Source organism: Gorilla gorilla, chromosome 5 (assembly GCF_029281585.2).
Source record: "Gorilla gorilla gorilla isolate KB3781 chromosome 5, NHGRI_mGorGor1-v2.1_pri, whole genome shotgun sequence".
Taxonomy (NCBI): domain Eukaryota; kingdom Metazoa; phylum Chordata; class Mammalia; order Primates; family Hominidae; genus Gorilla; species Gorilla gorilla.
The window spans coordinates 152,783,319-153,763,856 of NC_073229.2; the positions used below are offsets into that span (position 1 = coordinate 152,783,319).

Sequence of the window (980,538 nt, forward strand, 5' to 3'; positions counted from 1 at the left end):
ATAGAAAGACAAACATCACGTTTTCACTAATTTGTGGGATATAAAATCAAAACAACTGAACTTATTAACATAGAGAGTAGAAGAATGGTTACCAGAGGCTGGGATGAGTGGTGCGAGTCTGGGAAGGGAGGTGGGGATGAATAATGGGTATAAAAATTGTAGTTAGAATGAATAAGACCTGCTATTTGATAGCACAACAGGGTGACTATAGTCAGTACTAACTTAATTGTGCATTTTAAAATAAAAACAGTGTAATTGGATCATTTGTAACTCAAAGGATAAATGCTTCAGAGGATGGATAACCTATTCTCCATGATGTGCTAATTTCACATTTCATGCCTGTATCAAAACATCTTATGTACTCCATAAATATGTACACCTACTATGTACCCACAACTTTTTTAAAAAATTAAAATATATATGTGTATGTACTAATAACAGAGCCTCAAATTCAATGAAAAAAAAAACACAAAATTTGACAGAACCAAAAAAAGAAATAGGCAATTCCAATAATTATATCACTTTTCTCTCATTAATGTAGAACAACTAGGCAAAGGAATCAGTAACTGTATGGAATATCAGAACAAAAATATCAGATACTTTCAGCTAACTAACATCAACAGAATACATCCAATAACTGCAGAATATACATTCTTTTTAAGTGAATATAGAACATTCACCAATGTAGCTGATGTGGTAAACACGTCTAAATAAATTTTAAAACCTTGCAGTATTGCTGACTATAATCTCTAGCCACAATGGATGTAAATTAGAAAAAAATACGATGTCTAGGAAAGTCTGGAATATTTGAAAATTAAATAACCAACTCTAAATAATATTAATATATGGGCCAAAGGTGAAATCACAAGAAATATTAAACAACATTTTGAAGTGAATGATAATGAAAGTACAACATATAAGAATTTGAGAAATGGGATGGCAAATTCATTTGCTTTCATGAGGTGGTAACTAATATAGAATTGCCCCCTTTCTGTAAATAATTAGAAAACTGGACCAAATATGTAAAACAATTATTTTTAAAGATTGGCCTATAGATAACAAAGGACTATTATTTTCTTAACAAATGAGTTAAGCCCTACCAGCTAGAGGAAAAACAGGTATGTAAGGATGATCACAGATTTCTCTTCATAGTTCAACACTAACTATGTGTTGTCTGCATGAGACACATTTTTAATGTAATGACCCAGAAATACTCAAAAATAAAAGAATGGGAATATATGTACCATGCATTTAAAAACTATTATGATATACCAAGGAGGCTGCAGCACCACTTCTGTGGTATTCCTGCCAAAAGTATGTATCTTGAATCTAATCATGGGGAAACATCAGACAACCCAAGGTGAGGGAAACCCCACAAAATGACTGACCTGTCCTCTGCAATAGTGTCAAGGTTATAAAAGTCAAGGAAAAACCGAAGAGTTGTTCCAGATGAAGAAAACTAAAAAGACCTTCAAGAGGTGATTCTGAACTGGAGCTTTTAAATATAAGTCTTGTTGGAACAATGGGTCAAACTTGAATAGGATTCAAAAAGGTGGCCTAAAGAGTTAAAAGACTTAAGTGATAGTATTGCATCAGTGTTAATCTTCTGATTTTGATAGCTGCATTTCATTATCGTGAAAGAATGTTAAATGTCTTTGTTCATAGGAAATACACACTAAAGTAGTCAGGGTGTTGAGGCTTTAGGTTGATAATTTATTCTCAGATAGTTCAGGAAAAAATTCTTTCTGCTGTTTGTGCAACTTTTGTGTACGTTGGAAAATTTTTATACAAAAATCAACTTCAAAATCGACCATATAAATGAATACCATTGAAATATCATTTAAATTATCAGTAGTAACATTAGATGCTAGAGATAGTGGAGTAATGCCTTCAAAATTCTCGGGGCAACTGCTGTTCATCACTGAATCATACGCAGATCACCTTTCAATCAAGTGTGAGGGTAAAACAGCAACATTTTCAGATATATGAGAACTCAGAGTCCCCATTCCCTCTATCAAAAACTGGAGAATCAACCTTATGCAAATGAGGCAATAAAAAATGCACACAGTGGTGGAGAGAAACAATAAAATGACAGCGTTCTGTTGGCCTAAGAAGTTAAAAAGAGGGGCCAAAAAGTAGCAGAATGGGAGAGTGTGCAGAGATATGTCTGGAAATTAGTATTTTCCTATGTAGATATTTTAAAATAGGTGCATGCATTTCTTTACTGATGATTTAAAAATTATATTTAATATGAATTTAAAGAAGTGAGTGGGGAAATGAAGACGGCAAGTAAAGCCTATTTTTTTTAACAGCAAATAAAGGAGAAAGCAGAGAAGGTAGTTAAAAAGGAATGTATGTTTGAGAGACTGTTTTTTCTGCTAAATTAAGAGAAATAAGCATGGTACTGTGATCTGAAGGAAAGCCAGAAACTGGGTGACCAAATAAAATGCACTAGAAAGAGTGCTTTTTTACTAAGGTTGGTAGAAAGGAGGTGATGTACCATGTAGATAGAAATAATTTGTAGTCTAGTGTGCTGCAGAGAGCCTCACTTTTCTTTATACAAAGGCATATTCTAAGAAAAAAAAATAGGGCATAGATGGATAAAGAGGATTGCAAAGCTTTGCAAAAAGTTGAAATAACATCCGTGCCTCATAGTTGAGGGAGCTAAAAGAGGAACACACAGACGAATTGCCCAGCAGCATGGATGGTCCTGCTGAGGAGGTGAACATGAATTTTTAACAGCATTAACCACACATTTGTATAGTGCTTTTTAAAGCTTTTATTCTAATGTTTTTGGCAGCCTGGGTGTAGCTACTAAATTTAGATTTGGGATTTGCCCAGTCTTGCAAACAAGTAATAACCCAGGGTATGGCGTAAGCTAAAAAGAAAAAGAAGAGAAACTATGCAAGTATGTCAGGCAGAATTCAACTGGAGGTCAAAATTTGCTGAAATAGCAGGTAGAGTGGGATTAAAGGAGCAAAAAGTGGGGATTCTGTGAAGTTGTGGTCCATGAAAGACTGAGAGGAGGAGGGGAAGAAATTCAGAATTGAAATTGACTACTCAAAAGACTTGCAGGTGAAAAAAACTGCCAATAAAAAATCAAGCATCCTTGTGTACAAAGAAGAAAATCAAAGAGAGATGCCTAGGGACCTTCAGTTGTTTTTAGGAAGTTAAGCTGGCCTAGAGCTTCTTGCTGAGTATCCTTGCATTCGTGGGGATGACATTTCTGGGACAAAGCAAACTTCCACCACATCAAACTACCTGTGGATGATAAACCAACTATGATGAAGTTGGCCTTTTCCAGGTTTCTACCTTGGCACCAATTTAACACTTGCATCCTTTCTAGCAAGGTTGTTTTTTATTTATGTTTTTTATTTCCTCTGCATCTCAGTGATAGTCATCTTGGCACACAGTCCCAGCTGCAGACAGCTTTTATTTTTAGGTTTCCCCATTCAGAAAGAGTAGTCCCTGTTTAGGGATTTCACTGTCATTCTAAGCTTTCCACTGAGCTACAACCCTGCAGCTTTCTTCAAATTCAAGTCACTGGGGAGGGCTTTTGAAATGCTCAAAGAATGAGACAACATTTTGTACAAAGGGGAAAAAGCAACCATAAAGATATTCCAAAACCAAGTAGATACCACGAAAACGAATGGAAAAGAGAAGACAGTGACAGGAACCAAAAGGACAAAAGACAGTATGTTGAATCTGTAGTAAGCCAGCCAGAAGCCCCAGGGACAATGGTAGGAACCTGCAGATAGAGGTTTGCACATAGGGAAATAAATTCTTACTTCGTGATTCCCAAAAGCACCACCCAAGTTACTAGAGGTGATAAAAATACTTCCTCTTATTAAAATAAGGAAGTTATTTCGGGACCACATTATTAGTGAACTAGTTAGTTTTAGAGAGCTCTTGTAGAAACTCATTGAGGTATAGATTTTCAAAGTAGTTAAGTACATTATTTGAGTAAAATAACATTATGTTCAACCTAACTTACAAAAGGAATAATATAATTAAACAGACTTGTGCCTGGAACTGAAAATATACTCAGTTAAGCATTGCCATATTTTATAAAGGATGTTAGAATCCCTTTACCCTGTATTTAGTAATCCTAGCTGTGATGCAAGATAGATTAATACATAAGCCACAAAGTAATTGTAATCAAACATAAAGGTACAATTTAGGAAATGGGTAATGTACCTATAGATGCCTAATCCAATATATACTTCATATGATGCCCAAACATGCCACATTTTTGGTCTGTTAGAGGAGCATGAAACTAGTGATGGTCAGGAAATGATTCAGAAAGCAAGTCCTAAGGCAGTTGCAAAGCTGTAGAAGGAAAGTCCTAGAAAGCTTTACTGTTTTGGACTTGCAAATGGGTCTCTTTGTCCTCAAATGTTTTAAGAATAATTTTTCAGTCATCATTTTGTAAAAACCAATGGCATTTTCGTTGAAAATATCTTGGCCTCTTGAGGTGGACTTGCAGAAAATACTGCAACAGCACTTTTGTACCCCCACTAACCATTTCGATGAACTCAGCTGTATCATCTCCTGCCCTCACCCACTGTTTCACTCCTGGTTACTGCCCTCTGTTCTTAGCATATATGGTACCCTGCCATGGCTCATTCATTCTCAGCAAGGGGACAAGGAACTCAAGAACTAGCAGCACGAGAGCAAGTTGCCTCAGGCCAGGGGTCAGACCCGGCTATAGGTCTTGCCTTGTCTCCTCTCCACTTTCTCTATTTCTTTGGCTCTCCTGACAGTTTCTCATAGCTTCCCTGTTTGAGCACACATTTTGCTTTTCCCCTTGCATTTCTATTGATCATCCAGAAGCTGTTTGCTGGGGCCTCTGCAACTCCCAGCTTGCAATATTTATGTCCATTCTCTTAATACCTATGTGTATCCATTTCCCTGACATTTTAAAATGTGTTTCTCCTCAGTTTTAGCTCTTCTCCTGACTACTACTTTGCCCTGTCCCTAGATATACTGCCATAATTAATGATGAATGAAAGAATCTAATCAACCAAGACTGGAAATTCATACAGACTTTGAAATGGGGACAAAATCTTACATTGTTTCTAGTGTGTCCCCATAGATTTGACTATCACACTTTGGAGCATCAGTGGCATTAAGTGACAAATTACTTCTGGGAGTTGTAGGATGATTCTATGTCAAGCTCTCCACTCAGATCCAATGAGTCACTAGTTCCTACTTATGAACAGGTATTAACTTGCTTCATTTGCAAACCCCAGCAAGAATTTTGGTCACAAGCCACAGTTACCATAAGAACTGGCTTTGGAATAAGTTAGGCTTTGGTTTCTATGCCAGCTCTCCCACGTCATAACTTTGATCAGGATAGCAATAATAATAATATTTTTTCTCCCAAGACTTACCATAGAGTTTGGTACATAGAAAGTACTTAACTACTATGATGAGGCATAAAAATGTTTAATTAATCACTGAGATTTAAACTGACTTTTAGAGGAACTTTCTTAGCAGGTACCCGGTTCCCCAAAGTTTCTCATGTCCATGACACTCACTATAACCTTAGCAAAGGTTATCAGTATCTTCTGTTGACTGTGCTGTTCTTTCTGTACTTTTGGCTTCTTGGAAACACTGTCCCTCCCAACAGTCCATGCTGAGAGTTTCCAGCTGTTGTGATCACATCTGTCTAGTCAGATGCTAACTTTCTGCTCCCCAGATGTATGTCCCTCAAAGTTCATACCTGAGGAATCATTTGGAAAGATTCCTTCCTTCAATATCTCTGGCTGAGTCATGCATACTTCCTCATCAAAGACAAATAGAAAACAAGGTCAATAGGAAAGCGGTGCTCGCCTGTCTTACTGTCTGTACCTTTTCCTATTATGACTAGCCTCATAATCTTTAGGTTAGAATGACTTGCACTAACCTGTTCCTAGAGTCCCTTCCTTGTCCCTTGTGGCACTTGCCACTTGTGATTGCAACTGGTGGTTTTAAGCATGTCTCCACTTCAAAACTCCAAGCTTTATGAAAACCAAGAAGATGTATGTACCATTTGGCTATTTTTATATCTCCCATTTCTAGCCCAGGGGTTGGCATTATCACATAGCAGTTAAGAGCTTGTGATCTGGAGCCAGCCTGCTTGGTTCAGCTTAAAACTCGACTCCATATTATTTATGTGAATTTAGGCAAGTCACTGAAATTACTCCTACTTCAGTTTACTTTCCTAAAAAACAGGTATTTTCATAATAGTGTTTACCTCTTAGGAGAGATTAAATAAGTTAATATGTATAAGCACTTAGGACAATGCTTGGCACAGAGCAAGTAACTATTAAAATAGGTACTCAGTAAATATTTGCTGGATTAACAGATGCCACAATAGGTCCAGTCATCAGCATTTTGCAGACATCATTTAATCAACCCGAATAGTACAGTGGCTCTAGAGTCTCTTAATTTCTTTTTTCATGATTTTTTTTCATTTACTGCCTCTCAGGCTTTATTGCATTTGTGTCAAATCCACTTGTCTAAACATTTAAAAAAGCAAAACAGTGTTACATAGTTTTAAAAACCATTATAATTTGACTCTATGAGTTTCTAAAACTTCATATACAAGTGCTTAATTGTCTCATTCGAGGTTTTACATTGCTGATGAAATCCACTCATTTAAGAGGTAGGTAGTAATGCAGTGTGTGTGGTGTAAAGTAAAATGCTAGGGGTGTGTGTGTGTAGGTATGTTTGTTTATATGTGTGCCTGTGTATATTTTTATGTGTGTGTGTTAGGGGTAGCTGGCTGTGCCAAAGGTGCATAAGATGAAGTTCCTGCTGTATAGAATCTTGAAATTTAATAAAAGAGATAACCATGCAAACAACTAACTAAATCACAAGGCACAATCCTCTGTGAGCCTGTGAGTATCTGCATCCTGCTCTGGGAAAGTGTAATAATCTCTTTTTGTGTCTACGATTGTACCCAGGCTGGCATCTGAGTTAGATCATAGGCTCCTAACATTTCACTTTATCAGTTCGTATAATGCCCCACATCTCTGTGAGCTAAAAAAACATGTTGCTATCAGCACAATGTGAGAAGAATGGTTTTTTTTCCCCGAAGGGACAAAAGTAGTGCCATAAAGCTATAGAATAGGCAAGTCTCTCAGTAAAATGAGTTTCCCTAAAAGGATTTCCTAACGAACATCTTAAGGTATTTAAATAAACAAACAAATAAGACAACTGAGTAGAGTTTAAGTCTGTGCCTTTTCCTTATTCTCTAGTCCTGGTTCTTTTGACATAAAGCGAAACATTTTTGGGGTTATTTATTTCCACCCCCACTCTGTCGTAATATAAAGAGAATTCTCAGAGGGGAGACTATAGAAGTCTGTCAGCAGCTGACTCTATTCTGGCAGGAAGACTATTTTATAAAAAAAAGAAGAAATGGATTTCCTCTCCTTGTAGTTCAATATTTTCTTCCTCTACACATTGGTTAAATTCCTCCATCCTATTTCCTTGAAAATGTCAGGGTTGGGCTGCCCCAATCTCAGACAGCTCTCTTCATTATGATTATCAGTGTTAATGCCATGTCATTAATCCTCACGAGTATATGGAGGCCTCACACTGAATGAATGGGGAAGGTCACCATGGAAACATCTGTCTCCATAGATGACTCACGGCAACCCCCATAACTGCTGAACCACATCCTGTCTCCCAAATGCACTGGATGAAGCCACAAATTTGGCATTTCCTACAGGACCATATTCTTTTTAAAAGCTATTAAAAATCTATGCCAGGAAAGCATTTTTCAGACTCATGGTAATAATACTCTTTGCAATGTGTTTAAGTGGGTGATGCTATGCAATTAGTTGTTAACACCTTTTAATAAATGCACACAGTAAACATTACCTGTGTTTTTTCAGCGCCCGGTTTCTTTGCAGTGCTGTCATCTCTGGAGACAGGCGCTGGCAGAGAGAAAAGTGCCCATGTAGAAAATAAGCAAAACTCCTGCATTCTCACATTTCAGAAATGATCCTCCTTAGGGGTTAGTGTGGTCTATCAACCTGCATCACAGTGAAGTGGAGGGGAATAAAATGGTCTTTGCTGGATTTATTTTTTTGGCTGCCTCAATGAAAAAAGCAAGCAAGATAACTCATGTAGAAAAATTACATTTGAGGACTGCAGACTTCTCACTTAGCCTCATCATGGAACGGCAGGATATCAACATTTCCTAGATGGAAAATTAGGTCTATGTTGGGAGATATCAGGCTTAAGTAAAATCACATGAGAACTACTGTGTATATCCCAGTCACCTCGGCACAGCTACGCTGAGCAGTCTTTCTAGGGTTGCTATGTTCAGAGTTGGCCGTAACTATACACACCGTAAGCCCAGTTGGAAAAGCAAACAAGGGAGTGAAAAAGGGAACAGACTATTTCCCAGGCTGTACACATTTGCTGAATCTTCACAAAGGCAGGCTGTCATTTCTTGTTTATTTCTTGAATCCTAGATGGAAACCTTGAACTTGAGTGATAATAATAGTAGACCTTTGCTAACTATACATATATTAGCTCATTTGTTTCTGTAAATGATCATATAATGTGGGTAGTATTCTTTACTTCATTTGACAGATTAAGAGACTGAGGCATGGAAAAATTAAGTGATGTTACCATGGTCACGAAGCTCTTAAGTAGCTGAGGCGGGACATGAACCCAGGCATCTGGCATCCAGAGTTTATTTCCTTTAACTTTAAGCCACATATTTACCTCTTGTAGAGTCATATGTATTCGTTTTCTCTCCTCTTGTTCCCTCTCCTCTTTCTCTCCCTCTCTCTTCCTTACCATTTTTCTACTACTCTTTCACACCTGCCCCCAATCTTTCCCCTCAAGCCCACACCCACTTCCCACTTCTCTCCTCTCCTCTCTCTCTCCCTCTCTATTGCTGGAAGTGATGAGCCCCATCTGGGTCCACCAGCTGGCCCCAGACAGGGGATTTTTGGCCTCTCCCAAACTAAATCATACTTGTAAAGCAGGAAAAGCTACTCCCTGCTTCCAGATCTCCCTCCCTTGTCCCTCTGTCGCCTTCCTCCTTTTGCATAGGCTTCCAGTTCTCTTGCACTCTTCTCCCACAGTTTTCTCAGGAAAGAATGGGTTGTCTTAAAGTCATCTGATATGGTTTGGCTCTGTGTCCCCACCCAGATCTCATCTTCAATTGTAATCCCCAGGTGTTGAGGGAGAGGGTTGATTGGATCATGGGAGTGGTTTCCCCCATGCTCTTCTTGTGATAGTAAGTGAGTTCTCACGAGATCTGGTGGTTTTATAAGACAGTTTCCCTACCCTTGCTTGCTTCTCTCTCCTGCCACCGTGTGAAGAAGGTTCTTGCTTCCCCTTGTCTTCTGCCATGATTGTAAGTTTCCTGAGGCCTCCCGAGCCATGTGGAACTGTGAGTCAATTAAACCTCTTTTGTTTATAAATTATCAGTCTTAGGTAGTAGCTTTATAGTAGTGTGAGAATGGACTAATGCATTACCATATAGTAAATTCAGTCTCTTCATTTACATTAAAGTTCCCACTTTATGAACATTTGCTTTTTAAAAAAACTTTGTTATTGAAGTACAGTTTACCATATAAATGGTGTCGTGGACTGAACTCTGTCCCAAAATTCATATGTTGATGCCTTAACTCACTATGTGACTATATTTGGAGATAGGGCCTTTAAAAAGGTAATTAAAGTTAATTAAGGCCTATAGGGTGGGACCTTAATCGAAGATGACTGGTACCCTTATAAGAAAAGGAAGTGACACAGGGACATGTATAAATAAAGAAAAGGCCATGTGAGGACACAGTAAGAAGGTAGTCAGAGACCTCAGGACAAACCAAACCTGTTGACATGTTGATCTTGGAATTCCAGCTTCCAGAATTGTAAGAAAATTAATTTGTTGTTGAAGCCACCTAGTCTATGACATTTTGTTATTCCAACACTAGCAGGTTAATACATATGGGGAAATAAACAAAAATACTCAAATCTTAAGTATTCAGCTTGATGGATTTCTATATATTTATAAACCCATGAAATCACTGCAGATCAAGAAATAGAACATTTCCAGTACCCCAGAAACCTCCCTCCTGCCCCTTCCCACTCACTTTAGCAGTCTGTGCCCGATTTTCAGATCTGCTTCCCTGCAGAGAGGGTTCACTTAGGCCCTTCTCTCTCATGTGGAAGAGCTCTACTTCTGCAAGTGCCCCTGTGCCTGGGTCTGGATATGAGAGTCAATTTTGGGAGTCAGGGTTGGCAGGGCCACTTGGCCAAAGAGCTAAGGCAACATTTTCCAAGCTGTTTTCACAAGTGATAAAGATGACACTATAATCTTCATCTGATTTCTGCATCTATTTCTCAATTGTTTCTGAACTAGGGAGGCGAAAAGGGTATCATTATCTCCTTGATACCTAACATTTTGGTGGTTGGCTGTGTTCAAGTTTGGAATTTTTAAAAACAACCTATTTTTATTATAAAACTTTTCAAACATTCAAAACATTTCAAACATTCAAAAATGTATATACTAATGTAATGAACTACCACCTGATTTCAATAAATAAAGACGATTTATTATATTTGCCTTTGAAAAACATTTTAAACTACTTCAGTAAATAAGAGTTTCTTCTATTCTTGAAACCTAAAGGCTCTGGGTCTTTTGAACAAATAATGCCTCTAATAATCAAATAAAAATCACAACATGACACAAAGCTCTCACAATTAATTCTACTTTTTATCTAATGCACTTTCCATCATGTTGCATACCATCTGTTAACTAATGAAATGCCCTAAGGCTCAAATGGATAAATATAAAAATCTCCCTTTCTTTGATATGTGATTGAGGATTCCACGCTGATTTGGATTAGATCTTTGATGAAGTAGTAGAGGCAACTGAAAGTTTAAGCAAATTTGGGGTTGTCCTACATCACTAACATCATCCTCTGGGCAGGAATGGGTCTTGGGATCCATTTACTTTCCCTTCTCTCCAACCACATATATAGGAAGAGCACCTGGTGGATCACACCTTGATGATCAGGCAGCTACACCAAATGGTTACAGAAAATATGAATAGGTTTGAGAGGGGAAGAGCGTCATACATTCTTCAAAGAATTGCTATATGGGTTTAGAGGTGACAAAGCTATTACTGGTGAAGAGTCATCATGGAAAGTCCTGAGTCCTGAATGCAAATGCTCAAAAAATGAGAAAACTGGGACTTCAAAGATAGGCATAAACAAATGGAAGCATATTACAAGTGAACCAGGCAGAACATCAAATTCAGGCCAGGGTTAGTTATTGTTTTGGAGGAATTATCTAATCTAGGGCAGTGAATGTGAACAGCTATGAATGATTTTGAACATAAGGAACTCATTGACTTCATGTGCTCACTCCAGAGATCTAAATAGCATGTTTGAAAAACAAATGGCCAAGTCGGGAGAGCGGGAGAGCGGGAGAGCGGGAGAGCGGGAGAGCGGGAACTGAAAGTGGTGAGAGCCCTACATTAGGTTGAGAAGAAACAAGACATATTAAGAAACAAGTTAAACTGTTAATGGGAACATGTCTTGATTTTCTTGTGTGATTCCTTCAATTCTTTAGAATTATCAATATGAATGATAAACCACATGCATCCAGTAATAAAAAATCCCAGTCTACAGCTGCTGAGGAAATTCAAAACCCATTTTGGTGTTTGAGTGAGATACTTCTGCCAGCATTCAGCAGTAGCTTTGCAAGGACTTACATTGGGGTCACATCCTTAGTCTCAATCCAGCCCTCATATCCACCTACTCTTAGGAGAAGGAGGAACTTACCTGATTGGTGGGTTTAGGATTAGTTAGATATAATCAATGCAGCCCATTCCTCTCTCTTTTTCTTGAGTCTGTGTGCTGGGAGAAGGGATGTATTGTGTGCTCTTTACCATTTGATACGACCCTGCTACAGTGTGGTAGGTCTGCCGCTTTCTGGCTGTACTTATGGACAGAAGGGAAGGGGTAAATTTGTTCATTTCAGAGGTGAAGTCTTAGCAAGTTCACACTGCCAGTGTGTAAGCCATAGTCTCCAATCACTTTTGTTAGTAATAAAAGTGTATTTTGTTAGTAATATACCTTTTGTCACTTTTGTTAGTAATAAAGGTATATTTTGATGTTATCCCAAAGTTGAACATGGAGGAAAGATATGTTTTTCAACAATACTTTCAGCAGTATTCTGCTCTATTTCCTAAATGACTGGATAGAATTAAAATAAATTTGCAATGATGTATTAATATAAATAAATGAAGTATCAGTGATGAATGTACGAATGAAGTCAGAGCATGTAGCCTTGAACAAGCTGGGGAACAGAATATAAGGTCTTACATAATCATACTAATGGCTAATATTTACTAAGTGTTTATTCTGTCCAATTAATTTTGGTAATATTGTGAGCCCCATTTTTTGTGAGTCCCCATATTGTGAGATGACAGCCAAAAAGACGTAGAGACTGGATTCATAATCAAGGGCTTGATCTCAGAGTGGGTTCTTTTAGAATATACTGGAAATTTATTAAGACAAATTTGTCTCTGAACTTCCTTGAAAACAGAAATTTTGTTATCAGTGTTAATACTTCTTTCCTTTTTCCTTTTTATATTGAGATATATTACCAGGAGAAAAATAAATTATCTGTTAAGACATCCTGCAAAAGTATACTCCAAAAAGTTTCCCCCAATTTATCCTGCCAGTAAGGGGATATAAGTGTGCACATTTTAATCCACCTTGGATTAAAATTTATTTAAATTAAAATGTATTTTAAAATAGGCTATTGTCACTTTTTATGTTTAATTTCAGTCAGGAGAGTCTGTGGTCATCCACAGTATCAAGCAGCCTCAGAACTTTATTGACTTAAGACAACTTAGATGTATATTTTGCTCAAACTACATAATTTTTTACAGGCTAGGTGGGTGCTCTGTCCTCTATCCTTTCTCTAGAATCCCACGCAGAAGAGCTGTATAGGGTTTTGCATGTGCTATTCAATGTTCTTTTCCAGAAGTAAAAAATATCACTTAGTTCACAATCCATTAGTCATAACAAGTCATCTGGCTTCACCCACTTACAAGTTGCCTAGAAGTGCAAATCTACCATGTACCAAAAAGGAAGAAAGCTAGACAACACTTTGTGATCAGCACTAGGATTGCTACATGTTTTTACAAGTTTTGTAGCTGAAAAATGGCAACTAGCCTTATTTGGCATTTACATTACAAGAGAGGTTATGCAATTATTTTCTCTTTTGTGAATTGTTTGTGCATGCCCTTTTTTTGTCTGACATTTTAAAATGGGTATGTTGGCAGAGTCCGTAGAAAAGTTGGTGGAGGAATTTAAGTTGTTCTCAAGTAATCAACAAGGATTATCCATTTCTACTCCCTGCCCCTTACCCGCTGCTGTCTCCCTTATCCCTTGGAACTAAGAAGTTCTATATAGGAAAATATTCTGGAGGGTGGTGGTTACCTCATCATAACACACTATAAGCAACATGTCTTAGAATGGTTTCCATGGGGGCATTGATCATTTACTGTTTCCTAACCTGTGATTGATTCATAAATATATCAATATCACATGTCAGGCTACTTCAGGTACTCTGTAAAAGATACCTATTTTTCCAAGGTGTATTTCTTAGGCCTCTCTCAATTTGAAGTGAAATAATTCCAATCTGAACCAGTTAAAAAAAACAAAACAGTGTGTCCTCAAGTAAAAGTTATAGGGGTTTCCTAGGTTTAGGCATGGCTGGATATGTGAAGTCAAATAATAACATCAGAACTTACTCATTTACCGCTAAGACCAAACTGGGAAGTTAAATTTGAGTCTTCACTTCCTCATCTATATATCGGGGATATTTATTATTTTTCTCCTGTACTTGTTGTGAGGATTCTTTCATTAATTCATGCACAACTTTATTTTTGAGTTGGAGTTTCACTCTTGTTGCCCAGGCTGGAGTGCAATGGTGCAATCTCGGCTCACTGCAACCTCGGCTCACTGCAACCTCTGCCTCCTGGGTTCAAGCGATTCTCCTGCTTCATGCTCCCAAGTAGCTGGGATTACAGACGTATGCCACCATGCCCGGCTAATGTTTTGTATTTAGTAGAGACGGGGTTTCACCATGTTGGTTAGGATAGTCAGAACTCCTGACCTCAGGTGATCCACCTGCCTCAGCCTCCCAAAATGCAGGGATTACAGGTGTGAGCTACTGCACCCAGCACATGCAAAACTTTTAATACAATGCCTTACATAGTAATAGAAATAGAAGATAACTGCCTACTATTGTTCTTACTACATCTACTATTACTGTTTATTCTTATGTATAGATTGTTCAATACACTGAAATGACCTAATTGCATCTGTCATTCTGAGATTTGAATTTAGCTTAACTATTATCTTTAGACTTTATTATTGACATATAGATGAAGGTGATGGGTATGAAAGATTTGAAATATGTTTTTCAAATATATCCTAAACCAGATTTCAGGAAGAGACTAGAAACTGGACTTGCCAGATTCCACATATCTCAACGCTGTGTGGAATTTTTTTTTAATTTTTTTTATAATTTGAGACGGAGTCTCGCTCTGTCATCAGGCTGGAGTGCAATGGTGTGATCTTGGCTCACTGCAACCTCTGCCTCCCCGGTTCAAGCGATTCTCCTGCCTCAGCCTCCTGAGTAGCTGGGACTACAGGTGCATGCCACCACACCTGGCTAATTTTTGTATTTTTAGTAGAGATGGGTTTCACCATGTTGGCCAGGATAGTCTAAATCTCCTGACCTCGTGATCCGCGTGCCTCCGCCTCCCAAAGTGCTGGGATTACAGGCGTGAGCCACCGCTCCTGGTCTGAGTGTGTGGAATTTGACGCACCTATGTGGTAACAAAATGGATATATCCAGTTTATAGCTGGAACTCTGATTCTGTACAGAGGTCAGGATAATAAACATTAATTGAAGAGTCATTTGTTTGTGTCAGAGATTTGTTATGTGGTATTAAATATATCCATAATGTTATGCAAAAATGGATTGTGTGTTTTTTTCCTCCTAAATAGATCTTAATAAATGGGCTACTTTAAATATTACATAAAAAGAAATTGAGTTTTAAAGAATAAATTTGCTTGACATGACAAATATCAAAGGGAACTGAGGAGCAGCTACTTCTTTGGCCATGATTCCAATTCTTCATTCAGTATGTATGCACACCTATTCCTCATTTGTTTGGGTCACTTGCTTCCCCTCTGGAGGAATTTGAGCACTGAGTCTGATCAAGGGTAATAGAGTCCTTGACAAAGTTCATGGCTAAGGCCAGAGACCTAAGTGAGGTTGCCATTTGGAAACAGAAGAAAAGGGGGCCAATTATGGAAGTGGGGAGAATAGCCATCCAAAGAAACTGAGAAGAATCAGTAAGAACAGCAGGAGAGAGCAGTTTCACCCAAGTCGAAGTAGGAGATAGTGCTATCTTTTTAATTACATTATTATTATTTTTTAATTTTAGAGATGAAATTTTGTCCTGTTGACCAGCTGGAGTGCAGTGGTGCGATCATAGCTCACTGCAGCTGCAATCTCCTGGGCTCAAGCAATACTCCTGCTTCAGTGTCGCTAGCAGCTGGGAATATAGGCCCTCACCACTGTGCCTGGTTAGTTTTTTAAGTCTCTTTATAGAAAAGAATGATCAGTGCCATGTTCCCAGATAAATCTAATAGACTTAGTGAAAATAATCTATGAATTTCATCAATTAGAAGATAATGACATACAATGAAAGCAGTTTCACTCTTGTGATAGGGCAGAAATGTACAATACTTTCTGTCTCTATGATTTTGCCTATTCTAAGTAGCTCATGTAAGTGGAATCATGGTATATGTATTATTGTGACTGGTTTACTTCATTTAGCATAACACCTTCAAGGTTCATCCATGTTGTAGCATATATCAATATTTCTTTTTTAATTTTTTTAAATGTTTTTAGAGATGGGGTCTCACTATGTTGCCTAGGGTGACCTTGAATTTCTGGGCTCAAGCAGTCTTCCCACCTCAGCCTCCCTAGGAGTTGGGACTACAGGCGTGTACCACATTTTGCTTTTCCGTTCATCCCACTGGTGAACACTTGAGTTACTTCTATGTTTTAGCTATTGTGAATAATGTTGTTGTAACATGGGTATATAAATATCTCTTCAAGATTCTGTTTTCAATTCTTTGGGGTGTATACCAAGAATTGGAACTTCTGGATCATATGATAATTGTATTTTTAATTTTTGAGGACTTGCCATACTGTTTTCCACAGTGGCTATAACATTTTGCATTCCAGCAACAGTGCAGAAGAGTTTCTATGTCTCCACATCCTTGTCAACATATTATTTTCTATGTTTTTAAAAAAGTTTTCCTGTAATCCCAGCACTTTGAGAGGCCAAGATGGGTGGATCACGAGGTCAGGCATTCAAGACCAGCCTGGCCAACACAGTGAAACCCCGTCTCTACTAAAAATAAAAATAAAAAAAAAAGACTGGGCATGGTGGTGGGGCCTGTAATCCTAGCTACTTGGGAGTCTTAGGCAGGAGAATCGCTTGAACCTGGGAGGCAGAAGTTGCAGTGAGCCCAGATCATGCCACTGCACTGCAGCCCAGGTAACAGTGCGAGACTCCATCTGGAAAAAAAAAAAATTTTTTTATAGTATCCTTAACAGGTGTGGGGTGTTATCTCATTGTAAGTTTTGGTTTGCATTTCCCTAATGATTAGTGATGCTGAGCACCTTTCATGCGCTTATTGGCCATTTATATATCTTCTTTAGAGAAGTGTCTACTTATGTCTTTTGCCCACTTTTAAATCAAATTGTTCCTTTTTCATTGTTGAGTTTTAGGAGCTCTCTTTATATTAATATCTTATCAGATATATGATTTGCAAATATTTTCTTTTATTCTGTAGGTTGCCTTTTTACTCTGTTGATATTGTCTTTAAAAATGTATATTAAAAATTCTAACCAGCTTAATATATTATTGACAAATAAAAGTTATATATATTTGTGGTATGCAACATGATATTTTGATGTATGCATACAGTATGAAATGATTAAATCATGTTAATTGACGTATCCATTGCCTCACATGATTATTCACAAATTTTTTTCCTTTCCATAAAGTTCAATTTGTCTGTTTTTTTCTTTTGTAGACTGTGCCCTTAGAATCATATCCAAGAAATAATTGCCAAATCCAATGTCATAAAGCTTTTGCTGTATGTTTTTTCTTAAGAGTTTTATAGTTTCTTAAGGTTTTAAATGTAGATCTTTGATCCATTTAAATAAATTTTTGTATATGGTGTTAGGCAAGGGTCCAACTTCATTATTTTGCATGTGGATATCCAGTTTTCCCAGTACCAGTTGTTGCAAAGACTCTTTTCCATATTGAATGGTCTTAGCTCTCGTGAAAATCATTTACCATATATATGAGGGTTTATTTCTGAATTATCTATTCTATTCCATTGGTCTATGTCTTCCATTGGTGTATATCTATGTTGTGACTGTACTACACTGTTTTGATTACTGTAGCTTTGTGGTAAGTTTTAAACTCAGGAACTGTGACTCTTCCAGATTTGTTCCTTTTTCAAGATTGTTCTGGCTATTCAGGGAACTTTGATATTCCATATGAATTTTAGGATGAATTTTTCTATAAAGAGTATCATTAGGATTTTGATAGGATTGTATTGAATCTGTAGATCACTTTGGGTAGTATTGCTATCCTAAAAATGTTGTCTTCTACTCCATAAACATAGGATGAGTTTCTATTTTTTTATGCCTTTAATTTCTTCCAGCAATATTTTGTAGTTTTTCTTGTACATGTCTTTCATCTCCTTGGTTAATTCCTATGTATTTTATTTTTATTTGGAAATATTTATTAGGTGCCCACTTTGTTCCCCATATTATCCCAGGGAGTTATTACAAAATGATGAGCAAGACAGACATGGGCTCATGGGGCTTCCTCATGCATATCTTTTGGTATCACCAATTTATCTCCTGTGGCCTGTGGCAAATGTATCGTGTAATTCTAGTCCATGAGCTTAGTATACTTATTTTCAGGTACTCACTCAGCTGTACTTGTTTAAAAAAATGCCTGAAACTTGAGTTGCTTGTGTGGATATTAAGAGTAAATCAACTATTCCATACATGTAAAGTATATTTTATTCTCCCTGTAAAACTCTCAATGTTTTTCTTCAAAATATACTTTATGATATATATATTAACTATTATTTTAAGATAGTTGGGAAAATGAAAGGACCATAATTTGAAAGAGATGGGATATTTGATACATTATGTGGCTGCCTGTTTTTATTCTTGTCACCTAGTCTCAGTTTTTCAGGTTTTTAAAAATATTATAAATGCACACATGTACACACACTTAATTTCTTCTTAATCTGTGATCTTTCAGGTTTCTATTACATAGATTAATTCATGTAAATTTTCCTAGTCTTTTTAAATTAAAGAAAGTCAATGACAAAAGGACCATCACATGGACAACCAGTGGGAATGTTTCATTCACTCTTGTAAGTTACTTGTTCCCAGTGCAAAAGTTTAAAAGAAAGTCTTTTTATTTATTCAAAAGTTGAAGGTTTTTTGTTTTTTTTTCTCTTCAGCACTGGAAACTGTCAGGAAAAGCAGTATATACCCCTAAGGACTAGTTCAGAAATAAATGTATCATTGTTTTTAATAATTTGATACAGTATATAAATGTTGTTTTGTAAAGTTTAAATTCTATTATTAACTGAACAAAATATAAACCAGGAAATTAACATCAAAGAAATAACCACATTCACCTGTTCCTCTCGTCTCTAACATCCTGCTCTTCCTTTGCTCCGCAGGGTAACCATGGTGAGAAAGATGTTGATGGCTTGGATGGAGAACAGGTACAAAAACTTCTCATTCTATGTTCCGCCTCTACTAGTTTGGCATTTACACATGTCATGATTAATCTAGAAATGTAAACACGCATATTTAATGTTTAAAGTTTATCTATGTTTGTTCTTATCCCAAATATACAAGAACCCTAGAAATCTAACTCGAATCAACCTCTCCCATATTACATTTCTTTCCATCTTATTTTTGTTAAATCTATCACTTAGACATTGTTATTGTTTTACATAGTCAATGCTTATTTAGCTCTACCATCATATTTCTCCAATTTTCTGGAAGAGTTAGAGAAGGATTAGTATTCATTCTTTAAATGTTTGGTAGAATTCACTGAGGAAGCCATCAGGTCCATGGTTTTCTTCAAGAGATTTTTTGATTATTGATTCAATCTTCTTGCCATTGATTCAATCTTCTTACCAGTTGTAAGTCTATTCATATTTTCTATTTCTTCAGGATTTAGTTTTGCAGGTTTTGTGTTTCTGGAAATTTTTCCATTTTATAAAGACTACCTAGTTGTTGGCATACACTTGTTCTTAGTGCTATCTTAGAATGTTTCATTTTTTTATTTTTTTGAGACGGAGTCTTGCTCTGTTGCCCAGGCTGGAGGGCAGTGGTGTGATCTTGGCTCACTGCAATTTCTGCCTCCTGGGTTCAAGCGATTATTCTGTCTCAGCCTCCTGAATAGCTGGGATTGCAGGCGTAGGCTACCATGCCCACCTAATTTTTGTATTTTTAGTAGAGACAGGGTTTTACCATTTTTGCCAGGTTGGTCTCAAACTCTTGACCTCAAGTGACCTGCCTGCCTTGGCCTCCCCAAAGTGCTGGGATTACAGGCATGAGCCACCTCACCCAGCCTATTATAATTCTTTTTATTTATGTGGAATCATTATTTCCACTTTCATTTTTGATTTTATTAATTTAAATTTTTCTCTTTTTTTTTAGTTCATCTGGCTAAAATTTCATCACTTTTGCTAATCTTGAGGAATCAATTTTTGGTTTTATTGATTTTCTCTATATCTCTATTCTCTATTTTATCTTTTCTCTAATCTTTCCTTCTTTTTGCAAGTTTTGAGTTTAGTTCTTCTTTTTCTAGTTTCTTAAGGTATAAAGTGAAGTTGTTGATTTGAGACCTTTTTTGTTTTTTAACATTAAGTGTTTACAGCTATAGTTTTTTCCTTTAGCACCACTTTCGCTGTGTACCATAAGTTTTGGTGTGATGTAGTTTCATTTTTCATTTGTCTCTAATTATATTCTAATTTCTTTTGTGATTTCTTTGATCCATTGGTTGTTGAAGACTGTGCTGTATGATCCTTTTGTAGTTCACAAGCCTGATGATTGGGTTTTCATTCACGTGGATGAGATGCACCTCCCTCAAACCTGGTTGTTATAGCATAGGCACATTACTTGTCCAACACGAAAAAAAGGAAGGAGTGTGCTGTGCAATTTCCACAAATTTCTGAAGTTTCCAATTTTACTTGTGTTACTGAGTTCTAATTTCATCCTGTTGTGATCAGAGAAGACAATTTGCATAATATTTATCTTTTATAATCCATCGAGAATTGGTGACTTAATGTATTGTGTCTGGAGTTGGTTCCTCCTGGTGGGTTTGTGGTCTCCCTGACTTCAAGAATGGAGCTGCGGACCTTTGCAGTGAGTGTTACAACTCTTAAAGATGGCACGGACCCAAAGAGTGAGCAGCAGTAATATGTATTGTGAAGAGCAAAATAACAAACATTCCCTAGCATGGAAGGGGACCTGAGCGGGTTGCCGCTGCTGGCTGGGGTGCCCAGCTTTTATTCCCTTATTTGTCCCCACCCATATCCTGCTGATTGGTCCATTTTACAGAGTGCTGATTGGTTCACTTTACAGAGCACTGATTGGTCCATTTTACAGTGTGCTGATTGGTTTTACAAAACTCTAGCTACAGAGCGCTGATTGGTGTGTTTTTACAGAGCATTGATAGGTGCATTTTACAAACCTCTAGCTAGCTACAGAGTGCTGATTGGTACATTTTTACAGAGCACTGATTGGTGCATTTTACAAACCCCTTGTAAGACAGAAAAGTCCTCCAAGTCCCCATTCGACCCAGGAAGTCCAGCTGGCTTCACCTCTCAATATGATATATCTTGATAAATATTCCATGTGTACTTGAGAAGAATGTGTATGCTGTTGATGTTGAGTAATGCTCTGTATGTGTCTGTTAGATCTAATTGGTTTGTGTTGTCTTCTATTTCCTTTCTTATCATCTGTCTGATTGGTGTCTTCATTATTGAGAGGGGAGAACTGAAATCTTTAACTATTGTTGTAGAACTATATTTCTCCCTTCATTTCTGTCAGCTTTTGCCTCATATATTTTGATGGTCAGTTATTAGATGCATGAATGTTTATAGTTTTTATATCTTCTTTCTGTATTGAACATTTTAATTTATAATGTCCTTCTTTATGTCTTTTTCACTTTTCGGATTTAAAGTATATTTTGCCTGATATTGGTGTAGCCACTGCTGTTCTCTTTTGGTTACTATTTGCATGGAATAGCTTATTTCTTTTTTTCTTTTCTTTTTTTTTTTTTAAATAAACGCACTTTTTTTTTTTTTTTTTTGAGAGACAGTCTCCCTCTTTTGTCCAGTCTGGAATGCTGTGGTGCAATCTCAGCTCACCACAACCTCTGCCTCCTGGGTTCAAGCAATTCTCATGCCTCAGTCTCCAGAGAAGCTGGGACTACAAGTGCACACCACCACCCCCGGCTAATGTTTTGTATTTTAGTAGAGACAGGGTTTTATCATGTTGCCCAGGCTGATCTTGAACTCCTGACCTCAGGCAATCTGCCCACCTTGGCCTCCCAAAGTGCTGGGATTATAGGTGTGAGCCACTGCACCCAGCCAGAATAGCTTTTTCTATCATTCCATCTTTTTTTTTTTTTTTTTTTGAGATGGAGTTTTGCTCTTGTTGCCCAGGCTGCAGTGCAATGGCACAATCTTGGCTCACTCCAACCTCCGCCTCCCAGGTTCAAGTGATTCTCCCACCTCAGCCTCCCGAGTAGCTGGGATTACAGGCGTGCGCCACCACCTCAGCTAATTTTTTGTATTTTTAGTAGAGACAGGGTTTCACCATGTTGGCCAGGCTGGTCTCAAACTCCTGACCTCAGGTGATCCACCTGCCTCAGCCTCCCAAAGTGCTGGGATTACAAGCATAAGCCACCATGCCTGGCCTATCATTCCATCTTTTCACTTTCTATCTGTTTGTATTTCTAAATCTAAAATGAGTCTCTTGTAGAGAGCATTTAGTTGGATCATGTATTTTTAAATCTATTCTGCCAGTATGTATCTTTCGATTGGAGAGTTTACTCCACATTTATTTCAAGTAATTACTGATAAGGAGGTCTTACTTCTGCCAGTTTGCTATCTGTTTTCTATATGCCTTATACTTTATTATCCCTCAGTTCCTGCATTATTGTCATCTTTTGTGTTTAGTTGATTTTTTGTAGGGAAGTGTTTAAATTTATTTCTCATTTCCTTGTATATATTCTGTAGTTATTTTCTTTATGGTTGTCATGAGGATTACATTTAACATCTTAAAGTAATAACACTGTAATTTAAATTTAAACCAGCTTAACTTTAATACTATACAAAAAGTTTACTCTGTTATAGCTTCATCCCCACTTATTTCAGTGGCTGATGTCATAAAATTACAGCTTTATATATTATGCACCCCAAAACATAAACTAATAATTCTTTTAAATCCATTAGCCTTTTAAATTATATAGAAAATGAAATGTGAAGTTACCAACCAAAGTTACAATATTAGGTTTTTGAGTAATAATTATTTAAATGTATTTTTCTCTTAAATCATGTAGAAAATAAAAAGTGGAGTTATAAACCATTATTACAATAATACTTGATTTTATGATTGCACATGTATTTACCTTTGCTGAGATAGTTATTTTTTCATATGTCTTTGAATTACTGTCCAGTGTCTTTTCATTTCATGCTACAGGCTTCCCTTGAGCATTTCTTTCAGGGCAGCTCTAGTGGTAATGAACTCCCTCAGTTTTTTTATTTGGGAATATCTCTTTTTTTTTTTTGACAAGATCTTGGTCTGTCACTCAGGCTGGAGTGCAGTGGCACAACTGTAACTTACTGCAGCCTCAAACTCCTGGGCTTAAGTGATCCTCCCACTTCAGCCTCCCAAGTAGCCAGGACTACAGGCATGCACCACCATGCCCAGCTAATCTTTTTTAATTATTATTTTTTGTAAGGATGAGATCTCACTGTGATTCCCATGTTGGTTTTGAACGCTTGGCCTAAGCAATCCTCCTACTTCAGGCTCCCAAAGTGCCAGGATTACAGGTGTGAATCACTACGCCCAGCCATCTGGGAATACATCTTAATTTCTCATTTTAGAAGGACAGTTTGGCCAGAGATAGAATTTTTGGTTAATAGATTTTTTTCTTTTTTTTTTTTTTTGCACTTGGAATATATTGACCCAATGCCTTTTGGCCTCCAAAGTTTCGAATGAGAAATCTGCTTATGATCTTATTGAAAATCTCTTGTATGTGGTAAGTCTGTCTTTGTTCAATCAAAGGTTCGATTATAATGTATCTCAGTGTGGGTCTCCTTGAGTTCATCATATTTGGATTTTCTTGAATTTCTTGGATGTTTATATTCATGTCTTTCATCCAGTGTCAGAAGTTTTTCAGCCATTATTTCTCCAAATATTCACTCTACCCCTTTCTCTCTTCTCCTTCTAAAACTTCTGCAATGTGTATGTTGGTCTGCTCGATGATGTGCTACAGGTCCCTTAGGCTCTGTTCACTTTTCTTCAACATTTTTTTCTTTCTGTTCCTTAGACTCAATAATTTCCATTGTCTTATCTTCAAGTGTCACTGATTCTTTTGCCTCTTAAAACCTGCCTTTGAATCTCCCTAGGGAATTTTTTGTTTCAGTTATCATACTTATCATTTCCAGAATTTATTTTTGGTTTCTTTTTAGGTTTTGGTATCTTTATATTTCTGTTTTGTTCATTTATCATTTTCTTGATTTTTTTTTTAACATCTTCCTTTAGTTTTTAAAATCTATTTAAGGCAGTTGTTTTAAAGACTTTGTCTAGTGGATCTTCCATCTGTGTTACTCAGGGACAGTTTTGGTTGATTTATTTTTGTTTCCTTTGAGTGAGCCATAGTTTACATTTCTCTGAATGCCCTGTGATTTTTTTTTTGAAAACTGCATATTTGAACCTAATAAAGTGGTAACTCTAGAAGCCAGATTCTCCTCCCTTTCTCTGTGTTTGCTGTTTTTTGGTTACAATTTATTGTTTATTGATTTTTTTTTAATTTGAGTGTTTTAAGCTATCTCTGTGTCAAGGATCAGAATGAAGTATATACTTAAGGTCTTCTCAGGTATTTTCTGAGTCAGTGCTTTCCCATGGGCTTGTGTGGTGATAAAAGAAAAACTTCAGCTGAATTAAATTTGAAGGAGTTTAATTGAGCAATGAGTATTTTGTAAGTTGGGCAGCCCCCAGAAGCACAGCTGATTCACAGAGACTCCAGCACAGCTATGTAGTGGAAGAAGATTTATAGACAAAAAAGGGGAAATGACCTACAGAAATTGGTGGTGAGGTACAGAAACAGCTGGATTGGTTACAGGTTGGTGTTTGCCTTATTGGAACACAGTTTGAACACTTAGCAGTCTATGAGTGCTTGGAGTATGGCCGCTGGGATTGCCCAAGACAGTTATTGTTACAGGTGCATACTGTTAAATTAGGTTTTTAATCTTGTGTGACTATTAAGCTAGGTTACAGTTCATCCACAAGGACTCAAATATAGAAGTATGGAGTCCTTCTCACGCCATATTTAGTTTTCTTTAACAGTGGTCACTTTCTAATTTTCCTCACACATACTGCTGCTTTTGAATGTCCCAGCCTTTAATGTCTGGCTCCCAAAAAGGCAAAAAGAAAAAAATAAAGGGGAGAGGGAGGAGGCAGTGGCCCTTAAAATCCCCTGGAAGTCAATTCATTTGGGGGTAGGAGGGAGTAGCAGCAATTTGAGAAGATACAAAACAATAGCTGCCTGCTTCTTTGCACCTCCGAGATCAAAAACAACAATCAGTAATCAAAGCTCAGATCTTGATTTGCAGGACAGAGTTCTTTTTGTCACACTGATTTCCACGAGCTGCATTCAAGCTGCTCCAGGAACATGTGCATTGCTACCTGACAAGGAACTGTGTGTAGGGTATGGGTAGCTCCTGTGCAAACCAAAGTTGGCAAAAGTAATAGCAATACACTAAACAAGCCTTCCTTTGGAAGGTGCAAGCTTTCAATAGGATCCGCAGTTCCAAAATAGTTACATCAGATAAATTCTGTCAGTACAATTGTAGTAGGGAGATAGATTTTATGTAGGCAGATAGATTTTAGGTAGGGAGATAGATTTCTGGTTCTTCCTATTCTGCCATCCCATCTTCTAAAACTACACCTCATGTTATTATCATTATTACTATTATTATTTATTTTTGAGACAAAGTCTCGCTCTATTGCCGAGGCTGGAGTGCAGTGATGCAATCTTGGATCATTACAGCCTTGACCTCCTTGGTTCAGGTGATTCTCCCACCTCAGCCTCCCAAGTAGCAGGGACCACAGGCATGCACCACTATGCCTGGCTAATTTTTACGTTTTTGTAGAGACGGGGTTTCACCATGTTGCCCAGGCTGGTCTCAAACTCCTGGGCTCAACAGATCTGCCTGACTTGGCCTCCCAAATTGCTGGGATTACAGACATGAGCCACTGTGGCCAGCCCTGAATTTATTTTTTAAATAGAAGATTCATAAAAAAAATTGACCTCACGATTATAGGTAACTAGATTTTTTGCAAATGAAATTATCTTATTAGAAAGTATATTAGATATAAGCAGTTATATTTTTACCCAGAACCACAGGCAGTTCTTTCTATTCAGAGTAAAGAGCGATATTGGGTATATTTCCAAATTCAAATGTCATTCTAAAATATATTTGTATTTTTATCAGTGCCAAGTGCAATGGTAGTTTGTGCAAATTAGTGCTCGTAGTAGGAGTGTTTTAGTACTATTGAATAATAACAGTGTAATTTGAAAGGTAATTTCATTATGGCAGGCTTCCTGGGAAAAGCAAGTGGCCTGCCTTATAAATTTGGACTCATTGTTAGAAATTACAAGTTCATTGAATAATAAATACAGTAGTCACTGGGCCTTTAGAAGTGAAGTTTTAAGTTGGTGATAAAAAGAGGTAGCTTCATAGAATTCCTTTTGTACTTGTTTTTTTTTTTTTTTTTTTTTTTTTGTCAAATTATCAAACCTTGCTTTGGATGTAAGAATGAGTTGCGAGGGGAGCAAAAGGGCAACTGTTCTTCATGCCAAAAGTAATCACTCATTTAGTTTTTTCTAAACATTTTCTTTGTTCCAGGGTAAATAAGATTTTCAAGCCACTTTAATTATAATGAATGATTGTTAAAATCATACTGAACAAAAAATGTTATTGTTATTCAGGATTATTCTATTGAGTAAGACACTCAAAAACCTCATCAGTTAAATATTAATACAAGATAAGAGCCTAATAAAAACAGTAGAACAGTTTTATACGTGTTAAATAGTTAAAAAATACATCAATGGTTATAATACATTTGACAATTTACCTTGAAATAGTCTACAGTTTGCTTGTGAAAATGAGAGTTGGAAGAATTGCAGCTTGTGAGTTACTACGTAGTAGTGAAATGAGGGTTATCAAAATTTGCAGTCTTTTTGCAGCCTTAAAAACTGGGACATGTTTGTTTTCCCTTTGAGATGCAGCTCCTTGGAAGCATATGTTTACAATAGATACCTATGTCAGAAATATTTAAAATTTGATCCAATGCATAGCCTTCTCCTTCAATTAACTTCAGTATCCCTGCTGGAAATCTGTGCCTTTTTCATCTACACTCATAGCTTTACTGATATGAAGGCTTTACGAATTGCAGTGGTGTTTGAAACCACCAAAACACCCTCTAGTAGCACTGAAAGGAGCAAATTATGCAGGATTTGGTGATAACGGTCTTTGTATAGAGATACTGCTTTCTCTTTGATTATGTTTTCTCTTTGACTGTGAGAAAGGTTGTTTTTGATCATTGCACTATTTGGTCTTCATATGCTGAACAATATTCCAATTTCTTGTATTTCTTTCTGCCTTGTTCTTATTGACTTCATAGGACTTGAAGTCATTTAAGATATAGCCATGTATTTTTGCAGAGTTGTCTCTGATGGTCCACCATGTGGATTCCTTCATGCCTGTTGCTCTGGAGATGTCACATATTCCCTCCTTTCTTTCAAAACACTTTAGTTCAAGATGATCTTCAATATCATCAATACTTAAAGATTTTCTTTTACATGCACGGCTTGCTGGTTTTGAACACAGATGCTTAGATATGTTTGAAAGATTAATTAAAAGAGTGCTTTTTTTTGTATTGAAAAGTTCATGAGTTCAAAAGAATGGAAAAACAGAACAATGTAGGCTAACACATGCTGCGGACTGAGGTAACTGGTAGATGGCTCAGGTCTGAGTGTGTATGTGTTTTGCATACTAATTCCCACATGGCTCCATCTAACCATGCAGTTTTCTGCCTTTATCTAGTGTTTCTTAACACTAGTAGAGATTTAGCAGAGATACAAAATTTGTTTTATGCTGAAAACATTCCCTCGTATGTCAATCATGTTGGAACAAATTCATGTTTTAAAACAAGTGCTATAGCAGAAATGACTGTGATAAAAAAGTTTAAAAAGGAATAAAAACTTATGTCTGTCATTATAGTAAGTGTTAACTGACTGAAATCTCACTTTACAAGACCATCAGGTTGAAGTAAAAAAGCACAACTATGTACTGCCTTTACAGGAAATGCATAATAACAAGAGATGAGCAGAGATATATGCCAAATGGAAACAAAATAAAGCAAGTGTGGTATTGTAAATATCAGAGAGGCTGAAATTTAATGATAATAGCAATAATCAGGATAAAGGAAGACATTATACAATAAAATTACTATTAATGAAGGAGATACACTGTTATAAACTTTTATGCACCAAATATAGCAACTATGCATATAAACTAAAATCTATTAGAAATTAAAATCTATTTGAATTTAATATAATGAAACTTTAGAATACCACTTTAAATTTCAAATATGTCCAGTAGAAAAAAATTTTAAGAGATGCTTTTAATAAAACAATATTAGACAAACACATATACAACACACATACATACATGAATATGAACATAAATATAACATTTTACAGCCCTTAAGAGAAAATATAGCTTAGTCTTAGATTTTAACATATAGGTAAAAAATAAATATTAGAAAAGAATCTTAGAGTTTATCAAACAATTGATATACTATGATAAAGGTTTTATTTTAGAAATGAATGGTGGTTCCTTATCAGGAAGTTTGTCACCAGAATTTTTTTTCATCAACTTTTAAGTTCTGGGGTACATATGTAGGATGTACAGGTTTGTTACATAGGTAAATGCTTGCCATGGTGGTTTGCTGCACCTATTAACCAATCACCTAGGTATTAACCCCAGCATCCATTAGCTTCCGGATGCTCTCCCTGTCCCTACTCCCCCCACAGGCCTCAGTGTGTGTTGTTCCCCCACCATGTGTCCATGTGTTCTCATCATTCAGCTCCCACTGATAAGTGAGAACATGCAATGTGATCTTCAACAAATCTGACAAAAACAAGCAATGGGGAACAGATTCCCTATTTAACAAATGGTGCTGGGAGAACTGGCTAGCCATATGCAAAAAAATTGAAACTAGACACCTTTCTTACACCTTATACAAAAACTAACTCAAGGTGGAATGAAGACTTAAATGTAACACCCAAAACTATAAAAACCCCAGAAGAAAATCTAGTCACGAGAATTTAATACAAAATTTAATGTTAAACTTAAAGAGAATAAGCATGTGGTCATAATAGCAGATGATGAAAGTGACATTTTAAAAATTTATCAGGAATTTCTAATAAAACTTGAATTACAAAAAACAAAAAGACCATTTACCAAAAACACAGCTGAAGTTTTTTTTTCTTTCGTAAGTGATGAAATACTGAAAATACTTAAAATTCATTGAGGGTATAGTTTCCAAATGAAAAAATGGACAAAGGACATGAATGGGCAATTCACAGGACAGCAAATCCAAAAGGGCAACAAATACATAAATTGATGTGCAAATAGGCCTGATGCAGGGCTTATGCCTGTAATCCCAGCATTTTGGGAGGCTGAGGTGGGCGGATCACTTGAGGTCAAGAGTTTGAGACCAGCCTGGCCAACATGGCAAAACCCCATCTCTAATAAAAATCCAACAGTTAGCTAGACGTGGTAGTGCGTGCCTGTAATCCCAGCTACGTGGGAGGCTGAAGCAGGAGAATCGCTTGAGCCCAGGAGGCAGAGGTTTCAGTGAGCCGAGATCGCACCACTGCACTCCAGCCTGGGTGACAGAGTGAGACTCTGCCTCTAAATAAATAAATAAATAAATAAATAGATGTGCAAACTCATTATTTATAAATAAATAAATAGATGAGTCAGGGAAGAGTGAACCCGGGAGGCAGAAGTTGCAGTGAGCTGAGATCATACCACTGCATGCCAGTCTGGGTGACAGAATGAAACTCCATCTCTAAATAAACAAACGATTAATTAAATGATACACAAACTCACTGGGAGTCAGGGAAATGTGAATTAAATTGAAAATGACATATTATACACCTAATTAGATTGGCCAAAATAATAAAATACCCATATCTCCCTACTATTTGTGGTAGTGTAGAGAAAAGTATTTCCAAATATTGCTAGTGGATATATGAGTTACTATATTTTTTGGACAGAACATTTAGCAATAAATATTAAAATAAAAAATTTTAAAAACCCTCATATACCCTTTGATTCAGAAATCCCAAACCAGGTATTTAGGCTATAGAATTAAAGCACCAGTATGTGAGCATAAGTATATAAGGATGTTTAATAACTTAATAATTATTGTTCATACTAGCAAAAAATGGAGGAAAATGAATATCCATTGTAATAGTTAACTTATGGTACCTGCATATAATGAATTATTTTGCAGCTATTAAAACTCATCACTGTTTGCTGATGATATGATTGTATACCTAGAAAACCCTGAAGACTCATCCAAAAAGCTCCTAGATCTGATAAATAAATTCAGTAATGTTTCAGGATACAAAATCAACGTACACAAATCAGTAGCACTGCTATACACCAACAAATGACCAAGCTGAGAATCAAATCAAGAACTCAATCCCCTTTACAACAGCTGCAAAAAAAAAAGAAAATAAAATATTTAGGAATATACTTAACCAAGCAGGTGAAAGATCTCCACAAGGAAAACTACAAAACACTGCTGAAAAAAATCACACATGACACAAATAAATGGAAACACATCCCATGCTCATGGATGGGTAGAATCAATATTGTGAAAATGACCATACTGCCAAAAGCAATCTACAGATTTAATGTAATTCCATCAAAATACCATCATTCTTCACATAAGTAGAAAAAACAATTCTAAAATTCTTATGGAGCCAAAAAAGAGCCTTCATAACCAAAGCAATACTAAGCAAAAAGAACAAATCTGGAGGCATCATATTACCCAACTTCAAACTATACTACAAGGCTACAGTTACCAAAACAGCATGGTATTGGTATAATAGGCACATAGATCAATGGAACAGAATAGAGAACCCAGAAATAAAGCCAAATAGTGAGAACCAACTGATCTTCGAAAACGCATACAAAAACCTAAAATGAGGAAAGGACACCCTATTCAATAAATGGTGCTAGGTTAACTGGCAAGTCACATGTAGGAGAATGAAACTGGATCCTCATCTCTCACCTTATACAAAAAGTCAACTCAAGATGGATCAAAGGCTTAAATCTAAGACCTGAAACCATAAAAATTTTAGAAGATAACATCAGAAAAACTCTTCTAGACATTGGCTTAAGAAAATAATTCATGACTAAAAACCCAAAAGCAAATGGCAACAAAACCAAAAATAAGCAGGACCTAATTAAAGTCAAAAGCTTCTACACGGCAAAAGAAATAATCAGCAGAATAAATAGACAACCCACAGAGTGGGAGAAAATATTCACAAACTATGCATCTAACAAAAGACTGATAAGCAAAAAAGTGTATATAAGATTTTATTTTTATGTTGCAAATAATTGTAAAAGTATATATTTTTGCATGTATATGCCGAAAATATGGTGGAATAGTTACTACATTTTAAAATGTTGGAACATATTAAATATGGGGAGGAAAAATCGAATAAATGTTATAAAGTGGGGAGGGGGGAAGTGGAATCAAGAATGGAGAAAAACAAGCAAGTGATAACAGACTGCAAAAGAAAAAACAAAATGTTTGGGAGGCCTAGGCAGGCACATCACTTGAGCCAGGAGTTTGAGACCAGCCTGGGCAAGATGGCAAAGCCCCATCTTTACAAAAAATACAAAAATTGGCAGGGCATGGTGGTATGAACCTGTAGAACCCAGCTACTTGGGAGGCTGAAGTAGGAGTAATGCTTCTTGAACCCAGGAAGTGGAGGTTGCAGTGAGCTGAGATCATGCCATCGCACTCCAGCCTAGGCAACAGAGTGAGACAGTGTCTTGAAACAAAAAACAAAATGTCTAATATATGGTGGTCTCATTTATGCATTTATGTAAATTAGTATTCTGCTAGTCTTGTGCTTTTTAGAAGAGAAAAATTGATATTTAACAATTAATAGGCTTATTATAAATGCATTAAAAGCCCTAATAATGAACAACCTTAATCTACCAGAATGAATTCCAAAAATGGACAATTATATGGAAAATTTGGGTTTTAAAATGGTGTATTTTGTTGAGGCTACTCTTGTATCCTGCAGACCAGAGAGGGCATAGGCAAGATGCTGACCTTGCCTTGTCTAGGAAATACTAGTGATGGCTGGAGGGTTGCCGATTTCAAAAGGAAGCAGCAGGATTATATTTAAATGAGGGGTCTCAAATGGGTACTCATGCCTGTAATCCCAGCACTTTGGGAGGCTGACACAGGTGGATCACCTGAGGTCAGGAGTTCTAGACTAGTCAGGCCAACACGGTGAAACTCTACTAAAAATATAAAAATTAGCCAGGCATGGTGGTATGCACCTGTAATCCCAGCAACTCATGAGGCTGAGGCAGGAGAATGGCTTGAACCTGGGAGGCGGAGGTTGCAGTGAGCTTAGATTGTGCCACTGCAATCCAGCCTGGGCGACAGAGTAAGACTCTGTTTCCAAAAAAAAAAAAAAAAAATTAAATGGGGGGGGACTTATTACTCTGCTTTGCCTTCTCCATTGACCACTGGAACCAATTGCTTTGAAGGTTATGGCAGGTAGCCACCTCTGTATAGGAATATGAACAATTCCTACCTAATTGAAGGTATCAATTTCTAAGTTTACCAAAAAATTCTGATGCCCAGGTTTTCATTCCAGAGATTCTGATTGAATTGGTATAAGAGGTGTGGCTGGTTTTCTGAAGCCCAGAGAGAGAGAGAGAGAGAGAAATTTACCCTCTCAGGTTTGTTCAGCTAGAATTACAATTCATTTCAAATCTATCTAAAATGTTTGTCATTACAAATGATTCCACATTGTGCTTAGTGACCAGATGAAACAAGAGCCAACAAGGGCTGCATTATTTAATTCTCATCTATTAGTAAACTAGGACAAAATAGAGTAATGAAATAATTATTATATCAGAGGCACTGAAAGTAGGGATAAAAGGGAATGTCATCAAGTGAATATACATGAGGTGAGACACACAGACTAGTATAGAAAAAATGAACCGCCCTTGACAGTGCATTGGAATCACCTGGGGAACTTTAAAAAATACTGATCCCCACCCCCACCCACCACTCAAATTCTGATGCAAGTTGTCCTGGGCATAGTGATTTTAAAAGTTACCCATGAGATTCTGTTAGGTAGTCAGAGTTGAAAACCAATAACCTAAAAGGAAATAGGATGAAAAAAAGTGATTCATGTAGAGGTTCAAAGACCCTTTAAGATGGGTGTCATTCATTCATTTATTTATTCAGTTCAGGTATTCAGTTTAGTCATTCTTTTCATTGCATTCAATTAATTCAATATTTATGAAGTACCCACTTTGTATTTGTCCCTGAATTAGAGTCCCCAACATCACCACTTGATGGATAAAATGCAAATTTGTTTTGACTAATTTCTTTGTGCCTGGAAGGCATCTCTTATTCTGAGTCTGGCTCTATTAGAAAGAGAGGCAAATTTTCTCCTCTTTTGTCTTCTCTCTTTTCTTTTTCTTTCTTTCTTTCCTTTTCTTGTTTAGTTTCAGTAAAGTGGGAAGATTAGGGGATTGAGAAAGAAAGAGCCTAGGAAACTTTCATTTGGTTTCTACTGTGTTAGCTACGGATTCACATTTCACAGGCAGAATCTCACAAATCTGTGACAGAGGCATTCACTCCAGTTTACAAATGAGGATTCTGAGACTAAAAATGATTAAGGAACTTGTAATAAGTAAAGCCACTTATTGCAAAACTAGGATGTAAACTGCAAAGTTACTTCCCCCAACATTTTTTCTTCCAGTTTCTCTAAAGTCAAAAAGAGTATAGCCACGTCCCCTTGCAAATCATATGTGTATGCACGTATTTCAGGAAGTTGTTCTGGCAATGTTGTTTCTTTGAAATTTCTTCTTGTATGTTTAAAACTCACTTGAATTTTTATTTCACCCCCATATGATGATTAAAATGCAAAAATTGGGCTTAATTTGCCATTAGGAAAAAATAATCTGTTTCTGCCTTAAGGGATGCAACTGCATTGAGTTTATCAATTTCAGAAAATTGTGTTGACTAAAGAGAACTGACTCAACATATAAGGCTTAGCATCTAGGAAATTACTCTGCTCTGGATTGCAATCACTGAATTTCATAGATCTGGGGATACAAGTGGTAACAGCTCTTTTTCTCCGTGCTTCTTCTTTTTTTTTTTTTTTAATCCTTGAGACGGAGTCTTGCTCTGTCGCCCAGGCTGGAGTGCAGTGCCACGATCTCGGCTCACTGCAAGCTCTGCCTCCCAGATTCACGCCATTCTCCTGCCTCAGCCTCCTGAGTAGCTGGGACTACAGGCGCCCGCCACCACACCTGGCTAATTTTTTGTATTTTTAGTACAGACGGGGTTTCACCATGTTAGCCAGGATGGTCTCAATCTCCTGACCTCGTGATCTGCTCGCCTCGGCCTCCCAAAGTTCTCCATGCTTCTTAAACCCTCAAATGCTGCCTGAATTGAAAAGGCCTCTGCATCCACTGACCAGTCTCACTTAACTCACTGATGCTGATCTTCCCCCCACCCCCAAATGGTATAATGCTTATCTCATGAATCAAGAATCTCGAGGACAAGGCAGGTGGATCACTTGAAAACAGGAGTTCAAGACCAGTCTGGCCAACATGGTGAAACCCCATCTCTACTAAAAATACAAAAATTAGCAGAGCGTGATGGCGCATGCCTGTAAACCCAGCTACTGGGGAGGCTGAGGCAGGAGAATCACTTGAATACAGGAGGCAGAGATTGCAGTGAGCTGAGATCGCACCACTGCACTCCGGCTGAGGAAATAGAGTGAGACTCTATCTCAAAATAATAATAATAATAATAATAATAACAATAGTAATCTCAAGTGACTCATAGTCCCTATTAGTAACTCTCTTCATCCAGTGAAATTTTATTTTTTTGGTAGTGATTCTGTGTCTATTTCAAACACTCATTTGGCAGCACTTTTTATTCTTGGCAATTATTTATTCAACTCTTTTAAGTATCTGTTTACTTTGCATATTTTCTGCTGGTATAAGCTCTAGGAAGGTAGAAACTTAGTCTGTGTTTCTAACTAATATATCCTCCACACCTAGCATTTTGCCTGGTAGTATATATATTGGGCATTTAGTATTTGTTGAATGATCGCAGCATAGGACTTTCACAGATAATTTACTCCTAAAATATGCTTTTGACATGTCAAGCTTCACTGACCTTGAAGAAAGCCTGAAGTAATTTTTAGTTTAATTGATTTTGCCTTTTTATTGTATTGTTCTATTCATGATTTCATTTCAGTTGCAAAACATTCTGAAAACGTTTTGAGAGATTTGTTTGAAATATAGCTATAAGAATGGTTGTCCAGGGATTTTTTTTCTTTCCTTTTTTTTTTTTTTTTTTTTTTTTGATATAGAGTCTCACTCTGTTGCCCAGGCTGGAGTGCAGTGGTGCAATCTCGGCTCACTGCAACCTCCACCTCCTGGGTTCAAACAGTTCTCCTGCCTAAGCCTCCCGAGTAGCTGGGACTACCGGCATGCGCCACTACGCCCATCTAATTTTTGTGTTTTTTAGTAGAGATATGAGGTTTCACCATACTGACCAGGCTGGTCTCGAACTCCTGACCTCGTGATCCACAGGCCTTAGCCTCCCAAAGTGCTGGGATTACAGGTGTGAGCCACTGCACTAGGCCTAGGGATTTTTAAAAAACAAAATCTCACTCAATATTCAGGATTATTTATATTTTTACAATAATAAAATTTAAAATATAAATAAGCATCAAAACTCACCAACATATTTAGTATCGATAGTTTCTGTGTTACCACCAATTCACAAGTTTAGGTTAAGAAAATATCCTTTGGTTGTTTCTTCTGTCAAGATCATTTTAGGGACATCTGAAGGGTAACTGACTCCATAATATTAGATTTCTATGCATTTCCATTGTCTTGTGTGTTGTTACTGGTTTCAAGTCTATTTTCAAATTACTGGTTTTTAAATCACACTCAATATTGCCAGTTGAACATGTAATTTAAAACTTATTTCCCCTCTTAAGGTATATCAAAGATAACAAATTTGCTTACCTATCTACTGTTATTAGAATTTTCAGCCAAGCGCGGTGGCTCACGCCTGTAATTCCAGCACTTTGGGAGGCCGAGGCAGGTGGATCACGAGGTCAGGAGATCAAGACCATCTTGGCTAACACAGTGAAACCCCGTCTATACTAAAAACACAAAAAAATTAGCCGGGTGTGGTGGCGGGCTCCTGTGGTCCCAGCTACTCGGGACGCTGAGGCAAGAGAATGGCGTGAACTCGGGAGGCGGAGCTTGCAGTGGGCCAAGATCGCGCCACTGCACTCCAGCCTGGGGGACAAAGTGAGACTCCGTCTCAAAAAATAAAAATAAAAAGAAAAAAAAACTCATGTAATTGGGGAGCTCGTGATATTGGGAATTAGATTAGTCTCAAACTTGCCCTGCGCATATCGAGTATTGAAATATATGCAACTACTATATTTCATTCATGGTATTATTGTATGTATATTCCTTATCAATCACCTGTCAAATTAGGTAATTTTATTACACACACAGGTATTTATATAATTTTTAGTGACACAGGACAATTATATATTATTTCATACTATCCTCACACTGACAGAGAAGATATTTGTTGTTCCTTAAAAAATCAAACAAACAATAGAAAGCAGCTGAGAATATTGAGATTCAGTCTTGCCCAAGGTCACGTATGCTCACACAGAGCTAGAACCAGTCACAGATCTGCTCTTCGTCTGGTGCTGTCTACTCTGATTTTCAAAATAGTGGCTCCTGTTCACTCTCCCCTATTTTAATTTCAGAGTTCTGGCAGAATGGGAAGAATGTAAAGAAAATGGTTCACTGCTACCTCTGGTATGCACTTTATCTTGTAAGAATTTATGGTAGATGGTGTTGGGGAACAGTGCCTGCATGGCAATTCTTGCAGCATCTCTGCTGCTGTATATCATCCCATTTTCTTATTTGCCATATTGTAAATCAGCTTTGCAAATAGCCACTCATACAGGGAAGTAACACTTTAGGCTGGATAGTACAGTACTTTCCAATTTTGTAGATGTTTTAGGAAGCTATGTCTGCTGAATATGCCACATTTCTTATCACTGTCATCTCAAAACCATAATTAATATTAACCGAGAAATGATGATCAAGGTAATAGTCTCAAAACTCTTTGGCAAATAAACAATGCTATTGCAGCACAACTTTGTTAGGCAGGATGTATATAGGTAATTAATACTTTTAGGATATCTAAATAGCTATTCTGTGGCGCTGAGGAAGAAAACCTTCATCAGGAGAGTGGCAATAAAAAAATGATGCAGTACAGCAAGATGACGCTGAAAAATAATCTCTGCAGAAAGCAGAACAGGCACAAAGTACATATTTGGAGCTCCTTTCAAGAAAGGTTTTAAGCTGATCCAACTGAGTATAAAGTGGAGTTGCATGCTCAGGGTAAGGCTCTGCAGAAAGCATTGACCAGGTGTGTGTTTATGGTTTTCAAAGCTAGAACTAGCTACTGTGCCGGTGGCTTTTACAGCATCTGGTGGGTAGGAACCAGCATGAGTCATCCGGGGAGCATTGGACTAGCCGGGGCACCCCAGTACCCGCTAAAGAGCTGACCTAGCCTCTTGCCTGGGGCTGAGAAGCTGCATTCGGTCTAGATCAAGGTCCTAGGGAGGAACTAAGCAGGTGGTTTGATCTGAAATACTTGAACTGGCACAACGTCAAGTAGGCCAGACAGGTAGGGCAGAGGCAGGCATAGCAAGAGCACCATGAACTGGTGACTTAGTAGATGCCTGGCCTCAGTTCTTTTTGGCTAAGGGCTGCTCTGTTGTTCTTTGCCTTTTCTGCTTCCCTGTGGGATAGAATTTGCAGATCTAAGAGGTTTAAAAAGTTGAGAAAAGCCCTGTTACCTGGAAAAAATATCATATTCTTAGTTCCCTAGGAAAAGTCTTCTGATTCTGAATTAGAACTTGTTATTGACCTTTGTCCTCACTGATAAAATCGTTCCCTGGTGTTAGAAAAAGTGAAATTTGTGCTAGGAAAAGAGGAGAATCTTAAAGCCAAGGATGCATCTGTCCTTAAGCAGTAAAATCCTAACCCAAGAGAATCCATGAAATCTGCAGCTCTCCTTACTTTGCCCTTGACTCTGTCAGCTCGTTTACTTAAAAAGGCAATGTGGGGCAGACTGATAAGATGGGTTCCCCAGAGTATATCCACCGCCTCTTCAACCTGGCTGCGGGTTGACGGTTTATATAACACTAACTCTGAATATGTGGAACTGACAGTTGTCAAATTAGTATTTATACAGAATTTGCTCCATATGTGAAACCAGTCAGGCTCAAGTTTTAAACAATGGACATTGGTTTTATACTTTCTGAATGCTTTAAATGCCATCCTAGTATAACTGAACCTTACCTTGGCATAGAATTGTGGTAGGATAAGCACCGGGCAACTTTTAGTGCACAGTCATTAAGTACCTCTCACGAGATAACTTTATTATTATCCCTCAAGGGAACTGTGGGTAAAACTATTCTTCCTTTTCTCTCCTGTCGAGTTCCAGTCACAAATTTTCACAGAGAAGAGGCTTAACTAAAATTTCATTTTCCCTGTAAGTTTTGTACAACTCTGTTAGAGCTTCAGCATTTGGAATAGGCCCGGAAACCCCCTTTAATCCATTCACTGACCAAAAGTTTCTCTTCTCTGCATTTACAAAATGAACAATAAGCTAATGTTATCATTTCTGCCAGAAACTGCACAAGCTGAAAATATACATGTTTAAAAAAACATTTTAGATACATCTGAGCAATATTGTCACCATTTGTAAACATCATGGAAGACAATTATTCTCATAGTAGGTCTCAATGACAGTGAAATGGTCAGAGCCAGTATACCTGAAAGTTATGAAGATGTTTGAGAAATAAGGCTTTAGTCAATAGCACCTACTGAAAGATTTCTGAGCGTGGAAGTATATACAACTAAGAGGAATTAAGAAAGATAATGTAATAAAATGAGGAAGAAAATCCTTTATCACTTCCCCACCAGACATTTTTATCATTTTATATGTTTTTCCCTTATGTAGCACTTGGTAAATTTAGAATTATATATATGTAAGTGAGTCTTTGAAGAATGCCTTATTTCCGCAAATAAAGTAGGAGATCCACAAGGGCAAGAACATTGCCCATTTTCCTCATCTTGAATCCCCCATATACTGTGTATGATGCAAGGAGCCTGCACAAGATGAGTGTTCAATTTATTTTTATGAAAGAATAAATGAATTAGTGAAAGAATGAATGAGTCTAGTAGATAATTAGAGGCTTAGACAGTCAAGGAAGTAAGTCCAAGGATGCCACAGAGAGTCAAAAGAGTTGACAGTGAATAATATGACTGAAGAGTTTATGCTCTGTGCCCTGATTTATAGCCTGTTGAGTACCAATGGCCCTGAGTGCCCAGGTATTGACCATGACCAGCAAGCATTGTGAGACCTGAAGGTGACTCTTTTCTCTGATTGTGTTGGTAGCAGCAAGCTGTTATCTTACTCTGGATTCTGATTACATACTATGTATACAGTAATTGTGTAACAGGCCAGGTGAGCATTAAACAAAGGCTGTTTTCATTTCTTAAACTTCTTGTGCAATTCTTTAGCATAAGAGATGACAAACAATTTGGCCGAAAGTCAAATGCTTTAAAAATATTTTCGGGGTGGTCATTAAGATATCATTGTTGTAATTCCTTAAAGTTTATGGTAACTTTTAATTGTATGTTCAATAGGAACAAATCCAAGCTGACCTATTGAACTGGTTGGTTGTGTAATTAATATACATAATAAAGACATTAAAGGACCATCTTAGCTAATAATAGCAAGCTTATCTTCCTTAAGTGGGCTATTTTTTTCCAAAACAATTTGCAACATAATTTATTTAGGCTAGTTTATGTTCACCAAATTTCTTTACGTACTGTCTACTAGAAGCAATTTGTCTTTTCTTCATAGGCTTATAAATTTGAGTTTTAAAGCCAATTAAAGAAAAAAATCAAATGAACTCAGCCTAATTTATTGAACTAAGAGCTTTTACAGAATAAAAAATATATGGAATTTTATGTCTTACTTTGTCTTTAATGACTTTCCTTTTAGTACCTTAGACTTCAATGCCCCATTATATAATTTTAGAATTGAGTTAATAATTTAACTAATACATCTATATTTATCTTCTGTATATAATAGATGTGTTATAAGCTATAAGCTCCTCTAAACAATATCAAATATGAAATGTTCAACACAAACCTGTATTAAAGAATTTATTTTTACCTCTTGTTTGGTAAAGCATTAAAAAAAAGTCTCAATAGTTTTAGAAAACATTTATTCAAATACCAGGCTAGATGTTAAGGATATAGTGTTGAAAATGTAATCTTAAGTTCACTGTGTATTGGGAATACAGATAAAGAAGCCAAGGATTTCATTACAGTGTGATAAGTAATATAACAGAGGAATTCACACAATATTTAAAGATGAGAGCAGAGAATAGAGGCATATTTTTTAACCTAAAAATTGACTTTGTTGTCAAAGAAGATTTTCTGTAGGCAACTAAACTTAATGCATTTCTTGAAGGAAAAGAAGATATCAGCCAGGAGGAAACTCGTGTGTGTGTGTGTGTGTGTGTGTGTATGTGTGTGTGTGTGCACGAGAGAGAGAGAGGTAGTACCTTGGGTATTTCGAGTATGTGCAAAGCATATGCAAAGATATTCTGGCATCAAATAGCAATGTCTCACTTTTAATTCTGTGTGGTATTTAGGTTTAGTAACCATTGATGAAAAGTTGGGGGAGATAAACAGGAGACAGATCATGAAGAAACCTTTAAAACATGCTAAACAAATGGCTCTTTATTTTAAGAATAATGTGGATCCACTAACAAATTTTACACAGAATAGTCCTTTTTTCTTTTAGGCTACATACTGTCCTTCAATATATATATATAAAAATAATACGGCCTCCTTTAAAAAATGTTGAAGTGCAAAATAATCATTTTTTCTAAGGCTAAAGCAATTGTAATCTCTGATAAGATTTTCTGAATTAATCTATCATATGATTTGTTTAATTAAATAAGTCTTCTTTCTTTCACCCACCCCTTCCCCAACCCTTAGATGGGATTATTATATTATTTCCTTGCAGTCACTCAGTTGAGAATAACAGATTTAGGATCAGTGTGGAATGTGGATAAAAAAATCTCAGAATGAACTGGGGAGATCTGTTAGCAGGCTCTTGGGTATTGCAGGTAAGAGTGATGTGTGCCTGTGCTGACATAGCAGTGGTAGGAACTGAGAGAATGGGATTGGTATAAGAGATACTATGGAGGTTGCCTCAGTGAGACTTGGTGGTAGATTGAATGGGGGATGGAAAGACAGAATGGTTGATGTTGACTGCCCAGTTTCTTGCTCAGCCTATTGGGTAGATGGTGACACATATCACAGTATTTTGAAGGGGTATGGAAAAGAGGTAGAAAAGATGGTGAGTTCAGTTGGGTATCTATTGACTTAGAGATAAATAATGTGTAATAGGTATATGGAGATATGGGATGGAGCTCAGAAGAGATATCTGCTAAGCAATTATGAATCTGAAACTCATTGCTGAACAGATAGTTGAAGTTACAGGTTTGGCCATGGTGTTCCAGGACAGAGTTGACTAGAATCAGAAGAGTATAAATCAAGAAACTCTGGGGAAAATTCCCATATTTATAAGGAGATAGAGGAAGATAAAACCTGAAAAAAACTGAGAAAGAGCAACCATAGATATAGGATTCAAATCAAGACAGCAAAATCTTGGAAGATGCTACAAGAAGTAATCATAGTGTCAAAAGTGACTGAGAGGTCAAGTAAGATGAGGACCTACAAATGTCCATTCAATTTGGAGTTAAAAAGTCCTCGGCAGACAGATTGCCTCATTTGTAAAAATTCAGGTGACATTTTAATAATTTTATTAAGCAAAATAATTTATCTTGAAGAGATAAAACCAAGCCAAACCAAAAAACACTCTGATAGCATAAAAGCATTTCCTTTACATATTTTTCTAAATGTTACAAGACACTTTGGTCTTTTGGTTGAAGAGAAAGGAGAGGGAGAGGGAAGATTATATTTATGGCATTAACATCCTTATTATTTAAGTCAATTATAGATTTTAGTAAATCCATATATTCAACATGACAAAATGTGCCCCTCCAATCTATTTCTTTCTTTTTCATGGCAGTACTTGTATTTCTTTTTATAAATTTAAATAATAATTCTGAGTGTCATTTTCTAGAATAGCATTAGCGATTCTAGGTTCATAATATAGAGACTATAATGTGAAATCTAACACCAAATTAATGCTTTCGGAAGAAGGTAAGAGATAATATAACTTAAAAAATAAACAATTATAGCATCCCTTATGCAGAGGGGCTATAGGTTTCTTCAAGGTAATTAGTAAATTTAAAAGCATCAAGGAAGATTTATTCCCAGAGCAAGGTTTTTCTCTCTGATGCAGGTTTTCCAGTTTGATCCTTAAACATGGGAAGAAACATACATGAAGTTTGAATCTGGTGACAAGACAGGAAACAGAAGGGACATACAGAGACTTACCAGTGTTATTTAACAGTATTGTGAACAACAGGCCAACTTCTATTTCAAAGTAGAGCGATCACAAAAGCTCAAAATAGCCTTGGGCAGTACAGGAGAGCAGATGAAGCACTGAACTGGATGCCAAGATGAAATCAATGAGAGAGAACAGGTGAAAAATTGTCAGCAAGAGTTACATTTTGGGCCTAGGAAAGAATGTGATGGTTCCAAAGGGCTACCCACTCTCTGAAACAGGATTGTATGAATTATATTTCCTAGATATATAGCACCTGCAGTGTGGATGGCTAGGAATTTTGGAGAAGTTAAATTGATTGCTTATTTCATTGTACGTCAAGGCAAACATTTTTCAACGAATAGACCATATCTACAATTAACAAAAGAAAGTTCTAGAAAATGTAGCACTCCCTAAGTCAGAGTCTTCTTGGTGAATAAGTAGATGTGTTCTTATATCCTTGATCAGCAACACCCAAGGGACAGAGACAGGACCGATGAAGATTTCTATTCTCTCAATAAGTTTAGCAGAGCTGATTGGAGTCGTCTGCCGTAGAACATCCATAGAGCAACGATGTCTATATATCTCAGTATATCTCAGATGTCCTCTAATTCAGATTGTGAGGGATGGAAGAGCTTTTGTTTCTTTAGAGTCAGAGGGCACGCTAGACAGTTACGTGCATAAAAACATTCCAGAAATCCCCCATGGCGCCGTGTCTGGAAATAGTAATTTCTTTGCTTATTGATTTAAAAATGTCTCAATCTGGAAACCAATTAGAATTTTTACCTAAATATTTCAATAATCTAGCATTGTGCGTCTGATTCAAGACACCTTTGAAAATCACTGCAAGGCTGGGTGAGATGGCTTACACCTGGAATCCCAGCACTTTGGGAGGCTGAGGCAGGCGGATCACTTGAGCCCAGGAGTTCCAGACCAGCCTGGGCAACATGGTGAGACCCCATTTCTACAAAAAATACAAAAATTAGCTGGGTATGGTGGAAGGGGCCTCTGGTCCCACCTTCTCAGGAGGCTGAGACACTCAGGCATCTCCCAGGATCACTTGAACCTGGGATGTTGAGGCTGCAGTGAGCTGTGATTGCGCCCCTGCACCCCAGCCTAGGTGACAGAGCGAGACACTGTGTTTAAAAAAAAAAAAAAAAAGCAAATGGACATGGACACATACAAGATTTGGAAATTTGATTGTGGACATGACTCAGGGAAATATGAGATTAAACTCTGCTGTGGAAAATGTTCGAGTCCTGATATTTATGTCTATACCATAATTTCCATCTTGCTAAACATGAGAATTTTTTAAAGAACTATATAAAAGTTGCTTGGAAAAGCAGCATACTTTTCTAGAAAGATGATTAACCAAATGCTAACCAAACGTTATCAATGAGGAATAAGTGTTCACATTTCTGTGATCCTTTGAAACATGATAGGAATATTTAACTACTGCATAAAATTTGTTTCCCATTTTATATATGTGAGGGTTGCTGGAAACAAATGAAACACCGTTAGAAAGTATCAAATTCTCTCCTTGGAATGAATCGATTTTCCACCAGAGCCATTGAGGCAATTCCTTAGCTCCTGGTTGTCAAAACCTGGCTTCAGAGAGTGACATCTTTCAGAAGTCCAACTCCTACCCCTCTTGTTAAAAAATATTCACTGACTGCATATTAGTTAGTAAATAACCCTCCCTCCATCTCTCACTGACAAAAAATCGGACTCGTTTTCAGATTCTTTCCGAAATGTCATCTCCTTCCTGAAGTCTTTTCTGAATCTTTTCAACCAAATATACTCTCTCCTTCCTCTGACCTCACAAACTATCTCACTCTTAACTTTGTGACATTTATTTGTTTAATTTGTTCATTTGCCACACTATTTTGTAACTTGCTTGAAGGCAGAGTTTCTTCTTCGGGTTTGTATTATCTATCTCATTAGATCAGTATTAGATTGATAGATTGATTGATAGATTGATACAGAGCTAGAGAGACAGAGAGATAAACAGGTAGATAACTCATGTTCGAATATCTTGTTTTTAGTGGAATTAAATTATAGAGAAGAAAAGCAGGCAAACATAAAAGGATTTTGAAAGATAGAAGATACTTTGGCCAAAAACATATTTATCAGCAGCATACTAATGTGCTTACACATGGAGGCATTATGGCAACCCAAATACAAACTAGTTCTTTTTTTGTCAACACATTTTTCACTATTGTCACAGTAGCTTGTTTACCATATTTTTCTCTTGACTCACACAGCCTCCTATTATTGGGTCCTGGAATGATCATGTTCCTGCTGGATAGAGCAAGACATGTTTAGAAGTTTTGCTTATGGAAATCAAAGTTGTTACAATTTCAAGGTCATCTTATCTTTGCACTTTAAATCCACTATTTAGTTCGTCTTAATCTTTAGCTTTTGTCTACTTCCAACCTCTGAAAGTAATTTTGCCTTTCATTTTGAACTCCATCCCTGTGTAGAGTTTCAGATGGCTCTTGGCTCTCCCAGTCCTCCCTCTCAACGACTCACAACCCTGGCATGATCTTTAGTAAGATTCTTCTTAGGTTTTTTTTTTTTTTCAATTAAAGGGCAAGGTGGGTAGGGGAATGGCATAGAAGAACACATTTGGTTGTTTTTCAGGGTACCTAAGTTTATGTGATTATCATCAGGTAGCTCTTGCTCTTTACATGATTTGATGGTCGTTTCTCTGCCAAGTGGTCTTGAAGTCTTGTCAGGGACACTTCTGCTTCAGCAATGATTTCTATGGGAAAGTGAAGCCCATAACATTCAAACTTGGGTTTTTTATCTTCTTGATTACCAATTAGCTCTAACTTCCAATATCCACAAATAAAACTTCAGAGTCAAGTTAAAAGTCTTTAATTGATTACTTTAAATTTGAAGGGTATGCATACTTATTTCCATGGAATTGCAAGATCAAAGGGGATGAAATTCCTGAAAGCAGTACTGTGGCCCTCAAATCCTCTGATGTTAACTGCTCTTAAGGATATGGGGAAATGGGCTAGTTTGGGATGGTCTGTATCATAGCTCTTAGGAAATAAAAAATAAGAATGGAATAGAAGCTTCAAAATACATCAGGATGAAGGTAAATTACACATTTAAAAACTTAGATATGTGTGAAAATGATGTTTTAACAAATTTTAAAATTTGAATAAGTAAAATAAATTTAATTTTGAAATAGTTCTACATTTTTTTGTAAATTATTTCTTCCATGATGATTTAGAGGGACTATCAACAAACCATTACAAATATTTCATAAATAATATCTGCCTGTTTTCTAACCAATTGAGTAATTTGTTGCACAATAAGCCACTTCACATCTTTCTGCAAGTAAAACATTAGCTGTGAATAGTAAAGACATTACACAATGAATTAGGGCACAATTAAAATTTGATTTAAATATTTCTTTAGGAGAGGGAACACCACACTTCCACTTAATGAAAAGAAACATTTTTACAGTCCAGAGGTCTTTTGCTTCTTTTACACCTATTATGCCCTGACTGCGTAGGGGACAGGTTCCAGCAGCTCAGGCTTTGGTTCTCACAAAGTATGTTTCCCTGGGTGGAGCAGGCTGGTGCTTCAGTTGAACCCAGGAACCTTTCTCTTTGGCTTCTTTCTCTGACCATTTTCCTTTATGTGTTTTAGGAAGCTGTCTCGGCACTTAGAGTGCTTAATATGCTCAATATGCACATGAATTCCCTTGGCAAGAATCTTGTCCTTAACTTGTTTACAACAAGGCCAACAGCATGCTGGGTGACACTGTAGATTCTTCCAATTTTGCCATGGTAATACTTGTGAGGCATTCTTTTTTGAACAGGACTCATTCTCTTGATGTCTACAGTATCACCTTTCTTGTAAGTTTGCATGTACATGGCCAAATGAACAACTCCCTGTTTTCCAAATAGACTGGAGAACATGTATCAGTGCCTATCCTCTTTCCCTGTGTGTTCATCATTTTGATGAATTACTGAAAGATGGTGGTTCTGGCTGAAAGGCTAATTTTTTAATTTAAAAATTTCTAATGATTCTACTTTTAATAATTTCTAATTAATTTCTAAAAATCAATTGTATAGTATTAAGTAAATTTCACTTTTCAGAAATGATCTAAATTTGTTTTTGTCTAAACATACCAATATCATAATTTCAGATTCAGATTGATTCTGTTTAGCAAGCCATTTAAAATTTGCTTGTAGTTCCCGGTAATAGTATGAGAAGGCAACTTCTTATTTGTTTATTTATCCAAATTTGCAGTACTATTCAATTCATACAGTATTTACTCATATCCCATTTTAGTTTTGGTTAATTTCTCTTTGGAGAAATATGGGAGACAATGAAATCTCACTTTGGAAAAGAAAAAGAGAAACTAATTCTTATTCAGTACCTATTACATACCAACCACTGTGTCGGATACTTTAATCTCACAACTATTCTTTGAGGTTGCAAAATTTTTGTGCATTTTTATACGGTTTAAGAAATAAAGTATCAAGAAGTTAAGTAACTAAGTTGCAAATAACCTAAATGACTCAAAGCTAATGGATTGAGTAAACTGTAGTACTTTCATGTGTTACAATGCAAAAAAGCAATGAAAGATTAGTAAGTATGTTATTATTTGATATCATAAAATGCCTAATAGATATTGCCAAATTTAAAAAATAGTACACACAACCATTTATATGTATGTACATGGGTGTGTATACACACACATCTGTTTTTTAAAAAATAAAGACCTACATACAACACAAGACTCACAGAATCACATAAAATAAAAAAAACACATTAAAACAGAGAAAACTGGTAAAAGTTGCTTTAGCACTTATATCAGGGTAGTGAGTTACACATGATTTTCATTCTTTTGTTTATTCACTCTAAATTTCTGACAATGAGTATATCTCAGCTTTATATTTTAAAAAAGCAATGTATCATTTAAAAAATACATATTCCAATGTTACACAATTGTAACCATTAGAGCTCAGCTTTGAAATATAAGGTTGTATTCTTTCCTCTATGATCAAAGATAGACTACTCAGGCCTAAAGAAAAACACTCAGATACTCCCGTGTGGGGGCTGGTGGACAGGGAGAGAAAGAGAGAGAGGGAAGAAAGAGTCAAAGACACACACTCATACACACACACACACACACACACACACACACACACACACACGGGGTGGGGGCGGGGTGGACATAGAGAAAAGAGCTTGCATTTGGCTGTTCTTGACGTTAGACCACCTTCACTCTAATTACTGACTGTACAGTTGTAAAAGCCCTTCCCAATTACATATAAGGATATTTTTGAGTCCTACTGGTTGCTATTGCAAAGCTATAAAGATCTTCATAATTACCTTCAGGCAGTTAAAAATTTAGAGATCCAGAGGGGTCTAGGTATAGATTCTTTTGGAATAGCGGGCCAGTGAAATTGTTAGGAGGTTATTATTCAGTACAAGGGAATTTGGCTCTTCCTGTTTAAATGGCAAATTTAACCAATGCACAGGTTAGAAGACTCCAAACCAAATCAATTGTATATAGAGAAGAACCTAGAAAAAAGAAAGGAATCCATTTAAACAGCAGAGTAGGTATAGTAATTGGGCCTATAGATCACAGGCCCAACTAGTAAGATTGTATTACTAAGCCAAAATCATCAATAAAAGAAAATAAAGCCAGGTGACTAAGTTAAGGTCTGGTATGACAATGGTCATGAATCAACACAAATAATCTTGGCACAAAAGTTTCAGGACAGGCGGCTGTCCAAAAGCAGCTGAGTGGAAGATCCAAGTAAGGTTTTATGTGTGGTATGTTACTCTGATCTTCCTCCCTCGCTTACTTCCTTGCTTTCTCTTTCCCTCCTTCTTCCTATTCCTCCCTCCTTCCCTTCCTTCCCTTCCTTAACTTCCTTCTCTCATTTTCCTTCTTTTACAAAAATAATCTCTACTGCATACATTGTTTGAAGCACTTATAATGATGAATAAGATGTGTCTCCCACCTAAAAAGAGTTTACAGAATGTGTGTGTTGAGGTGATAGGTTAATATTTGTGTTTACTTATTATATCTTGAGTACTCATTTGCAGTGTTTTAGTTGTTCACAATCTAACATATGGATTTAATGCTGAACATGTGGCTCCTGCTGTAGAAAGTTATGGGCCTTTGGGCAGAAACCCTACTCCTGACCTTCAAACTGAAATGGATGTCCTAAATGATGTAATGTGTATAGCTAATGATGTTATACAGTAGAACTCATTTGTAATAGTGGTATTGAGAAACTTGCCTAATGGCCACATGTAGACTTAGTAATATAATGAGAGAAATTCATGATGAAACTTTAAGTAAGAGGACATGATTTTTCTTCCAGTATAACTGAATCTTTTCTATTATAAGAAATATTAGGGTGAAATTTAATAGAATTACACAAAACATATTGAACTACTGTTGGAATACTATGGAATGTGATATCAAAATCATGCTTCAATAGAATATAAGTTTAGGCTTGAAATATATTATATTTCAAGTTGAACTTCATGACAGCTGAATAAGGGATATGATATTGCCTTTTAATGAGCTAATCTCTTCCCAATTTTAAAAGTGACCAAAGGTCAGCCCTTTTGGATTGCACAGCACACACTTGTAAGAAACCCTTATAAATCATCCTTATGTTCAAGTACAAGGCAACTATAACACAAGCCCATGTATTAAATCAAAAGTGCCTTTCAGAATATGAGAGAGAGACGCAAATGTTCACAGGAACAGTATGCTAAGGGCTTTATGAAATAGAAAAATTAACCTTGGAAGTTTCTCAGTGGACAAGGCTTAGATAAAATGAAAAAGTTATTCCTTTGGTATGCTTAGAGGATACCAAATCATGTAGAACAATTTGCATTTTAATGTGGAAGTTGTGCCTTCTTGTTTATTTCTGAGTGTCAGTCCTTCTGCCTTATCCCCATTATTTTCAAAACTGTAAACTACATACAGCATGGCTGTAATGAATCAGATTGACAGGGATTGCTAATGCATTGGAACATTTCTGAATGTTCACTCCAGAGAAATTTGAATTTAGCAAGTGCCATATCTGAAACCAGTACAGAACCTGGGGGTGGATAGTTGGTATTGGTGGGTGGTCAGAATTTGACACCCATCCCCAAACTTCAAAAGGGATTTAGAGAAGTATTTCTAATAAGACTGAAGTTAAAAGGATATGACAATGGGAATACCAATTGGTTTAATCCTTTTGAATGGCAAATTATTATTAAGAATTAGCTAGCATTAATTTAGTACTTTCTATATGCCAGGAACTATATTAATTTATTTATATATAATTTAGTAACTGAATTACTTACTATGTGTAAGGATTCTTAAAAGTATTAATGGAGCCAGGCACGGTGGCTCACGCCTGTAATCCCAGCACTTTGGGAGGCTGAGACGGGTGGATCACAAGGTCAGGGGATCGAGACCATCCTGGCTAACACAGTGAAACCCTGTCTCTACTAAAAATACAAAAAATTAGCTGGGCGAGGTGGCGGGCGCCTGTAGTCCCAGCTACTCGGGAGGCTGAGGCAGGAGATGGCATGAACCTGGGAGTTGGAGCTTGCAGTGAGCCGAGATCATGCCACTGCACTCCAGCCTGGGTGACAGAGTGAGATTCCGTCTCAAAAAAAAAAAAAAAAAAGTATTAATGGTCTTGACCTAGTATTTCTATATCTAGGAACTTATAGTAATAATTAATGACCCATATAAAGAATTATGCACTAAAATGTTTGCTTCAGCATTATTTACATAGCATAAAGTCTGAAACAAATGTCCAACACTGAAGAATGCTTAGGAAAAGTTACATAAAGGATATTATACAGTCATTGAAATCATGTTTGCAGTGAATACTTAATGGGAAAATGATCTCCATGCAATGTTAAGAGAAAAACAAAGTAGCACGCGAAATAGTATATATAAAATACTTCAAAATATAATAAACAATAACATATACACCATGGAATACTATGCAGCCATAAAAAATGATGAGTTCATGTCCTTTGTAGGGACATGGATGAAATTGGAAATCATCATTCTCAGTAAACTATCGCAAGAACAAAAAACCAAACACCACATATTCTCACTCATAGGTGGGAATTGAACAATGAGATCACATGGACACAGGAAGGGGAATATCACACTCTGGGGACTGTTGTGGGGTGGGAGTAGGGGGGAGGGATAGCATTGGGAGATATACCTAACGCTAGATGACGAGTTAGTGGGTGCAGCGCACCAGCATGGCACATGTATACATATGTAACTAACCTGCACAATGTGCACATGTACCCTAAAACTTAAAGTATAATTAAAAAAAAAAAAAGAAAAAAAAAACAAAAAACTTTGGAACTTTTATAAAAAGACTTAGAGGAGATACAGCAAAATATCAATTGTGGTTATATCTGGGTAATAAGAATTATGAATAATTTTAGTTTTTAAAATTTATTTCTGTATTTTCCAAGTTTTTTACAAAAAGTTTATATCAAGTATATAATTTGAAAAATAAGCTTAAACATTTGCTGGGTGAAAAGAATTCCTGGCTTCTCTACAGGCAGATTCCCTTCACACATCTTCCTGCCCAACTACTGTGTCAGTGGGACCCCTGCTCATGTGAATATTTCTTTGTGCTAGTTTTTGGATCTCCAGGCTAGAGCAATTTTCTTCTGGGCTTTGGAGCATTTTGTTTCCTACCTCTTAGTAATCCATCCCCAACAGTTGACTCCTGGTTTTGGCATCCACCCTTTCATGAAGCCATCCTCAGGTTGAGGTGGTTAAACCATTCCATTCCACCATTAGTTGCTCACTGCCACACTGGCTGGCTTCATGCTTTAGTGAAGCTAGTAAAACCTCAAGGGATGTATCAAGTATCCCAAAAGCTACTTAAAAAAATTTGGGATGACCAGGGGGGATATCTAGCCATCTTTAGCTCTCAGAATTTCGGCTACACCTCTCTACCAATAAGCCTGTTTATACTGAGGACTTTACTGATAAGATGGGTTACAAGAATGTTTTCATGCAAGTCCCTAGGACTCCTCGGTAAATTAAGGGTATGGGACTTTGGGATTAAAAGTCAGTTGCTCTCAGAGACGTTGGAGCATTACAGATACTCAAGAAGTATTTGATGAAGGAAAGAATACTAGGGGTGATAAAGGTAGTCTTTAATGTAATATTTTTACTAATCAAAAGAATAAGTATTATTTTTCAGAAAATAGGAGGTGGGAAAGACATATGGAGGAAGCAGGGAAATCATTCAGAGGCAGGGAAAATTGATGGAACAAGTGCCCCATTTTGGGACAGATATTCAGGGTTAATAAGGATAATTAAGAGAATAGTGTGATGTGATATCAATGGACATGTAGATAACTGATATCAGTCCTTTAACAAAGGAAACTGCAAATTGTTTTTTCAAGAGTTTCAAAGAGGTACAATTTTTATGGCCTAGACCTTCTGTGGCTGACTGTCATAGGTGAATAATGGCTGCCCCAAAATATCAAGTCCAAATCGTTGGAATTTGTAAACGTTATCTTCTTTGAAAAAAAGGTCTTTGCAGATATTACAAAGTTAAGGATTTTGAAATGAATAGATTCTACCTTGGATGACCCAGATGAGCCTTAAATACCATCAAAAGTGTCTTCATAAAATAGAGGCCGAGGGAGATTCCACACCGACACACAGAGGAGACAAACAGAAGAGGAGGGTGCAATGTGACCATGGAGACAAAAATTGGGGTGGCATGGCCACAAAACAAGAAACAGTCGGAGTTGCCCAAAGATGGAAGAGGCAAGAGCAGATACTTCCCTGGATCCTTTGGAGAGACTGTAGTCCTGCTGATGCCTTAATTTCAGACTTCGGTCCTTCAGAGCAGTGAGGGAACACATTCCTGTTGTTTTCGGCTAGCAAATCTGTGGTAATTTGTTATGGCAGCCCTAGAAAACACACACAGTGAATAAAATAACTCTTGCGTGGGAAAACAGCCTCATTCTGATTGGTTGGGGAGGAAAGTCATTGCCAATAGTGTACCTGTAAGATGGTAGAAGGTGAAATCAGCTGTAAAGCGTAGGAAGGCAGTGGTGGTAGGTGTCTAGGAGTACGGTGGCCACAATAGCATCTGCTATTGTAAGAGCACTGGGGAGTGAAGGGGGGAGAATAAGAGTGGAAGGGTCACTTTCCTGAGTGCCCTAATCCCTCTTTTAGTTGACACATCAGACCTAGCCATCCAGATGAGATGACATTGTTCTATTTAAAAGACTGGGTGTGAACTGGAGCCAGGATACTCTGTGGGGTTATTTATCCAAATCCGGGGTTATTATTCAAAAGTGCATGGCTGGGCAAATAGGTTTATGCCATAGTTTATCAGAACGGAAACCAAAAGAAAGAAAGTTGCCAAATTAATTTTGGGGGGCTTGAAGAACTGTTGTTTGTAAAGAAATGGTTTAAATTACAGATTAAAAAAAAACACACACACACAAAAATCCGTGCTGCTTCAAAACTCAAACTAGACCACCTCCACAAGCATTCTTTCCTCAAAGCCACCTTGTAGACACCAGACCTAGTAAATTTACATTTGACAGACAAATAGGAAACTTTTTCATGTTACACAAAGGCAACATTATAATCTAGCTGTCAGGCCTTAGCTCCATTGATGCACTGAGATGTGGGCCAGATGAAGATAATTCAGGGAATCTAGCTCCAGCGAGAGTTTCAGGGAGCCCTCCCTCAGTTAGTTGATATCCCAAACGCTTATCACAAAAGCAAGGGAAACTTGATAACGACCTGGCAGTGGTGACCAGACTTATTCTTCCTAGAACAAGAAAGTGATATTCAGAGATTGACATACCCTTAAAACGATCAAAAGGGAAAAGCAAGGTTTTCTTTTTAGAGGTTCAAGTCACGCTGAGTTTGGTCAGATAGTGTGAGGGGCCCAGTCGAGTCACTTGTGAGAGTATATAAAATAAAGTTGGGAAACAAAGGAAAAGAGTGAAAAGAATGAGGTATTTATTCACTAAAAGGACCAATGAAACCGATCCCCTCTAAGTGTAAAAGGAGGAGTAGAGATTACTGTGCCTGTTGTTTAAAATGTGTGGACAGAAGATTATTTCTAGAGGACACTTAGTATATATTTACCATGGTATGCATCAAAGGCAACAGAATTTTGTTATGTCGCTTACCATAAAATATTAGAATAAAAAATCAATATTGATGTTTCTGTTTTAAAAAGTAATACATGTTCATTATTTAAAAAATAAACAAGAGCTGTAATGAAAGTATATAGTATGGAGGGCGACATTCTCAGAGATACCCACTTCTTGGTGTCAGCCACAGTTAACTGTTTGGTGTACAAAATCACAGAAATAAGGGCTGACAAATTTGTAGATGCCGTCTAATCCGATTCCCTTATTTCATAGTGGGGGAAGATGAGGCACAAACAGGGCTACAAGGCTATTGAGTTATTGAAGATTGTCCAGTTAGTTAGAGAAAGATGCTGGTTTGCTCTTGTATTACCTACAGATAGATAATTTTATTCACCTGTGTTTTTTTTGTTTTTTTTTGTTGTTGTTGTTGTTTTTTGTTTTTTTTGTTTTCTGTTGAGCTATCAGGGAAACACATCCTAGATATTCAGAACCCCCTACTAGGTTGACTAAAACAAAGCAAGGAAAGAATTTTTTTTTTTTTTTTGAGACGGAGTCTTGCTTTGTCGCCCAGGCTGGAGTGCAGTGGCGCGATCTCGGCTCACTGCAAGCTCCACCTCCCGGGTTCACGCCATTCTCCTGCCTCAGCCTCCCTAGTAGCTGGGACTACAGGCGCCCACTACCACGCCCGGCTAATTTTTTGTATTTTTAGTAGAGACGGGGTTTCACCGTGTTAGCCAGGATGGTCTCGATCTCCTGACCTCGTGATCCGCCCGCCTCGGCCTCCCAAAGTGCTGGGATTACAGGCGTGAGCCACCGCGCCCGGCCGGAAAGAAATTTAAAAAATAGCAGAGGGCCTCTAAAGACAGCTGCTTGAGGTAAGCAAATGAACAGGTGTTTATGATTGAATTATTAGCCTCAATAAATTGAAGAAAACACCATTTTTTTCAAACTTGAGATGAAAACACAATAACAATAGAGAATTTATCACTCTCCAGAACTTTCTGTGTTGAATACAGGAGTATATTTTTAGCTTTTTCTCTAGGAAATCGGCTTCCAGTTTCTGAATCATTTTGGCTAGTTTTTATATGCTTCCAATCTATCCTCTGCAGCACTCCCCCAAGCTGCTTATTTTGTGGCAAATAGTAGCAAACAGCTTTTTATTTTTTTCAGAGATATCCAGAATTTCACCAAATGCTGATGTTTTTTCCTCTAAAAGAGTCCTTGTGAAAATCCATTACTTACTTCTGTCTAATAAATACCATATTCAATATTTACTTTCTCCAGGGACGATTGTTTCAGTACTATGAAAATCTCAGAAGAGCAACTAGAGTCATTTAACCTACTCTTAATCTGTCCTAATGCCATTTCTCTCTTAAACATGTCTCCATTTTTTTCAGAATTGTATGCCTCTTAGTTTTTCAAAGCAGTGAGTAGGTTGAGCAGAGAAAGGGCCAATACAGCATTTGTTCTCCTCATACTGCTGAGCATAGTCATCAAAATGTCCTAAGATATGTGTATGAATAATCATCTAAGAATATGTGTACATTCTGTATTCATATAGAACACATTTATATATGTACATGTTCTCTGATACATATAGGGTTCTCAATTTTTGAATAGGAAAGGGACTTGGACTTTGAGATCTATAGATTTGGGATCAAATATCAACTTCTACTTCATGGCTATGTGATCTTGGAAAAGTCATTTAGCTTCTGAAATTTAGTTTTGTCACTTACAAAATGAGGATAATAATGACTATCTTAAGGTGATGTTACAAGGATTATATATGGTAATGACATAAAAGGTCTGTTTGATAAATGCTTGATGTATCAGTGTCAACAAATGGCAATTATTATTTTCTCATATAATCACATATATTTTCAAAAAACTAAACAATACTGCCTGAAAATATTCATCATTTGCCCTTTCTGTCATCTAGAAAATGCTACTTCTTTGAGATCATTAGCAAATTGTAGCTTTGTTCAGTCTTTCCCAAACTTACATTTTCTCCCTTGCTCCATATTTGACAGCTATAGCTGCTCTGCTATTATCACTTTCTGGCTCCTCTTGTTCATGCATCATTTCAGATTGGATTGTAATATGCTCTGGAACCACTTCAGGTATTCTGTCCTCTGTGCAATTGCCTTAAAATCAACTTCTCCCACAATTAGTTGTCACTGGTTACATTTTTATCGGTTAACCAAAATGCTTAGTTGAACATAGATTAGGTTGTCATGCCTCTGGAGAGCCTGCTGTTCAGAACTTTTTTACTGGACACTTTCTCTTGTCACTTGATGCTAAGAGGAACATGTCAACAGTGAAACTTATCTGAAAGCTGAATATGAAGTAACTGATAGATTTAGGTGTCACATTATATAGTAGACAGTAGTGTTGCTTGATAGAATATTGTTTGACTCTATGCCAAAAGGCACACTGGGTTCACTATAGCTGTCTAACTTTTCCCATATCAGTATGTCATTTATAAGCTTGCTAAAAATGTAGCAAGAGGCCAGGATTATTTTTAGTTGGAAAAGCTTCATTTACTTCTTACAAGGTAAATAGATCTTTAATAACTTCTTTAATTTAGTCTTGTTTTTAACACATGAAATGGGAATAAATATTCAGTGATTTGAATGATGGATTCTCTATAACAATGAAATATTTAAATACTCTTACTAGGAGCAGTAATCGACCATAACGTTTCTTTTTGACACTCACAAGTATTTTCTGTTAAGTGGGAGTAATGTTTTTAAAACTAAACATAAAATCACAAACATAGAGCATTTTCAATTTGAACTTTTAATACTTAGAAGTGAGCCTTTATTCAGAAGGCTCATAGAAGTATTTTCCTTAATTGTTGCATGCATAAGGATCTTTTCTAAATTAACATTAATTTTATGATTAATTTTGAAACAGAAACCTAATTTTTAGTCACTGGCATGAAATGTTTCTTGGAACAGGAAAGAGAAATTTATTTTTGTTTCTTACTAACTCAGTCATCATTTAATGCCATCTGATATTAAATACCATATTTTCAACAATCTAAAATGATGAATAATTTACAAAATACTTTAATTATATTGTTATGATATTAAATATGGTAGGCTATGTATAGTAACACAAGCTCACCAATAATGAATTTGCTGAGATTAACTGTGAAATCTGGTTGAGAGATATGCCTGTGGAGGATTATCCTCCCATGGTAAGAACTATGAAGGTGGTTCGTTCATTTGACTAAAGCTTTGAGCTCATGCTTATGTGGTAGACCACTTTTCCTCCATCTCTTATCAAAAAAATGTGTAGCCAGAGGAAAACAGTATTTTCAAATATTTCTTATAGTAAATTAAGACAATAGTTGCTGTCATTTGGGTGTTTGTTCTCTGCAAATATCATGTTGAAATTTAATTCCTAGTGTGGCAATGCTGGGAGGTGGGTCCTAGGTCATGGGACACATCGTGCATGAACAAATTAATGTTCTCTCTTGGTGCTGAGTGAGGTTTCACTTTATTATTTCCCATAAGAGCTGGTTGTTAAAAAGAGCTTAGCACCTCCTCCTTCTTTGTCTTGGTTCCTCTCTGTACATCTGATCTCTGCACACTCTGGCTTTCCTTCACCTTCCAACTAGTGGAAGCAGCCTGAGGCCTTCACCAGATGCTCAATCTTGAATGTTCCAGTTCCAGTCAGCAAAACTATGGGCTACATAAATTTCTTTTCTTTATAAATTACCCAGTCTCAGCTATTTCTTTAGAACAACACTAAGCAGACTAAGCCAATAGCTCTCCTATTTCCCGTATGTGTAGTGCTTGAGAATAGATCATTACGTAGCAAAAATTCCTGATCTTTGACTTCACCAGAACTGACGGAGGTGTATTTTGTTGTTGTTGCTGTTATTTTTCTCCCTTTAAATTGTCTAAAGGACTACTTATCAATCAATTTTTGGCCATTTCAAACTTGTGGTATTTTACTGTATGGGTAGGTTTTAGTCAGGAAACCAGAAGCCACTCTGGATGTTCAGATTGGAAGGGTTTCGATACAGTAATTGTAGGTATAATCATTGTTAGGGCTGCAGAGTGAAGGTCAGGAAAGTCTCCCTGTTGAGTAGACCTACAGAGCATTCTCAAAAGTTCATCTGGAAGCTGCTGTGAATCTTAAGAATCAACATTCCTGCTGCCTGAGGTACTCAAAGTGGCTGATTTGAAAGCTGTCATGCACAGAAGCTCATGCCTGCATGTGCATATTCCCTTAATTGTTGATAGAAAAGAATGCTTTTTTCTGTTTTGATACCTTTACTACAAGCTTGCTTGTCATTTGCAGAGTAATCTGTAGCCATCCAGTTAAATGTGTACTGGGAAGGGAGTTTTGGGTTTCTCTTTGTTGAATCAGACAAAATGATAAAACAGGCACAGTAATGATGTCAAGTTGAAGACAAATCTGGCATAGCCATGTTTTGTCAACCTAGCATTCATATATACTCTTCTACCCACATTCTAACTTCAAAAACAACCATCCAACTTCATGCTTCCACATGATATGATGTAACTATGTCTTATCCAGCCATATATACATATACATATACGTATACACTCTCTCCTTACAGGGGTAGACACAAAGTTCTATAAATCACTGTATGCTATTTTGGGGTGATGTTCATTCTTTTTCTAACTCGGTTCCAATTCTCCTTTGGTATCTTTTAACTTATAGACTGAATTATAAGGTAAATCTCTATTAATACACTTCGCATTAGATAAAAGATGAGGGTGGTGGCAAAAATGCTGGTTAATATATGCAACTATGTACATCACAAATCAGAAAAGGAAATAGGCTTAGCTTTCACATGCTTCGTTTCTACAAGTGAATAAGAGGCCATAATTGGTCTTTACGATTTTGCTTTCTCACTATCCATTTGGTTTGTTCTCAGTGGGCGCATTATCTGGTCATGGTTCTTTACTTGATGGGATGATGCAAAACCTCATTTTTGAAGGGCTAGAGCCACTAGTAGCCTTGCTTTTTTGGGTTGCTCTACTCCTTTGCTAATCTTTTACACTAGATATACAAGTACTGAGGGGCAATCCAGAGAATCCTTTGAATCCTCTTTGCCTTTATTATGCAGCAGCAACTCTATTTCTCCTTGACAATCAATATTATTCACTCCGGTTAGTACAGCAAGCCCTTCTTTGACTGTTGCCTTAGTGGCATGAAGAATTCAAAGTGATAGTTTAAATTTCACATTCAGTAGAATCATTGTTAGGTCCACTAGTGTAAGCATTCATTTTTTAGAAATTAAGTCCTCTAAACCTGCAGAGCCAAAAGTGGTAAAGAGAAGTGATATGGTTTGGATATTTATACCCACCCAAATCTCATCTGGAATTGTAATCCCCAGGTGTTGAGGGAGGGACCTGGTGGGAGGTGATTGGATCGTGGGGATGGTTCCCCCATGCTGTTCTTATGAAAGTGAATGAGTTCCCACAAGAGCTGATGGTTATAAAAGTGTTTGGCAGTTCCCCCCACTTTCTCTGTCTCCTGTCACCATGTAAGAGGTGCCTTACTTCCACTTTGCCTTCTGCCATAATTGTAAGTTTCCTGAAGCCTCCCCAACCATGTGGAACTATAAGTCAATTAAACCTCTCTCCTTTGTAAATTACACTGTCTCAAGTTGTATCTTTAGAGCAGTGTGAAAATGGACTAATACAAAAAGCAAAGCTTTTGTGATTGGGTCTTTAAGAATAACAGAGAGAGGAACCACTCCCATTCCCACTTCTTGGCTCCTTTATCCGTGTCTTCTGGCCATGGGAAAAGATAGTGTCATGTTGTCATATTGTTTGCTAGTTCAGAACATATATGAAATCTTTCAGGACAGCACATAGCCAAACAAGGTATTATTACTTAGCCAGCACCCAAAATGAGTTTTTAATAGGGCATTCCACTGTTATGTCAGGCAGGCCAACTTGAGGTGATGTGGTACACGGTAAGACCAATAAATTCTACAGATGTGAACATTTCCCTCATTCTTTGCTGGTCAATGTGTTCTTTGGCCAGAAGCAAAGTTATGTGGGCATCATTAAAGAGAATCAGGCATTCTATTAGCCTGTGGATACTGGTACTTTACAAAGGCAGAGCAGACAGGGATGGCACATTCATATCTACTGTGTTTATTCTGGTAAAACATGCTGTTCTTTCTTCCATGATGGAGGTAGTCAATATGGCTAGCAGATCCCCTCAAGAACAGTGCCACAAAAGGAAATCAGCATCAAACTCAGCTGACAACATACTATGTTTTTAGCAACTGTGATAGCTAGAATAGTCTTATTGAAGAGAAGACCCTGCTTTTGAGCCCATGCATAGTCTCTATCACTGACACTTTGACCATTTTATTTATGAGCCCATTGGTCAAGCTCAAATGGCTGGGAAGAGGGTGGCTAATATTCACAGAAAGCATTATCTCAACTTTATTATTGGAAAAATGCCTTGCAGTTGAAGCCTGTTTGTGAGCAATTACTTGGGGCACAAAAAATTTCAAACTCTTACCATTCCCAGAGGTTTACCACTTCTTACTCAGACCTTTGTGTTATCAATCCCTTATTTTATTTTCTTCAAAATCCAGAGAAATGAGGAAACCACTTTCCATTGTCCAGTGTAGATATGGCATCTCTTTCCAAAAAAGAAAAAAAAAATTAAATGCAGTTCTGCCCACTAGAAAGATTTCCTCTTTCTCCAATCCTTAACGGCCATTACATAGTGGGACTGAAATGCTACATGGTACAAGACTATTGTGTGGACATATCTACAAACCAGGACTGATTTGTTTTACCTCAGTCACTTGATGATGAACTCCCCCTGAGGTCCCAAATGTGGTGTGTGGTATAGTTGTCAATGCAAGCTTTTGATGCCAAAAGTTCAAATTTTGCCATCAGTTCAAATTCTACCCCATATCTCATGTTTCTACTCTGGCTGGTGTGAAGGGGAACTAATGCCAAAGTTACGTGAGCTTGCTGAATTTTTCTCTATAACACAACACACCTGTGCTTTCAGGACTAATTGTGCTCAGCTGCACATATGCCACTTCAGTTTGATAATGGAATGCTGCTATACACTCTTTAAAAAATTAAATCAATTTTATTGAGATTTAATTTACATACCAAAATGCATTCATTTTAAGTGCAGAATTTGGTGAGCTTTGGCAAATGTTCTCCTGTATGACCTTCATGAAACCCAATATATAGAATATTTCCTTCATTCAAAAATTACCCAGTGCCTTTTTGCAGTCAGTACCTGCACTTATTCCTGGCCCCAAACAAACACTGATCTGATTTTTATCACTATAGATTGGTTTTGCCTATTCTGGATTTTTATATAAGTGGAATCATACAGTGTATAGTCTTTTATGCCTGGTTCTATTTCACTATATAAAGATTCTGAGATTCATCCATGCTGTTGCGTATATCAGTAGTTGGTTCTGTTTCACTGCTGAGTAGTATCCCATTGTTTGAATATATCACAATTTGTTTACCCATCACTGTGTTGGATATACTTGTACAAGTTCTTTTTTTTTTAGATATTTTTTTTATTATTTATACTTTAAGTTTTAGGGTACATGTGCACAATGTGCAGGTTAGTTACATATGTATACATGTGCCATGCTGGTGCGCTGCGCCGACTAACTCGTCATCTAGCATTAGGTATATCTCCCAATGCTATCCCTCCCCTCCCCCAACCCCACAACAGTCCCCAGAGTGTGATGTTCCCCTTCCTGTGTCCATGTGTTCTCATTGTTCAATTCCCACCTATGAGTGAGAATATGCTGTGTTTGGTTTTTTGTTCTTGCGATAGTTTACTGAGAATGATGGTTTCCAGCTTCATCCATGTCCCTACAAAGGACATGAACTCTTCATTTTTTATGGCTGCATAGTATTCCATGGTGTATATGTGCCACATTTTCTTCATCCGGTCTATCATTGTTGGACATTTGGGTTGGTTCCCAGTCTTTGCTATTGTGAATAGTACCACAATAAACATACATGTGCATGTGTCTTTATAGCAGCATGATTTATAGTCCTTTGGGTATATACCCAGTAATGGGATGGCTGGGTCAAATGGTATTTCTAGTTCTAGATCCCTGAGGAATCGCCACACTGACTTCCACAATGGTTGAACTAGTTTACAGTCCCACCAACAGTGTAAAAGTGTTCGTATTTCTCCACATCCTCTCCAGCACCTGTTGTTTCCTGACTTTTTAATGATCGCCATTCTAACTGGTGTGAGATGATATCTCATTGTGGTTTTGATTTGCATTTCTCTGATGGCCAGTGATGGTGAGCATTTTTTTCATGTGTTTTTTGGCTGCATAAATGTCTTCTTCTTTCTGTAAACAAGTATTACTAATTTTCTTGGGTAAATAAGAATTAAATGACTGGTTTGAATGTTCTGTTCATGTTTCACTTTACAAGGGACTCACAGAATGTTTTCCAAATGATGGTTGATTATTCCCACCAACATTATAGTAGAGTTCTCATTGCTCCACATTTTTGCCAGTATTTTGTATTGTCAGACTTTTAACTTTAGCAATTTCTAACGGGCATTTGGTGGACTTAATTTTGATTTTTTTGTTGATTAATGATGTTTCATATGCTCATTAGCAATTTATATATCTTTCTATGTGATGCATCAGTTCAACTCTCTGTCCATTTAAAATTTGATTGTTTTTCTTATTATTGAGTTGTAAGAGGTCTTTATATATTCTGGAAACTAATCCTTTGTCAGAAATTTGTACTGTAAATGTTTACTCCCAGACTTTATCTTGCCTTTTTATTTTTGTCAAAGTGTCTTTCAAAGGGCAGTCATTTTTAATCTTGATGGAGTACAAGCATCAGTTTTTCTTTTACGTTCATGCTTTCTACATAGTATGTAAAAATAACACAAAAAACAATATAAACAGTATAGCAAGGTCACAAATATTTTCTACTATATTTTATTCTAGAAGTTTTACAGTTTTAACTTTCACACTTAGGGCTATGATTTAAGTTAATTTTTATGTATGATTTGAATTAAGCGTTAAAGCTTATTTTTACTTTGCTATTTTTATCTCTGGTTTGAGTTAGGTCTTCTTCATATCATCCATGTTTCTATTTAAAATGCTTAATATTTCCTCTAGGTTCTTGAACACCTGGATATAGTTGTAATAACTGTTTTAATGTCTTTGTTTATATGTTCTATCATCGTCATAATTTCTGGGTCAGTTTTGATTTAATTTTTTCTCTTCGTTATGAGTCTTATTTTCCTGCTTTTTTTGTTTGTATGGCAGACTTTGTGAAATTTACCTCATTGAGTGATGGATATTTTTGTATTATTATAAATCTTGTTGAGCTTTGTTCTGGGACATAGTTAAGTTACTTGGAAACAGATGGGTTCTTTCAGGTCTTGAATTTAATCTTTGTTAGGTGGGATTAGAGCAGCTAATTTTGTCATGCTACTGAAGAAAAGCCATTATGCATGTACTACTCAATTCCCCATTTTCCACTCTGACTAGTGGGTAGAGAAACTATTCTTGGCCCTGTGAAAACTCTGTAAATTTTCTCCTCTAATCCTTTTGGGTTGTTCTTTTTCCATCCTCAGAGAGTTTCCTCACAGAAATACCCTGATTAATACTCAGCCAAAGCCTTGAGGGAAGGGGGATCCTGTGAAGATTTCTGAATCTCTGTGTAACTTTCCCCTCTGGTACTCTGACCAGCAAAATGTAGCTTTCTCCAAAGAGACCTGAGCAGTCTGTCAGGGATTAGAGTATACTGGCTCCTGAGTGGTGTTAGCCAGGGAAATGAAATGTTTTGTGGTGATGTCAATCAATTTTAAGGCATCATTTCCTCATTGTCAGACATATCTCTCACATAGGCAAGGAAGTTCACGTCAGCTGACTAGACATCCTCTCTCCAGGACAATGGTGGAGATTCCCTGTGAATCTAGCCCTCTTGGTCTCCGTTTCCTTTTGTTGCATGCCAACATACCCTTGCTTGATAAACCCTCTTTCTTTTGTGGTAAGTTTGTAGCTCTCTCAGTCCCAGTGACATTACGATCTTTGCTAATTAGTCATCTCACTTGGGGTTTCCAAAACTCTTTATTCACAAATACTGATAGTCCTATGAGTCATTCTTATATATGAGTAATTCAGTAATTTTGTGTTGATTTTTACCAGTTTTATCTCAAAGATCAATTTCATTGTAAATATTGTGACTATAATTACTGTGAATTAAGAATTTTTGAACATATTCCTATTTAAAAAAAAATCTTTGCTAGGACCATCTATCTTATTTGTATGAGCTCCTTTATAATCTAGATTTTTGGGTATTATTTATTTGTTAATATCTTCTAGTTTGACCTTGCCCTTATTTTGGTTCTATTTCATTGTCCATAGAATTAAAATAATTTTTTTCGTGGTGGGTTGGTCGGCGAGGGGAGGCAGTGGCAGACAGGGTCTTGCTCTTTTGCCCAGGGTGGAGTGCAGTGGCTCAATCATAGCTTTGTAACATCAAACTCCTGGGACTCTATACGTGCACTATGACTGGCTAATTAAAAAAATTATTTTGTAGCAGTGGAATCTTGCTATGTTGCCCAGGCTGGAACAGAATTAAAATTCTAATATAGTAAAAACTATAAAATCTTTACATTTATTGTTTCTTCTCTTTAATGTATACAAATGATTTAATATTTAATCTAGAGACCTGAAAAGCATTAAATTCTATTTTCTGGTAGATTTTTGAATATATATTTTATTTTTGTAGACATATTAGAGTGTTGTTCCGTCTGTCATATTTTTCTCCTTCCTGACTACTCCCCTCATCACTTGGCTAATCCATAGCAGCATGGGGGTGGGTCCATAATAGCCCTGTTGGCACAATCTGATTCTTCCTCTTTGATGATGGTTTATTTTAATCCAGTGACCATCTGAATCAAGATGGCCTAATTAGCATTATTTTCCTGGGACTTTAAATCTGGGCTGTAAAATTTAAATTGAAAACAAGGAGAGTCACTTGAATGAATAAGATGTAATCTTAGGACACTGTAGAAGAGTTATCTTAGTTACCATATCACTGGGGTGTTCAGAGAAAGAGGTGAATAAATGAACTTAATGCTCAGTAAGAAGCAGAAGTGAGAGGAGGAAGGGAATTTCCTGGGATTTTTATGTCTTCTGCTTCCTAGTTCCAGTGTTTCTCTAAAACCAGCCTGCATTTCTGTTCTTGGTCATTAATAAAATGTACTTATATCTTCATAATAAATTCTCTCTTTCACTTAATTTAGCTAAATTTAGTTTATAGTACTTCTAATTCAGGAGTTTTAACTAATAAAGAATTCAAGTTTTTTCCCTTTTTTGTAATAAGTTTGGTGTAAGCTGTCAGATGGAGTATCCAACATTCACCCTAAGAGTAGGAACTAGATAAATTATATACCATCTTCTGGGCAGCATATGAAGGCAGTTCACAAAAGAAAGAGGCTGAGGTCAAGGCAGAAGCTAGTTTTGTATATTACTACCAGATCTTATAATTTCTAAGACAAAAGAGATTAAGCTTGAGCTAGGTTAGAAACCCGTGGGAGAGACTGGTTAAGTATCAATACCTAGCCTGGAGAAGGGGCAGACACAAAATGGAAGAGTAATAAGAGAAGACTGGAAGTAACACTTAGTAAAACTAGATAATCCATACAGAATCAATCTAGAAAGAGTCTCATGATTAATAAGTTTAGTTAATCCTTTATTTTTTTCATTTAGCAGCTATATAGGCATAGGGTACTGGACAAAACCGGGATATACAGCAGAAACCAAGGCAAACACAGCCCTTCCATTATGGAGCTCACATTCTTGTGGGATGGAGAAGGAAGGTATTAAATAATTAAGTATACATTTATTCATTCATTATTACTGTAATGAGTACTGTTAAGGAGAACCATTAAAGTTTAAGCTGGAGGAACTTGACCAGGTCTGGGTGACAAGGAATGATTCTTTAAGAAAGTGAAATAAAGTATCTTTGCATATATTTTCTAGGCCAGATGTTTAAAGTAGTAGACTTGTTCCAGTGGGCATGTGGATTTTTTTTAAAATCACTTTATAATTACTTGTAACAAAAACTTGTAGAAATGCAAAAGTGTATGGATTTAAATTTCTGTGTTCTTTTTTTTATGCCTTTGACATTAATTTTCTTCTTGAAATAAGTGTTAGTCATGTGACTTAAAATGCAGAAAATGATACACATCGTCTAGCTTTGTCAGAGGGATGCAGTGAATGCAAAGAATTATCTTGCCTAAGAAATCTAACATCCTAAACGGAAAGGCTTCAAATATCAAATAAAGCCCATGCTACTTTATTTGATACCTCCTCACACCATTTCATTTAGGCTTTTCTTTTTTCTGCTTCCTAACTCACAGGCTCAGACTTTTCTCAAAACTTTCAGGCACTGGGAAGGAAAAGAGAACAAGGAAACTAGATTTTAAGCATGAGCTATGCACCAGGTCCAATAGGAGGTGCTTGGCCATTTTGGGCTGCATCTTTAGCATTAGAAATCCATTCTTTTCCTCAATGATCTCTTTATGTAATTCTCCAACAGAACAGAGCTTTCTCACCAAGGCCAGGGACGTTTGGAGTTATTGTGTGGATTTCAGGGGGTCAGTAAAAACTTGGAAAATATATATATTATATATTTCTACATTTCTATAATTTATAATCATATTTAATTGTTCTTATAAACTTTCAATTGTAAAAAATATGTTTAGCTTAATGAACAAGACACATAGAGTTAGTTTATTTTGTTATTACTTGCTATTACTGTACTATTTAGAAAAGGACCTTGTAAATGTCAATTCCTTTTCCTATTATGCATAGTTTTAAAATGTTATGGTTAGTAGAGTAAATAATATTGTTTAACTACTCAGTATGTTGTAGGCAGAATAATGGCTGACAAAGATATCTACCTCCTTATCTCTGAATCTGTGAAGATGTTGTCTTGGCATAACCTCATGGCAAGGGGGTGTGAGGTTGGAGGTGGAATTAAGGTTGCTGATCAATTGACCTCAGAATAAGAATATTTTCCTGTATTATTGAGATGGGTGTAATGTAAACACAAAGGCCCTTAAATATAGAAGAGGAAGGCAGAAGGACTGGAGTCAGAGCTATTCAATGTGAGAAAGACTTGCCAGTCTGTCGCTGGCTTTGAAGATGTTGATGTTAGGAGACCACAAACAGGTGTTCTCTAGCAGCAAACAAAGGCAAGAAAACATTCTCCCCTGAAGCTTTGAGGAAAGTATACAGAAAACACCTTGATTTTAGTCTAGCAGGACCTATTTTGAACTTCTTATCTCTGGAATTATAAGGTAACAGATCTGTTTTGTTTTAAGCCACTGAATTTGAAGTGGCAACAAGAAACTTACTAATACTATCAGGTAGGAACATTAGATTACTTTTATTGTCCACACATTGTGGGCCAAGTAAATAATTAAGTACTTTACACCCATGTATTTTTAGTTCTATCTGACTCCAGAATATACAGTCTTAACCATTGTGCTATACAACCTCTTTTTTAAATTAATAATTCAATGAATGATTGAAATACGGAACATCAAGTCTGTGCTCATTTGGAGCACATACGAAGTACTCAGCAAATGCTTATAAATGCTTATCTGAAGAGTGGCTTTTTGGCCCATAGGAATATTCAGCAAGCCAGAGTTATTCTATGTCCCTGGATAGAGGAGTCATGGCCGGAGCAACTTTGAGCTTAGCACATTCTATCTGAGCTGTTCATTACATTCATCGTTTAAGATATACTCAAGCCTTTGAGAGTTTGTTTCTTACAATTCTGAAAATATGAAGATATAGGAACCTCCTAGTACACCCTGGTGAATCATCTTAATCAGGGTGTTTCCCTCAACGTATTCCAAACAGACATTTTTTATAATATGAGAAAGTGAAAGCATATTGAACCTAAGGCCAAGTTATAGATTCCCTAAAGGTAAGCATCATATAAAACAACCGATCCATTTTTTCTTCAACTTTCCAAACTTGTTTTTATCCATTTGCTTGAAATGTTTTCTCTCTTGGTCTATAAGTATGTTTTGTGTAGTGCCTGATTCTCCCTATGGTATTTGCTTTCCATTAACTTCCTATTGATTTTCAGTTGTGTGTACACAGTACTGCAGGAACATAAACTGCAAACACCAGACTTAAAGAAGTCTGAACTCTAACTGTTTTATCTTGGTGACACAGTACTATAACATGAATATTACCTGTGGCCTCTTTTAAAAAATGTATTTAAAGGCAGTTGTGACAAGTAGGGTCAAGTCTGAGTAATGATGTATATAAATTACAGTGGAAAAATATTTGGCGTCTCAGGATGAAGGATGTTCAAGTTGAAAGGGCAGGTTGGAACAGATAAAGATGAGTTTTTGAAAATATGGCATTACAGAAGGTGAAGCAAAGTATAAGTCACTGTAAAAAGAAAGGTACCAAAAGATGACAAAAGTGAGGAGGAGTGGGAAGGAAGTAACACACAGCAAGTTGATATGACACTCAAAAAGGAATACCGTTTTTGAAACAAGTGAAATTTAAAGTTATCTTAACTTAATCTGATGAATAATTTCTCTAACATTTAAAAGCGTTCACGTTTTTATTGTTTTGCTTTATAGTAAGCTCGTCCAACCGGCAGAGCACAAACCGCATGCAGCCCAGGATGGCTTTGAATGCGGCCCAACACAAATTTTTAAACTTTCTTAAAACATTATGAGTTTTGCCAAAAGCAATTGCAACAAAACACAGAACTGACAAATGGGATCTAATTAAACCAAACAGATACAGCACAGCAAAAGAAACTATCATCAGAGTGTACAGGCAACCTACAGAATGGGAGAAAATTTTTGCAATCTACCATCTGACAAAGGTCTAATACCCAGAATTTACAAGTCAGGAAACAATAGATGCCAGCGAGGCTGTGGAGAAATAGGAATGCTTTTACACTGTTGGTGGGAATGTAAATTAGTTCAACCATTGTGGAAGACAGAATGGAGATTCCTCAAGGATCTAGAACCAGAAATACCATTTGACTCAGCAATCCCATTACTGGGTATATACCCAAAATACCAAAATAGTATTCTACTATAAGGACACATGCATACGTATGTTTATTGCAGCACTATTTACAATAGCAAAGACATGGAACCAACCCAAATGCCCATCAATGATAGACTGGATAAAGAAAATGTGGTACATATGCACCATGGAATACTATGCAGCCATAAAAAGAAATGAGATCATGTCCTTTGCAGGGACATAGATGAAGCTGGAAGCCATCATTTTCAGCAAACTAACACAAGAATGGAAAACCAAACACTGCATGTTCTCACTTGTAAGTGGGAGTTCAACAATGAGAACATAGGGACACAGAGAGGGAACAACACACACCAGGGCCTGTTGGGGGGTGGGGAGGTGAGGGGAGAGAACTTAGAGGATGGGTTAGTAGGTGCAGCCAATCACCAAGGCACATGTATACCTATGTAACAAACCTACATGTTCTGCACATGTACCCCATTTTTTTTTAGAAGAAATAAAAATTGTAATTTTTTTTTTTTTTTAGCTCATCAGCTATCATTAGTGTTAGTGTATTTTATGTGTGGCCCAAGACAGTTCTCCTTCCAATGTGGCCCAGGGAAGGCAAAAGATTGACACCCCTGCTTTATAATCTCAGACACAGTAGCACACTTTGAAGATCAGAGAGAAAACACCTAACTTCATCGGTCTTGGTTATGTCACCTGTAAGACAGAGATAATAAATATTAACTCAGAGAGTTACTGAATGGCTTATGTGTATGTAGAGAAACTAGTAAAGGGCCTGTGTAGCTTACATATATTTTTAGAGGTGATAAAAATAACCAATAACCATATTTATAATATATTGAAGTTAATTGAAATGAAAAACAATAAATTAACAGAAAAGATTAGTCATAAAATGAGTTGAACTAATCAAGCAAAAAACATGTGTTTAATTTCTTTCAATTATTTTATAGATTTTGACTGAAGTCCACAGTGCTGATTAAATTTACATCTCTATTAAGAGGCATTAATAGTACAGAAGAAATAGACAAGCCAAGGAGATTGATGGCAGACATAGGATTACTTTAAGTTGGTGTTCTATGAAAACAATCTTAAATTAAAATATTGAAGTGAGATTCCTTTATATTATAATCTCATGTTTCACAAATTTGTGAGTGTATGATTGTACTGAGCTAAAATTGAAATTGAACATTTTTTCTGTTTTCTATATCAAATCGATAAGCAATTTTCTAGAATTTCAAGATTGTTATTCCTCTTTCATGAGTATTTTTAGAAATGGAACTAAGTTATGAATATAAGAAAATTTTGTCACATTACTGAAAAATGTTTACATAAAAGACCTGAATTTCGTGAAGAACTTTAAACAATGTTCATCTCCATAAACACAATGTCTGCTCTGAAACTTCTTTCTTATTAGAGCCAGGAAATAAAGAAAGGTGTATTTTTGGAGGAAAGATAAATTGCCTGTGATATCTTAGCTTTATGCCTTTTTTCTTATACATCATTTATACTAATGAGAATTTTCTATTTATCTTTTATGAGTTGATTGTTTGAAACACTATTTTGTTATTTTTACCATATTTTGTTTGGGGCATTCAAGACACTTAAGCAAGAAGTTTAGTTACTGAATATTTTATATTGATCTAGTTTCTTTTCTTCCCAACATAAAGTTATTTTTAATTTTTTTATTTTTTTATTATTATTTTTTGAGATGGAGTTTCACTGTTCTTGCCCAGGCTGGAGTGCAATGCCATGATCTCAGCTCACTGCAACCTCCACCTCCTGGGTTCAAATGATTGTCCTGCCTCAGCCTCCCGAGTAGCTGGGATTGCAGGCATGCACCACCATGCCCGACTAATTGTGTATTTTTAGTAGAGACGGGGTTTCTCCGTGTTGGCCAGGCTGGTCTCAAACTCCTGACCTCAGGTGATCCACCTGCTTTGGCCTCCCAAAGTGCTGGGATTACAGGTATGAGCTTCAAGTACAGGAAATAATGCTCAGTTGAGACTGAGTTGGGCTGAGTGGGTTTGTGATTAACTGTGGTCTGCCTGAAACAGAAAAAGTGCTCTCTGTAGCAAATGTATCTTGAAGGACTGACAGCTATACCTCCTGTTGCTCTGTTCCTATTCTTACGGTAGTTTCATAAGTATCTATAAGATAAATAGAAAATTATCATTAGCATAAATGATATATAAGTTCCATTTCTAAGTAAATTATTTTAAAAGAAGAAGTTTTTTTTTATTCATTGAGTGCCTATTTTCCCAGTCTTACCCTCTTCCAGGAATGTACTCCTAGTTGGGAAAAACATTGCCTCTTGATAGGTTACTTGATATTGCTATAGTATTGAGGTCTCCTTCTAGATCATGGTTCAGTATAGCAGGTCATCATTTTTTCTGACTGGTGAAGAGAAAGTCTAGATTTTCAAGTACCTTGGAAGAGAATGGATATGCTACCACCTGTGGTAGTCCTGTTATTTGATCAGGGCTTAGATCTTTTCAAAGGAGCTTTCCTTAAGAATTCTGTCTCTTAATACCACTTCTCTTGATGACTGGTTCACCTTCCATGATACCGTTACATCAGAGGAGAGCCTGGAAGAATTGGGGTGGATTTTGTGTGCATGTGTGTGTATGTGAGCAGTGCATGATTCTTATTGGCTTGTTTCCTCATAATTCAGCTAAAGGAAAGCGTATGGTGGCGTTGATCTAACTAGTGTTTATTATCTACCTTATATTTCCAAGAAATCAGAATATTCTCTTGAGTTCCATTTACCAAAGTAAGTTTTAAATCATCCTAATTTAGAGCCAAAACATAGTTACTTTTCAAAATTGCAATTCCATAAATTTTAGCTTTATTTTCCAAGATGAGAGAAACAATAGAGGAAAATTCTCACTCACAACCTAACTCAGTTATCAACAGAACATTCAAGGCTGGATCTCCTAATCAACATTGAAAAAGTATCCCCTACATTAGGAAAATACTCTGGTCCTGTCTTTACTTCACACTGGGTTATTCACAGATTGGAAAGGTATATAAGTATGGCAATTGAATCTATTCCCTTCCCCACATATCCCTCCCTTTGTAGTGAGGTCAAGCTTGGCTCTTTCACTGTGTTCATGTCAGCATTTTGTGTTAGAAATTTACAATGGGTGTGGGGGCATTACAGTGCATTCAACATTTTTTTCAGTGCCTTCTATCTGGAAATATGGTGACATGTGCAGCCAGCACTGAGTAAAAGTTTTAATGGGAGGGGAAACTAGTATAAGGATAGGAACAGAGCAACAGGAGGTGTAGCCGTCAGTCCTTCAAGACACATTTGCTACAGACAGCACTTTTTCTGTTTCAGGCAGACAACAGTTAATCTTAAGTTAGAAGAAGAAAGAAGCAGAGCTGATGCAAAAAATATATATATATATGGAGAAAGTTAAGTTGAATGTTGTAGAGCTAACACTCAATAAGTATTTGGAATGTTAGCAGTACAACCTTTATCAGCAGCTACAAAAATCAGACTACATAGTTTTTTGATAACAAGATGACCAATTCAAGGTGATACAGAGGCTTGTGCCTGGAGAAGGATGTCTTGTAGACTATTGACCAATAGGGCAGAATTTCCCTTTGTACATTCATCCCTGTTCAGGTCTAACTTGCATCCTTTTAAGCATGGACACCTGACCCATCACACCCACAAAAGTGGATCAGATCAATCTCAAGCAGTGAACTTACACTGACCAAGCACACAGGAAATGCATATAAAAGTAGATTCCTCAAGGCCACATCTGACCAGAGTATTCATTATTTGTTACAGAAGACTCTGGAAAGCATTGAATGGCTATCTTATAATTGTTTTTTCCTCCCCATCTGAAGCTGCACACACCATTTGAAAAGTGGCTACATCCCAGCCTATGATTGTTCTCAGGTGGCATTTTTGTTCTTTTATTTTCTAAATCTTGATGGGTACCTCACTGTTATTCCCACATATCACTCACAATATTTATATTATATACTGGTAATTGAATGTGGGTTCCATATTCTACGTTCATTTGCTAGACAAATAATTGAGATTCTACTGTATGCCAAGCACTGGAGTAATCTGTTAATTGGTTAATTCATTTATTAGTTTCTTTAAGACATACTGTATTTACTATGTATTGGGGACTATGTTAGAAGCTTGAAATATCACAGTGAACAAGTTAGACCATGGCTACTTTCAAAGTGTCTATAGAAGAATTGAGAAATCAAGTGAACAATCACAATACTTCTGATAAGAGATAACACAGAGGAGGTAATAGGGTTTTATTTTTAAAGAACAATATATAAATATAGTGGCTTTGGTCTTGTAAAATTTAGTGGCAATGTAATTGTATAAAACAAGGGAACCCAAGTGGATAAGGTAGGAAATCAAAATATTAGCTAGTAGTAAAATAATTAAATGACATTCTCTGGTCTGGAAATTTTGCCAAGTCTTTTCAAATAAACGAAGAAAACAACAAAAAAAACTTACTTTGGTTTGTTTCCTAACAAGTCAAAAGGAAAACCACAATCCAACAACAATGCAAGCAACAGAAAATCTTTAAATAATGACGCTGAAATTATAACTTTAATAAGTAAAAGTAAAAATATGGAAATAAACAGAAGTTTGGCAGAAAGAACAGATATAAAAATTTCAAAACTCAGGAGAAAAAGTCGAGATCTTCATGAAACAAAGCTTTAAAAGAGAAAAGTTAATGTTAGAAAACCACACAAAAGTCTAAAAGCTTAGAATGTTCAGATCCCTAAAGAAATAAGGAGAGCATCATATAGATTTTATGGGGCATTTTATTTTCACAATAGTTGATACTGAAAGCAATTTTTTTTCCAAAGAGAATGTGCCATATAACAACTAGTAAAATAGCAAAAACAACAGGCAAAATTGGATAAAATACTCCATTTTCTAGCAGTCCAGGAGTTTGCCCTGTAATCTGTCTTCTAGTTTTTAACTTAGCCCATCCCTGACTGTCTCATATAACAATTGGTTTGTAGATGATCCCATCATTGAGTAGTTTAGCTGTCTCTGAATCATAGGCCAGGTACAGCATTCAAACTTACCTAAAAACATCACTCTTTTGGTTCTTAAAAAATATTTTGTGAAGGAGATGCCACAAGCTTTCCCTTAGAAGCCCTGTGGAAATCATCTGACTGGTGGGCTATTATTAGACACATTATCAAAGATTCTGCTTTTTTACAAGTCTCTTCTTAATACAGTACTAGCACATGATGCCAACAGCCCATGTTATTATCATGTCATTCTAGTGCTTTAACTAATAGGTCCCTGGAAGGAGAAGAATTAGTTTATTCCTTTGAGATTATATATAGATTTTCTTTCTTAATTTTATCTACAGTGTAAACTTATACCCAGATCATGTCTTTTATTTCTTTTGTATTTTATGTAGCACTCTCTTTGCCTTTAGAAAAGGTTTAGAAGAGACAGTGAGGAAAGATAGTTTAAGGATAGTAGAAATAAGTTGAATTTGAGATTTGAGATGGATGTGAAAGGGTTTGGAGAGGTAGTTGCTGAGGAAGGGGCAAAGCTGGGACTTTGTCTTTGGAGCAGGCTTCTTGGACATGCAGAACAGTATCTTTGTCAGAGAACATTCTGGACCAGGAAAACTGGGAACATTAATCTAGATTAGTACAGGACTTTGAACATAGCTATGACTACCTGACTTGTAAATTGGCATATCTGTATTTTTCCGCTATCCTGAGTTAGTTAACTTCGTATTTTAAAATACTCATCTGAATATATCTGCTACTTTTGCCCAGCCAGAACCCATTACCTTTTCTTCAGTGCAGCACTGTTCCCTCCCCACCTTCTTTGGAAAACGATGCTGCTCCAACCTTTAGGGCTTTTGTTTTGGAAGGGCAGACCACCAACCTAGATCAAGATGTAGCTGTCGTCCAGGCCTACCCAATGACCTTATTCAATTTCCATACCTACAAAGCATGGTTGAGAAGAGGAAAAAAACCCACACTTTTCAGAGGCAATCCTAGGTTTGAACTTTTGAAAAGGAGGAGCTCTTTCCACTGTGGTCGTTGAAGGTAGAGGGCTCCCTGGAGCTGCCAGTAGCCATCTTGCCACTCTCTGGGATAAGCCTGACTGAATAAAGTCCACACAGAGGAAAGCAGAACTGAGAGAAAGAGAGGGACCAAGTCTCTACTGATCTCATTTGACACACTCGATCTACTGCCTTCTGAACATTTCTTGAGCCTATAGATTACTCTACCTCCCTTATTTCCCATAAGTCACCATGACTTGCATTTTTCTGTTACAACCAAATCAGTCCTAGAAAATAAAATGTTTGTTTTGCTTCCACACCCACAGTGGGGCTTGGGAGCATCTGTATTTCAAAGCTGAGAATTCCCCACAGAATCCAGTTCCCTTCTATCTTGTTTTACCGTCTGAGGAGAGGACCATGAAGGCAGCGTCAGGTACACGACACAAATGGCAGCTGTGTTTCATCTCTTTTGTGCAGATAGCTTAATAATAAATACCTCCTTCCCTTATTAGGGAACAAAATAGTTTCATTTTACATAGAAATTTCTTCTGTAGTGAGTAGCAGTGAAATGCTAATATTTATTAAAGAGAAATTGCCACTGATACCCTTTGGTGTAGCCCAAGAGGATGTAAGAAAAAAAGGAACAAATGGCACCTATACTCTATAAGCTGCCTAAGTGGAATCTTAATGTAGAATTTGTTGCTTTGTAGTCTTCTTTTTTTTTTTTATCTAGCAAGACTAGTGTTACAGAGGATCACGGACATTAGTCACTTGTTCTTGATAACCTCTGAAGAGTTGGATAAAAGAAAGAAACTGCCCCCAGTGAAAAGGGATGATCTGCAATATCTGAAGAAGTATTTCTGTGGAAGACAATGTTATTACAAGACACTGGGATATTATGACTATTTTGGTAGCTTAAAGAAAAATAAATTCATAATACTAGATATGAATTATATTCGATGATATACATAATTTATAATACTAGGATAGAAAAAATCTTTATTAATTTTCAAGTAGTTACATCATTCTCTCCTCACTTCTTAGCATGAAGGCCATTTATGTACTGGCAGGTAAATGTCAGGTTGAGAAGGTTCTAAGTCATTTCACAGTAGGGAAAGTTGGTTTTTCAACTTGGAAGCAAATTTTATTTTATTATTTTTAGAAAATTATATATATATAACTTAAAAATGGAAAATTGCACAAATCATAAGTGGACAGCTCCATACATTCTCACCAAGAGAACATATCAATGTAATGAACACCCAAATTAAGAAACAGTACATGATTAGCTCCCCAATATCCTCCATTCGGCTACTGTCTAGCCAATTCCCTACCAAGGGCAATTGCCACACTGACTTCTAACACTGTAAATTAGTCACTGGCAGAGATTTTGAAAGGCAGTATGTCCTGCTGAAATGTGAGGGAAATTCCATTGATGATTTTAAACCTAAAACTATATGAATATCTTTAGCAACGAAACCTACTTTCCTCCAGACCACATAAGAACCCGCCCATGCCTATGTCATATTTCCTCTGGAGCATTTTTAGGTTAAGTTTTAGATCTTGTAGTCTGGTGATATAGTACACTTTGACATAACATGGAGTAAGGTTGCCATGGGGATGCCCGACTCATGTAGGGGGTGCTTGGCTGGTCTGTGATAGTCACTGGGAGAAAGGTTTAAGGGAAGGGCTGGCATGTCATTTCCTTCTCCCTCTTATCCTGCTCCATAATGATCACCACCGTTTATTCTTTAAATAAGTGAAAAGGGAAAGAAATAAATGTGTCATTTAAAGGGTTCCAATTTAAGTCTCCTGCTTTATTCTTAAGCCCTGCTTAATCTTTCTTGATTCTACCCTAAGGAGTACAAATCTCTTTTGGCTGATCCACTTTCCTTTGAGGAAACAAAAGTGAACACGAGCAAACAGATTAAAAGCCCAAGAGCACTGGTCAACATGTGCCCTGTGTGGTTGGATCAAGTAGAGGGAAACCATGATTTGCTTTAAAAGAATAACGGTCATTGCAATGTCCTGCTTCTGTTCTGGGGTTCAGAATGTGATATTCTGCATCCAGTTAAAGGAATCTCTTGGCCATTTACCACAGCTGATAGTAATTAACAGAACCTACTGAAAATGCAGATGCACCCTCTTCAAACTAGTAAGTGTTACTCATCATACTGGGATATTGAGAGAGATTTGACTTTGAGAAGCATGGAGAAATGATTTGGTTTAAAACTAGAAACTCTGGATTATACAAATACTCATGGCACTAAGCAAATTCAGAATTAAAAGAATGTGCCTTCAGAGAGACAAATGCCACAGGATCTCTCTATATGTGAAATCCAGAAAAGCCAAACTCATAGAAGAAGAGATTAGAATGGTGGTTACCAGAAACTGAGGGTGGTGATGGTGGATGGAGAAAGGGGAGATGTTGGTTAATGGGTACAAAGTTTCAGTTAGGCAGTAGGCATAAGTTCTGGTGATCTCTTCCACAGCACAGTGACTGTAGTTAATAATAATGTATTGTATATTTCAAAATTGCTAAAAGAGAAGATTTTAAATGTTCCTACCACAAAAAATGATAAATATTTGAGGTGATAGATATGCTAATTAGCCTATCAGATCATTCTATGATGTATACATGTATTGAAACAACCTTATACCTCACAAGTAGATGCACTTATTATGTCAGTTAAAAATAAGACTAAAAAAAATTTTTAAAAGAATGTGCCTTAAAAAATATTTTGTTCTTTTCATTAAATAATAATCTTAGTAACACTGACAGTGAGAATCTATAAATTTAGCAATTTCTGAAGCAATCATTTTAATTGGATTTAAAAGGGATATTATAGTGGATAAAACTCTCAGAATATTTTATATAGTAGTGCCATGGTTTATTATACAGAATTCATTTAAAGTACACATGCAACACATCGCGTTAGTTTCTTACAAACCTTGAAATAAGCAATTATTGAGAAGAGTTGAGAGGGTGATTTTCTGAGTTTAACGAAGAAGGCCTTACATCTAGAAGCTTGCAGTCTTCTTGAAGATAGAGATTCTGAGTTGATTTTGGCTCAGTGTCACCCTTGCCTGAAATAGTATGTGGAAAGCCACAATAATGGGAATGAGCATAGTGTATCTGGGGGAGGAGTAGACAGGTCAGTCCAGCTGAATGCCGTGTATGTATGTGTGTGTTTGTGTGTTTATACACCAAGTGTAAAATAAAATAAAGTACAAGTCATAAAATTGGACATGTTATGGGTAGTTTTGTATTGTCATAAACACATTTACACTCAATAAATGTGGAATGAATAAATCAAAGGACAAAAAGCTTTGAATACCTAATGGAACCTGAGGGTGTTCATCTTGAAGGTAAATAGAAGATATAAGTTATTTCTCTCTTTGTGGCCAGAAAGGCTAGAATTCCTTTTATAGACAGAGCAATGTTACAAGTTTTCAGACAGATGGGAATTGAAACAACTTTCATCTTTAAAGACAAAATCCTACCCAACATTGTACATATTTAAATTTATGTGAAGTTGCCCACAGGCAGTGGAATGAGTTAATCAAATGATAAAGAAATGTCAAAACATCTTATACTTGTATATAAACCTGGTAGTTCAGTATCCTATAAAGTACAACCAATCCATCTGTCCGAAAGCCTAATACCACTTTTTCTGGTGACACTAAATGCTTTAAATTTTGTCAGCAAGATTTGAGGCAATGTCAAATGCTAGAGTGATCAATATCAAATGCTAGAGTGATAAAATCCCAATATTATTATATATAATTATATGTATGTATATAAATATATGCCAAAATGCTATACAAATCTATACACACTTTATATAAGTACTATATGCACACATACACACACATAATTATTAACTAAGTTTAAAAAATTCCACGTGATGAGATTTTTTTTAAACTTTAAAAAGTATTAGCTCATTAGACTTCGCTTTTTTTTTTTTTTTTTTGAGACTGGGTCTTGCTGTGTTGCCCAGTCTGGAGTGCAGTGGCGTGATCTCGGCTCACTGTAGTCTCTGCCTCCTAGATTCAAGAAATTCTCCTGCCTCAGCCTCCTGAGTAGTGAGGATTACAGGCTAATTTTTGTATTTTTAGTAGACACAGGGTTTCACCATGTTGGCCAGGCTGGTCTCGAACCCCTGACCTCAAGTGATCCGCTCACTTCGGCCTCCCAAAGTGCTGGGATTACAGGCATGAGTCACTGCATCCGGCTAGCTCATTAGACTTCCTGATAAGATTTCAAATTTTATGTCTTTGTCTGAAGTCAGATCTATAAGTTTAAAAATATAAACTAGTTATTTTACTTTGTTTTCATTTGTTTTTCTTTCTGATTTTTTAAGTAATTAATTCTAACAAAATGGTCTACTTGGCTGTGCTCATGTGTATAGCTGATGTCAGCATATTAATAGCCAGATGTAGATGACATATCTTGATCTCTGGTCTCATCGCTCTACTGTTACCATCAACATTGTTACCAAGCATGAGCTGGGCAATGCAAGGCAATTATTTTCTGACCCTTGCAGTCTGTATAATTTGGTTATCCCCTAGATACAATCTCTATAAATAGTGTTTGTTGGGTTCTGGAAACTAGAGTGGACAGATGGCATGGGGGACATAATCACCAATCTTACCCAAGTATGTAACAGATCTGAGTATATAAAGAAAGCTTGGGTATTTCTTGTAGTCAGCATGATATTTTGCTCATAAATTTCTAACATAATATAAATTTTGAAACAAAAAGGTAAGGAGAATAAAGCTTTAGGACTGTTTTCAGCCTGCTATTTTTGAGGAACAAGTGACAGAGTCTGGTCATCATTCCATTCTGTATCTTTGGATTATTTTAATGGATTATGTCCCAGATGGATATTAGCGTATTGGTAGGGCATGGGCAGCTAAGTGGTCAAAATTTTTAAAAAGCAGCAGCTACTGGATTGGCTTGAACTGTTTCCTTAAAATGGCAGATTAGTTTTACCAGTGGTGTTTTTAATACAGCTTCACATCAAAGCAGATTTGTGTAATTTGGCTACCTGCTATAAACATCAATTTTAATCAATCACATATATCTTTGCCAATATAGTTTATCAGTGGTAAATGTTTAAAGATTTTGAAATAAATTTTATGATAAAATTAAGCAGCCATCTGGAATTGTAATATAGGTTTTTTTTAAATGATTTGCAAGTCATAAATTGTAAACACTATATATAGAGAATACACACAGTAAGTGTACATTCATTTTGTCCCTGTTTACAATATTGTTTTTGAGGACATTTCATTGTGAATAATACAGAAAATTTACCTTCTGAACAGGACCTATCAACAATCTTGGGCAGAAAGACATTTGAGCTCTGCTGGTCTAGACCTGTGTGCTTAGATAATGAGTCCAGCTATTCTTGCCAGAACTGCTTGGTGATTATGATTCAATCTCTGTAGCTTTTCAGTCAGTGTGAAATTATTGTAAAAAACAAAATCTGCTTTCTGATACATTTATTTCAAGTGATATTGCTTTAATAATGTACCCCCAATCCAAGTATAACTTACAAGAAAAATGTATTTAGCCTGCATATACAAGTTAGATATCCTCCCCATTAGAGTAGTAACTTCCCAAACTGTTTAGGAAAGATGCATCCAAAGAATTTGCATAATTATTATATTGCAATCTGGATTTGTGAAATCAAAGGTATTGGATATCTAAATTGGTAGGAATATCTGCACACAACCCCTCAATCCACTTATTTCATTACATGGCTTATTTTAGGTTTTCTTTTCTTAGGCTTATTTTTGAATAATCGATTTATTCATTACCAGTAGTAGGGAATGTGGGGATTGGTTTTTATCTCCTCTATTTTATCCCCCTTTTTATACTTCTTTTATTGCTCATTTTAACATGCCACCTGTGGGGGTTTCTCCTTGACGTAACTAGTATTCTTCTGGCTAAGGCCATATTTTATTAGTTTTATGGCTTGTCTTGCCTTTTATTCAAAATCGCAGGTCTTGAAAAAGACTGGATACGAATGTAAAATGTAAGAAAGAACAAAAATACACTTTAAAAAAGACTTTGGATTGCCAATATAAAGTCCATTATTAGCATTCATAAAATAAACTACTTTAGAACCAATAAGGATGAAATGCTCTACTTTTAATTTCTGTGGCACTATTAAAAATACTGTATATGGGATAGATCCTACTTCATAGGGATTAACTTTCAACATGCAAATAAACAAGAATCGTATGACCAGTCTTATGTATTTAAGATTTAATCTAAAATCAAAATATTTTATATATTTGATGTGTATCCTTAGGTTATCACTTTATGTAGATAGATGTGGAAGTCTTTAATACTTAACAAAACACATATAATAGGCTGGGTACATACCTATATCATCTGATATAAAACTCCTGTGAGGTGACTAGGGCTGACTCTAGATAACAAGCTATCATCAATATACCACAGTACTTCTCACATAAGCTATATTTGTGACACAACTTGATGTATGGTGTAATATTCATAGTTATGAATAACCATATGTTTGGATAATACAGGAGGATACAACTCACTCTTCCTTGAATAGTAACGATTTCACAGAGAAACTAATATTTATATTGGGACATGAGGAATGCATTGGAATTTATCCAGTCCAATTTAATTCTTGTACAACGAAAGTTGAAAAGAGAAAACGCCATTGACTTTGGAAAGTAGGAACTCTTGCTATGAAAGTTGGAGGTGAAGAGTATTCCAACAAAAAGAGTAGTATGAAATAATATAGTCAGTTAAGGGAAAGCCAAGAAATTGAAGTTCATAAGATTGGGAAAGTAAACAAAATGGTGGAGAAGTAGAGTAAGGGGCTTCGAACTCATCTAAGGTCAGGTTATCAAGGGCATTATTGCCAAGATAAGGAATAATTCTGCAGGCATAGAGAGCTAGCCAGTATTTTAAAGCAATAAGACTGACATCAGTTTATGACTTTTATAAAGAGATTATCAAGTTATATTGTGGAGATTGTACCAAACAGGAACAGATTGATAGCAGTGCCAATTATACAAAAATGATACTGATCTATTATTTTTTTTTAGCAGAAAAGGAAGCCATGGGTTTTTCTAGGAAGAGCTCTCTTATATGTTACTAATTAGCATTGGTTTTACTGCTAGATTACAATAAAATATATAAAGATTAGAGAATATTGTTCATACTTAATTTTTTTCATTTTTTATTTTCAACAAGACAGTTTATCAAGATAGTTTATATAATGATTTGAATACATCTTCATTTTTTTCATACTTTTTAAAATAATTTTTTTCACATGTTCAAGTTACTGTTCATCCATGTGGTTGACAGAGGCCCATGAGGTTGATAAATGAACTCCACTGTAACCAAAACAACTGTTTTTAAAAATAAATACATCTCCTTTACCAAGATTTTGAAGACATCTAAAAGCAAAAGCAATTGATCTGTTTTACCTTCCTTACCTGACACTTCCTGCAAAGCAAACACAATGTAAATTGTTAGAAAAAGATTCAAAAGGCAGCTGACTGAAAAGAAAAGGTGAAGAAAGTACATAAACGAGAAACACACCAAATGACAATTTAATTCTTGTACAATGAAAGTTGAAAAGACAAAATGTCATTGACTTTGGAAGTAGGAACTCTTGCTATGAAGAGTATTATTACTCTTATATATAATGCCTTTATTATTTATTCTGTCTTATTTATACTGTTCAAAATCTCTACTGTGATAGATTATGAAACAGAGAATATTCTTGTGCCTGGAATTGTTTGTCCATGTCAAATATTGTTTGATGGTTTTGACTTGATTTGACAAGTCAGGTTAATCAAAACAATCAAGGCTCTATACCGTATCTAGTCTCATTATACTGTCAAAATTTAGATGTTTTGTAATAGTAAAGCATATTAATTGTTTGCTGCAAGAAGTTCAGGGTCCTTAGCTGTCCTTCTAGCATGGAAAATTTTGTTCATTTTAGTGAATATGTAAGGGAATAGTTGGGTTAACTTTTGAGCAAAGCAATTTATTTTCTTACTTAATGCAAGACTAGTACTAATGATTCTTGTAACAATTGTCATAAAGATGATTCATATTTTTCTATGTGGCTTTATAAATGCACCATCTAGCATAAGATAGAAGATTCTAGTTTAATTGCTAACATTTATCTTTTTGGGTCTCATTTTCCCTCTGGAGTAACATTTCTAGAAATGATAAAAAAAATCATTACTTAAAAGATTGGGCTTTAAAATTGGAATTCAAGGTTATTAGATACAAATTTCTGTGGGGGAGGAAAGCACATGTATTATCCTAAGTTATATATTATTTTGTCTGTTAAGCCATTGATATAATTAAGGGGTTAATTGTTACAATTGTCTTTGCAGATCAAAGTTTAGATTGAATGAGCAATTGAAACTTGCTATGTTTTAAATGTAAGAAAAGTAGGAATTTGCTTTACAGTTATCCTTTTAAATAAGACCTTACAGGAGAGTTCTTTTCTGTCATTCTCCCTCTCTTGCCCTCTGCCTTCTCCAATCTCCATTACTTCCCTTTTGCCTCTTTTCCCTCCACAAATATTTATTGAGAGATTACTGAATGAGTACAAAATGTATTAATGTAGTGACAAATACATTGCTGTACAAACAAATGCAAAACTTTCTTAGACTAAAATACTGTTAAGGTTAGTTTTGAGCAATATTTGAAGAAGGAAAGGGCTGCAGTGTTGGAGGGAAGATATCAAGAGTGGACAGTAACTACATCAGGATAAAACTGACCATTTAGGAGCAAGTCCAAAAGCCCAATTAGGTAGAAGGAGTCTTAGAGGCATGGTAGCACTGGCAGGCAAGAAGCTAGCAGAGGGGGAAGTTCTATTAGATGATGACTCAAGTAAGGAAATAATAAACAAACTACAGTTCTAGCAGGGCTTCATGAGGGAAAATTGCATGGTACAGAAAGGGGCATTGGCAATGAGAAGGGAGGCACAAGCAGTGTTGGGCTATCAAAGAGGATAGATTCATTTTAAGAGAAACCAGGTCACTTTGGCTTCAACAGTAAACATTGGTTGGTCCGTAGAGTGGATAAACAAACAGAGTGAACCTTTGTCAAAAATATTAATTTAAATTGTTTGGTTAGCTGCTACTGTTGTTGTTTTGAGGGGAGATTATGGCTATACTGCAATCAAAATAGTACCTAAGGGGGACAATTTCAGAGAGCATAGTGATTAAGAGCATGTACTTTGGAGTCGGACTGCCTGAATTCAAATCCTAGTTTCACTATTTACAAACTTTGTGACTTTGGGCAAATTATTTAACCTCTTTGTACCTCAGTGTTCTTATATTTAAAATGGGGAGAATAGTAGCACATACCTCAAAAGATTGCCATAAACATTAATTGAAATATTTGTAAAGTGCTTAGAATAATACCTGACCAATAGTAAATGGTTGTTAAGTGTATATGTATATAAGTGTGTGTATATATATATATGTGTGTGTGTGTGTGTGTGTTTGTGTAATAAAGGCTGTATGCTTGAGTAGCTCATGACAGAAATGGTAAACACTACCATTTTAGGGAACAAAAGACAAATGTATGGTAATGTTTCAACTTGAAGTAAAGCTTGCAGTATGTAAAGGATGGAGTGGATCTAGAGTTTATTTCTTCTGGTTTTACCAGGCCAATCAAGCATGTTCTTGCCCAAACATGCTAAATTAGCCTAGATGTATTGTTAGTTCAGCCAGGTAAGTATTAAAAGGATCTAAAGTTTCAAATTCCTGCTTTAGAGAACAAGGACTATTGAGATTCCAAACCACTCTAGAGTTAGCAAAATTGGACCAAGCTTCTCTTTCTAGGAGTCTTGAGAATATTCAGGGCTAGAAACCTTGGTACTTCTGAGAACACCGTACCACATAGTCTAAATAAATCCAGACTCCAAACAAACATGTCAAACACAAGACCGGAAAGGATTTTAGAGCTGGTTCAGAGGCTGTTACCTGTATTTTGCTCATTCATGAATTGCTGGCCCTTGTGGTTTTTTGTGGGTGGCACCTGGGACTTTTTGACATTTGAAAGTCTCATTCAATATTTGAGTCTATGATGCATCCATTTGGAGAGTCCTAAAAATATGAAGATATTTTGTAGAAATTTTAGGATGATGCAGATTAAGAAATGGTTAATTTATGGAACCAAAAAAGAGCCCACATTGCCAAGTCAATCCTAAGCCAAAAGAACAAAACTGGAGGCATCATGCTACCTGACTTCAAACTATAATACAAGGCTACAGTAACCAAAACAGCATGGTACTGGTACCAAAACAGAGATATAGACCAATGGAACAGAACAAAGCCCTCAGAAATAATGCCGCATATCTACAACTATCTAATCTTTGGCAAACCTGACAAAACCAAGAAACGGAGAAAGGATTCCCTATTTAACAAATGGTGCTGGGAAAACTGGCTAGCCATATGTAGAAAGCGGAAACTGCATCCCTTCCTTACACCTTATACAAAAATTAATTCGAGATGGATTAAAGACTTAAATGTTAGACCTAAAACCATAAAAACCCTAGAAGAAAACCTAGACAATACCATTCAGGACATAGGCATGGGCAAGGACTTCATGTCTAAAACACCAAAAACAATGGCAACAAGAGCCAAAATTGACCAATGGGATCTAATTAAACTAAAGAGCTTCTGCACAGCAGAAGAAACTACCATCAGAGTGAACAGGCAACATACAGAATGGGAGAAAATTTTTGCAATCTACTCATCTGACAAAGGGCTAATATCCAGAATCTACAATGAATTCAAACAAATTTACAAGAAAAAAACAACCCCATCAACAAGTGGGCGAAAGATATGAACAGATACTTCTCCAAAGAAGACATTTATGCAGCCAACAGACACATGAAAAATTGCTCATCATCACTGGCCATCAGAGAAATGCAAATCAAAACCACAATGAGATACCATCTCACATCATTTAGAATGGCGATCATTAAAAAGTCAGGAAACAACAGGTGCTGGAGAGGATGTGGAGAAATAGGAACACTTTTACACTGTTGGTGGGACTGTAAACTAGTTCAATCATTGTGGAAGTCAGTGTGGCAATTCCTCAGGGATCTAGAAGTAGAAATACCATTTGACCCAGCCATCCCATTACTGGGTATATACCCAAAGGATTATGAAACATGCTGCTATAAAGACACATGCGCACGTATGTTTATTGTGGCACTATTCACAATTGCAAAGACTTGGAACCAACCCAAATGTCCAACAATGATAGACCGGATTAAGAAAATGTGGCACATATACACCATAGAATACTATGCAGCCATAAAAAAGGATGAGTTCATGTCCTTTGTAGGGACATGGATGAAGCTGGAAACCATCATTCTCAGCAAACTATCGCAAGGACAAAAAACCAAACACCGCATGTTCTCACTCATAGGTGGGAACTGAACAATGAGAACACATGGACACAGGAAGGGGAACATCACACACCGGGGACTGTTGTGGGATGGGGAGGTGGGGAGGGAGAGCATTAGGAGATATACCTAATGCTAAATGATGAGTTAATGGGTGCAACACACCAACGTGGCACATGTATACATATGTAACAAACCTGCACATTGTGCACATGTACCCTAAAACTTAAAGTATAAAAAAAAAAAAGTAGGAATCAGGCAAAAAAAAAAATGGTTAATTGTCCTGTTGAGAGGTTGATTCAGATTTTCTGTTATTCTAGGGGGAGAGTTCTATTGATGACAAAAATGTAAATTTCTTTCTATGTCATTTTATTCAGTCTGGGGAGTAGCAAAGGTTTATTCTTTACAGTATGTTTTCTAATGATTTGTCCAAACTGATTTTGTATTCCAGAATCACATACTGCTCTTGGGTTTTTCTCCCCACATTTCCCTTCAGTGGATTATTTATACTTTTAACAAAATGATGAATGGGTCGTTGTATATTCAAAATATGTTCACTTCCCCTGGAGAATCTGAGTGAAACAAGTACATTCTTGCAGAAGAATCCTAATATGGTTACCTATTCCTTTGAAATTGGTTTTATCTTTGATTCTGAGAATTCTCTACAAATTCAATGCTGTATATTAAAAAGCTACAATATTTCATATTTTTAATAGCAGAGATAAAATTGTAGAAACAAGTTATAATAGAGAAAGGATTTTAGTTTCTTCTGGAGAGCAGTATTTCATAACATAAAATAAATCCACTTAGGGATTTATAGAATATTTTCTCTACATATTACTATGAAAGTTTTAAGACATAATTTTTTTTCTCTTTCCTGGAAATCCTTTCTCTCTCTTTCTCTCTGTTGCCCTTATCTATCCCCCACCCCATTATTGTACTTTAGCACTTAAGCATTTAACTACAGTTTTGACCAACAGATGTATCTGTTTGTTTCCATATAGTAATATGTGTTTATTTTAAAGAAAAAATAAGACAAAGTAAAAATATACAGCAACTGAGGCACAAAATTCTGCAGTGACTTGCTTCATTTTTCCCTCCCTATTTAATCAAAGTACTATCAAAAGTTCTATTTAAATTTCTCAAATTAGAATATAGGAAATATCATTCAGATATTTTTAAAAATGTAATTATATACATAAGCATAAGTAATAGTACAGAATGTTGCATGAGATGAAAATGTATATAAGCTTAGCTGTCATTGATCATACTGAAAATTATTTCTAAGATGGACTTTAATAGGCTACAGATTTTTAAGATTTTTAAAATTGTAAGCTCTGATCAAGGCACTGTGTTACTTACAGGGGGATGTATGCATGTGCATGACTTGGTCCATACTTTCCAGAAATTTATAATTTAGTTGAAGAGAAAAGAAGTAGACACCGTGATGATACAATCTAGTTTGTGAGTGGCACAGATTTTGCTGTAGGTCAGAAGAATAAAGGCATTTTTTAATTTCAATAGTTTTTGGGGAACAAGTGGTGCTTTATCACATAGATAAGTTCTTTAGTGGTGATTTCTGAGATTTTGGTGCACCCATCACCTGAGCAGTGTACACTGTACCCAATGTATAATCTTTTCTCCCTCACCCCCCTGCCACTCTTCCCCCTGAGTCCTCAAAGTCCATGGTGGTATTCTTGTGATGCCTAGCTCCCACTTATAAGTGAGAACATAAGATGTTTGGTTTTCCATTCCTGAGTTACTTCACTTAGAATAATGGTCTCCAACTCCATCCAGGCTGCTGCAAATGCCATTATTTTGTTCCTTTTTATGGCCGAGTAGTATTCCATGATACACAAACACACACACACACATACCACACACACACACACACACCACATTTCCTTTATCCACTTGTTGATTGATGGGCATTTGGGCTGGTTCCATATTTTTGGAATTACAAATTGTGCTGCTCTAAACATGCATGTGCAAGTATCTTTTTCATATAATGGTTTCTTTTCCTCTTGGGATTGCTGGATCAAATGGTAGACTTACTTTTAGTTCCTTAAGGAATCTTCATACTGTTTTCCATAGTGGCTGTACTAGTTTACATTTGACCAGCAGTGTAAAAGTGGTCCCTTTTCACCACATCCAAGCCAACATCTATTTTTTTTAATTTTTTTAAATTATGGCCAATTTTTGCATGAGTAAGTTGGTATCTCATTGTGGTTTGAATTTGCATTTCCCTGATCATTAGTGATGTTGACCATGACCTATTTTGGGTTCAAGTTTGGCTTTGGGAAGTGCTTTGGAGCTTCTTCTGAGTCCAACCACTGAGCTGGTCATCAACAGTTGTATAAAATCCACTTTTCATTGCGTGTCACAATTCGATCTAGAAATGGTTTGTCGTTTTTGTGTTGAATAAGAGAATATGACACTTCCAAATGACATTTTTTAAAATTTTCAGTCAGCTCATGAGGCACTCACTTATTGAGCTTTTACACCTTTCCAATTTGCTTCAAATGCCAAATGACCATAGAATGGTCAATGTTGAGTTCTTCTGCAACTTCTTGTGTAGTTGTAGGAGGATTAGCTTCAATGATGCCTCTCAATTAGTCATTGTCAACTTCTGATGGCTGGCCACTATGCTTCACATCTTCAACACTCTCACCTCCTTTGCAAAACTTCTTGAACCGCCGCTGTACTGGATGTTCATTAGCAGTTCCTGGGTCAAATGCATTGTTGATGTTGTGAGTTATCTCTGCTGCTTTATGACCCATTTTGAACTCAAATAAGAAAATCACCCGAATTTGTGTTTTGTCTAACATCATTTCCATAGTCTAAGATAAATCTAAAATAAACAGCAAGTAAGTCATTAGCAAAACAACATAAAGCAAGAAATGCACATTAAAATGATGTATAACATAACAACACTTATTTAAGAATGTATTTCAATATCAAACAGCAAATTTCAACAATGCAAAAACCACAATTATGTTTGCACCAACCTAATAACTGTGAAATATACTTTGCTTTAGGCTGTTTCTGTCAATGAAGCTGACTAGTTACAATCTTACTAGGCACTGAGAATTGAAAGGAAGGTGCTACAGTTGACACAGATCACCAGTCCTACACTATTCAAAATTTTAAATTAAAAAATATTTATTGAGTAGTTTTTATGTTCAAGGGACTGTAAAAGACAATGGAAATAATTTTCTAGAAGAGTAAAAAACAGTTTTGTCTCCAAAAATTTCACCATCCACATACGGAAACAATCAAGCTAAAAAGTCAAACCAAACAAATCAAGCTTTAATGAAACATGGTGGGAGGAACTCAGAAAAAAGGGTGTCTAATTCTGTTTTGGGGTATCTGGTAAGCTATGACCAGAGGAGTAAATCTCAGGATAAGTCCCAAAGATAGACCAGGTAGGAAAGGGCATTTCAGGCAGAGGAAACTTTATAGGCAGATACATTGAAGTGACGTAGAGAATCCTAAGGAAATTGCAGACTAAATAGTAGAGTGCTGATGGAGTTGTCAAAGCCATGACCCCGGAGTGTGGCAAAGGGCAGCTCATGAAACGTCTTGCACTTTAGCCCGAAGTAAAGTGTTTTGAAGTGCAGTCCTTCGAGTCCTGTAATGTTAGAAGAAATAATGCTGTCATAATCCCTAAACATATTATGACAAGACATAACACAAATCTATGAAGTGTTGTGAAACAGGATGGTGCAGTCTAATGTGAAACAAGTGGTCATTTTTCAGGATGAATCTAGATTCCCTGGGGTGAAGGAGAGTCAGAGCGTAAATAGATACAGAAAATTTAATGAGCTTTGAAAGGCAATCTTTATCGAGTCAGAATGTAAAAGAGTCACAAAATGAATAACACAAATGTATTAATTTATCTAATAAATATTTATTAACTGCCTTTAATGTATCCCTGTGGGAGATGAGAGTCTTGTTCTTGAGAATTTCATAACATACCACAAACATCAAGATCTTTGAGTCTGAAGAACCAAAGTAATAGAATTGGCTGGACAATGTTGTGGCTACTTCTGGCCCCCCAGGTGTCTTGAGTTAATATTGCTGATCTGGAAATAGTAGGAAGGTTAATGAACAATTGCATTTCTTAATGTTCTTATACGTGTTTCTTTTGTGAACTGAATGTTAGCCTATTTATAAGACATGCCACAAAGTGTTCTAGTAGGAACTTTTTAAGCTCATGCTACAAACTTGGCATTGTGAAAAATAAAGCAAATAACTTGGTATTTTTAGTATGTAATGAAAAGAGGAAAGTTGTGGATGAGTAGAACAAAGAGATAGGTTTAACAATCATAACACACAAAGTCATTTGGTGGCCTATATCCAAACTTTCATTGATTTTGTTCATGTTTTGTCCTAGAACCTTGAGAATCAGGAGAATCTAGTCTCTTCCCCAACCTCAGGGGTGAAGCTTGATTAGTCCAGGCCAGTTATGGTAATTCCATACCATTGTCAAGTGACTCATTCTGTTATAGACACAGGAAGATAGAATTTTGGCAAATAAGATATGAGGGAAAATCAGTTGGGTAGCTTCTGAGACTGTTTTAGTCATTCTTATTTAGGATAGAAAGATGAGAAAATGCCCTTTTCTGGCTTTTCAGTAGTACTGCGTTTGAGGATGTAATATTTGAAGCTGTTGCAGCCATCTTGCTATCATGAAGGGCCAGAGGATATAGTTCTACTTTCTGATGATGGCAGTATGGAAGGGATAGAAAGAACAGGAGTTATTTTTTTTATAATGGACTGAGGAATTAACCAGCTAACCATTCTTGCCCTGCCATAGCTCTAAACTCTTACATAACATAGAAAATGTATTTACAAAATCCAATCTTGTTTTAATTGTTTTTCTTTTCCTTGCAGCTGAAAGCATTCTTGGGGAGGAACACATTTCTTCTATCCTCTTATTTTCAGTTTCTGGAAGCCTGCAAATTAAACAAACCACAAAAAAAGGCAGATCTATAGGAGGAAGGGCATGTATTTCTTTTCTTCTTAAAATTCTATTGAAGTATGATTGACAAAATATCTGTACATATTTAAGGTACACAACTTTATGATTTCGAAGACAAGTATACATCCATGAAGCCAGCACCACAGTCTATGCCATAAACCTATTCATTACCTACAAGAGTTTACTCCTGACTTCTTATCTATTATTCTTATTTCATATGATACAAAAAAGAGAAAATAATTTAAAAATATTGCCACACAAAGAAGCATCAAAACACATAGACAGACAACATGAGATGGAGAGAGGAACACAATAACTGCAAAACATTCAGAAAAACAGTTAACAAAATGGCAATAGTAAGTCCTTGCCTATCAATAATTACTTTAAATGCAAGTGGATTAAACTCACCAATAAAAAGACACAGAGTGGCAGAATGGGTTAAAAAATAAAACCAGAATGCAACTATATGCAGTCTCCTTTCTCTTTTCTGTATCTGCTGCAAGTTTTTTCTTTGTGGTTACAATGAGACTTGCATAACTCTTTATTACTGTAACAGTCCATTTTGACTAATGACAACTTCAATTGCATGCAAAAACTATACTTGCACTCCCCTGCCCCACTTTATTAATGTCAGAATTAACTTATTTTTGTACTATGTATTCATTATCCAACTTTCTGTAGTTATAGTTTCTTTCAATGTTTTGCCTTTTAAGCTCTATGCTAGAGTTAAGAGTGATTTACGCACCCTCATTACTATTTTACATTATTATGTATTTGTGTATATATTTACCTTTACCATTGAGAGTTATGCTTTCATATATTTTCATATTACTGTTTAGTGTTCTTTAATTTCAATTTGAAGAACTCCTTTTAGCACTTCTTGCATGGCAGTTCTAACGGTAATAAACTTCTTAGTTTTGGTTTCTCTGGGAAAGCCTTTGTATCTTCTTCATTATTAGAGGAAAGATTTTCTGGGTATATTATTATTGGTTAGCAGTTTCTTTCTTTCAGCACTTTGAATATATTATCCTATTCTCTCCTAGCCTGGAAAGTTTCTGCTGAAAAATTCATTAATAGTTTCATAGGGATCCTTCCTATGTGATGAGTCACATTTTTCTTACAGCTTTTAAAATTCTCTCTTTGACTTTTAGCAATTTGGTGATAATGTGTCTTAGTGTAGACCTCTAGTCTTTAAGTTCCACCTGGGGTTTTGGGGGCTTCATAAATCTGGATGTTCATTTTCCTTTTCAGATTTGGGAAATTTTTACCCATTATTTCTTTAAGTAAGGATTTTGCCCCTTTCTCTTTTATTTTTTTTCCTGAGGTACCCATAAGGTAAATATTGATTTGCAGGATGTTGTTCTGTAAGTCCTGTAGGCTTTCTTCACTCTTTTTCATTTTTTATCTTTTCATTCCTCTGAAGAGATAATTTTAAATGACCTGTATTTGAGCTAATAAATTCATTTTTCTTCATGATATTCTGCTGTTGAAACTCTCTATAGAAATTTTGAATTCAGTTATTTTCTTTGGCGGTAGAATTTCTGTTTGGTTCTCTTTTATGATTTCTATCTCTTTGAGGAACTTCTTGTTTTTCTCCTGTATCATTTTCCTGATTTATTTATTTGTCTATCTGTGTTCGCTTGTAACTTATTGAGTTTAAGATGATTATTTTGAATTCTTATCAGGCAGTTCATAGATCTCCATTTCTTCACGGCTGGTTACTGCCATTTTATTTTGTTCCTTTGGTGGTGTCATGTTTCCCTGATTCTTTGTGAATTTTAGGCCTTGTATTTATGTCCATGCATTTGAAGACATCATTTTTTCCAGTCTTTACAGACTAATCAGTCCAGTCAGAGATTCTGGGTGAGCTGGTTGGTCCGCTGGGGGCAGGACTGCTGTTGATGTCTTTGGGAAGGTAGCCTGTAACCTGGGTTTCTGGGAGCAGGCCTGGTTCTGGTTTCCACTGTGGTAGGTCTGGTTTTGGGGTCATGATAAAGTCTAATATACACTTTTCTCTCCCTTTCTTCCACAGGTGAACTCCTGGGCCAATAAGATCTCTTTGGGCACTTCATTAAGTGGGCTAGGGAAATACTAATGTGGAAGTGAAACCATCCTTTCTACTCTGCATATTGTGCCTTTTCTAATTTATGTGCTCTATTTATGTGCTGCAGTCTTTCACCTGGATTCCAGAGTTCTTATCAAGATGTTTTGTCCATGGATGTTTGTTAAATTCATTTCTGTGGGATGACAAGGGCTGGAACCATCTATTCCACCATATTGCTGATGTCATTTCCCCATATGTTGCTTTATTTATATTAATATTTTATATGCTTGATGTATCAGAAAAAGAAGTGGAAACCCCAAAAGGCAGTTAGACCCAGAGGCATATATACCAATTTAATGAAGGGCAATAAATTGCAGAGAAGAAATCAGCAAAAAAAAAAGGGATTTGGGCTCCTAGGGGCAGTAAATTGTGAAAATGTGACTAGTGTTGTACATAAAGGCTGTTTAGTATGGTTTGTCATACAGATAAGAGTTGTTTACCTCTTCCAGGTACAGGAGAGGAGAACACCTTTAAAAATGGAGACCTATGTCACTTTTACAAAGGAAAATTTATGCTGTGATTTTAGGCAGAAAGTTGACACCAGGGAATTCTTCCTGCTGCTTCTCAATTTCCTTCAGCTCAAAAATGATCCTTATGCCAATATGGAATATTTTTGGGGTGGCATATTCTGCTCCTCTTCAGCATCCTTCCTGGTATGTGAATTACCCAACTCTTGTGTTCTCAGAAGTTGGGCTTGAGCCTTTTGTTCAGGCTTATGGGTACATTTTGTACTCTCTAGGAGCTAAAGCAGATGGGAAGGTAGTTTTTAGCTAAGATATTTTTACAAATCATAATTTTTATGTCTATAGTAAAATCAAATGTTAAGCATCATTACAGCAAATCTGAAGTGGATAAATGAATTGATAAATTTTTTAAAAAATTAAGATAGTATTAAGAAATTGACATGTAGATTCTAAACTAAGATTTAATAGCTAACAATTAAGACATCTTCCTTATTTTTATGATTGCTGAGAGCAAAAACACAAAGACCTAAAGCAAGTAATTGAAATAAAAAATGATGGATTGGGCTGGCAGCTATTCTTTAGATATAAAACTAAATGCAGTCTGTCTGGAATTTAAAGGGAGTGGGTGATCCTTAGCCCTTCCTTCAGATAGACATGCAAGAAATACAAAGTTTAACCCTTAATAAATAAAGCCTGGGAGTAAGGAAATTCAGAAATTTGAATCATATGACCAATAAAATATCTCTTTTTGTATCACTATTGATATCATTTGTGTAAGGGTTTGAATGGCATTTAAGAACCTCTTGGTTATATGAAATTGAATTTCAGTGAAACTAGGCTGTTATTTTGTGAAGTATCTGACTTAGCATTTTTTAAGGAAGATATCATTTTAATTAGTGTATTTGAAGGTCGAGTGGATACTTTTACTCTTTTTAAGTAGTGGTTTTCTTCACAAACTTCAGTTCTGTGTCATATATTACTGATCTTTACAATGTCTCTGAGTTACTGCTGTTTTCCATTCTTAAACTGGGAGAACTTTATTCCTGATTGAGAAGCAAAAACTGAAAATGTCACTTTTCCCTTTGAGGTGTGGAGGAAATCTTTTGGAAATGTTCAGTCTCTAGTTTCGTAGTGTGTAACTTATACTTGTATAGAACGTTAGGTCAAAATTTTTTTACCAGTGGCATTTCTCACATTCAGGTGTAAGGGCTTGATGCTTGTGTAGATACAGGAAATCAAACTCACAAAAAGTCTCCACTTGTTTTAGGGAATTCAGTACCCAGCTGAGAGCAATTACAGACAATATTAATATGTTGGCAAGAAATGTCAGAGTTCAAATGGCCAGTCTGGGTGTTCACTTTTTCCTTTATTTGCTCTGTGATCATGGCTTTAGAAGGTTTTCTTGTTAAGAAAAGTTGTGACCTCACCTGAATTGAAAGGTGGAAGTAAGGTTTCTTATCATGTATGGCATGGCCTCTGGTCAAGTGAAAAACTTGGAAAATGTCTTTGGTACAGGAAATGATATCCTGAAATTCATTAAGGGTTTACCATTGGGTTCGATTCTCTATATGAAGTGATCACAGAACTTCAAGCATCATTCTATTAATAACAGCTTCCTAGGGTGCATGGAGAAAAACTTCATTTTCTCAAATATTTATTGGGTACCAACACAAGAGATGGGTCTGTACTAGGTTATTGATGTCTATAGATAGTTGAGAAGTTTCCTTAACTATCTATAGTTTCCTTAACTGTACCTCAACTATATCACCTGCAGCTCATTATGTGTAGGTATCTCTGCATGTATGATCTATTTCCTTCTACTACTACAGACTAGTAGATATCACAGTTGGCAATTCTACCAAAAGAACCTATAGTCCCAGCTACTCAGGAGGCTGAGGCAGGAGAATCACTTGAACCCGGGGCGCAGATGTTGCAGTGAGCCAAGATCGCACTACTGCACTCCAGCTTGGCAACAGAGCAAGACTCAGTCTCAAAAAAGAGAGAGAAAAAAAAATGCTCCTTTTGGTTTCCGATCTGTTTCCTTAGGGAGAAATTGTTCCCCTCAAGCTCTCTTTCTAAGAGAGTGGACAGAAATGTCTTATCTCTCCAGTCGGTAATTATGACTTCTCTGTAAGTCTACTGCTACAGACTAGTAGAAGGAAATAGACCATACATGCAGAGATACCTACACGTAATAAGCTGCAGGTGATATAGTTGAGGTACAATTAGATGCAGATAATACAGTTGAGGTAGTTATAGCTGAGGTGCAAGGGACAAAAATTAGACACTATGTGATTAAAAGAAAATCATCCATCATCTGAGCAACAACTATTCATTGAACGTCTCTAATGTGCCAGGGATCACGCTTTGTACAAGAGTTATGAAGGTGAACAAAATAGACTTTCGGAGTTTATTCTTGAATGGTAATGTATTAATTAAAAGGGCTCATTAATGTTTAATTACAAACTAGATAAGTATTGTGGTTCAAGTGGACAGCTGGGTCAGAGGTGGAGTATATCTAGGATAGAGAATTTCAGTTCTATATTTTACTAATTAACTGGTAACCAGGAGGTATGTTCTATACTTAGATTTAGCTGTGTGGCCTGTTGTGCTTCAATTTCGTCATCTTCAAAACCAGGAAGAGCTATATTCATCTTATCTCACAAAGCAGATTAACATAAATGAAGGAGCCTTGGAAAATGGAAAGCATTATACAAATGTAAGTTGTATAGAGTTTCACGGTAATTGCTAAAAATACTGAGGCAAAGATAATCCTTTGTAGACAGTGGTTTTGGTTAACTTATGAGAATAGAGTTAGTAGAATGCTAGACATAGAAAACAGATTTCAGTGATTTCAGGAGAAAATCAGAGGGAAGGAAGAAACATGAGGTGGGTCCAGAAGTGGAAGTCTTCAATTTCTTTAGAAAAGGCACATGTAGCTGGAAGCAGTGGCTCACGCCTGTAATCCCAGCACTTTGGGAGGCCGAGGCGGGTGGATCACAAAGTCAAGAGATCGAGATCATCCTGGCCAACATGGTGAAACCCTGTCTCTACTAAAAATACAAGAATTAGCCAGGCGTAGTGGTGGGTGCCTGTAGTCCCAGCTACTCGGGAGGCTGAGGCAGGAGAATCACTTGAACCCAGGAGGTGGATGTTGCAGTGAGCCGAGTTTGCACTACTGCACTCCAGCCTGTCAACAGAGCAAGACTCCGTCTCAAAGAAAAAAAAAAAACAGTCCCTAGTGTGAACATGGCACATGTATACATATGTAACAAGCCTGCACATTGTGCACATGTACCCTAAAACTTAAAGTATAATAATAATAAATTAAGAAAAAGAAAAAAAGAAAAAAAAAAGCTCCTTTTGGGTTCCGATCTGTTTCCTCAGGGAGAAATTATTCCCCTCAACCTCTCTTTCTAAGAGAGTGGACAGAAATGTCTTATCTCTCCAGTGGGTAATTATGACATCTCTGTAAGCTATAAATAGGCAAAAAAATTCCCTAAGGATGTATGCCTGGGGTGTTGTAGGTTTTAGTCATACCTGAAAGGGTTGCTCCTTCTTCCTTTTTCAGAGTACTCTGTATTGTTATCTATTCCTTTCATTTTTTTTCTGAATATTTTCCTAATTTATTTTGTCCACATGTTCTACAGGTAAACCTTAAAGATTAAATTCTGTTGACCTTGTGCTTTCTTCAGTCTAACTCCTTGGCACACTGAAACCACATTTGATATTGAATATTTTAACATAATCTATTTCAGGAAGTAAAAAAAATCCTAGAGCTCCCTCTTATTTTTCCTTTATGTTAAATAATCACCCTCTCTGACATTGTAGCTTTTTAAGGAACACATCATGTAGAATTGATAGGTTCTTTTGGTAGAATTCCCAACTGTGATATTTATTTCATGCCTACACATCATTCTCAGCAGGTCAAAAATCATTGTATTATGAACATCTAAATTGGTTCTTTAATATATTTTTGTTAGCAGCAGCACATCTCCTGAAAAGCAACACTGAAGTCGATTCTGCGGACATAAGGATGATTTGGCATTGACATCTGTCAGCCTGTTAATTACTAAGGAAGATTTGGCTGAATTAATTTGTTTCCTGGTTAGCTCCTTTTCTCTGCTCCATTATGTCCTTTACTATGTTGCAAACTTGAACAAATTAAAGATACATTCCAAGATATGAGAAGAATTTTCATCAAATGTATGAAAATCAAGTACATGAGAAATTCAGTTTCCAAAATATAGGACATCATTGTGCAGATGAACAGCTTTTTGAAACTTTCTGTTGAGGAACACTTCCAGTTCTATAACATTTATTCAGACATTTAATGACAGTTTCCTCTGTGCCAGGCACTCTCTGTAAGGTGAAAGCTCAGGCTGGGAAGAGGGGTGGGAGTAGGGTGAATGGGAAAGGGGTGGGGACAAGGAAATAAACATAAGTGGACATGCACAACAAAAAGGCCCTTTCGGGCATTAATTTTGTATCACCTGCCTGTATTTCTATTCAAACATGAAAAATTTTTGAAACAAATTTGAAGGGGGAGTGGTCCTTCACCAATAAGGCACCAATAAGGCAGGTTATTTTCTCCTTTGTACTGGCAACCATCTTTTCTGTAGTTTATGCTCTGCTCACACCCTATGTGCTTGTTTCCCATCTGAGATAACCCTGCCCCTTTTCTGTTTTCATGACCATTATTCAATGGAAAATTGGAATAAAGTAAAACAGGACAAGCCTGAATTACTTTGGGCTCTTTGTTATATCTCATCATTTTTTTTGGTCTCTTTTCTCCACTACATTTAAAACAAAAAATAACCTTTGCCCATGCTTTTCCCTCACTTCTAAATATGTTTTTTTAACCTTTTCTTTCTTCTCTTTTGTGCTTGCTTTCTTAGTTAACATTACAAATTTTCTGTTTTTTCTAAAGCTAATTTTAAAAGGAGGCCTTTAATATTTGTGTAAAGTTTTTCATTCCTCCAGTCATCCCGTTTTCTATATGACTTTAATGTGTTATCTGCCAGAACAACTAGAATAGATATCTCCATTATTTCTGCACAGATGACAGAGTGAACAAGACTTTGTCCTTATAATTTCCATCAACAAACCAAACCAAACCACTTACTGTATATGTATTGCCATTCATGTTTAAGTGCTGAAAATGGACTTGGAGACTTATCTCAGCACTATCACTTATGTACTCTAACTCTTCTTTATTTGAGTAGGGAATCCTTCTTGTGACTTCCTTCAGGGTGTGGACACATTGAAAGATTAATTATTCACATATCAGCTGGAAAAAAGTGAGGTGACAAGTGTTGACATTTGCGTTTCTGAAAGAGGCACATTGTTACATCAAAAAAAGGATAATGCCAATTAGGATTTCATATGTGTTGTTTTATTTTCACAATTACAATGTTAGAGGAAAGCTCAAAAGTAAAGGCTTTTGTGAAAATGATCAGATGATAAATCTTGATACCTGTGTAAGAAGTGAAAGCACCAGAGTTTTTTTAGAAGATGAAAAATGAAAAAAGAAAAAAGAAAAAGAAACTTAATTTGGCATTGTTAGAAATTCTATATTGGGAGTGGAAAAACATGAAATAAAGGGAAAATAGCTTTAATCAACTCCAAATTCCTTCTTTGGAAGTGCTGTGTGTAATCTCCAATAATGCTGGTGTACATTTCCCCCAGCTCTATTAAAACCATCATTATCATTGTCATCTTCATCAACATGGTCATCATCATTGAACACACACTCCATACAAAGTAAGATGTTATGTGTTTGTATTATAAGCAGAGATTAGACAATAACTCTAATCACAAGGATGCTGTAACTAGTAGTGTAGATGGTAGATGTGCACAACAATGAAGGGATGTTTGATGGTATCTAAGTTGTGTAATCATTAGGCTTACTTGAAGAGTTTCCCCTAATTTTTCTATTTTTCTTTTTCCTTTTTTTTTTTTTTTTTTTTTTTTGAAACAGGGTCTTAGTCTGTACCCAAGCTGGAGTGCAGCGGCACAATCCTTATGGCTCACTGGAGCTGCCTCAGCCTCCTGGGCTCAAGCAATCCCCCAACCTCAGCCTCCCTAGTAGCTAGGGCTATAGGCATGCACCACACCAGCTCATTTTTTATTTGTTTAATTTTTTGCAGAAACATAGTCTCACTCTTTTGCCCAGGCTGGTCTCAAACTCCAGGGCTCAAGCAGTCCTCTGTCCTCAACCTCCCAAAGTGCTGGGACTACAGGTATGAGCCACTGTGCCTGACCAGAATTTTTCTTGAATGTGATATTCTCCTTCATTCTATTACACATAATTTCTCTAATCTTCATAATTTAATTATCATTGAATTTCAGTCTATCTGATTCATGTAAAGAAAACCTGTCATTCCAAACATGATTTGTCCTCTTTACAAAACTAATCTGATAGGAACTGTATTTGATTCACTAGAGAACAGAATATAGTGATGCCTCAAGTTATTGATACCTGCATTGATCAGGGTAACTAAGGCTTACTACTGGAACAAGCAGTGCTGTAAATCTCATGGGCTTAACATAAAGTCTGATATAGGTTTGGGTGGGGGCTTTCCTAGGGGGCTCATCTCTAAGCAATGACAAAAGTATGTAGGCTTTATTCAATTGTGTGGCTCTGCCATCTTTTTTTTTAAGTCCATCTCTTGCTGCCTCAGCTACAGAAGAGAGAAAGAACGAACTACCAAATGAGACTTTTTAGGACTATATCACATGTGGCTTCAACTTAAGAGCAACGGTAGCTGGGAAATATCATATTCCTGTGTACCTCCCAAAAAATAAAATGAGTTTGTGAATACATAGCATTTTCTTTATTACACTATAGAATATCCAAATAGAGATTGGATATTTTATAGTGTAATAAAGAAATTGGGAAATTAGGAGTTAGGGCTGAATGATAAATATAGCCTTTGAAGACAGTGACAATGATATACAGTTGATTAGTTGGATATTGGATAATAAAACCCATCACCTAAAGAAAGAGCATAGCAAATGATTAAAAACAGGATTTAAAGAATGGTTTTTACAATGAGGGACAATGATAGAAGCTTATTGTGGTGTGGACTTGTAATTACCTCTTAATTTCCATTTTTTTCTTCCTTTGTAACAAAACTCTAGTTTTTTGCCTAACTAAAAGACTGTTGTGTACCCTTCTTTATAGTAGGGTATAACCACATGACTAATTTCACATATAAAAATGGAGAACGGGTGCACATTAAAGAGTAGGTAAGTGGTCAATATACTTTTTCTCTCTCAATCCTCCCAATCTGCCCTCTTTCCCTTTATCTCTCCAAAATAACATGTTTGTTGTTTAATAGAGATGACATCGTCCTAATCTAAGGCTTAAGATTCCTGTAACTCTTAAGTCACACTTTGCCAAATTTTTATTCAATCACTGAAGGCTCACGTTGCCTCTGAAAGAAAAAAGAAAGAGCAAGTGAAATATTTCTGACTGTGAGTGTTCTTATATTGGCATCTTAGTGTGAACTTAGGGGATATGTTAGCATTGACTGTTGTCTGTATCACCTCAGGTGTATTTTGTCTTTCCCCTCTTGACTTCACTTACCCACTCACTCTGACTAATGTCCTAGCAGTGGCAAGCATGTAGATGTCTAAAAATGTAGAAATTGTAAGAAAGAGGCTGTTTCAGGGCAGCATTTGGAAGTGGCTATTGCGTAGGGCTAACCATATCTCTCTCCTGCCAGAGGTCATGACCTTGTTGATGGTCTCTAGTCAAGAGCAATCCCATTAGTGAAAAAAAAAAAAAAAAAAAAAAAAACCAGCACTGAGAGTGACTGCTTCCAAATATTCTCCTGTCTGCTACTATAGAATTTCCTAGTGTTTCCCACCTTGTCAATTCCTTTCCCTCACCTTTTTTACACTGAGTGAACAACTTTTATTTGAAGTGTTAGGTACTAACCCAGTTCTCTCACCCTTTACTCTGCTTCCTTCCTTTCTTAAATGCTTCCTGCTTTGTAACCCTCTGCAGCTAGTGATACATTAGTTTATGTTTGTGTTTTCTCAAGAAGTGAAACTGTTGTAGGTTGACCTATTATATAGAAGTACATACTCCTCAGTAGAAGGGAACTTATGATTGTAGAAACTGGGTGTTTCGTGAGAAGTTGCTACTTAACTGACCAATTAGGAAAAGGGGCACAGAAATGATTGATACCTCCAAGGAGATACAGATTCATTTAAGTTGAGTGTACTGCTGCAGACATCATTTTGAATATCTGTATTACGAGTAAATGGTGGAAATTCAAAGACAAGTCCATGCTTTATGAAAGTAAGAGAACAAGAAATTTGTTTCCCTAAATCTGTGAGCATACCCTATAATTCATCAGAAACAGCAAATTCACAAACACAAAATTGACAGAAATATGTAAAACTTTTCCAGCAGTTTACTTCTGAATACATTAGAAAATGTGACAGAACATAGTAAATTTCTTGTCATTTTACTTCCCAAGGGAAGTGCTAGGTTTGTAAATCCTAGAATATCATCAAATTATGTTTTGAACTTTATTTCTTTTTGAGCTAGAATTTTAAAAGATTACATGTTTTTTCACAGAATACGTTCATCCAGTTACTAATAATGATGCTGAAGGAATGGAAATGTAATTTCTAGAAATCATCACTTTTCAAAGTTTTATAGTTTGTGAACTGGAATACTGAAGATTGAAGTATGATTTAATATTTGGTAGAAACAGGAGAGTTTATTATTTGTAGCTCTGATATTAGAAATTACTTGAGGTTTCTGTTACCAAACTTCACAAAATATATTTCATAAAAAGCATTCTTAACTCAGGTTATACATTTTTTAAAAATTATTCTGAAAGGAATTAGATATTTAACATTGTAGCTGACCTAAATAAATTGGAGAAAGTTCTTAAACAATTATCTTTCATTTTCCCATCAATAAATGGAGCAATAATAATACCTAATTAATTATTGCACAGGAGTCTTGCAATAATTAATTAAAGCTTTAAAGTACTTTGAAGATGAAAACAATTTTATAGGCCTCATTATTAAAGGTAATTTTTTGTGGTAAATATTAACCAGTCAAAGTCATTCATTTGGTCTTTTAAACTTGTTTTTAAATGCTCTATTCGGATCCAGGAGTTAATTTAAAAATTTAAAAACAACTCTTAGGAAACATATGAAATTCTGCTTTCTATCTTGATGCTTAACTTGTGAAATCATAGGTAAGTTTTTTTTCTGAATTTTGTTTTTTTCATGTTTATACGCCTCTCTCAAATCCCATTGAGTGAGCAAGTATTGCTCCCAGCTCATTATTACAAAAAGAGGTTTGCCATGTTAAAGCCACTAAGATTTTTCTTTTTCTGAAGCTCTTTACTTAATGCAAAGACAAAGTGTCATCTATGATAACAATTCTGCATATGGAAAACACAAGGTTATTCATCCATTTAAACATTTATTGAGCAAATGCTGTAGCTTAAAAAAGATATGCCACTCGGTAAATTGGAAAATATAGTAATATGTCACTTGCATGAAATTTTTATCCAGTGAAATAATCAAGTAATTAAATTCAAGGTGGAAAGTGATTGATGTAATATAGGTTAAAAGCCAGTATGGCAAAGGCTGAAACATTACAAAGAGAGGCATCAAATGTGGTTTTGGGAAGCACTCAATTTTTGTGTAGATAATATCCTAGATGTACCTGTATTTAATAGGAAAGAAGGCAGTAGTGGTATTCTAGAACAGTGGTTCTCAACAAGGGCAATAGTCCCCTGTCCTCCATTCCTGGGACATTTATCAATTTCTGGAAATATTTTTGGTTGTCACAACTAGGGAAGTGCTACTTGCATCTAGTGGGAAGCTACTAAACATCCTACAAAACACAGGACAGCCCACCACAACAGAGAATTATCCAGCCCTAAATATCAACAAAACTGAGCTTGAGGAAGTCTGCTCTTGTTGGAAAACACAGAACTATCAAGGCACCAGATGGAGAAAGTATAAGATGTATATCAGGAATAGCTTGGCAGGAGTAGACATTGAAGGTAACATTGAAAATGCTTTAGGATAGCCTTGATTATTAGATTAGACTACAAAGCTGACTCATTGAATCACTCACGCACTGTAAGTCATTCAATAAACATTTATATCTCAGGCAATACGGACAGAGAGATAGAAGATATAGATGCTGCTGTAAAGTTTACAATTTAGTTGGAGACAGTCAGATAAACCACCCACTGTGTGAACAAAGTGATATCTGTCAAACACCAATTCTACTGTGTCTTTAAAAAAAAGTTCAATTAAAATTAAATTTTGGAAAGAGTATGCACTACATACTTCTCCACACCTTGGGACTATATACAATCTTGTTTTGTGTATCAGTTTGCCTTTATTTCAGCCAGCATTTCTTTTGGCAGTGTACTTTTAATTCCCTTTTATATAGCAACTATTAGCAACCCATGACGTATTGGATAACTTCCCTTCCAGACTCACTCTGGACCCTTCTCTGTGCTATTCCAGGCTCAGGATACTGATCTTCGGGAACTTCATGCTGAGTGTCCCTGTGTTCGGTTCTTGATTGTGTTTGGCCCAAGAGGGACATTTATAGGAGATGAGAGAGTGAGAGGAGACAGGGGTTGGGGCATTTGGTCCCTCAACTCCCTCCTCCAAATAGCCAGGTCACCACAGACTTGCTGCAGCCCTCCACCGAAGGCCACACTCCTTTCAGATGCCCTTTCTTATAGAGCTACCCTGTCTGGGTCCTTATAACTGTTTCCTCTCCTTATCACTTCTATCTAAAGCTGGCAATATTCCTCATCTGTTGTGAGCTGTATGCTGCTTCACTATCCCTCTTTAGGAAACTGCCTACACATTTGTAAAAATCCTTTATTAAGCACTCCTCAAAGTGCCAGTCTAGGATTCTCATTGTTATGTATGGGGAACATGACTTGGGAACTGCTTGTATGGTAGTTGCTTTTAAAAAGAGTTCTGCATAGGAAGGAGTCCGAAAAGTTTAAATTTCATATTATGACTTATGCACATCTATTGAAGAATGTATCTGTTATCTTATTTATTCCTGCATGTATGTATGTATCTGTATGTATGTATTTATCTATTTTGAGATGGAGTCTAGCTGTCGCCCAGGCTGGAGTGCAGTGGTGTGATCTCAGCTGAGTGCAACCTCCACCTCCCGGCTTCAAGCAATTCTCCTGCCTCAGCCTCCCTAGTAGCTGGGATTATAGGAACCTGCCACCACACCCAGCTAATTTGTGTGTGGTGTGTGTATTTAGTAGAGACAGGGTTTCGCCATGTTATCCAGGCTGGTCTCGAACTCCTGACTTCAAGAGATTCACCTGCCTCGGCCTCCCAAAGTGCTGGGATTACAGGAGTGAGCCACCATGCTCAGCCTCTTTTATTTATTTTTAAATGTGGTTTAGCTGTTCCGCAGGACCATTCTGATGATGTTCTCTATGTAATTCCATTTTTGCTATATTTGGTTACAGTGAAAATTTAAGGTTTTGAAAAAGTGAAGTGGCTCAAAAGAGTCATGCTTTATTCTGGTAGATGGATTTCAAAGACGGGAAGAAGGCATGAGGCAAGGAGACAAACCCAGATGTACACTTAATAATGAGTAATTAATACTTTATTGATTATGTTTTCCTTTATTTTATAATTCTAATGAACTGACGCCAATACTTTTAAAAAGCAAGATAATGATTTGAAGAGAGTTAGCCATGGCAGGGAAAGCATGAATGGAAAAGGGATTGTGCTGTTATAGTGACAGTGCCTGGAAACTCATTGAATCTGACAGTGTAGAAAGATGATGTGAGATAGGCAGGGAAAGACAGTAGTAAAAATCCAAAATTTAACGTACGGAAACAACCATGTCTGTGGCCATTCCACTCTGAACACGCCGATAGTGTCTGATTTCAGAGGCTAAGCACCGTCCAGCTTGGTTAGTATTTGGATGGGAAGAAACATCTTCTTCCCCAATTCCTTTTTAGTTACCAATTATATCTATTACTTTTATGAATGTTAAGAGTCTACATTGAGATTAGATTAGCATGCAGGGGTATGACAATTTTTAATGGAGGAGGTAACTTCTGGTATCTATAAACTGGAGAAAAAGTGATTCTTCTTACAAGAGATAAACTTCAGATGCAGGCACTAATAGACTGAAGCAATAACTCTATTTCCCTCTTTTGATCTTTGAAGTATCTATATCAAAAAAATCTTCTTGGTGGTGGGGATATACTACATGGAGATGGGCCAAAGACTACAAAGAGAGACTTAGGTAAAATCTTGTATTTGTATGAGGATTCTACTTGAATTCAATAGGCCTGTGTCCCTAAAGAAAAAAAAAATGTATTTATTGCAAACCGATTTAGCTTAAGTAAAGGTACACATTTTGGGGTTTTATTGGTTGTGGTTGTTCAGTTAAATTATACTTACTGGACACCATATATGCCAATCACTGTTATCAATTCTAGGAATGCACAAATGAATAAAATATGGTTCCTGTCTTTTATATTTTCTGTGAACTTTCTACTTACGTCACAATGGTGCAATGGGAAAAGAAGAAATGGATCATTTATTCAACCCTTGATAAAAGAAAGAGCCCTCCTAGTTAGCATGGTGGTAGCAGGGATAATCTGTAAGGAAACCTAAATCCAATGTGAACCTCTGAAGAAAGTGAGGATGGTTAGAGTAATCTAGTCTTGCCTCCACATCAGGACATACTTGCCATGACCAGCCTGGGAGTGTCTATTTTTTTCCCCCATTAAAGAGGGTAGCATTTCCTTTTAGTTAATACTGAGATTCCCCCCAAGAAAGGTTGTAATAATTGTAATGTAACAAAGTTAGCATCAGGTTAATATCCACTTTAATGGGAGAATTTCCAAAACTAATATTTTCAGTTTTAATGATACCTTTTTGATTAATGAAATGTCTGTTATTCACATAGTTTTTGTTAGCAATCAAAACCAACAAAAATATTTGATGAACCCAGATAAATATTTGAGAAACTTGTATGCTATAACACTTCATTTTAAAAGATATGTATTTTGTCATCTCCAAGTTTTCTTTTTAAAATTGTTATTCCAACCCTTCCTCCCCTCAATTTACCAGCATCACTAAATGCCCACCTTATTTCCTAGTAGTTTATGTATTCTCTCATATTTTAAAAAGGTTTCTTGAGGTATAATTTACATATTATAAAATTATTATTTATTTAATTCATTTTTAGATGTGGTTTAGCTGTTCCGCAGGACCATTCTGATGTTCTCTATGTAATTCCATTTTTGCTATATTTGGTTTCAGTGAAAATTTAAGGTTTTGAAAAAGTGAAGTGGCTCATAAAGAGTCATGCTTTATTCTGGTAGTGTATTCAGGTGTACACCCATTTTAAGTGTACAGTTCAATGAAATTTAGTAAATTTTTATAATTGTGCAACCATCACCACAATCCAGTTATATAACATTTCAGTTACCAAGAAGTTTCCCTCATGCCCCTTTGCAGTTAATTCTTGCTCCCACTGCAGCCCTAACAACAGCCACTAATTTTTCTGTCTCTATAATTTTGCCTTTTCTAGAAATTTTGTATAAAAGGAACCATACAATATGTAGTCTTTTGTGTCTAATTATATTTGTATGTTTTTGAACTATTAACTTGCCGCATGTATTAGTACTTTGTTCCTTTTATTGATGAGTAGCATTCCATATTTGGATATATTTTGTTTATTCAGTCATCAGTTGATAGATGTTTGGATTGTTTCTAGCATTTGCCTATTATGAATTGTTCTGAACAAGCGATTATGAATAATGATTTCTCACACACAAGTGTTATGTAAACATATGTTTTTATTTCTCTTGGGTAGATACCTAGGACTAAAATTTCTGGGTTATATGATAAGTATATTCTCAACTTTTAAAGAAACTACCAAGCTACCACTTTTCCAATGTGTACGTATCATTGTGCATTGCCACCAGCAATGTAAAATGGTTTTTCTACACTCTTACCAACACTTGATATTGTTAGTTGTTTTGATTATAATCACTCTAGTTGGTGTGTTGTGGTATCACCTTGTTCAGTATCCATTTTCCCAATGGTTACTTACGTTGAACATATTTTTATACACTTTTGCATATCTTTTTCAATGAAATATCCACATCTTTTGCTCATTTTTATATTGGGTTATTGTCCTCTTGGATTGTAAAAGTTCTTTTTTTATTCCAAATACAAGCCCTTTCCTAGATATGATTGGCATATATTTTGTCCCAGCCTGAGGCTTGTCTTTTCTTTATCTTAATGGTGTCCTTAAAAGCCATGCTTGTGTAAACATATGTATCCACAAACATAAACACTGTAGGAGTTTTATTTTGTCTTTTTTATCTTATTAAAATGGCACTGACTCTATATACTTTTCAGCATCTTGATTTTCTCATTCAACATTACCTCATAGAAATTCACCCATTAGTTTCAATGTATTATTTTTAATGACTGCATACTATTTCATGGTATGCATTCCCCCACTGATGAGCATTCAATTTGTTTCTAGGTTTATTCCATACCCCCAACAGCCAGTAAAACAATAACCACATTTGTACCCATTTATAGATCCTTAAGTACGGGTGCTTTTTATTTCTATAGTTTCAAGTCCAGGAGTAAAATTTTTGGCTCAAAGGCTTATATGGTTTTATTTTGATTTATGTTGCCAGATGGCTTTCTGAAACGTATGTGATAATTCACTTTTCTCCCAAATGTGTGGGCATCCTTTCTCCCATATCCACTTAAGTCAGGGAGCTGTCCATTTTCAAAGGTTGTTCAGTTAAATTGTTCAGTTAAATGTGACTGGGCATTTGCATTCCTATCATGACTAGCAAATTTGGGCATTTTCACGTGTTTGCTAGTTGACCGAATTTGCTCAATTGTTAACTTCAGTTTAACCCTTTATAAATTTTTCCTTTGGGTGTTTTGTCTTTTTTTTTTAGAATATAAATATATTTGGAATTGTAGATATTGGGTTTTGTCATTTGAATCGCAAATATTTCTTCCAGTTGTATTGTTTGACTATTGGTTTTGCTTTTGATCTCCCTTGCTACAAGAATTTTTAAATTTTATTATTCCTAGTCTTGAAATATTTGTAATATCATTACTATATATTTTCTAATTCTTTAAGGTGGGTACTAGATTCATTTATTTTTGTCTTTCTCCTTTAATAAAGGAGTAGTGTCCTGGAAGTGATAACATCCCAGTATCAAACACCTAGAGTCCAGATCTTGGTTTCTGAAGGTCATTTACTTCTAAAAAGAACCAAGAGTGCTTGGAGAAATGGCTGATTACAGGTTGTGGCCAAGAAAAAACAATCGAATCTGAATTATTTTGTGGCGTTAGAAACAAGGAAGTACTCAGAGACTAATGGAGGGAGTCATGTTAAAAGGACTCAGAAATCACATTGAAGGAGCCACTGCTGGTCTAATCTGGAAAAAATTTGAATATCAAAAATAGAGAATAAATAACGGTGATGGTAAAGGATCACAAAACATTTAAATAAACAAAAAAAAATCTTGAGTCAACAGAGATATTCCAAAAAAATGAGAGACTAATAAATGTAGGGAAAACATGTATATTTAAGAATCACTATTGCAGCTCCAGTATAACATTTGATTAGGCAAGAACATGGACAGAGGCTAAAATTTTGGCCATTAGATTGTTGGGGAACACGGTAGTCTCACAAGGATACAATGTTTGATAAAGTTTGGCTGTGTGCCCACCCAAATCTCATCTTGAATTGTAATTCCAAATGTTGTGGGAGGGACTGGATGGGGGTAATTGAATCATGGGGGCGGTTTCTCCTATGCTGTTCTTGTGATAGTGAGTGAGTTCTTATGAGATCTGACGGTTTTATAAATATCTTGCATTTCTCCTGCTATCATTTATTCTCTCTCCTGCTGCCCTGTGAAGAGGTGCCTTCCACCATGACTGTAAGTTTCCTGAGGCCTCTGCAGCCATGTGGAACTGTGAGTCAATTAAACCTCTATTATTGATAAATCATCCAGTCTCAGGTATTTCATCATAGCAGCATGAGAACAGACTAATGCAGTAAATTGGCACCACAGAGAGTGATGTGCTGCTATAAGGGTACTCGAAAATGTGGAAGTGGCTTTGGAACTGAGTAGCAGGCAGAGGTTGAAACAGTTGGGAGGACTCAGAAAAAGAAAGGAAAATATGGGAAAGTTTGGAACTTCCTGGAGACTTGGAGGGCTCAGAAGACAGGAATATGTGGGAAAATTTGGAACTTCCTAGAGACTTGTTGAATGGCTTTGACCAAAATGCTGATAGTGATATGGACAATGAAGACCAGGCTGAGGTGGTCTCAGATGGAGATGAGGAACTTATTGGGAATTGGAGTAAAGGTCACTCTTGCTATGCTTTAGCAAAGAGGCTGGCGACATTTTGCCCTAGAAATCTGTGGAACATTGAACTTCAGAGAGATGGTTTAGGGTATCTGACGGAAGGAATTTCTAAGCAGCAAACCATTCAAGAAGAAGCAGAGCTTAAATGTTTGGAAAATTTGCAGACTTATGATGCAATAGAAAAGAAAAACCCATTTTCTGGGAATTCAAGCCTGCTGCAGAAATTTTCATAAATAACAAGGAGCCAAATGTTAATCACCAAGACAATGAGGAAAATGTCAGAGACCTTCACAGCAGCCCCTCGCTTCACAGACCCAGAGGCCTAGGAGAGAAAAAGTGTTTTGTGGGCCAGGCCCAAGCGCCCCCCAGCCCCGCCCCCCGGCAGCCTTGGGACATGGTGCCCAGTATCCCAGCTGTGTCAGCTCCAGCCTTGGTTAAAAGGAGCCAAGGTACAGCTTGGGCCATTTCTTCAGGGGTACTAGCCCCGTGACTTGGCAGCTTACATGTGGTGTTGGGCCTACGGGTGCACAGAAGTCAAGAATTGAGGTTTGGGAACCTCCACCTAGATTTCAGAGGATGTACAGAAACCCCTGGATGTGCAGGCAGAAGTGTGCTGCAGGGGTAGAGCCCTCATGGAGAACCTCTGTTGGACAATACGAAAGGGAAATGTGGGGTTGGAGCCTCCACACAGAGTCCCCAGTGGGGCACTGCCTAGTGGAGCTATGAGAATTGGGACACCATTCTCCAGACCCTAGAATGGTAGATCTACTGGCAGCTTGCACCACGTGCCTGGAAAAGTCACAGACACTAAATGCCAGCCTGTGAAAGCAGCCAGGAGGGGGCGGTACCCTGCAAAGCCACAGGGGCAGAGCTGCCTAAGGCTGTGGGAACTCATCTCTTGCATCAGCGTGACCTGGATATGAGACATGGAGTCAAAGGAAATCATTTTGGAACTTTAAGGTTTAATGACTGTCCTATTGGATTTGACTTGCATGGGGCCTCTAGCCCTTTGGCTTTGGCCAATTTCTCTCATTTGGAATGGATGTATTTACCCAATGGCTCTACCCCATTGCATCTAGGAAGTAACTAACTTTCTTTTTATTTTACAGGCTCATAGGTGGAAGGGATTCGCCTTGTCTCAGATGAGACTTTGAACTCGGACTTTTGGGTTAATGCTAGAATGAGTTAAAACTTTGGGGAACCTTTGGGAAGGCATGGTTGTGTTTTAAAACATGAGGACATGTGATTTGGGAGGGGCCAGAGGTGGAATGATATGGTTTGGGTGTGTCCTCACCCAAATCTAATCTTGAATTGTAATCCCACGTGTCATGGGAGGGACCCAGTGGGAGGTAATTGAATCATGGGGGTGGTTTCCTCCATGCTGTTCTTGTAAGAGTGAGTTCTCATGAGATCTAATGGTTTTTAAGAGTCTGGCATTTCCCTTGCTGGCATTCTCTCTCTCCTGCCACCCTGTGAAGAGGTGCCTTCCTCCATGATTGTAAGTTTCCTGAGGCCTCTCCAGCCATACAGAAGTATGAGTCAATTAAACCATTTTTCTTTATAAATTACCCAGTTTCAGGTATTTCTTCATAGCAGTGCGAGAACAGACTAATACAGTGTTACTTCATAAATTGCTTACTAATCGAAAAGGGGAAAATGTATTAATACCTTTAAGATAGAAAGATCTGACAAGTAGACAAACTTAACGTTGCAAGTAATAGAACATAATATTTTGTTTCTCCTCTGCTATGCAGTATAAAGTACCTAAATCATTACCAACAAACTATGCTTACCAAAAATGTTTATTCTAAATAAAGCATCTACTGTGGTTCTCATTTATATAGTAAGTATAGGAATTAGAGAAACAAATGAAGTAGCACCATTATGCATCAATCAGACAAATCCATGATTTGGGACATTCTCTAAGTCAACTAATTTGGCTCTTTTAGAAAGTAAAAGTCAAGAGAAAATAAAAATGTAGGAGGCATGGCATGGTGGCTCACACCTGTAATCCCAACACTTAAGGAGGCAGAGGTGGGTGGATCACTTAAGGCCGGGAGTTTCAGATCAACCTGGGCAACATAGTGAGAACTCGTTCTCTTAAACAACAACAGCGACAACAACAACAAACTCTTGCCAGCAGAGGTGTGCTATTAAAAAAAAAAAAAGTAAGAGAACTATCTAGATTAAAAATTATTTCAGAGAAATAATCTTTATTGCAATCTGAGAATTTTTCTTTGAATACTGAAGTTGTTTTTAAAGATATAAAATTTATTTTGATGAAAATTGAGGAAACTTTAATATGGACTGAATCAGATGACATGAAATTATTATTAATTTTTAACAATTGTGATAATGGTATTGTACTTATGTAGAAGCATGCCCTTATTAGGATATGTGTGCTGAATGTAGGCTTTAATTGCTGCAAAAGTCTTCCTCATGTAAAGTCAAAATTTTTTAGGTACTAACTATTGGTCTTCATTCTGCCAACTGGAGTTAAAAGCATCAGTTGATACAGTCACAAGAAAATTATCTTCTTTGTATTAGTAAAATAATTAAAATTAAAATGTATATATACAAGGCAGAGAATTACAAAATTTGGGTATCAATACTACTATATTAATTTTATGCTACTATAGTATATGCCCTTTTAGATGTTTAATACCTGCTAAGAGATATGTTTAGGTAGAAATGATGTATATCAGCTATTTCTCACCATTTAGATGCCATGAAGTTGCTGTGAATTAAATAAACATTTGTCTGGTAAACTGCAGTAACCTATTTTAAAGTGTTCTTTAAAAGGTATGTATAGGCCAGGCGCGATGGCTCACACCTATAATCCCAGCACTTTGGGAGGCTGAGGTGGGCAGATCACGAGGTCAGGAGATTGAGACCATCCTGGCTAACACAGTGAAACTGCGTCTCTATTAAAAATACAAAAAATTAGCTGGGCGTGGTGGTGGGTGCCTGTAGTCCTAGCTACTCGGGAGGCTGAGGCAGGAGAATGGTGTGAACCCGGGAGGCAGAGCTTGCAGTGAGCTGAGACCGCACCACTGCCCTCCAGCCTGGGCGACAGAACAAGACTCCATCTAAAAAAAAAGGTATGTATATATACATACATGCACAGACACATATATATTTGTGTATCTTTTTTAAGGTTATATCTATTGTATATGATGATTATATATTATGTGATATATTATTATACAATAATATATTCTATAAAACTATTTTTTCTTCAATTTATTAAAATATTATTTTCATGTAATCCTGGCACTTTGGGAAGCTGAGGTGGAAGGATTGCTTCAGCTCAGGAGTTTGAGACCAGCCTAGGAAACATAAAACCCAACTCATAAAAATTAAAAATATGTATACTTTTCGGTTTTATACTTGACAGGCTTTACAAGAATTTCAAGGAGATATAAAAATAATGCAAATTGTCTGGAAGAACTCGCCTCTCCTCTCCTTACTCCACCCTGCTATTGGGAAAAAGATTAACTGATGGTGAGTGGTGAGTCTATAATACCATCACTCCACGTTCCTGGATGTTAAAAGTCACTCACACATGTGACTTCTATCTTTACAACACATGAAGTAGGTAAGGCCAGAATTCTGCTCCCAGCTAACTGGGAGAGGTAGTCTGTTCCCAAAGACTTAAAATATCCTCAGGTCAGGAGTTTCAAAGTCTACACTTAGAGGGAAGAACCAGGAAGTCCATAAAGTCATAGGTTTCAACCGCATCCTTCAATTTAGTATTTCTAACAACAATGCTGGTATTTTGATATCCATCTCTTTAATACCTGCTTCTATTTCCAACTTGTTTAGAACTTGAAGAGGGAGATAAGGTTTAATTTTGTGCCTTCCCCAAGTGCAGCATTTAGGGATGCAGAGATATTATGTATTTTAAGCATGTGCTGTAGTAGCCAATGGGAATCCAGAATGTTGTTGTTTATTTGCATTTTAATTTACTACAGAATTGTTTATTTTAGGCCCTTTGATCCAATGCTAATTTAAATCATTTTCAATAGAACATTGTTTATTTCCCTTCATGCTTTATAACTCTAAATAATAAAAAATACCATCATTCACTTTAAAGTCCATATTCTCCAGGCATTATTTTTGAGCTTCACATAGGCTTAGAGGAAAAACTGATGAATAGTAGTGATGTGGTGGTTGTGGAAGCAGTTGCATAGCTTAGATAGCTCAGGTTTTAAATCTCACCTTTGCCTTATATTAACTGCGTGAACAGGTTAAAATTACTTTGATCTCTCTACACCTGTTTCCTTGTATGTAAAATGAGAGTAACGAAAGAGTAGCTGGGAAGATTAGTGAGCTAAGATATGCACAGTGATTACCGTGTCTCCTGCCATATACGCCTCAAAAATTTAGCTCTTATTATACTTGTTTGGTTCATAGTAGGTGAAGTGTTAGGTAGAAAAATTGGGAATTCATTCCTTTCTTGATTAGAGTGAATGACAATCCATTTGCAGAAAGCTGCAGAAAGACCACTCCAGAAATAGAATGAGGCAACCGCTCTGGAGAATTGAGAACTAATGGGAGCTACGCTCCACAAAAGATAAGGAAATCAAAATGCCAAGAACAATATTCTGAGAAGAAGGGAAAACAAAAGAACAGAAAAATTATCAGTTATATAGCGGGGAAAAATCTGAAAGGAAAAAATCTCAAAAGAAGGGGACTATAGAAGTATAAAGCTGATTATTCTATATTGATCGATCCATCAATGTGCTAATCAAGCAGTAAGCAGAAAGTTGCAGGATGGAAGTATGGATTCTTCCTGACCATTCGTTACACAATAGATGCTTTCTCTACTTAATGACAACAGCAATAGGCAACTGGAAAATGTCACTTAGCCAGCATGTCCAAATCCATCTTCCTTGACTTTCCTGGTGAAACCACATATTTTATTCTAGATATCAGGTTGACCATAGAGGTAAGACATGCAGTGCTTTGGAGTTTGTATTTTCTTTTTTTTTCCTTTCTTATTTTTTTATTTTTTTATTTTTTGAGACGGAGTCTTGCTCTGTCGCCCAGGCTGGAGGGCAGTGGCACGATCTCGGCTCACTGCAAGCTCCGCCTCCTGGGTTCATGCCATTCTCCCGCCTCAGCCTTCCGGGTAGCTGGGAATACAGGCGCCCGCCACCATGCCCGGCTAATTTTTTGTATATTTAGTAGAGACGGGGTTTCACCGTTTTAGCCAGGATGGTCTTGATCTCCTGACCTCGTGATCCGCCCACCTTGGTTTCCCAAAGTGCTGGGATTACAGGCGTGAGCCACCGCGCCCAGCCTGGAGTTTGTATTTTCTTAATTCTTTTGGCTGGTACTTTGCAGATTTGGGGAGCAACAATTGGTGAGAAAAACAATAGTATTAACATATGTGAAAATTCAGCTGCTACCTTTTTTATGTAAAAATAATTCAGCTTTTCAATTATATGCTTTCAGGTATAATCTGTTGTTTCTATAGCATCATTAGTGGCAGTATTTAAAAGTCTCTAAGCCTGACAGTTTACTTCGACAGATGCAAAGAACAATGAGCACTGATTTTCAATAAGCTAATAAGAAGTAGTTTAAGAAATAAATTGGCTTAATTTGAGTTTACAATAATCTAAAATTTTGCAAAGATTTATTTATTTATATATCACAGTGTGCTTTTGAATTAGATGTTTCTTAGACTAATATGCTTATTTTCAGAGGATTACAAGGATGCAATAGACAACATTCCATTTGATGTACATAGCTGCGAATACATTTAACATTGAAAGTTTCAAGCACTTTCTTTTAGAATTTGGATTTTTCATTTCACTCTTTCTAGCAAGATAACTTAGAGATATGTATGAGAAATATAAAGTAAATGACAAAATAGAATGCTATATGGAGGAAAATTTGATGAAAAGATAATTGATTCAGAGATTTTTGTTGAACAAATGAAACCAACGATTTTTTTCCCCATCAGAAACTAATTGCATTTCTTTCTTATTTCCTTGGAGACACATGTGGAATAAAATGTAATAAATACTGTACTTGTGTGTTTACTTACCAGAATGTTCTCTTCAGAAAAAGTAATGATACCCTTTCATTGACATCATCCAAGTGATAATATACTTTTGTTTCTGTCATTGGAGTAATAATAACCTTTCAACCACATCACTGCACAGTGCTTCTTTCTTTTATTGTACATAATGCATAAAAATAAAGAGGGTATATTATTTCTTAAGGAAATAGGTTGTTATTTAAATAAATTCCAAGCATCAGAAAACCACAGTTCTTGCTGATGTGTACTAAAATTTCTATAGATACTTATAACTTTGTATAGAAATTTAATTTTAATATTCTTTCAATTGTCACATCATACTTAAGTACGGATCTCCACTATTTCACATCTCAAAAATATGACTTAAAACCAGTTATAGTTGTTTATACCCCGATGATAAGGGATTAGAATTTTTTTTTGCCAAATACTCCTTAGGCTAAGTTTCAAAGTCTGGTTTGTATAAAATATTACTAGCAGATAAATAGTTTGTTAATAAAACATCCAAGCTTGTGCTGATGGGTGAATTTACTATAATGTAATAAAGGCTGACACTACTCATAGTGAGAATTTAACCTTTTCCTCAGAATACCTTATTCATTTAAATGAACTCACAGGTTTAACGTAAAATATTTCATATATATTTGATACGATCCTGTACAAATTGTTTCCTAGCATAATAAATTGAATACAGTGTGAAATTGTGACTTTGTTTTTTTTACTTAGTATCTCAAGTTTGAAGAATATAAGTTCTTTATGTTTTTGCTTAAGTTTGATTTACTTTATCATTAATCATAATAATAGGATTTGTGCTGGATGATGGAAATCCAAACGGTGTTACTCAGTATAATAAGAAAAGTGAACTACATATGGAAAGTTTAAAATAAAGAACTAATCTTAAACCAATCAGATTGTTTCATGATGCAGACAGGAATCTCAGGAAATAGGCTTAGTGGAATTTTCTGGCAATTAAGTATAAAATTTTACATGTTTTAAGTAAATATTTCTTAAACAAGTGTCTATTTCTGGTCTCATTCCATGCTCCAAAGAGTTTCATCTGAGCTTAATAATGTTGGTTTGAAGGCATACTTGCAAATAGAGGGCAGAAATGTTAACTCTATTTCCAGATTTCTACTATTGCAAACAGTCTCTAAGTTAAAGCCAAAGTTGTTTTCTATTTTATTGGAGCAAGGGAAGCCTGATTAAAGCTTTTTTTAGAATACATATTCACTCAGCAGAGCAAGAAAACAACCTCAAGACTGACATAGCTGTTCTAAAAGTCATCTTTTGGTTTTATTGTTGGAAAGAGGGATTGCTCATCAAATCACTGATAATAAGAGTGCTTAGATGACACTGTTATGTAGTTGATGTTACTTAGCATGCCAAGTCTCTTTCTGTACATATTAAAAGTGATACGTTGTTCTCAGCCAAGACTGTCTAATAAATTTTTTTCTGGTAACAGCTTTATTGAGATATAATTCACAAACCATACAATTCACCCACTGAAATTGTACAGTTCCATGGTTTTTACTATATTCACAGTTAACGCAACCATCACTGCAATCAATTTTAGGACATTTTCGTCACTCCAAAAAGAAATCTCGCATCTATTAGCAATCGCTCCTTATTTCCTCCTAACCACCCCTCACCCAACCTCTCAGCTCTAGGCAACCACTAATTTACTTTCTGTCTGTATATATTTGCTATTGTAGACATTTAATATAATTGAAATTATATAGTATGTGGTCTTCCGTGACTAGCTTCTTTCACTTGTCACAGTGTTTTCAAAGCTCATCCATGTTGCAGTATATATCAGTAGTATATCAATGTGTTTTATTGACAGGTGATATTCCATCATGTGTATATACCACATTTTATTTAGCTCTTCATCAGTTAAAGGACATTTGGGTTGTTTCCACCCTTTGGCTATTATGAATAATGTCGCTATGAACATTTGTGTACACATTTTTGAGTGGACATATGTTTTCACTTCTCTTTGGTATATGCCAAGGGGTGGAATTGCTGGATTATATAGTAACTCTATGATTACCCCTTTGAGGAACTGCTGGACAGTTTTGCAAAGAGGTTGTGCCATTTTTCATTCCCATGAGTGTTATATGGGGATTCCATTTTCTACATGTCATCACCAACACTTGATATTATCTGTCTTTTTTTTTATTATGGCCATACTGATGGGGGTGAAGTAGTATTTCATTGTGGTTTTGCCTTACGTTTCCTTAATGATGTTGACATTCATCTTTTAGTGCTTTATTGGCTATTTGAATATCTTCTAAGATAAATGTCTATTCAGATCCTTTGCCTATCTAAAAAATTGTGTTGTCTTTTTATTGTTATAATAAGAGATCTTTATATATTCTTTTATCAATTTTGCTTTGTGTGGCTTACTAAGTCAAAAACCTTGGGTGTGCAATTAATAAATTTAATTGCTAGCAAAATTATTAAAACAATAACTTATAATTTTTGGTCCACCTGAAATAGGGAAACTAATTTGACTCAACTTTTCTTTCAATTGTTGTGGAGTCTGGTTGACTGCCAAATTTTGTAAATTTTAATATTTTACCCAGTAAAAAGCTTATTAAATAATAGGATATACTGATTAGAGGTTACTTTCAAGAAATTAAATATTTTTGTGTCTTCAGAAAGAGTTCTCCTTTTGGAAAGATACTATATGAATAAAGAAGTAAATTTTAAGTACATATTTTTTTAAAGTGCATCAGTTATTTTTTGAAGGAACATTTAAATTTTAGCATTTGAGCAGCTATCTTTCCTCCTTTAAAGTTTTCTCATTATCCTTTCCTTATACGTATTATTATTTATAGGCTGCAAATGAAACCCAAAAGAACATAAATGGTTTTCTATTTCAACAAAAGCAATCACCTCCACGTCTCACTTTCTTATCTTTAATTAAATAAGTAAGATAAAAAGTAAAAATCATGGTTGCCCCTTTGGTTTTGCTGGTTTGACCCATTATCCCAGCACATTGTGGTAGAGATATAATAAGCCTGCTTTGCATAGAAGATCACTTAGGAACAACCAAGGCTTGGGGAAGAAATCAGTTGCCACTAAAATGTCAAAGTATCAAGTATTTCTGCATGTGTAACTAGAGGAAAAGGAGAAGACAGCAGTGCTTCGTGCTTCTGATGAGGCCCAAGATCTCTGGCATTTGAAAGAAAGGTGAAAGCTGTTGATGGTCACTTTCTTTGGGTCTCTTTCCTTGGATCAGGATTGTACATGAAAGTCGCTTTAGATACATTGGCCAGAAAGAATGTGTGTAGCCTAACACAAACGTGACCTACTTTTTACGAAAGGAAGAAATTCTTGGGAGGTATAACTGAAAATTATTGTCCCAATTTGCAAACTCACCGGACAGTATGAATTTCTCTTAGGGCTCCTAATCTATTTCAGTCAGACAGTAAGTCTTCGCCATGAAAACAAAACGAAATGGACTATAAAACTGAACAGGCTGGGCTTAGTTATAGATCTGATTGTTTGGCTATGTGCAGGGAACCAGCATTTAAAATATAATTCCAGCTTTAATCTGAAATAAAGCAAAGTCTGAATGTATGGCATAGCTTAGTGATAAAATAAGCTCATAAATGTCTATAAATGCATTTATAAATATATTAAAAATTTTTTAAAGCAGATGCAATTCTTTGTCACAAATACGGATGTGATTCTAAATATCAGCAAGTTTCTGCTAACAAAAAGATGCAAATGAAAGTCATGATCCAAAACCTGGGCATAGTAATAATTCTGGTATCTGGTTTGAGTTTTAGCTCCTTTCTTAGCTGTCAGCAAAATCATCCTCTGAACTTCTCACTCTTATGCCTGCCCGTCTTTATTTTAACTCATAGACAAGCAGTTGGAATTTTGCCATTTAACAGCCAAGCCCTGTGGCAGGATAATAAGTAACAGTCCACTAACATGAATGCAGAGAAAAGCATATGTTAGGCCAGGAGGGATGAAAATTGTCCACATAGAAGAAAAAATAGAAAAAGCAAGTAAGACAGAAAGAAAAAGATAAATAAAACCTTAAGGGCAAGAATTTTCTGTTTACAAATATGCTCTCCTTTAGCCTAGCTTTTACAAGTGGGTGACTGCATTTTGCAGTCTTAGTAAATCATGACTGCTTAACCATGCATTTGAAGCTATTAAGTTACCAACAGCCAATCCCCCAAAACTTATATGCATGAAAAGACATAAAAATAAAATAAAACAGTAAAGAAAATTTCTTATTTAAAATTTAATGTTGATATGATTAAAAACATATATCAACAGCTTAAAAGCAATCAGACTTCATAATCAAGGAGTAGGCGTGTTATAATAAAAACAAGCTCTAGTTTCATTTCTGGTGCAGGTTTAATTTATTATTATTTTTTTAAAAGCTGAAAATGGTAGGAGGTGATTCATTTCTTTGGTTTGAGGACTACATCTGGTTCAGAGTTAATAGTCATCTAAAAGTAAAGTATCATTTGAGAAGGCTTAGGGGTATGCCTGAAGTTTTAACTTTTACATCATTTGCTAATGTGCTAGTTATCTGGAAGCTATTAAATTAGAATATCTGATTTTGCTGAGATTAAAAAGAAATATTAGACTCTTAGTTAATTTTTTGTGCAGAACGCTTCCATTATATTCTGCAGAGTTTTAAACATCCAATGTAACAGCCTGTTTTTGTTTTTTTTGCTTTAGGAAATGTTCTTCAATTTGCCATATAGGAAATTAAAAAGTATAACATTTGAAGTAGGATAATGTTCTGAGCTTATGTTTTACAAAGCTTTGAACATTAAAACTGTTCATGGTTTAAATAATTTCATGGTTAATATTTGTGCTGTATAAATTCACTGGTTTCCTCTACTACGGCATGTTAAATTCCAGGTAACCTATATCTGAAGAAGAATTAGTTGTAACAAAGGTTTTTTTTTTAACCTTTCTCTAATGGGAAGATCCATATACTATAGGAAATTGTGAGAATACTAATGAATTACTCAGAAATAAACTAAAATTGTGAAAAAAGTAAAGAAGTTAGAGATGAGAGAATGTCATGACCAACGATGGATTTAGACTTAATTGCGTATTTGGCACATTGAAGTCTAAGTCCATTGTTGGTCATTTATAAATTTTTAGACTGCAATTTTTAATATTTGGTTTTCTCTTCATTTTCCTTTCCTAAAATTATTTCCTCTTCTTCCTTTTCATCTCTTCTTTTATTCCTTGTTTCCCAGTGAAATTATTTTCTAGCACAGCAAGACATGGTTCCACTCTGAGGCAAATTTTAAGATGCCGATGTTATTCTATTTAGTTTTGCAAGCTCAGGGCACACATGTACGAGTGTGTGGAGTGTGTGTATGTATCAAAGAAGTTTTTATTCTAAGAAAATTATGAATATAAGTTTGAATTTATTACCTTTCTCTTTTGCCTAGTATGTTATACAAATTCTACATAGTTTTAGAGCCAAATTACAGCAATCAGTTCACAATCCCTGTGATATTATTTTCTTAAAATTTCTTGTTTATTTGAAATGACTATATTGACTTATTTTAACTGAAATATAGTCACAAACAGATCTTCTTGTAATACTTTTCTCAAGATTCCAGCTGAGAAACTGCAAATATGAAAATACCCCAACTGATTTCTTCAACTACTTATTAAATATCATCTTAAGTTACAGTTCAAGATCAACTTCTTTGGGACAAGCAACTATTTACTTATGTATGAGATTTTTAAAAATATCGTTTATGATTGTTTTGGTGTATGAAGGATCCTGTCACCCAGGTAGTAAGCATAGTATCCAACCAAAGCTCAGCAACATGCAATTTACCCATGTAACAAACCTGCACATGTACCCCCTGAACCCCAAAGTCGAAAAATAAAATTAAGTCTTCCAATAACTTGTTCTTTAAAAAAAAAGATTGTTTTTAAATTTTGCAAATAATTTTCTATTGCAACAGTATTAAAAGAATGGGACTTGGTCCAAGAATAACTCCCAAACTGGTTGTTTATCTCATAATAAAGCTGAATTGTGGAAATCTAGAACCTAACTTCAATACATTGTTTTCCGAGGAAAAAAATGGAACACTCTTAATTTATTAATTTTCTGATTTATCAGAATTTTGCTCTCCATGTGCAATCCAATTCTTACCTCTGGATGCATGACTTCACAGGGGAAAAAAATTGTTCATTTCTGGCTCGCCATAATTTCATGCTCATTTTAACTGAGCCCTTACCAGTGCCCTTCTATTCTAATTTATCTGTTGTTGGTTCTCTAACAAAATATCCAAAGGAGTAGCTGCCATGAATATTTTATCTTTCCAATTCCATATTCCCTTCCTTCTCAACTTCCATTTGTATTCCTCATCAAATGATTATTCTCCCTGTTGATGTGAAAAGATTTAGGACACTTTCCCTCCTCCTCAGCTTGTCAACTTGTGATTTCCTTTGATTTCAGAGAAAGAGATGATTCTTCTGTAAAACCAACCTATCTCTCTGTCCTTGACCCAGCTTCTCCTGTTTCATAAGAGATATTACTCTTATAGATCTTCTTTTCTAGTCTTTACATACACATTTGTTCCCTCATCCCCCTCTGGCTACTGTCCTCTTTCCTCTTTCCTCTTTTCCTTTAGTGAAAAATGTCTTCCATGTCCCTTGCATCTGTATCACCCTGGATGTAAGTTCATTTAATTGTTTTCTCTTTTTCCCTTTCTATGGAGATTGCCTTCTCAAGATCAACTTCGTGTCAGCTCTAGCAGTCACATATTCACTCTCAGTCTGGTTAATTCTTTAGTGCATTTCACAACTTAAAACTGTTTTTTTCTTGACTTCTGGGAAAGCACATTATATTGCCCCACAATACTCAGATTCTTCTCTTACTACCACCTAAATGCTCAGTCTTTTTCATATATTCCTTTTCACTCCTCTGTGTGTTATCTCTACTAAATATGAAATCTCAGCGATCTCATCTACCCCATTACTGCAACTCTCCCTTCTATGTGAAAAAGCACAAAATAATAATCATTTCCCATTTTCAAATAGCTTTTCCTTGGATACTTATATTTAATCTTTAATAAGAATTTATGAGGTAGAAACATTCATTACACAGACTACCAAATTCACATTTTCAGTTTCCTACTATTTGGTCATTCTCCATAAGTCAACTAGTTATTTACTGCACTTAGGCATTCACTGTGGTGTAGTAATATATCAAAAATTAAGTCTATTGTCTTTTTATGTCCCATCCAGTGTCCCTTCTCAACCTTCCTATTGGTATTAAATTGGCCAGGCTACTGGCCAAGTCTGTTAGTTCAAAGTCTTAAGAGTAAGCTTCATTTCAAACAGTAGAGGCTTCCGATGGGATGAACTTGGATTATTATCTATTGGTGACCCTCCCCACTGTCAACTCATCCTTTAGAAGCCCACTCAAATGCCAGCTCCTTCAAGAGTCATCACCTTATCCCAATGTTCCTAGGAACATTTTCACAACTCTGTTCCTGTGGCACTTTTTGTCCCCATCCTGATATTGCTAAATAGTGTGGCTCTCAGAGCTCCGGGTCTTGGGTCAGACAGGCTCGTGCTCCAGTTTTTGTGCTGCCACTTACAAGGTGGATGACTTGTTGCAAGTCACCTTTTTAAAGCTTCGTTTTTCCATATTGGTACACAGTGTTCATGATCATAATGCCTAGTTTGTGGGATGTTTAAAAAGATTACATCAGATAATCATACGCAGAACTGGAACATACTAAATGCTGAAAAAATTGTTAGCTAACTCACTTTCTAAAACGTAATATTCTGAACACATGCAGAACCTGACTTTTAAGATCCAGTTCCTAGTTTTGTGCCTGAGGCTTTACAATGCTGTGATGCTGTGATCTGGTCATGACTTAGAATACTTTGATTATCTCTGCTATACAATGGAATGAATTATAATTTAAATAAGTATTTGTGGGGCTGGACGCTGTGGCTCATGCCTGTAATCCCAGCATTTTGGGAGGCTGAGGCGGATGGATCACTTGAGATCAGGAATTCAAGACCAGCCTGGCCAACATGGCGAAACCCTGTCTCTACTAAAAATACAAAATTAAGCTGGGTGTTGTTGCGTGTGCCTGTAATCCCAGCTACTCAGGAGGGTGAGGCAGGAGAATCACTTGAACCCAGGAGGCAGAGGTTGCAGTAACCCAAGATCGCACCATTGCATTCTAGCCTGGGTAACAGAAAGGGACTCCATCCTAAAAAAAAAAAAAAAAAAAAAAAGTATTTGTGGGATAGATGGAAAAATTTCTATAAAGATGTTCATAAACTATTCTTGCTAAATTGTAAACAATGATTAAAATCAAGCATCTGAACAGCAGAATCTGGTTTTGTACATCTTTGCATTTTGTGTATTACATGAGCAAAACCAGGGTGGATTATATTTAAAAATTTTTGTTATTTGTTGATTGAATTTACTTTGATGTCAATCCTCCATTTCTTATATATATGCACTTTCCAAATCCTATTGATCAAAAAAAAAAGAAAAATCTCATCTTCATTACTTTACCCCGTAACCCAAAGCCACTCCTCTAATCAGACCCCAACTCCCTTTAAGAATAACCATAAGTGTCTCCTACTTGGCCCTCATACCTCCAGCTTTTAACTCTATTAATCCATTTATTACAATGATATACAATAGATAATCTTCTGTAAACACTCATTTGACCATGCCCTTCCCTTGTTTAAGAACTTGCAATGACTTGCTTTTTCCTAGCACAGCAAAGCTAAATTTCTCCCTTGAATTTTAAAATCCTCCATCTGTTTCTACTCTTCCTATGCAATATTATTTTCCATTATTCCTTAACAAGCTTCCACCATCCTACTGAGACAGGTATATTTTTTGTCTCTAGTAAACTAGGCCCTGAAGATAAAAATTTGCATAAAATATTCAGTAGCATGTTCCTTATTTTGCTCTCACCTTCTATGCTTTTACACATGCTATTTAAGTCTCCTGGAATGCCTTCTCCTTTCCCATCATCTGACATACAGTTACCTAAACTCCATGACCCAATACACATTTTTTCTCCCCTGTCAACTATTTCTTCATGAATTTCCCCCTACTCTTAATGTTGTTACATAGTCTCTAAAAATAATCAAAAATAGATGATTTAGTCATGTGGAATAAGATTCAGAAGGTATCCCAGGCCATGTAGTTAAAGTCTCTTAACCTCAGCAACACGCCTCCCAGATTCCCTCCTTCTCTGAGAGATGTTCTCTATATAAACAAATATTATATATATTCTTCCCTTATCCCTCTTTCGCCCCTCTTTTTAATACAATTGATGGAGGGAGTATGGAAGCTGTCCCTAAAGAGGTCACAATTAAGCAGAAACCTGAAAGAAATGATTGAGCATATCAGGTAAGGATCTGGGGAAAGAAGATTCCAGGCAAAGTAAATAGTAATTGCCAAGTCCTTCAGACGGTAGCAAGCTTGTACTTCAGGGAGAATAAGCTGGACTGTGTTGTCTGAATGGAGGGTAAAGAGGAGATTGCGGCAGAGCAGGATGGGAAGGTAGGAGGGAACAAACCAAGGAGAGTAATCTAACCCATGGGAAGTTTGGAATTTATTCTAAAGTTGATGCAAATCTATTATAGAGTTTTGTGGAGAGCATGCTATGAAATATTCATATTCTAAAATGACTGTGTGGATGCTCTGTTGGGATTTTTCAATAGGCAAGTATAAATAAGCAGGGAAGATATTTAGGGATCTTGGAAAAAGATGAAAAATCTCCATAAGAAAGCTGTAAAAACTATTTCCTAAACTGCCAGTGACATTGCAAATCAATTGAAATTACAGATTACTTAGAAATTAATGACATTAACGTTACTATATATTAAAACCTATAGAATATAAGCATAGTGATACTTGGTGGGGGGACATTCATAACAGGAGGTGTATTTTTTTTTCAATGTTGAAGGTAAGTAACTAAAAAGAAACCAAACAAAAGTATAAGGATTAACAAAGTAAGGTTAAATAATTTGGTAGAAAGGATGAAACAAACTATAAACAGGAATTAAATATAAATACAATTAAAATTGGCAAATTTGAAGAAGAAAAAGAGAAGATGCATGAATACCTGTTGTAGGTAACTCTTGTGAGGGTGGTTCAGCTCAAAATTCCACCTTTTCTGGGACTGCTTTCTATTGTATAGCAACTGATGCTTGGTAACCCCGTGTATGATATGTAGTCCTATCCAAGTAACTGTGATTCATAGAGGAAGGATTAGTAAACTCACCTCAAACTGGTGGTCCAGTTTGGGTGAGTTTTTCCTGGAAATTTGACATTTAAAATTGTTAAGAAAAAGAGAGTGGTTAAAGCAAAGAGCAGTGGTCATCTGGGGATGTAACTCCAAATGTTACTTGCATTCATAGATATTTTAGCAAGCTTGTCCAACCTGCAGCCCATGGGCCATCTGCAGCCCTGGATGGCTTTGAATGTGGTCCAACACAAATTTGTAAACTTTCTTAAAACATTATGAGATGATTTTGTGATTTTTTTTTTAAAGCTCATCAGCTATCATTAGTGTATTTTTTGTGTGGCCCAAGACGATTCTTCCAATTTGGCCCAGGGAAGCCAAAAGATTGGACACCTCTGCCAGGGAGTTTCTATATTCACATTATTCATACGTTCTTTAGCCTAAAATCCATCTGTTTGAAAGGAGCTCAGTTTTTAAAAAATATACTTTTCTCACTTTCATTTTCATAGTAACCTTTTTCTTCTTTACAAGAGAGAGGCATATGCCTCCATCAATATTCTTGAGTATTACAATGGTGCATTGTATTAGTGTGTAAAACTTAACCAGAATGCCAAACAATGGACAAATAGAAATATCGATGTCGGTGCTGAGAAAGTGAATGTCTAACGATTGGGTAACAAATCCTCTTGCAAATCGGGATTTCTTTTTCACCGAATTAAATAAAATTTAAAGAGAACCTAATAGAATTTCTATTGATTAATCTTTAAAAATAATTTTTGAAGAAATATCGCTAAGTAATTTTTGTCATATACCCAATAATGAATTCAAAGAACTGAATACGATTGCTATATCAAAACTCCCTCTAGGACCTATCGTTACTTTATGTGAACAAGCTTTCTCAGCACTTGCATCTATGACAATGAAAATAGGGATTATATGGATGCTGAACTATATTTCAATTGACAATAATAACATTCATTGATGAATATGTGAATTAATAGAAAAAATAAGAGAAATCAGTAAAGCTTCAGTTCCATCTATTTCATTAAGAAAAACATTTTCAAGTAAAGTTTACATTTTCATGATTGAAAATCAACATTTGCAAATTTGTTGTTTAAGTCACCTGCATACGACTAATAATTATAGAAATAATTTAGTCCAGAAAAAAGTAATTCAATACTTAGAAACTTATAGTCAAAGGAAATTAAACTTTAAGTTTGTATTGTTTTCTTATAAAAATATGTTAAAAGATAATAGAAGATGCCCAAACATAAAAATATGTATTAGCTTAGTATAAAGTTTTATGGGGCAAGTGAAAGATAAATAAAAAGAAAAGAATGGTGTAAAATTTTTACTTGGAAAGAAGAGGCTTTTTAAAAATGGATTGTAGTGGGTGTCAAATTATTATGGTATTTAGATTCCCACTACATACAATTTAAAGTGACATGACAGTTTTATTTTTAACGTTACATATTTACAATAAGAAAAAAGGTTTCTTTTGTAACTTCCTATATTTATAATGAAAATTTTGGTTCTCAACCTAAAAATTCTTATGTAGATATATAAGAAAATGTCTGGGGACTTGTTCTAGAGAGAATACCTATCCCTGAAACTTGTGCTGCAGAGGTCTTACAAAAGAACTTCTTCCTTTCACAAAGTAAAAGAGTTAGATTTGCAATTGAAAGAACCTAAAGAATTGCCAGCTTTTTGTTGGTATGAGTTAAGAGCACAGGCTTTGAGTTTGAACTCTTGTTAGGCCACTTGTTCTCTGTCTGATATCGGACAAGTAACATAATGATTTACCACTCAATTTCCTCATCTGAAAAATGGGAAGAAAATGTGGTACCTATCTCAAAAGGATATTATGAGAGTTAAATTAATACAGTGCCTGACATAGAGATCCGAAATAGAAGTATTGTTATTATGATAAAGAAATGGACTCTAAAAATATGAACAGCAGAGAAAACATTAGAATATTTTAAACAAGTGTTTGACAAAACTGAAAAACTGGATTGTTGAATTTGCCTTTTAGAAAATACATATACTGATTTTGACTCATCTAAAGAAGAAAACCTGAACAGAGTAACAATTACAGAAGAAACCAGCATCTAAGCAAGTTACCAGGATTATGTGATTTTATGACCAGGCTCTTCTGAACCTTTAGGCAAGGGAAAATTCTTAAGTTTTTAATAACTGCTTCTGAAAACAGGATAAGATGGAAATCTTACTGCTATGTTGACACTAGCAAAACACTGATAAGCTAAACCTGACCCAGAAAGGAATCATTCATATATACACACACACTCATGACAAATCTTACTTATAAGATATGATTTCAAAATCAAAGTTTTCTTCAAGAATACAGCCATGCTTATGTATTAGAGAAACTATTGTGATAGTGGGATAGAAAAATGGAAACCACAACAAAACACCACATCACATACTTATATGTCTCTGAGAAATAGAGACATATAGGATGTTCTAGATGGGGAAACTCAGTATTTATAGCTAGTAATTGTCTTAAATTAATCTATATATTGAATGTGATTCAAATAAAATTTTCAATAGAATCTTGAGTCTCGATTTTATCTGGATTAATCAATGTTTGCAAAGACATGGGCACTCTCAGCCATGCTTGATGGGAGTGGAATTTCCTGCACGGGTGGCGGGGGGCTAGTATGGCATTATACATGTAGCTGCCTAATGTACATATTCTTTGATTCAGCAGTGAGACAGATGTTTATTGATTAATTGGTGAGTATTAGTAACGGAAGAAAGCAAGTTGAAAAACTGTTTAATTTTATTTTGCTAAAAATCCTTATACATATATTTAGGCATATTTACATATATGGAGAAAAGTGTCTCAAAAGATGCGCATCTAAATGTTAACTGATGAAGCGTTAAAAACTCTTTACTACTTCGTACAGTGCTGTAATGTTAGTTTTTTTAAAAAAAGAACACAAAATTTTCATAATTAAAAAGTCAAGTCTTGGGAGGGATCATAAGGTTGGCAGTGGCTACTGGAAAAACCACGTCACTTAGCTTGGAATTGCAGTCAAAGTGACATAGACTGATGGAGAGATGTCAGGCTCAGAAAAAGCATTTCCTTATAGCCTCTTTATTTGGTAATTAGTGGCAGATCTGCTTTAGAAACCAGATTCACTCTAATTTCAGCTAAACGACACTATCCCTTTTGCAGTTGAATGTTTAGACTTAAGCATAAGACCTCACATTCATCTCATTTAATATTGTCTTTAAATTACCCTGTTCTCTTAAGCTAATCCAGATGGTTTGGGGATTTTGGTTAAACAAAACAACGTAGTCTCTTCATAGTTTTAGGTCACATTACAGATTTATCTAAGTTACCGCTTCAATGTTTTCATTGTATAGAACAAACGATAGGATGTCAGTCTGAGTTTTTGTATCGAAAGTCTCCTTGTTTTAAGGATATGGATGTTAAAAGAAAGGTAGACTTTCACAAAACTGTGCTGTCAGCCACCTGTCCTTGGGATGTTCCCATGTTCCTATCTTTCCTATTGTTGCTTTGCCTTCCGGTTGTGTCTTCCACTCTGAACCCACCCAGAAGCATTAGACTCGCATTCTTCCCCAGCTTTTCCCCATGTGGCTGAACCTGCTTTCCCTATACAGCCTTTAAATATGGTCCTCATCCTCGTCAAAGTGCTTGCTCTCACTCAGTCTCTTTCTCGTATCTATCTATCCATCCATCCATCCATCCATCCATCCATCTACCTACCCACCTACCAATCATCCACCTATCTATCATCTATCATCTCTCTCTCTCCCCCTCTCTCTCTGTCTCTTTTGTCTACCCATTTATTCTGTATAGGCAGCTGTTCTTGATTTTCACATGGATATGATGAATATGCTTACACTTTTATTTAAACAGCTTTATATGTTACCTCTTCCAGGAGAGTCTAAATTTGAAAGGAAAATTTGACCTTGAACTTTTCCATAGATTTATTCCAAATAGAAGAATAAGTCTCTTTGAACCCAAAGGACTTGGGAAAATAGCTTAAAGCACTCCAGCAAATACTAAATGTCTCTATTTAGTATACACACTAAATACTAAATATCTTTGGATCCCTATGTTTTGTCTGTATAATTCAAGCATTGCTGAATTATACTTCATAATATGTTTATTTTAATATAAAATTGTGGTTTCAACTATGAAATAAAATGAATCATTATTTCAACAAATCTTTAATACGATGTATTGCCCAACAAGGTGTCTTCTGTTATACCATCACTCCTCATGCTTTCTTGCATATCACGCCCCCAAAGCACAGTATTTACTACTTAACTTTTGTATGCATTTGCATTTGAAGAGTGTGTGTTTGAGTAGGGTATTGTCTTGCAGTATCATTTGGTAAAGAGAGGTTGCCTTCCCAACATTTCTCAGGGACCTGCTATGCTTACTTATAGGAGTAACATGTAAAGAAAACCACAATGTGTACATAAGTTCCTTCCTGAGATTTCCATGAACTTTGAAAGCTGAATTTCTAAGAGACCATTTCAGTGTCTTAGTCGCTGAATGAATTAAATTAGTCACTGGAAGGGATTGATGCAGCTTTTAAAAGAAACAGTAGTTCCCAGAGAGTGCTAATGCTCTGCTAGAATGAGCATCAGTAGGCAGGTAAATCAGTCATACAAAATGAAATTATGTATGCACCTATTAAAGATTACCTTCTTGCTAAATAAATGAAAAATTTTATGATAGACATATTGCTTGTAATTGAAAGTCCTTGATTGCAGTGGTGCAATGACAACAGGAACTCAAGGGAACCCGCTTGAATGAATTCTTTTTATAAAAAATATTGAAAATGCACATTAAAAAGAGGTATTTTACTTTCTTTCAAATGTTTAAATCAGAAACACAACAGAGTAAAATAAATCTATTAGTGCTAAATAATCTTAGAGAGTAAAATCTTGTTTTTTGTTAATACAAATAACATTCTTTCAGAGCATTATTTTAAATAATTTAGCAAGTGTGATCTAAATAGTTTACAGTTACAAGGTACATAACAGATATTTACGAGGAACCATTCATATGAAATAAAAAAGGGATGCCTTTGCTGATAAAGGTGAGGGGGCCACTACAGGATAAAGTCAGAGGATATAGGAGAAAAATAAATGGAAAAATCTACTTGCAAACAAATTCAGGGACTTTGGAGGGTTTAAATGACTAACACAAAATGTTTGCTGGTAAAACTGGCACTTAGAAAGCATAAGATACCAACCATAAAGATCTCACCAAACAAAAGGCTCTCTTTTCGTGGAAGCAGTAGAACAGTGAGAAAATAAATTCAAATCCTAAGAACTAACCGTGTTGTATGGATGATGGATGATGTGTCTTCAGTTATTGTTAATATAAAATTTCTATTATCCTTTTAAATTCCACCTACCATATTAAATTGGCAATTTCATCGCCATATTCCAATTCCTTCTCATCCTTAATTCCCTCATCATTCTGTACTGTTTCTTCTCATGTCCGTACAAGCACAAGGAAGTGGCAGAGCTGTCCTCAGCACAAACTTTGCCTAAGCGTCTCTTATGCCACTTTGGCACCTGAGACTCAAAAGGGGAGCATGAAACGTCTAATTTTTGCTTAGCTCTGTGCTGGTGCCAAGCCAGCTCCAGTCAAGAGATTTAGTAAATAATGGCAATAAAACTTATTAGGAAAGAATGTCAGGGCTTTCCTACATGCTATATTTTTTTTTCTCCAGGAAGAATTTCCCTTCAAATGTAAGATTTCCCTGTCCTAGCATGGAAATTTTGCCTAGATTTTGCCAAAATCTCCTCTTGTTGAGTGACAATGAGTTCAAATGATGCAGTAAGTCACTTTTGACCTCTCATTTCATTTCATTTTGTCACAAGTGACAGGTGTTTAAGCTGAACTATTTTCCTGCTTCTGCAGGACTAATGACCTTGAGCTTGTGAAGGTAAATTTTTTGAGGCAAAAACTAGTAAGGAAGTGAATGATTCTCTGAAGATTTCCTTACTAAATACTTCACAGAAGTCTAATGCTGCGGCTTAAGTATGAATTGTCATCTTCAGTACAATGTGGAGTTAATGTTTAGCCTTTATTTCTTTTCCTTGACTAGTTTTCTCTTTGCTCACTCAAGCAAATCTTGTGCCTTTTCCTTTTATGTTATTCATTTTTGATTTGTACACTTTTCATGAGTGAAGGGGAGTTTATGTGGGAGGAATTGTTGTCATTTGAAAGATTCTCTTAAAGCATTTGAATGATATCTTAAATAATAGCGATTTATGTGTCTAAAGGCAATTAAGGTAAATAAATTCAGTATTTTGACTTTTTAAAATAATGCATGTTATTGAATTCTTCCCCACATTGTTGAAACTTTGCATGAATTTGGTTTCTAAAGGCCAACGCTAGGGGTCACCCTTCCTTATTTTAAAGTTTTAGTCATTGTCCAGAACCCACTGACAGCCCATTAATCTCCAAAGAAAGTAAGGAATTTTGTAAAGAAAAGCAAAAGACTTTGGCTCTAAGAGTGCTAGTAATGTTGCTTTTTGTCCTTGCCCTGTCCTGAAGCCCAAATTTGTAACAAAATTTTATGAATGAGGAAATGATGTTGAGCTTTTGGGGGGCAAAAATATTCTGAGAATAAAAATTTATTCAGCTTGAGGTAGGACTAAAAAAAAATAAGCATTTAGAAACCATATTTGAAACCATTAAATTTAAAAATGCATTTTTAATTTAATAACCTATATTATAGATATGATACTGAGTTTGCTTAAGAAAATAGTACAAATGTCTTCATAAAATGAAATGGGAGGATTTAATGATTATGCATATCAGACTGGGCTTATAAAAGTTAGCTGAGAATGAAATTTTAGATAAAAAGTGTATGCTGAAATATATAATGTTTGTTCATGCTTTTTTGTTTGGCGTGTGTGTGAGTGTCTGGTTGAAAGAATATTTCCATGTATAATGACGCAAAGAATTTGCATAGTAGAAATCACTAGTTCATAGATTTGCTCTGCAGTTGTTTTGAAGGTAAGTTTAATAATTTTTCAGGAAGCTGGTGTCTCACTCTGTCCCTATTTCTTCTTAGCTGGATTATTTCACACATAATGTGGCTCTAAAAGAGATCACAATTCTCTCCAACAGTCTTGAACTGTTTTTGCTTTCATTTAAAAACTGTTACCTCTGCCCTTGTACTTTTTCCTTGTTTTGAAAGTGTTCCCATTGATCTTTTATTTCATTCATCCAGATTATAAAGATAATAATCTCAGTTATGAAATGTTTATTTGCTAAGCACAGAGGCTTCGCATCTTCATTTTCGAGGTGAAGAAACTGAGGCACAGTAGTGTAAATGGAACGCCAGAAGCAGGATCTGAACTGAGGCTGCCAGACACCAGAATATATGAATACATTCCTAAACTTTAGGTTGTGCCGAATTGGCTACCCAACCACAAAACTGCATATCAGTTACACAGCACACATGCATAAGTGCCCCCAAAGCACCTAAACATGAGGTGGGAAATGCACAATTACCAGGAATTTTCTGAAGATACTGATGTAATTTCAAATGAATGATTCTAACAGTGGCATTTTGGACACAGTAGTGGGATCAGTAGAGTGCCTATCTGAAAAAAGTGGGGATCACACAACACCCTCAATTTTCCCACAAAGGAAGCACATCAACTAGCAGAGCCAGCAGCCTTTGTAGCAACAACTGGGTAACTCACTCCTTGGGGACAGTGATGTTTGAGTGTGTTGGGAAGACAGGGAATGGTTAAACAGGATATAATGACATTTAATTGGTTCTTTAGGCAGGATCCCCCCCATCTATAGGTTTCCCCAAATTCAGAGGAACAACAAATTTCTCCTTCCTATGTGCGCCTTGGCAATTTGTATATATGTTATTACTGTAATTTTCTCATTACCTCATAATTATGTCTTTGGTTTCCTGCACCTAATCTATACGCTCATAGAAGTTGAGACTGTCTTGTTCCTTGTGGCATCACCAACATATATCACAGTGTCAAACATATGAGAAACTGAAAACAGTTGTGAAGAAACGAATTCCTAATTTTAAGAGACTCTTTGCCATATTTTTCAATATGAGATTAAAATGTTGCATAACAGCATTAAGGTGAGGATTGGGGCTGGGTGTGCAGGGATGCTGTGCTAGACAGATGCAGCAAGTTACAAGTGATTCAGAGAGAGAAAAAGGGAAGGGAAGGGAGGGAAGGGAAAGGTAGGGGAGGGAGAGGAGGGGAAGTGGAGGAAAAAGGAAAGGAAAATGATGAGGCTCACCTCATACCTGGACCAAGGTCGCTTTTCTGTGCCGGTTTCCAGGTGGCAGTCTATATATTGCACTGGAAAGGTTAAAATAATCCTTTGCCAAACTGAGTTTGGTATAGGCAATTAAATCTCTGCTTCATTGTCAGCATTGACAGAAACTATTTGGGGGCTGAGGAAACATCCTCTTGTCATCTAGATGCCTGATGAGACATCTGTCACTCGGCATCCCTACCTGCTGCTCCTGTTTACACCTCATCAGTCTAGTTACAAGATCTGCCAATTTCCCATGTTTGCCCACAACATTTTTACTCACACTTGATTTTTCTGGAGTTGAGAAACCCTCTTTGAGATTTAAGAAGTCATGGAGAAGACTTAAATCATGGAAATTTAAGAAGTCACATGCCCACTTCTATATTGGCTTTGTTCTGTGCACTTAACTCATTCCATCTCTCTCCTCTTTTCTCTGAGCAAATCCTTCTCCTGGCCTCAGGCAGCCTTGGTACTAGCAAGTGGAGGGAAGGGAAGAAATTAGCAAGAAAGTTTTTACTTGACTGATGCATTCAAGAGCTGGCGTTGAGCTCTCTGTGTCTTGATCTTGTTTTGAGCTACCTTTTTCCTCTTAAAGCACTTTTGGGGTTCCTTACAGACTCTCCCACTTCCACCTCATGTTGTAGATGACCTCACACCTGTAGTTCTCTTGAGAGGGAAAGTTTCTTCTCCACCTTTAAATTTAGACATACATTACTCTCTAAATGGTTTCTTCAAAGACCTCTGCTTGGTTTTGAGATCAAGAAAAAAGAACTCCTAATTCTATTTCCCTTGCAGAGGAGAAGCACAGCACACAAACTTGCCAAAAATTATCTACTAAATTCCTCCAAGACTTTTATACACTCAGTAGGTGAGGTACTAAAGACTCCCCCAAAGCCAGATCATATCATCATTTTCTGCAAATTTCACTGGTAGGGTTGTACTTGATTTTAATATGTAATCTTGAGGCTTTGGCTGAAAATTGAGATGAAAATAATGATCTCTTAACGTTCTGTTAATCAAGTTATAACTTGGGCCAATATACTGAAAAAGAACACAAACTCCTTGTAGTTAGAAAATTTGCCTCATGTCACAGAGCCGGTCAATGGCAGATCTACCTTTTAAAAAAAAAAAAAATTGTGGTTAAAATTTGCATAGCATAAAATTTACCATTTTAGCCAACTTTAGGTGTATAAATCAGCGGCATAAAGTACTTTCACATTTTTGTGCATTGAATCGACTTTAAACCGAAGTCTTTCTTCTTCTAGGCTATGAGCACATTGTGTGACACCAGTGATTTTTATTCTGTGCTTTGGGGCACTCTGGGCTTCATGAGAGGTGACCACCAGGCTCTTCATACTCTGTTATTTCTCCAATCCTTCTCTTCAACCCGAGCGTCTTCTCTATGATTAATTAGGTTTCTTACATAAATGTTTACTTTTAAGCTGGGCACAGTGGCACGTGCTTGTAGTCCCAGCTACGAGGGAGGCTGAGGCAGCAGAATTGCTTGAGTCCAGGGGTTCGAGACCAACGTGGGCAACATTTATTGAGACTCTGTCTCAATAAAATGAACAAATAAATAAACAATTTAAAAACACTCTCTACTTTTTTCTCCAGTCCCTCTTTTAAACCCAAGCATCTCCTCTATGATTAATGGGGTTTCTTACATAAATATTTCACTTTTACGTTCTACTCAAAATAAATGTTTAAAAAATCTGCACTATATCTGTCCTCAAGGACCAATTGCTCTATTCCACTAGTCTTTGCTCATTTCTATTAGAATTTTCCTCATGTTTCTTTCGACTCTTGAGATAATAAAAACAAAAAACAAACAAACAAAAACCCCAAAACAAAACAAAACAAAAAATCCTCTGAGCTATTTGTAAGAATAAACCTAAGTAATATCAATTTACAAAGTCCAATCCCTAAACCTCACCCCTCCTGAAAGTTTAGCCATGTCTTCGTCTCATAATTAAACAATCCAGGTACTGAGTCTATGTTTCCTGCTCTGGCCTGGAGCATCACTTATTAATTTGTATGATATTTGTAAATACATAAGGAATTAACCATAAAAGAAAAATAGATGCATTTACCATACAAATGAGAAATGTTATTTCAAAAAACAATGTAAACCCATGTGAAATCCAAGTGACAAACTCAAAACGTGTTTTCACATCTATGTCAGAGCTGGTGAATTCTTATTTTTCACACTTGACGCTTTTGCTCGCCCACTAATATTTCTCCGATTTGAGCTAGCTTCCCGGGACTTCTCATCCTCAGAAGAGTTGCTCCTTGCCCACTTTGTCAGTGTGATTGTCTCAGTGCTTTCAGTCTCTGTGAGTAAAATAATCAAAATGAAAATATAAAAATACGTATTTTTTCTCATCTTTGAGCAGCAAAGATCTTTCTTACCATGAAACATTCATAGGAGCCATAAGGAAAGAGTCAGATTTGTCCGCGTAGACATTTAAACAAAATTCGTAATAGACAATGAGATGAGACAAATATTTGTAGTATTTACTGACATAATACAAATATTTTTGAAAAATTGGAATAATTCAATAAAAATGAGAAAAAGACAGTATATAAACAATGGTTAGGATATACTAATGGTAGAAAATATACAAAAGCTAAACTTCACAATAAGTAGATGCTAAGAAAAATGAGATACCCTCTTCTTTACTCTTTAGACTAGTGACGATCAGCAGATGTGATAACCACCAGTATGACAAGTTTGAAATGAACCAGTACTTTTTAATACACTGTTGATAGGAGGCTAAATTGGTGCAAAATTTCTGGAGGATTAGGCAATATAGTTTCATTCATTCATTCACTCAAAAGTATTCTGTGTCTGCAATGTGCCAAGTATTATACTATTCTAGGCACTGGAGTTAAAACACGGAACATGATTGACAGAAGTCTCTGGCCTCATGGGATTTCATTGTATTAAAACTTAGTGTGCAAACCCTTTGACCCAATAATAGCACTTCCAGAAATTTATCTTACAGAAAGCTTGCAAAAGTGCACGGAGGTTTAGGTAAAATGATATTCATTGTAGCACTGTTAATCGTGAAAAATTAGGAACAAGCTAAAGTTCATCAATACAGGACTAACTGAATAAATTATGGTACTCATTGTGTAAAAAAGTTTCTGCAGCTATTAAAAATAGCTTAGGTAGATTTAGGTATATGGGTTTAGGCATAAAAATATTTACCTCTATAGACATACTGCACTGAAGAAAATCTGGCAAAATTCTGACCACAAATGGTTTCCTCTGGAGGTAAAATTATGGCAGACTTTCATTTCTTTGTGCATTTTAGAGTGGTATAATCCTGTTTTCCAAAGGCCTTGTGTTGTTTGTACAATTAAAATTTTAAAAATTACAATCTTATTTCTATTAATAAAAAAATGCGAATTAAAACAACATAAGATATCATTGTTGTCTCTCAAATTGGTTTAAAAAAGAAGAAAAAAAATAACAGTGTTGGCAAAGATGTAGAGAAATAGACATCAATATATGGATGTTCTATTGACACCAGTTTTCTAGAGGACAGTAATTTAGCAGGGGCTAGCTCATGGCATTAGGCAATACTGCTCCCTAGAGGTCACTATCATTCTCTGGTCACACAAACTTTCAGACATCCCAGGGACTTAAAAATAGATGCCCAGCTAGGATTCTAGGCTTAAAGGTCCATGTATGGGGATGTTGCTTGACCATCCAGTAAACCAGCAAGCGCTTCATCTTCAATCCTGCCTTTGTCAACTGAGAAAGAGGTCAGTGAAATGAAAGGAGAGATGTGTGTCATCAGAGACCCAATGCTTGTGAAAGAGCAAGGTCTTGGAAAAGGAAGAGGTTTCTTAATGGCTAACAGATGAAAGAAAGCACCAGTATTCAGAGTTCCAGAAGAAGGCAGGGCCTGGTTCTGTGGGAAAGAGCAGGAAGACTGCAAGATCAGGGGATAATTCAGCAGGGGGACTACAGAACTGTTCATATCTCCCCGTACTCCTCTAGCCCAGTACTTACATGAGAAACAGTTAGGAGAGTAACACTAGAAAACAGCAAACTCCTACATTTGTATTATCACACTGCAGTACACTCATTTGGATTTACCAGCAGGGAGGCCAGTGATAAAGATACACATACCAAGGCCAAAAAGCATATCTGTCCACCTAACAATTTCACTGCTAGGAATTTGTCCTAAGGAAAAATACTTGGCATGACCACAGGTTTATGCACAAGAATGGTTATTGCAAATAGCAGAAATAATCTAAAGTCCTATCATAAGGGATTACTGAAATATATTTATACCATTATCATGTGATTGCATGCAAGGGAGCCTTAAAAATAATCTTGAACAATACTTATTGTCAAGGGAAAATGTTACAACATTTTAAGTAAAAAAAAGAGACTGCAAAGCATGTATCTCTAATGTTGTAAGAATCTAAAATAGAGGAATATATTCATATGATTAAGAGTATATGTACCAGAATGTTAACAGTGGTTATTCTGGATGGATGGGATTTATTTTTATGAGTGATATTTTCTTCTTTATTCTGTTGTTCACTTCTAAAAAAAAAATTATTTTTGAGAAGACTTGCTCCGTCACCCAGGATGGAGTGCAGTGGCAGGATCTCAGGTCACTACAACCTCTGCCTCCTCAGTTTAAGCGATTCTCCTGACTCAGGCTCCTGAGTAGCTGGGATTACTGGCACCCACCACCACACAGGCTAATTTTTGTATTTTTAGTAGAGACAGGATTTCACCATGTTGGCCAGGCTTGTCTCGAACTTCTGACCTCAGGTGATCCACCCACCTCAGCCTCCCAAAGTGCTGGGATTACAGACGTGAGCCACTGCGCCCGGCCCACTACTAAAAATTTTTAATAAACATATATTCCTTTTATAGTTAGAAAATATTTAATCCAGAGAAGTATCCCTGCTTGAATTTTAGGTATAATTCAGATTCTTCCTCTTATGTAATTGTTCTCAGAATAGTTATTTACTGGCTTAATTTTAGAGTCAGTGATTTTAGGTAGCCTAATATGTGTCTTTAAGATTGTCCCCGTATTATTTAATCACAGAGAATATAATAATATATATCATATGGCTTAAAAAACTTTTTTTTTTTTAACTAAGAATGTTATATATGAGTTGGAGACATAACTTCCTCTACAAAGTAGAGCTAATATCACTATCTATTCCATAGGGTCTATTTGAGAAATAAATGAAATTAATTCATGCAAAAAGCCTCATGAAGTGTCACCCTCATAGTAGTCTTTATTTATTACCTATTAGCAGTGCAGCATGTCTATTATGTTACTGTTTCTTCCTTTGCTTTCACCCATCATGCCTGCTTTGCAGAGATTCGTATATATTCAATGTACTTCTGGTTGGTTGGATAGATACTGGTGAGCAACATGTTCACCATTCTGCAATTTTTTTTTTTTTTTTGAAACAGTCTTACTCTGATGCCCAGGCTGGAGTGCAGTGGCACGATCTCAGCTCACTGAAACCTCCACCTCCAGGTTCAAGCGATTCTCATGCCTCAGCCTCCCAAGGAGTTGGGATTACAGGCGCGTGCCACCAACCCCAGCTAATTTTTGTATTTTTAGTGGAGACGGGCTTTCATCATGTTGATCAGGCAGGTCTCAAACGCCTGACCTCAGGTGATCCACCTGCCTCAGCGTCCCAAAGTGTTGGGATTACAGGCGTGAGCCACTGCACCCAGCCCCAACAATTTTTATTCCCCACCTTGCTGAGAAAAACCCTTAAATCTTCAATGATGAGATATATGAAATCTGTTACCAAAGTTCGTGTGGCTACCACACTATTAAATGCTGTTTGGCTCGCATTTGTCCTCATTTTCATCAGTAGTTGAAGGAAAGTGCCATCTTCTTGGCAAAATATTATAAGATCTGTTGATTTTTTTTCATGTATAAGCTTGTTTCTTGACATAATCAAATTTTGCTCAAATGTATCAACTAATTAGAAAGCAATTTTTAATGGCTCTTCATTATACTCACAAGTATACTGTGGATAACACTGGAAAACGGATCAACTAAGGAAAAGATGAGCAAATACAACAGGCACAAATGATGGCTTTATATTTATAGTAAAAGTTTCTCACACCCATACCTATACCCAGGAAATTCAGAGGAAGGCTGGGCTTTAACTGTGAAGCATTTCATTTAACATTTCAGTATTGCAATATTTCTAAATAAATATCATGTAAGATTCCTATCAATTGCTCTGTGACATCTTACTACCCAGAACTGAGTTGAAAATAAAAAGGATCTCTGAAATCACTTGAGATATACAATCTGAGTTTGAAAAATGATTTTTCCACTGATTTTTGCAGTTTTTCTACATCAAAGAAAACTATTGATTTAAGCAAACCACACTTATTACAATAGCACAAATGTGCAACATTAAATAGATGTATTAAAATGCAAAACACATACCCTGATGTAATTATATAATTACTAGCCTATTAAACCATAGGTAAGAAACACATAATTTCAATGGAATAATACTAACAGAAAACTTTGTCATGGGAATTAGAATGATCAACTTTTCGGAGTCTGAATTATTTATTAACAAAGAATAATTATTAAATGGCTCTTTGCTGTTCTCATGTTTATAGGGCCATGATGTAAAAAAGAAGCAATATTTAAAGTGTCAAAAGAAGTAGCAAGCTCATCTATACCAAGAATTCAGGATTTTTAACTCTCATAATTTATGATCTAGTAAATTTAAAAATCAAAGAGGACAGGAAGATGTACTCCTGGCTTGTGAACATCAAGTTATTAAACTATCCACGTAGTGTTAGTCTCTCTTCAGAGGCAATACATTAAACTTGCTTACTGATTTGTTATGCACATTAATGCTGCTAACTGGAACTAGTATAGTTATCTCTGGAAATTTCACTTAAAGTTTTTACTGGAAATTCTGAGAAATATAATAGTAACTAATTGTTCTAAATCATCTTATATAGGTTTGCTACTACTTCCAAAAATAAGGTGGGTAAAATACCTTAAATGACCCTCTCAAATAAAATAATAACACTGTTTTTAAAATATTGAAACATCTTGAAACATATTCCGTAGCTGGCAGAAAGGAACGAAATTTAAAAAGAATAAACACAAAATGAAAATAGAAACCCTAGAGGTAAGAAACAGCCAAAACTTGCTTTCACTCTGAAAGACATGGAGTGCAGGGAATAAGATACAAAGCCTAGAACCTTTGCAGGATCGATAGTCTTACAGCAGACACTTTCACAAAGTTCAGACTCTAGTGTAAAGATTTGAGTGAAGATTAAAGAACCCACAATGCTGAAGGGGACAGCAAGGAAATTTTCCTGTATCAACTTTTGTTCTGGGATGAAGGGAAAAAAGAATATAACAATTTATGTCCATAAACCAAACCTTAAGTAAGTTTGAGGTCCAAATTCCCACTGAGTTGTTCTAAAACACTTAAATGGAGAATTTAGCTTATTCTTGTCCAGGGTTGGTAATGCCTTTGGAAAAAATTTGCAAAAGCAAACTCAATTCTTCTCTGGTGAAATACAACTTTAAATATGCCCTCAACAATTTACGCATATCAGGTTTTCAGCTGTATGAGTACAGGTAAAAAAACAACAACTCTCTCTCTTATACCACACACACACACTCACACACACACACAAATAAATAAGAGACCATATGAGAGAGCCAGATGAAATAGTAGACTTCTCAATGAGATTCAACACTTTAGACCTTGTCGCAAATGCATCTTAAGTTATTGAGGATAACTAAAAATACGCATACTAAGAGAGTACAATTTTCAAACAAGTAGAAGGAAAAATGTGATGAAGAAAACCCAACTCCAATCTCAAAAATACAAGAAATGAGTAAAAGTGAAAAAGAAACAAGAAAACAAAAAACTCAGTTCAATAACAAGTACGTATAAAGTTGGTATAAATAAATCCAAACACAGCAGTAGTCACAATATAATAAATGGGTTAGTCTTTCAAGTGTATCATTTCCAAACTAACAGTAGAATGTAATGAAGAAACAAGACTCTAATCCAAAAGAAGACAAAAATTAGTTAAAGCAAAATGAAACAGAAAATATAAACAGAAAACAATAAAAATACATAAGAAGGTGGTACAAATAAATCCAAATGCAACTGTAATTGCAATAAATATAAACGGTTGAACTAAACTAGTTTCCAGTTAACAAAAATTATCAGATTAGAATAAAAAAACTTGCTTCTTACACAAGATAAACTTCATATTACAAAAACATAAAAGTGAAAGGATGAGAAAAACATAGACTAAAAATATACTAAATCAAAAAAAGTGATGTTATTATGAGACAACATAGACTTTTAAAGCAAAAGGCATTATTAGATATAAAAAACACTAAATTGGCTGCAAAAATGATTGAAATGATAGGGGAACAAATCCACTATTTTAGTAGAAGTTTTAAAAATATAACTCTCCAGGAAATGATAGTTCAGGGAGACAAAATAAAAAGTGAAGATACAAAGCATTGATATGTTTCATCAAATAGACAGAATGATGCTCCAAAGGCATCCTTATGGACCCTGCTTGGACGGACTCAGTATGAGTTCACCACTGATCTGCATTACATGTGTTATATATGTTTTCCATAAGCATGTAGATCTATCTCTAGACTAGTCTCTGTTTACACCTGCATTGAAATAATAGCAATGTAATTGTTAAATTTTTTAAATAAAAACAGTGGTAGGACAGTATTTTCAATAGCCATGAGGCATGACACTTGTAAGTAGAATACAGCTGAATGAATATATAGGCATATATATTTTTTCATTACTTTCTCTATGGATTTGACATGTAAATATTATCTTTTTGTTTATTTCAACATTAGCAAAATTAAGTAATGATAATTTAAAATTCAATTCTATAATTTTTAGTATTTGTTTTGCACCGCAAAATAATAAAAATCTTAGCATGATTTTCCCATATAACAGTCTACAACATGTCCATATCTTGTGATTTTAGTTAAGAATTTTGATTTCCCTACTTTTAAAACACAAAATTAGTATTTATACAGTGTAGTTAATTAAATTTACTAGGTTATTTAATCAAATTTACTGCTCTTTTGTTTTCATTTCTTGTGATAATTTTATGCATCAGCTAGACTGCTTTAAGGGATGCCTATGGCTGGTAAAACATGATTTCTGGATAAGGGTGTTTCCAGAAGAGGTTAGCATTTGAATCACTGGAGTAAATAAGGGAGATCTACCATCAATAAGGTGGGTGGGCATCATCTAATCTGTTAAGGATCCACCTGAATAGAACAAAAAGGTGAAGGCAGTGCAAACTCTGGCTTTCTCCTTCAGCTAGGACATTCCCTTTCCCTTGGACATTGAAGCTTCTGGTTTCCTTGGAACTCTACTGGGACATACAAACCACTTTCCTGTGAACTCCACCATCTTTGGCCTCAAACTAGGAGTTAAACTATCAGCTCCCCTGGTTCTCAGGCCTTTGGACTTGGACTGCATTACACCACCGGCTTTCCTGGTTCTCCAGCTTGCACATAGCACGTAACGGGACATCTTGGTCTCCATAATCATGAGGGTCTATTCCCATAATAAATTTCCTCTTATGTATGTGTGTGTGTGTGTGTATACATACATACATACATATATATATATATATACACACACACATATGTTCTGTTGTATAGCTATATACACACATATATATGTGTCATATATTCATGTATGTGTGTATGTATGTTTATATGTATATATATAAAATATCCTGTTGGTTTTGTTTATCTGATAACCCTGACTAATATTCTGACTTACCTCCTTTTTCACTATTCCTTTGATATAGTTCATGGATAAATTTTCTTTTGGAGAATAACTACTGGGTAAAAGATCTTAGATGTTATATGTCAGAAAACATTTCTATTTTGCCTTCACTCTTGAATAACATTTTAGTTAAGTATAAATTCTATGTTGATAGTTTTCTTTTTCTCCCTTTCATCTTTCCTTGAATATAATTATTCTGTATAATTTTGAAGTACACTGTTGCAGATGAGAAGTCTACCTTCTATCTGACTGTCATTTGTATATAATTTTTTGTTTGGCTCTGGTAGATTTCAGGATTGTCACTTTTTCCTTCATGTTCTTGTAGGGAAAGAAAGGTGCAATACCTTTCCTTGCCCATCAGAAGGATCATAGCCCACACTCCTGTGATAAAAGACAGGTTAACAAGAGAAGAGCATAATGAATTTATTTAATCAATGTTCAACATTGACACGGGAGACTTCAGGAATGCAGAGCTCAAAAGGCCCAGGAAAAACTGTTTTTATGCTTAGGCTTGATGAAGAACAGACAACCCTCTGGAAATGTAACTGGAAAAAAGTTATGATCTAGTGATAGCAGACTGAGGGGAAAAGTCCACCAAGGCCTGTCTGTTCAGGTTCTTCTTGGCCTCTCTGTGTAGCGTTTCTTCCTCCTGGGTATGGTGCAGGACTCTTCTGGAATGAGGGTTTTATGATCTATTATCAGACAAGGTAGGTCAGAGAACATTTTTATGGCCAGCTTCTACAGAAAAAGGTGAGGGAAGGTTATAGTAATGTTTCTAGGTTTTATGGCTTGCTTTGGAGGAGAAGGGTTCTAGTTTCTATGGCTCGCTTTGGAGAAGAGAAACTGGTTTCTCTGATTCGCTTTAGGGGAAAGGGAGGGGCAGGAGACAGGAGTCAGTAGAAAGTCTTGGCTGCTTCTGAGGCCCTCCAGTCTCCTTTAGTTCAAAGTACTTGGCAGGCTAAAGTGCCACACTATGGAGTATTATTTTCTCAGCCCCAATACTATAGTATCAGCACACTGTGTATATGTATGGAGTTTGCCAACAAATCAGAATACAGTAGTCCCCTCTTATCTGCAGGGAATATGTCCCAAGACCCCCCGTGGATGCCTGAATGGCAGAGAGTACTGAAGAACCCTATATATACTATGTTTTTTCCTATAACATATTTCTACAATAAAGTTTAATTCATAAGTTAGGCACAGTAAGAGATCACCAGCAATAATTAATGATGAAATAAAACAATTATAACCATCTTCAGAATGGCATACAATTCTAAAACATAATTTTTTATTTCTGGAGTTTTCCATTTAAAGTTTTTGAACTGCAGTTGACTGGCAGTAATTGAAACCACAGAATGTGAAACCATGGAAAATTCTGGAGCATTCTCAAGCAGTTATCGCTTCAATATTACATCTCTACCAGTCTTTCTCATTAAGGAAGAGTTTTAGCCTTTACATTTCTATATTTATTCCAGCTTCTCTGAACTGTATGCCAGGTGAGTTCCATCCTTATGTCATCTCCCTAGTCATTCTGTGGTTGTTACCATTTTTATATTAATCCTATGTATTGAATTTTATTTTAATGGCATTATTTCTTATTTTCAGGATGTTTAAATTATCTTTTTATATTCTCGATGTATTTCTTAAGAATCTCTATTTTTTTCTTTTCTTTCTTTCTTTCTTTTTTTTTTTTTTTAAGACAGGGTCTCACTCTGTCACCCAGGCTTGAATGCAGTGATGCAATCATGACTCAGTGCAGCCTTGACCTCCTGGCCTCAGGTGACTGTCCTACCTAACCTTCTGAGTAGCTGACACTACAGGTACATGCCACCCACTAGCTAATTTTTTGCATTTTTGGTAGAGACAGGGTTTTGCCATGTTGCCCAGGCTGGTCCTGAACTCCTGGCCTCAAGCCATCTACCCACCTCAGCCTCACAAAGTGCTGGGATTACAGACATGAACCACCATGCCTGGCCTGGGTTCCTAAATTTTATAATTTGTTAAATTTAAAGCAACCTATGCCTCCTTTTTCCCTTGAAAGTCTTCAACATACTTATTTTAAAATTCTTTTCCCAATTTTTTTACAAGTTTAAATTAATTGGAATGAATTTACATTCTAATTGTTGACTTTTTTTAGCTGTGTTTTGATATTAAATTTTTATGTGTTTTATAATTTTTACTGTCTCTCTGTCTTTCTCTCTCTTCCCCTCCCTCCCTTGCTTCCTCCCCCACTTCCTCCCACCCTAACCAGCAGTCTGAATTTGCTTCTGGCTAGCCCTCTGATTCTTCAGTCGAGAACCAGGTCAGATAACCGGATAGTTACTGACTGGTGGTGATATTGGAAATATTAGATAAATTCATAAAGCCAGTGATTGGTATAGTTCAGCTTCTTGTCATACTTCTTGTATATTTTTTGTCTTTTTTTTTTTTTTTTTTTTTTTTTGAGATGGAGTCTCGCTCTGTCGCCCAGGCTGGAGTGCAGTGTCGTGATCTCAGCTCACTGCAAGCTCTGCCTCCGGGGTTCACGCCATTCTCCCGCCTCAGCCTCCGGAGTAGCTGGGACTACAGGTGCACGCCACCATGCCCAGCTAATTTTTTGTATTTTATTTTTAGTAGGGTTGGGGTTTCACCACGTTAGCCAGGATGGTCTTGATCTCCTGACCTTGTGATCCGCCCACCTCAGCCTCTCCTGAAACATCAGTGTCTTACAATGTTTTGCATTTATATCCCATTTCTGGTCAATGGAGATCCTTACTTTGAATTTGAGTTTGGCTGTGCCATTTTGTTTCTCTATATTTTATCTGCTGGTATCATGGAGAAGGGGAGTTTATCAAAGGGTGTATGGATGCTTTGTACTATTTTGACCTGGATATCAATTTATTCATCTTACTATTCGCTTTTTCATCATCCTTTTCTGCCTTGACCCATATTTTGCCTTCTGATATTGTGATAATTTTTGAAAGTTTGCCACAGGTCTTTAAGCTTCTTTTTAATTTGTTTAGTGTCTGGCTATTGAACTGCAAGTCTTTGCCACCCTTCCAGGTGTAGTTCTATTATTCTTGGAACTGCTATTGCACTGTTTCTTGGTCCTCTGCATTTTACTGTGCCATAGTCCATTCTTCTCTTACACTATTCTGTTATGTTCTGCATTTTTTTCTCAAATGCACTGGAGGGGAGAAAAAAATAATGTCTTTTCCTTACCTAGTGGTAGGTTAATGACTGAGGCACCTATAATAAAAGCCAGATTAATGAAAAAAAAATACAAATTTATTTACTGTTTTACATGACACGGGAGCCTTCAGAAAAGACCTGAAGAAACAGGGAAACCTGTGTAATTTTTTACTCAGATTTTTAATGCTCAGGCTTGATGAAGAATGTACAGTTGTAGGGAAGTATGGTTGGACAAAGTGGGTATGATTTAATAATAATAAACTGGGAGGAATTTAGCAAGGCCTGTTTGTTCTGATTCTTCTCTGTGTCCCTGTGTCTTCAGAAGTAAGTATGGAGTCCTAATTAGGGAAAATGAGTCAGACTGGCAAGAGCAGGGAAAAGCAAAAAGAAAAATAAGATCTCTAAGTTGCTTTTCTTCATGGTCCAGAACACACAGCCCTCCTGCACAAATAATTCACAATCTTCCTGCATCCACATATTACCAAACCCTCGGCTGAAAGAAAAATTCAAGTTAGCTCACTGCAACCTTGGTGTTATCAGTATTGCACAAAGCCCTCTTCAGCCCACAGCACAAGCACCATCCTATGAAGTCCTCAGCAAGCCTTTGTTTCCCTGCGATCAGTTCCTATCTTGCTGACTTGCCCATTACACCCTTGCAACATATTTCCATACTTCTAATAAGTCTGCTTTTCTTTACCTACAACTGTTTCAGTAAATTCTTTTACTGCCTGTGTGACACTGGCCCCAGATAGCTGTGACCTGCGACAATAAGGATGTTCTTTTCTTCTGGGTATGAGGAGGGCACCCCAGAATGAGGGTCTATGACCTACTTCAAAGGAAGATCAAGAATTATTTTATGGCCTGCTTCAGAGGAAAATGTTGGGAGAAAATCAGAGAGACCATCTTGCTTCTGCTGTTTTCTTAAATGCCACAGTGCCATATTTTTGGGGTAGTGTGTCCTGAACTCCATTAGTACCATTTTTTTTCTATTGACCACTTAAATGTAGGTATTATTTTTAAAACTCTCAATTCTAGCCATCTGACAAAAAGGTTCTTGAATTTATAGGATGTGCTCTTGCTATGTGTAGCCAGATCTCATCTTGGTTCTTCTAACTTTCATAGACGTCTTTGGTGCCTCATCCATATCCTATTTGCATTCACTCTAAAGGTTTACTTTTTGCAAATACTTGACTCTCCACTTAGGGCACTCTTCCTTTTAGGGAATTTTATGTTTGTAGTAATTTGCTTAGTCCACATACAATACAAATCAGAAGTCCTGGAGGTGTAATACCTCCAAAACAAGTCACCAGAAATTTTGGAGAAGATGTGATGTGTAATTGTGACAGGTTCCTTGCTTCTCATTTGGGATAACTCTGATGCATGTTTTGCACTGTCTCCTGGAGTTCCTTAGTGGTACTTAGTTCCAGTTGCCCACAGTGGTAACTTACTTTTAATGTAGCTTCTATTGATTTTATTTCTTTCCCTTTTTTTCTGTATTCTTTTGTAGACACTTACCTGGATCACTGAAAAAAAAAATTACTTATATTCTAAACTTTTTCACTGAGTTTGCTTCTGGGGAAATTCAAACTCAGATACAAGTCAATCTCATCTGCATACTGTATTTAGCGTTTATCCATTTCTATTTGGTGTCACAACATATTTTGGCTATCTCTTCTGAATGTTTTTATTTGCTCTGTCTATACATATCTCCTTTTTCTATTGCTAAACTATTCATGTACTCTTTAAGAGAAGTCCTCTTATTGATATTGACAGGAGGCAGGGGAATACTGGGTAGAAGAGGGTGGTTCCCTGGCAAAGGCCCCACCCTCAAGCCTGGAAACCCATGGGCCTAAATGGGAATAGGCATTCCTGTTTTGGTGCAGAAATGGTGCCTTTTCCAAGACCACTCTGGCCCACCACACCCCTATCCTGTGTCCATATAAACCCCAAGCTCCACTGGCAGAGCAGCAGAGTTGTGTGGCAGAGAAAGAGAGAAGAGGAGTATCAACGTCAAGAGGAATTTGGCTAGGGACTGTGGGAGAGGAGCTCGGCCACAAGACGGCTGAACTCCAGGGGAAGATCATCTTCCCACTCCATCCCCTTTCTGGCTCCCCATCCATCCTGCTGAGAGCCACCTCTAGCACTCAATAAAATCCCCACATTCACCATCCTTCAAGTCCATGTGACCTGTTTCTTCCTGGATGCCGGACAAGGACCCCGGTACCAAGAGGGCAGGATGTAAAAGGCTGTCACCCTGACTCTCCCCTGAGCTGGTTAACACTGAGCCATCTGTGAATGGTAACTGCTGAAACGGCATTAATTGTAACACTCCTAGATGCTACCGTGGGGCTGGAGCCCAAAAGCGCTTGCCCTGGTGCTTGCACCTGCCCGTCTGCATGCTCCTCCCCCTGTACGGGAGCAAACGAGCCATGCCCCTGTCACAAGTCCCATGAAGGGGTCAAGGAACTCTCCTGTTTCATTATTTTTGCAACAGGTGCTAAGATTCCAGCAGCATCCTTACAAAAATTCTCCTGTATTTACTCCTACGGTCTCTTCCTTTTGGTCTTCCTTGTCTCTCTTTGGAAACATTAAGCTGCTTTAAAAAACTGCTATATTCACAGTATAGTTTTCACACTCAGGCATAGTTTAGAGTAGGCATAGGCAAGACTTTATCATCCACATAGATACTATGAGTTGGTTCATTTTGTAGCAGCAAAGTTGTGATTGCACAGTGCATTCATAGGAAGCTATACCTGTTTGTTGACTTAAGAATTTAAAAGAGGGGACTGGTAGATGGTATGATTTAAAGCTTGGTTTACAGAAATCAGATGTGATGGCATCTTATAGTACTACTTCTTTTCTTTCTACTTTTTTGGTATAAAATAATATTTAATAATACTCTATTTGGATAAAATACTTAATACTTAATATTATATAGTATATACTTAATAATACTTTTATTTGAATAAAATAATTATCTAATGGGTAAAATGGTTAATCTGTGTAGATGTATTCTGGATACATAACTATCTTTTATAATGCTACAACTAGCAAAAGCTTTCTTGCTCCTTATTTGTTTTTCTTCTTTCCATTTTTTCAGCAGGGAAGTCACATTGATTTCTGCAATAGAAAGAAGGCTAAAAACAGCCGCAAACTGCTCTATGGGGCAATTTAGTATCAATAATCAGCTAGCAGAATAGATAACATTCAGAGACAAAACATCACCATGCAAATTCAAGAGCATTTAGACCCAACTTACTTTTAATCTCTCCCCAGTTGACAATAGGCAAATATTGATAGTGGGTACTAAAATCCGTAAAGCAAAAAAGAATGATTTTCATGGCTATTGAAAAAAGCCACTGGAGTCAGTTGTTTCTTTTCATCTGCCAGTTGCTTCTCCTTTTTATCTCTTTGAATTGGCTTATTGTTTCAAGCTTTGTCCCTCACTTAGAGGCAATTTACACAGAAAAGAGGTTTTCATTTGCATATTCTGCTGAGGAATTCAAAGCATGTTTCCTTGGAAACTTTGGTCGTCTGAAACAATTATTTACATAAACAATGTTTTCAATCAAGGCTATTATTTCTAAAGGAAGAAGAGTATTAATAGTTTGCCCCAAATAAAGCATAAATTAAAACTAACATATTTTATCCTGAGATTCATTAGGATTAGCAAAATTTAATTATTTTGTTGTAGGACTCTTTCCTTAGTTCAGCTAAAGACAGGGGTCCTTAACACATGGCCATAAAAAATTAGGCTCACAGAAAAATTTGAAGGGTGAGGAGGGCAAGGTTTATTGGGTGAAAAGGTAAAGAGAGAAGCAGGGACTCTCTGCAAGGCCTGAGTCCCTGCTGGTGTGCTTCTCACCTCGCAGCTGGAATCCCAGGTTCCACCCAGGAAGAGGAGGGGCCAGGCTCCTCCCTGTTGCAAATGGCATGAACTTCTGTGGTTCTACTCTAGTGTGCACTCTTCCCAGTGTACAGGCTTCTTGGAGTTTCTCTGGGGGTCCCTTCCCACCTGGTTGTCTCACGTTCATCAACAACTTGAAATAATCACCAAAAACTTTCATAACATATATTAGGTTACATGTTCTATACATTATACAATAGTATCCCCTCCTACCCAATTTAGGACCAGTTGGTGAAAAGTTAACTGAAACAGTTGTCTAAAGTGTTATATCAGAAAAAAACAAAAAGATAGATACTGTTAAAGAAAAAATATTTATGTCACTTGTTAAAGATGGTAATGCAGTCTTTATTCAAAGAGGGCCCTAGAAATAGGTATAGGAACCCCTGCAATGGGATTCTGCAGCTGGGGAGAGGGAGTAGACTCAACTCCAGCTCCAACTGGGACAATACCATAATTCAAGCCAAATTTTAATTTTAAAATTTATTTTCAAAATAAACACAATAGTGAAGATGTAAAAATATTTGTATATATAAAGACAATATATGTATATGTACATCACACATATATTCTATCTTTTAAAATAGGAATTCCTAAGCGAATAATAACTTTATGCTTTCTCTTACATTAGCAAATTATTTGAAATGGGGAGGCTGACATTCGGAAATGTTATCAGATGTGTCTTATAATTTTCCTCTTTTCTCTAAGTGCCAGTTCTGTTCAGAAGTTGAAAAACAAATCAAGTATCACCCACCTATTTAACATTGTTGTCAAAATCATTCAACCCCATGTGTAGCTGATCCCCAGATCTTTGACTCCCAATTATGACAAGGTATCTAGTGTTTTCTTTTTCAGTTTCTTACCCTAATCTTTATCTCCATTTTTTGTAGCTTATTTTCTTTTCCCAAATTAAAAGTTACGTCATAACTAATTTATTGCCTTTCTACTCACATATAGTTATATTAAAAATTTGGGCATTGTAAGAAATGATGTAATAGTAGAAAAGATAGATTTGGAACTTATTAAACTGAGTACAAGAATAGGGAGTGGATGCACCATTGTCGTAAAATCCAGTTTATCTTCCCAGAAAGAAAACCAAATGTCTCGAATATCTTTTACATCAGTCTGAGTTTGGTAGCATATATATTACTGATAGTTGACAAATATGTATTGAAAGTTTCAAAATTGTAGATGGAAATTGAAAGCTTATTTATTCTGGCAAAACCAACATTCACTTTACTAGAATTTAGGCAGTCATCTCAGCTCTTCATGGACAACATAACCTCAAAATTATGACAGGAATGAAGGAAAAAATCCTCAGTAAATATTCTCAATTCTCAGTTTGGTTCCATGTACTTAGAAGTTCTTCATGTTTTATTTAAATGAATTTTCATTGTCAAATTAAATACCACTCACAAATTTTTCTCTCCAGCCAGATTTTTTCTCGAATATCAGGTTTGTATATCTGTCTGCAGTTAGTGACTTTCATGCGCGTCCGTGTGAAAAGACCACCAAACAGGCTTTGTGTGAGCAACATGGCTGTTTATTTCACCTGGGTGCAGGCGGGCTGAGTCCGAAAAGAGAGTCAGCAAAGGGAGATAAGGGCGGGGCCGTTTTATAGGATTTGGGTAGGTAAAGGAAAATTACAGTCAAAGGGGGTTTGTTCTCTGGCGGGTAGGAGTGGGGGTCGCAAGCTGCTCAGTGGGCAGGAGTGGGGGTCGCAAGGTGCTCAGTGGGGGTGCTTTTTGAGCCAGGATGAGCCAGGAAAAGGACTTTCACAAGGTAATGTCATCGGTTAAGGCAAGGACCGGCCATTTACACTTCTTTTGTGGTGGAATGTCATCAGTTAAGGTGGGGCAGGGCATATTCACTTCTTTTGTGATTCTTCAGTTACTTCAGGCCATCTGGGTGTATACGTGCAAGTCACAGGGGATGCGATGGCTTGGCTTGGGCTCAGAGGCCTGACAGTGACTCCCAAACTCAACTCCCAATCTGTCCCCCCACACCCCCTTGCACTTCCCAAACCCCATAAAAGCCATCTTCATTTCAATCAATAGCACAAATCCTTCCAAGTGCTTTGGCCAAGAACTTGGGTTCATCATTGACGCCTCTTTTTCTCTCTAATCCCATATCTAGTCATCAGGAAATTGTGTTTTCTATAATTTCAAAGTATATATAGCATCTTAACCGCTTCTCTGTCTGAATCACCATCTATAGTCTAGAAGATTGCAGCAGACTTCCGTATGTTCCTCCTAGACTTTTAAATGGTCTTCTTACCACCCATCTTGCTCCTTTACAATTTATTCCCATTAAACCAACCAAGCGAGCTTTTTAAAATGCAATTTTCATGTCATTTCTCTGATAAAATTCTCATTTGGTGCCTCATTTCAATTTAAAAGCTAAAGTTCTCACAGTGGCCTATAAGCCCCATCATGACCTGGCTTCCTGTTACCTGTCTTACACAGGAATAGCGATCAAGATCTACCAGGGGAAGGGGCCTAGTGAGCACAGCTTGGTGTCACGGAAAGCACTGAGGAGATCTTTGACTCCCAAACTAGGAGTTTGTACTCATAGGAATGAGTACTCATAGGAATTGTACTCATGGAAAAGAGTACAAATTAAAGGAGCCTCAACAAAACGGGAATCCAGACTTGACTTTACTCAGTCCCTGATTAGTGGTATGAGGATAGCTATGCCTCTCGATTTTATTTGTCAAGCAGCAATTGGTTGGGAAAACTTATCTGGAAGAATTCAATATTCTTGGAGTCACCACAACTTTTTACACACAATTTGTTATGTTTCATTAAATATCACTGGACATGTTATGAGATAGGATAATATGATCAGAAATACAAAGAAAAATTCCAGACAATATAAGCAAATCCACAGGGTGGTTCTGTTATTAGAGTTAGTGGATAGAAACATTAATATAGCTGTAATTAATGCATTCAAGAATTTAGAAAAATGGGAAAAAGATGAAAAGTTAGAGAATGTTATAGAATTACAAATTGAAAAGCAAATTGATACTTAAGGCTCAAATTAAGCTCTATAGAAATTTGAAAACAGTAGAAGATAGGATTCAATAGAAAATCTGAGGCCTGAGTGCTCAAAAGAGAAAGGACATTAGAGACATATGGAACACATGGATATGATCGGGAGTTCCAGAAAAAGTAAAAAGTGTAGCAGAAGTAATATTTGAATAGATCATAGCTAGGATTTTTTTTAACAACTGATGAAGGACTCAATGGAAAGACTCAGAGAAGGACTGTACTAGAAAATGTCTAGTGTAACAAATACAAATAAATCATATGAAGGCATATAATAGCAAAATTCTGAAAACCAAAGTCAAATAGAAAATCTTAAAAGCAGGAAAAATAAAGAAGACATTTCGCCATCAAAGCCTGACAGCTAAATACTCAGCAGAAATTATGGAAACCATTTATTAAAAAGTCAAAAAATAATAGATGCTAGCAAGGTTGTGTCAAAAAGGGAATGCTTAATGCTTATATGCTACTGGTGGAAATATACATTAGTTCAGCCACTGTGAAAAGCAGTGTGGCAATTCCTCAAGGAACTCAGAACAAAATTATTTGACCCAGCAATCCATCATTGGGTATATACCCAAAGGACTATAAATCGTTTTAACATAAAGACACATCCATGCGTGTATTCATCTCAGCACTATTCACAATAGCGAAGACATTAAATCAAATTAAATGCCCCTCAATGGTAGATGGATAAAAAGAAATATGGTACATATACAATATAGAATACTATGCAGCCATAAAAAGGAACAAGATCATGTCATTTGCAGCAATGTAGATAGAGCTGGAGACCATTATCCTAAGCAAACTAACAGAGGTACAGAAAACCAAATGCCATATGTTCTCGATTATAAGTGAGAGCTAAATACTGAGTACACGTGGACACAAGGGAGCAACAGACACTAGGGCCTGCTTGGGAGTAAAGGGTGGCAATAGGGAGAGGATCAAAAAACCACCTATAGGGTACTATGCTTATTACCTGGCTGACAAAATAATCTGTACACCAAACTCATGTGACACGAAATTTACCTATAACACAAACCGGCACATGTACCCTTGAACCTAAAATGAAAGTTAAAAAATACATACATAGAACAAAATCATTATGGAAGCCAGAAATCAATAGAATGACACCTTAAAAATGCTAGAGAAAAATTGCCTACCTGAATTCTATATCAAGCAAATAACCCTCCAAAAATGTAGACAAAATAATTAATGACATTTTCAGAAAAACAAAGAATGAGAAGTCACCACCAGCAAATCTGAATGAACACAAACACTTAAGAAATTCCTCAGGCAGAAGTAAAATAATTTGAGATAGAAACACGTAAATTCAAGAGGTAAAGATAAATATGTGGATAAATCCAATCACATACTATTCTTAAAACAATAATAGTAATTATTTGTAGTTCTTAAAATATGTGAAAAATTAAAATACACAGCAATACAAAATATCATAGGGGGCTAATAAAAAATTTATACTACTATATCAACATTCTGACTTTTTCTAACCTTTCATCTAGTGCTGCAAGCTGTATGACTTTCAATGTATTGATGTTGACAGTTTTACCCAATCTTTTGCCATTGCCTAATAGAGTCTTTCATATTTTCCATTTCTGTTATCAATTTCTTCATTGTCTACTACCTGATCACTAGGCCAGTGTGACACATGTAAGGCATTTTTCAAAGGATGTATCCCACTTCAAATTACCAATATCTACATTAGTTAAGATAATATCAGAAGCTATAAAATTTAGGCCGGTGTGGTGGCTCACACCTTTAATTCCAGCACTTTGGGAGGCTGAGGTGGGTGGATCACCTGAGGTCAGGAGTTCGAGATCAGCTTGGCCAACATGACAAAACCTTGTCTCTAAGAAAAATACAAAAATTAGCTGAGCATGGTGGCACGCCTCTGTAATCCCAGCTACTTGGGAGGCTGAGACAGGAGAATCGGTTGAACCCAGGAGGTGGAGGTTGCAGCAAGCCAAGATCCCTCCACTGCCCTCCACCCTGGGTGACAGAGTGAGACTCTGCCAAAAAAAAAAAAAAAAAAAAAAAATAGAGAAGCTATAAAATTTAGAAAGAAACAAAGCAAAATATTGTTTCTTTTGGTGAGTTTATGTAAGTAGAGATTTTTTTTCTTTTTTGCTCAAGTAATAGTTTAATATAGGTGTTCTTGGTTGATAAGCAGCCTTGTATCCAGTGATTCAAGACCTTAAGCTCTTTCCATTCTGTATCTTCAATATCCTTTAGAACCTTGAAGTCCTCTGAATTTATCTGGCAGGTCGGAAAAGAGTGAGAATAAACCAGAGCTGTTGTTTCTCAGCCTGAAGTGGCATACATCACTTATTCACAAAGGATTGGAATTGTAGACTTTGCATAGACAGCTGCTTCCCAATAGAAATGCTTACATTCCTGAGAGAAATCATGAATTTTTATTGGCCAGTTAATCAATTCTGTCACTAAAGGTTTTTTGAATGAATAAAATAATCTGATGGTTTTAAAATTTGTAAACAAAGCTTACCTCCTATCATAATAACCTTATAATGCATTGATAATTAAATCAACTTGACAAGATATCTATGGTACGGGGAGGGAAATGTCCTGTATTTTATGCTATTATATAAAATATTTCCGTTAAATTACTCATCTGGGAGTACACACCACTAAAATAAGAAGCATGAGTTGAAAAGTCAATGATACAGCTGCAATTATATATTTTGAAAAAATAGATACATTTTACTTGAGAGAAATAGTTTGTATTTTAATCTGTCTACAATGAATTTAAGTTAGTTAAAGACATTAGAAATTAAGGTATTAGTGAGAGTGTTTTATTTTACTAAGTTTCATAAATGATGATTGTTGTTTATGACAGTTGTTTGAAATGACCTTCCTTAACTGCTGTTTTTTCCCTTTGCATTTAGATATTTGCTCTTTTATATGTGGAACTTAAGTCTATAAGGCACAGGGTTTATTCACTTAAGTTCCTGTTCAAAAGGAACTTTTTGGTATTTTAATTTTGCCTTCAACAGCAATGAGTCCTGAAGTCACACAAACTTTAAAGATTTAGGTTAGTCTTTTGAAACTCACTTCTCTTAAACATGGATGGGGTATGAAGCAAATAAAAATGTTCATATTTAAAGCAATTGTGCGGAACAGCTTAATTTCTCAAAATCACTTATCTCTCTACTTTAACAGTGGGAAAAACAAATGATAATTGTGGTCCTCAAATTTGTGACCTAAACCCATACCTCCAAGGGATAGAGATGGTTATTTTGACAATATAAATTCAAACTCACAGACTCTTGCATACGTTAGAAACACGCTATAGTATCAAGCAATTGATTGGAAAACAAATTTTGTGAAATGTGATAATATAACACATGAAAATATGCCTGTAATAGTAAATCTAAATTAAATATATACCCTTGATTATTCATATTTACCATTTAATATAGATACTACTTTTGTGTTTTAATTTACAAGTAGCAACATTTAAAACAATTACATTCATCTATTTGAAGCTTAGCATCAGATGAGGTGGCCATTTAGAAACTGCTCAATCTGATAGACTAAGCTTATGCCTTTGATAGTTTTCTGAGCCCATTTAGATTTAATGAAAATATCTTACCAATTGTCTAATTTTTGAAATTTTTATTAAATAAGAGCTGAAAAATTGTGCCTATAAAGTGCAGGATTATTCACTCAAGTTGAGTTCCTATTCAAAAGGCACCTTCCAATATGACCCAATAAAAACATCACTAAAACATTTTAAATATCATATTAAATGCTAATTAGATCTAGTCAAATATGTATTATAAATTTTTGTTACAATTCATTTTGTCCTTGGTTATTATTGAATGAAGCAGTTGCATTTTTTAGCTTGGTAGCAAATGAATTATTTCCAACTTTACAATAATCATTAAAACTGCAAATAATCTGTTGATTTTCCTTTTGTTTGATACACGTTTTTTATTTAGATTTAACAATGGAGATTTTCAATAGAGAAAGTAGATGAAGACCTACCTTTGAGATATTTATTTTGCCTTCAGGGCCAACACTAGAAAAATTAACATATACATCTTATTGCCAGAATCAAGTAAACTTTGGTCTTTGCAAAGATTGTAAATTACTTGAGAGCAACAATTATGTGTTAGATAATTTTATAGTCTGCAGCTGTGCCAAAGGAAGTGCGGTGGGAAGCAAGGGACATAGAGGCAGAGGAAGGGCAAGGAGAATCCCATGCCATCAGAACCAGGGAAGTGAATAAGAAATTGCCTTGTGGTAGCCTCTCACAACATCATTCACCTCAGTGAACACAGACTATCTTTCTGTTTGTTAATTCTCAGAAAAATGTAGTAGTTTTCATTGTGTAGGACTGTCATATCTTATCTTGAATTTCTTCTCAAGTATTTTGTGTTTTTCAATGCTAACATAAGTGTTTTTTTAATTGTCTTTTCACAATTGTTTCTTGCTAATATAGAGAAATAGGATATATTTTTTATATTGACTTTGTAGACTGTGACTTTGCTAAATTTATTTATTCATTCTAGTACCTTGTTTTGTAGATTCCAGCAAAATTTTGAGTCGAAGTATTGAGAGTGAGCATCTTTGCTTTGTTTCACAGGTTAGGTGAAAGGCTTTGATATTTTACTTAAGTAACTATAGCTTTATTGCAGATGTCTTTCTCCAGATTGAAGAATTTCTGTTGTATTCCTAGTTGCTGAAAATTAAAAACCTTTTTTTGAGATATTTTAGTTTTGATTTCTAGATTCTCATTTGTTTATATTTCTAAAAGGTATCTATTTTTCTTCCAAAACTCCATTTATCTTCATTCATTATATCCATCTTTTTTGCAAATCCTTTAACATATTTATGATACTTATTTCAATGTAATACTTCCTAATTAAAAAATCTGGATGATCTGTGAGTTTGTCTCTATTGACTTTCATTCTTGAATATTTATCACATTTTCCTGTTTCTTAACATATCTCATAATTTCTATCTAATTCTAAACATAGTGTTTGTATCTCAGAGTGGGTAGGCCTAGTGGCTAGGGTAAGGGGCTCATCATTCAGATTCCACTGGGGTCATATTGAGCTGGTTTGGGCTACAGCTTTTAATAGTTTTGTTTTACCATTGAATTCATTGCCAGCAGGATTCCGGAAGCTTTGCACCCCAAAATGCATAAGACTGAGTAAATTTGATTCCATACCTTTATTTTACTGAGACTTCTCTCCGCAAAGTTCAGGAAGTTGTGGGAGAAATTGTCAGTCACATTGATTAGTTTTTGCATCTAGGACTCTTCCAGATTTCAGTCCTCTTTCCCAGCCAACACAGATTCTAAAAGTTAGGCTGGTTTCTCCTCATTCCTGCAAAGTCTTTCAGTCTATGACAGGTCACTTGCTGCCCACCAATACATAGGCAAGATATGTACCCCGAGGCATGGAAGCTGTCTTGGCTTGCCTCTCCTTCATGTAAGATTCATTTCTTGCTGAGATTTAGCTCCTCAAGGCTTCCAGGCATCCAAACCTGTTGATACTCCATAGAATATCATGTACAGTCATGTACTGCCTAGCCATGTTTTGGTCAACAATGGATAGCATATACAACGGTGGTCCCATAAGATTACAATGGAACTGAAAATTTTCTCCTATTACCTGGTAACATAGTAGCTGTCATAACATCATAGTGCAACACATTGCTTACATGTTTGTGGTGATGTTGGTGTAAACAAACCTATTGTGCTGCTAGTCATATAAAAGTATATTGTGTACAATTATGTATAGTACATAGTACTTGATAAAGATAATAAACAATGATGTTACAGATATATTTTCTATACTATACTTGTTATCATTATTTTTAAAGTGTATTTATTCTACTTGCCAAAAAAAAGTTCACTGTAAAACAGCCTCAGGCAGGTCCTTCAGGAGGTCTTATAGAAGAAGGCTTTGTTATTATAAGAGATGACAGCTCCATGTGTGTTATAGTCCTTGAAAACATTCCTGTGGCCCAAGATGTGGAAGCGGAAGACAGTGATATTGATCCTGACCCTGTGTAGGCCTAGGCTAATGTGTATGTTTGTGTCTTAGTTTTCAACAAAATCTTTAAAAAATACAAATAAAAAAACTTTAAATCGAACAAAGCTTATAGAATAAGGATAGAATAATTTTTATTTATAAAAAGGATAAAAAGGATAGCTGAATTTTTGTACAGCTGTACCATGTGTTTCTGTTTTAAGCTAATTGTTACTTCAAGACAGTCAAAAAGTTTAAAAATTAAAAATTTTATGAAGTAAAAAGTTATTGAATAGAAAATTACTTTTTATAAATTAGTGTAGCCTAAGTGTACAGTGTTTATAAGTCTATAGCAGTAGAGTACAATAATGTCCTAGGCCTTCACATTTACTCATCATTCACTCACTGACTTACCCAGAGCAATTTCCAGTCTTGCAAGCTCCATTTATGGTAATTGCCCTATATAGGTGTACCATTTTTTATCTTTTCTGTTGTATTTTTACTGTACCTTTTCCATGTTTCAGTATGTTTAGATATACAAATACTTTTTGTGTTACAATAGCCTACGGTATTCAGTACAGTAACATGCTGCACAGGTTGTATAGGTTTGTAGTCTAGGAGCAAAAGGCTATACCATATAGTCTATATATGTAGTAGACTATGCCATCTAAGTTTGCACAATAGTAAAATCACCTAACGATGCACTTCTCAGAACATCTCCCTGTTGTTAAGGGACACATGTCTGTGTATGTTTATTATTTATTGTTTTTTGATGGATATATTTTTACATCCTTCTACATCCTACTCAAAAGCAGAAATTGTTTCAACCATCTCATATTGTGCCTTCTGTTTGTGGAGACAGAATTATCTCTATTGTCTGTGTTCACCGACAGACCAATTTCTTTCCTACCACGCTTTTATTAAGGGTACAGCCATCCCTGAGTGTGGCTACGAGTAGGTCCAAGATTTTGTCTCTTAGTTTCTATCTGCACCTTAAAATACAAACCATTTGTATTTTATTGTATTGTATGTATAAAATACAAACAATGAACTAATGTTCATTGAAATCAATAAATAGCTCATGAAGAGTCATGATTAGGTTTTAGTGTATCACACAGGTTATTAGTGCTTTGTTTCTTTTCTCTATTCTCTCACTCACCCTTTTAGCAACTCATGGGGGAGTTCCCCCATCCTCAAAGCACTAAACTATATTTATGAAAGCTTGTTTTCTAGATTTTATTCAGCATTTCTAGGGGCTCTGTGGTTGGACAATATCTGCTGTGCCATATTGGCAAAAAACAGAAGTCCTTTCTTATGCCTTCATGTAACTTTTAACCTTTCCGCTACACAATCTGGAAATACTATCTTTCTTCTGAAACCCTTCAGAACTTCTCAGTTCCCCTTTAATGACACTTATCATGTTTTCTGTTATGTCACTACTAGTGTGCATGCATGTCCTAGATATACTGTAAGAATGTAAGTTTAATAATGAAACAATTTTCTTATATTCTTTATATCTTTTGGGCCAGGTGTAATACATTGCAATATACTATGCACTCGATGGAAGAATTGATGTATGGAGAGTATAATAATGTCAATGAATTTCTCCAGACAAAAAGGAACACATTTCCGTGACCCAGGTAAAATTCTGCAGTTTTTGATCCCTTTAGTTATAGAAACAGACAAGAAAAAACTCAAAAGGCATGATTTATAATCCTTTGGGTATATACCCAGGTGGGAATTGAACAATGAGAACACATGGACACAGGAAGGGGAACATCACACACCGGGGACTGTTGTGGGGTGGCGGGATGGGGGAGGGATAGCATTAGGAGATATACCTAATGCTAAATGACGAGTTAATGGGTGCAGCACACCAACATGGCACATGTATACATATGTAACAAACCTGCACATTGTGCACATGTACCCTAAGACTTAAAGCATAATAATAATAAAACTAAAAAAAAAAAATGAACTCCAAAGGTGAGAAGACAATGGTGCTTTTCTCAAGCCAGTTACAGCAAAGTTATATTGCCTTCATTCTATAGTTGCCAGATTTAGCAAATAATTATAATAACATAAAACTCTCCATTAAATTTGAATTTCAAGTAAACAATGAATGTTTTAAATATATAAGTATGTCTCAAATTGCAATATTTGTTGTTTATCTGGAATTCAAATTTAAATAGATGTCCTGTATTTTATCTGGTAACCCCATTCATATTACAAGTAGGGTGCTCAAAATCTAAACTTTCAGGTTTAGACTCCTTGGACTGTAAATCCTATACCCCAAATATCTCTCCGAATGCCACTTCTCTCATGAGGGTAATTTTCTTAGTATTCTTTTTGTTTTTCAAGAGTATGATTAGCAAATAGACAAAACCAAGCTGTGTTGCATGTGGATAATAGTAGGTATATCCTGGAATCTGCAAGTCTCATGTAACATGTGCCTAAGGTAACAGTGGTCTTTTGGATTCAATAATCCAAATAGATGATTCTGTTAATGGAAATCTCAAACCAGAGACAAAAATATCAACAGAAAGCAAGGAAGAAGCTTGTCTTCCAAACAACTCAATACGGTGACTGCTAGTGACACCCATGTTTGGAGGAGCTTTTCCTGCCTGTTGGAACCCCTACCATATAGATTTTGTGTTATTAGCTATCTTGTGTTAACTATAATTGAAAACATTTTTTTGTTTTTTAAAAAGATATTAAAAGTTTCAAATGATCACTTGTAGTCTTGCATTCTAAAAATTCAGTAAAAATCATATTACAAATACAACCAAAAATAGTCATAAATAGGTCTTTTAGACACAACATTGCACACACCGCCAGGATTTCTCTCCAGATCACATACTACTTACTGCACACCACAACTTCCCCATTATTAAAGTAAGCAGGAAGCCTAGAAATCAAATAGACACATTATTGGAATTATGAACACATAAACTGCTACCTAAAATTGTTATTATTATTATTATTATTATTATCAGAAGAGGGAATAGAATATGGAATTGTTAAATGTTTGAAGTGAAATAAAAAGAAACTTTTGAGTATTTTAAGTACCTGTTTTGTTTTATGAGACAACAGATTTTAAATTACGGCAGAAATAATGGTTACATGGAATATAAGGAAATACTTGTAACTGGAGTATAAACCAGGAAGATAACTGACAACTGTGGACAATTTTCAGAGGAACACTTATGACCATCTTTTTGAGACGGATATCTTCTTAATGATTTTGCACATTCTACAGATTTCTCTGTGGTTTCTGTATACATGATGAGTCAGATTTTAGGATTGGCAAGGACCATTTTCTAGTTGTTCTCAACCATTTTCCCCCTACTCAACACACCTGAGGAAAACAACCAACTCCTAAAGGTAACCACTGGAGTGGTTCCCAAAATGGTGGTAGTTCAGAATTCCAGTGAAGGATTGGGAGGCTACAGAGTGACATAAGTAGTTTGATGAAGTCCTCTAAATCATTCTGGTATCCGGCCGGGTGCAGTGGCTCATGCCTGTAATCCCAGCATTTTGGGAGGCCTAGGCAGGTGGATCACCTGAGGTCAGCAGTTTGAGACCAGCCTGGCCAACGTGGCAAAATCCCATCTCTACTAAAAATACCAAATATTAGCTGAGCGTGGTGGTGTGCGCCTGTAATCTCAGCTACTCAGGAGGCTGAGGCAGGAGAATCGCTTGAACCAGGGAGGTGGAGGTTGCAGTGAGCTGAGATCGCACCACTGCACTCCAGCCTGGACGACAGAGTGAGACTCTGTCTCAAAATTATAATAATAATAATAATAATTCTGGTATCCTTTCTCCTTTCTGAAGGATCATATATCTAATATAAACTTTTTTTTAAAAAATGAGCAATTGAGAGTCAGTTTTGTCCAACATTGCCCAGAAAATCAGGTAAGAAAACAGAACTGGAAACGATGCCTATGTCTCCCATTTTTAAATGCATTGCTCTTTCTAATGCATCATGTTTTACCCTCCTCTTCATACACTTACCTTAGTGACAGTAATGATTTATCACTTCAGTTCACAAATGCATGTGGATTCTTTGAACTTTTTCTTTTAAAAAACAAACTGATTTTCTCTAACTGTTTTAAAACAGTGAGTCTCTGGCAGAGAAATACTCAGACATAAATTGCCTTAGTTATTCCTAGTTTGATGCTTCCTGACAAACTCAAAGGTATCAATATAGTTCTACCAGTCTTTAAGCAGATCTTGTGTTCTTGTATTACATAAGGTTTTGGAACACTTTGTTGGAATGTTTAATCAGGGATGAAAAATGTCAGAGCTCTTGCCCTAATGATTAATTCTGATTAACTCATTTAACCAATCTGGTTTATACTTCCATCCTGTGGTTTCACTAATTTCATAAGTTCAGACAGTCCTATAACAAGGAGGATAATTTTCTGGGACAGTGATGATGCACAGTCCTTTTCTGGTATCAGAGATAAGTGGGTGAAAAGAGGCATTGGCATGCAGCTGAGATCTGTCAGTTCCTGCTCATGGCACCTGGTTCTTGGGTGAGAATCAGAGCCAATTTCATCATATCAAAATTACTAATCCTATTCACTATGTAAATTATTTTACATCCATCAGTCTAATTTCTGAGCTTTGAGAGATACCCTTTTTTTGTTATGTCTTGAACTTTCTTTTTGTCTATTAAATATCTGTGTATATAAACTCATCAGAATTATTTTTTTTAGTATACATTCATTGATTTATGTTAAAAATATATTCATTGAGCTCCTACTATGTGCCAAACATTGTCCTAAGTCATGGGCACAGAACAGTCACTACAACAAAGTCTTTGCTCTCATAAAGTTTATAGCCTGGTTGCAACTTACAATTTTATAGTCTGGCTGGTAAAGATTTTACACACACTGATATGCATGTGTGTGTGTGTGTGTGTATATATATATGTATATATATACACACATGCATATATATATGTCCACATATATATATATGCATACATATATATCCACATATATCCATATATACATGTTTACAGATATATATGTATATGGGTGTGGGTATATGTTTGGTGATAAGGGGTAATAAAATAAAGTGAGTAAGGGGACAGAATTTCCCAGGGGTGTTATTTTAGCTAGACAGCAAATGCCTCCCATATGTAGTAACATTTAAGTAGAGATATAGATTCAGTGAAGGAGTGAGCCAGGGTGAAATCAGAAAAAAGAACATTTCAATTCTTGCTTTGGAAGGAGCATGGTTTGTATGTTTGTAGAACTGCAGAGAGGTGATGTGGTAGGAGCACCATGACAGGAAAGTGAGAGAACCTGGCATCTGACAAGTTGTCAGGAACCAGGTGATGTAGGGTTTGTAGGCCTAGTAAAGACTTTGGACTTTATTCTCTATAAAATGTGCATATACTGAAGGGTTTTGAGTTGATGAAGGACATGATCTGTTTATGTTTTAAAAAATAGTGCAGGAAAACACCAGCAAGATGGGTGATTAGAGATGCCTGGCATTTATCCTCCCAAAAACAAAGGACTAAGGCAACAAATACACAGCTAAGATTTGACTGGAGTGTTGAAAGGAGAGTGCTGGAGTGCAGGGGGTTAGTAGAGAGGTACCTATGGTGATTGGAGATCCAGGAGGAAAGTGTGGAGGTGCCTCACCTCTGCAGCCCCATCTCCCCAAGCCTGGATCAGACCTGACTGGAGTCAGGATGGATTCTTGTTGAGGGGAAAAGGTAGGCAGAAGAATTCCACCAGCCTCCATTGCCATCACAAACACCTATAGTCCTTATAACAGGAGACTCCCACAGTCTCCCAGGTTGGAGAACTTCCAGGTTTTCATGCCACTGCATTGCCCTGGATTGGGAGCACAGGGTGTGTACTCCTTACACCCTACCCACTCCCTGTGAGACAACTTGTTTCAGTATGGTGCCATCTTGAGAACAGAGCCACCTCTGGAGTGTGCCCTCCTCTGGAGGCCAGTGGCCACTGTAATTCCCCAACATTGAGACTCCATTTTTGTTCCTGCAAGCCCATGTCAATGGCTGAACACCACAACCCCAGTAGCATGGAATCTAAGCCCAGAATTGGTTGTGATGTTGGTCCTAGACAGGAGGGAAGCCAACTCCTGTTACCCTAACTTCCAGTCAGAGAAACAGTCTGGCAGTCCCACCAAGAACCTGCCCTTAAGCTGGTCAAATTGCTGTGTACTCTTCCCACCAAGCGGCAGAGGCCTTCAAGCCCCCGAGCAGCTGACCTGCTCCCAGGCCAGTAAAGTGGCTACACACCTGCTTCCAGAACCTAAGTAACAGCCCTGAGGGCTCCATCCCATGGCAGATGAGCCCTTGACCTGCCCAATGGCCCTGCACCTGCAGCCAGAGCCTGAGAAATACCTCCATGGGTTGCCTCTAGCACAAACGCCCCAGGCTGGATGAGCAGCTGTGTGCCCATGCCCCAGGACTGAGAGAGACCTCTGCAGGCTTCCCCTGGTGGGCAGACCCCCAGGTCAGCCAAGCAGCTGTCTGCCCACTGATATGGTTTGGCTGTGTCTCCACCCAAATCTCAACTTGAATTTTATCTCCCAGAATTCCCACATGTTGTGGGAGGGACCCAGGGAGAGGTAATTGAATCATGGGCGCCAGTCCTTTCCTGTGCTATTCTTGTGATAGTGAATAAGTTTCACGAGATCTGATGGGTTTATCAGGGATTTCTGCTTTTGCTTCTTCCTCATTTTTCTCTTGCTGATGCCATGTAAGAAGTACATTTGCCTCCCACCATAATTCTAAGGCCTCCCCAGCCATGTGGAACTGTAAGTCCAATTGAACCTCTTTTTGTTCCCAGTTTCGGGTATGTCTTTATCAGCAGTGTGAAAATGAACGAATACACCCATGCTCCAAGCCCAAAAATGGTCCCATGGGTCACCCCCCACAGACATAACCCCAGGCCAGCCAAGCAGCTTTACACCTATATCCCACTCCTGAGAAACAGCCCTGCAGGCTGCCCCTGGCATACACACCCCTAAGTCAGCCAAGCAGTTTTGCGCCCACATCCCATGCTGGAGAAATAGCCCCACTGGGTCCCTCCCAGCAGACATGCACCTAGGCCAACTGAGAAGCTGTGTGGCCATATACCAGACCTGAGAAACAGCTCTGTCAGCTGCCCCTGTTGGCCAAAACCGCCCATGCCACCAAGTTGGCCAAAACCCACCAAAACCAAGGTGGTGACAAGAAGTGATCTTTGGTCATCCTCACTGCTCGTTATATGCTAATTATAATGCGTAAGAATGCTAAAAGGCACTCCTACAAGCGCCATGACACTTTACAGATGCCATGGCAACATCCAGAGGTTGCTCTATGTGGTCTAAAAAGGGGAGGAACTCTCAACTTTGGGAATTGCCCACCCCTTTCCTGGAAAACTCGTGAATAATCCACCCCTTGTTTAGCATATAATCAAGAAATAACCATAAAATAGCCAACGAGCAGCCCATGCTGCTGCTCTGCTTATGGAGTAGTCATCGTTTATTCCTTTAATGAACTTGCTTTCATGTAAGAAAAAAAAAAGAAAAGAAAGAAACCAGGAATAAAAAGTTAAACACTGCATGTTCTCACTCATAGGCAGACACTAAAAAAAGTTGAAGTTATAAAAGTAAAAAGGAGAACAGAGGATACTAGAGGCCAGGAAAGGTAGAGAGAAATGGGGGATAAGGAGATATTTGTTAAAGAATACAACACTGTAGCTAGATAGGAGGAATAAGTTCTAAGGTTCCATACCACTATAGCATGAGTGTAGTTAATAATATATAATTTTTAATGGCTAGAAGGAAGACATTGAATGTTCCCAGCAAAAAGAAATAATAAATGTTCAAGATAATGAATATGTTAATTACGCCAATCTGATCACTATACATCACGTGTGTTGAACATTACTATGTACCCCATTAATGTGTACAATTATTATTTGTCAATCCAAAAAATAAATATTAGAAAAACCAGAGGCAGTGGAGAAGGAAAAAGAAATCTGTAACTGGTTGTGAGCAATTAATTGTAAACACCACTGCACTTGGACCTACCCTAAAGGCATTTTAAAGGGAATGTTTTCAATATTTTCCAGTAGGATGGGGGCAGTCTGATCTCAGTGCCCCACTGTCTCCTGGCCTTTCCTGGGACCCCAGCCTTGCTATAGCCACTTGCGCACAGCCTTGAATGCCCAACCAGGGAGCTCCTGAGGCCATCATCATAGTTCCTTCACTGGGAGACTGTGCCTGACTATCAGCACCCCCTATCATGCAGACATGCAACTACCCATCTGCAGCCTCTCTCCATTGCCGCCTCCCCCCACCACTTTGCAGATGCACGCTCACCAACGCCTGCCCCATACACTGTTTTGCTGGCACACGCAGGTGGACTTTGCCTCGTCTTCTCCACCAGCATGCATGCACACACTACATTGCTCCACTGCCACTGACACAAATGTGCTTGTATGGATAATTCTGCCAAGCCCCCATGGGCATGCCACCCCACCAATGTGTGGGCACCTTGCTGCACCGCTGTTGCCAGTGTGAGCATGTGCATGGATGCTGGCCTCCCACCCTCACCCATGGCCCACCCCTGCCAGTGCACATGTACCTCACCATGCCATGGCTCCTGCTGGTATGTAGATGCAGGCAAGGATCCCACTTCTATTGCCCCAATGAAGCACTGTGGTAGGCACTCTTCATTGGGTGTTGATGCCAGCAGACCGGGAACTCTTCAGCCCCAAAGTGCAGCAGGTTTCTAACCACAAGGGGTCACAGAACAAAGCAATGGGCCCAGAAACAGCCCTTCAAGGCTACAGCACACAGCCCAGGAGTGATGAGTTGAGCTTTGGTCCCCTGAAATCTCCCAGAAACAAAACCAGTCAAGTGAGCCCACCTTATAAGACAATCAAACCCTCAAGGTATCAAATATTAAAGCAAAAAAACCTCATCCAAAGGACAGCAACTTCAAAGATTAAAGCAATATCAGCTCACACAGATGAGAAAGAACCAGCACAAGAACTCTGACAACTCAAAAACCCAGAGTGCCTTCTTACCTCCAAATGAACACCCAAGTTTCCCAGCAATGGTTGTTAACCAAGCTGAAATGGCTGAAATGACAGACATAGAGTTCAGAATATGGATAGAAATAAAGATCATCAAGATTCAGGAGAAAGTTGAAACCCAATCCAAGGAAACTAAGGAATCCAATAAAACAATAGAAAGAATGAAAGATGAAATAGCCATTTTAAGAAAGAACAAAACTGATTCAAGGAGGCTGAAAAACTCACTACAAGAATTTCATAACACAATTGCAAGTATTAACAGCAGATTGGACCAAAGTGAGGAAAGAATCTCAGAGATCAAAGACTGGTTCTTTGAATCAACACAGTCAAATGAAAATAAGGAAAAATAATGAAAAAGAATGAACAAAACCTCTGGGAAATATGGGATTATATGAGGAAAACAAGTCTATGATTCATTGGTGTCTCTGAAAGGGAAGGAGAGAAAGCAAGCAACTTGGAAAACATTTGAGAATACTGTTCTATGAAAATTTCCCCAACCTCACTAGAGAGGCCAACATTCAAATTCTGAAAATGTGAACAACCCCTGTGAGATACTACAAAAAGATGACCGTCGCCATTACACATAATTAGCAGATTCTCCAAGGTCAACAAGAAAGAAAAGGGGCAGGTTACCCACAAAGGGAACACAATTAAGCAAACAGTGCAAACTTTCAGCAGAAACCCTAAAAGCAAGAAGCAAATGGGGACCTATATTCAGTATTCTTAAGGAAGAGAAATTACAACCAAGAATTTCATATCTAGCCAAACTAAGCTTCATAAGTGATAGAGAAATAAGATCCTTTTCAGACAAGCAAATGCTAAGGAAATGTGTTACCACCAGACCTGCCTTATAAGGTGTCTTTGCCTTATAAGGTATCTTTAAGGGAATGCTAAATATGGAAATGAAAGACTGTTACAGCCACCACCACACACAAAAAAACCACTTAAGGACATAGACCATTGACACTGTGAAGCAACTACACAATCAAGTCTGCATAATAACCAGCTAACAACACACTGATAGGATGTATTAGTCTGTTTTCATGCTGCTGATAAAGACATACCTGAGATTGGGCAATTTACAAAAGAAAGAGGTTTAATTGGACTTAGAATTCCACATGGCTGGAGAGGCCTCACAATCACGGTGGAAGGCAAGAAGGAACAAGTCACATCTTATGTGGATGGCAGCAGGCAAAAAAAAAGAGAGCTTGTGCAGGGGAATTCCCCTTTTTTAAAACCATCAGGTCTTGTGAGACTTATTCACTCTCATGAGAACTGCACAGGAAAGACTTGCCCCCATGATTCAATTACCTCCCACTGCATCCCTCCCACAACATGTGGGAATTCGAGATGAGATTTGGGTGGGAACACAGCCAAACCATATCACAGGATAACATCCACACATATCAATATTAACCTTGAACAACTATGGGCTTAAATGCCCCACTTAAGGGCAGAGAGTGGCAAGTTGGATAAAGAAATAATACCCAGTATGCTGCATTCAAGAGACCCATCTCAAACGCAATGACAACCATAGGCTCAAAGTAAAAGGATGGAAAAAAAAATCTACCAAGCAAATGTAAAATAAACAACAACAAAAAAATCAGGGTTGCTACTCTAATTTCAGACAAAACAGACTCAAAACCAACAACTATCAAAAAAAAGACAAAGAAGGCCATTTCACAGTGGTAAAAAGCTCAATTCAACAAGAAGACCTGACTATCCTAAATATATACGCACCCAACACAGGAACACCCATATTCATAAAACAAGTTCTTAGAGATGCAGGCAGACACTTAGATAACCACACAATAATAGTGGGAGACTTCAATACTCCACCGAGAGTATTAGAGAGATCACTGAGGCAGAAAACTAACAAAGATATTCAGGACCTAAACTCAGCACTGGACCAAATGGACCTCACAGACATCTATAGAACTGTTCACCCAAAACCAACAGGATATACATTCTTCTCATCTGCACATGGCATATACTCTAAAATCAACCACACAATCAGCCATAAAACAATTCTCAGCACTTTCAAAGAAACCAAAACAATACCAGCCACACTCTTGGACCACAGCAAAACAAAAATAGGAATCAATACTAAGAAAATTGCTCAACACCATATAATTACATGAATATTAAACAACCTGCTCATGAATGACTTTCGGATAAACAATGAATTAAGGCAGAAATCAAGAAATTATTTGAAACTAATGAAAATGAAGTTACAACATACCTGAATCTCTGGGACAGAGCTAACACAGTGTTAAAAGGGAAGTTTATAGCGCTAAATGCCCACATCAAAAATTAGATCTCAAATTAACAACCTAAAATCACACCCAAGGAGCTAAAAAAATAGGACCAAACAAACCCAAAACCTAGCAGAAGACAAGAAATAATCCAAATCAAAGCTGAACTGAATGAAACTAAGATGTGAGAAACCATACAAAAGACAAACATAACCAGAAGATAGTTTGTCAAAAGAATAAAAATATTTATAGATTTCTAGCTAGACTAATAAAAAAAAGAGAAGGTCCAAACAAACACAGTCAGAAATTGGACAAAGAGGATATTACCACCAACTCCACAGAAACACATAAAGCACTCAAGAACTATTATGAACACCTCTCTACCCACAAACTAGACACCCTACAAGAAATGGATACATTCCTGGAAACATGCAACCTCCCAAGATTGAACCAGGAAAACACTGAAACCATGAACAGACCAATAACATTCAAAAATTGAATCAGTAATAAAAATCCTAGCAATCAAGAAAGCCCTGGACCAGACTGATTCAGAGCTGCCTTCTACCAGACATGTAAAGAAGTGTTAGTACTATTCCAGGGCCAGGCATAGTGGCACACACCTGTAATCCCAGCACTTTGGAAAGCTGAGGCAGTTGGATCACTTGAGGCCAGGAGTTTGAGACCAGCCTGGCCAACATGGTGAAACCCCATCTCTACTAAAAATGCAAAAATTAGCTGGACATGGTGGCCCATGCCTTAATCCCAGCTACTCAAGAGTCTGAGGCACGAGAATGGCTTGACCCTGGGAGGCAGAGATTGCGGTGAGCTGAGATTGCACCACTGCACTCCAGACTGGAACACGCAGCAAGACTCTGTCTCAAAAGAAAAAAAAAGAAAAGAAAAATAAGTGTTAGTACCATTCCTACTGAAATTATTTTTAAAAATTGAGGATGAACCCTTCACTAACTCATTTTACGAGGGAAGCATCATCTTGATACCAAAACCTGGTAGAGACACAACAAAAATCAGAAAACTTCAGGCCAACATTCTTGATGAACATGGATGCAAAACTTCTCAACAAAATAATGGCAAACTGAACTGAGTACCACATCAAAAAGCTAATTCACCACTATTGAGTAGGCTTTATTCATGGGATGCATGGTTGGTTCAACATACACCAATCACTAAATGTGATTCATCATATGAACAGAACTACAAACCGAAGATCATCTTAATAGATGCAGAAAAGCTTTTAATAAAATTCAGCATTATGTTATGTTAAAAAAAAAAACCCTCAACAAACTAGGCATTGAAGCAGCTTACCTCAAAATAATAACAGCAAGCTATGACAAACTCACAGCCAACATGAAACCAAATGGGCAAAAGCTAGAATCATTCTCTGTGAGAATGGGAATAAGACAATTATGCCCACTCTAACCACTCCTATTCAGAATAGCAATGGAAGTCCTAGACAGAGGAATCAGGCAAGAGAAAAAAAAAAAGGCATCCAGATAGGAAGAGAGGAAGTCAACCTATCTCTGTTTGCAGATTATATGATTCTGTACCTAGAAAATCCCACAGTCTCTGTCCAAAAGCCCCTTGATCTGACAAACAACTTCAGCAAAGTTTCAGTATACAAAATCAATGTACAAAAATTAGTAGCATTTCTATACCTCAACAAAGTACAAGCTGAGAAAGCAATCCCATTCGCAATAGCCACACATGAAAATAAAATACCTAGGAATACAGCCAACCAAGGAGGAGAAAGATCTCCACAAATAGAATTACAAAACACTGCTGAAAGAAATCAGAGATGACACAAACAAATGGAAAAACATTGCACTCTCATGGATAAGAAGAATCAATATTGTTAAAATGGCCATGCTGCCCAAAGCAATTTACAGATTTGATGCTATTCCTATCAAGTTACCAATGACATTTTTTACAGAATGTATTAGTCCATTCTCACACTGCTAATAAAAGCATACCCAAGACTGGGTAATTTATAAAGAAAAGAGGTTTAATTGATTCATAGTTCAGCATAGCTGGGGAGGCCTCAGGAAACTTACAATCATGGTGGAAGGGGAAGCAAACATATCCTTTTTCACAAAGTGACAGCAAGGAGAAGTGCCAAGTGAAGTGAGGGAAAAGCTCCTTATAAAGCCATCAGCTCTCACGGGAACTCACTCACTATGATAAGAACAGCATAGAGATAACTGCCCCCATGAGTCAATGACCTCCTACCAGGTCCCTCCCACAATATGTGGGGATTATGGAAACTATAATTCAAGATGAAATTTGAGTGGAGACACAGCCAAACTCTATCATTCTACCCCTGGCCCCCAAATATTGTGTCCTCACATTTCAAAATACAATCATGCCTTTGTAACAGTCCCTCAAAGTCTTAACTCCTTCCAGCATTAACTCAAAATCCGTGTCTAAAGTCTCATTTGAGAGAAGACAAGTCCCTTCCACCTCTGAGCCTGTAAATTCAAAAGCAAGGTAGTTACTTCCTAGATAAAATGTGGGTACAAGCACTGGATAAATATAGCCATTCCAAATGAGAGAAATTGGCCAAAACAAATGGGTCAGAGGCCCCATGAAAGTCCAAAATCCAACAGGGCAAGTCATTAAACCTTAAAGTTCCAAAATGATCTCCTTTGACTTCATGTCTCATATCCAGGGCATGCTGATGCAAGAGGTGGGCTCCCACAGCCTTGGGCAGCTCCATCCCTGTGGCTTTGCAGAGTATAGCTCCCCTTCTGGCTGGTAGCTGGTGTTTCACAGGCTGGTGTTGAGTGTCTGTGGCTTTTCCAGGTGCATGGTACAAGGTGTCAGTGGATCTACCATTCTGGGGTCTAGAGGATGTTAGCCCTCTTCTCACAGCTCTACTAGGCAGTGTCCCAGTGGGGACTCTGTGTGGGTACTCCAGACCCCACATTTCCCTTCTGCATTCCTGTAGCAGAGGTACTCCATGAGGGCTCTGCCCCTGCAGTGCAACATTCAGGTGTCTCTGTACATCCTCTGTAATCTAGGTGGAGGTTCCCAAACCTTGATTCTCATCTTCTGTGCAACCCCAGGACCAACATCATGTGAAAGCCACCAAGGCTTGTGGCTTGTATCCTCTGAAGCCATAGCCTAAGCTGTACCTTGGCCCCTTTTAGCCACAACTGGAGCAGCTAGGACACAAGGCACCAAGTCTCCAGTTTGTACACAGCACGGGGTCCTGGACCAGGCCCACAAAACCATTTTTTCCTCCTAGACCACTGGGCCTGTGATGGGAGAGGCTGCCATGAAGGTCGCTGACATGTCCTGGAGACATTTTCCCCATTGTCTTGGCGATTAACATTTGGCTCCTCCTTAATTATGCAAATTTCTGTAGCAGGCTTGAATTTATTTTTTGAAAATAGATTGTTTTGTTTTTTTTCTATTGCATTGTCAGGCTGCAAATTTTCTGAACTTTTATGCCCTGCTTCACTTTTAAATATGAGTTCAAATTCCAAACCATATCTTTGTGAATATATAGATCTGAATGCTTTCAACAGCACCCATCACCTCTTGAATGCTTTGCTGCTTAGAAATTTCTTCTGCCAGATATCCTAGATTATCTCTCTCAAGTTCAAAGTTCCATAGATCTCTAGGGCAAGGGGAAAATGCCATGTCTCTTTGCTAAAACATAGCAAAAGTCACCTTTATTCAAGTTTCCAACAAATTCCTCATCTCCATCTGAGACCACCTCAGCCTGGGCTTCATTGTCCATATCACTATCAGCATTTAGTCCAAGCCATTCAATAAGTCTCTAGGGAGTTCCAAACTTTCCCATATCTTCCTGTTCTCTGAGCTTTCCAAGTCTCTAGGAAGTTCCAAACTTTCCTGTATCTTCCTATCTTCTTTTGAGCCTGTTACCCAGTTCCAAAGTCACTTCCACATTTTCAGGTATGCTTATAGCAGTAACCCACTCTACCAGTACCAATTTACCATATTAGTCCATTTTCATACTGCTATGAAGAAATACCCAAGACTAGGTAATTTATAAAGAAAAAGAGGTTTAAGGGACTGACAGTTCCACATGGCTGGGGAGGCCTCAAAATCATGGCAGAATGTGAAGGAGGAGCAGAGGTACATCTTACATGGTGGCAGGCAAGAGAGCATGTGCAGGGGCACTGCCCTTTATAAAACAATCAGATCTCATGAAACTTGTTCACTATCATGAGAACAGCATGGGAAACACCTGCTCCCATGATTCAATTACCTCCTACCAGGTCCCTCCTATGATACATGGGCATTATGGAACTACAATTCAAGATGAGATTCTAGTGGGGACACAGCCAGCCAGACCATATCACAGAATTAGAAAAATCTAGGCCAGGCGCAGTGGCTCACGCATGTAATCCCAGCACTTTGGGAGGCCGAGGGGGGTGGATCATGAGGTCAGGAGATCAAGACCATCCTGGCTAACATGGTGAAACCCCGTCTCTACCTAAAAATACAAAAAATTGGCCAGGTGTGGTGGCAGGCGCCTGTAGTCCCAGCTACTCGGGAGGCTGAGGCAGGAGAATGGTGTGAACCCAGGAGGTGGAGGTTGCAGTGAGCCGAGATCATGCCACTGCACTCCAGCCTGGGTGACAAAGCGAGACTCTGTCTCAAAAAAAAGAGAAAAAATCTATTCTAATATTCATACGGAACCAGAAAAGAGTCCAGGTAGCCAAAGCAATACTAAGTGTATTATGTCATTCTTGCATTGCTATAGATAAGTACCTGAAACTTGGTAATTTATAGGAAAAGAGGTTTAATTGGCTTATGACTCTGCAGGCTGAAAAGGAAGCATGACAGCAGCTGCTTCTGGGGAGGCCTCAGTGAGCTTTTACTGATGGAGGAAGACAAAGTGGGAGCATGTACTTCACATGGCAAAAGCAGGAGCAAGAGAGAAAGGGAGGAAGTGCCATGCACTTTTAAATAACCAGGTCTCATGAGCAGTCACTCACTATCTTAAGGATAGCACCAAGGGGATGGTGCTAAATTATTCATGAAAAATCCTCCCCCATGGTCCAGTTACTTCCCACCAGGCCCCACTTCCAACATTAGGGGTTACATTTTAACATGAGAGTTGGGTAGGGACATATATCCAAACTATATCACTATGCAAAAAGATCAAAGCTGGAGGCATCACATTACCCAATTCCAAACTATATTACAAGGGTACAGTAACCAAAACAGAATGGAACTGGTACAAAAACAGACACTTAGACTAATGGAACAGAGTAGAGAGCTCAGAAAAAAGGCAAGACACCTACAACTTTGACAAAGTCAACAAAAACAAGCAATGTGGAAAGGACTTCCTATTCAATAAAAGGTGTGGGAATAACTGGCTAGCCATGTACAGAAGATTGAAAGTGGACCCTTTCCTTTCACCATATCCAAAAATCAACTCAAGATGGATTAAAGACTTAAATGTAAAACCTAAGACTATAAAAACCCTAGACAAAAACCTAGGAAATATTATTCTGGACACAGGCCCTGGCAAATATTTCGTGACAAAGATGACAAAGGCAATTGCAACAAAAACAAAAACTGACAAATGTGACCTAATTAAAGTAAAGAGCTTCTGCATAGCAAAAGAAACTGTCAACAGAGTAAACAGACAATCTAGAATGGGAGAAAATATTTGTAAACTATGCATCCTACAAAGGTCTAATATTAAGAATATTTAAGGAGCTTAAACAACAAATAAAAATCAAGAAACCCCATTAAAAAGTGGGCAAATGACACAAACAGAAGCTTTTCAAAAGAAGACATACAAGCGGTCATCAAGCATATGAAAAAATGCTCAACATCACTCATTATTAGAGAAATGCAAACCAAAATCACAATGAATATCATCTCACACCAGTCAGAATGGCTATTATTAAAAAGTCAAAAAACAACTGATGCTATTTCAGCCAGTGTGGAAAACAGTTTGGCAATTTTTCAAAGAACTTAAAACGTAGCTACCATTTGACCCAGCAATCCCATTATTGTTTATACACCCAAAGGAATATAAATCATTCTACCATAAAGACACTCTCACATGTATGTTCATTGTGGCATATTCACAATAACAAAGAAATGGAATCAACATAAACTCCCATCAATAGTAGACTGGATAAAGAATATGTGGTACATACACATCATGGAATACTGTGCAGCCATAAAAAGGAAAGTGCAGCAACACTGATGGAGCTGGATGCCATTATCCTAAGTGAACTAGTGCAGGCACAAAAACCCAAATACCACAAGTTCTCACTTATAAGTAGGAGCTAAATAATGAGTACACATGACACAAAGAAGGAAACAATAGATACTGGGGCCTACTTGTGGGTGGAGAGTGGGAGGAGGATGAGGATTAAAAGCTACCTACTGCATACTATGTTTATCACCTGGGTGATGAAATAACCTGTACACCATGTCCCTGTAACACACAATTTACATATATGACAAACCTGCACATGTACCCCTGAACCTAAAAGTCAAAAAATAAAATTCACCATTATTTATGGTGCTATGTCTGTCTGTCTGTCTATATATATTATATCTGATGTAAGTACTTTGAAGATAACACTTTTTCAATAAAGACTTTTTCAGTTCCTCGTTCACTGATAGCTTTTTGTCATAAATAAATGTTTACTGAACATGTTTTCCATATCTATAGGGATAACTATACAATTTGTTTTATTTAATTTGTCAAATGACATAAATTTATTTTCCAAAGGATATTTCCATTCCTGAATAGACCCAGTGAGCTGTGGTATATTTTTATACATATTGTTAGATTAACAAATATTTTACTTTTTATTTTATTAATAAAATATTTTGCTTATATTTTATTAATAAAATATTTTGCTTATATTTTATTAATAAAATATTTTGCTTATATTTTATTAATAAAATATTTTGCTTATATTTTATTAATAAAATATTTTGCTTATATTTTATTAATAAAATATTTTGCTTATATTTTATTAATAAAATATTTTGCTTATATTTTATTAATAAAATATTTTGCTTATATTTTATTAATAAAATATTTTGCTTATATTTTATTAATAAAATATTTTACTTATATTTTATTAATAAAATATTTTACTTATATTTTAATAAAATATTTTACTTATATTTTAATAAAATATTTTACTTATATTTTAATAAAATATTTTACTTATATTTTAATAAAATATTTTACTTATATTTTATTAATAACATATTTACTTATATTTTATTAATAACATATTTTACTTATATTTTATTAATAACATATTTTACTTATATTTTATTAATAACATATTTTACTTATATTTTATTAATAACATATTTTACTTATATTTTATTAATAACATATTTTACTTATATTTTATTAATAACATATTTTACTTATATTTTATTAATAACATATTTTACTTATATTTTATTAATAACATATTTTACTTATATTTTATTAATAACATATTTTACTTATATTTTATTAAGAATGTTTGCATCTCTGTTATAGATAACATCGGACTATAATTTTCCTTTATTTTACTATCTTTGCCTGGGTTTGTTGTTCAGATTATAGATTGAGGAATTTTTCTGATCTTTCTGTTTTTAGGAAGAAATTATGCAAGACTTGAATAATGTATTTCTTTAATATTTTATCAGCCTCAGCTATAAATTAATATGGTTATGTTGTTTTCCTTGCAAAAATATTTTAAACTACTGGTTTAAGTTTAGTAATGATTATAAATGACTATTCAAATTTTCCATTTCTTCTCAATTCAGGTAAGTAGTATTTTCCAAGAATGTATTCATTTCATGTAAGTTGTAAAATGTAGTGGCCTATTTCTGCTCCTAATATCCTCATATTACTTTATTCCCCTCATGGATTTCAAATGCAGAAGATTGAGTTATTCATAATCTTTGGATGATGGCACATTTTCATTATGATTCATGTTAGGCCTCTTTCTCTTTCTTCCTTTTTTCTCTTTATTCTCCATTTCCCAACCCCATAGCCTATGGATTTGTGTCTACCTTTTTCTGTGATATTAAAATAATAACTCCAGCTTCCCTTATGATATGATAATCCTTAAATATTTTGTACATCCTATGACTGAAGTTTTCTGTCTTGTTTAAGATGTATCTTTAGAATGCAAAAAAAAATCTGGATATTGTACTTTTTAACCGCTCCAATAATCTTGTCCTTTATTGATAAGTGTAGTATGTTTACATTTATAATGAGCGCTAACGTATTGCGATTGGCTTGCATCTTCTTACAAGCTTTCTACTTGTGTGGCTTCTTTATCTTACATTATTTTATTTGCTTTCCCCTCTTTTCACTCTCACCTTCTTTAGATCACATTTTTTAAAACTTCCCCCTTTAATTTTTCTCAATTCATTTTTCTCTCCTAACAGCCTGAAACTTTTGTGATCTGCATTTTTTTCGCAAATCACAAAATCTTAAGCAATCTTACGTGACTTGATTGCCAAGTTTTGCCAATAAATTAGGCATTATTGTTGTTGTTGCTATTTTATTTATCACATCAATAATTTATGGATATATCTGCATACATGCAGTATCTTTGCTTGTAACTTTTACTCAATTAAACCTTGTATGTCAGATTGATTTCTATTAATATTTGTCAGAGGTAACTATTTAAAACTTTTTTCAGTAATAAGAACCCTGTGTGATAAAACTCCCTAAAATTTTGTGTGCCTGAAAAGAAATTTATTTTGCTGTGTTCTTAAAAGATAGCTTCACTGGGTATAGAATTCTAAGTTGAAAATTATTTTTCTTAGTACATTAAACATATTCCACTTGTGGTTTCTCTTATCACTGTTAAGAAGCTGTGTCTAAATCTAAATGCTATTTTTTGATTTTCTTTTTTGGTCTTTCTGGTTTCTTTTAAAACCATTCCTTTTTTTTTTTTTTGCCATTTTGCAATACACATTCTATGTCTGAGGATGGATTTTTAAATTTATTTGTCCTGTTTGGGGATCCCTGAATTTCTTAGATCTGATAATTGGAATTTATCAACAATTTTGGAAAAAGTATAATCTCTTTGAAGAGCTGCACTTGCCTGGAACTTAGCCTCAGCCCTGGAGCTAAGGGAAGAATGAGAAATATCTCACGTGGAGTTTCCATCTTGCCACGCTGGTAGATGGGAGAAGAAAAGGAAATTTGGACACAAACATGTAAGAAGAAAGAAGCTGCAAAGGCATAGGAAAAAGATGCCTATCTACAAGCCAAGGAGAGAGGTCTCAGAAGGAACTACTTCTGCTAAAATCTGAACTGCAGACATCTGGTCTTCAGAATTGGTGACTTTGTCATGGAGGTCTAACTTGCTTGAAATTCTTGGTTACCTGAAGTATCTGGCATGTTGGAAGGAATCCTCTGGACTTTAGAATGCAATTACCAGGACTGGATGAATGGCTAATTGGATTAAGCGTTCCTTGGATTTGCTGTTCTAAAGCTGCTAAAGTACCTGCTTTTCTGGACTACCTAATGCCTGACCCCTTCACCCACTCCTGTGTCCCCTGTGTCTAGGGAACATCATATCTTTTTTTAAATTTATTTTTAATTGTACTTTAAGTTTCAGGGCACATGTGCACAACGTGCAGGTTTGTTACATAGGTATACATGTGCCATGTTGGTTTGCTGCACCCATCAACCTGTCATTTACAGTAGGTATTTCTCCTAATACTATCCCTCCTGCAGCCCCCCACTCCCCAACAGGCCCCAGTGAGTGATGTTCCCTGCCCTGTGTCCAAGTGTTTCCATTGTTCAATTCCCACCTATGAGTGAGAACATGTGGTGTTTGGTTTTCTATCCTTGTGATAATTTGCTGAGAATGATGGTTTCCAGCATCATCCATGTCCCTGCAAAGGACATGAACTCATCCTTTCTTATGGCTGCATAGTATTCCATGGGGTATATATGCCACATTTTCTTCATCCAGTCTATCACTGATGGACATTTGGGTTGATTCCAAGTCTTTACTATTGTGAATAGTGCTGCAATAAACATACACGTGCATGTGTCTTTATAGTAGCATGATTTATAATCCCTTGGGTATATACCCAGTAAAGGGATCGCTGGGTCAAATGTTTTTTCTAGTTCTAGATCATTGAGGAATTGCCACACTGTCTTCCACAGTGGTTGAACTAATTTACACTCCCATCAACACTGTAAAAGCATTCCTATTTCTCCACATCCTTTCCAGCATCTGTTGTTTCCTGACTTTTTAATAATCACCATTCTAACTGGTGTGAGATGGTATCTCATTGTGGCTTTGATTTGCATTTCTCTGATAACCAGTGATGATGAGCATTTTTTCATGTGTCTGTTGGCTGCATAAATGTCTTCTTTTGAGAACCGTCTGTTCATATCCTTTGCCCACTTTTTGATGGGGTTGTTTGTTTTTTTCTTGTAAATTTGTTTAAGTTCTTTGTAGACTCTGGATATTAGCCCTTTGTCAGATGGGTAGATTGCAAAAATTTTCTCCCATTCTGTAGGTTGCCTGCTCACTCTGAGGGTAGTTTGTTTTGCCATGCAGAAGCTCTTTAGTTTAATTAGATCCCATTTGTCAATTTTGGCTTCTGTTGTCATTGCTTTTGGTGTTTTAGTCATGAAGTCTTTGCCCATGCCTATGTCCTGAATGGTATCGCCTAGGTTGTCTTTTATGGTTTTTATGGTTTTATGTCTAACATTTAAGTCTTTAATCCATCTTGAATTAAATTTCATATAAGGTGTAAGGAAGGGATCCAGTTTCAGCTTTCTGCATATGGCTAGCCAGTATGGCCATTTCCACGATATTGATTGGAATAGTTTCAGAAGGAATGGTACCAGCTCCTCTTTGTACCTCTGGTAGAATTTGGCAGTGAATTATTATTTATTAAATAGGGAATCCTTTCCTCGTTTCTTGTTTTTGTCCTGTTTGTCAAAGATCAGATGGTTGTAGATATGTGGTGTTATTTCCGAGGCCTCTGTTCTCTTCCATTGGTCTATATATCTGTTTTGGTATCAGTACCATGCTGTTTTGGTTACTGTAGCCTTGTAGTATAGTTTGAAGTCAGATAGCATGACGCCTCCAGCTTTGTTCTTTTGGCTTAGGATTGTCTTGGCTATGCAGGCTCTTTTTTGGTTCCATATGAACTTTAAAGTAGTTTTTTTCCCCCAATTCTGTGAAGAAAGTCATTGGTAGCTTGGCGGGGATGGCCTTGACTCTATAACTTACCTTGGGCAGTATAGCCATTTTCACAATATTGATTCTTCTATCCACAAGCATGGAATGTTCTTCCATTTGTTTGTGTCCTCTTTTATTTCATTGAGCAGTGGTTTGTAGTCCTCCTTGAAGAGGTCCTTCATATCCCTTGTAAGTTGGATTCCTAGGTATTTTATTCTCTTTGAAGCAATTGTGAATGGGAGTTCATTCATGATTTGGCTTTGTTTGTCTGTTATCGATGTATAAGAATGCTTGTGATTTTTGCACATTGATTTTGTATCCTGAGACTTTGCTGAAGTTGCTTATCAACTTAAGGAGATTTTGGGCTGAGATGATGGGGTTTTCTAAATATACAATCATGTCATCTGCAGACAGGGACAATTTGACTTCCTCTTTTCCTAATTGAATACCCTTTATTTCTTTCTCCTGCCTGATTGCCCTGGCCAGAACTTCCAATGGTATGTGGAATAGGAGTGGTGAGAGAGGGTATCCTTGTCATGTGCTGGTTTTCAAAAGGAATGCTTCCAGTTTTTGCCCATTCAGTATGATATTGGCTGTGGGTTTGTCATAAATAGCTTTTATTATTTTGAGATACGTTCCATCAGTACCTAGTTTATTGAGAGTTTTTACCATGAAGGGCTGTCGAATTTTGTCAAAAGCCTTTTCTGCATCTATTGAGATAATCATGTGGTTTTTGTTGTCGGTTCTGTTTATGTGATGGATTATGTTTACTGATTTGTGTATGTTGAACCAGCCTTGCATCCCAGGGATGAAGCTGACTTGATCGTGGTGGATAAGCTTTTTGATATGCTGCTGGATTTGGTTTGCCAGTATTTTATTGAGGATTTTTACATTGATGTTCATCAGGGATATTGGTCTAAAATTCTCTTTTTTGTGTGTATCTCTGCCAGGCTTTGGTATCAGGATGATGATGGCCTCATAAAATGAGTTTGGGAGGATTCTCTCTTTTTCTGTTGATTGGAATGGTTTCAGAAGGAATGGTACCAGTTCCTGCTTGTACCTCTGGTAGAATTCGGCTGTGAATCCATCTGGTCCTGTACTGTTTTTTGTTGGTAGGCTATTAATTATTGCCTCAATTTCAGAGCCTGTTATTGGTCTATTCAGAGATTCAACTTATTCCTGGTTTAGTCTTGGGAGGGTGTATGTGTCCAGGAATTTATCCATTTCTTCTAGATTTTCTAGTTTGTTTACGCAGAGGTGTTTATAGTATTCTCTGATGGTAGTTTGTATTTCTGTGGGATCAAGGTGATATCCCCTTTATCATTTTCTATTGCATCTATTTGATTCCTCTCTCTTTTCTTCCTTATTAGATCGATTTTGTTGATCTTTTCAAAAAACTAGCTCCTGGATTCATTGATTTTTTGAAGGTTTTTTTGTGGCTCTATCTCTTTCAGTTCTGCTCTGATCTTAGTTATTTCTTGCCTTCTGCTAGATTTTGAATTTGTTTGCTTTTGCTTCTCTAGTTCTTTTAACTGTGATGTTAGGGTGTCGATTTCAGATCTTTCCTGCTTTCTCCTGTGGGAATTTAGTGCTGTAAATTTCCCTCTACACATTGCTTTAAATGTATCCCAGAAATTCTGGTATGTTGTGTCTTTGTTCTCATTGGTTTCAAAGAACATCTTTATTTCTGCCTTCATTTCTTTATGTACCCGGTAGTCATTCAGGAGCAGGTTGTTCAGTTTCCATGTAGTTGAGCAGTTTTGAGTGAGTTTCTTAAACCTGAGTTCTAATTTGATTGCACTGTGGTCTGAGAGACAGTTTGTTGTGATTTCTGTTCTTTTACATTTGCTGAGGAGTGCTTTGCTTCCAATTATGTGGTCAATTTTAGAATAAGTGCAATGTGGTGCTGAGAAGAATGTATATTCTGTTGATTTGGGGTGGAGAGTTCTGTAGATGTCTATTAGGTCTGCTTGTTGCAGAGTTGAGTTGAAGTCCTGGATATCCTTGTTAACCTTCTGTCTTGTTGATCTGCCTAATATTGACAGTGGGGTGTTAAAAGTCTCCCATTATTACTGCGTGGGAGTCTAATTCTCTTTGTAGGTCTCTAAGAACTTGCTTTATGAATCTGGGTGCTCCTGTATTGGGTGCATATATATTTAGGATAGTTAGCGCTTCTTGTTGAATTGATCTCTTTATCATTATGTAATGGCCTTCTTTGTCTCTTTTGATCTTTGTTGGTTTAAAGTCTGTTTTATCAGAGACTAGGATTGCAACCCCTGCTTTTTTTTTTCTTTCCATTTGCTTGGTAGATCCTCCTCCATCCCTTTATTCTGAGCCTATGTGTGTCTCTGCATTTGAGATGGGTCGTCTTGACTCCTTATCCAATTTGCCAATCTGTGTCTCTTAATCAGAGCATTTAGCCCATTTACATTTAAGGTTAATATTGTTATTTGTGAATTTGATCCTGTCATTATGATGTTAGCTGGTTATTTTGCCAGTTTATTGCTGCAGTTTCTTCCTAGCATCTATGATCTTTACAATTTGGCATGTTTTTGCAGTGGCTGGTACTGGTTGTTCCTTTCCATGTTTAGTGCTTCCTTCAGGAGCTCTTGTAAGGCCATCCTGGTGGTGACAAAATCTCTCAGCATTTGCTTGTCTGTAAAGGATTTTATTTCTCCTTCACTTATGAAGCCTAGTTTGGCTAGATATGAAATTCTTGGTTGAAAATTCTTTTCTTTAAGAATGTTGAATATTGGCTCCCACTCTCTTCTGGCTGTAGGGTTTCTGCTAATTGATCCACTGTTAGTCTGATGGGCTTCCCTTTGTGGGTAACCCGAGCTTTCTCTCTGGCTGCCCTTAACATTTTTTCCTTCATTTCAATCTTGGTGAATCTGACAGTTATGTGTGTTGGTGTTGCTCTTCTCGGGGAGTATCTTTGTGGTGTTCTCTGTATTTCCTGAATTTGAATGTTGGCCTGCCTTGCTAGGTTGGGGAAGTTCTCCTGGATAAAATCGTGGAGAGTGTTTTCCAATTTGGTTCCCTTCTCCCCATCACTTTCAGGTACACCGGTCAAACATAGATTTGGTCTTTTCACATAGTCCCATATTTCTCGGAGGCTTTGTTCCTTTTTACTCTTTTTTCTCTAATCTTGTCTTCTTATTTTATTTCATTAATTTGATCTTCAATCACTGATATCCTTTCTTCCACTTGATCGAATTGGCTACTGAAGCCTGTGCATGCATCCTGAAGTTCTCGTGCCGTGGTTTTCAGCTCCATCAGGTCATTTAAAGTCTTCTCTACACTGTTTATTCTAGTTAGCCATTCGTCTAACCTTTTTTCAAGGTTTTTCGCTTCCTTGCGATGGGTTAAAACATTCTCCTTTAGCTTGGAGAAGTTCGTTATTACTGACCTTCTGAAGCCTACTTTAGCTTGGAGAAGTTCGTTGTTACTGACCTTCTGAAGCCTACTTCTGACAACTCATCAAAGTCGTTCTCCATCCAGCTTTGTTCCATTGCTGGCGAGGAGCTGCGATCCTTTGGAGGAGAAGAGGCACTCTGGTTTTTAGAATTTTCAGCTTTTCTGCTCTGGTTTCTCCCCATCTTTGTTGTGGTTTTATCTACCTTTGGTCTTTGATGTTGGTGACCTACAGATGGGGTTTTGGTGTGGTTGTCCTTTTTGTTGATGTTGATGCTATTCCTTTCTGTTTGTTAGTTTTCTTTCTAACAGGTCCCTCTGCTGCAGGTCTATTGGAGTTTGCTGGGGGTCCACTCCAGACCCTGTTTGCCTGGGTGTCACCAGCGGAGGCTGCAGAACAGCAAATATTGCAGAACAGCAAATATTGCTGCCTGATCCTTCCTCTAGAAGCTTCGTCCCAGAGGGTCACCTGCCTGTATGAGGTGTCTGTCAGCCCCTACTAGGAGGTGTCTCCCAGTTAGGCTACATGGGGTTCAGGGACCCACTTGAGGAGGCAGTCTGTCTATTCTCAGAGCTCAAATGCCGTGCTGGGAAAACCACTGTTCTCTTCAGAGCTGTCAGACAGGGACGTTTGAGTCTGCAGAAGTTTCTGCTGCCTTTTTTTCAGCTATGCCCTGCCCACAGATGTGGAGTCTACAGAGGCAGTAGGCCTTGCTGAGCTGTGGTTGGCTCCACCCATTTTGAGCTTCCTGGCCACTTTGTTTACCTACTGAAGCCTCAGGAATGACAGATGCCCCTCCCCCCACCAGGCTGCAACCTTGCAGGTCAATCTCAGACTGGTGTGCTAGCAGTGAGCAAGTCTCCATGGGCATGGGACCCACTGCGCGAGTCATGGGAGAGAATCTCTTGGTTTGCCAGTTGCTAAGACCTTGGGAAAAGTGCAGTATTTGGACTAGAGTGTCCTATTTTTCCCAGTACAATCTGTCATGGCTTCCCTTAGCTAGGAAAGGTAAATCCCCCGACCCCTTGCCCACCCTGGGTGAGGTGATGCCCTGCCCTGCTTCAGCTCACCCTCCATGGGCTGCACCCACTGTCCAACCAGTCCCAAAGAGATGAACCAGGTGCTTCAATTGGAAATGCAGAAATCACCAGTCTTCTGCATTGATCACGCTGGGATCTACAGACTGGAGCAGTTCCTGTTCAGCTATCTTGGGATGGACCCCTATTATGGAGGGAACATCATATATTTTAAGGATAAAACTGCCTCTTAGAAGTTGCTATCGCCAAATACTTTCCCATCCTCCTATATAGCCAGGAAGCACAACACTGAGGTTCTGCCAATCACAATTGGAATCAAAAGCCAGTGATAAGAAGAAACAGGTCCCTGGGCTAGAATCTGTTAGGAAGTGGGTTGGAGGCAGTTATATCCAAGCTACAGAGATAAATGAAAATAAGAACACTTTCTGTCAAAACTTATGAGATGTAATTGAAACTACACTTAGGGAAATTTATAAGTGGCAACAAATCTGGTATACAGCCACAGTGATCCTTGAAGTGCTAGCTGTGGTCTCTGTACAGACTCGGTCCTTGTGACAAAGTTTTCTTCACTGGACTAATTCTCAGGTGGGCTTTGAGATAACATTCCCGGCTGTGTAGCCTCTAATTCTGGTTCTCTACCTTTCCTGGAGATCTTTGTGCCTCCTCACATTCTTTATTACATGTTGTTCAAGCGTAGACAATAGTAGAGAGAATTGCATAATGAACACCTTTTACCCATGACCCATATTCAACAATTATCAATGCAGGACCAGTTCATCAATTGAAAAGTATATTTTAAGCAAATTCAAGACTTTATATCATTTCATCATAAGTACGTCAGTTTGTATCTTTAATAGTTTTTTTTTTTTTTTTTTTGAGACGAAGTCTCGCTCTGTGGCCCAGGCGGGAGTGCAGTGGCGCAATCTCGGCTCACTGCAAGCTCCGCCTCCCGGGTTCACGCCATTCTCCTGCCTCAGCCTCCCGAGTAGCTGGGACTACAGGCGCCCGCCATCACGCCCGGCTAATTTTTTTGTATTTTTAGTAGAGACGGGGTTTCACCGTGTTAGCCAGGATGGTCTCGATCTCCTGACCTCGTGATCCGCCCGCCTCGGCCTCCCAAAGTGCTGGGATTACAAGCGTGAGCCACTGCGCCCGGCCAATAGTTTTTTTAAACTGTAATACCATTATAGCCACTAACAAACAAAAAATTCCTGTCTTCCAAAAGTAAAATTAAAAATATAAGACAATATTGTGTGGGCATTGAAAAGAATAGTACATAGTGCCTCAATTTCTTAACCTAAGAAATAACCTAAGAAAATAAGCTAGAACTAATGTTGAAGTGGGCTTGAAACAATGTGGCACCTATAGAAGAATCAGTTTCTCAACATTTCTCAAAGGTAAACCAAGATTTGTTGATGTTTTGGATAGGGAATGTGAGAGGAAGAAAAGCTAAGATGACTTCATGAATTTTGGCTTGACTGGAAAAACATAAGTTGCCATTTTAGTGAGAGGGAGAAATAATATTAGGTAAGTTGTGATTTCCAAAGTCTTTCGTGGTAATATAACAATTCTTGCTGGGTATAAGCAAAAACTCCTCCAAAAGATCAGATTGGTTCAGTACCTCTTTATGTTACTTCTTGAGCATTTTTCACACTTGCTAATCAAACTTAGGTTGGCAGCAGAGATAAAAATGATTGGTGGAGCTATGAGGAAATATTCACAGAGGCTAACAATTATCTTGCTTGACAGGCAGAAACAATGATACTTAAATGCCTTTAGGACTTGAAAGTGGCCTAAAAAAACCCTAGCTTAAAGGAATGCCAGCTTTACCATAGCCACACAGGAACCCTGACTTCACTATCTGTTTACTACTGCAAAAGAAATAACGGAGTTTCTCCCCTCTCTTGGTTGAATTTTAACTCAGTACTAAATGCTGAAAAATTAAATATTTAGATTGGTACAAAAGTAATTGTGGTTTTTGTCATTAGGTTCAATGGCAGAAACCGTAATTATTTTTTGCATCAACCTAATAGATTTAATTTTTCCTTTTTAATTAGAAGAAAAGGACTTGTTTATTTTCTCCCTGGGAGCAGAATGAAGAAATCTAGAATCATTTAGTATTCTGATATGTTTCATATTGGTGGAAAATAATCAGATAAAAACCATAATTAGAAAAAGATATTTAACAGAAATCTTGAAAAATATATAAGAATAAATCTTAAAATTTATATAATGAACTTTTTTCTGGATACACACTTTTTTTTTAATGTGTGGATTTCCTATAATCTAGGATGTTTTGTTACTAGACAAAACTTTTTAAAAAGAACACAAATAGTAATTTTTAAAAAATACAAGAGTATATCAGAATCCAAATATTTTCAGTAATGACACGTTTTGTGTACTATATTAATACCCTACAGGCTAGCTCCTATAGCAATCTTTCTTCCGCCTAATGAACAGTGCTGTGATTGCAGATATTTCAAACCAAATCTATCTCTTAACCTAAGAAAATAAGCTAAAAGAAAATCCAAATTTCCAGGGTCACCAAAGCAGGAATCTTTCCAAAAAGAATTTTATTTTTTTATTCTGAATACATTCCTGAAAGATACAGTTTTCTAACTGAGCATTTCCTTCAATTCTTTGCCTCTCCTGATGACACTGCTAATTTGGTACCACTACATCGTCATTGGTACCAGGACGCCCGTCTTTAGTTTACAAACCACTGCTCCTGTGGCTGTGCCAGATGTAAAATACCTTGCCTTCTTTTGAAACCTTTACTATGACTCCAGGCCACCTTCCTCAGTTCTTTAATGAGCAGGCTTTTCAGTCTTTCCCTCTCATTCACTGAAGGCTTTAATACGCAAGTTACAGCTTTCCACCTCACATCATATTCCTGCCATCATTCTTGGTGACTGCAACAAACATGTGGACGATTTTTGCAACATTCTAATGTCTCAGTTTCTTGCACTCTTATCTCTACCCATCTTCAATCCCTCAGTCACTGTCATATCCTAAAAATTTTATCGCCAAGGACTTACCCACCTCAACCATTTGATTCAAATCTTAATTTCTGCCAACAACCTCTTCTCAGGACAACTTTCTCACTTAGTTTCTCCCAGCTCGTCTTTCCTCTTCCCTCTCTGGAATCTCTGGCATCAGAACCCTCTTTTTTTCCTGCTTTCCCTGCTCCTGCCTTTACATACATTCTTATTCAGTTTAGATGTCCAGGTTTATTACTTCACTCTCCCCAGTATCTTCAATCTCACGTCAAATTCTCTTTTGATCCTATCTGCTGGGAACAACATACCTGTATCCATCAGAAATAGTTGTTGCAAGTGATGGAAACTGCTCTGACTCATTAGAGCAGAAAGGAATGTATTAGAAAGATACTTACTTGGTAGCTTACAAAATAAGTTGGAAGGCAGGAGAATGAAGCTCAGAAAATAGGCTGGCATCAAGGGAGGTTCTGCAAAGAACCTGTGAACAGGGTCAGGCCACAGGGACTCTGAGTAGGGTGCTGATGTTGAAGCAGCCAGCCGCACTGACACGGCCCCTAGGAACAATGCTGCCACAACATACCAATTCAGATACTGATGGATTAGCAAAGCTGTGCTGAGGCCACAAATGACTTCTAAATTCTGTCTGTGCCTTTGTACCATTTTCTCAAGATTCAAAGTCTCAGTTGGGAGTATATGTTAGACTGAACCTGGTTCAAACAATCACATTCTGGTTTTAAGAATGGGAAGTAGAAAGTTCTCTCTCCTTCATCTCATCACATTTATATTTTTTCCATCTTTTGTCTCATTTATTAATCTTCTGTGCTCTAGATCCTTCCTCTTTGCATTTTTTTTTTCAGATTTTTTACTTGGTTGATTCTTCTTCTTCTTATGGTATGTTGGAAAATTTATTATGCATGACCTGCCCTGTGCATTCCCCATCCATTATATATTCCAAGGATGTTTAGAGAATTCTCACTTATGTAAAGCATTGAGCACCAGCCTCCTTGAAAAGTCATGTGGCGACTGTCTTCTTTAGCCCAGTGACCACCGTATGTGGTGCTGCCAGTAAGATAGGTTTCCTAATTTCAATAGGGAAGGGAAGATCCAAGAGCAACAGAAGCTTAGCAGCTGTGATTTAATAGGACAAGGTAGGTACTTTTACCATAATGGAAAGTAGGGTTGAGTTGGTAATCTAAATATTTTAAGCCACAGGAATTTTTAGAGGGGACTATTTATAAAAATGGGTCTATATCAAAGGTGTTTTTAAATCCTTATTGGCAGAGCCACAAGATGATAAAGCTGTTTTTTTTTTTTTAAAAAAAACTATAGGGTAGAAATAATTTATAGACATACAAAGAGAATGCTATATTAAGATTTCTAAATTGTACACAAAAAAAATGTCAGTGCCCTACAGGGCATGCAATGTTTTCTACGTGATAAAAATCCTTTGCATATCTACAGGATGAAATTAATCTGCATTGCTATAGAAACAGAATCATCTGCATAACTATCAGTTTTCTACTCTTCAACACCTATCATTATAGAGTTGTAAAATACTATATTCAAAGGCACATCCCCCTAGGGGTTAGATAATCCTTGTTAGATAAGCCTCTTAGGCAATATTCTAGTATGACATTGAAAGGACAAGCAGTTTTCCATTTGCTTATTTCCAAGCATTGGATTTTTTTTTTTTTGTCTTAACAGTTCCTCCCTTATAAACACAAATTCTCTTTATCCCCAGCTGCAGACAACCACTGATGTTTTATGTCACTATAAATTAGATTTGATCTCTTAGAGATTCTAGAAATGGAATCAGGTATAATGTACTCTTTTGAGTCTGGATATTTTGCTTAGTACAATATCGTTGGGCTAAATATATTTTAGTGTTTACCAGTAGTAAATTTTGTTGTTGTTGAGTTGTGTATGGACATCCCAAGATTTGTTTATCCACTTACTTCCTTTTTCGTGTCTTTTTATCTTTCCAGTTTTTAGCTATTTTGAATGAAGCTAAGGGTCTTCACATATAATAAGTCTTATGTGAATGTTTTCATTTCTACTGGGTAAATAACTCTGAGTGATATTAATGAGTTACCTTTATAAGTATCAATCTAAATAAACAGGGAGAGGGTCTCTAAAAGAAAAGGATATTTATTTGGGAATAGAGCATAGCAATGGTAATACATGTGCCATAGTAAACCATATGCATATTCAAGGAGGTAAAGGAAGACAAAGATTTTTAAAGAAAAAATGAGGATGATTATACAATTGTTTTAAAATAATCCTCAGCTACAAAGATCAATTAAAAGGGTGACACCAGTCTGAGGGTTGACAGCCAGTTGCTGGGCAGATGTCCTTGCAGAAGTATTTTTTTGTATAAGGATGTGATGGTCTTTTTGCAAGATTATGATTTTCACAGATTCTTTTGTGATACTTTTTATTATCAAGCATATGAGCAGGAGAACCCTCTCTTCATGGTGTTCACTGGCTCTATTTGTCAGGGGTTTTTTTTCAACATTAGTGACTCCACGTTGATTCTGACAATTTTCACATGAGAAACTGCCAACAAGTTTTTCAAAGCGGTTATATCATTTTAGAATCCCTTAGTGTATGAAAGTACCAGGGATTCCCCATCATTACCAACAATTGATATTATCAGTTTGCTTTGTTTTAACAATCATAATGAGTATATAGCAATAACTTATTGCAGTTTTAATTTTCATTTTTAAATTAATTTTTAAAATAATACTTTAAGTTCTGGGGTACATGTGCAGAACCTGCAGTTTTGTTACATAAGTATACATGTGCCATGGTGGTTTGCTGCACCCATCAACCTGTCATTTACATTAGGTATTTCTCCTAATGCTAAGCCTCCACTAGCCCTCCACCCTCTGACAGGGCCTGGTGTGTGATGTTCCCCTCTCTCTGTCCATGTGTTCTCACTGTTCAACTCCCACTTATGAGTGAGAACATGTGGTGTCTGGTTTTCTGTTCTTGTGTTAGTTTGCTGAGAATGATGGTTTCCAACCTCATCCATGTCCCTATAAAGGACATGAACTCATCCTTTTTTATGGCTGCATAGTATTCCATGGTGTATATGTGCCACATTTTCTTTATTCAGTCTTTCATTGATGGGTATTTGGTTGGTTCCAAGTCTTTGCCATTGTGAACAGTGCCACAATAAACATACGTGTGCCTGAGTCTTTATAGTATAATGATTTATAATCCTTTGGGTATATACCCAGTAATGGGATTCCTGGGTCAAATGGTATTTCTAGTTCTAGATCCTTGAGGAATCGCCACACTGTCTTCCACAATGGTTGAACTAATTTACACTCCCACCAACAGTGTAAAAGCATTCCTATTTCTCCACATCCTCTCCAGCATCTGCTTTTTCCTGACTTTTTAATGATCGCCATTTTAACAGGCATGAGATGGTATCTCAATGTGGTTTTGATTTGCATTTGTCTAATGACCAGTGATGATGAGCATTTTTTTCATGTGTTTTTTGCCTGCATAAAGTCTTCTTTTGAGAAGTGTCTGTTCATATCCTTCACCCACTTTTTGATGGGGTTGTTCATTTTTTTCTTGTAAAATTGTTTAAGTTCTTTATAGATTCTGGATATTAGCCCTTTTTCAGATGGATAGATTGCAAAAATTTTCTCCCATTCTGTGTAAGTTGCTGTTCACTTTGATGATAACTTATTTTGCTGTGCAGATGCTCTTTAGTTTAATTAGATCCCATTTGTCTATTTTGGCTTTTGTTGCCATTGCTTTTGGCGTTTTAGTCATGAAGTCTTTGCCCATGCCTATGTCCTCAATGGTATTGCCTAGGTTTTCTTCTAGGGTTTTTACGGCTTTAGGTCTTATGTTTAAATCTTTAATCCATCTTGAGCTAATTTTTTATAAGGTGTAAGGAAGGGATCCAGTTTCAGCTTTCTGCATATGGCTAGCCAGTTTTCCCAACACCATTTATTAAATAGGGAATCTTTTCCTCATTGCTCATTTTTGTCAGGTTTGTCAAAGATCAGATGGTTGTAGAGGTGTGGTGTTATTTCTGAGGCTTCTGTTCTCTTCCATTGGTTGATATATCTATTTTGGTATCAGTACCATGCTGTTTTGGTTTCTGTAGCCTTGTAGTATAGTTTGAAGTCAGGTAGCATGATGCCTCCAGCTTTCTTCTTTTTACTTAGGATTGTCTTTGCAATGCAGGCTCTTTTTTGGTTCCATATGAACTTTAAAGTAGTTTTTTTCCAATTCTGTGAAGAAAGTCAATGGTAGCTTGATGGGGATAGCACTGAATCTATAAATTACTTTGGGCAGTATGGCCATTTTCACAATATTGATGATTCCTATTCATGAGCATGGAACGTTTTTCCATTTGTTTGTGTCCTCTCTTATTTCCTTGAGCAGTGGTTTGTAGTTCTCCTTGAAGAGGTCCTTCACATCCCTTGTAAGTTGTATTACTAGGTATTTTATTCTCTTTGTAGCAATTGTGAATGGGAGTTCACTCAATTTGGCTGTCTGTTTGTCTGTTATTGGTGTATAGGAATGCTTATAATTTTTGCCCATTGATGTTGTATCCTGAGACTGCCTCTCTAGACTCCTTCTCTCTGGACAGGGCATCTCTGAAAAATAGGCAGCAGCCCCAGTCAGAGACTTATAGATAAAACTCCTATCTCTATGGGACAGAGCACCTGGGGGAAGAGGTGGCTGTGACACAGCATCAGCAGACTTAAACGTACCTTCCTGACAGCTCTGAAGAGGGCAGTGGTTCTCCAAGCACAGTGTTTGAGCTTTGATAAAGGACAGACTGCCTCCTCAAGTGGGTCCCTGACCCCTGTGTATCCTGACTGGGAGACACCTCCCAGTAGGGGCTGACAGACACCTCATACAGGAGAGTTCTGGCTGGCATTTTGTGGGGGCACCTCTGGGACCAAGCGTCCAGAGGAAGGAATAGGCAGCAATCTTTGCTGCTCTGCAGCCTCCACTGGTGATGCCCAGACAAACAGGGTCTGGAATGGACCTCCAGCCAACTCCAGCAGACCTGCAGCAGTGGGTCTGACTGTTACAAGGAAAACTAACAAACAGAAATGAATAGTATCAGCATCAACAAAAAGGACATCCACTCAGAGACCCCATCCGAAGTCCACCAACATCAAAGACCAAAGGTAGGTAAATCCACAAAGATGGGGAGAAACCAGTGCAAAAAGGCTGAAAATTCCAAAAACCAGAATGCTTCCTCTCTTCCAAAGGATCACAACTCCTCGCCAGCAAGGGAACAAAACTGGGCGGAGAATGAGTTTGATGAATTGACAGAAGTAGGTTTCAGAAGGTGGGTAAAAACAAACTCCTCCCCAATGCAAGGAAGCTAAGAACCTTGAAAAAAAGTTTAGATGAACTGCTAACTAGAAAAACCAGTTTAGAGAAGAACATAAATGACCTGTTGGAGCTGAAAAACACAGCATGAGAACTTCATGAAGCATACACAAGAATCAATAGCCAAATCAATCAAGCAGAAGAAAGGGTATCAGAAATTGAAGATCAACTCAATGAAATAGAGCGAGAAGAGAAGATTGAGAAAAAAGAGTGAAGAAATGAGCAAAGCCTCTAAGAAATATGGGGCTATGTGAAAAGACCAAATCTATGTTTGATTGGTGTACTTGAAAGTGACGGTGAGAATGGAACCAAGTTGGAAAACACTCTTCAGGATACTATCCAGGAGAACTTTCCAAACCTAGCAAGGCAGGCCAACATTCAAATTCAGGAAATACAGAGAACACCACAAAGATACTCCTTGAGAAGAGCAACCCCAAGACACATAATCATCAGATTCACCAAGATTGAAGTGAAGGAAGAAATGTTAAGGGCAGCCAGAGAGAAAGGTTTGGTTACCCACAAAGGGAAGCCCTTCAGACTAACAGTGGACCTCTCGGCAGAAACCCTACATGCCAGAAGAGAGTAGGGGCCAATATTCAACATTCTTAAAGAAAAGAATTTTCAACCCAGAATTTCATATCCAGCCAAACTAAGCTTCATAAGTGAAGGAGAAATAAAATCCTTTAATTTTCTTTTTCTTTTTCTTTTCTTTCTTTCTTTCTTTCTTTTTTTTTTTTTTTTTTTTTTTTGACAGAGTCTCACTCTCTCACCAGGCTGGAGTGGAGTTGCACAATCTCGGCTCACTGCAGCCTTCACCTCCTGAGTTCAAGTGATTCTCCTGTCTCAGCCTTCTAAGTAGCTGGGACCACGGGTGTGCACCACCGTGCCTGGCCAATTTTTGTTTTTTCAGTAAAGATGGGGTTTCACCATGTTGCCCAGACTGGTCTCGAACTCCTGACCTCAAGTGATCTGCCTGTCTTGAACTCCCAAAGTGCTGGGATTACAGGTGTGAGGTAACCGATGAAGTCTTTTGTTTATTTTTGGGGGTGTGTTTTTTTCTACTAAATATTTATTTTTGAATGCACTTTATATAGTCTAAATATAAGTCATTTTCCAAATATGTATACTGAGAATATTTTCTTTCAGTCTGTGCACTGTCTTACCATTTTCTTAACAGTGTAATTTTAAAAGCCTGTTTTGAACTGAACGGGTGCAGGACATGCCACGCCAGAATATGTTACTTTCGTATATTGATTATTTTGAGTTGAAGGCACTTGCAAAGCAGCAAATGCAGGTAGAGGCTTTTCCAAACTCCCCTTATCTATCAAAAGAAAGATGCTCCAAAAGAAATTCAGTTGTCATAAGTCTCTTCCCCAGCAGTTTCATCAGCTGGGGAAGATTGACTCTTATCACAGGAAAGGAAACTAGATTTCAACACTATACCCAAACTTTGTCACAAACAATCATATCTTCCACCTATTATTATTTTTCCTTTCTCTCATTTTTGAGACAGGATCTCACTTTGTCACCCAGGCTGGAGTTCAGTGGCGTGATCTCTGCTCACCGGAGCCTTGACCTCCTAGGCTCAAGCGATCCTCCATCTCAGCCCCTCACGTAGCTGTAAGTACAGGTATGCACCACCACACTGGCTAAGTTTCGTATTTTTTGTAGAGATGGAGTTTCACCATGTTGCCAAGGCTGGTCTTGAACTCTTGGGCTTAAGTGATCTACCCAGCTCAACCGCCCAAAGTGCTGAGATTGCAGGTGTGAGCCACCGCATCCGGCCCCACCTATTATTTTAAGGACCTGTGTTAGTCCGTTTTGCATCGCTATAAAGGAATACCTGAAACTGGGTAATTAAAAAGAAAGGTTTATCTGGTTCACGGCTCTGCAGGCTGTACAAGAAGCATGGTGCCAGCATCTGCTTCTGGTGAGGGCTTCAGAGAGCAACCAATTATGGTGAAAGAGGAAGGGGAGTTGGCATATCACATGGTGAGATAAGGAGCAAGAGAGAGAAGTGGAGGTGCCAGGATTTTTTTAAACAACCAGTTTTTGTGTGTACTAACTGAGCAGGAACTCACTCATTATCATGAGAGGGCACCAGACCATTCATGAGAGATATATCTCCATGACCCAAACACCTTCCACCAGCCACCCCCAACACTGGGGGTCACATTTTCAAATGAGATTTGGAGGGGATAAATATCCAAGCAATATCAGGACCCATTTACTTTCCCTAAAAGTCATTTACTCTCCCCTAAGTGACCTACTTTACCCTCCTCCCATTCTCCTCTTAAGGCTGTATATAAACTTTCAAATTCCACCACTTCTTTTTGGTATTCATTTTTTTCCCCTTGTGATGCTTCATGCATGTAACATTAAAAATTAATAAATTTGTATACCTTTTCTCTTGTTAATCTTCCTGTTGTCGGTTTATTTCATAGACCTAGTTTATTTCAAACTTAGGAATGTGGTGAGAAAATCGTTCCTGCTCTATAGAATTTTAATTAAGTCCAATTTACGTATATATATGTGTATATGAATGATGATTTTTCTGTACTATCTTTGCCTACTTCACTATTATAAAGAGGGTGTCTTATGTTTTCTTCATAGAAATGTTACATTTTTAGGCTTTATGCTTGGATCTATAATACACTTTGAGCTAACTTTTTTTTTTTTTTTGAGATGGAGTCTCTCTCTGTCACCTAGGCTGAAGTTTAGTGGCATGATTTTGGCTCACTGCAACCTCCCCTCCCAGGTTCAAGTGATTCTCCTCCCTCAGCCTCCTAGAGCTAACATTTATACGTAAAAACGTAGTAGTAGCTCTCAGGTAGCAGTAGAGGTTTACATTTTTTTCCATGTAAATATCAAGTTGTTCTAGGACCATTTGATGCAAATATAATTTTCCTATAAAATTATCTCAGCACCTTTGTCAAAATAAATTCCGTGCAAATGTACAGACCTACTCTGTACTCAGTATTTTGTTCCTTTGATCCTTATCTCACTCCTTATATCAATGACAAATTATCTTGATTTCTGTAGTTATATACTAAGGCTTGAAATCAAGTAATGCATGTTCTTCAAATTCGTTCTTCTTTTTAAAAACAATTTTTATTATTCTGGGTTCTTTGCATTTCTATGTAATTTTAGGAACAGCTTAACTTTCACAAAAGCCTCCTTGTGTTTTATTGGGATTGTATTGAAGAGATAGGTCAATTATGGAGAATTGTCTTAGCAACATGAGACCTATGAATTCATGAAGATAGAATTTTCCTCCATTTCTTCAGGTGTTTTAAAATTTTACACAGAAATGTTTTGAAATATTTAAAATGTAAGTTTTCCACATATTTTAAGAATTTATCCTTCAGTATTTCATGTCTTTGCTGCTTTTGTAAATTGTTACAGTTTGAATTTCAATTTCCAATTATTCATTGATAGTAAACAGCAATAAAATTGATTTTTTACATTGATTTTATATCTTGTATGCTTGTTAAATTTTCTTATCATTTCTCAGAATCACTTTGTATATTTCTTACCATATTCCATGTGAATGATCATGTCATCTGGGAACAAAGACAGCTATATTTCCTCCTTATCCATGAGGATGCATTTTATTTATTTTTCTCACCTTATTGCATTGGCTAAAATTTTCATTACAGTTTGAGTAGAAGAGTATATTCCCTCATAGCTCCTGATATTTAGTGAAAACATTCAGTTTTTCCTCATTAAGTATTATGTCACTACAGGTTTTTCATAGATGCCTTATCTGTTTGAGGAAATTTCCCTGAATTTCTAGTTTGCTCAGAATTAAAGCAATAAGAGAATTGTATGTTCTCTTCAATAAATGGTGCTGAGATAACTGGGTAGCCATATGCAGAAGATTTTAAATTAACTCAACTCATACAAACATTAACTCAAAATGGATTAAAGACTTAAATGTAAAATCTAAAACTGGCCAGTACTGTGGCTCACGCCTGTAATCCCAGCACTTTGGGAGGCTGAGATGCGTGGATCACCTGAGGTAAGGAACTTGAGACCAGCCTGGCCAACATGGTGAAACCCTGTCTCTACTAAAAATACAAAAATGAGCAGGGCATGGTGGCACATGCCTGTAATTCCAGCTACCCAGGAGGCTGAGGGAAAAGAATAGCTGGAACCCGGGATGAGCCAGGCATGGTGGCATGTGCCTGTAATCCCAGCTATTCGGGAGGGCTGAGGGAGGAGAATAGCTGGAACCTGGGAGGCAGAGGTTGCAGTTAGCTGAGATGGCACCATTGCACTCCAGCCTGGGCTATAAAACAAGACTCCATCTCAAAGAAAAAAGATTTAAACTATAAAAACCCTAGAAGACAACCTAGGCAATACCATTCAGGACATAGGCATGGGCAAAGATTTCATGACAAAAACACCAAAAGGAATTGCAACAAAAGCAAAAATTGACAAACTAGGATCTAATTCAACTAAAGAGCTTCTGCACAGCAAGATAAACTATCAACAGAATAAATAGACTACCTATGGAAAGAGAGAAAATTTTTGCAAACTATACATCTGACAAAGGTCTAATATCCAGCATCTACAAGGAACTTAAACAAATTTACAATACAAAACCAAACAACCCCATTAAAAAGTGGGCAGAGAACATGAACAGTCACTTTTCAAAAGAAGACATACATGTGGCCAACAATTATATTTTTAAAAAGCTCAACATCACTGATCATTAGAGAAATGCAAATCAAAATCACAATGAGATACCATCTTACAACAGTCACAATGGCTATTACTAAAAAGTCAAAAAAAGAAGAGACAGATGCTGGCAAGGTTATGGAGAAAAAGGGATGCTTATACTGTTGATGGGACTGTAAATTAGTTCAACCATTGTGAAAGACAGCACAGCAATTCCTCGAAAACCTAAGGAAAGAATTACCATTCGACCTAGCAATCTCATTACTGGGTATGTACTCAAAGGAATATAAATCATTGTATTATAAAGACACACACACCCATGTTCATTGCAGCACTATTCATAATAGCAAAGACATGGAATCAACCTAAATGCCCATCAATGATAGACTGGATAAAGAAAATGGCATATAAACACCATGGAATGCAATGCAGCCATAAAAAAGAACGAAATCATGTCCTTTGCAGGGACATGGATAAAGCTGGGGGCCATTATTCTTAGCAAACTAACACAGGAGCAGAAAACCAAATACCGCATGTTCTCACTTCTAAGTGGGAGCTAAATGTTGAGAACACATGAACACACAGAGGGGAACAACACACACTGGGGCCTATGAGAGGGTGGAGGGTGGGAGGAGGGAGGGGATTTGGAAAAATGACTAATGGGTACTAGATTTAATACCTGAGTGATGAAAGAACCTGTACAACAAACCCCTGTGACACACGTTTACCTATGTAACTAATCTGCACATGTACCCATGAATTTAAAAAGTTAAAAAAAATCTTATGTCATTAAAGGGCTTCCCAATTTATGATATTTCTATTGATTGTATGTTTGCTATATTACTGTACAGTTTTACTTTTTAAACGTAATGAAATATTTTAAATTCTCTTATTGCTTTAATCTGACAGAATTATATTATGCCTCTAGTAACAAAATTTTTTTTACTAGCTACAATCTACAGTTGACATTACATTTATAGAAACAAATATAGATTGAAAAGTCATGTAAAAGGAAGAAGCATATGTGAAAGAAAATAAGTTTTTCATTTGACTTAAGGATTTGTTTAACTTTGCTCATTTATTAATTTATTCAATCTACAAACATTGTGCTTAGCACCAGCAATGTAACAGATTACTACATATTGAGGATATAAAGTTATGTAAGACCTCTTTAATGTCAATGAAGTCACATGTTCAAAAAGATAAAAATTAATTTGATAACATGTTAAAAGTGATAATATAGATATATAGCATATATACTCAATGAATAGCTACACAATCAGTACATTTTATAATGTTAATAATAACCATGATAATATTATGATAATGTTAGCCTATATTTCCCAGCTTTAAAAATAGTACTTTATTATATTTGCATATAACCCCAGATTAGTTCTAATACCTGTATTGATCACAGTATATTTTTAGTCTTTTAAACTCCTACAGCTTGGGGCACTGGAGTTTTCATGACGAGAAACGTGAGTCTTTTCCAAAAGGTTCTGCATTCAGGGGTTACAAACTTGTGGGATCCCAGAAAGAAAGTTAAGAAGATTGTGAATGTGGCATGATGACTTCAGCTGACAGACTGGCTTCTAAGCCTAACTGACACATCCTTGAATACTACCAGGAGGGAAAAAAACCCTGGTGCATAAATGGAGGGAAGCTTATTTCCTACTTAGGCATATAAGAGAGAGGTTGGTGGCCCATATTTAAATACATGTCCATTTTTAAAACCACAGACTAGTAAGGTTTGGGAATACTGGATATAACTAAAACAAATTCCTATCAACTGAGATAACATCATCATATCCTAAAATGTTTGTTCCAATCTGAGGAAGCTTAACTAATACAATTATATGAGACACTTTTTTCTATAAGAAATGAGCACAGGCAGCAGTATTGAGAGTTTTTTTCCTACTGAATTAATGTGGGGATAGAAAAGACTAAGAGTTATGTTATTTTTATTTTTTGCTATTTCAAGCCAAAAAGGATTGTGATCAAAGAAGAAAACAACGAACTAAGAATAATGTGTTAGAAATTATCTCATAGAAATAGTTGAATTAATTTGTATAATTTAACAAATTATAATTACTACTACTATTCTTTTTATTCAACTTTTTTTTTTTGAAAAAATCATGGGCTTACTAATAGTTGCAAAAATAATACAGAGAGGGTCTGTATATGCATCATCCAGTTTCTGCCGAGAGTGGCATCTTACACAGTGTTATCTAGGTCAGGATATTTATATTGGCAAATTTCAGTTAAACTAGACCAATTCCTCAAATGCCACAAACTACCTAAACTCACCCAAGATGAAATAGAGAATTTGAATGTTACTGCAACTATTAGAGAAATTGAATTTCTCATATCAAACTTCTGAAAAGTGAATTTCATTGGAGAATTTTACCAAGTACTTACAGAAGAATTAATATCAACTCTATATAATCTCTCTCAGAAAATAGAAGAGGGTACACTTCCTGACATATTTTTTGAGGCCAGCATTATCATGATACAAAAACTAGATGAAGACTGTACCCAAAAATCAAACTACAAATCAGTATTTTGCAAGAACATAGATGCAAAAATCCTCGAGAAAATATTATATTATATTTAGTAATACATAAAAAATTATATATAATGACCAAGTTAATTTTTTTCCACATGTATAAGGCTAGTTTAACACTAAAATAATCTATCAATGTAGCCATCATATTAAGAGACTAGAGAGGAAAAAATCACATGGTTACCTCAATTAATGCAGGGAAAGTATTTGACAGAATGCAAAATTTATTCCTGATAAAAACTTTCAGTTAATTGGGAATAGACGAAAACTTCCTCAACCTGATATAAAACATCTATGGAAAACCTCCATGTAGCATCATCCTAAACACTGAATACACTGGAAACAAGGCAAGAATGTTACCAAGGTTTGAATATTTGTCCCCTCCAAAACTCACGTTGAAATTTAATCTCCAGTGTGGTATCACTGAGAAGTGGGGCCTTTTTAAGAGGTAACTGGGTCACGAGGGCTTTGCTCTCAGGAATGTATTAACCCATTTGTGGATTAATGGATTAACAGGTTATCAAAGCATTTGGGCCGGTAGCTTTACGAGAAAAGGAGGAGAGACCTGAGCTAGCACACTCAGCCCCCTCACCATACGATGCACTGTGCCACTTTGGGACTCTGTAGAGAGTCTCCGCCAGCAAAAATGCCCTCACCAAATCTGGCCCCTTGACCTTGGATTTCTCAGTCTTCATAACTGTCAGAAATAAACTCCTTTTAAAAATAAATTACCCAGTTTTGGGTATTCTGTTGTAAGCAACAGAAACAGACTAAGACAGATGTCCACTCTCACCATTCTTATTTAACAGAGTATTGGAAGACCCTGACAGTTCAAAAGGCAAGAAAATAAAAGTATGTAGATTGGAAAGGAAGAAGTAAAATTGTCTTTACTTTGAGATTACATGATGTTCTATATATAAAACCATAAAAAATCTAAAAAACATTAGAACTACTAAGTAGGCTCAGTAAGGTCAAGGGTACAAGGTCAGCACACAAACTGTATTACTTTATTCTAAAAATAAACTTTTGGAAAACAAAATTTAAAACACAGTACCATTTATAATTAGTCTGAAAACGCATGAACTACTTAGGCATAAATTTAACAAAACATGAACAGAATCTGTATGCTAAAAACTACAAAATCATGATGAAAAAAGGACCTAGATAAATAGAGACAAACCATGTTCCTGGACGGCAAAGCTCAACATAATAAAGAGGTTAATTCTCCTTAAACCAATTTGTGGATTAAACACGTTTCTTGTCAAATTCCCAACAAGATGGAGGAAGGATTGTATGATTGTAGTTTCAAGTGATTTATGCACATTTGAACGTCAGTTGACCAAAAAAAAAAAAAAAAAAAACAAGCTTACGCAAAAACCATTTACAGGAATTTGCTTAAAATTAATCATGTATATAAAACATAAAGCTACAAACATTTAAAGGAGAATATTGGAAAAAATCTTCATGATTTAGCATTAGGCAAAGACTTGCTAGACATAACATCAAAAGAATGATCCATAAGAGAAAAAGTAGATAAACTGAACCTCATAAAAAAATTAAAATATTTGCTCTGTAAAGACTCCGTTAAATGTCTATTAGGTTAAATTAGTTGATAAAATAAAAGCCACTGACTGGGAGAAAATATTTGGAAATCACCTATATGACAAAAACTTGAATCCAGAAAATAAACTTTCAACTCTACAGTCAGAAAAAAAGGAACCCAGTTAGAAAATATTCAAAAATCTTGAGCACTTCACTAAAACAGATATGAAAGATGTTCAATATCGCTAGCCATTAGAGAAATACAAATTAAAAGCTACCATGATATGCCACTACACACCTATTAGAATGGCTAAAATGAAAAAGCAACAAGCAAAAAAACAAAAGTAATAACACCAGTGCTGTACAGAATAGTGGAATCTGCTGGTGTGAATGTAAAGTGATATAGCTACTGTGGAAATCAGTCTAACTTTTTCTTAAAAAGTTAACCATACACTTACCATACAACTCAGCAATTACAACCCTGGTTATCTATCCTAGAAAAATAAAAATTTATGTTACACAAACACCTGAATAGAAATTTTTATAATAGTTTAATTTGTTATAGCTACAAACTTGAAACTACCCAGAAGTCTTTGATACGTATGGGTAAATGAACAGTGGTATATCTATACAATGTAATACTGCTGTGCAATAAAAATCGATGAACTATTGATGCACACAGCAACTTGCATGGATCTCAAGGTCATAATGTTGAAAAAAAAAAAAGCCAGCCTCAAAATGTTATGTGCCATATGACTTCCATGCATTTAAATTCATCGATATTTGTTTATCATCCAGATTATGGTCTATCTTGGTAAATGTTCTGTGTACTTTTGAAAGGAATTTTTATTCTTTTTTGACTAATAATATTCAATATCATTTTAGAGTATTGTGTAAATTTCAATTAGGTGAAGCTGGTTGATAGTGTTACTCAATTCTTCTAAAGTTGAACTGATTTTTTTAATCCATTCAACCTATCAGTTATTGAGAGGGGTATTGAAATCTGCCTGTGTAAATGTGTATATGTCTCTTTCTCTTGCAATTCTATTCTTTTTACTTCATGTATTTTGAAACTCTACTTAGTATTGTGATGTCCTTTTGTTATATTTACTCTTTTATAATTTATGAACTGACTTCCTTTAACCCAAGTCATATTCTTTCCTTTGAAGTCCATTTTACCAAAATTCATACAGCAATTCTACCTTTCTTTTGATTTTTTCTATCCTTTATATTTAATATTTGTGTATTGTGTTTAAAAATGATTTTATTACTTGTTAAAGAAGAGAGTAAACTCATGGTTACCAGGGGCTGGTGGGGTGGGTTGGGGGATTGGGGAGATGTTGGTCAAGGGATACAGTTAGATAAAAATCAGTTCAAGATACAACACGGTGACTATAATTAGTAACAATGTATTCCATGCTTGAAAGTCACTAAAAGAGTAGATTTTGAGTATTCTCAGAATAAAAAAATGATAACCATGTGAGGTAATGCATATGTTAATTAGCTCAATTCAGTCATTCCCCAATGTATACATATTTCAAAACATCATATTGTACACCATAAATAAATGCATTCTTTTTTTGTCAATTAAAAAATAACAAGAAAAATGAATTTCTTATAGGCAGCATATAGTAAAGTCTTGCTTTTTATTCCATCTGATTATCTGTACTTTACTTTTCCATTGTAAAGTCATTTATATTTAATGTAATTATTAATATGGTTAGATTTAAATCTACGAGCTTATTTATAGTTTATTTTTCCCTTCTGATTGCTGTTCCCTTTTTCCTTTTTTCTGCCTTATTTTTGATTCAGTGATTATTTTATGTCATTGCTTTTGTTGACTTATTAACTAGAATGATTTGTTTTATTATTCCAGTGGTTTAATTAGAGTTTAAGTCTGAAGTTAGAATTTTTTTTTTCTGTAAAGGAAGTTATTAAACATCTTAGGCTTTAAAAGTCATATGAAGTCTCTGTGGTATACTCCTCTTTCCCCCCTGCTTCTCTTCTTTCTCTTCCCCCTCCTCTTATTCTTCTGTTTTTTCTTGTTCATCTAATAAACCGTTAAAAATGAAAAACATTATTTTTAGCTCATGAACCACACAAAACAACAACAAAAACCAACAGCAATTAAAAAAATAGACCATAGGCCATAGTTTAATGACCCTCAATTTGGAGTTAAATCTTTAACTTATCACAGTCTATTTTCAAGTGCTATTGTGCCACTTCATATATAGTATGGGAATCTTACTTACATATTGTAATTTTTTCCACTTCAGTCCTTTATGCTATTGTTATGTATTCACCAACACAAAAGAACAAAGAACACTGAAAATCAAAGCTATGTGGATAAGCATTTTTATTTCTACAAATATTATAACCCCCATGCTACATTGTTATTTCTTTGTTTTAACAATACTATTTGGTTAAACAGTAAGAAAAAATATACTTATCCACATAGCTTCGATTTTCAGTGTTCTTTTTTCTTTTGTGTTGATTCAGATATTTATCCAGTGCCACTTTTCTTCTGCTTGAATTTCGTTAGCATTTCTCATAGTGTGAATTCTGGTGATAATTTTTTTTAACTTTTTTATGTCTGGAAAAGTTCGTATTTGTCTTTACTTTTGAAATATATTTTTTCCTTGTGTAAAATTTAAGTTGAGTTTTTTATTTCATTATTTTAAACACATTGCTCTATTATCTTTTGGACTACAGTGTTTTCAATGAGAAATGTGCTGTCTTCCTTATCTTTGTTGCTTTTTATATAACAAAGTTTTTTTCCATGTATACTTTTAAGGTTGTTTCTTTATCACTGGTTTTGAGCAACTAGAATGTGATGTGCATTGGTATAGATTTCCTCATGATTCTCCTACTTTAGATTTTCTTGAGCTTGGTGTACCTTTGAGTTTATAATTTTCATCATATATGTGGAAAAATTGGCCTTTATTTGTTCAGTTAATTTTCTGTCCCATCATAATCTTCTATTTTTTGAGTCCTCCAATTACTCATATGTTAGACCACTTGTAGTTATGTAACAGCTCACAACTCACTAATTCTGTGTTCAGTTTGTTTTAATTCTTTTTATACATCATTTTTTTGTTTCTATTGCTATGTCTTAGAGTTTACTAATATTTTACAATATCTCATCTTCAGTTAATCCTATCCAGTGTATTCTTCATCTCACATATTTTAGTTTTATCTCTAGAAGTTCAGTTCACACACACACATATATATGTATATGTGTGTGCCTATATATGTGTGTATATATATATGGGGGAATATATATAATATAAAACTCATATTTCATATGTAATATGACATATATAATACTGAACTTTATAATAGATATATAGTGTGTAATATATGACTCTATTATATGTCTTATGTATTTTATAGTTTCACATGATATATAAATTCCCCTGTGTGTGTAAATATATGTGTGTGTATATATGTGTGTGTATATATATCTCTCTCTCTATATGTATAACCCCCCATGTCTCCATGTCTTTTTGTCCCATGTACTTAATATGTTCAATCCTTCCTCTAGCTTTTGAACATATAAGGAATAATTATAGTGACTGCTTTCATGTCCTGTCTACTAATTTTAATATCTCTTCCTATTCTGGGTCAGTTACAATTGGTTGATTTTTCTCCAATGATGGGCCAGTCATATTTTCCTGGTTCTTTGGATACTTGGTCTTTTTAATTGAATGACAGCCAATGTGAATTTTGCTTGGTTTGGTACAAGATACTTTTATATTTCTAGAAATGTTCTTTACTTTTAGTCTCAATGCACTTAAGTTACTTGGAAACAGTTTGATCCTTTCTGGTCTTGCTTTAAATTTGTTTGTGAGGACAAAGGCAACATTTAATCTCGGGCTTATTTTATCACATTTCTGAGGCAAGACCTTTCTGAATACTTTACATCATGTGCCTCAAACGTTGAGGTTTTCTAGTCTGGCTGGTGGGAATAGGCACTTTTTATGGCCCTGGGAGAGTACTAGATACTGGCCCCTCTAATTAAAGAGGATTGATTTTTCTTTGCCTTGAGTAGTCTCATTACATTCATACAGCAATGAGTATTCTTTTGTAGACTAGAGACGAATGCTCCACAGTTCTTTGGGGTTTGCACTCTGTGAAGCTTTCTTCTCATTGGTAATCTTTTCTACAACTCTATTCGTTTTGATTGTTATGGATTTTCAGCTGTTTTCTTCACTTACAGAGTCTGCCCGTCTCCTCTGGGTAGCCCCTTCCTGCATAGAAACCCGGAAACTCTTTCAAGACAGGAAGCTCGGGCGGTAGAACTCACCTGCTTTGGCTCCCATCTCTCAGGGATCACTGTCTTTAATCTGATGTACTGAAAACTATTTTTCCGTATATTTTGTCTGCTTTTTTAGTTGTTTCAAGTAGAACAGTTCTTCTAACTCCTTAGCCAGATGTGAAAGTCTCCCACCATTCTATTTTACCTACACATCTAAAATATTTCCTACATTCTCTCCCTCCGTTTTTACTCTCTTCTAGTAAACTTCCTTTGTTGCAATGAGAGTGATTCTTCTAAAATACATAGTTGATCAAGAAAAACTTGGCTTTAAAATGTTAAGGGCTTCTGCTAGCATTTAGCGTGCACGCACACTCTCTCTCACACACACACACACACACACACACACACACACAAAGAAAACTAATAAAAATTTAATATGGTTTAGAAAGAAGCTTTTCGTTCAAATCTGGCCTCAACTTCTCCAGTCCAGTGTCTTTCAAGTCTTCCTCTGTAACCTATATTCTAGCCACACTGAACTTGGAGTTCTTCAAAGGTGCAAGACAGTCTCGCATCTTTTAGATACTGATACATACTTTCCCTTTCTCCTAGTTATTTCCTACTCTTCTTTAATTATCTCCTACTTATCTTTAAGTGGAGGACATTTGAAGTATACTTCCTATAGGTTTAACTCAGTGTCTACCACAGAACAGGCAAATAAGAAATATTTCCTTTTGCATATTGTTATTTGGTGTTGGGGAAGATAGGATGGAGTTAAAAATAGACAAAATCTGAATATTTGTGATATTTTGTTTTTAAAACTAAATGAGTTCTTAAATAAAATTATGTTACTCATGCCTATCTTCTGAAGGTCTTTATTTTTTTTTAACTGAATAGTTAGAAGTATGTTTGTTTTCAACAGCTCAAGTCTGCAGCAGAGTTTATCCACCTGCTTCCTGTTCTCATCTCTCTCCTACTGAGTCATCTGGACTTTCTCCAGGGCTCTCCATTTAGTACCAGATTTCACCCAATTTAAGGCCGGCATAATCGTTCAATTTTATTCCAAGAAAAGTTCTTCTACTCCTTCCCCAGGCCAGCTGGAATCTTCTTAAAACCCTTTCCAATATTCATGGGCTATCTTCTGTTCCAGGTTCCTCTTGACTTGGCTTTTTCTCGTAATACCAGATTCTCTAATGAGGCAAAGGCTATTGGTCTTGACTGGTGGTGGGCAGAATTCCTAGTCCTATTACAAACCACCAAGCAGAAATTATTTAGCTAGTGAGACAAGATGGTATTTAAATTGTTTTTTAAATCAAAGGAAAAAACTAAAGGCAAAATCTTATTTTTACACTTGAGAAGAATGTCTGTAAGATGGTATTCTCACGTAAAACTAAAATGCTTTGTTACTAACATGAAACTCTATTTTGCACAGTTTTAGAGGAATTTCTTTTTTCAGTTAAATGACTTGAAAGTATGTGTATGATAATGCTTCAAAAGAAAAAAATAATTGCTTTGATTTTACTTCTTCAGACTTTTTGAATATAGACTGCACTTAATTATTTGAATCATATATCCGTCTGTCATAAAATATTAAGCACTGATATACGAAAAACACAATGCTTGATTTTGGGAATATATAAGAGTCAACAATGGACATGTAGTATCTGCTTTCATGTACCTGTATGTAAACAGATCACTAAAAGGCAAGTTATTGGCTCAGAGCTGAACTGTAAAAGTTTAGAGCATCTACATTGCCTAACTATATTCCATACCTTTTTTTAATATTCTGCAGAAACTGATATATTAACTAAATTTGTCTTCTTTTTTCCTTATTGCTTCTTCGTATTCCAGGGGCACAGAATCAGATTAATTATTCTGGGGCACAGAATCAGATTAATATTTATCTTTGTTTTATCCCATACTCTCATTAATGGTGCTTGTGTACCGTATTTATTAGTCTGTTTTTGTTTATAAGTAATAATGTAACAAACACCAGTTTCTTACCTGACACCCAGTTTAGAAACTACAACATCTAATGATCTGGTTCTTCTCCTTTGTGTTCTCTATGTACTTTCTCACCAACTTCCAGTCCCTATTTTTCTGAATTATGTTTGGATATTCTCTTGCTTTAAAAAATATGACTTACTCATAGCTATGTATCTATAAAAAGTAAATTGCTGTTTTACGCATATATTATGTAGTATTTTAGCTTTTTGGATTTACTTCCCCCACTTAAGCAGTTTTTATTTATACATGTCATTGTGTGTAGTATTTATTCATTCATTATTTAACATTATTGCATTTTGGGAATATAAACTAATGTATTCATTCATTTGCCTGCCAGTGTGTTTTTGGATTGTTTTCAGATTTTTGCTATTATGAACATTGCCAATATAAACCTGTATGTACTGATATTCTGTACTTATGCACTGGTCTACCTTTGCAAACAATTATCTTTGGTATAAAATTGTCTGAATTAACCACGATTTTCCTAAAAGTTATCAGAACAAAACAGGAGTGTTCTAAACTTTGTTGTTATATGTTCTCATGGATCTCAGATAAATTTTATTTATTGTAATGTACGTGTGTGTAGAAATGTAATTTTAATACTTTTCTAAAAGTTAATTTTTTCTGAAATCTCAAATTTTTTGTTCAAGGATTAAATTCAACCTGCAAACGTTTTTGTTTGCCTCACAGAATGTTTTAAAATATTAGATGCAAACATTTACTTATTGCAATATAAAATCAAGTCTTGTTTTCTATCTCCTCTGAACACTAGAGCAATTTGGCAGCACTGAGTCTTTATTTCATGCAATTAGCAAGAACTGTAGTGACAGACTCCTTGAAACTGGGTATCAGCTCGGAGGCATAAGGCTGTAAGAGAATATTTGACTAAAAGTGAACTAAAGAAAGGTAGTTTAATAATAAATCTCCCTTTACTCCAGAGGTAGATGATTTTAGCAGTTCAGTTTCTCAACGACCCTCTTGGATTTCCCCTCATTGCCACAGGATGACAGCTACATTGCCAAGCATTGTATCTTCAAATGACAGTGTCCAAGGCTGGCAGGAAGAAATTAGCTTTCTCTTCTTTATCAGGAAAGAAAAGTTTTCCAGCTATCTCATCAGGTTCCATTGGTTAGGATTGTGACTGACTGTCTTAGTCTGCTTTGTGCTTACAGAGTACCTGAGACTGGGTAGTTTATCATGAAGAAAAATTTATTGACTCATAGTTCTGGAGGCTGTAAAGGCCGATATGAAGGTGCTAGTATCTTACAAGGGCCTTCTTGCTGCATCATCACATAGCAGGACAAAGAGAGAGCAAAAGGGGACCAAACTTGCCCTTTTATAATGGCACCAATTCCACCCATGAGGGTGGAGCCCTTGTGGTCTAATCACCTCTAAAATGTGATTACTTAATACTGTTGCAACATCAAATTTCAACATCAGTTTTTGAGGAAACAAACATTCAAACTACAGCACTGACAGATGGATGCAATTGTCTAGCTGCGAGGGAGGCTGCATAAGTAAATACCTCAAATTTTTAATCTTTCCATCAGGAGGCAGGTTCTGCCAGAAAGGAATAAGGGACTCAGACAGTTTTCCAATGTTTCTGCCTAGAACACTTCACTAATATACAATTTCTTCATGGCCTATGTAGGCATTTGTGAACTTTGCTCAACATAATTATTTATCAGATAATTTTAAAGGGTTCTCAGGCTTATGCAAACTTGAGCAACATTTTTATTGACCAGAAAATATTACTGTTTCTTATTTCAATTTATATTTTCCTACTAAAAGTGTAAATACATTTTGGCAATATGCAGTGACAATGACTTCTTTAATTCAGATCTCAATAAAAAGCAAAATATAATTAGCAACTAAAATGGAATGGAGTATTTAGAATTTCAGGCTATTTTTTAAGACTTTGGCAAGGGAGTCAGTAATTATTTTCAGATGTAGATTGATCCAATTCTGTTAATAGGATGATTTGCTGCAAATTTTATAGAAATTTACATTTCTATAAAATGCAAATTTTCTAAATATTTATAGAGAAATGTTTATGAAGTGAAATATAATACAAGAAAAAATACTTTCAACTTATGAATTCTTCTTTTTTCATCTTATTTTTAAAGGTGAACAGGTGCTCTTTCACCTAATTAAAAAGAACATGCTAAATACCATGTTGTTTCTCAGTGGGTATATCAGTTAATGTAATTAAAACATCTATTTTTGCACTGGATAACCATTTCTCATGGTTAGCTAAAAAAAAGTAAGCCAAGAGCTGTAAACAGATTTTACAAATTAAGAGGAAATGGAAAATATCGTCTTAATACCATTGTCTCATATGATAGAATGCAGAATTTTTAACAAGTTATTTCGAGTAAAAGAATCCATTGATATGTGTTCAATATGTTTATGCTATTCAACATCACTTTTAATGGTCTCTTACAAACTATTTGATATTTCTTTTTGTACTAAACCCTTTTATTAAAATTATGTATCTTGTATCTCCTTATGCCAAAGCAAAACTTACACTAAACTTTCTTTTCTGTGGCCAGGTAGGATAGTGGTCAGTGCCTCCTGAAGTTACTGAAGGCATGATTCTTACTTGCTTCTCTTAGGTCTCTTAGGTCTGCTTTTGTATTCAGAATTTTTTTCTTAAGGTTGCATTTGTAATTTATTACTTTACCACAAGGGTGCACTAAGAAGCCCGCATAAACACAAGAACCAGCTACTTAATTTGCTGTGACTTATTTAACCAGAGCAATAAAACGTTTTTTCACTTGAAAGTGTTGATACTCAAAGAACTTTCCTACGTTGTTAGAGATACTGTGCATAGGAGCAATACTATATTTCCCTCAAAAATAAAATACAAAAGATAGAGTGTGTTTCTATAAACTAATCATTAAATATTTAAGATATTTCATAGATTGTTTCAGGAATGAAAACAAATTCAGTCAAGGATTTTTTATGTCTTTGGCAATTAAAAAATAGTTTCCTCTTGGAAAAAAAATTTAATTATTTGGGAGTAATTGTGATAGGATTTTAGCATATATTCTAATTGTGAACTGTAAAACTTTATATCTTGTTAGCTTCATGTCAATTTTTCTTCATTACTTGAATTGTTACGTAAAATTATCTATTGGGTTTTTATAAGCCTTACATAAATCAAGAGGCATTTAACATACTGCATATACAATCTGCACTATTGGAGATGAGGCGATTTCTTTTCAAAAATCATTCACACCAACAATAGTGCCCCAAACCTAATTATGTCTCTATATTAGAAACACGTCATGTCTGCCTTCTTATTGACAAGTGGCAATCATTTTTCTTTTAGATAAAGCTTTGCAATTGTTGACATATAGATCTGACACATCCTTTATTCTGCAGTGAACATTATTAACTGCCTATTGTATGTCAGGCACTGTGATAGATTTTACAGAATCAAGAATTAATAACAGCAACAACAAAGACCCCTTTAAAGGCTTTGACGATCTATCAGGATGGTAGTGGAGATGGAGTTACTAGAGAGGAGTGTGAGAGGTCAAAGCTTTCTTCAATATGCATTGGAGAGTCTGCATTAGCAGAGTGAATTTATTTGCAAGGGACATAATGCCATATTATATTTTTATGTTGGGTAGTGGAAGAAGCACTAGGTTGAGAAGCAGAAGTTTTCTGAGTTTTAAACTCAGCTCAATCAATAATACCTTGGAAAATTCAAAATATCTCATTTGTAAAATACAAGATGTAGAGTAAATGACCTTTCTATTTTCTCTGAGCTTTAACATGCTTTCATGTCACTTATGTGACTGCAGAATTAAAAGATTTGCTCCATTACAATGCAAAAGAAACTGGATTGCAAACAATATTTTGTAGTAACAGGACAATACATATATTGTGAGCTTTTAATTTTGAATATAAAGACATTATTCATTTTTACAGTTTAGTTCAGCAGTGGGCATCTTGCCCATATGATAGGCACAAAATGACCCCTTACATAGAAAATAATCCTTTGAATACCACAACATTCCAGTCCACTGCTATTCATTACTGTAAATTTCTTGGTAGGCTAATTGGCTTGATGATGAAAAAAATGTAGAATGTCAGTCCAAGAAGTTATACTTAACATTGAAAATTACATACTGTGGGATTTTTTTTACTCTGTTAACAACTTTTTATTTTTTATCTTTTTATTTTAATTTTTTATTTCAATAGTTTTTGGGAACAGGTGGGTTTTGGTTACATGAATAAGTTCTTCAGTGGTGATTTCTGAGATTTTGGTGCACCCATCACCCGAGCAGTGTACACTGTATCCAAGGTGTAGTCTTTTATCCCTCATCGCATCCCACCCTTCCCCCAGAGTTCTCAAAGTCTATTATATCATTCTTATGCCTTTGAATCCTCATAGCTTAGCTCCCACTTACAAGTGAGAACATGTGATATTTGGTTTTCCATTCCTGACTTACTTCACTTAGAGTAATGGTCTCCAACCCCATCCAAGTTGCTGCAAATGCCATTATTTCATTTTTTTTAATGGCTCAGTAGTATTCTGTGGTGTATATATACCAGATTTTCTTTATTCACTCATTGGCTGATGGGCATTTATGTTGGATCCATATTTTGCAATTCTGAATTGTGCTGCTATAAACGTGTGTACAAGTGTGTTTTTCATATAATGACTTCTGTTCCTTTGCATAGATACCTAGTAGTGGGATTGCTGCATTAAATGATGATAGTTCTACTTTTAGTTCTTTAAGGAATCTCTGTAGTGTTTCCTATAGTGGTTGTGCTAGTTTACATTCCCACCAGCAGTTAGTGTTCCCTTTTCACCACATCCATGCCAACATCTATTATTTTTTGCTTTTTAAATTATGGCCATTTTTGCAAGAGTAAGGTGGTAGCACGTTTTGGTTTTAATTTGCATTTCCCCGAACATTAGTGATGTTGAGCATTTTTTTCATGTCTGTTGGCCATTTGTATATCTTATTTTGAGAACTGTCTATTCATGTCCTTTACCCACTTTTTGATGGGGTTGTTTTTTACTTGCTGATTTGTTTGAGTTCCTTATAGATTCTGGATATTAGTCCTTTGTTGGATGCATAGTTTGCAAATATTTTCTCCCACATTTACTCTGCTGATTATTTCTTTTGCTGTGCAGAAGCTTTTTAGTTTAATTAGGTCCCATTTATTTATTTTTGTTTTTGTTGCATTTTCTTTTGAGTTGTTGGCCAGGAATTCTTTGCCTAAGCCAATATCTAGAAGAGTTTTTCCGATGTTATCTTCTAGAATTTTTAATGGCTTCAGGTCTTAGATTTAGGTCTTTGATCCATCTTGAGCTGATTTTTGTATAAGGTGAGAGATGAGGATCCAGTTTCATTCTTTTACATATGGCTTACCAGTTTTCCCAGCACCATTTGTTGAATAGGGTGATCTTTCCCCACTTTATGTTTTGTTTGCTTTGTCAAAGATCAGTTGGCTGTAAGTATTTGGCCTTAATTCTGGCTTTTCTATTCTGTTCCATTGGTCTTTATACCAGTACCATGCCATTTTGGTAATGATAGCCTTGTAGTATAGCTTGAAGTTGGGTAATGTGATACCTCCAGATTTGTTCTTTTTGCTTAGCATTGCTTTGGCTATCTGGGCTCTTTTTTGGTTTCATGTGAATTTTAGAATTTTTTTTCTAGTTCTGGGAAGAATGATGATGGTAGTTTGATGGGAATTGCATGGAACTGTAGATTACTTTTGGCAGTATGGTCATTTTCACAATATTGATTCTACCCATCCATGAGCATGGGATATGTTTCCATTAGTTTGTGTCACCTATTATTTCTTTCAGCGGTGTGTTGTAGTTTTCCTTGTAGACATCTTTCACCTCCTTGGTTAAGTATATCCCTAAGTATTTTATATATTTTTTGCAGCTGTTGTAAAAGGGTTGAGTTTTTGATTTGATTCTCAGCTTGGTCACTGTTGGTGTATAGCAATGTTGTTGACTTGTGGTACATTGATTTTCTGTCCTGAAACTTTACTGAATTTCTTTATCAGATCTAGGAGCTTTTTGGATGAGTTTTGTTTTTTTAGGTGGAATCTTGCTCTGTTACCCAGGCTGGAATGCAGTGGCATGATATCTGCTCATCGCAATCTTCCTCTGCCTCTTGGGTTCAAGCTATTCTTCTGTTTTAGCCTCCTGAGTAGTAGCTGTGAATGAGTCTTTAGGATTTCCTATGTATACAATCACAGCATTGGCAAACAGTGACATTTTGACTTCCTCTTTTCCAGCTTGGATGTTCTTTATTTCTTTCTCTTGTCTGATTGCTCTGGATAGGACTTCCAGTAATATGTTGAATAGAAATGGTAAAAGTGGGCATCCTTGTCTTGTTCCAGTTCTCAGGGGGAATGCTTTAAACTGTTCCCCATTCAGTATGATGTTGGCTGTGGGTTTTTCATATATGGCTTTTATTACTTTGAGACACGTCTCTTCTAGGCCAATTTTGCTGAGGGTTTTTATCATAAAGGGATGCTGGATTTTGTCAAATGCTTTTTCTGCATCTGTGAGATGATCATATGATCTTTGTCTTTAATTCTGTTTATGTGTTATATTGCTTTTATTGACTGCCAAGATGATACCCACTTGATCGTGATGTATCATCTTTCTGATATAGTGTAGGATTCGGTTAGCTAGTATTTTGTTGAGGATTTTTGCATCTATGTTTGTCAAGGATATTGGTCTCTAGTTTTCTTTCCTTTTTTTTTTTTTTTTTGTTACGGCCTTTCCTGGTTTGGGTATTAGGGTGAAACTGGCTTCATAGAATGATTTAAGAAGGATTTCTTCTTTCTCCATCTTTTGGAATAGTTTCAGTAGGATTGGTACCAATTCTTCTTTGAATGTCTGATGGAATTCAGCTATGAATCCATCTGGTCCTGGACTTTATTTTGTTGACAATTTTTTTATTAGTGTTTCAAACTTGCTACTTGCTATTGGTGTGTTCAGAGTTTCAATATCTTCCTGATTTAATCTAGGAGGGTTGAATATTTCCGGGAATTTATCCATCTCCTCCAGATGTTCTAGTTTGTCCATGTAAAGCTGTTCATAGTAGCCTTAGATGATCTTTTGTATTTCTGTGGTATTGGTTGTAATATCTCTGGCTTCACTTCTTGTTGAGCTTAATTGTATCTTCTCTCTTCCTTTCTTGGTTAGTCTTGCTAATGGTCTATCAATTTTGTTTATCTGTTCAAAGAACTAGCTTTTTGTTTGATTGATCTTTTGTATTTCTTTTCAATTTTATTTAATTCTGTTCTGATCTTTGTTATTTCTTTTCTTTGCTGGTTTGGGGATTGGTTTGTTCTTGTTTCTCTAGTTCCTTGAGGTGCAACTTTAGGTTGTTTATTTGTGTTCTTTCAGACTTTTTTATATATGCATTTAATGCTATGAACTTTCCTCTTAGCACCACTTTTGCTGTATCTCAGAGGTTTTGATAGGTTGTGTCACTATTATCATTCAGTTCAAATAATTTAATTTCATTTTGATTTCATTATTAACCCTAAGATCATTCAAGAGCAGGTTATTTAATTTCCGTGTATTTGTATAGTTCTCAGGGTTCCTTTTGGAGTTAATTTCTAGTTTTATTTTACTATGGTCTGAGATGATACTTGATATAATTTTGATTTTATTAAATTTATTGAGACTTGTTTTGTGGGCTATTGTATGGTCTATCTTGGAGAATGTTCCATGTGCTGATGAAAAGAATGTATTCTGTATTGTTGGGTAGAATGTTCTATAAATATCTGTTAGGTCCATTTGTTCTAGGGTGTAGCTGAAGTCTATTGTTTCTTCATTGAGTTTCTGTCTTGATGACTTGTCTAGTGCTGTCAGTGGAATTTTGAAGTCACTCAATACTGTAGTGTTTTACTGAGAACTTTATTTCCCATCATACCTATCATCACCTTTATTTTAGATTTAATTTTTTAAATTATAGAAAATGTAAAAATGTAATAAATGAGATAGAATGGTATAATACATCCCCTGTATTCCTCACACAGCTTTGCCAATTATCAACCCATGATCAATCTTTATTACCATATGCCATCCACCCCTGATTATCATGTCATCTGAAAATATAATCACAGAGCAATCCAAACCATTTGTAAACCAGGTTCAGGCTTTTTCCTACTCTTCCCTCCTCCCACATGACCACTGGTGTGAGTTAACATGGGTGATAGGGGATTCTGGGATGCCTGATCATGTACCTTTTTCACATACTTTAGCCTTGTTTGGGCTTGATCCTGGATATATTATTTCCATCTTACAGTGTATGGCTGCCAGGTCTGCCTGACTTTATGACTTAGTGGACCCGATAGTCCACAGCCTATGATAGGGTTTTTGAATGGGTTTTCTTCACAATTTTAGAAGCATTTTATATGTTTGTGATATTAACTGTTTTCTGTGACAGAGATTTACTTTTCTCACTTTCTCATTTGATTTCCACTTTGTTCATGACTTTTTTGGTCTCACAGATTTTATGTAATAAAATATATCCATCTTTTTTTCTTATAGTTTTATAATCTGAAATTTAGAAATATATACAATTTTGGTGTAATGGTTATCCTTATGCTAATGCCTTTAAAAAATATTCTTATTCCTTCCCCGCTGCCTTTTTCCCCACTATTGGCCACCGGTGTTCTACTATATTAATGGATTTAGTTATTGTATTTATTTCTTAGGGTTACCATAACAAATTACCGCAAACTCAGTGGCTTAAAACAAAAGAAATTTTATTCTTTCATGGTTCTAGAGGCCAGAAGTACAAATTCCACGTGTCAGTAGGGCCATACTCCTTCCAGAGGGTTTAGGGAGATTTATTCCTTACCTCTTTTGGCTTCTGGTGGCATTTCTGGGCATTCCTTTGCTGAATAACCCCAGTCTTTTCTTTCATGATCACATTGCCTACTGCCCTTCTCTGTTCTCCTCTGTGTGCCTCTTATTCTTCTCATTGGATTTAGGACACACTCAATCCAGGATGATCTCCTCTCAAGGTCCTTACCTTAATTACAGCTGTAAAGACTCTTTTTCCAAATTAATATTTACAGGTCCCAAAATGTGATGTGGGTATCTTTTGGGTGTTGGTTTTTAACTTATCACAGTTAGTATCTGTTCTACTTCCTTCCCATACCCAATATAAAATAATTATAGTGTATGTATGCTTCCACAGAAATACAGCCATTGTGACTGTACTATTTTCTTTATAACTATCATTTAGTTTTAGGTCTATAGGTAAATATATACTTAACACTCATTCCAGAGCTCATGCTGATGGCTCCCAATTTATGTAGGTTATTGAAACTTCTTCTCTAACAGATTTCTCCACAAGTGCTCATAGAAGCAATATTCTCTGTGCTCTTCATGTTTCTAAGAGTTGAATGCCTTTTATGCCTGTATATATTATATGTTTATAGGCATGTATGGCAGTTAGCCTGAATAGAAAATCATTGATTTACATTTTCTTGCATCATGTTTTGAAATGTTTCTTCTTTGTCTTCTGACAGAAAGTGCTAATGTCAAATAGCCTAGTAACGGTCCAATTTCCTTTCTCTTTTAAGTGTCTTGGTATTTTGCCTAGATGCTCAAACTCCCCTACATGCTTTTTTTCTTTTTCCCCAAATATAATAGTTTTCCTAAAACATGTCTGGATTTTTCCTGTTCTGGATCATTTGTCCATGTATACAGTGTGCCTTACAATATGTACTTTCACGTTCTCCTTTTTTCAGGGAATTTTTGAATTGTGTTATTACTATTTCTTATTTCATGACCTTGGTTTTTATATGTTGGATCTTGCCTATCTTCCACCTATGTCTTTCATTTTCTTTTGAATCCCACTTCATCTCTTTCTTCATTTTATGTTGATTTTTAAGCATTGGCTGCTTTCCATCTTCCTTTTCTCTGAAGTCATTATTTGTGTGTGTGTGTGTGTGCGTGTTTCCCTGCTAGTTTAGTTTTTATTTCTGAAATAATTTTCTCCTATTTCTAATTCTTTCTAAGTTTTGACAGCTTTTGTTTCTCTGGTAGTCTCCATTATAGGTATGTATAATTCTATTTAAGCTGTTCATTCATGGCTTCTAACATTTTCTTAATTTCTTTGGATTCATTTTTAAAGATTAGGTAACTGGTTTGTAGGAATGTCTTTCTAGTGGGAGATACTGTTTTCATTGCCTATGGAGACATAAACCTTCTCCTCAATCTCCATTTTATTCCAATAATTTTACATGTGATTTGACTATAATTCTTTTTATTTTTCATGCTTGAGATTCATTTTCTTGTATTCTTAGGAGAAAGGCACGGGTAATATTATATTTCCAAGGTTCATAAGTTTAGATGTCCTTCTTCTGTTAGCTAGGTGAAGTTTGAAAACAAATACATCCTTGTACTCTCTGAGACCTTATGGCTCTTTTCTTCCCCCCTACATCAAGTGATGTTTCTCTTTCTTTGTCCTATTGCTCACCTACTCAGTTTGATTCTACTCCCCAGCAGGTTTTCGAAGGCATATTGCTTGAGCTTTGTTTTTTGTTTTTTGTTTAGTTTTAGTTTTTTAATTTTTTTACTGAGTTCAGAGGGCTCTGACTACTCCAACACCATCTGACCTTACCATGTTTTCTTAGATTGTACCTGCAAATTGAAGCCTGTTAAGTCCTTTTCTAAATCAGTTACTCTTCCAACATTTGCTTTCCACGCTTTCCAAAGCTTGGTGACTTGGGTGTTCTCTAGATCCCGTGGCTCTCAAAAGTCCTTGTGCCTTCCCTCTGCTTCCTCCTGCACAGCCAGCCAGGCTATTTGGGTCTTGTTCTTGAAGTTTATATCTTCACCTGTTAGTATTTTAAGGTTTGTGAGGATAACTTACCACCCAGTATTGATGTAGAGGTTGTCCATGGTTTTTGATGGTCATACTCCAAGTGCTCTGTCTGCTTTTATGGGAACATTAGGGAAGATAAAATGCCATACATATTAGTTTGCTAGGGTGCAAAAGCAAAGTTACCGAGACTGAGTGGCTTAAACTCCCCATTCTGGAGGCTGGAAGTCCAAAATCAAGGTGTCAGCAGGTTAGTTCTTTCTGAGGGCTATGATAAAAGAACCTGTTCTAGCCTCTCTACTTGGCTTGTGGAGAGTCATCTTCTTTCTTGGGGTGGACATAATTCAAACCACAACACTACATAACAACTGCTGACTTTCAATCTTTATTTTCTTATTTAATTTTTTTATTATAAATCAAAAATTAAAGCACTTTACTTAATCCGTCATATGTAGTTATAAAGTCTATAAAAGAAGATTGCTGTCTTTAAGGAGTTTGCAAACAAACGGAGGGATAGTTGTAATACTGAAATGCATGAAAAACTTGAGTGTTGCCCAGGTGCTTTAGGAGTTGAAACAACAGAACTCAATAAAGGTTTTTACAATCAGGAAAGGTTTTCTTTCAACTGAGAGTTGATCCAAGTGTTGAAGAATAATGGGAAGGATCTGCGTAAATGAAAAGAGCATGTTTTCAAAGTGATGAAGTCCTAGATGTGCATGCCTGTACAAATTGTCCAGAGAAGACTTAGAAGTTTATAGTGGGCCTTGGGAAGTAATGGGAAAATGTTGGATAGGAATGATGTAAGCAGCTTTTGGTGACTTTGAAGGTTAGGCAGAGTAGCTAGATTATCTAAGAAAGGAAACTGAAAGCTGATCAGTTTAGAGGCACGTTGTGTGTAAAGCAAATTTCAGGAGAGTGTCCGCAATGTGCCTGATGGAGTCAAATTGAAATTAGTATTTTAATTTATAATATATAAAATAGGTTTACAATTTTTTTTTTGAGACAGTCTCGCTCTGTTGCCCAGACTGAAGTACAGTGGCCTGACCTCAGCTCACTGCAAGCTCCACCTCCTGAGTTCACGCCATTCTCCTGCCTCAGCCTCCTGAGTAGCAGGGACTACAGGCACCCACCACCACACCTGGCTCATTTTTTGTATTTTTAATAGAGATGGGGTTTCACCGTGTTAGCCAGGATGGTCTCGATCTCCTGATTTCGTGATCCACCTGCCTCGGCCTCCCAAAGTGCTGGGATTACAGGCGTGAACCACTGCGCCCAGCCTACATCTTTTTTTTTTAATGCTGGTGGAAGTTAGGAAATAAAAATCAGCCTTGATAATATCCCAGGAGATTTGCACAATTGTTATCTCATTTACTCTTTGCAAAAACACTTTGATGTGTGTGTTAGTGCTTATATATTACAAATAACAAAATTAAGCCCAGAGAGTTGAAGCAACTTCCTCAAACACATATATTTCATACATGCTTAAGTTAAAATTTGAATCCAGGTCCTTCTGGCTTCAAAGTTCATGCTCTTCACTATCTTACACTGCTATATAAGAGGTTACTATGTTTTGGAGGTGTTATAAAATATATATTAGAGATCTGGCAATAAAATCATAGAGGAAGGGATAGGCATTTTAAAGATCTGGCAATAAAACTGTAGATGAAGGGATAGGCATGAGAAATTTGGGGGAAGGAGGATGAGCTAGAGAGTGATCATATATTTTTTGAGCTCATTTATGCATTCCATGAACCCAGCATATTGTGGCAACACATTAGTGTCTTTACAAACTTTTTTTATGAGAATGCAATGGTGAAACTTATTCTCAGTATTATGCAAGTCAGAATAGCATTCTATGATCTTTCCCCGCACCAGAGTAAAAATAATGTGCAGAAAATCAATAATATCTAATTAATCATTCCTGAATATAATTTTCCTATATATTAAAAGAAAATATTTCATCGTCATTTTTGTTAAGTTAGTGGTCAACTGTCTCCTACTTATTGTGGGTATAATGGTTAATTTTAGTGTCAACTTGACTGGGTTAAAGGATATCTAGATAGCTGATAAAATACTATTTGAGGGTATGTGTATTAGTCCATTCTCACACTGCTATTAAGGACTGCCAGAGACGGTATTTTACAAAGGAAAGAGGTTTAATTGACTTACAGTTTCACATGGCTAGGGAGGCCTCAGAAAATTTACAGCCATAGCTGAAGGGGAAGCAAACGTCTCCTTCTTCACATGATGGGAAGAAGGAGAAGAATGAGTACCCAGTGAAGGAGAAAGCCCCTTGTAAAATCATCAGTTCTCATGAGAACTAACTATCACAAGAACGTGATGTGGGAAACGGCTCCCATGAATCAATTGTCTCTACCTGGTCCCTCCCATGACACATGGGGATTATGAGAACTACAATTCAAGATGAGATTTGGGTGGGGACATAGCCATACCATATCAGTATGTCTATGAAAATTTTTCCAGCAGAAATAGGTATTTAAATCAGTGGACTGAGTTAGGAAGATCACCCTCATCTAGTGTGGGCCAGCACTATCAAATTGGTTGAGGGCCCAGATAAAACAAAAAGTCAGAGGAAAGGTAAATTATTCCTGTTTCTCCTGGAACTGAGACACCCTTCTTTTCCTGCCCTTAGACATCACAACTTCAGTTTCTCTGGCCTTTGGACTCTGGAACTTTTACCAGTGGCTTTCCAGTTCTCAGGACTTTGGCTTCATTCTCAGAGTTCATATTTGGTTCTCAGGTGTTTGAATTTGGAATGAGCCAAATGGCTTCTCTGGTTTTCTAGTTTGCAGAGATTATCATGGGACTTTTCAGACTCCATAACCACATGAGCCAATTCTGACATTAAATCATCTCATACATCTTTCTCTATATCCTAAGGGTACTGTTTGTTGAGAGAAATCTTACTGATACAATAGGTCTGAGAGAAGTCTATTTGATAGATGAAAAAGTACATAAAGAAAATTGAGAGGAGGAAAAGAGGAGCAGGAATCACTAGTCAAGTCTTTCTTTTTGTGGGGATAGCATTAACACAATAGCAATTCAATCACGGCATTTCGCCTCCCTCTTCCCTGGGTCTGGTTTCTGGTCTGTTATATTTCTATGTTCAGAATAAATATTGGACCTCCCTTAATTACATCACATTCTAAATAATTTAAGGATGTTAATGTGTTGTCTGCACAAAACAGGGACATGATATAAGGGATACTAATTCCCATGAAACACGGACAGAGTAAGAAGTTTCTTTCATTTAGTATTTTAAATTATGTTTTATATAATGTTAGAGATGAAGGAATTACATTAGTGCATTGTGATAAAATTTATATTATGTTAAATTATTTTCTGTTAAAATTATGAAATTATGTTAAAGATTAAGGAACATATATTTGAGCTTCATTAGTAGTCATTGAATGTTATTTTTAAAAATACTTTTGACATATTATACAATAAAAACTTTATAAAATTAAACTCTAACAATCAGGTGATAAAGTGAATGTATTAAGTTCATTTTTATTATAAAAATAAATTAATATACAGAAATCATGGAGACGTTGCCTTATGAAACTTTTTTTTTTTAAATTGAGACAGAGTCTCACTCAGTAACCCAGGTTGGAGTGCGGTGGTGCTATCTCAGCTCACTGCAACCTCTCCCTCCCAGGTTCAAGCGATTCTCATGCCTCAGCCTCCCGAGTAGCTGGGACTACAGGCACGTGTCACCACGCCAGGCTAATTTTTTGTATTTTTAGTAGAGATGGGGGTTTCACCATGTTGGCCAGGCTGGTCTCGAACTCCTGACCTCAAGTGATCCCCCTGCCTCAGCCTCCCAAAGTGCTGGGATTACAGGCAAGAGCCACAGCGCCTGGCCTGATTTTTTTTTTAACCAAAGAACATTGATTAGAGTTCTGATTCCAGTAACGGTGAGTAACTTTTATCAAACTGACCCTCCTATTGACAACCATTACACCTCTAGTTTTAAAAAACTGTTTGAAGATATTAGAAAACAATGAAAAGCACCAGAAACTTCATGGGATACAATCTTTTAAAGACAAGAAGTGAAGAAGATAATACTTTTATTTAGTTGGTTTTCCCCCAAGGGTACTTCCCAATTTCCTGAGACATGTAGAGAAATAGAGGTCAAATAAAAATTTCCATTCTTACTGAATTGAAAGGACAGAGGTTGAAAAAGACAAGAGCAGATAGAAATTGAGGGGAAAGTCTCGGGAAGGAGAGAGCCACAGAAAAGGGATACCTGCCGCTAAATTCTGGATACCAATTCTTCCCACACTTCTTTTAAGTCCTTCAATAATTCCTAAAATATGCACATGACCAGCAAGATTCCAAAGAATCCAAAGAAAAGCAGAGCTGGGAGGCCAAGAAAATGAGAAGAGACTTCAACACCTGCCCCTTGCTCAGGACAAAGTTTGCCATTTAAATGTTGCTAAGTTAAGTCTCTAGACCTGTGAGAGAATAAGTGTCTCTTGCTGAAGTCACCCAGTTTGTGTACTTTGTTACGGTAATCCTCGTAAACCAATATAATGAGCAAATCACATGCAGCCACATGTAACCAAGATAATAAATCATGACCAAGGGCAGTTTATTCCATAAATGCAAGATCGATTTATTATTTGAAATCAATCAATGTAATTTCACCACATCAAAAAAAAATTAAAGAAAAAGATGATCAGTAGATGCACAAAATTATTTAATAAAATTCAATACTAATTCATAAGAAAAAAATATCCCAGCAAACCAGGAGTACACAGAAACATTCCTAACCTGATTGAGGACACCTGTGAAAAACCTACAATTAACATAATATAACTCTTAGTCGTTCACTAATATATATGTTATTCAAACGAAAAACCAGACACTCATTGCTCTCAGCACTTCTAGTCAATGTTGAAAGTCCTAGGCAGAAAGTTAAACAAAAAGAATAAAAGCAGGCTATTTCAAGAGAATGAGAAGACAAAGCACAGGCTGGGAGAAAAAAATTTCAAAAGATACATCTGATTAAAAAAATTGTTATCCAAACTATACAAAGAGCTCTTAAAACTCAACAACAAGAAAATAAACAATTAGGTTATAAAACAGGCTAAAGACTTTAACAGAAACCTCATCAAAGAAGATATACGGATGGCAAAGAAGCATATGAAAAGATGCTCCACATTACATGTCATCAGGAAATGCAAATTAAAACAACAATGAGCTATATAACTAGACACCTATTAGGATGGCCAAAATCCAGAAGGCTGACAACATCAAATACTGGCAAGGATGTGGAGCAACAAAAACTCTTGTTCATTGTTGGTGGGAAGGATATGGAGCAACAAAAACTCTTGTTCATTGTTGATGGGAATCCCAAATGGCATGACCACTGTGGAAGACAATCTGCCAAGTTTCTTACAACAAAACACACTCTTATCATTTGATCCAACAATTGTGATCCTTGCTATCTACCCAAAGGAGTTGAAAACTATGTTCACACAAAAACTTGCACTCAGATGTTTATAGCAGCTGTATTCATAATTGCCAAAACTTGGAAACAACCAAAATGTCCTTCAGTAGCTAAATAACTGTGGTACATCCAGACAAAGAGATGTTATTAATGTGTAAAAAGAAATGAGCTATCACAACATGAAAAGACATTAAGCAAACTTAAATGTATATTATTAAGTGAAATAAGCCAATCTGAAAAAGCTACCTACTGTGTAAGCCCAACTATATGACATTCTGAAAAAGGCAAAACTAAGGGGACAGAAAAAAAAAAGAAAAAAACAAGGAGTAGGGTGGTGATGGGAGAAGCGATGAAAAGGCAAAACACAGAGAATTTGGAGGGCAGTGGAAATATTCTATATGATACTGCAGTTGTATTTACATATACAACCCTGGTGTAAACAACTAATTTCTGGTGATAATAATGAGTCAGTATAGGTTCATCAACTGTTAACAAATGTACCATTCTAGTGAAGGATGATGATAATGTTGAAATCTCTGTACCTTACTCTCAATTTTGCTGTGCACCTGAAACTGCTCAAAAAATATTAATTTTTTAAAAAAGTTATTTTTTTAAAAAGTAGAAAGATTAGAAAGGAAGAAGTAAAATTTTTTTTGTTGAGGATGACATGACACATTGTATACATAAAAAATTCTAAACATTGTAAAAATAAAGCAAAAACAAAAGCAAAAGCCTGCTAGAACTAATGAGTGGATTTAGTATGGTGACACAAATGCTTCCAGAAAACTGAAGAGGAAGGATTTCTGATCTATTCTTTTGAGGCCAGCATTACTTTGACAAATGTATTACTCTGATAAACCAGACAAATGCATTACAGGGAAAAAATTATAGAACAATATCCCTTGTTAATGTAGATTTTAAAATTAGTAACAGAATTGTAGCAAATCAAATATAATATATACAATTGATAAAGTGATATGAAAAAGTGGTGCTTATGACAGTAATACAAGTTTAGTTTAACATTTGAAAGTAAGAGAATATGACTCATTATATAAACAAACTAAAAAAGAAAAACCACATGCTTATCTCAATACATGCAGAAAAAAACATTTAAGAGAATCCAGCTTCTAGTACTATTAGAAACACTCAGCAGTCCGGGCGCCATGGCTCCAGATGCTTTGGGAGGTGAGGTGGGCAGATTTGTTTGAGCCCAGGAGTTCAAGACAAGCCTAGCCCTGCCCACATGGCAAAACCCTGTCTCTACAAAAATTGCAAAAATTAGCTGGTTGTGATGCTGTGCACCTGCAGTGCCAGCTACTTGGGAAGCTGAGGTGGGAAGATCTCTTGAGCCCAAGAAGCTGAGGTTGTGGTGAACCGAGATTGTACTACCACACTCCAGTCTGGGAGACAGAGCAAGACCCTGTCTCAACAAACAAACAAGCAAAAAAATGAACAAAACCATTCAGCAAATAGGAATGGAAGGCGTATTAGTCAATATTCTCCAGAGAAACAGAACTGATGCAGATGGATAGATAGATGAATAACTGGATGGATGCAGAAAGGCAGGGACTGAGAGACATTCATTTCAAGGAATTAGTTCATTTGATTGTAGTAGTTAGCAAGTCTGAAATTTGGCAGGCTGATAGGCTGGAATTTCTGGCAAGATGTTGTGGTCTTGAGTTTGAAGATAGTCTGGAGGCAGAAATTCTTCTTTTGGAGACCTTAGTCTTTTATCTTAAGGCCTTCAACTGACTGGATGAGGCCCATTTGCATAATGAAGAGCAGCCTACTTTACTCAGAATCTACTGATTTACATGTTAGTCACATCTGAACAACATGTTTACAGGAATATCTAGACTGGTGTTTGATAAAACAACTGGGCACCATAGCCTAGACAAGTTGACACATAAAATTAACTATCACAGAAGGGAATGTCTTCAACTTGATAAAAATCCATCTATGACAAACCTACAGTTAACCCCATATTTAATGGTGAAAGATTAAATGCTATCCTTCAAAGATGAGGAAGAAAGCAGGGATACTCTGTCGCATCATTTCTATTCAACACTGTATTGCAGATTTTAGCCAATACAACATAGCAAGCAAAAGAAATAAAAAGAATCCAGATTGGAAAAGAAGTTGTATTATTTGTAGCTGACATGATGGTAGAATATCCCATGGAACCTATAATAAGGCTACTCTAACTAACGAGGGAGTCTAGAAATGTTGCAGGATATAGGATCAATATGTAAAGTTAATTATGTTTTTACATATTAGTAATAAATAGGAAAATGGCATAAAATAATACTACTTAAAAATACTACATCAAAAATATAAACTAGGGAAGAACCTGACCAAAAAAGGGACAAGACTTGTATCCTGAAAATTATAAAATATTGCTGAGGAAAATGAACAAAAAGCTAAATAAATGGAAAGACATACTGTGTTCATGAGTCAGAAGACTAAATATTGTTAAGATGTCAGTTCTCTAAGAATTGATTTACACATTCAATGAATTACATCCATGTACATGTTGCCCAAAGCTGCTTTAGCACTACAGTAGCCAATTTGAGTAGAAGTTGCCGCAAGGTATGGTATAGTCCATAAAGCCCAAATTATTTACTACCTAGCCTTTTACAGTAAAAGTTTGCTCTATTTCATTTTCCACACTGGTCCTAGATCTTTTTCTGGCTCCTTCCTGTATCACCTCTGACTTATACACCAGCATGCCAAACTTCAAACACATTTTCTAATGTACCATGCTATCTCTCATCTTCTGTTTTCTCTGAAAGATTGTAAGTTTTCTCTGAAATCTTCATGAGGAAGGGATTGTGTCTAATTTGTTTACTGGGGACTGGCATATAATATCTTCTCAGTAAGTAACTATTGAATGAATTAATATACAAATGACAGCTTTGGACAAGATAGTTTTGGACCTAGGAAGAATGGTCAAAAAAAGCTTTTGTGAATATTATAATGTCGCTTACCATTGTTCTTTTCCAAAAGAACTCTACGTCATTTCTCCTGGCCAGACTAGATTCCAATTTGAGATACAGAGTTACAGTTCTTAGAATCTAACATTTTTTTTTAACAAATTGTGGAATCATATCACAAAGAATTCTTATATAAACATTTGTGAAATTAACCTTCCCTCTGATATAGCATTGATAGATTTCTGAATTTTATCTTTCAGAATTGCTTTCTGAACCTTTTTTCAATCCTATTTTAAATGAAAATAAAAATTAGTTTATTGACTGATATGCTAACACAGGAGGTGAATTCCCTGGGCTCCTTTTTCAGACCAACCACTAACTTATTTTGTATAAAAAGTACACATTTTTATTTGCAGCCCAGCTTCTTCCTATTGAAGGTGGTGAGAGAATTAGTTTCCACATAATTCCTTAATATGATTGTCGGGAGAATCAGCATCCCCGTAATATTTTAAAGTACACCATTTGGAAGATGTCTGAGTGCCACTTCAGGGGTTATGGAGGAAGAACAGGTAGGCATCAGCAGCTGAGTAGAGAAGACAACAAAAGTTACACTTTTGTTATGTAAGTAAATACTATCTTGATATTCAAAGTAAATAAATGAAGTGCTTTAAAGTACAAATGAAACTTGAAACTGGGTGATGGGAACAACCATATGATATTAGTAAGTGATGTAGATGTGCCAAAGTTTTACCAGTGAAAGTTACAAATGGAATCTTGAATGAAAATTACTCATTCAAATCACTAGTTACCTAGTTTAACAATTGAAGGATCTTACCTGGGGCAACCACATTTCGATGGAAGGAGAAGGGGCAATACAGCTCTGATACTATGTGTTTGGTAGTTTGGATTAAATGCATTAGGAACAACCTTAGGAAGGTAGAAGGTACAGTGAGACATCTAAACAATGAAGGGATGATATTTAGGAAGGAAAAGCAGGTTCATTATTTAGACATTACAAAGTTAAAAGGATGTTAGACATAGTGCTTTTTTAAGATAAGGATTTATGTCATAACCATGTATTGAATTATAAGGAAATTGGAAAAATAGATTGCAAAATATAGATTTTAAATTGGCTAGAAAGAATACAAACTGACATCAGTCATGTTGCCCCAGAAAAATAATGTCCTAAAATCTCTCTTTGTATTTTTTTGGTGCAGAGCATTTGGCTTCCACCTGTGCAGGAAAAAAGGTGATGAGCAGAAGCTGCTATCATCCCTGCAGAACATTTTTGACTCAGCAGCTGAAAGTGACAGCTTAAGTTACAGAAAATTGGTGGAGATACAATTGGACAAATAAAAGTCATTTTTTTCTTTCAGAAGTTAGAGTGTATAAACTAAGAAACAGAAGTTTGCAAAGCCAAAAAATCCAAACCTTAGAGGAGAAGTAAGCCGAAACTGTTGACTTAGAGTAAAAAAATTAAAAAGATAGACAAAGAATGAACATATAGTAGGATTACTGATGCATTATGTTCTTTTTAGGTCATCTCATTGTTTCCAGAGACAAAGGAAAGATGTGTGAGAAAATAAGCAAAACAACAGCAATAAAAAAAGATACCCAACAACACTGCCAAAAAAAGACACAAAACCCCAAATTTGAATATTTATGAAGAAAAATATTTATGAGGAAGGACAGACTTGAAATCAATCAATAAATCTGAATTAAGTAATAATTTATCAAGTGATGTATGATGTTTCTTGAATTCATAAAGTACCTACCCTCAGAGGGAATGTGTCCTTAGAAGAAAAACAATAAACTCTTTAGAATTGGGTTTAGAGGATGGAAATTTATTCAAATTTGGAAAACAGAAACAGCTGTTTCTGAAGAGGTGCTATTATTAAGATAATAACAAAAAAATGTTAAAAAGCCTTTAGATATAGGAAAAAATCAATGTATTCAACATGGTTCCTTCAACATTGACAGATGACAGCATTGCCCATGGATGTTGGGTAGGGAAGTATGGTCCAGGTACTTTTCTGGACACTGGAGATTCTCAAGGAATTCACAGTGTCAGTTATTAAGTTGCTTACAGTATATTGAGAAGGAGATGTGGAAATAAAAAAATACACTACCATATATTTTTGGAGAGGTATGCATAGAATACACATGAAATATTGATGAAAGAGCTCTTATGTCTCAAATTTTCAGAATGGATTCTCAATTTGCAGGCCAGAGAGAGATCTTACCTGCCTTATTGAGCACTGTATTTCCAGTTCCTAGACTACTGACTGGCACAGAAGAGTACTCAGCATTTTTTAAAAGAATGAACAAAAATTAAATCTGCCTTGGGATGTTAGGCTAAATTTTACTGTGGAGATGATGCATAAACCGATTATTTGGGAAAGACAGGAAAAGAATACATCAAGTTACTCAATGGCACAGAAGGACAAAACAGCTTGATAGTCTGGTCAACAGCCAATAGGTCTGAGTGGCTGCCAGCCTTGTTTGGGAGATGAAGTCTCTAAAGGCTGAAAAGCCTGGAGAGGGGAGCAGGGGTTATCATTTTAGATAGATTAGACATGTGGAGGATATTGAAGGTTTGGTATGGAATTCGCTGAGATAAAGGAAGAAAAGCACTTGCTTGAAATTTCTTCCTGAAAACAATAAGTTTCAATACTGTGTTAAATCTGACTGTGGCAAGGTTTGAATGGGCACCTCAACCACAGCAGAGGAAGTTCTGAGACTTGGAAATGACAGAAGCAGTTCTGGAGGTGGATTTTTGGTATGTATGGATTGCCTCTGGCCATGGGAAGGCAGGCCGGGAGAAATAGTCCCGAGGGTTGGACTAGAGCTACTCCATATTGTAGTATAAGTCATTTACTGTTCAATAATTCTCTTCCATTATCACACAGTGGTGATATCACCTAGTGGGGTTCATGTCTAAAGTTGTAGCCTGGTCTCAGTTGATGGTAGGATATTGAGATAAAACCTCGGGATACCCTCATGGAAATCTGCAATGAAGCCATTGATGTCTTATGTGGCTGCAACTTGAATAAGACACTTTGGCACATTGTTTGGACATAGGAAGCACACATAAATGTTAGTTGCCTTTATCTTTCTTTGTCCTATATCATGAAAGGCAAATACTTATGATTTCCATGATCACAAGCATTTGCCTTTCACTGCTCTTTATCAGTATCTGAATTTAGTGTCTGATCTTTTTTTTTTATGTAGACAACTTTTATTTATCTCCTTCCTCTGCTTAAAATGCTTACCTACTTTCTCTCCAACAAGTCATGTTAATCATGTCGATTAAAACCTGAATATTATCTCTATAAGGATACCTAATATCAACCTAATCTTGTGTATTTATTTCCTGTGCTTGCTATTGGTTTTTTTTTATTCTCACCAGATCTTAACCAACACTTAAGGCCTCTAAGTTCCCATCCAGTGCAAAAAGATACCTTCAGCCCTACTGTGTTTATTTGAATTCAAATTACTATTGCTTTTAGATCAGTACCACTCGTTAGGTTTTAATGATTTTGTGTGTTAGTGATGATGTCACCAATAGGTTGTAAACTCCTGACCATCAGGCCTTCTGTGTATTTGTATCCCTCACAAGGCTAAATCCAAAGCTCAGCGTATACTCATTAAGTGCTTGCTACTTAAAGAGTCCACGTATGGGTGGAAAAATGATTCTGAAGTCTCTGTACAGCCCTAACTCCTGCACCTTTTTGATTAATCAGGGTTGGGAGGTGCCTCTCTCACCACTCTTCTCTTCCAGACATCTTTATGACCTTTCTTTTGACATTCCACTATTTTCTCTCTGCCATCAACGATTTGCTCAGGTCTGCATCAATGAGATCTTTGTGATTATAAAATAACATGAGGTACGCATGGAAAGAATTTGTTGCATATCACTATAAATGAGATGTTGCTCATATGAGGTAATGTGATATGGCAAGCCCCAATCACTGGAATGTTCTTGGTGTATTATTGAACACAACAAAAATGGAACAGTTACACCATGCACATATGACTTTGCAAATTTATTCTCAGAAATGGTGAAGTAGAAACCCTAAATAGCTGCTTATAATTTGCTGTGTTATATATAAATACAACTAAGTGTAGACTTATCTCCAGCATCTGGTTTAGTAAACTGGTTATCAGCTATCTAAGGATCTTTGCTATTATATGAATACAAAATTTGAAAATGCTTGGTTGAACTTTTCTTTCATGCTCCTTAAAGGTAGAAATAGTAAGCAAGAATATTGGAACATTTATGAAGAAAATAAATGTTGCACAAAAAATCTATAGAAAATTGGACTGTTGATATAAAATTGCTATCACTCTGAATATTTTCATATCATTATCTCAGAGTTTTTGAATATATCATTTTCTAAGTTACTCTAAACAGCAAATGGGAATCATGTGCCCAGTTAATTGACAATTTAATTAGCTGAACTATGATAGTATTTTTCTGATGAGTAACTTGGAATATTAGTTAAGGCAAGCTGATGTATTGTCTGCATTTATTCTGCAGGCAGAACTGTGTTTTTACTTCTACTGACAATAAAAATTTTTTTAACCCCTGATTTGTGACAAAGAAGGTAAGACAGTCATTTTTCTCTAACAATATCTGTGGTTGTTATTCCCAAGAGAAATTGCCTAAAGGCCCTCTTCCCCAGTTATAAGCTTTCTCAAAGACAAAAAAATCAGTCCCTCAAAAGCCATGAAGAGCCGTGGGCAAACTAGGCTTTTCCCAGTGGATTTTCCCATAGCATTCCAGGACTACTGCTTTAGCCGTGCCCCTCACTGCTGTTCAACTGGTTCTTATTTAGAAACTGAATAGAGTTATAAATTGTTAGGACAAGAGAGACTATTTGGAAATATTGGTGAGATCAATTTAACAGCGACCAGTATGCAGTCTATGCTCTCTCAATGCTATTTAAAATTAATTAAATGTGCTGGGAGGCAGAACCCTAGAATAAAAGAAAATCAATACAACTAGATATCTTTACTACTGTTTTTGATTGTTTGTTGGTTATTTTATAATGGCAAATGTAATGAAGTGAGGATTATGTGTAGAACTTTTGTGTGTATACTTACATACACTTTGTTACGTTAAGAGAACTATTAGCTTTGGGGCGGTTCCAAGATGGCCAAATAGGAACAGCTCCAGTCTACAGCTCCCAGTGTGAGCAACGCAGAAGACGGGTGATTTCTGCATTTTCAACTGAGGTACCGGGTTCATCTCACTGGGGTGGGTGTCGGACAGTGGGTGGAGGACAGTGGGTGCATCCCACCGAGTGAGAGCTGAAGCAGGGCAAGGCATCGCCTCACCTGGGAAGTGCAAGGGGTCAGGGAATTCCCTTTTCTAGCCAAGGGAAGACATGACAGACAGCACCTGGAAAATCGGGTCATTCCCACCCTAATACTGCGCTCTTCCAAGAGTCTTAGAAAACAGCACACCAGGAGATTATATCCTGCGCATGGCTTGGAGGGTCCCATGCCCACGGAGCCTTGCTCATTCTAGCACAGCAGTCTGAGATCTAACTGCAAGGTGGCAGTGAGGCCGGGGGGACGGGGGCGCCCGCCATTGCTGAGGCTTGAGTAGGTAAACAAAGTGGCTAGGAAGCTCCAGCTGGGTGGAGCCCACTGCAGCTCAAGGAGGCCTGCCTGCTTCTGTAGACTCCACCTCTGGGGGGCAGGGCATAGCCAAACAGAAGGCAGCAGAAACCTCTGCAGATTTAAATGTCTCTGTCTGACAGCTTTGAAGAGAGTAGTGGTTCTCCCAGCATGGAGTTTGAGATCTGAGAACGGACAGACTACCTCCTCAAGTGGGTCCCTGACCCCCGAGTAGCCTAACTGGGAGGCACCCCCCAGTAGGGACAGACTGACACCCAACACGGCCAGGTACCCCTCTGAGACGAAGCTTCCAGAGGAACAATCAGGCAGCAACATTTGCTGTTCAGCAATATTCACTGTTCTGTAGCCTCTGCTGCTGATACCCAGGCAAACAGCGTCTGGAGTGGACCTCCAGCAAACTCCAACAGACCTGCAGCTGAAGGTCCTGACAGTAAGAAGGAAAACTAACAAACAGAAAGGACATCCACACCAAAACCCCATCTGTACATCACCATCATCAAAGACCAAAAGTAGATAAAACCACAAAGATGGGGAAAAAACAGAGCAGAAAACTGAAAATTCTAAAAATCAGAGTGCCTCTCCCCCTCCAAAGGAACGCAGCTCCTTGCCAGCAATGGAACAAAGCTGGATGCAGAATGACTTTGACGAATTGAGAGAAGAAGGCTTCAGACGATCAAACTTCTCCAAGCTAAAGGAAGAAGTTCGAACCCATCGCAAAGAAGCTAAAAACCTTGAAAAAAGATTAGATGAATGGCTAACTAGAATAACCAGTGTAGAGAAGTCCTTAAAGGACCTGATGGAGCGAAAACCATGGCACAAGAACTACGTGATGCATGCACAAGCTTCAGTAACTGATTTGATCAAGTGGAAGAAAGGGTATCAGTGATTGAAGATCAAATGAATGAAATGAAGTGAGAAGAGAAGTTTAGAGAAAAAAGAGTAAAAGGAAACGAACAAAGCCTCCAAGAAATATGGGACTATGTGAAAAGACCAAATCTACGTCTGATTGGTGTACCTGAAAGTGATGGGGAGAATGGAACCAAGTTAGAAAACACTCTGCAGGATATTATCCAGGAGAACTTCCCCAACCTAGCAAGGCAGGCCAACGTTCAAATTCAGGAAATACAGAGAACGCCACAGAGATACTCCTCGAGAAGAGCAACTCCAAGACAGATAATTGTCAGATTCACCAAAGTTTAAATGAAGGAAAAAATGTTAAGGGCAGCCAGAGAGAAAGGTCAGGTTGCCCACAAAAAGAAGCCCATCAGACTAACAGTGGATCGGTCAGCAGAAACTCTACAAGCCAGAAGAGAGTGGGGGCCAATATTCAACATTTATAAAGGAAAGAATTTTCAACCCAGAATTTCATATCCAGCCAAACTAAGCTTCATAAGTGAAGGAGAAATAAAATCCTTTACAGACAAGCAAATGCTGAGAGATTTTGTCACCACCAAGACTGCCTTACAAGAGCTCCTGAAGGAAGCACTAAACATGGAAAGAAACAACCAGTACCAGCCACTGCAAAAACATGCCAAAATGTAAAGACCATCAATGTTGGAAGAAACTGCATCAACTAATGAGCAAAATAACCAGCTAACATCATAATGACAGGATCAAATTCACAAATAACAATATTAACCTTAAATGTAAATGGGCTAAATGCTCCAATTAAAAGACACAGACTGGCAGATTGGATAAAGAGTCAAGATCCATCAGTGTTCTGTATTCAGGAGACCCATCTCGCATGCAGAGACACACATAGGCTCAAAATAAAGGGATGGAGGAAGATCTACCAACGAAATGGAAAACAAAAAAAGGCAGGGGTTGCAATCCTAGTCTCTGATAAAACTGACTTTAAACTAACAAAGATCAAAAAAGACAAAAAAAGCCATTACATAATGGTAAAGGGATCAGTTCAACAAGAAGAGCTAACTGTCCTAAACATATATGCACCCAATACAGGAGCACCCAGATTCATAAAGCAAGTCCTTAGAGACTTACAAAGAGACTCAGACTCCCACACAATAATAATGGGAGATTTTAACACCCCACTGTCAACATTAGACAGATCAACGAGACAGAAAGTTAACAAGCATATCCAGGAATTGAACTCAGCTCTGCACCAAGCGGACCTAATAGACATCTATAGAACTCTCCACCCCATATCAACAAAATATACCTTCTTCTCAGCACCACATCGCACTTATTCCAAAATTGACCACATAGTTGGAAGTAAAGCACTCCTTAGCAAATGTAAAAGAACAGAAATTATAACAAACTGTCTCTCAGACCACAGCACAATCAAGCTAGAACTCAGGATTAAGAAACTCACTCAAAACCGCTCAACTACATGGAAACTGAACAACCTGCTCCTGAATGACTACTGGGTACATAACGAAATGAAGGCAGAAATAAAGATGTTCTTTGAAACCAACGAGAACAAAGACACAACATACCAGAATCTCTGGGACACATTCAAAGCAGTGTGTAGAGGGAAATTTATAGCACTAAATGCCCACAGGAGAAAGCAGGAGACATCTAAAATGGACACTCTAACATCAATTAAAAGATCTAGAGAAGCAAGAGCAAACACATTCAAAATCTAGCAGAAGGCAAGAAATAACTAAGATCAGAGCAGAACTGAAGGAAACAGAGACACAAAAAACCCTTCAAAAAATTAATGAATCCAGGAGCTGGTTTTTTGAAAAGATCAATAAAATTGACAGACCGCTAGCAAGACTAATAAAGAAGAAAAGAGAGAAGAATGAAATAGACGCAAAAAAAATTAAAAAGGGGATATCACCACTGATCCCACAGAAATACAAACTACCATCAGAAAATACTATAAATGCCTCTACACAAATAAACTAGAAAATCTAGAAGAAATGGATAAATTCCTGGACACATACAACCTCCCAAGACTAAACCAGGAAGAAATTTAATCCCTGAATAGACCAATAACAGGATCTGTAATTGAAGCAATCATTAATAGCCTACCAACCAAGAAAAGTCCAGGACCAGATGGATTCACAGCCGAATTCTACCAGAGGTACAAGGAGGAGCTGGTACCATTCCTTCTGAAACTATTCCAATCAATAAAAAAGAGGGAATCTTCCCTAACTCATTTTATGAGGTCAGCATCATCCTAATAACAAAGCCTGGCAGAGACACAACAAAAAAAGAGAATTTTAGACCAATATCCCTGATGAACATTGATGCAAAAATCCTCAATAAAATACTGGCAAACTGAATCCAGCAGCACATCAAAAAGCTTATCCACCATGATCAAGCGGGCTTCATCCCTGAGATGCAAGGCTGGTTCAACATACACAAATCAATAAATGTAATCCAGCATATAAACAGAACCAAAGATGAAAACCACATGATTATCTCAATAGATGCAGAAAAGTCCTTTGACAAAATTCAACAACGCTTCATACTAAAAACTCTCAATACATTTGGCATTGATGGGAGGTATCTCAAAATAATAAGAACTATTTATGACAAATCCACAGCCAATATCATACTGAATGGGCAAAAACTGGAAGAATTCCCTTTGAAAATTGGCACAAGACAGGGATGCCCTCTCTCACCACTCCTATTCAACATAGTGTTGGAAGTTCTGGCCAGGGCAATCAGGCAAGAGAAAGAAATAAAGGGTATTCAATTAGGAAAAGAGGAAGTCAAATTGTCCCTGTTTGCAGATGACATGATTGCATATGGAGAAAACCCCATCATCTCAGCCCAAAATCTTCTTAAGCTGATAAGCAACTTCAGCAAAGTCTCAGGATACAAAATCAATATGCAGAAATCACAAGCATTCTTATACACAAATAACAGACAAACAGAGAGCCAAATCATGAGTGAACTCCCATTCACAATTGCTTCAAAGAGAATAAAATACCTAGGAATCCAACTTACAAGGGATGTGAAGGACCTCTTCAAGGAGAACTACAAACCACTGCTCAATGAAATAAAAGAGGATACAAACAAATGGAAGAACATTCCATGCTCATGGATAGGAAGAATCAATATCATGAAAATGGCCATACTGCCCAAGGTATTTTATAGATTCAATGCCATTCCCATAAAGCTACCAATGACTTCCTTCACAGAACTGGAAAAAACTACTTTAAAGTTCATATGGAACCAAAAAAGAGCCCACATTGCCAAGACAATCCTAAGCCAAAAGAACAAAGCTGGAGGCATCACGCTACCTGACTTCAAACTATACTACAAGGCTACAGTAACCAAAACAACATGGTACTGGTACCAAAACAGAGATATAGACCAGTGGAACAGAACACAGACCTCAGAAATAATACCATGCATCTACAACCATGTGATCTTTGACAAACCTGAGAAAAACAAGCAATGGGGAAAGGATTCCCTATTTAATAAATGGTGCTGGGAAAACTGGCTAGCCATATGTAGAAAGCTGAAACTGGATCCCTTCTGTACACCTTATACAAAAATCAATTCAAGATGGATTAAAGACTTAAATGTTAGACATAAAACCATAAAAACCCTAGAAGAAAACCTAGGCAATCCCATTCAGGACATAGACATGAACAAAGTCTTCATGTCTAAAACACCAAAAGCAATGGCAACAAAAGCCAAAACTGACAAATGGGATCTAATTAAACTAAAGAGCTTCTGCACAGCAAAAGAAACTACCATCAGAGTGAACAGGCAACCTACAGAATGGGAGAAAATTTTTGCAATCTACTCATCTGACAAAGGGCTAAACAACAACTCAAGCAAATTTACTTGAAAGAACTCAAACAAATTTACAAGAAAAAAACAAACAACCTCATCAAAAAGTGGGCAAAGGATATGAACAGACATTTCTCAAAAGAAGACATTGATGCAGCCAACAGACAAATGAAAAAATACTCATCATCACTGGCCATCAGAAAAATGCAAATCAAAACCACAATGAGATACCATCTCACACCATTTAGAATGGCGATCATTAAAAAGTCAGGAAACAACAGGTGCTGGAGAGGATGTGGAGAAATAGGAACACTTTTACACTGTTGGTGGGACTGTAAACTAGTTCAACCATTGTGGAAGACAGTGTGGCGATTCCTCAAGGATCTAGAACTAGAAATACCATTTGACCCAGCCATCCCATTACTGGGTATATACCCAAAGGATTATAAATCATGCTGCTATAAAGACACGTGCACATGTATGTTTATTGCAGCACTATTCACAATAGCAAAGACTTGGAACCAACCCAAATGTCCATCAATGATAGACTGGATTAAGAAAATGTGGCACATATACACCACGGAATACTATGCAGCCGTAAAAAAGGATGAGTTCATGTCCTTTGTAGGGACATGGATGAAGCTGGAAACCATCATTCTCAGCAAACTGTTGCAAGGACAGAAAACCAAACACCGCATGTTCTCACTTACAGGTGGGAATTGAAGCATGAGAATACTTTGACACAGGGTGGGTAACATCACACACCGGGGCCTGTCTTGGGGTGGGGGGAGGGGGGAGGGATAGCATTAGGAGATATACCTAATGTAAATGATGAGTTAATGGGTGCTGCACACCAACATGGCACATGTATACATATGTAACAAAACTGCATGTTGTGCACATGTACCCTAGAACCTAAAGTATAATAATAAAATAAATAAATAAATAAAAAGAGAACCGTTCGCTTCAGTGTAATACAGACTTACCTTTTTTTAAAGAACTACAGTCACATCACCTTGACTGCTGATGTATTTGATGAAGCCAGAAGAAAGCCTTACTAAAATGGGAGCCACAGTCTGTACGAAACATGCTAATGCTGATAATTTATTTCTACTTCCTTTGCTTTTCTTAGTCTTTCCTCAAGACTTGGACCACACTAGCCTTGAACATAAGTTAAGTTTAGAGTAAGAGTTACAGAGACATCAATCCCTCAGCCCCCATCTGGCACTGTCACAGGTGCCCCATGTCATTCTGCTCACTTAAATACTTATGTTTTCATTTACTTGTTCCCTGAAAATCCTTTTTTTTTTTTTTTTTTTTTCTTTAGATGGAGTTTCACTCTTGTTGCCCAGGCTGGAATGCAATGGTGCACTCTTGGCTCACTGCAACCTCTGCCTCCCGGGTTCAAGCGAATTTCCTGCCTCAGGCTCCTGAGTAGCTGGGACTACAGGTGCCCACAACCAAGCCCGGCTAATTTTTTGTATTTTTAGTAGAGAGGAGTTTCACCATGTTGGCCAGGCTGGTCTTGACCTCCTGACTTCAGGTGATCCACCCCCCCTTGGCCTCCCAGAGTGCTGGGATTACAGGCATGAGTCACCATGCCCAGCCTCTTCTGGTAATCTTTTGCTGTGGCAGTTGCTTCCATTATCATTGAGAAGCCCCTAGAGGACTGTGAGGGCCCATCCACCATGTCTATCCTTAGAATATTAATGCAAACTTATTTTTCTCACCAGTACTCACATTTTTTTCTCACCTAAATACTATCACAGAATACTGTAAATTCACAGAATTGGAAGAGATTTTCTTGATTGATTTCAGCATAACTGACCAACAATGTGTCATTGTATTTCTCAATGATTACTGCACTTTATCTTCAGCTTTATAGTCCTTTTCACTGAGGTTACAAAGATGAAGGTAACAAAATATAAGAATTCTCTAAAAAATATTTTCAAAAATGTTCCTTTGGCACTCACGTATATGGGCCTTTTGAATCTCTCTTCAAGAAGAACTTGCTGTTTAACTGTAAGTAGTGCAGTGAGCTGAGAGCCTACAGCTGTGAGCACGTTCAGTATCTTTTGATCCAAGTCCATACTATTCCCAAACAGCCCCTAATCAATGACTGAGCATGGTCTGGGTAGTGGTCCTGGTACATCTGCCCAGAACAGGACTCCACTAAGGGACAATCTTTGCTCCAGAGTTCCCTGTTGAGTTGGTTGAGATTTCATCAGATCTGTATCACTGCTGAGAGATATCCCTGCCCAATCCTTCTTATAGCTCATTTTTTCCTTTTGTAAGTATGAGATTTTCTTTGTGATCACAAGCCTCTCTCTGCCAGATTCTGCTTCTTTCAACTCTTATCTTTTATGTGTATTGCCTCTCAATAAAACTCTTGACTGCCTATATTTGTCTCAGAGTCTACTTCCCAAAGAACATAGTATTTTACCTGATTTGTTTAATGCTTAAAACTTTTGCTGTGATTTATAATCTATTCCCCTTTTAATCTCTTAAGTTCTTCAAGAAGCAAGTTTGAGACCGGGGCTTACATCTGGACAGCTTATTTGCTAAGTTATTCTAAAGAACAGGAGTGGACGCTGAACAGAATGAAACAGATAATCCAAGGGTAGTTAGTCAGATGGTCTCTGTGAGCTACTGGAGCAAAGTACTATTAAGTACCTGTTGAGGAGGTTGGTCAAACCCTTTCAGAACTGTTTGCTGGAAGAATGGAAAAAGGGAGTTGATATGACTTGGATGTCTTTCCTTACCCAAATCTCATGTTAAATTGTAATCCCCAGTGTTGGAGGAAGGACCTGGTGGAAGGTGATTGGATCGTGGGGATGAATTTCCCCCTTGCTGTTCTCATGATAGTGAGTGAGTTCTCACCAGATCAGGTTGTTTAAAAGTATGTAGCACTTCCCACTTCACTTTCTTCTTACTGCTTCTGCCATGCAGGACGTATCTACTTCCCCTTCGCCTTCTACCATGATTGTAAGTTTCCTGAGGCCTCCCCAGCCATGCCTACTGTACAGCCTGCAGAATCGTGAGCCAATCAAACCTCTTGTCTTTATAAATTACCCATTTTCAGGTATTTCTTTCTAGTAGTGCAAGAACAGACTAATACAAGAGTGATTTTCATCACCCCCTGTCCCTCCTTGGTCAAAGGTTGCCCTTAGGGTGTTAACTCATTTGTGCTGCCTGGTTTAACCTGTGTATCCTTATATCCAAATGATTGAATGGATTCCTGCTGGCAGCCCAGGAGTGGGATAGCAGATAATCCTTTGCCAGGAAGTGAGAGAGAGGAGGAACACCTGAAGCAAGATGCTATCATTTATACCTCTGTACAGCTGTTTGCTGCATTAATGGCTAAAATTAAAAGGCAGGTCAAGAGAATATGAGGTGTGCCCCAAGAGGTGCCTAATATACCTTCTTTGGAAGCTTCATTACAAGTTAGGTTCAGTTTCTCTCATCTTAAGGACTTCTGGCAATTTTCCATCTTTAAGCCTCTTTTCACTATATTAAGAAAATTTTGAATAAATAAAATTATAAAAAATGATGTAATAGGACCCTACGTACCCAGCTTTAACAACTGTCAATATTTCGCCACTCTTATTTCATCAATTGCTACCTCACCTTTTTGTCTGGCATATTGTAAAGCAAATCCAATGAGATATATTAATTTTTATCTATAAGAACTTTAGTATATATCTCTGTTAGATAAGAACTTTAAAATCTAATCACAATATCATTGTTACACTTGGCAAAATAAATGTAATCTAATGCCAAGTTCATGTTCATTTTTTCATTTTTCCAAAGTGCTTCTTATACAGTTGCTTTATTTTCATTTCATATATAATATTGTGTGTTGTGTGTGTGTCTGTGTGTGTATACCTAACACCTCATTTATTTGTTGAAGCAACAGCAACTGGATCATGTGTCCTGTGGAATTTCCTATACTGTCTCACTGACTGTTAATGATTCCATGGTGTTTGTATAAGATACTCCTCCCTAACAGGGTTTTAAACCTGGGTATCTCAGATCGATAGAACTCAAGGAGTCTATTACTATGGATTGGACAAAAAGCATCTTTATGTTCCCTGACGACTAACAGAAATTTAGCGTTTCCTTTATATTGAATGTAGGCAACCAATCACAGAAATATTAGCACTGCTATATAGGCTTCTATTTGTCACAAGTAAACAAGTAAATATTTCCATATAATATTACAGTTGTTGCAGATATCTTGAAATGCTATTTTCCTTTATTATTCTTCTATTGATTATTTTACATCAACATTTAACTGTGGATATTAGATACCCTACTAGAATATAAGTAATCAGTCTTCTTGTCCACAATCCTTGTTAGCCAACTAGGAACCAAACCTGAGCCTAATGATTATTTATCGACAACACCGTGCCTTGGTTTGGATAGACTACATGAGAGTACTCAACTCTGTTTGTGTTATTAAAAGGCAGTCTTTTGTTACACAAGCTATGAATGTAGACTATGCAAGTTCAAATATATCTTACAGTTGAGGTAAATACCATGTTTGCTATTTAACGTAACTTTTTATTACTACAATTAGATTGTGTACTTCCAGCTCTAAGCTTTGTGAGTAGCAGAGGCTTTTCTTGTTTATCTTTTTTCTTGGGACTTTTTGAACACTATCTATGTCATGAAACAAAAACTTTCACATACTAAAATATTAGCAGTGAAATTCGATTTCAGGGAGACTCTATATATGTGAGAAAAATCTTGAAAATGTATGTGTTGAAATGGATTCTGATGTATTTCTTTTGACAGGTCTAAATCAACTAAAAATTATTGCACCCAATCTGTGTCACTTGGAGATGAAGAAAATAAAAGGCAGCGAAAAAATATTCTTTGTTAGAAAGAATTCCTTTTTGCCATTTTATTTAAAAATTTATAGAAATTCTTAAGTTGTTGAAAATTATTTATCAAGTTATAGGTGGCAAGAAAACATTGGGGATTCTTATTGTACTTGTCTTTCCTTCCATATAGTTCCTAAGTGAGTAATTTTATTTCTTTAGGAAGAAAAATAAAACATGATAAAATGATGAATTATTTCTACATGATAGTAAGGTGAGTGTATATTTTATCATTTTTTCCCTGTATTTTTTAAATTTTCTCAGTATTAAAAAAAAACTAAAAAACAATGACACCATTGCTACCCTCAAGGAGCAATGCAGTAAAGAAGAAAAGCAAGTAAAACACCAATTTGGAAAATGTGTGACTAATGCTATGTTAGAAGGACAGACTATGTGCTATGAGAGCAGAGAGGTTGGGTGCAGCTTCCCAAACGCATGGCCAGCAATTAAGAGATGAGAAGGAGTCGGTGAACTGGGAACTGCAGGTTGAGTTTCTGGTGAAGGCAGTAAGAAGAGTATTTACAAAGGGAAAACAGCCAGAGAAAACATGATATTTTGGAGGAACTGGAAGGAATTTTTAATGTCTCGGGTTCAAATGGTGTGTGAAGGAGTTGTGAGAGTGGGGGCTGGAAAGGCAGGCAAGGGTGAGATGCTGAAAGGAAGTAGATTCAACTCTCAGGAGTTTCAAGTTTATCCTGGGTGAGGGAACCCACCAGACACTTTTCATTAGGGCATAATATTACCAGGTGTAGATCGTAGAGAGATCATTGCAGGGAGACCAAATAGCTTGATCTTATAATAGGCTATTTGAGAAGTGATTGAACTAGGGAGAGAAGCAGTAGGGCATAGGGGAGGAAATCAGATGTAGGAAGCGGAAACTGTAGGACTAATTACATGTGACTGTGAGGAACAGAAAGAATAAGCAGATGACTAGGTGAGTAATTTTGAATGAACTAGGATTTTTATTATTGTTTGACAAGTGTTACTAAAGGTATGCAGTATAAATGTGACCTATTACTCTGCATATTTTTTGAAAGACTACCTTAAATATTTTAAATGTTAACCAAAACTAGATTTTGAAGGAGTTACAACTTATTAATAATTATCAAGATTTAAGTACTATAATATTAATGAGTTGCTATTTGCTACACTGTAAAATTTAGAATCCAAATGATAATGATAACTTTGCATTTTGACATCAACTGTTATTAAAATAATACCTGAAGGAAATAATTAAATGTATTTATGAGATAAGTAGCTCTTTCTCACCACATACTTTTTCAGTCATTCATTTAATGTTGAAATTCTCAGATTTGTACTGAATCTAAATCAGAGGTTCTCAAACTTTAGCCTGCATCAGGGTCACTTGAAGGCTGTTAAAACTCAGATTGCTGGCCCAGAATTGTTAATCCAATAAATTTGGAGTAGCATTTGGGAATGTGCCTTTCTCAGAAGTTCTTACTTGATGTGGAGGCTGATGGGCTAGGAACCACACTTGGAGAATCACTGTTGTAAAATGTCATGTGAATTTATTTAGTCGTTAATTCAACCATTGTATACAAATTTAGAATGAGTACCTACTATGTATCAAAACCTAGAAATAAAACAGTGGGAAAGCTACATTTTCTTTACTGGAGGTGATTATTCTGAGTGAGTGTGTAAGTTTGGTTTATATCACAAATTAATTCAGTGTTTAGCTACTACTTGCACTTTCATGTTTCTACAGTATTTTTATGTCACTCAATATTTTTCTATATGGAATGAATCAGTATTTTATTTATCAAATCAAGACAATCATACTTAAAATGAAATGTAAAGCTATTTCACGAAATCTGAAAAGTGAGATAGATCTGTAGATCTTATATTTATAAATAGTGATTAAGATACTGTGTTAGCTTACTAGGAATTTTATAACAAAATTCCACAGAGTGGTTTCAACAACAGAGACTTATTTCTCAGAGTTCTGAAGATGGAAAGTCTAAGATCAAGGTGTTGGCAGGACTTACCTTCTTGTAAGGCCTCTCCTCTTGGCTTGCAGATGGCTGTCTTCGTGCTGTGTTGTCACATGGCTTTTTCTCTGTGCCTGTGCCTTCCTGGTGTTTCTTTCTCATCTGATGAGGACGTGAGTCATTTTGGATTAGGGCCCCACCCTACTAGCCTCATTTTAACTTCACCCTGTCTTTGAAGGCCCTATCTCAAGTACAGTCACATGGATGAAGGGCCACGCTTATGACTTCATTTCACCTTAATTACCTCTTCAAAGGCCCTATCTCTATACACACTTACATTCTGAGGTACTGCGGGTTGGGACTTCAACATATGAATTTTGGGTAAATGCAACTCATCCCATAACAGATATTCACAGTTGTTACGAGAAAACATATCCTTGAAGTACAACTTTAAAATTGCCCCCTTTGAATTTGTATCTAAAACATTCTCTTTTCTTTTTCCTATAATCAGTCCTTCTATAGCCATATATTAAGGGCTACTACATTTCCAGGGCTACCATAGGAGCCAAGGGAATAAGCAAAGCTTATTTTGCCTTCATTTTCCAAGGTTATTTCTAAATATTTATTTGTAAATTTGCCTATTAGTGAATTACAATACATAGTCCTATAGAAGGCATATTTTGTTAAAGGGTCAGTTTCTCAGAAGATCTAAAACAGTACATTTAATTTATAATGAGATTGAACTCTCATATAACTCACAATATAAACCAACCTAATCCCAGTTTGGGCTAAGGATAAATTGGATTTTCTTGTTGCAAGTGGTAAAACAATTCACACAAGGTTGCTCAAAGGAAGACTCCTCTGTAAAATAACTATTTAGGGAGATGTGGACAGGGTTGAGAAAACAAATGAAATCCACTGAGGTGCACCAAGCCTAGCCATTACCACTCTTAGATCAGAAGGTTCAAAGGCAGGAAAGTCTGTATTGGAGCCTGCTGAAAACTGGAATCAATCATGGAGGAAGGGACACACGGGGGAGCTGTAGATGGGTGGGTGAGTTAAACTACTCACAGAAATATGGCCCAAGGCAATGGAGTAGTGAAAATATAACACTTAATTTCTCCTTCTTTCTGCCCTCTCTTCCCCTGATGGTGCCTTCTTTTATTCAAATCCCATAAAAAGCCAGGCAACAAAGGAACTTGTGTAATGTAGTCCACTGGGATTGGCAAAGAAAGAAGTAGAATACATGAAGACAGGGGAGGGCCAATGAATAACAGCAAATAACCAGTACAGAAGCTGCAGTGGGGCTGAGATTACAGTCAGCATAGCCTTTAGGATATGTTATTTACAGACAAGAATATGTGTTTGTCAAGTATTGTTGGTATAAAATAAGCTTGTATTCTTCTGCCTCTGAAATTGAATCACGGAGAAGACTAAGAAATATGCACAATAGATTACAAAGCCAAAAAGAGTAAACAATCATGAGCTAAGTCATGTACTGAGAAAAAAAAAAAAGTGGAGGCTCAGTCCAGGAGAGATCACTGGGGGTCACAAATTTATATTTTAACAAAAATCAGTCGACCAATTTATTTAATGATGGCTTAACTGGTCTCCTGAGCTTATTATGCTCAGTGTCATGGTAACTCAATGGTTGATGTAAGATATTTTCCCAATCCTTGTGGAGGATAAGCCCTACTGGAATCTACTTCTTTGAGAACCCTTTGACAGTAAAGTCTTGGCAGTATTCTCAGAGTGACCAAGTCTTTCTGTCTTTGGAAAGAGTTACACAGTTTCAGAAACTGCTAAGGTAGCTGTGTGGTACTTGAGCTCTATAGGTGGATAGTGTAAATTTGTTACTTGACAAGATAAATGAATACCATAGAGTAATAGGAAATCACCAAGTTTTTTTTTTTCTCTGACTTTTAAGTTCAGGGATACATGTGCAGGATGTGCAGGTTTGTTACATAGGTAAATGTGTGCCATGGCCACACAAATCATCTCATCACCTAGGTATTAAGCCCAGCAACCATTAGCTATTCTTCCTGATGCTCTCCCTTCTCCCAATCCCCACCCTCTAACAGGTCCCAGTGTTTGTTATTCTCCTCTGTGTGTCCATGTGTTCTCATCATTCAGCTCTCACTTATAAGTAAGAACATGCAGTATCTGGTTTTCTGTTCCTGCATTAGTTTGCTGAGGATAGTGGCTTCCAGCTCCATCTATGTCCCTGTGAAGGACGTGATCTTGTTCCTTTTTATGGCTACATAGTATTCCATGGCAAATACATTCTACATTTTCTTTATCCATTCTATCATTGATGGACATTTAGGTTGATCCCATGTCTTTGCTATTGTAAATTGTGCTGCAGTGAACATATGCGTGCATGTATGTTTATGATAGAATGATTTGTATTCCTTTGGGTATATACCCAGTAATGGGATTGCTGGATCAAATGGTATTTCTGCCTCTAGGTCTTCAAGGAATTGCCACACTGTCTTCCACAACAGTTGAACTAATATATACTCCCACCAACAGTGTAAAAGCATTCCTTTTTCTCCACAACCTTGCCAGCATCTGTTGTTTTTAGACTTTTTAATAATAGCCATTCTGACCAAGTATTTACGTATATAAAAAAGCAAAAATTAGAAATATCTACATAAAATATTTTTACCTCATTTATCAAAATAGTTGGAGCAATTATAAGTAAGAGAAAATCCACCATCTGATTAATTAACTCTTATCTTTGCACAGTTTCCGGGCTTTCTAAAATACAACATATTATTAACAAAACATTCCATCTTTTAAACAAATTCTACAAGTTTATCTCCTCTGACAAATATTTCTAAGTTCAATCTAACAGAACCATAAGCACTAGAACTCATTATTTCCTTAGTGAATCATTTGGACAAATAATACATCACTGCTGGAAATAATTAGCTAAATTACTACATTTAATTCTATTCATATAATTGTTTGATATCTGTCTCTTCAAACATTTGTAGTAATTATTTTATTTTTATTTTGCTAAATTTTAAATTGGAACCGGACAGATATGTTGGGAAGAATCACACAGTGATTAATCCTGTAGGCTTGCAGTAGAGTCCACAGATTTGAGCTTTGGCTCCCTCCTTGCTAACTGTTTACTTTAATGAAGCTTTTAAACTTCTACAAACTTTAATTTCTTTATCTGTAAAATGAGGAATAATAATACCTCTGCAATAATTATTATGAGGAATGCATGAAAAATACATCTTGGTCAGCAATTTAAGTATTTAAATTATTATTGCTATTGTTATTACATGTAGCTAATATACTCATCTAAAATATCAAAATAATGATAATATTTACTTATTTATTTATAAGTACGCAGTTTTTTGATGTTTATATCACTGGATATTATCACAAACAACACAATATGCAACGTTCTTATACTTTAGATTGACACATTACTTAATTTAGTGTATAATATGCCTATGAATAACAGTAAATTAATATTTTAGACTTAATATTTGTTTTTTGCAATTATTGATCTTTTAGAATAATTTATTATTGGTGAGTTGAGAGATAAGATTTTAATATTAAATAGTCCATCTTATAAAAAACATATAATAGCTTAGTAATTTGGGTGAAATTTTAGAGAAGATAAATTCCTAAATGTTAAGAGCTTCCTGGTTGGGCATGGTGGCTCACACCTGTAATCCCAGTACTTTAGGAGGCTGAGGTGGGAGGATCACTTGAGGCCAGGAGTTTGAGACCAGCCTGGGCAACATAGCATGACCCCATCTTTACAAAAAACAAAATAGAAAAATTATCCAGGCATGGTGGCACATGTAAGCAGTCCTAGCTACTTGGGAGGCTGAGGTGGGAAGATCACTTGAGCCCAGAAGTTTGAGGCTGCAGTATGCTATGATTGCACCATTGCACTCCAGCCTGGGCAACAGAGTTAAGCTCTGTCTCTAGGAAACTTTTTAAAAAAGTTTCCTCTAGTCAAATTCTGAGGCTTTCTAAAAAATCAACATTTCCATCTGTTCTTTCTATCATTAGCAAAGCAGGTGGTGTATGTAATATCCAAGGTGAAGTAAAAATCATTTGGGCTTTCAAAAACTCTAATACAAGTTTATAAGAAATTAGTACTACTCCTGTTTACAGAAATTTTTTAATGGAAGATAAATAATTATAGTCATAGATATTTTATTTTCCCCCCATAAAAATAGTGGAAGACCTTAGGCCATTTGTGCCTAATCTCATGTATTTAAAAAGTAGACCTCCAAGGAAAGATAATTCTAGAGATCAGAAATTCATATCCACAACTAGTATGCCTTGGCTTTTCTACCATACTTGACTGCATTCCTCATGTTGCACGTAACATACAGACACAGACACCCAAGAGAAAGTGGCTTAAACATTAAAGGGGATTTATTAGCTTTCATAAGTATGTAACTCTGGAAGCCCCTTGACTTTCTGAGTTGATTTTGATTCAACAATCTAATGGTATCTTTACAGACCGAGTTTTTTTTTGTTTTTTTTTGTTGTTGTTTTTGGTATTTGTATTCACCCATAGTCAGCTTTATCTTAGAGCTTTCCTCATGATGACAAAATAGCTGCAGCAATTCTAGTGTTTATAACCATACATCATCCTGAAATAAGAGGGTTTCTTTCCCAGCATTCTAAGCAAGAGTCCTAAAATTCACTTGTCAAAGTTCAGCTTCTGATTGGATCAGTTAAGATTACCTCCATACCTTTGAAGTAACCACTATGCAGGGGATTCGAAATGTGCTGATTGATTTAGGTCAATCGGATGCCATGCTCTCAAGTCTAACTTTTCTTATAATATCTGGGCTACATAGTGGAATGGTATACATACAAACTGAAATTCATAATGCTTTTAGGAAGGAGAAAGGAGTCAATAGATGCTGACTAGGTGGCCAATTAATCCACTGCAGGGACATTTTTCAAAGTCAGAAAAAAAATCACAAAATTCAAAGAATCCAATCTCAGAGATTTTGCTAATATAACTCATCTTAAATTACATCTAGAAATAAATAAAAACACATCTAAAGAACATGTTTACTAATATTACAGTAATTATTTAACTTTTTTTTTCTCAAAGCGAGACTGTATTACCGAGGGTTATCTATTTCTTTTTAATGTAGATCTTACTGAAGCATATAAGTCTTGGGATGCAAAAGTCTTAAATGACTGTGGCCAAGTGTATATTGAGCAGTGTGTTACAATGGATTGTACTATTAGTTACATAAATTGAGTACTTAAAAAAAAACTCCTAATAAATAAATAATATAACAGATAAATCTTCTAAAAATATCCACTCCTAATGGCATCTGGGAGACACTTGTCATGTGAATCCATCATGCTCAGTTCAGATACCTTCTCATCTGGAAACATGATAATATTGGATTTCTAGATCTGGTTTAATACTGGATGGTTTAAGAATGCTAAAGTATAACATATATGAAAATTATATATGGTTTTATCTTTTCCATTTCTCTGGTGTCATCAACAACCACACCCCTATTTCAAATAGACCTCCAGGACTGACAACTGTGTATGAAGAGGGAAGGAAGAGTTAACATTCCTCTTCTGTCTTTTTGGTTTTAGCACAACCACTCTGGGTGAGTTGAGGCAAAACTTCAGTTAGAAGAGGCTTGAGAATATTGGGCCAATACACAATACATATTAGTCAAGGTTCTCCAGATAGTCAGAACTAATAGATACTGAATAGAACCTATGAATATTATAAGGAATTGGCTCATGCAATTATGGAGGCTGATGAGTGCCCAGATCTGTAGGTGGCAAGCTGGAGACCCTGGAGAGCTGATGGTTTTGTTCTAGTTGAGTCTGTAGGCCTGAGAACCAGATATAGTTCTAGTATGAAGGCTAGTAGGTTTCAGACCGGGAAGATCCAGTGTTTCAATATGAGTCAGAAGGCAGGAAAAAACCTGTATCCTAACTCAAAGGCAGTCAGGCAAGAACACTTCTCTTACTCAAGAGAGCCTCAGCCTTCTTGGTCTATTCAGGACTTCAACTGATTGGGTGAGTCCACTGGGTGGGGACCCACTCACATTATAGGGAGGACAGTCTGATTTTCTCAGTCTACCTATTCAAATGTTAATCTTATCCAGAAACACCCTCATAGACACAATGATGTTTGACCAAATGTCTGCATATCTCATGAGCAAGTCAAGTTGACACATAAAATTAACCTTCACACAATATAAGCTCAGGATGGTTTATGTGAAAAGTTAACAGATGCTGTGAATTCTTCTTTAGGGACTGAACAATTCTGTTCAATTCAAATGAACAAGATATAAAGCTTTGCTCCAAATTTTTTAAGGCTTTAGAGCCAAAATTCTTCAGTTCTTTATATATTTTTATCCACATGTAATGACCTACACAGAACAAATAAACATGGGTTTGTATATGACTGCATTTGGAGGAAAGAATTAGGAGGATTAGGAGGATTAAGGATATAGAAAACGTTATTTAGCCTAGAAAGGAGTTCCAAAAAGGACACCTTGAGAATGTGCATATCTTCAGGCCAAACTATGCTTAAAACTTTCCAGAAAGTTTATTGGTGCTAATATTTCTTAAAATCCTCCAGAAGAGTAGGCTCAGACAATAATTTGAAAAAGGGAATTGCTGGTAAGTTAGGCCATGCATGAGCTGATTTACATGAAAAAGAAAGGGCTTGGTGGTAGTTTATGCTTGGTTTGATGCTGGAGGTTGGAGAAGTGCAGAGAAAGACCCCCTTGACTGCCTCTCAGCCTATGCACAGACAGGTAGCAGCTAGTAATTGAAAGAGCCCTTTTTATAAAGGATTCCATGAAACAAGGGAGGCTTGAGCATTGTCAGTTCAGGCCTCTGGTCTGAAATGTGACCGAGAGAGAGCGGTATATTCTACTTGTTTATTTTTTTCTAAGCAACACAGCATGACATAGACATAGAGAAGACTGAAGGAAATTCAGTGTCATTTTGTTCCCTAGTGAGTTGGCAGCTTTGTAAGTAATGAGAGAGGTTACCCTTATCTGGAAATAATATTTTCATGAAGGGCACACACAGCAGCAGCAGTGTGAGAGGCCACCCTCAGAGTGCTTTGGTAGAGAGCGAATTCAGGGAGATGCTGGACTAAGACCAGAGAATTGTTTGTAAGCTTATACAAGAAAAAACAACAGGGGGAGAGGACTGGGTGGGGATGCGGGATATTTTTTATAGACAGACGGAGTCGTAATCCAGTGGTATTTGAGTTGTTGCTGTTAATAAGATTACTTCATATTGGCAAGGGATGTATTCAATAGCTCAGTTTTTAGCTTTATGATCGCAAAAACTAAACAAACAAATATAAAAAGAGACAATTAATGAACCTCAAGGCAAAGAATACTTGTACTTATGCTATGTATTTCAAGAGAACTCTGTTTCCTATTACATTACTTCCGCATCAGTGACGTCTAACATCAGTTGTAAAAAGGATTGTGGATTACTTACCTTCAGTTTAGAGGTAGTTTGATTGCCTGAGGCATGGAGAATTAAATGAATAAAGGAAGACCCAGGAGTTCTCTTTTACATTGTGGGAAGCTAGCATTTAATATAGAAACCTTTAAAGAGTAATTCTTCCGATTGGTTAATATCGTTAGAGATGAGAAATAGTTACTTATGAGAAAAACATGGAATGTTTTTGATGGGTTGGCATAAATGACTTCTCTACATGGCCCTAATTCTGATGTTTTTTGATGTTTTAGGTAGAACTTTTTTTTTGGTAAATTGCAATATGTGAGCTATACAATAGTCTTTCAACACATTTCTTGTTCTGCTTATATTAGAACTGCCGGTTTCAGGTATTCAGACAAGAACTGTGTCTGGTAAATGGATCATATTTTCTATGGAGTTACTAAAAGACACATACAGTTTTAACACTTGAGTATAAATAAATAATTGAATTTGATGGTATTTGGTTCAGACTGGTTCTTTAGACTCTGAAAGTTTTCTTTTCTCATGTTCATTGCCTCTTGACTCCATCAACTTTGTTTTAGAACTGGTTTTGACACAAGAGAAGAAAGAGTAAGAACATTTTATTCAGTAGATTGAGGCTCAATATTATCATAATGACCATCAATCTAGCTCTCATCTTCTACTTATTTCTGAAAATTGGAATTCTGGCTTGCTCCTGTTAATAGGATATAGGAATTAATTAAATTAACTCATTTTTCAAGGATGTGAACAAGGTCAAACTCCCTACAACAATAACATCGTGGCGTCCAAGTAAGTAAGTTTGAAACTGTCCTTAACTCTACTTTCTACCTCATACCTTCTATCCCATATTTAGTTGTTTATCAAGTTCTATGTTTTCAATGTTCTTGTGAACATTGGTGGTGTTTTGCCCATATCCCCTTGGGTTTTCCTGTCCTTTCCATGTAAAATGACCTGATTTCCAAAGACCATTTTTGTCTAATAGCAGCCCTTGTGTTGTTGAATCCATTTTGCCCTCCTGCTACTGAATCCACTTCACAAAGTAAGAGTTGGAATGAAGAGATAAAGAATAGAGGTTCCTGGGAATTAGCATCCTTCTGGAAGGAGCCCTTAATTGCTAAGTAGCATATTGGCTCAGGGTCTGCTCTTAAGGGAACTCCAAAGTTATACACTTCTTCTCCTGTTTTTCGATAGCACTTTTCCTCAATGTTTCTTAGATTTCATCATAGAACATCTATTAGATCTTATCTCTTTTGCCTCCTCCTCTCGACTGCTCCAGCAAAGGGACTTATCTCTGCATTTCCACGATCTTGGGCTAAACGTGGCTCATGATGGACCTTTAACAAATGGCTACTGAAACGAACTGGGATTATCCTTTATGTCATCAAAATCCCTCAATCACCCTTTTTAGTCCTCTGATTCCTCTAGAATTGTGGAGTGTTTGACCCTGCGTGGACCATAAGCTTGTCTTTCAGGGAATGGACTCTTGTGCCTGAAATTCCAACTCATGACTTTTGCCTTCTAATTGATGACAAGTTTCATTTTATTTGTTTTTCTGATTTTCGCTTTCCTGGCTAGTCTTTCAAAAAAAAAAAAAAAAAAGAAGAAGAAGAAGAAGAAGAAAACAGAAATGAATTAAGAAGAAAGTGAATGAGAAAAAAAGAAAAGGAGAAAATAAATGAACGAAATGAGAGAGAGATGTTGGTGAGAAGGAGGGAGGAAGTAAAATGACAGGAAAATTAAAATAGAGAAGAACATTGAGAGTTCATGTTAAATGTTCTTCCTCTTTTCAATAAAGTTGGAGAGAAAATCAATTGCCGAGATAAAGAGGTAAGAAGATACAGGTTTGAGTGGAGTGGAAAAGGCTTGAGAAACCTGAAGAGGAAAACAATCAGCAGTGAGGCACAGTATTGGCATTTCTTCAATCAGTAAAGAATTATGGAACACCTATTATGTATCCTGTCCCATACTGAGCATGACTGAGATAAAGAATACACATCCATTTCTTTATATCAGTATTTTCATTCTATTATTTTGGCCAAGTTTATCCCCCAAAGCATCTAAATAATACTATTAGTCAAAAATATGAAAACACTTATTTAAAAAGCAAAACATATATCAAATATTTAAGCCTTGAAACTAAGCATTCCTCCATTACATATAGCTGCTACCAATGTCAGATTCTATTATTTTGCTATTTTGTTGTTCAGTAAAGAGAAAAATACCTCTGGCAATATCACTTTCTTTATTATCTTTGCTGAAGTTATCCAGAAAGCAGGATATTGAGTCATTGTCCCAAAGCAGAAAAAAATACCTGCTGAGGTCTGCTCAGAGGTTTAAAATATATTCTAAAGTAAAGCATAATTTTATAACTAGAGTCTTTTGACTCAATTTCACAATTCTAAGAACTTTTAGGCCTATGGCCAAAATCTTAATCGATTGGTTCAGGTTTTAAATTCAATTGTAATCTTACATTCTTCTTCCATATGACATTTCCTTAGTGCTTTATCAGTTTTCCCCAAGAAAGAAGGCAATATTATATGTCAAAATTACTATGTACACTATTTACACTTTAAACCTTGTGCAAAGTTACTTATGCAATTATAAACAATGTACATAATAAGTAAAAGGGTGGAATTGGCATCTGACACACCTGAAATAAATTTTTTTTCTGTCACTTATTAGCTGTGACCTCAAAGAAGCTATTTAATCTTGTTATATTTTAGATTCTGCTCCAAAAATGGGGTAAATGGAGTAATGTAAGAACCAAATGAATTAATAGATAGAAAACTAATAAAAAAGTGGCTGGTAATAGCACAAAGTTGATAAATGTTAACAACTTATACTGAATATTTGCTTTTCTTTTAGTTTGTTTTAAGCTGTTCATTATGTGGTCTACTTTCCTATATACTGAGAATTTCCAACTTAAAACTCTTGGTGAGGGAGTCTACTTTCTTATATAGAAATGTAAATGGCAAGCATTTATGATGCTTTCTTGTCTTGCCTCTCTCGCAGTTAGGCTTGGAAACCAAGTGCCATGTGGCCTATACTTTGAATTGAGATAATATTGCAAAGAAATATACACGGAAGTGAATCTGTCTTGCAGAAGAAAAAGACAGCCATAGCAGTGACAACCACCTTCCAGGGGCAGCAATAGCAGGAGTCCCAGCAGACATTTAGAATTGTTAGTGGTGCTTCCTGTGGCTTTGAATGTGTTTCAGCAGTGGCAACAGTGGCAAGAAAAGTGGCAAATTCATAGGGTATCATTTTGGCTGCTGGTCTAGCTGTGTGGCTGCTAAGCCTGGTTCTCTAACACCACTGGAACTATTTCAAAACATACTTTTCTCTTGAATCAGCCAGGGTTAGTTTTTGTTGCTCTCAATGAAGAGCCTGGATTCATATAAAATTGGGACCAGAAATAATTGCAAGCAACAAGCCTAAGGGAAAATTAGGGATGGATGTTGGGGGGTTGAGAAGTCTGGGATTTGTTAACTGGCTTGGAGGCAGAAAAAAAATCTAGTACTGAGGGAAGAACTTTGGTAGTCAATGGCATGTGGTACCCAAGCCACTAATTAAATTATCCCCTGTGGTCATCTACTATGAAATAACCATTCAAAGAAAGGCTGTGACAGACCCAGTGGCTATTACAGTATAGTATGAAGGGCAATTCAATTAGTATGGAAGACTTTTTTTCTGGATATATGGACATCCTAAAAAAAGAGAATGGTTTTCTCAAATTCCAAAATTCTTGGCTTAAGGCACGGACTGTCAGGGAATTTCTATGTGCATGCTGATAGAAGAAAAGATATCTATCATCTTTTGCTACACATAGCTAAGACACTGAAAACAAAATGTAAACTTGGGTTTATGTATTGCTGAATTGTGTTGAGTGAATTCATCGTTCATACTTTTATTAGTGCATGCAAAACACTGTCCAGATACAAAGATAAATTAAATAGGTCTTGCTTTTCAGTATAGAGAGGCACAAAGAACTTAATCATAGTTGTTTAATCACCCAGATGAACCCATCTGTTTTTGTTAGGATTATATTTGCCTGCAAGTAACAAAAGTCCAGCTAGTGTGGTTTGTACCTAAACCAAGAAGCCCCGAGGTAAGAAGTGTTCAATGCTTTCAAAAGCTCTGCGGTGTCAGGGCCTATGGCTCTGTGTTTCACTTTGATGTTCCCTCCTGTCAAAGGATGGCCACTGCAATTCTTACCTCTTCATTTATGTTCAAGGTAGGGCCATGTTAAGAAAAAAGGGGCTAAATCTGCTGTGTGTTGCCCCTTTTATCAAGAAAGTAAACATTTTCCAAGAAATACCATCAACCTTATGCACTTCTGCTAAGGTATCATAGTTAGAACTGAGTCATGTGTGTGTGTCCACCCTGACAATAAGAAAGTATAGGAAAAAACAGGGGTTTGTCATGATGCATTCCACTAAGCTACACACATTGCTCTCTGAATCAAAGTGAGAGTGTTAGCAAGAATGAGGTAAAGAAGGAATATTAAGTTGTCAACTAATAAGGTATGCCACATTATCCTGTATTTATTTTGCCAGATTCTGAGTATGTGATTGGAATACATATTTTTAGTAACTTGCAGCACCTCCATTTACTCATCAAAACCAGGGAATAAAGGTCACTATGACAGAAAGGACCAAATGCAATCTATGGTGCTTTTGTTTCCTAGCAAGATAATAATTGAAACCAATACCCTATCCCTGGAGAAAATACCATTATCGAAGTCTTGAAAGAAGCCCAAGATACAATAATTTGCCGTTCTTTGGAAAGGATCTACTGGCATGCCTCAGACCACTGATATGTCCCCCACCTCCACCAAATTTCAGTGATGTGGTAGACCCCCCGATTTTTCATAGAATATATTTTCTCTCTTCTGCAGCTGGTTTTTCTCACCAAGGTTTCCAGCGTGGTTGTCTCTTATTGCTTATCTGGCTTCTTCAGCATAATGTCATTGATGTATAAGTAAACTCAGTTTTGTGCAGTGTCCTGGGGCTTCAGGTCCCCTCAAACTATATTATAAGTGTGGGTGAGAGTTAACAGAGATGAAAGACAAGCATTTAAGTGTATATGTCAGGAGTCACATCAGTGTGCTTGCCTATGCTTTGGGTTTGAGGGCCTGATGAACGAGTCACTTGAGTGCTTGTATGTGTGTGTGTTATTATGGGTGTGTTTGCAAAGACAACTCTAATACAGTTACTGGTTTATTTCTAACCATTCTTTCATAAGTTATTTGGGTTTTGGATTACCATTCCTAAAGGGAACACATATTGTATTTTTAATTAGATTGGTTATTAGGCCAGCCCATACAGGCCAACTTAGTTTTGTTAGACTATGAAGTAGGTATAGTGTGACTGCACTGAGCATTTTAGGTCCTGTGACAAGGAAATCATGAACTGCAGTGGAATAAGAAAAAAGAGGCATCTTTCTGTCTTTAGGACTTTGAAAAAAAAATAAAAGAATCAAAACTGTTTCTATTCTACTTCCTGGTTGATGTGTGGCACTCATCCAACTTTACAGTAAGATATAAAGGTATACACATTCCAAAATTATTGACTTTTAAAAATTAATTTACACTAATATTTATAGGACTGTATTTGCTAGTAAATATGAAGATGCTTTACATTTGTGTTCATAAAGCGCTATTTTGGTAGGCTGGCTCTACCTATAGGTCTACCCCCAAGGTTGGTTCGCCAGACCTCTTCTGCTTTCTGCAGCTTCTTCTTTTCTCCAATTCTAAATACACAGATAATTCTGAAACTTTATCTTCTGGAGATTCCTTTGGTGGCACAGCTTGGCTTCTAAGAATTGGGACAGTGGATAAAGGTAGATGGTTAAAATTTTGGGATTATCTGTATATGGAGTTTTAGTGAAACTGAGGCCTGTTTAAAAAAATTATCTTCATTATTAAGCAGATATTGTCATTAGAAAGTCCTAGTAGTTCTATTCAGAGGCCCCCGACGCCCTAGGAGCTGCAAGAAAGCATATTGCGGACCTCTGCAAGGCAAAGAGGGAAAAGGAGAGAGCTGTTCAGTGGGAAGGGCTCCAGCTGTCTTCTTTGCTTAAAGACTTTTGCGAAGCACTAGACGATATTTAATGCCCATTCCAACTCCAAAATTCAATAGCTTGATACTTACAAACTCACCACTTATAAAATCTTAATTTTTTTGAAATGTGTATATTTTGAGTATTAAAAAATATTTGGTGAATTTGAGAGAATTAAATAAAATGAATTTTAAAGTTTGATTATTTTTATTTATAATTAAAATCAGTAACAGATAAATACATTGAATTTTAGAACAAAATGAGTCTTTTTTTTTCTTCCAAGGCTTGATAGATCAAAGCAGCATTAAATCCCTATTCCACCATTTCCTAGCAATGTGAACTGGAAAACTGTCTTGAACTTTTTATTCTTTAATTTCCTCATCTGTAAAATGAAGATAATAATGGCATCTATCTAGTGGTAGTAAAAAAATTATAAGACATTTAAAAGCCTTAGGAGAGTGACTGAAAGATAGCAAGCACTCGATATAAACTATAATTTTTATTATTGCTTATAGTGAAATTATCAACTCGATATGGCTTGACCACTGAAAATTAGAATGACTAATTTATGCAATTGCAAAAAAAATAGGACATCTAGAATAGTTTGAAGTAGAAACGCAAAAAGGAAAACAGATGGGCAATATCCAGTAAGAAAATTTTGCTCGGTATTGCCCATCTGCTTCTCTCTGCCTGCATGCTTTGCAGTAATATAAATTTTCAAAGAGCCAAGTAATATAATTCTCAATCTAGTTTAATTTGTGTTTGCACTTCATTGGCTACTGGCAAGGGAATGGTTAGATTCAGATTTGATGATAATGCCACATAGTCCTCATGTTTATCCCATGAGAGGCAAAGCTGTACAAAAGATTAAAATTAGTAGGAGGCAATTATTCTCCTTATTAATCAATTCTAGACACATTTGGCAGCTTTTTTCTTGCAACTGAAGTACTATTCAAATAAAGGTGGTAGAGACTCTTTTCAAAAATGTTATTTTAATTGAAAGTGTCAAGCTCTCTTTAGTAGACCATAACTTTCTTTGCCTAAGAATGTGTTAAGATTAGTATTTTTTCATTTGAAAATTACATAGTTTTCTAAAAGCATGATCATTATTCATTTTATTATTACCTTAAAGCATGCTTCTTCACAGTGAAAATAAATAGAAGCTTATTTGATTCAGGAATTACAAAATAATGCACCTTCCGCCTAACAGGAAAAAGTTGGTATTATTTTGATTTCTTTTAGTAAATGGCCATTCATGCAGATCCAGATTAGAAATTGGATGATGGTTTTCCTAAACGCAAGACTGAAATAAAGCTTCTATATTTAGTAAGTGGTTGCCAGTTTTTGCAGAAATAAAGACAGAGATTAAGTCTGTAGATTACTAGGCCACATGATCATTTTTCTGTTTTAAGAAGTCAATTCAAGCAGGCACTTGGGAATGAAAAATAAAAGACAGTAATTTTTGGTTTACTTGTACTCCTGAAGGGGAAAGTGTGCTGAAGGCTTTTCCTCTCCTTTCTCCTGGATAATTCTTAGTAGGGATAGGAATGTAGGGATAGGAAGGTAAGGATAGGAATGCTCTACTGCAATCAAAGACCCCAACTTCTCAAGGTCTAATAACAGCAAATATATAGATCTTATTTACACTACATGTCACTTAAAACGGCATGGGACCCAGGTACTGCCTTCTCCGGACCATTGCTAGTCTCCATGACAGAGTGGGGAAAAGCATGCTGAAGAACGCAGAAGTGACAAATACCACGTTTCTTATTTCACTGGCCAAAACAAGTCACATGGCAAGCCAAGGTTCAAATCAGTGAATTGTAATGTCCCCACTGGTAGGGTCAATGAATTACCCCTTTCAGCCCTCGTCGCAAATACAACTAAAAGAGACCTTGGCGAATCCTCTGCAGACCTGCATCGGAAAAGTAGGAGGAGAGAAAAATTCTAGTTGTGTTGGGTTGGTCATTTTTCTAGTGTGGGAAGAGAGAGAAAAGATCCAATAAGAAGTAAAAAAAACTTAAAATTGACCTTTATCCTCTAAGCCATCCCAAAATTACTCTGGTTAAGAGTGTTTTGAGATTATATGTCCTGAAATGAACAGGGTGCTTCAATTTTTTAAGAGCAATTTACTCACTAACTTAAAATTCAGGGTCTGTCAAATGATTTTCTTTCTCAATACCTCTTTTGATACATGTGTTCTTTCAGTTGAAAATTTTTGTAACACTATGCTAGTTACAATGAATCTATAAGTACTTCATAATTCTTTCTATATTTCTTGTCATAATTTTTCCCTCCATGTAGATAACGGATGTATTTTGATCCTAATTGAATTATAGTATGGTGTAAGGTAAAATAGGTTGGTGGGACATTTGGCTTCTAAAGAATATTATTTGACACTTAAGATATAAATTTCAACCCTATTTTTCTCCTTCAGAGGAGTGCTGATTCAGGGAGCCATTCTACATTCTTGAACCTCTAAGTCAGGGTTAATGATGTATTTGATGTTCCATACAAGGGTTTTATCTACTGCAGAAGTTTTGTAAAACAGTACGAAAGAATAGAATTTCCTATACACTGGTAGAAGCTGTTCTATGGCATGTGTTATCAATTATATTCATAACTAGGAGCTCATTAATTATTTTTTGAAATGTTTTTGCCTCCTCCTAATTAAAAATTAAAATCCTCACTGATTCTTCTGGTACACTTCTGCCTTTCTCAGTTTCCTGACTGTCTTTCCTCCAGGAGAAGAGGAGAAAATTATCTGGTTCATAAACTGAGGAGTAGGAATTGGGCATGTAACGCTGTGGCTTTGCTATTTCTGATATTTGACTGCTTGCTCAGGTCCTCTGCTCCATAAATAAGTTTTCTTTGGGTGGAGCTCTGTGAAGTGGTGAGGGTGATGCTTGTAATTTCCTGGAATTGACTGCTAGTTGGTGGAAGTGCCTCACTCCGGGATTTGGTATTGAAAAGCTCTCCTGGTTACACAACAATACTGTGGTACTTTCCAACAATAGGATGGCATATACTGATTTTTTATTTCTTCTCTGTCTGGCTCCTTTGTCTATCTTTTAACAGATACTGAACTCAGGCAAAGAGAAAATTTTTCAAATCCTAAACATCCATTCCTCCTTTAACCAGCCCCGTCCTAGGTTCACTGCTACAGATTAGTCCATCCAATTTCCCTGCTACTCTTCACTAACTGAACTGAAATTGTTGGAGGTGGGTCTGGAAATATATATTTTCAGAAAACTCCATATATATTTTGATATGCTCACAGGTTAATGAAGATGTTGACATATTGATTATATGTGTTGCATATTTTTTCAAGTTTATGTTTATGTTTTCATATTGTTTATGATTTTTGACATAAAGGTTTGAAATTTACTGATAAGGCTATTCATCTTCATATTTTTCCATTTCTATCTTCCTCTTTTCTGGGAGTTGAATATTTTCCTGTAGATTTTTAGGGTTTGAATTTAAAATAGGTTATTTAAAATCACTACATGAATGCATGCATATTGTTTAAAAAGCCCTAAATTGTATAGAAACATATTTATTAAAACACAAAAATTGCCAATTAATATCACTTCCAGCCTTACAGGCAACCATCAGGAACAATTTGGAATATGCAGATATAGCTTTGTATTTCTAATTTTAATGTTGACATATATATTCCTTAATAACTTTAAAAAGTGTTTTTAATTTTGTCAGTACATAGTGGGTATATATATTTATGAAGTACATGAGGTGTTTTGTTACAGGTATGCAATGAATAATAATCACTTCATGGAAAATTGGGTATCCATTTCCTCAAGCATTTATCCTGTGTGTTACAAACAATTCAATTATACTGTTTTAGTTATTTTTAAACATACAGTTAAATTATTATTGACTATAGTCTAACTATTTTTTTTGTATACATCAACCATCTCCATCTCCCCACCCCCCATCACCCCCTACTACCCTTCCAAGCCTCTGGTAATTATCCTTCTATTTTCTACCTCCATGACTTCAATTGTTTTGATTTTTAGGCCCATAAATAAGTGAGAACATGCAAAGTTTGTCTTTCTATGCCTGGCTTATTTCACTTAACTTAATGACCTCCAGTTCTACTCATATTGTTGCAAATGACAGGATCTCATTATTTTTTATGGATGGATAGTACTCCATTGTGTATCTGTACCACGTTTTCTTTATCCATTCATCTGTCAATGCACACTTCAGTTACTTCTAAATTTTACCTAGTATAAACCATCCTTGCATTCCTAGGATAAATCCCACTTGATCATGATGAATGATTGTTTTAATGTATTGCTGAATTTGGTTTGCTAGTATTTTGTTGAGAATTTTTGCATCAGTATTAATCAGGGTTATTAGCCTGTAGTTTTATTTCTTTGAGGTGTCTTTGTCTGGTTTTGGTATGAGGGTAATACTGCCACGTGAGAATGAGTTTGGAAGTATTACCTCTTCCTCTGTTTTTTGAAACATCTCATACATCAGTATGATTGATATTAGTTCTTCTTTAAGTGTTTGGTAGAAATAGCAGTGAAGCCACATCGGGTCCCAGGCTTTTCTTTTTTGGAGAACTTTTATAATGGCTTTATATTCTTATTACTTGCTATTGGTCTGTTCAGGTTTTGGATTTTGTTATGGTTCAATCTGGATAGGTTGTATGTGTCTAGGAATTTATCCACTTCTATATTTTCCAATTTATTGGCATGTATTTGCTCATAGTAGCCACTACTTATCCTTTAAATTTCTGCAGTATCAGTTGTAATGTCTCCTTTTTCATTTCTGGTTTTCTTTATTTGGGTCTTCTCTCTTTTTTCTTAATCTGGCTAAAGGTTTGTCAATGTTGTTTTCAAAAAACCAAATTTTTGTTCATTGATCTTTTATGTTGTTTTCATTTCAAATTCATTTATTTCTGCTCGAATTTTATTATTTCTTTTCTTCTACTAATTTTGTATTTGGTTTGCTCTTGCTTTTCTAGTTCTTTAAAATTCATCATTAGGTTATTTCTTAGAAGTTTTTCTTTTTTTTTTTTTTTGATGTAGGCACTTACAGATGTAAAGTTTCCTCTTAGTACTGCTTTCACTATATCCCATAGGTTTTGGTATGTTGTGTTTCCATTCAATTTTCTTCTTAATTTCTTCATTGACCCACTGGTCATTCCAGAGCATATTGTTTAATTTCCATGTATTTGTATAGTTTCCAAAATTACTCCTGTTATTTCTTTATAGTTTTACTTCATTTAAGTCAGAGGAGATGCTTGATATTATTTCATGTTTTTGATTCTTTTAAGACTTATTTGTGACCTAATTTATGGTCTATCCTTGAGAATAATTCCTGTGCTGAAGAGAAAAAATGTGTGTTATGCATCCATTGGATAAAATGTTCCATAAATATATATCAGATCAATTGTTCTGTAGTACAGATTAAGTCCAATGTTTCTTTGTTTATTTTCTTTTTTGGAGATCTGTTCAATGCTTAAAGTAGGCTGTTAAAGTCTCCAGCTATTATTGTATTGGGATCTATATTTTCTCTCTTTTGTGCTAATAATGTTTGCTTTATATATCTGATTGCTCCAGAGTTGGGTGCACATATATTTAAAATCGTTATATCCTCTTGCTGAATTGATCCCTTTATAATTATATAATGACCCTTTTTATCTCCTCTTATATAATGACCAGTTTTTATCTTGATATCTATTTTTATCTCATATAAGTATAGCTACTCCTGCTCTTTCTTGGTTTCTATTCGCATGGAATATCTTTTTCCCTCCCTTTATTTTAATTCTATGTGCTTCTTTATAGGTGAAGTGTGTTTCTTGTAGGCAACAGATCATTGGGTCTTTTTTTTTTTTTATCCTTTCAGCATTCTGTCTTTTGGTTGGAGAATATAGTCGATTTACATTTAATATTGTTATTGATAAATAGGGTCTTACACCTGCCATTTTGTTATTTAGTTTCTGTTTGTTTTTCAGCCTTCTCTGCTTTCTTTCTTTCCTTCCTGACTTCCTTTAAGTCATTTTCTCTGGTGATATGCTTTCGTTTCCTTCTTTCATTTTGTGTGTCCTTTGGATGTTTTTCAATTTGAGGTTACCATGAGACTTGCAAATATTATCTTATAACCCATTATTTTAAAGGGATGAAAATTTAACTTTCAATGCCTAAACAAACATGCAAAATTAAAACTAATAAAAACTCTACACTTTAACTTCGTCCCTCCACTTTTTAGCTTTTTGTTGTTTCTCTTCATGTCTTTTTATACTATGTTTTGAAAAGTTGTTGTTGTTATTATTTTTGATTGTTTCATCATTTAGTTTTTCTACTTAAGTCAGGAAAAGTTTACACACCATAATTACAGTGTTATACTATTCTGTGTTTTTACTATTACCAGTGAGTTTTATACCCCCTGATGATTTTTTTCTTGCTTATTAAGATTCTTTTCTTTCAGACTGAAGAATTCCTTTTAACATTTCTTATAGGACAGGTCTGGTGTTGATAAAATCCCTCAGTATTTGTTTTTTTGGGAAGTTCTTTATTTCTCCTTCATATTTAAAGGATATTTTCACTGGATATACTACTCTAGAGTACAAGGTTTTTTCTGTTAGCACTTTAAATATGTCATGCCACTCTCTCCTGGCCTGCAAGGTTTCCACTGAAAAGTCTTCTGCCAGATGTATTGGAGCTCCATTTTATGTTATTTGTTTCTTTTCTCTTGCTGCTTTTAGAAGCCTTTCTTTATTCTTGACGTTTGAGAGTTTGATTATTAAATGCCTTGAGGTAGCCTTTGGGTTAAATCTGCTTGGTGTTCTATAACCTTCTTGTACTTAAATGTCATATTTTTCTCCAGGTTTGGAAAGTTCTCTGATATTATCTCTTGGAATGAACTTCTACCCCTGTCTCTTTCTTTACTTCTTCTTTAAGGCCAATAACTCTTCAATTTGCCATTATGAGGCTATTTTCTAGATCTTATAGACATGCTTCATTGTTTTTTATTCTTTTTTTTTTTTTTGGTACCCTCTGACTGTATTTTCAAATAGCCTCTCTTCAAGCTCACTAACTGATACAGTTTGGATATGTGTTCCTGCCCAAGTCTCATGATGAATTGTAGTCCCCACTATTGGAGGTGGAGCCTGGTGGGAGCTAATTGGATCATGGGGTAGATTTCTCATGAATGGCTTAGTACCACCCACTTGCGGTGTCCTCATGATAGTGAGTTACTTCTCATGAGATCTAGCCATTTAAAACCATGTGGTACTTCACTTTCTCTCTCTTGCTCCTGCTTTCACCAAGTGACATGCCTGCTCCCCTTTCACCTTCTGCCATTCTTCCTGAAGCTTCCCTAGAAGCTGAGAAGAAGTTGGTACCATACTTCCTGTAAAGCCTGTATAATTGTGAGCTAATTAAATCTCTATTTTTTTATAAATTACCAAATATTAGATTTTGTATGGCAATACAAGAATGGCCTAATACACTAATTATTTCTTCTGCTTGATCAATTCTCTTAGTAAGAGACTCTGATGCATTCTTCGGCATGTCAATTCCATTTTTCAACTCCAGAATTTCTGCTTGATTCTTTTTAATTATTTCAGTCTCTTTGTTAAATTTATCTGATAGAATTCTGAATTCCTTCTCTGTATTATCTTGAATTTCTTTGAGTTTCCTCAAAAGAGCTCTTTCAATTCTCTGTGTATATATCTCTCAGGATCAATCCCTGATGTCTTATTTAGTTCATTTGGTGAGGTCTTGTTTCCCTGGCTGATCTTAATGCTTGTAGATGTTCTTCACTGTCTGGGCATTAAAGAGTTAGGTATTGATTGTAGTCTTCACAGTCTGGGCTATTTGTGCTTGCTCTTCTTAGGAAGGCTTTCCAGGGTTTCAAAGGGATTTGGACCCAAAGCCCAATAACACAGTGACTTTTGCAGACTTGTAGAGGCCTTAGGGGTCTTGCATAAGATCTGGAAGAATTATCTGGATTACCAGGCAGAGACTCTTGTTTTTTTTCCCCTACTTTCTCCTAAACATAAGGAATTTTTCTCTCTGTGCTGAGCCACCTAGAACTGGGGGTGTGGTGATACAAGCACCCCTGTGGCCAACAATACTGGGACTGTATAGGTTCTGACCTGAAGCACAACATTGGGCCTTATCCAAGGCCCTTCCCTTCAGGGTGTCCAGTTCCCCCACGTCCCAAGCATGTCTAGAGATGCTGTCAGGGAGCCAGGGATTGGAGTCAAAATCCTTAGCAATTTATCTAATGTTCCATTCTATTGTGGCCAAGCCGGCACTCAAGCCACAATACAAAGTCCTTCCCCCACTCCTCCCTTCCCTTTCCATAGGCAGAGGAGCTTCTTCCTGTGGCCACCATTTGTCCATGGGTTGGGGGGTTTCTGCTAGGCCACCACCAATGTTCACTTAAAGCCCAAAGGCTCTTTTGTCAGCTTCTGGTGAATGATGCCAGGCCTTGGACTCACCCTTTGGGGAGTTGGCTTTTTTTCTGGCCTAGTACAGGTCCAGAAATGCTGTCCAAGAGCCTAGGTGTGGCCTTGGGAACCCCAAGAGCCTGCTTGTTGCTCTACCATACTGTGGCTGAGCTGGTATGTAGGGTATAACACAAAGTCCAGTTTAATTTTCTCTCTGCTTTTCTCAAACAGAAGGAGTCTTACATCATAGCCACCATAGCCGGGAATATGCTGGGTCTCCCCTGCAACCAGGAGTTCTCAGAGTCCATGGCCCATGGCGTTCCCTTCTAGCCCACCAAAGGGAACCCTATTCCTTGAAGGTTGTATCTAGAAATGCAGTCTGGGAGCTAGGGTCAGGACTAGAAGTCTCACAACTCTGCCCAATGCCCTATCATGCTATGGCTGAGCTGATATCTAAGATGCAAGACAAAGTCCTCTTTACTCTTTGATCTCTTCTCCTTAAGTAGAAGGAAGGAATCACTTCTATTGCTGCAAGCTGCACTGTCTGGGATTGGAGGAGGGATGGCACCAGCCCTCCCTTAGCTGTGCCAGGTAGTGTCTTCCTAGGTCGTGTGTCACCCTACTTTGCTGGCTCTAAGCCCAGCCCAGCACTAGGAGTTGCCTAGTTGTCTTTGTGTCCTAGGTTGCCTTTCACGTTTACCTAGAACCACAGAGCACTTTGTCCTGCAGTGGAGAGGTTTGCCAAGGTGTGCCAAGAAACTCAATTTCTGATGGCTGGAATGGACCGTTCCTCTCTGGCTAGTGCTGGTTCAAATGCTCTCTCCATGCACAGGCACTGGCTGAGCCCAGTATGGCTTTATTTTCCACTGTGAAAGGGCAGCACTGAGTTCAATACAAAGTCTCCCAGTTGCTGTGCTCTCTTGCCCCAAAGAACACAGATACTCTCTCTGTGTGCCACTGCCTCTGCAGGGAGAAATGGGGAGGGGTGGTGTGGGTGATTCAAGACTGTCTCTCCCGCCTTCCTCAATCCCTGTTTACATAATGTGAAGTTAAAACCAGGTACTGTGATTGCTCACCTGATTTTTGGTTCTTCTGACAGTGCTTTCCTGTGTTCAGATAGTTGTTAAAATTTGCTGTTCCAGTGGGGGAGACAAACAGTACAGTCTTCTATTCTACCATCTTGCCTTAGTAACTTTTCAAAATTAGTATATCTTGGTGAAATTTCCATGCCTATGGAACTACTTCCTTTTGATAACAGCATAGTATTCTCTAGAAAGGAAAGACCATAATTTTTAAAATTCCCCCACTGACGGACTTGAGGTTTCCAGATATTTACTATTGCAGACACACCTTTTGCAAGTACAAGCTTTTTTCTTTGAGCTCCTAAAAAAAGAGCCTCATGTTCTTCAAATTAGTGCAATTAAGATGACATGGCATAAAATAGGATTGTGGTAGACCACTCAATACTTGTGCGCCATTGAAACTAGAGCACCAACCAAAACAGAATATGGTACTTGGGGAGATAATGTGGACTGCCCAGGCAAAAGAGCTCTTGTGTTTGCAGGCTGTCACAGTGGATATTAAAAATGTACAAAATCACTAAGTGGAAATGCTGAAGAGTAGGTGCTGAGAGAGTGCAGTTGAAGAAGAGCTGTGAGCTGGATGGAGGCCCTTAACATGGGCAATGAAACCTTTGTGAGATGAAGGCTACATGAGGCTGAGGGCAGGTCATCATGGGAAGTTGGCTGCAGGCGCTGCTTCTTAATGGAGTCCTGATACTATTGAATCAGCCCAGCTGTAGGCTTTTTCCTTTTACACTGGAGGTTGTATTTCTATTCATGCTTTCTGTACTTTCTTTGGCTGGAAAAAAACCATGTATTAACCCTACACAGATTCTATGTGATGTTTGCACCCATTATCTTATTTATGAATCAAGTACTCATAATTCACATTAGAGAAACATGGGCTGAGGTAAAACAGGCTGTATTTATGAATCGTATGTTTCTACAAGAGGAATAATTAGGACAAAGGAGATGTATATTTTAAATGTTGTGGATTCTGCCAAAGTGTTCCCCCAAACAATGATAATAATTTACAACAACAGGGTTTGAGAGTATTTTTTCTGTATGTTCATCAGCACTAGGTAGGATTAACTTTTAGATTTTGTTTGATCAATTTATTTCACCCACCAGAGTAAAAATAGATAATTCATGATTAAAAAATATCTTATCTAAGTAGTTGAAAATTTTTTATGTCTTTTTTCCAATTGAATCTTTGTTCTTGTGAATTATTTATTACTATTCTTTGCCTACTTTTACACTGGCTTGCTTGCTTTCTTCTTAGTAGTTCACAGAAACTTAAAAAAAAAGTATATAAACCATGCACCCATTATATGTTGAAAAAAATTCCTCACAGACTTTGGCCTGTAACTTAACATTACATGTGGGTTATTTTCACATGAAAAAAATTTAACATTTTTACGTGAAAAATTATGCTAATTTTTCTCTGGTGGTTTGGAACTTTATGATTTGTTTAGAAAGTACTTTCCTACCCCCATATTATTCACATATTCTTTTATAATTTCCATGTAGACTTTTGAAATGCTATCATATTGTTAAAATTTGAATTTATTTGGTATTTATTTTTCTGTAAGATATGCAATAGTCACCTGTTTCCTTTTTCCCTCAATTGATACATAGTTAATGGTCATAGAGCCAACCTTCCTCCCGTAATTCATAAGGATTTTACCTATAAATCTAAACATACACTATTAAATTGATTTATTTCCAAATTGCTGAAGTGTTAATGTCTTCCCTGGTTGTTCTTCTTTTTTTAATTGAAATTTTGTTTTGGCTATTTGTAACCCATTTCTCCCCTAAAAGAACTTTTTTGAGGTAACTAAGACCCTCTCCTTGAGCAAACTTTAATTAGGTTCTTATGAGCCCTCTTCTGGATAAGGCCTTGACTCTGGACTTCCATGTCTGTTCTTGCAGAGTCCAGGTTTAGCAAGAATCCTGCTAAGTCTGAGTGAATCCCGCACCCTGATATCAGATCACTATGGCAAAACTTTAGCAAGAATCCTGTTAAGTTGGTTTAGCAAGAATCTCCCTGCCCTTGATGTATCGTTTTAGTAAGTTTTCATCCACTGACCCCACAATCTACTCCTTGGCTGTGAATCCCCACTTGTACTTCTTGCATTCAGAATTGAGGCCAATCTCTTTCTCCTATTGCAGCAGCCTTGACACATACAAACAGTCCTCAGTTAAGTGTTCTTATCTTTTTAACAAATGTCAGAATAATTTTTTCTTTAACAAGAATCAACTTGTCAGATTTCATAAATAATTCTAGGGTTTTAATTAGTATTGATCAATTTTGAGAATAATATATGTAATATTTGATTTTTTCTTAAGGGCACATAGTCTGTATCTCAATTTTAGCAGGTCTTGAGCTTCTTTAAAACAAAATCTGTTACATGAGTATAATTCTATTTTTATAGGTCTAGGTATGTGCATACAAATACACGTGTGTAGTTTTAAGCTTTGACAATATCAGAAGTATAGACATAAACTTACAAAACATATTTAAACATTCATTTAATTTTTTTACTTTTTTTATTTTTGGGAATTTGAATAACACATTTTTAATTCTTTTTAGTCAATGTTTGCCATCTTCAATCAGAAAGACTAAAACAAAATTAAAAATTAAAAACTTATGATTCATTAAATTAAATGCATGTATAGGAAATGTAAACAAACTTTCAAATGATTTTGGGGATAGGTTTGTATAATTTATAAAAAGGCACAACATTTCAAAGTAGATAGAGGGGAAAGGCTTTTCTTGGCTTTTTATCCTGAATGTGAGACTAAACATATAAAACAAATATTTATCTTATGAAAATAAAAGATCATTTTAACTGCTCTTATTTGTGGCATACTGAAAGAATGAAATGAGAGTGTTTTGTTGTAAATTTTTCTGGTAATGTTGTGTGAAAACATGATATAAAATTATTTATTTCACATTTGGCATTTGTAACAAGGTCCTTAAACAGGTCAGTTTTACTTAAGTATGCAAGCTTGGTTTGTTAAGCACTTTGATCTTAAAATCATTCTCTTTTAAAGCATTCATCTTGTTACTATCCTTCTTCATTTTCTCTTCTTTAATTGCTAACTGGACTAATTTCAAATGATCTGGTCTGTACCTTATGTAGTTCCCAAGGTCACTTTCAATGACTTCATGCAACATTATAGTTTTTGCATAATTTTCATTTTCATATTGTAATTGGTTTGTATTGTATTTTTACTGTACTATTAGAAATAATTTCTAATAATCAATAAGAGACTGATCAATAATTTAGCGTGACATGCAGGGATATGCTTCACTGAAGTTTGGGAACTAATTTTAAAATTGAGCTATTAAAATAGACTATTTTAATGTTATAATGACCTAATAATGACTTTATTTTTTTCTATCTAATCTCACAACTGTGGAAACTCAGATAACTTTTACCCACACAATCATACCCTTTCATCACGTGAATATTATCCTGTGTTTTTTCAGTCAACTTCCTTTTTTGGGTAACTTTTATATTACATATCTTTCCATGTTAGGGCCTAAAAATATACTTTATTCTTGTATGTGGTATATATACTTCATAGGTTTATCAACTCCCCTGTTGGTAGATATTTAGGAGACTTCTCATTTTTCACTAGTACAAAGAATACTGTGCACAGCTTCTTAAAATTATTATTATTATAATTTTTATTTTGGAGGGAGCACCCAGATCATAGCTTTTTTTAGTTATATGAGAATATTTCCCGATAATAGACATGAAATGAACTTGCTGGGTTGAGATGTTAGGTATTTTACATTTAAGCATATTTTGTCAATCTGTACTCCTCAATGTGTTTGAAAATTTTGCATTTCCATAGACAGTACATGAGCATCCCATATTATGCTTTGTCCAACTCTTGAATATTTCCAACTTGTTTTTTGTTTCCAGCCTGATGGATGATAACTGGCACTTCATTGTTTTAATTTGTGTTTTCTTACTAACTGGCAAGGGTGAGCATCTTTTTCTATGTGTATTACTCTTCCCATTTTCTCTTTTGTGAATATCCTCAACATATATTTTGCTAATTTTTTCTGTTGAATTATTTGCCTTCTCTTGTTCATTTCTAAGAATGTGATATATGTTTGAAGTACTAAGCTTCTATCTCATATACATTACACATACTTTCTACCTGTCTGTTGCTTATCTGTTAATTTTATTTATTGTAATGTTAATATTGTTTATGGCTTTTCAATTTTGAGGTGTTAAGAAGGATTCCCTATCTTCAACTGTATTTTCTTCTAATGTTTTTATAATTTTATATTTAACAGTTTTAACATTACCTTTAAAACTTAGCTTTAAGTTAAGTTTAGGTTCTTACTGTGCTGGAATTTTGATTTTGTGAAAAATGTGAAGCAAGGAAATCCTGTGGGCTCTATCTTTAAAATATGCCTAGTATCCATCTCTTCTCTCCACCTCAGCTACCCCCTGGTTCTAGACACCAACACAGTTATAGATTTCTGCAATAGCCTGCTAAGTGATCATCTTTTGTCTGTACTTGTTGCCTTCAAGCTATTTTAACACAGCAGCCAGAGGTATCTTTTAAAAATGTAAAATACACTTTGGGAGGCTGGGTTGGGCAGATCATGAGATCAAGAGTTTGAGACCAGCCTGACCAACATGGTGAAACCCTGTCTCTACTAAAAATACAAAAATTAGCCAGGCATGGTGGTGCACGCCTGTAATCCCAGCTACTCAGGAGACTGAGGCAGAAGAATCGCTTGAAACCGGGAGGTGAAGGTTGCAGTGAGCCAAGATCACACCACTGCACTCCAGCCTGGGCGACAGAGCGAGACTCTTTCTCAAAAAAAAAAAAAAAAAGTAAAATAGCAATAGCTGCTGTTTCCACTCAGAGTAAAACCAGTGTGTTCATAATGGCTAACATGATCTGGCCCCATTCTTGCTGACCTGTCTCTTATCATTTTGCCCACCCTTTTCTTCATTCCTCAATGTCTTAAAGTCTGCATTGGCTTTAACTTACACACCACATCAGCTCTATGCACATATCCCGCTTTCTACGCAGAGTACTTAAGGACAACCTGCTCTGTTCCCATAGGCCTCAAGCTAGGTTGCTGCTATAACAGCTTCTGCTTTAGACTGATTGGCCTGCTCTTGCTGCTGTTCCTGGTCCCTTTTTAACGTAAGAGCACAACCTTTCTTTTGCTTCTTTTTTAGGGTTCCTGTGTTGCCACTAAGTTTTAATACATGGGCAGCAGCTCTTTGCTCTTCATTTTACTAAGCACCCAAACTTGTGCAACTCAGAAGTGTGGAGGGTAATTCCTAAATGGTGAACTTTGACGAAAGGGTGATGGAGTCAGTGGATAAATTATTTTTCCCTTTTCCTCGTTTTGGAGGCAGAGTAGCTTCATGAAATTTCTGAAAATGTCTTGCATGGCTAAACAATTGGCTTACCATAAATCTGTGTCCAGCTCAATGATATTTTCCTTTATTGTCTTCTATCTAATTCCCTGCTTTACTTCATTTTTCCAGCATTCCTGCTTCTCTGGGATTGTACTTCATAATAAAGTGTTAGCACAAATGTGTTTTCTTCAGGGTCTGTTTTCTACAGCACCATGGCTAAGACACATTTCTCTGCAATGTCATACTTTCACTGAAGCCTATCCCAGCCACCTACTCCAGGCACTGCTCACCCCCACAAATCTCTTTGACTTTTTCATTTATTATTATCTAATGTATAATTTACTTAATTATTATAATTATTATTTGTATCTTCCCTCCTTCCCCATAATAAAAGCTTCAGGTTATAGAGAAACAGATATCTTTGTTTTGTTGATAGCTGTATCCCCAGCACCTAGAACAATGCTGGGCACATAGTAGGCCCTCAGTTAATATCAGTTGAATGAACTGAAATGAGGTCTGGTACTGATACCACTGATGAAGCATCACCACCATTGCCACTATAATAAATTTGAACTTATCTCTGCTTCTTTATACTATCAGATGTAAGTTATGAGGCCTGTTTGGGCAGGAGCTTCTGATTGGCAATGTTTAACACTCTTTCCCTTATCAGCTTCCAAGAAAGTGGTTTGTTTTCTGTATTGGATGACAAGGCTCCTCTTTCTAACAAAAACCAAATAATAGTTGGTTTCCCAAAAGAAGGATGAGCTGAAAAAAAGAAAAAAAATTCCTTAAAGAATTGCATTAGATTTACAAATTAATTTGGAAGGACTCTTTATAACTTTGAATATTCTTATCTAAAAGTATTGAATAACCTTTTATTTATTTAGGTCATCTCTTATGTTACTTGGATGTTTTCAAAATATTGCTTTATATCTTTGCTTTATGCATTTCTTGTTATATTTATTACTAGATAGAATTTTTCAAAACTAATATGAATAGACTCTCATTTTCTAGTTGATTGTGTTTGGTATATACCACAAATGTTTTTTATTTCTATAATAACTGTGTATCTATCTTCCTTGCCATACTCATTATCTATGTTTTAAATAATTTGACATTTCTCACATTTAATTACTCAAGTTATTTGGAATTTTATGTATGGCATTTAGTGAAGATCTAACTCAATTTTATTTTTCCAATTGCTCACCCAATTGTCTAAGCCATTACAGTTGATACTTCTGTTTTCTCCTCATTAATTTATGATGCAAATGAGCATATACTAAATTATTTTGTGTTTAGGCTAGCTATGTTTTTTAATTATGTCCTCCACATTCATTCCTCAACTTCATAGAGAAATCTATTCCCTTGATTGTGTGCTCTGTCCCTGGATGACTATGAAATGCTTGCATAAGAACTAAAAATAACCACCTGGACATCTCCAATGGCAATTACTTCAACATATCTAACTCACACCTGGCAGTCTTTCTCTATGTCCTATCTCAGTTATTAACACTGCCAGAGGGCCAGTTGCTCCAGCCAGAAACTTTAGAATAATCCTTAAATCCCCATATCCGGTTGGTTGGGAAGTCTTTGGAATTCACTGTCCTGAACATCTCCAAAATATTTTCTCTCCTCTCCACTGACACTGCATTCATTGGAGTCCTGTCGGCTGTCAGATCTCAGCTTAAATGTTACCTCCTGGGAGAGGGTTTCCTGCCACCCTGTTAAAGAAGTCTTCATCTTACAGTTACTGTTATATCACCTCGTTTCTTTCCTTTATAAATGTTCTAACAGTTTGTAATGACTCATTTAAAACTTTCTATTTTATTAATTTATTATTTATTTCTCCAACAGAATGTAAGTGCTGTGACAGTGGGCCTCGTCTATTTTGTTTTCTATAGTAACTACAGTGTCTAGTTTTTAGCGTATAGCAGGCACTATGTAATTATGTGAGAATGAATGAATGAAAGAATGAATGACACAATGCCCTTTTTTTAGGTTTATTTGCTTCCACCTGTCTTAGTCATTTTCTTCCAAACAATCTCTGTACTGATAGAACTGGTTACCAAAATAGAGATCTAATCATGATAAATCTCATCTTAAAAACCCATCACTGTCTCCCTAAGTACAAGATAGATACTACCTTCCTTAGCCTATAAAAAATGATAGAACTGCTTTGAATCAACTTTAAATGAAGTTTTCACTAGAATTGAATATATGATATTAGATCAAAATCTTAAAACTCATATTTCTATATTAAATTCTGTATTTAGAAAAACTGAGTAGTTTCAGAGAGAAAAAAACCAACATGAGTTAATCCAGATTATGTGTATCCTTTTGTCAAAGATGTTTCCAACTTATTTTTTCTCACATATTAAATTATTTTATTTCTATTCTCCATAGGGATTTTTTTGTTTCTATTAATTTTTTTCTATATTTTAGAATCTTAACCCTTAAACACTATTTGTTTTTCTAGGTAGAGCTACAGAAATCCTACAGAAAATAATTGTGTTTTGAGATTAGACGGTGAGGTTGATTTCTCTTATGCCATTTTTCCTTCTACGGATAATAAGCCAGCAATGTGTGATAAAACTTTCAGTGACAAGGAAAATGTGCTGTGTTCACAAATACTGTCCACATGTGGCGTTTGAATATCTAAAATGACTAGGTGACTGAAGACTTGAATTATTAGTTTTATTTTATTTTAACTTATTTAAATTTAGCTAATCATGTGTAGCTAGTGGATACTGCATTGGACAGCGCTAAACACTCCAGGAGGAAGGCAAAAATTATCAGCCTGTTTGAAAAAGCAAGACTCAATTATCAGCTGACTATAGGAGACAACTTTTATACATAAAGATGGAGGATGAGAAAAATATGCAAAGCAAAGATTAATTATAAAAAATATAAAGTGGATATATGACTATCATGCAAATGGATTTTAGCAGAAAAAATATTACCAGAGATAAACAGAGATATTTAATAGTGATAAACTATCAGATTTTGAGGAAGATATAACAATAGTAATGTGTAGACACTGATAATAGAGCTTCATCATGAGTAGAAATATTATGATGAAGAACTCTTAATCTTAAAATGAAGAAAAATCTTATAAGACTGTGGTGGTTTTAAAATATATTCACACGTTTTCCGATACTCCTCCCTTGTAAGGTGTAACCTAATTTCCTGTTTCTTGAGTGTGATCTGCACTTATTAATCTACTTAGAATAAGCAGAACTTGATGGAAGAGGTGATGTATGACTTCTGCAACTAAGTCACAAATGGCATTATGGATTTCTCCGTGCCCTCTTTGTCTCTCATATCACTTGCTCTAGGTAAGCCAACTGCCACATGATAAGGACACTCAAGGACCCCTATGGTGAAGCACATGTGGCAAGAAGCTAAAGCCTCCTGCCAGTGACCATCTTAGACGTGGATCCTGTAGCCCCATTCTAGTCTTCAGATGACTGTAACCCTAGCTAACATCTTTATTGCAACCTCATGAGAGACCCCGAGTCAGAACTACCTGAGTAAATTATTTCTGAGTTCTTGATCACCGTAACTCTCAGATAATAAGTGTTCACTTTTTTAAGCTGCTAAACTTGATAGCAATTTTTTATTAAGCAATAGATAACTAATAGAAGACATAAAAGGTAAAATATAAATAGCCACAATTATAGTTGGAGATTTCACTATTTATCTCTTAGTAATCGATAGAACAAATTAACAGCAGATGGTAAGTATAAAGAAAAATGCTATAAACAAACTTGACTTAATTAACCTTTATAGAACACTCCACCTAAGAAAGGCAGAATACTATTGTTTTCAAGTGAATATAGAATATTCACAGGTATAGATATACCATATCCTAGAATAAAAAACAAGTTTCAGTAAGTTAAAAAGTATTGAAATCATGCAGATTATGTTCTCTGACCATAAATAAATTAATGAGAAATTAATAACAATAAGATATTGTTATATCTAGCAAAAAATTTTTGCTGGAAATTTCTAGCAAAAAAATAATAATATTATTATTAACAATAAGATATTGTTATTTCTAGCAAAAGCTCAAAAAATTGAGTATTAACAACATACTTAAAAATAACGTGTAGGTCAAAGAAGAAAACACAAAAGAAATATTTCAAGTTTTTTGTTGAGTAAACAATTTTTAATTTTCAAATTTGTATGATACATCTAAGACTCTACATAGAGGAAAATTTAGTGCTTTAATACTTAGAAAGAAGAACAGTCTACAGTCAATCTAAGCTTCCACCATAAGAAGCTATAATAAAATGATGAGTGAAGTAATCCCAACATAAGTAGAAGGAAGGAAATTTTGAATATAGAAGTAGAAATTGAAGATACAGAAAATTAAAAAACAACAAAATAAAAAGTAGTAAAGCCAAAAGCTGATTCTTTGAAAGAATCAACAAAATTGACAAGCCTCTAGTTTGGCTGATGTTAAAAAAATTGAGGAGACACAAATTACCAATATCAGGAAAAGGGGGTATCATTAAAGATCCTATAGACATTTAAAGGATAATAAAAAACTATTTTGAATAACTTTTTGCCAATAAATTTGACAACCTAAACAAAATAGATACATTCGTTAATAAGTACAAATCACTAAAACTGATATAAGAAGAAATAGAAAATCTGAATAGTAATTCTATATTTACTTAAAATATCATGATATGATTTGGCTCTGTGTTCCCACTCAAATTTCATTTTGGATTGTAGCTCCCATAATTCCCATGTGTTGTGGGAGGGGCCTGGTGTGAGATAATTGAATCATGGGGCGGTTTTGCCCATACTGTTCTTGAGATAGAGAATAAGTCTCATGAGATCTGATGATTTTACAAGGGGGAGTTTCCCTGCACAGGTGCTCTTTGCCTGCTGCCATCCATGTAAGACATGACTTGCTCCTTTTTGCCCCCTGCCATGATTGTGAGGCTTCCCCAGCCATGTGGAATTGTGAATTCATTAAACCTCTATCCTGCATAAATTACCCAGTCTCAGGTATGTCTTTATTAGCAGCATGAAAATGGACTAATACAGTAAACTGGTACCAGTAGAGTGCAGCACTGCTGAAAAGATACCTGAAAATGTGAAAATGACTTTGGAACTGGGTAACAGGCAGAGATTGGAACAGTTTGAAGGGCTCAAAAGAAGGCAGGTAAATGTGGGGAAGTTTGGAACTCCCTAGGGACTTGTTGAATGGCTTTGACCAAAATGCTGATAATGATATGGATGATGAAATCCGGGCTAAGGTGGTGTCAGACGAGGATGAGGAACTGCTTGTGAACTGGAGCAAAGGTGATTCTTGTTATATTTTAGCAAAGAAACTGGTGGCATTTTGCTTCTGCCCTAGAAATTTGTGGAACTTTGAACTTGAGAGAGATGATATAGGGTATCTGGTGGAAGAAATTTCTAGGCAGCAAAGCATTCAAGGGGTGCTGCACTTGGGTGCTGTTAAAAGCATTCAGTTTTAAAAGGGAAGCAGAGCATAAAAGTTTGGAAAATTTGCCACCTGACAATGCAATAGAAAAGAAAATCCCATCTTCTGTGGAGAAATTCAAGCTGGCTGCAGAAATTAGCATAAGTAACAAGGAGTTGAATATTAATCGCCAAGGCTATGGGGAAAATGTCTCCAGGGCATGTCAGAGACATTTGCAGCAGCCAGTCCCATCACAGACTGGAAGGCCTAGGAGAAAAAAAATGGTTTGTGGGCAGGGCCCAGGGTCCCTCTGCTCTGTGAAGTCTAGGAACTTGGTGTCCTGTGTTCTGTCTGCTCCAGCTGTGACTAAAAGAGGCCAAGGTACGGCTCAGGCCATGGCTTTGAGGGTGCAAGCCCCAAGCCTTGGCAGCTTCCATGTGGTGTTGAGCCTGCCAGTGCACAGAAGTCAAGAACTAAGGTTTGGGAACCTCTGCCTAGATTTCAGAGGATGTATGGAAGCACCTGGATGTCCAAGCAAAAGTTTGCTGTAGGGGCAGGGCACTCGTGGAGAACCTCTGCTAGGGCAGTGCAGAAGGGAAATGTGGGGTCAGAGTCCCTACACAGAATCCCTACTGGGGCACTGCCTAGTGGAGAAGTGAGAAGAGGGCTGCTGTTTTCCAGACCCTAGAATGGTAGATCCACTGACAATTTGCACTGTGTGCCTCAAAAAGCCACAGACACCCAACACCAGCCTGTGAAAGCAGCCAGGAGGGAGGCTGTACCCTGCAAAGCCACAGGGGCAGAGCTGCCCAAGATCATGGGGACCCCCATCTTCCATCAGTGTGACTTGGATGTGAGACAATCAAAGGAGTCAAAAGAGATCATTTTGGAGCTTTAATATTTGACTGCTCCCGTGAATTTCTAGCATGGGGCCTGCAGCCCCTTTGTTTTGGCCAATTTCTCCCATTTGGAAAGGCTGTATTTTCCCAAAGCTGTACCCTCATTGTATCTAGGAAGAAACTAACTTGCTTTGGTTTTACAGGCACATAGGTGGAAGGGACTTGCCTTGTCTCAGATAAGACTGTGGACTTTTGAGTTAATGCTGAAATGAGTTAAGAGTTTGGGGGACTGTTGGGAAGGCATGATTGGTTTTGAAAAGTGAGGACATGAGATTTGCTAGGGGCCAGGGGTGGAATGATATGGTTTGGCTCTGTGTCTGCATCCAAATCTCATCTTGAACTGTAGCTCCCATAATTCCCATGTGTTTTGGGAGGGACCTAGTGGGAGATAATTGAATGGTGGGATGGTTTCCCCCACACTGTTCTCAAGGTAGTAAATAAATCTCAGTCAGATCTGATGGTTTTATAAGGGGTTTCTACTTCTGCGTCTCTCTCGTTCTCTCTTGCCACTGCCATGTAAGAAGAGCTTTTCACTTTCTGCCATGATTGTGGAGCCCCACCAGCCATGTGGAACTGTGAGTCCACTAAACCTATTTTTCTTCCCAGTCCTGGGTATGTCTTTATTGGAAGCATGAAAACGGACTAATACATATTATATTTGAAATTTATAATGAAAAACCTTTCAAAAAAGTAAACTATAGCCCAAAATGTTTCACTGGTAAATTCTATCCAACATGATGTAGGGAAGGAATTATAGAAACCCTATATGAACTGTTTCAGGAAGAAGTATGCTCCAACTCATTATGTAAGGTCATCATAACCATGATACCCAAACCAGATAAAGATATTACAAGAAAAATTACGATAGACTGATGTCCCTTATAAATATAGAAACAAACATACTTTTTTAAATAGAAAAAGCTTTATTCAAGTATAATTGATATACAAAACACTGTACATATTTAATGTATACAATCTGATGAGCTTGGACATATACATACACTCGTGAACCAATGCCATAATCAAGGAAATAGACATGTCTATCACCTCTAAAAGTTTCCTCATGTCCCTTTCTTCTGTGTGTGTGGCAAGAACACTTCACACGAGATCTACATTATAAAATGTTAAGTGCACAGGATAGTATTGTTGACTATTACATACAAAAATGCTTAACAAAATATTAATTAATCTACTCAGGTGCACTCAAAATGGGTGCACTAAAATCTTAGATTTCACCACTATACAATTCATTCATGCAATCAAAAGTGACATGTATTCCAAAAGCTTTTTGATATAAAAAAATTATTTATTTAAGAAAAAATAGTAAATCTAAACTGGTGATATATAAAGGGATAATACATCATGACTCACTGGGGTTTATTGCAGGACCGTGAATTTGATTTAGTGATGAAAATCAGTCACTATAATTCACCATATTAACCAAACAAAGAAAACAAATCATGTTTATTTAAACAGATGCTGAAAAAGCATTTACCAAAATTTAATATTATTTTGTCACAGAAACTCTCAACAAAAGAAGAGAATTTCCTCCACTTTGTACCGAGCATCTATTGAAAACCTGGAGCCATCATCATAACGGTGAACGAATGTTTTTTCCCTCTGATAAGAAATTAGGCAAAAATGTCCACTCTCACCATTTCTATTCAACTTTTTAACTGGAAGTCACAGCCAGAACCAAATAGCAAGAAAAAGTGTAAAAAGCATACAGATTGGAAAGATAGACATAAAACTGCCTTTATTTTTAGATAGTATAATTCTATATATAATAATCCTAAAGAATCAACATATAAACTACTTACAAGTGATTTCAACAACTTTTTAGGATCCGATGTATATAACCTATATCACTTATGTTACTATGAAACTAAATTTATGAAAAACTAAATTGAAAAATATTTACAATAGCACTCAAAAACTTGAAACACAAGTTAAATTTTAGAAATTATGTTGACATGTACATGAATGGGAAGCCAAGTTGGGAGGATTGCTTGAGCCCAGGAGTTCAAGACTGGCCTTGGCAACATAGTAAGACCTTGTCTCTCAAAAAAAAAAAAATTAACTAGCTGGGTATGGTGGCATATGCCTATAGTTCCAGATACTCAGAAGGCTGAAGTGGGAGGATTGATTGAACCCAGGAGGTTGACGCTGCAGTGAGCCATAACTGTGCCACTGCACTAGAGTCTGGGTCATACAGCGAGACTCATCTCAAGAAGAAGCGCGGTGGCTCACATCTGTAATCCCAGCACTTTGGGAGACCAAGGTGGGTGGATCACTTGAGGTCAGAAGTTCAAGACCAGCCTGGCCAACATGCTGAAACCCTGTCTCTACTAAAAATACAAAAATTAGGTGGGCCTGGTGGCACACATTTGTAATCCCAGCTACTTGGGAGGCTGAGACAAGAGGATGGCTTGAACCTAGGCCAGAGTGAGACTCTGTCTCAAAAAAAAAAAAAAAAAAAAAAAAGAAACCCAAAAGACATGTACATTCAAAACTATAAGGCACTGCTTGGAATATTAAAGATGTAAATAAATGAAGACGGGCTATATTTGTGAATGGAAGTCTAAATATTGCTAAGATATCAATTATCCCACAATTTATCTGTAGGTCCAACCTCATTACAATCATGTTCCCTACTCTCCTTTTTTGGGTAGAAATTAATAAGCTGATTTTTTAAATTATATGGACTTAAGAAAACTAAACATATTCTTACCATATGATCCAGGCAATTGTGCTTCTGGGTATTTACTCGAAGGAGTTGGAAACTTGTGTCCACACAAAAACCTTCACATGTGAAATATGAGAATAGTTATAATCTATAGTGACAAAATTAGATCAGCAGTTGCCTTTTTCTGGGAATGGAGGTTGGGGGATTTATTGCAAAAGGTCAGATGTTGATAGCAGTTGTATCAATAATTGTCAAAACTTGGAACCAACCAAGGTGTTTTTCATTAGATGAATGGATGAGTAAACTGTGGTACTTCAAGATAATGAAATATTTTTTCAGTGCTAAAAACAAATGAGCTATCAAGCCATGAAAAGAGGAAACTTAAATGCATATTACTAAGTGAAAGAAACTAATCTGAAAGGCTATATAGTGTATGATTCCAAATATATGACCTTTTGGAAAAGGCAAAACTAAGGGGACGGTAAAAAGATCAGTGGTTGCCAGTGTTTGGAGGTGGGGACAGGGAGGAGGCATGAATAGGTGGAGCACAGAGGAATCTCAGGGCAGTAAAATTACTCTATATGATAGTGTAATGTTGGATACATGTCATTATAAATTTAATGTAATTATAAATTACATTAAACCCTAATGTAAACTATGAAATCGGAGTGATAATGATATGTCAATGTAGGTTTTCAGTTGTGACAAATATATCACTCTGATGGGGCATGTTGATAAAGGGGGAGGCTATGAATGTGTTGGGTCAGAGGTATATGGAAAATCTCTGTACCTTCTGCTCAACTTTGTTGTGAATCTAAAACAGCTCTAAACAATAGTCTATTAAAATTAAAAAATAAAATATTCAACTTTACCAATGAAGAGATTTTTACCTAAATATTACATAATATGTGAAGAACCTAAAATAGTAAAGATAATTTTGTTTCGTAAAACAACATTATAGGATTTACCTTACCTAACTTTGAGGCTCACTATAAAGCTACAGTAATAGAGACTGTGATAGTGGAATAAGGATATATATATATATATATATGCCATTTTATATATATATATATATATATATATATGCCATTTTATATATATATATATATATATATATATATATATATATATATATATATGCCAATGAAAAGAGAGTCCAAAAATAGACCCACACATGGTCAATTGACTTTTGAAAAAAGATCCAAGGTAATTAGATGAGGAAATTATATCTTTCTCAACAAATGATGATGAAGTGAATGGATATCTACATGGAAAAAGAAAGCCCTTACCTAAGCCTCTACTTCACAGCAAACACCAAAATTTGCTGGAAATAAATCATAGACCCAACTGTAGAAGCTAAGACTATAAAATCTCTAGAAAAAAAATAAAGAAGATAATGTTCACAACTTTGGTGTAGGCAATGATTTCTGAAAGGGACAAAAAATATTAAGCATAATGAATGATTTAATAAATGGTATTTAATCAGAATTAAACAATTCTGCTCTTTGAAAGCACTCCAAATGGAAAGTCAAGCCACAGATTGAGAACAATACATATTATAGTAAATGTACTTGACAAAGTTCTTTTCTCTAGAATATATATTTAAATCTTATTAATAATCTGGCAAACAAAGCGAAATGAGCAAAGATTTGAAGAAGAATTTCACAAAATAAGATATACAAATGACCATTAAGCACATGAAAATATGTTCAGCATCATCAAAGAAGTGCAAATGACACCACCAATGAGGTATTGCCACACAAGCACTAGAATGGCTAAAATGTAACAATATTAGATGTTAATAAAGCCATAGAGCATCCAGAACTCCTATATATTGCTGTAGGAGGAATGTAAAATGATAAAACAACATTGGAAAAGAGGTTCACAGTTCTGTATAGCGCTAATTACATACCTGATAATATAACTCCTAAGACTTGATAGGAATAGAGAAATATAAACATGTCCATGCAAACACTGTGTTTAAATAATCATAGCAATTTTATTCTTCATAGCCCCAGACTGGAACAACCCAAATGTACTTTAATAGTTGAATGTATTAAAAAATTGTGATATATCCATATGATATAGAATGATAGATACTATTAGAATGATAGAATATTATTCAGCGATGAAAAGGAATGTATTACTGATATAAGCAACATGACTATACCTCCAAAACATGTTGCAAAGTGAAAGAAGCCAGACACAAAAGATCACTATTTTATTATTGTATTTACATGAAATATGAGAATAGTTATAATCTATAGTGACAAAATTAGATCAGCAGTTGCCTTTTTCTGGGAATCGAGGTTGGGGGATTTATTGCAAAAGGTCAGAAAGAAAACTTTTTGAGATTATAGAAATAGACTATGTATTGGGTACTTTGTCAGATGAGTATTTACATCTAAAAAATGTTTCAAATGAGCATATTTATTGTGTGTAAATTATACCTTATTTAGGTTTATTTGGAAAAAATATAGCTCTAAATATACTGGTTCATTTTAATTTGGGTTAAATATTTAAGAATTTTTTCCATGTGCTGAATCAAACAAGTAGAGTTGACAGTGGAGATCATAGTCTTATTCTCAAGGCATTTTCATGTAAAATAGGAACTCAGGTAACTGCAGTAACTGCAGAAAAGCAGGTACAAATATTGATTATAAAATCCTGGGAAAATGTAAAGAGGAAGGGGATAGAGGGAACATGGTATATTTTGATTCCACAATTAGAGTTAGCAGCTGCATCATTCTGATTTTCCTTTTTGTAACTATTTTTTATTATTTATTAGATTAACTAATTTGAGTTGAGGCCACAACATGGTTGAGTAAAAATAATCATTTTCCGTTTTATAAATATTCTATAAAACTTTTCCTTTTTATAAATATTTTTTATTATTTATTAGATTAACTAATTTGAATTGAGGCCACAACGTGGTTGAGTAAAAATAATCATTCTGAGAATAGCAATAGGTTTAGAAGGTTAATTTAGGGTGCCTCTCTGCTATTAGATGTACCTGAAAAACACTTCTAGGCAAAATTAGACCAAATTAAAAACACTGGGGCTTCAATTATAATAAACTCTCAAATATAAGTTTGATTATTGTTTATTATAATAATAAATAATAAATAATAAATAATGTATAAGTGTGCAGACATGGGCAGACTACATTTTGCAGATTTCCACAGTAAGGTAAAAGGATTACAAAGCTTTCTGGTATAATATTAACAGAACTAAAAAACACGAATAATATTAAAGAATGGGCTTTGGCTAGTGATTTTCAATCAATTCTCTTCGAAGCAATACTCTCTTAATTTTACTGAAAGAAAATTCAACTTTAATATAATATTTAGATAAATCAATACAACATCTTAACTATAAAATAAAAAAGAAAACTATCTATATAAGACAATATGTATTTCAATATATAAATGCTTGGGTAAAACTTCCTTAGGAGGCAAAATAAAATAAAAGTTTGCACCTATTCTTAGATGACCCCAGTGTAATCGACGGGATGTTGATATTGTGCTGGTGACTCAAGTGCCATGGGCAAGGTTGTTATCAGTGATGTGCTTCTCTGAAAGCACATCTTTACACCCATTGACAAATGGGTGTAAAATCCAAAAACACAAAGTAAATTATCTTCTCAATGTATATAGTAGATGCATCCTGGAAACAAACAAACAAACAAAAAACACACACAAAAATTGGATGTGGAAACAAACTTAAATTAGGTTTCAAATATAAGGCAAGGTTTTGTTGTTTTGTTTGTTTGTTTACTCACTACATAAATGACCAGTGGCCCATTCAGAAGTCTAAGGACAAAATATGTTGTAGGACTGTCCCGACCACTGAGCGACAGCTCACACCCTGACCCCACAGTACACTAATGCCTGCAGTACCCACCATTCCCGGAGTAAACCAAAAGACATCCTGCGACTCACAAAATCCATTATGGAGTTGTTTTAAACCTTATGAGAACCACTGACCTGGGCCATAAAAAACAAATGAAAAAACAGCAAAAACTAGGAATGGCAGTAGTTCTGTTGAGTTAAAGAGGAGAAAGAGGAGAAACCAGGACTGGAAGAGATGAAACTGTGAGTCTGGAAGGAAACTATTGCAAAGGCCTTTATTACCTTTAAGTAAATGTCTCCTAACTGAACTGAAAGCCTTCATTCTAACCATTGGTTTGGTCAGGAACATTTCAGGGACGCCAGGGGGGCTGTTTTATTTTGCACTTCCTTTACTGACCTCCCAGCAGCCTACCTAGCAGTAAGTTCCCCAGCCTGCAGTGTCCCCAGAGGGCATCTTCCCTCGGCTAGTAACTTCTCAGACACTCTGGCCTTGGGGACGTCTTGGATCTTCTAGGTACACAGTGGCTGCACACAGTTTTGCCAGGCCTTTCTCAAGAGGTAAAAGTTCCTAGCTGTTTGCATTTCCCAGAAATAATGTTTTCCATGTGTAGGGATTTTACAGATTTCAAAGTGCTTTCATGTCAATTACTTTCTTTAATTTAAAAGAAGTTCAGATACCAGGTCAAGCTAGGAATGATCCGGTCTCAGAGGGAAGGAGCGCTCTAGAAAAGGAGGATCCTTTAATAGAGGGCCGTCCTGGGGCCGCGTGCCCATGGAAGGCGAGAGTGGAGGAGTGTCCTCTTTCTCCCCCACCCTCAGGCGGCGGCCCGGCCAAAGCCAGAGGGGGCTGTCTCCTCCTCTTCCCCAGCAGCTGCTGCTCGCTCAGCTCACAAGCCAAGGCCAGGGGACAGGGCGGCAGCGACTCCTCTGGCTCCTGAGAAGTGGATCCGGTCGGGGCCACTACGATGCCGGGAGCCGCCGGGGTCCTCCTCCTTCTGCTGCTCTCCGGAGGCCTCGGGGGCGTACAGGCGCAGCGGCCGCCGCAGCAGCGGCAGTCACAGGCACATCAGCAAAGAGGTACAGTCGAGGCATGGGCTTGGGTTGCATCCTTTGCAGGGACCGAGACTCCTCACTTCTTCCACTCTTCCGAGAGTTGTTGTCTGGGGACTGCCGTCTCGCTTCGCCTTTCAGAGAGTGCGCTTTGGGGCAAGAGGAACTTGAAGCAAGTTCAAGTTCAATGCCATGAGAGCGTAGTGTAGGGGGAATTACCTAAGCCCTGCAAAAGGAACGGGGAGTGCTTTTCATTGTTCATTCGTTTCGAAGAGGTCTTGCTATCACGATACATCCTGTAAATTGATTTCTGAAATCTTTCCAAGAGGAAAACTTTTTCCAATTGGAAAAAAAAGAATTTCTTCAAATCAGAGCCCATCCTGCAGAGAAAGGTTTCCCAAGCTGTGTGGTTCATTCTGGGACTTTATGGAGGGTAGCTGATGCATCAAAAAAAATTATATATATAAAGTTTTACAGAACTTTGTTTTCAACTTTTAAAACAGGATTTCTAAAGAAGTTACGTGGTTTTTTTTCTTTCATGGCAATGGCGCCTCCAGCCTCACCTTTTTCAAACCCACATCTTATCTTCATATCCTATTTTATTGTAGTGAAATCGTGAAATTTTCCTTTTGCTTAAATACAGAGGAGACTTTTATGTCATGTGTACTTTAAGGCCACAGTGACTAGATATACACTTTGGAGGACTTTGGAAGATGGCTGTATTTAGTGTAACTTAAATAACTTATTCTCCTCAGAGCCTCTTAGTGTTTATGTATATATCTCTCTCATTTCTGAAACTTTGGGGAGTCTTTGAAGAGTTATTTTATTATCATGAATTTTACAGGAAGCACACGTGCAGCATTGTAAGACATACTTTGTAACACATTATTTCAGCAAACAATTCTTTAAGTTGGAAAACCTGTATCAAAGTAAAAAAAAAAAGAAATATTTATTGTTCGGTTTTAAATATCAAAATGTTTAACCTAAGAGTACAAAATCTGTAGGTTAGAAGCTTTTAAAAGTTTTAATGAGGCTGAATCTGCTTAAGTTTTGAAGTATACTTATCCTTCTTCCAGTTAACTTCTAGCCAAGTCAATAGTTCTGATATTTGTTCTTATAATCTAGCATTTTTAGCAGTACTATTTTTTAAGGAGTAAAGAGATATCCCAAGCTCTTTCTATAATAATAACTCCCTGATTAAAATTCTTGGAATAAAAATGACCTTGCATTCACTATATAACTTTTTTCCTTCTATTTTTGCTTTTGCTTCTCTGAGAGGTAAAATGGGGCCAATATGACTTAATTAATATAATTTACGAGAGTAATTTTAAGAGTATCTCTGGCCACTTATTTTTAAAAATTCTACTTTTAACTATTAAACTTTGCTCAATTACAAGATGTGTTTAAACAAGACATAATACTTTAATAATGTTAGGCAGCTGGGAGAAATGAGGGGCCAGGGGCACCAATCCTTATGTCCACTTGGAATGGGGCAGAAACTCAAAGCATGCAGAGTAAGGATCAAGCAAATCGTTGCTAAGAATTATCCTGAACACACACAGGATTTCTCTTTTTTCCTCTCCCTTCTTATTTACTCTCTTTTCAAATAAGGTAATATTAACTGTGATTTCTATGACCCAGGCGCAAGATGAAGTGAATTCAGGAGGAAGGGTTTATACTACCATTCTGTCAAGATACCACTTAAATACTACATACAATAAGGAATTTTATTCAAAATAGCTACAACATACAATGTACTATAGGCTGCTATAATCTGCATTCTAGTATATATTATTGTCTTTGTCATAGACCATTTACAATATATCTGGAGGTTGGCTCAATGATAAATGACTTAAACCTGTTAATGTTGAAAGTATGTAAAATTCATGAAACTTTAAAATTGGATAGTGATTTATGATTTAAAAATGCCTTATGTACATGATCTTTATTCGCCTTCAGATATTATTATTCTCAAAGGACAAATTTAGAACTTAGGCTTCCAGTAGTTGTAATTTAAGTTTACATAAGAATAACTTCATTTTCAACAACTAAAACACTTCCGGTATTGTTTGTGCTGAATTCCCTTTTTTATGGTTCCAAGGTTTCTTTCCATTAATTTTTTAGGCCATGTTTTCTTTTCAGTGTTGTTCCATTGAAGCAAGCCCTCTGTGAAAATCACGGGATATGAGTTTGACTGGAGAAGGGTTTTCCTGGCTATGATCAACTTTTCTGTTTTCGATTATACTAGCACTGACCTTTCTAGGCAAGCACTAATTGTGTAGAAGTTCTATTTCCCCTTATAATTCGATGCCAATTTATTAAGAATTTTTGACATGAATCAACCACTTTTAGATGTTGCAGTTGAGTTAGAAACATAACCAGACTTTTTGTTTTTTACTTTTTCTTTGAAATCTTATGTGGTTTCTATAGCATACTCGATTGTAGTATGAATAGCATTGATTCAGCAAGAATGATATTCCAAGGAAATTCTTTAGCTGTATTTAAAATTGACGAAATAGAATGATGTAATCAAAATGATTCTGCATTTCAGCAAGGCAGTGTCTAAAATGTTTTCTGATATTCTTGTGAATAATATGTGGAAACTGAAGCATAATGGTAGGTAAATTGCAACTGATTGAAAAATAGTTCACAAAGAATATTGCATAGTGGATTAAGGTCAATCCGGAAAGAAGTCTCTAGCAGTGCAACAGAGGTTTTCTTATACTCAACTATCTTGGTAATGGCTTGATGGAAAATGTAAAATCCAAGCTTATCAGAACTGCATGTGGTCCAAAATTGATAGAGGTGGCTAAGCTGGTTACTAACAAGTTCAGAAATTTTAAAGGTCTCTATAGCCTTGACCATGAATGGCACCTACATGAAGTTGCTTTTATTATTCATATCCACATGTTAAAAAAAAAGCCCATTTGTGCTCTTCTGGAAATTAGTTACATTGTTTATATGTTTAGGAATGAATATGAAGACAGGAAGAGAAAGGCCACTCTGAATTGCAGCAAGTTCGATATGAACATATAGTGTAATATGGTGACAAAAAAGGTTGGCTCACTTTTACCCAAAACTCACAGAAGCACATAGGTCTGTTGCTTAACACACATTTGGGTATTTCATTGACAAATGGGTGTAGATGCAGAGAAGGGAGAGCAGAATGGTTAAGAGTCTGAGAAGATTTTCAGAAGAGGAATGTCCCAAGTAAAATCTTTCCATCTGAACAAGGAAAGATTTAGGGAAGGCAATCATAAGGAATGTCCTCAAATTTTCAGAAGAGTCATTATGTTAAAGAGGGACTATTCTAAAGGCTGAAGGTGGATCCATAGAAGAACATGACAAACAACCAGGTTTGAATTTTATAATATGGAGAAAATAGCTCCTCTCCTCACTTCCTCCCCATGCCATTTTGAGTTGTTCAGAAATAGCTGAATTGTGTTTGAGCAACTTGCTTCTGGAAATGACCATGCAGTGATCAGATGTACAGTTAGTGAGGGATGCTTTGTGAGGGAATGCCTCTACTGAGAGGAAGTTAAGACTTATCAACTGTCTAGCCATTTGTCAGTTCTAAGATTCTAATATTATAGTCTATTGCTTTTAGAGTGCATACTTGTATTTAAATTTCTGAATTCTTAAAATGTCAAGAAAATGTTAAATATATAAAAATGTGTTTTTAAATCCTTTCTGGGATTTAAAATAAAAACATGTTTGAGACAATCCTCACACATTTTTGGCAAGAATACTTAGATATTTAGCATGGATTTTCCACATCATCGTCAATTGCACAGTTCTAAAACATCTCGTGTTATAACATGCAAGAATACTTTATAAATTACCTGAGAAATTTTCAGGGGATTCATAGTGGCCATAAACCTGGAATTAATTTTTTTAAATATTTTTCTTTGCTGCATATGTAACTTTTTGGCTTGTTTGCCATATACTGACCTAATCATTTAGTAAAAATAATTCATAACAGATAAAATGCATGGCATTTCAACATATTCAAAATATTTATATGAACATATTCAACACTGAATATTATAGATGTGATAGAATTAATAAAATTTATATAAATTTTATATTATGTTATATTTCACATATCAATGTGTACAGATTTCTGGTCTCTCTTAAGATTTTTCTACCCTAGGATTTCATGCAAACTAATGAACTGAATCTATATCAAGGGATGCTGGGGGCTGGGCAAGGTGGCTCACTCCTGTAATCGCAGCACTTTGGGAGGCCTAGGTGGGTGGATCACCTTAGGTCAGGAGTTCAAGACCAGCCTGACCAACATAACGGAAACCGTGTCTCTACTAAAAATACAAAAATTAGCCAGGCGTGGTGGCATGTGCCTGTAATCCCAGCTACTCAGGAGGCTGAGGCAGGAGAATCACTTGAACCCTGGAGGCAGAGGTTGCAGTGAGCCGAGATCGTGTCCTTGCACTCCAGCCTGGGCAACAGAGGGAGACTCTATCTCAAACAAAACAAAACAAAACAAAACAAAAATTTAAAAAGAATTGCAACTTATCATCTATCCAGTTTGCAGCAGGGCCTTATTTAGCATCTAGAAACCATGTGAAAAAGATCAGGAAGAAATTATTGTAAATAATTATTGTAAATGGTTGCACAAGTGGTTTAACTTCTAATCTAGAAGATTCGGGTTTAGGATTTGTTTACAGTTGCAACTTGAACCTCGATAGCTAAACAGGAATTTAGGCAGAAGCTCAGTTTCAGTAAATGAGAAAACAAGACAGAGTTTAGAGAAAGATAAAAGTAGATTTTCCAGGCTTAGTATATACCAAGCAGATAGAAATAAAACTAATTCTAGGCTTTCTCCATTGGTAAGACTGAATTTAGAGGTCAGAAGTTGTGAAGGAAATTGGTGGGGTTGGGCCTATATGCATTGGAATGTGGCAAATGAATGAATGTTTACAGTGAGTAAAGAAGATAAAAAAATTACTGCTCTTGTGGAACTAATATTTAGTTGGGATGGAGATGAGCAGACAGGACTATGATGAATATATGATGAAGCAACATAAGAACACCTATACTGTATAAAATGTAGTTGATGAAAAATGCCCTGGACAAACAAATACAACGGGGTAAGGACAGTCAGGAGTTCTAGGAGTGGAGGGAGGTTGATGGCTATTTTGTTGGTGAAGGTTGGTAAAGGTTGACCTGTTTGAGAGGATCTCACTTTGGCAAACACCTGAAGGTGACGTGGGAGTGATTCGTGCAGTTATCAGGGGGAAGAGTACTCTCTGTATAGGGAGCAGGCCTGTGAGGATCTAAGCTTGGAGCATGGTGAGCAGACTCAGAGGAGAAATGGGAAACTGGAATACATAGCATTGTTGACCTTAATTGTAAAGATTTTGCCTTTTTGTCTGAGTGAGATGAGGAGGCATCGGTGAGTTTTAACAGAGTTAAATAAATGAATAAAATCACAGTTTTTTTTGTCTCAAATACGCACTAATCCATGGGACTAGACCAACAGTCCAAGCATAGAATTATTTTAGATTTATCTCTTGTCCCAAACACTCCATTGATAGAACACATTTAAGTGATTCTACATTCAAGAGCATTCCACTTCAACCATCTTATCATGGTGAAGCTCAGATGTGTCTTTGTAACACTTCTTTTCTTCCCTTTGGCAACTCAGTGCTATTCCATTATTCAAAATATATCAGTACCTCAGAAACAATTTGTGTGCAGGGAACTTCCGCAGCTTTTAAAAATTTTGCTCCAGTGTAGTTAGAAATATGACAGATTTTTAAGGGTAATTTTAAATAGTATGCACTTTAAAACAAAACTGAATTATTCACAATCCCACATGGACATATAGGTACTTTGGAGTTCCCTTTTTTATTATCTATTTCAATCTCAAACGCTAAAGTTTAGACACAATTGTTGAAAATGACATAGTGATGTATTGATCTGATGATTTCTTTTATGATATGAAATTTGAAATGCTACCTGTTTTACATTCAGAAACTTATTATATGTTCTGTTTCCATTTTTGTTACTATTTTAAGAATCACTTGTAAGCTTTAACAATAATGTTTTGGACTATAGTAATGCAATTTTGGCCTAATTTAATTCTGTCATTTAGAACAAAAAAGGTAAAAAAATTGGATAGCTTTTCCTTCTCTCTCTCTCTCTTCTCTTTCTCCCTTCCTTTCTTCCTTCCTCCCTTTCTTTGTTTTCCTTTTCCCTTAGTATTCTTCCTGTGAATAAAATAAGGTAATTAAAATAGATAATTATAACAAATATAACATTTAGGAAGATAGTAAGGCAAAACTTTACTTAAATCTTCCTTATTAAAAGCCACAGGTAATTGCTATCTAAAGATAGTTTGAGACATATTTTCAGGGTGAGTTAAAGCTAAAGACATTTGCTTGTCAAAGATGTATAATATGGGTTTAAAAATGTTTTTCTCCTAAGTAATCTTGAGTGTGGATCTTAATATGGGAACTTTATGCTATTTGGATTTTATTTGGACACGTGACATTTGCAAAAGATCATTGAGGATTGCCTATTAATGTGTTATTATTCATAATATCGGCCTCTGTGACATGCCTAATCTAGTTCAAACAACAAGTTAATCTATGCAAATTCCTGATGATGAAAACCTCAGGAGCTATTTAGTGCCTGGCACTTAGGAAATGTACCTTGTGCAATGTTAAGTATGTCTCTGTATGTGTAGTCCACTCAACTGACCCCCGAACTGTGTACCTCCCCATGGCTCTTCATTTAGCTGCGTCTTGAGTGCCAGATGGTTTAGATTGGTATAATAATATGTAGTGCATTGTGAGCATTAACACGTTTACTTACATAGCAGAGCTGTTTAGTAGATTAATATAATTATCCTCAGTTTGTAGAAGGAAAATATGCCCAGCAACTTGTCAAGGACAAACAAAAATTCCAATGCTTATTTTAGAGTTAGAAATTAAATTACGGTCCTGCTCTTGACTTTGTAGATCCTAACTATCACCTCTTTTGGACTTTTATATATTTATCTTTCATAAAATACCCTGAGGAAAAAAAATCCATTTCTAAGTTATGTTAGTCTATCATATCCAGAGATTCATTTGGTATTATGGAAGAACAAAAAATAAAATGTGTAGTCTTGAAGGGTCTTTTTCATTTAAATACACACACACACACACACACACACACGCTGCTTATTACTATGTAGACATATACACACATGTATTACTTAAAACTATGCATTAATTCAAATGCATTCATCAAATTTTAGTGTTTACATTCTTAGAACTTTGATTACTGGACACTAGGCTATAAGAAAATATTAATTGATTCTTTATTGGCTTTTCTGAAGTAACTTTACAGAAGTTACTTCAGCAAGCTAGAAACACAATGGTATTTATTATACTGTATAATGAAGTCTTTAAGAATAGTCAATGTGTAAATGTCAGTGAATGAAAAGAACAAGAACCAAACAGATATACCTAAGAATCAGAGCAAGATTAATCTCAAAATTCCTTCTGAAAAGATGAAAAACCTTGACATCTTCATAAAAACATTTAAAAACTTTCATTTGAAGTTGAACTCAGTTAAGACAAAAGTAAGTTTTCCAATCTCCCAGATTTTGAGAGGGTGTATTTGTGTATGTATGTAATTGCAGCACCAGTGCACATGTACCATTTACAGCCTAGCACTCACAGGACCTAATTTGTATATTTAGTATGTTTTCTGTTTGATTTTTGTTGTCTTAAGGTATTAGATTTTGTTTATCAAAATCTTTGAATAAGAAAATCTAAAAATTGAATTTCTAGAAAACTCTAGTTGCCTTGACAAATGATTATGGACCAAAGAATAAATTATAAATGAGACAATTATAATATTCCATCCAGTAGCTATACTGTTAAAATTCCAAGGTATAATCCCTTTCGAGTTGCTTGTCACTTAGAAGGTCCTATTCTATAGAAGAAATAGAGTTAGTAGAGTTTGCTGCATCAAATATATTTTTTCAAATGCCTACATATTATAGTTGACACAATTTCCTGGCTTATTGCCTTCTGTGCAATTTTCAATTATTGGATGAGGCTGAAAGTTTGAAAGAGAATATGAAGCAGTGCAATTGTCATTTCAGTGAGCTACCTCGTCTCATTGGTTTGTCGTGGTGCATATGTAAAACACTGAATATAAAACATGAAACATCTAGTAAGGCCTCAATAAATGTTCATTTTCAAAATGCCTCAAAAAATGAATTAAACCTAACAACCTAACATGACATTCTCTGGCTGAAAGAAACACTCTTCTCCAACATCATGTGGTATACCAAATTCAGTTGAGACTGCTTGTGAAGGAAGGAATTTGCTTATATACTTGAACACACAAGTATTTGAATTCTGTTCTAATTAGAATTTGTGCTGCAGTATTTCTTTATTCTCAACTTTATAGCTTAGCCTACAATAAAAACTCTTATCAATACGTACCTCTTTATACCTTTAGTTTCCACATACAGTACTCTGCTTTGGAGGTAACTGAATCGTAGAAAACGTATGGACTTGGGAGAAAGCTAGACTCGGATTCATAGCCAAGTCACCACTTTACTAAGATCAAAAGCCTGAGTCAACGGAGTTAAATTTTCTATTCGTAAGATAGGTTTAGGTTAGATAATAAATGTGATAATACTTGCCAGCTAATCAGTACATACTAGCTCTTTTCTTCTTTATTTTATGAGCATAAAACTAAAAAAAAAGATTTGCTTTGCATATAGCATATCCTTTTTGCTTAAGAACAGCAAAATATTCTAAAAATTTCTTTGAGTAGACCCTAAGAGACTGTAGATGGCAAACTATTTATCTCATTGCCAAGAGATTGAATAATTCTGTCGAGGTTACACAGCAAGTCAGTAACAGAGATAAGAAGAAACACAAGTTCCTATAATTAGCTAACAGTTATGTTAGTAGCTCTGTGTGAGAAGTGATTTAAAACAGGCAACATGATGGAAATTTTTGCAATAATTTGTAGTTATTCATACTTCAAATGTGGTACAATAAACGTTTTTTCTAGGAATCTCATTGTTGAATATGTATTTATTTTGTTGATAAACTATTTTTTAAAAACTTCTTTAATACATATAATATGTTTAGATAAATATATGGCATATACTAAGCACTTCATAAAGGTTAGTTATTGTTCTTAGTCTATGAAGTATATGTTTTCATTGACATCTACTTGGGTAGAGATGACAATTTGGCGTGTTTGACACACAATGTAAGTTAATTTCAGCATGGCCTTCAGTGGAAAGTCTAATTGGATTGCAGAAAATCTCTCAATATAGATTGTCTTTATTTGGACTCTCCCTAATTGCTATAGTAAAAAAAATTCTTGGATACATTATTTAATACAACTCTGGATAGGGAGGATTCTTAGTGTGTCTACTTGTGTATTAAATTTTTAGTGTGTCTATTTTGTATTAAATCTACTATTAAACAAAAAAACCACCAAAAAACAAAACCAAAAAACCTACTTCAGAAAATCATACAGTACTCTAACAAATCTCTAGAGAAAACTGCTTTTCTAAACTTGGGAACGCTGGATTTTGAAAATATTTCAGACAAAACACTTCTTAAAGGCCCGTTTACCATCAAAAAGTTTCAATCTTGCCTAACACATAATGTGCAAATATTCATTTTTTCATTCTGATACATTAGAAAAGTCACTGGATTTGTAATTGGAATTCCAAAATATAAATTTTCCCTCTAGCTCTTCCTAAAGAGATTACCTTAAACATGGATAAGTCATTTAACTATTCTGAAATTCAATTTTCCATCTAAAAAATGACAATGTAATGTTCGAATCTATTTCATGGGGTTGTTATAAGGGTTAAATAAGGCAGACCATACAAATACCATTATTAATACTATTTGTTATTATAATAAATGACAGAGTTGGCCTTAGGCATCATTGGTTATGAAGTTTTGCTCCACCCCCTTTCTTTGGTTTTTTTCCCCCAGTGGCTCCTAACCATTTGTTATTAATTAATAATGTTATGTATTAATATACATATATGTATTAATAATGTTGTTAATAATGTTATGTATTAATATACTTAGTTCTCCTGTTTTCAAGGACCCATGACACATAGCTTTCAAACATGGCACAAATTATTTGTTTGGTAAACATATACATACTACTGCATAAGAAGAAAATATGGTATCTGAAAATGTACATCAGTTTCCTACAAACAAGTAGCAAAGAGTAAGTATTCAGTGAAATTATAAAACTATCATAAAAATAGCCTAAGGGCTCTGAAACATTCTATGTCAAGATTCCTTTTTATCCTCTTAAAAATAATTGAAACTTTGATTTATGGTATATCTACTATTTGATTTTATTAAAATTAAAATTGGGAAATTTACAAATGTTTACTAATTAATTTAAAATACCAGTAATAAAACAATTACATGTTGACAAAAAGAACATAACTTTATGAAAAATAATTTTATATCCAAAATAAAACTCTTCAATGTCTGGCTTAATAGAAGAGAACTGGATTCTCATTTCTGCCTCTGCGTTCAAATTATTACATGTTATTTTAGTTTAAATTATTTTGGTTTAAGCATATTAAGAAATATATAACAACAAACATAGATAAGCTGTTGGAAAAAAGAGGAGTCTGTCAGTGCCTTTTAAGATAGCTGTAAATATTCTTTGATTCTATACCAAAACTCAGTAAGTGGTAGTTTTCAAAAGATTGGCTGCAGTGTGGTATCTGAAACTGCATCAACGATATTTTTGTACTCTTTTATATTAAAATCTATGGATCTATCTTGCTCCTGGAAGGAATTTTACCCATGTGTGATGTTATAGCATCATTCGTAGATCATTTGGAAGATACTGATTTACTAGTTATGCAGATCAGCCACAACTTGACAGATTTTCTTATAAAATATTTTTAATCACATTTTTATCACTATTGATCTCACCAGAAAAGTCCCTAAATATTAGAAGCTGTTAATCTCACAATGGTAGAGACAAATTTTTCAGAATTTTTATTTTCATTTGTAAGTTCCCGTAGTTATTGACAAATTTTGTTATTTTTCTTGAAATAGTTACTTTATTCATTCTTAAGAAAATGTTTATCAAACAAATGAGTCTTAAAAACCACGGTCAGATCCTTTTTGTAGTACATAGGGTATTCCATGAAAAAAGTGGCTAGTTTAGCTTGCAGCTGAAAACAACTGTACAAATGCTTTTCCTCAAATCAACCATCATGCTTCAGTATACAGTTGATGTTAAAAAGATGTACCCAAGATTTAATAAATTTAATCATTGTTACTACTTCATCAAGTACATTCATCTGTGAAACTAGTTGTTTTTTTTCTTCTGGGAGTGTGTGGTGGTGAAAACTAAACTGACCACTAGCATGGTTTAGTACCCCTGCCTTGATTTGTGCTAATGTACCATCAGTGTTTCCCACCACTATTGCTTTTGCACCATCAGTGCATATGTCAACACAATGAAAAGGCAGATAATAATTAAATCTTGTTACTAAAAGGATTTTTGAACTTGTGTACCTACGGATTATGTCTTGTGGACTCCCAGGGATTCACAGATCTTTCTTTGAGCTCTACAGGGTTGGACTACAGTTAAGTTCCTCACTGCCTGCCTCTTCACCAATTCTACAAAATCCATAGCCATATGAAGGTAAATTTTGCAATCAGAAAAAGCCAAAACCACTTCAGTTTTTACCTCAGGTCTAGTCTAGGAGAGTGATACCATTTCTTTTTAAGGGGGAAGAAATCCAGAAAAGCTTCTTCTGTGGAAAAAGCAGGAAGGGTTAAAACCAGCCAGACATACATATAGAAATCAAAATCTCTGCCATCATCTGCCCTTCTTTCTTTCCTTTCACTTGCCCAAACTGGAGTAGAGATAGTGTACTTACCCACAGTTGGACATATGATGTTATTCCTAATGGACTTAAAAAGTGAACTCATGGCGGGGCGCGGTGGCTCACGCCTGTAATCCCAGCACTTTGGGAGGCCGGGGCGGGTGGATCACGAGGTCAGGAGATCGACACCATCCTGGCTAACACGGTGAAACCCTGTCTCTACTAAAAAAAAAAAAAAAAAAAAAAAGCAAAAATTAGCCGGGCGTGGTGGCGGGCGCTTGTAGTGACAGGTACTCTAGAGGCTGAGGCAGGAGAATGGCGTAAATCCGGGAGGAGGAGCTTGCAGTGAGCCGAGATCGCGCCACTGCACTCCAGCTTGGGCAACAGAGCGAGACTCCGTGAACTCATGAGCAAGGTTTAGTACAAAGGAAACATACTAATATCTGTAATTCTGAATATTAGCAGAAGAGATTTTTATTCCTTGCTGAGCTCCTGAACTCACGTCAGGAGGGGTCCTTTGTACTTTTCATAGAAAGAATTCCTGTTGGAAGCACTGGATATCGTATTTCTCAAAATATGGAATTTCCTTCATTTATTTCTTGCCTTTGAAGTTTTGTGATTTCTAAAGCATTTAAAAGGTTTTGTAATGTTGAGAACGTAAAACGTGATTCTTTTCCCTGTGCCCATCTCATACCATTGTATGTGTGTCAAATGATGGATCTGGTTTCTTTTTCTTATTTGTTGGGAGATGTCCAGAGACTCAAGGATCTATCCTTTGACCAAATTTTTCACTCTTCAAGGGCCTCATACTGCTCTGATTTCAGATGTATAGATATATTGCTTATCAAACACTGATGGGTCTGAACATGAGTGGTAGTAAGATATTTCCAGATTAAGTAGACAAATTGTGCAGAACTTTTTAGTATCACTATTTAAATGACTAAATTTTTGAGGTTTATGTGTATCCAGCCCAATATGTCCTCTCCTTATCTAGTATAATTTATCTTTAAAAATTAGACTTGCTTTGCATATGTCAGATTTTATGTTTAACAGACTTTTTATATATTTCTTTGTTAGGAAGTGTTCAATGTTAGACAAAGTGAACAGATTACTTTGGAATCCATGTCCTGGTCCTGCTGAATAACATGTCCTCAACCTCCTTCCATTTTTTTTTTTCTGCCATACACATTCCAGTAACACTGAAAGAGTTAATTGATGTGTCCCATCTTTATTGCTTTTGTAAATAGCTATAGATACACTTTATATGTAGAAGATAATGGTATGTTTTAAAATTCTGCAAAAATAGCTTTTCAATTCTCTTTATTCTCTTTCTCAAGCTTTGATAAAATATTTTTCATTCAACTTTTAGGGACTGATTTTCTCCATAGAGTTCCTGATGTGGTGCTACTGGAGTGATGCTGAGAAAACATTATTCTAAATGTTTTTTAGAAACATTTTTTAGAAAACATCATTCACCCAGAATCTGAAATTTTATCTTTATTTATTTATTCCTTTGGATAAAACATTGCCCTCACAGGCTATTCTTTTCTAAAATGTTTGCTGTGCTGTTATTATTCACTTTAATGGAAATTAATTTATCTGCTGACCTTCCTTTTTGACGGTTTAGGACTGTATTAAGTTTTCAGATCTGCTTGGTGAGAAATAGTGAAATAAAACTAGTTAACATCTATGGAATACCTAACTATGGGCCAGCACTGCTGTAAGCATGTCTCATGCCTTAATTTATCAAAGGTAGATGCTATTAATCTCATTTAACAGAAGAGAAAACTGAAATGCAAAATGTTAAGTAACTTTCCAAAAGTAAAACAACCAGTGAACTAACTGGTAGAGACCAAGATTTGGACCTAGGTAGTTCTACTTTGTGGCCCATTCACCTACCCATGGCAGCGTGTGACCTCAACCCTGAAAGAGTACAAATTAGTAAGTAAAGGGCTTCCTTTAGTGACATACTGCAGAGGTGATTTTATTTCCCTTTTTTGTGAGATTTCCTATGAAAAGATTAACAATTTAAACAATATTTGCCATTTAGATTCAGCACTATGTCCTGATATATCAGAAGAGTCTATGAACTTTTTTTTTTAAAAGACTCCTTGGAGATAGCAATGAATGAATTCTTAACTGTGTCAGGCATGCCTGAATTTTTTGAGTCATATAAGAGTTTGTAGCACTCCTAGAATTGTTAACTTAATTGGTAAGAATGTGCTTTTTTCTTTTTGTTGTTGTATGAAGTGTTAAACCAAAAATAATCAAGGCCCAGGGCTTTTCCTGGTCCATTAATGGATATATGACAAGTGATGGCAAAAGGATAGTTACAGTTATTAACTTAATCATTAATTGGCTCAGGGTATCCCCAAAACCGCAGTTGGAACTGAAGTGCTACAAAAATGACCGTTTTGTTGTTATAGCTTTTCTTCACATAAGGAAATAAATAAGCAAAAAGAGGGAGTATCTTACCTATTTGTTGATCAAATATCTTGTAATTCTGCTTATGGTAACTCCCAGAGTAGAGAATATCATCCAGTTGGCCCCCTGTATGAACTTGGATTGCAATGGAAGTCCTATCGGCCAGTTTACTGGTTAACAGGAGCTGTAGTACTAGAGCTATGACTGCATCAGAAGTCCAGCACTGTGGGCACAAAGCAGCGCAGCACTTTTGAAGTTAGACATCGAGAGTTTGAGTCCTAGATTCACACCTTGCTGGCTGAGTGCTGTTGCAATAGTGCTGTTGAGCAAGTTATTTAACTTCTTTAAACCTGATCATCCTCACCTTTAAAAGAATGAAAATAGTAGTGTCTTTTTAAGGATTAAATGGAATTAAGTATTTAATTTGTATTCAGAAGAGGATGGAATCATCATTCAAAGACTTTACAATCAGTGGTGTTTTCAGCATGGACAACTGGAGCTTTAACTTAAAAGATCTAGAAACTGGGATTGTTGGCCATAGTTTTAGTGTGACTAGAGGTGGTCATAGGCTAGTCTAAGTTGCCACTATCCTGGTTATGGATGGTAATAGAACTGCCTATTTATTTGATGTCTTCACTTAGTTGTCTCCTAGGTCCTTGAAAGCGAACATTTGCCAGGATTGAACATAGGTACTCTGCATTTCCTCAACTCTTTTCCCATCAGCTTTTCCCAACTCAGAAAATGGTACCATCATTCACCCCTTGAATCAAATTTGACATCTAGAAGTTACTATTAACTTCTCTCTTTCCTTCACCTCCCAGATTGAAATAATCAGCATGTCTGTCATCCACACCACCAGAGTTTATTCCATAAATATCCACATCTTTTTGTCCCTATTGCCTTCTAGACCACAGCACTCTTTTTTTGCCTATGCAACTTCAGCAGCCTCCCAGCTGCTCTCCCTTCTTTTCTCTTTTCCATTTTACAATCAATTTTCCATGCAATAGGCAGAGTGAACTCTGAAAATAGTAAATCAGATTAGATCTTTCCTCTGCTTAAAACCTTTCAATGCATTTCTATTATAAGAATAAATTCTAAATTCATTAGATTTTAAGTCTATTCATGACAGCTCTTGTATTTTTCTCTGATTTCAAATTATTCTCTTTTTCTGTTATTTTCCAGCAACAGTAAAGACTTTTTTTCCATCTCAAGGCCTTTGTCCTTGCTGTTCCTCTGTCCAGAGCATTGTTCCATTAGATCCCTGATGGCTGTCTCTCTCTTCTCAATATTCCAATCTCATGTCAAATGTCACCTCTTACAGAGGCCTTTCCAGAGGACCACTTTAAATTAGCTTCTGTCAGGCACTCATCTCCCTGTTGCAATTTCTTTGAACAATTAAATGTTTATCTTGAATACCCTTGTTTATTTACTTTTCTTCTTTGTTGCTTGTCTCCCCAGACTGTTGGAATATAAATTTTGTTATAAAATGGCCTTCGTCTCCAGAGCTGAGGAGATACATAAATATTTTTTATTTTGAATTAACACATGGCTGTGTTCAGGCTCTTCTGAATGTAATTCCATGGAGGAGGTCAAAATTGGATTCCTGTATGTAGTGAATCTGTCCCGTTTATGATTTTCAGTTATATAATGAGTTAGAAGACCAATCCAATCATATTTCAGATAAACCTCAAGAGCAATTGCTATGGCAGAGAACTAGAAGGGTATTTAATCAACTAGTTCCTTTTCCAAGATCTTTAGCTCTTTAACAGTTATAAATTAATAAAGTATGTTATATAATGTTAGGACTTTTTGTCTTTCATTGTTTCTGTTGCTTTATCTCCAGCTTCTAGTCTGACATATGGTAGGCACTCAAAAATTGGATGAAGAAGCAGCTCTTTTTGGACAGACCAAGAGTGTTGCCTTTTAAAACATTTTATGTGTACTTTTTCCCCCTGATCCTTTTATAGTATGAATGAATGTTTGTATAAGACATAAATTTCTACAAATACTGAAACACAGTATGGACAGATATGAGTTATTATTATTAATATCACCTAGATAATAGATAAAATATTTTAGAAAGTGAGGCTACCTTAAATTATCTTGCTTCTTGAGTTTTTTTTTTCTCCCTCTAAGGATATTCCAGTAAGAGTTGAGCAGTATTTAAGCTTTGGATAAGGAATGCATATTTCTTGGCTTAGTCAGAACTTTTCTGGATGGAAGGTCTTTTTGGATGAGAATTACACTACATAAGATTAAAATGCCCATTTAAGATGTAAATTCTAGGGATAAAATATAGATAACTCACATGGGGTGATTTGATTGGCATCTGTTTTCATTTTTCTTTGTTTCTTTTTAGATACCACCAAAGTACTTCCTATTTCAGGCAAAAAGATATGTTTTAAAAACCACTCACAAGGCCTCTACAATATGTCAGATAATGCATGTGCGTGCATGTCCTTGGATGTGTATGATCTCTTGCTTGAAGTTATCAGCCAGCAAAATGGTGAAATACTTAGAATTAATCAAACATCTGGAGGTCAAGAAACGCAGTACCTATATTCTTCTCCTTACTTTAAGAATGAAACTAATAAAAAATAAGGCGGAGCTGGCCCTTCAGCAAAGGAGGGATTTTTATTATATGAGTAAATTTGAGAGAAAGGGGGACAAGAAAAGACCTTTGAGATCAGGGCCCAGGTCTGTTTTGTTACTACTGTATCCTTACTGCATAGCACAGTGCCTGGCACCTAGCATGGTCACAGTAAAGATTGAATGATAGAAAAATAGAAAAGGAAGAGCTAACTTTTAGGAAGGAACACTTACTTCCCACTTACAGTTATTGAAAAAACTATGAAGATGGTTAACATCATGATACTGTCAGATGTAGGCAGTTACAATTTCTACTCAACGACAGAAAAAAGAACTAAAGAGAATTTACCAGGACATGAAAGAAAGGTGTAAGATCATGGATTCCTGAAACAGGATGTTCCAATTAAATATTTAAATTTAAGTGAGGATTGTAGGAGTTTAACAGCTATTTAAAATACACCCTGCTGCTTTCCTTCCTAGGTTCTCCACACCTTCAAAGCTCATCACTTGGACAAGATTCCCTCTTTACTTTTTCCAGATTAATCTGGTTCATCCATTTTTTGCAAAAATGAAAACTCCCCTCTTTCACTAAGGTATTTGAGCCATCAAGAACACCCTCCTGTCTAGGCATGGTGGCTCACAGCTGTAATCCCAGCTCTTTGGAAGGCCAAGGCAGGAGGATGGCTTGAGGCCAGGAGTTCAAGACCAGCTTAGGCAAAATAGTGAGATCCCTGCCTCTACAAAAATAAAATGAAAAAATTAGCTGCGTGTGGTGGCACATGCCCGTGGTCCCAGCTACTCAGGAGGCTGAGATGGGAAGATTACTTGAACCTGGGAGGTCGAGGCTGCAGTGACCCATGATCACACCACTGCACTCTAGCCTGGGCAACAGAGCAAGACCCTATCTAGGAACAATAAAAAATTCATTATTCATTATTTAATCCAGAACAAAAACATGTTATAGACTATCTATAGATTCAATTTTCAAAAATCCTATGCTTCTCATCTCTAAATATTGTTATAATGCTGCAATTTTCAAATTAGCTTTCACCTTTAAGAAATGCTACTTTCCATATTGGAATGAATAATTAATATAGAACCAAAATGCATGTCTGGGATTTAGAAAATCTTGGGATTCTGTTTCTATCCTTGCTTATTTTTTATTAAGCTAAGTCATTCATTTTAAGAAATGATCCCCTTTACCCCAACTATAGAGGTATATACTACCTTATATACTACCATACTTAAAAGGTTAGTGAAGAGGCATAGAAAGAGTAGTGAAACAGTGAAACCTTCTAGATGCCAGATGCTATACAAATGTGAAGCATATGACACCAGCATGGTGAAAAAGGAAGCTAATTAAGACCATCAGATAGTATTTGATTTTATCTCTCCATAGAAATCATGATAACTATGTTACATAGTTGCTGAAATTTAGACATTAAGTTTGTGGAATCTCTCTGACAGTTATATTAGCTAATCACTAAACAGAAATTTTAAAAGAAGTATTTAATATTAATTCTCAGTCTTAGGAGAATATTTAGCTAATAATTCTACAGTTGACTGCAGAGTTTATTCATTATTTAATTCATAATGTCTTTTCAATCACTTTACAGTTTCTTGATTCATGAAGAATACATACCAAGTGTATTAGTCTGTTCTCACACTGCTGTAAAGAACTGGTCAAGACTGGGTAATTTACAAAGAGGTTTGATTGACTCAGTTCCACCTGCCTGGGGAGGCCTCAGGAAACTTACAATCATGGCAGAAGGGAAAGCAAACACATTCTTCTTCATGATGTCAGGAAGGAGAAATGCAGAGCGAAGTGGGGGAAAAGCCCCTTATAAAACCATCAGACCTCATGAGACTACTCACTATCCTGAGAACAGTATGGGGGAACCACTCTCATGATCGAATCACCTTCCAGGAGGTCCCTCCCCCAACACATGGGGATTACAATTTGGATTACAATTCAAGATGAGATTTTGTGAGGACACTGAGCCAGACCATATCACTAAGAGAATAAAAATTAACACAGAATGCCACTTTCCTATTCCCTTTAAATATTTCCAGTTGAAAGTATTTCCATGACCTAGTGAGTTCTTAGAGAATTCAATCACTATTGATGTCCCAACTGGTATAATAAAAGAAGAAAACACATAATTTTGAGACAAATTCCACCTTTCCCACACTCTCAGCATATAAACACATAATCGAAGCAAGAAAAATGAGAAAAAATCAAATATATAATATGATGAAGAATTTTACACTATTCATTATGACATGTGGGGCCAAAGTGACAAAAGTAATTGGACAAAGGTAGACTCAGCAATGAGGACTTGGAAGAAATGAGCTTTCAGCCCCATTTTAAAGTAGAAGAGAAGGTAGGGTATCAAAAGTAGGGTGTGCTAAGGTAAGTGGAGGGTATTTTTGTTGTTGTTGTTTTTAGAGACAGGGTCTCCCTCTGTCACCCATCTTTGCCCACTGCAGCCTTGAACTACTGGGCTCAGGTGATCCTCCTGCCTCAGTCTCCCTCAGTGCTGGGATTACAAATGTGAGCTACCCAACACCCAATGTTTTCTTGATTGTAAAAGAAAATTGATGGTTTCTCATGTTCACCAGAGGGAAACATCCATTCATTTTATCAATGTGTTTAAAATAATTCTTACTCCTTCTTTCACTTTAAAGTGTTTAACTCATTTTTGCATTCTATTCATAAATATGACCAGTCAAAACTTAGAATATATATACTGTATTATTTCATATTAACACACACATTTTGTTCTTCTGTAATAGATTTGTGTATGGTTTCATATATTAGAGTGTTAAATATTGAATTTATTGTAATTTACTTAGTGAAATACTGATGTTAACATCTGGTATGTTTATTTGAGGGATATAGGAGGCTTACAGTGAAATCATCATTTCACCAAGATTTCTTTGTAAGACACTATTACTGGAATTGTGCTTTGTGCATTACATTTCATTGACGTAATTTTAAACTTCCATTCTACTTCACTACAAATGGAATTTCATTATATCTGACTCCACAATAAGTGGGTTCCAGAATCGTTGACATTTGGTAGAATTACAGATCTTAGTGTCTTTGTACATTCTGCATTAAAATGCATTATGTGTGCTTTCAATTCTGTTTTAAAGAAATTGCCATTGATTTACATGGTTGTATGGAAGAGTTTTGTTTAAATGCCATTGCCTGATTTCCTGGTGGCTTTTGTTTTCCTTCTGAAATCATTTACAAATATTTCTTAGGGTATTGGCTACTGTTGGTTTGAAATGAGATAAAACTTACGGATTATAAATATGTTTGTGCAAATTTTCTCTAGCAGTAATTCTAAAACCTTTGTGGACATTAAGCTGTAATTGTAGCTTTCTCTTGCAAGCTTCTTTATTCTCTGCTTTATTATTCTCTTGTAGGAAATTAAGTATTTTATATAATAATGCTTAGAACATCTTTCTCTTTTAAAGAGGGAAATTAAGATAAAGAGCTTGGCAAATATAGGATCTTTCCTGGATTGTATGTTTCTGAGATTTGGTGATAGAGCGTCTGCTGTGGAGGATGGGGAAGGACGGATCTGGGCTGAAGAAGTAGACAGAGACAGTGGACTTTGGTTTTAAGAGGCCTGCTGCCGGGATCTTCTCACCCATCCCCAGCAGAGCTCAGAAGTAGGCATCCAGCTGCAGGTAATTCTGTTTTGGGCTCAAAGGAGCCCTTAGAGTGCCAGACCTAAAGAGGCAACTCCCGATAAGAGTTTCAATAGTTTTATCCATTCTAGAACCGCCATTTCCTTAAGAGTCTGAGGCCCAGGGACCAACACCCAGGACATATATACATTTTGATAGGAGGAACATTTCAAATTCATCCAGGTCAAGATCACTCACTAGGTCTTGTGCACCTCCTCCGCCTCTTTTCTGTCTGGAGTTAGTAACCACCTCAAAAGACAGCTTTCTGACTCGTCATTATACCACCCACAGTCTTACTTTTAGCTTGGTTTGAGGGTGTCCTGTTCATTACTTACAGAAACAGATTTGGAGTGTGAATGCCCTTAACACCAGTTTTAATAAGCATTTTTAATTCTACAATAATGTGATTCAGAGAATTTTTTTTCCTTTGTCTCTATCTCCCTAGATAGAAATATGTGGAGGTTGGATTTCCTGCTGAGTTTTTTTATTTTTTTCCTTTCTTTTTTTTTTTTTTTTTTTTAAGATGGAGTCTCACCCTGTTGCCCAGGTTGGAGTGCAATGGCGTGATCTTCGCTCACTGCAACCTCCGCCTCCCGGATTCAAGTGATTCTCCTGCCTCAGCCTCCTGAGTAGCTGGGATTACAGGCGAGCGCCACCATGCCTGGCTAATTTATTTTTGTATTTTTAGTAGAGATGGGGTTTCACTATGTTGGCCAGGCTGGTCTCGAACTCATGACCTTGTGATCTGCCTGCCTTGGCCTCCCAAAGTTCTGGGATTACAGGTATGAACCACAGTGCCCAGCCTTCCTGCTGAGTTTCTTAGCATTATTGCCAGGTCGGAATTTAGGCATAGTAACATGAAACATGTTCTGCATCTGAAGGCCAGAATATAATAAGCATTGTTAATTTAGTTAAAGGAAAAGGCTGCTGTTGAAGGTTAGACTTCTTGTGTATGTGTGGGAGATAACAGAATAATGTCTCTTTTCCAAGATGCATATGGTTTTCTTTTGCTTATGTGCCAATTTTAATCAATGGAGAAATTAATATGTTAAATGAAATAATTAACCATTTTATAATTTTAGTTGGATATTGGTTGACCAGTACTTATATGATGGTATAAAGTTCTAGAAACTGGATAACTTTAAAAATCTTTCCATATAATGCATTATATTCTGGGTCATAGTTTCCTATATTATAACTGCTAAACAAGATAAACCAATTTTATTTTCAAAATCAATCTTTGGGGTAACTTCTACTTAGAGCCCTGACCTAATAAATGATGTACGTGTTTATTTCTGACACGTATTTTGATAATCATTTCGATTAGTCTTATTTATGTGGATATGTGTAATAAAATTTCTTTGGAAAATATGGTTTGTTTATTGAGTTTAAACCTCTTATCTCCATTTCACTTTCCTAAATTTTAACTATTTTTTTCTGTTCCATTGAAGGCATAGTACCAATTCTGTGTCAGGCATTTTATTCACTTTGTTTCAACTGTTCTTGAGATCCCTGAGGATTAGGACTATTGCAGTTATAAGTCTATAACTGAGGAAAGGAAGCTTATCTAGACAGGAAGATATATACAGTATGATATAAAGACAGCCTCTTTTTTAAAAACAATATTTTAAAGGTATAATTTCTTTTTTTTGTTTTTTTTGTTTTTTTATTTTTTATTTTTATTTTTTTCTTTTATTATTATACTTTAAGTTTTAGGGTACATGTGCACATTGTGCAGGTTAGTTACATATGTATACATGTGCCATGCTGGTGCGCTGCACCCACTAACTCCTCATCTAGCATTAGGTGTATCTCCCAATGCTATCCCTCCCCACTCCCCCCACCCCACAACAGTTCCCAGAGTGTGATGTTCCCTTTCCTGTGTCCACGTGATCTCATTGTTCAATTCCCACCTATAAGTGAGAATATGCGGTGTTTGGTTTTTTGTTCTTGTGATAGTTTACTGAGAATGATGATTTCCAATTTCATCCATGTCCCTACAAAGGACATGAACTCATCATTTTTTATGGCTGCATAGTATTCCATGGTGTATATGTGCCAGATTTTCCTAATCCAGTCTATCACTGTTGGACATTTGGGTTGGTTCCAAGTCTTTGCTATTGTGAATAGTGCTGCAATAAACATACGTGTGCATGTGTCTTTATAGCAGCATGATTTATAGTCCTTTGGGTATATACCCAGTAATGGGTGGCTGGGTCAAATGGTATTTCTAGTTCTAGATCCCTGAGGAATTGCCACACTGACTTCCACAATGGTTGAACTAGTTTACAGTCCCACCAACAGTGTAAAAGTGTTCCTATTTCTCCACATCCTCTCCAGCACCTGTTGTTTCCTGACTTTTTAATGATTGCCATTCTAACTGGTGTGAGATGGTATCTCATTGTTGTTTTGATTTGCATTTCTCTGCTGGCCAGTGATGATGAGCATTTTTTCATGTGTCTTTTGGCTGCATAAATGTCTTCTTTTGAGAAGTGTCTGGTCATGTCCCTTGCCCACTTTTTGATGGCATTGTTTGTTTTTTTCTTGTAAATTTGTTTGAGTTCATTGTAGATTCTGGATATTAGCCCTTTGTCAGATGAGTAGGTTGCGAAAATTTTGTAGGTTGCCTGTTCACTCTGATGGTAGTTTCTTTTGCTGTGCAGAAGCTCTTTAGTTTAATTAGATCCCATTTGTCAATTTTGTCTTTTGTTGCCATTGCTTTTGGTGTTTTAGACATGAAGTCCTTACCCATGCCTATGTCCTGAATGGTAATGCCTAGGTTTTCTTCTAGGGTTTTTATGGTTTTAGGTCTAACGTTTAAGTCTTTAATCCATCTTGAATTGATTTTTGTATAAGGTGTAAGGAAGGGATCCAGTTTCAGCTTTCTCCATATGGCTAGCCAGTTTTCCCAGCACCATTTATTAAATAGGGAATCCTTTCCCCATTGCTTGTTTTTCTCAGGTTTGTCAAAGATCAGATAGTTGTAGATATGCGGCGTTATTTCTGAGGGCTCTGTTCTGTTCCATTGATCTATATCTCTGTTTTGGTACCAGTACCATGCTGTTTTGGTTACTGTAGCCTTGTAATATAGTTTGAAGTCAGGTAGTGTGATGCCTCCTGCTTTGTTCTTTTGGCTTAGGATTGACTTGGCGATGTGGGCTCTTTTTTGGTTCCATATGAACTTTAAAGTAGTTTTTTCCAATTCTGTGAAGAAAGTCATTGGTAGCTTGATGGGGATGGCATTGAATCTGTAAATTACCTTGGGCAGTATGACCATTTTCACGATATTGATTCTTCCTACCCATGAGCATGGAATATTCTTCCATTTGTTTGTATCCTCTTTCATTTCCTTGAGCAGTGGTTTGTAATTCTCCTTGAAGAGATCCTTCACATCTCTTGTAAGTTGGATTCCTAGGTATTTTATTCTCTTTGAAGCAATTGTGAATGGGAGTTCACACATGATTTGGCTCTCTGTCTGTTGTTGGTGTATAAGAATGCTTGTGATTTTTGCACATTGATTTTTTATCCTGAGACTTTGCTGAAGTTGCTTATCAGCTTAAGGAGATTTTGGGCTGAGACAATGGGGTTTTCTAGGTATACAATCATGTCATCTGCAAACAGGGACAATTTGACTTCCTCTTTTCCTAATTGAATACCCTTTATTTCTTTCTCTTGCCTGATTGCCCTGGCCAGAACTTCCAACACTATTTTGAATAGGAGTGGTGAGAGAGGGCATCCCTGTCTTGTGCCAGTTTTCAAAGGGAATGCTTCCAGTTTTTGCCCATTCAATATGATATTGGCTGTGGGTTTGTCATAGATAGCTCTTATTATTTTGAAATATGTCCCATCAATACCTAATTTATTGAGAGGTTTCAGCATGAAGTGTTGTTGAATTTTGTCAAAGGCCTTTTCTGCATCTATTGAGATAATCATGTGGTTTTTGTCTTTGGTTCTGTTTATATGCTGGATTACATTTATTGATTTGTGTATGTTGAACCAGCCTTGCATCCCAGGGATGAAGCCCACTTGATCATGGTGGATAAGCTTTTTGATGTGCTGCTGGATTCGTTTTGCCAGTATTTTATTGAGGATTTTTGCATCAATGTTCATCAAGGATATTGGTCTAAAATTCTCTTTTTTGGTTGTGTCTCTGCCTGGCTTTGGTATCACGATGATGCTGGCCTCATAAAATGAGTTAGGGAGGATTCCCTCTTTTTCTATTGATTGGAATAGTTTCAGAAGGAATGGTACCAGTTCCTCCTTGTACCTCTGGTAGCATTCGGCTATGAATCCATCTGGTCCTGGACTCTTTTTGGTTGGTAAGCTATTGATTATTGTCACAATTTCAGATCCTGTTATTGGTCTATTCAGAGATTCAACTTATTCCTGGTTTAGTCTTGGGAGAGTGTATGTGTCGAGGAATTTATCCATTTCTTCTAGATTTTCTAGTTTATTTGCATAGAGGTGTTTATAGTATTCTCTGATGGTAGTTTGTATTTCTGTGGGATCAGTGGTGATATCCCCTTTATCATTTTTTATTGCATCTATTTGATTCTTCTCTCTTTTTTTCTTTATTAGTCTTGCTAGCGGTCTATCTATTTTATTGATCCTTTCAAAAAACCAGCTCCTGGATTCATTAATTTTTTGAAGGGTTTTTTGTGTCTCTATTTCTTTCAGTTCTGCTCTGATTTTAGTTATTTCTTGCCTTCTGCTAGCTTTTGAATGTGTTTGCTCTTGCTTTTCTAGTTCTTTTAATTGTGATGTTAGGGTGTCAATTTTGGATCTTTCCTGCTGTCTCTTGTGGGCATTTAGTGCTACAAATTTCCCTCTACACACTGCTTTGAATGCATCCCAGAGATTCTGGTATGTTGTGTCTTTGTTCTCATTGGTTTCAAAGAACATCTTTATTTCTGCCTTCATTTTGTTATGTACCCAGTAGTCATTCAGGAGCAGGTTGTTCAGTTTCCATGTAGTTGAGTGGTTTTGAGTGAGATTCTTAATCCTGAGTTCTAGTTTGATTGCACTGTGGTCTGAGAGATAGTTTGTTATAATTTCTGTTCTTTTACATTTGCTGAGGAGAGCTTTACTTCCAAGTATGTGGTCAATTTTGGAATAGCTGTGGTGCTGAAAAAAATGTATATTCTGTTGATTTGGGGTGGAGAGTTCTGTAGATGTCTATCAGGTCTGCTTGGTGCAGAGCTGAGTTCAGTTCCTGGGTATCCTTGTTGACTTTCTGTCTCGTTGATCTGTCTAATGTTGACAGTGGGGTGTTAAAGTCTCCCATTATTAATGTGTGGGAGTCTAAGTCTCTTTGTAGGTCACTCAGGACTTGCTTTATGAATCTGGGTGCTCCTGTATTGGGTGCGTATATATTTAGGATAGTTAGCTCTTCTTGTTGAATTGATCCCTTTACCATTATGTAATGGCCTTCTTTGTCTCTTTCGATCTTTGTTGGTTTAAAGTCTGTTTTATCAGAGACTAGGATTGCAACCCCTGCCTTTTTTTGTTTTCCATTTGCTTGGTAGATCTTCCTCCATCCTTTTATTTTGAGCCTATGTGTGTCTCCGCACGTGAGATGGGTTTCCTGAATACAGCACACTGATGGGTCTTGACTCTTTATCCAATTTGCCAGTCTGTGTCTTCTAATTGGAGCATTTAGTCCATTTACATTTAAAGTTAATATTGTTATGTGTGAATTTGATCCTGTCATTATGATGTTAGCTGGTTATTTTGCTCATTAGTTGATGCAGTTTCTTCCTAGTCTTGATGGTCTTTACATTTTGGCATGATTTTGCAGCGGCTTGTACCGGTTGTTCCTTTCCATGTTTAGGGCTTCCTTCAGGAGCTCTTTTAGGGCAGGCCTGGTGGTGACAAAATCTCTCAGCATTTGCTTGTCTGTAAAGTATTTTATTTCTCCTTCACTTATGAAGCTTAGTTTGGCTGGATATGAAATTCTGGGTTGAAAATTCTTTTCTTTAAGAATGTTGAATATTGTCCCCCACTCTCTTCTGGCTTGTAGGGTTTCTGCCAAGAGATCTGCTGTTAGTCTGATGGGCTTCCCTTCCAGGGTAACCCGATCTTTCTCTCTGGCTGCCCTTAACATTTTTTCCTTCATTTCAACTTTGGTGAATCTGACAATTATGTGTCTTGGAGTTGCTTTTCTCGTGGAGTATCTTTGTGGCATTCTCTGTATTTCCTGAATCTGAACGTTGGCGTGCCTTGCTAGATTGGGGAAGTTCTCCTGGATAATATCCTGCCGTGTGTTTTCCAACTTGGTTCCATTCTCCCCGTCACTTTCAGGTACACCAATCAGACGTAGATTTGGTCTTTTCACATAGTCCCATATTTCTTGGAGGCTTTGCTCATTTCTTCTTATTCTTTTTTCTCTAAACTTCCCTTCTCGCTTCATTTCATTCATTTCATCTTCCATTGCTGATACCCTTTCTACCAGTTGATCACATCGGCTCCTGAGGCTTCTGCATTCTTCACGTAGTTCTCGAGCCTTGGTTTTGAGCTCCATCAGCTCCTTTAAGCACTTCTCTGTATTGGTTATTCTAGTTGTACATTCTTCTAAATTTTTTTCAAAGTTTTCAACTTCTTTGCCTTTGGTTTGAATGTCCTCCCGTAGCTCAGAGTAATTTGATCATCTGAAGCCTTCTTCTCTCAGCTCGTCAAAGTCGTTCTCCGTCTAGCTTCGTTCCACTGCTGGTGAGGAACTGCGTTCCTTTGGAGGAGGAGAGGCACTCTGCTTTTTAGAGTTTCCAGTTTTTCTGTTCTGTTTTTTCCCCATCTTTGTGGTTTTATCTACTTTTGGTCTTTGATGATGGTGATGTACAGATGGGTTTTTGGTGTGGATGTCCTTTCTGTTTGTTAGTTTTCCTTCTAACAGACAGGACCCTCAGCTGCAGGTCTGTTGGAGCACCCTGCCATGTGAGGTGTCAGTGTGCCCCTGCTGGGGGGTGCCTCCCAGTTAGGCTGCTTGGGGGTCAGGGGTCAGGGACCCACTTGAGGAGGCAGTCTGCCCGTTCTCAGATCTCCAGCTGCGTACTGGGAGAACCACTGCTCTCTTCAAAGCTGTCAGACAGGGACATTTAAGTCTGCAGAGGTTACTGCTGTCTTTTTGTTTGTCTGTGCCCTGCCCCCAGAGGTGGAGCCTACAGAGGCAGGCAGGCCTCCTTGAGCTGTGGTGGGCTCCACCCAGTTCGAGCTTCCCGGCTGCTTTGTTTACCTAATCAAGCCTGGGCAATGGCGGGCGCCCCTCCCCCAGCCTCGCTGCCGCCTTGCAGTTTGATCTCAGACTGCTGTGCTAGCAATCAGCGAGACTCCGTGGGCGTAGGAGCCTCCCAGCCAGGTGCGGGATATACTCTCCTGGTTCGCCGTTTTTTAAGCCCGTCGGAAAAGCGCAGTATTCGGGTGGGAGTGACCAGATTTTCCAGGTGCCGCCCATCACGCCTTTCTTTGACTAGGAAAGGGAACTCCCTGACCCCTTGCGCTTCCCGAGTGAGGCAATGCCTCGCCCTGCTTCGGCTCACGCAGGGTGCGCGCACCCACTGACCTGCGCCCACTGTCTGGCACTCCCCGGTACCTCAGATGGAAATGCAGAAATCACCTGTCTTCTGCGTCGCTCACGCTGGGAGCTGTAGACCGGAGCTGTTCCTATTCGGCCATCTTGGCTCCTCCCCTAAAGGTATAATTTCTATAAAATAACGTTTTTTTACACATAGGAAATGTATGTGACATTTGACAAATATATATATATACCCATATAACCGTCAGCCCAACAACAAAAAATAGAACATTTCTCCTTTCCCAGAAAGCCCTCACTGTTTTTTTGCTGTCTTCTTCCATAGCCCTGAAACTCTTATCTGATTAGTTTCATCTGTCTTAGAATTTCCTTTATATGAAACACCAAGTAAGTACTTTTTTCTGTCTGCCTTCTTTCACCCAGTCTACTGTCTGTAAAAATCATTCATGTTTTTGCGTCCATTAGTATTTTGCTCCTTTTAATCACTAACATTTTCCGTTGTATGAATGTACCTCCATTTTTATTTTATTGGCCTGTTGATGACATTAAGACTGTTTCCAGTTTTTAATTATCATGAATAAAGTTGCTATATACAAGTCATGTACAAGCTTTTTTATGGACATAGGTTTTCATTTGTCATATTTATCTGGGAGTAAAATTCCTGGGTTGCATGGAAAAAAAGTTCGTTTAATTTTATAATAGACAAATTGTTTTCTAAATGAAGGCATGATCTTAGTCTAGTAATGTTTATTTACTTCTATCAACATATGTGTTTGGTAAGTTAATTTTTTGGATAATGAATGATACTGTAATGGATATTTTTTCTCACTACTTCTTCCTTTCTCCCTCTTTTTACACAATTAAAAAACTAAAGATAAAAGTTGGCTCTATGGGGAAAGATTTTATTTTTTATGTTTCTGGCAAATTTGAGATTTCTGTAAAATTCTTCATAGGCATGTAAAACAGAGTAAGTATATTTTGTTTAACTTTTAAGGCAGGGTATTATTCATTTGTTAATTAATTGTTTAAAATCTATAATTATGGGTAAGGCAGTGATACAAAAGGAAGAAAAGAAAAATCCCAATTTATTCATTACATAAGAATGTGTCAATGCGTTTTGAATGAGAAAAGTCATTTTAAACTCCAAATACAAAGATGAGCAAGACGATTTTTTAACCTCAGGAATGGTATAGTAGGGAAAAAAGTAAATGTATGTATATCATTAGATTCATACAGTCAGGCTGAATGTGGAAAGGGCTTTAAGAAAGTTATTAAAATTGTTTTTAAATTCTGGGGAAGTAGAAACATTTCCATCTAATAGGAACAGGGCAGTTTCACAGAGGAGTTGGAATTTGGACTGAGTTTTGAACAGAAGAGAATTTCGATGGGCAGATCAGGAAAAGAGCAGTTCAGGAGGAGGGAACGGTGGGCTGTGGAGCATGGGCGACCAGAAAGGCAGATTAAGTTAAAACAGGGTTGACAAATTGGGAGAACACAGGATTAAGGGACTGGAATTTAAGTTTAGATTTGCTTTAATAAAGAAAAATGTTACTTTGTGATGAGAGAAAATAAGCTAAAAATTAAAAATTTAAAAACCTATCCACTCTGAGAGATTAATTAAAGATGGGGTCTGCTAATGTGTTACTGAAGTGAACTGCAGAGTACAGCCACTGGCATTGATGAGTCTAGATGCTGTGAGAAAGATCATTAGCGCATTGACAATTCTAAGTAGCTGGAGACCTTTTAAACTTTCAACTTCCATATTTTTAGTAATTTTTCAAATGTGATTAATTTAGCCCATGAAAACACACCCCATCATTGATATAACCAATCATTATAATTATTTATTCGACTGGTGTACTTTGTCTCTAAATGACACGTTTCTATGAAAAAAAGATCAGTTTCACTAACTCCTCAGGCTTCTGGCTGTGACTTTTCATAAATGTCTGTATGAATGTAAGCTATAACTTTGCTTCATTGTTGTTTAGATGACTTTAATAATTGGTTTTACTTACTGACTATGGGCATTTTAATACAAGATTCCATTTTAAAAGTGTGTACTTGTAGCTTATCGCAACACAGTGACCAAAGACACCATATTCTTACTTCTGGAATCAATTTGTGGGCATTGTTAACAGTATCTTCACAACTGCACTAGTCAAGCAATCAGAGCTAAGCTTTCAAAGCAGATTAGAGGAAGCTTATTAGCAATAAAATATAGTCAAAATATACCAGGCATAATCATATTTTTATGTAGTGGAATTACCTCAGCACATGGAGAATCTAAATTAAATGAGTTCATAATTGAGGTTTGTGTGCAAGGGAAAAGAAAATTCGTCTGTTATGGAAACTCTATATATTTTTTACATTATAGCCAAAGTCTTAGTTACCTTTTGAGGGTATCTGTAGGTGCCATTAAATTCAGCTATCCTCTTCTGCTGTGGGTATAAGCACATGGCAAACCCAGGCAAAAATTAGAAAAATAAAAAGGATTGTGGAGAAATGGAGATATAAAAAATTAAGAGAAGAGGCAAGCTAACTCCCTTATCCATTTTTTTCCTCAAGGTTATTAACAGAAATTATTTCCAACATAAATGTCCATAAATAGTTTTGAAAATCTAGAAAGAAATTGCATTTCTACTTTAAAAATAGCTTTCTATGGCTGAAGGTTTGCTTCAGTTGTTTTACTGTTCCCAAAGCCAGCTGGTTCTGGGTCGTAACAATTTGATACTTCAAACCAATGGTTTGTGCTCATTGGCTCCCTGGTGCAAACAGGGAGATAAATGCTACTTAAGTAGTAGGTGAATGTAATTTTGCACTTTAGAAAATGTCTGCATGTTTATTAGAGAAGTGAATGCTGAAATCAGCGAACAAAATGTAAAGTGAGCAACTAAGAAATATTTATAAGAGCTCACTTGTATTATTTAACTGTGTAATCCTCTATCTCATATATATGTAATACTTGCTTCAAGTTCATTATAGCTCCCGGGCCCAGTACATCCTAGTCCAGTTCCAACCATGTCTAATTTTAAAATAGCTATGCTCACTTCAAACGAAGATGTTGCTATAGCTTTATTTTATTTTATAGGCTTCAATTTTAAAGTTGTATCACCTATAGATAACAAAGACAGCTTTCATGGACACCTCAATTTAGAAGAGTCTTATAGGCACTTTGTGAGATAAAGTGTAAGTGTATGTGCTAATCAGATAATTCTTTTACTAGAGACTTTAGGTGAAGATAGCAAATCTTCTAAAACAGACTGATAATTAAACTGGGTTGATCATTATTGGGTTCATTATTATCAAATTGAAATATGCTTTATTTTGTAATGTTTAAAATGTGTTCTTAAATTCAGTAGAATATTAATATTATATTATACTTTTCCATTTTTAAATCGTATTAAAAATAGCAAAAATATTACTTCTTCAAAAATGCTTTATACTTCATGTATATTACTGATTTTAAGTAAAAGAACAATTAAGACAATTAGCCAGACCTATTTATGAGTAGCTCTAATTGGAGCAGCTTGTTGCCGGACCCTATTTAGTGGTAGAGATAAGGTTGAGATGGCTGAATAGTTCATCTAATTTGAAATACTTTGGTGTCACATGGACCTTTTCCTGAATACCATGGCTATGTACTCACTATTTGGGCAAATACTGGAAATGAACATATATTTGCCTCCGTCAAAATGTTTTGTAAATGTTCATTTAGACATTGACATAAATAAGGCAGAAAGGTTAATGGAAAAAAAATTCTTTTTCTTTAAAAAAATACATACACATACGAATTTTCTCTCTTTTAGTTGCTAACCTGCTTTTTAGATTAGTCCATGGTTGTCTTGGAAGAGGTGTGGGAGAACAGGGTGAAAGCTAAGGAAGGAATTCTATGCAAAGCGTTTCTGATTCTCTTAGTATTTTGTGGAACAGCATGAGACATGTCTTCCAGTTGTGTAGGATAAGTACAGCCCACTGAACACTGCTTACCAGCAGTTTACCACAAGCCAGTTATAACATCAAAAACATCGGAACCCTTTCTTTTCTTCTATATTTGAATAATGATAAATTCCTTCATGCTGTGTGAGCAGTATTGAAGTGTGTTTCTCTGCAGGTAAACTTGGCAGTGTCTTATATAACTACACTCGATGGCAGTATTACTTAAACAGTGTGAAATACACTGTCTGATAAAAATTGTATCACAATTTGGAATGATGTTTATGCAAGTGGATAGTCTGCCAGTTATTTTATAGTCTAAAAAAATGAACCTGTAAGGCTACAGTATAAAATCCAAGTCTTTATAGTTGTATATTTGTAGTGAAAACAACCGTGGGGGAATAATATAAGCTTAATCATTTGGTGATAAGTCTACCAACTATTAATGATGAGAGATAACCTATCTGTTCTTTATTTCTAAAATAAGATGTGTAATACAGCTAATTAGTCACTATTTTAAAAGGAATTTAAATATGGTTTTCATTGAAATTAAAATATTTAATTGCATGTGTACCTAATGCCTAATTATTTACATGTTGGCTGATGTTCTCTATTATGTAACTGCTGTGCTGTTCTTAATTGCTGCTAGTTCATCTCCGCCCATCTCCCTTGGTGATGATAGTCCTGCATTTCATGGCAATTTTCAATAGCAGTTTAATGGTCCTAAGTGGGTAGCATAATAGCCAGGTGAACAACAAAAAAAAAGAAAAACAAAAAAACTATTTGGCAAATTGGGTTATGAGAATTGAGACCAAAACTTTCAGTCCTTGCCAATTTTTTTTAAACTTCAATTATCTTGATTCATATTGCCATTTGTTGGGTTGGTAGGCACTCCAAAATAAATATAATAATCAGAGAGAACACTAACTGTAGGTACTAGTTTTAGCAACTGAAACAACTGGCGTTAAAATCACTGAGCTTCTGTTACATGAATACCTGAGTATTATGTGGCTACTTCTGAAATGGAGTATGCAGTGCTCTTATAATTGGGCATTTCAGTTGAACACTGCTTCAGTAAAGTAACTGGCATTTCAAGTCTTCCTTCTGTAGTGATTGCTTTGTCTTTATTCAATGATTGCTTTTTTAAGTTAGAATCTGGTTGCATAGTGCTCCATGGTTCTTTCCTATGCAGTGGTGTTTCTCAGTGTTGATGTGGAGAAGCCAGGAGACATCCTACAACTCTGAGAAGCATTTGATGTTGGCAGCAGTGGCTGTGAGGTTAGCCCATGAACTTAGGGCTAGAGGTGAGTCTTAACCTTCCAATTCAGCATCTTTTCCATCTGAACATTCAAGTCAAATGGGAAACCTGTTGGCCCTCCAGCTGGATCTTTCCACTGTTAACTGGAATGAATTGGATAAGTTATAAGGCAGATGGTAAGATTGGATCTGATGGGATGGAGTTTGGCGAAGTGGAAACTTTTAAGCATTAGGTTTGAGGTAGCTAGGGAGTGTTGACCTCTCTTTCCCCGTGACATTATCCTCACATTTGTTTTTATTCCACCATATCTACCTTGATCCACCTGATTCTTTTCATTTTTTTCTTTCATTCTCTTTGTGCTGGCTTTCTTTCCTTTTTTACAATCCCATGGTATCTCATCATCTCTTCTTGTCCTCCCATTCTACAAATAGAACATGAAATTGAAGACTTTTTTTAAAAAAAAAACTAATAACAGAAGTAATATATGTTTACTGTGTACTTACTACAATTAGAAACTATATATAAACAAAAAAGAGAGCTTGCCCATCAATCCACATGCAAAATTGGTTGAGTACCTTGAAGATTTGTAATAATATAGAGAGAAGAACATTATTTTTCTTAACTATTTAAAAGTGTATTCTGCATTCTCAATTAAAAGTCATTTTATCTTTTACTTCTTCTTTTATTCCTTTTTAAGCAACAAATGAATTAAATTTCCTTTGTTTTATATATGGCCTATTAACCTCAATGGAGAAAGAGGCTCCCCTTGTTTGCTTCAGGACTTACATATTATTACAGTTAGTCCTTAGGTAAATGAAATGAAAATGAGAAGAGCTTCACATCAGCACTAGTTCTTCCCCATGGAATTTTAGTTTCTCCACAACCACTTTACTGAATGTGTATAATTGTAAGAATTATTTCATTTTCTTACAACTTTTTTCTTTATTTTATACTCTCACCCTATTATCTGTCCTTTTCCTTTTTTTTTCTTTCTTTCTTTCTTTTTTTTTTTTTTTTTTTTTTGAGACAGGCTCTTACTCCGTTGCCCAGGCTGAAGTGCAGTGGCAGGATCATGGCTTATTGCGCCCTTGACATCTCAGTTTCAAGTGATCCTCCCACTTCAGCCTCCTCACTAGCTGGGACTACAGGCTCTTGCCACCCCACCTGGCTAATTTTTCTATTTTTTTTGTAAAGATGGTACTTTGCCATGTTGCTCTGACTGAACTCCTGGGCTCAAACAATCCTCCCCACATCGGCCTCCCAAAGTGCTAGGATTATAGGCATGAGCCACCGCACCTGGCTTTTATATTCTTAATATTTCTTGTTTCTTCTATTTATTTTCTTTACTTTAAACTCGTTGTTATAAAGTGGTATGGGTTAATCAAGAGTGATGGAAAGATTAGCTCTGTTTTTCTGTGTGTGAGTGAAAGATTTAGAAGTAAGAAAATATAATTATTCTTCTTCCCAAAGTGATGATGTTTACCAAAACACTGGTAACATTACTTTAAATTTCCTAAATTTATAATTCAATTTAGTAAAGTAGGACTTCTGAAATGAATTTTTAGATATATTGGGGAAAAACAATTCAGGATCTAAGGTAAACTTTTTAGGATGTATATATATTTGCATGCCATTCATGGTTGTGTTTATCTGAAAACCTAATACATTTTTATCATAAAAATCTACATAATTCTAAATCATCTCAAGTGAAATTAGAATTAATATAAAGAAATAAACAAATATTGGAAGTTAAAATTTTCAGATTTATTAGGTGTTAAACTGAATTTTTCATCTTCTACTCCTATCCTCCCATAAACACTATCTAGAAAATTGTCACCCAACCTATTGTAGAACTAAAAACCTAGTGGTCTTCCTCATCTTCATTGTCTTCATTATCTCCACTACACGAAACATTCTCTTGTAACAAATATAATATTCACAGCATTGTGCAAAAAATGTACATTTTAAATTTCTAGTATAAAATTTGATTTGTGACTCTGAGCCCCCAGTTTCCTTAGGGCAAACAATATGGGTGCTTTCAGTTAATTTTAGTCCAATCCAGTAATTTTTCAGTTACTTTTCCATTTAAAACAAGTAGTTCGAGGTTCAGCCTTCTGATCATTTTCCTGATATGGAATCTGGGAGCAGCAGGGAACATAAGTAATGTCACGGTGTCAGGATTGGGAGGTGTGCATTTTGGATCCTGATTAAATGTATCAACGTAGGTAATATATTGTGATTGTTTCAAATAGTGGAGATCAGGAATCCTTCCTGGTACAAATTCAGTTCCCCACAGTAACCTCAAAATTAACTTCAAACCTACTGACTTCAAATCTGACTCATGATGTTTCTCCTCTCCCATCACTTTTCACTGTGTTCTGCTGATCTCCATACTGTTTCCTCAATGATGGGCCCAAAAAATGCTGGAAGTTTTCTTCTGTTTCTGTCTTTGAGAATCATGAGGCACTCGTTGGGATTGTGGTTCTGGGATTGTTTCCCTCTTTGTATGTATTTATGTATGAGCCATGTACAATCAACTGTTCTCTCAATATCAAGAGGTAGCAATTTTAAGTGTTCTATGTTTTAAAGTTTAATGTATAACTTACGTCAGTCAATCCTGATAATACCACTATTCTCACTAGTCATCAACATCATTATCATCATTGTCATCATCATGTAACAATTATATAATGGTTAATATTGGCCACAAATCAATCCTAGTTCCTTAAAATCTATTAGTTGAGCCTTATGAAACTGCCCTTTTTGTCGGTTCAAATGGTGAGTAGAAGCAATTTCGTATGGGTCAACTTATTATTACTTCAATTTCCTTACAGGCTTACAGCCAACACAGTGATTCAGGCCACCATCATCTCACAACTAGAAATCATCACTGTGGCCTTCTAATGCATATTCTTGCTTGCAGTTTAGCCCTCCCCCATTTGTTTGTTGTACTTCAGCTAGGTTAAGCTTTATAAAACACAACAGCATTGAGCTATTCCTCTCTCTAAAATGCTGTCATGGCATCTGATTGACCTTAGTATAAAATCCAAGCTCTGTTAATGTGATTTATAAGTCATGTAGCCATACATCCCAGTTAGTCTCTGACAGCCCTGGTTTACAACTGCTGCCCCAGCCTAATTAATAGTGGTGCTCCCTTTATTCTCAGAAGTGGACTGGTTTAGATGATGAATTACATGACCACCTTATTTATAATGTACCTCATGCTCTGACCTGTGCAGTTCTCTCCAGCCTCATCTCTCACCACTTTTTAAATCACAAAAATGAGCTGTATCCATTCTGAATTCCTTTGGATTTATGGAATATATCACTGTCTCTTTCAGTTCAAAGCTTGTGCCCATAATGTTGTCACTGCCTAAAACATCTCTCTGTTAACCTGACTAATGCTTGCCAATTTTCATGCTCATTTTTCTTTTTTTGACGGAGTCTTGCTCTGTCACCCAGGCCGGAGTGCAGTGCTGCGACCTCAGCTCACTGCAACCTCCACCTCCCGGGTTCAAGCGATTCTCCTGCCTCAGCCTCTAGAGTAGCTGGGACTACAGGCGTGTGCCACCACACCCAGCTAATTTTTGTATTTTTAGTAGAGACAGGATTTCACCATGTTGGCCATGTTGGTCTCGATCTCTTGACCTCGCAATTCGCCCGCCTCGGGCTCCCAGAGTGCTGGGATTACAGGTGTGAGCCACCGTGCCGGGCCTTCATGCTCCATTTTTATAGTTTCTCCAAGAAGCACTTTCTGACCTCTAGACTAGTTTGAATATTCCTATTTTCTGTACCCATATTGGCTCTATTCTTCCCCTAATCAAACCCTTTTCCCAATTAACCATGTTTACATCCTAGTTTATGTGCTTCCTTTTAGCATGTACCATTGTTTCTCTAGGGCCTTATAAGTATTTGTTATAGAGACATTACATATATATATATTATATATACACGTGTATATATATATTATATATACATGTGTATATATAATATATATATACACGTGTGTATATATATATTATATATACATGTGTGTATATATATTATATATACATGTGTGTATATATATATTATATATACGTGTGTATATATATATTATATATACATGTGTGTATATATATGCATATATATGCACACACGTATATGACAGTATGTGTGTGCACATGTTGAACAAATTCATGAGACAAAATACAACTTTAGGTTGCTTTTGGACTTTGACATCTGCTCTTGACTTTTTATGTTGAGAAAGGGATGTTGAGAGTATGAAGGACTATAGCAAGGGAGAAGAAGAGAAAGAGAGACCAGAAAAGGGCTGATTATTGAATATCAAGAAAGGAACACATAGAAAACAAGTAAGAGGCTTTGAACTGACAATTTGGATGGACAACTATATTCCGTTTCTGATCATCGATCCTGTCTTTGCACTATTGCTTGCACTTATCTTAGCAGGGGCACTTAAAAAGCCTGAAACGCATATCTTGCCTGCAATGTACAAACTTATCAGAACATCTCATATAGTAACATAATTTTCAGTATAAGTATAGATAGGAATTACGTTTAAATTTGAGTAAGTATTGGACTAAGATTATCTCTCCTTTTTTAAAAGTTGGTAAGTTATGTTAAACAAAAACAAAACAATTTCTAAAATGATGACTAAAAGTGAGGGTTGTTTAAATCCATTTTATAAGATTTACTTCCAGAAGATGAAAGTGGGAAGCTGAAGTGGCCTATCATTTCTAAGCTATTTTTGTAGGTTGAATTGCATCCTTCAAAAAGAAATGTTGAAGTCTTAACCCCAGGTAACTATGAATGTGACCTTATTTGCAAATAGGGTCTTTGCAAATGTAATTAATTTAAGTTGATGTCATACTGGTTTAGGGTGGACCCTGATCCAATATGACTGGTATCCTCATAGAAGAGGGGAGGAGATAGAGAAATACAGAGAGAAAGCTGTGTAAAGATGGAGGCAGAGATGGGAGTGGTGCATCCACAAGCCAAGCAATGCCAAGGAAAGAAGCATGGACATTTTTTCTTACTGTGTCTAGAAGGAACCAACTAGGCTGACATTTTGGTTTCAGAGTTACAGCCTCCTGAACTGTGAAACGAATGTCTGTTTTTTTGTTTTGTTTTGTTTTGTTTTTTTTTTATTATTTAAGTTTTAGGGTACATGTGCACAATGTGCAGGTTAGTTACATATGTATACATGTGTCATGTTTGTGCGCTGCACCCACTAACTCGTCATCTAGCATTAGGTATATCTCCCAATGCTATCCCTCCCCTCTACCCCCACCCCACAACAGTCCCCAGAGTGTGATGTTCCCCTTCCTGTGTCCATGTGTTCTCATTGTTCAATTCCCACCTATGAGTGAGAGTATGTGGTGTTTGGTTTTTTGTCCTTGTGATAGTTTACTGAGAATGATGATTTCCAGTTTCATCCATGTCCCTACAAAGCACATGAACTCATCATTTTTTATGGCTGCATAGTATTCCATGGTGTATATGTGCCACATTTTCTTAATCCAGTCTATCTTTGTTGGACATTTGGGTTGGTTCCAAGTCTTTGCTATTGTGAAAAATGCTGCAGTAAACATACGTGTGCATGTGTCTTTATAGCAGCATGATTTATAGTCCTTTGGGTATATACCCAGTAATGGGATGGCTGGGTCAAATGGTATTTCTAGTTCTAGATCCCTGAGGAATTGCCACACTGACTTCCACAATGGTTGAACTAGTTTACAGTCCCACCAACAGTGTAAAAGTGTTCCTATTTCTCCACATCCTCTCCAGCACCTGTTGTTTCCTGACTTTTTAATGATTGCCATTCTAACTGGTGTGAGATGGTATCTCATTGTTGTTTTGATTTGCATTTCTCTGATGGCCAGTGATGGTGAGCATTTTTTCATGTGTCTTTTGGCTGCATAAATGTCTTCTTTTGAGAAGTGTCTGTTCATGTCCTTCACCCACTTTTTGATGGCATTGTTTGTTTTTTTCTTGTAAATTTGTTCGAGTTCATTGTAGATTCTAGATATTAGCCCTTTGTCAGATGAGCAGGTTGCGAAAATTTTCTCCCATTTTGTAGGTTGCCTGTTCACTCTGATGGTAGTTTCTTTTGCTGTGCAGAAGCTCTTTAGTTTAATTAGATCCCATTTGTCCATTTTGGCTTTTGTTGCCATTGCTTTTGGTGTTTTAGACATGAAGTCCTTACCCATGCCTATGTCCTGAATGGTAATGCCTAGGTTTTCTTCTAGGGTTTTTATGGTTTTAGGTCTAACGTTTAAGTCTTTAATCCATCTTGAATTGATTTTTGTATAAGGTGTAAGGAAGGGATCCAGTTTCAGCTTTCTCCATATGGCTAGCCAGTTTTCCCAGCACCATTTATTAAATAGGGAATCCTTTCCCCATTGCTTGTTTTTCTCAGGTTTGTCAAAGATCAGATAGTTGTAGATATGCGGCGTTATTTCTGAGGGCTCTGTTCTGTTCCATTGATCTATATCTCTGTTTTGGTACCAGTACCATGCTGTTTTGGTTACTGTAGCCTTGTAGTATAGTTTGAAGTCAGGTAGTGTGATGCCTCCAGCTTTGTTCTTTTGGCTTAGGATTGACTTGGCGATGTGGGCTCTTTTTTGGTTCCATATGAACTTTAAAGTAGTTTTTTCCAATTCTGTGAAGAAGGTCATTGGTACCTTGATGGGAATGGCATTGAATCTATAAATTACCTTGGGCAGTATGGCCATTTTCATGATACTGATTCTTCCTACCCATGAGCATGGAATGTTCTTCCATTTGTTTGTATCCTCTTTTATTTCCTTGAGCAGTGGTTTGTAGTTCTCCTTGAAGAGATCCTTCACATCCCTTGTAAGTTGGATTCCTAGGTATTTTAGAATGTCTGTTGTTTTAAGTCACCTAGTTTGTGGTCATTTATTATGGCAGTCCTAGAAAACTAAGATACCTAAATTAGGAAACAAATATAACTATATTAAAAGGGGATAATATATCCAATATATTTAATACAGAAAGGATGAAGATATAGATAGTAGAATGATCAGAGGAATAATAATTTTTTTCCCACTGTTCTCAATATCACTGCTAATTCCTATAAGAACACAATTACTCAATCACTAATCTGCTGTAGTAGTCTGATTGATGCTAAGCCATGCTGCAGGAATGAATAAACCCCCAAATCTTAAAAGCTTAGCATTACAGAGGTTTATTTCTCAATGATGCAATGACAAATACAGGTCCATCTGGTGACTCAGGGTCCCAGTTGTCCTCCGCCTGTGATGTTTCCAACTCAGGAAATGGCTTTTATGGTTGCTATGGCAGAGGAAGAGAGGAGTGGGGAGCTGGCACCTAGGTCTTCAGTGCTTCAGCTAGAAAGTCATAGTCATGACTCTGCTCCACATTTTTACAATCTAAGAATAGTCAGATGCCCCTCTTAACTGCAAGGGGCTGAGAAGTGTAGGGAACACAAGCATATTTTTTGAGAGCTACTATCTCTGCTTACATATAATAGCAGAAGAAAATATTATCCAAAATCTATTAAAATCATACTATGCTGTCAAAGATTCTAGCTACTCCCTTAATTTGATATTTTATCCCTGCTATAATTTTTACAAGCTTCTTTTCATATATATATATATACACACACACACATATATGTATTTATGTGTGATGTATGTATACATAGCTATTACCCAAGTCTTTCCATTAACAGGGTATTATATTTGTCCTTACCAAATATATATGTTGTTACTGACTGCTAACAACATAAAACTCTTTTCCATCCAAAATCATTCCTATTTAAACATTTATTAGTGTTCAATTCTAATACCATTGATCTGCTCATAAAGGAGAAAGAGGAAGAGAAGAAAGAGGAGGAGAAGTTTTCCAGGTAAGTTTTTACAGTAAAGGAAACAACTTGCCATTTTGATTGTTTTGAGTATCAATTAAATTATCAGTTAATAATTCAAGAAAATATATCCCAGGGGAAAAAAAATCCCCTGTATAATAAACTAAAGCTTTTTTAACATCCTTCTTAATCCCTCGTATGAAAAATTTATACTCCCCTCTCAGATATTAATAGAAGCTCAATGTACAGGTAGCTAGGGTGCCCCCCGTCTTCCCTGCTGGATTTGTAGGTCCCGCTCATGCAGAGGGGTTATTTCCCAGCATGTGGATGCTCTATTTGACTCCACTGTAGGCCAACCACCCCTTCTCATCAATCATGTTGCAATTATTCTTTACACAATTACATCTTCTTTTAGAGAAGAGAATTATTTAACCAGAAATAACATCAACAAGCCTTTTACAGAATATACATGCTTAAATTTCACACCATATTGTTGAGATATTTTAAGTGTTTAAAAAATAGTATGTGAATATATTTCAGTTGTAAAAAATTCAAAGGAAGCTTTATACCCATTAGGATGGTTGCCATAATTTTAAAAATGGAAGGTAGAAATTGGTGAGGATGTGAAGGAATTAGAAGCCTTATGCATTGTTGATGGGAATATAAAATGGTGTGACAACCATGGAAAACAGTATGGAGGGTCCTCAAAACATTACAAATAGAATTACAATAGGATCCAACAATTCCACTTCTGGGAATATGCCCCAAATAATTAAAAGCAGGGTCCTGAAAAGATATTTATACATCTCTGTCATAGTAGCATTATTTACAATGGCCAAAAGGTGGGAGAAACCTGGCTGTTGACAGACGAATAGATAAATAAAATGTTGTGCATGTATACAATGGAACATTATTCCGTCTGTAAAAGAGAGGAAATTCTGACACATGCTACCATATGAATGGACCTTGAGGACATTCTGCTAAGTGAAATATACCAGTCACAAAAAGACAAATACTGTTATGATTCTACTTACCTAGAGTAGTCAGAATCATAGAGACAGAAAGTATAATGGTGATTACTAGCGGCTGCAGGGAGAGAGGAATAGGGAGTTATTATTTAATGAGTACCGAGTTTCAGTTTTGCAAGATGAAAAGCATTCTGGATGTGAATGGTGTTGATGGTTGCACAACAATGTGAAGGTACTGATACTACTGAACTGTACACTTAAAAATGGTTACAATGATGAATTTTATGTTATGTGTATTTTACAATACTTTAAAATAATTCAAAATTAACATCCTCACTCCCAGTGCTCTATACAGAGAAAACCAATATCTTTATTCTTTAGTTGTGCGTTTACATAGACACAAATTTTCACATAGCAATATATGGTTTATTCTTTGATTCATTTTGTTTTTCACATAAATGCTATCTTAATGCATGTCTTGTTCTGCATGTTCAACAATGTCTCAGTCTTGCCATGAGAAACGGAGCAGGGAAACTTCCTGGGCCTAAACTGAATAGGCCATTTTATTTTCTTCTCTGCCACATTCTTTGTGGTTCTGTCTCCACTGGACTGGGACTGTCCATTGGTCCTTTACCAATGAGCCATTCTATTCTCATGAAATATTCATGAGAATATTTCACCAGATCTAGGATTTCTACATAGTACTTGTAACATTTCAATATTTCTTTGCCTAAAATTTTCCATTCTATTTGAAAGTTGTGTGCCTTTTTTCTTTTTCTTTTTATCACCTACATGGGGAGGTAGAGTGTTGGCTTTCAAAGGTGAAATTGCATCTTTCCACAACTCTGAGTTTTCTTAGTTTTGAGTCTGTTCTTGACTTCTTTTAAAAAAAACTCTTTGGTCATAGTGGCAATAGAGGTTAGAGTATGAATACCAACTCCTCTCGTTGAGGCCTCTGTTCTTTAGATATGGTCATTTTACCGCTTCAAGGATCAGAACATATCATATCCCAAATTTATAATCCCCAGAGGTAACTCAGATATGTATAATTCTTTAATAACAATCTGATTTGTTCTCAATATTTAAAGTGAACCCAAGATGAAGAGTTGGAAAGGAAACTTTTAAAACTCTAACGCTTTAGTAGGCTCTCAAACTGCTGACAGCTCAAACCTTCTGTCTCTTTGGCAACATATAAAAATCCAGAATAACAGTTAAATATTCCACAGCTAACTATTATTTAATACTAATATTATGTCTTGGTTAATGGAAGACACCATAGACCACATTTTGAATATTTATGCTCCTTTTTAATATTGGTAATCCTCCTTCTGAGATAAATTCAGGAAATCTGACCTTTCTCCTCAGCCCTTTTGAAATAAAGACCACTTTTCCAATTAGGAATATCTAATGTAGTGTTAAAGCTCAGAGTTGAAAAGATGTTTTAGTATACATCAGATATAATGTTGTAGTATTATTGGTAAGATTGTGAAACAAATTCCAGTACACTTCAGCTCTGCTAACAAAGATGAAATAGAGAATAAAGTAGGTGTATGCTGAATCTTATTAAGGTTGACATCCAGTTTGAATACATTCATCTTCTAAGGTATAGTTTTGGGTATAAACCATCGAGCAAGCACAAAACAGTGAAGCTGAGAGCTGCAGAACATAGAGATCTGGTGGATTCTAAAGGACTGAGAATGATCGATGGCTACTGAAATGAAGTGTGAAATGGTATCCATAGCTGATATTTGTCTTTAACTGATAAAATGGCTAAAGCATTTCCTGGTCAACACACCACTCTCCCTCCTCTCTTCTCATTCCTCTAGAACAGTGGCCTTCAAACTCTTTTCTTGATAACAAATGCACTTAAATTGGAGAATATCTCTCTTTGTAACACATACACACATAACAAAAATGTCATGAGATGTCTTAAATACTTAGACATTTTACATTCAGTGTACTCCAATATTTCTATTTTATATTCTTTTTTAAATACTGGTTTTGACCTATTAAATGGACTTCAAGAAATTTTTCAGTCTCATCTAGGCACACAGATTTAAATATTACTTCTATGTTAGTGACCTCTTCTGTGAGTAAGCTCCGTCTCTAACTTTCTGTCTCCTTTGGATATCCTTATTCGCATATTCCTTCCAGAACTTACAACTTAACGTGGCTTAAACTTAACAGCTAAACATTCTCCCTCTGAAGTATCCCATTCTTTCCACAGTCCTCACCCAACTCCATCAAGTTATTTTCCTCCTGTTTCCAAATTTCTGCTGAGGTTCCCATCAGTCTTCCAGGTGTAAACCATTAGATTCCTACTAGATCCCTATCTTTCTTCCCGTTATTATATCAATGAGCAAGGTCTTGATTCTATTTCGTTTTTTGTCACAATTAATTTTTATTAATAGAAAATAAACACTTATTCCAGTTTCAAAGTTGTTATACTTGAAGTTGCTAATTTTAAAAAATGAATTTTAAATAATCACCTAATAATCCTTCTTTGACTAAGACAATGAAATGTGGCTTTAAAAAAAGTAATCAGCACCATTTGCTTATAGGTCTTTCAGAATTTGTTCTTAAAGTTTCTGGAACTTTCCTCTCTGTAAAGTACAGGAAATACTGAGCTACATTGGAAAGCCTCTCTGGGACAGGCAATGGGGAGTTAAACAGTCATCATAAAGGAATCAATGTACATTCAGCATAGTGACTTGGACTACACAACAATTCTTTCTCCTCTACGGTAGCTCAAGAGAGACATGCTTCTAAGCACAGAGGTATGAGGAGTCTCAGACTGTTATTTGCTGTTAGAATTGGTCTCCCCATCTAATAACAGTAAATCTCTGGCACAGATGCTATTGGTCCTTAATGTCCTGTGATTTTAGGAAATAGTTTGGATTTAGTTTAATTTATTCAGAAATCAAACATGTTTAATTAGGTTCACTGCTCTGGCAGAGTAAGGGTATGCTGGTTTAGTATCTTTATAATATATATATAATGTGTAGGTAAATCATAGTCTTAAATCATACTTAGAATACTATATTATTTAAACCAATATCTATTTTAACAAAATGTTTATAAATAAAAACAGCTGATGAAATTAAATCCAAAGGTATGACAAAGAGGACTCAGCTCTATGTTGCTTAAAGAACTTTAAAAAGCATGTGCCCATAAAGCCGTTCAAGGAGAGGGAAGGAGGTCCCCTTCTCCTTATTCTTACGATAGAATTCCTATTGTGGCTGTGCCAGAAATGAGCACTTCTAAGTATTTCAGAGAAGTCCAAAGTGTTACAAAGTCTTTTATGCAAAAGAACGTCTTTCTGCATCAGTGAATAGTAATGCTCATCAGAATTTTCTAATAACACAAAAACAAAGCCAAGTCCATACATTTGATCAGTTGTTAAAGTAATGGGAGGTGGACTATTATGTCAACCTTAGTCAGAGCTCCTGCTGGCTTCTTCCTATACACTGTTCACCAATTTGAGTAAAGTGGACTTTGTGAGAGAATAGTGTTTGATGGCCAGGACCTCTTTTGGGCATTTCTTCCTAAGTGGAATACACAAGGATAAGGGAGTAGAGGAGGTAATACAGGGAAGCTACTCATTCCAGCTCAGAAGGAGCAGAAGGAGTTAGATGAAGCCCATATATGCATTCAAGAAGCCAATGGTATCCTCTAGCTGTGGATAGTGGCTAATGTGGTCATCCAGAATCCACACTGTGGACCGCAGCAGCGTTTTCCCGTATAGCTCCAAAAACTCTGGATAGGGATTTACAGGATCCAATGGCCGGTAGATAAAATGAATGGAGATAGTTACAGAGGCAAGAGCTCCCACCCAGCGCCTTCTGAGCTTCTTCCTCTGATTAATGTACTGTAAGAGACCGCCAATGGCTAAGTTCCCGTCACTGATGCGGATCCCTGCCCACATGTCCCACAGCTCACTCTCACAGAGCCAAGTACAGGGCCCAAAGACTGGGGTGAGACCTCGAGAGAATACAAAGAAGTTCATCAGTCGTGTGAGGATGGGTGATAGCACACCTCCATCTTTGAGTAGCTTTTGGAGAAGGAGTGGACGGTGAGTCTCAGGAAAGATACCTCCATTTGACAGACAGACTCTTTATGGTATGCCGACCAGATCGATTCTGCTTGTACCTGTAGAGAAACTCCTGAGCGACAATTATCTCCATAGTCATGAGACTTGATCCTGCAGTTCTGGAGCCCCAGATGCCGCAAAAGCACTTCCACGATGCTGACCTGCTCAAATATGGAATAGTGATGTGGTCTCGGTTTGTCACTGAAGCCAACGCCTAAGAAATCAAGGGCAATCACCCGATGAAACCTCAAGGTCAGACCTTCCCAATTCTTGTACCAATCGTAGCTGGATGTTGGAAAACGTGTAAAACCACAACTGTCTCCTGACTTCCAACCACACCCACAGAGTCTTGGTAGAAGATACGCAGTCCCTTGTAAGTGAAAAACTTGCCTGAAGACTTCCACGAGTGAAGATCAGGTGACAGCTGAGTGTATGGGATGTGCAGGTACACAGCAAGCAGGAGCACGGCCCACAGCCCCACCTGGACCCACCACTCCCTCATCCTGCGGAGGCGATCTTTGCGCACGGCGGCGTTATCCCGTGCTGCCAGCCGCAGCGTTGCAGAGCACGGGGCGCTGTGGCGCCCGCAGCCCTGCAGGGCCGGCCGGCAGCGGGGTCTCAATCAGCAGCCCACAGCCCGCACAGGGCGGCGCCGCGCCCGGCAGCTACAGCCACTCTGACGTGCACGGCGGCACTGCGTTTGCTAGGCGCGACTGCCACAAGGGAAGTGCCCGGGTGTGCTGGTTGCCGTGGCCTCTATTTCTAAAGTATTTCTTATATTTTCCTATTTCTTTTCATTCCTACTGCTTACACCCTCATTGACTGAACTATTGCAACCGCCTCTTGAGGTGATTGAAATATTCATAGATATTCCAGTTATTCTCCTTTTGGGCATATAGTAGGCTTACATTTGCTCACCCCTGAAATTAGGCATAGACACCGTCAATGAAATGTGAACAGAACTGACATGCTTTACTCTTAGATTGAGTACGAGTTTTACAAGCCAGTGCATAATTCGCCATGCTATAGAGACAGATGATCTTCCAGATGGATGCCTGAGTGTAGAATATATAGATCAGTTCCCCCACCCTTCACACATGGGCCCAAAATGTACACGGAGCAGGAGCAAGAAATACACGTCCTTGCTATCTTTGTTAGTTTAATCCACAGAGACTTTGGAGTCTGCAGTTATACGGCATCCTAGCCTGTCCTGACTGATATGATCCCTTAACTGATTTTTCTACTCAAAGTCTCTTCTCCCTCCGATTATTCTACATCACTATCATATTAATCTTTCTGAAATAGACGTCTAATTATATAAATTCCTTATGAAAATCTTTCAGTATTTCCCTGTTATCTTCACTGGCTTTCAAGACCATCACAGTGTGCATCTCAACTTCCTTTTAAAACACCCACGGTTTCCCTACATGTACACACACACTTTCTAACACGTTCGCTTTTCTGTTCCTGTGATTTTAAGATGCTCTCTGCTAGTCCTGTCTAAATGCTACCTATTCTTAAGTAACAGTTCAAATGCCAGTATCTCTATGAGGCTTTTTCTGGATCTCTGCAAAAAAAAAAAAAGGGACAAGAAACACCTTCCTCCCAAAGGAACAAAGAATGGCAATTACTTATAAGTAAGCCAGATTTTAGCAATTGGACCATTTTTGTCTTAAATATAATTAACCTGTCTCTATAGCTTACAAGGTATTCATAAATTCTTCAAACAAAATAAATTTATCATAAAGGATACAGGTAAATAAAAGTTCTGTGAAATTGTTTAAAAAATAACTAAATAAATGAATTCCCAAATGATTTTGAGTCTTTATTGTAGTTCTTATCACACTTTGCAGTGGCCATTTCTAGCACTTTTCAGGCAATAAATGGTCTTCTTTCACTTCCATATTATTGAAAATTCTCTTGCATAATGCCTAGCAAATATCTTAATGTTGAATATCTGAATGAATGAATGAATGAATGAAATTAAGGTTACATTTTATTTTAAAACTACCGCTTTTTTCTTCAGAAATCACAACGAGGCAAATGTTGCCAATAAAATAGTTATTAAGTTAAAAAACATAAATATCTGAGAAATGAACTGAGAAAAGGAGAAATCCTTACAGGACATGAATGGTACAGGAGAATAGTACATATCAAAGGGTGAACTCTGGGTCACAGCTTGTGGGATCAGGCAAGAACATGTCATAGTCTTTCAAATAATCTTATTAAAAATTATTTTTTCTAAGATCCACTTTTACTCTTTTCTCTAATTTTATTTAGCTTTCAAGCATTTCTTTGTGACTTCAGTTTTGACTTCAGTTTTTAAACAATTTAAACAAATAAAAATTACATTACAGAATTGTTACTTTTAAACTGTTACTTTCCACTGGGACTGTTATTGTAAAATCTGTTCTTATTCTTTTAATTTAACTCCATTATTTTGTTTTAAATGTAATGATTGTTCATTATATTTTTCTCCAACTGCTTTAAAAGCACCAATCCTTCTTTGCTGTATGTGTATCAAAGTCCATAAATATTCTTTGACATTATCCTAGCCTTGAATAATAAAAGGAAAAAAACCTCTCACAACTTTTTATTCTACAAAATAGTATTAAAATATGCCCCTATTTTTACTGTAAATGTAATCTTCACAGCAACAGTCAAGAGAACAAGACTGAGTCATTCTTCATCACACATTGCAAGGGCTATCTATGTCTCCTCTGTTGTGAGCCCTGCAGCAATATTCTCACAAGGGGAGCTCTAGGTCATTGACTGCACTTTTGCTAATAAGAAATCTTCAGTAGGAGTGACTGGGCCTTATGCAAATCTCTCCAGTAATTTCTTCCACTAGTGACGCCTTAGAGCCTCAGAATCAATCACTCAACAAGTGTTTACTGAAAGCTTACTGATACCCAGACCTTAAACTGTTACCAAACAGAATACCAGATATGGGATATAATTCCAGCCTGAAGAGTTTATGCTCAAGACAAGACTTACATATATTACAGAGAAGCATAACAGAGCAAATGATTAAGTTCTAAATTTCACTGTACACCCTTAAAAAAAGGAGAAATTGATATGGAACATGAATAGTATAGGAAAATGGTCCTTAGGGAGACCAGACATGAGAGGGTGAGCTCTAGGTGACCACCTGTAGGATCAGGAAAGAACATATCTAGTCCTTGAGTTAAGATTTCTATTTTTTCTAGATTTATAGAGGTATAATTGACAATTAAAAATTGTATATATTCTAGATATGCGTGATGATTTAATATACATATACATTGTGAAATGATTACCACAACCAAATTAATTAATATGTGTATCACCTCACATAGTTATCACTTTGTGTGTGCGTGTTTGTTTATGCATGGAGGACATTTAAGATCTGTGTTTGGAAAATTCCAAGTAAACAGTATAATATTATTAACTATAGTTACTATTCTGTACATTAGATCCCTAGAACTTATTCATCTTATAACTGAAACTGTGTACCCTTTGACCCAAACCTCTCATTTACTCCAATTCCTGGCAACCACCATTCATTCCACCATTCTACTCTCTGCTTCTATGAGTTCAACTTTTTAGATTCCACATGTGAGTGAGATCATACTGTATTTGTTTTTCTATGTGTGGCTTATCTCACCTAGCACAGTGCCCTTCAGGCTTATCCATGTCATTGCAAATAGCAAGATTTCCTTCTCTTTTATGGCTGAATAATATTCCTCTATCTCCCTCTCTCCCTCTCTTTCTGTGTGTGTGTATGTGTGTGTGTGTCTGTGTGTCTGTGTATGTGTGTATACTATATTTACTTTATCCATTCATTCACTGATGGATACTTAGGCCATTTATTTATCTTGACTGTTGTGAATGATGCTGCTATGAACATGTGGATGCAGATATCTCCTTGAGATACTGATATCACCTTTTAAAATATATAGCTAGAAATGGGATTGCTGGGTCATATTGTAGTACTGTTTTCATTTTTTGAAGAATCTCTATGCTTTATGCTGTTTTCCGTAGCGGCTATGCCTATTTACATTCCCACCAAAAGTGTAGAAGGGTTTCTTTTTCTCTGTTTCCTCACCAACATGTGTTATCTTTTGTCTTTTATATAATAGCCATGCTAATAGGTAAGAGGTGATATCTCACTGTGGTTTTGATTTGTATTTCCCTGATGATTAATGATGTTGAACACTTTTTAATATACCTGTTGGCCATTTGTATGTCTCTTTTTGGAAACATGTCTGTTTTTTAGATATGTTTAGGTCCTTTGTCCATTTTGAAATTGGCTTATTTTGTGTTTTCTTGCTATTGAGTTGTATGAATTCCTTATATATTTTGAATATTAACTCCTGATCATATATATGGTTTGCCAATACATTATCCCATACCACAACTTGCCTTTTTATTTTGTTGATTGTATCCTCTGCTGTAGAAGTTTTTAGTTTGCTGCAGTTACACTTCTTTGTTTTTGCTTTCATTGCCTGTGCTTCGGGTGTCATACCCCAAAAATCATGACCAAGACTGATGGCAAGGAGCCTTTTCTTTATATTTATTTTAGAAGCTTTATGGTTTCAGATCATACATTTCAGTCTTGAATCCATTTTCAGTTGATTTTTATATATGGAATAAGATAAACATCCAAAATCATTCTTTTGCATGTGGATATCTAGTTTCCCCAATACAGTTTATTGAAAAGACTATTTGTTCCCCATTTTGTAGTTTTAATGGCCTAGTCAAAGATTTGTTGGCCATATATTTGTGGGTTTATTTCTGGGCTATTCCGTTTCATTGGTCTATATGTCTGTTTTTATAGCACTATCACACTGTTTTGATTACCATGGCTTTGTAATATAGTTTGAAATCAGGACCCATGATGCTTCTGGCTTTGTCCTTCTTTCTTAAGATTGCTTTGGATATTTTGGGTCATTTTTGGTTTCAATTCTTATTCTTTTTTTTAGAACTGTTTTTTCTACATTTTCTTTCTTTTTTTTCTTTCTTTTTTTTCTGAGGCGGAATTTCCCTCTTTTCACTCAAGGTGGAGTGCAATGGTGCAATCTCAGCTCACTGCAACCTCCATCTCCTGGGTTCAAGTGATTCTCCTGCCTCAGCCTCCTGAGTAGCTGAGATTACAGGTGCACACCACCATGCTCAGGTAATTTTATTTTTTGTATTTCTTAGTAGAGATGGGGTTTTGCTATGTTGGACAGGCTGGTCTCAAACTCCTGACCTCAGGTAATCCGCCCACCTCAGCCTCCCAAAGTGCTGGGATTACAGGCATAAGCCACTACACCCGGCCATTTTTTCTACATTTTCTAAAAAATTGCCATTGAAATGTTGAGTGACTGCATTGACTCTGTAGATCATTTTGGGTAATGTGGACATTTTAACAATATTAGTTCTTCCAATTCATGAACACAGAAAGTCTTTCCATTTATTTGTGTTGTCTTCCATTTCTTTCTTCAATGTCTTATAGTTTTCGGTGTACAGATCTTTCACCTCCTTGGTTAAATTTATTCGTATATATTTCATTATTTTTGACGCTATTGCTTTGGTTTCTTATTATTATTATACTTTGAGTTCTAGGGTACATGTGCACAATGTGCAGGTTTGTTACGTAGGTATACATGTGCCATGTTGGTTTGCCGCACCCGTCAACTCATCATTTACATTAGGTATTTCTCCTAATGCTATCCCTCCCTCAGCCCCACACCCCCCCCAACAGACCCCAGTGTGTAACGTTCCCCTCCCTGTGTCCATGTGTTCTCATTGTTCAACTCCCACTTATGAGTGAGAACACACACTGTTTGGTTTTCTGTCCTTGTGACATTTTGCTGAGAATGATGGTTTCCAGCTTCATCCATGTCCCTGGAAAGGACATAAACTCATCTTTTTTATGACTGTGTAGTATTCCATGGTGTATATGTGCCACATTTTCTTTATCCAGTCTATTATTGATGGACATTTGGGTTGGTTCCAAGTCTTTGCTATTGTGAATAGTGCTGCAGTAAACATACATGTACATGTGTCTTTATAGTAGCATGATTTATAATCCTTTGGGTACTTAATTCTTTTTTGGATAATTTGTTGTTAATATAGATGCACGACTGATTTTCATATGTTGATTTCATATCCTGCAACTTTATTGAATTTCTTTATTAGCTTCTAATAGCACTTTAGATGGAGTTTAGGGTTTCCTTCATATAAGATCATGTCATCTGCAAACAGAGACAATTTACCTTCTTCCTTTCCAATTTAGATGAATGTTATGTCTTTTTCTTGCCGAATTGCTCTGGCTAGGACTCATAGTACTATGTTGATTGGGAGTGGTAAGACTGGGCACCTGATAAGGTTAGGCTTTATGTCCCCACCCAAATCTCATCTTCAGTTGTAACCCTCATCATCCCCATAATCCCCAGATGTCAAAGGAAACCAGATGAAGGTAATTGAATCATGGAGGCCAGTTTCCCCGATGCTTTTCTTGTGATAGTGAGTGAGTTCTCATGAGCTCTGATAATTTTATAAGGGGCTCTTCCCCCTTCGCTTGGCACTTCTTCTTCCTGCCGCCTTGTGAAGAAGGTGCCTTGCTTCCCCTTGGCCTTCTGCCACGGTTGTAAGCTTCCTGAGGTCTCCCCAGCCGTGCTGAACTGTGATTCAATTAAAACTTTTTCCTTTATAAATCACCCAGTTTCGGGCAGTTCTTTATAGCCTTGTGAAAACGACTAATACAGCACCCTTATCTTATTCCTAATCTCAGAAAAGCTTTCAACTTTTCACTATTCAGTATGATATCACTTGTCATATATGTCCTTTATTATGTTCAGATACATTTTTCTATACCTAATTTGTTGGGAGCTTTTATCATGACAGGATGTTGAATTTTGTCAAATGCTTTTTCTGCATCTGAGATGATAATATGATTTTTATTCTTTATTCTGTGAAAGTGGTATACAGTAGTCCCCCTTTATGCATGGGGGATACATTCCAGGACCCCCAGAGTATGTCTGAAACTGCAGATTGTACTGACACCTACATATAGTATGCTTTTTATTCTATGTATATACCTATGAAAAAGTTTAATTTACATTAGGCACAGCAAGAGATTAACAACAATAGAGCAATTATAACAATATACTATAATAAGGGTTATGTGAATGTTGTCTCTCTCACTCCCCCTCAAAATATCTTATTGTATTATACTCATCTTTCTCCTTGTGATGATGTGAGATGATAAAAGGCCACCATGATTAGATGAAATATGGTGAACGACATAGGCATTGTAACATAAAGTTAGGTTATTATTGATTTTCTGATGATGCATCAGAAGGAAGACCATCTGCTTTGAGCGACCCTTGATTATTGAGCTATGACAATGTTGATGGTTGGATGCCAGGTGCATATGATGTCAGTGTCCAACAGGTCGGTTGTGATACAGTTTGGATACCCTAAAAAAGGAATGGTTCATCTCCTGGGTGGGAGGAAACAGGACAGTGTAAGATTTAATCCTGCTACTCAAAATGCACAATTCAAAACTTATGAATTGTTTTTCTGAAATTTTCCATTTAATATTTTCAGACCGTGATTGAGTACAGGTAACTGAAACCATGGAAAGTGAAACAAAGCATAAGTGAGAATACTATATCACATTTATTGACTCATGTATGTTGAATTATCCATTTATTCCAAGGATAAATCCCTCTTAATCATGGTGAATGTTCCTTTTGATATGCCGTTGAATTTGATTTGCTAGTATTTTTTTGAGGATTTTTATATCTGTGTTCTTCAGAGATATTGGCCTGTAATTTTCTTTGTTTGTAGTGTCCTTATCTGGGTTAGCATTGTATAATAGTGACCTCATATAATGAGATTGGAAGTGTTCCCTCCAAGTGTCTGGTCTTGAACTTTTCTTTATTGGGAGATTTTTTTTTCTGATTTATTCTCCTTACTCGTTATCAGGTACTCATTACCCAAATTTGTTCAGATTTTCTATTTCTTCATCATTCAGTCTTGGTCGATTCTATGTGTCTAGCCTTTATCAACTTCTTGTAGGTTATTGTATTTATTGGTGTATAGTTGTTCATAGCAGTCTCTGATCCTTTTTTATTTCTGTTGCAATGTCTCCTCTTTAATTTATAATTTTATTTAGTTGAATCCTCATTCCTTTTTTCTTAGTTTGGCTGAAGGTTTGTCAATTTTGTTTATCTTTAAGAAAACAATTCTTACTTATATTGATCTTTTCTATTCTCTTTCTAGTCACAATTTCATTTATTTATGCTCTAATATGTATTATTCCCTTCCCTTTTCTATCTTTGTCTTAGTTTTTTTTTCCTATTTCCTTGAGGTGTAAAGTTAAGTTGTTCATTTGAGATCTTTTTTTTTTTTAATATAGGCATTTATCAATGTAAACTTCCCTCTTAGAACGTCTTTTGCTGCATCCCAGAAGTTTTGGTGTGTTGTATTGTTATTTTCATTTGTCTCAAGACACTTTTGATTTCTCTTTGGATTTCTTCTTTGACCCATTGGTCATTTTGGAGTGTGTTGCTTACTTTCCATATATCTGTGCTGGGATTAATATTTCTGACTTTTTAGCCAGGCTGCCTGTATTCTAATTACAACTTCACCACTTACAAGGTATTTAGCTTTAGGTAAGCCATTTAAACTCTCAGTGCCTCAGTCCCCTTATCTGTAAAAATGAGTAATACAGTGATATTAATAATAATAATAAGAGTATCTACCTCCCTGACTGATTGTGAAGATGAAATGAAATAGTCAGTAGAAAGTAGTTAGAATAGTTCACAGCATACAGTATTTATTATTTTTATGTATAACAAATGTTTTATGAGGTCCTTAGAGTGCTAGACACTGTTTGCATGAATTATTTTATATGATCTCACCACAACCTTATAAAAAAGTTTTTATTGTCCAATGTTTTAGATGGAGTAGTTATAGGAGTTAGTTTCAGCCACCAGTTGTATATAGAGAAGCTGCTAGGCAAACATAAGATTTTTTAAAATCTAGCACAAGGACCTGAACTAAATTTACCACATCTGTCTCCCCTGTTGACTATCAATTCAATGCCTAGATCCCATGAGGGAAGGGTCAAAGCATTTGATGTTAAAATGTACAACTCATACTTCTCAGAGGATGTCCTTCGGAGAAGTATTCTTTCTCTTACTTATGCTTTGTTAATTTTTGCTTGGTTTTGATTGTTTGTAGACATCAGTTTGTAATCAGAAATGAAGGGAAGGTCCTGGGAGTACCAACATTTAAGAGTGACCAAAAGAATGGAAGCCAGCAAAAGGGATAGAATTCTATCATCTTGACTCCCAAACCTACTCCATGTTGATAGTCTTAATCTTAATTAATGATCCCTGCTGCTTGATCCAAAAACCTGACAATGACTTCACTCATTTCCCTCCTTCTGCACTGTTGTTACCTCTTCAGAGACAAAACTTCAATACTTTCCACTTAGACTTTCACTACTGACTTCTAACTCATCTTTTTGCTTTCTCTTATTTTGAACAGTTATTCAGCTTACCCTAAGTCCAGAGTGAATCTCCAAAAAATCAAAGGTTCTGCAACTTTTCATTTCTCTTCAATTCCAACTCAGGTTCACACGTTTATCACCTAGTGTAGAAGGGCTTTCCTCCACACTTTTGCTTGGCAAACTCCTTTTCATCCTTCAAGACTCAACAAAATTGTTGCCTTTTCATGAAAAAGGATACTCTTCCATCCTTGTGATATTAATAATTTTTTGTTCTTGTGTCCATGATAGACTTTGTCATAATGTATTACAGTTTATCCTGGAGGAAAGCACCACAAGACCAAGAGTTTCCTTTTTTTTTTTTTCATCCCAATGCTTGATACATAGCAGCCGTTTGATAAGTACATGTTGAATGAAAGCATGAATTTATAACATATATACCTTCACTTGACTTGGAGTTTCATAAGGAATGCAACAGCTTCCAATTCATGTACTTTCTTTTTGCTTAACAAAGTATCTGACACATAGTACAAAAGTTAAATATTATAAATAAAAGATTAATTGCACAGATATTTTTAAAGGAGACAGAAAAGATTTTAATATCCAGGAATTCCACCCAATGATGAAAGACCTATAGGCGGTTACAAGTAGGTAAGCAGAGTCCAAAATGTAGGGTCATTTTCAATGGCAGAGAGGAATAGGAGAGTCAATAAGAAGCAAATGCTCAAGGAGCTTGAGTAGAGACTGGAATAGGCATCTCTTTATTATCTTATTGGCTGATTTATACTTCTTGTAAAATAATTAGTTTAAGCTAATTATCAAAGAAACAAGAATCTCTCCTAGGCAGATTCAGTTGCCTTTCCTGGTTCTCCCTGAGTGCTCTGAGTAAGCCCCACCATTGCCTTCTAGAAAAACTTTCTTTCTTCTTTCTTGCCCACTACCGTCTGATACCTTCACGGCATCCAGAATGATGATCCAAAAGTTTGGGTCCAAATGTGATGCAAAAGTTTACAGTGGTCTACCATGGTTCCTTTACAAAAAAAGACCAAAAATGTTCTGCCATTCTTGCTCATCATGATTTTGCCTCAATTTTTCAAGTTATGTTTTGTTCATAATGGATTTTTTTTTTGGTTTTCTGAATGTGTTCTGTTCCTTCTACTGCCTTAAAAAGCCCTTATCGCTGAGTCTTCCTACTACTTCCCTCACCTCCACTTACCCTACTGAATTTTCAAACTGCAAGTCAAATATTACTTCGTTAGGGGAATCTCATCAGACTGTCTCCCTAGACTACCACACCCCACCCAACAACTAGATCACATCCGTTTATTAGGGGTACTATGTTTTCAGTATAATTGCAATTATAATTATTGACCCATTGAATGAGTTGATTCATGTCCCTTCCTTCTTTATTATAAGCTTTAAGAGGGCAAAAACTATTTCTGTTTTTCTTACCATCTTTCCCTCTTTAGTGCTTCCACATTGTCTGGTACATTGCAGACACCTAATAAATATTTGTCGGAAGGAATAAATATTAGTGAGAGAATAAATGGGTAATGCATTCATGAGTGAATAAGGATTATATCATATTTTTGTGGTAAATATTTTGTTTACCTCCAATGACTGAAACAAAGAGTTCCATATCCTGAAATATGACCTGAAAGCCATGGAATGAAAGGTTTGATAAGGCTGGACGTGGTAGCTCACACCTGTGATCCCAGCATTTCTAGAGGCCAGGGTGAGAGAATTGCTTGAGCTCAGAAGTTCAAGGCCAGCCTGGGTAGCACAATACCTTGTCTCTACAAAAAAAGAAACAAAATTAGTTGAGCATGGTGGTACACACCTGTAGTCCCACCTACTCCAAAGGCTGAAGTGGGAGGATTGCATGAGCCCAGGAGTTCCAGGCTGCAGCGTGCTGAGATCATGCCACTGTGCTCCAGGCTGGGTGACAGAGCAAGAGCCTGTCCCCCAAAAAATTTTTTTAAATAAGAAAGTTTTAATAAGCAGAATATTAGTTTAATTATGAATGAGAAGAGATGTATAGCATTTGTAGGGGTACAGAACCATGTATTCCATAAAGGAAGAAGTTAAGAGCAATGATGTGGAATAAGCATGGGGCTTTTAAGAACTTGTCTGAGAAGAGGGTATTCTTTGGTCAATAGTTGAAAAAATAAAATAAGGCTTGCTGGAGTGGAGCAAGTCAATGCAAAGCCTTCACAGTTAGGTGGAGCATTTACACTAAATGACTTTATTTCGAACATTCAACAAACACTGACTAATTGTCTATTGGTTACCAGCCATATAATTTTAGGTGCTGGGGAAATAGAAGTAAGTAGAATGAGGTGGGGGAGGTTCACTGTGGCTCTTGGAAAGGAAAATACATAATCAAAGTTTGTGTTAGAAGGGTCAATCTGAAGGCTTTTGAAAAATGGATCTGGGATAGGGAGGATGTTTGTTGAATGAATGAATCAATCAATCCAATTAATTCAATAAACTAATCATGATTTTAGTGAGTATTCTATGAACCCTCACTTAGTTTGATTACCTTGACTGTGACATTTAACTTTGTATTTCACTACTACTTTGCTTCTCTTACGTTCAGTTGAAAATATTTTTCAAATACAATTTTCAAGGTTCAGAAACAAAAAAAAATAAATGACATTCTGGAAAAAATAAATGTGCTTAGAACTAAAATATAAAAATAATGGAGATGGTAAATATATAAGTGAGAAATAATGATGATGATTTTCACTAACAAGATACACCATTAAATATATTCTCACGTGATCCAAAGTAATTTCGTTCTCTGTGCCCAGCGAGTTGGTATCTACTGATAGTGGTTTTTCAAATGCACCGTGCAGTTAGAGGTCATCACTGAGACCTCAATAATAGACCTCCATCACTGAGAAGTTCAGAGGTAGAAGATGCAGGGGGACAATGTTGGCCTGCATTAATCTTAGCTTGAAAAGAGGATCTTTAGATAACACTATCTAAATTTAGCTGTGTTCAAAATGCTCCACCACAAAAGAGCAGCAAAAAGCAATCTCATTAAAACAAGCTCAGAAAACAATTCCAAGATATATGAGTAAAAGCAAACTAAACAACAGAAGCACAAATAGTATGACCTTCTCTTGACTTCTACTTGCACAGCTCTACTTATTCAAGCTCTGTTTCGGACATTAAGCTTTTTTCATAGCCATAACTTTCGTGTTTTTTCCATCATCCTGTCTATTATATTTCCCCTTTTATCTTTTATTGAGTTCTTTCAGGAGAAATTTGAAAAAAAAATCTCTATAAATGGAGGTTTTTTACTCAAGAGCTTTTAAAATAACAGTACATCACCAGATCATTTTTAAAAAGTGTTCTATTGTAGTTAAGTGACTATTTATTGAAATTTCTCTTGTCTTCCCATTGAAGACTACAGAAATCTCTTTCTTCCAGTTGAGCTCAAAAGGAAAAGCAAAAAAAGATGGACAGAAGCCAGAAATGCTGAATAAATTAGTGTCCTTTTTATTTACTTTTTAAAAACTATGAATTGGCTCATTTAAATAGATTCTAAAAGTATTTGTATGTGGGTCTGAACACTGTTGTCATGGAGATTAAAACATTTTTGTGGTTGTTGTGTACAGTGGAGATGGCAGTTTTCTTCTAGTTGATGCTTCTGTAGAATAAAAAAGTTTAGCTGAGAAAGGTAGGTCTTAATGGAATTGTTAATATGTAGTCTTACTTTGGATGACATTTTAAAATCACTTACGTATTTAATCTGTGAATTGTAGAGCATGCTGGGAAGTTATCAATTCCATTGGTACCTGCCTCAGTTGCAGTTCAGCCTTAAGTACTTACCAAAGGGAACTCATTTGGGGTGGCAGGGGTAACCGAAAAGTGTGGGAGCTGAGGTATTGTTTGAGAGCCTGTGGGCAGTGTGACTGCTCCAATCGTAGTCTCAGTGAGGAAGAGCACCATCTGTGCAGGATTTTCTCAGATGTCCTCTATAAGACTTTCATTGTCATCAGTTCTATGTGCTCTAAAATCATTGCTTTTTCTTCTTTATTTTGCACATAAGCTATAAGTTATTTTTTAAAGACATATAGGTTTTATTTCTGTGTGATCAAAAACTATGTCTCGGGCAACTTCTACTTTTTGGAATTAACAATATTATTTTCTTTGTGGTCTTGTGCGTGTGTGTGTATATATATATATACACACACACGCACAAGAAGACTCTGTTTGTATATATACATACACGCATGTATAAATACACAGAGAGAGTGTGTGTGTGTGTATATACACACACAGAGTGTGTGTGTGTATACAGAGAGAGAGAGAGAGAGAGAGAGAGAGAGAGAGAGAGTCAGTCTTGCTCTGTTAACCAGCTGGGGTGCTGTGGTGCAATTATGGCTCACTGGAGCCTCCACCTCCCAGACTCAAGCAATTCTCATGCCTCAGCCTTCTGAGTGGCTGGGACTCCCAGCATGCACTACCACACCCAGTTAGTTATTGTACTTTTTTTTTTTTTTTTGAAGAGACAGGGTTTTGCTGTGTTGCCCAAGCTGATCTTGAACTCCTGGACCTCCAGCAATTCTCCTGACTTGGCTTCTCAATATGCTGAAATTATAGGCGTAAGCCACCTTGCCTGACCATCGTCCATATATTTTTGAAAATGACCTAGGAACAATGAGACTTTTTGAAGTTTTTTCCATTTGCTAACTTATCAGAGAAAACTAGTGGAAATAATATCAAAAAGAAATCATCAAATGCTACCCATGGATAATGTACAAGAAAACACAGCAAAATTATTTGGCACAGATGAAGAAGAGAAGAAAAATGTCTGCTTTGTGAGAATACCATAGTAGGTCCTTCAGACAGGAGGTACTTTATTAAGAAGGAGCAATTCTCATTAATAAAGATTTAGAGAGATCACTTATAAGATGTATTTATGGCAGCAAGCTCATTTGGTACATGTATGTATGAGGGAATCAAGATCTGAAAAGATTTTCATTGGTTAGAGTGATACGTCTGTTATGATGCAATTAATTGTGATATACTCTCTACTGGAGATTTGTTCTCCAAAACCTGACAATCTAATACTTTGTAGGAACTAATGTGTATAATCTTAGGGGGCTTAGTGGACAGAAAGTCCATTAGCCGTTGGTATTGTGATAGAGGAAAAAGCAAATGGGACCTTAAACAATATGAATAGACATGGTTTCTCAAAGAATAGTCTATGGTTCACCTGAGCACACATCACAAAGGATGCTGACTATGCACAGTTAAGGTACCCCACTTAGATTAAATGAATTAATTTTGGACTTGGGTTTAGATATTTACATTTTTATCAGGACTTCTTATGTTCACCCCAAAGTTTGCAAAATGCTCATCTAAAATAAGAAAGATGATAGGCCTGATCCATCTTCTGTTTACTAGGTTAAATCTGGAAAATATAAACCTCAGGTGCCAGACTTCAGAGGGATATAGAAAAGCAATTACTTTCTGCATTAGTCCATTCTTGCATTGCTAAAATCGTAAAGACTGGATAATTTCTAAAGAAAAGATGATTAAGGCGGGATGCGGTGGCTCACGCCTGTAATCCCAGGATTTTGGGAGGCCGAGGTGAGCAGATCACGATGTCAGGAGTTCAAGACCCACCTGGCCAACATGGTGAAACCTCGTCTCTGCTGAAAGTAGAAAAAAAAAAAAAGAAAGAAAGAAAAGACGATTAAGTGGTTCTAGATTCTACAGGCTGTACAGGAAGCACAACAGCATCTGCCTCTGGGGAGGCCTCAGGAAGCTTCCAATCATGGCAGAAGGTTAAGGGGGAGCAGGCATGCCACATTACATAAACAGGAGCAAGAGAGAGTGGGAAGGTGCTACATACTTTAAAATGACCTCATGAGAACTCACTATCATGAGGACAATTCCAAGGGGGATGGTGCTAAACCACTTATGAGAAATCAGCCCCTATTATCCAATCATCTCCCACCAGGCCCCTCCCCTAACATTGGAGATTACATTTCAGTATGAGATTTGGGTAGGATCTCACATCCTATATCACTTTTGGAGAAAGAATGGAGGTAGCTCTGAAGGTTTGTTACATCACGGCATTTGAGGAATGGCTGGGGTGATGGCAAATATCATAAAGAAGAGCAGGCTTAGAAAAGATATACCAGTTGTTTTCAAATATCTGAGAAAATATCAGTAAGAAGAAGTGTAGTCATGAGTGTGCCTCACTTGCCTAAACATTTTGATTAAAAATGCATTTTAGTAGATTTAATTATGCCTTTTTCCTCTGATGACCATCTGTTAAAATTTTTAAAACCTTGACCTATGAAAAAATTTGTCAGTAAGATGCATTTGTTGTACCAAACTTCTCAGTTCTGGACTTTTTAATCAGTGTAGTTGCCATCGGACTCACCCACCAGCTTGCCTGCTAATCCATCTGATCTGTGTCGCTCAAATACAGCAGGGAGTGAAGAACAGCTGCTTTTTCTTATTTCATTCTCCTTCTATCTGTCATAAAATCCAGGTACCAATAACTAGGGAGAAGCGTTTTACCAAGAGCAGTTATTTCAATAGCTTGAACTTAAATACCAGATTAATTTTCACAGAATAAAAATAATGTTTAGTATAAGTTTTAATAATGGCATGTAGATGAAATATTTGGACTTGGTGACTTTTAAGTTGTGGTTGCTTTTTAAATGACTTCTCTGTTTGAGGACTTTGTGTATACACATTTCGTATCACATTTGTGGTAAGAAGATTCTAAGATGACCCTCAAGATTCACAACCTCTGGGGTACACATCCTATATGATCCCCTCCTGTTGAGTGTGATTGGAGCCTGTGAATATGATGGGACATCATTCCCATGATTAGGTAACATTTTACAACAAAGTAGAAGATATAATTCGGATATAACTCAGGTCGCTAAATTAGTTTTTTTCAAGCTACTCAAAAGGAAGATTATCCTGAGGGCACCCAACTTAATCAAGTGAACTCCTAAAAGAGTGTCTAGTTCTCAGAGAGCTTTTCCTGCTCTTGAAGAAGCAAACAATCATGTTGTGAGAAGGCCACACAGCAAGAGGCTTAGGAAGCCTCTAGAAGCTGAGCAGCACTGGATTGATAATCAGCAAGAAAGCACAGCTGAGGTAACACGGAGACTACAGCCTCTCTAGGTCCACAGGAACTGTGATTATCAATGAAGGTTGTTTTAAGTCACTACGTTTGTGATAATTTATTATACAGTAATAAAAATCAAATACAAAAGATTAGAAAGAAATCTAAGTTGAAGATATCTTAAACCGAATTGCACTTAATACACCTAACCTACTGAACATCATAGTTTAGCCTAGCCTACCTTTAACATACTCAGAACACTCACATTAGCCCACAGTTGGACAAAATTACCTGGCAACACAGTACACTGTGGAATATTGGTGGTTCATCCTCATGAACATGTGGTGGACTGGGATCCTCAGCTTGCTGCCCCTGCCCAGCATCACAGAGAGAAATGTGCTTCATATCACTAGCCTAGAAAAAATATCAAAATTCAAAATTTGAAGTATGATTTATATTGACTATGTATTGCTTTGGCACTATCACAAAATCGAAAAATACCAAGTTCAACCATCATAAATCGATGACTATCTGTACCACCAAATAGCCCATTACTCAAATCCTCAACTTTTTCTCTTTAATGTATGTGATCTCTATTTATATAGTCAATACTTCTTGATTTGAAAAAGGATTGGATGATAATAGAAGTGAAAAGTTTGAATGATTATACTCATTTTTCTTTTTCTTTATCTATAAACCAGCGCCCAGTTGGAACATTTCCATATTTTAGTTCTAAGGTTGTAAATTGCTGAAAGTTTAGGTTTTCTTATTGATGATTCTCTGCTAACATTTGATAAGTAGGTCTCATTGAATATCACAATTAATCTATTTAAGAAGGTTGAGAGATATACTGTTAAACCAAAGGAAAAATGGTAAATGAAATTACAATTTATATTTTTCCCCTAATTCATGGGCATTGAATATTAACTTAGTGGTCTGCACTTGTAGCTTGTTAATTGTTTGACATCTAGCTGAAAAGTAAAGTGTTATATCACAGATAGCTTTTCTAATTGCAAACACATCACCCTGTTTATTCATTGGTTCACTAATCCTTAATTAGGTAACTATCCTGTACCAAATGGTATGCCAGGGGTGAGGATGCAAAGATAGAATAGAACTTTTTAGTACAGTGTGAAGAAAGAAACATAAAGAAATAAGACTGCTGAAGTATTTTAACTACCAGGTTTGCACATTGACTTCTTTATGCTTCATTTGGATTTTCTGAGGCTTTAACGTTTTCCGTTTTTAAGACTAAGCTCAAGGGTCAACTCTTTCATGAAAATTAATTGCTATTTATGTTTCCATCTATAAGAAGAGTGAAATAAACAATGAAATCTAATGACATTGAAAAGTGCTTTCAATGTACTGTTGAGTGGGAAAAGCCACATTTTTAACTTGTATATTCAGTGTGATCCCAATTTTATAATTTTACTCTCAATCCATATATGTGAATATAATACATAGGAAAGAGGTTGGAAGTAATTCAATCGTGAGGTTAACAAGTTTTATCTCAGATGAGATTGTGTGTGATTTTTAAAAATTATATTTATTCTACCTAATAAGCATTTATTACTTTTATAACCTGAGAGATAAACATTATTGAAAAAGAAGAGCATGGATTTAAAGTGAGGATGTGAGACTGTGGTTGTTACTTATTTTTTTGGTTCAGACCTTGGTTAGGAAGGCAAAGAGGGACAGAGATTGTGGGACATAGAGGGAGACGCAGGCCTGAGGACAGTTACAGTGTTATAAAGGGAGAGGCTTAAGTATCATTATAATATGAGCAGAAATTGCAAAGAGTGAGAAGCTAAAATGGAAGGGAGACGATAAATAGCTCAGGAAGGTTTTTAGGGAAGCAGAAATGACTCAGATTTGAAATGTAGGTGACAGAATTAGCCCTAAGGAGGAGAAAGAAAAGACCTTTTGAGACTATAAGAAAGGAGGTGAGAGTTGATGTAGCCATAAAAAATACAGAGATGAAAGGGTGGGGTGTTTAAAGAGCCTGTGTATGTAGCCTAAACTCTTGCTATGAACTAGAAAGCCAGGTCAGTAGCCGAAATTGACAATGGGATAGGGGTGGTCCTGGGGAGGTTAAGGCTAGAAAAATCCAAGCAAAGCAGGTAACAAGAGGACTTGATTCCAGACTGTGAACAGATTTGAGGCAGGGTCAGAAAGCCATCCTGAGATTTCAGTGCTATAAACCTGTAGTGGGAACTCTATAGGAATACTAATTTCTCCCTTCATCGACAAAGATATTATACTGGTCCTGTGAAGAGGCTTAGTCACTTCCCAGTTTATGTATTTCAAGATTATATTCCTAAAACACAGAAGTTTTTCAGTTTGTTCCCTAACCTGACCCCAGTCTACCTGTTTCCATCCAAGACTATCACTACCACTTCTAAACCACCTCCGGCCACACAAAAAACACACACTATGCTTGAGTCATTCCAAATTACACAACTTCCTCTAAACATTAGTGTGAAATTAGGACATTTGGGAAATGTGATTGATATGATTTGCATGTTTGCCCCCTTCAAATCGCATGTTGAAATGGTATTCCCAGTATTGGACGTGGAGACTGGTGGGAGGTGATTGGATCATGGGGACAGATCCCTCATGAATGGTGTAGCACCATCCCCTTGGTGATAAGTGAGTTCTCCCTTAGTTCCCATGAGATCTGGTTGTTTAAAAGAAATTGGGGTCTCCCCCTGCTCTCTCTTGCTCCCACTCCCTCCATGTGACATGCGTGCTCCAGCTTTATCTTCTGCCATGACTGAAAGCTTCCTGAGGCCCTCACCAGAATCAGATGTCTGCACCATGCTTCCTGTACAGCCTGCAGAACAGAGATCCAATTAAATATCTTTTCTTTATAAATTACCCAGCCTCAGATGTTTCTTAAAAGCAGTGCAAAAAATGGCTTAACACTGTGATATTTGATATTTTCTAGTCCATTAGTGCACATTCCCCCGATGTAGGATAAATATGGTATGAATATTTGAATATTTTTATGAGTAATAATTAAGCTTATTGAATTATCACAACTCCAGTGAGATAAGTCTAATTTTAATATCATTAGAAAGGTGAAGAAGACAAGACCAGCGAGGTCTACTAACTTCTCAAGGACACGCTCATCCTCATGTGAGAGCTGGAACTCAAAACTAGACCTTGACTTTGTCAAAATGCACTTTTGGTTCCCAATCTGATATTAGGTGCTGATTCTTCTCTTCTTTAACCAAGGGCCAAATAATACAGCCTCCCACCCCACCCTTCCCCAGCTCTCCTTTTAGAACAAAACTGTTGCTCTCTCACTTTAGTGAGGTGGAAGGAAGACTATTTCAAATTGACTGATGAATTAACCCTATCGAAGGTCAGAAAAATGTTAGATAACTTAAGGGGGAAAAAAAGAAAATAAATATCAAAATGTGGAAATGTTTGAAAAAGAAAGACAAGAAGGATAGGGGAAAATAGAGAAGAATAGAGAGAAAGGAAGAAAGAAAGGAAGAGAGAAGGGAAGGAAGGAGAATGTTTGAGCTTATGAAGGATGTCTCTTTGCAACTGAGTGTGAATTTAGATGGGATTACATAACATGAAACAAAATGAAAAGAAGAAAAAACAGATACATTCAGTGACTTAAAAATGGGGTAATTCTTTCTGTTTTTATTTCACAAGTCTTTTGTAACTTATTTTAGAGTTTTAAAACTTTGTAGACATATTTAAAATGTTCAATTTTCACTAAAACAATCACATTTTTTAAACATAAGGGCATATATTTGGTGTGACAACCTAACATTTGCCACCAAGTGTTAAAGATGAACCAGTTTTAATTTTAACTAGACGATTTGAAACTTCTTTGATACACTTGAGAATTTGGGACTACCAAAAAACCCCTAAATATGATCCTTTATATTTTTTATTACTTCTAAAATATTTTGATTCTAAACAAATATATGTAAATACTATGTGGAGAATTTAGATACTAAAAATTTAAGTAAAATATTGTTTAACTACTTACAATATGCCCGGGACTGTACATGATGCTAAAAGTAGCCAGATGCAATGGTTACTGACTTCGAGTGGCGTCTTTTTGAAACAGAGGGCAGAAATGAATAAATCTGAGATAACCTGATGTGAGCTTGTTCCATACTGGTGAATGGGGCACTCAGAGAAAAGAGTGTGTGCAACTGCAGGTGGGGAGAAGCTTTGGGTTTGGCACTCCAGGAAGATATGTTCAAAGCAGAAGGGTAAAGGGCACTGATTGTTCAAGAAAAGTGAGTAGTCTGGAAAGGGTCATTATTTCAGAAGCAACATACCAAGAAGGAGGCAGGAAAAGAGAAGACAAAACAGCAGCATGGAAGATGGGTGAGGAGCCAGGCCAGGTGGGTAGAACTTGAGTATCATAATATTTCTCCATCTAAATTCTACTAGGACTAGAAGTCTTATGGACATTTTATTTACTCTACAAAGTGCCCACGTCAGTGACAGATAAAGAGTCAACATCTGGGAGTAGCTTAGGTGGGTTCCACATGGCCCAGGATTGAACCTCTTTCTCTCACTTTTTAGCTGTTTGACCTCAGTCAAGTTATGTCACCTCTCATGCCTCTGTTTTCTTGTCTGTAAATTGGGAATAATAAGGTAATAATAAGTATTGTGAGGATTATATATACATGTATATAATAATACATCATATATAACATTAATATATATTAACACGTATATAATCTGCACATATATTTATTATGTATGCCCATATATGTATTACATTATATATTCATGTATACATATACATGTAAGGTGCTTAACAGAGTCCCTGGTACCAAATAAGCACTGAATCAACATTAACTATTATTATTTGGTTTATCTGAAACATTCAAATGGTATAGCACTAAGGCCATGTAAAAATATCATGTATTTCAACTATTGAAACTTTTTCAGATTTTTGGGTATCTAGGATAGAGAAGGGGAGGAAGGATCTAGTCACATAATATTTGAGAGTCAGCAAATTCTTTCAACAATAATGTGATTGTATTTGTCTGTGTGAGGTTTCTATGATGGTCATTTTCATGGAGCCAGTCAAGCATTGACTTTGAAATTAGGCAGATATGAATTTGAAAAGTAGTTTTCCCTCTACTAGCCGTTTGACCTTGTACAAGTGACTTTAACTCATTTTTATTATTAAAAAAATAGGGATTTTTCTTTGTAAGATTTTTCAAGAGGATTCAATGTGGTAACAGGTATAAGTGGCTGTTAGAGGGCCTGTCATAGATAAATCCTCAATGAAGGGTAACTGTTACTAAAAGGAAGATATAAGGGGAGATATGACATACTTCCAAATAAAAACCCTGGTTCAATATTGGAGCAGGGGGACCCCCTTTAAGAGAAGCATCCTCCCAGCATAATGCCCAAAATGAAAATATTTCATTTGTAAGCATAAGAAAGGAGTCATTTTAAGTGAAGTGACTGACTTATCAAGCCAGTCCACTGAACTGTAGCTTGGAGTCTGAGTTACAAAGTAATCTATAGTGATCTGAGGGAGTAATACAAACTCCAAGCTAATGACTGTAGAATAAATTCTACTGATATTTGCAGTCTAGTGTCATCAAGGCTAATTCTCCTTTAAAGAGGCAAAAGCTTCTTATTGTCCCCAAAGCTGTTGATATAGTATGTAACTCAGCATGTACAGAAATGTTGTTTATCTACTTTGGCTATTTTGTTTAAAAAAAAACTTTTCTACCCTTTTTATTTATTTATTTTTAAATTTCTATATTTCATAAGTAAACCAAGCCTCAACACTCTTTAAAAGACATTTCAGGCCAGGTGTGGTGGCTCACACCTGTAATCACAGCACTTTGGGAGGCTTGTGCAGGAGGATCGCTTGAGGCCAGGAGTTCGAGGCTAACCTGTGCAACATGGGGAGACCCTGCCTCTAGAGAAAATGAAAAATAATTAGCCAGGCATAGTGGCACATGTCTGTAGTCCCTGATACTCGAGAGGCTGAGGTGGGAGAATTGCTTGAGTCCAGGAGTTTGAGGCTGCAATGAGCCATGATCTTGCCACTGTGCTCCAGCCTGGGCAATGGAGCAAGACCCTGTCTTGAAAAAAGAAAACAAAAACAAACCATTTGAAATTCAAACATATTTTTCTGAATTAAAAAAGAAAAAATACTTTCTTTAAGTATATGAAAAAGCAAATATCTTTCCTAGAGTATATTACATTTTAACAGCTCTTGAAAATTCAGTTAAGTGGTCTCGTGCTTGTGGTAATCTGGATGTTAGCTAAGAAGAATAAAAATTAATTCCATACGTTATCAACAGCAAAGAATTTTGGAGCAGCTACCATAAATAAGAAACTGCTTTAGATGCTGGAGATCTAAATTTGGTAAGATATAATTTCAGCCCTCAAGGATCTAGTTTGTTGAGAAACATAGGCATCATAACAAATAAATGTTCTTGAATTCAACAAAATTAAAGCTTGATTGTTCAGAAAGCAATTTCATCTATATTTAGGAGATGTTTACAGGTGTTATATTTTATAATGCAGATCTGAGTTCACTTTTTGTACAAGTAGAAGGGTCACACTTTTATATTAATAGTGATAATATTATTAACACTGTTGGATTTCTTCCATGTACTGTCCTAGATGTTTTACTTATTCCTAGAATTTTATAGAATAGGTTGTTTTGCTTATGTTAGCCTTCAGTTGCAGGTGATAGAAATCCAAATTGAGCATCTATTGACTCCACTATTGATCTGTCCAGGGAAGTACAGAGGAGACCTGCCTTAGCCATCTGTTGACCAGAGGACGAATCACATCAACAGGACTCTCCCCTCTCTACCCTCAGCTTTCCTCTTTGTTGTCTTTATTTTCACTAGGGTTTTCTCTGTAAGGTGCCTAAAATGGCTACTAGTAGCTACAGGTTTAGGACCTGGTCCTTAGCAGTTTAAATCGGAGGAGGAAAAATACCTCCTGTTCTTAAAGTCCCTATTAATCTCTGTTGGCCTTGCATGGGTGATGGGCCCAACCATGTAGGAACACAGGGCAGCTTAGGTCACATTTCCATAAATATCAGAGGAGTGGTATTGCCTGATACGTATTTCATAGCTAGCAAATGACAACTGGAATTGAAGTCCATGCTTCTTCCGAGTGATCACTGTCCCTCTAATTGAGTACCTTTCAATTGAAACTGTTTCCTGGCGTTACTTTAATTTTGTGTGAAAAACTATCATCTTGATTTTAAGTAAAAGCAATGAAAAAAGGCCCTCTAATATTTTCTGCTCACAAAAAAATTAGCTTTAAAGACAGTAGACTTCATCAGTAGATACAGTCTTTAAGGAAGAAAAACATAGTTTGTATAAAATATTACTATACCCTTTACTATGTAATGTATCCTGGATCCTATAATAATTGATGGGCTGTGTGATCTGCTTGCCATCTTCCAAGATGTGCCCCTTATTGAAAAAACAAAAACAAAACCTGTGTCTGTAGTATGTATATTTGTGCATTTAAATGTTTGTGCCCATGGACTTGTGTGTGTGTGTGTGTGAATGTATGTCTATATATATATGTATGGTGTTTGTGTGAGAGGCAAAGAGAAGAGAAAAAAGAATGATGTTAGCTTATCAATATATTATAATAAAATTGTGTTGACTAGTTTCTTTATCGTTCTCTTCCAAACTGATAAAAGGACAATTTTTGTTGTGCGGTTTAAAAGAAATGAACTTTTCCCCCTATACTGAGGGCAATTTTAAAAGAAGGTAGTTTCTCAGGTGTTTCTAGTCAAAATGACAAACCTACAATGTGCATTTGCATTATTTTATGTATACTTTATTGGTAGTGTCCTTTAAATGTTGAGTTCAAGCTAATTTTTCTTAATCTTCAAAAAGTTTGGGGATCCAATTGTATCCTGCAGATTTTTGTTATGCTAAATTTCATTTCATCTCTTCTTCTTTAGTTCTACAGAGAAATTAGGTCAAGATTGTTTGAAAGTAGACTTGAGTCCAGAAACTTGTCTCTCCGACCAGTGGATTATCTACCAATTTGAAAAAATATAGCATGCATGTGGAAGAAAATGTTACTTTTGCATGTCAGCATGTTGTCATTATTATTAGAAGAACACATCTTTCAAAGAAAGGAAACATAAACTCCATAATGCTGTCTGATATTATTCTTGAAGATGGCTATCGTTTTAGCTGTTATAAAACAGGAAGGAACATCATGGAGCATTAGATTATAATATCTATAGTCCCACTAGCACACCATTAAATAAAGTGAAGGTATGAATATTTAAATTAGAATTTGTTTTTTATACTATATTATGTCAGGAAGAAATTGCAAGCTCTGGAAATTCTTTGTGTCTTAGGAAAATAAGATTCTATTTTTTATAGCTCTTTAAAAAAAATACCTGCATCAGCAGACAATTGGTAACAGTCATCATATTTGGAGTTATTTAGCATTTCTCAAAAACATGGCAGTTGTTTTTATGTGGGTGTGGTGTGTTGGCATTTTTACATTATCGATTCCTTGATTTAATTTCTACTCTGTGCTGACCTGTTATATGGGATAAATCTAACTACAGCAAAGCTCTGTTGTTCTTCAGTATAGTACAGTAGATAAGTAAGCCAGATATAATACATTTGGATGAAAAAACTACAAAATCATAGAGGGGGATCTTTTTAAGAGCTTTTAAAACAATCTTTTGGTTTAAGGCAGAGAAGTATTCTACAATGAAACACTAGATTGCATAAGATAAGCCTGTGCATGTTCCAACTTAATTTTCTTTGTTACTCTAAGAACTCCCCATATATATGTAAATTTCAGCAGTGTTAATGGGCTTTCTTTGGTATGTCAGAAGAAGAATGTAATTTGTGAACTAGATAAATCTATAAGGCACAGGTGTGAGCAAAAAAAAATAATAAGAATCACTCCTCACAAGGAAATACTAAATAACAATTATTATTGAGATGTTTCATGCATTTTTTTATCCATAGTAGTAAGTACTACTATCTCTATAAAGAGGAAAAATTCAATCCAACAGTCATTAAAGTTGTTCTATTAAATGTAGTGATAAATCTTCAGTTTGTATTTTTAATATAAGATCTGAGGGATAATCAAAGCAAAGGCTTATGTGGATAGGGCATTTATTACATACCAGGAAATGTCCTGAACTCTTTACACATGATTCATTAATTTTCTCAATTACACTTGTAGATAGGAACTATTGTTATCCTCATTTTATAGACAAAGACACAGAGATAGGGGTTAAGTATCTTTACTGGGGCCACACAGCTAGGAATTGGCAGAACCAGGATTTAGGCACTAAAATCTGTTTATTTAACCACTAGCCTACATGGCCATTGGAAATGAATTATACAGAGATGAAAAGTTTTAGTTATAGATTCCCTCGTCGAAACTCAAAAACAGAAGGCAAAATATGTAAAAGAACTCAAAACTGAGAATATTTTTAAAAATAGAATAAAATGTCATAGAAAAAAATCACATTTAATAGTTTCTTTCTTCTATTACTTTTACCATTGCAGTTATGGGCGTTTGGATACAGTTTGGGTTTAATAAAACCCCCATGCTTGGTTTTTATTAAAATAAGCCAACCTATCATTGGTCAATACATTACATTTATCTCTCTTTTCTAGTAGTGTCAAATCTGAGGAGCAAATATATAGCTACTATACAAAAATCAAAGATTTAAAAGTTTTAGCATTGCATTGAGCTATTAATCATTGTAAAAACATTTTAAATGCCTCCATTTTTTAGATGATAGCTATACATTAAAGATGGGGTGTAGGTAGGGTGGTTGATCAGTGTATCTAAATAGACTATAGTATGCAAAACATTCAGTAAAAATGTTCCTTGAGCAAGAAGAAAAAATAAAGACAGCTGATCAAAACACATGAATTTATATGACTCAATAATTCTTACATTATCATAAATTTCGCTACCACTTTTATGAAAGCAATTCACACAATTCACAATGTGAGGAGCAATTACCATCAAAGATACATAATAATATGCCATGTGGTATATGGAGCCACAGGATGAAGATGGCAGGTTTTCTTGGGCCATCAATTTTACTCAAGGGCATTTTAAAATAATATTTTAATATTAAAGGAAGCATATGATACTGTAGAATAAAATTTATTTGAATTTTTAAAATCTCCAACCTGACTCTTCTATGAAATTTCAGAGCTGTGGCTGTTAAATTGGAACTATGCCACCAGACCCTGGGGTATGTCTATTTATTCTTCTCTGCCTTTAGGGAATTTTTTTAAAAAGTTCAAGAAGCTGTGAGATAATGCAGGCTTCATAGTTATTCTGTTTGTAGATTGGTAGTAAATTTTTGATACTTATTATGAATCCAAGAGTGGAGGTGAAACATAGCACTGGATATTTTTATATGTGTTGGTCTATGTCAATCAAATAGGAGAGATAAAATGATAGTCTTGTTAGTGAAAGAAAATAGGGACAATTAATGTATAATAAACTTGAAGTTACATGATATGACAGCATAGAATTAAAAATATGTCTGTCTAGTAATTTTTTTCTCCTTCGCAATTATTGCTTTCTTCATAGGCTTTTCCTATTGTTCTCTGTCAAGACACTGCAGTCTGTTTTAATCATTATCATCTACTGCTTCTATTTTACTTGTTATGTCATACAAATTCATGTTTGGTTCTCCACTAATACTGTTTCAAGAGGTCACGAAGAAGGTATTTTTTTTTAAAGGAACACCAAAATCGAATGATGGTATGATGGATTTTATGTGTGACTGAGCTTGTGTGGAGTGAAGAAAAATTCAAAATAAATTGCTCTCTGAGACACACTGCATGGAAATATCAAAGCAGTGCAATTCTTTCATAAATTAAAGGTTATACTCTCCTTCTGTTTTGGGTCCATCCAGAAGATGATAATGTTTCGAGAGCAGCAGTTTCTCAGGACACTCTTCTGTGTTTCACTATGGTACCAAGAAATTTGCCAGGGAAAGAAATGATTTGCCTTTATTCTGTCAATATTATCAAATTAAGAATGTTTTTCCAAAAATTCTTTTAAATTATTGAGTGTTTATTATGAGTATTTATGATGTGCAAGGTGCTAGGCTAATTGCTGGTTGTATATAAAGGTATTTGGACTCCAGTACTATTCTATTTTTATTTTGTAGTCTGTGTGAATTTATAAACCACTAAATCTTACAGGTTTAATACTCAAAACTCCTCTTGTCTTCAATATACCTACCATAGACTGTAAGGGATTATTTCGAGTAGTCAGTTGGGGTTTGATATGGTGTTGATTCTTTATGCATTTACATCATTCTATCAATTTCAAGTGTGTTCTTTGATTCTTTTTCTTTTTTCTTTAATTTTTCCAGGCTGAAATAGTTATCTTTTAAAGTCTGTTCTACAGCAGCTGCTCCACCTGTCATTGCCTTTAGCTTTCTCTGGATTGCCATTAGGCCTTCTTGAAGTCGTGCTTATTACAGATATGTGAGGAGTGCTTTTTTTAGGGGGAGAAGGGGAGAAACAGATGTAGAATAATTCTTTTTTGTTGTTGTTTTTAACACCCTTTTCTATGATGGCCAGTGTTTCACTGATCTTGTTGGCTGTCTCCGTGGCTGGATGAGTTGTCTTGAAGAGCAGTTTACACTCAGTAGTGACCAGGTCCTTGAGAGCTCTTAGCTCATCATCCTTTAAGTATAGTTGGGAGTATTCTTCCCAGGCTGTACTGCTTCATGCATTTTTTTTTTTTTTTTTTGCCTATTGTATTTAGAGTTTTTCCTGAAATGAATTTCTCACTATGTATTTGACTATCAAGAAGAGTTGTATCATCTTCAAGTTTGAGGTTTCACTTGAAAATCCTATTATCCCATACAGGGAATAATTCATTCCAATAGGTTCTTAATAGCCCTTCCCTGTTCCCTGTTTCTAATCCATTTATTGCTCTTTAAAGATTACCATTACTCCTTTTTCTTATTATAAAATATTGCATATTCATATTAAAATCTGGAAAATTCATAGAAGCAGAAATAAGTAATCTAATGAATCAAAAACAATGTCAAGTAGTGTTTCTTAATCATTACAATTATTTATGAATTTTGGTTTTAATTTTTCAACATTTGGTCTGCTTGATGTGTGGCACACATTGTTCTATGAAATCCAAACAGTGTTATTATAAAGTCTCTGGGCTTCTTAGAGCAAAAGTTTTAAAACCATCATTTATATGTTTAATATATTTTTATCTATTTCTAGATTTATTTTAAAGGCAGTAAAATAATATAACAGGCTCCTGGGTACCCATGGTGTTTATTATATTATGAAGAGATGAAATATTTCTCATACAGTCGAAACCCTACAATTAAATTCCTTTCCCTCCCTTCAGAGGGAGCCTATTATAATTTGTGATTTGTGATCATGAATGATTTCAACTAATTTTTCTGATATTTGTATTTATTCTGCACCTTCACCATCATCATCATCCTTATAATAGGCTTTATCTTCTGGAAATACATATAATATTGATGTGCTCTGGTTTTAATCATCACCTGCCTCTTGCCTCAGCAAGCTCTAGGTTGTATTTTAAAGGAAATTAAATATATTTTCACTGAATTTAATTGTATCTAAGTAATACCTTTCAAAGAGTCAAATAATACAGAAAAGCTCATAACAAAAAGTTGCAATTCTTCTATCCCTCCTTCACTCTCAGAGACGTGGCTGATCTATCTCAGCTGTTTCTTCTAGCGTTTACCCCCGGATTTAAAAATAATATATTTAAACAACTGTAACTTAATTTAAACATTTTAGACATTATCTCTTCCTTTCCTAGTATGGAAGACAAAGATTGAGCACTCTCATCTGACCCTCACACATTTCTGCCTACATCCTGCAACATATACTTAAAATAAATATTTAATGCTAACATTGTTAAAACCGTATAAATATTACTCACAGCTGAGCTCTGTGGTGCGCTGTGTCTCTCTTTTCTTTTTTTGTACATCGTTGCCTGGCATTAATAATTGCTTTGTTTTTAAAAATTAGTCTTAGTTTACTACATACATTTTACTAATTTTAAACTACACTCTCTGACAGAATTATTAAACTCCCTTCAGTATGTTTCATCACATTTGGAAATCTATTAATTGATGATTTTTGTTATTATTTGTGTTTCATTGTTAAGAAAACCATCCTGATGCTTTTCTCTCCCACATTTTTGTAGCTTCCTTAGAAAGAGTGAAGAAAAGGTAAAAGTTTTTAATAAATTATGTGTCTGAAGATGCCTTAATTCCCCCCTCTTTTAGATATCAGCTGGCTCTAGAATTCTAGGTAGAAAGCATCTCTTCTCAGAATTTTGAAGATATTGCTTCATGGCTCTCGATTCTTCACTCACCTTACTCTTTGAACCCCGGGGTCTTTACATCCCTTGAGGACTGAAGCGTGTTTCCACTTCAGGTGCTTTGCACTGGCTGGTCTTCTGTCTGGAATGCTTCTCCCCAAGATATCTTCTGGCTAACTCTCTTTTCTTCTTAGAAAACTGCTAAGATTTACCATTCCCAATGAGCCGCCTCTTGTCCTTTTATTTATTTTTGCAAACTGCCCCTGCCCACTGCCATTCCTGGTCTCCCTAAACAAGTCTTAGTATTTCTTCCCTTTCTCTTTCCATGTTGAAATACACTATATAGTTTACTTATGTATTAGGTAAACTTTTTATTGCCTCTCTCTGTACTCCCCAAGCTACTTCTTGACCCTTGAAAAAATGTAGATTCCATGATCTTATAAAATTTTTATTACTTTAAAAAATTTTCTAAATTAATAAATTATAAAAAATTAATATATTCAAAGCAACTAGATGTATGCCTAAACACCTAGAAAAGTGCCTGACGCATGTTAGAAATTAGAAAGTATTTGTTATGAACAGTTTTATGATTTTTCACATTGAAGTTGAAGAGTCTTGCCAATTTCCCCTATCTTACATATGTGATCAGATTTTTGCCTCTAAACTTTTAGGATTTTATCTTGATCCCAAATGTTCTGTAGTTTGATCACAATATGACCTGTGCTATGAATTTTTTGACCCGGGAAATTCATACATCTAATTTAAGGATTTTAATTTTTCATTATTAATTATTTAACAATGTGTTATTTATCTATGAAACTCTTCTTTGTTGGATATTGAATTTCATGGATTAATCCCCTAGCTTTTTGTCTTTGGTTTATTTTGATTACTCTTTTTTTTTTTTTTCCTTTTTTTTTTGAGACAAAGTCTCGCTCTTGTCCCCCAGGCTGGAGTGCAATGGCATGATCTTGGCTCACTGCAGCCTCTGCCTCCCAGGTTCCAGCGATTCTCCGGCTTTGGCCCCCCCACCCCCACCCCCATGAGTAGCTGGGATTTCAGGTGCCTGCCACCAAACCCGGCTAATTTTTGTATTTTTAGTAGAGATGGGGTTTCACCATGTGGGACAGGCTAGTCTAGAACGCCTGACCTCGGGTGATCCACCCGCCTGGTCCTCCCAAAGTGCTGGGATTACAGGCGTGAGCCACCACGCCCAGCCGATTTCTCTTTTCTTTTATTTCCTTTTCTTTATATTCTATTGTTTCCCCTGGGGAGACTTCCCCACCTTTATCTTACAACATTTTAAATATTACCATAATTTAATAATTCTTTTGTGCTTTGAATAGTCTTTTAAAAATTAATCTCATCCTGTTCTTGTTTTGTGCATGCTATATGTTTTGCTAGTTTTCCGAGAATATTGACTCATTTTTGAAGTTTTTAATATTATTTTTGCCTTTGTTTCCTCTGTTTTGTTTTCTTTCATGGGAGATATAAAATTTCTGCGAAAATTTTGCTGTCCAATAATGTTTAGCTGAGACACTAAAATTGTTAAATCTCTGTATGTCAGGAAAGCATGTTAACTCAAATATGAACAAGGTATCATTTCATTGGAAGACTCCCAAATATCCTCTCGGTAGGCTATTTTTATGGACAGGTATTTTCCAATCTTTGTCTGCTAGCATTTCCGTTGAGAACGGAGTATGAGCTAAGGATGAGAATAATCACACTCTACAATATGTAGATTTTCACTTTTTCATTTTTAGTATGAACTCTTATCCTCACCCCTCATCCTTCACTGCATGGTAATTGGACACTTTCTTATTAAATTTCCCTAGAGAATTGTATTAGGGTTCTGTAGAGGGACAGAACTAATATGATATATATATATATTAGTTTATTAAGTTTATATATACGTATATATATATAAGTATATATAAAGTATATATATATAAGTATATATATACGTATATATAAGTATATATATACGTATATATATGTATATACATATATATACGTATATATATACTTATATATACGTATATATAAATATATATACGTATATATATAAGTATATGTAAGTATATAAGTATATATGTAAGCATATATGTATATATGTAAGTATATATGTATATATATAAGTATATATAAGTATATATGTAAGTATATATATATAAGTATATTTATATAAGTATATATGTAAGTATATTTATATAAGTATATATATAAGTATATTTATATATAAGTATATATATTAGTTTATTAGTTTATATATATTAGTTTATTATACGACTGCATATATATATGTATATATACATGGGAGTTTATTAAGTGTTAACTTACACGATCACAAGGTCCCACAATGGGCTGTCTGCAAGCTGAGGAGCAAGGAGAGCCAGTCTGGGTCCCAAAACTGAAGAACTTGGAGTCTGATGTTTGAGGGCAGGAAGCACCCAGCAAGGGAGAAAGATGTAGACTGGGAGGCTACGCCAGTCTCTCCTTTTCACATTTTCTGCCTGCTTTATATTTGCTGGTGGCTGATTAGATTGTGCCCACCAGATTAAGGGTGGTTCTACCTTTCCCAGCCCACTGACTCAAATGTTAATTTCCTTTGGCAACACCTTCACAGATACACCCAGGATCAATACTTTGTATTCTTCAATCCAGTCAAGTTGACACTTGCATTAACCATCACAAGAATAAATTCCCAGTGGTCTCTTGCCAGGTCAGCAATGGGATAGTAACGAGGTTTATAGGGTTGGCAGGGGGATCTGGATACCTAAGATTTTGCAGCCTCAACACTTACTCTAGCCTTGTAAGTTATTTGGTACTTAAAATTTCAGAGACATTCTGGGGATCAGCAGCTCAAATAACACTTCTTGCTGTGGTTTGCTCCTTCCCTTGGCAGACACATCCTATCCACAGCTTCCTCTGCTCTGGGCTAGTACCACTCACTCCATCCACTTTCCTTCCATCCTTTATTAATTTGTTGACACTTCTTTTCTGATGTCATCCTCTGGACCATATATATATATATATATATATACACACATATACATATATATATATACATATATACATATACATATTTATGACTTAACTCTTATTTTAGAAGATTTGTAGGTTATAATAGCATTTAAGTGTGTGTGTTCATGGTCAGGTTTAACCAAAGTCCTAGGCCTGAGTATTTCAATGTGAAGAACAAACAGAATATGATATTACTTTCATACCTCTATTTTTGATAGTCTGTGATTCTGAGCCCTATCTATGCTTTCAGTCAAATTACCAATGGTATGAAACTCTTTAATTTTGTGTGTCTCACGTTTAGAGGGTGGCTTAAGAGGTTCTTTAACTGCATGACTATTGTGAGGAGGATACTTATGAGTTGTTCTTCATTTCCATGGGGACAAGGACAATGAAAATACAGTATAATACATTCAGAGTGTTATTAGAAGTTAGGTAGTACCTTTTAATTGTTAAACAATGAAGTAATAACATTGCTCGTTAGGCATGTGCTTATGAAGACAAAAAGGCCTGATTTACTGATTTAGTGATTTAGTCCAAGGCTTTGACATCCATATGATGTGGACCTCTGGATACTAAAGAAGTCTATAAATCCCAATCACAACTGTGATTAATTACAAATATCTTATGCATGTATTTCTTTAGCTAAAGACAGAGGTAGAATCAGTTAAAAATTACTCCAAGTTTACTGGCTCTATTTCTCTTCATTTGAAAACAGAATTTTCTCAAAAGGCAAAGGGAAAGTTTGTCATCCACATCTCTTATTAATGAAAGTGTAACAATCATATACTCACATTTCTCCTTCTGAATAAAACAAACTACTGATGAGAGATTAAGATAATTATTTTTAGTACTTCTGTTGTCTTTTAAATGTTCCTTTTTTGGAACAGCAAAACAAGACATGATTATATTGGGAGAAGAATGGTGACCCAAGAACTAGATGGCCTTCTTCTGGTACGGTTCTTTCACTATCTGATATATCTCTGAAGTGTGATCAAAGGTAACTGATCATAACTAGATAATCGTTAAAGCCCCTATCCTCCCTCCCTTTCTGTATTTTTCCCTTTCTTCCCTTATTGGTACTAAGACCTTGATACCAAGTTGTTCACAACTGGCCCACATTCTGTGTTGAAATGACGGTGCATGTTGGAGACAAACATACAAATAAATACCATATGGTTATATTACTACTGTGAAAATGTATGTAGAAAATGCTGGGGTAATATGGACTATTTTCTTAATAATCTAATTTCTTACCTAGTAGACAGTCAACATTTCCAATCATGGAAATGAACTAGTGTCCACATAACTGAAATCCTTCACATCTGGCTATCTTTAGGCCCTAAATTATGTGAAATTCACTGAGTATTTTCCACAGAGTGCTTTGTTTACTGTTGTAAAATCTTAAATCAAAATGTTACATCAAAGGAAGAGTTGCATCAAAAGAACCTCAGCAAAACCTCAAAACAACCAAACACTCCACTTGTCTGTTTAAATTATTAGCAAAAGCAGCTCTGTTATCCCAGCTTCTAAGCTAACCAGACTCATCATTTTGGCCTTTCATGTATGCTTTTCCCATGGCCAAAACGTCCACAAATTACTAATAAATGCTGGCAAGGAGAGAGGTTAAAACCAGGAAGCCATGCGTTTTAGCTGACAAAACATTCATTGAAATGCTATCTGGGTGAAGCACTGAGAAATTAATCGTCTGAGTAGTCTAAATTATAGTACATGAAGAATGCAACTTGCTAGGGAGACATACCTTCAGCATTATTTGAGGTTAATTTAAACCAACATGTAAATGTTTGTATGCTTCATGTGTGGTATCCCAAAAGGTTGTGTTTTCTCTTTTGATCTTTGAATATGCTGATCGCCTTTCATGAACAGTGGCATTCAATGCACTTTGAAAAAAACACAATCTTTTTCTTTGAAGGTAAGTTGTAAGAAAGAGAAATCATTAAAGCCTGGAGTGCAGAATTGTTGTCGACTGAAATGGTATCAAGTGAGTTCAATGCCCCATATTTTAAAAATGGGCATGATCTCTGTTATTACTAACAAAAAAATCTGCATTTTATGTGATATCTGACATGGGAAAGGGATGCTTGATGAGTAGCCAATGATGTTGAACTGGCTGTATTTTCCGACTGACTTGTTTTTCTTATGAAGGCAGCATTTTAGTAAAATTGTGTTTGTCTTTCTTTCTGATAGGGTCTAATTGAAGTTTGAAGGTTCATTACACAGTGCCTGGGAATATGTTGTCAAATACAATTCACCTCTCCCACAGTGAATGTTGGCATGATTTTATAGGACAGGGTACTCTAGAGCTCAGCTGTCACAATATTTGGCTCCAGTTTCATTCATAATGGACAGAATATCTACAATGTTTTGAATCCCTACTTTCAAATGTCAGCACACTGGAACAAATATTAAAGAATGGGTTTGAATCTAAGTAGATGAGTATTTCCTTCAAGCAACATGTTATAGGCTAAATGTTGTTTCCTTCAATTATGTTGAAACAATGTAACCTTAAATGTTTCACAGATGTATCACTTGAAATCCAAAACACATACTACTCATCAAAGTCATCTTTATTTAAGCTTAGGAAGAAAAATAAAAATCTGAAATGTTTGCTCTTAGTCCACACACACTTCTCATCTGGCAGGACATTTCTGAATTTATTTGGGAAATTGAATATATGTCAGGTAGGTTTGGGTTGCTGGGTAAATGAGAGTACTTCAGTGTCAGGACTGTTTTTATTAACAGATTTTATAAACTGGCTTGGTAGTTTCCAATTCTGTGGCAAGAACAATCTATCATAATAAACCTGTAACATAAAAGTACAGAATACATTCCTGTTTCAAGAGTCTATAAGAGGAGTCCCCCTCATGAACAGTTTATATGAGAGGATTATAAAATGAAGTTCAGCAGTAGCATAAGCAACTGCAGTGAATGGTGTGTTGTTAAGGTTCTTTAAATCATGAAAAAAATATACTTTCAAGGATTTATTAATCTTACTCCAAATATATATATTTTGGTAAATAGCAATTGGAAAGAAGGGTTTGTATTTCTTAGAAGCACTGAGCTGACCAATATATTGGAAAACTAAGTAAAGCAGGCCAGTGATCTCTGTTCTGAGTGAAATATTTTGCTCTGTTTGACATCTGGGTGCAATGATGGCTATGTCAGTGTCACTTTATTTTTCTCTCATGCAAGTTTGATAAAACTCTTTAAATACTAATGTGTATTTTAGAAAACACAAATTCTGTTATATTCCAGGAGGAAGGAAATTGCCTTAGGATATGAATCAGATTTGATAACATGATCATAAACTGAACTATCTTATTTATTTAATTATTCTAAATTGAAAACATCATGAAAGATAACTGGGATTTTTCCATTTTTATTTTACTCTTGTTTTTTGCTTATTTGAATCATTCGTTTTATTCTTTCTACTCAGGGTAAGCTCTCAAAAGGAAAGGAGAAGTAATTCAATGTATGTAAGTTTCTAAGTGTAGGTATTTTTCAACAAACACATAAACAATCATCGATGACATTATTACTTATGTCACATAAAAACTGTGTTTAAACAGATTAAAAATATTTTCTGGTGAGTTTTATTTATTTTAAAATGTTTACAAGTGAATTGTCAAGATGTCTCCCAATATTATTTCCTTTCCAGATAGCAATCTTTAAATCCTGCTTAAGTCATCTTTTATTCCAGTTTTCCTTTTTTTGAGTGTAAAGGCAATAAATTATAACAGTAAAAGACTTATACTCTTTGTCCCATAGTTTCTCTTTTCTGTTGAAATATAGCTTGCTCTTTGGAATATTAACATGTAAACTAGAGGTTTTTTTTTTTTTTTTTTTTTTTGAACAATCTGACTATTCTAAAACACTTTTTAGGATATCACTAATTGTCAATAAGGAATTGAGATCCACAGATAAACTTATCAGGAACAGAAAATTGTTTTGAATACATTTTTAATATTTAAATAGTCACAGATCAGAACTAAATTTTTTTTTAAAGATTCTGTTAAATAGGTAGGACTTCACATTGGATTCAACCTGGTATTTAAAATGCAAATACTTTTTGATTTCTCTTTTTGCTAAGTAATATTCTAAGAGATTAGCCATACATTTTAAAATGTTGTGACTGCTTTTATGTTTCATGTTTGTATAAATGTAGAGATTAGACACTTGTTTAAGATCCTTAAAGATGTGAGGTAAATTATTTTTGGGAAATACCAATTTCTTTCTGTAATTTCTACCTTCTGTGAACAACTTCTTGAAGACTGTTCTGTTGCTCTTGGTTTATACACAGGTCCCTTAAAGTAAAAAAATAAAAAATAAGAAACAATACATAAGGACAAAGACTGGAAATAAAAGAAAAATAATTTAAACTCAAGGGATTTTCTTGGGTAAGGCTTCAGAGAATGTTCCAGTTGTTCTTAAGAAAAACATTGTATATAAAGGCCACATTTAGCTGAATAGACTGAAAAATTCTTATTATTTTGAGAAATGATTCAATTGTTGTCTCAATGCTAAATATTCATAAAAACTATCCATTCATTAATCCTTTTTAAACTGAAGTAATTAGAAAAAGCAGGTCAATGTGCAAAGAAATGGGCTTTTCTTCATCAAATGGTTAATTCTTTATTAAATGGTTATTCTTTAAAATGAGCAAAGATGAGCTCAGCAAATAAGGTACTTGTAATAATGAAAGTACTATATGCAGGAATACTGGCTTTTTGTTTTTAATCTGCAATTGGTTAATTAAATTTCATTGTAGATGTATTGCATAAAATACATTTGAAAGGCACCATTCTTCCTCATAATACAACTAGTGAAGGTCCAAATTTCAGTGACTCAAGTGTAGGTGGGAAAAAGTCCTCACAAACTTTACGCAAATTGTTAGAAAAGCTTATGTAAACATGACTACTATGAATACAGACCAGGGATGTGCCCCAGAGTCAATGGGTTCAATTCACTTGCTGCCATAATGCTTTCAGGCCTAGGCTCTTTGCAGACAGAGAGCAGCATCAGGGAATGGTTATTACCTGTGCCCAGCAGGGTTTGTTCAACTGCTAATGGTCAAGGTAGATTCAAGCCCTCTATCATTCCCAGAGACATACAAAATCAAATACTGACTTAAAGAGAAATATAAATGAAATAAGTTCTAAAAGGAAAAGAAAACAAAGAAATGTCTTTTACAAGGCACTAAAGAAAGACACAAGGGAACATTCATATAGATTATTTTATTAAATATTTATTGAGCAAAATATTTGTGCCAGGCACTGTTAGATTGGCCTCATGAGCTTTGCATGGGCACCCACTTGCTATACATCAGGCTTGGAAACATACTCCTGACCAGCATTTATGCTAGACGTGATTTATGTCTCATACTGTGCTAAGGGGGTGACTAAAATCTATATTGACCAATACTTGATGAGTATATTTGACAGATGTTTAAAAGTTAACCCTGCTCAAAAATGTAACGGGATCTTTGCTAATCAGGATCATAGGTTTGCATGGGTTCCTAGGAGGAAAAGAATGAGTGGGACCAGTTTATACACCAAGCATCAAAGGACTCCATTCTCACCCTAGGGAAACACGGATTTTACTGCTCAGGGGATGATGAAAATTTGATTCCGACTTTTACACCTCAGATTATTTCTATTAATTACACCTCAGATTATTATCTCAGATTATTATCTATTACACCTCAGATTATTTCTATTATTCAGTCTTAGCCTAAGATTCCCAGCCCCAGGTCCAGCGTTGCTCAAGGGTAAGATCACAGACCTAGTGCCTGCATTATTTCCCTTCTGTGCAAATCGTGAGGGCCAATTTTGCTCTCTAAAAATTTGCATTAAACAGACCAATCACTAGATTCCTTCTACAGATCAAAATGCATTTATTCAGTCAAACAAAAGGGAATCCATGTGAAGCAACTAAGGAAGGGCTTTCCCTCCAGTCTGGTGAGCAGTGGCTGTGGCTCTGCTGGCTCTATTTTGGGAGGTCTTTATAAACAACCACAATTAAGCTGTAGATGTACTCATGCCCTAGATGTAACCATCTGTTCTGGGGAATATGGCTTGATAAACCCATTGGTGTCTAACATTTATTCATGTCATTCATTCTTTCATTCATTTATTCAAACAAATATTTTTGAGCTCTTATGAGGTGCAAGGCACTGTTCTAAGCAATGGGAAAACAGAAGTAAACAATTCCCCATTGTTATGATGTTTTTATTTTAGAGGGGATAGGAAGAAGGAGAAAAAGCCAATGAATAAGGAAAGAAATAAATCAACAAGATAATTTCATATAATGTTAAGGATGGAAAGAAATGAAAACAGGTGTTGGAATAGATCATGGGGTGGGAGTTAATTGAAGGGGTAGTCAAGAAAGGCCCTGCTAAAGAAGTGTTGGGTTGGTTAGAGCCCAGCGAGGGACTTTCCAGCTCTGGACATGTTTCTAGAGAAATGCAGAGGTCCTAATATGGGAATGAACATCTCATGTAGGGTATAGCTTCTCATGTTTGAGGAACAGAAACAAGGCCCTAAAGGCTCTAATATTGTGAGCCAGGATAAGGGCAGCCAGGGTAAGGGCAGATGACATCTAGAGACAGGTAGGGGCCAGGTAGGACCTTGTACTGTGTATGTAGGACCTTGTACATGTAGGAGTCAGATCACGTGGGACCTTGTGCTTCCTTTAAATTTTATTCTAAATATTGGGAATTGATTAGATGATTTTAAAAATAATACTTGCTTAATACTGTGTCACTCTGCCTACTCTCTGAGAAACAGATCATAAGGAGACAAGGGTTGGAGGCAAGCAGTGCTTCTACAGAAGACTTTGATGGGTTCAGTTTCTATAATTTCCAAACTCTGCAGGAGACCACTACAGCTTCCTCCTCAGTTACTCTTATTTACTTATGGGCCCAAACCCCTGGGCAGTTAAAATCTGGCATCAATAACACTATCAATTCTGGCTAACACCTTGGCCAGTGAGAAGGGTTAATATAACAGGAGGGAAGATGACAGATGGAAAACCATTTCTTTTACCTCTTTTTTGGTCTCCACAGGTTGACAATAACACGTTGTAATAATCACATGTATGCAATTTACCAGAAGTTTTGAAATCTTAGATTACCACTAACATTCGAATTTCTAAAAGCAGTGGACATGAATTCCTGCAGCTCTCTGAGAATAGATTTTAGCTATTAATATTATATTACAACTTCCTACATAGTTTTAAAAATTTAGGTTAATGATTCCTGTGAATTTATTTTTATTTTTTTGAAATGGGGTCTCACTCTGTTGCCCAGGCTGGGGTGTAGTGGTGTGATCTCAGCTCATTGCAACTTTGCCTCCCAGGCTCAAGCGATCCTCCTGCCTCAGCTACGAGAGTAGCTGGGATTACAGATTCACGCCACTACACCCAGCAAACTTTTGTATTTTTAGTAGATATGAGGTTTCACCATGTTGTCCAGGCTGTTCTCAAACTCCTGAGCTCAAGTGATCCACCCACCTAGACCTCCCAAAGTGCTGGGACTACAGGCATGAGCCACCTGTGAATTTAAAGTAAATTAATATTATGTACACAGAAGTTACAACAAAAATGCTTGTATTTGGATAAAACAAAAAAAATAAAAGTACTATAAAAGTGAAAGATACTACATACTTTAGGAACAACTGGTATTTGTATGCAAGTGGGCCTAAATCTAATGTTGTGTGAAGATCAAAGCCAAGTACAATTGTAGCTCATGTTGCAGTTATTTCGAGGTCTCAAAAGGGATAACAAAAATCTATAACAGAAAACAGAATCTGGGTTAAAATCAGTGGAAATAATTTTTATTTCAGAATTAAATAAATTGAGTGAAATGAAGTATCTGGCTCTTGGAGGAAAATATGATATCTTATTCTTTAAATGTCTTTAAATTTATAAGTCATAAGCTGCAAGTCAGTAGCATCATTATGTTGATGAATTACCTGGTTTAATTCTTATAAAAATTGAAATTATCTTCTGAACTCTAAGTCATATTTTAGCCACAGTTATTTTTTTGTTTTGTTTAATCAATAATTCCTGAAAGAATGAAACTTATTTGACTTTTATTACGTGACAAGGTTTAAAAAAATTTGCTTGAATAAAACATTATGGAGTCTGAATTCAAAGCATAAAGGCAGAAAGTAAAGTATGAAGATCTTTCAAACGTCTGTCACTTTTAATAATTTTGTTCTATGTCATATGACCTACGAATGTTAAGAGTCTGTAAGAGTTTCTTCAGCTGCATTTGATTTTACCAACACCCTGTGGGTACAGTTAAGAAGATGACTTATTTGAGGCTTTATAACTAAAATTGGATATGGTTCAAACGTTCAACAGATATAAACATATTTTAATTAAGAATAAATATTTTTATAAGATTGCTGAAATGACTTCTCTCAAAAATTTATGCCGGAACATCAACAAATAAATTTGCATTACAAAATAGAAAATTCAATTGTGGAAAATCATATTCTAACTTATTCTGATGATGTAGTTCCCTTGTCAGGAAGCTTTTTCTTAAAGTGTGTTTTATGATTTGTGATAGAATTACCATCACTAAGTCGATCATTGCCCATTGGTTAGTCTACATGTACTGCCTTTTAGTGACATGAGTTCAATTCTAATTAAGAATGAGAGTAGCCTATAACTATGAACACAGACAGCTACATGTGTCTCTAGTGAGAAGTACTAGTCCTCTTTGACATTTCTCTTAAAGCGGAATTTATTTGGGGTAGTGATGGTTTTACTGGTAGCCATGGGGGACGATAAGGAAAGGAGGCCAAGATATTCATTTCTACTGCTGGCATGTGGAATGCTCTTTTCCTGCTCCATGCCAGTTTCTCACTTGATTTAGAAAGATTTGTGCGTCCTTAGCTTTGACCATCAAGAAGAGTCCATCTCCTTTGCCTTCCTGTGCCTGGTACCTGAAAGACCTAGTGAAGACTGAAAGAAAAGTTTTTATTTTCTTACATAGTGAAAGCACTTCGAAGCATTTTGTTACACATATCTATAATTTAACATGATACTTATATTGATCATTTACAATTCTACACATTATTTTAGCAAGTAATGAACCGTTCTTAAGTGCCTAGTGTTGTCATAGTTATAAATCAAGTAGGATACCTGCCCTCAAGAAAGTGTATAATTTTATGCGTAGAGATAACAGATGAGTACTTTCACAGAAACAAATGAATAATTATATACCAACATGGAGAACTTAAGCTCATAGGTGAATGTGAGAATATGGAGGAGAATGAAAATCATTGCCAGGTGAGTGATCAAAGAGTGCATTCTAGAAAAGGTGGTACCTGTACAGGGGTTTGGAGGATGCAATGGTATTAAATAAGAGAGAAATTAGAGGGAAGACACATCTTCCAGGCAGAGTGTCTAGAAGCAGAGCCAGCAGCAGATTTTAGTGTAAGCAATTTATTGAAAAAGTCCTCTCAGAAGATATCTATGAGATGGTAAGAAAAGCTGAAAAAGGTAGGGGAGAAAGTGGACAAAGATGTGATCTCCAAAGTTGAGCCTCAGACTGATACATGGCATGGTCTGGAGGGAAAATTGCACCACAGAAAGAGGTACCCCTTAAGGAACAGGATGCCAGGATTTTACCCCTCATATCTGTCAGTTATCGGCTACAAGTCCAAGGGGCAGGGGGAAGTGCAAGTGATGTATCTTGCTGGAAGTCTCAGGGTGAGGAGGCTGTCATTCAAAGAGGCAGGTCTCTGGAATGATGCAGCTGCAAGCCATTAGCAGCCAACCCTTGCCTCAGCTGAGAGATGGGTACCAGGATGAAAGGCCTGGTAAAGGGTTATGGCTGTGCCACCAGTGGAATTTCCTACACTGGGAATATACATGCTAGGTGCATAGAGTGTTAGGTGTGAGAGGGGAGACCAGCCTGTTGGAAAGTATTCATTAATGCATATTTGTCAAGAATTCTAGCTGGTAACACTTTATTAAACATTAGATATTGCTATTTTATGTGCTTTGAAGCAATTACACTGTTTGAAAAACCTTATTTTGTAAAAAAAAATCTGTTCTATTCACTGTCTCACAGATTTAGGACAGTTTTTTAATTAAGAACACTAGATTTCAAGTCAAACAGAACTGACCTTAAACCTTGAGCTTGTTCTTTGCTGTATAAATGGTTTTGTATGAGTTACTTAACCACACTGAGCCTCAAATTCCCATCAGTTATATGTGGATTATAATGTCTGCCTCATGCTTGTTGTGAACATTCAATGTAATCATTCATATGAAGAAGCAATGAACACAGGGTCTGGTGCACATAAATGTTCAACAAATGATAGACATTACTTCCTTCTGGATGAGCAAAACCTTGATGCTTTCAGTAGAAGGTATTTGGAACTATGGTTGAATCTTTTCTGGGGGTTATTGACAGGACTAGAGTCAGGATGAGGTGGATGAAATGCCAGGTACTTTCATTTGTATGACTTGAGAGTGTATGCATCAAATTTTGCACCCTCGAGCACCTCTCTCACCTCCACATTGAAAAAAATACATGCCGGATTAAAAAAAATGAAATTGGAAAGGATGGTTTGTAGAAATGTTAGAGCATCCATAAAACTCATTACAAAGTAAAATATATTAGTAATAAAATGATTTTAGTAATACCTCGGGAACCACTCTAATTCCAAATCATCTCTCTGTCTCTTGTAATGGCTTTCCAATATTCTTTGAAAAATATTGAGGTTATTTTAGTTATGATATTGGTACTTTGATTTGGTTTAAATATCCTTTTATTCTTGAGATATACAATTTCAACTGAATGGCAACTATGATGGAGTTGAAAATGTACAGAAAAATAAATTACAGATTAGTCAACATATTAATTTAAAAGCAGTTACAAGCAAGTTACTATATTGCAATGAAAAAAAAGTTCCTAAAATTGGTAATTCAACTATTGCTGTCCTAATAGCTAAAGTCATTTTTATGTATGGCAATCCTAAATCAAAGCCATCATAAGATGCTGCAGACCTCTTAATAGCTTGGCTCCAGTGATAATGAGCCCAGGACATTAGAGCTCATTTGAGAGCAGGATTCATAATTTTTTTTTACTGTGCAGTTTTCCTACCTCTGGCTTTGTCTCAAAGACATAGCCACACATGGAGAAGGACACTGATAATAAGAGAGTTTGACATTCTTTATAATTTTTCTTTTGCCAGGATCCTTATAATCCTTGAATCAAAATGATTGAAGAAGTTATTTTTAAAAATAGAAGCTAGATTTAAAATGTATTATTTTGTGCCTCTTTTGACATTATTTTGTTTAGAGCACCTTTAAAAACTCTACTGGTGATTAAAATATTGAAACTATAACAGTATTTTTGGCATGATTTTTAAATACTTCTTTCAGCTATATACTTCTCTAACTTATTGGCTTATTATTTGATTTAATTGTCCTTAGGCAGTGTTAATTATGAGAGTTTGCTGAGTTTCTTCTTGGGAATTTGAGAATAAAGGAAGCGGGAAAGAGGAGGTGGGTGGAGGATGGATATAAACTGTTTTCTCAATGAAGGCATTTCAGATTACCAGAAGAATCACAGAGACAAGGGACTATTTAGCCATAGGGTTAAACCTGTCACTTTACCTACCTCACAAATAAGTAACTATGGCAACTCACTAAAAGTGCTTAGCTACCATGGGAATGGATGGAGTTCTTGCTTTGTGGGGACAATGCTGTGGGATCTCTATGCTCCCATCCATAAGGGACCCTGGGAATTGCCTTCTAGCAGAGAGGCCAACTCACATTTCAAATAAGTATTTTTCCCTCCTCAACTGCTTTTTTAAGCTTTGCACATTAACACTGACCTAGTGCACCATTTAAAAGTCCTAAATATATCACACAGTCGCCAGCCCAATCAAGGTAAGTGGTCAGACACCAGCATGCTGTGCACAGTATGCTAGTTGGCCTTAGAGTAATACGGGGTACACCATTTATGTCCAGTTAACCAGTTGACCCTCTAGTTGCTTTATTAAGCACAGGCTTGACTGTCAAACAGGTCACAAGGAGGACAAAAAGTGTCCTTGCCTCCTATGAAAACAGTTGCTTGAAATCACAGAATACCCCCTATTAATTGCTAAAATCCAATTTCTACCTGAAGACATGCCTCCATGACTTGTGAGAAAAATCAATTATTTAGGTAAATAGGATCTGCAGCTCAAGCACTCAGACCTATTAGAGTATCTAGCAGCATGCCAAGAGATAGATTGAGCTGCAAGATAAATATGGAACCATCTTGTGGAATATAAATTTTAATTAAAGGTTTTAAGGAGTATATAATAAGGAAAGCATTGTTTTATATTAAAATGTATTCAATTATATTATAGGATGGAACTGAAAGTTCACATGCAGTTTTCAGATGTGTCCCCTAAAGTTAATATATTTCCTGGGTACTCATTCACACTCTTCTGCCAATAGTATTAATGCCTTGGGAAATGTTTGAGAAGTGCTGTTCCAGTGGAAATGAGCCTGTGGGTTCACTGATTCATTTATCCATTCATTCATTTATTCCTTCATACAGTATATAGCTTTCAAGCCACTTTTATGGACTATTTTATTAACTTTGAATATCAAAACCAATAAAATAGACTTTGTGTCTGCTTTGTGACACAATTTAATGAGTAACAATTTTATTTTATTTATTTTTTTTGAGAAGCAGTCTCACTCTGTTGCCCAGGCTGGAGTGCAGTGGCACGATCTTGGTTCACTGCAAGCTCCGCCTCACGGTTTCACGCCATTCTCCTGCCTCGGCCTCCGGAGTAGCTGGGACTACAGGCACCCACCACCATGCCCAGCTAATTTTTTTGTATTTTTAGTAGAGACAAGGTTTCACTGTGTTAGCCAGGATGGTCTCGATCTCCTGACCTCGTGATCCGCCTGCCTCTGCCTCCCAAAGTGCTGGGATTACAGGCCTGAGCCACCGCGCCTGGCCATGAGTAACAATTTTTAAAATAAAAATAAATAGCAAATGATGAGTTAAGTACAACAATAAATCAAACAAAATGCTATTAGGACCATATGGCAGAAAAACAGCAGAATCTTAGAAGAGTTAGGGAAGACTTCCCAAAGGAAGTGGCAATTAACCTGAGATTTTTAAAGATGAGCAGGAGAATTTCAGGCAAATAAAACTTGCAGTGGGGTTGGGAGTAGGTGGATGGACCATGATATTCCAGGTGAATAATTGAGCACTTTAGCTTGGGAGGAGGGCCCTAAATGAGAAAGTATATGACCTATTTCAGGAAATGAAAGAAATTTGGAATGCTTGGAATATAAAGTGTGGGGCAAATGATGGAGGACAAAGAGGCAGCAGGGATAATATGGTTTGGCTGTGTCTCCACCCAGATCTCATCTTGAATTGTAGTTCCCACAATTCTCAAGGGTCATGGGAGAGACCTGGAGGGAGGCAAATCAATCATAGGGGCAGGTCTTTCCCATGCTTTTCTCCTGATAGTGAATAAGTCTCACGAGATCTGATGATTTTATAAAGGAGAGTTCTCCTGCACATGCCCTCTTGCCTGCCACCATGTAAGACGTGACTTTGCTCTTCAAGTGCTTTCTGCCATGATTGTGAGGCCTCCCCAGCCATGTGGAATTGTGAGTCAATTAAACCTCTTTCCTTTATAAATTACCCAGTCTTGGGTATTTCTTTATTAGCAGCATGAGAATGGATTAATACAAGGCATTAGAGGAAAAGAGTGGGGAGAGGTAAAGTTGAAAGACAAGCAAGAAGCAGATCATGAAACACTTTTTGAGCCTTGTTAGTGAGTTTCAGGGAAATCCCTCTAACTGCAATGTGGAAAACGAATTGGAAGAGTCAGAAGAGGAAAATTCATTAAAAGGATATGAAGTAATTAAAGGGATTTAGGATAATGGCCTGAACTAAGATAGTGGCAGTGGGAATGAATAATATGAATGGACTGACAGGATTTTTTTTGTATTTTGACTCAGCAGGTGTTGGTAGCATTAGATATAGAGAGTGGGGACGAAGAAGGCTTTAGGCATGATGCTCAGATTGCTGATTTGGTTAAAGGAAGCAGAAAAAGATACATTTGGAGAGGAAACAAGAATCCCCACTTTTTGTTTTGTTTTTTCCAGTTCCTGATAGATAGCCATGCTCAAGTGTCCGAGTGGCAGTTGAGTATTTAGAGTCAAAGCTCAGGGGAGAACTCTAGCTGATGATAATGATTTGGGAATTTTGGCATACAAATACTCATTTGAACCCAGGGAAATGGGAGGTAATATCCAGGATAAGCTTGTAGAAGGAAGAGACTTTGTAGTAGGAACACAGAGAAAGATATCAACACCAGAGAGGAAGAGATGCTTTGCTTGAGGGTGTACTCTACATTTAAATTTTTCTCTTTGAGAGAAGAATCATGACAATAAGAAATTTGATTTATTCCATATTTCAGATTGTTTTGAAAGTGGTATGTCACTAATGAAAGGTGTGTGAAGTGAATACTGTTGACATTCCTGAGAAATGTATCTGGGGGCCTTAAAATCTGTAAATATCATAAATATCATATGAATCCTAAGAAATTCTGGGATTTAAGGATGAGTGGGAGACTTAGGTTCTTGGTTCTGTGTTATAAGTTATTCTCCAAGTGTAGCAGGACCATAGCACTGATGAAAATGATTTATACAGTAGTCTTATGATCCAATGCCCATGTATGAACAAAGGTTACTGTTCCTGTCTTCTAAATTGGGGTTCCCAGTGTAATACAGAAAGACTACCGTGTGCTAGTAAACAGAAAGCACAATTCACATTTGACCATATTTTCCTCGTTGGATGTGTTTATGGATATATTTTATTCTGCTTTTATCTGTCTGAGATTAATGCCTTATCTGGCCTTTTTTCCTATGAGTACCTTTGGTTATAAAGAACTTCGCATTGCTACATTATCAATTTTCAGCCTCTCTCCTTTTTTATTTTTTAATTTCTTTGCCACCTCCTCTTAATACATAATGCTCTTTCTTCCTTCCTTCCTCCCCCTCTCTCTTTCTTCCTTCCTCCTTTCTTTCTTGCTTTCTTCTTTCTTTTCTTTATTGTTTCTTTTTTTTTTTTCCCAAGGTCTTGCCGTGTTGCCCAGGCTGGAGTGCAGTAGTGCAATCATGGCTCATTGCAGCCTCAACCTCCTGGGCTCAAGCAATCCTTCCACCTCCGCACCCCCAAGCAGCTGGGACTACAGGCAAAGGCCACCATGCCCAACTAATTTATTTTTGTTTTTTGTAGAGATGAGGTCTCACTATGTTGCCCAGGCTGCTCTCAAACTCCTGTGCCAAGTGATCCTTCTGCCTCAGCCTTTCAAAGTGCTAGGATTACAGACATGCGCCACCTCACCCAACCTTTTCTTTTTTTTTTTGAGAGATTCTTAAACTAGATTGTACTTACAATAAATGTTGATTGATTCATTACCTTCAACAGTGCTTTCAGCCTCTGATGGTTCAGAGAAATGATTGTGTATACTTTATATTTCACCTGAATCAGGTTTCGGTTGAGACAATAATTTTCTGAGTATGTCTTCACTTCACAAAATTAATTTATTTTCAACTTTTCTCTAGTTTTACCACTGTTTTGATAAATAATCTTATAGTGGAGGAAGACTTATTGAAACAATTTCGTCGCTTTTTTTTCTCTTGTTTGCCTCAGAGTATGGTTGATTCATTCTCTCCCTAGGTTGGAGCCATTGCAAAATCAATATTTTACTTTTAACTGACTCCAAAGTATATACATTCTAGCTAAGTACTTTCAGCACTATGAGTTGTCCTTCTTTTAAAGGGAAATTTTTTAAAAATGATATCATTAAAAACAAGCCATTCCATGATTTATTGTATAAGAGAAGATAAGTATGGAGTTGTAAACCTGCAATAGAATAATACCCTGGATATCCACCTTCACTGATGAGTTTAACTGACTCATTCTTACCTGTTGACCAAATGCTTTTGAGAGTCAAAGGCAGGGTCTGAGGGGAATTATCAATGAATATTTGTGATGAATCATTGAGGCCGCTTGTGAATAGTTGAAACTTCCAATATTAAGGCTGTGTAGGCCAAGAATCTAGTTATCCTTTCAGAAATTTTTTTTTTCTGACCACCTACTCTGTGCCTTAAGCAAAAGTACGTGCCCTTCTTTCTTTCTTTTCTTTTTTTTTTTTTTTGAGAGCATGGTGTGGTCTCGGCTCACTGCAACATTCACCTCCCGGGTTCAAGGGATTCACTTGCCTCAACCTACTGAGTAGCTGGGATTACAGGCGCCTGCCACCAAGCCGGGCTAATTTTTGTATTTTTAGTAGAGACAAGGTTTCACCATGTTGGCCAGACTGGTCTTGAACTCTTGACCTCATGATCCGCCTGCCTGAGCCTCCCAAAGTGCTGGGATTACAAGCGTGAGCCACCATGCCCGGTCAGTACCTGCCCTTCTCTAAAGGCACTTGCTTGCAGTCTTTGGAGGAGATAAGCTTTGATCAACTCATCAACCTAATGGCAAGTATCATTTGACATGAGAAAAGATAAGAAACAGGGTTCTCAATAGTGTGATCTACAAGATAGACAGCAGTCAGTAGACGCTTGCTTCTCTGAGGAAGTGACTCTTGGAAGAATTAGTAAGAGCTAGGTGGGCAAATTCGGGTAAGACAGAAGGTTGAGAAAGATGTTTTCAGAGAAGGCTCCACAGGAACATAGTTTCTCTCCTGGTGTATTATGGAGAGAACATGGAGCCTTCAGAGATATAAAAATGTCATTGTGGCTGGAATGCAAAGATAAAGGGAAAGAGTTTGAATTGAGGAAGGGGCCAGAGCATGCAAGGATTTAAAGATTACTTTAAGAATTTGGTGCATTATACTCATTAAATGATGTTTGCCACTTAGGTCAACAAACATTCTATAAAGGCTTAGATAGTAAGTATTATAAATATTGCAGGTGATATGGTCTCTGTTGCAATTACTCAACTCTGCTGTTGTAAGGGAGAAGCAGATATAAACAATATGTATGTGTGAGTGGATGTTTCCATAAAGCTTTATTTACAGAAACAAGCCATGACAGTATCTGGCATATCTCCTGATTAGATAAATCCTAATGTTGCTGCCTTATTTCCCAATGTCTCCGTTTGAACTAGTGCAGGGATATTTTGGAGACTTTAGCAATGCCTAGTCAGCAAGCATCAGTGTACTTTAGACATTGAAAATCGGGTTAGGAAAAAAAAATATGGACTGCTTTGATTTTCCTTTGAAGTCATGTCACAAGAAGAAAACAGCAAGCTGGTTCATTTGCCAAGAAAGGAAGAGCAAGAAAGACAAAATGAAATGCCAGTAACTAGGTACTAGAGGAAAGGAGTGCTAAGAAAATGTTCAAAAGGGATCTTGAAAAGCAAAGATCACTTGGTAGGTGAACTTGTTCAAAGTGTTCACTAACTCACCTCTTGCAAGAACAAACTATCTTGCAAGGCTCTGCTGCAACATGTCTGATAAACAGCACCTGCAGTCAAAAGACTCTGTAGTTGCAAAGTATTGAGTTTTGTGCTCAAGCTATAAAAGTTAATGGACTGTCATAACATTGTTCAGATGAAACCCAGCAAAGCTTAACAGACTAAGGTGGATTTTGCCTCCCCTTTTAATCCAGTACTAATTTCTTTGAGTAATCTCAGAAAACTTTTTTATGCTAAAGTGATTCATTTATAAAGTTCTTGTCAAAACAACCAGTGTATTTAAAATATTTTGGAATTATAATACAGGACACAAATGAAAGAAGATATTTACTAGGCAGATGGGCTAGGTTATGCTGCAATAATGAACAACCCCAAAATCTTAGTGGTTGCAAACAACAAACTTTTTTCCCCCACTCACAATACAGGTTCATCATAGTCAGCAGGGGGCTCCAGGAATCATAATTGCTGATATAGCCACCTGACAGATCAGTAACCTTCTCAGTGTTGCTGGTGGCCATGAGAAAAGGCAATAATCATCTTTCATATCAAATATTAGAACAATGCAAGAGAAATATGGTGATTTTACTCTCTATATCAATATCAGACACACTAACATTTGGTGTGCATTTTAGAATATCTTGCTGGTTCCCAGTAAATATGTCAACTTTTGCACTATATACCGCTTGAAATGTCAATACTGCACAAATACGCGTAGTCTGCTGACAGTAACCTGCCAGGTTCTAGACTTCCATATTGATTACTGTTAGCAAAATGTGTAGGTGAAATTTTTGAAGGGTATGCACGTGACCATTCACAGAAGGCAAGAGGTTCTCTTTGGAATTTAATTTTCTGTGTGAAAAAGAAATCACTTTTTTTTGTGTGTGGAACATTTCTCATGGAATAATGGGTCATATTAGGTTAAGTTTAGGAAACTGATGTTTATTGAGCTGTGCACATATCTGCTAAAGGAATTTCACATCTATAAATAAATAAGCTTATTTTTCCATGGTGCCAGAGAGATAATGAGACTTTCATATAAAACTATTTTTGCCAGCTGAAATACCATGATTGTTATTCTAATATTTCCTCCTCAAAGACTTAGTGAACTGCATGTCCATTTTAGAAAGTTGGAGTAGATATTTTAATTTTTTCTTGCTTCTTGAGAACTACTATCAACAATAAAAAAAAGCTTTGATTTTAACTTGTATATCTTAAGATTTCTTTTGATCAATACTAATGAAAATAAATCTGAAATGCGAATCATTGGACAAATGTGAGATTTTTCCTTTAATTTATACATTAATTGATGTAAGATAGTATTTAGAAAGTTTCAATCCTTTCCAGTTACAATTGTAATTGTCACTTACCTCAAACTAAACAAATAGACTCTTTCCCATATTTTTCTACTTGGTGAAGGACATTCTAATCATCTAGATGCCTAAGTCAGAAACCTAGGCATCATCCCTTCATTCTTTCTGTTCCTCACAGTCACACTTAATTAATTGAACGATTTTCGGTCCCTACATACTTCCTGATTTCCTCCCCTGTGCCCTACTGCTTCTCTCACTAATTCAGATAATGATTTCTTGACTATCCTGTTTTAAGATCAAGTTATTTTGTCTCTTTGCAATGATCTCTCTATAACCTAGTAATATCAAGCCCTAATGAAAAGTCTTTGGTCGGCTTCTGTCACCCAGGATAAACTTGAAACTCCTGAGAGGTGGATCTACTTCCTTTCAGCATCTCACCCTTGCCTGCACTTCTAGCCTCCACTCTCAAAACTCTTTCACACATCATTTGAACCTGAGACATTAAAAATGCCTTCCAGGGCTCGGTGCAGTGGCACACACCTGTAATCCCAGCACTTTGGGAGGCCAAGGCCAGCAGATCACTTGAGCTCAGGAGTTCGAGACCAGCCTGGGCGATATGTGAAACCCCATCTCTACCAAAAAAATAAATAAATAAATTGCTGGGCTTGGTGGTTGAGCCTGTCATCCCAGCTACTCAGGAGGCTGAGGTGGGAGGATCCCTTGAATTCAGAAGTTCAAGGCTGCAGTGAGCAGAGATTGAGCCACTGCACTCCAGCATAGGTGACAGAGCCAGAGCCTGTCTCAAAAAGAAAATAATAATAATAATAATAATAATAATAATAATAATAATGCCTTCCAGTTCCTCCAAAATAACATGTCTTTCCTTGGTAAATACTCTTCTTACTGCTTTCAGCAGACATTCAACCCGCAGGTCCCAGGTCGTTGACTCATTCTCATCTCTTAATTGCTAGCCAGGACTTTGGGAAGCCGTTCTCTAGTTCCTACTCAGTTAGGCACCCAACCTCTCTGCTCTCATAGCACATAGGCTGTCCCTCTAACATAGCATGAGTCACACGCTTTCCAAACTGGTGTTTACCTGCTTGTCTTCTTTACTTCATTGCTCCTTGAGGTAGCAAAGATGTCTTCTTTATTAGCTTTTTTATACTGAGAAAATTTTAAAACACAGGAAAAGAAACATGATAAAATATATACCCACATTCCTAACTCGTAGAAATAACTGTTGACATTTTGTCATGTTTTCTTTTCTTACTAGAGAAAGAAAATGATATAAAACTAACCTGCATTTCTATCCTACTTTTCTGCCTGTCTTAGAGGCAAACACCATCACAGGTTTGTTGTCAATTTCCTTCCCATTAAAAATACTTTTACATACCTACTATGTATCTATAGCCAAGAAATCTTATATTTATGTGGTGTTTGCGTTTTTCCAATTTTAGAAATGGTTTCCTACCTTTCTTAACCTACGACTTCTGACAATTTTATTTCAAAATTATGCCAATATGTATAGATCTCAAAAACATAATATTGAGTGAATATGCCAATAGGTAGAATGTCATGTAAAGTTTAATTTTTGTCAATTTTATGAGTGAAAATTGTATATCACTGTTGTTTTTATTTACCTTTTTTTACCAGTTTTTTTCCAGTTTTCTTTTTTTATTATTTTATTTTATTTTATTATTATTATACTTTAAGTTTTAGGGTACATGTGCACAATGTGCAGGTTAGTTACATATGTATACATGTGTCATGCTTGTGCGCTGCACCCATTAACTCGTCATTTAGCATTAGGTATATCTCCTAATGCTATCGCTCCCCCCTCCCCCCACCCCACCCCACAACAGTCCCCAGAGTGTGATGTTCCCCTTCTTGTGTCCATGTGTTCTGATTGTTCAATTCCCACCTATGAGTGAGAACATGCGGTGTTTGGTTTTTTTGTCCTTGCGATAGTTTACTGAGAATGATGATTTCCAGTATCGTCCATGTCCCTACAAAGGACATGAACTCATCATTTTTTTATGGCTGCATAGTATTCCATGGTGTATATGTGCCACATTTTCTTAATCCAGTCTATCATTGTTGTACATTTGGGTTGGTTCCAAGTCTTTGCTATTGTGAATAGTGCCACAATAAACATACGTGTGCATGTGTCTTTATAGCAGCATGATTTATAGTCCTTTGGGTACATACCCAGTAATGGGATGGCTGGGTCAAATGGTATTTCTAGTTCTAGATCCCTGAGGAATCACCACACTGACTTCCACAATGGTTGAACTAGTTTACAGTCCCACCAACAGTGTAAAAGTGTTCCTATTTCTCCACATCCTCTCCAGCACCTGTTGTTTCCTGACTTTTTAATGATTGCCATTCTAACTGGTGTGAGATGGTATCTCATTGTGGTTTTGATTTGCATTTCTCTGCTGGCCAGTGATGGTGAGCATTTTTTCATGTGTTTTTTGGCTGCATAAATGTCTTCTTTGATGAATAATGAGATTTAACTTTTTCCCATTGACCATTCACATGTTCCCAACTCTGAATTTCTAGTAAATTCATGTTTTTCCAGAGAATGAAAGACTGAATGGCCACTGTCTTGAGGAAATGGGAGTATTCTAGATGCATAGTCAGGCAGTGTGATTAGTATAGTGCAAGAATGGTAGGAAAGGATGGAGAGGACAATGGGAAAACACCTTGCTAAAAAGTTTGGATTTTGTCTTCTAGTGATAGAAATGTACTGATGGTCCCTGACATGGGTAACAGCTGCTTTAGAGCTGAATTTCAAGAATCAGCTTGTGAACAATGCTTTGGAGATTAAGACAGTAGGAAGGAGAAGATTTGAAGCAGTAAAGTGATTTAGAAAACTATTGCAGTGGACCAGACAAGAAATGGTAATGGCCTGAAATGAGTGGAGGGAGTGGAAATGAAGTCACATGGCTGCAGTTGCTATTTATTGGAGAAACTGAATTTCAGGGATTTGGATCAGGTCAAGCTATGTTATGCAAATAAACCAAATATTAATGATATTTATTTAGTGCGCACCAGTGATATTTGTTTTTTCCTTCGCTAAACTGAAGATTAAGGCAATCAGAACCTAGTAAACATTGCTGAATTCACCATTGTATCCCCCAGTGCTAATACACAAAAAGTATACAATGAATTCTACTGCCTACCTTTTGCAGTGTGGCTATCCTTGCAAATTTCACCCTTTCCCTTCCTTTCAGTCATTCTTGTTTCCCCATGCTCCATGTATCATTTAGCCACCACATCTTTTTGTGTTATTTTTTTTTCTGCAATGATGCTGGTATAATTCAGAACTACTAGCAAAATCTCATCTCTAGCTTGATGTGATACTTTCCTGCTTATAAACTACCCATGTTCTTGCTGTGCTGTAGTCAATATGTGTAACTCTTCTGAGGCCTCATTCATTGCAGATGTTTGCAAACTTACCTCTCTCCTTAAGGGCCCATTCGTATGTACTTAAATAGGAAGATCATCAGAAACAAGTATCCACATGTGAACTCCCTTAGCTACCGTTCTTTTCTCTAAATTTCTCTTTTTCTCTGTTCAAAACATTTCCATCTTTCAACTTTGTGGACACTTCTGGAAAAAAAGAAAGTCGTGTCTTACCAATTTTGCAGAATTGAATTACAGGTTTCTCATACTAAGACATTTTTCTATGGAAGAAACAAGGTTCTTTTGTAGAGATGAGAATTTAAATGATTTTTTTTTTTTGCAATGGGAAGAGAGATTTCTCACTAGTCTTACTGGTTTTCATCTCACTTTATAGTTTAAACTTGATAGCCATTTTGATGGCAACAAACATGGTTTAGTTAAATTTTACTCCGTCCTCAGTTTTCCTGAGGGAGTATCAGCTACTGTGTTTTCTTTACAAAACAACATAAATTCCATGTATCCACCCTGGGAATCACTTCACTGCGTTGAATCTGGATAGGAAATAAAGATTCATGAATATTTCACAATTTACTAGGAACCATCACTTTCTTGCTCTTCTGTGTGGATTTTCTACTAATTAGTTACTTGGTATGTCTAAGATACGTTATTTTTATTATACAAAGACTGTATCACTTTTTATTCCTTTGATATAAATCATAATATAGCGTCTTATAAGTACAGCTTTTTAAAAACTCTTTTCATAGACTGTCTTATTCTTTTTAGATTTATGCCCATGATGTGCATGGTCCTGAATGTGGAATGGGTCTCTCTGAAGAAAAGTGGGTCAGATGGTTGCTTGTGCATATTGGAAAGAAACTGATAACTTCCTGGTCTCTTTTGAAGGGTGCTGTTGTAAAATACAGATTAGTCAAGGTTTACAGTGCTGTTACTAGCCTGAACACTTCAAACCACCATGCAATTTAAAACTATTCAGTGCTTATGGCAAAATTCAGGTCTTTTGATGTTGGGGCAGGAGTAGACATTTTATTGGAATGTAAGGCAAAAATAGAGATGAAAACATTGAATCATTTTTGGTGGGGGGATTGACTTACCTTAATAATAATTTTTTATACCTTTAAATCCAGAAATGTCAAGAAAATGACACACAAGAACAAAACAAAAGAAAAATTCAATTTAGAGCCTGCTTAAAAATCTGACATTGATCTTCCAATGCCTTAAAAATGTTTTTATTATGAAAAAATTTGAACATATAAAAAATGGAAGATATGGTATAAGGAACCCTCAAGTACACATTACTTGCTTCAATAATTATCACCCATCAACTAATTTTTTTTCATCTGTAACCCTACCAACTGTTCTCCTCTCCCACTGGAATATTTTGAAGCAAATCATCATATCATATAATCTGTAATCTGCAAATATTTAAGTAGGCATATCTAAAAGTTAGAATTCTTTTTAAAATCATAATCTCAGTATAATGACACACTAAAAAATGAACAATAATTATTTCATCCCATCAAATATTGACAAGCTATTATTCTTTTACTATATATTGGCTAGAATTTTATGTAAAGAAAAGCTTTTCACCATTGACTCTTGTTTACCTACAGGTAGAATTCAAACAGGAAAGCAGATCAAATACTTGATTCTTTCTTTTTATTTCCCAGTTTTTAGAAAAAATGAGTTGGTTTACTAGTATCCTTTAATGATAACCAGCTTGCTTTTTGTATCTCTATGAACTCATAGATTTTAAATATATTTGATGTGTTTCGATTCATTGCAGTTATGATTCTTTTCAATAATCAAATTGTCTTATCTTTGGTTGGTAGGAGTGTCTTCAGCTTGGCTTTCTAGTCCTTTAAACTCAGTTTTCCTTAATGATTCTCATGCTTTTCAGTGTTAAGATGTGGTAGGATTGTTTTGCATATTTCCTGTCCTGGTTTTAGAAACAGTCATTTCTTGGAGGAGCCCTGGTTCCTTGCAGTGAAAAAGGGTATTTCAAGACCACAGGTCGGTAGGGCTGTTCACTGTTAATATGTAGGTTGTTTCTAGGTCTTTTCAGTGGATCAGGTGGGAAATATGTATTTCAAATAGAGAAAATACATTATAGTTTATTCTGACATGCCCATTTAGGAATATGAGGCTTATAGTTAAATTCATTAATTTCATATTTGTATCTTTTTTCTCATCCACTGAAAGTTTTGATTCCTAATAACTTATTTGCTCTATCATAGCTCTCTATATATCATTTCATAATAATAATAGAAATATTATCATATACAACATAGTGGCTGAAATGACTTTGAAAGATTTCTTAGCCATGATTTTATATTTATAAAACATCCCACTAGGCATCTACAATCAAATTACCTTTTTTTAAAAAAAAATCACTTGAAAAAATTATTTTATGGTTAAGCCACCAAACAACTTCATTTGCTTCATTTGACTTTTTGCCTGAAAATATTTTAAATATTTGCTTTATAATGATGTAAAAACTTTTACATAGTTTCAAGGTCAAATTTGCAAAATAAGTTATATTCAGAGACTAGACTCTCTAGATCCATTCATCCTGTTTTCTTCCTCACTGATGTGTAACCATTTTATTTAGGGTTATCTTTCCATTTGTTAGAAATATTATATATAAAAATAGTTTGTTTAAACAGTCAGCTTAAGAATATTTTTCTAGTCTTTTGCTGCTACAAATAATCTTGCAATCAGTTGTTTTGTGCATGTGTCTTTTGCTTTTTGTCATTGCATCTTTAGGATAGTTTTTTTTTTTTTTTTTTTTGAGGCAGAGTCTCTCTCTGTCACCCAGGCTGGAGTGCAGTGGCAGGATCTCAGCTCACTGCAAACTCTGCTTCCCAGGTTCAAGTGAGTCTTCTGCTTCAGCCTCCCTAGTAGCTAAGACTACAGGCATGTGCCCCACACCTGGCTTTTCTTTTTTTCGTATTTTTGGTAGAGACGGGGTTTCACCATTTTGGCGAGGCTGGTCTCAAAGTCCTGACCTTGGGATCCAACCGCCTCGGCCTCCCAAACTGCTGGGATTATAGTTGTGAGCTACCATGCCCTGCCAGGATAGATTTCTAAAAGTGTGATTACTCAGTCAAAAGGTAAAAGTAGATAAATTTATTAGATGTTGTCAAATTCTTCTTTGGGAGTAATGCCATTTTCCAATCCTAAGATCAGCATGTGAGAATGTGTTCTGTTTCCATAGGTTCTCCAACAAACTGTATTGCCAAACTTTATGTTCCAAAGCTTTGTGGGGATATGTCTGGTAGTTGATTGGGGCAGAGAAAATGAGAAAAACTTAGTATGAAGAAAAGAGTCTTAGGCTTGAAATTAAGACACAGGTTTAATTCTTGACCATTGCTGATCACTTGTTTCACCTTAGACAAGTCAGCCAACTTTTTTCATCTGCTCCACAGATCTGTGGTAAGGATTAAATGAGATGACATCCATGAAACATATGACAGAATACCTTGCCATAGTGGCTACTCAGCATGTAAGTTTTTTGTTTGTTTGTTTGAGACAGAGTCTCCCTCTGTCGCCGGGCTGGAGTGCAGTGGTGAGATCTCTGCTCACTGCAACCTCTGCCTGCTGGATTCAAGTGATTCTCCTCCCAAATAGCTGGGATTACAGGCACCCGGCACCAAGCCTGGCTAAGTTTTTGTATTTTTAGTAGATATGGGGTTTCACCATGTTGGCCAGGCTGGTCTCGAACTCCTGACCTCGGGTAATCTGCTCGTCTTGGCCTCCCAAAGTGCTGGGATTATAGGCATGAACCACTGTGCCCGGCCTAGCATGTAGTTTTTAAAAGGCAAAGCAATTGAAATTTGTAAAGCATTTGGATATCTACAAAAGTTATTTGACGAGAACATACAAGGGGACATCTCTTATAGACTGGTAATTTTAGGATTGTCCCCTTGATGTTAACTAAATATCCTTCCTAATGCCAAACCAACACATGGGGTAAGAATATGTGATGCTGGACTAAAAAAAATTTTGATTTCTCTATCAAATGTACTTTTAGGTAAAAAAAAAATATGCAAAGTATAAAATATTTGTATGGGCAAATGTTTTACTAAGGGTGTTTGGGTTATTTTCTATTGAACAAAACCTGCTAAACTAGCATAAGATGCACTGAACTAAAGTGCAGCAGAGATGCTACTGTCAGCAAGAGAAGGATTCAAAGAGAGGAAGCCCAATCCGAGCATTACCTGGACAATTAAACAGTCAGTTATTGGGATTTTCACAATTCTTAGCTTTTTTAACTTTCACAATTCTTAGCTTTTTTAACTTTGAGTTTTAAAAATCATGATGGAGAGAAATTCAGTTCTTAACTTTTATTTTCTGGGCTTGATGAAGATTAAATTTCATCAGAGATGAGCTAAACAAATTAAAACTGAAGCATTTAATTTAGAAAACTCAGAAATTTCTTCAGCCTAAAATTGTTCATTTAAACAAGTTTGTTAGATTCTCAAATTAATAGGATACTGAATAAATATGAAATTATTCTTTCCTGGAAAGTTAAATGGAAAAACAGGACAGAGTCGCTGTTTTATAACTAATACATATTAAGTCAAGAAATAGTAAAGGATTATTTGTCTTCAAGAAAACATCCTATAAAGAATGGCAATGTTGGTGGTATATAGATGTAAAATGCTTAAAAAGAATGATTATCTAGAAGATGTTATACATGTTATAATTATCTTTAAGTCTGCCTTCTCTAATTCTGTAAGTTAGTTAAACACAAATATTGATACTTTAATTTTTAAAATATTTTTAAAAGTAGCTGAAAATGGGGCTCCATCCTTCAAAGTTCTAACAATACAATTTATAGTAAAGAATATGTATGAGAAACATTTGTTCTTAGAAGTTCAGAAAAATCAAATATATAATATGAAGATAGAATAATGTAGAGAAGTTAAAGAGGAGAAGGGGGTGACTGATTCTGAATCAAGTGAGTTTTAGCTTCTTTTAAGTGAAATCATGCATGCTCCTCACATATGCTAATGTATAAAACATCAATTTATAGAATAGTATTTGAATTACCTGCCTAGGCTTTGCAAGCCTAGACCTTTGAATTTGCATTCAAATTCTTGATGTACATTTTCTAGCTGGGGGACTAGAAAGCAAGACACTTTCCTTTCAGTACCTTGGGCTCGCCATCTATTAAGTGGAGATCATTAAAATCTGCCTTGCACCGCTGTCCTAAGGATTTGAGATAAAACATACCAAGGGCTTGGCACATAGTAGGTGCTCCTAAATGGTAACTTTATTCTTCACATCAGGCTTTGCTTATACTTATAAAAGCCAGTTTTGTAGATAATTTGCTGAATAGAACTAAGAATAGTTATAAATATTGGGTTAGTTTATTTGAGCTGCTATGATAACATACCATAAACTGGATGGATTATAAGCAAAGAAAATTTATTTCTCACAGTCTGGAGGCTGGGAAGTCCAAGACCACAGCAGTGGCAAATTCAGTGTCCAGTGAGTACCTGCTTTCCTGTTCATAGACAGCACGTTTTTTTTCTGTAGCCTCACATGATGAAAGGGAGCAAGAGGGACTTCTTTCAGATGCTAGTCACCTCCCTAAAGCCCCACCTCCTGATATCCTCACATTGGAGATTAGGTTTCAACATATGAATTTTAGGGGGACACAAACATTCATAACATAGAAAATACATATTATTTTAAAATGCTTTCTTATTCTTTATTATGACCACTATTAAAACCAAACAGAAAGCTGTAGAACTAGCCAAGGTATCTTACAGAGATATGTTTCAGAGGAGTGTTTATTAGATTCTGTTGTATACACTATTTGTTTAGCTTTTTCTGTTTTTTTAGGTCCTCGACCTATGCTATTACAGAAAGAATATTACTCTCTTTTGTATTTACTATTGGTTTCCTGAAGGAAGCAATTATTTTAATTATTGATTATTTATGGTTTAATGGGGAACCATTTTATTCTAACTCACAGGAATAAAACAATAACAAATAGGATGCATGCAAAATATCTCATAAATGTGTACATAACAAATAAAACATACATCTTCAAATATGAATATGCATTTAGAGCCTGGCTTGCTGTCTGAAGTCTTAACTTGTTCTGTGCTTCAACTCCCTATTATAATGGATGCTACACATGGAAGCTCTTGGGTCACCATTGGAGGTAATAGCGCCCTATAGAGTTTTGTGTCTGGGAAGAAGTGGACTTTGTAGTTAGTCGATTAAATATTTACCAGCTTGCCTTAAGCCAAGTACATGTTAAAGGACTATTTTGTATTATTATTTTGTTTTTAAATAGGCCCCTTTCTCTCATATTTATCTTGCCTTAATTAGGGAGTTTATTGTTTATTAAAAAGCTTTAATCTGAACTACTTTCATTGTGTGGGTGTGTGTGTGTGTTGTTTGAAACAAATGAACTAAAAATGTTTTTAATTGAGCTGCAAGTGAAGACTTGCAGCTTTATATGCATAAAGAGGATATTTTAATCAGCACATGTCCCTGTATTTAAAAGTTAAAAGAACCACTCTACAGAGCTAAGAATACAGGTATTTTAATTTTTTAAATGATTATAATGGGGGAAATTCCACTGTTGTTTCTTTAGTGTTTGATGAGGGATTGTAATCTAATCAGTTTAAACAACTATAAACACAGCGATGATCATTTAAGTTGGATTTTGATTCGAAAAGTAAGTTCTTGGAATTTAGGGTATTGCACAATCTGTCCCATACAGGGGGAAAAAAAATCACCTACTTGTGATTTTTACTAATTTTTTTCCGTGAGAATAGAATCCTGCTGGGAAGCTTATTTTATTCTCTTAGATTTGCTTCCTCCTTTTCTTCCCCCTCCGGAGAACGATGACTGGTTTACAAATAGCAATTTATATCAACTGACACAGTCCTTTTTCCTTATACTGTTGATCTCAGAACTGTTCTGCAGTCCTGAAGTATGAAACACTATTGCCATTTTTTGGTACAGCCAGTGCTCTCAAAAATGTAAATGGATGAAAGCGATTCAATCTATTATGGAAGCAGAAACATCTTCCTATTTGCTTTACAAATTTTTCCGAGTAAAATACAGTCAGGTTTGTAACATTGCATAAAAACTTGTTTTAGAATTCTTTACACTAAATTAAAGATGATAAAGCAATCTGCTTTTCATACTAAACAGTGAAGCGAAAAGCATTATTTTAAAGAAATATTTCTGTTTTGTTAGTGTACAAAATTCTGTAATAGTGGCTAACTTCTTTAGGAACCTTTTTAGGTGAAACTTATGATTGACTATGAAATCTATTCTAGGACAAAATAAAATGAGAATAGAACTATATGTCTAATTAAATGATGAGATATCTAGGCAAACTAACCATTCAAGTTTTAATTTTTATGAATACTTTCTATGTGACCCTGACATCTGTACATGTGTTTAATTTCCAGTGAGCTCAAAATACTTCAAGTGATCTCATTTGAGTATTAACTAGGGAAATACATTCACAGTCTAGCAATTTTCTTTTATGTCTACATTATTTTAAATCATAGCATAGATTTTCCACTGTGCTTTATGACCAGAACACATTTATTTGCAAAGTATTTTCACTTATCTTATATTGTAGTATGTAGTATAGGACAATTGATATGGTAAACTGTTAAAAACTTCAGATGCAATGATAGAGCCTTAGCATTTATAGATGTAGCATTCACAGTTGCAACTCTTTCAGTTTCAGACATTTGTGAGGAATCTCATAGGTGTGTAATATGGTTTGAAATTTGTGAGGACAGCAATTCGTGCTCTGACTCTAGTCATTGGCGGCCAGTGAACAAGCACAACTGATCACCCAGTATCAACTTCACAATGTGGTTTCCACTAATCGGCACCTTATGTTAATTTTTATGAAATAATAAAAACCTTATTTCATAGCAGGATCGGATACCCAAAAAGTAGTTAAATGGCTAATCCTTTACAGTTTTTATGTTTTTGGAAATTTGTGATCTCAAGACTATCCCTCAAGAATGTCAAGGTTTTGCTGAAGTTAAAGACATTTGTTATTCTGTGGTCAGATTATTTCAGTAGTTGAGATGTAGTCTCACATTAAGGGATAAATCTGCAAACTAGAAATGGTTTGCAAATGGCAAGGCAAAGCATTCAAATAACTGTTACATGTGATAAAAATCTCTTTTGGGTTTCAGGATGACAAGGTACAGGGCCCAGGGACTGACATTTAAAGAGAACTCCTATACACACACTTAAATTCAACGAAAAAGTCTATATTCTATAATATCCAATTACCTTAATTGTGTAGTAGGGAAAATGAAGAGTTGAATTTCTGGTTAGCTAGATTAGGGTAGGAAGACACCAGCTCTTTGTTTGTTTTGTGCTTTGACATTTCAATTTTCCCGCTTGGCTTTGTCCTTCTGTCTTCCCTTGACATTGATGATTTTGTTGTAGGTACATCACCTCCTTGAATCTACTGATATGAAGAGAAAGCTATAACTAAAGTTAGGACAATGTTAAAGTAAGGTCCAATTCTCAGTTATCTACAGGGCTATCCAAAAGAAAAATGGAAATTTCATTTAAAATAGCTGCATCTTTTAAGTAGGAATATTTTGGGCTATTATATGCCAAACTCATCACTGGTGCTATTTAATTTCTCCTCCCATCAATGAGAGCTCTCCCTGAGACACATTGTGAGATCTTTCTGAGGATGAAATCACTTAACCCCAGCAACGCCACTGATTATTTTCAGCTACAACAACCACACTTCTATGCACACATATCAATCACGCCAAAAAACATTCTGACTAAAAAGCTCAAAAGAAAATAATTAAGCATTCTCTTTTCCATATGAAGATATTACTGACCAGCAGAAAGTGGAAAAATGTATACATAATGTTTATAGATACTGACTTAACAATGAGTGAACAGTTGCGTCTCACAAATTTCAGCAGCGTTGTCTTGACAGTGGTTCATGGTGCTTCTGTGTTGCTAGGCAACCCAAGAGGGGATGGAAAATTTAAACTCAAATTTACTTATGTATGTTAGATTTTAGACATATTATATTGAGAGTGTATTACACATGTCATTACAGGCTAGTTGTACATTTCTATTCTGTCTTTTATGTGAGTTTCTCAGTATATACATGAAAGACACTCTGCCTGTATCCTTGCTCCTCTATTTTTGAAAATTAACATAGTCCTAATATGCATTTTTATGGTTGACAGTCGTGGCTATATGAGAGAAAATATGTAGCCTTTGATGTAAAAATGATTGTTTTTAAAAAAACATAAACTGTACAATATATGCTTGTGTGTGTCAGTCAGAGGGGGAGGTGGAGAGAGGCAGTGTTTCTGAAACAAGAGATCTATGAAAGAAGGGAACAGTCTGTTAGTTCCACCTGGTTCTTCTCATTTAATTACTATAATTAATATATGCAGAAGAAAAATTAATAGGGTTCTTAAACCCAGGGAGATATTAAATGTCAAAAATGTGGATATTTGAATTAAAGACTAATCAACTTGAACAATACATTATAATGTTAAAGAACTGGTAGCATATGAATTTCAAGTGAGAGTTTTAAACTTGATAACTGCAGTGGTTTTGTGAATCCAATTTTAAGAGTTAAATGTTGTGTCAATGCCATGAATCAGAGAATAGATATTTATAACAAAAGATCTGTATGAAATGATGCATAAGAGATGGTGATGGCTGAAGCTGCTGAAAATTGATGGTCTAAATCAAAAGGATGGATTAGTAATCTTTGCAGAATTATTACAGACTTGTAGTTTTGTGAGAAAAGCAGAGAATGTCAAGGTCTTTTACTTCAAGGAGGATTTGAAGTATTTGGGGGTATACATTATTGCATTAGCTTAGTCAGTTTACAGCTAGCTAGACAGTGCAAACTTGTGAAGGAGGATGTTTTCAGTATATCACACTAGGATCATGGCACCAGTCCTGAAGAAGTAGGGGGAGCTTTTGATCTCCATCATACCATATACACACCCATGTGTGGGAGTGCTAATGGGATAGAATCTGATACAGTTAGGGTCTGAAACACTTTGAGTTCCTTATGGTACTTTGAATCAATATTTAGTTGAGTACTTCTTGTTCACTTATTTCTATTATCCTCATTAGATTGAACCTGTATAGGTTTATCTTTGAAACTAAAGATTAAATTGAATTTAAGTTCTACTGTATTTTTTATCAAGATTATTTTTAAAATAGCTTGTATCACAGGAATCCGGAGTACATACCTAATACTATCCTCTACTGTATAGAAATTTAGTAATAATGAAAAAGTATACTCCTGGGTTTGGTTTTCTGGGCAGAGAAAATTAAAAACTTAAACAGGCATCATGTAGAATAACGTACTCAACAGAAATTATTTTGTGGGTGACAATTTTTATAGACATTATATGTCAGATGAAATAGCTAATTAACATTAATTCTATTATATTTAACATAACACCCTATATACCTCGGTGAATAAAGAAGATTTCTAAAGGATGAGTTTAAGAGGTATTGATAAGGACCAGATATTTAGTAAAGAAATCCCATGATTCCCTAGATTTGTGACTCTTCAGTGACACATTTAATTAGTTAGTGCTTTGTGAATCCCAGAATTCTTTGCATATACTGTGATATACCATATTTTTGTCATAGTAACAACAATTTAATTCTGATTCTCCTATAGATGAATCTCTGTGTTCTATCTTTCATGCTACTTTGAATTCGGTTTTTAAAACTGAATTTAAATATCACAGTACTTATCATACGATATTCAACAACCTGACTGTTTTCCATTTTATTTTATTTTATCAACTTTTATTTTAGAATCAAGGAGTACATGTGCAGGTATATATCACACAAGATGTATTGTGTGATGCTGAGGTTTGGAGTGGAAATGAATCTGTCATTCAGGTAGTGGGTATAATACCTGATAGGCAGTTTTGTTTTGAGACAAAGTCTCACTCTGTAACCCAGGCTGGAGTGCAGTGGCACGATCTCGGCTCACTGAAACCTCCACCTCCTGGGTTCAAGCACTTCTCCTGCTTCAGCGTCCATAGTAGCTGGGGTTACAGGTGCCTGCCACCACGCCTGGATAATTTTTTTGTATTTTTAGTAGAGACGGGGTTTCGCCGTGTTGGCCAGGCTGGTCTTGAACTCCTGACCTCAGGTGATCCGCCTGCCTTGGCCTTCCAAAGTGCTGGGATTACAGGCGTGAACCACCGCACCTGACCCCAATAGGTGGTTTAAAACCCTTTCTCCTTCTCTCTCTCCCCTCTGTTGTATTCCCCAGTGTCTATTGTTCCCACTTTTATGACCATATATTTTTCTTCTTTAAATCAGTAATTTTTTATGTTGTTAAAATCAATTTTTGCATAGATTGGAATTTATTTGGCCTAATTTCTCATTCTTAAGTAAAACAAAATAAGGACATAATTTATAGACTTGATATATACTGATTTTTTGGTATAGATTACTAAATAAGTACTGAACTTTTTTCTTTAGGACGTTTAGAGTTTTTGACAGGTATATAGTCAAGCCCTACTCTCTTTTACTTCCTTTTTATTCTCTCTGATGATTTGTATATGAATTCATTCTTTATTGATAGTATCAACATGACAAAACATACAAGGCCTTTGTCGTAATGGATCTTATAAATCTAATGCAGGAGGCAGACAGTAACTAAACAATATAATTGTATATGCGGTAAGTGCTATGAAGGAATTAAACAAGGTGACACAACAAAAAGTAGTTGTGTCGGGCAATTTTAGTTAAAATGGTGAGTGAATGCTGTGCATGGAGGTGACATCTTGCCAGAGACAGGAGAATGAGAAAGAGTTTGGCATGTGAAGATCGGGGAAATGAGCACATGGGGCAGAGTGAGGGAAATGTGAAAAGGCATGATGGTGGGGAGTGTTTGAGGGGTAAGAGAAACTATCATCAGAGTAACAGGCAACCTACAGAATGGGAGAAGATTTTTGCAATCTATCCATCTGACAAAGGGCTAATACCCAGAATCTACAAGGAACATAAACAAATTCACAAGAAAAAGCAACCCCATCGAAAAGTGGGCAAAGGATATGAACAGACACTTCTCAAAAGAAGACATTTATGTGGCCAACAAACATATGAAAAAAACCTCATCATCACTGGTAATTAGAGAAATGCAAATCAAAACCACAATGAGATACCATCTCATGCCAGTTAGAATGGCGATCATTAAAATGTCAGGAAACAACAGATGCTGGAGAGGATGTGGAGAAATAGGAATGCTTTTACACTGTTAGTGTGAATGTAAATTAGTTCAGACATTCTGGAAGACAGTGTGGTGATTCCTCAAGGATCTAGAACTGGAAATACCATTTGACCCAGCAATCCCATTACTGGGTATTTATCCAAAGGATTATAAATCATGCTACTATAAAGACACATGCACACGTATGTTTACTGCAGCACTATTCACAATAGCAAAGACTTGGAACCAACCCAAATGCCCATCAATGATAGACTGGATAAAGAAAATGTGGCACATACACACCATGGAACACTAGGCAGCTGTGAAAAAGGATGAGTTCATGTCCTTTGCAGGGACATGGATGAAGCTGGAAACCATCATTCTCAGAAAACTAACAGAGGAACAGAAAACCAAACACTGCATGTTCTCACTCATAAGTGGGTGTTGAACAGTGAGAACATATGGATGGACACAGGGAGGAGAACATCACACACTGGGGCCTATTGGGGGAGGGGTGGGGGGCAAGGGGAGGGATAGCATTAGGAGAAATACCTAATGTAGATGATGGGTTGATGGCTGCAGCAAACCACCATGGCACATGTATTCCTATGTAACAAACCTGCACATTTTGCACATGTATCCCAGAACTTAAAGTAGAAAGAAAGAAAGAGAAAAGAAGAAAGAAAGAAACAGAGAGAGAGAGAGAAAGGAAAAGAAAGAAAGGAAAGAAAGAAAGAAAGAATGAAAGAGAGAGAGAGAAAGGGAGAGAGGGAGGGAGGGAGGGGATGGCCAATGTGACTAGAGTGAAGTAAGAGAGGGGAAGAATAGTATTAGTCAAAGTTGAAATTGAAGACACAAACTGGCTATTCAAGACTTTATGCCTGTGATGTGGCCAGGCATGGTGGCTCATACCTGTAATTCCAGCACTTTGGGAGGCTGAGGCAGGTGGATCACTTGAGGTCAGGGGTTCCAGACTAGCCTGGCAAACATGGTGAAACCCTGTCTCTACCAAAAATGCAAAAATTGTCCAGGCATGGTGGCACATGCCTATACTCCCAGCTACTCGGGAGGCCGAGGTAGGAGAATCACTTGAACCTGGAAGGCAGAGGCTGCAGTGAGCCAAGATTGCACCATTGCACTCCAGCCTGGGCAACAGAGCGAGACTCTGTCTCAAAAGAAAAAAAAAGTTTATACCTGTAATGAGACGAGAAGTTCAGATTTTCCAGTGTGTGTTGTATAAATGAAGGACCCAATTTTCTCAGACAGAAGATAAAAGGAGTTGAGGTTCGTAACGCGGTGATTTTAAGGATGGATCATAGAATCATCAAGCCAGGAAGGAGAGAGTGAAATCAAGGAGAAGGTGATGGATGGGAGAAAGGACCCTGAGTTATTGTAACAGAGTCCAAGAGTCAGAGAGCTGCACAGATGGGGTGGGGTATGCCAGGTCAAGGGAAGGGCCATGGGAGTGGGTGCCTGATGCGGAGAGGAGGAAAAGAGGTCAGCGAGGAGGTAAAGAGCCTGGGCACAGTCATGTTGGTAGATTTTACAGTTACATAAGGAGAGGTAGGAAGGAAGATGGCGAACCAGAAAGTAAGTCATTAATAATGGCTGGAAGGTGGTTTTATGAGGGATGTGGATTTTCAGAGAGAAAGAGAAAACTGATTAAGAAGTAGCATCAAAGAGGAGCAAAGTTGATGCACAATCTATCTCTAGATCTTGAAGGTCTTGTAGAATATTGTTTCTAAGTCAGAAGTATGATGACGAATGGTCATTTTCCTTAAAATAAAATCATATATCACTACTTACTGACTTGCACCTATATGTACTTCTGGGAAATTTAGCCAGCATGTATTTCCACAATGCAGGGATAGTTTTTGTTCTGTGGACTGCTGAATGATCAGAGCCTAATGTATTGCCTTCTCAGTAAACACACGTTGACTTAAATCAGTTGGGTAAATTGTAAACTCAATTCCTTACTTTGACTTTAGTTTGCAAATTAAGAATAGTGTACTTTTCTTATTTTCAGGCCTTATTTATAATTCCTAATGCTATACACTATTATGTTACAGCTTGCACTTGTATTTTGACACTTTCTAATTATTGTCAAATTATAAATACTACTAATTAATATATCCTTGATTCTTCATAATATTCTATTAACCAGCACTTAACACCTTTTTCATAAAACACTTTTCAGGATATATTTATAGTTAGGGCTTGTTGACACTATTTCATCTTGATTTCAATTTATGCAATCCAAATTTTCAAGTAAAACCTCATGGAATTATCAGATTCATCACTAACTTTCAAAGCTTTTATAAAACATCTGCTGAGTTTTCAGACATTTATTCTGGAAAGAAAAAACATGCTGGAAAGAACAATTTTACTTACTCTAATGTGTTTTATTTTAAATAAAAAGTCCTATAGGTTATGATTTTACTGTCCTCTTTTTTTTTCTGAAAAACATTAAGGTTTCTTTCCCAAAGCTTATTAGTTAATTGTCAGTTTTTATGTAAGCCCATGAGGTTAGACCTATATAAGGCAGTAATTTTTAATTCTCCCTCTCTTCCCACCCTTCCTTTTCTTCCCTTTCTCCTTTATTTTCTTCCTTCTTCTTTATTAGTTTTTAAATATGCATATCTCTTTTTATAGGAGAAAGGATGGATAATGATTGCAGCATTCTCTGACCACTCTAATATCTCACCCTAGAAATTTTAATAAATGATTTACTAACATTCTCATCAGGCTTTTTATTATAAAATAATATCAAAGAAAACCTGCTTTTTTAAAAAATATCTTGATACTTGTATTTTACCAAATTCATGGGTATAGATAACTTTTTGATTTCTCATTACTTTCAAGTATCTTCTTCTTGTAAAATTTTAATCAAATTTCAGATCCCATGCTTAACACATAAAAATTAATAAATTGATGTTGAGGGACTATCACATTATTTTATTCTGAAAAGTTGTTCAATTATTCTAAAGTTCTATATATTAATCCAAAGCCGTCTCTACTTGGGGGAAAAATGTGTGTGTGTGTGTGTGTGTATGTGTGTGTATAATTTTTTGGATCTATCTATCTATCTATCTGTCTATGAGGATGACTGCCTTATTACAAGTTTCAGTACAATTTATATATATGGATTATATCTACATATATATTTTTTGGTTATATATATTTATATATATAAAAATGCTTGGCCATTTTGTCTCTTTATTTACCTATCTACCTATAAACTTCAGCATTTTTTGTTTGGGTAATTAATATTTTGAAGTTTTCTCTCTTGTTTTCCTTCTTGTTTGGAATGATCTGTTTGAGACTGTGTTTTTAACAAAAGTATATGTAAGTTTGATATACTTAACCTTCTTTTTCGCTAAACAACAACAAGAAAGACCCCCTAATTTTGAAAAGTGTCCATCAATATCACTGTTTGGCAGCTTATCATAAAGATTCAATCAGTATACAATAAATCTATAATTGAATAAATAATGTTAGCAGCAAATATCACAGGCTAGGATCAGCTTAAGAAATCTCCAAAATGTGAGCCTACATAATTGAGACCAAGCGACATTTCATTTGGTGTTAACATATACTATGTAAAAATGGTATTATATTTTCAGCATTTTAATGTAAATTTTAACATGCTTTCTGATAGTTTAATATCTTTTAACTTGTGCCAATAGATTTTTTTAGCAAGAAATGAGTGATAATCTTAATTTTATTTTCTTTTACCTGATTCAAACATTCTTGCCTTGATCTTAGAGGCTGGAGAATAGGCAGCATGACCTCTCATCTCTTCCTTTCTTTCCTCAGCCTTAGTGAAGGGTGTCTCATTCACCCATTTATCCACACCATGAGCCATACTGTGGATCATCCACTCAGCCACCAAGTCCTGCAGGTGCTGCCTCTTTCCAATTTTACAGCCACTGCCTTCATTCAGAATCTAAATATTTCTGCCCTTGATTTCTGAACTGCCTCTGCAGTTAGTCGTCTGCTGCCCTCTCCTCATTCCTTTCATCTTTCTATCACTCCTGCTTAATACTCTCCTAGGGCTCTCCATTGTGTCCAATATAAAATCGTACTGAAACTTGTAATCAGGAAGACATCCCCTTTATAATCAGATCTCCATCACCAGTCCAACCTGGTCTTTGACCTCTTCTCACTGACATTTTATGCTCCTGTCATGCTGGACTCTGCAGTTGCTGGGCAGTGTACCCGCATGCTTTCCTGCAGGCTATCCCATCTGACTCTCTTCTCCTAAACCTCACCATATTTGCATGGGTAACATGTCCTCAACTTTTAAGAATTTCCTGAAGCTCTCCCTGACATCCTGATTCCTGAACAACCACCCCTTTGTGCTCACAAAGGTCTTTGTAGATACATTATTTATCATACAGTATTTCCACTGAAAGTTTAAGTGCCTGTTCCCCATCGTGGCTCCTGAGTAGCTATGCAGAGGGCGTAGGGGAAGCAATCTGGTGAAACTGGGCCAAGGAGACTTGTCTCTAAGCTACATTGGCAGAGCAATGTTTTACTTAGATTATATCTATTTAAGATGGATTTAGGGAGGCTCAGGGAGATTATTGGAGAGAGGGGAAATATGAGAGACCCTAAGCACCTCTTGGCAGCACTGCTGTGTTTCCTCTACTGTGGAGTGAGCTCCTGGAAAACAGGGACTCTGTCTGTCATCTGTGTGTTTCCTGAGCACCACGTAGTTTGTGCCAGATAGATTGTATGCCTGCTACATAGCAGGCTCTTAATAAATAAGAAGTGAATTGAGGATTCTAGATTCTATTCATCTTCCCATATTAAATTGCTTTCAAAATGTAAATCCTCTGTGGCACTGAAGTCTATTTAAAATACGCTTTTCTTCCAAATAAAATGTCTGCTCCAGGCGATTTGAGGAAGACGTGGGCTCAAATAAGATTAAACCAAACCATTGTCATGTACATGTAAATATTGCATGAGTAACTAGTCTTACATTTTCTTCACTAATGGGGATTAATCTAAGGAACTTTTTTGTTCAGTATTTTCTGATGAAGGAATAGTCAGAAATATCAAAAGCCTTCTTACTCCATTTTAGGCTGCCATTTTTTTCCTAAGAGCTGTTATACATTGAGCATACCTAAATTGCCTTTCTGAAATACAGGAACACACTGTATTGTCAGTAAAATGGTCTGTGTTGATTAGTTTGTCTTTGGGGTGTACTTGATTCATCAGATGATGGAGATCCTGCTGGCATTTCATGCAACCTGCTATGGTATGTGGGCTTTATTGGCTTCCCAGCAGCGACACTGACACAAATTGTCAGATTTTATGGGCAGTTTTAAACCTAATGAAATACATCCTTGAGAAGCTTCCTTCACCATTTTAGTAGCTGTACAATTTGAAAGAAAAAAGTCAATGTACACCACACAGGGTAGTTCACTATTGAAATCATGGAGGACAATGACAACACACTTATTTTGCTCTTGAACATGCTGTCATTAACTGCACAATGGGATACTGATGCTGCCTCAGAGGCTGGTATTAATCTTTGTGCCAAACCTTGCAGAAACTCTGTGTGCATTTACTGACGTAAGCATTGCTCTCCATCTCTTTGATCTTAAGATTACTCCTTTGGGGATAGAAGGTAATATAAGGCTGCTGAACTTAAAAAAAAAAAAATGCTCAAAGTGAGTGAAGGTAAGAGATGTTCATTTTCTTCCAGTACTGAAAATTAAGAGTACAGACCCACATGTTATTATACAAGAGAAAGTAGTCCTATGACTGCTGGATAATTTACATACATTATCTAATTTATCATAACCCTGGGAGAGTGGAAATATTGCTATTCCTATTTTACTAGTGAGAGACTAAGTGATTCGCTGGTTTTTGATCCCGGGTCTACATGAATACAAAGCTACATCTTTAATTAGTTCTCTATAGGGTCTCAAAGCAGTCATTTTACTAAATTTTTGATCTTTATTAAACATAGATGCAAAAGTAATAACATTTCCACAAATAAAAGGATGTTAACCAAAATTAATGTTCGAGAATCCTTTCAGTGTTTTTCTACCTCTTTAAATATTCCAGAAATGGTGATACAGTCAGGAGCAATATATTGCCAGGAACTTTGGCAGGACGAGAGATTACTTTTTGGATAGAATCAGTTGCAGGAATTTTCCAAATGATTCACACAGCGTCAACTTAATCTTCTGGAAAACATTTTAGGGACCACAAATACATATTGTACCCAGGATGTAGTGTACTTACTGCAGTGTGGTCTATGATTTTTCTTGGCATGCATAATTCAAAGACCCAGATAGAAATGACTGATTTTAGCACTTCTAGCAATAAAACAAAAGCTCTTCTACAGGAGAATATCTTCATTCATGTTAAACATATCAATATCTCAAGTAAATATGATGAATTTTGAGATAGGGATCATGCCGTTGGGGTCTCATCTGGTGGTCATGGGGAAATGGTCCTCTTTCTTGGGTATCTTTGGAGAGTATACTATTTGACTCTTCAGTCAAACTGAGGATCAGTATTTCAAAAGTCTATAAGATACTTAAGCCATCTTGTAGAAATAAATTGTCTTCCCACCCAGACCATAATCTCTGAAATAATTATTAGGAATTTTCTTTTTCTTTCAAGCACTTTGGAATTATAATTTAGATTCTTTAAAAACTGAGTTTTGTGACTGTTTTTTCAAAAAAGCCTCAAAATTTTGGCAAATGTTGCATTTTTTTTCCAATTAGGATAAGTATTTCAAAAAGTCACAACACGCTTCAGCCAAAAATCCATTGTGAAAATAGAAATTAGAAATTATCTTTCAAAAAATTAAGAAATCATTTTTTGAAAAAGTGTGGAGTCATTAATTAAGTGTTTGACCTTTTGTGGCTTCTCAAATGTCCATTTTCAAAAAGACAGATGCAGTTAGAAGGAAAAGACTATGAAAGTAGGTTCAGGGCCAGAGGACAAAAACTGTTGAAATTGCCTTGATATAGATTCATAGATTGCAAATGAGCACTTTTTAAAATTTAAACCCTTGAATATGATATCTCAGGCACAGAGTGAGTTCTTTATATATACAAAATGTGATTCTTACCGCCTACCAGCTGTCTTCCGATTTCACCAGATGACCTTCCCTATAAGTTTGACACGTAACTCATAAAATGCATGGCTCTGGAGAACAATTATCATGACGGGAGTATGCTTTCTTGATTATATGGCAGGATCCTCTTTCCCACCTCTGCTTTTGAAGGATATTAAAGGTGAGATTAAAAATGCTCCAGTTGTTCTGCTTGTCTGATTGTAACAGTGAAGGAGACAAAATTGATTCTAGCTTATGGCTCAGTGTTTCAATGTTATTCTGCAGCACTTGTTTGCCAGCAGCTGTTAGGGATTATTGCAGGTTTCTTTGTCAGGAACAGTGTGGAAACACTAATAAATCAGATTTAGACTGGCTACTGAAGGGGTTTGTTTAAAAGATTTAAAAATCTCTTCAGAGTCAAAGATGTTAATTCTACCTGCTGAACCAGAATGATCCTGCATATATCTTGGGACGGACTTATATTTTCTAAATCTGGGTAATGATCATACATGCACTGAAAAGAAGACCATCTTCTCCCAGAAATATACAACACTGAAAGATTCTCTACCAAACATGCATGAAAAGCTAGCAAAGGTACAATATTTCTTTAATTTTTTTCTTTCCTCTTTCGTTTAGGTGAAATAGAGGATACAGCTCTGATCATTAGAATTTCATATGGCAAACGCTCACACACATAGTGGATTTGAGGAAATCAATTTTCACTAATCTAGAAAATTCTCTCCTCAAGAGAAAAGGGATTTAAAAACTTTCATGATGTATTTAAATTCAACATATCTTTTGCCTACTTTAAATAGGGAAAAAGTGACTCTAAGGTCATAACGTGAAATTGACTTTACCCTTCCTGGTATAGAATGGCATTTCACATTGAGAAAAACTAGGGAGAAGCACTGAAGAATTAATGGGCAGTGGGGAGAGAAATGTAGTTCATTACTTTATTATTTGTCGTGGTAACACATACTTTATACAATCTATCACTCCTACTTGTCCAAATATGTGTTTCTCCTGAGGTAAAATTTCAAAAATTCTAGATGATGTGTTGGAGGTTCTGTAGAGAAGGTGAATGGTATAGAGCTAAAGCAAATCTTGTATGATTTTTTTATTTAATACGTTTACTTCCTATATCTATCTCTTTACTGTGTATACATATACACCCATATCCCTATATATTCGCATGTTCACTTTTGATTTCAAATTTTATTTGTGAAAAAAGCAGATTTATTCTTTTTTTTCTTTGAGATGGAGTCTCCTTCTGTCACCCCCTGGCTGGAGTGCAGTGGCTCGATCTCGGCTCACTGCAACCTCAGCCTCCCAGGTTCAAGTAATTCTCCTGCCTCAGCCTCCCGAGTAGCTGGGACTAGATTTATTCTTAATCCCATTTATCCATGTGGAGAATATGTCACCCTGCTCATTTCACTTTGCAAACCGACTTACTATTCTTTGTACCTCTCTCCTTCTCTTTCTTTTTGCTCTGTCACTAATAGAGCTTTCAGCTACTAAGACACACAGGAGTGCTTTCTAGAGAGTAACTGAAATTAACCACATACATCATTTTGGTGGCAAACCTCACAGCCACCAGTCATTTATAGTACCAAGTCCCTGCTCTTTGGGTAACAGTGGATAAGAAATGCTACACAAGCTCCTTATGTGGAGAAAAGACTGTTCTCCTATTTGGAAGCCTTGTGCCCACATCCATGCCCTTTGCACATTTATCAAATAACCGTGACTTGTCCTTTATGTTTTTTCAAGCATTTGTATCATTAGGCAAGGCTCTGCCTAATGGAAGAGATTTACTCTTACTCTGTGCCCAGGTGGCTCGTCCGTCTCTGGGTATTTTCAAGCATTGGAGGTGGCAATAGCATGCTTAGCCTCAAGACTGAGCAAAGAAATGAACTTTCCAGAGATTACTCTCAAAATATCCCATTCTGAGAGCACATGTTTCTCTTAGTACTGTTTACTCCGGACTTTCAGGGTCAGTAGGCAAGCTTTTCAACAAATTTGGTTTCTTTTAAAAACTATTTTTGGTAGTTTTGTTAAATGTGTCTGGTAATTCATTTTAAGTGGAAAAGGGATGGAGATAAAGGGTAGGTAGAATTGTAAACGTCCTAAGCCTCTTTTATCATCCTATGTTTTTAATAAGTTTTATCTGGTAACAGACAAACATTGTAAAAGCAAGAAGGGGTTTAATGTTGTTAAATAAAGAAAATGTATTAAAAGAGAAAAACGAGGCACTGGGCTCTTCTACTCTTGTTTATATTCTTCACCCTTGTGTTCCCTCTACTCAGGACTCCATTGTAAATGCTCAGGATTAATTTTTTTGTCATTTGATGCAGTTCTATACTGTACCTTGTCTTTCTGCAAAGCAAAGATAATATTGTAGTTTAAAACTTGGCTATCCACCACCATGAGGGAATATGCTTCTATTATTTTTCTGCAGAAACATTTAAAATTTCTTCAGCTATATTTTGTACTTACCTGAATTTTAAAAATAGAATATAGATAATGCATTTCCCTATTTTTGTGACTCACTCACAGTTATTAATAGTTATTGTTCTAATTTGAATATTATGCTTTGTTAAGTTATTTAGAACCACTTACCCCATCTGTAAATAACCCCAAACTCCTATACTGTCATCACCTTTGTTTCTTCTAACATGCTGTAATGTAAAATCAAAATTATTAAGTTATAATTATTTATGATATAAGAAGTATTCTGTGGATAAAGTATACATTTATTTTGGATATTTAGAATAATTTTTGTTTGTTTTTGGTATAATTCCTTTTTCTTGACTATTTACAGGAAATAGCTAGTTATAGTTTTTACCTAAATCTCATTCGAGCTAATGGATTATGCAAATAAAGTTTGCTCACTGAAGGACAAGAATATTCTGTATTTTTTTTCTGGTTCTTCAAGGTGATAGTTCATAAAGAATATGTTCCATTGACAAAGTTAGTTATGTTTTTTAGCTTATTAAACTAATTTAAGGACAAAAAAGAGAAAATAATTTTCAAACCCACTGTGCTTGGCCGTCACTAATTATGTTTTTGCCTGTGAGATACAGATTTTGGAGGCTGTATTTACAATAAGTGACACATACACAATTTATAAATGATAAAATATAAAATATTTGTCTTAAATAGGGAGATGCTGTAATGTCTCTCTCCCCTCTTCAGCATATCATATTACAGTGATTCCTCAATTAGCAGCTGAATTTCCACCTGTTCTTGACGTATTACCTATCACCATCAGGCTATGTTATGAAACTCACTTTTAGAGATAAAGCAAATTGTCCAAATGTCACCAATTATTGAATCTAAATGTGGGCATACAGGTTTTATTTGAAGCAGTCTTTCAACTTTTCTATATGATTACATTTTTATTTAAAAATTTTGAATAGGCTGGGTGTGGCGGCTCAAGCCTGTAATCCCAGCACTTTGGGAGGCTGAGGCGGGCGGATCACGAGGTCAGGAGATCGAGACCATCCTGGCTAACACGGTGAAACCCCGTCTCTACTAAAAATCCAAAAAAAATTAGCCGGGCGTGGTGGCGGGAGCCTGTAGTCCCAGCTACTCAGGAGGCTGAGGCAGGAGAATGGCGGGAACCCGGGAGGCGGAGCCTGCAGTGAACCGAGGTCACGCCACTGCAGTCCGGCCTGGGCGAAAGAGCGAGACTCCATCTCAAAAAAAAAAAATTTTTTTTTGAATAAATAGAATAATGTGATAGCAAATGGCTGGACAGCTATTACGGTGGTCAAGGAAAGCCCACTAAAAGAAACCAGCATAGTATTTTGTATGAACATAGAAGATGTGGGTTAGAGAAATCCAATGTCTCTATTTTAGAAAGAAATGTCATCAAGGTGGACAGGGACCAGAACATGTAGCACTTTGTAAGCCACGAAAGGCATTTTCATTTTATTCTTGTAGATTTTAAGTAGAGATGCAGCTTTCTTCTCACATATTTTAGAAATATTTATTTGGTTACCATATAGAGCCAGTTCTCATATAGAGAATTTATTCTCTATGTGAGAATAGAGAATAAATTTGGTGCAAGAAATAAATATGGGGTGCAAGATCTAAAATAGGAAGACAGGTTATGAGGCTGTTGGATCCCCATTATAATGGCAGCTTGGATGAGATAGGTTTCATGAAAATGGGAAAAAGCAGACGTGTGGGATGTTTTAGGCAGGTGGAATCAATAGTACTTATTAATGGCCTAGAGGTCTGGGTAGTAAAGAAAAGAGGAGAAACTTTAGATAAGGCAGTTAGAGAAGGAAAATCAAGGATAGATTCTAGATTTTTGTCTTGAGCAACTGCATGGATGGTGATATCATTGAATGTGATGGAATAGATTGGGAGGGGTGCAAGATTTTTCATAGAGGGAAGGCCAGAGAAGAAAGAGTTCTGCTTCAGCCATACTGAATTTTAGGCACCTTTTAGACATCTAAATAGAACTATTGATTTAATATTTGGATATGTAAGTCTCATCTGTATGCCATCTGTTCTGGCTATCTGACATTCGGATCCTGTGTATTTTTTACACTGGCCTGGAAAAGCTGGCAAAACCTAGAACTGCATTTGTCCCCTCTGCGTTTATACCATTTCAGTTGACAGGTCTAATTTTAAGTTCCACCTTTTCATAATTGATTATTCATTTGTACACAAGTATTTGTAGAGTACCAGAAATAGCATTTAGTCATTTCAAGCTTTAGTTTTTCATCATCCTATTCTCCAGATTTCAGCAGCATCGGAAGCCATATAAATACTGCTTTCGGATGGCCCTTAGATGGCCACCAGAATCCCCTAGTTACATTTTCTGAGTACAAAGCAGAAGAAAGATGTCCTTCATTCTGTACACAGTGTGCTACACTGTGGTTTAGTTTATTATTAAAGAGCATAATTAAAAGAAAAAATACGCTATTTAGGTTTGGATTACTAATTTTAAGTTTAAATGCCTTTATACCATATTTCTTTGAAGCTAGACATGTATTCAAACCTCAGCTCCCCCAATAATTAGATATTTGAACATGGTGGAAATAGTGAACCTATCATCTTTAAAACAAAGGATATAAAATCTAATAGAGTGGATAACATGATTATAATAAAGATATAAAGATTATAAAATATTAAAAGTTCAATATTGTCATTAGACTCTAATCAATAATGAGTATATCAAGTATTATATTTTGACATGGAGAACTATCTAGCCTTAGAGCTTTGAAATATAACTAAGAAATCTATTAAAATAAATTAAATAGAATATATTCCAAAGTAACTAATGTTTTCCCATATTAACTCAGAATAACTTTGTCTGAAATTAAACTGAATATATATCATTTATAGATACAAGCATAGAGTTTAAATTCAGGTAATCTTATTTGGATGTACAAACCGTGAATAGAGACATTAAGGAAAAGTAGTCATAATTAATTATATCGAATCTTCAGAGTTCACACCATTCCTCTTCCTAAAAACACATACAGGTTTAGGCTGATCAAGATATCAGTGTCTGCTCTGAGATCATCAAAGTAATGCATCCATTCTAAGAAGCACTAGCGGCATATAAGATCATGGTAGAAGAGCAAGAAAAGGAGCCCTCAGTTAGAACCCCATAAGACAGGAAAGATACAGCATCAACCTGTCCTCTCCAGTTTATCTGTATTATGGATTGTAAGAGTGTTTTGAAATAATATTTTACTTAGTAAAGTAATATCCACAAGCATTTCACCATGAAAAACATTAAACATTTTAAGTATATAATATGAAATATACCATCTCTGATGATTATTTTTATTGACCATATTCTTGCCAACTCTGAAGTACTCTAACACTAGAATTTTAAACTTGTTATATTTGTTACTTTGGTATGAATGTCAAAGAAAGGTATTACCTGTAAGTATTAGAGCATTCCTCATTGTTCCTAAACAAAGAATTTCTTTTTATGTAGTCTGCACTAGGAATTGGAAATGATGCACATAAAATACAGCTTTTTAATCTGCAAGATTGTTTATGCATCTTAGGTTTGCTTAGTTTTGCAAATGCGTGCATTTAAAATCACCATTTGTATTTTGAACTCTTCTGGCTTTTGACTGTAGTGGAAATTTGGATTGATGACAATGGAAACCGTGAGGTACAATATATAAACTTGCATCCAACCGAGAAAAACCACTACTCTTATCTGCACTTCAATCAGCAGGAGGTTCTTTTTCAGTTTGTTTAGAAAAAGTAGGGCCTGTCATCTGCATGGCACACAATCTTTACAAAGAAATTTTCTTTTGCCCTTTGTGTTTTAACTACTGAGTGCTGCAGAAACTTCTGTCTAACTGCAAAACAGTTTAATGTATCATCTATGACTATGTTAAAAGTAAAACCCAATCAAAGTTTATATTATCATGCCTAATAGACCAAGCACCATTATCTGAATACCAAACGGGGCCAAATAATTCTCTATGATTCGGAAGAGACATAAAAGCGCTTTAAAAACAAGTATGTGGTAAAAATCACTTTGGAAAACCTTTGGCATTATCTACTGAAATTAATATGTGCCTACTCTATGATGTTGCAATTCAACTTGTAAGCATATACTCAAGAGAAATAGGTGCACATGTGTACAAAGACATATTCAAGAATGCTCATAACAGCACTATTAATAATATCTAAAGCTGGAAATAACCAAATGACATCGCTATTGGCATGAATAAATATTTTGTAGTATCATCATATTAGGAATACTATAAAGCAGTAAAAATGAACAAACAACTGTTATACCCAACAGCATGGGTGAACCCTTAAACATAATCTTAAGGAAAAGAAATTAGACATAAAAGAGTATACAGTGCCTGATTCCATTCATATAACATTCAGAAGTAGATGCAATTCAACTTTCATGCTAGATAGAAGTCAGGATACTAGTTATCTTTGGAAAGGGTAGAGATAGGGAGGATTCTTAGTATGGGCAATATTCTCTTTTGATCTATATGATGGTTACATAGGTTTTTATATGTAGGTTATTAAAATAATATACTGATAATATGATCATACATTGAGGTTTTTATTTATTACAATAAGTTGAGATTATACAAAGGTACATTTGTTCATTTTTCTATACGTATATACATTATATATTACATATACATATATATACCAATTTTTAAAATGTTCTAAGAGAAAGAAAAGCTCAATAAATAAAAACACCCCATTTCCTTTTCACTAGAGATGAATTACTATTATGTTCAAATCATATATACAGCATATTTTTAATATATGTATCTAAAATATGCTGAATAAGCAAATCAACAACTACATCTAGACTTCTGCATCGCAAAGCAGAACTACATTTAAATGCATTTTATCTCACACTTAAAGAATTAAAATAAAACTCTTTTCTGAACAATCTTCCAATATATTGACCATAAGTAAATTTAATATGAGTCAATTATTTTAACCGTTTTGTAACTCAATGTCTGTTGGATTTATCTTGATTTTTATAAAGTTCAGCAATTCAATTCAATTTCCACATTTTCTTTTGTTTCTATTTTTGTGAGGCACTATAGTTTTTATATAATAAATGTTACTGATATGGCCTCCTACTTAGAAAATGTTGTTCATGAGAGTATATTGATTTTAGCAAAATTTACGTATTTACATATGTACATCCAGAGGTTTGCATATGTAAAAATACAGATTATTTACTTACTATTGAAAAAGTGTATTATGGAAGATAAAAGGCTTTCATCTCTGTCATACGACAGCTGAACTTTGGTAACATAAGGTCTAGCAAAGTTTTATTGCTCCTACATATATATATATATATATATATATATATATATATATATATATATAAAATGGTTTTTCATAATTTCATGGGATGCATCATCCAAGGGAATGATCACAGTGATACTAATTACTGCCATTGACTAGCCACCTGCCACATGCCAGACACATGGTGACATGGCTGATGATAACATGTGATAGGTGTTTCCCAAGAGAGTCCCTTTAAACAAGGTTTTTTTCCTGTCTTCATATTGATGAAGTGTTTTTTCTAAAGCCATTATTTCATTTATTCTATGAAAGACAAAATTGGCATTTTAAAAGTAGAACACGGTCTTTTGATACCTGTCATCTGAGATACCTAAAGGATTTTTTTTTAAGTTAGCATCAAGGGTAAATAATAGCAAATGCAGTTATTTTATGTTAGATCTTGTAGGTCTAAATATATGCACAGCAATATTTAACATCCTGAAATCAGAAATTTTGTTTCTGATGGCATCTCTTTCCATTATGTGATTTGAAACATTTTAGGGATATTTTCCTGTCTACTTTGCATGGAAAAAACTACAGACTGTCAAATCTAGTTGCCTTGGAAGAAGAATGAATAAGAGGAGATGTGTTAAACAATACAAAATATTTTTGCTGTTTCAAGTTTGAATTGATTTTGAAATAATAGTTTCAGGCTAAATAATAAACTTTCTTTTTAGGAAACAAAAGTGAAGTATTTTAGAAAAAGACATTAAAAAGACTTTATTAAAATAGAAGACATGATGATCTTGTTTGTTGCTTTAAGCAGTTTATGTAGTAACTTTAAGGTGGTAGAAAGTGTCAGGAAATCAATTTGAAGGCAAATCTTCACATATGAAAAGAATCAGAAATGTTGACTCAGGTCTTAAATAAAAAGGAAGAATTAATATGATATATTAAAAGTGATATGAAAGTCAAAGGAAAGATTGATGAGACATTATTATGAAATGAGGTTTCTTCAATAAATATGTAAGTACAGAAAAGTTAAATTGTATTAAGAAACTTGAGATTTAAAAAAAAAAAAAAAAAGCCAAGTATTTAAACCACCCCTCTTGAACTCCCAGCCACATTCCACTTAGTTGTCTAATAATAACACTTCTTGGTTATTTCACTGGATGTTTCTAAATGATAGGGTCCTATTCATATATCTCAACTTGTCAATTTTTAATATCATCAATTGACATTCCTTTTTTAGAAACCATGACTTAGCTACTTATACTCCATCTTCAGTACTTATCCTCCTAATGTAATACTATCATAATTTTATTTAAATACTATATGTCTTTTATGACATAAATATTGTCTAATACTAAAACATCTACTATTCCATGTTTCTGTGTTTTATCTTAAGAGGTTAATTTTATTTGTTTATTTTTCCTGGGTCTTTAGCTTTTCTTGTATTCTTGTCCTATTTGCCATTATTATATTATTTTCCCACTAACATTTCAAAATATTAGTTATTCTAAATAGTCTGACTTTTCTTTAGAGTTCTTCACCCAAAGTCCTCTGTGTTCTGCCTGAATTAGGATTGATTATTCCCTATGCCCACTGTACTGTTTTTCTACATTGGATCTACCTTGTCAGGGATCCACACCTTCCTCTTTCTTGGTTTACTTTCTCATTTTGCTGGAGCACATCCTCAAATGGCTTCTTAAGAAATATTACATGGGCAGTGAATTTTCTGAGTCCTTCTAGTTTAACTCATTGCAATATACAAAATGGCAGGCCCGTTCAATTTATATACTTATTCCTTCAAGTTTTGGTAATTTATCTGCATTATTATTAAAGAATATATTAATATATTACTTAAAATATAAATTCAAATATAAATTCCTTCTAATTTCTCCAGTCTACTTTTTTGAAACTCCCATGAGTCAAATTTTTACCTTTTTGTATTGGTGATTGATATTATCATTTCTCTCATATTTTCAGTATTTTTTTGTTTCTCTTTTGTGGGTGATGTCTTCAACTTTTTTGTCCAAGAGTCATATTAAAACTTTATTTTAAAAGATTTGTACTTTTCCCTTTTTAATAGTATTCTATTTTTCTTCTTGAATCTCTTCAAAAATATTAATTAGCAGTTTGCTTTTAAAAATATTATCAGTTTTTTAAATAAGCATTTGTCTTCCAGATTTTTTCCCCTGTTTAATGTTGATTCTTTTCCATGAGGGACTATTTATGCAACAATCTACATAATCTTTATTCCCTATTAACATTTAACTGTGATATCCTAAAATGGCCTGATTGAGGAACTGATTGAGATGATTAAGAGCTCTGTAGCAGGGCGCAGTGGCTCACGCCTGTAATCCTAGCACTTTTGTGAGGCTGAGGCAGGCGGATCACCTGAGGTCAGGAGTTCGAGACCAGCCTGGCCAACATGGCGAAACCCTGGTCTCTACTAAAAGTACCAAAATCAGCCGGGTGTGGTGGCAGGCACCTGTAATTCCAGCTACTCAGGAGGCTGAGGCAGGAGAATTGCTTGAACTTGGGAGGCAAGAGTTGCAGTGAGCTGAGATCGCACCACTGCACTCCAGCCTGGGCAACAAGAGCAAGACTCCATCTCAAAAAGAAAAAAAAAAAAAAAAAAAAAAAAAAAGAAGTCTGTGTATAGGGCAGGACAAAAGGTGATTTGGTAGAAAGCTAGCTGTTTTGCCAGGCAGCATTAAATGTAAGAATGTGCAGATTTTTTCCTCTGGGATCCTATCATTTCTCCAGAATGGTAATCTCCATACTTATTCCTGGAGGAGAGGTGGTTACAAGTATTCTGGGGCCACAGCTATTCTTGGCCTTTGGTCTACCCCTGAAGGTTCCATCACTGGAATAAACTGGACAGTTAGACAGATTAACAGGAGAAAAGGCATACACATTCATTACACGCACATGCACCTGGAAGGCAACAAAGTATGAGACTTAAAGAGGGGCCAGAGGGTTGAAATTTAGATAGCATCTGGAGATACGGAAGGAAGGAAATAAGGACTTAAAGTCTCTTAGTAGGTGGTGGCAACAAGCTGTGGGAGTGTGAGGAGAGGAACTACATGGCAAGCAAAGATTGTCATATCATGAAGATAAAGTCTCTAAGGTAGCAATCCTCAGAAGAACACGTGAAAAGGTATCCCAGGCGTGGTGTCCCGGGAGTTTTCTCTCCTGAGATAGGATTTAATCTTCTCTAGTTCATGTAGATTCCAGGGAAGGGGTTCATGACAATTACATTCCTTCTGGAGGAACTTCCCTTAGATAAGGGGGAACTTCAGAGAAAGCCTCTCCCTGTGCTTGAGGAGAGGCAGAGGGGTGAGAGATGGGAGTGGAAGGCAAGTCAGAGAGAACTTGGTTCTAAGGCAGCTTCTTTAGTCCAAAGTGCTCAGCTCCTCAATGCTCCATACTTTGGAGTACTATTTTCTGAGCCCTAACAGCCACAAATGGAAGAAGTATTCCCCTGTACAGAAAAGTTTGCATTACTTTTGTCAGATTATGTCTCTTAATATAATCACATTTTATGGATAAGTTTTATTTCACTTAACAGATTTATTTATTTTTTAAAACCACAACTTTAATTCCCAAGTTAACTCTTAGAAGTTTCTCCTTTTTGGATTTTCATTTTGATGTTTAGTAGGCTTAAATTCCAGTGTTTAACAAAACCCCCAGCTTTTGAGTCACAGTTTATTTCATTATAGTAGACCACTGATTGCCAAATTACAGTATCTTATGAACTGGGCAAAATGTTGACTTATTTAGGACATTATGTTACCTATTTATTCCAAAATATTTCATTTGAAAATCAGCTACATTCCCATGTAGACTTTTCTTTATACAAAAATTAAAATAATTACAGAAAGGTAAATTATTCTGATGCTAAAATTAGCCTTTCATTGATTTCAAGTAGATTGTAATTGGCTAGGATCAAATACATGCTTTATGTAATACCGTTTATTTCTTAAAATGATACAGAAAGTGCACATAATTCTGGAAGTAAAAATGTTCAAAAGCTAAGAAGCTCTCCTGTTATTTTTCTTCAATTTGCTACAAACATATATAGAGTGTAGTTACTTTTCTAGCCATAAGAATTAGCAGAAGCTTTGGAGAGAAAAGGTAGGAGACTGAATGCCCTGAGCATCCCTTTGAATAGCTCAGGCAAGAACAGATGCTATTATCCCAGGAGGAGACTGTAAGTGACTTTTGTGTAATTGGAAGTATGTCCTGCCCGGATAAGGACTTGTGGGTAAGGAAACAGACTAGTAAATAGCCAAAGGGAAGAAAGCCAGAAAAGCTTGCTGTGTTCTTCCACTTAAATATATGTTATTTCTTTAGGGTCTGCAGGTTTTACAAAGAGATGAAGACTAATTTGGAATGCTACTTACCTCTGTTTCCAAAAGAAAAAGACTCCTCCAGAATGTGGTTTTAAGTAGGCCATGGACCAAAAGTAGGCCACAAGGCATGGCAGGCAGCTTTATGAACTTCAAGGTTCTAGGAAATTTCATCCATTGGAGAGTTCTCCAGTGCTTTAAACAATATTAGAAAGAAAACAGCAGTACAAATCAACCATGCTAGTAAAAATCTCTCCTGCAAGACATTACTGAGTGGTGAAGACTAAGTGGTTTTCCCATTGTTGTTGTTGTATTGTTGGTTGGATGGTTTGCCTTGGATATTTGCTTGCTTCTTTTTTGTTGATTTTTTAGCATATAAATAAAATTTATAAGCCCAACAAAAGAAAAGAAAGCAATCTTTCAAGAGGCTTTAAGATAACATCATACATTTTTGAGGTTTTTAAGGCTGAGATTCTATTTTGTTTTACTTAAAAGGAATGTTACAATGCTGTTAACGTTTTTGCTTATTCTACATTTTTGCTTATTCATGAAACTGAGAAGAAATTCTGTCTATTGACAGGCTCTCATTGTGTATTCATCACCACACTAACCACTCATTTACTCCGAAATTAAGTGCTCAGTGATATGCATGTTATAAATTCATTCTCAGTTGCAAAATTTTCTTGGTGCTTAAGAAATTGTACTTTAATCGCTTTTAGCCAAAAAGTTTAGCAAAAATAGTACTTTGACATAGTACTGACAGCCTGTGCTTAGATTTTGATAAATGTGGACAAAATCAATAGATAGATGCATAAGGAGTGCCCAGATAAAATCATCATACTTCAAAAGCTTTTTCTAACATAACTCACAGCTGTAGACTTTTCCTTTCAATAATAAGCAAAAACAATTTTCATAGCTACAAACCGCCGACACAACTTTCTATTCAAAGAGGACTTCTTTGCAGGAGGCAGAATAATAACTCAACAAAATAAATAGAATCTCTAATTTCAAAATACTATTATCCCCAAAAGAAATGCGAATTTTAAAAATTATTTAGTGTCTCCAGTTTAGATATTTAAGAACACTACTCACATCTACATGCCAAATAAATTGACTCCACCCTCCACCCCTTATATCAGGGCCCCACTCCATCCATTGTCTTTTTTCTTAGTTATATCTTGATATGTCACCCTATTAGTTTTTTCCTTGCAGCATTTCACTTGCTTCTTGCCTTTTTTAAACAAAAATTTATGCACTACCCTCCCTGCATCCATGTTCCTGCTGCCTCATATTCATTCATTCTTCAGCTGGTGGCAATCAGCATTCAGTTTCTCTCCATAAAACTGTTATTAAATCCAATAAGCCTTTCATTTCTGAATCAAGTGAAGATTTTTCTCTATCTTTGCTGAATTCTTTATGGCATTTAACATGTCTTTTCACTCCATCTTTCTTTGGGGACTCTCTTCCATGACTTCTTTTTTTTTTTTTTTTTTTTTTGAGACGGAGTCTGGCTCTGTCGCCCAGGCTGGAGTGCAGTGGCGCAATCTCAGCTCACTGCAAGCTCCGCCTCCCGGGTTCACGCCATTCTCCTGCCTCAGCCTCCCGAGTAGCTGGGACTACAGGCGCCCGCCACCACGCCCGGCTAATTTTTTGTATTTTTAGTAGAGACGGGGTTTCACCATGTTAGCCATCCATGACTTCTAAGACAACACTTTTTAATTCTCTTCCACCATTTTAGGTTTGTCTTTGTAGATAACCTTTATAGATTCTTCTGTGTAATCCTTACATACCAGTGTTCTTCTGAATTCCATTCTGCTCCTCTTTTTCCATTCCATAGAGTCTGATGGTGTACTTGCAAACACTTCCATGGTATCTATTTCAAGTGTATTTTGAAAAGTCTAACATCTAGGCTTTCAACTTGATCTGTTGTACTTTCTGTATTCTATACTTGAGTGTCAGCAAAAACGCCTGGGAGCTGTCTTTGAGTCTTCCTTCTCTCTTACCTCCATATTTAATGGATTACCATTCTCATGGATTTTACCTTCTTAATTTCTCTTAAATTGATTTTCTTTCTCTATACCTAATGTTAGTACCTTTCTGCCATGTTTCTATCTGGGTTACTTTGCTGGAACAGCGCCTGATTTGCTATCTTCTTCTTAGTCTTGCCATCCCAACTTAGTCCATTCCTCTGATGTCTTTCCCTTTATACTGTTATCATACCATTTATCAATCTGCATTATATATCTGATTTTTTTTACTTATAAGTCATGTTCTTTGTTAGCTCATTAGGTACCAATTTTATATCAATATTATTTTTCTGTTTGTCATTCAGTCCATTTTTGTTGTTGTTGTTGTTGTTGTTTTGGTTTGGTTTTAGAGACGAGCCAGGTGAATAGGTATAGACTGAATGCTCCTAAGCTAGATGATAATGACCAAATGATTACTGAGACAGGGATGAGCGATGGTCAGTGAAATTGAAAGGATATTTTAGCAGCTGCTTTAACAAGTATCTGGGAAAAGTTCAGTCTCTTCCTTGCATTTCTGAACGTTAATTTGTATTAAAAGCAGCATGACTCAGAAATTTCATATAAAACTCAAATAAACCTTAGAATTGGATCTTATCGAGTATTGTGTTATATAGAGAAGATGGAAAATATGTGGGATAAATGAGTCAAATGGTATGTTAAAAAAAAGTAGGAAGCATGATAGACTCATTTCTTAATTCCTAGAGGAAATAGAGTTATGTCCAAGGAACATATTCAACCCAATCACTGTACAGCTGTAGCTTTTTCTTTTCTTTATTTCTTTTTTTTTTTTTTTTTGAGACAGAGTCTCAGTCCATTGCCCAGGCTGATGTGCAATGGCATGATCTCAGCTCACTGCAACCTCTGCCTCCCAGGTTAAAACAATTCTCCTGCCTCAGCCTCCCAAGTAGCTGGGATTACAGGCACCTGCCACCATGCCAGCTAATTTTTATTTTTATTTTTGTATTTTTAGTAGAGACGGGACTTCGCCATGTTGGCCAGCCTGGTCTCAAACCCCTGACCTCAGGTGATCCTCCCACCTTGGCCTCCCAACGTGCTGGGATTACAGGCATGAGCCACTGTGCCTGGCCAATTTTTCTAAATAAATTAACATGATGATGATAATGGTATATCCAAATAGCTACCCAGTTTTTGATTAGGCAGAAGTATGCTTATGGTCAGTCAGAGTAAAAAGTGAGACCAGCATGGTGGCATGCACATGTAATCCCAGCTACTTGGGAGGCGGAGACAGGAGGACCCTTTGAGCTTAGGAGTCTGAGGCTATAGCACACTATGATTATGCCTATGAATAGCCACTGCACTCCATCCTGGGCAGTGTAGCAAGACCCTATCTCTGAAAAAAGAATCAAAGGCCTTAAGAAATATTTTATTTTTACCTCAGAAAATTTAAAAATTAACTTAGAGCTAAATAGTTTGGGTTTCATTATGTGTAGAAATGAATCTTGCAACAGTAACAGTTTTCCATTACACATAATAAGTGTCTGTTTTGAGTAAATTTGTTGAGGAGTCTAATTTAGTTTGAATCACCAGGAAGACACAATTGAAGTTTTATAAAATGTAAAAAATCAAATGAACTCTGTACTTCCACTTTTTTACATAAAGTAGATCTTCCACTTTTAGTTACAAAAAAAATTTTTTTTTCTCACTCTTGAGTTGTTTATCTGTAGTAAGTAAATTTGGGAAAAGTGCAAGTATTCATATACATTGTTTTGCATTTAAAAGAAAAGTGATAATGTTCAAACCCATGCTATTTACAAAAATCAAAGGCTCAAATCATGAATTTTGTTTGTGTTAAGGATTTTAAAAAATAGTGGCGTGAGAATGGTTATTGCTCTTCAATAAAGATAGAGATACCACGTTTTGCTTTAACATATCTAGAGGCACCTTTTTCATCGATAGCTTTATTAGTAGGTCAAGGAGAAATCATACCTAAGTAGAAAGGTCCATGGAGAAAAGAGACAAACCATATCAGAGTTACAATTAAATTGAAAAAATTTAAATCAAGGAAACCATTTTCGCTTCTTTCGATATGATGTGCAAAATCATGCATTTTAAATGGGAAATGGGAAATTTCATAGCTTCTTAGCAATGATGTGAGCTCTGTTGTCTGGGTGGATGCAGGGCATGTGGGTGCTTTTGCTCATTTAAGGAAATTGCATTTGAAACATTCTCACTACATTATGCAGCCACAAGAAAATTTATAGTGATTTCTTTTTGGTGGAACAAAGTATATGCTCTTTTCCAGCTCAGGATCCTTTTCCAGTCTTCCTACACTTAACAGCCAGTAAAAACTTAGTTCATAGAATGTATTTGTTGTGCACAGACCTGCACAAACACACACACATGCAAGGTTTCACGAATCAGGTATGTATTTTGTGTATGTGTCAAACTTAGCCATCAACTGGAATTTGGGTTTTAATTTGGATGCTGATTTACCTCATCAGTAAAATGCCCTTCACTTACTCTCCCTAGACATAGACTATTTTCCATAAAATATGTTAGTGATTTCATATTTAATGTGATATGGAATAGAATGAGAGGTTGTGTGAAATTAAAATCATGATATCAATTATCTTTCTGTCATGCAGAATAAAATAAGTGCTTTGACAAGATATAAAAAGTATTTATGGTAATTAAGTACATTCATACTCTATCAGCTAAATTTGTAGAATATTGATTTCTGTATTAAATTATGTAACATTTTAATTAAAACAAATATATTGTCGAGTTGTGAGCAGCACAGTGGTAAGAATATTTTGCATGAAGATGGTTACATAAATGTGCATTAAAATTGAGTCTAACTGCAAAAAAATGAATGCAGTAGCTACACTTTAGAAAGAAGTTCTAAGAATAAAGCAGTTTACAAACAAATAGTATATTCATATATATGCTTTGTTAGAAGAAAGAGAATTTATTGTGAGTGGGATACTTTAACTCTTTCAGATGTTAAGGATTCTATTTCCCAAATAACTTCATTCATGTAAGAAGTATACTTCATGTGAGTCAGGTTTTATTCTCTAGGTGTTTTCTAATGTGGGAAAGTGAAATACAAGGTTTGAAATGGTTCTGGGGATGCAGTCTTTCCTGTCAGATTCCAGCAGATGCTGATATAATTTAATATTCGTGGAAGACAGGGCAAATATAGAATAGCATCAAATTGATTTTGCAGAGTTTTCAAGCCAGATGTCCCTTGGCATTTACATGGAAGAAGTCTACTGTGTACCAAGTTGCATATTTTTGTGTGCAAGTTCTCAGCCATGGTATGTAGTCATTGGTGTTTTGACAGCCATCTGCTCAGACCTTTATTTCTCCATTCAGCCATAACTAAAATTGAACATTTTTCAAATGTTCCAGGTACTTTCAATTTTAAGATAACAGAAAACTAGTATTCAATGGTTAAAAAGAAAAAAAGCGATACCTATCTTTGGCTTAGTAATAACCCCTAAATTGAAAGTTAATTTATTATAAATAGCAGTGCAAAATGAACAAACTTTGAGAACAGAGGCCTCACCTTATTATCAAATGAGTTTGTTTTAATCATGTGGAAGGCTCTCAGCTAGACACTGAGGAAGTTATAGAAATGAGTAATTCCAAGGTGAATGTTCCAAGGATAGCTTTGTCTTATACATAACAAGCACTTCATCAATATTTGCTGAATGAATGCATATGTTAGAATCCATATGTAATAGCTTGTCCATTTGCACATATTTTCACCCCGCTGATAGTTTTTAATATGTGGAGGTACACATACACATCTCTGTGTTTTTTTGTGGGTGAGATATGTAGGCTAACATGTTGTAAGTGAATGAAACTGTGTTTGATAAGAACTGTCAAGTGTTGACTATGCACCTATTGATGTGCTAGACATTCTGAGGATTCAGAAGAAGTATACAACATTATTTCTAATGTTATGATTACATCTACAGACAAAGAATCAAACAATGATTCTTTTTAATGGTAACTTGTGTTTTTTAATGTTAAAGATATGGGCCAAATGATAAAGAACAGGAAAGGATGAGTATTTTTCTCTATCAGAAGTATAGATTGTGAGCTAATCTTGAAAGAAATACTAAATTTAGACTTATGGAGAATAATTTAGGAAAGCAATTGAACACTACCCAGGGGAGGTGGGAAGTGAGATGCTGTGTTCAGAGTGAGATAAGGAAATAATTTGACCAGAGCATGGGATTTTAATTGAGAATATTAAGAGATAAAATTATAATAAATGTAGGGAAGGTGTATCAGAGTGAGATTATGATATACTATACTTGAAATATCTAAATGAAGTATTTATGTTTACTCTAAAAGTCAAGTGAGAGAGATTCTGGAGTGACAAGAATGTGAGGAATGGGGACTTCTGTGGAGTTTAATCTATAGTAATGCACATGAATCTGATAAATTATTATAATCTTTGCTTTTAGTAGAAATGGGGATTTAGAGTACATCAGTACAGGTGTTGAAAAATGTGAATTTAAAACATATTTTGAAAAACAAGGATAAGAATTAGTGTTTAAAAGCTAAAAGAGAAGAATTTGTGTCAGCTGCGAAATAAAGTAAATACACATACACATATATGACATACATGCTCATAATTTAAATTATGAACTATTTTATCACACTGTGCTGTGTAAGTTTTTCTAACTCATATTGTATATCAGCCATGTTGTATTCTTGCATTAATTAATGTATTCATTAAATATGTCTTCAGTACTTTTTTGGGTCCAGCATTACATTAGGCAGATATATTATTCAGCAAGTTTTCAATTTAATTCAGAGAAAGAGGGATGATAAATATTATTATGAGTGTTTAGAAATATTAAGAACCCGAATCCATTTATCAGTTTCATAACAATGATTTTCAAGCTTGTTTCATTTCTCACAGGGTAGACAAAGACAAAATATATATCTCATAAAAGTAATAATCTACCAGGCATGTTTGTTGTAGCCAAGCAAATATATAGAATTCTAAAAATATTGTTTATAGCTCTTGTTTCAACATGCTTGGGACAAGTTAATGTTTTCAGTTTTGTGAGTGAATGAATCTATATACTGAAAACATTTCATTCAATAAGTTGACCTTCTTGAGGTTTGAATAAATTTTGGAGCCTGAGGGAATCAATATGGTTTTTAAGTTAAGTTGATCTCCTAGGTATGTCTAAGTTTAAGTTCTTAATATAATTATCAACCCTTTATTATTTTAATATTTCATTACATTAATTATCTTTTGGAATATTTTCACTGATCAGTAACTTCTAGTCATAAGCCATTCTGGTACCAATCATCAAATTTCATATTTGTAAGAAAAAATGACTAGCCTTTGGCTGTCTTGACATGCCCAAATCCACCAAGTATATATCTCACTTCCAAAATAGTCTCAGGATATGTTTTCTAGATATGATCTTAGATGATGGAGTGTATTGTTAAATTAACAAGTAGTACAAAAATAGACAAAATATTATTAAAAATACAAGGAGAAAGGAATATGTTAGAAACAAGTAAGAAGTTCCATATGGAAAACTGATAAGCAATTTTTTAGAAGCAAAAATCTCATGACGCTAAAACAAGATGATGAAGAAATTACTCTGTGTGCAAGTGTGGAGAAAAAATAGCTTGTGATACCATAGTGATCTTAGAACTCATTATACATCAGCAATGAAGAGCTTTAACTACCATGCAATTAAAATACTAGAGAGTATAAATAAGATTGTACCATGTGTATGTGGCAGCATATAAAAACTCAGAAGTGGAAGGAATTTTAGTCAAGTGTTACTCTTGAAAAAGCAAACGGATTAGGAATATTTAATTGGAGAACAACATAGACACCTTCTGTAATATTATTCAGTAAGAATGTCTCATTTTGGACATCTTACTTATAGTCAGATTGATTCTCAAAACACTTTTTAAATGTCTAGAAATATTTACAATGGTATTTATCCTGAGAAATGCTAAAAAAATTAGAAAATGTAAAGGTGATGGAAGTTAGGAAATAACATAAAATTGGTAATGATGAGCAATTTTCTTAATGGCTGTTCATAATTGGAAAAAAACAGATATGCTCCAAAATATATGAATTGTGAGATAAACTGCAGTAAAAGACCCCAAGAAATTGAGGGAAACTATGGAAATGATTGTAGCAAGTGGTAGCAAGCTATTTTTGTTTGCATTTTGAAAGCAGTTTTTAGAAATTTCTAGTTTTGAAAATCTTAAATTGATTTTTAGGAATTCTGGGGCTACTTTTTTCTCAGACATCTAGGGCAACCAATTGTAGAGACTTCCCCTTTCTGTTAATTGACTCAGATCTGCTTATATATTAAAGGCCACCTCTGGTTCTCAGCTGGAAGAAAGAGTTCCTCCCTTTTGAAACAGTTGACTCAGAATCAGTTCCTTCCTTTAAGATCCTTATCTTTAATTACTTTGTCTTCAAACCTGGGGTCCTAATCTTTGCCTAGGAATTTAAAGTAAAGATTGGCTGAATCTTATTTCTCTTGACTTGTATCTACCCTTACTTTAGCTCACCCTCTGGGCTTGACCTCTAGCCAGTCTCACTTTGAGTATCTTTGAAACTCTCTCCTTATTGTCAACCCCTTACTTTGATTTTTTTTTTAATTTAATGTTTCCAATGTAGAAATGTATCTCAAAAATTATGCAGAAGTTCTATCATATAATGTTCTTGCGTGGGTCTGAAGCTCTTTGAAGGCAAGGGGACTTGCCTGTGTTGTTCATTGTTGTGTAATTACTGCCTAGATGAGTGCTTGGAAAGGTGGAGGGATTCAATGAATATGTGTTGCATATAGTTTAAGAAGAACTGGGGCTGGAATTAGAAACACTTGTTCCGTCTTTAGCAAATCACCCATCATTACTAATCTTCCATTATTTTATCTATGATATTGAGCAAGTAATGCCTATCCCATCTATGTTATAGCTTTGTTGGGAGACTCAAGGGATAAAGTGAAAACACTTTGTAGAGTCCAGTGCTACACATTTATTATGGTCAATGAACTGCATTACCCAAACCAGCATTAATTGTACATAACATGTGACAAAGAAAGGCTTATGGTTTTGGAGTTTGTTTATTTTAGAAGACCAGATAAACTAGAACAAATATTTTCCATGAAGAATTTTTTTTCATGTTAGAACTCATGTGATTAAATTGATTCACAAAATTTGAGGTCATTTATTAATTTTATGAATATTTTACTGAGCACCTATGTGACATCAGTCACTCTAATTGTCTCTGAAAATAAAAAGATTAATAAATCATGGCTTCCGCCTTCAAGGAACTTAGAGTTTAGTGGTTATAGAATGTTGGTTTAAAAAAAAAAGGCAAAAATAAGATTCTGACAAAAACTCATAATATCTGAGAGTTTATATGTGCTTGCTAAATGAAAAGAATTATTAGCAATACTGTGCTGAATGACTGTAAAATGCTGACTTTTTACTTGAAATATTTACAAGAGGAAACAGAATATTTGTGGGTTTTCCTGCATATTTATGTGTGTGTTCAAACAGCTGCTAGAGAACAAAGTGTTTTGCTATAAACACTGTCAAATCTCACTGTGAAAAAAATTTGTCTATAAAACAAGTATTTTCATAGATATACTAAAACTGCGTAGAATTTGCTTTTATAGCATAAAACAGAATTAGATGCTTGAGTCAGCTATGAAGTACTTTTTCATGCAACACTCATTCTAATTCTTTACTCTATGCATTAGGCTGAGGCCTGGTGTAATTTGAAAGTGATAATGCAATAGAGAAATTCCAGAAGCCGGGGGTGCAGGGAATAGACTGGATATTGCAAAATGCATCAGTTAGTCAATCAAACTCCTAATTTATCAACCAAACCAACCTAATCCCATAGAGAATTCACAGTGACTCACGAAAAGACACACAAAAGAAGAAATGTTTTGTTTATTTTCCAAGATGGAAAATGTAAACTATCCAGAGGACAGTGGTATGGGTTTAGAAAGACAATTCACACAATAAATTTTAAGGAAATAATGGTTTTAGTCCTTGATGCTAACATTATTTCTGGGCTTCCAAGTCACTAAAACAATGCATACATCTTTTTAAAATGTTATTTTTGTTGTGTTGTTTGGTTTCGTGTTTTAGTCTTTTTATTTTCTGACAAAAGAAAGTTTGCCATGTCTCCAGAACAGGCACACAATTTATGTACTAAATCCTGATATGAATTTCTTTTCTTTTCTTTTTCTTTTTTTTTTTGAAATGGAGTCTTACTCTATTGCCCAGGCTGGAGTACAGTGGCACGATCTCTGCAACCTCTATCTCCTGGGTTCAAAATGATTCTCCTGCCTTATCCTCCCGAGTAGCTGGGATTACAGGCACACACCACCATGCCTGGCCAATTTTTGTATTTTTAGTAGAGACGGGGTTTGGCCATGTTGGCCAGGCTGGTCTTGAACTCCTACTCAGGTGATCCTCCTTCCTCGGCCTCCCAAAGTGCTGGGATTACAGGTATGAGCCACCAGGCCCATCCTCTGATATGAATTTCTTATTGGAGAATCCCTTTATGTGTCCAGCCCTGTGGTAGGCTCTGAGAATACAGTAATGAACAAGATAAACAAAACATACATAGTCTCTCCCATCATGAAGCTTACGTTCCAGCAAGGAAGCTAGACCTTCGATAGATAATTATCATTTAAAATTATACCTTGTAATCGGTGCTATGCAAGAAAAATAAGGCAGAATTAGGGGCTGTAATGAAGGACCTGTTTACAAAGCATTAGGAAAGCCCTCATGGAGGAAATAAGACAAGGAAGAAACACTTGTGAACAATACGAAGGTATGTGGAGTGAAGGAGCGTTAAGGAACAGAGATTTCTAGACAAGCCCTAAGCAAGGAAAAAGCAGAGCTTTATTCTAGAAACGGACTAAAGGCAGTATTCTTTGAATATGATCAGAGGACATTGTAAGCCAGGATAATCATTTTGAATTTTAACCTAGGTACAATTAGGATCTATTTTTAAGAAGACTGACTTGATCACATTTGAATCTTAAGAAAACTCATTATGTAAAAAACGGGCTAAAGAAAGGATAAGGGTAGTCAGCAGGCCATTCAGGAGGCTATTGCAGATGTCCAGATGTTACAAACGCTTGTGACTTGGCCCCAAGTATTGGCAATGACCCTGGAGAGAAGCAGATGGATCTGATATTTATTTTGGAGTTAGCATAATATGAAATGATGCAATGGCATCAATAACGACTCCCGGTTTTCTCTATGAGACACTGGGTGGGTCAACTAAAATGTGTTGAGCTTGAGAGAATTCAGGAGTAGCTAAATCTGGGTGTCCCTTCGGGTGGGGATTAGAACGCTGAAAACCACGAACTCTACTTTGGAGAGTAATATTAAATTTGTGATGTTCCTGAGACATCTAAAAAAATGGAGATTTCACCAGGCATTTGGATATATAGCTCTATACTTTCAGAAAGATACCTGGTCTGGAGATATAACTTGGGAGTTATTGACTCTACAGATGGTGTGTAAATGGGTTGGAAGTAGGTAAGATTTGGGGAAGAGAAGAATGAAATAAGAAAATGATCCAGGATTAAGCCCTGAGGAACGATAATAGTTACTGATAAAAAAAAATGAAAGGAATGAAGTAAATGAATGTGACTTTTCTGTTTCATTTTGTCTAAGTCTTTTAAGCCAGAGAAAACATAATGTGGAACAGTGTTTTTATGTGTGTTTTATCAGTAGAGATAAGAAATTGTCAAGCTGTCCTTAAGGACCAGGGAGGGCCCATGGGGAACAGCATCTTTCCTGATGCTGTTGTATTCATCAAAGCGTAGATGAGTCTCTTCTGATATTTTTGTTTGAGGAACATGAATATAAGCTCATGCTCCTAGCATAGCAATTAGTTTAGAGATTTATCATTGTTTTATTTTTATTTTTTGAATTATTAACTGCAGACATAGCCCTAAATTTTTTTTGTTTTCTATATCACAAATACCTTTTTTTGGTTTAAGGTTCTAAATTTCATTTTCCGTGACTTGAAACTGTTTTGCACTTCCTCTCCTTGCTTTATATTTTGAGTTTACACACTAACCTGCCAAAGAGACATCTAGTTTATAGGCTTGATTTTGGAAGGCAGACAGAAGAGAGCAGATACTGAACATATGTTCCACTGATATTGATGAAGTGAGGTTGGAAGAAGCTTGGAAGCAGTCTGTTTCTCTCCAACTGCCACCCCCTCTATGAATATTTTGGGTACCCTTATGCTGGAACATTCCAAATAAGTGCCCCAGCTATGGGTTTTTTTTTTTTTTTTCTCATAATGATTCTGAAAGCCTTTGGGATGATTTAGGATTGTTCCACAAGTGGAACATAAACCAAAACAAAGCAGTTCGTGGACTCTAATTTTAAATGGGTGATGGATGAGATTTCAATGCAGATTGTAAAGACTGAAAATGATGTGACCAGAGAAGTGCCCCCTAGATAGTAAGTACTCAATAAATGACAGAAGCAGGGCATAGTATGAACCTGTTTCTTGGGAAAATAGACTTGAAGTTAGACAAGAATCTATTTAATCAAACTCTAGATATGATGTTTTGCTAACTTTTGTTTTTTGCTGCTTTGGTTTTTTGGAGTTTTTTTGCACTTCAAGAAGTCTTTTTGATCTGAGGTAGGGTAGTCAACTCTAATGTATTAAGCATAAAGTGATTGGTTACAGGTGTTTTAACAAGTATTTGGAGGAGTTTGGGGAAGTTGAAGTATGAACACATTATTTGAAGTCACTGTTACAGAGGTGCACTATTGTGTCCTTCCTGATGTAGCCATTAGTGTTCCTACAAGAAATCTGGATTATCATGACAGGTTTTTTTTTTTTCTTTTTTCCTTTTTCTTTTTTTAATTTTAGATTTAGGGGATACATGTGCGGGTTTGTGACATGGGTATATTGTGTAATGGTGAGGTTTGGGCTTCTAGTGAACCCATCACCCAAATGGTGAACATTGTATTCAGTCAGTAATTTTTCAGTCCTCATTCCTCTCCCAGCCTCTTCCCTTTTGTATTCCTAGGTGTCTATTATTTCCATCTTTGTTTCCATGTGTATCCATTGTTTAGCTCCCACTTAGAAGTGAAAATGTCGTATTCAATTTTCTGCTTCTGAGTTATTTCACTTAGGATAATGGCCTCCAGCTCCATCCATGTTGCTGCAAAAGACATGATTTCATTATTTTTTATGGCTGCATAGTGTTCCATGGTGTTCATATACCACACTTTCTTTGTCCAACCAACACATAGATTGTTGAGCACATAGATTGAGTCCATGACTTTGCTATTGTGAATAGTGCTGCAACAAACACACAAATGTAGGTGTCTTTTTGATATAGTTAGTTCTTTCCTTTGGGTAGATACCCAGTAATGGGATTGCTATATCAAATAGTAGTTCTTTTTCGTTCTTTAAGACATCTCCATATTGATTTCCATAGGGGTTGAACTAATTTACATTCCCACCAGCAGCGTATAAGCATTCCCTTTTCTCTGCAACCTCACCGACATCTAATATTTTTTGACTTTTTAATACTAGCTATTCTAATTTGTGTGACTTGGTATCTCACTGTGGTTTTAATTTGCATCTCCCTGATGATTAGTGATACTGAGCATTTTTTCATTTGCTTTTTGGCCACTTGTATGTCTTTTTCTTTTCTTTTCTTTTTTTTTTTTTTTTAGAAGTGTCTATTAATTTTCTTTGCCCACTTTTAATGGAGCTATTTGTTTTTTTCTTGTTGATTTAAGTTTCTTATAGTTTCTGGATATTAGTCATTTGTCAGATGCACAGTTAGCAAATATTTTCTCCCATTCTGCAGTTGTCTGTTTATTTTGTTAATTGTTTCTTTTGCTGTGCAAACGCCGTTTAGTTTAATTAAGTCCCATTTGTTCATTTTTTTTTTTTGCATTTGCTTTTGCAATTAGTCTTAGTCATTAATTCTTTACCTAGGCCAATGTCCAGAATAATTTTTCCTAGGTTTTCTTTTTATGGTTTCAGGTCTTGCATTTAAGTCTTTAATTGATCTTGAGTTAATTTTTGTATATGGTGACACATAGGGTCCAGTTTCATTCTTCCGCATAGTGCTAGCCAGTTATTAAATAGGGTGTCCTTTCCCCATTTCTTATTTTTATTGACTTTGTCGAAGATTAGTTGTAGGAATATGGATTTATTTTTGCATTCTCTATTTTGTCTCATTGCCTTATGTGCCATTTTTATACCATTACCATGCTGTTTTAGTTACTATAGCCTCATAGTCTCAGAGCATAGTGTGAAGTCAAGTGATGTGTTGCCCCCAGCATTGATCTTTTTGCTTAGAATTGCTTTGGCTATTTGGGCTCCTTTTTGTTTCCATATTAATTTTAGAATTGTTTTTTCTAATTCTGTGAAAAATGACATTGGTAATTTGATAGGGATTGCACTGAATCTGTAGATTGTTTTGGGTAGCATAGTCATTTTAATGATATTGATTCTTTCTATCCATGAGCATGGAATGTTTTTCCATTTGTCCATGTCATTTATGATTTCTTTCCTCAGTGTTTTGAAGAAATCATAATCAATTCCTGGTAGAGATCTTTTACCTCCTTGGTTAAATGTATTCCTAGATATTTCACTTTTAATAGTTATTTTCTTATGTATGTCTAAATTTTAATCACAGCAAATTTATGGTGTAATCCTATCTGAATTAGATGGATGGTGTCCTTTGCTGGGAATTTAATAAAATCTAATACTGCTTAGCTGGACCAAGTGGATAAGATGACATTTGAGTCCATAGTGGACCTTGTAGCCCTTCTTTTATTTGGGTATCTACTACATAGAGAAAACATTGGTATTCTATAAACATGCCTAAGATCCATTGGAGTATGTATGGTTAGCTCTGTTTATTTTCTTTTCGGTTACAATAAAAATACTTAACATTTTCACTGTAACCTGTTTGGAAGGAAGAGAGTAAGCAATTTTAAAAATTAATTCCACAGAGAAACATGTACTACTTTTTCTGATTAAAAAAAAAAAAAAGAAGGAAAGAGCCCACAGCAGCTCAGAAGCCTCCAAAAATACTTTTATTTTATTTTATTTTTTCAGTATTTTATTTTATTTTTTTTTTAATTTTTTTTATTATACTTTAAGTTTTAGGGTACATGTGCACATTGTGCAGGTTAGTTACATACGTATACATGTGCCATGCTGGTGTGCTGCACCCACTAACATTAGGTATATCTCCCAGTGGTATCCCTCCCCTCTCCCCCCACCCCACAACAGTCCCCAGAGTGTGATGTTCCCCTTCCTGTGTCCATGTGATCTCATTGTTCAATTCCCACCTATGAGTGAGAATATGCGGTGTTTGGTTTTTTGTTCTTGCGATAGTTTACTGAGAATGATGATTTCCAGTTTCATCCACGTCCCTGCAAAGGACATGAGCTCATCATTTTTTATGGCTGCATAGTATTCCATGGTGTATATGTGCCACATTTTCTTAATCCAGTCTATCATTGTTGGACATTTGGGTTGGTTCCAAGTCTTTGCTATTGTGAAAAATGCTGCAGTAAACATACGTGTGCATGTGTCTTTATAGCAGCATGATTTATAGTCCTTTGGGTATATACCCAGTAATGGGATGGCTGGGTCAAATGGTATTTCTAGTTCTAGATCCCTGAGGAATCGCCACACTGACTTCCACAATGGTTGAACTAGTTTACAGTCCCACCAACAGTGTAAAAGTGTTCCTATTTCTCCACATCCTCTCCAGCACCTGTTGTTTCCTGACTTTTTAATGATTGCCATTCTAACTGGTGTGAGATGGTATCTCATTGTGGTTTTGATTTGCATTTCTCTGATGGCCAGTGATGGTGAGCATTTTTTCATGTGTTTTTTGGCTGCATAAATGTCTTCTTTTGAGAAGTGTCTGTTCATGTCCTTCGCCCACTTTTTGATGGGGTTGTTTGTTTTTTTCTTGTAAATTTGTTTGAGTTCATTGTAGATTCTGGATATTAGCCCTTTGTCAGATGAGTAGGTTGCGATAATTTTCTCCCATGTTGTAGGTTGCCTGTTCACTCTGATGGTAGTTTCTTTTGCTGTGCAGAAGCTCTTTAGTTTAATTAGATCCCATTTGTCCATTTTGGCTTTTGTTGCCATTGCTTTTGGTGTTTTAGACATGAAGACCTTGCCCATGCCTATGTCCTGAATGGTAATGCCTAGGTTTTCTTCTAGGGTTTTTATGGTTTTAGGTCTAACGTTTAAGTCTTTAATCCATCTTGAATTGATTTTTGTATAAGGTGTAAGGAAGGGATCCAGTTTCAGCTTTCTCCATATGGCTAGCCAGTTTTCCCAGCACCATTTATTAAATAGGGAATCCTTTCCCCATTGCTTGTTTTTCTCAGGTTTGTCAAAGATCAGATAGTTGTAGATATGTGGTGTTATTTCTGAGGGCTCTGTTCTGTTCCATTGATCTACATCTCTGTTTTGGTACCAGTACCATGCTGTTTTGGTTACTGTAGCCTTGTAGTATAGTTTGAAGTCAGGTAGTGTGATGCCTCCAGCTTTGTTCTTTTGGCTTAGGATTGACTTGGCGATGCGGGCTCTTTTTTGGTTCCATATGAACTTTAAAGTAGTTTTTTCCAATTCTGTGAAGAAAGGCATTGGTAGCTTGATGGGGACGGCTTGTAGAAGCTGAAAAGGGCAGATCTAACTAACAGTACAAGACAAATTGAAAGTCCTATAAACAGGAATAGAATACCTACTCTCTTTGGTTTTGTTTGCTTCTGAACAACTGGATTCAGCGTTCTTTCTTTCCCCCCCAGCTCTTAGGCATTGTTGTGTCAGGACAGCTATGGTTCAAATTGGGCTGATTTTCCAGTTCTATTAAACCCTTCATCTGCATCGTGGATCAAATACATTAACTAGCTGTCTGCAGTGCACAGCTGGAAATCATTCTCTTCCACATTTTGCTTTGTGCCATTTTTGTTTTATACCAATATGCTCTGACACACCCACATAGCTCAGGATTTCAGCAGTCAATTATCTCCTTTTCTTCCTTGATAGGTCTTAGAACATTTTAAATTGGTGTATTCTCTTTTGTCTTTTAAATATTGAATCACTTGCAAACATCTCTGCTTGCATGAATATTTTTCAAAATGCTCCATAGACCTAGAAGCTGAAATGGAAAGTTAGAATCATTCAAACACAAATTTTGATTTTATTCCTTTGAGAGATGGTAGGTGCTTGGCATGAACTAGCAGGAGAAATATTGTCTACCAAAAGTAAGATGAGAGAGAGAGGAAGACAGAGAGACAGAGACAGAAAGGATAAGGATCAGCCATGTATTATTGTAAACAGTATATGATATCTTAGAGATTATTTTAAAATGAGTATATTGAAGTGAATTGTTGCATTGACTGAATGGCTTTTCCATAGAAAGACTCCAACTATCATCAGGTATCAATTACATTATTGGTGGTCTTTACAAACTTGACTATAAATGTTGAGACATTTTTCGAGAAATACATACACATGTGTGTGTATGTGTGTGTATAAGTATCTATTGGTATCTCCGCATATTAGTTAAAAATATAATAATATGCCAGGTACGGACAATGAAGACAGCTACTCCACAATATTCATTTAATTTAATTTTTTTTTTTTTTTTTTTGAGACAGAGTCTCGCTCTGTCGCCCAGGCTGGATGGAGTGCAGTGGCGCAATCTCTGCTCACTGCAAGCTCCGCCTCCCAGGTTCACGCCATTCTCCCGCCTCAGCCTCCCGAGTAGCTGTAACTACAGGTGCTCGCCACCTCACCTGGCTAATTTTTTGTATTTTTAGTAGAGACAGGGTTTCACCATGTTAGCCAGGATAGTCTTGATCTCCTGACCTCGTGATCTGGCCACCTTGGCCTCCCAAAGTGTAGTTTAATATTTAAGCTGATAAAACAAGAAAATATATTTAAAAAATTTTTTGCTAGACTACATTAGAAAGATTTTCTTTAAAGATGTGAGCTAGATAGAGGTCATTTTTAAATGATGATTTATCAAATTTTACACAGTTAAAGATAGTGAAAATAAAGAGCACATTGAAAAATAACTAGATGGAAATTTTCACTGTGAAACAGAATTTCTGAAGTGACACTGTGTTCACTTCTGATCATGGTCATTGTACGACCATTGAGTCTTTGTATAATTGCTGTGAGTAGTGTCACTACCATTTTCCCTTCACTTTTTTTCTATAGATATTTAAATGAAGCAACTGTGTACATATTTATTCATTTTGTCAGTTATAATCAAGTTATTCTCTCCTAATCTTTCTATCTTCACTCTGTGTGTGAGTCTGTGTGTACATAACATGTGATATTTATATCCATCTTCCTTCTTGATCATGAGCAACAGAAACCACCAATACTATTTTACTTAAGCTGAAATACATTTGAAATATACCATATAACTTGCAGAGTTGATGGGAAAATTTGAAAACCAGGGTGAGAAGATGACAGACATCAAGGTCATCCCTAGGTTTTGATACATGTACAGAATAGTCATTGCTTACTGCCGCCGCCATCACTACTTTCACTTTCATTCCTCTGATATGACTATCTCTACCACTATCATTATCTGATTTTCCTTATCTCTCTAGTCTGTGCTTCACATGCTTAAGATTCAAATTCCTAGGCCAAAGTCACATGTACATGCCCTAACTGCTATAGGGTAGGGAGAAGAAAGGTCTCCTCTATTTACATTTCCTTGGCAGGAGGTAGGACACTGCATACCCTCAATAGTAGACACAATGCCAATTACTCAAGAAAAGAAATGGAGGATGAATGTTGGACAGCCAAGAAATGATGAAGGTCTGCCACATTTTTCATATAGGTTGGCTTTTTCTTTGAGTGTTTTCACTTAGCTAGTGTACCAAAACAGTTCTACATTTCCACCAAATTAAGGGTCTGATTAGTTTAATGCCCTTCATTTGCCATATTTTTCTCAAGAAAGATTATACAGTACATGAACTCATTCTCATTCAGTAAATTTAAATTTGAGTGGCATTATATTCCAACTAGTGCTATCCATGCCCTCAGTAATTTTATAGACTTGAGAGCCACCGTAAAAAATACTAAAGTTACAGTATGATGAGGGTTCTACTAAATATCAGCTAAGTAATGTAGGGACACCAAGAAAGAAACAGAAAATTCTGTGTGGCAAAGTCAGAAAACACTTTTACAGAGCAGGGAATATTTGAGCTATGAAAGGTGAACATGCAACAAAAAGGGAGAACGTTCTTTGTTGAAGAGACAAGATAATGTCATCACAAAGCATTTTCAAAATGCCTGCTATATTTGTAAATAGGAAGAGATCAGTTCACTAGATGTATAAGAAGGCATGAAGGAGGATAGCAACAGATGAGTTCAGACAGGTAGAAAGCGGGCCTGATTATAAATGTTCAGATCACCAAGGAGTTTGTCTATGACACTACAGGTGACAGGCAACTCACAAAAGTCTTTAAAAAAGAAAGTGAGTTTTAGGGAAGATAATTTCAACAACAATGGGGAAGACTAATGGGAGTAGAGTCACGCAGGAAGACTGGGAAGGGCAGTGGTGCTCAACCTGTTTGGCACCAGGGACCAGTTTTGTGGAAGACAATTTTTCCATTGACAGGGATAGGGGTGGATGGTTTCAGGATGAAACTGTTCCACCTCAGATCATCAGGCATTAGATTCTTATAAGTAGCTCACAACCTAGATCCCTCGCATGCACAGTTCACAATATGGTTCACGTTCCTGTGAGAGTCTAATGCTGTTGCTTATCTGACAGGAGGCAGAGCTCAGGTGGTAATGCTTGTTTGCCAGCCACTCACTTCCTGCTGTGCAGCCCTGTTCCTAACAGGCCACAGGCTGGTACTGGTCTGCAGCCCTGGGGTTGGGGACCCCGGGTTAGGATGCTACTATAATAAATGTAAAGTAAGGTTAGGATATCTGAATATAAATGTTGATGTGTGTGTGTGGCGGGGAGCGGTGTGTGTAGCTGAATTTGAGGTAGAAACAAAAAGTAATTAAACTGGAAGCAGAAATCTTAGAATGGGGAAAAGTAAGGCATATTTGTTCACAAAGTATCTTTTAACATTTTCTGGTTTCTGTGGAGTCACATTTTATTAATGCTGGTTGACATTTATCTACCTAGAAAAAAATGACAGAAATTTCAGGAACAAAGGTGACTGTGAATTAGGTACCAATATTTTTGTGGATGGTCTTCATGAAGTCAGCCAATAATGGAGATGAGTATGTGGAAAGGATGGATTATTTGGACTTTTTGAAAAGAAGTTATTGGTAATCTCAACAGTTTGGGAGGTTGAGGTGGGAGGATCACTTGAGGCCAGGAGTTTGAGATCAACTTGGGCAATAGAGCAAGATCCATCTTTACAATAATTAAAAAAAAATAGAAATTAGCTGGATATGATGGCTTGCACCTGTAGTTCTAGCTACTCAGGATGCTCAGGCAAGAGGATCACTTGAGCCTAGGAGGCAGAGGCTTCAGTGTGCCATGATCATGCCACTGCACTCCAGCCTGGGCAACAAGAGTGAGACCCTGTCTTAAAAAAATTAAACAAATTAAAAAGAAATGAAGTTATTGAGTGACAATTAAAGAAACTGATTTGCAAGTGGCCTTCAGGAGGCAGAAGGAGGCTACTTGTCTTTCCCTAGTGATTTTATGAATCCATTGAGGAGATCTGCAGAAGTGTTGTCACTGCTGGAGGAAACCAAGGCTTCACTTGCAAAAAGGAGTACTTTCTTAAAATTGAGAAATTTGGAAATATATCATAGGACTTGTAAAGCTATGATGGAAGTTAGCCCATGAGTGTGTTTATAGAAGGCAGAGCTAGATGCCATAAGACTCAGGGATGATGCAGGAGGTGATAAATGTTTTTGTTTAGAGTAGTGAGAAGAGTGAAACACAGTAGATCTTTAATAATAAAATTTTCACTCATTTGGAATTATGAAAATTGTGTTTGAAAACCAGCTGTGCCATTTAAATTCTGGGCATATGTTTCTTCATTTGTACAATTCAAGTTTGAACTAGGCTTCTTTGAACTAAATTCTTCTTGCCACCAGGCAACAACCTTCTTCTGCGTCACCTAGAGGAACATTGCCTGAAGCCTAAGGAAGCAGCCTTCCCTGTGCCACACAGAAGACCCCTTAATTGTTCAATGAATTTCTCATTGACTTGTATAGTGCTTCAAAAGAAAACACTTACACATCAAACATGATTGTAAGTCAAAGTTCTTCATTTATATGAGATTAAAGAACTGGAAAACTGTACAAGAGAAATAGTCACCTGCTGATTGCAGGCCTGTGGGTTTCTTGGAAAAACTCAGCAATTTTGCTTATCCAGGACTATCTTTTTGCCCAGTTCCTCTGATTCTGAAGGAAGTTGAAAAGATAGTTTTCCTTTGCTGTATCCAACATCCTTTTCTACATTTGATTTAAGAAATGTCAATTTAACTTTTTATTGATACTGATATTGAAAATACATAAAATCCAAAGAATGAGATAAATCTTACATATGTGTCATATTTCTATAGATTTTTTTGACCAACATTTTATTTTGAAAATTTTCATGCACCATGGTAAGGTTGAAAGAATCATACAGTGAACACTATGTACTCAAAATCTAGATTCTAAAATTAGGCCAAGCATAGTGGCTGATGCCTGTAATCCTAGGGATTTGGGAGGCTGAGGTGGGAGCATTGCCTGAGGGCAGGATTTTAAGACCAGCATGGGCAACATAGTGAGACCATGTCTCTACCAAAAAAAAAGTAAGCCCAGCACGGTGCTGCATGCCTGTAGTTATAGCTACTCAGGAAGCTGAGGCAGGAGGATTGCTTGAGCCCAGGAGTTCAAGGTTATAGTGAAGTATTATAATCATGCTATTGCACTCCAACCTGGGCAACAGAATGAGACCCTGTCTCAAAAAAAAAAAAAAAAAATAGTTAATGCCAGGCGTGGTGACTCATGCCTGTAATCCTAACACTTTCGGAGGCTGAGGCAGGTGGATCAGTTGAGGTCAGGAGTTCAAAACCAGCCTGGCCGATATGGCAAAACCCCGTCTCTACTAAAAATACAAAAATTAGCTGGGCGTGGTAGCAGGCTCCTGTAATCCCAGCTACTCGGAAGGCTGAGGCAGGAGAATCACTTGAACCTGAGAGGTGGAGGTTGCAGTGAGTTGAGATCATACTACTGCACTCCAGCCTGGGCAACAGAGCGAGACTCCATGTCAATAATAGTAATAATAATAATGATAAATTAATTTAACATGTTTGAGTAGGGAGGAGATATGTGCTTTATCACATATCTATCCATCTGAACATATCTACCCATAAATCCATTTTATCTTTTAATATACTGCAAACCTCATTCCTATACACATGATCATGAATATCATTAACTGGAGTTAAATACTGCTGTTTTTTTTCAAGCTCAAATTTATCTACATTGAAATGCATAAATTATCACCCCGTGTAACATTCACTCACTGAATGTAATATTTAATTAACAAATACATACACCATTATAATACAAACTGCTATCAAGAATATTATCATCATCCCAGAAATTTTCTTTATGCCTCTTCCCAGTCAGTCTCTGCCCCCAAGCTCCCAAAGGCAACCATTTTTCCTGTTTTATTTTCCCAAAAGATTAGGTATGTTTAAAAAGATCATATAAATGAATAATAGAGTATCCACTCTTTGGTGTAAACTTATATTATGTGGCATAATCCTTTTTGGAGTCATCAGCATTGTTGCGTGTATCAGTAATTTGTTCCAGTTTTATGTTGAATAATATTTCATTGTTTAAATACACCACAGTTTTTGTATCATTTCTCCCATTCATGGAAACCTAAGGTGTTTCCAGGTTTGGCTATTATGATAAAAACTTCTATGAACATTTTTGTTTAGGTCTTTTTATGGACATGTAATGTCATTTATCTTGGATATGTACCTAACAGGGGAAAATGTGAAGGACTTTTATATTTATTAAAAACTACCTGTTTTCTAAAAGGGTTGTGCTAATTTACATTCCCAACAGCAATGCAGCAGACTTTTGGTTGTTCTACAAACTTTTTAATATTTGATGTTGTCAATCTTTTTAATATAATGCCATTTAATCTAAAACATGAGAACTTTGTCAATATATAGGTCCAGTTACTGTGATCTCTCACCCACCATTTCTTTATTATAGTTGTCATATATATTCTATTTACAAACATATGCAATGATGTGATTTTTTACCTTAAATATTAATATGCATTTAAAAGAATTTAACAGGGAAAAAGTCTGTTGACTTCAAATGTACTTATACTGTCTTTTATCATCTCCAATTTTCTATTAATCACATGTAGTGGATTTTTTTTTCATTCTAGATACTGTGTTACATTTTTCGGTCACAGAATTTATATTCAATATTTTTTGTTGTTACCATTTCTTTTTTGCTACAAGAATTTTGGTATGTGTGTGTGTCCTTGAGTATAGTTTAAAAGCTGCTTGAAGATGCTTGTTTGCTTATTCCAACATCTGGTTGATCTCAGTACAATCTCCGTTGATTGCTTTTTCTCATAAGTATGAGTTACTTTTTACTGCTTCCTTGTATGTCTAGTATTTTTTTTTAATTGCAACCTGAATGTCATGAATAGCACATTGTAGAAACTCTGGGTTTTGTTACGTTCTCTGAAGAGCACTCACCCATTCTTTTTTGTTGTAGCATCAGTTGGTTAACTTGACTGGGCTCAAAGTCCCAACTTTTTTCTTTCCTGTAGAGTGCAGGACCTAAAATCTCTGTTCAGTTTTTCAGCCCTAGCTGGGCTACTTGGAATCTGCCTAGGGCAGGTGTAGGTCTGGCATCAGTGAGCAATTTGGACAGAGTTTATGCACAGATTGAGGCTCCCTTTCTGTGGACCTCTCTTTACACCTGCTGTGGCTATTTTTAGTTTTGTTCACTAGTTCTTCAAGCCAGTAAAACTGTGGGTTTCTATTTGAGTTTTAGCCATTCTGGAGCTCATCCAGTGCCTTTTCCTTCTAAGTATTCATAGTCTTCCTGGCTTACCTGTTCTTAGGTGTACTCCAGGTATCTGGTGTTTGCTGTGTGTATATATATATACACACACATATACATACACACACCAAATATATACACAGAATTTATAGCTGTTATCTATGGGAGCTTTGCTCCAATAAAAGCTACTTCACAATTATTAAAAATAGAACCTCCATAAGTAGATTTTAAAATGTTTCTGCCATTTGAAACCAAAAAGTGGGATTTTGAGAAGGTAGATCATCAAAATCATGCCAACATGTGTGAACATACTACATTATTTGAGAAAGAAAATATGGTATAAACACATCCAAATAAAAACAGTGGAAGTTTGGTGATTTTTTTCAAATGTTTGCCATATTGTAGCAGAATTTCAGTTTTTCAATTTTTCACATGATATACACTTAGCCTTTTTCTAGATATCCTATTACCATATATATATATACACTATAGAACAGAATATATTATTCTATATATAATATGAATATTCTAATCTCTAATAAAATACATAGTATAAACAGAATATTGTTTGATTTTTGTTCAGACATTGTTCCTTATAACCAGAACTCCAACTAAACTTATTTAGTCTAGTGCTATTCAGAAAAAAAATGTCAATCATAGTTGTATGGATAATGATCACTGGCTTTTATGTCATTAACATTATAGGACCTTAAGTTGAGTTAAGAAGATGTAAGTCAATACTCTCTAAAGGTTCATCAGCTATTTATAGTTAATTTACACTCCTAATGTTTACATAATCTTAACCAAGTAACACAAATTGAATATGGAAATAAATATTGCCCTGGTGCTTTTGAATGGGAATAAGTAGGCACAGCATAATAGATTTAACATATAATGAAAATGGTTGCAATCTATAATAAGACATGCTGAAGATTCAATAAAAGCTCAGATATTGATTCATTCTTCAAATTGGTCATTAGCAACTAATTGGAGACCTTCGCTGACCAATATGCTTAACTGATTTTTAAAAAGAAACAGCAAAATAGCTGATGAAATTTCATAAAGCAACTGTTCCCTGACCATAAAACAAGGCAATTAAATTGTGCAAAGGTTAATTTTGAGCACATAATCAGTAACTGTAATAGAAACAAATCAAAGAAAAGAATTGAAAGATCCTAAATGTAAATTTTATTAGTGTCTTTAGTTTTATGGTTAGAAAACTCTATGAAGCAACAATGGCATGGTGAGGGATAAGTTATTTATTTTATTAAAGATTTAAATAAGCTTTACCAAGGACCAGATTTTGGTTTTACTTTAGGCCCTGACAAGAAGTCTTGTAAGCTTTTTAAAGAGCTCACTTCAAATCATAGTTATCAATCTTACTAATTCATAACTTTGTACATATCATTTATCTTCTCTGAGCTGCACTTCCTTCATTTTTATAAAGTGGAAAGAATTAAGAAAATTTATACAACGGGTTATATGGGAATTAAATAATATGAAGTATATAGAATAGCTTCAGAATCAATGTTTCTTGTACTCTGTAATCCCTTTGTAGCTGTATGCTTTTGCTCTCTTTATTTATTTAATTATGTGGGATAATTGGTACATAATCCAATTCTATATTTTCTGAACATACAACATAAAGAAAATACTTTATCCCTGGTCTCTTTTCTTCTTGGCTTCCTCCCGTGATTGCTGAGGCCTGGGAAAGTACAGGCCTGGCCTGCTCCAATCAGGTCTTTCAGGGCAGACCAAAGCAGGGCACAGGAAGTCTTACCCATACCTGCAAAACAGGAATGAGGCCATGGTCAGGGTCAGAACTAGTCAGTGCTGAGGGAGGAAGCAAAAATCCAAGAGAAAAAGTGACAATGCCCTGGCGAAGTTTTAGAAATGTTAGCACCTGCCTGAGATGGCTTTTGTGTAAGTAAGCTGGCTGTCTTTGAAGGGGGCAGATGGAGCTAGACTGCTTAAACTCATCATATAAGCGAGCAAGAGAAGTATAATTTTGCTCTCCTGTAAACAGAACTCCCAGCGTGTCTCTTTGTTCTTACTACTTATTTTTCTATACTGTAAATTAAATTTTTAAAGACCTGGAGAAAAGTCCACTAAAACAAATTACTAACAGTGACAAATAAGCAGTGATTTATGTTAATATTTAAGTGCACCATTGTATTAGTCCATTCTCATGCTACTAATAAAGACATACCCAAGACTGGATAATTTATAGAGAAAAATAGGTTTAATAGACTCACAGTTCCATATGGCTGGGGAGGTCTCACAATCATGGTGGAAGGCAAAGAAGTAACAAAGGCAGGTCTTACATGGTGGCAGGCAAGAGAGCATGTGCAGGGGAACTGCACTTTATAAAATCGCCAGATGTTATGAGACTTATTTACTATCACGAGAACAGCATGAGAAAAACCTGCCCTCATGATTCAAATACCTCCCAAGGTGTCCCTCCCACAACACATGGGGATTACAGGAGCTACAATTCAAGATGAGATTTGGGTAGGGACACAGCCAAACCATATCAACCATTATGTATATTAAATGTGTAACCTATATGTATCTGTATCTATAGCCACATCTATATCCAGACAATTACATAATCTTATATGTTGAAACAATTACAGATTCAAGTACTCTGACTCACTCATCATTTACATAAGCTTTCAGCATAGAGACCATACTTACATGCCATTCCCTCTGCCTGATATGTTTGTTTTTTCTTTCTTCATTTTCCCTAACAGATAAACTTCTATTTCTCCTTGAAAATTCAGCTCAAGATTACTTCCCATGATAAGCCCATCTTAGTAATATTTTTATTCTCAGATCCTTTACTGTCTGGCATAATATGTGCTCAAAACATATTTGATGAAGGAATAGTTGTACAGTTAAATGCAAAATGGTGATAAGTGACAAAATAGAAAGATATACAGACAAACTTTATTTAATCGCATATCATTTATTAACCTAGAAAATAAAATGTCTAAGATAGATAATGGCGTGGAGACCATCTAATTATTTTTAAATTTGTAACCTGACAAATGTCACAAAATTGTTAGAAAGTTTTCACTAAGCCTTATATCATGGAAAAGATTAAAAAAATAAGGTAAAAACTTTTAAATGGTACTCTACTTTTTATAAAACATTACATTTTCTAATGAAATAAATAATGCTTTATGGATGTTTAATATTTCTCTAACCAACTATTACATTAGCTTTCCTTATGTCACGTTGACAGAATGTCTCATTGTGTTGGGTCCAGAGAGCACAGAGATGAGGGGAGAATAAATTTATCAGTAACAATAAATGAGATAGTGATTAAGTGAAAAAGTAAGTACCATTGGCAAATCGGGAAAAATTGGGAACCTCAACTTTCAGCTGGAGAAAAACACAAGGCAGAAGGCCAGATGAGAGTTGGGGGACACTATTTTGGAGGAACAGGATTAAGGGATTTTTAAAGATATATGTATGAGGAGGGAGAAAAGAAAGAAAAGATTGGGTGCAGTTCTTTGGGAGATCTTAAGAATGACTGAGACAAGAACTGAGTTGTCACTTGATCTTTTGAATTCATTTACCTGTGGAATTTTTTGGAGTGATTACAATAAAGATTTAAACTATTTATAATTGCAATTTTTACCGTACTATTATCTTTTTTAGTGGAAAAGAAATCTTAATAATCAATACATACAAGTCTAATAATCAAATATTATAAAAATCTTCCTAATTTACTTTCTTTTTTAATTTTTTGTTTCTTTCAATGCAATTCTAAGGCCAACCAGGTCCGCAAGGTAGCACTAGATCTATGCTGGTTTCATAAAACATTGTAGATGCCATTCAATGGAGTGATTAAGAGGATAGACTCTAGAGCCACATTGCTTTGGTTCAAATCATAGCTCTGCTACTTGCTAGCTGTAATCATGGGCGAGTTACTTAACACCTCTCTGCCTTCTTAATAAAATAGAGATAATAGTGGTATGAAGCTCATGTGGATGTTTCCTGTAGCAAATCATTGTAGGAACAGTGTCTGACAATAGTGCTTGGCACATTGCAAACATTCAACGATGCTGGCTATTATGATTATAATTATTATTATTATATGCAGATGATACAGACAAACATTTATGAGTCCAATATTTATAATCTAATTATTCGTTTATTTTACAAATACATTGAGTGCCTACTCTGTCCCTACTATGTGCCAAGCTTTGAGGATAAGGCAGAAAATACAAATTCAAGATCTAGGGATCTTGGTAAAAAAGGCAGAAAATACAAACTCAAGATCTAGGGATCTCAGTAAAATATCAAGCCATGAGATATAGTCAGGAAAGTTTCTTTCTTTCTTTCTTTCTTTCTTTCTTTCTTTCTTTCTTTCTTTCTTTCTTTCTTCTTTCTTTCTTTCTTTCTTTCTCCTTCCTTCCTTCCTTCCTTCCTTCCTTCCTTCCTTCCTTCCTTCCTTCCTTCCTTCCTTCCTTCCTTCCTTTCTCTCTCTCTCTCTTTCTTGACAGAGTCTTCCTCTGTCTCCCAGGCTGGAGTGCAGTGATGTGATCTCAGCTCACTGCAACCTCCACCTCCCAGGCTCAAGCAATTCTCCTGCCTCAGGTTCCCAAGTAGCTGGGATTACAGATGCCCACCACCATGCCCTGCTAATTTTTCTATTTTTAGTAGAGACAGGGTTTCACCATGTTGGCCAGGCTGGTCTTGAACTCCTGACCTCAAGTGATCCGCCCACCTCAGCCTCCCAAAGTGCTGGGATTACAGGCGTGAGTCACCACACCCGGTGAGGAATGACTTTCTATCAGAAGTTGAATTGATATAGATCTACTTGGCACATATATAGAGCTGAAACAACCTAGGTGGTCAGCATATTTTCTCCATAAATAGAGTCAAATTTTCTGTAATTTCAAATGTACTTTCTCCAAGAACAGATTTTTCAGTTAAAGAGTGGCTTTTGATGAGTGACTTTGCTATACTGTTATTGAAAAAGGGTCTATAATATGCAAATGCTAGACATGTATGAAGCACAATTGACATTAACTTACAGGAAGAAAAGAGACTGAATTTGGTTCTCAGAGGGAATAAAAAAATCTCCCCAGCCCTACACTTAGATGGACCTCTGAGATTGTATCTATGAACGTTAAAAACTTCTATTATATCTAAGACATAATTACTGGTGTATGATCATGGACCACTATAATGGCTTGTTTCTGGCAATATATTGCTTTATTATATTGCTGGATAGCATGGAAAGCAGTAAAAATTGGTATTCCAAAGTAAACATTATCTATCTTCTCTAGTCTGGGATAAAGAAGTTTTAATAATTATTTACACTAAAGGATAATTAGAGCATGAAATGACCATGAAAAAACATATTTGCATAGTTGTGCAGAAACATTAACATGCAATTATGTCTTGATACTAGATATAAAATATCTGAAATGGAAGATGGAAGATTTAGTGAGATCTTTTACCAATAACTTCAACAGAAGATTTGTGTTTTAGAATGTGTCCTAGAGACAGGACCTTCTTCCTAGCTAAATATTAGAGATAAAAAATTAAAAAGAGGTTTAAAGTCCATACTTAAGACCCAGAAAGAAAAATAGTATTCTTTTGATAACACATAGTATTTATGTAGTATACTGAATTGTCAGGTATTTATCATTAATTATCTAATGTTGGGTTACTTTAATGCTCCAAAAATATTTTATCTCAATTGCTTTTAAAATGTATCAGAATCCTAATTTTGTTTCTGGTCTACACACCTTCATTTGTCCATCTTTTTCAGGTTTATTCCCTGCTGTCCTGAATCTTGCTTCTAATGCTCTTATCACGACCAATGCAACATGTGGAGAAAAAGGACCTGAAATGTACTGCAAATTGGTAGAACATGTCCCTGGGCAGCCTGTGAGGAATCCGCAGTGTCGAATCTGCAATCAAAACAGCAGCAATCCAAACCGTAGGTATTTTAGTGTGTAGGTGTGTGGCGCTGGGTAGGATCTATAATTGTGAGATGTTGAGGCCAAGCTGCATTACATTCGAGGGTTTGTAATACTAAGAATTCCTAGAATTCTTTTTACCACTAAGAGCTTCTTCCTGGCCCCTCTCTGTCATTCAGCAAACATTATTGGAGTTCCTGCTATGTGCTAAGTACAGTGATTGGAGATGATTCGCCAGCTGAAGGCCTGTGGCAGTCATTGGGTATACTAACTCCAGATACCAAAGTGGTTTCCGAGGATGTGGTTATTAACTCAGGCTATCATGATTCATTGGTAATTTATGTGCCAGATATTGTGCCTGAGATCCAGGAGGAATAAGGTAGGATATGGTCTTTGAGCTACTGATATATAGTGTGGTAAGTACAAAGGAAAGAATGAGCACAGTGTTCTGCAGAAGAGAGAGGATGGCCACAAAGTCTTGGTGTAAGTAAAGGCTTGCCAGAAGGAGCGACATCCAAGCTGATAACCAAGGACATGAGCTAACCAAGGACATGAGCTAAACAAGGGTATGAGATAAACAGGTAAAGAGGTGAGGGAGGGGAAGAGGAGAAGTCATGCCAGGAAGAGAAATCAGAATTAGACAGAAAATCCTAGTTACTCGGGGAGCTACAAGTAGGAGTGACTAGAACTGAAAGTGCCAAAGGGCAGAGAGTAGAGATGAGACTAGAGCAAAAGGCTGGAGCCAGATTATGAAGGCATTTAACAACCACAGGAGAAGTGATTTAGGGAGAGGCACCATGTAAAGCCCTCTTTCTGGCCTCTATGAACCACAATGATACCTCAGACTCATTGATGTATTTATTCAACAGGCCTTTGAACACCTCCTACTAGCAATGCATTGTATTGGAGCATAATGTTAAATTACGCATAACCCCTGATTCAGAGGGCCTAGAGGGGAAATAGAGGCAAAAGAAAAGTAAATTCAGTGCTAAAATAACATGAATGCTCCATGTAGATGCTAAAGTCATCTGAAGATTTCTGGCTAAGAAATCTTTATATCTATATATCTCTATCTGTATCTATCTTTCTGACATGCCTTCTTCTCTTCTCTCTTACCTCTCTCTCTCTGTATATATATAATATATATAAAATATATATAGCAAGTAGATACATACTTATATGTAATCTACATAAAGGTCAAAATATATTATTTATATTATTTTTAATAAACAGATATTTCATTTTTATTTTGTTTTTGAGGCAGAATCTCACTCTGTCACCCAGGCTGGAGTGCAGTGGTGTGATCTCAGCTCACTGCAACCGCCATCTCCCGGGTTCAAGCAATTCTTCTGCCTCAGCCTCCCGAGTAGCTGGGATTACAGGCACGTGACACCATGCCTGGCTATTTTTTGTATTTTAAGTAGAAATGGGGTTTTGCCATGTTGGCCAGGCTGGTCTCAAACTCCTGACCTCAAGTGATCCACCCGCTTCAGCCTCCCAATAGATATATTTTTCGTTAATATTATTTCATAATAATATATTAAAAGGTAGATATATATTATATATAGAGAGATATATTTTATGTATCTATAGATATATCTATAGATATCTATATCTCTATAGAGAGATAGATATAGATATATCTATAGATAGATATATAGATATAGATATCTATAGATAGATATATAGATATAGATATCTATAGATAGATATATAGAGGCCAGAAAGTAAATGAATTGATGGATTATTAGTTTCAGGTTCATTAGGCAAGATGATAAAGCCTGATGGAGGGAAACCACCATTGGTTCAGAGACTGGTGGCCTTGAAAATTTCATGAAGAATATGAGAAAGCCCAGGGGCATGAACAGAGTTGTGGGGAGGAGGTGCGAGTGTGTAGATGTGTGTTTAGGATGGGCTGTGCAGACGGGGAGAATTAGAGAGATAAAATATGTAAAACCATAAGTGTGTGTATATGTATGCAGGTATATATATATGTAGAGAGAGAGAGAGAGAGAGAAAGGAGGTAATAACGTGAATACTTAATGCCAAGTGAGGTGAACTATGATGGGGGTAAAGCTTCACAATTATATTATTTTAAAATTTGCTTAGTATTTCTACTCCTTTTTTTTTTTTTTTTTTTTTTTAGGCGGAGTTTCGCTCTGTCGCCCAGGCTGGAGTGCAGTGGCGCGATCTCGGCTCACTGCAAGCTCCGCCTCCCGGGTTCACGCCATTCTCCTGCCTCAGCCTCCCCAGCAGCTGGGACTGCAGGCGCACATTGCCACGCCCGGCTAATTTTTTTTTTTTTTTTTTTTTGTACTTTTAGTTGAGACGGGGTTTCACCGTGTTAGCTAGCACGGTCTCAATCTCCTGATCTCGTGATATGCCCGCCTCGGCCTCCCAAAGTGCTGGGATTACAGGCGTGAGCCACCGCGCCCGGCCTCTTCTCTATCTTTTTAAATAGACCTTATTTTTAGAGCAGTTTGAGGTTCACAGCAAAATTAAGAGGAAAGTACAGAAATTCCCCATATTTCCCCCGCCCCAACACATGTGTGGACTTCTCCATTACCAATATCCCCCTCCAGAGTGCTACATTTGTTACAGTCCATGAACCTACATTGACAACAGCATCACCCAAAGTTCATAGACTGCATTGGGGTTTACTTTTGGTGGTGTACCTTTTATGGGTTTGGACAAACTTATAATGATATATATCTACCATTAGAGTATCACGCAAAGTAGTTTCATTGCTCTTTTTTTTTTTAAATTATAAAATGTATAAAATGAGAGCTTTTTCTCACAATTTACATTTTTTATCCCAAAAAGAAAATTGAAAGGCATTGTGCCTTTTTTCTTGGAGCTGGTTAAAGAGAGGCATGCATAGTCCCCTCATTATATAATTTAGGAATGCAGAAAACATTACTATATTTCAGCAATTGACACTTGTTTGATTAAAATTAGTGGTCATGTGTATCACAGAATATTAGAAAACATGTTAAGACACCAAAGAAGGCAACCACCAGAAACCTTTCCTATTAATGACTCTGGTTAATTTCTTTCTTTTTTGTTTTGTTTTGTTTTGTTTTATTTTGAGACGGAGTTTTGCTCTTGTTGCCCAGGCTGGAGTGCAATGGCACGACCTCGGCTCACCGCAACCTCCGCCTCCCGGGTTCAAGAGATTCTTCTGCCTCAGCCTCCTGAGAGGCATGCGCCACCATGCCCGGCTAATTTTGTATTTTTAGTAGAGATGAGGTTTCTCCATGTTGGTTAGGCTGGTCCCGAACTCCGGACCTCAGTTGATCCAACTGCCTCGGCCTCCCAAAGTGCTGGGATTACAGACATGAGCCACTGCGCCCAGCCGACTCTGGTGAATTTCTCGGATGTAAGTTGTTATGGTATGTGTGTAGGAGTGGGGAGTATAGTTGCATACCCATGTGTTTGCTAGCTCTTGTATAGAATGTAAGAGGAAAGGACATATGTCAGAGCCCTTTGCTTTTATGTAAAAGCCAAGGGAGTTCAGGTAAGTGGAGTCAAGGAAGGCAATAAAGGGAAACAGATTTCAAGGGAAAAAAATCAGGAAAATGAGGCATTAGGTATGTGATGAAGGAAAGAATTTTTAGGAAGAAAAAGTAACAGTTTTTAATGCTTTGAAGATAATTGAGTAAGAAAAGCATAAAATAGGTTTCCCTTGCTTTTGACGACATGGCCATCCGTTGATCACCTTTCTAAAGTACTCAGCAGATTCATAGTGGCAAGAGACACACTGAAGAGGTAATAAATGAATGATGAAGAGGAAGAGGGGACTATAGAAATATTCTGTCAAGTATCCTTGATGTGAAAGAGAATGAAGGACAGAGGAGATTGTGGAGCTGCAAAGGTTTTCAAAGATAAGAGACATTTGAGTTGGTTTAGATGCTTGGGGGGAAAGGCAGGGAAGTTGAAGACCAAGTGGTGGTGGGCGTGGTGTCTCTCTAGAAGTAAAAACATGTGGGTCGTTAAGCATAGGCAAAAACCTTATATTAGAAGATACATACTTTTAACTCACCAAATCAGAAAGAAGGAAGAATGAATAGCAGCAGTCAGCAGAAAGTGTTGGGAGAAATTTCTCATTTGATGATCTTGATTTCTTCATTAAGATGTAAATCTGGGTTACCTGCTGAGGAAAGAAGCAAACATTTAGATTATGAGCCTCTCAGGGGAATAGGAGGGGATCACTGAGCCATAATCAGAATAAAGTGGCAAGTCCATATGGAGTAAAATAAAGAATCAAACGTGTGGACTGATACTCTTGGAGCATTACAGGGAAAGTAGAATGGAAAGAGAAGATCGCAAGAAAATTGAAGAAAAGGTCAGAAAGTAAATGAATTGATGGATTTTTAGTTTCAGGTTCATTAGGCAAGATGACAAAGCCTGATGGAGGGAAACTACCATTGGTTCAGGGACTGGTGGCCTTGAAAATTTCATAGAGAATGTGAGAAAGCCCAGGGGCATGAACGGAGTTGTGGGGAGGAGGTGCGAGAGTGTAGATGTGTATTTAGGATGGACTGTGCAGACAGGGAGAATTAGAGAGATAAAATATGTAAAACCATAAGTGTGTGTATATGTATGCAGGTATATACATATACTTATGTATTTATTAAATATTTAAATTAAACATGAAATATATGATATGTTATGTAATATATACTTATATTAAATAAATTTATATAAATAATATATGTACACATATAAGTATAAATATTATGTATATATAATAATATGTACCTATGTGTATATAATATTTACACTAGAAAGGCAAGAAATAAGAAAATGTATCCAATCATAAAAATGGGATGGAGGAATGATACAAAGATTGGGGTAGAAAATAATTGAGTTCTCCACTCAATTATTTTTATTCTTGGCTGGAAAAATGGATGAGTTGCATTGTCAAATTGAGTCCAAGAGCTATTCTGTCTTTCACCCTCTTGAAAGTTCTACATTCAGAGTATCTTTTGTCTCGTGGAAGATATATATATTCAGCCAATACTATCCATGTTTTCACATAGAAACCAAAAATGAATCAATTATTTCAGTAAAGCAAGGTGTATATAAGTTATGATTTGTATTTCCCCATTTTTATTTACCTGTAGTGTTTTCTAAACCAGTCACAGTCTGGATTTACTTTACATTATTATTTATGATTATGATTATGATTATTATTATTATTATTATTTGAGATGGAGTCTCACTCTGTCACCCAGGCTGGAGTGCAGTGGCACAATCTTGGCTCACTGCAACCTTCGCCTCCCAGGTTCAAGCGAGTCTCAAGCCTCAGCCTCCTGAGTAGCTGGGACTACACGCGTGTGCCACTGCGTCTGGCTAATTTTTTTGTATTTTTAGTAGAGATGGAGTTTCACCATGTTGGCCAGGCTGGTCTTGAACTCTCGACTTCACGTGATCTACCTGCCTTGGCCTCCCAAGGTGCTGGGATTACAGGTGTGAGCCACCGCGCCTGGCCTGCATGATTATTTTTAAATGACCAGATTCATTCCACATTTCCAGATTATGCTTTGATACTAGAAATTTAGAAAGAATAAAACCCCACAAGAATAAAAATCTAGCAATCAACTGCATGAATATATTTTAGTAAAAGTTGGAGCAACAGATGATAAAATTCCACAAATTCAGTGAACTCTGAGAATAAATATGGAAGGTCCGCAGTTAATTACCCTGCAAAGAAAACGAACCTTGAACTTTCTGACTGTTAATAGACTTTGCTTCCCAATTAAAAACTAGCAGTTTGAAAGGTTTACCTCATCAGTGATTCCCTATCCAGTTTTCAGATGCAGTTAGCCCTTGGATTGACTTGCATATTTATCCCTGTTGAGGATGTTATATGTTTCTATCTCCTTTTAAATAAGGGAACTTTGCCAACAATTCGTCAGTATTTGCAAATTAATTATGATTAAACTTTCATAATAGGGATTATGGTTAATTGTTGATTCATCTCCCAGTCCTCCTTTTTGTGACTAATTCTCTTATCAATTTGACCTGAGGTGGCAGATACCACAATTTCCTATTAGACAACTTCTCTCACAATTACCTAAGAGCCATGAATTTGATTTAGAAATGGGGTTGTGTGTGTGTGTTTTTCTATCACATATTAAATGCACAATCTGTAAAAAAGATTCAGAAGGATGTTTGGGAAATGTTTTCTGTGATATTTATTTTTCTTCAGAAGAAGTGCCAACAATATTTCATTTATGGTTTTGATTCCCCATATGCCAATTTCAGCACCCCCTTATTTCACCAGGGTCATTTATTTGGTATTTAGTTATGCTTCTGATATTTGCTGTCATCCTAAAGACCTGACATCTTCCCTAGCTTCAAAAGAACAATTTGACTAATGCTAACATTTAAATATATTCAGAAATTTTACTTTTCATTAATGAGACAGGAAGCCTCATCTCTATGGACTGCTAACATGATGATTTGGTGGAAAATAAAGTCCAGCCAGCTGTTAAGTTGAATTAAAAAATTTACCAATAATAATGGAATATTTTTGCCCTGTCTTGTACAGTCATATTAAGATTTGCAATATGAATATCCATATCTGGAATAGGACTATAATACCATGAATAGCTTAAAACATAGTCTTTATGTTTTAAGTAAATGTTATGACAGTTTATTATATATTAATTATAAATTAATATGTAATACAAATCTTCACAAATCTGAAAATGCCAAATTTAGTGAATATTCAGCTTTTTAAATTTTGAAATGGAGTCTCACTCTGTCACCTAGGCTGGAGTGCAATGGCATGATCTTGGCTCACTGCAACCTCTACCTCCTGGGTTCAAGTGATTCTCCTGCCTCAGCCTCCCAAGTAGCTGGGAATACAGGCGCCCGCCACCATGACTGTGCTATTTTTTTTTTTTTTTTTTTTTTTTTGTAGAGATGGGGTTTCACTGTGTTGGCCAGGCTGGTCTTGAACTCCTGACCTCAGGTGGTCTGCCCACCTCAGCCTCCCAAAGTGCTGGGATTACAGGTGTGAGCCACTGCACCTGGCCAATATTCAGCTTTTAATAAAATTTTTCTTTTAAAGATGATTTTACTTTCTATCAGATTCCTATTGCATTGAAGACTTAGTTTTGCTTTATTTTTATTGTTTTTTCAAATGTTTTACCAAGTACAACTTGTCTCTAATTAAGATTCAAAACAGTGTACATTTTGAATAGATGTATCATTTATTTTATGTATATGCATAATAATGGTTAGAATGCTCACAGTTATACTGTTCATCAGTAACCCTGTGAATACAGGGTTCACATCCAAGATGTTCTCACTGGTCCATGGCAAAGTAAGAAAATGAGAACAACTTTCCACATTTTTCATAAAAATAGAAAGGATACAATTTAAATAATTGTCCTCCATTTTGATATTATGGGTTTTAAAAACTATTGATGGTTTTTAAATGCCCTTTGTTTCATGAAATAATAATGATGCTTTATTAAATGATAGAAATATATTGGAGGTTATTATTACTTGGAAAAACTAAGAGCTAGAACTCCTATATCAATTTCACAAATCGATCACACATTTATTTTTAATTTCATATTTTTTCTCTGAAAATTATGAATCTGGAAACCACTGCTGTGAGCGGAATTTTGTTATTCCTAGATCAGAGATGACACATAATGTTGAATGATTTGTCTGTGGTCAGTTACGTACTAAGTGGTGGAGCCAGGAGGAATGTCAGCTACCTGTGTGCCAGCACCTCATGGTCCCCCTCTCATCACCATTATTATTAGAATACATGGCTAGATTGCAATATTAGGTAGGAAAATTGAGAGTCCATGTTTGTTACTTATAGCAATGTGATTTGTTCATTATGTGAGGTATTCCTTCAAATTTAAAAAGGATTGTGTTCTAATCTAAAAGGTCATTCATAAGCCACTCATTTGAAACATCTTCCCAGATAATTAGTTTTTTGAAATTCTCAAGACTGACACCCCAAAGCATCCTTAATCTATAATAAACACAGGAGTACAGGGAAGCTCACCTCCACTTTGTTTACATTTCTATGGGCAAATGTGCCGACTTTCTAGTGAGATGTGAGGAATTTAAGTGCCCTTACTGCAGCCTTGGGAATAGAAACAGGATCATCAACAACCTCCACTCCTGCCATCTTCACCCATGCATGAGCAAGGCCTGTTTAGAGAGGGAGAAAGAAAAAGACCTTATATTACTTGGAAAATGAGAAGCAAAGATTTTAGACAAGAACCAATGACTGGGAACCAAAATGCAATGAGGGCTTGGCAGCCCAGGAGTAGTGGCTGCTGTTGTGAGACACATGGAGCTAAAATGGGAGAGATGAGAAACTGTGAGCTTTGAGGATTGTAAGAAGGAAGGGAGCTGCAACAAAGGTCACAGGTCTGTGGGGTTGCCACGCCTCCTATTTTCTGTCTCTAATCTCCCTTTTGATTTTCACAATTGGTCCTGTTCTTATATGTCTGGGTGAAAGTAAGGGAAGATCTGTGGTTTTTGGTAGGATAGAGTTTCATGTGCCATCATCTCCTTCCTTGCCATTATTGTAAAGATTCCTCCACTAGAGTTAGTGATGATGGCAACAGACAAATGCCGGATGAGAGGTTTGGGTTATCTCTCATATTATTAAATAGTGATAGAAAATTGGCAAGTTAAAGACTGGCTGCAAAAAGCTTCTGTAAGGGCCAAGGGAAAACTTCTCTTTTGCCCTCTGAAGGTTTGCTGAAAAATCAACTGAAAAAAGTTAGCTTGGTAGGTGAAAGGCATACAAAATGTATTTTAACATGCATAGCATGGAAGAATCACAGGAGGATGATTACCCAATAACCCAATGGGGATATAGATGTAGATATACCCTTCTTCACGGGGGAGGGAAGATGGGGAAAATATGGCAATTTGGAAAATAGTAAATGATTTTTAGGGGAATTCAAGAACCTACAATGGCCTAGGACAAAGACTGTTGGGCCCACAGAGCAGATAGTGGTTTGTAACAAAAGTCTGTTCAGGTGTGCCGACAGACTTCAGTCTCTCTTCATGTGAAATGAGTTAAATTAATGAAAACTTAAGCAAGAGGGCCAGAGGAAACTTTTCCTCCTGGTGGGATCAGACTGTAAGTAGATACGGGAGTATCAGAGTAAAACTTATTTCAGCATTTGCTGGTCTCCAAGAGCCTTTAATTTAAAATAATCAGCATACCAGCATGCTATATTTTCAGGTATTGGTTTCTGAGCCTCAATATCTCATAGAATGAATTTAACAGCATTTTATATTAAAACCAGATACATATTGGACTCCCTACATCTTAATAATAATGAATGTGTCAGAAGGGCAAGTGTTCAAGTATCTTTCAACCACAAGTCAGGATTTTATGTTTCTGTTAACAAGGTTGATGGCATACTAGAGCTGTCTCAATAGTTAGTTGTTGCTTTTTTGAATGATTGACAAGTCAATTAGATTTTAACATTATATCTTTACACTTAATTTCTGTAGTTACCTTTAAAGTTGCCCATTTTGGTTAATGGCCAGAGTGCTGACCAGCTCATTCCCCTGCAGCCTAAGCATTTAAACATTTCATGCTACCTTGTATGGTGCTATGAGACAGCTGTCATTGAAGAAATTCTGTTGAGAATCTGAATTACTCTCCTTTTGTATTATTTTAATGTTTGATATTCACATGATGATTGTTTTAACAGTTTTTTTTTTACTTTAAAGAAAAAGCTATAAACTAGTTATATGATCTTTTCTTCTTCCTTTCATATGATGCTGCTAACTCAATAGAGAGACACCCGATTACAAATGCTATTGATGGAAAGAACACTTGGTGGCAGAGTCCCAGTATTAAGAATGGAATCGAATACCATTATGTGACAATTACACTGGATTTACAGCAGGTATAGTTCCTCTTTTTTTGTCATTTCCACTTTTGAAATTGCATTTTACATTTGCTATTTGTTTAGTTAGTGGTTTGTGGGTGAAAGGATACTCTTTCTTATCACTCTCCATTGTTTTCTTGATAAGATGAACAAAGGGTCCTATTCATATGGCATATTGTTATTTACAAGTATTCGGCATTTAATTCTAAAGCACAACTCAAATGGAAGCATGTGAAGAGCTTAGAAATGAATTAGGTGCTAACTGTTTTAGCTAGCTGGACTTAATGATGAAAATATGGATCAATAAAATTTTACATAACAAAAATATAATAGTATCATTTTTAACTTTTAAAATACTACATTGTTCCCACTGTGCTGATGGTGTGTGCACTTAAAGGTTCCTGGATAACAAGGCTCTTGAGCAAATTGCCTCTCATTACTGAGAGTTGAGAAAGTTGTGACAGTTGCTTTCAAATTAAACTTGGGTGACTAAATGAAGTAACAAGCTTTGTAGTTATACAAAATTGATGCCGGAAGTTGTTCAAGTTTGTCTTGCATAGGCCTGGGTGCCTTCTATGCTTAATCTCTTTCTTCCTTCTCTTCACAATATTCAGGCCAGGCTTATTAATCAGGAATCGCCAGCATCTCAAATTATTTAGGCTTGCAATTAGGATGGAAAGTGGACAAATGCCACATTCCATCCTATTTGTATGCCTAAATAATGTGCAGGGGTGATGGTCAGGATAGTTAATGACAGACACCATACACTGTAAAGGTCATCGTTTTTATAAGTTGTCACTGTGTGGGGAAGCCCCCAGCCAGTGGGCCAGATCAGCACAAGACATTTTCCTAATGGATGCCATTTGCCACCAGCATGAGTACAATCTCCCTCCTCCAGTGTCTAGGTTCATTTTGGTGAGGGCTGCATATATTCAAGAGCCACAGAAAGCTGGCTGGAGCAAACAAGCTGGCAGATTGCACGGTAGACCTGCCTTCTACCCATATGGGCCTCCTCGGGATATGAGGAACTGGTGGCGGCAGAGGCTCAGTGCTGCAGCTTATATCACCAAATGGCATGGACTTATTTCTACCCTCACTAATATACAGCAGCTGAATGTCAGTCCTGAGTTAATAATATTTCTCAGGAAGTCTCAGAGCACTATCAGAGAATGGCAGGGCAAGCTACCACACTGATCAATCATGCTTTAGGAAAATTAATCCTGTGCATGAATCCCCTGGGGATCTTAGCCTCAAAATGGACTGCATACCACTCCTGATAAAGACAACTTGGTTCTTTATTGGTCACAAGAGTTCTCCCCCTTCATGTGATCATTGAAAGTCTAGTCTCCCAATCAAGAGTGAGTCTGCTGTGCATTGACTCAGGTCATCTCCAGGGACAGGCAATCAATAAATAGTGATGCTTTATTGTTCTGGTTTACTCTCCATTTATTCTTTTAGATTGCACATAGAACAATGGGGTCAATTATTAATATAATTTGCACAAATCACTTATACGACTCTTTGAGCTCAACAGCAATATTATTTACCTGTTATCAAACATGGCAGCATTTTTCCCCTCCTAATTTACAACTGGATGGCGCAACCACAAGTTTTTACTAAATCATTTCTAACTTGCCTGTTTTTATCAATTCAGCAAGTCAAAGAGTTTACCTGAAAGCCTATTTTTCAGTGATGTCATTGATATTTTCCTAAATTTACTTTGCATACTCACTCATCCATTCCCACACAGTATCTTAAGAATTACGTGGATTTGTCTTTCTGTTTTCTCTTCCTCCCATTTAGTTTAATGGAGGTAAGATGAGTGAATATGCCAAGACATATTTTATGCTTCATTCATCATAACAAAGTGCCAGAATTCTGTATATAACCCAGGTCTACCCGACTCCAAAGTCTGAAATTCACCAAGTGGAATTGGTACAGAGCATATGTGTTCAAATTGTCCGATATTCCAGTATGGTGTCCATCCATATCCTTATTTATTCCAGCTTTCTATTTCCTGAAAATCAACCTACTGTGTGTGTAAAAGAAGGGGAATTCAAGTAATCTATAAAAATGTAATAAATCCTTATTTCTACTTGACTCAAGATTTTAATTTAGTCAGTTATTTAATGATGTGAAAAGTTAAACAGGTTTTGTAATCAAGTTTCGTGATGGAACTTCTCAGACAAGAAAGAGCTTCAGACTTCTCATTTGGCCTCAGGCTTTGGAATAACAAGCTGTGAGACATGTTTATAATACTTATTCAGCTATGGATGGTATATTGTACTGCATTGGCAACAGAGAAAGTGTGGACATTCTTATTATGTAATTCCTCACAGTAATCCTGAATAAACCAGCTGATATTAATATTCCTATTGCATAGTTGAAGAACACTGTGCTTTAGAAAAGTTCAGTGACTTGGCCTTCTTTCTAAAGCTTATTATGGGCAGGGCGGGGGCAACATGAATAGTCTGAATCCAGACCCAAAGTACACTATCTTTTCTAACGGGTATCTGAAGACATAATTCTAGGGAGCTCAGGATAATTTTTATTATATATTTTCAAGGGCTCCAAATGTAGTTCAGGTTCAAGAAATATTGCACTATCTTCTCCTGGCTCCTATGGGATAATGTAGCCAACAACCTGTTTTGTTATAAAGCAGGGGACTAGAACCCTCATTTTCTAGTATACTCTAGTGTGCCTCTAAAATGGCAAAGCTTCTGTCTTTTCTACCTACCGCATGAAGGATTAATAGGTTATTCAAAATAAGATGAGCTATTATCTAACTGGGATTAAAAGGCAGTAAAATTATAATGAATAGGTAAATATCACTAAATGTTTGTTTGTCATTTATTCAGCAAGAGACTTGACCATTTATTAGTTCTTCTTTTGTATAAATTTCAACAAGTGCCAGTATTGTTGTTGATAAATGCTTGGCTCCTCTGTGACACATTTTTATAAATTAGTATCTTAAACATAACAGAAACGATTGCATTTATTTGATTAAATCACTATAGATTACAGTGGAATTTTTTGTTTTTTACATTTTAACGTTCAAGATAAGCACTAGAAAAAATAGCAATTTGTTTGGAAGAAAGTAGCTACTTATTTTATAAGTAGATTTTTCTTAGATACATATTACTAAGGGATTATTAACTTTTCTCATTCTATTTACTCATAGCATATTTTGAGCAAGTGATTTAATCATGCTGTGCCTCAACTTCTAGATTAGCAGACTAAATATTACAATATCTTGGCAAGAAAATTAAAGTAATGATAATGGCAATATAGCAACTAAATTCCATCTCACAATTACAGCTATTAAAAGGATCTAGAGTCAGTATGAACTTAAAGAAAAGCTTAACTGTTCCAGTGACGTGTATATAAAAACTCAATATAATTGCGAACAAAAATATACAACAATTTAAAGGAGACAGTAATAGGGACTCAAACGTTAATAAGATGTCTAAAACATTCTATTTTAGTCTTTTTCCTACCAGATTTCACCAGAATATGTCATTATGTCTGATTTTATTTATTTCTTTTAAAATCTAGCCATTATCTCCGTCATGCCCTTTGATTTGTTTCAGAAGAAAGCTGATTGGCAGGCGGGGTAAAACAGAGGGGGGCAGCTTTTCAGTAGACTTTTCAAACACATATTGAGGTGATACTCACTCCTGGCTAATCCAGGAATGCCATTAATTAGTTAAGCTCATGTCTTAACTAGGAGTCTTCTTCTCCTCAATAAGCAATTCACTTCTCTTCCTGGTCTATCCCTCAAAACTAAGAATGCGTTTACCAAACAAGATTATCTTACAGCTACAGAGATCACACTCCACATATTCTTAACCTAAATATTTTATTCACTGATCTTGCAGAGAAAAATTTGTTTGGACAAGTTAACAGTTTTAACTGGAATTTATGTTTTAGGAGGAGGATAAACTACTATTTCTATGCAAATATTACTATACTTTTAGAATCCATGTCAATAGTATAAAATGATTTTTCTCTAAAGCCTAGAATCATTAATGTAATGGTTAAACATTTCTGCAATAATAAAACATAAAATCCACGGAAATACTTTATATATTCAAGTTTTAACAATCATTTAAACATATTAAAGATGATCCAATTTTCAGTCTTGAAGGAAGGTCATTATTCTTTCATGTCAATTCTTTCCTCATGCTCTTCTTACGGATTCCTGATTACTGATTAAAGGATGTGTTGTACAAGGAGGGAATTTTGGAAAATTCACAAATACATGGAAATTAAACAACATACTCCCAAACAACCAATGGATAAAGAAAAAATTTAAAGAGAAATTTAAAAATAACTTGAGACAAATGAGAATGGACACACTAACACTGATAAGAAGAAGCAAAAGCAGTTCTAAGAAGAAAGGCTGTAGTAATAAATACCTATGTCAAAAAGAAGAAAGATCTAAAATTAACAACCTAAGGTTACACTTCAAGAAACCAAAAAAAAAAAAAAATGAAGAAAAGATAAAAGAAAGAACAAACTAGGCCTAGAAGTAGCAGAAAGAAGGAAATAATAAAGGTCTAGGTAGAAATAAATGAAATAGAGGCTAGGGAAACAATGGAAGAGATTAGCGAAACTGTCACTTGGGTTTTGGAAAAGATAAGCTAAATTGACAAAAGTTTAGCTAAACTTTCTAAGAAAAACGATCAGAATTGAAAGAGGAGACATTACTACTGATACTTCAGAAATACAAAGGATCATAAGCGACTACTCTCAACAATTATATGCCAACAAACTGGATAACCTAGAAAAAATGGAAAAATTCCTAGACCTACCAACACTGAATCATGAAAAAATAGATAACATGAGTAGGTCAATGAAGAGTAAGGAGATTGAATCAGGAATAAGAAATACCCTATCAAAGAAAAGCCCAGAACCTGATGGTTTTACTGCTGAATTCTACCAAACATTTAAGGAACTAATACCAATCCTTCTCAAAATCCTCCAAATAACTGAAGATGAGGGAGTACTTCCAAACTTATTTTATGAGGCCAGCCATTAGCCTGATACCAAAGCCAAAGGCACTGCAAGAAAAGAACATTACAGATCAATATTTTTGATGAACATAGATGCAAAACTCCTCAACAAAATACTAACAAACCAAATTCAGCAGCACATTAAAAGGATCATTCACTGTGATCAAGTGGGATCACTACCAGGGATGCCATGGTTTAACCTTTGCAAATCTATAAATGTGATACCTTACATTAGTAGAATGAAGGACAAAAATCATATGATCATCTCAATAGATGCAGAAAAAGCATTTGACAAAATTCAACATTCTTTAATGATAAAAGCTGTCAACAAATTAGCTATAGAAGGAATGTACATCAACATAATAAAGACTGTATATGACACATCCTCAGCTAACATCATACTCAATAGTGAAAAGCTGAAAGGTTTTTCTCTTAAGATCAGCAATAAGACAAGGATACCCACTTGCACCACTTCTATTTGGCATAATACTGGAAGACCTAGCCAGAGAAATCAGGCAAAAAAAGAAATAAAATTGGCATCAAAATTGAAAAAGAAAAAGGTAAAGTGTCTCTTTTTGCAGATGTCATAATCTTACATATAGAAAATCCTGACACCACCAAAATAACTGTTAGAACTAATAAACAAATTCTGTAAATTAGCAGGATACAAAATCAATATACAAAAATTAGCAACATTTCCATAAACTAACGAGGAACTATCTTTAAAAAAATCAATAAAATAATCCCATTCACCATAGCTAAAAGAAAAATAAAAAACTTGGTAATAAATTTAACCAAGAGGATTGCTATGATTTGGCTCTGTGTCCCCACCCAAATTTCATCTTGAATTGTACTCCAATAATTCCCATGTGTTGTGGGAGGGACCTGGTGGGAGATGGTTGAATCATGGGAGTGTTTTCCCCCATGCTGTTCTCGTGGTAGTGAAAAGTCTCATGAGATCTGGTAGTTTTATCAGGCGTTTGCGCTTTTGCATTTTCCTCATTCTCTCTTTGCCTGCTGCCATCCATGTAAGACAGGACTCCTCCTTACCTTCCACCATGATTGTGAGGCTTCCCCAGCCACATGGGACTATAAGTCCAATTAAACCTCTTTCTTTTGTAAATTGCCCAGTCTCAGGTATGTCTTTATCAGCAGTGTAAAAACAGACTAATACAGAGATAAAAGACTGGTACATTGAAAACTGTAAAACAGTGATGAAATAAATTGAAGACACAAATGGAAAACATCCTGTGTTTTGTGGAATGACTGATATTATTAAAATGTCCATACTACTCAATGTGATCCACAGATTCAGTGCAATTCTTGTCAAAATTCCAATGACATTTTTCACAGAAATAAAAATAAATCCTAAATATTTTATGGAACCACAAAAGGTGCTGAATAGCTAAAGCAATCAAGCAAAAAGAACAAAGCTGGAAGCATCACACTATCTGACTTTGAAATATACTACAAAGCTGTAGTAATCAAAACAGTATGCTGCTAACTTAAAAACAGATACATAGACCAACAGAATAGAATAAGAGCCCAGAAATAAATCTAAGCATTTATGGTCAGTTGATTTTTGACAAAGATGCCAAGAACACACAATGGGATTGAACTGTCTCTCCAATGAAGGGTGTTTGGAGCAGTAGATGTCCACATGCAGAAGAATGAGTATAGACCCTTATCTCACGCCATATAGAAAATCCATTCAAATTCTAAATGAATTAAAGACTGAAACTGTAAAACTACTGAAAGAAAACACAGGGGAAAAGTTCCGTGACATTGGTCTGGGCAATGATTTTTTAAAGATATAAACCCCAAAGCACAGGAAACACAATAAAACATAGACAAATGAGATTACATTAAACTGAAACACATCTGGATAACCAGGGAAACAATCAACATGGCTGCTCTTCAAATCACTGAATTTATTTTGTTGGTACTATTTGGGTCACTGCTAAATTGGTGAATACAAAACTAACACAGAAGAGATTATAATATACATGTTCCAAATGTAGATTATACCTTACCTGAGTATACCTTGTTTAAGTACAACAGAATATAGTTAAAATCACAGTTCTTTACCTGCTTTAGTTGTATATAGATTTTTAAGATCATTTGTTCAGTATCACAAGTAGAATCTGTGGTTAATTAGAAAATATATTTTCCCTTTAAATGAATTTGTGCTGACTTTTAAAATCATTAATAAAGGTGACAGCTAGCTTTGGTGTCTATATTGAAGAAAATGTTCATCCTAATTGGTTTCCGTTTGTCTACCCTTTGGTCTGCTTTCAACATAGCAGTCACAGCAATCTCATTAGTACAGATCACATAACACTTTCCACTAAAATTGGAAATCTTATTAGTACAGATCACACAACACTTTCCACTAAAAATCTCTACTGGTTTTCCATCACATTCAGTGGGAAAAGCATAATGACCCTCAAGGCCTTAAGGACCTTTTCCTCACCTCTTTTCATCTCTGACCTCATCTGATCTCTCTTCCTCAGTTGCCCAGCTGGTCATCCCGCTATGTCTTGAACACTCACACCTGCCTCAGGGCCTTTGCACTTGATATTTCTTATGTCTAGAATTATTTTCTTCAATTTCAATGTAGCTTGTTTCCTCACCTCCTTTTGGTTTTTATTCAAGTGTTACCTTCTCAACAAGGGCCTCCTTGACAACTCTATTTAAAATTGCAGCTCCCAACCTGTCCACTTCCTAAACCACTTTCCTGCTTTATTTTTCTCCATAAAATATATCACCATCTAACTTACTATGTACATTTTACTGTTCAGTTGAATATTTATCTTTCTAAATGCAATTTTTATGTGCGTGGAGCTATTTGTTGTTGTAATCATTGCTTTCTAAGCACTTAGAATAGTGCCCAACATATAGGAAGCATTCCATGCATTTGTATTAAGTTAATAAATGATTGAATGAATAACTAGTACAAACCACCAATCCATAATTTAAGAATCTTATTGAATCTGAGAATTAAAGGATTAAGTGATTTCACTGTGCTTCTTATGATAAAACACACTGCACTTTTTCTAATTTATGAAATTTCCTTTAAGGTTGAATGGCATTGTTTTAGTCTATTTGGGCTATTATAACAAAGTACCAGATGAGGTGGCTTATAAACTGCAGCAATTTATTTCTCATAGTTCTGGAGGCTTGACGTCCAAGATCAAAGCACTGGCAGATTCAGTGTCTGGTGAGGGTCTGCTTCCTGGTTCATAGATGGCCTTCTTCTTGCTGTAGCCTCACATGGCAGAAGGGGCAAATAAGCTTTCTGGGGTTTCATTTATAAGGGTACTAATTCCATTCTTGGGGGCTCTGTCCTCATGACCTAATTACCTCCCCAATCCCCATCACCTAATACCATCACATTAGGGGTTAGGATTTCAACACATGAATTTTAGGGGAACAGAAACATTCAGTCTATAGAAAGCGTGAAGTAAATTTTCCTCCAGTTCCTATGCATGTTCTTACTCTGCTTTTAAGCGTATTCTAAATTTCAGTTGTATCTGTCACTATGTGACTTTACCACACTTACAGCTTTATTTAGGAAAAGAGATGTTAATTATTTTAACTCTTCTTTTGTAACAGAGAAGTCTGGGACTGTCATTTTTTGTTTTTTGCTTGACATTGTATTTTTTCCTCATAGAACAAAAGTTAGTATAAAAGAAAGGGGAAAAAGGCCATACAATGATGCTGTTTAAACAAGAGTGTAAATGTAGGATATGTATTTTGATCTAAAATGTTGATAAACCAAATTCTAGCAATATCATGAAAATGTAAACATTTTGGAGACCCAGATCCTATTTCAAATAGAGTCAAGATGACTGCCCTAGAAAATGCTTCTTGAAGTCATGGAATAAATTAGATGATTGTTTATTTAAAAAAAAAGAACAATAATACATAGAGAGGAGATCTGTTAAAAAATCTGTGAGGAAAGAGCTGTTAAAATGTTGAAACCACATGAATTCTGTTATGGAAAGTCTGAACAAGACTTTGTAAAATAGATTGAACGTGGGCAGTTTTCACAGCTGCCTGATGACTTCCACACGCAAAACATCCACATTTCATCCTTTTGGTGGAATACTGTGTATTTTCCAATTTTATTCTTAGAGTTTAAATTTTTACTTACATATTATGCTTATGTATATCATATTTGTTACATATATTATATATAACTAATATGCAATTATTATTTATTTAAAAATAAGGAATTACAATTATATTATTTGTTTTTAAATAAGGAATTACAAAATAATGAAGAGACCATATTTATTATAGATCTTGAAACTGCGACTAAAAACCCCATGCACAGAGAAAATTCTTGAGTCAAATGGCTTCACTGGTGAATAGAAGTTAGAATACTGGTTATTGTTACAAGGAGAGGGAAGATAATGACTGGGAGAGGGTATGAGGAAAGTTTCATTTCTTATTTTTTATTATATATATAATTGTACAATAATAATGTGTTAGTACATAGAACTAATATAATTGTAAATAAGTGTTTATATTATATAATAAAATATACAAAATATATATATTATATAATGTATAATTATGTACAATATAATAAAAATATGATAATATTGTATAATATATAATTATATACAATTATATTAATTATATGTACTAATGTATTAGCTATATGTATTTATATGTACCTATATATAAGATTTTTTCTAGAAATTGACTACATATTTGAATTGTGAGACAGCATGTATGTTTTGATTCATAGATAAGATATGTTTCCAATATTACCCAAATCTCTAAAATACAAACATGGCAAAAAAGGCTGGAGTGAGACTAAGGAGAAAGGAGGAGCTATAATTGTGCCCAGATTCCATTTCTTTACCTGTGACTTATGCGTTAGTACATTTACCTTAGGTAACTTGTCCCGCTTTTATGCTCTTCAATTTGGTCTTGTGTAAAATGGAGCAAATAGGCCCACTTCCTTATTACAAGGGATATTATAAGGATAAAGTGATGTGATATAGGCAAAGAGCATAGCACACTGCTGCACTTCAGGTGATACTCAGAAAATATTACTTTTGGTCTTCCACATTGAAAATAATGGTGAATGGAGAATAAATGGGCTAGAGTTGTAATGTGAAAAATGGAAAATAACAAAACAAAAGCTCAAAAATACTTTAATTACTGGATATTGAAATGATACCTATGAGGTTCACTTTGTATATCACCTAAGAATATTATTTTACTCAATATATTTTTAGCACTTTATGGACATTAATATTTCTATGGAGAAAGCTTAAAAAGTGTCACTTGTGCATTGAAACTCTTTTGTAACAGCTTCTTTACTCTTCTGTTGTTGTTATGATAACCTCCAGATTACTTAAATTTTTAACCAAGAAGTAACCTTACTTATTACTAGTATGCTCTTTCCTTAAGAGCTTTTCTGATTTATGTTATTTTAATTATATCAATCTTGTTATTATTTACAGTTTTAAATTATTTTAATAATTTCAACCTTTCTGCAACTTTCATTTTAGATATGTCTCATTAATGGCATATAGTGAAGTTTCGACGTTTTGTCTAGTTTGGCAGTGTTGGTCTTTTAATGAAACATGCATTTTCAGTGGATCTGTGTATATCTAAGTGAAGCATGTACACAGAAAAGGTGACAAATAAAAGTCTGAGAGAATTTTTGCTAAATGAACCTTCCCAAGTAACTACTACTGAGACAAAGATAACCAGCAACCCAGAAACTTCCCTCATGCCTTTTCCAATCACTATCTTGCCTTCTCCCCTAATAGTAACCAGTATTCTCACTTCTATTCACCAGTGAAGCCATTTGATCTAAGAGTTTTCTCTGTGCATGGGTTTTAGTCACAGATTCCATATCTATAATAAATGTGGGACTCACTGGAGTTTTCATTTCTTATATTTTCAGTTTAGTTGAGTTGGGCTTTTCAAGAAATTGATCCACTTCCCTAATTTTTCAAATATATCGACATGAGTTGTTAGAGATATATCATTATCATCTTTTAATTTATAATGATCTGTAGTGATGCCCTTTTTTTATTCCAGATATTGTTGTGTAATCTTTGTTTTTCCTTTACAGCTTTAATAGGTCTTCATAATTTCATTAGTCTTTCCAAATAGCCAGTTTTGGGCTTGATTGATTTTCTCTATCGTGAAATTGTTATATTGTATTGAATCCTGCTCTTATATGTCTTGTTTTTTACTTCTCGTTATTTTTTATTTTAGTTTACTACATTTTCTTAGCTTCTTGAAATGGATACCTATGTTATTAATATTTCAGTTCTTTTTTCCTAATATATTTATTAAAGCCTACAATTTGCTTCTACATAGGGCTTTAGTTGCCTCCTACAAGTTTGATATATTGTATTTTTCATTATCATTTATTTTAAAATATATTCTAATTTTCATAGTAAATTTTTCTGTGGCCTCTGAGTTATATAGAAGTGAAGTGCTTAATTTCTGAACAATTGAGTATTTTTCTAATCGTTTTGTTTTTGTTGTTATTCCTTTCCTCACTAATTCCACTATGGGCAGTATATTTTCAATTCTTTGAGACTAAACTTTTTGAGACTTGTTTTTATCCAACATATGGCAGTGACTTGAAAACAATGTGGAGCAGTTGCCCTGGCTCACTGCTGTAATCCCAGCGCTTTGGGAGGCCAAGGCAGGCGGATGGCTTGAGCCCAGAAGTTCAAGACCAGTGTGGGCAATGTGGTGAAACCTCATCTCTACCAAAAAAAAAAAAAACAAAAAACAAAAAACAAAACAAAACCCCAAAACAAATTAGCCGGGTGTGTGCCTGTAGTGCCAGCTATTCTGGAGTCTGAGGTGGGAGAATCACTTGAACCCAGGAGGTAGAGGTTGTGGTGAGCCGAGATTATGCCACTGCACTCCAGCCTGGGTGACAGAGCTGGACATCAGACCCTGTCTAAAAAAAAGCAAAGAAAAGAATGCAGATTCTATAGTTGTTGGTTGCAGTACTACAAATATATCAGTGAGTTATATTTATATATATTGATACTTTTGAATTAGAGACATACAAATTTAGGATTATTAAATTTAATAATTTAAATTTTGTATTAACTCTTTTGTATTAACCACCTTTTTAATACTACTGCCAGCAGTACTTCTATCTTTAGAGTGTACTTTTGTATGTAGATTCACTAGCTTCCTTTTTTTTCTGTGTTTGCATGATATAGGTTTTCTCATATGTTGAGTGTACTTATATTTAAGGTGTATCTTCTGTGAGCAGCATAAATTTGAATTGTTTATTTAACTAATCTAATAATCTTTTCCTTTAAATTGGATACTTAATTCATTTACATTTAGTGTTACTATACTGATATATGGGTTCAAATTACCATATTCTCATCTGTTTTCTGTTTGTCTTATCTTTTGCTAATTTTTCTTCCTCATAACTTTCTTACTTTTGGAATACTAAAGGTTTTTCCCTATTTAATTATTCCATTTCTTCTTTCATTAGCTTGTCTTCTATGAAGTCTTTTATTACTCATAGTAATTACCATAAATATGGTAACTTGCATCCTTCATTTATCAGAACTTTGTAATATTTTACCTCAGTCCCACCTCCCCATCAGATTTAATTCTATAGTTCTCATATGTTTAATTCTATGTATATATTAAACTCCATAGGAAGTAATTGTTACCATCATAAACATGCAGTATTCATCTAATTTTAAACACCTTTAACTTTTTTTGTTTATTTTTTGTTAGTATACTTTGTTTATTTATTTATTTCTGTTAGTATACTTCCATCAAGAAAGTATCCCATTTCTTTTCTGCCTTTTTTAAATGAAGGCCTGCTAGTGATAAATCTCTCATCTTTTGTTTGTTTGTTTTTTCACTTTTCTTTACTTTTGAGACTTATTTTCCACTGAATATAAAGTAGAATTTCTTGCCTGGTTGGAATTTTGTTTTGTTTTGTTTTTTTCCAGCACTCTAAATATATCTTATCATTATTACTTGTTTTTCATTATTTCTATCATGAAGTAAGTGGAAAGTCTTATTGCTGGTTCTTGGAAACAAGATCATTTTTCCTTTCACTCCATTGAAGGCTATTTTTTTTTTATTTTGCTTTTGGTGTTCAGGGGTTTACCACAATGTACTTAGGAATGATTTTATTTGTATTAATACTACTTGGGATTCAAATGCTTCTAGATTCTGTGGATCAATGTCTTTCACCAATTTGGGAAAATTCTTAGCCGATATTTTCTTGAATGTTGTTACTGTCCATTCTTTCTCTCCACTCTCCCTGAGACTTCAGTCACATCCCTACTAGACAGTTTGCCGTGCTCATTATGTATTCTATGGCTTCTTTTCATTTGTCTTCTCTTCTTTTGAGGTTTCTCAGTCTGTACATTTTCTGGGTGACCTGTTGTTTGGCATAAATAATCCCTTTTTTCTGCTAGATTCAATCTTCTATTACATACATTTACTGGATTCTTAATTTTTGTATTTTTATTTTTTAGTTTTAGAATATCCATTTGATACTTTAAAAAAATTAGATTCCAAATATCTCTCCACTTAGTCATCTGGAACATATTAATAACAGTTATTTTAAATTATATGTCTGATAACTCTGACGTTGGAAACAACTGGGAGTCTGTTTCTATTGTGTTTTCATGCATTCCTGTTTTATTGTTTTATGACAAGCTTGGTAGTTTTTGATTAAATAATGTATGTGTCTGAAAATGTATAAAAATTCTGGAAGATGTTATTTTTCTCTCAAAATGATTTATTTTCATTCTGTCAAGAGTTAGCGTAGAGGCAAGTTGCTTTGATTCAGTCAGCAACTCAAATGTTTTGTAGCTTAGTTAGAGATTCTGATGGTTGTTTCTAGTTTACCCTTAGTTCTAGGGATAGACTTTCAGGACTCCAGTGGAAACCCCGACTTGTTTACCACAGTCTTTCCTTCTTGGCTGACTGTGAACTCCAAAGTTTGTCTTCCCAACTCTGTGAGACTTCCCAAGGATCTTCTTAGTTTTTCACTTCTCATGAGTTCATTTTTGCATGATGTTTATCTTCTGGCTCCTTCACCACTTAGAAATTGGCAAATCTCTTGAAGGCAAAAGCTGTGAAGAATGTAGGTCTCATTTCTCTATGAATTATGGTCCCTCACATCCTAGCTGACTTCATAGCCCTGAATTCTAATGTTTATGTTCTTATCCTGTGAGATTGCTGAACACGCTAAGATGTAGCTTTCTCTATAACCTCCTATTCAACTGTCAGCAAATCAGTAAAAGTACCCTGAGAGGAAAATGGCTAGCTTACCTTAGTTTGCTTCCCTTTACTTAAGTCTGGCTGCCTTGGTTGCTTGCTGATGCCTTCAAACTGCTGTTTTTAGTATTTTATCCAGCTTTTATGGTTGTTGTCTTTGAGAGAAAATGGAAAGGGAAAAAATATTTATTTTATTTACAGTTTTAAAAACAAAAATCAGCATATTATCTGATAAAATTATTATTGCTTTTTGTGAATTTAAGGAATGTTCTGAATTATTGCTTCAATATTAAAACAGTAATTATTGGAATATTTTGATGGATTATGAAGAAAGAATATGTAAAATTGGGATCGTGTGGAAAATCTGGTATGCATGAAATTGGCATATAAAGTAGGCCTAAACAAAGTAGGTGCTATTCTTAGTAAGAAGCTTCGTGCCCCTTATGGCATATCTGCCCTGAATAATACATAAAGAAAATAATTTAACAATAATGCATTTGAAAAATATTTGTTGAGCAACTACTGTTTTTTAGGCAGTGTTCTAAGCCTGTAGGTCTGTCCATGAAGGAGACAGGAGTCCTTGCATTCCAGGGTTTTCAAGTAAACAATTTAGAATAGTGCAAGTTCATGAAAAAAAAAAGCATAAGATTATAATAAGATTATAGACGGTGATGAAAGAGCTAATTTACATGTATGTTCTATGTATGCATTTTTGAGGAAGTGATATTTGAGCTGAGAATTAAAAACCAGAAAATACCAGTCATAGAAATATCTGGGTAGAGTTTATTAGCAGCAGGAATAAATGTGGGGTGCTGAGGAAAGGAAAGAAGGCCAATGTGGCTGAAACCTAGTGATCAAGAGCAAAGATGGCATGAGATGCTGTCACGGCGGTCTCCAGGTCTTCTTAGCTCCTGAAGGGAGTAGTCAGTCATGATAAACAGTTTATATTGAATTCTGGGTATAATGAGAAACCCGCAGTGGTATTTAAGCAGGTGTAACATGATTTCCTTTATCTCATTAGAAGTAACATTCTGCTAAATGGAGAATGATTATAGTGAGATAAGTGTGAAAACTAGGTGGCAGTCAGGAAACCATAGTACTTTTTTAGCAAAGAGATGATGGTAACTTAGAATAGAGTGGTAGTAGCAGAGAGAAGTGGCAGGCTGAGATTTATCTGGAGTTCGGCATCACCCGAATTGATGGTGGAACAAATGTGGAGAGTGGGGCCAAAATGTTGACTCCTAGGAGTTTGGCCTGAAGAAATTTTCCTGAAATAGTATGGATTAAAGGAGGAGCAGAATGGAGATACTGGGTGGCAATTAAGGGTCTGTTTTAACATGTTATGTTTGAAGCATTTGAGTGGTGCTGGGCATGGTGGCTCACTCCTGTAAGCCCAGCACTTTGGGAGGTTGAGGTGGGAGGATTGCTTAAGCCCAGGTATTCGAGACCAGCAACCAGCCCGGGCAACAAAGTGAGACCCCCCATCTCTACAAAAAAAATCAAAAAATTAGCCAGGCATAGTAGTCCCAGCTACTCAGGAGGTTGAGGCAGGAGAATCACTTGGGTCCAGGAGGTCAAGGCTGCAGTGAGCCATATTCATGTCTCTGCACTCCAGCCTGGGAGACAGAGCAAGACCCTGTCTCAAAACAAAACAAAAAAATTATTCAAGTGGAAATATTAAAGGGACAATTGGATTTATGAGTCTGGAGTTGAGTGATGTGCACTGGGAAAGAGACTGTACTTAACAGTAAAGGCCTGTTTAAGATCATTTAGAAAGCAGGTATAGAGATAAAAAGAGGGCCTATAATTGAATCCTAGGCACTTCAAATTTAAAGGTGGTAAGATCAAATACATCAAGAAAGAGGGAATCTTCAGCTATGGCAATGCAGGTGCTGTGAGGTACAAATTAAACCACTCAGGTCTTGGAAATACCTAAACATAGAGGGAAAAAACACCTAAATTGTAATGAGTATGTGTGTATATATATATAAATATATATTTTTTATTAAATATTTTATTTATTAATTATTTATTAAATATTTATTTATTAAAATAAATAAATAAATATTTATTTATTAAATATTTTATTAAATATATATAATATATTATATATAATATATAATACATATATAATATATATAATATATAATACATATATTATATATAATATATATAATACATATATATAATATATATATAATATATATAAAATTAGAAAATCTTTAATAAGAGGCGAATGGCTCCAAACACAGATTTAATTTGGAAGCTCCCACCCTAGCAATACCTACTGGTGTTCATTTTATTTATGTAAACACACAAATGTTGACTATGTAATTTTTCAATTAAGGAAATAGCCAATAAAATTGTGTGGAAAAAAATAGTGGTAGAAGATAATAACATCTTTTACTTACTAAAGAGATTGTGTCTAAATATTAAAAGTAATACATTCCCTTGTCAAAACACTTCATTTTTGTTTGTTTTCACAAATATTTTAATGTGGATTTTGAGTCAAATTTTCTGTAGGAAGGTCATGGTAGATTAATGTCAAATTAGCTGAAACAATAAACACAATGAAAAGAAAAATCAGCCTTGTAATACAGTACAACTAAGGAGATCAGTTTAAAACACTAATGAGGAGTTGCCTCTCAGCACTGGGTCATTATGATTATACTAATATAATAAGTTAGGTTCAGGTTAGAAAGCAAAGATGAATAATCTTCAAAAGGCACAGTAAATAGTCAATTTAGTTGTCTACCTTCATAATATTTACTATTTCCATGCTAAAAGCTTACAGTTGTGGGCTAGAATATATGATATTCACATAATAATACTTAAATTGAATTTCATTTTTTTGCTTCTTCATTATCCTTACCTCTACCCTCCTCAATAAATTCATCTCAAATGATAAGACTTTCGATCCATCATTGTGAAGAATAATTTATTTACTTAATGATTCTGGAAATATGGGAATGTTTATAAAATGAAATACAAAAATTAAGAAATGGAGTGGGCAAGTAAAAAGACATTTTCCCACTGATTTTAGAATATACTCAAGAAAATTAAACTAATGACAAAATAGATTTATTTAACTTATAAGCTAATTCATAATTTAATTGCAAAATTTATCACAGTATACATAACTGAGATTTTGCAGATTTTTTTGTAAATAGATAACATCCTGATACAATTAACAGATCTCCATCAGCTGCATTAGATTTCAAGTTGCCCTGCTACCACTGTATATATGCACATAGATAAATATGTATATGTAGTGCAACACAGATGAGAAGATATAAAGTTGTTTTATTTTGTTCGAATATGTATTACAGAGAACCCTATGTGCTGTATAGCACCTTATATATCTTTCTTTTAAGAGAACCTCATAGGACTTCCAAATTCTTTACTGAAATAGCTCCTACTTCTTATATTACCTTTCGATATGTCAGAAAGATTCTTTTTCTGGAAGCTGTTGTTCTCATCCACATCATTGCACAGGCTGACAATCAAGACACTATTTCTCACTTTCTTTAAAACTAAATCAGGATTTGAGGGAGTGGAGGGATGACTAGGCAGAACAAAAGGATTTTTAAGGCAGTGAAAATACTCTGTAGGGTAGTATAATGATGGGCACATGTCCATACCCGCAGGACATGCAAGGCCAAGAGTGAAGCCAAATGTAAACTATAGGCTTTGGGTAATTTTGACGTGTCAATGTCGTTTCATCAGTCATTACAAATGTACTACTCTACTGGGGGATAGTGATAATAGGGGAGGTTATACGTTTATGGGGGCAGTGAGCGTATGGGAAATCTCTGTATTTTTTTTTTTTCTTTTTTGAGACAAAGTCTTTCTGTGTCACTCAGACTGGAGTGCAGTGGCGCAATGTCGGCTCACTGCAGCCTCCGCCTCTAGCGTTCAAGCGATTTTCCTGCCTCGGCTTCCTGAGTACCTGGAACTACAGGTGCGCGCCACCATACCCAGCTAATTTTTGTGTTTTTAGTAGAGACAAGTTTTCACCATGTTGCCCAGGCTGGTCTTGAACTCCTCACCTTAAGTGGTCTGCCCACCTCAGCCTCCCAAAGTGCTAGGATTACAGGTATGAGCCACTGCACTTGGCCAAAATCTCTGTATCTTCCTTTCAATTTTGCTTTGAACCTAAAATTCTCCCTAAAAAATAAAATATTAAAAAATAAAAGAAACTCTATGTACCCTACTGACTCTTTGTCAAAGATTATCTTTTTTTTTCTCAACTCATGCAATGTTTAACACTTTGGACCACATTATCACTTATGGTTAGCCTCATAATATGGTGTGGCTATTTTTTTAAAAAGTCATGGTAAAATGACATAACAAACAATTTTTTATCTTAGCCACTTTTAAGTGTACATTGTTGTGCAACCATCATCACCATTCAGCTCTACAATGCTTTTCATCTTGTAAAATTTGAAAGACTGCACCCATTAAATAATAACTCCCCATTCTCTCCCCCCAGTCCCTGGCAAACACTATTCTACCTTCTGTCTCTATAAATTTGATCATTCTGGGCATGTCATATAAGTGAAACCACACAGTATTTGTCCTTTTGTAAATGGCTTATTTCATTCAACATAGTATCTTCGAGATTCTTCCATGTTGTAGCATATATCAGAGTTTCCTTCATTTTTAAGGCTGAATAATATTCCAGTGTCTATGTATAAGTAGACTCACACACACGTACATATATGGCACATTTTTTGTCCATTAATCCATCGATGAACACAGGTTAATTCCACCATCTGGCTGTTGTTCTTAATGCTATGAACATGGGCATATGGGCTTCAGTCTTTAAGGTTACTCATGGTAAACTGAAGTCTGAAAATATTACATACAAAAACATTTTAAGAGAGAGAGAGGGAGAGGCTACATTCACATAACTTATATTGTTCTATTCTATTTTTTATTAGTTATTGTTGTTAAATCTCTTACTGTGCCTATTTTATAAATTAAACTTCATCAAAGATGTGTGTGTATAGAAAAATACATTGTATATATGGGCTTCACGCATTGAATGAGGGTCTTAGGATGTATCCCCTGAGGATAAGGAGGGACTGCTATAATTCTACTGTTAATTCTTTGAGGAACCACCATATTGTTTTCCATAGTGGCTGCACCATTTTACATTCCCATCGGCCATACACAAGGATTCTAATTTCTCCACACCCTTGCCAACACTTTTTTTTCTGTTTTTTTTTTCTTTTTAAATAGTTAGCATCAAATGAGTATGAAGTGGTGGCAGTTCATATTTTCAGTCATTGTTTTCCAGTATTTCTTGAGACAATTTTGAAATATTGTAAGAGATATAAAATAACTTTGATGTTGGAAAGAATAGCAGTGAAGAATGCCCATGTAAAATTTGAGAATCTTGAAACATGACAGATACAACATTGCATTAAAGGAAATTAAATCCTGGACAATTTTGCTTAGCTTGTAAGTACATATACAACACATATACAAATACATGTACCTATAAGTACATATAAAATATATCCTTTCTAAATTTGGCTATATTGTCAGATACCTGAGAAAATTATCATCTTTATAGCCTCTGTGATATGTCACCAATGCAAGGCCCATGATAACTCAAAAAGAGTCAGTTAGTAAATGAACTCTTTTATTATTTGTATAAATTATAGTTTTTATAATATAAATGTAACATATGAATACTTGTGTCTGGAATTACAGTAGACACATTTTTATCTCCAGGGAGTTACTACTGGCACTTTTTGAAATCCTGTTTTGTCCTAGACACTGGACAAAATATTTTACATAAATTACCTTATAGAACTTTTCAACTCCGTAAGAAAGATACTATTATAATTAGTACATTTTGTATCACAGAAATTAAACAACTTCCTCAAAATGACACAGTTAGAAAACAATAGAGCACAAGATGAATCCAGTTCTTTCTGATGTCAAAGCCTGCCATGTATACTCCAGATGATCTGAACCTTAGAGTAACTAAAAGCATCAGGGCTTCTCTGATATATAATTGTGAGAATCTCACTAAAAACAAGATTAAATGACTACAGAGGAGTCTTAGAATTTAAAACTCTAAAAAGTGAAACTTAGGATTTACCAAAAATGTTTCTAACTTCTTAAATACATGTATGGATATAACCTGAAATGCTGGGTTGATTATTGAAATGTCCATATGAACTTACAAATTTACAAGAAAAAAATCAAACTACCCCATCAAAAAGTGGGCAAAGGATATGAAGAGACACTTCTCAAAAGAAGACATTTATGCAGCCAACAGACACATGAAAAAATGCTCATCATCACTGGCCATCAGAGAAATGCAAATCAAAACCACAAAGAGATACCATCCCACACCAGTTAGAATGGCGATCATTAAAAAGTCAGGAAACAACAGGTGCTGGAGAGGATGTGGAGAAATAGGAATGCTTTTACACCGTTGGTGAGACTGTAAACTAGTTCAACCATTGTGGAAGACAGTGTGGCGATTCCTCAAGGATCTAGAACTAGAAATACCATTTGACCCAGCCATCCCATTACCGGGTATATACCCAAAGGATTATAAATCATGCTGCTATAAAGACACATGCACACATATGTTTATTGTGGCACTATTCACAATAGCAAAGACTTGGAACCAACCCAAATGTCCATCAATGATAGACTGGATTAAGAAAATGTGGCACATATATACCATGGAATACTATGTAGCCATAAATAATGAAGAGTTCATGTCCTTTGTAGGGACATGGATGAAGCTGGAAACCATCATTCTCAGCAAACTATCGCAAGGACGGGAAACCAAACACTGCATGTTCTCACTCATAGGTGGGAAATGAACAATGAGAACACTTGGACACAGGATGGGTAACATCACACACCGGGGCCTGTCTTGGGGTTGGGGGAGGGGGGAGGGATAGCATTAGGAGATATACCTAATGTAAATGACGAGTTAATGGATGCAGCACACCAACATGGCGCATGTATACATATGTAACAAACCTGCACATTGTGCACATGTATCCTATAACTTAAAGCATAATAATAAAAAAAGAAACTTAAAAAAAATGAAATATCCGTATGTTTTCTTGATTTTTTCCAAATGTTTTGAAGAAAGTTTTTGTATTATTAAATGCTATTCATTGGTCAATTTAAGTAATCTTCTTTTAAGAAATCATTCAGAAATTGTGGGTCCTTGATCGTAATTCTTTTTGGGTAATTTCAATTGCAATAGGTTAAACACTGTGCTGGAAGATTTGAGAAAGATTATCATTGGTCCATTTTGTCAAAATCATTTCCAGAAGTTTAAGTCCTTTTTTCTTCATTTTTAGTGTGATTCATTGATTTTCCTAAGGAAGAACATTTAACTTCTCTCAGTATTCACAAGGAATACCTGCTTGAATGTTTAAGTACCAACAGAGGATTTAAAGTTCTTATTACTTATAAGCATTAAATGAATTCAATACTCCAAATTTTGTAGAAGAAGCATTTCTGAAGATAGAAAATAAGGATAATTTTTAAACACAAGAAATCACATGCTTTTCATATCATTATCAATGTGGAAAATGCTAAAACAACTTGCTATTAAAAACCATTTATCAGAAACTTGTTTAATTAATATGTCAAATATCTGGGTTTTTAAATCATATATAACAATCAAAATATTCCTAAAAACATATTGAGAACTTTAACAAAACATTTTACAGTTGGAATGAAATTAGTACTGGATGATTGGATTAAAAGCCAGTAGAAATTATATATTATCCTATTTGAATGTAGGACTATATAAGTTCTTGGTAATCCTTTTTCATAATTTTATTACTTTTTCCAGTACCTAAGTGGATATTGGTGACTGGTATATAATAAGTAATCAATGAATAGATATTGAATAATGCATTGCTTTGCTCAATTTTCTCATCTCTGAGCTTTCCTGTCTGTGTTACTGCAACATTACTTTCTTAATTATATTCTCTCACTCCACTGCAATAATATTACAGAAGTTATTCCCTGATTAAGAATAGTATAAATTGACAATCCAACCCCTCAAATGAAATTTTTTGGTGATCCGAACGTTTTAAACATCCAATAAAGATATAACATGCTAGTTCTCTAGTAGGCACCCATTTCCAGGTTTCCAAAAGTTTCAACAAAAACATTTATATATTTCTCTATTGATTGCATAATGTGGAGATTCTGTTTTGAGAATGCACATAAAGTATATTATATTCTGAACTGTAACAAAATGAGACTGTAATTTATTCACAGTCCTTTTTAAATTTGTCTGTATTTTTGTTTTCCTGAGAAAAATCTTATCTTTATAGCCTCTCTGGATATTGAATATCTTGAGACTAGCTTTAATTCTCTTGATTTTTATTAAAACTTCGAATTCCAACTTTATTCGTGAACTACATGCTTATATAAAAGTACGTTTCATCAAACAGCTTTCTCTTTATCTCTTTAAAATCATTACCTTTTATTATTTTCAGTATGCTTTAAAATTAATGCTTTAAAATTTTATTCTTGAAACATTTGGTTTTTCCGTTGCTACTTTCCTATTGATTGTTTTCCTCATATATATCTTGAGATTTTAGTCTAGGTTTTACAACAAGCATAGCTATATTTACAGATATTTTTTATATAAAGTTTTCAATATAGATTCTGATTTTTTTATCTTATAAAAAATAGTTAACATCGTTAACATTTGGATTTATTTCTGTCTAGTTCTCTGCTCACACACACACACACACACATACACACGTGTACACACAAATACATATATATAAAATGGGCAGCACACTAATAAAGATAAAAATAAACTTTATAAAGTTTTACATTTTTTAACTGGATATTATATTGTGAACATCCCCATGTAACTGCGTAGTATTTGAAACTTAGTTATTTAAAAATTAAATTGCAAATGTATGATCTTATAGACTATTTTCCTGCTTCCAAGGCTTCTTTGGAACTGTGGACTCCCTGAAATGCCAGGGTAACATAAGCGAGACAGAACAGCTAGCAGAACCTCAGGGAATACCACTGACTTTATGGTGTTAGCCAGTATCATGAGAGCCCACAGTGTTGCCTTTCAAACCAAGTGATACATTTCTATCAATAATTAAATAAATTTGAAAGTACACTGCCATTGCATTTGCAATCTTCTTTGTTCTTTATTCATTGCAATAATAAAAACAAACAAACAAAAAACAACACCAAATCAAATGACTGTTGATGGGGGAATTATAAGAATAGATGGGAGTGAAGACCCAAGCTGACTTTACCTCCAACTCAAAGATTTTTGTCCACTAATCTAATTTCTCTTTCTCTCTGTATTTGTTAAAAGTTTCAAAGTAGATGTAGGTTCTCTTGCCAACTTGATACTCGTGTTCTTTCCTTTTCAAGATTACATAAAAAGTATAGCTTAGATCCAACGTATCAACCTGGAATAGGTGAAAATATCACTATTGATTATAACTAGTATTTAACGAGGCTTAATATGGACCAAACACTGATCTAGGCATTTCACATGTATTATGTTTTGTAATCCTCACAACTTTATGAAGGAAGTATACGATTATTTCCATTGTCCAGATGGAAATAAGCTGGGTCACAGAAAGGTTAAGAAACTTGCCTAAGTGACAGAGCCCATTTAATAATACGCTGCAACAGTCGCTCAACCAGCAATTCCACTTGAATGTCTTTCTGATGGAGCATCACAAAATCTACAGCTCAAAACAGAATCGTTATTTCCTTCCTCAAAACATGCACTTCTCTCAGTGAATAGCACTATTCTTAAGCCAGTTGTTCAAACAAACAAAAACCCTGGGAATCATCCTGGATTATTCTTTTCTTTTCTTGCCTTTTAGTCAGGTCCTGTGAACTCTACCTACAAAATATACCCCGAAACTGACTACTTATCTGAACCGCTATTATCTTTATCTAAGCCACCATCATCTCTCTCACCAGAGCCACTAGTATCACCACATATCTGGTATCTCTGTTTCCACATCCCCTCTCTATAGCCCAATCACCAAACAGCAGCCAGAGTAATCTTTTAAAAATATACGTTAGATATCATCACCCCTCTGCTCTAAATCTCCAAATCCTCCAATGGCATCTCAGTATATGTAGTCTGAAATCTATACATACAACATCCTGTACAGCCCACATTACCTGACCCTTGTGTGATTCTCCAATGTCGTAACTGACCACAATCTGTTGTTCCTATTTTATTCCGGCCACATTGGCTTTCTTGAGATGAACCAAGTTTATTCCTGCGTCAGGGTCTTTATACTTGTTCTTTTCTCTGCCTTAAATGCCATTTACCAATATCTTGATATGGCTTCATCACTTGAGTCACTAAGGTCACTGCTCAAATGTCACCTTCTCAGACGATCACCATCTATTATAGAAACCTCTACCTAAAATTGTATTACTTATTCATTTTCCTTGTTTGCCATTGCAGCGTTGTCCTGAAAAATGTTGACCAACTTGTTCTCTCCAAAGGATTTAAAAAAGTAAAAATAAACATGATTTAAAGTGTTAGCCAGTTTCCATGGTGTAAATACTCCCTTCATGACTGATTTCAAGGACCAATGTGATGTTATTGGACAAGGAGTTGAGAAAAGATACACACGATTAGATTTTGAGAGCCAGTGCAAACTGCACCGCAGGTGTATTGCCTGTTCAAATTTTTCTTTACCACTCTATATTAACACCTAAGTTAAAGGCCGGCACAATAAGTAATGTGTTGCTTGATAATATTTGTAAAACAAATGGATTAATGAACAAGTTAATATGTCACTCTGTGGTCTTTAAAATATATATGGAAATGCAGAATATTAAAATCTGCAATACATATTTTGAAAAACAAAGGTGAGAGTAATGCTAGCCAAAGCAGGTTTGACTGCAGGCACAACTGTCCTTCCCACTCTTCTTAATTGAAGAGTCACCTCAATCCCCATTTGAATGTTCTCTTTTCAACCTCCTAAAAAGATTACTGAGAATGTAGATATTTAAATGTATTCTGTTCATCTTTAAATAATTTCATTTATGTTTAAGCTGCAAAAATTGATCTGAAGTTAGTCTGGTATATTGTGTACTTTAAGCATTTGATACGTTTCTAAAATGTTGTTCATGTCAAGGATATCTACAATTCAAATCATGACCTTCTTTTGGCTTGTATTCTAATTTTGAAGTTTCTGACCTAGACACAAAAATGATTAACTCAAGAATTTTAATAGTTGTACTGTTGTTCTTCTATCAGTGATGATATTTGATAGTGTAATATGCTGAGCAGGCAAACAATGAAAAAGTCCCCTCCATGCAAAATGTATGTAAAATCAGCTTTCAATAAGTGAACAGTATTTACTACCTGCTGTTCCTTTTCACTATTTGCAGTACCATTCTTAGACTCACTGCAGGCATAAACCCTGGGATAAGGAAAAGTTAAGCCTCCATTCTTCATACCTCTAATAAGGCTTTGCCAATGGCTGCAATCATTTTACAACCATCCACTTATGTTTAGGTTTAACAGAGTCTTGGCTTCATAATGAAACACTTCATTAAAGTATTTTTATGATATCTGTTTACACATATGTTCATAGTAGAATTGCATGGTGTTCTGTTATCCAGTCTTTGCCATTCACACGGACTCAGTTTATAGTGTCTGGTTATGCTACTGAAGATCTTCCCGCTTTACCATTTGCTGTTAAGTAATTGTAGTCAGACAGACTGCCCAGGAAGCCCCATGGACTCAGTTTTATCCCTTGGGTATCACAAATGAGGAAGAGTTTGATTCCATATTGGTGAAATACTACTTCTGTTTCCTAAAGATATGTTGTTTTCTAAGATTTGCTTCTAGATTTTGTGATTAAATGTTTTATTGGACAGGGATTTAAGAATCAGAATTTCATGACATTTTGTCCTACTTTAAATGGAAATGTCTATAGACTTTTCTAGTGAAGGCTTTTACAAATCATGTTAAGGGATGATTGAATGCTCACAGCAGGACACATGGCATTACAGAAAGTCTCCAAAATTATTCACCCTTTTGGGGACAACTATAACCATAATTTTTTGTGACACTCATAACCTGTTGAATTGGAAAAATATTAATGTTAGAAATCTGTTCTCATGTCACTTTTAAAATTCTCCTTTTTTGCCTCCTGTAGCATGAGTCCTAGTTTGACTAAACTAGACGCTTGATTTTCTCCAATGGTAACATGTTTTTAAAAAAGGACTTTTACTCTGTTGGAACCAATTAGGCCAATGTGAGGAACTTTGGAAGGACCATGAGCAGCCAAACTTGCTAACAGCAAAACATATTTTTCTGAAGGCAGCATGAAAAGGACGGAGGAGTTCTCTAAGGACTGTGAGTTCCATGGGTCCTTTTGAGCTTCAGAAATCCAGCTCTCAGCACTTCATAAATCATTTCTGACCTGATGTCACTGAAGTTGTATTATTATGTGGTTAGTATCAAATTCAGAAAAATTGGGAGAAAATACAAGGAGAAGAATTTGCAGGGTGATTCTTGTAAGAATTTTATCATGTCCTCTTAAAAATGGTAGCTTTTCAGAAACATTTGTTAACTGCTTTGCATTCCATCTTGAGAAAATGTCTGTATAGTTAGATGAGCGTCATCTCCTCTCCTTGTTTTTAAATCACATCCAAAATGACATCAGGCTTGCAGCCGTCTCATTTTTTCCTTTTATTTACACTCTTCACACTTCATTGGCAATTGAGGTCACCACTTTAAAATTTAGGGTGAAGGCTAAAGACCAGCTTGACAAACTGTTGGCGGAATGCTCTCTTTTGCAAGTCTTCGTTTTGAAGAAAGAATTTGTGATTTAGAAATATTTAAGATTGTCATTTTGGTAGAATTTCTCATCTATCAATGCAGGGTGCAGCATCCCTATTTATTAATGTTGTGTTGGTTAGATATGTTCACCCATTAGGTACGTGCAGAGGTACCTGAAACCATCTGAGAGGTGGTATCCCATTTTTCATAATCTATTCAATTGAACTTTTAAAATAACTGAGCATCTTTTATATACAAGACATTAACAGACATTTATATTCTATGGTATCTACTGCTAGCAACTTATAACAGTTTTGGTGGTAAAATAAAGGCAAACTTGCTTCATAACAAAACAAAATTAAATTATCAAAAAGAAATGCTCAGTTGTTAATTTAAAATATAAAATGAGACATGAGAATAACCTTAGGTTAGAAATTCAGATGTAGAAAATATCTGTATAAAGAAGTTAGTTGAAATACTCATAGGCATGAAAGGTATTTTGCAAAAAGCAAAAGTAGGCAAAACTGGATCTATGAAGTTGCTCCATAATGTACTAGTCAGGTGAAGTAGCACAAATTACCTAGTGTATCAGTTTTCTTTTGTTAACACAACATATTACCACAAACTTAATGGCTTAAAACCTCACAAATTTATTATCTCACAGTTTAATAGGTTAGTAGTCTGACACAAGTCTCACTGAGCTAAAGTCCAGGTGTGGGTAGTATTGCATTTCTTTCTGGAGGCTCTAAGGTAGAATTCATTTTCTAAAATTCACTCATTTAGGATAGAAGCTGAAAGAATCAGTTTCTACAGGCTACCTGCATCCCTTGGCTCATGACCCCTTCCTCCATCTTCAAAGCCAGGAACAGGTTGAATCCTCCGTTGTACCACCCTAACCTCTTCTTTTGCCTCCCTCTTATACTTTTCAGGACCGTTATGATTACATTGAGCCCAGTGGATTATCCAGGGTTATCCTTTCATCTCAAGGTCTTTAACTGAATCACATCTACAAAGTTCCCTTTGCCATAAAAAGGGTCATATTCACAGGTTCCAAGAATTAAATATAGACGTCTTTGAGGGACCACTGTTTAACTCTACCATAACTAGCCTATCTCATTTCAATTTTCTAATCAGTTACTACCTGTCTCTTAGAGTACTTGTTAGCAGAAACAAATTTCTGTGTAATAAAGTGCCTGGCAAAAAGTAGGTCCTAAATAAAATGTTATTTTCCCCAAGGAAAAGATTATTAGGAATTATAACATTGGGACACACCTTTGTTTAAAAAGCTCTAATTAACAAGAACCACAGCAGGGGTGCACATACAGGGGTTGGAGAGAAATTCAGTTAGTGCTGTCTTCTGGACACTCCTTCTATCTTCATTCTCTCCTCTGCCATTGTTAACCTTCCATTTTAGGCAAGGAGCTGTATTAGGAAAATGTGGTTTCCTTTTATTAAAAGAAAATCTCTAAATTATTAATAGATATTACTTTTCCAAAGAAAATTTCAGAAAGGAGAACAACATAATCAAGATCTGTGGACACTTTAAAGATAAGGATGATGGAGAAAGACTGAATTTTGCAAGCAGGTTATAATAACTCCTGAGAGTGATTATAACAGGGTGATTAGGTCATGCATGGGCTACAAGGGATTAAATAGAAAAGGAGTGGTAAAGTAATAAACAGCAGAGGATACAGGCTACTCTTAAGAAAGTCCCTAGAGAAGGATAAGAAAATAGGGCAATACATAAGCTTGGAAATAGATGATGATATTTCATTTGCAATAGCTAAAATTGACTAAGTGTTAAGTGACTCTGATCTGTTGAAAGAATTCATGAACCAAGATCAGAAACTTTCTTCTGTCTTTGATTTGTTATTCTACTCTGTTAACATTATACTTCTAACACTTCCCATCCCTACAAATCTTTGCTATTATTCCCCAAATGTTTTGAACTAGAGTGATTAATTTATGTGTGTAATGTCATAAATTGGAGAATGTGTAGGTTCTTCTTACCTTGGTAAATACAGAAGCACAAAAAACAAAGGCAATGCCAGGTATTTCTCCAGGGTGAATAAATTTTAGAAGGCAAATTTAAACTGTCATATTTCTGATTGCCTGTGATTCACACCATTGTTGTACTCTGTGACGGTTTCATTGAAAGGACTGTCATGTTCCATGAGGGACTCAGCCTACCTGCTCTTTTACCAGTAGCTGGTGGGAAAGCCATGCTGTGCCAATGACTTATTCACAGGAGGCAAGTCAATCTTTTGAAACCACAGATTGTTTCAAATGAGAGAAAAATATGTGAGAAGAGAATAGATGTCAAGGGTACTGCTAAAGACAAGGAAAATGCTTGCCTGGGTTTTCCCTGCAGCTGACGTTGTTAAAAATGATAGCAACTTAATGAAGCATGGCGTACTAAATGCATTAATAAGTCGAGGGAGGACCTTATTCATTCCAATTTGGACTCTGCTCACTCGTGTTACTCGTTTTCTTAAGACTGGACTAAAATTGTGAGACCTTATGGGCCAACGATACCCTTTAGAGCTGATAATTAATTTGAAAGAATTATTAAAGCATATTTCTTGAGCTAAGAATGCAGTGTATTCACAGTAAGAGGCAGAGTTAACCATTTATCAAGATAATTAAGAAAATGCATTAAATGTTTGCTCTGTAAGAGCAAGCACTAAATTACCAGTAGTAGTAATATTATTATGTGAAAGGGAATCAATAGTTTGTTTACTAAAATGAGATGCATTAGCAAGCTTTTTTTATTCTGATATAAAAATTTTCAAATATACACAAAAGTATAGAGAATACAATGGACTCAAATGTACCCAACACCCATCCATAAGTATTAACTCAGGACCCCTCTTGTATCAGTTTTCAACTCATCCACATCCTACTCCACCCCTCCAGATTATTGGGAAGCAAATTCCATATGTATTACTCACTTCGTAACTACTTCATTATGTATCTCTGAAGGGTAAGACTCTTTTATAAAGGAAACCATTGTCACATCTAAAAATTAATACTATTACTACTGATTCTTTAATATTAACAAATATTTACTCAGTATTCAAATTCATCACACCTGCTTCCAAGTTTTTTAAAAACAGTTGAATCAGGATTCACAAGAAGTCACATACTGCATTTGTTCGATATATCTAAGTCTCTCAATCAATAACATTTTTACTTCCTTGCAACTTATTTTTTTGAAGAAACCACGCTGTGTGTCCAATAGTGTTTCTTACATCCTGCATTTTGCTACTTAGGGTTCCTGTAGTACTGTTTGCATATTTCTCTACTACTATATTTCCTGAAAACTGATAGATAAATTTAGAGAGTTACTCTGATTCAGGGTTCATATTTTTGGCACAACCACTTTATAGATTGTGCTATGTGCTTCCATCACACTGCAGAAAATATCTGGGTGTCTCTTTTTTGGGGATGTTTCTGGTCATTGATCAGCATTAATGGCCACAGGTCCATCATTTTATGGGGGCTCCCTTCATAGTAAACTGCACAGTAAACTATACACAGTGAACCTTGTGGTAAACTGTAGCATCCTGTGTACTATAGCAATTTACTCCATGTTGCTTTTTTCATTTAACAATAAATCCCGCCATTCATTGCTCTTCCATCTCAGGGTTTTCTTGCTTATTATTGCTTGTTAAAATTCTTCCAAATCACATTTATAATCAAGTTGTTCAGCACTAAGGAAAAAAACTAACATTTTCATGAAAAAATGAAATTGCATTACATTTATATATTCTCTTAGGGACATTGAAAATAACTCTTGCTATTTTTTCAGAGCTAGACTTTGAGATTTGCTTTTTTGCAGAGTGAGATAGAGAAGTCCTTCAAATACTGTCCCTTGAAGAGTTAGGCATTGATTTAAACCCTTTTGAAAAACAATTTCAACAAATAATTGAAAATGTTCTCTTCAAAGTATTATCATTAGTCATCCAGTTAGATTATTATTATTAGGAATTCTGAGGTGGTGGAATAACTCATTTTCCAATGTGTTAACTTCTGATAAGTTTAATGTGAGTATAAAAAGTCTGTTTTAATTGAGGGCAGAGTATTTCTTTTTCTCTTATAATACAGGAGCCAGTTACAACACAGGAGGTGAAATGGCCTGTTTGCTTACCTGCAACTTCAGGAATTTCATGCTTAGCAATTAACTGCAGTACACACTTGGGGGGTAGGGGTAGGAGGTTGGATAAGTGGGTTGCACTTAATAATTCAGTGACAATTACAAATCGTTTCACTATATGTGAAAGTATTTGAAGTAAATTTACCTGAAGATAGAAAATATGGGTGAGCAAGCTCCTCCTGAACTCCCCACCACATTATTCTAGGTTTATTGAAGTAAATGTAAACTTATAAGGGGACATAAAACTCACACAGAAAATAATAATTAGATATATTTCCATATTAATGTTTTTAAGTTTAAAACATCATTTAAAAATTTTATCACTGATGCTTGACTTAAACAAGTCCACTTATAGCATTGTCAGAATCTGTATGAGTATCTCTTCAGGGAATTTTTAAGATGAGAGTGAACAATTTTCTGAGATTGCCTAGACATTTTTGTTACAGAGTAAGAGCCAGGTTCTGTGTGGCTTAGGTGGGGATGGGGGGCTTCGAATGAATCCTCTGTTGTACACAGACTTAATACATTCTCCATTTCAGCCCACTTTTCACCTCTGTTTTCATCAGACCTACCACAGTGAGGTTCTAGACTTCTGCCCTGCTGCAGCTACTCAGTACTTTAGGCCCTGACCTCCGCTCTCCTTCCTCAGCAACTCACCACAGACCTTCCGGAAAAATGTTAAACCCTTCTCATCCTTTTCTTGTTATTGGTTTCTATTTTCTTTCTTTCTTTTTTCTTTCGTGTCACGGGGGAAGAGCTGATAATTGTATTGGCTATATGTATCAACTCAAACAGAGAGACATTACCTGCAGTTCTATAAAGATTCCCAGATTATTCCAATGGGTATTAAGCTTGAAAACATGATGTCTATGATCCTTTCTGGTTCTGATATTGTATAACTCTCATCACTTAATGAAAGCCACCGTTCCTATTTGGATAAATAAGAGAATTGAAAAACGCACTATTAGAACTGAGAGTACAGATGAGCTTTCCAAATATATTAGAGATGGCATCACAGTACATGGAAATGTTAAAATCCATAACATGGGCAAGAGCACATACTAGAAAAGTGCAGAACCTCTTTAGAAGTGAAGCATTTTTGTTCCATGCACATCAATTTGCTATAGGAGTTCAGGGACAAATAGCAATATGGGAAGGAGGCGGAGCTCAACATTGAGCAGAAATTAGACACATGCTGTTCTCTTGAGAGATTAAGAAAGAATAAATAGAAGAGAGTAAGTCAGGTCCTATGAGAAGGATAAAGCATTGTCTTCCATAGAGAGTGAACTTCATTAATATTTTTACGGCTTTTGTGGAGATCAGCCTAAGGAAACAGAAGTCCTATGGCCTTATTACATCATTACAGAATCACACTTTGGCTGGGTCTCTTAACTGTGTAACAGTGGTGCTCAAAAGTCTCTGTAAATCTCCAAAACACAGTACTCTTTAGTAGCATTTCTTAGATTTGTGATTCTTCTGGGGACAAAGGATCTGGGATACAATGGGTTCCCGAGAATCGTAGTAGAGGAATTTTTTTTTTTTTTTTTTTTTGCTCTTGTTGCCCAGGCTGGAGTGCAGTGGTGCGATCTCGGCTCACTGCAACCTCCGCCTTCCGGTTTTCAAGCGATTCTCCTGCCTCAGCTTCCGGAGTAGCTGGGATTACAGGCGCCCAACACCACCCCCGACTAATTTTGTTTTTTGTATTTTTTAGCAGAGACGGAGTTTCACCATATTGGCCAGGCTGGTCTCGAAGTCCTGACCTCGTGATCCGCCTGCCCCAGCCTCCCAAAGTGCTGGGATTACAGGCGTGAGCCACCGTGCCCGGCCGAGGATTTTTTTTTTTTAAATCAAGACTTAGCAATGCATGTGCTAGAAACTGGTTCTGGTTTTCAGACTTACTGACATGGGTATAGGTGAGCTAAGATATTAAGCTGCAGGGAAGGGTCTAGAGTAGCTAGAGTTCCTGGGCTGCTCACTTCAGGCTATGAGGTCTCCTGAACACTGGTAAAAACCCCAGTGCTGTACAAATATCATTTTATCTTAGCCATGATGTTCAAGATTGGAAAGCATAACTCTATGTGATGATCATTGTCCGTTGCTTATTATTTTGAGACTAAAGGATTCTTAAGAAAGACCCTATTCTCCATTTCCACACTAAATGAGATCAAGTTCTTAATACTCTTCTTATTATAGGAGGAACATCTAATTCAATGCTACATCAGTAATTAAATGATATTTTGTTAGATGACATGCAAATGAGTAACAAATGGAATATGAAATAGAAAGTTCCCTTTGTTATGTAAATTGTCAAACACTTCGTATTGTTTTTAAAGTTATTGGGGATTTTTTTAAGACACCAAGTTTGTAACAAGTGCCCTTCAACAGAAAAGACACTTGGATATCATGAGATGTTCTCTTAGGTTCCTCAAAGCCTAGCAGTCATAGCATTTTAGTACTTATTAATGGGGTGTCTGCCTTCCCTGCTGCACACCAGAACAGAACAGAACATCTGGAAATGAGGTATTATAACTACTGATTTTGAAGAGTCTTTATAATGAAAACAAGACACAGTTAATAAAAGTAGCATAGAAAACATTAGAGAGTTATTTTATTAGGGCCATTAAATATTTGGAGTACAGTACTTAGAAAATCACTGTTAAAATTTTTACAATTACTCTCTGAAGCCTGCTAAGAATACTGCTATTTGTTACATTTTTAATAATGCTATTCACTACATTTTAAAAGTTTACTCAAAAACTACATGATTTTCAAGTCATTTAAGAAGTCCAAAAGAAAGTCCATGCCAACAAATTTAATTAATTTTGCATGGAATGTGAAAGAACCCATAGAAAATAAATGAAAGAGGGATATTGTTTTGAAATGGGACTCATTCAGTGTTCTGTAAGGCGGTGACTGCTTTTCCATGTCACTGCTGGCAGTTATGTTGAATTATAGAAAGAGTCTGTGGGGTCTCTAGTAGAACTTCTCTTCGTGGATTATTTTTATCTATTATTCCAGAGCCAACACAGGAGCTATGAAGTCATAAATCCACATTGTAGCTGCATGAGAACTTGGCCTTATCACATATTTACATGCTCAGTGCTTTCTAAGCAAAGTTCTTTATCCATAACCTTAGTGTAGTCTTATTTTTCTTAGTGGGTACCTGTGATCTCTAATATGCTTTGCTATCTCTTTTTGTTTTATATCTTTAAAAAAACTCTATGTTTTTATTTTTTCTGGAAGGAAACAGGCTCACTTGGAATATTTACCTAGATTCTCTCTTTCACAAGAACACGCAGTATTTTGTATTCATTATCTCATTATCTCTTCCCTGGTTGTGTCTTTAGAAAAGAAACAATGGATAACAGAGGGTAAAAGAGTTTCAGTAATTTTCTCAGCTCACAGAGACCTAATAGGGCAAATACTCCAGGAACGTATGCCTTAGTTCCTGCAGATGACAATATATACTAACTGGGATTCAAGCTCTAACAAACAGGCAAGACCAATGTCAAACTAATAACCGTAACGTGGAAGCACATTACAGTGATTTTGGCTATCCAACTAAATGTAATAAATATCAAATGCCCACCATTTCAGAAGAATTATAATAAGGAATATAGCATCTTTAACCCATTTCTCATTTGCCTGAAGAATACTTGCAGACAGCATTTGTGGCTGTAATGTTTACCCCGAGATAACTTGTGGCTTACTGTCCTAACCTTATGCCCAAAGTTTGCCATGAAATATCTCACTTTTATTATTATTTTTGCATAGGTCTAGCATATTGACTTTGGAAACAAAAGACATCATTCTATTTCTAGCATTCTGTGTTTGATAGTAGTATTTCCATATACAAAATATAGTAATTATTGATTGCCGAAATCAAATCCTAGAAAATACAGCATTCCTATATAAAAAATTATTAAATTCTGATCATCATATACATTTCTGTTACATGAGGATTAGAGATAAGTTTTATTTAGAAATAACTCTAAGAATAGTTTTTATATTTTATTTTCACATTGAAAATAAGTCAGATTTGCTTCAGCCTCAAAAAATGTGTTTATGTAAAATTAAATGAGAGCTGGCAGTGAGCTGTACGTTTTTTTTCCTAATGGGAAATGGGTTATGGGTTAAAGATGTACAAGCTGGCCGGGCACGGTGGCTCATGCCTGTAATCCCAACACTTTGTGAGGCGGAGGCAAGTGGATCACCTGAGGTTAGGAGTTTGAGACTAGCCTTACCAATATGGTGAAACTCCATCTCTACTAAATACAAAAAAAAAAAAAAAAAAAATTAGCCAGGCGCAGTGGCACCTGCATGTAATCCAGCTACTTGGGAGGCTGAGGCAGGAGAATTGCTTGAACCTGGGAGGCAGAGGTTGCAGTGAGCCAAGCTTGCGCCATTGCACTCCATCCTGGACAACAGAGCAAGACGCAGTCTGGAAAAAAAAAAAGGTGTAAAAGCTAGAGGCCCTGGCCTCCACAAGCCCACAATTTAGTTATTCTTCTTCTTTATGATTTTAAGACCTTGTCAGGAATACTTTGGGATTATCAGTAGTTAGGACCAAGATATTTCATATTTTATAGCAGAGACAACTCTATCTGTGCATTTTATAAGATTAATCCATTGGTATGTTTCTTGTTGAATTTCTATATAAAGACATCTACGTGATGAGTTGTTCAACATGAACTGTCTAAAAAACAATTCGTTATGAATAATACCTAAAAATGCATAAGTAGCAAATATCTTTTATAATGGTTGATGTAACATGTTCTATGTTGTTCCTACTTTTGCCCTTTCTCTGTTACTTATTTTACTTTGTCTTTATTTTAAAGATAATTTTATTTAAAAGTAAAACATTTATGTTCATACAAAAAATATAGCAGAATATGGGATGGAAAATAAAAGTCCTTCTCTTCTTTTCTTGACTCCTAAAGGTGGCAGCTTTAATATGTTCACATAATTCCTCTCCCAAAATGTCTTGGCATATTCAAGCAGTTACAGGCACATACATAGATATGTGTGTCTATCTGCAGTTATACTTATCTATATGCCTTTGTAAATATAAATTCATCAGTATTTCTCACCTGCAGTGGTACTCAATAAAACAGAATGCTCAAAGCCCAGACCCCTCAGGACAAATATCTTGGCTGTCCTTGCTATGCTGGGGTCAATCAGATGGTCTCAGGGGAGAGGAGGCATTTGGGAGGTTGGGCAGCAGTGATTTGTCAACAAGTACAGAAGCATTTCAGTATTTTATCCACTAGTTGTTCCACAACTGTGCCTAAAAGGCTAATACTAACCCTACTTTGACTCATTCGATGGGTGATTTCCCCTCCATGGCTCTCAAGCATGCATGCATTCAAGTAAACATCTTGAAGGAATAGCATCAGAGCCACCTGTATTACCGCATTCCATACCAAATTTTTATATTTTTAAATCTAGTCCCGTAGGGTACACCATAGATCCTATACACATATGCATGAGTTACCATGTCAAAACTATGAAGCAGATAAAATTTGTTTCTAGAGCATCCCTTTCAGGATTCCCTCTGTAGCTCAGCAGTCCTGTTAATCACATTGTAGTGAGCCTGTCCTCCCAATTGTGCCCCACCAGTGACCTCATCCACTTAGAGCTTAGAGCTGCCAAGCTCTCATACCTCATAGCATTTACTAGTCAAGAACATATCATACTGTTTTATTATTATAGCACTTTTCATTTGTCTCATTATTACAATATATTAACAACCCATTGATGGTGGAATAGTAATTTAAACTAATTCATATCTGTCTTTCTACCTAGAACATTGTACATAAATGTCATTCTTTTGGACTACATTGGTAAAGACACAGATATGCACTACCACAAAACATCTAGAATATTTCTTTTTTTACATCTTCAAATTCTATACAAATTTGTAAATAGAGCATTGCCACATTCCTCTCCATTGTCACTCTGTTAACAGTAACAATACCTCTTTATTTTGCCCCTTTTCTTGCATGTTTACCTTTTGTAAAGAGAAGGTACAGAAACCCTTCATTTAATGTGTTTCAGGTTCAATCCGTTGTCTTCAAAACACTGGAATTTCTCCTCCATTATTTTCTATTTGGGGATGTAAAGGAATGGACATTTATTGAGGATTTACTGCCACAATGCTAGAACCACAATCTGAACAAAGGAATGTGTTTATGTTGTTTTTGCTGTACCATACTAACTCCCTCTAAATGGCACTTTTTTGAGGATTATGTGATATAAGTAAACAAGTTTTCTAAACTATCAAGCACTATTCACACTGGGAATTTCTAGCTTGTATTTTACAGTCTTTAACACAGTAAGGTGAGTAAATTGGTATGTACTATTAATAAATGTTTTAGGTGGTAATAATTATAATGGAACTTTAAACATCAGGTGAAATGTTGCCAATGAGTTGTTACTAAAATACGGTCTTAATTCATTTCTTTTAAAGCCATGGTTGTCAAAACAAAACATCACTTCTTAGCAAAAAATTATTAGATATGAACCTGTAATAGTAAAATCATTTCAGAGAACATTATAAGATTATAGAATAAAATCTGAAATAAAATCTACTGCAGCATTTAGACTTATATTTGACATAAAATGATGAGAATATTTGGGAATTCAATGTTATTGTTGTTGTTATACTTCCCTAGGTGTTCCAGATCGCGTATGTGATTGTGAAGGCAGCTAACTCCCCCCGGCCTGGAAACTGGATTTTGGAACGCTCTCTTGATGATGTTGAATACAAGCCCTGGCAGTATCATGCTGTGACAGACACGGAGTGCCTAACCCTTTACAATATTTATCCCCGCACTGGGCCACCGTCATATGCCAAAGACGATGAGGTCATCTGCACTTCATTTTACTCCAAGATACACCCCTTAGAAAATGGAGAGGTAAGATGAGAAAACTCACCATTTAAGCACATTTGAGATGGCGAAATAGGCCTGTCAGAAAGACCTGAATATATCAGTAATTAATGTCAGGGACATTTTAAAATAGGATTTAGCAAAAGTACATTTAAATGAGTTATTGAATAAAAAAGAAAAACCTGAGGTGATTAGAATTTTAACTACCTTCATGTGTCTCCCATCTCCAGTAAAGATCAGAGAAGAGGAAATAGGTTTAATCTGGAAAGTCAATGATTAATTTTACATATAAAGAGACTTTCTCAACAATGAGGATTGCTAATGATTAGAGAAGGATTGGAGACCTTAAAGGTGGCCTTACATTTGAGTGTACTTTGGTCTGAAGATGGAGACAAAAGAAATGAATTTGTGAAGACATGTAATCCACATGAAAGACCCAAATGAAAAGTAATTCTTTCAATCTTTTGATGTTTTTCTGCTGTCACCACATAGGGCTACAGTGGGGTTTCTTCCCTGGGTCAGGCTTTGTGGAACAGTAATGTGCAGGAAGTCTTAGGTTCTCAGTGATGTGCAAGCTAGGTTACGTGCTTAGTTCAAATATGTTCTTCTCCAGTGTCTGTCATCCTGTGGTTAAGGTTTTAGATTCATTCATTGATTTTAAGCCACATATTCTAACCATGGCTTCAGTTGTTATTAGTTTATTAGTTGTGTGTGGGGGCGGGGAGGTTGTTTTTTTTTGTTTTCTGGCTTAGTTGTGTGTTCTTGATCCAGTTACTTAAATTCTCTGCACCTCAGTTTCATCGCCCATAAATCAGGAATAATAATAGTTCTTACCTCATATAATTGTCAAGAGGATTAAACGCATTATTGTATTTAAAGCATTAGAACAATGCTGAAATGCACACTAAGTACTCTGTGCTATTTTTATTGTTTTGTTGCCATTAAGGAAATAATAACCATTACTACTATTATTTTTATTATTATCCTTAGTCTTCTCTCAAATACCCAAACTTTGACTTAGTGACTCTCTTGAATTATCCAATATTTCTTTAGTATGCTTCCCTAACTTGTCTCCCTTTAGTATATGTGACCCACCTCCTTTCATCCTACCTAATTATGTATATCTCCATTGATACTCATGTCTGATATTCTCTCCCACATAGTCCACACATCTGAAGCTAGTATCATCATTTATACTTACATTTTCAGAAAACCCATATTCACATTCTATCATGCCCACCCCAGCCAATCTAGGGTTATCTCTCAACAATTCTAGGGAAAATTAGGGTTTTGGCATAAATCTGTCAGACTCTCATTAGGCACTATTTTTATATTAATGTATACCAATGCTTCACTATATTTCAAATTCCATGTTCAAAAATACCAGTTTTGGGGAAAAACATTCCAAATGGTACTCTCAGCAGAAATCTCAATCTGCCAAATGACAAGGACTCAAATGCAGTGAGTCAAACAGCTGTTCAACCTGCTTTGTGCCTAGAGGCATCCAATTCCTGGCCAGTTTGGCCTGAGGATATGGGAGTAGGGAGTACAGAAAGAGTTTTGAGTTGAATTTTTATTATTTTTTATCCTAGATTCAGTTTACATAAGACTAATAATTCTCTAATAATTTAAGACTATTCTATACCTTTAAAAATGATTCAATTCAGAAATTTATTAAGCAATATAAAATACACTTAGGCAGGTATGTAACATGCGTGTCACAAGCGTATACCCTACCCATTCTCTCCCTTCATTAATAATGGTTCTCCATTCCTTAAACCAAGTCAGCCTGCCAATATGAAACAAAAGACATGTTTGTTAGTTAATTAGTTAGTTTCTTTAATTGGCTATATTGTTTTCACTCCTAAACAACACTTACTAAAAACTGCTTATTGATGGTAACTATGAGGAGCAACTGACTGAACTATCTCTGTGACATGTTTCCTTACATCTATTTGTCACTCATGGGGAAGTGAATGAAATAAGGAACAGAAAGTAATTCAAAATATTTGCAATAGAATGATAAGACTGAAGAATAAGAATTAAATTCAGACCTCTCCTAGGCTATCTATTCATTTTATGTAGCTTACTTTGTGGAATATGTTACTTTTTTGAATAGACAGGTGATATCCTCCAAGACTCTCAGCTCAATGATAATATAACTGAAATAATAATTGAGGTCTCGGATTCTCAGGTAAATATTTCATCCATAATCTGGTAAGGTCTAGAAGTTGACTTTTAAAAGTTGACAATCGCTAAACTTAAAAATGGTTCAGAGGAGATACAGTATTGCTGGATCTAATGTAAGTAGAAAGAATCCTAATTCTGAGATATCATGGCATAGAAAAAGACACAAGGAATTAAAAGACCTGGATTCTGGTACTGGTTCCAGTTATTTGTGGGACCTTGGTCAAATGATTTAATCTCTCTGGGATTAAATTTCTTTAATAGATGAATTAGTTCAATGCCCAGATTGTTCTGAGGCAGCATGATATTTTCTAAAATAATATAGCTTTGGCTATCATATAACATTTGAGGATATTCTAAAAGTTTTGGATACTTTTCTCTAACATTATCCAGACAAAGTAGCTGTGGAATAAATCTCACTCATCAGCTTTAGTTTTAAAATTATGTACTTCCACATAATCCCTGGAATACAATTATTAATTGTTTATGTTCAAAACTTTACAGAGAAGTGACAGTCAAATAAGAGAAACAAACATAAACCAGTAAATAAAACATGATTGCATAAGTACTATAACAGTAGTGTATACAGAGAGCAATAAATCTCCCCCTGCTTGAGTGGAAGGAGGCACATTGAGAAGATAACTTCTCAGAATATGGGAAAACCAGCAACAACTCTTATCTCAAAAGTCTCAAAGCCAATATGCAAATTCATCTCCAATAATGCCTATGTGTTAAACTCGGTACATACAGAATTTACCTCCATTGTTGAGGGATATTGTTATCAGATGTAGAATTCTAGGTTTGCAGTTATTTTCTTTTGGCACATTTTATTGTTTTCTGATTTCCATTGCTTATGTAGAGAATGCAGCTATCTGATTGCTATCTTTTGGAGTGACTTTTCTCTGATTTATTTAAATATTTTTTTCTTTGTTCTTCAGTAGTTTTACTATGATGCTTCAGATCTTCACTGCCCACTACAATAGCCACTAGCCATATGTGGTAATTCAAATTTAAATTTCAGTTAATCAAAATTAAATTAAAATTCCATTTCCCCATTACACTAGCCACATTTCAAGTACTCAGTAGCCACATGGGACTAGCAGCCACCACACTGGATTGGGCAGAAAGCAACACTGCCATTATTGCACAAAGTTCTGTTGGGCAATTCTACTTTAGATTGTACCTTTTTATTTTCTACATATCTGCAAAGTGATGTCTTTCATCAGTTCAGAAAACTGTTCAGTCATTACCTCTCTAAATATTGCTTCTTCTGCATTCCCTCTGCTCTATGATTCTAATTAAAAATGACTTGGAACTTTTTACTGTATACACTATGTATTTTAAACTCTCTACTTTAGTTTTCATCCTTTTGTCTTTTTGTATCTTCATTCTAGGTATTTTCTTCTGGATTACTTCTAGTTCATTAATTCTCTTCTCAGCTATGTAAATATTGCTATTAAAGTTATTCATAGGATTCTTAATTTCATATATTTTTCAGTTTCTAAATTTCTCTGGTTCATTTTCTTTTTTTCTTTCTTTCTTTTTTTTTTTGAGACTGAGTCTCGCTCTGTCACCCAGGCTGGAGTGCAGTGGCGCCATCTCAGCTCACTGCAACCTCCGCCTCCCGGGTTCAAGCGATTCTCCTGCCTCAGCCTCCTGAGTAGCTGGGATTACAGGCGCGTGCCACCATGTCCACTTGATTTTTGTGTTTTCAGTGCAGACAGGGTTTCACCATGTTGGTCAGGATGGTCTCGATCTCTTGACCTCATGATCCGCCCGCCTTGGCCTCCCAAAGTGCTAGGATTATAGGCATGAGCCACTGTGCCCAGCCTGGTTCATTTTCAAATAGAAGTTGTTTCTCATTTTACATTGAAATTTTATATTTATAGTAAAATTTTAATTTAATAATATGATTTATTCTAAAATTTTCAATATTCTATTTTTAATCTCCTTGAGCATGAAGTAAAAATTATCCTTAAAAGTTTTTGTCTGATAATTCTAATATATGGCCTTTTTGGATATATTTTATTTTCTGTTTCATCTGCTGATTCTTTTTATGCTGTCTTACATTCTTATGTGCCTGATTATCTTTGTATAACAGAAGTTGTATTTGAAAGAGAATGTGTAGAAATAATTTGAGAGCTAGTATATTGTCTTCATCCTGTGTGAACTTTCTGATGCTACTGCCAGGCAATGGAAATCTGGATCATCTTAATTCAATTTTAGGGATTCAAATTTCTGGGACATTCAGATGATTCAAAGCATTGCTATAACCCAATGACAGCTGCTTTAATTCCAGTATACGCTCATTCCAATGCTGCTTATCTTTGGAGTCCAAGCCAGCGTGTGTGGGAATTATGAAAGTCCCACCCATGCAGTCCTGGAATCCAACTTTTGTCCTCCTAATACAGCAGGGCTGTCAAAAGTGCTGCTCAGTCTCTCAGCCATGTGTCTGGACAGGAAAATGCTCACAGGACAAAAGCTGTCACAACGTACCAATCACCTGTCTAGACATGTCTTTTGTCCTTGACGTTGAGAAGGTTATCTTCACTCTCTTGATACCTCTCACATGGCTTTAAACATATGTTTTTGTATATTTATCCAGTTTGTCTAGTTGCTGTCATTGAGAGTGTTGACTCTTACTGTATAATCTACCATAAATAGAAGCGAAGTTGCACATGCATTTAATTTTTTTTATTTTGGAATTAAGTTTACACACATGTATGAAGATTATAGAGAATCCTCACATTCCCTCATCCAGCTATCCCTAGGAATAATATCTTAAATAATGACAATGCACATGTTAAAACTAAGAAGTTGGCATTGATACATTATTGTTATCTAAACCACAGACCTTATTCAGGTTTCATTCATTTTACCAATTTCATTTTTTCTCTTCTGGGATCCAATTCAGGTACTGTTTTGCATTTAGTCACTGATCTGTGACAGTTTTAAGAGATATTTTAAGAGATATTTAGAGATATTTTATAGACTATTATTCAATTTGGGTTTGCCTGATGTTTTTTCATGGTTAAACTGGGCTTCTGGATTTTGGGAACCAGTACTACAGAGGAAACAGTTTCTCATTGCATCAATCATTTTTTATTAATATATGCATTTTTTTTCTTTTTTATTGGTTTATGGGGCTTGTGCTTCTAATAGGTAGATTTTTAAAATGTTTTTATTTTTAATTTTTATGGTTACATAGTAGGTATATATATTTTAGATAGATTTTTAACGTGGACAGCAGTATCTAAATATTTACTGTGATTTGTAATGTATATTTTTGACTAAGCATTGAATGGTCATTTTCTTCCAGACCTTCAAAATATTCCTTAAATACATCAGAAATAAGAAAAACAAGTCCCTCCCTCCCTGCCTTCCTCCCTTCCTTCCTTCCTTCCTCTTTTTTCTTTCTTCTTTACAAACAGGTTCTCATTGTGTTGATCAGGCTAGAGTCCAGTAGCATGATTATAGCTCACTGCAGGCTCAAACTCCTAGGCTCAAGAAATCTTCCTACCTAAAAAATCAGCCTCCAGCTAATTTTTTAAAATTTTTTGTAGAGACAGGGTCTTGCTATGTTGCCCAGGCCGTTCTCAAATTCCTGGCCTCAAGTGATCTTTCCACCTTAGTCTTCTAAAGTTACAATCTTCTGAGATTACAGACATGAACCAACATGCCTGGCCCAGAGGAATTTTTAAGGCCCACCCATGTAACAAGGCATTATGAAATAAACATGTCTCAATTGTTACACACTAGTTAGACAACAATGTTCATGTTTTAGGCTTAGAACATTAATAGGAAATAGTTTTCTTGTGACTAATGCCAAATCCACTGAGTCTAAAGTTTATTACATTTCCACTTGTCTAAAGAATTTTTGAGACATGTGCCAAAATCTTTAGCACATTACAGCTGAAAGATACCTTAGGTAAATTTCTCATCAATCTATTAAAGGATATTCAAGCCCTCAATTTCAGCCTCTGTATCCAAACTTCAATACTGCCCTATGTCCATATCATCACTGGAGAGGTCTGGCCTTTCCTATGGCCTCTTTAATCTTAATTGCATCATCTCTGATGTTTTATTTGGCTTTGTTTGTTACTCCAGCTACTCCCACCTGTTTCCCTTCATGGTTTGGTTTGGCCCCTTCTCTGCCCTCCACTCCACATTGATTTCAAGAGATCAACAAATGTTAGAGAACTGGGTTCAACTACTACCAAGAAAGAGCTTAACCCTGAAGCCTAGCATCCTAGGCCTGCACCCAAAGGGAGAAGAGAAGCTCATTCTGAGCTATGAGATAATCGTAAGGTATCAAGTCTCAGGGCCTGGCAAAGGAGGGATAATGGAGGATATAGGCAAGATAATAATATGACTGGGTGTGTCGTTATCCAAGATGCGAATAGAAGGAGGCTTTGAGCAAAAGCCTTAAAATAGTTTTATTTTAGAAGGGCAATTTTCTATCATCAATGCCAAGAGAAGGTTCAGCAGGGACCCTACTTTGTCCTGCTTTGAGCAAATGATACTGAGCTCCCTAATAGGAGTTGCAGGGTATGAAGCAACAGACTGCAGGGGCCTCCATTACTTTGAGGCCAACCACAGGGTAGAGCTCTTGTGGGAACAGCTACATAGCATGCATGTCCAGCAGTGCCCCAGGGAACCAAGCCATCGAGAGCTACTATCACAGCCCAAGTGCTGCCTCTGCAGAAAGCAGTAGCCCAGATGCTATTGAGAACTGCTTACAAGAACTGCCACTTGGAAGCACCCCGAGAACTTGGCTTTACTTGGAAATCACCTAGGAGCATTTGAAAAATAGTTACTCCTGAGACCAGAACTTTTAATTCATTATATTTGTCAGAGGCTCATTAAGCCCTGTGTATATTTTAAACAAGTACTCTTGGTGATTCTTATGTCTGTATTCCTGTCTTAATGTTCAGCTATTTCCAGCCTTTTAAACCCTGTGGGAGAACAGGGCACCAGTTATTTAGGGAAAGAATATTGGTCATTCTAACTACTTCCAACTGAAGAAAGAGACTAACTTTTTCTGTCAACAAATGTGATAGGTTTTGGTGGACTGAGTCTCTTGGCAGGTTTGAGTTGAGCAAATAAACTTCGAACTAAAACTAGGTTATTGATGGTCAAAGGGGTAGCTGAGAGAAGAATCACAGTAATAATATTGAGGAGGACGAACTTTCTAGATGGCACTGCTTTAGAGATCCTAGAATTAAAATTATAATATTTTTCTGTTGTATGAGACTTTTCCCTTTCTTTGACTCACATTATTGCTTTTAATTTATTTGGATTGTCACTAGACTGCTAGTTAAATATTCATGGTTACCATAGTGATTTTGCTTCCATTTCCTCATACAGAGGCCTTTAAGTTATTTACATATGATTTCCTTTCCTTCTTACCACCACCTTCTCACTCTCCTGGACTGCAGCTCAATGGAACTTAGATTCACTTTGATTCTGCTTTGAAACATGGCAGGCTTGTATAAAAATCCCTGGAGAAACCATCATTAAATCTTGAAGACACTTTTTTTTTTTTGTAAACTGTATGTAGAGCTTTGATATTATTTTGATTTCCTATGTGACAGAATTTTATATATACAGACAGAATATTTTTCTTCCTCTTTTCATCATCTGACATTATGGTGATCCTTAGAATTGCAAATACAGGAGAAGGAAGACACAAACCCAAGACTGTATTAAAAAATGTTTCAGAAATTCTCCTTTGATATAACATTGTTAAGGTTATAACATGATTTTGCATGTGAGTTTGTATGGAAATGAGGGAATGGAAATGAAGACCTAGCCTTTCTCAATTACCCTTGCAATTGTTCCTTTAGGGAGAAACAGTGGAGTATTACTAATTTGTATTGGTAATTATTGGTAATTGGTAATTATTTAGGTAAATAATTATTTGGGGTTTCAGGCTTCCTTTCTCTAAAAATAATTCTTTTTAGACCAATGTGGGGCCAATCAGTACCTGGAGCAACAATATTAAAGTACCTCCTTACAATGAGGTTTATATGGAGTCCTCTAAAAAATGAAATGTTTCAACTCTGGTTGGAATACACAGAGCAGCTGAAATATTTTGGAATGACACACACATAAAATACATAATTTATTTAAGGTAATTTATTGTTATATTTTAAAAATACATCTCTTTAATAAAGATAAAATTAAGAGGATTATATTCCTCCTTTTTCTTTGTTGATCAGTTACTAGACTTCCTTACTCCTCCAAATATATATATATATATATTATGCCCAGAAAGTGTCCACAAATCCCTGTTAAATTAATGCAGTATTGTTGGAAAACAAAGATGGCCGGAGAAACTGAATGAGAATGGAATCCTGAGGAGAAAACACCAATATTTAAGAGACCTGGTTCTCTCAGTGTTGTGGAACAGGATCCACTGAGATGGAACAGAAGGGTAAGCTTCTGTTAAGCTAGGTAAGGAAGCTTAGGGTTGTGAAAGAAGGTACAAAGACACTGCACACTGACTTTTGGGGAATTACTTGGATTTGTCTTTCAGGTAGCTCTGCCAAGGATTAACAATAGGGTTCAGAAAGAAGAGTAAACCATCTAATATGTGCCCCAGCCAGTTTACGTGGTTATAATAACAATCAAATTAGATTTTTATGGCAACACTCTCTTTAACCTCTACGATATGATAGTATTTCCAGGCTTTTTATTCTCAAGGTTCAGTAGCTAACATTGGCTTAAGCCCACTCCTAACTATGAAATGACTGAGCTGGCTCAGCCTGGAATGAGAGTGGGGAGCATGAGAGGGACACAGCCATACAACATGAGGCCATGGCTAGGGAAGGCAGAGGCTACTGAACAAGACTGAAGGAATAAGCAAACAAAAAACCACAAGCTTGCTGAAGTTGGAGGACCAGAAGGAATAGGTGAGGGTCTCAGTGCTAATGTAGGGTTAATCCAGGGCCAAGTAGACAAAAATAATAATAAAACCACAACAATAATAATAACAATAACAAATGATGGCTAGCATTTGTTGCACATTTATTTTATGGAGGGTGTTAATCTAAGAAATTTCCCATGTATAAATTCATATATACTAATACTTGTCCCATTTTACAGTTGAGAAACAGGTATTACAGAGAGGTCAAATAACTTTCCCAGGGTTCCACAGCTAGTAATTTTTGGAGCTGTGATTTGAATTCAGTGTATTCTCAGAGCACCAGAAAGGTACAAAGCTAAAAGTTTCCTTCTGTGTCTGGGGTTTCCTGGAAAATCTGCTCTGCCCTATAAGCTCAGGAGTCCCCCCTCCTAGCAGTTCCTGCTGAAACTCTGTGAGATTGCACAGGCCTGAGTTTGAGCTGCTGCTTATTTTTTATTTTGGGATTTTAGTATTTTCATGTTTTAGGTTAAAAAAATTCTTTACCTTTTAGCTTTGATGAATTACTTCATTTTTATATCTAATAATTTTTTTGAACCTTCACTTTAATTGATTTCTTAACCTCTTTATCTTGCTCATTTTTTAATCTTTTTAATGATTTTAAAACGCTGATTTTAATAATTCTATCTTGGCATATTTATATTTATCAGTTTTTCTGCTTCAAGCTTTATTCTGGTAAATGATGTATATTTATATTTCTTTTGTGTTGTTTTTTAAATATTTTTTATTTTTGTTTCTGGAATTTAATGTATTTCAATTGTGCTATAGACTTGTCAGAATTTTGTTTGCTTTAATAATTTTTAAAGTGACTTTTTGCATTACTTTTGATCATTTTACTCTTAGCCTATTTTGAGCTTTTGATGTCTAAATATAACTTTGTTTGTCTAGTGTTTTAGTGTCTTTATTCATTGCTTCTACGTGGCAATAGGAAATATGACCATAAAAACCTCAGTGAAAGTAACCCACATTTAGAGAGGGCTTGAATTCCTTAATCCCGCCCCCCTACACACCCCACCCATTCGACCCATCTGTAGCCTCCCTTTCAGCTGTTCTTAAAAGACCTTCCCTTTTAAGGGAACTTACATTTTCCCTTCAATACTAAATCCCAAAAGCTAATAGCAATACAGAAGATCCACTGACCAACATTTCTTCCCAAGACAATAATAGTAACTTATATGCATAATTGTTAAAGCAATTTTAAGATTTTGTTTTGTTTTTTGCTATGCAAGTTCCTAAGACATGTTATTCCTCTAAAAGTTTACTATATGAAATGATTGACTAATGGTTGAACAAATACTATAAACACATAAGGAAGGTGATATGGGTTTTACTCACAGAAGATTCCTCAAAACGCATACCTGATTTGGTTTTAATAAGGATCACATTACGGGAGATCCAATAGAAGCTACTTAAAAAGTGTTTCAGAAAATGTTTTTAAATATTAATTTGCATCCACTATAGCATTACTATTTGAATTTAACTTCCTTCCAATATACCTGTGGAATGAGCTATTGAGTTTAACTTCTTTCCAGGCATGGTTATGGAGCCTGCTAGTGTGTGGGTGTCCCGGGGCCACACCGTATTAAATAGGCTAGTGATAAAATGGATAGGACAAGATTTCTCATCAGGAACATTTTTAAACACAGAATCTGTTGATTCTATGTTGGGGGCAGAGGCTGGGAGAAATAGGGAGATATTAGTCAATGCATTACTTTTATAAGTGGGCAACAGAACCCATGTTGCATGGTCAAAGTACTGCAGAACTTCTCAAGCATTGTACACGTTTCAGTTTTTGACTACGACTTTAATGGTCCACAAGGAAGGCCTCTAAGAATCTTTTTCTTGTCCATTTCTATAAGAGAGAACATAATGCGGTGTTAGACATAGTTGAGACCCATTATAATAATGTCACTACATTTTGAAATAAAATTCTGAAATGCCTTAATACATAAATCCTTTTATGAAGTCTTTAAAATTGGCTGCTAAAACCAATAAAATTATATTTTTGGGACATAGTTAACCACTTTATGCACATAAGTGAGGCTGTAGAAACTAGGGTTTTAAATGACTTAAAAGAGATATATTTCTCCAAACTATAGGTAATTTTATCAATATTACTTTGACAGAGATATAGTAATTCTCCATCTTATAGTAAAATTTATGAAAACATTAAGTAAACCAACAGGTAAATACATTTTTGGTCAAACAAAACTTTAAAAATTACGTTTTTCTTTTATTTGGCTCAAGCTAATTCTTTCTGTTATTTTTATTATTAATTGACTACTCAGGTAAAATTCTATCTGAATTGAATTGACATCATCGATCCCATTGTCAGAAAAGACAGCCCTCTATCCCATTCAATTTATTAAACTGCTAATCTTCTGGACTTTTCTTCAAAGCTTGTCAGTTTTGATCCAAATAAACTTCAGATTTCATTGTGTAGACCTGTTACTTCTTGTATGAAAAACAGTATGGTTTCATAGAATCCACTCTTGGCCATTGTTAATATTGTACAGATAGGCACAGAAGCATTTAAATATGCTAGCACCTTATTGCAAAAAAAAAAAGTTCTACTTATATTCTTTGCAATTTATTATAGAAAATGTTTTCTGAACTGAAAATTATAAACTGTTGTCAATAATTCAGGTCCCAGTTCTGAAGTCTATTGAGATTACCAAACTGTGAAGCAGGAACAATATTTATTCTCTACATAAAGAAAGAAAAGAACTATTAAATGAACTTGATATTATAAGAAGCACTTCAGGTTGTCAAAACTCATATTATAACATCTATAATCAGGCCTAAAATCACAAGCAAACATTCCATGATGGAATGGCGGATCATGCTAGATTTGCTGGTTATTATCAGTTTTATTTTACGTTACCTAAGTAGAGTTTAAGCCTTTCAGTTAAAATATGACTCCCAAGCAAAAGGAAGAGGATTAATGGATTAACTATTGTTTGTGTTATCAATAATATTGGCAATAACTATTTGTCTATGGTGCTGTGTCAGTTACAAGGCACTCTGCCATGCATTCTTCCATCTGATCCTCACCAAAGTCTTGGAGATGCTTGAAGCCAAAATTGTTGTTATTCTCATTTTACAGATGGAGGTGAAAGAACTGATTTGAGGTCACATTGTGGTAAATGTTCAACACTAATCTCTGGTCCAGGTCCAGTCCAGATCTTCTGATGGCAAACCTTATAATCATTCCACTTCATAAATGGAACACTTAGGTCCAATCAGTCATTTTCTAAATGTGTATTTACCGTTGGTCACAAGAGTTTGTGTGACACTGCGTGGATAATTAAATGCCATCCACCATCTCTACTCGGAAAAACCCAAGGGTGTGTCAGTTAATCAGTCTTACACGGGAAAGATAATGTACTATCATCATTATGGCAAAAGTATACTTGAAAATACAACAAAAGATGTTGAAGCTATTAAAATAAGCTTCTGATCCTTAGGGAAACTATTTCAACACTAGAGCTATCATCAAAAGTCCTTGAGACAAGTAACCCAGGAGTGGAATGGTTATGATTACACTTTATAAGCAAACTTAAAAAGATATCAGGAGCTGCTTTACTAGGCCCCCTGCTATGAAGTGAAAACTGGAGAAAAATCTACAGCAAAGCATTCTAGCCTGAGGATGTGTACTATTTTGCACCATAGCAGACTGACTACAGCCAAATATTTTCATTGGAAAAATGTAAATGAAAAATGTTGCTCAATTCTGCTACCTGGGTAGTACATAAGACATGTAATTTAAATTAATCAGGGATAACAAAAATCCTATGATACTTATTTTGCAAAGGAAAATGGCAGTCCTGGCAAGATTATAAGTTAGAAAATTATATTTCCTTTGTGTAAATTTGTTCTTTAGCTTCATTCAGTAATCAGAATTATTTATTTCCTTATTCAAATTGTAAGTGCCTTCTAAACCCGAGCCTACTACTATTATGTCGAGCCATGGGAAAATGCCAATATTTGACTATTTTAGTCAATTAAAATGCAGTTTCATATGGTTTAAACTAATATCTGCCAAAGCATGAATAGAAATACTTGCAGGAATACCGTCCTAAGTATAACCTCAGATGCACACAGTATTTTAGCAAAAGTATCAATGGGAAATCAGGCAAGTCCTTTCACTGAAACAATTTATAAGTATAATAATTTATTTTGTGAAGGGCTTTTCTTTACCAAATTAGTAATATGGTGTATATTAAACTAAACCTGAGTCATACTACATTTGTTTTTAAATTTTGTAGGGAAGGGGAGAATAGCAAATAATATTTTATGCTAGTAATCAGGCATTATATCAGTTGTTGTAAGGAACTACATGAAAGTTGGTGGTATACAGGTTACCAGTAGTAAGTTTGGGAACTGTGTTGTTTTGGCTCACAGAATATAAAGCATGTATGTATATACCTGTGTTTCCACATAGATACACTCTGTTACCCTTATATGTATTGTATAATCACATGTGTAGATGTTCATTGTATCTGGAGTGACAGTTGACACCTTTTAGGGGCATTTTACGTGTTTTAAAACCTGACATCCACTTACAGCACTTATCTACTACTCTCTTCAGGATAAACTACCTTTATTGCAAGACTGTTGGTAAAAATTCTTAGATTATGTCAAGGGAAAAAATCCTCTGTTGCTTTTTAAAGAAAAAATTATCAGAATGATTTAATTTTGTGTTATTTTTTATCTCCACATTAGTTTGTTATTTCAGTAGTTATTTCAGTTAAAGACATTTTTCTCTTCCATTATTTCAATTTGTTACGTTGTATCCATTTATCTTATAGAAAGATAAACTTTTGTGTTGAATTAGCTGTGGAAGACCAGCTCACACATTAATCACTACTAAGCAAATGCGTTACAAAAAAAGAGAGGACAACAAAAATGAGCTGGAATACAGTTTCAGTTCAACCACCAAACGATTTGATATCATGAATAAATTTCTTGGGTATATGTAGCCAGTAAGTAGACCTCAACATTTAGCTATTTTTTTCAATAAATAAATATTGAGCACTGTCTTTATGGCAAACACTGTCTTAGGTGCAGGGGATAATGGACATTATGCTTTGGGGGGATTAGATAAGAGATGAAATAAGTCAGAGAAAAGATCTCTAGCACAGAAAAGTCTGGTTACAAGATTACCGAGAGAGAGAGAAAAAAAACTGTAGTGACTTGTCTAGGGAACTGTGTGGTTGCCACATAGAAAATGTGGAAGGGAGTGATGGGAGACAGGCTATGTTCCTAGCAATTGCCTTGACTCACCATAATTATTTCACCTACTGAATAACTGAATAAATTGAGTAGAGAGGCTGCTTGTACCAAACTGTAAAACAGTTTCAGGATGAGAAAATTACATTTTAAACATACACTTAGGGAAAACAAAAACAAAAACAAAACACCTGCCTTGCAGAAACATGTCATAGAAACAGATTTTAGGCAGAATTATTTCCCTGTACAACAATTGTGATTAAGTAAATGTTAAAATAAAAAGAAGGATGTTTAGCAGCATAAGGAATAGAAACATTTTGAGTTTTAGCTTTAGCTTATACAATGCATCCTGTTTTATAATTGTTTTCCAACAATGTTTACATAATGTGAGGGTCACTCTTTAGCATGAGGGGCTCTGTCACTAGAATTGCAGTGTGTTAGCCCCTCATTTTCTCCAGTGTTTTTGTAAATCTTTCCATTGACAATCTTTTAATAATTCCCAAAACAATCGGGGGTAATGTTCGAATTCTAAGTTCTTGTCATAAATGAATCAATCCAGTTGGCAGGAGATGGATGTACTCTTTTTGCTGGTGTTCCGTGCTAAGAAAAGCACACACATTTTTCTTGAGAGTATGGCTAGCCGAAAAGCATCTGAGAATTGATGGAATCCTAAGGCAGACAGAAAAGCCAAAAGTCAAGTAACTGGTTTTGTCTTCAGCACTTACAGTTTGTTGTCTGGGTGCCATGACATACCCTCTACTAGTTAATTCCATTAAGCAACATGGGCCATTTAAATATAGGCAAAACAACAACAAAACAAAGCAAACAAATAAAAACTCTGTGACCACACAAAGAGCCTGTAACATAGACAGAAGACTACAAATAGTGTTCTTAGGAAGATAAATCATTAAGACAGTAGCAAAATGAGAAGGAATAGTGTCCTGGGCAACATAAAGTGTGTGTACCCTTCTACCTGCACAAACACTCAACTGAAATTTGCCAAGGCTCACTAGTGTCTTTGAGGCACCCTAGAGAGGGGAGGCTAGAAATAACCATCATCCTCAGCTGTTCCATGGTAAGGCTCTACACTAGGACTCAGAGGAGAGGTAGTTTGGAACATTTTATCCCTATCAATGGAAAATAGCACAGTTGGTGCCTAACTTCCTTTCGTTGAAAATAACACAGGTAATTTTTTAGCCAAATGGGATTTTTATCAAAAAAGCAAGCAAAGGCAAAATGTGAAAAGGAGCTGATATCAGTAATTCCAAGGATACTAAAATTTGTTTTAAATAATAAAGAAATAGCATCTTCAGGCCCTTTAGACTTTGGACTCCAAAATTGGATGCAGATCAAATAGGATATTTATATATTAAAAAGTCCCAAGAGAACTTGTACAGCATAAGGTAAATACAAATCAAGGTTGAACAGGTATAAAATAATTAGGTCAAGAGCAATCAGCAAAATATATGCAGAACCAAACAATACTTTGATATTCTGGTCTGGAAAGAGGATTTGGGGTTATTCTGAAAAATAATGTCACTACAACTCTGTCCAGAACCCACAGCTGCAGAAATGAGTAAACAAGTCGTCTTATTAGAAGACTGCAAGGTTAAAGAACAGCTAAAGATTCAAAACTAAATGACATTCTTGTTAGTTCCCATTGATACGATTATAACTCATACAATTCCCTAAAGGAAAACTACAAAAAGGATGTTTCTTGAGATAGGAATACAAATAAACTTTTGCTTGTTTGTTTGTTTTGTTTTAAATCCAGTGATAAGAATGAATGTTTTCTGTATTTGCTTTTTTAAAAAAAACTCTATATTTTATGTGCAGACATTTAACATAAAATCTTTTCCCAATGTCTTTCTTAGATGATTAGGTAGTTGAAAGACGCTACTGTTTACCAGGCATTGCTGAAAGCTTTTGGGTTCCAAGAGGGAGAGGGCCATGACCTACTCCTTTGTACATTTCCCCACTCCTCAGTTTACATCACATAAACATATATGTATGGTCTTCCATGCAGTCAGCCAAATCAGACAAATCATGCCTAGGAGTTGAAAGTGGGAACTGATTTGTCTAGTTTGAATATTCTGATTAGTGAACTAGCTAGCTTAGAATTTTGTGGTATTTGCATATGTCATTCATTTATGTACTACAGCTACACCTAAATCCCAGAAAAGTCGGTAACAAAATAACCTATTATTCTAGATTTAAATTTTAAAATCCACATAAGAATATTAATAACACAAATTATTTGTATGACAATGACTTCTATTTTTTTCATTTCACCCTCAGAGATCTATATACTTCCTCTATCCAAAAACAACACAGAAGCAAAATGTTACAGAGACACCAGAATGTTGCCCAGAAAACGTGCATTAATTACTCAAGCCAGGAAATTCCCAATTTTGCAACTCTATTTTATCATTTAAGAGAGATCTTTCCACATGTGTGTTCTAAAAAAGAACAGAGAAATAACCAGTCTTCTGTAACTTAGCAAAAATACAAATTGGTGTCTCCACTTTGATTTCTCTTTTTGAAATCAATTTTCAGCTTGACTTTCTTTTGCCTCGGGTATTCTGGATGATCATTTTGTAGCATCTGGATAATTTTACATTAACATCTGGAGTTGAGGGTCTTTTTATTTGTCGGATGCATATAGAATACTTCTGTAAGAAATGTATTTTCCCAGCTGCTGTTTATTCATTTTAAAGAGACATGGTTAAGTGAGTGTAACAGCCTCCTTAGGAAATTCAATTCCTAAATTCCTTAGGAAACACAAACCATGTTTAATCTGAAGTCCTGCCAGTCTGTTTTCTCTCCTACCAGCTTTTCCCATGGCAGAAATGGTTGAGATCTGTACAGAAGGAGGACTTTAGTCTGGTAACAGGTGGTGTTGCTGAGTGCAAGGGCCTTTGAAATCAGGCCTGGTTTGGAATCTTGGTCCATCAATCAATAGCTGTGTAATCTTAGGTAACTCTTTGAAGTTTAGTTTCCACATCTAAGAATGAGGAAGTATAAATACATATCTGCCCACGTTGGTTGTATTAAATGAGATAATTTACATATCACATCCGGCTAAGGTGCAGATGTAATAAATGACAGCTGTTATTATCATTTATTTCAGCACGTTGCAGAAAGCAACTTACAATTTCTTCTTTTCCTGACCTCCTAGGGCTTTTATGCATGCAATTAGCAATTTGGGATTTGCACAAGGTTTTTCCAGAGTACAAGATTTTTGAGAGCTGTGACTGAATCTTATTCTTTAGAAACTTGCTCTTTGAGTGGAGGAAAAGGAAGAAACTAAGTTGACTAATGACATTATAAAAGCAGGTAGAGAATCATTTCTTTCTGAGCTTCTGTAGCACAGGCTATGAAGTGTGCTAGTAAAGTAAATACAATTTTAAGCAAAGTTTCAGAAATCACCATAATAAAGTCTGTAAGTCCCAGCTATTAAACTGGCAGGGACCTACATTCATTAAATTAAATGCAATGTGCAATGTTGTTCGAAAGTTGTTCAAAATGTTTTTAGAATTTTTCTTGGAGTTGATTGTTTTTATAACGATGACTTCACGTCTTGACTCTCAGTAATTTTGTTTGTCTCCTTAGCCCCAAAATTATTCACCTTAAAAGATGAAATTTGGTAATATTAAGACAGTCAAAGGAATGTCCTGAAGTTCTGATCACAGCTATGAATAGTTCTAAAATCTTCTAAATATTTTTGGGATATGTATAGAACCAAGATGATTTGTGTGAAAGGTTTTTCCATTCACTTAGTTGTATTATATTTTAATATAATTGTTTTAAAAAGATTCATGTTATAGTCACAGATTAAAAGGCAGTTTTTAAAGGAGATGAATTAACAGAGTTTCAGAGAAACAATTTTAATAACATGCATTTTATACATTTATTTATTCTGAAAACAGTAATTTTCAATATACTATTTTCTTATAACCACTTTAAAGAAATTAAGGACTTGCAGGTTGTCTGGTTTTTTACTATTTTTCTTATACATAGCAAGGTTGGTGCTCAATAATACTAGATGAGCAACTGAATGAAGAGATGACAAAAATAAATGAATTTATTACCACTGCATGTTAAAGAAGTGTACTTTTTTATGCTTGTCTTTGAGAAAAGTGTCAAGGTGGCATACATGACAAAACACAACTTTAAAATGACAACAAAAAATTAAAGTTTCACTGAACAAAATAAAATAAAAGAAAAATGCATACTAGCTGCTCATCTGGGATGAGTTAGTTATTGCAATTCAACTTGTAATTTAATGCAGAATTTTCAGACAATTAGGGCCAAAAAAGAAAATGTTAAATTAGCTAGTGTCTGACAAAGAAGAAAGCTTTCAAATTTTCAAGACGAACATTTTATTAGCAATGAATTCTCAAAGCAAATTTAATGCAGTCCTTATGTAAGGATGTCAGATAGAAAAAAGTAAAAGAATTTCAAGCATCACTAGTGCAAAGGACAATATTACTTGCTTATTTCTGCAGTGTAAGAAAGATGAAGATATTCTCTTAAATTTTTTACTCGATGATTCATGTGTCTCTGAGAAACTAAGATAATATGATTTAATTCTGTGCTTTTGGGATAGTCTAACTTAATTCATGAAGGAGTACAGGGGATGGGCGCTTTCTGTGTCCACTTTGTTTGTCACTCTCAAATGTCAGATGTGCAGGCAAATTCTCAGAGTTAAATTACTTGACAGGAACTTAAGCATCTGTATTTGTTGCCAGGTAGTCTTCTGTGTGGTTAAAGTACAGAATGTACTCCTACAAAAGCAGAGAGGCTGCCCATTGCCACACAAAAGTGTTTTTTCAGATGGCTTATGGTTAGAACCAATATATTTTTCTAGCATACAGTTTGAGTGATAATAGCTCACATTCCCCAATCACATGCCTTGTGCCAAGTACCATTCTAAATACCTTGCATCTTGTAACTCATTAAACCTTTACAGTAACCTCATGCAATGTACACTCTTATTGTTCCCATTTTGCAAATAAGAAAACTGATGGGCAATATTACCTTGCCCAAGTTTATACAGCTAGTAAGTGGCAGAGTCAGGATTTGAACCCAGGCTGATGGTACAGTCTGCGTGCTCAGCCACAGTCATGAACTTACCCTCAAACTGCCTGTGTTTGCATAATCATGTGGATACTACAGGATAGATTCTTTAGACTCATCTTATGTAGGAGGAATAGTGACATGAACCATCATAAGAGGAGCATTAACTAAACTTTGCTTGTCTTACCCATGAAAGAACATCAGTGTGACTCCCTGCCAAATATCTGATAATGAAAAGAAATGCATTGTGATCAGCAAGATAAAATGAAGAAAATAAAAATGTACACTGAAATAGCTGAATGAATGAATTAACAACTTATTTTATAGCATTGTGCTGGAGAAGAATGCTCATCTTGCAGAGGTGATTGTGTCTAATAAAAACTGCACTGGATTTGAAGTAAAAAAATAAAAAATAAAAACTGGATCTAATTTCCGATTCTATCACTCGTAGTCTCAGTAACCTCCTAGTCTCTTTCACTGGGATCTTAGATGTGCCTTCTTAGAAGCTAAATTTTCTTATCTGTGAGTTGGTTTACGATTCCTTCTTCGTCTATCCACTCACTTTATTGTGATATCAAAATAAGATAGTGTATGTGCATATCCTTGGAGATTTTAAAGCTATCTGAAAATGTGCCGTATTTAAACATACTGAACATAGTTAAAAGACATGCATCTGATTAATGTAAAAACTATACCAATTTATTGTAGTCCACTTGGAAAGACAAGTAGCTTACTTAAAGATCTATTTTGCTGCATTTAAAGTTGGAAATTAACCTGATATAAATCTCTTCCCAACTACTGTGATCCTGTCTTTAATACAACTTTAATAGACTGGAACATATGCCAAGAGTATATACAGTCAGAATCTCTAAGAATCAAAGACTGATGAGAAACCTCTGAAAGCTGTGAAAAGTGTGTTATTGTTTTTAATTGCTTTCCTAAAGAATGAGAGAAGGCGAAGCTGGGACCCTAGTGGTGTTGATGGGCTGTTGCTCCTTATCCATGATGCGTAAGAGTGAGGAACTAAGTCTGAAAACTTTTTAAGGGTAAAATAGCAGTATAGCATACTGAAAGTTCTGTTGTAATATTTTAAAATGCCAATTAAAAAATAGTACAAAATTGTATAAAGCAATTATATGAGAATTGTTTTGGGATCAGAAGTCCAAAGACAAAGAAAGTCCCCTCTTCTCCCCATGTTCTTTTCACTGCTAGCAGCAATTAACATTTGGCATATATCCTCCTAGATTTCATTTTCTATGCATAAGTGAAGACATATGAATAAAATGTGTTCTTGTTATATTACATAGTTCTTGTTTTAACACAAGTGGAATTATCCTCTACATGGTGTTTATGATTTGCTTTTGCACTTATGAGGTTGTATTTAAAATGTTGTACATTTTTTTAATTTTAGCATTGGTAAATTTACTTTGTTTTTATTTTAACATAGTATTCCATTGAAATGTAATTATACTGCAAATTATTTATCATATCTCCACTGACGGTCCTTCAGGTTATTTCTAACTTTTCTTGATTATAAGCAATGTTGTAATGACTATCTTGTACAGGTATGTTTATACTCTTCCATTAATACTTATGTAAATAAATCTGATAAGGGAAATTGTAGGCTAAAGGATATATTATACATTTTATTTTATTTTTAATTAATTAATTAATTAATTAATTATTTTTGAGACGGAGTCTGGATCTGTCACCCAGGCTGGACTGCAGTGGCTCGATCTTGGCTCACTGCAAGCTCCGCCTCCCGGGTTCACGTCATTCTCCTGCCTCAGCCTCCTGAGTAGCTGGAACTACAAGTGCCCGCCACCACGCCCGGCTAATTTTTTTTGTATTTTTAGTAGAGACGGGGTTTCACCGTGTTAGCCAGGATGGTCTCGATCTCCTGACCTCGTGATCCGCCCGCCTTGGCCTCTTAAAGTGCTGAGATTACAGGCGTGAGCCACCGCTCCCGGCCCACATTTTATTTTTGATATGCACTGGCACAAAATTGTGTGAAGAACCAATTAATAAATATGTCTAAGGAATATAGTTCCCATTGTTTTAATTATCAAAAAATTATCACTTACATGGGCTCCAGTTATACCCAGGATATGACCAATTTAAGAGACTTGAAAATATAATTTCTAGAACATGTATACTAATGCGAGATAGAGAAGTTTTATTTACAACTAGAAATTGTTGGGTCGATAAAAGAAACAAATATGTCTAGAACATTTTAAAGTTGCCAGAGCAGATTTCAAGATATTCCAGCCTGAGTCCCTCAGATATGTATTTTGGTGATTATAAAAATATCAAAAGAAATTATTTGTGTCCGAAAGTCACAATGTGTGTGAGTCATCAACACAATAAGATAAGGCTAAAATTGAGTTTCAGATATTTTGAGATTTCTGAAAAAAATTTATAAAAATCCATAATGTAATCATTTGTAAAATTTTGAAGTTTATCGTTACAAAAAGGAAAGTCAAAATCAAATGAAATAAAACAAGCTTTGTTCCATGGGATATTGTCAGTCATAAAGACTTACTAGTTAGGTGCTAATTCATTTTGAGCTTACAGGGTTTTATCGGGATCAGACTAAGTAAAAACGTATAATTATTTTATAAATAAAAATGTTTTGGGGTTTCAGATTTAAAAATCACGAGTAAGAAGTTTTACAATATTTACTAAAGATTACGATTAGTATACCACAAAACATCTGAACTTTAGATATTATTTATATGACCTTAAAAGTCATACCTTTCCCTGCCAATGACTTAACTTCTGTCTTTAGTGCTATTTTGTTTGAAGGCTTATTTATCTGCTATGAAGTGATTTTTCTACGACTTTCTACATGTCTCTTCACATTGGGTTAGGAAATCTTCAAGGAAATTAATATCCTCGGGTATACACAACCTTTTGCTGTGGTATTTGCTCTGACATGGAACAAAGGCAAAAGATATGGGAAAATGTAGAAGTGGGCATTGTAGAAGAATCCAAATGTGTCTAATGTCTTCTACATACTAATTCCTTCTAGCCTTTATTAAAAAAATAGCTTCTGAATTGCAAGGATATTTTTAAGCCACATGAATCAGTGTGCCCCTTCAGCTGGACTTTTCAAGGAGCCTGTGAATGCTGAAATGATTAACATTATGTGAAGCTAAATTGCACTGAACCGTGGAACCATGTGGTGTGGCAATAGTGGGTGGGAAGACATATTAGTCTAGAGGTCCCTGCTGAGCAAAAGACAAAGACCTCCTTCTCCATTGTCCCGCACTGATGGTGGGCTTGGGATGTATTTTCAGAAATAATTATTTGCAGGGAACTTATAAAAACAAATGAATCACCCTCATCACTGTGCTTGTTCCGTTTTGGGATGTTTGTCTACTAGACTTTCTAAATTGGGAGATTTAGAAATTCAGTAAGAAAGATATTTTTAAAATTTTTCTGAGGTCCTCAGTGTCTTCTGCAAGTACACTTTCAATTTTTATTACAGACAGACTCTCTTGATGCTGTTGTTTACCATTGCATTTTTATTTAACTTGAATATTTTAATTTAGCATGAGTCATTCCCATGGATTAGCGACTTTGTGTGCTAGCATATCTAGTTGTATCTTCTGTGTGTTTTCAATGGTGTGTCTGCTACTCCAAAGATCTTCCTGAATTTTACATATTAGAAGTGGCATAGCCTCATGACACTTTATATCAAGCATGAAGTTCTGGAAGGTCATGCTAACAAATACCTCAAATCTGGAAATTGTATGCTTTAGAAAAATAAAGTCATCTTGTTAGTGAATCTCTATATTAGACTTTCTAATACCTTATAAACAGGTTTTCAGAAATTAATTATATTGATAGCCTCAAAAAACTAGGGAAAAAGCTGTATCTCAAAGACATTATTACAAAGCAGTAGCAAATTATAAACAATATATTTTGAATTCATAATTAAAATTAACGAGTCAATTTTCTGAGGCATTGACCTATTAAAGATTTATGAGTTATCTAAAACCCCAAATCTTCCCTGAGGTAATAGCTTCAGTTGAGATAAAGGGAAGGTATCTTATTTGTCGCTTCACTGCAGGAAAAAATAAAATTTGTGATTATGACTCATTATCATGATGCCTATTGCAAAATTACAGCTCACTCTTAAAATTATGTGAAAAAAGATCATTAAATGTTTTAGACATTTCTTAAAACTTATAAGCAAAACTTTCAAGTTTTTTAAATCGATTTACTGGTTGTATATGTAGCTAATTGACTATGTAAACTTGAAGCTTAACTCTTTGTAGACCTTCCATCACACCATTGCTTTATAAATTATTACCAGAATATTGAAGGAAATAGACTTTTTTCTAACTATATTTGTGCAATCAATATTTATTAGGTAGTTTTTGAGAAAATCTTATATGAGAACTTACTTCTTGTATGCCAAATATTTCTTCATGCAACACCACCAGCATAGACATTTTTGTTTACTCTGTGCAACTGGATTTCGTTCTGGGGAGCTTCAATTTGTACATGAGCTCATTTTCACAAACCATCTTACCGATACTTAGAGTCCAAAGTGAAATTCAGGAACTATGGCCCAGCAAGCCTTCATGTGCCATTCTTTGCTTCATGACTTTGGAAATCTATGGGAGACCCTGTATCACTAGACAGAATACTGAAAAGCAGGATTACATATGAAGTTTAACATCTGATTTTTTTCCTAAGGGTATTTACATGAACGTTTATTCCTTGTCTTTTTGTGTGGATTCAGCAATCTCCAGGTTTACTGAACAGGGGTTGTGAAGGGCAGTTGTTCACAACTGAGCTCATTCCCACTGTGTTGATATACTCCGGTTCCCCCACATAGCTCCACCCCGCTAACTCCCAACCTCATGCATAGCTCCACCACACTATTGGGCTTGAATCTAGGCTCTGCCACTTCCTAGCTGGTTCCTGAGCAAGTTCTTTAACCTCTCTGAGCCTGTTTCCTCATCCACAAAAAGGATGAAGAACAAAAAGGATGAGCCAATACCTTCTTAACACTGATAATTAAATAAGATAAGCTTAAATTATAAAATCAGCACAGAGGGAATGTAAATTGGTTCAACCATTATGGAAGGAAAAAAGTAGGAAGGTTCCTCAAAAAATTCAAAATGGGACTTGCGAGGCCGGGCGTGGTGGCTCAAGCCTGTAATCTCAGCACTTTGGGAGGCTGAGGCAGGCAGAGCATTTTGAGGTCAGGAGTTCGAGAGCAGCCTGGCCAACATGGTGAAACCCTGTCTCTACTAAAAAACATCCAAAAATTAGCCGGGCATAGTGGTGCATGCCTGTAATCCCAGCTACTTGGGAGGCTGAGGCAGAAGAATTGTGTGAACCGGGCAGGCAGAGGTTGCAGTGAACTGAGATTGTGCCACTGCACTTCAGCCTGAGTGATAGAGTAAGACTCTGTCTCAAAAAAAAAAAAAAAAGGAACTACCATATGATCCAGCCTTCTCACACATATATATATATGTGTGAGATATATGTATATATATATATTCAAAGCAATTGAAATCAGGATCTCAAAGAGATATCTGCATTCCCATATTCATTTTAGCATTATTCACAATAGTCAAGATATGGAAGCAACCTAAATATCTGTTGACAGATGAATAAATAAGGAAAATGTGGTATATACATACAATAGGATATTACTTAGCCTTAGAAAAAGAAGGAAATCCTGCCATTTCAGGCAATGTGGACAACATGAAGGACAGTATGTTAAGTGAAATAAGCCAGGAGTGGAAGGACAAATATTACATGATATCATTTATATAAGGAAACTAAAATAGTCAAAACTCAGAAACATGAGAGCAGAATGGTAGTTACCAGGGTCTGGGTTGGAGGGGAAACAGGAAAGTATTAGTGAAAGGATAAAAAGTTTTATTTATACAAGATGAATTAAGTCCTCGAGATCTACTGTACTGCATAGTGCCTAGACTTAACATTACTGTATCGTATGCTTTAAATTTTCCTAACAAAGTCAATCTTACAAATGTTCTTATCACAAAATAATAAAGAGGGTGAGAGAAAACTTTTGGAGGTTATTGATATATTTGTGGCAGAGACGGTGGTGATGGTTTCGCTGGTGCATACTTATCTCCAAACTCATTAGGTTGTATACATCAAATACATAAGGCTTTTTGTATGTCAATCAACCTCAACATGTTTTTTTTAAAGCAGTATAGAAATACCTATTTTTTAAAATTATTACAACTGAAAGCCTTCTAACTTGTGGTGTTTTCTTGAAATAATAATCGTATCTTGGTTAATAGTTGAGATCTAAAAGCTTAGGCCTAAATTCAGATAGAAACCTTGGCACATCTGTTGTAAGTTTTGAAACCAGGTGCACAGACCATCTTTGTTCCAGATGATCTTCTCAGGGATGTTTGTAAAGTGAACAGCCTTGGAAGGTAGAGATGATGTCCCGCTGGGAAGCAAAGGGTAGGTTTACTCATAGCTTGGGAAGAGAGAGATGGTGTCTCCCTCCAGATGAGGGGAATATATTTACCACCCATAAGAAAAGATTTGAACCCATTAAGCTGAGGGTTCCTCTTCTGTAACACCACCCACTGTGAGTGGAGGCATCAGCTGGCCTGCTTTCTATCTCTCTGCAGGAAGTAGAGCCCAGGCAACTGGCACCAAATATGCCAAAGCTTATGCTGCTTCCTGGGCTGTGAGTAATAAAGTTCCTTTTCCCTCTTTTAGAAGTCTCATATGTTCTGTCAGCAGCCACCAAGCTGTGTCAGGCTAAATTGCTGTCTTGCAAGTAGAATAAAATCCCAGACCCTTTGCAATCTTTTTCACAAAAAAAATATTTTAAATACCATATATTTACCGCATACAGTTCAGAATTATTTATTAATAGTATATTCACAGAGTTGTGCAACCACCACCACAATCCAATTTTAGATCATTTCAACAACTCAAAAAGAAACCTTGTACACGTTAAGTGTCATTCCTGTACCCACTCCCTGAAAATCTGCTTGCTCTAGCTGTGTTGGATTGATGTCAGAACACAGGAGGGAAGGGCGAATGCAAGGGAGCAGGTAAGAGGCTTTCACAGCAACTCGGGACAAATGATAGTGGCTTGGAGCAGGGTAGCAGCATGAAAGTAGTGAGAAGTGGCGGAATAGAAGATACATTTTCAAAGTGGAACCAATAGTATTTCCTGACCAATTGGCTCTGCCAAGAGGATGTGCTGATCAATTTTCCGTGAGGTGTGAGAATGAGATGGCTGAGGGATGAGTCCATGGTTTTGGCATGAGCAAAGGGAAGGATTGAGTTGCTTTGAAATGAGTTGGGGAAGACTGTGGGCATAGCAGGTTTTGACAGAGAAGAATAGGAGTTCAGCATTGCATATGTTAACTGAAAATGTCTATTAGACATTTTGGTGAAGCTGAATAGATAGTGTATAGTATTCTGGAATTCAGATGAGAAATGCTGCTTAAAGATACGAATTAGAGAATTTAAAATCATGAGACTGCATAATATCACCCAGGAAGTACAAGAAGACCTAGAAAAGTAACAGTCTGAGAACTGAGCTCTAAGGGACAGCTACCTTTAGAGGTCAGAGAGATGAAGTAGAGCTTGTAAAACCAAGGAGCAAGCACACACAGTTTTGGACACAGAGATTTCCCATAAGAGCATTGCAAACGTTACATATTCTCTTTGTTGGATGTGAAAATAATCTTTTGGGAAATGTGTGCTTAGACCTTGATGTGATGCATAGGGACAAATTGCTAATTCTATTTGCTTCCTAAGAAAATGAAATGTTACCAAATAAACAGTGTCAGGGCAAGGAGTCCAGGTCCATAAAGAAAAACTTGCACAGCATGGTGAATAAAATTAATAATGGTGTATTGCAGATTTTAAAATTGCTAAAAGAGTAAATTTCAAATGCTCTCATCATAAAAAATATTAGTATTTGAGGGAATGGGTATGTTACTAGCTTAATTGAATTATTCCACATTGCATTCATATATTATAACATCACTTTGTACCCCATAAATTTACATAATTAGAAATTGTCAATTTACAATAAAAAATAAAAAGCCATCAAAAAACACCAGGCAAAAATATGTGATATACTTATACCCATATTTAAACCTACACCATAAATTATATTTAAATTTATAATTCTGCCTGCTGCTGTTTTCAGTAATTAATATCATTAAGAAAGCACAGGTTAAATCAAATTTCAACACAGTATCATTTCAGTATAAAATCTCATATTTTGAATAAAACAAACATACCTTATCTTTACACATCATTAAATGAACTATGCTGACAAATTTTGTTTCTTTTTTTGAGAACCAGAAAAACAATTATACTTAGATGGGCCATCTAAAATGTCCTTCCAGCTTGTGGAGTAGGTTGTGTTTGTTTTTCAATGAACATCTGTTTGACAAATTGAAATGCTAATTATGATTTATCATTTCCATGACATCAAATATCCAGTTAGTAATAAACGTTGATGACTAACTATATTTTTCAGTTTCACCCAGATGTTTGGCATCACGTAAGACACCACCTTAGTTTTACATAAAAATAAAATGTTTCTTGAGTCTGGCTTATCATAATGGGGAGGAAACTAATATGAATGAAGCAGAATGGTTCATTTTTTTCCTCAATGTGTACAATCCTACTGGTAAGACTTTTACAATATCATAAATAAAATTGTACTTTAAAATAAGTGTCTTTCAAACTTTTACAAATACAAAGAAAGCCAGAATCAAAATCTAATTTTGAATATCAAGTGTTAAATATGAATATCAGAAACTGAATATATCATAAATACAAATTTTTTAAAAAATAAGTCTGTAAATTCAGAGTTTATCCCTCAGATGTTATTTCAAGCATATATCATGGTGACATATCCTTGAATATATATTTAAGATCCGATAGGGACTGGGCACAGTTGCTCACACCAGCATTTTGGGAGGCTGAGGCAGATGGATTGCTTGAGCTCAGGAGTTTGAGACCAGAATGGGCAACATGGTGAAACGCCACCAGAAAAAATGCAAAATTAGCAAACTGCGGTGGTGTGCACCTGTAGTCCCAGCGACTTCGGAGGTTGAGCTGGGAGGATTGCTTGAGCCTGGTAGGCAGAGGTTGCAGTGAGCTGAGACTGTGCTACTGCACTTCAGCCTGGATGACACAGGCAGACCCTGTCTCAAAAGAAAAAAAGAAAAAGAAATCTGATATGATAATTTAGAATATGGGTCCTCAGGGCCATAAAACAGCATATGCTAGTTTGTTGGCTTTTACTCACCATGCTATGCACTAAAAGTAAAAAAATAAAAAGTAAAGCCCATTTTTTTAACTGAGATTTTGTGTCCTTTGACATATTCTCTCCATTCCCACAGCCCTCAGCCTCTGTAACTTCCATTTCACTCACTCCTTCTAAGAATTTGATTGTTTTACATTTCACATGCAAGGGAGAACATGTAATCTTCCCAAATGACAGAATTTTCTTTTTTAAAGCTAAATAGTATTTCATCGTGTATGTGTATGACGTTTTCTTTATCCATTCATCTGTTGATGGACAGGTTGATTTCAAAATGTGGCTATTGTGAAGTGCTGCAGTGAACATGGGAGTGCAGATATCTTTTCGGCAAAACTGATTTCACATCTTTTGGGTAAATACCTGGAAGTGAGATTGCTAGATCGCATCGTGATTCTACTTTTCGTTTTTTTGGAAAACTCCATGTAGTTTTCCATAATGGCTGTACTAATTTACATTCCCACCAACAGTGTACAAGGATTCTGTTTTTTCTATATTCTCGCCAACATTTGTTATCTTCTTTTTGATATTACCTATTCTGACAGGTGTGAGATGATATCTCATTGTAATTTTAATTTGCGTTTCCCTAATGATTAGTGATTTTTTCATTTATCTTTTGGCCATTTGTTAGTCTTCTTTTGAGCCATGTCTATTCAGCTTCCTTGCTCATTTTTAATTTTTTTTCTTCCTCTTAAGTTGATGGAACTCTTTATATATTTGTGGATATTAACTTTTTATTGAATGTATGGCTTACACATATTTTCTCCACATTCATAGTTTGTCTCTTCACATTGTTGCTTCCTTTGTTGTGCAGAAGCTTTTTAGTTTGATATGACCCAATTTATTTATTTTTACTTTTGTGGCCTATACTTTGGGGGTCAAATTCAAAAAAGTATTACCCAGATCAATGTCATATAGTTTCTCCCCTGTGTTTTCTTCTAGCAATTTGGAGTTGCTGGCCTTATACTTAAGGCTTTAATTCATTTCGAATTGAGTTTTGTATATGATGTGAAATAAGGGGCTAATTTTATTCTTCTGCATGTGGATACCTAGTTTCCCCAACACCATTCATTGAACAGACTATCCTTTTCTCATTGTGTATTCTTAGCATCTTTGTCAAAAATAAATTGGTTGTACATGCATAAGTTGATTTCTGGGCTATTATGCTGCATTGACCCATATTTCTTTTTTGCCAGTACCATGCTGTTTTAATTAATACTACAATAGCTTTGTAGTATTGTTTGAAGTCAAGTAGTGTGATGTCTTTATTTTTGTTTTGTTTGCTCATGATGATTTTGACTGTTCTTGGTTTTTTGTGGTTCCATGTGATTTTAAAATTGTTTTTTCTATATCTTTGAAAAATGGCATCAAAATCTTGATAGTGGTTGCACTGAATCTGTAGATTGCTTTGGGTATTATGAACATTTTAACAATATTAAATTCTTCCAATCCATGAACACAGGATATCTTTCCATTTATTCATGCCTTCTTCAATTTCTTTCATCAACATTTTACAGTTTGCAGTGTATGCAGATCTTTTCAACTCCTTGGTTAAATTTATTCCTAAGCATTTAATCTTTTCTATAGCTATTGTAAATGGGATTTTTTTTAACTCCAAGTGTATTTCATAGATGGCATTGATACAGTAAAATCCTTTATTCTGTAAATGGCATTTATATAGTAAAATCTTTTCCATGGTGAATGATTATTAGTCTTAAATGAAATACAAAGATTTGATTTTATAAGTGAAATATTTCTTAAGTAAACTACCCTTGGCTGCCAGTTTCTTTCTTAAAAGTTTAATATTTCCCAGCAACTTCCTGTGGTTGACTCTTAAGGAATACTGAAGCTGAAAGGAGCCCAGCAATTCTGGGTGATGGAGGAAATACGTGGCCAGGCTCTGCTCTCTGTATCTTCCTCAATGTTCAGCTTGAATTTTATACTTCTACTCTGACCTTTAATTTTTGTGATCTAATTTCCTTTTCCCCAATAATATTTGTTTTTGAACTAGTCTTCCTCATGCCATTTAAAGAAAAATTTCAGGAATAAGGAAAAACACAGGAGTATTAAAATGGAGAAACATCAATATTGTTATAAACAGAGCACCCCAAAATAATTATTTTGAAAGAGATGCACTCATTTGAATTTATAAACTCTGGAAGGCTTATTTTAAAATTGTTAACTAATGTGTTAACCTACATACAAATTTGTATTTTTACTTGAAGGAAAAGCAGGATTGCTGGTAGTGTACATGTGCTTCTGTACATACAGATTGTACACATTGAGGATGATGTTTATGCCATAAGAGAATCATTTCCTCTCTTTTTATCGGGGCCATTACATCATTTCTCAAATAGACCACTGTTAGGAAGTAGGGATATATAAGTATAAGGGAAGAGACTCAAGTAAAAACAGAGTGGTGCATATCCTACAAATTGAGAATAAGGCATATTTTATCTTTTAAAATAACATATTTTAGAGACTCAGTAAAATAATTTTAAAGGGGCAGAAGTACAGATGTAGCTGTTAGGAGGAAGCATTATTTCAGCTACAGCACATTATTGGAGGATAGGAAGAGCATGTGGTATTCCAGTGAAAGAGCTTAATTATAATAGAGCAGAAAGGATTAGAAACAGAAAAGAAGGTGGATTATCAGGAATAAAGTCAAAGAAGGGACTGAATATTGATCAGATTTTCAGAAAAACCTGCAAACAAACCCCACCACATACTAGCACTAGTCATAGGACTGAGATTTGTCAAAGCTAGCTCTCTTGTGGTGCACTCTGGTTCACTGTGAATATAAGTGGGCCATAGAGTGTGACCATTGTGGTCTCTGGCCCTAGGCCATGGAGTGAGATAATTGAGACAAGAGAAGTCTGTATATCATCTCTCCACATAAGCAATAGAGCTGATTGGGCTGCCTGTAAACAAGATTTTAGAGATTCACTTTTCTTTTTCTTAAAAGACTGCCACACTTAGCCATCTGATATGGAGTGGCGTCTCCTCTTAATGAGCCTGTGTCTTTATTTGCACCTTATCAAACTGGGAGATACTGAAGATGGCAGTGATGCTGATAGTGGTGAGACATGGAAGATGTAGAGGAAACCTACAAAGAAGCCTGAGATAGGAGAGAAAGGGTAATTTTTAGAAGTAGATTGGGAGAATTGCATTCTGGGCAATAAATATTCACTGGACTTACAGCGTATTCCTTTTTTTAAGGAACCAAGTTCAAAGTTGTTAGAACTACAAGAGCACAACATTACATAATCATGACATCAAATAAGCATAAAAATAATGCTTATTTTTAATTTTTACAGGTGCCATTTTATAAACTATCTCTATAAAGAGATTAATGTTAGCTTCTTGTTTTGGAAATAAGATAATGGGAGGGAAGGATAAATGAAACAGTTTTGTTGCCATCTCTCATTGTGAGCCAGTTTAGAAATGAAAACAAACAAAACAAATCTTAAGCCCAACAGCAACATTCATTATAATTTTCCTAATTACACTCCCTTTTCTTTTTGCTAAGAAAGGACGGTTGTATTTTTGTCATTAATAGAAAAGGGAACAATGCCTAAACAACCTATTATAAATTCTTCTGGGAAAGCATATTACAAATAATTGAAAACAACCCTGATTCTGTGAACTTGGCAGCAAATGTATAAAAGAAAGCAATTCAGCCCTGGCCCCTGGATGATTGATTAAATGTTTTATTCTTTTTACCTTTCATTCATGCTGTGTTTGTCAAGAGGAAAGAGAAAAGGAATGTTGTGAAACGAAGTCCACTTTAGACAAATAACTTACAATAATGATCAGTGACCTCTCATCAGCTGTTTATTCATTTTTATTGAGTTGTAACATTTCTTAATATTAGCTATCCTGCATGGACCTGACAGAAAATAAGGTCCTGAGTTTTAGCTTGTCCCCAACTCCCTGCCAGCTAACCATCAACACAAGCTGTATCTGAGCTTCTTTGAGGGCATGGCCCTGCAGCTCCCTGTGGTCAGTTATTAGTCTGAGTCCAGCAAAGGAACAAGAACACTGTGTGCTTGCTAAATCTACAGAAAACTTCATCTTCTGTTTGTGTGGGAGGAGAGGTCCCTTTGTGTACTCTGTTTCTTTGAAGGAACTAGGGATCTGTTGGTGCTGTACAGATGTCGAGGTGCACAGAGCCAACATCCTACAAACCTAGTAAATAAATGATTAGGATCCAACTCTGTACAGAATAATGGTAGGAACCTAAACCTTGGGCTACTGTTTACTTGTATCAAAATTGTTGTTGTCCTATAAGCCATGTAAAATTAACTACAAATCTCCTCAATGAAACACTTTCTTAGAACTTTGATATTTTTAAATGATATCTCGCCATCTGTGTACATCACAATGTTGAGGTACAAATGTGGTGGCTCTAACAAAATTTTAAGTATGAAGTCAGATGTATAGAGGATCCCTTCTCCATCACGTTCTTCTGTTTTTCATTTCCCGCTTCTCACAAACTACTGCCCAGATGTCAATAATTCTACAATCTCCTCTTCCTGCAACCTTCGTGTTGGTCCTTAGTCGTCTACTCTGATCTCAACCGCAAAAGTCAGGGGATGAGACTATAGGCCACCCCCGGAGCAACAGCCTCAGCACCTCAGCACAGATCCGGAGGGGATTACGGTTTTTTTTTTTTTTTTTTTTTTTTTTGAGACGGAGTCTCGCTCTGTCGCCCAGGCTGGAGTGCAGTGGCACGATCTTGGCTCACTGCAAGCTCCACCTCCCGGGTTCATGCCATTCTCCTGCCTCAGCCTCCCGAGTAGCTAGGACTACAGGCGCCTGCCACCACGCCTGGCTAATTTTTTGTATTTTTAGTAGAGACGGAGTTTCACTGTGTTAGCCAGGATGATCTCAATCTCCTGACCTCGTGATCTGCCCGCCTCGGCCTCCCAAAGTGCTGGGATTACAGGCGTGAGCCACCGCACCCGGCCTCTGACCTTACTCTTAATTGCTTGCATGAAAATTGGATATGGATAAGAATGCAAACCCAAGAACATGTCCTGCTTTCCTTGATGCACATTCTCCTATTGATGTTCAGTGACCTTAGCATTTCCAAAAGCACCTCTTTATTGTGGATGGAAACTTACTTATTCATGTTGTCTCAGGCTGTCCAGGTTGGTAACAGGTAACTGCTATAAAGGGTGGAGTACATCCTGCTAAATGGAGAGATCCAGTGTCATTTACATTTTTTTTTTTAACTCTTTCAAGGGTAACGGCAACTAACAATAGTTTCTCCTGTGTGCTAGATATTGTTCTAATCATTTCACATAAATTATTTCTTTTAATCCACCAAACAACACTATAAGATATTATTTTTATTTACCTTTGTTAGAGAAAACTGAGGTATACAGAGATTAAGTAAATTGTCTAAATTCACACAGATAGTAAGTGGAGGAGCCAGAATTTGAACACAAGCAATTTGTCTCCAACAAATTTGATCTTAAACTATGGTTAACTCTCTGAACACACACACAAACACACATACGTACATGCAATCACACAAAGTATCAGACACATGGGGATAGACAATATTAGAAAAGCATATACATACAAACATCCCTACAGTTGTACACAGACTCAGGTTTATAAACCCACTGAAGTGAAGACATCATTTATGAAAATATACAATTTTGTTTTGCAAAATAATTTAATTTTTTAAAATTCCTTGTGCAATGAGAAAAGATCAGAGAGGCCTGCAGTTTCCTTTTACAGAGCTAGGTCAGGGGCTGTATTTAGAGTAATTGAACACATGATTTTACTTGAAAGCGGAGAAACTTGACCAACTGTGAATATGCAATTTCACTCTACAGATGAAATAAAATTAAACGGGGCAAAAGTAAAGAAGAATGGAGACTAGGTAAAGTGATGGAAAGAGACACCAAAAAATTAGTCATGTGAAAACAAAACTAAGAGGAGAGGGAAAGGTGGCAAAAGAAGGGAACATTCAGAGAATGTTGATATATTGAGAGGTGAGAATAGGGAGTTGGTAGGCAAGCGTCAGAGTGTGGGAGGATGGTGACAGTCACTAGGAACTCCAGTTTGCATACACACAATGTTAAGAACATTAGAAATTAGCTAGCCAATGGAATGCTCAGTCTTGAAGAGCTTGTGTCTCTGCTTAAACTCCTGTATGCATTAGTATGATTCCATAAATTTAAAGTCTCTGACATCTTGAGTTTTAAGCTTTCTGAACATTAAATCAGTGGAGGCTGCTAGTAGCTATCCTGAAATGCTGCTTCTATACATATGAGTAAAAATCCAAATGAATGTATTTATACAGCTTTTCATTTGTGTACTCATAAAATACACACACACACAGAGACAATTCAACACACACACACACACACACGCACACACAATTCAACTTTTCTCTGAAGAACCTTTGAGTCAGAGAATGAGAATGAAGGAGACTGAATTTCTCTTTTAAGTTCCTGTCTAGGTTTTGTTCCAATCTAATGACACAGGATCTGGCACTGTATTTAGACCTCCTGCTCCAAGATTTTATTTTTATTTTAAACAAGTGTTCCCACACGGGGACTGAAAACAAAACAGGAAAATGTTGCTTGTTTTCCTTTGAGCTGTTGTTATCTGACTTTCAAGTGTACTGATTGTTCCGTCTCACCGATGTAGGTCATTGTACTCTGAGTTACTTTGTTTTCTATCGGAACTTTCTCTAACAGCTCTCCACATTAAGGGAGATCATGTTATTTCACATATTTATTTTTGTTATTAACATATTTTCTTCATCTCACTATAATTTGAGGTTTTAGCACTTTCTTCTTTGTAGAATTTACCATAAAGCATACGTATTTTCGAAAACTAGGGAATGGCTTTTACTTACTAAAGTACTTAAGTACTAAACCTATCATAACCAATTTCATTTATTAAGATGTTAGTAAGACTTTAGGAGTTGTTGGTTCTTTTCCGGAGAATAATGCTTTAGCCCAGCAGTCCCCAACCTTTTTGGTGCCAGGGATTGGTTTTGTGGAAGACAGTTTTTCCATGGAATTGACAGGGGGGATGGGGAGTGGGGATGGGTTTCCAGGTGAAACTGTTCTACTTCATGTCATCAAGCATTAGTTAGAGTCTCATAAGGAGCCTGCAAGCTAGGTCCCTCACATGCACAGTTTACAATAGGGCTTGTGCTCCTTCAAGAACCTAATGCCGCAGCTGCTGATCTGACAGGAGGTGGAGCTCAGACACCTCCTTCTGTGCAGCCTGGTTCCTAACAGGCCACAGATAGTACTGGTCCATGGCCCAGCAGTTGGGGACCCCTGCTTTAGCCCTCAACTCTTAGGCATGTTTCAGTTCTGATTTTGGTCAGCATAGAGCTTTGCTTCTATTTACCAGGAGGGTCTCTACTGATACGGATCAATGGCAGGAGGTGATATTGGGTCTGGAACTATCCTTTGGCTTAGTGACATTTGTACTCTAATCTGCCTCACTCCTGCCCCTTCTCAGGGGACCTGGGCACCGTCGGATCCCATGACAGGCCCTACGTGGTGACCTAGGGCATGGTAAAAAGTCTACCGCAGGAAGCCTAGAATGGATAGAATACAAATTCATCCAACACAAATTCATGAAGAAAAGCCAAGATCTGCAGGAAATCAAACAGTAAAGACTATTCCAGAAGAGCAACAGGAGGACGATAAAGAGGAGATGGAGTTAAAATACTGGGTCTGTCATAGACAGGATTGGAATGGAATCCCAAATCAGATGATAGAATGAAGGGAAGGTACATGGAATAGACTCTCACTAGTAGTGAGCTTTCTGTCACTACAAGTCTTCAAAAGGGGCCTAGATGACCAGTTCTTTTTCATCCAACAAATGCTTATTGAACCCTTCCTCTATGGGTAGTGATGAGCACATTCAGTGAATTCAGACTGGAATCGAACACATTGTAACCATTAAATGAGTTAATCTTATATGAGTTCATACATACAGATCACATGCAAGAGTGTCTCATATCCAGTAAGTTTGCAAGAATAACTACTATTGTTTTTGTGTACAAGATCTTGTGTATTGTAATTTCTGAAATAGCAATGAGGTTGGAATACATGACTAATGATTTTATTCTCTTATGATATCTCTGGTTGGGGCACACCCAAAACAAAATTTGGAGCAATGCAAATGTTCGAGGAGAGTGAGAGAACTTCCTTCTGGTGTTTTTCCCTCATGACTTGCTCTGAAGCTACTCCTCTTAGATTCTTTCCTAGCTGTGTATTCCTATATAGTCTTAGCTTAACAGCACAAAGATTTAACAATGGTGTCTGCATTTGATAAAATGTAAATGAGAAGCTCTATTTTGACAAGTCTTCTTTTATCTATGTAATTATTATATACTTTAACTGAAGAAAGAAAAACACAAAGATAAATACAATATTTCAACTTTGAGTACTTTTTAAAAATTATTTGAAAGCATTTAAAAATAGATGTAAAATGAACTCCTGTATGTCAAATTCCTTTCAGAGAAAAAAAAAGTGAGAGGGAAGGGGGAAATTTGCGTTTAGTAATTTTTTTTTTGTTTTTTTGAAAATTTCAGGCACTTAGTAATCACTGTTCCTTTTGTACGTCATGCCCAATGGGAATGATACCAGGATATTTCACTCAATTCTGTGGATTACAGGTCACCCACCTGGGCATGTTTCAGATGAAACTAACCTAAGCTCATCTTGAATAAGGGGCTTAGAAGTAAATGCTTTGTTGGTTGCTTTGAGTTGTACAAAGCAGGACGACCACCAGAGGCTTTCTAAGAAAAAGAATCATAGAGACTTTGATAAAATTGGAACTCCTAAAGCAGCTAAGGCTTTGCTTCTATTTTTGATCGTTTTTAAAAAGTTAGTTCTTCTGGTGTTTGGTAGTTCCATAGTAGTTAGAAAGCACTGCCACATGAAATCTGCTATTGGTACAAAAAGAAAATGTTGCAGCCAAGTCTGATACAACATGAGAGAGAGACAGAGAGAGAGAGAGAAGGGAGAGAAGAGACGTGTTCTTCTTTGACCAGCAGGAAAAAAAAAAAAAGCTGCACAAACCTTTTAACTAGTTTCACTAGCAGAAAAGAAAAATAAACATATAAAATAGCAAATAATCTTTAAAGAAAACTGATTTTCTTATTATGCTGAAATTTATTAAAGACTTGTGTTGACTGAAGAATATGTTTAAATATTTTGTGGAAGGCAAAGCTTTCATTTAGGAATGACAAGTGCAAGGACTGTAATTCTAAAGAAATTAAAGAAAAGGAGAATGGCAATTTAAGTTCAGGGACAATTGGAATCAAGCAGTAATGATTTACAGCTTTTTAAAATTTTCAGGCACTTAGTGGTCAGTGTTCCTTTTATGCGTTATGACCAGTGGGAAGGATACCAGGATCTTCCATTCAGTTATTATGGGTTACAGGTCACCCATCAGTGACCTGTGGTCACAGTGTTAGGTATCGAAAGCATAATACCTTCTTATCTAAGAAGGAAAGACCTGTTAAGTCTAAGCTTAGGGGTAGAGTTGTCAACGATACAGTCATATTTGTTGAACAGTTCAAGTTGCCATTTCCTTGTATTCTTGGAAGAGGTAGGTTAAAGAAGGTTGTGCACAGTTCTTGACATTTTATTATTACAGCACTACCTTTCAAGCCACTCGGTAGTCATCGAACATGTAAGAGTAGTTGTTCTGTTTGGTCGTGTAAATTTCTAGTGACAGTAGGAAAAAAAAAAAAAAGACCTTTACTAAAGACCTTCCAAACTAATTCAGTGCCCTACATGCTGCATGAAAATGAGGACTTTCCAGTTCTGAGTAGAAGGAATATTAAGGCACCTGAAGGGACAAATCCATTTATAAAATTATTTTTCTCTTTGTGATAAAAATATGAATGGCTCTGCTAGTATACTAAAAAATATAAATGGCTCTACTAGTATATTTAATAATCCTTCATTGATTTACCTAAACGTATGAAGATACCCATATAATATTTTTAAAAATACTTAAGTTATTATAGCTCTAAAATAATTTATTAGACTAGAATAAATAAATTTATACTAGAATTTATGATGAACCGTCAATAAATGGAATTAAAAATATAGGTAAAATACAGTTAAAATATATACAAATTTTAAGTGATACATGCAATGCACAAATTATAAATGTTTGATTGAGGAAAGAGCTAATTCATTGGAAGCTCTATTCCAGTCTATAGTATTTGGGGACTGCTATTGATATGTTCATTCAACAAATAATTACTGATAATATAGTATGTACTGAAATCATTATGCTAAACACTGAGGATTTACAATAAATAAGAAAATGTATACCCTCTTTGAACTTAAATCTAGTAGCAGACACAAGCAAGTAAATTGGCAATAAAAATAGGCAGAGTCAAGGGAGTTTGGATAAATTATAGAAGGAGCTCCTAGACAGTCCATGGAGGTATTTGTGGGAGGATGGAATTGGCAACACAGCTGAGATTTTAAAGATGTATAAAGTACATCTGTGTAAATGGCAAGCAGTGAGAACACAGAAAAGGTGTTTGAGGAAAGGGCCTAAAGATAAGATAGACCATGACATAGAAGGGAAAGTAAAAATGATTCAGTGACCATCTAGTAGATATCCAATACATACATTTGAGTGAATGAGTGATAGACTGACTATATGAATGGGAAATATTGAAATATAAAGAGGAAGGCCAGAGATAAAGCTCTGAAAGGTAAGCATATATTTTAAGCCTTCAGAGTACCTAATTTTCTGAATATGCAAATGAGCAGTGTTAGAATTAATAAAAATAACTCTAAAAATTAGAACTCTTGGTTGGAGAAAATAACAAAATATGAAGTAAAGGAAAATTGACAGAATACTTCAAAAACTGTGCCTGATATAATTGGAAATAACGCCTGGAAACAGATTGAGTCCATAATCCTGTATGTGTTCATTAAGGCCAGGAAGATTCTTGGTAAGGAAATGTCTAGTCTGAAAGGTCTAAAGATTTTATTAATCTGTATAATAAATTATATCTTATGAACTCTTGTCATTTATCCAGTATATTTGAATTACCCGTGCATTACTGTTTCATATATTCATGGTATTTTCATATTTTATAACATTTAAAAATATTTCAATATTCCATTGATTTGAATAAGATTTTTTAAATTACAGTGAAAGCTTTCTGATAAGGTATGGTAAGATTATTTTTCAGTAATTATGCTGATACATATAATAAAGCTACTGACAATTCATAAAGATGATAATACACTTAGTACAAACTGAGCTTCAATGGGATTACTAAATGAGTATGTGAGGACAGAGCAGAGGAAAAGGCCAAGGGTTGAGCACTGTGGTGCTCTATTATGAGAAAGTTAGGAAGGATTAAAGTTGGCAGTGAAGGGGATTGAGAAGGAGTAGCTGAAGCGGTAGAAGGAAAACAAGAACAGTGTGTCCTGGAAGTCAGTGGAGTAATCACTTGTCTCAAATGCTGCTAATAGGTCAAATATGGTGAGAACTGAGAACTGGACATTTCATTTAGTAATGTGAAGGACATTGGTGACTTTCCCAAGAGTAGTTTCAGTGGAATGGATGAAGACCAATGGAATAATAGGAGCATTGTGGAGGAATAAACCAAAATGTACCTATTTACCATCCAGAGCCAGACTCAGAGCTTTTACTCTGTGCTAGAAACACAATGACCAATTGTTGCATTGTTCCCTTTCCTTGAGCTTTCTACAGCTCACCTCGCTTCTTCAAACATGTACAGTCAGACCTCTGAATCTGTGGATTCCACATCCATGGATTCAACTGACTGCAGAAGAAAAATGTTAGAAAAAAATCTGCATCTGTACTGAACATGTGCAGACTTTTTTCTTGTCATTATTCCCTAAATAATATGGTATAACAACTATTTACATAGCCTTTACATTGTATTGGGTATTTAAAGTAATGTAGATGTGATTTAAATAATTTTGAAATATGTGTATAGGTTATATGCACATACTATGCCATTTCATTTCAAGGACTTGAGCATCCTCAGATTTTGATATCCACAGGAGGTCCTGGAACCAATCCCCACAAATCCCCTGAAACTATAACTGATGAGGGGTGATGGTACTTCTTTTCTTACACAGTCAAAATAAAAGAGATTAGGCTTATTTTTGTTATTTCTCCCCAAATAATGCCATATTGAGCATGACTGGATTTAAGAGGTTCCCAGATGTCTCAGCCACTCATTTACATAAAAATTCTTTGTCCATATCTGTACATCCTTAATCTCAAGCTACACATATGGATTTACTGTTCTGTGTCCTGGGGTCAGCTTACTTTCAATTTGTTTTACCTGTTTCATTGGCACACTTGTAGAGATTGATAATACAAAAATGTTTTAGGAGAGAGCGTACCACACATCAAGTTGTCAACTTCATCCACTTCTGCTACTTATTTCAAAGTTTCTGATACTTATTCATGATCTTTCAGTAGCCTTCATTCTCCCATCCATCCATTCACTCAAGAAACTTGTATTGTTAGGGAAGGTATTAGAATTATAGCTCTTCAAGCTTTCCAAAACAAATGTAGCAACATAAATAGACAAGCATAATAATGGAAAATCATCTATATGAGAAATCTAATTATTTGTGGCATAAATCATTTTTTAAAATGTATTCTAAAATAAAAATGCCATTGAGGCACAGAGGTCTTACTAATCTGTAAAGCAAACATGATTTATATAGTATGCTTGCATTAGTAAATCAGGATTATTTGGGTGAACAGAGTATAATATTGATATTGTTATTTGGTTATAAAAAGAGATGTTTCTGATAAGGTTTTCCCCCCTTTATTTGCCTTGGAAAACAAACTTCAAAGAAGAGTGTCATTTTAAACTCTAAAAAACCAGTTGATAACCACAGTCTGATATTTGCAGTTGGAATGAATTCCTGTGACAGCATGAACATACACCCACCAACATGTCTGTAATAGAAACCACTTTGGAAGACACTAGAGGCTGCCACAGATTTCTCAGGTCCTCACAGCAAGACAGTGGTGGTCTTGGGGATGGATACATTTCATCTTCCTTGAAGACAGATACCACCCTCTGGCTGTCACCCCATAGGAAATCAGGAAGTATCCTAAGCTATCCAGTGGACTTGGAATTACACTGCGCTGTGCTAGTGGAAATATCCTATCCAACATTATGATTTATTTTGAAGGAGAATGGAAAAAAAAATACACACAAAACAGTGGAAGGAAGCTGCACACAACATCGCCAAACAGCTGGCTTGTTTTATATCCCAGAAACAGCTTGGGACTAACTATATTCACAAGATCTCTTGGCAGAGTAGCTTGATGAAAATACCAAAGCTGTGAGAAGTGTTCTTTTGCTGAATCCTTCATGTAGCTATCACACGATTTATTAACCTAAATGAGAATATGTACACCTTTTTTCCAGAAAGGTCCTTTGTATGTTTAAGTGAGAAACTTACTGATTCTTCATACGGCACAAACATGATTCACCACAGCATTCACACCAAATAAACTCTAATAATGTTCAGAAACTATAATCCTAGACATGTAGTGATTTCCTCCTTTCTTTCAAGTAGTATTTTTGGGGACAGTCAAGAGAGAATTTGATAGAAATGTAAGCCTGAGTTCAATGGCACTGGTGACTTTTTTGGGTGCCAAGGTTAATCTCAGAGGGAAATTAGTTTTAATGGTTTCATCCGTATATTTATCCATTCTTTTAACATTTAATTCTAACCTCCTTAAGCCAAAAATATAACTCAATTCTAAACACATTTCTGGCTCACCTGCTAGATGCGAGAAATGCGGATCTTGAGGAATATACAAGATCTGCTTCACTCTTTTAGAATCCCTGCATTAGAGGGGATTCAGTATTTTCAGATTCGTATTTTAGAAGACCTTGCATTCTATTCCTTACTAAGTATCCCAGGTAGATTCAATTAGCTGGAACATATTCATATTTTTATCATGAGGCATTTTGAGTCTATTCTTTGTGACACCAGAATTAGTTTCTCATCTCAGAGTTTGCTGTATTTCTCTGGTGACTCAAGTAGTTTATTGGCAGTCAGTTTGTAAAAGGCTCCCTGGGATTATCTAAATGCAGGACGTTAGGAATGGAAATACGTATCATTGCCTCTCCTGTCAAAAAATGTAATTAACACACATGATATATCATCTTACAAAGTGGATGAAAATTCCAGTGGGTGACCTTGAGTCACAGCTCCTCAGTGCACACACTGTCCTGTACCCAAGCATCTCCCAGATAGCACAGAACTCCCACTTCCTGCATCCCTGTACCTTTAGCACTGTGTGCATGTGTGTGTGCATGTTTGTGTGTGTGTGTGTGTGTGTGAGTGTGAGTGTGTATGTGTATTTTCAGTTCAAAATCTACCACTCAATTTCACTTTCTTTAACAATTTTGGCTTGATTCAATTTGTTGCATAGGTAATAATAATCCATTTACAGAATACAAAAACAGTGTAAGTATGTGCTTCTTCCTATCTGTATGTTGAGAGATTCCTCATTCTTTTTTATGGTTGCAGATAATTCATTATGCAAACATACAATTTATTTAACCAGTTCCATATTGATGGATATTAGGTTATTTCCAGTCCTTCGATGTGACCAAAAAAGATTATAATCAAAAATGCTGAAAGAATAATATTGCCTTTGTCAGTTTGGGCGGCCATAAGAAAGTTCCATAGACTAGGTGGGTTGTAAATAAGAGAAATTTATTTCCCACAGTACTGGAGGCTGAAAATTTGAGATCAGGGTGTCCTCATGGTTATGCTTTGGTGAGGACTGTTTTGGGGCTTGCAGACTGCTGACTTCTTGTAGCCTCACATGATGGAAAGAGAGCTAGCTAGCTGTCTGGCCTCTGTTTATTAGGTCACTAATCTCATTCTTGAGGGCTCCACCCTCAGGATCTAATTACCTACCAAACGCCTTGCCCCCAAATATCATCACATTTGGGATTAAGCTTTCAACATATGAATTTTAGTAGGGGGGAGGCAAACATTCAGTCCATTAGCCATATTCAGTTCACCTGTAATATAGTATCTGCATTATTTTATGTCTGTAGAATAATTCCTAGAAGTGGAATTGCTAGCTCAGAATTACTGTGTGTTTCTAATTTTGATGGTTACTGCTCAATTGACTTTCTTGAAATTTGTATCATTTTACACTTATACCTGTAAATGTAAGAGATATGTATCTACTCTCTTAGTCTAACTATCAGAGAGTATTACCAATATTTGTGGGGTTTGCCAACCTGAAAAAATGGGAAGTTTATCAGTGTGTTTTTAATTAACATTTATCCTATTATGAGGGAGGATCAGTATCTTATCAACTTTTAACAGTCATTTTAATTTTCTTTTCTTTGAATAGGGCCCTCATATATTTGTGCATTTTGTTATGGTGTTGGTGCATTTCTTTATTGATTTACAAGAGTTCTTTGAGTATTAGGAACATCCTTCCTTTATCTGTGCCAAGAGTACCTTTTATTTTGTCACACAGTTTATTCTTCATCAGAATTCTTTGCTCTTGAGAAGTCCCTGTGAGAGCCTGCAAGCCTTCTACACCTTTGGAGGGCAGTTTGTTGGCAATTTCTCAATTTTTCTTTCACATAGAAAATGATCTGACTGAATTTTATTTCTCTTGGTGTCAACTGTGCTGAAGTATTGTCTTAAAAAATTCACCATTCCATTCAGGTTTAATATATTTTTTAGAGTGTGATTTTCATAGAGTATGTTACATTCTTGGTGAATTTTTGTCTTCTTGACCTATTAATTACTAAAAGTATACAGATAATGACAACCTAAAACAACCTATTGAAATATCTCACTGTGATGATAGATTTGTCTAGTTTTCCTTGTAATTTTTGTTCTCCATATTTTAAGGCTATATAATGTGATGTTTTCAAGTACAGAATTATTTTAAGTTCCTAATGGGTTCCTTTTTTAATCTGATATTTTATAACTTTTTCCCCAAGTTTTCTGGTTTCCCACCATACCCCAGATTCTTAAGTAATTTAGGGCACAATAATTTTCAGAGAAAGAACGATTAAGAATTTATGGAAATCTTAGGAAGGTCAAATTGACGCAGTGCCTTGGAAGAGAGAAATATAGGTAGTTGAAGTATATGGAGAAATGCCTATGATATAAACAAACAAATTGCATGTACATGTATTAAGAAGACTATAACATATGTCAGTTACTTCACTAGATGCCAGTGCATAGGCATGTACCTGAATCTGCCTAACTAATTGGGAGAATGGGAAGTTAACTTTATTTTTCCAAGAAAAAGAAACAAAATCAATATTTAAATTTTGGAAAACATAATTGTTAAATTATTTTTCATATTGTGTAGATTCACATCTCTTTAATCAATGGGAGACCAAGTGCCGATGATCCTTCTCCAGAACTGCTAGAATTTACCTCCGCTCGCTATATTCGCCTGAGATTTCAGAGGATCCGCACACTGAATGCTGACTTGATGATGTTTGCTCACAAAGACCCAAGAGAAATTGACCCCATTGTCACCAGAAGAGTAAGTTATGATGACTCATATTAGAGCCTACAAATGATATCCCACTTATCTTTTTGTCTGTTAAATACTTTACAAATGTTTTCAGTGATTTGTAGGAGTGGTTATTATCAAATTTTTATTTTAGAATTGTAAATTATTTTTATTATTATTATTTGAAATTTGACAGACTTTCCTTTGTTCAGATCCAAGCTGTGCCACTTATTACATGTGTAACATTTATCAAACATTTTAGCCTTCTCAAACTTTAATTTCTTCTTTTGTAAAATGAGAATCACAATGTCTACTTAATAATCTTATTTTTCAGAATAAAATTAGCCTTTGTCACTTTAGGCAATCTGTACTACTGTTATAATTTGCTTTGGCGAGTTACTACTGGAAGTGCAGGGGCTTTGAAACATTTTTTTGCCACCACTGAGCCAGTATACACACATGCACACATACAGAGAGCAGTATGTCTTAAACCTTAATGTGCATGGGATTACCCAGTGATCTTGTGGAAATATAGGTTATGATTCAGTAGGGCACAGCTGAGACGCTGCACTTCGAAAACTTTCCAGGTGATGCTGATGTTGCTGGTTTGTGGGCCATCAAATAATTTGGTTTTATGCTTGATTAATGAATCACAAGCCATAGTTTTAAAAATGCACTGCTATAGGAGAAAACTGATTCTACATACTGTTTTATTTTCCTTTATGAATAAAATATTAGGGGAAAAAGTTTAAAGCATCTTTTCAAAAGCTTTTTGAACACAAGAGCTAACAGAAGTGCTGTCTTCCAGTGTTAAACAGGAATTTGTGGGATTACAAGATAGATGATCAACCCAGATTGCTATGAGTGATAACCATGCTTCCTCCTGTCTACCTTCTACCATATTCACTGGTTTATGGCACCTCCCACATATGCTGCTACACAACCAAGGCATTATTACCAGGGAAGTCAATTCAGCCATAACTCTATAAAGCAAACTCCTGTGAATAGAGTATCTACTGTATGACTAGAGGTATAGCTAAGAAAAATGACTATAGGGAGAAATTAATATTGTAGGACAAAGCATTTAATTCTAGAATGATCCTACTAAGGTAAGACTACTGTCATCGGTTGCAAAATTGCTGAATCACTAGGGTTAATAGTTACAGATCCTAAATACTCCTCACATGTTTTCTTTCCTCGTTACTTAACTTCCCACACCCAACCTCTCCATCACAAGATAACGTTTAAGGCTTTAGTTAGTCCCATGCAACATGTGTCAGATGTTTTAGTGCCCTGTATTTTCCAAACTTGAAATAATTTCCCCTTGTATTATACCTCAACATATTGTAAATTGTCTCATGCAAAACTAATCATTATTTTATAGCAATGTTTAGATTTTTCACTTGTTTAAGAAAGCATTTTCAATTCTAATTTTGGCGTGACTTAAAAATATACACCAAGGAAGACTGGTGTGAAATTGGAGTGAAATTTAATCTTTCTTGACAGTATATCTATCAGAGAAAAAAAATCAATGAAAATAAATTAGTGTTCTTTCTATCATCTCTTGCAGGAGGTAGAGTGGGGGTTGGGGTACACATCTATTATTTATAACTTTATTGTACATGAGTCTTTAAAATAATGCAGTATAAGTCAACATATAAATATGTTTTTTGAAAGTACTCAAGTTCAATAAACACTCATTTAAATGTATAAAAATAAGATAGCAAATTTCAGCTCTTCTTCATGACTCAAAAGCAAAGCATTATACATTTATATTTAAAATAGATTTCCCAGTTTTAAAAGCATTTACAAATAGTACTGTATCAGCTTTTTAAGCAAATATCTCTATTTGTGTCTATATTATTAAGTTATGAGGTTAAATGGAAAAAATATTTTTATACTATCCAAACTCCCTAGCCAGTTCCATTAGTTCAAGGTCTAGGTATATCAAATAAGATAACATAACAAAAATATTTTCAAAAACACTATATGTATGTAACAAAAACAAATAAAAGGAAAAAGAAACAAAGAAGTAAATTGGAAAAAGGGGATATTTAGTCAAGGAACTCAGATATGTGTCCACCTACATATTCTAGCTAAATCTGTTTTTTTTGTGTGTGTGTATAATTGGAATAATAGAACTATCTAATACTAAGATGATTATTTGAATATGATAATGTAAAGTGCTCTGACAATTATAAAATGTTACATACACATTAATTAAAATTTTAAAAATAGTCCAGCCTCCATAATTATCCTTAAAAAATAGCTGGGTAGATTAAAATAATTAGTAACATAGCTCTATGTTAATTTCATATATAAAGGTAATTGTATGGACCATATTACATAGTAATATAAAAATGCAAATGTTCTGCACAATAAACTTACAGTTAATGACTTTTTAATTTTCTTCTTAATATGGTTAAGGAATATATTGTTATGAGCACAATTTCTACCCAGATTTTTTTGGTTCTTTTCAAATCCTTCAAGTAAAACAGTGTGCATATGATTTGTGAATACTGCAGTTGCTATAATCACAATAAAAGAGAGTTTCTTGCAAGAAACTATGTAAAACAACTTTTATGAAGAATAGCTGTCCTTAGCCCCAGATAAAAACTACTGTCAGCCACAGGTACTCCAGCATGGACTTGGTACTGACTGGGAAAAAGATATTTCTAAAATGCCCAACTAGCTTAAATTAAAGGCCACTCTTCCTTTGGGCTAAGATCACAGTGCTAGGAGTTACTTTGTCAGTTTTGTGAGTCCTCACTTGTCCTCAAGAAACACAAATGTCCTTCAAACTAAGGACAAAAGCAGAAAATAAAGTTTTTACTGAATGTCCCCTTTTGTTACTTTCACCTTGCAGTCATCTTAACAGGATTTCTCTCTGGATTGCTTTTTGCAGTATTACTACTCGGTCAAGGATATTTCGGTTGGAGGGATGTGCATCTGCTATGGTCATGCCAGGGCTTGTCCACTTGATCCAGCGACAAATGTATGTATATTTATAGGACGCTTAGGCAAAATGAAGTCCTGAGCTGTAAAATGTTTCATGAGAGTCTTTGCTGACAGAGAACGCTGTAAATGGGTGTCAGGTCCCCGCTTAGACAGTGTAACAGAAATCCATGCCAGGGTGAAATAAGAGCTGGCAGTTAGGATGATAGACTTTGAAATCAGCCATCACAGTATCAGAAAACAGATTAGTTTTTCCTTTTTTTTTTTTTTTTTTCCAAAAAGGCTCCAAACTGGTCTATCTATTTTGAAATCTCTCTAGCTATGACAGCCTGCCTCATGATTTAGCTTTAGAGAACGCCTGCCATCAATCAACCTGACCATTTCTTTTAAAGTTTCTAATCAAAAAATTAATGCAAATGAGTAAAAAAATGTGCAGGGAAGTAAATATATAAGTGACAATGGAACAGGAGGATAAAATAGGGCAGGGGCAATAAGAGGGTGGAGGGGGTGGAGTGGGTGAGAGAATCAAGAGAGTACGGATAGTGGCAAGCCGGAAAATGCCAGAATGCTTTTGGATAGAATTTTTTCATTAATGACAATGGATTAAGTGAACATAACCTAAAGGAGAAGATGAATGAGCATCTATTTTTCCTGTCGTAGACAAACTGGTGAAATTCAGACTCATCTCCTGTATAGTATATGGAAAAATACATTGAATAGTAAGATCAGTGAATGTAAATCGGGCCACAAATTTTTTTTCTCAAATATTGTAATGCAAATGACATTATACTCAAAGCTAGTTTTCTGATGATTGGATTATAATGTTATCTCCTAGGAAGATTAAAGTACACTAACATATTTTTATGGGCAAAGCTGCAGCGCTGCTTTCTGCCTGGTATGGGTGCTTTCTTCTTTTTTTTGTTTTCCATTTTTTAAAATTTTACTTTAAATCCTGGGATACTCGTGCACAACATGCAGGTTTGTTACATAGGTAAATGTGTGTCATGGTCATTTGCTGCCCCTATCAACCCATCACCTAGGCATAATTTTCCACAGGCTTTACAGAGTCCCTTTGTCTCACTGGCTTTCTGCATTTTAAAAATCCCTTTACTGTTATTTTATTTGGAGGAAGTGAAAAAATGCATATGCCACCATGGAATACTACGCTGCCATAAAAAGGAATGAGATCATGTCCTTTGCAGGGACATGGTTGAAGCTGGAAACCATGGTCCTCAGGAAACTAACACAGGAACAGAAAACCAAACACTGTATGTTCTCACTCATAAGTGAGAGCTAAACAATGAGAGCACATGGACTCAAGGAGGGGAACAACACCCACCAGGGCCTATCAGATGGAGGGAGACAAAGGGAGGGAGAACATCAGGACAGACAGCTAATGCATGCAGGGTGCTTTCTATCAGGTGTACAGATGATCAGTGTTTCCCAGGCTTTAAAAGTCCACAAGACAGCCTTGGAAGGCCAATTCCACGTGGTAAATTGAGACTGTATTCAGAGCATGCACAGACAGGAGATTTAGTCCTAGAGACATTAGATTTCTGATTTACCTGCACCCCTAGAGGCCTAGGAATCAACTCCCTCCTTCTTGCCACATCCAAAAATATTAGCAATATTTTGAGGGGAGCCTTAAAACAAGCTAATCGACCCCAAAAAAACACATAGATCCCAGGCATCAGAGAAGGAGAATTCAATCTTCAAGACCACTCCCAGCTGGGCCTTCCTGCTTTCTTCTGAGCCTAAACCCAGTGATTAAAGAACCAGCCTGGACTTCCTTAAGGTGATGTTGATCAAATATACCCACTTCAAGCCTGGCACCACTTTCTTCCCAGGCTGGCTAGTTTTACATTTTAGTACACAGTCCAGATGTTTTCTCTTTTCTTCATAGTACCTTTAGAGAGAGGCTTCCTTTATGGTTCTAAATGAGGCTAAAATTTGTGCTTCCTCCCTCTTTTTGACTAGAAATCTCGCTGTGAGTGTGAGCATAACACATGTGGCGATAGCTGTGATCAGTGCTGTCCAGGATTCCATCAGAAACCCTGGAGAGCTGGAACTTTTCTAACTAAAACCGAATGTGAAGGTATGTTCTTTAGAAACCAACAAAATATGTCATTCTTCCTTTCCAAGAAAAAAAGCCAGTAATGAAAAATAGTGAAATGGCTGGTTATGCAAATGTGTCAAAAAATACTCATTTATATTATCACTTCGAAGACAACCCATATGTCTAGCTTTTCCTAAAGGGAAATATCTAAGAAATGTAGCAGATGACTTTATAGCCTAATAGTGACAACTGGTCTTTTTAGGTGACAGGTATCATGGAGAAACCTGTGTTTCTGGAGATTTTCTCAACCCAAGAAAAGACCTAAAAATAGTCTTGGGCTGAACTGCAAACCTAAACTAGTATGAAGTCCAATTCAACTGAATTCAAATATTAATATTACAGTAAATCAGCCCTAACCACATTTTTTTCAGCTCACTAAGTATATATGGCCTTCAAAAACAGCTTGATAGACATTTTAAATTAATACCAACACTATATATCCTTTGAATAACAAATTAACTCAACTCACATTTATCATGTACAATGTGTCAGACATGACAGGTCTTTAAAACTATTGAATCATAACACACCTTAATCACAAAATGTTCCCCACCTATAAGATATAAAGTCGGCCTTCCATATCCATGGTTTCTCCATCCATGGGTCTAACCAACTGCAGATCAAAAATGTCTGAAAAAAAGTTGCATCTGTACTGAACTTGTAAAGACCTTTTTCTTATTATTATTTCCTAAGCAATATAACAACTATTTATATAGCATTTACATTTTGTTAGGTATTATAAGTAATCTAGAGATGATCTAAAGTATACAGGAGGATGTGCATAGGCTGTATGCAAGTACTATGCCACTGTATGACAGGAACTTGAGTATCCTTGAATCTTGGTGTTTGAGGGAGGTCCTGGAACCATTCCCATGGATATTGAGGGATGGCTGTATTTTGTTTTTAGTTTGAGATTCTGCATATATGCTATTAGCTCTCCTTATTTTCTGCACTCACTTCATTTGCTTTTGGATTTGTGTCTGCCTGTTTATAAAGATATTATGGATTAGAAATCTCCCATTATTACAAAAGCATATCTGGAGGCATGAGCCACCATTGGATCATCACTCACCATGCATGGTAGGGGACCTTTGGAAGCCCAGCCTTTGTTTCCTTCAACTGCTTCCAGCCATGTTCTGGCTAATCCATTAGTTCCCCACAGCTTCTCCATAGAGAACAGACATTTGTTCTTAATAGTGACTTTAAATGTAATGCCACCCAGGGATGTTTGCTCTCGAGCTCCTTTAAATTTTAACTAAATTTCTCTTCTGTTTGTGGAATATCAGTAATCATAAGTGCGAGCAGCACTTGAAGGTAGGGGTCTTCCTGTTGCCACTGACATGCTTTCACACAGTGATAATTGTGTAATGTTAAGTGGCTCTGCAAAATCCTTTACCACTCTTTACTTGTGTTTCTACGTTTAAATACAAAACAAAAAGAATAGAGCAACTTGTTAGCAATAGAGGTAGACTAAGCAAGGCAAGACATTTCAAACTGCTACTGTACACATTTTTAAAATAGTGGAATTGTGAAACACTTTTTTTCTTCCCCTGTAGGGAAGAGGGGAGGTCGTATTTCCAAACTGAAAAACAAACATTTTAAAAACCCAGAAATTCAAGATGGGGATCTTAGCCATAAAGCCATACATAAAAATCACACTTTCAGCAATGAATACATTCCTAAAAGCTTAAGTAAAAATTTTCTTTTCCAAGTTGAATCATATTCCAATCACCTTAATATTTAGAAAAATCCTTCCATGACATGACAAATCCCTCCATCAAATGAATAATCACATTCTAATTCATTTGAGTTTAATTTGGATTTTCATCAATCTAGCTTACATAAGGCAAGATAATATCTCTAAAAAGCATAGAATATTCATTCAGTTGCTAAGCCTTTACTGAACAACAGTTTCATATGCTATATCTTGGACATTCTGTGAAATAGTAAGTTGCTGATGACAGAGCAAAAACATGGCTTTGTGATCAGTTACTAGCCGTATTCTTGAAGGTTACAGACAGAGCGGGGTAGGCTGCAGCCTACAGACAGAAAGTGGGGCTGTAGGTGTAGGGTCCTGGCTGCACAGAGTGTGTGATGGACCGTTTCTTTGGCATCAGGGTTTTACATATAGTAGCTCATAGTTCTAAACACTCTTGACAACACCAATTCTAAATGGTGTGAGAATAAGTCTATGTTACTTTATGTTTTCCTCTGCTTATACTGGCAGCAGAAGTTTTGACTGTTTTTTGAAATACACTATTACAACAAAGCTTTTAAGAATTCATAGCCAGGTCCAGTGGCATGCTCCTATAATCCCAGCTACTGGAAAGAAGCTATGGTGGGAGGATCTCTTGAGCCCAGGAGTTTGAGGCCAGCCTGGGCCACATAGTGAGACCCTGTCTGTGTCACTCGGTTTTCACATTGCTGTAAAGATACTACCCGAGACTGGGTAATTTATAAAGGAAAGAGGTTTAGTTGACTCACCCTTCTGCATGGCTAGGAGGCCTCAGGAAACTTACGATCAAGGGGGAAGAGGGAGCAGGCACGTCTTACATGGTACAGGAGAGAGAGGAGAAAGTGAATGGGGAAGAGCCCTTTATAAAACCATCAGATCTTGTAAGAACTCACTCACTATCACGAGGACAGCATGGGGGAGCTGCCCCCTTCATCCAGTCTCCTCCCTCCCTCCATAGGTGGAGATTACAATTTCAAATGAGATTTGGGTGGGGACACAGAGCCAAACCACATCACTGTCTTTCTGAAGAAAAAAAAGGAATTCTTGTATGTTGTCCTAAAGATATAAAACTGCTTACAATGCCTAGTGATTTGTATTTATTACTATGCGTTCCCTAAAGTTTGAAACTCTCCATTAACATAGCAAAACTACTATATTCTAAATCAAATGTCAGCAGGCTGGGAAAGGTATTTACAACAAACATGACAAGGGGATAATAACCTTTCTATATTAAGAGATCTTACATATCAATAAGAAAAAAGTTAATTAACCTGTTAGAAAGATCAAAACAGGTATTCCTCAGAAAAGACATATAACTTTGTAAACAGATAATGACACTCATAATGAAGGAAGTATCAATTAAAACAATGACATATTATTTTTCACTTATCAAAGTGTTTATTCTTCTACTCAACAAATATTTGAATGCTTATTATGTCCAGGAATTGTATTCAAGGGTTGATAACACACAAGGTTGGTGGCTATGGAGAAACTGTTTTATCATATCTACTAGAGGAAAAGTCATTTGTCATAGCGTTCCTGGAGGGGAATTTTTTAAGTGATTAAAATTTAAATTTTACATATCCTTTGACTAGAAATTATGCTTCCAGGAATTTACCCTATAGATATATTCATATAGATGTACAGGCATATTATCATGATCCTCGTCATTATTATACAAGTGCTACCACTACTGCTACTAACATTTATTGAGCTCAGTATTTAGTATGTTTCAGGCATTCTGCTAAGCATTCTCAAAACATGTATGAGACAAGTACTAAAGTGATGCTAGGACTCGCGTTTTTGCCTCAAAGCCACTCAACTGGCAAATAGGAAACTTTTCTAACATTAGAGCGCCTCCCTCCACCCGGCATCCTTGTCCTCCCAGTATGTGTGCGGTGTTATTTGTAAAGGGAGTAACATGGAAACTGTGTAACTGTTCATTAATAGAGACCTGATAAACACCTTCATTCAAGTAGTACCCTGTGTACCCTTAGGGGATACACATGCTAATATGGAAAGGTCTCCATGATTTACTGTTAGTAAAAAGAACCGGTTCTAAACAGTATACAAATGCCCCTTCCCTTTTGTAGAATAAATAAAAAGATTGAGCTGTATGCATACAAGCACACCTACACACACACACACACACACACGGAAATAAATGTAAATACTCCTAAGAAACTCAACATGTCAGGTAGGAAGGAGACTGCATCGATATATTTCCCTGGTTCTATCCTAATATAAATTCTTCATATTTAGAAGAGTCTTACCCAATCCTTTCTGGAGAAAGTGATTTTTCACTTCTTTGAATTCTTCTAATGTAACATGAAAAAGACAAGGAGGAAGAAAAGAAGAAAAATCAATTGTGAACTTCTTTATGAGACATTACGCTAATGATTTCACATGGATTATCTCACTTGTGCTTTTAAATATCCCAATCTAGTAATTACTATTGACCACTCCATGTATTATATGGAAACTGAGCCTTCGTGAAATTAAGAAGTTTCCAATGTCATATGACTGCTAAGTAGAGGAGAGCACACCCACATCCAAGACAGTTGGTTGCAAAATAGCATGATCTTAGCCACCAGTAAACTAGCTCTCGGTTTGTCTTAATTCCTTGGCACCTGCCATGTGTCTTATTTCATTCACCAGGTAGAATGTGAAGGGATTCTGGCAGTCTTTAGCAGTGCAGACTCTGGAGTCTGGCTTCAGAGGTTGTTTCCAATACTGATTAGAATATCTTTTACACGTTATTTCACTTCTCTGGACTCAGGTTTCTAGTATACAAAAATAGGTTAATAATAATAATACCTAATTCCTAAAAGCATTTTTGAGGATTAAAATCAGTAGCAACAAATATGGAGCATTTAGAACAGTGTCTGGCATTGAAAAAACCTAACTATGTTTTAGTTGTTATTAGTATTAAAAGAAAGGAATTATATTATACATATTTTTCTTTACCCACAGGCTCTAATACAGAAATTTCCATATAGTAATAATTCATTACAGATTACCTAGCTGTTAATCATTCAGTGCCATCAATGAATAATTTATTATTTGTTATAATAGGAAATTGTAAGTTGAACCATATAAAATTGCACGTTAGTCAAAACCAAATATTGGCAATTGCATATGATTGAGCTTAATTTATATGTTTTAATCGTTTCAAATTCTATTAAAATGTGTGAATTTATTAATACCTCCAATACATCCAGATACTTTCTAGATATGTTTGTGTGTGTGTATGCTAAATGTAATTTCCCGTATGGTATAAAAGTCTAGGCCGGGGGCAGTGGCTCACGCCTGTAATCCCAGCACTTTGAGAGGCTGAGGCGGGTGGATCATGGGTCAGGAGTTCAAGACCAGCCTGGCCAACATGGTGAAGCCCCATCTCTACTAAAAATACAAAAATTAGCTGGGTGTGGTGGTGCATGCCTGTAGTCCCCAGCTACTCGGGAGGCTGAGACAGGAGGATTGCTTGAACCTGGGAGGCAGAGGTTGCAGTGAGCCGAGATCGTGCCACTCTGCACTCCAGCCTGGGTGACAGAGTGAGACTCTGTCTCAAAAAAAAATCTATTATGTAAAACAGAAATGATTTTTAAATGTATCTGAAATCTGAAATTGATGTTTATTAATTTATTTTTCCTTAATGCAGCATGCAATTGTCATGGAAAAGCTGAAGAATGCTATTATGATGAAAATGTTGCCAGAAGAAATCTGAGTTTGAATATACATGGAAAGTACATTGGAGGGGGTGTCTGCATTAATTGTACCCAAAACACTGCTGGTATAAACTGCGAGACATGTATTGATGGCTTCTTCAGACCCAAAGGGGTAAAGTATGCTTTTTTCTTTCATAAAGAGTTTTTTGTTTTGCTTTTTCATACAAAAATGTTTTATACAAAAAAATAATAATTTTGAAAGCTTCTGTAAACAGTTGAACTTCAAATTAAAAGGTAAGTAGGAACATTTCGTAGTTGGAACTGACCTAAATCTTTGAGGATGTAAGATAAAACTTTTCCATCACTCCAGAAAGTTTTATCATGGCTCCTTCCAGTCAAGGAGTGGACCCCGAGGCAAACTCTGTTCTGATTTTTAGAACATAAATTAGTTGTGCCTCTTAGAGAATTTCATAAAAATGAAATCATACAGTACATACTAGTCAGTCTTTTTTCACTCGACATAATATGTTAAGATTTATCCATGTTGTTTGTGCATCAGTAGTTCTTTTCCTTTTGAAAGAAATTGCTGAGTAGTATTTCTCTGCATGAACATATCAAAATTTTAAATGCATTCTCCTGTTGATAGAAATTAGGATCATTTCCAGTTTTAGCTTAGCTTCTACAAATAATTTTATACTAGTTATTTTATAGTCATATTTTTATTTACCTTGTGTAAATACTTAGGAATAGAATGCTTTTTTCATAGGATAGGTAGATGCTTAACTTTATAAGAAACCGTCAACATTTTGCCAAATTAGTAATAATGTATAAAATGTTCACCAAAAAGTTATATGAGTTTCAGTCGTTCTATATCATCTCTAATATTTGATGTTGACTATCTTTCTGGATTTTAGTCATCTAGTGGGTGTGAAATGGCATCTGATTATGGATTTAATTTTAATCGTAAGGGCTTATTGACCGTTCCTATATCTTCTCTTACGAAGTAGATGTTCAAAGTCTAAATATTTTTTTATCCTAAAAACCAAAATTTTAACTTATAGAGCTATTACCCATATCAAGTAAATGTTTGTGTGTGGTGTGAATAAGTAACCAGATTTATATGGTTAACCTGAAGTTCTAGCACCATTTGTTGAAAAATCAATTGATCATATTACATGGATCAATTTCTAGAACCTCAGTTATCTATTTTTCCTAGCATCTATTTTTCCCTCTGTGTGCTAATACCATACTGTCTTCATTGCTTTAATAAGTCTAGAATTTAGGTAATATAATGTACCAACTATTTTTTATTTTCCAGATTATTTTGTCTATAGTAGGGGCTTTTTTGTGTGTGTTTCTATACAATTTTAGAATCAACTTGTCAATTACAGAAAATATTAGGATTATTGCTTAGACTCTATATACAAATATGGAAAATGGAGCTTGAGGAGATGTTGGTCAAAGAATATAAAATTTCAGTTAGATAATAGGAATACATTGAAGATATTTATTATACAGCATGGTGACTGTAGTTAATAACAATGTATTTACTCTTGAAAAATGCTGAGAGTAGATTTTAAGTGTTCTCACCAAAAAAATTGATAATTATGTTAGGTAATATGTTAATTAGTTTGATATAACCATTTCACAATTTGTATATATATAATATATATGTACAATGATATTCAAAATATCATGTCACACATGATAAATATATACAATTTTGTCATAAAGGAAATTAAACTTTAAAAGCAAACAAGTATTGAGGAAAATAACATCATAATAATATTGAAACATTTAACCAATGAACATAGCATATCTCTCCATTTATTTCTATCTTCTTTATTCATGTCAGTGTTCCAGTACAAAGATCTTGCATGTCTTTTGTTAAATTAATCTTTAGAATTTTGCTTTGCATGACTGTAAAAAATTTTTTTAAATAATTTTCCATTTATTTAATGTAATTGTTAAAGAATTTTGAATATTGACTTTATGCCCTATAGCCATCCTTAATTTCTTTTTTTTTTTTTAAATAACTTCCCTTTTAAAAGTTACTGAGAATAAGAATACAGAACATGGTTATAGGCACTTACATTGCTATCAAATGCAGGAATTCACTTCAATAAGAAGTGCTTTCTTTGTAAGCATGGTTCATGGCAATAGAAGCTCCACCTTTGGAGAGGATGCTTTCTGTGACAAAAATAATAACCACAAAAAAAATGGTGGTTGAAGGAAAACAGTCCAAATTTACAGATGCTTTAAACTTCTTTTGGCCTTGGCATCAGCTTTCATGTTAAAAAATAAAGCTGGTGGGGAAGCTATCTCACTTGCAAAGTAAATGGCTTGTATGAGATTGGCGAATCTTGGTCAGATATTGCATTTTTAAAGCACAAAACCACCAGCCACCAATATCTTCCTGTGCATGCATATAAATTATTTTCTTCTAATTCAAATGGCAGCAGAGGAATCCTGGCGTGAATGTGCATGGAGACACACACACATCACTAAGGAGGCAGGACAAACTATCATAAACTAAGCAGTATCCCAAACACATCATCATCTATAGGCTGTTTTACAAAGGTAGAATACAAACGAACTGAATGTCTCAGGTAAAAGGCAAAGTCTATTTCTCCATCTCTGCTGCACTCATTTATCTTCTTAAGGCTTTCACAGAAAGCACCGTTTTATGAACAGGCAATTCAGTACCCAGAGCTTGACTGGAGACACTAATCAAGATTGAAGTCTTGATGCAGTTCATAAAAATCCATTTAAAAAAAGGCATCAAAAACCACATTTGAAATAAAGCTGTCCATATATAAAGAATGAAGTGTTTAGAAGTTCCCAGCTTGTATCCTAATAAGAGTACTGAAAGGTTTAATATTAGCAGCCTGTGAACACGTAGTGAAGAAAGAGTCTGAGAACCAAGTTAACATCCTTATTCCACTCTAATTCCACCCATGCCATGGGTAAAAACAGTTCTTGCAGTCTAGAGTTTCTCCTCCGATGGTTTAATGGTCAGATTTTTACATCTTGGGATTCAACCATCTTGGCAAGCGTCTTCTTAATTCTCAACGCTGTGAGTCTGGAGGCTGGATTGTGGGCCCAGCATTCTGACATTAGCTTCAAAACTGCTCGTAGACATTCATCACTGTTCCACCGATTAGACACAATTGGCCGCAAACGTTTGACACACACAACCTCACGCATATCTTCGTATGACGGATCACTCGGTACCATGTTATAATATGGCAATTGGTGCTCTTCCATGATCCCTCCTGTGATACAACGACGAGCCATCTCCCAAATGATTAGGCCGAAGCTGTAGATATCAGCTATGATGTAGGGCTGGAAGTGGTTTTTGTTCAGGCTTTCGTCCAGCACTTCTGGAGCCATGTAGCGTTTGGTGCCCACCCTGGTATTCAAGGGCACATCAACTTCATTTGTGTCACTGTTGAATTTAACAACAAGGCCCAGGTCAGCAATGCAGCAACTCCCATTTTTCTTGATGAGGATGTTTTTGCTCTTTAGGTCTCGATGAGCAATTGCGGGCTTTCCTTGGGTGCCATAAATTTCTGTGTGCAGGTGGCACAGACCACAGGCAGCTGAATAAGCCAATTTAAGCAGGGCTCTGGTGTCCAGTGTAGCACATTTCAGGAAGTCATAGAGAGATCCATTTTCATGGTAATCAGTAATCAAATAGAGCTGAGTCCAGGAACCTGTACCTTTAATATCTGCCGCTATGAAACCAAGTATGTTTTCATGGCGCATTAGCACAGTTTGGTAGATTTCTGTTTCTCGAAACCAGCTGGCTTCTTCAGTGGTAAAGAATACTTTCACCGCCACTTTTTCGCCATGCCATTTGCCCATCCATACTTCTCCATATCGGCCTTTACCAACTTGCCGGACCATCTGAATCTGTTTGGCAATAGTTCGCTGAACCAATAAAGGTAGTCCAGACCCACTACCAGAACTTTGTGACTGGTCAATAAGGTCTTTTAGTGATTCTCCAACTGGAATAAATGCTTCATCCTGTTCCAAATCACGATTGTAACGACGTCTGCTTGAGATGCTCTTGTAATAATGTTTGTAACAAAAGCAGCTGGAGAAGATGATCATAGCAATTATGCAGACAGCCATAGAAATGAGCAAAACCAGCCATCGAATGCTGCCATCAAAAAACGGACCTACGACAACATGGGGCAGTGTGGGTTGCAAATACTGGTTACATAAATTGGTCCGACAACATTCTATTGTCCGGCTTAGCTGGGCTTTTGGAGAATCTTTGCACTGAAAATCAGATCCTTCATATTTCATACACCCTAAAGCTAATGTGGTTTCTCCCTGGTCATCTTCTATGATGGCAAAGCAATGTCCGTTAGTTAAGCATGTGTTATTAATAGCATCATCTGGGCAGTGCCCTGAGCAGTAGCACTTTAAAAAAGGCAAGGTATCCTCTGGTGCTAAGGTTACTCCATTTTCTGACTTTTTCTGGTCGGAGTCTGATTTCATCCCAGTGCCGTGGAGCATACTATCCAGATTCTGTCCTTGAACACGAGAAATGATGAACAAATAGGCTCCCAATAATCTGATGTAAATGTATAGCTGAGTCATTGTTCAATTGTAGTGTTTCCTGTGTACTGTCACCTTTAATAATTGGTCTTGCTACTTCATCAATTTAAATGACTATCATTCAGTGAGATTTTCTTGTAAAAGATAGCAAGCACTTGACAATGACTTCAACTCCCACTGCTTTCTTAGGACTCCTCCAAGATGTGGCTAGATAAAACTGTACTTCCGATTTTCTCCAAACAGCTTTGAACTATGCTTCCATCTCATGAATTCCAAGACAGTATTAAACGGATGCATATTTTCATAAGTCGCTCCCGGCGTCTCTTCCCGGGCTCCTTGCCAGCGTGCCGAGGCGCAGGCAGGGTGATGGAGGCGCCCCGGCCGGGAGGATCTGCCGGGGACAGCGGCTTTCCTCATCGATTCGGGAGCACCCGCCATCCTTAATTTCTTTATTAATTCTAGTAGTTTTAAACTACATGCTTTAGAAACGTACACATAAACAATCATTTTACCTGCAAGTACATTCAGGCTTACTTCTTCCTTTGCAATCTTTATGCTAAGGTTAACTAAAAATGGCGAGAGCTGACATCTTCACTTTGTTCTGAATTTTAAAGGGAAACCTAATATTTCACTATGGAGTATGATGTGAACTGCATATTTTTTTATGGACACCCTTTATCAGATTCAGTAGGTCCCCTACTATTCCTAAGTTGCAGAGAGTTTTTATAACAAAATGGTTTTGCATTTTGTCATATGCTTTTCGAAACCTGCTGAAATGAACATAAGGATTTTCTCCTTTATTCTGTTAACGGGGACAGTTTACGCAAATTGAATTTTAAAATATGAAGGCAGCTTTGCATTTGTGAATTAATCTCCATTTGGTTATGATATATTATCATTGTTATATATTGGATGATTCAATTGACTAATGTTTGGTTAAGATTTTTGACATTCTCTCATAAAATATATTGGTCTATAATTTTATTTTCTTATAATGTCTTTGTCAGGTTTTTTATTGGGGTATACTGGCATCAACAAATGATCGGGGAAATGCACTTCCTCTTCTTCTGTTTTCTAAAGTAACTTCAGATTAAAATTAATTCTCTTTAAAATGCTTGATAAAATTTCCTAGTGAAACTATCTGAGTCTCTAGTTTTCCTCGTGCATTGTATTGGCTATTTTTTATTAGACATAGGGCTAGATAGGTTTTGTATTAATATCTTTGGGGAGGGTCCATTTTTGATATATTGTATTTTTCAAGTAATTTGTTCAGTTCATCTAAATTGTCAAATCATTGGCAATTGGCAGTTTTAAAAATTCCCTTATTATCTTCTTGAAGTCTATAGCGTCTATATAGATATCCCCTCTGTAATTTTTAAAATGATTAAGTTGTGCTTTTCTCCTTTTATTGATCACTTACGTTGGGGGTTTATCAATTTTCCTAATCTTTTCAAAAAAAACTTCTGCCTTTTTATTTTTTGTGTTTTTATTTATTCTGTTCTGTTTATTATATTATTCATTTGACCTGTTTTGGTTTTCAATTTCATTTTCTTTTTCTACCTATCAATTTGGAAAGTTAAATTATGATTTTAGACCTTTCTTCTTTTATCATATAAACTTTTAAATATAGATTTCCTTCTAGCAGTTCTTTAGCTGTTTCTCATGAATTCAGAAATGCTTTATGTTCATTGTCATTTATTTAACATAATTTCTAATTTCTCTTGTGATTTATTTTTTGTTAATTTCCAAATATTTGAGCTTTATTAAATATTATATTTTTGATTTCTACACTGGATGTTTATGATCTGAGAACATACTCTCTAAGATGTCAAACTTTAGAAGTTTATTGAAATTTAACTTATGGCTCAGTGCATGGTCTCTCTTGGCAAACAAATAAATGTGGATTTTTCCAATCTGCGATTATGGATTCCTACCTTTCTTTCATTTTTTTTTCAGTATTTCTTCCTGTTCTTTGAAGCACTGTTATGACGCACATACATATTTAGAATATTTTGAATCTTTAGATTTTTATATCTTATAAATTAATATTTTGATAACTGTGAAGATCTCCGCTTAATCTCAGATATCACTTTTTGTCATAAAGTCTACTTTATTTTTTATTAATATTGCCACAGCAGTTTTCATATGCTTACTCTGTATGGTATGTTTTTTCTGATTTTGTTCAACTTTCAACCTATCTTTATTTTCATTTAAAAGATTTCTTATAAAGAGTAAAATAGATGGATTTTTTATCCTGACAATTACTGTGTGTTTAGTCCCTAAATTTAATATAGTTAATAATATGATTGGGTTTTGCTATTTGTTTCCCATTTGTGTCACAAAATTTTTGTTCCCATTCTTCCTTTTCTGTCTACTTTTATGTCAAACAAATATTTTTCAATATTCCATTTTATTTCCTTTATTATCTTTTTAGCAGTACCTCTTTGTATAATTTTCCATTCCAACTTTTATTTTAGGTTCAGGTAGTACATGGGTAAATTATGTGTCATGGGATTTGGTGTACAGATTATTTCGTCACCCAGATGATAAGCATAATAAAATTTTCAATCTTCACCCCACTCCCACCCTTTTCAAGTAGGCCCTGGTGTCTATTGTTGCCTTGTTTGTGTCCATGTGTACTCAATGTTTAGCTCCACTCATAAGAGACAGCATGCAGTATCTGGTTTTCTATTCTTGCATTAATTCACTTAGGATAATGGCCTTCTGCTCCATCCATGTTGCTTCAAAGGACATGATTTTATTCTTTTTTATGGCTGTGTAGTATTCCATGGTGTATATGTACTACATTTTCTTTATTCAGTCCACCAATGATGGTACCTAGGTTGATTCCATGTCTTTGTTATTGTGAATAGGGCTGCAATGAACATAGGCATGCATGTGGCTTTATGATAGAATGATATGTATTCCTTTGGGCATATACCCAGTAATGGGATTGCTGAGTTGAGTGCTAGTTCTGTTTTAAGTTTTTTGAGAAATCTCCCAACGGCTTCCCACAGTGTCTGAACTAATTTACTTTCCCACCAGCAGTGTATAAGTGTTCCCTTTCTCTGCAACCTCACCAGTATCTGTTATTTTTGACTTTCAGTAATAGCCGTTCTGACCAGTGTGAGATGGTAGTATTTTAAGCTCATGATATAGTGATATAGTCCTATCTTTTGGACTATTGTTTTCATATATTGCACATAATTTGTAAGCCAGCAATACAATGTTGTAATTTTTGTTTGAAGTCACAAAACTATGAAAACAATCTTAAAGAAATGAAAAGAAGGAAAAAAATTTACATTAACCATACCTTTCCCATTTTCCATACTCTGTGGTTCTAGCTTATATATATTGCCCTCCTGCTTGAAAAATTTCCTTTAACATTTTTTTTTTGGTAGTGCAGAGCTGCTGGTGACAAATTTTCTCAACTTCCCTTTATCTGAAAATGTCTTTAATCTACTTTCATTATTGAAGGATATTTTCCACATAGTTACAGAGGTGTGTGTTTTCTTCTTTGTTTAGCACTTTAAAGATGTGGCACCATTATTTTCTGGATTTCATTCATTCTTATGACAACATAGCCATTATTTGTTTCTTTGTTCTATATATATATCTTTAATTCACTAGATGATTTCAAAAATTTTTTTATATCTGCCTTTTGACACTTATACCATGTATGATAAAACTTTGGCCCGTAGACCAAATCTGACTCATGGCCTATATTTGTATGACCTGTAAGCAAAGGATGTTTTTACATTTGTAAAGGTTTGTTAAAAGGAGAAGTAGAAGAAGGGGAGAATGAAGAGAACTAGGAGGGGGAAGAAGAGGAGGAAGAATGAAGAGAGTCTTTATATGGCTTATTTTACTATCTGTCCCTTTACAGAAAAGTTTTCCAACCTCAGAGTTAAACTATGATGTGTCTATGTTTGGCTTTCAAGCTTACCTTGCTTGATTCACAAAGCTTCTAGGAACTATAAATTGAGATTTTATTCCACGTTTAGGAAATTTTAGGCTTTTTTTTATTTTTATTTATTTTTTTTAGGCTTTTTTTAAAACCTGTTTTTTGACCAGTGTTTTTCCTTCTCTTTCTAGGACTCCAACTGCATGTGTGCTAGGGCGTTCATTGTATCTGAGGCAGTGCTAAGTAATTTTTTTTCTTTCTTCGTTCTTTAGATTGGATCATTTCCATTTATCTATCATTATACTTTGGTCTACATATAATGTATCTTTAATTTACTAGCTGATTTTGAAATATTCTCATTAGGCCGGGCACAGTGGCTCACACCAGTAATCCCAGTACTTTGGAAGGCCGAAGCGGGCAAGTCACTTGCGGTCAGGAGTTCAAGACCAACCTGGCCAACATGGTGAAACCCTGTCTCTATTAAAAATACAAAATTTAGCCAGGCATGGTGGCAGGCACCTGTAATATCTCCTACTCAGGACACTGAGGCAGGAGAATAGCTTGAACCCAGGAAGTGAGGTTGCAGTGGGTCAAGCTTACACCAGTGCACTTCAGCCTGAGCAAGAGAGCGCGACCCTATCTCAAAAATAAATACAAATAAATAAATAAATAAATTCTCATTATATTTACTTTTAACAATAGTATCACGTTTGAGAAAACTTTGGCCTGTAGACCAAATCCTGGCCTATGGCCAGATGACTACAAAAGTAGTCATTAGGTTGACTACTCTTCCTCCTATCATCTCTACCTGATGTTAAGCATATCCAGTGAATTATTAAATTGAGGTATTTTACTTTTCAGCTTTCTGGAGTTCTTATGTTCCTTAGAGCTTCCATTTCTCCTCTGAAATACTCCGTACCTTCACTCATTATAAACATTGATTCCTTTATATTCTTGGACGTATTTACAGAACTTACGTTGACTTCCTTGTATGCTAATTTCAATATCTGGGTCACCTCAGGATCTGGTTTTATCAACTTCTTTTTTTAATAAGGACAACATTTTCTTGTTTCTTTAGTCCTCCTTTATTCACAGAGGATATGTTCCAGGAACCCCAGTTGATACCTGAAATCACAGATAGTACCAAACCTATATATACTATGTTTTTTCTATCTGATACCTGTGATGGGACTAAGTGACTAACAGGAGGGTAGTGTCTATACAGCATAGATATGCTGGACAAGGGGATGATTCATATCCCTGGTGCGACAGAGCAAGATGGCCTGAGATTTCACCACACTATTCAAAATGGCATGCAAATTAAAACTTTTCAATTATTTATTTCTGGAGTTTTCCATTTAATATTTTTGAACTGTGGTTAACCATGATAACTGAAACCTCAGACAGCAAAACTACAGATGAGATGAGGACTACTGTAATTTATCATCTCTACAGGACATTTCGGAGAATACAATGCAGACACTGGTTTCTGTTATGTTCCTCTGAAGATTTTGAATTGGTTCTAATTAGTAATAAACTTGCTGAGTGATCACCATGAAGTCATGAAAGTTTACTTTCGTACTTTGTTAGGACAGATTAGTGGAAAACTCCAGGTATTCATCAAACATTTCTAATGTAGTTAACTTAAAGTCTGAATTCTCTTTACTTTATGGTTGGTAGCACCTGAAAACTCTTCTCACCTTGTTCAGTTTCCAGCGGTTGCTTTCCACTGAATTTCCTAGAATCTCCTGAGTGACTATACAATAAAGGGATCAGTTAAGGCTGGGAAGGGTATTGTTATGCAAATTTTGTGAATTGCAGTTTAACAGCTAAAGAATTTATCTCTATGATGTTCATAAAATTATTGTCTTAAAATTTGATTTTAGATTTTTCCACTTAATGACATTTAATTTATATGTGTATATAAAATATGCCTTACCTATTCTTTGCACAGTCCTAACTTCATAATGGGGGAATGAATGAATGTGTCTTAAACAAATGATGATTTTGAAACTGATCTGTGAACTTAGTTAATAGAGATTCAGTGAGGTATATAAATAAGTCTAATTTTAACACTCTGATTTATAGTAGCAAACAAGTTTTCATTTGTAAATTAAGCCTAGATATATATACATATGAACTATATTGAATAGGTGGGCATTTCTTGGGCAAATAATTTAGTTTTTTTTTTTCCTATTACATCTGGAAAATAAATCTTGTATATACAGTATATGAACACAGTGTAGTTTTGTTTAAGTAAACTAGCTTTGTTGATATACTATGTATACAAGATAAAAAGGAATAAAACATGAAAATATCAATAATTATTGAATCTAAGTAACAAATATATAGGAATTTATTATTCTATTATCTTTAGTTTTGTGTAAGCATGTAAAAGAACTGGATTTTAGAAATTATAAACATGTATTAAAGGTAATTCTTATAGTTTTCTCAATAATTTGCTGCTTTGTATTATTAAAACTACTTTGTCTATAAAAGTTTGCTGAAATGAAAAATATTGCTGTTTTTATTACACTTGGTTAAATTCATTTTAATATTTTTGTTAGGTATCTCCAAATTATCCAAGGCCATGCCAGCCATGTCATTGCGATCCAATTGGTTCCTTAAATGAAGTCTGTGTCAAGGATGAGAAACATGCTCGACGAGGTGAGAGCTGCAGCAGAATGTCACTGCTCTGATAAAAGGACAACTAGAAGCCAAATATGATTATTTTCAGAAGAATATTTTGCAGTAAATGTCATTCATGTAATAAATTTATTCTTTAATCTATCAGTGTATTAGCGTTCCCTCCAGGAAGCAGTTTTTAAACTCATCTCAATAATTACTTTCATGTTTAATTATAATGTTTTCATAGCAAGAAGAGTTGAATTATGTATTTTGAGATACACACACACACACAGAGATAAAGAAAGAGAGACAGTCAATCACAAATCTGTGGTATATGTAATTTTTTCATATCATGTTATTTATTAGATTGTTTGTAGCTTCTATGAGTTCTAGCATGAAATGCCAGCGTTCACTGAGGAATGTGTGTGCTGTAGTGGGAAAAGCAAATAGAAGAACTCACACATTGAGATGTAGGCAATAATATAGAAAGCAAGAAGTGTTCATAAAGGACTAAGAAGGTAGTAGTCATGAATTAATGAACAGAAAGAGGCTGACACTAATTTAAGCTAAACACTTCCTTTGAGGAATGAAATTCATGAACTCCAAACATTAAGGAATCAAATGCCAACATAACTCCTTGATATAAAAGCATTTGGGAGCTACTTCCAGGGCAGTTGCTCACCAAGTTTGAGTAGGAAATTCATAGAATGCACTGGGACGCTTCTTCTCTAGAAAGACTAAAATTAATCAAGACTACAATGTAGTTTTTTTTCCCTAATGACTTTAGCGTTAAAAGACCAGCAATGTTTCTTAGGTACAATTCTTGTTACCTGCTTTCTTTATAAAACTGTAGGATTATCAATCTGAGCATTACATGTAGACTAAATTTTGAAATATTAAAAAACGATACGTTTTGATAGTCGAATGATGAATTACTGAGGTCACTTTTTGTTTTAAGCCTTCTTTTCTCTTTGTGTTTACAAGTAAATCACAATGTTGTTTTCATTAATATCACTTAACTCTTCCCTACTCCTTTTTGAGTAATGAGTATATATGATCACAGAAAATGGAAAAGTAGAAAAATAAATATACAATTCAGTGGTAATTCAGGAGAGATACCACTATTAACATTTTCATATATTTCTGTCATAATGCATACAAAAATTTCTGATATTGCTCCTCTTAACTTTATGTGATGAGTTTCCCCAAAAATCTATGAAAACTTTCTCTGAAGTCTGGCTTCAGCACCTAAATAACACATTATTATATGGTCGTGCCATAATTATTTACCCTCTCAACTTTATGTGGACATTAAGATTGTTTCAAATTTTTGTTTATTTTAACCAATCCTTTAATAATACTTATTCCATATAATTATTTTTCAATTATTGTAAAAACAATACATAGAAAATAAATTCTTAATAGTAAAGAAATAAAATAATAAGTGTCCTCTTCAACCTATTTATCCCAGTCTTACTTCCAAATTTAAAAATATTGAGCCTTTTTTCCGATTCAGTTTTTTTTTTCTTTTTTTTAATTATACTTTAAGTTTTAGGGTACATGTGCACAATGTGCAGGTTAGTTACATATGTATACATGTGTCATGTTTGTGCACTGCACCCAGTAACTCGTCATCTAGCATTAGGTATATCTCCCAATGCTATCCCTCCCCCCTACCCCCACCCCACAACAGTCCCCAGAGTGTGATATTCCCCTTCCTGTGTCCATGTGATCTGATTGTTCAATTCCCACCTATGAGTGAGAATATGTGGCGTTTGGTTTTTTGTTCTTGCGATAGTTTACTGAGAATAATGTTTTCCAGTTTCATCCATGTCCCTACAAAGGACATGAACTCATCTTTTTTATGGCTGCATAGTATTCCATGGTGTATATGTGCCACATTTTCTTAATCCAGTCTATCATTATTGGACATTTCGGTTGGTTCCAAGTCTTTACTGTTGTGAATAATGCCGCAATAAACATACGTGTGCATGTGTCTTTATAGCAGCATGATTTACAGTCCTTTGGGTATATACCCAGTAATGGGATGGCTGGGTCAAATGGTATTTCCAGTTCTAGATCCCTGAGGAATCGCCACACTGACTTCCACAATGGTTGAACTAGTTTACAGTCCCACCAACAGTGTAAAAGTGTTCCTATTTCTCCACATCCTCTCCAGCACCTGTTGTTTCCTGACTTTTTAATGATTGCCATTCTAACTGGTGTGAGATGGTATCTCATTGTGGTTTTGATTTGCATTTCTCTGATGTCCAGTGATGGTGAGCATTTTTTCATGTGTTTTTTGGCTGCATAAATGTCTTCTTTTGAGAGGTGTCTGTTCATGTCCTTCGCCCACTTTTTGATGGGGTTGTTTGTTTTTTTCTTGTAAATTTGTTTGAGTTCATTGTCGATTCTTGTTATTAGCCCTTTGTCAGATGAGTAGGTTGCGAAAATTTTCTCCCATTTTGTAGGTTACCTGTTCACTCTGATGGTAGTTTCTTTTGCTGTGCAGAAGCTCTTTAGTTTAATTAGATCCCATTTGTCAATTTTGTCTTTTGTTGCCATTGCTTTTGGTGTTTTAGACATGAAGTCCTTGCCCATGCCTATGTCCTGAATGGTAATGCCTAGGTTTTCTTCTAGGGTTTTTATGGTTTTAGGTCTAATGTTTAAGTCTTTAATCCATCTTGAATTGATTTTTGTATAAGGTGTAAGGAAGGGATCCAGTTTCAGCTTTCTACATATGGCTTGCTAGTTTTCCCAGCACCATTTATTAAACAGGGAATCCTTTCCCCATTGCTTGTTTTTCTCAGGTTTGTCAAAGATCAGATAGTTGTAGATATGCGGCGTTATTTCTGAGGGCTCTGTTCTGTTCCGTTGATCTATATCTCTGTTTTGGTACCAGTACCGTGCTATTTTGGTTACTGTAGCCTTGTAGTATAGTTTGAAGTCAGGTAGTGTGATGCCTCCAGCTTTGTTCTTTTGGCTTAGGATTGACTTGGCGATGTGGGCTCTTTTTTGGTTCCATATGAACTTTGAAGTAGTTTTTTCCAATTCTGTGAAGAAAGTCATTGGTAGCTTGATGGGGATGGCATTGAATCTGTAAATGACCTTGGGCAGTATGGCCATTTTCATGATATTGATTCTTCCTACCCCTGAGCATGGAATGTTCTTCCATTTGTTTGTATCCTCTTTTATTTCCTTGAGCAGTGGTTTGTAGTTCTCCTTGAAGAGATCCTTCACATCCCTTGTAAGTTGGATTCCTAGGTATTTTATTCTCTTTGAAGCAATTGTGAATGGGAGTTCACTCATGATTTGGCTCTCTGTTTGTCTGTTGTTGGTGTATAAGAATGCTTGTGACTTTTGTACATTGATTTTATATCCTGAGACTTTGCTGAAGTTGCTTATCAGCTTAAGGAGATTTTGGACTGAGACGATGGGGTTTTCTAGATATACAATCATGTCGTCTGCAAACACGGACAATTTGACTTCCTCTTTTCCTAGTTGAATACCCTTTATTTCCTTCTCCTGCCTAATTGCCCTGGCCAGAACTTCCAACACTATGTTGAATAGGAGTGGTGAGAGAGGGCATCCCTGTCTTGTGCCAGTTTTCAAAGGGAATGCTTCCAGTTTTTGCCCATTCAGTATGATATTGGCTGTGGGTTTGTCATAGATAGCTCTTATTATTTTGAAATACATCCCATCAATACCTAATTTATTGAGAGTTTTTAGCATGGAGGGTTGTTGAATTTTGTCAAAGGCTTTTTCTGCATCTATTGAGATAATCATGTGGTTTTTGTCTTTGGCTCTGTTTATATGCTGGATTACATTTATTGATTTGCGTATATTGAACCAGCCTTGCATCCCAGGGATGAAGCCCACTTGATCATGGTGGATAAGCTTTTTGATGTGCTGCTGGATTCGTTTTGCCAGTATTTTATTGAGGATTTTTGCATCAATGTTCATCAAGGATATTGGTCTAAAATTCTCTTTTTTGGTTTTGTCTCTGCCTGGCTTTGGTATCAGGATGATGCTGGCCTCATAAAATGAGTTAGGGAGGATTCCCTCTTTTTCTATTGATTGGAATAGTTTCAGAAGGAATGGTACCAGTTCCTCCTTGTACCTCTGGTAGAATTCAGCTGTGAATCCATCTGGTCCTGGACTCTTTGGTTGGTAAGCTATTGATTATTGTCACAATTACAGATCCTGTTATTGGTCTATTCAGAGATTCAACTTATTCCTGGTTTAGTCTTGGGAGAGTGTATGTGTCGAGGAATTTATCCATTTCTTCTAGATTTTCTAGTTTATTTGCATAGAGGTGTTTATAGTATTCTCTGATGGTAGTCTGTATTTCTGTGGGATCGGTGGTGATATCCCCTTTATCATTTTTTATTGCATCTATTTGATTCTTCTCTCTTTTTTTCTTTATTAGTCTTGCTAGTGGTCTATCAATTTTGTTGACCCTTTCAAAAAACCAGCTCCTGGATTCATTAATTTTTTGAAGGGTTTTTTTTTGTCTCTATTTCCTTCAGTTCTGCTCTGATTTTAGTTATTTCTTGCCTTCTGCTAGCTTTTGAATGTGTTTGCTCTTGCTTTTCTAGTTCTTTTAATTGTGATGTTAGGGTGTCAAATTTGGATCTTTCCTGCTTTCTCTTGTGGGCATTCAGTGCTATAAATTTCCCTCTACACACTGCTTTGAATGCGTCCCAGAGATTCTGGTATGTTGTGTCTTTGTTCTCGTTGGTTTCAAAGAACATCTTTATTTCTGCCTTCATTTCGTTATATCCCCAGTAGTCATTCAGGAGCAGGTTGTTCAGTTTCCATGTAGTTGAGCGGTTTTGAGTGAGTTTCTTAATCCTGAGTTCTAGTTTGATTGCACTGTGGTCTGAGAGATAGTTTGTTATAATTTCTGTTCTTTTACATTTGCTGAGGAGAGCTTTACTTCCAAGTATGTGGTCAATTTTGGAATAGGTGTGGTGTGGTGCTGAAAAAAATGTATATTCTGTTGATTTGGGGTGGAGAGTTCTGCAGATGTCTATCAGGTCTGCTTGGTGCAGAGCTGAGTTCAATTCCTGGGTATCCTTGTTGACTTTCTGTCTCATTGATCTGTCTAATGTTGACAGTGGGGTGTTAAAGTCTCCCATTATTAATGTGTGGGAGTCTAAGTCTCTTTGTAGGTCACTCAGGACTTGCTTTATGAATCTGGGTGCTCCTGTTTTGGGTGCATATATATTTAGGATAGTTAGCTCTTCTTGTTGAATTGATCCCTTTACCATTATGTAATGGCCTTCTTTGTCTCTTTCGATCTTTGTTGGTTTAAAATCTGTTTTATCAGAGACTAGGATTGCAACCCCTGCCTTTTTTTGTTTTCCATTTGCTTGGTAGATCTTCCTGCATCCTTTTATTTTGAGCCTATGTGTGTCTCTGCACGTGAGATGGGTTTCCTGAATACAGCACACTGATGGGTCTTGACTCTTTATCCAATTTGCCAGTCTGTGTCTTTTAATTGGAGCATTTAGTCCATTTACATTTAAAGTTAATATTGTTATGTGTGAATTTGATCCTGTCATTATGATGTTAGCTGGTTATTTTGCTCGTTAGTTGATGCAGTTTCTTCCTAGTCTCGATGGTCTTTACATTTTGGCATGATTTTGCAGCGGCTGGTACCGGTTGTTCCTTTCTATGTTTAGCACTTCCTTCAGGAGCTCTTTTAGGGCAGGCCTGGTGGTGACAAAATCTCTCAGCATTTGCTTGTCTGTAAAGTATTTTATTTCTCCTTCACTTATGAAGCTTAGTTTGGCTGGATATGAAATTCTGGGTTGAAAATTCTTTCCTTTAAGAATGTTGAATATTGGCCCCCACTCTCTTCTGGCTTGTAGAGTTTCTGCGGAGAGATCCGCTGTTAGTCTGATGGGCTTCCCTTTGAGGGTAACCCGATCTTTCTCTCTGGCTGCCCTTAACATTTTTTCCTTCATTTCAGCTTTGGTGAATCTGACAATTATGTGTCTTGGAGTTGCTCTTCTCGAGGAGTATCTTTGTGGCGTTCTCTGTATTTCCTGAATCTGAACGTTGGCCTGCCTTGCTAGATTGGGGAAGTTCTCCTGGATAATATCCTGCAGAGTGTTTTCCAACTTGGTTCCATTCTCCCCATCACTTTCAGGTACACCAATCAGACGTAGATTTGGTCTGTTCACATAGTCCCATATTTCTTGGAGGCTTTGCTCATTTCTTTTTATTCTTTTTTCTCTAAACTTCCCTTCTCGCTTCATTTCATTCATTTCATCTTCCATCGCTGATACCCTTTCTTCCAGTTGATTGCATCAGCTCCTGAGGCTTCTGCATTCTTCACGTAGTTCTCGAGCCTTGGTTTTCAGCTCCATCAGCTCCTTTAAGCACTTCTCTGTATTGGTTATTCTAGTTATACATTCTTCTAAATTTTTTTCAAAGTTTTCAACTTCTTTGCCTTTGGTTTGAATGTCCTCCCGTAGCTCAGAGTAATTTGATCGTCTGAAGCCTTCTTCTCTCATCTTGTCAAAGTTATTCTCCATCCAGCTTTGTTCCATTGCTGGTGAGGAACTGCGTTCCTTTGGAGGAGGAGAGGCACTCTGCTTTTTAGAGTTTCCAGTTTTTCTGTTCTGTTTTTTCCCCATCTTTGTGGTTTTATCTACTTTTGGTCTTTGATGATGGTGATGTACAGATGGGTTTTTGGTGTGGATGTCCTTTCTGTTTGTTAGTTTTCCTTCTAACAGACAGGACCCTCAGCTGCAGGTCTGTTGGAGTACCCTGCCATGTGAGGTGTCAGTGTGCCCCTGCTGGGGGGTGCCTCCCAGTTAGGCTGCTCGGGGGTCGGGGGTCAGGGGTCAGGGACCCACTTGAGGAGGCAGTCTGCCCGTTCTCAGATCTCCAGCTGCGTGCTGGGAGAACCACTGCTCTCTTCAAAGCTGTCAGACGGGGACATTTAAGTCTGCAGAGGTTACTGCTGTCTTTTTGTTTGTCTGTGCCCTGCCCCCAGAGGTGGAGCCTACAGAGGCAGGCAGGCCTCCTTGAGCTGTGGTGGGCTCCACCCAGTTGGAGCTTCCCGCCTGCTTTGTTTACTTAATCAAGCCTGGGCAATGGCGGGCGCCCCTCCCCCAGCCTCGCTGCTGCCTTGCAGTTTGATCTCAGACTGCTGTGCTAGCAATCAGGAGACTCCGTGGGCGTAGGAGCCTCCCAGCCAGGTGCAGGATATAATCTTGTGGTGCGCCGTTTTTTAAGCCAGTCGGAAAAGCGCAGTATTTGGGTGGGAGTGACCCGATTTTCCAGGTGCCGTCGTCACCCCTTTCTTTGACTAGGAAAGGGAACTACTTGACCCCTTGCGCTTCCCGAGTGAGGCAATGCCTCACCCTGCTTCGGCTCGTGCAGGGTGCGCGCACCCACTGACCTGCACCCACTGTCTGGCACTCCTAGTGAGATGAACCCGGTACCTCAGATGGAAATGCAGAAATCACCGTCTTCTGCATCGCTCACCCTGGGAGCTGTAGGCCGGAGCTGTTCCTATTCGGCTATCTTGGCTCCTCTCCCCGATTCAGTTTTTTAGTGAGTTACCTTTAATATCTAAATAATATTCTTATCAGTACTTTTATCACCGTTACATATTGCCTATTGACTCTCCATCTTGAAAGGTGAAGAAATGTATCATTCACAACACCTCCCTCCTTCATTCCACCATCCATACATTTTTATTATGTGTTTTTTCTACGATATCTTTATCATGTTCAAGAGAGCTTACATGTCTATTTCATCAGTGACTACATTTAGAGTTTCTCTTGAGGTCCTACTATATAAGATGTGATAAAGACTATCATCCCTACATTCTTCACCACTTGTCAGTGTCTGTCAATTACATATCTTTGAAATTTTTTCAAGGATTTTCACAGTTACATTCAGCTCTGGACCAATAATTAATGCTTATAATTCAAAATTAGAAATATAATAATCAAGATTGTAATACTGTAATTAGATACATATGATCTGATACAGGCTCGAATTGCAAAATTGGACACATATTTGTAGGTCATTTTTATCTTCATGCTTGCTCTGATAACTTATTTAGGAAAGAGTGTAAGATGTGGTCTCATGGTTTGCACTTCTTCATCAGATTACATAACCAGATAGTAGAAAGGGATATTTTAGTGTATTACTGGCATTCATTTGATTACGAGGGAAATACGATGTATTTCTTTTCTGATTTTTCTTTTAGTTTTCTTCATTTTCTTTTAGTAGAAGGAAGTTTTCTCCCTCATAGATTTGTAAGAGCACTTTAAATATTAAAAACAGTGATAGTGTATCATTTTTTAATAATCAGTTTTCAGATTTGCTTTGTGTCTCACTACTGTTGATAATTTCTAATGCACAAACTTCAAAAATTTTATGTAATCAGCTGTCAAAGTTCAGGTAAAATTCTTTACTTATAATAATGATACCAACCCATGATTATTATATATTTTGATTTTTTTGTGTATTTCTTCCATGCTTTATAATCCTAGAACTCTCATCTATCCCAAGATTAGAAAAATGTATTTGTTTTCTTCATTTGTATGATTTCATTTTATAATACTTAATTTTTTAATCCATCTAGAATTTATTTTGTTATATTTCATAAGGAAATTTTCAAACTACATTTTGTTTTCCAATACTCTTTTTTACTCATCTACATTTAATATTACTTTCAGCTCTTTAGACATATTAAATATATTTATTTTATTTTCGGAATCTGTTAGAAGCAGTCTGTTATTGAGTCTGAGTCTGCATTTTTATTTCTCTTCTAACTCTTATTCATGTGGACTTCATTTTCTTATGTTTCGTAAGTGTGTGTGTGTGTGTGTGTGTGTGTGTGTTTTGTGGATGTATGCGTGCATATGTATTTCTTAGTTTATTCTTTCAGAAGGCTTGAATTTACATGAAGTTATGTGATAATGACCTACCTTATATAGGACCTAGAATTTTTTGTTGTTCTTCTGTAAAACCGTGCTCCATGAACTGTAGTCTAGTCATCAGAATTTGCCAGTCAACTCCAGGAAAGACATTGTTTTAAAGAATGACGTAACCTTTCTAGAAGTCAATTTTGTAGTTTCTCATCTCCAAGGGGTTTCTTTATTTCATACCAGCGCAACAATTCTATTATCTGCCATCTATCTTTCGATCTATCTACCTACCTACCTACCTACCTACCTACCTACCTACCTAACTACCTATCTATTTTTCTACGTTTAATTTTATTCTGTATCTACAACTGTTCTGAACAGGAGGGGTTTTTTGGACATCTAGTCTACAGTACTTCCAGAAATAAAAGTTAAGATAGACATTGTTTAATACATGAAGTACTTCTACATTTAGCCTCAATTTCTGGAAATTTTAACATCAGAAATGTTAAACTATTTAATGCCTTTGCAAACTTTATTAAAATTATCAGATTTATTTCCCATTTGGTCTATTGGGTAATCTATTAGAAATGAACTTACTAATATCAAACAATATTTATTTTACCAGAGTATGTTCTACTTGGACATCATAGAGGATCCTTTTAATGTACTTTAGGATTCAGTTTGGTGTTTTGCTCATCTGGATTCATAAGTTAATTGCCTGTGACTCAGACACCAACCAGTTGTGCTCCTTTGGCAAATCACTTAATTTCTCCATGCCTTAGTTACCTCATCTGTGAAACAGGAAAAATAATAGTGTCTATCTCATATAGATGTTTTGAGTACTAACTGAATTAACCCCTGTGTTTTGTGTAATGCTAAGTATAATGACTACCATAAGATAAGTGCTATTTGAGTCTTAGCAGTTTTGTTTATTTTGGGTTATCGTTTGCATTTGGGTATCAAGTTAGAATTTGCTTCATAAATTGAATTACATAGCTGTCCATTTTTATATGACCATAAGAGTTTCAAGTTTTGAAAACAGTCTGTAAAAATTAACTAGCATTACAGAAAACCAAACACCGCATGTTCTTACTCGTAAGTGGGAGTTGAACAATGAGAACACATGAACACAGGGAGGGGAACATCACATGCCGGGGCCTGTCAGTGGGTGGGGGTCTAGGGGAGGAACAGCATTAGGAGAAATACCTAATGTAGATGACAGGTCGATGGCTGCAGCAAACCACCATGGCACGTGCATACCTATGTGACAAACCTGGATGTTCTGCACATGTATTCCAGAACTTAAAGTATAATAATAAAAAAAATTAACTATCATTAAAACATGTTTGTGGTAGTTCTTTGATAATTTGTCCTCTTTTGATACCCTTGATTAGCTTTGTTTACCGTTTCCTTTTGCTTGCTTTTCTTTTTTTCAAATCTCTTTATTTCCTGTGGTGTTTATATTTTCTCTTTTTTATACTTAAATGAATTAAATTTTAATTTATCTATTTTTAAAATAATGGACTATTTAAGCCTATAAGTTTACTTTTGGGTACAGTTTTTCCATACTCAACAAAAATTAAGTTACTTTTTTACTGCTATTATATTCTACCTAGATAGCTATTTACTTTTAATTGAAGTCTTGATTTTCTCTTTAACCGAAGAGTTATTAAAGAGAAATATTTAGGCATTAATTTTTAGAACAGTTGAATTTTGCATAAAATTCTCTCATCATGTTTGATATTCAGAATTAATTTAATCTTAATTTTTGTGGCATTTGATACACATCTAAAAGTAGTATTTATGTTAAGAAAATAAGCCTTAGATAATTTCTGCTTTGATAATTGAATATTTTTTATAGTCAATCACAAACTATGGTAAATATTTATAGTTATATACCACATAATATGTAATTTGATATTATTAAATTATTCAAATTTTCTGTTTTTTCTTAGTTCATCTGTAAATACTTAAGATGAGTAAGTTAGCATCATTTTCAGCCATTGACTTTTAAACTTTTTATTTCCAATATATTTTTGTTGTCTACATATTTTTGTACTGATAATTAGTGCTTATTTGAAGCATAAACATAATAATTTAAATCATGTTTTTATTATATTTTTATCAATGTAAAATGAGAGCTTGCCTTACTGAACCTACTTTATTTGAGTTCTACTTTGGCCCTATTTAATATTTCACAACTTTTTTTTCTTTTCCATACGCTTTCTTGACACACATTCATTTTCTTTTACTTGTAATATTTTATTTGCAATATTCCTGTTCATTTTGTGTATCTCTTGTGCACATTACATGTTTATGTTTTTAATAAGAACAGTAAGACTGCTTAACTCATTAGTATATATTTACTATGCATTTCTGACACTAATTCTGTCATTCTGCTTTTTGCTTTCTCTCCCTAATGTTTCCTTGCCTTTTTTTCCCTCCTCCTTTCTTCTTTCTGATGGACTATACATATTACTGATTTGCTTTTATCTTTCTCCAGATTTTGAAGGTCTGTTAGTTGTATTCATTCATCCTGTATTATTTCTATTTTTTAATCAAAGACATGAATAAACATTGTGTTTTGTATTTCTCTATGTTAAAAAAGTAAATTTAAACTTTTCATTCCCCTCATCTATTGCTTCTTATCCCCAAAATATCAATTCCAATGAACACCTTTATTTTCTTTAGTAATACTGCCAGTGGCATGTTCTTAGAGTATCATTGTTAAACTGTTATTTTAAGTAATATGTCTTTATTCCCAAGGCTACTTTGCACCTGTGATAGTCTGGTGGAGCAGGCTTGTTCCGTGAGCCACTAGTTTTGCATTCGTTACTGCTCATTCTTCTCAATGTAGCATCATCAGCATTAGCGTTTGTGGAAATTTCTCCTTGGTCATTGTTTTCTATAGCCATAGTTTGGTAGATGCTTTGAGATTTCATCTTTCTTGTTTACATTTTTAATATTTCTATTGACACTTAGAAGATGCTATGTTCACGTAATCATAGAAAGCTTTTAATTAAACCCTCTACTCTTTGGTTTTAACTTTTCTTTATTGATATATATCAAAAATCTATTTTTGTGTCAAAATAGCATTTTAAAGGTTACTATCATTAAAACTTTAACAACTAAATTATGTACTTGTTTTAGAAATGTTGATATGTGGCTCATCTTTCTTTAGGTTTGGCACCTGGATCCTGTCATTGCAAAACTGGTTTTGGAGGTGTGAGCTGTGATCGGTGTGCCAGGGGCTACACTGGCTACCCAGACTGCAAAGCCTGTAACTGCAGTGGGTTAGGGAGCAAAAATGAGGATCCTTGTTTTGGCCCCTGTATCTGCAAGGTACATTGTTTATTCCAGTAATGTCCCACTGTCAAGATAGAAGGTTATTTTTCTTGGCTTCTCTGTTGATTTCCTTGGCATTAAGCAATTTTAGTGACTTCTGGAAGTATCCATAATCTATTCTACGTGTGGTGACCCTATAAATGTCTTTAAATGCCCACCAGGTTCACTGTAGCAGGATGTTTATAAGGCACTTATCTAAAAGCCTACAAATGCACGGAGGATAAACCACATTTAAAGGCTTGTTATTTTATAACAAAAACACTTTCACCCCATTGCCCTACTAGTGTGTTAATTTAAAAATATACGGCACTAGAAATAGCAACCCTTTAAAACTAAAGTGCATTCAAATCTACCTTTGCATCTAATTCAGAAATGAATTCTGTCAAGGGTTTTATTCTGAATTTTTAAATAATCTTCAAAGTTTGAACCCAGATAAGTCTTAAAATACTCATTATATTCAAATTTTTCTGTTTAATTATAAAAAAGTAGAAAGCCCTAATGGAATTAATTAAAGGCTCAATATTTTCTTCCAAGATTACTTTTAGAAATGCAACTTTATTTGTTGTACATGCTCACCTAATAACAAATCATGTTAACACCAAGGGATGCATTACATCTGCAGCTTATAAACATTATGAAACATAGAGGCATGCACAAGTGAAAAATGAAAAGACTGATTTACTTTACCTATAGTAATGAGTTCTATAACATTCTGACCAGATGGTGTATAACTACATTAGCTGAGAGAATGAACCATTCTTTGAAAAAGTTAGCATACCATACTTATGTAAAAATGAAAGTTACTACTTTTTTCTTTATTTTCAATTAAAGAGGGACCCTTATTAAAAATATTTTATTAACCTGTTAGTCTTATCTAGGCAGCTATAAAATATTATATAGTTATATTTGATACATGTGAGCATATGTGTACATATACAACCATTAATCCATAATATAAGTAGCAAATATTAGTTTTAATGAAGTGTTTATGAATTGGGACAAGAATGTTTGGAAATATCAAGCTAAATATAATAATAATAGTTACGTAATAGGTATATGTTACATCAGGGGCAATTTAGGTTCCTATTTTGAACTACTGAAATAATAAAACTCCTGTGGACACAGTAAGCAGAAAAGTCCACAAGCCCATAGTAAAAAGTTGCCATGTCCTGGAATGTAGTAAATTTTCTAATCTATTACATTTCATTCCAATATTATCTGAAATGAAAAATTGCTTGAGTCGACCAAGATTGTGTAGCAGTGTGTGAGTGATTGCTTGCTTAAGGACACCTCCTCTCTCCATCTTGTATGTCTCTGTGGGCAGTCCTGCAGGCTCTTAGCGCATCTTCTCTAGTATTTATCAAAACATGTCTTGTGTGTGCTTTATTCTCTTTTCAAAACTCCACAGAAATCTCTAACCTTTACCACTCGCTCAAATAAAGGACAGTCAAAACTAAGCTTAAAATGGAAAAGAAACCTCCTGAGTTTCTAGAATATATAAAATCAAACAGGGAAGAAAAACAAGTGTTTTTCTACACCTATCACTCATACAATGGTGATGTCTGGTATTTGCAAGGAAAGGGAGTAACAAGCGAGATAATTTTCTTTGGTAAATATAGCGAGAAAGGCTGGAGCAAGAGAGCTGTAGTGATTAGCAGGGCTCCAAGGGAAAGCCCCTTGAGCTACTTACTGCCTGCTCTCAGCCGAACTCAATATTGTACTGAGAATTATTATAATCCTAATAAGAAAGATGCCTCCTGTGTAGACACTTGAAGCTCTACACAGACAATTAAAATGCAACAATAAACAGCAATTAAGAAATCATAAAAGAGAATGAAAATTAAGTAAATAGCATTATTAAAATAAATGCCTTTCTACCATGTGATATCTTAAATAGAAAACTGTAAGTTCTTATAAACTAAATTGTTTCAGGATTAAAAACTTGCAGAAAGCAAGTTTCATAAAACATCTACATAATTATAAAAATCACAGATTATATGCATATAACATGAATTACATCACAGAATTATATATCACAGTAATATCACAATATGCCACGATGAGTTATATCAAAATGTGCATGCAATGTACTACAATTAAGTGCCTACAGTCTCTTGTTTAAAAAATAATTAGTAACCTAGCATTTCAACAAAATATGCATACAATTTAAATACTGAAAAGACACTTAGTGTAGTGTATTTAAATACTGAAAAGACACTTAATGTAACGGTTTATACTGTTTCACAAAAACATGATTTGACATAGATATGTCAACTGATTGTAAAAACAGCATGGATCAAAATGCTGCTTAAGAAGCAAAATTTTATTGAAAGACTAAAATATTGGAGATATAAATTCAAATCAAATGACAGATTTTTAGCAGAAGGGGAAGAATATATACATAAGTGTCCCTATATTTCTATCCAAGTTAGTAACTTTAAATAAGTATTTATCTGTAAATAGAAATAATATGAATCACATATGAAATAATGTGTATATAAGTATTCATCTCCAAAATGCTTATTAACCTTAAACATTTGTACCTTTATTCTCTTATACTATAACATACGAGTTTTTAAATAATTTTTTTATCAGAAAGAAATATCTTACTGAAGTGTGAAGACATTTTTAAGAAGAGCTTCATTAGGAAGTCTTGGGCCTAATTGTTTTTTTGTTTTATAAATATTAAATGACTGCTCTGTGATGAGCCCATTTCAGTTGAGGCTGTATTATTTTTCCTGTGGGTAAAATGACATACTGAGCTGATATGGACATCACTTCTCCCACTTTTGCTATTTTAAAAATACAGAGATGCTGCATAAACATAGCAAATAGATTTATAAACATTTAGATTCAAGAAAGAAAGGGAAATTCCTAGATGTCAGACCAAAGAGGGAAATCTAAGTTAAGCATAAGCAAAAGCTCAAGCTAAACTGAGCAACTGGGGTCATGGGGTGGAGGGTGGGAGACAAGTCTTAGTTCTAAGATCAGGGCTAAAGTTTGGAGTTTTAATGCCCTCACTAGGACTTGACACTAGGATTTGGACCCACAGACGGAAATTGCAGCTGAACTCACTGAAGCAGGGACACTAGAAATGCTTTCAGACAGTGAAATGGGGGCTAGAAAATTCTTCCTGCAAGCCTACAGAGGCAGCTAGAAAATTTTTCTCTTAGGGGCTCTGGGTGGGTAAAAGTTACTAGCTTGTGTAAGACCAAATCCCCAAACCTGTGTGCCACTTGGGAATGGGATCCATTTTTATTCTCCCCTTATGTGCTGGCATTCTTCAACAAGTCAAGGAAATGATATTCCCATAGGAAAAAAAATACAGCCTCAACTGAAAATGATCTCATCACAAAGCAAGTAAAGTACACAAAAGGAAAATAACTACAAAAGGAAACCAGTAGCCACAAAAATGGGGATATTTGTACACAAAGAACTAGAAAGGGTAGTCTGAAATAAATTTTGTATTCATAAAAATCTGTGATCATATTCTTATCACATAAATCATAAAAATATGTTTAAAATGTACAATTGTAAAAGCATGATTAGAAGATTGAAGAATAAACAAAGAAGGAATAGAAAAAAGTAATATAAAATAGACGCTATATTAAAATTCAAAAGTAACCAGGTTTGGAAAAGAAACATGTATAATTTACTTCCAGAAATGAAAAAAATATGCAGTCATTGAAATTAAAAATTCAATGATTGGGTTAAACAAGAGATGAGAAACTGTAGGATAGAAAATCAGAAATATAGGCCTGAAAAAATTACCTATAAATTGACATAGGGAAGTAAATAAATATGATGCTAACTGACTCACAGAATTGTAAAATTGAACAGAAGTTTAGCAGAAGTTGCCAAAGAAGAGATTAGAAGAAGTTGAGGGAAACAATATTCGAAAAAATAATGAAGGAGAAAAGAATGATCATGAGTTAAAAACTATTATAAATCCTCAGTTTGAGGATGATAAAAAATAAGTCTACCCCTAGTAGAAAACCTGTCAACCAGCAAGACAAAGAGAAAAATATTAAAACTGGGGGCAAATATCTTTATTGTGAGTGTTTACCACTCACAGTCCAACTTCATGGAAAGAATATTAAATAATATATGTCCTTTAGTAAGAATATTGAACCCATAAGACAGTTTGACTAGATTATAGTCCAGAAGAATCAATCTATAAAAAGCAGTAGTATTTCTATATGTCAGTGACAAGCAAATAAAAAATGTAATAAAAATACTTAGAATAGCAAGAAAAACTTCATGATACCTAAAAATAAGTGTTTGTAAAATTGAGATAATTTTTAAAGGTTATTGAAGAACATAAAATTCTAAATGAGGAGACAGCTGACGATCACCAAGTACCAGTGAAAATCTGTGAAATTTGAAATGTTTACCATTTCTATTAATAGAGTTAATTAGTACCACAATTTAGGAGGGCAATATGGTATTATCTAGTATCTTTGAAGGTGATAAAACCCTGTCAACCAACAATTCCACATCCAAACATTTACCCCAAAAAACTCTTACAATTGTAGAGAAAAACCATCTAAAATGTGCTCAACGTAAATGTACTTACTATGATGAAAATGAGAAAAATAAATAGCAAAAATAAATTGTAATATTTCCTTTAATCTGATAAAAGAAACAGTTAAAGTGGTTGAAATAGATCTTCATGTATAAACAATGATAAATTTCAGAAACTTCAGGTGGAAAAAACAATGTCATTATGGTATTATTTATATCAAGTTGTAAAACATAAAACAACGCTACATTGTTTGTGAACACATACCTTATAATTAAAAAATTTAAGTACACTTGTAGGGTAAGTACTAATTTCAGAATAGTAGTTACCTCTAGAGAAACAGGAAAGGGAATAAAACAAGTGAAATGAGCTTCATTTGTATCTAAGTATCATTGCTTTAAAAATATATCTGAGGCAAATATAAAATATAAATATTTTGTTACCTCTAGGTTGCATGGGTAATGCATGTTATATGTGCTTTTTGAATGTCTTAATATAATTTCTAATTTAAAATTTATTTAATTGAATGTAAAAAAGAATTCCAGTTTTAAAAAGAGGTGAATGAAATTTTTAATACAATGTCAACTACATTATTACATTTTACACATAAGATTTTCTCTTCAATGATATTAATGAATGTTATCATCATTATATTTCAAAATGTGAAAGCAGTGCTAGCTCAAGATACTCAAATGTTTATAATATTTTTGCATTGTTAAAAATGTTGAAATTTCTCTCCCTTACAAATTACAAGAGGCAAGTCAATCTCAGATATATGACAAGTCATTGACTGTAAGTGCTGTCTGACTCTCAGTATTTGTTTATTTCAAGTACCATATGCTAGAAATTGGCTCTTTTGCAGTTTGGTGTCATATTATTTATGCAAAATCAGTTGGTATGTAGAATCTCACACATAATATAAATTGACCTTGATCTAGTTAGGAACATGTGCTTTTATTTTTATCAAAGTCTTATAATAGAAAGATAAATAGTGAAGTAGAAGACTAGAAATCAAAGTCTGTATTTTCATCTTGTTTTGCTTTGTTTTTATTGCATTTTCCATTAAGTCCTTACAGGCCCACGAGACTATGTGATCTGGCCTTGGCTTACCTCTCCAGAATGTTCTTGAGTTTCAGTCACTGTTTTTCAGCTTTGCTTAAATTTCTTGAGTCTCTTAGTTGTTTGTAGCATCTGGAATTTTATAAGTTCTATTCAGATTTCTTGGGAAACCTCATTTCTAGCCCTATTCCTTTGCTTAGCCAGGCATTTTTAATGGGTGGGCTTAACTTCAACTTTCTCAGGAAAGCTGCCCCTGCATCCTCAAATCATATCATTCTCATGGCATAATCACTTTTCAAACCTTTTCCTTTTCTTTTATGATCTCATAATGAGTAATTCTGTTTTATGTCTATCTTACCTCTGGTGATGATATGGACCCTATATATTTTCTTTACCATTGCACAATAAGAAGATAACACAATGACTCATACAAAAGAAAGAAGGAAGGAAGAGAACTAAAATCTCGTGAAGCTTTGACAGTCATTTAGCCTTTCCAATTCTATTTTGTAATCTATGAAATGGTGTTATTGAATCTTTTCTGCCTCTCAATAGGTATAATTATCACACTGAATCCCTGTACAAGTATAAAGTATAACCATAAATACCTACTGGATTACTTTTTGTTGTTGTTTATACTGCTTTTCCCAAGTAGAGATAAGTTTCTGTTCTTTTTCCCTGAAAGGATTTTTATGGTGTGTTAACATTTTTATTGGTTTTGGATTTCCCTCTTCTTTTTCATTTGTGTACAGGAATGGTCACTTCATTAACTTGTAGACTTGATTCCTGGGCATTTTTACAAATGGCCTTCAATGTGTACATTTAATCCTGAATCTAAATTACAGATGTAGAATTTTTGGCATAAAAGGTTCATACATGAATGAATTTATCTCTTGCAACAGCTACAGTTCAAATAATATTATGTTAGTCAATTTTTTACATTGACAGACTCTCTCCTTAACCAAATTTTGGAAAGGCTTCTCTGAGTCCTCTTTTTGATGAGGCCTCATCGTTGGGCCTTGTCCTCAAACCTAGCTTGGTTATAGCAAGAATTCTGCTAAGTCAGTGTGTTAAGAACACCATACCCTTGATATCTGATCCCTCTGGCCTGTCTTCAACAAGAATCCTGTTAATTTGGTTTAGCAAGAATCCCCCCTACCTACCCCGATGTCTCCTCTTAATGATTGTTCGCCCCCGATCCTTGCTCGTGTCTATAAATCTCCACCCTTTTCCTTGGCACTGAATCCCTACTTGTTCATGTTGTATTGGGAATGGAGGCTAGTTCTTTACTAAGGTTGCTTTTTCTCTATTGCCATAGTTTCTCACTGAAGCCTATTTTCATCGTTTTAACTACTGTCCAGCTCTGGTTCTCTTTCACAATATTAAAAGCTGAACTTGTGAAAATTGAGAACTAATGTTTATGTATTTCCTTCTCCCTCCCTAACCCATCAACTATTATCTAGCCTTGGAAAAGTGTGTTTTAGGAGTAAGTCCTCAACAAATACTGCTAATTAACTAATTATCCTTCTTTTGTTAACTTCTTTTAATACTAGGATGCGTTAGTCTAAAGGTCATAACAGAAGAAAACCTGTAATTAACTACAAACTACCAAAAAACCAAGCATGACTGAGAAATTCCTGAAGCAATTATCACACAAAAAAAATAACTTAAATGTCACTGGAGCTATTCCTGGTAACTTTGTCAGTAGTACTCCCAGCTGACTAACAATCACAGTTCAATGTGTACTGCTGAAGTTGTACCTAGTTTATAAGGCAGTAGCTTCTATGAGAAAGAATACAAGAAAACTACGGTGACTATTTCTCCAGAGAAAAACTGTACTGAGGAAACTATAGCAAAAAGAAAATTGATGTCAACACAATAGTATCTCACTTCAAGAAATCAAAAACAAAAGAACTTAGTAAAATTTTTCTAATTCAACTTTGTTTTTAAAGGGAAAAGAGAACTAAAGAAAAAAAAGGCAGCCATGATTTTTTGTAGGGTAGGCTACAACATTGAGCTATGTTCAACAGAAATAGATGTCTAAAGCACACATTTCTTCCTAAAAGAATGAAAATTGGTTCTTTGGGAACAAAAATATCATATTGATTTTATGTAAGGGCAAACATTCACATGGTGCATCTGTACATAAAATATATCTGGTGTATTAAAGTTTCAGTTTCATGGTGGGGATGATTATGAAAAAATGACTATATAGGCTCCATAGGGACATGATAATAAAAAATAGATTAAGTAGATTGAAAACACTAGTCTAAAGTGAAGTGATGTGTTTTAATATCATAATATGTGAGAATATAGAAGTATTTATGTATGATTATTTACAATGGAAAAATGACTATTATAGTTCATATTTCATTTTATTAATGTAATTGATTAGAATAATGGTATAGAAATAGCAAAAGCAGAATATTTGGTTTTAAGAAAATATGGTGATATAAGGGAATGAATATTAATTTCTAGAGTGGAAGTCTGTAGCGTTCTAGAAATTACCGTGTTTTATAGGCTGTAGTGTGGAAATTATCATTAAATATGCAAATTGAAAAGAATCACTAATGGACTCTATACAAATAAAGTGTTAAAATGAATTTATTGGATCAATAGGAGCTTCCCAGTAGGAATGCTGAGAGGTTTAATAGATTAGACTCCATTTTGTTTAGATTAACAGTTAAAACAACTTTAAAAATTGTTATTAAATTATGTTTTTGCAACCATTGAAGTATAGATAAACAAAAAAAGAAAAAATTAATTATATGTTAATAACTTTTTAAAATTCATCAGTACAAATAAGTTATAGAACTATAAAGGAAAATAGAAATCTCATGATGATTAAAATAACATTCAATCTGGAAGGTACAAAACTTTTACCTTCATCAATTGATATTTAGGGTCAATTATATTCCCATCTATGCTTTAGGGACTGAATTGGATGGTGGTAATAAGGTATAATATATGGTCTGTGCCAATCTTATGGATGGCAAGAAAAGAACAAAATTGTGGTTTTACTGTGTGTATTTATTTATTTACTTATTTCAGTAAATGCCCTTTAGTAGATATTTTTACATCTGGAGACATTCTTACATCTGGAAGAGGACACTGCAACAGTAGACTATTTTAATCTTGTCATGAAAATCTTGGGATACATCTTTTTTGCTCAACTCCCTGGTTTTTCTGTCTTATTTTTTTCTTCGGGGCATAGTGGACACTGGTGATGAATTTGGTGTCAGATCCAGAACATGTTGTCTATACCCCTCTTACAGCAGTGATTTTCTTCCACCTTGTAATATACTTATCTGAAGTCCACCTCATCAGAAAGTACATAGGGAAACTATCGTGACTCTATTTCTCCAAGTAGAAACTGTGCTAAGGGAACTAAAGCAAAAAAGAAAATTCCTACTTCCTTTGCTATAATCCTCTTGAGGGCATTTTTATATTCCCTGTGATATCTCATATGTCTTGTATATAGTAGTTCAGCTATGAGTTGATGAACGAATAATATAAAGAATAAAGCAACGATAAATAATGAGCAGAGCATTTATTAATAATTTGATATTGATAACAGAGGAAGTTAAATTATTCAAAGAGCTCAACCATAAAGCAGATGGCTTCACTTTCAAGCTGGGAATCAAAAAACTTTAAGTCCTAGAATATTCATGTCAAGAGGAACTTCCAAGAATAAGCCAGGAATGCAATTAGGGGCTGACTCATGGATGACAATGGTCGATGAGTCACAAAGAAATTTTGAAAAAACAATGATGTCCCTGGGGACACATAGAAAGAATTGGAACTGGACTGTCAAGATCATGTATATTAACAAGCTAATAGAAGGCGGGAAATTTTGGTCTCTATGAAAATGTGCACAAAAGTCCCAGAACACTATACTTCTGTGTTTGAACTGTGCTACTCTAAATTATATAAAATATACTCTATAATGTAGTAAAGAAAGATTTCTTTATGCCAGTGTCTCACATTTTATAGACATTTTACCTGCTACTGTCAACTTAAGTGACTCAAGTATAGTTCTGTTGATTTATCTCCTAATGAACAACCGCTAATGACTTACCAATTCCTAAGGAATATCTCTTAGGATGGACTTTCTGAGGGCAGAGCCCTGGATCTCAAGTACCAAGTGAAGTTCTAGCATATAGGAAGTATTAAATACAGGCTGAGTATCCCTTATCCAAAATGCTTGAGACCAGAAATGTTTCTGATTTGGTATTTTTTCGGATTTTGGAATATTTGCAGAATACATACTGGCTGATCATTCCTAATCAGAAAATCCAAAATCTGAAATGCTCTAGTGAACATTCCATTTGAGCATCATATAGGTGCCCCCAAAGTTTCAAATTTTGAAACATTTAAGATTTTGGATTTTCTGATTAGGGATGCTCAACCTGCACATTTGTCTTGAAAAATAAATAATGAATAAACCTCCAACTTTTAAAATGAATTCTTGTTCCCAATGTCTTTGCTAACATCGGTCTCTCATTCTATCTATGTCCACAAGTTGAATTTTTAAACCATGCTTCAAGGATCAGGTCAAACTCCACTCCTGTCATAAAGCTTCCTTAAGCCTTATAGCAGAAATTAGTGCTTCCTCTATGTTCCCGTAATTATTTATTTCTCAGATGCACTTACCATATTCCACCTTGCATTATAGTTGATTGTGAGTATACCTTTTTACCCAACTAGATATTGGCCTTTAAAGACAGACTTATTTAAAGACAGACCTTGACTTATTTGTCTTCATAGTGCCTAGAATTCCTACCCTAATGTGTTGCTTCAGGTTATTAAATAAAATTGAATGTGAAATTATTTAATCATATTTTTTCAAGGTCATTTTACTAGGCTAAAATGGAGCTAAGGAAAATGTAGCTAATGTCTGCAAATTTCTAATTGTTGAACTTAGTCTGAATCTCAGAATAGTGGCATTATAAGCTTTCAAATTAGAGTAAATGAAAAGTAGATTAGACCAAGCGCATAAGAACACAGTATACAGAACAGCTGTACTGTGTCCTCAACGGGATAAACTAAATCATAATTACAGATATGTTTCATCTTTCTTGCCTTTATACTCTTTTGAAGATGCTCTCAGCTTCAGTGCTTTGGGGATTTATTTGTCACTGTAAGTCTGAAATTAGTTTGATTAGTTTTGCTGATATCTGTCATTTCAAAATGTCTGAAATCTGCCTTAAAAAGTAAGCTGGCAAAAATCTTGGGGCAGTGCTTATTAAGGTTCCCACATAGAAGTGGCTGAGTTTGTAAATGAGTCATAGAAATTCAGTATCAAAAAGTTAATTTAAAACAAATTATTCTCTTGGATATAAGGAGGACTGCTTTGTTTATTCTTAAATTTTTCACCTTAATTCTTCACGCTGTTTTTCTCTTCTCTTCTGATTTTCCTTATATGTTCTCAGATTTTATCATCCCTATCTTCTGCTCAATCTGGGTTTGTTTAAAGTGTTTTTATTCAGCTCGTACTATGCATATAGCACTTTGCTATGCATGAAAAACATGACTGCCAAGAGATTTATTTGAACTTAATAAATTTTATGAAGCTAATGCTCAGTGCTGTACCAGGAACCATGTTATTTTCTCAGACTATAAAGTTAGTAAGACAGAATTTCTACCTCTGAATAGATTATGGTAGATAGCTAGAGAGAACAATCTTTGAGCAATACTTTTTTGTGGTTGTGATAGGGTAATGTATACAGGGCCACGAAAACTACATGGAGAGAGAAGTTAGTTGTCCAAAGGAATTTTTTAAAAAGCCTCAAAATTGATAATAAGGGAATTCAAGGAAGAGGGGAAATGTAGAGAAAATGCATATGTAGGGAATATTACAAATCTGTTTCCTGGAAAGCAGGATGCCTTCCTTTAGAATTATTAGTTAAGATTAACCACTCTTTAAATTGAGAGATTATATCCTTCCCTGTTTTTCATTATATGGTCAGCTTTCACTGGCCTGAGTCCACATTTTAAGCTCAACTATATACAAATAATTTTTCAGTATACTGAGAGTAGGATTAATGAAACCAGTCTGGAGAGCAGTCACAGAATGAGAATAGATCTTTCCCATAGTATCACTATGTGACTAACTGATTGTACTGATGTGTTACAGAAAACACTGTAAAAAGTTAACCAGAGGAAAACTTTGCTTTCTACTTCATCTGATCTTTACCCCAGTTTCTCTACCTGTCAAATTCCTATGCTTGCCTCAAATGTACGTATTTTTAATCTGAAATGTGAAAAGTATTTATAACTGGTATAATATCAATGTTCTATTATACATCCATGTATTAATGTCTTTAATTTTACCATGAAATTAAATGAAGTACCTCAATAACAGAACAGTGAACTTTAAATGAAGTAGCTCAATAACAGAACAGTGAACCTAACTGGCCCCATTTTAGTCAATCTAATGCATTCCTGCACAGGTATTTATCATGACATTTACTCTACACTCAACCTACATGAAGATCAACATAGTCACTTTTACGAGAGTAGATCTGCATCCATCCAATAATCTTTCTCACCAGTGTAATTAGAAAGGATACAGCTTAACACATAGCTTTTGAGCAGATTTTTAAAAATATCATTATACGTTAAATATAGTTGAGAGGGTAAAATGAAGAATGTACAGTTAATATTTTCCTTATACAGACATGGACGCAGCTCGTAATGTTGAAGGATACCTCTGTTGCTGATACATCTCTTTATTTGCAGGAAAATGTTGAAGGAGGAGACTGTAGTCGTTGCAAATCCGGCTTCTTCAATTTGCAAGAGGATAATTGGAAAGGCTGCGATGAGTGTTTCTGTTCAGGGGTTTCAAACAGATGTCAGAGTTCCTACTGGACCTATGGCAAAGTAAGCAAGCACCATTTGGTTCTGTTTGCTGCCCCACCAGCCTTCTTTGTTGCTTTCGTCATTGTTCTTTTGTATGAACAGTTTCTGATAGTGAACTTCTACATAAAGTTACAGGAAGAAGTAATGGAATTTTCTTCAAATGCTGTTGTGTATTTTTGCTCAAAGCCTTTGAGGTTGTATTTGTAATATTGTGTAGATTGGAATTTCTTAGAATAGGTAGACATAGTCTTTTTAGTGTCCATGATTACTCTATGAAACAATAATGCAATTAAGGTTTCAACTCCGAGGGTGCATGATTTAAGAGAGAAAACACTACATTGTGATATGAATTATATTTTCCATTTACTAGTATGTTCGTATGCAAGTTGAGAAAAACTCTTTATCATCTATATACATAATACATATTATCCACCAACGCTTTAGTTACTATTTGATGTTGCCTAGGCTCTTTCATTATTAAAAGGGGACATTAAATATAGGCAATACCTTCATTCTGAGTTGGTTTGAAAAATTATTACTTAAACTATTTAATAGCAACTGAAATTTTCTTTCTTTAACATAAATGTGTTTACCTTTCTAACTTCACTGCTTACACTACCCACTGCCTTTTCAAATCTGTGCAAAGAGCATGTTGTCTCCCTATACAGAAAAGTGTCAGAGGAAAATGGGACCTTCTGGGAATTTCACACAGCCTGTGTGGCTGGACTTAAGAGTGCAGAATGGTAGGAAATGGGCTGGAGAGAGAAAGAAGTCTAGATGGGGGAATGAGAATCTAGAACTTATAGGGTTGAATATGCTAAGAATTTGAGATATTTTACTTGGAGTGTCATTGAAGAAATTTAAGCTAAAGACTGACATTATCAGAGTTGTGTTTTATAAAGACTACTATTTAGATAAACTATTTCCTAAACACTTCTTCCTTTCAACTTTAATCAGCGAACTAATCCTGAACAGAGCTATAAAATATTTTCTCTGCCTGCAGTGCTTTTAAGTCAAGCCTCATATTATGAAATACTATCTATACGTTATCAACTGTATTGCTTTCAGAGCAGACTTCAAAGAATCAACCACAGATGGACATCTAGTCTAACTTCCTCTTTTGTTTATAGAGTCCCACCCCACCCTCCAGACTGCTCCACTGATAGATCAAAGTTTCATAGCCAGCCAAGGGGCAGAGCTGGTACTCAAGCTTTGATCATCAGATGCTAGAGACACAGAATCCCACTCAACTGTCTTAGAATGCCTCAAGGGTGACGTTAGAAAGGGAAGAAGAGCAAGGAATATATTACTTGTTGTCCAGAAAGTCAACAGGTTGTACCTGGTTTCTATTTCTCATTTAACTAAGGGAATTGCAGTGATTTCACAGCTTTGGGATAAGCAGAGTCAAATAATCTATGAAGAAATTTTAAAAAATGTTTCAGCCACACAGAGTCACCCTTAGCATTCTGCTTCCCATGACCCACAACATGAAGCAGCTCATGCATGTCTAGTAGGTTCCTGGTAGCTGGTACCCTAAGCCCTCAGTAATCAGTGTTTTGTCCTGACTAGGTAGGATGCTTTAAATTAGACGTGTAGCTGTAGGCCTGACCTTGGCTGAAGCATAAAGATGTAAAAACAAATCATTATGCATTCCCAGATTCCTCCTTTAAGGTTCCTTCCATTTCTGGGCCAGGGATCTAGGCTGTAGGTCCCCACAGCACTTCTGACCCTATCTGAAGGAATACATACAGTATTGCCAGGTGTTGTCATAGCACCAAGGCTGGTGGGCTCAAATATCCTTAAGCCTCAAAGTAGAAATTTTAAAAAGTGGGAGGGGTGGAAATACTGAATGAAACACCACCTTTCAGGTACTTGCATAGTTTCTTTCTTTTTCCCTCTGCATTACAAATACATATGCAATACTTTTTCAAGTCGTTTTTTCCCAAAGCAACAATAAATTACTAGTGGAGTAAAAAATATGGAACTGAAAGTCCAGCTGTTTGATTAAGTGTATGATATAACCGTTGTATGACTTTGAGTGAATTTCTATTTTTAAGAAAGTGGTATTTGGAACCACAATTTTTTAAAAAGCATAGGTTCAATGAAAACAGATTATTATAGAATACCTTGGAAACTCCTAGAAACATCAAGGAAAAAAAATAAACAATGGAAGCCTATGTGAGTACATATAATATGTCTAATGATATTCATAATGCTCAGGTTTTTTTCTAAATGTTTGTAGTTTGTTTTTTTTTGTTTTTAATTTCCAAAAGTGGACACGACCAGGAACATGAAAGAGAAAAGCAGCTGATAGATATTTTTTTAAAATTAATGATGACTGTGTGTTTTCTCTAAGATACAAGATATGAGTGGCTGGTATCTGACTGACCTTTCTGGCCGCATTCGAGTGGCTCCCCAGCAGGACGACTTGGACTCACCTCAGCAGATCAGCATCAGTAAGGCGGAGGCCCGGCAAGCACTGCCGCACAGCTACTACTGGAGCGCGCCGGCTCCCTATCTGGGAAACAAAGTAAGTCCACGCTTGCTTCCCGCTATTCTGCTTTTAACTGACTGATCGTGAGAATGGGTTTTAGTTGGTAATTCTTTTAAAGAAAGACAAAATCAAATACACACTGAATTGGATTGCCAGAACCAGCTAAATCACATTGAGTTGGGCGTTTCTTCCATGTTGCACAAGACCTTAAAGAGCCACGGCATCCTTAATATGCAACTTTGTATAGTTGATGTTCTATGTAAACTTTTTGAATGGGCAAATAAATTAGTGAAGCCGCTAGTGTATTTTCGTAAAGCAAATTATAGGTATTGGAAGAAACTGTGTTGTGTTTATGTGAAAAGAGCTGTTTTCTGGAGTTGTCTATGGTGGGATACTTACTGAAGTTTTTCTCATCGGTTTCTATTTCATTTCAAAACTGATACTCAAGAGATTTACTTTTCCTTCTACGTGATATGAATGTTAATTCGAAAAGAAATGTATTACATAACTAATTAAATGCTTGCCATGAGGCTTATGTAAACAACATATTCGCTGGAGCTCAGGCAGAAACTACCCTAAAAGTGCCAGATTGGAAGCACATGTTTGTTTTAAAGCCCACACATATGTAAAAACATACACAGATAAACAAATGTAGCAGCCTCAGAAATACAGGCTTATTTTTTTCTGTTGTGGATTACTTCTATCTAGATAGATATCCTGGGGTTTAGAATTTTATTTTATCTTGCCTAATACTTTGTTGGAAACAAAATTTGGTGACTTATTTATAAACGTGAATACTTGCTTGTTCTGTGAAAGTTAATACCTTCTCAGCTGATAGTTAAAATACCTGATCACACCAGGAAGGTGTGATGGGAAAATCCCTTCCTAAATTAATGTTGTTTAAGCCTAGTTTACACCTAACAAAATATAGCATTATTTATGAAGAAATCATAATTGATTAAGCAAATAAAAGTATGTTTATAGTCAGTGGTTTTCTTGCATGACATGTGAGTATTGAAATAGAAAAACTTAGTATCTCATATGCTACTCAGTGAATGGGAACTGGTGGTGTTGGCTGGTTGAAACACTTTTAACTCATGGCCAGTTTCTTATATTTAATAGACCTCTGAATGCTATTACAAAAAATGTATAAATGTCTAAAACACATTTTCAATGAACATGTATTTTAAGAGACAGAGTATGTTGCATAAAATTCAATAGCTGTAATAAAAATCGAATTAAACTTTTATTTGCAAGGCCCTTTACAGCAAGAAGTCATTTTATCCTATTCTATTTAGGAAACTCTGGTATTCCCAAAAGAACAAAATAGCACATAAGACTTGAATTTCTACTGCTTAAAATTGCCAAAAAAAATATAAAAATATACTATCAATTTAAAAAAAAAAAAACTGAGAGCTCCAAGAAGAGCCTTAGGTCAAAATTGGATGAATTTCAGAGGCCTTATTTCTTATATGATGGCAACACTTAATTAAAGTAGCTTATAATAGAAATATTCTTGACCAGATTTTCCATCCTTTCTTCTTTGGTCATATGCATTTTTTTTTCTGTTGGCTGACAATCAAACTGACAGAAGGAAAGCAAGCAAATGGAATATTCGATAGAATCAGAACAAAGAATTTGGACATCCCATTAGTAGTTGTTGGTTCCCGAAGATAACTTCCCTTATCCTGGCTGAAATATTTTTCTTATAACCCACAATGAAGCTCTTCATATTCCCCTACCGATCATTTACACATCAAAACACTGTTCTTGCCTGTGCTGCCATTTCCATTCAGTGAACAAAATAACAGTAACAGGGTGTGCAAATTGTTTGAATACGGAGGACATTTTTAATGTAACGTGGAAGCCCTTGGTGGTTTACTGTCAGGCATCTCAGTATGAATGAAACAATTTGCCTTAATAACTGAACCATGTAAATTTTTGATACTACAATAATACTGCAAGCTCTCAGAAATTACCACAGTACATCTTAACTGTCATGTCACATCACGTAAATTATAGTCATGATGACATGCTTAGCTTGGTTGATTTAATATCTTGCTAAGGAAATGGAAAATTGTAGGGCCTTGTTGGTAAATTCAATAAAGCCACTTTTCTAAATAGTTGAGGCTAAATTCTTTACCAGTAATTGCTGTTCGAATCAGAACCATTGCCAGAATCTGACAGAAATAGCGTATCAAGATACAAGTGCATCTGCTTAAATATTGAATTTTATTTACATCCATGACCAGGAGTCTATGGTACATAATCCTTCCTCTGCTTTTTTAGTGTTATTTCCTAATTGGAAAAAATTATGGGATGCTATTAGCTTTTCCTAAATATTTATATACAGACTTTCAAACATTTTCCAAGTTGCTTGGTTATAAGGCTTCTTCTAACAGAAGGGCGATATGCTGTGCATGTTCTCTTATAATGGAGATGCCACATGCCGTTATTCTTTTTTTAGGAGCCTAATCCCAAATAATAAAAGTGGCTCACATGGGACACACTTTTGCTAACATGGATGTCTGCCTGGTTGTAATAAAACTCAAGAATACTAGCCAATTTAGCAAAAGAGTGCTTTGTATCCTGTGAAACATTTTTCACATTTTTACTGTTTTGGAATAATGAAGTATAAGTAAGTGATTATAAGTGTATGTGTGGATAATGGATGAGGCCTAGGAAAACTTAGCACGTTTTTATACTTTCTATTTTTGAAATTCCCACAGTCTCAGCTAGGAGTTATTCCTCAAATTTTTTCCCCTATGTACCAGTGAATATTTGGCACAACTGGCAGAATCAAGTGTTAATTTTCCCGCCTTGTTCTTGATAGTCAAAGAGAATTAAATCAGGCACCCACAGGGCTATCCTAGGTGCATTTCGTTTTCAAAATGCTTGGCAAATGTTAATGCTTGGTTTTAGGGCATTTGTTTAAGCAACTAGGCAGCAGTGGAAAGAGCTAGAGGACAAAGAATCCTGCTGGTTTGCTGCAGGCTACAGCTATTCAGAAACAGTTTGGGAATTTCAGAGTTGGGATAATTTACTGCCCTAGTAAACTAAGTGCTACTGGAACATTGCAACAGTCATTTGCTTAAGGTTGCCCTAGTGGTCTGAAATAGTTAATGCAGCTTCCAAAAGCAATTCTCTTTGCATCTGTAAAGTTCTGAGAGAAGCTAGCTTGGCTTGTCTGCTGTTCCTGCATTACCATTAAGGTTTGACATTCTCTCTCTGAATATTATTAAATTAATCTTATGTGATTTGTTCTTTACCAAAACATGCTTATTTTCTACAGCATTATGCTGTCTTTATGTTTCTAGCTTAGAGAAGCCTTTAAATTTGTTCATGTAGTTGCCAAGAATACCTATAGTCTAGTTTAAGATGCACATTAGGAGAGTCTGCTGACATAATAGCATCTGGCTTCTAAAAGTAATCTCTGGTAAACTCTTTTGTTTTGTTGTTCTTGCTTGACTTTCCGTTCTACTTCACGGATCTCAAATTAAAGCTATAGATTTGAAGAAGGAAATTGATATTTGAGATTTGTAGGACAGGGTAGATCTCATCATATAAAAGAAGCTCAACAAATACCTTGTAATTGATGCTACATGCTTAACACAAACAAACAAAACTCTAAGAAATTGGTTTTTTTAGGTTGCTCGGAAATGTCCATTGAGTTGGATTTGTGGGAGTTGAAAGATGAATTCTGTCTTGCTTTACAAAATAATTAAAAACTCGCTAACAAGTATGTTCCACTCTCCTTTGAGGAGCATATTTTGTATTTGTGACTTCTTTGCTCCATAGTCCTCAAAATTATTCAAAAGTGGAGTTCAAACCCCTCCTCGCCATCCATAACTTCCTCCTATTTAAATCTTGGATTAAATGGGTTAGTTAAGAAGATCATTATGCAAGTGAAGAATGGCATGGCTATAAAAGTAAATAGGATAAATCAACTGTGGTTGATTTTTTATTCCATAAACCAGATCCCATTAAGACTAACTTGGCAATGGAGTGGAACCAGGAAGAAGGTTTGCTGCCTAGAATAAACTGAAAGAATTTGTAAACCAAAAATAAAATTCTAAGACCCCTGACTGAACGGACCCCCTTCTTGGCCAAGGGAATCCCAAAGAAACCTAAAGAAACCTGAACATCATGGGAAGGGACGATTACACATTCCTCATTATACCCTGCTCCCTTTGGAGTTTAGACACCACAGACCAACAGTAACATTAAAACAGAGATTTTAAAACTGACTAGACAGACGCTTTACAGCAACAAGATACCAAATTCTAACCTCACTCTGGTATAGCATAACATAACAGATAGCAGGCCCTAAAAGAAATCAAAGTATTTTATACCAAAATATATTTCTTTGACATATTCTGAAATGACCTTGCAAAGCTGTCTGTTGGGGAAATTTGCATTCTATAGAGAATCTCCTTCCCTTACTAAGTCTTTTCTGGAGAGTCAGATACCTTTTAAGGTCTGGCAAGAGACATTCACCATCAGCCTGCTACTTTACCCTACTACCCTGAGGCTTCATCTACATGACAAGAACCGTGGCTTCCACAACCCACTCTCTTAACTCAAGCTGACTTCAACTGTTCAGGCAGAATTTTACTCTTTCGACCAATTGCCAGTCAGAAAATCTTTGAATCCATCAATGACTTGGAAGCCCCCACCTCGCTTCAAGATGTCCTACCTTTCTGGGCCGAACCAATGTGTAACTTAGTACTGGTGTATGTCTTTGCCTGCAACTTTCGTCTCCCTAAAATATATAAAGCCAAGCTGTAACCCAGTCATCTTGGGCACATATTCTCAGGACCTCCTAAGGCTGTGTCACAGGCCATGGTCCTTAACCTTGCCAAATAACCTCTAAATTGATTGAGACCTGTCTCTGATACTTTTTGGTTTACAAATTGTTAAGGATAAATGAGAAAATAAGTATTAAAAAACAAAAAAAATCAAGGACTGATTTATTTCCCATAGCTATGATAGAATCTGCTGTGTAAAAGTAACACAAATGCAGGAGCTCAAGGTCAAACATAGAAACCTCTGTCTTACATATCCGTCATAACATTCTCTTGACATTTTTCCTAATTAAATTTATAAAGCATTAGTTCTAATGTTAAAAATTGTTATATAAAAAGCATTTTAATATTCACGTGCATTCTGTCTACAGTGTTTTACATTTTGTTTATAATTCGTCAACTGAACGAATACTAGATAGGAGAATGTTCCATTTAATAAAAACTCTTGAGAAAAATAAAATAGCTTACTTAACAGTAATTTCAATATGAGTTGGTTTGTGATGTGGTTGGCAACAAAACTTACATAATCTAGGGCTACATTGGCAGGAATTTACTGGTCAGGACAAAGGAGGTAGTGTTTATACAGATTCTGCACAAAACACATGTCACCTAATATTATTATTTAATATTATTAAATATTATTAATATTTAGCTTACTTGTGAATTTCTCTTTTTATCTTTGTTAATATACATGACCCAAGTCATCAGCTAATAAACCAAGAAATCCGAATTAGGAAGAAATAGAGCCAGGATTACAATCCAGATGTGTCTATAGCCCATTCCAGTTAAGCATTTTTTTCAATCAGTTAAGTTTATTAGTTCTTGCAAGGCATTGATCTTTGGAATAGAGATGCTGAAGCAGCTTATTCAAAAGAAAGGGAACGACAAAGATATGGATTTATAAAAATACAAATGAATGAGATGAATAACAAATGTCAATAGAGAGGACACAAATCCAACAAGTTTTTTAAATGGTTTCAAAGCTCTGGCAAGATTAATCAAGCAAAAAGTGGGTAAAACACACATAAACAATTTTAGAAATGTAAAAATGGGCATAACTGCAATTACTTCAAAAATAAACAAATAAGGAAGTATCAGAAAATAAACAAATTAAGAGTATTTTGAAAATTTACACACAATAAATTAGAATACAATTTAGAAAACGGAATATCCTTCTAAGAAAATGCAACTTAAAAAAACTGACTCAAAGAAAAAAAATCTATGTCAGATAAACATTAAAGTAATTGAATCAGCAGTCAAATAAACCTTCCAATGAAGTTAACTCCAAGCCTATTTATTTGCAAGTAATATCAATCAAAATTCAAAATTTTTTAAAAATGCAAAATTATACAAACTTTCCAGAGAATAGAACAATTGGGACGTACTCCTCAAATAATTTTATGTGGCTTGATATAAAATCTTGACAAGAGGACTATGAAGAAGAAAACCCCTACCCAAAGTCACTCATGAATATAGATGAAAATATCCTAAATAAAACATAAACAACCCAAATCCATCAGTTTATAAAAATAGTCAGGCTAAATTGGCCAAGTGGATTTTATCATCCGTGTTTGAGGTTACTTTAAAATTAGAAAACCAGTTTAAGTAATTGACCATATTGACTGATTAAAAGAGAAAAAAATCAATTATCTCAATAGACACAGAAAAAGAAATTGGTAAAATTAAACATTCTTCATGTCTGAAAAATTTTGAAAACTAGAATTGGAAAAGCACTTTAACTGATGAAGGCTATCTACATAAAAATCAATAGCAAATATCTTATTTAATATAAAATGTTTAAAGTATTGTTTAAGATCACAAACATGAAACAATTCTCACTATAACGACTCCCACTTAACATTGTGCTAGAAGATGTGGACAGTGCAGTAGATAGGAAATAAAATATATAGGGATCAGAAAGGAAGAAATAAAACTCACTTATAGATGATATACTTATCTGCTTGTAAAATCAAAAGAATCTACAGACAAATTCTTAATCAGTGAGTCAATAAGGAGACTATATGCAAAATTAATATACAAAAGTCAATCATGTTTCTTTATATCAACAACACTTTTCAAAAAAAATTTTTAAGAGGCCATGTATAATAGCAATAAATATAAATAGTACCAAGGATTAAATTTGTAGGGAAAAGCCAATGGCCAAGAATAATCAAAAGAAATTATAGGCGGGGTGCGATGGCTCACATATCTAATCCCAGCACTTTGGGAGGCCAAGGCAGGTGGATCACCTGAGGTCAGAAGTTCGAGACCACCCTGGCCAACGTGGCAAAACCCTGTCTCTACTGAAAATACAAAAATTAGCCAGGTGTGGTGACAAGCACCTGTAATCCCAGCTACTCGGAAGGCTGATGCAAGAGAACTGCTTGGACCCAGGAGGCAGAGGCTGCAGTGAGCCAAGATTGGGTCACTGCACTCCAGCCTGGGGCATAGAGCGAGACCCTCTCCAAAAATATATATATACACATGTATATGTATACACGTATATATATGTGTATATATATACATGTACACATATATGCATGTACACATATATATGTGTATATATATACATATACACATATACATGTGTGTATATATACGTGTACACATATACATGTGTGTATATACACGTACACATATACGTGTGTGTATATACACGTACACATATACGTGTGTGTATATACACGTACACATATACGTGTGTGTATATACACGTACACATATACGTGTGTGTATATACACGTACACATATACGTGTGTGTATATACACGTACACATATACGTGTGTGTATATACACGTACACATATACGTGTGTGTATATACACGTACACATATACGTGTATATGTATATACACGTACACATATACGTGTATATGTATATACACGCACACATATACATGTGTATATATGTGTATATATATGTGTATGTACACATATACATGTGTATATGTGTGTGTGGGTGTGTGTATATATATATATTTAGAAATTCTAAAGGAAAGAAGTGGGGCTTTTTGGAAAGGGATTAGGTCATGAGGGTTCTAATCTCCATGAATGGAATTAATGCCCTTATGAAAATCTTATCTGATATAAAGAGTTAGGACTTACTTTAAAAGATATAATGATTAAGGCAAAATGCTATTAGTGTGAAAATAAACCAATAGATCTGAAAAAATAGCCCATAGATATCACATACATAGATGAATACTTTTATTGAAATAGGCATTGCAGATCAGTGACAATGGGATAGACCCTATACAGTAAATGGTCTGGTACCACTGATTATCTAGAGAAAAAAATATAATTTCTGCATCCTTACTCCACATTATACATAAAAATAAACTCCCCTTGAAACAAATCATAAATTTTCAAAAATTATGCTAAAGACAAACCTTTATAAAGACAACACATTGAGATTTCTGCTCCTGACCATAATTGAATAATAGTATCTAGATTTCCTTATCTACCTTAAACAACAACAAAGCCTGAGGGGGAAAAAATGTGGAACAACAGTTTTTAGACACTGTTCCACAGATAGCATAAAACTGTGATCTCTGAAAAAGAGAAACAAATGGGGTGAGGTTTACAATTGCCCCAAGATTATTGCCTGGGGACAGTCTCCAGGGTGAAGTGCATTGGTATATTGAGAAAAAAGCCAAACACAGCCTGGCCTTGCCAAATTGAAAGACAGAGGTTAGGGTTCACGGAGGCCAAGGCAGCTAGCATTTGTGAGGCAGCATACAAGGGAAGAGGAACCTGACCTGCACAGAGAGAGAGACGAGGAGAGAGCTGCAGCTATCTGCAAAGAGAAACCGGAGTACTGAGTTGCAAATATGTGAAAGAAAACTACCTAAGGCTAATGAAAGAATCACTAAAAAGTAGTAAGAGAAACAATTCCTGAGCTGATACAGGGTTCTAATAGTTTATTTTCCTAACACCCAAAGTGGAATGTCTTCATAAGAGGGACTAAATTAGCTCCAAACTACAAGCTACTCTAGGTTCACCCCAACAAATCTTGAAAACAGCCTTAAAAGAAGTCAACTTATTCCAAATAAATTAACTGCATGCCAGAACAAAGTCCAGTACTATTTAATTACAACAAAATCCAGCACTCAACAATGTAAAATTCATGATGTTTGGCATCAAATCAAAAATTACCAGGTACATAAACAAGCAGAGCATATAAGCCACTACCAGGAGGAAAATCAATCAATGGAAACAACCCCAAATGGCAAGAAAATCATGTCAAGATATATCAGAATCAAATTATTAAAAAGACAGATAACTGGAAAATTGTAACAGCAATCAGAAAAAAACTAACATGGCCAGGCGTGGTGGCTCATGCCTGTAATCCCAGCACTTTGGGAAGCCAAGGCAGGTGGATCACGAGGTCAGGAGTTCAAGACCAGCCTGGCCAATATGGTGAAACCCCATCTCTACTAAAAATACAAAAATTAGCTGGGCATGGTGGTGCACACCTGTAGTCCCAGCTGCTCGGGAGGCTGAGGCAGGAGAATCACTTGAACCTGGGAGGCGGTGGTTGCAGTGAGCCGAGATCATACCACGGCACTCCAGCCTAAGCAACAGAGCGAGAGTCTGTCTCAAAAAAAAAAAAAAAGAAAAGAAAAGAAAAGAAAAGAAAACACAACAGGTGCAGAGGAACAAAGATAAGGAAGAATAGTCTCTTGTCAGACACTATATGCTATGGTCCAAATGTTGGTGTCCCCCTAAAACTTATATGCTGGAACCTAATGCCTAATGTGATAGTATTTAGAGGTGGGGCTTTTGGGGGAGTGATTAAGTCGTGAGGGCTCTAATCTCCATGAATGGGATTAACGTCCTTACAAAAGAGGTTGAGGATGCTGCCTTGCCCTTTCCTTTACGTGAAGGGGCAGCAAGGAGGTACCACCTTGGAAGCAGAGAGCAAGCCCTCACCACACATCAAATCTGCTGATGCCTAGATCTTGGATTTCCTAGTCTCCAGCACTGTGAGCAGTATATTTTTAATGCTTAAAAACTACGTAGTCTGTGTTATTTTGTTGTAGCAGCCTGAATGCACCAGTACACTTTGCAAGCCAGAATACAATACAGAGATATGTTAAAGTATTAGGAAAAAACAACACAAGCAATCAAACGAACAAAACAAATACTATCAGTCTATAATTCTTTACCAGGCAAAAATATCTTCCAAAACTGAAGAAAAAACAAAGATTGTTTCAGAGAAATAGAAGTTGAAAGAATGTATCACAGACTGATGTACACAAGAAGAAATGTAGAAAGTTCTTCAGGCAAAAGAAAAATGTTACCAGATGGAAATTTACTCCTACAAATAGAAATTAAGTGTATCAAACAGGTGAATAGCAATGCTTTGTCACTAGTGCTAGCTATCACAAGACCTCTAGGCAGTCATGTTTTCAGCTGTAGGGCCTAACACCATGGTTAAGGAATGGATACCTAAATACACAAACTTAAAGTAGAACTTCAAATACTTCCTGTATAAAATTTTCCCTCTGAAGTTTTAAAAAGAAAGACTGGGTTGTAAGAAGAGTATAAAAAAGGCTTGCTTCTCCAGCTCTCATTTCTCATTTCAAACTTAAAGAAAGAAAACCAGCACCAATTTGAAAGTGTTTCAATAAACTCTCAATGTAAAACTTCACGTTGTTTTCTGTAGCTTTTCAGTAACTTCTTACACTCATGTTCTATGTGCGGCTCAGTGGGGAACTATCTGGATCCAGTGGATTGTTGGTTCTGACACACTAGCCTACGTGCATATGGGGCAACCCCCAACATGCTGGCGCCTGCCACTTGCAATAGATCAGACCCACCCCTTGTGGTTGAGTGAGGCAGTATTATGTCAATTCTAAACCTGGCATTTTGTTTACTGTTGTTGAGTGTTGTTGGTAGTGGGAGAAGAAAATGGGTCACAGACAGTGTGAAGACACAAGGAGAAGACAGCCATCTACAAGCTAAGGAGAGAGGGCTGCAACAGCTTAATTCCTTGTAGTGTTCATAAAGAACCAATCCTGCTGACAGCTTGATCTCACATTAGCAAAATAATACATGACTTTTTTTCCTCCTTGATTTCCATGAGAATTGGGTGAAAGCTATTACTCATATAAGCGGATGACCTGATTCTCTCATTTTTGTGGTTACCTTTGATTAGTGTTTTGGTCTTTATGCGTTTCACAGACCTGATTCAAATGCTGGATCTCTGCTTTATTAGCTTTGTGATCTTGGACATATCCCTTAATCTAGTTGAGCCAGACTCTCATTATCTGCAAAATGAGGGTTCTAGCACCCCTCAGAATTGTACAAAGCTCTCGAAAATGTCCTTAGCACACAGAAGCTGTCCGATAAATGCCAATTGCTTTATGAATTTCTGTAGTTGTATGCTGCAGTAATTTATTTTGGAGATCTCCCTTATATCAGTAAAAGACATTTGGTAAAAAACACTTTGTCACCTGTCTGACATAGTATCTGGTGGTAGTAAGGATAAGACATCATTAAAAATAAAAATGGACAATCAGAGAGAGTTAATTTTAGCAAGTACGTAGATTATATGCCTTTAATGGCAGCTTTGCAGCAAAGTGCAAAACATAAATAAATCAGTTAACCAGCTTTGTGAAATACCCGCAGAGTGTTTTAGACTTTATTTTGAAGGTGCCAAATTAGAGCTAACATGCATCGCTTCATGTCTTCCCAAGAAAATTACATGACAAATATCTAACTATCTCTGCTTCACTGACAACCTAGCAGTGAAAGGGATTTGAGGTTTGTGCCCATCAGTAATTAGAGAAGTAAATGTTATAACTAGTCAGTATTCTGTGGCTACAATGTGGCAAGTTAAAATAATATCCTTAAGGTGGGCGCTAACGCAATATGACTGGTATCCTTATGAAAAAAAAAAAGGACAATTTGGAGATAAACACACAGACAGGGTAAACACCATGTGAACATGATGATGGCCATTCACAAGCAAAGGAGAGAGGCCTGGAACAGATTCCTCTTAGCCCTCAAAGGGAACTAACCCTGCCAATACCTTGATTTCAGACTTGTAGCCTCTAGAACTGTGAAACAATACATTTCTGTTGTATAAGCCACCCAGTCTATGGTATTTTATTATGGCAGCCCTAGCAAACCAATACAAATCATAAAACATCAATTATTTTTAAAATCTCATAATTTTCATTCTTGTTATATATATATAAAACAAATAAAAGGTGAATCTCTCTAATGTATAAAGAAGTTAAAGAAATTGATAACAGAAAGGCCAGCAGTCCAACAGAAATGAATGAGCAGTTTATAGAGAAGGAAATTTAAATGGCTCTTAAATGTATGAAATGGTACTCAACCTGACTCATAGTATGCTAACTACACTGAGAAATCATTGTCTTCTAACATATAGGAAAGTCAACCAAATGAATAACACATGCCATTCCTGTGGCTTCTTCAGGAACAAAGGTCCTCCTAAATTGGTAGTGTGAATATACATTGATGCAATCCAAAAAAAAAATCCAAAGTTATAGCCAGGCGGGGTGGCTCATGCCTGTAATCCCAGCACTTTGGGAGGCTGAGGCAGATGGATCACGACGTCAGGAGATGGAGACCATCCTGGTTAACATGGTGAAACCCCGTCTCCACTAAAAAAAAAAATACAAAAAATTAGCTGGACCTAGTGGCACACGCCTGTAGTCCCAGCTACTTGAGAGGCTGAGGCAGGAGAATCACTTGAATCCAGGAGGCAGAGGTTGCAGTGAGCAGAGATCACGCCACTACACTCCAGCCTGGGTGACAGAGCAAGAGATTCCATCTCAAAAAAAAAGAAAAAAGAAAAAAAAATCCAAAGTTATAAATGCACAGTCTTACATACTTCTGGGAATTTATTCTGTAAGTATATATATATATATATACATACACACACACACGTGTGTGAAATGACATATATGCAAAGTGATTCATTCCAGAAATGTTTATGATAGTCACCACAAAGCTGCCAATCACTGAGAGACTGATTAAATGAGTTTTGGTACACTCATGCCATCAAACACTATAAAATTATTTAAAAAGTAAGGAAGATTTTTGTATAATAATATGGAATGATCCAAGGTGTATTTTAAATAAATTAAATTTAGGAGGCCAGGTGCACTGGCTCACGCCTGTAATCCCAACACTTTTGGTGGTTGAGACAGGCAGATCACTGGAGGCCAGGAGTTCAAGACCAGCCTGGCCAACATGGTGAAACCCCACTCTACTAAAAATACAAAAATTAGCGGGTGTGGTAGCGTGTGCATGTAGTCCCCGCTACCAGGGAGGCTGAGGCATGAGAATCACCTGAACCCGGGAGGCGGAGATTGCAGTGAGCTGAAATTGTGCCACTGCACTCCAGCCTGGGTGACAGACTGAGACTCCATCTCAAAAAAAAAAGAAAGGAAAAGAAAAAAAGGAAGGGAAGGGAAAGGAAAGGAAAGGAGGAAGGAAGGGAGGGAGGGAGGAAGGAAGGAAGGAAAGAAGGAAGGAAGGAAATTAAACCTAGGAACAAAGTAGTTTATCTGTCTAATCTATATGTATGACTACTATTTGTCTTTTAAAGTGGAGAAACGAATATGTCCTTGTAATTATAAGGTGACTTAGCTACTTAGAGTCACATCTAGCATTTGCATCAAGGTGAGTTTGTCTCAAAAGCTCTGTTCTAGTGCCCCACTCAAGAACAGATATTGTCAAATTTGTAAAAGGTATTTTTACTAGAATAGACTTGATTTTTATTGCTGATTTAATCTATTACAAACTATTGCTTTTCTATTCTAAGCTGTTGTAAAAATTATTGCTTTAATATGATCACTTAATAAGCATTAAATGCCCCAATCCTATCGGCTAAAAATTGTTTGGCATGTTTAATTGATCACAAGGATTTGAATAGCACTCTTATCTTTTCAAGTATCTTCAAAAAATTCTTATTTTCAGCAGGGCATGTTGAGGAAACATAAAGCTTACATTTTTTATTCCTGATGTCTTCTCATCACTTCCAACAGTAGCCACTGAGTCAAAGCAGGTGCTCTCTTTCCTTACTTTTTCTAAAGCTCTCCCTCTATATTAGCTGTGTCTGAGATAGCAGGCAGTTAAAATCCAACATTTGGCACGCTGAAAAAGGGGCTATGTGATAGGGCCTCAAACTGAAATGTGATGAATTATTAAACAGGTAGTTTGTTGGGTGATTGAAAATTACCTGCGAAAGAGTGCTTATCACCTTGAGGCACGTCGAAAGCTGACGGAATTGAGCCAATTAGACTGACTGTCTCTTCAATGAGTTGTGACCTATCAATGGTAATAGCTTATTATGATGATAAATGAACCCATCTCTCAAACTGAAGCCTGAGTACACACTTCAGCAGTTTCCTTGAATCATGAGGCCATTGCCTCTCAACTTCAGACCGACAGCAGTGACAGCCACAGGAGCAGAGAGCATGCATGACTAGACACAGATGATTGTTTTACTCAGATGAATATATTTACAGCTATTTCCAAAGAAACGGGCCCTTCTTTTGCATTGTGTATTCGTATCTGAAATAGTTACCATATGACGTTTCATTCATTAGGAAGAGAACCCCTCCCTCCCTGGCTGTAGCATTCTGAAATAACTGGATTTTGAAGGTCTTTTTCTTTCTTCACTTTTTGTTTATTGTTTACAATGTTTTAATTTCTCATTCTTGTGAGTAATAACTCAACTCCTGGTTGAGTAAAATTTCAGAATAAAAATATTGTTTTATAGTAAAGATGCTTGTAATATCAAAACAAGTGTGTTTTTAAAAATTAATTTCATCCTATTACATTTCACATTTTATATTTGATGTGGGTTGGAGGAGACCCTTAGAGATTCTTGTTTCTTTGTAGAGAAGTTTTGTAGAGATCAATAGTGTAAGAATCATACAAGTCTAAATAGTTTTGTTTCCTTTTAATTTTTAAAAATTTTTGAAAATTCTTTAAGTAGTTACTGAAATTTGGTAAGTTCCATGTGCTGCTATATTGATCCATTTTGTTTTAGAAGAATTAGGAGCAAAAGGGTTATTTTTTATAATGAAATACAATCTTCTAGTTCCTAATAAGTATTAGACACCTGTTAGCTGCCAACTTCCCAAAAATACCCCTGAAAAAAAAAAAAAAACCTGTTGGTCAAGAAAGTTCACGAAGTTATTACAGTAAACAAGAACATCACCTTGATATGCTTAGTAATGTCTCAGAAGGTGAGGGTCAGGGGAAGATATTTACAGGCTTTAGGGAAAAGGCTGGGTGATTTCAAGGCAAATCTTCAGTGAGAGGGAACTGGTTGGGATTCTGCAGGGTTTATTATATAATAGTTTTGGATTTGTCACCAGGGTGAACAAACATTGAAGAACATGTTATGAGTCTATAAGGAAGTTAGCTTAGATGGATCACAGAGCAGACAAGATTTTCTTGGAGATTGCTCACAGCATTCTTAAAATAGGGGGTGGAAATTTTTCTTACTCCCAGCATTATTTAGCACAGGAAAGGAAATTGTGTTAGTGTTAGACAAAATCGTGTTTGCTTTAGTTCTTACAGACATATATTTACTTAATCTTCTGTGCCACTGTTTCCTAATGTATAAAATGAAAATAATATGAATACCTACTTTATAGTGTTATTTTGAGGGTTAAATGAATTAACACATATGCAGTACTCACGATGGTGTCTGAAAATGATAAGCATTTGGTATTAGCTATTATTATTAACTCGAACTGGGCTTAATTTGAGGTCAGGCATTATTTTGTTGAAATTTTAGAAAGACTCCCCTCACACATAAACAGACAGAGAGAGAGGAAGAAAGAAGAAAAGAGAGAGATAGAGAGAGGCAGAAAGAGAAAAAGAAAGAAAGAGAGAGAGAAAGAAAAGGAAGAGAAAGAAAGAAAGAGAAAGAAAGGAGGAAGGAAAGAAGAGAGGTAGAAAGAAAGAAAGAAAGAGAAAGAGAAAGAAAAAGGAAGGAAGGAAGGAAAAGGGAGGGAGGGAGGGAAGGAAGGAGGGAGGGAGGAAGGAAGGAAGGAAGAGGAAGCAGGGAGGGCAAGGAAAGGAAAAAAATGGAAAGAATAAAGAAATAAATACAGCAGGAAAGGAAAAAGAATAGGAAGAATTTGCTCATATATGTCTAATTTTTAGGGTATTTTGATATACAAAGTAACTGACTATCAGGACCTGTCTTAGAGATGATCTGGTAGGACAGTAAATGGCTTTTCTTTCCAGTTTTCATCTGGGACTGGGTTTGAAGTGATCATCAGCCTCAGTGTTCTGGAAATAAGTCATTTATAATGAAATGGAACTGGAAATAACCCACAGACAAAAAGCTTTGCAAGCCATTGAAGTTCCCCTAGGCCATTTACTGCCTTAAGCTTGTTTTTACTCATACTGCAGGAAAAAAAAGAGTGAGTAGGGAGGTGGTGTTCTTATATCACATAATTTTAAATTAAGATGTGATGGTTTTATATAAAAGCAAAAATGCTTTATTTTGCTTTTTTTGTTCAAGACAAGTACAGGGATGAAATGTAAATATGTTAATATCTAATCTTAAGTCTGCTCTTGATCCAAAACTCTTTTGAAACTTTACCTAGAAAATGATAGAGCAATTTAATGTGTCTCACAATCTAGCAGAGATTTGGAGGGTGATGGATAGAATAAGGGCTTAACACAAGAAATCATTTCTGTTGTACAAAGCTCATGAGCTTTATGCATGGTGAAAGATATTTAGGCTAAAGAAAATGTTAACTATGCAGGGAATGAAACTCGTGACAGCTTGATCCCGTAAGACTCAGCAAGGATGAGGTTTGACTCTGCATCCCTGACTTATATAGTACGGTATGTTTATTTAAAGGAGATAAGCCAGGTTAAGGGGTTCAGCAAAACTGTTAAATTAACTCCTTTAAAAATCTAGTTATTGCTATGAAAGTCTCTCAAGTGCGGTGCTCAGGTTTTTTTGCATCAGTCATCTGGAGTCTTTATTTAAAATGTTTATTATTGGCCGGGCGCGGTGGCTCACGCCTGTAATCCCAGCACTTTGGGAGGCTGAGGCGGGCGGATCACGAGGTCAGGAGATCGAGACCATCCTGGCTAACACGATGAAACCCCATCTCTACTAAATATACAAAAAAATTAGCCGGGCAGGGTAGCGGGCACCTGTAATCCCAGCTATTCGGGAGGCTGAGGCAGGAGAATGACGTGAAGCCGGGAGGTGGAGCTTGCAGTGAGCCGTGATCGCGCCACTGCACTCCAGCCCGGGCGACAGAGCGAGACTCCGTCTCAAAAAAAAAAAAAAAAAAAAAAAGTTTACTATTGACTCTTACTCTGGATTCACTTACCCAGAAGATCTGGGGAAATCTACGTTTTTAATCAGCCCCCCAAATGATTATTTACCCATAAAAATTTGGGGGGCACTCTTTTATGACTACTTTTTAAAATTACTGATGATTAATTATCTGCAGATAGTTCCCTAGACTTTGACTTTCCAAGACTTTAAAAAACCAAACAAACAAAAAAACCTGCAGTATGCTTTTAGTCTGAATTCAGGGATTGACTTTCTTATCCAATAGTCTATCCTGTACAAGGGAACCCTAAAATAACCTCTTGTTAGCCACCACCAAAGACTATGTAAATACAAATTTATTTATCAATCTCATTAGAAACTGAACCACGCATGTGCACGCACACACACACACACACACACACACCACACCAACCACACATTTACATTGGAATAAAATGAATCTTAGAAAGCAACTATTTTTTAAAAAACAGGAAGTCTAACATGTACTGCCATTAATTTGGAATGGGAGAGAAAGGAGACTTGGCAGAACCAGAATATTGCGTGAGGATTGAAGATAGCTTCAGATTCTAGAAGAGTTTCTAGCTCTTCCTGAATATGTGTTAACAGTTTCGCTGTTTGAGCTCTGCTACCCATTAGCCAGTTATAAACACAGGTAAGACCCTTAACTTCACAGGGCCTGTTGGGAAGAGGTTATAATTTTTTAGCAACAGAACGTGTTTTTCAAACAAAATCCTAATTAGAACACCCAAAAACAAACAAAATAAAGGATTCAAATGGGTGACATGGCCAGTCCTGGTTACAGTATGAGACAGATGCCGGTTACAGTGGGCAATAGAACAGATGCTGGCTACAGTGGTCGACAGAGTTCATTTTAGTTCAAGCAGAAGGTAGGGCTGGTGCTTGTTACAGTGGCCAGTAGGGCTGGTTTCTGGTTATAGCACATGGCAGAGTTAGGAGCTCTACCTACATTATGTCCCCATGGCCTCATCTGTGGTTTCCCCATAAGTAAACTACCTTTTGGGAAAACATGTTATGAATACAAACAGATCAGGTGAATTAGAAGGTCTCCTGCAGATTTAAAATTTTATGAATATAATGCCAAATATAATCTTATACTCAGTTGACTACTAATAATAAATAACCCTACAAAATATGGTAAAGTGACTCCATGACAACAATTGAAAAGAAAATAATTGCACTCAGCTGAGCTATTGTCCATATCTAGATGCACTGATGATACACAAACCCAGCCATAGAAAATGTGGCATGTGTCAGAGCAAAGCAACTAGAATGATTCAAGACACTGAACAGCCAGCGTTCAAGCTACGTAATTTCTTACCTATATTACAGGAAAAAACCATTTAACTCTTTTTCTACCTCCAACGTCCCTCCTCTGAAATGTTATTCACATACCTGGTGGAGAAGAATCTTTATAAAACTCAAATTTGATTACCTTAGTCCTCTGTTTAAAATTTCAGTGTCTTTCAATGAAAGCTCAGAGACCATTCTGGACTTGTAACTCCCTTGCAGCTCAGAAGGGACCCATGGTCCAGTAATTAAAATGCCCGTGGTAGGTGTTCAGTGCTCTCTCATGCTTTTCTTCTCACAATGTCCCTTCAGTACAGGATTTCTTTCTACCATTTTCCTGAGTAATTACCTTCTAGTCATCATTCAAAAAGCATTTAAGCATTGACTTCTATAGGAAATGTTTCTGATCACCCTATCCCCCAACTCTGCCTGAGTTAGGCCTTTTCTGCACAATTCCCATGAAACCACCTACCACCCAGCAGGCAGAAATATCCCTCTTTGACTTTCTCACTAAACTGCAAATTCCTGGTGAGTGACAGCTGGATTCTATTCTTCTTCTAACCTCTAGAACCTAGCAGATTGCTTTGGAGACCTTAGGAACTTAATAATTCTTTGTTGAGTGAATAAAGGGATGCTTTTTGTGGACAGCAGTTATTTCTGTTTACACAAAAGATAAGAGAAAATACAGGTAAAATTATCCTAAATTTTAAAAAATTTGAAACTTACAAAAAGTGTTGGATTTAAGTTCCTTTGTCTGGATTTCCGAAATATTTTTAAAAGATTTTTTCTGGGATCATTTAAGGCCACATCTGTTCAGAACCAAGGGGAGGACCGAAATAGTATGCCAAATTCTTTTCCAGCCCTCAAATTTTATGAGCCTGAGTTGCATTGTGTGGGTAAAAGTCTTGTGCTCTGTGGATCGGGAGGAAGTTAGATGTTTTGGATATTTACATAGAAACAAAGAATTTGAAGACTGGAAAGAACTTGAGCAGGACTCTATTAAATGTGTTTTGTGTGAGATGGTTTTCACCCTGTGTTCTTGTGGTTCCTCCATGCTAGGAGCAGGAGGTAGGATGGAGCAGATAGGGAGTCTCTTTTCCTCTTAAACCAGATGTTTTTTTAAAAATCAGTTTTATATGTTGAGAGTCCATGGAATGGAATGTGGCAACTGAGACCCTGAAAGATTAAGTCACTTGAACAAAGATATACAGCTTCTCCAGAGACCAGGCAGACACTAGGTTTATGATTTCCTGACTTCCACTGCAGATCTCTTACCATTTTTCTATGAGAGACATAAAAAAAGAATCAGCTATTTACTTTCTAGTCAAGGTGGGTTAAAATCAAGCCACTTGTTTTCAAACATCGATTTCGGGTTCATGCCATCAAATTAAAAAATTCGCTTAACTGAGTTTAATTTGCTTTCACTTAGGAAGCAGCTGCCTTTCAAGATAATAAAATAAACAGATACAATAATATTTGGTCAGCTGTGGCTTTTAATTTAAATGTTTGATTTAATGTTGTTTAGTTTGCTGGATTCCAAAATATTCTCTGCAAGAAGAAGCATACACATTCTAAAGCATTTCAAATGTTTATTATGATGTCCTAGAGGTGGCTGTCTTTCTGTTGCTGTGCATACCCTGAGCAGACTTGACATTGCTTTGGAAGCACATATTTTCTGATAGACATATTACTCTCATAATCTAAAATTTTTCAGAAGTGACAAAAGTGGGGTTGGCCATTTTCTTCTTCACTGTCTCCATGATTTTGCTTTTTCCAAGATGTCATGTAGTTAGAATCATACAATGTGTTATCTTTTCAGGTTGGCTTTTTTCACTTAGCAATATGCCTGTAAGGTTCCGCCATGTCTTTTCTTGCCTTGACAATTCATTTCTTTTTAGCTCTGAATACTATTTTGTTGTCTGGATATAACCACAGTTGAATTATCCATTTACCTCCTGAAAAACATCCTGCTTGCTACCATGTTCTGGCAATATGAATCAAGCTGCTATAAACATTTGTGTGATAAGTCTTGTGTGGATACAAGTATTCAACTTATTTGGGTAAATACCAAAGAGTCCAATTGCTGGATCATATGGTCAGAGTATGCTAGTTTTGTAATAAACTGCCAAACTATCTTCCAATATGGTTGTATAATTTTGCATTCTCACAAGCAATGAACAAGAGTTCCTGTTTCTCCACATTCTCACCAGCATTTCATATTGTCAATGTTTTAGACATCAGCTATTCTAATAGGTATGTAGTGGTATATCATTGTTGTTTTAATTTGAAATTCTCTAATGATGTAAGATGATGAGCATGTTTTCATGTGCTTATTTTCCATCTGTATATAAGCTTTGCTGAGGTATCTGTTTAGATTTTTTCCAATTTTTAAATTTATTTTCTTGTTGTTGAGATTTAAGAGTTCTTTGTATGTTTTGGACCATATCAGGTATATCTTTTGCAAATGTTTTCTTGCAAATGGTAGTTTCTCTTCTTATTCTCTTCACAGTGTCTTTCATAGAGAAGATGATTTTTAATTTTAATAAAATCTAAAATGAATTTTTATTTCATGGATCTTGACTTTAGTGTTATATATAAAGAGTTACTGCAAACTCAGGGTTATTTAGATTTTCTTCTATGTTATCTTCCAAGAGTCATAGTTTTGCATTTTATATGATCCATTTTGAGGTCTGTGATCCATTTTGTGTTAATTTTTGTGAGGGTCTGTATCTGCATTTATGTATTTTTTCACAAGTTATCTCAGTCAATTTTCTGTTGCTGTAACAGAATACCTGAGACTGGGTAATTTATAAAGGAGAGAGTTCTATTTAGCTTGTGATCCTGGGAGCTTGACTAGGAGATCCAAGTTAGGACAGGTGCATTTGGTCAAGTTCTGGTGAGAGTCTTGTGCTGCATCTTAACATGGTGGAGAAGTGGAAGAAAAAGTGGGCATGTGCAAAATGACCAAACACAAGAGGGAGCCTTCCTTTTTAACAACCCACCCTCGAGGTAGCTAATCCAGTCCTACAAGAGCAAGAACTCACTCGAAGAAAGGTATTAATTCCTTTTTAAAAACCTAATCACCTCTCCAAGGCACCACCTCTCAACATCACCCCATTAGGAACCAAACCTCACTATGGATTTTGATTGCGACAAACCATATTCTAACCATAACACAAATGATGTCCAGTTTTTCTAGTGCCATTTGTTGAAAACACTTTTCCTTTCTTCATTGAATTCCCTTTGCTCCTTTGTGAAAGATCAGATGGCCATATTCATGTGGGTGTATTTCTGGGCTTGCTATTCTGTTCCATTGATCTAAGTGACTTTTTTCTCACCAGTACTATATTGTCTTGATAACTATAGTTTTATACTAAGTCTTGAAGTTGGGTAGTGTTAGCTTTACAAGTTTGTTCAATATTATTTAACGTTGTGTTGGCTGTTCTTGGTCTTTCCTCTCCATATAAATTTTAGAATCAGTGTGTTGATATCCAAAAAATAACTTGCTGGGATTTTGACTGGGATTACCTTGAATCTACACAAATTGGGAAGAACTGACATCCTACCTTGAGTCTTCCTATTTATGGACATGGAATACCTCTCCACTTATTTAATTTTTCTTTGATTTCTTTCATTGGAGTTTTATAGTTTTCCTCATACAGATTTTGTACATAATTTGTTAGATTTATATTGAAGTGTTTTGTGGGGCATGCTAGTATAAATGGTCTTGTGTTTTTAACTTCACATTCTAATTTTCTTTGCTAATATATAGGAAAGCAATTGACTTTTATACCACCTTTTTCTTCAGACAGATGGAATCAAGTGACTTAGAAATTGGCTTTGTTGCTCTGCCTGAGTGTCTTGAAAATTCTCATCTTCCTTCTGAGAACCATAACCTACATATCTCAAGGTTATAGATAAAATGCTACCTACAAAATCCTTGTAATGCTTACGGTCTAAAAGACTAAATAAGGCCTGAAGAGATTATTCAAAATCAGAGTTGTTGATTCCCAGTAGAGTCATAAAGGGCTATGTTATGTTAGCTGCAATTCTAATCCAATATCAAAGCTTCTGACTTCCACTCCCCTATATCTAGGGAGGTTTCCCTCAACAGTTGAAAAATAACTGCAGATACTGCTTTGCCATTCCATGCCACAAAAATGCATTTCTGAAGGATGCTGCAGAGAGATATATATTTCTTAAGCCCAGCTCATATCTATTTCTCAAGGCTGTGTGATATCGTAGAATGAATGATGGAGTCAAATAAATAAATATTCATTTATTTATTTATCAGTCAAATAATCTGATTTAATTTTTTAGAACTTAACATTTAGTATCTGTGAGATCTTACAGAAATTTCTTCACCTTGTATCCTTTGTCACTTTATCTATAAAATGGAGAGTGTAAATACTACTTCTTAGAGTTATCATGATTCTTTAATCTAATAACTCACGAGACACTGGATATGTAATAGGAACTGAATAATTCTTAACGCCCTTGCTTTCCCTTGACATTTCCAGAAAATAAAACTTGATTGAGTATCTAAGATTATATAATAGATCCCACTAGACTAAGTGAATCTGAGGGAAGATATATTTGTCACTTTTCTTCTCTTCTTTGGTTTTTAAAAAGTATCATTAGAAATAGAATCAGTAACTATAAACAAATTTCTGTGTACTGATCCAGTATTAACAGAGAAAATAATGGTTGACTGTGCCTTACTGTGCAAGGCAAAAATGAGCTCAAGATATTATCAAAGTCATGAATCAGAAAGAGAATTTCGATTTACAAATGATGGATAGCCACAAAACAACTAGGACGTATAATCTCTGATTACACAACTACAGTCTATAGCTACATTCTGCAGATTAAACACCACTGTAGAGATGGAAACTTTATTGTTTATATTTTATGAAAACTGTTCTCTTTTGTTTTTATGTCAGTTTGAGAGTAGAAGAATATCCTGGAGGGCAAAACATGCCTTTCATACATTAGAGCTGCCTAGAGCATAGTCTGGCACATTATATAAATATTAAATAATTCCTATAATTAAACTGATGTTCTTTGGAATGAGGATGGAGACACATAGTTATCTGAATTGCCTTAAGCTAGTTTTGCAATAAGTAGATTTTTACTATTCTAGAATAAGTAATGAATGAATCATGCTATGTTACAAGTAAGTATTAATTAATGGTTGAAATACAAAAACATCTTCCTTGAATTATATGATAATCTACATCACAGTGAAAGGAATTTATCATGACAAATGCTAGTCAATGTTGAATCACAGAGGGCTATATGAGAACCATTTTCATTCTTAAAGAAAATTATTATATCTTTTTATTAATATGGTGAATATTAACTCAGTAAATAATAAAGAAAACTAATATGAAGTACAATTTGTAATATTCTATTTATGATGCATGATTTTTGTTGCACAATTAGAAAATACTTAAGTTCTTGAGAATAGTTGGAAGGGGTTGTAATGATCAGAAACGCATATTATACCTAAACATGTATTAGGATCTTGTTTTAAAAATTAGATCTTGGAGCAAGAAGGTAAGCTGTATCATTACGTTCTTAGAATACAGGGTTGGGCGTGGGGGCTCATGCCTGTAATCCCAGCATTTTGGGAGGCTGAGGCGGGTGGATCACGAGGTCAGGAGATCAAGACCATCCTGGCCAATGTGACGAAACCCTGTCTCTACTAAAAATACAAAAATTAGCTGGGTATGCTGGCATGTGCCTGTAATCCCAGCTACTCGGGAGGCTGAGGCAGGAGAATCGCTTGAACCCAGGAGGCGGAGGTTGCAGTGAGCTGAGATCGTGCCACTGCACTCCAGCCTGGTGACAGAGTGAGACTCCATCTCAAAAAATAATAATAATAATAATAAGGGTAAATACAAGGAGTGTGTTTTGAATACAAATATCTATTTTTAGAATCTCAAACCCATGAGTTACTTTCTTCCATATATAAGTCCCAACATGTTTTCTATAATCAGTCTGTCTATTAGATGTGTAATTATATTAATTATGTAAATGCGCATGAATGCCAAATTATTTGGTTAATCTTCAAATTTCTTTTAGCAATTATATACTCTCCTCCAGGTTAGATTGAGCTTTCCCTTCAACTCAGAGAAATCAGTGTCAACAGGCTACCTTCTGTAAGACTACCAGAGAGCTATGCATTACTCTGTACAAAGGATATTTCTCCTATAAATAGTGCTTTCAATAGAGAAAATCTGTTATCATGTTGTCAGTAAATTCAAATATTTTCTCTTTTGGAACACTCTGTTCCTATTAAAACAAGAGCTGTTTCCTTCTTTGAAACAAGTTATTTAGATTTATCTGGTTAAGATATCCTATCTTAAACCATAAGACCTTTTTGAATACTTCACATACAGAAAAATGAAAAAAATTAAACAAATGTCAGAGTTGCTGGGAACCCCAGGATATAATCTACTGTGGATAGTCATTCATAGACAAAGACACCTCCTATTTATAGGCTTGGGACAGTTCAGCTTCTCCAACTTGAAGAGAGTTTTGAAGATCAAATACAAATGGGTTTTGTGAAGTTTCAAAAAATGTTTCTCAAAGTCCTTTGAGAAAAATAAACTTGGGCCTGTAGCCAGTAGTTTGTATTCCAGGCTTTTAAAAAAATTCAAATACAGAAACATCAGATTTTCATTGCCATAGGGGTCATGACATATTTTAACGTAAGTGCAGAAACTATCTGTAATGAATCAAAACTTAAATCAGATGACATTAAGACCAGCTTTGCTATTACCACAGATGGCATCACAATTAACTTTAGTATATCAAAAATGTGAGTGTACTCATATATTATCAGTCATTTGATCATGATATTCCAACATTAACATCTCAGTGTATTGTGAAAATGATTCATTTGTACAATATTTTTCCTCTTCTAGACTTTTAATTTCTTGAAGGAAAGAACAGCATTTTACTCATCTTGTGGTGACCCTCCCTGTACATGTTGCCTGAGACATAATAACTATTCAAAAATGTTTACAGTATTCAATGAAATTATATAAATCTTGGTTTAAAAAGCTTGATATACAATGAAACATACTTGGGCAAATTATAAAGCTGTTCCTGAAAATGAGCTAATGCATATTTAGTTGTTAAAATTCTGAGGGGAAAATGTAAATTAGATGTGAGCTACCTCTACAATATAAGATAGCAGTAGGCTGTAAGTTAAAATAATCATTTTTCTCATTTTTCAGTAACATTCATTAAATGCCTGATACAATTCTGTACTTTCTGAAAATTGACTATAATAAAGAAATCCTGGCCATTATAAAATTGTCATCCACTCATAGGTAGAATAAATGAGAGAATTATGGTGATCTAAATATAGAAAGCATTTAAATTAGAGAACAGATGAAATTGTGCTTCTAAAACATTTCAATGTTGTTCATTTTCTATATGTTATATTGAAAAAAGTAATATGGAAATGTAATGTTTTCATTTGCAGATGCTTAAATTTAGATACATGTTTAATACTGTAATCATTTTGATCAAACAGCAGCAATTATTTATTATTCAATATTTATATGTAAAACCTGAAACTTTCATCTACCTTAATGATGGTATTGTGATAAAAGTACCCATGTATCACCAAGATTTGCCAATTCTTTTTATTCCTTAAAGAATATCTGACAATTTGCTGGTTTGTATAAGTTTGAGTTAAGACACTGTAATAATGTCCTGCAGTATATATGTCAAAATACATGGGTCAAAAAGACACTCTAAGATAGCAGTCTCCAAGAACCCAGGAAGTATGTGATCCATAGGAGTGTACATATTTTATTTTCTTTAAAAAATAAGACAGACACTTCTCAAAAGAAGACATTTATGCAGCCGGAAAACACATGAAAAAATGCTCACCATCACTGGCCATCAGAGAAATGCAAATCAAAACCTCAATGAGATACCATCTCACACCAGTTAGAATGGCAATCATTAAAAAGTCAGGAAACAACAGGTGCTGGAGAGGATGTGGAGAAATAGGAACACTTTTACACTGTTGGTGGGACTGTAAACTAGTCCAACCATTGTGGAAGTCAGTGGGGAGATTCCTCAGGGATCTGGAACTGGAAATACCATTTGATCCAGCCATCCCATTACTGGGTATATACCCAAAGGACTATAAATCATGCTGCTATAAAGACACATGCACACGTATGTTTATTGCAGCATTATTCACAATAGCAAAGACTTGGAACCAATCCAAATGTCCAACAATGATAGACTGGATTAAGAAAATGTGGCACATGTACACCATGGAATACTACGCAGCCATAAAAAATGATGAGTTCATGTCCTTTGTAGGGACATGGATGAAATCGGAAATCATCATTCTCAGTAAACTATCACAAGGACAAAAAACCAAACACCGCATGTTCTCACTCATAGGTGGGAATTGAACAATGAGATCACATGGACACAGGAAGGGGAACATCACACTCTGGGGACTGTTGTGGGGTGGGGGGAGAGGGGAGAGATAGCATTAGGAGATGCTAAATGACGAGTTAATGGGTGCAGCACACCAGCGTGTCACATGTATACATGTGTAACTAACCTGCACATTGTGCGCATGTGCCCTAAAACTTAAAGCATAATAATAAGAAAATAAAAATAAAATAAAATAAAATAAGACCATTAAAAAAAAGTTCATCATATGGATTGACACTGGCCTGCTCCCTGGTGGAGTACCAGCTCAAGATGTTTTGAGGAAAAAATTTGCATTTACCAAGTGGGAGGATTTATAGTGGTGATTTCACTTGTTCATTGATTTAGACATATGAAATATTATATTTTTTGCACAACTAAGTTGGCTTTCAGATTATATGACCATATTTTTAACTAAATGAAGCTTTGCTGAATAAATACATGACTTAATATATTCCTTCAAAAAACTTATAGCGAAATAATATTAACTACACAAAGATAAGCAATGAACAAAAAAACACTAGTGCTTACCACTGCTCTTGGTAAGAGCTTTCCTTCAGGCACAAAATGAGATAAAAGTAACGACAAGGTAAAACTGGATGAAAATTGGTCAGCAAGTGAGGAATTAACTGCCTTGCAAAAGCAGTTTTTATTATACAGAAACCATTTTGAAAGCAGTTATTCAGAAAGTTTCTATCAGTATATGATTTGTAGCTCAAATTATTGTTGGTCTATCAATCACAAATACTATTTTCTGCATAATATAGCTAGAAAATATAATTATCTAACCTATTTTTAAAGTCTTCTAAACATGAAGTTTCAGTGAGCTTTGAAGCTTTTTGTTAAATATGTTAAAATGTCATACTTTCCAAATAGTTTCCAATTATAACCAATTAGCATCAGAAAATTTATTAGCCAAATTTCACCAAGAACCTAATTTGTGAGAGAATTGAAAAATGAGTACCATAATTTAGTATGCTCAGCCACTGATGTAATTCTTATAATGGGACCTGTGTATTTTTTGTCTGTGCTGTATCTCTTTTCAGCTGTGAAAACCATTATTACTAAGTATTAAAACAAACTGAGGGCAAGGCACGGTGGCTCATGCCCATATTCCCAGCACTGTGGGAGGCCGAGGCGGATGGATCACTTGAGATCAGGAGTTCAAGACCAGCCTTGCCAACGCGGTGAAACCCTGTCTCTACTAAAAATACAAAAATTAGCCGGGCATGGTGGCACATGCCTGTAATCCCAGCTACTCGTGAGGCTGAGGCAGGAGAATCGCTTGAACCTGGGAGACAGAGGTTGCAGTGAGCCAAGATCGCACCACTGCACTCCAGCCTGGGAGACAGAGCAAGACTCCATCTCAAAAAAAAATAAAAATTTTAAAAAAAGCCTGAACCTAGAAACGGACCTACAAATGTCAATACTTAGTAATATTTTTAATTATTAAGCCAAGATTTCCAAAAATAAGAAAAGCATAATTGATTATACTGGTTTCTTTTTTTTTTTCATTTGGAACATATAATTGAGAAAGCTTTAGTATCAAGCATATGTAAAGACTCATAAAATAATAAGGAAAGGCCAAACTGCCTCATATACCAAAAAAAAAAAAATCAACAATAAACATTTTACAGAGGAGAAACAGAAGGAGAAACATATACAGCTAAAAACATATGGAAGGATCTTGAGTCTTATAGCAATATTGATGAGCAAATCAATATGTAGAATAGCAAATCAGTATCATTATCAAAGAGATAATGGATATCTCTTTATACTCAATTTATTGGCAATAATTAAGAATTTAAACTACAGAAAAATTGAAAAGTATTTGGATCAACCAGATTTCTTATATAGTGCTGTATAAATTGGTTAACCGCTTGACATTATCTTTTAAAGTTTAATATTCACACACCCTATGACCCAACAATTTTCTAGATGTGTATACTAAAGGAAATTATTACATTTGTGCACCCAGATAAACACATAAAAGTGTTCATAAAAGTACTGTTTATAATAACAAGAGCCGACAGCAGATGCCTATCCAGAGGTAAACAAATTGTAATATATCTGGAATAACTTGTTGCAATGAAAATAAATGAACTACAGGTATACGTGATGATATGATGCTTAGTGATAGCAGGTTCTCAGATGATCACAGCATGATGGTCTTTATAAGCAATAACATTTTTGAGCAAACATATATTTGCTAAAATTATCTTTTTAAAAATGTGAGAAAATAATATAAACACAAAATTCAGCATGTCAGGGTTATGCAGCAGGGTAACGGGGTGGTGAGGATTGTATAGATAGTTGCAAACATTGCTTATGTTCAAATTCTTGGGTTGGGTAGTTGACTTTTATCGCTAACAAAGTAATAAGCCAGGGAATATAATGGGTAAATGAAAAAATAAAATAGAGTCACGATTAGACCAATGATGATAGTATATCATAAATCAAGTCTTCTCATCTTTAAAATGGAATTAGTAGGAGTACTTAGCTTCCTAGGGTTGTTATGAAGGTTGAAATTCTTAGAATAATGCCTGATACATAGCATTTTTTTTTTAAGTTCTAGGGTACATGTGCACAATGTGCAGGTTTGTTACGTATGTATACATGTGCCATGTTGGTGTGCTGCATCCATTAACTCGTTATTTATGTTAGGTATATCTCCTAATGCTATCCCTCCCCTCTCCCCCCACCCTACGACAGGCCCCGGTGTGTGATGTTCCCCTTCCTGTGTCCAAGTGTTTTCATTGTTCAGTTCCCACCAATGAGTGAGAATATGCGATGTTTAGTTTGTTGTCCTTGTGATAGTTTGCTGAGAATGATGGTTTCTAGCTTCATCCATGTCCCTAAAAAGGACATGAACTCATCCTTTTTTATGGCTGCATAGTATTCCATGGTGTATACGTGCCACATTTTCTTAATCCAGTCTATCATTGATGGACATTTGGGTTGGTTCCAAGTCTTTGCTATTATGAATAGTGCCGCAGTAAACATACGTGTGCATGTGTCTTCATAGCAGCATGATTTATAATCCTTTGGGTATATACCCAGTAATGGGATGGCTGGGTCAAATGGTATTCCTAGTTCTAGATCCCTGAGGAATCGCCCCACTGTCTTCCACAATGGTTGAACTAGTTTACAATCCCACCAACAGTGTAAAAGTGTTCCTATTTCTCCACATCCTCTCCAGCACCTGTTGTTTCCAGACTTTTTAATGATCACCATTCTAACTGGTGTAGGATGCTATCTCATTGTGGTTTTGATTTGCATTTCTCTGATGGCCAGTGATGATTAGCATTTTTTCATGTGTCTGCTGGCTGCATCAATGTCTTCTTTTGAGAAGTGTCTGTTCATATCCTTTGCCCAATTTTGATGGGGTTATTTGTTTTTTTCTTGTAAGTTTGTTTGAGTTCTTTGTAGATTCTGGATACTAGCCCTTTGTCAGATGAGTAGATTGCAAAAATCTTCTCCCATTCTGTAGGTTATCTGTTCACTCTGATGGTAGTTTCTTTTGCTGTGCAGAAGCTCTTTAGTTTAATTAGATCCCATTTGTCAACTTTGGCTTTTGTTGCCATTGCTTTTCGTGTTTTAGACAAAAAGTCCCTACCCATGCCTATGTCCTCAATGGTATTGCCTAGGTTTTCTTCTAGGGTTTTTATGGTTTTATGTCTAACATTTAAGTCTTTAATCCATCTTGAATTAATTTTTGTATAAGGTGTAAGGAAGGGATCCAGTTTCAGCTTTCCACATATGGCTAGCCAGTTTTCCTAGCACCATTTATTAAATAGGGAATCCATTCCCCATTGCTTGTTTTTGTCAGGTTTGTCAAAGATCAGATGGTTGTAGATGTGTGGTATTATTTCTGAGGGCTCTATTCTGTTCCATTGGTCTATATCTCTGTTTTGGTACCAGTACCATGCTGTTTTGGTTACTGTAGCCTTGTAGTATAGTTTGAAGTCAGGTAGCATGATGCCTCCAGCTTTGTTCTTTTGTCTTAGGATTGACTTGGCAATGTGGGCTCTTTTTTGGTTCCATATGAACTTCAAAGTAGTTTTTTTCCAATTCTGTGAAGAAAGTCACTGGTAGCTTGATAGGGATGGCATTGAATCTATGAATTACCTTGGGCAGTATGGCCATTTTCACGATATTGATTCTTCCTATCCATAAGCATGGAATGTTCTTCCATTTGTTTGTGTCCTCTTTTATTTTGTTGAGCAGTAGTTTGCAGTTCTCCTTGAAGAGGTCCTTCACATCCCTTGTAAGTTGGATTCCTAGGTATTTTATTCTCTTTGAAGCAATTGTGAATAGGAGTTCACTCATGATTTGGCTCTCTGATTGTCTGTTATTGGTGTATAAGAATGCTTGTGATTTTTGTACATTGATTTTGTATCCTGAGACTTTGGTGAAGTTGCTTATCAGCTTTAGGAGATTTTGGGCTGCGACAATGGGGTTTTCTAAATATACAATCATGTCATCTGCAAACAGGGACAATTTGACTTCCTCTTTTCCTAATTAAATACCCTTCATTACTTTCTCCTGCCTGATTGCCCTGGCCAGAACTTCCAACGCTATGTTGAATAGGAGTGGTGAGAGAGGGCACCCCTGTCTTGTGCCAGTTTTCAAGGGAATGCTTCCAGTTTTTGCCCATTCAGTATGATATTGGCTGTGGGTTTGTCATAGATAGCTCTTATTATTTTGAGATACATCCCATCAATACCTAATTTATTGAGAGTTTTGGCATGAAGGGCTGTTGAATTTTGTCAAAGGCCTTTTCTGCATTTATCGAGATAATCATGTGGTTTTTGTTTATATGTTGGATTACATTTATTGATTTGTGTATGTTGAACCAGCCTTGCATCCCCTGGATGAAACCCACTTGATCATGGTGGATAAGCTTTTTGATGTGCTGCTGGATTCAGTTTGCCATTATTTTATTGAGGATTTTTGCATTGATGTTCATCAGGGATATTAGTCAAAAATTCTCTTTTTTTGTTGTGTCTCTGCCAGGCTTTGGTATCAGGATGATGCTGGCCTCATCAAATGAGTTAGGGAGGATTCCCTCTTTTTCTATTGATTGGAATATTTTCAGAAGGAATGGTACCACCTCCTCCTTGTACCTCTGGTAGAATTCGGCTGTGAATCCATCTGGTCCTGGACTTTTTTTGGTTGGTAGGCTATTAATTATTGCCTCAATTTCAGAGCCTGTTACTGGTCTATTCAGAGATTCAACTTCTTCCTGGTTTAGTCTTGGGAGGGTGTATGTGTCCAGGAATCTATCCATTTCTTCAAGATTTTCTAGTTTATTTGCATAGAGGTGTTTATAGTATTCTCTGATGGTAGTTTGTATTTCTGTGGGATCGGTGGTGATATCCCCTTTATCATTTTTATTGCATCTATTTGATTCTTCTCTCTTTTCTTCTTTATTAGTCTTGCTAGCAGTCTATCAATTTTGTTGATCTTTTCAAAAAATCATCTCCTGGATTCATTGATTTGTTGAAGGGTTTTTTGTGGCTCTATCTCCTTCAATTCTGCTCTGATCTTAGTTATTTCTTGCCTTCTGCTGACTTTTGAATGTGTTTGCTCTTGCTTCTCTAGTTCTTTTAATTGTGATGTTAGGGTGTCAAATTTAGATCTTTCCTGCTTTCTCTTGTGGACATTTAGTGCTATAAATTTCCCTCTACACACTGCTTTGAATGTGTCCCAGAGATTCTGGTATGTTGTGTCTTTGTTCTCATTTGTTTCAAAGAACATCTTTATTCCTGCCTTCATTTCGTTATATACCCAGTAGTCATTCAGGAACAGGTTGCTCAGTTTCCAGGTAGTTGAGCCGTTTTCAGTGAGTTTCTTAATCCTGAGTTCTAGTTTGATTGCACTGTGGTCTGAGAGATAGTTTGTTATAATTTCTGATCTTTTACATTTGCTGAGGAGAGCTTTACTTCCAACTATGTGGTCAATTTTGGAATAAGTGTGATGTGGTGCTGAGCAGAATGTATATTCTGTTGATTTGGGGTGGAGAGTTCTGCAAATGTCTATTAGGTCCACTTGGTGCAGAGCTGAGTTCAATTCCTGGATATCCTTGTTACTTTTCTGTCTCGTTGATCTGTTTAATGTTGACAGTGGGGTGTTAAAGTCTCCCATTATTATTGTGTGGGAGTCTAAGTCTCTTTGTAGGTCTCTAAGGACTTGCTTTGTGAATCTGAGTGCTCCTGTGTTGGGTGCATATATATTTAGGATAGTTAGCTCTTCTTGTTGAATTGATCCCTTTACCATTATGTAATGGCCTTCTTTGTCTCTTTCGATCTTTGTTGGTTTAATGTCTGTTTTGTCCGAGACTAGGATTGCAACCCCTGCCTTTTTTTCTTTTCTATTTGCTTGGTAGATCTTCCCCCATCCCTTTATTTTGAGCCTATGTGTGTCTCTGCGCATGAGATGGGTCTCTTGAATACAGCACACTGATGGGTCTTGACTCTTTATCCAATTTGGCAGTCTGTGTCTTTTAATTGGAGCATTTAGCCCATTTACATTTAAGGTTAATATTATGTGTGAATATGATCCTGTCATTATGATGTTAGCTGGTTATTTTGCTCGTTAGTTTTTGCAGTTTCTTCCTGGCATCGATGGTCTTTACAATTTGGCATGTTTTTGCAGTGGCTGGTACTGGTTGTTCCTTTCCATGTTTAGCGCTTCCTTCAGGAGCTCTTGTAGGGCAGGCCTGGTGGTGACAGAATCTCTGAGCGTTTGATTGTCTGTAAAGGATTTTATTTCTCCTTCACTTATGAAGCTTAGTTTGGCTGGATATGAAATTCTGGGTTGAAAATTCTTTTCTTTAAGAATGTTGAATAGTGGCCCCCACTCTCTTCCGGCTTGTAGAGTTTCTGCCGAGCAACCTGCTGTTAGTCTGATGGGCTTCCCTTTGTGGGTAACCCGACCTTTGTCTCTGGCTGCCCTTAACATTTTTTCCTTCATTTCAACTTTGGTGAATCTGACAATTATGTGTCTTGAAGTTGCTCTTCTCGAGGAGTATCTTTGTGGCATTCTCTGTGTTTCCTGAATTTGAATGTTGACCTGCCTTGCTAGGTTGGGGAAGTTCTCCTGGATAATATCCTGCAGAATGTTTTCCAACTTGGTTCCATTCTCCCCGCCACTTTCAAGTACCCAATCAGACATAGATTTTGTCTTTTCACATAGTCCCATATTTCTTGGAGGCTTTGTTCGTTTCCTTTTACTCTTTTTTCTCTAAACTTCTCTTCTCACTTCATTTCATTCATTTGATCTTCAATCACTGATACCCTTTCTTCCAGTTGATCGAATCAGCTCCTGAAGCTTGTGCATTTGTCAGGTACTTCTGATGCCATAGTTTTCAGCTCCATCAGGTCATTTAAGGACTTCTCTACACTGGTTATTCTAGTTAGCCATTTTTCCAATCTTTTTTCAAGGTTTTTAGCTTCTTTGTGGTGGGTTCGAACTTCCTCCTTTAGCTCAGAGAAGTTTGATCATCTGAAGCCTTCTCTCAACTCCTCAAAGTCATTCTCCATCCAGCTTTGTTCCATTGCTGGCAAGGAGCTGCATTCCTTTGGAGGAGGAGAGGCGCTCTGATTTTTAGAGTTTTCAGCTTCTCTGCTCTGTTTTTTCCCCATCTTTGTGGTTTTATCTACCTTTGGTCTTTGATGATGATGTACAGATGGGGTTTTGGTGTGGGTGTCCTTTCTATTTGTTAGTTTTCCTTCTTACAGTCAGGACCCTCAGCTGCAGGTCTGTTGGAGTTTGCTGGAGGTCCACTCCAGACCCTGTTTGCCTGGGTATCAGCAGCGGAGGCTGCAGAACAGCAGATATTGCTGAACAGCAAATGTTGCCGCCTGATCGTTCCTCTGGAAGCTTTGTCTCAGAGGGGTACTCGGCCATGTGGGATGTCAGTCTGCCCCTACTGGGTGGTGCCTCACAGTTAGGCTATTCAGGGCTCAGGGATCCACTTGAGGAGGCAGTCTGTTCATTCTGAGATCTCAAACTCCATGCTGGGAGAACCACTACTCTCTTCAAAGCTGTCAGACAGGGACATTTAAGTCTGCAGAGGTTTCTGCTGTCTTTTGTTCGGCTATGTCCTACTCCCAGAGGTGGAGTCTACAGAGGCAGGCAGGCATCCTTGAGCTGTGCTGGGCTTCACCCAGTTCAAGCTTCCCGGCCACGGTTTGTTTGCCTACTCAAGCCTCAGCAATGGCGGGCGCCCCTCTCCCAACCTTGCTGCCACCTTGCAGTTCAGTCTCAGACTGCTGGGCTAGCAATGAACAAGGCTCCGTGGGCATGGGACCCTCCGAGCCAGGTGTGGGATATAATCTCCCGGTGTGCCGTTTGCTAAGACCATTGGAAAAGCGTAGTATTAGGGTGGGAGTGACCCGATTTTCCAGGTGCCGTCTGTCACAGCTTCCCTTGGCTAGGAAAGGGAATTCCCTGACCCCTTGTGCTTCCCGGGTGAGGTGATGCCTCGCCCTGCTTTGGCTGACACTTGATGGGCTGCAACCACTGTCCTGCACCCACTGTCAGACAAGCCCCAGTGAGATGAACCTGGTACCTCAGTTGGAAATGTGGAAATCACCTGTCTTCTGTGTTGCTCACGCTGGGAGCTGTAGACTGGAGCTGTTCCTATTCCAATTATTACTGGTTTCTAAAAAAGATTGTTATATATTGTTGAGAGTGGAGGGAGTTTTATATCAATAATTAAATTATTTTAAAATATTGTTTATTTCATTTCTCATACTTTGAATTACTTATTTACATTTTAATAATATATTAGTATCATAACACATGTGTATAATACAGCTAGAAAGAGAGAGCATATATACCCTGAAGGCATTTTTAATTATAATATTGTAAAACCAAACTCTAAAGACTCCTGTTCTAGGTAATTGATTAGTCCAGTAAATGCAGGCATAAGAAAAATGTATGAAATAGATGACGTTAATCTTTCATGCACAATAACACCTTTCTCCAGCTGTGGCTCTAACTGTCCTGATGGATTCTTTACTGCTGTCAGCTAATCCATTATATGGTTTTAGACATCCAGGATAGACACTGAAAGGAATAACTATTACAAAAGTAATTTTAAGAGGAGCATTTGATTGACTGATGCTCCTTTTATGTATTCATTGTGTGTATGTATTGAATGTGTGTATTCATTGTATGTATTCAATATTCAATGTATGTATTCATTGATCCTGCATATACTTGATGATTTGATTGGTGGTTTGATTCCAGTTATATTAACTTGCCAGAAACTTTCTAGTTTCCAAACAGTGAATACAACTTAGACCTCATGAAGCTTACATTCTAGTTAGAAGAGAGAATATTAATTAGATAAGCACATAAAATATACATGTGTTAGATAGCGATAAATGACAAGAACAAAAGTAGAGCATGGAGGGCCTAGGAAGGATGGTAGTGGTTGAATAGACTTTAATTTTAGATAGAATATTAGGTCAGAGAACTGAAGGTGACTAGGAAAAAATTATGTGGGTATCTGGAGCAAGAGCATCTTAGGAGAAAGAGAAAGTAAGTGAAAAGGCCCTAAGATATGAATGTGGCTGGCATGTTCAAAGACCCTCAAGGATGGGGTAAGAGTGGGGAAGAGTTGAAGGATATGGGGAAGGGGAAAATATTGTAGGCCTTTGGCACACTGTAGTTAATGTCTTCACATTTTTCTTGCAATGCAATGAGAAACACAGACACGTAATGATCTGAGTTATGTTTTAATAGGGTATGATTGTTACCTTGAGAGTTGATTGAATGAGGACAAACAGACCAGTTAAGAGACTTGGCATTCATCCAGTCATTAGCTGTGAAGGCTTGGACCACAGTGATAATGGTGAAAATGATCAAGTGTGGTTTGATTCCAGATACATTTTGAAGGTAATGCTGAAAAGATATGCTAATAGTTTGGCTGTGGAACATGAAAGAAAGAGAAGAGTTGAGGATTATTTCCCAAGTATGGACCTGAGCAACTAAAAGACTTGTCATTGACTTAGATGGGGAAGACTGTGGTAAAAACAAATTTTTTATGGGAGATCATGAACTCAGCTTAGCTAATGATATAAAGTTAGAGATGCCTATTATATATCGAGGTGTAAATGTTAAAGTGTTAGCTAGTATACAAGTCTGAAGTTCATTGGGTCAGGAATATCTGAACTGAAGATGTAAAATGTTTGAATCATCAATCCATATGTCATTTAAACCAGAAGACTAGATGTGATAACCAAGAAAATGAATAACGAGACAAAATATGAGATCTAAGGATTGGGCCCTATAGCACCCCAACATTTAGAGGTTAGGCAACTGAGGACGAACTAGAAAGGAGACTAAGAATCAGTGGCCAAAATAGTAGAAGGAAAACCACAGAAGTCATGTATTGAAAGTCATTTGAATGAATCAAGTGATCAACTTTGTCAAATACTGTTGATGGGCCAAATAAGGTAAGAAATGAGAATTGACCATTGGATATAGCAATGCATTCGACCAATGACCTTGAGAAGAGTATTTCAGTGGGATGAAGGGCAACATGGAAACTAGAGTGGATTTAAGAGAGAATAAGAAGAAAGAATACGGAGATAGCAAGTGTAGACTTGTCTTTTTCTAGAAAGAAAATAAGGGCATAGATACTTTTATGGGATGTGGAATGGTGCTGGGACATGTGGAAGTCTCTTCTATTGGTCTGTATATTCTTAGAAAATAGAAAATAATTGAGTATGAGAACATGGGAGGAAAATGCTGAAGATTCAAGGAGAAAGGAGAAAGTATGAAAAAGTATCCAGGAACATAGCAAAGAACATGGACCAGACAGCATTAGGGATCTCTATGAGTTTAGTAATCATGAATTTGAAGCAAGGTCAGTCAACAGGTACTATGAGTTTCTTCAGATGTATCCAGCTCAGCAGTTGCAGGTACAGAGAAGATAGAGGTTAGATTTAACTGACGTTGTGGTTAAGCCAAGTGAATACAGTAAAACTAGAGATTAAAATAATTGACCATGGAATCTAAGACAGTGATGAGAAACCCTCAAGCTACAGCGATTTCCCATTGTCTCCCTAAATGCTATTGGTACTGTAGTCAAGACAAGTCTTTGTTTTATAGGACTATACAAGGCCTTAGAGGATATTTAGTATCCATGGCCTAAAGGATAAAGGTAAAGTGGTATAGTACACATTTAGTGTGCTGTACACTAAATATCAGTAGCACTTTGCCACAAATTAAAGGAACAGTATATAATCCTTGACAGTGCTTTAACTCCATTGCATTTCCTTCTTTTTTAGAATGGAATTTTTTTCTATATGTTCCCCAAAGCAAGGCTAGTTTATATAACATTAAATTACTTATGCAAATGCAAAAATTAATCTGAACATCTATTTATTATATCTAGCACAAAACATAGAAACAAAGAAGGCATAGGTTAATATTTTGAAATTATGCTTTACTGAACACATAATAATTGCTACCAATCATTTAAATAGTTGCCTTATTTCTTAGACAAATAGTAACTGAAATGTATGGAGCATTCATGTATATATTTGGAATGTATTAAGTGTTCATGTGTATACCTGGCACAGTGTTAATTGTTTTGCCTGCATTATCTGATTTGATTTTCCCACAGTGCCCTGAAGTATGAATTATCATTATCACTATTATATAGTAAACAGTATAAAAATGTGTCTATGACTTGGAGAATGGAAAAATGTTTTACAATGTTACATTCTGGTTGTTCACTTTCCTTCCATTCATGTTGACATTGAATTGTTCTAGGCTGCTAAGGCAGCACTGTCAGAAGCCACGTTTTTTCTAGGCATACACACACTTTATTCCTTTGTCCTTTAGTTCCTTAAACTACCCATGCACTTTCCTCCTCTTTCTTTTTACATTGATGATTAAAATAGTGAGCCTAAATTTTTTTTAATAAAAACAAACCAAGTTTTTTATTATTTATTATTTGGAGGAACATATGCCCTCCAAAATATCATTTAGTGCATCTTAGACATAAAACAATTTAACTGCTTGAAGAAAATGTCCAGCTTCTGAAATGGCATGCCATTAGATATTAGTGACATTTATTTATAAACAAATAAATGTCTTCAACCTCTATGCAGTTACTATCAATATAGCCATGCAATACATATGGAGTTCCAAATACATTTCAAAAAGTAATATAGATACAGTAGTGATCACTTATGTCCTTTTGATTGAAACTGCATTATACGAAGTTCTTTCCTTTCAGCACGATAACCTGAAATATATAGCTGTCTATTTAAAGAAGACATTTTCTTGTTTGGCAGAATATTATCATCATACAGCATATGTACAATATGGTCCTAATTTGTGTCGATATGTGCTAGGCTTAGAAAACTCACTTTAAGTTTTACTAAATTTATTTTGGAGTTTAACTCTTACTTTTGACATGATTTATATTCTAAGGAGATCTCAGCTTCTTCCTGCTTAAATGACATTACATAGATAGAAAGGTATATATTCTTATTATAGCAGTGTCTGCCAGGGCTGCAGTCCTGTTGTTAGAAGGCTGTCAGAATTTTAAATGTAAGCCTTCCTTTCCTAGGTGTAATAATTTAATCTGCTAACTCCTATTAATTTCTGAAGACTGTGCGGCCATCCTGTATCTTAGAACAAAATCTAGATACGTACATTCCTAATTTTTTTCTCCATATTTACCTTCCCCCAAATGTTTTAATTTTATTATTTCAAAATTATAATAATAGCAAAGGATTTCAAATTAAAATTCTGGCTAGTGAATCCCTCAGGTATTTCTTTATATTGACTGATTTATATGTTGTAGGCTAAATAATGCCCTCCTCCAAGATACCCATAGCTGAATTTCCAGAACCTGTAAATACGTTCCCTCTTACATGGCAAAAGGGACTTTGCAAATGTGACTAAGTTTAAGAACCTTAAGGTGGGAAGATAATCCTGCGTTATCCAGGTGGACCGAATCCAGTCACATGAGACCTTAAAAGTAGAAGAGGGGGTCAGAGTGATGAAACAATGGAAGAAGAGGAAGGAGAAGTTTGAAGCATGAAAAATATTTCGTTCATCATTGCTGGCTTTAAAGATGGAGAGTCCCTTGAACCAAGGAATGTGAATGACCTCTAGAACCTGGAAAAGAGCATTGGCTGACAAACAGCAAGGAAATGGGAACCTCAGTTCCACAACCACAAGAAATGAATTCTGCCAACAACCTGAATGAACAAGGAAATAGATTCTCCTCTAGAGCCACCAGAAAGGAATGTATCCATGCTGACACCATCAGTTTAGTCATTTTAGCTAAAGGAGACCCATATTGGAATATTCACCTACAGAACTGTATTCCAACAAGGAGGCACATGTTGGAATATTCACCTACAGAACCATGAGATAATATATTTGTGTTGCTTTCAATTGCTAAGTTTGTTACGGTAGCAATAGGAAACTAATGCAATGTACAGTTGACCCTTGCACAATGCAGGGATTAGGGATGCTGACCTCTACACACTTGAAAATTTGTTTATAATTTTTAGCTCTCTAAAAACATAACTACTAAGAGTCTACTGTTGAACAGAAGCCTTACTGATAACATAAGCAATTTATTAACATATTTTGTATTTCATGTGTATATATACTGTATTCTTATAAAGTGTGTTAGAGAAAAGAAAATACTAAGAAAATCATAAGGAAGATAAAATATATTTTTGTTAATCAAGTGAAAGTTGATCATCTTAAAGGTCTTCACCTGCGTCATCTTCATGTTGAAAAGGCTAAGGAGGAGGAAGAAGAGGAGGGGTTGGTCTTGCTGTCTCAGGGGCGGCAGAGACAGAAGAAAATCCGCGTATAAGTGGACCGGACCTGCACAGTTCAAACCTGTGTTGTTCAGGTGTCAACTGTATATGAAGGCTTTCTTCTTTAAACATAAAGGAAGTATTTTGTGCCCAAGGTTTGGAGAAAACAATGGGATAAAAATATCATAGAGATTTCATGGTATTTGTCCTTTTTTTCCTTTTCCCCTTCACTAAGGGTCTTGAAAAACTGGTCTGAAACTCCGCTCCAGTAGAGCAAAAAGAAGAACTGAAAGTTAAGAAGATATTTTTGTGAAAAATGTTGTGAGACAAATTTTGACACAGGGTTGAAGAACTCTTTTTCCACATCTGACCAAGGGCAGGCTTGATATCCTGAGGGTTAAGGGCAGCTTTGCCTGAAGCAAAGTTCTCACTATGGGAAGTAGCAGCCAAGTAGTGAAGAGTTATCTTGATGGGAGGCCGGAACAAATTTGCTTTGGAGACGTAAAGGGAACTAAGAACTATTCTTACTGGACTCCAATATGAGACTTTATTTCTATCCATTGGTTTGCAAGGCCTGGAGATATATGCATTAGATAAAAAGACTGTATTTGTAATTAGAAAAGCCTCCAGTAATTAATGTCCAAATATGCAACCAATTTAAATGATGTCTACATAATACCACACATAGATGAAAATCCAAAAAGTCAAACATTCATTATAATAATTCTTCCAATCTAGTTGTTTTTATATAGAAGCCCCTCAGAGGGCACCTCATTTTGCTGAATTTCTTGAGTTTTTTACTTATATCACAGAATCAGGATGCTCAAAGTATAACAAAGATGAGAAGTAAGTTGAAAAAAGAATTATTAGTGATATTTCTTCTACCATATACATGTTATCTTGGAATTGGAATTTTTTTGTAATAAGAAATCCATTAGCGTAAATACAGTTTAAATTGAATAAATTTCATTAAAAACAAAATATTTATTTGGGGGTACATTTTATAAATAGCTGCAAAATCAAAACTGCATTTTTGAAATGTAAGCCATATTGATGCTAGTAAGTCAATATGCTCATTATCAATTGTGTATGTAATTTTATGTTATTTAGAAAATTACACGTACGGTGTTTGAAGTATTCAATAGATAAACCACCTAGGAATATAACGGGGGGCATAAAATATATCATCGACTCTGTGTCTTTATGAAACTAGATAAAGCAAAGAAAAATCTGTCAATTACTCAGCTAGTTTCATCTTAGTAGCCTACTGTAAATTGATATCTATGTTTTTGAGTGAATGAAATCTAGTAAATTAAGTTCACCAGGTCTTATTCTAGTTTATTTTAGATGTAAATGTATGATTTTTAAAAGTGGGAGTAAAATCTTACACATATTTCGGAAATGTTAAGAAGATAATTTCATAATTCAAACCTGTACAAGAACTTAGTTTGCCTATCTGAGCAAATTTTACATTCACTATTGAATGCCCATGTGAAAGACAAGCAGGAAACTTCCAGGGGCCAAGGGGCTTAGAACCAACTGAACTGGAACAAAATAAACATTAGGTATTTCAGTACGTAGAGTTTGTGGACAAAAAGAATAGGCGCTTACCAATTACTATGCTACTAGAATATCCAGTTTTGCTTTTACCAAGCCTTAGTGAGAAATGAATGAATTCTAACAAGAAGACTCAAAGACACTGGTGCTCCTCCTGTGTTTCCCTTCACTTATTCTGCATGGTCAGCACCTCTTCAAAAGACCAAACTTTGCTTCACCCCAACATTTTCCATTCGTTGATAGAGCTACCGGGCTTTTCTATCTTTCTACCATGATATAAAAGAGAGATTTATATTTTCATGAATTGTACCAAAATAGAAATGTATTGATTCTCTTTGCTATATTCTTAGATGTATACATGCTTTGGATAGGATCAAGCTTAACACCAAGCCATATATAAAAATATGCCTATTGAATTACATAATAATAACCAAAATTATAATGGAATTTTATTTGGTCCAGAAAGATGATCAAATTTTCTTGAATGTCAGATATATAAAGTAAGATATTAGAAAATTTAATAATATGATATATGTGCTTGCCTAATGATTATTATACACATTAACATTTCTTCAGTTCTCATTAGCTAAATATAATGTAACTCTAAAAATGTCTATTATCACATTAATTTGCTGAAAATTTATTATGCAACTTACCTTGCATGAAGAATATTTTACCTGGGTGTTCTTTCCTCTTTCTTTTTGAACTTCTATTAATTAATTTAAAGTATATTCCTAGATTTTATCACTTTTTTAGAAATAGTGAAATTTCTTGTTTTTTGTATTGTTTAATTATTTGATTATTAATTATTTTAAATAAATAAATTACACAATTATACAGGAAAATTTTTTTAAAGAAATTTGACTAAAAAAGTAAAGGCAAAGTCACTCTATTCTGGGATCACAAAAATAGTATATGAAAAAGATGGAATAATTATAGGCCCCAAAGAAAGATTAACAGATAAAGCTATAGAACAGCCTAACTTTTGACCAGTGGTGGCTGAATTTATTAAACTAGCCAGGTACACTACATCAGACCTAAGAATGTACCCGTTATCTATTGCCAACTTGATTAACAAACAACATCAAAATTAGCAGTGTAAAACAGCCATTTTAATATGCTCACAGATTTTGCAGGTAAAGAATTTGGACAGTGCATTGTAGAGATAGCTTGTCTTTACTCCATAGTATCTGGAGTCTCAGCCAGGCAAACTTAAATGGTAGGGGTGAATTGAATGGCTGGAGGCTTCTTCACTGGCATGTCTGGTGCCTGGGCTACAAAAACTCAAAGGCTGAGCTCAGCTGAGATAGATAACCAGGCATCCCACGCATGACCTACATATGTAGCTTGGGCTTCCTCAAAACATGGTGGCCTGAGGTGGCTTCCTTTAGGGCTCCAAAAGAATAGGTACTCAGAACATAAGGCAAAAGCTCAGTGGTCTTTTATAACCTTACCTCAGAAGCTGCAGACCATCACTTCCACACTATTTCATTGATCAAAGCAATCACAAGCCCATTCAGTTTCAAGAGACAGAGCGAAGACTCACTGGAATGAGCATCAAAGAATTTGGGACCATATTTTAAAACCATAATAATGAAATAAAATGAAATAGAAAATATGTTATCCCAAACAAATAGTATTTATGAACACATGTGGAGACACAGAACTGAAAGCCAAGACCAAGACCCTCTGTCATTATTTGCAATTTGACTTTGGGCATATTGTATTTCTTTCCTGGCACCATTTTTTCTTTCTTTCTTTCTTTTTTTTTTTAATTATACTTTAAGTTCTAGGGTACATGTGCACAATGTGCAGGTTTGTTACATCTGTATACATGTGCCATGTTAATGCACCCATTAACTCGTCCTTTACATTAGGTATATCTCCTAATGCTATCCCTCCCCCCTCCTCCCACCCCACAACAGGCCCCGCTGTGTGATGTTCCCCTTCCTGTGTCCAAGTGTTCTCATTGTTCAATTCCCACCTATGAGTGAGAATACGTGATGTTTCGTTTGTTGTCCTTGCTATAGTCTGCTGAGAATGATGGTTTCCAGCTTCATCCATGTCCCTACAAAGGACATGAACTCATCATTTTTCATGGCTGCATAGTATTCTATGGTGTATATGTGCCACATTTTCTTAATCCAGTCTATCATTGATGGACATTTGGGTTGGTTCCAAGCCTTTGCTATTGTGAAATAGTGCTGCAATAAACATATGTGTTCGTGTGCGTGTGCCTTTATAGCACCATGATTTATAATCCTTTGGGTATATACCCAGTAATGGGATGCTGTGTCAAATGTTATTTCTAGTTCTAGATCCGTGAGGAATCGCCACACTGTCTTCCACAATGGTTGAACTAGTTTACAGTCCCACCAACAGTGTAAAAGTGTTCTTATTTCTCCACATCCTCTCCAGCACCTGTTGTTTCCTGACTTTTTAATGATCGCTATTCTAACTGGTGTGAGATGGTATCTCATTGTGGTTTTGATTTGCATTTCTCTGATGGCCAGTGAGGATGAGCATTTTTTCATGTGTCTGTTGGCTGCATAAATGTCATTTTTTCTTAATGATAAAATAAAGTAAGTGGTTTGGGGTTTTAAAATATATAAAATGCTTTGACAGCTGAGGAAATAAATGTAATCAATAAGATTTTCTGGGAACTTTTAAATACATGATTACTTTCAGAATTTAAGCTGCAGATTCTGAAGTGATAAAAAGTCATTCATTTGTCAAGCTACTGCTTATTCATCATTGAATACATGTCTACCAAAGATGAGATGGTGGTACATATAGGTTTTCTTTATAATTCACTTTTAGTGAATTTCTTTTTTTTTTTTTTTTTTTTTTTTTTTTTTTTGAGACGGAGTCTCGCTCTGTCGCCTAGGCTGGAGTGCAGTGGTGCAATCTCGGCTCACTGCAAGCTCCGCCTCCCGGGTTCACGCCATTCTCCTGCCTCAGCCTCCCGAGTAGCTGGGACTACAGGCGCCCGCCACTGCGCCCGGCTAATTTTTTTGTATTTTTAGTAGAGATGGGGTTTCACCGTGGTCTCGATCTCCTGACCTCGTGATCCGCCCACCTCGGCCTCCCAAAGTGCTGGGATTACAGGCGTGAGCCACCGCGCCCGGCCAGTGAATTTCTTTATAATTTCTATATAATTTAGTGAATTTCTTTACAATTTCTTTATAATTTCTTTATAATTCACTTTTAGTGAATTTCTTTATAATTCACTGATATTTTAAAATATAAAATGATCACTTCAAAGAATTACAAGTGGCCTAAGTTTAGGAGACAGTTAAAGGTCAGTATTTTTATGTCTCAGAAGTTAGGGTATGGGTTAACAGAAGGAGGTGTTTTCCTTCTCCCTCAGTGGGAGGGGACATTTTTGTTAAATGAACCAGAAAGCTAATGGAGCTTTGAATCAGGAAAACCTTTGCTGTTGCCATTTCCACACAAGTACACGGGACATTATACATGTAATTGGAAATGTTTTATATTAGTCGTTAGTAGCCAGAAATAGCCTTCTGTTTTAACTGATAACACAAGTCCCATGTATTTTCACATACCAAGATCTAAATGGTAGCTCAAAGAGGAAAATTGATGAGGAGCCTGAAAATTAGTAATACATAAAAGCTTTTGACTATGACCTTGAGATGCAATTTGGTATTTATGATGTTAAATTGCTTGCCTTCTTTTAAATACAGAAGCGGCTGGTCTGTGTGGGAGGGATGTTCAGTTAAAACTGAGCAAAAAGAGAGAAACAACAGAAATTCTAAGTTCTTCAAAAAATACTATATAAAATAAAGTAAATACTACAAAATCCAATGCAATATGTTAAAGTTCACAAAATATGTAAAGGTTGTCCCCTACAAGAAGTATACAATTGCTCCTCTGATGTGAAAGCATATGAAGAAAATAAGTGTCCAAAGCTGCATAAATATTTGCACCCCTGTGAGAGTATGAGAAAGTGTGTGTTTTATGTTGTGATTGATAGGACAACTTTCATGGCCCACTTTGAACTCTTAGCAGGAACTTTGGAATGTCCTGAGGGTCTGTCTGCCTTTGTATGGCAGGAAGTCTGTTTTCTTAGAAAATAGTAAAGAACAGTTTGTACTCCTTTGTTCTAAAGGGTACCTATAGTTTATGGGAATTGGGGAACTTAGTAGAAAAATCACCAACTTTCTCATATTTCTCATAAAAAATGCTCAGCTTTATTTGGAAACTTTGGCCATTGTTTTCTTTTTCTTCTTTCTTCTTCTCCTTCCTCTTTTGAGTTACAAAGGCCACAGTCTGACCTACTTATATGTGTGATGAAATGTGCAGACTCTGCCAAGGCTATTTATTCTAATGATTTATCTACTCAAGATAAAAAGAAATAAAGTGAAGACAAATCTGAAATACTGTGCAATGTACTTACTTGAAAGCAGTAAGTTCTCATGTTAGAAAATTTCCCTATTAAGCAAGAAATCTTGAACACTTCATTGAAGTCATATGATCTGATTTTTATTATCATTTAAGTCAGGGAATTTTAGAACTAAATGTGTCAATTATAAAACTGTACATATGTATAGCCTCCAAAATGTGTTAAACATTAGTTCATATGAATCTCAAAATACTATAACACAGTAAAATGAGCAAGAAAATTTTTGAAATTTGCACAGTAGAGACGATGCTGTTAATGTTCACCGAGGTAGATAATTTGTCCAAAGTTATATTTCTGTGAGATACTCAACTGAGACATAATCTCAGCTTTTTTCACTTTCATATTCTATATTTTGGTTTTCATTTTGTTCTTAAGAAACAAATATTTTTAAAATGAAACATCTGGTTTCGGCAGTGCTGGCTAATGCTCAGAACTCCCTTCCCTTGTTTTCTTCAATGTCACCCTTCTATAAAAACCTCTGAATATCTGAATACGTTTTAAGAGCACCCCTTATAAAACACTTTTTGCTTCATTATGTTTCATTTTGCAGGTGCCAAAGTCACAAATATTTCACCTCATTCAGATATTCCAGGTAGTAAGGCTGATATTTTTATGAGTCATTTCATCTGACAAAATTAATTTAAGAATAAATAACATTGAAATAGTAAGTAGCATGTATTTTGGATTTAACTCTTATTTTCCCTATTTCTATTCTTCCATGTTTTAATAGATTAATATATACTCATGTGTATATATGTACATGCACACTCACACACATATAAGTATATATATATTTATTTTTCCTCATCTTATACAAGTGGAAACATACTATACACATTATAAGAGCACAGTATAATTTTTATGTAATATAATTTGAAGTTAATTCCATATTGGATAGTTTCTTCATTATATGTGTAAGTATATGTAATATATCATATGTATCTATGATTGTGTATTTCATTGAATGAATGCACTCAAATGTGTTCAGCAATCAGCACAGAGGTTAAACATTGACTCTAGTACTAGACTGTGAAGGTTCAAATCCTGCTTTCACCACCTGTCATCTTTGTAACCTTGAACAAGTTATGTAAGTACTCAATGCTTCAATTCCCTCATCTTTAAAATCAATGTAACAGTTATAAGATTCTTACCACATAAGGTTGTGTGTGGTGTTTTGAGAATTTAATGAATGAACATATCCAAAGCCACATTGTAGAGTGCTTAGCACTTACAAAGCATAATGTCAGTGTTAGTTGTCATTTCCATCATCATTTTTAACATGTTTAATTGCAACCCCTATTGATGGACGTACAGACATTTTCAATATTTTTTACTACAAACGTTGTTATACATTGTTTTTCTGTTGTTGTTGTTGTTGTTGTTGTTGTTGTTGTTGTTGGAGATGGAGTCTCGCTCTATCACCCAGGCTGGAGTGCAGTGGTGTGATCTCGGCTCACTGCAACCTCCACCTCCCGGGTTCAAGTGATTCTCTGCCTCAGCCTCCCGAGTAGCTGGGATTACAGGTGCTTGCCACCATGCCCAGCTAATTTTTGTATTTTTAGTAGAGACAGGGTTTCACCATCTTGGCCAGGCTGGTCTTGAACTCCTGAACTCATGAGTCACCCTTCTCAGCCTTCCAAAGTGCTGGGATTACAAGCATGTTTCAGTGAATAGCCATGTGCCCAGCTGCTTCTCACATGCACCCTTATAACTGTGGGATAAATCTCTGAAGGTGAAACTGCTATGTCAAAGTATATATGCATTTATAATTTTAACAGATATTGCCAAACTGAACCCATATATTTTAGACATGCTACCACCAATGCATGAGAGTACTTGTTTCCCTAAACCCCTCTCTAATAGAGTATATTATCAAACTTTTGGGTCTTTGGCAATCCAATGGGTGAAAAATGACATTTTGGGCTGGGTGTGGTGGCTCACGCCTGTAATCTCACCACTTTGGGAGGCTGAGGCAGGCGAATCCCTGAGGCCATGAGTTCGAGACCTGCCTGGCCAACATGGTGAAACCCTGTGTTTACTAAAAATACAAAAAAAAAAAAAAAGCCAGGCATGGTGGTGCACACCTGTAATTCCAGCTACTTGGGAGGCTGAGGCATGAGAATCACTTAATTGCTTGAACGTGGGAGACAGAGGTTGCAGTGAGCCAAGATAGTGCCATTGCACTCCAGACTGGGCAACAGAGTAAGACTCCATCTCAAAAAAAAAAAAAAGGAAGAGTGACAATTATATTTTTTTCCACACAAGCATTTAAAATCTAATTCAAAAATCTATTCTGAACTTACTGAATCCCAAGAATAATTAGGAGAGGAAAAGAAATAATGTTTAAATAAATTCTATCTGCCTGTTGCTATAGAACATGAAGAATGGGTCCTGTGTTCCTCTTATGAATTTCTTTTTAAAACCCTTCAAAGTAGGTATTTTCATGCCCTTTTAGATATAACATAACTTATAATTCAGAGTTGAATTAATTTTCCCAAAATCACACAGCAAATATATAGACTACAATTAGAAAGTGGGTAAGTCTCATTCTTAAACATATACCTTTGCATTATAGTCACATGAAACCACTAAGCGTGTACATGTGTGTGTGTGTGAGAGAGAGAGATAGAGAGAGAGAGAGAGAGAGAGAAAGCCCAAGAGTGAGAGTGTGTCTTGAGGAGAAGTGTTTAAAAGGAATACATAAATCAAGGATGCACTATAGTATCACCAAAGTAACAGTGTGAACTTGAACAATTTAACCTCTTAGAGCCACGATTGCTCCATCTATACAATAGAATAATAATAATAAACCTACATTATACAATTTCCGGAGATTAAATGAGGATGAAGAGTACTTTTGACATTCTAAAGTTCCATGAAAATGTTAGCTTTGATTACATATGGTTCAGCAATTGGGTCTCCTTATTTTTTGAGATCTACCTTTTTTTTTGTATTATCTGTAGCTTGCTAAAATAACATACCACATGTTTTTGTTTTCAAATTTTAAAAATCCAGATCATACTGATTTGTTGCCATGGTATAGTAGTCAGAGAATCTTGCTCTGGGCAGTTACAATATTTTGGAGATTGTTTTACATAATAGCAAAAATAACAAGAACAATGATAACTGCTAACTTGTTTACATTTACAAAATGTCAAACACTATTCTATTCAATTGAATCATCACAACAACCCTATGAGGTAGTTACTGTTATATTGTTTTGATTTCCCTGATGGAGACTTGACACAAAGAGAGACTAAGTAATTCACTCCTGTCACACACAGCTAAAAAGTGGCAGAGCTGAGTGTTTTACCCCAGGTAGTCCAGTTCTAGAACTGTACTCTTTTCCACTATGCTACACCATCTTCCTAATACTATCTGTACAAGAAATTTTCTCCTAATGAAATGTGTTGCTGTACCCTATATAATCTTTAGCTCTAAAATTGCAGAGCAGGAAGCAGGTGGATAAAGCTAATTGCTATTCTATTACCCTACAATAGAAATTGCAGTGGACTTACTCTAATGTTTAAATAACCCACTGTTAATAAACTGGCATGGTGCAATTGCATGTTTCCCAGTGAGATCAGATCTAGTCCACCGTCTCAGCAGATATAGGAATTCCTTTTCTATCACCCCAGACAGGTGGATCTCTACTCATATAGCTTCAGAGAAATGGATACCCTACAAAGCAGCACATTCCATTTTCAACAGCTCTAGATATTATTTTATTTATTTATTTTAGATGAAGTTCTGCTGTGTTGTCCAAGCTGGTCTCAAACCCCTGGGCTCAAGCAATCCTCCTGCCTCAGCCTCCCAAGTAGCTGGAATTATAGTTGTGTGCCACTGCATCTAGCTCTAGTTCCAGATTTTAGAAGTTAATTCTTACACAGGGTTTTCTGGAGGGACAGAACTGATAGGATTGATGTATATATGAAGGGGAGTTTGTTAGGAGAATTGACTCACATGATCACAAGGTGAAGTCCCACAATAGGCCATCTGCAAGCTGAGTAGCAAGAAAGCCAGTTCGATTCCCAGAACCTCAAAATTAGGGAAGCCAGCGGTGCAGCCTTCAGTCTTTGGCCAAAGGCCCGAGAGCCCCTGGCAAATTACTGGTGTAAGTGCAAGGGCCCAAAAGCTGAAAAACTTGGAATCTGATGTTCAAGGGCAGGAAGCATCCGGCATAGGAGAAAGATGAAGACTAGAAGACTGCACAATTCTAGATCTTCCATTTTCTTCTGCCTGCTTTATCCTAGCCAAGCTGGCAGCTGATTAAATGGTGCCTACCCAGAATGAGGGTGGTTCTGTCTTTCCCAGCCCACTGACTCAAATGTTAATCTCCTTTGGCAACACCCTCACAGACACACCCAGGTACAATACTTTGTATACTTCAATCCAATCAAGTAGACAGTCAATATTAATCACCACATTCTCCAACGCTTTCTCATACAGGTTCTATTTCTCCACTACGAACAGTGAGTTTTTTTTCTGGTATACTTGATAGGCCTTCAAATGTTCCAAGAAAACAATCATGCTTTTCCTAAGTCTTCTCTTTTTAAATACTCCCATTACCTTTCCAAACCTTTTGTTCAGCTGTTGGGACCATCAACATCCTGGTCACACCTCTATGGATGAAGTCTAATTTGTCAACTACTCTCTTAAATGGTGGTGTCATGAATTGATCACAGTGCTCTGGATGTGCTCTGACTAGCTATGACTGCTCCTGGATCGCCGCTTCCTTTAATCTATACACTACGTGTCTTCCTAATACAGAGAGTATGTTGTTTGCCTATATATCATAACAAATTGAAAATGCATTTATAACTTATAAAGTATATATTACTAGGTGCTAGAATTTACACTATTATCCTAATATACAGAAGCTGGGAAAAGTAATGCCATAGAGTTGATTTATGTGTGTAAATGTCTAAGTGACTTAAATATTGATTTTTCTCCTTCAACTGCAGATCAAACTTTCCAAACACTAAAGCTTCCTTATTTTAAAACAGATGCATTTGTGGTTCACCAGTCTGCAGTACAGTAAGCTTTTTATAGGTAAGCTCAAATCACAGAAAAGCTCAAATAGATACATCTCCTTTAGCCTATTTTTAGGACTGATAAAGCTAAGAACAGAGAAACCAATAAAGACATATTTTAATGATGGCAGGGTATCTCATGGGGTAGTACAAATTTATCCCAGTTTTTTATGCCTTCTCTATGTGTAATACATTGAAGTGATATATGGTGTTGAATGTGATTAAAATTCAGCAGATACTTATGCAAGATCTACTATCTATAAGATGCTTATGCAAAATTCCATAGGGAAACATTAAGACGTGAATAAAATCTGAATTGGGCCATCACTATGATCTCTCCCCAAAACGTGGGATTTTCAAGTGCATTTAGAATTATGAAATCAACCACTAGGTTTTTAGTGTGAAATGTTTACAGTATTTTAATTTTGAAAACTATACTTATTAAAACAGTATGACAACATTTATTGAATACATGTTATGTGCTAGGTACCAAGTGAGGAGTTTTATGTTTATTTTCTCATTTCATCCTAAGAACAAACTTCTGAGGTAGGTGTGATTCGTCTCATTTTAGTGAAAATTCACTGATGCTCTGAAAGCAAAATTAACTTTCCCAAGGGCCTTGTAGTGCTTAAAGGCAGAATCAAAATCCACAACCAGCTCTGGAAAATCTCCAGAAATGAGCTTAATTTTTTGTGTGATTTATATATGACTCCAATATTAACAGACATGTCAAACAACTAACACAACCCTTTACCTGTTTATTTTGGAAGAAGACACTTAAAATGTATTTTATTACCCTGTTGATTCTCCTCTGGAGTGTGACTTAGTACCCATTGCACCTTTGGTATTCTTATCTTCTAAAATTCACAACCACTTTCTACTGCTGTAATAAAGAATCACCTGCAGAGTTCACGAATGAGGGAAGAGTGAAAAGGGAATAGTGGCAGATCAATACCACTTGGCATCACATCAAAATAGTATTCCAAGGTTGGTGTTCTGGCTTCTGATTTTGTGGGAAATACATTGTCTGCTATTTCAAAATGCCCTCCATCTGAATAATGTAACCTGAAATTCATTCAACTCATATTTAGCACTTTAGGCCATATCCAGGGTTGTGGAAGGTGTACGTAAGCAATGGGGATTGCCTACAAGGCAAGATGAGAACTCTGTTTTCTATACTTTCTATTGTTCCTCCCTTTGCAACAGAAGTAGAAAGGGCCATACCATAGCCATCTACTGTCCAACGTGATGAATATCCTTAAAGACAAAATCTTTAAGCAGTAAGTGAAAGGTTAACTACAATTCTCATTTAAAAAGAAAATTGCATTGCTGATATCTCTTTGTTACAGCATTCCCATAAATTTTCCACAAGGATTATACATTTTCTTTTTATTCATTTGTTATCTATTTGACAATAGCAAGCCTGTTTCTCTTTAGCTTAAAGGAACTTGGATTAAAATTTTTTCTGTTATTTTAATCAGCATTGATGTTGTATACTATGAGCGTGTGGCTTTTTGTTTTCTTGGCAGAGACCTTGAAAAAATTTTGAACCCTAGTCAATAAGAAATCTCTGTATTAATATAAAACCATAACTTATGGTTTATTTGATTAGATCAATGTTTAATTATGGATAACGTGTATCTTTTGCACTGAATATTTACACACAAATTAATCTAGCTCATAGTAAAAGTGCTAATGGAATCTTTCATCCAAACATAAGTTAGTAAATGGAAAACAAACAGCTGTTGCAAAGACCCTGTTTTTGGGTCTGGGCCTAATAGCACGAAGCATTTCAGAGAATTTCACCACTACCATTTACTCACATCTGTTGAGATTGTACTATTTCAACTCCAGATTTGATCAGTGTATGTCATAAAGTAACAAGTAGTACTCTAAGTCAGAAAACTTAAAGGAAACATTAAATACTCATTTCCTATATGGAATGTTGCCTTTCTAAGCACATCATCATCTTCTATGTGATGTTTTGCAAATCTATTCATAGGAGATTTATATTTTCAAGTGTGCTCAAATGGATCTGTGTTGGGGAAAGATATGTGAAATAAGAAAATAAAAGCTAATCCATTTGTTTTAAAATTTTGTCTGCCCAGCACATTTTGTTGGACTTCTTGTTATATGAGAACTCCTAATTGTCTGGTTTTCAATTGCAGCCAAAAGCATTCTTACCTGATCAAACTCTTCAAATTCTATTTACTTTGAATTATAACTGAGTACATGGAAAGTATAATTGGGCCTTACTTTGTTACACAGCAGACAAAACATATGCTCAAGATAGGTCAGTGCTATTCCAGTGAATAAACATTTTAACAAAAATTTGTATGAGAAATTCATGTTGGCCTCTCATTCCTCTCTATATGTCTTTCACAGTTATTCTTTTTCCCCTTGCCAATCAAAACACTATAATGAATATCTCTTGGCCTTAACAATAAGAAACATTGTATATAAATATTGTCTAGGCTGTATTTTATGAGAATGTGGAGTTATATGAAATGTAGGAAGAAAAAATATGAGTGAGTAATCCTGTGAGCAGTGGACGGGCTGAGCTTCTAGGACACTGATAAGCAATCAGTGTTAGTTACACTTGAGGCAGTATCTCTGGTAGTCTGTTCCAGAACTATGTCCTTGACTCTGTCACATTCATACTTTTCATCACTACTTTTTATACTTCTGCAATTTAGGTCACCCAATACAGGTTATCTTATCAGGTTAAACTGATTGCAGTGGTCACATTGAAAAAGAAAAAAAAGTCCCAAATTCAGGACTTTTCCCAACCAGTTCTAATTAATGTACGTGTAAAAGGACATAGTTATTGTGAAAAGAAATGCTATCAAAACAGTCTAATGGCTACAAGAAGAAAAAGAAAAGAAGAAGGAGGAAGAGGAGAAGGAGATGAAGAAGAAAGCTAAGGAGAAGATGGGTAACAGGAAAAAAAAAGGGCAGGAAAAGCAGATAGGAAGGAAAAAAAAGGAGGAAGAGAGAAATGAATGCAGGCAGGCAGGATGTTTTCCTCAAGGTTTTTTATTTATATCCCCTGGACTGCATAACTCAGTTTATTCCCTTCTAAACCAACTTTTCTAGAATGGGTTGTCTCTGTTTGACACCTACAACTCTGGTTCATTTTCTATGCATTAAGGATGATGTAACTTTAAAACCTCTCATGTAAATTCTGCCTGTTCTCTAATTCTACAATCCTCTTGTTTATGTTCTATTCTAATAATTATCGAGCTTTTAAAGAAGAGAAATCTGTTCTTAACTCAAATTTATACATACCCTGAAGGAAATAACAAAACCTTGAAGTAAAACACTGTTTCTATGATAAAAGAGAGCTCTACAAATAGATGCATGAATAAACACTTTTATGGGAGGGATACCTTTTCAGAGTTTAAGGCTCGGGGACTTTGGGATCTAAGAAGATGAATCGCTTGCCCTGTTTGTGATCCTAAATGGAAATTGACAGATATGTTTAATTTATCCTGCTCAGTATTATAAAGCCTTTTTCTCATTTGATTTTTGTGTATCCCTCCTGAAATATTTGCTCTGGTAAGCAAAAGCAAATATTAGGTTTTACACCCCATTTAGTGAAATAACAGTGATGATAATCTGACATCAGAGAACCAAATATTCCAGGCTTATTTCATGAAAAGGTTTTCCTCTCCAGATACATTGTCCTCAATAGGTTATCCCATCCTTCATTCCTCAATTCATATTTCTTGAGATTGAGAGGGAAAAAAAAAGAGGCCAGACCACAAGTAGCCTACTGCTAAATTCTTTTATGAAGCTTAGTTTTATGAATTACCTTTTAGCCTTCTCCAGTCATGTGGGAAAACTTTCCTGCTTCATTAAATCTTTAATGCAATGTGCACCATGCACACTATATTGTTATTTGTGACATTAGGTTATATATTGCATAGTAACTATAATATTACTTGCAAACAAGCTGGTTTTTCCCCCTGAAGGTAGAATTAAAACAGGTACTCATGGGAAACAGCTACTTGTGTTCTTCTTTTCTTAATGGGGTGAAGCTGAAGAACAGGAAAGTGAATGGCTTAGTCCAGAACCATCTCCGGGAATGGAGGTAAAGTTTTTCCTGCAGTGCCTTCTCAATTTGATATCTGAATCTCCCTGAAGAGAATTTGCCTTAGTAGATATGGAGAAAGAGGGAAAAGGCCAAGCCTTTGGAGACCCTTATGAAATGGAATGAACCGCTCTCACTAAATTCACTTTCTCTTTGTATTGAAAAGAGATACAATTTTCATCCCTAGTAAATATAGTCGAATCCATCCAGTAATATAAGAATTGCCTCAAAGTGAACTAAAATTGCACTTACTCCTACCTGTGGAAAACCATATTTCTCTAGCCAATAGAACAATGACAGCTTAGTTCCTAAATAGCAGGAGAAAATGAAATGCTCTATTGGCTGAACACACAGTGCTCTGTAAAATCAGAGAAATCAATATTGTCCCCAAAATGAACTAATTTGAAAGTCTCAAAGATGTTCAATTTTATGAAAGACTCATAAAATTAATAAATGAGTCTGTAAAGTCCAAAAATGTGGAAAATTACAGTTATTTGCAGTACATATAACTTACCAAGACCACTTATATTTTGTTAGAATTTTTCAATGAATGTTAATGGATGAATTTTTTTATACGGAGTTCTCCCTGTTTGGAATCTTTTAGTTCCCTTATTTACTGTGGTTGCCACTGACTCTGCATCAGGCTTTGGAAATATCACTAAAAAACTGTTTTTTCTTTAGTCTTCTTACTAGTCAAACATCAGCTAAACAAAGAAAGAAAATAAGTGTTTGAGTGGTCAGAGAGCTGTAAGAATGAGAATTCTGGCAGGAAAATTCATTTTTAAAAATCCAAGTAACAGAATGGATAAATATAAAAAGAGGCTAGATCAGACATACCCAAACATTCTCAGTTCAGAATGTTCATAGCGTATTCATAATTTTTTCATAGTGCCTCCTTGACCAACAGAAATAAGCCACAGTTCTATTTCTTAAGTAGTTAGTGCCAAACAACTTAATAAATATTCATGTTTTAACAACCTAGCAATTGTTTAAAAAGAAAATGGACAGAAAATAATAATTTTTTTCATAAATAACCAGAATTACTTACTGATGGGTTGTGGTACCTTTGGGGTAGTATATACCTTCTCAAACTTGAGTATCAGATTGGATAATGCTATACTTATTTCCTTTTCCACATTGACTTTTGTGCAGTTCTTGCTTTTAATTACAGTCTCCTCTGAAAACCTTTCTTAATAAAGATATAAAGTGGCCTAAAGTACAAGTAAGCAAAAACATGGCTCAAAATGTTGAGAACATTCTTAAATGGAATATAGCATGTTCTAAGGTTTCAACTTGTGAACCACCTTGAATTAGTTATGGCAGTGCCCAACAGATATTTAGTATTGCTGTGTTTCCTTCAAATGTTTACAATATTCCACTGTGCCTTTGTGAGTTCACTGCAGCACCGTGGGGCACCTCTACGCACAGTTTGTGAACACAGGGGTAGATAGATCCTAGAGGCATTGAAACTACACGGAAACTTGAATGACGTTTCCCAGAGCCACTGGGGAATCTTCATTAGGGAAGTGCAACAACATATGAAATAGCTCATTAAACTTTCCCTATCAAAAAAACTGAAGTCAGAGAGATGAATTCAGATGCTTGATGAGAACCTACTTGGTAATGGATTTGAAGGAGAGAGTAAACGTTAGGATACTGAAGGGATTCTAAGAGAGTGCAGAAGCGAGGGCAAGGAGGCACAAAACAAAGGCGGCACCTGGAACATGGAGGAGTGGACAGATGGAGAAGAGGCAGAGAATTCTTTATCTAAAGCAAGAGGAAAGGACAACGTATACTCAGAATATTCTCAAAGTTTTTCCCTGAATAATAGCATCCTTCAGAAAGAAGTCTTGTAACTGACTCATTGCAAAGTCTCTTACACAATGGTATGTACTCTTTGGGGAAGACACAACTGGAAACAACACCAGGAAAAGCTTGATTTTACAGCTTATGGAAAGATTGTAGAGTTGAAGGAAAAATAGAAGGAAAGAAATTTTAAAAAGAATAAGTTAATATTCCTAGGGGTGCATCCTCTAAATTGCAGAGTGATATCTTAAACAATCCTTTTAAGAATTACTTAAGTGCCTGAGCATGGTGGCTCACACCTGTAATCCCAGCACTTTGGGAGACGGAGGTGAGTAGATTGCTTGAGGTTAGGAGTTCAAGACCAGCCTGGCCAACATGGCGAAATCCCATCTCTACAAAAAATACAAAAAATTATGCAGTCATGATGGCACACACCTATAGTCCCAGATACTTGGGAGGCTGAGGCACAAGAACTGCTTAAGCCTGGGAGGAGGAGGTTGCAGTGAGCTAAGATTGTGCCACTCCACATCAGCCTGAATGACAGAGCAAGACTCTAGGTCAAAAAATAAAGAAAGAAAGAATTACTTAAGTAAGTACTTGACTAACTGGTTATATAAATGCGATCATAAACACATACCTTTAGGGTAAATGAAAAAGACATTGATTCTTATATTGTGTAAATGGGTAACTGTGGCTTGGGAAAAAAACATCTAGTAACAGTATCCCGAAAATTTTTTAAATGGTCTGTGTTTCACACAACTTAAATGGAAGTAAAACAGCTTCACTCATGACAATTTTCAGGCAATTCAAAATATGTTGTAATAATGGCAAACATGAGTATCAGAGATACACAAAAGAGTTTAGAAAAAAATCATTTTATGAAATATGAGCTAAAACAATGTTTTACTATTATCGCTATTATTATTAGCCCTCAGCAGAATAAGGTAAATTATTTCTGTTCCTTAGTTCATGTTTTATATTATTGCTGACCTGCACAAGGAGCCCCTATTTTTCTGCATATTTATTTGTTCCTCTTTTCCCTCTTCCCACCTCTAATTCCTGTCTCATAGTATTTTAGTTTATGTCAGGGATCCCCAACTCCCGGGCTATACAGGTCTGTGGCCTGTTAAGAATTGGGCCGCACAACAGGAGGTAAGCATCAGGCAAGCGAGCATCACTGCCTGAGCTCTACCCCTGTCAGATCAGCGATGGTATCAGATTCTCACAGGAGCAGGAACCTTATTGTGAACTGCGCATGCCAGGGATCTAGGCTGCACGCTCCTTATGAGAATCTAATGCCCGATGATCTGATGTGGAACAGTTTTATCCCAAAACCCCTCCTCTGTGTCCATGGAAAAATTGTCTTCCACAAAACCAATGCCTGATGCCAAAAAGGTGGGGAGTGCTGCAAGTTTCCATTATATGTGACTTTATTATAAATAGGTATGAAAAACACATTAGCAAATCAAGTATCATAGGTGATCTTTTTCTACTTCATCTATAGTCGTAACAGCTTTGACATTCAAATTACACACACTTTGACTCTTTTTATTGACAAAATGGAAAATTATCCTTAATTCAAAATGTATTTTATTTGAGCATATATGGTGATTTCATATGTTAAGTTGATATTTTTCTTTCCTATTTAGAGAAGCCATGTTCAAGAAAAATAGCATGTAATTCAAATTTTAAATAATCAAAATAGATTTGAAAGCTCAAAATTTTGGAACATTATAGGCCTATGTCCCAATATTCTTCCCAAACCTCATTTCAAATGTATTTATTAATTTAGAAAATTCTAAATAGTTCAGTCATTTTTTTGAAATATATACAACATAAAACTTTTTTTCTCCTGCCTTTCTAGAATCCTTTTATTGAGAAAATGTATAGCTGATCTGAAGAAGCATGCTTTGTGAAATTTTGAATGTTTATCTTAATAGAACCTAAAATCTTCTACATAGGTTCACCCCTCATTACTCACCATAATGCCAAGTGCTGTAGTCCAGGCAGATATTTATTATTTTATATGTGAAAAGACATTCAAATAAGGCCATTTCTCAGTGGATTAGGGGAATCAGAGTTTTCTGAATTTGAGTTCCTTATAGAGCCCCATGTAATGAGCTCTTAGAAGACGTTGCAGAGCTGCAATTTAAAATCCTGTTTAATCAGCCGTAGAGAGCTATGTGCCATTTTCTGTGGAACACTAAGAGGAATCAGGGTTCCTCCTCCTCCATCCAGTACATTCCCAACCAGGAATTGCTGTCTGGTCAGGGTTGGATGTGAAAGGCCATAGAGAGCCAACCCGGCGAAGCCAAGTCTCTGCATATCAGCAACAGAATACAGATCATCAGCTTTGTTTTATGAATATCTCTATTTACAGTGCTGGAGTGGAATTTTAAAAAAAGGATTGCAGCATTTGCATTGAATCTGTCACTCACAACTTCAATTTTGATTCCTGTCCTATAAATGATCTTGCTTTCCTATTTTTTTCTGAATTTCTACAAGGTGACTGTCAATGTCAGAAAATGTAAACCTCAAGTGTACATTGCATGGGGCTTGGCATGTATATTAGAAGGAAAGAAGTTTGCTTAATGAAAAGAGGATAATATTTATTCAAACTAAGCCTATTAAATTGCACAGAGGAAAGTATACCTTCTTTGGCTGTTTTGTTTGAATTTTAATATAGAATAAAATTTGCTGCTAATCTTTTGTTTTTCTTTGACCAATAACATTTCTCAGCTTAGTGTATGGGCTATGTAAAGTGCCTGTCAAATGGAGGTATGTCTTTGTTGAAAGAATCCAGACTCACAGAAAGTGAGTGACTTTCTGGTCAGATGGTTAGAACTCTCCCAGTTTTGACAAAGATCGTTCTCTGTTTGGGATTTGTAAAGCTCAAACTGTAGACTAAGAAGATGACAGGAGGATCTGGTGTTTGGCTTCATGGAACTTAACCTATTTCAGCAAGCCTGCAATACTGGGGAAAATAATACATACATTTATGTTTATGTCAGGCTTGCAGTTGATGGGTAAGGTTCATAAAAGGTTACTCCTAAATAAATGCCTATCATTCCCACTCCGTACTCCAGTGAGTTCTGCTTCTTGCAAATACTGCCCTATAGAACAATAAAATTCTTATACAACAGTAAGTAAAATATGATTTAATAGCCCATCTCCTATCCCGTAATGATTATGCATCTTCTGTCTTGTAGCTCCCAGCAGTAGGAGGACAGTTGACATTTACCATATCATATGACCTTGAAGAAGAGGAAGAAGATACAGAGCATGTTCTCCAGCTTATGATTATCTTAGAGGTAGAGTACTGAGAGCATGTTCACCCGTGTTACTTCCTGATGTTACTTAAGGTTACCAGTACTGTATTTTTTACCTGCCTTGTTTGACACTGACTTACAGGACTACTAAAAAAAAAAAATATACCTTAGGAGTTTTTTGTGCCACTCTTTTGTTTCACTCTGAGACATATCTAGAAGATTGAGTATATTTGTTGGGTTTGAATGATAAAGGAGAACTTTAGACCAGACTTGAAATTAAATTTCAAACATAAGGACCATATTTCCAAAATATAAATATTATGAAAGTGTTTAGGTACATGCTAATTTACATGGTTGTGTTTTTCCTGTTTTCTCTTGCTTCCAGATAGATTTTATTGTCTACTCCCTTGTTTATATTAGATAAAATAAAATGAAACAGGAAACTTGTTTATTTAGCTATAGTTAAATCTTGACTTCAGAATCCTGTTTTAGGTAAGAAAGGTACAGGAGAAACTGCTTTCAAGATTTGAAGGGCCATAGGCAATTTCAAAATGCTTGAAACCTGAATTTTTCTTAGAGGCTCTCTGCCACCCTTTCTTATCATATCCATTCTTTCCAATAATGTATCTCCTCCCCTTGACACTGATACGTATTCAGAGGCACACACATACATGCATGTTCATTATTCCAAATGGGTAGATGTTAATTTAGCACCAGGCTCTGTTGTTTTCTGTCTTGAAACTTTCATGCATGTGAATCTATGATAAAATGAAAAATTCTTTTCTCAAAATGGACATTTTCAAGTATTGGATGAAGTGGTCTGCTCTCTCTCTTTCTTTCTCTCTCTGTCTCTCTCTCTCTCTCTCTATATATATATGTATATGGCAACTAGATGTATACTTTGGAATTCCTTTAAGATGAAAAGAGTTCTCTGAATGTAAAGTGTTGACTGAAATTATTTAGCATTCATGTGAATGAACAAGAAGGATTACTTAAGTGTCATAGGTCATTCAATACACTCCTTAGATGCCATTGTCCTATTTTGAGAATTAGACTGCAGTCTTTTTTATTGTTTGTTTTTCCCGATGTAGTAAGTTCCTTTAAAATAATAGCTTAATTCAGTTTTAAGTTTCTTTCCCTATTGTTCTACACAACCCACATCCATCTATATTTGAAATATGTAAGTTTCGTGCACTTTTGTCAATTCAAGGTGTTTGTAATCACATATATGTTTATGAGTTGTCAGGTAGCTATTATTTTAGTTAACAGGGAACTAAGGTCATGCCAAACCAAGAAGCATATGCTTCTTAATGCATTTGGCTAAGGCTAATATTGAAATTGCATTGCCTTCCCTTCATGTATACCACAAATATATTCCCTGAATGACAGGGAAAGCCAACCTGAAAATAAAAGTCTACTAAGGCCGGGTGTGGTGGCTCATGCCTGTAATCCCAGCACTTTGGGAGGCTGAGGCAGGTGGATCACCTGATGTCAGGAGTTTGAGACCAGACTGGCCAACATGGCAAAACCCCCGCCTCTTCTACAAATACAAAAAATTAGTCGGGCTTGGTGGCAGACGCCTGTAATCTCAGCTATTATGGAGGCTGAGGCATGAGAATCGCTTGAACCTGGGAGGCAGCGGTGGCAGTGAGCCGAGATCGCGCCGTTGCACTCCAGCCTGGGGGATAGAGCGAGACTCTGTCTCCAAAAGAAATAAATAAATAAAAAATAAACATAAATTTTAAAAGTTAAAAGTCTATTGAGGGTGGAGGATCCAAATATAGATATGTGTGACACTTTTGTACCCTCTTTTCAGTTTTACCCTTTTTTATTTCTTTTTTTCACCCTTTAGGGTAATGACTTGAGCATCAGCACAGCCCAAGATGAGGTGTACCTGCACCCATCTGAAGAACATACTAATGTATTGTTACTTAAAGAAGAATCATTTACCCTACATGGCACACATTTTCCAGTCAGTAGAAAGGAATTTATGACAGTGCTTGCGAATTTGAAGAGAGTCCTCCTACAAATCACATACAGCTTTGGGATGGATGCCATCTTCAGGTAAAATCAAGAACTGCAGCTCCAACGTTCACACATTTACTTTGGGGCCAAGGTGCAGGAGCCGCCCCAGGAGTGAATTTTTTAAGGCACCTAGGATTTGCTGTCTTCAAAGAGCAGATAAGAACGGAGCCCTAGTTTTCTGAAAGATTTTTCTCTTAAACCTTTACAGTTTTAAATATGCAGAATAAATTTGTCTCGGTTTTTATTATTATTGATGATTCTTTCACAATTGTCAGAACATGTGATCAATAACGATTCCCATATTGAGAAATGTTATATTGGAAAATAAAGTCTCCTTTATGATGACTCACAGCGTGGGAAGCTAAAAAGATATAAATTCCAGGGCACCCCTATTTGGAAAGTGGTTTTTAAAATATTTCCTTCCAGTAGTTGTTAACTAGTTTCTGGCTTAATAGTATATAGATTGTAATAAGAAAAGTAAGTCTTTTCATTTAAGTAACCACCCATCTCACTGTAACACACTTTAAGACTATAACAGCCATATGGTATAAAGGAAAGAATATGAGCTTTGGAGCCAAACTGAATAGAAATTCAATAAGCTTTATTGCTTATTGTATGTGTGACCTTTGGCAAGTGATTAAGCCTTGAGGAACGTTTCTTTTCAGTGTAAAGTGGATATACTAATGCCTACTTTTCAGGGTCTTTGTTAACATGATATGTGATCATTAGGAAAGTACTCATCACCTAGAACACTTTCAGTTTTTTTCTTGTTCTCCCCGCCCCCTTTTTTTTTAAAAGAGTGAACTCCCTGACTTGAAGCAAATATGCTCGTGTCTGATTAACTGCTGTAGGTGGCTTTGTTTTTTTATTTTTAAAACAATGACATTTTTATCTGACAGAATTTTAACTTCAACTGTGTCTGAATGAGCTCTTTACGCTTCTCGTTTTCTACTCTAATAATAAATAACACAAGATGTCATAGGAACTTCCTTCTAAATCAGGTTAAGTTAGACATTCAAATGTGACCCCAGCCTGACAACTCGGTATACCTTTAATGAAAGCAATGTCTCCAATATTGGAGTTTTTATTGCTGACACCACCACCTCTCACCTCCCTGTCCCTCATCATTTCCCTGTGCTGCCTAGTTTGCCTTTCACTGGTAATATTTCAACTTAGTCTAATCATCATTACCATTTCCCAAAGGAGAGAACTGCAGAATCGTAAACAGAACCATTGCCAAACAATGTACCTCTTTTGCATAGGCAATTCTTCTAGAAGCTGGGTTAAAATGCCATGGAGATGAGAAGCAGCACTTAGGAATTAATTATGTTTTTCCCATTTAGCAAATAGAGATTGTCATGATGTTTAAACAGTACAAAGAGATGAGTCCTCCAGCTTTCAAAATGAATGACAACTAAATTGACAAAAAAAGTGGCTGGGGGCTTATGTATTTTTGTCAGCATTGCTTTTCAGGCTAGTTAATACAAAGACATTTCCCCCTGATTTATGTTGGACAGTTTCAGTGTCTACCCGTCTTAAAATCACTGGTTTCATTTGCAGTCTTCTGAGGTTTCGCCATACAGGAGGAATGCATTCACAGCGCGGCTCTGTGAAATGACACAAGAGCTAATCCAAGTAGGTGGCTACTTTCTGTCACCTACATTACCTAAAGCACTGTGGTTCAATAAGTAAAAGCCAATGTCAAATTTGAAACTCCTACCCACTCAGGTGAGCTGAAAGTCGGCATGAATCTGGAGTCAGTCAGTAAGCTTGTTATATTTTATCTTTGATCTACTAGTAGATTGAGTCATATTTGTAAAACATCACTTGAATTGATTTCAACTTGTCTTGCACAGTAGGCTTTCAACTTGGTATACTGTTTGTGTGCAAGCACAAGTAAATTGAAGCTCAACAAAAATTCATATTTAGACTTATTTACAGTGGATTTACTTCCGTGGCAGTTCTTTCAGCAAATGGGCTTAGGTTCCTCCAGTTAGTTATATGATTAGATGGAATTGTATAACAGAAGGAGAACTGGACTGCGGGTCAAGGATTTTGACTTTTGTTTTCAACTCAGCTATTTAATAGTTGTAAACATAAGTATGGCTTTGACCTCTTTGGACTTCAATCACTTCATCTGTAAAATAAGGAGGAGGACAATTGCTCTGCCAGCTTCAAAAGGTCACCGCAAGAATTGAATTAGAGAGCTGCAAAAGCACTTGGCTAGTGGTAACCCAGCACACAAATATGAAGCATTTCTATCTTATCTACTTCATCCCAAAGGATCACATTTTCTCCAAATACCATTAAGACTTAGAGACCTCTAAAGAAAGGCACATACTGGCATTTCCATACATATGACAGTTCTTACTATCATTTTTATCCAGAATGCTGAGACCCATTAGATAAAATTAATTTATTTTCTTCTCGCTGTCTTCACTAGGAAGATGAAGGCACAAGTAGAAAACTTTTCATTCTTCTTTTAAGAATATAAGAGAAATCAACCTAACTGAACTGTGCATCTTTCACCTTTAAATTCTCCAAGACTTGGATTTAGTAACATCCTTGGTCTTTAAATCAAGAAAGGCTTTTATGAAGCACCTATATTAGATATAAAACTCTGCACAAAATGTATTTTCCTCTAACTTTACAGTAGACATTAGTAGAGTTCACCAAATTTCCAATCTCATCTATAGGGGATATTGCATTTCTCTAATCCTGGAGGGTAGATGTGTCACATGACTTGGTTTAGCCAATGAAATGTGGTAGAAATGATGTATTTTTTTTTTCCTGAGGTAAACATTGAATTTCCAGTGTGAGACTCTTTGCAGCTTACTCAGCAATCAGAAGATTAAAAAACAGCCTGGGGCCGGGCACGGTGGCTCATGCCTGTAATCCCAGCAATTTGGGAGGCTGAGGCAGGCAGATCACAAGGTCAGGAGTTCAAGACCAGCCTGACCAACATGGTGAAACCCCATCTCTACCAAAAATACCAAAATTAGCCAGACATGGTGGCACGTGTCAGTAATCCCAGCTACTCAGGAGGCTGAGGCAGTAGAATCGCTTGAACCCGGGATGTGGAGGTTGCGGTGAGCTGAGATCGCGCCATTGCACTCCAGCCTGGGTGACAGAGGGAGACTCTGTCTCCAAAAAAAAAAAAAAAGTCTGGAATACTGATTTAGCACACAGAGGTCAGCTGCCCTAACAGTCATCCAGGCCTGTAGAGTATTTTACATGAGTAAGCCTTTGTTTTCTGTTAAGGCATTGAGATTTTGGAGTTGTTACCACAGCATAACCGAGTCCATCGTGACTTCATCATGATATAACTCATGAGTATTGCTTGAAAATAAATACAGAATCTTTTCAAGGCAAGATATTTTTACACAACTTTTAGAGTAAATTTTGGGGTTTGGGATCAAAAAAGATTATACAGAATTTATATAATAAATAATCTAGAAAAATTCCTTTGTAAACAAAGGAGTCTTTGATAATCATAGAAATAGTATTGATAGGTACACAGTATACCTCTGCCTTCTGAAGTTAATGATTTGGGTAACTACATTTTGAAGACATTTTACTGATAACACTAGGACTTAAAAAGATTTTTGCAGCTCACTTGGCATCCGGCTATTGGTAAGAGGTTCAGCCAACATTTTACCCTACGTTTCCTTCCCATTATCTTTGACTACCTCCCAATGCTATTCCATAAGTGTTGGATTCGTTCAGTCTGCAAATATTTACTGAGCACCTTCCATGATTATCTCTGTAAATCTCAGTTCCTCTTGTATACAATGGCAGAAACAATGTCTAAATTTCAATTGGCAATTAAGTGAAAACATAATGTATGTTAAGCACCTGAAATAGTATCTAACATATGTTGGGAGGCAATGCAGGGTAACAAGGAGATCTTTGGTTTTGGAGTCATTCTTGGGTTTGAATCTATGCTGCACCCTTTGCTAATGGTATTATGTTGGACAAGGCTCTTTACTCCTCTGAGCCTCAGATTCTTCATTTGTAAATGTGAATAGACATGGGTTGTTACATTGTTTATTGATACTTAAATGAAATGTCTTTCCAGCCTGTATCATAGTGCACAGAAAATAGTATATTTTCTGTAAGTAGTAACTATTAAAAAGCAGTCATTCTAGGCTAGGCTATAAGGATACAAAGGTGGACAAATGATCATTCAGTTCAAAGAAGGCATTGTACAGTAGAGAAGACAGATATACATGTACATACTGTACATTTATGATAATATAAATAGTGCAGAAGTGTGCACAGTGCATATAAATAGTGCAGAAGAAGTGTGCACAGTGCATACTGGTAGAACTAAGAAAGAAGCAATGAATTCTTGTGTTAGCATTTAATACACTTTTAATAAATGGCTGCAAAAGTATCAGTTTCTGTCAGTTACTGCTCTTACTCAATGTGGGATTGAAAATGTTTAAAGAAAATATCTTGCTATATATATATATATAAAACAAATTATATAGCAAATATATATATATATATATATATATATAGTGGGTAGAAAAAAGACAATTGTAACATCAAGGGTATTTTTGTTGTTTTAAAGTGTCATGTTTTGTGCTGGTTGTTTTAGTGTAATATAGCATATCTTACTCTGGTGGGAAATGTAGTAAAACAAAAATATTGAGAGCAATCTTTAAGGCAGCACCAAGACAATGTTTCTGAAATAGTTCCAATATTATTCATAGTGGCTTGTATAATTATGTCCTCTCTCTTCATCCATCATCTTTTCTGTATTTTCAAGGCATAAAAAATAAGAAGGAATAGTCAGCTAAAGCATTTGACTTAGTTGACAATTCTTTGATAGCTCATGCATCTCTAAAATTTAGTACTATATTATTGCCAACATTATGTATTTCAATGAATGCAGCTTGATATCAAGAAAATGACCATACTGAAGGGGAAAAAAAATAAACTGCAGCCTTCTTCATGAGTAACACTTGAAACTGTTAAACACATTAAAATCCCATTTAACAAATAGCAGAACCTAATGAACATTGGGATTGCTCAGTGAATACTAATGTGGAATATTACTGGGAAAGATGTTTGAGTGTTGAAGTTTCTCATAGCTCAAAATGGTTACACAGATTAAGGAGAGGAACATCTGTTGTTCAAAAGACAAATGAAATTTGTCAGTTCACTGAAAATATTTTTGTTTTTGTATCTTTTTTAAAACTGTTTCTTAAAGTAGTCAACTGCTCATTCTTCTATTTTGAAATTTCCAGAACTCTTTATTTAAGTTTTGCATGTCAATTTTATATGAGAAATTCTTGGACTGTATCTAGATACAGTTAATCAATCTGCTGTTTAGTAAATTGTGGTGATCTATTGTATGATAATCAACTAGTGTATCAACCATGAAATCATCTAATTCTGAAATTAAAATGATCAGAATTATAGGTTTATCAAGTGACAGTCCATTAATTCCAGGCAGTTAGATTTCACAATACGTTCAGGCGAGTTCTGGTCTCTGGCCTCAAGTTCTAATGATAACAGTTTCCATTTATCTTCTGTGTCAAATCAAACAAGTAATTTGTCTTTTACTTATCTGATTTTATTCATCTGAAATGTGGCTAGTAGTCTTTATTGTATCCTTTGCCATGGAGCTTGTTAGTCATTGTTTGTAATAGAACTGTTTTCCATTCATCTATTCATTTATTATTTAAGTATTTAGTCAGTTACTTTTGTATACATTTATCTGTCTATCTACCCATCCTTCCATCCATCCATCCATCCATCCATTCATCAATTCACCTATTCAACAAAAGTCTACTGAACATGTGTGGAGATGATAATCCTGCATATATAGATGGCAAGATAGGTTTCTGTTCTCAAGCAGTAGCCCATAAGCTCATGCCAACATAAGTACTCTCTTTAGTAACTCTTCAAAACCCCGTTGTGTTAAGGAGACTTATCAGGCCCAGAAATTCTGTTTCTAGATATATATCCAAAAGAATTGAAAATAGGTATTATGTGTTCATGAATATGAATAGCAATATTATTTATGATAGCTCAAAGGTAGAAACAATCCAAATATTCATCAACTGATGAATGAATAAACAAAATGTGGCATGTACATGCAGTGAACATTAGTCATTAAAAGGAATGAAATACTGATACGTGCTGCAATGAAGTTATCTAGAATAGGTAACTTTATAGCAACAAAAGCAGATTGTTAACTTACAGGGGTTAGAGGAAGAGGGGAATAGAGAATGACTGCCTAATGGATTCTGGGTTTTCTTTTGGGCTGATAAAATGTCTTAGAATTAGATATATGTCGTAGTTGCACAACATTGTAAATGTACTAAATCACAGAATTGTACAATTTATTTTTTAAATTTTAAATAGGTTTGAAAATTTTCATCCTACCCCAAATGTCAAAGTTCCTCTCTATGTACAACTTAAAATGCTTAATTTTATATGATGTGAATTTCATCTAAACTAATGACAAGAAAAGTAAATGCCTGTGACACTGCGTTTTTCATTGACAGGGTTCCTCAGTGAAGGGGGAAAAAAGCATTTAATGATTTTCAAATGACACATGTAACCTAAACACTATAGGACAGTGATATTTGCGTAATCTAGAACCTTCTACCAGGTTGTCCAAGATGTGCCCCTAGAGAATATAGCACTCAATTAATAGTGTCGGATGAGTTTATTTACAGGTAAAGATAATTGGCTTGTGTTTAGAGGGTGCCATCTAGCACTCAGCAGCCAGGGTGATTCCATCCAACTGCCTATATTTGGTGATTTCAGGGTTAATTTCCTTTTCTGCTTCCTGATCATATATGAGCTCATACATATTCAAAAGTACTGTCAAGTGCCTAGGATTAGCAAAGTGGGGGTAAAAGCAATGAAAATTTTAGAAATCTATTGCTGAAAAGCTTACAATTTGGATAAAGATCATCACTTTTGAAGATACGTTTACACCTTGTAATGAGCCTTTTAGCTTTGCTCTCTGGCTTGATTCCCAAATTCCCAGCATTGATTCCCAAATCTAACAAGTTATTTGGTAATTGTGAATCACTGATCAACAAAAATCTACCATCAGTCCTGAGAAAGGAACTGAAAATGCAGGCCATAGCAAGAATCAGTTGCTTCTTTCTTATGGTTACAAGATGCCATATCATATGCTATAAAATGTCTATTGGTAATTTTTAAAACTGTGATTATTATGAGTCAATAGTAGTCATTTAATTATGTGCTCTTAGAGTTTATTTAAAATTTATTTTCATGCAATAAAATGATTTGGAGATACAAATAGTGAAAAGTATATTTCTTGTAATGTTCTTGTAGTAATTTTTATTTGGCTTCAACAGTCAATGAAAATAGGTTAATAAAATGTCTAGTATTTCATAATAACCTACTATGTGTTACATATTATACCAAGAAGTTTATATTCATTTCCTTTTAAATCAAGCTAATGATGTATGGACTATTATATTATCTCCATTGTATAGAAGAAAAAATTGAGGCCTAGAAAGAATAAGTTATTTTCTTCTAGGCCACAAGGCTGGTAAATATCAGAGACAGGATATAAATCTTGGTCTATTTGACTCACAAAACTGTATTCTTAATAATTAAGCTTTTAAAATGTCCTTTTACACAAAAATAGGAAAAGCAAGTAAGATACCAATAACATTTATTTAAAATGTGAATGCATAGTAAGAAAAGAAATATGTGTGTGACAGCATTTTTTTCCAATTTTCCATTTGGCCAAACCAGCTTTTCTCTAAAATAATGAGTTATGCCAAATCACTCTGCTAAAATCACCAGACTGTACAAAAGTACCAATAAAATGAAGGCCATAGATACAGAGAACAATGGATTTAATTAAGGCCAAAAACAAATTCCAGAGATCATTCTAAGTCAGTCAACTGAGCACTTTGAGAAAGTTTAGCTTATACCAACTACAAACAAGCAGGTTTATCTCTAAGAAAAAGAAAACAAAATTGTTTCCATCTTTTATTTCAATTTAAAAGCTAAGATGGAATATTAATATTGCCTACTTCTGCTTTCCTTGTTTAAGCACTAAAAGAAATCAAGCAGTCATTGGAATGTTTTCTTTTTTAAAAGACCCTTTAACTATATGATTTTAAAAATGTCTATCTCCAAAAAATGAAAATCCAAACACATAGCCAAGAGCCGAGACGAGGAAGAACATTCTCATATCTTTTCAGCATTTGGAGGTGGTGGTGATTGTGAGCACTTTAGACTGAGCCAACTTAACCTAATATGACAAAGGACCAGAGCTTTTGGTTATGGTATTCATCAGCTTCCTTTCTCAGCATGCATAATTGGCTTATATTTATGTCATTGTTGCTGTACGATTCCTACAGCTGTATAATACCTAAGAACTTTATTTATTCACCATCTCTTTTTTCCTCTGCCATAGGTTGAGCTCTGTTAACCTTGAATCCGCCGTCTCCTATCCTACTGATGGAAGCATTGCAGCAGCTGTAGAAGTGTGTCAGTGCCCACCAGGGTATACTGGCTCCTCTTGTGAAGTAAGCTTGCAAGAATGTATCCTTAGTGCTTTCAAAGTTCCCTCAACATTGCTTTTAATAACCTATTCTAATAAGAGCTGTTTTTTTCTATCAATAATTACACAAATAATATGTATCACTTAAAAACAAAACTTGAATATCTACCAAAAGCTGTGGCTTTCAATTAGAGTATTAACCACATAATTTCATTTTGTAACTCTTTCTTTCTGAGATATTTTGCCTATAACTGAAAATCTGATGTTTCTGTCTTTGCTACATATTTGATCTATTGTATGCTGGATGGTAGCAGAATAGCACTTCAAAATATTTTCTCTTCATTTTCGTCATAATGTTATCCAAAATTTAGCACTCTATTTTTTTTTTACTTTTCTCTCATTTTTTAATTCTGTATCACACTTTTCCTCTACTTCATTTCTAAGAATACAACCAAATCACAATCATCTGAAGCATACAATCTTCAGAATGTCAAGAATATAATATATGGAAAAAATACCTTGATATAGAAAACTGCCCTACAGGTCTTTGATTTGTTTAGCACCTAATGTTTGAGATATTTATTGTTGTCTCAATATCCTAGATTTATAATAAGATTAATGGTTCTTACTTAATACCGCAGTGTGTCATCTTAAGGTAACAATTTTTATTTGCTTCTGTGTATTTTCTTTTAGGCTGTGTGAAAACTGGTTTTACTTGAAACCTGGTCAAAAAATGTGAACACTATTTCCTTGACAGAGCGCATGGCTTGCAGATAAATAGGAGCTTAGTTTCTTTAAAATGGTGCCTTTAAGGAATCATTTGAGTGTACTGAGATGTTCCACTTCAGAACACTACCTCATTATGCCATTTACAGAAATACTCTAGGCATTGCTTTGTCAGTTCTCTCGTACTTTTAAAATAATGCATACATGTAGAGATACACAGTCATATTCATGACAGCTGTGTTTCCTTTAACTGAGCTCAGATTCACCTTTCTAGAAATAAAACTAGATATAACTTATAGAAGTACTTGCTTTTCCAAAATTCATGTAGATGAGAGAAAAATAATTATGGATATCAATTAGCTATGTCAACCCAAATTTGATTTTACATATAAAATACACAATGTATTTGATGAAACAAGAGCCTTTTGCTCTTGATTCCAAACTATTTGAACTTTTAAGATCCTCTCTCAATTGGCATAATAAATAACTTAATTCTACTCTTGTTTTAAGGCTTGTTTCCACATACTTTGTTCTCATCCTTTGCATTATCTTTTATACAAATTCTAAGTGCCCACTGAATATAAAATTACTTGAATATTACAATTGCTTAATTGGCTATGCTTTTAGTCTCTTCCTTCTCTCCTTCAAAAATATTTTCAATACATTCTAGATATGTTGGATAAATTCTGTAAATTTACCTGTATAAATTATTAATAAGTATATACAACATAATCCCTGTCCTTATGGAGCTAACAATCTGTTTAGGGAGACAATAAATACCTATGAAAAATGGGATCTCAGCACTATATAATTAAGGGAGAAGTATGTGCTACAGAACATACATGCAATAATCATTCAGAGGGATGAGCTACTGCAGTGGAGAGAGATATAAAGTGTCCTGGAGTGGAGAAATCTTAAATTGGATGCTAAATAATGGTAATAGATAGATAGAAGCATTTGAGTGTGAAAAAAAAAGGAGAGATAATAAAAGCTTCCTGTATCTGTCACACAATAATTGTTTGATAAATAAAATCACTTTATAATCCATAAAAGAACTTAATTGAATCAAGAGACAATGAATTTTGGAACTTTGGGTTTTCTCTCTGAGTTCTTCATTTCTTCTACTCTCTAAAATTCATTTTTTCCTTATCAAAACTTTCTATCCCTAAATTCACTATTATTCAGTCCTATCCTTTCATTATTTCATTTGCTTTTCAATTAAGTGTAGTTTGTAAGGCCAGTCATTCTAGCCTTGTTATCACTAATATCCTGGGATCCCTTAAAAGCTGAGTAAACGCCAAAGACCATTAATGTCTTAATTCCAGCTTGCTGAGAACCTCTAGCCAAAAAAGGATCAAATGACTCCATTGTAGACATTCTCTTTTACTTCATTTGGGGCCACAGTGTTGATTCAGGATCTTTTTTCTCATTTCTACTTGACTTTATGAAGTGTTCTGCAGTTAAATCTTTCAAAAATTTTCTTACTTTCATAGTGCTGTCATCATAGATTTCACTTGACAGATGAGACAGGGGATATACTATTAAAAAGAGTTTTATGCAATCTCAGTTTCTTCTTCCATGAAATGGAAATAATATTAACCACCTCATAGAACTGTTTGTTTGTTCATACTTTCATTTAGCTGACTAGTATTTGATGAGCGTGTATTTTGAGACAAACAAGACCCTACACACGGAAAATAGTGCCATTAACAATACAGATATTGTCCCTGTCCCCAAGGACGTTGCACTGAGTGGTGGCATTAACGATATGCCAGAAAGCAAATATAAATAAATGTGACAAATTCTATGAAGGAAATAAACAGGGTGAAATAAACAGGGTTCTATGATAAAGTTACTGCAAGTGGTTGTATGAAGGTTAGAAAGTCTACTTTGTAAAAGGTTGTCAGGAAAGGCTTCCTGAGGTGGTGACAGCTAAATCTAGTGTTGAAAAATGAGAGGGACAACGATGTAAAACCAGATGCTAAGGAAGCAGCATAGATCGTGGAGTCTGTAAGGACTGGAAAGAAGGAGCATGGCTGGAGCTTTGTAAGCAAGGGGAAAAGTGGGACAAGATGTGATTGGAAAAGCAAGGCCATGAGGAGATTTGCACATATGATAAGAAATAAGCATTTTATTCTCATGGCATGGAACATCATTACAAGCCTTTCAGCAGAGTAGTGGAGTAGTGTAATGATCTGATTTACATTTTTGGGTTTTGGGGTGTTTTTTGTTGTTTGAGACAGGGTCTTGCTCTGTCACCTAGGCTGGAGTGCAGTGATGCTGTCATAGCTTGCTGCAGCCTCAAACTCCTGAGCTCAAGTGATCCTCCTGCCTCAGCCTCCTGAGTAGCTGGGACTACAGGTGTATACCACCATGCCCAGCTATTTTTGTTTGTTTGTTTTAATAAAGACAAGATCTCAATATGTTGCATAGGCTGATCTCGAACTACTGAGCTCAAGCAATCCTCCCACCTCAGCCTCCCAAAGTTCTGGGGTTACAGGCATGAGCCAACGCACCCAGCCTGAGTTACATTTTTTTGAAGAAGGCATTATGGCTACAGTAGGAAGAATGTGTCTTAGGAGGGCATGAATAATAGGAAGGAGAAGGGTTAATACGTAGTTGCAGTGAACACAGCAATGACAGTAGTTGCTGTTAGGATCATGACAGGGAATATAAAAAGAGTTAGCATACTCTATATATATTTTGATAGTAGAACAAATAGGACTTACTAATTCAAGACTGTATGTCAGGGGAGAGATTAAAGAAATAAAGAGTTTAAGAATGAGTCATAGATGACCAGTTTGAAGGATTGATCAGTTGGTTGTGGTGTCATTTACTGAGCTGAGGAATAGTTGGTGTGTGGGGGGACGGGGGGCATGGAATCCATAGTCCAGTTTAGAAATTTTCGATTTGAAAAGGCTGTGAAGTGTAAATGTCAATGTGTATTTATAATATTCAGGTCTTAAATTCAGCATGTCTGTCTGGTCTAGAGATATGTTTTTGGAAGGCATCATAAACTATGGAACTGAATAAAATTACCCAGGAGAAAGTGCAATTGATTTAAAAAAGAGAGAAAAATAGCCCAGCCCAAGCCCTGAGGAGCTCCTGACGTTAAGAAGCAGGGTCAAAGCAGAGGAGACAGCAAAGAAATATGCTAGAAATTTGGGAAGTGTGATGTCATGGAAGGTGAGAAAAGAAATTGTGGGAGGAAAAGGAGTCAGCTAGGCCCAAGGCTGATGAAAGGTTGGATAAAATGCAATTGCAGAATTGTCCATCGAATTTGGCTGCATGGAATTTGGTGACAAGGACAAGAGCAGTTTTAATTGAGAGGTGGTGACACAAAACAGATTAGAATGGAATGAAGTGTGAAAAAGAGGTGAGGAATATAATACTTGTTAAGAGTAGTGTTACTGAAAAGAAAAACATAGATGACTAGAAAAGTTATATGAGGCTAAGAGGACAGTTTTGTCATTTGTGTTTTGTTTATTTTTGATGGAGACACTAGATCATATTTTTTTGTGCTGATAGTAATGACCCAGTAGAAGGGAAAGTTATTACTAATCCATCAGAGAGAGTGAATATTGAGAAGACAACAGATGCTGGAATCAGATGACAAGTGGAGTAATATTCCTTTAGGAGGAAGGACCCCACATTCCCCACATCACTTGTTTGGAATGGGAATATGGCAACAAGGTTTGGAGATATATGCTTAGATCTCTGGACTTGTTAGTGCAAAGGCAGCTTTAATTTTTTTCTGTGAGTAATAAGTTGAAATCACTGGCTAAAAGAGAGGTGTAAGGAGTTGGGGAGTTTGAAGAAAGAAGACGTGGTATGAGTACTGCATTTGCAGAGTATTAAAACAAAACAAAAAAACTTATTAAGGAAAACTTTATGAATATCTGTCTGAAAACAGTAGATTAGTTCTCTCCCTTTTCTCAACATCCTTAATTTCTACCCCCTTATGAATATGCAGCTTTACCAGCTTTTAAAAATGTATATTACAGAAGGAAATCACTTCTATAATGAATCTAGGGAGGCAAAAAATGTAATGGGGAGAAATGGGAAGGGATTTAATTGGGAGAAATGGAAATGGAACAGGATAGAAATTTGACAATTTTGGGTTGGTTGTGGGGGTTGAAAAATGAGAACACATGGACACAGGGAGGGGAACATTATACACTGGGGCCTGTCGGGGGGTGGGGGGCTAGGGGAAGGATAGCATTAGGAGAAATATCTAATGTAGATGATGGGTTGATGGGTTCAGGAAACCACCATGGCACGTGTATACCTATGTAACAAACCTGCACGTTCTGCACATGTATCCCAGAACTTAAAGTATAATAATAATTTTGAAAAGAAATTTGACACTTTTTTTGGTACTGTTCAAATTAAGGGGAAAGTTCATTTTATTTTATTTTCAGATATAAAGTATCAGTACATAAATTTTTTTATGTGTTCGTTATTGATGTTCAAATTTGAGAGTCCTTATATCCTGAGGCAGAAGGAACATTTCCACGGACGCATAACACAATTCTATATCCTTTATTACTTCAGTGGTTTCTCTTCTGTTTCCTTTTTCAATTGGAAAAGAAGGGCTTTTCATGATATATGATGTTGCACTCGACCATCCAGAAATATAGTAAATAACCCACAAGATGCAATTTCACTGGAGGGGGATCATAAGCTCTTAGAGGGCAGCAGTATTTGCCTCATGCTTATTTTGCATCTCATCCACTTTGTAGTAATCCCCACAGATGGAAAACTTAATTAAGGATGATGGGGAACTTAGAGCAGGCACTGACACAGGGAATCTAAGACTCACATACCCTGTTTTAATCAGAATTCAGTTTTTATATAATAAAGTGTTTCACATTTTAAACGAGGAATGAAAAATACAAGCAAAGTTATAGAAGAATGCCATAAAATAAGCTATCAAGAATGTGAGAAATAAGTCATAAACTTTTTGTGTAAATTTGAGAAAGCGTAATAGGATGGAGGAAATTTAGCATGAAATACATGAATTATATATGTGTAGAAATTAGCTGTGTATGTGGTCAAATATAAGTGTGGGTGCTGCCTTTCTTCCAAATCATGTCAAAGATTTTCTGGAAATGATGACGTTAAGGGCAATTAGTATATGGGCAACTGAACACATTCCAGAGAATCAAAATTGCTTGGGATGACATCGGGTACTCTCTTAGGCTAAGACTATATGATGAGTCCTTTTATATCAGCTGCCTTTTTTACAGTACTTTTTCTTCTATTTTCCTGTCTGTGCTTTTTTCTTTGAGACTGTCACATTTCAATTCTTTATATCTCTGCTTTATTTTACCATTTCAGAAGAAACACCAAGCTAATGCTTCCTCTAATCTCATACCTGCCAATAACACTAAGGTCAGTGCAAAGCCCCAATGTCAGGAGGAATAGCTCTGTTGCAATGTTTCAATAATGGCAATGCTTTGACAAGCACATTTGATGAGTTTCCTACCTGTTATTTTCTATTATCAGAAAACAAACACAAACAAACAAAAACACCTTTTTGTTTTAATCTCCAAGATTGACTAAAGCCTTATCTTTCTCTCAGTCTTGTTGGCCTAGGCACAGGCGAGTTAACGGCACTATTTTTGGTGGCATCTGTGAGCCATGTCAGTGCTTTGGTCATGCGGAGTCCTGTGATGACGTCACTGGAGAATGCCTGGTAAGTGCTCTCTTCTTTGGGGATGCTGATTGACAAGGCTGAAATCACCTCAACAGATGCTACAATTCAGCTACTACCCTGGGGACCTTAAACACTTGAGTCAAGAAGTCCTTTGACAAAGATCTTTGTATTGAACTGAATTGGAACTGAGAATGCTCTTTCATATGTGATCTCCCTAATGAATATGAGGATGTGTTTATTCATATTAAATCAAGAATTAAATTAGAATCAGATATATTTTTATAAGGCATAACTTATGATTGGAAGTATAACTACCATGAATATATATGGTTTCACTTTCTTCCATAAATCTATGAAAAGTACAGTGTACTTTTAAAATAGAAAATAATTTATATCCCCATAATATGAAAAGTGTAAAATATAACCTTTATAGTAAACATAATTAAGTTTTCTTCATGTTGAAAATGAAAACATACTACATATTTTTATTTAAAATGTTCAGAATTTAACTAAATACATAGTGTCATTTGTAGATTAAAAATAAAAACAATATGTAATACATATTCACCAGAGCTGCTTCTCCTTTGCAATTAAGTCTAAGCGTTAACCAGAAAATAGGCTTTACAAAGTGCAAAGCACTTTCCATCCTGCTAAGAAACCTTAGGATTGGAGAATTACACTGAATAGACCATTCTGATTAACTCAAGGGCACATTAGTTTTATATTGTCTGACATGGCATGAAGCTTGAAACAACACTTCTCCTTTCATTAGTCTTGCAGAAGCACAATTTAAAATGGTGCCAATTTAGGAGGATATTATACTCTCATTTCCCTGAAGAATTTAAGGCGGACTCTGTTACCTGTAATTCTTAATGTTCTATCTTTCTCTTGCTCATTTTCCCCCATTTCTCTTCTACTTAAAAGCTTCTGGGGAAAAATCCAAAATGAAAATTCAGGGCTTTTGTTTCAGTGTAATTTGGCATTTAGGTTTATTGATGCTCTTTCCCTTTTCTCTGTATAAGATTTTGTTTAATTGCATTGCATTATGAAGCATGAGAGCCTTAATTTATGGATCAGTAGATTTTTGAAATGACATTTTTATGAATAGAAAGACTAAGTGATTTTCATTTTAATTATGCCATAAGTCTTTTAAAATGTACTTTGGGAAAAATATTGGGTTACCTTTAAACACTTCACTAACATGCAGTAGGAAATAATACTCAGCCCAAAACTGACATGGAGTTGTTTTACTTACCCTAAGAAGACAAAAATAAGTATGCCATAATACCAAACTCGTAATGTTCCAGATAGTCATATTTCATGTTGAATTCATTAGGATAAAATCAAATCAAATTTTCATGCTGAATTCATTAGGATGAAAGCAAATTAGTCCATTTGTTGATGTGATATTTCTAAAACTAGAAGCCTTTTTTAACTAATAAAACAGTGTCATTCAGCATAATTTTGAGAGAAGGAAGGGAGAGAACAGACCCTACTAATGTTGCCTAGTTTACTGATTTTGTTTCATGAACAGGGAGATAGGAGGTCTCCTTCAAATAACAGAGTGATCTTGAGGAAACAGTGGACATCTTGATGATAAAGACAGAATCTGGTGTTTCCTGAATTTTCCATCATAGCTAGTAAATAGGTGATCATGTAGGATATACTGACTTTCAAGTGCCCTTTCTCCAAAATTGTATTGATAACTAAGTGCTGATATTCCATTTTGAGTATATGGGTTCTGATACAATACACGAAGAGAAGAATATTTGAATGTTGCTCATCAAGGGCATTCTTACTGCTCAGTTGACCCTGCATTTTAGCTTCTTGTTTATTTTTCGTGGTTTTTACCCAGCATTAAGTAGCATGGTTTTTAGCATGAAAAATAAATTTATAAATTTATAAAGCTTAACTTGCTTTAAAATTTGATTATAAATTAATCTGAAAAATATTTTTGGCACCAGAACAAAATCTAAACTTCTGCAATAGCGTAGGTCTATATTTAAAAGACATTTTAACTCAAAGTACATTTGAAGTAAGCCAGGAAGTATTCAATGTCACATGGGAAGATTTCATGCTTGCTTCTTCTCATAGTTCTTGTGATATGTAATGTGAGCAAAATTTTGTAAAGCACTTTCGTAACAGGACACCTGTAAAAATAACCAATCCATCAGAGTGAAGCTTCCATCTTTTTTTTTGATTTCCATTATATAGGTTGTCTGATGCAGTTTTCTGGTTTCAACTACAAAAATACTTGAGTTTTAAGATGATTTTTATTTGATGAAACGTGACATTAGAAAATGTAAGAACTACATGTTATTTGTCTTTTAAATCAATAATTGGAAATAAAAAACCCTCTCAATTATGCAAGATTTTCAGTTGAATGTTAGAAATACCATTTTCAACATGTTTAAGGCAAAATTAATTTTTGATTCGATTTTTTAAAACCCTTAAGTATTTGAAGACATAATTTTAGTTGTATCAGTGAGATAACATGCAAATAATTTTACAAAAAAACAAACAATTCTTTAGTAATAGCTTAGCTTAGCTAAACTTAAAAATTGAAAGGAAGTAAAACAAAAATCAAATCGGGGAAAAATCTTTCTTCAAATGGATCCATGTTTTGCACATTAAATCCCAATATACTGCATTATTAAGGCGACTATTCATAGTGAAGCTGACCTTAATGCTATCTTTTAAAAAGTTTTGTTAAAAATAAATTTGAGAAAGAATTTTAAATAACTTAGAGAAAAGCCTGTTTTCAAATATCACCAGTTACTACAGAAATACATATCCACATTTAGTTGATGAAATTGGCACGTGATGTTTAAAATTTTTCAATTTTCTCAATGTTTAATTATGAGTCAAGCAAGCTTCTCACAGATGTAATACAGTAGTGCATTGTCCAAACCATCAGAGTCCACTGAGGCCAAAATTCATGTCTGAGCTAAGAGGGCATAGCCCCGGAGGATTTCTATGATTAGCCACAGTTCCCATTAAATCAGCAATTTCAAGCTGAACAATTGATTTTTACCTAGAATCAGCTACAATTTCCATTAAACGTATGTTATTAGTGCTCTATGACTACACACACACACACACACACACACACACACATGCAATATCATGTATTTTCTTAAGGAAAATAAAGAAAAAATGAAGTAAGATTTGCATAATGAAAAACATTAAAATGAATTTCAATCATCTTTTTGTAAGTATGCATATGCTGAAACTACTGTGTTGTTTATAAGCTAGATATTAAATTAACTTTCAATGCTATTTCCCTGCTGTAAAATTGACCATTTAACATGGAAAAATTATTCTTGCTGGCAGGGAGCAGACTAATGACTTTGTAGACCTATTTTTGGCAACATGTTGATCCCTGACACCAAAATAATAAACTCTGATGCTCATTTCTTTCTCAGAACTGTAAGGATCACACAGGTGGCCCATATTGTGATAAATGTCTTCCTGGTTTCTATGGCGAGCCTACTAAAGGAACCTCTGAAGACTGTCAACCCTGTGCCTGTCCACTCAATATCCCATCCAATAAGTAAGTAACAAACTTACCCCGTGAATAAGTTCAGCATCCATTTCTGCAAGTACACTTTTCATAGCAAATATACACTTCCTTTTATCCCATGTATATAAATAATAAACACAGACATGAATTTTTTCAGGAAAATTATATGAATTTTTTCAAACCTAAGATATTTAAAACTATGAGGATTTCTAAGAATTTGTAATTTTTTTAGCTCTAGTTTTGGTGATTTAATTTCTAAGAGTAGAACTCAAATAGAATTTCTACACCAATTCCAAAGAACATAAATATTTTATACAAACACATACATGTGCATGCATGTACACACCTACACACAGACACATACCCATCTTCATACCTTAGTAAAAGGATATAAATACAGCTAATTTGGGTTCTACCCATACACTATTTTTTTGTGAATCTTGGGCAAGTCATAAACCTCTCAAAAAGTAAAATGAAGGGACTGATTTAACTGACTTTTAAGTACCCATTCTATCACTTCTTTTTAGAAAAATTCGTTGTTCACCTAGAACAACCACCTCTTAGAGCAGATTTAACAAAACAAACAACAACAAGAAAGGACACTTGACTTCCTCATTTCCTTACCTTTTAGAGGAATGCTATATCTGGCTGCTTGAATTCACATTCCCTCAGGGCAGCCTCTCTCAGTAAACAGCTAAGCACACCCCAACCAAAAATGTTGTTTTGTTTTTAAATTGGGATACTTTTTTTTTTTTTTTTTTTTTTTTTTGAGACAGAGTCTCGCTCTGTTGCCCAGGCTAGAGTGCAGTGGTGCAATCTTGGCTCACTGCAAGCTCTGCCTCCCGGGTTCAAGCCATTCTCCTGCCTCAGCTGGACTACAGGCTGTGTTGAATAAAAATCAACAATTTTTACTCAAAGGTGATTATAAATAACTATACTTTTAAATAAAAGGAAATTCTTTTCTGAAGAACTCTCTTAAAGGTGAGCTTAGTGCTTAATAAGGTTCATATCGTATTGTACACTTTCCAGCTATCTCTAGGCACTGTGACAACACTGACAGAGCAAAAATTTTCAATGATCTTTAAGGGAAATCTGTCAGCTATAGTCTTTTAATGTGTAGATGTGATCAAGTAGGTCATACTTCAAACTCTTACCCAGAATGCGCCTAATTAAAATGGTCTTTTGTTAGATTCAATGAATACTATAAGCTAAAGGCTTTGAGATAATTCTAACATTAAGTTTAAATGTTCTCCTTGAAACTGTGCTTCCTACTGTTAATCCACATGAAATGCTTATCCTCCCAATGACCTTCTTTACTCAGAATTTTTTGCCTTACTCATTGTTTGGAAAAGAAGAGAAAGCACTACTGTTTAATAAAAGCAGACTACTATATTCTAGGCCAAACACTGTATTTGGTATTATTTCACCTTCAACTATAACTCAGTAAGGTAGATATTATTATCCTCATTGTATAGATTAAGAAATGAAGGCCGTTAGTAGAAAAATGGCATTATGATGCCAATTCTGGAGCCAGACTCTTTGGTTTAAATGCTGGGTTCCATACTTTCCAGCTGTGCAACTTTAGGCAAGTCACTGAAACTCTCTGTGCCTCAATTTTGTCATCCTTAGTTATAATAATAGGACTCTCATAGGGTTGATGTGGGAAAGACATAATTAAAATGTGTAAACCACCTAAACTGTGACTGGGTATGATGAACCCAGTCTAAGAGCTGATTGTTATTAACCTGCTCAGAGTCATAAAGCGTTAAAGTATCAGAGTTGGAATTTTAGTTTTAAAATCCATGTGCTTTCCAAATCTCTATGGTCTACAATGAAGACTTCTTTAAAAAAAAATACACACTGCATTTTAAGTGATAACACTAAAAGCAGTAATTAATTCATTGGATAAGTCAATTTATCTAGCAAGGTTTTGAGAAAATAAGACATTGGTTTAATGCAGGGGTCGTCAACCATCTCTAGCCTGTTAGGAACCGGGCCGCCTAGCAGGAAGTGAGTAGTGGGCATTACCACCTGAGCTCAGCCTCCTAACAGATCAGGCAGGCATTAGATTCTCACAGAAGCTCAAACCCTATTGCTAACTGCACCTGCGAGGGATCTAGCTTGTATGCTCCTTATGAGAGTCTAACTAATGCCTGATGATCTGACGTGGAACAGTTTTATCCCAAACTCCTCCCCTGCGTCTGTGGAAAAATTGTCTCCAACAAAACGAGTACCTGGTGCCAAAAATTTTGGGGACCACTGATTAATGTATACTAGTGATCAGAACATTTCCAGGGCCTAAGGCATGAGCCTGAATGGGCTCAAAACTGAAGATTCTTTAACAACCAAGGATGTTAGAGAAGAGGACGAAGGCAAGAGAGAAACCTGTTGGAAAATAATTACTATAGGAGAACAAATGAAATATATTCCTTCATAATTAAAGGCTACTCAAGCCTATGATAGTCATAACATGACACAAAACCTGCACTTTGGTATATATGCGAAGGGTTAGATCACCCAATGGAAGACCTGCTTGTTTGCCATGGCTGAATGGCATTCTCTTAACCATCTTCATTTACATGAAACTCATTGTTCACGACTAAGTTGCATTTGAGGAAAGCAGAAGTATTGCATCTGGCCACTTGTATTGCATCTCCTTCTCAGCCAAGATGTCATGAGCAGTAGCACCACTATCAATCCAGCAGAGCTGGCTGCCCATTGCACCATGTGAATTCCAGCTGAATACATATTAGAATTATATAATTCATTGAGTATGTAAACCCTATGGATTTACCCTCAAGTCCGACCAACATTACTATAAATGCAGAGGAAACATTAGGGAGATAATTTTGCTTGGATAATTATAGGCATTCGTGACCCATTGTTGTCTCTTTATTTGTTGTGCATTTACTTGGATAATGGGTTCTAATTGTTGTTCCTGAAAAAGAAAGAAAGTCTGCAAGCATTAAAACACAATCCATCAGTGCCAAAGGGATTGGGTTTCCAGTGTCCAATAATATTATTTCCTAAAAGATGTGTATTCTAATTTGGTATAATTATGTTGATCCTGATTTTTAAAAATGCATATAACACAGTGATAACAATACCAGTAACACCAAGTATTTAATAATTCTTTCATTTTCAAAATGTTTTCACTTAAAGTAAGCAATTAATAATTAGTAAATATTAATAATTACCAAATTATCAAATATTAATATTATAAAATATTAAAATTAGCAAATTACTAAATAATAATTTTACTTCTAGTAGTAGAATTGGGACTAGAATAGCAATTTATTTTAAATTCCAGCTTTCAATGTGGTATTTTAACAAGTAGAAAGAGAGGGCAGTGATAATTCACTTAGTTTATACATCCTAGAAGTTTTGTGAGAGAGTTATAATGTCTTTTACATTTAAAACAATTTTACATTTAAAACAACTAGAAAATTATCATTGTTTAGCTGCACAGCTGTGATGAGAAAAATCCATTTTCATCTAACAACCTGAAATGTTTAAAAAAAAAAATCACTAAACAAGACACTTAATGACCTAGGGAAACTATCCTTTTTAAAAATATTTTATAAAAAACATTACTGTTATAATGTGAGCTAGAAACTCTGAGATATGAATTGAATATTTGCATACAATCCTGAAGACGAGATTTTAATTTCCACAGGTTATTCAGAGAAAAAAAAAAAGGGAGCTAAAGGTTGGCACAACCTTCGTGGGAAGTCTAAAGCTTAGTGATAGTTTTACCTTGGTGATTCATCTATTTAATCCCTGGCCATAAATCTTATAGATCACAAGCATTTTGGCTCCAAATTTCGTAGATAATATTGCTAAATAAATCAAATATGTAAGAAGATAGAGATAGATTGGTATAATTATTATGATGTATGAATACATCATATAATATTTAAATTATATGATATATAATTTAAATTATAGGAAGCATATAATATTTAAATTATACATATATATCAACTTCATCAACTATTTACGGTGATCACTATGCTTGGCCTTCTCATCTTGTTGATGTATATATTCTAGCTATAGATTGTAACTAGGCAGTAAAAGTTATCTGGAGAGAAGCAAATAACAATGTAACTATTTCGAATGTTTATATTCATTAATTTCTGGCATCACATAGCTTATAGGTTAAATAAAATATGAAAGAGACATGTGAATCTCTGCCTTTGAATACTTAGGATGTGTTTGAATATATAATATTATTGAAGTTGTTATAGATTTTCATCAGTTATATAATAAAATATATTATTGGCACAAGGCTGGACAGAGATAGGCCCTCAATAAGTTGTATCTACTAATATCACTGTAAATACTACTGGCTTGTGTGGGTCAGGAATGCTGAAATTTAAGTTTTTGAAAGAATGAAACTCAAATTTGAGTTGACCTTTGGGCTCACTCAAGAGATCATATTGAATGCACGTTGTTAAAATTAATATAGAGAAATATATTCCAAGACAATAGGTAAATTTAAGGAAACATTCAATTCAGCCATATTCTCTAGAAAATTGAGAATGCTCTAGATGTTTTAGTGCTCTTTCCTACACATTGTTTTATGTGCACATGGGAGATTATGATGGGTCTTCCTGGTTCCATATGCCAAAGGAAAAAACTAAAGTTCAGAGAAATTAAGTGCCTTGATAGTGATTATACAGCTTGCTTGTGGCAGAACCAATATTGGAACTCATATATTTTGACTCACCTCTCTGTGCTTCTTCCAATGGGGCTACAGTAATAGAAACAATTACAGAAACATTGAAAAGAAGCAAAAAAAAAAAAATCAATAGAATTTAATGTCAGACAAACTGTAAATGTTCACTGTAAAAATCAGTAAATCTTCACTGTTTGGCAAGAGTTATGTTAATTATGCTACATAGTTACAGTTATATTAACAGCTATGTTAATATAAGGGACTAGAGCAGGATGAGAAAACTGCAGATTTAATTCTTTAACTTAACTAAATACCTTTCACGTTAAATCAACATATCTTAATTTGTTTAAAAATTTGTAAAAAAAAAAGGCAAAGTTTTTAAAAAAATTAATAAGTCATATCTATAATTTATTATGGCAATATGCTTTCATACTTTTTCAGTATAAAAGGGTTTATCAAATCAATCATATTATTCCATTTTGCAGAATGGAAAACAGGTTTAGAGAAATATATTGTTCAAAGACATACTTAGAAAATAAATCAAGTCTAATTAAAAAATGCAATTGTGGAGATTAAATCAGATTTCATAGTACTTAAAGGTAATTAAAGAAATAAGTGTTTGCTTAATGATTCTCCTGAGAATAAGTGGGAGAGATCATGGAACTGAAGAAGAAAATACTTAGAAACTTTAGAAATTTATGACGCTAACACCAAAATCATGAAGTAAATGAATTTTTTCTTTTTCTCCTCTTCCTCTCAGTCCCTGCCCCTTTTCAGTTATGTGTGAATATTCTCATTACCCTCATCTCCAGCTTCTCCACTGACATTGTGTAGCCACTCAAAATGGTTTCTCTTATCCTACCCAACTGTTCAAGATAATAATTAGTTGAAAGGAGTCCTGATCCCCTGTTGTGTATGCAAATACAGAACATGCCCTGATTTTCTAACCCTAATGATGGAAGCTTTAATTTTATACCCATGATTAAAGGAGTGCTTGTTTTATATCACATACAATCCCAAGAAGCAATTCATTATATTTTATTCCAAATGCATGACAGTTAAAGACACACAAAATATTCTCACACATTGACTTAATATGTGTTTAATTTTATTTTAGAGTATTGGATTAACTGTCTGTGGGAGCATTTAACGTTAGAACTGAATTTCAGGACCCACAGAAGAAGTTTCCCTAATGTCTGCTAATCAGGAATTGTTGAGCTTCTATTGAGCAATTGTTTTGCTTTTGGCTTCTGGCTGCTCTGAATCATTTACCTGTTGATTGTTCCCTTTTGCATTAGCTGTGAAAAACCTCAAAGCCAAATGTTGATCCACCATTATCAAATGAGCATACGTTATAACATGCATTTTGAATTCTAAATACACCCTTAAGTTTATCTTTTTTTTAGTATTTTTTTCTCTTTAACCTTGCTTTATTCTTAATGCACATATTTTGACAGATAGAATTAAATTCTTTTTAGAACAAGGTTAATTGTTTCTGTATGTATGCATTCACATACATAAACATATATAGATTGTTGACATAGTCACATGTATACACATGTATGTACACATATATATGCATACATATATACATGCTTATAAGTAGATCATTATAAAAATAAAAGTATATATTCAGCCACTAAGAGGGATTATTTTCATGTCTAGCTTTTTATTGGTTATCCCAATAACAGCTTCCCCTCCTCCCCTATTTGTGGAAAATGCCCGCTGCTCTTGGCTTTCTTGTGTTTCCTGTGGCGTGGTTTGGATAATCCAGGATGAAGAACATTTTCTGCTGGTGTGGAGCTAGCCAAATAGAGTTAAATGACATAAACTTGGAATCACTTGAGGTCAATGATGTTCTCACAATTTCCTCTTTGTGTCACGGAACAATTAGCTTCATGTCTTGGCCAAAATCAGTGCTAAGTCACTGCATTTGCCAATGCAAATTCTGTAGATGTTTTTTATTGTGCATGTTTATTTCTCACTCTAATTTTATTTTTGTTGTTGAATGCCATCTTCTGCCATAGCTGTAACTGCAATTACAGCAATAAGAGAGTGAATCTTCAGTTTATGTTGTTGAAAGAATATCAAAGCACAAATACAGATACATTTTATGAGAAAGTTTTATTTGGATGCGTTATGTCAAGTATCTATATTACTAGAAACTTAAACTTACTTAATTCTTACCAGTAGGTTTCAATGACAATTGGTTATAGGAAGAAGAGAATATCACCTTAAGAATCTAAAGTCCTAGATCCCATACTAAATTCTCCTGGAAATTTTGTATATGACCTTGGTTAAGAAAAACTGTGCCTGCCCTAACCAGCTCATAGGATTTTGTGAAAATGTGATAAAATTGTAAAAGTATTCTGAACTGTAAGGAGCTAGTCAAATTTAACATATTTTTATTGCCTGATTTTTTTCTCTAAAAAGTGTTGATTTTTGTCAGTGAGCACCTTTTACTTATGTTGGTTTTAACTGACATGTGAGTGTATTTAAGAATCTGAAATCTATTTTATGAATAGCTTTAAAGTGTCAAGGCCCGGTGCAATGGCTCATGCCTGTAATCCTAGCACTTTGGGAGGCCAAGGCAGGTGGATCACTTGAGGACAGGAGTTCAAGACCAGCCTGGCCAATATGGTGAGACCCCATTTCTACTAAAAATACAAAAATGGGCCGGGCCTGGTAGCACCTGCCTGCAATCCCAGCTACTCAGGAGGCTGAGACACTAGAATCGCTTGAACCCAGTAGGCAGGGGTTTCAGTGAGCCAAGATTGCGCCACTGCACTCCAGTCTGGGCAACAGAGCAAGACTCTGTCTCAAATAAAATAAAATAAAATATTTTTAAAAATGTCAGAAGCCTTGTCAACCACCATTGACAAGAGTTATGATAAACTGATTTAGGATTATAAAAAATAATTGGTATGGTTTTCTTTCAATCAGTGTAGTCCCACAGAGGTGGGAAACCCAGTGCTTCTGGTTGGAGTCAGTTTCTCAGTAGATGATGAGATAGTTACAGAATGCCAATTTTCAAAGAAGACATATATATGCTACAGAGACTGGTCAAAATGCAGTTCTCACTTTTATGTCTGAAAACAGTAACAGCAAATCACCGGATGTGGATGAGAGGAAATCCTTTTTTTTAATTTTATTTTAACCTGTGCATCTTCAGTGCAATCACAATCCCGTCAAGAAAATCACCCATAGTGAACTGTCTTTGGGTCATGCGTAGCAAAGTACAGGATGCTTTATAAAATGAGATTCTTTACTCGCAGTGCACACGCTGGGTATGTCTTGTCTGCTGTTCATCACAGCTACCAGAACTCCTTAATGTGGAATCTTTGATCCAGATAATATTTATAAATTCAAAGCATCCCAGACCAGCCTTTATCTCCTTGACCCAGCAGATTCATTTAGACTTTCCACTGAGTTGAAATGTTTAAAATGATAGACTTACCTGGTCCTAATATCTTGCTAGTATCCCAAAAATAGGAAGAACTATTAAATCTTTACAGAACTACCCTGAGTTAAGCCAGAGAAATACTATTCAGAAATAGTGTTCATGATCTGATCTGCATCAAAGTTAAGAAAGTATTTCAAAGTAATTCAAGTGTCAGGAGCAGGATCAAATCAGGACTTGGAATGTTTAATTTGTTGTTATGTCTTTAATTCATTTAGCCATCAAGCAAGTCTCTATTGAATTGCCCTGACATATATTAGAAAACAAATCTACTTAGGGAAAACATAATAAGAGAAAGATTAATTGAGGGCATTTCCCTTTAAAACGGTAGCGCAGCAGACCTTACAGAATTCAAAATGGTTGATGGCCCTTCAGAGAGCCAGTCGAGAACCGCATTACTGTGTGTCAATCTTGGGGTAGGGATTCATGTATGAGAGGTGCCTCTCACAAGGCAAAGAAGCATGGCTGGAGTGAAACATGTTGCTGAAAGCTAAAGCTAGCACCTGAGTTCTCTGTTGGTTCTTCATCTGGTGTTCAGCTCTATTGCTTCAGACCCAAATTAGAAATATGTGCAAAGAGAGAAGTGAATTTTGAAACATGCCAGAGGGTATGAGATGGCAAGGTTGCTTTTGTTTGGTTAGGTTTATGATAAGTTTAGGTAGAATATGCACACTTGATCTCTTCTGAAAGCTTTCCTGAGGATTCCATCAGTGTGAGGGCATACCTGCAAGGAAGCACATGCCGCAGCCTGCACACAGGCACACCCCACTATGGCAGTAGCTGAAGAAGGAAGCACTGCCACCACCACTACCACATACTGAGATTTCCAAAATCACTAACAAATTTCTCCAGGCTGCTTCAAATTCAGAGGGATTTGGCTACAGAAGAAATTATGTGAGGCTGCATATGTGCCAGGCCTGGAGGAATTTCTAAAAAGCAGCTATACATTTCCACTTGTTACTGATGATCACTACCCAGAGCAGTCGAAAGTCAGTTAATAACATGTCACAGGGATACTGCTCTCCACTGGGCTATATTCACGTCTGCAGAAATAGCAATGTTATTTCATCCTCCATTGGCCAGACCCTAATCTCTGTCTCTGGGGTGAGAATGACCAGCCTGTACTCTTTTGTCAGAGCAGTAGTGGAGAGAGGAAAATGAGAAAATGCTAATGACTTTGTGTATGTCCTTCTTCCTTGTCCCTGTTTTCTGCAACAACATCAACATAGCTTTAGCCCAACGTGCCATTTAGACCGGAGTCTTGGATTGATCTGTGATGGATGCCCTGTCGGGTACACAGGACCACGCTGTGAGAGGTAAGAGTATACTACATTGTCTTGCAAAATGATTTCTACCTTGGGAGTTATAAAACCACAGATACAATCATCCTTTGCATCATCCTTTGGAGAAAAATGGCCACACTCAATGAGGTGAAATAAAGTTTCTCAACACACTTGTCAAACAAATGCATTATATTTTTGTAATTTATTTATTTTTCAGAAATTGCTTCATAAATCTTCATTCACTCAGAGAATATCTGATTAATGTTTTAATCTTAAAGGTTAAGTATTAACCTACAATCTTTGTAGAAAGTATTGCCCAAGTGGAAAGTCATGCACTTTAAGATTTATCTTACTGTCTGTGTAGGCACCATTTATTTTTCATAATTAGCTTTTTGTCCTTAAAATGTAGCTTAAATGCATAGTTCATAGTTCAGCAAGTGGTTCATAATTTACTTTAAATATACTTGAAAATAGAAACAAAATGTAATTTATTATCATGATTTATATCCTCTTCTAATTACTCCGAAACCAGTATTTTAATTCCTGTTGATTTTACTGGGTTGCTTTGCAGCGGAAACAAGAGTATTATTTTATGTAATTTGTGTGATTATATTTCCTCCTGAAATATTTTTGAAGAAATAATTCTTCTATATATTCAGCCTCAGCATAAAAATGATACAAACTTCCCCCTTGACATCATTGCCAAAAACAAAAACCTCCCTCTGGTTTCAGCACTGGAAATAGTCCCTGCTGCTACCCTTCCTGGGAGGGAGGGGTGCAAAGGAAGTGACCTACTTTCACTCATCATCACTGAGGCTAACCCTGAAGAGGGCTGTTTCTGCCCGTCTTTTCCTGTCATCTTGGCAGCTATCACCCCTGTTTCAACCAGGATGCATAAAATTAATGAAGCAGGAGCCTATCACCGAGAGAGAATTTAGCTAGCAACTAGCAGTCTGTGGACAAAGTGCCAATGACAGTTCCTAGCAGCAACAAGTACTATTTGTGAGTATGGAAGCATCTGTAAATTAGGAATGGAAGAAAAAAAAATGAAACAAGCAGCATTTATTTGCAATCAAGAAACTAGATATCTTTAATTGTGTGTGTGTGTCTGTGTGTGTGTTTAAAGAAAGGCATGTGCATATTACTTACTATAATAGGAGAACATATCATTGCCAAGACAGATTTACATCAAGTGCCTAAACCCCCCAGTTCACTACAGGCAACCTTTTTTTAGCAACTGGAAAATGACAGCTGCTCTGTCATACAAGGCTATTAAATCCACTTATCTAGGTGAGCATAATCTCTGATGTATTTATATTGCTTTGCTTTATGTACTATACTCCCTATACATGTTAGACAATAGTTTCTGAACCATCTATAATTTAAAACCCTACATTTTATTTAACAAACATCTGTTTAGCAACTACCATGTGCTGGGTACAAGGCTAGACATTGGATATAAATAGATGCATTTTCCCATCCTTGCCCTCAGCACCTCACATCTTTCTTTAATGCAAGTGAGGATGGTTGCTTGTATTCTTGGGAGAATTCTATTTGAATAGTAAAAATCACCAAGGAGAGAAATACCTGACAGAAAGTATGATTTCCTGTCTAAAATCTGTATTAATCTGATTCAGAAGATGGCAACATGCATATGCAGTGTAATGAATGGCATATCTTCTCTCCAGCTCAAGTTTTTCCACAGTTGATACCATATTTTTCTAGCCAGAATTTAGATTAGGGTTTTCCGGGAATATTTAAGATTTATAATTTCATTGTATTTATGTAAGCCAAAAGAACAGCTTAGATAGATCTAAAATATGAGGGAAACATTTTTTGTTAGAGATGTGCCTGTTGAAGTAGAAGAGAGGGAAGATAAGGGTCAGGGTAAGGAGGAGATACTGGTTGCATTAAAAATCTTGTAATCAAAACCATTCTGTAAGTGATTTGTGTGATCAGCTTATGCACATCATCTAAATAAGACCAGAATTTAAAAACTAAAGCAACATTTCCCAAATTGTAGATGTTTCTGGAATAAAGAATTCTGTGATCACATAAGTTTGGGAAGCATCCATTTGCATGTTAAAAGTTCTGGCATGTCCTACAGTGTGTAATGAAGAAATCTGTTCAATTTGTTTAGCTCAGCATTTCCTAAACTTATGTGGCCATAAACCCTCTGCTTTAACTATATAGCAAGAATATATCTCAGACTACAGCTCAGGTGGGACAAGAGTTATAACTTTATAGTCTTTATCACAATTTAATTTCTATTTTGAGACCCCTTTCTCTATATGTGGGAACTGTGAGGTCTTAGAAACATAATCTGAGCCCATTTCAAGTTGTTTTCTTCTCCTCTCTCCCAGCTTGAATCAAAGTTCTATTAAGCGTACCTAGTACCAAAGGCCTTATATGCAAGGGTAGAGGGGAGGGTATAATGTCTGTGTGTATATGTTGAGCAAGGGGACATGTGATAGGGCCAGCCAGTACTGAGTATTTCACCCAAGCATGTTTCTGCTGACCTATCCCTTTTTCTCCGTCCTCCTAATTACCTTTCCTTTCAGGTCTAGAAAGTCTCTCAACTACTTTCATTCCATTCTTGGAGGCACAGGAATCATTCAGCTTCTTTCATTCCATGCTAAGACCCACCAACATCTCTACCATCATCATTTTTCCATCTGCCTTTCCAAATCCATCCCATTTTCTATTTGAAAAAGGATGAGCTACATTTGTGGAACTGGTGGCTTTCAGAGCTCGGGGTCTGGCAGATTCCTATGTCTCTGCCTTTTGCCCTGTCAAATCCCTTCATTCAAACATGTAGCACAAGATGACCTTGCTTCTTGAATCGAGGGGGTGAAGAAAAACAGTGAACAGGGGAATGGCCAAACAAGATACAACAAAACATGGACTGGTATTCTGTCACAAGTTGAACACTAGTTACAGCTTGGAAAACATTCACTTAGGGCCAAAACACCACTATTTTTGAGGTATCACTGCTTTGCTGGGGAATGATTTAAACAAAGGAAAAAGAAGAGTCAGAGAGTGAGGGGAGAAGGTATTCATGATGATACCTTTGCTAAGATTCTAGACTTTTATCATCTGGACAAGAGGAGAACAAAAATAACAAAGAGACAGAATCTTGAAGGGCTAAAAGAGATTAAGTAAGCAATTGGAATATCAAGAGCAATTAAAAAGACTATTGAGCTAAAAGTGAGTCAAATGCTGAGGATACCTGCCTGATCGGACACTAAGTTACTTTCAGAATAAGTTTGTAACCTCAGCAACATGTCATACATTATGGAGAAGGCATTTCAAAAAGACAGGCAAGTTCATCTGGTGGATTCTATAGGACAACATGAAACTTAATGGGATACATAGACTTCTTAAGCCCTCCCCACTCCCCAGCTGGCAAATTTTTAACAACTCCTCCTGAAGTGATGAGAGGGGTCAAAAGCCAGGACTAATCTCACAATTGCCACTGAAAATGTGGAAGGTATTTGAATCAAATTGCTTAATATTTTGAAAATTCATCTACAGTTTTATCCTCAAGATTCATACTAGATATCAAAGAAATTCCTTTTTGTTTCTTAAATTTCAGTTCCAAAATCCCATTTAGATTTTGTCTGCTTCAGAATGTCTGAATTCGAATCAAGTCTAATCACCCCTCTGATTACTATGCTCATGGGACCTTCTATTCACTTCTGAGTCTCCTTGTGCCTTTGGGTCCTGAATGCAGAACATGGGCTACAGAAATAACAGAGGAGGGGCAGTTATACCTACCTGTAGTACTGTTAGCAAAATTGTGACTCCAATTGAGGTGTCAAGAGGCCACTCATATGTGGTTGTGCAATTTGTACACTGCACAAAGGCACTCAGGGAAGGGGAAGATTGAGGGCTTGAATCCAGTTTGCCCTCTTCTTTTCCATGAAGTCCCTGGGTGTCTAGTCTGTTTACTTTTTCTGCATATGTCTGGAAAGGACAATTTCTTCCAACTTGCAAAAGGCACCATTTGAGCAGGGAAATACCCTCAGTCTTTTGCTGATTATGTCAAATGGGAGGAAGTAAGAACACAGCATTACAGCCATGCCTCTTTATACAGCAGCGACCCTCTTCTGTGCCTTTGCCAATACTGTTCCCTCTGCCTGGAAGATTGCAGCCCTTTCACTCCTCCATCCGAGACTAACTAATCCCTGTTCAGCTCCCAAAAGTCAGCACTATCATCCTGAAAATGTCCTTGATTGGGCCTAATCTGAGTTGGTTGCCCTTTTCTGTGCTGCCATAATAGCATTTGCATATCTCCAGTTGTTCTACTGCTACGTTTTAAAATGTGTGTTCATTCTCCATGGACTGTAGTGTGAAGACTGTACCTTATTTGTATTAGTACCGTGTAAAAGTGCTCAGCTGATTTTTTTTAATGGGTTGGGAGAAACAAGAGCTTTTCTAATTTGCTTGGCTGGATTAAGCCAGCATTATATTGTTTCATTGTTTTCAGTGTATAGATAATAGAAACATAGGCCGTGATTTTAGCCAAAAGTTGCTGAAAAAATGATGGGGCAGAATGAGACAAAAATCTCATCAGTGCGGTTGCTTTCTTCTCATTGTTGCTTCTCAGCACGTCCGCTCTTTTTGTACCTCTCCCTCTCTCTCTTCCTCTCTCCTTCCCTCTCTTCCTCTCTCCCTCCCTCCCTCTAACATTGTTCCTAAATTATCAATAGCAGCAAGTGTAACAAATAACTGCATGTGTTATCTGGAGTCTTATTTACATTTAAACGGTCCTTTTTCAAAATATTGCAATTTGATTTGAAAAAGTTAACAGATGTGGTAAGGAACAATGCCTTTGTTATGTCAAGATGTCCGTTTCTAGCAAGGCATTCATTCGATAAACTATTTTTAAAAATGCACTCATTCTGCCTTGCATATGAAAATGAGAGGGCTTGACATTTCACATTACAATTATTTTTGGTGGAGTGAAAAACCAAAGGACTGTGATTTAAACTAATTTTAATTAGGTGAATCCAACTTGATCAGATTCTAATACACTATTTTTATTAATAAAAGTTATATGATTAGCAGTATTATATTCTCTGACCCTCAAATTACTTTTTAATTCCTAATGGAACACCTTCAGAAATCCCTAATACTGTTCTCTGTATAGAAACACACACCCATACACCAGTAATGTGCTGAAGTGTTGCAGAAAATAGTCCCACTTTCAGTAACATGGCATATGAATTTTCTATCACGTATATTCACAAATTTTCCTTACATGTCCTGCAAGAAAAAATAAATAAAAGACAGATGCTTCTTTAGTTATTCTATTTAATTATAGTTATTTTCCTCCTGAAATGAGTTTTTTTTATTATGGAGAATTTCAGTCTTATTAATTGCTATCTAAGTTAAGAAAAATTCCCAGATCTCGTTATATAAAGCTATCTCTCTGAAGGGCAATAAGTCATCTTGAGGAAAGTGAGCTGAAAATAATAGGTTTTCGTTTGCTGTGATAATGATCATTGTATATACTTATTCCAGTGGCACAAAGTCACTCTCTTAATGGTAAACAAAATGAGATGTGAATATATGTGGATGTGATCATAAGCTCTGAATATTAAATAAGACAAGAAGAATCAGGTTAAAATTCAAAAGAATCTCCTTATCTTTATCAAATGCCTCTCGTGAAGGGATTTTGGGGGAATTTTATGCACTCAAATTTTATTCCATATTTTATAATACAGAATTAACGAACAATTATATCTGTGGTTGGCAATATTCTTCTAAGCAGTATTTATACAACTCATAAGTGTATAAAATCTTTTGTGAATATAAGTAATTTCATTTTAAAAATTATGATAAAAGATCAAATCTATGAATTATGTGTAGGTACCTAAGTACCTACACATTTTCTAGAAAACTTAGAATCATCAATGTATCTGCACCAAATTAATGGCTCTGCCCCAGAATTGGGATTTGTTAAAGTACTCTCAATATAATGTACTGGATTTAAACCATTTTTATTTCAAATGGTAGAGAGCCTTTCTCTAAATAATGACTGCATATCTGTGAGTAGATGAGCATAAAAGTGGTGTACTACTGAGGAAATTATATTCTCCCACATTGTTTTTGATCCCCTTCAATTTTGACACTTGCTGCAAAAGACTTTATCTTGATAAGATGGCAAAGATAACAGAGCTAGCCTGACCATAAGATTCAGATGCCCTGTTCTGTTTCTCCTTTGGCAAATGTGGCTTAGTATAAAGTGTGAGCAAATGCCATTGAAAGAGAAGACAGAGCAGAATATAAATAGGCGCTGCCTATAAGGACGTTTCTGCACACCTGTAGCAGTAAGTTGCATTTTAAAACATAACATTTAGGTCAGAGAAAATTTGCTGCTATAGTTTTTAAAAATCTTCTTTCCCATGCCCTATAAACAAACTTTTGTTTTTCCAATAATATGTAAATAGTTTTTGGTAAGAAAGAAAGAGAGCAGGAGACAAAAAAAGAAAGAGAGAAACAGAGAGAGGAAGGGAGGGAGGAAAGAGGGAGGGAGAGAGGGAGGGAGGAAGGAAGGAAGGAAGAAAGAAAGAAAGAAAGAAAGAAAGAAAGAAAGAAAGAAAGAACGAAAGAAAGAAAAGAAAGAAAAGAAAGAAAGAAAGGGAGAAAGACCTGGAGTTTGCTAATAGAGTTGGCAGGCACGGTTCAGTATCACCTTATGGCATATTCCCATAATATGCAGGCATGCTTTCTCAGACTTCCCTTTAGTAAAGCCTTCAATGAAAATTTGCCTCTGAATTCATATGCAAATACATACAAATGGATTATTAATTCAGATATACCCACAGCTCCCATCCAATTAATAAGAATCTTCTGAGTCACAGTTTCTAGTTAATAAATTCTGAACTCTTATTACTGAATTTCCTTGTGAGCCTGTTTCCTCATAACAAGTTCTGGCTGCAACAACAACAAAAAATGTGAACCTTACATATTTGTAGAGAAAATAACCAATTGGAGTAGAGACATATGATGTGTTGTACTACAAAGGCTTTCCAACATGGACCTGGATTCCTCCAGAGTGCCAGCAGCAGATTCTTATTATGCTTTGGTCTCATTTTCAGTGCCAGTGACAAGATTATATATTTTTTTCGGGCTGAAATCTAATTACTAGTGGGCTGGCAGGATATCATCTTGTATCTACACTGCAGTTGTAGAAAAACATTTTTTTAATCACTTTGCGTTTGAGAAAAGGAACACTTAAAAGGAAAATCCATCATCCTGGGAGAAGGGGAGAATGAAAAATATGTAAACATTGCCCTAACTGAGGTCCCCCCAAAGGCTCACTGATGAAATTTCTTGCCTTAGGTGTGCAGAAGGCTATTTTGGACAACCCTCTGTACCTGGAGGATCATGTCAGCCATGCCAATGCAATGACAACCTTGACTTCTCCATCCCTGGCAGCTGTGACAGCTTGTCTGGCTCCTGTCTGATATGTAAACCAGGTACAACAGGCCGGTACTGTGAGCTCTGTGCTGATGGATATTTTGGAGATGCAGTTGATGCAAAGAACTGTCAGCGTAAGTCCTGAACTATTGATGCCCCTGACAGAATTGATGTATTGTACCTCAACGTAGCTGATGAGCTCTTGAGTGTGGACTGAAGAGTAGGAAATTATGTGGAATACATGGTTGATAGATGCACAGAATATACAGAGTCTGCATATTCCAGAACATTTCCTTGTACTAACTAATAGAGTAAATCCTTTTAAAATTGCTGTGGTATTGAAGCGTCACTGTTTTCCAAATGATAAACATGTTTTTATTTACATGCGGAAGGAAGATTTTTTTAATGAACTTATGTCCACAGCAGGAAAGAAGAATTTGCATATTAGATAGACACCATGTATCCATTTTTTATCTCAATTCTAATCACTTGCTTTAAATAATTTTTTCTGCCCATGATATTTCAGTAGTAGCCATCAGAAGGTGTTAATCAGTTATGCTTTCATATGTTAACTTTACAGTGTCGTATTTTGTGATAGGTATAAAATTCTGCCAATATTTTCACACACGGGCATTTGTCATTGTTGAATGATTAACCTCATTTTAGTTTCATAATAGTCATTTAAGGACTATTTCTAGAATGCTCTTTCAGTGTTTTCCTTCCACAAAATTACCTACTCTAGGGCTTCATCCATATTAGTATAATACATTTCTCCCCTCTTTACCTTGTTAGCTGTATTAATACTACATAGAATTTCCAAATCCTTAATGTCAGTGGGATTAGAATATGAAGGCGGATCTTGTTGCAGAAGATCAAATGGAATGTGAATCCAATGTTAGCATTTGGCCATCATCAGCTTCATTTACTATCATAATGTTTAAGCAGAGTAGGTTATGAGACCAGCCTATCCATTCATTTCTGTCAAATTTATGTGAGAGACTCTTCCAATTATTCAGGTGGGTCCCAGGACATGCAGAATTATAGAAACCATTGTAAATGTAGCCTATCATCAACTCTACTGTAAGCACCAAAGACCCAGTAGGGTACCCTATTTCATTAAGAAATGTGTCTCTCTCATCACAGGTTTAGAAGATGAGTTCTAGCTTTTTGTTATTTAATAATGATAATTCGTTGAATCAAAACCAAATCACTCTCTGGACCAACTGGCAGCTGTTAATATAACCTGTAAACTGATCTTTTTTTAAAGCAAAATTTCCAACAGCTCAGTGCCTTTAAACACTGGATTCTTGACAAATGTGTAAAATCATAGAAAGCCTAAGAAATTCTTCCTTTCCCACAGATCATCTAGGATCTACATTTTCTAGCTGTGTGCTCCTGAGCAAGACATTTGACCTCCTTGAGACGCAGTTTTCTAGTCTACAAAGAGAGTCATGAATTTTCTGTGGGGACTAAAGGATTTGGCACATAGAGGGTATCCAGTGAGTTCCCAAGTCCTGGAGATGCTCACACACGGTAGCTGTCTTTGGTAGCAGTGCTCATAGTAGCTGTGCATATCAGTTGTTCACCAGTGAATTCTAAGGCTAAGTTAGTCATTTACTGACATTTTATCCTGTCTTCCAATAACCCCCACCCCCATAAAGTTAGGGATATTATTCCACTAATTTTATTATGGTAATTTATTATGGGATTATTTTATTATGGTAATTAATTATTTTATTATGGTAAAAAATTATTATGGGATTATTTTATTATGGTAATTTATTATGGGATCCATGGCATGAAGTCTTAAGAACATAAAAAAGAATGTGAGAATAAAAACATTTTGACCATTACCAGTTTTCATACTACTTGCCATGAGTATAGATGTGATTATAATTTTTAATGCTCTTTGCCATACAATCACAATTAAAAGTATAAGAAGCACATTTATTACTTATTTTTATAATTTTTCATGGATACAATATCACTTCTATGCATAAGTGGTAAAACCTCAAGGAAAGAAAGTTCATGAAAATACATTACTTTGGTTACCTATAGATTTGTTCAAGAAAAGTACACCACTACAAAGAAATATATTTTGCATTTCAAATTTGTGTATATTGTTGGTGTCATGTTTTTCCATTAAAATGACACTTTAGCAAAACTTTATACTGCTTTGTTGTTTTTAAGATAACTAATTAATTACCATCATATTTATGGTAAATTTAATTTTGTAGTTTACACTCCAAGAAAAAGTGACTTCTAAAGTCTAAATAATTTGATATTTTAAAAATGTATGTATGATATGCATAAGCAACTTTCATAAAATAATAAAAGTATATACAAATTCGATAAATCAGATGAAAATGGATATTTAAAGGAAAAATTTTCAGCCTTTCCTTGTATTTCAGCTATAGACTATCCGTAGGCTCTTTCAGTTTCTCAATGGCCCTTACTCTAGTATCCCCTTGGCAGACACTGAAGACAAACTTTGCTAGAAGATAAATTAAGCAGTTTTTAGAAAAGCAGTTGTTTTGTTTGTTTATTTGTTTGTTTTTTAAAAGGAGAACCTAGAGCCAGGAGAATAAAATATTAGCATAGGCTGATAGAGTACCTGTTTATAGCATAATTTTAGGTTGTGTTCAAATCAAAATATTCAGAAATTTAACAAAATCATATATGAGTAGCCTAAATTCCCATGTCATCTCCTCCTTGTATTTTTATTCTGATATAAATGCAATTATATGTACCTTTAAAAATATAGGGTACATAGTAAACAATTAATTACTATTCTATTTGTGAAAAGGTCACTTAAGCTTTAGACTGATTTACTCTACGTTTTAGAATAACCTCAGACAGCTTTATAACAAAGCAAAAAAGACAAAAGATTACTTAAATGAAATATGTTTTCTATGTTTGGAGATAGCATGTAAACTGCAAAATAAAAGTGATTCTTAAATGTTATAATGCTATAGTCTTAAGATACTTGACATGATGTTTTTGTTGTCTTTTAAACTTTTGAATCTTAAAAAAGGCATAAATATTTATTTCACCTCAAACCATTTTTTAAACTTAACACAAAACTGGCACATAGTAAATCATTAAATCAAAAAAACTAACTAAATTTTTCTAGATTAATAGTAACATTAAAATTATGCCAGGGGTGCTATTAATTTTGATAATTCCTCAAAATTATTTTAGTTCTAAAGTCAGTATGCATTACTTACAATGGGATAATAGTATCTTAAGTGTTACCCTGATGTATCCGTAAAGAACTAAAACAGTGTTACACCTTGAGTCAGGAACTCCAAGTTCCTGTCACATTCTGGACTCACCTATATGACACAACAGGCATGTGGACTTGTATAAGCTATGGCTTCTTTGAATTTCAGTGTCTTCATGCTCAAAATTGGAATGATGATGATGACATTAATATTTTAATGGCATATGATGGGCCAGACATGATACTAAAGCCTTTATGTGAATTATCCCTACAGCTTGTAGAGTTGTTATAGGGATTAAATGATAGAATGCCTAACAGGGCACTTAACAAATCAGAAAACATTCTGTTACTGAACTTAGGCGTCCATGTTACCATGTGGGGTATATTATTATTTAACAAGCCTATTAAGACTATTAGAAAGTTTTCCTGACCACAGGTCTCTCTTCTCTTTGCAGCCTGTCGCTGTAATGCCGGTGGCTCTTTCTCTGAGGTTTGCCACAGTCAAACTGGACAGTGTGAGTGCAGAGCCAACGTGCAGGGTCAGAGATGTGACAAATGCAAGGTAAGGAGTAGAGGCAGACCCATAAATTACTTTCTCTTTGCAGATTTTCACTGGCTTTTCATGACATGTTTTGTATACCTTCGTATATTAAAAGGAAGGTTTGGGATTATCTAATTCTACAATTGAAATGACTGTGATCAGTGAAAAGTTCTTTTCAAACTAGAACAAAATTCATTGTATGTTACCATTTGACCTTAAACATTTTTTTTTGGCAGTGAATGTGTATTATATTCGCTTTAATTCAGACATTTCTGAAACAAATAGCAGGCAAATTTAATCTTAATCTGGGGAGATACTCTTTCCTTTGCCTTTACATTTTTGGCAGAGTAAAATGTTACCCTTGCGGCTGGGCGTGGTGGCTCATGCCTGTAATCCCAGCACTTTGGGAGGCCAAGGCAGGTGGATCACGAGGTCAGGAGTTCAAGAACAGCCTGGCCAAGATGGTGAAACACCATCTCTGCTAAGCACGCCATCTCTGCTTAGCCAGGCACGGTGGCAGGTGCCTGTAATCCCAGCTACTCAGGAGGCTGAAGTGGGAGAATCGCTTGAACCTGGGTGGCAGAGGTTGCAGTGAGCCGAGATAGTGCCACTGCACTCCAGCCTGGGCGACCGAGTGAGACTCCGTCTCGAAAAACAAAGCAAACCAAAATGTTACTCCCTTTGCTTTTTTAGCAAACACCTTCTTCTAGTTCCGTCATTTAAAAGCTACTTCCTGTGAGCAGTCTACCTAATAGAAGTTTCAGTAGAGAAGTTAATCAAGATATTTTTAAAGATGCATTATTTTGCTAAAACAAAATAGTCAATTAAAATAGAGCATGTTGTTCTCAGTCCCTGAACATACCGATTGCCCTGCTTTCAGTATGGCAAGCAACTTCAGATTCCTCCATGAGGGTGGACAGATTTGCTCTAGCGCTTTCACAAAAATACATTGTATTTGTGATAAAGACAGTTAAGCAGAAGCAAGCATTTCTCTGATGTCAAACTGGCCTTACTGTAGGAAGTTTGAAAATATCATTTGCTTCTGTCTCTTGAATAATATCATTGCTCTGTTTTGTTTTTATTTTATTTTATGGTTGGTTTTTAAAGCCCAATATGTGGCGGGATCCAGAGAAGCGATTCTGTGTGCTATGTGACTGCGATCCCGTTGGTTCTGTGTCACCGCAATGTGATATTACAGGAAGATGTGTCTGTAAATCAGGCTTCGTAGGGAAACAGTGCAACCTTGGCAGGCAGGTGCACCAACAGGAGGAGCAGCCGCGGAGAGCGCAACGGGTGCTGGGTTCTCCTCAGAGGTGGGCTATCGGCAGCTCCAGCGGGTGCCCTCGGGGAGCCTATCGGGCCCCATCTCCGGTAATCCCAGAGGCGCTGCATGGCTCATGCCTCTGCATGTTGTGTTCTGTGTGCTGTGGCTGAAGTTCCCTGGTGGCATTTTACCAAATAACAGTTGCTAAGTGTGCAAATTGCAAATGCAAAAATTAGACAATTCCTAATTGAACCCTTGCCCTTTTAAAAATAACCATCCATATGCTTTAAAAAGCATATTCAAGTTCATAGGGTCATAAAACTTTCAATTAACCAAACTTTCAATTAACCATGAATATGTAGAAATCAAATAAAAATCTACTTGAGAGAACCTATAATCTTAGAAATGGAAGAGACTTCAGGCACCCTTTGGAGAAAGCTAACTTTTATAAATGAACAAATGAAGGAAAATCTAGCAGAGAAATTGATTTGTCCAAGAAAACTCAGCCCATTTATCAGGCATTTCATCATAATTAAGAATTTTGTTAATTTCCACATCAATTGTGCTTATGTGTACAACAAACACAAGAAACACATTTTCACACACTATAAATGGACAAATACCCAAAACGGGGAAAGTTGTTTCTAATTACAAAAGTGTGGTTCTCATATCACAGGACAAAACAAAACAAATGCTGGGGAAGAAGGAAGAGAGGGAGGGAGGGAAGAAGAGGTCCCAGGCTGAGCTGCAGAAGAGTAGGAGACAAGACTTACCAGTATAGAGTCAGGACCTGTAGAGAATTGAGGATAGGGCGTAGAAGAAGGAGAGAGGGAAATAAAAAGTAAAGAAGAAGAAGTGAAAAACAATTCATGGTTTTATTTCTTGGCTCATTATCACACATTTTTTAAAAAACAAATTTTGATGTCAGACTGCCTTAGATCAAATCCTGGCCTCATTACTTCCTAGCTATAAATTCCTTGAATCTTTCTGTAATTCAGCTTCTTCATCTGTAGTAAGATCCACTTCAGAGGGTTTATGTCTGCTTACATACTCCAAGAAGCAAATGCCAAGAGGTTTCCTGGGGGAAAGGCCAATGAAGCATGAAGTGGGAGACAGCATAGCCTTCTGCTGCAATGGGGTTCTGACTCCCGGGAAAACACAGAAAGAAAGACTGGGTAGGAAAAGCCTTGTTTGGTGCATTTTGTCAAATCTTAAATTCTTGGCCAAGCCAATGGGATATACCCAAGCAAATTTTACCCACTAAAGGAATCCTGAATTGGTCAGGGAGGTTCTAGTATCTTACAGTAATCAGCCTGAGAGAAGGATACTCTTGTGGAAGCTCATCTTAATTCATTCAGAGTGCTATAAGAGCATAACATAGACTAAGTGGCATGTAAACAACGGAAATTCATTTCTCACAATTCTAGAGGCTGGGAAGTACAAGATCCAGGCGCTGGCAGATTTCCTGTCTGGTGAGGGCCCTCTTTCTCTAGACAGTCATTTTACCCACTGGAACCTCACATGGTGGAGGAAACTCTCTGGGGCCTCTTTTATAAGTGCAGTGATCCCATTCATGAGAGCTCCATTCTCATGACCTAATCACCTCCCAAAGGCCCCACCTCCTGTCTATACCACCACCTTGAGGGTTAAGATTTCTACATATGAATTTTGGGGGACATAAACATTCAGTCCATTACAGAGCACCTCTGGTGGATCCAAAAGACAAGAAACTGGAGGCTTTCAGTCAGTAAAATTCCACACTGTAGGTTGTCTTGCAGGCAGATCGGATGAGGCGCCTCCAAGGCTGTCTCAGGGTAGCAGTGAGAACAGTGCACCAGGCAGGAGCATAGAGAGTTTTTAGTAAATGTTAGGCCTGATTACTATCATTATTACCAGTGTTATTAAATGAAGAAATGTTTAAAATAATTTTTTTTCAAAAACAAATGCATACATTTACAATAAAAGAAAAAGATAACTGATTAAAATGTCTCCAAAATATAAATTTAGCAGAAAGTCAACGTTCATTCAAGCCCTACATATCTTACAGTACTATTGTATGAAGCAGGGTTTTGTCCTGAGACTATTTTTTCCTCTGCAGCAGTATGTGTGAGAGCTAAGAGCTCAGACTCTGGAGCCAACCTAGCTGATCTGGAATCTTGACTCCACAGTTGGTTAGCTCATGACCTTAGGCAACTTACTTAACCTTTCTGTGCCTCAGTTTCACCACTCAATAAAAAAGTGGTGAGAATGACAACTGTCTGCCAGGGTTGTCCTGAGGAGTAAATGAATACGTATTTGTAAAGAGTTTAGATTTGTAAAGGGTTTAGAATTGTGCTTTGCAAAAAGGAAGCACAATATATGAATGCTAGTTCTTATTACCCCGAGAGAGACAGAGACAGAGACAGAGAACCTATCCAGTTTCTCACTGGGTCTGGATAGCCACTCTCTCCCATATTTATTTTACCTCATTAATCTCAATTACTGACCACGAATGTCTGCTCCTTAAGTTTGTTTACTAGTGGGGTTTTCTTTAGCCTTTGAAACAAATTTTTGAACAAATTTATAAACATTTTATTACTGAAATTTGGTAGTATTTATTTTGCTACAACTTAGCCTTTAAAGCTACATTATTTAAATATTTGAAAAGTGAGATAGAGCCGTTTCTTCTTGTACATTTCCTTACATAATTGACTTTGGAGTTTTTAAAATGATAGCTATAATTTGGAATTTTATTTGATATTTGATTGATTTAAAGGGGTGTACACACACCCCTTTAATGAGTAAATCAATATGAGAGTGTGGATATATAGATGTAAATATATATGAGTATAGGTATATATATATGAGTGTGTATATATATGTGTTTATACATATATCAGCATAGATATATGAGTGAAGACAATTTCTGAAATAAAGATGAATACAAAGTATTATTTCTATGACTCAGATATTTTTCAATACTGTTTTAATATATTATGTTTAGTCTTTTTGTCTATGTATTTCTGTTTCTGTTTGTGTGTCTGGTGGTATGGGTATGTAATTGAAATTTACATAGTATTTATATAATTTCATATTTTTGTTTAATTTCTATTTCATGCTATATCCTAAGCATATTTATATCATTAAAACTGCTTCAAAACAGGATTTTAATTCTTGCATATTATTTCATAATGTGGATGTCATCATTTAATTTATTCAACAATTTTTATAACATTGTACAGTTAAGTACCCGCATAGTTATTCACCATGAGAAATAATATTGTAATAGGCATGCTTTTGCTTTAATAATTATTCCAATTTCTGATTATTTCTCTAAGCCAGGTATGTAAAATTTTACATGAATTTCTTTTTACCAATAATAATATTATATGGTTAGTTTTTTTTATATAGGTGAATTTAATTTCAAAGTCATGTCGTCTTTTGGAACTGTTACATGCTTTTTTCTTTAATCATATACCACAATCTGAATTAGAACTAGAAATAAAAATAAAACCAACAGTAAATGTAAAGATAAGAATGATCGTCAAACTCAGTCAACCCATTTTATATTTTAAAAATAAAACTATTCTTAGCTGCAGTCATTTTAAAAATCTAATTTTCAGTGTGATTTCATTTTTATAACTTATTTTTAAAACTACTAACAATAATATCTAAAATATATAATGAGGCTTATTAATTTCTCTTTGGGTGGCTCACATTAAGTGAAAAGATTTTTTTTACCAAGAAGCAATTATTAATTCTAATTTTCAAAAATAAGAATTATTTTTACAAGGAAGTAATTACCGAGACTAATTTTCCAGATTAAAATATCATAATAATGTGACATGCTTTATATTTTTAAAAAATAACCCTGAAGTATTTTAAGCAGGATAGATGATTTTCATTTTTCTGCTAGGAGTGATTTTTTAATCCATCAGCATTTTCTAATGTTTCATTTTAAGCCTGATAACATGCATTTCAAGAAAGTCAGCCGAAGCTGGTAATGCAAACTTGACCGTAAAAGATGATTTGTTATAGATAGATAAGAGATATGCATATGAATAACTCATCAGAGAATGAAAGTTTCCTTTACTTACCTGATCTGGTGCTTTAATACGTGTTCTCACTAATCAATTTCAATTGTTAGAATGAAACCTAAGAAATCAAATGTTTGTTGAACCAATTATTTGATCAGTGTAAGCATAACCTGAAAGTTATATTTATAATGTGAACACTATAGCAATGATTAAAAGTATTTATGGATATGTGACAAAATTCTATCAAATATTAGGGCAAAAAGGATTATTTTAACTTTAGGCTGCTGGTCAATAATGTTGAAAGTATTTTTACCAAGTAGGAGTCCATAGATCTGAAAGTAATCAATTCAGATTACTAAAAATGAAGAAGTAAAATTTTAAATTAAGACTAGAAATACCACCTATAGGTCCTTTCCATATTGCTATTGAAATCTTGAGAAGTACTAGGACAGGCTGGTGAAAATACAACAGACAGTAAAGGAAGCGCCTAATTCTGCAGTTAATTTTGATAAAATTTCAGAATAATTGAACTTTTCTCTTTGGATATCATAGAAAAGGTCCATTTGATTGAATGAAAACCCAATTGTCATAACATCAGTGAGGAATCCCGATAACTCCTAAGTTCCTCTTTTCCCACCTGATCTTTGGTATTGTGCATCTTGCTTCACTTCGAGTTAACTGATTTAAATTTAATTTTTCTCTCCTCTTCCATTGCCAGGCTGGGACCTTTGGCCTACAATCAGCAAGGGGCTGTGTTCCCTGCAACTGCAATTCTTTTGGGTCTAAGTCATTCGACTGTGAAGAGAGTGGACAATGTTGGTGCCAACCTGGAGTCACAGGGAAGAAATGTGACCGCTGTGCCCACGGCTATTTCAACTTCCAAGAAGGAGGCTGCACAGGTCTGTAAATACGACTTAAGTCCTACATATTCACTCTGATAGTTTTAGGGTCTGACTTCTGTAATGGTTTTTTCTTTTAAAGGAAGCACAGATTGATACAACATATTTAACATAATGAGTAATGTCTACTTATTTTTACATTACTTAAAAAATGAAATACATGTCAGTTTGAAACACTGCCTTAATAACTGTGTGCAAGTACTCAATAAAAATCAGCAGATGCTCCTTTGGTTGTGTCCCTCCCTGTCTGCGACTTTGATTCAGCCAGTCACTCAAACACTGCTACAGCTTGAAAGTTAAATGTTCGATTTTTCTGGTACTAGTCTTATCTTAGTTTAAGCTCAAACCCCACGTTTCCTATTGCAAAATTGGTATCCGGATCAAGAAAAGTCAAGGTGTTTTTTTTTTCATGGTACCCCAAAAACATCTTTTCATCTACTTTTGGCTGCCTTGAAGACTATGATGTTCTAAGAGAAAAATAGGTTGGCTCTAGATATTTAGTTCATCAAAAAATGCAGGCAGAGGTTTCTAACCATGATTCCCTCAAGCAGTATTCTTATACAGTCAGCCACAGCCTTCACCCAAATCATGAGCTAAGAAAATACCGCTTAGCATTCTGCAGATGAAAGTAAAGATTGAACATTAGCCTTGATTTATATGCTGCTAATTTCGAATTGACCCTTATTCCAACAATCACTAGTTTGAATATTACCTTTGCTTACTAATGTCATGGATTCAACCTGGATAATGCTCACATACTCTCAGCACCATGGTAAGATTTTAAAACATTGTTATTCACTGTTGTGGCAAATTTAAGTAGGAAGCAGTAGGAATAATATTTAAAACTATTTAAAGAACCAATATCTTTCAGACATTCTCCAGCACTTTAGATATGTGGATTTTACCACAAATTAAGCCATGATAAGTTATTCTAATTGATAAGTTATTCTAAATGATAAGTTTATAATTGTAGATCCTCTAAGAATCTGTATATCTCTAAGTCAATATCTGTATAACTTAAAAATTATAAAGCTGTATTTTAAAATATACTCTGTTCTTTAAATCCAAAGCTCACTGACATTTTTACGTAATATGAATTAATGAGGTAGTATTATACATTTAAATACATATAGTAACAAATTATAAATGAGACCAAGAATATTATTTTAAATTATAGAAAGATGACGGCATTTAATAAATGCAGACCTACTAGCATTCTGGCCCAAAGAAACACCATAGAAAAAAAAAGCACAAAACAGGAAGAATAGTAATATGACTGAGGACATGACTTGCACAAAATAGCCTGGATTTGTCTAAATGGCTCCCTCAGTAACTAGTTCTGGGACCTTGACTGAGTAATTTTGTTTCATTTTCCACCTGCAAAATTCATTTATTAAATTAAGATAATAATAGTATCTACCACACATGGTTTTTGTTACAATTAGTTGAGTTAGTGGCTATAAAATATTTAGAGTAATGCCTAGCATGTAAGTGCTATGGAAGCATTTATCATTATTATTATTATCTTTATTAGTTTTATTAATTGTGGTATACATTGTGCTTTGGCACAGGAAAACTAGCTAATTACTCAGGTTTTCTTTCTATTTAGTGTTATGATTCCGCTGAAGAACTACTTAAGATAATTTCTATTTGCAAGTAATGATTTGTACTGTCCCATGACATTTTTTAGCATATAAATTTAAACATAATGGTAACTATTTTTCTTCTTAATGAAGGACACATCTAAAATAAATCATTTGGCTTAAAATTAGCAACAACAGTAATAACCAAAACAGCAATGACTAACATTTATTTAGTGTTTACTCGGTGTAAAGTATTTTTCTAAACACCTTTCACAGCTGGTGTGTAATGCTGTGAGCAATGAATATTGTCATTTCATAAAAAGTGAATTTAGTCAAATATTCTAAATATATTCAGTGAAAATGATTTAGTCATCATATAACCAATTAAAAGTTTACTCATAACATTAGTTTTCCATTTGAATTCAAGTATTTGGGTTTCTTCCCTCACTTACATTTCTTTGACATGAAACGCTGCACTAGAAATATTCTTAGTAGCTGGGTCAACTGCCGCTATGTGGCATGCATTCCTTGTCTTGGATGGCTTTGAAGATATTCTCAAACATTATTTTTGCAATCTTTGAAAAAGTACAAAAGGTAGATAACTTTGTACCCTTTGAATATTGCATGATAGCAACAGAAATGAAAAATCTATAGAAAAAAGTCAGGTGGTAAATAAAAATCGAAAGTATCTTTATATATAAACAGTGTCCATAATTCAACCATTTTAAAGTATTTGCAAAATTGGATTATTCTGTTGTGTGCGTTTCTAACTATATACATGATGTACCGAATTTAAGAAGCTTATTAAGCTTATTGGTTTTTACTGCAGATCGGGCTCATCAAGGAAAAACTAATCCGTACAGCATAAACAAATTAGAAATGAACTTAAAATAAATATACAAATAAAATAGTAAACTTTGTAGTACCCGAATATAAGGTATTACAGTTAACATGGAATCTGATAACACCAGTTCTTTCCTTTCTTAAACTTCATAGGAAAGCTAAAAATACTTTAACTTTTGAAATTAATAAATGAAATACATCTTATATTTATTGAACAGCTCCTTTCTGAAATACATTGTACTACAATATAAAAGATGAATGAAGTAAGTTTTTATTTCCAAATATCCTTAAGTATAGAACTGAAAAGAAAATAAGACAAACCAACACAATATAAAACGCAACACTTTGTGTCAAATTTTTACTATTTTTCCCCTTCTTTGTTTTCCCTCTTATACCGGTGAAGCTTGTGAATGTTCTCATCTGGGTAATAATTGTGACCCAAAGACTGGGCGATGCATTTGCCCTCCCAATACCGTTGGAGAGAAATGTTCTAAATGTGCACCCAATACCTGGGGCCACAGCATTACCACTGGTTGTAAGGTGAGTGAACCACTTTTTTGCCCTGATAATTTTTTGGAGAGATTTTTGTTTTGTAGAGCTCTGTAATTGGGCATTTCAAAATTCAATATTATATCACAAAATAATATAGAAGTATTACTATAATGTGATTACAGATATTAATCAATATCTTACAGTTTACTTGTAGGAAAGATGATGAAGTAAATATACATTTATGCAGCTGAACACTTGAAATCTACAAGAGGGGTAAAAAGAACAAAAATTCTATAATAATACCAGAAAAGAGCTATAACCTCATACCTAGGCACAAGGACATACATCTGCAAAGTATGAGGATATGAGGAACTAATTAATTTTCTAAAAATCTATAGAAATTGCCCCTGAATTATGACTAGGTTTTAGGTTTCAGGAAGTAGTTGAGATCATTCTGAAGAGTCATTTTAACAACATTTAGCTTGGAAAATAATCATTTTTTCCCATTGGTAGACCATAGAAATTGACATGGCCAGAGTCATGTTCAGAGAGATCTGTCTAGCATCAGCAGGGATGGTAACAATTTATAAGGCTGTTGAAGAAATATTAATAAGAGATGCCAAAAGCCTGGACCCAGTCAATGAGCAACATTGAAGATATATAGGGCGCGAGTTACATTTTAGAACTCAGGCAGATACAGCCTGGTGAATTCATTGATTTGGGGAATAAGAAAGAAGGCTTAGGATGACTCCTAGGTTTTGCTTTGCAATGGAGTAGGTGATAATAAGTACCATTTGCAGCTATAGGAATTATAGGAGGAGGAGCAAGTTCAGGAAGGAAAGATAATCACTTTGCATTTTTATCAGCTTTTTGTGAGGTATTAATAAAATAAAATTCACCCATTTAAAGTAATTAATTTTAACCAATGATTACAGTGGTGTGATCATCCCTTGTGCCCCATTGCAGTGAAGTCCCCATCACCCCCAACGTGCCTACTGTTTTGCCTTCTAGCATTGTAATTTTCCAATTTCTACAACTTCTTAAAAATAGAATCGTAGTCTGTTTTTTGAGGGGGGATTTGTTTGTTTCTTTTTTTGGCTTCCTTCACTTGGTGTTATGTTTTTTTAATTCATCCATATTGTTGCATGTATCAGCAGTTTGTTCTAAAAATTGCTTAATAATATTCCATTTGTATAATGTACAGCGACTTGCTTATCTGTTTACCATTTGATGGGTGTTTGGGTCATTTCTAGTTTGGGGTTACAATTTTGCTGTGAACATTAGCATACAAGTCAAAAGCATATTTACAGACAAATGTTTTCTCTTTTTTTTCTTAAGAACACTCCACATCTTTGCCAACTCTTGGAATTTTAACCCTTTTTTAATTTTAAGAATTCTGATGCATGTGTATTTCTCTTGTTTGCATTTATTTAATGCCCAGTAATGTTGGGAATCCTTTCATTTATTTGTTTGTCATTTATACATCTTTTTTGAAGTGTTTACAAAGCTTATGCCCATTTCTATTTTGAGTTGTTTGTTTCCTTAGTAATGCATTGCAAGGATTATTTATATATTCTGGATACATGTTCTTTAACGTATGTTAAAGCTTGCTTTTCATATAGATTGCTTTTTACCTAGTTTCATCATCTAATTTTTATAAACACTAGCTTATTATCTTTTTCTTTTATAGTCCATACTTTTTATGTTCTACCCAAGAAGGACAAGGTCCAAAGATTTCTCTCCCACATTTTCTTCAAGAAGTTTTAGAGTTTTAGCTCTTAAATGTAGGTTTGGATTCCATTTTGAATATTAATTTTTCTATATATCAGGTAATGGTCAGAGCTCACTTTTTATGGATATCCAATTTTTCAAACATTATTTGTTGAAAAGACTATCCTTTTTCCCATTGAATTACTTTGACTCCTTTGTCAAAATCTATCAACTATGTATATGTTTATGCATTTCTGGACTCTTTTCTGCTTCACCGATCTATTCTTAGTTAATACTAGTTAATATGTTAATTATTGTAGCTTTCCAGCAAGTCATAAAATCAGGTATTGTAAATTCCTCAACCTCATTCATCGTTTCCAATACCTTTTGAGTACTTTAGCTCCTTTACATTTCCACATAACTTTTAAATTTAGCATGTCAATTCTTTACCAAAAAGCCTGCTAGGATTTGGCTGTAATTATATTGAATTGATAGATCAATTTGGGAAGAATTGACATCTTAAAAGTATTAGATATCCCAATGTATGAACATGGCATAACTGCATTTTTTTAGGTTGTTATAATTTTTTCTCAGAAATGTTTGTAGTTTTTGATATGCAAGCCTTGCATATATATTGTTAAATGTATCAGTGTTTCATATTTTTTATCAAAAGCAAATGCTACTGTGTTACATTTCAGTTTTAAATTGCTTGTTACTAGAATAGAAAAATACAATTATTTTTATACATTATCCTTCTATACTGTAATCTTCCTAAACTTATTAGTTCTAGTTTCTTTTTGGTCCATTTAGTGGGATTTTCTTGTAGATAATCATGTCATCTGCAAAGAGAGATTTATTTCCTTTCTAATCTGTGTAACTTCTGTGGCATTTTCTTGTCCTATTGTAGTAAACTATTGACTAGAAGTGGTGGAAGCAAATATCCTTGCCTTATTCCTTAGTTTAAGTGCAAAGCATTGTCTTTTACAATTGAAAATGATGTTGGCTATATTTTACCTGTAGGTGCTTTTTATTGGTTTGAGGATGCCACCTCATGTTTTTAGTTTGCTAAGAGCTTTTATCAAGAATATGTGTTCAATTTTAAATTTAAATATGTTAAATGACTTTTCTGCATCTATTGAGATGACCATATGATATTTCTTTTTAAGCTGTTAATATGACAGATTATACTGATTGATTTTCAACATATCAATCCAGTCTTACAATCCTCAGATTAATCCTGCTTGGCCATGGGGATTATCCTTTTAAAATTATGTTGAATCCTGTTTGCTAGCATTTTCTTAATGATTTTGGATCTATGTTTATAAGAAATATTGGTATGAACTTATTTTTCTTGTAGTGTTGTCGTTGGGATGAGGTACTGCAAGCTTCATGAAATGGATTCAGAAGTATTCCCTCCTCGTAATTTCTAAAAGCGTTTTCACAATCAATGAAGTAGAAAACAGAAATACTTAGAGGAACCCAAAAGCTCATTATTTGAAAAGATCAATAAAGTTGGTAATATTCTAGAAAGGTTGATCAAGAAAAAAGAAGAAACAAGCAATCAAAATCACAAATAAAAGGGGGACATCACTATAGATCCTATAGACATTAAAATAATAATATGGTAGTAATAGGAACAACTTTTGCCTAATAAATGTGATAACTTGCATGAAAAGAACATTCCTTCTTTTGCTTACTTTGAGTTTAATTTTCTCTTGTGTTCCAAGTTTTTTTTTTTTTTGAGACGGAGTCTCACTCTGACCCCCAGGCTTGAGTGCAGTGGCATGATCTTGCCTCACTGCCAGCTCCGCCTCCTGCGTTCACGCCATTCTCCTGCCTCAGCCTCCCGAGTAGCTGGGACTACAGGTGCCCACCACTACGCTCGGCTAATTTTTTGTATTTTTAGTAGAGATGGGGATTCACCACGTTAGCCAGGATGGTCTCGATCTCCTGACCTCGTGATCCGCCAGCCTCGGCCTCCCAAAATGCTAGGATTACAGGCGTGAGCCACCACGCCCGGCCAATTGTGTTCCAAGTTTCTTAAGGTGAAACCTTAGATCATTGATTTGTTATCTTTTTTTCTCTAATATGGGCATTTTATACAATTTTTTCCAGAAACTACTTTGTTTGCACTCCACATATTTTGATATGCTGTGTTTTAATTTTCACTTGGTTTAATATAATCTTTAATTTATTTTGGGGATAATGTTTAGTTTCTAAATGCGGAATTTTCAAGGTATCGTTACTGTTACTAGTATCTAGTTTAATTCTAAATTGTTCTAAGAACATAATCCGCATTATTTCAGACCTTTTGAAAATTATTGAGATTTGTTTTATGGCCCGGAATAGTGTTCAGTTTGTTTATTATAACATGTGCACTTGAAAATAATGTGTATTCTGGAGTTGTTGGATGAAAACTTCTATATAGGTCAATTATCCTTAATGGTTTTTAGATCTACATGTTCTCTCAGTTACTGAGAGTGTTGGACTATAACTTTGTCCATTTCTTCTTTCACTTCTCTCAGGTTTTATTCACATGTATTTTTGAGCAGTGATACTAGGTGCATGAACATTTAGGATTGCTATGTCTTTTTGAAAAGTTGATGCCTTTTGACATTGTGAAATGTCTCTCTTTATTCCTGGTAACATTCCTTGTTCAGAAGTGTACTTTTTCTGATATTTATATAGCTATTGCAACTTTCTTTTTAATGGTGTTTGTGTGGTATATATTTTTCACACCATCATCTATTTCATCTCCCTTTTTAGTATTTTAATGTGTGCCTTTTTTTTTTTATTCGGAGACAGTGTCTTACTCCATCGCCCAGGCTAGAGTGCAGTGGTGTGATCTCAGCTCACTGTACCCTCTACCTTCTGGGCTCAAGAAATCCTCTCACCTCAGGCTCCAGAGTAGCTGGGACTACAGGCGCATGCCACCATGCTTGGCTAATTTTTAAGGTTTTGTAGAAATGAGATCTCACTATATTGCCCATGCTTGTCTCAAATTCCTGTGCTCAAGTGATCCTTCTGCAAAATTCTGGGATTACAGGTGTATACCACCACGCCTAGCTTAATGTGTGTGTGTGTGAGAGAGAGACAGAGAGAGAGAATGTGTGTGTGTGTAAATAACATATATTGAGATCTTTATTTTTCAACGAATCAATAATTTGGCCTTTTAATTTGAGGAGTTAAATCATTTCCACTTAATGTAAGTATTGGTATGATTGGATTAAGCCTGCACTTTGCTGTTTGCTTTTGCTTGCCTTATCTGCTCTTGCCTTTTTTTTTTCCTTATTGTCCTGCCTTCTTTTGCATTAATTTGTATAATATCTTCTCTTGACTTTTGGATTATTAAATATACCTATTCATTTTATTTCTTTGGTTTTGTCTAGGAATATACATCTTTAACTTTCCAGAATGTACGTTAAAATAATATTATACCACTTTACATTTAGCATAAGAACCTTACAACAGGAAACCTCCAATCCCCTTTCCTATCCTTTGTACTATGTTGTCATATATTTTTACTTCTATATATTATACATCTGACAATATAAGCTTATGATTTTGATTTCAATAGTCAATTATCTTTTTAAACAAGAAAATTTCTCCTATAACTCTTTTTCCATGTGTATATCAATTCTAATGCTTTAAATTCCTTTGTGTACATTAAAATTTTCATTTCATATCATTTTTCTTCTTCCATTAACTACTTCCCTAATCTTTATCATTTTATTCCTGTTGTTTCAGGTCTCCTGACAATAATTTTTTCCTTTTTTTTTTTTTTGTTCCAGAAAGGTTTTTTTTTTTTTCCCGAAGATGTTTTTGCAGAGTATGTAATCCTAAATACTGGTTTGCAGCAATTTAATTATGCTTTTTGTTTTCTTTTTGTGTGTTTAATAATTATTTTTTCATGGGATTAGTTAGATCTGTTGGCCCTGTAGGATTATAGTTTTCATCAAATTTGAAAATGAAAGTTGTCAGCCATTATATCTTTAAATATTTTTTCGTTCTTCATTCTTATTGTCTCTTTCTGGAAATCATTTTTTGTATGTTGGGCCAATTGATATTTTCCCCCATCTTACTGAGGTTCTTATTTTTTTTATTATTTTTGTATCTGTATTTTTTATTTCTGATAGTTTCTATTGTTAAGTGTCCAAAGTCACTGATTTTTTAATGCAGCCTAACCTGTTTTTAATCCAATTGAGTCTATTTTTTATTTTAAACATTGTATTTTTTTATCTTTTAAATTTCCTTTTGGACATTGTATATCTTTTATTTCTCTACTATATTCACATTTTTTCATTTATTCTTGAAAATATAATGTTTATAAACATTAGCATTTTTAATCATCTGCTAATTCCATCTTTTTTATTGCAGGACTATTCCTACTGACTGACTTTTCTCCTATTTCTGAGTCATATTTTCTTGATTCTTTACATGCCTGATAATTTTTATTTGGATGCCAGACATTATATGCTTTTCATTGTTGTGTATTGGATTTTATTGTATTTCTTTAAAGAATGTTGAACTTTATGCTGGCAAACAGTTTAGATAGTCACGGGTCACTTGGATTCTTTTGAAGCTTGCTTTTGAGTTTTATTAGGGAAGGTGCAGCAGAACAGTCTGAAAGCCCTTCTACTAAGCTGTGAAACTTCTGAGAATACTACCTAGTTGGTTACTATGTCTCTTTACTCTGGCTGTTGAAAATATGGCTTATTCCAAGCTTTCTCTGGGCTCTAAGAATTTTTGCAGCCTAGGGTTTTCCAATGCCATTTTCCTTCATCCCATGCATGCACCTATCAGCATTCAGTCAATGACTCAAGGGAACACTTCTGCACATCTCTGGAATTACCTTTCTATCTAACTTCTTTCTTTTTGAACACGTATTCTATTTGCCATCATAAGTTTCAGCAGCCTCAGCTTCCTCAAACTCCACTCTTTGTCTCTCAACTCAGCTATAATGCGGGCTTTGGGTTTACCCTCTCTGTGTTGCAGCCTAGAAATTGCCTCTGTACACTGCTTCATGTTTTTTTCCTTCTCTCAGAAATCACAGTCCTGTGCTTCCTATAATTCAATATCTAAAAACAATTGTTTCTTGGTTTGTATTTTTGTTTTATTTGGTTGTGTACTTTAACAGCTTAACAAAGAAGAATAAATACTGTAAAAACTAAGAAGAGGCTGTTCAAAAGAAGAATATTCTTCAGTGCCTAATGCAACACAAAGGTCAAGTAGGATTAGTGCTGAAGTTATTCATTAAATTGAAGAGCAATAATAAGGGCATTTTTTTATGTTAGTGGGAGTCGTTCCAATTGATTCCACTGGGTTGTGAAATATTGGAACATGATGACCAAGTATGGTCCTGTTTGACCCTATAGTAGTACTCTATAAGATGTAAACTTTTTTTCCTGCTGAGTTAGCACAGATGAAATAATAGACTCTAACCATCTTCACATGTATGATAAAACATTTGAACCTGGTCTAGAATATGTTGACCTAGAGGAAAACAAGCATATTGATGATTCTTCAAGGAAGTTCAGATGTCTGACTTCAATTAGACATGTGATTAGAAAAAATAAAAACTGGACAGGACATTCATTTTTCTATTGTCAATAGCATTATTAAGTTTAAAATTCAAGACAGCTACATTTTTAGAAACAAATCAAAAACTGCTCAGAATTTCAAAGTGTTCTTATGAATATGAACAATGCTATAAGTGTCTATGACTGACTTTTGCATTTTCAGCTTCAAATCCAAGCATCCGCTATACCACTTGGACTCAGGAGTAAGCCCTAGGGAAACTTACAAGAGTTCCATTTTATCCACAGAATGCTATGATATAGCCAAACTCTAATTAAACTCTTGAAATTGAAGTTGATACCTCATGTTCAAGATATAAATCAGGATAAAATACATTCCAAGTTTCTATGAAAATGTAGTTATATGTTTGGTACTATCATTTTTACTGATCATTAGATAATTACTCTGTTGACTAAAGTTGACTGAATTTTTTGATTACTTTAAAATCACCATTTAAAGTCTAGACTTCTGAATCGAGAAATACTTCACCATTATGAAGAATTAAAAAAAAACTCATAGAGCCTGTATCAGACAATTCTTGCATTGCTATAAAGAAATACCTGAGACTGATTAATTTATAAGAAAACAGGTTTAATGGGCTCACAGTTCTGGAGGGTGTACAGGAAGCATAGTGGCATCTGTTTCTGGTGAAGGCCTCAGGAAGCTTCCAGTCATGATGGAAGGCCAAGGGAGGACAGGCTTCCACATGGCAGGATCAGGAGAAAAGCAGGGATGCCATGCACTTAAACAACCAGATCTTGCCGGTAGGCACTCATGGTCACAAGGACAGCACCAAGCCCTGAGGGATCAGCCCCCATGATCCAAACACCTCCCACCAGGCTCCACCTCCAACACTGGGGATTATATTTTAACACGAGAATTAGTGGGGACATATCCAATTGTATCAGAGCCCTCTCAAGTAATTTATTTATGAGCATGTGTTTTACTGTTTTTAAAACTGGGATGACTTTAATTTAAATGAACAGTGATTTGAGATTTATAGCTTCCCTTTCTTTGTGTCATGGATAATTTCTCTGTGCTAAGGTGTGAGCTTACACATCATTTGAGCTGTTATTGAAGTAGAATACGAAGCCTGCCTTCTTTCACTAGCAGGGGAATAGTGAGTAAATTCTCTATTGCTAAACAAATATTACCTCTATTTATGATTTAAATTTGATGTTGGCCGTAGTGCTATCTAAACACATGGTTAATGGTCTGGTTTATTCTCCACTATAACTTCCTGAATAAACTTCCTGATTTGGAAAGGTCCCAATGTCTATTTGTACTGTCAACAATTCTGTAAAAATTCATGCTTTGGTTTTATACAATTATTTGGATAATTTCATATTTTAGTTAAAGATAAAGATGCCTCACAGGATAATTTAAATTTATTATATGATTATAGTTTTGATAACATATCATAATTTTCTATTAATACCCGATTATGGCCTATTTTGTTTAAGTGAGTTAATACATACTCAAAGCAGTCGGCAAAGAAAATCTATGTAAGTGAATATGTAAGACATCCTAATTTTGAAATTTTATTCTACATCTGATGTTCTTTAAGTTACTTGGCGGTGAGGTTAGTGGGTTATTCTATGCCTTGGAAGCTTTGTCCATATTTATAATATACAAATAATCACATTTTAGATCTTTGGGTTTAAAATATCTTCTAGAAGCCACCCCTATTGCAGCCTTTCTACTGATTAGCAATAATTAGATAGAAAAATACTTACCTATAAAGACAAGAAATAAAGCTAATCCTGATAATCATTTTAATAACAGAATCTGGGAAGATTTTTAACCAAATATTTGGGCATGAAAGACAATAGAGGAGGAACTGGTGACCTTGGAAATGATAATCTCATAAGCAAACTACTGTTAGCAGGAACAGAAACATAATACTCCTGGTAGTGGTGGATATAAGAATTAAGCTGAGGAGGGAAAGTGTGAGATACACAGTGAGATGCAGCCAGACTTGGATCTAGGAATGTGGCAAGGTGCTATGCATATGACTTTACCACTGAGCTGTAGATCTGAGAAGGATAATAGAACAGCACCAGAAAGAGTTAAGTCACAGATAAAGTGCATACACTATATGGTGGCAAACTCAGACAGAGAGAGGTGATACCCTTTGTAATGCCAAGTCATGCTCTGCTTGGGAGACAGAAACCACACTGGTTTTTTAAACAGTGAAATGGAATTGTTAACTGGTAAAAGGTGGTTGGTTACTAAAAAAGGATAAAAGAAAGCTGTAAGGGGTCCCAAGTACAGGTACAGAAGAGCAGCTACTCCCTCTAGGCTGAGGGAGGAAAGACAGTGAAGGAGTTAAGGGCTAAGAGAGGGCATGCTCCTTCTCCCCACTTGCAGCAAAGCTGAGGTTCAGAAATCTTTGAAGAGGGCGTTGCTGTCATAGGAATGTACAGCCTATGGGTGGTCAAACAAAACCAAAAACAAACATGTCGAAGTTTGTAGGCAAATGCATGTCTGTAGAAGCTGCCCACCGTTCTTGGAGGATAGGAGCATGCTGGGCTACTGAGAAGCCGACTTCAAGGTCAGAGCGTGTGTGCAGACCGAAGCTAGTCAGAAGGGTGCCTATGGAGAGACAATGCGCCCTCCCAACTAAAGGCACACCTGGGATTCTTTCTGGGCCACTGGGCTCCCGTGCTAAATAATACAAAAATAATGATGAAGATTCTTTTTTTTTTTTTTTTTAGACAGAGTCTCGCTCTGTCGCCCAGCTGGAGTGCAGTGGCGCGATCTCGGCTCACTGCAAGCTCCACCTCCTGGGTTCACGCCATTCTCCTGCCTCAGCCTCAGGAGTAGCTGGGACTACAGGCGTCCGCCACCACGCCCGGCTAATTTTTTGTATTTTTAATAGATACAGGGTTTCTCCATGTTAGCCAAGACGGTCTCGATCTCCTGACCTTGTGATCCGCCCTCCTCGGCCTCCCAAAGTGCTGGGATTACAGGCATGAGCCACCGCGCCCGGCCTAGTGAAGAACCAGAACTCAGTCAGGTTGGAAGTGTGGTGGGCCGCCATTATGGACTTATTGGGTCCTTCCAGGGCCTCTATTGACTAAGCCTATCATTCTGCCACCGGATACGGAGAAATGTCTACGGGGTCTACCTACTGTATCACAAAGTAGGGTGAATTTGGAGCTCAGAAACAGTAGATGTATAATTGGCACAGCTGGTCCCTGAAATGACTTATTCCAAGATCCTAAATGACATTTTAGAAATTCACTTGGCATTTTATTAAATTGCAAGAAGATATGAGCTCTGTAAATCAAGAGGAGAAACCTTTAAAAGGATAAGGTAAGACAAAAAGACAAATGGATAAGCAGAAATTAAAGATGAGAGAAATAAAATAAAATTATTCAAAAGAAGTTAAGATTGCAATAGGGTAATGAAAATAAGCATTGGTGGTATGTGTATACAATAAAACTTTTCCTGTAAAACAGGAGCTGTGAAAGTAGGATACCAATTTGAGAGGTAAATACAGCAAGAAATGTAAAACAAAGGAAAATGATTGCAGAAGACATTAGGATATTATAGATTTGGCAGAGAGACCAGAGTGATGTACTTTAAGAATTATAGATGATCCTGAAAAAGAAAATTGATTAATTAGAACAGATGTAAAAATCAAAAACAAATCTGAAGAAGAAACAGTACTGAATCAAAACACAATTATGTTCCCAAACTGAAAGAACTCACTATGTTCCAGTAAGTTGATGGAAAAAAAAAACAAATCCAAACTTCAGAAAATTCTAGCAAAAATGTGAATTATGTAAATAAAGAGAAAATCATGTATACATCTTGGGCGAAGAAAAACGTTACTAACAAAGACCTCAAATCAGAATTGTATGCAAGAATAAATGCCAAAAAACAATATACTAGATGTTACTTCTCTTCAAGCTCTCCTTGGATTCCCCAAGTCTAGTTTGATGCCCTTTGCATGTTCACATAGCATTTTGGACTTCTCCTATTATATAATGCTTATTCTATCATGTTATTCTAACATATTGACTTGTCTCCCTCTACTAGACCGTAAGGTATGTCTCCAAAGAAATGTTTAAATGCTACAATTATGAGATAATAAGGTAAAATAACTTTGTCTAAAATTTAATCTTTGAGACAAAGCAGTTGGAAAAAACCCATATCCAGCCCCTCTCTACCTCAGAAAGAGAGAAAACACATTTTCTTTCTAATTCACATAGCATTATGGTTTCTGGACGATCATATATTTCCATAAATGCAGGAAGCAATTTTAATGTTTATGTTCACTGATGTTTCCCAAGTGACTAAACTAGAATAGTACAAAGCCTATAACAGATACATGATTAATACGTGTTTAATGGAAGCATAGAAACATTAGAATTAAAATGTTAAGATATTTCCCATAAAGTTGTGTTAATGGTTGCTGTTTTTATCTCCTCTATAGGCTTGTAACTGCAGCACAGTGGGATCCTTGGATTTCCAATGCAATGTAAATACAGGCCAATGCAACTGTCATCCAAAATTCTCTGGTGCAAAATGTACAGAGTGCAGTCAAGGTCACTGGAACTACCCTCGCTGCAACCTCTGTGACTGCTTCCTCCCTGGGACGGATGCCGCAACCTGTGATTCAGAGACTAAAAAATGCTCCTGTAGTGATCAAACTGGGCAGTGCACTTGTAAGGTATGTGCTGCTGACATGCAGCTAGGGAAAACCTCCCTCAATTCTGTTTCCATTGCTCAGTTTTAACTTCATTCAGTGTTTGTTATACCTGCTTCATTAAGCTAAACAAACAGATGGACAAAATCTCATTGCCAGACATGGAGTTTTCATTGATATGCATTTGTTGGCATACCGATAAACACTGCTTTTCTAGAGCTTATTTTCAACCCAAACCCACCTTTTTTTCTAGTTGGTGGAGATGATGTATTTTCAATGGTATAGTGATTTTTTAAACAATATATTAGATTTGCTTCGATAAGGACAATCTGGGAGGGTTGGCAGGGAAGACAGTTCTTTTAAGCATCATCAGAGAAAATCACAGCTAAATAATAAGGCTTATAAAAACCATTTCTCCAAAAATTAATCTGCAATCGCTGTATACTAGAAAATATATTTACTGCTGTGGAAGTTTAGTAAAACTTCAACACATATAAACGCTGTCATTACAAACAGTGACTATGTGCAAATTTCAGCCCTCATTAATATGGTTAAATGATGTAGAAAAAGAGCCAATTAAAAAGGATAAAAAGGATTTTTCCCCTCAGATAGTTCTGAAAAATCAATTCCAGGATAAATGCAGTTCAAACTGTGTCAGAGGTATCTTTTCAAGATAAAATCTATGCAAAGAGGGACAGAGGAAACAGGAAGATAAAATCTGGGTAGTGGTTGTTAAAATGGCCTTGAGAATTGAGGAAAATGGCAGTTTCTACCATCAAGGGCTTCGGCCAATACCGAGTACAACGCTGCATTATTATATCTCGCAATTATGATCATATATTTAATACATGTTATGTGTGTATATATATTACAATAATTATATAAATTGATATTTTAACCTGCTGCCTATTTCTTACAGCTTACAAGAGTACCACTGTTTAAGACTCAATGTTTTTATGTTGCTTTTGAAATTTTCATGAGTCTTTCGTATTGCTCAGAGCAGAACTGTAGAAAACATACCACTTACATTTAAGAAACAATGTACAGGCCGGGCGTGGTGGCTCACGCCTGTAATCCCACCACTTTGGGAGGCCGAGGCGGGCGGATCACGAGGTCAGGAGATGGAGACCATCCTGGCTAACACGGTGAAGCCCCGTCTCTACTAAAAATACAAAAATTAGCTGGGCGCGGTGGCGGGCGCCTGTAGTCCCATCTACTCGGAAGGCTGAGGCCAGAGAATGGCGTGAACCTGGGAGGCGGAGCTTGCAGTGAGCCGAGATAGCGCCACTGCACTCTGGCCTGGGCGAAAGAGCGAGACTCCGTCTCAAAAAAAAAAAAAAAAAAAAAAAAAAGTACAATACCTTTAGTCTTATATCTATTTAAAAATAAAGCATTTTTAAAAGATCCATGAACTCCTAACAATGAGGTTAACTACATGTACCATTTGAGATGTGAGTCTAATACTCAGTGTTCTTCTGTTTTGTTTTAAATTTTTTAAAAAGAATATGCTCCCGTTATGCATTCTCAGGGTGGTTTCTCCCCTAACTTTGCCGTTATAAACTCTGAGGGTCTCTTGTCTTTCCTCAGGTGAATGTGGAAGGCATCCACTGTGACAGATGCCGGCCTGGCAAATTCGGACTCGATGCCAAGAATCCACTTGGCTGCAGCAGCTGCTATTGCTTCGGCACTACTACCCAGTGCTCTGAAGCAAAAGGACTGATCCGGACGTGGGTGAGTAGGGAACTGCTGAGCCATGTAATGGTATAATGTTAGTTCCTGCTGGTGTCTTTTAGTCAGGCACTGAGGGGTAGTAGGAAATGGCAAAGCATTTAAGTAACCTTTTCCTCTGTGAACATTTAGGAACAGCAAAGGGGTCACGTGCCATTAGAGAGTTGGAGTAAATGCCTTTCTTATTTGTTCTTAAAAGTAGTTCACTTGGCCGGGCGCGGTGGCTCACGCCTGTAATCCCAGCACTTTGGGAGGCCGAGGCGGGCGGATCACGAGGTCAGGAGATCGAGACCATCCTGGCTAACACAGTGGAACCCAGCCTGGGCGACAGAGCGAGACTCCGTCTCAAAAAAAAAAAAAAAAAAAAAGTAGTTCACTTACTGATAAGGAAATAGATGCCAAGTGAAAAAGAGGAGCCTTGTCCGGGAAGCATTATGTTTTGAGATGGGAAGAGTGAGGGCACCAGAGCATGAATGTTGATGTGAGCTAACACACCAATGAGAACCAGGACTTGTCACACATTTATTCCAACCAACCTTAGGCAATCATGATTTTTGGAGTGGAAACATGTTCATTTTTCATTTTCCTTTAACTCTTTCTACATTTAGATTCAATTTGTGTTAGTGTGAAAGGCTCCAGTGTCCACAGATATTGTGGCTTTCACTATGTGAATTAGTCAAAATGATTTACGTCCTGCCATGCTTGCCCACTGCGTGTGAGTTCTGTTGCTTGTGAGAACATCATCAGAATGGGTATAGGAACTGCAGATAGACATGCAGTTCGTAACTTAGTTTTAAAGAAATGTCCAAAGCGTAAATTCAGCCTTCTGCTGTATTTTGACCCCTTGCAGGTGACTCTGAAGGCTGAGCAGACCATTCTACCCCTGGTAGATGAGGCTCTGCAGCACACGACCACCAAGGGCATTGTTTTTCAACATCCAGAGATTGTTGCCCACATGGACCTGATGAGAGAAGATCTCCATTTGGAACCTTTTTATTGGAAACTTCCAGAACAATTTGAAGGAAAGAAGGTAAGCACAAGAACTTTAATGTCAAGTGAGAACAAGATAAAAACTTGTTTTTAGAATCACACCATTTGGAGATTTATCCAATTCCTCATTCTTCTTTTTATTTTGTCAGTTGATGGCCTATGGGGGCAAACTCAAGTATGCAATCTATTTCGAGGCTCGGGAAGAAACAGGTTTCTCTACATATAATCCTCAAGTGATCATTCGAGGTGGGACACCTACTCATGCTAGAATTATCATCAGGCATATGGCTGCTCCTCTGATTGGCCAGTTGACAAGGCATGAAATTGAAATGACAGAGGTAAAGTTATTCATTGTTTGGTGCAAAGATGCCAATCAATGGTTTTGCATTCAGTTTTGTCATAGTGATTTCTCTTCTTGTTAACAGAAAGAATGGAAATATTATGGGGACGATCCTCGAGTCCATAGAACTGTGACCCGAGAAGACTTCTTGGATATACTATATGATATTCATTACATTCTTATCAAAGCTACTTATGGAAATTTCATGCGACAGAGCAGGTAAACTCTAATAGAAAATATTCAAGCTCTTATTTTAGAGTCTGTAGGGAAGGTTATTGACCTACAGATATCAGATAAGAAAGATTGGGAAGTGATTGGTTTTGCAGTATAATGATAGAAGATAAACCATGGAGGCTTCCCTGTGACCTGGAAGAAGCTACTACCATTCATCAGAAAAGAAAAATAGCATGAGAAACATGTTAAAGGGAAAAAAAAATATGGAATTCACTGCAGACATAGTGAGTTTAAGATGTCAGTCATAAATTCAAGAGATCATGTACTGTAGATCAGGTAAAATTAACTGTTGTGGTATAAATGGATTATAAGAGTGCTGAGAAAGTGACCTCTTCACCCATCAGGGGAACCAGGCAGGGCCAAGTTGGTCCAGTCTCCTCCAACTGTGAGCATTCTAATCTGTTCACCCCAGTGTGCCATACAATGTTGTCATTTTCCCTATGCATCTTGTTGAGAAATGATTCTGAATCACTTTGAAAAAAATCACACAGAACAGCAAGAATGAATGCAATGTTGTCGAACCTACATGATGGGAATACTTCAAGGGAGTGTTCCGTGTTTTCTTATGATCAAAATTGGCCAATTGAAATGAGGCTTGTTGGGTCTGACACTTAGGACCACACTGGTAACATGATACCAGTGTCAGTGTCCTGGGGCAGAATTAATCTCAAACTTTTAAAGAAAGAATGTGACACATGAGCCCAATATTATGAGTGTAAACTATTATTTTCCATGAATATAATTGTAAAAAGAAGGAATAACATAGTGTCAAAAGTAAAAAGATGATTGTTTAATTTGAAAGAGTATGTTTACAGAACATGGGAATGGATTAGTAACGAGGAAAATATTGAAATATAAAATAAAGAGAGAATAACTAATAGAGGAACCAGGAGACTTCCACATCATGGACCCTCATGGTCGTATTCTTTGAGTAGACGGTTCACCTTATCCAATGGGATAAAATGAGAAATCATACAGATTTAGGTAAGTTTCATACCATGGAGGCAGAAAGTTGAACTGAGTTCATATATGAGACCTCAATTTCTCTTTCATGTCAGTCTCTGTTACATTCTATGAGAATATAGAATCGATATATGTTTGTAAATAGTCTTATATAATAAATTATTAGACCTGCCTAGGAAAGCAAAACAGAAAAATTATGAAGTCTCTCAATGGCCAACTAATGAATATAAAAATACTATTTTTCAAATGTTTATACTGGAATAAGCACACAAGACAGCAGAAAATCTTTTATTTCATGCAGAAGATCCATAATGCTTTTCTGATTGATGTAGAGACTTTTAGTAAAAGAGTAAATTAAGGACCAAAATTCACTTTTATATATGTATTCCTTGGGTTTCCTTTGGATATTTCTCACTATAACAGGAGATTATTTTTATATGAAATAATAAAAAAATATACTTAAAAAACACTGTTAGCTATACTGTTAATTATTTTAGAATATCAAATGTAAATTAGGTGGCAGAAGCCATAGCAGATTTGCATGTCTTAGAAAATAGCAGGTAATTTCGTGAGTTTGCAAATAGATTATTTTGCAAATGGTTCTGTACTGCAGTAAAAGAGTTTGGTAGTAAACAGAACATCTTGTTAGTGGAACTGATAGAAACAATATTGTCATTCATCTTTAATTATACTTTCTTTGCTTCTCTCACAACAATTTCACCTTCCTACACTGTGATACTTTGTCTTTTTTTTTTTTTTCCCGCCCTATGTCTTTTTCTTTTGTGACACTGTTTTACATACCTCACCAAATGAGATCCTTTGGTTTAAGTGACCGTTTTTTTGAAACTTTAGAATACATTTTTCCTAATCTCAGTAAAAACTGGGGTTGTAGTCTCACAATGCTAAGAACAAATAAAGCTGTCATCAGCATTTGATTTTGTAAGGCAGTGGAATTGTGGCAAAGGTTTTTAAAACGTTTGAATAGTCCCCCTAAAGTAATTAAAATAACCTTGTATCTTTATTTATTCAATTATAAATTTAAATCTCAAAAGCAGAGAGTTTAAGAGTTTATATGCGGTTTGAGGTTTGAACTTTGTACATTGTATCAGTGCTGGCATTATCTTTTTTCTTTGCTTTTGTTTCCTTTTATAAAGTTTAATTTAAGGAAATAGCAACTTTTGCATTTCAGTAGTTATTTAAATGGAAGCTGGAGTTTGGCCAAATCCCTGATGCAATCAAAGCCATTGCTCTCTAATCCCCTGAAAAAAAAATGGTGTATTGCAAAAATATTTGTTGTTGCTGCCATTCAAGCTTCACTTGATTTGTAAACACTTGCGGGTCTGTTATGTGCATTCGTGTGCAAGAGAAAGGAGAATGAAGCCAGTAGCTCCTCGGGCTATAAAATTCCATGGAGATGCCAATGCAAAGTTACCTTCTTACTCCCACAGAGAGCCCAGAGAACATAAGGGAGAATTTTTTCTTGCAGAAGGGGAGTGGTTTGTTTACAGCTCACCACCAGTGTGTGTACTTACAGGGAGCAGAGAGTGAAACCTGAATTTTAATTGAATGTGTGTTTCATCAAGACTAATCTTCAGAGTGCAGATTACAATGCTAGCAAAGCCAGAACATGCATTCATAATTCAGTTTCAATAAAACCTACCTATGCTTGTTATAAAGTTTATGATTCAAACTCCTTAAACCCCTGGAGGTAACTTTTATTTGAAGCAAAACTATTCATTGTCACATTTTAAAGTTTATTTCCCAAACATGTTTGTGTTACCAGTTAGTCCATCATAAAATAGTCCCAGTTTATGGACTACATGTATTTTTTAATGAAAAGGGTATTAATATGTTATTTTCAATTATGATTTTCTTTTCAATTATAATGACTATTTCACCATCAGAAAAGGTGAGTTAAGTTACTTGAAGGAATTATTTAATAAAGTTAAGAAAATATTATTTTGAAACATTATCCTCAGAAAGAAATCAATATTATTAGATTATGCGTGATCATTATTTTCTAGGTGGTTTTCTAAAGTTCCTGAAAGGTCATTCAGAGCGTTGGGAAGAAGAAATTTGGGATAGTAGTAAATTAAAAGCAATTTCACCAGTGCCTGTACGAAATAATTGAATAGGGAATGACCTTGGGTTGTCTGTTTGCAAGAATATAAATGTCTAATTAATTGGCCATGTCTACCTGAAGCCACTCACATTTTAAAAAGTGGGGGGAAAATCTTTATAATGACTTTTCAACAGGATATCAGACATCCAATATACTAAACTTCTTATGATTTATGTGAATATTTTGCTAATATGTACTCTTAACATTTGAGGAAGCAAAAATGCAATATTAGGATGTGGTACATGAGCCCCAGAAATTTAAACAGCTTCAAAACAATGTTAATTATCTTGATTTAATCATCCCACAACTTATCTATGTATCAAAATATCATATTGTTTAAATAAATATAGTTGACCCTTGAACAACATGGTGGTTAGGAGCATCAGCCCCACCTCATGCAGTCAGGAATCCACATATAACTTTTGATACCTTCAAAACTTAACTACTAATAGCCTCCTGTTGAACAGAAGCCATACTGATAACATAGTAGATTAACATATATTTGTGTGGGTATTATATATTGTATTCTTATAATAAAGTGAGCTAGAGAAAAGAAAATGTTATTAAGAAAATAATAAGGGCTGGGCTCAGTGGCTCGTGCCTGTAATCCCAGCACTTCGGGAGGCCAAAGCAGGCAGATCACTTGAGGTCAACAGTTCAAGACCAGCCTGGCCAACATGATGAAACCCCGTTTCTACTAAAAATACAATAATTAGCTGGGCGTGGTGTTGCACACCTGTAATCCCAGCTACTCAGGAGGCTGAGGCAGGAGAATCACTTGAACCTGGTAGGTGGAGGTTGTAGTGAGCCAAGATTATGCCACTGCACTCCAGCCTGGGTGACAGAGTGAGACTCTGTCTCAAATAAATAAATAAATAAATAAATAAATAAATAAATAGAAAAAAGAAAAGAAAAGAATAGGAAGAACAAATATATTAAGTGGAAGTGGATCATTGTAAAGGTCTTCATCCTCATTGTCTTCATTTTGAGCAGACTAAAGAGGAGGAGGAAGAAGAGGAGGGATTGGTCCTGCTATCTCGGGGTAGCAGACGTGGAAGAAAATCCCCATACAAGTGAACCCATGCAGTTCAAGCCCATATTGCTCAAGGGTCAACTTATGTACAATTATTATTTGTCAATTAAAAACAAAAAGACAATAGAACATACTTGAGGTTGACAAAAACGTGAGAAGGATATTGCTGTAGGATTGATTGTTTACTAGGTGATCTTAACTGACTGTCATGGTAATCTAAGTACATTCTCGCTGTTTCTAGGATTTCTGAAATCTCAATGGAGGTAGCTGAACAAGGACGTAGAACAGCAATGACTCCTCCGGCTGACTTGATTGAAAAATGTGATTGTCCCCTGGGCTATTCTGGCCTGTCCTGTGAGGTAAGCTACCTCCTACTAACTTGCTTAATCTCAACTCACTTCAGGAGCTAAATGGAAATACTCCCAGAAGTACCTTTACTGCATACATATTCTTAATCTATTTTATTTAATCTTCCACTCACAGTGTGAGACACAGTGGCAAGAGGATAATGTTGTTGATACTTAGTACAAATCACATCACACCTGAAGGGAAATAGTTGATCAAAAATTTAAAGATTTGTGAAAATATTTAACAATCAGGAATTAAGAATGTTTTAATAAGCCTATTTATTATAGCTGATCTATTTTCTTGGACCACTTCTGAAGAGTTAGAGACATTTAAACTGCAATGATTAGGAGATAGGATTATACTGGGTTTTGAAAATATTTTTATATAGAACACGACAAAACTTGTACACTAAATAGCAGGCTGTTCCCTTTAACATAAGCTTATCAGGGAAACATATCTTTGTTCCAACAGTGCTGCTATGAGTCATTACAGTTATAAAACTATCTTTTTTTTACATTTTAAAAGTAATTTTAAAACTGCTTTTTAATAAACTTGCTGGGATATTCTCTTGTCTGCCTTCAAGATTGTCAAATTTCTTGGGATCTTCACCTTCTGAAAGTTGATTTAATTTCTATAATTGTGAAATATTAATAGGAACAGTACGACTTAAGGGAGGTGGAATGAATAGATGAGAAACTGGCCTGGGTTTGAATCTCGACTTCACCATATAGTAAGCCTGAGACCCTGCACTGGGTGCTACACCTCTTTAGGCTTTAGCAGATAAACACCAAGTCCCTGAGTAACTACCACTACACTTTCACCTCTCCCGCAGACCCCACAGTCTGAAGCCTGGCATGCATGGGGCCTCCAGGACTGCTCCAGCCCTACAGCTGGGATTCTTTCTCATTAGTCAGGCTGGGTGGTGCTCCCAGCATACCAGTTAGATATTATTAATATCTCCCTCACCTACAGCCTGAGTCTAATGAAGACTAAATGAGCTGTTAATGTTAAGGATTCATCACAGCACCTGGTGTGTAGATGATGTAAGTTTTGATGGTTAATATTATTATTAATGTAATCACTAGTTATATACCCATGTATTGATTCAGTTATAAATAATTTTATACATCTTATTTTGTAAATAGGATTTGAGAAGTTTTATTAAGTATGGTACATGAGACAGATGATTCCACTAGGTCAAAACTGAAGTGCAACTTAAAAATAATGAGTATACATTTCTTGAGAGGGACGTGGCATCATGAAAAGAAAAAGGAATTTGGTTTCAGTGAATCCTACCTAGCTGCACTACTTGGACAGGGTACTTGCTCTGTTTTTGCTAAATCTTGGGTTTTTACCTATACATCCTAAGGATTGATTTAAATGGAAACGTATGTGTGAAAATCCCGTTACAAACTGACATGCCATTCAGCTTAGTTACCATCACATGGATTCCATATAGTTCAAGGAAAAAGTTTATAAAATAGCTGCAACTGCTTTGTGACACATGCTTAAAATGATTTTCTAGCCTTTCCTGTGACTTCTCTGAAGGGCAATATTTATTTACATGTGTCCATTTTGAGCTAATAAATAATCAAGTAATCCATCTCCTTATTAAATCGTATTTCCTACATCTATTTATACACACACTAGTAAACTTATACTGGTAAGCACTGCTTATACAGTAAGCACTGCTCTTTCCAATATACATATGTACACATAGTGTATGGGTGAAAACTGAGACTGTGTGGCACATATGAAATGAGTGACCTTTCCAGTGAGCATTGAAGATTTTAAAATGGAGGACAGAAAGAATGTGAGATTTTTCTAGATAAGAGATGGAATTTCCTTTATCCCAGGTAGCGTTTGGTTTTACTTTTAACTGTGTGCACTTGATCAATGCTCTTAATTGCTGTAGACCTTCGTTATTATATAGCTATCCAATCTATAAAATGACAGATTGAGTTGAAGTTCTAAAATTCTCTGATTCTGCAATATTATTTTGCTATAGAAAATATTCTGTAAGTAGTCAAGGTTGACCTTTAGATATCTTGAAGAGAAGGTTATTACATCTATATTTTTCTGCATTTATTTGAAATAATACTGTTCACTTGTGAACAAAAATGTTAGTAGAATAGCAAATTATTTTCATGCAACCAACCTTCCATTCTGGATTTAAAATGTTAAAAACCTTTCTTCATATGATTGATAGACTTTTTGAATAGTACATTCAAATACATGCTTTCCCATTAATTTGAATCATTTTCCATCATTATATGAAAATGTAAATGAGCACAAATAAAACAAATGATAAATGAAAATCAAGAAAAACTAGGAATATGTACAAATTGTCATCTGCATTAGTGGCTTCACCGTCCCATGACTTTCACTTAAGCATCTATTTACAGACAGTAATTGCAGTAATATCTTAGTAGAGAGACTACAGAGATAAAGGCCTATCTCTCATAATAACGTACCTGAAGTGTTTTCCACAACCCATGGCCTCTAATCCATTATACATCTTATTTATAATTCATCTTGATTCCTAAGTGTAATTACCCAGGCATAAAATCTTATCATCAAAGCAACAGCTAAGGGCAGTTTTGAAATAATACATCCCATTCCAGTAACATATGCTTTGGGTCATGAATACACAAAGCAGTTCCTCTACAATATTTTTACAAAATGTATAGTATTCTAGAGACATGTGCATCTACAGGCTATTTTATTTCATGTTTTTATCCACAATATGGTTGCAAGTAAACAAAATTAAGTATCAGTTACTGCTAAAATATAGCCAGTTGTAAAGACTCTTAGCCTTTGCTTGTTACCTGTACTGTTATGACAGTGCAGCCCTGGTCATTAAAAATGTTAGTTTTAGAAATGCCTAATTATTATTATTATTATTATTATTTTTCTTTTGGAGACAGAGTTTCACTCTGTCGCCCAGGCTGGAGTGCAGTGGTGCGATCTCGACTCACTGCAAGCTCTGCCTCCCGGGTTCACGCCATTCTCCTGCCTCAGCCTCCCGCGTAGCTGGGACTACAGGCGCACGCCACCATGCCCAAGAAATGCCTAATTATTATAATTTACTATTTGCAGAAGGGGCCAGATTACCTTCAGGAGTCAAACAAAGGACACCATTTCCTCACCAGATTTCTTGGTGTTGGAGCCTTGAGTTTGTTATACTTTATTTAACCTGTCTTTGAGTGACATTAAATGTAGGTTATTGCCCAAACTGACCTAAACTGAGCTTTATGCAGTTGAAAGTTTATATGCAGGTACCATTCTTACTTATGACTTTCTTTCTTAAATATGGAAAATATTCAGCCTTGCATGTGCAGCTCTCTGCAGTAATATGGAAATCAGAAATTTGTCAATGATCTCTAGGTCATGTTTTGATAGTTTCAGCTTCTATCCTGTCTTCCCATATTTTAAAAGGGCTTTAGGCTTGCAGTTGAATGGCCAGTGTCTATTGGATCACCACTCAGAAGCTGTCCCTTGTGGCTATTAAAACTGATTTTTTAAAATCTCCAAATAATTTATACCTATCGTCAACACATAAAGCCCAAAAGGCAAAATGTGAAAATAGTCTTAGCTACTTACACATGCACACATCTATCCTTTATCACTTCTGTTGCACACCAGAGACCCAAAGTCCCTGTTTTCATGTACAGACAAGCGTTGAGGAACATGGCATGGGTAAGTTATATTATAATTTTGTTTACAAATATAACCTAAAACAATCATGGTGTCTTTATTTTTAGTTTATTTCCAGCAAACATAGAAAAAACTATTTGAGATAGAGAAACCTATTGATTTATGTATGACAATTATTAAACATGCTTTATCTCAAGTAATCCTCAGATCAACCCTATGAAAAGCAGAACCTACCATTGATTGAGTGCTTACTATCTCCTGTACACTTCCCAATACAGTTACACCAACATCATCGACTATAATTTATGATCCCCATTTTACGGATGAGAGAATTGAGGCCCATGATCACACACCTACACAGCAATTCAAACCTCAATGAGTCTGTTTCCAAAACCTAGGTAAACTTGTACTCAACTATTATATTATGCAGTCATGTGCTGCTTAATGACAGGGATACGTTCTGAGAAATGTGTCGTTAGGTGATCTCCTCATTGTGCAAACATCATAGAGTGTACATACACAAACCTAAATGGTGCAGCCAACTACACACCTAGGCTACATGGGATAGCCTGTTGCTCCTAGGCTACAGACCTGCACAGCATGTTATTGGTACTGAATACAGTAGGCAATTGTAACATAATGGTAAGTATTTGCTTATCTAAACATATTTAAACATAGCAAAGGTACATTAAAAATATAGTTTTATAATCTTATGGGACCACTGTCGTACACATGGTCCTATCATTGACCAAAATGTCATTATGCAGCAGCACATGACTGTACAATATTCCTACATTCCAGGTGAGGAAACCAAGACACACAGTATTCAGAACCTTACTACATACAAAGTGGTGAAACAGGAATTAAACTCGGGTCTGCCTGATTGCAAAATCCATGCAAAGATACAAGATAGAGTGTTTTTATGAGCTCCAGCACAAGCATCTATTTTTATTACTAAACTCTGAAGAAAGAAAGGAGCGCAGTGTGCAGCCCTGAGCCTAGGATATGATAGGTCTCTACTGTCTGCTTCATTCTCTCCTCTCTACCCTCCCACATTTTTGTGTAAATTTAATCTAATTTTTTGATGAAACAATATATTATGAAAATAAATTAAAGATAGACGAGAGCAGAAGAAAATTGAGCCACGAATAATTTCAACAGTGGGGAAGGGAACTTTGGAAAAGTTTAAATTAGAGTAGAAATGGGTAAGAGGAACTCAGGAAAGTATTTATTTACTTTTCTTTAATTCCCCATTGTGTTCCAGAAAGGATTTTAGATGGGACTCAAAAAGTAACTTTTTTGCTTCCAATTCCAACATAATCATTCTCATGAACTTTGTCTCAGTTCACCAAGAGGAAAAACATTCAATATTGACAAACACCCTAAAAATTATTTAAATTGAAAGAATAGTGCAAAATAATCAAGGAAAAGAGAGAATTTCTGTTTTTTTTTTTTTTTTTAAAAAACAGCACGTTTTAAGTTTCTAATCTTTGCGTTGTCAAATACTCTCTCTCTTTTGCTACCTCATAGAAATTCAATCCATCAGGACACGAAATAAATCAAAACTAATCTAAAATGTTAAAATTGAAAGACACTTTAGAAGTCATCTGAGTTAACCTACTCATTTGTGGGATGAGGAAACTGGGTCTCAAAAGTAACTTGCCCATATCTCTCAGACAAAACTAACATAAAATCAAAGCTTCCCTATTCATTCCTTTTATAGTACCAAGGAGTGGTATGCACTTTTTTTTTTTTTTTTTTTTTTTTTGAGATGGAGTCTCGCTTTATCACTCAGGCTGGAGTGCAGTGGCCAGATCTCAGCTTACTGCAACCTCCACTTCCCAGGTTCAAGCAATGCTCGTGCCTCAGCCTCCAGAGTAGTTGGGACTACAGACACGCATCACCACGCCTGGTTAATTTTTGTATTTTTAGTCAAGACATGGTTTCACCATGTTGGCCAGGCTGGTCTGGAACTCCTGACCTCAAGTAATCCAGCCATCTCAGCCTCCCAAAATGCTGGGATTACAGGCATGAGCCACCATGTCTCGCCTTGTCCATATGCCCTTTTAAATGCACACATGCACCACAGAGAATAAGGAGCTTGCCAGCGACGCTGCGCTCTAATTGTCTGTTAGACTTTTCTGAGAGTTTTAAAACAAACTCGGGCCTCAACTCTCCCCCAAAGGAATTGACTCCACCTCCTCTAGGGCTGGACCGGACCACAGACTCCCACTATGGGCGCTTGTCTATTGTGTCAGGCTGCCTTTCGGGGAAAACCACAGTAATAGGAAAAATGTGTTGTGCGTTAGAGTAGACTTCACCTTAGGGCTCACCTTCACGTTTGGACCTACAACGCAAAACTGTACAGTTCCTCGATGAGGAGTATTACTTCTTGTCTTTCTTTTTCTTCTAAGATTTATTTTAAACTTTTGTTTGAGCTTAAAGTGAAGCTAGAAACTACCTCTCAATTTGTGTGATTTTTTACACAAATTTTTACAGACAGTAATTACAGTAATAACTTAGTAGAGAGATTACAGAGATAAAGTCCTATCTCTCATAGTAACACACATACATGCGCCTAACAAGTATGTCAATAACACAACAATTTTATATATATATAATTTTATATACATATTTATATATTATATATAATTTATATATATTATATATAATTTATATATATTATATATATAATTTATATATATTATATATATATAATTTATATATATTATATATATATAATTTATATATATTATATATATATAATTTATATATATTATATATATATAATTTATATATATATTCAAGGATGAAATCCATGCACAGAAAATCCAGTTTTATTCAGTGGTCAGCTTGCTAAAGAATTGGAATAACCCACACTATAAACCACTTTTAAATAGATCTTGGTTTATTTCTTCAGTTATGCTTAAACTAATTCTTCAACCATCATTTCCAGGACTTATTCAATAATAATGGCAAAAATGAACCTTGCTTTTTAAATAACATGTATAAACTTTATTAAATTATATGATTATGTCCACCATAAGACAAATAAGACTCAAAATATTTTGAATACTATTCTCAGTTTTATCAGCTTGCTCAAAGTTGGGACATTATTAAATCTCATTAGAATTTATTTTAGGCTGTGATAAAAGCAGAGAGTCTCTTGATTAAGTGCTTAATTGAGGTACTTTTGCATTATCCAAATCAAAATAAACAAGGAGGGTGCTGGCTATTAAGCTAGATCTTTTTAAGGAGCTTCTTTGTATATTTGTCTCTGGACTGTCTAGGCCAGAACCAAAGGGATGTGGAGGCACTAGAAAGTTCTTAATCTGATATTTTTTTCTTGCTTAGTCAGCAATCACTTTTCTTTCATCAATGGGCATAAGATTTTTAAGTGAAAAAAAAAAATTCTACTTAACCAAGGTGGTAAAATAGTCCCCTTGTAATTCTCCATGGGATTTGAAAAACTGACTCCTACCTTTTATTCATAAATCAAGCAATGTCTGCAGCTATGCATGAGGAGAGGACTAAGCCTGAAACACAAGACGGTTCTCATCTTCGTTCCAGAGCTGTGGACTACCTTCCAGAAAGCCAGAGATGTTTGTTGATACATTTTCATAATAAACCCAAATGAAGATGGAAGTCTTGATTTTGCATATGTCAGCTTCACTAGAAGTTTTCTGTTTGCTTTCAGATTTTTATTGCAAAAAGAAAAAAATTATATCAGGGAAAGATAAATTTTATTGGTGGTCTAATAGTCGCAAGACATGTACAGCTTTTATTATTTTGGATTTCTTACTTTTATAGTCTTTAAATTATATCAGTATAAATAATGCATCCATAACACTTTTTATTTAGTTTTTTGCTATGTTTCATTGGACATTTGCTAGTTATCCATCAAGCACAGTAAAAGCAGATTTTAGGTGTTAAAGACGTTGGAATTATCTTTATTCCATATGACAATGTTATTTAAAAACAAACATCTTTTTCAAGAAAAATACTCTTTGGAGCTTTTTCAGGCTGAATTGTATCTACAAATAAAAGCTTTCCTTGGTTAAAGTCTGATTACACATGGATGCCGCCCAAACACCTTGGAGACCAGGAAGAAATACACATTAGGTAACAAAATCGGCACTTGTGTTTGTAAGTGATGTTGCCCCTGCCGCAGGTGGGGGAAGGCCAGTCTGTCTTTGTAGCCACTGAAGAACTCAAGCGTTGTTAATGCAAGATTTCTAACTTTGGTGTCCTAATTGGCTTCCTTTTCTTTCAGGCATGCTTGCCAGGATTTTATCGACTGCGTTCTCAACCAGGTGGCCGCACCCCTGGACCAACCCTGGGCACCTGTGTTCCGTGTCAATGTAATGGACACAGCAGCCTGTGTGACCCTGAAACATCGATATGCCAGGTAGTCCTCTGAGCCTTCCTTGAACAAGGTCCATGTGCTCATTCCTCTTTACACATGCTCAGCATCTGCACGCAGAGGCCGGCTAAACTGCAAGGGAATGCAACTGTGTGTGTGAAATAAAATATGTAAGGGAAAAAGATATTCACAGATTCTGCATTTTAAAAAGTAAGGAAAAAATAACTGGGAGAACCACTGAGCATGTCAGGAAATAGAATTTTAGCAGCATCTTAGAAGAGCACCAGAAGACATACCTATTTAAAAATTATGTGTGCCTTTTTTTCTGATTATTTTCTTATAAATAAACTTTCTATAAAATTTGGAAATTACAGAAAAGAATTAAGAAGAAAAAATTCACCCGAAATGCAACATAAGATAAAATTTTAATATTTTAAGTATTTACCACCAATTTTTACATGTGTTTATGAATAAGATGTATATAACACCATTGATGCAGTTTTATGTCTTGTCCTTTACGTTTTTACCTATCATGAGGTTGTATTATGTTGTTAGATATTATTTAAAATCTTTACGATCTTTGTTTGGATGTCCCATAATTTACCCATTTCCCTTAGAATTGAGGTAGCTCTTATTTTTTTATGTTTGCTAGCACCCTGCACTCTCTACCACCACTATCTGCATTAGAACAATCAGAACAATCATGTGTTCCACCCTTTTTATCGTAGTCACTGTAAGAAATTCAGGTTGCCCCTGTCACCACTTGTCCCTCAAGCTGTAATCTGCCCACAGCTCATCTTTGTTAAGCCCATCTCCCACCTCTGCTCATCTTCTGAAACCATTCTACTGAGCCTTGTGGAACTCATGGTCAAAACAGGCAAAATACCCCACAGAATCCTCCTCTTCCCTCAATGTTCTCTTCATCGTGCTCTGACTGAAACCCAACTCTCACTTTGCGTGCTGCTGCCCTGGCAGCCCTCTTAAGGAGTAGCCATCACCTTTTTGTTTTTTTTTTTCCCCTGAGATGCTGACTCACTCTGTCGTGCAGGCTGGAGGGCAGTGGCGATCTGGGCTCACTGCAACCTCCGCCTCCCGGGTTCAAGTGATTCTCATGCCTCAGCCTCCTGAGTAGCTGGGACTACAGGCTCACGCCACCACACCTGGATAATTTTTTTTATTTTTAGTAGAGACGGGGTTTCACCATGTTGTCTAGGCTGGTCTCGAACTCCTAACCTCAGGTAATCCACCCACCTTGGCCTCCCAAAGTGCTGGGATTACAGGCATGAGCCACCATGCCCAGCTGCAGTCGCCATCACTTTCTTTCACTCCCTTCATTCCCCTGAGTCTGAAGGTGGGGGCAGGTTTTCCTGCTCCTTGCTGCCAGTTTCATATTATCCATCCTCCTCTACATCAGGGTCCACAACCCCTGGGCCACAGGAGGATATTGGTCCATGGCCTTTTAGAAACCAGACCACACAGCAGAAGGCAAGCAGCAGGCAAAGGAGCAAGCGCAGCTTCATTAGCATTTACAGCTGCTCCTCATTCCTGGTATTACTGTACTGCCTGAGCTCCACCTCCTGTCAGATCAGAGACAGCATTAGATTCCCATAGGAGCACAAACCCTATTGTGAACTGCGCATGCGAGGGATCTAGGTTGTGCGCTCCTGAGAATCTAATGCCTGATGATCAATGATCTGTCACTGTCTCCCATCACCCCAAGATGGGACTATCTAGTTGCAGGAAAACAAGCTTAGGGCTTCCACTGATTCTATGTTATGGTGAGTTGTATAATTATTTCATTATATATTACAATGTAATAATAATAGATAGTAATAATAATAATAGATAATAAAGTGCACAGTAAATATAACATGCTTGCATCATCACAAAACCATCCCCCAATCCTAGTCCATGGAAAAATTGCCTTCCATGAAACCAGTCCCTGGTGCCAAAAACATTGGAAACGCTGCTCTACAGCACCCAGCTTTGACTCTCATGCTTCCCTCTATGTGCCCCCTCTCCATCTGCTTGTCGAAGTCACCTACTAACCTTTAAATACCCCACATCATTCCTTGCTGATTTTCCGTGTCTCATTGTCATTTTCCCTAGCACTACTCCTGTCATCATTCTTAGTGATTTTAATGTCCATGAACTTAACTCTTCCATACTCTTCACTTTCAGTTTCTTGTGCCTCTCTGGTCTCCATTTGAAGCGTTTTTTTGTTGTTGTTTGTTTTTTTTGTTTGTTTTTTTTTTTTTTTTTACCACTGTGTCGTTTCTCTCTAGTTCACTTCTTCTAAATACTTCCACTTCAACGTGTGTAATCTCACAATTGATGCACACACTTTTTTCTTGTTCCTTATTTCATGCTTTCACTGTAGTAACCAGCTTAATAGTCATGATCTTTCATTGGTATTACTGCTTTGCAACGCTCATTTCCCTGGCTACTCCTTTACTTATTTTTTACTCAAGTGAACTCCAACACTGTGAGAATCCTACCATCTCCTCCATACCTGTACCTTTTTTTTTTTTTTTGAGACGGAGTCTTGCTCTGTCACCCAGGCTGGAGTGCAGTGGCGCGATCTCAGCTCACTGCAAGCTCCGCCTCCCGGGTTCAAGCCATTCTCCTGCCTCAGCCTCCTGAGTAGCTGGAACTACAGGTGCCCACCACCATGCCCGGCTACTTTTTTTGTATTTTTAATAGAGACGGGGTTTCACTGTGTTAGCCAGGATGGACTTGATCTCCTGACCTCATGATCCATGATCCGCCTCCTTCAGCCTCCCAAAGTGCTGGGACTACAGGCATAAGCCACTGCGCCCGGCCACCTGCACCTTCTAAGCTGAACGTGGCTGTAGAAAAAGACAATTGTGCCATCTAATCTCACCTTAAATTCATGATCCCTCTCTTCAAATGGACCCTTTGTGCTGCTCTGCAATCATGCCACTTTTCTCTCATCCTTTTTCTTTTCCACATTCCTAGGTGATTATTTCATACCTCCCCCTCCATCCTCAAGCCTAAACCTCTCCTCTCACCCCCTCCCATCCTTACCCTCAGTTGATGGTGTTGCCTCTTATTTCATTGAGAATTTAGAAGCTGTCAGAAGAGAGGTAACAAGCTCCCACTACTGCATGCACCCACTTTTCTGCATCTGTGCCCAATTATTATGACTCTTTTCTATTACTTTGGATGAATTATTCTTGTTTCCAGAAAAGATCACATCTTCCCCCTATGTTCTCAATTCTACCCCTCTCCTGCTTGACGACATCACTCTGGCTAATCTCTCCTGCTTCTTATATTGTCACTAAAAGCAAAAACAAACTCTCCTGACTCATTTCCCTTCTAAGTAACCACTTCATTCTTCTCCTTCCATACAATGGAGAGCTGTCTATCCCCTGTCTATAATTTCTCTTCATCCATTCTCCTTTGAATTACTAAAAACAGGCCATCACCTCCTCTTCTATACTGGATTCAATGGCTAATCTACAGCCACCAGTGTTCACCTTACTATATCTAACAGCCGTGTTTGCCACTGTGAATCATCCCATTCTTCTTGAAACCCTTTGCTCAATTTGCTTTCCAGCCCATGGCATTCTGGAGATGTTCAAATTCCATGGTTGCTCCTTCTCAGCTTTCTTCATTACTCTGAAATCTACATAGTGGTATTCCTGGGACTCAATCCTTGGAGCAATTTGTTTCTCTAACTACATTCATTCAGATGGTGATCTTACCCAGGCACGTGGCTTTCTGTACTGAGATATTTTGATATTGACATCCCACAGTATTTACTATTAAGTTTATGATTTAATTTTACATCCACTCATTACTATGGTGTGGGGAGGTAATTTTTCTGCAGATATATATTACCACTGTAAAGAAACATTTACTGATTAATATGTCCTTTTCCCCTTGATACATTATTGTATCTGAACATACACAAATTTATTTCATCCATATTAAGATATGTTTCAGTATAATCCATTTTGTTTTACTTACCTTTTAGCTCTTATTACAATGTTCTGCTTACCTTCATTTTATGTTAACATATCCGTAAAGCAAGGTCCTTTATTTCTCTTCTCTTCTAATTAACTAGATGCTCTTACATATTCTTCCAGCTGACATTTTTATGCACTATTTTAATCTCTTCCCCAAATTTTAATTACAATCAAAATTACTGGAATTTTGATTGTAATTAAATTAGCCTATTTTTAAAGAATTGCTATATTTACACTAGTCACTCTTCTCTGTTCAGATATTTTATGTCTTACAGTGAACTGTTTTAAAGTTGTCTATATCAAGCACGCATTTCTCGTATAAAAATTCTTTCTATGTATCTTATGTTTTCATTTTAATGGTAGTAAACATTACCTGTTTTGTTTCAACATAGTAAATATACTAACTGGTCATTATTGGTAAACCTTAACTATTAGAATAGGTGTTTTTACATGTATTTGATATCCAATAACTTTTATTTTAGTTCTAGAAGTTTATCAGTTGATTCAGTTATTGTTATGTTTACAATTTTTTTTTTTTTTTTTTTTTTTTTTTTTTTTTTTGAGAGGGAGTCTTGCTCTGTCACCCAGGCTAGAGTGCAGTGGTGCTATCATGGCTCACTGCAACCTCCACCTCCCGGGTTCAAGCGATTTTCCTGCCTCAGCCTCCTGAGTAACTGGGATTACAGGCACCTGCCACTGTAACTGGCTAATTTTTGCATTTTAGTAGAGATGGGGTTTCACCATTTTAGCCAGCCTGATTTCAAACTCCTGACCTCAATTGATCTGCCTGCCTCGGCCTCCCAAAGTTCTGGGATTACAGGCATGAGCCACCAAACCTGGCCTATAATACTATTATTTGCAAATATTATAATTGTGCTTTTACTTGTCAAAAGCTATATCTGTTATAATAATTCATGTTTTTAAATTGTCTCCCAAAATAATAAGCTTTCTATTTTATTATTGATTTTAATATGATTGCCTTAAGTCTTTCACCATTAAGTATGATGCTGATGGTTAGTATAAGAAAAACATTTCTTGTCATGTTAAGAAAACTGCTTTCTATTCCTAGCTTCTTAAAGATATCCTCTTTCAATCAGGATAAGATATTTAAATTACTCATATGCTTAATTGTGGAGAGTGGAGTGGGAATGTAGATGCATTTAAGAGGTGATCATATATAGGTTTTTCACCTTAAACGGAACCATAAATGATATTATTGACTAAATAAATAACTTAATATTAGCCATCCATGAATTCCAGAAATAATTACTATCTTGCTTTAGTATGCTATTTTTTCATCAACTGCTTGCCTGACAAATTCAATAGGCAATTTGAGAGGAAGGGGTTAATCTATACACATTCTTAAGCAAGAATTAAATGCATGTTTCTTATGCAATCTTCACTGGCATTTTTAGCACAGTTATATTTGCTTTATATGATTAATTTAGAAGCATTTATAAATAATGCAGTTTAATTTCATTTTTGTTAGGATTAAAATTACCGTCTTTATACTGTCCTCTTTTGACCAATTGACTATTATGACTATTTTTGTTCTCTAAGAATTCTAAAAGCATGTCTATTTTCTGAGAAATCCCTAGATGAAGTAAAAAATAAATACTTCCATTAAACAAACACAGCTGGTATAGACCGTTATGCTCCAAATTTTTATATTTTCTTTCATGGAACTCACAACTTTTGAATTTAGGCAACTCTGTTCATCTTTGAAATGGCCTCATGAGGCAAATAAGAAATAGCTGTTATTACTCCCACACAGTAACTGAGGAAACTGAAGCATACTGATTTCTCTTTTATGTGCAATATGGCTCTCAGTTTCATATCATATCCATTACACAGTGCAATGCCCTCTACCTTGGTATAGTGGCAAGCATGAACTCTGCAGTCAGAGTGCCTTGATTCAAATCCTGGCTTCACCCCTTACTGGTAGTGTGAGCCTACTCAATTTATTTAACCTTAATGAGGTCTTAATTTCTTCATTTATATAATGAAAACAATAATAGTGGCTACTCACAGAGTTTTTGTAAGGATTTGATGAAATACTCAAAAGGCTTAGAACATTACTTAGTGCATGGTATGCTTCATAAAAGCAATTATGATAATGATGATCATAAAGATGATAATTACCATACACATTATCTACCATTTATAGTCGAAGAACCAATCAGTTGATAATTAATCAAAAAATAAGTAAAAAAAATTTATGTCTAGCGCTATGCTAGATTTTCTTACTGTCTCAGTCCATTTCGGATGTTGTAACAAAATATCATAAACTGGGTAGCTTATAAATAACAGAAACTTATTTCCCACAGTTCTGAAGGCTGGGAAGTCCAAGATCAAGTCTCCAGCAAAGTCAGTGTCTGGGGAAGGCTTCTTTCCTGGTCATAGCTGACCCCTTCTTTCTTTGTCTTCATGTGTTGGAAGGCACTAGATAGCTCTCTGGGGTCTCTTTTGTAAAGGCCCTAATCCCACTCATGAGGCTCCAGCCTCATGATGTAATCACCTCCCAAAGGCCCCATCTCCTATTACTATGACACTGGGAGACAGGATTTCAACATACAAATTTTTGGAGAACACAGTTGTTCAGGCCATAGCAAGCCTTAACCCCCAACATGATGATATTTGGAGATGGGCACTCACTTATCTTGTTTTTCTTTATCTTCACGCCTTTCCCTGAAAATATAAAGTGCATAGGAAAGAAAACTGTAGAAAGCTTTATAGACTAAATATTTTAAAGAAACCCAGATCACCTTGTAACTATGCTCTTCATCATACCTAATGATACTTGCAAGATAATTGTTGCTTCATCCTAGGCATTAATAAATCCTATACATAGGCATGTTATTATGAATAGCTCAGTGACATTGCTCCTTAAGAAAAAAAAAATTTTTGAAGACTAAAACCTATGTAATACTGAGTCCAAGGTGAGAGGGGGAGGTAAGTGAACTAACACTAACTAGTACACACGCATAGGTAGTAAGTAGATAGGTAGATAGATAGATAGATAGATAGATAGATAGATAGATACAGAAGGAAGATATTTTCATGTAATCATTGCTACACCATGTAGTCAGATTATTTCTCCTATTTTTTTTTCACATGGGAATATTGAAGACTTAGCTAGCTGAAACAACTTTTAAAGATAAAATAATTTGTGGAAATATTATTTTCACTCTATCATAATTCTTATTTTAAAAAGAAAATAATAAAAATAAATCTCTATAACTGATCATTGCTGTTGCCTGAAACATTTAACCAATTACCCCTATCTTCAGTAAATAGATTTGTAACTAGAATTCACTATTTTTTTGTTTTGTAAACCCTATTTAATCTACCTAACAACCTTGCCAAAATAGAGATTGTTAGCATTATACTAAGTTCTGAAAATTAATGCTAAGAAAATGTAAGCAACCTATAAAGCCTTGACCAAAAAGTATTAGAAGCAGGTTTTAAATCCACCACAAACTGCGTTCTCCAGACGGCAAGAGAGTGTAAACACTCTCTGCTGATTAAATGAGTTTGATTTTGCAAGCTCAAGTGAATTATATCTTAGAGTCGGGACAGAATCTGCAAAAGTGACTAGGGGTCATGTATGGAAAACACTTGAGAAATTGTGAAAACATAAAATTTGTCACAGGATAGTAAGCAATAAAACGTCTTTCCAGGTTTTATAAAGGAAAATAAAATGTAGGAAACTGATTGTGATCTCCAATGAAACTTAAGTATTGCTTACTTAACAAATATCTGTCAACTGTGGAAAAAATAAACAGTGCTCATTAGGAATCAGAATAGGTTCACTTTGTCAGAGGCAATGGCTCATGCCTGTAATCCCAGCACTTTTGGAGGCCAAGAGCGGAGGATCCAGGAGTTCGAGACCAGCGTGGTCAACAAAGGCCCTGTGTCTACAAACAATTAAAAATTCAAAAAAAGAATAGGTTCACTCAAAATAACACATATCAAACTAAGTGCTAGTTTTACTGTATATATAATATCTGAAAACCTAGTTTTCTAAACCCAGTAAAATATCAAGTTTATCAGACAATGTGATACATCATATCTCAAATTCAGCAAAAAATAATAACCGCTATTATGTGTCCAAAACTGTATATGTACCAGGACCAAAACAGGTCACTGTACAGAGATTTTCTCATTTATTGTTACAATAAACTTACGAGATAGACAAGATTATTTCTTCTTTTATTGTTGATGAACTGATGCTAGAGAAATTAAATAACTTGCTTAAGTCATAAAACAGCAGAAGCCATATCCATGTTTCAAATGCTGGTTTGTTTAAATAGATGTTTGATGAGCTATTTCATAGTATCCTTGCACACAAGATTGAAAATATGAGCCAGATGTTAGCCAGCTGATAGGTTGATGGGCATATACGTTGCTAAAAAAATGTGACCCAGAGTACACTCTAGTGATATCCCTAATGATGAGGCATAAGCTTTGTATTTGACCTTGTTGTGTTCAAAATATCTGTAAATGCTGTGAATGATATCTATCAAATATTCAGATAATATAAAGCTGAAAGTATTATCTAATGTGTTGGATGGTGGGAAAAGATCCTGACAGATGAAACTATGAATTACAGTTAACAAGATGAGATTAATAGAAAAGATTTGAACTCAGGTAAGCTCCCTTGTTTGTTCATTCCTGTGGCATCTGTTAATTATGTTTCCAACATGCAGGTCTATGGCCTATGGTAGATAGTAAGAATATGAAGACTGCATGGGTCTTGCCCTCTAGGAGCTTATTCTCTAGTTTAGGGGAAAGAACAGAGGAAATGACACATATTAGCAATTCATGTGAAGTAAGAGTCCTTACTTGATTGCAGATTCACTGGGTGCCAACACAGGGCATTGCTACTTGTATAAGATCCAAATCAAGGGAGGAAGTACATTTAATATATTTGCAAGTCACAGCTAGAGACTTATAATCTACTATATTTTGAAAGAAACCCTGAGTAAGATTGCTAAATGTTTAGCTTGAAACAAAGATTTAGGAAGTAATAGTATTCTTAGATATTTGAGGACCTTCCCTAGGAAAAGGGAATTAGACTTAATTTTCATAGCTTCAGAAGGCAGAACTTGGATCACTGAAAATTAGAATGCAACAAATTTTTATTCACCGTAAGGAAAAACTTCACAGCTTATGCAAGATGAAAAAAGCTGTCTTATGAGAATTCATGCATTTAATGATATCTCAAGGAAAGTATAGAAGGCATTCCTGTATGGCAAGAAGGTTAGATTAAGTAATTTCTCACCTAGGCCTGAGATACTATAATATTAATGTTATATTCATTTGATTTTGTAGAAGGAATATATACCAACAGTTTTCCAGTGTGCAAAAAAAACTTAACAAATCTAATAAATTCTGATGTATTATTGAAGAGATACTAGCACATACCACTCTTGAGAATATAATTAAACTTCTCATTAGGCATCCAAAATATAGGAATTTCCCCTAATGGCTAATTTTTGTATAAGAAAAAATATTGTGTACACTATTTCAAAGCAGACAGAAAAGTCATATGAAAAGGGTATGTCAAAAAAGTTTCAAAAAGAGGCTCCTGATTTATGTGTTGTGTGTTTGTGGACCTAACCAGGACATTTTATTCAATTAACCAAGTTTAGTATGTCAGCAACCCTCTGAAAGATTGACAAGATTGACTGTCCAGAGAATATTACAATATTTGCTTTCTCTGTTGAAGAAATTATGTAGACTTACAGGTATAAGAGAAACAAAATCATATTTTTGAATCTCTTCTTTTTAGTAATGATTATTGGCTTTAAGGATTTTAATTCAGTTACTAATGTTATATTTAGGTTACATAAAATAATTCATTGTGCAATTATTTTACTGCAAAAGCAAAATGCTGAAAATTATTGTTGAAGATCCCATGTATTTTTGGCACATTCATCTCTATAACTATAAAATAAGTTCTTAAAACACTCCCCAGTTAACACTTATTCATCAGCATGACACCTTGCTGAATGACTTGAAATTATAATTCATAGATAATTATTTTATCTTGGAGCCATTATCTCTCATAATGCTACTGTTAAATATGGAATGGCTCTTTTATTGCTTAAAAATGGTGGTTCCTTTGGATGGTTGAATAAAAGAGGATTATGGCGCTTAAATCAATGGCAAAATATGACAAATCATTTTGCCCTGCTAACCACTTTTCTGCAATGACACTTGAAATTTGGGCTTTTTCATCTGAAAAAGCCTGACCAGTTTCATCTATACTTCCTGGAACATGCATTCATTCATTCAGTCATTCAAAATAGTCATCGAATGTCTCCCATGTTTGATGCACTAAAAGGAGCATTTAAGCCAGTTTTAGGTCATCGGGGAATGTTTCTCAGAGAAAGTGACATTTAAAATGAGAGCTGAAATGAATAAGTGCTAGCCTGATATACACTGTAGAGCTAAGGATTTGCAAATGAAAAGTCCCAGCAGTGATAAAGAGTATTCACATAATTTGAGAATTTCAGATGGCCCCATGTGGCTACGGCATTATATGCAAAGAAAGCAGTGGCTACAGCTACATATGGAGGGGTAAGCACAGTGGTGGTGAAGGCAGGGGTAGGGGGGTGGCAGGTAATGAAGCTCTTCCTTGCCATGCTAATGATTTGTTATTCATCCTGACTGCATTTGGGAACTAGTGTAGGCTTTCAAGCAAGAGAAGGGCATGGTTTGATATGTTCATAGGTTGATCACTCTGATTGCAGTGTGGAGAAATCACCAGATAAGAAAATATGGAGACAGGATCTTTAGCTAAGAGGCTATTCTAATAATCCAAATAAAATATGACAGTGGCCAGATGAAAATAGTAGCAACAAGAAAGTCAAGAAACAGAGAGTAATAGACTCATGGAACTGATGATCTAATGGATACCTCGGATAAGAGAGGCCTCTAGGTTGCTGACCTTGGCAATTGAGTGAATGACAGTGACCTCAGATGAAATGAGAAATACAGGAGTATTACAAGGTTTAGCAAGAGATGAACTTCATTGTTGTCATTTCAAATTTAAGGCGCTTCTGTGTTATACAATATTTATTCAAGAAGCAACTAGAAGCGGAAGTCTGGAACCCATTAGAGATATCCAGGCTGAATACATAAAATACAGAGTTTTGGGCACACCATTAACTGAAGTCATAGTAATGGATGAAATCACCAAGGTAAATGTGGAGGAGAAAAAAGAGATGAGGACCAAAGTTAGAATTAAGGGCGTCAATTATATTAAACAGAAAGGGAAGGAAGAGTCGATAAAGGAGAATTCGAGTAGCCGCAGAAGTAGGAGAAACATCAACTGGCTTACTCTTAAAGAAACCATGGGGGCCGGGCACGGCAGCTCCCGCCTGTAATCCCAACACTTTGGGAGGCCAGGGCAGGCAGATCACAGGGTCAAGAGATGGAGACCATCCTGGCCAGCATGGTGAAACCCCGTCTTTACTGAAAATACAAAAATTAACTGGGCATGGTGACGCATGCCTGTAATCCCAGCTACTCAGGAGGCTGAGGCAGGAGAATCGCTTGAACCCGGGAGGCAGAGGTTGCAGTGAGCTGAGATGGTACCACTGCACTCCAGCCTGACTACAGAGTGAGACTGTCTCAAAAAAAAAAAAAAGAAAAGAAAAGAAAAAGAAAGAAAGAAACCATGGGAAGAGAGTATCCAGAAATATCTATCAATGGCTACAGAAAACCTACATATGAGGCCTGATGATTGTAAGTTTTGCTTTAGCAACAAAGATCTTATGGGTCATCCTGGTATTACGTTTAATGGTGAAACCAGAAGCCTGTTTAAAGGGAGAATGGGAGATGAAGAAGTAGAGACCAGGAATGTAAACAATGTCTTTTTAAAAGCCTATCGAAAATAGGATAGAAATTGTCAAGCAATTTGAGACCTCACAGATTTTTTTTTTAAGACAGGAAAGGCTTGACCAATTTCAAATATTAATGAGAATGAGCCTGCAAAGGAGGGAATAAAGATGCTGGAGAAAATGGGGAGGCAGGAGGAAAGGAAACCAATTTAGGAGTGGAGTAGCTTCAGACAAAGGACGGAAACAAATGTCAAAGGGATGGAAAATAATGTGGCAATATACTGAATTGTTTGCCAGGAAACCAAGGGAGCATCCAAATTAGAGCTTTCTTACCTCTTAAAGTAGGGTGAGGTGTAGAAGTAGAAGATTTGAGATTGGCTGGGCACGTTGGGAGGCTGAGGTGGGTGGATCACCTGAGGTCAGGAGTTCAAGACCAGCCTGGCCAACATGGTGAAACCCCATCTCTACTAAAAATACAAAAAATTAGCCTCGCGTGGTGGTATGTGCCTGTAGTACCAGCTACTCGGGAAGGTGAGGCAGGAGAATCCCTTTACTCAGGAGGCAGAGGTTGCAGTGAGCCAAGATGGTGCCACTGCACTCCAGCCTGGGCGACAGAGCTCTGTCTCAAAAAAAAAAAAAAAAAAAAAAAAAGAAAAAGAAAAAGCAAAGAAAAGAAAAGACAAGACTTGTACCTTGTCATATTGGAAAACCAGATTCATTTCACATTGTTATAAAATCTGTAAATGTCACAATATAATTTCAAATATAACACCAAAAATGTAAAAAATAAATGATCTAAAATTCACTGTGGCAATGTCATAGTTTCACTGCAAGAAATAGCATAAACTCTCAAAAAGAGTTAATAGAAGTTTTAAACAAACATTAATTCCATGGCAATATCTGTGGTGGAAATGACGTCAGCTATTGTTTGTTGTGAATTGCCACACATTCCCTACCAACAATTGTCTGGCTATTAGAAGACACATGAAACATAAATACATTCTTCTTGATTGATTAAATGAAGCAGAGCCCAGTCTATGGGATATCATCCAAGTTCAAGCTGGCGGCTTTGTAGCTCCAGCTGAGATTATCAGGAAGTCAATTCACTAACATGTCCATCTAGTTTGTTACTGACTTTTTTGTTTCTCAACTTTTCTTTCGATATTGTTTATAAGATGTAAGTCACTATTTTGACCACTCCAAATCCTGTCTTATAAAATCCAGCTAAAATTCAATTCCAAATTCCCTTCTTCTTTTTTCTCAACTCTCAAATGCAAGGATCGCATTCCCACAAAATAACATCCAATGTTGCATTCTTGCTGCCATGTTTATTTTTTGTCAGGTGGTTTTTTTAAATTATTATTTTCCCAAAGTCTAAGTAAATTTCTAGAAGGTAGGATGTTCTTTCATTGCCTGTTTCAGTGCATTCCATGTAGCTCTTCCTAACTCCTTATTGCATAATTGATTATTGTGTTAAATATAATTCTGCTTCATGAAAATTTTAATTTGAAGCTATTTGCACACTATTCTGAAGCTATTCTCATTTCTTTGTGGAAAGGTGTTAAAGGGTATCACCCCAATGTCTCTTATTATGCAAACATAAGAAAGAAGATATTGATCTGAGATTGCTAGTTTTAGATTGACTCCTCTGTATTTATGAAGAACCCACTACATCTATGCTTTCCACCTTGAGGTGGTTTCAGAAAGCCCACTAGTGGGCATGTGCCAAGGCCACAGTATTTGTAGCACCTTTTTCTAACATCTCATAGAGCTAAAACCTGGGATATGAAGAAACATAAATGCCTAGAAGAAATAATAAATTTTAGAGACTCTTGAAGTCTATTCCCCAATTTAGAGTAGGAGAAAAATTTACATAGAGATTGATTCAGGGAAAAGAGAATAGCAACTCTTATTGTCAGTGTAGCTACGATAGCACAGTATTAGTTTCTCAAATCAAAGAGTTTCTTTAAAAATATTTATATCAAAGACTGAGTTCTCTGTCAGTGATAAAGTGTATGTGTGAGTGTGTGTGTGTAAGAAAGTATATGTGTTCATAGACCCATATTCATAGCTAGGGACTGTATGATAAATTACATTCTAACTATCACTAAATTAAAAACAAACTTCTTCTCCCTTTTCCTTTACAGAATTGTCAACATCACACTGCTGGTGACTTCTGTGAACGATGTGCTCTTGGATACTATGGAATTGTCAAGGGATTGCCAAATGACTGTCAGCAATGTGCCTGCCCTCTGATTTCTTCCAGTAACAAGTAAGATTGAGAAATATAACCATATTTCCCAATGAGAAACGCCATCTGTCTAGCACATGGGCCGTCTATGATTTGGCTATTTTTTCCATGTAGACAAAAATCTCAATTTAAGATAGAGATATTTTTAATAATATAGAAACATGACAAAAGTGAGTATATAATGCTCTATGGTTCATTTTTCCTTTGAAACTCTGTCCCAAGTAAATAATACTTATTAATTAAAATTGAAGTACCAATATTAATGTAAGACATATTTATAAAACAAATGATATATATATATATACAAATATGCATGGTTTCATAAATATACCAGTCTAATGTTTGCATATAGCTCTGCCCATAATATCATCTATGAAGGATTGTTCGGGTGCATATTATATAATTTTTGTGGCTGTTTCCATTTATTTTATGTGTTTAATTCAAGATTGGGAAATAATTATCAAGAAAACATCGAAAAATTGTACAATTAAAGCAGGTGACTTATTGTTATGCTCCAAAAAAAGTCATCTCCCGGAATCACAGCCTCCTTTTTCTTAAGATGGTCTGAGCTTGGTACCATGGAAACACAGCCCTAAGAAGAAACAAAAGCTGGAATATCTTATTTCAGTGCTGTCTGAACATTCTGCACTGGTTTATACATTGATGAAAACCCTAGGTGTTTTCATTTACCTTTTTGCCCACACTACCTGCACTTTCTGTTAAGTGATTTATAGACTTCAGTAAGGCAAGGTAGTTTTACTCTAAGAATTTGCTTTTGAAAATAATGTATGGCAGTTTGTTCAGAATTAGAATTCCGGACACTTTATCTTGAGTGTTAAACAGCCACAGAGCAATTCGGACAACGTGATCTTTGCACCTGTGCCGACTCACGTTCTTCTTAATCTTCGGCTTTGTATGCATTCTGAAAACATTTCCTGTAAATCATCTCCTTTTCCTCTGAAAGCTCCTCTTTTTTGTTGGCTGGAATCACAAGCCTTTTACAGGGTGTCAAATGTAAATTTTTAGATAAGCTGGATATTGAAGAGGATAATATACATGGTCTTATTGTTCATCCAGGGACCAAGTAGTAGGTGTATGAAAAATAACATTATTTTTGTCTCTCTTTCCCTAATTTCTCCTTGATGCCCCAATTTATTTAATTGTTTTTAAAAGTAAGCCATTTGGATTAGAAAAATTTAATAATTAATTGATAATTCCCTGGTGAGTACACTATAATAAAAGCTACAGGAGATATACAAGAGAAGCATGCCATTTTTTGGAGAAGCTCACTGTAAAACCTGTGTGTTAAGGGGTATCAACTTAAATGTAAAGAAAATTCAAAGGCACAAAACACCACACTTAATACTGGAAGCTTCAAGAACATATGAAAAGAAATAGTAGCATGTATAATGGATCTTAAACAATTAATTTCAGGATTTTCACTGGTGGGAATAGTAAGAAATTATATGGGCAAATGCTTACAAAATACAAGGCATGTGCAAAACCTAATAAGTAACAGAATTTGGAACATGGCGTTCAGACACAATTTCATGATCACAGATGAAAATGAATGGGAGAATAAAGACCATATTGTAGAAATCCTTAAATACCAGTCTAAGAAATAGTTATTTAATTTTCTATGTAATAAGGAAACACTACAAGTTTTTATTTTGAAAAAAAGGTTAATATGATTATGGCCACATTTTAGGAAAACTATTATCATGGAATTGAGTATAATGAATTGAAACAGGCAAATGAGAAAAGCATAGAGACCAATTAAAAGGCTAGTATACTAGCATGGGCAAAAGATAATTAGAACCAGAAGTAGGTAATAGTAATAAGAATGGAGACAAAGGAATGAATGTGAGAAAATGGTTTAATACAGCTCTACAGATTCGGAAACTAATTAGATGTGAGGGGTGAGGGTCCGGGCAGAAGTTGAAGACAGGTTTTTAGGCAGGTTACCCCCAAAAATGGTGGTGCTATTAACTGAAATGGAGAAACCAGGAGAGAGCCGTTAGAGAAGAAAGATAATTTATGTTTCAGATAGGTTCAGATTGATAGAACATATCTGTCTGAATGAAAATATGCAAATAGCTGCAGGAAATGGAAATCTGAAAATTGCAGGAGCAGATGAAGGAAGAGATATGTTAATAAGTGAATTAAAGTTGGATAAGATTTCCCAGGCTAATGTTATCCAAGGCGAGTATATAGAAAGAAGGAAAGACAGGACTTTATGTTGGGAAAGGAGAAAAAGAAGAGCCAAGGCAGGAGCAGTCAGAAGAGAGGGAACCCAGGCGGCAATGCCATTGACACCAAGGGAGAGAAGAGCAGTGAACAGCATCAACTGCTGCTCTCACAAGGGAGACCCAATGAATATGGTGGCAATTGACTATTGTAATTGAGCAAATAAATGGGCTTGCCGCCTGAAGCATATAGAAGCCAATAACGTTGGCACTGGCTTCGGAGAAAAGAAAGGCTTTATTGCAAAATTGGTCAGCAAGGAGACAAGAGTCAGGTTCAAATCTGTCTCCCTAATTTGGGATATGGGGAAGGTTGCAAGGGATCAGAAGGCAAGGCAAAGGATTTAGAAATGCTGGCTTGGCAAAGTCTGATTGGAGGGCTTCAAATTTGATCACTTACAATAAGGTATATTGAGGCAGATTTTAGCCCTGGATCTTCTGGGCCAATGGACCCCTCATTTCTGAAGGAGATCCAATGTCCAGGTTTTGATTTTGTCCCTGTCTTGTTGGTTCAAGGGGAGGAATAGTTGGTTCCTGGTGTTGTTAGAGATCAAAATTTTTCTATTGAACATGCCTGGGCTACATGACTTGCAGCTTTTGGCTCTGTTATACCTAAAAGGTAACTTGACATTTTGTTATCAACAGGGTAGGCCCAGTTTTGGTTGGTCCTGTAGTTACACTATAAGAGTCATTGATGAATTTTGACCATCAATAATGAAAGCAGAATTTGAATTTACAGTTTTAAGAAATTTCAAGAATAAAATGATAGAGTACTACCCTGATTGGTTAGCAGGATCAATAACAGGGTGTGTTTTCATTTTTGTTGCATTGTTGTTTTATATGATTTGTATAATTTGAATAAATTTTTATGCAAAAGACCCTGAAAGAATCAAAATATCAAATTAAAATGGCAAGTTCAGTGGCTTTCAAACTTTATTGATTGCAACCACTGTAAGAAACACTTTTTTATATCATAAGCCAGAAACACACAAAAACTTGTGTGTGTAGATATCTAAATATATGTATTATACACCATGCTGTTTATTTAATTTTGTTATTTTACATTTTTAGAAAAAAAATTTTAGCCAAAACCTACTCAATGGATTTCATGAGTCACTTATATCACCATCTAAAGCTTGGGACATATTAGGCTAATTAACAAAGTGAAGACCTGTAAATGGTGAGAAGAGAAGAATTAAAATGTGAAGCAGAGAAACCAGCCAGGGCAAAGAAAAGAGGCACTTCTCCCCAAGACATAAAAACAGATTCTGAGGAATAGATGGAGGAGGCTGAGATATCTCAATTTATGACTTCAATCTGTGCAGTCAGTGAGAAATATGGAGGCATGATGAGTGATTACTGACTCATTTCCACGGCATTAGTTCAAGTCCTCATTATCTCTTACCAAAACAAATATGGTAGAAATTTAACTCTTATGACAGAGTGGCAGTGCTCACACACCCTTAGAAGTTTCCAGTGCCTTCCCAAGGAAAGATCAGACTCTTTGAGCATTAGAAACCCTCTGTAATCTGACTACCTTTCCAGGCTCCAAGCCCTCAACTCCATTCTATATAATGCCAAGTTTGGCATTTCTTGCACTTATCTAGACATCATTAGCAGTCTGCTCTTGCTATTCCCTGAGACAATCCCTGTGAAATCTAATTTATTTTTAAAGGCATTTTTCAAACCCTACCTCTGCCACAAAACCTATCCGTAGCACAGAATGTATTTTGTACCTTTTATATACAACGAACACATTTTACTATACAGAATTATTTCAATCATTCTTTTCAGGAGATGAACATTTACTAAGCATATACTTCATCCCAACACTATGAATAAAAGATAAAAGATATGTGTCCTGTCCCATATGTGTACATATCTGTGTCTCACACAGAATTGTAAATTCTTTGAAGGTAAACATAATGTCTTATTTCTTTCTTTATTCAAGAAAAAGTTAATGAGGGCCCAACTCAATGCTAGGCATGGCTCTTCATACTGGGAATATATAAGTGAACAAAACGGCCCGTGTTTCCTAGCCTTCTGGAGCTTGTATTTTTTATAAGAGAGTAAGATAAAGAAATAGATATATAATGTAATATCAGGTAATGACAAGTACTACCAGGAGAAATAAAGGAGACTCCAGGAACTTAGAGTGATGAAGGTATGATTTTAGATGAGGTGGTCCATGATCTTCACAAACAGGTGAGACTTGTGCAGAAATGTGAATGGTGTGAGCCATGTGAATACCTGCAGGAAGAACAGTCCCCTCAGAGAAAAAAGTCACTGCACTGGCCCTGAGACAGGCCCATGCTTGGCAGACAACAGGAGGCCAGGGTGGTTGGAACAGAGTGAATGAGAAGAGGGGGCTAGGAGATGAAGTCAGCAAAGCTCTAATGAATATCTAACTGTCCTGAAGGCTAAAAATCTTCCAGTGGCAAGAGGTGGCTTGGTACAGGATAATCCAGTGGTGTTATTGATGGAAGCACCAGCAGCATTTGCAGATAGGAGATAAGTGGAGTGTGAGAGAGGAGACACGGTTGACACCATGGTTTTTGGCAGAGCAAATGGAAACATGGAGTGGCTGTTGACTGGGATGGGGAAAATTAGGGAAAGGTCTGGTGTATTTTTGGAGGGGGAGAAACTTACTTTTAGATCTGTGAAGGTAGGCACAATATTTAAAGCCCTTAGGACTAAGTGAGATCATTCAGAGGAGAGAGGAGAAGGGAGCAGAAATCAGAAAACTGAATTGTGAAGCACGTGAAGAGATCAAGGACATGCCATAGATCCAACAAAGGAAACTGAAAAGGAACAACCAATGAACTGGGATAAAAACCAGAAGGAAATGGTTTCCAGGAAGCCCATTTATCTCTTCAGTGTCCATAGGAGATGACACAGAGAGCAGGCTCTGTAAATTTTAAAAATTCTGTTGAGGGGAGTTTGGAATTAGCAGCCATAGGGAAATGTAAAAGATGGTCACCATGAGAAAAGCACAAGGATTTCTGAGTAGCCCTGCAGACGAAATGAGAATTGAGAGAAGATTAGGGAGTTGTGAACAGAAAGAATAGACTCAAGCTTCAAGTGAGATGGAATCCCTACTCCCTCCAGAAGACCTTTTATGTGATATAAGGAAACAGTGCAATCCACCATAATATCATAATTTGAAAAAAATTATATCAACTATTCAAGAATTACTACATTCCTATACATTAAACACTTTATTATTTTTTATTGACATTTCATTGTTTTACTATAAAGAAATGTAATTTAATCATACTGGCTCTTTAGAGTTTCACTTGAAATGTCTAAAATCTGTTTCTTAGAGCCCATATATGTATAAGAGTGTGTGTGTGTGTGTTCGTGTATGCATGCATGTGCGTGAATGCGCATGCACAGATGCAGTCAGTATCAGGCTTTAAATGAATGAGCTAAATATTTGGCAGAGTGTGTCAGTTATAAGTTTATTTTTTGTGAAGGCAAAAATAAATTTGTTGGATAATGAGTTTGTGAGTAGTAGATCAATTTGTTCACATATTTTGCAAAAGTTAGAGCTTATTACTCATTCATGTACTATTGATGTAACGCATTAGAAGACAGTTAACATTAGGTCCTAATGGCACCTGACCAGAAGGAGCTGTGGGCCTGGCCTATACACCTTATTGCGTGTTTTCAGCATCAACTGATTTAGTGAAGCAGCAAAAAGAAAAATGGTGTGTGCAGCATTATCTTTCTGCCACAGATACATGTTTTTAATTTCCAAGTTTCCAATGCATCATTCAGTTTTATCTAATGGGAATGCAGCTGAGAGAAGTTTGTAACAACCCAAAACTACATGCTAATACAGTTTAGTTTTCAAGTCTGTGGAGTCTTTTTTTTTAATGGAATAAGATCATCAGAAATCCTGGAGCAAGACAGACTGGCTGTGGTCTACCAGCATTGTAGTAAAAACATTGGGGAAGTTTTATAAGACCTAATTATTAGAAAATACAATAAAATAGTCATTTTCATAGAAAAAGCTTTCCCTTCTTTCCTCACACTAAATCACATTACTTTGTGTTCAAGGTAAAATGTAGTTTGAAATCTGGATGTAAATTAGAAAAGATATTATTTTATTCCAAGTGAAACATTTATTCACACTTCAGGTCTTGAAGCACCAGTGGCCATTTGGGCTGAGTTTTCAAGAAAAAAAATTATATAGATTTTATGCCCTTTTTTTAACCTGAAAGATATTAAGTAATAGCTATTCCACTATCAGACAATGTGCATAAATTCTAGTCAGATTTTTCTTTTGATTAGTGAACAATAGGACAATTTTGCTGGATGTTTAGTATATTCATGGCTGTCACATCATTATTAAATTCCAGAATATTAACATGCTTTGTGTGATGCATTTTTAATCCATCATAAACCAAACAATATATATTTGTTTACTGTTATTAATGGTTTTTCATTGTGATGTCCTAGCCTTAAATAAGAACTTCAGCAATAATTATAAAGATGGCATTTATTACTACCTAAAAGTATGTCCCAATAACCTTGATAATGGATAGGAATACTATTTTATAAAATAAATGGATTAAACTTTTTTTGCAATCCTTTTCTTTCTGATTCAGTTTCAGCCCCTCTTGTGTCGCAGAAGGACTTGATGACTACCGCTGCACGGCTTGTCCACGGGGATACGAAGGCCAGTACTGTGAAAGGTACCAACAGCCATGAAATGTACAGAGTAATGGTATATAGGGATTATATTGTAAAGGGTCACAATAGGAAAACATTCATTATTTGAAGAACTTCAATATTTGCATATCCTTTAGAAGTTTAAATTACAACGCTTTCAAAACAACTTGTGTATCTTAGAATTTGTCCAAAGAAAGTTGTTTATTTCCACCGTATGTTTAGACTTTATTAAAGATTCCAAACTATTTCACAATTATCTAACTTATGCTTTAGTATATATATGTATAACTTTATATGTAAATATAACATTTTATAAGAATAAATCAATTTTCAAAAGCTTAGCAGTAGTTACTACTAATGAGAAACTGGCTACACTTTTCTTATTTTAATGCACTGGAAAATATTGTCTGGAAGTAACTGAATTCACGTCATTGTTCTGAACACTATGACTACACCAGCAAGTGTATACAAAACTCAAAATATAAATAATATCAAGAATTTTTAATTAGTACCCAGACAATAAAGTATTTGTTATTCAGTTTTCCTTTTCAATAGGCAAACAGTATTATTTAAATGTTTTCTCTTATCATATTGCTTATGAAATCTCATAATGTATGTATACAGCTGTTAAATTGAATTCTCAATGTAATCCAAATGGTAAATTAAGGAGTACAATTCCAAACTGATTGTCTAGAAAAGTTGCAATTAATATCTTCCAGATATATATTTTCTGTAAGATCAGTATCCTGGATATTCAAACTTATCACCACCACTTTTGGTATATTTTAGATATTATCTTTAATATAACAGAGAGTTACTAATGTTAACTACTAACATTATACACACGTGATAGTTTTAGCATAATTGATAGCAGTATAAAAGTTTTAGAAAGATCCATAGACTTCGCTCAATTCCAACAGTTCAGCTACATTCCATTTTCCTCATCTATAATCTCAGGAATCATTGATAGGCCACCTACTTTACACTAATATTGTGACAATAAGTGTGTAAAGGACACTGTCGGTGCCCTGCCTAGGCACCTACACTGAAGCCTTCTCTCCAACAGAAGAGGCAGAAAGGCCTGAATGTTTACCCCCCCTTCCTGCAGTGGCCCATGACTAACCAGCGTGAGAGTACAAAAGTCCAGCTCTTTGGCCCCTAAGTGGAACAAGTTTTGAGATCTTATTTTATGCTCCAGAGCACTCCATGGAATCAGGCTAAGACTGGGACATCACCTGAAATCACACCCTTGATTAGAGTTTTTCTTTTCCATGTCCTGCTTCACCCACTCCTTTGCTAGATTCTCCTAGGAACACTTAAATGATAAGCTTCTTTGTAAATATAAACTAATACTAATTATCAGCATCCACTTAAGAGTCTTGTTTTATATAACCAGCAACAGCTGTATTAATCATGGCAATAAGTAACTAAATAATTAGGGTTAAGCTTTATAAATCTCAATGCAATTTTTATACATTTGTAAAATATATTTCTAAATAAATCCGTATGTGGTAACTCTAAACACAGTATCCAATATTTGCATATATATAAAACAGTGGATTCACAATTTCCATGCCAACAGAAATTAGCAGCAATTAAATAACTCATAGCAACACCAAATCTAAAAATATTTCCATTTGTTCTGAAGATATATACATCTTTTGGATATAGATATAGGTGATACAAGTACATACTTGTTAATACCCACCAGTGAGCTTTGGTATTCGTGGTTAGACTAATATTTATTTCCTGTACCTTTAAACACCAGTAGGATGGTGACTAAAAGCATCGCTGGACACCAAAAAGATTATCTACAGTAATTCATGAAAAAAAATTATCGTATAGCTACATTTATACACTGTAGTTACCATTTTTCTACAAAAAGAAGAAGCTAGAAGGGTACACTAAAATAACAATTATTGTGTTAAAGCAGAATGATTACAGAAAATTTATTTGTTAATATCCAGTAGTATTTAATCGATAAAAGCTGTCAGTTTGTGTAGCATAGAGATGAGCAGGGCCATACAGTATCAAATGTGAGTGACTTAAATTGTTTTTCCAGTCCTCAAACGTTGTTATAGCTTTGCATTCATCATCTCTAACATATAAATGATCAGGTTATATTTCTCTGAAAAATTGCTTTATTCAGCTATATTAAACCAAAGTTCTTGGTTAAATTTTTATTGTAACCTTCCAAATAAATTTGTTCCAGTGCTGAGAGCTTCTTAAATCATTTAAATCATCTTTCGACCTGCCCAGACTGGTCAGGTTAGGTCTAAAACTGCTTAAATTTCTTGAGTATCCCTGTAATATAGAAACCTCTCCTCATACTTTATTTTCAATACTCTTGTAATAAACTCTTTGAACATTTAATCAATCTGAATCTGCTTAGAATACAATTATTTTACCTATAAATGTTAAGAAGCCATTTAAGTGGACTTACTTAAATGCTACTTTCAGTATTTGTACTCTTTCATTGAAAAAAATAATCAAAAACATAAATGTATAAAAGCCTAATGTCACAAATCGTTTTCTTCATGTTTTGCCTGTTCTAATCAGCACAGGGTGAATTAACTTTCACAGTCAGCCATGCAGATTTCACAGTCTCAGGCAGCTAAAGATGGTCTATGATTATCTTGCCAGTATTTATAGCTTTTGGCTCCAATCCCCTACTGTCTCTCAACTTCCTCACATACTTGCCTGTTGAACAAAAATTCTAACTGTTGGTTATATTTACACTGACCATATATAAAACTTGTTGTCCCATCTGGGACACTATATTAAAAACAGGCAGTGTTTTTAGCAATTAAGCCAAAACAACAGGTAATAGGAAATTGTTCTGGGCAAACCAGAATGTATGGCCCTGCTAGCATTGTGTAAAGTTACCAAACTTCCAGTGTCATAACCCGGAGTGAAATACACTTAGGTGAATGGATGCATAGATACATGGAAGAGTCAATTAATGGACTGCATTTAGGGTTCATCCAGTTGGATTCTCTTTCTACTTTTCCAAATCAGTGTTATATATTTTGTTTGCATTATCATTAACCCACTTCCACAGATACACATGAAAAATCCATCTTGAGGAAGATATGGTAAAAAGAAAAGATGAATAAAAGTAAACAGAAAATCTGAGTAGCCTATTGCCACTTAACTTGCCTCTTTTGCCTCATTAGTAAAATTAATGGGTTGTATTATTTGGTTATTTTGAGATCTGAAATTCATGAGTATAGGGAAGCCCAGAACTCAATATAGAATTGCACTCATCTCTAATTATACAAGAGGACTTAACAAAAAAGTTTATGATCTAGAGCAGTCACAGACAAACTATGACCCACAGGCCAAATTTGGCCCATTTCTGATTCTGTATGGCACTCAATTAAGAACTGTTGTTACAGGTCAGCATTTACAATCAATTTGATGACAGGAGGCACTAAATTATAACCCAAATGAAGGATAATTTCAAACCTCAGGAAGAATCCAATTCTTCTCATTAGTAGCCTGATATTACAAAGTAATTTAACATTATTATTATTATTATGTTTTCAATTCCATCAACAACAGCAGAATGCTTTAGAATTTTATTTCTTTTTCATGGCATAATCTTGATTTTTCCTATGTCCTGCAAAGCCTACTGTTTACTATCTGACCCTTTACAGGAAAAGTTAACTAATGTATGGACTCTTGCTATCAGTTTTGTTTCATCAAAACAAAAGACCACACACAACAATGTGGAGACATGACTTGCTATTAACCTCTTTTGCTTTGTCACTGTTTCAATTCAGGTGTGCCCCTGGCCATACTGGCAGTCCAGGCAGCCCTGGAGGCTCCTGCCAAGAATGTGAGTGTGATCCCTATGGCTCACTGCCTGTGCCCTGTGACCCTGTCACAGGATTCTGCACGTGCCGACCTGGAGCCACGGGAAGGAAGTGTGACGGCTGCAAGCACTGGCATGCACGCGAGGGCTGGGAGTGTGTTTGTACGTATACTAACTTTGCTGTTAGTTTTGGAGGCCTTGATTCCAGTTCTGTCTCATTTCCAGTGAGAGAGAGTGACTCTCCCCGCCCGCCTTTTTTTTTTTTTTTTTTTGCAATAGTTAGTTATACTCTTCATTCTTTCTGACACTATCTATCCACCTTCTGCTGTTCACCTGCTGATTGCGTGTCCATCCTGCTGAGCCAAGAACAGCTGAGAAAATCCTCAGTATGCTTTAGTCAGTTCATTGAAAGACCTACAGTGAAGCTCCTGGAGGCATTTTATTTGATTTGTCCATCTCAGGGTTTCCAGTTTTGCCTCAAGTTGGCATTGCCTTTGTGACAGATTAAAGATCTGAGTATATTAAAAAATTTAGAATCTTCCTGAATTTGTAATCGACTGGACAGATACTTTAAGCCTTGAATGACAACTGACGTTTCTTTTCCCAGCTTTTATGAAAATCCATGGGCATACTGCTTCATAATTTTCTCTTGAACTACAAAACCCGTAAGCAGTAACAATGAAGTCAAGTATTTTTACTCGTGTACAGTAAGTGGAGAGCAGTTTGCTCTCTTGCTGTCTCTCTTTTTTTTTTTACTGATTCTGGATTCGCTAGTGCCATATTGAAAGTACATTGAAATCAGTAGCTAAATATAATTCTTGGATCTTGCATACATTCAAATCCAAAATAGGTTATTTATAAATTTAAGGAAGGAGTGCTCTTCTATAGTATTCTTTTCCTCAAGGAAATTTATTTTAGCACCTTTTAGATTTCAACATTTACCTATTTTAATAGTATTTGTGCATGTCAACATTTCTTGTTTTAGCATATTGTTTGAGTCTAAATCTTAATAGTATCTTAAATAGAAGAATTTTTGTTTATGTTCTAGTTTTATAAGAGTTAACCTCAGAAGCTAAAGCTGGATGAAAAAATACACCAAAAAGTTAAGACTGGGTGTTATTTGGGAAAATAGATTTTAAAATCATTTTTTCTTTGTATTTTAACCATCTTTAATGAAAATGTATTACACTGAAAATAAATGTGAAGGTAGGTGAGAGGGGAGAGATTAAATGTACTGTCAAATACATTATATTGTCATATTTAGTTGATAGTATATACACACTAATTCTTCCCAAGTATAATGATATATTTTAATGATAATTAAAGAAGTAGACTATCAAAGTATTTTATAATATTGCTTTCAAGTCAAATAAATTATTAACATGCACATAATTAACTAGATAATATATAGATATTCTTAAAGTAAACAGTCCTTGAATTATTAATCATCACTTTTATTAATTATCCAGAAGCAAACTTGAAATAAAAAGATCATATTAATGTTAAGCACAAAAATTAAACAATAGCACATTAAAATCTGGGGTAGATAATATAATGGGATTATTTGGGGAACATTTCTTTTAAAGAGAATTGACATTCTGCCCATCAACAACAGTGGCTTTTCCATTTATTGTTGATGCTCAATACTTTTTTAACATTTTGAATACATTTATCATTAGAAATCGTAACTCATCTTTTCCCTATCACATATGTGGGTTTCTAATCTCCACTTGTCCCATGTGATATTAACAAAAGGGCCAATCCTCCAGTTACAAAGCTACACCAGCTTTATAATTCTTATTTGCTTTATTCTTGCCCCACAAGGAAATGTATTTATACGGGTGATACATGGTATTTAGTTCAGTTGCTGGACTGGAAGTGTTTATATTCTTTTTGAAAGAATAGCAGTTTTTATTCCAGAAAAAAATATTAAATTATAGGATTGTTTTTGATATCTAGACTCTTTTTCTAAAGCACAATTAATTATCTTATAATTATGCTGTGTAGATTTTCCATATACTGCTCTTAAGCATTAGTGATTTCCACTTACTTCTAGGAATGTTTTCTCTTCACCTTTCATTAAACTAACTCTAAGAATTGTTACACAGAGTATCTTTAGACTTTTCATCTTTTCTCTTCTTCTAAAATTTCTCCTGTTATGGAAAAATATGCCATGATTCTATGATCTTGGCCTTTCCCAGGATTCAGTTTCTACTTCTACTCCTAGTTTTGAAATCAGATAAAATAAGACACAAGTGAGGATGTAATTCTGACTTATTCTCAATTCTCCTTTTAATATATTTCTGTATCCTTAAGCTAAATTAGTGTGAGAGACCAAAAAATGGATTCACCTGGCATGTTTGATCTGCAGGACCTGTTTTAGCACATGTGATCATGGTGGAATTGTATAAGGCCTGGGGGTGAGAGTAAGGGAGGTAGCTTGGCTCTAGCAAGAGAATTTAGATGTAGTAAGAGAAATGTCTGCAGTGCTTCTTGTTAGTATAGTACTGACTACAGGAAATAAACTTTCTCCTATTGCTTAGAATAAGTAAACACTCAGTTTAGTAGCATGTATTGTACAAGAGTTAATTTTGCTTCCTTTAGTTACTTCCCTGGGAAATATAATTTAGACTGATCCACATCATGGATTTGTGTATTTCAAAAAAAAAAAAGAAAGAGAGACAGAAATGCATGATAAATGACCTAAGCCTGATCATTGTGTGCTCTCAGGTAATTTGCATATTGGTGAAAGGAATCTATACACTCACTGTAAATTTAGTTTAGGCTCTTATTTCACAAAGTATATAAAATTCTGCTGAAGAGATCAGGCAAAACAAAGCCAATGCAGGAACTGTGAAAGGACTTCCCTTGGACACCTTGGTCCCTAAAAGATACTTATAGCTTCCGGGGACAGTTGCCAGTGACCCCTGGATTTTACTGGATCCAAAGTGGAATTTTTTGCAGCACACAGGCCTTTTATATATGGATTTTCACTACTATCATGAAGAATTTATACAAATAATCTGTGTCCACATTAGGAACCTATTTAGACATCACAGTCTCTCATAGTTAGTGACCTAAATTCAGCCCCACCATGCAGAGTCAGTTCCTGAGCATAACTAAGCAATTTATTCACCTTCAAATTCCAGGCATTCTCTAAAGTCCCTTTTACCACACAGGGTTCATCATAATAGTAATTTTATTTAAATGCTCACCTTGACTGAGAACTTACCATTTGCCAGGCACTATATTAAGCATTTTACACGTGGTTCTTTTCATTCTTGTAACATTCCCATTCCTTATCATCCCCACTGTGTGATAAGAAAACTGAATTTAGGTAGGTTAAGTCATTTTCTCGGTGACTTTTCAGTAGATCCGTGATTTGAGCATGGGTCAGTCTTACAAATCTTATTTTCTTAACCTCTATGCTGGCTACTGATAAACAGAGAAAGCAAACGTGGTTTAGCCAATATATTCAACGTTAATGAATTCAGCCCTTTATTCATTTACTGCTTCCGTGTTTAGAGCCCATTCTACCTCGATTAAAAATAAATATAAAACGAGCTAAAATTACAAAATGAGAAATTTTAAGTATATGTAATCTCAATAATGACATTTATTTTCTGCTAATCATTGAGACTCCTCTAAGATTTAAAACATTATGGCATTTATGGTAGATTCCTTTTCATCAGAGATTGTCAAGTAGAGACTGTCTTCTATGCAGAAGAAAAGATACTAGCTGGGTGCCCAGATTAACTTCACAGCCTCTTTTTTTCTAAAAGGAATTATTTGGGACAGCTTTACAATGTTATGTATGTTGGTGAGTTCTGAGGAGATATTTTATTAATTTCCCAAATTAAGATTTCTTCTTAATAAGTTAATACAAATCCATCCTCCTCTTTCAACTGTCATTCATAGTTCACATGTCATTTTATAAAATGAGAACAACTAACCTGCCTTCAAGAAACTTAAAAATGAACAAAGAAGCCATTATTTGCTTAACAGTAAAGTTTAGTATTTTGAAACACAAAACTTGGATTTGTTCATATCCTATTTTCTGTAAACTCATATCATTAACACAGAATAACTCATGTGATGTTTAAAATAGATTATGAGTGGCATAGTAAAATGTATTACTCTCCTAGAGAACAGAAATTAAAACTAGTATCTGTTGGCAAGATATTACTTCATAAAAATTGCCTGAAATAGCATTTTATAAATATCAAATTGGTGTTGCCTATTTTTAATCACTGCATAGTGGGGTTTTTGGGATATATCAGCTTTTATTATTTATAGTCACAATTTACTTAAATTCTAACACATATTTATTTAAAATAAAACATACACTTTGCTTGCCAATTTGCAAAAGTGATCATGAACTATGTTTTCTACTTGCAACCTGAGATAAGCCTAGCTAAATGTGGTAATTTTCCTTAACTCTGTAAAATAGGCAGCTTCCAACCACTTGGTGAAACCGGAAGTCTGAAGTTTTATCCTATCTTGATCTACAGAGATATAATCAACATTGTTGTTTTTAATAGCCAGTTGCCACCAAAGATCTGATCACAATAATGCAGAGACCTTTATATATTATCACTAGAACACTATTGTACATTTATAATCAAAAATGATTAATAATGGCAGTGATTGCCCCCTATATATGGGAGCAGAAACAAAATAGAATGTGGTTATCACTGTAATGAAAACAGGACTTACTATTCTAAAAAATGATGATAAACATCAGTTGATCTCCAGATGCTGATTACTGATCTAACACTTCGCTTGTTGTACCCCCTAAATGTCATCCTCTCTCTCCTCGTACTTACTGCTCAAGTAAGTTCTTATTTGAAAGGACAGTAAGTATGTCATAGTTTTCTATAGTCTAAGCTGTGTCATGTTGTTCACATCCAGGTGTTAGGCAATCTATAAAACGTCTTCTGTTCACCTTGTTTGCACCTTCTACTCATTTGTTTTGTTAGTAAAAGATATTTGAGTTTCTTGTTGTCAACCTTAGCATTGGTCCAGGCTAACAATGTGTGGAATGGCAACTATCACCGTGATTCTAGATGATTTTCCTAGTTGTTAGAGATCAGTCTCAGTGGTTTGTATATTATTGAGGAAGCTGTTCTGCTAGCTGATTAAGGAGTTGCACAGTTGAATTATCGTATAGAGACAGCTGATCACTGTTGCCTTTGTTTTCAGCAAGTTTTATTTGAAGAGTAAACTAAACTCTACTTTGATTGCAATTTCTACTCTGGCAAGGCTCAGGAGGTTGTATTGACCTTGAAAGACAAACTAAAATCACATAATCTTAAAGTTGGAAGAAATAAGTAAACTAGCCTAGCCTTCTCTTTTTCTGTGACATCCACAAAACAGACAGCATCCTAATGCAAGGAAGCATGGTGTTATGAAGTGGCTACAGAAGGTATGAAACCTAGCTTGCAATTTGTGCGACATTATTTAATTTCCTAAACCTCATTTTCATCCTCTGTAAAATGGATGTAAAATGCTACATACATGTATGTGAAGTATCTAAGCATAATAGGTGCTCAATAAATTCTAGGCATTGTTATCATCATTGTTATTATGTGACCATTTTTTTCCCCAAAGACCTGATGTTTTGTGCAACTCATCAGTTTCTGATGAAATATTTTCTTTAGTTTAGGCTGACTTTCAGTTTCCTGTTATTATCTCTAATTCTAGGCTCTTCAAGTCACTGAAAACCACTTTTATGGCCACCTTACATTTCTCCTGTCTTTAAGCCCTTCACATGCATTATTTATAGATTCATAAACACTCTGGTTGTGACTGTTTTTCTCTTCTGTAAAATGAGGATATGAATGGTACTTACCTCGTAGAATTGCTTTAAATATTAAGTGAGATAATGATGGCAAAGTATAATACATTGCCAGTCATGTAGTGACTGTTGTGTAGATAAAAACTATTATCCCATTATTATTTATAGTGCTTTCAAAGTTTCCATTAGTGTTTTGAAGAGTTACACCATCTTTGAACCACATTGAAGTTGTTTTCCTATGTATTATATATAGAATTTTATTTAATATATATAAAACACATATATCAATATTTAATATATAAAATATATATATAAAACATATACATATAAAACACATATCATAAAACATATATATAAAACATAAATATCGTTACTTGGTTTGTCAACAAATTCATCAGTCTCAGCTGAAGTCTACAGCTTTCCTCTCTATTCAAAGAAATGACAGGTTAAAAGGTCTTCTTAATGACTCTGGAATCAAATTTTTATTTGAGAAGATATTTATTTTAAAATAGAATGACTAAATACATCTTAATAAGCCCTAAATATATGCTAATGTAAAAGCTTCTTTTTGAAGGGGAAAAAGGGAAGTGAGAAATAGAAAATTCAGATCCAGGGAACCGTCAGTGGCATTCATCTAGGAGAGTTAATTTAACATACACACATTAACACATAATTTTATCTTTTGTTAAAAATGAGTATTTACTCATTTTATTCCTATTTGATTAGAGCAGAGAATTTATGTATCGCTACCTAAAATTGGTTAATAGCTTTCGCCCTTTCAAAAATACTCAGTGTCCTCATTTTAGCTTCAGCTTCTTTGGTTTGGATGCAGTGTGTGATTTTTTTTGTGACAGTAAGCCAGTAGTTATTATGCATGGGGAATCCCGGTAGAAATGCAGTATTTTGTGCTAATTGCTAACAGAAAGATCTGTAATACTGGCTGCATGATTTGCCCCTTACATGTGCCCAGCCATAACAATCTGAATTTAGTACTGTGTTTGTTAATATTACACTAAATTTATCCTGACACTTTTATAGGCAAAGCCTTGGAAACATTTAGTCATGTAAAATATAATCATGGTCTTGAAATATTTGCTTTTGCTCCTGTGCATTTTAGGCAGGATTTCACTTTGTAACCTTATTCGTATTGCTGAATTTGGAGAATGGTTTGGAAAGGTTCTTTGAGGTCCTGATTGTAAGACAGGTGTTAATTTACACTGAGCCATTACTGCACTTTATCAAAGAACAGTTGTTTACAGAATGTGAATATTCCATGTCTCTACACACTCTTCAGAGCTTCCCTATGATAGTAAATTACATTTGGTTTTAATTTGCATTCCATTTCCAATGTTTGTTGCCAGACACTTTGGACTTTTTGAGGGCAAATAAAAGTAGCTTCTGGTGTAAGTGAAATATTTTGTGTCAGAATAAAATAGCAAACCATTATGTAAAGGGCACTTTCCCCATGTGTTTGTTTACCTTATAACTTCATGAGCTAGACTTGTACTGAAGCTTTGAAAAAATCTCGATGGCTGTCATATTCATAAGTCTCTCTGACCCATTCAGACAGATGTTAGTATATTGCTTGGAGCGTACTATAAAACGTACCTTTCACTTATGAAAATGTGCTTGTACTTTGTTCCCCAAAAAGCAAATACAGATACCATAAGACATGGGATAATAATAAACCTTTGGACACAGAAACATAAAATGGAATGTATGAGCCCTTGAAAGAGCAATTAAATACATTTTCATTTCAACAGCTGAAGATGAGGAACCAAAACAGATGGGCAGGGGATAGAATAAATGAGAGAAAAACCAGTATTCATCATGCCTCTTGGCATTCTAGTACACCATAGCGTATTACAGTACATCAGCTCTAGTTCTGCATTCCAGTCCCTGATTTATTCTTGTATGAAGTAAAAACTGAGAAAACGATAGGTACTTTCCTTGGAAATTTCTGGAACCATCTAGTAAGGAATATCTAGCCATGCTGTTATCAACAAACTGATTCAATTCCTTCTTGGAAATAGGTAGGTTATATATTATTAAATAAATTAAAGAATAATTTAATGTTTGCTATCAAAGGCACACACTGCCCTAAAAAGCATGGTGAAACATCCTATTGTCATTACCAAGTATCTTTCAAGATCTGGGAGGTGAAAAAAGAGCAAATTGCTTGCTTACATCCTAGGAACATCTGCCCAAAATACATCTTCACTAGAGGTTGAATGGAACTTTTAAAACAATGATGAACTTGGGCTCAGTGGGAGAAGAACCTTCCTATTCTTCATAATTCCTAATAAAATTATAATTGTTACTACTGCTGTTTTTAACCTATGAATTGCAGCTTGAAAGTCTCTAATCTGAATCACATGTGCAAAACTTCAAAAAGTGTGTCAGTTATTGATTGTATCAGTTATACATTCCAAAGTTTAGTAGCTTAAAACAACAAGTGCATACACTCTCATGATTCTGTAGGTTGGCAATTTGGGCTGAGCTCAGTTGGACAGATCTTCCACTGTCATGCCTAGGGGCTCCCAGATGGCCTCAAGCCCAAATTGGGGCCTCAACTGCCTTTTCCTCTCTCACGTTGCCTGCCTTCCTCAAGGAGGCTAACCTGGGATTGTTCTGCAGGCAGCAGGGGTCCAAGAGTGTGAAAGCAGAAACTGCAAATTTCAATATGTTGCTCTGCCACATTCTGTTGGTCAGAGTATGTTGCAAAGCTAACCCAGATTCAAGGGGAAGGGAAGTAGACTTCACATCTTAATGTGAGGTGCGGCAAAGAAGTATTAACAGTAACCTTTTTTTTTTTTTTTGAGTTGGAGTCTCACTCTCTTTCCCAGGCTGAAGTGCAGTGGCATGATCTAGGCTCACTGCAGCCTCTACCTCCTGGGTTCAAGTGATATTCCTCCCTCAGCCTCCCGAGTAGCTGGGACTAGAGGCACATGCCACCACACCTGGCTAATTTTTGTATTTTTAGTAGAGATGGGGTTTCACCATGTTGGCCAGGCTGGTCTCAAACTTCTCACCTCAGGTGATCTGCCCATCTCAAGCCTCCCATACTGCTTGGATTACAGGCCTGAGCCACCACACCCAGCCAGTAGTAACCATTTTTAATTCTCCCCAGAAATGAGCATCGCTTTGATCTGTCAGTCATGGTGTTGTTTCTTTCCTCCTAAAGTTTTGTGCTGATTTTCTTCCCCTCCATCTCTCCATTACAGCATCCCTTTCCTGAGTCAAAACTGAAATCCTTCAGGCAGGTATCTGAATAGCCATTCTTGTTGATCGAACAGTCTCTGCCTCTGCAATCACAAGATAGTTCTCTTTCTCTCTCTAAACCATTGTTTTTAATGTATTCTCCTGTTCCTCGCACATCTGTGAGGTTTTCTATCTTGTTCTCACATTCAGAAGTTTTCTTCCGGCCAACCCCAACCTCTTCCCTCTTCCCCTCTCTCTTCTCTCCTAACATTCTACCTCCCTGATCTCACCATTTCATGTACTTGGGCACATGCCATGCTCAAACATGAACCCCTGCCATTCTCTTTGTCCAAAATGTTTTGATACCCTTCTTTCACAAAAATATTAGCCCACAAATATTTACTGAATGTTAACTGTGTACAAGACCCTTTCCTAGGCACCATAACCAAGGTGTTTAAGGTCCCTTCTTTAATGAGGAAGAAAGAATATGTAAATAAATAAAGTAATAATGTAGCCCAAACAGGTATGAGTGTTAAGAAAGCAAAGGAAATGCAGTAGTGACTGGCGCAGGGTATAGGGCTGGGGGTGGTGGGGAGTTTCAGGTAACAGTAATTTTAGAATCATCAGGGACTTGCCCTCTGAAAAAGTGACACTTGAGCACTTGACCTGAACACCCAGGAACCAGGTGGGAGAAGACCAAGGGAGAAGAATTCTAGGTAGAGAAGACAGCAAGCAAAAGGACCTCTTCCAAATCCTTGCTCCCTTGAAGATTGAGCATCCCTATAATTTATCACCTGGTCCAGTGGTTTTATCCTTTGGCTACATGGTTTTTCAATTCTGGAATATTTTAAAAATACAGTGGCTCACGCCTATGATCCCAGCACTTGGGGAAGCTGAGGTGGGAGGATCACTTGAGGCCAGAAGTCTGACATCAGCCAGGGCATCACAGCAAGACCCCATCTCCACATTAAAAAACTAGCTGGATGTGGTGGCATGTGCCTGTAGTCCCAACCACTCGGGAGGCTGAGGCAGGAGGATCACTTTAGCCCAGGAGTTTGAGGCCGCAGTGAGTCATGATCACACCACTGTACTCCAGCATGGGTGGCAGAGCAAGACCCTGTCTCAGAAAAAAATAAAAATAGAAATACTGATGCTTAGACCTTACCACAGACCCATCAAAAATCACATTCTGTGGTGGTGAGGAGGGAAGGAGCCCAGGCATCTGTATTTTATAAATCTTCATGCGATTCCAATGGGCAGCCAAAGGTGAGAACCACTGATCCACACCAATGTTGTCACATTCTAATGTGCAGAGATAATGTGGGACGCAGATTCTGATTTCCTAGATCTGGGGTAGAGCCCGATTATACATTTCTAATAAGCTTCCAGGTGGTGCCAAAACTGTTGGTCTGATTGCTACTCAAAGTGTGGTGCACAGACCAACAGTATCAGTATCACCTGGGAGCTTGTTAGAAAAGCACATTCTCAATCAGAGACTAAGAGAAACCAGGTGATCAAATCACCTCCTAATTCAGAAATACTGGGGGGTGTGGACCAGCCCTCTAGGATTTCCGAAAGTCCTACAGGTGGTTCTGAGGCCCACTAAAGCTTGAGAACCAGACTGTGGATCTTGGTGTTTAGACACAGTCAATTTGGCACTTAATTGAGTTCTATGTTGTGTTTTCTGTAATTGTTTAATGTGGACAAGTCTGTTGAAGTTTGCATTGAACGGGGCTATGAAGCCAAAATAATCTTTTCCTTTTACTTGGTTTCCATGCAGTGCAAATTTGGTTTCATTCTGGCTAGGAGAAGAGTAAGAGATATAGCCCTAGTTCCAGACTTCTGCTCTTGCCTCCAAAGCCTCTTTGTTCATTCAGCTTGTGAAGCATCAGGAGCTTGCAAAGCCCCTGCAGGTGACGCTCTACAGTTGTCACCTGCAAGAAGCTGCAGGTGTCACCTGCAAGAAGCTGATTTATTAAAAGCCCTGCCAGGGCAGTTTAATCCCTGTGAAGTGATATTGTAACTCACCTCTAGCTGCTGTCCTATCAAAAAATCACTCTCCGTCCTCCTTCTCTTTGTTTACAAGCACCAGTTAATGGTTTTCTCTCCATTAAGCAGCTCAGGGGACTGCTGTTTAGAGACCTAATTGAATTCTTGCCAAGTTTGGGCATGATCCAGAGCTGCTCCAATTCTCGGTATTTTCCATGCTATGTATTTTCCCCTATTCTAACATGTATATAGCATTGATACCTGTATCTGCAGAATGTAAGAAATTGTAACTGTATACATGAGAGTATATTATAAATGCAGTAGTTCCTGCTCCTTGGCATGCAGATACACCTCATTACTCTGCAATGCAAAACTAAAAATATACATGTTTTTTAAATCTGCTAAAAGAATCAATATATGTTAATTTTGGAAATTATACTACTATTTATGAGATCTATTCCATAATGAAGAGTCAACAATCCATTTGTCTCTCTACCAATTCTACCACCTATCCTGGCCCCTACCACCAAATTTGAATAGTACCTCTTTGATGGCGAAAAATATTATGGTGAGTGTATTAGTCCATTCTCGTATTGCTATAAAGAAATGCCTGAGACTCCGCAATTTGTAAAGAAAACAGGTATAATTGGCTCATGGTTCCATCAGGCTGTACAGGAAGCATGGCTGGGGTGGCCTCAGGGAACTTTCACTCATGGCAGAAGGCAAAGCTGGAGCAGGCATCTTCACACAGCCAGAGCAGGAGGAAGTGGGGGCTGGAGGTGGCACACACTTTTAAATAACCAGGTCTTATGAGAACTCTGTCATGAGAACATCACTAGGGGGGTGGTGCTAAGCCATTAAAACCACTCCAGTGATTCAATACCTCCCACGAGGCCCCATATCCAGTATTGGGGATTACATTTCAATCTGAGATTTGGATGGGGACACAGATCCAAACCATATCTGGTAGAATATTAGCATTCTTGGCCACTTAAAGAATATAGTTTTTCTAGCCTTTAGCAATTATTCATCTATAAGACTGAAAGAGGTTAATCATCAAAGTAGGGATTTGTGAGACTGCATCTAATCATGGGTGGTAATAGACTGAAGGGATAAAGAGGAACAGTAGGCAAATAAATAAGTCAATAAATATTATCATAAAAAACACTATAGAAAGAAAAGTTATTTTTATTTTGACTTTTTATTTTTTTTTTTGAGGTGGAGTCTCAGTCTGTCGCCCAGGCTGAAGTGCAGTGGCACAATCTTGGCTCACTGCAACCTCTGCCTCCCAGTTTCAAGTGATTCTCCCGCCTCAGCCTTCCGGGTAGCTGAGACTACAGGGGCCCGCCACCACGCCTGGCTAATTTTTGTATTTTTAGTAGAGACAGGGTTTCACCATGTTGGTCAGGCTGGTCTTGAACTCCTGACCTCAGGTGATCCACCCACCTCGGCCTCTCAAAGTGCTGGGATTACAGGCATGAGCCACCGTACCCAGCCTTCTTTAGACTTTTTTTTTTTTTAATTATTCTACTCAATAGATACCAAGCTAAAAATTTATATACTTTTTGAATGTGTAATACATAAAGCATGTGGAGGTCAAATTACTATGACTTTCTCCAGTGCAATCTAATGGGGCACCACACATTTAGACTCTGGAGCATGTTTTATTCCCTGTGGACAGGTTCCTTTCGATTGCTCATGTAGGGATTTAGGGGGTATTTTTAATGTTATATTCTATGCCTTAAAGGAAATCTTCAATACTTGTGCAATACACTTTTTCTCCCCAAATCTATTTGCTCCTCCTCTTTGGTCCCTCAGTTTATATTATCGCCTCTATTTCAGGTTCTGGGCGACATGCATATCTGTTCTTTTGTTGTTGTTCTTATCTTTTCTCAACCATCATCCATTTGATAGCATTAATATTCTGAGATGAGTAGTTTCATCTTCCATGGAATTATTCTTGGACCATAAAATATTTCATAGCTGAATTCTTTGAACATCTGCCTGGGATGTTTAGCAGAAGTAACTACTCTTTGTCGCTTCTCTTTCACAGTTTGTGGAGATGAGTGCACTGGCCTTCTTCTCGGTGACTTGGCTCGCCTGGAGCAGATGGTCATGAGCATCAACCTCACTGGTCCGCTGCCTGCACCATATAAAATGCTGTATGGTCTTGAAAATATGACTCAGGAGCTAAAGGTAGGTTGGTGCAGTCACAAGCAAGGGTCAGGGACAAGGTGACAGAAGCTTCACAAGCAGTATTGGCCGTAATTGGTAAATGTTCTTCCCACAGCCCCAAATCAAGGGACACAACTGTTAGGGAAATTCAGAGACTTTCTTAACCAGTGTTTTTCAAACTCAAGAACCATAATATACAGATTTCTATTAAGGGAAAAGAGTCTCATGTACCCCCCAGTGTCTGGCCTAAATCAGTTTTATTATGTCACTTAAATATGTGCAAACATAAAATCAGGTATAAACTCTTTATACTTATAGCTCTATAAAATTAAAACAAATTAATCCTTACAAAACCAATAAAATTCAAATTAAAAACATTAATATAAAGTAACATGATTTTGGCTGAATGGAAATTGCTGCTTGCAACAAGAATAGGATATTGACTATTTTCATACAGTTCTTCCACCAGAGGTGATGTGGTAACTCATTTCTCCTACCTTACCACATTTGAACCACAGAGCCCCCTACAAAGGGTCCTGAAATGAATGTGAGCATCACTTGACAAGTTTATGTGACTAACGTGCTCAGTCTGCCATAGGCTCAAACACACAGGCAAATGTAGACACTGAGATCGGGTGGCCATATTCATCTCTCAAGTGCCTAGCCTGGGATCCAGAAGTGCTTACATTAATATTTAAGGTTATCATCAAAATGAAAACACATGATTAGAATCTTGTACTAAAGAGCTAGAACTAGTAGACCTTTAAAAGTTCTTCAACAAGCACCAGTTTGATAAACACTGTTCTAAATTGTGGTTAAAGCTTTTGGTAGTTAACGAGGTAAGAGAAAACATTAAGGAAATTGGGGTTGTTTCACCTGATGAAAAAAGATGAAAGGTGTCAACTTACTATCAGTCAATTATCAGGTATTTATTAAGAAATTATAGAATACCTCAGCATTGCACTTGGTTCCCTGGGGATTTCATGACTCTTTTAATATCTTCACTACCCTTAAGAAATGTAGATTCTATGTGCTTTAAAAATAATCATTAAACAATAATCAAGCAATTAGCAAGAATACATAATGACCATGTGTTTTACAAACATTCAAAGTACATTAGAGTACAGAGACTGGAGAAATCAGTAAGATTCAGAGTAAACAGAGAATGTACCATTACTGAGAGTATCATTTCTGTTGGAATTTGAAGTATAGACACAATTTTAGTAGAGAAGTATTTGTTGCTTTAGAGGAAGGCATCTAAGATTTATTCACTACGCATTGGTAGATATTCTTTCAGGAAATATATTCTTTAATTCTGACCATAACCTTTAAGGTAAGTATTATTATCCCTATTTTCCAGAAGAAGAAACCAATAATGATGATAACAAGAATAACTAACATTTATTGAAAAGCTAGGCGATTGACTGAAGTCTTAAATGGATTACCATACATAGCTTTTACAGAAACTCCAAGAAATAGGAAAGAAGTTGTCATGGTCTGAATATTTACATCTCCCCGAATTTATATGTTGAAAGTCTGTCACAGTCCATTGGAGCTGCTATGACAAATACCATAAACTGATTAGCTTATAAACAATAGAAATATATCTCTCACAGTTCTGAGGCTGGGAAGCCCAAGATCAAGGTACCAGCAATGTTCAATGTCTAGTGAAGGCCTGTTCCTCACAGAGGGTGACTTCTTGCTATGACCCCACATTTAATTCATTTAATATTTGGATACTGAGGAAAAGGATAGCTAGCTCTCTGGGGTCTCTTTAATAAGGGCACTAATCCCAATCATGAAGGCTACATTCTCATGACTTAATCACTTCCCAAAGGCTCCACCTCCTAATATCATCACATTGGGAACTAGGATGTCAACACATGGATATTAGAAGGACACAAACATTCTGACTTCTGCCGTGTGAGGACACAGGGAGAAGGCAGCTGTGCTCAACAGAGCCATGTGAGCAGAGGCAGTGGTGTGAATCAGATCTGTCTGGCAGATATTAAAAGTCAGACCTGCTAGTGAAAGATAAGGCTGGAGACTTCAGTGAGGCAGGGTGATATGATGGACAACCTTGAAAGCCAGGCAGAGGAACCTGAGTTTACCTTGTGGTCCTGGTATTCAGGGAAGTGAAGAGTTTTAATGAAAAGAATGCTGATCAGTTATTTTCCTTGTATATGGAGAGAATACAGAAAAATAAACTAGAAAAGCAAACATTTTAGTTGAACATAAAACATTTTAAAACTAATACTTAAGCAATGGATGATGAAGTAAAGAGGATCCTATAGAAGAGGCTCCAATTTGTGAACATCTTCTAAGCCAAGGGATTCAGTGACCCATCCACTTCTGGCTGGATATTGATCCAGATGACCTGGATTGTCCTTAAATTCTAGTCTTTCTTGATTTTTTATTTTGTTCTTCTTCCATCATTCACTTGACATTTGTATACTGAGGATCACCTTTTGATATTATAAAAACTTAAGTTATTTCACCTCTTTGCTCAATTTCTTTAACTATGTCAGTGCTCCCCAAGCTTCAGCCAAAGACCATCAAGGACACACATGTGGTGGAACAAAGTGGGATTTATTAACTTGTTGCAACAAGGGGCACTGAACACCATGGGGGAATTGTGGGCTGTCTCAATAAGAAGGTGTTAGGAGTAACTTCTAGTATTTGAGGCTGTGCTAGATAACTTAAGGTTAGCACTCAACTGGGTGCTATTCGGAAGTGGGAGTAATTCTGTGAGTATTTTGTGAATCCTATCTAGAGGGAAGGAAGAACAGAGGGAGGATAAAGCTATGATTAATAAGGAGGCAGTGTTCATTCATATTAGCCAGGAAATGGGAGGTTGGGGTAGTTTTGTGGTCTACACAAAACCCGCTATGGTTTTGTCTGCACTTAGACATTACAGGGTAGTCTCTTTTTTTCTGTTTCATTCATCACTGGTTCAGAGTGACCTTGTCTAATGTTAGTGTCCTATGAGATGATTTATGTTCCATAGGAAAAAAATATGGCCCTGCTGTTAGGCCAGTTCCTAGCAACACCGAGGACAGGCCAGTTAGTTAGTGCCTAGCCAGGTCTCTATGTTAAGGCCTGCCGTTCTCTTTTTTACCTGTGATCTGTGTCTCTGTTAATTGGAATGGGAGCCTTAAATGGGCCAGGCAAGGAGTTTATCTTAACTCTACCCCTTACTGACTGTGTGATCTCGTGCACATTTTTAACTGTCTTCAAGACAGTTTGCTCTTTCATGAAATGGAATAATGCTTACCCCCCCATAGAGCTGTTGTGAAAATTAAATGAAAAAACAAAACATAAAAAGCCTGGCACATAGTAATTTCTCAATAAGTCACTGCAATTTTTATTATTTGCCTGAATATTTGGCATGACACTCAATGTGTAAGTGCCCAGTTGAAATAGTTTCGTTATCTTTTCTTTGAAGGTGAGAAGGCTAAGTTCCTTTTATATACAAAAATGTGTTCTGTTGAACACTATCACTGCAAGGCCATTTACTAAAAATGTTTATGGGATGGAATCTTTTTCAGCACTTGCTCTCACCTCAGCGGGCCCCAGAGAGGCTTATTCAGCTGGCAGAGGGCAATCTGAATACACTCGTGACCGAAATGAACGAGCTGCTGACCAGGGTAAGTTGGCAAAATTATGAATCTTCTGAAAGCAGATAGATTATGTCAATGAAGGAAAATTACTTCAAAGTTCTGAAATGCAAATCACCTTCTTCCTAATTCCCAATTTGGTATATAAAATAGATGTATTCTGACTTGCTACTTCTGCTTCAAATCAAATCATAGAAATCAGTAGCACGCAGAAAAATTGGGGATACCTGGAAATTGTCAATGGCTAAAAAGTCCAGAATGACAGTGTATTTTGAGAACTTTATTCAGTAGCCTCCGTGGTAAAGTTTTTATCTGTTCTGATTTCCAAAAGCACTATCTTTGATTGTGTAAAGAGAAAGAAAAACAAATGAAAATACTTGTGGTCTCTTTCATCTCATCGTGGAATTTTTGCGTTAGTATAGAAATACAGTGTAAATCAGTCTTTCCACACAAAAGAGGAAATCTTCTCTATTGTGAGACTCCAAAGTACTTAAGACACTTTTTAAAGTCAGAATGTAAAGTCCATGTTGCATTTATCAGGCTTTTTAAAGAATTGGAAATTTTAAATTTTCAAAACTGCGATGGTATTAAAAACTTTTTGCCGTTAGAGAATGAAGAAAACAACATAAAGCCCGCCATCTTGTGGCCAGAATATGCATGAAGCGAGAAACGGGGCTGCAAAGCAGGGATTTAATTTGATTATCTAAGAGCTTTAAATGATAAAGAGTATTGGAGCTAGAAGGTTCCTGGGGATTATCGAGTCCACTTTGTATTTTAAAGAAGAGCTGCCTCGGGCCATGACAGTGAAACGAATTAACAATGGCCATACAATTTGCTAAACCCAGGGACTTAAGCTGGACCCAGTCTCAAGATTCCCACTGGCCCAGTACTTTTTCTACATAGCCTGCTGTCGGTTTAGGAAAATATCCACAGGAAAATCAAATAGGCTTCTGAGCACATAATGCTAAACAATGGCCCTGATGTTACAATAGCATACTAAACACTTTTTCAGAATCTCATAGCAACAATATAGAATGTACAGATACAACACGGAGTTTCTTGCCAAATGTATGTAGACATTAGATTAAATTGAGTGCATTTATCTCATATTAATTTAATATGAAATAATTCATATTTGTTATAAATAAGAATTTTCTAACAGGTCGTGGTAGAATAAATCGATTTAACAAGCACACATAAATGTTCATAACATACAAAGCCTAAGTTAAGTGTTGGCAGATGAAAAATATGAATGAGGCTCAGTCTGTCTTCAAAGAACTTTGAGATGTGTGTGTGTGTGTGTGTGTATGTGTGTGTGTACATCAGCATTTAAGTGTATGGAGGACCATATTAGACAACTGCATGCAGGTATATAATAAAACATGAAATAAAATAAAGTCGGAAGAAATTCTGGAGAAATATTTAATAATAGAATAATTTCATCTGCTTGGGGTAATTAGAAAAAATTTCATGTAATAAATGGCATTTCATTCATTCATTCACTTAACGAATACTTTTTGGGAGTCTCTCATGTTCTAGGAATTATGACACTGGGGATAGAGGTGTGAGCAAAACTGCGCAGTCCTTGCCCTCATTGGCTTAGTATAGTCTAATGATCTGACGTTAGAGACACAAGAAGTAGTTCTGTTTTTTTTTTTTTTTTTTGAGACAGAGTCTTGCTCTGTCACCGAGGCTGGAGTGCAGTGGTGCGATCTTGGCTCACTGCAACCTCTGCCTCCCGGGTTCAAGTGATTCTCCTGCCTCAGCCTCCCAAGTAGCTGGGATTACAGGTGTGTGCCACCACACCTGGCTAATTTTTTTTGTATTTTTAGTAGAGATGGGTTTCACCATGTTGGTCAGGCTGGTCTTGAACTCCTGACCTTGTGATTCACCCGCCTTGGCCTCCCAAAATGCTGGGATTACAGGCATGAGCCACCGCACCTGGCCACAAGAAGTATTTCATTAAGAGTGTCAGATCTTTATTATGTCTCAACCTGTACTCTTTACCCTTTCCAGCAGATTCTCTCATGCTATGTTTTTTAAACAGACTTTATTTTTTAGAACAGCTTAAAGTTCAAAGAAAAATTGAGTGTAAAGTTCAGAGAGTTCTCATATCTACTCCCTGCCCCCACAACCTTCCCCACCAGAATGGTACATTTATTATAGTCAATAAACCTAAGTTGACACCTCCTCATCACCCAAAGTCCATAGTTTACATTAGGGTTCCCTCTTGGTATTGTACATTCTATGGGTTTGGAAAAATGCATTATGACATGTGTCCACCATTGTTGTAAAATATAGAAAAGTTTTACTGCCCGAAAACTCCTCTATGCTTCACCTATTCATACCTCCCTCCTCCTTGATCCCTGGCAACCACTCATATTTTTACTACATCCATAGTTTTGCCTTTTTTGGAATATATAGCTGGAATCATACAGTGTGGTACTTTTTCATATTAGCTTCTTTCCCTTGGTAATATACACTTAAGGTTTCTCCATATTTTTTCATGACTTTATAGCTCATTTCTTTGTAGTGTTGAATAATATTTCATTGTTTAGACATATCACTGTTTATTTATTCATTCCCCTACTGAAGGACATCTTGGTTGCTTCCAAATTTTGGCAGCATGAATCAAGTTGCTGTAAACATCTTTGTGCAGACTTTTGTGTGGACTTCCTATTTGGGTGAATATAAAGGAGCATGATTGCTGGATGGTATGGTAAGAGTATATTTAGTTTTGAAAGAAATTACCAAAATGTATTCCAAATGGTCTTTTCTATTTTGCATTCCCACCAGCAATAAATGAGAGTTTCTGTTGCTCCACATCCTCAATAGCATTTGGTGTTTTTAGTGTTTGGATTTTGTCATTCTAATAAGTGTGTATGGTATCTCATTCTTGTTTTAGTTTACAATTCCTTAATGACATATGATGTCGAGCATCTTTTCATATGCTTATTTGCCATCTGTATATCTTCTTTGGTAAGGTGTCTATTTAGGTCTTTTTCAATTTTTTCATTGGGTTGTTTTCTTGTCGAATTCAGAGTTTTTTTGTACATTTTGGGTAATAGTCCTTTATCAGATATGTCTTTTGCCATTATTTGCTTCCCCTCTGTGGCTTGTCTTGTTCTCTTGAGAAGTGTCTTTCACAGAGCAGAAGTTTTTAATTGTAGTGAAGCCCAGCTTATCAATTAGGTTTCTCCTTGTTGAGCCTTTGGTGTTGTATCTAAAAACTCATTGCCATATCCACGGTCATCTAGATTTTCTCCTATGCTATCTTCTAGGAGCGTTACAGTTTTGCATTTTACACTTAGATCTATAATCCATTTTTAGTTAATTCCAATACTATTTTAAAATAAGCTTTTTACTTTACAGTAGTTTTAGATTTCAAAAAACTTGCAAAGAGAGTATCAAGAGCCTTCACATACTCCATTCCCAGTCTCCCCATTGTTAACATCTTACATTAGCACGGTACATGTGTCATAACTGATGAGCTAATAATATTGATATATTACCATTAACCCAAGACTATATTCATATTTTTTCAGTGTTTACTGAATGTTTGTTTTTACTGTTTCAGGATCCCATGCAGGATACTACATTACATTTAGCCATTGTGTCTTCTTAGGGTTCCTCTAAACTGTGACAACACTGTCAAAAATACTGTAACAGTGTTTCTGATGACTTTGACAGTTTGGACAGGTTCATGTGTTTGGTAAGCTGTCCCTCAATTGGGGTTTGCCTCATATCTTTCTCATGATTAGAATGGAATTATGAGTTTTTGTGGGAAAAACTTCAGAGGTAAAGTACCATTTTCATCACATCAAGAACCCATGTGACCAATATGACTTATTCCTGTGGATATTGACCCTGATCACCTGACTAACAGTGTTTGCCAGATTTTTCCACTGTAAAGTTACTCGTTTATGCCCTTTTCATACTCTAATACTATTTTTATCTGCCCATTCTTCAGATTCAGTAACATAAAAGGCGCAGAAATAGGACTACTGAAAGCAAAGATAACTTTGATGGGTTGAGAAGGGGGAGGAAATGTAAATACTCATTAATTACTTTTTTCCTACCATATTTATAATTAGAAATATATCTTCCATGCAGACCATAAATACTCAAGTCAACATGACCAATTCTGTCTTTCCCTGTGGTCAAGCTGCATGACAATCAAAAGGTGAATTAATACAGATGGAATTATAATTAGAGAGTTAGATGGTTTCATTATCCAAAATCAGGCTAAGCACGCTAATGCCTCTATCTCAGAGTCATGAATGATCCTGCAGTTGCAACCAGGGTATGAGAAATGCAGTGGCCACAACTTCCAATTACCCATGACTGCATTAGAGGAGACAGTGCTCTAGACTAGGACTGCACATTGGAAATACCAGAAGCCCTATCTCACACCCATAGGTTGTGATGTAGTTGGTCTGGGGTAGAGTCAGACCACTGGGATATTCAAGAACTCCCCGGATTATAATGATAAAGAATTACCATGATCCTGTAGTTATCTAATAGCTAAGACTCTCTTCCCTCTGGAAAATGCCTTAATTGGTACTGCCAATCTTTTTTTTTTTTTTTTTAAACAGAGTTTCACCCTTGTTGTCCAGGCTGGAGTACAATGGTGTGAACTCAGCTCACTGCAACCTCCACCTCCTAGGTTCAAGCAATTCTCCTGCTTCAGCCTCCCAAGTAGCTGGGATTGCAGGCACCTGCTACCATGCCCCGCTATTTTTTTTTTTTTTTTTAAGTAGAGGCAGGGTTTCATCATGTTGGCCAGGCTGGTCTCGAACCCCTGACCTGGGGTGATCCACCCGCCTCAGCCTCCCAAAGTGCTGGGATTACAGGCGTGAGCCACCATGCCCGGCAGTACTGCCAATCTTTGTTATGCTCCTTTTTCTCTGCTTGGTTGGCTCACCAGTCACTTGATACAGTCTTTAGATTTAAGAGCACATGTCAAGGTTGATCCTGCATGACTGCTGTAGGAGCTGCCCTCTCTTCTTTAAGGGCTTTTATATTTTATACTCATTGTTTTTAAATGGAGGAATCTAATTCCCTAATATCCCTGGGTAAAGAAGACATTATTCCACCCAAGAACTCATATTTAAAATGTATTTTGATATATTTTAATTAATGTATAAAGTAAAAAAATTACATAATCATATATCTCTTTCAATGCATTTTGATTTGTTGCCATTTTATTTTACTCACTGGAAAAACCCAAGTTCCTCACATATGAGAATCATGTTTAACATATTCAAACTGCCCTACAGTATGTGTGAAATATTAAGATGCTTTTTGATGATGACTCTACTTACCTCTATAGCTATTGTCCTTAGCTCCTTTCTTTTTTCAGAGCCAAAATTTTTGAAAGACTTGGAGACAAGTCTGTATTTATTTCTCACTCCACTGCTGCCTGGATTTTCACTCCCAGCCCACTACTGAAACTGTTTTTATAAGATAACCAATGACAATCTGGTAACTAAATCCACTGGATACTTATTAATTTTACTTGAAATCTCTGCAGCTTTGATCTTTCCTTCCTTCTTAACATACTGTCCTCTCTCTGTTTTTCTCTTAATTCTCCAACCTTTCATTCTAAGGCTCTTCCTCTCATCATCCCTTCAAAGTCGGTGTTCCTTGGGGACTAGGCCTCAGTCCATGTTTCCCCTCTCTGTATAACTCTTTCTTTGGTCTTCAATTGCCATGTACAAGCTGTTAATTCATAAATCTATATTTTCAAGGCTGACTTCATTCTCATGCTTTGGTCCTATGTGCCTTACTATGGATTGGACATCTCAAACTAAACTCATCATTTCCTCTTAAAGCCCATTATTTCTCCTATTTAGAACATCTCAGTGTTTTATCCACCAGTATATGCCCAGTCTCCCAAAGAGAAATTAGCAGGTTGCCCTTCACTCTACTCCCTCTTTCATCCTTCATCAAATTCAGTTTCCTTCTATGGTGACTCTTTGTAAGCCTTATCCAACTCTAACCAGTTGTTATTTATATGGCAGAGTGAACATTCTAAATTACAGATCCTATCATGTCATTCTCTTCCTTAAATTGTACTATGGCTTTCCACTTTTTTCAGGATGACATACAGTGTTCTCCCACCATGGTCTAATCTCTGCTTCTCTCTCATCTCTCCCCACTACTCATGGTCTGGTCATCTGGACCCCTATGGATTGAGGGTATAAGCCAGAAACCTACAAATTTTCTTTGGTGCCTCTTTCTTCCTCATGATGCTCCTGCTTATCCAATTCATTACCACACACTGGGCTTCCACTTGTGTGTATGGCATTCATCTCTACTACCCCACTCTCATCCAATCTCATATTGTGTAGTTTGGGATTACCACATTTGTTTTTTAGCTGGTCTCTCTGCTTTTACTCTTGTTCTCCTCCAAATCTGTTCTCCGTAACGTAGCCAGAATGAATGTTTGCTATTCCAAATGTGAATACATCATCGCAGTGCTTACAAACTCTTCCCCTGACTTCCCTTAGGCTCGTAGGATAAAGACCAAAATTCTCCCCTTGGCCACATCTCCCATCACTTGTGCCCCTGGCCATCTGCACTCCAGCCATACTGTCCCCCAGCCACTTTGTCCCACCACAAAGCATTGCCACACATTTCTTTATTTTGCCTTAAAGGTAATCTACCTCTCCCTACATTTTGTTAATTTCTGTTAACTCCAATTTACCTTTCAAATCTCAGCTCGTGAAAGCCCTCTGTGCCATCACAGGGGTTCCAAGATTCCTCCTGTGCTTATCTTATACCACTATTTTTCCTCTAGTTTGTAGTTATAAATTTATCTACATGATCATTTGACAAATAACTATATAGTCCGCCAGACTATAGACTCCAAATGGGCAAGAAACCTTTTTGTTTCTTATCAGAGTATCACCAATATTATACACATAATAGGTGTTAAGTCAATATTTGTTTAATTAATTGTGAATGATTTTAAAAGCATTTGAACAACAAGAGGGAAATGTAGACAAACCCAAAATAAACATTTATTTTGCATTCTTTAAAATGTGTTAAAATCAGGCATATATTTATAATTATATTGTTGAATATTTTGTTTTCATTGATAAACACCTCTTAACTGTTTATATTCTGTAAGGGGAGAATGCTATGTAGTAGATTGAACTGTATAAAATATTAAAATTTAGTTTCACTTATATTGTATTTTATTGCCTATTGAATATCAAATTGAATGAAAATGAAACATTTCCAAAATGATGAAACTAGTTTTTAAACGATTTAAGTGCCAATATTATAAGTTTACAAGATTTTATTTATAGTTTTTAAAAGATTTCAACTGCTAACAGTGTTTTTTATTTCTCCTTCTATATTTTTAAAAGATATATATATATATAATATAAAACAAGTCATATCTTTTTGGTTTGGAACTTTTAAAATTGGCACGTGAAATATTTAGGAAGAAATTCCACATGGAACTGGCTCATTGTCATTCCATGGGGTCAGCTGGTTGCTCCTTCTTTCCTTGTGTGTTGTTGGTCCTTACGGCTTGCTTGATGAGTGCTTCACTACCACTTAGACATATGGAGCTGGTAATATTGGAAGATGACCCTTGAGAGTATCATATAAATGATTTGATCTGAAATTTAATTTTAGCAGGAAACCATATGAGTCCACAAATGCAAAGGTAGACAGTATCTAAGCAATGTTATCTATTCAGTAGTTAGGTTTGCTCCATTAGATTCTAGTTTTAACATAAAGAAGGCAGAAAATGAAACACACTGGTAATATCCAACCAAGAAAATTATGTGCAGATTTTAAGAGGCGCAGTAGAACTACTTGAGCTAAAGCAGGAAAGTAACAGCTACATTGTTCAGAAGTAAATTAACGTATGCCTAATGGTAATGCATGCTGCCTAGACATAAATACTCTAAAAAACAAAACAAGAAAAAATAGAAAAAGAATGGGAAAAAAAAACCTAGTTGAGTGAATGTCAACATAAAAGAAAAGGTAATCAAAGGCAAGAGAGATACAAGATACTGTGTAAGGCATCATTTACAAAGGAACGCTGTAAAGACTGCAGAATAGAGTTAAGAGGATGTTAAAATAAGAAAATCCAAGATAGAGAATGAAAGGAAGATTGTACAACGTATTAGGATAAATGAGAAGTTATTTGTCAAATACTCAAAGGACAAGATAATAGTGAATAAGAAGAAGGATGACTAAGAGATGGAGATGGTAATTTAATAAAACACAGAAAGAGCCAAACTGAATCAGACAGATAGTATCATGTAGTATTTAGCATTCATTCATAACATTATCAATAGCCTGTCCTGGGTGAGATTGATTTTTGTGAATTTTGCTTTGGCAGTGATACCACTATCTATCACCACTACCCATAGGTGATAGTGCATTTGTCATAGGCTTCTTTATGAAGTCTCTCGTGGGTATTTTTGACCAGGGTGAATCTTCAACTTAATTACTGTGTAATGAGACATGATTTTTAAAAATATATCTAGATGATGTTCTGATATGATTTTGAAATATGTTAATTCACTGAAAGTCAAAACTTATATACTTAAAGTATACATTAACTGGAGCAGTGTCCTCCACTCACCTAGAATACTCCAGTTTTTCATGTATTTTACTACTCTTTCTGGATGTTAGCCAAACACAGAATAGTGTTGGGTACAAACAAAATATAAGTCTGTGAGACAAAAAAAAGTGTATTTCATCTCCAATTCCCTGTACATGTAAGTTCAGATAAGTTACTTAACCTCCTCATACCTTCCTTTTCACCTGTGTAAAAAGAGGGATGATGCCTTCTATGTATCTCTAAATTCAGGAAGAGTAAGTGAGACACACAAGAGTGCTGTAAGCCTTTGCAAACATGTATATAAATTTGACATAACTATTCACAATAGCAAAGACATGGAATCAACCTAAGTGCCCATCAATGATAGACTGGCTAAAGAAAATGTGGTACATACACACCATGGAATACTATGCAGCCATAAAAAAGATGAGTTCATGTCCTTTGCAGGGACATGGATGGAGCTGGAGGACATTACCCTTAGCAAACTAACACAGGAACAGAAAATCAAATACTGTATGTCCCACTTATAAATGGGAGTTAAATGATGAGAACACATAGACATGTAGAAGGGAACAATGTTCACTGGGGCCTACCAGAGGGTGGAGGGTGGAAAGGATGAGAGGATGGAGAGGATTAGGAAGAATAACTTATGGGCACTGGGCTTAATACCTGGGTGATGAAATAATCTGTACAACAAACCCCATTACGCATGTTTTTTTTTTTTTTTTTACCTATGTAACAAATCTGCACATCCTGCACATGTATCCCTGAACTTAAAAGTTAAAAAAATATAAAAAATACAAGTAATTCTGAGGTACAGATGAGCCTGACTGTGTAACTCATCCTTTAGCACGCTAACCCGCATTAAGTTGATGCTTTTGGTGCCGGGAACCTCACATCTCCTCCTCTTCTGGAATAGCCTAGAGAGGAAGCTCTTCTTCTGTGTTTAGAGGGAAGGTATCTCCTTCAGTAAGCACTGTGCTAGCCCTGAAGAGTCTTGCTATCCTCTTCCTGCCCCCTACTGCCACTCCCACCCCACCAGCGTGGAACTTGGTGTGTATTCAAAGGTCCAGTTTGAATTACTGTGAGGCCAGTGGCTAGAAAGCAGTGTAGTTGGGACTGGACATTCTCATGCCTGGCTCTCCTCCCAAGCTTCAACTGCAGCTCTTGAGCAGCAGCTTCCTCTGAGCTTCTAAAAAATGCCCAGAAAACTGCCCAACCAACCACATTTCCTGGCAAGCATAGCACCAGGCATATGGTCAGTTTGAGTGCTATTAGATAGGCTTTAGAACTTCCAAGGGACCATTGGTTTGATTGTCATTGTATCCGCCAATCACCCAACATCTTTGACCCACGACAATTTGCCAGGCACTATGCCTGGCACTCTGAGGAATAAAAAGAGTAAGACAGATCCCTAGCCTTTTCTAATCTATCTATCTAATGGAGATATGGCAAAGCACCTAACAAAGTCACTACCCATTAGAGTTATGAATAGTGGTAATAATAATTATTTTTGAAAATCTAAGAAAAGAGAGCATGTGCTAGAATAGGTAAGGAGGGCTTCACTGAGAAGATGGAGTTGGAATTGAATCTCGAAAGCTGGATTTGTTTTGGATAAGTAGAGAAGAGTTAAGAAGCAAAAGTATGAACAAAATCTTTTTTTGAGAATGTTCCAAAAGAAAGTAGGCAAGAAGAATGGTAATAAGGTTGGCAAGATTGGTTAGGAAAATTGTTGTTTAGTCCTGTATATAACAACTTTAGAGAATATTTACTATAAGTTAGGCATCATACTAGGAGCTGGACATAATATGATGAACAAAACAGACCAAGTTCTCACCCCCTTAGAGCTTACCTTTCAGTTGGAGAGGTTGTCAATAAATAGGTGAGCCAATTACTAAGTAATTCTCAAACCCATGGTGCTATGAAGGAAACGTCCTGCTGCAGGAAGTGTGGAAACCTAGGTAGCACCCTGGGAATGGCCACACTAAGGAGAAGCACTTAAACTGAAAGCTGATGGGTAACAAGGACCCAGTCTTTAAAGGTGTTGAGGAGAAGCTCATTCTAGGTAAAGACAATGGGATACAAGAAGGTGCTAAGAAGGGATGAGTTTTGCATATTTAATATACTAAAACTATGCCAGGGAGGTTGATTGCATAGGGTCTTAGTGCTAATTTTTTTAACTTCTTTCTTATCATGGAGTTTGTAGGATTCTTGACAATTTAGTATTGAAGTAATCATATAATCAATACTAAGAATAAAATGCATGTGAATGATGACTCTTACACATTCCTACGTAAATGAAATAACCTGTACAACAGATTATAAGCCAGAGGAAGTTAAGACAATGGATATGATCTTGATCATCCAGAATTTAAAAGAGACAGTGTATGATATACATTTACTTTTAAAAATTTAGACACTTTGAGTTATAAATAAGAATTGATCCACTTGGTGTGAAATTATGATCTTTTGGTAACACAGAAAATATATTGATGAAGAAAAAGAATATATTTTAAGTTTAAATTATAATGTACATTTTCTGTATCATAAGAGACACTAGTGGTATTGATACATTAACCTGTAAGGTAAGATATTGGAAGATGACTGAAATATAGATCAAGTTCCTTATTTTGGTGTTCGGTAATATGTGAAAGTAAGAGTGGTACCATAAAGTTCAGTCAAGTCTAGACTAGAAAAATATCCAAAGCAGTTTAGACTACCAACATCTTTTTTTTTTCTTTTCTTTTTTTTTTTTTTGAGACAGAGGCTCGCTCTGTCGCCAGGCTGGAGTGCAGTGGCATGATCTCGGCTCACTGCCAAGCTGTTGACCTTAGTTAGTGATTCAAAAGTAACGTTTAAATAATTGGGTATGAGTATGTGTGTGTGTATGGGAATGTGTTTATGTATATGTGTCTGTCTGTAAAAAGTGATTTGACCTGTCAGACCTTTGAGTGCAAACACGTGCAGGAAACCAAGTTGAAGGAAATTAATGGAACATAATTACAACACTCACCACAAAAGCAAGGATTTGAGTAACCTAGGGATTGGATGCACAGTTTATCCCCCAAAAATTTCTAAATCCAAAAGTGAAAATAATTCCATTATTAATATTTTAGAAGAATAAATCCAGAGCATTATAATACTTTGGTTAATACTCTCCAAATTATTGTGTATATGTACTGCAAATTATACAGAAAAAAAACTTAATTTTCCAGTGGATTCTTATCCTTTCATCCTTTCATTTGTGATGTTAACACTTGCAGGTTGAGAAGTTAGATGATAATAGTTGGACTTTATATTCCTTCGTTTGTGCAAAACCTTGAAAACTTTCATAAATTAAACCTCTTGCTGCCCTTGGAAAATCACAAAATGCAGTACAATTCCTCCAGTGTCTTTTACCATGTTCTGTGCTGGCCAGACATTTAGTTCTATTTAAAATCTGCTTACATATATTTTAAATATTAATTCTCTGGCCATGCCTAGTATGCAAGCACTCTGGTACAAGATTCTAGAGTATTAATATGCTGCCAACTTGGACCTTATTCAAAATTATATTGAGACAGTTTGTGATTCTCTAATTCATTATCTGTAGTTAGACTATCCATATCTTTTTAGTAAAAGAGAAGAAGGCTTATATATTAGCATATGCAACACATAGAAAAATGAAGTATAAACCTTTCAGGGTACTCTAAACCTTGTAATTTTTAAAGAAACAATGTTATACACACACACCATTTTTGTTTGACTAAATATGGTATATTTTAACCATGAACACATTGAATGCATTCCAGTGTGTCAAATGATATTTTAAATGTAAATGGAGGTGAATGTGCCTGAGAATACTCTTTGGGAGGTGGGGATGTTTTGGGTTTCTGTTTTACTTTGCTGACACTGCTGCATGATTCTGTGATTAACAAGCATATTTCTGGTGCTATCATATGGAAAAGTTAGCATTTATTCTCCCTTAACGTTTTATTGGCATCTTTGATGTGTTATAAAACAGGCATTTACTACTGAGTAGCTAAGCATTTCTCCCTCTTTGTTTCTTTAATTAACATATTGATCTAAAACAAATCTATAGGATCAAGCTTATTGAGGCAGACAGCCTGTTCATCTCTCAAGAGATCATTGCTGCACTCCACACACTTTTTCAGTAAATAAAATATGGACAAAATTGCAACATGTGGAGGCTGAAGATTCCATTAAGGACTTTTGGCAACTGTACCTTAAAGATATTTCAAAAATAATTGTGCTTTATTGCTTCTTCTGTGCCATAGCATATAACGAGGGTTTTTTAAAAGACCAAATACAGCTCTCTGATTTCCATTTAATGGAAGAAGTAATAAAGTTTAATTGTACACTTGAGCATGGGGCATCATTTGCAATACATCTGATCAATAATTCATCAATTGCCGTTGGCTCAAAGTAATATTTGAAAGAAAATGCAGCCAGTGGGAGCTTATCTAGCTGTAGCTTCATCATCTCTATTAATTGTGCGTTTCCCGAATTTGGATCATTAGGCTACCAAAGTGACAGCAGATGGCGAGCAGACCGGACAGGATGCTGAGAGGACCAACGCAAGAGCAAAGTCCCTGGGAGAATTCATTAAGGAGCTTGCCCGGGATGCAGAAGGTATTAGAAAGAATCATGTTTTGATCATCATTTCTCCCAACAGAAAAACACAGAAAGGGATGACACAGGACTGGAATTTCTCTTGTTATAAGTGACATCTGTAAAATCAAAGGTTGAGTTTCAAAAAGTAGTGTGGTTAAGATATTCAAGGGTATTATCTGCTGAGAACCTGTGACCTGCAGTGTTAATTTAGCGACGATAGTGAATTAGTGACAATGAGGGCAGAATAGCAGTAAATTCTTGAAACACGGCTATTATAATTACATAAGAATAGGCAACTTTTGTTTTGTTATTGTTTTTATTTGAAAGTATTTAAAGTATTTTTCATTTTCAAGCAAGCTAATGTCATCATTCCACTTGATACATTAAAGCAGCACTTTAGTTTCTCCAAATGGCTTTTCAAATACTGAGGACTGGTTTTTAATGAACAGCTGTTGCTTGGGATTTGAAAGTGCTACTTTATGAGAAGCTCTGGTGCATTTAGCTCACAATTCTCTAGGAGTTAGTTATTGCCATCTACTAACATGAATGAGAAAGTGGAAGCCATTTTTTGGCAAAAGCCCAAATTAAGAAACTTAAAGAATACAGATAATGCCCCATCCGCACTCGCCCCCCAAAAAAACCTAGTCCTTAAGTATCTGTTAAAATTTAATAAACGTGCATGCATGTTTAGAAATTGGGAAAAATGCTTTTTGTTGTTTTTTGCTTGAAGCAGTAAAACATTTTTCTTGCTCTGCAATATTATGCATTTTAGATACTTTGCTTCATAATGTAGCCAAATAAATAAGGATGTGAGATCAACTTCAAGGCAGATTCTGACTGATAATTCTTAGGCATCACTGGCCAAGAGGAGACAAACTCCCAAATATTCACCACTGCAAGAAGCAACAGGGTTTTAATTTGAGAGCTAATTTGAGGCAAAGGTGTGAGGTTCTGAAACAGAAATTATTTCTGCCAGAAAAATCTCAGTTAATTCATTGTGGTTTATCCTCTGCTAGATGAAGCTGTTGTGCTTTCCCTAGTATTATTTTCCATTAATGCTACTTGAAGTGTCCCTCTCCAACCCAAAACAACAACAACAACAAATCCCACTGCAGGTAGAGCACCTTCACTCTGAGCAGATCCCCAAAGGCCCTAGTCAATGCTCCAGGAACTTTCCTTTTCTTTCCATTGACATTTCAAACACCCAACACCCAGCAGCCCATCCTGGGGACTCATTTTCAATTTGTTTCAATCAAACACTGGTATGAGAATAAATGCTAGCATATCTTTTAGTAGATCCTATTATCAACACTGCTTACTTTATTCTCTGCAATGAACCTTCCATCTCCCACCAAAGAGAGATGCATATTCATGGTTACCTCTTTGGTCAGTATGAATATTTGCTTCTTCTGGGTGCCTAGGGCCTCTAGGTACTATTTGTACAATTTGTGGACCAACAGGGGTAGACTGGAGATGGAGATTTATCCCAGGCTTGCTCACCACCCCAAATCCCAAGTCTATACACCAGAGAAAGGATTACCCATCACCAAAGGTGTCTCTCATTCCCTAAATTATGCACAGATCAGGTGGTCTGATTGTGTCTGTCCAGATAGGGCACCCTTTTCTAATTTATGTGAAGTGCCATGTGGGATAGCTATACTTTAGGGAAATAAGAACACTACTCACTTTTGCCTGCAGGCACTATTTGGTAGAATTAATCCAACTGTTAAAATTGAACGAAAGGTCAAATTTAAATTGTACCAGAGCAACACTAAATGTTCATTGAGATGTAATACAAAGCTTGGCAGTTTAACGGAGAAAAAAAGAGAAAGTGGGGGAAGGAAGGGAGGGGAGGGAGGGAAGGGAGGGGAGGGAAGGAAGGGAGGGGAGGGAGGAAAAAGGAAGGAAGGGAGGGAGGGAGGAGAGGGAAGGAAGGGAGGGGAGGGAAGAAAGGGAGGGGAGGGAGGAAAAAGGAAGGAAGGAAGGGAGGGTAAGGGAGGGAGGGGGAAGGAAGGGAGGAAAGGAGGAAGAGAGGGATGAAGGGAGAAAGGAAGGAAGGAAGGGGAAGGAAGGAAGGGAGGGAGGGAAGGAGGGAAGAAGGGAGGGAGGGAAGGAGGGAAGGTGGAAGGAAGGAAGGAAAAGAAGGAAGGAAGGAGGGAGGGAAGCAGGAAGGAAGGAGGGAGAGGAAGGAAGAGAAAGGAAAAAAGGGGAGGGAGGAAGGAAGGAACAAAGAAAGGAAGAAAGAAAGGAAGGAAGGAGGGAGGGAGGGAGGAAGGAAGGAACAAAGGAAGGAAGAAAGGGAGGAAGGAGGAAAAGGAGGGAAGGAGGGAGGAAGGAAGGAAGAAAGGAAGGGCAGAAGGAAGGAAGGAAGGGGGAAGGGAGGGAAGAAAGAAGGAAGGGAAAGGAGGGAGGGAGGAAGGAAGGAACAGAGGGAGGAAAGGGGAAGGGAGAGAGGAAAGAAGGAAGGGAAAGGAGGGAGGAAGGAAGAAAGGAAATGGAAAGAAGGAAGGAAAGAGGAAGGGGGGAAAGGAGGGAGGGAGGAAGAAAAAAAGTAAAGGGAAGGAAGGAAGGAAGGTAGGAAGGAAGGAAGGGGAAATAAGAAAGGGAGGGACGGAAGGACGGACTCACCAAAGGCTTTAAAGTAGGTTATACTACATATCCACACCTCTTTTTCTCTCTCTCTAAACTTATAATAATGAGGGATAACCATCAGTACTTTTACATTTTTGTTTGTTAGTTGTAATAAATTGCTGTGGGAAAAGTAAATGCTTCAGGCTGACATTTGTCTATTTCAGCTTTATGTTTGGATAGATGTACTATTCATCCTATCTTTCATTATGAGTCATGACCTCGTTATAGATAATCAACTTCTATTCATCTAAGGCATTCTTATCTCACTATAATTTTATAATATCTACCGTACTATGACTCCTGATTAGTTCATAAATAAACTGTTTTATTCCACGCATTATTAGAATTAATGAGTGGACATAGGTAAACCCATTAGTGTTTATTTCCTGACATACAATAGGACTTAATCAATGATAGACACCTTTCCTTTCTGTTTCTCAGATCAGAGTATTACTTTCTATTCTTAATAAATTTACCCATCAGAGGATTTTTTTTTCAGTCTTAGTATGAAAACAGTTTTGCTTCTCCTGAGGAATTTTTACTTACATTTATAGATACTGTATGCCTCTTAAGAATCCTATTTGTATTCCCTGCTACGCATAGGCTACTAAGGTGCTTAGTAGTGGACTTAGGATGCACTGCGTTGAACGTTATGGCATGGTTTTCTGTCTACTAATTCTTTCCCTAATTTACACAACTTTTTTTTTTTTTACCTGTAGCGCTATTTCCTTTTATTTTAATTTTATCTGATATTAGGATTTAAAAAAAATTACCTAAATCCTCCTTTGAATTAAGTTGGAAATAAATAAGTAAATTCCAAAGATACATCTTTTACAATCATTTTCAATACTGTGGGAAAGAAAATATATTGAAGTGATAGTGCATACTTTTGAATAAGAGATGAAAAACACATTCATCTTTAAGAATGCTCAGAGAAGTTCCAGATCGTATTTATACATAGGATCTGGAACTATATATATGTATATAAACATAAAAATGTATGTTTATATATGTCTATAAAGAGTGAAACAGACTTCTATTAAAATGATGCTTCCTTTCCTTTTTTGGTGGGGGAGATTTCTAAGAAAATCATATTGCCTAGCAAGTGATAGATGCCTATGAGAGAAATGGAAAATGACAGCATTTTTAAATTTAACTTTCAGTAGAAAAATAACGGAAATAAAAATTAAACTAGACAGTTCACCATACAAAAAGAATGTTAAATGAGGGTAAGTAAAGCACAGTGAAATAATCTGGAAAATAACTATAAAACTTTAAAACACTAATAATAAATAAATGTTATCCAAATTAAACTGGCAAGTTTTAATGGGCCATATGTAATTTATCTGTGTCCCGATGAGGCCATATTTTTCTCCAAAACCCATATCTAAAATTTGTTTTTCATAATGAAGATAAAGTAGCACACATACCAAAAACCCATTTGAAAGATGCTATCATTTAATCCGAAAAGATACTGAAGGCCCATGTCCATTTTGGGGAGCTTGTATTTTTTTTACATAACATGGGTTGCAACAAAAAGCTGGCCATGGAATAGCAGTTTATTCCATAAGCAGCCAATATATTTGCTAAAATGTTTGTTCTTTTGGTCCTAACCACATTGAAATCTTCTGGGACTATTTCAATAACAGTAATTGCAACAATTGATAATATCCAACTGGAAAAAAAAAAAAAAAACAACCTCATGACTGAGCTGCACAGTGATGTCCTATAGAAACTTTATGGGGTATGTGTTATATGTTTTGATGTTTTTCTTTTTTTTTTCTCATGTTTTTATTTTCCATTTTGCTTTAAGTTCCGGAATGCATGCACAGAATGTTCAGGTTTGTTACATAGGTATACCTGTGCCATGGTGGTTTGCTGCACCTATCAACCCATCAAAAGAAGACATTTATGCAGCCAACAAACATATGAAAAAAGCTCATCATCACTGATCATTAGAGAAATGCAAGTCAAAACCACAATGAGATAACATATGACACCAGTCAGAATGGTAATTATTAAAAAGTCAGGAAACAATAGATGCTGGCAAGGCTGTGGAGAAGTAGAAACACTTTTACACTGTTGGGAATGTAAATTAGTTTAACCATTGTGGAAGACAGTGTGGCGATTCCTCAAGGACCCAGAACCAGAAATACCATTTGACCCAGCAACCCCATAACTGGGTATATACCCAAAGGAATATAAATCATTCTACTATAAAGACACATATACAGTATGTTTATTGCAGCACTATTTATGCAAAGAGATGGAACCAACCCAAATGCCCATCAATGATAGATTGGGTAAAGAAAATGTGGTACATATACACCATGGAATACTATGCAGCCATAAAAAAGAATGATATCATGTCCTTTGCAGGGATATGGATGAAGCTGAAAGCTTCAGCATCCTCAGCAAACTAACCCGGGAATGGAAAACCAAACACCACATGTTCTCACTCATACGTGGGAGCTGAACAGTGAGAACACATGGACAAGGAGGGGAACAACACACACTGGAGTCTATTGGGGGTTGTGGGGAGAGGAAAAGGAAAGCATTAGGACAAATAGCTAATGCATGAGGGGCTTTAAAACCTAGATGATGGGCTGGGCGTGGTGGCTCACTCCTGTAATCCCAGTACTTTGAGAGGCCAAGGCGGGCAGATCACCTGAGGTCAGACGTTCAAGACCAGCCTGGCCAACATGGCAAAACCCCATCTCTACTAAAAATACAAAAATCAGCTGGGCGCGGTGGCATGCGCTATAATTCCAGCTACTCGGGAGGCTGAGACAGTAGAATCGCTTGAACCTGGGAGGTGAGGTTGCAGTGAGCGGAAATTGTGCCACTGCACTCCAGCCTGGGCAACAGAGCAAGACTCCATCTCAAAAAAAAAAAAAACAAAAACAAACAAACAAACAAAAAACTGGTTGATGGGTTGATAGGTGCAGCAAACCACCATGGCATATGTATTCCTATGTAACAAAGCTTGCTTTCTTAATACATGATCATTTTGCTAAAGTCATTTTTGTGCACCTTAATGATTTCTTCTTGTTTACAAATGGTTTTAATTTAAAGAAATTATGTATGCCATCCAAAAGATACAGCCATATTTGCCTTTTCCGTTTCTCTATCTGTTGTCATTCTTTTTCCACCAGATTCTTCTCTGCAGAAGTTTAGCTTTGAGACTAGAGCACAAGAGAAATAGTGAGACTCTGTCTCTCATTTTTCCCTTCCTCTATACTGCCTAGGCCCAGAACCTAAATTAGATCAAATTTCAAAAGATATTTCTTATGAAAGCTGATTTATACACACACACACACACACACACACACACACACACACACACACACACACGCACATATTCATTTAACAAAGAAAAAACATACAGCTTTAGCAGGTTGGGAAGTGGCATTTATTAATATCATCTTCATTTTAAAAAGTGAGTAAAAATTATATCAGTAGTTACTTACGTGCTACAATTGGTTAAAGTCAGCTATACAGATAGCATGCACTCAGACTAAAGGATGAGATAGTATCATAGGTAGAGCCAAATCTGCTACTGCTTTCTTGAAATCTAAGAAGCAGAAAGCTTCTTACATTTAATCATTGGTACTCTGGAAGGCTTCCCGCCTAGTTTGCTGGACCAGGGAGCTTTCAAACTAATCAGCCTATGGTTACTGTGGTTCTGTAACAAAATTGAGACACAGCCTAGGTGATGTATCTTACTGATAATAGTGGCGAAATATTGGGAGGGTTCTTTCGCATATGTCAAGGTATAACTGTTAGGCAGTGGGTCAAGAAAGAGCCACCCTCACTAACTTCTAGGAATACAGCACCTGACAATAATTTCTACCACAGGGCTAGGAATGGCCATATTTGTTCTTTAAGACATGTGATCCAAATATTTCTGCTAATTAAACCATGGCTGTCTTAGCCCATTTGGGCTGCTATAATGAAAATATCATAGATTTTGTGCCTTATAACTGAAATGCATTTCTCATTTGTGAAGGCTGAGAGGTCCAAGATCAAGGTGCTGGCTGGTTTGGTGCCTGGTAAGGAGCTGCTTCCTGGTTCAGAGATGGCTGTCTCCTTGTTATAGTTTTATGTGGTAGAAAGGGCAAGGGGGTTATCTGGCATCCCTTTTAAAAGAGCACTAATTTCATTCTTGCCCTTATGACCTAATCGCCTCTCAAAGGCTCTGTATTAATCTCTTCTCACGCTGCTATAAAGAACTACCTGAGACTGGGTAACTTATGAAGAAAAGACGTATAATTGACCACAGTTCTGCAGGCTTAACAAGAAGCATGACTAGGAGGCCTCAGGAAATTTACAGTCATGGCAGAAGGCAAAGGGGAAGCAAGGACCTTCTTCACATAGTGGCAGGAAAGAGAGAGAATGAAAGGGGAAGTGCCACATACCTTCGAACAACCTGATCTTGTGAGAATTCACTCACTATCACAAGAACAGCAAGGGGGGAGGTTTGCTCCCATGATTCAGTCACCACCCACCAGGCCCCTCCCTCAACATGTGGGTATTACAGCTTGAGATGAGATTTGAGGTGGTGCGGTGGGACACAGAGAAAAACCATATCAGGCTCTCCCTCCAAATACCATCACATTGGGAATTAGGTTTCAACATATGAATCTGAGGAGAACATAAACATTCAATCTACAGCATTGGCTATCAGGATTAAAGTACTGACTACAGGAACTTTTAAACCAAAGACATATATAACGAAAAAAGAATTATAAAGATGCATTGTGGAAAAGGTATATTAGACATTGAAACTCAATTCTTTCTACTATCCCAGTGTTTCTCAAGCTCTAGGGTACATCAGAAGCTCTGAGAAGGCTTGTTAAAGCCCAGATTGCTGGTCCTCACCCCCAGAATTTCTGAGTCTGTAGGTTTGTGGCAGGCCCTGAGAATCTGCATTTCTAATGGGCTCCAAGGTGGTGATGCTGCTGCTGCTTATAGGGGACCACCTTTTAGAACCACTGTACTGACCCACCTTCTCACATACCCCTCTGCCTGCTCTGCTTGTCCTGACTATGTACACCTGTTTCAGGAGCTCTGCCCAATGCAAAACTCTCTCCAAGAATAGAAATTAATTTTCAGGAATCTCTATGTCGTAAGGAGATCTTCAGATACACCCTTGAATGGTAGAAAATGCCTCTTGGCCAACCCAGACCCCTCATTCTAGGAGTTTTCAAAGGTAATATTATAGAAATAAGTATTCAGCTGACAAAAGAGTTTGAGAAAACATCTCTCTTAAATTCACCAAAAAAATGTCCTATAGAACACACTCCAGGAAACTTTAGTCTAAAACTAATAATATAACTGTGTAAATGTTTCAATTCACCATTTTAAACTTTTATTTGACATATAATTCTTTTTTCAAATGAAATCCTGCCCAGAACATCAGCCTATAAAGCAGACTCTTGGCAGAATAGACATCATTTGTAGAAAACCTGAAGCACCTGGAGAATCCTACGATTCCAAGGAGCACAGTTTGAAACCCCATTTAATGCATAATAAACACAGACCCTTGTGAAGGATGCTATTGCTGGAAGGTGTCATTGAAGCCTAATTTATAACCCTTCTCCTAGAAGGGTTATAAGTCTAGACCAGTGCTTCTTTCTTCACTCCTTTAAAAAATGAACACAGGAGAACTATGTGGAAATCCAAGGGCAGGTTCATTTTCAGAGATCTCATCACTGAGTGTATTTCCACACTCAGTATTTTTAAACTGACTGATAGCCACTGCTATGACTATCTTATCAGCAATGCAGAGCTTGCGTTTCCAGCCTCCAAGTGTTATGCTACAGGTCACTGTTTTTTTTAAACTCTTACCTGAATATGCTTCGACCTACTTCTTTATTTGTAATTCTTTCTTTCTTTTGAGGTTAGAAACGCCATGCTTTAATTGCTGTAACCCCCAAAAGAAATATAATATTGAGAAACATATTACATTTCCCTGTTTGTTACTGATTGTTGTCTTAACTGCCTCTGTGGTTCCCAGCAGGAACACTCAACGGCAAAATACTCTTCATTTGGAGATGGTGGTGCCCAGCAGATGCTGAATACCATGTTTTCATGTGGCATGTTTGTTTACTAATTTACAAAATTTGTTTTACCCCCTGCAGCTGTAAATGAAAAAGCTATAAAACTAAATGAAACTCTGGGAACTCGAGACGAGGCCTTTGAGAGAAATTTGGAAGGGCTTCAGAAAGAGATTGACCAGATGATTAAAGAACTGAGGAGGAAAAATCTAGAGACACAAAAGGAAATTGCTGAAGATGAGTTGGTGTGAGTAGATGAGTTATTATTTTTTCTTTTGACAAACTGAGATTTCCAGATAATTTACAGTTTTCTAAATTTTTATCACACGTATAAGTAAAAGATGCTTTGTTTTTCCAACCTGGAGATATTTGCTATGTTATCTATCTATCTATCTATCTATTTATCTATCTACCATCTATTATTTATTCATTTACTTATTTAATTGTACTTTACCATTGTTCCAAAATGAATCAAAAGCATGTTCTTGCCTACATATAATCAAGTAAATGATCTTTTCTGGTGCTGCTCCTTCTGTAATTAGGCTAATGAGTTTGTTTTGTTAATCACCTGCATTAGGGACTTTTGGACTATCAGTTGATTTTTGTTTTAATAAAAACACCTTTGGATAAACAAAGTTATGACTTTATCATTCATGTATTGGCCAACCTATACATTTTATCATCTTAAGAAATGCTGAAAAGAAAAGTCATCAAATAATAAACACCCAATACTTTCAAATAAGAGTTGCGAATATGAGGGTTGGGAAAAGTGATAGTGATTTTACTCATGCTAAAGGACATTTATGATAACACACTCAATAAACCAGATTCTACATTCATAGTCAGCTAACTTCAAAGTGGTAGTATTACTAATACTTAAATAATTTATACCAAACCAGCAATATCAGCACACCGGAGAACTTGTTAAAAATACAGATTGTCAGACCCCCTCCCAGACCTCCTGAATCAGAAACTTTGGGGATGGGACCCAGCAAACCATGTATTAACAAGCCCTTCAGGGGATTATGAGGCATGTTAGTTTGAGAATTACTGTCTTTCAAGTATTTAGAGTTTCTTAATGACTCGGAAATTATCACTTTAGAAAAAGTAGGTAAGTTAAATCCAAAAACTTCCAGATCAATCAGTTGGAAGAAAAAGAAACATAGATTAAAATTATGCTAGTCTACTAGCATGACAATGACCTAGAATTCTGTTCACAGTTTCTGAGCAAACATAACAATATTCATCATTACATTCAAAGTAATAGAGAAAAGGTCTCAGTACAATGAAACAAGTGGATTGTTTGATTTTGGTATGTGAAGTGAATCTTAAAACTCATTTCATCAATCAGATTCCTAGAATGACATGAGACCCCTTCTGATTCAAAATGTTATTTTACTTACAAATTTAAAAGGTTTCTTAAAAATCTGTTTCGCTTTTATTTTAATTAATTATAAATGGTCTCAGGTACCAGTTTTCAACTTGATTTAGCACACAGTGAATCTATTTTACATGTTTTCTTATTTTCTCATTCTTTTCATGTTAGCATCTCTTTGTAACATGGTTTAATACCAATAAACCCTAAGGCAGTGACATGAGCTCATTGTCTATTATTGGGCTGGGGGTGGTTACAGAGCTGCAGAAGCCCTTCTGAAAAAAGTGAAGAAGCTGTTTGGAGAGTCCCGGGGGGAAAATGAAGAAATGGAGAAGGATCTCCGGGAAAAACTGGCTGACTACAAAAACAAAGTTGATGATGCTTGGGACCTGTTGAGAGAAGCCACAGACAAAATCAGAGAAGCTAATCGCCTATTTGCAGTAAATCAGAAAAACATGACTGCATTGGAGGTGAGTCTTAGGGGCACTTTTATCTTAATCTCAGAAGGTTGGGGACTGCAGGGGCAGTGTTGAACATGGCTGGACTATTCAAGTTGATGCACATTTACAAAAGTCAAGAGTGACAACTCTGAAAGGGGGCTTCTAAGAAACAGAACAAGAAATGACTTTTTTTTGTTTTGTTTTTAATGACCAGTTACCATCACCCAAAGAATCAAATAAAATTTCGATAAATTAAACTGTTGAAGATGTTTAAGAACACTGTCATACAATGGAAGAAGTTCTTTACAGGGAGTCAGGCGACCTTGGTCTCAATGACAACTGTGCCACTAACTAGACATACAAATTGGGCAAGTCAATTAATCTATAAGCATCAGTTCCCCAAATCTACAATAAGTTCATTATACTATAGCATACATATAGGGTATCTTCAAATATTCATATCATATTATTTTGCAGCTTTCCCAAACTAATTCACAAATCTTGTTCAGAGATCTTGCTGCCAAAAATCATAGAAGTTCCCTACACTTTCAAATTCAATCTGAGCACATGACAAATAGCTCAATGAATTGAGACCAGAGCTTGGAAAAATTTTGGTTCCTCTTTTTCTATGCACTGTGTTCTATCCAAATGATCTTTTAAAAGGAACTAACATGAATAGATCAGGTCTGTGTTATTTTCTCCTCCTTTTCCACACAGATAAGAGTTACTTCTCAACTCAAGAAATTATGGGCAGCCTCTATCTTTTTAAGAGTTCTGATGGAACTAGAACTAAAACAGATTCCTCCATTATTTTTTTCTTCTTTTTTTTCCAATTTCTTTCTTAATCTTAACATAGTAAATAATCACTTTTCCTAAGAGTAAACTCAGCACATATAACAGCAGCACCCTGTATTTGATATTAATATTTAAACAACAACAACTTTCTCCCCAGAGACAAATTTACCTTTGCTGTTTTCAAAGTATCTGACTCCAACAGGTCAGAAAACAGCAGCAGACCTATACGTCTTCTAACACATAATTTCACCGTCAACAGTAACTCAGCACCCTCTGGCATATAGTATGTATGTAGAAATGTTTGTTGAATGACAGTAACAATTGAATACAATGAACCAGGATTTTTTAAATCTATTCATTTCTATTTTCCTTTAGATTAAGTAGTAAGAGGAAGAATTACATTTTTTTAATATATTTTATTTCCGTGTCCCTCTTCTGGGACTTAGCCTTGTCATTCTGGTAGAATATTGAAGAGGCTTACTTTTTTTCTTCACTGATGCACCTAACCAATTTGGAGTCTACTGACATGCTAGCAGTATTCCAGAAATACTGCTGTGAGGCAGGATGCTGGGCCACTGTCCTATCACATGCTCCAGCATGATTCGCCCTGCTCGGTGACACACCAGCCGTGTGACTTACCCGAAGGTGCACCTGTCTATTTTATGGCAACAGTTTGATAAATGAAAATTACCTGTGTGGAAAGCATAGTAAGTATTTGAGAAATATTTCAAGAAGAGTTATATGGCACAGTCAATAGTACCTTTAGCTATTCGTTTCTTTTAGTGATGTTTAAAACCAGAAGTCATCATTCTTGGGCACCCCTACAAATACCTGGAGCTTATGTATAGTCAGTATTGAAATTCTAAGTGGTCCTTTTTGGATTTTCCTTGTATGTGCCACGCTTAACTAAAGACTTGTTAAAAAGTTACTGGATAAAATAGATAAACTAACTGAATCAATATGAATAAGGCATAGATTATTTATGGTTGCTTAAACAAAATAAATAATTTGGTTGCTGCCAAAATGGCTGAAAATCACGTGGAGTGTTTGTTAAGCCAACAGGTTTCATGGGCTCCCACCTAGAGAGTCTGTGTAGGCTGCTCTGGGGTTTGGCCCCATGTCTACATTCTAACACTCTCCCTGGGCTAATCTGATTCCTATACAGGTTCAAGGAAAACTGACACATTACATCTATTTGATTGAATAATAAGCTGCATTTTAAATAAATAACTCCCTTATAAGTGTGTCCACAATGAAGGTAACATAATTAATACCCAACTCAAAAACTTTTTATTTATTTTAAGGTGGTATGTAATTTTCTTTTTAAAAATTTTATCAAGCCTCTAATTCATTCAGGAAATGTGCTAGACACCAAAATTGATTGTGTCAATGATGAGCCCCCTTAGAGCAGCAGCCTCAGCGTAACCTAGCAACTTGTCAAAAAGACAAATTCTTGGACCCCATCCCCAAATGATCAACTCAGAAACTCTGAGAATGGGGCCCAGAAATCTGTGTTTTAAAAATTCCTCCAGTGATTCAGATGCAGCTTCAAGGTTGAGAACCACGGGTATAAACACTAAAACACCATCTCTGATTACTTCAAGTAACTTGTATTTAGTGGGAGGTACACATAAGCAAACCACTCCATACACTACCATAATTATCACAGGGGTAAGCAAAGGAGGGAGTCTAAGTCACCCCTGAGTTTAGGAAGAGCTTTGTAGAGGCCCTGACAGTTGTGCTAGATCCTAAAGGGTAAGCACTGGGTCACAGAAGAAGAAAGAGAAGAACATTTCAGAAACTGGGAAAAACATATACAAAGGCATGGAGGAAAGAAAATGACATTTTGGGGGAAAGTTCAGTGGTTTGATAGGCTTGGAAAGAAGACTGCATGTGAACGACTGAAGGGATAGAAAGAAAGAGAAGACAGGCAGAGTGCAGACCTTCAGTTATAAGAGAATCGCATTGTGAGACTAAGCTAAGGAATTGGTTTTTATCCTGAGAGCCATAGGAAGCAATTGAAATATTGCAGTCATGGGTTAAAATAAAATATTGCGGAATTTGAGTGGCTCACTTAAACTGAATAAATGGTTTTTTATCGGAAAATAGTGTGATATTAGGCTAGAAAAGTAGGCTGAGATAATATTTATCTACATGTCTGTCAGGTACCTACCATATCAAGGTACTGTTGGTAACCAGGGTATTTGAGGTTAAATAGAAATGATTCCTGGCCTCAAAGAATTTACAACCTCCTGAAAAATTCAGACATGTTAACCTTTCATTCTACATAATACTATGATAATATTGACTGGGAGATTCAGCAAAAGGTTCACAAAAATGACAGCATCATAGCAGAAGTGGAGAGGAATTGGAAGAAAGACAGAGCAACAGGAACCCCAGCCAGGGCTTTGGAAGTGTAAGGTGATCTTAGGAAGTGTCCAGTACAGCAGAAAAACTTTCAAAAGCTATGTAAAAATCTGTAGCAGAGAAGGCTCTGGAATTTGGAGCCAGATCATAGAATGCTTTGGATGCAGCCAACTAGATGGTGATGGAGTTGCAAAGGCATTTCCAGCAGTGGAGAGAGGGCTAAGGGAACTGGGGACGTCATGGGCAGAAAAGAGAAGACAAATATTTCAGTGAAGCAAAATAATATGTATTGAGCAGTCTATCCCCAAATCTACCATTATATCCTTGCCAAAGAAGGCAGTGCGGATCAAGTAAAGAGTAAGTTGCTACATAAAGAATACACAGGCCAGCCTGAGCAACATGGTGACACCCTATCTCTATAGAAAAATACAAAAATTAGTCGGGCATGGTGGTGCGTGCCTGTGGTCCCAGCTACTTGGAGGCTGAAGTGGGAGGATTGCTTGAGCCCAGAAGTTTGAGCCTGCAGTGAGCTGTGATCATGCCACAGCACTCCAGCCTGGATGACAGTGAGACCCTGTCTCAAAAAAAAAAAAAAAAAGAAAAGAAAAGAAAAGGAAAATAAAAGAAAACAAGAATAGACAGGAAGATAGCTTTTGCAGGTTCCTGAAGAATCTACCACACCAACACACCAAAAAAAAAGAAAGAAAGAAAAAGAAAGTGTTCAATTTGCAAAGCTCTGGAATAAATAAAGATCTAATTAATTACAAGTTAAAAGTAGAAATATAATCAACCTTCATATCCAAACAATAATTGAGCAATTATACTTATGCCATACTTTTTGTAGAATAATTCTCCCTATACATAGGCCTTTCTGTTTCTTAAATACTCTAAGTTTCCTATCTTAGGTATTTTATATGCTACATCATTTTCTATCTGTGCCTCTCTTTGTTTTTATTGTACTCATCTAATCTTTCTTTAAGAATATATTATATATTAATTTACTCATTCATTTTATCTCTCCTCCACACAAGCCATGAGGAACATGTGTTCTTCCTCACATCCCCCAATCCTAGAACAGTATCTAGCAAAGGCAAAACAGATTTTTTTCCATGAATAAATAAAGTGCCATAGAACAAACCCAGATACTCTATACTTCTGTCAATATTTGTGAGCTCCAAATTTCCATCTTTTCTCGGTTCAAAGCTAGAACCCATCAGTATCTAATCTACCCTCTAAAATTTCTTTAACCTTATCCCAGCACTCTGGGAGGCTGAGGCAGGAGGATCATGAGGTCAGGAGATTGAGACCATCCTGGCTAACACGGTGAAACCCCATCTCTACTGAAAATGAAAATAAAAAAAAAAAATACAAAAATAAAAAAATTTAGCCAGGCGTGGTGGCAGGCACCTGTAGTCCCTACTCGGGAGGCTGAGGCAGGAGAATGGTGCGAACCTGGGAGGCAGAGCTTGCAGTGAGCCAAGATTGCTCCACTGCACTCCAGCCTGGGTGACAGAGTGAGACTACGTCTCAGAAAAAAAAAATTCTTTAACCTCTTGATCATCATTTCTGATTGAGTATGATAAGAAGCACATTTTGATCTTTGCATGACAATTGACTCCCTACAGTGACTCAATTAGAGCTTTTACAAAAGATTCTAATTCACTACTTTATTGAAGTCAAAATATATATAGCTCTTCAATTAACACACGTGTGGAAATAGTTTCCCTGTTTCCAGTGGCACAGCATTTTAAATTACCTTGATCCATTAATTCAAACAAGCCATGTTGTAAAAGATTCTTGTGTTTCTGTACATGCTATACTTTAAGTCAGTTCATACAAAAGCTAAGGGCTAAAATTGGCAGTTGTGTAAAAGAATGTTAGACCCTTGGAAGATAAGATATGACTTGTAATCAGGGATATTGTAATCAGGGACATTGGGACTCTTCCTACATTTGTTGTCTGTGAAGAGTGAATAACATATCAAAACTTCCCCTGAATTAGTGATGGGAGTAGCTGAATGAGCCAAGTGTCAGCAGCACAAGTCCCAGGAATGGACTTCATTTTCTTTTTTCTTTCTTTTCTTTTCTTTTTTTTTTTTTTGAGACAGAGTTTCGCTCTTGTCACCCAGGCTGGATTGCAATGGTGCAATCTTGGCTCACTTTAACCTCCACCTCTCGGGTCAAGTGATTCTCCTGCCTCAGCCTCCTGAGTAGCTGAGATTACAGGCATGCACCACTACACCCAGCTAATTTTGTATTTTTAGTAGAGACGAGGTTTCACCATGTTGGCCAGGCTGGTCTCGGACTCCTGACCTCAGGTGATCCACCTGCCTCGGCCTCCCAAAGTGCTGGGATAACAGGCATGAGCCACCGTGCCTGACCCATTTTTATTTATTTATTAAAAAATATTTATTGAGGAAACTCATCTACATACTAGAGATAGTGATACATAAGACTGTCTTTATGGAATTTGTGTTACAGTGCAGGAGATAGTCACTAAACCAATAAACAAGCATAAGCTATAACCATAAAGTCTGGATGCATGGGCTGATATACATAAGTTGTTTATTGATATGTAATACATGGTATGTTGCATGATATTGCATAATAGATTCAATGTGTTGTCCTTCATTAACAATGTGTAGTTCAACAGGCTGTGCCTTTCTGCTAGTCCCTGTACATGTATCTGTGATGCATTGGTATTTCTGATTTTTATTACATAATCTTTGTTTTTAGCAACTCCCAGCAAAAGTAATCAAGACGAATCAATCTATATAAAAAAGAAAATAATATTATCTATGTTTCTACCACTCTGTAGAATATAATTCAGATAAATGGGTTCTAAGAAGAACAAAATAAGAACAAAATAAGATAATTTTCAGGGGACACAAACATTCAGACCACTGCCCTTTACTTATTCAATTTCCCACTTATGTAAAAAGTGATCAACATGGGATCCAAAGATTGGAATAACAAAATGCTTACAAACTGTCTGGCACATATTGAGATCTAAATGAATTAGCATTATTGTCTGTAGAAAAAAACTATAAGTGGTCAAAGCTTAAAATTATAATTGATGCAGTTAAATCTGTAGGTAGAATGGTGATTTCAGGAATAGGAATGAATCAGAAGTATAAAGAATAAAATAAGTAAAAAATAGACCCCAAATGGAGAAATAGCAATATTTGTCTCTCACTGATTTTACTCTTCTAGGCCAGGATTGAGTTTCATGTAGTTTTGAGACAAGCTATATGTTCCAAAGAAAAATTATAATCTATTCTCTCATGAAACAGTCCATTAGGTTGATTCTTCCATGTGATAGTTTCTCAATTTCTTAAAAAGTATTTTCCCTAAGTTTCCTTAAAAATCTCACTTCAAATTTCACAGAACTCCCATTGAATACATCTGCTTATGTTTATGCTCACAAAGTACTCATTTGTATATAGATTCTAGAATTCAATATGTAGTACCAATATAACTATTCAGCACTTATATTTTAGTTAGAAATGGATGCTCCATCTTTCTTTAAAAGTAGTTTTAATTCCTTAACTAGTATCGCATAACTTTTCTTCGCTTGGATGACTTTCTCACAACGAGAAGAAGAAATAACCTGTACAAGCCTCTACATAGAAGAACTCTTCAAGGACTGGCTAAGTAGTTTATATTATTCTTATCTAGCCACATTTCAACATGATGTACCTTTTTTGCCAAGCTTTTATTCAAACAGCTCAGGAAAGTCAGGAATACAAGAGGTAGGATTTTATGAAAATGCAATATTGATGTCTTGTTCATAATGGTCTACAGAAAAAGAAGGAGGCTGTTGAAAGCGGCAAACGACAAATTGAGAACACTTTAAAAGAGGGCAATGACATACTCGATGAAGCCAACCGTCTTGCAGATGAAATCAACTCCATGATAGACGTGAGTATTGGGTAAAACTCAAAAGAGAGATGATAATGAATAAATGGGAGCCGATGAGAAAGCTCAGTAATAGAAGCAAATACTAGTACTTGTTTTCTTGTGGAGATAAAATTATTTTTGCATTATTCTACTGTGACCATGCCTATCTATTGGTGACAACTGGAATATCACTTTGTTCTCCCAATGGACATGAGTGTTTGTGTAAGTGTACTCACACATTCACACATATCTGTTTTTGTCCACAGCGATGAAGGACATTTCTTGTTCCTAGAGCAGCACTTACAATCTGCTTCAATATTTATATAACATTAGTTAAAAGACAAATGTAAATTTACAAACAGGCTTTTAACATGTAATGTCTAATGCATTACATAGAGTGATATGTGGTCATAGAAATGCAAATGGCCTAAGAGATCCTAATGACATGTATACCTATGAAGTGGCATTGTTTAAATAGACAGGCTTTTCTTGGTCTAAGTTGGTTTCTTAAATTTCCTAGTCTATTCCATTAAATAATGACTTTAATTCTCTATTCTTTTTGCTATGTTAGCAAGTTTGAAGTTTCATTTTAAAACTAAACATGTGGGCCAGGCACGGTGGCTCACGCCTGTAATCCCAGCACTTTGGGAGGCCGAGGTGGGCAGACTGCCTGAGCTCGGGAGTTCAAAACCAGCCTGGGCAACATGGCGAAACCCCGTCTCTACTAAATATTCAAAAAATTAGCCGGGTGTGGTCGTGGGCACCTGTAATCCCAGCTACTCAGGAGGCTGAGGCAGGAGAATTGCTTGAACCAGGGAGGCAGAGGTTGCAGTGAGCTGAGATGGCACCACTGCATTCCAGCCTGGGTAACAGAGCAAGACTCTGTCGCAAAAAAAAAAAAAAAAAAAAAAAAAAAAACTAAACTAAACATGTGTAGTTATGTCTCATAGAGAAATTAGTAAAAGAGAGGAGGCTTGAATTCACTTGCTTAAAATGCCCTCTTCTCTACATATCAGTATGTTGAAGACATCCAAACTAAATTGCCACCTATGTCTGAGGAGCTTAATGATAAAATAGATGACCTCTCCCAAGAAATAAAGGACAGGAAGCTTGCTGAGAAGGTGTCCCAGGCTGAGAGCCACGCAGCTCAGTTGAATGACTCATCTGCTGTCCTTGATGGGTATGTCATTTGTTTTTGGAAATGTTTGTGTATTTTGATGCTTGTCCAAAGGTTTTGACTAGCATAAATAGTAGAGAATCATTTTCAAATCCTGATTTCTGTTAATTATGAACACACTAGCTATATGGCCTTTCTGTGGATAGGCTTAATTAGGAGGGTCTGGGCAAAGCTTCGCTACAGCAGCATCAAAAGTCTGAGTTACAAGTAGACTCAAATATGGCTTAGTAGGAAGTGAACATAGCCCTAGGCTACACTTAGAAAAAATTATTTTCTGTTCTTTATTAAAAAGCACAGTGGTTGCCTTATTAGCATTTTAAATAACATATATGAAAACACATTCTGTTTCAAATTTCAGTTTCATGTTTCTAATGGAATCAAAACAATTTATTGTTAAAAGGATGGCTTTTGAAAATTTGGTCCCATACGTAGTCTTTAAGTCTTTTTTATTTTTCCTTTTTTAAGCTCCAGGGAGATATTACATTTTCTCCTGTAAAATAGCAGCTTATTCTAGCTGGGATTATTACATAGGTCATAAGAGGGAGAGTAAAGAGGGAAGTATATATTTGACTTACAAACAGCCTTCTGTGTATAACTGATATGCTTTTCCTACAATTTTGGGATTGTCGTAATTTAATAGCGGTGCTATTAGCCCCAAGAATAATTTGCCCAAATAAATCTACATCACATGCAAAGCTTTGTTCTCATACTTAATACTTACTGTTATAAAGAAAAGATACTAATGTTTGAAGACCTTGGACAATATATGAACTATCATTTTATTTTATGTCAAACTTTTGCCACTTTATAATGAAGGGTGGGTGGCAGATGAAACACAAAGCTAGGTATCATCAGATCCAGGCTCTAAGTCCTTACTTGGGGACATATTGGTCATTTGGCCTGAAACAGGCCATTTAACCTTCTGAAATTCACTTAGTCTCTTCTGGGAAGTGCACCTACCCCAGAAAGATTTTGTGAAATTAATTTCAGTAATGTAGTACAAGTGCTCTGAATCTCACAGCATGCTTCACAAATAAAGTGAAGAATTGTCTCATATCACACACCTGCTAGAGCACCTGGTTGCAGAGACTTTTGGAGGATGCTATGGGTATTTAAGATATGTTGGTAGTATTTCATAGCTGAATTATTAGAAATATAAGTTTAGGTTATAGAAGACTACAGGACAATATAATAAGCAGATACTTCACTATTATTTGGAATTGTCATAGATATATTGGCCATGATCATTTGGAAGCCAGATTTCTTATAATTAGGACGTTCTTCATTTGAGTACCATTGAGTGCCCTGACATTCTTTTTTTTGAATCATCCCACCAGAATCCTTGATGAGGCTAAAAACATCTCCTTCAATGCCACTGCAGCCTTCAAAGCTTACAGCAATATTAAGGACTATATTGATGAAGCTGAGAAAGTTGCCAAAGAAGCCAAAGATCTTGCACATGAAGCTACAAAACTGGTAAGAAACAAATGGCACATGTGCTGGGAATGGAAGTCAACCTTTTTGAATTTTTCAAATGTAAGTCAGTCTGGAAAATCCCAGTAATTGGCATATTTGTTTTGGGTTATTTTTGAAGACCTCTTTTTAAATTTACCTAAAATAAATTCTCAGTATGCTATAATTGTAGCAGAACTCTTTTCTCAGTCACCCACTACCACTGTTAGGGTCTTAGAATTATCTCAGAAACCAAGCAAGTTTGTGCTACCAACTCACAAAATAAAACAGGCAAAGACAACACTCTGGATAGGGAATTTTATCACCATTATCTCAAATAGCATTAGTAAAAAAGAAAAAAAAGTAACCATTGCATATAATCACACACAAGTTGGTTACATATGAAGTTTGGCTATAAAATGCACTTTTTAATAAAAACATACTGGATCATATGCTTCTAAACAATTTATACCATGTTTATGAATTAATGAATTTTTATGAATTTTTGAATTAAAAAGCTCTTAACCTTTGGCTACAATCATTGTTCATAATACATTTGGAACAAGTATTTTAGAGTTTGGGCATTCCAAGTTCTATCACATTATTTGAATGCCTTCAATGGTGACAAATCTTTATGCTTTAGATGTAAAGCAACATTTTGTACATGAGTTGTGTGATAGTAAGTTGGTAGTACTATTTCAGGTTAAAAAAATCTCATAGGAATCATCCTGAATAAAATGTTCAGAACCATCATTTATTTATTTTGTTTCACATAGAACCTACCAAACACATGAGAATTTTTTTGGGGAGAAATCTGATTGGACATTTGACTGTGAGTGAAATACACATAAGCAGTGGTGTTAAACTGATCAATATTTTCTTTGCTTCAGTGGTGGGCAAAAATACTTTCTAGGATTTAGGGGATATTAGAGATATCCCCTAAATGAACCAGTCTTAGCAGGTTCATTTTGTGATCATAATGAAACATCATATTCTATGAGCAATTTGTACTGTTTTTGGTTTCTCTTGAGTGAGCCCTACTAATGCCGTATGTTCTGTTGACTTCTTATTCAAAATAGTGGCATGATCATTGCAGAAGCATTTCTATGTTCAGTTATCCTTTCAGAATGAATCTACTTTTCAAATCTAAACTAAATTTTAATCCAACTTCTGATAGATAATTTTCTATTTTAAAGACCCTAATTTCAAGTTCACCATTTTCATTTCACCTGTTTTATTGTATGATTATTTTTAGCACCTAAAATGGTGCCTGGCAAATAGTAGGCACTTATAAATGAATGAGTGAATTTTTTCATTATAATTAACACCTTTTATGCCTATTCATAATCTTTTATACCAATAAAAATTTGTTATAGTAATTGCTTCATCCTTATAAATTTCTTGTAACATTTTATGATAAGGAGGTGTTTAATTTTACCCTAATTTAATACCTTTAGGAAAAATCATTTTTTGCCAACATGAAGTGTGCACTTACTTCTTACCACCCATGCTTATACATGGTAGGCTAACCAACCTCAAACAGAGAGTGATGGTGAGTTGTAATGCATTACACCATGTCTGCTGTTATCATTATTCCTTCTCTCTTTCCACAATCATTTAAAAATAATTAAATGTCTGAAAAATTACAAAATAAGTGCTATAGAGAATCACTGATTTATTAAATGACTATCGGATAAGAAAAAGAAGACAATCTGTCCCAGAAATTTTGTTGGAATGTTTTTCATGAACAGAATGAATAAAATTTTAGTTTAATAGATCAGTATAATATAGTTCTACTTTGCTGGAAAAGAAATATATTTGAAAAGCATTACGTTGAGTAATTACCTAGATAGGACTAACATCCCATAAATATAAGATCTGATATAAAAGCTATAGCTCAACAGAGAAGAATGAGATTAAATGTATTATTAAGTATAGAAGAGTTCAAAGCTTAACAATACAGAAGAGTCCTCTACTCCTTTGAGTCTAGCCCTATAAAGAAGGAGGAATGTTTTCAATAACTTAAAAGGAAAAACAAAGAAACAAGTTATACATTTGCAGGAGAAAAGGAAAAGGTCAAGTAATAAAGCAACCAATGACCACTATGAAGAAAGTGGAGGTCAGACAATTTGAGAAGAAAAAAAGCATTGAAAATACCATAAGAAAAGAAATAAAGAAATGATAGAAATAACCTCCAAGCATAATTAAGACAATGTTTAAAATCAACTTTGATTTTTTTAAAATTTACTTGTCTTCCTATATGTAAACACACATAGACAATCAAGAATCACATTGAAAGGAAAATATGAGTGAGAAGGAAGTGGATCCTTTATAAGCAGGAGAAAGCTAATACGATTTGTTTGTACTGCAGTATTATTTTGTAAAGAGTAATAGCTACTTGTCTTGCATAACTAATTTCTTTAAATATCAGAATGAAATGTTATTTTAAGAATTTAGACATCATGAAATAACAAATGCTATTTTTCTATTGGTGTCAGGTGAGGAAAGTACTATAAAGCATTTGTTTTCCTACATATAATCACCAAGAAAATATCTCATTCAGTAATTCTCTAGAGGGTGCAAGGAAAACAGAAAGGAGATATGTCACTCATAAAATGGAATAAAAATGGAATATGGACATCAGTAATTTTTTCTCATCTTAGTTGCTTTGATCCTATAAGAGACTCTAAAATAACAGAGAATTAGATGTTTTTACAACATTTCCAGGTCATAGTAAACTCAAAGTCTACATTATCTATCAGATCAGATTTTTAAAATTGATGAATGTATTAATGTTCTCTAGAAGGACAGAACTAATAGGATAGATGTATACAATAAGGGGGGTTTATTAAGGAATATTGACCCACATCATCACAAGATGAAGTCCCACAATAGGTCATCTGCAAGCTGAGGAGCAGGGAAGCCAGCCTGAGTCCCAAAACCTCAAAAGTAGGGAAGCTGACAGTGCAGCCTTCAGTCTGTGGTTGAAGGCCTGACAGCCCCTGGCAAACCCCTGGTGTAAGTCCAGGAATCCAAAAGCTGAAGAACTTGGAGTGTGATGTTCAAGGGCAGGAAGTATCCAGCATGGGTGAAAGATGAAGGCTGGAAGAGTCAGAAGATCTGCTCTTTCCACTTTCTTCTGCCTGCTTTTATTCTAGCCACACTGGCAGCTGTTTAGATGGTGCCCACCCACATTGAGGGTGGGTCTGCCTCTTCCAGTCCAGTGACTCAAATTTTAATCTCCTTTGGCAACACCCTCACAGAGACACCCAGGAACAATACTTTGCATCCTTCAATCCAATCAAGCTGATACTCAATATTAATCATCACAAGTCCACCCCTTGTCAACTTGAACCCATACACATCTCCTGAAATCACACATAATCTCCAAATAAAGACAATAATAACATCATAATTATACCTAACATAATACAGCTATCCCTTGTACAATCAGAAGCACACTAATCCTTAACCTAAATGCTATTACATAAAGTTAACAACACTTAAATGCTGATACGAAGTCAATAAATTTTATGTCACATGATAAAGGAAAAAGAAAGCAAATGAAGATATTTTCCTAGTACAAGTGTATACATGCACAAACATATTCTTAACAGAATAAGGAGGAAATATATGACAATTACAGTCTTCATTTCTGCAACTGGCCACGTGGTTGTAGCTGGTATTGATGACTACCTTCTTCTACTAACCATTATGTATTCGCTTTGCCTTCTGCAAGCACCTCAGTGGGTCATGGCTTTTTACCTGGTGGGGTGACCCAAACCTTTATTCTGGAAGGACCTGTGCCATTTGTAGTCCTGTCTGGATTGGGTTGGATTGGGTTGTTGTAGTTTCCCATTGACCTTAAACACAGAGGATGGTAATATTAAGAGATGCCCTATGGGATCTCCTGTATTCCATGCGTGCTCTTCGTTGCCTTCATTGTGGAATAGTAGACTGATTTCACCTTGATATTCTGGGTCAATTACCCAGCCAACACTGTAACCCCCTTCTTAGCCTGTTGACTTGGAGGTAGGAGGGCCCCAATTGGCGAGGTGGTAATCTTAACTTCCAGTTTAATGGAATCATTGTTGTATCACTTGGTGACAGCATTCTTCCCTCTGGAACTAAGATGTCTAGGCCAGTAGAACATAATGTTGTGGGAACAGGAAGCAAAATTTTGCTAGTGGGTCACTAGCGGTGATGGTGAATGGTGCCACTTCCGCTTCCACCCCTTGATTCTGGGACCCGTGAACACTGGCTATGGGAGAAACAGTACCATATTTTGGACACTGATTCAAGGCATACACAGCCTTCTGGAGAACTTTGCCCCAGTCCGGCAAAGTATTGTCACCTAGTTAGCATTGTAATTATGACTTCAAAAGGGCATTCCACAATTCTATCAATCCAGCTGCTTCAGGATGATGGGAAACATGGTAAGACCAGTGAATTCCATGAGCATGAGCCCAGGGCTGCACTTCTTTAGCTGTAAAGTGAGTGCCTTGTTCAGAGGCAATGCTGTGTGGAATACCATGACAGCGAATAAGGCATTCTGGGAATTCACAGATGGTACTCTTGGCAGAAACATTGGGCGTAGGATGGGCAAATCCATATCCAGAATAAGTGCCTATTCCAGTGAGGACAAACCTCTGCCTTTCCATGATGGAAGAGGTCTGATATAATCAACCTGCCACCAAAAAGCTGGCTGATCACCCTGAGGAAGGATGCCAGACGGAGGGCTCAGTGTTGGTTTCTGCTGCTGGCAAATTGGGCACTCAGCGGTGGCTATAGTCAGGTCAGTCCATGTTGCTGAGCCTATGCATAACCTCCATTCCTGCCACCATGGCCACTTTGTTCATGAGCCCATTGAGCGATGACAGGGTGGCTGGGGAAAGAGGCTGAGTGGTGTACACAGAATGAGTCATCCTACCCACTTGATTATTAAAATCCTCCTCAGCTGAGGTCACCCGTTGGTGAGCACTCACATAGGATACAAATATCTTCACAGTTTTTGACCACTCAGAGAGGTCCATCCACATACCTCTTCCCCAGATTACTTTGCCACCAATTTTTTAATCATGCTTCTTCCAAGTCCCTGACCATCCAGCCAAACCATTGGCTACAGCACATTAATTAGTATATAATTACACATCTGGCCATTTCTTCTTCCAAGCAAGTGCACAACCAGGTGCACTGCTCAAAATTCTGCCCCCTGGGAAGACTTCCCTTTGCCACTGTCCTTCAGGGATGTCCTAGAAAGGGTCTGTAGTGCTGCAGCTGTCCACTTTTGGGTGCTACCTGCATATCTTGCAGAATCATCTGTGAACCAGGTCCTAGTCTTCTCTTCCTCTGTCAACTGATCATGGGGAACTCCCTGTGAGGCCATCAGTGCAGGCTGGGGGAGAGAAGGCAGGGTGGCAGGAGTGGAGACCATGGGCATTTGAGCCACTTCCTCATGCAACTTACTTGTGCCTTTAGGACTGGCTCGAGCCTGATCATGTATATACCACTTACAGTTGATGATGGAAGGCTGCTGTGTATGCCCAACTTTATGGCTAGATGGGTCAGAAAGCATCCAGTTCATGAAAGGCAGTTTAGGTTGCATGGTGACTTGTGACCTACAGTCAAACGTTCAGTTTCTACCAAAGCCCAGTAACAGGCCAAGAGTTGTCTCTCAAATGGAGAGTAGTGATCTGCAGAAGATGGCAGGGCCTTGCTCCAAAATCCTAGAGGCTTCCACCTCTAGGAGTCACCTATGGGAGCCTGCCAAAGGCTTCAAACAGGATCCCTGTCTGCCATTGACACCTCAAGGACCATTGGATCTGCTAGGTCATATGGCCCAATTGGCAGAGCAGTTTGCACAGCAGTCTGGACTTGTTGCAGAGCCCACTTAAAATTGGCAGCCTTTCAGGTAACGCAATAAATGGGCCCATTTTAACACACCCAGGAACAATGCTTTGCATCCTTCAATACAATCAAGTTGGCACTCAGTATTAACCATCACAGTGAATGAATAGATTTTCTATGATGTTGACTCCTTGGAATGACCACCAGAGGCAATAAGCACACTCTCAGTGACACGAGGATATGAGGCCCTCCTCTGCCCATTTCCACTGGAAATGTCTTAGATGTCTTAGTGCTTTTCAATCAGGTATATCCAAACAACAAACAAACAAATAAAATAAGACTAATGCAGAATGAATTCCATAGTTCAGGTTCTTCAAGATAATGGAAAATTATCACATAGTCTCCACCTGTTTTGAAACATTATCTTCTTTCCTTCCTTTCCTTCCTTTCCTCCCTTTCTCCCTTTCTCTAAGTCAGTGGAATAGTCTAGTTTAACTTTGATGTAGAAAATTTAGGCAGTCCTCAACCTCTCTAGGTATGCTGAATTTAAAAAAAAAAAAATGACATTTTTACTTCCCATGGCAAATGGAGTTCTCCTCTTTCTTCTGTTCCTCTTCTTCACCTTGCAATGACTGTCATTTTGTAAAACTTTCTCTCTGTCTCTGTCTCTCTTACACACACATACACTCACAATGTTCCTTAATATCTTCTAATCCTGAATTTCCTTTCTCAATTTGTTTAGTTAGATCTTCACTAGAAATAAGTATTAGAAATTGGGAAAAGTTTATACTGGTTGTATTAGGGTTCTCCAAATAAACAAAACTATTAGGAGATGGGTAGATAGATACATTGATTGATAGATGACAGATAGATGAATGGATGGATAGGTGGATAATAGGCTGGTAGATGATAGATGGATGATAGACAGATTAGATAGATAGATAGATAGATAGATAGATAATAGATCAGATGATAGAAAGAATAAGAGATTTATTATGAAGAATTGGCTTACGTGATTATGGAGGCTGCAAAGTCCCAGTATCTGTGAGCTGCAGATCCATGATATAGTTCACTTTGAGTCCAAAGGCCAGAGAATCACGGGAGCTGATGGTACAAACCACAGTTCAAGAACTAGAGAGAAAATGAGATGAGATGTCCCAGCTCAATCTGTAAGGCAGCAAAGAAGGGAAGGAATTCCTCCTTTCTTTGCTTTTTGTTCTATTCAGCCCTCAAGAGATTGGGTGATGCACAACCATATTGAGGAGGGCAATCTCTTTTACTGTCATCCAGAAACACCCTCACAGACACACCCGGAAATAATGTTTAATTTAGGTGCCCATGGCCAGTCAAGTTGACACATACAATTTACAATCACACTGGCCTTCAACTCCAGCGCACAATGTGGTCTTCCTCTTTATTCTCCAAATTCAAGTTCTCTTACTTGCTACAATTGTCCATATTTCTTGGGAACCATCATTCTAAAAAATGTTGACCAGGCCTTTCTTAGGCATTTCTAGGAAAAATAATATAAAATACAGAATAAAGTGAGGGGAGTTTAGATATAATGCATTTCTCATAGAAAAAACGATAGTGGGATGGTTAGTAAAGAACTGTGCTGTGTAAGCAAGATGTAAGCTTTAAACAAAGTGAAGAAAAGGGGAGAAGCCTAGAAAAAATAATATACAGAAAGAGAATATTCTTAAATATATGAACTTCTCTTATAGCAAATTTCCCAGTGTTCATTCCTAATACAAGGAAAGTAAAAACTCCATAGAAACCTCAAAAAGAGCTTTTTCTTGCAATGGGGTTAGGTGTCTAAGGAATAAACAGGACTTTTGAAACTTTACTGTTATGTGACAGATCAGTGAGGAGGAAACACGCTGATAAGAAGCACTGAACTACTACAAATACGCTTCATTTGCTATAAATACACTTCATTCACTGAACTATAATAAAATTCACTTCAAAAGGAATGTGAATGAAATGAAAGAACCTGGATATAAAGGGGCAAAAGTGAACAAAAAGATAGAAAATGTGTACAAATCTAAGCATTATGGAAAGCATAATGATAATAATTATTAAATATGTGGAATTAAAAACAAAGTGGAACTAAAACACAAGAGACTAATAACATGGAAAATGGGGCAGGTAGTCAGTTATTTAATAAAAGTTTTTAATATTCTTGAATTCTGGGGAGGAAAGCAAAAAGCTAATTAACTTTAGTTTTCACTAAGAATATGTATTAAACATTGAAAAAAAATCTAGAAAAATAAAATTGACAGTATTCGAGTTTTCCAGAGAAACAGAACAAATTGGAAGTGTATATATACACAGATATATTATATATTTTAAAGAATTGACTCATGAGATTGTGGGGTCTGGCTGCAGGGAATAGGTAAATATTGCTGTCTTGAATCCAAAGGCAGTTAGGAGGCAGAATTTCTTCTTCTTCAGGGGACCTCAGTAATTCCTCTTAAGGCCTCTGACTGTTGGATGAGGTTCCCCAACATCATGGAGGGTGACCTGCTTGACTCAAAGTCTACTGACTGAAACGTTAATCACATCTAAAAAATACATTCACAGCAACATCTAGACTGCTGTTTTACCAAAAACCAAGTACCATAGCCTAGCCAAGTGGATATAAATTAATGATCACAAACAGCTAAACATTCCAAACAAGCAGACAGAGAGAGAAAAAAATAAAGAAATGTGAAGGGGAGAATTTCCAATCAATTCTGGAAAAGACAAAAAGAAAAAGAGAAACAAATCATAAATATAAAATATAATGGAATTAAATCCATATACAACAATCAGGGTAATTATCACCAGCTGCCTCAAGAAATAACCCCTGAAATCTCACATGATGGACATAATTCAAGTTTATGTCTCACATCACAACACAATGTGAGTTATACCACCTTTTGCATCTTGTAGTGACACCATACGGTGTAGCCTCCAAGGCAAGGACGAGAAAAAATGAAGAGACATGTAGGCCCCTACCGTACTGGCTCATGTAGCCTGGACCACGTCTGGTCTGAGTCATTGACCAGAAGTAGCCGTGTGCCCCAAGCTAACTGTAAGGGAGGTCTGGAAAAGTAGGAGGCACATAGGATATTTGATGAGCACTAACTATCTCTGCTTCAGGTTGTCTTCATAATAAATGCAAACATTAAAATTGACAGGTTACAATGATTTTCATATTGGATTAAAATGTCTGAAACAAAGGCATTCATCTATATATGACTTACACAAATACCGCAGATCTTAGGGGAACAGAAAGACTGAAAATGAGAGATAAGATACACTGTGCAAACTCTAACCAGAAGAAAGCTGGTATGCTACCATTAATAGCAATCAAAAAGACTTTAATTTTTTTAAAAGAATTATTAAGGACAAAGAAAGTGATCATGATAGAATAAAAGGAACAAGGAAAACTAAAAAATTATGAGCCTGCAAGGTCATAATAACAAAGCCTATGGATAAATAAAGATAAATATATCAGAATGAGAACATTTTCATATATATAATAGGGAATGATTTTACCATATCTCTCTTAAAAATTGATAGATCAAGCAAAGAGACACAGATTTTAAAAGTACCTTACATAAGATAACTTAATGGCCTTATAGAACTCTATGTCAACTAGATAATTAATTCTACATGCCCCATTCGATGAAGTAACTCATGAAACAAAGGACCACAACCTAGATCATAAAGCAAGTATCAGCAAATCCTAATGATCCAATAGCATCTAGACTACATTCTCTTATCATAATGCAATACAATTAGAAATTGATGCAAAACAATTGACAAAAAGTTTTAAAATAAAAAACATACTTCTAAGTAATCCATGGTTTGAGAAAAAAACACAGTTTAAATTTACGAAGTATTTAATAACAGAATGGAAATAAAATTTCACCTCAAAATTTGTGTGTGCAAATAAAGTGGTACCAACAGGAAAATGTACAGTTTGGAATGCAGATATTAGGCAAGGGTAAGAACTGATACTAATTATCTAAGGTTTCTGCTCAAGATGTTTAAAAAAGTACACAGAAAGAAATAAACATAAAAGCAGAAATTAATGACCTAAGGAAAGGCATTAGACAGGGTTGACGAAACAGCAAGTTGATTCTTAGAATAAACTAGCAAATAAACAGAAGACAAGAACAATTAAGCAAACAAAGAGAGACAACACAAATGAATAGGATCAAGAATGAAAAGGGGATCATAACTGTAGATACATTATAGATTGAAAAATAAAAATGGATATATTGGAGGATATGAGCAATTTTATTCAAACACATTTGAATACTTAGGTGAAGTAAACAATAAGTTTAGAGCAAAATTTACTCAAAAAGAAATAGTACACCTGAGAATTATAACCGTTAAATAAATTGCATCAGTAGTTAATACAACAAAATAACAATATGTACAAAAATGTAAAGGACCCATTATGCAATTTGTTCCCAAGAATGGAAAAAGAAGAAAAATTTCCTCAGCTTATTTTATGAGGCTGATACAATCTCAATGGCAAGCCCTACAGCGGACAGTACTACAAAGAAAAACTATAGGCCAGTTATTTAAATAGAGAAGCTATAAATGAAATATTATAAAACCCAATTCAAATGTACATATTTTAAAGATCTGTAAATATACAGTAAAACATTAACATTTGCCAGATATGGATGATGGGAATAGAGGTGTCTGTATTAATTTCTAATCATATCTATCTTATTTCCTACTTAAATAGTTTAATTAAAATGAACCTCAGAGGAGATAGAAAATCTGTCCTGCAATAAAATCTGTTCTAAAATAATAAAGAAATAGGTCTAAAATGGGTCTGGAAATGAAACAACAACCCTCATCCTTTACACCAACAAGAAGTTCTAAATTTCTTTCTTTTTCTAAATTCATGATGCATACATGTTTTAATTTCTTTTAAATGATCAGAGGCTGATAATTGCAAGCAACGATCCCCTAACCTTACTTTTCTCTCAACTAAGCTCACAGCTCCAGGATCAACAATTCCAAATCTTTCAAATATTTCTTCTTTTACTACATCTCTTAGTAATATTATTGTGCCATCACGTATTTCATTAAGTGGGGCATTATCTATTTAATTACTGCTATGATGAAGGAGATGTAGTTCACTTACAGAATATCACATCACATTTTCCCACCCTTCAGTTTCCCAATATAGGTACATTACTACGCTTAGATTCTTCATTTTTAACCTAATATACTGACAGCATTATTTCCTGTATAAATGATAGACTCTACACTGTTTAAGATGAAGCTATTTATGTCCTCATTCTTCCCTTTAGCTTCCTTTTTTCCTCGTCCTCTCAGCTTCTACCTCTTTAACTTTGATATTGTGATGGTCAATAACATTTACATTTTATCTATAACCATAATTGTGCCATGGCAGAATACAGAAGTCCCTTCTCTGAAGTCATTTTATTCCTTAAAGGACTCCCTTTGATTTTTTTTCAGTGGGCCATTTGATGCTTGATTGCCAGTTGCTCTGTGCAGAAGAGAAGGGGTATTTTATTCCATAAAATAACTTGCAGTGAATTATTCCTTTTTATTCTCCCAACTGACTCTCATTCTCTACCTTACCTGTTCTTTCTGAGGCCTGGCCTTCTCCACATTTTTTCTATCTCCTTGCTGGCATATACCCTATAGTGCAAGTTGTGGGTACAATAACTGCAAAAGATTGAGGAGCAGGAACTATCTAAATAACCATGGTGGCTGGGTGCAGTGACTCATGCCGGTAATCCCAGCACTTTGGGAGGCTGAGGTGGGAAGATTGCTTGAGCCCAGGAGTTTGAGACCAGCCTGGACAACATGGCGAAACCCCGTCTCTACTAAAAATACAAAAATTAGCCAGGCATGGTGACATATGCCTGTAATCCAGGCTACTCAGGAGGCTGAGGTGGGAGGATCCCCTGAGCCTGGGAAGTCAAGGCTGCAGTGAGCCAAGATCATGCCACTGCACTCCAGCTGCGTGACAGAGCAAGACCTTATCTCACAAAAAAGAAAATAAAAGGCCCATGGTGGTGTGGCTAGGAAAGAGTGCCAACCCTGTCCAAAGGGAAGCTTTCTTTGCTGAAATTATACACTTTCTTTGATCAACTTCTTTTTACTCCGTCATAGTTTTATTCCCCACCAATCTCCCCCGGACAGTCACTCCATTTTACTTAGTCTCTTGGTACTATTCTCAGAATTCAAATTTTAAATTAATTAATCTATATTTCTGAAGAGCTGTTTGTTTTCTTACTGTATATTTTGCTTTCTCCATGGGAAAGATATGCTTGGGAGCCTCATGCAGTCTTGGTGGGAGTTATGTAACCACTGGGCCAGATGTGTCAGGGCACACAGCATGGTGAGCCATTCCCTGGCCAGTTCCATCACCCAGAGCCAGACCCTTTGGGCCCTACACAGACTGCACAGCCCCAGCATGTGGGGGCTTGTATAAGGGAAGTTCTGATGTCACAGGATCCTTGGGGTGTTGCTTCACCAGCTGGAAACCTCTGTGGCCGGTGGCACCTTTGCCTGAGTTTTGCTCAGGTCCACTGGGCACATTCCGCCCACTCAGCCTGGCAGGCTACACTTGGCTCACACTACCACTACTGGGCTGGATCCCACACCTGCCAAGGGTGATTCAGGGCAGAGTGGCGAGGGGTGTGTGAGTGAGCGTGGGCTCCAGCCACTGTGCACAGCTAAGCGTGCCAGCTGCAATGGGCTGGGCAGCTCCAGGTCCTGGCTCTATGTGAGGCTGTGGCTGAACCAGACATACTACAATTGGCTTCCACCACTGGTACCAGGGAATGCGGTGGCACCCAGGAGCTTGGAGATGCCAGGAACCACGGAGTCTGAAAGAGGGTCTCACAGCCCTGGCTCAGGGAGCCCATAGGTCTCAGCTCCCCAAAAGGCCACAGCCCTTCTCTCCTGCTCATTGCTGTCAACATGGTGAGCTGGGGAAGGGGGTGTGTTTCAGCCCTGTTTGTGTTATAGCTCTCTCATTTCCACCATTTGGGGGGGTCCCAAGTTCTTGTCCCACATCCTGGAAGAATGAGGTTTGCAGACAACTGGAGGGTTAGCAAGGTGAAGAGGTGCTTTATTGAGTGACAGTGCAACTCTCAGGAGGCCTGAAACAGGTAGCTCCTTTCCACAGGCAGGTAATCCCAGCATCTGTGCAGCACCCTCAACAGAGGTGAGACACACAGTGGGTAGCTCCTATCCACAGGTAGATCATCCTGTTGTCTGCCCACGTCTGGCTGAGTCCGGGGTTTTTTATGGGCTTCAGAGGGGAGGAAGTGTATGCTGATTGGTCCATGGGTGGCCATGAGCTGGCCCAAAAAAAGCACCATAAGTTCTCACTCCAGTTTGTGGAACCAACAGTCCAGCCCCCTTCCTTCAGGCAGTCCCTGGCTTGAAGGTGGAGCTTCACTGAGGGCCCACCCCTTTCCACCCAGAAGCCTGTATGCCTCCTGCCACCACCAACCTGCCATCCACGGCGCCCACTGGCACCCAGGCTGTTCATGCCGAGGGTCACCTTCAGGCCCATGCAGAGCCACCCTCAACTCCCCCTTGGCCTCCCTAATGTGCTCCTTGGCACCCCAAATCCAGAAGGGGCCAAGATAGTAGGGGACTAGAGTGTCAGTGCTGCCCCGAGCATATGCACACCTGGCTGGGTTGCAACAGCCTCAGCTTTGCTCTGAAATCAGCTTGGGTGCCGGGAACAGTGAGAGACCAGGAAGAAGGAGCAGGCACTTCTGAGCCTGTAGGGGAAGAGAGGTGGCTGAGAGCACAGGGATGCCTGGGTCCACAGCTGGCTGGGTGGCTGCAGCTGCACCCAGTAGGGCAGGGTTCCCCCACCTTCAACTCGGAAGGGGACATGGCTCCCACTTGTTCCTGGCTCCCACCAGCTCTGTGGAGCACAAAGCCAGACAGGCTGACACTGCCATTACTGAGACTCTCTTGCTCTCAGAAGAGTTTTCATGGCCTGCTCCCTCTGTTTTCACTGCTTGGTGACTGTGGTGTTTTGTTTTGTTCCTATTTCCTTTTCTCAGAAAAGAAAGTCTTTAGAATTAAAATTTAAGCTGACAATAGATCCCCTCTCCCCAGGGAGCAGAAATATGGATATCCCTAAAGGTCTTGAGTGTTTCGGTCTTTCACTATTTTATACTCAATATTCCATGATTTTTATCTAGATATGCCTGGTGGACAACAGGTGATCGCCAAATATAGGTTGTCCCTCCCATCTCCAAATTCTGATGCTAGAAATCAGGAATGGCTATGATAGTCCAGATTTTCAGAATTGATAAGATATTTATATTACCCTAAGAGATACGGAAGTTGAACAGAATAAAAAAATTCAAAATAAAAGTAAATAAAATTACTTTCTTTCCCTGTTTAGTTTGAGATCATGTGTAAATATCAGTGAACGTGATGTCATATAGGATTTTTTTTTATTGATCAGAATTAGGTTCAAGTTGTGTTCTGGAAACTTCTAATTAAATTGAGGGAAGATGCTAGCAGGCCAGAATTTGGGAATTAGATGATCTGGCTCCAAATTCAATACATATTGTCTATGTAATTAGCTGTGTCACCTAATGTACCAATAATGCCTTTTCAAGAAACACTGTGCAGTCTGTTCTGATTCCTCCATTGGCTTAATTCCTATAATAAATATAGTTTCCAAAGTTTATAACTTAATTTTCAGAATTTATTTATTTTAATTGACAGATAAAAGTGGTATATATTTATCATGTACAACATGATGCTTTGAAATAAGTATACATTGTGGAATGGCTAAATCGAGCTATTTAAAAATATGCACTACCTCACATACTGGTCATTTTTCTGTGTTGAGAACACTTAAAATCTACTCTCTTAGCAAAGCCATGCTGGCTTTAGTGATTTTTTTTTTTGTACATGATACTCTCATTTGGGTCAATAATTTTTTAAAAGTCTATTGGAAGCAGAGAAATAAATTTTTTGACCCAGCCTTAGATGTATTTAAAAGTTCAGGGCATAAAATGATAGATGTCTCAGGGTTTGTGTCATCAGTCAGAAACACAGAACTCTTTTGAACAATGCCACAATGCAATCTAAGTTTGATCTAATTTTCTTCAAGACAACAATGCTCTTGGTGCCATCCTACCTGCTCTTTATGATTTCTACCCGTAGGTAGAATAATCAAGAGGTGAGGTTGATGTTGTATTTGATTCTGGACATTAACTAGAGGGAAAACTCGAAGCCCTCTAAGAATGGTATCTAACTTAATAGACACCTCTCCATTACCTTTACTCAAAACTAAGACTCTTTGTGGTATGGGCCCACCCCACCTCTAGTAGCCAGCTGCTAGTCCAGTGTCTGTCTCATTGAAGCAGTCTAGTGGTACGCATAGGTGCTGAGCAATTATGTCTGTCACGCTGTAATTGAGGAAAACCATCCTTACTTCATTTTATATTTTTGAATGCTCCCTTGATTGTCCTTCTTGGTGTTCCCATCAAGCTAAAAATTCACACTCACAAATTTTAAATTATCATGAGCAATTTGGGGGATTTCCTATTTTATCACTGAGTCTCCTTTGAGTGCTCAGCTGCTTTCAATCTTGACAGATACTCATCTGACCCATCTACCACCCTTAGGATACGCTATGCGATGCCAGGGACCTACAGCCTTTTAAGAGATTTTTGACCAAAGCCGTCTCTTTGGGGTGTTTCTTGACTCATTTTTTACTCATTATTTAATTTTAATAACCTATAGTACTTAAAAATGTACAGTACTATATAAAGCACCTTAAAAATTGATGCATGGCGATTTTCTTATTTTAAAATCGTGTATGATTTTTTAAATTATTATAAAAGCAGCTTATGTCTATTATAGAAAATAGGAAATACAGAAAAGCAAGAAGAAGGAAATATAAAATGTGCATACGAGTAATTACCTTTGTAATATCGTTGTATATCTACTCATATCTTTTCCTATGCAAATAGTTTTTGTACAAATGGGTGATATTTATATAACTGTTTCATAACTTACTATAGGAATTAACATCACATACGTATTTTTAAAAATATTCTCAAAAATATATTTTTAAAATGTATATTGAACTAGATTCTGAGAATTTACATTATCATAGTATGAACATTATCTTATTTATTCTGAGAATTTACATTATTATAGTAAGAACATTATCCTTGATTTTGATTCATAGTCTAACATACCAAACTCTAAATTTCTTCTGTTACTCACTTTACATAAACACATTGCAGCCAGTCACCAACCCTTACATATATCCCTGCACAGTTTGAGCAGTTTTCTTTATTGAAAATATTTTTAATTTAAAATCATTTAAGTTTTATATTATCTTCGCACATTAACCCCTGTGGAAATGTGTAAGACTTCTCTTCTAAAATAAATTATTTCATAAAGAGAGAGAGTAATAGAATAAGTCATAAACCATGCTGATGAATTTTTAGTTACTACTGTCTTTAAAAAGTAAACAAAAAAACAGAAAATAAATATTTTACATCTTCTTTTACAGCCAACTCTTTCAATGAATTCAAAAAATTCATCTCTAGTAAAAAAGTAATTTGGGGAACATTTAGGAAAAAAGCATAATATATAAAGCAATGTAAACAATAACTTTTAAACTTGCTTGTTTAGAAAATCACTGGGGTACAGGTTAGTCAGCCTGATAAACTCTAACTTGCCTTCACACCTCCCTCCTCCAGCAGAGCCTCCTCTGACAGCCAAACATCTAGGCATTTCTGTGCTCCATTATGGTAATGATCGTCTTTTATTTATAAGTGACTATATTTGTTTGTCTTTCCCCTTCCCTCCACTCCAGTTCCATTAGGGAAGGCATAGTCTTTCCATTTTGAATATTTGGTGCTTGAGACAAATAAAAAGTTTTGTTGGGTAAATAAATCAATTCACTTATCTATTAATCAATGGCAGTATGCTTTAGCAAGAGTAATTATGAATATCTAATAAGTAGTAGGAAGAGGAAAACTAACATGTATTAAAATGCAATTACATGCCAAGTCATCTGTTGAATCCTAACAGACTTTATAATTTCATTTTTTCCTACTATAATGACGTTTTAAATTATCTCACATTTTCATAAACAATTATTAACTAATAAAAACATACAGCAACTTACATAAAAATAGACTCTGTTTTGCATGATATAGTTGAAATTTTTATATAACTTGTATATCCATATGTATGAATATATATGTACACAGACTCAGAAAGAGAATACCAAGAATTTATTGTTTTGAAAAAAAACCTCTAAAAAGCAAGAAACAAAATATCTTGCAACTCAAAGAATCTCATTTATATTTCACATATGCTGTAGACACAGCTCAGGAACTCAGATGTGATGCTTATGAATATGTATAAAGTATAATTAGCTTAGAAAATACTGCTTCATCACCTGTCCTGATATTGTTGATGTGCTTCAATAATTTACCAAGCAATGCTGGAAAAGGTTCTCTCCAAATTCCAGTGAGTTGAAACGGTGCTTTTCACCCATAACATGTTAGTGTTTTCCATTCCCTTATCATATGAAAAGCCTGTCCTTTAAACCCGGATTGCTGGCAGACTGCTTGTAACTGACACTTGTACGCCATAAGCTCTTTACTTTAATATTTTAGAGAGCTTCTTGAAACATTGAGGCATGTCTTTTCCTCCAAATCTCTTGATTTTTAACCTCTCAATTCCACGGTGCTTGCATGAGGTGACTATTCTCTTTTCTCTGGCCTATACTATTACAATAACCAATTGATGGCTCCTTTTTTCCCACACAGCTGCCCAATTCATCTTCCTGGACTACAGCTCTGATCACACTCTCCTACTCAGAAACTTTCAATGCCTCCAAATTGCTCATTGCCCAGTTTCCTTACTCGCACATTCAAACCTTCCAGAAATTGACTCTGACCTGTCTAATAGCCTTACTTCTCCACATTGCCCTTGACGAACCCTACAGTCTTAGGGAGCTGAAATACTCGCTCTCACATCCACACATCAAAAGTCCCTGCCTGCCTCCCTGCCTTTCCTTATACTATTTCTACTATATCTTCTACATTCCTGTATATACTACCTGTCTCCTTTCATCTGAGCAAGGAATGGTTGACTAAGGATCCGGGAAGAAATCACTGACTTCCTAAAAAGCAGGAAAAAAAAAAATTGCCTAGAAGCAAAGAGCAGGTGATATTCAGAAATGCAAGAAGATAGAAAATTAGCAACACGGAGGTCTGTATCAGTACATAGCCTTCAGTCAGGGCTGTCATGTTTCTGGATGAAGGTGCAAGAGCCAGTAGAAAATCAATACATTGATAATCATCCAGCCAGACAAATCAGAAAAAAATCAGAAAAGTCACCAACTACCAATATCAGGAATACAAGAGGTGAAATCACTACAACTTCTGCAGATAGTAAAGGATGTTAAGAGGATATTATGAACAATTTTATGGCAATAATTCAACAATTTGGATAAAAAGGGCAAATTCTTTGAAAATCACAAACTACCAAAACTCACAGATAAATAATCTGAATAGTTCTATATTCATTAGAGAATTTAATTTGTAGTTCAAAACCTTCACACACACAACTTCAGTTCCAGATGACTTTACTTGTGAATTCCACCAAATATTTAATGAAGAAATAATAAACTCTTTCAGAAAATTGAAGAGGAGAACATACATCCAACCTCATTCTACGAGGCCAGTATTACTCTGATACCAATGTCAGAAAAAGATAGTTTTTAAAAAAGAAAATTATATTATATAACAATATCCCTCCATGAACATAGATGTAAAAGTTCGTGGCAAAGTTATAACAAATCAAATCTAATGATTTACTCAAAGGATTATACATGATCACTAAATGATATTAATGCCAGGATGTAAGATTGGTTTAATATTTGAAATTAGTCAGTGTAATTTACCATATAGCAAACTAAAAAGCAAACTATATAATCACCTCAATTGATACAGCAAAGGCATTTGACAAAATGCATCTATTTCTTTTTAAAAACTGCCTACTAAGAGTAGGGGAACTTCACTACCTGATCACTATAAAAACCTATTTTTTAAAAAAACCTAACAGCTAAAATCATACTTAGCACAAGACTAAGATTAGGAAGAAGGCAAGGATATCTGCTTCCATTACTTCCATTTAACATTGTACTAGAGAGACTAGCCAGTACAAGGGGCAAGAAAAAGGGAATAAATGGCATCCAGATTGAAAAATAAGTACAAATGTTTTTATTCACAGATACTATAGAAGTCTAAGCATAAAATCCTGGTGGTTCATGCCTGTAACCCTAGTGCTTTAGGAGGCTGAGGCAGGTGGATCGCTTGAGGCCAAGAGTTTGAGACTAGCTGGGCAACATAGCAAGACCTCATCTCTACAACCAAAAAAAAGTTTAAAAAGCATAAAATAAAACGCTATCTATTAAAAAAAGTTACTGGAACTAATAAGTGAGCTTACCAATGTTATAAGGTACAACATCTATATGTGAAAATCAATCATTTCAAAGACTGGCAAGGATACGTTGGAAGTTGAAATTAAAAGGTTACAGTTTACGATAGCATTAAAAATGTAAAAGACCCCCTACACTGAATACTCTGGAGATAAATTAAAGAAAATCTAAATAATCAAGAGATATACCATGTTCATAGATCAGAAGATTCAATATTCCTATAATCCTAGTTTATACATATTGACCTACACATTCAATGCAATCCCAGTAAAAATCCTAGCAAGCTTTTTTCCTAAAAATTGACAGATATGTTTTACAATTCATATGGAATTGGAAAGGAGAAAAATGTTGGAAAGGTTATACTACCTGACTTCAATACTTACTACCAAGCTATGGTAATCAGAGAGTGTGGTGTTGGTATCAACACTGACAAATAGATTATTAGAATAGATTAAAGAGTCCAGATATAGATCCAGACATGTATGGTCAAATGATTTATGACAAAAATACAAAAGCAATACGAGGTATATTTAACAAATTCTACTAGAGGAATTGAATATCCATGAACAACAACAAAAAAAATGAACTTCAGTCTGTATCTTGCACCATGTTCCAAAATTAACTCAAAAGAGATGCTAGATCTAACTGTAAAACATAAAAATATAAAACATCTAAAAATATATAAGAAAAATCTTTGTGATCTTGGGTAAAGCAAAGATTCTTAGATACACCACCAAAAGCATATCCTCAAAAGGAAAACAAAATTAACAACGCAAATTTCATCAAAATTGAGAACTTCTTCCCTTCAACAAAAAAAAAGCACTTTTAAGAAAATGAAAAGATAACTACAAACTAGTAGAATATATTTCCAAATTACATATCTGATAAAGGACCCATATCCAGATTATTCATATGTATCATTCAAAACTCAAAAATAAGAGCAAATAACCCAAGAAAATTTGAACAAAAGATTAAACAGGTCACCAAAGAAGGTGGAAAATAAGCATGTGAAAAGATGCTCAATGTTATTAGTCATAAGGAAAACACAAAGCAAAACCAAAATGATGACCAGTTAGAATGTCTAAAATTTTAAAAGACAGGTTATACCAAGTATCAGCAAAGATGTAGGCACATGCAGCTCTCATACACTGGTGGTGGGAATATAAATAGTTCAGATACTTTAGAAAACAGGTTGATAATTTCTTAAAAACGTAAACATAAATTACCATATGATCCAGCCATTCTGCTTCTATGTATTTACTCCAAGATAAATGATGGCATATGTTCACCCAAAAATTTGTACACAGATGTGTACATATCCCTATGATGAAATAATTACCAATAAAAAGGATCAAATATGGATACACACACAACATGGATAAATGTTGAAACTATGTTGAGTGAAAGAAGCCAGACAAAAAGAGAGTACATGCAGAATGGTTCCATTTATATAAAATTCTATGAAATGCAAACCTACAGTGATGGAAAGCAGATCAGTATTTGTCTGGGGACAGAGGGAAGAGAAGGAAGGATAGAAGGAAGAGATTCAAAAGAAATGATGGATATATTCTCTACCATGGTTGTGGTAGTGGTCTCATGGGTGTACATATACAAAACTTATCCAATTGTAAGTTGGTTTGCATGGTCTATTTATGCCAGTTTTAACTCAATAAAAGTATTAAACAATATTAGTCATCTCTGGTCATAGTCCCTCCACAATTTCCACAACTTAGATTTTAGCCTCTTTCACTGTTGTTTGGGCCATCTTCCTCTTTTCTCTCTTACCAATTCCAATTATTTTCTTTTTTAAATTCTTTTTACATTTTTTTTAATTTTTGAAACTTGTATTTTAGGTTCAAAGGTACATGTGCAGGTTTTTTATATAGGTAAACTCTTGTCATGGAGGTTTGTTGTATAGATTTCATCACGCAGGAACTAAGTCTACTACCCAATAGTTATTTTTCTCTGTTTCTCTCCCTCCTCCCACTAGCTACCCTCAAGTAGGCCTCGGTGTATGTTGTTCTCCCCTTTGTGTCCATATGTTCTCATCATTTAGCTCCCACTTATAAATGAGAACATGCTGTATTTGACTTTCTGTTCCTGCATTAGTTTGCTAAGAATAATGGCCTCCAACTCCATCCATGTTCCTGCAAAGGACATGATTGCATTCGTTTTATGACTGCATAGTATTCCATGGTGTATATGTACCACATTTTATTTATCCAGTCTGCCACTGATGCTATTCCTTATTTTCTTATGCTCAGCAAATCAACCTTTTCTCCCCACTTTAATCCTGTGCCTCACTTTGCACACCTGAAGTTAGCTTTAAAATTATGACTTTTAAATGCTTGTCAGATTACATTCTTACAAAAAGGTATTCACACTCCAAGGCGCTGGGGAAAGCTGTTTTCTTTTTTTGTCTAGTTTCATCTAGTACTATAAATGGCCTATATTATCTTGACAATTCAGGATTGTATTATCATCCTTGGTTATTTTACCACAATAAGGTTGGCATCTACTGAGACCTACTTTACCTCTATACATTTTATCCCTTTCCAAATTGACTCAGACTCCTGAGCTTCAAAAATTCTTCTCTCCACTTTTTAGAGTTTTCTCTTCTCTTTGCTCATTGTCAGACAGATTGTCAGCTGTCACTTCTGCTGTTTTCATGTGTTTGTTTAGAGAATCTTCACACATTCTTTCATTGTAATTTCCTGTCTCTAAATTGTTTTGATTCAGAAAACCTATAACCAAGGGAGTAAAAATGACGTGTAAATTTGGAACAAATATAGAATCTGAGTGGGTAACCTGAGGCTTACTTTGTGAGTTAAAGTGCATTGCATCTGTGTCATTAATTTTGACACTCTTTTTTTTTTCCAAGATGAATGACACTTATGTGATGTTACTGTATCTAATTCCCAAGAGAACTGTAGCAATGAGAATTCCTGTTTTTCCCAGCAGAAAACATCATCAGTTTTCTGGAGAATAATTTGCCAAGGTTGTCTTTTGCAAGAACTATGTTCAGTGTTCTTTTTTATTTATGTAGATGTTTCCAATATATCTTTTTGTAGATATGATAGTATTGTACAATCAATCTGTTCTATGAGCAATCAATTATTTACCTGAAAGCTGTTAGAATAATACATTAAAATAAATTTGACCACAGCCATACCAAGTTCTGTAATCTTTTCTAGTTTAATGTTCAAATAATGTGACCGATAAAAATAATGTAACTAAGGCAGTCCAGATGCCTTTAACGGGTGTTATGTCTGTGATAATCTGAGTTCAGATTTATATCTTCAACAGTAAGTATTTAGCACTCTCCAACCCTTCTTGCACTTGCAATACTTTTCCAATTTAAAATTTACACATAAGATCCTATTTGATTTATCTCTTGGTATATATGAATTATGTAATGATTGCTGAGGAGCAAACACTATTAAAATGGGTAACTAGACATTCAAGTTAAACATTCCTTTTCCCATATCATTCTGTTAACTTTGTGTCACCTTTTTTAATCTAAGTCTAAACAAATATATCTTTGCTTGGAGATAGTTGTGGCTTAGAGATTGTCATTTAGAAGATTGTGTTTTGCCATACCGCTTTAAGATGCATTTTTTAAAAGAAGCAGTGTTCTTTCTCATTTCAGCACTTGGGAGATACAGGAAATGCTCCCCTCTCAGTCCACAAGTAGACTGAAATTTGCTTAAGGATAAAGTCAGGGGATGTGTTTAGTTCTTAATTTGCTTGACTTCTGCAGCACGTCATAATGCTGCTCAGTTATGTCCTTGCAACACCGCCAGTTATCATGCATTGAGTCACTTCTGCATCTCTTAATTTCCATAGTGTTATGCTCTCCTAATTTCTCCTTTTCCTCTGTGGAATGCCAGTCACCTTGCCAGCTCCACTTTCTCTGCCTACTCCCTAAACATTGAAGTTCCTAAGAACTCTGTTCTAGATCTTCTTCTCATACCGTAATAAACAGTCTCCTAACTTTAACTACCGAATATGTGCTAATAATTTACAATTCTATATCTGCAGCCCAGAGCTCTTTCCTGAAGGCAAACTCTGTGTACCAACTGCCTTCTGGATCCCTCCACTCCATTATTCTATGGTTTTAGATGTATGACATTTGTTTTTCTGTCCACAGGCAACAGGTCCTCGGGGTTTATTAAAGGAAGATGCCAAAGGCTCTCTTCAGAAAAGCTTCAGGATTCTTAACGAAGCCAAGAAGTTAGCAAATGATGTAAAAGGTCAGTGTGGCCATAGTTTTTATTATATTCCAGTTAATCGGGTTGTTACTGATAAGATATTCTATCACACTATTGGAGAATGTAATTTCTTTAGCATGATTTTTGTGATGATTCTATAATCTATTTAATGCAAGTAAACTTTCTCACTAGTTTTACAAAATGTTGTCTACCTATCTCACTTCAAGTAGGGTAATATCTCATAATTTGTAAGTCTTATTTCTATAGCATCACTTCACCTATATCTAATGTATAGTAACTTTTAGTGTAATAAGTTTTTAAGAGTATCAAACCCAGGCCAGCCATAGTGGCTCACACCTGTGATTCTAGTGCTTAGGGAGGCCGAGGCAGGAGGATCCCTTGGTGCCAAGAATTTGAGACCAGCTGGGGAAACATAGCAAGATCCTGTCTCTACAAAACATTTTTTAAAAATTTAGTCAGGTGTAGCAGTGTGAGCGCATAGGCATAGCTACTTGGAAGGCTGAGCCAGGAGGATCGCTTTAGCCCAGGGGCGTGAAGTTACCGTGAGTTGTGATCACACTATTGTACACCAGCCTGGGTAACAGAGTAAGATCCTGTCTCTGAAAAGAAAAACAAAATTAAATACATTTTCTTTTTCTGAGATGAAGTCTCGCTCTGTCAACCAGGCTGGAGTGCAGTGGTGCGATCTTGACTCACTGTAGCCTCTGTCTCCCAGGTTCAAGTGATTGTCCTGCCTAATATCTGGGATTACATGTGCATGCCACCACACCTGGCTAATCTTTGCATTTTGAGTAGAGACAGGGTTTCACCACGTTGACCGGGCTGGTCTTGAACTCCTGACTTCAAGTGATCCTCCCGCCTCGGCCTCCCAAAGTGCTGAGATTACAGATGTGAGCCACTGTGCCCGGCCCTAAATACATTTTTCTTGTATTTTATTTCTGATTCAGGAATCAAAATGCACAAAATATCTACTGCTATATTATGGGTTTTATGTTAAGAATATATCATTAAACATGGCTGCTCTCTATATGAGCCATTACATTTATTATTTTATGCACGTATCTCGTCTCCCATTTGAATTGCCACCTGTTTCTCCAGTTTCATTCCCTACCATTTTCTGTCTCATATCTGTCTCCCTACCCTTACCTAAGTATTCATGACTCCTCCCAAACATGCTACTATTCCAAGCCTTCATGTTTTCAGTATTATTTCTTCCCCTTGGAATGCCCCATCCTTCACCTCTCTTCTTTGCCTAACTGCTTCCTTCCAGACCTTCAGGGTTTAGTTCAAATGCCATCATTTCCAGGAAACCTAACACCTCATCTGATTTACATGCCCCCTCTCTGGTATAGTTTTCTCATAGGCTTGTCAAACCACCACAATCATGGACTAACTAATATTCCATCTTCTTTTACATTTTTTAAAACTTTTTTATTGATGCATAATAGATGTATAAATTTTTGGCATTCCATCTTCTTGAGGAAAGACATGGGGTTTTGCTAACCGTGTATTTCTAGTATGCATAATAGTGACTAGCTCAAATGAGGAAATACTTATTTTTTACAATAAATGGTGTTGGCTTATCTTATCTTAGAAAGAGAAGAGGTTTTAAAATCATTTATATTTGGCATGTTTTGGTCTCAGTAGAAGCTGATATGGAATTACAAGTTCTATCTCGATTATAAGTAAAATTTTAATAGTACAATTCTTCAGGCTGTGTATTACAGGTGAAATAAAACTCCCTACACACATAATTCTGCTCAGCAGGTACCTCTTATTACAATCTGAAGAATGACTATAAAAAGCCAAAACCTGTGTTCCTATTGGACAAATGGACTCAATCCCGTGACTTTGCGGTCACTCCTTCCTATCTCATACCCTTGCCCAGGGCTGGGAATAGGGAGGAAGGGAGCAAGATGATTCATGCAAGTTCAAGAACCAATCCTGTCTTTAAGATTTTAATAATACCAGGGCCGTGCCCTCGCCTCTGTTTCCCCACAAACACTGGTATTATAAAAATAAAGAAAGAATTTTATTTTCAGGCATTTTTTTCCCAAGAGAAAAAGAAATCTAAAGACAAGCATTGTAGGAAGGGTTAGGAGACAGAAATGTTCATTAGTTTAAATTTCTTTTTTTTGTAGTTCAGGTAGTACATTATTTAAAGTAATGAAAACCCACAAACTACTCAAGTAATAATTCCTCTAGAAAACCAAGCCAAGGCTATGACGGAGATGGGAATGTTTTCTTGCTACATTATGACATTTCTCTGATTTGTGGCCAATTACAGAGGTTATAAAATGGCTGTTAATCAGGGAAATGCCATATATTACTACCAGGAACTGCTGAAATAGGCCCTACAGAGCAAAACTCTTGACAGCAGCTATTAAAATAGAGATTTAGTCATTTCTCTCTCTATGGTGCCTGGAGTTAGAAGGAATAAAAATGGTGAGGCCAGTATACCCTCCATATTTCTAACTTGTTGCTTGGTTCAATTCAGTACAGTTCAGTTAGTTCGTGAGCTTCAGTCATGAATGACTTAGTACTGCTCCCTGCCATTTTTATGCTGTCCTTGCCTTGAGGGAATCTGAACTTGCCAGGAGCAATTTGTTTTGCTTTTTAATTTTTGAATATACATCTGTTAAAAGTAAATTTGCCCTTGTGTGAGTTTGAGATTTGAAGCCTGTCTACATTGCACTGATCGAATGTTTGTGGAGATAAAAAGTATTTTGTTGATGGATATGAGGCTTGGTACAAATTGATGACTGAAAGAGTGAAAAGATGAATTAGTACCACCAGGTGAATGAACACTACTTTGCAGATAGACAAGAAATTTTTTTAGGCCGGGCGCAGTGGCTCATGCCCTGTAATTCCAGCATTTTGGGAGGCCGAGGCAGGCAGATTATTTGAGCCCAGGAGTTCAAGAACAGCCTGGGCCACATAGTGAAACCCCGTCTATACAAAAAAAATTAAAAAGAATCAAAACTTAGCTGGGCGTGGTGGTGTGCACCTGTAGTTCCAGCTACTCAGCTACTTGGGAAGCTGAAGTGGGAGAATAACTTGAGCCCAGGAGGCAGAGGTTGCAGTGAGCCAAGATCACTCCATTGCACTCCAGCCTGGGTGACAGAGTGAGAGCCTGTCTCAAATAATAATTAATTAATTAATAATAAAAATTTAAAAGAATTTTTTTCAGTAAAATGCCAACTTCACGTTCTCATGGAATGTGTACAAGGCAAGGAAGAAGTAGACCTTGGTTTATTAAAAGTTTGAGAATATTAAGATTTTAAAATTATACATCTTACCTTATATTGACTAACTTTTCAGTTTTATTTCCTTCTTAATTTATCCCCAATTTTTGTCTTTGCCCAAGATAAATGAAATTATTTAATTACTTAGAAAAATAATAGGTAACATGTTGGCCAGGTGTGGTGGCTCGCACCTGTAATCCTAACACTTTGGGAGGCCGAGGCGGGCAGATCACCTGAGGTAAGGAGTTTGAGACCAGCATGGCCAGCGTGGTGAAACCCTGTCTCTACTAAAAACGCAAAAATTAGCTGGGCATGGTGGTGGGTGCCTGTAATCCCAGCTACTCGGGAGGCTGAGGTAGGAGAATTGCTGGAACCCAGGAGACGGAGGTTACAGTGAGCTGAGATTGTGCCACTGCACTTCAGCCTGGGCAACAGAGTGAGACTCTGTCTAAAAAAAAAAAAAAAAACTAGGTAACATACCTATAAAATAGATAACACAGGAAATAAAAAGACTTATTCCCTGGAGATCTGTGACAGCTCATTTTAAAGGAGGCGGTTTGTCTCATAGCACTGTAGCCTGTGGTATATAATTACAGTTAACCCTTGACCAATGCAGGGGTTGGAGAGCATGGACCCCTGCACAGTTGAAAATCCATGTATAACATTAGACTCTTCATAAACTTCATAACTAAACTTCATAACATAAACTTCATAAACTAAAAAAAGAATCTATTCCCAAGCCCAAATAATGAATCAGTGCATTGCTTGACGTATGGTGCTGTCCCACACAGAGAACAGTATGAAACATTATTCCAATCATTAAGTTTTATCAGACCAGTTGAAGCCTTCCTTCTATACAGTGGTCCTCCAAACACTCAGTCATTCTGTTCAGACAAGTGGGTCTTGAAGATTCTGAGATCATGGATGTAATACACTTGCAAATGCTAACCTGTTGAGATTCTGTGTTATTATTTTATATTTTAAAAATAAGAGAATAAACTGGAATACTGCAGTGCTGCTAAACCAAAGTATGATATAGGAGTGCAATTGTGACTAAGGGATCCTTTTATTATTAAAGATATACTCCTTTTGAATTTGCATATTACCCTTTGCCTGAATCAGCCTTTCCGTAGCAGGCATGCAAAAGACAAGCAAAATCTGCTCTATTGACCACAATTTTAGACTAAAAGGATGAAATTAAGCCTGGGTCCCCTGGCCTACTGTGGTCTGGAGAACAAAGCAGTCTTTTCCAGGTGAAATTGCTGATCCCTCATACAAAGTTTTGATTCCTCCTTTGGAGTGTGAATGGTGGAAATAAAAAAATAAAACCAGGGTGGGCTTCGATTAGAGAAAAAACAATAAGTGGCAAAATAGTGGCAAATATAGAGGGGCAGGTTCTATTGGAAAGATTATCCCTAAGAGCGAGACATAGCTTGTCATATCCAACCCCACCATGTGAGTAGAGGACAAGAAACAAACATTCAGAACACTCCTGTATATCATCTCAGCAAGAGACAAAGGCCTGTGCAATAAAAATGGGGCTTAGAGCTAAAAACTCATCTGGACTTTGTTGTGTGTTCAGAATCAGAGTCTGAGATTCTATGGCGTTTTTTGCAAGTAAGTTAATTTAGACCGGAAATAAACAGAAATGCCTTCAAGAGACTTACAGATAACATAAGGGGATGGTGGGGCCTGTGTTAAACCAAAGAGTATTTGTCTTATTTAAAGGTATTCAAACTCAATTTTCTTGCTGGGCAAAAGAAAACAAGCCTGCAAGCCCACAGTCACCATGTCCTAGAGGAGCCAAATGCGGGTGTTGATGTCTGGTGGTTTTAGTTTTTCATTCCACTGGCTGCAGAGGGGACTCCCTTTTATCCCAATATCCTGAATCTTTGCAGAACCTGCTACCAGACAAGTACACCTTCCCTCCTTTCCTGAAGCTCCTACTATGACCCCCTAGTGGGAGGAAGAGCATATGCAAGCATGGTGCTTATTGCCAACAAGATCTAATTTCTTACTTTCAGATCAGAAGAGGGTTTCTCCATAACCTGACTCCCTGTGAAACAGTCATCTCTGAGGTTCCCATATGTGGTCACTCTAGTATGTATGTCTGTCTGTGCAGAATAAGTAATCAGATATACAGCACATCCCAAACTTGTGACAGCTACTAGGGAAAGGGAAGCACAGGAGTAACAATCATGAAAGAAGGCTAGAAATATAAAGGTTCAAGAAATGATACCGTTCCGAATCATTGTCACCAAATTCAATGATTGCCTGCATAATGCAGAAAATTGGAGGGATTTTTCTAAGAAGTACAAAGATTGGGTGTAGCAACCTTATCAAATCAATTTGCTGGAGACCTAGGAGAGAAATACAGTTGTAGATTTCAACTTCTATTCTTCCTCACTCAGGTGCTCTTCTTTCGTAGCTACCCAGGTCTCAAGATCCTCCTGCACTGGGTATTTAGGTTGACTTAGGGGACAGGGTGTTTAGAAATCTCAAGAAGCCAAAATCTGAACACAGTCACTTATGCCTGTAATCCCAGGTCCTTTCAAAAGTAATCACATTTCCATGCATTTCACCCTTGTGAATGGGGCATTCTTTCAGGGCATTTATTTGTGCCCTATTCATATTAATAAAAAATAAAAATTCCATTTGAGAAACTCAACTGGATGGAATTTGAATAGTCAAATTAAACATTTCCATTAACATTTATAAAAATCATCCCGATATTTAGTTGAAAAGTGAGGAATATATACATAGGTATACATATGCTTAGGAAATATAAAAAGGAAATAAACTTAGGTTCTGGACCAAGTAATTTAAATAAAAAAGGAATAAAGTCATAAATAACATTATTATAATAAAAACTGGTAAAACACACCAGGACAATTTTCAAACCAATGTCAGTGTGTTACCTTTTACTTACTGCCTATGGTAAATCCAGCACTTTCTCATACATCTCCCAGTTTATTTCTCATATCAGTCACATGAAGGAAGATGTTTTCTTTATTTGCCATATGTAAAAAGGGACAGAAATGACATTTGAACCCACATCTTCCAACTCTGTGTCCTGTAATGATTTCATTGTACCAGACTAGATTTCAGAGAAATACTGTGTAGCAGTTTTATTTTGAGATCGTACATAGTTAGTTCTAATATAACTAAGCCCTAATTTATATTTAGCATCATGTCAGAAACATGATAAACAAGAGTAACTGCTCATTATTAATGCAAGTGACTTGCAACTCTGCCCTGCGATTTTTATTCTGGATATATCTATCTTGTGCCATTTCAATGGGCATGTGACAAAGGAAAATTACACTGTCATTGTGTTCCCAGTCGACCCTTGCTACTCTGCTGCTTCCATTCCCTCATTGTGAGTCCTGCTTTTGCCAAACTAATTCTAGCACATTTTTCTTCTACTCTATGAGTAGGAGATGAGAAAGGGAGAGCCAGACTTAAAGACGTATGTGTGTGTAGCCTTTGAGTTTTGGTGGATGTGATCTTTAGAGAGAAAATAGAATGACTAGGCTTCTGTTATTGGGTTTGAGAGCTGAAGGAATAAGGAGAGGGAATCTAGAAAATATAACTATGGATTATAAATTAAATCTTCTTCTTATTCTCCAGAAATCACAAGTAAAAAAATTCAGTTGGATTTTCTTTTAACTATCGATAATTCTATTTCTTCACCCTTGTTACAATTCAAACTGAATCACAAGAGTTCTTTCTTACTTTTAGTTATGGGTACACTATGCCTCCTCTGTCTTTTATTTAAAATCAGCCCAGGAGTGCTTATTTTTCTAGGTTTTCCTCGCTATTATTTTGTAAGTTCCATTTTGAAATCTGCAATTCTTCTCTGAATAGCTTCTACTCATCTAATTCTATCACCAAAGCTACAAAATGTTTAGATGTTTAGATGTAGTTCAAGAAATTCCAGAAACTACTTTAGAAAAAAGTGATCAGCGTAAGAAAGGACAAATTAATAAGGATCAGAGTCAAGCAGCTGAAACATAAGAAAAATCAGAACAGGGTTGGAATATACACATTGTAACTTGCTAGTACAAAAAAAAATGCAGAGAATCAAAATTAGCGCTTTGGAACTTGAGAGGCAGCAGTAAAAATATTCTTCAGGTCAGTCTTCTGAATAATTGGCCCAGTTGTTCAGCCAGCATTTTGCTATCAGAATGCAGAAAGTGGTATAAACCCAGGGATGCCCTTCAAATTAATGATCTTTCTCACCATACATGAATATCTTGCTTGCCAGAACATTTGAATGCTCCATTATTTTAAAAACTAAATCCAATCAAGAAGCTAAGAAATGAAATTTCTACAGTTCCATTTTCTTAAGTGTTGAAGACTTTCAAGCTAATATCAAAAGAGCAGCCCTTTATTCTCAAAGAATTTGTATAGGTATCACAGTCATAATCAGACTGGCTTTATTTCAGAGAGTATGCTTTTGGTAGCCTATCCAAAGATTTTATTTTAGTATAAACAGTAAAAATAACAGAAGTATTATAAGAAAGATGAATTGTGATTGACAGAGGAGAAAATTCAATTACTTGGAAAGTATATTTTGTGGGCTTAGAATTGAAAATAATAATATATTAGTGACTGAACTAGACATATTGATGTTTTAGAGCCGTGCTTTGCTGGAATATTTTATGCTTTGTTTTTCAGTGATGTCAGGTCTTTGGCTTGGAATTTAACAACAGACACTTTAAACAATGTTATGTGCTTATATTAGTATAATCTGTAGTATAATAGAAGTTTAAGGTGTCTGCCTATAAAACTCTTTATATGAAATGGAGTGAATCATTAATTAATATGTCCAGTACTCTTCTTCACATCCAGACACCGATAGTTCAGAATCCTCCATCTATCCAGCTTTCCCTTTGCTATTCTTCACAGATGCAAGCCAACAAAGATGAGGATAGTTCTCCAGCTGCCCGTGGCCTGCACAGCTCCTCTAATGAGCCACATGCACAACCTCTGAGAGGGGTGTGCACACAATCAAATCAAGACTGCTGTAGCTCTATTCTTTGGGGCATATTCTCTCCCACCTGCCTTCTCTGGGTACCAGGAAAGTGATGAAAATCAGTCTTGGTGTTGACAAATAACATGAAGATAGCAAATAACATTCTTCCCCAGTTAGGTGGTTTAAGTTTTTTAAAACATTGAAAAACAGAAATATATGCACACAGAAAGCAATTTAGCCAGCACAACCAGGTATAAAATGAGAAGTTTTAGTACATTGTCCCTCACGGCACTATTAACTGCCTCATTCATTCCCAGTTTCTACTCACTATTAATTACTGTAAAGGTTTTTGGCATGTTCTTCTCTACCCAGCTCCCACCAGCCCCTACCATGCCAAATGCTTGTATATGTGTCAGCATATATATGGTGCGTCTTGCTTATTTTCATGGAAAGGTCTTAAGGTTTATTTCACATCCACATACGCTCATCTACTTCTTTTTATGGATTGCACCTGTACCATTGTATGAACATGCTGTGTGGATATAAACAGTACTTTAATCTTATTAGGGTATTTTTATTCCCCCCTCCTTTTTTTTATTACAAATGAAGAGCTAATGAGTATCCCCAAAGATAAATCTTTTACAGGTATATTGAAGGGTAAGTTTCTATCAGTAGAATTGCCAAACTAAATACATGTCTATTTAAAATTCTAATAAACTTATTAACTTGCTCTTCAAACAGTGGAATCAATCTGCACTTCCACTAGCACTCTTGTGAACACTTGGCATTATCATACATTTAATTTTCCCCAATCTCAAAAATAAGAAATGACATCTTACTGTTGCTTAGTTTTACAGTTCTTTATGATAATCTTGAGTGCTTTTTAAGAATTTCATAAATGATTATGTATGTTTATTTTATTGTGAACTACGTATTCTTATATTTTCCTCATTATCCTTAAAAATATGGAACACTTTGCATATTTGCCTGCCAGTTTTGCACATAGACAATGCTATTCCACTCTGAATAATTACAACTTGGTTATATATGTTGCTTAGGTGAGGCTTCTCTGATTTCTGTAACTGTGACCAATTTCTTTAAGACAACAAAGGAGAAAATGAGAGGAAGACAAAGGAAAGGAGGAGGACAGGAAGAAAAGGTTGAGGGTGATGGTGGGAGGAGCATTACAACCCAAAATGCTCTACTAATCCCTAGTTTTGACTATCAATCCCTGGTAGAATGCAGTAGGTAGCATTGTTTATGGAATGGGACTATGTGGATTTGAATACCACCACTGCCATTTATTAACCATGCAAGCTTAGGAAATTTACTCAACTTCTCTAAGTCTTAATTTCCTCATTTGTAAATTGGAGATAGTAGTAGTATATACATCATCATATACATCATACATCAATGTTATTGTAAGGATTAAGTAAAACAACCCACTGAAACTGAAGAACACTAAATGCGTGTAACACACATTCAATGCTTGTCAGGCATTACTCTTACTAAATACTTGTCCATCCTATCCAGGAGGGACTAGAACACCTTCTCTTTCTTGATCCTTTCTCAGTGGTCCTCCTTACTTGGGGACTCTGTCTTGTATTTACATGTTGCATTTCTGTGGAGCTAATTTAAACAATTAGTACGCATGTCCCAAAACAATTTTTATGGCATAAGAAACTATTAAAAATTTACCTAAAAAATGAGCTGTTGTATCCAGTGAAGAGAGGTAAATAATATTGTGGGAAGTATAGGATTTTTCATATTTTGTCTTTTCAATTTGAATTTTCACTAATAAATGATGTAAGAAAAAGAAGACAGATGAACTCCATTTCAGTCTTAAGATATATTTGCAGTTTAATGCATACCTGAGTAAGATTTCTAAACTTATTTCAACAGATTGGATCTTTATTTTCTTTCCCCTTAATGATTTCAAATTTTACTCTTTATATTGTTGTACTCGAATTTAAACTGCTTAGTTACTATTACAATATAAATTAATCTAAAGTTTAGAGAATATGAAAAACTAGTGGAAAGCAGCTAGAAAACTTATATATGTAATATTAAATTATCTCTAGCAAATGGCATTTTTGAATATTAAAGATAACATTGCTAAAGTATCAAGAGAAAAAAGTCTATATAAAGTTTATTGGACCCAATTTGTAAAAATATTGTTTTCTTTATGAGAAAAATGACTATTATCAGATATGTGCTAAATGTTGTTTTTCCATTTCTTTAATGTGTATTTTTGTCCAAATAAATATTAACAAATATTATTATACTGAAGTTGGAGGATTCTGCAAAACAATCATATCTGAGATTTTGAAAATCTAATCCAGTGATTCATTTTGGTAATAAAAGTTTTTAAATAAGTGGAATCAATGGGAGTGATAACAAGAGGGCATAATTACAAATGGAATAAAAGACTAATTCTTTGGAGGTTTCTTCTCTATAGGAAGATATCAAATTAAGTCAGATAAAGATCAGATACCAAGAAGAAAATGTCATTGTTCAACATGTAGAAGCATCCAATAATTCAATGATAATAAAAACACATATTTTTAAAATATGATTGCAAATATATTTATGTATAGATGCCAATAAATTAAATACATTTTCTTGCTTTTAATTAATTTTATATTAAAATAACCTGAAATTGCACATCCAAGTATAAGCTCAGGGATGATAAAACTTATTTAATCCTTTTTTTTTGTTTTTTTATTCGCAGAAAATGAAGACCATCTAAATGGCTTAAAAACCAGGATAGAAAATGCTGATGCTAGAAATGGGGATCTCTTGAGAACTTTGAATGACACTTTGGGAAAGTTATCAGCTATTCCAAATGGTAAGCACTCAGGACACTACCAACTGTGTCAGTTGACCTGAAGTTTTGCAGACTGTTGTTAACTTTTACCATTTTTTTCTAAGATTATTCTGGTACTATTATCTGGAAATTAGATACTGTTTTTCTTACTCATGAATTCTTCTTTGTGAGAATGAGAAACTAAACCATACTTTGTATTATGGTATTTTTTATCTTTTATTGCCTTTAGCCAGTATCCTTAGGAATGTGTTACAGAAAGGAAGATAATAGACATCTTATTATTATAAAACTCATCCTTCAGTATTGGCAGGGGATTGGTTCCAGGACCCCCCCCCCCCCACCCCCCACAGATATCAAAATTCTTGAATACTCAAGTCCCTTTTATAAAATGGCATAGTATTTGCATATAACCTATGCATAGCCTCCCATATACTTTAATCCCTAGATTATTTATAATACCTAATATAATGTAAATGCTATGTAAATTCTTACAGTGTATTGTTTATGAAATAATGACAAGAAAAAAGTTTGTCCATGTTCAGTACAGACACAACCATTTTTTCCCCTAAATATCCAAATATCCAACTCTCCAAGGTTGGTTGAATTTACAGATACAGAGCCCACTGACACAGAGGGACAACTGTATTGTCTTCTGTGTTTCAGCCCAAGAAATCGTGTATTAGTGAAATAGAATAAATCACATAGACACTAATCTCTAAAATACTGATGTACCACCACAAAGGCACAGTTTATTAAAGTACCTGCAGTAATAGGTGATAGCCCACTGCATTCTCTCTTGATAAAATTCAATTTCTTTAACTATTCCAACTTTCAAAAACATTAGTGGTCAAACCATGTCTGTAATATCTTTCTGCCTATTAGAACTGCTGGAAATTTTTGCATGGTATTAGTTCCTGAAAGCACACGTTATTTTAAAGATACTACTTTTACTATTTTTATATTGTTAAAGCATGATGTAATAACAACAAAGATTATAAACACTTATTGAGTACTTAATATACTTATGTTAAGTGTATGTAATCCTCATACCAATTGGAGCAAAAACATTTGCTTCATTTGCTCGCATCAATTGGTTATATATATATATATATATATATCTCTCAATTGGTTATATAGATAACATAAGTATAGATAACATAGGTAACATTCAGAATAGTCACTTCACTACTTTAAGAGCTAATTAGGTATTCATACAGATACAGAACCTACTGACACAGAAGGACAACTTGTCTTCTGTGTATAACATAAGTTAGCACTAACACTTAACATCAGTTAAGATACTGTTATTATCCCCACTTTACAGGTGAGAAACAGACACAGGATACTGAAGGCCATTGTTAAAAGTGGCACAGAGGAAACTTAAACCCCACAGTTTGATTTCAGAGCCTATGATCTTAACCACTAACCTATACACACTAGTAGTCATCTATAGGTACAGTATACAAATTAGGATCAGGAGACAAATGCACATATTTATACAACACAGTTAATGTTAAAATCTCGGTGGTTTTTACTTTTTTAACGTTTAAAAACCTGAGTAACTTTTCAGATTTTCATGTCACTTTTTCAGTAGTAAGTATGTAGAAAATTTCCAATGCTGAAAACAAGTATAAATACACAAATGCATGGCCTAACATACCTGAAAATGTTTCTCTATCCTAAAATGAAAATACATTAATTTCCCTCCAACCCCCACCCCAACCCCTGCCCTGCTTTGGAAATGCAGATTAAATCTTAAGCCTCGTTTTCATGAAGCTCATGTGGATAAATTTATCTCGTGAATAAGTTCAGCAGCAAATCACAATATGACCTTATACAATGAACATTTAGAATAGTCACGTCACTACTTTAAGAGCTAATCAGGTATTCATAGCAAAAGTCCCTGAGAAAATTTAATTTACCTAAAAAAATTTGCTTCATTTGCTACACCTGAATGAGACAAAGTTCAGCCTTTTCCCTTTGTAAATGTGTCCGAGGTCAGCCAGCCGCAGCCTCGCTTTGTCAAGCATGGATTAAGCCACTAACTCCAGACCCTTTGTTTTGTTTTTCATACCCTCATCTGCTGACAGATACAGCTGCTAAACTGCAGGCTGTTAAGGTAAAAGCCAGACAAGCCAACGACACAGCTAAAGATGTACTGGCACAGATTAAAGAGCTCCACCAGAACCTCGATGGCCTGAAGAAGAATTACAATAAACTAGCAGACAGCGTCGCCAAAACGAATGCTGTGGTTAAAGATCCTTCCAAGAACAGTAAGATCTCCTTTTTCATTGTGATGATGTCATTTATTTCCTCTCACTGTAAAAGTATCCCAGACTCGTAAATGCTCGAGTTGGAAAGACCCTCACGGTGGTGTAGTCTGCCTTCCTTGTTTCATAGATTGGCCTCAGAAATCGAGTGTCATGCAGTTCCAAAGCTAGAATCCAAGTCTTCTAGCTCTGCCCCAGTGCTTTTTTCCTCTGAAATGTTTCCAGTTGAGAAGAGATTAGGAATTCTCAAGGTGTGCCTAACATTCAGCAGAGAGATGCCAAACACTTTTTAATCCATGTGTGTAATTAAAAATACAGTTGTACTTGGGTAATTATATCCTCAGAATTGGCGAAGTGTCATGGAACATAGAGGTTAAGGGGCACATTCATTAATAGACTTGTTAGAACTGGATATGAAAATGATATCAACGTGAAATGCATTAAAATTTGAAAATCTTGATATTTTATTATTTAGATTCCAGTTACATCACATTTCTGGGAAATAAAAATAAATAGTTTCTAAAGACTATTCACATCTCTTATATATTGTATCAAATTATATTGACTTAAGGATTTACTGAGAAAACCTGAGAGAAAATATCATAATTTATATTATTAGTTAAATATAGTCAAAATATTAAGATTTTAAAATGCATTTTTCCTTTTCTGTCAAATGATACAAGGCTATATTGGGCCAGGCACAGTGGTTAACACCTGTAATCTTTGCACTTTAGGAGCCTGAGGCAAGAGGATCACTTGAGCCTAGGAATTCGAGACCAGCCTGGGCACCATAGCAAGACCCCATCTTTACAAAAAATTTTAAAAATAGCCAGGCATGGTAGTGACATTGCACCTGTATTCCCAGCCACTTGGGAGTCTGAGGCTGGAGGATCCCTTGAACCCAGAAGGGTGAGGCTGCAGTGAGCTGTGATCACGCCACTGCACTCCAGCCTGGGTGGCAGATTGAGATGCTGTCTCAAAAAAAAAAAAAAGGGGTTATCTTGGTACCCTTGTTACAAGGTTTCACCAAAGGAGATGCTTGGGTAATTTGTGCTTTTCACTTTCAAGAGACTAGCCCTCTTTATATGCCAACATTTTTGGGGGGGTATCAAAATATTTGGAGTATAAAAACAAAAGCACTGTAATTGGTATTATATGCCATATAATTCAAATGCTGTTTGAGTGGGGAATGGAGCCTGATTTCAGCATCCTAGCCTCAAATCAAATCCTATGGATGCTATGATATAATAGACATTATTAATATGACTCCTTCATGAGCAAGGAAGAGTACAAACACATATAACATAAACTTCAGAGCCAGGGAGAAAAAGGGGAGATAAAAACATTTTAAAAATTTTTTTAATGTAAGCCCAGAAATGGCTTCTCTTGTAGCTCAAAGTTTACATAATAACTTCTTATGATTTATGCCAAATCACAATATTCCCACTAAAAATGAATGAAAACAAAATTTTAATCAAATATTACTATCTCTGCTGCTTACTTCATAATTTAAGATATATTTTTAACTTTTATTTTAAGTTCAGGCCTATAAGTGCAGGTTTGTTACATAGGTAAATCTGTGTCATGGGGGTTTGTTTTATGAATTATTTATTTCATCACGCATGTATTAAGCCTAGTACCCATTAGTTATTTTTCCTGACCCTCTGCCTCCTCCTGCTCTCCACCCTCCAAAAGAATTCCATTCTATTTTAGATTGATTCTCAACTGGTAGTGGCCTTTTATCATATCTCTGTTTTAATCCTATCCTCTATTATGAGAAATAGTTAATTATCTATAAATATTAATTAAATTGGGTCTGTTTTCTATCTTACTAAAACATAGAAATAATTTTTAAAATACAAATAGTGGCCACTAAATTATATATTTTGTGTACTTTTATTTGGTAACAATTGCTTGAATTAAAATGGGGTGCATTTATAATTAGTACCTATTATGAAAAATACCATTTTTTAGTCACTACTTTATAATATTTATAGAAAATACTTCCTCATGAATTTCTAATTTTTTTTTGTTTTGCTTCCATGTGAAATTGCCTGCAGAAATCAGTATGTATATGTTTACTTATATACCTTTTAGTAACGCTCATGCTTCATTGCCTGTTGCAAAAAGTTTCAGCTTTGCATGTACTATATTTTGGTTTTGCTTTAAACATTGCGTAGCTATTCTTTCCACTGTTACAGTATTAATGGTAGATACGTAAAAGGAATCTTCCTTTATAAAAAGGTCATATGTGGATAAAGGTGATATAAAATGTTTTTAATAGTGTTATAAAAAGTTTGGTCAGGCGAAGTGGCTCATACTCTAACCCCAGAAATTTGGGAGGTCAAGGTGGGAGGATCACTTGAGGCCAGAAGTTTGAGATCAGCCTGGGAAACATAGCAAGACTCTATCTCTACAAAAAGGAAAAATGAGTGAAATATCTGTATGATAGCCACATAAAAGTGGAAAACTGAATTTCTCTATAGAATTAACTAGATTATGCTGTTTCTGATAACACAAATTCACCCCGACACACGAATGACTTAATTGCAAGAGGATTAAAATAGATTAGGTCTACATTGTTGTTGTTTTTACCCCCTGAAGCTCACTTTTTCCTCTCCTTGTAATTATTCTCAACTTCTGTAGAATTATATTTGGAGAAACACATAATAAAACTAGGTCTTAACAAATGAGCAACTACTGGGATATCAAAATGTTCTCTCTTAAACATCCCACAGTTTAAATTGAAAGTCAAGATAAAACTGAAAAAATAGCTACAAAAAAATAATAACAATAATAACAAAATTTAATATATCACTACTTGAAAAATATGACCAAGAGTGTCCTCAGTGGAAAATGAGAGCAACTACATTACTAAACCATCATTGAAATAACAATTCTAAACAATCAACTTTGCTGACTTTAGAAAAAGCAGAGTTAACTTAAAGAATGAAAAAGATGGAAAAATTAATGAATTTGAAGACAGAAAATAATAGACCTGATAAATCAAAAAGGTGACTCCTTAGGAATATAGATTAAAAATTAAGTGATTGTCAAGTTTCATCAAGAAAAATAAAGGATAAATAGGCAAAGCTCTAAAAGAGGTATCACTAGACAAGGGAGGAAATTTAACACATAAGAGATTACTTGGAAAAACTTCAACTGCTCCAGAGAATAGAGGAAAAAGAAGGGAGAAGAGGAACTTCCAAGTTCCATTTTGAAACATTTGGCAAAAACTTCTGAGAACTTGTGAATAAAAGGGTCTGTAATTTGCCTAAGTCTAAGTAGTCTTTAACTTCTTTTGCTCTTTCTCATTAATCTAAATCTAAATCATTTTGCCTCAGTTTTAGAATAATTTGTAGAATGTCAGAATAACAGTGGAGAATTAAAGGAAGGGAAAAATGAACAAACGGTTTATTAGAAGTATACAAAATAAAGGGATCACTGTGTTTATGCTATCTGTATGATGATATAACAAACGTTTCTATCCAGATAACATGCATTTCAGGAAGAAAATACTGCACTCAGTTCTTGATATAGCAAATCTATTAGTTAAATTTAATAATAGACCTATGTTCTTTTTAAATGCCACTAACAGCATAAGTCATACTTATGAGTATGAGTTCAAAATACCTACTTTAAAACCTAATTTTAAAAAAATGATAATTTACTTCCCTTTGAGCACATGTGATTCGTTCCTGAGGGTTAGTTCTCAGTGGTTGTATGTCAGCTGCAAAGCAGATCATTCAGAGTCTAACACGGCATGTAGCCTTGAACCTTAAGCAGTTTAACTTTTTCATCAGAGTTACCATGACAGAAAGTTGAACAATACACACTTAATCAGATAATAAATGACATAGTGTGGATGAGACTGCCAGCATCCCAGCAATAGAATAAGTGGTTTACCACGTGGCATAGGCCCTCCCTTGAAAAGCACATACTGAAAGTCTATGGATCAGTGATGACCTTCAACTATTTTAGGGTTGAGACTTTGAAATTGCCAATATGTAACACTTTATTTTTTTTAACCTACAAAAACAGCTGTTTAATATAGGTCAACCTAATACATAACACAGGGTAATCAACTGTTCTTCAAAATGAAATTGAACTGCACCATGAAAGATTTAATTAAATATAGGCCTTTAGTCTAAGGGTTTTTCAACATCAAAATGTTCTTCAAAAGACATTTTGATAGCTTCTCTCTTTAAGATGTGCAAAAAAAGACGGTGAGAAAAAGAAAGAAAACCAATTTTGTGTAAAAACACTGATTTAAATACAGTTCTGGCTTGGACAGACTAGGTGACATTTTAAAGATGCTTTCATTTCCTTGCTTCTGTGACTAAAGTTCTATTCTGTAAAGGTTAACTTTTTGGCTGAAGTTAGAAATTAAGCATTGAATTAAGTTCTTCATATTCTCTACCTTCAATGCTAATTTTTACCTTAATCAAAAAGAAAAAGTGGTGGCCCTCTGTCCTAGCATCTACTCCCCTGGCCTGCTTGAGTCTCAACTAAAATATCGACATTTGCCATCACACATTTTGCTTTAGCTGTTATGGCCATGCTTTGTCACGTTAATAAGATGAAATTGTTTGGTTAAGCATACTGCTATTCTAATTCTGTGTGTGCATGCATATACGTGCACACTAATTTTGTTCTATGCAGTTGCCGATGCAGATGCCACTGTCAAAAATTTAGAACAGGAAGCTGACCGGCTAATAGATAAACTCAAACCCATCAAGGAACTTGAGGATAACCTAAAGAAAAACATCTCTGAGATAAAGGAATTGATAAACCAAGCTCGGAAACAAGCCAATTCTGTAAGTTCTTTTTATCGTCAGTATCAGTAACTGATTGTAATTGTTGGATTATTCATAGAGGGAATGTCTTTCCCCAGGATTCCCCGTTGAATGATCTTGGGTCCTTTTCCTTTAACTTGAAGCGATTTGGGGTAGGAGGGGTTGGAGTGGGGGAGAGGTTAGTTTTGTTTTGTTTGTAAATTTCAAAAGACATTTCATGAGAATGATAAGCACCACTTATTGTTTTAAAACTGGGAATTCTGGTATATTCTATTACTATTTGCATAGAATAATACAAATAGCAAGAAAGAAAACCTTATTATTGTATACTAAAAAGCCATGGATGAGAGTACCTTCCTCTTCCTAAAAACAAACCAAAAAGAAGGCCAACTAATGGGGTTATGGCAGGAATGAAGGAACAATATACAGAATAAGAGCAAAGAGAAACAAACATTTTACATATGTATTCTTTTGTCTGGTATAAACAACAATAAAAATGGCTTTGGTTATACTTTTTACATTTATTTTTTGTTTTGGAGTAGATAGGAAATAGCTGATTTGTCTCAAAATTTTGCTCTTTACTTACCCAATTAGAAGTTTACTAGGATAGAGACAGCTTTCTAGAAGGTAGCATGCTAATGAGCCAGGGCAGAGTTGCTAAGTGCCAACGTGAAACTTTAGTCAAAGGAAGGAAGTAAGGGAAGGGGAGGAGAGGGGAGGGGAAGGGAGGGGAGGCGAGGGGAGGGGTGGTAGAAAGAAAGAAAGGGCAGTTTTCTTGTTTTCAGGCTTGAACTCAAACCTTTTTAGATACCTCAGTTTTCCATGTCAAAAATTCTGTTTTTTGAACAACTTTGGAACTAGGATGATCAGAAAAGCCCTTTCTTAGTCCATCAATTTATATTTTTAGTAGTATTTAAGAATACGATGCTCCAGTAACAGTATATTCTTTTTCCTCCTTATTCACATCTAACACTTCTAAACAACTCCAAGACAGTAAGTTCAAGTTGAACATTGAAAAGGAATTCACGACTGACTGAAAAAAAACCTAGAAAACAACAAAAAGATTAGTGAAGATGATGTTACATAAGATCAGAGTAGTAAATCAGTGAAAAGATCTGAGAAAACATATATTCAGCTAGAATATGAAAGCCAGGCAGTATCGTTGACATGTGATCATTATGTATGTAAAGCACAAGATTAAAAGAAACCAGATGTTACTTCAGGGTTTGAAGTTTTATGTAAGATTTAGCCAACATGGAAAAAGCCTCTACTATGTTCAGTGTTACTTTCTGTAAGGTACACAAAGATGAATAAAGGAGTTCTTTCACTCACAAAGTTTATAAAATAGTAGGGAAAATAAAATATGTACACGTACCTTGTCACACAATGCAGAATGTTATGCCACATTATAGAAGCCGTGAGAAGTGACACAAAAGTTCTAGAAAGAACAGTCACCTCTAGTAGGGCCTGAAGATTTCCTGAAGGGAAGGATTTGAGCCAGGCTTTGAGGTGGGATAGTGCTGGGGAGTTGGGGGTGGAGTCAGGTAACAGGGAGAGTATTCTGAGAAGAGGGAATGACTTAAACCAAGGCAGTGGGAGAAGGAAGTTTTAGGGTCCATTTAGGAAAAAGAAGTCCAGTTTGCCCAGAATAATTGATAAAGGAAACACATAACCAGAAAGATCAACAGAGGCCAGGTCTTGTCAGGCCTCCAATAATCAGTTAAGCAATTTCATTTAACAACACTGGTACTTGGGATAAGCCTCACTGGATAGGATAAGCTGAAAGCTTTGAGCATGGAACACAGTATAATCAGAGCTGTGCTTTTTAAATACAAATCCAGAAGCGATGTATGGGGTAGATGAAAGAAAGAAGACTGAAGGACCCAACTATAGCTGTGGCAACAGAAAAGAAGAACGTGATGTACCACTCCTATATTTTGCAGTGTTAACTTGGAAGAAGCAATAAGAGTAAATATTATTTTGTGAATCTCACATTTAGCCACATTTTCTGACTTAGTCATCAAGTGGAGAAATCTAGACATTTTTATTATTTCTTCATTGTAAAGATTTCTGAGTGCTTTTCCCCTCCTCACAAAACGGTGAAATTCAGACATGTAAGCATGTAAAACCTGTCTTAAAGTACAAAATAAAAGAAAAGTATAGGCTGGGCATGGTGGCTCACGCCTGTCATCCCAACACTTTGGGAGGCTGAGGCAGGCAGATTGCATGAACTCAGGAGTTTGAGACCAGCCTGGGCCATGTCACAAAACCACATCTCTACAAAAAATTGAAAAATCACCTGGGCATGGTACATGCCTATAGTCCCAGCTACTTGGGGAGATGAGGTGGGAGGATCACTTGCTCCAGAGGATGAGGCTGCAGTGAGCCATGTTCGCACCATGGCACTCCAGCCTGGGTGGCAAATAGAAACCCTGTCCCCCCCCCAAAAAAAAGAAAAGAAAAAAAGAAAGGTACAAAAGTAACGTTAAGAAAAAGTAATCATTGTCCATGCATTTCAAAGAAATTCCCAATCAGTTTTGGAAATGGAATTACAACACAATGCCTTATTTTTTGTAAGACATTAGAAATATGCAAGTAGCCAATTTTTTTCCAAGTGAGTTTTGTACTAAATGAATATTACATCTTCTGATTTGTAAATATGGATATCTGGATATGACCTTAACACATACTTGACATGATCAAAACATTAAAGACATTTATTTTAAAGTAGCTTTCTCTGGGTTTGTTGATTCTGAAATTGAGTGGCTGATACTCCTTTAAATGAATGACCTACTTACTGGATGAAAAATGCAGTGAAAATCCAATAGATATAATAATGGGATACTCAATAATGTTTGAGTTCATGATGATTAACTGGTAAATAATGTTGCATTATTGAAATGCCTTAAAGATACTTAATGCTTAGTGATTTTTCTTTAGATGTCTTACTAAGGATCTGCATTAGAAATAACAATAATTGATAGAGCCAAACATTCTAAAAGGATGTTTGAATTTCAGAGATTTCTTTCCTCTTACAAGAGTGACATATCCTAAAGATTTCTTCTAGAGATATAGTATTTTGATTTACCTGATTTCTTCTAGAGATATAGTATTTTGATTTACCTGATTTCTTCTAGAGATACAGTATTTTGATTTACCTGTTTTAAGTTGGTTAAAAGAAATACCTATAATTGAAAATCAAAACACAAAGTATTCAAAAGGAAAAGACTACTGATTATGTACTGGCTGTCAACAGTTTGGGCTAAGTGAATGTTTCAGTTTCGGAGAGTATATTCAAAACCAGAAAACAGAAAGCAGGTAATCCAAGAGTATTTTCTATATGAATGTGTGAGAGCTGGGCAATAGATTACTGTCTAGTCCACTTCATGCTGCTGTGACAGAGTATTGCAGACTGGGTAATTTATAAAGAAAAGAAATTTATTCTCACAGTTCTGGAGACTGGGAAGTCCAAGATCAAGGTGCTGGCAGGTTAGGGACCTGTTTTTGTGCTTCCAAGATGGCACTTTGAATGCTCAGGAGAGGAGGAACATTGTGCCCTCACATGGCAGAAGAGCAAGAGAGAGAGAGCTCTCACCCCTGTAAGCCTTTTTAATAGTGACATCAATTCATTCATGAGGACAGAGCCCTCATGACCGAAACACTTCCCAAAAGGCCCCCCTCCCAACACTGGTGCACTGAGGATTAAATTTCAAACACATGAATTTTGGTGGACACATTCAAACCATAGCAGTTACTCTGTAGGATTAATTGCCAGCATATTGGCTATAACAACATCATTTTGCTCCAAGAATCGTATTTGTTAGATATGTATTCTATACAATAGATTGGTTGTAACCTCTAGTGACATTAGATACTCAGTTTTAAAATGGCTTCTCTCTTAGACTTGGAGTTCCCAGAGCGGTTAGATTTTACTGCTGCTGCTCTGTCTGCTACACTTTTTTTTTTTTTTTTTTTTTTTTTTTGAGATGGAATCTCACTCCGTGGCCAGGCTGGAGTGCAGTGGAGCAATCTCAGCTCACTGCAGCCTCCGCCTCCCAGGTTCAAGCAATTCTCCTGCCTCAGCCTCCTGAGTAGCTGGGACTACAGGCACATGTCACCACGCCCAGCTAATTGTTTTTGTATTTTTAGTTGATACAGGGCTTCACCATGTTGGCCAGGATTGTCTCAATCTCTTGACCTCGTGATCCGCCTGCCTTGGCCTCCCAAAGTGCTGGGATTACAGGCGTGAGCCACTGCACCCGGCTCTGTCTGTTACACTTTGGCAACCCCCTTTTCAACACACTAATCATGGAATCCCCTGTTTTTTTTTTTTACCAGGCTTACCTAAGCAAGGACTGAAATTCATTCTGTGACCAAATGATCACACATTACATTTATATTGAGTCATCTCTTCTCTAAGTAATAACTGAGGGATATTATTCAATTGTGTTGTGTTGTTTTGTTTTGTTTTGTTTTGACATGGAGTCTCGCTCTGTCACCCAGGCTGGAGTACAGTGGCATGATCTCGGCTCACTGTAACCTCTGCCTCTTGGGTTCAAGCAATTCTCCTGCCTCAGCCTCCTGAGTAGCTGGGACTACAGGCACATGCCACCACCATGGCCAGCTAATTTTTGTATTTTTAGTAGAGACAGGGTTTCACCATGTTGGCCAGGATGGTCTAGATCTCCTGACCTCATGATCCGCCCATCTCAGCCTCCCAAAGTGCTGGGATTACAGATGTGAGCCATCGCACCCAGCCTCAATTGTGTTTTTTAAACAAAACTGATTTATTAGGAATTAAACTAGCCATAATACAGCCATAGGGCCAAGCTATAAAGCGTTTATGAAATAAAAATGAAGTAAACTACATACAGTCGCTTTGACTACTAATTCAGCCCCATTCAGAATTGGATATGATTGTCTGCCAGGGATAACACACTATGCTATTCAGCTCTACTCATGAATTCCAGTCAGATCTTGATTTCTTGTTCGCTTTGATCCTCTTATGACGTCAATGGTACTTGTAGCCTGCCTCAGATATTAAATTTTCTCAATGCCAAGGTCTTCTCTGATAATGATTTTGGTTCACTTTCAGCAACTTGCTAAAAAATCACTATATCTGACACCCTTTCCTGAACATTAAAAATATCTGAAGACCATATTTTTCCCACCTGCCCTCTACTGTGCTGTCTTTCTCTTGCTTCTCTCTTTTTATCTCTAATCCCTTGGATGACCCTTGGTATAGCTGCCATTCTATCACAGAACACCCTTTGCCAACTCCCATTGCTCATCTGCTTTGCCATATTAACATCCAAGTAAAAATTGTACATTTCCTACCTCCATTGTTTTGCAATTCATTTTCACTCACCTACTCTCAACACTGTATGTAGAAGGGAAATTCCATGATTTGTGAAGCAGGAACTAACTTCCCAACTGAAAACCACCCTATCCAGAAGACTGTCTCCCTAGGACACAGAACAAACACTCTGAGGACCATAGTTGGCCGTGAGTCCTGCACCCAGCAGTTGGCAGGCTGGCCCCACCTTTTTGGGGAAGGCAAGAATAAGAAAGTGGTTTAAGCAGTAGGCTTCCTGGAATGTCCAGCCCCAGGCCACCACACTCAGGCCTCCAGGAATCACCCTTCTCTGGGTGGTGGAGGAAACAGCCCCTGTTTCTCTCCAGAACACAGTTTCCTCTTCTTGGAGATACAATTTGATTAGCAGATGAGGTGAGGCAACAACAATAAATAAATAAATGACTTATGCAGGTCTGTGGGAGACGTAACAGATCTTCTGTATTCCCAGAAGGTCTCAAATCTATATGAATTTACCTATTGCAAAAATCCCTCTTTAGCCTTCTCTTTTGAATCCAACCAATTTGGCACCCAACCTTTGCAGTATACTTTCATGACCCTTGGAGAAGGGCCACAGTTCTGCCCATACTCAAACACAAATGAGGCTCTTGGAGACACCTCCTGGTGTCATGATCATATGGAGGCTGTTTTGGTTTCTAGGCTATCTTATTGGGAGTCTGCACAGCCCTTCCATGGGGGTAATGATGATGCTAGTTGGTTTTCTTCCAAATGTGCAAATTACACGAGTAGCACAAAATGCTGGAAGAAATGAAAAAATGGAAATTCACTGCTAGTGAAGGCCAAGAGGGCATTTGAACAAATGGCAAAGAGAGATTTTACATCTTCCCCTCTCTCTGCCTCCTTCTGGAGCGCTATCAATGAGCAAAGTTACAGATTCTCTCTGAGTCCAAGCAACTATTTTGCTATCCTGAAAGTAACCCTTTGATGGTGATTTTCCATCTGACCCTACAGAAATTAAATCAAATAATCAACTAGTGTTATTTATGATTGAAGGAAGGCTCTCTAAATGTAAGTAAAAATTGGTATGAACAGTATTACTCTATTCATATAGGCATTGCTTTTTTAGCAATTTATAGTAATTTTTAAGGTATTATTCAAAAGAAAAGGGAGCTGTTAAATACATTAGTAGTGATAGCCATTGGAAATTATTTCCATTTCATTTCCTGACAACTTCATGAAAAGGTATAATTTATTCTGAAATGTATGTTCGGAGTGGAATGATTAATATTCTTCTTATTGTTAGAACATCTAGAACAAAATCTGTTTGTCCTCTTTCAACTGTAAGAGTATAGGAGGGTTGGTAATTTCCTCTTGAAAACTAAAAGAAAAATAGTTTCTTAGTTTAAGTGATACCAAAACCGCTGAAATTTCAGTTGTAAAATTTCATTAAACAACCTTAATGAAGATCATTCTCATTAGCTCCATGTAAAATCACCTGCCTAAAATGTTCCCATATTCATAACGGAGAAATGTATGACGTTAGAAGTTTGTTAGTTGCATGCTTCAAAAAATAGTATGCTAACAAGACATGGAACTGTGAACAGCTCATTGTCAAAATTCTAGTGGAAAACTGCTCTTCTGTGCCCTTGTTAATGAGTATAATGGTGTCTGCATATGGGTGTTTAATTATAGTATTTGATGATAGAAAATAACTTCAAAGAAGAAACGATGATGGCTTTGTGGTTGTATGGAAGCTACTTCAAACTTTCTGAGAGATTTACTCTTGGTTCTTTGTACCTTGTTTTTCTTAAAGATCAAAGTATCTGTGTCTTCAGGAGGTGACTGCATTCGAACATACAAACCAGAAATCAAGAAAGGAAGTTACAATAATATTGTTGTCAACGTAAAGACAGCTGTTGCTGATAACCTCCTCTTTTATCTTGGAAGTGCCAAATTTGTAAGTCTAATATTCAACTTTTCATTAGGCTGCTGTATGTGTATAGCTAGAGGTTAATCCGAAAATGTATAGAATCCAATAACATGGTCCCCAAATGGTCTAACATAGGCTTTCAGATTTGAAAACCTCAACGTCTTACCTTACGAAATTCTGAAGAGTCAAATTAAGTCAGAAGTCAAAGTAAGTTAGAAGTCAAATGAAAGGAAGAAAACTACAGTGTTTAGTCACGTTTACTTCCATTTGTCAGTATACCATCATTTCTGTTATACTTTCAGATCCAGCGATTTAAGAATGCTAATGAGAATAAAGCTATTTTATTTACTTCTTATTTATTTATCTTATTTACTGTTCAAACTAAATTACAATAAACTCTTCCGTTAATGAAATGAAAATAGCAAAGTGCGTACTATTTTTTTTACCAATGAAAACTCTTCTAACTTGTGTTGAATTTATGACCTGAACTGAAATGACACCGATTATATCTACAAAAGCCCACCCATAAAGTTCTAATTTCTTCCATTTGAACTATTTGACTTTGCATGCATGGGGATCTTCCAAAGTGAATATGACTTCTTAACAAATCATTCATGGCATAAGTCAATATTTGCCATTTGGGTAAGGAATTCTGGGTCAATTTGGGAAATAAAATCATAGCTGCCCCCTCAAAAATGTCAGTGTCCTTGGTGAAAATAATAATGGATTCCGAATTTAAATATTTGTTTTTATCTTTACCACAAGTATCAGAGTGAGAAAGGCTTTGGTCTCAAAATTAGACTTAATTAGAATTGGTAAAATTAACAAATATGCCTGAGCATTATGGACTTTTTTTTTTTTGCTTTAAGGATATAAAAATAAAATATTATTTTAATGTATAATAAATATTATTTGACAAGTATTATCATGAAGCTCCTAATCATTTCACATGTCTGCAAATGGCGCTTATTGAAAAACACTCTGCTGGTCTCCTCTTTAAAAGTGCTTTATATCTGATATCTCTTGTTTTTGTATTTCTCTGAACTAGATTGACTTTCTGGCTATAGAAATGCGTAAAGGCAAAGTCAGCTTCCTCTGGGATGTTGGATCTGGAGTTGGACGTGTAGAGTACCCAGATTTGACTATTGATGACTCATATTGGTACCGTATCGTAGCATCAAGGTAACCAACTTAATAAAGATTAAGATAATTAAATGATAGAATTTTGAAGTAGTTTCCCAGTTTATAAGAAAACTCCTATTTCCATTTCAATAAGGTAACTGTGTATGCATGTAGACACGTGTATGAATTTTATACATGTCTGGGAGTGGGTATGTTTGTCATACTTCTTAGGAACTGACAAACCTTCCAGGTATTGACCAGAGGAACAACTCCATTTCTGACCCCTTCATCTTGTGTCTGGTAGGAATTTGGGGGTGTCGCTGTTTCAGGCTTCCTATTTTGCCTGAAGAAAGTACTGCCACTTATTCTTATGGAATACAAGCCAAAGCATAAGAGCACCATTATTGCCTGTCTTTGTTGTACACAGCTCCTCCTTTAGTCTACATAGCCACCATAGAAAAATGCAGTTTCAAAACACTGAAATTCTTATGTAACATACCAGGTCCACACTACTTAAAATGGGAAGTAACTGAGAACTGATTCAGTTATTCTATCTTTGGAGCTGTAATGCAATTATCAACGTCTAGTACCATATAGATTACTTACAGAACTATCCCTGTCTTCGGCACTTCCCTCCCATTTTCTCTTCTTGTTTTCCCAATTCTCAACTCCCTGTTAAACCCAAAGCAGCTAACAGTTGAAAGCTATGGTTAAGGGCCTAGGGCTAGACATGAAGCTGATCAGAGACAGAGAAGACTTAAAGAACTGGTAATTGTTGACTCTGGGTGATATATAGAGTTTCATGCTGTTTTGTAGATACTTAATTTTTTCCATAATGAAAAGTTTAAAAGAAAGAGCCATGTGCAATGGCATGTGCTGTAGTCCCAGCTACTTGGGAGGCTGAGGCAGGAGGATCACTTCAGCCCAGGAATTCAAGGCTGTGGTCCATGATGATCATGCCTGTGAATAACCACTGCAGTCCAGCCTGGGCAACATAGCAAGACTTCATCTCTTAAAAAAAAAGTTATAAAAAAAATGAGAAGCAATATTTTTAGTTCTTTTTAAGGAAGTTTTTCAGCAAAAGTGTGTGTGCATGTGTGAGAGAGAGTGACAGAGTGCTTGCGTGTTTGGTGGTGTTGAGGGAATTAAGTACTTAACTGGGTTTAAGGACATTTATACTCATAAAGTACAGTTCTTCTTTCAGAAAAGATACATTCTGTTAAAGAAGGTGAACCTTATTTGATAAATTCATTCTTTTGTTACCATGTATTTCACTTAACATTGCATCCTCAAAGAAAAAAGATTACCAAAATGAGACAGCAGGCAGAGAAATATGACATCGAAGTTTTGTTATGACTGCTTGTCTCAAAAGAGAGACCAGATTTTCATATTTAACAGCTCATGGAAATCAATCACTTAAAAAAGAAAATGAAATAAAATGATAATAGCTTTCAAAATTCTGTTAATTGAATTTAAAACTGAACTTCTATGCAATTTGTACACTGAAATCTGAAGGGTGGATATTGTACTGTATATATTAAGATGCTGTGCCAAACAATAAAAGATATACCATTCTAGGAAGACTACTTCAACAAACTGGGATCCAAGATATTATAAAGAATTTTAGGAGAAATCATGCAGCTTATGATATGAAAGGGTGGCTCATTTGGGGTCCACTAGCTGAATTAAATTAGGCAAAATGCTGAAGAAAGTAATATAAACTTGCATAAATTGTATGTGTTGGTAAATAGTAAATTATTATGTAAGCCATAGGAAAAAGGCTTTCCACTTAACCAATAGCAATTCCATCAGTTAACTGCTGCTGTGTCATTTCATGTCAATGAACACACACAGAATCAGGACATGGTGCTCACTGGTTCTGGTTGAAACTGATGTAAGTGTTGAGCCAAGATCAGACTCTGAGTATTGATTTGAGATCTAATGAATTTGGAATGTTAGAAACTAAACAGCCAGTTTTCTCTTAAATTCTTAAAAACAAGTCTCTGCATTTTATATCTTTTAAATCTGGAATTACCAGAAATGTGATGCATATTTCATTTTCTGTATGTTCCTCCCCTTCACTTCAACACGTACCCTTGAAGAACTGGGAGAAATGGAACTATTTCTGTGAGAGCCCTGGATGGACCCAAAGCCAGCATTGTGCCCAGCACATACCATTCGACGTCTCCTCCAGGGTACACTATTCTAGATGTGGATGCAAATGCAATGCTGTTTGTTGGTGGCCTGACTGGGAAATTAAAGGTAATGTGTTCATCCTCCTCCTGTTTATTTCATCTTTGTTGACATCTCCTGACATAATTACTTCAGGAGAAGGTATGATAAAGCTCTGTAAAACTTGATCACATTTTACTTAACTTGCATTTACGAAAACATGAATTTACTTTGAGTAAGAATTTTCTTCTTTGAAGATTCAACCTGGAAACACAGTATTTTTAAGCTTATGTGTATTTATTTAAACAGCTGTTGTTTTGTCTTTATCTGTGGCATCAGTTTTTTGTATATTCTTGTTTTAGTTGCCTCAAGAGCAAAGTGTTTTTTAAGTATACCTCATCTTCTGAATCGATTTATGATTTATAGATATGAAGTGCTATAAAGTTCGTACTCACATCTAATTAAAAGATTTATGAATACTTTGGGAAATATCACAGGAGCTATAAGCTTTCAAAACATGATCTGGTTTTTAAAGTTTTCAAGTTGCTCTTATTCTTATAGGGTGATGCACTTAATATTCATAATTGCTTCATGACAGTCCTTGCGCATTTCAAATTGCAGAATGCCTGCCTTTTAAAGAAGCTTGTGTTGATTAAATGGAATTAGGTGTTGGGAAACCACTATGGGTGAGATGCAGCAGCACAACCAAATATAATGGATAATCCTGGGCTTGTCAGAATCATCCTGAGATGAGATTAGTCAGAAAATGTGAAAAGCCAGGGTGACCCCAAATTTATGAGGACTCAACCTTCATATAGAATGAGGTTATTTTATTTACTTTGAGTATGAGATGTGACTCTAAAGTATGAGAATTTATTCCAAAACCACACGCTGAAGTTATCCTCGTTTCTTAGAACTTCATATAAATGTATATGGTACATAGTAATATATAGTCATATTATCAACTTTCTCTCCTTCACAGATAGATAAATATAGGGATAGCACACAGTAGTACAAAAGCCATGAATTTTGAAATCAAATCCAGGTTGGATTTCCTCCTCTTCCACTTGCTAAAATATAACCTTAGACAAGTCACTTAACCCCTTGGGCTTTGGTTATCTCAACTAGAAAAGAATGATAAAAATATCTACCTTGCTTGCATATTGTAGGATACAATAATACATTTTTTAATATTCTTATAACTCTTCCTATATGCTAAGTAATGTTCTCAGTAATTTACATGAATTAACTTGTTTAATTTTTACAACAACCCGAAAAAGTATGTCTTAGTCCATTAGGGCTGCTATAAGAAAAATTCCATGAAACTGGGTAGTTTATAAATAAACAAACATTTATTTCTCACAATTCTTGAAGCTAAGAAGTCTGAGATCAAGGTACTGGCAGATTTGGTGTTTAGTGAGAGCCAGTTTTTCATAGAAGGAGGCTTCTTGCTGTTCTCACATAGTAGAAAGAGTGAACAAGCTCCTTTGGACCTATTTTATAAGGGCACTAATTTCATTCATGAAGGCCCTGCCCCTCACCATCTAAAACTCACCTCTCAAATGCCCTGCCTCCTAATACCATCACTTTGGCGGGTAGGATTTTAACATATGAATTTTGGGAGGGACACAAACATTCACACTATAGCAAGGTAGATACTAATATTCTCATTCTGTAGTTAAGGAATCTGAAGAAGAGAGATGTTAAATGTCTTGACCATGGTCACACAGTAATTAGCAGAGCTGGGATTTGAACATAGGTTAATAGGCACAGTGGTCTTCACTCTCAACATCTTGCTTCACTGCCACAATGAATAGTGAAACACACACTACCATAGTGTGTATAAAATATATGGCAAATAGCTGAGATGTGGTAGTCACACCTTAAATTGTACCTTAATAATTATTATGCAAATGTAATTGGCACAAAAACAGTATTCTGTCAGTCTCAGAAAAAGAAAGAAAACATGAACAAATGAAATCTATAGCAAACCTTAGGAAATCATTTTGGCCAAGAATTTCAAGGCTACTGCCACACCAGAATATGAACCAAAAGCTGAAAACAACTAAATGAACTTGCTCATGAGAATTCAAATGAGCAGGAAAATCTCTCAAATATAGCTTTTCAGGATGCAAGAAGAAGCAAAAAGCAAGCAGAATTCACAAGTAGGATAATCAGTCTCTAGAAAATTAAGAGGTTCAGACTGATGACAGAGCATTGCAAGAACGACTCCAATGTGCAAGTCAGGGGCTCCGATCAACAATCTTTCTATGCGGCTGTGCAGTACATGGTCACAGCAGTGGGAAATGTACCTGTTGACGGGTTTAACCTAAAACCATAGCAGTAGGCTATACCATAGAGCCTAGGTGTGTAGTAGGCTATACCATCTAGATTTGTGCAAGTACAGTACAGTCTATGCTTTTAACTATTCAGTAACTGATTTTACTATTTAAAATTTTAACTATTCAGTAACTGTTTTCTTATGTGTGTTCTAAAAACCAAATGAGTCAATGCATGTTTTTCCCAGATAATCTGAGTAAATATGGGTTCACTTTGGCACAGAGTTTTTAAAGTTGTAGGCACCAGAATATAGTACAGTCATGTGTCACTCAATGACAAGAATACATTCTGAGAAAGTTGGAATTAGGCAATTTCCTCAATGTGCAAACATCATAAAGTGTACAGTACTTGCACAAATCTAGATGGTACAGCCTACTACACACCTAGGCTTTATGGTATAGCCTACTGCTCCAGGGCTACAGCCTGTACAGCATGTTCCTCCACTGAATGCTGTAGGCAGTTGTAACTCAATGGTAAGTATTTGTGTACCTAAACATAAACAAGGTACAGTAAAAATACAGTATTATAATTTTATGGAAGCACCATCATATATGTGATCTGTCATTTACCAAAACATTTGTAATATGTCAATGCCAAAACAGTTGTTTCAATTTACAACAAACTTCTCTAGGAGGGACCAGGTCATTCTCTTTCTTCATGATTGTGTATCAAGCCTAAGACTTTTCCTGTGAAAATGACACCAGGATTGAATTTGATCAGATTATTTGTCGATTCTCTATTTGACTCCAGGCCCTGTGCTGTGTATACAAGCAAACGACACCAACGTGGTCTCATTTCCTACAAAGTTGCTTACTTTTTCTTTATTCCCTTGAACTCGAAATCTTCTTGGCTGTGAACAGAAATTTAAAAATTTATAGCAGCACTACCATAGAGTGATTTATACAAGTGCTTTTAAAAAATCTCTTCTACGTCATCAGCGTGTCCCCTTTCTTCTGATCTCAGGGGAAAAAGCTTTGTGTATGCATGGCCCAAATTTGCCCAAAGAAAATTATGTAGGAGCACTAGCATTTATTGAACACCTTCTGTATATCAGGCACTGAGATTGGTGTCATAAATAAATTATCTAACTTTATTCTCACAAAAATTCCACATTACAGACAAAAGAATAGAATTGTGGAGAAGGTCAGCAGCTCACCTAAAGTTAGAAGCTAGGAAGTGTTTATTTACTGATGATGAAAACTGGTATAGCAAAAAGTAATCAGCATTCGTAGATTAAATAGTTGAGCTTTTCCCCTGTTGTTGACTCATCCTGTAGTAGCTCTAAGGATACGGACAGAATATGATGAAAAGATGAATATGTACATATGCCAAAATATCAGAAAGAATGGATAATGATAACTTTAGTTTCTGCTGATAATAACTCTCATGGATAAACCAAGATTATTTGTGAAATTCCAAATTCTAGCAAATAACGGTATTTCTTTCTGCAGAAGGCTGATGCTGTACGTGTGATTACATTCACTGGCTGCATGGGAGAAACATACTTTGACAACAAACCTATAGGTTTGTGGAATTTCCGAGAAAAAGAAGGTGACTGCAAAGGATGCACTGTCAGGTTAGTTGAGATGAGAACTCTCCCAGGGTCTGTCCTGTGCATAATAAAAGCTTCGATTTTATTGCATAATATTCTATTATCATGTGGATGATGTGGAGCAGGTTTGAAAGGATTATACTCAGAGGTGGAATTACCACAAAACTAATGAATCTTCAAGTCCCTGCCTGCATTTGCACAGGCATTTTTCAAGGCCCTGGGAGGTATACTAGCAGTACATTTGCATAGTCATATGTTTTTATAAAATTTGCAAAGGTAAGAGATTTTGGCTACAATCAGTTAAGTTTCCACTCCAGTGTTCCTTCATGTCGAGGGGTTTTTCTGTGTCTGTGAGTACCTCATTGTTATAATTTTTTTTTCCTAAAGAGAGCTTTCCCCAAACTGATTAAGTTTCAGGTCTTGCTGAGCATGAATTCACTCTATTTATGTTTATAACGAAATTAGAACCCCAGCCTAGGTTTTATCTCTTACAGGATTTTTTTTTAATTGACACATAGGATCCTACAAGTACTTCAACTGGAAACCTATGGGATTTAATGATTCTGCTTCAAGAGAGAAGGAGAACAAGGGGCCGAGATAGTCCAGGAGGAAAGTTCCTAATACATGACCTCAATTATAAGATAGAGGGTAGAATGAATAGGAATTTGAAAATATTTAACATCCTATCATACTAAGCATGTGTAGAGAATAAACATTTTTATATAAAAATGAATACAGGATATAAAATATTTAGCTAGAAGTAGAGGATTTCTCAGCATAAAAATCTTAGAGCCCACTTATCACCCAAGCCTAAAGCAATTTTATTAAATTAAGACTATAAAACATACTTTAAATACCTGCAAAGTTAACATGTCATACAGCAACTCAAAAACCATTAAGTGCTAAGGAGTTTGTGTTATTTTCCATTTAAAGGATATACATACGTTTCTAGGACCCAAATCCTAGCAGAGTACACTTCACATTTCTTTCTCTACATCTCTAGAGTTTCATAGAAAAAAGTAGCCCCAAAATGTTATCCCTCTAAAAGTCTTAACTTCCAACTCTTTGTTTCTTTTTGACATCATGGACTTGTCAACATGAAATTGAGGATAGTTTGAAAGCGTGACCCATTCATTGTTTAAAATGGTTTTGTCAATAATCTTCAACAAAATTTAACATGGAAGGTTGTCTGTAAAATTCTTTCAATACATGAAAGACGGTGAAGCCCACATTAATATTCTGCTACTCACAAACAAACACCAACTTTTCCCTAAGCGTTTCTTTGGTAAACTTCAAAGTAGGATTTTCAAAAGCCTATTATCAACAAAACGTCTAAGGCATTTAAATATCCATTCAGCAGTGCATGTCATGTGAAACTGTAACATCACTAATTATCAATTCTGCAAAGATTTTGCACTTCAACACATAAAGTATTATGCTAATTTATGATTATAAGAGTATTCCTATGTATACGTAGGGTGTTTTGTAGGTTGCAGAGATTCACGTTTACAACTTCCTGATGCTAGAATGAATACAGCCTAGTCCTAGCCATGAAAAGACATCACCAAGAAGGGAGGAAAAAACAAATACTAAAATAGTTCAAATATCAGGCATAATAAAAGTCCCTTTAAAAAGGCACATTTGGAGTATACTACAATTACCCACATCAGATTAAGGGCATCATGATCTACTTCACAAAGGAGGTGACATTTGAAATGGTCTTGACCTGAGGTAAGAGTCCAAAAAGAGGAGATAGCAGAAGAAATGTGAAGAACATTCTAATTCCTGAAACCAGTAAGAGCAAAGGGAGGAAGAGTGGGAAGCCGGAGTGTTTTTAGAAAAGAACAAGTGTGAATTCACTCATACAAGATTGGCAAATGGGAGAATGATTCGGGTAAGATGCAGTGGCCACAGAGGTTCATACACACTTCTTCCCAGCATAATCATGTTTTTTTTTCTACCCCATAATGGTAGCTGAATCCAAAGTAAACCAACATAGCTGAAGACACCAACCTCAAAGTACTGTGCCACAACACAGCCTGTACACAGTGTGCATTCACCCATATGCCTGCCTTCAGCTTGATTTAGCCAAGCGCTCTATCTCGGAAATGTTCGTGGCCCACGTCTTTTCCGTCATTGTGCATTTTTGCCCCATCGCTAACACTTGGCAGTGTCAACCCTTTCTTATACCCCTTGTCATCAAACTATATTCACATTTTCTTTTTAAGGTGAAGTGATATGTATACTGAAATAATCCTATATTTTTTAATGTTTTAGTGTATCTTTTTGAGCTGTGCTAATACTTTGATCAGGATTGTTATTGTTTTGTGAGTTCTCTAATTACACAGTTGTGTAAGTTTTTAGCAGTCAGCCGCAACTCTATTTTCCCATAAGCCCTGTTATTTGTAAAAATAATTTTTATAGAACTCCTGGTGTTTGCTTGTTTGTTTATTTGTTGTTTTCAGGAAAACACTTATCACATTTGAACATAAAGAGCAATCATTCCTACTAAAGAGCAGGAGTGATTTCATGGAGAAGATGTAAAAATGAGGCTAAAAGAGGTAGACTAAGGAAATGTCATAAAGACCTTAGAATGTCAGTTTTAGAAATTTGCGTCTATTCAATAGTCAGTAGAAGAGATAAAATTGTTGTTATGCTTTAGAAAGAGTAATCTGTCAAAGATATTTTTAAAAGTGTATCTTATTTTTCTCATGCTTCTAAAATTCACATTAAGATTAAAGTAAGGGGGAAAAAAGCTGCTGCAAGTAAAATGTAGTTAGCTGAGCATTGAAATGGTGATATTTTAATAGACTTAGCCCCAATATTCACCTAGAACATAGCTGCTCCAAAATAGCATAATTAATCTATACTAACTTTACCAGACATCAAGGTTCAAAAGAGAAACAAAAGGCAAGTTAAGAAGCTTAGCATTTATTAATTATGAAAGAGTAGGGGCTTTTTTAGTAAATGCATTCAGAATGAATAGGATAACTCTATTCTATTCTATGTCGAAATATTATAGAGTGTACCTGGAAGGACTCATATTATTTCTCATCCCATAGTCACCAATTCAAAGCCAGACTTACCTTGTTTCTCCTAGTGTTTTCTAATGAATTAAATGAACTGGGGGGATCTACAGCTCTGTGTTTAGCCACTCCCAGCCCACAACTCTTTCCCGCAGATATCTCCACAATCGCAATAACATCAGACAGACAGGTAGGTAGATAGAGAGATACATAAAAATAGCCTCATGTTTGGAAAAAATATGTTAAATGTATTCACAAAACTTATCTTAGATATTCATTAATTATGCATCCAATATTGATTAAACATATATTCTCTGTGAGGTAATTTGCTATACTAAAATCTTTGTCATCCTACAAACATCAACTGGATTCTAGGATCCAAGTACTGTGCTGTATGTACTAGATGTTTTGAGTTTGTGCCTGACATAGGACCTAGCCCATAATCTGTTAGATGGTCTCATGAAATTTACATTCTAGTGAAGGAGACAGAAAACACCATACAAATAAATACAGGCCTCCTTAATCGTCTGAATCTAATTTGTTCCAGAAAAGTTTGTTGGAAGGCAAATATTCAGAGTAGGATCCTATATATAAGAAATGTAATAATGTATTCTCAGCCCATCCAGAAACCCCGCCCCTTTGCCCAAATACCACTAAGACACCCTTAAGCATCAATATAACTATCTACTACCAAGTGCTTTTACAAAACATAAAGCACTTTAAAAAACTAATGACTTAGTTATTGCACACCTCATGAAAGGTGAGAGATGGTTTTTACTTATTCTAGCACGGTGGCAGTAGAGATGGAGATAAGTGAAAGGAACGAAGATGTATTTAGGATATTTCCTGCCCTACAACAGCCTGTAGTCTCATTGCTATTCAGTGATGCATTGAATAACGACAGACCGAATAGATATGATCTGATTCATGTGAAATGTCTCTCTTCTCAGTCCTCAGGTGGAAGATAGTGAGGGGACTATTCAATTTGATGGAGAAGGTTATGCATTGGTCAGCCGTCCCATTCGCTGGTACCCCAACATCTCCACTGTCATGTTCAAGTTCAGAACATTTTCTTCGAGTGCTCTTCTGATGTATCTTGCCACACGAGACCTGGTAAAGATCATATGCGTAGGAGAGTTTCCGTGACTAAAATGCGTTTGCTTCTTTTATCAGTTATTGGTAAAATCATCAGTTATTGGTAAAATTATCAGTTATTTTCTAAAAAGCCTGGGATGATTGTCTGGCAGCCAAGAATGGGTGATACAGATAGTGCTTATATATTTTCAATAATAACTTTAATCACAGATACAATTTAATTACTATTTATTTTCAGTACAACTCCCCACATAATCCTTTAAGCAATACATCCGGTAATAATTTTTCCCAGCATGGAGCCATACAGCAGCAAAATGCTTCCTTAATCTTCTTTCAGAGACCTGAGTTGAAAAGGTGATTATAAATATTCTTTGGCCTCATTTTTTTCTGGTCAGTATTTCTTAATGAATTCTTTCAGGGAACATACCTTTTGCTTCACTTAATATGTTTTCAGATGAACTCACATTTTACGACTGTAATAAAAGGATATGTCTTAGAAATTTGGTTGTGACCATGTGCATCATAATATCACAGCCGCAAAAATTCAGAAAATAGTAACACCAATTCTATTTTCAAAATGGATTTCTGCAACAGAGTGACATATTCAGCAATTTAGCCACAAGACCCTAACATAAACCACACAAGAAAAGTGAACACTCATATACTTCTCTGTATATCTAACCACTGGTGTATGTTTACTCTATTAATAGAGAGATTTCATGAGTGTGGAGCTCACTGATGGGCACATAAAAGTCAGTTATGATCTGGGCTCAGGAATGGCTTCCGTTGTCAGCAATCAAAACCATAATGATGGGAAATGGAAATCATTCACTCTGTCAAGAATTCAAAAACAAGGTGAGTTTTTACAGTAATAATGCAATATGGGCCTTAATCATGAAATCCAAAGTGCACATGTACCTGATCAAGAGGAAGGCTCCGTCTATAATTTTAGCTACTCACGAGTTCAGTGAAAAATTTATACAGTCATTTTTTTGGCTTAGATTATAGGTGATTTGGGTTAGACATGACTGATTGAAGAGCCAAATGCTTCTCTATCATTTTCTTTTGAAACTGAGAGCTTAATTTGAAAGCATAAAACTGTCTTACAGCTTGCAAAATTATATCCTGTAATATGTTTGAAAAATGTTGGGTGCTTTTCTTTTCTCCCTATTTTGTCAAGATATTTCCTTTAAAGTGGCCCACAGTGGAATCTGTAGGAGTGGTAGGGCATAGTTATCAGTTCTTTGCTCATTTAAATTGCCAAACATTTGTATGCCTGCAAGTAAATAATTGATCAATAGTAACATGACATGTTTATGATTCGGGGACATTTTAAAACACTTTCACAAACATTGTTTTATCTGATCACATAAGCAGGTATTTTGTTCCAGTGTTAGAGAAAGTAAAATATACACTCAAACTTTTATGTGGTCACAGACATATATATAAAAGATCTCACAACCAAGACAGAAATCCAAGTCTATTAGTTCTGAGTGTAGTGCTATTGCTTTTTAAGTACATAATTGCTCTAATTCTGTGTAGTGTGGCATTACCAATATCTGCAAATGAGACTTTGTTACTTCTGCTAATATAAATAGACTCAATTAATGTTGCCAATGCCAGTGTGACATTTCATGAAAATTTACATTTAAATTTAAATTTGTACCATCTTTCATTTCTGCATTTAATACATATCTGCCAGGCACCTTCTAAGTACCATGTAAGAACTAAATGAAGTTCTAAGTTCTTGCCTTCAAGGAACTTGCATCGAACTGGGGAGATAGACAAGTATCAATGGTTAGAGGATAGAGAGCTAATTGCTGTGATAGAGATGTATGTAGCCAGCGAGCAGTCTCAGAAGAGAGACACTTGAGTCAAACAGAGAGGTCAGTTTCCACTGGAGTGACCCTGAGGCACAAGCTGGATGAGGAGTTAGCTGGATGAAAAGCATGTATGGACATTTCAGAGTAGTGAAAGTTGCGTGAAAGCCTGGAGTCATCAGAGAGAACACATCCTTTTCCAGCTGCATTTCCAACAGGAAACTCTAGAGAAACCTCTCATATGGGACAAAAACTGGCTTTGCAATTCTTTATTTTGGAGTGCTGCTGCATACATTGTTCCTGTGTAAGAGAGGCACAATGCACATTTGCATGTCAGAAGCTCTGTGTAGTTAGTTGTTCAGTAAGAAGAATGTTTAGCTGTTTAACCCAGCATTTCCCAAATTTCTTTAATCAGAGAAATCCTTCCATTCCTGTAATACTAGCATTCTGCTGAACACACTTTGGGGAATGCTTTAGTAACTACAAGTGAATCCATAGCCTACATGAATGAATGTTGGCAGGAAATTATCAGTAGGGGCCAAGAGATAACAGAACCAGTGCATAAGGGGACATATGAGCTAAGTGAGTGAGTTTCAGCTTTATCCTGAAAGCTATAGGGATACCAAGAACTCTAAGAGTTTTAAGAAAGGGTGTGATATCGTAAGACTTGTGCTTTAGTAAAGTTTCTTTAGCAGCAGTTTGGAGATATGTAACAATTTAGGATGCTACGGAGTCTGGTGAGCCTAGTGTCTCCCCACCAACTTCTCTTCTATAGTAGTAGAATAACAGATTTGAAGAAAGAAGGAGAAGATGGATATGCATTATAAAAGAAAAAAAGACAACCTAAATGTCCATCAACAGATGACTGAGAAAAGAAAATGTGGTATATATACACCACAGAATACTATGCAGCCATAAAAAAGAAGGAAATCATGTCTTTTGCAGCAACAGGAATGGACCTGTTGGACTTATATCCTAAGTGACATAACCCAGAAACAGAAAATCCAATACCATATTTTCTCACTTACAAGGCGAGAAGCTAAACAATGGATACACGAAGACATGAAGATGGAAACAATAGACACTGGGGACTCCAAAAAGGGGGGAGGGAGGAAAAGGGGTGAAGATTTAAAAATCGCCTATTGGGTACAGTGTTCACTGTGTGGGTGATGGGTCCACTAGAAGCCCAAACTTCACTCTTATGCGATATATCCATGAAACAAACCTTCATATGCACCACCTGAATCTAAAATTGTAAAATAATAAAAATAAAAATAAAGACATTCGGAACACTAAGCTGAATTGGCTAATGCTATAAACTCTAAAGATAGTAATATGCTTGGTAGATGTACGGTATAACAAACAGGGATAAAATGATTCAACAACTTAGGAGAACAATTTTTATAAATGGTCATCTTGGAAACGCTAATTTCCATAATCAGTCTGCTATCTCAACTTTTATTCTATCCATTAAAACAAATAAACAAAAGATCTGTGCTCTGAATCAATATTAGTCAAAGGTCAAGTTACAGAATCATATAAATGTGAAAGTACTTAAAAATATGTTTTAGGTTTACTGTAACTATAGCATTCCATCAATTCAGAAAGTTCTTCCCCCAATAGGTCTAATTTTTCCAGATTTTACTAGAGCTACTAACTGTTACTGTTACTGTTACTACTCTGTGGTCCAGAAATCAGAAAGAATTTTCCTTTATCCCAGCCTACTCAGTATCTTCTGTTACATTTCTGGTTTCTAGTTCAATCCCTTTGACACAGTTGGCTGATACCTTCTCATTTATAAGTCTTCTCCTTGGCTTTCAAATTGACTCTAGACTCACATTGCTTTTTGCCTTTCTGAATACTCCTGTCAAATGCACCAAGCAGTCATTCTCACTTTTATTTTGGGTATTAATGACATGAATCATTCTCCTTACTTCTCTAATGTATCTCTATGGTATCACCGTTAAAAAGAAAATAAGCCCTATGAGGTTTAGTTGTTCAGAATTTTGATTCTTAAATTAGACTGGGAACTTCTACCTTCTGCCCATGGTTGTTACCCATTCTCTATTATCTCTGGTGTCTCACCACAAATTTCTCAAGTTAAACAGGTGAAATTTTTTATTATAATAAAACTATAGCTGTTCTGTTTTTCCACATGTATTCTCATATATCCAATATATTTTCTCTAATACTTTTAAAGTATTTTATTACTATAGCAGGTCAGTTAATATGTATTAATTTTTCCTTATAAAAAGAAAAGCATTGAAGCTGCAATGGAAAAAGCAAATGTTATAAACAAATAATTCACAAAAGAAAAATGCAAACTTCTTATATAAAGTTGAAAAATGCAATCTCAATAGATTACAAGCATATGGTCATTGACTTGCAGTAGCAATATCCAAAGATCACACTTAAAGCAGTAAAATCTAAATTTAAAAGGAAAAGAAGAAAGGCTTGGCAAAATAACCTTACTACCTGCTTTGATAAGATTAGCTCTTACAGGACACATTTATTAAATACCAACTATGCATCAGATGCTGTGCTGCATCAGTGAAGATGCATACGGTTCCTACCCTTGAGTAACTTACCTGCTGCACAAGTAGCAAATTACTGTATCTGTTTAGGATACAGTAAACACCAAGGGAGACATATGGAGGGAGAGAAATAAGGCACTAACTGAGCCCTAAGTCCTTTTTTAGTTGAGAGGGTAGGAGGGGTGGAAGCAGTTGCAGGCGATCCAGGCCAAAAAGCATCATATGAAAAGATAAATATGTATAAAAACATGAATTATTTGGGCAGATGTTGTAATCAGTTTGAATTATTGGAGTTTAAATTTCAAAAGAGTGATAGAAGATAACGCTGGGCATGTTGGCAAGGGCCAGATCACAGGAAGCTGTTTAAACTGTGTTGAGGAGTTTGCAGTTCATCTTGATGAACTTGATTTTAAGTAGAGATGTGACAGGGTAATTTCAATTTAAGTATATTACTCGAGGTGTCAATGTGGAAGACATATTGTCAGAAGACCAAACTGAAGACAGAGTGAACAATTGGGTTCAATAATAGTCTAGGCAGGAGGTAAATTATGCTTGAAGTAAGAGATGCAGTGGGAATTGACATCAAAGAAATGCAGAATAAATCCACCATGTGATACCACTACACAGCTATTAGAATGACTAAAATTAAAAAGACTGACCATACTCAGTACTGGCAGAAGGTGGAGACACTGGAACTCATACACTGCTGCTGAGGATATAAAGTGGCATAACATTGGAAGAGGTTGGCCATTTCTTAAAAGACTAACTATACATCTACCATACAAACCAGTCATTTCACTCCTAATTATTCACCCAGGACACAAGAAAGCATATTTTTTATACAAAGACTTGTACCAAAATGCTCACATTACTTTTATCTGTGTTACTCAAAAACTGAAAACAAATCACATATCCATCGACAGGTAAATAGATATACATAAATTGTGGTATACTCATACAATGGAATACTAGCAATAAAATACTCAGCAATAAAAAATAAAGTATTAATATAGATACAAAATGGATGAATATCCAAATAGGCAGACAAAAAAGGCAAATTTAGGCAGACAAAAAAATACATTTGTATAAAATTACATAGAATATGTAAACTAATCTATAGTCACAGAAAGCAGACGGATGCTACTTGTGAATGGTATATGTATGAAAAGGCAAAAAGAAGGGATTACAAATGAGCATAAAGAAACTTCTGGGGTGATGGATGTGTTCATTGAGTGTGGTGGTGGTTCTGCAGGTGTATACAATTGCGTGTTACAAACATGGTTTAAATTATAGCATGTTAATTATTCCTCAGTAAAACTGTTTTAAAAATAGGACAGATATTAGAGGTATTTAGGAGAAGAAATTAGTGAAGCCGTTGATTGATTAGATGTGGTGAGGAGAAAGTCAGGATGACTCTCTAGTTTAGTAGATTGGATGGGGAGGTCATAAGACCAACAACAAAAAGTAAGTTAAGTAATACAGATTTGGGAGTTAGATGATAATTATTTTGATTTGGAATGTTTAGCTTAAAGTACGCAAGGAAAATATAGATGATGGTGTCTCACCTGTTGAATGTGGACTTTTAGGCAAAAATCAGGTCCAAGCATACATACATTTAAGTCATCAATACATTGTAAGTAGATATAAACTTGAGTTTGCCCAGATGGCTAAAACCTGAGATGTGGGCAAAGGAAGGGATATTATAAAACATCAACATTTTAGAAGTGTTCAAAAATAGACCCCGGGGTAGGAGATTGAGAATGAAAGGTAAAAGAAGCCAGAGAGCTTGACATTATGGAAGCCAGAAGAAATTTCCTATAAGGAAGGAAATGCTAACAGCATTAAATATTGCACAAACATGGATTCAGATAAAGTTTAAAAGAACTCCACTGAGTTTGGGTATAGGCAGGTCCCTGAGGACTTTAGCTAAAGACCAGAGATGACAGAGTAGTGGGAGAGGAATTGAAATAAGGCTCCAGCAATGTGGATGATTGCTCCTTTTCAGTGACCAGATTATTTGTTTTATATGAATTATTCTCAACTAGTTGGCAAGAGCACTGTCTCTTGAAATTCAAGTACAGTCCTTCAGGAGTGTTCCCCATCTTTCTTGAGTCAGTTACAGAACCACAGTCCCTGACAGAAGTGTGCCCTATCCCCTAAATGCATCAATTAGGATGCAAAGTTGAGAACACTCAATTAGATTTTCAGTGGATCAAGAAAGAGAACAAAAGAATAATAGCCAAAGTAAAAACACTTAGCTTATAACAACTCAGCATTGATTATAAAATATTTCTTAAGTCCCTACTCTGTGTCTATTATTTAATAAAATCCTTATTTCCCTACCTACTTATAAATCACATCTGAACTCATCAACTGTGAAATTTTGTGTCAATAGCCTACTTTTCTATTTTGTAAAGAAAAGACATAGGGTAAGAAATAAAAGCAAGCATTAGCATTTACTAGCATTTCCTGGTAGAACCCACTTCATTGCTATCACTCATGAAGGATAGCGTAAAGCACTCCCTTTAAGTCAGTAAAAATATGCCATCCTGTCTCTCTGCCAGTTACCTTTTGGGCCAGTGAATTTCAATTCAATTGTGTTGCTGCTCTTTAATCATTTTTTCTTAGAATGATTTCTAAAAATGCATATATTCATTCATGGATAAGGAGGAAAACCACCTCCAGTCACTGGCTTGCCTGTGATAGAGAGGCAGAATCTCATTTTCAGACACCATTAAAATACCCACCAAGTCTGTAGAAAGAGACTATTTTCATCTTCCAGTCAACAGCCCCATATGAAAATATCTTTGCCGATCTAGATAAAAAGGAATGTATATGAAAAAGTCTTGAAAACAGTTTTATAAATCTATTTTCTTTTAGCCCCCAGTCCAGTCAAGGAGATATATGTGTATGAAACTAATTATGTATATAAAAATAATAAAATAGGTGTGTGAAAGTAATTCAATTTTAAAATCTTAACTTGCTAGCTATATTTAATAGGACAATTATTCTTTTAGGTATTTTTCTTGTTTGTTTTTACAAAAGTCTGGTTTGAGGTGTCCATTGGTATGTGTATTTTAGTCCTTTTTTAATAAGGCAATTGTGTTTGATTTTATTGAAGACACATCTTTTTGAAATGATAGGGCTATAAACTTCAAGGGAATTTTGGAATTTGATGTTTCTCTGTGTTTTCCAAAGAACACTGATTCTGAAAGATGATGAGTTGAGTGAAAATAATAGTATTTCGTGGTCAAATAAATTTGGGAAATACTTTTTGCTCTATGTCCTTCTCTAGGAACATTGCATTGCATATTAGCACGCTGAAAGATCTGGGCAGCTATAAAATTAAGAAGATACATGTTTAACTTTGTATAACCCAGTATTTGTCATATTTATTTGAGCCAGGAACATCCAAGAAACTAGCATCCTAAAGAATAAACATTTAGAAATTCCCTTATAACCCACTGGTTCAAATGCCCATTTTCAAACCCTTGCTAATTCAGATCCTACATCAGACAAAGGTTTAGAGGCCAAATCTATCATCTTACGGAACTGATGTCAATATGCATCAAGGATGCATATGAAGTAGTTAAAGGCTAGATCTAAGGACATGTGGTAGAAAAGCATGTAATTCAGAAAAAGCCTAGCTTGACCCCTAAGAAGGGGGCGGTAGTGAGAGGGATCAATGAGATAAGGAGTTCCTGTCTGCTTTCTAAACAATGCAGTTTGAACAGAGAAGTGCCTCATCTTTCCTTTTTTCTATCTATTTCTGAATTCTTATCTTCATCACATTAAAAATACCTTGAGAGACCCAAAAGAAAAGCAAGAAGGCATGAGGACTGTACCTCTGTCACAACACTTAGCATCCTGGTCTAAAATGTAATTTACAGTGTACCTGGATCTCACCACTTCCTTGTACAACATCCCCTTCCACTTCCATGTACAATCATATTTTACAACAGTGACACTTTGCAGATGAGTCTAAATCCCAGTAGTTCCTGTGGATAGTAAAACTTACAGAAAGAGCCATAGATTAGGCATGTTTCTAATTAATTATCTGATTCCTAATTAGATATCTTTGTTATTTAGCATTTTTAATCTTGCTTTATTTTCTAACTACTTATCTAGATTATAGAAAACTACATCAAATGGATCTTTGATGTTCAGTTATAGTTATCTCTTTTATCTTCATTGGTTTGCCTTCACTGGTGTTCAAGCTATTATTTTCATGCTCTTTGGGGGATAGTTTAATAATGTATTTTATTGATGTTATTTCTGTAATTATTAAATTGCTAAATATAGTGCAAGTGCTTGAGAAAGTCAATGTTAATTCTCGAATTAAACCAAATTTGTCTTGAAGTATTAATGATGATATAGATGTGGTTGATATTGCTCAAATAAAATGTTAAACTTTCTTTCTCCTTTACAGCCAATATATCAATTGTAGATATAGATACTAATCAGGAGGAGAATATAGCAACTTCGTCTTCTGGAAACAACTTTGGTCTTGACTTGAAAGCAGATGACAAAATATATTTTGGTGGCCTGCCAACGCTGAGAAACTTGAGGTAATTTAGTTTATATGTAAAGCTAAGGATTAAGTTTTAATTAAATGACCACTATGCTCACTAGAGTTCTGAAGTTTAATTACAATAAGAATGTCATATAACCCTTGGTTGCAGAAAGGCCTAATCAAAAACATCATGTTGCATGTTAGAACAACACCAGGATTTAGAAACCAAAGGACTAATTTGACATCTTTGTTGAAGAGATGGATTGGAGTCGCGGTTTCCTTTATATGCACCTGCTGAAAAGAATTATGAAAGTAATTAAAGGTAGAAGCCAGAGTTGAATGTGGATCTTGTAATTGCTGTTCTCCTTCTACATTCACTGGAGATAATGGCACCCTGACATTGCTTAGTGTTCTGAAAATTAGTCAGTGTTCCAGGATGCTATGAGTATAACCTATTTTATTGCTAAGCATTAGCATCATAATGGTGTGTTGGAGCTTTCCCATATGCCTAATACAAGAACTATATTAGTTGTTCTCATGCCCATGCCAACATTTTTTTTTAATTTCACATATGCTTTTTAGCTAGCAGTATGGGGAGACACATTTGCTTCCTAATTTAGTTAGTTCAAAAAATAAAGTAACTAAAAAATGTCAGAAAATACTCACGTGCTATGTAGTTAATTTACTGCTCATTATAAAACATAACATAGTCTATAAGGATGGTACTTGGTGCTCAATAAATGTTAATTAAACTCTAATTAGAATGGGATTAATTGATTTGGTTAAACCATAAGAGTTTATTACAGACTACCATGGTTTTAATTTTTTGTTTTGTTTAATTAGTTTGGTATTTTTTAAAGGGTATAAAAGTTCTGTCTAGGTGTTTCTACTCCAAAAAGACAGATTATGTTTGGAAAAATCCCAGAATAGCTGAAAAGTGTGATGGTCAGTTATTTTCACATTTCTAAATGAGCAGTGAAAGTTCAGTCTCATTCTATGACAGCTAGTGTGCAGGCTGAAATTTCTTCTCCCCAAATCTAAACTCATAGATGAAGCAACTGTCTAATTATCTGATGAGCTTCATGGTGCAAATAAATTGGCTCTGCATTCATTGTAATGTATTTGTGTTAGAAAAATAAATTTAAAGTGTCAAGTCAGAAAAACATTACAAATCAAATTTAAATAGTACCACAGTTATTACCTAGAAATTCATTTGCCAGTCATTCACCAAAAGTTTGTTGAGTATCTACTATGTGACAGGCTCCATACCAAATACTAGGAATCCAGTGGTTGTTCAAATCTAAGATTTGCTTTACAAGATCATTAACCATATATTATTGAGTGAATTAAATACAGCCAAACCTAAGGTTATTCAAATCTAGCTTCATTTATTCTAGTGATGATTTTAATTATCATAAAATAATTTTTAGGAATTATCTATAAAGGTGTGCCTGTTAAGTTCTATAAAATCTGTTAAAATCTGAATCTGTTAAATGAATCTTTATCACTAAAATGTTTTTACTTTCATGATACAGCATTGCATAATTACAGTATACTATTTCCAGAGTGTGGCGCATTATTTCAAAACAGCCATTAGAGGTATATTTGTGATTGATAAAGGAACCAAACATTCATAGTTACCTGTTATTTTGCCTGCAGACAGGTTCTCAGTATGACAAAGTGCAAAAGATGTGGTAAACATAAATTATTTTTACAGGCATTGTTAAGCTCAAGCTCTTTGAGAGGCAATATTTATAAGCCATTCATGAACACTACAGAATAGTGACATTGTACATTTTCCCATTTATTAGATTGATAAGAACAAGTACTTTAAATTCATATTTCAAAGTAAAAATTTTCCAAGTTAATAGTGTGAGCTACGGTCGTATTTTGATTGTAATTTCACTGCCGTCAAGGGTATAAGTCTATTTTTAGTTCTATTGGGGCTTTTGCATTTCTTTCCTTTGTAGATCCCTATGAAATGATTTTTTAAAGATTTATGATTAAAGTTTATTGTTTTACTAAATGAAAATGTAATTATAAGTAAATTGTTTTTATTTTTGTTTTTTTTTCCTCTTTCCCGTTATCTAGTATGAAAGCAAGGTAAAATTTAAATTTATGCATGCCTTCTTCGAGTGCATGGGTTGGGTAAATGTGGCTTCTTAGATAAAGCAGCCGTGCAGAAGCAGAGCAACACCAGTACAGCTTTGTTCATAGTATGTTTCACGAGCAAGCCGTGCATTCTGTGAGAGTTCTCCTGCTGCCCCTTGCTGGCCGACATTCTGCTGCTTACCCACCATCAGTTGGGCTGCAATTTGAGTTGTCTCACCAGCAGTGATGAGATTTGCTCTGCTCACTTGTTCAACCATCTGCACACAGTGCCCCTGGTGACCAGCAGCACACACTCAAAAGGCAGCTGGTCAATTTCTGGTACACAGTCTAGTTCTGGGAAACACGGTAAAGTGGTCTCTTGAGTTGAACCCCGGGCCCTGGCCTCCCTAGTGCCATGCTGTCTGCTGAAGAATCAAACTGTGCTCTCACATGCTTACCACTGCCTTCTTGCTTTTTGCAGGCCTGCAGATATGCAAACATTTACACAGCCTTTGCACCTCTTGTCAAAGCTCTTTATCTATTGACATGTTTATTTAAAACTAGCTATGGTGCCAGATGAAGGAATCTCTGGAAATACTATATTTAAAATAAGTATTTGCGTTAATAGTAAAGAAGTGTGAGATAGTTCTCCTAGCTTCTCAGGAGCATTTTAATTCTTACTTGCATTAGCATAAAAGCTGTGAGCAATGGGCCTCCATAAATGGCTGAACAAACCTCAGAGATGTGCAGGGCTGGTATCCTCTGGCTAGAGCTAACAGCCTGGTGTTTTGGCATTTCAGAGCCCAGCTGTGCCAGATTTCTGGAAAGAAGATAATAAAGCCGAACTGATCCAAGAAATTTTTAAAACCAAGGCTAGATTTTTAATAAGAGAAATAGAATATACAGAAATGAAAGTAGGGAAAAATAAACCATGCGTTTTATCATGATACAGTTTAAGACCACTAGCTGTGCTACATTTGCTGAGATGGCTAAAAAGCGAAGGCTGGCTTTCATGGAAATATATGTTAATAAAATTCTGGGATGGCACTGTGTAGGTTTGTAATTTTGCCTTTGAGTGGTGACCCTCAAGAAACAGGGACCCGTGGTTACCATTGAGTCCAGTCACCTTATGTGACTATTTATCCCCTGTAATTGTCCTAATATTGAGGTTGCTAAATCATATTTTGGAATGGTTCTTTGTGTTTCCATGAAACAATAAACTATATAACTTGTAGGAGTGATTTCCTTTAGTAACAAGACCTCTGAAAAAAATGGTGATAAGTCAGTCTTTCCATAAAGGAAAATATGGAAGCAAGTGAACACTGTTAATGAAATTCACCTTCTCTTTGCATTATGCAAGAAAAATATAAGCGGAATTCTCACCCTACAGTTGGGCATGTTCTTTATAACAACCATCTGACTGAACGAAAAGAAAACCTTGGGAACAAGGAAAAATTATCAATGAAAATAAAGAAGTTCCAGAAAGGAGTGCGGGGGTGGAAACAGACAGACACCTGACATGAAATAAATCACCTGATATACACTGCCAAGGTCTAATTTGTTTTTCCACCTGTTTTTCCTCATGCCATGTGTTTTTCATTAAGAAGATAAAAAAAGGAACTTGGCATCATGGGACAATGAGGAGAGAATTAATCATCACCCTATCAACTACAATATATTGATGCCGACTGGACAGTTTTTACCGATGCTGATTAACACCACATAAAGAATTATCTTTTTCACTTCTATATACCTTCACTATTCAAAATAGTAGCCACAAGTCACAGTAGCTAATTTAATTTAAATTGTAAATTAAATCAAATTAAATAACAATAAATATTCAGTTTCTCATTGAGACAAGCTACATTTCAAGTCCTAATAGCCACATGTGGCTAGTAACTACTGATTTGGACAGTGCAGAACAGACAATATCCATCATCACAGGAAGTTCTGTGGAATAGCACTGTTATAATTAAAGAAGTATCATCATCACTGACATTCTGATAGCCTTTGTTTGTTGAGCACTTACTGTGTGCAGTGCTATTCCTTAATTTATTAAACCTTTGCAATTTGATTATGTAGATACTATGATTATTATTATCATGCCCATTTCACATATCATGCCCATTTCACATATAAGAACACTCAGTCTTGGAGAACTTAGATCACTTGCAACATCTGGACTCAAGGGCAAGGACTTCATTTCCTAATCTGCTGGCACACTTGCCTCATTTTATGAAGTAGTATGCAAAAGTAAACATTCAAGTGTAGTTTGAGTATAAAAGTCATTTTTCAATTTTATTGAAAAAATAAAATGTATGGGTTTTTGCATTTGGTTGCTTTATTTTGTTATTGTTCTAATGTAGAATACAGACTTTGGGGTCAATCTGTAAACTAAATTAATCTGTTAAAAAAAACATTTTTTTATTTTGAGACAGGGATCTCACTCTGTAGCCCAGGCTGGAGTGCAGTGGCTCAACCATAATTCACTGCAGCCTTGGCCTCCTGGGCTCAAAAGATCCTCTCTCCTCAGCATCTCCAAGTAACTGGGACTCCAGGCACACACCAACACGCCCAGCTACTTTTTTTGGAGGGGAGGGCAAAGACAGGGTCTCACTATGTTGCCTCAGGCTGGTCTTGAACTCGTGGCCTCAAGCGATCCTCCCTCTTCGGCCTCCCAAAATGCAGGGATTACAAGAATGAGCCACTACACTCGGTCAGTAAACCTGATTTTTAAACATCTGTTTTTTAGACTATATAATCCAAAAGAATGTTTCTTAGACTTTGTTTTACTTAAAAGCCTTAAAGAGATATGTAATATTATCTTATTTTTTAGCTATCTCCCAAGAAAAAGCCTCAAATTAAAAAAAAATCTTTTTCAAAATAAACATTTTCAGATTTTTTTCTAACTTTTGAGCAAGGTTTTTAAAAACTTTTTGGTATATAGTTTGTTTATGCTGCCTATGCAATTATCTTCTCTTTGGTGAAAAAAATAAAACTTATTTCATTACACATATAAAGCATTAATAAGAAGTCAGTTAATTCCTGTACCTCATGTTTAAATGCTGTGGGTGAGATTATTGTTAAAGGGGAGAAGGACTACAAAAAGACTCCTTCTGCAGGATAACATGAACATCCATTTAGACCAACCAGTAGATAATGGAAACCAGAGTTTGCTGGGTACACGTGTGCACAGTTTGATAGACATGTGCCTGCATGTGTCTGCTCCACAAGGCTTCCTTCCCATAGTCAGAGACTACACTACCATCACCCTAATGATATTGCTTTTGCTTTCCATTTGACTATTCAATAGGCCAGAAGTAAATCTGAAGAAATATTCCGGCTGCCTCAAAGATATTGAAATTTCAAGAACTCCGTACAATATACTCAGTAGTCCCGATTATGTTGGTGTTACCAAAGGATGTTCCCTGGAGGTTGGTCTGTTTTTGATAGTTCTCTAAACACATTTATATCAGATTTCACTTACTTAGTGTGGCTGCTCCTACAAGGATCAGTCTTTTGTTAATATATTTTACTTTTCTACTGATCCTACTCTTAAAAGATAAAGCAAGATTAAAGCATTCTCTAAATTACCATGATAAAAAATGGTATTATGAAGTCCTAGAATTGTGATCCAATTTCCCAAATGTATAGCTCTTCATAGCACATATCATTAATACTAATCTCTTTTCTGTTTTTCTCTTTTTTTCAACACTACTTTTCCCTTTTCCTCATTTTTGTCATCCATTTTAAATTTATTTTACTTTTATGTGTTGTATACAGCTTTATTAGCAACCTTACATTTTTTCTGGAGCCATTCAAGTTTACACAAGTAGCAAGTAGTAATTTACACCGTAACCATTAGTGCATAGTCTGTTGTCTAGAAACTTGAAGTCTAGCCCCCTTGTCTTTGAAATAACATAGACTGGGACCTGTGGCAATCAACTCTGCAAAGACTTGTGTTTGACATGCCTGCAAAGTCCTTTGTTAGCTGATATCCTCAGTAACTCTTCTTTGATGCTAAAGCATCCTAGCATTCCCCTATTTTCCTTTAACTATTTTGCACTGTTTCTTCAGTTGACACTGACCCATATGTGAGAAAGACCCTGGCCATAGCTCTACTCTCTTAAAATATCCATAAGCAAGAGTCAATAGTCAACAGCAAATATTAGCAAGAATTTTATAGAAACTCAATAGTGATGAGCTTGTTTTTAAAATGAAAATGTTAAATATGTCATTCTCATACATTTTTAATTATCCTATCGTAATACAATTATTCATTTTGTCTGCTGCTTCTAATCAAAATTATCTTAAACCACTCCAATAGAATTAGGGAAATGAAGGGAAAATGTGGGTAAAGAAAAAAGTAAATCCACCACTTGAATGATGAGGTTTAAAGACTGGAACAGAACTTTCAGGATCTTCATTGTTCATAGCTACAGGCTCCAATGTGGAATTGGCCATAGACACCCACTCTGAGAAGTTTGGGAATAAGAAAAGAGAAAATACATTAAGAACTAAAACTGTAAGGACCCATACTGGCTTCTTAAAGGAAGTTTTACTGAGAATTTTAATCTTCAAAGCCTAACTCTCATTCACATTCAAAAGATATATACACGAGGATGGAAACTGTCCGGAAAATGAATAGCCTCGGCACGTGGAAATTATGATTCCGTAAAGGCACTTCGCAGTAACCAGGAATTATTTTGCAACTAAAATATGAGGCAGAAATTTGATGTGGATAAATATTGAAAAGTCTGCACAGTAGTTTTATCTGAACTATCTAAAACTCCATGATTTGAAAATTGGAATAGAAAACAGATTATACATTTTACCAGCTCTTGTGTCATTTAACTGGTCTTGAAACACTGTGGGAGGAAAATAGCCTACATTAAAGGATTCTTTGCTTTTACTCCTACAAAATCTAGGACTTTAAAAATGAATATTTTAAGCACTTTAAATTCCTAACTATATGGGCTTGCTTAAATAAATACTAGCAAATTCATAAAGTGGAAAGTCCTCCTGCCATTAAAAGTGACTGTCTACACTTACTGAGAGAGTGATATCTTCCACATATGTAAGAAAAAAAGTCATTAGAAATGAACATGTCTATCAAGATTCATTTTAAATATAGGGAGGAGGAGAGAGGAAGATGGCAAGGTTGTGAAAGAGTGAATGAATGAATGAACGAATTATAGAAAGCTATATGCTTCTGCACAGCTTTGAGATTGAGATGGGGAGCTGATTTTCTCCCTTTTGCACCTTATTTACATTTCTACTTGAAATGTAACTGTTTTAATTTTATACTGAGCAAGGACAATGGTATTACTTTAATATTGAGAAAAAACTAGACTATGCGATGTTTGGTTTATTTATTTTTAAGGTTTGGTCTTATCACTGAGGAAAAATGCAGACACAGATAATGGTCATACCCATCTGTAAAACATAAACAATTAAGTGATAGAGTTTATTCAAGAGATATTAATTACAGTGTTTTCAAAGGAAACTTAGGGACAATCTCCCTAGACATGTACCTGCTTGTGTGTCAGTTTGACTTAAATCTTTGGTTTAAACAACAACAAAAAAAAGGTACCTAACAGTGATAATCTTCTATATTTAAAATCAAAAGCTCTAGAATAAAAGTAGAGGCTATAATTCTGATTTTAACAAAAACTGCTCCGAAGATTTGAAGTTATCATATAACTAGAAATAATATTTCTTCAACTGCTCTTAAACTTTCCATGTTTTCCTGCTTTCTAAAACTATGATCTATTTCATAATCACATTAATTGCATCGAGGAGGGTGAGTGAGATGGAGAACTTATTTAAATTTTCATTTCTAATGGTTTCTACTCTTCTTTTCCTTTACTCACAGAATGTTTACACAGTTAGCTTTCCTAAGCCTGGTTTTGTGGAGCTCTCCCCTGTGCCAATTGATGTAGGAACAGAAATCAACCTGTCATTCAGCACCAAGAATGAGTCCGGCATCATTCTTTTGGGAAGTGGAGGGACACCAGCACCACCTAGGAGAAAACGAAGGCAGACTGGACAGGTACCCTCACACCTAGCTGATAATGCATTTTCCCTAATGCTTATATAAAGCAGTTAACTTACTTTTGTATTTTTAGTTTCGTATCATTTATTTCTGCTCTCATCTTGGCTAGCAAGGACTGAACATTCCATTTTTCCATGCTGGCCTATTTCACTCGCATCATCTCCCCAGGACAATTGTCTTATCTAGGATGTTCCTGTTGATCAATTGTAGGTGCAAAGTCACCCTCATATTTGCACCTATATTTCCTATGGGTTTAACATATGCATATGTAAAGAGGACAGCTTAAAATATATTCACATTATCTTAATTTCTACTGTCTCCAAGTTCGACTCCTTACCAAATCTGTAGACAGTCAGCTTTGGTCCCTTAAATTTAAATGTAAATTCCTCTAAGATCATTTTCCCAGTTGCACAAGCTGAAGTAATAGTCTTTTGGGCCTGACTCATCCCATCCTCTCTGGACACAAAGAAGGGCAGAAAATGGATCTGGGAGAAAGCAAGTAGAACACAACCAACACAGACAGGGACAATTTTATCCCAATAGCATTCAAGGATGTCAAAGCCTAAAGAATATCAACCAGCCGGGTGTAGTGGCCCATGTCTGTAATCCCAGCACTTTGGCAGGTCAAAGCAGGAGGATCGTTTGAGCCCAGGAGTTTGAAACTAGGCTAGGCAGCATGATAAGACCCTGTCTCTACAAAAAATGTTTGAAAATTAACTGGGCATGGTCGTGCACAACTGTGGTCCCAGCTATTCAGGACTGCTATTCAGCTGTTCACACCACCACACTCTAGCCTGGATGACAGAGTGAGACTCTGTCTCAAAATTTTTTTTAAAAAAGAGTATCAATTTTGCAAGGACATAAACTTTAGTATCTATATCCCCTGTCCATTTGATTCTGTTAAAAGCAATCCCTCAAGTGCCCAGATTTAAGCATCATACCTCTTATTGCCTTGGTATTCTTTAATATATCTTCAATCACATTTTTTAAAACGTAATTTTCCATTTAATCTAGTTTTTCTCAATGAAAGGGTTCATAGGAATTATTTTGTCTGCCATGACCAAAAGAACACAATGCGTTACAAATATATCCTTAAGTATGCACATACCCTTGTAAACCAGATCATGTTATTTGTGATTACGTGTTTTAAAAATCAATTTTAGTATGTAACATTTAGTGATCAATCATATTATGTAACAAATCTTATTTATTTTTCTAAAAAATACAAAGCCCACACAAAATATTCACAAAGAGAACCCAAAGATGTATAACCACGAGTAACTTGGATTATTTCAGGAATGCAGAAGTGGTTTAATGTTAGAAAATCAAAATATCGGCCAGGCACAGTGGCTCACGCCTGTAATCTCAGCACTTTGGGAGGCCAAGGTGGGTAGATCACAAGGTCAGGATTTCGAGACCAGCCTGGCCAACATAGTGAAACCCTGTCTAATTTGTATACTAAAAATACAAAAAATTAGCCAGGCATGGTAGCAGGTGCCTGTAATCCCAGCTACTTGGGAGGCTGAGGCAGGAGAATTGCTTGAACCTGGGAGGCCGAGGTTGCAGTGAGCCGAGATTGCGCCATTGCACTCCAGCCTGCGCAACAATGTGAGACTCCGACTCAAAAAAAAAAAAAGAAAAAAGAAAAAAAAGAAAATCTAAAAATAATATAATCTTGTCAATAGATAGAAAAAAACATTTGGTAAAATTTAACAGTCATTCATGATTTTTAAAAAATACTTAAGTAAACTAAGAGGAAGTAACTTCCTTAGCCATCTATTAAAAAAAAACTATAACAAGTATTCCTGATTTAAAAAAAAGACATTATAAACATTTGCTATAAAATCAAGCCCAAGAAACAGATGACTATTTTGACTGCACTGATCTTAGCTAGCATAGTAAGAAAAGAACAAGTAAATATAGCACAAGAACAAGAATAAGAACAAATATATAAGCTAAGAATCATTATAACAAAATAGACATAAAGCCCATATGGAGAAAATTATAAAATTTCATTGAATGATACCAAAGTATTTCTCAATGATTATAGTCAATAAATTGGTATAGTCAACATGTTAATGAAGATATTAAAGACTCAATATTAAAAATATGTCATTTCTCCCCAAAATGTTATGTAGATTCAATTATAATAAAAATATCACCTTATTTTTCTGTGAATCATGACAGCTTATTCTAAAATTTATATCAAAGATGAAATTCCTAGAATAGAAGAATAGCGTAGTTGGGGCTGTTCCACCAGATATCAGCACATTAGAAGGTAAAGTTTTGTATTGTGGAACTATCATGTTAATTCATGTATAACTGTGCAAATAGGAGAGAATTGAGAACCCTGAAAATACACAAGCATAGATGGAAACAGCATTTGACAATAAGTGGCATTGCATTTCATTTAAAAAAGACAACAGTGAACTGTTCAGTGAATGATTTCAGGGCAATTGGTTATTCATATGGAAAAGATGAAACTAAATTTCTTTTTCATATCAAACCAAAAAATAAATTCACAATAAATTAAAGTCTTAAATATGGAAGGACAAAAATCTTTAAAATTCTTAGAAGGAAATATACCAGGATTAAATTTTGACCTTCGGGAAAAGAACACTTGATTGAACAAAACAAGATTATAAGTGGAACTGCATTAAAATTAAACTCTTTGGTCATCAAACAACACAAAACACAAGCCTCAGTCTGGAAATGCACAGTATATATAATCTACAGGGAATACAGTCCTTGTCCCCAAAAGGGGAAAAGCTCACTGCAGTTTATAATGGGATATCAAAACCATACTGGTTGCTATAGTATTAGAAAGAACAGTATTGGAAATATGTGAATCAAAGAGTGCCCTTGATCACTGCTGGTAGAAAAAGTAAATTTCTAAAGCCACTTTGGAAAACAATTTGGCACTATCTTCTGAAGTTGAACATGTGCATACTCTCTACAAGCCAGCAATTCCACTCCTGGGTACAGACCCAGATTTTTGCACATGTGCATAATAAGACATGTACAAGAATGTTTATAGAAGTATTCTTTATAATAGCAGAGAAACTAGAAACAACCCAAGTGTTCATCAGCTGGAGAACAGAGAGGCAAACTGTGGCACTTTTGCATAATGGGATATCAAGGAATAAGAAAAAGGAATAAATTATAACTAAATATAACAACATAATAAATAGAAAATAAATAAAAATGAAAAATGTGCTATATGGTACCATTTTTGTAGATTTCTCATACAAGTAGCACTAAACAACATATTGTTTACAGACACATGTGAATTTCAAAAATATTTTTTAAAAGTAAGGTAATGATAAACATAAAATCCACATTTGTGGTTACCTCTGAGATGGAGAAGCAAGGAGATGGTATTAGAAAGAAACTCATAAGAGATGCAATGGTATTGTTTCTGAAATTTGGTGGTAGATTTACAGGTATTCATTTTATTATACAGTGTTAACGCAGCTTCATCGTTTACATGTATATCACTCATATTGTGAAGAATATATCAAATAGTCGTAATAAAAATATTTTTGAAGAGTAGAGGGAGAAAAGTGTTATTTTATTTCATTTCTTACTACACATAATAAGCACTAAATAAATATAAAATACAAATGCCCTCGTCAATTTTTTTGTTTATCTTGAAAAATAAACTTTTTTCTCATATGGCAAATGATAAGCTAGTTATAATAAGAATACCAGACCAAATATTCTGAAATAGCTTTCCACTAAAGGATACTTGATTCCTTCATCATTGCCAGATATTTAAACACTACCTACTGGCTCCAAATTTCTCCTCTTCAAGACAAAAGAAATGAATGTGAATCACCAGCTTTCAGGATAGTGCTTAAAATAAAACAGATTCCTATTAAAACAATTACAATAAGAAAACACTAAGTAGTATAGTATAAAGTAAGTTAAAATGACATTTTAATGTTTTAACATTTTAATAACTCATGTCTACTTTATAAAATATCATAGTATATGCTGTCTGAAGGAGGAACCAATGTTAAATAGTATAAGTCTGTTAGACATAATTAGATTTAGATTCAGGGCTGGTTAAATTGACAAGTTTTATATTTCAAAGCTAACGGTTTTGATACCCATAGAGTTATTTGTGATTCCTTTCTGCTAAATGGGTTTGATATGTCAAACCATCCACGAGCTAAGGAATTTTTAATTGAGTAGTTTGTGTTTTCCCTTTGACAGATGGTGAGCACTTATCCAGATCCTCAAAATGTTCTGTGGTGGACACGTAACTACATACATGATTTAGTAAATTATTGGAACATGATGATGTTTGATGGAAACTGTCTCTACCACCATAGATGACTCATGGAGAACTGAGCCATCACTGTGTGGCAGGTGCCCCCATACTCCACAAGAAAGGGAGAGCACGTGGCATCAGCTCTAGGGACAAGGACTGCATTCAGGCTCCCTGGGGTTCATGATGGGATATCAAAACCACACTGGTTGCTATAGTAACAGTAGCAAGAAGAAAGCAGGCACGCTTGTGGATGAAAAATTATCTTCCTTCTTTCTAAATGTGGGAGGCAGGTTACATGTTTGTGATAGCGATCTATTCTACCAGCTCAGAGAACAAATTGAAGTCTAAATACTCAGAATGCCACAAGGTTGAGAGTCAGGCCTGATTCTCAGAAGCTAGCTGTCCACTTGTGAATATAAGGGAGAGGGATTTTGTTGACACCCTTTGTCTCCTGATGGGTTTTATAAGTTAGAGGACCAACGCAAGCACAGCTGTTACTTTCAGCATCACAAATCTGCTTTGCAGAGAACTGCTATATTAATATATCCACTTTCCAGATCATCTCACAAGCAAAAATGGTAAATGATTAGAAAGATATTTCCAGCTGTTTTCAAAACCGTTTGAGAAAATAAAGTCTTAATTTCTCAGGTAAGATCTCAGAGCAGACGAACCTGTGGTTCTGCCAGGGAATCTCTAAAGCTAAGCCATAAATGAGACTTCTGTTTAATCTTCAATAACCACTTGCTGTTGCAGGCCTATTATGCAATACTCCTCAACAGGGGCCGTCTGGAAGTGCATCTCTCCACAGGGGCACGAACAATGAGGAAAATTGTCATCAGACCAGAGCCGAATCTGTTTCATGATGGAAGAGAACATTCCGTTCATGTAGAGCGAACTAGAGGGTAACAATAGCACTAAAATATTTATTATTGTAACTCAGGTGAACTTCCTTTGCTAGCATTGGTATCCATCAGTATCTGCCTGAACCTCTGTGTGTGTGGACCTACTATGCATTGCAAAAGGATACCGTAGCTTAATTCCCTCTTCTTTACTTTTCATACTTCGGGAACCTCATTTGCCTCAGCCCTTAGGAGTTCTACCCTTAACATTTTTATTCGTGCAGTTATCTCCACCTTTGGAAAAACCAAATGCATTTTCTGAAGCTATAAATAAGAAAAATCCCTCCCTCTGCCCCTCTTAAATATTACCTCCTCAAATAAGGTACGCACACAGCGAAACACACAAATCAGCTCCACTGGAGCCAGCAGGCTTTGGCGGTTTCTATCTCATTCAGGTTCCAAAGCAGTTATGGCAGCTGCTTAGCTGTCACAGATACAGAGTGTGGCAGCAGCTGCAGGACCTATTGAGCCTATTAAGTGCATATCTTGTCCCTGTCCCCCTTCCCAAGGTTTGCAGGGTCCCTGCAGAGTGGCTTTCTGAGGGAACAGAATCAAGGGAGGGGAGGAAAATGACTGCTGCCGTGAGCCTGGCCACCTTTCTACAAATCTACCAGAGTGCTTGCCCCAGCCCTGGGCCAGGGAATTGGCTTTACTCATGCACAAACTGATGACTTTCTTTAGAATGCTGCAATACTTTATACTTACTTTATTAGGAAAGTCATCTGTATTTTTCATCAAAATATTGTATGACAACTCAGAGAGATAATTAGTTTAGAAGGACAATTAGAGAAAAAAGAAACAGAAGCCCAGAGACTTCAGGGGTTCAGACCTCCAAGCCAGCAATCCATTTATCAGACTGAAGACATAGAAAAGAACTGGAAATCCAATTTGATGAGGCCTCAAAACACAGAGGATACTTTTAAATGCAACGAGTATGAATATGTAGCAGTAGTTCAGCCAAGCCAATACTATCCTGCAGTGAAAGACCTACATTTACTAATTATCCTCTTGTGGAAAACATTTAGATAAGTAATAAAGATTTCTTACCTTCTAAGTAAACAACAAAGCTCTCCTCAGTTTTTATTATTATTATTATTAGGTAGAGGATTAGGCTGTAGGATGAATTGATACAAAGCATTCATGCAGAATGGCTACTGAGACGTTTAGAAACCATGATCGAGACAAATGAGGGATCATTTATTTGGACAAACTGAGAACTTTTACTAATCTAATAGCCAGATATTATAGTCATGGTCTCTGAGGAGAAATGCAAACTGAATGCTCTCATTTGAATCTTAGAATGCTTTAGAATCCTGGTTTCACATGTCTTCTAGATTAGATGTTAGGCCCTTTGACAAACTTTAATCCTTTTCATTGTGGAAAGGACTTTTTAAAAGATTTAAACTTTAGCCGGGCGTGGTGGCTCACACCTGTAATCCCAGCACTTTGGGAGGCCAAGGCAGGTGGACCATGAGGTCAGGAGCTCGAGACCAGCCTGGCCAATATGGTGAAACCCCGTCTCTACTAAAAATGCAAAAACATTAGCCAGACATGGTGGTAGGCGCCTGTAATCACAGCTACTCTGGAGGCTGAGGCAGGAGAAATGCTTAAACCAGGGGGACAGAGGTTTCAGTGAGCCGAGATCGCACCACTGCACTCCAGCCTGGGCAACAGAGCAAGACTCCAACTCGGAAAAAACAAAACAAAACAAAAACATTTAAACTTTAAGGAATTTCAATAAGTAACTGCAGATTTGAGAAATTAGTTGACCAAAATCACTCAAAATGTGTTATTTTGTTGAGAAAGAATTCTGGAATTCCCAAATGCATTACACTGTTGTACCACTATGTCCTTTTAACAGGTGCTTCTTCAAGAAGGGCATTTTATTATGCCAACTTCACAGCTGTTGACCATCAATCCAACCTTTATTTGATTAAGCTCAGTATATAGTACATCACTGGAAACCAGTCGTTTGGTTAATTGGCCATATAAACAAACAGTTTTGCCATTCATTGTTAATTACAGGATAATATATGAGACATATTAGTGTGTAGTCACTGAACTCTGTGCCAAAACAATAATACATTTGCTACCATAATGGCTCATTCGGCACTCTAAGGTTAAAATGCAATCTACTCTATAAGCAAGTGCCACATTCAACTGATTGACCAGAGATCGCAAGTGACCATGAGAACTTCACCCAGAAAAAATTTTTAATGCTTTATATGCCTATTCTATGGCATGATTTGTGTCACATACTAGACAAAGATGATTTGTTTTCATTGTTCTGAATGTATGTGAGATCTGTAATAACATCCTTTCATCACAGATGAGAAAATATTAACTAACTTGCCCAAAATCATGTGCTACAAATAACAGGACCAGGTATTAAATGAGATGATATATTTGACTTAAATACCTCCATCTATACACAGCCAATAGATTATTCTTACGTTTTTGTGTGACCATAAAGGTTTATATTACTAAATGTTGATTATGATGTATGATTATTAATTTGGAGATATTTGCATTATCCCAACACTTTTCAGACTATGCATTGTCAATCATCATTTCTTTTCCTAAAATCCTGGACAAAATGACAGCTTTAATACCGCCTCACAAAATAATTGGATTTTTACCAAACTGGGGGCCAAGGTTCTCAAGAAGCTCCTTCTCCCTTGTCCTCTGCCTCTCTTTGCTCCTCCTCCCTCATTCTCTCTCCCTTCCACCCCTTCATCTGGAAAAATCTCCCTTTAGTCACTTTGGTATCTAATTTCTTGGCACTCCAGTGACCTCTGCCTCCTATATCTGCTTTGTCCTCTGATACTTCTCCTGGCATCCGCCTTGGTGGCCAGCAGTTCTTACTGGACAAAAACATCAAACCCTAAGAGCCTGAAGTAGTTACTTAAGCAAATAGGACAAGCAACTGAACTGAGTTTTTCTTCTGGGAAAGCTTTCTTCACACAGGTACAGAAATAGGCTAAAGGTCAGGAAGTAGGGTGAGATATTTTAGGAGTCATTTGGGGTTTCCAGAATGAGATAAAGATTTTAACACTGAACCCTAAATATTTTCTTTCTTAACATCCAAAGTATGTTCAAACAGAAAAAAGATTAGATTCTATTTATTATGTAAATTGCAAACATTAGGACACTTATTTCTCTTAATATCTTCTTCCACATGTGCAATCCAATTGATATGGTTTAAAAAAAAATCTTAAACCCACATTCCAAACAAATAAGAAATAGGGTATAAGTAATCAAGTAATTATGAAACTCTAAGAATCAGCCATTGAAACTGTAAAAAAAAAAAAATAAAGCTGACCTATTACAATACTAAATTAATACAAAGTTTAATGTACCTTTTTGCACATAGCAGGCCTCAGTAAAAAGCTGTTAAATAAATACTTTTTAAAAATGGAAAACACACCAGAATCATAATGGACATATTGGCAATGTCTTTCTCAATAAAAACTAAATAAATGATCTAGATTTGATGTTCCTAAAAGGTAAAATAGGAGCAGGATTTAGCTGTAGTTTTCTAGCAATGCCCTTTTTAAGTAATACAGCCTCAGGGCAATCCCTTAATTAATATTTTCCGCTGTTTGAAGTAGGTATTTTTATCTCCATCTTATAAATGAATGAAATGGACCTGAGCATGATTAAATAACTTGCCCAAGGTCACACAGCCAGTAAGCTTCCACACTAGTACTTAATTCCAGTATGTTCCTCCTGAAAGCCCACACTCATTCTCCATCACCACCCTGTGAATTGGTTTAAAAAAAATAAGGGTCACTATGATGGTCCTTGTGGCGGAACCACACTACAGAGAGAGGCTACACCAGAAAGAGGAAGCCCTCTAGCTTTTTAAAATTCTAATCAAGAACAGAGATTTACTCTCCTTGGACAATCTTTAACAGAGGCTTATATCCTTCATTAAAACCTTAGGAGCCCTGTGATATCATGTTGCTAAGAGGCTGCTTTCAGCTAAAGGGGAAAAAGAGTGTAGGGGAGGGGCTTCTCCGTGAGTCACACATACCCGGAAGTGAGTGGTTTTCTGAAATTCTCATCTCAGAAAACCACCGACACTCTTAGCAAGGAAGCTGAACCTCCTGGGTTTTGCCAACACATTTTTCCATAGTTTGGTAAAGAAACCTCAAAAGTATGTCATTTCCCCCTATTTTCTCTTTGAAACTAAATTTTACCGGTCCCTTCTTCACCCCCTTAACAGTGACGTTTTGAGCCACAGCGAAATCCATTTTTTGTCCCTTTCTCTTACTTTTGAATTATCTTACTTGTAAAGTGCCAATTCAGAGCATCTTTACCCTGGCTTACTGTTTTTTCCAGTTCTACATGTGGTTTTTCTTCTTTATAAAGTCAAGTAAGAGGGCACTTTAGGACTGAGGTTTCCACCCAAGTACTCCGGTTTTCTCTCCAGATATGAAGTAAGTTTTCAGTAATCCATTCATGATCCCTGGGCTAGTGACTAATGCTTATGACTAATAGCACCATGATGACTGTTAAGACCGAAACTCAAAACTTGCTTCCGGAACAAAAGAGAAAATGCCTTTGGTCATTTTCATCAGAACTCTTTGTCTCCTTCTGATTCTTGGCCCAGGGATCCAAGGATTGTTGTAAATAAGTAGCATGAGGTTCTCAGTTAGCAGTGTGTGAGTTATCTCTCATAAGCAAATTAGGAAAATTAATGAAACAGCCACTAAGGAAAATCATTGCAAGGAACAATTAGCAGGGTGTCCTTGCCTGCCTCTTCTATTCAAAAGCCATCAGCTACATTCTTTATAAAATGTGCTTTAAGTGTTTGCTGTTGATTCCTGCAATCTAAGCTCTCAGGAGCATGGTTTGTTCCCTAGCAAGAAGATAATAGCCAGCACAACCCAAGGAAGACCCCATGCTATGCTAAACCTGCCAACTCTTATACAGTTAGACATTACTGCACACTGCAGAAGCCTCAGTTCTCACAGGCTCATGTGTTGGGCTGCACAGCGCTGTTGTCAGCTCTACAAGAGGCTAATGTTGCAGTGCGCCATGACCTGGTTTCAGTAAACTTTCAGGAAGAGTGAACGAGGGAGTCATGGGACGAGATCCTGAGAACAGCGTTTGCTTAGTGTAGAATTCCTAAGCATCCAATTTTGGCTCCCTTAAAAGCTATGGTTGAGAGGGGTGAAGGGTGGCAGGAAAGAATTTGATTTCCAACTGTATTGAATGAGATGTGACTTATACTTGTTTATTTTTAATATTTTATCAGCATCTTTACAGTTCAAGTGGATGAAAACAGAAGATACATGCAAAACCTGACAGTTGAACAGCCTATCGAAGTTAAAAAGCTTTTCGTTGGGGGTGCTCCACCTGAATTTCAACCTTCCCCACTCAGAAATATTCCTCCTTTTGAAGGCTGCATATGGAATCTTGTTATTAACTCTGTGTAAGTGGATCTCCTCATTACTACTACTAATTTTTTATTTTTATTTCTTGCTATTAGGGGTCCCAATGCATCTACATTGTCTACAGCTATGCAGGGGAGGAGGGAAACAATGAGGATCTTCAATTTAGACTGAGAAAAGCACACTAATGGACTTAAAAAGGCATGCGGGGATTGGGCTTAATTGTAAGGAAGCAAAAAAATGAAAATAAAAAAATCTTATTTATTACATTCTATTAGCCCCATGGACTTTGCAAGGCCTGTGTCCTTCAAAAATGCTGACATTGGTCGCTGTGCCCATCAGAAACTCCGTGAAGATGAAGATGGAGCAGCTCCAGCTGAAATAGTTATCCAGCCTGAGCCAGTTCCCACCCCAGCCTTTCCTACGCCCACCCCAGTTCTGACACATGTAAGTGTTTATATTATCCCCATTGCTTTCTAATTTTTACCCAGTATTCTGAGTCATTTCAGAAGGAAGATTATTCAGGATATCTAGTACACTCTGATATTAGAATTGAAAGAAATATAACCTGTCTATCAAAACCTATTCTTACATCTTCATTGAATGACTTACCTATATTTCCTTCTTCAATTTTGTTTACAAAACAGTACATTTTCAGTTGAAATGTTGGAAAACACAGAAATATCCAGAATCATGAATAAAAGACGCTTATAATACCATGACAGAGGCAACCATGTTGGTTTCCAGGCCCTTTTATCTGCATAGTAGATGTCCTACCTTGTATACAATTTGGTGTCCTGTTTTTAGAAACTAGTAATACACCACTAAAACTGTTTCTAGGCCAGGCACGGTGGCTCACGCCTGTAATCCTAGCACTTTGGGAGGCCAAGGCAGGCAGATTGCCTGAGCTCAGGAGTTCAAGACCAGCCTGGGCAACCACGGTGAAACCCCGTCTCTTCTAAAATGCAAAAAAATAGCCTGGCATGGCGGCGTGCACCTGTAGTCCCAGCTACTCAGGAGGCTGAGGCAGGAGAATCGCTTGAACCCAGGAGGCGGAGGTTACAGTGAGCCGAGATCACGCCACTGTACTCCAGCCTGGGCAACAGAGCGAGACTCCATCTCCAAAAAATAAAAATAAATAAATAAATAAAAACTGTATCTAAACATCATATAAATGGGTATGTCTAATATGATTTTATGTTAAGTATATATACACACAGAGACACACAACTATTTTGTAGTATTGGAGGTCATATAGCCTTGATTAGAGCATGGGCTCAAGTCAGACTGCTGGTGTTCAAATCTGAGCACTGTAACCAACCATCTGTGTGAATTTGGGAAAGCTACCTATCCAATCTATTTCTCAGTTTCCCATCCAAGTACTAACCAGGCCCAACCCTGCTTAGCTTTTGAGATCAGAAAAGATCGGATGCTTTCAGGGTGATTTGGCCATAGACTATTTCTGTTTCCTCATCTGTCAAATGAGGATATTAACAGCACAGACATCAAAAAGACTTTGTATCAGAGTTTTAAAAGATAATGTTTGTTAAATGACTCACATATACTGAACGTTTAATAAATGGCATAAGTACTATGTAGTAATGACAATAATGAGTACTTTCACCAGCCCAGGGCTAAACAATTTTCATTCAATATTATATGTAATTCTCATAACGGCTCTGTAAAATATAGTCTTTCTACTTTTAGTCGAGTTAATAAGAATTAGCTATCTTAAGCAACCAACCCACTCACACCACTAGTAAAAGGCAGAGGAAGAATTTTATTCTAGCAAGTCAGACTCTAAAGTCTGACTCCTTATCTCTGGAACACTCTGCCTTTCCAATTTATTCTACTTTTAATAGACCATGGTAGGCTATTGAGAGTGTTTCCAGTTTTTCACTATTAGAAACTATACTCTGATGAACTCCTCTATGCATCAAGCTTTTTCATTATTTCCAGTTATTCTTAAAATAGATAAGTAGTTAGGAAATTATAAGGCCAAAAGATGAATGTGTGTAAGGTTTTCAATACACATACCTGAATTGTTTCTTCCACAGGCTATGCCAATTTACATTCTTATCACCAATACAACAGAGATGGTCACAGTCACTACACTCTTAACAGCTCATGTGTTGTGGTTATATTCCATACCAGTAATGGGTGGGCAATGTTGTCTTGAGTGCAGATCTTGAAAACTCTTGAATATCTCATTCTCTTCCTTAGTGTCCACAATGGAATTGGTTGAGCAATGTGCTCCTTGCACTAGAAATAGTTATTCAATGAGAGGCCAAATAGCCATCATTCAAGAAAACTGGTTATTTACTCCAAGCATCCTTTCATTCTTTGTAAAATAGGGATATTTCATCTATCTTGCCTACAACATAGAGTTATGAAAAATCAAATGGGATAACGTATGCGGAAGTTATCTGAAAACTGGAAAAAGCATACCCACATAGACACTCTGAGGAATCCCTGCATTTAGTGAATAACTACTATGTGTCCAGTACTCTGCCAGGCATTTCATATCTGTTATTTCATTTGATTCCCACCCTATTAATTGTTTCATTTACATTTATTTATATTGCCAGAAGTATTATATTTCACAAAGGAAAATACCTAAGATCACACAGCTAGCAAGTGGAAAGCTGTCAGTCATGGGGGGTTAGTTCCAGGAGTTGATTTCATCCTAAAGCATTCCTGAGATCTGCCACATGGATTTCAGAATGTTTCCTCAGCTCTTTCATAATTCAGCCACAAGTTAGATCTTTGCTTAGCAAAGGTAAGGTTAATGATCCTCCTCTTCACCCTTATATACCTGAAAATCATGTGTTTCTCAGACTCATAAACATGTTTTCAGTTGAAGAATTAGAAAACATCATGAGTTGAATAAACTTTTTTGACCTTGGATCCTAATGTCCACTTATAAAAATGTTTCTAGGAGCAAACAGCCTAATTTCTAAATGACTAACTTAAAATTATAAACTAAAATTGGCAAGAGCCCTAAAGATCATCTGGTCCAATCACCATCTTAATGCATGGGTTCCTTTTACATGATACTTACAGCCTTTGCCTGAACATTTCATTGACAAGATTTTCCAGTGTTATGACAAGGCAGGCTCGAGTTGTTAGAAAGCCATTGGTTACATTAAGTTAAAACTGAGTCCCTAAAACTTCTATGTAATGATTGTATTTCTATAGGCAAACACCTTACATTTATGTGTCCTCTGTCTAACATCCCTTCAATAATTTGAAAATAGCTAAGTCTTCTCCTTCCCTAGGCTAACCATTTCCCTAGCTTAGGTATTCTTTTTGTATTATCTCATTTCTAATTGCTATCCCCTCCATGATCAGTATTCTTAAATTTGAAATATTCCCTTCATAATATGGCACCTACTACTCAAAAGGAAGTCACCAGCTCAGGGGACAGTGTGACCCCTCCCTCCCTTAATTGTTACCATATTTCTATTAATGCACCTAAGAATGTTTTAATGTTTTTAATAGATATATCATGCTACTAATTCCAAATCGGGTACCATATTCAATCAAGCAGAACCTCATGGACCTTCTTCTCTACCACTAGAACATCCTCCAGGCAGCTCTCTCAGCCTGTGCTGGTTTGGATTTTTAGGGATAACCCTGCCAGCCTCCATGGATCACCTTACTTTTCTAAGTACTTACACAAACTTCATTTTATAGGGCCTCTCAAGCACATTTTTATGTGGTATTTAGAGATCACACTTTTTCCTTTTTTCTCAAAATAAAGATACTTGCCCATCTGGGAATGGAGATTTTTACTCATTTAAGGTTCTTTTTTTTTTTTATAACCTTCTGTTCTAATTTCGATTTCCATTTCCTCTCAGCAGTGTATGTTTTAACTTTTCCGAAAACAGAGCATTCCACTTAGTAGATGAGACAGAAGCAAAAAGTTGAGTAGCATGCCAAATTGGTTGGTTTAGAAAGAATCACAGAACATTAGAGCTAGAAGACACCCTAAAGATTCCAACTCTTAACTTGCACATGAGGAAAGAAAGCCCTCAAACTTACAGCATGGCCCAGGGGGTTACACACATGAGCGATAGTTGGCACTAAAACCCAGATATCTAAATTCCAACTGCTATTTCACCTTCTTTTTTTTTGTTTGTTTGTTTGTTTTTTTTTTGAGATGGAGTTTCACTCTTGTTACCCAGGCTGGAGTGTAATGTCACAATCTCGTCTCACTGCAACCTCCACCTCCTGGGCTCAAGCAATTCTCCTGCTTCAGCCTCCCGAGTAGCTGGGATTACGGGCATGCACCACCACTCTTGGCTAATTTTGTATTTTTAGTAGAGACGGGATTTCTCCATGTTGGTCAGGCTGGTCTCGAACTCCCGACTTCAGGCGATCTGCCCACCTCAGCCTCCCAAAGTGCTGGGATTACAGGCATGAGACACTGTGCCCGGCCTATTTCCCCTTCTTTTGCACATTATAATTAGTTATGACTGTGTGGTCAGAATTAGATGTTTTAGAACTTTCCATCTCTATTAATTGTATTATTATATTTTAGAAATCAGATCATGGAGCCACACATATCTTCTGTTTTAATTTGATTCCTTTCTTATGTTCTTTTTGTGTGTGTAGGGGGAAAAGGATGTCTTCTTTTTAAAGGTTACTAAAAGTTAAAAGTTTTACAATTTATTTTATAACAAATATTTATTAAGCACCTACTAAGTGCAAAGATGAATACGATATTATCATTGCTAGTCAGAGAAAAAGAGGGAGAGTTGCTTTTTCTGCCATAGCCCTCCCACTTTTATTCCATGAATTCTGGCAGGTTACTTGTCCTTTCTAAATGTAAAATAATTAATGGACAAATAAGGATAATAATATCTTCCTTCTAGGATTACTATTATGAGGGAATAAGTTATACATTTTATGCAAAGCACCTAACACCATGCTTGGCTCAAAGTAACATTCCATCTCTGTATTTATTCTTTTGTTAGTTTAACTTTAACTTCTGTGTTTCTTTAACTTAATTATTCTAGTTAGTTTAACTTTTCACATTTTTTAGGGTGGGTGGCAGGTGCTGGAAAAAAAGGGATGTGGTGAGTATTCAATTTTTAAGCAATTTCAAACCCTTTTATTTGTTTGATATGTAATGATATATACATTGTAATGATGTGGTTATTAAATAAGTCCTCTATAATTTTCACTTCTCACCGTTTTCCATTTTTGTATCAGAATTTAGATTATTTTTTTTTCTTGCTCTGTCGCCCAGGCTGGTGTGCAGTGGTGCAATCATGGCTCTCACTGCAGCCTCAACCTCCCAGGCTCAGGCGATCCTCATGCCTCAGCCTCCTGAGTAGCTGGGACTGCAGGTGCATTCCACCATGCCCGGCTAATTTTTGTATTTTTAATAGAGATGGGATTTCACCATGTTGGCCAGGCTGGTCTCGAACTCTTGGGAAGTGATCCACCTGCCTCAGCCTGCCAAAGTGTTGAGATTACAGGCATAAGCCACCACGCCTGGCCCAGAATTTAGCTTTTTAAGAGTTATTTAAGAACTAAGACTTAAAAGTTAACTCCTGAAGTGAGAACTGCCTATTTATGAGCTCCATATTTGTGCTAGCACAGTTGACAGAAAAGATCTCCTGTTCTCAGTGCCCTTCTTTTTCTTCTTTACACCCATCACACCCAATCCTGCCAGCAACTTACAGCATGAGGACAACATTCACTACACTACAGGGCAATGTAAGGGTGTCTTGAGAAAGCCCTGCCTTGTGAAATGGATTATGTCAATCTTATGATTAATTCATGTTGAGCACGCTAGATTAAAGAGCATTTCATGCATATCATCTCATTTGATATTATGGCAGCTTGTCTTCTCTTTATACTTCTCTCTTATTCTTTAGCCCATCGAGAGCTAGAGAAAACATTTCTACATGTTCTATTTGTGGATATTTTTCATGGAGGATGGCAGGAGGTAGAGGTAGATAAGAGGCTGAACTTCAAGTATTACAGAAATTTGTTGACATGTGGAAACGTGACAAGTTCTCTGCAAGTATGTGCACTGTTTAGACCAAGTCTTTTTAACAAGGATAGCCTGTGTGGATTTGTAGATAATGAGCTGGCTGCATTCTTTTACTTGAATTTTATTGAAGAGTTCAGCCGTAAACCTCACAGTTTAAAATGTGAAAACTAAGAAAAACAATACAAGTAGCCATGGAGAATTCCTGTACTGATGAGCTCTCTCTGGGATTTGGCGAAAAGAAGTGAGCACAGAAGGAAAGAATAGAGGAAAGGAAAGTGATTTCCCTAGCAGCTTTAGTGCTACACCTTTAAGAGCTAAGTACAGTCAAGGCCAAAGGATAAACTGATTGGATACTGATATGTATTTAAAGAGAAAACATACATTTTCCACTTATCAAGGAATCCCTGTTTAGACATTAATGTATAAATATTACTGTAAATGCCCAAGACCCACCAAAAGAGCTTAAGTGCAGTGTTAACAATAATTCAGTTTCTCAATAAACATCTTGAGTAGGGCTTTTATATTTTAGAAGATTAAAGTCAGTGCTATAAAAAGTATCTTCCACTTATTCATCCATAAAGAAAATCATGACAAATAAGCACCAGATGTGATTTTAGCCCACATTTATTAGAGAAATTATTGACTCATGAAAGAAGAAAATTATGCAATTTCTGTGATGATTCATTGTTTGGTGCTTTCAAGAACAAAGATGCCAGTTTTGATAAATGTAATATAAATCTCTGCTCAGGACCTAGGAAATTCAAGAGATGCTTATCAACGAATCATACGCACTCCTGAATCTAAGAACTCATTTCCAAATGTCAGCCACCAATCTGCAGTTAGAAAAGACCATTGCTTTATTCTGACCTGAAGTTAAATGAGTGACAGTGTGAGGGTGAAAACGTCTTGGCCCCGTTACCAATTTGGTGCACTATCTACTTCCCTAAACAAGGCTTTGGCAGCATGGCTTCCTCCATAATTATTCCCAACCACATCACTGCTCTAATCAACAGGTGCACCACCACGCGAGACTCCCCACCCAAGTCCTGTCTGCCTACAACTTGTAACCTGCCAAGCAAAGGCAAATGAAAAACAAGCGTATCTGTCCTCCTTTCATACCCCATTTTCCCCATTATCTGTTTCTAGTACTTTAAAAAGTCCCCACAAGGTGGCAGAATTGTAACACGTTGAGATTGATGAGCCTCTACTGAGACTGTGAATTTTTTTTTTTAATTATTATTGTTGTTTTAACACATTTGAGAGATTAGTGTGTCCAAAACAACACAGGTAAAGCATCACATCCATAGAGATGAGGACGCCTTCAAGTATACACTAGCTTAGAAAAGGATGATTCATCTTGCAATGACCATTCTTTAAAAGTTCCTTAAAATTACCTCGTTAGATCTTTTCTCTTACCCTTTTTTCTTAGCTTAGATTTCAGTGGCAAGCAGAGTTGAAAACATCCTTGGTGACAAGATCATTTTATTTCTGAGCAAAGCACAGGGCAGTTTCTATTCCATCTCACTTGTTCCCCCTTTAAAATGCTAGAAGGAAAAAAGAAGCTTGAGCAGCTGGATGAGCAGCTCCACCCACTGTGGGACATGAGGCAGAAGGAAGAGAAGAGGAAGCAACACCGGGCAAAGCAATAAACTGGTGCTGCCCTGAACACATCATGTTTTTTTTCTTTTTGAGACAGGTTCTTGCTCTGCTGTCCAGGTTGGAGTGCAGTGATGCAATCATAGCTCACTCTAACCTTGAACTCCTAGGCTCAAGCGATTCTCCTGCCTTAGCCTGCCGAGTAGCTGGGGCTTTCAGCATGCAACAACATGCCCGGCTAATTTTTTATTTTTTTAATTTTTTTGTTGTTGTTCTTTTGGAGAGACAGAGGGGGGCAGGGGTCCTCACTTTGTTGCCCAGGCTGGTCTCAAACTACTAGCCTCAAGCGATCTTCCTGCCTCGGCTTTCCAAATGCTGGGATTACAAACATGAGCCACCACGCCCATCCCTTACACCCATCAGACTTGGTTTCAGTTTACCCAAGGAAAAGTGATGCAAGGAAGACACCCTTTAACCAAGCAAGGGGGAGATCGAGATTTGTACAAAACACTATCAAATTAGAGGGTGGGGAATTTTTGTCCCATTTAAATCCTAAGACATATTTTTAAAAACCCTCTTACACCAGCACTTCTCAGTCCTTTTCCAACTGCCAGTTTAATAAAGGAAGGTGATAGAAGTTTTATTAAAACAGTATCCATCCTGTTGCAAATCAATGATAGTAAACATCACCTTGGATGTCCTTAAAAACAAAGGACTATACACCATAATGGCTTTAAACTTTGAGGTTACATGTTAGAGTGATCAGTTTGGTACAACTCTTTTCCGTAACATTGGCTCATCTGAGAATACCGTTTTATTAAGCACTGCTTCTGCCTGCTTCTTGAGGGCTGCCCGTTGCAGAAATGGAGGATCGAATCCAGGAGGTGTTCTTCTTCCTAAATTTCAAGTGGATGTAACCTGTAATGATTCTTAAAAGAACTTTGACAAAGTCCCTGTCCTTTTCTGGTCAAAGGTTTTTTTCTAAAATGGCTTGACCAGGGCCTTGTCCATCTAGAAAATCTCATAGTATACAACGAAACAACAACAAAATAAAAACAAACCAAAAAACTGCTGCTTAGCTCAGGACCAGTTTTGGATACACCTGTCCAGTCTACCAGCAATCAAAAAGTTCCCCATAACATACAGCTGCTACCAGGAGTGTACAACTGCCACCTTGAAAATTTTTTAAATTTTAATAGAGAAGTTATATTGACGTTTACATATAGTAATTAGACGAGTGACTGTAACTGCAATAATATGGACATAACCCACTGGTGGTTCTCTTTTAAGCTACGTGTAATTGTTTCCTAATTCCTCAGCATCCATTCACGTTTCTGAATCCCTCAATTTTCAGAGCTGAGGGTGTAAAGATGTTTCAGTGAAATTCTGCCCCCAGTGGACTCACAGCAGATAGGATTATCTTAGTGATTTCTGAGGAAGACTGCAAGCTGCGTGTGTTTATCGAGACGGTCCTCTGTCCGGGAAATATCGTGAGAGGCTGATAAAAGATCCCAATTCTATTAATAGAAGTATTCATGACTGAGATCTTAAGCTACCGAGGCCTCTCCATTCGGGCTCTTTTTGCAGGCAGCGTAATAAGAAAGGTGCCACATGCTGACTCTAAAAGAGGCCATTCAGCTGTGCGAATGAATAGCATTTTCCTGTCCTACCCACGGGGTTTTGCATAGCTGTGTGAATTTCGGCCACAGTCTGCTCTTTATAACTGACCATCTCCTGGGAAGCAAGAAGGGAAATACTTCCATGAAGACCAATTTTACAGCATTTCAAAACACTTTAAGCCTTTTACCTGCTGTGGCAGAGTGCTTCGTTTGACTAAGGTCAAGAGAAAAGAGAACAAGGCTTTTCCTCATCAAGTAAAAATTTCCTGTGTGCTGATGAGTCATCTCTGAGGTACACTCTTTGGGAAGAACACTGTGCATCAAAAGCCTGCCTTGGGCTGCTGGAGAACCTCTGCTGAGTCAGCACTCACTGGGGCAGCGGCCCAGCCAGAGCTATTAAGTGCAGATCTTAAAAACAGATGTGTTGGTGAGAGTGTGCAGGTTATTTTCTCATGTACTGCATGTTCTAAGAGACGTCATAAGCAGCCTGTATATCGACCTATCTTGTGAAAATAGAGAACAGGGAAAGGAATTGTGGCTTTGGTAATTTAAGGAGCCTTGATTATTTATGGAGCTGTGTGTTATGGTAGCCAAATGTGATCTACTCAGCCAGGACTGCTGTATGCTTTGCAAGAATTGAAAATGCAGGGCCCCTCACTGAAAAATTATTAAGAATTTCAAGATGGTGACAGCAGAGCATTAAACCATGTGACTGCACAGCCCCGCACCTAGCTCTCCCCGTCAGCACCCTAGGAAGCTGATCTTTGAACAGTGGCAGTTGAAATGGTGTATGGTGGGTTACATTTTTAAAATGTGCTGGGTTGCCTAGCAACTGGCAAGGGCCTGAATGGGCTGACGTGCAGGTTTAGATACACCATCTTGAAAGTCTAAATTCATGGAAACCTTCTAGTGGACTGATAATTTTCAAGAAAAAGTAATATAGTGGGAGATGGAAATGGGGAGGGCAAGAAAAAACACATTTTTCTACTCTTATAACCCAAGTGGCTAGCTTGTCATTTTCCCTGTTCGATCTTCTAAGAATAGAGCTCTTCATACGTGAAGGAAAAATGAAAGGGAAATTCCAGTTTTCTCAGAAATATACATAAATTTTTAGAGGATAATGAAACTATGAGTTAATCAATAAATATGTCTGAGCACATTCCTTTAGCAATTCAAGGGTGTGATATAAGAAAACTGATTCACACTCACTGAGCACTCGATAATAAGTACTTACTATGCAGTAGACTACAGAGATGAATAATGTATAGTTTTTATTCTTAAAGAATTACACTAATATGTAAGAAACAGTTAGACAGCATCATTACCTTTTTAAAGAACAGTCCATAATCTCCTGTTTTTCTCTCCTGGGTATTTTACAGGGTCCTTGTGCTGCAGAATCAGAACCAGCTCTTTTGATAGGGAGCAAGCAGTTCGGGCTTTCAAGAAACAGTCACATTGCAATTGCATTTGATGACACCAAAGTTAAAAACCGGTATGTATCATCCTGAGACACTGGGAAAGAACCGATAAATGAAGAACTGAGTATTCGTGTTTAATCAAGTTGAATCTACTACACTTATTAATTAATGAAGTTAGCTTTTCTTTTAATTCACTGAGTACAATAGAGAATAGAATTTTATTTGTCTGAGCCTGAGGAGCCCAATTTAGGAAATCAGTAGCCCGATAAAGTCCTCATCTCTGAGAAGGTTTTACTCTCCTTTATGAAAATGCAGCCACGATCTGATACCGCTCTATTTTAGCATGAGAATGCTGTTATTTTTCTGTTTGACTTTGCATGCTTTTGTTTCACAGTCTCACAATTGAGTTGGAAGTAAGAACCGAAGCTGAATCCGGCTTGCTTTTTTACATGGCTCGCATCAATCATGCTGATTTTGCAACAGTTCAGCTGAGAAATGGATTGCCCTACTTCAGCTATGACTTGGGGAGTGGGGACACCCACACCATGATCCCCACCAAAATCAATGATGGCCAGTGGCACAAGGTAATAGTCCCCTGGATATTGGCAGTACCCTAAGGGAATTACTGAGTGGCAGCCATCAGCATTCTCCTGGTGCCAGTATATTTTGCCAGGGCAGACACTGACTCTGGCAGAAGCTAAAAATAAAATAAGTGCCATATACAACTACTGCAATCTTGGAAAATGTGCTCAGACCTGTGTAGGTTTACATTTGACCACTGACATGCCTCATCATGGTTCCATCACTGCTGTATGGCTGTGGTTCTCAAACATCTACCCATAAACTGAGGCCAGGTGGCTGAAGACATTTCCACTGCTCTAAGTGAGAAACGTAGAACAGAGTGTGTTCACCATCAAGCTCAATGTATTCAATTTTAAGGAATAATATTTATTCTGAGATTATATTATAGCATTTTTATGGTGGCTAAAAGGCCTTTCTATTATGAAATAGTATTTGTCAAAAGCAAAAGTTGGCAACACTAAAATGGGTCCCAAGACTCCCCACCTAACCACACAGTGGTCTGTGAAAACCAGGAATCCAGGAATCTCTGGTTGATCGTGTTTAAAGGGCTCTAAGGTATCATTTCTACTGACAGTTATTTGGAACAACTTTAAAAACGTTGGCCTTACACCCAGAAACTGGTACTATTATGGGCACAGAAGGCTCGTTTGCCAGCTTACTGTCCTCTTTGGCATGACTGCAAATAGATAATATACTGCCTGATTAAAACAAAATCTCAACATTTGTCACTGCACCTGCGATAGCCTATTAAAGCAAAGCTTCCCTAGGTAGACCAATAAAATTTTTAATTTTCGGAGTACGATATTATTAGATGTTAGATTTGGTTAATGTTAACATACTTTGACTTGTCATATTCTAGAAAGCCAAAGAACCTTAAAAAACGCGAAGCCAACCAATTTGTTATCATGGAAATAAGAAAAGGAATCTTCATTTTTGCTGGGAGCTTATGACTAGCAAATACAGATCCAAATGAAGGAGCTCTCATTAAGAGTTCTTCCATCTCTAGCTAATAGAATAATAAATATGACATTTGAGAAAAAGACATATTGTTGAACCACAATGAGGCTGGGATTAAGAAAGGGAACTTAAATACTATAATTAGTCAAATTAATAACGGATTTTATTTTTGATGGTTTTTAAAAATTACTTCCCAAACCAGAATAGATACGTGTAAAATGAAGTGTTAAATTACTCTAATCCTGACCCAGACTCATTTTTAAACCATCATGGTACTTTAGCATTTCACAGGCTTTTATGCTCCTTTACCTAAATTCAGACTCAAGGTTTTTATACTCCAGCCAGTCTTTACACCCCTTATTTCATTCTGTCTCAGAAGATAATTCACTCCGCCACCCTAATTTCAGCCTCAGTCAGTTCTCTATCTTCCTCCCCAACTTTGTACTCATCAGGTTCCGCAGAAAGAAGTGCAGCTTATTTGTGCCACTCTTTCTTTAATTCTGCACAAGAACGGCCTGTTAGGCAAAGGGATGTAGCGTATCTGAAATCGTGTTGGGAGCCCAGGCTCTTTGCTCAATCAAACTAATGCACTTTTAAAACTGTACATGAATTTTGCTACCCACTTAATTTATGAAAGTGCTATTAGTCTGCAGGGTTCCTTACAACATTCCTCCCTCTCCACACATATCCACACTTGGCAACCTACCGAGGAGACTGCAACCTAAAACTGACCCAAGAAAATTTGGTATTCTTTTGGTGATAGTAGTCATGGAAAAGACAGAATTTGAGATATTCTGTAAAATGGGTTTAACTTTCCCATATATAATGGGCTTAGCACATACTAAGCACTGTGTACATTGTTTCAATTTTTCTTGGTAACATCGTTAAAGTCCTTATGTCTTATACTCTGCATATGTGAAATTTGTTCAGGATTGGCATTAATGACTCTTTTCTTTTTTGTAGATTAAGATAATGAGAAGTAAGCAAGAAGGAATTCTTTATGTAGATGGGGCTTCCAACAGAACCATCAGTCCCAAAAAAGCTGACATCCTGGATGTCGTGGGAATGCTGTATGTTGGTGGGTTACCCATCAACTACACTACCCGAAGAATTGGTCCAGTAAATATCTGATTTCTTCTTTATTACTTAAATATATGGCTGATTCATTTATTGATATATTTTGACTTATTAGGTCACATGGGCCCATGAAAACTGATAGGTAAATAGGAAGTCATCTTTTCTGATAAGGGACAGAAGGGTTTTTTGTTTGTTTGTTTGTTTGTTTGTTTTGAGACAGAGTCTCGCTCTGTCGCCCAGGCTGGAGTGCAGTGGTGTGATCTTGGCTCACTGCAAGCTCTCCCTCCCAGGTTCACGCCATTCTCCTGCCTCAGCCTCCCTAGTAGCTGGGACTACAGGCACCTACCACCACGCCTGGCTAAGTTTTTGTACTTTTAATAGAGACGGGGTGTACTTTTAATAGAGACGGGGTTTCACCGTGTTAGCCAGGATGGTCTCGATCTCCTGACCTCATGATCCGCCTGCCTCGGCCTCCCAAAGTGCTGGGATTACAGGCCTGAGCCACCTCGCCCAGCTGACAGAAGGTTTTTTAGATAGATTAGATTATGAGAGACAATGCCACGGAACACTGAGTGGGGAACCTGGAGCCAAACTGTCTTGGTTTGAATACCTATTTAACTATTGACTAGCTGTGTGTTTTGGAGCAAGTTAATCTTTTTTAACAAAGATTTCTCTTTTGCAAAATAGGGTAATGATAATACTAAACAAAAAGGATTGCATAAAGATTAAATGAGGTAATTTATTTAAAGTGATTGGGTTGGGCGTGGTGGCTCACACCTGTAATCCCAGCACTTTGGGAGGCCAAGGCAGGCAGATCACTTGAGACCAGGAGTTCAAGATGAGCCTGGCCAACATAGCAAAACCCTGTCTCTACAAAAATACAAAAAGTTAGCCAGGTGTGGTGGTGTGTATCTGTAGTCCCAGCTACTTTGGAGGCTGAGGCACGAGAATCACTTGAACCCTAGGGTCAGAGGTTGCAGTGAGCTGTAATAGCACCACTGCATTCCAGCCTGGGCAACAGAGCGAGACCCTGTCTCAAAAAAAAAAAAATAAAGTAAATAAATAAATAATAAAAATAAAAATAAAGTGATTGGAAGAGTAGCAGGCATATAAAAAGCACTGAAAGATGAAAATGATGGTATGTATTCATGGTGTTTCAGGCATAGAGATTTAGCAAATATTGAGAGGTGCAGTAGTTACAGTACAGTTATCCAATTTTGGATTCAGAATTTAAAGCCCTCACAGGTTTGTAAATCAATATTCACAAAATAATTTTTTATCAGACCGTGTATCCTAGTTTGCTTTGGAAAGTGTTACTCTGAGAGAAGCACGGGGGATTGATTGGTGCTTTTAGAGAACACACTAGATACAAATGTGATACATTTCTATACTCAAATTAGAACACATGATAATGTAGATTTGTTCATTCATCAAAGACAATCACCCATTATAGTTGTAATTCTCAGTATTTGGCTTCTCTTGTGGATGATCAGTATTACTTTTCTTTCATAGGTATTGGATATGCTTTTTAGGTCTATCAAAAACAAAAGTCTCTGAAGTGACACTGGTACAAGCAATTCACTTGAATTTCTAAAAACAGATAAAATATAATGGACCAGAGTGTGATTGAGTTACTTCTAAATTCCTTGAACCCCCAATGTTTCATGCAAACTTTCAAGTTTTATGCATATTTGCATTTTCTTAGGGGAGGGTCTGCTGCTTTCATTAGATATTCAAAAGGAAGAAGCACTGAACCAAACCTAGTTACCTTTTCAAATAGAAATTGAACATAGGCTATGACAAAATGGGTATATAGTAAGGTTAATAAACTATTAATAGAAACATAAAATCAGGAACATAAGAGACCAATTAAAACTTATGATACCAACATGGGGCCCATAGCTCTGTCAAACCAATGGAGACATAGTGTGCAGTATTTAGACTATGAGAACAGTCATATTCCAGGATAGACACATCCAAGTTGAGAAGCACAACACAGGATTTTCTGCATCCATGCCAGGAAGCCTGGTGGTAACAGAGAACCCAGGCAGCTTTGGGGGATGTCCCATCCTAAGACAACTGGATAACTACACACATACAGCACCCTGCAAATGATTGTATTCTACATGAAGGCAAAGTTCTGCTAAAACCTGACATTTGTTTCTTCTGATCTGAATGTTTAGGTGACCTATAGCATTGATGGCTGCGTCAGGAATCTCCACATGGCAGAGGCCCCTGCCGATCTGGAACAACCCACCTCCAGCTTCCATGTTGGGACATGTTTTGCAAATGCTCAGAGGGGAACATATTTTGACGGAACCGGTTTTGCCAAAGCAGGTAAGGCTCTTTCATTTCCTTCCTGTTGATTATTAACTAGATACAAATACTAACTTCTTGCTAGTACCACATAATAAAAGTTCCTAGAGTCCTAAACTAGTATCCTTTATTTAAGCCAAAAAGAAACTTATGGAAGTAATTTCAAAAATGCCTCTGAAAAATTCATGTATCTGATCCTGATAAGAATTAATAGAAGAAATAAAGTAAAAGGTCTATTTAGAGAATTTATTCCATCTCCTTCACTGGAGGTTAAGAACAGCAAAATAAATAATTTTGCAAGAACACTCATATGTTTATACTATGTTGTTTTTCTACCTTCCAGTTTCTGGAGATGAGATATGATTTTTTTCTTCTTTTCAGTTCCCTGCAAGGCTGTATTTCATAATCTCCTCCCCATCAACACACACCCATACATACAATGCACACCCATGTCTGTTTCTTGTTGATAGTGACAATGACTGGCATCTTTCCTGGCTTTCTCCACTCTGTTTCTAATGAACATTTCCAGTATGGTTTTATATCACTGGTCATGAAGGTACAGTTATGAAAAAGAAATAGGAAATAACCTCTACATAATAATTTTTTATCCTTTAATTTTTAATTAATTTTTGTGGGTACACAGTGGGTGTATATATTTATGGGTGACCTGAGATATTTTGATGTAGGCATGCAATGCATAATAATCATATCAGGGTAAATGGGGTATCCATCACCTCAAACATGTATCCTTTATGTTTCAAACAATCTGATTATACTCTTTTAGTTATTTTTAAATGTACAATTAAAATTTTTTTTTTTTTTTACTGTAGTTACCCTTGTGCTAGCGAATACTAAATCTTATTCAAACTATTTTTGTATCATTAACCATCCCTATTCCTCCCTGCCACTAACCTTCCCAACCTCTGGTAACTATCCTTCTACTTTCTATCTCCATGAGTTGAATTGCTTTAATTTTTAGCTCCCACAGATAAGTGAGAACATGTGATGTTTGCCTTTGTGTGCCTGGCTTATTTCATTTAACATAATGACCTCAAGAACCACCCATGTTGTTGCAGATGACAGGATCTCATTCTTTTTTATGGCTTATTCATATCCAGTATGTATATGTACCACATTTTCTTTATCCATTCATCTGCTGATGGACACTTAGGTGGCTTCCAAATCTATTGTAAATAGTGCTGCAATAAACGTGGGAGTGCAGATATCTCTTCAATATTCTTGTGGGTATATATCTAAGAGTGGAATTGGTGGATCATATGGTAGCTCTATTTTTGGTGTTTTGAGGAACCTCCAAACTGTTCTGCATAGCAGTTGCACTCGTTTACATTCCCACCAACAGTGTACAAGGGTTCCCTTTTCTCCACATCCTCGTCAGCATTTGTTATTGCCTGTCTTTTGGATAAAAGCCATTTTAACTTGGGTGAGATGATAGCTCATTGTAGTTTTGATTTGCATTTCTCTGATGATCAGTGATGCTGAGCCGCTTTTCATATACCTGTTTGCCATCTGAATATCTTCTTTTGAGAAATGTCTATCCAAATCTTGTACCCATTTTTAAATAGGATTATTAGATTTTTTTCCTATAGACTTGTTTGAATTCCTTTTATATTCTGGTTATTAATCCCTTCTCAGATGGGTAGTTTGCAAATATTTTATCCCATTCTGTGGGTTGTCACTTCACTTTGTTGATTGTTTACTTTGCTGTGCAGAAGCTTTTTAACTTGATGTGATCCCATTTGTCTATTTTTACTTTGGTTGCCTGTGCTTGTGGGTATTACTCAGGAAGTCTTTGCCCATTTCAATGTCCTGGAGAATTTCCCCAATGTTTTATTGTAATAATTTCATAGTTGGATCTCTTAGATTCAAGTCTCTAATCCACTTTGATTTGATTTTTGTATATGGCAAGAGATAGGGATCTAGTTTCATTCTTCCGCATATGAATATCCAGTTTTCCCTGCACCATTTATTGAAGAGACTGTCCTTTCCCTAATGTATGTTCTTAGAACCTTTATGGAAAATGAGTTCACTGTAGATGTATGGATTTATTTCTGGCTTCTCTATTCTGTTCCACTGGTCTATGTGCCTATTTTTATGCCAGTACTATGCCGTTTGGCTTACTATAGTTCTGTGGTATAATTTGAAGTCCGGTAATGTAATTCTTCCAATTTGGTTCTTTTTGCATAGGATAGCTGTGGCTATTCTGGGTTTCATATGAATTTTAGGAATTTTTTCTATTTCTGTGAAGAATCTCATTGGTATTTTAATAGGGATTATATTAAATCTGCAGATTGCTCTGGGTAGTATGGACATTTTAACAATATTGATTCTTCCAATCCATTAACATGGAATATCTTATTTTTGTGCCCTCTTGAATTTCTTGCATCATTGTTTTATAGTTTTTATTGTACTTTCCTCTAAGATCTGGAACATGACAAGGATGCCCACTCTCACCACTGTTATTCAACATAGTATTGGAAGTCCTACCTAGAGCAGTCAGACAAGAGAAAAAAGTAAACGGCATCCAAGGAAGAAGTCAAATTATCCTTGTTTGCAAATGATATGATTTTGTATTTGGAAAAGCCTAAAGACCCCACCAAAAAACCATTAGGACTGATAAATTCAGTAAAGCTGCAGGATACAAAGTCAACATACAAAAATCAGTAACATTTCTATATGCCAACAGCAAACAATCAGAAAAAGAAATCAAGAAAGTAATTCCATTTACAGTAGCTACAAATAAAATAAAATACTAAGGAATTAACCAAATAAGTGAAAGATCTCTACAATGAAAACCGCATAATAATTTTTAAAATCTGCAATTAATATACTTTAAGATAGAATATTCAGTCCCATGGTATCATAGAAATATGTGTATGTTCATTAGAAATAAACTAATAAGCACATAATATTGGAGATTATGATGGGAAACAGAAATAAGTAACATAGTTCTTTCTATCAAGAATATATTATCAACTGGTAAGAAATTGAAAGAAGGCAAGTAAAAATGATTAAAGACAAAAAACACAGTTCTGTAGATACTTAGAAAAAAAGATTAATTTTGTTTGGGGAAATCAGGAAACGTTTCATGGAGGAATCAGCATTTGAGCAAGGCTTCAGGTGATTTTAACACTCCCATACAAAGTAGTGGGTGATAGAAGAGTATGACCCTCCACCAAAATATAGGTAGGAAACCCCACCTACACGGAAGCAGAAAACAGAAAAACACAGGATATGTTAAATATTGAAACGTTACTGGTTATGCTGAACCCCGAATTCCATGTGCTATGAAAGTCTAAAAGCTTCCCCCAAGATTTCTGCAAATTCACAGACGGCTGGCATTCTCTTAGTCAAATTTTATGACAAGTTTCAGCTTCAGCTTTTGCACTTAATGGATTGACTTGCCATCCTGCCTGGGCTCTTATAATTCTGGATCAAACAAAACCAGAAAATTACTCACTTCCTCTGTTTCTAATGGCCCTTGCCATCCCCTGAACACACAGTGTAATACAATTTACATAAGACTTGGGTGGTCAGAAGAGATCACTTCACTGGAAAACATACAATTCATCTTAACCTTTGACATCTTTGTTCTTAAAAGTTTTCCAGCGACCCAATCACTGGGGCTTTTTTTTGGCCTCTTCATTCCTTCTGTCCTCAGCCGAACTTCCTCTTGTCATTCCTCTCTTCTCCTTACTTCTCCCTTTCTGTTTTATTTTGCAGAGCAATTCAGCTTCTTCTACCCTTTACTTTATTTTTTTGTTTATTTCCAGAAGGGGTGTCACTATGTTGCCCAGGCGCAACTGGCTAGCTTTTATTCATAAAATCTGCTATAAACCCACCTTTGCCAATCCAAACCCATCAGGGTTCTCAGTAGAACAAAAGTCTTTCACGTAACAGCTACCATCCTTCATTGCAGACAGCTGTGGCTACACATAGCATTTATTTCTTGCCTAATAAATAGAAGACTTGGAGAAAATTCCCCTGAGTATTTCCCTGATACTCAGTTCAGTTGGTGTGGTCTAGACAGATCTTAATATATCACTTTGTTCCTGAGTGGTGTATCTTAAATACTTGCTCAAAGATTAAAAAAAAAAATCAAAGAGTCAAATATGGAAAATCATAGAGGAAAGAATTAACTGGATGAACAAGATAAGTCAAGTCTATTTATGTCCCAGAAGCTTCCCATCAACATTGTACTTACAGTTTCTCTCTTTATTAATAAAATGTGTGGCAACTTTTGAACCCTTTCAGATGATTGTGGCACCATTTAGTGTGCCCCACTAAAACTTTACTGAAAAATAACTGAAATGTTTTTCTTTACCCAACAGAGAGACTTCTAAGATAATACCTGACAGTGAGATTCTTTAAGTCAATCTCAGTGTGTATCCATTTATTCAAATAATACATAGTAAACCTTCCTGTTGTGCCAGATACTTTGGTAAGCAGAGGGATAAAATGGTGAAAAATATAGACAATGCCCCTGATCTCATAGCACGTACACTCTAAAAGGGAAGGTAGCCCAGAAAATAAGCAATAACTATGGAGTGTGTTACATGACGCAATGGTGGAAGATAGGCCAGGCAGGATCTGAAACTTACAGCCCTCATTAGAATTAGCTAGCATTTGAATTGAAATATAATAAAAAGTCATGCTTTGTACATGATGTTTGAATTAACAATCCCCATACTCTAATCCAAAATATTTTAAAATCTTCATTTTACAGTTGGTGGATTCAAAGTGGGATTGGACCTTCTTGTAGAATTTGAATTCCGCACAACTAGAACGACTGGAGTTCTTCTGGGGATCAGTAGTCAAAAAATGGATGGAATGGGTATTGAAATGATTGATGAAAAGGTGAGTGTCAGCAATGCAAACATTTCTGATTTCTTCGTGATATTGTTGATGTGTAGATATCATTCATGTGTGGGAAACTCGAATATTTTGAAGCCCGGCTGTATTCTTTGTTGGGAGAAAGCTAAATTGTATGTTTTCATCCTTCTGGATTACTTCAATTTGTGTATGTTTTCAGCATGTTGTAGGCCAGTATAAATTTTAAATGCATTAATTGTACAGCAAGCCAATTATGTTGACTAATAATGAACCAAATAGTTTGAGATCTCAAGTTCTTACTGTGTTGCTATAAATACACTCTTATTCTCCTCTTAAGGAACACACAGTCTATAAAACTATTGACTCCAGTGGGAGAAAAGGCAGAGGTGTGGATCACCTAAAATTAGTCTGCCTCTTTTAACAGGCTAGGCATCTCTTAGAAGTCAAGGTAGCCAACTGACATATCAGTTTCTCAATTTTTTTAAAAAAGCATCCAGCTATCATTTCAAAAAACAGCAAATTTATAAAAGTAGTGTGTCAGTTTGATAATAATTGATAATCAAATTCTAAACACCTCTTTCAGCCCTGCAGTAAGACAACTTTGCACTATAGGCAGCAGGTAAAAATTTCACAAGTTTTCTATTTGGTTATTAAATAGGAATCGTACTTCAACTCAGTTCACGTTTCCACCCTTAGTGTTGCCTCCCAAGAAGAAAAATCACATAGTGACCTAAAATATTTTTTTCTTACTTTCTTCCTCTTTCTGCTCAATTTTCAAACTGTCCTCCAACAAAGGTAATATAGGAAAAAAGATCCACCAGCTTAGAGGTAAAACGGAGTGAACAAATAAGTAACACTCAATAGTTTTACCAAATTTTCAAACATACTTTTACTACATCTTTTTCAAGTAAGCTTCATTTCATCACATGCTCTTAAGGGCAGTTACCATCGATATGTCACTGTCATGTGCATTTCTCACCAAGCTCCTTTTACATGCAAAAGCCTGTTATGCAAACTCCACCCAATATAGTAAACAGTTCATTAATAATTACATCACTAGAGTTTACAAACTTTTCACCTATTTACTTGCATTTTTAATCTTCTTTTTTAAGACTTCATTTCTTTTTCTTTTACCTTGTCAAATGTCTTGCCAAACTGACTAATGTTTTTAGTGTTTCAATATGTTTCGTTTCTTCACCAGCTTCAAAAGAATTCTGTCATCTCAAATTTCAGGGGCTTTTCCACATTACTAAAAACAGATTTTTCTCATTTAGACCAGAACTTCTAATCTAAGTTCTTCATTGTTAGGAATTTAACTGGCCTTCTGGCTCAGGTCTTTGGCACCTGTGACATGAAACGGGCTCCAAAATGTAATTTATGTAACTCTCAATCTTGTATATAAAATGAAATCCATGAAGGAAAAAAATATAATTAAAACATCAAAAGTTTAAAATTTAAAAAATCCTTTACTTTGAATTTGTAAACCAAATTAATGAGTCACTTTAAACAATATCTTTTAAGAAAATTTTATAAGGTTCAGTAAGAACTCTCACATTCTAAAAAGACGTGAGGTAGAATTTTTCCCTGTGTACACTAGGTCCTTTTCTTGTCACCTGGCCTCAAATTTTTCTGAAAGCAGAATTATTACCAGCTTTACGTATCTTGCCTATTAACTCCCAACAATGCCCCAAAGCAAAGAGCATAATTTGTGACTCCTGGTGATTAGATTTCTACTTTAATTTGTCAAGTTTTAAAATTTTTTTCAATATGCCCAGTTACATCCATTTCAGATGATTCTGGCTGATGTCTTTCCTAGAGACCTGATCATTTGTATGTGTGAACCATCATGATACTTCTTTAATGAAACCATCTGTGACTGTTCTATTTCCTACTTTCCAGTTGATGTTTCATGTGGACAATGGTGCAGGCAGATTCACTGCTGTCTATGATGCTGGGGTTCCAGGGCATTTGTGTGATGGACAATGGCATAAAGTCACTGCCAACAAGATCAAACACCACATTGAGCTCACAGTCGATGGGAACCAGGTGGAAGCCCAAAGCCCAAACCCAGCATCTACATCAGCTGACACAAATGACCCTGTGTTTGTTGGAGGCTTCCCAGGTGAGTGTTGGCTACCCCAGCAACAATTTCTTTGCTCTCTTATGTTAGTGGTTTTGAAAACATTTATATTTACATGTTTCTAAGAATGTGTGCTTATGTGTACTTGCTTCCTAGCTTTAGAATCTGCTTAGAATCTGCACCTTACCTAAAATTTCCAGTGTGTAAAATGAACATATTACTTATATAAACCACATGGGACTGAACTTTTCATGAGAGCCCCCAAAGTTTCCTTCGTGGAGAGATTGAAGCTGGAGGAAATGAATTTGGCTTATAAAAGATATGAGGCATTTAACAGCAATTGGAGCCAAACTTGGTGTTCTTTCTGATTTTTTTAAAATTAATATACCAGAGGAATCATAAAATGTTATGGAACTTATTTCCTCAAGTTCTGGAAATCATTGGGTTAAACATAGCTAATTTCCCGCTTATGTTATTATAGAGTTTATATTTATATTACAAAGAAACGCAAGCAATAAATCCTCATTCAAAATCCTTCTCTAGCACATTAAATATAGCATGTGAACTGTAGAGATTTACCTAAAGTGCCCATAAACAAGAGTGGCCAACTTGATGAGAAGTAAGCCAAGTGCCTCTTAATAAGTACTGTAATAACATAGCCTCCTGGAATGGTCTTTCATCATTTTGTCAAGAGGAACTTCTTTTGTCCCTGTTTATATAAAGCTCCTTTGCTTAATGAAACAAGCAAAATGTATATTCAGCAATTGTTGACAGAGCAATGTTGATAGAAATGCAATGGGGGCCCAACGACAGCTCTCTTTCCAAAGTGGCTTCTGCGTTTTAAAAAGCTCTTTTGCTTCAATCAGGATAAATTCCAAGACATTATGAAGGAGGTAATGTACTTCTCCATTCAGTCTATGAAATGGGATCCTAATTAACACCTAGTAGGCCTACTGAAACAAGCACCTCTATAATAAGAGGAAGATTCTACATGAATATCCAACTTACTTAACCTTTAGGGATTTATTTTTACAATGTAAGAAAGGGATAAAGTCACCTTCAAAAAGTTCTAAGTCAGTACTTAAAAGTATTTGATCAATTGCTTTGTTTCATGAAGTAACATTTTACAATTTTAAGTCACAATTATAAATTTATTCATCTCAAACCAAGTTATTTCATGTCTTAAGATGTATAATTCTAGATGTTTTCATATTTTATAATATATAACAACTATTAAAAAGTTGAGGCTGGACATGGTGGCTCATGCCTGTAATCCCAACGCTTTGGAATTACACTTTGGGCATAGATGGGGAGATCTCTTGAGCCCAGGAGTTGGAGAGCAGCCTGGGCAACACGGCGAAGGGAGGATCGCTTGAGCCCAGGAGGTTGAGGCTGCAGTAAGCCTTGATTGTGCCATTGCACTCCAGCCTGGGCAACAGAGCAAGAACCTGTCTCAAAAAATTTTAAGTTAAGTTGATCTTTCTCTACAATTCTATTAGTAAGGCTAAAAACAAAACCACTAACTTTGCATAAAACAGCATTCCAATTTAATCTCAAGCTAACAGTTGACTTTGAAACATGCTCTTAGTATTTGGTGCAGGAGCATTTCAAAGCTGAGCCCTCTTGCATTGCCTTTTTCAGATGACCTCAAGCAGTTTGGCCTAACAACCAGTATTCCATTCCGAGGTTGCATCAGATCCCTGAAGCTCACCAAAGGCACAGGCAAGCCACTGGAGGTTAATTTTGCCAAGGCCCTGGAACTGAGGGGCGTTCAACCTGTATCATGCCCAGCCAACTAATAAAAATAAGTGTAACCCCAGGAAGAGTCTGTCAAAACAAGTATATCAAGTAAAACAAATATATTTTACCTATATATGTTAATTAAACTGATTTGTGCATGTACATAGAATTCTTTCTGTATTCAGATGGTGCTAATTCAGACTCCAGACTGAATTTTAATTCAAGTTCTTTCTCAAGTCTATAAATATTAAACTGATTATTTCATTCTAAATAATTGCCTGTTTTGTGTGATTTTAAGGATAAAAGGTAACTGGCCATAAATTGTTGAGTTTGCAACATGCCCTCCAGTCATCTCAAGGAAAGAGTTCAGATGTAATTTATGGAGGCAATTTTTTTTAACTAACTTATTCCTATCAACTTTTATCATCCTTTACCGTGTATGACAGCTTTGGCCTTCTGTCCAAGCCACTGACAGCAAGTGAATTTGGCATGTGTGATTGGGAGGAAACCAGTTCCCTTACTCTATTTATGAAAGAATTAATTATTAGCAAATCATTTTCCTGACCCAAGTTCATTATTAGAGAGTTTAACTAGCCGTATGAGTGAATAGCTTTTTATGCTGAAGGTAGAGGGTATAGATCAGATTCAGGCCAGAAAGCTTAATTACTTGATTTTCTTATTTGATAATGATTTTTGATAATGATTTATGGGCTTTGGGGAGATGCCAAAACCAAGCTTATGAATGACAACCAAGCACACATTTGATACTACAGTACTAAGATTTGGGGCTCTCTAAGCCTACAGTGAATATCACAATTTACACCTAGGTGGAGAGGAATAATGCTGAAATGCATTTGTACTTATCAGGAAACAATAAACCAGAAACTTAAAAGGCATACTTCATTGAGTCTTTTGGAGCCGTAATTTGACCTAACAAATTCATTTTCTATAAACGTTCTGTGTTTTGTTCTCCTTTTACCCATGATTTCAGTCATCTTCAAAGAGCTCTGTGAGAAGACTGGCCTTGATTTTATTCACCAGCTTAAAAAGGAAACGTTTCATTTGCCATCTTTAGTAGACAATGGTTGCAGTCTAATAATTCAGAACATGTAAAAGAACAGGAAACTCCTTTCTCCTATGGAAATTTTAGCAAAAAAGAATAATCCTCTCTGACAATGTTATCCACTAGAGGAAGGAAGGTGCTGTTTCCAATCGAGGTGATGGCTGACATACTCACTATTTCACCACCGTCCTGTTGCTTAACACAATTTGTACACACAACTTTTTATTCTACAGAAGCAATTCTCAACCTTAGCTCAGTGTTTTTAAAAAACTGCCTATGCTTTAGAAAAGTGCCTAGGGAGTTTTTAAAAATCTAGTACCTGGTCCAGTGATTCTGATTTTGTCTAGGACATACCCAGAGCATAATGATTTTTTTTTTTTTTGAGACAGGGTCTCATGTTGTCACCCAGGCAGGAGTGCAATGGCACCATCTTGGCTGACTGCAGCCTCAACCTCCCCAGTTCAAGTGATCCTCCTGCCTCACTCCCCAAGTAGCTGGGACTACAGGTGGGCACCACCACGCCCAGCTAATTTTTATATTTTTAGTAGAGATGGGTTTCACCATGTTGCCCAGGCTGGTCTCGAACTCCTGAGCTCAAGCAATCTGCCTGCCTCAGCCTCCCAAAGTGCTCGGATTACTGGCATGAACCACTGTGCCCAGTCAAGCATGAGGATTTTTAAAAACATTCCCAGGCAATTGTAATGTGTTGTCAAGGATGAACCTAAGAAAAATAAGCAATAGGGAAAGGATTCCCTATTTAATAAACGGTGCTGGGAAAACTGGCAAGCCATATGTAGAAAGCTGAAACTGGATCCCTTCCTTACACCTTATACAAAAATTAATTCACGATGGATTAAAGACTTTTAAACGTTAGACCTAAAGCCATACAAACCCTAGAAGAAAACCTAGGCATTACCATTCAGGACATAGGCATGGGCAAGGACTTCATGTCTAAAACACCAAAAGCAATGGCAACAAAAGCCAAAATTGACAAATGGGATCTAATTAAACTAAAGAGCTTCTGCACAGCAAAAGAAACTACCAGCAGAGTGAACAGGCAACCTACAGAATGGGAGAAAATTTTCACAACCTACTCATCTGACAAAGGGCTAATATCCAGCATCTACAATGAACTCAAACAAATTTACAAGAAAAAAACAAACAACCCCATCAAAAAGTGGGCAAAGGATATGAACAGACACTTCTGAAAAGGAGACATTTATGCAGCCAAAAGACACATGAAAAAATGCTCATCATCACTGGCCATCAGAGAAATGCAAATCAAAACCACAATGAGATACCATCTCACACCAGTTACAATGGCGATCATTAAAAAGTCAGGAAACAACAGGTGCTGGAGAGGATGTGGAGAAATAGGAACACTTTTACACAGTTGGTGGGACTGTAAACTAGTTCAACCATTGTGGAAGTCAGCGTGGCGATTCCTCAGGGATCTAGAACTAGAAATACCATTTGACCCAGCCATCCCATTACTGGGTATATACCCAAAGGACTATAAATCACGCTGCTATAAAGACACATGCAGACGTATGTTTATTGCGGCACTATTCACAATAGCAAAGACTTGGAACCAACCCAAATGTCCAACAATGATTGATAGACTGGATTAAGCAAATGTGGCACATATACACCATGGAATACTATGCAGCCATAAAAAATGATGAGTTCATGTCCTTTGTAGGGACATGGATGAAATTGGAAATCATCATTCTCAGTAAACTATCGCAAGGACAAAAAACCAAACAACGCATGTTCTCACTCATAGATGGGAATTGACCAATGAGAACACATGGACACAGGAAGAGGAACATCACACTCTGGGGACTGTTTTGGGGTGGGGGGGGGAGGGGGGAGGGATAGCATTAGGAGATATACCTAATGTTAAATGACGAGCTAACGGGTGCAGCACACCAGCATGGCACATGTATACATATGTAACTAACCGGCACATTGTGCACATGTACCCTTAAACTTAAAGTATAATAATAATAAAAAAAAGAAAAAAAAGGATAAGAAGCACTATTCTAAAAAGAAACATTATCCTCCATGCCAACAAAGAGTTTTATAGTCATTTGAGAATTCTACTATTAGCTTTGTCTTGGCAATTTCCACACCCATTAAAAATAATAATATTATAGGCCAGGTGCAGTAGTTCACACCTGTAATCCCAGCACTTTGGTCGCTCAGGCAGGAGGATCACTGGAACCCAGGAGTTTGAGACCAGCTTGGGCAACATAGGGAGACCCTGTCTCTACCAAAAATTTAAAAATTAGCCAGGCATAGTGGCATGCACCTATAGTCCTAGCTACTCCAGGAGGTTGATGCAGGAAGATTGCTTGAGCCTGGGAGGTCAAAGCTGCAGTGAGCTGATGATTATACCACTGCACTCCAGCCTGGGCAACAGAGCAAGACCCTGTCTCAAATGAAAGAAATATCTTTTTATATCAAATATTGAATCTAGTGAATTTAATATATAAAACATTGAATCTAGTGAATATCTTTTAACCAAACTTTAAGAAATAAAACTTTTTGAAAACCAATGTGTTTTTAAAGTGGAAACATACATCTGCACTAAACACTGACATGACTTTTTGGGCTTAATCTGGACACTGAGTGGGATAAACAGGAATAAAGATGTTGGGTTCCTTAGATTAAAAGCTAAAGCCTTTCTTTCTTGAGTCCTGCACAGAAAGATATGTAACAAAATGGAAAGCAAAGGTAGTTAAATTGGCACTCCTATCAGAATAAAGTCCTGCTTCAGTCAATTTGTAGGTAGATGCCTTAGAATGATAGAATGATAGAACTGGAAGTGAATTGAGATCAGCGAATACAGTGATTCTCAAGTCTAGCTAGATGTTAAAAGTGCTTTGGGTGCTTAAAAAATCTACATTTGGGCTGGGCACAGCAGCTCACGCCTGTAATCCCAACACTCTGGGAGGCCAAGGCAGGAGGATCACTTAAGCCCAGGAGTTTGAGACCAGCCTGAGCCACACAGTGAGACCTTAGCTCTAAAAAAAAAAAAAAAAAAAAAAAAAAATTAGCCTGGTGTGTTGGTGGTGCATGCCTGTGGTCCCGACTATTTGGGAAGCTGAGGTGGGAGGTTCACTTGAGCAGGGTAGGTTGAGGCTGCAGTGAGCCAGTGATCGTGACACTATGCTACAGCCTGGGCAACAAAGCAATATCCTGTCTCAAAAAAGAAAAAAAAAATTGACATCTGGGTGTCACCCCAGCCCAATTAAACTATAATCTCTGGGTAGGGCCCAGGCATTGGCATTTTCTAAAAATCCCCACTTGATTCAAATGTGAAACCAAGACTGAAAACCCCTGGGCTGCTGTCACCTCCACATTTTATGGGGAGGAACTAGAAGGAACTCAAGGATATTTTGATAACTGTGCTCAAAGTCCCACCTTAGTAAAGTTTCCCAATGTAGTCCAGACAGTTGCATCTGGATCCAAGCAGAATTCACTGAATTAGGTTTGGACAAAACTTGTCCCATGCAAAATTCATACTCCAGAGTGACCCATGAATTTGGATAACCAAAAATTGTCCACATTTTAAGGTCAGAAATAAGGACATTTTGGTTGGGCACGGTGGCTCACGCCTGTAATCCCAGCACTTTGGGAGGCTGAAGCAGGTGGACCACCTGAGGTCGGGAGTTCAAGACCAGCCTGGCCAACATGGTGAAACCCCATCTCTACTAACAATACAAAAATTAACCAGGTGTGGTGGCAGGCACCTGTAATCTCAGCTACTCGGGAGGCTGAGGCAGGAGAATCGCTTGAACCCAAGAGGCGGATGTTGCAGTGAGCCAAGATCGTGCCACTGCACTCCAGCCTGGGCGACATAGTGAGAATCTGTCTCAAAAATAAATAAATAAATAAATAATAAATAAGGACGTTTTATAAAAGGGAAAAGTTTCTTCTCTAGTATTTTTTAATTAATTTCTGACCTCAAAAATCAAATTAGTTCTTATCCCAAAACAAGATAAAATATTTCCTCCACCCAACCTTGTCCCCTCAATGATTTCCTCACCTCCTGCCACCCACAGCAATTATGAAGAAAGCAGAAGACTTTTCACTTATTTTCCAAACACCCACTCCTACCAGGTTGTCAGCCTTCTTCTTTAAAAAGGTGCTTTGCACTTTAGAAGAAAAACATTTGTGAGGGGACTTTTATTGAAGTTACCATGGTGAACACCACTGACTAAAGAACAGAGCAGATTTCAGCCCCAAAGCACCAGAACACTGGCAGACACTTAAGGCTTCAATTAGTGCTTTAAAAAAAATCATCACTATTTTCTCCCACTTTGATTTAACCTATTGTCCCCAACTACAGAACTCTTCTAGATTTCCTACTTAATGACAGAGGAAAAGAGGACTTTGACAAATTGAAAATCTCTTGATGTTATATGAATTATTTGCTGAATTATTTTGTGTATAATATAATCTATGATTAACATGAAAACAAAACACAATGTCGTAATCCATTTTTGCAAGCCCTGAGTAGTCTTTTTTACTACCACTTGCAAAGGATATGACTTAACTGCTAATGCCACTTTTTAATCTCATTTTTAAAGTCTTTTAATCTCAGTTAAATTAAGAGAGATATAAAAACATATGCACTTTTTTCCTTTGCTCAACTGAGATTAATACATACCTCACACCCAAAGTGAACCTGGAGGGAAGCAATGCCCCAGGCTGGACCCTAAGTTCCAACATGATTTAGGAATCTTGGCATGCAGGGTGGTGGCTCAGACTCATTCTTTTGGCCTTTGTGCCAGTTACCTAACTGAGCATGATGTTTGTGCCATTATTGATATGAGGGTGTTATGGGCTGAACTGTGTCCCCACAAAACTCATGTGTCAGAGTTCTAAACCCCAGTACTTCAAAAAGTGACTCTATTTGGAGACAGGACCTTTAAAGAGGTAATTAAGGTGAAATGAGGTCACATGGATGGGCTCTGATTCAATATGACTGATGTAAGAATTTGAGAAGAGATTAGGACACAGACAGGCCCAGAGAGAAAACCACGTGAAGGTGAAGAGAGATGACGGCCATCCACAAGCCAAAGAGAGAAGCCTCCAGAAGAAACTGACCTTTCCAACACCTTGATCTCAAACTTCTAGCCTCCGGAATTGTGAAAAAATAAATCTCCATTGTTTATGCCACCCAGTCTGTGTTACTTCATAACGATGGCTCCAGAAAACTAATATGGAGTGTTTCTTCACTAAAAAAATACAAATAATAATATTTTAAAATTTTTAAGTATCAGCACATTTCAGCTTCTCTAAAGAGTGACATATAGATCATAGAAATCCATTATTTTGAACAGTGACCATTATCACTTATGTAATGATTAGAAAAATTTTGAGAATAAAAAAATAAAGGCACATTCATAACATACTTAAGAAAGTTGTTTTATATATTCTTGGGGATATTAGAAATAGCTACATTCAGTTACAAATCAGAGAATTAATACCATCACTTTTTGAACGTTTTGGTAGAATGGGCTCTCTTGAGAGCTAGTTTTGTATCTTCAGGTTTGAAGAACTGCTCATTCACCCTTGGACAAATTAAGGCCCTGTTTTATTTAGAAAAGTTATCTCCCTGAAGTGCTACACTTCTGCAGGAATGCACCTAGAGATAGAAAAGGTGGTAGCAGTAGAAGAAGTGAGAAGTAGTTAGACACTGATTTATTTTGAAGGTTGAGTTAGGCTATTTTTGCATCACTATAAGTAAATATATGAGGCTGGGTAATTTATAAAGGAAAGAGGTTTAATTGACTCACAGTTCTGCAGGCTGTACAAGAAGCATGGTGCCAACATCTGCTCGGCTTCTGCTGAGGGCTTCGGGAAGCTTACAATCACGATGTAAGGCGACAGGAAGCCAACCCATCACATGGCGAGAATGGGGAGCAAGAGAGAGAGAAGAAGGAGATCTCAGACTCTTAAACAACCAGATCTCCATGAACTAACTGAGCAAGAGCTCACGTATCACCAACGGGGTGGTGCTAAACCATGCGTGATGGATCTGCCCCCATGATCCAATCACCTCCCATGAGGCCCCACCTTCAACATTGCAAATCACATTTCAACATGAGATTCGAAGGGGAAAAATGTCCAAACCATATCAAAGGTGGACTAGTGCTTCCTGTAGGATCGCCTATGGAGTGCGACAAAATAAGGTACTGATAACTTGTGATCATCTGGAAGGATAGAGTAGGTATTACTGGGGGATGTGAGTGGAATAGGCTTTTTGTGGAAAACATAACACAGAATTTAGTTTTAGACATGTTTAATTTAAACTACCCAGTAGGTATCTAAGTGCATCATGCCACAGGCAGTTGAACATAAGGGTCTGCAGTTCAAGAAAAAGATCCAAACTACAGATATAAACATGGGAATCATGAGAATATTGATGTTATTTATAACCACAAGACTGAGCGAGATCACTAAGGGAGTGAGTGTAGAGGGAGGACTATGGATACACTCCCACATTAAGAGTATTAAGAGTATGGGTATAAGAAACATTATTCAGAACTTAGAAATAGGCAAAATAAATGTCTGGATATTCTTTCAGTGCAGTACTTACCAGGCTTCTCTTTCTATCAACTGGTCTGTTTTACAACTCCATACAGGCAAAGGTTAACTTGTAGGTTTTTGTCTAGCAGGGATGCAAACAAGTTCTTTCTGGCGGAGAGATAACCCCAAAGGTAACAGTTTTGTATAGAGAAATCTTATCCTAATATTCTTTTATGAAATGTGTGAGAGTGTGTGTGTGTGCATGTGTGTGTATGTGTGTGTGTGTGTAGCTTCTCAAATTCTTATACAAGTTTTAACATTTTATTTGTTCCCTCATGGATTAAGTTAAATAAAATCTTTGACATGAGTTCACACTATCTTTGCCTGAGAGTCATAAATTTTTTAACTTTGAAAACTGGGAAAAAGGGAAAAGGAATAACCAGCTGAATTTGCCCAGGTTAATTCAAAACTAAAAACCAGTTCACACAATGTTTTTATTTATGATTGAATTTTCTACACACGCCAACCTTATGTTTCCACTGCTACATTTCTTATGAAGTAAATAGTACTTTTGAAAGTTACTTTAACGCTAAGGAGGGAAAAAAGCTTAAGCTTAAGAGAAGAATTTCGGCTTTTTATTTCACTTTTATGGGCAATTACCCTCTCCTGTTAGCCTCAGCTTCTAGACACACACACACACACACACATACACACACACACACACACACACACACACACACACACATATCCAGTCATCTGTTTAGTAATGTTGGAGCCAAGAACAGATTACCTGTAGCCAAATACACCACTGATTTTTATTTCTTTACAGAAGTGTAGACTGACTTTGACACTCAAACTCTTGAATAATAATAAAGGATTGAAAAAACAGAATTTTTAAATCATTTTGTTACTTTTGAATTACATAGGACAAAACAAGAGTTTTAAGTAAAAAAAATTATGTCAGCATATTATTTAAGATCATTTTATGTAATTAATTTATATAATACTTAAAGTCTATTATCTTACAGGTAACTTAAATAAAATTATTGACTTTAACATCATAAAAGAAATATCGGAACAGACTTTCACCGAATTTGGAGAACGTGTTTTGGATTAGCTGAATTAAAATGCAAACTATACAACACTATGGAATTCATTGGGGCACCCTAATGGGCACCTCAGGGAGATGGGCAATCATCCCTGAAACTGAAGTATCCACATTAGAAACTGTTAACTGCTTATGGAGGAAAATACACCATACATATTAACACATGGTGAACAGAAAAGAAACACAATATCAAGTACGAGTTTCAAATCAAAATTCACCAAGCAGATGCTACAAATTTTAGGTGCTGATGAGTCATTGTGCTATATTTTGCTCTGGCAACTCTATAGAATATGTTCCAGGGTTAGAACCACCAAGGACTTATTTAAATAAACAAATGATGGTTCATACATCTTTCAAGAGGTGTAGAATAGGCCAGTTAACTTCTTTGTACATAAACAGATGGAGATGGAGGACAGAAGGGTAGAAGGATGGGAAGAAGAGGCAGAAAGAAAGAGATATTTAGGCTTTTCCCATTTTAAAGGTGATAGTCCCTTTCATTTAAATATGTAAATAAAAGAAAATGTATTTATAAATTACTTTTGTTTCGTCTTATACCAAATGCATAGTAATATTTTCATTGACATTTTAACAATGTGTTGTGGAATCAAAAATGGACCAAAACTAACTTTATGATCTGATGTTTATAATTCTTATCTTTTTATTCTTTAAAATATCAATTGGATTATTTAGATACTCTTCATTTGTTGATTCTTAATAATTAAAATAAATGTTTACACTACTATGTATAGACACTTCTCAAAAATAATACATTGTTGCTATGAAGAGTTTAGTCCCAGTAAATAAAATATAAACTGAATACAATTTAAAATTTTATTTTCTTTTATAAATTGGTTTTTAATGTATTAGTGGTAATCATGATGCCTCATATAATGAGATGAATGTAAATTATGGATCTGGTGAGGCAGCTGAATGTAAATTATGGATCTGGTGAGGCAGATGTGCAGAAATTACTTCATAAGAGTCAAAACAATCAAGGTGTTCATCATCACTGTGTTGGGTAGTTAACAAAATGAGTAACTGAATCATAAAATTTATCTGGTTTTCATTAATTGGCATGCATACTCACTTGATGTGCTTCCAGTGGGCTCTAAACAGTGCAGCTATTAAGTGGAAACTCTTAATAATTTTATTTTGTATAATGCTCTTTTAGATGGAAATAGACATATTTGCCATTTTTGCCTTACAAAGACAAGAATTCTCTTGAACACAATCATAAACCCTGGATGTACAGTATCACTAGTGAGAAAGGACACTTTAGCAATAATTTTCAAATGGTATGTTGAGACATGTCAGTGGGTCATAAGATCAAATTACAGATTTGTAAAAGAGCAACTTTTATAACATAGTAGGATGGAAGAAAATGAATAGAATAGAACACAATAACAACACCAAAGTGCACTGTACAGAGGAAGTATTGTTTCGCGAAACTTGTTTTCTATATGAGTATGTTTCTGTGAGTATACACACTGGGTCATAATGTAAAATGTATTTCTTTCTATGGTTATAATTTTTTAAAGTTGAAGTAGAGGATATCACAAAATATGGGAAAATAAAATGGGGGAAAAAGAAAGGGATCAATAAGGAAATTATTTCTTCGGGGAGATTAGAATAACAAATTTGTAAAACGTATAGACTAACCCAATAAAATCGGCTTCGTAATGTAATATAGACCATCAAGCTGTACTCTCAAACCTCACTAGGATGTTCCATTAAAAATTGTAGCTTAATGAAGACCCCCCAATTGTGATGACTCTGACTCTACCAGATAGCAAGGGCTTCAGTTGAATCCAAAAACTCGTCTCTGAAAAGAACAGAAAAAATGTGGTAACAATAAAGAAGAGTCGTGGGAGAACAAAGTTATTGAAGGAATAATGGAACAGGAATATAATGGAAACTAAAGACAACCAGATCCAGCACAGTAAAACTGGGAGTTCTTTTTTTGAATTAAAACATTGCCAAAATCTCATTTCCTTAGCAGACTCTGAAGAGTAGAGCCCCCATAAAAGAATTTTTTTAAAGGCAAATAAAATACAAAGAAAGATTTGTTCAGATCGACCTTTGGGTTAAGAATAAGACATTTCTTAAGATCCAATTGTAAAAATCACATTTAGACATAAACTCACAAAAATGTATGCAGCAATTGTAGTAGCTCATGCATAATTATAATACTGGATAAAATAATATACTATTTTGTATGGGTTCTTAAAAAAATCTTTTTAAGGTGAAAGAAAGGTACATTTCTTGAATGTTTTGCACTGTAGAAGACAACTGCCTCAAATCTATTCTCTTTACTTCTGGAAAGAGTTCCTTATATTTTCTTTCTTTTTTTTTTTTTTTTTTTTGAGATGTAGTTTCTCTCTTGTTGCCCAGGCTGGAGTGAAATGGCACAATCTCGGCTCACCGCAACCTCCACCTCCTGGGTTCAAGTGATTCTCCTGTCTCAGCCTCCCTAGCAGCTGGGATTACAGGCAAGTGCCACCATGCCCGACTAATTTTTGTATTTTTAGTAGAGACGGGGTTTCTCCATGTTGGTCAGGCTGGTCTCGAACTCCCGACCTCAGGTGATCTGCCTGCCTCAGCCTCCCAAAATGCTGGGATTACAGGCATGAGCCACCCTTAGGGACCTATTCCTTTCACCATCCCTATGCCAGAACTGGATGCTAGTAATTCAATAAGTGAATTCCATTCCGCCTCCTGCCTACAATGCTTGAGGTGATAAGGAATCTAATCAGAACCAGTGAGGTTTTTGGTAAGGCTAGTTTGAAATGATGCACCCCTCTCCTGAGCTAAAGCATAGTGTGCATAAGGATGTGACAGTTGGAACTGTTGTATCTGATTTGCTACTAAGTAGGGAGAGCCCAGATCCACCAAAAGACCATGGGATGCATCCTGAGGATGAAGATGACATTGCAAAAGGCAGAATGGAGAAACTACTTCTCCAGTAAAACCTCATCTGAAGCCTGTCATAACTCCGCCCTTTTCACCTACGTGCACCAGGATAGTTATTGTGTTGTTAAAGCCAATATTGGAGTTTCCTCTCACTTGCAATATTCAGTTCTATCTGATAGATCTGCGAGCCATGTGCCAGGCCCTGTACTGTGCCCAGCAGACACAATTTCCTAGTAAATGCCCTCAACAGTCCTTTGTGACAGCACTGTTATCATCCCCATTTTAGATATGAAAAAACAGAGGCTTAAAACAATTAAATGACTTGTCCAAAGTCACCAAGCCAGGAGGTCCTGAAAACATACATTTTAAATTTAAAACATTCTCATTAGGTTCAATACTTTCCAAAAGTAAAATCCTATATTACTCTTCTAACTTTTCAATTATTTTAAAAACTAGAACTTGCAGGATAAAGGTTAAGTAGTGATTGGGAGCCCAGTGCTGTTCTCATCGAGGAGAGAGGTAAAACCAACGTTCCTGACCTTTCTTTCCATGTACACGCAGTTAAATCCTAAAATATACAGGCCCTCTTGAGACAAGAAGTGTGTCTTGTCCACAGTTCTTTAGTTTGTAAGCAAAATCTTCAAACCAGGCAAAGCAACCCAAGGGTGTTTATTACCAAAATATCAGGGTTTTTCATGGAACCCAAAGGAAAAACAGAGAAGCCTGAGATCCTAAGGACATGCAATCAAGGCCTGAAACTATCAGGGCTCGTGGCAGCTATTCTACCTCCATCTTTGCTTCCTTCCCATTGTGTTTCTGCTTCAGTCTTCTCTCTCTCCAGATGGGATGCCTGGCTTTGGCTGCATGGAAATAGACAATCTCTGATTATAACAGTTATTTTCAAGGGGCCTATGGAGAAGAACCAGCTGCTCTTTATTCAAATTTTAAATTCCCTAAGAAGGAAGCATGATTGGCTGGACATGAATCAAGTGTTGACCTCTTGTGATCCGTGCACTACTGCAGGATCAGGTGGCACGAATAACCACTCTCAAGTGGCTGAGAGGTGAGGTGATCCTAGAGAGGAGGAGATCGGCTACACAGAAATCCAAAAAGCTGTTTGACTATAGGATTAGCATTAAAACAAACCAAGACAAAGTCGGAGCTAAATTCAGGATGCACAGAAGTTCAGGGGAGAAGGAATTCTGTGGGGCTGTCAGGTAAGGGTTTGAGTCCCCAGGGAAACTTGAACTTGGTCATAAGAGATTTGGGAAGAAGAAGGGAAGGTAATCCAAATAGGGAAATCTGACACCTGAACAACAGAACGTGATCTGATGAATGAATGAAAGAATCATTTTTTAAATAAAATACGTAACAACAGAAGGAGACATTGAAAAAAACAATGAACTGACATGTTAAAAGTGGAGCTTTTTTGATATCCCTAAAGAGGTAGTAAGAATTATGTGGTGTCTCTTCGAATTCTTCCAAAAAGACAAGACGATAAATGAATTTCTTGACTAAGTGCTGGTTTTGAAGTGAAAGCTTTATTACCACAACTAAAAGATATTAGTCATTGATTAAATGATAATGAGTTTTTAAAATCTTTCTTCTTTCTCCCCCGGCTTCTAAACAACCCCATCTGCCTGATAGATCGATATAAATTGCTCCATAATTTAAAGGCCTAGTGTTTACTCAGAATGTTTGGTTTGTGTGTCTATTACAGTACACGTAGTGCAAATATGAAAAAATATCTAATTTTCTTAATAGAAAGTCTATAATTGATTCAATCTAATGTATTTCTGAAAGATTAATAAAGCTGCTTTTCCTCATGGCAATAAGACAAACATTAAACAAAAACTTCTCTCAGGAGTGAATGGTAACCCCAGTGACCTCCTTCTCATGATCTGCAAGCACTTGATAAACACATCCAAGTGGGATGTGATGGTTGGATCCACAGTCATTTCTCCTGAACTAAACTAGATTGCTTTCCCACTCGAGTGTAATAAAAATGTAAAATTCAAATAATGACCTTTATTTATGCTTTCTAGATCAAACATTATGATTCTCAGAAATGATTTTTCAATTAATTCTAAAACAAGGTTATTAATATTAGTAGCTTGATAAATTATAAAATGCCTCTTTCTTTTCCTCTGTCTTCTCCCTTTTTCTTTGCCTTTCCATTATGTCACTCTCTTGTTTAAAAAAAAAATCTAATCTTGGTGAACGCCTGATTGAGATCAATAGACATGGCTATGAAAAATGAGAACAAGAAAAGTTATCACTCATCTTTCATCTGGCACCTAAGCTTGAGAGCCTCCTATATGTAATGTACTGATTAGGTGCTGGAGACACAATGTTGAATAATTAAGACAGAATCCCTTGTCTCTTCTCTTCCTCTGGGATAGGCAGGTAAGTAGAGCAGTGAATAAAATAGAACTTTGTTGGGAGTGCTGTAAAGGAAACAATGGACTAAAACAGAGAGAAATGGGAAAACCAACTTTAGAATGTGTGCTCAGGAAAGCCTTGTCTCATTTTAGGTGATATCTAAATGGTATCTCATTTTAGACATCATTTGGGTGATACCTAAAATGAGAAGAAGCCAATTATCTGAAAAGTATGTTAATGTGTGTGGGCAAGGCAGGGTGTCACCCCTCAGAAGGCAGTTTGAGCAGAACTAGAACATGGAGACTCTGAGCTGGGACAGGATAGATGTCTTCTAGGAAGCAGAAGAAGATCAGTGTGGCCAGAGGATAACAAGCCAGTGGAAGGATGGCATGAACTCAGCTGGACAGAGGTTCAGGGCCACATCATGCAGGGTTTTATGCGTTATGGGGATGAATTTGGGTATGGGTTTTAAGAGCAATGAGAAGCCACTGAAAAGATGTAATCACAGGGCCTGATTCAGTTTCTGTTGCTGCTACCTGAATACAGGATTGGAAGGGCACGAGAGCAAAAGCAGAAAGCCCCCTCAAGTAATTGTGGCAAAAAGGTGATAGTGGCCTGGACTACAGTGTGTTTGCAGAAATATAGAGAAGAGGATACATTAAAGAATATTTTGAAGACGGAGCTAGACCTAAGATGGATTGGGTGCAGGGGAGGTATCTGAGGAATAGGCAAGGAAGGAGATTTCAAGGACAACTTTTAGATTCGGGACTCGAATGATCATGTAGACGATGAAGATGTTATTTATAAGACTAACGAAAACTAGGGAGGTGAGAGGAGAGTAACAACTAGGATGCTTTGGGCTACAGAAAGTCCAGGCTTAATGTGCTTTAAATCTTATGAAAATATGTCATTTAACATAACTAAGAGGTACACAGCAGTGCAGGATCCAAGTGCTGGACTTTAGGGCTCTGAGTCCACTGTTCTGTGGTTCTCCTAACTCTGCCCTGTTCAGTATGGGTCTATCCTCAGGCACAACAGTTGCGCCACTTTCACGTATCAATACATTTTTAGACAGAAGTGGCCATCTTGACCACTGTCTCCTTCCTATAAGTGAAGAAAGATTTTCTAAAAGTTTTGCAGAAGTCTTTACTCAGTTCTTATTTGCAGAATATAACTATCCCCAACCAACTATATGCAGGAAAAAAGAGATCTTCATATTTTCTTGTATCAATAAGGATATTTTTCCCAAACTGAAGATAGAATTCTCTTCCCAAAATATGTTAGGAAATTGCAAATAATAAAATAAAATCAGGATTTAGGTATTTACCCAAATGTATTGAAAATGTATGTCCACTGAAAAACCTGCACACAGATGTTTATAGCAGCATTATTAATAATTGCCAAATTGAGAGCATCCAAGATGTCCTTCAATAGGTGAATGGATAAACAAACAGTGGTATATCCATATAATGGAATATTATTCAGTGATAAAAAGAAATAAGCTATCATGCAATGAGAAGACATGGAGGAAACCTAAACATATATTTCTCCATTTTTTAACCATCTAGCTTAAAATGTGATACATGCATGTTTCTAAGTGAAAGAAGCCACTCTGAAAAGACAACATACTGACATTCTGAAAAAGGGCAAAGCTATAAAGACATTAAAAGGAATACTGGTTTCCAAGGGGCCAGTGGGGAAGAAGGGGAGAAATGAGTAGGCAGAGCACAGAGGATTTTTAGGGCAGTGAAACTATTCTGCATGATACTGTCATGGTGGATACATGACATTATGCATTGGTCAAAATCCACTCTGTACAACACAAACAGTGAAACTTAATGTAAACTATGGACTTTAGTTAATCATAATTTATCAATATTGGTTCATCAGTTGTTACAAATGTACCGCACTAATGTAAGTTAATGCTGAAATAGAGGAAACTCTGTAGGGGTTGGCAGTGGAGAGGAGTTTATGGTTTCTGCTCAATTTGTCTGTAAACCTACAATTTTTTTTGAGACAGAGTCTCACTCCATCACCCATGCTGGAGTGCAGTGATGCAATCTTGGCTCACTGCAATCTCTGCCTCCCGGGTTCAAGTGATTCTTGTGCCTCAGCCTTCCTAGTGGTTGGAACTACAGGTGTGTCCCACCACACCTGACTAATTTTTGTACTATTTGTAGAGACAGAGTTCCACCACCTTGGCCAGGCTGGTCTCAACTCCTGGCCTCAAGTGATCCACCTGCCTCGGCCTGACAAAGTGCTGGGATTACAGGTGTGAGCCACCATGCCCAGCCCCTACAATTACTTTAAAAAAAATAGTCTATTACAATAAAATCAGGACTCTGCCAACAAGAAATACAGGATAAACAGAGTTGTATAGGTGGCTAATGATGTCTACAATGGGTGAGGGAAAGAACTAGTTTCTTTTTAAACATCTTGAATTTGAAGTGTGAAGTATCATGTCGAATGTGTCAGGTAGGCAGTCAAATGTGTGAATCTGACACTCAAATGATAGGCCTGGGCAAGAGATATGAATTTTGAAGGCGAGGGGTCAAAAATTCATGGGAATTAGTAAGACCTCTGTATTAGTCCATTCTCATGCTGCTATGAAGAAATACCTGAGACTGGGTAATTTATAAATAAAAGAGATTTGATTGACTTACAGTTTCTTATGGCTGGGGAGGCCTCAGGAAACTTATAATCATGGCTGAAGGCACCTCTTCCCAGGGCAGCAGGAGAGAGAATGAGTGCAAGCAGGGGAAACATCAGACACTTATAAAACCATCAGATTCTCACGAGACTCACTCATTATCACGAAAACAGCATGGGGGAAACTGCCCCCATGATCCAATTACCTCTACCTGGTCCCGCCCATGACACGTGGGGATTATTATAATTCAAGGTGAGATTTGGGTAGGGACACAGAGCCAAACCATATTAACCTTCTAGGGAGAGAGAGAAAAACAGACGGTTCCAGGACCAGGGTTGAGAAACTGTGGCAGGACAGGGTCTGGAGTCAGGGAACCCAGGCTGATTCATGCTGACTACCTAGAACTAAATGAAAAGGAAAACCCCACCTCTGCACAACCAACTAACAAAAGAATCAGAGCTTACTCCCTTTGCAACCCACCCCCGACCTTTTTTCTGCCTTGCAGATGAAAAATTAAAGTACCTCTGATTGGTCCCTTCCTGCAACCAATCAGACTGGTCATAGGCCAAGTCTTCATGTGTAACTTTGTAACTTCACTTCAGCCTCTGATTGGTCACCTTCTACAACCTATTAGACTGGTTGCAGGCCACTACTTCATTTACATAGGGTGTAAACCAAGTAACCAATGGGAAACCTCTAGAGGGTATATAAACCCCAGAAAATTCTGTAACAGGCTTTCTTGAGCCACTTGCTGGAGCACACTCCTGCTCTGTGGCGTGTACTTTTGTTTCAATAAATCTGTGTTTTTCTTTTGTTGGTTTATGCATTTTGTCTAATTCTTTGTTCAAAACACCAAGAACCTGGACACCTTCTACCAGTAACAGAACTACCACATTCAGAGGTTGAACTTGAAGGTGATGTCAACGAAGGAGAATGAGAAGGAGCAGGCAATGAGATTTTAGGAAAATGTGATGTCAAGAAAGCTAAGAGAGGAGAGTGCTTCAGGACACAGGGAGTGTCAAATCTTATATTACTTCTGTTTAGTGTTTTAGTTCTATTAAACTAACCATAATTGGTTGTTGATGGGGTTTTTTTAGTTTTTGGGTTTTTGTTTGTTTGCTTGCTTGTTTTTGTGGACAATACTTATTTTGGTTTAATTCCTTTTTTTGCTTACTGTCCTTTCTTGAATTCCATGCCTTCCATCTGGCTTATTTTGTTTGTTTTTTGTTTTGTTTTGCTCAGGAATTAGATAAATAACTCATTTAGTGAGGGTGAACTTCTTGGTTTGTAAGTGTCAGAAAATATGTTTGTTCAGCTCTTAATCTTGAGTGATTGTTTTGGGTATAAAATTCTAGGTGGACATTTTCCTTCAGCATTTGATGATACGATTACATTGTCTTTCTACATCAATTAATGCTAATAAAAAGCCTACTTTTATTTTGATTAGTATCTTTATAGGTTTTCTTTCTTTGGTAGTTTTTAAGAGTTTCTCTTTGTTTATGATAATCTGTAATTTCATTACGATGTATTTAGGTGAAGATTTTGGTTTTGCACTATTCAGAACTTAATGTACTTTTTTCAACTTAAGATTTAAGTCTTGCAATTTGAGAAAATTTTCTAACATATCTCTTTAAATATTGTCTCTTCCAAATTTTTTTATTCTCATTTGAATCTTAGTTAACTTAAATTGGAGCTTCTCATTTTATCTTCCATGTGTCAACCTGTCTTTCATACTTCCCGAGACAGATCCAGGTTTTTTGGGACCTGCAGTTTAGACAATCTGGGAGTCTTTAAACTTAGACTCCCAGAAAAGATCTGGGAAAGGATACAAAAGTATGAGTAGAAAATTAGATATGAAGTACATATTTCTTTAGAATGAGAAAAGTAAATCACACCAATTGTAAATTGAAACAAAACAAACAAATTCTACAAACATAATAAACTCCAGAAAAATATTGTAATATGTATATTAACTACTGGAATACCTCCATAATAGTTTTATTCTTCTTCATCTTTGGGTGCATATTTTCCTGTGACAATAATTATGTAATATATTTTTCAATTGAGGGAATGAAAAATATTTAATCTCTCCTCTAGCTTGGTTATTACTGACAGTTTTTTTTAGTGCCACAAGTCATCATTGGTCAAAAAATGTGCATGGACTCTTCAGTGCTATCTAACATAAGAAAAGTATGACAGAAGCCAAGTGGAATGAAAAAATTCTGCAGTCTTCATCAATTGCAGTTAAAAATCTCACTTTGCAAATTCTTTTAGCAACATATAACAATATAAACACACTGCTGAGGAGGAGCATATGCTGAAGGGTCTATGCAATTGAGGGGCCTAGAGCTTAAGCATCATTACTTCATTATAAATCTGGTAAATCAGTCTCTGTATATTTCCTGTTTCTTTATTTCTTTCTGCTGTATTCTTATTTCTTCAATTCTATTTTGCATTTCATTAACTCTCTTTTCGATGAAGTTAGTCTACCATTTAGCCCATCTATTGACTTTTTCACTTCAATGACTTTTTTTAAATCTCTGAAATTGTTTTTTCTTTTTCATGCCTTCCTATCATTTTCAAAAAATAATATCTATTATTCAGTTTATTCTTCCTATATTCTAAATATGTTAAAGATACCGATATTTTAATTTATCCTAAGTTGCTCTATTATCTGTAATTCCAGTCATTGGAATGCTTCCAATCATTATAGGGGCAAACAATCACAGGGTAGTAGACTGCCTTGGTGTTTTGTAGCTTTTGATTGTGTGCTAATTATGATGACAGTCTTACATGTGCCCTGGCTTATGAAGGCATCTCCATGGAGCACTTTTCTGTTTATCTTTATGAATACAGCCCAGATCTGACACTTTGTCATACATAGGGCCTTCAGTTTTGACACCATCTCTGCACTAGTATTAAAATCCCATCCCCTTATTGAAAACAGATGTAAGATAATTTGCTTATTCAGGAAATAGCAGATTTAGGAGGATAAATATTGTTATTTTTCTATGGATAGAGGTAGAAGTTGATACCACTCACCAACACAAACACACATAGAACTGGAAAGATGGTCACTAGCAGCTCCCAGTATCAATTTCCAACAGCTTTATGACTGGAGAGAGAAATAAACTTCTATCTTCCAGTTTCAGTTTGCAAATTCCAGTGTACAATGCTCCTCTTGAATGTGGTGTTCAGAACCAAATGGCCTGATGTGAGCCAAACATCATTAAAAAAATAATAACTCTTATACCATTGAGATCGACATTCTAATTCTGTTTACATGATTGCAGAGTTTTCTTGCAGCTATTGGCTGATGTTTTTAATCACCTGTTATTTTTCACATGTGGACACAAGTACTCAACATAGGAATCCTCCATTCTGTAATTGTATAATTAATTTTTTACACCCAAATTTAGGGATTATATGTATCCCTTTTACATTTAATCTTACAACTTTCCCCACATAATATCCAAGGTTTTTTTTAGAATATTTATTCTACCATCTGGGTGAACAGATGGATGGATGGATAAAACATCTAACATTACTCCACTCAGTAGAGCTGACTGTTTTACAGTCAGCAGTGCTGTTCTGAAACTATTTCAAGCTCTGGATCCTGCTTCTATTATTTCCCTATCATTGCCCCACTTTCTCACTTTTTTTTGGATATTGCAAGCAGCCACCACTAGCAGCCAAGGAAATTGCAACTGAAGAGAAAAGCTTATCATGAAGAAATAGTAATTTATGAAGTGGTACCCCAGTGGCCTGGATTATTAAAGGCTCCCAATGAGCCCAACTCCCTTTGGAGGAGCAGTTTATGCAGTAGGAGAAGCTGATTTAACACATTTCTGATTCTGTAAACCCTCCTGGTACTGGGTATGCTATCACCAACTCTGCTATCAAGTTTCATGGCACATGTAATGATAGCACAGCGGGACTTCAGTAAACAACAAAAATTAAGAGGTAGCTAGAGAAAGCAAACAATTATGGAAGAGAAGACTTAAGGATGGGGAGAGGTGGCTGCTAAGGCAGAAAATTCTTCCTGTTTCAGGCTTAAGTTTAGGGAAACATAAATACGGTAGTCTATTGTACAACTGTCCAATCAGAATGGGTTTTGGCCACTATCAGCCTGGGAATGTTTGTAACAAGCAATTGTAAGAGTTATTTGGCTGATTATTAGTCCCTGAAGCCATTCTGTCATTCTGCGCTAAATAATAATAGTAATAATCATAATAATAATTTCAAATTCTTTCACACAATGATCTTTTAAAAACTCAGCACACTCTAATTCCTAGCAAAATATTATTTGATAAGGGATATGGCATCATATTACTAATCTCTCAAAAGCTCTTGAGGGATATCATGTTATCCCATTGGATATCTCTGACTATAGTCTTGGTTAAATGAATGATCTCCCTAGAGATGATGAGTCTAACAGGTATAAAAGACTTGATTCTTTTATTAAGTGATTATTTTTCTCAAAATTGTAAAGTCCTCTGTGTGTATATTTAAACCCTAGAATTGATTGTATTTCCCCTTATATAACTCCCCTAAAGAAAAAAAGTCTATAAACCTATCAGAGTTCTCTTCTGGGAGATCTTCACTCGTGTTAATGTTTCTGCCATGCCTCCAAAAGCTCCCTTCCACGTTCCAAATTTTCCCTTCATTGTATCTTCTTTTTTTATTGACTTATTCATAGAAGGAAAATCTGTTTCTTGGTTTTCTGGTGGTGCTTAACCCATATTTTCTTTCAATAAAGTGTTTATAATGAGACATTATTATAGATTTTAAAATGCTGACAGCACCACAAATATCATAAAATCCAGAAAATAACAAAATAATTAACTGCTTGGCAATCACCATAATCCTTTTGCTGTTGTCGTTGTTGTTGTTACCTACACTTTTTTTTTGTTTTTTGTTTGTAAAATACATGTAGCAGAAAATGTATCATACTTTAAAATGCTAAAGATTAGCATTTGTGATTCACTATATGCTGATTGTTTCGAAAAGCTCCTTCATGGGTCCTATTTCATGTTTGAAAGATGCTAGCCAAAATCCCTCCTAAGCAAAGACGAAATTGCTTCTTCTTCCTTGATTCTGGATTGTCTTCTTCATCCTCTTCAGGAATAGAGAAAGCAAGGAGGCTGGGCAAGTCAGTGAATCCCAATTCCCATGTAGCTGTCGGCTGCAGCCCTGACAAAGCCTCTGTAATGTCTTTCCTAGGGGACTTAGCTGAGCAGTGCCTGAGCTGTGCAGCCCCACCTTGGTAGCAAACGTCTGCATGTGCTGATTTCTTGTCAGGGTAATGATTGCCCAGGATGGTGATTTCTTGTACAGGGTCGCTGTTGTGTTTCGTGAATATGTGAGTATGTTGGAGCGGGGTGTTGGAGGAAAAAAGATCTTTAGCTCAGCAAACAACAAATCAGCAAATCTACCAAAGTCTCAGTCTCTGCCCCAAGATAACAAAAAGTATAAATTCTCGTTTGATTTTAATTGACTAGAATTAGATTTAAAAAGACAGATTTCAGTTTTTCTGTGTTAAGACTAAGTGCCTTTTCATTTATGTTGTTTGTTAAGTAATATACACAGAAAATAAACACAGATGAAAACTATGCTGACCTAAATAACTATTTGCCTTGTCTTCTTCAGATGTAATTTGAAAGCCTGGATAAAGAAAATAAAGTTCCTTAGGGTTTCATGTGATTACAAAGGAAACACTCCAGAAAACTAAAATGGCAAATATATTTAAGGTAATTCTCAGTGAATAGACTTGGGTTGCCACGATCCATTTTATTATTGCTCTTCTAAATTGCTTTCTTACCGTTCTCTGCCAGAGCCTCAGATCAATCTCTAGGAACTGTTGCGAGAACTTGTCCAATGTAATGACACCTGGCACAGAGCTGTAATTATTTTACGTGCAGGGCATGTTATGCTGTGCACTAGGTCTTTCGCTTCATTAAAAGACTTTGAGTCTTATAGTAGGCTTTAAGCACAAAAGAGGGCACCATACGGCAAATGTTTTAGTTTAAGTAGAACTTCTCCAGAAAGCAAGGAGCACAAGGTCATGGGCATTTGGGAAATGAGAGGTGGTGGGGAGGATGTAGAGCACAGCATGTGTTATTGATTTATTGCCTCTCAGCTCCAAATCCTCCTTTCTTTCCATGGAGCTGAATTCTGTAAATACCTTCCCATCACCAGCTGGCCCAATGTTCAGCTCTGTGAGTGGAGGAGCACTGGAGGAAAGAGTATTTTCTCTTGCTCTGCTGTACTCACCTTGTTGGGCTCCTGCAGATGGTGCAGTTGTTTCAACAGTGCCTAGGGGCCAGCAGCAAGTGCTCCCACCTGTGGCAGCTTCCCCAGCATACACTTGGGATCTGAAGTGCCTCACTGCGGCCAGCCTTCCAGCACTCTCCTTTTGGGCAGCTTCCTAGGGGAAGGTCCACTCCAGTTCTCTGCACACTTCCCTGAGGAAGCTTCATAATAGAGTATTAGTGAGCATGGTTCTCCCCCAAAACAGTTTCCCCAGCTTCCCACAGTCTGTAGAGTTCTGAGGCACAGCACCTTCATGAGGACAGCTTCCCTCCAACTCCAGGGGGAGGATTTCCAGCAAGTCCCACCAGAGCGGTGCCACAGTGAACTGCTCCATGCCCCATGCTGAGATACAGTTGGTATCTCAGCCCCTGGAAGAGTGGCCTTTTTCTTGGGTGCTCTATCCCAGCCCCAGGGTTGTGGCTCTCCCTATGTCTACTGTTCTTTACTTGTTTGCATTCTCCATGCCTCTATTAGCCGATTCCTCATTACTGGAATCCCCTATTAGTTATTTATGTTAAACTTTCTCTATTTTTATGCGATTTCTGTCTCCTGTTGGACTCTGACTGATAGAACCCCTCAGTGACAAAGAAGAGAGAAAGGTTCTCAGTGCTTCACAGAAAGAAATGCTGCTTTTCCCGAGCATTTCTGTTCCATTTACCCATCTTCCTAACAACACCCTCCCTGCTCTCTGTGCTTGGTCATCAATGGCTTAACCCCATTGAATATTCTTCCCATAAAGGTCTCCTACTTCCCTCACTCCCAATTTCCCCAAATCTGTGCCTGTCTTAGACAAAATCTTGGGGGCATGAGTAAGAAAAATCACTTTAATTTCTTCATGAAATGTACCAAAGTAAAACCTGCACCTTGACCTTTAAGAAAATTCCCAACTTTATATTCTTTAACAGATACTTGAATAAGACTCTGACTTGATCAATATTGCAAACTGCCAAGTTTGTGAAAATTCCTGAAAATCATGCTGAGAAACAGCAGAAATTTGTTCATAATATGAAGGTCAGTTGAGAATTTCTGAATTGCACTGGACAGGATCAGAGCCACGATGGCCTTGTTTGACACTATAATCTGTCTCAACCATGGCACACAGAAAATCGGTGTTCATTATATAATTTTCCAGTGCATGACCAGAGTAGTGGCAAATTTACTTCCCATGATGATTATAAATAAAAGAAATGCACTGTAAGTGCAAGTTAGAGATGCTGAAATATACATTACACTTACTTCTTTGATCTGATTCCTCTACTGGCCTTTATCCTGTTGGCCCAAATAGACATGTGCTCCAATTATTTCTCTAGGTGTAGGTAAATTTAATCTCACCTACAAAAAGAAAGATTCATTTGAAAAATTAGCATCTGAGCATAAAATATGAAACAAACAATGGACTTTTGTCCAATAACAGAAATACATGACCAGATTCCATTTCACAAGCATGCTGCAAAGGGTACAGAGCTATTCATTTTATATCTGAAACTCATTCATTTAAGAATACAACGTAAAACCCAGTTCCCAAAACCTGCATAAATATTGTACTGAGGCTCAGCCTAGGTAGTGCCTGGCCTTGCAAGTTTCGTTTTGATATACATTATGGTCTGTTCACCTCTTCAATTAGTCTCAGAGGTGAAAGACATAGAGGATTTTTCTCTTGAAGCACTAGGAATCTCAGAGGGTATAGTAGCGGAAGGCTTTTAGGGGGTGGAGAAGGGTGAGAGCTGAATGGGGCCCATATAGGGTATGTGCAGAGTGTCGTGTGGATTCGAGTGCTAAAGATGAGGACGGCCTTGGGGTCTGGGGCCTCTGGAGGTAATCAGCATATATAGAGATGAATGACACCATGATATTAATCCTGGCCGACCCTAGTCAGATAGCAGAAACAAGACTTTGGGTGCTGAGGAGTAGAGAAGTCAAAATACAGAAAATGCTAGAAAAAGAACTTAACAAAGATAAATGTGGAGAGTGGGATGAGTGGTGCAGAGGACTGCTATTTTTTTTAAGCCATTAATTTGTCAAAAAGTAAAATGGTCTGAAAGGCATCATTTTGATAATAATTTTAAAAACTAATTTTGAGCCACAGATAAAGATCCAATGAAGCCTCTCAAACCCCGCCAACATCTCTGAAAGCCTAAGGCCCTGAAACTATGAGTTACAGTCCTTGTTACATTCCAAATGTTTATCTAAAACCCAGACCTCCCTCTCAGTCTCCTATCCCACATATCCAAATGCCTTTTCAACATATCTACTTGTATGTCTAATAGGAACTTCAAATTTTATATGTCCAGAACCCAAATCCTGATCTTTTTCTCCCTATTATCACCAAAACTAAAACTAAAACAAACTCCTTCATAGAAGTTAAACATAACCAAATTGTTCAGATCATTTCATTGCATAATTCCCTCCAAATCCTTTGCCTCCTCTTGCTTTGTTTGTGGTCTTATGCTTTTTATGCTTTTTAAAATTTTTTGACAAAATACATGTAACATAAAATTTATGATTAACATTTTAAGTGTATACTTCAGTAGTATTAACTACATTCACATTGTTGTGCAACCATAACCATTATCCATCTCCAGAACTCTTCATCTTGCAAATCTGAAACTCTGTACCCCTTAAACAACAAATACCTTCAGTCCCTGGCAACCACCACCTAATTTCTGTCTCTATGAATTTAAATACTCTAGGTATCTCGTATAAGTGGAACCATATAGAATGCATCCTTCTGTGACTGGCTTATTTCACTTAACATATTGTCCTCAAGGTTCATCCATGTATCAGAATTTCCTTCCTTTTTAAGGCTGAATAATATTGCGTTGTATGTATACACCACATTTTGTTTATCCATTCATCTGTCAAAGGACACTTGTAATGCCTCCATCTTTGGCTATTTGAATAATGCTTCTGTAAACACAAGTGTACAAATATCTGTTTGAGACTCTTCTTTTAATTCTTTTGGATATATACCCAGAAGTGAAATGGTTGGATCAAATTGTTTGGTGTATTCTTTGGCAAAACTACAACCCTGGTCAAATTCTCTCTCTCTCTCTCTCTCTCTCTCTCTCTCTCTCTCTCTCTCTCGCTCTCTCTTTCCCCGCCCCCACCCACCCCCATCTCTCACTCTCTCTCTCTCTCTCTCTCTCTCTGTGCCTAATTTAACCCTGCACTCCTACAGCTGTTCATGGCAGCAGGAGAAACAAAAACATTAAATTCTCTCAATTCGCGACTAAAAACTAGTATGACCAACCACCCTGGTTTGCCCAGGACTATTCCATTTTTAGCACTGAAAGTCTAAATCCCAGAAAACCCATGAATTCCAAGCAAACTGGGACAGTGTGTCACCCTACCAGAAACCTGAAACAGGCCTTGATCGCACCTTGCAATCAATTGTACTTTCCTAGGCCTTTTATCCTCCTACTCCCTCCATCTCCCCAATCCTTTCCCTGCCAACCCCCGGTAACCACCATTCGACCCTCTGCTACTATGAGTTAAACATTTTAACTTTTTGAATTTCTACATATATGTGAGATCATGTTGTATTTGTCATTTCATTCACACCTTCTACTCACTCCTTAAGCCTCCAGCACATCTCCTCTCCTCACTCTCAACTGATTATCTTGATTCCTATTCCAATGATTAAACAGAAGCATCCAGAAATTAACTTTCCAATTCCTACCACCATCTACCCACTTGCCATGGTCTATACCCACAATCTTTGACTTCCCTCCTAGTACCTATCTGTAAATCATCCATTTACCTAGAGAGGAACTCTCCGTGTTCCTCTCTAAAGCCACTTCCTTGTTTTGTGAACTACATCCCATTCCTTCTCATCTACTGAAGAAACTCTCTGTAGCAATTATCCCCTCATTATAAACATCAATTTCTCCTTTACTGGGTTATTTCCAAAAACAATAAAATATTCTGTTATTACTCCTATGATTAAAAAAAAAAGAAAGAAAAACAACCCCACTTCCCCTGTCAGCTGTTAGACCATGTCTCTAATCTTCTTTACAAGCAAAACTCTCTGAAAGCATTTTCACATATTTTCTCCAATTCTTCTCCTCTCAGTCTCTCTTAAACCCTCTTGAACCTAGCTTTTTGTTCCCTACCATGATATTAAATCTGCTCTTGTCAAAATCACCAATGATCTTTATGTTGCTAAATTCAGTGATTGATTTTCAGCCCTCTTGTTACTTGTTAATAAGATTTGGTAAGTTAGATGAGTTACATCTGATAGGTTGATATACTTGGTCAGTCCTTGTTATCTAATACATTGCTGGGTCTTCCTCCTGTCTCCTCATTTCCTTTTCTTCTCTTTCTTGACTTCTGAAAATCTGGTGTGCTCTGTATCTGTTTTTGGCCCTTATCTCTTTTAGATTCATACTTTTCAAGAAAAAGTTTTTGATTTTAAAAATTGAAAAAAAAGTAGATATTTATGGTGTACCTGATGTTTGAAAACATACATATATATATGTAGTGGAATGGCTAAATCAACCTAATTAACATATGTGTTATCTCACATATTTGTGATGATAAAATCTTTTTCATCAATTTTCAAGCATATAATACATTGTTATTTTTGTACAATAGATTTCTTGAACTTGTTCCTCCTGTCTAACCAAAATTTTGTAAACTTTGATGAACATCTCCCCAGTCCCTTCCCAGCCAACCCCTGGTAACCAGTATTCGACCCTCTGCTACTACGAGTTAAACATTTTAACTTTTTGAATTTCTACATATATGTGAGATCATGTTGTATTCGTCATTTCATTCTTGGCTTATTTCACTTAAAATAATGTTCTTTAGGTTCATCCGTGTTGTCACAAATGGCAGAATTTTTTGTTTGTAAGGCTGTATAGTATTCCACTGTATATATATCCCACATTTTCTTTATCCACTCACCCACTGATGGACACTTGGGTGATTCCATATCTTTATCTTGGCTAGAGTGAATTGTGCTGCAATGAACATGTGAGTGCAGGTGTCTCTTCAACATACTGATCTCATTTCCTTTGGATATATGCCCAGTAATGGGATTGCTGGATCACATGGTAGTTCTAATTTTTCGAGAAACCTCAATACCAGTTTCCATAATGACTTTGTGACTCCCACCAACAGCGTGCAAGGGTTCCCTCTCCTCCACATCCTCACCCACACTCGTTACCTTTTGTCTTTTTGATAACATTCTAACAGCTGTAAGGTGATAGTTCACTGTGGTTTTAATTTGTATCTCTCTGATGATTAGTCATGTTGAAGATTTCTTCTATATCTGCTGGCCATTTGTATGTCTTCTTTTGAAAGATGTCTATTGATGGGGTTCAGGACATGCTACCTCAAAATATGACACATTGGCATTTTGAAACCACCCTTACAAGGCTGATGAGAATTATAAGCCAAGATTTCAGCAGAATTAGGCATTAACCAGGGTGCATTGGTGAACCTAGATCCACTTTCTTACAGCTGCTGACTAAGAATCTACGTAGAGCATGCTGACCCGGCTCCTACATTGTTCCTGTAGATAAGATTTGTGATATAAAATTATAAAACCTTTTGTGCTCAATAATTGCTTAAGGTATTTTTCGTTTTTATTTTATTTTTTATTTTTTATTGAGACGGAGTCTCGCTCTGCTGTCCAAGCTGTTCAAGCCATTCTCTTGTATCAGCCTTCTGAGTAGCAGGGATTACAGATGTGTGCCACCCATGGCTGGCTAATTTTTGTATTTTTTAGTAGAGATGGGGTTTTGCCACCTTAGCCAGGTTGGTCTCGAACTCCTGACCTCAAGTGATCCTGCCTCGACCTCGTAGAGGGCTGGATTACAGGCGTGAGCCACCACACTCAGCCAAGAATTGCTTAAGGTATTTTTAAATCCTTAATTCCAGCAGAATGGCTGATGCTAACCAGTCTGAAGACTCCCCTTACAAGGGAACTGACAGCACAAGAATGCAGTTTCTACATCACCCTGTCCGATGATTTCACATCTCACTTCTTGACCAACTGGCAATCCCCACACTTCAGCCTATTCCCCATCCAGACCCCTTAAAACCCCTACCCTCAAACCTCTTGGGAAGGTAGATTTGAGGTTTCTTCTTGTTAAGCTGCCCTACAATTACTAAACTTTTTTTCTGTTGCAACCCCTGATGTCTCAGTATATTTACTCACTGTGCATTAAGCAATGAACCTATTACAGTTACAATTTGAGAAAACAGCAGAAGCAGGAAGGTCTCTCTGACTGTCTCCCACCCTCCTGCCCTGAATAAGGCCTTCATTCCAGAGGCACCCATCCTATACACAGAGAAAAGGAATGTTCTTATCTCTGAAGACATACAGAAACAGAGAAGAATCTGAACAAACAGGCCTCGTTAAGTTTCTCCTAGTTTATTACCATTAGATCATACCCGTTTTATCCAATTATACTTCTCTGTAGCTGCTTTTTCATCAAATTTAGCATAAAAATACACATTCTCTGTTTCTTTGGGAGTTTATTTCCAAAGACTCCCAAGTCACATAAAACTTATTTTAAATAAATTTGTAATTTTTAAATTAATTTGTCTTTTGTTATAGGAGCCACAATCATGTACCTTGTGATGAGTAAGGAAAATATATTTCTTTTCCTTTACTGTTCAGGGTTTTTGCCCATTTTTAAGTGGAGTTATTTATTTTCTTGCTATTGTGTTGTCTGGGTTCTTTATATATTTAGTATATTAATCCCATTTCAGATATATCGTTTGCAGATATTTTCTCCCATTCCAAAGGTTGTCTTCTCACTCTGTTGATTGTTTCCTTTGCTGTGCAGAAGAATTTTTAATTTGATCTGATCCAATTTGTCTATTTTTGCTTTTGTTACCTAACCTTTTGTTAGGCATTATTCGATCCACACTCATTCTTTTGGTGATCACACCCAGCTTCCTGCCTTTAAAGATGCTGACTGCCCTCAAGTTTATATCTCCAACCCAAACCTCTCTCCTGAACTTCAGCTTCACACACTTTAGTTGCCTAACTAGTATCTCCACTTGGAAGTTAGACATCTCAAATATATCCCAAAACTGAAATTTACAATCTTTATTATCTCATTCCAAGCTTTTTCTCCCTAAAGGCTTCCCTATCATAACTGATGGTAAATGTATATTTTCAGTCTCTCAAGCCAAAATATTTGGAACCATCCTTGAGTCTTATATATTTCTTTCACAGTTTATATCCAAATTATCAGAAAATGCTATTTGGTCTACCTTCAAAATACACCATGTTGCAGTTGGTGTTTTGCTGGTGTTTCTGCTGTTCATTAAGGGGTGGCTGTGACATTTTCCTGGCAGTTTTTCTGCTTCAGCTTGGGTAATTTCAAAATAACAGACAAATAGAGCAAGCTAATGAAGCAAAGGGTATAGCATGGGTGTGATACTCTAATTGCTTCTAAGAATTCCCTTTTCTTCCAAGAAGTTATGCTTAGAAACACATACACGTAGCTGAAAAAAGATGAAAAGTAAAGTAAGACTATAGCTCTGGTACAATGGTTTAATATGTTCTGTACAGGGTCTATCACATTCAGTGCTTAATGACTACTCACTGACACAAATAATACTATATTACATTTATATAGTGGCTTTCTATGCGCCCAGTGTTGTTATATGCATCTCATTCAACACACTTACTCTTTACAACAATCCTACCAAACACTTAAGTCCTTGAGGGCAGAGAGTGCTTTGCATCCCCAAACACTAGCAAAGGGCCTGGCGCTCAGTGACTGTCCAGGAAATGTTTGTTGAAGGGGTTGACTCACTGACATAGGCTTATTATCCTCGTTTTACAGCTGATAAAATAAGACTCAAAGAGATAGAATGACTTGTTCAATATCACCATGCTAATAACTGGGAGTCAGCCATCTTCACAAGCTATAATTACTTCGGAATGAGTTATGGCATCTCTGTAAAGCGGGATATAACACATTAGAGTAATAATCTAACACAGTATGATTGCTAAAGTTTTAGTGCAGATCTCTGCTACAAAAGCAAAGCTAAACGTTGGGGCAATATCTTGCCAGAGATCTTAGTTATTTGCTTTTGCAACAAAGAGTCCACACAATGAGAGAATGCTATGGGGCTTCCAGGAAGATGGTTATCTCACCTCTATTTGAATACTGCTCCCGGACAGCCCACTCAATATTGGAATTCTTTACTGTTAGAAAGATATTTCTTATTTAATATAACAAATATCTACTGAATTTCTACTGTCACTGAATCAAAGCTAGGTCTACTCACTCAGTGCAATACAGTGCACTAAAGCCAAACATCCACAGAGAGGTTTTACAGCAAGAGAAAGGAGGGTGTTTACTTGCAGGACACCAAAAAAGGAGAATCAGGAAGCTCATGCTTAAGACTCATCCTCCCTGGTGATTTACAAGCAAGGGTTTTTAAGGCAGGGGTACATTTAAGGAAAGCAGAAGTTAAAGGCAAAATCATGAATCAATACATGAAGGTTATACACTGATTTGGCCTAAAAAGGCGGGATATCTTGAAGTGGAGGCTTACAGGTCATAGGGAGATTCAAAGATTCTCTGAATCGCTGTTGGTTAAAGAAGAGAAACTTTGTCTAAAAACTTGGGGTCAGCAGAAATGAATGTTAGGGTCTGGCCTGTGGGAATGACTTTCTCCAGGCCTCTCAGGAAGAAATTTAGAACATAGAACCGCCATCGGAGTTCAGTCCTCAGTTCCCCCTTATCTGAGGTCTATGTGCCAGCAGATGGCATTGTCTATTTGGTGGGGTCTACGTTTCTGAAAAACAACTCAAGGACATATGTTAAGATATTATCTTTAGTTTCTACAGAAAAACAAACATCTTGTGACTCTAACTTCCTTGGCTATTTTCTTAAGTTATTATTACTTGCTTGCTTATCAGGTTGCCTATTTCCTTCTCAAGGCTAGGCAGGTGCTGAAACTTTCCTTGAAGGAACTCAAGATTGTCCTTTATTTCTGTGCTTGGTGGTTGAGGGAGCAGCAGGCCCCCAAGAGTGGTGGCTGCTCTAACTACTATCAGTCGTTTGGAGTTTTCTACTCCATATGTTTAATATTTGTCTGCCTCCCTACCCTACTCCACCTACCTTTTTAAATCTCTGAAGGCTACTATCATACCTACTCTAAGTAGCCCCATTCCTTTCTTCTGGGTTATTTTCAACCATGTTTCATGTGACATCATGTCCATATTTCTCATCATCCTGGTCCTCATGCTCTGAATGAAAATTAGATTATCACAAGTCCTCTTAAAATGTACTTAGCAGAACTTAATATAATTCCTCAGGATAATTTGAAAATGCAGGATTTAGAGGCTAGGTCTTCTCTTGCTTGACTCTCCCTAACTTTAGTTGACAGAATTTCAAATAATTGCCTTTTTTTCCCCAAATGTATTGCTTCATGTAGAGTATACTAAATGTATGTTCAGCTAAAGAACAATTTTTTCAATTCACAGAAACTTTTGCCCAGAGAGCTGCACCAAGCCTGTGCACTCACAATTTTTTAAAGATTCTAATAAACAACTTCATAATTTTCTTGAAGTTCATCTTCATTGTTTCTGTATAGCTTTTGACATTGAAGGCTAAACACACCGAGTTTGCAGGCCAATTTTACCTAAACAGTAATTCTTCCTCAACCACAGGTAGAGTCCTGGGCTTGGGCTATTCTTACCTTAGCCCCTCTTGGTAAACTACGCATTACTCAGCCCATCCTTGAAACCTCATGTCCCACAGGATTTGCTGTAGTCCCCTAAGTAGGACCCATTGGACAGAAGCACTTTCCCCACAAGCCCTCCTGAAATCAGCATTTGCATTACTGGGTTTGACCTTAATTTTCTGATTGCTAGCCACCTCTGGATAAGTGCTTGACCTGATTTTCTTTATGTTTAGCTATTGGCCAGGGTCATGTTCTAACTGGGTAGAACACTTGGCATCTCAACTTCATTCTGTCACCTTCTATATGAAAATTTCACTGGCTCTGTTCTGCCCACCAGATTGGACTACCGTAGATATTGATAGCTGCTCAATCAAGCTGAGGTTCACAGTATCCTTTTGGACAGGTATCTGGACTGCAGGTCTCCCTTTTCTAAGCGTGGCCTTACAGCCGGATCAAGTCCCCTAAGTCCTGGCTTCATCCCAAGTTCTAGCCTCCATCTCTCCTAATCTGCCTGTGTACATCTATGATTTCAGCAAGCTTCAGTCCAAAACCAAGCCTGCTAAAACTCCTGTAATAATCTTTCACTTGACTTTGTCTCTCATAAACAGTTGTCCACACTTTGTTGATTTGATAAGCTTATTTTTTTCTCCACTCAACTTGTGAACAACACAACAAAAAATGTTGTTCAGTCTTTTCCAGTACAAGAAGAAAGAAAAAAAAAAGGTTGACTTGAGCTATGTCAGCCTGTGTGAGGCTTCTCTCTAGTTTTTAAAACAATCACCAATCAAAACTGTTTGGGTAAGGTTGCTTAAGCATACTATAATTGAATTCACATTTTACAATTTTATAGTGGAAACAAGAAAGATGTAGTCAAATATTTGCCTAATTTAATGCTATTTCAAGGACAGTCTCTTAATCCACTAATCCTAGTTTAAAAAGAGAAGAAAGTTGAGATTTATTTGGCCTGTGTTCTTCCTAGTGAACCTATTTTAGTCCCTCATACACATGCTTACCGATTTATAGTTATTGCAACTACAAACAGGTGGAAACAGCCTGGGATTAGTTAAATAGTGGCAAGAGATGACTCCTACAGGTAACAGGTTCCCTTGACAGAGAATCACAGCACCTTTTTAAAGACCGTTTTGAAGTATGTTCCTTAAGTAGTTTAATAAATAAACAACAAGGGTAATGTAGAATTTTTAAACAGAGTTTTACATCTTCTCTCAGAATGAAAAGAAAGATGAATTTTGGCATTTGTCAGACCTGGTTTCAACCTACAACTAGACAGCTACATGACCTGAAGGTCTTTAATTTTGAATTTCCCTGTGTGTCAACGAGAGCATAGTATCTTACAACTTGATTGCCAGGATTAAACTAAAATGTAAAGCAACTAATATGTAAGTAAGAATTTAATAAAGGTAAAATCCCTTTCTCTTCATTCTCTTCTGAATGTTAATCTAAAGTTTCTTATACAATTAATTTTCCTCTTTAAGATTTAGTTTCCTATTCTATATAACAGAACAAAACTTTTATAAAACATATTGTCACCATTATCTCCTTTCAATATCTTCCAACTTACCGTAAGTGAATACTAGTTTCCAACTTTCTTCAGCCATATAGAAACATGGGAAAAATTAGTAAAATAGGTATATTCTCCCCAGTTACTAAAAGGGTAATGAAGTGCTCATACTAATGCTTTTGAGAATATCCTATTTTATTTAGATTGGGTATATGTGATTATATTAAATAAACAGTATTCTTTTAAAACACGTAGACCTTGCACATAACACTCCATATTTGGGGGTGGAAGGTGGGCTTTCCGAATGTTCACCTCTCCACCAGCCCATTTCTCCCAGACTGCTCTCTTTAATGGGTTATTCCTGTCACACATGACTAAACTACCTGACATCGCCATTTTTTTCACATGGAAGCATCTAGTTAAATCTGCTACTCCTGCTGCCATTTAGGGGATATTGTTTCATCTCCACCTATATGTGTACCTTATTTAAAAAAACATTGTTTTCGTTTTCCAACTACTGTCTGCAGTCATCCTCTGATGCCTTCCAAATAGTGGGGACTCAGCAATCAGGACCAGCTTATTCTCTCCTGGACCTTTTGCTCCCCAAAATCCCCCCTATTTTTTCAGTGCTCTCAGGTGGTCCCACACTTGCTGCTTCTAAAGCCAAAGTCTCATTCGTGGCAACAAATAACCAAGCAAGCCCCATGCCATGTCAGCCAGCCAGGGCACCCAAATTGTCTTCTTCAATGGCCATGGCATGACTTTCCAGGTTCAACCAATCTCAAGGCAGCTTTGGAACAATCAAGAAACACTTATGCCCTAGGTTCCAACTAATATGTGGGAGGCAAGCACACAAGAAATTAGAAAGAAATTGCCAAAGAGTATACTATTTACAATTATTTTCTTTATGTTACATTTTATACAACCTTACAGAGCTTTGTAACGGCTAGAATGTCTAACAAGCCCAGAAAATATTCTCTACCTCCTCTCTTACCTTGAGCTGACATTTTTTAAAAACAAGTAATCAATTGAAAGACTCTCGAGTACCTAAAAGAAGCAAGGAAAGAACTGGGAGCCCTGTGTTTGAGTCAAATTCAAAATTTGCTTAATGACCTTGGGTAAATTGCTTTGCCTCTTTGAATCTGTTTCCTCATCTATAAATGAGAATGACATTATCTTCTTCCTAAGACTATTGTGAGGGATAAATGAGAGTATATTTGAAAGGATTTCAGAAAATATAAAGTGCCAAACATATGGTAAGTGCTATCATCCAATTGCAGCCAAATAACAGAGTAGAACCACTCATCAGATGAGGGGGAAGCTACAAAATGTGCAATTTGGATCAGCGCACGAATTTCATTCCCCAAACCACAAAATTATCATCCCTGCTTCAAGTCACCATACTGGTCTCTCACATCTTATAGAATGTATATTTTCAAAAACAATGTGTAGAGATTTCCAGGGCTCTGGAAAATGGAATTGTTACCCCTGGGAGTTTAAGAAGAGAAATACAAATATTGATCTTAAAATAAGCTCATTATGTGGCATTTTGTTAGTGTTGACTAGAGAAATAACAAAAAGATTTGATGTAAATGTGATTTAATCTCTCATGGAGAATTAATGTCTTCTCATATGTAGACATAGATAATTTTCTAAGGTAAACTATATTTTTCCTACTTACTTTGCAATCATTTCTAACATATTTCCTAATCGCCCCTCACCTCCTCCACTCTAATCCTATGGGAAAGCCTTTGCCCATCCCTGTCTGTTCGTTTGCCTTATCAGTTTGCCATCTATTTGTTGTCAACCCCCAAATACATATCTCCAGCACAGACCCCTCTCTTGATGGACAGACTTTGATTTCTGACTGCCACTCAATACCTCTACTTAAATGTCAAACACATCTCAAATTGAACTCCTGATCTGTGCTCTCTCTCTCTGTACCCATAGTTTTCTCCATCTTAGTTAATGGGTACTCATTTTCCAGTTGGTTAGACCAAACACTTTAGAGTCACATTTCCACACTCATTCTATCAGGAAATCTTATTAGCCCTACTCTTCAAAACAAATACCAGTCTAACCACTTCTCACTGATGCTACAGCTACCATTTTCGTCATAGCCACCAACATCTATTGCATAGGATACACAATAGCCTTTTGAAACTTACATCAGTATATGCCATGGCTCTGCTCAAAACCCTCCAGTGGTAACCCACAGTACTCCAGGGAGAGCCTGACAAGAGCTGGTTCTACTGGTACCTCTATGACCTCATTATCCTATTCTTCTACCCCAACTCACCCTGCCTCAGCCACACTGGCCTTTTTACTGTTCTGTGAATATCCAGGCACATTCCCTTCTTATGACCTCTGTACTAGTTTTTTTATCTGCCTGGTGAATGCCCTAAGAGATCCATATAGCTAACTCCTTCACATTGCTCACTTTCTGAAGGAGGCCTGCACTGACCATCCTATTTAAAATTGCAATTCCCCTCCCTGGCACTACAGATCCATCATATCTTCTTCTTCTTCTTTTTTTTTTTTTTGTCTTCTCTAAATGTATAGTACTAATAACTCCAATATGATCTTTATTTTTTTTTCTGTCTTTCTGTATTCAAAAATAAAACCACAAGGGCAATGTCTCAGGTAGAGTACCTGGCACTCAGAAGATATTTGTTAAATAAATGACTCCAGTCTCTCGGTTTTCTAGAATCTTGAAAGTTGGGTCATGGGATGTATTTGTTTCTTACTGCTATTCTAACAAGTGACAAGTAATTTTGTGTCATAAAACAAGATAAATTTATCCTCCTACAATTCTAAAGATTGGAAGTCTAAAATAAGGTTTTCAGCAGGATGTCCTCCTTCTGGGGACTTCAGATCTCTGTTTCTTTGCCTTTTTCAGTCCTAGAGATTCCCTGTACTCCTTGGCTCATAGTCCCTTCTTATCACTCCACCTTCTTGCTTCTGTTGCCATATTTCCTACTACTGTTACTCTGATCTCCTGCCTCCCTCTTAAAGTATCTTAAAGAAGCAGTAAAAGGTTGAGGTGATTAGGGCCATTAGTAGGGCCATTATTAGAGCCATTAGACTTGTGATTACATCAGGCCCACACAGATAATCCAGGATAACTTTCCCATCTCAAGATCCTTAATTTATTCACACCTGCAAAATCCCTTTTGCCACATAAAATAACATTCACAAGTCCCAGGACTTAGGACTTGAACATCTTTTGGGTGGAAGGATAATATTCAACCTACCAGGTTGAATATGAAAAACAGCTAAAACTACAACAGCTGAACAGATGTGAATGAAACTACTACAAAACTATATTTGCCAGTGGAGCAGGCACAATAAGGAATAGCCAAATTGGGGTTCAAGCTTTATTCAAATAACTTGGGAGACAGATAATATAATTTATATTTAGGCACCTACTGGAGATAGAAAGAAAACCAGTAGATTTGGGTTACAGAAGTTTTGATCAAAGAGCTAAGAGACAAGAGTGAGAACAAGAGTGAGAACTTGGTCCAGGGTGAAACACGGCAATTCTCCTAAGCCACATAAAGGATTTTGGACTTGGTTCTAAGGGAAATTGGAAACCACTGACAGGGCTTACATAGGAAAGTGGCCTAATAAGACATACATTTTGAAACATATCACTCTTGCAATAATGTGGGAAAAGAGTGAAGAGCAAGAGGATATGTGAAAAGACCACTTGGGAGAATGATGCAGTAGTCAAGGTGACAGAAGCTTGCTATTGTATTGAGTCTTAGTTTCCTCTCTGTCAAATGAAGATCACATTATTATCAGCCTCACCTAACTTTTGCAATGATTCAGTAAGAATACACATAAATCACCATGTTGGGTACATAAACAGTGCTGGCTACTGGCATTGTAACTCTGTGTTATCTATTTCTAATACAAAATTACAGAGCTACTGCTTAAAAGGAAATAAGGTATTGATTATATCTAAAACAAGGTATTTTAAAAACCGATAAAACATTGACCTAAGCACAACAGGATAAGAAGCTACCGTCTGCACTGTCTGATTAGGTTGGGAAAATAGGTCTTTCCACACCTCTTGCTAATAGAAGTAAGAGACGACAGCGAGCTCAGAGGGAACTTTGGGCCCTGGATGTTAGCAACAGGGAAACAGGGAGAAACAAAATCACCACAGCAACATTTGGTTGCCAAAGATGCAATATTATGAAAATGAACAATGTTGAGGGTCTCAGAAGTGCTTTTCCTTGTGTCTCCAAGCAATGAGGTCGAATAGTATTGAGTATAGGAATAGACTTGGGCATGGCAAGTGAGCTCAAGTTGTGGCTCTATCATTTACTAGGCTTACCATTGGGAAAGTAATGTAAACTCTCTGAGCTTCAGTTACCACTTCTGAAATTAAGATAACAACAGAAATATATTACATAATGACCTTTCATCAGAATTTAATGAGAAAATGCTTGCAAAGTGCTAACACAGTGCATGACACAAAGTATGCAAATAGTGGTTATTATATTATTTATGCTGTAGCCTTTTTTTCTTATATGTTGTTCAGTCCAGTGTCTTTCAAGAAATTGTGAAATAGCACCCTGAAAGTTAGGGGAGGCAGAAAAGAGACCAGAAAGGAAGCAGCAGAGAGAATACTAGGGTCAATATCAAGTCATCTTTACCAAGCAGAGAACACACTCGCCTATGATTCAAGCAAGGATGGGGAATTGTGTTGCAGTCGAAGTGTGTCAGCAAAGAGCAGACTAAGAGCCAGCAAGGGAAGATATAGGTCAGAGCCAAGGGGAAGACAGAATGACAGTATCGACAAGAAGAGGTCATCTCCTGGAGTGTCTGGCTTACTGTCGCCAGGAATCCAACAGCCCACAGGAGGAGGAGGAGGATAAACGAGAACACTGGGCATACTCTTGAACTGCAGCTGCCTTCTCTGAAGATACAGGCACATTAACTCTCCTTAGATGAAAAGGGGAAAGAAACTCTTTGTTTGCAGTCTTTTCCAGAGAGGATTGAGTGCCTCCTATTGGAGTGCGAAAAAGAACCACTTAAAACAAGACTGCTGTTGTCAACAAATAAAATTAGGAAGACAAATCTCATCAGATACTATCAAGACTAAGAGAGACTAGTACTTCTGAGCTTTCCAATAGATTTGGACTGCCAAGGTTTATAAGTTGCATATGGCTAGGAAAATAAAATAGGTAATCTAATTTTCCAAAAGCCAAGGGAATGTGAGTCGAAGATAAGAAAAGAAGGCTTACATAAATAAGCCTCCTCAGGAGGAGAATGGGAGAGTTGCCTAATCCACATTCTTCCCTTTCGATGTCCCATGAACTCAGGCTGAGAAGAACACATTTAATGCTATGGGAAGGAAGAACTTGGATTTTTGTCTCAGCAAAGTACGTAGAACAGGCACTTTGAATAGCTGCCATAAGATGAATTTAGAAATTTTCAGAACTATAAAGTATAAGATGTCTTCAGCAAACTAGATATGATTGGTTACAGGTTATGCCCATACAAAAAAACATTTCAATGGCTCCCCATTGCCTAATGATTACAAGATCCTCCCCCTGGTTTTGAAAAACCTTCCCTTTCTCTGTTCAGTCCCTATGGTGGGATAAGGAAACCCTGAGTGTCCCAAGTGCCATTTCACCTGTGTGTGAAGACTGACAAGAGGATGCCCAGTCCAAATTCTAAATTCCCAAGAAAAAAGGACCGTCCATCTCAAGGCAAGCATCCACTCTTGGTCCAATTACACATAGTGAGCCCCACACCACAAACATGGCTCCCAGAACATGTGCAATGGGGAAAGGAAACTGTGGATTTGTTAGAGATCCTAAAGTGTGTCCAGATTACTTTTCCCTCTCTTTATCTCCTGATTGCTACAATCAATCACATTAGACCTGTTGGAAAAATAAATTACACAGGACTTCAAGGCCAAGGTTTGGAAAATGGTCAGTATATGTGCTTAGGCTCATAAATCTTAACTTATATCGTACCTTCCTAAGCTTAAAGGGCATGGGTCTTAGTAAAAGTAACAAAATCACATCAAGGTGGGGATGTTCAGGGTGCAGCTTCTCTGGTATGTGCTGGTTCCTTACCAGGGAACAGGTGTAGATGCCAGTGCACATGTCATGGAAGCCTGGCACTGGGGTATTTCGAGTCTGTTTTAAATCTATGTCACTTTGAAATGATAGTGTTATTACCTTAAAAAGATCATCAGTGCCATATGGTTGAATTAGTCTCAGTTGATTTTTGCCTAAGTCTCATGCCTGTAGCTACAGAATAGCACCTAGTTCTCATAGATGAGTGATCATTCATCTGCAGAGCCACAGGGCCCAGGAGGTACTGAGCATGACAGACTTGGCCATGGCCTGTCACACAGGTCCCACTCAGTGCTCCCACAGAAAGAAGCCTCTTTCTTATCCTTCCAAATGGTGCAGTATCTCCCTCCTTCCCATCGCTAGAACACTGTGGTTTTGTCTCCCGGATTAGGTTGTAAACATTACAGCACTGCTTTGCTGTCAGTTTGAATCCTGGCTCAGCCACTTAACCATGTGACCTCGGAGAGAGAGTTGCCAGTTGAGAAAAAGGAGATAAAAATATCAGCCTCTTAGGTGTGCTGTGAAAATTAAAAGGCAATGTATATAAAGCACATAACATGCTGCCTGGTACAAAGGAACTGCCCAATAAAGGCAAATAACATCAATATTATTTTTTGAGAGAAGAGTCAGTATCTTACTGCTATTTGCATGCAATGCCTGTACCTAAGTACAAAAACAATAAGTTAAATAGAAAAATGGCCACTCCAGGACAATGCCTCCAGCCACCTGACACAGAGACTTGCCAAATGCCTCACGTGAAGACACAGCATTGGCAGGTTGCTAGACTTGCCTATCTTCTTTGAATCCCTCTTTGGTTGCTAGACTTGCCTGAGTTTTTCAAATCCCTTTAGAATCCTACCTATCTGTGGATGCTAGACGTGCCTCTGTGGTTGCTAGATTTGCTTGTCTTCTTTGAATCCCTTTAGAATCCTATCTATCACATGTGGGTAAGTTCTAGGAGTGTATTAGCCACAAATATCCACTGAGCACCTATTATGTGCGAATTACTGGCTTTTAAACATTGGAGACACCTGATGAGAAAAAAAAAGACCCTGTTCTCAAGGTGCCAACCATCTCATTCCTGAATGCATTATCTACTTTAACTCTTAATGTTCACCTCATGTTCACTAATTCAAAAATTTACACAATTCCATGGTTTGCAATGATTTCAGATTTTCCAGCTGAAGCAGCAGCATCTTTTCCAGTTGACAGCATCCCTCAGGCCACCACTGTCAGCCCTACTCTTGCTCTGGTTCTATTACAACAGCATCAGGGCCACTGCTGTCATCATAACTAACATTCACAAATGATGGGTACAATTTACAAAGTATTTTGTGTAAATTATCTCATTTATTGTATCCAGATGGGATACGTATGAGTTGCTTTACCATAGCTCTATACAGCACAGTCTCTGCTGGTTTTTAGCATCTTTTTAAATAAGCCTAGATGCTCAGTTTTCTTTTTGTCCACAACAGGTCACTGAGTCTTTGTCTTTATGTAACAATTTATATGTTATCCACCAAGCTTCTGTTCTAGGTTCAGACTCAGGGTAACACATTTTGTGTTTGAAATTTTGTGTTTCTCCCAAATCCATGGCTTTGTACTTACCATCCTTTGAAGGTCATCTGCTACCTTTGCACCCATTCAGAGTTTGATCATTCTTACAGTCCGAAGTCAGATCCCAAAGCATCTTCATTCTGAAATGATTTTATGCTGCCCTAGGAAGGAAAGTTTCTTATTTTTATTAATTTTTATCCACTAAACATGTATCTTAGTCATAACATTTAAAATCTTAGTCATTACATTTCTCTACCTACAGAATTCGTTTTCCTTATTTTCATCTGTGGGTAGTTTCCTACTAAATGAGTCTGACAGAGCCATAGAAGTTGCACATGTACCAGGATATATTTTGGTGTAAAAGTTTGAGAAATAATTTTAAAATCTCAAACACATCTATCAGTTTCCCTCTACCTAAATGCTTCTTCACTCTCACTCAGGATGATGCAATACTGCTCCGTGGTGAATTACCACGGCCATTCTGGTGGGTCAGTGCTCATGCCAAATTAGTGATTGAAATTTGACTATTACTCATGTGTCCATAAGTTTATGTGTATACAATCGCTTCAAAGAGAATAAAATACCTAGGAATCCAACTTACAAGGGATGTGAAGGACCTCTTCAAGGAGAACTACAAACCACTGCTCAATGAAATAAAAGAGGATACAAACAAATGGAAGAACATTCCATGCTCATGGGTAGGAAGAATCAATATCGTGAAAATGGCCATACTGCCCAAGGTAATTTATAGATTCAATGCCACCCCCATCAAGCTACCAATGACTTTCTTCACAGAATTGGAAAAAACTATTTTAAAGTTCATATGAAACCAAAAAAGAGCCCTCATCGCCAAGTCAATCCTAAGCCAAAAGAACAAAGCTGGAGGCATCACGCTACCTGACTTCAAACTATACTACAAGGCTACAGTAACCAAAACAGCATGGTACTGGTACCAAAACAGAGATATAGATCAATGGAACAGAACAGAGCTCTCAGAAATAATGCCACATATCTACAACCATCTGATCTTTGACAAACCTGACAAAAACAAGAGATGGGGAAAGGATTCCCTATTTAATAAATGGTGCTGGGAAAACTGGCTGGCCATATGTAGAAAGCTGAAACTGGATCCCTTCCTTACACCTTACACAAAAATTAATTCAAGATGGTTAAAGACTTAAATCTTAGACCTAAAACCATAAAAACCCTAGAAGAAAACCTAGGCAATACCATTCAGGACATAGGCATGGGCAAGGACTTCATGTCTAAAACACCAAAAGCAATGGCAATACAAGCCAAAATTGACAAATGGGATCTAATTAAACTAAAGAGCTTCTGCACAGCAAAAGAAACTATCAGCAGAGTGAACAGGCAACCTACAAAATGGGACAAAATTTTTGCAACCTACTCATCTGACAAAGGGCTAATATCCAGCATCTACAATGAACTCAAACAAATTTACAAGAAAAAAACAAACAACCCCATCAAAAAGTGGGCAAAGCATATGAACAGACACTTCTCAAAAGAAGACATTTATGCAGCCCAAAAATAGATGAAAAAATGCTCATCATCACTGGCCATCAGAGAAATGCAAATCAAAACCACAATGAGATACCATCTCACACCAGTTAGAATGGCGATCATTAAAAAGTCAGGAAACAACAGGTGCTGGAGAGGATGTGGAGAAATAGGAACACTTTTACACTGTTGGCGGGACTGTAAACTAGTTCAACCATTGTGGAAGTCAGTGTGGCGATTCCTCAGGGATCTAGAACTAGAAATACCATTTGACCCAGCCATCCCATTACTGGGTATATACCCAAAGGATTATAAATCATGCTGCTATAAAGACACATGCACACATATGTTTATTGCAGCAGTATTCACAATAGCAAAGACTTGGAACCAACCCAAATGTCCAACAACGATAGACTGGATTAAGCAAATGTGGCACATATACACCATGGAATACTATGCAGCCATAAAAAATGAAGAATTCATGTCCTTTGTAGGGACATGGATGAAACTGGAAACCATCATTCTCAGCAAACTATCACAAGGACAAAAAACCAAACACCGCATGTTCCACTCATAGGTGGGAATTGAACAATGAGAACACATGGACACAGGAAGGGGAACATCACACTCTGGGGACTGTTGTGGGTTTGGGGGAGGGGGGAGGGATAGCATTAGGAGATATACCTAATGCTAAATGACGAGTTAATGGGTGCAGCACACCAACATGGCACATGTATACATATGTAACAAACCTGCACATTGTGCACATGTACCCTAAAACTTAAAGTATAATAATAATAAAATAAAATTTTAAAAAAACAAAAAAACAGAAACAAAAAAATAAATAAACTTGAATGGAAAAAAAAGTTTATGTGTATATATTTTGACATAAATAGACCATTTTTAAATATCATTTAACTTCTTAGGGAAAAAAAACTGATACGAAATCTCAAGTTAAAAATGGCTAAAAGAAAATTCTATTTGCCTAGTAATTCCTAAGCATAAATCAACATGTTCAAGGAGAGGATGAGGATCAACATTATTTGTAACTATACCAACTTTCCAAGGACAAATAGTTCATAATTTCTAAGGAAGCCTTCTATAGTAATCATCTCAGGCTACCGTAACAGAATGCCAAATGGATGATTTAAACAACAGAAATTGATCCTCACAGTTGTGGAGACTAGGAAGCATGAGATAAAGGTGCTGGATAATTCAGTTCCTAGTGAGGACTCTTTCCCTGGCTTGCAGACAGCTGCCTTCTTACTTTACCTTTCCTCCTTGATGCATACACATTAAGAAGAAGGGAGATCTCTCTTTCTTCCCATCATAAGGCCACTAATTCATGATGAAATCTTGCATATTAAAAAGAAAAGCCACTAGTCCTAAGAGACCCACCCTTATAACCTCACCTAACCCTAATTATCTCCCAAAGCCCTCATCTCCAAATTAACAAATGAATATTGGGGAAATAAAAACAGTTCATAACACCTTCTTTATTGAATAATAATCTCTCAGCTCAGAAGAACTCTGGAACACCAAGGCAAAAAAAAAAAAGGCAGCATTTTGTTAAAATAAAAACATTTAAAGTCAAATTGGAAGAAATATTTATCATTGTAATAACAATGCTGCTGAGTTTGGTTGACTTATACATTATTTACTGCGGGCCAGGTGCTCTTCTATAACATTTCTATTCTCTATTATATATACTCATTCAATGTGCAAATATGATAAATTTAAGGGTCCTAAATATACAGTTTATATATTTGTTATAGAGTATATATAACTAGTACTGCAACAGAGAAACAAATAATATAAAAACATATCTCTCCTGGTTTTATGAATTCACTAACAAACATATGAGACATTATTAGCCTCATTAGTTATCCATGAAATGCAAATTAAAACAGCAAAATGTCATTTCTTCACCCATGAAATTAATGAATATTAAAGAAAATGATGGTGAGAAGACATTGAGATTATCACTCAACTGTCATTGATGGAAGTATAAATTAGTATGACTTTCCTAAAAAGCAATTTGACAATATATGCAACAAGAGCTTTACAGATTTCTCTCCTCATCAAGCCAGTAATCATTTTCTGGCATACTTCTCAGAAATTAAAAAATGAATGATTGTAACAGCTGGGTAATAAATCCTTATATAAGTCAGATTGTTTCAAAAAATACAAAGAAGGACCTAATAATTTTGAGACAGAGATCTATGTTTTTTTTTTGGCATATAAGGAACTTTTTAAAAATTCAAAAAACTGAGTATCTCTGAGTATCACTAAAATAATTGCAATTTACATTTGATTGTGAAAAAGTTTCTTGGTGTCTACACATATATAATTGAGAAAGAGGACTAAATTGATGCTGAATTTATTAGGAATAACATCTATCCAGTGATAACTAAATTTTTTAAAAACTGAGACCCTTTCTCAGAACCTAATTTTCAATAAAACTTAAATGTTTTATTAGCTTTATCAAAATATGTGATATATTTTTGTTTCATCAACAATAACTTCAACATATATACTTATTTTGCTGTAGAGAAACACAATTGCTTTGTATCATTGAATACATTACTTTAGGATAAACTTCTAAGGAAGAAAGTCTAATAAAAATAGGAGTTCAAGGGGAAAAAACGTAGAAGTTCTTGCTATTAATGATGAGCTTCCATGCATTTTTTAAACCAGACAACAGGGTATCAAATCACTATGGTATTGATGTTATTCTTGAAATAATTTAAAGTATTAGAATGTCCTTTGCAATTATTTAAACTTAGGATGAAAAATGTTAGATTTTAATGAAAAAAATATTCAAGATAATACATCCTTGTAATAATCACTTTAGGGGACATGTAAGTGGAAAACTTTGAAGAACATTATTATAGTGTACTCGGTGTATTGTTTGCCATCCGATAACTAGAACTTGGAATCAAAGCCTTCTGTAACACTTGTCCTAAGTCTTGTTTTACAGGGCATCATATTTTTCAATGCATCTAGTATATGTTCCTTGGGTTTTGCTATATAAATTGTAGTAGGCAGAGCAAAACTCTTATTATATGTGGAGTGAGAATCAGGGTAGCAGCTCCCAACCAAGGATATTTTCAAAAAAGCTGCTAATATGGAACAAGCTTTAGTGTCTCAGAGTTATCAGCCCTTCTTTAACACCAGCTCCCAAACACGCTTAATTTAAAATCATTTGATTTAAACGTGGAAAAGTTTCTTCAAGGTAAAAATCATAAAAAGAAAATTTAAATTAATGGTCTTCCTTAAGGACTGGCAAAATTCTTGGAGAAGGAGGCTTTTTCACCTTTAACCCAATTTTCTTCAGAAGTTACTCTGAGTGATCTTTTAGATACTTTAGCACAGTCAGTTTTCTTCAAAAGTTAATCATTGTGAGTAATATTTTAGATAAGAGGAACCAAGAAGCTCTTGAATTAACTAAAAATAGAAATACAGATAGTTCAGATATTAGAAATTAGATGTGAAAACTATTTTATGATCAAGTTTCCCTCTGCAAAATATCCAACTGGGGAAAAAAAGCCTTGATAAACCTTATTTCTCTGCCTGTTCCCCCAACAATCCCAGCTAAATTCATAGTTCCCAATTCCTATTTACATGTTGGCTTATGGCAATAGGCATCTGTTCCCATCACTCCAAAATACTCTAGACCTGCTGTCTAGGTCAGCCCTGAACTTGTAGACTTCAGCTCCAGTGGTTTCTACTTAACTTTCATCTGGTTCACTTCTCTCAATTATTTGACATAGTTGATCATTTCCTTTTTGTTAAACCTGTTGTCAACCCTGACATCTGTGATTTTTACTCTTCTGACACTACTACTATGGTTTGAACTGTTCCTTCTAAGGTATCTCTCCCTTTATGCATCCTGTAAGTGGAGAAAGGCATTCCTCAAAGTTGTTCTTAGCCCTCTCTTGGCCCTTCGCTCTCAATGGACCATTTGTTTTGCTTCTATGGCTTTAAATATCACCATCCTGCAAAGTATTTTCTAAATATACATTTTCAAAGAAATCTTACCTAAAAGATGTCTCAGTTCTAACTGTTCAGCTTCTTCAACACTGTAAGCTCAACATATCATCATCTTCTCTCCTTTCACACCCGTAATAATTCCCCCTCTCTTGCCCCAATCCCTTCATTTCAAATCAGTACTTCTCCCAGTTCTGGGAGTCAGTGAAAAGCACCATCATCTTCTAAAGGTCTTTAAACTCCGCTCCCTCACTTCTCTGCATCCAATGGAATCATCAAATCCTTTTGACCTCATTCTGCAACATCTGTCTGCCCCGTTCTCACTTTTCACTGCCACAACCCTAATTCTGAGCCTCATCATTTCTGACCTGATCTAGTCTTCAATATTCTAACTGCACTTCCAGCTTAAGTACCACTATCTCCATTAACAATTACCTAACTAACAGTGTCCTTTCTCTATCTTCCCATTACATTTTACCCATACAATCAGTTGTACCCATATTCTGCTTTCCTCAAATCAAAGCCCATTTGCTAGGGATACATTCCCCATCAATCCTATTCACAAATCTAAATCCAATCTCCTTGTGGAAATGCACATACAATTGATTTTTACATCATTGCAACCTAACTTGTGGTATAGCACATAGCAAGCACTAAAATGCTAAGAAAAACAAATGGATAGCCATTTTTCTTTCAGAAAATTTAGAGTATTCCTTATCAAAATAACATTGTCTAGTGAACTCGGTATACTTTGATGTATTATCTAGTTACACCTAACAGTTTCTTAAGAATAAAGAATCTTAATTCCTTTTTTTTCTTTTTGTATTTTTAATTTTTTTTGAGATGAAGTTTCACTCTTGTCGCCCTGACTGGAGTGCAATGGTGCAGTCTCGGCTCACTGCAACTTCCGCCTACCAGGTTCAAGCAATTCTCCTGCCTCAGCCTCCCAAGTAGCTGGGATTACAGGTGCACACCACTATGCCCAGCTAATTTTTGTATTTTTAGTAGAGATGGGGTTTCACCATATTGGCCAGGTTGGTCTTGAACTCCTGACCTCTGGTGATCTACCCACCTCAGCCTTCCAAAGTGCTGAGATTACAGGCATGAGCCACCATGCCCGGCTCCTTCCCTCTTCTTAACATCATAATTAGCATGAGGATGAATGAAGCATGTCCTAGAACATGTTTCAGGATTCTTCGACAAGTGGAGATGCACAATCTCTTACTTAATTCTTCATGTTCTCAGTAAAACTCCTTTTGTTTTTGCCAAATATTTGACAAAAAAGTAACAAATATAAGAAGTCATGTTTACTTGCCAACATAATTTTAGTCTCCCTGATTCTGTTACTAAGTATGGATCTCCAAAATAATGCCTTAAAGACATAAACAAGATAGGGCACACAGCTCCCCACATCTCTTGCCTAAGACATTACATTCCTTAAAAAATAAATGAACTTGGTCCTTACCTGTTCTTACACATCAAATCATGCCTGCCAAAATAAACAATTATGCCCCCACAAACTATAACCAAATATACTCTTAGGCCCAAATTTTAATATAATTTTATACATGCTGGATCTTCACTCCCTACATAAAAACTATAATTTAAGCTGCATTAAACAGTCTAACAAAACGTATCTCTAGACAATTTTTCCAAAATATAATCCTCAATAAGACTGTAAATAAATTTTAATTCTTTAAACATCTAGTATTTGTTTAGTCAACAATACAAACTGGGTGATACAAGCAACCAAAGCTAAGACACCCCAAGATTTTCCCCATTGAAATGAGAGTTGTGAAGGCACAAGTAATGATTAAATCACTCCCTTTTTGTGATTGTAACAAAGCTACACTCAGGTGAAAGAAAAATTTAACTGATCGACTGCTCAGAACTGGGCCACTGTCTGTGACTCTCCTTACGAACTTCCCTCCAGGGGAAATTCCTTGTTCACTTTGGCCCTTGCTGGAGGGGAAGGTGACTTGCAGCAGAGATTACATGAAAGCTGTTATTTTGTAAAGGTTACAGGAGATGCAACAAGAGGCAGCGCTGAGCTACCCAGGTGCAGCGAGAGGAGAACATCAAAAGAGGAGTAAAGATAGCAGAGTGGAGCTGCTTTCTCTGAAGCTTATCTGAGCTCCTTCAGTTGAGAAATCAAGACTTGCAATCTCAAGATAAAAAGCTTGCTTGTGACAAAGCCAGTGTTTCTTAAGTTGGAAGTACCATAGAAGCAGTTTTTCTTGCAACCAATCTATTTCTCTATACAGTATGCAGCTACATGTGAAAATAACTCATGAAACTCTTCCAAGAAACCTTAAGGACTTGAAGAAATGCTTGTATGGAAGGAGGGGGTTCTAATGTTTCATCTGGAATCCTTTCTACCAGAGCCAACTGACTGCATACACAACTTTAGGACACAAGTGAAAAAGAGAAGCTGGATGCCAAGTCCAGATTCCAAGATATGAGGCCAAGTGAAATAGGAGGGAAATTATTATTGCCATTTAATATGTATGAAATACAACATTTGAGAGATCACAGACCCAGAAACACCAGGGCAAGGAATTGGAACTTCTGCCAGCAGGAGCAGCTAACGCCAACTGAAAGAGCCCAGGATTGTCCCAAGAGTGAACAATGTATCAAGATAGAAAATGAACTGGATAAGAGTTTTCTTCCTAGACCTTCTGGTCTGAAATGCAGGGAGAGAACTCTGTCTTTATGCCAGTTTATTTAACTTAAATAAAACAAATAATATTCAAAGTTGAGCTGAGCTCACAGAAGTAGAAAAAAGGTGTTCTCACAAAATTATTTCTATGCCCTACGGTGGCACCGATACTCCAAGGAAGAGTTACTAGCACTGATTTCCAGGTGAGATAGTGTGGCACTGGAACCAGAACTCCAAATGAGATCAAGAGGGACATTCCATAAATATCCAGTAAATGACTCCTAACTTGGGGAAAGGAATGTTCATGGGGGATGCTATCAGAATTACCCTTTGAGGGAGGGCTGGTTATTTCTAAATATAGGTGCTGCCCATCCTTCCGCCATTCTCTCATCTGCTTATTGGGATCTATTACTGATAGGTCTGTTACATCTTTTCTCTGTATTAATGAGAAAAATAGAATATGGCAGAATTTTGTATATATATATATATAATTTTTTTTTTTTGAGACGGAGTCTCACTCTGTTGCCAGGCTAGAGTGCAGTGGTGCCATCTCAGCTCACTGCAACCTCCAACTCCCTGGTTCAAGCAATTCTCCTGCCTCAGCCCCCCCGAGTGGCTGGGATTACAGGCACACACCACCACGCTCAGCTACTTTTTGTATTTTTAGTAGAGACGGGGTTTCACCATGTTGGCCAGGATGGTCTTGATCTCCTGACCTCGTGATCTGCCCACCTTGGCCTCCCAAAGTGCTGGGATTAAAGGTGTAAGCCACCGCGCCGGGCCTAGAATAATATATTTTAAAATTATTAAGGTACAGCTCTGATAATATTGAGCAGAATAACAAATAATAAAAATACATTTATCAAATCCCATCAGGCAAGTATGCTGCTGAGCCCTTTGTATGGTTAATTCTAGTAAGCTGCTAAGAATATTCCTATTATTATCTTTATACAAAGTATAAAATGAGGCACAGGTAAGTAACTTGTCCAAGATCACATTCGTTAACCCAGGTAGTCTGGCTCCAGTATCCATATCATCTCTTCTCAAAATATTACTTAAATTTGAAAAGAAATGCTTAAAATTAAAAAAACTCTTTTGCCCAGCATCAAAGGCCCTATGTAAAGCACTTCCAACTCTTTCTTCTGCTAGTGCCTTATTTGCTCCCTTGTGTGTAGGAGAGCTCCTTATAAGTGCTGTCCACACTCACAGTCCCCAATTCTCATTCTCTTAACCCCGCTATAAGCATCCTTATCACTTTACCAAAACTGGTAAGTCTACTAAGGTCTACTAAGACCTCCACATAGGTAAAGCCAGTGGTTAACTTCTGCCCTTTAACTCATTTGAACTGTAAGTAGTATCTGATACTACAATCACGCCCCATGCAGTTGGCTTCTGGGACACCACTGTCTCTCAGTTATCTATAAGGTTACTTAGTTTCAACGTCTTTGCTAGTTCTTTCTTTTCTAACCACTAATGTTGGGTAGCTCCAGGACCAAGTTCTCGGTAATTTTATTTATTATACCCAGACTCACTCCCTTGGTGATCTCATGCAAGGTCATGGTTTAAAAGTCCATATGCATGCTGATGAATCCAGCCCAGACTTCTCTCCTTAACGCCTGCTCATGTAACTGCCTACAAAATATTGCCACTTGGATATCTAACAGGCACTTCAAATTCCATACATCCATGACTGAACTCCTGAATCCCTGCTAACAGTACCTGATTCACCTCCACTTCCCTATTTCTCTTGTTGGAAAATCCATCCTTGCAATGGCTCAAGTCAAAAGTCTTATGGTTATCCTTGATTAAAAATCCTCTCGTATCAGAAAAAATTCTAAATGCTCTACCTTCAAAAATATATCTAGAATCTGGGTACTTATCACTCCAGTTACTGCCCTCACCAACAGTGCCCTGTTTCACTCTCAGAAATGTCCTGATTTGAACAATAATCACCCTAACACAAAGCCCTCCATGATCTCATTCCCCATCATGGTGTTACTTCTCTGCCCTGCCCTGTTACTATCACCGGCCCTGAGTCCACTCCAGCCACACAACCTTTGGTAACAGGCACATATCTGCTTTGCACCTTTGTTCTAGTTGTTTTCTTTGCATAGAATATTCTTCCAGGTATCTATATGGCAAGTTCCTTGAAGACTTGCTTGCAGTCATTGCTTGTTAATTATTCAATGAGACTTCTTGTGGAATGCTGCAATGACCCTATCCCTCCACACCTTGTCCTATTTGCTCTGCTCATCTTTTTTGTCTCCATTGTACTTGCCACCTTTCAATATGCTAGAGAATTTTATTTGCTCATTAATATTTCATTATCAGTCTCCCTCCACTAGAATGTAAGGGCTTGTTACTTTGTTCACTGATGCATCTCAAGGGTAGAACATGTCTGGCATATATGTAGGTGCCCAATAAATATTTGTTGAATGAACACATATACACTAAAAAGTCAGAGTTCACAGTGGCTGGCAAGATGGCCAAATAGGAACAGCTCCTGTCTGCAGCTCCCAGCAAGATCGACATAGAAGGCAGGTGATTTCTGCATTTTCAACTGAGGTACCCTACTCATCTCATTGGGACTGGTTAGACACTGGAACAGCCCATGGAGGCTGAGCTGAAGCAGGGTGAGGCGTTGCCTCACCCAGGAAGTGTAAGGGGTCAGGGAACTCCCTCACCCAGCCAAGGTAAGCTGTGAGGGACTGTGCCGTGAGGAACAGTGCATTCCGGCCCAGATACTATGCTTTTCCCAGGGTCTTCACAACCCACAGACCAGGAGATTCCCTCAGGTGCCTATACCACCAGGGCCCTGGGTTTCAAGCACAAAACCGGGCGGCCATTTGGGCAGACACCGAGCTAGCTGCAGTTTTTTTTTTTTTTCGTACCCCAGTGATGCCTGGAACGCCAGTAAGACAGAACCGTTCACTCACCTGGAAAGGGGGCTGAAGCCAGGGAGCCAAGTGGTCTAGCTCAGTGGATTCCACCCCCACAAAGCCCAGCAAGCTAAGATCCAGTGGCTTGAAATTCTTGCTGCCAGAACAGCAGTCTGAAGTCGACCTAGGAGGCTCGAGCTTGGTGGAAGGAGGGGCGTCTGCCATTTCTGAGGCTTGAGTAGGCTGTTTTCCCCTTACAGTGTATACAAAGCTGCTGGGAAGTTCTAACTGGGTGAAGCCCACCACAGCTCGGCAAAGCCACTGTAGCCAGCCTGCCTCTCTAGATTCCTCCTCTCTGGGCTGGGCATCTCTGACAGAAAGGCAGTAGCCCTATAAAACTCCCACCCCCATGGGACAGAGCACCTGGGGGAAGGGGCAGCTGTGGGCGTAGCTTCAGCAGACTTAAACATTCCTGCCTGCCAGCTCTGGAGAGAGCAGTGGATCTCCCAGCACAGCACTCTAGCTCTGCTAAGGGACAGACTGCCTCCTCAAGTGGGTCCCTGACTCCTGTGCCTCCTGACTGGGAGACACCTCCCAGCAGGGGTTGACAGACACCTCATACAAGAGAGCTCTGGCTGGCATCTGGTGGGTGCCCCTCTGGGATGAAGCTTCCAGAAGAAGGAACAGGCAGCAATCTCTGCTGTTCTGTAGCCTCTTCTGGTGATACCCAGGCAAACAGGGTTTGGAATGGACCTCCAGAAAACAGCAGCAGACCTGCAGCAGAGGGGCCTGACTGTTAGAATGAAAACTAACAAACAGAAAGGAATAGCATCAACATCAACAAAAAGGACGTTCACACAAAAACTCCATCCGAAGGCCACCAACATCAAAGACAAAAGGTAGATAAATCCACGAGGATGAGAAAAAAACAGCACAAAAGGGCTGAAAATTCCAAAAACCAGAACACCTCTTCTCCTCCAAAGGATCACAACTCCTCACAAACAAGGGAACAAAACTGGATGGAGAATGAGTTTGATGAATTGACAGAAGTAGGCTTCAGAAGGTGGGTAATCACAAACTCCTCCAATCTAAAGGAGCATATCTTAACCCCACACAAGGAAGCAAGAACCTTGAAAAAAAGTTATAGGAATTGCTAACTAGAATAACCAACTTAAAGAAGAACATAAATGACCTGACGGAGCTGAAAAACACAGCACAAGAACTTCATGAAGCATACACAAGTATCAATAGCAGAATCGATCAAGTGGAAGAAAGGATATCAGAGATTGAAGATCAACTTAATGAAATAAAGAGTGAAGACAAGATTAGAGAAAAAAAGAATGAAAAGGAACAAACAAAGCCTCTAAGAAATATGGGACTATGTGAAAAGACCAAAAAGACCAAACCTACATTTGACTGGTATACCTGAAAGGGACAGGGAGAATGGAACCAAGTTGGAAAACACAGTTCAAGATATTATCCAGCAGAACTTCCCCAGCCTAGCAAGGCAGGCCAACATTCAAATTCAGAAAATACAGAGAACGCCACGAAGATACTCCTCAAGAAGAGCAACCCAAAACACATAATTGTCAGACTCACCAGGGTTGAAATGAAGGAAAAAATGTTAAGGGCAGCCAGAGAGAAAGGTCGGGTTACCCACAAAGGGAAGCCCATCAGACTAACAGCAGATCTCTCTGCAGAAAACATACAAGCCAGAAGAGAGTGGGGGCCAATATTCAACATTAGAATTTTCAACCCAGAATTTCATATCCAGCCAAACTAAGCTTCATAAGCGAAAGAGAAATAAAATCCTTTACAGACGAGTAAATGCTGAGAGAGTCTGTCACCACCAGGCCTGCCTTACAAGAGCTCCTGAATATGGAAAGGAAAAACTGGTACCAGCCACTGCAAAACATACCAAATTTTAATGACCGTTGACACTATGAAGAAACTGCATCAATGAATGGGCAGAATAATCAGCTATCATCATAATGACAGGATCAAATTCATACATAACAATATTAACCTTAAATGTAAATGGGCTAAATTCCCCAATTAAAAGACACAGACTGGCAAATTGGATAAAGAGTCAAGACCCATCAGTGTGCTGTATTCAGGAGACCCATCGCACATTCAGGAGCCCAGACACACATAGGCTCAAAATAAAGGGATGGAGGAATATTTACTAAGCAAATAGAAAGCAAAAAAAAAAAAAAAAAGCAGGTGTTGCAATCCTAGTCTCTGACAAAACGAACCAACGAGGATTTAAATAAATGCAAAGAAGGGCATTACGTAACAGTAAAGAGATCAATTCAACGAGAAGAGCTAACTATCCTAAATATATATGTACACAATACAGGACCACCCAGATTCATAAAGCAAATTCTTAGATACCTACCAATAGACTTAGACTCTAACACAATAATAGTGGGAGACTTTAACACCCCACTGTCAATATTAGATCAATGAGACAGAAAATTAACAAGGATATTCAGGACTTGAACTCAGCTCTGGACCAAGTGGACCTAATAGACATCTACAGAACTCTCCACCCTAAATCAACAGAATATACATTCTTCTCAGCACCACATTGCACTTATTCTAAAATTGACCACATAATTGGAAGTAAGACCCTTCTCAGCAAATGCAAAATAACTGAAATCATAACCAATAGTCCCTCAGACTACAGTGCAATCAAATTAGAACTCAGGATTAAGAAACTCACTCAAAACCACACAACTACATGGAAACTGAACAATCTGCTCCTGAATGACTGGGCAAATAACGAAATTAAAGCAGAAATAAGTAAGTTATTTGAAATCAATGAGAACAATGACACAACATACCAGAATCTCTGGGACACAGCTAAAGCAGTGTTTAGAGGGAAATTTATAGCACTAAATGCCCACTGGAGAAAACAGGAGAAATCTAAAATTGACACCCTACCATCACAATTAAAAGAACTAGAGAAGCAAGAGCAAACAAAATTCAAAAGCTAGCCGAAGACAAGAAATAACTAAGATCAGAGCAGAACTGAAAGAGATAGAGACATGAAAAACCCTTCAAAAATCAATGAATCCAGGAGCTGTTTTTTTTTTGAAAAGATTAACAAAATAGATACACCACTAGCCAGACTACTAAAGAAAAAAAGAGAAGAATCAAATAGACACAATAAAAAATGATGAAGAGGATATCACCACTGATTCCACAGAAATACAAACTACCATCAGAGAATACTGTAAACACCTCCACACAAATAAACTAGAAAATCTAGAAGAAATGGATAAATTCCTGGACACATACACCCTCCCAAGACTAAACCAGGAAGAAGTCGAATCCCTGAATAGACCAATAACAAGTTCTGAAATTGACACAGTAATTAATAGGCTACCAACCAAAAAAAGCTCAGTACCAGACGGATTCACAGCCAAATTCTGCAAGAGCTAAAAAGAGGAGCTGGTACTATTCCTTCTGAAACTATTCCAAACAATAGAAAAAGAGGGACTCCTCCCTAACTCATTTTATGAGGCTAGCATCCTCCTAATACCAAAACCTGGCAGAGACACAACAACAAAATAAAATTTCAGGCCAATACCCTGATGAACATCGATGTGAAAGTCCTCAATAAAATACTGGCAAACTGAATCCAGCAGCACATCAAAAACCTTATCCACCACGATCAAGTTGGCCTCATCCCTGGGATGCAAGTCTGCTTCAACATCCACAAATCAATAAACATAATCCATCACATAAACAGAACCAATGACAAAATCCACATGATTATCACAATAGATTCAGAAAAGGCCTTTGATAAAATTCAGCACAACTTCATGCAAAAAACTCTCAATAAACTAGGTATTGATGGAACATATCTCAAAATAATAAGAACCATTTATGACAAACCCACAGCCAATATCATATTGAATAGGCAAAAGCTGGAAGCATTCCCTTTGAAAACCAGCATAAGACAAGGATGTCCTCTCTCACCACTCCTATTCAACGTAATATTGGAAGTTCTGGCCAGGGCAATCAGGCAAGAGAAAGAAATAAAGCGTATTTAAATAGGAAGAGAGGAAGTCAAATTGTCTCTGTTTGCAGATGACATGATTGTATATTTAGAAAACCCCATCATCTCAGCCCAAAATATCCTTAAGCTGATAAGCAATTTCATCAAAGTCTCAGGATACAAAATCAGTGTGCAAAAATCACAAGCATTCCTATACACCAATAATAGACAAACAGAGAGCCAAATCATGAGTGAACTCCCATTCACAATAGCTATAAACAGAATAAAATACCTAGGAATCCAACTTACAAGGGATATGAAGGACCTCATCAAGGACAACTACAAACCACTGCTCACAGAAATAAGAGAGGACACAAACAAATGGAAAAACATCCCATGCTCACGGATAGGAAGAATCAATATTGTGAAAATGGCCATATTGCCCAAAGTAATTTATAGATTCAATGCTATCCCCATCAAGCTATCATTGACTTTCTTCACAGAATTAGAAAAAACTACTTTAAATTTCATATGAAACCAACAAAGAGCGCGTATAGCCAAGACAATCCTAAGCAAAAAGAACAAAGCTGGAGACGTCATGCTACCTAACTTCAAACTGTACTACAAGTCTACAGTAACCAAAACAGCATGGTACTGGTACCAAAACAGTTATATAGACCAATGAAACAGAATAGAGGCATCAGAAATAACGCCACACATCTACAACCATCTGATCTTTGACAAACCTGACAAAAACAAGCAATGGGGAAAGGGTTCCTTATTTAATAGTGTTGGGAAAACTGGCTAGCCATATGCAGAAAACTGAAACTGGACGCCTACCTTACACCTTATACAAAAATTAACTCGATGGATTAAAGACTTAAACATAAGATCTAAAACCATAAAAACTGTAGAGGAAAGCCTAGGCAATACCATTTAGGACATAGGCATGGGCGAAGACTTCATGACTAAAACACCAAAAGCAATGGCAATAAAAGCCAAAATTGACAAATGGGATCTAATTAAACTAAAGAGCTTCTGCACAGCAAAAGAAACTACCATCAGAGTAAACAGACAACCTACAGAATGGGAGAAAATTTTTGCAGTCTATCCATCTGACAAAGGGCTAACATCCAGAATCTTCAAGGAACTTAAACAAATTTACAAGAAAAAATCAACCCCATCAAAAAGTGGGTGAAGGATATGAACAGACACTTCTCAAAAGAAGACATTTATGCAGCCAACAAACATGAAAAAAAGCTCATCATCACTGGTCATTAGAGAATTGCAAATCAAAACCACAATGAGATACCATCTCATGCCAGTTAGAATGGTGATCGTTAAGAAGTCAGGGAACAACAGATGCTAGAGAGGATGTGGAGAAATAGGAACACTTTACACTGTTGGTGGGAGTGTAAATTAGTTCAACCATTGTGGAAGATGGTGTGGTGATTCCTCAAGGATCTGGAAGCAGAAATACCATTTGACCCAGCAATCCCATTACTGGCTATATGCCCAAAGGATTATAAACCATTCTACTATAAAGACACATGCACACGTGTGTTTACTGCAGCACTGTTCACAATAGCAAAGGCTTGGAACCAACCCAAATGCCCATCAATGATAGACTGGATAAAGAAAATGTGGCACATATACACCATGGAATACTATGCAGCCATAAAAAAGGATGAGTTCATGTCCTTTGCAGGGACATGGATAAAGCTGAAAACCATCATTCTCAGCAAACTAACACAGGAACAGAAAACCAAACACCGCATGTTCTCACTCATAAGTGGGAATTGAATAACGAGAACACATGGAGACAGGGAGTGGAACATCACACACCAGCGCCTGTCAGAGGTTGGGGGGCTAGGGAAGGGATAGCATTAGGAGAAATACCTAATGTATACAGGTTGATGGGTGCAGCAAAACACCATGGCACATATATACCTGTGTAACAAACCTGCACGTTCTGCACATGTATCCCAGAACTTAAACTATATTTTTAAAAAAAGTTAATTATGCCTTCTTATCTTAGACATCCCTTCACTTACTTTCCCGGTTCACTGCCTTCCTTCTTGTCATAATCCTTCTGCTTGAAATGGACGTTGTGAAAAGCCTAATTTCAGCTTAGAAAAATGTCCTCTTCTACAGCCCTTCCCATTCAATGGATTAAGGATAAAAGCAGACAAACAGATTGAACATAGAAACTCTGAAATTATTTACAATTTCAGAATCGGTAATCAAAGCAAGAGCTCCACAGTGTTCTTACCTAGCTGCCTTGCAGATGCCTGGCACTGAGTCTTAGCAACTTCCCTATGAACTCGGGTTCATTTTAAAAACTTCCCGTAGTTTCGATTCAAAGGAATGCCTGACCAATACTGCCACCTACTGATGAGTAGGTGAGAAATCAGGACAATCAGATGGAGAGTCCAAACCAGTTTAATGAAAACGAAGACAGACAATAATGAAAAATTCCTTGAAGTCGGTAAAATAATCTGCCTTTCCCAGAGAGTACTAGTAAGGAATTTACATCGAATCCTACAGCAGCATTAAGCAAAGATTGTGTAAGTGCAAAGAATTACAATGACCTCTGATATAGTCTGGCTCTGTGTCCCCACCCGAATCTTATCTTGAATTGTAATCTGAATTGTAATCCCCATATGTTGGGGGAAGGATCTTGTGGGAAGTGACTGAATCATGGGGGCAGTTCCCCGTGCTGTTCTTGTGATTGTGAGTTCTCACAAGATCTAATGGTTTTGTGAGGGGCTTTTCCCCACTTCACCCTGTGCTTCTCATTCTTCTCCTTCCTGGCACCATGTGAAGGACATGTTTGCTTACCCTTCTGCCATGATTGTAAGTTTCCTGAGGCCTCCCCAGCCATGTAAGTCAATTAAACCTCTTTATAAATTACCCAGTCTCAGGTATTTCTTCCTAGCAGTGTGAGAACAGATTAATGAAGCCACTTTCAGAAAAGAGCATCACCAACGTTACCAGGACAACCAGTCCTCCTTTAAGAATTCAAATGTTTTAAACTCAAGGCAAATATATTTATTTTTGTCTCATACACACACAGAAAAACAAATAAAAATCTAGCCTGAGATTTAAAAC

At 36.2% G+C, this 980,538-nt stretch overlaps 2 protein-coding genes, 2 long non-coding RNA genes, 1 other non-coding gene and 1 pseudogene across 12 annotated transcripts; 2 read left to right on the forward strand and 4 right to left on the reverse strand.

Annotated features, from left to right (window-relative positions):
* The first annotated feature begins 20,189 nt into the window (after positions 1–20,189).
* LOC115935191 (small nucleolar RNA U13) lies at positions 20,190–20,296 on the forward strand. The gene has a single exon (XR_004070891.2). It is a non-coding gene; the product is annotated as a small nucleolar RNA U13 (small nucleolar RNA).
* Positions 20,297–289,479: 269,183 nt separating this feature from the next.
* On the forward strand, positions 289,480–920,844 carry LAMA2 (laminin subunit alpha 2). Of its 6 annotated transcripts, none has more exons than XM_055391626.2 (66): positions 289,581–289,844; positions 452,498–452,668; positions 462,450–462,562; positions 500,462–500,704; positions 545,803–545,982; positions 548,858–548,947; positions 550,885–551,002; positions 556,420–556,598; positions 567,467–567,566; positions 579,609–579,769; positions 592,092–592,232; positions 594,568–594,741; positions 655,549–655,650; positions 657,461–657,672; positions 666,059–666,170; positions 672,212–672,265; positions 672,456–672,569; positions 675,956–676,083; positions 685,421–685,507; positions 692,825–693,036; positions 696,581–696,687; positions 697,774–698,037; positions 702,665–702,845; positions 705,675–705,811; positions 717,495–717,731; positions 719,295–719,438; positions 720,286–720,465; positions 720,575–720,763; positions 720,851–720,984; positions 725,359–725,476; positions 733,396–733,530; positions 747,475–747,599; positions 754,435–754,521; positions 758,284–758,477; positions 771,356–771,498; positions 775,026–775,124; positions 788,205–788,316; positions 797,073–797,235; positions 798,623–798,833; positions 805,769–805,885; positions 806,881–807,044; positions 808,379–808,517; positions 831,995–832,097; positions 843,031–843,147; positions 845,217–845,399; positions 850,059–850,213; positions 857,320–857,463; positions 858,485–858,618; positions 860,661–860,820; positions 864,522–864,646; positions 868,599–868,761; positions 869,454–869,598; positions 877,527–877,665; positions 879,702–879,713; positions 883,015–883,135; positions 885,577–885,753; positions 890,786–890,934; positions 896,195–896,371; positions 896,609–896,777; positions 906,932–907,044; positions 907,365–907,554; positions 909,473–909,628; positions 911,770–911,923; positions 916,647–916,777; positions 918,653–918,875; positions 920,475–920,844. In XM_055391626.2, exons 1-66 carry the CDS (start codon positions 289,733–289,735, stop codon positions 920,630–920,632), a joined length of 9,681 nt encoding a protein of 3,226 aa, XP_055247601.1. In that variant the 5' UTR covers positions 289,581–289,732; the 3' UTR covers positions 920,633–920,844. The 6 variants fall into 6 exon arrangements, with proteins under 6 accessions (XP_055247610.1, XP_055247601.1, XP_055247606.1 ...); XM_055391629.2 differs by lacking the exon at positions 289,581–289,844 and adding an exon at positions 317,742–318,088; XM_055391631.2 differs by lacking the exon at positions 672,212–672,265.
* LOC101140028 (mesoderm-specific transcript homolog protein-like) lies at positions 330,108–336,711 on the reverse strand (annotated as a pseudogene).
* LOC109027356 (uncharacterized) lies at positions 377,752–400,174 on the reverse strand. Of its 2 annotated transcripts, none has more exons than XR_002006516.3 (5): positions 400,110–400,174; positions 399,492–399,669; positions 391,233–391,385; positions 388,867–388,934; positions 377,752–377,960 (listed from the first exon to the last, which is right to left on the reverse strand). It is a non-coding gene; the product is annotated as an uncharacterized lncRNA (long non-coding RNA). The 2 variants fall into 2 exon arrangements; XR_010134365.1 differs by having other exon boundaries at positions 399,492–399,672; positions 400,110–400,171.
* On the reverse strand, positions 556,653–561,695 carry LOC101139693 (bone morphogenetic protein receptor type-1A-like). The gene has a single exon (XM_055391640.2). It carries the CDS (start codon positions 561,035–561,037, stop codon positions 559,442–559,444), a length of 1,596 nt encoding a protein of 531 aa, XP_055247615.1. The 5' UTR covers positions 561,038–561,695; the 3' UTR covers positions 556,653–559,441.
* LOC109027355 (uncharacterized) lies at positions 904,548–960,135 on the reverse strand. Of its 2 annotated transcripts, XR_010134367.1 has the most exons (13): positions 956,889–960,135; positions 950,772–951,005; positions 947,103–947,168; positions 944,778–944,873; positions 943,503–943,702; positions 940,272–940,438; positions 932,984–933,057; positions 930,947–931,109; positions 928,250–928,347; positions 927,447–927,514; positions 926,755–926,885; positions 906,878–907,064; positions 904,548–904,829 (listed from the first exon to the last, which is right to left on the reverse strand). It is a non-coding gene; the product is annotated as an uncharacterized lncRNA (long non-coding RNA). The 2 variants fall into 2 exon arrangements; XR_008681083.2 differs by lacking the exon at positions 947,103–947,168.
* Between the last annotated feature and the right edge of the window lie 20,403 nt (positions 960,136–980,538).

What these genes read in the sequence shown, in the direction of transcription:
- LAMA2 (XM_055391626.2), top strand. Translation starts at nt 289,733, where the DNA reads ATGCCGGGAGCCGCCGGGGTCCTCCTCCTTCTGCTGCTCTCCGGAGGC. An exon ending in ATTCTGGCCTGTCCTGTGAG is followed by an intron (nt 725,477 to 733,395) that starts GTAAGCTACCTC and finishes CTTTTCTTTCAG; the next exon opens with GCATGCTTGCCAGGATTTTA. An exon ending in TCATCTGCTGTCCTTGATGG is followed by an intron (nt 807,045 to 808,378) that starts GTATGTCATTTG and finishes TCATCCCACCAG; the next exon opens with AATCCTTGATGAGGCTAAAA.
- LOC101139693 (XM_055391640.2), bottom strand. Translation starts at nt 561,037, where the DNA reads ATGACTCAGCTATACATTTACATCAGATTATTGGGAGCCTATTTGTTC.